This window comes from Corvus cornix, chromosome 14, assembly GCF_000738735.6.
Source record: "Corvus cornix cornix isolate S_Up_H32 chromosome 14, ASM73873v5, whole genome shotgun sequence".
Lineage (NCBI taxonomy): Eukaryota > Metazoa > Chordata > Aves > Passeriformes > Corvidae > Corvus > Corvus cornix.
In genome coordinates this window covers 1,432,679-2,579,124 of record NC_046344.1, presented here as the reverse complement: position 1 = coordinate 2,579,124, position 1,146,446 = coordinate 1,432,679, and the positions used below count along the sequence as shown (strand labels likewise).

At 41.7% G+C, this 1,146,446-nt stretch overlaps 48 protein-coding genes, 3 long non-coding RNA genes and 2 other non-coding genes across 94 annotated transcripts; 23 read left to right on the top strand and 30 right to left on the bottom strand.

The window, feature by feature from the left end:
• Window positions 1-81,642: 81,642 nt before the first annotated feature.
• NPTX2 (neuronal pentraxin 2) lies at window positions 81,643-91,463 on the bottom strand. Its single transcript, XM_010392439.2, has 5 exons — window positions 90,908-91,463; window positions 89,328-89,544; window positions 86,283-86,527; window positions 84,516-84,695; window positions 81,643-83,293 (listed from the first exon to the last, which is right to left on the bottom strand). Exons 1-5 carry the CDS (start codon window positions 91,358-91,360, stop codon window positions 83,066-83,068), a joined length of 1,323 nt encoding a protein of 440 aa, XP_010390741.2. The 5' UTR covers window positions 91,361-91,463; the 3' UTR covers window positions 81,643-83,065.
• Window positions 91,464-139,618: 48,155 nt separating this feature from the next.
• On the top strand, window positions 139,619-175,532 carry BAIAP2L1 (BAR/IMD domain containing adaptor protein 2 like 1). 2 transcript variants are annotated; one of them, XM_039560109.1, is made up of 14 exons: window positions 139,619-139,837; window positions 147,984-148,059; window positions 150,817-150,903; window positions 165,021-165,082; window positions 165,174-165,245; window positions 165,575-165,712; window positions 166,834-166,986; window positions 167,443-167,592; window positions 168,351-168,501; window positions 169,612-169,819; window positions 170,120-170,197; window positions 170,532-170,697; window positions 174,182-174,222; window positions 174,761-175,532. In XM_039560109.1, exons 2-14 carry the CDS (start codon window positions 147,990-147,992, stop codon window positions 174,834-174,836), a joined length of 1,452 nt encoding a protein of 483 aa, XP_039416043.1. In that variant the 5' UTR covers window positions 139,619-139,837; window positions 147,984-147,989; the 3' UTR covers window positions 174,837-175,532. The 2 variants fall into 2 exon arrangements, with proteins under 2 accessions (XP_039416043.1, XP_039416042.1); XM_039560108.1 differs by having other exon boundaries at window positions 139,620-139,837; window positions 167,443-167,610.
• A 1,118-nt stretch (window positions 175,533-176,650) lies between these two features.
• Window positions 176,651-188,978, bottom strand: BRI3 (brain protein I3). The gene is made up of 3 exons (XM_039560111.1): window positions 188,727-188,978; window positions 187,099-187,213; window positions 176,651-177,039 (listed from the first exon to the last, which is right to left on the bottom strand). The coding sequence occupies exons 1-3, from the start codon at window positions 188,893-188,895 to the stop codon at window positions 176,907-176,909; spliced, it is 417 nt and encodes a 138-aa protein (XP_039416045.1). The 5' UTR covers window positions 188,896-188,978; the 3' UTR covers window positions 176,651-176,906.
• A 3,873-nt stretch (window positions 188,979-192,851) lies between these two features.
• On the top strand, window positions 192,852-217,609 carry TECPR1 (tectonin beta-propeller repeat containing 1). Its single transcript, XM_039560318.1, has 25 exons — window positions 192,852-192,939; window positions 195,940-196,172; window positions 197,867-198,049; window positions 198,548-198,670; window positions 199,333-199,458; window positions 200,962-201,136; window positions 201,233-201,333; window positions 202,697-202,798; window positions 203,192-203,337; window positions 204,199-204,716; window positions 205,452-205,597; window positions 206,511-206,666; window positions 207,170-207,319; window positions 207,959-208,116; window positions 208,761-208,888; window positions 208,996-209,098; window positions 209,751-209,847; window positions 210,224-210,303; window positions 210,604-210,660; window positions 212,131-212,305; window positions 213,228-213,363; window positions 213,656-213,748; window positions 214,395-214,501; window positions 214,960-215,079; window positions 215,761-217,609. Exons 2-25 carry the CDS (start codon window positions 195,942-195,944, stop codon window positions 215,956-215,958), a joined length of 3,609 nt encoding a protein of 1,202 aa, XP_039416252.1. The 5' UTR covers window positions 192,852-192,939; window positions 195,940-195,941; the 3' UTR covers window positions 215,959-217,609.
• Window positions 217,610-219,169: 1,560 nt separating this feature from the next.
• On the bottom strand, window positions 219,170-223,894 carry BHLHA15 (basic helix-loop-helix family member a15). 3 transcript variants are annotated; one of them, XM_019281541.3, is made up of 3 exons: window positions 222,432-222,675; window positions 220,628-220,737; window positions 219,170-220,523 (listed from the first exon to the last, which is right to left on the bottom strand). In XM_019281541.3, exon 3 carries the CDS (start codon window positions 220,485-220,487, stop codon window positions 219,987-219,989), a length of 501 nt encoding a protein of 166 aa, XP_019137086.1. In that variant the 5' UTR covers window positions 220,488-220,523; window positions 220,628-220,737; window positions 222,432-222,675; the 3' UTR covers window positions 219,170-219,986. The 3 variants fall into 3 exon arrangements, with proteins under 3 accessions (XP_019137086.1, XP_039416254.1, XP_010390745.1); XM_039560320.1 differs by lacking the exons at window positions 220,628-220,737; window positions 222,432-222,675 and adding an exon at window positions 223,799-223,894; XM_010392443.4 differs by lacking the exon at window positions 220,628-220,737.
• Window positions 223,895-223,930: 36 nt separating this feature from the next.
• On the bottom strand, window positions 223,931-265,340 carry LMTK2 (lemur tyrosine kinase 2). Its single transcript, XM_039560317.1, has 14 exons — window positions 265,076-265,340; window positions 250,799-250,923; window positions 249,824-249,968; window positions 248,001-248,074; window positions 247,409-247,527; window positions 246,599-246,686; window positions 239,711-239,844; window positions 236,901-236,985; window positions 236,140-236,261; window positions 234,549-234,698; window positions 231,380-234,290; window positions 229,744-229,879; window positions 229,063-229,311; window positions 223,931-227,934 (listed from the first exon to the last, which is right to left on the bottom strand). Exons 1-14 carry the CDS (start codon window positions 265,227-265,229, stop codon window positions 227,906-227,908), a joined length of 4,521 nt encoding a protein of 1,506 aa, XP_039416251.1. The 5' UTR covers window positions 265,230-265,340; the 3' UTR covers window positions 223,931-227,905.
• A 28,313-nt stretch (window positions 265,341-293,653) lies between these two features.
• LOC104684848 (parvalbumin, thymic) lies at window positions 293,654-304,754 on the top strand. The gene is given in 7 exon segments (XM_010392447.4): window positions 293,654-299,304; window positions 299,306-299,351; window positions 299,353-299,387; window positions 301,088-301,155; window positions 301,937-302,069; window positions 302,287-302,396; window positions 303,688-304,754. Coding segments are annotated over 7 exon segments (447 nt in total). The 5' UTR covers window positions 293,654-299,275; the 3' UTR covers window positions 303,714-304,754.
• Window positions 304,755-309,248: 4,494 nt separating this feature from the next.
• LOC104684847 (parvalbumin beta-like) lies at window positions 309,249-312,578 on the top strand. Its single transcript, XM_010392445.4, is given in 6 exon segments — window positions 309,249-309,713; window positions 310,067-310,137; window positions 310,722-310,848; window positions 311,582-311,664; window positions 311,667-311,690; window positions 312,167-312,578. Coding segments are annotated over 5 exon segments (321 nt in total). The 5' UTR covers window positions 309,249-309,713; window positions 310,067-310,076; the 3' UTR covers window positions 312,193-312,578.
• Window positions 312,579-320,037: 7,459 nt separating this feature from the next.
• Window positions 320,038-322,690, top strand: LOC104684846 (parvalbumin, thymic CPV3). The gene is made up of 4 exons (XM_019281544.2): window positions 320,038-320,102; window positions 320,468-320,600; window positions 321,026-321,135; window positions 322,665-322,690. The coding sequence occupies exons 1-4, from the start codon at window positions 320,042-320,044 to the stop codon at window positions 322,688-322,690; spliced, it is 330 nt and encodes a 109-aa protein (XP_019137089.1). The 5' UTR covers window positions 320,038-320,041.
• A 7,092-nt stretch (window positions 322,691-329,782) lies between these two features.
• On the top strand, window positions 329,783-342,147 carry CCZ1 (CCZ1 homolog, vacuolar protein trafficking and biogenesis associated). Its single transcript, XM_039560319.1, has 15 exons — window positions 329,783-329,978; window positions 331,609-331,706; window positions 331,833-331,926; window positions 332,024-332,098; window positions 333,113-333,160; window positions 333,430-333,513; window positions 335,485-335,660; window positions 335,888-335,969; window positions 336,127-336,188; window positions 336,679-336,790; window positions 337,379-337,412; window positions 337,768-337,885; window positions 339,386-339,544; window positions 340,579-340,706; window positions 341,813-342,147. The coding sequence occupies exons 1-15, from the start codon at window positions 329,877-329,879 to the stop codon at window positions 341,866-341,868; spliced, it is 1,428 nt and encodes a 475-aa protein (XP_039416253.1). The 5' UTR covers window positions 329,783-329,876; the 3' UTR covers window positions 341,869-342,147.
• LOC104684850 (radial spoke head 10 homolog B) lies at window positions 342,146-355,711 on the bottom strand. The gene is given in 20 exon segments (XM_010392449.3): window positions 342,146-342,576; window positions 342,578-342,673; window positions 343,071-343,266; window positions 344,364-344,474; window positions 344,996-345,047; window positions 346,251-346,424; window positions 346,737-346,844; window positions 347,641-347,789; window positions 347,890-347,969; window positions 348,054-348,162; window positions 348,870-349,059; window positions 349,530-349,651; window positions 350,133-350,274; window positions 350,915-351,091; window positions 351,876-351,996; window positions 352,613-352,698; window positions 353,246-353,419; window positions 353,624-353,692; window positions 353,918-353,993; window positions 354,702-355,711. Coding segments are annotated over 20 exon segments (2,736 nt in total). The 5' UTR covers window positions 354,986-355,711; the 3' UTR covers window positions 342,146-342,356.
• Window positions 355,712-357,186: 1,475 nt separating this feature from the next.
• On the bottom strand, window positions 357,187-369,256 carry PMS2 (PMS1 homolog 2, mismatch repair system component). The gene is made up of 15 exons (XM_039560523.1): window positions 369,045-369,256; window positions 368,671-368,810; window positions 368,014-368,100; window positions 366,804-366,906; window positions 365,951-366,134; window positions 365,304-365,471; window positions 363,906-364,003; window positions 363,498-363,597; window positions 363,154-363,238; window positions 362,596-362,748; window positions 360,691-361,582; window positions 359,682-359,849; window positions 359,109-359,209; window positions 358,004-358,173; window positions 357,187-357,621 (listed from the first exon to the last, which is right to left on the bottom strand). Exons 1-15 carry the CDS (start codon window positions 369,254-369,256, stop codon window positions 357,478-357,480), a joined length of 2,805 nt encoding a protein of 934 aa, XP_039416457.1. The 3' UTR covers window positions 357,187-357,477.
• A 64-nt stretch (window positions 369,257-369,320) lies between these two features.
• AIMP2 (aminoacyl tRNA synthetase complex interacting multifunctional protein 2) lies at window positions 369,321-372,998 on the top strand. The gene is made up of 4 exons (XM_039560444.1): window positions 369,321-369,493; window positions 371,050-371,256; window positions 371,766-371,997; window positions 372,474-372,998. The coding sequence occupies exons 1-4, from the start codon at window positions 369,362-369,364 to the stop codon at window positions 372,857-372,859; spliced, it is 957 nt and encodes a 318-aa protein (XP_039416378.1). The 5' UTR covers window positions 369,321-369,361; the 3' UTR covers window positions 372,860-372,998.
• A 178-nt stretch (window positions 372,999-373,176) lies between these two features.
• Window positions 373,177-386,302, bottom strand: EIF2AK1 (eukaryotic translation initiation factor 2 alpha kinase 1). The gene is given in 16 exon segments (XM_039560442.1): window positions 373,177-373,388; window positions 373,856-374,089; window positions 374,463-374,542; window positions 374,654-374,789; window positions 376,776-376,882; window positions 378,402-378,513; window positions 379,607-379,994; window positions 380,290-380,341; window positions 381,415-381,514; window positions 381,916-381,996; window positions 382,694-382,793; window positions 383,260-383,291; window positions 383,988-384,124; window positions 385,338-385,496; window positions 385,912-385,951; window positions 385,953-386,302. Coding segments are annotated over 16 exon segments (1,929 nt in total). The 5' UTR covers window positions 386,001-386,302; the 3' UTR covers window positions 373,177-373,265.
• Window positions 386,303-386,375: 73 nt separating this feature from the next.
• On the top strand, window positions 386,376-404,706 carry USP42 (ubiquitin specific peptidase 42). Of its 2 annotated transcripts, none has more exons than XM_039560439.1 (17): window positions 386,376-386,570; window positions 390,120-390,357; window positions 391,113-391,313; window positions 392,450-392,560; window positions 392,729-392,831; window positions 392,996-393,063; window positions 393,227-393,297; window positions 393,836-393,918; window positions 395,239-395,350; window positions 395,735-395,875; window positions 396,078-396,178; window positions 396,629-396,767; window positions 397,413-398,141; window positions 398,483-398,568; window positions 399,305-400,801; window positions 401,278-401,570; window positions 403,599-404,706. In XM_039560439.1, the coding sequence occupies exons 2-17, from the start codon at window positions 390,129-390,131 to the stop codon at window positions 403,637-403,639; spliced, it is 4,005 nt and encodes a 1,334-aa protein (XP_039416373.1). In that variant the 5' UTR covers window positions 386,376-386,570; window positions 390,120-390,128; the 3' UTR covers window positions 403,640-404,706. The 2 variants fall into 2 exon arrangements, with proteins under 2 accessions (XP_039416373.1, XP_039416375.1); XM_039560441.1 differs by lacking the exon at window positions 386,376-386,570 and adding an exon at window positions 387,188-387,289.
• Window positions 404,707-405,725: 1,019 nt separating this feature from the next.
• CYTH3 (cytohesin 3) lies at window positions 405,726-454,622 on the bottom strand. Of its 3 annotated transcripts, none has more exons than XM_039560443.1 (13): window positions 454,369-454,622; window positions 429,586-429,668; window positions 428,964-429,028; window positions 428,475-428,541; window positions 424,272-424,390; window positions 421,679-421,759; window positions 419,539-419,651; window positions 418,331-418,479; window positions 417,434-417,546; window positions 410,220-410,298; window positions 410,067-410,138; window positions 409,779-409,933; window positions 405,726-409,168 (listed from the first exon to the last, which is right to left on the bottom strand). In XM_039560443.1, the coding sequence occupies exons 1-13, from the start codon at window positions 454,397-454,399 to the stop codon at window positions 409,096-409,098; spliced, it is 1,200 nt and encodes a 399-aa protein (XP_039416377.1). In that variant the 5' UTR covers window positions 454,400-454,622; the 3' UTR covers window positions 405,726-409,095. The 3 variants fall into 3 exon arrangements, with proteins under 3 accessions (XP_039416377.1, XP_019137175.1, XP_010390752.2); XM_019281630.3 differs by lacking the exon at window positions 454,369-454,622 and adding an exon at window positions 431,565-431,680; XM_010392450.4 differs by lacking the exon at window positions 454,369-454,622 and having other exon boundaries at window positions 410,220-410,296; window positions 417,435-417,546; window positions 429,586-429,717.
• Window positions 454,623-454,729: 107 nt separating this feature from the next.
• On the top strand, window positions 454,730-470,780 carry LOC104684853. Of its 7 annotated transcripts, none has more exons than XR_005603128.1 (5): window positions 454,730-455,150; window positions 455,386-455,490; window positions 457,574-457,679; window positions 458,213-458,343; window positions 466,348-470,780. It is a non-coding gene; the product is annotated as an uncharacterized LOC104684853 (long non-coding RNA). The 7 variants fall into 7 exon arrangements; XR_005603124.1 differs by lacking the exon at window positions 466,348-470,780 and adding an exon at window positions 465,526-466,341; XR_005603127.1 differs by lacking the exon at window positions 466,348-470,780 and adding an exon at window positions 464,406-464,999.
• LOC120410790 (small integral membrane protein 10-like protein 2A) lies at window positions 469,476-477,575 on the bottom strand. The gene is made up of 2 exons (XM_039560213.1): window positions 477,350-477,575; window positions 469,476-475,898 (listed from the first exon to the last, which is right to left on the bottom strand). The coding sequence occupies exons 1-2, from the start codon at window positions 477,533-477,535 to the stop codon at window positions 475,878-475,880; spliced, it is 207 nt and encodes a 68-aa protein (XP_039416147.1). The 5' UTR covers window positions 477,536-477,575; the 3' UTR covers window positions 469,476-475,877.
• Window positions 477,576-485,845: 8,270 nt separating this feature from the next.
• Window positions 485,846-499,981, top strand: RAC1 (Rac family small GTPase 1). Of its 2 annotated transcripts, XM_039560211.1 has the most exons (7): window positions 485,846-486,011; window positions 492,042-492,113; window positions 493,424-493,541; window positions 495,792-495,848; window positions 497,321-497,383; window positions 498,095-498,254; window positions 498,408-499,981. In XM_039560211.1, exons 1-7 carry the CDS (start codon window positions 485,977-485,979, stop codon window positions 498,536-498,538), a joined length of 636 nt encoding a protein of 211 aa, XP_039416145.1. In that variant the 5' UTR covers window positions 485,846-485,976; the 3' UTR covers window positions 498,539-499,981. The 2 variants fall into 2 exon arrangements, with proteins under 2 accessions (XP_039416145.1, XP_039416146.1); XM_039560212.1 differs by lacking the exon at window positions 495,792-495,848.
• DAGLB (diacylglycerol lipase beta) lies at window positions 499,475-512,865 on the bottom strand. Its single transcript, XM_039560210.1, has 15 exons — window positions 512,642-512,865; window positions 512,019-512,170; window positions 509,663-509,837; window positions 508,900-509,161; window positions 508,683-508,808; window positions 507,564-507,691; window positions 506,546-506,672; window positions 506,116-506,199; window positions 505,621-505,698; window positions 505,142-505,222; window positions 504,926-505,053; window positions 504,380-504,448; window positions 504,212-504,284; window positions 503,008-503,261; window positions 499,475-501,534 (listed from the first exon to the last, which is right to left on the bottom strand). Exons 1-15 carry the CDS (start codon window positions 512,734-512,736, stop codon window positions 501,342-501,344), a joined length of 2,025 nt encoding a protein of 674 aa, XP_039416144.1. The 5' UTR covers window positions 512,737-512,865; the 3' UTR covers window positions 499,475-501,341.
• A 723-nt stretch (window positions 512,866-513,588) lies between these two features.
• KDELR2 (KDEL endoplasmic reticulum protein retention receptor 2) lies at window positions 513,589-526,276 on the bottom strand. Its single transcript, XM_039560393.1, is given in 6 exon segments — window positions 513,589-514,809; window positions 515,582-515,834; window positions 516,860-517,018; window positions 519,454-519,554; window positions 526,077-526,145; window positions 526,148-526,276. Coding segments are annotated over 6 exon segments (636 nt in total). The 5' UTR covers window positions 526,167-526,276; the 3' UTR covers window positions 513,589-514,774.
• Window positions 526,277-528,316: 2,040 nt separating this feature from the next.
• Window positions 528,317-569,840, bottom strand: OTOA (otoancorin). 4 transcript variants are annotated; one of them, XM_010392453.4, is made up of 30 exons: window positions 569,480-569,839; window positions 566,852-566,961; window positions 566,500-566,528; window positions 566,384-566,414; window positions 566,262-566,289; window positions 565,315-565,402; window positions 563,744-563,875; window positions 562,908-563,143; window positions 562,607-562,710; window positions 560,115-560,221; window positions 559,535-559,674; window positions 556,966-557,089; window positions 556,390-556,605; window positions 555,707-555,874; window positions 555,259-555,399; window positions 554,614-554,669; window positions 554,125-554,242; window positions 553,531-553,604; window positions 552,171-552,306; window positions 551,132-551,322; window positions 549,613-549,706; window positions 548,342-548,474; window positions 544,702-544,889; window positions 540,850-541,005; window positions 539,310-539,452; window positions 538,775-538,911; window positions 537,740-537,837; window positions 535,685-535,880; window positions 534,928-535,110; window positions 534,473-534,561 (listed from the first exon to the last, which is right to left on the bottom strand). In XM_010392453.4, exons 2-29 carry the CDS (start codon window positions 566,928-566,930, stop codon window positions 534,971-534,973), a joined length of 3,483 nt encoding a protein of 1,160 aa, XP_010390755.1. In that variant the 5' UTR covers window positions 566,931-566,961; window positions 569,480-569,839; the 3' UTR covers window positions 534,473-534,561; window positions 534,928-534,970. The 4 variants fall into 4 exon arrangements, with proteins under 4 accessions (XP_019137350.1, XP_010390755.1, XP_019137349.1 ...); XM_019281805.3 differs by lacking the exon at window positions 534,928-535,110 and adding an exon at window positions 528,317-533,924 and having other exon boundaries at window positions 534,472-534,561; window positions 566,852-569,838; XM_019281804.3 differs by having other exon boundaries at window positions 560,115-560,188; window positions 566,852-569,840.
• Window positions 569,841-571,758: 1,918 nt separating this feature from the next.
• On the bottom strand, window positions 571,759-590,110 carry METTL9 (methyltransferase like 9). Of its 3 annotated transcripts, none has more exons than XM_039560505.1 (5): window positions 589,656-590,110; window positions 585,958-586,148; window positions 583,569-583,778; window positions 582,969-583,153; window positions 571,759-572,487 (listed from the first exon to the last, which is right to left on the bottom strand). In XM_039560505.1, the coding sequence occupies exons 1-5, from the start codon at window positions 589,827-589,829 to the stop codon at window positions 572,282-572,284; spliced, it is 966 nt and encodes a 321-aa protein (XP_039416439.1). In that variant the 5' UTR covers window positions 589,830-590,110; the 3' UTR covers window positions 571,759-572,281. The 3 variants fall into 3 exon arrangements, with proteins under 3 accessions (XP_039416439.1, XP_039416440.1, XP_010390760.1); XM_039560506.1 differs by having other exon boundaries at window positions 571,759-572,484; XM_010392458.4 differs by lacking the exon at window positions 589,656-590,110 and adding an exon at window positions 589,181-589,415.
• Window positions 573,175-579,657, top strand: IGSF6 (immunoglobulin superfamily member 6). Its single transcript, XM_010392457.4, has 6 exons — window positions 573,175-573,306; window positions 574,907-575,257; window positions 576,153-576,259; window positions 577,308-577,361; window positions 577,975-578,058; window positions 579,202-579,657. The coding sequence occupies exons 1-6, from the start codon at window positions 573,240-573,242 to the stop codon at window positions 579,238-579,240; spliced, it is 702 nt and encodes a 233-aa protein (XP_010390759.1). The 5' UTR covers window positions 573,175-573,239; the 3' UTR covers window positions 579,241-579,657.
• Window positions 590,111-594,346: 4,236 nt separating the features above from the next.
• On the bottom strand, window positions 594,347-611,417 carry LOC104685054 (transmembrane protein 180-like). 3 transcript variants are annotated; one of them, XM_039560022.1, is made up of 8 exons: window positions 611,074-611,169; window positions 609,528-609,631; window positions 607,759-607,937; window positions 606,285-607,019; window positions 603,161-603,315; window positions 601,635-601,718; window positions 600,449-600,592; window positions 594,347-595,469 (listed from the first exon to the last, which is right to left on the bottom strand). In XM_039560022.1, the coding sequence occupies exons 3-8, from the start codon at window positions 607,909-607,911 to the stop codon at window positions 595,337-595,339; spliced, it is 1,404 nt and encodes a 467-aa protein (XP_039415956.1). In that variant the 5' UTR covers window positions 607,912-607,937; window positions 609,528-609,631; window positions 611,074-611,169; the 3' UTR covers window positions 594,347-595,336. The 3 variants fall into 3 exon arrangements, with proteins under 3 accessions (XP_039415956.1, XP_039415958.1, XP_039415957.1); XM_039560023.1 differs by having other exon boundaries at window positions 595,337-595,466; XM_039560024.1 differs by lacking the exons at window positions 607,759-607,937; window positions 609,528-609,631; window positions 611,074-611,169 and adding an exon at window positions 611,299-611,417.
• A 23-nt stretch (window positions 611,418-611,440) lies between these two features.
• CDR2 (cerebellar degeneration related protein 2) lies at window positions 611,441-627,430 on the top strand. 2 transcript variants are annotated; one of them, XM_039560025.1, is made up of 5 exons: window positions 611,441-611,795; window positions 617,050-617,162; window positions 621,735-621,883; window positions 622,048-622,212; window positions 623,343-627,430. In XM_039560025.1, exons 1-5 carry the CDS (start codon window positions 611,717-611,719, stop codon window positions 624,208-624,210), a joined length of 1,374 nt encoding a protein of 457 aa, XP_039415959.1. In that variant the 5' UTR covers window positions 611,441-611,716; the 3' UTR covers window positions 624,211-627,430. The 2 variants fall into 2 exon arrangements, with proteins under 2 accessions (XP_039415959.1, XP_039415960.1); XM_039560026.1 differs by lacking the exon at window positions 611,441-611,795 and adding an exon at window positions 620,537-620,610 and having other exon boundaries at window positions 617,095-617,162.
• On the bottom strand, window positions 626,947-656,183 carry POLR3E (RNA polymerase III subunit E). Of its 3 annotated transcripts, none has more exons than XR_005603114.1 (21): window positions 656,068-656,183; window positions 651,987-652,068; window positions 650,833-650,883; window positions 650,039-650,116; window positions 648,407-648,522; window positions 648,028-648,110; window positions 647,196-647,303; window positions 646,702-646,751; window positions 646,297-646,416; window positions 645,680-645,765; window positions 644,599-644,643; window positions 644,423-644,514; window positions 643,011-643,131; window positions 641,317-641,398; window positions 638,979-639,038; window positions 637,878-638,035; window positions 637,534-637,598; window positions 635,553-636,052; window positions 630,982-631,073; window positions 630,021-630,146; window positions 626,947-627,793 (listed from the first exon to the last, which is right to left on the bottom strand). XR_005603114.1 is itself a non-coding variant. In XM_039560020.1 (21 exons), exons 2-21 carry the CDS (start codon window positions 652,020-652,022, stop codon window positions 627,737-627,739), a joined length of 2,112 nt encoding a protein of 703 aa, XP_039415954.1. In that variant the 5' UTR covers window positions 652,023-652,068; window positions 656,068-656,183; the 3' UTR covers window positions 626,947-627,736. The 3 variants fall into 3 exon arrangements, 2 of the variants coding, with proteins under 2 accessions (XP_039415954.1, XP_039415955.1); XM_039560020.1 differs by having other exon boundaries at window positions 630,982-631,059; XM_039560021.1 differs by lacking the exons at window positions 650,039-650,116; window positions 650,833-650,883; window positions 651,987-652,068; window positions 656,068-656,183 and having other exon boundaries at window positions 627,433-627,793; window positions 630,982-631,059; window positions 648,373-648,522.
• Window positions 656,184-656,273: 90 nt separating this feature from the next.
• Window positions 656,274-656,355, bottom strand: TRNAL-AAG. The gene has a single exon. It is a non-coding gene; the product is annotated as a tRNA-Leu (tRNA).
• A 2,579-nt stretch (window positions 656,356-658,934) lies between these two features.
• EEF2K (eukaryotic elongation factor 2 kinase) lies at window positions 658,935-685,550 on the bottom strand. Of its 3 annotated transcripts, none has more exons than XM_039560323.1 (19): window positions 685,443-685,550; window positions 681,167-681,488; window positions 679,335-679,385; window positions 677,537-677,637; window positions 675,928-675,988; window positions 675,062-675,099; window positions 672,753-672,924; window positions 671,482-671,631; window positions 669,863-669,995; window positions 669,061-669,188; window positions 668,425-668,626; window positions 668,091-668,143; window positions 667,273-667,350; window positions 666,404-666,466; window positions 665,015-665,149; window positions 663,887-664,075; window positions 663,390-663,514; window positions 662,642-662,820; window positions 658,935-661,993 (listed from the first exon to the last, which is right to left on the bottom strand). In XM_039560323.1, exons 2-19 carry the CDS (start codon window positions 681,407-681,409, stop codon window positions 661,884-661,886), a joined length of 2,211 nt encoding a protein of 736 aa, XP_039416257.1. In that variant the 5' UTR covers window positions 681,410-681,488; window positions 685,443-685,550; the 3' UTR covers window positions 658,935-661,883. The 3 variants fall into 3 exon arrangements, with proteins under 3 accessions (XP_039416257.1, XP_010390764.3, XP_039416256.1); XM_010392462.4 differs by lacking the exon at window positions 685,443-685,550 and adding an exon at window positions 684,516-685,078; XM_039560322.1 differs by lacking the exons at window positions 679,335-679,385; window positions 685,443-685,550 and adding an exon at window positions 684,516-685,074.
• Window positions 685,551-685,840: 290 nt separating this feature from the next.
• Window positions 685,841-692,801, top strand: LOC109143603. Its single transcript, XR_002043875.2, has 3 exons — window positions 685,841-686,055; window positions 688,618-688,756; window positions 691,803-692,801. It is a non-coding gene; the product is annotated as an uncharacterized LOC109143603 (long non-coding RNA).
• Window positions 689,605-689,686, top strand: TRNAL-UAG. The gene has a single exon. It is a non-coding gene; the product is annotated as a tRNA-Leu (tRNA).
• LOC104684862 (putative short-chain dehydrogenase/reductase family 42E member 2) lies at window positions 690,792-701,930 on the bottom strand. The gene is made up of 11 exons (XM_019281575.3): window positions 701,033-701,930; window positions 700,403-700,498; window positions 699,369-699,426; window positions 698,674-698,792; window positions 697,521-697,596; window positions 695,987-696,069; window positions 694,614-694,751; window positions 693,566-693,631; window positions 692,838-692,901; window positions 692,109-692,182; window positions 690,792-691,535 (listed from the first exon to the last, which is right to left on the bottom strand). Exons 1-11 carry the CDS (start codon window positions 701,252-701,254, stop codon window positions 691,278-691,280), a joined length of 1,254 nt encoding a protein of 417 aa, XP_019137120.2. The 5' UTR covers window positions 701,255-701,930; the 3' UTR covers window positions 690,792-691,277.
• Window positions 701,931-711,330: 9,400 nt separating this feature from the next.
• Window positions 711,331-723,571, bottom strand: SDR42E2 (short chain dehydrogenase/reductase family 42E, member 2). Of its 2 annotated transcripts, XM_010392470.4 has the most exons (12): window positions 723,023-723,571; window positions 720,655-720,890; window positions 719,690-719,785; window positions 718,859-718,919; window positions 716,974-717,092; window positions 716,545-716,620; window positions 715,446-715,528; window positions 714,788-714,925; window positions 713,657-713,722; window positions 712,800-712,863; window positions 712,404-712,477; window positions 711,331-712,201 (listed from the first exon to the last, which is right to left on the bottom strand). In XM_010392470.4, the coding sequence occupies exons 2-12, from the start codon at window positions 720,883-720,885 to the stop codon at window positions 711,998-712,000; spliced, it is 1,212 nt and encodes a 403-aa protein (XP_010390772.2). In that variant the 5' UTR covers window positions 720,886-720,890; window positions 723,023-723,571; the 3' UTR covers window positions 711,331-711,997. The 2 variants fall into 2 exon arrangements, with proteins under 2 accessions (XP_010390772.2, XP_039415963.1); XM_039560029.1 differs by lacking the exon at window positions 712,404-712,477 and having other exon boundaries at window positions 712,023-712,201.
• A 5,628-nt stretch (window positions 723,572-729,199) lies between these two features.
• Window positions 729,200-754,370, bottom strand: VWA3A (von Willebrand factor A domain containing 3A). Its single transcript, XM_039560028.1, has 34 exons — window positions 754,176-754,370; window positions 753,444-753,526; window positions 753,099-753,216; window positions 752,361-752,462; window positions 752,185-752,267; window positions 751,214-751,268; window positions 750,362-750,460; window positions 749,200-749,306; window positions 748,797-748,922; window positions 747,434-747,542; window positions 746,975-747,040; window positions 746,387-746,512; window positions 745,841-745,979; window positions 745,648-745,751; window positions 745,331-745,411; window positions 744,198-744,292; window positions 743,176-743,295; window positions 742,972-743,046; window positions 742,123-742,267; window positions 741,033-741,231; window positions 740,515-740,585; window positions 739,381-739,521; window positions 737,887-737,986; window positions 736,741-736,851; window positions 736,276-736,373; window positions 735,974-736,126; window positions 735,350-735,458; window positions 734,518-734,662; window positions 733,884-734,028; window positions 732,720-732,871; window positions 732,324-732,450; window positions 731,641-731,738; window positions 731,213-731,276; window positions 729,200-730,146 (listed from the first exon to the last, which is right to left on the bottom strand). Exons 2-34 carry the CDS (start codon window positions 753,506-753,508, stop codon window positions 730,141-730,143), a joined length of 3,534 nt encoding a protein of 1,177 aa, XP_039415962.1. The 5' UTR covers window positions 753,509-753,526; window positions 754,176-754,370; the 3' UTR covers window positions 729,200-730,140.
• Window positions 754,371-755,052: 682 nt separating this feature from the next.
• MOSMO (modulator of smoothened) lies at window positions 755,053-786,298 on the bottom strand. Its single transcript, XM_039560405.1, has 3 exons — window positions 786,094-786,298; window positions 765,542-765,754; window positions 755,053-758,906 (listed from the first exon to the last, which is right to left on the bottom strand). Exons 1-3 carry the CDS (start codon window positions 786,197-786,199, stop codon window positions 758,722-758,724), a joined length of 504 nt encoding a protein of 167 aa, XP_039416339.1. The 5' UTR covers window positions 786,200-786,298; the 3' UTR covers window positions 755,053-758,721.
• Window positions 786,299-786,729: 431 nt separating this feature from the next.
• Window positions 786,730-789,624, top strand: LOC109143614. Of its 2 annotated transcripts, none has more exons than XR_002043906.3 (2): window positions 786,730-786,918; window positions 787,404-789,624. It is a non-coding gene; the product is annotated as an uncharacterized LOC109143614 (long non-coding RNA). The 2 variants fall into 2 exon arrangements; XR_002043907.3 differs by having other exon boundaries at window positions 786,730-787,306.
• A 1,486-nt stretch (window positions 789,625-791,110) lies between these two features.
• LOC104685057 (cytochrome b-c1 complex subunit 2, mitochondrial) lies at window positions 791,111-802,627 on the bottom strand. 2 transcript variants are annotated; one of them, XM_039560044.1, is made up of 14 exons: window positions 802,520-802,627; window positions 800,473-800,565; window positions 800,193-800,342; window positions 799,683-799,747; window positions 798,678-798,734; window positions 798,202-798,326; window positions 796,701-796,798; window positions 796,220-796,277; window positions 795,959-796,054; window positions 794,909-795,108; window positions 794,556-794,636; window positions 793,895-793,971; window positions 792,189-792,342; window positions 791,111-791,352 (listed from the first exon to the last, which is right to left on the bottom strand). In XM_039560044.1, the coding sequence occupies exons 1-14, from the start codon at window positions 802,553-802,555 to the stop codon at window positions 791,269-791,271; spliced, it is 1,374 nt and encodes a 457-aa protein (XP_039415978.1). In that variant the 5' UTR covers window positions 802,556-802,627; the 3' UTR covers window positions 791,111-791,268. The 2 variants fall into 2 exon arrangements, with proteins under 2 accessions (XP_039415978.1, XP_039415979.1); XM_039560045.1 differs by having other exon boundaries at window positions 800,473-800,562; window positions 802,520-802,625.
• A 193-nt stretch (window positions 802,628-802,820) lies between these two features.
• CRYM (crystallin mu) lies at window positions 802,821-813,534 on the top strand. Its single transcript, XM_039560043.1, has 8 exons — window positions 802,821-803,480; window positions 803,682-803,832; window positions 804,900-804,962; window positions 807,029-807,130; window positions 807,977-808,160; window positions 809,592-809,713; window positions 810,575-810,659; window positions 811,331-813,534. The coding sequence occupies exons 1-8, from the start codon at window positions 802,840-802,842 to the stop codon at window positions 811,393-811,395; spliced, it is 1,413 nt and encodes a 470-aa protein (XP_039415977.1). The 5' UTR covers window positions 802,821-802,839; the 3' UTR covers window positions 811,396-813,534.
• A 1,668-nt stretch (window positions 813,535-815,202) lies between these two features.
• ANKS4B (ankyrin repeat and sterile alpha motif domain containing 4B) lies at window positions 815,203-820,898 on the bottom strand. Its single transcript, XM_010392476.4, has 2 exons — window positions 820,651-820,898; window positions 815,203-816,904 (listed from the first exon to the last, which is right to left on the bottom strand). The coding sequence occupies exons 1-2, from the start codon at window positions 820,812-820,814 to the stop codon at window positions 815,830-815,832; spliced, it is 1,239 nt and encodes a 412-aa protein (XP_010390778.1). The 5' UTR covers window positions 820,815-820,898; the 3' UTR covers window positions 815,203-815,829.
• Window positions 820,899-823,667: 2,769 nt separating this feature from the next.
• ZP2 (zona pellucida glycoprotein 2) lies at window positions 823,668-830,467 on the top strand. The gene is made up of 17 exons (XM_039560522.1): window positions 823,668-823,702; window positions 824,687-824,760; window positions 825,096-825,190; window positions 826,013-826,168; window positions 826,503-826,547; window positions 826,782-826,946; window positions 827,417-827,513; window positions 827,596-827,777; window positions 828,188-828,317; window positions 828,456-828,637; window positions 828,711-828,802; window positions 828,886-829,010; window positions 829,265-829,454; window positions 829,709-829,844; window positions 829,930-830,026; window positions 830,112-830,198; window positions 830,289-830,467. Exons 1-17 carry the CDS (start codon window positions 823,668-823,670, stop codon window positions 830,429-830,431), a joined length of 2,031 nt encoding a protein of 676 aa, XP_039416456.1. The 3' UTR covers window positions 830,432-830,467.
• Window positions 830,468-834,158: 3,691 nt separating this feature from the next.
• Window positions 834,159-839,436, bottom strand: TMEM159 (transmembrane protein 159). Of its 2 annotated transcripts, none has more exons than XM_039560333.1 (5): window positions 839,201-839,436; window positions 837,830-837,964; window positions 836,755-836,923; window positions 836,220-836,358; window positions 834,159-835,041 (listed from the first exon to the last, which is right to left on the bottom strand). In XM_039560333.1, the coding sequence occupies exons 2-5, from the start codon at window positions 837,899-837,901 to the stop codon at window positions 834,951-834,953; spliced, it is 471 nt and encodes a 156-aa protein (XP_039416267.1). In that variant the 5' UTR covers window positions 837,902-837,964; window positions 839,201-839,436; the 3' UTR covers window positions 834,159-834,950. The 2 variants fall into 2 exon arrangements, with proteins under 2 accessions (XP_039416267.1, XP_039416268.1); XM_039560334.1 differs by lacking the exon at window positions 839,201-839,436 and adding an exon at window positions 838,937-839,042.
• Window positions 838,680-898,458, top strand: DNAH3 (dynein axonemal heavy chain 3). 3 transcript variants are annotated; one of them, XM_039560328.1, is made up of 62 exons: window positions 838,680-838,812; window positions 842,153-842,261; window positions 843,804-843,917; window positions 844,711-844,915; window positions 845,297-845,330; window positions 845,832-846,012; window positions 846,527-846,716; window positions 847,184-847,379; window positions 848,346-848,471; window positions 849,195-849,390; window positions 850,629-850,808; window positions 851,181-851,317; window positions 851,475-851,580; window positions 852,145-852,323; window positions 852,617-852,801; window positions 854,098-854,221; window positions 854,794-854,950; window positions 856,695-856,839; window positions 857,121-857,332; window positions 857,592-857,683; window positions 858,094-858,208; window positions 858,748-858,864; window positions 859,055-859,234; window positions 860,355-860,491; window positions 861,152-861,353; window positions 861,904-861,996; window positions 862,304-862,414; window positions 864,052-864,166; window positions 864,553-864,751; window positions 865,791-865,899; window positions 866,242-866,355; window positions 867,440-867,616; window positions 868,640-868,731; window positions 869,141-869,360; window positions 870,190-870,324; window positions 871,078-871,189; window positions 871,739-871,980; window positions 872,587-872,687; window positions 872,766-872,871; window positions 873,927-874,056; window positions 874,555-874,791; window positions 875,178-875,281; window positions 876,282-876,576; window positions 877,053-877,232; window positions 878,257-878,380; window positions 878,472-878,628; window positions 879,522-879,665; window positions 880,153-880,819; window positions 880,930-881,095; window positions 881,428-881,644; window positions 882,598-882,780; window positions 883,675-883,873; window positions 884,779-886,920; window positions 887,906-888,131; window positions 888,500-888,744; window positions 890,068-890,184; window positions 890,965-891,119; window positions 891,886-892,053; window positions 892,853-892,995; window positions 893,560-893,764; window positions 895,018-895,155; window positions 895,332-898,458. In XM_039560328.1, the coding sequence occupies exons 3-62, from the start codon at window positions 843,819-843,821 to the stop codon at window positions 895,683-895,685; spliced, it is 12,117 nt and encodes a 4,038-aa protein (XP_039416262.1). In that variant the 5' UTR covers window positions 838,680-838,812; window positions 842,153-842,261; window positions 843,804-843,818; the 3' UTR covers window positions 895,686-898,458. The 3 variants fall into 3 exon arrangements, with proteins under 3 accessions (XP_039416262.1, XP_020439619.2, XP_020439620.2); XM_020584030.2 differs by lacking the exon at window positions 838,680-838,812 and adding an exon at window positions 839,540-841,712; XM_020584031.2 differs by lacking the exons at window positions 838,680-838,812; window positions 842,153-842,261; window positions 843,804-843,917; window positions 845,832-846,012 and having other exon boundaries at window positions 844,867-844,915.
• A 2,848-nt stretch (window positions 898,459-901,306) lies between these two features.
• On the bottom strand, window positions 901,307-912,572 carry LYRM1 (LYR motif containing 1). Its single transcript, XM_039560335.1, has 4 exons — window positions 912,460-912,572; window positions 904,986-905,144; window positions 903,905-903,997; window positions 901,307-902,890 (listed from the first exon to the last, which is right to left on the bottom strand). The coding sequence occupies exons 2-4, from the start codon at window positions 905,142-905,144 to the stop codon at window positions 902,774-902,776; spliced, it is 369 nt and encodes a 122-aa protein (XP_039416269.1). The 5' UTR covers window positions 912,460-912,572; the 3' UTR covers window positions 901,307-902,773.
• A 35-nt stretch (window positions 912,573-912,607) lies between these two features.
• DCUN1D3 (defective in cullin neddylation 1 domain containing 3) lies at window positions 912,608-938,131 on the top strand. Of its 3 annotated transcripts, none has more exons than XM_039560330.1 (4): window positions 912,608-912,696; window positions 923,240-923,315; window positions 928,040-928,572; window positions 930,469-938,100. In XM_039560330.1, the coding sequence occupies exons 3-4, from the start codon at window positions 928,142-928,144 to the stop codon at window positions 930,950-930,952; spliced, it is 915 nt and encodes a 304-aa protein (XP_039416264.1). In that variant the 5' UTR covers window positions 912,608-912,696; window positions 923,240-923,315; window positions 928,040-928,141; the 3' UTR covers window positions 930,953-938,100. The 3 variants fall into 3 exon arrangements, with proteins under 3 accessions (XP_039416264.1, XP_039416266.1, XP_010390782.1); XM_010392480.4 differs by lacking the exon at window positions 912,608-912,696 and adding an exon at window positions 922,267-922,447 and having other exon boundaries at window positions 930,469-938,131; XM_039560332.1 differs by lacking the exon at window positions 923,240-923,315.
• A 1,808-nt stretch (window positions 938,132-939,939) lies between these two features.
• Window positions 939,940-954,906, bottom strand: REXO5 (RNA exonuclease 5). Of its 2 annotated transcripts, none has more exons than XM_039560329.1 (19): window positions 954,709-954,906; window positions 952,938-953,059; window positions 951,907-952,033; window positions 950,957-951,041; window positions 950,322-950,471; window positions 950,087-950,175; window positions 949,150-949,265; window positions 948,230-948,368; window positions 947,565-947,659; window positions 946,642-946,744; window positions 945,906-946,042; window positions 945,482-945,590; window positions 945,044-945,154; window positions 944,795-944,932; window positions 944,208-944,300; window positions 943,498-943,717; window positions 942,776-942,969; window positions 942,068-942,177; window positions 939,940-940,172 (listed from the first exon to the last, which is right to left on the bottom strand). In XM_039560329.1, the coding sequence occupies exons 1-19, from the start codon at window positions 954,820-954,822 to the stop codon at window positions 940,103-940,105; spliced, it is 2,322 nt and encodes a 773-aa protein (XP_039416263.1). In that variant the 5' UTR covers window positions 954,823-954,906; the 3' UTR covers window positions 939,940-940,102. The 2 variants fall into 2 exon arrangements, 1 of the variants encoding a protein (XP_039416263.1); XR_005603132.1 differs by having other exon boundaries at window positions 940,099-940,172; window positions 941,775-942,177.
• A 44-nt stretch (window positions 954,907-954,950) lies between these two features.
• On the top strand, window positions 954,951-960,661 carry ERI2 (ERI1 exoribonuclease family member 2). Of its 2 annotated transcripts, XM_039560533.1 has the most exons (8): window positions 954,951-955,039; window positions 955,119-955,258; window positions 955,829-955,956; window positions 956,105-956,261; window positions 956,754-956,854; window positions 957,747-957,828; window positions 958,497-958,585; window positions 958,796-960,661. In XM_039560533.1, exons 1-8 carry the CDS (start codon window positions 954,954-954,956, stop codon window positions 960,134-960,136), a joined length of 2,124 nt encoding a protein of 707 aa, XP_039416467.1. In that variant the 5' UTR covers window positions 954,951-954,953; the 3' UTR covers window positions 960,137-960,661. The 2 variants fall into 2 exon arrangements, with proteins under 2 accessions (XP_039416467.1, XP_039416468.1); XM_039560534.1 differs by lacking the exon at window positions 955,119-955,258.
• Window positions 960,662-961,116: 455 nt separating this feature from the next.
• Window positions 961,117-962,316, bottom strand: LOC109143606 (decreased expression in renal and prostate cancer protein-like). Its single transcript, XM_039560521.1, has 2 exons — window positions 961,556-962,316; window positions 961,117-961,237 (listed from the first exon to the last, which is right to left on the bottom strand). Exon 1 carries the CDS (start codon window positions 962,314-962,316, stop codon window positions 961,699-961,701), a length of 618 nt encoding a protein of 205 aa, XP_039416455.1. The 3' UTR covers window positions 961,117-961,237; window positions 961,556-961,698.
• On the top strand, window positions 962,298-965,917 carry THUMPD1 (THUMP domain containing 1). Its single transcript, XM_039560582.1, has 4 exons — window positions 962,298-962,558; window positions 962,848-963,028; window positions 963,380-963,628; window positions 964,233-965,917. The coding sequence occupies exons 1-4, from the start codon at window positions 962,343-962,345 to the stop codon at window positions 964,550-964,552; spliced, it is 966 nt and encodes a 321-aa protein (XP_039416516.1). The 5' UTR covers window positions 962,298-962,342; the 3' UTR covers window positions 964,553-965,917.
• A 6,311-nt stretch (window positions 965,918-972,228) lies between these two features.
• LOC104684878 (acyl-coenzyme A synthetase ACSM4, mitochondrial-like) lies at window positions 972,229-981,032 on the bottom strand. Of its 2 annotated transcripts, none has more exons than XM_010392485.3 (14): window positions 980,472-981,032; window positions 979,919-980,187; window positions 979,252-979,462; window positions 978,651-978,858; window positions 978,392-978,535; window positions 977,981-978,137; window positions 977,255-977,334; window positions 976,374-976,497; window positions 975,775-975,855; window positions 975,562-975,663; window positions 975,052-975,179; window positions 974,285-974,384; window positions 973,378-973,497; window positions 972,229-972,543 (listed from the first exon to the last, which is right to left on the bottom strand). In XM_010392485.3, the coding sequence occupies exons 2-14, from the start codon at window positions 980,117-980,119 to the stop codon at window positions 972,457-972,459; spliced, it is 1,743 nt and encodes a 580-aa protein (XP_010390787.1). In that variant the 5' UTR covers window positions 980,120-980,187; window positions 980,472-981,032; the 3' UTR covers window positions 972,229-972,456. The 2 variants fall into 2 exon arrangements, with proteins under 2 accessions (XP_010390787.1, XP_010390789.1); XM_010392487.3 differs by having other exon boundaries at window positions 980,710-981,032.
• Window positions 981,033-981,132: 100 nt separating this feature from the next.
• On the bottom strand, window positions 981,133-990,782 carry LOC120409632 (acyl-coenzyme A synthetase ACSM3, mitochondrial-like). Of its 2 annotated transcripts, XM_039560410.1 has the most exons (14): window positions 989,517-990,782; window positions 989,118-989,382; window positions 988,149-988,359; window positions 987,493-987,700; window positions 986,937-987,080; window positions 986,358-986,514; window positions 985,824-985,903; window positions 985,012-985,135; window positions 984,230-984,310; window positions 983,991-984,092; window positions 982,957-983,084; window positions 982,756-982,855; window positions 982,024-982,143; window positions 981,133-981,615 (listed from the first exon to the last, which is right to left on the bottom strand). In XM_039560410.1, exons 2-14 carry the CDS (start codon window positions 989,316-989,318, stop codon window positions 981,529-981,531), a joined length of 1,743 nt encoding a protein of 580 aa, XP_039416344.1. In that variant the 5' UTR covers window positions 989,319-989,382; window positions 989,517-990,782; the 3' UTR covers window positions 981,133-981,528. The 2 variants fall into 2 exon arrangements, with proteins under 2 accessions (XP_039416344.1, XP_039416343.1); XM_039560409.1 differs by lacking the exon at window positions 989,517-990,782 and having other exon boundaries at window positions 988,149-989,210.
• Window positions 990,783-990,875: 93 nt separating this feature from the next.
• Window positions 990,876-1,009,663, bottom strand: LOC104684877 (acyl-coenzyme A synthetase ACSM4, mitochondrial). Of its 5 annotated transcripts, none has more exons than XM_019281738.3 (14): window positions 1,009,591-1,009,663; window positions 1,000,099-1,000,363; window positions 999,120-999,330; window positions 998,464-998,671; window positions 997,509-997,652; window positions 996,788-996,944; window positions 996,149-996,228; window positions 995,067-995,190; window positions 994,692-994,772; window positions 994,453-994,554; window positions 992,915-993,042; window positions 992,714-992,813; window positions 991,982-992,101; window positions 990,876-991,340 (listed from the first exon to the last, which is right to left on the bottom strand). In XM_019281738.3, exons 2-14 carry the CDS (start codon window positions 1,000,297-1,000,299, stop codon window positions 991,239-991,241), a joined length of 1,758 nt encoding a protein of 585 aa, XP_019137283.2. In that variant the 5' UTR covers window positions 1,000,300-1,000,363; window positions 1,009,591-1,009,663; the 3' UTR covers window positions 990,876-991,238. The 5 variants fall into 5 exon arrangements, with proteins under 5 accessions (XP_019137283.2, XP_010390786.2, XP_019137282.2 ...); XM_010392484.4 differs by lacking the exon at window positions 1,009,591-1,009,663 and adding an exon at window positions 1,006,276-1,006,437; XM_019281737.3 differs by lacking the exon at window positions 1,009,591-1,009,663 and adding an exon at window positions 1,003,370-1,003,388.
• PDILT (protein disulfide isomerase like, testis expressed) lies at window positions 1,003,537-1,027,293 on the top strand. Its single transcript, XM_010392701.4, has 11 exons — window positions 1,003,537-1,003,741; window positions 1,011,344-1,011,550; window positions 1,014,402-1,014,535; window positions 1,016,283-1,016,420; window positions 1,017,136-1,017,246; window positions 1,017,937-1,018,062; window positions 1,019,015-1,019,212; window positions 1,020,511-1,020,631; window positions 1,022,762-1,022,943; window positions 1,025,310-1,025,399; window positions 1,027,146-1,027,293. Exons 1-11 carry the CDS (start codon window positions 1,003,543-1,003,545, stop codon window positions 1,027,212-1,027,214), a joined length of 1,575 nt encoding a protein of 524 aa, XP_010391003.2. The 5' UTR covers window positions 1,003,537-1,003,542; the 3' UTR covers window positions 1,027,215-1,027,293.
• Window positions 1,027,294-1,106,237: 78,944 nt separating this feature from the next.
• GPR139 (G protein-coupled receptor 139) lies at window positions 1,106,238-1,123,464 on the top strand. Its single transcript, XM_039560661.1, has 2 exons — window positions 1,106,238-1,106,420; window positions 1,119,112-1,123,464. Exons 1-2 carry the CDS (start codon window positions 1,106,300-1,106,302, stop codon window positions 1,120,044-1,120,046), a joined length of 1,056 nt encoding a protein of 351 aa, XP_039416595.1. The 5' UTR covers window positions 1,106,238-1,106,299; the 3' UTR covers window positions 1,120,047-1,123,464.
• Window positions 1,123,465-1,146,446: the final 22,982 nt, after the last annotated feature.

The following is a 1,146,446-nucleotide window of genomic DNA, read 5'->3' as shown; positions in this document are numbered from 1 at the left end:
ACAATTATAGTCACACAATTTCTAAATAGTCTAAATAACATTTCAGACAAAGTCAGATTTTTCAGAACTCACAGTGATCAAAGAACTCCAAGGACAGGAGACTGGAGGTCAGTAAGGTAAACCAGGGATGGGAAAGAGGATAAAGCTGGTATTTTGAACAGTGAGCTGAAGGGCTGGTGCAGGAACCACAGCAGCTTGAGAGGCACATGAGTCAACAAGTACTGGTCCCTAACCCCAGTGCCTTTATCTGTCATCTCATGGGAGCCAGGTACTTCAACATGTTGCCTCCCCAAGGGCAAGATTCTGCCATGAGCTGGATCAGCAGCATATTGACTTTTGATTGGAAACATCTCCCATTTGTACCAGGTTTCTGCTAAAACACTTAGTGTCCAATTTGCAAAAATATATGTGCATACTTAAAGACTGTCTTTGACAGGCTGCCAGCTCTTGTGCTGCGGAATGCAATCCAGAAATCCAGAGTTTCTAGGCTCCGTGTGGCTTGCTTGCTCACTCGCTCTCTCTCTCTCTCTCACGAAAAAGAGTATTTCTCTTCAGAATCGAAGGTTCCTACTGAAACTGGATCTGTTATGGAAACCTGCCACGTCTCCTAAGGGTGCTGCCTTGTGGAGAGCCACAGCCTAGATCTGTATGTGACCGGGTCACAGCCTGCAGGCATATGTGCACCACATCCAAGGGGTGTGGATGTTGCTGCCCTGGAGGAGGGCCCTGCCTGTTTCTCAGTCCATGTAAAAGCACTGAGCCCTGGGGCTCTGTGTGCCGACGGATGTGCCTGTGCTATTTGAGCTCCTAGAGAAATCCCAGCAGTTCAAACACAGGAGTGTGTTTTGTCTTTGTGTTAGGGTGCTGACACTGGGCTGGGGTATGGTAAGAAGTCTTGCCCTAGACAGGATATGAAATAAGCCAGATGAACATTGAGTAAATAGGAACAGGTTGCAAAGCCCTCCCTCATTTCTTATTAAGAGGCCTTGCACACTCCATACTTTAAACAAAGGTGAGATTTTCCATTGTTTGAAACCAGTCATTAAGATGCTCCTCCACCCTAAATCTCTGCCTATTACTAATCATCACAAACTTCTCTTTTCAGGCTTGAAATGAGTTCTGTGTGCCTTTGCACTCCTGTGCTCCAGGGAGTACCTGAGAAGTGTGTCCTCACAGGGGTTTCAGCCCAGGTTCGAAGACCCTACGACATTCAAATGGATGAGAGAGGCTTCAGAGAAGTGTCTGAACTTCGGGCTACTCCTCTGAACTTCACTCAGATGTCAGCCCCTAAGGAGTCCAGCCATCATTTTTTGAACCTTATTAACTAGAGCTTAAGGGAAATAGCTATAGATTTTATTCAGCAGGGACATTCTGCCATGTGGAGCAATGCTCTCTGCATTCATTTCCTTTTTTTGCAATATTTCAGTATTGCACATTATTTAGGCATCAGACCTGAACACAAATAATTGTACAATAAAAAGCAGTGACTCAACAGGTTATTGCCACAATAACTCCTACACCCCCACTGTGTGCAGACCTAGTTTGGTTGCTTACCCTGGAGATGAAGGTAGTCCCATTCCTAATCACTGAGAGCCATTTATCAGCCCCAAGGCAGAAGTGCATATCACTCAGTCAGTGTTACTGGGACCGTGAGGCACGCTCCATACTGAAGGAGAGAGGGAAACCTCTGCTTACAACCATTAGCAAATCATTCATACACCTCTCTCTAATGTTGCTTCTCTCATTCTTTGGTTTGCAATGAGATGCAGAGCTTAGGCAGGGAAGGTAGACCAGGTGGAAGCACTTCCATCCCCTCATACTCTTTACTGTTCTGTTTTCTCCTTTGGTGCCCTCTTTCATTTGACATTGTACCCCACAGACAGAGGGATGGGATAATTTCCTAGTCTTCCTTACTAATTTCTGACAGATTCATGAAACTAAACAGGAGAAAAAGAAGAAGGAAACCATGGACCCGTTGATATAAACACATATTACACCCACAAGTTTGCCACAATACAGGTGGGAGAACACAGACCCAGAACTCCACGATGAGAGTATGCTTGTAAAAGGTTGCAGAATTACAGAGCCTCACAACCCCCCCAGATTCACACAACATGATGGAAAGTCCCCTATCTCTGCATTACAGCTTCAGCCACAGACTGGAAAAGACAGCTGTAAGACTAGGAAATAACCTAACAGCTTTTCAGTGGAGTACAGGCACCTCACTGTCCTCTTCTGTTACAGTATCAAAGTCTCTGCAGTTTACCTTTAAAGACAAAGAAAAAAACCGAACAGTGAGGGAAGGCGGCCAAAAGGCACAGCAAGCGTATGTGGTGCAGCAATTCTCTCTCGCTCCCTCTCTTTCCAGACACCTCAGAGGTCCCTCCAAGCCCCATGGAATTACAGAGCCATGCAGAGGAGCAGGACTGATGGCACCATGTGCACAGGCAGCCCCGGCACTGCTGGAATCACCCTGCACACAGTCGTTCCTGTTCATTTGACTTTTTAGAGCTTGTGACTCTCCTTACAGGAACTCATTACAGCTCGGTGCAACAGCAGCCGCTCTCCCTGTCACATCTCATCGCACGCCAGAGGAGGCTGCCCTTTCATCTCTCTGTTTTTTTAAGCTAAGCTTTAGCACATCAGGGGGAACATCTTTGAAATCCTTACTGATTCCCACTGGAAATGGTGCCAAGCAAAAGAATCATTTCCCACAGACATTTTCTTTCCCCAGGGCCACAGGCAGGCTCAGCACAACCCTGTCTGCGGTGTCATCTAGAAACAAAACAAGCCCAAACCCAGCTTGCCCTCTCTTCCAACAACATTTTCTGGGTCTATCTGGAGCCAGAAAACTCTCCCACCCCAACCCAGCTGAAAGCATGGTGGTGGCAGAGGGCAGCAGCAGACAAGCTCCCAAGACAGCTCTGACAGCTTTTTGAAGCTCATTTAGCATCAGCTTGGGCATTTTAGCCCAAATTCTGTGCCAGAGCCAGGCAGGAGAGATTCATAGTTTGGTGCTTTGCACTGGAGCATCCCTGAATTGTGGGGACAAATGGTGCCCCCAGACACGAGTGCAGCTCTGGGCACTGCCCCTGCCTGGGACACAGCAGACTCCGGGGCTGGAGCAAGGCTTCCCCACGCCCACCGCCTTGGTACTTTTTGTTTTGAAGCGGCATTGGGAAGAAATATTTAGCTGCAGTGAGGAACCTTGTCTCATTATCTGTGTGGCCCTTTTCATGAATTATAAAGAGCTCCTGCTGCTTGCTAAGCATGTTCCAGATGCCACGCCACAGGCAGAGTTTTTGGGGGTTTTTAAGTGAAAGAAATATTTTTCCAGAGGTTTGCTGTAAATTATAGGATGAGCTTTATCCACTGTGGGCCAGGTACTCCTGCCAGCATGGAAACACTTGTACAACACTCCTGCCAAGCATGTGTTACAGGATTTGTTTTAGGGAATACATGATCATGCTCTCTATCACATCTACATAGCCTCATAGTGATTTTTTTTGTTTTTACACAATCTTTAATTTCTTCTCAAAACACCCCTGTGAGACAAGATATGTTTTTTATTCCCTTTTTTTCCAAAGAGAAACTTTTAAGATTTTTATGGATCACAAAAAGATTTAGGTACTTAAGCAGAAAGTGGAACCCTAAATCCCACTGAAATGAATCAGAGATAAGCCCTCAATAGGACTGAAATGCTTTAATACTTCACTAAATTTCTGCCTAACTGCTTTGCCCAAGGTCATGAAAGACTTCTGGAAAAACAGCTCCCAATCCCACAACTTGCCCAGTAATTACTCTCCCTCTGAAAGGTGAAAATTTAGCAATTTTGCAAAGTCATTTGGGAAAACAAGACACACCTGCTGTGATAGCTAAACCTCGATGGGCAGCAGGGACCTTTGCCTGAACACAAGGTATCAATGCAACTATTCTGCTTCCCAGCTTGTTTGGAAGTAGCCTGGAAATCTCAGCACAGGAGTGCATTTTGTCTGGCCAACATCACCTAGAGCAGAGTCTTGAGTCAAAATCCCAGGAGTTCCACCCAGTTCCTTAACCACAAGGCCAGTTCTCCTCACATCACCCCTCTCCCATCTGGAGGGTAAGGATGAATGAACAGTGCTTTTTCAAACACCACAGAGAGTGCTTGATGTGGTGGGGCCTGAATTGACTCTTTCAAAGTCCCTGAACCTCTTCCATCCTCATAGAAAAACAAAAATCTTCAGATTTTTTGTTTTAAATTCAGATCTAGTTACTGCTGAGCTCTGGAAGCAGCATGCACACACAGAAAGCTTTATGCCTCCCTGACTGGTGTCAGGCAGAACATAAATTATTTATGAAAGCACTCCATGCAATATTTTATTTTGGATTTAAAGGGGCAGGAGTGATGGGAAGGATTGTTAAAATGCATTCAAACCTGAGTCTTAGTTTTGTTCAGGAACCACTCCCTGCTAAGACTGGTTGAACAGAAGACTAAATATTATCTCATCTGTATTTACGTGAATAATCCCATTCAATTCAGTGGAGTTGCTCCTAATTGCCACAGATTTATAGGGGATAAGATTCAGGATTTGCCAAAAAATGTCTCTGGTGCCAGTGCTTTGGGGCTGAGTGGGTGTTTGCAAACACAAACCCACTTTTCCTCCCACTGTCTGATCCACTTGTAGCTTTTCATTTTCCATGCACAAAGTTCCTCAATCCATTGCTTAAATTAGCAGTCGCCAGACAGCCCTGAGCAGTCTTTGCTACATGAAGCAAAATTACTTGAAGTGTTGTGCTGCTGCAGAAGGACTAAGATCCCAGATAATGGAGCAAAGCTGCCAGTAATATCCCAAAGTTCTCTAAGTGTCATATACAATCAAATATTTCTAAGTGATTGTGGCTTAGGACAAAGCCTATCACCTTAACTATCACAGAAAGTTTAGCTTCAAAAAGCACACTAAAGACAGGATTTTGGAAAGGACAGAGCAGAATTTGTTCCTTGAGATGAAGGCCTCTACCTGTCTGGTACTTGCATATACAGTAAGTCTGCCTGGAATTTCAGAGAGAAGTTGAATGATAAAACACCTCAATAATTTTTTAACATGTCAGGGTCAGGCCACTGAAGCCAAGGCTGAGCCTCACAAGATGTGAAGTTGTGCATCAGCTTGCCCAAACACTGCAGGAAACACTTCAGGAGAACACTCCAGAGAGCATTTTCCGGTTTGTCTCTCTCCCCATTGCCATGATAAATCTCTGTCTCACACCTGGGTTTTCCCCATGCCCATGGTTAAGCAGCAGGATTGTGCTCACACTGACTACGGTTAGAGCTGCCCTCAGCTCTCATGAGATTGTTGTGTCTTCAATAACATCTTCCTGACATTCTCCTAATCCAAAAATACCAGTAAAAATAAGGAAAGCAAAGAAGTTGAACTGTCACTACACGTCCTGCTACACATGGCAGGCTTTACATTCCCACAGCAGCTGTGCAAGTGATACACAGCCTGGAGATGCACTGAAAGGGTTTCACGTGGTCCCAAACTCTGGGGGTCCAAGGCTGGTAACACCTGGACAAAGGCTCCTGGGTCGGTATCACCTGCAACATTTGGACTGGCCCCACCTTTGAGTTTTAAAACCCAGAGACTGTGATGTTCCACCTTGTTCAGATGCATGAGTTTGTCTCCTGCAACACAATATATAATAATTCAAGGGTCCTGGAGAAAACCTAAGAGACTGGCACCTTCTTTTGATCATGAGCACCAGCATCAGCAAAGCCTGTGCTAAAAAGAGCTCCTGCCCTTGACTTGGATTCGACTTCTCTTTCAGAATGATCAGTGAAAACCACTGTGCAGAGCTTGCAATGTGCTCAGCACAGTGGGTACGTTTCTTCATTAAAAGTCTTCTCCAATCTCCTATGGATAAACAGCTCCATATTTTTCAAGCTACTTTGATAACTGAGTTGGTGCTGAATTTTCCCAAGTCTAGAGGATGTACACAAGTACAGACTCTACCTCACAGCAGATAAATGAACTGGCTTGGCAAGGTTCCTTTCGCCCCTACAACAGGATGAGTTGCCAGGGCTGGGGTGTCTATCCATGATGGACAGTACATCTGGATGTTGAGGACAGCCCATTTACTTCTTTCTGTCTACCTCCACTGTCAACCACTGACTCTTCAATGTCCTCATCATTTACGTGCTAGAACTGAACAAGGAAACATTTTCTCCCGGCTTAAGAAAGGCTGCAATAAACTTTTATTAACTTTTGTTTTGAACTTCCACACTTCATGTCCTTTAGTGTCCAGTGTGATAACTAAACTGAGACTTCTACACTCAGAGGCCCAAAGCTTACTTTCTTGTGTCTTGTGTGGTCATGCAGACATTTACACTTTTGATAATTTAGGGCCATTTATTCCAGCAAGGAGGGTGTGCAGGCAGAGCATTCGGCTCTTCTTTCTCTACTACTTACCCACAGACTGAACAGCAGATTTGGCTGTGCAGGGAGAAAGATAAAAATTCTACTGTAAAGGCAATTTATTTTGTAACTCAAGTACAGCTATAGCTGTAGAATTGCAGTATCAATCCAGTATAAAATAATACTTTAATTTTAAAAATCACTAGCATTTAAAGTAAGATTTCTCCAGTCAATGTGCATAGATCCTTCTTCCCCATTTCTTAGTTTATTTAGGTGGGAGGGTGTTTATTTCTGCTGCTGCTCAGATCCTGAATATGAAGATTTTGACAAGCTTGCTCCTTTCCCTTTTTTTGAGCTGCACAACGAATATGCCACCATCTTGGCAATAAGGCTACAAGGTTTCATGTCAGCATAAAAACAAAAAAAGGAAAAGTAGAGATAAACTTTCCTGTAACATTTCAGCAGCTGTTACCATAGTAATAATTCGTTTCACAAAGCCAGCAAACATCATTTCAAGGATTTCTCCAAGTGCCCATGGAAGAAGTAGCAGCCATCAATAACCTCCTTCTCTAAAGCTTCCTAAAATTGTCACAGACCTTTCTCTTATGTTATTTGCTGAAAGCAGAAACAAAACAATGAAGGCCAGAAATAACATCACTGCTAAGATGGATAGATGTGAGGAGAAGTAGACATGAAAAACAAAAGTGCTGCATCTTTGCGTACCCAAGGCCTAAGTTTCCCAAATAGTCATCGATGCCAACTGTCAGCTTGAGATGAGCCGGTGCCCAGGCACCCAGGATCCTAAATAGGAAGAGCTTTATATACCAAAGCCAATTATTTTAATTGTCTGGAGGGTGTCACCATTGGGGCGGTATTTTGTAAAACCAATCAATGCTCTAATAGTGTTTTCCACTGCTGGAAATGGGGCATGTTGCAAAGAGCATGGGGCAGAGGAGATCTGCTACTGACCTTGCTTTCCAGTGCTGTAGAGGTGCAGATGTAATTGCAAATAGACTCATAGTCCTGGTGGCAGAAGGACTAAGATCAAGTTATGCCATTTCACCTGCAGACACAGAAAGCCGAATCATCTACCCAATGGGTTTTTTCCTAAATTCACTGGGACTGCAGCGTTAGAGAAAGAGTGGGGTGGGCAGCATTAGGATCTGCAGCACCTAACAGCACTTGGGGAATACACAGGAAAAATTCCTTCCCAATTTGAAAGTGGTGATTGCTTTAACTTTATATGTCTGCAAGAATGACCACAGTTTCCCCATCAGACACACCAGGAAGCATTACTGAAATCCCACCACCTCAGTCTGGGTTTCTCAAACCCCTGTAACTCAATTTCTGTAAGTGTCTCCTGGGACATGGAATTACAAAGGGGCGTTCTACCTCCTCAGTTTAAAAAGATGTCATAAATACACACTCAAATATTGGCTTTGTAATGCTCAGAAAAGTTATTTTCCTACAGAAGTTTACTTTATGCAAGTTCCAGGGCAGAGATAATGTAGGGTTAGGTACACTCCTAATACGTTCCTCAAATATACTCTCGTTTTTCTCTCATGTTCACCCATCACCAGCACAACAGAGCCTGGACTACAACTGCAGTACATAGCAACTAGCAAGACACAAATAATAAATAGAAATATTCAGCAAAGCTCTGACCTTACAAGAACACAAACATGCTTACAGAAAAAACACTGCTGAATCCAAGCCACGCTCAGAACCAATATCCTCCTGCCCCCCTTGTCAGAAGGTGGTTTTTTAGCACTCCTGATATCTCTGGAGTTTGTGTTCTGGAACTTGCAGCATTAGTCATTTCTCTACATCACTAGAGGCAGAGCTTGCAGTGAGCTGTCTCAATGATCATCATCTGCCTGTCCAAGTCTCCTTTTGCATCACTTCAGACTCACCCTTGTGACAGTGTGGGAGTGCAGCGGCTCGCAGCCGCTGGGATCCTGCACACGCAGAAGGTCAGCAGTGCAAGCAAATGCTAATCCCACCATATGTGCCTGGAGTTACCTGCTGGGAATGAGCAATCCTGGAAGCCGAATGCACAATTTGCCCTCCTGTTGCATGTCAGCCTCCACTGAAAATCTATAATTAAACTGATACAATGATAACGAAGAGGAGATTTACAAAGCAGATTCAGGAACTGCAGAGACATAAAGGCATGCTCAATTACATGAGTTTTCCCACTGGGTGTTAAAAGTAGCTTCCACTGGCTCTAAATCAGCAGAGCTGAGGAGGCTTCCAAATCTGCACAGTGGGGCCACCTGGCCACAATCCAGTGTCCTAGTGTGGGACCAGCCTCTGCTGCCTCCCAGCCCTCTGCCATACGTGGCCCAGAAAGGAAAAACAGGTTCCTGTGAGCCAGTGCAGACAAAATAAACCCAGAGTTTGACCATCATTTTTTCTGTAGGATCAGGTGTTTACTGTTTTCTCTGTCTTCACACGGTCAAAAACTGAACATTAAATGGGGTCACAAAAATAGTGAAACAAATAAACAAAATAGACAATTCTATTTTACTTAGAATAAGTATCTATTCAATTATACTAAAACGTATTTTTTTGCATCTGAGCAGGTTTTATATTTTCACAAAAGTACATTGACCTAACTTCTAAAAGGAAGTGTGATTTCAAAGCAAGAAACAAAAATACTTAACATAAAATAAAATTACTCAGTTCTCAGGCAGCAGAAGCAGGTAGAAGACTGAATTTGTTTCAAACAAGTCTACATTCAAACCAAAACTTCATTTTTCTGTAAAACAACTTGTAAGCAAAAATAATTATTGCCCAGATCATTAAACTCTTACAAAAGTCTCTAAAACTACAAGCATAGAATGCGACAGCCAGGCTGTGCCTCTGCAGGCTGGAACAGACTCATGATCTCTGCAGAAAGATGCAGAGAAGAAACATAAAATCCATTTCATCCAGTGGGTCACACACTATGCATCCAGCACTAAGCCAAGTGTAGATCAATGATTCCCAAGTATTTCAGTGTCCATATAACATTAATATTGTGAGATATCACTGATTTTGTGTTACTTCAAAGATATCATATTAGACAGCAAGAAAAAATATTTGTAAACTTCAAGGCAGCTTGTATGCAATGCTATTCTGTCAAAAGATCTTTTTCCATGCCAATCATACAGCTTCAGGATAAGGAATAAGAAAGTGTTTTAGATATTCATTAATTAGTGCTTAGCTTTATTTGAAAAATGCATCCTTCACAATGTGTCATGTTAATATGCCATAGCATTTTGAACATTATTAGTTTTATGCTTATTAGGCATATCCTGCTAGAAGAAAGCATTTTAAATTAGATTAAATCTTATACATGTTTAATGTGGTGTTCTCACAATTTAAAATGCTACTCTATTAAAATAGCAGAGAGAGAAATTGACTCACAGAATAAGAATGTGAAAAGAATAGATCATGAGTGAAATGAATAATAGATTAACCGAATAATCATATTACTACCTATATGAAGAGTATAAATCACAACAATCTAATGCTGTCACAGCAGAAAAAGGGAGAGCAGGCTTTCCAGGACTTAACTATGTTCATTATCTAATATGAAAGTAAGAGGCAAGTGCAATTAGCGTTAATGAGAGGCCATTTCATCGCAGCTGATGGTGGGTATCAATTCCAAAGCATATTGAACAAGAACATTGCTCTGGAGATGTTCTTTCCAGTCTGTGGAAAGTCATTCCACCCTCACTCATCCTTAAACAGCCCAGACTGCCCCTCATCCAGACTGAAAGACCAATCTCACCCACCTTCCTGCATCACCAACAGATGTTCACTTCCAGGACCATCACCCCAGCAGAGCATCCACCAACCTGACAGCCCTGAACTGCTCATGGGAAAGCAGCCTCTGGATAACTTTCAGCAACAAAGACAAATCAAACCAAAGGCTACCAACACTTGGAGTCGATGATTTCAGAGATCTTTTCCCAACTGCAATGATTCTATGATTCTATGAGAGCAGTGGAAAGATTCCCAAATATCTAAAATGGATCTGATTAAAACTGTAAGTCTCCATATACACCTTTACAATACAATACAAATCACCCTATTATATATCTTTTATATATACATTTGATTTATTCACTTATATATGGGTGCATATCCAAAACCAAGCCTGCAGCACTAGGTTAGAGATCACTGTGATCATTAGGTGAGAAGAGACATCGTTCAGGTCACAATAAAGCAGGGCTCTTACTTCAGCCTATTATCCAATACCAATACATCAGGGAGTTTATTTTCCTTACAGTGCAGGATGCACAACTTTAAGGTACTCAGCTAAGCTGGAGTCCTTTGCAAACTTCAGTGGCCCTTATGGTGGATTAGTGGAGGATGCTGAAGGTGCAGTATAGGAAAATGGGAATTACAGAATTTGAAACCAGGACTCCTCCACATGGAAGAAGTTTCACTGCAACAACACAGCTCTGTGGACCAGTTGCAACCTGTTCGTGATGCTCTCTAGCCAGCCAGCTAACCTTCCCTTCCTCCCTTCCCTGATGTCCCCTGCCCTGCCACCTCATCCCTTCTTTCTCAAAGAGCAGAGAACAGTTGGGGTCACTTGGAAAATGGGATTCAAATACAAATCCCTACAAAAACCATGAAGAGCATGTGCAGAGGCACCCACTGCTTATGCCGCTCACCGCTCTGGCATTACCAGCTACTAAAACACAAAGCTTGCAGAACAGAGCTGATTAAAATGGCAACTGGCACACACAACACAGAAGCTGCCACCCAACGGTCTGTCTGTTAATGAGAAAGTAACATTTGTTAGAAGTTTCTAAACTTGACCTTGTCGGCATCAGATTGAAGGAAGAGGATACAAAACAGGAATAGCTGCTGGCATTAGGAGCTGATTGTCAGCTGAATTCAGCGTCAGAAGGGCTTGCAGTCAATCTGCTCCGTGCTCACTGAGTGCTCTTGGTAGGACGTGTTTAGATATCTAGGGACTCGTGTTTTGAGGGAGGGAAAAAGCAGGGAGAGATATTGCACAAGTGCCAAATAGAATACAACATCACCATGGACAGTTAGGGCCAGATTCTACCTTTCCAGCTACAGCTGTGGAGTAGGAAAGGGGGAGAGGAGAAGCTCAGTGATAGCAGACCTTAATCAGGGACACTCATCAAGTCTGGGGGTCCAAGAAATTTCTGTGAAAGTCAGAGCTCTCCCAGGCATTGAAAACCACATTGTGAAAGCTCTGTAAGCCTGAGCTGGCTGTCATCACCCTCTCAGATACAGCCTGGTTGTGCTTCAGGATGTCCTGTAGGTGGGTCTATAGCTCGTGCAACACAGCACAATAACCTCGCTCACATCTTGGGAGCAACCCAATGTCCTCTGTCACATGGAAAATCATGATGACCTCTCAAATCCCAGGGAATTTCTTCAAGAAAGATGCTTCCAGGAGACTGGTGCAGGAAATTTTGATTGTGGTGTTCAATGTGACCATGCTCAGCCACAGGAGCACCCTTCAGGATGCATGGCTGGGTGCAGTACGGGGGAAGTAAAGTTGTCTCTGTGTAGATTTGTTTGACTTGAAGAACCTTCCCAATCAGTCCTGGAGATCACTCACCAGATGTCTGTGCAAGGCCTGACATCTGTTGTGTAAGAAGAAAGTTTCCATCAATTAGGTGTCAGTGATTCAGCTATGACAAGGCAAGGTGACTCAGTAAGGCCCTGCTCAGGAATGCAAACTCAAACTGCCATGTTCCTGCAAAACAGTGAGTGCCTAGCTTTACAGCTTGCTGCCTAGCTCACTGGACAGCCATGCAATAAGAACAAGATCATTCTGGCAGCTTGGGCTGACAGTTATTACCCAAAACAACTGCCACAACAGGAGCAAATTATTTCATAGCTGTTGGTGCAGCAGTGGTTTGGATGCAGGTCTGTGAGCAAATGTTGGTTTTACGCCAACCCTCAGCATCCCACAGTAACAGGTCTCATAACTCAGCCCTCCAACAAGAAGTTTTACCCCTTGGATAGTCTCCTCCACTTATAAAATTACCATTGCAGAAGTATATTCCTACTGTCAGGAAACCTTGTTTAGTGCAGTCTGCTAAAAAGGATTATAACCAAATCCTATTTTCCAAGAATGTAGCTGTAGGAAAGTAAGGATGCAAGCAAGGTTTGTACAAGGAGGAATATCTTTTGTTATTCCAAGTGATGTATGTAGAAAAAACCCACAGTTATGGCCTGAAGAACTTGAATGGGTACTTCTTCAGGGCTGAAATGAAAACAACAAACAGGCAACAAAATTCCTTGGAGTCCAACTTCACTGCACTAAGAAAAGGATAGAACAGAAAACAGTCCAAAGATTCTGGACCACAAAAACATAGGACATGATTTTCCAAGTGCTATTCAAACACATAGGTAAGACTATTGCTGATCTGGATATTGCAGTTTAATATCATACTATGCAAAAAGTGACAAAAAATAATTATTAGAAATGAGGACAAAAGAGAAAGGAGAAGGGTAGATGTGACCTATGCAATTTTATAGCTGAGGCCTCAAAAGAACTGTTGCCCAAAAAACTAAAAAACATAAAATGCCCAAAAACTGACTGAAAAAGTAGACAAGAGGAGACTGGGGAGTTCTTGGGGAAAAATCATGAGATGGACAAGAGACACAATACCACAATTTTAAAAAACCCCAAGTTTGGCTAAAAGCAAATTCTCATTTGATGAAAAGTAAAGGAGGCAATTAGGAACAAAAAGCCAATATAAAATGACTGAGAAGGAGGAAATCAATAGGAATTGCTGTAAACAATATTAGAAAAGAAGAAATATTTATTAGAAAAACTAAAAATGACAGAAGAAGAAGTCATCTTGGGCCTGGCCAAGAACAGAATTTACACAGAGCAAAGGAAGTTCAGCAGCACAGCAGCTACACAGCCAGTAAATCAATAAAATGCAGAAGAGGTAAAATGTTCAACACATACTTCTATTCCATATATGAAAAGGGCAGTAGGAAAATTAATTGTTTTCCAATCCTTGAGTAACTAAAGAGGATATTAAAGGTTCAGGAATAAACATTTTAAGCCAGTTAAGGAGAGGCTGTACAGAGGAGCTGGAGCAGAGTTAGATGAGATCTTTTTCATTTTTAATAAACCTTGATAATCTCAGTGAAATCCATTCATATTCAACAGGTTCATTTAAAGCCAGATCTGTGGTTGTGTGTCTAGGAACAAGAATTGTACTTAGGCACACCTACAGAATAAGGGACTGCAACCTAGAAAATGATCTTTGGACGTATGAACAAGTAAGTGACAAATAGGGAGGTAAATATACTTCCATTTGCAGCACTTGTGGGACTGATGATGAATATTCTATCATCCCCCAGTAGTTCAATTTTAAAAGATAACACTGAATACCAGCAAAGGTGCAAACCAGAGAATAAGAGAACATGCCTGGTTTTGTAAGACTTAGAGCCCAAAACAGAGACCAGGGGCTGCCTGGTTTGCAGTGTATGGAGACCTCAGAGAAGGAAAGGTAGAAGGGGAATAGTTGTTAACAAAAGGTTCCTTCATCTGATGAGACAAGACCAATTCAAAACAGTACTACCATTATAAAGAATAATTAAATGTTTGAGCAAATATCTGGGAAACAGTAGATTGTTTCAGGGTGACAGAATCTCCTTCCCTCCTTTCCTTTTTCCCTCCTGTCATGGAGACATGCTGAAGACACCAAGTGTCAGTCAAAGAGCAGCACAAATCCTGCAGCTCAGCACAGCTGCTCTCTGCCCTGCAGGTGGGTGAGAAGGAGACAAGACCTGCATGGCTGAAATGAAATGGGCTCCTGGCTGACTGATATAAACATTGCCTGAGTGTGGCACAGCCTTTGGGCAGCCCTTTTCTGATTCAACAGGGCCTCATTTTAACTGTTAAGAAAATTTTGTCAGGGGCAGCACCGAGGTACAGTGAAACCCACCAACACCTTTGTATTTGCAATCAACAACACGTCTCTAAACAAAGTAGAGCCTGGACACTCCCTGAGGCTTTTGCCTTTTGGTTTTGTGCTTGCAGAGCAGGGAATCCTGGCCCGTTAGAGTGCAATTGCTACCACAAATGCCCCAAACAAAAACTAAAGGGAGGAGAATTACAGAACTTCTTTAGAAGAGGATGAGCCATGAGGCAATTTATGCATCTCTGTCAAACTCAGCCCAAGAAAGCAGCTGGAGGCAGATGATTTGAATACAGGAAAACAAATCAAAATGGATCCAAGCCACAGAAATACCAATTTTCTATCTCCTGAACAATAACTTAGCAGAGCAGGACACAAACAGCCCTTCCCCAAGTGCTAGCGCAGCAGTGTGCTGTTCATTTATTCATTTCCTGGCTCCAGGGCCTCAGCCCTTGTGTAGGTCTCTGCCTCCAGAGGCACCTCTCTGCTTCTTACCATCACTGGGCCATAATATTGCTCTCTCTTGCAGCCATGTCACATGGAAACAACTGCATTCAGTCTAGTGCTGTTTTCTGCAAGGCACAGGCAATAAAAAACCACACAGGTTACACAAGCTTAACAACGTGTGGAATTGGTTACAGGAAGGCAAAGGACCCAAATCATTTGCCCTCATAAATGGGAAAACACGTAGGCTTCACTGACTTTCCTGAGCTAGTACGCAAGCACTCGATTCAGCGAGGCGGATGCGCAGCCCGAAGACGTAATGATTGAGCCCAGGTAGCACCACCGAGCATTGGGCTGCCTGTGATGAAACAATAAAAAGCAAGGAGAAAGCATGTCCTTTGTGCATCGAAAATGATATTTCCCATTTCATTATGTGTAGCAAAACTTCCTCACGTCCTGACAAATCTGCAGGGCATTTCTTTGTGCAGTTGGCAGGGTTGTGCTGTATTAACACTGATGCAATTACCTTTACGTGGGCATCTCCTCAGCACACTCAGTCCAAGGATGAAAGACATGTCAGCTTTCAAATGTTCTACCTTGTAAAATTAAAGTTATTAGAAAATGTAATCACCCTCCATCTAGTCTGTGTCTGGTGGATATATTTACACTCCCGAGAGGGGTTAAAACAACATTTTTAGCGGCTGCCTCAAAACGTAAATCAAATCTTTGTGAGATGCTACATTGATTTGCATATTATTAAGCATGATCCTTCCCTTCCACCACAGTTTTGCTTCACTGTTTTGCTCCTGTGTGAAGGTTGCCACTCTCTGCACGTGTGACACTGTCCCTCGTGGCTGCCTTTGCCAGCAGCAACGGCGGTGCCATGCTAATGAGTCCCAGGGAGACCCAGGGAGCTGGAGCTGCAGGCTTAGCTTCAGCAGAGAGGGAAAGCATGAAAATGCTCCTGGCAACTTTTGGATCTGCTAGAATTTAGTCAGTTGGAGAGTGTTTACACAATGTTAACATTGAACCGGGCGATTTCTGGCCCCAACATGTTGGGTTTTTGTTTAATCAGTTCTGCAGCATGCAGAGCCTGACAAGGCAACGCAGCAGGCCAGGCTTTAGGCGTTTGTTAAGTAGGGCACTGGGCACTTTGCCTCCTCCTCCCTCCCACCCTTTTGCCATGAAATTCTGCAGTGTTTACACATAAGACTCAGATGGGTCTGAACAACACACAGCACAAGCCTTGGATGTCAGACTACAGCTCAGGGGTGGGCTGTCGGACACAGCACTCGCCCTTCGGATGAGAGGTTATGGCAAGGACATGTGACAGCAAAGGGTTCCAGCTACAAGCCAGGGGCATTTTCTCCTCCTGCCAGCAAACTGAGAGCACTGAAGGGAGAACATGAAGGGCTGACAGGCTGCACACAGGCTGCTAACCATTCAGCAGTGTGTGGATGAAATGAGGGCTCACACCTGAGCAGAGAGCACATGGCCGCTCTTGGAGAGCTGTGCAGAGCCAGCCCACACAACGCAGTGTCACAGCCGGGTACAGGGTCAGACCTCTGGGACAAGTGAGGGCTTCATGGGAACAAGAGGAGCTGTGATGCATATCAAAAGCTGAATTATAGTCTCATTTGGGGGGAAATCCAAAATAATTCCCTGGCAGACAGACCACTGCACTATTCCAGTCCATGGAACATTTCTATTACCGTATTGAGTTTTCCTGCTGTAACCATAGCAGAGGTCCCAGCTGTGATGTAGGTCCCAATTTTCTCGCACAAAAGGTCATGCAGCAATTGAAGACCTATTCTCCTGAGCACAAATCTGGCCCCACACACTGGCTACCCACCCAACATGACCCCTCTCACCCTGATACCCTTCCACAGGAGCCCTGTGCCTTAGCTGAAATGTCTGTTGATGGCATTTACCTACCTTACAAAGCTGTTGTAAAGCTTAATTAACATTTGTACTGCAAAATGCTTCAGGACTGTCAGATGCCAGGCACTACAGACGTGTTCTTGTCGCAGACAGGATGGCTTTGCTTTGGCAAGTGGCACTGCTGCAGCTGAACATTGACTAGTACAGTTTTGTTGCAAGTAACAACAATGATAAACTCAGTTTATATGCACATATGACAGGACTATAAAGTCAATTTTTCTTTGCTGCTTGCAGGTTGGTTCCACATCCTTTTTTACATCTACAAGTACTTTTATGATATGGGTTCCTAAATAATGGTTTTCAGCCCTTGTACTCCCTGGCATGAAGCCTCTAGCCTGGTGAATGGTGTATAACTGAGCCTTCTGCTGCCTGTAACTCCCAAGACCGTAATGATAACAAAAGTTAAAAGCTGTTTAAAAGAGACTGGAAAGTCACAAAATTGATTCAGAGTTGGAAAATTGTCTAGTTCACCTCCTCCAATGCTGCAAAGGATGGCATCTGATATTGAAAAGCACCTCTAGATGCCATTTAAGTGCCCAGTATAAACCTCCATGGAAATAATCACTCAGAGCACAGAAATTGAGACTCCACATAGATTTCTCTTTATTTTTCCATCAAACTAGCAAAGGGGAGCACTTTTCAGCAGGAGTCCCTTCTGTGCCACCACATAACATTTTACCTGATAAAAGCAGGTACTAGCAGAGGCTCAAACTTGGAATCTCTATAAAGTCTGACATGTTAACACTTCAAACAAAAAAACAGCTTAAAAACACAGAGACGGTTTTGGTGAATCATCCATCTGTACACAGCACTGACGTGTAAAGTCAAACTTTTTTCATGTTGGAGGTTTTTAATCATCCTTTTTCCTATCAGTCTTTTGAGGGAAAAAGATGACGAGCTGAGGGAGAGAGGTGTGATTCATTTTTACTAGAGTGAACCAATAAAGCTCTTGTAAAGTGTGGTCACCCTGGTGCTCCGTTCAATAACAGCAATAACATCTAACCTGCTGCTACCGGTGCCATGCTCTTACCCTTCACATGCTAAGCTGCTTGTTTCAAATCACAGGCTCCTACTGCATTCATAAGGACATGGAAATTGTATTATTTCTTTTCTCTCTTTTTTTTAATCATTTGCTATGACGAAGTGAAAAGCATTCAGTGAGTCACTGACGGATCATCGTCTCTTCCATATGCACTAGGAAGCTGCCACTGGGAGATGTATCCCTGCAGGAACATCAGTCTGTCAGTTCTTCTCTGGAAAGCCCATTGCACCATTCTCTTTTTCCTATCAGCTTCTCATTTGCAGTGCAGAAAAAGGAAGTGTTCTAACCACACAATCCCTAGATAGGTCAGTAATAATGTTGCTTCAGTGCTGCAGGTTCTGAACAGGGGTGATAAATAACTGCAGTAGGGCACTGCACCAGGCTCTATCCTGCCTTGCCTGCACCTGAGCCCCCAACCTGACCCAGCTGCCAAACAAAAGTCAAATAAATTAAGGGATCCGACCATGGGCTTGCTGCAGGGCAGCCGTTTCAGCAGGGATCATGGGGGAATGGAAAGTCTCCCCACCACAGCCAGGCTCCTACAGACCACTTTCACCACGGGCCTTAGCCATGTCTCACCCCAGAAGAGCCAACAGGGACAAGATGTAGGCTCAGAGACTTTTAAATTACTGTGTCTGTTCCACCTACACACATCACAACTGGGAGCTGCCCCTAGCAAACCCAAATCACTCCAGATCACCACCAGCAAGTGGCTATTCAGCTTCGTTATTCTTGCTGGAAAGCACAGACACACCAAGTCCAATCTCAGCAGCATCACTGAAAGTGGGAGAAGCTCAGAAAACTGAGAACCCACTGCTGGAAACTGGTTTTACCCTTTCTCTTTGCCCTCCTCTCCAGTATTTCAGGCAGACACATCACTCCTGTTTCCAGAGCTGTTTGTCAAAGGGTCTGAAGTACTTCTGTGCCTCAGACAGGTGCTCCAAGGTACAATATTGCTCCCCTGCAAAATCCCTTTCTCAGCAATGCTGAAACTCATACAGTCTGATATCACACACTTTGTCAAAAGCTTTGTGCAGAAGTATTAATCCTCAAACTGATTCACTTTGAGCAAGTGCCTGGAGGAAAGGCAGTGATTATGGGAGCGAAAGCAGAGTCTCATGTTTAGAAAGCAGTTGTTAGCCAAGCCATAGGTCTTCAAACAACCATTCTCGACTTCTAGGCCACTGCACTTTTGTTTCAGTTCCTCATATAACTTTACACAGTTCTCTATTTCTTTTTTAAGTTCTCTAGAACTATACATATCTAGCATGAAAAAAATCTCAGTATTTAAAAAATTTTCAATTGTGTCTTGTTTTTGAGAGTTAAACACCAATAATAACATGATCTGATTTCTGGTAATAAATATTAACTTTTGAAAGTTAATTGCCATGGATTTTTATCAGTATCTATTTAGCTTCTGTTGAATCAACCCCATTGATTTACAAGCCTGAGAACTCAGTAGTTCACATTCTTCTTTGGCAAAACCAGTGGATCCTCAAAGTAAAAACTAGCCCAGCTCCCTCAGTGTTCCTCACAGGATTTACCCTCCAGACCCTTCACCAGCTTCACTGCCCTTCTCTGGACTTGCTCCAACAGCTCTGTGAAGGTGAGGTTCACTTTTCTTAAAGTGAGGGAGCCAGAACTGGACAGAGCACTCCAAGTGTGACCTCACCAGTACAGGGGGACAGGAGTTAACTTCTAGGGGTTCTTCATGAAGACAACAGAAAAATATCTTTCTTATTGCTGTTAGTTTACATTTATTCTGCATTTATTCTTTCTTCCTTTTTTTTTAAATCTCAACTAATCAATTTTCTTGCATAAGTGATATTTATGCATTTTTCACCAGCTCTAGTCCTCCATATCCTGTTATCAATTCTACACAATGCTGGAGAGATTTCCTCCCCACTGCCACTACCACCTGTCCCCTCCAATTAATGTCAGTCAAATGCAGTGAAATCTTTGTGATACTGAAACTATGTTAAGACAAATGTACATCTGCTTAGAAAGACAAATTTTCTTTCTGCAGGAAAAGTTGCCATTTTAAAATCTGGTTTGATTTTGAATTGGAATATAAAATCAAAATTTTAATTTACCTGCAGAATGAGAATTCTGATAAAATAATTTGTTACCAACTATAAATATTTCAAAAGTGAAAATACTTTATAAAATAAAAATACTGCTCAAATTATATATTATATTATTTAAAATATAAATTGAGACAGAAATGCACGAAAACAAGAAAATAAAATATTGATTTATATTTATTCTGGTTTTTGCTTATCAGACTTCTTGGTCAACATGTTCTAATTAATATTTAATCCTTATCCCCACCCTTCAAGCTTTACTTTGTAGAGGAAAAACTGTTCCATTAAACATTTCCAACTAGTTTTAATTTGGGTATCCTGTTACCAGGTCCCCACTCTCCCTATTACAACTTCTAAAAAAGACAAACTATATTTCATATCTTTCAGAAAGAATTATGACAACTAAAGGTTTAAATTAAAAAAATGAAGAAAATAATTAGATTCCAATTAAGGCCAGTGTGAGTTAGATCCTGGCTCTTTGGAGAACCATGAACTAATAATCATCTGAATATCTCCAGGGTTTTTTCCTTAAGTGAAGAATAGCTGAGCTTTACTCAGCTTTACTCAGTTGTTTCTGAATCTGCTTGATGAGATTTTTCTCATCAGTGGGCAGTTTCTTCACTACTAAACGGCCCACTAACCACTGGGATAAGAATTCCTGCTTTTAATTTCATCACCTCTGAAATGCTCATGGGTTTCAAAAGAGTAATTAAGCTGCTACGTACATCAGAAGGCAGAAACAACTGAAATACTTCATTTGGCTAGAAGAGGAGCAGTTAAAATTCTACTTAAACAGCATATGAAACATGTAAGTGTTTCATAGATTTGTGAGAAAATAGTCACTACAGAGTCTAAGCAATTTCATTGGTCTATAATTTACACATAAACTGTAACAAAAGCAGTTTAGACATAAAATAAGCATTTTCATTCACTTATAGTCCCCTACAACATCTGTAATGGTCCAAGCTCTGAATGCATGTGTGACATGTCGTGACACCTGGAGCATCTCTTAGTGACTTATTAACCCCCATATAACTCCTGTGAAAAATGCTAATAAAAAAACTGATGAAAGGATCTTCAGGTAAACTTTTTGACTTCTTCCAAATCAGGTTTGATTCGACTGATCAGGAAACAATTTGGTTCTTCAGGGTTTGAACTGACAACTGACAGTAGTCTAAGGAATAGGCATTACAGTATTTTCAATTAGAAGAAATGTCTCAGGTTTTAGTCTTCTAAAGAGCAAGAAATTCCACACATCACACTCTGCATCACCCATTTTCTTAATCACAAACAACTTGAACAAGAAACAGAGTAGTCATTAGTATTTCATCCACTGCATATTGCTTTCTGGATTTTTTACCAATTTTTTAGCACCCAAAAATCCCAGTGAACGAATTCCTGTCTGTTGAGATTAATTCCTTCACTAAGAAATTAAAGTACTGTAATTAGAGAAAGTGTGAATTTTTTAAAAAAATGGTTAATTGAAAAGCTCCTCACCACCACAAGGAATTGCCTAATTAAAATATTATCATGCACAGGATTGAGGAAAGCAGTTCATGCTGGCCTACGAAGATACTTTCATCTTTGCTAGCTGTTCCTGCTGAGAGGAAGGAAGAGGCTGCCACTGTTATCAATGTGACATGAGACATATAAATCTCTTTTTGAGAGCAGTAAGCATGGAGAAGTCCTGTTCTCACACACAAATTCCTACCCATATATGCCCAGCTGATATTTACATTGTGTCCGTATTCTCTCAATAGTTCCCTTCATCTGATAAGCAAATAATTTAAGGTATCATTCTCAATAATACATTTCTTAGGGGCCCTGCAAAGATCCTGTTACTCAGTAATGGAAAATCTAATCAAGAGGCTACTTCAGAAATATTTGCAAACTGTGCAAATTAATATAATGTGAAATCTCTTGGTTTGCTTAGAGGTACCAGGGGACACACATCCTACTGATGTTATCAAGGGGTGGGTTGGTTTTTTTCCTTCTAAGAATCAGAACAAACCCAGGAGTAATTTGGAGCCCAGAATCAGAGCTGAAACTCTTTTTCTGTCTTTAAAACGTTCACGCCTTGCTTAGATTTTTAAAACTCATGTTTCAGAAAGAAGTCTTTTAAATACCTGCCGTTCAATTTAAACTCCCTACAGAAGCTTCTATTCTGGAAAATGGGAGGACATAAATATTACTTTATGGATAATTTGTTCCTTTTTTCCACTCCTCTTATTTAAGCCAGATGTTACCTCTATGCAGAGCAAGAAGTGGTCCACAGCTTGTTAAGTAGAAGATATATCAATTCATAGTGTATATCAGAGCAGAAAATTACTGGAATTTTCTGCCAGATTCTGTATATGTCACATAATTATCTATCCTCAAGCCCACCTGTTCTTCCCTCCCAAACCTGAGCAAGACTTTCAGGTACAACCATGGCTAATGTACTCAGCAAACTTCTCTTCCACCACCAAAACTACCTAGAATTCTTGATGAGCATTTCAAAGTACAGCGGAAAAAGAAAAGTAGTATCTGTATAACCCACAAGGAAAGCTCAGTTGTTAAAAAAAACAACTAAACAAACGATTAAAAATGTGTGAGGTGTTCAGAGGCAGTCAGTTAAGTGCCACCATCAGAGGAATCTCAAGCAAAGAAGCTGTCAGTAAGTCAGCTTGTAATGAAACATGATAAATGCTACAGCAGTCACGCTTCGATTTGTTCTAGCATAGGTTAATTTTTTTATATTCATCTGCCCTATTCCGCAATTCTGTGCAGCCTCCCATGATTTTCTGTGCTGTCAATTAATGCCTATTCTTACAGACACTCTGGGGAAGAAAAGCTTTACCACAGCTTTCTATCTTTGGTTTCTAGATTTCTATAGTCAGAATTAGCAGGTTAGTTACACTGCCTGAATCACACCACCAAAATCACCGCTTTCAGCAGTTGTGCTTTACAGCCACAGAGCTCTGGCCAGAAGCTGAACTTGGTCCAGGGAAGCCATGAGTGCTTCCAGCAACAGCCAGGCTCTCTCCACTCCTGTTGACATCTACTCAAGAAACACTTACTTTGCTTTGGTTATTAATTGAGTTTCTCTAAGCTTGGTCCCATCAATAAACTAAGCTGCTTGTAAATCCTTGAGCATCTCAGTTCTGAACTCTTCCACTGATTTGTTGAAGATGGTAAGAAACCAAGAGGAGAAGAACCAGGCAAAAGCAGTGCAGAAGAGGACACACACGGACCACACAACTACACTTAAACTACAAAACATTTCTTTTGCACGGGATAAATAGAAAAAGAAACAAAATACCTTGCTTAAAGGAGAAAAGGAGAATACTTCTGCAGCTGAAAGATGCATGAAAAATCCCTAGGACTTCATCTTGTCATGGATCTTGGGAAATAAGATCAGACTGGAAAGAAAAAAAAAGAAGCTTTTGTGCTGCAACGCAGCCCAGACTTTCATCCACAGAGGGGCTCGTAATAACTGGATCCCTCAGCTGGTCTTGGCCTTCCAGTGCAAACAGAGGCACCACGTGAAAAGCTTCACTGCTCTGAACCTCAAGCACTGGTCACATCTTTCACACCAAGGATCACCAGTCCTTCATCACCCGGAGATTCCAATTATCACCCGGCGTGCTGGTGCACGGCAATGTGACAGAAGGAAAGGACTGACCCCCCTGCTCTGAACTGAGAGAAAACACTTTTCCTTGGTGCTGATGACTGCAGCCCTGCTGTGCAAACTGCTGTAGTGTCCATATTATTCCTGCAGTAGCCAAGAAGTCAACATCTCAGCTGTTCATGAATCTCTGCCAAGTACCTCATCCAACCTCCTATAGCAATCCATGAATATACAGCAGCCAAATTCTTTCCACTTTGACATCATGAGGAAACAGCACAGGAAAACAAGGCTCTTATCATAAAACTCTTCATAGAAAAATGCAACAAAACTAGAGATTTCTATGGACAGGGTTGAAAACTCATGAAATTCTGTTTCTATTGCAATTCATTTCCTACTAAATGGAAAAGAAGTGGAAAAGAAGTGGAAAAGAAATTCCACTTCTGTTAAAATGGAAATTAAAAATATTCTAGAGTGATGTGTGCAAAGACATGTAGAAAAAGAATGATCTCAAAGTGAAGGCATTAGACTGCATCTGCAGAAAACAGAATTAATTCCCTGGCCTATAGAATACTGCATTTATCATATTGAGTCTGATTCAGAAACCTTTGAAAATAGAAGGAGCCCACATATCCAGCAGGATAGGAGGTAACTTTGGATTTTATCATCCCTCTTCTCTGTGCCCTCATGATACTTCTTTTATTAGGAGGAAATGAAAGCATTAAAATCTTGAAAAAATACAGTACAAATAAAATTACACTCCTTTTTTTTCCAACTAATTCTAAATAAACAATGAGACCATTCTCACTTGCTAATTGGTTTTAAAAAAATCTAATTACAATGGACTCTTACTAATTCACATAATGTTCAGGATAAGCATTACAAATTACTTGCTAATTTGCAGCATTCAGCAAGGAACCTCATAGTAAAAAATCATCAGAAAATGTGTTTCCTTCATTTAGATCGTCAACTCCAATTTATGGTTTCTTCAATTATTTACGGTGTGATAATACCTCCTATGATAAAAACTAATGTATTACATTGCATTTTGCACGAATAATTAAATCTTAATTTTGTAAGAAATTTCTGCTAGAAAGGCACTGCTAATAGGTAGAAGAAAAGGAATTCTGTGTCCATCACAGTTTTTGAGTGTGTCATGCAGCCCATCTTCAAGTGGTACCTGGAAGAGCAAATTCAGACCCCAGCACAGCAGCCCAGTACTCAGGTGTCCTTATGCTGAAGAGAGGTCATTGGCCTCCTTGTACAGGCTTGTCTCCCCTACTTGAACAAAGTAACAGAACACCAGCAAAAATTAGGAGGGTCAACAAAGAGGAATTTTAGGTCATAATATGAATTTCAAATAAATCTCATATTTACATTGAGGATTTTTAGGAAGTTTTTGTAAGTGGAATGTATTTGTAGATTCTCATCATCCAAGACACAGCCTGAAATCCAACTTGAACCTGGAAAATTTAATTATTGTGAAGTAAGAAAAGCCCAAGACTCCAGAGAAAGCTGTTAACTTACGAATTTACTCTGGCTGAGAGGTTGATGGGAATCTTCTCTCTTTTTTTACACTGTACTGTTCTTACAAACAAAAAAACCCCAAATCCTTCTTGGAAAGACCCAGTAGAGACTGAAGTTGTTTGTACTCAAGTTGTTTAGAAGCTTCATTCATTCTAAGAACTAATTATAGGTGTATAGTTGAGGCCATCAAGGCAAATTAAATCTCTGAAGGGTCATGGACAAATTCCCTTTATAATACCCCCATAAAAATCTGCCAGAGCAAACCCAAGATAAAGAAACAGTTGTTTCATCTTCCATTACAGAAATTTATAATTATGTCAGCTCTTCCACCATTCTCACATTAATTTCATTAGAGACATTTCTTTTACAGCTAAATCCTTGCAACTCTAATCACTTATTTACCTAGATGGAAACAAAACCAGCATTTTGAAATACCAAAAGAAAACATTTAGACTTTTCCCCTCTTTTTGTCTGGCAAAATCTATTTCCAAATAACCCATAATAATTTTGCAAGGAAACCACTATTGGTAGGTGGAATTTTACCCAAATTCCTTCTCAAGTTATTTTTTATTCACCCCCTGTACTAGCACTGTGGGGCTGATGAAGATGGGAATGCCAGGCTATTCTTGGCAACCACAGCAGCACAGTGATGGTACAACAACAACACAGACAGAAAATGTAACCCAAGTCTGCTCTTTTACAAGGGTCAGGACATAAAAATGAAAATTGTGCAAAAGAGCAGAACTATATTGCCTCATTTTTTTCTAGGCTTGTTTTGCATTAAGTGATGATAACTTGGAAAATGCCCACAGCAAATGTCTCACTAAGCACATTTAACCAGTGAGCAACAGTGTGATGGCTCAGTAGGAAAAGACTTAACTAAAAGTTATGGCATAGCAGAATTGTTATTTGCTTCCCTGGAGTAAGAACAGAGAACTTCAGATCTATAATATTGGAATAAAAATAATAGACTAGACAGGAACACAGTTACTGCTGATTTACTGATAAAAATGGTGCTATAACAAGACTAGTTTTATATTCCTACTACTCTGATGCAGTCCAAGATACAGACAGTTATTTTGGAAGATGAGTGATGAGACTTTAATTTCTATCAGTAAAAAATTGCATTAGTTCAATCTGAATATCAAAGCTTTCCTCTGCAATGAAATACATACAACTTGCACCAAAACAACAACAGAAAACCCTCTGCAACTTCTTTGGTGCAAATGTGTCTGGGCACAAAGTGCTGGAGGACTGTGCTGAACCAGAAAGACTCAGCTGGCCCCAGGGAAAAATGGAAATAGAAGTCGGGGAGCATCAAGAAAAACGAATGAGTCTCGTCACCGTCAAGATGAGATCTGTCAAGGTAATGCAGTTTCCACACAGTCCAGAGCAATTCCTAAAGGTTATCATGGCTATCTCCTCTCCGAGCTTCCTCCCTCACCAACAACCCTCCTCAGGACATGGTGTTTACAGAGCCGTGGGACAAGGAACAAACCCATCCCTAATGACCACAAATGCTGGTGGGGGATTCTGGAGAGGGGAAATAAATCAGAGTCGACAGAGTCAGAAAGAACTGATCCAATCAGGATTGTGCCGTGGTGCCTGGACTGTGGAACCAAACCCATTGTAAATTATGAGGAAAGTAGAGACTGTTCCCTTTCATTCACAGCCAGAGCATCTGATTCCGTAGCTTTGGCAACGGCGCTGGGGAGAAGCGCGGCACTGGGGCAGCCTGCGCGCTAATGAGGGATGGCAGCGCTGCACGTGGGAGAGGAGAGACACGGGGAGGAACAAGTTTTTCTCCCTGCAGCTGGATTTTCCTTCTCCTGCTCCTTCCTGATTGGGTTTATTTATTTCTACCAACTCCAGACAGCAGCTAAGACAAAAGCTGGTATTGCAGAATTGCAACACTGGCACGTGGGGATGACAGCAGCCTGATGGGTCACTCTAGAGATCCACACAACACAAAGGCACATATCTGCCCAAGAGTCTTCTACCTATGGCTGCTTTCTTCTGGAAAAGAAGCCACAGCTGGGAAATTGAGTGGTAAAGGTCAGCAGAGATTGATTACATACCCATTTAAAGAGGAGAGGGCAAAGGGCTTCTCTGCAAGTACCTCTCATTTGATTTCTGTCCCAATTTGTTTCAATACTGTAATTTTCTACTGACGTAAATGCTTTATAAAAAATTAAATAACCTATATAAGGGCCAAATTAAGGGCAGCCTGTGCACAGAAACCTGGAGTACTCATATAAAGTAACTATACAGAATACTTCCTACAAGATATTTCTACCTACAAGTCCTGTTGCACTTATGTCCTCAACCCATCACAACCACCTTACCTTGGAAGCACCTACTTACCCCTCTCCCCTTACTATAGCACCTATTTGCCTATCACCTATTTATCATCACAGGGGCCTGTGACAGATAAAGAAAACTATTCCTATCTTTAAGATCCCAAAGAAGCAGACCAAACCTCAGATGCTTAAGCACTCCCACAATCACGTTTCTTTGCAATTCCAAAAGTAGAAAAGGTTCAGAGGTGTACACAAGTAGGTGGGCAGCAGCCTCGTGTCTGGAAGTATGACTCCAAGCTCAGCATTTCATGGGCGCTCACAGAACAAGGACAGAGCCAGGCACTGCATCCAAGGATACACAGAAAGTACATCTATAGGCTTTCCACATGGGGACTCTGAAGGCTGCTCCATCATCCCTCATTTTTCCTTTTCTGTTGCTTTGTTATTTCTGAGGTTTTTTCAGTTCCACACCCACCCAAACTTTTGTAGTGTTGAGAAAAAACTATGCTCACTTTCATTAAACATTTTTCTTTTCGGGCACTTCATTGTTGCAAGTTTGAAGCATGTTCCTTACCCTTTTTCCCTCTCATATACCAAACAGAAGACTGTTGAGAGTGTGACAAATATTACTCTCCGGTCCCTTTGTTCTTTGTGGATTTTTTTTATCACTTATTTCATTTTGCTGCAAACAGCACCTTTGTACCTTGGACAAATTCAATAACCATGACTCAATCTAAACCCATACTGAGCTGTCTTCTGTTTCATCTTGCCTATTAAAATCAGCACAGAGTGTTTGATGAGTGGAGAGGGGCCTGGTTCCAGCTACAGGAACTCTACCCAAGCGGAGGGATGCGTGAGAGCCCTGAAAGAGCCGTGCTGTCACGTCCGGCCGCGCATGTCACTCTGTGCACCTTTCAACACGAGCTCTTTCTTTGTCCCTCTTTCCACCTCTGGTCTCTGAGAAGCCTCTTTCAGCAATTATCCATCCCCTTTTAAGTTATCTTTCATCAGCTGGGAAGGATGACTCCTCGTGCCCGGTGCTTTCACCGCCCGCCGCCCCCCAGCACCGCTCGTGTCACTCACCAAAGTGACAGGAGTGATATTTCACCACAGCACGGGCCCTGCTCCGTGCATCAAATGTCAGCAGTGGGGTGGCAACAGGAGGGGGGAAAGAGCACGAAGGTTTTTATTACCTAGAGCCATCATCCTTTCAACAGCAGTCAAAAAAGTACCCGGGGGCTCTCATTTTCATAGAGGTGATTATTTCTGCTGGATTCAGTCCTAGGCTCTTTTTTCCATTTTTTCCCCCTTATTTTTCTTTCCTTTTTTTTTTTGTTTGTTGGGGATTTTTTTGTTTGGCTAGTTGGTTTTTACTTTTTGGGGGGGAGGTTGCTTTTTTTGTTTGGGTTTGGTTGGATTCTTTTGGTTTGGGGGTTTTTTTGCTGTTGTTGGGTTTTGTTATGGGGTTTTTTTAGGTTGGGTTGGGTTGGTTTTGGGAGGCAGGAGTTAAACCAAACCATGCAGGGGCTGGAGGAGAGCCCACCCCAGACCTGTGCAGGCTCTTGCACAGAGGGCTGTGTCAGTAGTGCCACATACCCATATTCTCAGCAAACATCTCTGGCTCTTTGCCAAAGCAACTCTTCACAGACACCCCTATTGCAGTTTAGATGTTTAACTCCATGGATACTAGCTGGTCTCACAGCACTTTTCCAAGTCTTCAAAACCTCAATCAGGATCAAGTAAATATTATTTCATTATACCCTCATCAATATTTCTGCTTAGGAGGAGGAGATTTTCATTACCACCCAGGACTATCAGATGAGTTTCAGTAGGATTTGGGCGCTAACTCCTGTTACCACTTTCGGTGGCAGTAGAAGTGGTGCACTCAGCTTATAACCACAACAGATCACATGAAAATGTTCCAACCCCCTCCTATCACAGGCAGCTAAACACAAAAATAATATTATCTTTAATTTTCATCAGCCCGTGGAGGCATAGAGACTTTGTGCTATTTAGTTATGCTGTGTTTGGTTCTACAGTTGCCAATAACCAGATCATCAAGATGGTGTCAGTTTTAGGAAAAGAATTTTTAGTGTCTAAACATACACAACAGCGATTATTTCTGTTGTAATAACATAGTCTCTTTGTGGTTTTACAATGCTCACTATAAAAACAAAATAATGGTGACAGACAAAAATTAAAGAGACTTTTGCAAGCACAGCATTAATGGAAGGATAAAGAAAGGATAAAAACTGGACCAAAATATCAATGTATTCAAAATTCTCCCAGTCAGTGAAATCTGCCAGCAAAACAAACAAAACCAAAAAATCACAAAACACCTCTACCAGCTAGAATATTCTTTTAGGTAAACCTCATATATATTCAGATATAATAAGCATCTCTCTTGAATTATAAATACTGCTTAGAAATCCAGGAGAGAACAGTCCTTTAGTGGCCTAGAAAGTTCCAGTTACAGTACCCTAACAGTTACAGCAAACATTCCACAGAAGAGTTATCAAATGCTACTTGATCCTCTGATTATTATTCCTTCTAAGTGTTAATGCATAAGATTTTACAGCAGACTGTGTGTAAAGCTGCAGCTGGAGGATTTCTAGAGTTCTGCAAAGACTGAGTCTTTTCAAGAGGCATCAGAAAATATAAAATTTACTCATCTAATTTCTAAGGCTGTGTCCAAGAACTGCTGCAGCATGTAAAGAGAGAAAAAAGAAGTAAAACAACAAACAAAGGCACAGCTAACAAGATACAAAATGAAACAAGCCGGCAGGCTACGTGGGTAGGAAGGGGAAGGTCAAAGAAAGTCAGTCTGCTACTCAACAGGAAAGGATGGCTCAATAAATGATGCTGAACAGACCAAAGCATTTACTCTCCCTTCTGCCTCAGTCCTCACTAAAAGGGTTAATTGTGATCAGATGAATAACAAAATTGATGCTGGCATGGAGAGATTAGCGTACCAATTATGACAAAAATCAAAAGAGTTTGAAAAATACTTGGCTAAGTTGGAAGTTTTTAGGTCTGTTTTTCAGGGGAAAAAGTCAAAAGCGGATTGAGGGAACTACTACAGTTTTTGGAGCAGAAGTTGAGAGAGGTGAGAATGCAGGTTCTCTCTTAGAAAATAAGCAAGAGACAGCCTAGGGGTTTATACATCTTTCAGTATGCAGGTAAATACTGAAATATAAAACCTGTAGGAAACCAGAAGATGACGTGAAGATGAGTAATAACCAGCTTGGATTTGCGAAGAACAAATACATGAAGCAAAGGTAATTTCATTTTCTCTGGCATTTCTTTATTTCATTGTACTTGACAGTTCATAAGCAACCCTGGGAAGCACAGCCTCGCTATATTTCCTGTAGCCTGGTCAAGAAAACTTACAGTGAGCACTATTCCACTGAACCAGAGGGTGCCTGAGAAGCTCTTAAGCATTGCTGCCATTCAAGGGTTCTGTTGCAAACAGATGCCTTGGAGTAAAACACACTTCCCAACAGATTCCTTGTCAGCACTCAAGAACTCAGGAACTCTTCATTAACTGGGAAATGTGCTTTCAGATTAATTGGCTGCTTGGTTTTACTTGTTTGGCTTCTCTCAAGACCTGTATTTATTACTTTACATGTGAGTTTATCAGACGTGGGGAAGGGTTACAGGGGGATGTCTCCTCACAAAAAGGCTCAGTCCATGCAGGGAGATAATGCTCATCATCTCTACAAAAGATGTAATATTTCACAGCAGTGTTTTCAAACACGTGATGTCACCTGTGATGTCATGTGTGATGTCACCTGTTTGGATGCAGGTTTCCCTGCAGCTGTTAGAGAGTGCAGAGCTGGCAGTGACGGTCGCTACCACAGAAGTTTGCCATGCAGCCACTCCATCAAAAAGAGTTCACTTGGAATCATCCAGCCATGATCTCAGGGGTTGTTGAGTGCCCTAAATTCCTAAAATATTCAGCATCAGCTTAGGACACCCGGCAGCCCCCAGAGCTCAGGGAGTGCAACTCATAAGACACAGTGACTGAGTTTTCCAGGTCAGCAGCTGCACAGGTGCTTGGTGCAGTGTTGGTGAGTCTCCTGCAAAGCTCATCCTCCTGTTTGAAACAGGGTCTGTAAAAACAGCCCAAAGCATTCCATGACTTGATGTGCTTGCCTGCTCTATCAAACACATTGTCTTGAAGACAAGTGCTCACAGCCAAGTTGCTGTAGGGACTTTCCCCTCTGGAGGATGCAGATGTGCTCCCAGAATGGACACCACCTTCTTCCATAAACATTCCATAAGTGAGGAGGCAGTCCTGGAAGTCTCCTCAAACCCCACTCTTAGAGATCCCTGCAGGCTGCCCTCAGAATTCCTCTGCAAACACTGGTTATAAGCCCTTTGGAATACTAAGCTTCATCTATTTTTGCGTTTAGCATTACCAAAGCTTTACAGGCTCTCAAAAAACCTCATCCTCTAGGTACACGGTTCGTAGTGGAAACTGCTCATCTCTGTGGGTTGGCTAGTTTTGTTGGGGCTTTTTTTTTTTTTTCTTTTTAAATTCAACTTCTTAGATGAAATAGCATTTTCTCCATTAAGGAAGTAAGTTGAATAGTTTAAAATAAATGTGGAATATTTATACTTTGGTTTCCCTATAGTATAATTTAGCAAACATGCCCATAATTTAGCCACTTTCTAGACTGATTTTACAAAGATTTTCTATTCACTATGTAATATTTCACAGCCCTTGATACATATTTTATTGTTATACTGGTATTTAGTTGGGTTTTTTTCACCTCAGAAGGAGAAGGATAGCTCAGGGTGCCATTCCATCACTTCAACTGTGGCTTCTTTATGCTAAATACACTCCACTCCTTCAGTCTGTATTTGTGAGTTCTAGCCTTAACCATGTTCCTCCAGATTGATGCAATTACTCTTCTCGAACTTTTGAAGACCAACTTTATCTGTCCTCAATATCTCAGACTCCTTTTCTTTTTCACAGGTTTTCAAATAAAATGACTCAGAAGCATGGAATGAACAGAACTTCCAGGTTTCAATATAACACCTTTCAAAACATGAACAGGTCTCCAAAACATTACTGGGCACGGAGAAACAAGTAAAGCCTGTGAGGTAAATGAAGCTTCATGGTTGGTAGATTATAATGGCTACCAAGAAATTTGAAAGCAAAAAGTATTTTCAATACACATTAAAATCAATTCAAACCTGTTTCTGAATACTGATCTCTCTCATTTGTGGTAAGACATGCAGAAACCACTTCAATTTTATTACACAGCAAGGATTTTCACATAATTAGATTAGGGGTTTTTTCCTGTATTCATACTTCCTGCTAATTGCTAGTGCTGGATATTCCTAAATGAATAGCATCAATTTTCTTTATATTTATCAGGACATGATCATATGTTTTATGCTGAGAACATTCTTCCTGCAGAATAAATGAAGTCCCAGGCACAGGTTAATGGAAACTTCGCCACTAACTTCAAAGGAGCCGGAATTTTACCCACAGATCTAATGCAAAATCCTCAGAGGTTAATGAGAGTCTTTCCACTGACATCAGTGTGGTTTGAACAAGGGTAAGAGAGTTGCTCTAATTCACTACTTAGGCCCTGATGAAAACACTTAAGCATTTCTCTAAGTGTACACTTCAATGCTTTCCTAATTTGGCCCATATTTATCAGTGATAGGAAAGGGAACCAGACATTTTCTTTCAAACAACTTTACTTTGCTCTGTGGGCTGAATATGAGAGGAGATTCTGGTCACATTATATTTTTGTAAGGTTAGTTAGAAAGACATCTGGGGACTTTCATTCACAAGTGCTTTAATCTAATAAAAAAATTCTCTCAGCTTAGTTATCTAGTTTCTAACATGATATTTCCTGAAATGCATCATTATATATGCTAAAATAATGACTTATCCCTTGATTATTTCTTTTAGAAGGAATTTTTGCAGAAGTGTCAAGGCCATGTAAGAATTAACATTAATTACCCTAAGGCATTTCAGACCAACACTTGTTAAGCAGATCTATTAAAACCAATGATGAGTTTTCAGTAAAACCTATGAGATTTATACATGACCAATTAAGTATAAAAGTTTTAAATCTCTCTTCCTCCCCTCCCACCCAGCCCCCCCAATGAATTCTCAAAATTCAAGTAGGACAGCACTGACTAGAAAACAGTACTAGAAACCAGTCAACAGCAACATGTCCTTCAAATATCTACACTGATTTTTAAGAGGAGTTGTGGTGTCCAGTCTCCATCTTACAGGGTCATGACTGATTGTGTGCTCTGAGACTTTGACATTTGATGGGACTTTTTAGAGGTGTCTGAGCCCCAGAGACAGAAATGCAGGTCACAGTCAGCAACCACACAGCCCAGTGGAGCCAAAGAAGCCTCTACTCCCCTGGCACATCTTACAAGTCACTTGGGTTACATCGCATTAGTCACGCTCCCGAGTAGAAGTTGTTTTGTTTTAATTTAGAAAAACTATCACACTTATTCCGCTGAGCAGGAGGGGGAAGCATTTCTGCCCTGCTCCAACCTTATATAGTGATAGGCAAAAAACATCACCATATGTCTGGGGGAGGCAGTTGGTAGCACGTGGGCTGGGCTGAGTGAGTATTTTACTGGATTTGTGAAGTCCTCGGGACATTAGGCTCTTTTGGGCCCCATCCAGTAAGAAATAATTGGAGAAGAACCCAAGTGGAACTCAAACTATATTTTTTTGGAGCTTTGGTGGTACAGAAGAGATATTTGGTGATTTTTACTCATTTTTCTAGATCCAGGTCTTTCCAGGGATCTATGCAATACTCCAAAGGACTTGAAGACAAACAGTTCAAAATACTAGAACACAACAACCCAGTTTCTAAGTATAAAGCCAATTTTGATAAACGTAACAACGTTTGGAACAGAGAGATGGTCACAGAATTATTTTCCAGAAGCAGGAGAAAATGTGAATTTTGGAAGAGTGGTATTTATCTCTGTGCAACCAAAAATAGTGTTTTGCACTTACTGGCCTCCAGGTAGAAACCAGACACCTTTGAGTCCCTGTGCCTCAGCCCTGGCTGAATGAATCCCAGAGCAAGGCAGCCCAGGGCTCAGTGCGAGTGCCACTGAGGGTACCACTGCAGCAGCCTCTCTGAGTGGCACCTGGAGAGCCACGTGCACCCAGTGAGGGGCTGCTGCATCCACCACTGCTGGTGCTTCCCCAGCAAACGGGGCTGGGAAGCCCAGATGTAGAAAATCAGACACTGAGTACTCACACATTGGCAGAGCAGAGCTGCTAGGGCTGCCAACAAACACATTTCCATTCTGAACCGCTGGGATTTTGCGATTTGCAAGCACAGATTCCATGTATGGGGAAGGCATTATTCTCCTGTTCAAAGTTATTTTTCAATAATTAATGACTAAAGCTAAATTCTCTGTGTATAATGAAATGGAAGTGTCATTTAAGCAGAAGGCTAATTGTTTTACGGTGTCAGCAGCCAGCTCTTCTTGGTGCCCACTGAATCCTGATTTCAGGTATATTTTCTGGTCACTCCATTTATTTACTTTTCTGATATATAGCTCTGCAAAGATTTACATAATAGCATGAATGTTTGCTGGTAACATAAGCCCTGTGTTTCACTGCAATACCTCAAGCAATTTGCTGACAGTATTTTTCTGCAAAATTAGATATGGAATTTGGAGCAAAAAGCTGCTGCCTTGACAGACACAAATTCCCTTGTTACTGAACAAAGGGCTCCTTTTTTTTCATGGTAATAATGAACCAAGAAGCTTTAAGGGAGGGAAATAACATTGGAAGACTAATGATGATGAACCGATTTGGAAAAACTCCAGCAGACTTGAAGCTTCCTTCCCCCCTGCCCCTCCAACCTCTTCCAGTATTATTAATGCAGAACAAAATGAAAAAACATCTACAGAAAGAGGCTGAGAACTCCCCCAGGAAGATCTGAAACAATGAGACAGAATCAGAGGATGTGAGGACGCACAGCTCTGAGTGGGAGGAAAATACCCAGGTGGATTTCAAGGCTGGGAATGATCTGCAGACAGCCGGAGAGAGCGTTTCAAGCAGCTGAGGCAGAGACCTCGGCTGGAAGAGCTCAGCATGTCACAAAGTGCCTTTGCTTCCTTTACAAGACCCAGACAATCCATGCAAAGGTGATGAAGCAAGGTGGAGACATGAGAGCCCAGCCCAGCTCTCTGGAGTATCAGAGCTGCTACTTACAGAAAGAAAAATGGGAGTTTAAAAAAAAACAATCCCAACCTGGTCAACATTTTCCTTTTGAAGCTGAAATAATCCAGCACAGTTTTCAATTTAAATTCACTTTGGACACACGAAGGTGATTTTTGTTTTCCATTAGCCACAAAGTTAACTGTGTGCACTTAACATTCACTTTTATAGAAATACCTGCATGATACACGTGGCAATTACGTTTCTGTAAGAGCGATGTTATTGCCCCAAAATCTGAAAAGGAGGGATGGCAGAGCAGAGCCAGGGCTCTGAAGATGAGTGACTTATGCCTTGTCCCTGTGCACATCCAACAGGAAAAGAATTACATCAAGAGTATCACTACCAGAGAAACCATAGCACAACTTTTTATCTCCTATTTTTCCACCACACTGCACTTTCCTATGCAATTTTCTTTTTGCTCTTTTCTCCCTCATCTCTCCTAAAGCCTCATGATCCCTGTGTCTCTCAGCAGAGCCATCTCCCCTCAACAGACCCTCTGACTGCATCATGCAGTTTCCCCATGAATCCTTACTGATCACCTAAATATAATAAATAAATATATATATAATATAAATATAATATAAATATAAATAAATATAACAAAAATAATTTTGGGCCCATTTTCCTCCTCAGAGAGACATTTTAACAGAAATCAGAGCTGTCTCATATCTCCAGGATAGAATGTAGGCTGAACTCTTCAAGCCAGTATTTAATGCTATTCCAAAGCAAGTCTGTTCTGTTTAGATCATTTTCTCCCCTCAGGAAAAAATGTCAAAATAGTTAAACTCATTAAGAAATCCCCACAGCTTGGGCTTCAATGAAACAGAGCTTTTCCAGTCAGCTCTGCTGCCAGGACTATACTCACCCTGATCACATGCTCCTAATAATAAAGCAATTGAGTCCCCTGGAAGAGACATTTTTCCTATTCCACATGAAATTTCAGATCAGACCTGTTAAACACCCCCTGTTCTCATCTCCCTCCAAAACTCTTCTCCTCACACCTGTAAAATTCTCAGATGAAGTTTTCTCAGGTAATGGGGGAAATGGAAATCACAAGGTCTGACAGTTTGGATACAGGTTCCCCTTGGATACAGACACAAATTCATTCAAGGTGCTTGTCCATTAGTGAGCACTCCCATTCATATCTTTACACATCTCTCACCAGAATGAAAGCTGCAATAACTGTCCTTTCATTTAGCAGTACTCCTGGCAAGGCTCACACATTTTAATGAGCTTTCCAAAACATAGATGCTACTCAAGAAAGCAATGACTGCACCTGAGGGTGCTTTGGGATGCCTTCAAGGGAAATGGGAGAGAGAGGACAGAGAGGAAACCATTCTGAGACATCTCCACAGACTGCCAGCGCAGTATAATTCTTCCAAGGCCAAAATAGTTGCTTTTCCAACTGCTGTTTCTGTGCATGGTGATATCTGAAGGAATTACTGATACTGGAGGGGGCTACAGCATCATCTGAGTGCACTCATGTTATTTTTGGTTTCACCCTGGTCATTCGCTTATGCTGTGACTTCAGTAAATGCCTTGTGAGGAGATATCAAAAATATCTGAAGCACATGATAACAGAACAGTTTCTATTGCCAGAGATTTTCTCCTGAAAGTTTGTTTTAAATTGGAAGTATTTATTGCACTGGCTGTGCAATAATTAACTAAAAAGAGCAAATAGACAAAATTACTATATGAAATTTTCATTGCAGAATCACCTGCTTTGCTATTAATGCCAAAATGTTCAGCATAATTCCAAGAAGATCCTTCCACCCACAGAGGTAATACTCTAATACTCTTATTTACCTACTTATCACTGTCGCTCAAGGTCATAGATATTTAAGCAAGATTATATAATTACAGGGGTATATTCCCTTTTATTAATTGTGGCCAGACAGGTATTACAGATACCAACATATGTAGCCCACTAGCCAAAATCTAATTAAACACTTGCTATCTAATCATGTAACTGCTGTGGAATAAGACATCAAATACTAAAGAAAATTTTTATGACCACACAGTTGAAAGCAAAAGCTGCATAAAGATGAAAACCACAGGATAAAACAACAAATTAATACTAGAGGATTGCACAAATCTGTCATGTAGATGTGTGAAGAATTCAGAAAAAAAAGCCCAATTTCTTGTAGAAAACCATGAGAAAAACAAGGAAGTGAGGTAAATGAGGACCTGTCCCAAGCATGCAGAAATTCTGAAAGAGCATCAGAAAGGAGAAGGCAATTTTCTGTGCTCATCTTTCTTTGCCATTCCTCGTTCAGAGCCCCACTTCCTTCTGCACTCTTCAGGGGATGAGGGAAATGAAAACAAAGCATGCAGTAAAGCAGATATCACAAGATACACCAACTCATCCGTTTTGGTTATCAGACAAATCTCAGAACAGCAGCAGAGAAGGATTAAGGTAGGTAAAGGCTTGGCATACACCACAGGTAATTAGAAACATGTCAGGGAGAGCAGTCATACATAATTAACATGAAGTTCATAGCACCAGAGTGTGCTGAGCCAGGAGCCCTCATCCTCAGCTTCCACCAAACAAAGCAGGAGGGCACCATCCCACTGCAGTCACTGCCTCTGCAGGAGAGAACTGCAAAAAGCCAGACTGAATCACGCTTACCAGAGACTGTAAAACAAGTGACTAGAAGTCCTCTGGCATGCAGGCTGAAAGGTGAGAAAAGAAAAAACCAAACAAACGAACAACAAAACCTCCCATCGCTGATGAAGTTTACCTCAGGAACAACACGTTCTGTGCAAGGTGATCAACCTAGGAACGGCTCTCTGGGTGGTGTTACCCACCCAAATTAGCAACAAAAGAAGGTGGAAGAGCGTCTGTAAAACAGGCAAATGTATTGGAGAGGTGTCAAGGTAGCAAGAGATTTTGAATTGTGACAATTTAGAGCGAAGATAAAAAATGAATGAAAATTGTACTCTGAAGTTACTGCTCTCAGCAGGGGAATTTCTGCTCATCCTCCACAACTTTCCCCTAGACAATCTAGAAAGTTCAGCTTCAGCTCTTAGATTTTGTTGTTGGCCCAAGTCCTAATGACTTCGTAGGATTAAGAGAGCACTTCCAAATTCCCTATTGAATAATCACATTTAAAAAGAAAAAGCATCTCAGAAAAAACTTAGTGCATATTGTGGCTTGGAAGGAGAAAATCAGCTGAAGATAATGATGTCTTACAGGAGGTCAAGAAGTGTAGAGTTACATGAGAGAGCTGCACAAAGTCAGTCTGAATCAGATCTTGCAAGAGGCTTTAAAACAAGTAACTTAATGTCTTCTGGCATGCAGGTTGAGAGGTTAAAATAAAACTGAAATATTCTTAAAAAACAAAACCAAAAAAAAGGACATTAGGCAGCAAAGACAGAGATGGGAGAAAATCCACTGAGAGCCACTCAATCCCTCCTCCTGCCTGGCCCAGCAGCCAAGGAGGCACATGGATCACAGCACTGCTTTGCCCAGCCCAAGTGAGCCCAGCACAGCTCTGGAAGGGGCCACGTTCCACTGACCTGTCCCACACTGGGCTGAGTTGGAGCAAATTCCCTGCAAGTTCTCTGGAAAGTGAAAAACTCTCCAAATTCAAAGGCAATTTAGACAAACACAGAATAAACAGTGTGGCTGCTTGCAAGAGCAGCACTCCCAGCTCATTTATCTGTGAGTCCTTCCCAGCCTTCAGCTCCCAACTTTGACAAGAGATTACCCCACAGTAAAGGCAAGGAACTGAACCATGGACAGCTGAAGTTTTATCTACACACAAAATTAGGGGGGTGCTTTATTTATTTATTTATTTGATGCAGGTATAAGTCTGCTGAGTGTCAGGAGACAAACTGAAGATGACAGACCCTCCTCCAGACAGCAATTAAAAGCTTTTCATACCTCTATGGGTGAAAGATGTGCTGGTACTGACCATTAACATCTCAGTGCAGCTCACATGCAGACCTGCACCTCACAGGCTACATAATGTCAGAATAAAAGTGTCTCAAGACTCTTACATTAAAAAGCGTTTCTAAACTACCCCTGGTTAAAGGCAGGACAGTAGCAATTTCTAATTCTCTGTTGTGTGCCACCTTTAATTCCAGTCCTTCAGCAAATTTTCTTTAGTCACATCCACTATAAAATGCATGACATGTTCCTGAGAGTCTTTCAGCTCAGCTGTGCTGGCTCCTACTGCATCAAAAATAGAACCTGAAGTAACAGAACCTAAAAAGATATAAACCTCCTTTATTGTGTCTACTTGACTATATTAGCAGATGGCCATGCCTGAGACTATAAAATGCATAACAAATATTCTCTTTACAAGGGGGAGGAGTGCATTTCAAGATGCATTAAAACAAACAGCTCTGGTTACCGCCAGCACCAACGCCTTTGGTGGGCACCATCTCCGAGAGCTTCGAAGTGGCCAATTCCCCTGGGCTCCCCTCCTCCCTCCCTCAGCACGGGCAGGCTCAGCTCTGCCCTAGAGCATCGCTGGCCTGGGGACAGAAGACAGCAGCTCTCCCGTGTGGGATGCCCATGAGAAAGAGGCACGAGGCTCTGTGAAGGCTGCACATCCCACCCTGCCTGTCCATGCCCCCACACAGGGACTGACCCTGGCACGGTGGAGCCACCAGCGGGAGGGAGGGGACGTGGCTGGGGCACAAGCTGAGTGTTTTCTTTCAAAAAAGCTGGTGCAGCACCAGCTCTTGCTTCCACTGTGCAGCACAGGCACCTGAAGGTAGAAGGGGCAGCTGCTTGTGCAGGGAAGGATGTTCCAAATCAGACGCAAAATAAGGGTTTATAAAAATAACACAGGTTTCACCCAGCTCACACTAGGCAGAGGCAGGATCCTCTTGGGACAGGCTTTGGCTTTAATGCCCACAGCATCACCTCTCTGGGCAATACTGGTGGCAGGAGCAAGTCTGAGGCCATTATAATGAATGAGATGCTCTGTTAGCAAAGGCCAGGGCAGGGCCAGGCATCCCTGGCAGCTGCAGAGGGGCCAGGGAGAGTGGGAAGGACAGCACAGCTTGGAAACAACCCACCTTCCTTAAAAATGGCTTCGTGTGAGAAAAGTGTAGATTGGGTTCCTTTTCCCCAACTATGTCAGCTACACCACTGAAACCCCTCTGTTTAACCTGCAGCAGCTACACCACAATTTTGACTATCAAATAAATTAATTTAGAGATACCATTACTGCATGGAGTAGCTGTAATGGGAGCTTCACTCATTAATTCTGCCCTAAATACCATGTTTCTTCCTTTGACTACGTCTTCCACAGTCCATCCCAGTTCCACTAGCTGCAGAGAGACCATGCAAAGGGACTATGAGGAGTGAGTCAGGAAAGGAAATCTCAAAGGAAAAGAAAAAGCCCAATCTGCAAGTCCTTTGAGGGATTTCAGGGTTTTGCTGAACTATTCTGGGAGTTAGAATCATCATAGAATATCTCAAGTTGGAAGGGGTCTGTAAGGATCATCATGTCCTGCTGCTCACAGGACGATCTGCAACCAAACCACATGGCTAAGAGCATCATCCAGATGCTCTTTGAACTCGGACAGGCTCCAGCAGCTGTCCAGGAGCTTTGATTTTTCTATTTTTTTCTTTATTTATTTAAATCAAAACATGACAAGCACGACTTATTCAGGGGGAGGGGGAGGGAAGGGAGTGGAAAATGAAAAAAAACCTTTCTAGAAACTCAACAAAACCATTTCTGAGGAGAAAATACAAAAATGATATGATCCTGTAGACACCAAAAGAGCCAAGGCCAGACCACCTCAATCCCTCTAAGCAGACAATCCACCTGTAGGCTTTTCTCCACAAGGCTCTTCAGCAACAGGTTCATTTTACTCTCAAACCCATAAACACCAGCTTTGATGGATTATTTCAAACAGATATTAATGCCCACATACCTCTGTGTTTATTGGCACCTGGCAAGAGCACAGCTTCCTCCTCCAGCTGAGTAAGCCCTCGGGGCTGTTATATTGTGAGCTGACCTTTGAGTGCCATGAGAAATGTATCCATCGTTCTTTTCAGGGGTGTTTGTTTCATCCATAGAGGGAAGAAAATCCATTCTGAAGCAATAAGCTGTTTTCACAATCCGAATGCATCTTGATGAATGGAATTTTCATTACAAATGTGTCTGACCTTTCGTAAATAGACCTACTCCTTTAAAAGCCTGCTCTGATATCTATTAAAGACAAAGGAAGGACTTGCAGAGATTTCAGCTGTAGGTTCATCAGACACAAAAAAAATCAGAGAGCATTGGCTCTTCAGCTTGATATTTAAGACATTTTCATTAAATTTTAATATAGTCTTAAACTTTAATATTACACAATCAGTAGGTAGTAATTCACTGTCTTTAAAAATAAAATGCTAATAAAACCTATGGTAGGGATATAATTTTCCAGATTAATTTTGTTCTTACTTTTTTCACAAGACTTTATTAAACTGTGTTCCCCTCTTTGCTAGCTATTTTCATGGTAAGAGGGGCCAAAGAGAGCAGAGATACAAACCAATTCTTGCAACTATTGCCATGCTGCAGATACAAAAATTCTGCAGAAATAAGTTTCTTTTTCATCTGAGGTACTTCCTTGCCAAATGGATTTATGCATGCAAATGCACTGGGCAGCTGTCAGTCAGCAGGAATGAAATGAGAGCTTTTGCAAAGATGCAATTGTTGTTGTCAGATTTGGCAAGTGAGGGAAGTTGAGCACCATCAGATCTCCAATTAAATGTGATAGCAAGGTGAGTTGTCGTTGTCTGGTTCTTACTGAGCTTTGTGCACCGGCTCTGTTCCCTTAGCTGAATTTAATTCGTGCACTGAAGAAACACTGAGCCCCTAATGCTTAAGCTCCATAACCAGATATTCTCAACTGATGTGCCAATTTTCTAGACAAATTCTTTGTCACTACTGAAGTATCATTAACTAACACATTTTGCTCCCTTCCAAAGCACAGATTTGGCAAATGAGTAATCCTAACACTTTATGGCATCCACAGATTTTGTTCAAAACATTGACAGCTTTCACATAGTCATTCCCACTGTAATGAAATGTATTGCTCTTTAAACAGCATTTCCTTACCAGGAAGAAATATTCACAAAGATGTGCTACCTACATAAATATTTAAGTTGGTATTTTTTATCTGCAGCCCTGCATGAACCAACAGAAGAGTGCTGGTCATAAATTACAACTGTAAGTAGCATTAAAGGTACCTTAAATCCTGGATCAAGCTGCTATTGCTGACAATCAGCCTCTGCTTATAAAGGTCCAAGGTGTTGGCATCACTTTTCATTAAAAATCCCAAAACACCAGAAGTAAACAAGTAGCTAATATACATTTTATGTAGGAATAACAACCCACAGACGGCAGAAAGTTTCTGATGGGGTTTTTTTACCTCCATTAGACATGTCAACTTACTGCATTTTTTCAGTAGGACTGATGGCAGCTTTTAGAACTCTCCACTAGGAAATATTTGTTGCATCCTGGGTGAGTCAGTAATTTCAAGTGGGATGGTGAAGTCTGAGCAATAACCCTGCAATAACAGATAGACTTAAACACTGGATGGGGGCAAGGACTTGGACCAAGCCTCACACCTGCATTTCCCTGCTTGCTGATGTCTCACCCTTCTGCTGCTCTCAGGTGCTCCCCAGTGCTCCCAGAAAAGCCCTGTAAGAATCTAATCAAATAAGTATATTGGGAGAGGGATGGAAATCACAATGAGTTTTTGGGACAGGAAAAAGCCTTTCCTACTCAGCTCCGTATTAAACTCTTAAAATTAAGCACTGCATCCTATAAGCTGTACCATAGGTGGTAATAATGATGCTATTTTAGACCAAATTATTCTGCCAACTATCCTGGAGCAGACTCAAATTAATTCCACTAAACTCAGCTTGATTTGTTGCAGACTTGTGACAGTCCAGGGAGAATTTTGGGGACCACATGCCAAGCACAGCAGACCCAAGGCTGAGAATCAGCAGGTGGGGGCCCTTGGAGCAGCATGTGCTCTCCCAGGCTTATGACGTTCCTGGGGTAATGGGAGTACAGTACTTTAAAGTAAATAAAAAAGCAGTAAACCAAAAAAGCCCACATTCTCCTTGCCACCTGTCAACACTGCCTCTGTAAGCTCTGCACAGCCACTTTGCCCACACACTGGGGCCACGAACCACGCTCCGTTTGAGAGGAGGAGACCTCACCAGACCTCCTCTCCCTCCAGATTCACGAGTCTCCAGATGGGACTTAGTGGGAACAGGAGTGCAGGGGAGATGGGTTTCAAAATCAGCTCATCTGAGGAGCAGCAGCCTATTTATTATTGACCTGCTACATGACACCCAAGAGAAGCATTTCATCCTGGAGACTGCGAGCTCTCTGTGTGCGAGCTGAGCACCTCCTCGTGCTGCCCAAGGGAGAAGAAAAACACCCCACCTCTCCTGCCAGAGCTCAAGCTGCACTGGTACAAAAGCCATTAGGAAACTCTCCAAACCCTTAAAAATTTATATTGGTCTTCAAGAATATATTTTCCTTTTGAGTATTCTCTGACTTGCCTGTTCCAGTGAGGCACCCACACAGAATGGCAATAGGGGAGCACAAACAGGAGAGTGCAGAACAGGGCCAAGCCTGTCCCAGCCTGGGAGGAGAGAGGGGAATGAACCCTGTGAGCTGGAGTCAAGCTGGATGTCACAGACACAACTTCCCTCATAACTTGCTTTTCCCAGACTGTGGTTTGCCACGAGGTGAGAACCTCTCACACCAAATGCCCTCCTCAATCACAAGTATCCAGTGAAGGTACCAGAGGCTCGCTGTGCTAGGGGATATAATGCAGATACTCCTTTGTCAAACACGGACTTGTTTCCTGTGCAGACTGAAGTGTAGTGTATCATGGAAACAGCCCAGATATTTTTAGATGTGAAAATGCATCAATACAGTAAACTGGGACACAGAAAAGAAAACTAAGGCAGTGTCCAGCAGCAATGCATTTTGAATGCACTAATTAAGAAATTGTACTAACTGAAGTGCCATTAGCTCTGCTCTAGCTGACACTGGTGGATGTATTCCTGGCAAGGCTCATCCTCTTTACAATGGCTTGGTGGGTTCACCGTGCATCAGGCAGCAGCCTCAGGAAAGGCAGCCCAGCTCAGCTCAAATAAAAGGCAAAACTCTAAAACAATATTGCCTATAAAAGTTGATTTTACTCAAGAGTAAAATCTAAGCTGTTCGAGTGTCAAACAAGAATAGGGTCACCCTGGCAAAGGACAGGCATCAACCAGCAAAACATTTTTATTTTTAAAGTGTACTTTTAAAGTGCAGAGGAGAAAAACAATTAATGGTAATGTCCATATTTACTGCACTGATTTTAACTAAACTTATTACTTACACGACAGCCCTTATTTATTTGGATGCAATTAAGTTCTGGCCAAGCACTCTTAAACACATTACAAATTTCATTAAGCACAATCCAGCAGAGGTTCCAAACTGCAATTCAGAGTTAGGGACGTGCTCCAAGATTAATTTGGCTCCAGACACGAGGGCTTCACTCAGCTCCTACAAAACCTGACGTGATGGGATTTGGAGCCCACCTGGACAAGAGTGACCAAGAAATGAACAAAACCTCAAGACAGGAAAATACTTGAAACTCAGTTTTCTGAGATGGTCAGTTCTCCCAGTTCTGGTGTTAGCCCTTATTGTCATGGCTGCGGATGGTGGAGGTGCCAATATTAATAATCAGAGTTTTAAGCCATGTGCAAAATCTCAAAGGACTCAGGACTTTTTGTTTCAAAGTTACCCACAGCCCATATTTATCACCAACTTAGAGAAAAGCAGAACATTGATGGGATCAGCAGTTGCTGTCATAACTTTCTTCTGGTGCAATTAAATGCCAGGCCACTGAACTCCATGAGGACACTGATCTGAATTTAATGTTAAAAGGATTTTACCTTAGGGCCACTGAATAAGCACATTTGGCTATGGATAACTAGACACAAGGAGAGACCCTGTCTACAAGTAAAAATAAAATATCTACAAAGCTCCTTTTAATTATGCCAAGTACATCATGAAGAGACCATGAAGAAACAAGCACAATACCATGCTGTTAAAATATACAAAAGGACAGAAAAATAGGGGGGGAAAAAGGAAGGGGAGCACACAAGGCTTTTGGGAAAAAACCCTATTCTTAGACCTCTCAAAATTAAAAGGTGTGGAAGAAAACAGAAACCTTTTCTCCTCTCAGTGTCACTTGCACTACAGTAACTGTGAAATCTCACCTAGGAGAAAACTGGTATTTCCACTAAAAATAAGAGAATCTAGACTCTAAGAACAATGAGAACAAGGCACCCTGTATCTTCTCTTCATGTTCCCAATGTACAAATTTTCCTCCCCAGCTCATTCTTTTCAATCATAAGCTGAGCAATCTTATGAGAAAGTATTTAGATGACAGTTTGTTTTCTAACTGCTTTTAAAGACTAAAACTTTTATAAATATCAGAATCTCTTTGATAGTAAATCCCCTCTAAATTCCCCCAAGTATGTTCTGGTCTTGAAGCACCATTGGATCACTTGGGGATGGACCAATATGACAACAATTTCATTGAGCATGACAGTGATTTCACCAAGGAGTTGTAACAACTGAGATACTCCTAACTAAGGAGTGGGAAATACAGGTGAGGAGATGCCCCCTCCTCATCCTGGTCTCTTTGGAAGTGGAAAGAAATCTGCACTTTGCTGGTGGAGATGGGCGTGGGACTTGAGGGAGCTGCCGTGGCACAGCCCTGGCTGCTGAGCTCCTGCCAGCCCAGGGCACCAGCAAAGCTCCTCTCAATGCTACTCAAATTAAGAGCTCTGCAATTTCCTCCACAAAATGCCATTGAAGTCTGTGGCTTTTGACCCCATTTCAGACACACATAAAAGTGAAATGTGAAATTTCACTGAAATAAAACCTGGGGAGCTGGCCAGGCTTATCTAGGAGTTTTGTAGCCAACTAGGATGTCCTTGAAGCCCAGCAGCTCGTTTTTTTTCTGAAAGCTCGGGAGTAAACACACCTGATGCTCCAAACTCTGCCTTTCTTTGGGGACCAAGGCAAACCCAGATGCTACAGAAGTAAAGACCAACCACCTCAATTCTGCAACATCTACAGATATGTCCCAGAGGCAGCAAAGACAGCTACTTTTACATTCTTACAGGCCTTCTTTCTCTCATTTGGTTAGTGTAGAATATAATGTCAGATGTTGTTGTTTCTCTTTTTCCCAGCTGTAAATATTTGCTTCCATTTTCATTTCTCCTTGTCCTTTATCCTTAATATCATATAAATAGAAGCCTGCACAGTTTCTACATCTACAAATACACAAAGATTAATTTGCATGCCGAAAGCTTAAATCAAATATTTTAAACTGGATATGGATAAAACAATCATCCACTTCTGGGCTGAAGTCCAAACAAATAAATAAAATAGATTTCACATGAAAGCAATAAACAATAGCAACGCCAATTACTCATTAGAATTCCTGCTCTCCAGACATGACTGACAAATACTTTATAAAAGCGACAAAAGTAACAATAAAAATCTCAAGTCATCAAACTGTCATGACTGTTCAAACTTTCCTCCTCATCCAGGCTGTGTTGATGTCTGCTTCACAAACACCTGGAGCTCCAAAGAATTTAGGGGTTAGAGTTCGTGCAAGTACTGAAATCAGCCTATGTGACGGGAAGGGAATCAAAGCATTTCCATTTAGATTCTAATTAACCTGTAAGACAGCAAAATGTCACGGCTCATTCTTTCTCTGAGCCAGCAACAGTACTTCTTTTAAAGTTGTGTCTGTATCTGCTGCACAGATCCAGCTTTCCGTGGGGATGGACCGGGAGATTTTTAAGTGCTGCTCTAAGCAAGCAATTACCAAGCAAGAGTCACCGTGACTCACACACATCCCCACGTCTGAGTCACAGCTACTCCTCTGCTCTACTACTCCTTCCAAGATCCGAGGGAGGCGATTCACTCTCTCGCAGTAATTACACCCGCCCGGAAAACAGCGAGGCCAGGCATTGCCAATCTGTAGTATTCAAATATTATGAGTCAGCCCCCTTCCCCTCCCCAAAGTCAGGTGGCTGGCTTAAAAAGTCACATAGTCTTAAAAAATATTAAGTCTGTGGGAATTTTTTTTTTTTGTTCGCTTTCTGATCGTTATTTTGAGCTGGTTTAAACACACGCTTTTCCCTCCCACCTCCTCTCTTCCCCGCTCTCCTGCAAAATGAAAGGCGAGATTCTCGTGTATTGACTCGATTTCGTGCTTCAGAAAAGACACAAGACAACTCTCAGGTCCAGACCATGTGAGGTGACCCCATGGGGAGAGAAGGGTCACCTTCCACAGTCCTTGAACAGACAAGGTTCAAGGTAGGAAGCCAAAAAAATTCAGTCCAAATTTGAAATTTTTTGTTCTTCACCCCCTCAATACTCTGCTGAGGAATAGTTATCTCTGAATATTTAGCTGCAATAGCAGGCACCGTATCTATCTATATCTAGGTTCTGTGGAGGATGGGGGAATTTATTCCAAGCCCCCAGAAGCAGGAACACGTACTGAGCAATGGCTGTCACCTGTGAAATCTCACTCAGAGCCTCCACAGGTACAATTTAAATTTTCAGCAGCAGTTCCTCCGCCGTCTCTGCCTGGGATGCCACCTCACAGCCAAAACACATTGACACAGGCTGACCCCAGAAGCCCCTAAGCCTAAACACAGTCACTTACCCCACTGAGCGACCCTGTGAAAGCACAGGGATGTGAGCAGAGATCAGATCTGCTCCACTTCCATGCAAAACCCACCCAGCCTGCAGATCCTCACAGAGCAGCCCTGCCAGCTCCTCACTGCAGCCCAGCGAGGGCCAAGTGGCCAGATGGGATTTTTGGCCTATGGCCTCAGCTTGGTCTCCAGATTAATGAAGTAAGACCTAAATGTTATGTATTGGAGGGGTTATTCAGAATTTATATGTACAAGGGGGATGAGCATCTCTGCAGCAGGTGACTGCCTTTTGGAGTACCTGCCTTCAGGGCTGTTCTTCTTGAAGAGATTCATAAAGTTTCTTGTAGCCTGGCAATGAAAATCCCTCCCTTGGCTTCTGTAATATCCCTACATGGCAAAGCCCAAAGCAAACCTGTGCTGCCCAGGGCTGCAGGAATCTGGAGCCTTGATCTCCTCATAGGGCACAGCTGGTGTCCAAGGGACTGCAAGATGGGGACCCATCCCTGCTGCCTGCAGCACTGGGACCCACGTGTGGCCTGTAGGGTTCAGGGAACAGGGCTGGGCTGTAAGTTCATACAGAAAATACAGGCAAATGCAAGCACAGGAAGGGAGGCAAGAGATGCTGATGTTGTTTGCACTAAAAGGAAGAAATCCAGTACTCCCTAGAAGTAGCATTTATTTGCTTTTTAAACAAAGCAAGCAGCTACAGAATCACTGCTTCTTTTCTTTCTCCTAGTTCCTAGTTCCCACACAGTATCCCGAATCAGTTTGTCCTGAAATGCTGCTGTAAATAAAGGCAGGCTGAAACCTCTGGTCAGGTTAACTGTCAGCCTTTAAACACACAGTACATACCAGGGCTCTGTGAGCTGCTTAGCTGCAGGTTTCTTTTCCTTTCCATTCACAAGAAGGTTTTCCTATTCTGCAATTCCCTTGTCCAGAGAAAGGGGCAGGACCCTTGAGCAGAACAGCATTTTCCTTATTCTAAACAGAAATCTTTACCAGCTGTCAGATGAAAGCAGCTCTTTTTCCATTTCATTATTGGGATCACAAGATAACATTTTCTTCTGAGAGTTTTACCCCGAGGTTCAGGCATCTCTGGTTTGTTCACCAGAAGTTTTGGTGTCTTTCCACTAAAAGTGGAAGAGAAATCATATAGATATAGAATCATATAAATGGAAATCAAAGCAAATCATACCAATGCAAAGAAAAAACTTGCCACAGTGCTCTGTATACCTTTATATTGTCACAACTGAACCTGTAAGATACAATTAATACACCAGTCAAGACAGACCACTCCTTAGAAAAAGCAGACTATAACACACTTCTAAACAACTTGCCCCAGCAATGACATTTTGAAGGAACAAATAAGAACAGCCTCTCATAAGTGCTTAAGACTTCAGAACAATGACTCCTATAGAAAATAAAAATCATGCTGCAAGGTGAATTTCAATAGATACAGCCACCAGCTCTTCCAACTGGACTTTTGTAGTCACTGTACCAGGACACATTTGTGACTAAGTTGTAGTGAACAAGATGTTCTCAAATCCACAAGTAAAGAAGAAAACTTTACAATAGGGTAAACATTTAACCTCTTTGGTGGGCTGAGAACGAAATTCTCCTGTATTTCATTCCCAGTGACTCACACAGCCCAGTATTCCTTAGCAGAGTATGTTGGCAATTTTTAGCCCACCTCCCCAAGGCATTATCTTGCTGGCTGGAGGTTACCATAAATCTCAAGCGTCCAACCTGCTCTCATCAATGTCAGAAAAAAAGTCCCTTGAGAATTTTTCCCCCTGCAGACAACCCTTTGGATTCTCATCCTGGAAATCCTTGAATCTCTTTTTAAAGCAGTATCAGAAAAAAATAATAACACTGAAATGCTATAGTAGATAATTTTAATGTGCTTGCTGGGCCCTGTGTGAATCAAGTCACCAGCTGCACTCAGGCTCCACTCCCAGGTCACCAGTGCTGCTCACAACTTCTGCAGATAAACTAATCCAGTAATTTTGGGTTTAGAACTTTAAATACAACCATAAACACCCTCACCTTTGATATCCATCCTGATTCCCACCATGCCTACCACGGAAGTCTGGTCTATGTTGTGACATGTGGAATACAAAGGAAAAGCAAAACATTTCCCATTTCCTCTCAGTGCTCCCTTTTCTCCCAAGGGCTTACTCCCAAGGTGGGGGCAGGTCTCAGTAGCCTGCTTGTTTCCCGAAGGAAAAAAAACAAGCTGAGACAAATCAAGTGTTTCTTGGGTGCAGTTCTGCTTATTTACCACAAAAGAAACAAAAAAAGGTATAGCACAATTCTGCTTTCTCAACACACAAGTAAAAAAACCCAAAGAATAATGTCTTCTTTCCAGAAATCCAAGACTACCTTCCCAGCAAGCACTGTTCCCACCAGGAGCTCTTGCTCACGGCTTTTTCCTGGGCTATGCATGGCCTCTCTCTCTTTTTGCAGTTTTGCCTTAATTTTTTTACTTCTCAAAAATACAGAAGGATAAACCATTAACTAGTCAAACCAGGGTTTGCAATTAATCTACAGGAAAAGCCGTGTCCATTTGGCTCCATTGCTCATTAGTTTTGCACAGCTCATTGCCTCGGGTCTCAGCTGGCTTTTCTTCCATCCATCACCACGCAAAGGAGCACTTAATTGGTCTTTGTATTTACCATAAATGAAAGAGGTGAGTATATCCATCACCACTAAGCAGCACTGCAAATAAACACAACATACAGCCCCCATAACAGTGGCCATTAATATCTCCCAGCAATGCAGTATTAAGTCCTTTTTCATTTTGAAAGCATTAACAATACAATCACTAACTAATTTTAGTTATTAATGTTTCAGTCCCACAAGATTTATGGAGGGGCATAAGGTCCTACAGCAGTTTTATATACCTGGGTACAGTCCTCCAAAAACAATACCACATTTTTTACACTGTACAGCACTTCATAATCATATTCCAAATGTCAGTTAACTACTTGACTTTATATACGACATTACTAAAAGATTAAATATTCAGGAACATTAATTTTTTTAAAAAACAAATATGCCACAAAATATGTACTTGATAATTTCAAGGGATTTGTGGGGCTTTTTAATCAAATAAAATTTTGGTACTTTTTCAAGAAATAAATCATTGTAGTTATATAGTTTATACAGGCAAGAAGAAATACTGCTTAGCATTCAGGGCAATTATAAATGATATGAAATGAAGTACCATAGAAACTTGTGCTCATAGCATACAAATCATAAAGAATTCTTATGGTCTGAAACCTGCAAACTCCGAAGTCAGAAATTGTCCTCATTGTTGAAAATGTGGCCATGTGAAGATTTTTTTGCCAGTATTGTGAGTTTTGCTTGTCCTTCCAAGGATTTAAGGATTCTTGGACTCTCCAGGCCTACACCTATGTGTGTCTCTAATCTCCTTCATCAGGTGCCTAAAGGAAGGTACAGCCTAATTTGCATTTCCTGGACTCTTCTGGCGAGTTCCCAGCTGAAGATAAATTGCCATCAGCCACTTTTCTCTTTGCAAACCCAGGTGCTTGGCCTGACCATTTGCTCCCATCCAGCCAGCAAAAGGAAACTTGGGTTTTCAGGACTGAACGCTCACCAATCATAGCCTCACCCTAAGCAAATGCTCCATCCTGTCTCTAGAAAGAAACCCAAAGCAGTGAATCACTCACCAACCTCTCAGGATTTGATTGTCTGTCCAAACTAAACACAGCAAGTCAGGTTTGGGGTGCCTTGAAAGGCTGGTGGTAAAACTAAGATTCATGTCCAGCCTCTACTACATTGTGCCACATGTCCTCACATATCTCAGTGAAATATGGATGCAAAACTTCACCATGCTGGAATTTTACACTCTCAGTGTAAAATTAACAAGCAAATTAAAAGTCCAGCATTTTGAACCCCTCACTTTCACAAATACAGCAACTTTTATTCCTCCTTTTCTATTTTTAAGAAAGAGAAAATACATTTTAAAACAAACAAACAAAAATCTGTTATGTAATTGAAAAACGAAGCAACTTGAAAAATCAGAGCAGTATTAGGATCTCCTTGGAAGAAAGTAGGTAAGATGTACAAATCCTCATGAACAGGGTCAATTTTTCAAATCCTTAACAAAACTGAGCTTAATCTGCAATCCCTCTGCCTCTGATCTCAGTCCCTCGTTACTCTCAGTGACAGCCACTGCAAGGAAGTGAAGTGCATGAAGATACAAAACATGAATCTATATTGATTTTTCCTCTCAAGACTGAGAGTACTCTCTCTGGGAGAAGGTATAGAAAGACACATGTAACACCAATATGAGGTTATCCCGAGTTTAAATTAGAGGCGCCAAAATGGAAGGCCAGATCTTCAGTTGTCAAAAATGAAAGCCAGTACATCCACGTTGATTTGCAGTGGCCATCAGCCCAGCCCTATGCAATTAGTCCTGGCAGAGTCTTTATAAATATCGATTTTCAATTGAATAGACCTATAATTTGTCTTCCAGCTTCATACACAGACATACATACACCTTGGAGAATTTTTCATTTAACTGTTCCTGCTTTTCCAAGATGGAATCCTTAGAATTATTATGTCCAAAGTATTTTTTATTGCAGAGAAATCTGAAAGTCAAAGCTCCACTTGGATTCATTTGTCAATGCAAAATAATAAAAATAAATCACAGTTCGGCTATCACAGCAGTAATCATTTCAAAAATGGCTCCTTTTAGCTTCAGGCTATATTCCTTCCTTATGCTTGATGGCACAGGAAAGTTGCCAGTTAAATTACTGCCCTCCACATTGCCTTTTCTAAAGTTTGTGCGACTGCATTGCCGAGTTCCTGTGCAGCTAAGTTCCTCTTCCAACACAGGAAGAGAAATCTGGTGCTTTGCCTTATATTGCATATAATTCAAAGTTTATTTTACTTCATTCAGTAGATTACTTCAGGAAAAAAAACTTAGAGAATGCCTTTTTAGGGAGCACAATTTCTACTAACTCCTCCTCAGTTTTTCTGTTACAAGCGAGACATTGGTACTATGTCATATTTAACAAAGCACTTTGTAAGCATTCATTAATCATGCAGTGCCCCTGAGAGGCACATTATGTAATGTTTAATCTGCTCAGCTGAGCCTGTAAGTACAAGAAACCTCTCAAAATTTTATCAGCTTTACAATAAGAAGAGCTGTATTTTAAGTACAACCAGTAAAAGCAACCAGTGGCTCTCTATCCTCCAGGTCCCTCCACCAGCAGATTTGCCCCACTGTAACAGAGCTGTGCTCATCGTCACAGAACTGATGCACTTTCTGCTTCTAAAAGCCACTGCAGAATTTTAAAATGCAACTTCTGCGTGCCCAGGGGCTGATTTACAAAGACACTGCCATTTCCCTCCCCAGCCACGTCCCTCCTAACGCCACACACACGATGGGGGGAAGAGGAGCCCTGAGCAGCACAGCCCTCCCGGTACAGAGATCACCAGCTCAGCACCACATCCCATTCTGTGAGGATGCCAAGAGAAACAAGAGCTCTGTGCAGAAAAAGGACACACCACAGGGGCCCACGAGTGGGTCATCCACAGGCTGCCTCGTCCCACGCTGCCAGTACAAACACCTTGTAACTAAACCCCCTAAACTCCACAGCAAACCCCTAATTCCCCCTTATCTTTGTGTGGGATCAGCCAGTCCTGACTCTGCACCAATGCCAGCGCAAGCTTTGAAGAAAAATCCATCCTTGGGAAACACTGCATGGGAAAAGAAGGCAGCTGTGAGCCCCAGACACAGACTTGGCATTGCCTATGTCAAATAGGGTCCGAAAATGATGATGCATTAATTAATATGCTGTTTTAAAGGATTTTTACTTAATCTTCATATTTAGTGACTGAAACAGGAAAGGCAGAGGTACAGAGTTCACCAAAAAATTCTTAGGAAAGAGCTCCTTTGCATCTTTAGATTTATATCTTTCTTTTAAATATGCGTTATGAGTAAACATTTTATAAAATGGTATAAAAGCCTCCTCTTTCCTTTTCCTCCTTATGACCAGCAGAAAAATTCTAAATTCCCAAAGTTTTTTCTTCCATCACAGTCAACAGATACTTTGAAATGACCTTGACAGAGGAATATAAATGATATTTGTGTAGGAACTTGAAGGAAGTCAGTCTCTGACTGCACCTCTGGAGATGAGTCATTTGTACTGTCACAGCCACCAGCACCCCCTGCTCTAAAACACACAGAGCTGTTATCAGTCGCCTTTAGACGTGGCCCTTCTTTTCCCAAGATGAATACAGGAAATAAATAAATAAAGACAGATCACCTTGTAACTCACAGACATATTGCAGCCCAAAAATATTCAGATTTTCTAGTACATAGGCCATCTCTAATCAAATTCATCAGCACATACTAATGAATTAGGGTTCAACATTAAGACCACAATAAATCCAGTGGAACTGCTTCAAATCAAGCTGGTATCCAGCTGGATTTTTCTTTTCTGGCAAGAACCAGCTTAACCAGGATTGTACCCAGTGGTGTCCTGCAATATGTGCCCATGCAGCAGCAGCCTCTGAGGAGTGAACACAGGGAGCAGTGCAGGGAGAGGAAGATGAGGGTGAAGCACAGAGCTGGGACAGGCTCAGCAGCCATGGAAGAGGTGCTGCAAGGAACAGGGCAACTCCTTCCCGTGGACAATCAGAAAAACTGACTCTGCCAGAGCTCCCCACAGAGAGCTCAGGTCCTGCTGCAGGAAAGAGCAGGGAAAGACCCTGGGCCAGGACTGGTCTCCCCCAGAGCAAGGAGCACCAAAGAGCAGAGCCAGCCCCAGGGGCTCACAGACAGGAAAGGAGGAAACTGCAGCAGGTCTGCAGTGGGAACGGGGTGGGAAGCACTAAGGGGAACTTACAGCCAGTTCCTTCCCTTCTCCATACACTTAGCCAGCATTTTTTACCAAAAAAAAGCAATGGGCGTCCTGCCTCTGAAGAGCTGTTTCCTAACATATATGCACATGTTTCAGGATCAGGGGTCCTTTCAGCTATTTCGCTTTTCTGAAAATTAATGGAGAGATACTGAGCTGCCTTTCGATACAAACAGGTAAAATTCAAATCATTCCTGATTTAGAAGTGGACAGCTGCCTTCATTCCATAGTGCCTACAGCTTTCTGGGAAAGAAACTGCCACCTCTAGGCTCTCCCCATTTCCTGTGTTCCCCCCTGATCTCCCAGTTATCAGTATTTTAGTACCACTACATGAGAAGTTTCTTTGCCACTTGTGTTCTCTCTATTACCATGATTCCCTATGTAGTCTTTAAAACTTCCATTTTAACCAGTTCTCTATTTCAAAATGTCTTGCTTTGTAGAGTACAAAGCTCTTTTAAACACTCATTTTGTAGTTATGGACCTGCTTCCTATATTGCTTTTATTATTACCTGGTACATTCAGGCAAAATCTGGACAATAGAATTAAGCTATCAAGACAACAGAGCTGTATATTTAAAGCCTGCTAGCTGTCCTACCAGTCTTTTTTTAAAAAAATCAGCAGGTTCACTCTCATGAGCTAGTTATAAGGGTTTCTGCAGCTCTCCTTCTTGAAAGGATCTATTTAAATGTTGTATGACATCTATTTTCTCCCTGGGAATATCTTTGTAGTGTTTCATCTTTCTTTGCCATCAAAAAAAAAAAAGAGCTGGCTATGCTGCAAACCACTGGAGATTGCTTATTCTCAGGCTCCCTGGCAGCTGCTAGCTGGTTTCACGTTTTCTGACATCACTGAATCCTAGCACCCTTTTTTACCATTATTCTACAGAAAGCACAGCAAAATAGCTTAGGTTTTGCTAAGTTTCTTGAATTCTTATTGTTCATTCATCACTACACAACACCAGGGAGCTGCTGGCAATTAGCAAGAGCAGGAAATGAGGACACCTGAGCTCTAATCTCAGCCTGACACTGGCACACAGCAGGGGCACATTCTTTGGGGCAGGTCTGGGAAGGGCTTCTACAGTGCCAAGGAACCATCGGGTAATTTGTTTGGCAGGGGGTGTGCTTTCAAAAATTCACTGAAACGGTGGAAAAATAAGAACCTGGAGCGTCCTCTTCTCAGAGCACATCATGTGAGATCCTTGAGATCAGACATATCACAAAGGTGACTCACAGTTATGCCACCTTTTCAGAGAAAAAAAGAAATAACATAGCAATATATGTAAATTCTCTAAATTCTAGAGGCTGCGTGACTGCCATCTATGCCTTTAGCATAAAGAGCACTTGCCCACATTACAGTGAAGCTGCCTTCTTGTTTAAATAATTTGTAGCAAGCCTGAAACACAAGACTTGGGGAATGGAGGTTGACCAGAGTTTAAAGCAAGATGTGATTCTTTAATGCTGGATAGGGGAGAAATGGAGAACTTGTGCCCAAATACATAATATCAGATCACAGGAGCCCAGCTCCAGACACCCAGCTCAGCATCAGCCAGCAGGTTCTGTGCTGGGTAGAGTCACCTCAGCAGGGGCTGCAGGATTATACCTTAAAAAGCAGCCACTGCCCTTCTTCCCCCTGGTATTTTCCTGTGCTCAGATAGACACAGCTGTGGAGAGGAAGGCTCGGACCCAGGGAAGCATCCCTGGAGCCACACAGCCTGGAGCCTGCCTCCACCCGATGCCGGGCACTCCCCCGCTCCCAGCTCAGCCCATCCGTCCGTCCCTCCCACGCTCGCCCCGCTCTGGATCAGAAATGCCACCCACCCAACGCCTCCCTGCCCCACAGCACCAGCCCCAGGACTCCCACTGCTTCAGAGAGCAGTGTCAGAGATCCCCCACAGTGCCATCAGCCATTCATTTCTACAATCACTGTTTTTTTCACTTGAGAAACACTTTTTCTTCAAAGCACGATACAGCAAGATCTTCTAAATTGGAGCTCTGGGACTAGACTAGGAGATCTCTTTGGTCATGGTAGCAGTGACAGAATACAAATGGGTCCGTTTCTCTGAGAGCAATTCGGGTACCAGCAAAGGAGAATTTCTGCTGGTGTGTCTGCTTATTTATTCCCCTTTCCCCCTCCTTTTTTTCTGTGCTGTTTGCACAACAGAACAGAGTGCTGTTGAACAGACTGATATTATACGATTTAATGTGCTACAATAAGCAGTCTGCAAAGAAAAACATCTTTGCTTTAAGAGATCACTTCCAGATTGTATAAGATGTGGCAGTAGATGTGCAGAAGCAGATTAACCTCTGGGAGAGAAAAGCAACCCACTTCACTTGTAAACTCAAATTACAAATATACCTTTCAGCATTTCATCTGGTGTTTGTATATACACACACAAAAGCCTCACAGTAAACTGGAATGCAAAACCAGTTATTAAATATGCAATCCCCCAGAAAATAATATTTCAGGCCATGGAACAAAAAAAGATCAGCAACTAGAATGTGGAGAAACAAACCTAATTTTCTAAAGCCTGCCTCATTTCAGCCTTGCCCAAAAACAGCAGGGACAGACTGCATCTCCTGCTCTGGCAACCTGCTGAGCTCAGCAAGGCCCTCTGGAGAGCACCACTGCCCTGGCTGGGGTGGTATCAGCCACAGAAAAGAGTGAGGACGCTGCAGTCTACAACAGCCAAGGGAAGGTGTCCCATTATCAGCTGTCCCAATTAAAGCAAGGCTCACCAGAACAAAGCAACCAGTCCCCATCAAAAAAGGGGTGAAATTCAGTGCAGCTGAACTGCAAATGCAGAGGAGACCCTGCAGAATTTGTGGGGACCAGGGATTTGATGTTCATTCTCACCCTGGATTTCTCACCCCCCTCCAAGACAGTTTGCTCCCCCACTATGAATGAGGGATATGTCAAAAGTCTCTGTGAGTGCTAAAGGCAACAGCTAATTGACTGAGCAGTGGCCTGGCACTCCTTGGAACTAATGCAGCTGAACAAGGGCTTTGTTGAAATGAGAAAGCCTAAAAGAGATTTGCTCAGATCAAGATTTAAGCTTTGTCGGACACGTTCACTGTGGCTCGGAGAGCTGCCCAGACAAATTGCAGGCAGCAGGGAGCTCTGGTGATTAGAGAGGGGAGGGGGAAAAAAACAAAGAACAAGAAATCAGAATAAACCAGAATTGGAAAGCAACAGCCTTATGTTGATCATGTACTCATACCCAGCTGTGTCACACAGCACAGGACACCTGTCCCCACTCTGCCCAGCCAGACCCACTCAGGGCCCCTCTTGCCAGCTCTCGGTGACAGAGCCACCAAGACACTGCCAGAGCAAAAGGGCCATGTATGGATTTCACCCACAACCATCTCTGGTTGCACGTCTCACCTTTCTACCAGCCAGAAAAACAGCTCAGTGACCCAACTTTGCAACATTATCTGCATTTCCAGGGCATATCTTCTGTTTAGGCAAGGATGGGTTGCAGGACACAGCCTTCGGTTTGGTTTCACATCAAAAATAATACCACTGACAACTTCCCACAGGTAAAGTGAGCTCCAGGGCAAGAACACCTTTGAAAACAGGAGAACCTCACCATGACTCCATGACTCTGCCCAAGCAATTTCTACGAAATTGTTTTCCTTTAGTCTAATCCCACCAGCACTTCATTTATAACGCTGATGGGTCTCTAGTGAGTTCCACAGCCCAGCTCCTGGTGGAGTCATTGTAGAGGATCTAACCTGGAGTTCCCACCAGACTTCTCCATCCTAAGGTTCATTTCAGCTTCTTGCCCCATCCTTCTGGTCTGAGCAGGCAACAGAAATTCCCAGCAGGGCAGGGCATGGAGATGTGCAGCAGTCTCTCCACAGCCACAGGTAGACTGAGGCATCCCTTGCAGGGTAACAAGAGGAACAGGAGGGGCTGCTGCATTTGCCTCTGCAATATTTCAGTTCTTCCATTGTGAGGAGCCACTCCCTCATCACCCTTCCAAGCCCCACACTTGGGAGAGCAGTTGCTGCCTCACATTCCAAGGCATCCAGCCTGCCACCCCTGAAGGGGACCCCTCTAATTAGCCATGCTAAACACGGAGCACAGGGTCCCTGTAAGGGCTTAAACCTCACAAGACTACATTTTAATTATGACTGTGTTAGAAGAGAATCAGTTGCCTAATCAAGCTTAAATTAAATGCATATTTAGCAATTTTCATGCTAGCATTCCCAGAAATGTGATACTTGTGTACTGAATTATTTATATTGTCTAGATCTCCAGTATTTTTTAAGAGCAAAACCAGCAAACCAACACTCCAGGAAGGCAGGTAAATAAACTAACCACACTCTTCTGAGTGGCCATTGTTACCCACTGCCTTGGCTGCCATTCACTCAGAGTTCCTACAGTAAAATGAATGAAGAGCATTCAAACCCTGTCAACCAAATTACTGCGAGATTTCCAGCGTAAACATGAATGGAAGGATTTTTCCATTAACAACAGCCTACAGGTAAATATTTACTTTGTTTGCAAGGCTGGAGCTCCAGAGGGCAACTTGCTACAGCAGCTGCAGTAGGTAGTCCAAAAATAGATATTTCCCTGTTAGTAGGTGAGTTTAATGCTCATGAAAGCTGCTGCCTGAAACGACAGAATGAGGATGGGAGTAGCCAGGTATTCTGCTCAGTGCTCCATAAGCTGCTTTCAAGGACATGCCCTCATCTGTGCCTCCATCCAGCGGAACAGCTAACCTGGAGCTGAGCAATAAGCTTGTGTGTAAATCCCACTGGTTTCTTGTGAATTTTAGGAAGGATCATCTGACAGTTAATCAAACTGACCAGGAGTTTTGGTTACATAGATACAGATTTGGTACAATATCCGAGTGGCTGAACAGGGCTAGAATTAAGCATGTGCTTCAGCCTATGCATATAGGTATGGCTTTGCAAGGCTGAGTGTATCACACCTCTGTCCAAATCTCTGCTTGTCTTTGTTCCAGCTTACCTGTCTGACAAGCCAGGATGGTAGCACTTACTGGGCTGTTATGAAGCATGAATAATATTGTTCAATGCTTCAGATCCCACAATAAAAAGTGATATGAGCACCAAGCGTTGTTATATCAACATAACATTATACTATAGAAATAAGTGTTATTAGAGTTATACACAGGAGCTTTATTTTAGTGCTGTGCAGTTTTCTACTGAGCCCATTAATGATCAGCAATTACAGCAAAAATAAATTACCTTTCACAGCAGTTAAGTTTTCATGGTACAAGCAGTAGTCAAAATTTAACAGAAGTGACAGGTTGAATTCCCAGGGACACCTGAATTTTGTACATCAGCTGCTTTTGATGAACAGCAACACAGAAAAAAAGAAATCAATGTAGTAAAGCTTTCACTGGAAATAGAATGATCTTATTTCAGTTATCCATCATATTTCCCACTAAAATCATTAAGAATGAGGGGAGCAGAGAAATCTGTAACAGGATGTTGGCAAAAGCACAAGGGGATCTTTTTTCCAAGCTCTTAAAGCTACACAGCCTTTCCTGAAGCTTAGTGAGGTATGTTTTAATACTTAATGTTGATGCCAATCAAACTCCATTGTGATCAAAGCCTGGGTGGAAAGCTATATTTTCCCCAACATACTGAATCATTAGTCAAAGTCCACTTCTGAAATTATTTTAACATTTTGAGTTGGTTTCAGATAAGAATGATTCAGATTTTAAAGATCTTCCCTTAAAACCCACACATGCACATGACAGATGGTGTTAGACACATAGCATGTAACCTATAGTAATGTAGCTATATATACGTATATCTTATCTGTGCATGATTTTAGAGATAAGAATAGTTTGCATCACTTGTATGGTTAGTCACAAGTCTGGCAGGGGACCTGAAAGCTGCAGAAAACTTGGACAAAGAACTCTGGTGTCAGGAGATTCCCAGGCACCAGTGGTTTGCATCCGGTTTTCTCCCTTTCTATCCCGAGCTTTTTAAAGTCAGTTTTAACCAAGTCACAACGACAATTCATAGTTCAAATAGCTCAAATGCAGCTGACAGTGTCCAAGAAAAATGGTGCAATCTGGTTACTACCAGAGGGGAGCTGGGAGAGTGGCCTGGTCTCAGTGTCTCATTTAGATCATCCCAAAGCCCTAAATGTGCAACCTCCTAACAAATTTATCCTTAGTTTTTCCTAGAGAGACTCCAGGTTATACACAGACTAAGCAAACTAGTTGAGACCCCAGTCCAAAGGGAGATATAAGACAGAGCAAATGGGACATGAATTTGGTTAACAGAGCAAAGAATCCATGAAGTGGAAGCAGATGAAATTATATCTTAACTCACTGTTGTTTGAAAAACCAGAATATGTTAGTCCTGGGTAAGTGCTACACGAGGGACAGGAGGGTTGAGTCCATTACTCACAAACTAAGAGAGGCAGAAGACAATTTATACAAAAGGAACACTCCCTATTTTAATGCACCTAATCTTCTGGGTGGCCGGTAAACACATAAAGGAAATTTGGAACTTAACATTAAATTAGACTGCTTTTCCCAGAGTAAATAATGGATTTGTCTCTTAATGCATCAGAAAAGCCATTCCAGTCTTTTGCAGCTGTGTCCTTGGATATGGACAAACAAAAAACACATTGGGACAAATCTATCCTAATGTACCTCTACCAGCATCAGACATCAGTGTGACCTATAGTGTTTAAGTGGGGGTTACCCTAATACAAACTCACCCATAAGCCTGATTCCAATCCATTTTTAAGGAACACAGAGGCTGAAGCAGATGTCAGGGACATTAGCATCAGGCTCAGTAACTGAGTCACTAGATTTGATACAGGATCTACTTATAGCCCAGCTAAGATTAACTGGAACACGTGGTTACCTGTCAGACGGATTTTGCTACACAAATAACAATCACACCTTCCAAAGCACAGCAGTGAGAAATGCCACCTCCATCTCCTCTGGGTGTCAGGCAGCTGCAGCATTAGAACTACCATTAAAATCAGCATTACATGAAAGCAAAGTTTAAAATGCTGTCCTCTACTTGTTCTCTACCCAAAGTCTGTGCACAGCAGTAGTTGTGACATATCTGCCCTTTGCCTGACCAAAGGGGGTTTGGTTTTGTGCTAGTGGTACACTGCTGTGTTGCTATATATTAGAGGTGTTTCAAAGACTTATCTTTATTTATTAGTTAAAACTGAAGTTACTCCCCTAATCAGCATGTTTTCCTTGCAAATATTTACTGCATGCTACTCTATTACTTCATCTCTTCTGGTTTTCCTTTTTTTGAACCATCTTCTTCAGCTTATACAGGTTGATTTAATGAGTTCCCAAATCCTTGACAAGCACAGCTGCACCAGCCAAAGCCGGTGCAACAAAAGCCATTTGTGCATTATCTTCAAGTGATTTCAGTGTGCACCTCTGCAGGTGTAGAGCTAATTCTGGGAACACAGCTGAAGTAGTAGTGAAGCATTCCTGGTAAAGTATTCCTACCTACACATGGCCTTGCAGGACAAAAACACTTAGAAGGAAAACCACTGTTAGATATAATGAAGCTTCAGGAGATTGAATTTAAATACCAAAAAAAAAAAAAAAAAAAAAGTCTGAATATCAGACTGAAATATCTAGTAGGAAGCAGGGCAAGTTCACTATCAAGACTTTCTTTAGCAAACCTGCATGTGTCAGACACATATTATCAAGCAACCACACTTAGAAATTGCCATGAGTATTCTCCTGGACTAAAGGATCAGATTTTGTCCATACAATACAGACACACTCTTGAAATGTTGGAAAAGTAGAAAAGCTTCTAGAGGAGCTAAAACAAGTTTGGAAAGGATGTCAGTAAATACATGGAGCTGTTCTACAACCAGCTCAACCTCTGCAGCTTCCACTCCAGGGCAGTATTTTGGTGGACAGATGAGCTGTCAGTGGCCTGAGCCAGAGCTTTGCTCTACCCTGTCCAAACATCTTAGCAAGATCCTCAGGAAAGGCTCTTTCACCTTTACCTGCTCAAGGTTGCTCATTCTGCATTTGCACCCCCACAAAACCACAGTGCTGGTGAAGCTGCCAGAGCCCAGGCAGCCCCAGCCTGACAGAGGCTGATGCAAGTCCCCTGGCAGGAGCCCTAATCTCCTTACTGCTGAGGGGATGGAGGGACTAAAGCACTGAAGCTTTGGAAATGTAATTAAAAATATGTTGTCTTCCAAATGATCTTGGAATGGTTCTGGGAGCATTTACCTTAACCTGGGCCCCATAAAAACAAGACAAGGAACTACAAAAAACTTGAAAAATATTAATGAGGTGCTGCCTAATTAAAGTCTGGATTAATTAGTAGACTGTAAGCTATTTGTTTGTAAATACTGGACAACTTCTGTTCTGTGTATGGTTTATTCAGTTACCACTGAGGCTAATACCAAAATGCTTAACCAGGACTTGATCTTAACAGACACATGTGGCTATACAAAAATCTCTTTTTAAATTTTCTTTAAAGAAAAATAACTTTCTGGGAAGAGACTTCAGATAATGGCCAAATGCTGACAAATCTGAAGACATAAACCCTGTAAAAGTACTATATATATATATATATATATATATATAAAATGTGCATATTTGCATTTTAAACCAATTGTGATTTCCTTAGAGGACCTAATGCTGATAGCACAAAAATTTTATATAATCCAAAAGCATCCAACAATTTGGAATGGCTTTCTCAACACAAACAAAGATGCTGCTGAAGGACGTGTGCCAGGACCACAGATTGCTGGACACAGATTTTTTTGTTGTTCATGCAACTTCTCTGATATGGCACTTTGGATTAGTTGTTAGCATAGGGAGCACAGAAAGGAACTGTCATATGCTAGATCCTGCACAAGAAGTAATTTCATAGCTCTCTGTAAATCTAATTATCTGACTGTGCCTCCCAAAGAGAACTCCAACTTTTACAGCATTAAAGAAAAGGCAAAACTGCCACTATTGCAATGCTATTTTGAGCAGACAGGCTGACACAGAGATCACCCCTGAACGATGCCACTCTCATTGCTTTATTCCAGGCTAGTTTAATAACACCAGAAAATGTTTTATTCATATTCATAATAAAGCTTTGGAAGAGCAGACATTTCACCCGTGTTACTGCCAAGTGACTGTATTCAGGACCCAAGTGGTAGAGCCTGAATTTGGAAACAACTTTTGGAAACAAAAGGGTTTTGGTAACAACTTTGGGAGGGTTTCAAATCCAGGAGAATGACTTCCATCAATATATCCTTAACGTGGGTTCTTTCATCACTAAAACAACAGAGGGGCTGAATTTGACCACAGTGAAGCAACTTCCCAACACAAGAGGCACAAAAGCAACTCTCATTCTCTGCCTTGAAACTCCCTAAGCACAGGACTGCTCTCACAGCACAGAGGAAGAGGAATAAGCTTTAGGTGCTACTGTGCCTCAGAAGTCCCAGAGCTGCTACAGTGGCCTCTCTGGGATTCTTTCCACAGGAAAAAGATCAACACTTTTATTCTGATGGATTACGCTGAAAGTTGGTGGGCTAAAAACTTACAGAAGTTAGTCCAAACTGTTCTGTGCAGGATGCAAAACTAGTAACTCCATGTTTGATTGCCTAATTGAACAAGTGAGCATGAGTGGATGGCTACACCCTACCCTGCAGGCAGTGATTGTATCCAACAACCTTTTCAGTTTTTGAGGTTGTGAAATACACACAAAACACTTGGAAACTGTTGCCAACGTGGTCCCTGGTACAATTATAAGAGGCACCTTAAGGTATTCATAACAACAGGGACTGGTCACAAAGAACACTTTTTCCCCATCATATGGCCCTGTGGAACAGCACTTAATTTCATCTCTAAGGCAGATGAACTGCGTAGCAGCCCAGCTCCCAGGGATATGCCCAGTGGCACAAGCAGGAGTGAAGTTCAAGGATCTGCTCGACACAGCTCATCAACAGAACATGATCGGTGTAGGAGAAAAATCCAGAGGGAATTCTAGGCTGTGCACCTCTGATTTGGTTCAACGTGCACTGCAATGTCTCTGGATTTGCTAATCTTACAGACAGTTTCACCATTCTGAGGGTCAAATTTGGTGTTCCAATGTAGTGAGTGTGCACGGTGCTGGATCCTACCTCCCACAGGCACTGGAGGGATAAATCTAGAACTTTCTGACTTCCACTGATCTGTTGTTTTTCACCTCAGGAAAGGCTCAAGCATAGCAATTGGTCATCTCAAAGTGCTCACAGACTAGTGGCTTTATTTCCACTGCATTTAATGCTAAATGCCTCATATGTGTCAATGTCCCACCAAATTTTCTGCACCATGCACTCTTAGCCCCAAATATTCATCTTTTGCTTATTCAGGTGTTCTTTTTCAGTGTCAAATGAAGTCTTACAAACTTAGAAATGCTGCTCCTTTAGCTCAGGAGAGCTTCCCAGGCTCCTGTCCTTCCCTTGGGAGATATTTCTTTCCAAAAGGCATCTTAGGCATAAAGGCACACAACATCAGCTCCAGCACAGCTCCTAAGAAATTCCTGTATTCCATCCCCTGCCTTCCAGCCATTCCAACACACCCTTTTACTCAATTTTTCAGAAAGAAGTTTTGATGTGAACTGATCATCGTTATGCTCAAGGTAAAAGCAGCAAAGACCTAATCTATATTTAACCTGCTGAAAACTGCACAGACACTTCCAATGCTGATGGCAGTGAGCCCTTTGGGTGTCTCATGAGAGTAGCTGAGGAAGAAAAATCTGACACAGAAATGAATAACTACTCCCCTGTGACAAAGTTCATCTCTGAACCTGAGGCCTGACCATCCGCCAAGGGAGAGGTTCGTACTTCCAGGGTTACAGAGGGTGCAACAAGTTACCCTGCAATGGCAACATTTTCTGGAAATGTTCAAGCATCCTTGAGGTAGAAAACATTTTCTCCACACATTTTCTCCATTAGTCTTAAACCAAGAACAGCCAGAAATCCCACGATGGCCTGTGACGGCATAAGGCTGACAAACTCCTGTAACCTCAGTCTTGCCCTTAAAGCAGCGTTCACCACTTCCCAAAATAGAGCATGTGAGCAGATGCTTGGGAGAAAAGAAAGCAAACATCTGTCCTGCTAAAAATGTAAATCCTCCATACCCACTCCCTGCCAGTCTGCAGCTTGGCACCAATCCCCCCCAGCTCCCACAGCACGTGGGTGCACACGGAGCGGGCCGAGCCCCGGCCACAGCCACTGGCTCCACGCTGGATTTAGGGGAAAGCAGAGCACGAGGCACGGCCCAAGGGGGCTAATGCTGGCTCTTACATTACAGACCCTAAGCAAACAGGGGCTAGCTGGGGGTCCCAGCTCTGCTCCACCAGAAGGGCATTTGCCAGGGAAAGGGGATAAACAGCTGGACCGTGCCCCGTCATGTGTGCACGGGTACCGCGTGTGCACACGGGATTTGCTCAGCTGTTTGTGACATGCAATAAAACTGAACAAGTGCAAGAAATCATAGGAGTGCCAGAAGGAAAATCCTAGCTGTTACTTAAATTGCAAGTGTGCTTGTTTGTTATGTTCTCTGCTGGCAGCACGAGCATTTTAAATAAAACATGATCAGTAATTTATTTAGCAAGCGAGTCTTTGAAAAGTTCTTTTTGCACAGCTCTTACTAATTTATACCAGACAAGATTAACCTTCCTTTCCCTCCTAACATCCATATGCTTGAAGTGATGAGGGGCAAGATCCACATTAAATATTTCTCTAAAATACAACATTTGGACACATCCCTAGCTCTGTTCCACCACCTGACCACCTCGAAGAGCTTCAGAAAAAATGAGATCCAGCCAAGGATTCACTTCTTTGCTCCCAAGATTCAGTTTGAGTTCTCCCAGTCAGTGCTCTTTCTTCAGGAATATATATTATTCATTCTACATCTTATGGTGCTGATCAAGTGACTGTAGAGCACAGACAGCTCTACACAGCTGCAGCTGTTCAGCTGAAATTGGGTGACAGAGTCTGTGCTGTCCATATGAAGTATTCACACATGCACATAGCACATGCAGTCCTGGGTAACCCACCACAGTAAAGGACAGAGCTCCTGTGGTCACCTGGAAACATTCCTGTGAAGTTTAGCCACAGCTCTGTGGCTGGGTTTGCTCCACCAGCCTGGCTTAAAGCAGATCCTGCATCTTGGTTTCAGTCACTCCCTCTTCCCACACACGTGGGGAAGTGTGTGCATGTTTGTGTGCACACAAACACTTTACATGTGTGTTAAATCTGTTCGTACAACACAAGCATACACACACACAGTGTTTGTATACACATTAAAGTTATTTGCCATAGGGGAAAAAAAAAATCATGAGGAATCAGAAAGTTAAAAAAAAAATAAACCCACACATGTTCTAAGTCCTTTTAAAGCAGTCTGAAGTAGCCAGTTTATCCTTCTTCAAAATGGCACCAGCTTCTGAGATAATGGCCACAGTGGCCAGCAATTTCTTTGCCATTTACAGTCTGGCTCATTTTCCATTTTTATTTTCTATCTTTCCGATATTATTATCTAAATACATGCAGCCTTTCCTCTGCTGAGGGGAAACCTTAATATTTTGAAAATTTTACTATTATTTTGTGCAATAATAGGGTTAAATCATTACAATTTAACCTCACTGACTCTTAGGAGATGCACACTTTATTGTGTAGCCTTGAGCCTTGGTATAACAGCAATGGTTTTCCATTTTAATCACAGCAGTTTTTTAATCATTTAGTAGAACTTCAGAAACTTCTTGCTATCTTTGACCAAAGATGAGGGACAAAATGTCAAAGGGATGATGAAAGTGTGTCTGTATATAAATACCTGCACACATGCACAATATATATGTATTTTTATATACTATGTTTATATAGTTAGCAGAGTTTATAGTTATACAGTTCTATACTTTATATAGTTATTAAACAGTTATACACTTTATATAGTTATTAAACAGTAATATTTATAAACTGCATCTCACTTTTTTGCAGCATATCTTTTCAGATCACGTTCTGGGAATGCCTAAGAGCCAGCTATTTGGATCTGTGTTTGTCCTAGCATATTTCATACAAACCTTAGGAGCAGGTGGTAAATAAACTGAAAATAGAAATTTATAAAACTCTAAGCAATAATGTGGTTGAAAGTCAGAACTGCCACCAAAAAGAGCTCTTCAGGATTTGGACTCACCTTCCACTCCTCACCATGGTGCAGGTCACCATATTCATACCAAGAAAAGCATCCTTCTAGATACTTAAATTTTAGTTCAGAGTTCAAATTGGGTAGAGAACTGTAAAGACTTGAACAGAAAGAAACCTGTTGAGCCCTAAGTCTTCTTGCAAGTAGACCACCTCTCATCTACAGGTTCTTATTTTTCTGGGAAATGTCAATTTTCTTAAGCCGATTTCAAAGAAGTGTGTATCTCACTGAAACTCTTTTTGTCTTATAACCACTCCAAACTTTCCAAGATTCATGTTATGAACACTGTATTTATTCTTAACCATGCTCTTTCTGATGCTTCTCTTAGGTGAACACAAGCCAGTGTGTGCACAGACACAGCACAGGTGATTGCTGCTGCATTTCACTGTAAGGTGCTTTACCTGGAGCAAAATCAGGCCTGGGATGTTCAAGCAAACCCTCATATTCAGAAAGACCAGCTGGGAAGGACAGCATGTGAATGCCTTAATAATAATTTAACCTCTGATAATGTTCAAGAAAAATTAGTTATATTTAAAAAACCCAAACAATTTGACAGCCCAAGACAGTATGGGCTTTCAGAACCATGCAAATGAAGATCTCAGTCAAGTCTGGACAAAACCAAGAGGCAATTTTAGGACCTAAACCCAACAAAAGGAAGCTGATCTCTTGCTGCAGGGATATGAGTTTCCCAGTGCCCAAAGGCTGGCTGGGAATGCAGGCACAGACAGCTCTTCCCAGCAGGAACTCTCAGGCTCTTAAACCACAGCGAGCACCAGGCAGCTCCAGTGGAACTCAGCTCTTGGCAAGCTCTGCTCATCTCCTTCCTTATGCACAAAGCCCCTCTCCCCCTGCAGCACCCACAGCACAGCACCCACCTGTGCCCGACACCTCGCTGGCTCTGCCCACACTCCCAGTTCTCCCAGTCTGAGTCTGTGGTGTGCTGTAGGCACAACATTTCCAAACAGGAGAGGCCACCCTGAGCCTCAGAGTAATACATTTTCAGCCAGCAGCACTTGAGTATTGGGGTGTCAACACGAAACATTATTTCTCCTAAAAGGTCTTTATTAGCAAACACAGGCATACTAAATATCTAAGGCACAGTTCCATGACCTACTGCTCCTTACAGTGCAAGGAGAAAGCAGCCCACTGATCTGCTGAACGTACAGCTGGGTTCAGTTTAAAGGATCACTGAGTAACAATCAAGATGCAGCAGTGCTGGGCACTGGTTATTCCACAGCACAGCAGGGCTCATATTTAACGATAATGAAACAACAAGGAGGCCCATCTTTTTTGTGGCTTCAGTTTTATTGTCCTCAGTAGCTATTTGCAGGGAAATGCTTGTGGAGAAAAGGGTTCAGCTCGATTCAAAAGAAGTTGTGCAAAGCCTGGTTTAGGAAAGACTAAACCCCACTGTAATCTGACCAGACCAGCCAGGTGCATCTCCACTGAAATCTTTATAGCTGTGTAGCATAAACTAGAAGAGATCAGCAGTAAGGACCAGATTTAGAAATTAAAATGCAAAGAGGAGGTAAGAAAAACGTCATCCATCCCTTCCGAAGAATGTTTGTAAAATCAGGTGGGTTTTACACTCTAAAATAAGTAGCTACCAACTCAAAATGTTATATTTAAAATGCAGCGTTATTTTAGACATATTTTGTTTGTGAAACTGGTCGGGATGGACTAAGAAGGGAGAAATTCCTGGATCTATACCTCCCCCAGACATTTCCCAGACATTTGAGTGCCCAAAATATACACTACTTTCTGTTATTTGATTCCATGGCAGCAACAGTTCTTTCTCCACAGCTACAGTGTTCACAGGCAGAAAAATCCCTTGGTTCCCTCCAGGCATCCAGCCCCCACCCTTATACTGCTGATACCCAGAAAATAAACCTACTTATTGTGCCCTTATTGATTTTGCAGAGCTCGAACATCTTTGGGAAACAGAGTCTACAACTCGAATAAAGATGATCTGATTAACTCTGAAATCGTACTTATTGCTACTAGACCCCTTTTTTCTTCCTAATGGGATTATTGATTTAGAGTTTATAGCAACTTAAATGTAACAACAAGACATGCTGTGGACAGAGATAAAGCAAAGAAAGAAATGTTCACTTTTAACACAGAGGAAAAAGTAATTCTTCTCTGGGCGTATCAGTGGAGATAGAACAGCTTTAAAATAAATGATTTGTTAAGCATTTTCTTGTAAAACCCAGGGATGCATGTATTCAGTAGTGTTCCAAGGGACAGAGTAGCTTTCATCTGATGCAGCAGCACCTCCCTCCCTAAACATGCTTCTGTCTTCCCCCCCCAGATGGTTAATCCTGGTTTGTAGCAGCCCTGGAGAGAGGCCTGGCAGGGAGGAATGATGCAAGAACTGCCTGCGAACAAAATGTGAGGCTCTTCGTTTGGGCAGAAGAGGCCACTGACTTAGACCAGCACAGAGAACACAAGCCCATCACTTTCCCTCTCCCATAAATGAGATTTGTAGAAAATCTGAGACCTCACAAATAAAGGCACATGTAAGAAAAACATACCCAGATTCAGCAGTCAACACTATTATTGACCCCTGGATTTTTACTTTTTAATGAATTGCACACAATAGCACATTTACAGAATTGCCTTTGGAGTAAGGGGCAACAACCAGATAGCACATACTGTGTGCAAAAAACCACAAGTTATCCTCAGTGCAGATATGCTGCAGAATTGTTACTTCATGTAGAATATGCATTGTTTTGCAGAGCAAAAATTCAGACTGATTCTTCAAAGAAAAGGAAATCTTCTCCCCCTGCTGCAATTCATGGAGAAAGAAAAGAACAAAAAAAACCAAGCAAACAAAAAATGAAAACACAAAACCCCCTACCTTGAAAATGATGCATTTACCATAACAAAATACCAATATCCAGTCCAGTTCTACAGATCAGGACACACTGAAGTGTCCTGAATTAGGAATGGGACCATTTTCCAGAAATTCAAAGTAGCCCTTCTATTTCAGCTACCATGAAAGACAAAGTTGACATGTACACCACAGAAGTTTTAAAAAATGGGTAGAAAAGTTCAGAGGCAAATTAAACAGGAGCTCAGTGCTAAAACCTGAGCTTGCTGCAGAAGTCTCAGCAGAATGTTAATGTCAAGAACTACCTATTTGTAGGGGAACAGTACACACTGTACTGAACAGCCTGAGATCCAACCCCTAAATAAAAGGGGTGCAAAAAAAAAAAAAAAAAAGAAAGAAAGAAAGAAAGTAAAAGTGAACAGGTATTGACCAGGTCTAGGGGAATTGCTGGGAGGAAAGACCACATGCACAAATTAGGTAGCTGAAGGCTACTGGGATTCCAGTTTGAAGATATTTATTGGACCACTTTGTAGTTTCAATTAAAAGTCCATACGAAGAGAATTGAGTGGGGTAAGTGACAGATCTTCAAAAGCAGATGTCTACAGGGAAGCATTAGCAAACAACTGGGTGTTCCACATGGATTCATACCAGGCCTGGCATACTCACCACTCTCAGTACAGAAGTAAATATATATTCTACTAGCAGAGAACTTACAAACTGTACAAAGGACAACACAGCAGTAAATTAGGATGGAAAGAGGCCAACACACTGGCCTGGATGGCTTAAAAGTTTGAGGTCTTTCCAACAAAATAGGCTTCCATAGAGCCAAGACACAAAGCTCTATGTCTAGGAACAACAAGAATTCAGCATGAGAAACTCCATCCTAGAAAGCAGAGTGAATAAAGGATTTGGACAACAAAAAGAACAAGCAATTTGTTAGGCATTCCCACTGGCAAAGCTATCTAATATCATCCCTGAATATATGAATCCAAGAACAATGTCTGGGAGTGCAGATGATATTTGACTTCTCCAGAGGGGATTGGCAATAAGCAGTTCCTGCTTCAGACCCAGTGCTGGGGAAAGACTCATGATAGCAGAGAAAAAAAGGCACAAAAGTGTTAAGTGCAAGAAATAGCCCAGAATGTTCCTAGTCCTTAATGCCACAGGCAGAAGATGGCCACTGCTGGCTTGGGAATAAAGAGTTCTCAAATTGCTGTGCTAGAGTTTTCAAGAATACACAGTGTGCAGCAAGGAACTTCAAACTCTTTCCTCTGCCTGTAATGGCTCAAATCCAGTCCACCTGATGTTAGGCACCTTCTATATCTCCAAAGTTAATAGCATAGTCAGAAATGCCAGTCCTGGGAAGAGAAAGTTCTTTCCAAATAACATCTCAAATCTTAAAGGCATCTTCAGCACATCTGTCTTTTCTACCCCTTAAGGAGAATTTCCACAATTCCCCAATACCGTTTTGGGTCCCTTAAGCAGAACTGGTTCTGTGCCAACCACCTGCAGGGGACGAGAAAGGTGCTTCACTCTGCCCCACTGGGCCACACTTGGGCCAGGCTGGGGACCTCACTAAACTTTTTGTAGCTGTAACTTTCTTCTAAAGATTTTCTTAACTGAATTCAAATATTTCCATTTCATTTTTAACCCTCGTGTAATGATGCTTTTTCCTCCACGATGCACCCCTCCACATTACTAATTTCAACACATGATGGTGTCTGCTGTTAAAAATTCCATAATAAATATTATTGCCAAGTGCTGATGAGCAGATTTTAAGCAGCATTTAAAGATTACAGGACCAAGGTAGGTCAAGTTATTTTAGTTCTCTCTGGAATCTAGAAAGCTCTTTTAAGCTGATTTTATGACGAACCCGATTGCCTGCTTTCATGACTAGAAATTCACCATATCTAATCCCCTTGTTTCATGTAGCAGAGCGTGCTGAGTGACACATGAGTGTTTCTCTTTGTCCAGCTTAATCAACCAGCTGCAGTTGCATTCAATCACCTTTCCTGGTGAATGAGCCTTCCCTCACTACAGCTTCATCTAGAGAATAAATTCGTACCCACAAGGAGAGCAGGAGTGCTGATGGTTGTGCTGCAATGTTGATTCAGACCCTCAATAATACTCTGTTTGCATCAGTGACCCATCAGGATGCACATAAACAGTTTGTCTTAGTCCAAAAGTAATGGGAGATAAAGCGAACTAATTCAGCTTGAAGCTGAATGCAGCAGTACATGACCTGAATGCCAGGTTTTTTGGTGGAGCATCTGATTAAAGGGAGTTAAAACTCCCTGTAGCTGTGTGAGCCTGTTTGTCCTGTCAGTAGCCAGGGGGAAGAGGGGGACACCCTCTTAAGGACACCTGGGCAAGGCAGCCAGCAGATATAGAGGATAGAGAGCATGCCCAAAGCACATGTCCCTCCTGATTGGAAATTAATTTATGTGACCTGCACCCAAAATCTCCGTTTTGGGGTGGATTGCACACCCTGGTCTTGAGCATCTCCTGCTCAAGGACTCTCACTGACTCCCTCCTTCCAGCTGTTTTACTCTGTGCGCAGCTCCCTCCTAGTTTTAGCTCTTAGCACCTGCAGTGGTTAAAGACTATAATGACACAAGCAGCTTAAATAGAAAAAAAGCTGTAACAGGTACCACTGTCCTGATTTTTGTACCCGCAGGAGGTATTGGGGTAACAAAATGTTTCAGGGGTCACAAAACCTTTGGATAGACGAATCCAAAGGAGCTGTTAGACTAAGATTTGGAAACTTGCTCTCAGTAGCAATCAATAGTCACAAAGAAGTTTCCTTTCTCTCAGCAGCTGTGTGTGTTTAGAGGAAGACAGACATCAAACCCAAATTGTGTGCATTTAAGTATGACCTCCGAAACAATTATGGCAGCAAAATATAGAGCAAACTAGAGCTTAATGGCTCTATTCAAGTACTTTTATCTCTAAAGGGACTGTTTCAGAAACACAGCTGAACCCAGAGACATGGCTTTGATTTCCTTCCCCCACCCTTCCAATTCAGAAAATAATTTAAATTCCGCAAGTGCTAAATTGACCTTGCATTCTCCTCTGCTTGCCTGCTAACTACTTTAACAAGTGGTGCTTCCAGCCCTTCACAGCACATCCAGAACAGAGAGTGATGCAAATGTGAACTGATGGGATCAGAGAGCTTTACCCTACCATCAATTTCTATATAAATCCAGATGGGACATCAACAGGAATTCTGCAGACAGGAGATGACCCAAAGCAGCACTAATAAATCTTGCTGTTGTCATGTTGTTCTGTTACACTCCCATCCTTTTTGAGGTTTAAAATATTACAGCAATTCCCATCTGGGGCAAGGCCCAGAATGTAATTTCCTTCTCTTCTAATTCTTTCAGCTGACAAGGCTGTCAACAGACAAGTCTCGGTCATTGAAATCAAGGTAGTTTCAGAGAGCCAGCAACATTCACAACTTCAGAGAGAAACTATGCATTAGCAAATACAATACAGCTTAGCATAGCTCTTCACTGAATCGGCTTGCAGTTGTCACTTAAACATTGATAATGCAACATAGTACAGTGATTTTTTCCAGGAAGCAAGCAAGGCTCTCTAAAAATCTCCAACGAGTCTTGATTTTCTGCTCCAGATGGATTTTCAAAGTCCTATTGGGAATTCACCCTGCTTGTTAGACAATATCCATGTGCACTATTCTTAGAGGTACACTTTGATTAAACAAAGATTCATGGGCTTCTGTTTTGAATTTGTATTTTTCAAAGCCAAAAAAAGCATACAGCAATGTTTCAATAATGTCTGAAATGCTGCTCAGAGTACACTCAAGTAACAGAGAGCTCGTGTAACTGGATTTGTGCCGTGCACTATTACAACAGCTTTGCTAATCCAAGAAGATGCAGAGGTAGCAAAGGGATGCTGAGGAAGTGCCATAGCAATGTTTTAGGATCAGGTAGTCTCTGTCATCTCTTCAAGACACACAATTTATAAACAATTGTCATCAGTAGCCTTGTATGCTGAGCAGAAAGGAGAAGGCAGTGCTGTGGAACAGTTTTCTGGGAGTTCTTCCCACATGAAGGAGTCCTTATTGGAAGTTAAAAAAACCCCTCAGATGCAACACATTGCATATTGCATAGACTCCAGTGAACAGAGGCACTAAATCCAAAGCCCTCCAAAGCCAGTGGATTGTTCCCAGAGCTTTAGCAGATTCCTGACCACCCCATCGTACAGTCAGGTCCCTGCCTTTCGGAACTGTAGCACACAGCTACTAAAAAGCAACTGTGAAGAACCATTTCTCAATAACACTAAAAAAACCAGAAACAGCTGAAGAGTCTTTATCAGTCACATATCCCCAGAAGCACACAAGAACCATTGGCAAGTCTGACATGGGTTTCTACAGCAACACTCTTTCACCTTGGCATTTAATTCAGATTGCTCCAGAGCACTCCTGTCTGCATCTGGAAAAATAAATGATTGTCCTCCCAGTAACAGAAAAGGGTTTGATACACACACCCCTCACAGGACAGGAGAATGGATTTAAAAGCCCACCATTTGAAGGTGCAGTCCAGCCTCCCGAGATACAAACCCGACTTTTTGCCAAAGTCCAAGGGGAAGATGGTTCTTTCCATACCTACAACAATCACAACAGACATTATTTCCAACACCCAGTGCTGAATTCAGACACAGCTTTCCCCTTACCTCACACACTGCCACGGTCACAGTTCTTCCACTTCTCCCCTCAAGTGGTTTATGCTGTTTCAGCCCCCTCCCTGTCTCTCCTCAAGTGCGAGAAGTCTGCTACCATGAACAGGGAAAAATAACTACATAAAGAGAACTGCTGCTTCTTAGCTCAATGAACACCACTGAAATTGGCATCCTTCAGTGGAAAAACAAGTGTGTGAGTGTCCACCTTTGAATGTAAGCACTGAATGGAAAACCAGGACACAAGCCAAGAGATACTGGCAAGATTCTTTTATTACCTATTACAATGAAGGTAGATTATTTTTATTTTCAGTCCCCACCCTCAGCCGCCAGAAACTTGCCTCAGGGGCTGGTGGAGGATGGGAAAGAATTAGGGAGAGAATGCCTGACACAACCCATCCACCAAAGAAGTTGCCCCAAGATTTAGTCTGCAAATGCCAAGCAACACTCAGTTTCACACATAAACATTCAAGGAAGATAGCAAAGCTAATATTTCAGTTAAAGCAATAAATCCTCCACCTTCTCTGTTTTTCTGAAATGGCTTGGTATAAATTCCCATCTATGATTTTTTTGCCGTATCAGAAAAGGGACCTGCTTATTTGGCAGGGATATTTATTGTGCTCAGCAAATGCTAGCACATTCCCCCCTTTAACACATACAACCCAATCTCTAAAAACTTGCCTTCTCACTGTATCCTTAAAATTACTGAGTGAAAATACAAAAAAAAAAAAAAAAAAGGAAAAAGACATAACAGACTCCAGTGATTCAGAGTAACCCGCTCCAGCTTGTGTTTTTAAAAATAGCTTTAAAGTCACACCAGATTTTTTGTTTCATTTTTACCAGCATGTTCAGACTTGTCTCAAACAGTTTCCTGTTCTTCTCCCATTCAAGTCTATGGAAATTTTGCCTTCAGTGTAATCAGAAAAAGAAAATCAGGCATATTCAGTCCTAGTAAAGTAATCAGAAAGGCATTAAAGGGCACAGCCTAGTGAGGGCTACACATCTCTAAAGTCACTTTACAGCCATCCTTTTTCAAACTCTGCCCATGGTGAAGTACAGAACAGATGTCACTGAATTTCTGGGACCTAAACAACACCTCGTGCCAATTCAGCTCATGGATCTGAACAGGATAAGAAGATTAAAATCATGGCTACAGCCCTCAACAGGTCATCCTTGCAGGTCCCTGCATCTTCATCCCCTGGAAAATGCCAGTCCCAGTCTCCAGGAGTGAGCAGCTGACTCGTGATCCCTGAGCCATCAGAGGGCAGCCTGAGGCCCAAGAGTCACCTACCAGCCCCCTCCCCTCCCCAGGGCTGTCAGATGTGGCCCGTGGCTGTTTGCAGCGAGCCCCCCTCAGGCTCTGCTCACCACAGCTGAGGAAGCCTTTGCTCCTCCCCAGGCTTTGTGCATCCTCCTTCCACTTGTGCACACAGAGCCCCACCAGCCTTCAGGCAATTCCCGGAACAAATAGGCTGCTTGCTATTTTCAGCAGGAGCCACTGTCATTGCCTGGACTCACGTCAAGGCAATATTTTTCTTATGTCTTTTCCAAATCCCAAGTGTAGGGAAAAAAGAAAGACATTATCCCCCACGTAGTTTGTTCAAACTGATGTGCCAGGTCTTAAATTAACAAGTGAGAGCTGCACTCTGTCCCAAATACTTTGTCTAAAGCTCTTCCAAGCTGACCTGTGCAGTCAGTGGTGCCTGAGTAACCATGGCAGCATATCTGAACAATGCCAAATACTTTTGAACAGAGCCTGGAGCTGCTGATGGACGTGAGTAGGGAGCTGGATCTGCTGTTCCCCGAGCCCAAACTGAGAGTGATGATGGGCAGGTGACAGCACTGGTACAGCCTCAGCATTAATATTGCAGCACAAGTGAAAATGGGGACCAAACCAGCTCTGGGAGCCTCCTGAATTGCCTGGGTACCTGTGGCCACCATAGTGACCCAACCAGGCAGTTGTGACCTCTGCCTTGCAAAGCCTTGGAAGCCAGTGGTCACAACTGGCCAGTGTTCCATTTGACAACAGCCCCCACCAGGCCAGAAGCCCAAAGCACACACTGACAGCTGTTTGCCAGTTACATGAAATTATACTTGATGCAGAGAGGTATTTACCTACTGCAATTATCCCTGGAGCTTGAAGTATCTGCAAGACCTTAGAAGCCTTGAAAAAGCTAATTAGTGCACTGCCATAAATAATTTGATCTCTTAGGAGGATATGTACTCTCTACACAGTAAGTAACAGCTTTCTTTAACCGAAAAAAAGGATGATTTGCCCATGTATATCTCTATTTTATTATAGGTGTTTACCAACCATTTATAATTTGCCATAAAGAAAGCAGGAAAGCAATAAATAAATAAATAAAAATAGACCCTGGCCTAAAACACAGCTCATTCCTGTGAGCTACACCATCCCTGGAAAGCAAATCTAGGTCTGTTCTGTTTTGTCAGACACAAATATCTCCTGCAGGGAAATCTCACATAAAATTAAAAGTCAGTGCAGATCACTCCTCCCAGACCCTTTTGCAGCTGCAGAGGCAGAATAAAGCTGCACAGGACAACCTCTCCTGGGCTCTCCATCAGGGAAGAGGCAGCTGCCTGCTCTGTTGCCCTCTAAAATGGAAGGAAAACCAATTGCTGCCTGATACAGTAAAAACAGCCATTCTGGAACCACAGCAGGACAGCACATCAAGTTTCCCAGTGCAAATCAACAGCCAACACCAAGTAAAATAAAAAATCTAAACAAAAGGAAAGTTATAAATCCCCTGCTTAGCTAGTGTTGTTACCCAGAAGTCTTAACATACTGCTGAGGTTGCCCTTTAAAGAGGTTTCCTTTCATCTGGTGAGGTCAGCAGAGCAATCTCCAGTAGTGGAGATAAGCCTGGGTGACGAACCCTGTTACAGTAACATAAGGAATTTAAGTTCCTCATAAGCTGGTTTAAGTGTTTTGAAAGACAAAATGTAAAAGAGCATCTAGTACCTTAAAAACCACCTAAATCCTCCTAAGAAATAGCCATTGTTACTTTTCTGAGTACTTACTTTTAAAAAGCACTCCAGAACTGCTGCTGGGCACAGCTTGGTGACACGAAAACGAGGGCAAACCTCTTGCAAACTCCTTTTAGCACGGAAGGGAAGCACACCCAGTGCCACAGAGGCTCCAGCCAGCCCTGTGCGAGGTCAGCTCTCCCCCTGAGACTCAGGACAAGCTGAGAGGCAGCGAGGGAACAAGTGAGTACCACAGAGGTCACTGCTCAGCATCCTTCACATGGCAGGAGCCCCTGGGAGCAGCAGTGCCAGGAGCTGGACACACGTGCTGGGAGCCAGAGCAGGTGAAACACCAGAGCACCACCAGTAAATGAAACCATTTCTCTCTCTGGCATCAAGCCATCAGGGAGCTTCTGTATTTGAAGCTTTGCCAAAACATCAGCCCAGCACTCCTGTGGAGAAAGAAATGGCCCCTTGAACTCCTTGTGCAAATTTATACTTTTCTAAGAGCAGCCTTTTAGAAACAGCCATAGCCAGAGGGGCAATTAATTCAATTCTTTCCAGAAGATTTTTAGCTCTGAAAAACTCATGTATTATTTAAGCCTCACAGCTAACCATGAACATTATCAAGGTCCAACTTTCTCTTTGTGAAGGGGAAAAAAAGATCCAGAGACCTTTTGGTGAAAGATCTCTGGAAAAAATCCCACATAACCTTCAACCCCCACCACGATTCCCCAGCTACCAAGAGAGACCTTTCATTTCTGGAGGGAGTTTGGCAGTACCTAACTCTCTCCATCAGCAGGGCCCTTGCTGTGTCTTGCCTCAGATTTCTACAGGGATCATCACCTGTGGCAGAAGCCTCAGCCAGACCAGTGTCTCTTTTTAGGGTTTCTACACTCCTAGCAGGATTCAGGATGATGCAATAGAAGGCAGCTGATCTTCCCTCCCAGCCTGGGTAAATAAAATCAGCTGGATGAAGAATCCTTACACACAAAGTCAGGTGCCATTAGCAAAAAAGAAATAATCTATAGCTACGTAAGCATTTTTTTAGAACAACCATTACCCTGATTGAGAAGGTGACACCTTTAAACACCTAACATAACACAGCAGTTTCACTACTGACCTGCTTTTTACCTTTGGGAAAGGCCTGAGGGAAACCTGATCTCTGAAGCAAAACAGAATCAGCTTCTCCCTGGCAGTCTCATGTATTCACACACTGGGGAAGTGTGTGTAAAAATGGGGGTAGAGCTTTGCTGGTCTTCCCTGCATTTCTGACACCTAAATCAACAGCTCAGTGAGCAAGTGCAGCCCAGCCAAAAGCTGCCTGGATCCAGGAGTTTGTCTCCCCTGCACAGGGGATCCCAGAGGCAGAGGTGATCCTCCTCCCCTCACCTACAGACAGCAGGTGTGTAGCTGGGGCCTTCAATCAAACACCAAACACATGAGATGACCCACATTTTCTAGTGGCCAGCCAGTTAGTCAAAAAAACTCATCTTTGAAGAAATATAACCTGGATTTAAACACACCAAATGCTCAATTTGTTGTCAGCCAACAGCCAATGAACCAAGGATGTACAGAAAGGATGGTGCAATACAGAGACTGAAGAGCATTCACAGCCAAGCAGCCCCTGCAGACCTGCCCAGTTACAGCTCCCAGGATGGTGGCTTGTTGGGATCACTGATACTGCTTTTAGGAGTCCCAGCTCTACCTGGTTTTAAATAAAAACATGTTTTCTAGAAATCTGCATTACTGCATGCTCCAAGTGCTATCACTCATCTTTCCATAAGTTATTACTTCTGCATTCAGAGCAGTTTGGGAACTGAAGGTTGTGTTGTCACTTCCACACTCCATAAACAATATAGATGCTGGAATGTGGCAATATTTACCCCTGTTTTGCCATCAAGTTGGTATTTAAAACAGCAGACCCCAGCACCCAGCATTCAGCAAAGCATCCAAGACAATTTCACTGTTGCACCTTTTAAGAACAGAGTGAAATATGTGTAACTCTAGGGTTTAGCTCCTTCAGCTTATTTTGAAAAAAGCTGATAAATAAAGGTGGATTGACTGGAGGGGTGATGCCTCTTCTGGGCACCAGCCCCTGGGAGATGATCATTTTGCTTTTTGTCACCTCACAACACAGATTCTTTTGATATGAAGTGAGTTTTGTGGTTTGTTTTTTCCTTAAGGCAGGGAAAGTACTGCTGTAGGTTGGGAGTGCAGCATGTGAGTGCATTTTAAAGCCAATCAGAATGAGAACACTTGAAATAAAGTTGTCAAATGTTTCATAGAAACCTCAGACTCTCCCTGGTCAAAGACAGCAGATGTGGATAACCATTTGTGCCCCGGCTGGTTGATCCCTTACAGGCAGCACCTGCAGCTTCTTAGCTCCTCAAGCAGATCATCTGGTTTGGTGTCAGACCCACGGACACAGCCAGCCCTCTACAGCCTGCCCCAGGGTGGTGCCTCTGCTCTCACACTTCAGTCACCTCAGTGGTGAGCAGCTCTGTTCACACTGGTTTGGACACTCACGTTTCCTACTTTCACTACTTCCACCCAGAAGGGGTCACTTCCAGTTTATCAAAACCATCAAATTAAGTATGAACTATGTTCTGTATCCCAGGCCAGGGCAGCAGCAGCAGGCAGAGCCCAGCTGGAGCTCCAACACCCACCACACCCAAATGCACAGACCCTCTCCACTGCTAAGGCTCCACACACCTAAGCCCCCTTTGCTTGAAGATTGTGATTTAAGGCATTTAGGGAATAAAGTAAACTTCTTACAAGACTGTACTTCCACCAGTCTAGAGAGCAGGTGAATTCATAAAAGCTATGAAAGAGAATACTCAGCGTCTTGTGTGACTATAAAAGAATCAAGAGACTCATTTTACAGTGCATTTTAATTAAAAGTTCATTATAAGAATTTTCTTTTAAGAACAGCATACTACATATTCATGGAAATATGTAACTTTACCCTACAAATGGGACTGTCACCATATTATTCTTACAATTCAAACATATGAAAAATAAAATATGATATTTAGCTTTATAAATTCCCCCTCCCCCCCCTTTAAATCCTTTTCCTTTTAAATAACAAAAGTATTAACTCTTTCCCAGTACAGTGCATTTGCTATCTGCGAGCCACAAACCAAGTAGTCACATCAATGCCAAGGAAACAGCAACATTGTTTGCAAAATATTGAGAGAAAATGATAAAAAAATATAGTAGTCAGCCCAGTGCTTACAGAAGAGACAGTCAACAAGAATTGAAAAAGCAGCACATTTTCATATTACGTAGGACCATTATAATAACATATAAACCAGTGCAGAAGACTTTTATGCTGGAAAAATAGATAGCAATTCTCAGCAAGCAGAAACTGAACTTTGGCACTTGCTCATAAAAAGGCCTTTCAAAGCAAAACAAAATGGAAATTCACTTAATCACAGCTTGAATATTTAAAAAAATAAAGACATTGACTGAAGCAAGAGAAACAATAGAGAAAAGCTTACAAGCCAGGTCACTAGGAATTCAGTACATTCAGCCTACAGAAAAAACAAGTACAATCTTTCATCCACCCACCTATGCTGGGATCCTGGCTAGCAAAGGACAGGCTTTGGGACAGAACCTCACCTGAAGCACCTCTGCTTCAGTGGAGCTGTGCTGACTAAACAGCCCTTTCTTCAAACTGAACTGGTACAATGTGTCTCAAATACATCACCTCTTTATCATAACATAAGGAATTCTAATCTGCAAATTAAAAAGCAAAAGCCTTGCACTCAGACAGTGGCTGTTCTGCTCTACCCATAGTTGCACCATAACCACTGCAGTGTAAGGATTAAGTGATTTTTTTTTTTTAAAAAGGGCTAAAAAAGAATGGCTTCAGTTCAAAGGGGAGACAGTAGACTGGAAGGAAGGGTTCACATTCAGCCTGTTAATCCTGGTGCTGTCAGCACTGCACATTGTCAGGAACATGACAGTGAAGTGTGCATGGCTGTTCTCCCTCCCTGCAGAAGAACTGATGGTTTAAGCTCAGGCCTAACCAAAAGGCTGCTGCAGGCCAAAGTGTATTTTTGGATCAGGCCATAGGAAAGCAAGGGCTGCTCTAGCCAAGAAGTGCTCCTTTCATAGTCAGGCTCGATGCCCCAAACTAGCAGCTATCTTTGCACTGAGGCAGTTTACTCAATTTTTTTTTTTAATTCTTTCAAGGAGTTAAGACTGGGGAAGGGCAAGGAGAAAAATAAGTGCTTTAGATTGCACAGAAGATTGTCCTACTAAAGGGGGCACTTGGATGGGAAGTGATCACAGCTACAAGTCAAGCAGACGCTCCTCACATGTTTCCACAGGCCATTTAGTAGCACCTCCAAACACATCCACATTGTTATCGACCCAGGGGATGATGTTGCCAGGCATGTTGATGGAGCAGTTGGCAATATTCATGATGTCTTCAGCTTTTAAGACCCTGTCCCATATATTGAACTGGCTCATCTCCCCAACAAAGGCTTGAGTTGCATCAAATCTTCCTCCTACTGTGTCCTTTAGGCACACAAGAGTTAGGATTAGATGAAAAGGTTATTTTGGCAATTTCCTCTTCAAACTTGAAGTCCCTCCCCACCCAGCCCCACTGCTAGAAAGAGGTGCAGAGTTAGGTCACAGAGATGAACGAATTCAGGTTTCTAGAAGGGCAACACTGAACAAGGCATTCTATGGAACAGTAACAAGCTCCAGCTTGAACTGTGTCAAAACAACCGAAGGCAAGCAGTGGTGACTGCAAAACACCACAAAAAGGCTGCACATAACCAACCTTGCCCTCAAGCAGCAGAGCAGGAAGGCAGCTTTAAATTTTGAGGCTAATTAAAGAGCCACTTTGCAAGCTTAGCACAGGACAACTCCTGCAAGAACTGCAGAGATGTGCAAGGTTACCCTGAGAGCTTTATGGCTATAGATTAAACCATAACTGCAGCCCTTGCCCAATTGTCTGCAGGGCCTGTGAGAATTGATCTTTGAGTCTAAATACACAGGTTTTGTCTGGTTGTAACAAATGAGTGATTTAAACTGCCACTGCATAAGCCTAGAAGTGTTTGCTTGCTCCATTCACTACCCAAGGACAGAAATCACTCATTTTTGGTGATCACACTGACATGGAACTGAGAGCACAGGATGGAACCAAGCACAGTGCAGGCAAATAGCACAACAGAGATAAAGGAAACCTGCCAGACACTCAGCAGTGAGCTGCAGCATCTGCTCTGCAGAGTGTATTAGGGTACTGAACTGTCATTTATGTCACAGATAAGTATCCACTAAAATCAATATCAAGACAAAACTAATTTTTCATTGCTTCACCGTGAACCCGGGAATCCTGAAGAAAGACTATTTCCTACTACTTGGTAGAATATTTACATTTTGTAGTAAATGTATAATATAAGTAGAGAAATAAAGTGAAGCCAAGAGCCACACAGTTCACAGGCAATTGCTTGTTAGATGCTAACTAGAAAGGCAAGCTTCAAAATCCTTTGGGGTTCTTTTTCAATATTCTAAAAGGACTTAACAACAACAGGAATATTCTGAATATTTAATAAGTGAAACAAATATACCAATGTGTGATTGCATTAAGTATTTGTTGCCTTGTTTCAGTCTTCCTGATACTGTGTATACAACAGGACCAAGTGTTTAACAGAGAAATTCTCACAGCTCTTGTTTGTTTGGGGAGTTTTGATTTTGTTTTTCTTTAAACCCTGGAACACTGTCATTCACTCACCTGTTCCTGACCCAGGATCAAGACACCTCCAGGTTTAATTGGGTGCCAAGGAGCAAGATTCTCCCCAGTGCCAAGCTTCTCTCCATCCTGAAAAGCTTCCCACATTCCATCTCTGGTTGTCCATGTTATGCAGATATGATGCCATTTTCCATCACTAATGAAGAGAGGGAGCTGGGCAACCTACAAAAAACAGAATAATGCATGTGGCAACCCAAATCTAGCAGTTCAAGCCCAACATGTAAAGAGGGACAGTATCTACTCTGTCCTCAAAAGCAAAAACTTTAGAGGCAGGAGTTAGTCCACGTCCTACTCTGTAGGATTCCACAGAACCACAAAATTATTTAGGTTGGAAAATCCCTCAAAGATCACCAAGTGCAACCATTAACCCAGCACTAACCCATGTCCCCAAGTGCCACATCTACACCTCTTTTAAATACCTGCAGGGATGGTGACTCCACCACTGCCTTGGGCAGCCTGTTCCAGTGCTTGACAACCCTCTCAGTGAAGAAATTTCTCCTCATATCCAATTAAAACTTCCCTTGGCATAACTTGTGGCCATTTCCTGTTTTCCTGTTGCCTGTTACTTGGGAGAAGAGACCAACCCCCATCCTGCATATTAATCTGTGGCCATTTGTTGTTTAAATCTCAGTGCTGAGTCATAACTTTCCACCCAGTGCTCACATTAAGCTCCTCTTAAAATCTGGGGCTTGCCAGCAGCATTTGTAGTAACAACTTTGACTAATGGATTTGTCTGCTACCAGGAAAACTTGTGGGAACAGTTCCATAGGCCTCACAATAAGGAGAAATCATGCTCCTTTAGGAATTTGATCTGAAAACTTACTCAGGTCAACATCAAGACATAATTGCAGTGGGCTATGGAGCAGCTGTGATGTGGAAGAAAAAAAACCCTCAGAGAATACTGAGACTACAGACATAATACTGAAGAGGAAAAAAGTTATTGCTAAAGATAAGCAGACTCAAGTTTGCTTCTCCTCCACAAACCATTAAAAATAATTGGTTATTGATCTGGGAGGATGATAGGACTGTTAGAAGTCCATAATCAGCCACATGACAAACCACCTGAGTTGTGCAGGTAAACACCTGATCCCTCAGAGCAGTGAGTTACCAGGAGACCTAACTGAAGGTGGGGAGAAAGGAAGCATTTAAATACTGCTTTAATGACAAGCTTCAATGGGTCTTGTTTTCTTCAAGCTTCTTTCTGAAGCTTGTCAGAAACCATCAATGGTATGAAGTAGTTGTATCTAAAGTCAGAAAAATCGTGTTTAAATTGATGTTCAATCACCAAGTATAACAAAACCAGACCATTATGTGGAGAGCCTTTTGCTCTGTCTTCTGCAAAATCACTCAACATTTGTAACTTCTACAATTGGAAAAACAGAAACACTGCAGCTGGCTTAGATCTCACAGGTCTTGCAGTAGTGTGGCTTCAACTATTGCTTGTGTTTCATACAACAAAAAAAAACCCAAGAAGCCAAGACCTGCTTGTAACTTCAGATAACACCTAAGTGTGTGCACATCTCATGTCAAGCTGCTTTGTCTCAACACACCAATATCTGTACCATTTAACTTCTGTTTCAAGTGCTTTGTTCATAAAAGCAATTTGTAATCAGCAAGTGGAAAACAGACAAGCAGACAGTACCACCTCAAAGGCTGCTCTCAGAGGGAAGGAAGGAGTCAGTGCAAAGGTGCCAAAGAGTCAGGCCTTGTTCTGGTTATGCTGACAACAAAGGGTTCATCAAGTCTCACCTTATCATTAATCAGCAGTTCAATTGGATTATTCCCCCATTCTATGAGGACAATTTCATTGGCTTGCCCGGGAACAGCATAAGAGAATGGAGTGCCAATTCCAGGAGAAGCACTTGACCTCAGCCACAAGCACACAGTAAAAGCATAGAGCTCTGGCAGAGTCTTCTTGATCTTCCCATACAGGTAGTTTGTGCGAAGAGGAAGGGAGACTTTGAATTCATCAGGTGACTTAAATGCACTGTTACCTGCAAGTACATGGAGCAAGAAAAACCTTTAACATTAAGCAAAACAATGTATTGGTAATTCAGGCTAAGACACAATTGATATTGAGAATCTTTGGCTTTAATCACTTTAGAGAGGTACAGGAAAAAAAAGTATATTGAAGTAGTATTTAATGAATGTTGATTTTGCTGCACATAAAAATACAAATAGATTTTATCCCCATTGTGATAATTATTTCGTTTATTTCTGCTCATTTAGAGCAAAAGAATAGATGGCAGAACATCTTCATTGCCTAGTTCATGGCTGGTGGCCTGCCTATTTCAAACAATTCAAACTGGTTTAAAAGAAGTGATATAACCCAGTGAGATATTCTGAGACATGCTTACAAAACTGAGAACCCTTAAGACCAAAACTTTCTGAAGATGCAATATTCTGTATCCTATACTTGATACAGATGCTTATAAATAATTTTCTAGAATTAAGTATTAAGAAATAAATCCCACATCATGCCACAAAATACAACCCACAGTTCTGTAGTAATGTCACCCTCAACTTTTTAGCAGCCTGTTCTTCTGAGTCTCACTCATTTCCTTTGCTACATTCCTGAAACAAATTTAATTCCCTTGCCAAATTCACACTTCAGTCCAAATGAAAAGCTGTTGCCACAAAAGGTTGCCACAACTCTCATATGTATTTTTTAAACCACTGGCATTCTCTCAGTTCCCATTCTCAGACGCAACTGAAGTGTTTTGGCTGCATTTTTCACAGAACGAGGGGGTGGGAGAAGAAAAAGCTTCTCTTTCTCTTGAATCTGTCTTGAGGAACTTAGAGAACTGAAATGTTCTCAATTCTAAGCAAATAAAAAAAGCGGGGTCTTAGGGTAATGTAGAACAACCTCCATTAGGCTGCTACAACCAACCTCACACAGAAAACCAGAAACATATCCCATTAAAAGAGCAATTATTTTTTGGCTAGATGGGCAAAAACTATTGTTATTGCCTTTCAGAGATAGAGAAAATAGGTTTAGACATAGTAAATGATCTGTTTGTACCTCCAGCAAAGCTACTGAAGCCCAGGCACTACTATTTGCAGGATTCTACTTCCTGCTTTTTCTCCTACATCATCTCCTGCTGTCAGTGCAGACAACCAGGGAAGGAATTAACAGAAACCTTTGGGAACCACAACAGTTTTAGACCCTTCTGCCCCACTGGTAACTAAAACAGCTGCCACAACTACAGATACAATCCAGACCGTACAGTGTCACCTTGCAAGTTGGTTTTTTCCTCTATTTAGTCTCAGGACAATGAGGAGCTTCTGACACTCTAGGTAGTTGTGGGGAAGAAATGCTAAATAATACTGCATTTTAAATAAAAGCACAATAGAAATACTACTTTCAAATGAGGTCAGATCATATACAGTCTGTATTTAACGCACAAAAAAAGATAAGTTCTTAGATCACTATTACCCTGACTTTGATTTCACAGATGAACCAGAACAGCTAAGCTGTACAGTAATAGAGAGCAAATTGCACAACTAAAAGAAAGACTTTATCTTGGTTCCTGTCCCAAATTCTCCACTTCCCTGGAGACTTAAGACAGCCCTCACTCCCCACACAAAAAAATAAAGGTGGGAACAGGTTATTTTTAGCCTAACTGAATTACACATTCTCGTTCTCCCACCACTCTCTCTTTCTGATATGAGTCACATCTTTCAGAGACAAGGACTATCTATACTTGACACATAAGACATTAACAGGCCACTAATTCTCCATAGCTTTAGTTGCAGGTTAGGCTTTATCTTGGCTCTCAGGAAATACTAAAAGCCAGTAGAAGATCATCTTCCTCCTTCCCTTTTCCCCTCCTTCACACTTTTTAGATGAAAGAAGAATAGATACAGTATTACAGAAATGGGTCCTTTAGGCTGCATTTCTAAACTCATGAGATATGCATGTTTGTACCATTTGGAAGGCATGTCCATTAAGCTGCTTCTAAGCAGAAAGTTATTCACCTTGAGTTATTCACTCATTTAAGGATTGGGCAGTGATATTTACTGCCACTCTAGCCCTACACGGTCCACCCTGTACCTGTATACAGTCAATGCAGAAAGAGTTCTGTGCTTTAGGTCACTTCCACAAACATTTGTAATTCAAATAAACAGACTCTACTCAAGCAGAGAGATCTCAGTAATAATTAAGTCAAGAATCAGAATGAATGACTAGGATTACGAGAGTGTCCCCCAGTGGACCATGTGTAATCTACTGTAAACTCTGAAGGCTGTAAGCTTGGAGTAGGGCACAATTCAAGTATCTGCAGTTATCCAAAGTCATAACCAGCAACAAAAGGAAAGGTCACCATCAATACTTCCAAAGCATCAGGAAACAAAGCTGATATAAAATGCCATTCATGACATCAAAGGTAGTTGTGCTACTTAAATTTAGCCCATATGACTCTCAGTCCAAATAAAGGCAGTCCTACTCAGATGTGTGCTTGACATTATGCAGCTATTTACACCCATGCCATACTTATTCCTATCTCCACTTGCCTCCTTATAGATCTTTCCATCCCACAAACACTAAGAGTTTCATCCTAGCCACCCACACACGACAAATTAAGAGACAGGAAGCCAAAGCCAGGCAACTGCCTGTCAAGCAAGAAGCCTGTGATTAAAGAAAAAGGAGAATCCAAGTATTTGCACTGTCACCTACTATTTAGTCCAGTACCTTAATGTCTTCCCCTCAAGGCCCAAATTTAGTCTACTGCACTGGAAGGAAGGAGTAAGCAAAATTAATCAGCATGGGGAAGCACTTAGATTCTGAGCAATTACCTTTCTCCAATTCAGACACTCTTTCTAGCAATGCATTCAAGGCTGTCTCTGTCTTCTGCCGGTGGGCTGAGGTCTCATTGTGAAGCAGAGACTTCTCATCCTCCAACTCAGCCACTTTGCTCAGGAGTTGGCGCTCCAGGTCCCCGAGCCTCCGCTGAAGCATCTCCCGCAGGTCACTGGGCAGGGCTGCATAGGACACGTTGGCTCGGAGCTGGTGCTTTAGGGGAAAGCAGAAAAAAGAAAAAAAACCTGTCACTTCTGGAACAGAAACTGTGAAATGCAGATATGCTCCTGATTCAAAGGAGGGAAGTAAGATCATGGAGCTCTCCAGCAAGTACAGAAGAGGTACTGCTTTTTAGCACTTGTCATGCTCAGTGCTTTTATCAGCACTCTAGCTAAACAGCTCCTGAAACAAAAGGGCACTTTTGTTAGAGGCTTCCAGCACTTTATATGAAGGAGTTTTCATACATTTAAGTTCAGTAAAATCAATGTAGGGAGCAGGTCTGATGCACTCCTATTAATAGGTATACATGTGGTACATAAGACAATTTTTGCTTTACTTACTGTTAGTGGCAAGTAAACAGAAAAACTATCACTTCATTTCAGATTAAAAATTAAGCTACTTTGAAACCAGATTTACCAAAGTCAGGTGCTCTTTAGATCAACTGTAAGTATTAACCAGTGAAAGTATTCTTATTCGAACTGGAAAAAAAAAAGGTACCTCACACTCTCAAAGAAAACTGGTACCTTTAAAGATACTAACAAAACGTTTCCATCTACCATGTTATTCTAGTGGAGTTTCTCTTCTACAGCCCTAAAAAGAATGCTTCAGGAAGACAGCAGTAGTAATAAAAGGATGTAATACTAACAGCTCATTCGAAACTGCACTTGCAAAGCAGTGCTGACAGAACAGCTTTTCAGAAGTTACTCGCCATCCTCACATCAGCACTGACTGGAGGACAGCAGGACGACACATGTGAGGCTTTCAGGGTGTGAAAAGCAAAACAAAATCAGCGTGAATCCTGTGAGAAACCTCTCTACAAAACCTTTCCATGAACAGCACTCAAAACATGGGCACTGTCCAAAGGCTCATGGAAATCACTTATCGGTGGGCTTGGACCAAATCCCCTTTCTGTTCAGAGGCGCACAGAATCGAGCTCTTTTTATTCTATGTCAGCTCTAAGTACATCATCTTATCTGCACCATCTGCCCAACACAATCTCCTCATTACCACTGGTCTGTTCAGCACCATATGCCGAGGTCTTACTGCCCAAGACGTCAGCTTTGTACCTCAAACCACATGAAGTCACATTCCCAGAAAGAGAGATTTACACATTATTAATACAGAAACTAAGCTGGTGACAAGCAGGGAAACCATAATCTTCCCCCACGCAGTGGGAGAACACATTCAAGAGCAGCCCCTGAGGGTTTTTACCATTAAAGAGAGAAGATAAATAACCAAAAGAACATGACAAGCCAACCGAGCCGCTCGCCCCCGGGGCTGGGCCAGTTTGGATCTGTCTCCATAAGGATCCCGAAGTGCCCGCTAGACATGAAGCGGCTCCGCTGCCCGGCCCTACCTCCAGGCTCTCCAGCCGGTCCTTCAGGGTCTGCATGGTGCGGCTCAGCTGGTCGATGACCTGCGCCGGGTCCCGCGGCAGGTCGCCCATCGTGTCCTTGCCCTTGCCCACCTCGTTCTTCCACGCCCCCGCGGCGGACTTGCCGTCGGCGCCCTCGCAGCGGCTCAGCTTCCCGGTGAGCTCCCGGATGGCCTCCCGCTGGCTGCCGATGGTCTCCTTCTGCTGCAGGACGGTCTCCCGCAGCTGCAGCACCGTGGCTTTGAGCTCCTCCTCGGGGGGCAGCGCGCCGCCCTGCATGGGCACGGGGGGCAGCGGGCAGCCCGCGCCGGCGGCGTCCAGCGGCACCGAGGTGCACACGAAGCGGCTGCCCGGCGGGCTCTCCTGCTCCCCGGCCGGCGACCCCCGCCCGCCAGCAGCTACGGCGAGCAGGAGCCCGGCGGCCACGAGCAGCATCCCGGTTGGCGAGCGCAGCGCCCGCTCGGCGGGGCGGCCGGGGCCGAGCCGCGGTGCCTGGAGCGGGTCCCGCCGCCCCGTCCCGTCCGACCCGTCCCGTCCGGTTCCCCTCACAGCGCTCCCGCGCCCGCTGCCGGCCGCGGCTTTTATGGGCAGCGAGCGCGCGGGGGGCGGGGCCCGGTTCGCACCGCGTGCGCTGGTTGGCTGCGGGCGGCGCTGACGTCAGGCGGGGCGGGGCCGGGAGCGCTCCGGGACCGGCCCGGGCCGAGCCCCGCGAGCCGCGGCGGGGCCGCCCTGAGGCCGCCCTGGGGCCGGAGCTCCTCCCGGGCCCGGCCTGACCTTCTCGGTGTCTGCTCACACCCCGTGTCCCTTGTCCTCGCACCACCCTCCGCGGTGAAGAGCCCGGCCCCGTCCACCTCGATGGTCTCTGCCGACCCCGCTCCTGCTTGTCAGTGTCTTTCTGGTACTGAGCGGGTCAGAACTGGACCCGGCACCTCGGGGTGATCCACGCAATGCCGAGCGAAGGGATTATCCCGTCCCCTCCACTCGCTGCCTACACTGCTGCTAATGCAGCCTGGGATACGGCCGGCCTGGGCCAGCTCTTGGAGCTAAAAGATAGTGCCGCCAGAAAAACGAGAACGGTTCAAGATGTGCATCAGTATTCATCAGTGTTATGATGGAGGGGAAAGGAACAGGGACATCGTACTCATTAGAGTATGAAAATTCTATGCTTGGACCACAAGACCATTGTTGTTTAGGTATACTGTTTGTGGCATCCAATATTTTTAATGCTGATCTCTTTATTTACTTGAGTTACTTGAAATTTATAGTCCGTGAAGGCTTTTATGTTTTCCGAGTGACATACAAACACCAAACAGTTCTTGCAAACTTCTTGTGGAAATGCAATAAAAACTGTTACCTCACTGGAAAAATAGAGAGACAATTTCCTTATGCATCAGCAGAGGCTGCTCTTAGGACTCCCAAATCTTTGAGCAGAACTTCAGATTTTCAGAAAACTTACATGTATGGAGACGAAAGACATTTTACCATAGGGTCAGTAGCTCCTACTATGAAATACATAACTTACTTAATAATAATGAATAAAAATTAATAAAGAATATGTAGTTGAAAATAGTTTTAGCTTTTTTTTCAGTCAGTATGAGAATTGCTTTGTTACAGAATGAATTAACAAGTTTCCAGGAGTGTGTACCACAGGGACAGTTAAATCTGATTGTTTCATGGAGTCCAATTTATTTGTTCAAGTCCTCAGGCAATGTCCTGTTTAAAGTCACAGGAGTCAAAGGGAACTGCAGCCACTGTCCAGCCAGACAGCTGAGATGCAGCTCCTATTGCTTATTCGAGGGGAGAGAACACCGGGGGCAGGCAGAGTTCAAATGCAACCAGAAGCTCCAATTTCCGTCTGAACTCCCTTTGTCTGGAAACCAGGTCTCAGGAGACTGTGCTGCTTCCTGGGTGAATGAAAACGTCCCCACTCAAGTGCAGAGGCTCTGACTAATGCCTGGTTAGACATTTCACTCCTGTTGAAATCAACAGCATATCGTTGCTTCATCACTTGGCTGATTAAAATTCTGGATGCTGCAGTGAGGAGGACCAGGCAAGAGCACCAGGAATGTCTCACCTGTCAACACAGGGTCTTTGCAGTCCACATAAGTCAAAGAAATATTAAAGCTTATGCAGAATAATGTACCAGAGTTATTGCTCTACATGTAAAATTAATCAGTCCCATCTGTATTGCATTACAGCTCATTTCTCCCAAATTTCATGTGAAGCGGTATGAAAAAATTAGTAAAATAATTGTAAAATGCTGGATATACCCTGTAGGACAACAGTAGTCAATTGCTTTTACACAGCTTGATTCTACCCTCTAAAGTATGAATTATGATGGCACCCTGTGCAAATAACCTCACATTACTTCAAAATAAACTTCAAACTCCTGATCTTGATTTTAAAGCCCACTTTACAATTCAGAGCTGTTCTCAAGCAGATTTTGACTGAATGCATGACTGTAATAAAGGCATTGCATCCTTTTAAATTCAAGGAATGTATAACTTGGAGGTTTTGCTTAATTATAGATAGATTTTTGTCATGATCTCTTATTCAGACAAGCTGAGGAACAATACGAGCAGCAGCAAGCAATAAACATCTGACTTCCAGAGTTCTGTAAGGTATATGATGGTAAATTGCTCATGACAACAAAAGTATTGTCCTTTATTACTCTACTGTTTCTTCTTGACAGGAGAGGTCAGTAAAACAGGAAAGAATCCCAACAAAGACACTCAGAAATGTCAGTTATCACACAGTGGGGTATAAATGTGGAGGACATGGGGAAAGACAGGTATTATCCATTGTGCTTCTTAATATCCTTAATATTTTGCTATGGTACTTCGGTGCTTTCAGAATAAAAGGGAGGCGATTGCCCTGCTCTGCTCTGCGCTGGTGCAGCCTCGAGTCCTGTGTGCATTTTTGGGCACCACAATATAAAAGAGTCATTAAACTAATAGAGAGTGTCCAAAGGAGGCCACAAGGATGGGGAAGGGTCTGGAGGGGAGGTCCGGTGAGGAGCAGCTGAGGACACTTGGTCTGTTCAGTCTGGAGGACACTCAGGGGAGACCTCAACGAGGTCTCCAACACCCTCCTGAGGGGCAGAGGAGGGGCAGCTCCAATCTCTGCTCCCTGGGATCTGGGACAGGATCCGAAGGAATGGCTGGAGCTGTGTCAGGGGAGGTTTAGGCTGGATATTAGGAAAAAAAAATTCACCCAGAGGGTGTTTGGATACTGAACAGGCTCCCCAGGGCAGTGGTCACAGCAGCAGCCTGACAGAGCTCAAGAAGCATTTGGACAATGCTCTCAGGCACAGGGTGTAGGGCATTGCAAAGGCTGTCCTGTGCAGGGCCAGGAGCTGGATTTCAGTGATCTCTGTGGATCCTTTCCAACTCAGGATATTCTGTGATTCTGTGATTCTATGAACACAAACAACATGAATTACCCCACTTTACCCCACTTGCAGATTCTAAGACCTAAATTTAACGCGTGCAATAATTTATTGAAACACTTCTTGTGACTGTAGGCAGTGTTTTTTCATGTTGAAGGCCACATAAATCTTCATTTTGAGAGACTGGCATGCAGCAGTATATTATCATAAATAATAAATCATTAAAATTCTGAGAGAGTCTATCATTATTACATCAATACATCACATGCTAAAGCATAAGCTAGCTGAATACTTGATCAGTCAAGATGTTTTAAAAGGATGGGCTTTTTTTCTTATGACCAAGATGATCACTTCATAGGCACTGTGACGATATTTCACTGCTGGATAAAAGTTGATTGGCTTAGAGGGGGAAGCACAGAGAGCACAGGCAACTTACAGTTGCTTTTGAGAGATTTTTGAAACTTCTGGTTCTGTGGCTGTCAGGAAGCCTAGTGTGTCGGCAGCCCACAGAATGGATTTTTAATTTTTAATTTAACTTTGACAGTTTCTATTGCCTTCAAAAGGGCTTTATTCTCTTTGGAAGCAGCACTTGCATGCTAGCTGCTATCTGTCTTTGATGCCTAACTGTAGTGTCTAACACCAGAACTTCAGTGTCTGTGTAAAATGCATTGGGATTCTCAATAATATAAAGGGTTTGTGTTTAGGATGAAGGTCTGGAATTCAGGGGATCTGACATAAATCTTTGTTAACACACATCTGTCTGGCCACTATCACTAACACAACTTTGCAAAAACTTCTAAATAAATTAGGAGACCATGCCTCATTTTTTAAGGTGTAGCTTAAGCACATGAAAGGCAGCGTGCAAGTGACTTTAGATGAAAGATTGGCTTCTTATTTTTTTTGATTCTTCAGGTTTGTTCCACTCATTATTATCCAGATGTTCAGTGAAATATTGGTCTTTGTTATCTGAAAGGCCTGATTTAAGCTAGACCTACAGATACAGGTTTAAGTCCTTTTTATAGGTGACTTAGAAATTCAGGTCTTACTGTAATGGAAGTTAAGCATTTAAATGGCTAAAGGAATTTTCAAAAGTGCCATGTTTCCAGCTTTGTCAGTAAGAAGGGATATTTGAAAAAAAAGTCTAATTTCTCTACATCTCCTTAGCATTTCTCAGATTATAAACTCACACTAGGCAGAAATTGTTTATTCCTGTATGACTGTGCATCACAACAGCACTTGATGCTTATTATTTGTATCAGAGCAGTGTTTATATTAGCTAGGTTGTAGTAGCTTATTTATTCCATTTTCTTCTAAGAAAATGCTACTTGGGCTGCCATTTACAACTTCCAGAAGTTGAAAAAATAAATATTTCATTTGTGTAATTCCTTAAGTATGTATCACTGTCAAGAAACACCAATTTCACTTCTTTCATCACAAGTTTAGCTATTTACTCTATTAACTAGAGAACTATTCACCATTAATGAAGCCTGAAATTATGCAAATTTATCAGTATCTTCCAATATGTTTGCTGAAGCAATCAGATATGAACTGACTCTGTATTTATTCTTTAATATCTACTTCTGACTGCATAAAAGTCCCCTGGCTACTGATTAGAGAGGTGCCACAAAACTGAACTCCAATATTCTTAAGCATGTTACTATTCTTAAGCAAATGTTACTACCAGAAAATTTAGGAGGAAGAGAGACAATTAACCAGACATGAAACTCTGGTTTGCCTACAAAAGCTAAAAGTCACAGCATCCAGAAATAATTGCAGCACGAGGATTTTGTTCAACACACTCCAGGTGTTCTTTATATTCCCATTTTACATAGTTTTTATGGATAAAATAGAATATTAGACGAAACCAATCATTAAGAGACATTCTCCGTTTTTCTTTCCATAGCCTAGGCTGGTCTATGAAAATCATAAATGAAAAATATATTCCCTTTCAAGCCAATAGGATTTTTTTCCATTGATCTGAATAAATTCAGGATTTCTCTAGATCATTTAGATGACACATCACTTTTCTGAGAATCATTAGTTTGGATGATCTTCCTCCTAGCAGAAGGATGACAAAACTCACTGTAAAAACTAACTTTGTCAGAGATTCACTGCAGGAACTTTCAAAGACCATCAGGTACTTCAAAGAGAGCTTACTGCCTCCAGCATTCCCATATGCTGCTGGTGACTAAAGGACAGGAACAGGAGACTTTGTGGGAATACACATGAGCTCCTGTCACACTGGCACTGATCACCAACCAGCAAGACAGCGGGTCAGCCACTGCAGGACCTATTCCCTTCCTGTGCTCTACAGACATTTAGCCCAAAATGCCAGACTTAGGCATCTGAGAAGTGAAATAGGTTCGTTATATTGGAGTACAAGCCCTGAGAGCTTCACCTTTATTGTTCCATTATTATTAATGCACATTCCCCTGAAATTGTGTGAATTTTGTCCAATTCCAAGAGCAAGACAAATCACAGCATTTGGCTGAAGCCTGCCTACATATAATATATATTGCAATGTATTAAATGCTTTTACATGTTCAGATCTGGATAGTTTTTGCTCAAGTTTCTTTTCAAAACTCTAAGTCCACTTAGATCTGGTGTTTTTGAAGAGTAAGATGCTACTGTGAAAAGACCTAATATCACACTTCTTTCTGTAGCACGTGAGAGGCGTTTCCTCTCTGCAGGCTCCATTAGCACCACTTCCCACATGGACTTTTGCTCTCAGAGCAGGAGCTGAAACTATTAAACTCCGTTGCAGGTGTCTCAGTGCTTTGCACAGGAGCAGGATGAAGTACCTCCTGTCATCTCTCCAAATACTGCAGTGTAGATAATTATTACCATCCACACTTAGGCTGCTTTGGGGGGTTTCTAGAGGCAATAAGACTATGTCAGTCCCTTGAAATGTTTCCAGGTGTGCAAACTTTAAAGTCCAGCAGCAGGTGAATAGTTTCCCTGTGGCTGGCTGCGAAATTGTGTCCCTTGACCAATCGTTGTCACTGTGGTATTAGAAATGTCTTTCTTCTTTCCAGGACGCAGTTACACAAAGCACAAATACATGTTTGTACCAGTCATTGAAATCTCTACGTGTGTGCAAGATGCTCACACACACTCACAGACGTATGTTACATTAACTGTATTTTTTAATACACCCTGGGATTTAGAGCCAGAATCCACAGAATAGAATGTAATGTACCCACCTTGTGACAAAGGGAGAGAGAAAAGAATACATGAGAGATTAGAAACCCAGGACAAAAGGCAGAACACCTTTCTGTGCCTTTCCATTACAGAACATTACTATAGAAGCAGCCCAGTCTTTCATGTGGGTGAGTTAGTTTCTCAGTTCTGTCAGGAGCAGAGTGATAACCTTGAGTCCTCCCACCAGGGATTTCCCTTCTCCGCTCACTATTTTTGTGTCTCACTCTGTGACTGACAATTAGAAATGCTATTATGTCATGACCCATATGACATGTGAAATGCCAAAGCCCCAGGTGTTCTGAGATGATGTTAAGTCACCTCAGTAGGTTTCATTTCAAGTTCTAATGAGTGTCACACAGTACTGACTCATGGAGAGGATCTGTAAAGTTCTGTTAGGCCAAGGGAAAAAAACCCACATTGTCTGTGGAGGTAGTTTTTGCAAGAAACTAGAATGTGCACAGATGGAAGAAGACTGACACAGGAAGATTGCAAAATGAAGGGTTATGTAACTTTAGCTAAGGATGCTGCACCATGCTTCAGACTAAACACCTGGGGCTAGATTTGACAGAGAATCTGGAAATCAGTTTATTTACACCAGCAGTGAGATTGTGAAGTATTCGGGCTTCAAGAGCAGCTCCACTATTGACCCATGGAGGGCATATCCTGCCCTGGCTCGGGTAGGGTTATTTGCACTAAGAGATACTTGTGTGTGAGAAGAGTTAACCAGCCCAAAAATTTTTAGATTTTAATCGTCAACAATGCATTTACTTGTCATTGTACTAATTCTATTTGGCAAAACTGGAATCATATTTCAAGTGGGGTAGATATAAAAAATTTTGATTGTAATGCTCATAACAGATTTAGCTTACCCCTCCTGCCACTTGCCCAGTTCCATTTTGGTTTAATCTGTTATCTTTTCATCATTTAAGATGACAAGACCTTTGAGGGAGTGATTGGCCATTTTCTATGTGTTTTAAAGTACTCAGCTAACTCCCCACAGACATTAAATACAAGTACTCAGTATCGTAATGATGCTATTCCCATCTATATTTTTATTATCTAATATCTAAATTCACTGGTAGTTTTACATTTAATTGTTTTTCTCAGTATCTTTTACACAGTATGCCATCATGAAATGATGTCACAAACTAAATGTCTTTCTTTGTGGACTGATGGGTATTCATTAGAAAACATACATCGGAATAGCAATAAATGCAGTGTTAAAATTTTCAGTCCTTTGCATGTAAGTGCTTAGCAATATTTCAGGTATCATTAACTGAATGGCATTAAAGTAATTAATTGGTGAAACAGATCCCACATCAATGTTTTCATTCTCTAAGGCATGGCAAAATTTTGCAGTTGCAAATTACATAGATTTCATTTTCAAATAGAATGGAAAATATTTTGCCTATAAATCCTTAATCTTCAGCCTGTGAAAAATATTGTGGACTATGAAAGAGCAGGTTCTACATCCTTGCTGTGCCTTAGCCAGTCTGAACAAAGGTCTAATGAGTCACTGAACAGTGTGAAAAAAATCACTGGCTGTCTGACTAGCCAACTGTAGGGCAGGACAAAATCCAATTTGTCTAGGTTTGATTGAAACTTGAGTTAACTGTCAGTGCCCACACAAACTGGGAAAAATAGGATTAAAGGCCAAAGAGATATTAACAGTGGAAATCTTGTACACCTGCTTTGACAGGTGACTTTTGCACTTCACAGGTTTAACTAAGGATCATTTTCGCAGCAGTTCTTATGAAGCTAAAGCCCTTCTAAATGAAATGATTAAAAAACAACTGAGGATTAGAGAAATCTAAGCTTTCATAAAACTATCCAAGTAACAATAAGCAAAGATAAAGCAGAGCACTTACATTTCAAAATAATTAGATGTCTGTACATCAAAATGCAATCAGGTTGTACAATGCTAAGGGCCTTGGTCATCTATTTTTCCCCATACTCTGTAAATTATTAATCATACACCAAAATAATTTTTATTTGTGATTATGGGAGTACAATAATATTTCACAGACTGTGAAAATTCTAAGGGTGAAAGAGAGAGAATCACCTTAGCTCATAACATGACTTCACCCAGATAACTGCCAAAAATTATAACTCAAAGTCATTCAGCACACAAGAGCTGATGTACAGTTCTGGTTTAGTCTGGATCAGTGGCAAATAATTCAGTACAGAGCCATTGAGCCACCACAGCAAATAAGTCAAGGAATTTCTCTCCCGTTGTTTGATCTGATAACAAGGCTTAGTGTCAGAGCTGCTCAAGGAAATGCTACAAATCCAAAAGTGTAAGTTCAGATCCTGATGCTGGGTAGTGTTCCAAAGCCCACGCTCAGTCAGAGCAGTGGTAAAAGAGTAGGTGGCTGTTTGAGCTGGGAAGTCAAAGGCAGCAGGCACAGTAGTGTGCCACAAGCTACAGATGGGCCTGGCTTGATCTCCCATCACCCTGCTGTGGAGAGATGAGTGAAATTCTTAAAACCAGGAGATTTTGGAATCTCATCCCCAATGTACGAATAAATGAAAAATACTATTTATTAATTTGTGTCCACATTTAATTTTTAGTGTTGTTGTGTCATGCTTACACAAAACATTGTTTATGAACAAAAGGCCCTGAAGGGAATATTCTAAAAATAAAGGGAAAAGTGAAGGGAATATTTTTAAAATATTGTCTGACTCAGTTGCCATTGTGCAAGCCTCACTCAGAATTGTGCTTTATAAAACACTGCTTTGGGCTCGATCACCAGACCTAATCTCCATTTGCCAAGCTACAAGGTGCAGTCAATGCAGCAGTGATGAAACCAATTGCTGGGAAAACTAAACATCTTCTCGTGATTAACAAAACTACCTATTGTTAGAGGTTGTGATATTTCTAAGTTCAAGTGTGGAATTAGGTATCGGTAACTGATTTTTTCTTTTTTCCCTGGAGAGATTTGACACAAGCTCTTGATGCTTGGGATCTACAAAGATGCAGTAAAACCAAATGAGAACAAGTGGAAGCACTGCTGTGGAGCAAGGCAGAGTGCTCATGTGAATGAGGTTCATTACAAATCAGATTCACTCCACTCTCCCTCCAGTTGCAGTAAAGGTAAAACTTGTATGAAAATACCATTGCTCACTGCAGCTCTGCAACTCTTCAAAAAACAGATTGATCCTTGTGGTAAGTGGAACCTGGATACAAAAGGATTGCTGAGCAGCAACCAGAGGGCTCAAGATTATGACAAGGAGATTATCCCAGTAAGAACCACTCAAAAAGCAACTGCCATCAAGACCTTTTATCTACAGCATAGTTCTGTGTGGCTTAGAAGGTTGGGCAAATTTTATGAGATATTTAGTAACAGAGAGGAAATATCACAGCTCAAAATTCAGAGTCTTAGCAGGTGTACACTCTCACATCAGCATTATTGTCCTGAGCCATAGTTTTCATTATTTCAGGTCTTTATTTTCAATTTGTTCAAAAATCATGGATAGGGCCAAATAGAATACTAAAGTCCAGAGGAACTGTGCAAAAATGGGAGGTGTCTTTATCTGTGAACTGTACTCATTCAAACCCAGTGAACACTCAGGTGAGCACAAGTCCCTGAGTTAGCACGTCCTAAGTCACCACCTCCAGGACAGAGCTGCCTCCTAAGGCCAGTCAGCAATCCTTGTGCCCAAGCTAAAATCATGGCTTATGTCTTTCAGTGAGAGTTCATAATGTGGTTTATTTACCTAGCACTATTCATTCAGAAGCACTCCAGTCTTCTAAAAATAACTCTGTATATTATACACATTCCTCAGCAGATGCTTAATGAACCTAAACACACATCCTAAGAAAAGCAGGGTAGCTCCAAGCTCAGCTGGGCTAGAGAAAAGGTCCCTGATTTATCTGCAGCTAGCCTGGAGTACCCAAAAGCTTTTGTTGAGAGAAGTTTAAAAATTCAAGCACTACTTAAAAATCACACGTGAGAAATGATTTTGGAATACTCCACAGAATCCGAGCTGATGCATCCAAGGTGCATCACTGAGCTGTCAGAAAGTTCTGCACACACTGCAGAGCAGCCTCTAATTAATCCACTGAGTGCCATTAATCCAGCTGCTGATGGGGGGTGTTCCTGGCATCACAAACAGCACCTTGCACCTGAGCACAGCGACGTGAGTGCATGAGATACCTGGGACCCTTTTAATAGGGCAGGTTGGTATTTGAAGGCCATAATATAGCATATTAAGGGGACATATTTTTGCACATGAGCCTTCTGGAGAACAATTCTCTATGTTTAGCTGATATCCCTTTATTCTTCCATTAATTTGTTAACTCTTCTACACACAAGTCTTATCTGGAATTCATGCTCTGTGTGTGATTTCTTTCTTCCTGACCGTTCACGGGTGCTGTGCAGTATCAGACATCTGTCCACTCTCCTCATCCCCTCTGGCTTATTCATAGGTCATTTTTGGAATTTTCCCCCATGTTTTGAGCATTGTAAGCATTTTTGGAATTTTCCCGCATGTTTTGAGCATTGTAAGTTTGATGCATTTAACTTAATTCTTCAAAGATATGTTTCCTTTTTCTTGTTGATGGGACGAAAATTATAATACCAAATCTTCCATGTGGATGCTGTATCTTATGGAGATTATTGTTGTGCTTATAATGGTTATGCCATGATTTTTTTGGTGGACATTCCCACTCATAAATGTCTAGGATATTTATAGAAAGAAAGTGTGTGAGGCATTAACATGGCTAAATCAGTTCAACATTCAAACACACTTTTGTTTAAAGTCAATTTAGCTGGACATGATGTTTCTGAAGCAGTTAAGTTTCTTTATAGTGAAGTCACTACATCTAATTGTTTAAATCACTTAAAAATTTTAATTACTTTTCTTATTTGAGGTATATTTCAATAATCCAACTAGTCCAAGTAGATCCCTGGTTAAAACTGCGTCAATAACACCTCTAGGTACTATGTCTGAATAAGCTGCAAGCATATTAAGGCATTACTTTCTGTGGCTTTTGTAATATATTATGCACATAGATGAAAGTGGCAAAGTTTTTAACCTCATCAATGAAGCCTCAAGGGGGCAGTTATGGTGTAACTACATGGTCTCAACCAGATGGAATTCTTTGGGCTAAAAGATTAAAAAGTCCACAATTTATTCCAAGCATTCTTTCTCAAAGTCTATTGCTGCAGGGCTCGAGTGAATCCAGAAAACCATTTTCTGAACCAGAAGTAAAGGGCCACAAATAAGATTTATTAAGGAGTCCTTCTTTTAGTGTAAAATTACACTTTGCCAATTTCAATTTCAATTACTCCCTTAAGAAATCCAGCTAAGGAGGGAGATTCAGGACATCAGATACTTGTTTCTCTCAGAAATCAGATTTGCTAGTGAAGAAATTTAAATGTTTGAAACAAGAAGGAATGTATGTCACTGATGGGAGACCAGATCCTTTTGTCACTTACATTTGTTTCAGGGTGAGAAATTCTCCTTGGTCACCACCTTCATATCAGTTCTGAAGAAGCTCAAAGTGAAACTAAGAATAACACATGAAATTTCAGTGTAAAAATATATCTGTCTTTGCTTAAAACACTACTGTGATTCCACATGATGTGCAGAATTTGTTGGTTGAATTTAACCGTACATAGTATCTCTTGACATGAGAAAGCATTTTGATTTGCTGCTTTCGACTTCAGTAAACACAGCTCCACTGACTTTTTTCAGCAATCAGTTCACTCACTTAGCTGTCTAAAATGAATGGGTGGTTTTATTTGGGTTGGTTTGGTCTGCAGAGATAAGTAATGAGTTTCTTATACCCCTGCAAATAAAATTAAAGTTCTCTCTTGTCAACAAGAAGGTGATTAGGGCTTTGAGCACAGAGAGGAGCTTATTACAGCACACATAGAATCTGCTCCCAGTAATGGTTGCACAGTCTGCCCATGCACTTATAACACTTGATAGGTGTTCATCTAATCTGCTGCCAGGGACTGGAGCCAAACACAGAGCAGACACTTTCCTATTATTTAAAACTTTAAGTACATATTAGTAATCTAATTACTACCTACTCAGTGGCACTGGGACAGACTATTAGTCTATGCAAAAGCTGTCTGTACAGAAGAAAATCTAGCAGCTTTCTTTTAAAACTATTTAATGAAATTAAATTGTTCAAATGCCAAACATGACTGACCTCCAAAGGTCAGTAAGGATCCTGGTTCTGCCTCTGGCTCTGTCCTACATTAATGATGTGTGCTTCCAGCTCTATCCTCGGTCCTAGGAAGGCTCCTCAGTTGTTACCTTTCAGCAGACTTGCTTTGATAGCTTTCAAGCCTATCAAATACGCATTGAATAAAAGTATTTTTCAGAATATCTGAGTGGAGACAGACAAAAGAAAATGTGTATGGAAACTCTCCCTGATGGCTCCTTTCTGTCACAGCCTGAAGAACACATACAATTAAAATGCCACACAGAGCTTCAGAGAGGTAATGACTGAGACTCATCACACTGTATTTTAAAGTACCCAGAGGGTGAAGCAAATCCTAAGAGGAAAAGGACAAAAAAAATTGGGGAGTGAATGGAAAGCAGTCAATTAACATCAGCTTTTGAATGGTCAAATGGTAGGAATTCAGAGAGCCAGCAAGTGACAGTTGCCTGGAGAAGCAGTCATAATGTAGAGAGGTACTATCCTGGAGGAGAACTGGGAGGTGACTCAACTATACTTCTCTACCATTTGTTTTTCCTTCTCTTTCTTCAGGAAATATGATAAAATCTGTAACATCCAAATCACTGACAAGAAAAGAACATCCACATAGCAGCAGCAAAAAAAGTGTGTTAGACAGGAGTATATTCCCCAATACGCAGCAATTTTCTGTTTGGGCTGTGCAGGATAGCCTGCTACATGCCCTGTACAGTCACTGTATGACTAAACAATTTCTGTCTTAGCATTCTCATTTCCCAGCTAAATTCCACAACTAGAAACCTTCAGTCATTTGTATATTATACTGACATAAATCAAGATTTCCAGCTCTTACTTTCCAGTTCCAAATATGCCTCTGAGATCCTCGTAGCATTTAAAAGGTGTTTTTTTTCACTGTACACATATTAGCATATTATGAAAGAAATAATTAGCATATCAAATGCTAGAGATCAATTAGCTGCCAAAGCACCAGTCTAGACACAAGCGCCTGACACTTGTAATGAAATCAAAGCCAAGCTGGCCAAATGCTGCTGCTCCCTCAGTAGGGCTCCTCAGAGCAGCAGCAGGCATCGTTCATTCATTACCCTCTGCACCAACAGTGCAGAAGCTGATTATCATCTGCTCCCATTTACTGCTGCTGTTGAGCCAAATCCTAAATGAGTTCACAGATTCAGTGACTATTAGTTTCCTGTCTATGTCTATTGACTGCGGGGCTTTTTTCCCCCACAGTCACCACTTGGTTCCAGTAATTCCTGCACTTACTGCTGAGGTCTCTTCAGGTACAGCTCAGGGGCTGTCTGCTCTTCAGCCCTTCCCATGCTGGAAAACAGAGAACTGCTGTGGAGAGCCAGGGACATGCTCCTGGTGCACAATAGAGTTCAGCCGCAAAAGTTCTGCTGTGTCAAGACTCTTTGAGGTTTTGAAGGATTCTGAAGAGGATTTAACTCATGATGATGAAACAGGGCCAGAACACTGCACTGCACGAAGCAGAGATCAAATACATTTGCCCTCAAAAGGAGCATAAGAAATTGTGAGCTTCAATGCCTTGGCGAGCTGAGAATGAACAGCCTGAGGCAATACGTGTCCAGAGAGCAGCAAATACAGCAAAACAGCAGCTAAGTACCTCATTCTGCAGTCTAAGTAAGACCAGTTCCTCATGAGATTTTCCTATACCTTAAAAAGAGAGAGGAAATTTCTTTTAAAGGAAATGTGATCAAATCTCTGCTCTAAATTCACTGTACAGTTGTATATCAGATGCCTTCCCACAGCTAAGAGTCTCCATTCACACTGAAGCTTTGCCTTCTTTGAAAAACTTCTTGCCCTTTTGCCCTAATCACACTTCCTGTGATACAGATGGCTCGAATACTCGTTTACTTCCATGTGGCAATAATCTTTAAGGTGCCATTATCAAATTTCTATCTGCAGATACTATTTAATGGAGAGGCATATTATATGACCATGCATTCAGGAAAGGAAGGAGTCTGACTGGAATTTCATCCATGTTAAAGCAGAGACAATTCAGGAAAGAAACTATAGACAGTTTCAGCATTAGGTTTATTCACATTCAAAAAAGGAAAACCATGCAAAAACTAAAGACTGGTATGGCTTGGTTTCTTAGACTCCCACAAAATGTTGTCCAACACAGCACATTTCTCTTACACCATTTCACTTCACCTAAAGAATAATCACCATTTCAGCAGAGAAACCTATCATTGGTTCTTTATGCTTTGCTTTGAACTCTATCTCAACAGGATGCTGACAGACAATAAAACCTATTTTCTAGTCCTCAACTGGAAGTTACTTCTGAAAAGAGGAGTCATACATATTGACTCCTTTGGGAAAATAGTTCTGTTTTCACCCTTTATTAAAATCTGCAGTGCCCACAGTTTTATTGGGACACACTGCAGACCCACCACACCACGTTATCTGAAGGCTCTGTAAGTTCAGTGTTAACTGCAGCTATTTTTGCTGCTGACCAGCTCTCAGATCTAGGCAAAGCAATTACACTACAGCAGTTGCCAAGAAAATCCAAGGTTAACTGAATCTTTGCTCCTAGGACTTCACTTTGTGGTTTCCTGATAGGCATTACCTTTTCCACTGTTATAAAAAGTCAGTGTCTGCCCGTTAAGTGATCACTGGAACCTTATACCCATACTGTGATTTTCAAAGGAATTATGAAGGATAGCTAATTTACACATTAGTCTTGTGCCTAAGATATATTTGCATGAACCTTATACATTCAGAAAGCCAAACTGGAGGGGGTAAAGGACTCCTGAAGGAATCTAAGCCAGTGCCTTCAATTTTATGGTTAGAAATGAGGGACGGGATGGGGGGGAAAGAACACATTTTGATTTCACTTACTATGATAATTTGTGTGGATTTAATGTAATAATGATAATTCGGGTAAGAGAAATTCACAAACGTTATCCTAGTAAGAAAACACATAAATATATTCATAATTCAGACATTTTAAACAAAATCATCTATTACTTGTCAAGAACTGAGAAACTCCTAAACATCTGCACTGAGCTTGTACAAAATACCACAAATTGCTAAGGATTCCCTGAATATTCATTTCATTTGTTTGTGTTTAATTTGCAGCATATGAGGTTTTATGCTAGTAATTATATAAAATCAACACTTAGGAACACAGATAAAGACCTTCACAGACAGAGTCTAGCAGAGAGCACGATACTGTGTAACAATGCAATCCATTTAAAAGCAAGAGAAAAAATACTGGCATCATTTCAAAAACGTAAAGCACTCAGTACAGCTGGAAGAAGTGTTTATTATTTATAATCTGGAGGCTTTTCATTCACATTTACCAACATGTTTACCATTTGGAATGAAGATAAATTAGCGAGGCAACAGCCAAAGAAATTTTTTTTTTCCCCACAATAAATATCAAGTCCAGTAACATTCAGGTGAACTATTCACATCCTTCCTCCCAAGTGACTGACAGAGATGTGAGAGGCTTAGTAAGATATGCCTGGATCAAAGTGGTAGATGCTATGTCACATACAGTTTCTGGATTTGGATACATATCTGAGTTAATGCTAGAAATACATTTAGGCTTGCCAAGGCAGGTTGGTGCCATGAATAATGTATTGCATCCTACAGCAGAGAACCCACCATAGAGGCTTTTATATCAATCCATTTAACGGCTGGTCCAACATACAGAGCATGAATTTTTCACACAAAAACCTGTCTGGGGTTTTTGGGCTGTGGGTACATGACAAGTGACTGTTCAGGGCATCATCCTGTCTAAGCCAACAGTATAAAAAGTTAACAAACTTGCATGAAACCACACAGTCTTTTTAAAACCTGCCTGCGTAATTTGTGCTGTGTTACGCTTTTATCAGACACAGCAGTAAAATACCTGCACTGTGAATATGGATAGACTCAGATGCACAGGAAAAAACATTTCAAGTCACTGTTGAGAACCATTCGACTCTCTGCCAGTGGAGAAAGCTGCTGAAAGCATTTGTCATCCCAACTAGCCAGCCTTCACCTTATTTCACACTGTAAAAATGCAAAGTCTCCTGTGACCCTTAAGACAATGGTGGAATACCCACACTTGTATAAAAGAAGGTTATATTATCTGGAACAATTTCTGTATATATATCAGCACATACACACTTGCCTCCCAACCAGTGGTGAGCCTCTGCTTCCCAGACACTTCACTTTGCTCTTAAAGCTCCCTGAATGTGGAGAGCTTCTCCTGTGTGCATGGCTCTAATTACCCCACTCTGAGCACGTGTAAAATCCAGTTTGCTGAGGGGTTTATTCTCAGGGTGTGTTCAAGACATCCCGTGGCCAGAATAACACAGAGTTGGTAAGGGTTTTTTTCCAAGACAGGGGTGCTTATGTTGATACGTGTATTTGAGTAATAGCCTGGAGATCAGAAAACTCTTCCCAGCAGTGGGAGACCCACATTCCATTTCCTCATTATCCTGAAAGGCTGTAAACCTCATCTCCCACCATCCCAGGGAAGCTCCCAGCCTGTGCCTGCTCTGGAGGGCAGGCAGCCTCCTCCTTTCCTGTACAACAACTGCTCTGCAGCACAGAAAAGACACAGGACTCACAGATGAAAGGGGAAAAGCAATCATAATACTATTACTCTAAAAATTATGGAATAGAAATGTAAAACTATTTTACCGTTGGCTATTTATCATGCACAAACTACATGCCAGCTGGTGTCAGCTGAAGGAAAAAAACAACTATCTCACAACTAATAACATTGCCAGAGCCAAAACTTGGTCCCAGATCCAGCAAATACTATGTGATCAAATTCCTGTCAATCGAATCTCATGGTGTTGAAGCTTCTAACTCAACAGCAATCTGCCTCCACAAAACCAAGCTGCATACACAAAACACTCTGAGTGGGTATGAGACAGTATCTGTTTACTAATCATTATTGAATACATTTTAAAAGGAGTAATTGCCCTGTCATTTTCTAGCTTTGATGTACTTCAAAAAAAAAATTTCAACCTTCAGGCAGGGCAAAAAAAGAACACTTAATGAGGTATGGTTTCCCCGAATCTGATAAACACAGTACCAAATCATCCCTTTAAAAAGTCAGAGCCTGCACTTTACACATAACTGTGCTCCTGGAAAAATACCAAATTATACTTAGCTGGAAAGCAAATCTACACTGGGCATCAGGGACCAACTTAAGAGAAAGAAAGAAAAATAGAAAAGGAGAGATGTGTTATAAAGAGAGAACACTCTGTGTCTGGCTTAATTTGTGCTCAGAAACAATTATCCCCTTTACCCCTCTATCACATGAATAGTGGATGAAAAATTATAAATACATATATCCAAATATAATATAAATATATACTATATAAGTGTAATATATAATATGCCCTCAGAAGTGATCTGGAGCTCACATTGACCCAGGGCACACAGGTTTGCTCTGCAGGAAGCAGTGAGCTAGAAAAGAGACAAGCTGGCACCCTCAGCCTGCTCTAGCACAGCAAACCTGTGTGTGACAGCTCCCAGCAGAGCTGGATGGGCCGGTGGTACCTGGAACGCTCTCACTGGGGCACCTGTTCCCATCCCTGCACATGGACTTCCCTCCTCCCACACTGTCTGTGGATGTACAAGCACAAATCTCACTGAAATTCCCTGAATTGGGTTCCCTGGTCTCCAGCCCAAGGGTGTAAAGACAAAGCACTGAATGTCCTGAACACCCTGGAGTATGAGAGGTGCGAGTTGCCATTGGGTGGTGTAAGAGTTGTGACAGATGCTGAGGGATTAATGCACATCCGTGTGCAGCGGGGTCCTGAGGGGCAGGGAAGGAGGCAGTGTCTGCTCGGCTGATGGTGGGGCTGTTAGCAGTCAACCTCGAACCTGGGGAATAAGTTATGAACCAAAGTTTTCTAAAATATAATCAATGGAGGGAAGAACCCAGGTTAGAAGCCTAAAGACAAGTTAAAGTCATGCTTAAAATTGGAAATAACTGCATAAAACCAGGACAACAACAAGTCAGAACATGGACAGTGCCTTCTGTAAATAATGTTAAAAATGAGATTGGAGCTTAGTAATGCTGAAAGAGTAAACAACAAATAAGAATCAACTTAAACTCCCCTATCTGATTTAAGTAATACTACTGCAAGTTCTCTATACTTCATTATGCAAACTTCTTTCCACTGATCTGACAAATCTGATTAAATGTTTCTAAGCACTCCCCAAGCTGAAACTGAGGTCAATCACAAGACTATTTTCTACAACTCAAATGACTATTGCATTAAAATAATTCAAAGCAATGCAATGTGAATATGAACAAGGATATGTATTCACTGATGTTAAATCAAAATATTAAGGGTAGATGCTGATTATGGGTTTTCACAATCCAATTTTACTATATCTTTCTGAAAAAACTGTGCCTCAAAACATAGTAGAAGTTGCTATGGTACAAAACCAAAAGCTATCCCTTTGCAAAGGAAGATTTCTTCAATAGTAGATGTGGAGCAGAGCTGGGAAAAGTATTCCTAAAACCTGCAACCCCTCTATGGTACTTCTGACACTACTGCAAGTTACAACAAATCTTCTCGTCAGGGGACAAAAGGTTCAGGACTAGAATTGCTGCAGGATCATGGGCTGTCACTGAAATTTAAAGCTTCCTTCTGTCCTCTCTCAGGAGTGAGGAGCAGAGGTCACAGCTCAGCCACTGAGGGTCCCGCTGCAGCCATGCTCAACCCTGCCACGATAATCCATGCCAAGCTTTCAGATCTGTGTAGAATATTTCTCACCAGTGAAGGAAAGTGGATGATTTTCCAGCTCAAGGATTTTTTACTCATCTGTGGGAAAGAATAGGTGTCTGACATGTGTTGGGAGGTCTGTGCCTCTGCCTGTTTCACACTTCAGCTTCAACCACTGTTGACAATCCAGAAGCCCAAGTATTTAATGCCGGGTTTCTTTCCCATCTTCCCCAGATTTTGTTTTCATTGCCCACAGAAAGGCACCCTGACAGTTAAGGTTATGGCAACATAAACCTCCAACATTAGTATCAAAAATCTGTAAATCTACTAATATTCAAATCTTTTCACAAGGCAAAGCAGCTCTGAGAGCCCAGTTGGACAGGTGTGCTTTGCTGCATGTCAGGAAAGCCACAAGGTTGTGATGGCACCTCCAAGGGAGCAACAAGTCCTGAGTCCTAAAGCAAACCCCCACCAATAATCCTTGCTGAGCGAAACTTACTGATGTCAAACCCAATTCAATTCTCTTTCCTCCTGCAGAATGGCAACAGGAGACAGATAGCATCTTAGGTCTCAAGATACCATTTTTTCATGTTTATTCAATTTCAGAAAAATTATATACTTCCTCTAAAACAAATTGTTTTGTCAATATTTCAAAAGGGTAAATAGTGTGAGTCATACTGCTCTGAGTCATCCACTTGGATATTGATTTCAGGGAAAATCATACAATATCTGATTAAAGATTATTAATTACTTTTAGAGGCTTAATTCTTTTTTATAGTACTCAACAGCTTTTGGGAGAACATAAGTCTTGTCAGATCAAATACTCCCACTAACAGAGTGGCAGAAATTGTTAACAACATATTTCTCAGCATGTTTTAAGCTTTGAACTCGATACCACACAAGTTGCTGATCCTAAGAGACAGGAATACCCAGAAGCTACAGGGTAACATCAAACTGGAAAATACTTTCTTGATACACACTTCTTAGTAAGTCATTATCAATTACTTAGGGTGAAAAGCTACCTAGAGACTGATTCTCAGCCTGTGACATGATGTATTCTTTTAATACAAATATATAATTAAAGCTGGTAATGTTTCCAAAAGGATAAGGATGGATAGAATGGAAAAGAGTGAACAATACCCATAAAGTTTGCTTGGTAAACTGAACTCAAAGGGTTCTTCTAAAGAGCCAAGTACAAGGTTTGTGATGTCAAAATTAAACATTGAAATCTCTGACTGAGGTACCTAAAGAGTTGTCAACAGTAACTGTCTCAATATGAGCTACCAATTCACAAGCGGAACCAATAACTGAAATTTATTATCTGTGGTTTGCAGAGAAGTGTATTAGATGGTCATTATTCTAAATGTTGCTGCTTGTAAAATCTATAAGTAACAAGTGCTGCAGAAATCATTTGTGTTGAGTTTTCCCATGTAATCTTATAATAAATTACATCAATCATAATGCTGCTGGCTGCCATTATTGACAGATTTGTAAATTGGAGTTTGTTCTTTGATGTTTCTGCAATTCTAACTTTGATACCTGAAGCATATCAGGAAAAAAAATCTATATTAGACAACTACGGGCTTGTCAAATTTCTTGCACTTGATTTAAAACAAAGCTTCAATGGGTTTGATCAATGATGTTCTATGCTGATCCTGGACACAATTATTAACAACATCACTAGTATCTATATAAATAAACTTTCACCATTTCCCAAGTAAAATTACAAACCTGTAATAATTGGAACTTAGAGAAGCCAACCCAATGTCAGCTTGCTGCACTTTATTTTATGGCTTCACAGAGCTCATACATCACTTCTTCGTAAACACTCTGTTGGCCTTGATGCAGTGCAGCTTCTCACAGCAGAAAAACAAAAGCGTTTTTAATTATCACAATGAGAGGCATAAGTGAGGAAAAACAATGCTATTCATTAAACCTTTTCTAATTGATTTTTTACACAGTCTTTTTTAACCCAGTAAAGCGTAAACTAAAAGCTAAGTAAAACTAGTATTATTATTCAATTTTAAGTTTACCAAAGAAGAAAATGCTTCAGAATTTGTATCAAATTAAAGAAAGTATGTACAGCTATTTTCTGGCACATATGTGCCATAAATAGAAAGAAACATGGATTAAAAGACCAAGTTCTGCAATTTGCAATCTAAAAACAGAGATGAATTGAAGAATTGGGGGGGGGGGAAAAAAGCCACTTTCAAACCTTGCAGATCAGGGTTTGGAAGCATCTTTGTGGTAGTGTTTCATATTATAGCAGATATTTGGAACAAAATTAGTCTGTTCTTTTTCCTGGAAACAGGATACAATGTGCAGTAAAAATGTTTAAAAAGCAGATGAGAGTATTCTCAGTTTCCATTTTAGGAAAAAGATAAAGTGATTTGTTTCCCCCTGATGGCATCTCCACTTTTTCTAATTCTATTAACTGAGCTCTGCCAGAAATTATATTCTCATAAACTCACTTATGAGGTGTAAACATTTGTCTTTGCAATAATTCAGCAAACACAGCGTGCCAGGTATCTTCAAAGCAATTCTTTTCTCTGTAACTGGATTATAATGGCTAATTTTGTTAAGAACTGATTCCTAAAATAGTGGCATTATCACTGTCACATGACAAAGATGGTGCAGGGCAGAGTGAAGGGAGAGGACACTCAGTGGGGCTCAGTGCACTCTGCAGAGCTCAGAAACATGAATAATAATTGAGTAATGCTTTCTTGGAAGACCAAAATGTGTTTCCCAACTGCTGGAATCACTGAAGTTTTGCAGCATGTTTCACACACCCACCTCTGCTGAAGGATATTTAAAAAGCACTTCTCTAATAAGTTCTAAAAATAAATAGCATGAAGTCTAAAATTACAGCAAAAGATTTTAAGGAAAGGGTACTACAGTACACATCACATGGTATCAACAAGAAATGTTTAAACCCATTGAATTCCAGAGAATACTGAAGCATTTCTTTCATTTGAGTACTTTAAATGAACATATAAAAGGCATGTAAAAAGCATATTGGCAGGTATCTTTAAATGGTTTCCTGACAAAGGAAGTGATCTTCAACTACAAAATAAAACCTAAATTCCAGATTAGGTTTAATTATAGATTGAATGTGAAAGCTTAGCCTCAAAGAGAAACCATTTACAATGTAAAAAAAAAAAAAAAAAAGAAAATGGATCCAATCCAATTGCTAAGCATTAAAACGAAATTAGACAATAAGCAATCCAAAGTTTCAAAAGACAAAATGTTCACAGGAACCATTTGTCTCAGGGAAGTCTCATGCAATGAGAAGCAATGTTTTGAAGCTGATAAATAAGAACAGGATGAGGTTTCACAGGAACAAGTATGCTGCACATGAACTGCTAGCAGCAAAGTCAGGGAACAGCATCCTGTGACACATTTTTGCCAAGTCACCTGGGATCTCGAGCAGCTTTGCACTGCGACCCTTACATTCACTGGGTAAACTAAACACAGAAAATGAGGTGAAATGCCAAAGCACTGAGGACAGCCAGGACTAGCAACCAACGCCATAATGCCACTGCCTCCAATACTTCTTACAAAGCAGCAACAAAGGGCTCTAAGAGGCTTCTGATGTTCAGCCTCTCTGGACAGAGTTCACTAACACAATAACTTTTATTTTTAGAAGCATGAACACCTGGTAATAAGCTTGACAATACAAAGTATCTCACAAAATTATTGTATTTTTATTATATGCTGGTAACCAGTGCTAACATTGATACAAAAAAACCTTTTCCCTCTTTACATATTACTTTTTCTTCTTGTATTTCCACTTCATCATTATCACAAGGTACCATATTTCAAAAAGGGATCAATTACTAAACTAAAAACACTATCATAAAATATACCTAATAAAAAGTCGTGGCAACCAAATAAAAACCAAGTTTTAAAAGTCTACACTAAAATTATTAAGGAACAATTTTATTCCTAAAAACAATGACCCTAAGAATTTTTTTTTTTAATCCAAAATCCTGTAAATATTTTATGGTCAGTTGATTAGTTTGGTTGATAATGAAACTGTAACCTGTGAAAAGAGTAATCTCATTAACTAAAAAAAAAAAAAGGGGGGGGTAAGAAAAAACTGTGTGGCATTAATCTTATGCAGAGATTCTAAATTATACATTTTATTATCCTACAGAGATTTATACTCCCATTATCTCTTACACCCACATAAGACAAAGCAAGTGTAAATCTGTCTTTCTCCGTGCAGGGAATTTCTTAATGCTGTATTAGAGAGATAATTATTCTACCCCCACATCTCATAACATTGTTTTTTTAACAACCAGAAGCTCTCTGAGTTAATATGAAGACAGATGTTTTGACTGAGAGCAACTGTGAATATGTGCTGAAACTAAAAATTAAAACCCCATATGAATAAATATTGAAATGTACATTAATCCTTATTCTAAGGGTGATCTTCCACCACCAAGTAAGATGCTTGGCCAGGATTGTCTTTAAATACTTGCAGCAGCCAAAGCAATTACATTTTTATACAGCTTTCATGGGTTAATTTACTCAAATTGCAAACCACCCAATTTCTCCTTCTGTTAACTGTACATAGGGTAGGGCTACCATAACTGTGCCAATTCACACTCATATAAACAACAGAACTACAGGCTGAGTGCACCTAAATTGGGACACAGTTTTTAACAATGCAAATGGTCTGAGAAAAAAAATTTGCAAATATGTCACATTTGTATTTGATATATTTTCCTATATCATCCCCCAACAAGACACACATCATCAATTCAGCTGTGATGGGATTCTGCATGAAAAGTTACCTGCCAGCCATTTGCACGTGGTAACTACTCGCTCAAACTATTAACAAATAGTCATGATGCTCCCTGGAGAACAAGGTGGTGTCTGGGTTAGTTTCAGTCATGATTTTTGGGTCACTATAAATTAAACTCATGCTGTGACTCAGAGATTTAACAGGTAAGCCAGTTTAACCACTGAAAAATACTGTGAAGAACTCCTAAAAATTTTTAATTGGTATTTCTAGAACCAAACAGGATGGTTTGGGTTGAAGAGGCATTAAGTAACTCCAAGCCCCCTGCCACGACCTTCCACTCAAAGGACATTGTTTGTTGTGTAACACTTGTAGAGTTTGCAGATTGCACAGTGACTGAGATACATTCCATGGGGCTGGACTGTAACATGGCTGCACTTGCCATTTTTGTAAATGAACATCACTGGGTTTGGTAGGAACTCATACTGTCATGCAAGACAGCAGAGTTTAAGGAATTGCAAACCCGTGTACCTGAAGCAGCAGGAACACACCCCTGAGAATACTCTCATCTTGATGCTTGGGAAGGTTTGCATCCAAAACAGGACTCCTCAAATGGGAACATAAAACTGGCTTCTCGAGCAAAAATTATAATTCACAGACTGAATTTTTCATTGACTCTGAGATGCACCCCCATACAGCTGGGAGAAGAGGGGACACATTTCCTCCTCTATCCACTTTTCCCACAGCCATCTCAGACCTGGTGCAGTGAAGGGCAGCTTTAGGGATGCTCTGTATTATGCCAGCCTTTCTTCCAGTTTACAGTCACCCGTTCCCAACAAAACTCTAACCAACTGCTGCTCAGTAACTCTCCAAGCAAGTAATCCCTTGCTCTAGTTCTATGTCTCCCCAGCATAGCCTTCCTCAGGCAAACCATCTGGTCAGCTCAGCTTGCAACTTGCTTTGATCCCACAAAGTGGCTCAAAGCAGTAAGAAAACAAAAACTATAGAAATGCCTCTTGGTATTTTGCATAAATGGAAGCAGATACTGCTCCTGGTCTGGTTAATGTAAATCCACAAGAGCTTCACTGAGGACAGGGATGCAGGTCAGGGAACTTGATTTTGCTGCTCTGCCCAATATTAAGCACAGCTGGGTTTTAAATAAACAAAGGAAATACCACCACTGTGCATAAAACTTCATCTCCTATAAATCAGCATCGCTCTGCTGAAGTCAACTGAGTTATAAAAATTTACATCAGCTGCAGATTTCCTCCCGTATGTGATGAAGAGTGCTCTGTTTGCTCCCCTGGGTCTCAGCTCAGGCTCTGTATGAATACAAACGGAGTTTTTCCCCTAAATGAGTACCAACACATTTTCTCCTGAGTCACATATCCTTAGCTTCTACACACTGCACATTGCCAAGATGACTAAAACACCTTTAAAAAGTATTTAAATGTTTTCTTCAATAAAAAACATCAATGACATGATTTTCTTACACAGTTAGAAAACTCGCCTCGTTTTATTGCCATTTATTGCACCAGAATGTTAAAAATTAAATCTGCTGTAGAGAACAGGGCTCAGGATAATATACAGCACTGAATAAAATGGAAAGGAAACTTTGAGACAGAGCAACCAGGACCTCTGAAAAGGCCACACAAAATGATGTGGTATGACAGATTTAGCCAGGAATTACAAGGAGCAGGATACCACTAAAATTATGATGAAGAAATTATGAGTCTGTACACATGTAACTAACTGTAATCTTGGAACCAAAGTTATTCTTACACCAATTTTACGGATTGAAGTTTATATGCAGATAATTGGATTTCAGAAGGAAAAACAGTAAGATGTCCTTCACTAACAAGCAGGACACACTACATCAGAGTCCTGAAGTTGAAAATTTGTGTTTCAAAGAAAGCAAAGGTTACATCTGGATGTCAGTAAAAATCATGTTATTACATTTTTATAGAAAAATGTAGCATTAGTATTTTCAAAGTATATATAATACATAATTTCCACTCTCAGGGAAGAGTATACATTTTAACAAGTCCAGATATTCTGTGTATATTATTGCATTGTCTCATGGAAAAAAAAACAAGCTCCTAAGCAAAGGCACCTATTCAATTTCAGATAATGCTCACACAGTCTGTCTTGAAAAGTGTTATTGACTTCTAAAATCAGGCATCCATAAGTTAGAAAGCATCAAAATTAGATCTGTTTGTGCTTATTCCATTTAGCAAATCCTTCTGTACATGCTGGAATCTGGGCTCTTACCTTGTCTGTCACACAATCTCTAATTTTGGTGCACAACAGAGTCATTCCTCATTTAGGTTTGCTGCAGTTATACAAAGGGTATCCTTTTAATGCAGAAAATGTTTTATTCTTAAAGGCTTACTTCTGCTGCACAGAAGCCATTACCAAAATGTCAGTCAAATCCAGTGGGATGATGATTAGTCATATTAAATCCTGCTTGAAATTCTATGGATCTTTGTGGCTCACAAACACTGCTTACAACAGCAAAAGGGTTGGTGTAGAGGGACGAGCGTCCCTTATTCCTAGGAAAGCCATCTGCAAGCCCACTGATGTGTGGGACTGCTCAGGTCTCAGAGTGACACACCTAAAGAGCCCCAGCAGACCTGCAGACTGAAACTGGCTCAAATAAAGCAGGTTACTGGCCTCACCAGAGAGGTGAAAATGTTTTGTCTAAAGATTTTAAATCAACTCTAACCAGCAATGTGTCCATCAGAAAGCTTAAATATAAATTCAGACTTTGTTAATATCAGAGCAAGAGCAGCATGGTCTGGAGGAAACAGGCCTGGTGAAGTTAAGATTTGTATGATGGCAGTTCTAGGAATTCACCTAAGACTAGGATACCATTCCCAGAAATAAATGGAGCAGTTTCATGTATAGTCAAGAAATAAAAGAAAAATAATTCCCTTTTTTTTTTCCCTCCCTTTTTTAATAACTTATATCTGAATAAGAGCTTCACTTACGGTAAAGCTAATACCGTTTCTCTAATTTTGCATTTGATGCAATTTCTATTCACATAAACAGATTATGAGATTATAGTGGCATCGACCAGTAAGAAAAAATGAGGCTTGTTGTGGTTACCAGTGTAATGCTACTAGAAGCAAATAATAAAAGTAGAAATTCATAGCAGAGGTTTCTCAGAATACTTACCACATTCCACTTGGAAGCTGTAGTGGAGATGTTTGTTTCCTTGGGAAACAGGAATGGTTGAAAGCAAGGGAGGCAGTACAGCACTTGAACAGAGAACTGGCCCAGACCTCTGGACTGATTGGTTTTCCCTCCAGCTGCACAATCTGCTTTCCAAGAGACCTTGGAAAAATTTTTTCTTTTCTCTCTTTCAATCTTCTCACCTGCAGACAGGTACAACAACTCTCTGAAAAGCCTTTTTCAAACCCACAGACAGAAAGCACTCTAAGAATTATCTTTTCCCACCACTAAGCACTCACAATGCAATGGAGTCTGCAAGATCTAAGCAATCTTTTCATGTACTTAATTTACGTTTAAGTTTCTTAATGCATTCCTGAGCTATAATCATGTGCTGTTTTGAAAGATACATGACCACAATTCACATTGCTTTAATGATTAAGGAACACTAATATGGTTCTGTGAAACCACATGCAACATAACTCAGCCTCCCCTGGTACACCTGGGTCCCTGTATTGGATTGCAAAACAAGCAATAAAACCCCATCAAACAGCTGAAGCAGAATGGCAGTTAGCAAATAAAACATCTACACAAATATTTAGACTCTATACCACAACAGCATTTTATTTTACCTCATCCACCACGCAGTGATGAAAAATACATCATTTTAACTAGTAAGCAATACACTTTGCTGAAATTACCAGAACACACTCACAGATTCGAAAGTCTACGTTAAGACGGCAAATTGCAGGAAAAAAACCAAACCAACAAACACCAGAAAGTACAAAGTGCAGAACATAATTTTCAAATGTGAATGTTTAAATAGAATAAACAAATACTGGAGGTTGGGAGCACAGTACTGCCAAGTTTTACTTCAGCCTCCAAGCAGGCGGATTCCGAGAGGGAACGACTGATAAGAAGTGGCTGCAGAAGCAGTTCTGCTCTGACATGTGCAACCTGTGGCCAGGAAACCCAGCTGGGATCCCCTTGAATTTTCCATGCTAATGAAGCTGAACATGTGAGGGTCATCCTATGTAAGATCCACTGCCATTTCCACAGGGTTTTGGACGATAAAAATCAAATTTTTTTCATGGATGCATAATATTTTTTGTTGTTGTTGTTCGAAAACTAATCTTACAATATCATTCAAAACATATCTGTTCTTAATATTGATATGTCTTCCCTCTTCCAATTATTCTGAGAACAAAATGGATTCAGGAAGTAATACTCTCTAAAATACCCAAGACTGTAAAATAACTCTGCAAAATGTCTTACACTGCACTGAAAACAAACTGAAATAAGAGACATTTACCCCCTCAAAAAACCCACACATAATTAAGACAAAAAAATTAATTTTAATCTGGTCACGTTTTTTAAGCATCCAGTAGGCTGTAGCAACAAAATCATTTATGCATTTATCTGCTGAGATGGATAAAAACTGAAAATAAAAAGATTATCCCTTTTATCAGCACAGGTAGGGAAAAATATTCCACTCTTTAATGATTTGGCAGCTATTATAAAGTAATTATCAACTTGTGAGATTGGGAGATAGAACCAGAAAGCAGATTACTGCTCAACACTCAATTTTCAGTGCTTTGTTTCAAGAAATCTGTGATGGCATTTTCTGTTTTAAAACAAGAACTCTGCTCTCATTACTCCTGAAGTAAATCAACCTTAGCAATAAACCCATTCTGAACGTTGGGGGAGTCTTGACTCTGCCTTGAGCCACTGCAGTTACTTCATTTGTTCTACATTTACCAAAAACTACACAGTCTAGATCATAATTTCAGTTCCATGATTATAAATTCAAATCCTGCAAACAGTCTCTTCATGGCAAGGCAGACGTAGAAAACTTCACACTTGCTGCAATTGCTTATCACCCAGGAAATCAGGTTTGCAATTCAGAACCAAAAAGTACTAGTTTTTGTAGAAATAGGGAGGAGACAAGGTCAGAAACATTCTGTGAGGATTTGGAAGAGATTATGGGATCATTTGCTTGGGTGAACTGACATATTAAGCATCTTATATCAGGACTAGTTATGCTGTGCTCTTTTTTGCTTCAGAGTCCAAATACAGATGCTGCTTTCAATTTGTAAAGTCTAGGCAGGAAGCTGCAGACTGGTTTTGACACAGAAACACCAAACTGGAGCACTCTGTAACTCATATTTCTTAATTTTCTGTTCCCAGCATGAAGCTCATTTCCTCCTCAGAATTTTGCATCAAGTGGATTTGGACTGGAGGCCAAAGTCGTGAGAGCTGATGGCAGTTAAGTCATCTTGTTGCACTTGTTAAAAATAGGGTTGAAGGATATCTGTTCTCACAACTATCAGTTGTCATTTTCACATAACACTTTTCACAATGTGAAGGTGCTCACAGAATCAGGCAACACTTCATTTTTAATATGTATAGAATCAAGAGACACCTTAATTTCTTCCTTAGAAGGATGAAAAATCTAAAAAGTACTAAAAAGCAATTTTATTCCCTTTTAAAAGTGCTTTCAAAGAGAGTGTTAACAGCTGATTTATTTTATTCCTCCTACATTCGTCTGTTTGTCTTCATCATTTCACTCTGAGGAAAAGCTGTTCCACTGTTTTAACTTGTGGGCTGTTATTTTTTTTAGACTGACTCGCGTTGTCACATCCAGTTCCTCTGTAAATCACTCCATAAAGTTCTGCACCTTTCCTGAGTTTTACTTCTCCTACTGTTATCTGTAAAGTCTGCACCAGAACAATGATTCCACTCACTTAAACTGTTGTGCCATATGTCAGTGATATGGCTCCAAAATGCTTTTTAAGCTTTGCATTCTACATAAATGCTCTCACACATGTTTATTCACAGCAGCAGCTGCTTCAAGAATGTGTTGTGTTGGGCACCTGGAAGGATCCAGCCTTAGAAGTGCCAGTGACACACATGCATTTCCTACTTACTTGATGTGGAATTTGCTGTCACTTCTACCACCCATCAGCAGGTGAGATGAGCAGTTTTTAAACATCCATTTCCAAATGCCTTCCTACCTCCTGCTATATGGGATTGCCTCCATGTGGGAGCATTGTTGGCCTTCCACTTGGCAAAAAAAAAACCAAAACAAAACAAAGCAGAATTCAGGAGAGCCATTTTGCCTGGAAATGGAAGCAATTAAGTTGGATGGCAAAGCCCACAGCAGCCATTCAGTTATGAGAATATCTTTTCAGTGGAACACTGAAATCAAGTTAGAGGAAAAAAGTCTGATTTTTGTAGGTTTTACAAGTGCACTGGTATGGCTGTGAAGATCACCATAGTTAAAGTGCAGCTTTTATTGTGTCATTTCATTTGATTCAGGTGTGCTTTTCAAATTAGACAATGTTGTCTATGTGGCCTTTTATCCCAATTATGTCGATGACTTCACCACCTCTAAGCCTTAAAAAAAGCTGTTTTCTAATTGGGGTGGAAGACATCATCAAGAATTAACAATTTGGATTCACTGTCTTGCTCTAACAGAAAAACTATGCTATATTCAAGTTGTATGACTCCTCTTTGCCTTTGTTTTCAGACAGTGAAAAACAAGAAGTTTCCTCACTTCCTGCATGGTACTGTACTGCAAAGCTTTATTAATTCAGGCCTTGTTTTCTCATTCCTTACAGCATCATTTCTGCCACAGTTCCAATAATTCTAGTAAAAATTCGCTGGAGGACATCTATTGCTTTGTGTGCAGGACAGAGAAAAATTTTCATTAAGAAACAACAGTTTCTTCCCCTTCCCCATCTGCCTTCAAAGCCTTTTTCTTATTAAAAGTACATTAGCTCCTTGAGAGCAACAGAAATAAAACGACTTTCTCTATAAGTTGTACTTTCTACCTGCTCTTCTTAAAGAGCAAAAGACCCACCTTACAACTAAACTCCTTGGAGCCCTGGCAGCAGAAACAGGAATTTTCCCTTCTGCACTATCCCTACAAACATATACAAGTTCCCTTTGCTTTTTGCTTTAGCCTGAGGCTTCCAGTATGTAGAAACCTGCTGTCTAAAATGAAACTTATACATTTAATAAGAATTCAAGACTGTCTGAAGAGAATTGGCTCTTTTATTAACTACATAAGTCTGAAACTCAGTTAGACACTGCTCAGAGTTCTGTAAATATAAGTCTATATTTCACCATGGACATGTTCAGTGACTTAAAAGCAATATAAACAAGGTAATTCCTAAAGGAGCATGGCATCCTTTTCTCAGTGCAGTCATATCCATCCCAGTTACTGGCTACTTTATTTTACTATACTTTACTTCTTACAGTGTTCTAGAGGAGGTTTTTGTGTTGGGTTTTTCTTTTTACAAGAAAAGAAGTTGCAAAGAATAAGCAGCATGTGAATAGCAAAGATATTGCTCATGTTTTTATACAGTATAAAAAATTCAATAACTGTATGGACAACGTTGGTACAACAGAGTGTTTTGGTTAGGAAGAGAGCTATATTTCTCTGCTACCTAAAAATTCAAACTAAAAGAGACTGCAAAGGGAAAGAAATCCCTTCCCTGCCTATATTGTAGCGTTAAAAAATCTCCAAAGCAGGATATCGTGCACATGCTCTATGTTGTAAAGCAGCCCTACCTTCATTCTTTAAAAAAGAAACAACACAAAAGAAAAACTTCCTAGGCTTAATGTTTCAGAAAACTGTTGCCATTTGCAAATACATTTTGGGTGCAAAAGTTGAACAATTCTGATCTTTAAAAAACAAGGTTCTCCTAAGAAACTCAGAAAAACATATATTTTTTTCCTAGACACTGAACTGGCAATATTTCCCTACAGAACAGCTCTGAATCTGTCTGAATCTGAAAAAAAAAAAAAAGTCCTTGACCCACAGCCAGACTGTGTGTGTGGAGGCCCAACAGTGTGGCACCAGCTCTGTGCCAGGCTCTGGTCCTTCTGCAGCCTCCTTGGAGCTCACTCCTCCCTGCCCAGCCTCACTGACCCACTGCTGGCTCTGCACAGCCAGAACAGGGCGCAGGGCAGGGCTGTGGCCAACAGGAGTAACGCTGGCTCCATTTGCACAGAGCTAGAGCTAAACAACAGGGGTGGCAAGGAGAGGAACTGAACAGGTTTGAACAGCCCCAGAATTATTTCCATAGAGTCTTAAGGCAAAAAGAAGCCACATGAGCTCTATGCAGCAAATAGAAAGGGCATAAACAGGGACCACACAAGATGGAAAACATTTGTGGCCATGAGATTCACAACGTTGAAGGACAAAGAGTAAAAACTACAAGAACAGACATTTCCTACCGAATATGTGCAAATAACTGCAAAGCCCAGAGTGCCCTAAAGAGTGATATCAAAGGATTCAATTAAAGATAGAAAGGATTTACTGCTTCCACAGTTTTACAACAGAGCTATCGAAGACAAAGTATAAGGACTGACATTTTAATGCTTCTGAAAACAGATAGCGAGGAAACGGGTTTTTTCCCCAGACAGTATTAAAGCATGTAACAGTGAGCAGTCTATATTAATCCTCTGTGCTGCAAAGCAAGTTGGGCTTGGGTTATTTGGGAGTGAATGACAGATTTAGCTGTACTGGTGAAACAAAGTACAAAAGCGAAGGATTTCATCAAAATTATGTGAAAAGGCAACCAATGTCATTTAAGATGACATCAAATCCTAACTTTAAAAACTGTTTCAAATTTTTTCAAATCTCCAGAGACAACCAAAAATAGAGACTGAAATTACTCACTACAAGGCTCTGAAACCATAACCAAAATTAACTGCAGTGACTAAGCATACTTCTCTTGCCAGTAATGAAAAAAAAAAAAAAAAAAGACATCCTTTTTCCATGATAATTTGACAGCAGTTATTATTAACACAGAAATAAAGTGATCAATGCCCTCTCTCTAAAATACAGAACTCTTCATATTAACAGGTGACAAGGTGAGCAATCCTACTAGAGCTCAATTATAAACCAGTTCTGAAAGGGAATATTTCACACTGAACAAGAACTACAAGGACGACACGAAGACTGCTGCAAAGTTACAGAGAGCACAAGTCCTCTTCAAGACTTTACACAGTGGGCAGGGATTGATAAAGCAATGGAGAAGGTGACAGCGAAAATTCAACATGCAGCCAGCCATGCTATGGGTTAGCAGAGAATTCAGAAAAGACTTATGGTCAAATCTGCAACTATTTAGTCATAAGTGGTCTTAGTGCAGACTGCAGCCACAAGGAGCAGTTTTCATCAGAATTTTCATTATAACACACAGGACTCTGAGTCTTGCAGGTGATATCCTGCTCTCACCATCTGCACCAGAGTTTCCAATGCTTTCAGGAAAGCAACAGAATTAACAAGGCCGAAAATGCTGATTTCCAGGAGATTTCCCAGTCTTGGTTTCAGTTTAGAGCTGTTATTTTTAACAGAGGTTCAGAGATATGAATTCAGCCACCATTTCACTATGGAAAGTGAAAAATGATGCTCACAGTATTACCATTCACTTGTAAGGATACACCCTTCTCATGGAATTTGACACTTTGGATCATGCACACCTTTATGGAAAAAGCCTCCCAAGCTTGGATAGATCCAACACAACTCAAAAATCCGCTCTCCAGCAGAACTTAAAAAATACAAGAACCTTCTTCTTTTGGGGGAAAAAAAAGAAATTTCCATTACCACCTAAACCTCTAGCTTTAAATCTCCAGGCCAGATACCAGAGCCACCCACTGTGAACGGGACTTGCATGTATTTACCAAGCCACTGGAATCTGGCACATCCTCATGCACCTAAAGGAACACTTTATAGAACCACTACAATCAATGATCAATAATCAAGAAGTGCAACAAAAGAGCCCATACAATTTTAAAATAGCTCTGCCTTTATTGTACTTTTTACTATAATCTTTACTTACATAATCGAAATAGTGTTTTTCAAATATTCCAATATAATATCAAGCAATTTTCTTAAGGACTAATTTAGAACTGCAGGCACTGAAGTGATTTATACTTTAATTCCCATGCACTTATCTAAATTGAATTTAATCTGACATCTTATTACCAAGTTCTATTACATTCTCCTAGAGCTCTTAGTAGTCTTTTCTAAAATTGCCTAATTTATATAAATTTATGGCATTACCATGTATTGACACCCTGCTTTTCACCATTACTCTAGGCAGACAGCATAGTAATATATCAGTTGGTGTGCAAAGCCTCAAATAACCCCAATATTTGACTTCTTTCTAGTCCTTCCCAGTCACAGGACTTGTTCTGTAAGTTTCCTACCAATTCATGCACAAGCATGAGTGGCCCAACTTTCCCCCTGCCTTACTTGCTCCAATTTTCCTTAGTAACTTTGAATGAGTTACTAATCCTTTCAAAGTGCCATCTCCTAAATCCTGCTGGTTTCCTTCCAACAAAAATTAGGAAAAAACAGCTACATACATCCTTCCAAAAAACATTGGAAACTCATATGCTCACTCCACTTTCAGTTTTACAGATCTCACCCAGCACACAACACACCCAGGCTCAAGTCCTGCCTCAAGGTGAAGTAATGTAGTTGGTGATTCTCATGAGAAAATTATAATGCTCAACTAGATTATTGATTGTTTCTGTATTTCATGTAAAATGATGACTGAATAAGCACTAGGAAACCAGACAAAATGCAGAGACATCTCTAGTAATAACGTGTAGATTCAGGAATCACTAGAATGTTATGATTGAGTTCATCCCATCCTTATGTTTGGTAACAATAAATCTCAAATTTATCTCATGACCAGTGACAGGACTCGAGGAAATGGCACAAACCTGAGTCAGGGGAGGCTTAGGCTGGATACCAGGAAAATGTGGTCGGGCACTGAACAGGCTACCCAGGGCAGTGGTCACAGCACCAAACCTGACAGAGCTCAGGAAGTGTTTGAACAAAATTCTCAGGCACAGGGTGGGATTCTTGGAGTGTCCTGTGCAGGGCCAGGATTGGGACTGTGATAATCCTGGTGGGCCCCTTCCAACTCAGGCTATTCTATGATTCTATGAAATATTTCTCATGGGTAGCAACACACTTCAGACCACAAGGACTGCAACTTGAGGTGCCCCAAAGTTGAGGCCCTGGAAAGTTTTAAGATCAGGATTCTAGACAGGAGAACTTACACTACAGCTAACTTTACTCACCCTAGAATAATTTTTTTTTTCTATTACATTATATTCCTGAATAACTGAAATGCATTAACTGTCATTTTCTAATACCATCAAAATAAATGTTATATCTAGACTTCATACCATTCAAAGACCAGGGTTCCTCAAAGTCAGAGTGGCAGCTGTGACATTTGGCACACTCAGAGATCACTGGTAAACAAGGGCTGAAATTGCACTTATTTTCCTGCTCTGCTCTTCTCTCTTGAAAATACTCAAGGTCAATGGCAACACTTGGGTTTGTTTTAAAGAAGACAGCTATCTGTGGAGAAATGTTTCCCTTGGAGATTTTAAAAATTCGTATTAAAGAAAATAACAATGAACATTATTTGAATATAAATTGAAAAATATATTTCAGTTCTGTTAAGTTAATCAGACTTAAATCTCCATGGGAAACTTGCAACACTGTTCTCAATTTAAACACTTCCCAACAATTTACAGCTTCATTTTGCCAACTTTTCCCCAAACCATACTCCCCTGAATTTACACAACCTAGAATGCTATTCAACAACAGCTGAACAAAGCCTGTGAAGAAGAGGTTTAATATGCTGATGAGAAATAGTGCAGGAAAAAGTAGCAGCAGCCCCTGAAAAAAGTCCTCCTTTTTATTCAGATGAAAGATACCTTAGTAATGCATCACCACTTTCTACACTTTAGATCAACATTGGCAGATCAATTTTGTTCTTATGTTTGCACATCTATGACCAGAAATGTTAATTAGCTTTAGGATTCTCTGGCCCCTCATTAGCATCAAAGTGAGGAACATATCAGGGAGGGGGACAGGCAGAATGATGCAAAAGCTACTTAAAAGATGAACCAAACTTCAGTTTCTTGTACTTGGTGCAGAACTTCTAAATGGAGTTGGGCTGTAAACGTGCCACAGCACAGATCCTGTTCAAAATCTCTGTCACATGGAGACCAGGTAAAGTGGAAGTGCGAATCAACAACAGCAGAGCTTAATCTATTTTTCATTTTGCACTCTGAGCCAAAGCACAAAAATGTGAGATGTTGAGTAAGCGTCAATGCATCGATGGGCTATGGATGGGTGAGCTCCCAGCAAACAATGCACAGACACAGAGCCAGAATGCACTGAATTTTCTTACCAGGACCCAAAGGAAAGTTGATTCCAGAGGATGACATTTGCACTTAGATACTGTTTCAGTTCCTGGAATTAGCCAGCACTGAATTGAACTCTTGGTGCTGAAAGAATGCAGTGAATGAAGTGGGCACCTGCACCATCCAAACGCACACCACTCTGCTGGAACAATCCTTACTGCTCCTCTTCACGTGCCTCTCCTACACTGCCAGTGTTCAGTTTCCAGTACAATACACAGACATTTCCATAACAGCTGTTTCAAGGAAAAGGGATATAGCAGCAGTCATGAGGATGGATGAATATTAGGATCTGGCCCTTGAAGTGGATTTTGTGTTCAGAGGTGGCTGATTCTAATACAATCAGAATACACAAACACACATTTATATGGTTGCAAAAAAAAAAGGTGAAATTCTATTCACTATGAATTTGTTGGACTAAAATGCTTGTTTCCATAGTGAAACAAGACAAAAAGTCAAAAATCTAGAAAAAAATAAAGAATTTTTAAAGGCTGGGACTGATAATTCTATTCCCAGGCCAAAAGATCTGTATCCAGCAAAAACACTTGATGTAAATAAGATTAAATGTTGCAAAATATTACAGATTTTTGTTGTCTATTTTAAACAATATGGAGAAACCCAAATATTTTGTTTCACTATAATAAGTGAAATCTAAGCAATTTTACGACTAAAATTTTTTTTCCCCAAAAATCAAATAATCTTTCATGTTCAATTTCCATGAATTAGCCTTCCAGCTCTCAGCAGCTCACCCACAGTTGGAAGCTGTTTGATACCTTTCTTGAGCAGGACACTGGGAACTTCATGTGCATCCACTCACTGCTGAGTGCTTCATGGAGCTGCTCTGGAACTGCATTTTCACACCAGTTCCTTCAGTGAAGTCACTGGTTGTATCTGGTTATTCTTCTCCCTTCCTTTGCAATACCTGCACATAAGATGAACTACCTTGCCATCCCCACGAGCAACTTCTGCTACAAGTCAGTCAATATATTAAGTTTCTGTCTCATTTTAAAAACTCTGTGATAGCAAAGTATTTATAACTACAACCCCAAAGTAATAACACTATTGCTCTGACCTCTGTTGATTACTTTTAATTTATATACAGGTTAGTCCTTTTTCACCTTCTGGTCTTGTTTAAGAATATAACAACAAAGCAACCTTGACAAAATTGGAATCAACTGGTAATTAGTATTCCATTTAATGGAGATGAAAGCCACGGCACTCTAGGAGGATACTGCACTTATTACATTAAGCTATATATAACTGCATCAAATGGAATATTTAAGCATTTTAACTTGAGCATTTTATGCGTTAGTAATTCACTTAATTATTTTCTCCAGAGAACAAGTGGTATAATATCATGCTGATGCATGGGGAGTCATATGAATAAATCTTCAGGCATCAGGATAGCATCAGATACCCCAGAGCCTCACTTAAATCAATAACAGCAGGAGGAAGTAGTGGGAAGAATGCTGCTTCTGGCTTATTTCACAGCACTGTCTGTACAGCAGGTACACCAATCATGCTGAAGACCTAGTTGCCTTAACTTAATGAAAATGTAACTCATACTTTCACACTTTCATAAAAGTAAAAAGCTACCTATATTACATCCTCATTTAAAATGTCTCTGCTAGACCTCTTGCTTCATGATAATCATGTTCTAATGAATTTGAGCTGTTTAGGTCACATTGTATTTCTACACGGTCACTGCAGTCACAGAAAACAGGTGAGAATGAATCAGTAGAGTGAGAGGGCATAAACAAGAAACTTCGCTAACAATTCCCTGCAGATAAATAAATGAATGTGTCACTATTCTCCAACACATAACTTCACTAACACAACTAAACCAGCCTCTGTCTAAAATATTTTCTGCAGTGTAGCCTATTTTTATAGCTCTGAATTTGATATGGGAAATATTACAACAGTAATCAATGACTGCAGAGAGAAATTGAGATGAGAAAGAGTCATAAAATGAGCAAGTAAGGCAAGGAGAAATGGAACATTATGTTAGAGATCTGAAAATGGGAAACAGGACTTCTGTTACTTTGTGTCTATGTGCTTTATTTTATACAGTATTTTCTCTTTACTGTATTGGCAAATAGTACCCATACGTGGGGCAGGAGAAATTGGAAGTTAAAGAAATAGAGTAAGAGACTGACACAAAATTGGCAATGAAAAATTGCCAATTTGATTTTGTCTGAAATTTTGTCAAATTCTGTCTGAATTTGATTTGCACCTGATCCCAGCTGTAGTTGCTGCTACAGCTGAGTGGTGGCCAGGGACTTCCATCTTCAGACCTCAAACTCCAGCGCAGCTGTGGTGAAATCCAGATGACACTGTGAGTCAGACCAGCACAAACATCAAACAGAATTCAAGCTACAGCACTGCCCTAAATTCATATGCTGCTACCCACTTTCTTGGTGGACTGTTGACAGCTGAGACTAACTCAGAACCAAAAACCAATTTCCAACTCTTGTTTTGCGCAGGAATTTCAACCAATTTGGCACTGGAGAAAAGTTGAAATGAAGCTGCTGTGGTGGTTGTTTGTTACCAAGGGATTCTTCCTGTGTAAGTGAAATTCCTACCTAGCCACTGTCTGCCTTTTCAACTACTTTGTGCTGCAGAAAAAGGGACGCGACCTTGGCCCCCATTATCTAGAAAAACTAACAAAATGTAACACACTTCTACATTAACTCATTAATATTACCCAAAGAGCACAAACTGTTGGCTGCACTTAGGAAGATGAATATTTCTGAATATTTTGGGAAAAGCATCCAGCTGCCAGCTGGTGAATCACCATAACAAAATGCTCATTCCTCTAAAGAGTTGCCCATCAATATAAGTAATGCATGGGTTTAAATTCCCAGTTACACAGCCCCCTTGACTTGGTCATTTTGATGTCATTCCTGAATTGGTGCTACATAATTGCCATAGCTCTCTTGAAGTCATGGAAAGTTCCCCACAGTGAAAGAAAACCCAAAGAAATTTACTGCCTTACTACCCACCCCTCCCCGCCCCTTGCCTGCAGTTATTGCAATAACTGATTTAATTTTTTCTACTAATGCAGGTGTTCAATATCTCCTTGTCCATTTGCTACACCTCTGCCTATCTTTCACCCTTCTGTTTTCCATGAGTGCAGATTTCGGTCCTTGACTGTCAAGGATGCTTTTATCCTTTTTATAGGCATTATTCCACAATGAATACATAGTCACTCATAATAGACCCCAGATTCCAGCCTTCCCCTCAGCAGTGCTGGTAATGCTGTTATCGTGACACTGTCACAGCTCTTATCTCACCTTCGTAATTTGCAAATCCTTTCTTGCCTGAAGTGCCATTCATGGGTATAGACAGACCTAAACTGTTTACACTGCCCACAGCTCTCACAGACTGCTCAAAGACCACAGGTTTATATTTAAAAAGTTTGGGAAAAAAAGGTTGCAGACATTCTCCCTTTACATTTCTCCTGTGGTGCTGAAGTACTGATATTTTCATCAGCAGTATTAATTCTACGCACCATCTCATCCCTTAGTAATTTCCAGAAAAATCAGCATAACAGGGTGATACTTGAAGTGTTATTTGAAGAGTTACCCATGGAATTAAGAATTAAAATGGACTAGAGGGACAGGACTTCTGAAAGAGAGACCTATCCCCAGCTCCTCACAGTGTGGATTTTGAAGGATTCAGAAATTGTAGGAGAGAGATGAACCATCTGTTCTGTCAGCTGGGGGAGGAAAGGGACTTAGGATACTGATCTAGAATAAACTCACAGTACAATATTACATCTTTTCTGGATATTCCCAAAAAAGGAGACAATTGTAATTATCTTTTTCTTTAATTCATTACTGTGCATGGTAATACTTCCAGTTCAGCCTTGTGTCTTGGTCTGTAAATACTAGATACAGAACACCCAAAAGCAGATCCAGGTAATTCTAATGACTTTTCACATTTAAAAATATAAAACCAATGTGAGATCTCTGATCTTCGGAAAATTTCAGAGCTAAACCATTATTTGAATTTTGCAGCTTACAGCATTGTCTCTATTGTAAGGAGGGAAATTTAGCGGTTTCTTTTCATTACTGCTCCTTTGATTTACTTCTAGTTGCTAAGTAGTGTTACAATAGTAACAAACGTGGGTAGAGATATGAAACTTTATGTAAGGTTTAGCTGCAAGTATGTGTATTCCATGATACTAATGAAAAACATCTGCACAACCAACTGACTGATGAAGAGCAGGTAATAAAAATGTGGCAAGTACAACAGCAAGCTCCTGGTATTTTAGGAGTCAAAGAAGGAGGAAGTATTATCAAATTGTTTCACAAATCCTGTCAGCATAAGAGTTTTGTGAGTAACTGTTTTCTCTCTTAAATGTTTGCATTACTTGAAGTTTAACAGAAAATCAAGAGCATAAAAAAGAAAGCTGGGCTTCTCTAAATTAAATCAAAACCAAAATTTTGTCCTAAATTTAAGACACTGACAAAATCTCATTGTCAAAAGAAGGTCCACCACATCCCTTTTCTCCTAGTTTGGACCAGCAGTAACATACAGGCTTTCTATATGAACAAGACAAAATTTAACATATCACCCATTTAGAAACCCAGAAATTAATGAAATTCTTGATATCTAATTCAATGAATTCTAGGGTGGAGCAGCAGTAATATGCAGCATAGAAGCAACTTGATTTATCTCCTGTATCCAGAAACTGGGTTATCTGGTTCCAGAACAGCTAGTTCCAAAACATCCCCAGGAATATAATAACACATCCCCTTATGTGAAAAGGACGAAAGAAACAGAAAATGCTTTTTCCTCGGAAGCCAAACAACCGGTCAGCTGCAATGTCTGTGCTGAATCACAACCCAAATAACTCTTACCTAGTAAGTTATAGATAACTCTAGTGATTCACTGGCTCAATGACACGGAAGGACTATGCCCTAGAACCCCATGGGAAGCCAGCACCCACGGCGCTGTTATCAGAAGCCAAGAGCCTTCTTCTCCTCGCATGTCAGGTAAGGATGACAAATAAGCTCCTTAGGTCACTCCTAGATCCCAGCGCTCTCGATCACCTTCGTAACTCCTGTCACTTTACAGGCGGGGCCCCCTTTCCTGCCACCTTGCCTCTCAAACGAAATTGGAGCAAAGAAAAGTTCATTGCAAGCATCCACCTTAAAGGCCGAACATGTCCATCCACCCTGGACCCAGCTGCCTCCTCTGACCCCACTGCGGGAACGCTGCCGAGCTCGATCCGCCCTCTGCTCGCACATCCTCCTGCCCAGCCCCAGGGCACGCAGCGGTACCTGCACTCCCATCCCGTGCAAATGCTACTCAGGCAAGCTACGGCACAACCCTCGGCCTAGGTCAGACACTTGGAACCGAAAAACACGGAATAAAGTGATGGTTAAGGGTTCGCAGCCCCATGGGCGGAGCCCAGCAGTGACCCACAGCAAGGGCCGGGAACGCAGCCGGAAAGTGCCAGAGCAAACCCGCCCCGAACCAGGTGGATTTGAGCCATCCCACACCACTCTGCCCTGAGGCTAGGGACCGCTCCTTGTGCTACAGCCCACGTATTTGATTTTCAAATGAGAAAGCTGAGCAGAAATGAGGAATGTTGAGCCAAACTCTTTCAGGAAATCCGTAGGAACTGAACTGACTTCAATGAAGCCAGTTAATCAGGAGCTGAAAACCTCTCGTAATCACTCTAATTTCCCTAACCATGTCATTTTCCCAATCTCAATGGGACTGGAAGTGAGGTATTTTGACCCTAGAGCTATCACCTTTCAGACAACCAGTGATTAATCAATCATCCTTTTCATCCAAATCTCCAAGACTGCCTTTTGCCAACCCAATCTAATCCTCATCTTCCCCTCTTTGCAGAACAGTCACAGCCTCCAACCACCTCCTTCCTCAGGCGTTTTTGCAAGCCAGGGGCGGGACCCCAAGCGGGGACAGCGACTGTCAGCAGCTGCTTTGGGTCTGCTGTGGAGACACACTCAGAACACACCACCAGGCTGCACAGGTACTTGGGATTATAAATATCCATCACAGGCTGCTCCCAAGATTTGCGCTGCTCAATATCAACCATCACTGCCCGTGCATTTTCTGGAAAACATTGCAAGTGTTGTCACTGGCCAGTGGGTGTCTAGAAACAAGGAGTGGGCAGGCACAGCAGTGTTAGATTCCTGGAACAGCAACTGAACATAAGAGGAGAAGGCAGGCTCATAACATGTCCATAGAAAGAAACTTCAGTATGGCTCAATCCAAGAATATCCAAGTAGGGGTTTGGAATCATATTTTTATTACCAACAAATAGAAATGGATTGCTTTTTTGGTATCAGTACAACTCCTAAAAAATGTTCACAATTAAATGGCAATACAGGAAGAAGGTAATTGTATTTTTGTAATAGTTTACTATTAATACAATCTATCCTGAACCTAGTTCTAGTAATTTTCCATGACACTAAGTCTGCATAAAAGATTGCGGTTAATGAGCTACAAATTTCTTCGCAATATAGAAATGCAATTCTAGGAGTTTTTTCTAGAAAAAAAAAATTTAAGTACAATCAAATTACCATTTTAAAGTACAAACAAATTATCAGTATTATGTACTTGGTCTATTTTGTCATTGCTATGAAAAGGAAGAGAAGCAAAATTCTCTGAAAATCCTCACAGAAGTGCTACTTTTACCTGGTGCACATTTTGTTCCCAGCCCAGCAATAGCATCACATTCCAGTTGAGGTCTTTATGTTCCACCCCATAACAAACACTGATAATTCCTACTCTGGTTCTAAAACAGAATCTATTGACGTTTCTAAGACCAGCAATGAGCAGATCTCTGTTCAGCTGGAGAACTCTACACTCAGCCCCAGGCAAAACCAGTTTATCCATCTGGGACAGCACACACCTGTTGTTAGTTAATCCCCAGCTGACAAATTACGAAAGGGAGAATAACAAATACGTAGGATTTAAAATAATGTGTTTCCAGCATGAGTCACCTCATAAAACCCTGAATTTTTAATCATTAAAACGGATTAGAAGTTTGTAACAGGAGTTTAACCAGGATGTTTTCTTGCTACTAGGGCTGACTTCCAAAATAAAGTTACAGATCCCAAGGCATATTTAGATTTCAATAACATGAACATACTAACTGCACTTACACTCTTGAGAAAAAATTCCAAGGCTGTGTCTGAGCAATATAAAGGCTGTTTCATTCGCTTACCACTAATATCTATCTTGTTTCATTATAAAGCACTTGAAAGCCCTGTGCATACAGATAATGTGTGTTTCTTCTGCTCCATCGTGCATAGCTCGCTTGCCATCTAGTGGGTAGAGCACGTGAAATAAAGCACAGCTACTCTCGGCAGGAAATGAGCAGTCACAAAATGTGTGGGTATAACAGCTTTGAATTAAATATTTCAACTAACAGCAGAAAATTATTAGCATAGCAAGCAGGACTGCCTACTAGATTCCCTTGAATGCTAAAGTTTGTCTAACTCCTAAAAAAAACACATTAAAAAACACTTTCTTCATTAACATACATTTAGTCTCAAAAAAAGAAACCACAATGATGAAATCAGATTATAGTTCATCTTATAATACTGCCAAGATAATTTGCAACACGAGACTATTGAGACACAAAACATAAGCATCTAAAGCCTTAATCTCCAAGACAAAAACATCATCTCACTTTTAGTCTGGAGAAAGACGAGTTAATAAAAAGCATCCTGTACTTCCTTGATTCAGCCCCCCAAAGTACAGTGAATTAATTACATGTTTAAATTAAGCATTCAATTAAGTGTCTTCCTTGACCAGAGAGCTCAGTATCTTATTGACCTGTGAGTCTGAGTTACGGCTCATTTGCTTTGAAACCAGCCCAGGACAATGAACAGCAGGTAACAAAATGATTTTGTGCTTGCTTGCATCAGTTTAAAAATGGAGTAAATCCTTTAAATGATCCAGAGCTGAATCAGACCGAAAGGGTCAGTAACCCTTCAAAAGTTTTGTATAATTCTTTCAAACAACACTTTGTTAAAGTTTTAGTGTGCTTCTACATTGTCAATTTGAAGGGGATTAAAATACTTGAAAAATTCCATATAAGAGTCAACAGAGGACAAAAAATATCTATCAATCAGAAAAGAGAGCCTGTAGAGTCCTTCTAATTTCCTGTTCAGAAAATTATATTCTGACTCTGAATGTTGTTTGAGATCACTAAATAACATGCTGTGGACATGCTTTTTTCCTTAATCAAGTTAAGCATCTGCTAATGATCACGGGGAATGAAATAGGCCACAGCTGGCTAGATCGTGCACATGTGATTACTGCTTAGCCACAATTTATGTAATTAGTTGCAGTCATACTAAGCTACCTAAAACACGTGTTAAAGATCTAATGATGAGCTGACATTAGTGGGTCTTTGCAGCATGCTTAAACCCTTCCCAAAGAATGTTTGAATATGTCTCTGACACGCAAACAGGACACATGCAGAAGATATCAAAATATTACTGCTTTTAAAGAAATTTACTCAAGGGAATATTTCTGAGTATGTACATTTTCAAAAGATATATCAATACCCTTTTCTCATTACAATCTCAGTTCTACAGGGCTGGCAATGTGTGGAAATTTTTATTGTGGCTATTCATGTTCAAAAGCTTAAAGCCTACAAGGGAGAACTGGCCTTCTGGAGGGAATAAACATAAGCACTTATTTTGAGTGAGTCCCTCGACAGCAGTTTTGCTAAACCTATGTGATTCTGCTTCTGGCCAACATGGAAGGAGCTGCTGGACTGGCGCCCAGAGAGGCACTTCACAGCAATACATGCAGAAAGCCAGGTTCAGGTGCTGCAGCCCCAGCTCCAGGCCAGCCCATGCCTGGCTGCTCCTGCTCAGTACCTGCCTGCCAGGGGCAGGAGCATCTTAACCATTGCAAGGGTGAGACCAGAACATGCTGGAATCCAAGCCATCCCTTATAAACAGCCAGTATCAAGTGGAACTGTTGGAATTATGCATCACTACAGTCCTTCAAACATTGTGGTTTAACATCAGGAAAGTGTAAAGTGAGGCAGAATGGCAGGTAATGAGGAAGGAGTTTTGCTTTCTGAACAGGCAATATTACAGTCAAAGTTCTCATTACGACCCAGAGGATGCCTGCTGAGCACAGGCAACTCAGCTGGGTTAGTGACATAGGGGATAGACCAACACAAAATGCTAAATACTGTCTCCTGTAACACTTTAACTCCTATTTTCTTTACTTGACAAGTTACACGCTCTTTCAAATAAAACTTTCAGTTCTGTCCTTCAACTTTTCCTTCAAAATTCAACTGGATGAAGCCATGAGCAACCTAATCCTGAATTCAGCCCTACTCTGATGGGTACTGGACCAGGTAAGCCACTAACCTGGCAAATTTCCCAAACCATTCTTGAGGTGCAGTTATTGCTTGAGACAAAGTACAAAGAACAGATGTAGTTATACCACAGGATTGGTTCACCACCAAAGAAAGAACATTTCCTTCTTCATCTCTTCTGGCCAACAAATCCCTATATGTTAAAAGTAAGCATCAAAAAAAGATAATCACATTAATTTTGATTCCAATCAGTTCAGAAAGCAGATATGGTTGGTGATCAGGACTCCTGCTCATTCAACTATTCCAAAGTCCTGTTGTTTGCACACATCAGGATTGACTCCAGCTAAGTCAGTAATGTAACACTAATCTTAACACAATGTAAGATAAAAATCCCCTATTAAGAGAACAAAACATTTGCATTACAAGCTCAAGCAGACTTTTTTTTTCCTAGTGAATTTGAAAATTTACTGTTTATAGAAAAGGCCTGGATACTTAAAGGACTGGATTTGGCTGTCAAGTTTCAAATTTTGCAGTCACACAGTAAAGCTAAATATCTCAACTATTTATGGTTATTTTTATTTTAATCTGGAGATAGATAACATAATAGATGCAATCATTACCCCAAAGTAAGGATTCTGCCCTCCTAGCTTCATTTCTCACTTAGGTATTCTTTGAAGACTGTTTATTTTTTAAGTTCCTTTTTCTTTTCTCCATAGCTTTACAACTGTATTATTTATTTCCATCTTTATTTTCCTTTTTTTTAAAATAACCAACAGCACTAAAAACACAAAAAAGATTACATAAAAACTCTAAAAAATGTATACACATGAAGACTACAGAAACTAACACCAAAGGTCATACCAAAGACCAAAGGTCACACAGTAGGAAATTCAGTAGAAGTTTAAAATATTTACATCTGCTTTAAAAAGAAAGACCTTTACAAATGTTTTGAAATGCTGAGCATTCCCACGAAGTGTGTTAAGTGTCGTAACAATTTAAACACTTCTGCCTACATAAATTATCCATATTGTCTCTGATATGCATACTCCATTAACACTCACTTTGTAATTTACTATGACTGAACTTAGCAAGCCAACTGGAAACAAATACCCTGAGTCCTAGGTGAGCTCCTAGAGCTTCACAGTGTTCAGAGGAAAGAGAAATGCTCTGCCCCTAACAGGAACAGAACATTCCCTGCTCTATGCTACACTCCCAGCTCCTTTAGCAGGAATCAGGGAAGGAAAAGTCCTTTTCTGCATCTTCTTTTGGGTACCTGCTCGCTCAAATTTGAACACCAGTCCATTAGGGAGTAACATCCTTTTCAGGCACTGGCATATGGTAAAACAAAAGTTAGTAGTACCCGGTCTGTTTTCAGAGCTGTAGCAAACTCTGCAGACAAAAGACTTGGAAACAAACAGTGTGACTTGTGACTCTTCGTGCCATACTCAGGCAAGCAGCCACATCACATTTGAGAGGACCGTTTGTATGAGCAAACACTGCTTAGCAGGAACATAAATTGTAGACTTGGGCCCCAAACAATCCATTATGCCCATAGGACAACATTATAAATTAAACTGAATAGCAATTAATACCATGCATACCAGAAGTCTGTAAAGACCTCAGCTGAGAGTACAAAGTCTCATAAAACCCCCTTTCTGCCCTGCATTGTAGCTGCATTGAAGGTAACACCTTAAGCGCCCACTTTTTCCTCAGATGGCAAACTGTAATTCTAAAGGCACATCTCCTTGTGCTCAAACGAAAACATTTTTGCAGCTCTCAAAACCTGGTAACAACCTCCTCCCTCACCAGAGTCCAGTATCTAGGATTCTGATCCAAGTCCAGTTTTTTATTGCTGCAATAAAGTGAGGGAAACAGAGGGAAAGACAACGACCAAGAGGACAGCCAATGCGTAAGGATGGTGATTACACCTCACACGCCCGATACCCGGCACCATAACCTAGTTATAAATACCCAAGGTTATGAAATTCTCACAAAGCCCTTCCAGATAGTGCCGGTATTACTTTATCAGAAAGATATTCCAGCTGGCATACTTTATTCTCACAATCTCTGGACAATTTATGGTCCACAAAAATTTACAGCTTCCCACAGCCTTCCTCACCACCCCTCTCCATGAAGGCCTTGTAAGTCAGTTCACAGAGGAAAGATGACTGGGGGGCACTGTTTTATGGGTGTGTATTTAAAACAAATAGAAAACTTCCCCGTGTAGCAGGAAGCTCGGGCAGTGCTCTAGACCAGGACTGGGGAGAAAGACATTTTTGTCCATTCCTGAGAGGGTCTCTCCCCCCCGCTCTCCCTCACGTTGGGCTGCTGTGGAAGGAAGCAGGGCGACCACCCCGCACCGCACTACCGTCGCCAGGGCTACGCTAATTCATTCTGACTAATTAATTTCTACAGAACCCTCACTTAACTGCTGGGAGAAGTTTACCCGCGACTTCGTGGGGCACACACAGCAGAGCGGCCTCTTGAAAGGACTTCCACAGGACTTCCCAGCCGGGCTGGGCTGGGCTGGGCTTTGGCAGCGGGGCAGGAGCTCCCATAGAAGGAACCGGGGAGGAGGAGGCCGGAGGATGGAGGCGGCGCTCGGGAGCAGGCGGCGGCTCAGGTAGAGAGGGGCGGTCCGTGCCCTCCGCCCGCCCCGCCCGGCCGTGCCCGCCGAGCCGAGTGCGGTGATGCGAGCCCAGCCCGGCCCGGCCCGGCCCGGCCCCGGCCCTCCCCGCCCGCCGAGCCAGTCCTGCCGCGTCGGGAGCCGCGGCGCAGGGCCCGCCCCGGCGGCGCTGCCCGGCTGGTTCCGCAAGTTTTTGACAGTTTGTTCGCGGCACCGGGAGCCGAGGCTGCGGCGCTGGGCTGGGGCCGGGGCGCTCCGCAGGACCGAGCTCTCCCCGCCGGCACCATGTCCCGGACCCCGAGGAGGTGAACAAGCTGACGGAGAACACGTACAAAGTGAGTGCGGAACGGGGAGGGGCTGCCCGCGGCCCCCTTTGGCCCGGCACCGGGGCCGCGGGGCAGCCGCGGCTCCTCACGCGGAAACGCAGCAAACTTTTCTCTTTTTTTTTTTTTTCCCCTTCTCTTTTCTTTTTTTTCTTCCTTTCTTTGTTCTTTTTTTCTTTTCCTTTTTTTCCCCTGTCCCCGTTTCCCTCTCCGGGAGTGATCCCACCCGCCCCGCTGTGTCCGGCCGCTCCCCGTCCCCGCGGCCGGGGCTCCGCCGCAGCCCCCGGGCGGGCACGGCCGCGGCACCCCCGGGACAAGGCGGCTTCCAGACCGGTTTCTGCCTCTCCAGCAGGCTCGGTTCAACAGCCAGCCCTCATTCCCTCGGTGTGTTTTGGTGATAAGGTGGTTTGGAGATCCTGGTGGTTGTGGTCTTCTGCTTGAACCGTTTCTTCATATGGGCCAGAGCCTAAAAATGGCTTAACGCTGAATTAATTTGCTTGCCAGCGTCCCGAGCTGATAATCAGATTTATGATGGTGCACCCTAGCACTGCCTCAAAGCACTGACCGCTGCGGGTAGTTCAGTTCATGTTAGGAGGCTTTAAAACTTTCCAAAATGCTTCATTATTTGTAGAATTAAAAATATTTTGCTTATGGGCACCAGACACTTGTTCTGAACTCTTTTTCCTTATAAACACAGTCCTTCCAAAACACAGCAATTCTAATTGGGAAAAATTCCCTTGAGAATCATACTTTTGGTTGGGTAGTGAAGTAATCCATAGTTGGATCTGTAATCCTCATTCTGTACAGTCTGTTGTACCAGAGAAAGCACTCACATTTGCATGATTGAATCCATTTGCAAATTTAACTTACAGCTGCACTGCACTTGCAGGTTTGAGCCCTAAGGAAAGCTTTCTGATGGATTGTTCTATTTCACTATTTACTAAATTTTTCTGGTTTATTATCAAATGTTTTCATATTTCTGAAGATGTTGTCATCATCATTTAAAGGTTTTCAAAAACATTTACTAGGAGTAAATTTTGCTGTTACTTTTGTTGTTCTTTGACATACTTAAGTCAACTTTACCTTTATAAGACTTAAGTCTTATACCCCCAGTTATATTGGGGCTATGTTGTATTTATTGTTTACTTTCTTTGGACTTAGATATCAAATTAATGCAAAACTACTGAAAAAAAAAGAGATTATCCGGCTATAAATTTTGTCCTCTAGAACCAGAGCAGATAATCGTAAATAGTCTGGTGCTTTTTGGTATCAGTTACGTTTGCGGCAAGGCCATAAGCAAACATAAATTCCCCTCTCTGAAGTGCACCCTGTAAATACAGGCTCACAGAGGAGAAACCTGGGAAGTTGACTGTTCAGGGCTGTGCCAACAAAGGAATGCTCTACTCTGTCTATTGACTTCCAGAATGCAGTCATAACAGTTTTACAGAGGAGAGGGAAGAAGATCTCCTGTGTGTTTTAATGGATATAATTTAAAATAGGCTTTAAAAGGAGTGACCACTAAATAGGAAAACCTTCCCTGTTACTCAGTTCTTATTTCCTGGGAAAGTTTACCCTTTAGTTTTGTTTCCTAGACTAATTCAAAGAGATCTAAAGATTGAAATAACCAGCAAAAACACAGAGTAATACAAAGTTAATGTTGACAGTGTGATGAAATGTCTCCTCTGTAGGTATTTTGAGAGGTCTGGCATGTTGCATCACATAGCTCGTACTCACAGGCCTGGAAACCCTCCTGCCCTGCCCTCATTAAAAATTGAAACTTTATCCAGATAAGGTAGAAAGGCTGCTTCAGATAGAGAATGGATTCAGGGTCCACTTTAAAGCAGTTATTTCTACATCAAAGTCGAAATCTTGAAAACAGTTGGTTACCCTTTCGGGGCAGAGAGCAGGAGCCTGTGTATTCAGCACTGGCTGGGACTGTAATCACAGCTCCCCCATCTAAAACAAATGAACACCTCTTTGTGCTGTGCTCTGGCCTGCGTGGAGAGTGTGCTCTCTTTTGTTCAGCAGTGTCCATGGCACTTCTGCTCTTGCCTGTGCCATCCCAGCAGTGCACACAAACACCGTGCTGGGATGGGTAGAATCCAGAGCAGTGTTTTGTGCTTCTCCTACCTGTAAGAAGAAAGGCTTGGTCTGGGGAAACCAATTCAGAGTAGTGCTGTGATGGCATCTGTGCTGCAGGACCAAATACAGGCTTTAGAGTTCTCAAAAAGAATCAAGTTTTGGGTGACCTGGAAAAATAATAGAAAATTAAATTGAATACCTTGCTGGCCTGCTATTTTGGGGGGAGGGGGTGTTGTTGTGTAATTTTTTTATTTTTCTTTCTTACAGTGCTAATCCATTGGATTTATTAAATACATGGTAACCTGTGTTATACAAAGCTTCAAAATATATTTACAGAAGTCATCAGGTGGCTGAGTAATGCCGTTTTATTTTTATCTTGTTCTTCCTTTCTGTTGGCATCCGGACCAGAAAGTGAATACCTCAATGTTTTTTAGCTAACCTGACTGAATAAACAGCACAGTTCACAACTGTGTGTGCACACACAAAAATCAGGGCTGACATTTACCCTTTATGTAAGACCTGAAGAATCACTTTAGCGCATGATGGGAATGGCACGTGCACAATGAAGCCCAAGGGTGTGGGAGCCTATGACTAAAGAGGGCCACAGCCTCCCTTTTGCCAAGGAACTGCTGAGAGGTTCCCTGGTATGACACTGCCCTGCCCTGGCAGGGACGTGGGGACGATGTGGGGGAACACTGTGGGCCACCCTCATGCACAGATGGTCACTTGGTCACCCAGGAAGGTTGTCGTGTGCTGTTGTGTCCCTGCAGCCTGTACAGGTTTTCTGCTGTAAATGGGGGAAAACTGCTTGGCATCCGGCTGAGATACACAGAGTGCAGGGGAAAGGGGACAAAACAGGAAAGTGCTGAGGTACAGACCTGTCCTTCTGCCTGGATGGGCCAAGGGCTGGGCAAGCAGCTCACAGAGTGTTCCCATGGTGGTTAGGTTTCTGGAGCTCTTGATAATGGCATGATTGGTGTTGCTAATCTTGGATTTAAAAGATGCGTTTCTCTGTATCCAAGTGAATTTTGATTATCAACCAAAGCATAATTTAAAAAAAACCAAAACACCTCCCTCCCGCAAGAAACCCGTTTGTTCTCCCCAGAGGCATTGAGAATTACTTTGGTAGGCTATATTGTTTTATCACAGAAATATATCTGATAAATTCAGTTTAAAGTCCCACATTCCATGTTTCTGTATTTTAAAAAGACTCACAATTATATTAAACTACTGGACTTATGTATCAAAATTCAGATTCACCTATGGTCCCAGCTCATACTGCAGTGAGGCTGTCGCTTTGCATTCCTGCAGTACAAATCTAACTCCGGGGAAGAGGAGCCTTTGGGAGTTTGTGAGTTTATAAAATCCAGTTCTTCCTTAGTACAAATTTTCTCTTCTGCCCTTATTTAGAGTTTTGCCGGCTTGAGGTCTATCCTTGGGCATGTGTTCATAACCTGGAAAAGTTGTATTAGAAACACACCGATGGATGATGTACTAATGATGTTTCTCTTAAACAAGAAGTTTTCCATCAAGACGACTAATAATTAGTCATAAGAATTAGTCTTTTTGAATAAACACTGGCATCTTGATTTATTCTTTTCCATTCTGTTTAACCTGTTTTAAAATAATATTAAGCTAACTTACAAATGAGATATCTTAACATGAGTGTGTTGAGGGCTCAACTGTGCCCTTCTGAAAACTGTACTATGGATTTCAGAAGCTAAAGCAGGAGATGAAATGCACTAATGTACAAAATGCTTCAGGTTCAGTACAGCACAGTATTATTTCCTTTTTGAATCTTCTCAAGGCGTGTCTCCGACATAGTGTGGCAACACTAAAGACTTTTTAAAAAAATTTACTCATTTTCAGATTGAGAAATAATTTAAACTAAATCACTAGTAGCTATACAAATCTTAGCTATGAATAGCTACAGTGGTGGTAACTAATAGGAGTGATGCTAGAAATCAAGATCTACTTTTCTCTGGTGGTTTTATAATTTCAGAATTCTACCCAAATGCGTTGTTATTCACTCTTGCAAGAGTGCCTGCAGGATGTAAACTTGAAACTGCAGGGAGTCTATGCATTGTTTAGTTGTGTTCATACCTGCTGAGCTATTGTTCAGTGAGGTGTGTCTTTAAGTAAAAAGCAAAGCTGAGCATTTACAGGAAGGCACTTTTACAATGGCTGTCATTTGTTTTGAAGATTAGCGTTGTTTATACGACTATCAGGAACTGTGGAAGATGTAATACCCACACACAACAAGTGGAAATTCAGGGTTTCTTCCTCTCCAGCCAGCTCCATGCTACCCAGCTGGATAACTCACACTGGTTTCATGTGGTGAAAGGAACACAGCAACTCCTACAACAGATTCTGAGGATTTAATGACTCAAATGACCAGAATAGGTTTCTCTTATGCTTTTTTCCTTGGAAGGTCGCTTTTGCCAACTCTAAAGGTCTCTGCATAAAAGATGTTTCCAGTTGCCTGTTTTGAAAATGTTTCCCTTTATTCCCATTCATTCTAAATAATAGAAAGCTGTAGGATCTGATCATGTGCCTCCTCGTTAATTATTCTGTTCATGAGAGGTAGTGTGTCACTAGAATATAGGACACACGATTGACAATTAGGAGGCCCTGTTTGTGTGCCTCACTGTACAGGCAAATAATGTGTTGTGAAGCACTTTATCTCTCCCAAGCTCTTTCTCACTTTGTGATGTTTATTTGGATTAAGACAAAGGTTTTATTTCCATGTCCTTGTACACCAAGGCAGATAAAAATACTGTTATTTTCTGAGACTTTTGACAATTTTAGATTAATTGTTTTCCTGATCAGAATTTTTTCTTGGTTCCTCTGTCCTCCTTTTTGAGAAGTTTTGAGATATGGCTTTATTGTATGACTTGAAATTTTGCACTGGTGTTCATTCCACTCATTTTTGTGACCTTGTCCTTAGACTACAAGTAAGAGAAGCTATAAAGCTGTAAGATGTGGTAAGAAAAAGTAGCTGTACAAATTGATTTGAGTTGCTCTTGTCCCCTATAACTTCTGAAGCTGAATAGAATACAACAATAATTTTAATTGCTCTGAAATGCCTTGACAATATCAAATCTATAGCTCATTCTGAAGAGGGAGTTGCCTGTGACAGCTTTCCTTTTTGATAAAGTGCTCTAGATACTTCTTCCTGAACTTCCTGGACTTCAAAGACAGCCCGTGGTTACCTGTGGTTAACTGTATAGAACTACCACTAGAAGCATGGCCAGGTTTTTTGTTTGCTTTGAGAATCTAGTCTTCAGTAGAAAGGAAAAAGATCACATATTACGCTTTTTTCCTAATGTATGAAAGGGAAATAATCTGAGAATTATTTCATCAGTTCATCTTGGAGACGTGGCAGGGGGGTCAGGGAGAGTTAAGTTTTTCTATCGAGCACAAACCTTTGATTGAGATGAGCCTTGCCCAGTGCTGTGAGGATCAGCTAACACCCATAAACCAAACTCTGCTAAACCAAGCAGACTCCAAAGGGGAATTTCCATTGCAAAGGTTTTTGCCGTTTCTCGGGCGTTCACGTCCAGGGACTGGTTCTGCTAACAATCAACCACTGTGGCAGTGCAAAGCCTGAAACACTTCCAGAGGCTGCCTGGGCTGATGGAGAAAAGATCCATTAGTTGTGCTCCTTCCAGCTGCTGCAGGCACTGGCTGTAAATAGTTTCCTCACCTTTCCCAGCAGCTTTACGTGTACCTTGAGCAGATGTGATGTCCTGGAGCTCTTCCTCCGAGTTCCCTGTGTTCAGTGGACCTGCTGTGTCTCCAGAGCATGGTCTGTGTCTGCTGTTCATGAATACTTGCTGTGGATCAAGAGCTCTAGTGAAAAACAAGAGCTGTGGGGCCTGGCTTCTGAGAGGGGAGCTGTTGAGAGCAATTTTATTGGGGTTTGTTTACTTCCTCTTGGATGAAAACAACTGACAGGTGCAATCACGATTTTTTGCTTGAAATCTGCATTAGAGGATGACAAGAAAACCATAATCTTTACCCCTGAATGCCTAATATAGTCATTCCAAAAATCAGTGCCTCAAGGCCAATAATTATCACGTTATTCTTAGAATTTTGGGGTAGGTGGCAATAAGGGGTTTTACTCTGTAATTTTTTGTTTTGAGAAACAGGGTTAGCAGAGGCAGAATCTTCCAAGATTATTTTCAGTATAGAATGGCAATTCAAGGTGGCATTGGGATTCTTACCTGCCATGGATGCACACCATTATGGTACATCTTTTTTTCCTCATATCCTTGAAAATACAGGACTCTCTATCCTGAAACAACCCCCTAATTCATCTTTTTTTTTTTTCCTTGTGATTCACTGACTCCATGTAAGTCAGCAGACATCATCTTTAGTACACAGCTGGGAAGAAATGGCAAAAAGTTGGAATAGGAAGAAACAACTTGCTCCTTGGAACAAGTGTCTCACAGAGTACCTCAGCAACGAGGAGAGCAACAGGCACAGCAGCAACACAGACAGGAACAAATTAAAAAGCTGGGGCAGGAGGAGGGATGTTCCCAGACACCAGAGCCTGAATATCCATCCTGTTAAGTTGTTAGAATAGCCCTTGGCATTGTTGGCCCGACCTGAAACACACTTTCCCAAATGATTTCTGGATGTGGTTTGTGAGTTAACACAAATCAAGGGCCTGGGGACAATAGCTGGTTTGTTTGCAGTGATTGCATTTGGGTGGGTGAGAGTTTAATGGGACAGACCAGAAAACAATCCCAGTTGCATTTAATTTGTACACAAAGGCAGTGAGGCCAGGTATTGTTCTGTGGCTGCTTTTGATGTAATTTATACTATACTAGTATTGGAATCTAATAGTTTATATAGTTTTAAAATAACTGTATTTTTACTTGATATGACTGTTAAAGTATTATTGGAGTTAATCCTTCACTTTTTATGTTGAGCAGAATTCAGGTATAATGCTGTCTTTAAAAAATAATAAAATTCTATCTGCGTGACCTTGCCTGAAAATCAGATCAATGTGATGGAATTGCTGTTCTTTTTGGGTCCCCCTGTGTACTAAACATAAATATTTTCATTCTGTTAGTAGTACAACAGACAAAAGCTCGATAGTATTTCACTTGTCTTGAGTCTTGTATTTCTTGTAAACAGAAAGGATCTGTTTTGAATTCCTTGAACTTGACAGCTCTGCTGTGTGAACAGTAGTGAGTTTGTGTCATAAAAGTATTGCCATAAAAATAGTAAGAATAACAGAACGGTGTCCACAGGTATCTCATGATCTTCTTTTCATGACAGTGTGATTTCAGAGAGTAATGTCATAGCTATAGTTTCGTTAGGAAGATTCTGGGGAAAGGAGGTCTAGAATCTGCAGGTTGTAGCATTTGCTAGGAATGAGAGCAGTCCTGCCTGGAGCTGCTGGATTTCAGATTCTGATTGTTTCAGCCAGTAATTGTATTTAACAGTGAAAGCAGCTGCAGTGGTTTTTATTTTCCCCTCCTATTTAAAGTCACCATTTTCACTTTATTTCTGAAAGAACCATGGCTTTGTACAATTTTCAAACAAACAAAAAAAGCAGAAAGAATCCCCAAAATAACCAATTTCACTTAATGCATCTGTAACACAGAAAACACAAAGAATATGAATCAGAGATCTGATGAAATTTTTCTTCTTTTCTAGAATTTTTTTAAATTTAGAACTCAAATCTTGAACCATTGTCAGAAAGTTCTTGTCTGAATTTATAAAACAATTAGTGGACAAAGGATTTTCCAACATCACCCACCATAAGTTTTGTACAAACTTTGATCACACACGATACCCTTTTGTATTATAAACAGCCAGATCCCTGTTGAAATAGTTTAACTTTTTTTCCCCATTTGTTGATCTTAAATGCTCAGTTTCTTCTCCCTTCCATCCTTTGTTTTCCTGTGTGCCTCAAATCTTCCAATTTTCATCCATCCTTGGACTTCTGAGTTGTGTGCTGTACATATGAAACTTTAGACTCATCTCAGGTCGCTGAGATGAGTACTGACACCCACTGTGGAATTGCCTTGGTTATAACACAAATGTTGTTTTCTTTCACTAGAATGTTATGGAACAGTTCAATCCCGGACTGAGGAATTTAATAAATCTGGGGAAGAATTATGAAAAAGCTGTTAATGGTAAGTTTCCTGGCTGCTACATTTAGAAAGAATGTTTAATTCTCATTTAAATATACATACTGGATATGAGGGTTGTGTATATAGGCTTCCAAGTTGAACTTTGGATGTGTTTAATTAAGAGGAAGAAAACCCCAACTAACAAGCACGAATACACAAATATACCTTCTCTCCAGTCTTTCGGGGTTTTTCCACTGTCCTGGAGAAGTTGCATCACAAACAGTTAGGCGCAGAGCTCCTGCAAAATAAACTGAAAGTGGGTTTAAGTAACCCACATTGGAATAATGAATGAAAAAACCCAAAGTTATGTAAATTAGGTGGTTTTTTTTTTTCTCTCTGAAAATACCTTCCAGAGATATTTCACATTCTTAGATGTGTTCCTACTCACCTACACACATCACTACCTAAGTAACCTTGTGTACTGAACAATGTGAATTAGTACAAGTTGCAGGAGTGAACTGATTTGTTGTTGTTATCCATACTAACTCTGATGATATCATTTTTATGGAGTCAAAATCAGAATGAATAAATTTGAATCTAAGGACCCAGTTTCTCCAACTTTGTAGAATATAATTGCTTACTGCCATTACTGACCTCACAGAAACAATCGAAGAAGGGCTTTCCCAGAGCCTGCACTGTAGGACCTGTCAGAGCCTGCTCCATTTCACCATGCAGACCTGTCAAACTGCTTGATACCATATTAAAGCCATGTAAAATCTCTCTAATTTTGCCTCACTCAAGCCTATGGCACATCTTTCCCCTCTGTGTAATGCAGTTCTCTGAGAAATGGGATCCTGCAGAAGTAGTGCATAGCCAGACAGACACTGAAATCTCTCTTCATGCAAATTTTAGACCTGGCTTGAGAAAAAGATAAAACCAAAGCCTGCTGGAGATGAAAATAGGGAAATGTTGACTTATTTGTGGTAGTGCCTAACTTGATGGATTAACATGTGGTTACCTAGTACCTGACCTTAGGAATTACAGGTAGTACCAGAAGTAATAACAGGTGTTTTCATATTCATTTGAAATACTTCTATACCAGTTTCTAAGGGTTCTGCTCCTCACACACTTTGCTGTTGATATGTTGCATTTTGCCTTTTGTTACATTTGCCTTTAAGGCTGGTTGATAAGGCATATCTGAAATGAATGCTTAATTTCAAATGAATATTTACACTATTGCAACAACTGTTGCAAAGTCATCTTTGGACTCCCATAAATTTGTAATCTTTTCACCATCGCTTCTGAGTGGTGTAAATAGATCTGTAACAAGGAGTAAATACTCTGTTGCTAAACAAACACTTCACAGCTTTCCAAAAAAGTCGGAGTAGGCTGACAAAGAACATAAAACGTACAAGAACTCCAGATATGTTTGCAATGTATTTTTCTACATTTTGAGGACAAAAGGTCAAAAACCCCTTCCTTTCTGCAGAAGTAATTTGTAAGCCATAGTACTGGTGAAGGGACTATGCAAGCGGGGCTCTTGATTTAGCTTAGTTAGCACAGGGAAAATCACACATTTCCTTCCTTTTTTAGTGCTTGTATTAGGAGAAAAGAGTGACTTGGGGCTGTCTTGAGAAAACACAGATAGGAAGAGTTGGACTGGCATCAAACCCTCTTGTACAGGTGGCACACTGCTCCATCAGTAGCACCAGTATGATTCTTCTGCTCAGAAAGTTTGAGCACAGAGCACCTATGAGACAGAAATCACCCTTTTTAATGCAACAGAGCCTCAAAGAAGATCTTTGTTCGATTTGGAAAATGTTCAGACTTCTCAGTGAATATACTGTTATGTAACCAAAGATGTCACCTTACTAGTAAAAACTATAAAATACAGACCTGTAATTGGCAATTATATTCCTCTCAGAAAAAAAAAAGTATTCTAAAGTCAACAGTGAGGCTCTGCTTGACTTTCACTTTAGGCTAAGAATTTACAACTACAAAAAACTGTGACGAATAACTTCAATAAGTTATTTTTCACATTAAAGCTTGCCAGCTTGTCCTTGTTATTTCTTTTCTCTGTGGCATGCAGATGAGTTCTAGACACTGAAGATGCAAGGCAGGCACTGTAGATCTATTCCCTGTGTAAGATGTTTCTCCCCACTGGCCTCCCTGCAGCTTCACTCCGACATTTCTGTGTTTGTCCCAGCGAAACTGGCTTTGCTGTTTAAATCAGCCCTAACCAGGAAATGATTAACTGGGAATAACTGAAACCTTCGTAGTGTACAGTGAGAGCTTATTGGTTCCTGTAACAGCCAGCTTTAGAGGGAAATGATGATTTGTTTTTGAGGGGCTCCACGTCTCCTTGGGGCAACTGCAGGCCCATGGTTGGTGGCCAGTTGCCATTTCCCAGATCACTGGTCTGGCTGGTCAGTACAAGAGACCTCAGCACTTTTTTGGGATTGCAGTTTGATTTTATTCCAACAGTTTTCTCTGTACCAAGGAATTTGGTTATGTCCTGACCAATGGCCTATGGCTAAGCCTTCCCACCAGGTGCTGATTGCCCCATGGGAGTTGGAGCTAAGTAACAGGCTGAAACTTCATTAATATGTTCTGGAGTTCTGTCTTTGTTTCCTGGTTTCACAGATCAGCAGGGAGCACAGGGACTTGTGCAACTTTCTCTGACAGAAGGATTTCTTTGTTGCCATGTACCCCTCTCTTACTCTGTGCTCTGGATGACAAGATTTCATAGAATCATAGATTAATAAAAATTGAAGATACTTTGATTTTTTTAACAGTTGTGTTTTTTTCACTCACCCCCAGTTATGGTAGTGGCTGGAAGAGCATATTATGATAGCCTTGCAAAGATTGGGGACATATCAGCAGATTCTCCAGTATCTAAAGAATTAGGTAAGTGAAAAGTAATTTTTTAAAATTACTTCAAAATATAAACTTTATTTTTGCTTTCCTGCTGGCAGTTCACCAAACGAATGTGAAGTAGATAGGGATGAGTAAAAGTATGTTCTACTCTTATATAACAGGCGTGGAAGGGATCAGATGCCTTTAAGGCATATTATTTCTCAAGACACTTACAATGTTTTGACAAAATCACCTTTTTTTCCTCCTTTTGTGAATATGTATCTGCATATGCATTCAAAAGCATGTATTTTTAAGCTCATATAATTCTAAAATAAATACAAAAGTATGTATCTTGATTTTGAATGCAGAGGTGAAGGTTGAAATACTTCTGCAACAGAATATTGGTATGAGGAGTCCTAGTGTACAGCAGCAGTTTTAGAACTAAAACAATTTTCTGGTTGAGTGTCATTGTGAAGGGTTCAGTTTTACTTCACTACTTTTGATCAAATGTATCACTAAAAGTTCTCAGGTACATTTATATTTATTTCCTACTTGAGCTTTTGAAAGAGAAACTGTAGGCTCAAAGATGGATTAATTTTACATTAATAGAAATCCACTTCAAGTTCTGTACTTTCCCAAAAACAATTTCTGAATGTTTGAAAGATCAGCAGCAACACTTGCCCTTGACAACTTCACTTTTGTAGGTTGAGCAGTATAATTGCAACACTGGGCAAAGGAGTACAAAATATTTGTAATATTTCTGGCAAAAGATTCTCAAGTCACTGCAAAAGAAAGAACTGGGAACTATACTGCAAAGAAGAAACATTTGCTTAATGCCTTCATTTGCTTTTTGACAAAAATAACTTGATGACATGTCTTGCCTCTGAACTTTTGATTTTGGGCAATGTAGGACTCTTCCAGTGATGTAACTTGCATCTCCTGCTGTAACTCACAGTATTTTGTTAATTCCGCTGATTACAAAGGATGGGTTTAGCAATTTTTTTTTCACAGCTCTGGAGAAGTAGAATTGAGGGGACAGACTCCTCTTGAAAGGTGGCCACTGGTTTCTGTGTGGCTGCCTACATTTTTATGGCTTGTCCTGAAACCACTCATGGGTGAGTGTTAACGTCTGTGCCGAGGGCTGGGAGAGGCAGAACAGCAAACAGGGCAGAGCAAACAGTCCCGGCAAGCAGCTCCCTCTGTTTGCTCTGCAGGCTGTTTACAGAAAGCAGAGCTGCTGCTGTCAAACTGTGGAACAACAGCTAAAAGAAATGGCTGTGCAGAGTCTTAGGAAATCGCAGAAAATGCACAATTTCAGTTTTTGCAATCAAGCGCTTGGGCAGATGCATGGAAGCAACTGATTTATGACTTGTCAGGGGGGGACATTTTCTGCTTGTTTGGAAATATTATTATTATTGGGTAATCTTCTGCTGACTTCTGAAAATAACTGGTTTTCCCTATTGTTTGGGACAATACAGAATTGTGATTGAAAACATACTTTTGTTGAACTATGAATTCCATCCTGCAATTACAAATCTTTTTCAAGATACACCATATTGAGAAAACACAGCCTTCTTCCCTGCTTTCTGTTCACCTTCTGCTTTAACTGTTACTGCAGAAAAATCTATTCTTCTTAAGGCAAACAGTAACTCTGGATTTCTTCCAACGTACTCTCTGATGGAATACTTAATTTAGAGATAAGGAAAGTCAATGAATGCTGGAAAAGGCATGATAATGTGGCTAGGAGTCTGTGACAGATCATTTGCATTTTCAAGAAGTCTTTCTTACAAGTTCTGAAGCTGGGCTACAATATTGGACTATTTACCACAGAAATATGATACACCCATGTGTCTCCAAAAGTATCTGCTTGAAAAGAAAAGTATTTACTGTACACTCGTGTGTTTTAATAGCATTGCAGGGCATGCTGAGCAGTATGGGGTGTGTAAGGACAGATCAAACTTTGCCCATTCATGGGCCCTGTAACTCCAGGGGAGTTGCTGCAGCCACCTGTGCAATTGTCTCATCCATGAGTTCCTTTAGACTTGCCAAAAGACAAGTGATTGACCACTAGCAGCTCTATCATGCATAATACTTCTGTTATCTCTGCCAAATTAGAGGTGGTTTCACAGTTCAAAGCCAAACCTGCTGGGTGACCTAGAGTGTATTCACTGCCAGTGTGATGTAAAGATTTGTATCAAACCCACAGCCAATCCTTCCTTCTCATAAGGAAACACAGAACTGAACTTCTGAGATGAGACAGTGAAATGGACACCAGCTCCACAGCAGGGTAGAAAGAGAAATGCACTAGAAATAAAGGAGTTTTTTTTAAAGTAGAGGGTAGAAAGCAGAGAGGCTGGAGAAGTCATGGGGTAAAAAATCAAATAAAAATCAAGCCAGAAAATGCTTTCTTCTGTTGAATGAGATTGGAGCAGAAGAGGGAAATGAGAATGAAAAGGAAATCTGGATATTCCAGCTGATTCAGAGCTTTTGTACTAAGTATGTCTATCTTTCAAGTCTGGTTGAAGCTCTCTGAATCATTTTAATACAGAATAATTTAAGCAAATTGAGGAAGTAGAAGAATGTACTGCAGTCATAACACAATCCTTATGAATAAGGGATGAGTTGATTGAGTCAACATTCTTTCTAATTCCATATTTCCCTAAATTTCTGAGCTTGTAGTCCCTCAGACTTGGCTATGAGCATTTAAAGAACGGAACCTGAATTTGGTGGTTCAAGCTATTCTGCAATACAGAATTTGCATACCTTTTTTCCTAGGCACCTTTTGGAAATCCCTCCAGGAAGAAAAGATAAAAAACAAGAAACTGCACGTTTAAAAATGTTGAGATTTCATACTATTCAAATTTCAGCATACCACACCAGCGCAATAAAACGCTGTGTTTCAATAATGCACTAAACCAGTTCCACACAGACACTTCACCACGGTGTTAAAACAGTAACTTTCACATGTTGCTAATTGTTTTTGCCCTGCCCAAAACGCAAAGGCTTGTGAGGCTCTGTCACGTCGATTTTTAGTGCTTATAATTTAAATAAAATCTCCTCTAGTAACACAGGCTGTCTCTGTAGCCTTACACAAGGAATCAGGAAGTTATTTCCTGCTTGCCTGTGGAATACTGCTTCTCCTATCTTCCCAAATATCTTCTCCAGCACCTGCCAGTTATTGTAGCTACATCTCATTTTATATTGTGGGTGTAAAGTCCCACTTAGTTTGTTGTGTAGCAACGGTATCTACAGCAGTCACCCACAATTGCATTATGGGTCTGTACCCGGAGCTTATTGCTCAAGAACTAAGGAGCGTAAACTATTAATTGCTTGTCAAAATAGAAGAAGAAAGAAAAATATTATCTTGCATGGTCTTGATCAGTGGAACTAAACTGTAGAAGATCAGTATGTTAATAGGACAATCAGAGGAGACAAAATAGTCTTCCCTAATCTAACCAGACTGATAATTTATTTAAAGATTACCCTGGTTTACAGGCTTGTTTTTTATAGTTTATGTATTGTGTTCTAACTTAATTTGAAGCAGGTATGCAAGAGCTTATGCTCATCTGCAGTCTAAAATGTAAGAATTTGGGAAGATTTGGGTTCCTTTCAGAAGAATTTTTTTTGTTAAAAAACCAGTACAAATGATCTGGAGAAGCAAGTCTTGTTCTTTATTGTGGCAGTCACAAGATAGAGAGAGGTGGGGAGAAAACTCCAAAACTTCTCATGGTGCACAGAGGATGTGGAATTCTTTCCTGACAGAGGGTGAGCCCTGAACTTGATGTTCCTCTCAAGCACAAAAGAACAGACTGTTCTTCAGGTTAAAATACAGGATTTGAACACATTCACAAAACACTTTTGCCCATCAAGTGGTGTAATTTTAAAGGTCTCCACAACTTTGTCATGTTTTGCCAAATACAAAATCTTGTGGTATAGTAATACCACTTTATTTTACAGAGTAATAGATTGATTGCAGGAATTCTGTGATATGAATAACGGGGCAGGAGTTCTCTGTATCCGTGTTTCCTTCTTTTGAGAGCCTTTATACTCCTCTGCAGGTAGGCAAATGCCTGTATTGGGGTAACTGAATGTTGGTTTGAGAGTCAAGGCTGATAAACCATCAGTCACAATAAACTAGTGATGGTTGATGAATAGACCTGCAGCTTATCCAAGAGTTGGCATTTCGTATCAATCTCTATCAAGTTTGATCCTTTGATAATCATGTACATTTAATACTAATAGAACCAGCAGTGTGAGGTTCAATTTGTAGAGGGTTGTGATTTTTTTTTTTTTTTTTTTAGCGATAACCACTTTATTTCAGCTTTGCAACTAAGAGAAACCCTGTGGGCTTTTCTTTTTCCTCATTATTTCCAGAATTAAGAGAATTTCTGTATCAGAAACTGTGTGCTTTAAGTGTTCAGCTCATACAGGAAAGAATTTGGAACTAAATTGGAAAATTCTAATTTTGCTAAAAAGGACATACCTACTTGCTGAAAAATTTCTGATCAGGCCATAATGTAAAGCAGTACTTTCTTTTTAAAAGATTATCTTGCAAGTATTTATTATTCAAAACTATCTATTTTCTTCCTGTTTAGCAAGCAAAATTGCCACTTGATTGGGTACTTGTCAGAACTATAGGTCTGGGGTTTTAATTCTGGGATATAGCACTTGTGTCACTCTCACTAGTGGGAAAACCAAGCAGAAAAAGAGAAAATTCCATAGTTTAGGATGAATGCAGCTAGCTCTACTTCCATTTTTAAAAAAAGGGAGGAGGGAGAGTTGTTGGCTTAGTTTAACACATATACATTGACCCTGTCAGCTGGAATCCTATTGCACTTAGAAAGATGACACCTTGCACTCTTCCCTTCTCTGGCTCATTTCAGCTGGACAGGAGAGCTCTGTCGTCTTTGTCCACCTTACTGCATCGTGTCATCTCTGTAGAACCTCTGTGCTACCTTTGGAATAGATTGTGTTGGATAGAAAGGAAAGAGAAGTGTGCCAGCAGCTGCAGAACCTTACACACCTCATCTGGTGGAAACTTCTGGGAAAGCAGCTTAGAGGCTGCAGTTTAAGTAGTTAGAATCAGGCCAGCTTTTCCTATGGAGCATTAATAAAAGAGTCTTCTACTATATTTATAATGGAATTTCATTTGAAGAAGCCACTCCACTCGTGTGCTCTAAAAGGAAACTACACAGAGAGCTGCCTTGAAAGGGAAATGCAAAGTATTTGTGGGCTATTACAGGAATGAGGTTTTGTATCTTCCAAATATATATTGTGTATTCTGGGCTTGTGCCATGCTTGTCTGCTATAAGAAAGGTGGAAGGAGATGAGCCAGTCTTGGGTGTAAGTTCTGTAATATTTTTCTGATAGAATATAAACCAGAAATGCTACTTTCGAGAAACACAGTGAACAAGAGGTGGGTTTGTTACTGAACATAAAGAATGTGTCTAAAAATGAATACTGCAGTTTGTTCTTACAGAACTATCCAAAACAAGTCTGTTCTGTACACAATTATATTATTGTAAATTTTGTTATGAAGACTTCCAGGTAAGTTACAAATTTTCTGGTTCTAGAAATAGCTGATGGGAGGAAACAGACTATGAAAATACACAAGGCATTTGGGATCAATTACAGTAACACCAGGGAAGGAAAGAAGACAGATATTCACATGATTTCAGTGATACTTTTCCAGCTATTTTTTCATGTTAAGTTAGATAATAGGTTATATTTTTCAGTCAGTTTTAATATTTTATTCCTTACCTGCCCCAGCCTTACAGCACCCTATAAACTGAAGCTGATTCCCCTGTTTTCAGTCAGTGATAAGATAGGGAATAACAGTCCTGTGAGTCTGTAGGGTGTGTAGGGTGTAGGTCTGTAGGGTGGCTGTCTGATGCAGTGTGGTGGTGATGGCACCAGCACAGGTGTCTTGGCACCTGCAGCTGTAGGAGCACCTGCTTGTGTGCCATGACTCTGGGCTTCAGCACAGAAACCCTTAATGGTACTGGTGAGCACACACCCTCCAGGGAAAAATACATATTCAAAACACCTGCAGTGAGCAAGACTTGATATCTTCGTGCTGTGCCTCAAAGGCCTGAGACAACAGTGAAAGGAATCCTTAAAGAATTTCTCACTATACTGGAACACATAAATTCCACTCGGGCCTCACACACATCTTTCATCTTGCAGTGGGAACCCTGGGAAGGACACCCTGGACCTCACCTGCGTGTCCATGCAATCTTTCCTAGGTTGTGGCTAGGTCTGGCTAGGCAAGAGTAATTCCAGGCCCTCTGTGTGCACACAGCTGTGTGCTCCCCCCAGTTCTGAGCCCACCCAAACACGGTACCAGCACCAGGGGCCCGTTCAGGGCAGGAGGTTGTTCTCTCTCACATCTCTAAGCTCAGGATGCTGAGCAATCACAGCCTTTCCTCACCACCAGCCCCAGGTGAAATAAGCCTGAGAGCTGCTGTCGAGAAAATGTACTTGATTGTCCTCTCAGTGAGAGAAAAAATGGAAAGTAAATGACAACTTTGTGAAGAAAATAAAGCCGTATTTTAAACCAGCTTGTAAATCCTTTAGTGAAAGTCTAACTGTATTTAGTCTGTACAGTCAGCTCTTCCTGCTGAATTTTTTCTCAACAGAAAAATAATCCAGTGTCCATCGCAGATGTCACTACCAGTCCCAGGGCGCAGGGCAGGGAATTAAAACCAATTGTCTTGGACTTCTGAGAAAGAGACTTTTATCAAAACTTGCGACTCAATTTGGGTGTGGGGTTTTTTGGTTTGGGTTTTTTTTGGACACTGCTAAGACTGTGAAACTCAGTGGCAGTTCCAAAATGCTGTAATGAAAGTTGCAGTGGCTGCTTGTGGTTTATTGCATTTCATGTTACATATATAAAGATAATTTAAATATATACTTTCTCTGGTACTGGAAACCCATTAAAACTTCAGCTTTTGCAGGTTAGCATGATTTGTTTGTTCCAGTCCTGCTGTAAAACAGAGATTAGCTCTCTTGTATGATCTTCCTTAACTAATCTCACTAAAACCAGCAGGGTTTCATCCAGGCAAGTTCAGGCTTGTGCCTGTATTGTAACTTGCTTTCTTTTCACCTGGCTTGTGTGAGGATTACGAGTCACTGCACAGCATTGCAGCTCAGGTATGAAAAGCTGTGATATACAGGGCTTCCAAGGCCCTATGAAAGATGAGTCTCTGACATATAAACCTTAATATATTCTGGGTTTACATGATTGGGGGGGAAAAAAAAAATGCCTGAAGCAGACTTCATATATACTAGTAATGGAGTAACAGGTGGAACAACAAGTTTGTAATTTTTCATGCATTATTTACATGGCATATGCTTTTCCTTTCCTTTTTTAACATGAAAATTTAGTTTCTGTGCTTACCAATCATCTGTGACAAGCTGAATATTTCGTGTTAATTAACATCTGTTCAATGATATAGTATGTTTAAAAAAAATTCTAATCTCTGAATTTTTTTGACTAAGAGATCAAAACATCTTGGGAGAAACGGGGAAACCAGACTGCAGACTGAACTCTGCTGAATCTGCAGTAAAGTCACATTCCTCTTTAGAATGCAATGTGAGCTAATGTTTTTGTTCCATTTAAAACAGGAAAAAAATAGGAGTATCACCCCAAGAACAAACTCAGAGTAACTGGAAATCGTAATGGTCTTGTTAATGTCATAAATATTCACTCTTGTCTGGCCTTATGTGGGAATAGCTAATGGATTAGCAGTTCATTGCCCACTTTATAGCATGGTATGAATTGTGTAGTACTTTCTAAAATCACCTGTGTCGAGCTGAAAGAATTTGGCTGGATAAATACAGAGGCCGAAGTTTTAGGCTTTTTTGGGTTGGGTGGTTTGGGTTTTTTTCACTTGAATAAGATGATAATTTGACTGTGGTCAAGCTAGAATACATTCTTCCCTCTGGAGCCATATGAGGAACACAGCAGGGAAGTCTGTGAGAAGGAGCAAGAGGAGCACTGGGAGTTCATCAGTTCAAACACCATCAGTGCCCACGTCACTGAATTAGCAACAGTGTCCTGCACAATCCTATTTATTGCTTACTGGTCTTGTCTGGACATGGGGCAAGATACCTAGACTGCTTAGGCATCTTGCAGGACTGTTTATCTCTTTCGTATCAATGAGACTGTAAAGTAATTATTCATTTCCCTTAACCCTTAATCTGTTTTAAATTAACTGACTTATTTGCTTGCTATATCGCAGAAACATTTCTGTTGTTCACAGCCTTGATGAGAACTCTGCATATTTTAAAATTAATCTCAGAATGCCATTTAGAATGTGAAGTTCTCCTTGCTTCCGTTTTTATTTGCAGATTTTATTTATGTATGGTTCTAGCTGCCTCAGGGCACTGTATCTAGCATGTAGAGTGGACTCAAAACACTACTGTGCTTGAAAATCTCTTCCCCTTTTCTTGACTGTAGGCTTTATTCTTTTTTTTCTCTTCCCCTTCACCTTCTGCAGTCACCTTCACAAAATGGCACTGAATGGTCATGTGTCAATGCCATTTTGTAAAATGAACTACAGAGAGATTTACTCCTGACTTCCTATTCCATGTTCGCTCATGCAGTAAGGAAAGGCAGACTTGACCTAGTCCTATTGATTTATGTGCATATTACTGTTAATTCTACAGATGGGGGGAGTGTGTCAAAGCTCCCTGTCAAAGCATTCTGGACAAATTGTATCAGAAGGAAAGTGCAGTTAGAGCTGGGCAAGTTTTACATTATTTTATCCTTCTTTATGATTTTCTTCCTCCATGTTAAAGTCCATTGAAGCTTTTTGGTTTCTTTAAAGCATCTGTTGCACAGTTAAATCCTTCCTATCACAGAATGACAGATTTATCACCTTTGAAGCTTAGCAGATGTTTCATTCAATCATATTTATTTGTTATACTGTATTCCTTTGAAGATTCCTATTTTACTACCTCCTGGGGGCTACTGTTTTCAAAGGACTTTGTTTCTAACTTTCCCATGTCATAAATGCCTTTTTTTCTGGACAGAGGGTGACTTGGAGGAAAGAGTATCATGCCAGCAATAGCATCTAATAACACACTTGGACGATACTGTCTCCATGTGCAGCTTTGACTCAGCCTTTCATTCTCTTGTTTAATATAAATAATTATGTGGCTTCATCTCTAAGACACAAAGTTAATCAACCTGCCCTGAATACAAAACAGGACAACAGAAGGTAAATAAGTGATACAATTAAGCATTTTGCCTGTTCCCAGACATCTAAGAAAGTCTCACTATTAAGAGACTTGAAATATTTCAAGAGCAACTTCCTCTAAATAAAACAAAATTGAAGTATATTTCAAGTAAGATGATGCAATTAATACTTTTATTGATTTTAATTTAGCTATTTGGTGTTTTAAAAGTTTAAGTGATTTTGTTGGTAGCTGTTGATACTTGTTTCTATGACAGAACTCTATTGATTGAGTTCCATTTTTGTTTCTAACTTGAACAAATTCTTCTAGACTTCGCAAGAACAGTCAACACAAGATGAAAATGTAAATAACCTGAACAATCAGCCAGTGCAAACAGTGAGGTTGAAGTGTAACTGCTGCAGAAGTTCTGGCCTTACAATGAGTATTTCTGATAGAAATTGCTTTCCTTGATTTTCATCTCCTGGGAAGACAGCTTTTCAAGGATGTCTCCTTGTTCAGGGGATGCTGTATATGGAGAAATGAGTGTTGCACCCTTTGGGCTCATTATTTTTTTTTTTAAACAAAACCAATATCATTAATGGAATTCTAGTCTGTATTACGTTCTCAGTAGAAAATATAGATACAACCAACAGCCTTGGTTAAGCTTAAAAGTATTCCACAAATTCCTAAAGTTTTGTCTTAAAAGATCTTTCTATGTGTGCACTGAATCTATTTGAAACTGAAACAAATTTACCATGGAACTATTACTGTTCATGGTCCTGTATCAGATTATAGCTGTATTATGAGACATGGTTTCAAGAACTGCATATGAGAAATGTTTAATTTTTTAAGTCATTTAAGATACTTGAGATGTTCCCCCAATATCCTTTTCTGAAAGAGATTGTTGTTTCCCTTCCCTACAGTGCACCTCTAAGGTAATAGCAAAATATAAGAGCAAGTATCTGTGAACATCTACAACTACTTTTTTGTTTTCTAATCAAAGTGTGAATATTTAACGTACACCTACTTTATTAAGCCACAAAGATTTCATGTTCAGGGTGTGGGGAGATAGAAAGCAGAAAAAATGTATTTTTGAGACAAGTATTTGAATAGTTATGTTTATCATCAAGACCAGGGTTTGGGGTTTATTAATTCATTGCATAATATGATGCCTAAAACTGGTTCAAGTTTACAGGATGGCTGCCACAAATTGGACTTAAGTGGCCTGTTATCATGTGCTCTGGTCATGTAATTATGTTTGATAGGTTTGGGGTTTGCCAGTAAATGATGATGAGGTTAATATTTGGTTATCAGGTATTATGAGTTCGCATATATAAAACCTGATCAAGAGCAGCTTTAATATATAGCAGAATATTTTAATTGATGTGAGAAATACATGTTTGTCTTCACCTTAAGTAGTTTTGTCTACCCTTTTGCAAGAGCCTGGCCTTAGGTTATGCTGCCATTAATCCAGAGTAATCCACTGTCTTTCTTAGAGCTATTCTATAATTCACCATGGTGATTAAAATTCAAATATTATATTGAAGTTGGTCAATTTCCATTCTACTTGGACACTGTTCCCTTTAGGCTAGGGGTTGTTTTGTCTTTCCTGGATTAGTCTACAAAAACTTGTCTCCTTGGATAAATTAATTCAGGAGAACCATCTAAATGTGACTAACCCATTATCTTAAACTGGCTGTAAGGAAACATGGTATATGTTCCCTTCAAAAAATGCTCTCTATTTATTCAAAGTGCAGAATCTGATCTGTAATTTAAATCTTAATTGATCAGAATGTGGCTACTATGGATGGGCTCTTTTCATGTTTTGAATCAACACTTTGAAAGGGGAAATGAACTGGGTGAGCCGGTACATGTAGTGCCTGTGGATTCCTTGTGGCAGGGAGGAGATCCCAGTATAAAGTATGTGTATACACAAGTATAAATATGACTTTTGCCTGATGCACAGTACAGGGAGTCTCTGGTTGAGAGGAAAAGAAAATGCAATTAGGGACACAGTCACTGACATCTAACCACACTGTTTAAAAGTGTTCTGGAACACTCTAAAATAAACTCGTAAAATAATCCAGCACAAACCATTTAGAAGGAAGTGTAGTTTTCAAAGTTCTCTTCAGGACATGTTTTGGCAGTATTTTTTTGTAACAGAGATGAAAAAACCTGTTTCCAAGCAAGCACCCAAAGCCCAAAGACTGGAAGGCTGCAGTGAGTGTGAGACAAAAATAACCCCGTGTGCGCGTCAGGTTTTCCACTCGCGCCGCCCCAGGTGAATGGGTGTTTTATGGAGGCAGGCAGGGAGGGAGGGAGGCAGGGAGGGAGCTGAGTCAATGCCCAGCGTTGTTGGATGTCTGTCTGTGCTCGGAACGCTGGCGTTGCCAAGGATTAGCTCAGTGCTCTGCCTTGGCAGCCGCTGCTCAGAGCGGGGTTTTTACACAGAGGGAGAATAAGTTCGTTTTAAAAGCAGAAATCTATAAGGGTAATTATATTGAGGGCCATTCCAGTTCTCACCCTGAATTTCTGTAACTTCCCAAACAGCTTTCTAGTCTGTGTATGTAAAACCAAACAAACTTGGTAATTTTATTTGTATTTCTTGATATTTTTTCCTGCTTTCTTTTATCAACATTTTCCTTTTTAAGTTGTAGGTAAGTATTCACAAAACTCTTCTAACTTTAAAAGCCCATTACAGTCTCAAATGTATCTTTTGAGTTGAGTAGGTGAAACAGAAACAGCAGGGACAAAAGTGCCTTCACTTCTGGAGCCTTAAAATAACACTGCTCACCTCCGTTACTTCAAGTGTTTGTGTAACTAATCGTATTTACTTTTCTCTTGTACATGAACAACAAATTACTATAGCATCTCTCCCTTCTCACAGCATTCATATTGCTGTAGTGATCAGCAACTTTAAATATGAACAGAAAAAGCACAGCACTCTGTGGGCTGTACAGAACTCAGAAAAACTATACATATTTAAAAAAAAATAAAGCATTCCTCTGTCTCTGCCATCTCCCATCCTGACTGTGAATTCCTTTTCTTGCTGCTCAAGGGGTTGTCTGTTCTCATTGTACTCAGATTCTTTCCTCTCAGTGTCCTGCAGTCTGTTATGCAAAGAGAGGTAGGGGTGGGCACTGGAGCACAAAGAGGGATTCCTGAAAAACCAGGAGAGATGTGTGTTTCTTCCTGTACCACCTGATGTTTCCCCATAAACAACAATGCAAACCCACATTTTATATGATTTAGTTGAAGATCTGCTGTGTTATAGTGCTTCACAGGAGATGTGGTTCTCATTTCAAAGAAACTAGGATTTTGAGATTATGTGACTGGAAAATGACAAATCAGAAGGGAGGAAGGTGGTAACACATACCCAGGAACATGGGAATGCTTCTACCTTCTGTGAGAAGGTTACCAAGTCACCTCCCTGCACTATGGGGAGACAGGCTTGGATGTCTGTGCATTTCTTGGATGAGAAAGGAGAAGATGAGAAGGTTCTCATCAAGTTTTGTCATTTATTGAGCCAAATTTTTTAATTACCGGCATCTTTTGGGAGCTTTCCTGAGCAGCTGAAGGATCTGAAGCACTTTAGGATGATATGTCTTTGCTGACTAACTCAGGGGTTCTCAAAGTATATGGATGGTAGAAAACATCATACACTGGCATGTTAATGCATCCTTTCTTTTTTAACCCGAAAAAAGGAAACTAGAATTGCGTAAGATGGCAAATAGGAGGGACACACAGTCCCATGCAGTGACTGCCAGTGGCAGGCATTGCAGTGCAGGAATTACAGAACTGTGGTCACTCTGCAGCCCTGCCTGTGCATGAAGACAGCACAACTGCAGGTACCTGTGTGGCAAATCCAGGTGGGACAGCTGCAAGGGGGATTGAGGGATACAAGGATCACTGGAGGAGGCGTGCCAGGGAACAGCTGTTGAACTGAACCTGCCAGTGCTGCCATGCAAATGGAGTGCCAGGAAAACACATCTCTAGTCAAGGTTTCCACATGCAGCCCAGTTTGTGGATCTGACTGTGGTCCTGGCACTTTGGTAGTGGCTCCTGGCCAGGAGCTGGTAACACTGGACTGATCTGATTTGGGTGAAATCAAACTGGGTCCTTCCAGCTGCTCCCCTCAGCAGTGTGTTGCAATCTCCCAGACGGGGCTGGCACTCACCCAGTGTGCCCGTGCCAGAGCATGGAAGGGAGTGGGGATGATGTGGCCATGAGCAGCAGGCAGGGTGATGTGGCTGGCTGCAGGCAGGGCAGCACCAGCCCACAGTTTACACTGCTTTGCACATACAACCACACCCAAAAGATTGAGGGATGTTTCCTCTATATCCTCCTAAAGCAAAATGGAACAGTTCAGCTTTCAACTGCTCACGGTTCAGAGTGAGGGGTGTAAGTTTGTGCTGGAAGACAGCAGAGCAGAAGGGGATAGTCAGGGCTTCTTGTGAGGATGCTGAGGAATCTGCTTTGCCTTGGCTGTTGGCTAATGCTGTACAGGTGGGAATTCATGTGTGGATCAGGTCTGTTTTAGCAGGTGTGCTGCCAGGGAACTGAAAGGTTCCTTTGTTGACTCTGAAGGTGCAGTAACTTAATAATTGAAGTTTAATTTTCAGACTAAGAAATGGGTAGCAGCTATTTGGGTAGTAACAACTTGTGTGCTATTCTCTGACTTGGCATGAAAAGAGGCTGTTACTAAACCAACAGGAGCTATTCTGGAGAGAAGGAAGTATTTATTATGTCCCTTTTGCATAACAATGCATGATTAGTTCTTCTATCACTTATGAACTGCTTGGTTTGTCTGTGGCCAGAGTGAATTATTTATTTCAGCTGCTGAGATGAGCAACAGCAAGATATTTTCTGTCCCTCTTAAATATAACCATTAATGAGTATATTAGTTAAATGTATTTTATTACTGCTCTGTGTTAACTAACTTCAGAAGTCTAAGAAAGAAACCAATATGGTTGTATGTTTATCAACAGGCCAAGTTCTGGTAGAAATCTCAAGAACACACAAGAAACTTAATGACAGTCTAGAGGAGAGTGTAAGTTAAATTATTTCTTCTAATTAATTCTGCTTGTGAAATTATAAATTACTTTTTCCAATTTTTAATAACCCTTAATTTGTTTTTAAAGTTCAAAAAATTTCATAAGGAAATTATATCTGAACTGGAGAAGAAAACAGACCTGGATGTAAAATACATGACTGTAAGTACATTCAATTCTAAAACTCCTATTTTATTTGTGTATTGCTAGTCAAAGAATTTTTTGAGACATTGTTTCCCAAGATTTAATTAATTGATATGAGCTTTAATAGAAATGAACTTTAGATATCTAAAGATGGCCAAAATTTTCATGCTTAATTTAAGTTAAAAAGGGAACCCCTGTATAACTTCATAGCTCCTTAAAACTACAGCAGTTGCTGAACTCATTTGGTGTGTGAGAGAGATCTCAGAGATCACAGTGATGCTTCTTAGTCCCTTACCCAGCTACCTGGCTGAGTGCATTATGAGATGATGTAAATGCTTTGATTGCAGGCAACTTTAAAAAGGTACCAAACTGAGCACAGGAGCAAACTGGATTCTTTAGAGAAGTCTCAGGCTGAGCTGAAAAAAATCAGAAGGAAAAGCCAAGGAGCGCGAAATGTAACGAAGTACGAGCACAAAGAAATGGAGGTCAGTGCGTTGTCTCTCGTTTCTTTCTCTGTATGAGAACTGGTCAAAAGGAAATGTTAATGGTTCCTCAAAGCTGATTCATATTAAAGGCACTCCTAGAGGTTGTACTGCAGCTGCAATTGAGCTCTCATTGCTCCACAGTACGTATTCAGAGATTTCTGCTCTGGTGCCTCGATTTTGTCCCCTGACCAATAATTGATTTTTTTTAAAGTACCTCTGTAACTACATCTTTATGCAGAGCTTTACACAGGGAGCCAGCTAAACTATGCAAATTCAGCAGAAACTTGCTACAGAGTAATTCCCCAAAGTAGGCAGTGCCAACTTGTGTTACTGCCTTTCCTACTGCCCTTAATCCAGCATTGCCATCTTGAGGTGAAATCCGAAATGGCAAGACACTGAAGAGAAACTGTTTTAAAATTAGTAAATCAGATTCTCATTGTCACGTGTCTCTCTGAAAATCCTTGCCTTTGATATATTTATTTGCATGAAACTTGTACTTCGTGCTGGCTTATATATTTTTTTCTCCTTATCTTTCTATTTTAATTTTCAAATAAAGCTTCATGTATAAACACAGTGTAGTAAACATAGGTAACAGTAGCTCCTATTTCTTACTGCCTATTTTTTAATCTACAATTGTAACAGTTGAAGGTTTTTTTAAGGTTCTGAGTCTGAGAGTTCATGGATTAGCATTTAATCACAGTTTAGCCATGAATCCTCATAATCTCAGATAAATATAGTTTAGTCTTTTTAGTAACTCATTCCCCCCACCCCCCCCAAATGATTCATCACAGCTTTGTGTGAATAAATGCAGCTGCATTCAATAAATGCAGTGGAGCAGACAAAGGTCATTGGTCTAATTTGAACACACACCACACACACCCCCCTCACAAACCCTAAATAGGCTGTTGATTGCCTGTAGGGACAATACACATCTACCTGATGAGATCAGGGAAGTCAGATGTGTGCAGGAAAAGAGACTTACTTAGAAGTAAGGCTACCCTATCCCATCCTGTCTTTCCAAAAACTTTTTCTAATTTAGAGTTTACTTAACTAATTGGATATAGCATCAAATAAAATTCAGAGGCTCTATGTGATTCTTTTTTTTCCCTTTTTCCCCTCAGTATTTGGAAACCGTGAGCTCTCGACAAAGTGATATTCAGAGGTTTATTGCAGAAGGCTGCAGAGAAGCTCTACTTGAAGAGAAAAGAAGGTTCTGTTTTCTGGTTGACAAGCACTGCAGCTTTACCCAGCACATGCACTTCTACCACGTTCAGGTCAGTGGTGTGAGTGTGAACAGAAATGAAACTCCTGAAATCCAGGCACACAGGAGATGTTTTGTACTTCCTGCAGCATGTAGACCAGACTGCCAGAAATAGCTAAGGAAGACTGAAGTGCCAGACGAGTGTTGTGATCAGCTCACAGGAAATGTTTACAATACACTATTCTATGAAATGTATTGTAGCAAAAATAAAGGGTCACTGAGACTTTTTAAAAATCATGTATTAAGAAAAAATGCGTGGACTAATCAGGTACTTCCAGTATGTGACCCTGCAAGAGAGTTGTTTTTACAACATCTTATTTGTTTCAAAGAGGTATTCCTTAGAAAAATCTTAGAAAATGCTTCCATTTTGCTGGCGTAAACATCTTGGTATAGTGAAAGTTAACCAGTAGGTTTGTGCAGTTTTATGAAGAAGCCTGTCTTTGACGAGTGTCTTTTAACTTGGATGCAGTGTGCAGACTTCCTAAAATCCAAGCTGCCGGGATGGGAGGAAATCTGTAGTGATGCCACCAAAGTGCCTGAGAAGGTCAGGATGATGATAGATGAAATCAGGACCCCTGGTTCCACCCCGGTGTCGGGAACGCCGCAGCCTTCGCCCATGGTAAAGAGAAATACCCTGGTATGTTGTTCCTTACGGTTGGGGGTTCTCTTCAGTGGGTGTGGAGTGGCTTCATGAGGTTCTGTTGGACCTCAGCATTTAGGATGGAGTCCACAGTGTATCTCAGCTGGAATATACTGGGATTGGGTATGGAACCAAAATCATTCAGCTGAAGCTCTGCCATGGGAAAAATACACAGTATAAAAGGGAGAAGCACATGTCCTAACAAGGCTCAGCTCTCAGTTGGGTGCCCAGGGCTTCTCCTGCAGAGCTCAGCCTCAGGGCTACTTTTGTTCCAACCATTCCATTTCCTGCATTGTTGTCTGTAAGTAATAATAATTACATACTCAGTAGTTCAATATAAACTTAAGCAAAATGTTATTTCTATTTTCTTTCCTTCTTCCCTTCATGATTATTAGCTTACTGGAGTACAGGTGAAATTTTCATTTCTGCCAGTTTGCATGTTGTGTCATCATCAGTTGTTAAATTTCTAAATGATTATAGTAAACTTCTAAACAAGAAAAATCTGGAGATAATCATGGTATTTGCAGAAAAAAAGGCTATTGTAGCCTTCCCACTAGCAAGTGTTTATCAAGCCTCTTACAAACCATCAATCAGCAGTTCCATAGGAATATGTGGGTTTTATGTCATGTTTAAATGTGTATCGTTTAGGAATATAAGCCTTGCTCACTAGAATTTAATCTTACAAAAAAGTTATTGCTGTCTCCTCAGTATTGTGATACTTGTTTTTGTGACTCCAGATTGGAAATGATTTTTATCCTCATCAAGAAAATGCATCCAAAGTGCCCCCGGCTCCCATGGGCAAGGCGTACACGAGCCCACTCGTGGATATGTTCAACAATCCTGCAACAGCTCCCAAAGCACCTTCTGAAAAACTAAATCACTCAGCAGGTGAGTGTCCCTGCCCTGCAGACTGGGTAAGTATGAATGCAGCATTCAGAATTACCTGAGGGCTTCTCCTCTGCTACAATGATGTGAATTCCAGGATGTATAGAGGAGTAGGAAACGATCTTTACAAAGGATTTATGTAATTTACCTAACAGGACAGAGATGTGTTACAAGAGAATGGTTTGCAGTAAAATGCAGGTCAGGATAGGTGGTTTCTGTTTTAATCACTTTCTGTGTGTCACTGATTAACTCAACTTAACTGCTCTCATGGCTTCCAATGTTATCAGCAGAAGGCATTCCATAATTTTGAAAAGGATACATCTGAGTGTTTCAGTGCATGCAAACAAACATAAACACTCCAACAGTCTCGCTCTGGTTTCCTTTAAGGGCATGTAGCACTAAGGGAGGAATGCACATGGGACAAAATGAACACAATTTTGTAGTTCTTTTCCTGAAATTTAAAATCCTAGTAAGAATTGCTTCCCAAGTGTCTAATATATTGATTTTTTTTTCCCTTTCTGTGATATAGGACAGAACTAGGCCTAGATCACAGCGTAAGAAATGCAGAACTCTTCAACGTGTAGTAGAAATTCCAGCATTTCTTCCTTAAAATTTTCTTCCTTGTATGGTCAAATAACACACAGTTTTAAGCCCTCCTTTATTTTTTTTTCTGATAAACATATGGTGTCTAGAAAGTGACAAGTATCTGCAAATCTCCCCAGTGCTGAAGCTGAGTGCTGAGGCACATTTGAAAGTGAAAGTTGGATTTTATACGCAGTTCCATTTTTTCAGAAGGGAAGATTTTCAAAGGCCTTTTACAGCTGTGATTGCTTAGTACTTTTCATGTCAAAAGAGGAAGAAACCAGTTAAAACTCACAGAACTTTTTATGCCTGTTCCATTTTATTATGCTGGGTGTGTGCATATAAAGACACATGCAGTTAAGAACTTCATGGTGATAAGAAACATTGGCAGTGAAAGTTGTCTAAGTACAAAGTCTCAGAACTCAGATTTGCACTTGAGTTTTCCTTTTATTTTTTTCCTCTCAGATTACTAATTGCATTTATTTATGTGTGTCTAATTTTTCTTTGGTTTTTTTTTTCTGTTTTTGACAGAGAATTCAGATGATGCCAGTTTGTCACGTTCAACTTCTGTTGCCACAGGCCTAAATATAATGAAAAGGCAAAAAGTGAAAACAATCTTCCCACACACTGCTGGAAGTAACAAGACGTTGCTCAGCTTTGCCCAGGGGGACATCATCACCCTGCTGGTGGCTGAGGAGAAGGATGGCTGGCTTTATGGGGAGCATGACACAACCAGACTGTAAGATAATCAGTATATTACCCACCCTGAACATGAAGTAAAAGTGTGTCTCAGCAGACTGTGTTAGCAGATGTTAGTAAATGGTTTTCCACCCTTTTTAGTGGCTGTCACTGACTAGGGACTCGGAGTCTCTCGCTAAGGAAAATCTCTGCACATATTTAGTTTTACACACTAATTTGGCATCAGAAATTGGTTCCTTCAAAAGTTAAATCTGTTTGCTGAGTCTATTGTTTTGTCCACTGCTGTATTTTGAAAGATCTTTCCAATTTTATATAATATAAAAGACTTCTCCCATTACAGAAAAGGATGGTTTCCATCATCATACACCAGACCACTGGATGAATCAACGGAAGAAAAGGCTTTTGCCCCAGTGCCAAGGTAACATTTTGGGTGGCACTTGCAGAAATGCCCAGATCTTTGCTAACATTTATTTAAAACGTTATTTTTTGTGCTCATGTTCTTTAAGGTTCAGTAACATGTACAGAAAATACTCTAACAGCCTATAGTACAGTGCCTTAATTATGTTAATGTGTTTTTATGGTTACATACAGACCCAAGAAGTAGCTTTAACTCAGAGTCCCACTGACTCCAGGACACTGTACCCCATTACCAACTTCCAGCTCATGCACTTCTGTGCCTTCCTGGTGCTGCAGAGCAGTGAGAGATGGATTCTGGCACCTGAGGACGGTATTTGTTGGGTTCTGTCTTGCAGCCCTGCACCAATCCGAAGTGTTAGTTCTGTGAACCTTGTGGAGAAAGGGGAAGTTGTCCTCCCACCTCCAGACTACGTGGGGGCTTCGCAGACAGACAGACAGATGGACCCTGCCAAAGGTGCTGCTGTGAAATCTCCCCCTGACAGAGCGGAGCAGGCAGGCCCGGTGAGTGCCCGGGACAGGGAATCCAAATGTTCCACCCTGCTCAGATGGGCTCTTCAACGGGGCCCTGGGATCTCCTACCTGACCTACCTGTGCTTGACTTCAGCCCTTTGTCCCAGCTGTCTTCAGGAATATTGGGGCTTTGGCATTTCAGTCCGTGCATCCCAACAGGAAGGGAGAAGAGTTGTTCAGGGATATAATTGACAGTAGCAGGAGACTCACTCTGTACAGCAAAACTTCTCAGCAATGGAACCTGTCAGACATGGAAAGAAATTCTCACAGAAAGCAGTACAAATCCATCATCTCCAGTGATTTTAGAGCTGTGGGGCACAGGGGATTTACAGCAGCATAAGCATGTGTACTTCTGTATGCTTCTGTATTCAGGAACCCCCTGAAAGCGAGTGTTGGGTTTGCAGCTGTGGCTGAGGGAGAGCTGTGCTAACTCCTGGCTGAATTCAGCAAAGCTCCAGCTGAGTGGAAATACATTTTTTATAAACAGATAATGCTATACAATGCTATTATTTCTGCTATCAAGGCAGCATTCAAACTGATTCAAAATGAAGACTAATCAAATTAGGCAATTTCTAGTTTTTTTCTCACTGCTTGTTTAAGTTTTTTGCTGATGTGTATCTAAGGGTGATGTTTTTGAGACTTTCTCCAAAAACCCTCTTGAAGCAGAGATGACATTTTGAAGGCAAAAAACCTAATTATATAAAATAAGGTTATCATTGCTAAACTTTGGGACACTGTACCAAAGTAAGATGCAAAGTTCTATTAGTCGGTGCCATGGGAAGCTTCAGGAATCAAAGAATCATACAGTTGGCTGCCAGTAGCTAAAAAAATGTGTTTTATTATTTATTGGTATGACTAAAATATTTTGTCTGTCAATATAACATCTAAACAAATTTTGGGATGACCTGCTGACAGATGTTTCTGCTTTCTAAGTCATCTGGTGAATCGTACAGTAGAAATTGAAGTGGCCTTTGTAAATTTGTGCTTTGTGCAAGTAAAACTAACTAAGAAATTTAAAAAGCAGAAACTGAAAGCTTGTTACACCACGTCTTGATTAGTGGTGAAAGAGTCCAAAGGATGACAATTTATAAAGGTATTCTGTGAAATGGAAAGGCACAAGGAAACAATGCCTGTCTTTAAAGAAACCTCCTCTCCTGTTCCATTTAAGTCTGCTTTTAGGATGTTGGGTACATGAACAGCATTTCTTACCTGGAGGTGTTGGGCAGTAGAGGGGTTTTTTTGCTATATTGGCAAGCAAAGAAAATGAACTGTGTTTAAAATAAGTAAGACGAGAAGCATTTGCTTAATAATAACCAAAATATAACTGCCAATACATCACTCTAGAACTCTAGAAAAAAAGCAGAAAACATGGGAAAGACAAGCATGGCATAAATTAGATAAATTGACAGTAACATGTGCATTTTAAACTATTATCTGCATTTCAGAAGCATGGAGAAATACAGAAATTTAACAAAGGGGGGAGAAAGGAATTATATTCATTTTGTTTCTTGAGGAATAGAGTGTTTTCAAAGCAATCTCTTTTGTAATCAAATCACAGACTTGTAGCTAGTTCTTAAAATAACAGGTTACCTCAATTTTACAAACATAAAAAATGAGAAAGGAAGAAAGAAAGAAAGAAAGAAAGAAAGAAAGTTAGTTAGTTTTTGCTGGAGACTTGTGAAGCTCCTCTGAGTCGGAGATCTTACCCCATTTCACTGTGAGTCATGTTTTGGGATATCTTTTTTTTCCCCACATAAATATTCCCATGGAAAAGATTTGCACTTTTCTGGGGAGCCCAAACAGTTTAATATTAGCATATATATTTGAATCCACATTCAAGTAAGTGGGTTTATTTCTCAGTAATGAGCCTTGTGGTGTAGGAAGTGTGTAGTTTGTGCAGTGATGTGTTTCTGGGACAGTGTTTTCTGTGAGGAATGAAGCTTTTCTGCTGCATGAAATGATTATCAAGAAATATGACCTAAATCTCAGTGTTCAGTCACTTTCAAAACAAGTATCTGGGAACTTCTAAAATGATTCTGACAACCAGCATCTATATTTTGACATATTTGTGGTTTTCATTTTTGAATGAAGAAGCCATGAGCCTTAGTAATGGTTTAAGGTCAGGATTTATACAGTGGCTCCCTTACCCTGTGCCTTGCTCTTGAGACCTGCAGGATCAACACAGCCTTCAAGTGTGATTATGTTCAAAGCCTTGAAGGTGCCAATCCAGCACGGAGAGTTCCGTGCCCTGGCACCAGGTGACTGACTAAAGAGCTTAAAAGAATTATGGAATAGGTGAAACGGTCTCAGGAGCCCTGCACTGTTCTGCTGTGGTCACTCCATTCTCAGAACAGTCACCTTAAGGGTTCTTTTGGTTTGTGGCATTAGGTCAGAGGGTTTAGGAATAAATTTAAGGCTCATGGACTAACGTTCCTGTTGAACCAGAAACCCAAGAGGAATGGCAGACCAGTCAGCTGGCAGAGCTCTAATGAGAGCAGCACAATCTCTTTGGAAGCCAGAATGGAAACTGATAGCTCCCTGATAGCTCCTAGGAGTGGAAAACAAATACATCTTTTTTGATAATCTAAATTTCCACAGGGGAAGCAAGATTAAAATAAATTGGAAATTCTGGAGTATAGAACAATAACCACTTTTGTTGAGGCACCTCCTAACTCACAGCAGCTGCTGTGACCCCATCTTAGGGCAACTGTAGAGGAGAGATGCTGCACTTGCAACCAAGTGTTTGTTCCAAAGTCACTATTTATTTTCACTCTTGCAGAACTTCCTTGTCTTTCCTGCTTCCGTGCAAGTCCCCAACCCCCACGCCTCCATAGGCTTTGGAAATAAGCCCAGCATTATACTGGGCTGGCTTGTATGCTCATAGAGGATTTACAGACGTGTAAAACAGTCTGTCCACCAGGACTCCTATGCAGAAGCAGAAAATTATTCAAGGCATATTATTTTTGTTTCAGAATACACAGAAAAAGCAGCTCAGGATTTCAAGAAGGAAAGATGAGGAATGGTTCTTGCTAGTTAAATTGTTCATGCTATGCTACACTAAGTAATATCCACAATGGTATCAACTATTAAAAAAAAGACTTAGTCATTGAAATATCTTCGAGGAAGACTGGTGTTCAGTAAGATTTAATTTAGGCATTTGTTCAATTCTCTTAATTTTAAGGGCTAATTAGGCCTAATTCTAAGGTCTAAGTCTATTCACAACTGATGTACTTGAGCAATTTCACTGGAACCACAAGCCAAGATTGAGTTAAGAACCTGCTGAATGAACCTGCTGAAACCCAGCGTGCCTGGAATGGAAAGCCTGCCAGGCTTTGGTTCAGCACTGAAATTTGAAGTGTTAAAACCAAACTGGCCATATAGACTGGGGACAGGGTCTCCTTCCCTTGGCAGGACAGCGAGATCACCTGCAGGGTATTTCTGTAAATTCATGTAAATATCTTTTTTTTTTTAACAGAAACCTGGCATGAATGGCATTATAAAACCACCTTTTCTAAGGTAAAATACTTCTACACTGATTTAGTTGTGTTGATTTTTATATTGGTTTCTTTTTATTTTATAGATTATAAGGGTAAATAAGGATGTTTATCATTAATTTCTCTGTGACCTTTCTCAGGCACTGCTAGAACAATATGGCTAAAATTAGTTGCACTTTCCTCAAGAGTGGCATCAAGTGCAGTACAATACACAGGCCCTTCTCAGAAAAACATGTTTCTCCAGTAGTTTGACAGGGAGCAGGACTTTTCTTTAACTGACTTTGAGGATTAAAAGCAAAAATCTTTGAAGACTGGGGGCTGTTTGAAGAAGTCCAGATGTGACTGGACATTAATTTCCCAAATTTCTGGATCACTGAAAAATGATTCTTCATATTAAACCGCATTTTAAAAATTCAAATTAAACTAAGAGTTGCACAGAATCCCTGAGTCTCAGAACCATAACTTACTGTTTGATGACAGCTTGGATGAAGGACCTGAATGAATAAATTTGGGGTTGGATTGCAGCCAGCCTTCAAGTAACTTTATGCATTTCTTTTCAGTGGAGAAAACCCCTTTGCAACAGTGAAACTCAGACCCACAGTAACAAATGACAGATCAGCACCGATTATCCGATGAACACACGGGCCAGACACGTGTGCTTCTTCCTTACCAACACCCACTTCCAGCAATGACAATTACTATCTCAACTTGTCCTAAAAATTTATTTAAATGTAATTACTGTACAATAGACACATGTTGGAATGGAGCTCTGATGTTTTTTTAAACCTGTAGTTTCTAATGAGGTAATTGCTTTGGGCTAGTGTTTGAGCACTTGGGCTTGATTTTACAGTATGCCTTTTTTTGTAGTAGGAATTGTGAAAATACTAGAGATAGTTTGGATACTCTAGTGAATCAGTGTAAGTAATAGCTCACAGAATCTTTGGCATTCATTACTTGGAAGCTGCAATGGTAAGTTCTAGAATATAAGCCTGCATATGCCACCTACTAAAGAAGACAACAGTGATTTTTTTTTTTCCAAACAGAACAATGTAACAACTGCCTTATTCCAGAATAGAGAATTGCCTGTATAAATGATTAGATGTTATTTTGTGTAAGAAAGATACCTTAGGTTATAAATAAATATTTATCCCCTTAAGAATAGAGAACTTGTAATGCCTTGCTTAATGTTCACACACAAATTTCAAGTGTCAACAGAAACTCATTTTCAGTCTAATGTTATACTGTCAACACATTCTTCAATGATAATTTTGTCTTTAAAAAGTGTTGTCAAATTTTAGTCTGATAAAAGGTCATAATAAAGCAGTGCCATGATTTTTTTCTCAAATGCCAATATAAAAACCTGCCTTTGAAAAGTTCCTCCATTACTGTAGCTTCCCCAAAAGGAAAACAGCTTAAAGTTGGAAAATTTTTGGTTAAGGAGCTGAGCAAAGGCCTAAGTGCTGGCACAGTGCAGTAGCTGAGTTAAGTGAAATTGAGCTTTTACCTTCAGCCACAGCAGAGCTGAGCAGTTTGTTACCTTAGGCTCAGATGTGGCAATTCCAGTGGAGCCAGCTTGTCCAAAGCCTTTTCCTACAGTAATAATGACCTCAGAAATGAGCCCAGCATGCTAGGAACTGACTCTGAATCACTGCCCAGCTCAGGGGGCATTTCCCACCTGCTGCAAAGTCTGTGTTGTGACTGCTGCCCGTGATAAATCCTTGCTCTAAGTCCTTCTGTTTGACACATGCACGTGTTTCCTGCAGCATCCCCTGGCTCGTTCACTTAGTGGTGCCTACTTCTACTACTCTGAACAGTGAATTTGAGTCATGTGAAATGCCTTTCAGTTACTTAATATCAAAAAATAGTATATGAGCATGTGCTGGCTCCTCTCACCCTGCCCTTTCAAGTTCAAGGCTGAGGACAGTTTGCCAGAGCCCTGCATAAACATCCACCATCCCCACCTGAAACACCAGTTTTTCAGAGGGGTAACCTACACCCTTAGACCTGAGCCCATCTTCTAAGCACAGTAGGGGCAAGTCAGCCTTGCCTGTCTGAGCTTTCAGTAATTTAGTGTCAGAATTAAACAATCTAAGATGCAAAAGCCTTTACTCAGTGCCTCAACCTCTTCCTGCTGCAGGCAGAGGGTTCTGTGAACCAGCACCAGCCCCTGTATGAAGCAAAACCTTCAGTAATTAAAGCAGGGCTCTGATTGGTGTGTTAATACTTGTGCCTTCAGTGGGGGAGAGGAGCTGCCAGATTAGGGGCAGCACACACAGCGCTTCCCCCAAACACCTGATGCCCTGAACATGTACAGCCTTAAAGCATGCTTTATCATCATCATAAGGATTCTGGCAAATACTTATCCTTCATTGTAGCTAGGAATACTACTCTGTTTCCAGACTATATGGGATCAGACATGTCAGTAACATACTTAATAATCCAGCCACAAGTTGAGGATTGCAAAAGGAAAAGCAGTTTTATTTAGTTTTCAACAGGTGCCACTAAACATGGAAAACAAGTCAGGTTTTCATGTTTTGCAATGCACATGCTCATAAAAGATTAAGTTTAAATTACATGCAAGAGACTAAAATCCTTCACACTTTACAAAACAGGTCTGAAGCAAATAAAATGATTGTACATGACATTTACATTAGAAAGAGTACGCTAACAGTTGTAGCTTCTGTAAGCACGTCCACGTTCAGCCCCTCAGCCAAAAGCTGCCCCACAGTTAGGGCATCTTCTCTGCCTCAGTGCAAGGCAGAACAGAATCCCAATTGGAAAGAATACAATGGCACACAAAACACCAAGACAGGTGAAGGTGTCCTCCAACACGCCAACCCTGCAAAAAGGGAGAACAGCAACAGTCAAGGACACTCAGCAAGTTTGCCCTCAAGTCACCACTCAGTGCTTTGGCAGTCACGAGAAACCACACCATTTTACAGAGAAAGATAAAGTACAAGGTTTGGGGTTTGTTCCTGGTTTGTACTTCTCCAAACTGATGTCCCTTTACCACTGTAGAAGAACTAATGATTGATGTCACCTGGCTCCAGCTGACTCCCAACTCCACGACCACCCAGAAATTTTGTTTCAGCACAGTCCTATGACAGCAGAAATTTACCTCCATTTCAGTCCCTGACTCCTTTCTGAACTGCTGTATCTGAGCATCCCCCAAAATGAAGGCAGACAGTCAAACAGAGAATTCATACTTCAGAAATTTGTGCAGTTACATTAAATAGTCAAGATTTGGAGTTTAGCAAAACACTCGGGACAAGAAGTATCCTCCTGGTACAGTGAAAGTCAACGCAAACAGAGCTGAGCAACCCTGAAGTGCAGGCTGTGAGCAGGGTGCCAAGGCCAACAAGCTGCTCACAGCCTGCAAGCAGGCAGGGACAAGCTCTTGGACGTGTAAGTGGAGCAAAGGAAGGAAGGTGCAGGCTCAAGAGACCATTTCCTTACAGCAACTGCCCGAAACACTGGAACTTGATTAAACTTGGGAACCATTCCCCTTCCCCTCAACCATCATCACAAGCCAAAGGCTTTTCCAAGTGTTCTTGATATTCTGCTGTTTATGGAAGTTCATGTTCCCCTTAAGCATTCCCTCATTTTAATGCACTTTATTTCTGTTCGCAGAGATAGAAGTTAACTCTGTATCTGGTATAAAATAAAGAAACTGTCAGGTTACCACTGATCCCAGCAGCAGCTTTATCATTTCATGTCCTCACTCAAAAAACACAACTAAAAAATGTAGACAAAGCTTGTATCACTACACAGATTCAAGTCTCAGCACACAAGTGTCCCACAGCTCAGACTTGTGCAGCCTTTGCTGGACACTGTGGCTGCTCCCACAAAGTCAGCATAACATTACCCCTGTTCCCTGCGAGTCAGGCAGTCCCCGAGCTCCAGCTCTCAGGGCAGGCACTTTGGCCACAACAGTGCAAGATTACTCTTGAACAAGAGAGAGATGAGCTCTGCAGAAGTGTTCTGCTTCAAGACACACTCCTCAGGACTTCAGATCTGACCCTTTTTCCCAGAGCTGGACCGCACTTGGTAGAGTGAGTTTCAGTAGTGTAGGTACTACTGTCCTCTCCCCATGGCTCCAAAGCACTTCAGGAGAGCCTCCTGTTCTCTCCCCATGGCTCCAAAGCAGTTCAGGAGAGCCTCCTCAAGTGTGGAAAGAGTTTCACCTATCTCTCCAGAACCTTCCAACTCCTATTCCCACACCCCATCACCAAATTACAAATCCAGGCATCAACACTGACCTAAAATAAAACTCTTTCTGTGATGCAGGTTACCAGAGCTCTCTTCTGTATGTCTGGTTTGACAGTATATCTGTCTGGCTGACACTGCAAGCATTTCTTGTGACAATGACAATGAACAGAATTCTGTGTGTCACCAACCAGCCTTTGCACCTCTGCTGGCCTGATGAGCAGTGGGCCCATAAGGAGAAAAAGGTGTCCTATAGTCCCTGCCTGGCACACACCATGTCTCTACCTCTGCAGCAGTGTCCCCAGCAGCCACAGAGGAGCCCAGGCCGCTCACCCTTGGCTCAGGGGGTGTGTGAGTCACTCTGAAAACACAGGCGCTGCTTTTGCACAGCTTGGTTAATATTTCTTCTTTCTTAGGCTGCGCCTGGTGTGCTGCTACAAAGAACTTTAACCCAGAATTCCCCTGCTTCCCTGCCCCTCTCACCACAGAGCATTCCCCAAAGTGAAATACCAATGGTTAAACCAGTCAGAGGGGACAGGACTGCTGGGGAAAGAAATATGAAGGAGTTACTGAAAAAATCACTAACAGAACAGCAGTCACCATCACTACAAGAAAAAAGCAAACATCATAGAGGCATGTCATGAGCAAACTTTTCCCACATAATATGGATGATTAATGGCTTCATCCAAACCACTGTATGCAGCTCTGGTCCTCATTTAAAAAAAAAAAAAAAAAAAAAAAGAAAAAAGTATGGATTACTAAGAGTCAGAAGGAAAGAAAAACATGAAAAAAAGTATCGTTCCCATCAACTTACCCTTGCTACCCAACTCTCAACTCCTAATCCCAAAGCAGTTGTTATACAATTAGCTTGTGTCAGGAACATCAAGATCTGCTTGCTAGGTCAAGCTCAGAGCACACTAACCCAAGCAGAGATGCCTTCATTAGGCTGCCCTGTAAAGCAGAGCTGAAGAGCCTCACATTAACCCTTCCCGAGACTTCCCACTGGCTGCCATGCCTGAGCACATCACTGTCTATGATGGGGGGTTATGGAGCATGGCTTAAGGCTCACAGGAAAGCTTCACCAGAATTCCTTTGCTGTGCAACCTCTTTTAAAAGGGCCTATCTGAACAGTAAAACTAAAATTACATTGCAAGTGACCCTCAAAATTAGACTCCAATTAAAGAATGAAGTCAGCAGACAAGGCTCTCATTTGGCAGGGAGAAGATGTGCTACTGGAAGTGCCATCTCCTGGGAACACTCTGCTACTAGGGCTGGAATGCAGAGAAATTCAGGACCATTGGGACCAGACCAGTAACAGATACCAGGGCAAAAAGGACACTGCAGTGTGTCAGCCAGAACTGTCAGGTGGGGATGAAGCAGCTGAATTTGGTAATTTGCACTTGGGAAATGCGTGAAATGCTGAGCAGCCTCAGACCAAACAGAAAGCAGCAGCACAAGCTCAGTCAGTGAGGCCTCTCCTTTTCCCCAGTAGTACAGTGTATGTACAGAGAGGCTCAGACACAGTCTAGCAGTTTCTCAGTAATTCAAGATTTAGTTTTCACACTACAGATCCACCCAAGACATGCAAAGCCCCTTTCCCAGGCATTCCATGACATCACAAATAACACTAGTTTGGAAAATGCACACCAAGTACAGTACCCAGCATGTAACAGCTGCTGTATTTCCTTTCTGCTCTGCTGTTACACTAATGCCTTCTTTTCCTTTCACACACACTGAGCCTCCTGCAGGCATCCAACTCCTGCTTCATTACTGTTCTGAAATCTTCTCCTGGTCTCTTAATAATTCCACATTCCCTTCCTGCCCTGAAACCTACATTTGTGACGAGTAAGCCAGTGTGCCTAGTTAAGAGTATAAGCACTATTGATGTGACCTTAAAGAACAAACACACTGATCAAACATTAAAGGGATCAATTGGGGTACTTCTGGTCAGCCCCGAGGAGCTGCAGACCCCACAGCCCAACCCATTCCAATCAACCCTCTTAAGCAGCTTGCAGGGCCCAAGTCTCTTGGTCAGCACATGTCCTTGACACTCTAAATAGAATTTCTTTTAAACTCCCTTCACCCTAAACAGAGTTATTCAGAAGTGTTTTGTGGTAGTGCAAAATGCCAAGTTAAACTAAAAATAAAAATTAAAAAATTGCCATCCATATTCAACTCCAGATCCAGGCAAAAGGCCCAGGGAGCACTGCTGGATCAGCACTGAAGAAGAACAGGGATAGCCCAAGCCAGCAGCAGAGCAAGGCAGCTCCAAGGGACACTCACCAGAGCTGTGCCTGCATGACCTCCACACCATACCTGTTGTTTCAGAGCTCCTGGGGTGTCTAAGTGTGATTACAGCATTAGCCACACAAACACTTCTTGGCTTCTGTTGATTTATGTCACCACCTAATTTTAGATGAACACTTACCCAACCACTGCTTAGCCAGTTACTAAATTTAAAAAGAGAAAAAAAAAATACTTTTCATAAGGGAGACTATGAATATTTTTTGCTTGTATATCTTACCTGAGCTGTGGAGTAATGAGAGACTCCATATTCAAACTGTAGATTCACTAATGTAACCAAACATAAATTTTCTTCTACAGCATAAACCACATAAAAGCTGATTATAACTGCACCACTCCCACTCTAAAAATAAAGTGGAAAGGTTTATTTATACTGCAAGCAGCATCTTGCATTTAAGCTATAACTGCAGCTGCCAACTCCATATAGTAAGGTCAATTATTCCCACTGACAAGTATTTAAAACCAAATTATTTTTCAGACAACTCCCTTTTTCAAAGTAACTCTTAAAACATTAAGATCTTAAGTCAAATACCCACGATCAGAGGGCCAATAATGAGATTGGTGAACACAGCATTGGTCCGATTTAACATGTGCATTTTTAGACTTACACTACATCACAGTGTTTAAATGTGGCCTTATCAGCATTTTTTAGACCTTATAAATACACTCGAAGGGTCACCCCAGGTAATCAGAGATAGGCTGGTTGTACCATAAGCTCTTCAAGACACGAAAAGAAACTGCACTTGAGAAAATTGTTATCCAGTACACAGATCACTGACCAACCACATGGAATTTTCATATCATATCCCATCTTCTGCCCTGGAGGTCAGTTGAGTTTCAAAGTTTAGATTTGAATGGAAACATCATACCAGGGACCAACATGGACTTTGGCAGCTATGCCCTAAATCTTTAATTTTGAACATACAAACAAAACCAGCCAGAGATTCTTTATAGTCTCCTGGCTAATGCAACAGCAGCAGCTGTGTTAAGAATGTTTAAACCTCACCTGCAAGCTGCAGAAGAAAAAGGATTGAGAATTATATACAGAGCTACTGAGTAAGCACTGAATGTTTACAGTTTTAATTTCTACGAAGAGAGGGATCAGCTCCTCCAGCCTCAGCCTGATGGCAATTTTGAATAGTTGTTGATCCATATTCACAAGAAGCCTAAATCTCTATGTAGCCACTGGCTTGCCTTCCTCAGCATAAGATGTACATATATGTAAATGCAATTATCCTTAAAAGTCACTTTCAACTAAGAGGCATGACAGTATTTACAGATTTATCTGGGTTTCCTCATGCTTTAGGCCTCATTTCCTAAACAGAGGGCTGGCTGTAGAAGCAGAGGAATTCTGGCAATGGGAGCAGCCTGTATCTAGCTGTTGTCTTTCTTGAAATGCCTCCAAACCACCAGCCTTCCCTGCTGCAGGAGCACTACTGCTTTAATTCCAGTTCTAATTAGGAGACGAGCCTCAAGGCTTCACACCAACAGCCCAGCCTGGCAAACGAGGCTAAGCACACCAGTTCAAGCTCTCTGTGGGGTGGACATCCAGCAGGGTGAACCAGACTGAGCCCTGGTGGGGTTTTCCCTCCCTTGTCTGCACACACAGCCAAATCAGCACCGCCGTGGTGACCAACAAAGAAGGGCAGTTCCCTCTTCTCTCCCAGAACAACTCATTGCTACAGTGAAATCCTAATTATCACAATACAGACAAGTATTCTTCAAGACAAATGGTGGCTCTAATAAAAAAATTGCTATAATTCAGGGCCAGTGACAGACAAGGCATTAGAGACCAGATCATCATTTTTATAGAGTCTCATTAGGGAATTCATTCCTCTGTGCCTTATTTTTCTAAGAAATGAGACTTTATGAGATGAAGTCAATGATTATTGACCACAAATCAGGTCAGACCAGTGGAACAAAACTCCTCAGAAGCAGCCAGAGCTGTGCTGTTCTCATTTGGGACCCTGTTAAAGGCTTATCCCTCCTCTCTGTGGGGCTCAGCAAGCAACTTCCTGCTCAGCAGCTGCTGTTAGGCTGGGAAAAGTCCCAGCTCTCCCAGTCAGGAATTCCAAACGGCACTCACGGCATCTGCCCCAGTCTGCTGGATCAAGGCTTTCTTCTTCCCTGTCCTCCTCACAGCACTCCCAAAAAGGTATTGCAAAGTTTGCTTCACTCACAAGGTTCAAAAGGCTCTCCAGCCTGCTGCTGGAAACCCAAAATGCTCAGGTTTGCTCACACTATCAGACATGCTCTCTAAACAGGTGTTTTGCTGGTGCCTTTTATTTAATTCCTTGTATATTTAACCACTGAATGTAATTAAATTATATTAAGAATATTTACATGAAGTTTAAACGTAGCTGTGAATAACTACAGAAAACCTGTATCCTGAGCAGCCTTTTATCAAAGCCCACACAGCATTCGTGACTGAAAGAATGGAATTAAGAGCAGAAGACTGAAATTTGGAAGGACCTGATCACCTAAGTGCAATTTTTCTAGAGTCTATTTCCTCAGTAGACATGCACATAATTGAAGAAAACAAAATTTTAACCAAAACCTCAGAACTTACAACTAAAGTCAAAAACACCCCCAATAAACAAAAAACCCCATCATAATACACCAAAACCACACCTGTGGCAGGAAGAATGCTGTGAGAGATCTCAGAATAAATACAGCTTTAATCAAACTTGTCTCATCTTCCAGTTCTGGAAGAAGCTTCAGTGTTGGCATTATTTGAGACCCACTACAATGCCTATCCAGCAGTTGTGCTGTAGTTACCAGAAGTAAAAGCTGCAGCAGTGTGAGGTCCTTTCCCTCACTCTTTCTCCCAACTGAATACTGTTGAATAGGAAAATAAAAACCCAACAGGGCCCATCACAAGCTCTCTCTCAGATTTTGAAGGAACTGGCTTTTACAATCATCAGATCAAGAGAATGTTTTTATAGTCTTTAAAAGAAACTTTCTTCTGTTAAATAACAGGAAAGCAAACATTCCTGAGCAGTTAGTTATCCCCAACAACAAAAGACAGAGAAAAAGAAAATGAAAGTGACCACAAGTAAAGCAGCCAGGCTGCATTCTCCAAGCTAAAAAGATAATTCCACAGCAGGATATCTGAAGTCAGTGCCTGTAATGACTCAATGTGTACTTGGGAACATAAAACAGTTTAAAAGCAGGACTTGGCCAAACCTTAAATGTCAACTAGAAGCCATAAAGCTGACGAGATTGTGCAACTCAGTTTAATTCTCTGTACGTCAGGGCTGGGAGAAGAACAGACACCAAGACAACAGGACTACAACCACCCAGGACATTCTCAGAGTGCAGGGAAGGATGGAACACACATTAAAACTGAAGTCTGTAACTAGAAAGCACCACTGAGCAGTGATGAATGAGCACAATGTAAGGAACAGCTCTAAGCAAGAGGCACAGCTTGAGAGACAGGAGAGTCATCCCTCAGAGAGCAGCAGGGCTTCAGAGGGAGAAGGGCAGGATTGCAATTACCAGTCACCAGGGGCATACTACCAACTTCAGAGAGGCTACTTCTGGAGATACTTTGTATTTTTTATGACTAAATACCATTAAAAAAGCCTAAAGATCAACTGTACTCGAGCCAGCTTATTAACCCCAAGATCACGCATGACTGCAATAAAACAGACACCAATTCAAATAACAGACCAATACTGTGTACTGCTGCTCAACACCATATATTTTAAGTTGGAAATGGTTTTGATTTCAATCAGCAACATGAATACATGCCATAGTGCAAAAGACTACTTTGTATTTCTGATAGCAGAAATCCTCTCGATGGCCTTTAGGTCACTCCATCAGTTACGTCACTCCACAGCCACACAAAAGGCTTTTCCTGGTGATCCAAAGCAGATGGACTTCTCTAACAATGATGCACACCATCAAATCAGGACAGTAACAGGACAACTGACCTGGTAGTTTAAAAACAAAGTCTTTTTATGTACCATTAATAGTTTTTAATATTTTTCAATGCCCCTTCAACAACTTTTCTGTTCAGAGTGTAGCTGCACATTGCATTCCTCATAAAATGTTTCCAGGACATGGAAGTAAACTAGAACTGTGTTTAAGGTCTTGAGAAGTCAAAGATGATTGGGTTCTTTCTCTAACAGAAGCAGCCAGTGTAACCTTCTAGAATATGAACCTGATCTTTCAGGCTCCCATGAATATTTCCAATATTATGCTTTTCACCCAGCCTCCCTGTCCTTTCTCCTGAAATAACAAACTATCAATTCCATGACTACTCAAAAAAACAGCAATCTGAAATTTTTCTCTCCTACCTTGACACTTGACTCCTGTTCTAAAGACAATTAGGAACAAACAGTGATAGGGCAAATGAGACTGACACACCATTACTAGATACAGTTACTCAGCCTTGGGATCCCCTGATCCAGGCGCTGAGGAGAGTCCTACACTTCAAGCAGTGCAGTAATCAAGATGTCACAGTTCTCCTCACAGTTTTTATTTTTGAAAGCCTAAAACAGAAACTGAGGATCCAAGATTAAACTAGGATTTTGTGGAGAGTACTTTGCTTTAGGAAAGAGTCCACAATGGGTGCTTCCAGCTGGGGCATATCTGATGACTTAAGAAAACGATTCAAGTGAGGTCACTTAAAACCAACTAACAACAGACTGCTCATTTTCAAAAATTTGGCTGAAGTTAAATATTACATGTGCAAATGATTGTTTCAAAAGTCTTTCCTAGACCATCCCAGAAGCCTCAAGTCTGTCTGAGTTCAAGAAGTTTTGGACAATGCTCTCAGGCACATGGTGGGATTCTTGGAGTGTCCTGTACAGGGCCAGGAGTTGGACTAGATGATCCTGATGGGTCCCTTCTAACTCAGCATATTCTATGAACTTCCAGAAAAAGAAAAAATAATAGCAACAAGAGCCTATCAATTTTAAGCTATTGCCAAGAGCACTTCCCCAGTGAAATGCTTTGAGCTGTACTGGGGTCAGGGCCAGAAGGCCTGTCTGTATAAGCACCCTGCCTGCCTCTCTCCAAGCCATGCACAACATCTGCCCTGTCTTCTGGCTGAGCTACAGCATCAGCATCTTGATGTAATCACGCAGGTGGCAGGATCTAACACATCCTCTGAACAGCTCAGCGCTTGCTTTCCCCCACAGTTTAAAAACACACATTTTTGGATCAATAGCTCTATCTGGTACAGGTTTCTCAGCCTTAACTAGTGGCATTTCAACAGGCACCTGATGTTACATAACACCAGAGGATACTTCTTATTTGAATCGACCTTTGAAGGCAGGTACTGACTCTCAAACACCAACTCTAAGAAAACCAAAAGACACCTGGGGTCCAGCCTCTGCCGTATGACACCCTCTGTCCCATTCATCACACTGCAAACTGCATTGCTTCAGCTGCTCAGGCAAGTCTGCCTCCTACACGTTCTGAAAGGGAAGCAAGGGCTCAGACCTGCAGAGTATCAAGTGCCTCCCTGCAAGGTACCCCAAGGGTAACTCCTGTACACTTTAACAGAGGGGAATGAGCCTGCATTTGAGTCAGGGCTGGCCAGGCACAGCAGAGCCTGAACTGCACCAGCAGCAATCCCTCTGCCCTCAGCCACACCCCATATCCTGGGAAGAGAAGAACTGAGAAGCGAAAGGGACAACAGCTGACTTAGAGCACTAGTGAGGAAACTGAGTGCCTTCTTCCTTTTTTATGGCTGTGATCTCCAAGGGGGAAGTTCTTCTCTTGCTGCAACTCCAAGTAACAGCTGACCACTTTTTCTGCAGCAGACTGACATTTTCAGTCTGGTCTATCAATCTCTGTTCTTCTGCAGTTAAAGGACTTTTAGAGATTTTTTTAAAGCCTTAAGCCACTGATGTTTTCAGCCAATACTGACAATCACCCTGCCTGGTTTTGCACAGTTTGGATTAGGAATGGGAACGTACACCACAACAGCAGAAGTTCTTCCACATAGCTGCCAGAAAACCAGAAGTGACTATGGTCAAAAATTACAGTTTCCCAACAAAATCATGCTACTCACCATCACCAGGCATAAACACATGAGAAAGGACTTCCTGTCATGCTCTCCCCCAAGAACTGACCCGCCACATCTGTTACTGAAGTGCCTTTTCATTAAAAGTATTACTTACAGATCTGCCTCCATCTTAAAGAACAGATTCACCTTTGAAGTGTCTTGTATTATTTATAGCAGGTGTCACAAACCCATCAGGACAAGCTCACACTACACAAACCAAAGCATTCCACTCCTAGATCTCAGTGCCTTTTCAGTTAATTGTAATACACACACAAGCAGAAACTATAGGAAACCAAGGAACCATATGGACACCTCTATCTCAAAAAACAAAACCCAAGACTGCGTTAAATTCCTTGAGAGCCATTTTACCTGCAGGCAGGACAGCCACCAACTACTACTACAGAAGTGGTGGTGGCAGGCTGCTGAATAATGGTGTACGTGCTCGAATAGCCTGGCTGTGAAGTCGGTGGAGGAACAGCATACCCTAAAATAAGAAAAAAAACTTCAATCACCACACGTAAGGTACAAAGAACAATGGTAATTTACAAGAATGACAACAAAACATGGAAAACAATAAACAGGAATGTGGTGTTGATTAAGCACTTTAAGATCTATCAAAATCAGAGCTGGAACACCTGGCACATCTAATAGCAAAGCCACTTCATAAACACAAGTATCAATTTAACCATCCCAAAAGGACACTGAGCTAATAATTAACTTGGAGATTTTGTTTCAATGCTGTTGAGCACCAGGGAAAAACTGTTTAAACAATGACCATAGCTTTCATCTCCGGATGTTATGTATCAAGAACATCCCACTCTAGCAGACAAACGACTTGAAACAGAATAAATCTTCTTCTAGTTTCAAGCTTAAATTCCATATACTGAGTTTCTAACTGCAGAGCAAGGTAGGAGTGATAGGATGCAAGTAGAAAGAAACAGCATAGCACAGAAAAAAACACCAACTTTCAGAAAGTCCATGTTGTTAGCGATGAGTAATTTTAACAGCTGTAGATAGAAGACAGAAGCCTTTAACTCCTTTATTAACATTAAAAACGTTAAATTATATTTTTAAAAGCTTTTGAAAGGGATGGTTGGATGTATGCAGTGTAATCAAGGCACAGTTTGCCCAGGTATAATCCACTTTGACCTTATTTCCCAAGTTCTCAGATTTTCTTCAATCAAGTTATGCATCTGTGAAGTCTGGCAACCTCACTTTTCAAACCGAAAATAACCACTAATATCCGTATTGCAGGAAAGCAAGCTACAAGTTATCAGCAGGAAAATCAATATATAGCCTCAAGGTTCAACTCAAAGATGGGGGTCTGTGTCTGCTGTGTAACTTTTGAAGCATTTCTCTTTCCTGAGAGGTTACTTCTTTCTTCGACAAATATTAATTCAGTTAACGAAAGTACTGCATCTACTCACCTAAGTCTCTCCCAGACTACTGAAGTGTATCAGAAAAAAAACAAACATTAACCAGAGTACAGCGAAGTGCAAGCAAAGAACAAGTTTGGGGTCTGTTTTAGTGCCAAGCACAGCTGTGGCTCTGCCATTGTTCCGAGGCAGAAAACCCGCGCGTGTGAGGAATGCCCGCAAACCCAGCCGGGATTTTGGGGAGAGCACAACGCAAACACCTCAGGGGCCCCGAGGGAAGGAGGGGAAAGGGAGATGGCGCTTCCGAACACCTGGATGCCGGCGCACCCGCCCCCGTGCGCTGCCTTCGAGCGGGGGAGCCGCGACACCGCCAGCACCTCCGTGTGCCGGGGGAGCCGCACGCAGGAGCGGCCCGGGAGCTCCCCGCTGCCGCCCCGCAGCCCCGGCCCGGCTCCCGAGCCCGCGGGACACCCCCGCCCAGTGCCGGGGGCAGGGGAGGCTCTCCACAGCCGCCCCCCGCCCCAGCGAAGGAGCGCCGGGGCGCTCGCTCCGCACACCGGGGACCCCCCACCCGCAACCCTCCCCCCCCCCCCCCCCGAGTCGGCGCCGCCCGTGACCCACCTGGGGCGGCCGCGGCGCCCGGGTAGGAGTACGGCGGGGGCGGCTGGAAGCCGGGCTGCGGGGCGGGGATGGTGCCGTAGTTGCCGTGCCCGTAGTCGTAGCCCGGCGCGCCCGGCGCGGCGGGGCTGTAGGCGGGGGGCCGCTCCTGCAGCAGCGGTTTGCTGTCCATGCTGCGCCGGCGCTGCCTCGTCCCGCGGGGCCCACCAGGAAGCGGCGCCCGGCCCGGCGCGCGCCGCCCGCCCCGCCCCGCCCGGGGGCGCCGGAGCTCGGGGGCGGCGGCGGCGCGAGGAGCCCGCGGCGGGGGGAGGGGAGGGGCGGGGGAGCGGCCCCCCCCCGAGCGGCGCGCGCGGAGCGGCGGCCCCGGTGCTGCGCTCGCGGCCGGTCACGAGGCCGCCGCGCCCCACGTGACGGCGCTCCCCGAGCGGCGCGCGGCGGCTCCGCCGGGCGGGGCGGGGAACCCGCGGCCTTAAAGGGGCCGCGCCCCGCCGGGACCCCGCAGCGCCGCCGACACCGGCACCGGCAGCCCCGCACCGACGCTCGACAGCCCCGCAGCCTTCTGCCCCGGTCAGCGGGGCTGGGAACACGCTGCCCTCGCTGGGGGTCCCGGGTTTCGCCCGCTCGGGCAGCGGGAGCAGCCGGCGGTGGGACAGCCTGGTCCTCGGCAGTGCCCCGAGCCACCGCGCCGGCCCCGCTGGTCTGTCACTAAAGCGATGAGGGATTTTTAACTTGCCCGCTCAGCCCCTGTTCAGCATCGTGCTCCTGCCCGTGCTCTCTCCCCGGACTGCGATCCTGCGCCGACCCTGCGTGGGCTGGGAGGCTGGAGCGGATGAGCCGCTGTGCTCCCTTCCAAGCTGACCCTTTCTGTGAAATGCGGTCCCTGCTGGAAGCCCGCGGCATGGGGAGGGGAGGATGAGGATGGTTACTCGCAGTGACTTCTGCAAACTCTTACATCCCCACTGGGAAGAGCCGCACTTGAGCGTTAAAGGAAAAAGAGCTCTGGGGTGGTGGCACAGAGAAGGAATGTTGTAAAAAGAGGGAATGTTTTTTAAAAAGAAATTGAGGAAAAAGCAGGAGAAAACTCTCATGGTTCAAAGAAACACTAAAGTTAAGAAACAAACACGACAGGAATGAAGAGGAAAGCAAAGGCGATGCTGCTGCCTCCTGTACAGCAAACGACAGGAACGAGTTCAACAACACTTTCACCAGACTCAGCTGCTTCTGAAACCCACGTTCTCGATGACTGCCCGGGCCAGATGCTGTAAAGATGTTAAACGTCTTTTACTCCAGCCAGAACTCTTGCCTCTTCCCTCCACACCTTTATCCCTTGAGCTGTCTGACTCACCAAATCTTTTGGTTTGGAAATCCCTGGTTTGTCCTTTGCTACAGGTCCCAACACAGCCTTATCACCATGGCAAACACTGCGACTCCCTCCCATGACAGGTCCTGTGCAGCAGGGAAGGGGTAGCCCCATTTCATGGGAAGGGGAGAAAAAACATAAAAAGCAGAAGTCATTAAACAATTTGTCTCGAAACAAATTCTTGAAATGGATAGGGACACAGATCACACCACCCCAAATCCAAGCCAGTGCCAGCATCACATGATGGTGAGGAGGTCCCTGCCCTCCTGCCTTCTGTCTCCTTCCTCTGGTTTGCAGGTGACCCATCTGAAAGGGGCACCTCCTCTGAGGGCTCTCTTGCTTACTCTAACTGTAGCAGTGTAAATACTCCAGGAGGTTCTTGAACGAAAAATCTTAAAACACAAATGAAATGCAGCACTTCCTCACTAGGGGAAAGATATTTCCTTAAAATGAATGTTAAGTAACAAGGGAAAATCCCTCTTTTAAAGAAGTGAAGTTTGGGAAAGCATGGAAGAGCCAACAGGAGGAAACCTCTCTGTACAAACCTGCTCTGACTGTGTTAGGACACAGACTGCAAAGCACTGAAATAGGATTGAAGATATCCTGACTAGGCTTTGGTTCCCTGGAGAAAACTCCTTCTTCCTGAGTCACTCAGTAACCACAGGACTGAAGGATGTAAATGAGGAAGGATATCTGCATGTTTTCTCTCTCTTTTGCAAGGCTTCAGCCATTTAGGGAAGATCCAGGACTCAGCCTTCACAGGCTGCAGACTGGAAGTGAGGTTCCCATTAACCCAGTGTAAATCTATTTATATTCAGCTGTCTTTGCAAAAGCTTCCTCCTTAGCTCCTTACAGAATGGGAGCTCTGTTGCAACACCAGCAATTGAACAAAGCAGGGCTCAGCACTGGACACCCAGAGCAGAGAGTTCTTGTAAGGCATCAATTCGATCCTAACTTTTACATCAAAGTACAGGCATAGCAGAGCCACTGACCACACAGAAGGTACGTGCTGCAGTGTTATGGAGAGCACTCGTTTGGTTTCACATGAAGTGTCCTCCTTAAAAGAAGCATGGAAAAACTGTACTGGTTGTAAATGACTTATTGTGCAAACCCCTCGCATATCCTATCGTTTATGCTGCCATCCTGTAAGATTAAAGGACTGCAGTTCAAAATCCAAACCGTGAAAAAAATCCCAGGAAATGCTCCACAAATTCTTCTGCAATCTAGTTCCCATGGAAAATAACAAAAATCTTGTTTCTACCTGCTCAAAGTGGAAATGGGATTGAGTACACATGAATTGTATCAGAGTCACAACCACTGAAAATCTTGCAACATTAATTTTCTAGGATCTAAACTGTACTTGGTCTTTATAAATATATATTGCTACAATGATCAAATCATCAAAACACTAATAGGGAGCAAAAATTCTGTGTTGAGGTAGGCCCCAGTCTGTGCAAGGGACCAAACCAGTGCAGTGAGTCAAGTGTCCTGGGGGCTCAGCAGGAAACGACCCAGACGGGATGGTTTTACCTCACACAGGAACCATTCCAGAGAATTTCATGTGTGCATCAACCCTCCAAACCACAACCCTCTGCTCATCAAAACCATCTGAATCCACAGGCCACAGGACAAGAGCAAGGCAGACGTATTCTCCTTAACCAGCAACTAGAAACTCCTCAGGCAGGATTTCCAACAGATCAGCCAGTTCCCTTTGAAAGAGGTCTGCAATGCTTTTTCAACTCCTGTACTGACCTGCAAGACATATGGAGGTCTGGGATACTTTTTGTTCAGATATTTGAACGGACAGGCATGGGAGGCATTGCCTATCTTCTTAGATTTTCTATCTCACTTCAAAATGAACTGGAATGTGATGGCAAAAACTGAGATGTATGGGCAAGCAGTTCCGAAGGCAGGTTATTGTTTGTAGCAGGGCAAGTGTGCAATATCCTGCAATAAACGCTAAGCAGCACCTTTGGTGTCGCCCAGGGAAGCAGGATCGCTACTGTGCTCCTACTGCACTGCCACAGGTTGTGACAGTAAAGGCCTTCCTTACACCTCAGGCAGGGCATTTACTGATGCATCAAGAGTAAACACAGCTCCGGGTAAAGGCTGGTTTCCCTCACTCCGGCTGCAGCCACTGCTCACTCCGAGCAGCCGGACAGAGGGATGGGCACTGCCTGCACAAGCCCCTTTCACAGAATCACAGCATCACAGAATGGGTCGGGCTGGGAGGGACCACAGTGGCTCATCTGTTCAACCTTCTCACTCAAGCAGGGTCGCTCCAGAGCACAGGATTACATCCAGACAGATCTTGACTATCTTCAGTGAGGGAGACTCCACACCCTCTCCGTGCGATCTATTCCAGTGCTCGGTCACTGCACAGGAAAGTTCTTCCTCCTCATGTTCAGGTGGAACCTCCTGTGCATCAGTTTCTGCCCCTTGTCTCTTGTATTGCTCGACACCACCGAGCAGAGCCTGGCTCCGTCCTCTTGACACACACACACCTCCCTTTAGATACTTCTACACTGGATGAGGTCCCCTCTCAGTCGTCTCTTCTCAAGGCTGAACAGGCCCAGCTCCTTCAGCCTTCCCTCGTAAGACTCGCTCCGGTCCCTCGCTCAGCTCTGTGGTCCTCCCTGGAGTTCACGCCCGGGCGCTCCCCAAGCCCGGTCCCGGCGGAGCCCCTCGGTCCGGCCCCGCCGCCCCGGCCGTGACGCGCCCGGCCCGCGCCAATGGCGGCGGCGCTCGCAGCCGCTGTGGGCGCGGCGCTCCCCGCCGGCCGCGGCTCCGCGGGGCCGCCCTGCCGGGGCGCGGCGGCTCCTTCGGCCGGGAGCGGCGCCGGGCGGCGGGAGGCAGGTGAGGGGCGAGCCCGGGGGGCCGGGTCGGGGCAGTGCCGCTCGCTGCCCGCGGGCCGGCGGAGGGGAGGGGAGGGGCGGGCCGGGCAGGGCGGGTGGAGGTCGGGCACCCGCCGCCCTTCCCGGCGGCTCCAGCGCTGTTGGGAGCAGCGGCGGAGCCGTGGGGAGGTGCCGGCACCTCCGCTCAGCCCCCGCGGGGAGGGCGTGGGGGGCGCCGCGGGGCGTTTCGGGTCGCGCCGCCGCCGGAGCCCCGCGCCCGGAGCTGCCGCAGCCCGCGGGGAGCGGGGCCTGAGCCCGGCCCGGGGCCGCCCCAAGGCCGCTCCCGCCGCCCCGGCCCCGCGCGGCTCCTGAGCCGATCCGGCCTTAATGCCCGGCCGGGAGCGCCCCGGGCGGGGCTGCCGGGCGCGGTTCGAGCCTTGGCGCGTTTGTGCAGCGCTCTGGGATCCCCGCGGGCTCCCCACGGGACGGGGGTACCGGAGGAGTCCCCGCTCGGTTCGTGTGACACGGAGGAGAAATGTGTGTGCGGTGTGCCTTGGAACACGTCGAGTCCTGGCGTGGTTCACATCCTGCCGCCGCCACGGCCTGAACTCGGGGACAGGGCCTTGCTCTTCGGAGGAACATCATTGCTTTTATTATATGCAAGGAATTGGGATATTTTTCTTGAATTCTGTAGCAATCAGCGTTTTGCCAGGCCACTGGAAATTTTAATTAACAATATGTTATCGTCATTTCAGCATTTTAATTCTATCCAAAATTACCTGGCTGAGCTGCGGGATGAGAAATAAGTCAGCAGATCTGATTTTTTCAAGGCCCCTGAGAATACTTGACAACTTCTGCTTTCACTATAAAGCACACTGAGCATCCTTCAAAACTGGGCAATATCTGTCTTCATCTTCTGCAGCACAGCCAGTGCAAAGTGGCCTAAAGTGAAGTCTTAAAAGTTTATAATCCCAAATGCATTTGGGATTTTCCCATGATTCCCCAAACACTGTCTCCAAAGTTCAGATGAGGGAATATGTAGAAACTCTCACTTGTCTTGGCTGCCTTGAGTATTTCAAGCCAGTTGCATTAGCCTGGGTTATTTTAATTGTCCCATCTATGTTTTTTTTAACTTCATAATCTTTGGAACCTTCATCACCTTTTCCCGAACTGCTCCAGGTACTTTTCTTCCTGCCTGCACTGTCATTCCAGGTACAAGTCTTCATTTATATCTTTGCCCATCTCTAAGATACCCAAGCATCACTTTTCTTTGTTACCTGGCTAGGTAGCTGTCTTCATTGCATTATCCATAATGCTTCCTTTACTCCAGACTCTCTGGCATTCTGTTTACTTAAGTGCATAATATTTTCTTCTGTTCTAAACACTGCTTTGGAGAATTTTAAGTGCTAATACTGAAAGGCTTCTTTTCATGGCCTTTACTTTCCCAGTGATACACTCACTATAATTTCCACCTCATCTTCACTTTGTTCCATTCCATTATTCCCTGTTATGTCCTTCTGTACTCCACTATAGGAGGATGTAAAGAAGGTGATCTAAGAGCAGACAAACATGCATACCTTCAAAGTCCCAGCAACAACGAGGGAAAAACGGTCAAAACCAGCGGATTCATCTTAGTTATGCCACAACTAATGGGAGAATTCTGCTTGTGACCTCCCCCTGGTATCACTCATTCTCTGCTGCTGTGTGTTTGCTTATCACCGTTTCCTGTTCTTCACCTGTTGGATCCAGGTTTTTAGGTACTTAGCAGCAGCAATTCTATGAAGCAAAGATTCCTGATATATTCTCCCTGGGATCCCATGCGAATTTCTGTGCTGTTCTTTGACACTGACCCAGCTGTGTGAGATTCTCCACAGTTCCACTATTGCCATTCACATACACAGGGCAAGTCAGTCCCTCTGTACCACCACTTTTATCAGAAAGCAGGCAGGCAGCTCTCCTGAGGTTCTTTTATTAAAAGCACAGTTGCCATTTGACAACAAAGAAGCAGTGTTCCACACTGACTCCAAGCAAGAATTCCTCTTTCATTGTGTTGGATCTGAGTCCACTTTTCTACCTTTCCTCTCCCAGTTCCCTACTGCATAGTTAAAGGAGCTGAAGGCAAAGTTCAAAACACTCATCAGCAGTTCTGACTGTCAAACATGCAGAACAACCAAAATTTGTCTGTTTTGATGGCACCCAGAAGGTCAAGTGACAGAAACACACTGGTCTTTCTTGACTTCTGAAAGGACTGATGTGCACCTGCCTCACCCCTCTGAGAAGGGCTGGGCTGCAGTGCCCAGAAAATGACAGGTTATTATGTGATAGAACTGGAATGGAACTCAACCAGGTCTCTGCTGCCAAACCATGCTCTGTATATACTTAAATTCATCACACCTATTAATATAAAGATCAGATCCTAAAGCTGGATCTGATCCAGAATGTTTTGAAAGAGGTTTCCTGGCAGGAGCAGGCAGTATGTCCATGGATTAAAACCAGATGTGTGCTTTTGGAGAAGCTCTCTTTCACATCCTTGCCTTTGTACCTGTGTAGGTGTGTTCTCAGCCTCCATGGAGAGCAGGCTGAGAAGGAGGGATCAGGGGATATCAGGGCTTTGTGGAGCTGAGATGAGCAGGGTGTGTAGCAGCACCAGCATTACCAGATCTTGAGAGCAGAGCTGCCTGCCATGAAATGGTCCGTGCTGTCATCCCAGTTCAGAGCCGACGTCTGTCCCCAGCCTGCCAGAGCCGTCCCATTTACTTCTGAGCTCTTGTAGGATGGGCAGTAGTGGGCTGGTAGAAAGGCCTTTCAGATGGCTTTTCAGGGCCATCTGAGAGGTGTTGGCTGCACAGCTCTGACAAAGAGATCTGCTGCCAGCTTTGCACAGGCTCTTTTTAAAAAATCATCCCTTACATCTTTATTTAATTTGACTGATGATGGCTCGGAGCATGACTGACCTGCAGTAGGTTCAAGATCCATTTTTGTACCCACCATTTCCATTAATAACCTCGGTTTTGCCTTTCAGATATGGCCATGCCCAGTTCCCTTTTGTGGGCTGTTGACATTTTTGGGAGGGTTTACACTCTCTCTACTGTTGGCCAGTACTGGGAGCTCTGTAAGGACACACAGCTGGAATTCAAACGGGTCTCTGCTGTCAAACAGTGCTGCTGGGGAATAGCCTGTGACCATCAAGTGTACACCTACGTGTTCTCAGGAGATGTTCCTATCAGATACCAGGAGGAGACCTATGAGAACCAGGTATGACAGGTACAGTCCCTCTGTGACACAGCCACTGCTTGGGCTGCCAGCACATCCTACCTCAGCTGTCTCGGGGTGTTCTTCTCACCAGAGAATCGATTGAGCAGTTTTGTTTTCATTTTTTACCAGAAGTTTCTGAAGAGTACATATATGTGCCAAATACCAGCTTATCTTTTAGTATTTAAACTCCCAAACGAGTTATACTACCCTGCTCCTAGCAAAAGCAATGCCAGTGTGAACTCCACCTGTTCTGTGTGAGCCGTTTCAGACTGAAGCATTCACCCTTTTCACTGGCTGGTTTACATTTCTCCTTTCCTTACAAAAGTGACAAATACCCAATCCCCTGAAGAAAATGTCCAGTGTTACTTCCAGGCACCAAAGATACATTATCAGAAATATATTATTCTTAGGAAAATGCTATTTCTTAGTGTTAAAAAGACTTCTCTAATAAAGGCATGATTTTCCATTAAAGTACAATGTTTCCAACTTTTTTTGCATAGGAGTGTTAAGATGATCCTTTCTATCTGATGGACTTCAAAAAATGTCTTTAAAACCATATTTCAAAGGAAATTTATCAGATTTTTTTTCTAGTTAACCAAAAGTTATTTGGGAGAGAAAATTGATGGATTTTCTTGAGCACATTTCTCTGATTTCTAATGGGCACTGGAATGAATATAAATTGGGAAAAGACATTAACTTACCTGCATGGGCAAAAATACAACAAATTAATTTTATACATTATTTAATATTGATACAGCTTTTCAGCCATTTAAGAATGTTTCTTTCATTGTGTAAACATGTTCTTTAAAAATGCAAAATTTAAAATTTTATTTGTTACTTTAAAACTTTCATTTTGTTTGTTCTAGGTAATGAAAAACAGAAAACAAAATACTAGAAAGCACAAAAATAAATATTCTACAAGAGCTAACAACAACAAAATTAAACTGAAATAGTTTGCAGATAATGTACAAGGCAATTTAGCCAGATTTCTAGTAACAGCAAATAATATTTTGTGTAAAAATTATAGATGGATTTTGAACGACTCAGTTTTCATATGCCCTAAAATGTAAGACAGTATTACAGGACAGATTTTGCCAGTATTTCTATAGTATGTAGGAGTGTGGGGGAAAAAAATGACAGCTGTATTGGTGAAAATCCTTGTGTTATTTGTTCTGTAACTGATTCAAGGCAGATTAGGGAAAAAATATAACATGAGATCCAGGGGAGATTTGCTGATCCAGTTCTCTCCAGACAGTTCCTGGCAGAGGCAGTGCTGTTTTTCTAGTGCAGACAAGATATGAATCATCTTTCTCTGGGAGTAGATTAGAGATACCAAGGCCATCTATCCAGCATTACCCTAATGCTGCAGTGTCATGGTGCCATATATCACCAAAGAAAAATATATAATATATTTTACTGTGCCTAGTAAAATATAGCATCAGATGTTCCTATTTATGTAGCTGAAGCTGACTTGGTTGGGACGAGCTCTGCAGTCAGCCCTTCTTTGATATTCAAAAAAGCTTCCCCCAAAGGCTGTGTCAGGGAGGGCCTCATGGAGTGAACACTTTCTCATTCACCCCAGCAATTTATTCCTCTTCTAGTGCAGAAAATAAGAAACATGTCATGATTCCCTGTAGATGTCCAATGAGATAATGTGATCTCAAACAAAATACTTTATTTATTATTTCTGGCAGCGCTGGAATCCAGTTGGTGGCTTTTGTGAGAAATTACTGCCCAGTGACCGCTGGCAGTGGAGTGATGTGAGCGGGCTAAAACACCAGCAGCTTGATAGTTTCACACTGCCTTCACCACACTGGGAGTGGGAGTCTGACTGGTATGTGGATGAAAATATTGGAGGGGAACCAACAGAGAAAGGGGTAGGTGAACAATACCAAAAAGAGATCTATTCTGGGAATCCTTACTCTGTAAAATGAAAAGAACTGTTATAGAAGTGTAAAAAAGTCTGTAAAAATAAAACTTGCCATAGATACTTCTTTCTGGGAAATAGCCCAACTCTAATACAACAGAAGGAAGGATCTTGTTTGAAGGCTTTTGAAGTCTATAGGAGCTTCTGTAGAAGCTTTTTTTCCTGATCAAAAAAATCACAAAATCCTGGCAACCGAATGCCATTGTTATTTAAGGTCTTTACTATGAAGAAAGTAAAATGTTTTACTGTGTCTTGTTTGTTCTGTGTATATCATCCCGAGGAATTTGGGCATGATTCATAAATCATTCATGGAATTAGCTGATCTGTTAATCAGGGCTCTAGAGACACAGAGTGACTTGTGCTGTGAGTCTTGTGCAGAATTGCTCTGAGTTATGTCTTCAAGCTTTCCCTTGATCCTGTTTTCATACAAGAAAACCTCTGTTTGCAGGGCTGGACTTATGCCATAGACTTCCCCAGCACCTACACAAAGGATAAGAGATGGAATTCTTGTGTCAGACGCAGGAGATGGATCAGATACAGGAGATACAAATCCCGGGACATTTGGGCGAAGGTTCTGGATCTCTTTTAAATATTAAATAAACTGAGGGTCTGAAATAATCAATTATAAGGGTGGGGAAGTTAATTCTTATGACTTCTCTGTAGGCTGGACTTGGATTCCTTCACTTCCAACTTGCTATTTTGTTAGCATAAATGGAAGGCTGGGATTTTTCATAGAAACCTGTGGTAATAAGGTGCCAAATCTCATGGTGAAGCAATTAGAGATGGATGCTCAGCTCCTTTGCAAATTTCAGATCAACTTTTTAACTTCCTTTGGTTGTGTGACAAAACACTCTCCTTCAAGCTGGCATCTGCCTTGTATTGTTCACCAGCTGCTCCTTTATGTGTGTGAATAACTGTTCTTTAATAATCGTTGTTCCATTCTAAGGACATTAAAAATGTGTAATTTTTGATCTTTCAGCTTTCCAATTCTGTATGCAGTGTTCTGTGAATAAAAACTTCCTTTAGTTAGGGTACAAAACACAGACTTCTCCATGCTGCCTTGGCAGCGTTTCCCTCTCTGCATATGGAGGCCTTGAATGAGAGGGAGGATCTCCATGCTCAAACACTCTAGGAAGCGCTACATAACCAATCTGCAAGAAACAGGCTAGGCCACCAGCCAAGTCACCTGTTTGCAGTGTCTCCTCTCCTCAACCTTCCTTCCCTTTGCTCCAGATTGTGTCCCATGATGAACCAGACCAGCTGCCAGACCCTTTCAATGACATCTCCATCGGAGGATGGGAGATCACGGACGAGCCCCTCGGCCGCCTGTCAGTGTGGGCAGTTTCTTTGCAAGGAAGGGTATGTGTGTATTCCTTAAGTTTTCTAATTAAAATTACTAGTGGAAAGGAGTTAAATACTTGTAAAGCAAGGCAGGAGTGTTATTGTCTTATGTTGGTAAGGAAATACACTGCTTGTGCATCTGGATGAAAAGCTGCTTTGGGACTACATTATGTAACAACTTGTGTTGTAAATGGAAAGGCTTAGTATCTCTAGGATTGTTTTATGGAAGCCTTTAACCTCTGTGAACAGGTGAATCTTAAAAACTTGGGTTGAGTACTATCTTATATCTTGAAAAATGCCCAGAATGCTGACTGTGGTGCTCATAACCAGGAGAAGGAGCTTTAAAACCTGACAAAGGTTCTGGTGAAGCATTGTGCTGTGCCTTTGGGATGGAGAGACAGAGAGAATTCAAGAGTTTACAAAATGGTTTTCTAAGACTTACTGATCAGAAAGTGGTCACCTCCTGACCTGGCAATGTGGCATCCAGCTCTGAAATGTTTTCATTTTATTTTCTATTGAAAACTATACATCTTTCTCTGTTGGTGGTGGTTTTAGGCCTCCCATGAGGTGTCCTCTTTTGCTCAGTGCTGTGAAGATTTGATTCTTCCTTTTCTTCCTTCATCCTTGCAGCATGTATCTGATATTCCTGTGTCTCTAGACAGTTTCTAACTTATGGTCTCACAGGGCAGAATGTAATACTTTTAACAGATAGCCTGAGCTCTCAGTCACATTTGGCACTGCCTGGAAGGGCAAGCAATCTTGGTTAAATTGTTTAAAATAAAATTCCCTATTCCTCCTACTTTCTAGTAATATGTGACAAGCACCCCAGTCTACAAGCTTACCTGACTGCCATTGTAAAATGCTTTCATTTCCCAAGTGAAAGTCCCCAGGGAAATAAAGTATTTCCAAAAATGAAGATTTAGCACTCAGCAGTCATGCTGTGGAGCACTCATGTGACTGCCACAGGATGCTTTCTATGTTTGACCTTCCTATTTCGACTGTGATCTACAGAAAATTGCACAGTCCAAGACTAGCAAATGGCTGGATGTCACCAAGGGCTGCACAGAGAATGGAATTATTCCCCCATATTGTGGCAAGCTCTGTTCAGTGAAAGTGAGGTCAGGCTGTCAGCTAACAGTAACATTTTTGTGTTATGTATTTGTTCACTCTCAGTTTATATAACATGCCCTGAAATACACTGAAGTGGTTTAAATGTTGAAATATACACAAAACTTGTAGCAATAAGTTACTGTACCCAATCCAGATTCAGTTCCATGATAAAAGCTGCTCTGTAGAACAGCCTCCTCCCTAAGTACATAAGGAAATGGCTTCAACTGCATAATCAACATTAAAAAAACGTACCTTTAAAGGTCAGAGTACCATACACTACATAAAAAAATCCTGTTGTTAAAGGAGAACTGTTCTTTCCAGTTTGGCTTTACTCTTGTCTCAATGGTTTCATTGTTGTAGTGATATTTTTTTCTTATTTCATTTGTTTTTGTTTTTTTTAAACTTGTCTAGGTATGGTACAGAGAAAATGTCTGCCATCACAATCCAGAAGGTTCCACATGGTCCTTAGTCACCACTCCTGGTGAAGTTGTACAGATCAGCTGTGGACCCTATGACCTCCTTTGGGCAACTCTTTGGGAAGGGCAAGCTATTGTGAGAGAAGGAATTGATAGGAATAACCCTCAAGGTAAAGTTTGTTAAATTTGGCTGGAAACCCCTTTGATTTGTATAGTGTTGAATAAGAAACTAACCTACAATGCCTTCTGGGTTCTGTCTTTTGCAGGAATTTCCTGGAGTATTGTGGAGTCTCCAAGCTCTGAAAATGGAATTATGCACGTCTCCGTGGGTGTTGATGTGGTGTGGTGTGTTACAAAGGATAGAAAAGTAAGAGGGTCATGCTCTGCTTCTGCTTTTTTCCTTCCCTTTCCCTGTCTGCTGCTCTCAAACAGGAGTGCAACTTGCCCAGGAAGCATTGTGATTTGGACTCTGTATCCCCATGGTCTGGGGAATTCTAGTTCCCCTTGCTGTTATGGGAATGCTCTGTGGTTTGTGATAGTTGAGTTTAATTGAAGGAAGACTTTCTGCTTTTCTTTTATAAGGAATTTTCTAAACCCAAGTCAGACAGATTTGGCAGGTGGGTGGGGATGTTGGTGGGGATTGGATAAGGGGCATCTTCTAAGGGATATTAAGCATCAAAATTGAAGTGACTCCTGTTTCCACAAGGACTGAATTTTACATCAAAAGCAGCATGGGGAATATTCTCATCTACATTTATGACGCTATTTTTTTATCTTCTTATTCCAACTGTTCCCTCTTCATCAGCCTTTTAATGTGGGGGTTTTGGTATTTAATTAGGTGAGATATCTCTTCTGTGGATGTGTGATTACTTTCTTACTGGAGTTTTAACTTAGAATGATAGAATGTCTTAAGTTGGAAGGACCCATAAGGATCATGGAGTCCAACTCCCTGCTCCTTCAGACTGAATTGAAAGCCAGGCATGAACTCTGTGCAAGTGCAGCAGTTCTGTTGAGTTTCTCTGGTCTAGTGAGTCACTACTCGTCAGCTGAGCCATGGTAACAGGTTGTGCCCAGCCTGCTCCATCTGCCAGATAAACCCACTGTAATCAATGGAGATAAGCTGGTGTGTTTTCCTTCAGATCTGCCACAGGGCAGTCAAGTATCCTGATGTTATGGGATTCAACCAACAGCTTCTAAGGGAGCTGCTTGCTACTGCAGAACTATAAGGCTATATGCTACATACAGAGGAAACCTTTTCCAGGTACCCAGCCCACAGACACTTTCAGATTGGTAAAGTCAGATCTAAGGGGAGACAATGTAAAGAGCTGTACTGCTAAAGACATCCCCCTGACAGTTCCCTCTGGCTGCCCTGCTTCTAGGGTTTGAATGTAAGAACACTATTTAGAAGCCCATTCAGAGTGATCAAAAATAGCCTACATGTAGACATGTAATAGAAAGTATTTTTCCAACAGCAGAGAAACTAACTCTGTCACAGAAAGTCCTACAAAAAAGTCTCCTTGTGGGCTCTTCTGGCTGCAGGTGGACACACAGTGTAGGTACTATTGGGAGAATTGTTTTATCTTTATCTGATAAAGAAAAAGAATCAAGGAAGTAATTGACTTCTTAAGACAATGTGGCAAGTCAGTACTAGAGATTAAGACTAATCCACTAAAGAAACTAAATTCCTGATACTGCAGGAGAAAAATTTGGACTTTCTGTTGTTATGGTAGGTGTGGTTTAGAAGAGGAGTGAACTCACATAATCCTTGTGGAACAAGCTGGATTGAAATGGTTGGAGAAATGATGATGGTAACTGTAGGCTTAAACAACCAGGTAAGAGAGCTGGGGAGCAGCTGGGAGGGTATTTACACTCCCTTCTGTACAGGCACTGCTCACATGTGGTGAGGACTCTCAGCCATGCCAATAGGGCTGGCTGGACAAAGGGCCCTGGGCTTAAACTGCTGGGAGGGAAAGGGGCTGAATTCTGCAGTTCTGCACCTGAAGGTGACAGTCAGCACGTGTCTTGTGTGGCACAGGGAGGTGCAGATAGGCTTTGGTACAGAACTTTGTTCTGCATCTACAGTGTCAGCATTAAGGAAGAACACAAAAGGAAAACACTGTGTCCAGCAGTTTTCTGTGCTCAATTCTGCACCACTGCACCTTTTTGTATCTGATAACCTACTGCATTCCAAGTCACTTCTTTCACCAAGCCCCTTCCCTCCCTAGGTCTGGGGAATCGGCTGTGATGACAGAGCGATTTATTTTCGTCAAGGTGTCACACCAAGTGAGCTCAGTGGGAAGACATGGAAGGCAATTGTGTCTGGCAGAGAGAGTGACAGATCTCAGACTGGGAGCTCAACGAGTCTGCTCAGGTACGTCATGAAATACCTGCTCAAGACTTTGTACAGCAAGAGTTTCAATGCTAGGAGATACTTCTTTATGTTCAAGTGGTACAGACAGGGAGGAGCGGGGAAGACTTCTCTAATCATTATGTATGCCAAAAGGCATTTGCATTTTTGCCATTATAATTAACAGTAAGCAGCAGTTGTTGCACTCAGAGAAGAATCTGAAGCTCCCACATTGGAATTCACTGCATGATGCAGAAAATGCAGTAAAGCATTTTCCTCTGGGCATACTATCACTATCTGGAACTAGTCTCTAATAAGAGAAAATGTTGTCTATGAAATACCATGAAGGAGTGCCAATTCCACTTAGGAATTATTCTTCCTGAGTGTCACTGTACGTTTCTTTTCCTAGGGAGATTAAATCAGTTACTCCCCCCTGCCTGCCGGCCTCTGGGCTGTGCCACACATGCCAATGAATCTGGGAGGACTGCAGAAGCTACTTGTTTGAGCCAGAGTGTGTGCTGAGAAGTTCCCTTTAGCAAAGACAAATCATAATGTTAATAATGGGCTTTAAAAAATTCTATTCATTCTTTCATATTCAGAAAATGCAATGTTGCTTCAGTGTTTTCCTGACAGTTGTAGGCAGCCAACACCACCAATTGTTTGAAAAGATCAGTGAAGTTCCTTCCTGTGTTTCAGATTTACTAGACCAGTTTGCCAGATTTGTTGGACTCTTTCCTCTGATGATAGAATTTGACCTTTAAAAGAGAAATCTGCTGTTTCTCTCCTACAGTGAAACACTAAATCAATTTCTGTGTGTCTGTGATCTAAGGCCTGTGCTAATTTACAATGCTTTGGATGATAATTAATTATCTATTTGTCCTTCAGTGCTGGCTGTTTCTTTACTGATGATATTCAGAACCAAACAAGCGCGGTCATTCAGGGTGATGCAGATCCTTCCTCTGATACAGAGCTCCCTGGCGTGCCCACGAGCCCTGCCAGCACTGCCCTGCTGGGAGCTGCAGCCGCTGGGAACAGCCCAGCCAGCCAGGCTGAAACATCTGCACAGCTGCCTGTGGATCCTCTGCACTCTGAGCAAGGAGAAGCCACTGCTGCTTCAGCTACTACTGAGAAAGATAACCTTGAAATGAATAAATCTCCTGCAAACCCAAATCCTTCTGCAGAACTGCAGTGGATAAACATTGACTTGAAGGAGGCTCAGAAGCATCCAGTCCTCTCTGTCAGCAGCTTTGCAGACACATCCAGCCTCTCTTCCCTGGGCGTGTTCTCGGTGGGAGCTGAAGACCAGTACGGAGCTGATGAGCACCCACTGTGGGCCTGGGTGTCTGGGGGAGGCTGTCTTGTAGACCTGCACAGCCCACTGAAGTGGTTCACTGCTCCATCAGGTACTGGCCAGTCACCACAGCACACCCCAGTTCCAGTCACAGTTCAATATGCTCTTTAAGAAAAATGTTGGTTTGTTTTTTCTGACCAAAGCCATGGTGCAAAACTTGTGCTAACCCACTTTCTCTTACTGCAGTTTGTTAGTAGGTTCATGTCTGAGCATAGTGCTGCAGTATTTAGCTGTAGAGCACTTTGGGCTTGAGATAAATAAATGTGAAAGTGATATTTTCTACTGAGTTCCTGTAAGTTTTGTAAAGTAATCTGTGCTGGATTTACATCTCATTTTTAATTGTACTGAGACTGCAACTTTGGGCAAAACACATATCATTGAACAGGAAGGGGTGAAAAGGGCCCTCTTGGGAGATGCAGATGCCAGAAATAACTGCCTCACTGCCATTCCTACTGAGATGGGTAAAATAAACCATGAATTGTGGCATCCCAGTATTTAACAGTCTAACTCGTGATGCAGTATATTATCTAATTGTCTTGCATTGACAAAACTCCCATTTTTACAAGGTTATGGATTTAAAAGCTTCTGTAGAATCATCTAGTGATCCTATTTCTATGCATCATTTACAAAGTTTGGCTGTAATACATTGATTCCAAATGATAATCACTATAAAAATGGTGTTAGACTGGGTTGATCCAGTCTGGTGTTCAAAGGAGCGCCGTGTTTGACCTTTCACAGAACTGTACTCAAAGCTCACTGGATTTTATTGGGTTTGGTTCTGTCCCAGGTTTGTCATCATCTGTGCAGTCTCTGTCCCTGTCTATCACTCCTGCACAGACAGCAGCGTGGAGGAAGCAGATTTTTCAGCAGCTCAGTGAAAGGACAAAGCGGGAACTGGAGAATTTCAGGCACTACGAGCAGGCTATTGAGCAGGTAAGCAGTGAGGACATTTATCTCTTAGCTTCTAAACACATCTGGGAATCAGTAATACATTTCTGACATACTGATTTGAGCTTATTGCCAGCTTTATATTCTTGCCCTTATTTCTGTCTGGGACAACTTTCCTGGATTATTAATGTCTGAGCTCCCTGTGGGAAATGAACAGCTTTTCAAACATGGAGCAGCAGCTTTTTTCATCTAAAAGCATTATCAGATAGTTTTATTTAGGAAGAAACAAAGCATTGGTCAGCATTATTTGGGTACTGTGAGACCTCAAATCCTCAGAGAAGTGGTTGCAACAGTGGAATATTGTATAAATTATTCCACCACAAGATGAGGCATCTTAATTGAAACAGTGACTCAAGTAGGTGAGCTTCCCTTTCTGTGGCCATCAGGACTAATTCAACTTGCCTAAATAAATGATGAAAACGTCAATGGCAGCACATAAATAGCAGCAGTTTTGTTTGATGTTCCCTTTGTTATGACTCCTTGGCTCTTTTCAGATTCATTCGTATTTTTGGTCCCTTCATTGCTAATTGCCAAATGACATCTGGAATTATTTGATTAAAAACACTTGGAGTCCAGGGCTTTAATCAAGTTTAAAAAAATTATGTCAAAGCCTTTAAACTCTGAACAGAGGTTCTGTTATAACAGGAGCAGACTTGAGTCAATTAGTACCTGCGTGCTACTGCATTCTTGCAGGGTAAGATGTTACTACTGTTGTACACGTGCTACTTCAGTATCTTTTTATCCACTTTTATGAGTGTTCAGTGTGATACAGTGTATGAATGTATGATACAGACTAACCTGCAGCACAGGCAACTCCTGGTCACAAAAACGGCATTTGGGAGAAAGAAAAAGAGTCGTGCAGTTTCTTCATTGCTGTAATTTTGTGTTTGCCTTGTAGTCAGTTTGGGTTAAAACTGGAGCCTTGCAGTGGTGGAGGAACTGGAAGCCTCATAAGTGGATGGACGTTCGAGTGGCACTGGAGCAGTTCACCGGGAGCGATGGCATGCGCGACAGCATCCTGTTCATCTATTACATGTATCATGAGGAGAAAAAGGTGTGTTCAGCTGCAGACCCCTGGGTTTGCTTTTGGCAAACCTCCAAAGGGGAAACAGTTTCTTGAAAGGAGGCAAATTATGGCACGCTACTGTTCTGAGCTTTGGGAACCAATTCAAAGGTAACCCCAGGTACCAGCAAACCACAGGCTTCTCTGAGCTGTGTTAATGCTGTGTCAGAAATACCCAGTCAGGAACCACTCACACTGCTTAAACCATCAGTTCTGCACTAATTAGGAATTCTTCTGGAAGTTCAAAATGTTCTTGATTGTGATGGCTTGTTCTGGCTTGGCTGAACAGGGTCTTCACAAGTAGGGTTAATGCCTGCAGGCAATAGGAATCAGAGGTGGTGCAAGGTTGGAAATTGAGTCCCATTCCCTCTGTGCCAAGAATTGATTCTTTGCTGTCCTTGGCAGGAATGCCTTGTTTGTAGACCTGAAGTGCAAAAATGCTGGATCTGTGGAAGGTTTGCCTTAAGTCACAGGTTTTTTTTCTCTTGTCTTAGTACATCCACGTGTTCCTCAATGAAGTGACCATTATAGTTGAGGTGCTGAATGAAGCCAAGCACTCCTTTGCACTGTACACACCTGAGAGGACGAAGCAGCGATGGCCAATCCGCCTGGCAGCTGCAACGGAGCAAGAAATGCATGACTGGGTAATTCTGGGCATCTCTCATTTCAAGCTGGCAGTATCTGCAATAAAACATAGAAGCCAGTCTCTGAAATCTCAGCATTACATTTAAACTCTTGAGGCCACTCATCTGTTTTTTAAGTTTAGGTATTTAAACCATCTGATCAAACTTACTTAGAGGCACCTGAGGCTTCTTATCTCCTCTGAAGTCTGCCTGCTTTCTGGTGCTGCAGTTATCCACAGCAACACACATGTTGCTTTTCATTCTCTTCCCATCTCTGGATATAGATTAGGGTGGGAATGAGTTAGGAGTTGAATTAAGTTATTGTGTTCTTCTGCATGGGTAGAAGAACCATTCTGTGTTGTCACTGTTGCAGAGTCTTTTGTACAGGCAGACAGGCATAGACACACTGGAGCAGGAGCAAACCTGAGAGATGCTTCATCCTGATCAGCTCCTGCAAACCACAGCGGTTCCAGTGGTTGTGTAATAATTTCTGAACCACTGAATTCTAGTGGGAATTTTTTTTGAGAAAAGGCTGCAAATTCACTTTGCTGATTTGCAAGAACATGCAGAGGTAAATTTTTGTTTTACAGTACTGAGCATCTCTATGGAAATTTTTGTTCTCGCTGTAAATAGAAGCTTTTTTTGCTTCTTGTTTTGTAGCTGTCTTTGCTGAACATGTCTTGCTGTGAAAGCAGACGGATTCAAGGCCCTCCTTCTCACCATGCCATTTGGTCAGTTACTTGTAAAGGAGACATCTTTGTTAGTGAGCCAAGTCCTGAGCTGGAGGCCGGACCCCAGCTGATGCCGTGTGATCAAATGTAAGAGGCTTCTGAAGCTGTTCTTTCTGCATGGGATGCCATCCAGCAAAGAATGTCCTTCCTGTCAGTTCAGTGGCTTTGATGGGCTGTTGGAGTGTGTAGTGCACTGCAGATGTCTCTCAGTGACAGGGTTAATGAGTGCCTTCCTATTCATGACTGCATGTGAAGAAATTCACCTAATCGTATTTTAATTCTTAGATTCTGGAGATATCCTTGTGATTTCAAAAGCCTTTCTCACTGAGATCCCATTTTTTGTAATTGCATTTTTAATGTCATAAGAGATAGCCTAGACTAAAAGTAAATCTAATCTCTGTAATTGGAATATAATTTGAGCTTTCAGTTTTATCTGAAATTCGCAGTCCTCCATAGACACTGCAGTCCAGAAGCAGTTTCTCGACAGTTTTTATGACAACTGTGGCAATATGGTACTGCAAACCCCTCAAGCAGAATAACACCATCTGCTTTTTGGTAGCTGTTCAGAGGGAAATGCTTTCAGCTGGTATCTGCCTTCACTTACAGGTTCCACAGTGGTTGGACGAGTCAGCAAAGAAAGTTGCCTGTCCTGAAGATTGTTGGGTTGTTGGTGGGGAAAGCACACATTCCTGAAGGATGTGGTGTTGAATAAAATGTCCTTTTCCTGGCAGGTTCTGGCGTCAGGTGGGAGGCCACCTTTGGCTGATAGAGTGCAACAGCCGGGGCGTGGTGTGGGGCATCGGCTACGACCACACAGCCTGGGTGTACACCGGGGGATACGGAGGTGGCTTCATCCAAGGTACAGCTTCAGAGTGAGAAATACAATAATCATTGGCTATTGGAATTGAAAATGTAATGTCTTTAAGCTTTAGCTTTTCTCTAATCCACCTGATTTATTCCTCACAGGACTGGCCAGTAGTGCTGATAACATTTATACACAGTCAGATGTGAAATGTGTTTACATCTATGAGAACCAACGGTGGAACCCGGTCACTGGATACAGCAGCAGGTTATTTACTCAATTTATTGTATTCATTTACTTTAATACTTTAATAAATGAAACAAGGCCTTTTTTCTAGCTTTTTGGAAGAGTTATTCCAGTTACTTCAACATTCATAGTTAACCTGTGATGGAAGGAGCAGTGTTTCTCAATTTTCTAATTTGTAATTTCTTTTCAAAATGTCCTTATGGCAAAACATTACAGATTTGTGCTTTGTGATTGCACAAAGTGTGCCTACTTGCAGTATCTTTCACTATTAAGGCCAGACAGAAAAGTTATTAGGATCTATATATTCATATACACATTGTGCTAAATACACTGGGTTCTTGAATAGTATATTTGAACAAAAGTACTGAAAAATCCATATCCACATAAATGGGATTCACATTCCAGTTTTAAATGGTAGTGAGGAATATCGTTCTACAGAGAACAATTTACATGGTCCTCAGGTCTGGTATAACTGGAAGCAATAGTACAGATTCTTTCCCACTATGCTCATCACTCACTATTTCTAAATAGAGATTTCTGAATAGAGATTAATGATGGCAGTGTTCTGTGTGTGAAAGTAGGAAGTGCTACAAATAGGCTTTTCTTCCCTCGCCCTTTAAACTCCCTGTTGTAAATGACCTTGCATTCCTTGTGCACTGTTCCACCACCACAGAGGTCTGCCCACAGACAGATACATGTGGAGTGATGCCTCTGGCCTGCAGGAATGTACAAAGACCAACACCAAGCCTCCTTCTCCGCAGTGGTCTTGGGTAAGTTTTGTCTTACAAATTCTTTTACAAAGAAGTCCAGGCTTAGCAAGTAGGATACAACACTTGAGTTCAAGGGGCCCAGATTTTCTTCTGGGATTTGTTGTAACATTTAACCTTGTTTTTCCCATTCATAACCAGTAGTAATCTTCCAGTCAAAAGAATGTTAAGCATTGAGTGAGGTTTTTTGTTTAACATGACTTAGATCCTTTTCTCTTCAGCTGAATTAAAAAGCTTTGGGAACCTCTGTATGTATTCCAAGTATTAGAAGGTTTTTAGCAAGTCTTTGCTCTCCAAAAGCTGGAGGCAAGTAGAAGCAGAGGTGTTTATCATACATTAGGTGTTGATTGTTATTCCCAGTGTCCCCATTTACCCACAGGTCTCAGATTGGTACATCGACTTCAGCCCGGCGGGCGGCACGGACCGGGAGGGCTGGCAGTACGCAGCTGACTTCCCAGCGTAAGGAAACTCCTCTTCTACCAAATCCCAGGCTCCACTCCTCATTCCTTCTCACTTCTGTTTGGACATTAACTGCCCTTTGACAGGGACACAACACTGCCTCATTTCCCCCCTTTTGTGGGCATGCTGATGTTTGCAGGGAGGGAGGGCAGCGAGGTGAACTTGGCAAACTGTCACTTCAGGAATTTCAAAGTCAGCAGGGGTGCCTGGTGGGCAGATGGAGGCAGTGCTCTCAGGCTGGCACTGACACTAGAGATGCTCTGACATCCTCATGAACACTGTTTAAATCTGTTTTGGTAGGTCCTACCATGGCCACAAGACAATGAAAGACTTTGTCCGACGGAGGCGCTGGGCAAGGTGAGGAACCTCAATATAGATAAGTTTTGAACTTGAATGCTAATTGCTCACTAAAAGGCTACTTCAGTTATGAGATGAAGAGTCTTGTCACCCAATCAACAAAAGAAAAAGTAAAGAAACCTGCAATAAATAACCCATCTCCAGTAGAGAAACTGATGATCTTTAGCATTATGGCTTTGACTGTAAGCCTTTATGGGTGGTTACCCTATTGGATTTTGTGGGATCTGTAGATAAAAGTCAGATGGTTCTTCTCTATATCTGATTTTCCTTATGGTAAATGATTAAGGAATAGTAGACACTGGCTATATCAGTACATATGAGGTCACTTGTAACAACAAGTTAATAGGCCTTTTATATTAATAGTTTTAATTTATGAATTCCACATACTTGGTGCTAGGCCACAGATAATGCAACCCCATTTCCATCAGAGGAAATGTCCAGGTGGAACCTGGAAAACAGCAAACTGCCACTATATTCTATAAGCTGGGGAAGTCTGTGCCTTCCCTGTTTTTCCAACTTTTCTGTCCTTTCTATACTAGAGCATTTAACAGCTGTCCTAATTAATTGCTGTGAACTTTCATACTGCTGGGTTTGGTATTGATGCTACAAAGTATTTTGCCCCTTGTACAAAAAGCTTCAAAGTGAGGTTCTGAAGCATCAAAAGTGTTGTTCCAGGATATGCAGCAAAACAAACCCAGTAAATCAAAATGGTGACTTGAAATAAGCAACTTGAGAAATACCCTCTACTCTAAACGCTTCCTCTTGTTTTAAGTATCAGTTGAAAATTGAAAACAAATAGGGAACTGCTCAGGGCTGGATCTGGTTTTTCAGAACTGGAAAATGGAGGAATGTCCTGATGTTTTTAGGACATTCTTCATACACAAAATATTGTGGTGATGATAGAGCCTAACATAATTTCCCCAATAGACAGCACTACTTTGTTTCAGTTTCCACAGAAAAAGTACACAAATTCCCAGCAAGACTTAGCAAATCTTTCATTTAGAGCTGCCTTACCTCTGCCTACCTCAAGATGCTACATAACCTTTTTAACAGGCCCCACCAAAAAAGAATTGTAAAATTATTCCCTCAAGCAAGACAGAGGAAGGAATGAACTGGGTGTGGAGTTCTCTCTGCAATTTACTGCCCTGCTGTTGCCCAGTGAGTCTGAGAGAGCTATGGAGCAGTGTAGCACCAGTTGCAGACTTCTTGGGTAGTCTTGGTTTTATACAGTAGCTTTAAAAAAAACAAACAACAGAAGCTTTGAGGAATCTGTATTAGTTGAAACTTCAAAATCTGATGCAAAACATGAGTGATTGTTAAAAACCTCTTTCAGATTAAAAATACTAATATTTAATGAAAAGTATGCCTAGTGAAAAGACTTTAGGACTGGAAGTCAACAATAGACTGGGAAACAAATTCAGTCATAGAAAGTATGTACTTCTGACAGGCTTGGGTTTTTTTCTGCCTCAGAAAATGTAAGATAGTCACCAACGGGCCATGGCTGGAAGTGCCTCCTGTTACCCTGTGGGACATCTCCATAATTCCCAGTTCAGATGCAGATGATGAAGAAGCAGTAGCACTGTGGGCAATCAGTGACAAAGGAGACGTGCTCTGCAGGCTTGGAGTGACACAGCAAAATCCAGCTGTAAGGCTCCCTGTTTGTTTTTACTGCTTATTGAGGTATTTAATGTAATACACAAGTACATACAATCACACAGGGCCCTCTCTCAAAGCACCTTGTTATTTTTCATCCCTTTGTGTCCCAGATTTGGAAGTCCCTGTCCATCAGCTGCAGCACAGTTTGCTGCCCACGTTCCTTATAATAGCATTTCCCTTGCATAATCTACCTGAGCTTGTGCCACATCACCTGCAGGAGCCTCTCTCAGCTCCTGGCCATCTTCTCATGAAGCATTTTACTTCCACTTTCTGCACTGGCAGCTTAGTTCCTCTTTTTTTGTTTGTTTTTTGAAATTGTTGATAATAGGTGTATCCCATTTAAAGGAATTGCCAAGGAATAGACCCTGTGAAGCATGGTCCCAGTCTAGTGCCTGTTGATACCAGTGGGATAAAAAAACAGGAAAAACATCCAAGAAAATACTGTAGTATTGAATTTGGAGAAAAACTACAAGAAGTTGAAAAATATTTAAGAATTTTTTTTCATCCTGATCTGTAAGGCACTGCAGCAGTAAGATTTGGAATCTGTCCGGAATCTGAAATCCCGTATCAGTTGATTTTTGTGAGACTTGTTCTGTGTAATAAAAAACAAGGGATTTTTAAAAAATAGAAGGCCCTAGTCTAGCTGTTCAGAGACATGTAGATATCCAAAATCCAGTGACTTTAATAGAAAAGGTCCTTCATTGTCCAACTTAGCTATTTTCAAAGAGTTGTTTATCCAAATATCTTTGAGGATCAGCAACCTTGTTTCTGTTCAGTTGTAAAGTATGTAAGATTTATTCTTCAGCATATTTTTCACTATGTTGTTTTTTTCTCATTTGGTAATAATCAACAATATTTTGTCATAGAATTTTTAACTATTGCTTCACAATTCATCTCCCATGATTTGTTAGGGAACATCCTGGCTGCACGTGGGAACAGACCAGCCCTTCATTTCCATCTCCATTGGGGCATTTTACCAAGTGTGGGCTATTGCTAGAGATGGTTCTGCCTTCTACCGGGGTTCGGTGTCTCCAAACAAACCTGCAGGTAAGAACCTGCACTTTATCTTTTGCTCTGTTCCACTGCCATGTCTGAAAAAGTCCAACCTGTTTCACAGAGTCCTTTCCCATAGCTGTGCAAAACAGTGCATACAAATAATACAATAATGAGAGCAGGTAATTTGCTCTTCACCTGCATAAGTTAAATTGTAAAAAACGAGTTGTTAAAAATATATGAAGTGTGAGGTCATTCACAGCTTTCTTGCTTATATTTCAACTGCAAGCATTTCCATGCCTAATTCTATTTTCTCAATGCTTAACTCAAGATTTCTGACCTTTAGGTGACTGTTGGTACCATATCCCTTCACCTCAAAAACAGAAGTTAAAGCAAGTCTCAGTAGGACGAACATCTGTGTTTGTCTTGGATAAAAATGGTAAGGATTTAAAAAACTATTAGGCAGTGCTACAAAAAGTACATCAGTCTACACCAGACTGATTTAAAAAGGAGAGGCTAAGTTAGAACTGGACAGATGATTACTGGTGCTCCAAAGGGAGTAATATTTCCTATTGAAGGATTTGGAGTAGCAGTGCACTTAGGTACTGCTTTGGAAGGCCTGGGTTTTGTTATATCTGATAGTGCCCTGGCTAACAACAATCCAGCAGCTGTGCTCTGTGGGGGGGAAGACACTGATGAATGTCAGAGAATTGCATGGCAGGGTTTTGTCTGGAATCCTGCTCCAAAACGGATAAATCATGAAGCACCTTTTGTACAAGAAACAAGCCTTTAACACCAGATTCAGAAACCTTCATCCCATTTGCTTTTGTTTTCTAGTGAATATTCCTTATATGAACATTTTTCCCCAAGAAGTTTTACAAAACAGAGTATTTGCTGGTTTTTATAAACAGTAATTACAGAAATACAAATTCCAAAGTGAGAACTTAATTTTGTCCACCTCTGTAACACATTAGCCAAAACAGCATTTCCCCAGAACACAGAAAGAATAAATTCCTGATTTATGTTGTTTACAGCACTGCAGACAAACAGCCATACTGGGCTGTAACCAGCACTTTGTTTTACAGGCAATCTTTGGTACCGCCAGGGCATCACACCCAGCTACCCTCAAGGATCTACCTGGGATCATGTTTCAAATAATATCCGAAAAATGTCTGTAGGGCCCCTGGACCAGGTGTGTACTGAGTTTCCTTGTATCTCATTAGTTTATTAAAAATTATGTAGAACATATCTTAGTAATTAAATGTTCTTCAGCCTTAGTTTTGTTTAACTTTATTCCACAAAGTGTTGGTCTAAATGCTGGAATCTGATAGCAAGACAAAAAACCATACCAATGAAATAGTGATACAGCCAGGCCCTCTGCTGTAAAAAGCCTCATTATTTTTCCATTTTTTTTAAACAAAGCTATGTATTTTAAGAAGGCTTTTATATATTTAATCTCTTTCCTGCCAAGTCTTACCAGGCAATGTTTTAATTATAACACTGCTCTATAGTTTGTTTGGGTGTCTCGCTGCCTAAATAAGAGAATTTTCAGCCTATTGAAGACCAAGACTGCTTTTTGAGAGGGATTAGACAGAGATTTCACATCTGGGAAGAGCAGCACATTTTATTGCCTCTCTCTGCTTCCTCGAGGTGTGGGTGATAGCTGACAAAGTGCAGGGCAGCCACAGTCTGAGCTGTGGCACCGTCTGCCACCGGACTGGTGTCCAGCCAATGGAACCTAAAGGCCTCTCGTGGGATTATGGTATTGGGGTAAGTGCTGGGGGCACAGAACTGCCTGGAAGTTGTACATCCCAATGTCCATGGGCTCACAGAGAAAGGGAAGTGCCATCCTTCCCAGCGTTGGAAAGCTGGGATATACCTGCAGGAAACTGACATTTGCCTTCAGGTTTATGTTCCTTTTTGAAGTTACTATAATGGGCTGTGCAAGCGTTGCTGGGAAGTTGTTTATTTGCATTTGGTAAGTATTCATTTTCAATACGTAATTTAAAAGTTACAATGGAAAAACTAGCAGAGTAAGAGCCATTTGAAAAGAAAGTGGATTCCTTCCTGGTCTGCTCATGATTATTCCTCACTGTTGTACACTGTATTATTCTCAATGTTTTGAGAAAGGCTTTTTTAAGGTTTTGCCACCTTTTAAGCTGGTGGAACATCTGCAGTGGCTCTGTTATGAATGCTTGACTCTACTAATCTTAATTCCCTGTGATAAGAAATAATCCTCAAGTTTACCACCTCTATAACTCCCTGTCAGGGAGGTCTGTTGTATTTTGTTTCATTTTACAGGGAGCCTTTTTTCTGATTCATCCCAGAGCAGGATAACTTTCCTCATGAACAAATAGTATAAACTAGCAGTGCACATAAAGCATCACATCAGATAACAGCACTGACAGGGTGATGTTTCTTCTTTTGAATTTCTGTATCACTTTTTCACAGGGTGGGTGGGAGCACATTACAGTCAGAGGAAATGCAACAGAAGCATCTCGGGTTGCTGTGCCTGACACCGCCGAAGAAAACCCGGCAGTATCGAAGGAGGGAGAAGATGAGGAGAATAAAGGGAAAACAGAACACTCTAAGACCCTTCTGATGGTCAGTGAAAGTCAAGAATTGGACAGAAATTCTGTTAACTGTTAAATTGTTGCCATCTACATGTTGCTATCAAGTAATTTAAAAGAAACAAAATGTCTCCTGCTTGAAGAGAAAAATGTGACCTTTCTGTGCTACTAATATGTTTGACTTAACTGGACTTTGCAATGGGGTATTTTAAGTACTGAATCCTTCTAATGCATCTTGTGTAAAATGTGACTTGATAGAGTTCATAGTTTTGTCAAAGCAGGCAAGGTTTTTAACCACAATGTATTTCTGACCCTTTATCATAGCTGCTACACACCATACAAATGTGAATATGTGCAGATGATCACTACATTTACTTCTTTTTTTTAATGTTCCCTACATCTCTCTTGTATTGACACATCTTGCACACTGTCCTTGAGCACAAATGAAGATGTTGTTTTGATTTGAATGAATTGCAGGCAAACACAACTGGTCCTGTTTGTACAGGGCCTTACCCATGCATGGAGCTCTGCTCACGGGAGGGCTCCGTGTGTAAGGACGGACTCGGGTCAGGCTGATCTTGCTCCCATCAGCAAAATCCAATTCTGTACAACTCTGCTTAGGCTGCAGTTACCAGGAAGGGCCAATTTTTGCTCTCTTTGCTCACAGTGAGCAATGTGTTAATCAGGCAGAAGAACCTCTCTCTGCTTTCAGGGAGCCACTGGAGAGAGCCCAGTCCCGGTCAGTTGGGCTCAGCGAGGTCTCGCTGTAAACTGTCAGTGCAAGAGCTGGGAAATCATGTTCTGTCCTCAGCTTAACTGGAACTGGGATAATTGAGGTACACAGATGCCTACCTAATGAGGCTGGAAGGCACCAGACTCTGGAGGCTACGTTCCACATCATTGCAAATTATGCTTTCATACTGTAAAAGTCAAGGGAAGGTTTAAACTCTGAGTTTACAGTGGTAGGAATGCAAAATAACTTCACTGATGTCAGTGGAGTTTGCCAGTGTACACTGATGGCAGTTCAGAATGAAGCTTTGCTCTTCATTTTTAGTAAGTGATTTATTCATCCCTTTTTCCAACATGAAACCACTTTCTATTCTCAAAATAAGCTTTTTTTCCTGACTTATTTATCATAATTGGACAGTTTACATTCATTTCTCCTCTCTGTGTGTGACTGTATATGGAGCTATTTTTATATGATGAGCAGTTTGGTGTGGTCTCAGTACTGTATTTGTAGAAGTAAAACTTAATGTTTGCACGTATTTAAGGAATATATTTGGTATTTAATGCCAAGGAAAGCACTGTTTCCACGTACAAATGTGAATGAAGATTGAAGATGCTTTACTGTTAAAAAAAGAACCTGTTGATCTTTCCAGTATGTGATTAGAGATTTCTGGTTTATACATACATTGTGGGAGAACCATAAATAATGTGTTGCATTAATTACCATAATAGGTTTTGCATAAATTGCACAGTATCTTGTCCAAATAAATAACTTTATTACATGTATTTTTAGAGAATTATTAGGATTGTATTTTTCTCTGCATTGTATCAAGAAGATTTTTCCTTTTAATAGTCAGTGTTTACATCTCCAACAACCAACCTGATTGCATACAATAAGCTTTATAATGTACCTTTGCATTTTTCCCTACATTGCCAAGTTTCACTTACTTTACTGTAAAAATCTGGGTTTAAGTGAAAAAAAAGATAAGTTATAAGTTATGTTTGAGTACTAAGTATTTGCCTTCTAAAACTATTATTTAGAAAATTATTTGATTTAAAAATATAATGTCATTGTTGTGGCTAGTTAAAATACAGAAAAGTGACTTTAAATTGAAGCAATTTTGAAAAATAAAAGTAATTTATCAGAAAAAAATGCTTCTTACAAATCCCTTTTGACATATCCAAGAACACAGCGCTTTGTAGCACAGTACCACTGTGGAACTAGCAGCTGTAATTCCATTAAACGCCTGTGTCCAGAGCCTGTCTATCCCTCAGGGATGGCAGTGTGCAGAGAAGGGGTGACTTTCACCTGCCTCCTCTGCTGCTGTATTTATAGCTAGACATGACATGCCATTTTGGGCTTAATATTTGAAATACCTCTGGTTGCAGGAAGTCAAAAATACACTGCCCAAGCATAAACTCTGTCTATTTAGCAGCAATACCAGCATACTTGTTCTTAAAGTGCAATTCTTCACCAATAGCACTGTTCAAGTACTGGGTTTTAAACTCACTGGTTCCCTCTTCCCACCAACACAACCGGCCAGCAGTTCAAACGTAACTATCCCACAAAAGCATTTCAGGGACATTTACTAGCTGGCAACTCTCAGATAATGACCTTTAAAGAATCCTACAAAAAAATACCATAATCTACAAGTCCTTAGTCATCACTTACTGTGTGACATGCAGAGCCACAGTTTGCACTGACCTGTAGGGTGAGAAATAACCAAATAACGTCAACATCTCTTACCTGAAAAGTGCTGAGTGGAACAACTGAAAGAAAAAGCCTTGGTGTAACTGACTGACCCCACTGTGATCAGACAGTGTAAATACAGTGAAGGTTAATTCACACACAGGGGGCAGCTGGTGAATGGAGTAAGATCCAGCACTGTAATGACAAGTTAAATCTCTAAGAGACTCTGCAATACTTTCTTTAACACTTGAGTACAAGAAGGGCTTAAACACATTTATTTTAATGTGAAAACAGTTCAAAAACTAAGAAAGTGCTGGGTTGAGGCAGGATCCAAATGTTTTCTCCAGTAAGGCAACCACAGATATAAACTGTTGTGTTGTTCTACATCATAGCTATGGATTGCTGTGGTGGAGAAAGATAATTCACATCCCTTGCCAACCTCACCTTTCACTCCGATTTAAATTGTCACCCCCTCAGCTGGGCTGCAGCAAACTACAAACTGCACAGAGCAGTACAACCCTTCTGTGATGGATCTGATTAATCCTTCCTCAGCCCCCATTCCTCCTTGGACAGCCTTCCTCTGCAGGAAAAGGACCATACCACAAACCATTATCAATCCTAGTGATGCATGAGGTGCCAAATGCTTCCTGTGCCATCCACAGCACAAAGCAGCAGCCTCCTGTTCCACGGGGCATGTGAGGAGGGGGAGCTGTAACAGGGGGGCTCCATGGGCACCACACTCTCAACTGAGGCCACCCCAGCTTCAGGTGCCCCAGGTATAAGAATACAAGAGGAAATGAGAGTTCCTCTGTGACATAAAACTTTTCACCACAGAAGGGGATAATGGGGAGGGGAAAAAAAGAGCTCATTTTCCTTTCTGAAGAGTTTCTGCTTCATTTATTGTTTTATAGTATCAGAATCTAACACTAACACGGAAAGAACCTGATCATGTCACAGGCTTCATTAGCAAATAATTTATATTGGCCAGAGCATTGTCTAACTTAAGACTATACTAAAGCATTTTATCATTGTTTTGGCAAAAATAAGTCATTTGTCCCTTATTTATTATTTGTATTACAATGGCACCCAGACACCCACTAAAGAAAATCTTCATGAGGCCAGATGCTCTGGAAATGCAGATCAGAACTGTCCTTACTCTAGAGAGCTTACAATCTAAGAAAGCTTTGCAGATGTTTGCATCAGCAGGTATTTTTATGCCTTGCAAGGTTCAGAATTATCAGGGCAGATCCACAGAAGTTAAATATCAAGATAAATATTCAGATCTGGTGACCAATTTTCCATATGTGCCACTTCAGTCACCAAGTCAAATGCTGTCATCAATTTTAATCTTCTCTTTAGCATGGTAGATGAGTCACTGAAAGGCTGATGAACAGAGCTACAACCAAATTCTCAACAAACTCCAAAGAACTTGGGTGACACAGACCTTAAATGCTCAACTCACTCTACTCCAGGTAGGGTAATTTTCAGAAGCTACTAAATCACTGTTTTCAAGTCAACCCCAGTGCTACAGGATAGGTTTCCAGACCCTGGCACACCACACAAACACATTCATTATGCTCTGAAAAATTCTGAGGGTTTAAACCTCTAGGTAATGACATGTATTGTGATGTAAGAAGGAAAAACAATTACAGTAGTAGGTGGCAGCCGGTGTTTTGGCTGAAGTTATGAATCTATGTGGAATATTTCTGTAGATGTTCCTCATGGTCATCTTCCCCATGCTGCTGTTGATAATGCTGGTACAATTTGGATCCCCAGGCTCCCCCCATCCCTTCTACTGCTGGAAAGTGTCCGTTGGACATATTGAGTATAATGGAGGTCAAGGATTTAATGTAATTTTTGGCCAGCGTGAGGGTCTCTATTTTGGAAAGTTTGTTCTCAGCTCTCACGTGAGGGATCACCTCCCGCAAGGCCTGGAACGCGTTGTTGAGCTTGTGCATTCTCTGCCTCTCGCGCTCGTTGCTTTCCAGTCTCCTCAGAAGCCTGTCCTTACTGCTCCAAGGACGCTTGCCTCTGGCTGTGGGGATCTTGCTGCTCTCCTTGTTTCCCCCATTCCTCCTTTCTTGGCGTCGCAAGCATTTCCCCAGTTCCTTTTTTCTCACTGCCGGCTCTTCGGAAAATGCTTCTTTGTCAACAGCTTGCCTTTGCTTCTTTCCTTTGGTTTTAGTCTTCATGTTTTGTTGGATGGACTGGTATTAATTAGCAGTGTGCTGTAAAAACATAACACCAATGTTCAGCTGGGAGTAGAGCTTGCAGAGGAAGCAGGGGGCAAGTGAATGGAACCAGTGGAACAAAGACGCAGTGAACCACCTACTAGTGAAAAACAGATGCCTCTGCTTTCTCAGAAACAGGCCTCATAGCAGAGAGATTTTTCCTTTATCACTGTACATAAGAGAAAATGGTCTCCAAGTTGATCCAGTCTTTCTGTAGAGAAGTGAACCACAACTCAAAAAATATGCACAGTATGACAGTCAGTTAGGTTTGGTAACATTGCCTCTGTTGTTTGATCTCATATGCTGCTGTTGTCTCCCAGCTCCTCACTACCCCACGTTATAATAAAACCATGCACCACTTCATTGTGCATATGCTGGCTTATGGGGGGGTATTAGACTGACCCTCAGGCTCGTATTCAAAGTAATTTCTCCTTGACTCCTGGTAATTGTTTTTTGTAGGCACAGGTTTCCACTGTGCGAGGAGTCCACTAGAGGGAAACATGGCACACTCTCAGGGAGAAGCTCCGAGCCAGCCACGTGTTTTCAGCTGCAGCATTTCTGTGTTCTGGGCTAGTCCCCACCACACACACAAAAAAAGCACTTCCCTCTTCCAGCAACAATCCGATAAAGGCAGGGCTTAATTGCAGTTACTGCCCCAGATCAACAGCAGCAGAGCAGGCTTTCCAAGTTATCCAGAAAGACACAGCAATGTTCCTTCCTCTGCATTAATGACAGCACTGATATTTTATTCCCCCCCAGCCCAGATTCTGTGCCCACACTACACCTGAAGACAACAGCATCACAGCAACCCTGCCTATAACACCAGTGATCAACATTACTAAGAGACATTCCCAAAATATGTTTCTTCCATGGTCTTCCAGTTCATGTAGTCATAAAAAGGTTTGGTCAAAACAAAATATATTTTATGCCAATACTATTATGTAGGAGCAGCCTGAGAGTTGGTTGAGCCAATAAAAAATGAAAGAAAAAGAAGAACCAAAAACTAACCCCAGCTGCAAGACTGTCCCAGCACAAGACATAAACCTTAGCTGGAGCAGGTGGTGGCAGTTCCCAGCTGTGCTGTGGTAAACACCACCTCCTGTCTCATTTCTCATTATTTAGAGCCATGCTCAGCTGCTCGGCTTGCACAGTGACTCAGTTCTCTGCCTGTGAGGGCATTCTGGCCATCCCCAGGTTCCCTACTACCAAAGACACCAGGAATTCACAAAGCAGCTGGGTTAGGGCAGCACCCAGGTGATGACAGCTGAAAGACAGCACCAAGCAGCTTGTGTTGTGGGAGCCTAAAAAAATGCTGGAGACACAGAGGTACTTTCTGTGAGAAAACGGGTCCAAAGGCAAGCACTGGGCTTGTTCTGGACCCTTTGTGTAACTCACTTGGCAGAAAAGGGGCAGCTACAGGACAGCACAGAGGCAAGGGAGCTTCCCTGCCGAAGCACAGGAAGCACTGCTGGGGAGAGCTGCTGTTTGGAAGAAAACAGACCACAGGACTTGGTGAAGAGGGGGTTCATGGAGGCAGCCAGGAGAGAAAGCTGGAAGAAGATCCAAGAGAAAGGAAGCTTCAGCTAACTGAGAGAGCAAAGTAGTCTGTAAACTGCAGGCTAGGCAAAAGCAAATGGGTTATCATGGGATAAACAAGGTGCTGAGCTTTTCTTTCAGACTGCCACTGCTGTTACCTGGAGAAGCAACCTTACAGAGCCCCAGCTCAGCTGCTGGGAGCCCCAGAGAGGTGGTATGAGTGTGCAAGGAGCAAACAGATTGTGGGGGGATCAGCAGCAACAGATTGGAGTGGTCAAGAGAAACCAAAGAGAGAGCAGCCAAATACCAACACATTTAACACCCTCTGCAGCCGTCTACCAGGGCTGGCAACCATCCTCTGTGACTTACCACTCTACCAGCTGCTGAGAAGGTGCCTGGGGCCCAAGGGGCAACGCGGCAGAGCCCAGGGGAAGCCAGGAACAGCAGCAGGGGCTGTGGGGGCAACAGGGAGCGAACGCTGCGTGTCCTTTGACCGAGCCCGGGTCTGTCAGCAGGAGCCTGCGAGGGGCCCAGGCCCTGCCCCTGGCCCGAGGAGCCCCGGGCAGGCGCTGCCCCGAGCCCGCAGGCAGAGGCGGCCGGAGCTGCCGGCGCTGCCCCGGACACGTCGCTTTAGCGGCGGGGGCGGGCCCGGCGGGCGGGCGGGGGCGAGCTCCGGGTCCCTCCGCGGCACGGGCCGGGCCCGCACCCGGGCACCCACCGAGGGGCCGGGCACGGCCCACTGCGCCCTGTTCAAGGCTCCCGTCCGGTGTTCGGGGTGCCACAGGGCACTCAGGCACGGGGAGGCAGCACTCGGCAGCGCTGCGGCAGCGTGGGTGTCCCTGACACTGAGCCAGGCACGGCTCTGTCACCACAGGAGGGGTCGGCCCAGTACCTCCTTCAGCAGGTGGAGTGTCCCCGGCTGGAGGAGGACAAAGTCTGTCTCAGCTCTGTTGTGCAAGTTGTCACAGCACCCCTGTGACACAGACCCCCAGACACAGCACTGCCCTCCCTTTGAGAACTTGCTGCTCATAAAGATTCCAACTTCTCAAATTCTTTGATAATAAGCTCTATATAAGGTGACCAGTTTAGTGCCATGGGATCTTTTACATCTGTTCTCATTAATGACCATTGCCTTGGTCAAATTTCAGCCCAGTAGTTATATTTTACCTAATGAAGTTAAGTCATCTTGATATCAGTTTCTCATTCCCAGGTCACAGCAGGTGCCAGCACTCAACAGCTGCGATGTGAGGTGGGGGCTTCCACAAGCGCCTCCATCCACACTGCCCGGGCTGCCCTGGGCCATCCCACCCCTCCCGGATAGCAGGGAAAATCAGCACTCTCCTCCTGCCCCACCGAGTGCCCAGCCTGAAACAGCCTCAGTATCTCAGCAAAGGAGCTCCCTTTACACACCAGTACTACACTTATTTACTGGAGATTTTTGGTCCATTCAGCACATGCACTTAGATTGAAAAAACCCAAGCAAAAGCAAGTCTTCTAGAAAGAAATTCAATGAACACCAAGAAAACATCATTAACCTGTTTTCTGAATTTATAAATTCCAAATCCCCATTCTTCCCACAGATCTTTAATTCTATGATTTAAAGCAATATTCAGTATCCAGAATTACACTATTTCGGTTTTAATTATTGCTTCTCTACTGACTGTGTACACACTTTACCTGACATTTTCACAAGGGTGATGATACTGGAAGAAATGAAAGGTGACTACACTATTTACCATGGACTCATCTGCTGGGACTGTGGCTTTGAGCTTTTGGAACTTTCTCAACCTCAGGACACTAATAAACTTATCTTACACTGGAACTACACTGCTGGCATCTGTTTAAAAATGAACAAACAGACAAAGAGATTATAAATATATAACTGTATTTTATTTTTAATATTAAATATTTTTAAATTACAAGCAGTTTCTTGAATCACACTATGCATGATAATCAATATACAGTAGAAATTACAATTTAAAAATGTACACAATTTAAAGACATTTTGACCTGAAATTTCATTAACTATGATATATTGCCATAAACCTCATACCTGTATTAAATTACAATAGGAAAACCTCATACCTATGATTTTGTTACATAGTTTCTCATTTACAAATAGAATTAAACATTATATATACACACACACATCAGTACCATTTATCATTTAAGTTACACCTACATCTGTGCAAGTTCAAACAATTTCATAAACAAAACTAACTGTAAGTCATATTCAAGTTTCTGAAAAACAGGCTGCTGGTATTACAAATACTTATTTTCAATAAGTTTATATGATGTTTGACTCTCCTCTAGATTTCTTCCCATTTTGTACCAAAACCATTAACATACAAGGATATTTGTGTATGACTTAAAGCTGAAGTAATTTTGTACACTCCATTCTTATTTAAGGCTATTTCTTATAAGGCTAATGTACTTGGATTCCACCTTTCACCAGCTCCAACACAAATAGCCAAGTCACTGACACCTGACAATGCTGACATTTTAGGATAGTGCTTAATTGTAAAAACAAGTCTTTCTACCAACCAGCCTCCTCATGAAAGATTGAGTATTACATAAAAATCTGCTAAAAATACTGATAAAAAGAATGAGGCTTAAATGGCTTTCATTAGTGCATCAACAAGGATATGAAAAAAAATGTTAAATCTCCTAATTTCCAGGAAAATAGCAATTTCCATAAATGCAGTTATACACAGTGTATCTGCAGCTGGGGGATTTGGGAGAGTACAGGTGTTCCCACTGAAACTGGACACTCTTGTTGCTCTCTTGGCTTCTCACTACAGATCCTAATGTTTAAACAAACTTCTTTAGGTGGGAAAAATCAGATCTTTTAGACACCTTTAGTAGCCAAATTGAGACAATGCCTTCATTATTCAAACAATTCAGGTATTCTACTAGAGAAGGAATTAAGCTGTAACCAGTCCTCATAATAAACCATTGAAAATAGATACATGTACTTCTAAAACGGAGACCAGGCTTAAGTAGCTAGTGCAAGAAATTACACAGAGTGTAATGAATGATTTGGAACAAATCCCCTCATTATAATGTAACATGTTGGAATTATTGATTCATCTTCATTGTGCCACTTGACTGCCAGGCAGATATTTAAGTATTGCTAGTAGTTGATCAGATCTTTAAGTATAATTTTTTACCCCAAAAGACAGTTTATATTATTGCAATCCAGCCTACTGGATTACTGAAATTAAAATTCATGTTTAAGTGATGCGAGTTAACTTTAAATATTTCTTTCTCTTCATTGTACAGCTAAAAAGGACATAACCTTGCTTAATATCATACACATCTAGTTTTGGAAAAAAATGCTCCTTTGGCAATTCATTAGCAATGAGTCCATTTGGACAAAGGAGTAAACTTTCACTTCCTGTATAATATTTTCTTCAAACCTGGGTAAAGAATAAAAATCTTAGATCTCCATCAAGCAAAGGAAATTCCTGATGTGCAAGATAAACATCTGATTTTCCAGAATTACAAGAAACAAAATGCACAAGCAAATTACAACATTCTGGAGCATAAGCTTTTATTTAACCCAGGACTATATTTTAAATCAAATGATTCAAAATTAAGGCTGAACTCCAGGTCTGACAGGTTTTTCACCACGCAAGGCAGACAAGCCCACATGTTCTTTGCAGACCATTATAGAGTTTAATTCTCACCATAGTAAGAATGAAAGACAGATGAGATACCCTAAATCTAGCTGTATCAAGGAGTTCAATGTTGGAATTATGGAATTTCTAGGCAATAATTTGTGCACAAAGTCTATTACCAACATTTTAAAATATTTTCAGTAGCGCACAGCTTCCTTAAACCCTCTACAGTACTGTAAGCCTGTATTAAGAACTACTTGACTTTGCCTTCTAAAAAATGTTTTGGGAAAGGTCCTTAGGAAAATTCAGTTCTTCACTTCATACTGAAGAACAGTTCTGACTAACTCCGAACCTGAGTGCCTCATTAGAAAAAGATATCTCAACAATTCATTGGCAACTTCAAACAACATGATAACTAAATCATTCCCTTTTAATCAGTATGGAAGCCATTCTGGTTTAAGGGCTAAATAACATTGGAAAAAAGTAGTTAACATATTCCTGTCATTTTTAAAACATACTTAGAAACCAAAATTAACACAGAGGTATTAAAAAAAAAAAAAAAAAAAAAAATCACACATCTGAAAATATCTAGTCCTCCCATCTTCAAATAATGAAAATTCTCTGGTGACTGGATCTGGACACAGAGCACTTGGACCACCATTATCTCAAGCCCTGCCAAAGCAGCCACTAAAATACAAAGTACTTTGTATCCCAGTACATTTGCATTTTAGTACAGGTAAACAAATACAAAGCCAGGTAAACTGTTCCTATCAGTGTTCCCTACAGATCTGCAACTGCGTAAGGCATTCCAAGAAGTCAGGGATTTGTTTCTCAGCTGAACTCAGTTTGGAGTAATAACTAAGGATATCTTTTTCCGAGCAGTTTAAATGATTAACTCAGCTAAATGCATGGTAAAGCAGGAAGGTTAAGCCCCCACACTGTATTCTCTTCCCTACAGGCTTCAGAGCAAACCTATTGTACTGCACCCTTTGTTCAGGATGCACCATGGAGCTCTGCAGACATCTTAAATGGATCTGGCCCTATAACAGGTGCAAAACTGGGCATTAACCACTAATCAGAATCTTAATTGTCATAACATCACCAAGAGGTAGATTTACCACAGGCCTCTGAACGGAGCCTCGATCTGCAGGCAGCAGAAGAGTGAGCTTCAAAATTCACAGAATGTACAACCAAAGGGCCAAGTGTACCCAAATCCAGTCTATTGAAATTAGTCTTTTTATAAGATTCATAAATTCCAGAGTTTTGTACAGCCAATTTTTCCTCCTCTTTCTCCAAGGCAGAAATTGTAGTAAAAACTGGAAGGCCCTTAACTGTGATATAGTCAGATGCTATTACAGTTTAAGCAGTCAGTAGGATCATATGTAGGAATTAAGAGACATTATCTCTTTCATCTAAAAATTCCAGAGTATATCATATATTCTTTTCCAGTTTCCTATAAAACATGAACACGAACAACCATTCTATAACCATTATCATTTTAGAAATGGTACTGAATATAAGATTTCAGCAAGTCTAACGTGATACTCAGAAGTTATGTACGTTTTACAAGTACCGTGCATAGCAAAGGCTACAAAAAGGACAAATTAAACTGGATAACTGGGCCAATTCAACTTGTCTTATTTTCCTTGAAAGATTTAAGATTTTGATTCTGTACATCATCAGGAAATAAAGGAAGAATAATCCATAGTGCAATTGTAATAAGCAAAGTAATATGTAGTGATATCTTTTTGAATAAATATGGCTCACTACTGATCAACTACCATTCATACAGTTCCATCAACACAGCCACCTGTTGCACAGGACAGTTATACACAATTCTACAACAGGTGTACGTTCAAATAGATAATGAACTACATGGAAAAATATAAAAAGAATATTATACAATCTCATACATAAACCAGACTGTAGTGTAATTGCTTTACTTGTTTAAGTTATCTGAAAAATACTTCAAGTACTTGAAAACAGCGGCAGAATCGTCTTTCAATGAAAAGCAAAATTGCACTGATTTAAAAATACATTACAAAGTTAAGTACACATTCAAATTAATGTCCTGATTTAACATTGCTTTCAGTGTTCACTTTCATTTCTCAGTACTTCTTGATTACCTGTGTTACTCCAGGAGGATCCAGAGTTTAGATAAAGAAGTTTCAAACACAAAGCCTGTGTGTTTTATGTATGGAGTCCGAGCAAGTTTAAATTGATTTAATCTTTTTCTCCATCTTCACTGCTTCCTATTAGTAGAGGAAAGGTCATAAGATACAGTGAGATTCATCTGCACAACCCCCACTTCTTCTTTGCAAGACTCTTGCTATTCTGCTGTTTTGCACTTCTAAGTTTTGGTTAATTTTTCCCTACACTTTCAACTACTGTAAACATTTGGTTCATTTATTCATAGACATCTGCTTCAATCACACAGTTCAATGTCACTTCTTAGGACACATAAGGCAATGTAGGATCTCCAAAATATTCTCTCTTATCTGTAAGTTACTAAGCAGCAAACACTATCTAATCAATAAGCAAAATACAAGAACAATACAACTCCATATAGCACTGATTACGTATTTATAGACATTGACCATTAGCAAGGCTCTGCAATCAGTAATATTTATTTTTAATAATGCAGTGTGTTATCAAGATTAATAATATGCCAGACAGATTCAAGTCTGCTTATTTTTGCTTCTCTTAACCTCAAAAATGTATCAAAGGTTAAAAAAGCTTTTTGTTACTCACAAGAAGGCCTGTTAATAAATACTGCTAGTACTCAGTTATTGCTCTGAATGGATTGTTTGGCTCTCCTAACAGAAGCTATCCTATTCACAGCTCTAGAAAACATGCTGCAATTCTGGACAGAATGTCAAGAATGCACTGTCTAAAAAGCAATATGAAAAGAAACTAAACTGTAAAATGAGCTTACACAATAATGGCAGAAACATTACGTTCCTGGCATCCTCATCCTGTGCAATGAAAACACAATTGTGACTTGAGACAGAGCAATAACCAGGATTAGTAACTGCCACAGTGTGGCAGGTGTAACAGCAGTGCTTCAGGATTGCAGAGGTTTCATTTATCCATATACAGCACTAGGGGTTTGTAACATTAGAACTGAGCTTGTCCTGTAAATGTTCCATAGGCTGTTCAACCACAGTTTTGTAGCAACTTGGATGCAAATAAACTCAATCTCCATGGAAAACTATGTCTTAAGTGAAACACAAGACCAGACAAACTTTTATGGTTTTAAAAATGTACTTCTATATTTGGTATTTAAAATACAACAAGACTCGTTGTATCTGCTAGTTTTATCTTTACATAACAATTTTAATTTGTATCCTTAAAGTAGTTATTATAACTAAATCACTTACCTCCTTGTTCTATATCCGAATCTGTAAGGTGTGTAAGAGAAAAGCTTGCCATGTTTGCAGGAGAGATGGAGAATCTGGAATAAGGGGATGAATGTGACCAGTTCTGATCAAGAGTCCGGGAAGGTGGAGGTGGAGAGAAGTACTTTGATGGCTGAAGGGGTGGTTTAGAACCAATGAGACTATTAGCTGCCTTGGATATAAAGGATGGCTCTGGAGAAGAGAAGTCATCGTCCCACTCAAAACCCCCACCTTGGGGAGAAAAAAAAAAAAACAAAAAAACAAAAAAAAAGAAAAAGGAAGAAAAAAGCAGCATTACAGTAATGTCATGTAAGGTCACCCAGAGCTGTACAAGTAGACTGGAAGATTGCATTAACCCCAAACAAAACCTGCAGCCCTGGGCAGGGTTCTAGCCCAGGGAAACACAAAGATTTGCCACCCACAGTTTGGTTGCCTTTCAGGATACCTTGGACACATCAATACATAAACAACCACTATCACATCCCAGCTTTGCTCCTCAGGAACAAGGGAATCTGAGCCCAGATGCAGTGTCTGCTTAGGACACAAAACTGAAGCCAACGTCGTCCAGTGAATTTACAGATCACATATAGTTTAATGACTTCTCATAAAAGGCTGTGCATAAAATTGTCTTGGCCCCTGCTGTGTATAAATATATTCATGCACCTTCTTCATCAGTTGAGCTTTCTGAATTTGCAAATCTGTTTAAGTAACCAGGACTGGAAGATGGAACAGGAGAGCTGCCAGCACCTTCCCCGTTCACGTCTATCCCACGGCTTCCCAGCTCCTTCGTTGGTGTTTCCTACGGCAAACAAAATCACTTATTTAACTCTTTTTACACACAATGTCTCCATGCCTTCAGATGCCAGCACCCACAAATACACTCTCCCATCCAGCCATCAAGTCAAATGTGGAATTAGAAGGTCTGTAAACTGTTACAACTACACCAGAAGACTTTGAGTTACAGATTAAGCACATACACGTACTTCTAAAGAAAGGTGCACCAAATCTATGCTAAAATGCATGCAGGAAATGACTATTTAAATATTATTTACCATATTAAATGGTTTCATATTTCTAAGAACAAAGCTAAAATATCTTCCAATTGAAAACAGTTCCCATATCAGCTTAACATGGGGTAAGGGTTTCTTTTCCTCTTTAATAAAGCCTTATCCCATCTCCCAACATTTTTTTTTAATCCCCTAATCATGTTCAGGATAAAGAGACAGACTTTGTACAGCCGCTATTGGAAGCGGCCTACATTTTATCAGTCATTGTAATAAAAACTAAAGAGTTCAACAACTAAGAGCAGTTTAAACACAGCTGATTTTTTCTTTCCCCTTTGGACAAAAGGATTACTATTCTACAGGCTGCCTAAACACAAATAAATCACCTATGTTTTCTGTTCCAAAACACAGTTAACTCTAATATTTATGTGCGTCATCATAAGCAACATTTCCAAAGCTTGACAATGTGACTGTTCTCTTAAACTCACTGGACTAGTTTAGTCACCATAATGCTAAAATACAATCCCCTCTGTATCCAGTTACAGAAGTTAAAAATTGATAAAGCTGATAGGGAAACAAAAGTAACCTTGAATTTTATAAGCCGATCAGTATTTCACTGAACATGAATCCCATTGGAGTAATAAAAATTAGCATTACCATCTAAATACTGTTCTCATCTTTGATTATGATCTTAGTTAAATTTAGTGCTAACTAACACACGATTCAGAGTTAGGTTTTTTGGTTAATTATTGGCTTTTTTTGCTTTCTTCCTTTCTTTTATAAAGGTATCTTAAACTCAACATCTTCAAACACATTAAACAGATACGCTGCTTCTAGAAAGTTACAACAATATTCTGTCAAAATAAGATAATTAAATCTTATAAACAGCAGAAAAACCTAACTAAAAACCATGTTGCATTCAGCATGTGCAGTCAAGGGTCCAACAGCAATGGAGACTCAGGATTTGACAACCAAAGCAAAACCCTCCTTCACTTCAGATTAGTGCTGCTATTCTGCCAGCAGCACAAAACTGCACTACCCAAGTCAAAAAGTTCTTTTTTCTTTATATATAAGTATTATTCTTTTACATATATGTATTCATGTATAGCCTTAATATATAAAGGCAAAATAACCCACATCACGAACCAGCTTTAACCCTGCCGCAACAAGAAAGGTACTCTTGTAACGAGGTTTTCCCAAATATTAAGCAATTTATTCAATTACTCCTTGTTTAAAGAAAAACAAAAATAGCAAGCCAACAAAAACTTTACTTAATAATAAAAAAAAAGGTGTACCTGATCAAACAAATAGACTGTCACATCATCAAAGAATGTTACAGCCTTTTTCTCATCTTTCCAAAGTTCAGGTTGCCTTTCATTAAGGGGTTTTGGAAGTTTCAACAAGCTTCTCAAATGTTTTCCATCATCCTTGTCAGTAATTATCTCAGGTACCTGATGAACAGTTTCATCTTCACTGTCAGAACTCAGACTATGCATATGAAAAGTCCTCATGTCATCCTCAGAATCACTGTTTTCATCTTCCTCATCTGCATCATCGCCATCTTCTAAATCCAGCATTCCAGACACGCTGAGTTTGCCAAGGTATTTTCCTTCGATATCTGGCTCTTTCAGTTTTTGTCCTTCCATGTGATAGAAGGACTTCTCACTGTTACTCAGATCTAAAGCCATGTTGTGCACAGGCTTTAAGTCTCTGTGTGAAAGAAGCTCTGAAGTGTTAGTGCCAACACAAGAAACACTTTTATGAGAAGTCTCAGATAGTTTTATTTCATCCCTCAGGTTACCTTCCATCACTATTTCCAGGGAAGACAGAGTTGACTCAGCCCACTCATCAGGACACCCCTGCATCCTTTCATCCATCTCTTGGATCTCTAAATTGTGGTTTAGTTCTAGTTTTCCATTTTGATTATCATCATCCTGGTGATTCCTCACATCACACGTTTGCTGTCTCTCTTCAAAACCATAAACCTCTTCAGTGTGATTCTCTCTGTTGGAGGAAACAACACACACAGTCTCTCTGGACAGATTTACAGACTCTTCTGGTTTTTTATCTGGCTCAGAATCATTATCAGAGAAATAGGCAGAGTCTCTATATGAGTTTTGACTTCCACTCAGAAAAACCACTGGGGTTATCTCAAAATTGCTGTTCACTGCATCCAAACAAGCTGCTGCTTCTGACACAATGATGACTGGATTAGAAGGCAAAGCACTGACACTGTTCTCGCTCACAACACACAGAGCAGTATCCACACTGGAAGCGTCCTCAACAGGGACATGGGAAGTCCATTCTGGAGATTCCAGGTTTTCTGTTTCATAGCCACTGTCAGCAGGTTTATCTGGTGGCAAAAGTTTCTGAGGACTTTGAGCCTGTAAAGATTCTAAAACCTCATTTACATCTAAAGAATCCAAAGAATCAGGTGTCTCTAAGGCTTGTTCTACAGTTTGTATAGGAGATGGGCTGTCTTCCAAAAGACTGTCCTGACTTGTACAATCTGAAGCAGCAACAGAAATTAAGGTCACCTCTTCTGGAACATCCTTACAGTTCTCAAAATGATTTGATGTTTCTTGTATTTCCTCCAATAAACATTCATTTTTTTTTAATACAGGAGAACTATCTTGCAAGTTTCTTTTCCTATCTTCCTGATCACTACATTTTTCTCTATTAAAAGTTATTTCATCAGACTTGAAAAGCTTTCCCTGTTTCATCTGTGCATCACACTCATCTGTTTCAACAGCAACACTGTAATATGGACTATTTCCAACATCATTATTTTTGGCATTGTAAGATAGCTCTTCTTGACAGAGAACATTGGTGTTACAGGACATGACTTCATTCACTTCTACATTTAGAAGTTTCCCTTCATCCTTCAAAATAGGAAGATTTTCACATTTATCACATGACTTATGTGCTGTGGGTGGACTAGAGGATGCCTGCATCTCTACAGGAGTCTGAGACTGAGAACTGGGATCTTTATTCATTGTCACTGGGTTAAAATTTTCATCTTTCACTGTTCTAAGACTTTCGTGTATTAAAGAAAAGACCTGTGCATTTTCAGCCAGCACAGGCTCAGGCTCTACAGAGTTTCTTTTTGAGGTTTCTAATATACTTTTTAGAACATCATCTGAGTTTTGCCCAAAATCACTGCTGGTTTTTTTAGGCAATAATCCTGTTAATAAATTTTTCTCTTGAAGAAATAAGAAGTTATCAGAAAGCTCTTCTAAAGTTACCAGGTCCGACTGGTTAGAGATATTTTCAGATAAGGAAACTGCTTCATTTTCAGAAGCATGACTAGAATGCTCCTTCCCAGAACAGCCTACTGCCTTTCTAGCATCTGTGTTTGAGTCCAAAACAGCTGGTTTAAAGTCTTTAGGAGAATCATTTGTTTCAGCAAACCCAAGTATTTTTCTGTTTGTCAGTTCTTCTGATCTATCAATGTCATTAAATATACTCTGGAAAGGACTTTCTGGACTACTAGTAGCAGGCAAAAATTCCTCTTTAGGATCTGTATTGTAGTGGAAGAAGTCCCCATCGGTACTAGATTCTTCAACATCAAGATCCCTGAGAACCGTGAAATGAGAACTTTTTTCTTGTACAGCTTCTTGATGATCAACTTCTGTTGTTAATACAACTGATTGGTTATCAAAATTCATGCTGCAGCCACTTCCTTTTTCCTCTAACTGAATATAGTAGTCATTTCCAACAGAAAGTTTGTGTGCATCAAACACAGGTAACACCCCAGGGACAGCCAGTGATGCCTCTTGACCACTTCCATCCTGTGCTCCCGGTCCTTGCTCTGAAAGTGACCTCTCAAAAACCTCCACTGGATAGAAAATACTTGTGTAGGTCATGGCTTCATCAGGATTCACATGACTACATTCATCAAAGTGATCATGTTTAGCTGCCTCCCAGATGTATTCAAAGCTCAGACCATGGCTTGTTTCAGTTACAGTCAGAACCTCCTCCAGCTCATGGCCAAGTCTATCTCCTGTGAAGTGATCCAAGATTGGGAATGCAGAATTACTTGCTTCTCTATTTGAGGTGTTTGGTTTCAGAGCATTCCACTGCTGTTCAAAATCTATCTCCGAGTCCCTTTGGCTTTGCATGCGGAGGTAAGTTAAAAGTCTGTGCACTTCTTCTGCCGTTGGTCTCTTCTCTGGAGGCAGCCAACAGAACTGCAGAACTTCATACCTATACAAATAAAAACATGTTTCAATAGGTTTCACACTGAAAAGGAATTTATAGAATTCAGACACCTAACAAGCCTCAGAGTACCAATGTCACTGGCAGGAACTTCCACCTACAGCAAGTCCTTTTACTCCCTTTATCTAGAATTTGTTTCCTGGAAGCACGTTTCCACGTAGCAATTTCAATGTATTTAAGAGAACTGAGTCATTTGAGAAACTTCTTCAGCAGCTTTAGGAATAAATAGAAATATTTAAAGTTTACCATCTATCAGAGTATGGCTGCTCCAGACGTGGCTTGAAGGGTTTAACCTGCTTCTCCTTGATGACATGGGTCAGGACTTCCCTGTCAGAGAAGTCCGAGTAAGGCCGAGCACCATTCTCAAACAGCTCCCATAACGTCACACCCAGCGCCCTGGAAAAGAGCAGCAAATGACTGAGCATTCTCAGAACTGTCCTGGAGATGCTTTTCTAAGAAAGTAAGGATATGCAAATCATAACTGGCAAGGAGAAATAAATACCACTCCCCATTGTCTCTAGAATAACTTCAGAAGTTAACTCATTTTGACAGAATGCTAACAGCCCGAAGAGTAAAATTGCTTGAAGGCAACAACAATTAAGGCAACAAAATATAGGGGGTCTCAAATTATTTGATCATGAAAAAAAATCCCACATATAATAAAATACTATCTTTTCAACAGTTTTTAAATAAAAAAATATTGTTATAGTGTATAGAAATGAGATTAAAAAACCTTATGGTTCATTCAACAGAAGAAAAAAGCTTTCATGAGAAATTGCAGTTATAGGTCAAACTGCTAGAAAACTTGTCTTTGTTCCAGTGTTCATAGAATTCCTTATTTTCAAGCTGCAGTGGTCAAAAGCTGCCTCTGCTCAGTGCTGCAGCTGTACTCTATCCAACACTAATCGCATTTTCAGTTATTACAGTCAATGCTAATCTTGGGGGAATCTTTCTGTGCTCAAAATGCAAAGTAACTGACTCTGCATGTAGAATAATTTAGATTGGAAGGGGTGTCTGGAATCATCTAGTCCAAACCTATTCAAAGCAGCTCTGCATAAGAGGCACTAAAATACAAGCTGGAAAGCTTAAGACCCTGGCTGCTTGCAGTCCAGATGAACACTATGAGCTGAGGAAGCCTCCTTGGAGGATGGAAGCAAATTAGTATTTACATAATTTCTATCTATCCCACCTGCTTTCTGCAACCCTACTTTTAAAACACCAAAGCCTAGTTTACTATTTAATATCCTTAGAATATAAAACCAGGAATTAACTACAATGTTTTCAGAAATGTTAGCCTAATCCACAATTTCCATTATCCAAATTTCTTGGGGCTTGAGAACTGAAGTGGAACTTGGCAATTTCAAAAACGTTCATCTTCAAGAGTTTCACCAGCCATTGTCTATCAGCTCTTTGGCAACACAAACCATCAGTTAATTGCTCTCAAATGCTGCAGCAAGAACACAGCATTTTAATTAAAATGCCACTGTTCTACCAACTGAACTTAATCGGGCTCTAGTGGGATCAACTTTTTATGTCACCCACAGCTACTTAATCTTGGAAAATTCATTTACCATTTCTTTCCTTTATGAACATCTGAAGGTATTTTTATTAGTATAAACACCTATTATTCTGCTAAACATTTTTGTTTGCTCCAACTTTCTCTCAACAGATTTCTAAGAATCTTTCCAAAGCAGGATATAGTGTCAGGTTTACAGAGATTAACCTACTGTACATCTGATGCATCAGGCCAATTTAAATATTATTTATTCCTTCATGTAACACTTGAAAATATGTTCACAAATCTCTCATTGAAATTATTTTAAAGACTTCTACGTACCATATGTTACTGTATTTATTTTGCTCTGCTGATAACAGTCTGTCTTGAAAACTTGTTACTAACTCAGGTGCAGTCCAACGTAGAGGAACAAGTTTCTTCTCATCTGTCTCAATATAATCTTCCTGAATTATTGATTAAAATGAAAAAACCAAAATCAGAAAAAGGCTGAACATGCATTGGATCAACTTTCAGACAGTGACAGTCCTTTCCTTTATATGTTTTTATGTGAAGCCTATGCAAAAAATTAGAATTAAAAAAAATAATCCCATTTTCCCCAAGTAGCAGAGAATAATGCTATGGAGGAAAGTCATTCACTGGTCACTGCACAGCCGAAACTTGAATGCAAATTTCTTGTTTAAGGTTTGGTACTTACAAAATGTTTTAATTAATGTCTTTAATTTTTCTTTTTCTTGATATACTTTAATATTTTAAATAGTTTCCTTAAGAAATTTGAGCCTTTCTTTCAAATTTGTCCTTAAAAGACATTAAAATAAATTTGTTCATATTCTAGGACTACTGTAAATAGGACCAAAAAAAGGTAGATTTACCAGAAGCTTCCAGAAGCATAAACACTACTCATCTCTAGAAAGACCATCTATTCTGGTACATGAATTTGCTGCAGTTATTTGCCAGTAATACTCTGAAAGTTCATTATTCAAATAAAGGACAATCTAGTATCAGTTTACAACTTTCAGGCATGCTTGTTGTAACCTTGAGCCCTGAATCCCTTAAAAAAGTGGTCCATGACTAGATTAACTTACCTTATACCTGCTGAATCCTATACCATAATCTCCTACTTTGACATTTAAATCAGATGTAAGGAAGCAATTCCGTAAGGCCAAGTCACTGAAAATGCAAACAAATAAACAGTGAGACAAACCAGGAGGTCTTCAAGGCAAATTAAGACAAATGGGCTAGTAGAAGTGACAATTCTTAGAACAGTCAGGTCACAGTTTAAAGTATCAACTGAAAAATCAAGAATACTATTTTTTAAAAACTTAGAATCTAAAAATCAAGGACTTATGCACAGTTACAGATCATAGCTGCAAGTAACAGGAGCACAAAACAGTGTTAATGATTCAGCATCCACTCCAGATATACTTCAGCAATCCCATGTGCATGAGCTGTAGGCTGATCCCTAAATCCTACTGAAGGCTGAGGCAAGCTGCGTGCAAGAAAGGTGTGCTCCTGGAGTTCCCTTCCTGATTCTCTTCAGAGGAAATCAAACCAATCCATGCACTCCGAAAGACCAACTCATGCAGTGCAAACCCAGGCAAAGGAACTGGGGAGACTGATTTCTGAAGTGCAATTGTGATCTAAACCAAATATTAAGTTTTCTTGTTGCTTACATTTTTAGTAAGTTTTAGAACCTACATGTGCCAACAATTAATTCTGTATCTCACTGGAATACTGCGGACACTACAGTTCTATACAAACACTCATCACTTCCAGAAAAAACAAACACCAACAGGGTTTCTCCTTAGAGATGACTTATTGGACAAGATTTGTTTTGTGGCCAAAAGTCTGATTTCCCTCAGGCACTCCCACTGCTTCAAAAGAGGATCAGTTTAGAGTCACAGAACCAAGCAGACACAGCATTCTGGAATCCAAAGAAATCTAAACACAGTGACAAGGCAATCACATTTAAGGATTTCATACAAAAACCCTGGACTATTATGCTGTCCTGTACAAAAAAGATCAAGCTGCAGGCACTTCTCTAGAGCAGTGGTGTAGACTCTTAAGCATTCAAACTACAAACAGCATTTACATGCAGTTATTTCATTCTGCTCATAATCCTCTCATGGAGATTACGTGGGCTGTTCACATGCTACAGTGATGTCACCCCTCTTCACACCTATCATTGCATGGCTTGCATTCTAATTGTCCCAAGCAAAATCTATCAGCAATTCAGATTAAGTTTGAATATTAGTTCACAGTATGATACTAAGCTACCAGTAATATCTTACATCTACAGTTAAGTTCCTTAAGCAACAAACCCATACATTACACGTGAGCCAGAACTACAGTCAGTCTTTGGAAAAGACCCACAGAAAAAGTATTTCATAGAAGTCCTCTACTAAACAAATCACAAAGCTCGTGAATAGACACAGAATTTGCTTCCAGTTTCTACCATAAACCAGACCACAACTAGTCACAAACCAGCAGTGCTGCTGTAATAGCACCAAGAAGCAGTTTTAGGAAACCCATCATGCAAACTCAGAAATTTATGCACGTTTAATGAAGCTGGAACTGTGGCTGCGACAGCAGAGAGCTCGGCAGACTAATTGCTCAAATATTCCACTTCTCAGTTTCACAGAAGGGGACCAGGCAATTAAGTGCCCTGAAAGAACTCTACCTTTGCTTCTGTTGGCTTAAAAAACAGTCTCTGAAGTACAAATTGTCTGAAAGCCACAGCTTGCCTGCTACAAAGAAAGATGATGATGTTTTCCTTTCCAGAGTCATTGAACTACACAGGTCAGAAACACATCTATAACCTTCAAGTATGTCCCAGAGCTTGCCAAATTGTTTTATACTATTTAAATAAATATCCTGGAAGAGAAAAATTGTTGGCTGCTTGAATTTACCACTAACAACAAAATCACTGATGCTGGAGCTTTACCACTTACTCTGACAGCATCAGGATAGTGTTGCTAGAAGTAAACATTACAATGAGAATCCTGCAGATCCACAGAATAATTATTTACCAAGTTTATCTGTGTTTCACTGAAAATGTACTGTTAAATTTAATACCTACAGAGCCATGCTGCTGCAAGACAAGAAACTGGTCCCTCAGTTAGACAGGTACAACTGGTATTACTTTCAAGTCATCTGAAATTGTTAAATGGGTTAAAAGAATAGCTCTGCTCATCAGCCACCAGCTGAGTCCAGGCTTTGGGGTTTTTTCAGGGTTTTGCTGCTGCTTTACACCTGCACCTTTTAAGACTTAGGTTTGAGAGTTCATTTCTCCCTGAACTAAAGGTCTTTGCCTTCCCTAAGCAGCAAGATGTGCATTGATAAGCTCCAACACAAGCTCCTGACTTGCTGAAAGGGTGATGCAAGTGCTGGTCCATTTCAGTCAGATTTTCCCTCTAAACTCAGCTTCCCCCTTACTACATTAGAAAGGCTTTTTTTTTCCATTTTTAGTAACAAAGGTAACAGGTTACCAAAGAGAAGTTCTAAATTGCTATAATCTGATAAAAAAAAATCACAGTAGGTAAGATTCATCCTAACTGAATGTTAACCTCCCTCCCTCCACAATAAACAAAACAAATTTGATTTGGCCAAGAATTAATCAAACAACTACATCTGGATTGGCTTGGCAGCAGGTTGTGTTCTGTGGGCTGCAAACTCAAAGAGCAGGTGATCAGCTTTCAGGCAGGTGGAGCTGGAACACCACACCACTGCAGCTCAGTTAGCACCTTCATTAGCATCACACCTTCATGCCTCAGGGTATGTCACAGTTAGACAGAAGTTTGTGCAAACAGTCTTCAACAGCCATGGATTTTAATGCAAATACTCAAATGAATTTCAGAGTGCATCTTGACTGAGTGGGATTTCTCTGGGAGCCTACCTGTGCACAAAGTTGTGTTTGTGCATCACAGCAAGGCCAGCGGCGATCTCGCACGCCATTCTCTGCAGCAGCATTATCTGAGACTCTCCTTTAATGTGCTCCTGCTCATTGCAGATGTAAGTTTTCAGGTCACCCTGTAAAAGAAGTTGAGGATATTTGTTAGCCTTATATGTTGGTTGAATCTGAGAAATTCGTTTTTAATAAAGATCCAGCCGACCACATTACTTATTTACCACATTTATGCTCAATAAAGTTCCTCAAGTTTCCAATCTCCATAAAGGGTCATATAAAAGTCATCTAAGGCCTATGGTATTGTCCTTAAGGGTTTTTAATCTAATCATTTAGTAATTAACATCCTAGATCAGACTGCCACATGAAACCTGTCACGAATGAGTAACTTCCACTAAAAAAACCCAGAGTTTGCTGAGCCTCTGCTTTTAAATGAGATGAGTTGTCAAGTGCTCCAAATCAGCAAAAGCTGGCTGTCTGGAATTTGTAAGGGGATGGAAGGGAGAGACTACAGAAGAGAGTTTCAGACATTGCCAGCTCCCAGAGCTTTCTATATAAAAAGCATGGTAATACACCCCATTCCAGTCAGAGAATTCTGATGATGGCAGCAGTTTTACAGAACCCAGGCAATGCTGAGCAATAGACATGTAATTAATGAGCACACAGAAGCACTCCATAAATTACTAAAATAAGAACAGCTTTGAAATAGAGGAAAATAATTGAATACTGTCCAAACATTTGGGAAAAGGAAAACTTATGTAGTAAGAGAATCCAAGCCAGGCAAAAGAACAAGTTTCTCATACCATTGTTGTTCCTCTTCTCACAGTTTGGCTTTTAACCCAGCAGTCCTGTATTTTTGTTATTTAAAATATAGACTTTCCAAAAGGGTAGCAAATTATTTCAAAGACATTTCTGTATTGAGACTGCACAACATACATCACAACTTGTTTCACCAGCATAACACTCTGGGCTCTATGTCCATTTTCTTCCTAAATCTTGGGCCAGGAAGCTCTTGCCAGAGCAGAGTTCCGAACAATTAGGAAAGGAACAGCGTTTGTAACACACACAGGTTCCAAACGGCAGAGTCCAATACAAGCCCTGAACACCCAGCTGAGCTGACTGTAGGTGGCAGCAAGAGCTCGAAAAAAGTCAAACTCCCTAAAATTGTCATTCATTAAAACAGCAGCTGCTTGCTTAGGGCTTGTCCCAGGTGGATTAAGTTCCTAGGATGCCTGAAATGCACCCAGGAATTACTTTTTAATTTTTAAATGCATTAGTAACAGCAGTACTGTGTGACATCCCTTATTTCATAAATTATTCATGTAGGCACATATTTTTGTAGGAAAAACAATTTTTATTAAATCCAGCACCTTGAAACACACTGGTTATATGTTCCCATTCTGGTCTAATTAAGGCTACAATCAAGGTTAAAAATATAAAATAGGTACTTTTGGTATTGCTTTAAAAGGAAATTGCTTGTACCAAACTGGGGTGAACCAATGGTCACACTCAGGTGCTGAACTGCCCTTCAGAAGAACCTGGACAAGCTGAAGAATGTTTCAACAGAGACCTTATGAAATTCCAGAAAGACAAATGCAAACTCTCACACCCAGGAAGGAAAAAACCCCTTGCAACAGCACAAAGTGAACAGTGGCCAGCTGGGCAGCAGCTCTGCAGGAAGGGACCTGGGGATCCTGGTGGGCAGCAAGCTCCACATAAGCCCTGTGTGCCCTGGGAGCAGACGGGGAGCAGCCTCCTGGGCTGCACAAACTGGGCCAGAGCCAGGGGAGGTCTCACCACCTTCTCAGCACTTGTCAGACCACTTCAGATCCTGTGTTCAGAACTGGCTGCCCCAGAACACAACAAACTGGAGCAAGGTCAGGAAAGAGCCACCGTGACAGGGGTCAGAGCATTTCACCATGAGGAGAGGCTCAGGGAACCAGGCTCATTCAGCCTGGAGAAAGAAAGACTTCAGCATAATAACTGTCCAGTATTAAGTTATTAAAGACTAAGCCAGGCTCCTACCCGTGGAGCAGGGATGGAGGATGAGAGAGAACAGGCATGAGCTGAAACATGGAAATTTCAGACTGAGTGTAAGGAAAACAGTTCTACACATAAAGACATCAGCAGAAGTGCAGGCTGATCAGAAAGAACATGCAGTTTCCATCCCTGGACGTTTTCAAGATTCAACTGGACAAAGTCCTGAGAAATCTAGTCTGGCCTCAGGATGATACTGCTTTGAGTGGGAGGCTGCAGACCTCCTGAGCTCCTTGCTAGCCTGAATTATCCTATGATGCCTCCCTGCCTAAAAGCAGACAGTAGCAACACAGCAACATTATCCCTGCACTATTTCAAGAGCCACAAAATGGCCCTTTATTGACAGACTTTTTAACACAGTAAATATCAAAGGTTATATATATCTGAATAAATGCAGTTCTGCAAAATTCACTGCAGAGACATCTAAATATAAAAGGCTCAATAATCATGCTTGAGGAAGGCTCTGCTTTCTCTCCAACCTCCTCTGCCACTCTGCCTTTTCCCTCCTCTCCTGGGACACCATGAAGAACTAAATTTTGCCTTTCTTCCTATCCTTTTCAGTTCAGTCATTTTTGTAAGTAAGTCTTAATATGATTTTTCTCTGTAATAGCCAGAAGCTGGGGGCACACTTACAGTCAGTACTCTTTGTCAGCTTTTTGTTTGTGCAAATTCCACACTGAGTTCATCTGAACACCCAAACAGATGACTGACATGACTTTTTAACCAGAAGGCACTGATGGTTTTAAAACTGATGACAGTTTTGAAAATGTGAAGAGGTTACCAAATTACATCTACACATTCTACCAAGTTGTCATAAACTGACAAATCCCCCCCTTTATTTTTAAACCACACACCACTGATAAGTCTGCTCCTTGGCTCATATCCATACTGACCATGATCATGAAATAGATTCACTGAACTCTTTGATTATGAAGTTTTCATCACAAAGACTCTTCTTTTGATTAGAACATGTTTTCAAGGGGCCGTAATTAAAAAAAGAACCAATCACTGCAAGCAGGCACCCTTCCCTAACAGCAGCATCCCTGAAGTAAGCCACAGAGCATTCCAGGCAAATCAGCATCCTGCTGATCTCATCTGCCCAGGGAATTGCAAGACTTGAAGAATTTCAGTAAGAATTTGATAGGCAAATCAGCCTCACAATATACATGCAACTTCCACATTTGAATAACTTTCCTTTTACTCATAAATTATGTCAATCTGTTAGAGGATTTGCTGTGCTGACAAAATGCTGGCCACACAGGGTTGAGTAATACATTAAAGTTAATAAGACAGCTACCACTATTTTTAACCTGGCATCATTCTGCAATGTTTAACAGTGAACAGTTAACTATTCCTAGCAGACTGCACCAACATACTATGCAACTAATATGGGGAAAGGGGTTGTGAGACCTTTTAGAGCATTTCTTTTTATATTTACTGTTTTCTAAATAATTTTAACACAGGCGAAGCATAGAATTTAACAGCTTAAATCACTTACGTGAGACTGACCTCTCTTGCTTCTTTCCCAGCTCTGCAAAGCAAGGGATACAGAGCAACCTGGACTACATTATGAAATAGACTAAATGTTAGGCAAAACAGTTATTGCACATGCAACCAGCAATCTTGTGTAACAGAAATATATCAGGAGTTTCTGTGGCCAAGAAAACAAGTAAGCCAGCCTGCCTGACATTCAGCATTGCCACCCTGACAGCTCTGGTTTCTCTGCACTACAGTTTCCAGTGCCTCTGATCAAGACCTTTCAATGCCAAGGAGCCTGGGAACTGATAATCCAACAGGGCTGCCTGAGCAGCCAAGACAAGGTCAACTGGCCCTAAAAAGGCTACAAATCCAAGCAAGAGAAGTAGCAAAAGGAGGACATGCTGTGATAGGCTATGAGTTTGAAGGAGTGTGAATAAAACAACCACTGTACCCTCCAGACCATCAATGCGTCAGCAGAATAGATGCATTTTTTGTTACTTAATATGCCAAATTTGTAAAACAAGGTCAACACTGCCAAATGAGCCTCAAAAGAACTTGTCACCTGAAGATATTAAAACTTCCTATCCAACACAGCTGACATATTTGCCATCTTTTTTCAGAACTATTGAATTCTTAAACACACACGTACCAGGGACTAAAACAAGTTCACTTTGCTGGATATACACAGACACCACCACACAAGGGAAAGAGCTCTAGCTCAGCATTAAACCACTGGTAGCAGAACAGGACCATGTTCCTCATCCTTCCCATTTGAGCAATAGTCACCACAGACACTGGAACCTTTAGTCAACCACTTTAAGTTCCACCTGCCCTTATGTTTTTTCTGATGAAGAATCACTCCTGTGTGTGCATTTCCATGCACCCCAATTCACCCAATTTCAGGAAAAAAAGTACAAAAGGAGTTTTGAGATCAATTACCAAAAGTCTAAAAAGTCCAAGTAACTGCCATTCCAACCACAGCGATAAAAAGCTTCCTGACACTCCCTTAAAAACCTTTTTACTAAAAAAACCTATTTAGCACCATCTCCTGTTCCAAAAGGTGCCATCATGCTTCCTTTACATTGCTTCCTTCCTGTCTCTACTCTGCCATTGTCACCTCCCACTGCAGGCCCTGGACCACAAGAATTAGTGATGTACAGGGACACTGAGCTACTCCCTTGTCCCAGTCTCTGCATCAAACTGCTCAAGTGAACACTGCCCTGTCTGCCCAGCTCCTGTGTATTTGTGTGCACATGGAAAAAAAATGTTATCATGTCTAGGAGATACTCAGCTCTACCAAGTAAGACCTCTTTAAGTGAGCCAGACTTCAATATGAAAGTTACGTTTAACTGACTAATATATAATTTTCTAAAACCAAGTTTTATTTCACTTGGAGTAGAAAAATGAGCACAGACATTTATTTTCCATTCCAAAGAAATTACCTAACTACACTCAAATTTGTAAAACCACCACTTTAACTGTCAAGCTTACTGCCCCCAGTTAAAGGGAAAATCTGTTTTATCCCCTTAAATGAAATCCTTTCCAGATTACTCTGCAGGATCATGACAACTTCTGGCATAAATAATCAGGCATCAAACGAGGATATTATTTTTTCCTGTATACTTAAAGTAGGGCAATCTTTAAAAGCTACTCCATCTTCAAATTTGAAGTTGGATCAAATCACATAACTATTTGAAAACATGGCAGCAATTAAATCTGATTTGGATGCATATCTGATGGACTCTATAAAATGCAATTCTCTTTCCAGGGTCCTTTTAAAGAAACTCCAATCTGAATTGCAGGTTTAAAAACCAGTAAGAAGTATTCTATTTCTACATTGAAAAACTATAAAAAACCTTATCTGTTAACCTTAGGCACAGAGTTTTTAATTGTTAGCAAAACCAGAACATTTCACTTTGATCAGTCACTTTAGAAGTTCAGGCATTTCTTCAATTTGGAAAAGAAGGATTTTATCAGCACTTTTGCCTCATTAATTTACCACAGCTAATACGTTTGAGCAAAAGAGCAGCAAGTAAAAATATAGTTATTTAAGGTCACAGATTAATTGATATTTCTCAAAAATCTCAAGTTCATGCTAACTAATTTAAATTGCCTGAGGCAACTAGAAGCAGATTTTTGCACCTGAGTTTAAAGGAAAATTGTGAAGTACAGAAACTGGTAAAAAAGATCTTGCTGAAATTTATAAATGCAAACTGTCTTATTTCTGAAAGATTCATTCCTTAGTAATATCTGTGCACTTCTGACTTCATTTCTGTCTTGACATTTCCCAAGGAACTCTGCTTTGGGTGACATCTGCACAACAAACCTTAAAAGCAGCTACTGAGCCAATGTTTAGACAGCCACCTGGACTTTGGGGTTTGTTTGGTTTTAGTAACTTGTTAAGCTACAATAAAACAACTCAAGTCTTTCCAGACCATGAATCCAGATTTTTGTCTCTCATGACTCTGCATGCTGGGCACAGTTCAGAGGTTCTCTACATGCCCCCCCCTTCCTCACAACATTCACGTACATTCCAAGGAATGCGGTGGCTGAGCAAGGCTTTGTGCTGTCCCTCCCATTCCAGGGACCACTGTGGCACTGAAAGCAGTGGGAACACCCTTCAGTGTGTTCCTACCTTTTCTTCTGGTGCCCAGGAAGCATAAGGCAGTTGCTTGGGGGGCAGAAGAAGGCAAATAAAAGGATAAGAAAGTAGGGAAAAGAATAATACAGTAAGAGAAAGGACCAGGAAGAGAATGAACACTGAAACTGAAAATTCTAGCTATAAGAAGACACATGACTGATATCAGATGTGAGCCCACCATTGCATTTTAGCCCAAAGCTGCACAGCATGGGTAAAATCCAGGCACTGCAGAGGTGGGGGTGGAGGCAGGAGGCAGGAAATTCTTCCATTTTCCTCAATTAACATTTTCACATAAATGGTAATAAAAGCACATTAAGATTGCAGACAGCAAATATCATCTCAGATGTGATGTCAGTGCACGCATGTGATACTGGACTGTGATAAAAAGCTCCTTTCTATGATACCCTCTGCCCTCCAAGCTCCCTGTTGAAGGCAGACTGAAAGAGACTGGCAATTCCATTATCAAAGAACAGGTATTTGCCTCTTCAGCATATTCCACAAGCACTTAGAACATACATGATGGATTGAAGAAAGTACCAAAAAAATTGTAATTGTGGTGTCTCTAAACAAAAAAAAAAAAAAAAGTCCTGTGAAATTCTGGTTAATCAAAAAACTTCCCAGAGAGAAGAAGAATCATTTCATGTGCAAAGGGCAGTAAATATACCACACACAATTCACACCAGCAGAAAAACAACCGCAGCCTCTTGTATAAGTGCACTTACCAAGTCACAGAACTCAAAAACTAGGAGATAAGGAATGGCTTCCACACATTGCCCAATACACTGGAGAACATTTGGATGCTGAAGAATGCTGGAGTGAAAAAATACAGTTAAAGCCAGGAAGATCACAGCAGAATGCAACACACTGAAATCCCTACCAGAAGTTTCAACACATAACATTGGAGGGGGGTGGCAGGAACAGAAGGTGCAAGTACCAAAGCCACAGATTCCATTTGGACCTTTGTATCTCCTTTGTATTGCTGAAGTGTATCACTGACAGCAGCCAAAACTCAGAGCATCTCAAACCCAAAAAATCCAGGACTGTCACATGAGAGTCACACCCATCCTCCCACCACCCCTCATACCAAAAATAAAAGCATGCAACTGGTTCATGAACTACACCAAGGTACAGAGCTGGCTAAAAGATAAACCTTTTTTTAGCCAGGTTAGTTCCCAGCCAGATCAGTTACTTTTCCTAAATTGCTCCAAAACCACTTGTGCCAATGCAGCAGAAGGCATGAAATTTCTTCTGACAACTGCCAACAACCCAAGCCTAAATGCAAATATAGCCAGGACGTTAGAAAGCACGGAGAAGAGAAAGCTCTTCACTGACCAATCTTTTACAGCATGTTCAGGCAAGGTAAAGCACAAGTTATATGAACACAACTTTTGCTCACTTTGGGTTGAATGTATTTCACATTTTAAAGACAAACATTACAGTTATATAGGAGGGCAAGTAGAGACAATAACACTGAACAAAAGCAACGTCCAAAACTCATCTGCAGTAGAACGAAGCTGTGAAACATTACTTACTAATATGGTTCTCCATTTCTTAAAAACTGTTCTTGCTCCTTGGGACCTGCACTTGCCTTTAACTCCTTCACTATTACCCTTGCTACACTAGTGCCTGTGTAGATCTCTCCAAGGAGAACCTGAAAAAGAGATTGTGTCTTTAATCAGAAGGGAATTCTGTAGTGTTCCTCCAAAGAAAAACAAGAGCTAAAAACATGTTGTAGGAAAGACACTCTGGCTTTTTTACAAACACAAACAGAGCTTTGAAAATTAAATACCCATACTTAAATCTTGACAACTGATCTACACATCAGCTTTCAGAAAACATGTTTGCAGGTGAAGACCACTTATTAACTTAAATTTTTTCCTAAAAAGAATTGGTAAAAACAGGAGTGCATTAACTCAAATTCATGTAAGTGAAAAGTCTAAGTAGTCTCTAGTAAGAATCTACAGGTAAATTCAAAAAGTACTGCATGCAAGGAACTATCTAATTTCAACTTCAATTTTTCTTATGTTACTACTTTTTTTTGAGTACCATTTTAAGGTAAATACAGAGGCCTAGTCAGCTGGGAATAAGCCTCAATCTGAGCAATATTAAGAGATAACTCCTCACCTTTCCAAACCAGCCATTTCCAATTTCCTGGATGTAGTTTAGACTCTGACGTGCAACTTGAGACTTTGATCCATCTGTCACACAATGAAACAAATGTAACACGTATCAACCACTCAGATGGCCAAAGTCAGCAACTGCTGAGGAAATAATGCAAGCTTCTACAAAATTTATTCCCAACAGGGTGCGCACATTCAGCCCAAGCACCAAAACCTTGTCAAATGTACATAAAGTAGGAAGGTAATGTTGTGACAACAGCACTCAAGTGAAACTTTACTCAGGGGCAGCTTCTAAGCCATACCAGAACACACCCCCTACAAAACCACAGCAATTGTCCTGAAGAAATGTGAGCTTGAAAGTTTTTAACACATTCAGCAAGAAGGCAAAAAGGCTAAGTTCTGCTTCCAATATAAAACTGTGTTATAGCCTGTAGCTGGGTAGAGAAAACAATCTACTTACAATAGTTTCCTATGTAAGTAAAATAGAAAACCCAATGTACATATTAACATTTATAGTTATATAGAGTTACTGTTTTAAGAGAAACAGTTTGACTGCTTTATTCTTCAGCCCAACTGCCCTACTTGTAGCTACCATCTGGAAGGAGGACATTTTTCAACTAAAAATGCTTCACATAAGAGCCCAGAGAGAAGAAGGACAGAAAAGAAAATCCAGATCGCAGCAGATAATGGGGCAGTAACAATGGCAGACCCCATACACCAGAGGAGATCCAGCAGCATCTGTCCCTCTGCTGCCCCACTGCTTAGGAACACTAACAAATAGATGCAAACAAAACCTTTTCTTGTCTGAGAATTCTAGCCCACAATTTATTTCCATAAACCACATTTAGAGTAGTATTATTGTATTGGAAGAGCCAGAGCTGTATAATTCACTGTCAGTGTGCTCCTAAGCATGGTGAAGGCCACAGCAGTGCAACCACATTTTATCCAAGCACTCAAGCACATTGCCTTACTTCTGGCAAAACCCTTGTTGTGACAGTATCATTTTAACAATTATGGCTACACAGAAGAGCTGACATAAAATTTTTCACTCAATTTTTCCCAGCTCTTTAAAATACTGAGTCATTTGTACAACTGTGTCATTTGTATTAAAGGCACACTGAGTTTCTTGAAATTCATACAGGAATTTTACTAGAAGCTTCCCTGAACGTCTAATGCTCAAGCAACACAAGTAGTACGTAAAATTATGTGAAATAGCACATAATAGGAGAGTAAGCACTCCAGGCTAAACTGTGGTTATAGTATGATAAGATGCTTAAGTTTCCCTTTACAAAAATTGTGTTTTAAAGAACACATTCCAAAAACCCTTCCACACAGAGAGATTAAACCTAATGCTCTGTCTTACTAAGATCACATTTACAGCACAAATAGTCTACAGTGACATTAAGAAAGTGATGCAGCTGAATAGCAGCACTGATGTCAAGTAAAGGATTCACTCTTTTTTCCATTTAAGGGTGGTGGTTAAAATCCAATGACAACTTAGCCATGAAGAAAACCACTAAAGAGCGAAGTCACAAGTGTGCCAGGGTACTTCAAACCCTTTAGGTATATACAGATATGATGACAGCAATCTAGAGAGGGGGTTTTAAGGTAGTTTTGCTCTCTTAAGCTCTCTTACCCTGCCACAGGTTAACATCGTAGAAGCAGTATTTCACATTTTATCCTTTACCCTACAAAATATATTGGCTCGGTTTATGGAAATCTGTAGCAAGTTATTTGTTACAGTAAAGTCAAACATAATCAGTCACACTCCATTTTAGACACTGAAAATGGCTACTTTTGTTTTTGCACTGAAAACCAGTATTTTACCTGTACGAGATGGAAACTGGGAGGGAGTTGGTAAAGCAATATTGGGAACTGAAAGAGTAAACACTTCTGCTGGAGACTGAACAGATGGAGTATCTTCTGCTGGAGGTGTAAAATCTATTTCATCATCAAAGTTATCTTCAAATTCCTAAACAAAAGAAGTCTTAGTAAACAAGCTGATCCTTGCCTTTAAATAAGTACTAATACATTTCTTTCAGTTTGAATGACCAATGCAAAGGAAGCTTAAGCTTTCTTCCAAGGATAGTAACAGACATTTAGTATTCTACTCTTTATTTTCCAATAATTGCTGTCTCAAAGAGATTAAAGCATTGCTTTTAATAATCAAGGGGTTTTTGTTTAGTTGGGTTTTTGTGGGCTTGGTGGTTTGGGTTTTGTTGGTGGTGTTGGTTTTTTTGCTTTGTTTTCTTTTTACTTTAAATGCTGGCTTTGAACAAACTACCATGAACTGCTCAGGCCAAATATTCTCCAGTTAGAAATGAGAGCAAAGCTCAATTTTAGGAACACTGATTACAGATGTTCCAAAAGTAACTATTCTCTGATGACAATTTCTCAAGAGTTTTGCTACAGTGCATATGCATCTTCAGTATTCTTATTTGACAGGAGTGTCTTAAACCCCACCAGCAGACTAAGAAAAACAAAAGAAAACACAGAACAACAACAAAAAGGTTCTTTACAGCAAAATTGTCTCAAGGGTGTAACTTTTACTACTGATCCTGATAGCTAGTTACTCTTTTGAAAAGGCATTAAAGATTCTTACTGCAGCAGGGACCAATTAGTTCAAACAAACACCTGCATCAGGACTTCACAGCCTGCAAGAATACAGTCACTGGCTGTTTCAGAAGAGAGAGGATGTACAGTGACACTGAAGAGTATTAGCACAACTAATCAAGTGTTCTGGATATCAGGATGCAGCTGACAATTATCACTTATACACACCTTGGTAACTTCAGGTCTTACCTTGAAATCTATCTCAGGGTCTTTACAGCAGGAGACACAATTTGCCAGCAGAATGACCAGGACTACCAGAGTACACAGAGACAGAACCACAAAAGATGAGGGAACTTCAGCTGTAGCTCCTTCTCCTAGAAATAAACATGTATGCAGTATTATAGAAATATGTTTAGCACTCTAAGCAGTTCCTCCAAAACATACTACCTACCAGCATTTACTTTAAAATGGGAAGCTGAACATTTAATCCCATGGATGTGATAGTACCAAGCCTTGGGATTCTGTTTAAGTCAATAAATTTATACAGATATCCAAACACAGAGAGTAGAAATCTGGTCTTTTGGAAGACATTTCCCATGAGCTAAAACACCTGACCTAAAGAACAGGCAGCAAGTAGAAATCCTCACCTAATCTGCACACAAATTTAAAATATATCACCATAGGACAGTACTCTGTCTTTCAATAAATGCATTTGTGACAATCTGCCAAACACACAAGTTGCTGTCACAAACGCAATGGATGTAATCAGCTCCACCCAGTTTGTTTCTTGTGATTCACTGGGTGATTTGTCTCCATTTCAAGAACTTTAGATTTCTAGCCATTTTACAAACACAAATAATTTTCCAACATTTTATAGATAAACATTCTACAATACATTTCCTGAGATTAAGTCAGGTTATTACTCACACAGGATCAAAAGCCTCAAATGGCATTTTAGAAAAATCATAAGTTATTTCCAGGGGTATTAAACCTATTTTCCTCCCTGTTTTCATCTTCGATAGAGAACAAAGACATGTGGTTCCCTAGGAGACCAGAGCACACATCTTGAGGAGTTTTGTTGTTGCTGGTTTTTTTCAAACAGGTACTGCCACAGGGATTAGAAGAGGAGTTGGACCACAACTGATTAAAATATATTTAGATATTACATCACTGTCAGAGTTTAACAATGTCAGGTGACCTGGACTGACTGGATTTTACGAGAGCATTTCAGTATCAATGGGAACGTCTGGCAACAGGACACAGTGTATACAAAGCCTTGAAAATAAGAAAAGCAGAAGCTGATCATGAGTTAAGGGGCACACAAACTTTTCCACCTACCTCTTAAACCTTCATAAAACTACATAATTTAAGAGATTTGCAGAAAAAAAAGCTACAGCTTTTTATCATGTTCCACTGAACACTTACAGAATATTTACTTATTTTAATTACATGTAAAGACTAAATTGACATAATAAAAATCCTGCTTTCAAGTGTGTCAGCATATTTTCAGGTCACATTTTCTGCACAACTAGGAATATTATCAATACAACAAATAAAAGTTAGCAAAAATGGAAGGTTTTCAAACAAGTGATTCTGTTTCTGGTTTCCACAACAGTTTTGGCATTCTAACCTCATTAGGGACTGGGAATACTCCACTGCAGATATTGAGAATTGTTCAAACACAGATCAACAACAATGTGAGACCACTCACCAGCTTTTAGTCATAACTCTGAAGAGAACAAAGTATCTCTGAAGAGGGCTCTCAATAGAACAATTTATATTCATTTAAATCAAGTCTTCTACATAACTCAATGGATATTTTTCAATTTCTAAGCATCAACAAGAAACAAGGGGAAGATAACAGCTGACTTCTGTTTACTTCCTCCAAATGTTCAGTAACCTGATGAAGGAGACTGAAAATTACCTGAACTGCAAATACAAGCATTTTTTGTGAAGTCATTAATTAGTTGAATTACTGTAACAAACACACACAGGTAATACAGCTGTAGATAAAATTTAAGAAATTCCTTTGAACTCCTATTTGAAACCAAATTATAAAAGGTAGCTTTACTACAAAAAAAAAGAAAATATTTATGTTACCAGGTATTACAAATTAAAATTACTGTTTCAGACATTTTTCCAAACCCATCACACCTGATTTCCAAACAACTTCCTTACCTTCACCAGCAACTCCACTGAAACAAGAAGTCAACTCACCCCAGACTATCTACTTAACCGATGCAGATTTTCCCTAACAAACACCCAGGAACACATCACCACAATCACAATATACTCCTCCCAGTAGAAGATCAAGACTCCTGAACCCCTCAAATGTTTCAAGCACTTAGGAAAGTTGGCCAAGCAAATCCCTGCACACTGAACTCAGCCACCAAGAGCATTGTAATTACTCACAGAAAGCATTCCTGCTATTTAAGGACTTAATTTCAGACCAGGTTGTTAAAGCACCTCAACTGCCAAGTGTATGAAACACTAAAAAAATGTTATCAAACTTTGAGTTTCTAGTACACTCTAAGGTCTCTTTTGATGCCCACATGGCTAACATGAATTTTCCAGTGACTTCCTGTTCCCCACAGAAACTGAGCATTATCCCTTCTCACCAGAACCTTCTGCTCCAAACACCACATCATCTTCTAGATGGTCCTTCTGACCAGCCTCTACCGAAACTTGAAGCAGCTCTTCAAAGTTTCCTTTACTTCTTTCAATCCTACTGTTTCTTTTCAAGACCTGACCAGGGGTTTGTGCCCCCAGAAGTACATCTACTGCAAGCACATCAGTTGGTCTACAACATGATGGCCTCTCTACCTACAAACTCTCAGCCCTGCACTATCCCAGCTACAGCAGCACAATCACAGCTACTGTTTACACAAACATTATCATGCTCACTGCAACTTAGGATCCCCACTTTTGACCCCAGCAGTTACAAGTTATCATAGCAAATCCAGCTAGGAGGATTCAAGTTCCGGATGATCTTACGCACAATTTATTAACACAAAGCGAGACATTTATTTAACTCAAAGTGGTTTATTTATTATATCACTCAAAGTGAGACATAATGAGCACTATCAATCATAAGTTGCACTTATTGAACATGTTAGATACACTGCATATGTATTCAGACATTTAATATGAAACAGATTACATTTTTGCTGGAATTCCTTCTGTGAGGGAAACTGCACATTTATCAAGCCTAAAGTCTTACGTGTTTTATGCAAGTTACACTGTTCTCCATAAGGTAACCATCTCTTTTAAGTGTCTTGGAAAGAATACCTAAAAGAAAAATATTGCTGCTGTTCATTATGTTACTTCCTAACCTTTAAATCCTTTCATAATTTCCTAGGAAAGAAAGCATGTGAATGAGCAGCAAATAATTGGAGAAAGTAATGAGTTTTTTCTTTTAAAAGCAAAGATCACTTTGAAAATGCAGCTTATCATTAAAGGTCTGTAAAGATGGAAGTCATCTAAACTTCCAAAAGCACAAGGCAATTTTCACATAGAAAGTTATGAACAGAAGCTTTAACGCAAGAAAAATGCCAATTATCATGGGCAAGTTTCTGCAACAGTTACAGAACAGCATTTCAGATGACTCATACAATTAAGAGCTACTTACTAAGAATTACAGAATCCATCTCTGTTTGGATAAACTTTGAAGTTTCTTATACAGTAATTAATAAGTAATATCTTTAATTTTTAAAAAAACCCTGCAAATTAATGTAAAATTAAGTATTAAATTATGGCAACCTGTAACTGGGCTAAAATTTATTATAAGTGAAGCTATTTTAATAGCTTGCATGTATACATATTCAGTGATAGAAGTCACTGATTAAATATTGGAACTGGTCTTTGTGACACAGTGCTGAAAATCTGCTGCAGTATAACCTCGTTTTTCAACTATTTCCATCCAATGATTAATTCACTGGAGCTTTGTAAAATGACTTGGAACTAGAAGATATTTAATACACCCTTTTGTTTGTAAATTGTGGAAGTATCAAGGAATGATGGATATTTATTTTATGATCCTGACTGAAAACAGCAACCAGCAAGAAATCCATTCTACTTAATGCAGAAGAGCATTTTATATAGTCATCACACAAGAACTTTCTTTAATTAAAAAACCAGTTAAAAAACATCGTAAATTGAAATAATTTTAATATAAACCTGGATAAAATCCAATAAACACTCAAATTCAAGATCCTTAATATTATACATTCTAGAGAAGTTAAGAGATTTACTCAGGATATCACTTTAAAACCCTGCCATATTTACTGTAACCCTATGCAGTAACAACCTAAGGCATCTTAATATCTATCCAGAAGTCAGAATCTGTTCTTTAGGAAAGGAACCATCAAACAGATTTAAAAAAAAAAACAAACCATCTCTAACATGGCAACTGTAAAAGGCTTCCTGTCAGCTAATACAAACAGCCTAGACTACTTTGCTTTGGTATATCCAAACTACTTAAGCCAGAGGAAGAGGCCTGGATTACGTCCGTCCTATATTAAAATAAGCAGGAGATGAAGTGCAGCTGTGTCACTCTATGTGTTACTGCAAGGTTCACACAAAGTAATGCTTTACAAAGCTCCGTGCTAGCCACATGTTCCATCCCAAAATGGCACCTAGGTGGTCCTAAATTATCAACACAGAAAATCAAGTACTCTTCCAAAGCTTCACGGGATTAAATAAATCTATGTTATTTACCCACTTTTTAGAAGTGCATGGTATCATAAACAATTCAAAGCCCTGGTTGAGGCAGACATTTAATTAACAGCTTGTGAAGCAGATTCCTCAGCACCTCTGAAGATGCCATTTCCTAAGCAAGTTCTTCACTAAAGCCTAAATTTGAGCACAGCACATGTGAAGTCAAAGGCTGAACACAGGCAAGCACACGAACAGGCTCACTGAGGAAACAATGATGATGAGCTGTGTTGGCATTCTCAGGATCAAGTACGGACCTGAGAATACACACGTCAGTATTTATTACAATGTTTCAAGGGGTGGAAAATATTATTTTCATACAAAGCATATTTCAAAGCAACTTCTATAGGCCAGGATTCCCTAGAACTTCTTAAGTTTCTTTTAAATCTCCTTTCTTCATAAGATAGTTCTCCAACTACCAAATGCAACACTCGAGCAAACACAAGTTTTCTCACTAGAATTGTTTGCCTTCTCTATCCCATTTCCCAGTCTGCCCACAATACTCTCAAATACCCACATGTCATCCACCTGTGGCATCCTTTGGTATCATTAATTACAAGTAATGAGCATGCCAACTAGCCAAATATTCCATCCACATTTACTCGCCAAGCAACAGCCTCCACTCAGGACAACACAGGACCAGGTGTAGCTGTCCATACATGAGGGATGCTGGGCTTGCCTTTCTTCTACTACCAAATCATGAAAGGTCGGTATGTACTCTTAATTTTGCTTCAACGTGAGTAATCACATTATTAGGTTCTCAACCTTCAGAAAACTGGGCTAAAAAGTGTGTGATACCACACAGTTCTAAGCTCAGGGAAACAGAAAAGTAAATGTATATTCCAGACATTACTGAGTGCACTGATAAAAGACATTCATTACTGTGATAAAGGCAGCGTAAGGCACAGATAAATTAAGCATTATTAGGGCACAGTGAACTTCAAGGGAGCATCTGATTTTAAGCTTTCAGCACAGTAGTTGCTATGCAACAACAGTCCCACTGCATAAGCAAGAGCCCATTTCCTTTCAAGAGCAGCTATATAACTGGCACTAATAGCTATAACTATTTCCAGCACAAATCTAGCATGACAGCAGTCACTTAAACTGTCTCTTGGACACACTCAAATTATATGATCATGAACTAAGATGCTACTTTATGACACCAAGGCAGAACAGCGCAGTCTTTCAAATACTAATGAATGACCAAATCTAATTTTGCTCCCTAGCTATACCCAGGGCATCTTTCATAAACTTTGTCAGTTTACTTACTCTGCTTTTAACGAATATTAAAGCAACCACATTTAAAAGTGTAATATCACCCTAATTTATAGTGGTTTTGACAAATATGATTTTAAAAGCCATCCCAACTTTCCTAAATAATGCTGTCATTCTCTTCTATGCCAGCAATTAAGTGGGAAAGTGCTATCGACTCCTATCCAGTTCTTCACAAGTCAGATTCAGATCATTATCTTTCCCTCATAAAGAGGTTCTCCTGCATTTATTTACTCCCTGAAATCTTCAGAGGTTTGCTACTAATAAGAACAAAACCATACAGACAGAACCAGGCCTATAAATTCAGATGGCCTGCAGGTAACGGAGAATACTACACAAAACCTCTATTCAAAATTATTTTTGACACATCTATTGTGTAATGCCCAAGCTGTATGATAAGGTAAAGCACAACAGACACTGCAACTCCTCCATTTCACAACAAAAAAACCCCAACCAAACTCAAGCACATTCCATTCATTACTACATTCTTGTAATCTCAATTTTTTCCTGCTATGCTGCATTTAACAACTGAGCCAAAAAAAGCATCGTTTTCAAGATTAAGTTTCAGCAGAAACGGGTGCAGTACGATTATTCAGTTGTGCAATGCTATATCACAATGGGCTTTAAAATACTACATTAGAAGGGCATTCAAATCACCAACCTTCAACTGAGATACAACACAAGCAAACAAAAACTTAAGTTTTGAAGGAGTGTTATTTGCACTTCAGACATTCTTTTGAAAATAAAATGAAGAGAATTCTAGGGTGAGAGAGACACTCCTAATTCCAATCTGCCCTTTGCCTTGAATGGCCATTACCAGTAAAACACCAGTACTCCAGGAAGAAACATTCCCAAGATCTCAGAAGATTTTCATTGACTTGATGTCCTCAATGCAATGGCAGCACCTTAGTGAAATCTAAAATGGGTTCCAAATGCCCAAAATATTTCAAGCAGCGACTGGAAATGTTCCTTCATTGAGCGTTGCTCTCTAAGAACAGGCACACAACACTGCTTAAGGAACTTTTACGTTTCTCAGTTTATACCTGAACTTTTCAGCATTCAGATTTTTAGTACTTAAGCCACTCAACTCAAGCAGAAATGTTTACTGTCTTAGACCAATAACCTGGAACAAACTATTGAAAATTTTATTAACTGAAGAGTTATTTCAAAAGTCTGTCTTCTCATGACTTTATTGCTACCCTTACGTTGGATAATGCAAATGTCTAATGCATTACTAATAAAAGGAACCTTGGGTATTATGTACCCTTTCGCAAAAGCACTTTATCAACTGATTTTATTTTTCCTTCTGTGGTAAAATCTTACTTTCTAGATATAGTCTCAAGCAAAAAAACCTCTTAGGGACTTAAAGCTGCAGCTTTCCAAGTTACTTGTGCACAATTGTACTTAATCTTTCTGAAAACAAGAAGCAATAACTAACAGCTTGTCAATAAAATGATTTCCTGGCTAAATCTGAATTGTGTCACATGGCCTAAATCAAAGTCTGGCACTTGGAAAGATACAAGTAAAACGACAAGACTTTTCAGCAGTAGTGTGGGGAAAAAATAATCAAAAGTCAAATACAAGTCTGTTCCTATATTCTACCAGACAGAAATTGAAACATTTCATCTCTCTACTCAACTTGTCCACTACAAACCCTGCCTTACCCTAGAACTCCATTAAGTCCCTCAAGGGGCAGGTGGGTGGGATGAAAGGCCAAGGCATGTGCATAGACAATTCTTTTGAAAAAGAATTCTTCTTTACAACCATTGACCATCAGAAGTAAGGGTAATGAAGACAGCAACATGGCCATTTCTTACAGAGTTTATCCCCATGAAACAATAAAAACCCCTCTGACACACTCCTTCAACCCATCTTGAGTTCTGGATATATTTCTACAGTGTCAAAAGCCAGTTTCACAGTTAAATGTGTGTTTTGTGGACACATGACCCTGAAATATCACTGTCCTATGCAGTAAGTTACAATATTTTCAAGAAGAAATCTTAGCTATTTCATATCACGACTGGATGTGTAATTCCATGTCAACAATTCTCAGCAAATTATCTCTGTCCTCCCATTTGTCCTTAAAAAGAACAGAAGTCTACCCTGCAGTATAAGCCAGCATTTTTTCAAACTGCTTTATCCCATGCTCCTCCCTAAATGCTTTTACAATGTGCTTCAAGTGAGTTTCTACATCTGCTTAAATCCACTTTGTGTGGAAGAGTGGCACAGGTTACATATCCTAAGGCAAGAATACCCAGGGAAATGCTGGACTCTCCTGGAGCACAGCATCTCGGAACAACACTGCTCTGATCCTCCTGCTTCTGAACACTTGTCCTGGCCCGAATATTGGCTGAACAGTTAGTAACCAGCAAAACTCTGAGCTGGGATTAGTTTTACATTACTGACCTTATTCTATTATCCTACAAGTCTTCCCAGTAATGTCAGAGAATTACTCACACAACAGCATACTGCTCAATTTTAATAAGGACTAAATATAGGCTGGTACTTCAAGTGTTTACAGAGCGAGATCTGTTTGAAGTTTCAGTGCTAGAATCTCATGTTTGCACAAAGGCATCTTAAGACAAGGTAAAAAATATCCATGTTAAATAATTATGTGCCTTATGCCTTCATGGCAGTGTTTCTGGAAAATCTGGGTAGCATTATCATCTTGCAAATGTATCACTGACTCTTCACTGTGTGTATGTATATGTGTGCATATAGGTACATACACATGCTCACAAAATTCTGCTGTGCATACTTTATTCTGTACTGCTAGATGTTGGTTTTGACAATTATTTCCTGCTCAAGTACATTTTTTTTCATCTGCTATATCATTTCTCCAACAGTGAGGCATGGGAGTTGTAGATTTTTTTTTTTTTTTTTTTTACACAGGAAAGACCACAATAATTCAAAGCAGCATGAGAAAATCACACATCAAGGTATCTCAAACCACCAGAAAAGCATTACCTGCAGCATGGAAACCAAAACTACAGTATCTCTTTCTCCTGTCATTTGATAGCAATACAAGCTACTAAGATACACTGCCTTTGAAGAGACTAATTTCCTTCACTTCACAGGAAAGAAATCCATAAATGCAACTTTCATGAGACAGGATTTTCTGGAATCTTGATTTTATAGTAGATGCCTTTCCAATTCCAATGTACAGCTGGGTTAAGAAATGCAGGAAAGAAAGGAAAAAGCAGCATTTTGCAAAAAGTGCTTATTAGATCTATTTCTCACCCCTATTCATAGCTAAAGGATGCCTAGGAAGCACAGGCCATAGAGTAAATGACTGATTTTGGAGAACTGGATCTGGTCTACAGTCTGAAAGCTTAAAAGTCAGCACTAAAAAAATCTACTGTTACTATTTTCTGCACATCTTTCATACCAAAGAAGTCTCAGGGTGCAATGGCAGTCCCAGAAGAGTCATGTCACTGTTAAGTCACTACAGTGATGTTTTCTACCAGGAAGGAAACTTTTGTAAGTGTAGCAGTGTTGGACAAGGTGTTACTTTGTACAGCATTTCATACTAAAATCATTCAGAAGACAATTTACTGACAATGTGCTTCCCACCACTACCTTGCCTAAGCTACATATGGCACGACACCTTGCTACAGACAGTGCTTAAAGCACATGTCCAGACTCACAGGGCTATCCTGACGTTTTGTACATTTCTGACTATAAAAGTTGACAAAATGTTTCTAGTAGCTAGATGTTGCTCAAGACCTTTCATAACAGCAGTACAATGAAAACAAAGAGCTCACAGAGGGCAACAAAAGCATTAAAGCTTTTGCAAATTGTATCCAGAACCGCATCAAGCTCCAGATACTAAATGCCCACACCAAACAGAAAGGCAGACCCAAAATAAAACCTAAGGCAGACTCCAGTACTCCATGTGCTGTCCTTCTGCTGCAGAACTGCAGTGTTAGTACTGAAACAGAACTGTGATTTCTGCAGCTCTGGCATTACACTGACTGAGGTCCCTTTATCCCACGCAGATAAACCGTGCGTGAATAGTGACTGAAACCAGACTACAGCAAATATTCAGAAAATTACTCCCAATCAAATTTACCAATCCGGAATGCTGGATCTCACAAAATCTTTTTTTTATACAGGGGCACAGCCAGCACCCATCAATGCACCCTTTCAAACCAATGCCCAGCACCTGATGCTGCAACAACAAACCTTTAAACAGTCTCTGATCAGTGCTATCTCAACATGCTGCAATGATAACTGAGGAATTATTAGATACACCCAAGCATTCGAGACATAAGAAACTGCTTCAGAAAGTGACCTCCTCCTATGAGGACTCCTTTAGTTGTAGCAAAGTCCAGACACTTTATAGCCACAGGCAGAGAAAAGCAAACCAAGCCTGTGAACAAAGCCTTGCGTGGAACATCCCTGCCGGCCAAAGTCAGCACTGGCTTCCTACCTCAGAGTCAAACTCACAGGCAGAAACAAAAGATAAAAGACAAATTTCCAGCTCTAGTTCTACGATTATTAAATGCTTGGGACAGAAGCTGGAAGAAGAAATATAGGGAGAAGTAAACAAGTTCAGTGCTTGAAAGCGGAAGAAGGATAGACCACTCCCATGGAAGGCACATACCATAGTTAAAATCCCCACTTTAAAAGCAAGATTTTTCTTAACTTTCAGTGTTACTAACTTGCATACACTTAGAAAATTTTCTTATTATGTGCAAGAGTCACAGACATTTTACATGGTACCAAACCGCAGGCCACAACTGCAATTTGGTCCCAGTCTGACAGAACTCCAAGTAAAACATCAAGCCAAACCAACTCCAAAGCAACAATTTTCCCAAGGGGTATATATATACACTACAGAACTCATCTCAACACACACAAAAAAAGTGTCTTCATCTCAAAAGTTTTAACTTGTCACCTGAGGCCAGCTGAGTACACTAGACATAGCTGCATGAATATTTAGATACTCTGGATACTATATACCAATTTCTAACCATCTCTTCCTGGATCCTACATGACCAAGTCCATCAGCAGGGACTCCCTGCCACTGACACCCAACTGGGCCAGTCAGTCCCAAGCCCAAGGTTCTCAAAAAGCAATCATGTAGGCACCAAGTCCAGCTGCCTCACTTCAACTGATCAGACTGTGTAGTCATCACAAGCGTGAAATTGAACACACCTGCTAAAATTGCTACCACCTATACAAGTTTTACAGGATAATAAAAGTATTTTGGAGTCTTACTTTGTATTTGCAAAGACTTCAGAGAGCACAGAGATGATGAAAAGACTTTGTCTGACATTACACACACACTTGATTCAGATGCTCAGCAGAATTAAGGTCAAGTATGGAAATCCAAGTCAGAACCAAGAGCCTGGATGTGAAGCTTTGGTGGTGGGTTGTGATGCCCTGTGTTTGGCTGCTAAACTCTGCTGCAGAAGAGCAGTGCCCAAACATCCTTACTTCAGCCACACAGCTGGTAGGGGAAGTCATGTTAGCCTGATGCACTCAGGGAAAATCACCAGCACTGCAGGCTCAAGACAACTTCAGCACTTCAGTCTAGGAACTCCTTTTCAGCACAACTGCCCCAGCTCTCACCTCCAGTATAAAGTCAAACCGTAAATTCAGAACTATCACAGTACCTATCAGTATCCTTCTTTTCCACTCTCAGAATAAATTAAATCTAAGTTAGCCAAAGTATTTTTAGCCAGTAGCATCTTCAACAGCCTGTTTTTTGTATTTCCTACAATAATTGCAAGGAACCTTGCCAGTTAAACAGTTCAAACCTGATTTCATTTACCTCCTCTCCTTATTGTTGGATAAAAAACGTATTAAGTCAGTTTAGAAATATAACATCAAAAATGCAGATAAATATAGAACACCTCATCATCTGCTTGAAAAGAGTGGCATCATTCATCTCAATCAGGGCCCTGAGAACCTGACAGGTCCCCAGCCATCCAGTCTGGCAAAATTCCACAGCGTTTCCACAAATTGGAGCACTTTTGCACAAGGAATCCAATCTAGTCTTGCTAGAACCTGCCCATCACCACTTCCAGCATTCCAGCTTCCTCCCCAGAGGAGGAGTTAATTTACTGCAGGTGTATTCCACGAAACAGTCTGTAAAATTCCTTACAATAATAACTACAGGCACTTTCCTTCTTTTTCTGTGGATCCCACCTTTCCTATTACAAGCGACACACATAAAGATGTTTCTCCATTGTCAAAGAAGCAACCACTCTTGTTAGGTGAAGAACTGTGGGATTCTAAAGTAATTTTGAAACCAATTACTAATCATTCTATGAAAAGCCCATTGAATACTTCACAAGTTTTCAATCCATATGTATCAGACCAAGTGTTACAGTGAACTGCAAAAACTGCCAAGGCCCAGAATGGAGCCCACCACCACCTGCCAGCCCCAACACAGGAAATCAAAGCAACCTGTCAGGGACACAAGAGGCACATTCAGAATACAGCTGATTTGTTTTTAAACACAACCCATGACTCTTAACCCTGCAAAATAAAGTCACAGGTTTGTCTTCAGACAGGTTATAAAACCTGCCTAGAGTGACAGAGAAGGTTCAAGCTGAACCAGTCTCATTGTCATCCACTGGGAAGCCATTCAAAGGAAGGAGAAAAAAACAAGGGCCTTGTAGCTTTCCCACTGGTTCCTGCTGCTCCTACAGGTGATGATACAGGACACGTTGCAGCCTAAGAACCTGTTGCACTCAAACCCACCAGGCACACATTATTTCAGTCAGGAGAAAGTCCTCCCAGCAAAAGTGATGCCAGTGAAACTGGAAAAGGCTCCTAGTGAGGCCCTGAAGTTTCAATACTAAATATCCATCAATAAAGTAATCCAAATACATTATCTCTTCTTACATGACAAAGACACAGTAGAAAGCAGCAGCTTCATTTCCTGGAGTCCACTGGGTTTCCCATGACAGGATTTGGGCAATTGGCTACACTTGAGATAACATCCCATGTATACATACTTTGGCCTAAATATAACCAAAACCTACAAATAAAATTACAATATCTCATTCATGTTGTATAAGTCCAATATCACAACATCATAAATATTTCTCTTAGCAGTATTGCAGTTGGCAGACCTGATTCAGTCTTTTAAAAATACAGAATAAAAAAAACAAAAACAAAAAACTAACACTTTAATACTATGTCCTGCAATTTGTCCAATCAGCTTTTTATTTTGAGAATAAAGCTTTTTACCAATGCCATGGAAGTTATGCTTTGTTCCCCCATCTTTGGAAGGTACATGCATAGTCCTAATAGCAAAGAGGAAATAGTATTAAAAAAAAGGAACACTTTGACATTTCCCTTTCAATAGAAAAATTAACTGCATTTCAAGAAAAGTAAGACCTAGAAAAGGCACAAAAAAAATTCTCCATACAGAACTGATTCTGCTGTCCTACCTTACACCTCAATGAAAAATTGATATTATTTGGACAAAACTCAAGTATTTTATAAATGAAAAAAATTATCATTTAGCATCAAAGGAAATAAATATTTAACTGATAGATTTCTCCTTTTCAGAAGTTTACCTTTATACAAAGTATGAAAGACCTCAAAGCAAGCTGATGGACAGAGTGACTTATGAACAATTCATAAATGTTCTGGGAAGAAAAATCTGGGAAAGAGACAGAGGTCCGAAAATAAAGGAAGTATGGGTTCTACTCCCAGTTTTGATACCTCGTGTGGAAGAGCAGCCAAATTACCTAATCTTTGTGCTTCATATCTTTCCCTCCCCACTGCTCCTACTCCTCCCTCAACATCTTGTCTATTTAAGCTATACAACTCTTCATGGCTAGAAGGGAATCTCAGCACACATTCAAACCAACCCGACTCTAACAAAATTCAGTCTCAATACAATGTTATACTTGTAAGTCCCAATGAAACGCCAACAATAAAAATGAATCAAAGACATAGTTGGTACCTGTGAGTCCATATAAACCTCTGATCAGTCACTCCTGCAACTACGAGGGCATATTGTTTAGCTTGTGCTTTTAAGACAAACAGGAAAATAAGCAGGGAAATCGAAGGAAGCTAGGGTTACCTAACATACGAGAGAAATGTGAACTACATGACTATTTAGAGAGCCCGGCCCGGGGGGGCCGGGGGGGGGGGAATCCGACTAATCTGACCGGAAAACAGGGAAGCTCCGTCTGCCCTGAAGAGCCTCCACCCAGGAACGGGAGTCCCGGTGATTCACAGGCAAAACCAGAAAAAGAAAAATCCCGCCGAGCTCTGTACAGGCGAAAACAGCAGCACTATAGGAAGAAGGTCTGCGGTAAACACACAGAGAGAGCAAGCCCGTAGCTCAGTGCCAGGGGTCTGAGCGATCCACAGCGGGATATCGCTCACTGCCACCGGCAGAGCCGTGACCTACAGCCGGGGAGCCCCAACCGCCCGCTGTGCCCTTCCCGACGCTTCGGCGGAGCCCTGCCCGCAGCACGGGGGAGGGACGGGGGCTCAGAAACCCGCAGTGCCGCCGCTCCCGGGCCCCGCCGCGGAGCCGCACCCCCAGCCCCGCTTCCCCGCGCTCACCTGCACCTGCTGGCGGCAGCGGAGCCGCCTCGCCGCTCCCCACGAGCGGCCACAGCAGAAGGACGAGCCCGAGCAGGTGTCGCGAGCCGAGGAGTCGCGGGCCACCGCCCCCCCGCCGCCCGGCGCTCCCGCCGAGCCCCCCGCGCTGCCGCATGCCGTCCGCTCCCGGACTGAGGCCCGGCGCCGAACGAGGGGCTCGAGGTTCTCAGCGACTCCGGGGAGCCCCCGCGGCAGCCGCCGCCCCCCGGCTCCGCGGCATCGGCCCCGCCGCCGCTCCCCTCACAGAGCCCCACCGGCCGCCGCCGCCATCTTCCGGGCTACCTGACCGCGACGGGGCGGGGCGCGCCTGCTGATTGACAGCCCGGTGCACCAATCAACCCGCGCCTCACGCTCAGGAGGCGGCACCACTGGTTGGGATGGGGCTAATCCGTGATTGGCAGGTGCGTCAGCCAATCGCCCTGCATACGGCGAGCTAGGGCGAGGGAAGGCTGCGGCGCGAGAGCCGCGGCGCGCGGTTGCCAATCAAACCGCGCTCGGAGCGGTTGGAGGAGGGCGGGCCGAGGGGGCGGGGCTTGGCCGAGCCCGCGCGCAGGACTCGAGGGCGCGGGGGGAGCAGCGCCCCTTGGCGGCGTAATGTCCCCTCAGGGCCGGTCCGGCCGTGGAGCCCCTTCAGAGCTGGCCCTGAACCGCCCCGGCCCGGCCATCCCTTGGGATCAGCCCTGCGGGAACAGAGAGCCCCGGCCATCCCTTGGGATCAGCCCTGCGGGAGCGCAGAGCCCCGGCCATCCCTTGGGATCAGCCCTGCGGGAACAGAGACCCTCCTGCCATTCCTTGGGATGAGCCCTGCGGGAACAGAGACCCTCCTGCCATTCCTTGGGATCAGCCCTGCGGGAACAGAGACCCTCCTGCCATTCCTTGGGATGAGCCCCTCGGGGACCACAGCCCCGGGTGCCATTCCTTGGGATGAACCCGGCCTATTCCTGCTGCTCTGCGGGAGCGCGATGAGTCCCAGGTTAGAGACCGGGATGGGCACACCACCCTCCCTCTGCAGCTCGAGCGCTTCCAGGGCTGGAGGTGACCTTGATAAATTATTGATACCAGCAGGATTTAGAAATAAAGATTATTCTCCTTTAGGTCTGTGATTCTGCTGAACTTTGAGTACATGAAAATGAGATGTCAGCTTTAAGCAGCATAAATGGAAGTGTTAATCCTAAGGAATCAGGGGCTCTCTGCAGTGAGGAAATAGGGAAATACCATATGACTAACAAACTAGATTTCCGTTTTCCAAATAATTTAACGAAAAGGCTAATTATGTCAAGATTATATAACGACTTTGGGAGCACAGATTGTCCAAAGAAATGTACAATGAGTGCACCTCTGGGGATTCATGAAAGGAAAGTTTTGTGCTCAAAGTAGTATTTGGAACATGGTGTCCAGGAAGACAAAACATAAACCTAAATCCCCGCTGTCCCTCAGAATTTTTTCTACCATGGGGATATATTTAAATCAAACTACTCTTACCAAGTCTGTGTCTAACCCCAGATATCCTCTGTCTGGTTGAAGACACTAATTGTGTTACCCAATGACCCATATTTTTTGAAATGTTCTAATTAGTTTTCCTTCCAAAGGAAATATTTTAATTGAATAATAAAATGGGATACAATCTTCTGTTTTGTTGCTTTAGTAAATTATTACTAATGCATTATGCTGCTTATAATTAATTACTTTTTTAAAGTAGTCCCAGAATATTGTTTGTCTGGCTGGCTGTGGATTTCATGGATGGGAGGCAAAATGTGATCCCTTCCCTTTAAAATCAGTGATATATAATATACAAGATATAATATGTATGACATAATTGTTTTCATGTACAAACAGCCACCATCTCCAATTAATAGCTCTTTGCTGTTGTGAAACTGAGGCTGGTGATGATACAGCCAGGTTTTTTTCTGTCTGTACTCTAAGTACCCAGTGGAAACATCAAGGTTAGTTCTTTATCCTTCACTCTATCCCATTTCCCTCCCATGAGCACGGACATCAGAGCTGGGGCCCCTGCATGCGAGTGTGGCTCCTTTTAGCTGACGTTAGAGCCACGCTTTGTAATGATGGTTATTCAAACAACACCGTGTTTCTGTGGTGTAACATGGGCAGAAGCAGGGTCCTGATCACTGCCGTGCCTTGGGTCTGAGCTACTTCTGAGCTCTGTCACAGACTTCATGCAAATTTCACACAAAAAAGATGTTGAGATTGATAGCAGCCACAGACATGAAGTTTGAACCTTCCTTTGTAGCCTTCCAGCAAGTCTACAATGCAAGGGTGTTCACATTTCACTACTGAAAACAATTCACTGCATCTCAGCACAGCAGGCTGCTTGATTTCCCAACCCACCCTATCATAATTGAATGCTGGGCCTTTGATGTAATTTTCTGATAAAACATCATGTTGTGATATCATCTGGGATGTTATGGCAGCATATCATTACAAGGACTTGTTAGACCACAGTTCTGTAATGACGGGACACTTAAGGTTTGCTGTGAATTAGTCACTGGTTGAAGCTAAATAACCAAACCTTCCAGTCCTTTGTTCTACATGTTAGTCACAGTTTACTCCCTATCTTCAAATACACCACGAACATCAAAAAAACCCCAAAGACACAAAGCCTCATCTCCTATCTCCATCCTCGGGAATGTTAGATTCACCCATTTACAATTTCTGCAATTAAACATTTGTGGTAACTACACGAGACTAATGGGATGAGCAACATAATAGCGAGTAACCTGGAAGGTATAAAATATATTTACTTAAACAAAACTCTTCCTATGCACAAAATGGGACCTGTCACCACGTATCACAGCCTCGCGTTTCTTGATTATGCACTGCTATCATTGCCAAATTACTGAAGTTGCTGTTTGGCGTGGGAGGCGTTAAAACCTTTTTGTCAAGACAGATAATTGGACCAACTAAAGGATGTTGATAGTTTTATTTTCAGTTGGTTTTCTTCAATATTTTTGATAACATTATCGGTGCAGAAGGAGTATTTGTCTAGCAGGCTGAGCAAGTTGCCAGAGGGGTGTTAAAGGTCCTCAATGTAACTGCGAATAAAGCCCCAAAAGATTCACAATTCATTTAATTTGAAAGAGCATCACTGAGCGTCAGGAGCCGAGCTGATCACAGGACCCAGCTCTTTATTCCAGACCACTGTTTCAGGCACCAAGATTGGCTTCTCTATTTATGAATGTTGAGACACACACTCTGCTCTCCCTCCCCCCAAAAGAATCATGTCTCATCCTTTCAAATATAACCTTTCTTTCCCTGTCAGTGTTGTCTTTTTGTATTTAACAAACTGATTCACTTCTCCACCCGACAGAGACAAAATAAATATCACTGGTTTTAACCTCTACCTTCAGTTTTCAGTGACCTAATAGTGGTTTTATATAACTGGAGGCTTCTTTCTCCATTCCAACACTCCAGCATCCAGAATTTCACATTTCAAGGAAAATTGGCTGAAGAAAAATGCATTTAAAACAATCAGTAAAAGAAATTTTCTCATTTGTGTCAATTGTTCTCTCTTAGTATCTATCTGTCATCCTAAAATGGGTGTAGGTCAGAACTCTCTGATGTCTTCCCACAAATGATTAAGTTTGCACGTGGAAAAACAAACCTCTGGAATATATGGTGCTGCATGTTTTCAATTGCTGGTAGAAAATTTGGTTTGCGTTAATTCTAAAATGTGTTAAATAGAGATCAAACAGCTCTTTTTTAATCCGTTCCTTGTAAATCATTAAGGAATTACATTCTTCTTGGGAAATATTTAATATTTGGATTTGTATCTGCCACTAACATCCTGGAACATTTAGTATAGTTGTCATTTCTGTTGACCCAGAAATACTTAGTGGATTTTGATGGGTCTGACTGGGAAGGTTCTACTTACTTTGGCTTCAAACAGGTAGGCTTTCAATAAGTTTTAACATTAAGATATGAAGATGGATCATAATTGTAAGTGTACCTCAATTAATTTAAATGTACTTTATTTACTCTATTAAATTAAATTCATTTCACTTTAGTCCACTGAACCATTCTATGGAATCAATGGAGTGAGTCAAAAGAATTAATTTTTGTGAAAGAGCATTTAAGTAGTCCCTCAAAAAAAGCATAAGTGCCAACATCCGTATAAATTTATTCTCAACAGTATTCCATCCTGGTTTACAAAAAATAGAGTCAAAAGTGGGTAAATTTCTTTCCCCACATATGACTCTGATGATGTTGCCATCCAAATTGCCAACTCATGCCAATTTTGAAGCTTGCTTTTATGCCACTGACAACTTTCTAATGCTGAAATAGAAGATACATCTGTGGTGATAAATCTGTATTTTAAAGCTTCCTATAGAACCTTCCACCAGGATCATAAGAGAGAAATGATGTGTGTCTATTCCCTCCAAAGGTATAGGAGATTTAATTAATTTCCATTAACACAAAAGGAAATGCAAAGTTACGACTTTTGTGCAAAAAAGCTGTCGTAAAACTTTCTCAGTTACATTAGAAATTCCTTCCACCCTCTCCTATTTATTTTTAGTAGACATTAAACTGTGTGGACTATTAAATTTTGCTCCAGATGCAGCAAAGCAGGACCGAATAGAGTGAGAAGCCATTTAACGAAACGAATGTCTGATGCAGTGCTGATCTAAATATACATTCTATGTGTGTCAAGGGAAAAAAAGCAAACCAGACCAGAAAAAATACTCTCACAAACAGACCAAGTAAGAAGCAAGAGATCAAACAACGAGGTTGCAGCTCAGCTTCTCCTCATGCAATACTTTCATGAAGGCAATAGTTGCGGAAGCTGCTCAGCAACTCTCAAGAACTTGTCCTATCTGAGACCGCTCAAGAAAGCAAATGTCACTGCGTGAGGCTCCGGGTGTTCTTACACTGGAGGTGTAGGTGACAAGAACAGCACTTCTGCAAAGGAACAGTTCAGCACCACTTCTGCCTAAGTGTGAGGGTTTAGTAAAACTACCTACAAGGTACAGAACCAGGCAGCGCCTCTGAGAAAGAAACCATCTCCAGGCTGCAGAATGCTCCTGTAATTAGCCGTGTTTAGCGAAGTGTTTGCTGATGCAAACTCTGCTTACACAATGCATTATCTGTTTCTAGACCTCTTGAACAGCAGGAATCTCTTCATCACAAATCCTTTCAACAAAGGAAGGCAAACTTTTGAGCACAAGATAAAATATGATTTGCATGTCTCACTAAATAGAAATTCTAATACTAAATTTTGATGAGTGTTATCTATCACCTCTTGAATGTGTCACCTGTTGAAAGACAAAAATGGTTTGGGATCCTATCAAACAGGGAATTCTTGATCAACCTGTCTATTAAGGTAGTCCTTTCCATTTCCATATGACTTCATATCTAACTTTATAGAAAACAATCAAGAAAAAGTCTCATACAAGTGCTAGTTCTCATTAACATTGAGCAAGCTGAAACTCATGGAAGATTAAAGGACAATTTTTTTTACATGCAGGCACCCACCTTTCATTTTAAATATCTTTAATAACCCAATCCTATGCAACTGCTCTAAAATTAAACCAGAAATTATCTTAGACCTCTTGCATTCCCTTTCAACAATTTCTCACTGGCTTCCACACTTAGCTTTAGTGAAAGCATGAGCAAAGGCTTCAGGCTAAGAACCCCTCTGTGTATGGGGGGGAAGCTCATCCCAATTTGGAAATAATTTGTAATACTGACAAAACGAATTTTTGAAAGAAGTACTTGGATGTGGAGGGCAGATCCAGAAAAGAATAAAAGAAGAGTAAGGAAGCTGCTAACAGAGAGACAGCTGGTGTCTCAATGCTTGCAGCTGAAAGCTTCCAAGCACACTTGGAAGAAAAGCACAAGGGTCCAAGATTTAGAGGAAGGTGCAGTTCATTACAGCACTGCAAGGGAAGGATGTACCTTGTACTGAAAAGTTAATGCTTTCTTATGTGTTTTTCTTATATTAATGAATGTTGTCTTCCAGAGCACTGACATTTCAACACGACCAATTACACAGAGAAGAATTGGGTGAATCAAGACATATTAAGCAGGATCAGGAAGAATCTTGTCAACTGAGGAAGGAGCACAAACCAATATATCCTGCACATGTAAACTGGAAAACAAACTTTTTAATATTTTCATTATTTTTAATAATTATTTGTTTAAAAGATCATATTTAGAACAAGAACCATTTACAGAAGGTAGCATTTGGTTATAAATTTCTGTACTATTTGGTAATCAGAAGAGAAAGAGGTAAAAAATACCTCAGTGAAAAATTATTAGAGAAAGCAATGAAAACCAATGAGCAAAGCTTGTGCCACAGACAAGGAACAACTCACTAAAAACAAATATCAGATGCATTTTAAAAAACCTTGTCCCTCTTAAGGCCAGCACCTTATTTTAAAAGTTTACTTATTAACTGGCTACTTACAAAAACAGACCTGAAATACGTAGCTCATTTGCCTTCTCCTTGCAGTCTGAGAGTCCAAAGATCATCCAAGAATCAAAGCCCTTCTATCTTCCACAATCCCTTTATCTTTTTAATAAAGCTAATCCAACATAAACAGGTTTACAAAATTATGTACATTTTGTAGTCTTACAGGTGAAGTCGCTTTGCTTGTAGAGTTATAAAATACAGACAAATAAAAAGATTGTGAGAATTTAAGCAAGGCTCATACTCACTATAACTGGTTTTCCAGCTCCAACACTAACAACTTACTGAGCTCAACTCGCCATGGGGGATATTTTTTCCTACCCCTTGTTACAGCATTATAGGAGCATTGCATGTCCTTCACTCTGCACTATATTGTTTTGGCCGTGTCCTGCAAGGGAGTAGAGCTGCTTTTGTGATTGACATTACTCATGTGTGCCAGGATATGGAGAAATATGTCTCATATTTTTACTGATGAACTTTAAGAAAATCCGGGGAACGAGCCCACCTTTTATAAGCATGAGCAACCTGAGAACAAAAGACATTTTTCAAAATGCTCACCTCCTCACCTCGCTTCATTTCAAAGCTTTGATTAAAGTAAGAAGGTCTGATCCCATTCATTAAATGTCAATAGTTACAATTTTGCTCTCCAATCCCAGAAAAGAACAATTGGTCCAAATAAAAAAATGCATTTATCTTTATGGGGAACTGGTGTTTTCTTTTGATATCGAAGCAATGTAAAAACCAACAACTGTACCTTAGTGGGATGTTTATGATATATCAGAAAATACAGAATCTAAACGACTTCTGAAGAGCAGAAAGGGGTTTGATGACAATTCGCTGACTACATATGAATCTCATGAATCAACCTCTTACACACTGAGTAATCAGGAAGCAATGGTAGCTGAAAAATGCATTTTGCTTTTCATATTTTCAAATGTAAATTATCGTAACATAAAGGAAATTCAGTCCAAAGGTCCAAAGCTAATCCAAACCCATGGGCTGTAGTATGTTCAGCAAGAGGATCTCTTTCATATCTGTATACAATACCAAAAGGATGTGGTGTTTCAGTGATATGAACTCCAGGGGGTACAGTGACTACCACTGTAAATGGAGAAAAAACATCGTAACAGATTAAACTAGATATGAAAACAGTTATCAGCACCTTTACCAAAAGTTTAGTTCCTCTGCAGGTGTGTGCTACCAGGGCTAAGTAATTTTGAACATCCAAATGTTTTTAGAACATGGCAGGTGACATACCTATTCCAAGACATTACAAAATGCTAATACCACATCTGCTTAGAACTTCTTTTAATGCAGAAGCAGACTAGGAAGTTTCAAAATAACAAAACCCCCACAACTTTATGTCATAGTGTACTACATAAACATGAAGAATTATTTCCTCTTGGGTTATGGGCATGTGCCATCAGCACACTGCTGGAAAGCTGCCTAACAAGCTGACAACTTCTGAATTACCCCTGTGTGAGCACAGCTCAGGTTATCTATTTATAAAGTCATACCACAGGTGTTGCCTACAGTGGGATATTACAATAAGCAGCAGTTAAAGAGCTTTTCTCATTTTGATGCGACCCAGGTGCTCAGTTGTGCCTTATCAGTCTTTCTAGTCAGTGCTCTCAATTAGAAATTTGGAGAGCCTGGCATCTGGCACAGGAAGACAACAGAAATGAACATTACCATTTCCCAGGGGCCATGGATTAAACATGGCTTGCACCTGCTCTGCTTACTGCTGAGCTGGTAAAAGCAAGATTATCAGTTTTACCCTTTCCTTGGTTAAATTTTACAGCTTAACTATCCACCAAAGTATGGACCACTTTTTAATTTGACCCAAATATATTCTTTATCCCACACAAACCATTAGATACATTTATTTTTCCTAAAGGCGTGTCTCAAAATGCTGAATCACTGAAGATAGGTACAGAAAATGTTATTTTTATCAAGCAAATTAACACAACTCACATTACATTCCTACACATTAAATACTCCTGTCATGCAAGAAAATATTCCAATGCTCTTTGTGCATAAGCACAACATCAGTGTGTGATATCAGATTTTTCCTCTGCCTAGATTTGCTTATGGTTGTTGGAGATCAGGACAGTTACAAGAGCTTTCCTCTTCACTGGCTGGTCCCACCACTGGTGAAGGGCTTGGACACACATCCCTGCTGCATTGTGCTTTTCTCCAGCTGGCAAACATGAGCCTGGCAGCCATCTGTTAACATTGTCCATGCTGATCTAGATTCCCTGCCTGGGCTGACCCACTGCAGAGGAAATAGCCACTCTGAGGATTCCTGGTCTCATGTACTGCGAGCCTCACCCTGTACATGAGGTGCTAATGGAAGAGAAAGTGGAGAAATGTGCTGGTTTGGCTGCGATTTTCATCACAGTAGCTGGTATGGGGCTGTGTTTTGTATTTATGCTGGAAACAGTGTAGATGTTGTAGTTCTTGCTGAGCAGAGCTCACACAGAGTCAAGGCCTTTCCTGCTCCTCACCCCACACACCAAACAGGAGGATGGGGGTACACAAGGAGTTGGGAAGGGACACAGCCAGGACAGGTGACCCCAACTGACCAAGGGATATCCCAGACCACAGAGCTTCATGCTCCATGTTTAAAGCTGGCAGAAGAATAGGGAAGGGGGGCACTTTCAGAGTGGTGCCGTTTGCCTTCCCAAGTCACTGTTACATGTGGTGGAGCTCTTCTTTCCTGGAATGGCTGAACCTGACTGCCCATGGGGAGTGGTGAATGAATTCCTTGTTTTGCTTTACTTGTGTGTGTTGATCTTCTTTACCCATTAAACTGTCTTCATCTCAACTCATGAGTTTCCTCACTTTTACCCTTTCAATTCTCTCCCCATCCCACCAGGCAGGTGAGTGAGTGGCTGCAGGGGGCTGAGTTTCCATCTGGGATTAAACCACAACAAGAAGGAAGGTCCTAGAACATCAAGCTGATCACTGCAAGGCCCTGTGTGTGCCCCACCATCACCTGCCAATGACTGCAACAGAGACCTGAACAGCTCCAGTTACGGCCTGAACCCAGGCTCACCTCTGTACGCTCTGGTGCTGTGGCACTTATGCAGGTGGCTCAATTAATGCACACAGTTCTCCTTATAGAGCAAATTCTCGAGTGAGAAACACACAGGAGCTCTGCCACAGATTGGTTTAGTGTCCAAAGATCTCACCAATGGATATTGTTTCCCATATCTGCTCTAACTTATTTTCTGCTCTGTCATTCCTGTCCTTGTCTGAAATACACTTTGTCCACTACTGAGAAATTCAGTACCTCTCCAGATGGCTCTGGCTATTTTCTTCCCTTAAGCAGAGTTTGTGCTGCTGTATAGAACTGCATGACATTACAGAGTATCAGAGAAAGTAGGTTTAGTGCTGTACAATGAAAACACAATGCTCAGCCCACTGTTAGAGGCAAAAATCTAAATAAGACAGATATGAAGGTCACCATTTGGAACACAGCAGGTACATAGTAACTTATGGATTTGCTGATCCTATGTTGAAGGAATCTTGCATTTAATGATTTCTAGGTATATATAGATCACTCACATAGAGAAAGAATATTCATTGGTTCAGAGGACCAATAAATCAGTTGTTCTACACTGAAAATGGATTGACAGCAAACACTACACCAGTTGTGTTTTATTTTACTGCTACTGAACAACAAGCAATTAGCATAAGCACTTGTGATAATTACAAATTAAAATATGCAATTGGTCATGCATTTTGTGTATGTAATTTTGAGTCTACTTCATCATCTGGCCTGGGAACAGCTATCATATATAGCCATGTTTATTTACAGAAGGAGACTTACACTGCAACTGATTGTTTTGTGCAGTGATTTCAGCATAAAGCAGACACATTCAAATGGATTTGAGGCAGAACAGTCATTCCTGTGTTCTCTGTCCACTGCATTATTATTGATATGCTTTTGCTTTTTGCTTCATGGAACTATATTTGGCAGAAGAATTCAGGCTCCTGCCTGGTCTTAATAAAAAGTAAAAATTACTGAGGAAGGATGGAACAGAATTCCACAGATAGATTTGCACATGATAGACATACATGTGTAAGAATGCATATAAAATTCCAATGGAACAATGTCTACATTAGTGCTACTAATTCTGTAAGCCTTTAAGCCACCAAGAGAATCCCTCGTTGATTCTGCCCTTTGTTTAATTGCTACAGACTTCAGCAGCAGTTCCGGCCATTCACAGAGAGAAGGGTCAGCCCCTGAGAGACTGATAAGATATTGCAGAGATTACTAGAAAGGAAGAAATACACCCACTTAACAAGGCTATGGAAGAAAACAGTGCCTTTTAAATGGATCTACAAGAAGCAGAAATCAGAATCTGTGGCTATGTTTAGAGGCACAGTATGATCCTATTTACGCAAGGGCCTCAACCCAAACAAGTTGAGGAAACTCCCATTCCCAAAATTAGGAAAAGAAAATGTAACTTGCGTTCACTTAAGACTCCTTTCAGACTTGCTCATCTTTCATTATACAGTTTTGTAGATAATTAGATCCTAACTGAGAAATTAAAGATGAAGCCACTAAGAGTGAAACAAACACAGTATGGGAATGAGATGAGAACCTAAGGAAAATTTCATATCACATTTCCTGAAAGTGAGCTTCTGTCAGAAAGATGATCATGACTGCAATAACAAGCCCCCTGGTTATTCCCAGCAACATGACTTTCAACAGCCTTTGATACACATAATGACAGCTTTGCAGTATTAAAGCTTAATTTGGGGCGAATAGAATTCTTCCTTGATTTTTCTCTCCACAGACTCTGATGCAATTAATTCCCCTGACATTGCTGCTTATAAAACCAGGTAGGTCAAGTTAAAGCAGTTAATAGCAAATATGTATGGACAACAATGATTTTTCCCCCTGCCTGCAGTATCCTGTGCATAATTTTACATAGAATCAATTGACTCTTGTTAAAAATACTACATGGTTTGTGTAATAAGAGGCTGGAATTCTTGATTTTACATAAATATACATTAACAGCCTTAAGAAGAAAATTGCTGCAAGTCAGAACTTTATGTAGCTTTCAGAAACGAGAACTGGATCTAGGTCAAAACTGAATCTTTAAATAAATACCATAAATAAATTGAAGTCTAGACTGCCTAGTTCTGTAAACAGAAAAGATTATTCTGTATTTTCAGTGACATGTAGTTCACATTACAATACAGTTTTGAACAAAGAAGTGTGTGATCACTCATAAAACATTTCCCCTAAATGCTAATGAATCTATGGTGAACTAAAAAGCAGGCTACGATGCTGGGACCTTCCCTTCTGCTCAGCCCTCAAGCAAACATCCCCTGGAAACCCACATTGTGCATTGTCAGGTTATAGAATGAGATGTGAGGTATTGAATAAGGCTCCTCTATCCCACAAGCCAAATAAGTCTTTGCACTTTGATTCTGCAGTCAGAACTTCAACCCAATGCTGACTCGTGCATCTTACAGGGTCACAACCCTGATTTGGTAATACTGCCTGGCAGTCAGAATGAGAGTTTCCATTGCAAAGTTCATTTTATCAAAAAAACCAGCGTGAATACAATGCTTTGAAAAGACCTGGATTGTTGCTGAAGACTGCAAAAAGCTGAATTACTAATTGCTTTGACTGTAAAGGCACCGAAACAACACATTTTTCTAAACCAATCAGTCATGCTGATTTGAACCTGGGACATATATTGGCAGGTAGGTACTATTAAAATACAACTGGTGTAATTACAGTATCATCAATACTGTTGTATCCTTGCCATCTCTATTAAGCTGTCTCACATACTGCTGCATGTGCAAAACTCCCCGAGCTGGAGCTGAAGGATGATGTTCAGAAACAAGAGCACACATTTGCCCAATTTTCTTCATCGGTGTTTAATTATGGTACTATTTGCAGTGACACTCTCCCTAAGAGCTGAAATCATGGACAAAATCCTATCTACCCAACAGGGTTTCCAGCCCAAGGAGCATTATACAGACTACACAGAATTACTGCTATGAATCCCACAAGCTGGACTGTTTCACCAGTTTTAGGTAAGACTCTTGTTCACTCTCCATCCTAAAACTGTAGACACAAGATCAAGTGTTTATTTCAGCAGCCACTTTCCACAGGTATAATTCTTCCCCCAGGTGAAACAACCTCCTGTCTCAGCCACCTTTCAGCACAGGCAAGCAAGAAGAACTCTTAGAGATGCAGGTGCCTCACCAAGATGACAAGAAATTTCAGAGTTTCCTCACATTCTGCTGGTGGGAAGAAGGCCTGTACACTCTGTTACCAGTAGGCCAAAAGTTCTTTGCCAACCATTCTATCTTTTTAGAAACTATTGCACTGGTGGTATGAGTTTAAACCATATTGTGCTTTTGCACTAATCAACCCCCAAACTCCTTAAAAGATGTGCCTCTGACAAAATATCTCTCAAAAAACATTCTGAGCATGAAACAGCCCACAGAAATACCAGTGGGACATTTCAATACTAAAATTGCTGTTCCTATCCTCTCTATTGAAAAATGACCTCCTCATACTCTCTGAGAACTGCTAATTAAGACATACTAAAGCATTTTGCAGATACAATATGCCAGGTAAATGCCAATCCTTTCTGTAACATACTGCAATGGAAAGGTGTGAGAACAGCAATAAGGAAACATTGTCAAAAAGTGTTACCAGATAACAGGAGAGTTATTGTAGCTGAATTAATAATGTTGCAGTTACAGAACTGTTCTTGCTACATGGAAAAATGCAGAAGTTCTGACCAGAGCTGCTAAACTGTAAACACTGTGGAACTGCTGGCCCTTTGAAGAGAACTGAGTCTATTTCTGATCTGATGGAATGGTTTGAAAACGAATCAGATACAAACTTATTACTCTTTCTCCAATTCACCCAACCTTTTGCTGCTGTCCTCCTGTCTAATTTAATTTTACATCTCTGAAAAATTAAGCACGATGCAGCCAATGGTAATGGGTAAAAGGGAGAGCATTCCTTGAGCTGCAAGCCTCAGTCTCATCCTCCTGTGGGAGACAAGAACCACTCTTCAGCCTTGCTGCTATGCTTTGCCTTCAGGCTCCAGCCACAATGCGTGCTGCCCTTAGCTGTTATCTAATCCAGAAATGCACAATATTTACTTTCTCAAAACAGTTGCTCTTGAGCCTGTGATGGCAATTCTTCATTGTGCAAACATTTGGAAAATGCTTTGCATCGTCCAGCTCTGTTTGGAGGCACTCCCAGCCACAGCAACTGGGTGTGTGCAGACATGAGTGACTAGGGCCAAAAGAACTCCAGCAACGTCGTTTCTCAACAAGTCCTTTATTTTTTGTTTGATGTTGCAGTCAGTGACAAGAAGCAGATCTCTGGTGGATTCAGGGGATCAGGTATGTAGGAGCACATTTCTCCCCTGGCTCTGCTGAAATTTATAACCTCAGTGAATGGCCTCATGATGGGGCTAAAATAATTTCTCTGAAGAACAAGTAAGACATGCAGATTAGCTCAAGTAGATCACTCCATAGGAAGTGCCCTGACTATTCTCGTTGGCTGTAAGTCCAGAAAAATATTGGAAATATGACACCCACAGGGGAACAAATCAATAAGCACAAAAACCAGTGTTTCTGTACTTTTTCTTCATATTAATTCTTCTCTACGACAATCCTGAGAGGGTAGTCAGGGTCTGAGAACCTGTGGAGTCAGGGGGTTCACACAGGCAGCTAGACTATCAAATGTCTATTTTCAGGTCATCTTTGATTGTGAAAAGTGTTTGGTTACCACCTGGGCACTGGCAGGGCACAGCCTCTCCCTGCGCCTCACACAGGCCATGCCCTGTCTCCCTTGAAAGTTGTCGTGTTCAGACAGAATGGCAATGTCAAAGGCGAGATGAGATATCAGAAGCTCATCAGCAACTTTGCTGGAGCATGGAGAGGTCTTCTGCATTTCTGCTGAGAACAGAATATTCCCACTAATGCAGTATGCAGGTTGTTGGTTAGGGAAGACAGAAATGAGAGGAGAGAGAGGGTGCCACTGAATCTAGAGGAAATGGCTGAGTGTAAAGAAATCTGTGATCGCATTGACCAAACAAATTCTGTTTGGGTGGAAATTACTCAGATTAGAGATGACAAAAACTGCCCCAGCAAGATATTGCTGAGGATCTTTTACAGCGTCCTTCCTCTATTCAAATTTGAATATGAATTATGAGCGATGTAAAATTACAGGAAAGTAATAACTGCAATTCTTTGTTTAAGGAAGACTTTAACTTCCCAGACCTAAAGCAGAAAAATGCCACCAGTGATGGAAGAGCTCCATCAAAGACACAGGCATGGTATAAGGTGGTTTTCTTTAATAATAAATCAGAGATGGTGTTGCTTGAGAATAAGCAATGATCCTTTGCTTTGACATTAGGCTAATAACAGATGGGAATGACATATAAAGGAAGCTGTAGTGTAACAGAAATTACAAGCCTTAAGAGAAACAAAGTATATTTCTTCATGCAAAAAACTATTGAGGAATACATACAATCTCCTCCCTAGCACACTGAAATAACTGGTATATGAATTTACAAGTAAAAGCAGCCAGTGTTTAATGAATTTCAATGAAAGCTTGCCTAGGACTTCAGCATAGCAAATACAATGTTTATATTCTGAAATGTATTTTTAGAAAATATACATATTCTAAAATGTATTTTTAAAATTCAGTATAATGCCGAGTCTTAGAACAAACTTTGAAAGAAAGAACAATTAACTGTAGGGAGGCAAACAGAATGTGAGAAAACATACATGGTTTACCAGAGCAGAGGGTATCAGACTGAGCTGGTGTATCTTGAGTAAAATAATCATCTCTCCAGAATGAAATAATGCAATGAACTCAGTCTACTGAAATTCAAACAGATCATTTGATACAACACTCTGCAGGAAATCATTACTGAAGGTGGAGGTGATAGGGATTAATATAAAAACAATGCAAAGAAGAAGCAACAGGTTATAATAAAAATGGAACTACAAGAATGGAGCCAATTACCCCACAGTGTTCCTCAGGGATCACTCTTTGGAGCAATACCATAGAATCTACATTTCCATGACTAGGAACATAATCAGGCCTAGCCTCAAAAACTGTGCATGGTGATTAAACGATGGAAGGTATTGCCAGTCCTGAGGAGGACCAGATCACCTCACTGGAATTAGATGACCTTCTTGTCTGCAGTGATAGAAATTTAATAATGTGAACTGCAAAGTCATGTTCTTGGGATTCATCAGCTGGAAGCAACAGAGAAGGAAAAAGATCTGAGTGTTCTGATAGACTGACAGTGTGCCAAATCTGCCAGTACAACACAGCTGTGGAGACAGATAATGTAGTGCTCAGATGGGTTAGGTGAGATTTTTAGCAGAGAAGGAAATATTGGCACTTTTAGACAAGGCACTGGTAAGATTTTGTGTGAAATATTTATACAGTTCCTGTCAACAGTGTTGAAAAAGATTAGCTTAAACTGGAATCAGTGCAGACTGGCTATTAGAGCAATTACAGAATTAGCAGTCTTAGGGAGAGATAAAAAGAACATGACTTCTTCAGTGTGACAGTGGAGGAACAATATGCAAGTCCTTTATAAATAGATCTATGCAAGTCCTTTATAAATAGATCTTAAGATAAATAGAGTGGGAAAAGAACTAAGTTAAAGGTTAACATGACTGTGAGATAAAATTTTTATAATCTGATCAACAGCATGTTTAGACTGAAAACTACAGAAAACTTTTCTAGCTGTTGATGGATATCACACGTTTGCATGGTCCTTCAAAGGGAGCAGTAAGGGCAAAGAACCTAAACAGCCTTAATATGGAACTTGATGCTCCCACAGAGGAGTTGCATAGCTAAGAAAATGGGTCTGTGGGCAATAAATGTTTGGGATATACCAAAAGAGGCTTGAAACAAGACTAGATCTCTCTTGTTCTGTATTTCCTGTGTGTGGATCCCATGCTTCACAGAGTTTTCGGATTGCCAAAGGGTTCCACCAGCAAGGGACCAGCAGGCTCCTCCCAGCACATCCTCATTGCCACACAAGTTCATTTCTGAGGTTTTTTCACATTTCTCTGAGATACTGGGCCTTTGCCAATTGTTCAATTTCACCTCCAAAAAATTAAATCTGCCTGGGAAGTGCAGAGTGCCTGGGAAGAGACATAGCCAAATGATGTATTTCTCCTCCCAGGCAGCTGGGATTTGTACCTGGGTGCCCTGATGTGCAGAAGGATGTGTGCAGGTGTGTAGATGGACCAGCTCTTCCTCTCCAGCCCTTTCTGTGGCACTGGAGCACCTAATAGTGCAGTGTGGCTCTCCCTTTTCAAACATAATGCACTCTGTTCCATTGCCCAAACTAATCATTGGATGACATTTTATTCCCTACAATCTTCTGGCTGAATTTTCATTCCTTAAGTGTCTGGTTTTTCCATTCTTGCTTATACTGGTATAAATCTGGAGTAACCATCCTGTAGGCTGGCCCTTGCAAACTGAAATTAAAGGTGGATTACAGAGGACTGGAGAAACTTGGATTGCTTATTAAGTTCTTCTCAAATACCCTTTGCCTCCTAAGACTTCTATTCAGCATCAGCTGCTCAGTCCCCATTCTCTGAGTTATTGATTCTGCTCTTTTATCACAGTATGGAATGCGATAAAGAACTCCTGCTGGGAGGCTCTGGAAGTTCATGGACACCTTTTCTGCACCTGCCAAAGGTGATTCTCGGAAATGCTGCAGGGTGGCTGAATGTCTGTATTACTCTTTCCTCTACAGTTATCATCTTCCCCACCCTATGTTATGAGGAAAGAAAGCCAGAGTAGTTACATAACATGTTCTCAGCAAGAAACCAAATAATTGCTAATGTTGTGTTTATTTTGTTTCCATGTCAAACTGAAAAAAAAGCTCATATCCCACTGTGAACTACCTGGCCAGATGTAATTCTTTCTTTTATGTCTGAGAAATACCTACAACATCTCAAACATTTGTGGAAACAATATTAGTAACAGTAACAACAACACATGTGCCGTGGTTTGATCTCACTGTGCTATGTTGCTTTTCAGCCCTTTCCCAACGCTATCACAATCTGACTCTGGAGGCTCCCACACAGCCTACTGGGGTTTTCCACCACATGAAATCTTTTCTTATTTTTCTGGAGTTTTGAACACGAAATTGTTATGAATAATTCTGATTTAATCACAAAATCCTGTGTAACTTGTAGCCTGTCAGGATAAGGTGATTTTTTTCTCTTAGAATAAGGATAATTCCAATAGGCCCTGCCTGTGCACTTAGACACTCCTGTGTCCCAGTGGATATGGCCCTGCAGGACATTTCAAATCCCAAAGAACTGCTTTGTTTGAATTGGGTTCTTCATCCATTTGAGGATCCCATGTCTGTCTATTATTCTATAATAGAAGGCAGCTACATAAGGTTTAGCATGGGTGATAGGATTCAGGTAGTGATGCCAATGGGAGCTTTTCACAGCTTGATGAGAGAACCAAGATTACAGGGAAAAATCTTTCTGGAAAACTGAACCTCCCCTTCAGAGAAATGCACTAGGAAAGATGGCAGTGGGCTGAAGGATCACGTACAAGACACACTGGCGGGATGGAAGGGGTCTGGGTTCTGTCAGAGCAACTCTGTGCTCACCTGAGGGAACCAGAGGAATCACAGACAGAGGTGACACAAAACAGCAGAGCAGCTGGAAGTGACAACCCTGGAAGCTTCCTTGACCTTGCTACTGGTATTTTGTCCCTCGATTTTTGCACTGCAGAACAGGATTTAGTGACCTATCAACAAATCCTCATATCCATCCTCCTGGCTAACTCAGCAGTGTGAGAGGGGCAGCTTTTTCCATGAAATGCGATTTACAAATGTTTTTAGAGGCTCGATGTTTTTACGTACTTACGACCTCAGCTTGTCTGCCGAGAGTTCTGCGGGAAGGCAGAGCTCGGCACCCGATCCCGCCGCCTGTCGCTGCTGCCCGGCCCCGGGGGGGACCCAGCCGCCCCCGGCCCCCGGCGCCAGCGCGGCGGACACGAGGGGGCGCTCCGCGGCCTCCCTGCGCCGGCAGCGAGCGCAGCGCTCCCGACGGCGGGGCGCGGGGCTGGCCATTCCCAACTGCGGGAATTGCGCATTCCCGACGGCGGGGCGCGGGGCTGGCCATTCCCAACTGCGGGAATTGCGCATTCCCGACGGCGGGGCGCGGGGCTGGCCATTCCCAACTGCGGGAATTGCGCATTCCCGACGGCGGGATGTGGTATTGTGCATTCCCAACTGCGGGAATTGTGCACTCCTAACTGCGGGGCGTGGGGCTGGCCATTCCCAACTGCAGGAATTGCGCATTCCTGACGGCGGGATGTGGAATTGTGCATTCCCAACTGCGGGAATTGTGCATTCCTAACTGCGGGAATTGTGCACTCCCGACGCCAGGATTTGGGGCTGGGCATTCCGAAGGGATGCGGAGCTAGGCTGGGGACAGGCCAGAGGCCTGGAGCCGAGCTAGGCAAGGACTGCACACTCTCAGTCCTTGAGCAATTGTTTTCCTGCACCAGTGCAAATCCTCCACGTTTAAAGGCTTTAGATTTTAAGAAGTCTTACGAAGCGTAACAAACATTTTAAGGGAGCATACTAAGAGAAAGAAAACTGGGGGAGCCAAGAGACATCTTAACACTCTGATGTCAATCCTGCCAGAGCTTGTAACTCAGTGTTTGCAGGTTACCAGCCTTGTCCCGTTCTTCCTGCCAGGCTCAGACAACAGCAGCTGAAAGGAGAAAAGTTGTGTTGTACACAACAAGATCTTGTTCACATTTTCGCTCTTTTTATTTTTCTGTCTTTTGGTCATTTCCTGCTCCCTGCCTATTTATTTCTCTTCAGTCTCCATTCTCTGCTTTGGCTGAATTGTCTCTCAGAAAGCACAAAAGAAGAGGACTCAACAAGTCAAGCCCTGACTGACAAGTCCAATACTTCCATCTCCCCATTTTTGCCACCGAGGCTGCAGCAAAGCCTCACTGCAGAGTGCAATTCATGGATCTTCTGTCCTTCCCTGCAGCCTGAAAACAAGCCTTTGTTTGAAGAATTTACATTTACATAAATATCACAGGGCAGGGAAGACTGATCACAGTGGAATACTCTCCCTAAACAGTTCTTTATTATGATCACTCCCTCTGTTACTTCTCTTTGTCCTGTACAAGCAGGTCAGGCCATGTATGCTTCAGTCACATAATCATGTCCACATGCATCACATGCAACACGTGCTACCTGTGCTGGTACCAGCTGGGTGAGATGAAGTTTCTGTATTTTTTTATATTGTACTTCATCTTGGAACAGGTGGTCTCCCCGATTTCTTGGCATCACCAGCATGTTTGAGGCCCATTCTTTCATGCACTGACGTTTATGGCTGCTATAGTTGCATGACTTATCCCTGGGTAATGCCAACTAAATCAAAATTATGTTTATGCATAAGAACTACTTTATTTTTCAGGCATCCAGCTTTAGTGCAGGCAGTTCAAAAATGATTTCCCATCTTTTCTCCTTAATACCTTGTCAAAATTTGATTAGTGCATTATCCCTTCTATTCTAGCAGGACCAGCCTTTAAGCAACAGAATTCACTCTTCATTTCCATCCTATTCTTATGACATTTCCTCTTAGGCAAATCTTGCCTGCTCCAAGAAAAATAATCTAATCTGCAAGGACTGACTGTCAAGTAGGTGCAGAATTCAATGAGTTTGCACACAGTTTGCACAGACGAGTTCCATGGTTGTTGACTGTTGCATACCAAGAATGTGTCACGGAGTGCAAGGTGCATATTTGGGATTAATAAAAGTCCACTGGCACTGCTCTGCATCACCCTTCAGGAGCACCACAGCAGCACCGAAGCCATTACAAAGCCTTGGATGGCACTGTGCCCCTCAGCCCTGGTGGCAGCTTTTAGCCACCGCTGAATAGCTAAGCTGAGCTGGAGGAGGCAGTGTTTATCCTTCTGCTTTGGTTTTAGAGCAATTTGCCCAGCCAGATCCCTCTACTGCTCCATCAATGATTTCCAACATACAGCACTCCTTGGACCATTGTAAGAGCAGAATACTCCACAGCTGACTGCCCCAAGAGCACAGTTTGAGTTACACCTCATCCAAAAATGAAATACTGTGCATCTTAAACAAAAACTGGAAGACTTCAGTCAGTTCCCACCCCGCTGCTTCAGTCACTTGAGAACAAATCATAACCTTTAAACACCATTCAGAGATCACAGAGATGAACTCCCACATTCATGATGACTTACCATCTTTTCAGTTGTCCTTTTGTCAATCCAAACAATCCAAGTCATCAATAAATCCCAGCAGTTTCACAAAGGCCTGCTGAACACTCAAAGGTCAGCGCTGTCTCTCACAGTAGGGAAAGATGTGCTCACTTTGCCATCGCTAGTTCAGCTTTGGGAGGTCTCTAAGCCAGCCATAAACAGCTACTACTAATTACAATTAGGCTCCAGATCTTCACCTACCAAAGTAAGATAAATCTGCAATGTGTTTGTGTGTTTGTGTCTTATTTAAAGAGTCACACTGTGAAAAACCTAAGTGCAGAGCTGCTGAGTGGCTGATTAGCAACAGCCCAAATCTGCATGATCTTTACCCCCATTTTCACACTGGCTTAGTCTGAAACATTACTTAAAAACATTTCCCACTCCTGAAACTAATCTGACTTATTTACATACTTATTCTTGCACTGCTTCAAATTCTACTATGAGATCTACCTCCCAGAGATTGGATGTAGATTTGGACAAAACAACATAAAACCAGAACCAAATAGGAGATTCATTCTAGAATTGAGCCTCCCCATCCTTCTTTCACACAAATACTATTATTCTATGCCATATAAAAGTAGCTGTTGGAGAGCTATGTGAAAACCAGAAAGCTTTACATTTCTTACTTTTCTAAAAAAAGGCAAAACAGAGAAATTATTCTCTGATTACTCTCTATCTGACGCTGGAGGTTTGTTTTAAAGGTAACTTATTTATTAAAAAATGTAATTTCCTTCAAACACCAAAGCCTTTTATTTTTTTTTTTTTCATTAGTGTTTCCTGTTACATAGTTCACAGAAAGTCACATATCAGGTTTTCTGGGTGAAAGATGCTTAAAGAACAAAAGCTTTACCATAAGTGGGGGGTTTTTAAATAATTGTTGAGCCTGTAACAAGTAATATATCTGATTAGCAGCAGAAAAGCAATGACTGGCCTTTTCCTCAGAAAGGCAGCACCTTGTCCCATCTCCCGGACAGAAGGTGGCTGACCCGGAGGTCGGGTTTTGCAGCCAGGCCACCCGAGGCAGTCACACACTGCAGTCCCAGCGATGCGGACGTGGCAGGCAGGGTTTGTGACAAGAAGGCAGCGGAGTTCAGCCCTAACCCTGGCTCTAACCCTGGCTCCAGGACGGATTTGTGAGGTGCAACACTGGGCTTTAGCCCCACGCAATAATCACCTTCCCCCCAGCCCTGCCCGCAGCTCCCCTGGCCCCGCTGCCGGGGTCACGCCGGTGCAGGGTGAGGAGGATGGAGGGTTAATGCAGCCCAGGGTCAGCGGGTCACTGCTGGGCTTCAGCACGCCGGGGATCTGGTGTCGGCACTCAAGAATGAGTCATTTTCAAAGAATGTAGGTATCAAAATGCAGGCAGTTCTCCAGCTACATACAAGTTAGACTATCTGTTTCTTGCTGATACAAATTTTCACACAGTAGGGGGGAAAAGTGCTGGTTTCATGCATCACTTTGCACTGGATTGTGTCCAGTTGCTTTACTTATCATTATGCAACTGAACCCAGGGCAATCCAACACCCAAGACAAAATTAGAAATACATAAACATATTTGCACCGTTTCTTTGCTCTCCATAACAATATTTTTTTCTCTCCCCAACCCAAGATAAACTGCACAGGACAAAATGAAGTACAGAAAAAATACCCATAATTTTATTTTTCTGAATTGAGTATTTCGCCATTTATTATTGGCTCGCATAGCAGATCAGATGGGACTATTTCAGTTTAAAATAAAACTACCGTCTTGATAGCTGGGAAAATTCATACATGGACCAAATCTACCATAAGGCAGCCCTTAACCAGGCAAAAGCTGAAGCTTTGTCAATATAGGGATAAGCAAAAACGTATGACCAGTATAACTCAAATTCTGTTTTTACCAAACTGAAGAACTTACAGAAAAGCTAAAAGCGAAACAAAACTAAACCCAACCAAAACAAAACCACCCTGACAACAAAAACAACTGGCCTGTATTTCAGTACAATTTTTCATCTCCGGAAATCATTGAAAGTAACTGTGGAGTTCATACACACCTTTCAGCCATTAAGAGATTAGCCCAGTTTTGCTTATAGGGAAACAGCAGCTTAAGTAATACACAGAAACCTTTTGTGATACACTTACACTGAGTAGGATCTGATTCCTAGAATCATCTCTCTTGTAATGAAGCAGTTTGTAGCACAAGAATCTATTCAACATATACTGAGACAATATCAACAATTTTCTCTTTCAGCTTTGACCTCCTTCTTTCACCCTTTTTTAAGGACAAAGCCTAACACTTAAATGCCTGTGGCAAACTGCACAGGGAGGTACTGGCACAAAGCACACAGTAAATATCAGCTGTCCAGGGCCACAGGGAGGCTCAACACCAACATCAGAATTAGAATTCAGATAGTCCATCCAGGGTTTTGCATTCCTCTCTCTGATAAGCATAAATGATTTACATACAAAGACAGGTGTTCCCTGGAGGCAGAACTACAGAGATACAGCAGGGAGGTCCAGTCCTGTGCTTGCTCTTGATCCCTGCCAGGGTAGGTCCTTCCTCCTAAACTCTGCCATGTGAACTATTCAGCCAAATACCTGCTGCCATTCCTGGGTACCCTGCAACTGCTGCTGCCTGAAGAGTGTCTGTTTCCTCCTTCTACTGACAATTACCCTCTTTCTTTGACCACGTGTTGAAATGTTCCTCTTTTGACTGGGAAGTAAATTTAAGAATATGGCTGATAATAACCACATCACCTTAACAGAAACTTCCATGTGTTTTGACAGGGGTCACAAAGTATGCTAAGATGGCTTTAACCATCATGAGGTACAGGATGAAAAATTTACAGATCTTGGTAAAAACAAGGACACTACTTAATTTTCAGTTGAAGTAGTAGAGAAACAAAGAAAGATTCAGTTCATACTAATGACCCACAGCTTCTGTAGCTATCAGATCCACCTTGGTAAGCAGTTTCCCAGTTTTAATTATAACATGATTTTAATGGGAAATATGTCTTACTGTGGTCCAGATCAGGTTGGCATTCAAGTCTATGGGAATTTTGCCATTGACTTCAATGGAAACAGGAAGTCTCGTATAGTAGGCATTTATAAATATCAGATATTTGTCCCTATAATTCATAAATTATGGTATTGCTTGCAAGACTAAATCTTACTGCAGTCCCAGTAGAAATTCATGGAATTTCCTTCTTTTGGACCCAGGAACACTGTGTTGTCTGTGTATTGTATTTACTCCTGTCAGGGAAAGTTAATTTCATTCTGCAAGTCTGTTCTGCAGCCAACAGAGGAATGACAGCAGCAGCCTCTGAAGGAGCTGTGTCCAGCCCTCATCAGCCCAGGGACTGTCACTGTGCTGCCTGAAGAGAAGGACACAGGCACATGGCTGGGCCCAGACAGACTGTGGGGGTACCCAGGGTGAGATGTGCTGAGATTGCAACTTGATTCATTTGCCCAGAAAATTTCCTTCTGGTCAGAGAGACTCCTCAATGCAAAATAAAACCACCAGTGCAATTCTCAGAGCATCCTCTTGTTATAAAGCTATCAATACAAAAATCATAAAGCAAAGTCCAACATATCACACACATACAGAGCCTGTCTTTCCATGCACAGGGAAAAAAATATTTTTCTTTTCTTTTCATTCTTATAAAACCTTTGAGTTTCTCAGCATTGGGATTGCAGCCTCTCAACTTTTATTTTTATTTGAATCCTCCCAGCTGAAGAACTTACAGAGAAACAACCTTTTGTGTTTGAAAGGTTTTATAAGAATGAAAAGGAAAGGAAAATAATATAAATAGGTGCATATAATAAATTTCACTGTTGTCATACTTAGTGGTGCAATAAAAACCTCTATTATATAGGCACTTTATCCTTATCAAAACACATTGAGAGATTGATTCCACAATCTGTATTCATTAAATTCCCACTCGCTCCTTACCAGAGCTTTATTTAGAAATTTGCCAAGACTCCTGTTTGCTACAACTTCACAGCTGTAGAATTTACAATCCAATTCACCACTAAGCAAACGTTGCCTGCAGAAATGTCAGATAATACAAACTATCTCAGAAAGATCTGGAAAGTGCTCCGTGCTCCCCAGAACAGAAATAGCCATTACCACCAGGGAAAGATTCCTGTCATATATGATTCAAAGAAATGGACTTTATAATATTAATTTCAAATATTTAGAAGTCGATACAATACAGCCAGTACATCTGTTTGGGGAGAGAACCTAATTTTCAGTGTTAAGAAGAGTCACTTTACCCAGGTTTTTCACTGTACCAGGAGCTCTACTATAATATTTACAGACAGATTTTTAAAACTCAGCATTTGGTCTGCAGCTCCTTCAAAAACCTAACTCTAAAAGTCTAATGTTATCAGCTGTGAGATAAAGGCAGAAATAGCTCTGTGCACAGATGTGCTCTAAGCAACATCAGAAAACATGTCCCTTCTCCCAAGCTTGTCAAGACTGCACGTTTTCCCTTTCATGAAAAGGAAATCCAAGGCTGCATTTTTAGCAGCACTATGGAGAAAAGACACTAAGTCCTTGAGAGCTAAAAATTGGATGCATTTAAAAAATCTATCTTCCATGTATTTACCTCAAAATCATACCTCTTTCCCTAAACAGGCACAATCTGATAAAATTTGAAACCACTGAGTGGGATGTGATCAACAGGAGAAGCTAGAGAGAATTTGGATTCTGGTGACTCTTTTGGGTACAGAGGCAGAGTGTATTCCCCAAACACAGAACTCAGTGTTTTTGTTAAATATAGCCCTAAACTCTCACTGTGCTTGAAAATATGTGTCAGCTTTATCTGCATTGACCAGTCTGTAATTTTACACCCTGTCAGGGACTGAAAAAACAGTCTTAACACAAACTAGGCTGAGAGCCTGTGCTTTTAGAAAACCCTGGGGCTGGAGTAAAATTCGTGGTCTTTTTTAATTTTATACGGTTGCTTTTGCACCAAGATCACACCACGAGGCTTGTGAGCAGCAGCACAAGTTCTTGATGCAGAATTATTCAGCTTTGCTCAGTTATGAGCACAGTTGGAGGAACATACAAGAACCTTAGAAACTAGAGTTTAGGAAAAAAACATTTAAGAGTGCTAGAAAGATATTTACTTCATGATTTTGGTAGAGAGACTTTCCCACCAACAAGGATCTATTAAGCTTCTTTTGTTTTCTACTGAATTGTTATTAATGAATTGCACTACTAACAGCAAAAATAAAGAATATTCCATGCATCATCCTTTAATTCTGAGTTTTCTAATAGTGATGCCAATATCCTTTAAATTAAATGCTCTGCCATTTTCAGGTAAACAAGTCTGTTATTCACTAAGTCTGCATGGTTCTCTTAAGAATGGTGCTAAAACCATCATGGGGATTTTGGGTCAGCTGAGACACAGGATATCTGATCTAGCAGTCCCTAACTGGAATTTCCTTAGTAGCTGAAACAGTAGAGGACAAGCTGAATTATCAGATTCATCAGACAACTTTAAATGGTCTAAATTAATTGGTGGTGCTAAATGCACTGATTTTCCTTTGCTAGGCTGGAGTGAAGGGAAACAAAGATAATTTTGAAAAGTATTGTTTGAGTCAAATAGTTTTTGTTTGTCAAGACTTTTTCACCCTAACGGCCTTCAAAATAATCAGGAAAGGGACTACAGAGAGATCTCATGTTTGTTGCTTTAATTGTAAACATTTCTCATCTATAATTCTATGTCTTTTTAATCTCTTCCATCTGCTCCTCATGTGTTCAGCATTCCCTGGACACAAACAGACAGTATAGTAACTATATTAGCTCAATTTTGTATTTCTTACATCAAGCCCATGTCATGCCAAGCAAGCAGGTTGGGATACTCAGTCTTACTCCTGCTGCTTATGGCAGGGTTGTAAATCTGTTGTAGGAACTGGCCCATAGGCACTGCTCACCCTTGGGAGGATGTCAGATCTCCTCAGGGGAGCAAATGGCTGCTGTATTTCAGTGGGGCTTACCCAGATTATTTTAAATAAATCAGAAAAATCTCAAGCTCTGCCCAGTCATGAGACAGTGTCTCCAAACAGGTTTTGCTCTTTTGGGAAAGCTGAATTTCAGGCTGTTTTACTCCCCAGAGGCACAGCTGAGCAGGCTGTGCAGTGCTGGCTCTGCGCTGCCCAGGGACAGCTGCAACCTTCCTGAGCCATGGGCTTGAACTGGGCTTACTGGAGAACCTGAGATAACAAGAGCCAAAGCACCATGGCCTCATTCCCGAATCTGTACTCTCAAATCCCACCTCCCAGGCAATATCCCTACACAGGGGATACCCCACAGACTGCAGCCTCCAGGAGGTTTATGGATGTTTCTATTGTGGAAAGATTGTTACAGGATTTTAACCTCTAATGATTGCACCTTTATTTTCCATTTTACTGACTGGGTTTGTTTCTCTAATAGCAGTCTTGCTATTTTTGCCATTGTTGTTGTTTATGCAGTTTTCCTTGGAAAACTCTAGGGGGTTGCTAAAGAACTGGCAGAATTAGGACACCAAGATGCAAGTGCTGCCTGATTATCAGATCATGTTTTTCATACTTCTAGTCTTAAAACTGGGTGAAATCCAATTCCACTCACTCAGAGGAAATCCTCCTCTGTGAAGACAACCTGCTGGCCATATCAGCAGAAGGTAAGTTTCCATATTTTCCTTTTGTTAATGACACTGAGCTGCCCATATACTCAGGGTCTAAATAGAAATGTATTCTGCAAATAAAGGTGATTATAGAAGATGTCCAAGCAAACGCTGCAGAGCAGTGGCTCACACTGTGCAGTGAGTCACTCTCTCTCGGATCCATCAGAGCCACTGCCCAGAAACCTCCCAGGACCGGCTCCATCATCAGCTTCAACAAGGCTTAGAACAACTTTCAAACCTTATTCAATGGATGCTTCTCTATCTGTTTTGTAATGCCTACATATTTAATAGAAAAATCTGTTTGTTAGCCAAATATTCATGAATGTTAAACCATGCCTAACTTTGTACTTTTCTCCACAACATGACTTGAATTCTTCTACTAGTTCTAATAATGCATACTCTTTAATTCCTATGCCAAAAAAATCCATCATTCATAACCAGAAGCATTCATAATTTAAATGACTGTCTCTGCTGTTGATGGCACCATCAATTACAGGGTTAGGTGATGGGGAAGATCTGCACTGATTAACATGCATTTTTCAACATCACTGCTCAGTAAGGTTTTTATATAGCTGCAACTTTCAGGGAGTAGCTGGGATCTGGTATTCTGAAATTACCTTGCCACGGTATTCTGAGATAACAGCTCTGGAGCATTTCTTAGTAAAGGCTTCACATTTCATTTAATAATCAAATTTCAGTAACATCACATTGGCCACAGAAGTAATTAACTTTCCAGAAAAAATTCTACGTGACAAATTTTGCCCAGAACTACAGCTTGTACAGCCCAGCTCAGCATAGTGTAGGACACAGAATACACAGAATACAGAATACATTTGCAGAATGCTCTTACTCTTCAAATTCAGCAAAGTACTTACGCATTTATTCTCCTTTTCACCTGCTTTCATCTACCTCTACTCAGAAAGGGACAAGCCAATATGGAGAATTTGGGAATCAGCAAGACTCCTTCTGCTTCTTCCAAAGAATTTGAAATTATTTGGATTTTCAAATCTGGGTGTTGCTGTATGGTATATCCAAATGCAAAAGTCAAAATAATAAATCAAATCCTTCAAAATTTGTAATATTGATGCAAGAATCTCAAGACTTTTTTTCTCCTACTTGTTGTCTCTGTATTATAAAGTTACTCTGTGAGTTGTCTCAGAGAATCAAAAGTGCATCAAGCATTTCTCCATTTACCTCCTCCTGTGTGAGCAGGAGCTCAAGTTCAATTCCTTTTCAGTTCAAGGGCATTTTCTGCTCTAACAAGGAACCAGGCACAGCCAGGCTGGAATTCCTGTTCCAAGGCCTCCTGATCTAGAGATTCATCCTGCCTTTTTCTGCTTAAGCTTCCCCTTTAGTAAAATTCCTTTTTAAATGTATCCTTTTTAGCAAGGTGCAGTCAGTGCTATAATTCAGCTCAGATGGAGGCCATTACAATTCAAGGAAAGAATGTTAAGTGAATTTATGACTTGAATACAATAAATTTAATTTTTCATTCAGAGAAACAGATCTGAAGTAATTTACTTCACACCCGACTGCAGCATTTTGCCAATAAAATCCACAGAGATTATAATGTGGTTTGTCCATAAATGAAAAAGAAGAACTTGCATTTGCTGTCTGCGTTGTCCTATGCTATACAATAAAGTTTGAAATCACTGGGCTATCTGGACACTGATATCACTCAGGAGCTACAGCACAAATGCAGCACTGTATAGGAAGAACAATGCCTGCTTCTGTCTTTTCATCCCACTGATCCTTCAAATATTTGAGCAGCGGAATCACTTCATTGATGCACCATTTGATTAAACCAGGCTTAGCTCTCAAATGCTCAATGGATTCTTGTTTGTAAAGACTTAATGCTTTCATATCCGATGGTTATGTCTCTAGTACCAATTTCCATATTCATTCAGCTTACTTTTCTATAGTCCTCATTCTAATTATTGTCAGTGTTGTTGGCAGCGTCTAATGAGGGATGAAGGAATGCTTCTGAGTTCCTGGGTCCGGGTGCTGTGCCCTGGAGACATGAACTCCACATTTGGACAATACCCAAACACACATCAGCCCCTTATCACGCTCTAGTTTGCATAGAAAAGAAGCCCAGCAGCCCAGGCTGGAAGGAGCTGGGACAAGTCCTGACCATTTCCCGAACTCAGCAAACGGAGGAGCAGGGCATTAAGTCACACCTCACTGGGCACCTGTAAATCAGATTGGTCTGGGCTTTGTGCACAGAAAAAATCTCTCTCAGAGTCAGCATCTGGGGGTTTTGAAACCCATATATCCTTGGAACATATATATCCCCTTGAAAAGCAACTCTGCCAGAAGAATCAAAGGCCCTGCTTTATTCAGCAGTATCAGTACTAGATCAGCATAAGCACAGATAATGACCCAGTTCTTACTTCGAGCTCCTGCCATTATACAACCCAAGGAGCTGGTTCTGTTTATAGTGGGAGCTGCTGTTTACACAGTGGGGTAAGGACTACACAGGAACATACAGACAGGCTGAAAAACATCTGAGTTCATTTCAAACACATCTATATTTGAAAGCTTGCTACAACTGAGGATTATTTATAGTGCTTATAAACCACAGTCATGGAGCAGGACTGCACCAAGCTACGTAGAATAAACACATGGACTAAAGTTACAGTTCCTGTAACAAGGATCCCCTTGAGGGATTTTACCAGACGGGATTTGAAGAATACAGCTCAAGAACAGAAAATGGTAGATCAAATACTGAATTGAAGTTCTGTTTTCAGCATATATCTTTGCTTCCAACTTATCTAGAGAAGACTGCCTTGGCAGAAGTGATTTTATTTTCTACTCAAAAAACATGATTATCCTACACATACCTTGTTATTGTCATTTTTATTAGGATACTTTCAAAAATACTAAGCTTTTTGCTTCAGAATTAAAGCAGGAAAACTGATTCTATAGGTTTTCTGACACTTACTGCAAGTAATTTTAGACCTATGGATGGAGTCATCGGGAGGTTCAAGTATCTTGTCTGTTTATGAATGATTGTATCAGATTTAACAGACCCAAGAACCCACCATTTCAGAAATCAGTCTATGAGAATTTCTTTCTTTAAAAAAAGCCTTTTTCTTTCTGCATCAATGGATGAACATTTTTAGAAAGAAACAGAAATGGAAGTGAACTGGAAAGGTTGAATTCAGGAATAAAAGTTTTGAGCTACAGCTTCAGAAATCAGATAGAATTTACATCTGGACCATATTCCTTTCAAATTCTGGAATCAGGATTGAAATTCCCATTTCAGATATGCAGGATCAGAAATTGTCTGATTTATGTAAACAATCCAGTTGGCTTAAAAATAATGTTTTATGCACGTAAGAAAAATATGAGTGAAGAAGTTTTGTACATTAACATTTCACAGGGCACTTGAAGCTGAAAAGTTGCATTGTAAATTCTTAGAATCTCTGAAAATCTACCTCAGAGGTTGAACCCACGCGACACTAGAATGATAACTGGTGAAAAATAAATTACTTAAATTTTGTAATTCATTCAAGTTTGCAAAAATAAACCAGATGCTCTTTGGTGTATTTCCCACATACAGCCTCCTCCCCCCATAGCAACAGTTCCAGCATTTTTCTTTATTCAGCATTTTACTGGGGGGTAGTTATGAGGTGTCTACAGATGGTAGGTTAAGTAATATAAACCTAAAACCACTCACAAATATTTCCAGATCTCTCCAAGAGTTATGTTCTTCAAATGACTGGAGTGTGATGCATTAATACAATTACATTAAATTACATCCATAGAGTTCCTTTCATCTGATATCTTCCCAAAACAAATTACAAGTTGAATGAATATTCTACTCTCACTACTCACATGTCATTTAACAATAGGTTAAACACATTTTGTCAGGGGATCCCTGTGTCCCTGACTCGTGACCATGGATACCCCTATCAGAAGCATTCATCTCATTCATCTGAAAATGATCTCAGGCATATACAAGGCAGCAAGTCACACTTATTTAAATTAAAGCAGACACTCACACAACTGTTTGCTGCACTTTTGTCATTCTCTTGCACATGATTCACATCAGCACTCAAAGAAGAACGACAAGAACAGATTATAGAACAATCACAGAACTTATGATGACCTAAAATACAACTTTTCAGCCTGGGGAGGGAGCTTCAGATGTCAAAAGAATTAAGGTTAAAAATGGGAAGAATAAAACAATACCATGCCTCCAGAAGGCAAAGAGCCTTGAGTAAAGAGAAATGCTCAAGTCCCAGGGTTTAAAACTGCTTTTAGTGGTAACCTGACAGGCTATTTTCCTTACTTTTTCATACTTCCCCAGTTCTTCCCCTGCCAAGTTGGATGCCAGATGCAAAGTTCCTAATAGTATTTGATTTAAGAAAGCAAAAGTGACCAGACAGATGTTTGTGTAATCTCTAATGTGGTGCTCGAAAAGAAAATGGTTGTTGGAGGCTGGTTGTAAATAGTTACATGATCCCTTTGCATTTCATCAGTGCACATGTTCTGGATCTCTAGTGCCTCCAATCTTTCTGCAAAAGTGACTCCAAAATTTGCTGGAGTCTGAATAGAGCTGAACACAGCAGAGCCCTAAATCATTTGACTACATGCTTTATCCTTAAAATCTGGGGACACAAAAGGAATTACCTTGTCAAAGCCTCTTGAAAACAAAGCACAATTTTAAAGACTGCATCCTTATGTGCTTCACATACTAAAGTTCAAGCAACAGTCCACAGGCATTAAGGGAAATAACAGCAATCAATGCTATTTTTAAAGGGAAGAGAGGGGGCGAGGGGTTAACATATGTGGAATTAGCTCTGGGCAAAATGAGAAGCCATTGCATCTAAAATCAAATGCATTCTCTGAAATAGACACCAGGGACCAAATTCCCATGCAGACTCCTGCAGTCCAAGAGTTTCAGCAGAATTTGGCCTTCCTCTTAACTTAGCTTCATTAGGTCATATCATGCCATCAGTTTTTATGTTGGACACCCTACGTACTGCGCATCAGTTGTTGGCACTATGTAGACAATTTTCCAAATTGGAGGGGGACAAAAGGGTGGTGTGTGTAAAAGGGAGAGGAATTTTTTTCCCCATTTAGAATAAAAGTAATTTCTTAGAAGAGTTTGAGGGGGGAAAGTGGTATTTGCATCCCTTCTACCAGATGTCACAAGTGACAACAAGAGCCGGTATTGAATATCTCTCCATCAAATTCTTCTTGAAATTTTTCAGTGTCAGCTGGTCAAGAACCATTCAGAAAACAGGGAAAGCTGAAATCTTCCACAGCCATTGTTAACCAATGGTTCTTCCCTGCAAAAGAATTATCTGTATCTGAAACTTTTTGTGGGGGACAGACTTGTAGGATTGTAAAAAGAAAAAATACTCGTAGCAATAATTTTTCTTACGTTTATATGCTGCAAATGAAATAACACCTCCTTCACACAGAGAATCTTTTGCAATGGTCTTTTTGTTGCTTTTTGATCAGCTGCTGTCAGTGCTGGATGCACTAAGGTCTTGCAGGTACCCTCCATTTGTCACCTTTCTGTCGGGAACCCCGATTTATTAGTGGCTGGCTTTGGTGACTGGCTAGGTCTGTCTTCCATCTTAGAGGGAAATGCTTTGGAAAAGAGATGCCTTGACACCCTCTCTGACATTAAGACAGTCTCTGCACCGTCACCTCTTACTGTGCCACCACCTCAAGCTGTGATGCCAATTGCACTGTCATCCCTTACCATCCCTTAATCCCAGCCATAATGATACCTTGTGCTGTCATCCATATGACTTGTCTTTCACTGTTCTGCTACCTCAAGCCACAAGTGAGATCCAAGCTGACAGGCTCCTCACCCAGTCAGGCTACAACATTCGTGAAAGAAAATTGAGACGATCAAATTATACCCATGAAAAAAGCAACTAGCACAAAGGAACACAGCACTGGCCAAACAATTCTAGAAAATAATCTCTCTTCTAAAAGAGATTGAAGACAGGCTGAAAACTGAAAAGACACTCTTCAGATATGGTTATAGCAATGATGTTGCTATTGAAATTTTTATCTTTATTCTGAAAGCAAAGATCTTTCATGTGGGGCTCAGGGACTTTTGTCTCAGAGACAGCTGGGCAGATCATAACCCCTTTGCTTCATACATAGCCGACTAAACAGGCTGTCAGAATCTTGCAGAATTGTAAGATTTTCTCTGGAAACATAGCAGATGAAATACCCTCCCCCAACCAACTGTTCTGATGGATTGACATCATATTATTTTACCTCCTATAGCAACAAATTAACTGTGGGGTATTTTTTTTTTCAAAACAACAACAGATCAGACATTCTGGGAGACAACATGGCTATTATTTTCCCTGATTGGTTTGCTATGCAAACAATACCTGAACAGGATACTTTTAATTTTTTCTTTTTGTTTAGTACTCCAATGATGAAACTCTATCACAAGTAGTGTCTACAGATAAGATAACAAATTATCACATTTAAACATTCATTAAAGACGCCTCTTCAGAAGTTATTGTGCTTCATTTCATCTGACTCCTTAGATCAAGCATATGAGATAGTGGGGGGTTTCATCTTGCCCTACATCACATGGAGATGCTGGTGTTTTCTGCTTAAATCAGAGGAAATTTGACATGACTCTGTTCTTTTTGCCTATCTGGCCACTTATCTTGTTTCGTTTGCAAATATCATATGTATTTTCTTGAGATAAAAATAGTGCAAGATGATTAGTTAGGCAAGTTCATTTGACACCATTCCCCCTTCGTGACGCTGAAATCTACAATCTGTATATGGTATACAACTTAAAGTATATATATGCAAGCTCAGCTCTGCTGGAGACACACAGCAAGTGCCTTCCTCCCAACCTGAGTGCGTCCTTATTCAGTCAAGAAGACCACAAAGGTAAGCTGATTACATCTTCTGCTTTCAAAGAAACACAAAAGCAAAATGCTCCCTAAATGGAAAGCAATTAAAATATCTGCTCTTATCTCAGCTTCCAGTACGTTGTATCTTTACAAGCTGACATAGAATCGAATCGGCATTTGGATAATAGGATGGAACAAGACAGGAATGGTGCCCCTTGTAAAAAATGCTGCAATTCTTAGTTTTTCCTTCAATTCTTCCCCTGTCAGCAGTGAGAATTAGGTGAACATCTGAGCTCCAAATTATCTTGCCTAATGCTGAGAGGGGGAAGTATTTTGCACAAGAAACCACTGGGACAAAATAATCGCTAGTAAAAGAAAAGTAACTCAGCTGCCTGAGCTGGGGAAGGATCCACTGCCATCAGTGGGAATGGGTCCCATTGCTTTCTTAACAGTTTTGAGATATTCAGAAAGGGACTAAAATGATTGACAATGTCTTCTGCTGCAAACCAACAGGTACAGAGGCAGCCATTTCATATTTTAGGCAAAGTTTAAACCTGTGTTTAGATCTCAAACCAGTGCAGAGACTATAAATGGGTACCACCAGTTGATTCCTTCTCATTCCAAGCTTAGACAGGAAGAATGATGTTGCTGAAGACCAGTTAGGGATTAACAAAAAGATATTTCTATTCTCTTGTGGCTTTCAAGAATCACTTTTCCATGCCTTAGTCCCCTTCTTTCACTAACATGAATAAAGAGTAATGTTGCAAGGTTTAAACTGTAACCTGTCTGCGCTGGTGTGTGCAGTTTACCAAACTGTAAATACATCAGTGCACTAAAAACTGTTCAGAAATGCAGGCAATATAGCATTTTGTTAAGTGATACATACTACATTGGCAAACTATTGCAGCTGTTGGTGCCTGAATGGCACAGAGTATTTTTCTCAAATGAAGTGCTGCTGTGTCAGAATAAAACACCTCCTCTGCTCTACTAAGTCCTAATACTTCTCTTCTAAAGACAACAATCTACTGAAATGCCCAAATCTGGGCAAAAATATGGTTTATTATAACCTATAGCAAAAAAAACCAACCAAACAAACAAAAAAACCTCAGAAAATACTGACAAAAACCTTTTCCAAAGCTCTCATGAAATGTAGTCTTTCAGTGATGCAGCAGCCCAACAAGCCACATTTATTTTTGCAACTAAATAGGGGAGGAACTTACTCTCCAAATTTACATGAGTAAATTTACTATCACTAATTCTACACTAATATTTTCATTCTTTGTGAAGATCACTACATCTATCGATAATAATATGGGACTTTTAACATTCCAGTTACACTTATTCCATATAGTTCTAGGGGACATACCGAACCTTATCTCTTGTGTGTGCTGTAAATACATTCTGGGTTTTATTGAGTAATAATCCACCTCCAGGAAAACCCACACAGAAGTCATGAAGTTCTGTTGTGCTGGACACCTTTGATTTGCTCTCCCAGAGCAGCAGAGGCATCAGATCTTCCTGAAGCCCCACGCTCCCGCGTGCAGAATTCCTCCCTCATTCCAGCTTTCAGTGGAAGCACCTGCTGCAGACATCTGTTACAGTGTGCTCCACTTGCCATCAGATGAATAATGTCTCCCCTATCACACACTGTCACTGCAGCAACTTCAAATGGAGCCATGAAAGTAGGAGAGAAGTCATTTTAATGACAAAGTAGCTCACATTTAATTTATTTTACAGTTCAACAATGGCCATCACTGACATCCTCTCTGCTAAAGATATTGAATCTGCTCTCTCCAGCTGCCAGGGTAAGGAATGGTTGCTCTGCAGACAGAAGATGCATATCATTTTTATGTCTTACGATGACATGCCTATCATTTTCCCCTTAGATTCCTTCCCTGTGAGATCTCTTTCTAAGCTACATTACAATATAGCCCCTTAAATTCAAAAGGTCTCACAAGTGGTGAGCAGCAATTAAAGGGCCACAGTTGCAGTTAGGGCTGGCTTAACACTAAGCTGTCAGTGTCTAAACCTGTTAAAGACTTAAATTTAAAGTTAGCCTTTTCCTTCAAAATGTCATAAAAAGCCTCAGCTTGCAGAATCAGAGTGTCATTTGTGAAGCAGTGATCAGTCTCACTTCTCTCAAGAGCTGCTCAGTAAGATCAAGCCAATTTCTCAAATACTCAAAGATCTGGTTTGTCTGTGTATTACTTACTTTTCTATCAAATTCTTCACCTAAGTAAGGACTCTGTGAATATGAATTAAGAATTACAGGAGTTGTTTGTAAGTCGCAGTAGCACCCTCTTAATATTTATTATTAATTGCATGTGACACATGGCATAAATCCTGGTTTAGCAGAATGTGCATTGCAGCAGAAAACTTCAAACTGGCTGAAAGGAAACGTGACCACAGGCACAGAGTGATTAAAAAGGGAAATTATTATCCAGTGTATCTGCTCTTTTGCCACACCAGGGAAAAAGAGAAAGAGAAGCAGGCTGCTGCTTCAGAAAAGACATACATATTCACAAGGAATACATACAGTAGTAGCAACTTCAAGGGAGAATACTTAATGACTTCTGTTTCTTCCAGCTGATGATTCCTTCAACTACAAGGCTTTCTTCTCCACGGTTGGTTTATCCAGCAAAACTCCTGATCAGATAAAGAAAGTTTTTGGAATCCTTGATCAGGACAAGAGTGGTTTCATTGAAGAAGAGGAGCTGCAGTAAGTACTGTTCAGCTGCTCTATTTCTTTAAACAACGAAAACATTTGAAGTTGTTTGGTGTCCTAGAAGAAACCCTTGATGTCATTTTAAAAATAAAACACAAATCCTTGTCTTTCCTTGAATCTGTGTGGATTCCCTCAGATAATAAGAGCAGACGTTACCTTATGGGGCATTTCAGAGAGTAAAACTCAAGCACAGCACCCTGCTCTATTTCAGGCTGTTCCTGAAGAATTTCTCTTCAAATGCCAGAGTCCTCACCTCGGCAGAGACCAAGGCTTTTCTGGCTGCAGGAGACACTGATGGTGATGGCAAAATTGGAGTGGAAGGTAAGATTTTGGAAAATGGATAAAATTTGTGGTTTAAAATGCACACATTTAGGGCTGCATTTAAACTGGGGCAGGAAGAATACACAGGAGTACTTTGGCCTGATACTTTCTGCCACAATTTTTATATGAGCAAATACTCCTTTATTTTCATATTTTTATTCCCATTTGGTCTCTGTTGCAGGAACAGAATATTTAGGCCCAGTGTAGAGTCTGGTCTTCCAAGCAATGATAACAGCTTTGGGTTAATCCTGCTGTGTGTCTGATCCATAGACTCAATGTGCCAGATTCTTAAAATGTTCAGAACACCTGAATTTCTCTGAATTTCCATTTCTGCAGTGAATACTCTGCACTTCTGGCCATACAACACTTCCATTTTTAAACACACTCTCTACCTAAAGAAACTTATTTCTTCATCTTCTGCTATCAAACATTGGCCAATATTACTGAGTGCTTAATGCACTAATGTAAAACACGAAGGGTATTGTTTCTCAAGGCTGCAACCGCTGCGGTGCAGAACAGGATTTTGTGCTGGAAAATCATCTGATAAGTGCACATTTCGCTGGGCAGTCCTTCAAGAAACTCAATCAAATTCCTGAAGAAAACCTCAGGGATGATGTGAACTAGCCAGGATATTTCTTTTAGAAACTGCAGCACAGAAAAATAGGACATTATGCATCATGTATTAGAGATGAAGTCACTGAAAACAGGGCTGTCTCAGCTGAACTAGGACAGGTGGCAGTAACTCCAACAGACACACGTGCTAATCTTAGCCAGATTTGGGAGGAGAAGGAGATACACTATTGGAGGAATTTGCTTTAGCAGCAGCTTTTGCAGCTTCTGTTTATGAGCCCCAAATAGGGCATTATATTATGCAGATCTTAGCCCTTAACCATTGAATCTCCCATTCTGGAATTACTTCACTACAGATATTTTTTATTTGGAACAACAAAACCAAAAAAAATTCTTCTCACTGAGAGCTACAGGCTCTTCTTCCTTGGATATTATCGAAGTTTGTAAGGGGGTAAAGTTAGTTTACCTTTAAGTCAGGATTTCCTACAAATACAAATTTACAGACACACTCCTCCTCTCTGCACTTACTCTTTTTAAGGAGTGAAAAATCTGTTACGCCCCCAGAATCTCAGTTTAGCAGTAGCTTGTGCAGTGTTATAATAACTTTGGGAGCCCTCCATGCCTAGGAGCTTTAGTCATTTTTATCTACCTTTTTTAAGATGTCAAAAAACCACTTTCCACGAGTTTTATTCCCTGCTTTTCTCACTTTCTTCCTTGACAGAATTCCAGTCTCTGGTGAAGGCATAAACAGCATTAGACCAAAGGAACCTTGGACTGACTCTGCCAATTACCTCGTCCAACAGGCACTTAGCACTCAGCATGTGTTTGTACATTTTTATATTGTTTCAGGCATTAACAGGTCCCCACACAGGAAGTTCACACACCTGACTGCTGAGAAATCTTGCAATGTTTTGGTCACATGGCATTGTTACATTTCTATTGTAAAGAAGGCACTTTGTGATTTTCAACCACTGATAATGTTGAAATTGTGGCTGGGAGCAGGGAGAAAAAATTTAAAAATCAACTAAACAAAAAGGTCCTTGGGGGAAAAGCTGCTGTTTAAAATTTTGTTTAGGTTCTCCATCCTCATACTTGAGCATGCTGACTTGCCAGACACAGTTCTGATGATCTTAAGCCATATGATATCTTCTAAGGCTTAATTGTACTGATTTAACTGAGGTTTATTTCTGATTAATTCTCTGATACTTGAGGAAAAGCAATGCTAACAAGATAGCTAAAGATAATTCATATTAAGTCCCAACCCTATGAATATGAGAAAAAAAATAAAGACATTTAAGAGGAGTTCACACATAGCTCAAAGCACAGAATAAGTTTGTGAGTAATTTTACAAAATAAAGTAGTAGATTACAGCGTAATGGTATTGCCAGAAAGTGTTTATGGCCTAAAATGTGACTCTCCCTTAAGAAGATTTATCTTTCATGAAATCTAAGGCAGCTGTGAGATAGAGGAGAAGGGTCTAATCCTACTCTGACACTGCCACAAGTCATGGGCCCCTGACAACCTGGGCCACAGGCCTGGAGGTTTTTCCATGAATCATGAGCCTGTTGCTTTTTGTCTCTTAACATGTACAAAGCAATAATACTTGGCCACATCTGTGAATTTCTGTATTTTCTACAGATGAAACTACAGCCAATCTTGCTGTTTGATTACCCTAAAGCTGCTACATTGTTAAATAATGGCCATTACTCAACTCTGTCATTTATTGTATGTATTATCATCTATATGTTGCATAATATCAGCAGTTTTCTTCAGTCTGAAAACTAAGAACTAGTCTTCCCTTTGGTAAGTGTCTTACAGGGTTTAGAGTTGGTTATGGCATTGTCTTCATTAGTAGGCAAAGTAAATAATGCTCATGGCTAAATGCAGACATCAGCAGGCTGAGTGGATGTTGTGCATTTCTGGCTGAGTGTGTCAGAAATTTCCCCACCAAGATTTAGCTGTTTCCTTCCCCGTGTACCGTGCTGTGGCTCCAGCTCACAAGCAGACTGTCCTTTCAATACTCCTCGCTGAAACTGAATGATAATTATGATTTGGCAGCTGTTTTGAAGAAGAGCAGAAACAAAGCCTTCTGGAACTTTTATGTAACATCCAGTGTTGGCATTTCCATGAATTGCAAGATGATTATGTGAGGCAAGCACAGCTCCCTCATTTCCCAGGCACGTAAGAGAGCTGGTGGACAGATTTAAGATGGCTAATGCAAAAGAGGAATTCTAGCAATCAGACTTGAAGCCTTGGCAGAATTACAATGATTATAAATCCTAATTCTATCCCCACTGCCTTTGATGTTAAATCTGGGCTTAAATTATAGCTGCTGTTAATTGCAGCACTGAAATATTTTGCATAATGATGAGACACTGTTGGTTCCTTTTACCTTAATTATTTCCCTGCTGAAGAAAAAAACCTGGGGCTACCCAGATCTGCAGCAATATCCAGATGTAATATATACATTAGCTCTTCACACTGCTGATCACTAAACTATCCTGCCACTGGCTCACAAGCAGATGGCACATACAGTACCAGAAGCGCCAGACCTGACACTGCATTCCTTGCACCTTTGAGAGTCTCATGTGGAATCCAAGAAATGCAAGACTGCACAGTGGCCCATCCTGTATTTCAGAGATGCAGAACAACTGCACATCACTGCCTTGTGCTACAGGGGCACGAAGCACTCCCAAGAATCAGGGAATTCTTGTGCAAGCTGCAACTTCACCTATGCTTAAAAGAAAATCTGTTCTTCTTAAATAGTGACTTGCAGCAAGAAGATGTGTTTTAAATCTGGTTAAAGTCACCCAGCCATTTCACTAGAAGGAGTTATAATAAAACTCCAAGAAGTCCGCAATTCAAAAAAAAAGCCCATAGGCTTCAGCAAAAATGCCACCTACTGTCTGTTAAGGTTTCTGTGGGCACATTTTAGATCCACATTGTAACCAAACTAGAGGAGTATTTTTCAACTAAAGGAAACAAATTCAACAAATGTAAAGTTTTCTGGGAAGGTTCATTTTAATTAACTTCAGTCCGTGGCAGCCTTTTTTTAGGGAATATCATGGAGTGTTCTCTGAACTTGACAATGCCATCGTGCTAGAGAAAAACTTTGGTTGCAGGGTGTCTACATGAATGCCAACTGAAGTAGCAAAGAGACACATGGTTGGTATCACAATGTCACCATAATTCAGGTACAGAATCAGAGACTAATTCCTGATAGAAAGGTTCTCTGGAGGTCTCTGGTCCAATCACTCCCTCAGAAGGGCACATTGCTCTAAGATGAGTTTGAGTATCTTCAAGGATAGAAGTTCTAAGTAAGGATTAAATCTGCATCAAGTTGTTATGAATGAATTACACAAATAAAACACTGCTGAGTACACAGTTGAAAACTAAAATTCTGTTAGAAATTGTTTATGCTACATCAAATCAGAAAGGATCTAACAACCCCTGGTATTTTCACACTGATCACCTGCTCTCAGGTTTCGAGTAAGACCATCCTACTCACTATAATACTCAGTATAAGACTGCTTCATAGTTCCCAGCATAAAGGAGATGTGGTTTATGTGTTTTACCTTCACTTAGGACAATTAAAGAGCAACCCAAATTGTGAGTGGTAGATCTGAATTCCACTAGGCCCAAAGACTGTGAGTTCTCAGACACCTCAGTCCCTTAGTCGTCCTGTGTGAGCAGTTTAACCTCTAATCCTCCCTACAGTTCTTATGAAATAAAGACATACTACGATCCCTTTAAGCAGGAACAAAACACAAAGAAATTGATTGCCCTACACAAGCTCTTAGAAAAAGGATACAGAGGGCCAGGGTCACGATCCCAAGCTACCCCAGTACTCTAGCCACTGAATTTACCACCTCTCGTAAACCAAAATTTTGGGTTGTCCTGAAAGAGGAGCAGAACCAAGCATGAGATAAAACCTCCTGGTGTTTAGTGGAAGCTGGCTGCCCCCTAATTTCATGTTCCTTTGGAAATACCAATCCAAAAGCCATTTGTAAACTTCAGATTCAATTTCAGCTCTCCAACTGTTTGAAATCTCAGTCATCTTCTAACAAGTAGAGAGCACAGAAAGGGCAAGGGGATGTCAGAACATTCATTGCACATATAGACAGGTACAGTTCCTTCACTGAGTTAGCAGCCAGCCCATGTGGAAAATCTTTGATGCAGCATCATCAGAGGCGCCTGGAGCTCTTCACACAAACAGTGTGGGCAGAGGGGGCCAAGGCTGGATTAATTTCCTGGAATGGGTTACTGAAATAGATACATCTTGATTAAGTCCCTGTACAGACATGTACCTAACACTTTCACGCTTAATTTTTCCATGCATTTTAAAACATTTTAATAAGAGGATACTGTGGAATACGAACTAAAGTGTTCACATTTTACAAACTTCATTTCCACCTTAGTTTTGATTGTAAACACAGAAAGATACCATGTTTTTGGTCTGGACTTTCTGGTACACTTTCTGTACCAAAGATCTATAGAGCACATCAGCAGCTGAGATATGGCTGCTCCAGAACTTCTGATTCGTTGGTCAGCATGCCCTACAGTCATGAAAACAAGAAAATCAGTTTTGTATATCAAGCTTCAGAAGAGAAAATCAGACCATCACTCCAGTTACAACAGAAAAAGAAGGTACCCTTAGACAATGCCTTTCCCTGCAGGTACGAAGGGATTGTTGACCCTAAATTCAAAGGGGAACTTCTGCCCAAGTAGAATATGCAAATACTTGACTCAAATGGAATCACATCAGTTCCATCACAATGACATATTAATCATTTTTATAGACTGTAAAAAGCCTGTCTTTTCTAGACACTGACTTCCTGCTTTAACTCCCAGGCTTCCAGAACAAATTGATTTCATATTTGCAATGATCTCCATAATGGACTGTAAAATTCAGTCAATATAAAAATAAACACAGTAAACCCTGGTTTTGTTAGACAGACAAAATAACCTGTTTTTCTAAATCATCATGAAAGGAAAGCTCTTGGGAATTATCTCAGACTTTTCAGTTCAGTCTGTTTATATTCCTGTTCTTTCAAGCGACTTGGTAGACTAGACTTTTTTTCTTTTAAATACCTGTTCCTTCCTCTCTTCCCCTCTGATGAACACGCTCCTGTTATCCTGTTCTCATCCTGGTCCGCAGTTTTCCCTCTCCCGCAGTCCCTCAGCGCTCTCACGGCTGGACTTGCCTGTCTTTGGTGCCACCTTCGGGCAAGTGCTGGTTTGCCACAGAAATACTCCAAAACTCTTCTCTATAAATGCTTTGTAATCTCAGTGTGGGCTCCTCACAAGGATTACTTCTTGAAGGCTCAGTAATTCCCATACAATTATCAGATTGTCTCTGATCCTAGGCCAGACTCTTGATTATTTCCTAGTAACCTGAGCCAAAGGCAAAGCTAGATTCCCAATGGGAAAACTGAACAATCTAATTTAGATATCCACCTGTTTGGGTTAAAATGCCTTTAAAAGTAACTTGTTCAGTTGATCTTATATCATCCAGAAAAGTTAGTTTTCACAGTTTTCAGTTTACCACACAGCATGGGTTTAAAATAACATAGTCAGTGCTCGTCTTAAAAATTCTTCTCTTGAAGAAATCAAGGGGAACTGAGGTAGATGAGGTTTTGTCTGTATTTTCATGTACATAATTTTTGAAAGAGCAGCTTTATGATATAGTGGTTAGAGGACAGGCTTCATTTTAAATGTTCTCATCACTCAAATGTTATTTAAACCTAAGCAATACTCCAGCCATGTTTACATAAGTGTCAGTGTGAAATGTTTTCCCAATGGCTTTTTGCACCAGTGGACAATTCCAACTGTTCTCAACGGCATTAAGTTCCAATAAATTTAATGAGATAACTGAGTGGGGTCCCTATTAGTACCCAGTAAGAGAAAGAGCTGCAGTTTGATTTTAGCTGCTGAGACCTTACAGAAGTTTATTTTTTCAGCCCAGCAAGGAAGAACCAAATATCACTGATTTCACTGCTCTGTTTCCCTCCTGGCCATAATTGACTCACCCTCCCGCATCCTGCTGAACAACTGACAATCTTCATTCTATAAACTGACACATTTACTAGGATGATTTAAAAATGTGCACCATGCAATTAATTAATGCTGAGCAAATGCTGTCAAGATTAGACTTTTATAGCTAACCAAAGCTTATATGACAACTTATTAAAAGTACTTTGGGCTGAAGAAGTTTTGTCTTTGAGCTTGTACTTGTATATCAGATACATCTGTTACAAATGTATCAGTATTCGTATGTTTTGAAGACTACTAGGGCAACTGCAGGAGTAGTGTTTCACAGGTAATTCCTATCAGGACTGGGCCCTTAAAAGTCAAAGTCTCCTATGAAGATGTCAATTTCTTGCTATCATTAAGCACTTAAAAATGTATGTATTTTTTCATTTATACATAAAAAGTAATTAATTTCACTAAAATAGGTGCAAGCTGAGAGGATTTACTGTATATAGCACGAAACCTTACATATTCCTTTGGGATATAAATATCAATCTGATTAGCTAGCAGGTCTTGTCAGCCACAGTAACTTATCCCCTGGGGTATCTGAGCCATCACGTGGCTCTAGGACTTCTGTAAAAGGTCAAGGGGACTTAACTAAGGTCTGTATAAGTCCTTCTCTATGTCATTTGAAAAAGAATTAAGTCAAGAGGACTCTGCAGATCTTTTACCTGACAATATTTTCTGTTCTTGGCTTGGGGAAAACTAAGTGGCCAGGTGAGTTCAATCTTTCCTCTGGAGCTTTAGAGGACATCACAATAATTCACACAAAAAATGCATGGAAATAACCAAAGATGCCTGAATGCTGGGCAGTTCTGTAAATAGATTTGGCTTTGTCCTCAGCTTGTGCACCTGAAGACTTAACTAGAAACACCAGTGACTCAGATGCACGATGTGCATCTGAACTAAAGGATGGAGCAGTTGGCTCCTGCAGGGCAGCTCCCCTGTTCTGCCCTGGGACCTGGGCTCACCTGCCCCCTGACGAGACCTGGCTCCCCTCGGGGCCAGCTCCACAGCTGAGAGAGCAAGAGCAGTGGCAACGCTACCCAACAGTATTGTTCATTTTGCAGTGGTCTTGGCATGGCTCTTCCCAGTATCCTGACAGAAGCTGAAATTGCTGCTGGTCTACAGAGCTGTCAAGGTAACATTTATGTTTTAAATTTGGGTTTTCAGTCTGTTTATCAAATTCCTCTGTCCTTGCTACCCCAAAGTCCCAATTCCAATGGAAACAGAAAATGGTTTCTTACCTAATGCAAGGTAATGGAACAGATGCGAGTTTTAATCTTGGCCAGCCAAGGTACAGGCACCTATCATTTGTTCATTGCAGCAATTTTAAGGATGAAAAAATCCAAAGGCTGAAATCCCACAGCAGAAATCCTGTTTTTTCAGAGAAACTGCTGATTTCAATACAAGCACGATATTTATCATCATGTTCTGCAAATATGTCTTTCAGTGAAGTATCAATTTACACGGGTATGTTCCTGCATGCTGAAGACCACAGTCACTATTTCATTATCTTCCTAGGTGTGAGATATCATTGATGGAAAAATCCCATTGATCTGATATAAACTCAGGAAAATCCAAAACTGTTACTTGGGATTTGTAATTAATCCTCACTGTACTACAGAATAGTTTGCTGCTTTTTGATCAAGAAGCTAATTCTTTTTGTTCCAGATGTTTTACTACTTTTCTTCATCTCTTCTTATTTCCATCTGCTTATTTCAGCTGCTGATTCATTTGATTGCAAAACCTTTTTTGTCAAAGTGGGTCTCAAGTCCAAAGACCAAGCTGACAAAGTCTTTGGAATTCTTGACCAGGACAGGAGTGGCTTTACTGAGGAAGAGGAATTGAAGTAAGTAAATAAAAAAGTTACCAACAGGGTTGTGTTTTATCATCTTAAAATGCATGATAAGATCAGAAATATTCCCGTTCCTCCTGCCCCTTTGGATGGGAGACAATTGTGTTTGCGCACCTGTGTGTGAGTGCTGGTGCTGGAGGAGCTGCAAGTCAAATAACAAAGGCAAGGCTGGATCACAACGGGAAAACTCTCTGACAGCACTGAAAATACTCATTTCATGTAGCAATAACTGTCAGACTCTGAAGATAAAAATAGAAGTTCTGCTACAGCTGTTTTTTATTATTATAAGATTTTTTACCAGACTGAATTCAAAGGGCCATTTTTCTCTCATCTTTCTTCCTGTCACATGAATTCTACCTTCCAGATCACATTCATCTGACTTTGAAGTTAAAATTAAGGTTAGAGAAATTCTTGCTGCTAAGACTCTGCATCCTAGGAGAAAGAAGCAAGATAACAAGGGAGGGAAGATGAATCCTGCCACTACAGAGTCAGTGTTAATTTTACTTTTTTAATCCAATGAAACCAAGATGCCACCAAGGATTTTTACAGGCTGTGATGCAGCATCCTCTGACTTCCTTACCCTCACTCTCAATGAAGTTAGAGGAAGTTTTGCCATTAATAGTTCTCAAGAATTGAATTAAGCTTGAAATTTTGCAGCTATTACCAATCCAAACCCTGAACACTTTCAGTACTGTGTCTCACTCGTTTGTTCTCTCACCTTTAACAGACTTTTCCTGAAGAATTTCTCAGCCAGCGCCAGAGCTTTGACTGATGCTGAGACCGAGGCATTCCTGGCAGCAGGGGACAGTGATGAGACGGTAAAATTGGAGTGGATGGTAAGACTGCTCTTATTAAAAGGATAATACCTGCCCTTGAGACTTCCTAAAGGCAGCTCTAGGCAGCTGCCCTGCTCCATGTATTGGATGTTATGGATCTGATTTTGAGGTGCTCAGATCTGCTCTGTATTATAGAGAGAATCTAACAGGAACTGACCTCTATTATGCCCCTGACTAAAGTTACCAGTCCCTTTTCTCACCTATGGAGATTTTTTCAGGACTGGAACCTAAATTCCGTCTATAATTTCACTTCTTTTTGCTAATGAACTGCGATACAATGTGACACTTAAATGCAACACTTCCTTTGCCTTAAGTATCTATTGTTATGAATACACAATGAGCTACCTTTAAGGAACGACTATCAGAGGAAGTAGCATTAGTTTCCCATTTTAACTCTAAAAATTAGGAAAGAAATTTTTGACTGTGTGATTACAAATTGAGGTCCCATTTTATTATTCTTTTTTCTTCTTTTTCAGAGTTTCAAGCACTGGTCAAATTGTAACCAGCAGTCAAGATAAAGACCAAGATAGATGTGCCATAAACAATCTTTCCTATTGCAAACCTACCATTTATTTACACATTTTGTACCCTGAAAGGTCAGGAACAATTGTTGGCAAGTGGTTTCACATTGCTAGAATACATCTGAAGTAGTACAAGCACTACTAAAGCCACGCTCCCAGGTGTTTTAAGCAGAAGATCTATGCCACTGGGGGACTGAATTGGAATCCACTCTGCTCATCTGAATGTAGGGCATTAAAGATACAAACAAAAATATTAAGAGGATAAATTAAAAGCATCTCTGTGGGCCATTGAATTTTCAGTATTTGCATAAATAGCTAGCACATGTTGTTAAAAAAACCAGAATTAATAAAATGTCTAGGTGTAAAACCTGGTTGTAGTAACTGGTAGTGGTATTTAATCAAGAGGCATTTTAATATTGCATATGTTTTTCTGTCATTCTTTATGCAGCTGATCGTGTTTCAGAGATAAGTATACTGCAGGACCATGCACTAATGAGGTCATCAATTTAAGATCAACTGGATCCAGGATGAATTTAGATTACTGAAATAGCTGAAAATTCAAAATCCCCCAAGGAATCCCTCACCTTCATGCCCACCCGATGGCACTGTTGTTCCACTGCCGAGAAGTTCAGTGTTCTGTGTGCTCGAATGAATTCCAGAACACTTCTTGTGTCCCACCTGCCACTTCTGCAAAAAGCACTTCAAAAAAACAAGTCCCCAGTGCTCCATATGAGCAAATGGGGGAATGTTGCCCAAATAATCAACGTTCTGCTGCTTTTCTCCTTCTCAACACTGAGAATAACATAATGCCCACATCTCACAGGGTTGTAAAATGCATCAATGTTTGTGAGGAAAGCATAATAAAATGAAGAGTGCCATAAAAAATTGCTAAGAAATTAGGTTTTTTTTCTTTGCAGACCGATTGAAATAGCAAGACAGACGTAAGGAATGGGGAGAATGAAAATTCTGAGTTCATTATTTGAAGTTGATCCATTTTGTGCACTAGGTTAGGGTTCTGGTTGAAAAGCATGCGTGTGATGATGTCAGCACAATTTTGTCACAGTATAAACGCACAGAGCAATCAAACTGGGCTACAAAAGGAACTCATTGCTAATAGCACCTAATGAAACACTGCACTGTATCTGGTTTTGTCTTAGATATGTGACCAAAATAAACACTCAGCCAAACAGCCTTTTAAAAAATCTACATGGCTTTGACCATCCCAAACGTTGTACTTCCAACATTATAGTTGCTCCTACATACTCTTTTAAAAAAATTTGGAGCTCTTGAAAAGTCTGTTCTTGGACATAAATCCTGCAAAAACTGGTATGACTGTCTCATACTGTACTTGTTGGAGGTCTTTAAGAAGATGTTTCAATATTTGCAGATCAAAAATCTTAATTTCAAAATTGCCTGCAGATGTTGTTGTGGTTCTAATGCACAGTATATTTGTGAAGAGACATTATGGAGAAGGAAGAAAATATCAATACAATAGTGGAGAAATCATCATATTACACAAAGGTAAAGCAATCTACAAGACTTTAATGAATACCCAATAATGTGTTCATGCTCTATACATCAGCCAAAAATATATTTCCATTAACTCTAATTAATGAATCAGGTCCTAATATTGTAGAATTTTCTATAAGAGTGAAAAAAGAATTAGCCATAAGCAAACTGACATTCATTATTTCAATGTCATCTCAGGAGAGCAATTAAAAAAGGAAATTTTGTAGAATTAATAACTGCCGCCTGATTGCAGTGCTAAAAGCTCTCATTATTGTCAGAAAATGCTTTGTGTCTCAGCTGATATCATGTTTTATGTGTTCCTTGTGCAATATGGGTCACCCAGACATTTTCAAGAATTGTACCAACATTAATGGCCAAATGAGAGAGAAAGGCACAGACAGCTCAGATAACTTCTGAGATAGCAGGCAGCTCCTTTATTTAACCACATTTACTTCCAGCCTGATTAGCCTGCTAGGCCTACAAATCTAAGACAATTTCACCACTTACCATTCCATTAAGAACAGTAAAAAATTCATGACAAGGTAAGTCTGGTATCAGCTTCAGTGATCACTCCAGGAAGTTAAGAAGAGCTTGTGACTAGAGACGTTTTTAGACCTTTCCTTTTTCCAGCATTGCCACTAAGCAGATCAGTGGAGAAAATGCTGTTTTCTTTGCACAAGCGTACACTCACTCACTTTCTTTTCCTCTCTACCTCTCACTCACACAGGCTGTCAGGTACTGTGAAATTTCTGTAACTACTTACCATGGGATTTAAGAAAGCTCTTCAAATTGTGCCTCAGCTGGAAATACTGCTGCCTGACCATAAACATTCCCAAAGAGCTCCCTTAAAGTGAACAACATTCTGCTGCAATCAGACATTTGGAGGTCTGAGACCCTAAATATGGGATTGCCTCTTGTCAACAGAATTTTGTCACATGCTTGTTGCATGTGTTTTAATGGTTTGTCTGAGCCTCCTTTCTTTAGGCCATTTCTGTTAAACGAGCAACTTTTGATGATTATTTATGATAAAATTAACTCTAATTACAGGGTAATTCTACTTCAAGCCTCACCAAGGGTTATACATCCTCCTACAGCTGAAATTAATGGCTGACATCCCACTGAAATCAGTGAGGACAGGCAGTGAATACAGAAATAGCTGGAAGCACCTCAGTGCTATTTGGTTCATTTTACCATGGTTCCTTACACTGTGGGGTACAGTGAAATGCAGCCATGTGCAAAGAGCCTTTGGTAACAGTGTAGTAGCACTGTGCTTATCTTTTACATGTCACAATAGGCAGAATCCAGATTATTTCACAGCCTCCAGCATTAGGGCACAGTTATTCCTAAAATAGACAGAAACCCTGAGCAATGTAGAGTTTTAAAGATCACTCCATCTGACACTGTCTATAATGCTGACAGCAGACAGAAACATGTTAGACAATTACATTTAGGGTCAGAGACAGAAAATTGCATTACTGAGTAACAGAAGAACTTCCAAGTGCTTTTAAAGACAAACACATCAAATGCTGGCAGAGATCTTCCAGAACAGCTTTTTAAGTTAAAAAATATGTTTATCAGACCAGACTCTATGAATTAGTGACACTATTATTCATCTATGTTGGTCTATTCTGCTGTCATTTTCAAACAGAAATCAAGTCCATTCCCACAGAATGATAAGGACATCATTTGAACTGAGGAAAATCCACATGGTATTTCCCCCAGCGTGAGAAGTACCTGCTTTCCTCTAGGTCCAGACCCACAGTGCTGCAGATTCTATCTCGTATCTTGGGTTCTCTAGTCCAGATCTCTGCTCAGTGCTCTGGGTAATATCCTCTACCTGCTGCAGGGAAAGAAAGCTCTGTCACTGGGGCCTGGCTTTCCTCCTTCATCACAGCAATGCACAGGACCAAAAAAGTCAAACGCTACAGCATGTGCTCAAACTTCTCCGGAAATATGGTAAAATACTGTGGCCCGAGCAACAATTCAAATTAAATGCTGTAATTATTTCTTTATTTCTATGTGATTAAAACATGTGCCCTAAGAGACCACTTGAAGTGGCAGGATAGAATTCATTTTGTTGTAAAGGTCCTTTTCAATGATTATAGCTGTAAACACACTAAGATTCTCTGCCTCCACCGCTGAAACATCAACACTACTATCAACCACAGAGGTTACTGAGTATCTATTTTAGTTACTTCCAAACTCATTACAAAGGCAGAATCTGTTATCCAGGATCATGATACAATTGGCCCTGACACAACCAGGGCTGAAAGATGGAGTTGTGTGGGTTTGAGAACAGCTGCTGCAGCATCTCTTTACACTGTTGTAGTTGGTCTCAGGTTAACACCTCTCCTCTGATCTCACCTGAGACAACTGCTGATGTTTCTTTTGCATCTGCTTGAAGTCATGGCTTTGGTTGACTGCCACTGCTAATTAACTCTGTACTTTATGCCAAACAGAACACAAAGGGTACATGTCTAGTCCACAACCTGTCAATGATTTACCAAATACAACTTTTCTCTGATTCTTAGAGAAGTAAATAGCACTTGATTTGAAGACAATTGTTTTATATGTTTAGATTCCTAGCAAGAACTTGTCAATATGAATATTCTCTATTTCTCAGAATCACACCTTCAAGTTTAATTCTGGAAGTCTGAAGACAAAAACAAAGGCTTTAATATTTGTTAATAAAGACATCTCAAGTGAAAACGACACTAGGTATGCAAGTACATGAATATTCAGATAATCAATCCAATAGAACTTTCAGATGTCTCTCGTAGAAAAAAAAAAACCCCAAAACCAAATAAACGAATGAACAAAAATTAGTATTTTTCTTGAATTTGATAGGAACGAGTGCTAAACATTCCTGGAAACTGTGCAAAACTCAGATTCTGTGCCAGATTTTGCACTATTGTTAACTGCCCATTATTTAGCAGCTGTTGTTCTGGTTGAATTATTAGGGATTTTCTTTATAGTGTTACACTGCTTGCATAGCATCTTCTAAAAAAACGTTTTCACAGATCTCATTTTCTGAATGCGTAACGTAATTACAATCACCTAAGCTAACACATAACCCAGAAGTAAGGAAAATAGGCAGATAATTCAGATGTAAAACAGATTATCTCATCAAAATATCCCTTAATATACTAATCCCTGATTATTGCATTCTAATTGTAGTGGAGGGAAACCTGTACTTCAGATGAAGTGTCATTAATAAATAAATAAAACCCAGTAACCCTAGATTCCCACCTGTATCAATGTACAGTGACATCAACTTGATTCTGAAATTCAGCTCTTTTAGGCTTTTGTAAACCATCTTTCAGCCAGGATTAGCAACACTTTTGTTGTCAGCATTGAATTTCAAACATTAAAAGATCCCTTCAAAAGCAATCATAGCAATTATCTCACTTTTATTTGAGATCATATTCTAATATAATACTAATTCTGGCTATTTTACTCCTGCTGAATACACACAAAACCAGCTCAGCACTCTGTGTGCCATGGCAGAGTGTATGAGGTAACCAGATGTTGTTCTTTGAACATTTGGTGCTTATATTTTAAATACAATGCCCAAATTAGTTGCAGACACATCCTGAGCTGCTTGAGCATTACATGCTCACCTCAATCTTGTCGTTTTCCTCTACTTCATTTCAATTCCCTCGTTCTCATTAGCTGCCAATAATTAGTGTCTTATGGCAAGTGAAACACAAACAAAGAGAGCAGTTCCATGAGTACTGTGTAGGAGCCAGCAGAAATAAGGGAAGTCTTCTATAAAGGAACATCTATGACACTGTCACAGAGCACTAAAAAAAGCCCTTTTCTCTAGAGACGTCTTGGCAGTAAAAAAAGAACCCTTCTGTTCAAACTCAGATAACTTGAGATAATCATAAAGGAGAAAATACAACAGTGTGTAAAAAGGTACCTAAGAGGTTGAAAGTTATTTCAGGGTGATTCTGGAGAAAGCACAGAATGAACTTAGCTCCCACTGACACTGCCTGACATCACAACATCATGGAAATCTCAGGCAGAAAGCAACACAAATAGGCAGTACTGAATAAAGAAGATAAATGGAAAGAGCACCAAAAGATTCAGCTTGTACAAATCAGCACTGTTAAATTTGTTTTAATCACACAATACTAATCTACAACTGCCCAGGGTTCTTAGGTGTAATAGGAAAATGTTCTTCCAGGTCACTATAACCAGTTTTCCCACTGGAAGCAATAGAAGGAGCATTTGTTTGTTCCTGGACAGCTGGTATTTGGGATCAAAGGTAAGTCTGATTATTTGTGATTTATTCCTTGGCATACAGAAGAGGTAGCAAAAAAGGTAAAAGTATCATTAAATTATGTCTGCTTTTTGTGTTACTTATACCTTGCATTTCTCTATCCAAATTAAAACAGTGCTATGGAATATTTGCTATGATTGACAGTTTTCTCACTGTCATTAAACCAAGTAGGAGTAAACCCACTGTAGTTCATTAACTTACATCAAGGCTTAGATATATTTATTATTCTGCTCCACAGTATAATTTGCAACCCTTGCTACTATAAAAATATTTCCTCTTTGCCATACCATACCACTTCCATTCATTTAAAAATAAAACAATGCTCATGGATTAAGAGAACATTAGTTTAGCTACCACAATTGACTATTACACAATAAATACTAACCAAAATACACATGAGTTTTATTGGTCTTCATCCTAGAATTTTGCCCATATTAACCCCCTTAAAGATGGAAACAGATTTTTGTCTGAGAAGGAAAACCTCCTATCTGCTGTTACGAATTTTCTTAAGGTTTTTTGTTCCAAAAGTAATACTCCTGAAATATATAATAAACTCTGATTTACAATTAAAATTTCATTATTAATGAAATAGATTGTGAGAGTGTGTGTTATAAAATGTATTTAAAACTATTTCCACACTAACAATGTCTGATTCCTACAACCTACAGAATTTGCTACAACTAGTAAGCCTATTATTGATTTCATGTAAATCAAAACATTCAAAATGGATTATTAAGTAGGCCAACTGATTATACATCATCTTCCAAGGAATACTGACAACAAGATCATTTTATTCAGCTTTACCTAGTTCATAGTTTTCTGCCACTGAAGGCATTGGTTTCTGTTTCTGTAATTCAGGAAACGGTCAGGAAATACAAAATGAAGCTTACTGTAGAAAGACCACCCAAATTAGGAAATGCTTTCCTCTACCCTAGTGACAAGTTATCTTTGTCAGAATGACACATTGTCACCTCTGATCTTTCATCTCCTACCTCCCTTATACATTCCATTCCAAAGGATCAACAGACCCAGGGAGAACAAATTCATTTCTTTTCGTAAGGATTTGACTGCTGGAGTCACCTGCCAAAGAGTGACTTTCAGGTGCAGAGGTTACCTCTTAACACACTTGGAGGCTGAAAGGTGCTTCTGATGGCAGAGTTGTACTTAATTAAGCACTAGTGGATTTATTTTAAAAAACTCTTCTTTTTGTCTGTATTATCTTAGGATATAAATAGAAAGAAAACTTTAATTAGTTAAGGAAGAAATTTGAGCCAGGTCTCAATTCAAACATTTGATCCATGAAAGTGTAACCTAAGTAGTGGTTATTGTCACCTTTTGAATCCTTTATAAGACAGAGTGGCAAGCCAGAGCCAACATTACGTTTTTGCCTGGTATCTCCTCAACTATTTTTCCTTTACCTAGCTGAGAAAATTCAGAAGGTGAGCAGCTGACTTGAGATTAATTAAATAAAATTACTGTGCAGAGCTGCACCAGTAGTAAGTACAATAACCATTGTTCTAAGGTTTTTATTTTAATTGCTGGAATTACATATGGATGGACTTTATATAGATAAGTATCTGTTTTCTTTTTATTCTTTAGAGTTGTTGGGGGAGATAATAGAAGCAATTTTTCTTACTTTTCCTTTTCCAACTGCAGATATTGTTACTTGTATTGCCAGATTCCATGCATTCCAGTAAGACTGGAATTATTTATTAGATTAATGGTTACATAGAGTTTTAAAATGTGCTTTATTTATATAGGTTGTAGATAAATGACAAAATATTGATCATTAACTCACAACACAGCTAATGTAACCCATCTCATTAAAAAGCATTATTTCTGCACTGCTATTTTGAAGGAAGTGATGTACTAAACCTTGTAATTTGTTAAGGAATAGCAGAGATGTTGGTTTGATCAGTGAGATTCATCTACTCTTGTTGATGTTATATATCTTCAAACCACGGAAAAACTCAATTTGTTGTAAGATGCATTTGCATTTCAAAACTCTGCAATATTCTATTTTGTGCAGGTTTAAAATGAGCCTTACAGACATTCTAAGCCCTTCTGACATCGCTGCTGCTCTGCGGGACTGCCAAGGTGAGAAAACAATTAAAACTCTCAAAATCTATTACTTTGTGCAACACCTGGCAAGTTTAACTCATTCCCAAAGAAATATTGAACAAGTGCATACTTGAAACAGACTTCTGTAATCTCTTTACTCAGCTGTCACAGTATGTTTGTTCATAACTGGTTTATATTGTCAATTTGGAGCATCCCCACATGATTTTGTGGGATGTTTAGGAGGCTATGGGGCAGTATGGCAAATTCATTCATTCTTTGACAGGCTTCACCTACTGGTCTTGTTTAGAACAATTAAAATGTAACAAAGTAGCATCCTCAGACCGTTTAGGAACAGTGAACACAGTGGTCTGGGGTTAATTTCTTTATTAATTTATTTTCAGCTCCAGATTCCTTTAGTCCCAAAAAATTCTTTCAGATCAGTGGGATGTCTAAAAAGAGTAGCAGCCAGCTCAAGGAGATCTTCCGGATTCTCGACAATGATCAAAGTGGCTTTATTGAGGAAGATGAGCTCAAGTAAGGATTTTGTTGACTACTTGGAGGCTATCAAAAAAATCAGCAGTTTTTCCATTCCAGAACTTTCAGTAAATGTGAACAAAATTTATGCTAAATGTTGATAAAACCTTCAGCAGGTTGTGAAATGTGTATTTAAATAGATAATCCCTACAGAGAGAAGCAAATTAATAATACCTGCCTTTTATGCTCAATATAGAAAAAAAGAGCTCCCTGGGGCTGGATTTTCATAGTGGACAGAATCAATTTAATCAGGTTTGCACCTACAAAGCGGAAATATATACAACTAAGATTTAGCTTGTCAAACAGTGTTTGAAGGACTTGGCTATTGTGGTAAATTATTTAGAGATAGCTATCTGTTTGATTACACAACAAGCATAAAAAATATTATGGCGTGAAAGTCTAAATCCAAGTTGTTTCCTTCCAAGGTATTTCCTTCAGAGGTTTGAGTGTGGAGCCAGAGTGTTAACCACCTCAGAAACCAAGACCTTTTTGGCAGCTGCAGATCATGATGGGGATGGTAAAATCGGGGCTGAAGGTATTACCTGCTTTAAATACAGAATGAGGCACCTCAGGATGTTTGTAGTGATGTGGGATTCTCTTTTATGTTGATGGTACATTTAATGTACCCTCTGGTTTTACTGAAACCCTTGAGTAGCAACCTGTTTAAGGGTGGAAATGGTCCCTGATCTTACAGATTCATCTTTGCAATTTCCTTTTGCATGAGCAAGTAAAAAACCCTAAGGAACTTTCCTGTTGCCACTCACTCCCATATTTCCAGTTGTTCTGAAAGGAACTGCCCCTCATGTCTCCTCCCACTTACTCTAACGTAAGGCAGTGCTGGCATCACTTGGAATACACAAATGTAAAATCAAGGACAAAAGAACCAGCTGCACACAGGAGAACAAACAGCTCACACATCAGCTCGTTTCCAGCAGCTACTGCCCCACAGAAATTCCACTGGGCACTGAAATCATTCTCAATACGTCCCTTGTAGTTCCATATTTGTTTTGCATGAGAAGAACAGAATGATCAAGTGACACTACCCCAGTATGAGATCCCACAACAGGATCTGTGCAGGGATGGATGCTGTCTATCTCCAGTGGCAGGTTAAGGACCAGACAGGAAGGAGCAGCAGTTTTAGGAAGCAGCACACTGCACTCACCACGTGGAAACACTGGTGTGGTATAATGGCTGCACAGTGCAGAAACCTCCTGATTTCCTAATTCCGTACTTCTGTGCTGTGCTTTGGAGACAAAGCACACACACAAAAGGCCTGCAGCTAATGGCAACTCGCCCCATGAGAGCAGCGAGCTGCCTGGACGAGCATGAAAGGGGCTTAGGGAATAGCATGCAGGGAATGTGCTGGCGTGCAGATTCCCCGGCTCACTGCACCAGCAGCACTGAACTCTTCTGTTTCTTTCTTTGGAAGGAATTAAACCCAGTTCCTTAGGAACTATGCCAGAATAAACATACATGATTTATGAAGCAATCTGTATATTAATATAGTCACTCAGGGATGGGACTGATCAGATACTCTAATTCATGGAAGCCAAACATTTAAAAGATCTTTAAAATAACAGTATCTTATTGCACAACTCAACACGCCAGGACCATACCACATAGAACTGCCCAGTGTTTTTAGCTTTAGCCTGTGCTCTAAATCAACACTTCTCAACGTCTGAAGCATTACAAACAGCTAATAAAACACACACACTCGCTTATCATTTTTTCACTTCAGCTATTACCTGCTTCTTACTTAAATTCCATGTAAGCCATTCCATTATTTTTGCCGAAGATCAGTATTATGCAGAGAGAAGGCCAAAACGACCCTGAATATTTAATTATTCCCTGTAAGTGTCATCAAAACACTGCTTTTCCGTGTGTTGTTTAGAAGAGGATGTTTAGGTGATGCCTCTTGTCCACACATTTCTTCTCTGGTTATCTATCAGATAACTGTTTTCTGTTCATTCCGATTCTAAATCTCTTGATAAGACACTAATCCTTTACTCCTAATCCTTTCATGTGAATATTTCTTTCATGTAAATATTCTCTTATCTTTCACAGAATTCCAGGAAATGGTGCAGGCTTAGGACCAAACAAGATAGAATTGGGATGAATCTGCACAAGACGCTCAAAAACATTGAAAATTGGGAGTCCCTTATTTATCTTGTCAGGGTCTGTTATTTTTCACTGACTTAGCAACATAATGGAACACTGATTACTGATTTTTTTCATTGTGTGGACTATTTACCATGTTCTAACCTCTACTTTAGCAGACACTTCCCTTAAAAATATCCAATAAAAAATAATCATACTGTAGCCTGTGTCTATTTTTTGACTCCTATATTGAAACATTCTTAAACCAAAAGTGTTAATCCCTCCAAGATCTTGAACTTATCAAATCCTCATATATGGAACATCTTTTGAAATTAGTGGGAGTTCTGTTTGGATTCAGCCTTCTGGATTAAGTTTAAATTCTCAGAACATTCAGATTTTCACCAAAGACTAGGAGCTCAGATACAGTTGTGAGATAGATGAGGGTAAAATCTCTCACTGACCTCCAAGTGAAAAGCAGTCATATATTTTTGCTTAAGAAGTGGGTTCTGCATGAGGTTGTTGCAGTTTCAAACCACTCTTTTACACCAGCTAATTAATAGATGAAGAAAGAGAAACCACATGCTTTCCTGCACAAAGAATTAAAAGGAAAGCCTATGAGGACTTGATGTTTCAGACAACTGTGAGGTTTTAAGAAGCAGAGGGGAAGCAAGATATCTTCTTGGTGGTATTTTCTCATTTTCTCAACAGGGAGGACTGAAAGTGTGGAGGAAGAATTTGTAAAAATGCATGTTGAGAAAGCTCCAACGTACTCTCCCTGGTGGGCTGGACTGACCTGTTAAAAATGTCCTTCACATCCATCTCTGGGGATGATGAAGAAACGTCTTTTTATGAGCAAACTATTCACTCATTAGAAAAGGAGATATTCAGATGCTCTGATGGAGTATTTATACCTTCACTTACTTTCTCAACATCAGCAAGTTGCAGGGCACACACATGCAGCTTGCAGAGGCACCACAACACGACAGAAGCCCTTAAGCAAAGTGAACAGTTCAGTCACTGCAGTTCCAGTGCATTTCTTCCTTTGCTGCATATGACTACATTCAAAATTAACTGCATTTCTTCCTTACCAAAAGTCTCTATGAATACTGGTAATTGTGCACAAAAACACCAAACCCAGAACAGAACTGTTTATGAGATAACCAGCTACTCCTGGGCAAGAGATTAACAAGTCTGAATGGACTTGAGAAAAGGACCATGCATCTTTCAGAGCACCAGAGTCACAGAGTCCATAGAGTTAATGCTTCCATATGCTGAGCCTTTGCTCTCTCCCAGCCTGTTAACGAAACAGTACTTGAAAAATTTCCGTTGGTTAAAACATCCTCATCATCACAGCAAAAGCAGTTAAATTAAATTCTCCTGTACTCATTGTGAAGCAAATTTCACGCAGTTCCATCCTCCGAGACACCCTAGACACCTTAACCCAAACAAATTCCATAATGATTCCTCCCTGATTTCTTCTCTGTGCTCTCTGCAGCTACCTACTCTTTTGGGAGCCAAGCAATGGCAAGCCAGACTAGAAACATCAACTGCCTTTTAAAAAAACACATACATAGCAATCCACAATTCTTAACAGTTGACAATTGAAAACAGAATCTTTGTATCATTTCGAGATGTTTTCAAGCAGATTAATTTGGTATACAAGTTGTTTGTAAGCTGGTAGACTCAATACATGTGAGAATTTAATATGGCCATCACACTTTTCCTTTTATTGTGAAGAAATAATACAAACTGATAAAAAATGAACACTGAATTTTGATATTACTTTTTAAGGTTGTGAAATATGCTCACCTGGCATAAATCTCTAGAGTATCAGTGACTTAAACAGAGATATTCAGATTTACACAAGCTGAGGGTCTGACCCATGGCCATTCTCAGAGCATAAGATGGATGTCACAGGATAATCACAAGAAATAAAGTGTGTTCTTGGCAATGAAATCAGTCTGATGACAGAAGGGTCTTGGAGTAGTTCACATGTAGGTAACAAACAAACTGCTCTGCATTTCACTGACAATTAAGTGTCCTGACCTTGACTAATCATGTTACATCAGGCAGGCAAATGCCTGTAATATAAAGAATTTTCCAGGTGCTGTTGCACTCTGAACTCTAGCTCCTCTCAGTGTCAGCCTTTGCACTGTGCCCACAACAAAGAAACCCAGAGGCAAAGCACAAATTTTGTTATTCTCCACTGAGACGCAACAGGATGCTGGAGCAGGCCACCAAGCAGAAAAAAATACACTTGCTCCACTCAAGATATTCTGAGGTCTCTCAAACATCCAAAGTATTGCAGTTAAAGAGTCTTTCCATGCTTTCCATCAGGAAAAAAGGTACCTTAAAAACCCCAGTAGTACAGCACCTACCCCAGCAGATTTAAGTAACAGAAAACTTGCTGACTTGTAGGAAGAAACACTTAAAACATCACTTCACCAGGATCCTTGAAACATTAAATCATACTTTTGAATACTCTTGTGAAACATGTGATAGTCATAACTCAAACTGGATTTATTCACTGACAAAGATACTTGTCTGCTCCCTAGCATAAACCAACACATCATTGCTAAAGCTCCTAGAGACATGGCATGTAGAATTCCCAGTGCTTCAGGCAGGCCCCTGTAATTGAGAAAGCTCCTGGGCAGGGTTTTATTGACTGATAAGGAAGGAACAACTAAATATACTGACCATATTTAACCCCCATTTAACACATGGATATGGGTGCTCACTATAAGTACATATTTAATTAATAGGGTGGAAATAATAATTAATCTACTGCATTCACCACAATTTGACATGAAAGGCAGCAGTCAGAAATCACCCATCACTGGCAGTCCTGCTTACAGATTGCAATAGAAGTTGCAAGTGGTTATCAGAATTGCCACTTGTACATTGCATAACACAATTATTCACTAGACACAACTACTATAAAGATACATTATAGAAAATACCAGAATACTTATGATTCCCTTAAAATACAGGTCTCAGAAATGCTATTCCATGTTCAGGTCATGTACCCCCTAATACCTTGTGCCAGTCTACCCTGTCTGTGAACAGTTAAAATTAAAATATAAAAAAACCCTGTAGCCTTATTCAACCTCTAAGCAGAAAAATTCCATGCCTTAAATATGTCAAACTGTGGCATCATTCTTAATGTAATTTTCATTTCTTGCAGTGCTCAGAATGGAAATAATTAACATATTAATATAATCCATCTTCAGAGCTGAAATTCTTTTAACTGCCTAGTCCCTTCCTCATCTTCTCTTACCAGCTTTTCTTCAGACCCAGGCTAGCAACATTAAACAAAAAACCCATTTCAGTACTTCAAGTTTTGCATGAAAGCAGTTTTTCAGTTGCTACTCAGTAACTTTGTATTCTTAATCATAACCCAAGCTAGTGTAAAGTTACTGCCTTCCTTTATGAAATCTCTGGTCCTGCAAAGCAAATGCATCCATTATTAAACCATTACTCACCACGACACTCACAGTGCTGCTCACATTCCCTGACATCACACACAACAGAAGAAGTCTGGGGGATGTGAGGGCTGTCTTAGCAGGAGCCCAGCTCCAGCTGCACTGTTGTGTTTTCCCACACAGCTCCACAGGCCTCTTGCAGTGTTAACAAAGCGTGCAGACCAGGGATACACAGCCATTGTGCTTTTTGCTGGATCACAGCATTGTTTTGTAATTTATTTGCTAAACTAATCCCAAACTGCTGAGTCTACACATTTGTTAACACATTTAGACCACATTCTGTCAATGGAACAGCTATTTGAGCTGTCAGCTGTATTTATTTAAAGCTGTCAGCTCTAACACCCAGAGTGATTTATGGTATACCTTTTTGTGAAGTCTGCTACTGCACAGCTGACAGAAGTGCTCAAAATAGTATCCAGAAATAGGCTCAACAAACCAAAACATATGTCTACACAATACTATATCTTACTTCTATGTATTTTTAAACATAAATTGGAAAGCACTCATAAAGTTGTTAATTGTTTGTCCCTTGATGCAGGGGTTGTCCTGCAAATTCCCAATGTACTTATGCAGCAGTTTAATTTTACATAATCATGGGCTGGGAATCACATTTCAAACTCGGGGTGATCTGATGCCACTTTGCAAATGTCAAGGTGTGGTGTTACTGCACATACAATTAAGAAGATGGGATGAAATTGGAACCACAATCGAAGTTTCTTCATGCCCTGTTAATGTGTACATTAGAAATGTAATAATTTAATTGAATCTGTTATCACTTGCTCGTTGTAGATTCTCGCAAATACTTCCACCCAAAGCAATGTTGATGAGGTTGCATTGAGCAGAATTATGTTAGCAATCACTACACATACATTAATTCCCTTCCTAGGGAAAGTTGGACACAGAAACCCCTTCCTCAGCAATCCCCATTTACAGTGAGTACCCAGTGTCCAACTCTATGTACCTCCACAATATATCCCTTGCACCAGTGTTTGTATTGCAGCAGTAAACAGGCACCCCAGTCACAGCCCAGGATCTCCATCTTACTAAGTCCTGAACAAACACACATCTAAACATTTCAACCAACACAAACAAAAATCTACAGTCCCTGCTGTTTTATGACTTCTTTGGTAAGAAATTATTTAACTTGACTATCAATACTATCAATTTTAAGAATTCCCCTGTTTTGCTTTAAGTGAGTAGTATAAGCAAATGAACTTCCCCTCTGGCCTGATCACCACCTCACCCCTGCCTGCAGTGGAGCACAAGCAAGGAGTGGAACTGGGCTCCTTTTGTTTGATGTATTCAATCCTGACTGGATCTTCCCAGAAATTGTCTCAAGTGTGCTGCAGCCTTCACATGGACAGATCACAGTGAAAGGCCTGTTCTGCACACACTGTTGATTTTTAACTCAGAGCTGTAGGGTAGCAAACAAGAATTACTGTATGTGGATACCTCACCTTGACACATTTGGCCTGATCCTTCCTCAGACCCTGCTCAGGGAAAGGCTGCGGAGCTCAGCACAGCAGGGCCTTCCCTCGTCCTGTTTTGCTGGCAAGGGGAAGGAGTCACCTTCTGCTGTGACCTCTCTGAAAACACCATGAAATGATAAAGAAGATTCTCTCTGCAGCTTTGGAAACATTTCCTACAGCTGTCCGAGAACTGGCTAGCACTGTCTGGAAATGCTCTGTCTGTGGTGTGGCTCAGCCTGTTGTGTCACTCCTGCCTGTCCAGGCCACACAGGAGGAGCTGCTCACTCTTGAGAGGTTTGGGTTAAACGCCACCTGTGTGGGCAGGAAAGGTGACACCCAAGGTAGTGGTGATCTCTGCACCCATGGAAAGGAGCCTGCACACATCCACATGAACTCACATATCCAAACTCGGTGCTGAGCCAGCCCGGAGGACCTCAGCATGGCCAGGGGAGGTGAGCCAGAACTTCTATTTCACGCCTCCTCTCCCTCACAAGGCACCAGCCTCCTCCAGGCCAGGCACTGGGAGGGTTTGCAGCCACGGCACAAGGCAGTAGGGATGGGATGGAGATGACTCCAGCAGGATTTGCAGCCACGGCACAAGGCAGTAGGGATGGGATGGAGATGACTCCAGCAGGATTTGCAGCCACGGCACAAGGCAGGAGGGATGGGATGGAGCTGACTCCAGCAGCCCAGGGGGAAACAGCGGTCATCCCTCTCTGGCTTACACCGCTCAGTTTTTGAGTACACACATTAAATATTAAATTGCTGCAGTCTTACAGCATCTCTATTCCACACAGTGCTGCTACTGCACTGGATTGGATTCTCAAGGAATACACCAGCTGCTGAGGCTGAGGACTATCTGGAATGATGCTACCGGCAATGAAAGTAAATATAAACTCAGTGTGATGATAGGAACTGAAATAATAACAAAAGGGAAAAAAAATTTGAAAAACTCAAGAAATACTGTTTTTTTTCATATTTAATTTGGCACAACTTTAACAGAGTTTGCCAGTACATTCTTCTAAGTTACTTGGTGGGATGAGATATTCAATGATATCTTTTATACCTTACCCAAGTGTTTATTTAAGCAATTACGTAACCTTAGTTTATTCAGATGCCTAAACTTCACACTCCTATGGAGAAGAAAAGTGATACCTCTCTTACCATGTAGCCATTTTTACTTCTATTTTAGCTCACACTGAATTTTATTAAAATGGGAATTGAAAAGTAATAGAAAAGCTTATTTTATTAGTTTAATGCCACTATCTTAAATGTGCCAGGCAGAAAATGGAAAAATAATCAGAATAGACATAATATATCTATGTATGGTGAAAGGATTACCTGCACTAAGTGATGCTGCATGCCAATTCCTTCAACATACTCAAACTTCATCTCATCTTTCAAATCTCGGATTCTACCTCCAAAAATAACGCGTTTCTACTTTTTCCAGCTGACAGGCAGCTCTGAACGATCCAGAGGGGAGTGAAACGCTCGTACTTTTGCGCTTCGAACAGGGGTCCAATGGCCCGGGCACCGCGCCACACCCCGGCCCACCGCCCGGAGCTCCCCGCCTGCGAGGGACTGCCGGGCGGGGCTGGCCGGGCACGGCCTCTGGCTGGGGGAACACCGGGCACGGCCTCTGGCTGAGGGAACACCGGGCAAAGCCACTCGTTGAGGGAACACCGGCCACGGCCTCTGGCTGGGGGAACACCGGGCAAAGCCACTCGTTGAGGGAACACCGGGCACGGCCTCTGGCTGGGGGAACACCGGGCAAAGCCACTCGTTGAGGGAACACCGGCCAGGGCCTCTGGCTGAGGGAACACCGGGCACGCCTCTGGCTGAGGGGACGCCGGGCACGGCCCCTGGCTGAGGGAACACCGGGCAAAGCCACTCGTTGAGGGAACACCGGGCACGGCCCCTGGCTGAGGGAACACCGGGCACGCCTCTGGCTGAGGGGACGCCGGGCACGCCTCTGGCTGAGGGGACGCGGGGCCTCGCAGCCCCCGGGCGCCCGGCAAGGCTCCCCCGCCCGCCGTTCCCGCGCCCGTCGTTGGGGGCGCTGCGAGGCGCCTGGGCCGGGAGCGCTTCCCGGCCGCTGCTGCGCTTCCGGGGCGCGGAGGCGGAACCGCGGCCGGGCCGGGGCCGCTGGAAGCGCGGCGGGGCCGGTGCCGCGGCGGCCTCGGGCCGATCCCCGATGGTGTCTGGCGGCTGCCGGCCCCAGGCTCAGGATGGCGGCGGCGGCGGGGGCGGCCGGCCAGGAAAAGCAGCTCGCTCCGACCCTCCTCAGTTTCTTCATCTACAACCCCAAGCTGGGGCCCAAAGAGGGAGAGGTACCGGGAGGATGTCGCGCCCGGGGATGCGGGGAAGGCGCGGCGGTCCCTCCGTGCCCGAGGCCGGGCCGCAGCGGGTGCGGGCTCGGCGCTGTCCCTGCGGGGCGGCCCCGGACAAAGGCGGTCGCAGCTGCGGCTTCTCCCGGCCCGCGGCTGCCGCACCCGCACCCGGCATTCGGGTACCCGCGGGGCCGGGGACGCCTGCCCTCCCTACTGGGGTCTGTCACTGCTGCAGACCGAACAGAAACCGTAACCGGAGGTGTTGTCAGCAGCAGGGCGTATGTTGTAGATGAGGAGCTGGACAGTCAGCAACTGTTTTACTGATGCTTTAACTTTCTCTAAAAATAACTTTCTCGACGTAGATACAATATGGTAGAAAGGTTACTGTTTAGCTTAGTTACATTCAATTTACTGCTAGTGTTTATTCGCCATTGTGTCTCTTAGTAAGGGAAGTTAAGAAGCTCTAGTCACTAGCTTTAGGTAACAGCATATTGCGTGGTTCATGTGATAATCCTGGGCTTCAGTAGTTTTTGAACAGAGCAGTGTACTTACCTGCTTGGCAATGACAGGATGAGGAGGCTGAGCGTGTCCTCAGCACGCTCCTGGGTGACTCCAGAGCGGGGGCAGCTGTTGTTCCTCTGGAGGATGAGGTCCTGTTCGAAGGGACCCTCAGCGAGCTGAGGCCGACTGGGCCGGCAGAAACCTCGTGGAGCTCAGCGAAGTCCCGTGTGTGGGGTGGAATAATCTGGCTCAGCGTGGCAGGTCAGGGAGGACTGGCCGGGAGCAGGTCTGCAAAACAGGACCAGGGAGTCTGTGAACAACAACAGGTCGTACGTGAATCAGCAGCGAGCGCTTGTGGCTGTGGGAGAGAGGGTGGCTCAGCAGGTCCAGCCAAGCCTCCCCTCTGTCCAGCACATGGGAGGTTGCTGGTGAGTGCTGTGCTCCTCCAGGGATTCCCAGAGTAGGAAAAATACTGGCAAACTGAAATAGCCTGGTGGAGAGCCCCTAAGTCAGTCAGGGGGGTGCAGTCTGTGGTGTACCAGAGGAGCCTTTGATAACCTGTATTTGTGCAGCCTGGAGGAGAGACAATGTGGAAAGGGGGCAGAGGGCAGTCTCACCTGCCTAAAGGATGGCGGCACATGATGAAGTTGGGTTCTTGAAGTGAAGAATGAGGATGGATGAAGGGAAATTCTGATGAGATAGAAAAAAAAAATTCTTCACAGTGAAGAGATCTAACACCAGAGCAGGGCTGGAAAGTTGGGGAATTTCCATCTCTGGAGGTATTGAACACATGACTGGACAAGGCCTGGAGCAATCTGAGCTGCCTTTGAAGCTTGCCATGCTTTGAGCTGGCTTTGAAGCTCGCCTTGCTTTGAACAGGCTGAGAAATGACTGGGGCCCGTGATTTCAATAGCCTTCAATTTATGAAGTACTTTGACATATCATGGGATGATTGACTGCTTAAGTGTGCTTAATATGCCTTTTATCTGTTATTACAGAAGCCTATTTTAGTACAAAATAAAATTCTGCCTACGTAATTAAGGGATTAAAAAACAAGCAAACCATGAACTCAATATTCTTTGATTCTGTTAAAATGCATTTGCTTGGATTCTTTTTTTTTGAATTTTAGGAAGAAAAGAAGATTCTCTTCTATCACCCAAATGAAGTAGAAAAGAATGAAAAAATTAGAAATGTGGGGCTATGTGAAGCTATAGTGCAGTTCACGAGGTAGGAAGTCTGATTGCATGGCTCACTGTTTTGGTACAAGCACTGTATTTTCAGTATCTCAGTTGTATGTCTTCTCGTTGTGAGTGTGTATGAATATCTATATCTACATATATATTTTCTTTCCAGGACCTTTAGCCCAACAAAACCTGCAAAATCCCTACATACACAGAAGAATAGACAGTTTTTCCATGAACCTGAAGAAAACTTCTGGATGGTCATGGTACTTATGCATGTGATATGCATATTCCTAAAACACCATCCTGCAATGTTCTCAATGCATTCTGCATTGTCTAATACCAGCCTGTTCCACTTCCTAGGTTGTACGGAATCCCATAATAGAAAAACACAAAGATGGAAAGCCAGTCTATGAATATCAGGAAGAAGAATTGCTGGTAATAATGAACTTTCCTTTTTTTTTAATGAGTTGTGTTGTATTTTAAGAGTACTTCTAGAAATATCTTAGTTTGATTCTTCTTGAACTGCTGTCAGATTAATTTTATATATATCTATATCTATCTCCATAAATGGAAAAAGGGCAAAGTACTTTTCAGTAAAGTTTAAAGAAGAGCACAAGAAAGAGAATTATCCAGAGAACAGTTCAAGATCATTCCATAAACACTGGTGAAATATACAGCTGTGAGACTTTTAGCTTGGAGTGGCTGAATATTTCTGAGGATGTTTGTTTAATAAAGTTCTTAAATCTATGTATTTTTATTAGGTGCAAGTATACATGTTACTACTTTCTTGAGACTGCTAGTAATATTTACTAATAATCTGAAAAACCAAAAAAGCTCATAACTATGATGGGATTTCTTGTCCAAGCTGCAGTATCATTAGGTCTGTTCAATTGTATACCAGAAGGGTATTTGGCAGGGTGGGATAATAATTAAAAAGTTGGTTGGTTATCCTGCCCCTTTTCATTACAGTGTGCATTACTTTTGGTCCTCTCTGTGTCCTAAGAAAAGGATTGGTGTCACAGGGACTCTATTTTGCCAGATAAAATAGTCTTTTTTCGTCTGGGTTAAAATCTCAGCCCCATAAAATCAGCTGTAGTGTCCCGTGTTCTTCAGCCTTTGATTTGGATGAAGAGAGAGCTGCCAGAGAGGTTCATTGTTACTGACCACTGGCCTCAGGGAAGAGGACTGTTTGTAACTGGAATCCTTGGCATGAGTTCTTAAAGTGGTTTTGGTACTAAATGTGAGGGGGGAAGGGACTCCCTTTGTTGAAATCATACTTTATAAGTAAGAGACATTTCTAGATGCTGACTGAAAATGCCATTTAAATTTTCAAAGATTGATTTATCCAATTTGTGTCTTAGCTGACTCTTTGAAAATATGTTATGTGTAGCTCAGCCAAAATACTTGTAATTCACAGCTCCTACTGATATGCTGCTCTCTTTCCTGCAGGACAAGGTTTATAGTTCAGTCCTCCAGCAGTGCTACAGCATGTACAAGGTAGGATTAACACGGGAGGCTCAAGACCTTTTACAAAACAAGAGCATGAAATACTTCAGTGTCACATAAGTATTCTGCCTCTGCTGCCATATGTACCTGGACTCTGCAAATCTAAATGTTTTTTCACTAAAGAAGGGATACATTTGGATTGATGTGGAGTGTGTTAAGGAATGGGAGCTGTGTTGTAATCTATATTCATAGCCAAGTTATAAGAAATTACTGTAAATGATTACCCAACTCACTGATTTTTTTTTTCTTTAAACTGTTAGCTTTTCAATGGTACATTCCTGAAAGCCATGGAAGATGGGGGTGTGAAAGTTCTAAAGGAGAGACTAGAGAAGTTCTTCCATCGGGTAAGACCTTATTTTTCAGGCACATACAGTGTGATTCTGCACTGGAAATAAAATGCAAAAAAAAAGTGGCAGCAGTGTGACTATAACACACAGGCAGTGGAAAAGATGTAGAGTCAACACAAAGTATGTGATTACTCATTTTGTCAAATACTTTCTGCTTTTTCTGACGGAGAAGGTTCTTTAAGTGGAGTTGAACCACAAGCATGGTTATGGCTTGATGGAACAACTTAACTGTTGGATCTTTTTTCTGATGGAATTGTGTTCTTTCTTTCAAACTTCTGCTTTAATGTTTGAATTGGTTACTGTGATAACAGTTTGTGCAGATCTATTTGAGTGACTGTTAAAGAATCATTGAGGTTAGAAGGAATGTGGGGAGGTCATCCAGTTCAGCCTTCTACTCAAAGCAGGGTAACACTGAAGTTAAACTCTCCTGCCCAGAGCTTTGGGTGTTGAGACTTGAAAACATCCATGGGTGGAGATTCCACAAGCTGCATGTACAGGCTTAAAGTCCTGTAGTGCTGTGAAATAGAGAATAGTTGAAATTTTTAACTTCTCCCCCTCCTCCACCCCCCAAGTGGAATTAGTAGCCAATCCTGAGAAGGCTTCAGGAAATACTGCATACATCATAACTGGTGTTCAGGATGTTGTTTCAAAGCTGATATTTTAGTGAAAGGATGTAAAGAAAAACCTATTTTTCACATAAAGTAACTGATTGAATAGTCACATCTGGCAGAATTTTGAGTTCCTGCATGAAAAGTTTCATCACACTTTAAAAGTGCCTGCCTGCCCCCATTTTTCTTGTTTGCATGGAAGGAAACAGGACTGCGGTCAGCAGTTTGTGCTTTTGTGGTAGAGATGTGAATATCTGATAACGATGGAGCATAGACACTGCAAAAAGGTGTTTAAATTTTTGTTCTTTTAACAGATTTTTAGAATAGCACAGTGTTGTGACAGTGTAAACTAAAGCACAGGCTTTGCTTGTGGATTTGGGGAGGGTCTTGCTTGTTTCTTTTTAAGACTTGTGGCAGACTCCAGAATAAACACCACTGGCACAAGGAGTACCGTGATGAGCTGGTGTGTGTTTCTGTCCAGACTAAATTAAAAATAGACCTTGGCAAAAAAGGAAGTAAATAGAATTTTATCGCTAAAACAGAGAGACATAAGCTGTGGCAGAGATCTGTCACCCTGTTGGTCTGTATTACTTGTGGGCATTTGGTAATGTGAAGTGACTGTAGAGGGAGCCATTGGATAAAGCATCTTTCAACAGACCACTTGACAGTGCATTTGAAATCTCTTGGTAAAGGTTACAGTCTATCAAGAAAGTGAATAATAGAAATTATTTATTCCATTGCACATTGAAAGCTAATTATCTGTTCCTATTTCTACAGTTGAATCTGAAACTAAATATTAGTAAGATAGGCTTTGCTTTCTTATAGTCTCAAAAGATCTTGAACTTTCCTTAAAAGCTGTTGTCATAATGATTAAATAAAAGCAAAGTGACGCTTGGAATCACATTCATGCACTCATACATGGAATCACAGAATAGTTTGGGTTGAAAGGTACCCTTAAAGGTCATCTAGGCCAACCCCCTGCTATGAGCAGAGGCATCTTCAGCTAGATCAGATTACTCAGAGCTTTGTCCAACCTGGCTGTGAATGTTTCCAGGGATGGGGCATTCACCACCTTTCTGGGAAAGCTGTGCCAGTGTGTGACCACCCTCATTGTAAAAAGCTTCTTTCTTATATCTAATCTAAACTGAGCCTCCTTCAGTCTGAAACTCTTGTCCTGTCACTACAAACCTTTGTAAAAAGTCTGTCCCCACATGAAGGAGTGTGTCAGGCAAGCAGCGCTGGAAGGATTTTTTTTCTTTGATTGTTAGTCCAGATTATTGGGGATTAGACTCAAATTTGTCATTTAAATCTACACCTTGGCAGTTTTCTGAATTCTAAAAGCCAACTGTCATTCTCTCAGTACTTGCAGACACTGCACTTACAGTCTTGCGATCTGCTGGATGTGTTTTGTGGAATCAGCTTCTTTCCACTGGATAAAATGACTTACTTGAAAATTCAGTCATTTATTAATAGGATGGAAGAAAGCCTGAACATAGTCAAGTACACTGCATTTCTCTACAATGACCAGCTTATCTGGTAGGTACTTCAGTAAATCTTTTGTGTGTCTTCAATTTCTAATCCTATGAGTAAGTGTCACAATAGAGAAGCTTTTAAATTAGTGACAGAGTTGGATGAAAATGAGAAAATATGAGTCAGGCTACCATTCAGTAAGAAAGGCATTGGTCTGAGCTAGTTAGAGGAAAATGTGTGGTCCGAACTGCAGCACAGACATAATTTGCTTCTTTTTCCCCACAATGTTCTAGGAGTGGACTGGAGCAAGATGACATGAGAATTTTGTACAAATATCTCACGACATCTCTGTTTCCAAGGCACATGGAGCCTGAGGTAGTTGGGCTGGGGGTTTTTGGCGGGGAAGGTGGTTGGGTGGTTTTGGTTTTTTCTTCCTCTTTACCTGGTACTAAAGGCTAAAATACCAAAGAGGAATCTCTCTCTTCTCTCTGCCTCTAAGCTGGTTTTTCCTGTGTGTTCTTTTTCCCCTCAGTTAGCGGGAAGAGATTCTCCCATACGTGCTGAAATGCCAGGAAATCTACAACACTACGGAAGGTAGGTCCTGCTTTACTGTCACTGCTTCTTCCCCCCAGGGCAAACCATTTGGGAGGAGTGTGTGTATTTTGAGTACATATTCCACACACAGTTCATTCCAGAGGGTTGCACAGTAGTTGGTGCAGTATAAAACTTGACCTCTGGAAAAAAGAGAAAATGCTTCATTAACATTCCTGCATATTTATCTTTCTTCCCATTGTTCTTAATGCATTGTATGATAAATTTGGGAATTGTTCTAATAATTTCTTTTTGGTCAAGCACTCCAGACAAAGGTGTAGATTTGATCTAGGATTTATCTGTTTGATATTCCTCTGTAGTCAGCATGTCAATGAGGAATTCTGTACTTAAACAAGCAGACAACATTATTTTGAGTAATCGTGGGTTTGGACATCCTTAATCACGAGAATTGCAGGTTTGGAGAACATCTGTAAAATTCAAGAAACTGAAATACAAGAATTCATCACCTCTCACCTGTTGAATTATTTTCTAGGTTTCTTACTGGACCTTTAAATCTCAATGATCCAGAGACAAAATGCCGTTTCCCCAAAATATTTGTTAACACTGATGACACTTACGAAGAGCTTCACTTAATTGTTTATAAGGTAGTACAGTTTCCTCTGCAATTACTCCACAGAATTAGGAATCTCTATGCAATGAAGGTGACAATGATGTGAAGTACTTAGGAATTGTATAGACAGGTGCACAAATAAGGCCAGGTTAAAGCAAAGAGACAGAAAACTGGCATTTCTAGGAACAAGCTTTAAACCCTGAATTCTCTTTTCACCTCTCCTGTACCCTGTCCAAAGCAAACAATCGTTTTATTAAAACAAAATACCAGCCTTCAGTTGCTGTAAGTGATTTCATGCCTGGTTTTAGATAGGATTGATCAATAAAACAAACAAAAAAATTTTTTTACATTAAATGGGAGTCTCTTGCAGACATCTTTGTGTAAGTGCATTTTTGCAAGTTGTGTATTTCCCCTAAAACTGTTAACTGGGCTGAATTTTAAAATCATAGCTAACCTTTGTTTTACAAGACTGCAAAAAGATTATCCTGTTGAAGTGTTACTTTTAAAAAAGATTTTTAAATTTCTTCTCACCTGTGTGTGACCTCACTGAAGTATTGTCATTTATTTAAGTTAGCTGAAGTAATCTGCTGTAAATGGTTTTTTTGCTTTTGTTTTGTTCCAGGCCATGAGTGCAGCTGTCTGCTTTATGATTGATGGTAAGTACCTATTAGCATCAATTATTTGCCAAGATTTTATATGCAAAATACTTTGACATGCAGCTTGTTTTACTCTTGAAAAATACTCACATTAATTTGTTACTTGAGTCTCTTTTTCATGAGTGCTTTTATCAGTCTTTCATCTTTGTTCCAGTGGTATAAGTAACTCATTTTACACAATAAAATTTCTAAACACTGCTTCACGTAGCCACTTTTAAAATCACCCCTGAGGTTTTAATTATGGGAGAAATTTGTTCTTGGACTCTCACTGATGTTTAAAGAAAACAACTACAAAAACTGTACCTTCAGCTGTGGGAAGAGAATCTCACCTCTCCCTTTTCTCTGCCTGACACAGCTTCAATTCCACCCACGCTGGAGTTTTGCAGAAAACTGGACAGCATTGTTGGGCCTCAGCTCACAGTGTTGGCATCAGACATATGTGAACAATACAACATCAACAAGAGAATATCAGGGTTTGTACTACACTTCTTTGCCTGTTGCATTCCCTCATTAGTTGGTGAAAAGTTAGGTTTAATGAACTGCTTAAATAATGGTAACATGAGCCCAAATTTTGAAAGCATTAATGGTGTACTTAAAACAATGCTTGTCTACTTTTCTGTATCTTTAAGAGTTTATGAAGTGCATATTGTTGCATATTTGGGTCTCTCTGAAGTAACAATAGATGTTACTAATTTAGGAACAAATGTTTATTGTCTGGCTGAAATGGGAATTTTAGTGAGTAAATTTAGTTTTAGGAATTTTAGTTTGGTTACAGTGGAAGCTTTACAGCTGAGGACTTTTCCAGAGTTACTGCTTCTTGAAATGTTGCCATGTATAGTTGGTGAGGAAAAAAAGGTCTTTTTTGTTTTCTGTTTTGCAGGACTAAGGTAATTACTTGAGGGACAAAAAACAGTCAAAAGAAAAAGGATTTTAATGCTTCATACTTCACTTAGAACGACAGCTGTCTTGCAATAAAATTGCATCTATTTTTTGATAGATTTATTAGCTGGGGAAGCAAGAACAGCACCACATATGGCAACATAAGAGGAATTCAACCAAAGATGGGTGTGTGAGTGAACTTAGTGGTACCATCCCAAATCAGCAAAATCGCACAGGATAGAATAGGATGTGCTTGAAATTGTGCCAATCTACTAAATCATTAAACTTGGGGTTTTTAAATGTCATCTGGGACTGGCTTTGGCAGCTTTAACTCTTTAAAAGTTTAATGCCATGGTGTCCTGAAAACATGATACAGTTCCTTGACACTAATGCATGTGGGTGACAGAGAGCAGGGGTATCTGGTTGTTTGTTAAGGTGAGTGGTGTCATCACAGTATCTCCTGGTTCTAAATAATGCATTGCCTCAAGTACCATTTCTGCAGCCAGTTTTTGGTCAGTCTGAATTTGTTGTGACTTCTACAAAAAATTACAGCTCTAGGTTTTTATATTAACTTCATAAAAGAGGAAATGGAGGAAGACCGCCAAGGCAGGAGTTTGAAAATAGTCTCTTGCTTGGCCCACACAAATGATGGTTGTAACAAATAACAAATACATGAATAGAAGATGACTTATTGCTCAAAGAGCCAGGATCCATTCAAAGCAGCTTGGACTGGCATAGAGGAGAGCAGCAGGAACAAAATGGGGCCAGGGAAAAAAACAGTTCATTAGAAAAATGCAAATGAATTACTACTGTGAAGTGGAACAAGGCCTTCAGACTCCCCTGTGAGTGTTTCCTGGCAGCCTGAGTGGCAGAAAGGGAAACACTGGCTGGTTCTGCAGGCCTGGTTGTCTTTTGTTTTTTTTTAAAGTGTGTTAAAATGAAGTTCGATCCCACAAGTCCCTTCAGTGTGAACATAACTCCAGGCTAAGTTAGCTTTGCACTGGCTCACTACCCAATCTCTGGGAGGCCTGTGCTTATAGAACATGTTGGTATTCACAAAACACAATTTTTTTTTTCTTCTTAAATCTTCCTAGGGCTGAGAAGGAACCTCAATTTAAGTTCATCTATTTCAATCACATGAACTTGGCAGAGAAAAGTACCATTCACATGAGGAAAACACCCAGCGTATCACTTGCATCTGTTCACCCTGACCTCATGAAGATTCTTGGTGACATCAACAGTGACTTCTCCAGGTAATGCTTAACTATTAAGTAGTCTGTAACTCCGACTGTCAAGCAGATTTAGTTGTTTTTCAAAGGAGTGGAGCTTTCCAGTCTTTGTTGATGGCTGTCTGTTCATGTTTGGTATTTTGTGTTGGTCTAGAAATAGTCCATCTTAAAAAAACCCTTCTACTGTCCTTTTAAAAAAATAACTTAAAAGAGGGCCAGGGCCTCTATCAAAGAAAATACTTCATCTATTGGAGGCTTCAGAGTAGTCCTAACAAATGGGATGGGAAGCACCAGAGTCTGTCTAATCTGGGAAAGCAGTATAAAGGACAGGGACACCTGCTTCTGCCTGTGTCATACCTGCCCCGACACAGCTGGTGGCCTCTAGGGGTAAGACAATGGATGAAATGCAAACCTTGCAGTTACTGCAGTCCTGCTGATAGAGAAGATAAGTGGCTTCTTGTCAATGGGTATCACGCTGCAAAGTGGGAGAGACCCTCTGTAACTACAAAAGTTAATGAAGATCATGACAATGCTGAATGATTGGGATGCCTGATGCTCTAATTAGCAACAAGCAATTTTCCCACTCTGCTTAAGGACAAGGTTTTAACTTTTCTGTAAATGACAAAAGCATGTGTCATCATGTTATGGAAGTACTGGGTTAGTGACAGCTTTATAGAATATATGTAGTTGTTGAGCATAGTTTAGGTCCAGGTTTAACAGTTCAGTGAAAGCTTAGGGTCACCAACCCATCTCCAGCTTTCCGTATTTGGTCACTGTGTGGCAAATCCTCATTCTGTGAAGTGTGTTCTTGCCAGAATGGAGGAGTTTTCTTCAGAGCACTGGAGTGTTTGGCTAATAAAAAAATTACTGATTTGGGGATGTCCTAAGCAGCCATTTATGAAGCCTTCGTGCTGGACTGAATGTTGGCCAAGTTAGAACTGATGTTTTCTTTGACACTGCACAACATTTCTGACATTGAGCTGTTCCTAATGATTACAGATAAAGTTGTTGAAGATGAACTTGCTGCCACCTTCTTTACTTTTTAAAACTTCTTTCAGAGTTGATGAAGACGAGGAAATTATTGTGAAGGCGATGAGTGATTACTGGGTAGTTGGGAAAAAGTCTGACCAGCGAGAACTGTATGTTATTTTGAATCAAAAAAATGTAAATCTGATTGAAGTTAATGGTAAGGTTTGTTTCTTATTACCTTTAAACACAGTTACTCCTAAAATGTGTGTCCCTAGAGAAGTAATAAAACCATCTCATGAGAAATCTAGAGAGGGACTGATCTTTGATAGAGCAGGTGAGTTTGCCTAAGGTTTTGGTCTGCCTACTACCAGCTGTGAAAGGACAGCATAAATATTCAGCAGGCATTCTTAATTATTAATCAGTCATCTTTCCTCCTTCAAATAATAGAGGACAGCAGTGTGAGCTTAGTTTAGGAGTAATTTAAAAAGTGTATTACAGGTGAGAGATGAATATATTTACATCTGACTTTTTATCTGTCAGATCCGGGCGTAGTTACTTACACATTGTGGCTGTCCTGTCAGTGCTCCTCATCCATCGCTATCTTGTTTCTAATGTGGTTTTGAGAATGATTTACTATGACTGAGAGTGAGAATTACCATTAAGATGCAATAAGCTTTTACATTGCTATTTCTCTAAAAATCTGTTTGAATCTTACTTGCAGGAATTCTAGGGCTCTGTTTTAACAGGAGGCACTGTGCTCACTTAGACAATGGGAAAGAATTTGGTCTTTTCCAGGACCAAAGCCTAGCAACCTACATTTTAAAATCAGGAATGAGTTGCATAACTTGGAAATCTTTCTATAACTGTGTTTCAGCATCAAACCTAGCATACAGAAGCAGTAAATGAGTGTTTCTGTGCCTGATAAACTTAGAAAGTGTTGTCTACCAAATAACACAAAGTGAACGTTTTGCAGACTTGATTTACTGTAACAGAATACCCTAATTCCTCCCTTCTCTGAAAAGGGGGTTATAATATACTTCCTTATGTTAAGCCAAGTCTGCTGCTGTTGCAGTGTCTGGTGAGAGGCCCATCATTTGCACTTAAGCCACTTAGACACAACACAGCTTTCAGGCAGTGGAAGATGTCAGACTTGCCTTTCTCCTACTAAAGACAGCAACATTAAGTGTATTTCTACATTAGAAACTCTTAGGGCTTTTTCTGTTTGAATTTAATTATATTCTCCATGACAATCCCCAGGGTTTTTCTTGAGGAGGTTTCTGTAAAGTACCATACTGATGTATCTTTTTTTCTTTTTTTAAACAGAAGAAGTGAAGAAACTTTGTGCAACACAGTTTAATAATATTTTCTTCTTGGATTGATCTGCAAAGGGCTGATTTATTGAAGATGTCAATGTCAGGCACTTGTTCAACATGAGAAGTTATTAGTCATATTATTGACTGGAATAATGACAATAGTAAAGCAATACTTGCTTTGTAAGAATCAAAATTTCTACTAAAATCTGTAAACTGACCATAAAATTTTTAAATTTTAAAAATGTTTATGTGCAAACTAATTAAAAACCAGTCTGAATTCATCTGTACCATTCCATTCTGATAGGTTATGTGAATATTTTGCTGAAAAATAAAACTAATAATTGTTACACTTTAGGAGCATCTGTGTTCATTTGCGTGACGTGACTTCCTGCTAGCTAACCACTTGCCCAGGACCCTGGTGTAAAAGACTCTTCCCTCTGAAACCAGCAATTCTTGTGCATATGGCTGAACCATGCTTCCTACAAGTGAGGGTCTTCTGGGGTTGTTTTGGTTTGGGGGTTTTTTCCTTATTTGGAGAGTACTTTCTGGAAGCTTCAGTAGTTGCCAGCAGAGGATTTATTTATTTTACATTTTGTCAGCAGGTGCTTGGTACCTGTGGGTGCTGCCTCTTCCTCCTCAGGCTGTGCTGCCTTGTGAGCCTCTTTATGATGAAGGTTCTGTCTTGGGGGCCTCTTTATTTGCCAAGAGACTTCTCTTGGGAGAGGGTCCTCTCTTGGACGTATCTTTCTTTGACCAGGCTCCTCTCCTGGGCTTTCCTTTCAGCGTTTTGACACTCTCTAACTCTGCAAGTGCCTTTTCTGCTGCAGCTGCTTCTCGCCTTTTTGCCTCTTCTTCTTTTTCAGCAATAAGTCTGCGTGAACAAAATTTGAATTTGAGGTACTGCTAGAGGAGGGAGACAGATTTATACTGGCTAAGCAACTACAGCTCTAGTCATAGTATAAGTAGTATGAAGTGTCACAGCGTAGAGAAGCAGAAAGTCTCTAATTACCTCATCAAGTCCAAGTATGTCTTAACTGCCTTTCCACAGAGCAGGACCCAAGTGTCAGGAAATACCAGAGTTAAAAGTTTGTAACCTGAAAGCAGCCTGTCTTTGTTACTCCAGCCAGTAACAAAAAGCACGTGAGTTACAATCTGTATGTTACTAATTATACCTGGGTGAGTTTCTTTTCCAGTACAGTATGCTATACTTTCTTAAGCACACTTCTCATTTTTGATAACAGTACTGCCAGACAAGACTCAACACTCACCTTGCCAGCTCCTCAGCTTGGATCTTTCTCAGCCCAGCTAATTCAGCATCCTCCTTTTTTACTTCTTTTATTTTTTCCCTCAGCACTATTTCATGCTCAAAAGCAGGGAAGAACTTAGTTGTGAAAAAGGTTTGCATCTGACACCTCCACAGACTCAATAGCTTGTCTTGTTCATCTTTGTCTTCTTTTGCTTCATCTGCAACATGCAAATTAAACATGTTTATTTAGCAGGGCACTTCAGTTTCAAATGTGGTTTGGACTACAATATTTCAGCTCTGATACTCTGCAAGGGGAAGGTCTGACTTCTGCATGGTACAGAAGATGAAAGGTGTGAGACACTTTGAACTGAAAGTGGGTGGCCCTTTTGTGAGGCTTCAGTGACTTGGCCCTTGAAATGGCACAAAAAGACAATGAACTCTTCCCTTTAATCCTGTAATAAGGGTCTTCTGCAGTAACCTGATGACAGTTCAGTATCTGTGACTCCTGTGCACAGGGGAAGGGAGGAACAAACATGACCACCTGAAAGGACAGAGGTGTGTGCCAGTGTCCCTTGTCATGTCAGGAAACAGGCCAGGAAACAGGCCAGGCCCAGATGATGGGCCCTGAACGAAGTTTTTCAGATGTGTAACTTTTCAGCCATCAGATTTCAGCAAAAGAGCTGATGACTACAGAGATCCTTGTCTACCTTTGTCCTTGGATTTGAGTTCAGTATCAGCAGAAAACATTTAACGAACACAAAAAACCAACCCAGATGAGATCTGCTAATCAGCTGGAAGGAAGATGGTACAAAAATCTAGGACCCTCAACATACCAAAGTGCTCTTACTGATATCTCTTCTGCATGATTGTTGGCCTGTCCTAACATAAGGCCTCTTATCCCAGCTAGTGGTGGCACCACCACTAATAATAATTCTTATATTAAGTAAAAGAAGCAGGACATAGCAGTAATACATTTTATTGTCCAGGACACTCCACAGACAGGCTTGCAGCTTGAGCTTCAATAGAGTAAATACAAATTACAGCTTATGGATGCCCTACAAATAAAATGTAGCATTTTAAATTTGAGGAAACTATGTAAGTTGGTCTTTAAATGTCTCATTTAATCATGAAGTTTTATTTTCTTATTTTTAAAAATACTTAAAGTTTTTTACAAATCTTTCTCCAGAATTAAGGCTCATTTACTGCCCTCTTGTGACAAGCTGAAATCTGCATATACAATTAAAACTTCACAATTCAAGAGCTACAAGAGATTTGTGTGTGTGTGTTAAGTTCTAAAACAGTAGGACTGTTTTACCTGAGAATTCCTTTTCTGGACAGGAATCCTGTTCTTCTTTTACATCCTCATTGGGCAATGACACATCATATTTGCTTTCTCCAGGAGTTGTGGGAAATGAGGGAAGAGTTTCTGATATTGCAAATAAAGAAAATTAAAATTACTCGGCCTTTAATTCTGTGCGTGAAATACCAAGTTTGATCTTCAGCACAAATAAATATAGATTGTCATCTGACCTGACAGCCAGACCTGTGGTTAAAATACTTAAGAAATGATGAAAAGTTTGTTTCTAATGAAGGCACAATGCAGAGTTCAATCTCCTGTTTCCATGCCCAAATGAGTGGGACAGAACAGGAAGAATTAAGGTTTAAAAAGCCTTTAAAGTTATTTTTAAGGAAAAAGTGATAGCTTCTAATTAAAAAGCACAGAAGATTCAGAGATTTCAACTTGCCCAGCTATCTGTGTACAGCAGGTATGGAAAGCTAAACATAAACCTTGCCATAATTGCCAAACTGAATGGAGCTGCCCTCTGTAACTGCAATTTATCAGCTGTTTCCATGATCAGCTCCTGTTTAATTGTTTTGAAAGCTGCAGAAAAAGTGAATCTCCTCTAGCCACTTTGTAGTTTTGTAGCCACTTTATACAGTACTCACCCAGTAGAGAAGGTAGACAAGCAAGCTGTGTGCCTTCACAAGGTCTCCGTGGCTGGCAAGAAGTTTTAAATTCAGTTACTAAATGTCTGGGCTTGTGTTCAAATTACAAAGTGAAATCCCAAGTCCCTTTGAGTCATGCAAATTCCCATCTACAAAGCATTCTGCAACCAAATGCATCCTGCAATCATGCCTATCTCAAAACATTTAAACTGCAGGGGTGTTTCACCTTTTCAAGTACTACCAGGTAACATTTTACCTTTGATACCAGCCAGGCAAGTAGGATTATCCTATTTCAGAGCCAGGGAAAGACAGCACTACAGAGAATGAAAGCTCCTGTTCTTTGACCTGTTCCTCTGTTCTTACATGTTGCTCTACATATTGTTCATCTATTGTTCATCTGCTCCTGAGCATACAGCTCAGCTGCCTCAGAAATGTCATCACTTATGTCTGTACCAATTATACTCCTGCTGTAGGTGCACTAATGAAATGTAATGCAAGAATTTTACCCTCAATACATTTAAATTAGGATTTTTCTTTTTGTTTCTTTACTATTTTAATTGGACCACTTCAGTGTACAACTGTGTCACTGCTTGCAGTGATGAAATGGAATGGGTCCATAGGGTGGGAACAACTGGCCAAAGAATGGGAAGTGGTGGTGTACAGTGGCACTACTGGCCTACAGAGGCTGTGAAATTATGTGTTTGTGAATACTCTTTGAATTAACAAAAATACTTTCATCTTGTGCATAATTCCAAACAATAACAATTTTAATTCATGCCTTCAACTACTCTGTTTACCCAAATTGCACTAGTGTCACAGGCAGCATCTTACAACCTATAAAATTCATATTCAGAAGTTTAGTAAAAAGAAAAAGAGGACAGCTTAACTGCTGGAAAACAGCAAGGCTTGCTACATACAACAGAATGCCATTTTTACAGGACAATTTCAGACATTCAGCTTAATGCAGGAGAGCCAGATCTTTCACCAGCCAACCAATCTGTCAGTTCCCCTTCAGAAGTACTCTGTGTATATACAGTTATCTAGGAAAATGTGCAAATGTGCTAAAATTGTCTATGCTGATGTTACAATTAAAGGTACCAACAAAGAGAAAAAGCAGAAGGACCCAATCCAATGATTTTTTTATGGAAAAAGAAGAAATTGGTTTCCACGGACAGGAAACAGAACATTTGCAGGGCCTAACTTTGCCCTCTAGGTGGACACATAGTAACACTCAACAGGTCTGCATCAACTTTACCTGGGGCAGAGAACATTCTGTGAGAGACACAGCTGAAGTTTTCCTGGAGAACTCCTTGATTTCAACACTACTTCTTTTCTGATCATCTTGAGCTGCTTTCTCCCGGATCATATCCTCAGTAACATACACCAATGCACATTCAAGAAGAGCTTCAAAAAATTCCAGAAAAACCATCTAGAGTAAAACAAATGCAGTGGTAAATTAGTTCATTTTTACAAAATCTCTTCATTAACAGGCCTAGGTACCTGAGCAAGCAAAGAACTCAGAAGTGCTAGTGAAGTCTCTCTGGCCTCATTTATCTAGTCAAACATCCCTTCTTCTGAAGAAAAACTGGAAACAGCCAAAGCTTAAAACATTCAGGAGGGGATATGATGTGTTACACTTTATATAAGTCATATTGAGCTAAAACACTGCACTGATTTTTGGTTTTAAAAGCAATTTTAATTGTTCCTGTAGCAATGAACTATGGGTTTTTTCCATACACACCTCCAGATCCAGGTTGACACCAGTGATATGAGGTAGGGAGGCACCAACTTTGACAAATATTCCCACAACTCTTGAAGCAGTTAATTGTTCACTGAGAAGTTTAAAATCCTGGGTAAGAATAAATGTTACATGTTAACAGCACTTAAGGCATTCCCCACATGGACCTCATCTACCTCCCTTTCAAGCCTGTGCCAAAATTTCTAGTGGTTTCAAATGATACTTCCACATACGTAATTAAAAACAGAGTGAAATTCTAGTCCTACTGAAGCCTATGGGAATTTTCCCTGGACTGCAAAAGCAGTGTTACAAAAGAACTTGTGAAAGCTCATAAACAAAAATATTAAAAAATTACAGTTTTTCCATCTGATTTTTCTTCATGAAAAATTGCTTGGATAAAGTGACAGTACCCAAACCCCAGGCATATCAGTGGGACCTTCATAGTAATCTTGATCTGTCCCCAAATTACTGAATTGTAGTAAACAACCTCATGTTCTTCTTGTAGTAAATACATTATTGAAATGGTTTACTGTGTTACTTCAATAGCTGTCAGTCTGAGTTCTAACAATAGGACATGTTCCTATGTACATTTTATACAGGGGGCAGAGGGAGACACAGTGGGGACCAGGAAAAAAATATTTCTATTCTTTAAACACATTTGTCTAGGATTTGATTATATGAAATTATAAAGTACAAAATTAGAATTCAATCCTGAAAAAGTGCATAAATACTAGTAAATAACAGTAGAACAACTGTTCCTTTACTGTTCCTTGAACAGCTTGCACAAATAACCTCACTCCTACTTTTCAACTGTGCAGAAGCCACAGGGACTATTTTAAAAGGCTCATACAAATTAACAAAGAAAGCACATCTAATCACACAGAACAAAAAAAAATTAGATTATTACAGCCAACATCCAGAGGAATTGCCTCATCTTCACTGTGGGTTCAAATGGAGGCCTGGAATGCGGTCTACAAAAATTGTTGTATATTTCCCAGCATTTGTCAATGTAGCTCATGGCAAAAGATGTGAATTGTTCACCAGAAAATAAGAGACCTTTCAAAATGAATTGGGGAAAAAATAACAGTTACAATAAAACTGTAATGCATGTGGCACTAATTAATGAATTCTGCACAGAAAAAATAGCATTGCTTACCTTGGACACAACAGGCAGAGGGCAGAACATTCCTGGACATCATTTTTAAGAAACACTTACAGAGATGAGGAACTTCGTCTCTAGAGTTGAAACAAAAATGCTCTTATCTAGGAAGGCTCAAGCCGATTACACTGAAGTAAATTTCACTAAAAGATGAAACGTACTTGTACTCTTCATGATAGATATGAAATGCCAGGTGAACAAGGTAGGATAAAAATGTTCTGAACACCAATACCTCATGTGGACAATGTATACTCTCAAATGGTTTATCACCTAAAAAATTAAAAAAACCAAATCTCTACTGTTCTCATGTACATTAAAATGCTTATAGGCATATTTACTTGTCAGCCCTTCTTATCCTCTCCATCTCCACCTATCACAGTGTAACAACACTCCTGGAAGACTCTGACCAGACAATACAGCACTTCCAAATAAAGGTCAAGGGGGAACTGTCCACCTATAGCTGGATCTTGGACAATTCTCTTTCTAGAAATGCACCCACTCAGCATATATAGAAGGGGATTCAAAGCTGGAGTTAAACCCTTCATATACTAAGGACACTGCAAGTCTAAAGGGAATTGATTGATTAACTGGCTCTATGAATGAAAAAAACCCATACTACGTGCAAACCAAAGTCAAGAACACTGAAAAAAAACAAAAAAAGATTTGTTTCTCCTACTTCTCTCCCTCTTAAAACTGTAATAGTAATGGCAAGACCAGGGGTGAATATGTATTTTGAACAGATGGCTCTTCAGTGCAGTTTTTTATGTTGTATTTCGATTTCGTATTTTCTCACCTAAGGACCAGAAGTGCCCAGAGATGTGTAAATTCATCCTCTGACAACTCACAGGCACAGAGGTACTGACTCAGGGCCACTTAACTCCCAGAGCTGAGCTGCCAGGAGACCTTGCCACTCCAACTCTCCACAGCTTACTAGTAAAATTCTTTCATTCTAGACCCGGATCAGGAGGAATACAAACCTCTCAACAGCCGATCCATTTCAGCGAGAGTTACGGAGGAGAAATGAAACTCACAGTCCTTCAGAAACCTCCAAAACTGCAGCTTAGTCAGGGTGTAATTGTTGTCAGGAGAATGACCATAGCCTAAGACACTGTAGAAGTGGTAGGCTTTTTTCAGTTTTGAAATATGCATCAACACAGCCAATTCTACCTAAATAAAGCAGGACATGTTTTCAGCATCATCTCAAAGCAAGCAGAGATCAGTTTGTACTGATCCTGTAACAGGGCAGATAATTATTTGACCTTGCAACTTAGAAGAGCATATCCCTGGCTAAGTGTTCACAAAAGCATTACTCAAAAGGTACATGGGTTTTGGTGACTGATAAAAATAAATTATTCTCTGAAAGCAGACAAACCTCAGAGTACCTAAAGCTGGTTGCTCAATGCCTTTCCAGACATGTTAACCTATTTTTAATTGGCCTTTTTTAGTGGAAGCTCAGAAGAGGCAATACTGCCGAATAATTCTTTTTGCTTTTCTGTTTTCATGGCCTTCAGATTTTTGAATAATTGTTTAATAATTTAATAATGGAAAGAGTTACTTTAACACAAATAAACTAGAAATAAAATAATATGAAACACAATACAAGGGAAAACTGCAAGTATTAAACGGTAGACTCTTACTTGTTTCACTTCTTCCTCTCTGTCTTCCACTGGCAACAACTCAAGCAGTAAAGATATATCCAACTCAATATCTGATTTCAGAATAGAAGCCTCTCCCAAGGCATTAATGATTATGGTCTTTTCTATCATGCAAATAAAATAAGTTAGACAAACTAAAACAAAGTTTAATACATATACACACAAAAACCCAAAACATATATTATTCCTTCTTATATTACTGACTTGGAACAACAGATTCCTTCATAGTGAGGAGCAGAGATTTCATAACCAACAGCACAACAACTGAAGAGCAATTTTGTCAAATCAACCTCTAACCAAAAGGAAATGCAGATATTACATAAGCTGTGAAACTTTCAGACAGCAGTGTTCCATCCATTACAAGATGTGGTGTGGATGTGTCACTCCACTCCAAGTGTCACTCACAGGAAATGCAGCATGGAAGCAAAAACCATGACCTGCATTTTTATCTAAGTTCTTTGAAGAAATGTCTGATTCTTGTGTATGTACAAACAGTTTCATGTTACAGAAAACGGAACAACAAAATGTGAACTGAGTAAAATTTGTTTTGTTAAGCAAAGTTAAGTAAAATTTTGTTTTGCTCACCAGTGCCAGAACACCTTCTTGTGCCAGTGGCTCTCTGCTGTTTGGCTTCCACAGCAGCCCCTTGACGAGCAGGACATTCCACTGGATGATTGTCTATGAACTCTCCTTGAAACACTTGACCATTTGGGGAGACAAACACACCCTACAGACAGATTAACATAATGTAAAACAAAGATCGTAAAAAGCAACACTAATGCTCCCAGTCCAATTTCCTTTTCAGAATCTTGGCTAAAATGCAATATATGAAATAAAATACAGGAAAATAATTTTTCCTACCCTCTTTTATAATGCATTTTGTACCATTAAATAGGTACATTGTTGGGATAAAGAACTGCCTATATATATATTTGAAAAGTTTTTTCCCCCATATAGAAGGACTTGTTTGCACTCCTTAGTTTGCATATGTAGCACTCCACTCAGAGTTTTTGCAAAAGGCTGTTTTATGTAAGAACCTCTCTGTGCAAAGACAGCTTGAAATCCATTAGCTCGCTGTGGAACTGTGAAATTCTGACCAACCACTGCAAAACTCAAGATGCACCTATTGCACTGAAAATCTCCACAGTGAAATGTATGTCTTTGTACACACAAAACACATCTAACCACAGAGTCAACCTGTGTCCTTGGAAATACTCCTACTGCTTTCAGTGGATTCTCTGCCCTTTGTGTGGGGATTCCATCCACACTGCAAACTGAATGTAATTTGCTGTAAAGAAATCTAGAGATCCTCTATACAGAGCAGAACAGTTTGCTCTGCTGTTGTCTGCAGTTTTGTCAGTCCTCACCTTGCCATGCTTCTTATCACAAACCCATTCTCCATTGTACGTTGCTCCACTAGGATATATAAACAAGCCACGTCCATGGCGCTTCCCTTTTACAAAATCACCGATGTATTCACTCCGCAGAAGATACTGAGACATATGCATTGCCTTGAAAAACCATGTGTGGGTGCCAAATCCATGCTGAAAAAAAACCCAGTGTGTTTAAAAAAATAGGTCCAGACTTTGGCAATTCTCTGAAATAAAAGCCCCCAGCTAATGGCTGCAGCACTTCAAAGCAGGCACAGAACTACATCCTACAAAGGTGCATGGGAGAAGCGCCCAGAGGATACAGTGCATCAACATATAGTTGAGCAAGCTCTACCACAGGACTCCTAAAGTCACCCGCCCTTCCTCCCTAAATCCTTCTCCCACAGTGCTGAACAGCCAGGTGAGGAACACCATGCCACAGAGCCAGGATATTACACAAGCTGGACTCCTTGACAATTTTAAGCAGAGTGAAAAGACAGAGCAAATAGCTCACATTCTTTTTGAAACAGAATAATAAATGGAAGGAAGTGAAAATGCCACAAAATTGTCTTCCATCATAAAACTTTTCCAAGAGGGAACAGTATGGCCTAGTATTTTACAGGTGACACAGAAATAAACTGCCACATATACCTACTGCTGAAGTCATAGCTCAAGCTAAGTCACAAACACTTCTTTAACTTTTTTTTAAATTGAAAAATGTTTATATTTTCCACTAGGAATTAAATTTTGATTTTATAAGACTAAATCAAAGCCTTTTAACAATTTGAATATTGCTAACATGAGAATCAATTTACAATAAAGAACACATTTCTGCTATCTCAACTGGCAAAAATCGTACAAAGCTCCTTCGATATTGCACAAAACTCCCTATTTAGCTTTCCTAGAGCAGTGGACAGATGCTGAACTAAAGAAAGGTTTCTGGGGAAGAAATGAATACCTGTATGCCACACACCCACTGTCCTATATACTCTTGATTAGCTGCCAGCCATGTCATTTTTCCATGTCCATGTCGTAGATTTTTCTTCCACTGACCTACATAGGTATTTCCAGACCTGTAGCTGCAAAAAACCAACTAAAGTTAATTCATACTAAATTCTATGCTGATCTTATGAAAGGTTTATGTGAAACCTCGTTGCTAATAAATTTAGAATGTATTAAGGCTAAATATAAGCATTAAATTGAAAATTGACTCATTATGACATGGATACAGAGGTTTGAGTAGCCACTGTTTACCTCCTATTTTTAATTTAGAAATCACTAAAAATATTAACCAGCTCCTTTTCCCAAAAAGTCTTTGCCATAGCTATTAAAAATATTTGTTTATATGTAACTCTATAGATAAGTGATTTACTCATAAGGCACCTCCATCTGCTCAAATCAATTGAGTGTGTTTGGTTTTAAATCTTGAATTGTGGTTAACCACAGCTGATTTGGGATTTTGTCTTTACCTATTGTTTTGTGCAAATGGTCAGTAGAAACACTGCACACAAAAATAAACTTAAAAGAAAGCTTTGTTATCACAAAGCACTTTGTACATTTTTTATTCCACTGCAGAAGGTACACACTACTACGAAATGACAGCATTTGTACCCCTTTTAAACAACACAAGAAACTGTAACATAAGACACATAAAATAAAAAATGTGAGGGTAAGAACAAGTGTTATCATATTTACCGTCTCAATCCCTGTCCTTCTCTGACATTATTTACCCATTCACCTGAATACCAGGAGGTATGTTCCTCATCATAATAAATTACACCCTGAAACAAAGAATTTAGTCAATTTAAATACCTAAATATTCATCTACATGAATAAAACACCACATACAAATTATATGACACTTGTAATCACGTTCTAATACTTAAGAGTCACTTTGATTCACTGTACTGAAAGCAACTGAAGGGATACAATTAAATTAAAAAACCATCCTCTTTTGATTAATATTAGGTAAGACCTTAGAAAACACTAAGTGTTCAAAAGAAAAATCCTATTACATTACATCAAAGTCTACCATGTTTTACAAACCTCTTGGAAATACTTTAAGAGAGCTAACCTTGGCATCTTAATTACAGTACTCACTCTGAGGTAGATCAGTTTTCTGACCCATTCAGAATTTTACTTCCAACAGTAGGTCTACAGTATTAACTGTATTCACAACCTCAGAAAAACTCCCCAGGAGAAACAAATCTCCACAGAGCATAAGACCATGCAACAGAACAAAACACTTTTGCAAAATCTTTGCACAGTAACACTTGCTAGTTTTGAAGGCATCACCCGAGCCCACACTCTCATTTAGTTGTTACTGACCTTTCCATGTCTTTTGCCATTGCACCAATCACCATGGTAAGAAATTGGACGAGTACCACTCCTAAAAAATCCATATCCATGCCTAAGTCCATCTTTGATTGATCCTTCGTAAACACTGCCATCACTCCAGGTATAACGGCCACCAAGCATCTGCACATTCTTAATAAATGTTCCCTGAAAGATTAAATTACAACATTAAAAACTAAGACTCTGTTCCCCAGCTTCCTGGGACAAGTCAGGCTTGTGACTGAAATTGCTGTGACAGCTCCGCAGTCACCACCTGTACTGTACCAATTACTGCAACTTCTCTACTTTCCTTCAGTTTGCACATCTAACTGGGTGCAACTCTGTTCAGTTATAACTTAAATTGTGCTTTACCTCGTACTTTACTCCATCAGCCCACGTGTAAGTCCCCTGTCCATCCATACGTCCTTCAGAAAATAGACCCTTCAAAATGAAGAGAATAGCATCATTTGCAGATTTATTCTTACCCCAGCTGAAGCCTACAGCAACTGTAAGGTTTCAAAAGAATGACATGTTAATTCCCCTCCAACTACTGGTTTCAAATCAAGAGTTTTATTGCCAGAAATTAACAGAGCTTTCAATGCTTCTCAGTGCTCTTGAGAGAGAACTTATTCCACTACTATCTTTTTTTTAAATTTATACACTCACCTTGTATGTATTTCCTCCCTCAAAACATATAAATCCTTCACCCTCATAGAATCCATCAACTTCTTCACCTTCATAGCTACAAAGAAAACAAACTAAAGATGAAGATTTCAAGTCACTGCTAATAGATATAAATCACATATAATAAATGACCTTTGATTTACCACAGTCTACACAGAGGTCAGCTGTTGCATCTTGTGTAGAATAATGAACTACAAGAAAATTTCCAATTTTTTTGAACCTTCCTTGTAATATTCCATGTAATTTTTGTGTTGCCTCAGACCCATAATTCCACCAATTAAGGAAAAAAATCACATTGGTAGCATTTACTACCTTACAGCCAGGCATGCTGGAATATGAAAATTACATATAGTTCTCTTGAAATACAAAAGGATTTTGTTAACATTGCCATTCACCTGCTTCCTCAGTTTTGGATATTCTGAAGGGATATGAGCAGCCCTAAGCATTAAAAGGCAGCAGCAGCAACTAGAGATTACATGATATATTTTCTTCATCATCTATATATTTTAACAAAACTTCATTGAAGGTGAACAAGCTAAAACAATGAGGGTTTTCGCAGATAGAGAGCATGAGCAGCACTCTAGTATGCAAGAAGGCAGCAGAATTCCACATGTATGTCTCCTAAGGCGTCACTGCTACTAGGTCTGAATAACCTGATTTTCTGCTTCAAATAAAGAGTCAAATCTGTGTTTGTATGACACTGGCTACAGCAGAGATACTTAAATGAGAGTTCTTGACTTCACTGCTGTATTTGAAAGAAGTTTACCTTTTTATAATCACTTGAGCAAGAATAGGCTCCTCGTGGAACGGGGGAACAGGCTGGACTGGTGGTTCCTCTACCTCTACCTCTTTGTCTGGTGCCTCTGGAATTGCCTGAGTTTCTTCACTCACTGACTCATTCTGCAAATCTGGCTGCGTTGTTAAGCTACTCTCAGCTGTAGGACCTATAGATTCTTCTGACTTCTCACCAGCTTCCTTCTTACCATCTTTCTTGGCATCTTTCTTCTTGACATCTTTCTTCTTGACATCTTTCTTCTTGCCTTTTGGCATAGCTACTGAACTGTCTCAATGTGTATTTTCCTTCTGAAAAATGAAAATTTACTTCTCTCTTATATAAGTATTTTTACCTCATAAACTAGTTAAAAAACCCAAAACACAGACAACTAAAAAAAAAAAAAATCAGTATTTCTGTCATTATATGTTCATGTATTTAAGTTATTTCTGTAACAGCAGTTCCTCAAGGCAGGGGTGGCAGCTTGTGGCAGGGAGGCCACAGGGTAAACAGGGAGCAATGTCTGTGAATTACCTCCAAGTCTTCCATCAAAACCACTGTGATGGAAGTGTTGTCAGCAGACTTACTTTTGCCACATGGAGATCACCTTTACTCGATTTTTAGGTGTCTATTAGATTTAATTACATGGAAAAGTTGAAAGCCATTTCTCAAAGATATGCATTCAGCAAGTTCTTGGAAGATACAGCTGCACTACTGTGATTGATTTAATTTGCCTTCCAAGTTATGAGTTGCAGATTGAACCACAGCACAGCATAACCACTCTAGCTTGTAGTTATTTTGCCAGTTGAGAGCTACCTGAAGGTTACAGGACTGCCAGTACCACAGCCGGGTATCACCGCTTGGCAGCGCAGGAACCCAGCCCGCCAATGCTGCAGTGGCGAGGGCTGGCAGGGACAGACAGCCTCAGGCCCGCGCCGGGTTCTCAGCACCGCTGGGTGACCGCAGCCCCGGCACCTGAGCGGGGGAGGACGGGGGAAGGCCGGTGCCAAGCCCGTCCCACGGAACGGCGCGGCCAGGCGGGTGCCGAGCCCTTGCTGAGGGACGGTGGGACCGGGTCGGTGCCGAGCCCTGGCTGAGGAACGGCGGGGCCGAGCCCTCACCGAGCCCTGGCGGAGGGAGAGCAGGGCCGGGGCCGTGCCGAGCCCTGGCTGAGGGACGGCGGGGCCGAGCCCTCACCGAGCCCTGGCTGAGGGACGGCGGTGCCGGGCCCGTGCTGAGCCCTTACCAAGCCGTGGCTGAGGGACGGCGGGGCAGAGCCCTTACCGAGCCCTGGCTCACGGACGGTGGTGCCGGGTCCGTGCCGAGCCCTTACGGAGCCCTCACCGAGCCCTGGCTGAGGGACGGCGGGGCCGAGCCCTTACGGAGCCCTCACCGAGCCCTGGCTGAGGGACGGCGGGGCCGAGCCCGCGCCGAGCCCTCACCGAGCCCTCACCGAGCCCTGGCTGAGGGACAGCAGGGCCGAGCCCTTACCGAGCCCTCACCGAGCCCTGGCTGAGGGACAGCAGGGCCGAGCCCTCACCGAGCCCTCACCGAGCCCTGGCTGAGGGACAGCAGGGCCGAGCCCTTACCGAGCCCTCACCGAGCCCTGGCTGAGGGACAGCAGGGCCGAGCCCTTACCGAGCCCTCACCGAGCCCCGCGCCGAGCCCCTCCGGCCCGCGCAGGCGCAGTGCGGCGGCGCTGCCGTAGCCATGACAACGCCGCCGCGGGCACAGGGCCCCGCCGGGCCGGTTCCCACCCGGGCAGAGCAGGACTGCGGAATCGCGGCTCCGCACGCAACACGAACAATTGGTTGAAGGTTCTTGGCCACAGCCGTGCCGGGTAGCATGGGCACGCTCAGCCACGCTGCTCCGAGAAGCGGCATGGACGGCTTTGAGCACTGGAGGAACAGCAGCAGCATCACGGCCACCCCTCCATCAGCAGCAAATGGAGTGTGAAGAGAACATAACCCATAAACACAGGTCCTACAGAACTGGAAGAGCTTAGCCAATTTACCAATTTAATGGTTTCTGATTCAAAAAGCCCGTTTTCTAACTATTTTGATTGTACTGAGATAGAATTTGGGCTGACCTGACTGGCAAGACATTCATTGTCAGAAAAGGAATCCCTGTTCTTGAAAAACAGTTTGGAATTCGGAAGGGAACAATGCTAATTAAAAGTAAAGATGCTAGACGAATTATTCTATTCAAGCCTTAAACACAGATACCAGTAAATTAATCATGAAATGAAATATTAAAGCTCTAAGTCATTATCTAATGAAATCCAACTCTGGTATAAGCAAAAAAAAAAAAAAAAATTTTAACTTGTGTATCATTTTCATTTTCTTTAAAATTGTGATAGACATGATGTATAAACACAGAAAGCTAATATTTGTTTTATGGCACTCCTAGGTACTTATATTCACATGCCACTTCATGTTAAGAATCAGTGTATTTGCTGTAAATGAGGTTCACCTACTCCTGATCTTTATATATAAACATATTTATTTTATAAAAGTTTTGACTGCTGCTCAGATAAGTACAACACACAGTAAAATGCAAAAAGAGAGGAGTTATTTACATGAATTCCAGGATGTTTGTGTTGATGACTTGACAGGGATAATGAGGAAACCCTGCTGAATGCCTTCAAGTGCTACTGTTTCTGGCTCTGAAGACTGGCTAAAATTTTTTTAGTCAAAATAAGAGAGTCACGATAAAAGCTCAAAATATTGCCAAGAATTAAAAATAAAAATGTTAATAAACAGACACTGACTTATTCTGGTGAAATCAAGTCTAAACTGACTATGTGTCTCATAGTAGGCCTTCCATGGGGGCAGTTCCAGGGATGCTCAATCTCACCCATATGGGTGATCAGTTTTCTCATTTCCTGCACATTCAGTGCAGTTCCAATCATCACCTGCAAGTAAAGGAAAAAAAATGAATTATTTCCTTTTTCCATTTGCCAGCTGACACGAACCAGAGCAGTACTTCAGCTACTACAGGAAATAAATTAAATAAAAGGCATTAAAAGCAAAAAAACCTACCAGACAACCAAAAGACAAAACACAGCTAACACAATCTTCATAAATGACTTAGTTTGGAACAAAATGAAAAACTACCAGAAGTTGTCCCCAAATTCTACTAGATAAACATGAGGAACAGATGGAAGGATATCAGCTGTTGACACTCAGCAGTAAATGAACCTGCCCTGCAATACACATACAGATACAGCCACCCACACTGCATCAGGAAACGTGGTAGTTATTTGTTTGAACAAAAATATCCAGCACAGGACTTACAGACTTTCGGCAAGCTCGAGAAGCAAACATCTGCCGGACCCTGGAGGGCCTACACATCACTCCAGGGCAGTCACTCAACATGAAGATCAGCTCATCTATGTCCTGTGGACCAAAAGTCCAGTTTTTGCTTGTTGGCAACGATACCAATTTAACTCTTTGAGTTACAGGAGCTGGAAGGTTTGCAGCGATAATAAAGAAGCAGAGAAATACAGGAAATTACTTTTTCTTGAGAGAAAAACTGAGAAACTACTTTAAAACGTTAATATGATGTGATGTGTGTATATACCAATGCTTAAATTGAATCTTTTGACGGATGTAATTAACTAACCAAAGTGGTAACTATGGCAGACGCCCTTTTGACATTAACAAAAAAATTGTTTGCAAACTTAAAAGCAGGAAGATCTACTTTCTGACAAACCCTTCAATTCCAAAGAACAATTGGTTTGTGAAACTATTTTGAGTTTATGTGACTACAAAATCACTAAGGATTTATGATAGTAAGAGATTGATAATTAATAGCATTTTAGACCAAAAAAACCCTGGGATATTCTGGAATGAAGACTATGGAAAAAATGTGTAGTGACTTCCCAGATAGCACAGTGGTACCTCACTGCATTTTCATTATCCTCACTGTAAAAGGGAAACAATAAGGAGCTTGCAGGTTCCAAAATTTGCTCAAAAGAACAAAGCAAGTCAGTACTAAAACCATAAGGAAACCAAAGAATATCAGTTACTAATGGTATCTATTTATTTTAAATTACTACATTTACTGCATGCCTGCATTTATCCCTGCAAGTGTACTAATAAAACAAAAGGATTTTAATATGACATATCCAGAAAATGCACATCCAGTCATATAGCCAAAGAGTGACTCCAAAGAGTCTTCAAAAACTTCTGTAAAAAGCTGGAGAGACAAATAATCTACAACATTCTGTTAAATCATGCAGAGAGATCACAGAATTGTAAGTCTTAAAAAACAAATATCCCATATACAATAATGCATCTTATCTCAAAGTTTCTGATAACACCCAAGGGAATTTTTGCATAATAAGTAAGATTAAACCTTTGAACTCTTTTACTTCCAGCAATTCTGGTCCCAACTCACCATTTTCATTTATGAAAAAATCAAATCCATTTTTTCTGAATATCTCCAGGTTTTCAATCAATACAGTTTCATTTACTGCTGTTAAATTGAGATTTTGAGGCCTGAAATAGAGAAAAAGATGGTGTTGCACAGCTACACAGTGCAGAGCACTTAAAACAGATTTCAGAAGCAACCTAGAGATACTTAATAGAGAGCTCTGTGGTAAAACTTTTCACTTTGCTTTGTTAAAAAAATTTCACTACTGAACAGTTACTTCCAAGCATTACTCAGCAGAATAAAGTTGGGCAGCATTCCTTGTTGCAGGAACAGCTTCCAATATCCTACCTAATTGTGGGTTGCTATGAAAGCCCATTGGGAAATCTGTTTGCAGATTTGCTGCATAGCTACAACTGCATCCATGGAATTGATGTTTCATGTGAGGATTGACTCTTTGAAACACAGAATATAAAAACCACTTTAGTCTCAAGTGTTCTGAACATGTGAAATGCTACATAAATATAAATCATAGATATCCTTCTGAAACACCAAATTAATTTTAAAAAATGTTATTGTTAAAACACTGAAAATACTTACACTATCAGCTTCTGACCTTGGAGAACAGTGTGTTGTTGCAACATCTCAAAGTTGTATTTCTCATCAGTGGCATGTTGGTCAATTATGAAAAGATCCGAATTCAACTTTGCTATTATAAACCCTAAATTGAACTGGCCAATGATTTCCATTTTTGCAAACATTTCTTTACTGTATACAAAAAATATAAAGAGATTACAAATTACACCATATCAGTTACCATGTAAAACTTAAAAACCTCTTTTTCTCCCCTGCAGAACACACTTTATATTTAAAAAAAAAGAAAATCTCATTTAAGCAGGATATAAATGCAAAAATAAATTACAGTTATTGAGAATCTCTCACTGACTGATGAGGCCATTACTGGCAGAACACAATCCATCATTAAGACAGGACTTGTTCAGGATTCCCCCATTTGTGATAATAAAATTAGAAGCAGGCAATATGGCAATAGTCCAAGTAAGTAACACTGAAGATGGCATCACGGTTTTGAAGGCAGCTGACATATTTGCCTTCTTTTCCCGAGTAGAAGACTTTAGAAGACTTTCCTAACATTTTTTTTTAATCCAAATACTAACAAATCACAGACTTTTACTGTCTGCTGACCACCTGAATTTAACTTATTTTTCCAGGTAAGTCTCACCAAATTTCATTCACACAAGGGAGAAATATGAGCTATGCAGTCTTTTCAGTGCATTGTTATCTGTTGTGAAATTTGGTGTTTCTCTGACTGCACTGCAATTTACAGGGCTGATCTAAGCCAAATCTATGATGGTTGTGGCCTTTTTAGTGTCTTTTTCCGTATTCTTTTGCAATTAGTTCAAGTAGCTGCTCTGTCAGCAAAATAACTCATCAAACAAACTTTTTAGTGACATTAAATAAAAAACAGACCCAAAACTAACAGGTACATGTAAGTCTCCTGCCCACCTCCCAAGAAAGTCTTATATTCTTCCTCAACTAATTTTATTAGCTGATGAACAAAATATTATCAAGCAAGTGAAAGCAGAAATACCTGATCTCTTTTCTTAATTCATCTTCTGCTATTTTATTGTCCCCAGGACTAATTTTTGCTTTAAATCTTCTGTAATTTTCAGTTTCTGTATTTTTCTGTTGTTGTTGTATTACCTTTTTTACCTTTTCTGCCAAAACCTTCATAGAGAATTCAAGAGGCACAATTTTCTTTTTAACTTCCACCAGTACATCAACAGTAGTGTTCTTCACTTCAGGATATTTACCTGCCTTGGAATCATCTGCTTCACTTTTAAAGTTTCTGCTTTTAAAACGTTTTACTCTTGGGGAGCAACTACTGGGTTCTTGAGAGAACTCATTTTGATTGGTCCAGTCATTCACTTGATCTAACTTGGGTTCAGTGCCCAAGACCTGAACATCACAGTCCAGTGACTTCTTACTACATCCAGCAGTTTTAAGACATTCCTTCTGAATCTGTTCTTCCGTGCTACAGAATTCTTCTTTAGAATTAATTGCACTTTCACTATTGATGCAGCTTCCAGCTCCTGGTGTACTACATCCAGCATCTGACTCAGAAATGCTACAGAATCCAGAATCTGCATTATCTTCTAATTTTCTCGACTGTCTCCTTGGAATTGACACCCTTGAGTCAAACTTAGGACAACTCTCAGCCTCCTTAGTCAAGACAGCCTTTTGGATCTTTACAGTACTCCCAGTGGTATTGAGCAACCTTTGTCTAGGGGAACTGTGCTGCTGTTTTACCTTTTTAGAGCCTTGAAAATTACTTTCTGTTCCTTGATGGAGAGAGAACGACTCCCTTAATCTGGCAAGAGTCATTATTCTTTTGCCTTCACCACTTGGATTTTCAGTCTCAGAGTCAGACAGCATTTCTGCCTGAGGCTTTTCTGTCTCTTCAGGAAGTGTCTTCAAGTTGCCTAATGAAATCAGAATACGGAGCTTTTCAAGACTCTAAGTTAGCTGGAAACATGCATTAAATGATGTGCTTTAACAAAGAGAATGAAAAGAGGTAGAAAAATAGCAAACTGCCCAAAGGAGCCCTGAAGCTTCAGACAATGAGTATGGGGCTGAAATGCACTAATAACAAACACAGAAACAGGTACATCTTGAAGCCACTTAATGGTGCTACTAAGAATGAATTTGTAGTCTCTTTTTAAATTGGAGCAGTAATGAGTCCAATCAGCACAATTATTTATATTATCAAAAGAGTTTAATGGCAGAGCGACAATGAAAAGTGAATTGCTCTTACACTTCATGGTCACTATAAAATTCCACTGACAAAGTGTTAAGGAGCTGGCACAATAGGCACTTAGAGTATATGGGATTTGCAGGTCATTAGAGGACTTCAACCTCACCAACTGCCAGTCACACATGGATTTTACTAAAGGTTAATTTAAAATAACAGAGAGAATCAGGCTACAACAGATTCTGTATGTCAGCAAAAAGGAAAATTAGAAAGGGCTCAGTTAATGAAAGGAAGAGGATGAGATGATCATAACTCGGGAAAGCGATTTTGAAAGATTATAGAGTCACAAGAGAATCATCAACTTCTGTAGATGTCATACAAGAATCAAAGTTTAAAATCCAATAAACTCATATTTAATTTTCATATTTTGTTTATGAGCCCTTAACCATTATTTCTCAAAGACATTTTCATACAAAAACATAGATCTCTTTCAGTATCTTGGGGGAAATCTTTTGCAAGCATTATCAATTAATTTTGTGTTAATTTTTTCCTCATAAAGTTGACTGTAAATCCTGCTGTATTGGCATGTGTAATTTCCATAACAATCACTTAATAACTTAGGGTCCTTCTTAATTTTTGTTTAAATTTCTTTTCATTTCTTCTTTGGGTTTTTAAAACCACTTTTTTCCATCTTCAATTCCCTGCCATATATCATACTCAAAACTTCCACATTTTGTGTCCTACCTGCAATGTCCAGAAGTTTCTGATTGACATTCAGTTTGTTAACATCACTACCAAACATTTCCATCAGAGAAGTCTTTAGAATTGCTAATAAAAACTTTTCCTCCTGAAGTAAAATTTGCCTTTTGTCAGGAGTTACATTGATATCAACACACTCTGGGAAAAAAAAAGAAAAGAAAAATATTACTGCTTTACAAATAAAATTAAATGCTATTGCCCAGAATTAGTTCTGGTTTGTTTTCTATTTTGTCTGCAAATCAGATTTAACCGTCTCAACATTCCAGCAAACAAAAACATGACACTAGTTTTCATGTATTTAAGCTGACCTCTTCCTCATCAATTAAGATAAGAACTTACTTCTGAATATAGAAGAAGTGTAGGGGAAAAACAGTGGAACCACAGCTAGACCTTCTTTCTCCCTCACCAACTGAGCATTCAAAAATCCCCAGAGTGCAGGAAGTCATGCAGATGAAAATTACAATATTCTCTAAATAAAAGCATCATTGAAGAGTAAATTGTAATAGCCTTTACTGAAGTTACTAAAAATTATTCAGAACATACCAGAATCAACCCCAATGTTAAGGACAACAAATGGATACTGGTGTTTATTGTGTAAGTGATAAACTTCATTCACAATCTTGACAACCTGCAAAAAAAGTGAAAAACAGTAAACTTCAATACTATTATCTTCTATTTTGCACCAGTGTATATTAATTAATGTACTAAAACATAGATTGTATGATTGAGCTCTTGTTCACACAAATAGACACAACTAAGACTGAAGCTTGAGACACAGGAACTTGTACCACCAAGAAACAAACATGCACATGAGCTGCTAATCCTGAGGTTTTCAGAGAATATTGAACAAGTTAGTGGGGGTGATGATAGAAAAAGAAACCCCTCACCTTTGCTGGATCACAGGGACGTTGGTTGATAAAGAAGAACTGTCTGTCTGTCGCACTCCTTCCAACACCGTGATCACAACGAGAAATGAAGCCAGTAATACTGTTGGATAAATAATGGAAGAGTAAGGTAAAATGGATGAGAAAAGCATGTTTAAAGGGAAAGTATTTTATAAGGGGCTTAAGGAAACACTATTATACAGCATCAGTGAAAATGAATATACACATTTCCTCTCCCAATTTCTTATCTGACAAAGACTACTACAAAACTACATCCCAATATGTACCATGCTGTTCTTGGCTCTTTTTAATACTATAAACCACAACTTTTTATTTCTTTTACTTTTTATTTTCAATTTTGGTTTATGGTAAAATGCCACAGGCAACAGTGGTTTGTACTTGTCTAATTACCTATACAGATTTTGTGGCATGTCAGCAGAGTTGAGTCCATATTCTTCACAGACAGCTTCACTAGGAGGAAGCTGAACAAAAGGAATAAGGCTCTGCAACTGAAAAAAAAAAAAAAGTAAAGGAACTGAAACATCAAACCTACACAGATTTTTCCCTTCTATTTTATTGTCATTTATTAGCCTTAAAATTTGAGAAAATGGTGGGTTTTGGCTAACCAAGATAAATACTAAAATATCAAAACCTAATAGAAGACAACAGCACTGTTCACTGAGAAACAGAACAACGCCTTTAATAAAGGCTGTTCTCATCCTTTGATATCACAACCTGTGCCTTAGTTATTTCACAGACCCTTACTTTAAATGTATACAGACAGAACAACAAAATAATTGACAGTTTGACATACATATGACCTAAACAAGTTTTATGCTAAAACAACAGGCAAAAAGAGTAATAGAAATTTCTTTTGAAAGGACAACAAAACTATTTCAAAATGTGTTATTTGAATCACAAGCTCCCTAAGAACAGTTATGTTTACCACAAACATTTTCCCAGTTGTGCCACTATTATTTTTCTGCCATTAGAGCAGCCTCTATGAATTTAAGTATTCAATATTAAAAAACAGGCTATAAGCTAAACATTCTATTCAGATAACACTCAATTTTCAGCTATGCTTGGTGCCACGTGGCAAGACAAAGTTACATCTTCCATCTCATCTTTCAGCCACAGCATGAACAGGCTTTGAGATCTCTGCATGGGCACTGTGGAGGGAAAAAGTGTTCATCAACAGCCAGCAGCTGTCAACCACTCAATATTTCTGATGATTGCAACATACAGTTGTAGGGAAGATGCTTTGGAGCTTTCTTTCATCTCTGCTCTCATCTAGAGGGTAACAATTATTTTTAAAGCTATTCCTTAGGAAGCATCACAATCTACAGCTTTATAGGGGCTGACTGCAATCCCATTTAAAGGTTAACCAGAACACCAGTAAAACTTAGTTTCATAGGAGGAGCTTGAAAAAGCTGGATTGTGCTGTTTTGGACATGGATGCACCTCAGTTTTCTGTTCTCCAGCTAAGATTTTCACATCACATCATTTTAAAGATTTTTTAAATTGCTTGTTGTTGTGACATACAGCCCGTTTGCTGGTACAACAGCTCTTAAAACTGGTTTCAGAGAGATATTAAGCCATAACCCCATCTCCTAAATAATTTCTCTTCCATAAAACGTCTCTGAGCAGATCCAGGACTTTCAGAGGAAGCCGTGGAGGCTGCGGTGTTTCTCCTCTGTCAGCCTGTAGGGTGTACTGCAGGCCAACACTCCATCCTCCCACACTTTATTAGACATTAAAAACCTCTCTATCCAGCTACATTGTCTCTCTTTTCGATAATAAAAGCAATACCTGTTTTTGTCCAAATACTGCTCCAATGTTCTCCTTTAAACTGGGACTTCCAGCAGTGGATATCACACAGCTTTTTTTCCCTTGGCCGATTTGATTAGTGCAGTTAATCCGCACTCCTTTGGAAATAATACAGTAGGCCTGCAACAGCTGGACCATTTTTGTATATTCCTATTAGAAGAAAAAGAAAGTTCATATTTATACAAAATGTCTCTTTTTAAAACATATATGTATACACAAAGCATTCAATATCTGCAGGTAACAAGTGGCGGGGGGAGTTTTATAGTTCTTAAAATCTTTACCAACTAAATTAAAATACATATATATGAAAAATAGTACTTTAAAAATAAACAGGATGTTTACAAGACTGATATTTTAGCCACAACACAGCAGTCCCTGGTTTTAAAATACACATTAGTGATCATGATAAGGATTCTTTTCAAAACCTTAAAATCTGAAAATGTACCTTTAAACCCAAATATTGCAAAGCATAAAAGAAAAGCACACAAGAAGACTTCTTATTTGATTAAGATGTAAGACAGGCATGAACAAGTCTGTAATCAATATATTCTACAGAGAACTGAATTCATTCAGCAGTGAATAAATTCTGGGGTATGACACTCCTTTGAATTGAGGATTTCTGGCATTACCTTTTTGATGTTTCTCTGAAACTCTTTATGCCGCACTGGTAACGTATAAAACAACTGCTGGATGCTGACAGTTGTTCCCTGCTGTCGTGGGAAAGGAGTCTTCTGAGTAATTTTGCCATTGTGATCAAACACCAAACGAGTCCCAACCTTTGCTGACTTATGACAGGTAAAAATGGTAACATCACTAACAGGAGGAAAGAGGCAACAGAATTATTCACTGAGCACTGTATTACCTATTCCTCATGACAATCAGCATAGAAACTACAGCAATACTATTAACTTAATTAAAACAACTCTCCACCATAAACAACTAAGAACCTGCTCTTCAGAGTAGTGTAACATTTTCCTAGCTACAATACAAACATTCTTATTTCTATCCCTTTCATTCCTCTCTTATAAAATTCAATGTTAAAATCTAGTTTTGTTGAACACTACATTCCTCATTTTAATAGATACCACAGCACTGTGTACAAAAGCTGATTTAAAATGTATAGTTGGTCTGAAAGAAATTTAAGTACAGTTTTAATGAGTTACAGCCTAACAATCAGCACTTAAATATTACACTGCTTTACATCAGAGGATCAAATACTCACGCAAATACACACTCCCACCCTGTAAAGATCTGCACACTTAAGTAACGCTAAATTTTGTACATAAAATGACCAATTAGGTGCTTAGGATCATTGAATAATTTTGGTTGGAAAGGACTCAGGATGTTGTGCAACCTACTGCTCAAAATTGACCTAACAGTAAGGAACTGGAAGCCTCATTTTATCAATAATGGTAAACTGAAAGGGTGTCGTGTTTTTGTGCATACAGTAACTTTCTACTACTAACAAATAATATTAATTACCTTAATGCACACAGTGAACTCAAAGCTTCACCTCGAAACCCAAATGTTTCAACATGTATTAGATCAGAAAAATCTTGTATCTTTGATGTATAATGTTTCAGAGCTGGAAAAAGATATTTCAAATACATATTTCACTTCAAAGTGACACTGGTCTATGCAAGTAGATTTTGTATGCATGTCAAGAAGCAAAAAACCTTCTGTATTATTCATTGCACTTTACATAACGATTAAAGACAAAATACTGCTAGCTTTCCCTTTTTCCTATAAACAAAATCTCTTTAATATCCTCAGATGCACTTGTTATTCTACACTTACACCACAGATTCATTCAGCATTATTGGTATAAGCACTACAAGATGCCTCAGAGCAGGACACAGTACCTGTCTGTGCTGCTGCTGTACCTGTCACAGATCTTGCCCTGCCAGAAAACAGCTGCAGCCTGTGCTGCGCACGGTGGACAGAGGACAGGCATAAGCCCAGTCCCCCACAACAGCTGAGGAGGACTCAATCCCCACCATCAGTTCAGCACCAGCCACCAGGTAACAAACCGACCTAGCAGCAGCACCCCTGGACTTTCACTGTCCTGGAACAGCAGCAGAGTGAGTTTCTGATGTACCAATAATGTACACTGAACACCAAAGTTACTGAGTAATAACCTAAGGTGGAAAGATTCCAAAAAATAAATGCCAGTATTCCTGTTGCCGTAGCCAGTTAGATTCTTCAGATGGTATTGTTTCTGCTCCCACTTTGTGCAATCTAAAACTGGCAAATGGAAATTAGACAGTCAGTGCAACATCAGCTTCCTTTCAGCAAATACTCAAGCTTACAATTCACCTTCCCAAAGCAGTCACTTACACACAGCTCAATTCCTTCAACAATGATCAATGATTAAACGAGAATTAATCCACATGAACATTTATAGAATTTTCTCCTCTGTGATTATTTGTATTGCTTGTGACACTTAAATAAGCAATGAAACTAAAGACTATTTTTGAGTTACAGGAACTATAACTACAAGAGCACTACAGAACACCAGCCTAGTGTTGCTCAAGTCTCGCAGATCACACACGCATTATATAAAAGCCAAGTATGCATTAAATACGATTAAACTTAGGAAATTTGCTTTTTTAAAAAAAGTAGTTTTCTTATTGAAAACCCACTTTCAAAATGCCCAAATATAAATTACAAAAAAAAAAAAAAATCAACTTACTCAAGCCTTCAAAGTTTTCCTCTTCCACTCCACCTCCATTATCTGAAACTTCTATCAGATCTGCTCCATGATCTTTAAGTTTTATATCTACAAAATTGAGTTGTAAAGTATTTTAATTCTTTATGTCCACACATGGTGGTTGGTATCAATTTTTCACTTGAAGTCAATTTTTCAAGTAACAGCTTTCCATGTCAAAATTGAACAAACAAATCCTGATAGCTGTCAAAAGTTAGGTCAATCTAATTCAAACTGGTCTGTAGTTCCATGTAGTTAAGCTTCACTGAACTTCTGCCTGAACAGAAGTTTTCCCAATTATCCCAAGCCACCATCCTGGGAGCTATGGAAACCAGCCCTGCCTTTACCCTGTGCTAGCCTAAGGCCAGCTGGCACAGCCTGACCACCACTGCTGTACAGCCCACACACTTTTTTAGTAGCCAAAAGGGCTAGAAATTAAATAACACAATCTCACATGCTACTAGGAATGCACCTAGAGCCTGGAAATCAGCATTTTTATTAACCTAAGGTGTAAGATCACTGCAAACATGTTTGGCCCTAACAGAAAATATAAGCCCAGATTTGTTAACATGCACTCGGTTTTGAGGAAAAAGACGTGCTTTAGAAATCTATGAAAAGTTATGAAAATGGAGGAAGAGTTACCGATGTTGGTAGCTCCGGCATCCAAGCTGTTTTCCACCAGCTCCTTCACGGCAGTGCCGAGGTTCAGCACAACCTGCCCCGAGCAGATGCGATGGACAGACCCGCGGTCGATGGGCCGGATGGCCCCGGCGGGCTGCGGGCTGGGGAGAGAGGGACAGCAAACCAGGGCGGTGAGAGAGGGCAGCAAACCCCACTCAGGCTCCCCCAAGACAGCCGTAAGGGGAGCCAGGAACTGAGGGGAAGCCGGAACCGCGACGGCGACAGAGGTACGGCCCGTGCGAGGAGCACGGCTCCCGCGAGGGGAGCAAAGCGGCCTGGGCGGGGGGTGCGAAGCCCGGGGCCAGGGCCGGTGCCGGATCGGAGCACACACTCACCAGGGCGCAGCCCGCCTCCATCGGGGCCCCGGCGGGGCGGGACGCGCCGCGCTCTTCTCAGGCTCCCGCCCCGCTCCGCCAGCGCCGGGAGCGGCCGGGGCGCGCCCGCCCCGCACCGTCCGCGCTCCCCGGCCCGACGGCTCAGCCCCGCCCACTGCCCTGTGGGGGTCAACCCTGGCCAATGGCAGAAGGGCGGGACGGTAATCCCGCATCCCATTGGGTGTCGTGAGTGTCAGTAACGCGCCGCTCCGCCAATGGGCGGAGGGGTGGGCGGGCCGGTGGTGGCGGCGCGGGTGCGCGGCGGGGCGGGAGCCGCCATGCCCGCGATGTACAAGGTCCGGCCGCTGCACAGCGCGGGGGTGTTGCCGGGGCACCTGCCCACCTGCATGTACCCCGTGCCCAACCTGCATCGCGCCGCCGACACCGCCACGCCGCCGACACCGCCGCAGGTAGGGGCGAGGGGTGGGCGGAAGGACCTGCTCAGGCCGCGGCCCGCGGTGCTCGCCCTGGCGGTGTCAGCCACGCGGCCGCCGGGCCGGGGTTCTCTCTGGTGGCAGCCCCAGCTCCGGTTAGGGACCGGGCGGAGCCTCCGTTGCCGGAGAGCTCACGGAGCCGAGTCCCACCGCCTCAGCCCGCAGGAGGGGCCCTGGCTCCGCCTCGCCGTAAGCGGCTCGTCGGAGGGTTAAATAAAACCAACGTTTTCAGGAATTTCTCCGTAATGTTTTTAAAGCCTTCAGTAGTTCCCTTTTTGACTTTTCTGGGCTCTCGCGTGTATCGCTGTCGCGGTTTTTATGTTTGAATGGCCGTGCCGAGCTCCCTGCCAGCCTGGCAGTCCATGAGTGCCCAGCAGGCCTCGTTCCGTCCTGCTGCATCATCGCTCTGCTGGCTCAGCTCGGGTTTTAGCCAGCTACACACCCTCTATTTCTAGTTTCAGTTTCTTTTGCCTTAAATAAGACAAAAATGTAAAATGCTGTGTTACGTAGGTCTAGTTGAGCAGCCTCTCTCCGGTGCCAGAAATGCATGGAATTCTCAAAGGCTGCCTGTGGCCAGTTCAGGCTTGATGCCATCAGGGATTTGCTGTGCCCTCACCCAGGCTGATGGTGGAGGTACTGAATAGGAGTAACTTCGGGGCAGAACCTAACAGGAGTGCTAACTAAATGCCTTCCCATTGCAAAGTATGGACTTGTGTACTAACTAAATAATGATCACTTAAGGAGTCTTTCCTTTTCTTGTCTTTGAGCATATTGTGTTAAGTGGGTATAAAGATTTTACTTTGATACCTTGTCTATGTCTTCATCCATGATAGTTTGGGTTTTGTTAATCCTCCTTCAGGATGCTTAGAAATAAGCTATTTGAAGATTTTTCTTTAACGTTATTGTAAGTTTGTAGACGTAAAACCTGCCACAGGAATATATTTTTCATCTTCTTTTAAAAGAGATTGTAAGATGAGATGCTTGTAAGGTAATTGAGATAAAAAGCTGCATTGGTATTAACGTAACAAAGCCCATGGTCTTTTTTTTCCTCTATAATTTATATTCTCTGAAACAAAGACTGAATCCAGATGATACACCATCCATCTAAACCTACAGGGTTTTTTACTTTTATTAACTACCTGATTAGTCAAAAAGTTTCCTTGTTTGGCTGCTGTAGCACAAACCTCCCCATCTGCTCTTCTGGGCTGAAAAGAACCTGACAAGTTGTCTTTGACTTTTCAGTCATCATTCCGCACTTCACTGCCAGCTCTGTCTGATTTTGACTATGTTACAGAGTTTGCTGTAACAAGTGGTTTTAAAAATATACTAAGCAGGAAGATTTCAGGAATTTATTAAATACGTCACTTCACCACACAACAGACAACTGATAGACATAAGCCCATGACATTCACAATGGTCTGGGTATTTGAATGTGTTTAGTCTTTCAAAACTTAATTTCAAGGGAGCTGTGGACTCTTTTGACACTGAGCTGAGTGAACGTTTACGTGGCCTTGGTTTTTTCTGTCCTATAGGAAGAGGCTGACCCATCACTTCAAGCACTTGAATCCCGCCAGGAAGAGATTCTAAAGCGCTTGTATGAACTGAAGAGTGCTGTGGATGGGCTCTCCAAGATGATACAAACCCCAGATGCTGACTTTGATGTAACAAATATCATTCAAACTGATGAATTTTCTCCTTTGACAACAAATGGAGCAGATTTAGATCTGATGCTTGGAAAGGTAAGTCTAGTTGAGTAGGTACATTGGTAGATACTTTCTTAATGTTCAGTTTTCAGGGTTGGAAGGAGAGCATTAAAACCTGGGATACTCAGAACTCAATATACAACCTACAATTACCATTTCCTTTTGGCCATGCAGATTATAGATACAAACATTTATAAATACTAGTACTATATATGCTCATTTGGATAGAATTTCAAGCTAGAATAGTTGATCTTGAAATTACAAGTTGGTTTCTTGTTTGTTACTAAACTGGAAACTTTGACATTGGCTTCAGCTTGGGAGTAGAATTTACCTCACTCATGTCCTTGAATTATGTGTTGAGGAAGGAAGATGTTCGAAGGTTTAAACGAGTTTTAAATATCCAAGCTTGAATGATTTACTTGAATGTCATTAGAATTTCAGATGTACACATCCAGGACTGTACATTTTGGTGTCAAATAAAAGCAATACTTACGAGTATGATCTGGAATGTGTCTTAACTGCTGAATGTTTTACTTTCCATTCAGGATTATGGTGCCCTCAAAGATGTTGTCATCAATGCAAATCCTTCTCTACCTCCACTGTCACTGTTAGTGATACACAGTCTGCTTTGTGAACGCTACAAAATATTATCAGCTGTTCACACACATTCATCAGTGAAAAGTGTGCCAGAAAACCTCTTGAAATGCTTTGGAGAGCAGACTAAGAAGCAGCCACGTCATGAGTATCAGCTGGGCTTTACTCTGATTTGGAAGGATGGTAAGAATGAAAGCTGTAGATCAATATTTTACAATAGGTGAGAAAATGAAACTTGTGCTAAACCCTTGCCAACAGCTGCCTTGGTATCCCTGTGCTGAGACATGGTGGATATGAAGAAGCAGGTAACATGTTTGTTCTCTTTTCATAGCTGTGAACCATGCTGGGCCAGAAGAGGAAGATTCTTGTTTGTAGTTACTGCTGTTAAAATACACATGACATTGACAGAGCTGCTTGTACCTTCAGGATTTTTTTCTAATAGAAGTGTTTTTCAGTTTCTACAAATAAGGTAGCTAGAAGAGAAATTATGGGGGAGTTTTGGCTGATGTTTTCAAAAAGCAATCTCTTTATCCCAGAAGACTGAAAACTGCTCATTGGGTTAATGATGTTAACAGTGGTGCTGGCATCACAAATGTGCATCATGTTCTAGTTCATTTCTTTACTATGTTGTATTCACTTTTTTTTCCTGTTAATTTCAGTTCCCAAACCCCAGATGAAGTTTAGCATTCAAACCATGTGCCCTATAGAAGGAGAGGGGAACATCGCTCGATTTCTCTTTTCCCTGTTTGGCCAGAAGTACAATGCAGTTACGTCAACTCTGATTGACAGCTGGGTGGACACAGCCATCTTCCAGCTGAAAGAAGGCAGCAGCAAGGAGAGAGGAGCAGTGGTGCGCTCCATGAACGCTGCCCTGGGCAAGAGCTCGTGGCTGGTGGGCAATGAACTGACGGTGGCCGATGTGGTGGCGTGGTGCGCGCTGCGGCAGACGGGCGCTGCCAACACTGCCCCGGCCAACGTGCAGAAGTGGATGAAGTCCTGTGAGAATCTGGCACCTTTCAGCTCTGTGATGAAGCTCCTCAAGTGAGCCTGTACTCTCTGCACAGTGATGTTGTTTTAATCTTACTCCACCTCATGCCTGCTGTAATGTTTGAGTCCTTTCTGAGATGTATTTTAGCTACTACAGTTGGACAGGATCCTAAATTAATAAAAGCATTACAGCTGCCTTTTGGGTGTGACCTTCCTTTTTTTTTAACTCTTGTGTAACATGTATTTGTTCAATGGCAAAGGTATGGAAATTAATCCTATGTAAATACAAGCTGTGCTCTTAATTTTTCCACTGCAACATGATTCCTTTCTCAGGAGCCTTTGGTCAAGATACCTTTTAAGAACAGACAGCAGAAAGAAAATGCATTGAAATATTTTATGTAAAAAAAAAAAAATGAAACATTTTATATAACTTAATACACAATAGAAGTTAGTTCTTCCTGTACCTAAACAGGAGAGCCTAGTCTCGTTTGTTCATCCTGCTCTTCAGAAAGCTGTCTTATTGTCTCCCTCAGCTTCTCTATTTCTTCTTCTTGCTGTCTCACCTTCTCTTGAAGGTTAGAAATAACCTGAAAATTAGAGTCAGTTTACTTCATTTATAGCTAAGCAAGGATAAAGCCTTACTGACCTACTTGAATTGTGTTTGCAATCCACTACACACACAATGCAGCAGCACTCAGCTATTCTACATTCCTGATACTACAAGTTAATCCACAAAGCAGTGGGGCATGGAAAGGAAAAATGATTAGAAGAATCTGCAGATGTGGTGAAAAGCTTTGAAATCTTTTCTGACCTATGAAAATACCTCTCACCTGTACAGTCTTCAGAAAGTTACCTATAGTTAAGGACCAGCTATCTCAGTGCAAAGACACCAGAAATAATAGAGTGGCCTAAATACTGTAATCAGAAAAAGAGTCTTAAGAGGAATGTGATTAAGTTCAAAGCCAAACAAATGTAATGGTGGCAGGGATACAGAGGGCATTTTCTTTTTGTGCTGCTTTATGCTGTAAGGGTTGGGGTCAGTGGCATGACTTACCTGGTCTGTGGTGTGGAAGAGTTCGCTGTCCCGAAGCTGAGCCGCTGTTGGGCGTTCTGTAGCTCTCGCACTGGTGAGGAGTTTCACATACTTGGCCTGAGTAGGCCATTTCTTGTAGAAAGTGTGAGGAATTTGGCCTGTCCTTAAATGTGTAAGAACTTCAGTTCTTTCCATTTCTGTTCCAAATGGTTGGAAGAGTTCTAGCAGGATAACACCCATGCTGTACATGTCTGACTGTTGATGGGGTGAAGAGAAAGTTCTGGGATAACTGTGATTTTAACTTAGTACGCTTCTCTTTCTCATAAAATCATGACATGAAAACGTTTAACAACAATGAAGTTTCATGATGATATGAGGAATATCATGACACTACTAAAGGAACACAAAGCTATCTACATTCTCAACATATTAAAAAATAATTTTTGCTTTAATAGCAAATGAGAAGGCAAAGTTGAAATCCATGTTTCAACAAAAACATTAGGAGTGACAGTAGGAGGAATATTTATGTATTTATCAAATATGTATTTGCCCATTGAAAGGCTTGATTTATTCCTATTATCTACCATGTGTTAATAGAGAAAAGAAGGAACAAAACAAAGTTCTCTACCTTGAAATCATAGTGAGATCCCTGCAGTTGTTCTGGTGAGGCATAGAGGCAAGTCCCAACTCCTGAAGTATGTGTCAGTCCTTTGAAAGGCAATTGAGATTTAGCAAGTGTTACCCTTGCAAGTAACAGTTTACTGATTTTAATACCATAGAAACTGAAACACTGAAACCCATTAAACTTTCTTTTCTTACCATTTATCCTTTTACCATTTATCCTTTCTGTCTGAAACCACTGGTCTGCATCATCCCAAAGAAGGTCTTTGCAGGCTAATCCGAAGTCACCTATTTTTACCTGATGATCTGATCCATGTAGAAAGATATTCCTAGGCTGCAAGACAGAACACAATTTAAATACATGTCTATATAAAGAATTATGTAATTTCAGTAGTTTCAAAGGCTATAAAATCCAGTTCACAGGTATAAGATGATTATTTCACTTTTTTGAGTAGTGAGAGAGAAAAAATAGTCATTGCTGATACCAAATCATGTGTTAGCAACACCATTTGGGCCGAAAGACCACAGACCTAGAACAAGGATCTAGAAAAAAAGGAAGAAAAGCAAAACTGAAAAAACCAAGATTTAGTGAAAAAATGAAGTACTTTTTTCTCCCCAACAGAAACTGGGAAATTTGCAGAACAGTAGACAGGAACAGTCAAGAGTGGACAGTAAATTTGACCAACTGATGTAGCAGGAAGGATGACTAAATATCATTGGGCCAGACATAAAGAAACCAAAATAGACTTTTCTGTATGATGAGCACAGCTGCAATATGCTACTTGGTTCTGGGAAGCTGCTATGAAAAAAAAAGCCAAATTATGACAGACTTGAGAGCTCTGACTCAGAAAACTGAAATGTTTTTTTTCCATATATTTTGATTTTAGGACCACTAAGGAGGAGAAATGCAAGCATTATGTATCTAGAAAAAAACCCCAGCTTGCTCAGGTGGCAGAAAGGAAATAGTTGGTCTTCTGTTAGAGTATAAAGGAAATGTGAATAGTTTAACAAGAGATGGGCAATCTCCATTCTTTTCCTATCCACAATGCAGATCAAATTTAAAAGATGCAGCACTGTTGAACAAGTTGCTAGGCTTCTCATATCCACTGAAGTTAAAACATACTCCAGGACACCCACCCACTGGGCTTCTGTTCTCAGAAATTCACATGCTGAAAGACTTAGAATATTATCACAGAAATTACAGTCTCTGCAAGATACCTGCAAAATCACCATTAGAAGAATATACGGTGAAAACCATCAGAACTGGCTCAAACACAGGTTTGCAGTAACTGTGTGGAATTCTGGAATTCTTTATACAACTACCAGGACTTTGGACAATAAGGCCATGATGATGCTAAATGGGAAGGCAAACTGAAACCTGTTCACCCTGAAACAGTTGACAGGAAAATGAAAACTAATCCTGAATGAAGATTGTGTGACTTCAAGTACTTCCAAGCTTCCACATGTGAAGTTTTAATAATCATGATTTCTTCATACTGCTGCTGTATCAGATGCAGAAAACCTGAGTGGGAAGCAAAGTAGGAAAACACACATTCACCTCCTTGCTATTCAGGTTTATCAGTTTAATGGTGGGGGTGGACCAGAAGTGAGATTCATCTACCTGTGCTTCAATCCAAGCCAGCCAGGAAGTCAAAAGTATTCTTAGAGTTCCAAAAATCTTCAAGGGAACATATAAAGGGCATCCTATTCTAATCATTCTAAGTGGTATTTTTTAAAGTCTGCTCTTTATTACTGTTAATAGGAATAAACCCAAAACTTTCAGTCACTAATGACATCTATAATTTTGGTTCCTTAGAGGATGCAGCAACTTCTAGAAAGACAGCAATTATTTGCAACAAAGGGGGTTGGGTTTTTTTTAAAGCAAGTAACTAGAACATATTTCCAAAATCTAACTGGTATGCAGTTAGCAAACTGAGGTGTAGTCAAGGGGCTTTTCTTATTTTTGCCTAAAAGAAAATTTTTTTAGGTAATTAAGTTCCTACCCTGGTTAAGGAAAGACTGAGACAAAAGAAAACCAATCTCACCATGCCTGTTTCAGACAGGAAAATGGCTTCCAAGGAGAAAACACTTCCAGAGCTTAAAATCCACTTGTAAGTCAGTGTAAATCACTACTTACTATGCTGACAGCAAAGCAAGCATGGTACTGCTATAGAGGAGATAATGTAATTTTTCATATGTAACAACTAAATTCTGAAGAGCCCAGGTCATCTCAAATGCAACTATGAAGTTGCTTTCATTTTCCCATAATGTAAATTGTCTTTGTTTTCTTCAACCTCAAGTAATAATTTGATGGACTTACTTTAATGTCTCGATGCATCACTCCCATGCTGTGGATATAGCAAACTCCTTCTACTACCTCCTGGAAAATTTTTGTTGTCCAGCGAACATCCACGAGATGGTATGGACCTTAAAACAATTTAATTTATTTCAGCTAGTTTTACTGAGTTATGTAAGTTTATGGTGGTATGTCTTGTAGAATTCTGTTTATTTATGCTGTGGAATAAATTTTTAACAGAATGCGCATATTTTAAATATGGATTTTACCCTTCCTTCTCTCAAGATATTATTTCTGAATCAGCAAAAAGTCACTAAGATCAAAATTCCAAAAAGGAAAGTTGAAGGAACATGAACCTAGGTTCTCCTGAAAAGATTCTTCCAAACCCCGTCAGATAGTTATTTGATTATGAATTTAATAAACTCTTTACTTTCATGTCAGTCCTGACCTAGCATAAAAAATACAGTTCCAGATAAAATCGTACTAATTTATGTAGTGACATGCTGTCTGTATTGCTTTGCACTCTTCCTATTTGGTTCCTAATCCTGCTGCTGCTGTGCTACCCTCTGGAATCCCTCAATCTCCTCTGGCTGTAGTGGTCCTAAATAAACTTAGCATCTCCTTGTTTTGACTATTTTCCACATTACTATTTTAATAAACTACGTTGTCTTCCTGCTCTAATAACCCACATCTTGTCCATTTAAACATTAGCAATTTACTCACATTTGGATTTCTGTTTCTTCATGTCTAACCTATGACAACATTCACCATTTCCATGAAAATGTGTGAAACCAGCATTTTGCAAGCACAAATGCCATAGTAATTCTGTCATTTCCTGACCAGGAACATCATCTTTTAGCTTAAGAAAGCTACAAGATTATGATTACAGGAGGGATTAGTGGAAGTCAGCTGACAGTTTGCTGGTAAACCTGACTCTATGAATGAAGAGAAGAACAGATTTACCTTAATAATGATTAAAACCAAGATAAAACATTAATCACACAGTTTGTTTTACAGTCTGATATGCATATGCTGCTTTTATACAACCACCCCAGAGAATGGAACATGTCTCTAACGCTTTAAGAGCATTAGACTTGTTCCTCCAAATGTCAACAGTTACTGATGACTGCTTGGTATGAGAGCATGAGAACCCCCTGGTCACTCAGAAAAAGGGAGTGTTACATTCTTTGACCTACTACAGATTAGCCTGCATAGGATTTTTGACTCCTGAGAACAAACCTTTAAGTTTGTTGTAACCTGTCTGGATCAAATGATGTATTTGTATTTTCCACAGCAGATAAATTTGCCTTTAACCACTTTCTGAGAAGCAGCAGATTCTGTCAATAAAAAACTCAATTCCAAATAAGGAGTATTGCCCAGACACTGATCTCCCCTGGTAACAACTATGCCTCAGGCATTCAGTCATTCTTTTTTGAAGAGCTGTCTAAAACTGAAGAATTTCAATTCTTTTACCAACATCTATCGTACAAAAATTCAATACAAGCTGCTATTTGATAAAGTGAATAAAGAATTTAATGAAGATCTGTATTATAAGCTGCTAAAGTAAAATAAAAGTAGACAACTGCACTTCAAATCACAAAAAAAAAAAATTATTTGCTTTACAATGAATAAGATAGTGATGAATCTTACTTGAAGTGTCCTCTGATCTCTTGTTGCATCTTTTATTACGGTCAACAATCCAATCCCACAAGGATATTTCACACAACTGCATTTGTATATGAAGCATCAAATGATACTCCACCTAAAAGAAAAATAATGGTCCATAATTTTGCCATAGTAATATGAACAGTATTTCCTTAGTTATTTTCTCTAAATAAACCCAAAATTTATTAAACAAAAAACCCCTCCAAAAACAGGTGCCAAAAGGACATCAAGTATAGTATTAGTAACCTACTGCACTCAAGAAGCAGATGCAACAATACTATCTAGTTTCAGGATGTTTTTTGCTTGTTTCTCAAATTTTAACAGTTTTTACATGATAAATGCTAACAAAACTGCCAGATACATACTTTAATATTCAAAGTAGAGTTTGAAACCTTCTGGACATACTAAACAGACATTTATTCCAGTGTAATTAATATAAAATAGAAAAAAAAAAAACAATTTCTTGACATGGAATTTTATGGAATCACAGAATTGTTTAGGCTGGAAAAGATCTTTGAGTCCAACTGTTTGATTTATTACCATGAATATGTATCTCAGTTTCTGATAATGTACCAGTTCATCTGATAACTTGGACAACTCAAGCAGACACCTTTAAAACTGGGTTTCTTGCAAGAGGGAGCTCCAAGTGATAGCAAAAGCTTGAAGCATTCCAGAGGTGGCTGTGTTATACAAAACATATCAGTGGTATGGTATGAATGCTAACAAGGTTTTAGAAGCACAAGTGATTCCCTGCTCAAATCTGCTTTTTATCTTTTTCCCATGTGCTCCTACACTGCATGGGCACCACAGGACAGACCAAGACACTTTTACCAATAACAGCTGCTTTAGCCATCATTACTGATAGCTAAATGTTTTCAGGTTTGATGGGGCCGTTTTATGCAGCAGTAGCACTTTTTATTCATACAGGTACTTTGAAAGGACTCAAGGTGCCAAACACATGGGAAGTTCCTCACAGATGCTGTGCTTTGCCAGCTCCTCTGGTCATTACATTCCTTGTAATGATGTTACCCACTTAAGTAAAAATTGTCTGAACTTTTGGCTCTACTTGCAGTCATTTAATCCTTTTAAATTTATTGTTATGAATCATTCTTTTCCTGTCTACTGAACTACTTTTAAAACAACACAAAATTAGACAGCAGTTAAGGATACTTAAAGAGAATTGTATTTACCTCAAACTCTCCACAGAGTGCTACCTCGTTTTTGGAGCATTCTTCAGAGTAGGACTTACTTTCAGAGCTGGACTGGCTTTCAGTGCTAGCATCTTGATCCAGACTGGAATGACGTCCCCGTGTTGAATGATTTTCCACATCAGTTGACAAACTGTTAACATTATGTACAAAGTCTTCTTGTAGTTCTATGGATAATTCACATTTATTTGGTTTCACACACTCTTTGCTATTGCTGTTTGTAAAGTCATTCCTTACATCCATATTCTGCACTGATTCTCCACCCAGATTTTTAAGATTGGTACTGTCACAAGACTTCTTTTCTTGTGAGGTAAGGTCAGCAAAGATAATTGAACTATCACTTTCCACGCTCTGGATGTGACAGTGATCACTGAAAATAATAAAGGGAGAGAAATCCAAGTAAGTACACAGTTTCACACCATCTCTTTGTGATACACCATACTGATTATTTTTTCCCCCCAGTTGCAAAAAGCACTCCCAAGGAAGAGTTTAGCTGCTTCCCCACACAAAACTGCAGGATTACGTAACTGTCAGTGCAGGCTCCAGCTGTTTTAATGCTTTCTCCCAGCAGGGATTTCGGACAGCTGTCCCAGACAGCAATGTCTCAGATACACACCTGAAGCTAAAGTCAAATATACGTTGACGCTGAGATTTGTAATACTCACTTGCTGCTCTCTTGCTCCAAAGATAATGGCTGCAACTCCATTATTGTTTTACCTGCTGGATGAAAAGATAAATATGGTATTTTATAAAACAAAGAATGCATGCACATATTTACTAAATTCAGCATTTAAGCTACAGCACCTCACTGAATTTAACTTTGTTACCTATGCATAGCTCTAGATGACCTCTATTTCTGCTGCTGCAAAAGAGGCTTGTTAAGTTTCCTAAGAAGCTACCCTAATATGTATTTAATTTTCTTTAAATGGAAAGAAAATATATGTTTTACAAAGTCACTAACTGGGCTCTCTTAGATATTTACTTAGACTTCATCTTTCAGAAGTCGGCCTGTTCAAAGTAAGGGTTTACAATGTATAAAATAACACACAGTTAAAGAAGCAACTCCAAAAGGCACCACCCTTCACATCACACTGCTGCTGTTTTGAAGACACTTGATATCTTGGAAATAATTGTCATCAAAATTGCATTTTTATATGAAAAAGCTGTTTTAGCACACAAAAGCAAATATAAAACACCAATCTTGTAACACAAGGGAAACCATTAAGTACCACAGAACCTACCTATAGATCTCATTATGTACTTCCATTACCACCATTAAATACTTGTGAAGGACCCCCAGCATTAAAGAATTGCTTCCCTCGAGATTCTCTGGATCACTGGTTAAAAAGTTTTGCCTGTTTTACTCTGCAGTCAACTTCCTATGCATTTATGCATTTTCTTTGGTGTTTTTGGGCTGGCTGGGCATCAAGTCAGTGACTTGGAAAGCAATAAAGTTATACAGAGCATAACCAAACCTCCCACTAAGAGAGGATCAAAAGATTTAACTGCTAAAGGCATTCCAGGAAAGGACTAGACAGGGACCAATGGATTAGGGTTACAAAGGGACCAAAGGACAGAGTGTGGAAAGAGCTGAGAACAAAGAAACTGAAGAGAAAAACCGAGAAGAAGGTATAAAATTAACACAAAAAAAGATAAATTCTCAACAGTTACAGACAGTAGCTGATACACAAAAAAATTAGTTATTTTATCAGAGAAGTAATACTCTCCTTCAAATAATAGTAGAGAGGTTGCAAGATGCAAGCAAGAATTACACAATGACCTGTACTTTCCTTTTGGATGTACTGTTTGAACTTGTTCCATCCAAGCAGTGTGATAGCCTACAATATTGGGATGCTGCAGCCCAGCCAGCACTTTGACTTCTCGGAGCACCTAAAAAGACCAAAAACCCCACGGTGTGACAGTCCTTTATTCTGAATGCTTAGAAACACGAAATGTAACAAAAAATAAGTTTCTTACAGAGAAGGAACAGATAAAATTGTTGCAGTAACAGAGAAAATTTGAAAGCTTTAAAACAAATTGACTTTCATGGTTGCAGAGATGCATCACGTTCAAGTAATTAATATGGTTCTTTTAATGGACTTAAATACCTCTCATTTACTTTTTTCTACTAGGTATTGATTGGCTCAAACCTTTAAAAACTCAGAATGCATAAAAATTGTATTAGTATTTTTAATATATCAGGAAATATTAGCTACATTAATAAATTACAACAGAATAAGCTAAAGCCAACAAGGTGTTAAAACAGGGACAAAACACAGGAAGAAGAATACCTTCATGCAATCTCTTCTTGTAGCCTTCTTAATTTTAATTTTTTTAATAGCATAGAACTGACCATCTAACTTGTTTCTGACCTGAAAACAATTGCAATAGGAGAAAATTAGATGTTAATGTGATTGGATTAATTAAATCCTTTAGAATCCACTATTTTCTAGAATTTTATTTCTGCACCCCATTCATATAGAGTATCACCTGCATCAGAGAATGAAACTGGAATTAGGCCCCTGCTGTCTAAGATAGGGATACTGATAGGTCCAATAACTGCTTAACAGGTCCTCAATAAATATGTGAGACCACACTTGTCATTTCCACATGGCACATACCTCATGGGGAACCTTGGGCTGGCCATGCACTACAAGTCCTTAATACAATTAAGCCAATTCCAACCAATGTTGACAGTTTATGTTCATATTAAGGCTCATTTTTTTTCAAGCAGCCACAACTAAAGCATTGGATTGTGGAGACTAATCAGTTCTGAGGCTGTTCAAAGTCAATATAACACAATACTTCACATGTGAAATAAGAAGTTTTCTTTCATTTTAAAAGGGTCAAAATACACAAAGTAAAACATCTGATATATCCTGCTTCTGACAAGCAAAACTAACTACAACTGAGCAGATTCTGAAATGAAACACCAGCTTTCTTCTAAGGTACAGATTTGCACCTTTTCTATTCAAAAACCATTTGATAGTACATCTGAAACAGTAACTCTAAATTCCAAACAAAAACTAGATACAAACAGATTCGTTTTAAACGTGAGGTAAAGAATACCTTGTATACTTTACCATATCCTCCTTCTCCTAGCCTTGCAACCTCTTCAAATTCATTCAAGTATCGTGAAGTCTGTGCTTCAAAGAGAACTTCTTTTTCCCTGATCAAAAAAAGTTAGGCTGCATTAAACTAAATTACAACTTACAAGTAAGATACAGCTGTACACATTCTAAAAATATTATTCACGTTATGAAAAGAAGAAGGAAGTACCTTGACATTACCATACTGTACCAGCCTGAGTTTCAGTGAATACTGAAAACCAGCAGACTGCAAGAACATGCACATGTGCTACGAATCCATACTCTGTTTTAGCAGAAGTATTCAGCTTACTTCTTTTACGTTGATGCCTGATAAATCTTGTTTTCCTGAACAGTGGCAGTGAATGCTAGCGTTGTACTGAAGAATAAATTTTCACCACAACATTTTGAGAATTTGAAGAAGCTTTTACCTTTTTTCCTATGTTTCAGAGCCAAAATATGATATGCAGTATATATTAAATTCAGAGTGGAGCACAGAACTTTAAGGAAGGAGTTAGTTTAGTATTTGTACATGCCTTGAATACATACCCAATTGCATGAGACTCTCCATTATCAAGCTCCTGTGAAACAACAAAATCCAACATAAAAATATGCCATATAAAAAGAATAACATGTCTACTGTGCTAGTGGCATGGACAGCTTAATCAAACCAGAAACTGCAACCTCCTTCTTAGAAGAAAATGAGGTTACAGCCAGGCATTCGCATGCTGCGGAGAGCTTCACCAAATTAAAGTATTATTATCCCACTGGTAATCTGTTAACATCTCTCTGCTGGAGAGATTACTGCCCTTTTAGAGTTCTGCTGGCAAACAGGATAAAATGAGGGCTCTAAAATGTGCTTAAAACAAAATTAACTAGCTTAGTTCAAGCAGTGAGATAAGCAAATGGGTCTGATTCAGCCTGAAACACAAGTACACAAAATACACCCTCCACTAATGTAAATATGAGGGTGTTAACATAACCAACAGTTTCAAGTTGAAAATGGATGTCTGTCAAAAAAAGCTGTAGCAATACTTACACCACCTTGCCTTTGTTTATAAACATTTTAACTTGGTTTATTATTATTATTATTTATTAAGGTACAAAATATTGATGGCTTCAAAAATTGGTTTCCACCTATAGAACCAGAGCATGCCATCCCAAACAGCTAAGTTCTTTTGTATAACTATTAAAAAGACCCAATCCAACAATAAAAGAACTCCCCAAACAAAAGCTCCTTACTGCAGAGGTTGCCAAAGACATGTAACAAAGCTTACTCCGTTAAGTATTTGTTGATTAGCTGCTTTCATCAGTTCAGCAATGGCTCTGTTGTGCTGCAGTCTTACAGTACTAAATTCATCACAGAAGGCAAAAGGGGAGAGCAAGCCTGTTCTTGTGAAAGCCTGACGAAGAACTGCACAAAGGAACAGAGAAAGGTCAGAGAAACATTAAATAAAGCCAGCCAATAAGACCATGCAAAGTTTTTAAACAAGAAATCTTATTTGAAAGATAACGTGTCTGAAAAACTCAACAATCCCTCCTACTCTAATGCTGTTCCTGTACTCTTAGCAATAAAAACTAATTAAATCCAAACCAGAGCTGCTCTATGGGAATCCCTTTGCATAATAGTTATTTGCCATGCCCTTCAGCGTCACAACTGCATCTCCTCTTCTTCCTCATCTCAGCAGATGAATCATACAACCATCTGCCCATCCACTTACATTTCACCTTTGGACTTATTTTGATCAGTGAAAAGAAAAATTCAAAGCAGGTTTGCAATTAGAATTAAAAGTGGTCATGTCAAGATTTTTTAATTCCCCTGCAAACCCACACACTTGTGCACATACTCATAATAAAGAATGAAGTCACTCCCTTCCACCACCTCCCCAAGCACCTCGTCTCTCTCAGTTGCAGTAAAACAACTGAGGCAAACAAAACCTAAAAAATGCTGGAGATGGGTGCCACTGTGTTGTTATAAATGGCATAAATTTTAGCTATGAACAACACATTAGATTTTATTGTCTACAGTCATGTAAAGTAAGGACAAACCCCTTGGACATGCATTTTTAAATGCACTCAGTATATGCCTAAATGAATGAAATACCCATGATAAGTCACATACCAAAAAGGCATTTTAAAAGTAACACTTCACACTTAAAAATGCAAACTCCCTGAATGACTTTATGGCAAAATAAATGTCTTATGAAGGTATTTACTCAGATTTTCGCAGAATTTTGAAATATTTAGTGAAGACTCTACTACAACTATTTCTTGATAAATATTTTATTAAATTCCTCTTCTACCTGCATTTTTAGATCACATTTAACAGTTACATAATTTACCCTGCTGCCCTTCTCATGATGCAACTCACAGGATCTAGCTGGAACAGAACTGTCTGATTCTTACATCTACAGCAATATTCTGTTACTGTTTTCAAGAATAAGACAAGTTGTCATTGCCAATTTAGTTGATTCAAGGTATTCATCCTCTTCAGAGAATCATTCTTGTCCCAGCAGGATGAAACCTACAGCTTTGTATTGATATTACACTGTAACTCTGCACAGAAGGGTCTGGTACGTATTGCAGTAAGGCAGGTTAAGAGACAGGAATGAACTCCTCTTACTAACTTCGGAACAAACACCTGGAGTGAACGGGGTTGTGCGTGTACATGTGGCAGAGATGCTCCAGCAGTGAAACGAGCAGCAGCTGGTTTTGGATGGTCGAAGTGAACTTCACAAATTTTTGCGACCCGTTTGCAACTCGCAGCTCGGCCGGCACATCCGATTCTGAAACAGGACAGTTAGACGAATGAACTGAGGTCTCAGTTCACACCTATTTACCTAAACATCAAAACTATGTACGACCCAGGCTCACAGAGGCAGCACCCGAGCTGCCACTGAGCGAGTAGCTTAAGACGCTAATTAAGAACCTAATTAATTTTTTTAAGTGTACACGGAAAGCAGCTACCCGGGGAGGCCGAGGCGCCTCGTGCCCGAGGCAGGGGGAGCTCCCACGGCGGCCTCAGGGCCAGGGCACTGCTTGAGGGGCCTGCCCGCTCTTGCATCACCCCCGCGGTCACCGCTACCTCAGAGCGGTGGGGAAGGACGGGAAGAGGAAGGCGGCGGTTCTACCTTCCTTCCCTCCCTGCCAGCCGGGGAAAGGGGCGACTTCCCCGGTCGCCCACATGGCTGCCCTGCTTACCGTCAAAGCGCGGCTCCGGGCTCTCCTCAGGGTACTCGATGGGCGGGCGGCGGCGCCCGAAGGGCCGCAGCCCTCCTGCCCCCCCACATGCTGGTGCCGGGGCCCGGGTCCCCTCCGCTGCGGCCGGCGGGGCCCGCCCGCCTCCCTGTGGGCGGCTCTGGGGGCCGGGCCAGCGTTTATGGCCTCTCTTTGAGCGCGGAGCGATAAAACATGAACCGGACGGATAAACCCGAGAGGGGAACCTTCGGCCCGGGAGGCGGGGACGGGCAGGCAGGAGCTTATACCGAAGGTCTGCGGCGGGGAGCGGAGCGTCCCCTCCCCTCCGCACGGGGACCGACACCGCCCGCAGCCCGAGTGAGCCCCGCGCCCGGACCGGGGGGTCGCCGAGCCCCCTCTAGCGGCTCCCGGCCGCGGCACAGGGGCGGTGCCGGTCCCCGTGTGACCCGGAGGCGCTCGCTGCTCCCCCCGCCGCCGCCGCCGCCTCCTCTCCCCCCCGCCCGCCCGCCTGCCCGGCCGGCGCCGGGCCCCGGATGCAAGAGGCCGGCGGAGGGACGTCATTGTTCCCCGACGGACTGTAACAGTAGGCGGAGCGGGCCGGGCTGAGGCGGGGGCTGCGGCGAGGGGGACCCGGCAGCGCCGAGTCAGCGGGGCCGAGCCAGGTAATGGGGCTGGGGGCAGCGCCGGGCCCGGCGGCGGCCCCGGCACAGCCCGGCGGCACCGCGTGCGCATCCCGCCTGGAAATCAATGGGCCGGGGGGAGGGGCCGGCCCGGGAAAGGGAAGGGAAAGCGACCGGCGGGAGCAGCCGGCTCAGCCCAGCCCACCGCGCCGGGCGCGGGCCGGGCGCTCGGCCGCTGCCCTCCTGGCTGGCGGGCAGCCGGAGGGGGTGGGACCCCCGGGCGGGGCGGGGCGCCGTCCCCAGCACGCGGCGGAGGGACCCAGCCCCGCCGCCGCCGCCACCCCTGGGCCGGCGGGACCGGCCCCCTCCCGGCGCGGCGGTGCCTCCGCGCCCGCCCTCTCTGTTACGCGCCGGGGTCCCGCCGGCGCCCACTTCTCCTTCCTCCTACTCCTGCTGCTGTCGGCGTGGGGGACCCGGCGTGGCTCCCCCGCGTCCCGGCGCTGGCGGGAGGGCGGCCGGGACGCCCCGGCCCCGCGTCCCGCGGCGGGAGCGGCGCTGTGCCCCGCCTGGCCCCGCGTTGTTTCCCGCTCGGCGCGGCGGTGGCGGCTCCCGCGGCCCCTCCGCCCCGTGCCCGGGGGCTCCGCGCTAGGTTCGCCGCCCCCCTCTCCCCCCCCTCCGCGTTGCCATGGGCACGGAGCCGCCGTTGGGCGCCGCCGCCGCGGTCCTGCCCCCGGGCCGGGATGGGACGCGGGCCCGGACAGGTCAGCGCGGGGCCGGGAGGCGGGCACGGCACGGCGGGGAGCCGCGGGGCTGGGGGGTCTGGCGGGTGTGCGGTGTGACGAAGAAGGGCGAGGCGGGGGCCTCGCTCAGGGCCGGTTCCCGGCACCCCTCGCCTGCGTGTCGGAGTGGGTTTTGTTTTGTGTGTGTTTGGGCTCTTGCCGCGCTGAGCGCGGGACATGTTGCTTGCGGGTGCCCGTCCCTGCCCCTGCCAGCGGCCTTTTACTGTCGGTGTCAGAACGTTTTTCGGGAACCCGGGACTCTTCCGAAAGGCAGAGCGGGGGAAGCCGGGTCGGTGCCGCGGGCTTGGCGCTGGCGGTACCGGGGCGGGTGGGTCGGTTGTGAGCGGGGTCCCGGGGCTCGGGGCCGCCCGGAGCGAGGCGCTCACGGCGCCGGGCTCGGTCCCGCCACAACCAGCGGCCCCGGGACACGCAGCGCGGAGCTGTCCCGCGCCGGGCGCTCCCCGCCGCCTGCTGAGCAAGGGTAAACTCATTAATTACTTTTGCCTCTGCTGCCTTTCATTTTGTAACTAAAGTAACAGCAGCGCGGGGGGTGTGTGTTTGTGTTCCGCACTGCCCCGGGTTGTTTTGCTCCCGGCGGCGTGTGCGGTGATGTAGCGAGGTGGCTCTGCCTGGGCTTCTGCTGGAGTAGTTGCCTCCTGCTTCTTGTTTGTGCCTCGGCGTTGCCGTGTGCCGCTCTTGTTTTTTTACACTCGCTGCTGGAAACGTTTGGTTTGTACTGAGATAAAGGCGCAATCATGCTCCCTGGCTGAACGCGGTTCTGTGAACGGGATCTTGTCTAAAACCCTCCTGAGCTGTGATTTATTGTATGCAAAGCGGAGACCAAACATAAATATTTAGATCCAAGTCGTAACTGATGCGTGTTGTGATGAGACTGCGAAAAAAGAGTCTAAACAACCCTGATGCAGCACTCCAAATGGGAGGAAAGCAACTGTTTGTTCTGTTTCAGTATCATACTGGGAGAAGTCTGTTATGGGAATAGCACGGGGAAAAAACGCTCAATACACACGGCAATGTGCATTTATGTTCAGCAGTGGTACAGGAACAGAACCTGTAAACGCATTGAATAGCGGGAGAGGAAGAGTATCTTTTGTAATTTTTGTGCTACTTCATCACAGAGTTGTTATATCCAAATTAGTTATATTGACATTTTTTAAAAGTGGTGGATCTGAGTTATTCTTGACATCCATTGATATTTGCAGGTGTCTTACTGTTTGATATCTGGTAGTGTGCTACTCGGTTGTCAAAAATAAGTTTAAAAGTACATGAGGCATCCCTCATTGGTCAGAATAAGGCCAAAGCCTGTTTGTGATAATATTCTTCTGATTGCTTTTCACTGCAGTCTTGATTCTGGTTTTTGTCTTGCAAACGAGTTTTAAATATGATGTTGGAACCCCTTCCCTTTCCATCAGGAAAAGGAGATGTCACTGGTATCTGCAATTTGAAGTCTGGATCTTACCTGAAAATCACTGAGCCCAAGAACTGTCACCTTAGTCTTTCAAATGGAAAAGGATGTCCTATTTTTTCAGTAAAATTAGTATAAATTTTCTTTTTTTTTGTGTATTATCATCTTTAAAATGGAAAGTGTGCACAGAGTAGATTCGGAATTGAAAATTTAGAGGGGGAAAATCTAATTAAAGGCTCCACACATCATTTGTCTTTTGTGGGCCTAGAAGTTCTCTGATTTACTTGCTTTGTTTCATCTACCCAAAATTTTATCATTAGCAATCAAGTTGTGCTATGAATCTGAACTGCTTCATGCTTTGTTCTCTCAGTTATTTCAGGATTACAAAGCAGGTTATACTTTAAACCCTCAGTTAAGTTTATAGTTTCCCTAAACTTAAAAAGGCCCTACATGATATAGTACGATAGTAGTAAAAATTCATATATAGGAGTTGATAGTTGATCACGTAATTATTAAGCAGCTTACTATGCACACACAATGACACATATTTAAAGAGGTACCATCTTGAAACATAATCAGCATTTTATAAAGGCCTTAATATCAGTTGTTGCCTTTATTCTTGAGGGCTGAGGATTTCTTTTGCTTTCTTTTGCATTCATCATTTTCTTTTTATAGTTTACATACCTCTTTTGTTTTTCCCTGGTAAAATAGCTTCACGTAACTAGAACTGAAAAATATACTTTTTAATTCAACTTCTTGGTTGATAAGTAAGCATTGTAAATGTGATGGCTGCAAAATACCGCAAGGAGTGCTGCCAAAATTGTATCCAAATAAATACTTCTTGGAAGGGCAGAAGAAACCCAGGTGGAAATAAATTTGCAAGTGTTTTCTTGCTCTCCTTTCCCAAGATTTCTGAGCTATATCCCATCCTCTGTGTCATCCGGGGTGTGTGGTTCCCAGGAGTGAGAGCATGTTGGCCAGACAATTCCTGCTGGATCTCAACAGGCCGGCATGTGATTGTTCCACTGCTCACAGCTTCTTTTAGGAAGGAGGTCTTGGTAGCTATAATGGTTTAAAACCCCATGAAAGTGTAAGAAATCCCATCAGTCATTAGCTCAGCAGAAGTTAAAAGCAACATTGATACAGTTTTGATGGAAAATGCTACTTTGTGCGTTTAGTTGTGTGTTGGGTGGAATTTTTTTTTTTTTTTTTTTTTTTTTTTTTTTTTTTTTTTTTTTTAGTTTTGGGTTTGTTCCTTTGTTTGTAATCACTTTTAGCTGTTCAATTCTTCAAGTTCTTTGAGGCTAAGTGACAGGATCTCTCTTAGTCTTTCCTTTCTGGAATATTTTGGACATTCTTATGCCAAACTGAACTTTTGCCTTGTTACAGATATGAACAATGACCATAGTTAACAAGCCAAAATCTTCAAAGTCTAAAAAATCTTCCTCAAGACGGTCTGACAAATCTATGAAACCCCGTACTAAAAAAATGACATCACGCACTGCAAGTTTGGGCCGGGTACCTCCTACAGAAGATCCAAACAAAGTCTCTGTGGACAAAGGTCCTGGGGGGCATATTTATTGTAGATCATCTCAAAAATCAAAGCCTTTTGCCCAAAGAGATCTAGGTAAGTGTCTTTTGTCCTCTCTCCTTTTTCTTAAAAACAAAACCAAAGTAGAAGCAGATTTTAGTTGTTGCATTGCTATAAAATGGGCCCACAATGAATCAAGAGTTCAGCCATAGACTTCAATTCTGTGCATCCCCTGAGGCAGCTGCAGGGATAGGTGTTGCAGAACTTGGTTTTATCTATTTACAAATCAATTGTAAAGTATTTTTTATTTATGTATAATCAAATAAGGGGAGCTTTTCATAGTGCACAGATGTACCTAGGTCTCTTCTGTTCTGGAGAGAAAAGTACATTTTACCATTCATGGCTTCCATTATTCACAAGTCTTTGAATAATAACACTGCCCAGGAAGAGATTTGATATTTGTAGGGTTACTTTCTGTACTTGCTTGTCCGTCTGAGTTCTTCTTACTGTGTAACCACAAGTGTAAGTTTGTGGTTGAAGTTACAATAAGGAAAAAACCAGTAATTTAATTAATAAAGAGATTAAAGGATATAGATATAAAGAAACCAGGTACTAAAATAGAGTGGTAGTTTGTCTTGCATTAGAAGAATTAAAACAGATTAATAAATTGTTGTCCCAAACAGTGTGTTGACCAGCAAATTCACGTGGCAGTGTTAAAGCTGTGCATCGTGTGTTGCTGTGTTTTGGAGTAGAGCTGGTTCTTCAGGCTGCTCCTGCAGAATCCTACCTTTTAAATACCTGCTTTAAAACAAAACCAATACAACTCTTTCTAAAAGAAAGTTTTCTTGCAGTTGTTAATGATGGGATTGCTCCGCCACAAAGAATTCTTTTTCCACCTGAGAAAATCTGTATGGATTGGCAACAAACACAAAGTGTTGGAGTTGGGCTGCAGAACCTCGGCAACACATGTTTCCTTAATTCTACTCTCCAGTGTTTGACCTACACGCCTCCTCTTGCCAATTACATGCTTTCTCTTGAGCACACCAAGTCATGTGAGTACTTTCTAACACTATAAATCTGTTGGACAGCTCCAGAGGTGAAAGAAAAACAGCGGCTCTGTGAAGAAAATTCTTAGTTGTCCTGTTTTGCCTGTAGAAGCAGGTTTTGCACATGATCTTAAAGGTCTTTTTCAGCCTAAATGGTTCTATGATTCTGCTAACAGGAAGCTCAGAATTATAGGAGACATATAAAGTGAATTTGTTAATTTAATGTGCCACGGTAAAACTTAAAGAAAAGATCATTTCTTGCTTCATGTGAATAATAAAGTACATTGTAAAGTAAGGCATTTGATGAACATTTGGCATTTGGGCTTCCTGCTGGTGGAAAGGTGATAAAATTTAGGATGCTGGCGTTGAAGATTCTTAGTGTTCACAGCTGAGATACTGCAGTGCACTAATACTGTGATAAACTGTGTGTTCAATGTTGACCCATTAAAAAACCCAAACATTCTAGAGAGCGCTACAAACTAATATCTTATGAACTCAAATAGAAATTTGGGATGGGGCTGGATTAAAATTTAGGCTGATTTTAATCTAAATAATTAAGTTTGTATTTTTTAAATGCTGGAATTTGTGTTCTTTGAATTTTGTTTTTCTACTTGAATTTATTTAAGCCTAGGGGAGCTTCTTTTTATATCCATAAATGTGTTTTTTTCCTAAGGCACCTCTATGCTTTCTAGTATGGTATCTTAATGTGTATTCCTAGAAGTTTGATTGCATTTTGTTCCCATATGAAAATTATTTCCGTTCAGAATCGTAGAATGGTTTGGGCTGGAAGGAACCTTCAAAATGATTTAGTTCCAATCCCCTGCCATGGGCAGGGACACCTTCCACTGGGAGTGTTCCAGGCCAGGTTGGATGGGGCTTTGAGCAGCCTGGTCTGTGATTTTAAGAGTTTTATTCTGTACAGTTCCGCATATTAAAATGCCACAAAACTGTTGGGATATTGACACCTTAGGAGAAGGGAATGTAACACAGAGAGTGGACATTGCACCCACAACTTCGATTATTATTATTTTGGGGTGGGTTTGTTTTTAGCAATGTACATTTGACTGGAATCAGTCAAATATACATTGCTGAAAAGATACAAATTTGACTGGAATAGGATGCTGTCTTCTTTCACTGTCTAGGTCATGTAGAAGGATTCTGTATGATGTGCACAATGGAAAGTCACATCAACCAGGTCCTGTGTTGCTCTAATAATGCCATCAAACCTACGTCTGTTATCAATGGCCTTAAAAGTAAGTAGTATAGCTTTATTTTTTTTGGTTTGGTTTGGTTTTAGTTTTTCAAAGAGTTATTTGATGCATATAAATAATTCTGATACTTTAAAGAAGAGATATTTTAGAAATCTGTGTTTTCTTTCATTCTATAAGAAATAAATGTATAATAACCTTCTTATTTATTAGGAATAGGAAAACATTTCCATTTTGGCAGTCAAGAGGATGCACATGAATTCTTATGCTTCACTGTTGATGCTTTACAGAAAGCTTGCTTGAATGGAAGCACCAAGTAAGCATAAACTAATTAAATTTAAATGTTTCTTAGCCCCTCTTACTACTTTAATTACTATCATGAATTAAAATCTATGTCCTTGGTTTTCATAAAACCAAAAATTGTTTGTGGAGTTAACTGTGCTTTCAGTCTTCTGAGGTCTGACTCTAATTTATTTCCAGGTTAGACAGATCTTCTCAAGCCACCACGCTTATTTATCAAATATTTGGAGGATATCTAAGATCTCGAGGTACTTTTTAAAAAAATCTACTGTCTTCCAAACTGATCTGTGTCTTTTTGTCTGTCTGTAGCAAAGGAATTTGTAGTTTGACTAAAGTAATGTGTACTAATAATTTAAATTCATGCAGTTAGTCTCATTCACATGATGTTAAGCATTTGTATTTTGTTTCCAGTAAAGTGCTTGAACTGCAAAGCAGTGTCGGATACGTACGAGCCATTTCTCGACGTTACTTTGGATATAAAGGTAAGATGTTTTGTGAGCATGGGTTGAGATGTAGAAAGGCCTATAGAGCTTCATAAAATAAAGTCATTTTCCTTAAAAACATATCTTGTTGAAACAAAAGAACTTGGTGGTGGATGTGGGTGGATTGGACTTTGTTATTCTGTGGAAGCCGTGGAAATGCTCTCTGTGTTTGGATTGGATTTAAGCTGGAAAAATAATAATTATGTCTATACAAACAGTGATACAATCATACTTCTCAATTATTCTACTTCAATATACATCTATTGTCAGACTGATGGGTTTGATTGTTCTCATTATTGGTGCCAAAGCATACCACAGATATTGTCTGGCACTGCAAAATTTATTTATTTGAAGTAGGATCATTTTCAAATGAGGTAAAGGCTCAATGAATTCTGTTTCTGTCTCCTCCTTCACAGTGTTTGCTGTTCACAATAGGTCACTTAAGTATGAACTAGCAAGGTTCTCTTGTATAGTGCTTGTAAGTGCTTGAAATTTTGCATTTCTTGTGACTTAGTGCTCTACTTTCTTACTCATCCAGGCAGTTACATCTGTCACCAGAGCTCTAGAACAATTTGTGAAACCAGAACAACTGGACGGTGAAAATAGCTATAAGTGTAGCAAGTAAGATTATTATTAATTACACTTTAATAAAAGATACACGTTTAATGCAGTGCATGACTTGGAGGATAAGTTATCTCTTGACTTTGTTTACCATTAAGACAGACATGGCTTGCTGTTTCATTTAGTTTTGTTTACACAACTAATATACTGAAATCATTCAAACCTTGGAAAATAATGCACTTGTTTCTAAGTGAGTAACTTTAATGTTTCTGTTTGAATATTTGGAAATATGTTATAAGAATTGTGTTGCTCACATTAGACTTTTATTCCTAATGTTGTCTGTACTGGGGCTTGTCAGCCTTCCTAAGGGTGAAGTTGCACACTAAAATACTCATGGCTGGAAGTTAAAAGGCGTGTCTGATAAGAAGTGGTGAGCTGGAGCACAGGGCCATGGACAAGGATTTGGGGTGGGAGGCAACACCAGCTTAGTCACACATAAACCCAGAAGCTTTAGTCTTTTTGTGAGTTTGAAAAGAAAGGTTTGGTATACATACAATGTCATTTCCATTGCAGGCAAGCTATTATATTACTTTTCAGTTTCCTTTTTGTTTTCTACCATTATTTTTTCTAATAAAGACTACTGCCTGAAAATTTTGTTTCTAAATACAAGTTACAGAATTTTATAAACCACCTTTTTTGTTTTTTTTTTTTTTGTATTCTGGGTGGGTCTTTTTTTTACACTGGCTTTCACTATCAGTTTGGAATTCTGTGCCTTGTATTTTGACATCAGTTGGAAAAGAGGCTATTAAATTCTTTCTGTTTGTTAGCTCTCAGCAGTATTTTTCTTCACAATGTAAAGTGACATATTTCAGTCTTTATGCTGATTGTTGCATTTCAGGACTTATTCTGTACCTCCTTTGAGTGTGCAGTGCAACATACAAAATTACCAATTTTGTTTTGAAAGACTGCAGAGGGTTTCAGTGTCTTTCCACGCAACCTCAGTTCAAGAAAACTCAATATTGTCCAGTGTCTGCCTCTTTGCAGAATGGCTGACTGTTTCCTTCCAGTGATTTTTGTTTACATTTTTTACAGCCTTACCTTTTTGGCATAAGAAAGATGCATGTTCAGACATTTATTTGGCTATCAAGAGATAATGTCCTAAATCCTTTATTCCTTGTTCTGTAGAGCTGTCTCTAATGTCCTATCTTCTCTCTCTTAACAAAGCTGAAATGCAGTTTATGGATTTAAGAAAAGATCTAACATATTACACAAACAAATATCATTCAAATAGCATAAGCATGTGTGAGAGATGAAAACTTGTTTGACTTCTGGGTGAGAAAAGAATATACTGTTAAAAATATGTCTGTGCTTGTTTTAAAGGTGTAAAAAGATGGTCCCAGCATCAAAGAGATACACGATACATCGCTCTTCCAATGTTCTCACAATATCACTGAAAAGATTTGCAAATTTTACAGGTGGAAAGATCAACAAGGTATGTTTGTAGCTGGAATGCTACTTTATCTTCTCAGAATGGGACGTTTCCCAAAGATGAATACTCATTTTAAAGTTGTTCACATTTTCAGGCAGTACCTGTAAGAGAAATCGATACAACAACTTAGCAGCAGTGGCTGCTTCTTTCTTTTTTAATTGTGATAAAGTTCCTGTGTGACCATAAGAACATACCTTACCCTTAAAGAGCTAATTCTGTAGAAAATAGCTCCCTGCAGTTAAGTTATTAAATGTTGTTTCTGAGAATAGGCATTTTTAAGTGAATCGAAAAATGTGTAAGTCCCTAGTCTGTGTTTGTAGAAATGTTTTTTTCAGGCTGTTCTCTGAAGTATTTCAGGATAATGTTTGAGTCTTTGTCTGTGTTTAGGATGTAAAATACCCTGAATATTTGGATCTTCGAGCATATATGTCCCAATCCATTGGAGAACCCCTCATCTATGCTTTATATGCAGTTCTTGTACATAGTGGCTTCAATTGTAATGCTGGACACTATCTCTGCTTCATAAAGGTAGGTGTCAGCTCAACTTCTAGCAGGGTAAAATATATGCTGGCAAAGAAATCAAAATGTTACTGGTAACCACTGGCTTTAGGGGAAAACATTGCATCATGTGCTTTGTTTGCTTTGGTGTGCTTTGTTCTGTAGTGCTCTATCTGTGATGTCCTTTGGAACGCATGCAATTCATCTGAAGTTGTTCTGTCTTTGTTTGCAGGCTGGTAATGGACTTTGGTACCGAATGAATGATGCCTCAGTAGAGCTTTCTGATATCAAAACAGTTCTCAATCAGCAAGCTTATGTACTTTTTTATATCAGGTAATAACAAACACCAGTTGTGCTCAGGATATTTTTACTATGAAGTTGTTGATACTTTTCTTGTGTTCAAGTCTTTTTCTTTTCACTCTAGGAAAATATTATTGTTTGTATACTTCTGTCAAAGTGGAAATTCCCCATGTCATTTATTATCTCTCGTTGCTTGACATTAAACTTCTGCTCTTGGGTACACTGCATTATATCTGCTCTCTGTAGCTGGCCACCTTAGAAAAAAGGAGAAATCATGGCCATAGATGGTGTGAGGCTGAAGCAATGCTCTGGGAAGTCATTGTAGGAGGACTATTATCTAATCTTCAGTTTGTAGTCTTGGCTAAATCTTCCTCATGTGTCTTTCATGTCATATACACTGTTCCTGTGAGATTATAGGGTGGGGTTTAATCCAGGGACAGGCTGAAAGCAAAGCTCTGAGCTAAGGTGCCCTTGTCTCCCAAGGCGCTACGATCTGACGCTGGGCGAGCGAGCCTTTTACCTGCCCGCGCCGTCCTACCCCCGCACCTTCCTCGGCCAGCGCGGAGCCAACAGCAAGCAGGCTGCATTTATGGGGCCACGCCTTCCTCCTCACATGATCAAGGTAACTGGAGCAGGGCAGATTATAGCACCAAATTATGGTGGGTTTTCATGTGGGGTTGGGGGTTTTTTTTTTGAGTTTTTTCTTCCCTTCCACACTGCAGGTTTTTTCACGGCCCTCATGCTGGAGCCAGAGTTATTCAAACAGTAGCTAATCCTAAATTGTGCAGCCTTGCCACTTTGTTACTTTACCCTTCCAGCTCAGCTTTCTAAAGCACTGAGAGCTGTGCTCGAGACAATTTAAGTCGTCTATTAATGCCTAAATAATTTAAATTTACAAAGTAAAAGCCCCGTCCCTATCACTGTCACTTTAGTTGAGACAGTGATAGAAAAAAAATTGTCTTGTTCCTGGGTACCAGCAGAATCATTCCAGTGTTGTCAGAGAATGTTTTAAAAGGAAAATAAATATTTTTGGGATAGCTTTAGTCAATGTTAAGTTGTTTGGGTGGGTGTCAAAACTGATGCTCATTTGATACCAAAAGCAGGATTTACACACACTTGTTGGACTTGCAGTTATATTGGAAGGGAGGTGAGGTTTCTTCTTAAGTGTTGAGGCAATCTGTAGAACTATTTAGCGTGAGAATTCAGTGTTGTAAACCTTGCAATGCTGTGTTTGAACATATCCATCTTACAATCTCATTAAATCCAGAATTCCAGTCGCTTAAATGGAAATGGACCCTTGAAAGAGGATCCCAGTACTGTTGGTGTTGCTGTAAAAAGGCCATCTTCAGCTCCACCAACAGCTTGTGTTCAAAACTGGGCAATTTCCAGGCCTTCAATGACAGACCCTTCAAAGCCCCAGAAGATCACGATCAGTATTCACAACAAGCTGCCCTCACGCCAGACGGTGTCGCAGGCGGAGTGTCCGAGCAGTGCTGTGGAGGAGGAGGATCTGAAGCCCCTTCCTTCAGCCACAATTACAAACTCTTCCGCAGCAGAGCCTACCTCAAACCTAGCCGCAGTGTCAGTTGCTACTAATGTCTCCAAGCAGGAGGTTCCTGATGAAATCTTTGTTGAGCCAGCAGTGAATGGAAACCCTAAGCTCTGTTCTGATAACACAGTCCCATACGGTGCAGAACCTTCAGGAAAATCCGAGGAGTCCAAGGGCTTGTTTAAAAGGAATTGCAACGTCATATCTTCCAATGGAATTCTGATTGGGAAGGTGGTCCGTACATTGCATAATTCCCATTCGTCCTGTCAGAATGCTGAAGAAAGATCCCAACATGAGCTGCCAAAAATTGATTCCTTAAATGGTGCTATTAGTTTAGATAATGAATATAAAGAAAATGGACTGAAACTTGATGATTCCACTTGCCAAGTCCAACCCGTTAAACCTTCTGAGATTTTCTTCTCTAAAGCAAATGGAGTGCTTGAAATGGTGAGTTATGTTTGTTCCTCTGGACTTCCTCACCTGTGATATATTCAATATTCATGAGCACTACATTCTAACCCTTTGTGCTGTTATCCCACTGAATTTGCAGAGCTGAGCTGACACATGACATATGTCAACATAAGAGAAGTTCAGGGAGAGAAGACTTCATAAGTTTCATAAAATAAAGTTTTGGGCGAAGTGGGGGATGATGTGTAAAGTGGGAGTAGTGCAGGTAGCTCAGTGTGATCTTGTTTAACATCTAATGTTGGAAGTTTGTCAACAACAGTAGTTTTCTACTAAAAATAGCTTTTTCTTTCTGATTGTTAACTTCTGTGTTTTAATTGTAGATGCCTAAAGCTTTGTCACCAGATCCTCAAGGTATCTTAGAATCTCTTACATACAGCCAGTTGAACAGCTTGTCAGAGGAAAAAAGGTAAAATGAGTACACACTGATTAAAACAAGATTTCATACAAGTTTATTATTATTTTACCCCTCTACTAACACTACTTAAGAGATTTACATCAGTACAGAGAATTCCACACTGTACATGTGGTATTGCAAACATCAGCACTGGGCACACATTATTCTGATACTAAATACAGGCAGACAGTTTCACTCCTGTAAAACTTTCACAGGATGTTTTTACATTTTTCTTCCATTGTCTGGAATACTTTTCTATTCCTCTTTCCCTTTTTTGCATCCTAGGATGAGTGAATGTAAATTCCCACAATCTGCTCTCCCGTTTGGGAGAGAGTGGGAGATCTGTGTGTTTACCTTTTTTCTAACTGGGGGGAGAGCAAATATCACTCTTCTGGCTACTGATGTGATTCAGAGCTGCAAGTGGAAGGAGATGGATGTGTTGGGGTTTCTAATGAAAACGGGGATTTTCTCTCAATTTTGCTTGTGTGTTATTTGAAAAATGCCTAAAAATGGTGGATTTTTCAAGGCAAGACTTGAAGAATTGAGAAAAGAAAAACTCTCCATGGAAGCAGAGGGAGGTGTAAGAATAGTTTTCTAAGGACAATGTCTTTCAGAGTTTTGCATTAGCCACCTTTTTTATTTCTTTTTTATTTTATTTCTTTTTTTTTTTTTACTTTAGGAGATTTTACTCCTAATATCTTTTAGATGGACTTTTTCAAGTTAAAAATATGTTTTTGTTTTTATGCAGTGTCTCTGGATCTCAGAAATCTTCTGACAATGATGGTCTTATGGAAACTGTAGTGATGGAAGCACTGTTTGCCTATGAAGATTCCAGGAAGGTTTCTTCCAACTTCAGCTGTGAGGTTGAGAAACTTTTTACTCAATCAGATTCTGAAGCTGTTTTTACCAAAGAAGAAGTTGCTGAAAGTATTATAACAAAAGCTGATAATGCACATCTCAATATTAATGGTCAGCACAAGGTTAGGAAAAAATCCTTGGATACTGAAGGTGAATTCCTTGGGCAGTGCGAGTCTGAAGACATCAGAGATAAAGACAAACTAAGAAGATCAAAGGAACCTGAACTCATTTCAAAAGAAAATCCTTTGTACATGAAAGGGTCTCCTGAGAGCAAAGAGAAATTAGGGCAAACTTCCTCTATAAAGCCTGACATTGAATGTAGTTCTAAAAAACTTGCATCTCTAGATATTACAGATAAATGCCAAGATACGAAGGACATTTCTAATAACTATGTAGAGGTACCACCCGTTAATGACTCCTCTATTACAAAACTGGATAAAGTATTGGAAAGTCAATTTTCTAGAGCAGATGAGGGACTGAGTAATAAAATATGTGAAGAAGATGATAAACATATGAAAAAAAATAAGAAAAAAATCCACGACTCTAAAAGAACTGACAAAGAGCACTACCGGAGGAAGAGAGAGAACTCGGACACTGAGGAGAAGGAGAGGCAAACCAGAAACAAACCAGATGATCATTCCCACAGGAGGAGGAGCTCTCACAGCATGGAAACAAACAAGCAAAGCCGTCATAAGCAGGAGTATTGCAGTGAGAGCAAGTACAGATCCTCCCACAATGAAAGAAACAGTCCCAGTAATGGCAGGAGCTCAGGAAAATATTCTCGTTACAGATCCCGAAGCAGAGAAAGGACAGATCCAGACAGGAATAGGTATTATTATTCCAAAGGAGACAGACCTTGGATTAGAGAAAGATACTATCAAGATGAACCACGGAGATGGGAAAAATGCAGATACTACAATGATTATTATTCCTCCCATGGAACAAGGGATGGTAGGGAGAGGAAGTCCTCTCATTGTGATAAAGACTATGACAAATTGAGCCAAGCTTACAGCAGGTCACACAAGGATTATCATTGCAAAAGCAGATGGGCTCACAGCACACTCTCCCGAGAGGAGGATGTGCATCACTTCAGCAGCCACAGAGCAAACTTCCACCACTGTTCAGTACCTCAGCAGCACTCGGAAAAATACTCTCGTGAAAGGCACACACTTCCACCAGTGTCAGCTCACTCAAATTTTGAGGACTCTTCCCGGGAAAATGAAAAAGAAAAACTAAGAAATAGCAAAAGAAAATACTCCCACCAAGAAGAAAGTGGAAGTGACATAGAAAAGAAATGCCGAAAGGTGGATGACCAAAGAATCAAAAAGTATAAGAAGGTCAAGAAGAAAAAGAAGTCCAAAGATAAACATCGAGAGAAGGATTACAAGTAAGCAAGGATTCCAGCATAATCAGCAATTTTTTCCTAATTATTTTCTGGGTATTTCTCATGTCTGCCTTTTTTTCCTTGTTTCTAAGTAACTTTTCTGTCATAATGTGACGGGATCATGTCATTAGGTTGGCCAAGTGAAGATAGGAAAGATGTTGCTGAATTGTGTTAGAACACTAGAGCTGGACAATGTAGTCAGAATAACATCTGCACACCGTTCTTGGTTAGGTTACAATTTTAATTTTTTTTTTTTAATTCCCCATATGCCTGTTAATGATTTGTGTACAAACCAGGACCTCTTGTCCTTCATTCTGAGGGCTTAAGGTTGCTGCATCTAAATTAAGTTAGATGTGCAGAAATTACCACAAAGTAGCAGACACTCTGCAAGTCGTCACCTGTGGTAAATAAATAACATTTCATATATACATCAAGTGCCACATCTGTTTTTCTATTTTTAACTTGCATGTTTCCTTCAGACTTTATGATTTGGATTGCTCTGTGCTCCACTTTGACAATGACAATCGCAAACATAAGAAAAAGAAGAAAAAGAAGAAGCACGACAGGAAACTGAAAGACTTATTGGAATATTTAGATCCTCGTTTCCAGAAGAAAACATGGGAGAAGAAGGAAGAATCCCATCCTCCAGATGACCATTTATGTGAGCAATACAGAAACCAGGGCAGTAAACAACCCTACAAGGAAGAGAAGCCTTCTGGTGCAGGTGACAGCAAGAAATACAGCTCCATGGCATCCAATGAGTATGTCAGAGGTAAGGGGCCCTGGGATGCTGGCAGGACTCCTGGTTATTCATAACCATCTTTAAATGCTTGTGTGATAAAATCCCTGGGTTTTATCATGGCTTCCAAACACTATCGTGGCAGGGGGTTGGAAATAGATGATCTTTAAGATGCCTTCCAACCCAAACCATTCTGTAATTTAAGTAAAATACCACATTCAGCTGTTCAGAGCATAGAAACAGTGCTGGTTGCTCAGAGTAACAGAAGTTGGTGATGATACTGAAATATTGTTGGTCCAGGTGTAGCTCTGCCTTCTCCTAAGCACAGCTGTCAAACCTCCAGAGGACACTTCACAATTAAACACCTGGAGAGTGTTAAATTCCTGCTATTGTTTTATTCAGTTGTGGGGTTTTTCTGTTAGCATAGGCTTAAACAATACATAGAAGTGGGCTGAGGAAACAGCTCTTCCCCAGTTTTTAATATTTAGAAAATCTGATTGGTGCTTCTTACAAAAAACCTGAATATGAATTTGTGTGCCTGACTAAATTTACACTGAGCTCTCAGCTGTTGCTTGTCATAATCTCAACTTGGGCTCACAGTAGATAAATTAATTAAATTAATTAGCTCTAAAATTATGCAATGAAGATGATTGCATACTGCAACAAATTCAACATCTAAAATCAAACTTGACAACATCTCCCATGAAATTTTTGCTGAACAGAAGTGTTTATTATAGAAATAAAATATTATTAAATGGCTATTATCTGACATAAACCAGTTCCAGTTACCCATCTATTTTAATAAAAAACCAAAACAATCCCCCAGCTATCTATTTTACTCGAAGATAAGTGAAGTAATCCCTGAAGAAGACAGCTCACTATCCAAAAGCAAATTTTATTGTCAAATTTTCTACGTTTTATACCTACCCATGGTTTAAGAACTGGGTTAATGGTCAGGAGGGAAAGCTGATTGTTCACCCATTATTCTTTAACAAGGAAAATTTAAGAACTGAGTTGAGGTCTTTCAAATCCTAATGTTGTAAAAAGAGATTTCTTTTATAATACTCATGTCCAAAATAACCCTTATTGCACTAAAAGGTTATCGAGCTGATAAATCAGGAACTAAACAGAACAAAATGCTTGTGATCAGTAGGGGTTTGGCCTTAGTGATTTTCTGGCCAGCAGATGGCAAACTCGGGTTTTCCCAAACCAGTCAGGTTTAGTGAGGAGTTCAGTGTCCTGCCGTGCTCACAGGGCACTGGGGGTGCTGGGCTGTGCAGGGAGGGAGCCGTTCATCCATTGCACAACTCGCCCCTCACAACTCGAGGGGAGACGAGGGCTGGCAAAAGCAATTTTTTCAAGTCTTGAGAATTTTAGTATTTCCTCAAGTGCATGGATGTTAATTCCATCTTCTGGAAGGTCAATGTTTTTTTGGGTTTTTTTTTTTAATGGGTCTCAGAAGTCTCTGAACAATGAAAGCTGCTTTCCAAAGAGGCCACTTGGGCTGTGTTTTTAGAGTATTGAACCTCTCAAACAAGGTAGGGACAGGCGTGGAACCACTGAAGAGGAATTGTGAGGTTGTGCCTTTTCACCACAACTCCTGTTATTTTGAAGGAATTAATAAGGATGAAAACAGCTAGTGCTGAGTTGTGGTTTAAGAAAAATTCACACAGGATGGGAGAAGGAGCAGCTTTGAAGCAGTTCTTTCCTACATTCCTACATGTCCTCTCCAGCAAATTTCTGAGGGCTCTGCCTTTGTGGCTAAGATCTGGTCAGCCTGACCACAAGATTGTTACTAAAACAACAATGCTGTTTGGGCAGACCTTAAATTAAATTTGATTCAGCCAAGGTCCAGCACTTGCTGTTAAAGCAGATGGCTCTGTCCTGTTCAGCAGCCTTAGCTGAGAACTGGGATGCAGTTGGTGTGTGAGGAGGTTGGATCCTGTACTGAGGGAGCAGATGGAGCTGGGGAAGATTTGAGCCTTTTAGAAATCAAGCCTGAGACAGTTTTCTGTTTTAATGTCCCAGCAGAGCCTGACCTTGCTTCCTTTTGCCTTTCAGATGTGGAGCTGACTGATGAAAGCCTTCAATACTCAGACTGAACCCACCACCAACCCCAATGACTTCTGACCACCAACCCCAGCAACCCTTCACCTTCAAAACCAACAACTTTTCATCATCAAAACCAATGACTTCTTACCTTCAACGACTTCTTACCTTCAAACCTGACATTACCAATATTGACCATCAAAACTTAAAATTTATTATCAATTACCATCAAGACAAAATCCAGTCATAAGTGGTGCTTAACATTTCTGTACAGAATTTTACCATATAAGAACTTTTTTTTAGTTTTTAACTTGAGACTTTCTTTTTTAAAATATACTTCTAATCCAAAAGGGTGAAAACTTTTTACAACTGCTGAACATTGTAAATTACCACATAAATATCTCACTGTGCTGAGATAATGCCCTGGAATAGACCATCTCAAATGCTGCTTAATTACAGACTCAGGTTGACTTTATGTTATTCATGTAATGTTACTCCAAGTTAAGACATCTGGTGCAAGAGCGACCAGGAATTATAAAAGTTGCAACTGACAGTCTGTATATTTAATTTAAAGACTTATTTAAAACTTCACAAGTTTTGCAAGAGCTTCATTTTTTTCTGTGGTCTGACACTAGAAACTAATTTACTTCACATTTGAGTTATATTCAAGATCTGAAGAAAATCTTCTGGTTTTCAGCATTGTGAAACAACAAATATGCAGTTCTGAATGTATCTCTCAAGACTATTTGTATATTGTTCCATATGTTTTTATTACATTTTCTTAATATACTGTCATTTGTCTTAAGTCTCAGTTGTCTGTTTTGTCTCTCTAAAGTGTCTAGTTACAGACAAATTCATACTGTGATTTTTATTTTTATTATTAAATGCTATCAAACTGTGATGCACTTATTATTCACTGGTCCTGCATCAGGAGATGAGTGGGGAACCTGTATTAAATACAGTTCATCTGAATAATCTGTCTGGTTTATACAAGCTGTGTTGTTCAGAGATGTCTAAAGTTTGATCTTTGTTTTTTTAAAGATAAAAAGCACTTGCCCCACTGTAAATATATAGCATGTAAAATTTATATAGTATATAAATACAGCAAAGTTAAAATGGATTTTTACTTGAGTTTTACTTGAGTTATTTAACGTGCACTGTGTCATGGGAGCTGACAGCTGTCAGAGCATGTTTGACACTCCAGAAGTCACATTTTCCTCTCAGTGTAGGGGAGAAGATGCCGTTGATGTGAGCCAGAGAAGATCAGTAGCCCAGGACTGCAGCTGCCCAGACAACGATGCAGAAGGCTTCTCCTTTGAACTCAAAGCTGCCCCAGCCAGGCACCAGGCTGGGAGCTCAGCAGGAGCTTCTTATTGTGTGTGACAAAATAAAAAAAAACCAATTAAAAAAAAACAGCAAAAAAGAGCAAGGTTAATGTTTCACTAATACTTAAAAGTACTATTTTAGTACACGGAGAACACCACAAAGCCAAACCATAATGTACCTGCATAATGTTCCTATGGCAACAGTGATGTGACGTTACATAAAGTAACATGGCAAAGTAACCAACATTCCTGTCCTGTATCTGGCTTTTTTTTCCTCTTCTGTCCTCTGGCTCCAAGATCTGGTGGTGTGTCCTTTGTCTGACGAGTAACTCCAGCACAAGTGTCTCAAGGAGTTTGTGTTGCTGCTGTGCCTCTGGCCCTGGAGCAGGGAGGGCACATGGGGTGACACTGCCCCAGAGCTGTGGAGCAGCAGCACCTGTTTCTAAATGCTAATTGAGGAAACTAATTAATCTACTCCAGGAGCAGAGATCCGCTTCTGCCCCTCACATCTGACTGAAACTCCTGGCAGGGAACTGACAAAATAAAATACCTCAATTTAGGGTGGCTCTCAAGGGAAACCAGCTCTTACTGGAGTCACACTCATGTGGTAACACACTGCACTGAAACATTTTGCAGTTGAAGGATTTTTTCTCTGAAAAATTAAACCTGGTAATTCAAATTACTGTGCCTAAGGGGTAGGGAAAAGAGGCCTTTTATTTGCAAGAGCAGAGCAGTCATAAAATTAAACTTTAACCTCTTAAGAGTCAGCAACTGCCTCTCATCTATTCCTGGTAAATGAGGAGATACATGATAGTACAGTTACACCCTTTATTTCTGAGAAAACTGACAGATTTAAGCAACAGGTCTTATAATGCTAAATGAGAACATTAATATTGCTGTGGCTTTACATAAGAACATCACCGTTTTAACAATGATTGATACAGAATATTTTGTCATGCAAATCACTTGTGTACACCAAGTAATACTCATATCAATACATACCTGTACAGTATTTACATTTTATATTTAAACTCTAGCTAGAAACATTTTCCAAGAAAATATAGAAATGAAACTGGTAAGCCACAAGTCTTAATTTGTAGCATCTGGTCTACAACAGACCCAGCTTTTCCAGCAAGCATATCTACATAGATATGTAATAAATCTTAAAAATATGCAGTTTTTTATATATGAAGCATTATAAATGCTGCTCAGTTTATAAAGGTTCAGTTTTGTACCAGCTTAAAACGGTTCAAAATGTTAAGTGACACAGAGCTTATTTTGTCAGAATATTGTAAAATTTAAGTCAGTCCAGCTGAGCTTAAGTTTTGTGTACAGCTCCCTTCCAGCTGCACTGGCACTGTGGCTCTCACTGCCCCTGCAGCTGTAAAGGGCAGAGTCAAAAGCAAAGAGCTCAAGAATCACTCAAGTTTCAGTGCAGCAGGAAGGGAGAATCTGTTGTCCCCAGAAGACTTTTCCTCAGCATGGCCAAACTGTAACAGATCCTGCTTTAGGCCACTGAGCAGCCACTTTCAGTAGCCACCCCTGGACTTGAAGCCCAATAAAAAAGGGAAAGGTTGAGAGATTTTTCTTCACCCTCGTGGATAGTACCTGATATGGCCAAAATTTTCACAAGCCACTTTGTTTTACTGGCCTCATGGCCAGTGGAAATTTTGGGCCAGTTTCACTCCCCTGTTAATACTGTTACAAAGAGCATCTGAAATCAAATACAAACACACACACACAAACGCTATTCCATTAGCTTTGGTAAATTAAATAGATACATTGAGCACCACAAGTAGCTGTTTAAGATGTTGCATTTCAATGCTAAGAAATAATGTATTTCCTGCTATAATAGCCTCAGTTACATGTCACTCTAAATAATTATTTCTGCTCAATATAAGAACTTCAAACTAAATACAGCAAATGAACTCTCAAGGCATTTCCTTCATGCTTATAGGCAGACATCCTCACCTGGTTAAATAAATAGATTTCCTCAAAGGTGGTATTTCAGAAGATTTGATACAAAAGTGCTTCACGGCTTATTAATGCTTTTGTAATCTCACATTTCTCCAGAAATACTGTATTTGCTGCCTTTCACCTTTATGCTCTCTAGTACCACTGATATGGCTTGTCACTATTTGCATTACAAATCTACTTGTCCACAGCTATGACTGATGTAGGCAGTGCTTGAAAACAAAATGTCACTGCAGAACAGAAGACTCAAAACAAGTGCTGGCAGCAGCTCCATCATTGTGCTGCTTTGCAAACACAGGACACAAAACTTAATTCATTTCTATAAAGAGTTTAAATGTGTTCCATTAAGCAAAGATATCCCCACACTGACACTTACTCAAGGATTCTATCCCTTCTGGCTGAGTTGTATTCCTTTGGAAGCACTTGGATTTAAACATTCACCCAAGCAGTTCCACACACGCTGGGGAAAACCTAAAATGTAGGAAAGTTTACTTTGTTCTTCTCCTCTCAGCCTCTTTTGCAAACATGCAATAAAGCAAAACACTCACACGGCTGACACCCCATGCAAAACAAGGCAAATCAGTAAGACAGAACAGTGAAACAGACTCTCCCTCACAGTTCAAAGGAGATTTCAAACAGATCAGCTTGCTAAGTCTGTGGGTTTGCCAGTGCAGCACATCTTGCTACAACCGACCCAGAGATGCTCCTGTAACCAACAAGCAAAGCTGCTTTTAACATTTTGGGTCTCCAAAGCATCCACTGGCACAGTAGGCACAGCTCAGGTTCAACAAGTTTTTCCCAAACTGAGTAGTAACAGAAGCAGTAGAGTCAAAACCTCCCACTTCCTGCGCCCATTGTGGAATTAGGGGCTTTACCTTAAGAACAGTATGTGTGCTATCAACAGAAAAGCACTGCAGTAAAATCTGCTGCAGCACTTGATGTGTTCCTGAAGGACCCATGAGTAGGACCACAGAAAGATCTTCCACAAGTTTCAAAGACAGACACACGTGCCTGTGGGGAAGCCTAGCTGCACCAGGCAATCAATGTGTAATACTTTATTTTTCAGTAAAAACATCTATTTTTTTCAATTTTAACTGCTGAAGCACAAATCTGAAAATTGCCTCTAAGAATGCAATAAAAATGCTGAACTTGTATGGACTTGCATGAACTCTGTATGCCCAAAGTTTGTTATCAAGCAAAGGAGCGAATCCTGCTTGTTTAACTCTCTAGGGCTGCATCTTACAGAGACAGCTCACTTTCCTGGCTCTTCCCTTTAAAAACATTGAATGCATGTGAAATTATCTGGGGGTGTTTTCACACGCAAGGCCTAAAATCACACAAGCCCTGTCATCTCTCTCCTTTAGTAGCAACTTAGTGTTAATCAAACTACATCATCTCAAATGTAAGAAGGACGTTACTGTATAAAAAACAGATTAAACCAGTCATTAAACCCTAGTGTTTGTTGTGAGTGTATGAGCAGGCAGGAGTGTATTTTAGCCAACTGGCAAACACCAGACCACATCTGTACTTTGTGTCATGGCTCAAACCTCTGCTGCTGGGCCCTGCCTGTATTTCAGTGCACACTGACAAACCCTTTGGCACCATGAGGTACCTGCTGAGCTGCCAGTCACTGTGTTTCTGAAGAAAAGCTATTTCCATGAAGGTGGGAGAGGAATCCTGAATGAAAGCTGCACTCAGCTGTTACTGTGAAACACACACGACTTGAAAACTGACACTGGGATTGTGAGGTTTCTGCTTACAGGAAAATGCAGTGCCAGATCATGCCCTGCTCCACTGTTGGTGCTGCACTTTAGTGAGAACTCAAAGTCTTATAATCACTCCTTTTATGGGAAATGTGCTCAGGTAACAGGTAGAGGACATTTTAGTGTTAGCCCTGGACTCCTTCCCTCCCAGCCCAAGTAAACTGGAGTTGTCACTAATGTAAGTGAAAACAAGGCTTCCATGTGTTCAGTTGCATTAAGTTCCAATATAATCATTCTCTGGGATTTGAAGCTTGCTTCAAATTATATGCCAGTAACTATTTACCCTGAAAAAGTTTTGCCAAGTTTTTATGCCATAATAAAATGTATATATATGTATATATATATAAAATTTACAGTTGTCTTCACTTAGTTTGTCCAATTTCTTCTATCTCTCCACTGTATGCTCAGTTGTTGGTTGATGCAGCTTTACAAGCTGCTGATCATGTTCTATTTCTTATTTGCGATTCTTCGTTTCCTTGTTGCCAGCATATCATAAAAGGGATCCCTGCTGATACTTGCTCTGGAAGAGAAAAAAGGAATCATCAGTTTGGTTAACAAATACCTGGTTTTGAAAACTAAAACCTCTCATCCTTGTGGATGACTCCACATTCTTAATAAGATGGATGGCTGACTTCTAAGCACCACAAGTATTTCTTTAGCAAAAGATGCTATTCAGCTGTGATTTGTTAAGAGTTCACATCTTCACATCTTGACTATTATTTATTTCTTTTAAGTGGGTCTGTTAACACACCTTCCAAGATAAAGTCAGGCTGTGGAAGTTTAAAGCTGCCTGTGAACATGCTTAAGAAACACGTTACTGAAGTTAATTATTAAGTGAAGTAAGAATCCAATAAAATTAGATTTAAAGACAATTCACACAAGGTTTTACATTTGCATAAAACAGTAAATCCTGTTTTCCTCATTTGAGTTAGCAGCAATACTTCTTTAGGACCAGAGAGTAACAGGAGATTTGTATCTTCATCCATCAACCCTGCAGAGCTCATTGTTAATCCTTGAGGACATTGCCACATCAGAGTTCTTCAAACAAGTTACAACAAATTCTCTCAGTATCATACTCTGAAAAGAGCTTATACTTCATTTCTGAAAAACATTTAAAACTTTAAACTCACTTGATAGATTTAATCCACTCTTCCTTTTCTTCTGGGGTGGGAGCAGATATTCTGTACACTACATGGTTGCCTTCCACCACTCTACCATCAGCTTCAGTTTTACATGCTTTAATTACTTGACCTTTATGACTGGGGTTGTAGAGCTCAAAGCAGTTCTGGAGGGTAGAAATGAAGTAATAAATTTGAAAGAACAAAACAAAACTGACAAATAAATTCATTTAACAGTACGATTAAGTTCCCTATGGTTTACTTATCTTCATTTAGAAAATAAATATGAAACTGTCTTACTGGTTTCCTAGGGTCTTCAACTTCTCTTATGCTAAGATTTTCTAATGGAATAATTCCTCGAGGTTCTTTGTCCTAAAAAATTAGGAAAATATCACATTATTGGCTACTTATATGTCTTGATTACAAAGAGAATTCACCATGATATATACTCACTGTTGTGTATTCAAAGTAATACAGGCAATTATCAGTCAGAATAAACCATCTCCGTTTCCATGTTTTTACTCTTCCCCCTACAAACAAAAGGATTCCAGAATTAAACATGTGCTACCATCAGGGCTTCAACAATGGGCAAGGAAATAATTAAGTTTTGCTTATTTCTCAAAGTATGGTTTAATTGCTTAATGGTAAATGGATCAGGCACAGATGAGGGAGGTTAAAGGAACATGTTACTGCAACTTGTCCTGAGGCAGCATCAGCTTTGGAGGTGCCATCAGCCACAAGAGCTGTGGGCAACCATCAGTGGCCAGACCTGCTCCCTCTGTCCAGGCCCTCACACATGTCCACTGCACCAAAAATCCCAAGTCTGCAGAGTGCTGGACACAGCCAGTGCTGCCAGGGAGCCCTGGGCTGGTCTGACACCCCCAGCTGCTCACTCACACCAGCACTGGCTGCAGAACCAGCAGCTGGGCCCAGCAACAGGAGCAACCCCCTGGACAGCTTGGCTGGGGCAAGGGAAAGGTCCCATCAATAAAATTAAGGGCATTTTACCACCTTCCTGTCACTCCATTCACAAGCAAACATGTGATTAAGAACGTGTCTTTACTTTCAGATTTAATGTCATGTGTGAAAGGTGCTTATGAACATCACTAACAGAACAAATATGATGTCATCAATGAGGAGCAAATCCTATGCCAAAATATACCATATTTACTAATTTGTCATCTTTCAGTATTTTTAAAATATCTTCATGGGTCATTATATCATTGAGTACACTTGACAGAAAAAATAGCTACTGCTCCAAAAATGCCAATTTTTCCTTCATTAACAGTTCAGACAACAGCAACCACAGAGTTCCTTTTCTTTACACCTGCTAATGTCACCCTGTAGGGAACAGTTTCTTTTTAGAAACAGTATTGCTTTGGCCCTTTCAGTTGTTTTGCTGCCACTGGCTGCTTCAGAACACACCTGGCTTCCCACATTACACTATTTTAAAACTCATTTCCAAGAAGGACAACTGTAGATAAAGCATTCATGTGTTATTAGTTTAAAGGTTTAGATACACCATAGTTATCTGACTTCAGGATTATGTCACCACCTGTGCATCATCCATTCAGCAGTATTTAATTTCATTAAGCCAACATTTCAAAATAGTTGATCTTGCTATTGAACACCTGTGCATAAAAGAGCACCATTAATACACACAAGACACCCAGTTTAATCCAAGTGATATAACCAAATTTAAGACATAAGCATAATTTTTTAATCTTTTTGTTCTGCTTAAGATAGCTGGGTTTTTGGTTAATACAGAAATCCAAATCATATTAAAGAACAGTTCTAGGGATATCATGACATTTCTTGATACCAATCTACTGCATATTTGCATTGCAGACCAAGTATGTGGCACATTGTACCTTCCTTTTGCTGGGTTTCATGACCTGCACAATAACCCAGTGCTAACACACTGCAACATTCAATGTACTCAAACTTTGTTTCCACCAGACGCACTCATATCTTAAGAAAAATTTAATCTGCAAGCAGGTGTGGTGAAATAAGTGAAGGCAAAATAGTGCAAGATGCAGAAGCCGTGACACAATGAATGGTTGAGTGAACTGGAGACAGTGAGGGAAGAACTGGTGGCATTTTAGTACAACCACTGTGACAGATCTGTAAATAAAGCATTGCAGAGATGTTCAAACTGGCACGTAAGTCACTAGAAAAATTCCCCACCACCTTGACCGAGAGCTGGTTCAAGTATCAGGAAGTATTTGGGCTAGGAATGATGAACTCAAGCTTGACTCACTTCCAGACCAATGGAAGAGCAGCCGCCGAGTCACGGTGACTGCCAGGGCACTCCCTGCCACCACCTCAACGTGACTCGTGTTCACATAACCCAGGATCAACTGCCATGGCTTTAAGTCACGTTCTGCTCTCCAAGGTTAGCAGATTAACATCACTTAACATTTTTATGGCCCTAAACCATCACCATGTTTTCCAGGCTAACAGTCAATATCAACTATCAGAGGTCATGGCTTGCCCAGCTCTAGCAGAAAAACAGCTCAGGAGAGAGAATGAATCAAACAGGGAAACAGGTTACTATCACAGAGCAGCTTAAACTGAACAAAAGTGCTTCTCATAAACTCCGGTATCATGCCAAAACACAATAAAAAAAATCAGTAATAACCATATATTTAAAAGAAGACCTATTTATAATTTGAGAAAGAAACAACAGACCTAAAACACACACTCCCAGAACAATATGAATTGCCAAGCAGTAAACAGCAGTTGAGCTTGCTGAATGTTTTCCCAACAACACTCCCTCTCTCTGGAAAAGCCAGATTTCTCAAACCTGAAACCTTTTGTAATCATGCTGCAGTTTTGATGAAGCTTTTGTCATGAAACATCTCCCAGCTCAAGGGAAGCCACAAAGAGTAAGCATTTCCAACAACCCTCTTACTGCTCCCTTTTCCCTAAAACAGCCAGTAGCCCACTGGGTTACAGCACTCGTGGGAGCCATGAAAACAGACCTTAAGTCCCTGCTCCACCAAGCTATCAGTTACTCTTCCAAAGAAAAGAAAAATGGAAAAAAAAAAAAAAAGCAGTCAGTCAGGATTTTTTGGCAGGATAAGGAACTACTCTCACATGCAAGTCTCTGTCTCCCCACGCCATTACTGAGTTGCAGCTGTCAACAGCACAGAAACGCTAATAAAGCTCAAAATCTAATCTGTACTAATCAAATTTGCAGGGGTCACCACATAAAACACATTTAATATGCCTTTACAATGGGCTGCAGCCCAAGCAGCTGGCTGATAAGGCACTGTGGCCTGTAAACTCTGCACATGACATTAATAGGTAAAAACGTGATAATAAAACATTCTTGTCCTTGGCTGAGATTGCTGTAGGCTCACAAAACAACAACAAAGGGTTTAGTACCGTACTTCATCTCTTATTCCAGCTCCCAGCCTTTTAAAGATTAAGACTGGGAGGAATTAAGTTAGCAGAAGAGGATCAAGAAAACCAGAGTATGAACCCATAAACATCTACAGAAATGGAGAGATAAGTGACATACTTCTGAAAGATCAAGCTGATTACAAAAATGCACAGACATCTCAAATAATGAAGTATAGAAGCATGGTATCTTCCACAGCATGTGGAAATGTAAGTAAGCTACAAGGAAAGGCTACAAGGCAAAATGTACAGAAACAGAAACCCTCTTCACCTTTGTAACTCAACATAGGATTATTTTTTTTTTTAACTCTGAGCAAAGTACAAACTAGGCAACAAGGTAAAAGAAATCATCTATAATAAAGGGAAAAACAACTGGCAATGACTTAGGAAACAAATCTTCTAAGTAAAAAAGGCCTTAAGGCTAAAGGCAACAAGGTATCTAAAGTTAGAAAATTCTACCCAAATCTTCAGCTCATTTATATAAAAGTTTTAGAGCTGAAGGAGATGCATACACCAAGAATGTTTTTTCTCCTCCTGAGTTCATTTAGATATCACCAGACAGAAAAGACTCAGCAACTGCACAGCTGGTTGGATCAAAGTTTGGCTTTCTTTTAAAAAGCATCTTCCCTTGACCACAGCACTGATTGCCTCGACCTGGAAGAGCCTCAGTCACCACAAGAGCCAAGCAGGTACCGGAAGGCACTGGTTTCCTGATCACCCAGCACTCTTCTCTCACCCCAGATCAGGGAAGAGAAACAACATCCTCCCAAGGACAGATGTGCTGGAATAAGCACCACTGGAGGGACAGGCCCGGATGTGAAGCTTTTGGACCATCTCCAAGCATTCCGTAACCGCCTGACTGGCAGAAAAAATTAACACACTCATATGTCTGGCTGGAATCATTTCCTCTCCAGTTTGGGGGAATAATGTCACAGTTTCCTTCAAACGAGAAGAAAATATTACACAAACCAAGAAATTTGCCAAGAGAAGCTGTTTAAGGCGAGGAAACATCTCCCTGTGCAAAACAGATCTAACTTGGGCACTAGCAAAGAGAGCATAGGCAACAATTTCAAAATACCTTAGAGCGGATGGCAGAAAATTTCATGGTACCAACACCACTCATTATGCAGAAAAGTCTGAAAGCTCATAACGTGTCAAGCTGCTCCAAGGAGGACTCACTAGCACTCAGCAGGTTTCAGTTTTTAACTTGCTGCATTCATTTTCATTACACCATGCTTCAAACAATGCAGAACTGAATGATAATTTAGGTCTACCAAGATAAAGATGTCTATTTATAGGCTCTGGCTAAGTCTAGATAGACAAAACCAGAATTGCTGTCTGGCTGCCAGGTTTGGCACTCGGACTTAACATGGTCACCTCTGAACAATTCAGAGCAGCAAACTCTCCAAAAGCTTTCTGCACCCTCCCAGCCTTCTAAATTCTAAAACCCAGAGCAGTCTTTTGGACAGATGAATTTTACAATATATGAAATTTTCACGATATCCATCTTCTGCCCAAAGAAAAATCAATATAGTGAGAGATGGAATACTAAAAAAAGGGCACAACTGCATAAATGGGAAGAGCTGTGAGAAACACCAGATACAAAATACTGTCTTGATATACTCAGAGCCTGCAAGTAGTCTTTAGTCATGTTTATAGTTTCATTTAAAACTTTCTATTTCAGCTTTTATGCGTTATCACAACTGAGCACTTAAACCGTCATAGAGGAGTTCGTCTCCTTAGCATTTCAACAATACACAACTTTTTAATATCAGGATCTTCTAGAACCGAAGGAAGCCCTACCCATTTCACAAGAAGAGCTTCCCAACAGAAAGGACTGTAAAAACGCAAACCATGTGGCTTGAGACAGCACTCTCAACATACAGTTTAAGACTCCTAGCAAATAGGAAACTCGAGGGAGAAGAAAGAAATAAAATGGGGGGGGAAAAAAATAAAAAGACTGTCAGGTTTATTTCTGGTCATTGCATCTAAACTAGCAATGTATTAGTCTGTACCAGTCTGTCTCTGCTGAAAAAAAATGCAGTCTTTCATGGAAGCACAGCTCCAGGCATTCCCAGGCTGATTCACCGGAGGCTTCTGGACACGTTTCATTTCTTTATTCAAATAACCCTCACACTGTGGGAGTGTTGCGTGTAACACCCTTCTGCTTCACACACTCTTTTACTACTGGGTTTTCTGTGCTCTGTGTCTCATCTGCATCCCACACAGCAAAGACTCAGGCACAGTTTTCAGTCCTCTGACCTCTGGTTTATTGACTTTGCACCAGAGCCAGAGACAGCCTGTGCAGAAGTACCTGGCAGCTCTCACTTACTTTCAGTCATTGCTTCCTCAATTTCTTGGTTCCTCTATTTTTCATTAGATCTATTTAATGGGCAGTTTCTTCCCCAGAGGATGTTGCCACTTCTCTACACACACTCACACTTGCCTGCACTCACATTATGTGTAGAAGTTTATGAGGGAGCACTGGCAACAGCAAAGGCACAGCACAGCCTTATACTCAACCTCTTCTCCAAGCAGCACATTCCACCTACATCAACTTGAAAGGCTTTTCTGTTAACCATCATCTCATACTACCAAATGGAGAAAAGCTGCAAAGTCACGTTTGAAATTGTGCCAGCTGAGCCAATACAGGTCAAAAAGCAAGAGCTTTGCTTTTTTGTAGTTAGAAAAGGAGCTCCACAGCATCTGTAGCACAGAGGTCAGAACACAACATTGCAGAGCATGTGAATGAATTCCAAATGCTTCCTTTTCACATCCACTTCCTTCCAGCACAAGCATGACTACCAGGTTCCAGGTGCAACCAGCAGAGTGGGCCCAGGGCTCTGTCCAGGCTCTTTTTTCACCATCCTCCCCATGTGCACCCCAGCACACATCCCTTTTCACACTTCAGTCACTATTCTCCAAGTGCAAAGTTCTTCCACTTTAACACATTCAAGTGGCCAACAACTGACTCTACTGAAGTGTGTGCTGGTGTTTAAATCTTAAAAACTTATTGTTTTGAAAAACAACTGTTAAAACAAAGTGTCAGTCTCCTTTACATGGGAAAAAAATTCCCTAAGGTCAAGTGAAAAAGTGAATCCCATCAACTTTACAAGAGTCTGTAAAAACAAAGGCACCTCGCAGTGCCAGGAGACTGAAATACCTGAGGTTTCTGCAACCCTAAATTTGAAGCACATTTAAGACTCTGTTAAGTGAGCTAAATGTATTATTTAAAAGAGAAAATAAGCAGGAAAAAGAACAGCTTTTACAACTGTAGTTCAAATGTAATCTATCTTTCAATAATCTATTATCATTGATAAACAAGTAACATAACCACTCTGAAACTTCATGACAGAGTGAGACATTGTTTACTCTCAGTGGAGATTATTCTTTCCTTGTTATGTTTTTCCACGAATGAGAGAAGTGTGCTGAAGTCATCTTTATTTTTCTGCTTTACATGTAAACGCTTCCTTCTTTTGCTGAACTCACTTGCATGTGAGTTAGACACTGACATGCCAGTCCCTCAGAGCACCACTGATGACACTGTTAGTGACACTGAGTGAAAAAGCAAAATGCTACAACAAATCTGATTTAAAAAAAAAAAAAAAAAAAGAAAAAAGAAAAAACCAGGAGGAAGGAGGAAGAAAATAAAAGAATGAGCAACTGAAGAAGAGGGGACTGGAAAGCAATCAGATACGTACCTCCTAATGCAGAATAAGCAGAGACAGCCAGTCACAGAACAGAAAGGTGATAGGTCATAGGCCATAAGGAAAACAAGAAGGCACATTTAAACCACTCATTAAAAAATCATAGCCAAAACCAAACCAAGAGAAACTCACAAATAATATGGAAAAAAAAAAGACATACAAAAGTAACTATTTGAGGAGACATCCTTTTTTTGTACACAGAAAACTGTGTTGAAATATCACACACAGTTTTCTGAAATGACCTTATGGAGACTTAGTTGTTATTTATCAGTCACAGCATGTGGTAAATACCATGTGGTGTTTCCTTTTTGCCGCCGAGTTTTTATTTCTCAGATCTCAGAAATAAAACTCCGAAGTTTGAAACAAGATTGCTAATTTGGGTATGCAAAATAAGAAGTAACAGCCTTCAGACGCAAAGGAGCTACTTATTTTGGTTCACACGTTTTTAAATAAAAAGTTCAACCTGTTACCTTCACGAGAAAGCAGGTAGACACGGAGCAGCAAACATGCTAACAATGAACAAACATACAGCAGCAGAACTGCCCTTGTGACTAACCTAATTTCAGCAGCCAACCTTCTCTATCTGGATTAAAAAATGTATGCGTTAGATCATTTCCATCATCCTCTGGAATTTTAAATGGCTCATTCTTAATACTTTCATATAAATTCTAGAAAAATAAAGAGGAAAAAGACCTTATTAATGAATGTCTTAAGAGAAAATGCAACCAGGATATCTTATTGCTTCATAGACCATTTCTATAAAAAGCACAGGAAATACTGTCCATAAAATTCTGGACCACCCCCTTGTCAATCTTTGCTTTCTATTTTGATCATGATTGATTTTAAACTACTTCATCTATAAGCAAGTCTCTCTTCAGTACAAATTTCTTAAGCACTCCTAGCAACGACAATTTTATTTTATCTTCAGCATTTAGTATTTCAAAGGTTTCAGGATCAGTCTCATTTAGTACAAGTTTTGCCAAATGAATCTGGGTTTTCAGAAAATGGTGTAGCCCATCACACTGTCTTACAGCAGTAAATATTTATACTGATTTCTCAAGGAGGGAGCTCCACAAGACACATGAAAAAAAAAGAGAGGCAATAAGGAAAACCAAAAATTTTTACTATTTTTTCTGACTTATCTAGAAATACTACTCTTTTTCATAAGAAGCCAATTGCACAAGAATTTTGCCATAAGCAAACTACTGAGAGATGCACAGAGCATTTACTCTGAAACAGCTTGTTCTCAACAAAGGTTGGATATAGGGAGAACTAGCTCAAAGTAGCTGTGAATATCAGAATATGCTTCTTTCAGCTACTCAAATGGTTACACATCCTAGAAAACGCTCCCTTGCCTTCCCTTGACAAATCTGCCTGAGAACTGTTGTACATGCTTTTAAGTCTGCTATTACAAACACAAAGCCAGGCTTTGTCTTACCCAGCCTAACTTACCCTTAGCAATTCCTCTGGAAGGTCTCCACCTTCATTAATTCCACGATTCATGGAGATAAACCTCTCCACTGTGGGTTTATCTCGCACGTTGTGGTTGTGCAGGCTGGTATTCAACATAATGATGGCAAATGAAAGCACGTAACATGTATCTGAAATCAGATTCGAAAAATGGTTTACCTTCCCATGTGCTGTGTGTACAAACCCGTAAAATTAGTATATACCTCATCCTGACTGATAAAGGAACACTCAAAACATCCTGAATGCTGTACATAAAAGTCTAAAATCTTTCTTTAAGCTGTTGAATTAAGCCCAATTTAAAAAAAAGGTTACAATTCAAATAACAAACAAGTATAAGAAAATTGTATGAGAATAAAAAAAAAATTAAACTCTTATGAAATCATTGCTATCACCCTAAATTAACATTTCACTTCAAACGCTGAAGTGTTGGGCAAAATGTTCTCTGCACAGATTTTGCCTAAATCATAGTGGTGGATGCTATAATAAACCTGGTCCATCAGCCTCCTCCTACTCAAAGTATTTCCAAAGCTCTCTCCAAAGAGAAAGAATGGTCTCTTCAAAATAATATTTTGATTGCATTTAAAAAGACTGAAAATTACATTGACTCAATTTTGTGGCATTCAGCAGGCAGCTAGCACTACTGGATAATATCAGAAGATGACAAAGGAAATCTTATCATGCTTCTTGCCATGGTTATGATTATAGTAAATTCTCCCAGAATTCAAGTACAAGACTCTGTGTAAGAAAAAGCAGGATGAAAACCTGCTAGAGAGAGGAAAATTGTGCCTGCATCTTCAGCAGTTTGTTTTCAGTAGCTATTTTCCTCTCTAGCAGCTACAGACCTGCTTTACACCAGCCTTTTCCCATCCTATCTAATCCTCAAATTAAGTGATCAAGAGGAAACTATTTGTGTATATAACCAAACAGACCAAAAATGCCAGGGCATTCTGTGTAGTTCTGCGAAGCTTTATAAATGAAAATGCATTCTGACCATAAGTTTGCACCTCCTGGATTAGACAGTCACATGTTCTCACTTCCCAGGTATTCCTCATTTCACATATTATTTTATCCTCAACTTCCAAACTGGCCATTATCTCCTTGCATCAGATGTATAAGAACATACATATATATATATAAAATTGTATTTGGACCATTCAAGTACTTAAGAACTCCTGTTTCCTGTGACTGACCTGTAGACTGGAAGACTCCTGGGTTACAAAGGCAATAGCGTGAAGCAAAAGCTTCCATCATACGGTCAATTTTTTGAGCCTCTCCTGGGAGTCTGAAGCTCCACAGAAACTGCCTACAGAAGGGAAGAATAGTTGTTAGACTCATTCCAATATTTACATAGTAAGTATTTATTACAAATAACCCAAAACAAACGGAAAAAGGAAAAAAAATCAGCAGTGCCTATATAGAATGTCCTAGAAATATGTTCTCAATCTCTCAACACACAAGTCAGGAGCTATTATAAAGCAACATGCACAGATGGCTAGCCCAGTAACTCAGCCAGCAACACTGCATGCTATCAGGCAAGATAATATGGCAGTTCATATTCTGAGGCTCTCTCTTTTTTCCAGCCTAGTAAACAATTTTCTGTATGCATCCCATTTTTGCCACGAGAATGCTATGGGGGGAAAAAATGAGTTCAATCCTCCCTGGGTTTTCTGGCTACAGAAAGCAATGAACAGTCAGCTAGACTTTATTCACAATGTAAAAAGACACAATACACAAAATATTTCTGGTGTAAGGAGAGAGAAACAAGGAATACAGAAAGACTTAACATATTTACTTAAATTCATACAAAACCTTTTAAAAATGGTAACAACAAGAAAACCCCACTGCTTAGAGAGGTGCTGCCTGTCTACTGTAAGCTCACCCTACAAGAATCAGACCTAGGTCGTAAAAAGAGCAACTCATGCCATCATTTCAGTAATTTTGTAATACATGCAGCAGATCTTGCTGCTGCTTAGCACCATGAACTGGAATACAGAGTTGACTTTTGTAACTATTTCTACACAGAGGTACGCTGGAATGCATACAGGACAGAAGTCTTCACAAATTTATTTTGGCACATGGTGGCACTAAAATGTTCCAATTAATTTCATCATTTATTCTTTTATCTCTTAGCAAAAGAATTATCTGAATTAAACCAGGATCTAAACCAGCAAAGTTACATGCTCTGCCATGCAAAACAAGTTCTCACTATTCCCTGTACACTGGATGCCATATAACAACCATTTGTTCCTGTCTTCACCAGTTTTCATTTCAGGACATTATATTCAAGTGTCACAGGCCATCTTTAGTTTGTCAGCTCTATATACTGTCTTTACTCACCTCGTGCAAGGTTCCAACCCAGATCACGAATTTTGTAAGCTACCAAAATACAAACATTTAATAGTAGCAGCTGCTGAGGAAGAAGAAAGTCAAACCTAACATCAAATTGGGTAAAAGAGACAGGAATACGAAGCTTCCCAGACAAGCTTCAGCAGCCACAGAAAAGGCTTCTTTGGCTCAAGCCTCAGGCAGCTCAAGTTATCATCACCACATCATTCAACCATAGCAAAGCTGTTCTGACTCCACATCACAAGGCACTGCACCAGAAACAAAGATCACACGGACACTTCCATTTATCTGGTGTCAGGAGGGAGTCACTCGCAGCAAAAAAACCAGGCAAAACTGTCTAAGCCAACTTAATTTGCTCAATCTGTTACAGATTTTCACCAAGTTGAGAAGGGATCTCACAAGGTCACTGTATGCAAGCATCCCAGATAAATCAAGGGAACTGTTCACATAGCAAGGGGAAAAAATAAACTAAGAAATCACACTTTCTTTCACATGACAAGTGGGAAACTGAGGGAAGCAGAAAGAAATCACTAATTTCAAAGTTTACCTCTCTGTGACTGAACATAATCAGTGACTATGGTCAGAGGATTTCTCCCCCTCCCTGCCCAGAAGGACAAGTTGAGGTGGAAGAAAAGGAGGAAGAAAATTATTTAAGTAAAGAGCTTATTTCTTTTTTAACCTATCTCTGTGCTAAGATAGAAAACAGATCTTCAAATCTCCACATATGGCAGGCACACCAAGGAGTAACAGCTGTTTTAGTTGCATGTATTTGTCTGAAATAATCAGGAGTTTTCACCCCCAAAGGCAGCACACACACAAGCCATCAGAAGGGTTAAACGGAGCTGTCTCTGCTCACTTGCACAGTAATTTGTACAGTTGTGCTGAGCTGTAGAGCAGCTTTTTTACAAATAAATCAACACAGTGACTCATATAAACATGCAATTTGATAAAGGGAGCTCAGGTCAAAAAACAGAAAGAACTCACCTTAAGGCTTGTACAAGATTGAGATCAGCGAACTCATGGAGTTCAACAAAAGCCTGAAGAACTTTAATATTAAATTCATCTCTGTGAAAGACAAATTAAATAGACGATTACAATTCTGATCTTTAAAGACTTGATAGATACTTTGATTTGCTTCTGAAAATAAATAAGGAAATAATCATACTGATCAAGTCATCAGAAAATCTACACATTTATTTGAGAGGTATTTTAATATTTAACACTAGTACTTCGCCCATTTTTGCTGGTAGGTTAGCAAAAGCCAGTACCTTTGAACTGATTTTAGAACTGCTTATTTAAATAACCTAAAAAATAGCCTTGCCTTCTTTGCTTCATATTTATTATTACTGTGCCTGCCTTGACATAGGAGGATACCTGAGAAATTTATTCAGTAAGAAGTCTTTTGCAGAAATTGTCACGAATTCTTAAAACAATGGTTAATGTAAAACTAATTTCCTTAGCCATACAACATATGATAAGCAAACTACCTTTTTTCCACTCTAAGAACAGAAAATATTAAAGCAGTATCTTAATTTATGTACAAAGATAAGAAACAAAAACTTATTGCTTCTATTGAGTCTATCCAAGAAAAAGAACAGCTTTTTAGAAGTGCTGCTTAGCATGTACCCTTACTCCATTCTCAAAAACTGGTACAACAAAGTTGAGTAAAATCAGAATAGGTTTTGAATGGACTTCCTCTCACCCATCTCTTAGACTGGTATGTAAATCATGAGCCAAATTATGCTTTGTTTAATACAAGGGTGCTTGAATGCAGAAGAAACATTTAAACATTAATGAACACAAAACTGTGTGGATGGACAGAACTTGGCCTAAACCATGCCTGAGTTCATGTGCCAGAAGAATAAAGGTTTATAATCCTTAGGGTGTGCTTTAAATACATCACCAAGACAGAATGCTGCGTATCAGCCTCCACCCAAAAACAGAAAGGTGTGCACCCACCAGGAATTAGCTGCTGCTTTGCTGACTAACTGCATAGTCAGACTAACCTGTAACACTCAGGAGGAAATACCTTAAAACCAACTGTTCATTCATTAGCAGATTCCCACATTGTTTACAGAAAAACACACCAGTTCTGTCAGCAAATCCAAGCAATTCTCATCAAATTTAGCAATGCACAATTCAACTGGGCAACTACTTTTCAGTGAAGTGGCATGAGAGTGTAATAAAAGAGCACTTGAGAGGGGTATGTTTTTACTCTAAGCCAATTATTTATTTTGTTTATAGGCATGCAGTACTTGTGCTGGGTACACCTCCCAAGACACAAGCCAAATAACACAAATGCTCCAGGAAGCCACTTAAAAAAAGAAGTGAAGAGTTACCCACATAGAAAGAAATCTTAACTCTTTTTTAGGATGTAATTCATCCCTCATTTATTATTATTTTTGCTGTATTTTTAAGTGTTATCTCATTCCATTTTTACATTCACTTTTTTCAGTTTGCTGAGTGCTGTTAGACTATAAAAGTCAGTAATTTAGAATATATCCTTTATGGAACAATGTTATATAAATATTTCATTCTGTTGACTAACCTTGTCTTGTCTTCAGCTATATTTAGCTAGAATACAGAAGTAATTTATGATGGGCCCCTGAGAGGGGGTGGCAAAGAAAGAGAGAATGTCCTCAGACATAATTCTGCTGTATAAAAACTGTTGACATGTCTACATGCTCTGCACAGTGACTTCATAACAAAGATCTATTTTCAAAATGCTCGTATTACAGTAAAAACTTTCACTGAACCTATGAAAGCCAAGAGGAAACTGCTGAGCAAAAACCACGCCACTGATGCTGGAACCAGACTGAAGAGTGTCTCAAAAGGGACCTGCCACAACCCATCACCACAGGAGCACATCCTAAATGAGTCACCTCCGAGAGCTCCCTAAGTGGCACTGGAACATGTGCCAGCACGTCCATACACACACTCCAACCCACTGCACTGCTGCCTCTCTCAGCTGCCTTTTTAAAATCAGTTCCTGGGTTGCACAGCAATGCAAGTCATTTGCATTCTGATTGTGTTTTGCAACAGTGTGCATAAAAATGCACACTGCATGTTTACTGTACCAGGATTGATAAGCACTGGGCGCAGCTGCCCTTGGAGACGCCTTCTTAGCAATGGGACTTCTGCATGCAGGGAAGTGACTACACCAAAACCTGCTTGTAACTACTGTCCCAGGAAGTACCTCTTTTCATAAGTAATTTCTCTACTGTCAATTATTACTGACTGTAAATCATTCCTTCTCTGGACACAGTACTAAGAGTTACCAGTAGTGTTGCAACACAACTCTCAAACATTCTAAAAGCTCATGGTATTAAATACTGCACTACTCCAAACAGTAAGTTACAGTTAATTAAATATCATTCCACAATGTACCCATTTAAAAATTAACAACCTAACAGGAAGAAAACCTATCACAATACTGTAGCAGTTTTACATCCCCACTGTAGCTCTTCCAGATCTCAGGGTACTCAAGCAGTTCTTCCATGCAGCCTGTGAAAGGTACCCAAAACCTGTACATGTGCTTTGTGAGCTCAAGAGCAAAGTTCCAATATTTCTACTTTACCTTTCACCGAGGTAATCTCCAATTACCGTTTTATTTAATCCTTCTCCTTTATAAAGGAACTGTGCAATGTCTTCTGCAGTGTTGTGCAGGAGGTCATTTTCTATCAGAAACTGTATTCCCTAGGAAGAGCAATTCCAGAGGAAAAGGAATGTTATGTCTTCTTCCACAAGCATTTATGTAAATATCACTCGTAACATTTGGTATTAATATACTGACACATATACATAGCTGAGACATATACATAGCACATTAAGAACTACATTAACTGACAGATTTTTATTTCTTTTAATAAAATGGTAAACAAATGCTTTTCTGTTAGACGAGCAATATTTAGTCCTGGTTTTAAGATGAAAATGAGAACACATTTTTAAGGCTAGAAGTACTAGGTGGCAGTTTGAATCCCTAAACCACAGAGAGATCAAATATTAATGGAATAACGATTGCATGTTGCTCTTTGGAGCTAATGCGTGAGCTGGCCTGTTCCCAACATTGCATAAATGTCTGCAGAGCTGTAATCTGCAAAATCATATAATGAAGAGGTACGTAGAAACAGCTTAATTACCACCATGACACAAAATAAAGCATCTGGTATAATCTACAAACTGCAACCCAATACATCAAGCCACTACTTGCAGAAGGAAGTCACAGCTGAAGATACTGAAACCGGTTTAAAAGAGTTTATGCTGACACTGGGATTATCAGTGAATTCTGGTTGTGCTGGAACTAAACTATTCACAAAGGACTGGAGCTACACTAGTCACAAAGGGCTGCTCAGTCAGGCTGCTACCAAAGGCAGGTGGAGAGTCTTACCCTGTCCCTCAGAGGGTACATGATCAAGCCCCAGGACTCCTACTCCTCCACAAATTACTGCCCTACAACTGGCACACTCTAGGGAAGCCCAGAGACCTCTCTGCAAAGCGGCAAAGAAAGGAGACTAAGAGTTACACAGAGATTATGGAAAGGATGGAAGGGACATTGTTCTGACACCGAGCAGGTCATGCAGGGATAACCATCCTCTTTACAGCCCACAGATCCCAACACAGATGTTGCTACTCCTGATGATTTCTTCAAACTGTAACAACATGCTGGTGAAAAGCAGAAATGGAGACTCTAAGTAACCTTAATGTCTTGGATTCCAAATAAGTACCAAAGAGGTTAATAAATTATTACTAATATGCTCTACTAGAATATTTCAGAATTTCAGAAATACTAGTTTTTCAATTTCTGCAAGTAGAGTATTATTTACTTCATTTCAACTGAAAAAATTGCATTATTTTTTTGATATAGCATAGATAGCCCTCTAGTAACATTCCAAAAAGTTACTATCCTTCTGTTTGGTTAATACTAGTTTTTAATAATGAAATGGTTGCCTGTCTGAGAAAAAAAAAAGTCAGTTTTCTGACTAATTTAACAAAGAAAGTGAACTGTGATGTTATAAAGCTTGAAGCTTTCTTTAGAAAGTCTGGAATGCAATTCTCTCAAAACGATTTTATCATCATCTGAAAACTTTAGATGCCAGGCTGGTACTCTGACAACTTAATATTTTCGTAAGTCATTTCATAACAGATATGATTTCTTTACAAAAAGTATATCCATTATATCTTGAACCAGAAATTGCTGAGCTTTCCTCAAAACTGATCCCTTCAAAGCTTATTTGTACAACATTTGACTACAAAACATAATACTTTTTCCCATACCAAGTTATCCAAAAAGCTCTCATCTCTGACAGTAGAATCTTTCCTCTGATATCAGAAACAGCAGATTCCCTTGTTCAACACCTGGACCATATTATTCATGCTTAGTATAAATAGACTGATCTGAATAGGTGTTTTGAAGTTGTGCAAGTTACTGATAATGGACTTGACTAAAAGTATGGAAAACAAATTTCTGTGCACAGAAGCAGACACTTCACCATACTGCAAAAATCAATTTAATTTTCCTTTTCCTGGATATTTTAAAAATTATTACTAAGATGTTAAAAGAACCAGAAGTCAAACAGACAGGAAAAGGAATTTGTCTGGGACAACAACTTCAGCATCTGGAATAAATGGCAAAAATAGGCCAAGCAAACCCCCACCACCTCCTACACTATCTTTTGTCTTGATGCAAATTTTCTTTCTGTAGACTGACAGGAGACAGATGACAGCTGTACTAGTTTAACTTCCCCACACAAAACTCACAGCTACAGACATATTTAATATTCCCTACAAATATTGCATGGATTTTTTTTAAATCACTGCAGCAAAATCTGCTTTGAATTTCATCGCTTTTACAGTAGTTCAATTACAAATTTTGCAGTTATTTAAACCCTGTCTTTGTCACAGTGAATTCATTTCCTGGGCCCAACACAGGCAGTACCAACTTCAGCACTGCACAATTTCAAGCACCACTTTGTCTGTGCACAGGGATTCTTGAAGTGTTTTACAAACTTTTACCATTACAGCCCTTCCCACATGAGCTCACCAAATCCAAACTCCCAGGTACCCTCTATGACATCATGGAAGTATATAAAACACACCTATTTTCAGAGGGAGCAAGGCAGAATTGCTCTACACACACACTAGAATGTGTAAAGATCTTCAAATACAATGATAAAAGAAAATTACCTCACTGTGTTCCTGCTAATACAAAAACATGAGACCTCTGTTACCTGGTTTAAAGGAGGAAACTTGGTAGATTCAACCCAAGTATTACTACCCCAGTTCTCTGGCATTCCTAAATCCAGATACCATCTTCCCTCCTGTTTATGAATGAAAAAAAACCTTTTCCCAATGAACCCAAGGTAGCTTTTCCCAGCAGCAGAAGGATGTATACTTGAGCTGTCTGTAACTTAAAGTAGCAGCTGCAAACAACACCATGACCCAGCTTTAGAGCAGACAGCTACTGCAGCCACCACTGATCCCAGGCACTATTAAGAAATTACTACTCTAAGACTGTTTACCACATTTAAATTATGTTGCAGTAGCAATATGGCCATAGCATCTATTTATAGAAATAATTTCATCCAGGAAGAACCATAATAAAAAATAGTTAATGCTGGAATGAAAGCATCTGACATCATCCTGTGACTTTGCCACAAACTTCTAGGACTTGAAAGAGCTGGAGGACAACAGGAAAGTACCAGGATATTTGGGGGTTTGGCCCTCAGCAGAAGTTAGGCAGTCACCAAAATGGAAAATAAAAGACATGGCCAGCAGTTTAGAAAGGGTTCTTGTACTTGAGAATTTCTGGCAAACTGAAACAGTCTGAAGAACAGAAGCCACCACTGTACTTGGAACATTTCAGAAAAGACACCAAAATGTAAATTAATTCAATACAATTGGAAAGAAAACATGTCAAGAACACAGAAAAACAAATGCTAAATGATTTCCAAAAAGACCCTAAAGAATACTCTTCACAATTTCAGAATCTCAATTACAAACAATAGAAGACAGTAAAACAAAGGAAGGAAGATGAAAAATGAAAAGCAAAGGCTAAAGGTCTAATATGTCAAAGAAGCTCTTTTATTGTAGGGGATGTCTGTAAGAGAATGTGCAGGTCCCCGAATTTTCCAGAAAATTATCAACTATTTAAGAAACAGAGAGGCACTCCAGAAAGAAGAACTGCATTACTTCTTGGCTAAATGCAGAGCAGATTTCTTGAAACTGGTAACCAAGTTTGTACAAGTCAGATGGGTACACATCTATATGTACATACATATACACACATGCAGATGTTCACACGCGCCTTTTCCACAAACAGACTTTAGATATCCAAATACAAAAGTCTACATGAGAACAAATTAAAAGACATGGTAAAGGCATTTTGAAAGATAAAAATAGGAGAGCATTAAAGAATAAAAAGTATGGCCTCACTAATAACCACACATCAAAAATTTTTTTTAATTATATTTGACATATCAACATAGAACACCTCTGTCAGGTACAAAGCAAGCCAGGTCAATCAATATCTGGCATATTTGATTGTTGATAAGTAACCTCCATTATCAAAGATTTGCTTAAGTGAAAGAAGCACACAACTGGCACATGACCTGATCACTGCTTCCAATTTAACCCTCTGCTCCGTGTGTTACAGGACATGCAGTAAGGCCTGTGAACTTACATTATCAGAAATGTTTCTTAAGAAAAACATGAAAGTATTTGTCACAGATCATACTACAAGCAGAAACTTGATTTCTGACAAGTAGAAAAAAAATTTCTCTACCTTCTTAGGGTCCATGTTGAATTTCTTCCTTCCCATGGCTATTTGCTTATTTCTTTGTGTAGTTTTGCTACATATGGAGACAAAGAAGAAACGAGCACTTACCAGCTGCTCTTTTACAAAAACAACAACTTCTGGATGAGCTTTTAATTTGTATTTTGGCTACTTTGAATGTTCCATTACAAAACCAAGACATCCACTTTTTATAACGGAGAAAATTATGATACTATTTTCAAATCCCTTAAGCGACTGCAGCTTCAGAGACCCATATCCTTATCAACTGGACAGTAAAATATTACACACTATCCAACATATTCTCTAGCCAAACAAATGACACACCTGCATGGGATAAAGTCAGGCTTTAGAGACTTTATAACAGACTAAATAAAGGTGGATCCATTGTTTGTTTAGCATGGGAAAGGTATTTTCACTTGCTGTTCCTGGAAGACCAAGGTCTTAACTGAATCATGTTCATATGTTGGCATTACTTACCTTTCTTCTACACTAGTCAGATTATCAATTTCAGTCATAACCTCAGCAATTTCAAATTTTAATCTCTGTCAAAAGAAGGAAGGACAATACATTAACCTATACTAGAACTCCTTTTGAAATCATCTATCATATAATAATACGATAATTAGGTTCTATTTTCTAATATTTGTTATTTACCAGAAGAAAAGTGAACAATCTTAGGGCTTCCTTAGATATTTAAAGATTTTACCACAACTGAATGACTGTTAAACACATGAACCTGCACTCCCAGTGAGTGCTTGGGTCAGAGCACGAAGACCAAGCTTCCATTATCAATTAAGATTTCTTTATCCACATTTCTCACTCGCTCCTATCCTGGATGCAAACCTGCTGTTTAATGAGCTTTTGATTATAAAAATCAAATGTGGACATCTGCACATATTGCATTACAAAAAATTCAGAAGTTAATATTTTTAAAAGCACACATATGATGCATAAATCCTGTTCATAACTAGGAGTATTTAGCTTAAGTCATTTATATGCTTTTAAAACCATTACCTGAAATTCATATCTAGGTCTGCAGCTTACTGTAACTTAATCTACTGAAGCAGTTTTCTAAGGATCTTTCCAGTAAATCAATTACCTCAATGTCATCAATCAGTTCTTTTTTCCTACGACGAATATTTAGAAGCTCTTCTCTTTCTTCCATGGAGAGGTCATCAGGCACTGGAATAGAGCAAAACGTACAATTCTTTAGCATTTGCAAACATACCTCATCATCACAGAAAACTTAATAAACTGATTAGGAAAAATAAGCTTACATGAAATATCAGGACATTTCTTCTACATCATTTTCAGGAAAAAGAAACCAAACAAATCAAAACAACACAAATGAAACCTAAATCTAATCTATTTGTAATCTGCTTTATAAAAATCCTAAGTAAGGTAATTGAATGAATGACTATGAACAGAATCTATCTTTCAAAAGAAAGACAATGAAAGGAACCTTGTTATCACACAATGTGGCAAAATTTGGCTCTACAGCTTAATTGCTGAACTCAAGTCTGGTATAATTCCTATTATATCAGTAACATACTAAAGTTCTTCACGTAAATTAATTATGATTCAGAAGATATTACTGTCTTCCAGAGAAAAAAGCCAAAGAATAGCCAGTGATGTGTATCTTGGTGCTTGACCTCAGACATCACTTATCCCAGCAGTGCCCTTCATTTGGTTGCTTTGGAGAGGTGCAGGCAGGTCCAACCCAACAAACGCCTGCAACACCAAGTACCTCCCCTCAGTAGGATACACCAATACAGCCGCAGAATCAGTTACCTAACACAAACATGGGCTTGGCATAACATCATTTAGGTGAGTCTGTAGTATTTAAGTCAATTTTAGGTCTCTCCTTGGCCATACTAAATCAAATATATGAGCCTGCTCATAAAAATCAGTTGCTACTGAGGATGCAAGTGTGTGTGTGTGTGTGTGTCACTCACCCTACCCTTACCCTGTCTCTCTGTCTGACAACCAGCAAACATCAAAGATTATTTGCACAAAACCTTTGCTTTTCTTGATGCTGCCCAGCAAGAAGCTTCTTTGGACAGCAATTACTTCTGCTCATTTGTACAGCACTAGACACCAACCACAAATATTCACCTCCTGTGCGATGATCCTATAATAACAGTTCTAATGCTACCCACTTTCTTGGAAATAGCTCCTTAATTACAGAACAGCTTTTCCTTCCAGCTCAGTAAAATGGAACAACAAAAATAATTAATAAGAAATGTAAGAGCAACACACAACAAATGTAGTCATTTGGGATGGCCAAGGCCACTACTTTATGTCCTATACACATATAACAGACTGTAGCAAGAGGATTACAAAAAAAAAAAAAAGTTCAGCTTGAGAGGAGAGTTTTAAACACACATTTGGAACAGAGCTTCTGTTCAAATCCTAATAATGAAATATATTGATTATTTCAACATCCAGTGGTTAAGCTCCTTTCCTTTTAGGATCCTAATCATAACAAAATCCAAATGGTGACAGACCTTGTTAGACATGAAGTAATTATGGCAAATTATTTCATTTAACTACTCCAGATACAAACGTGATTAAATTACTTTCAGTATAGGAAATGACAGTCTTCTGTTGAACAAATACCAGACTTCAATATGTTTACCTGCTTTTATTCTCTTCATCTCGTCAGAAAGACACCCACTCCTAAAAATTTCTTGCATGCGATAGTGGTAGGAGTCTTTTCACATCAAACCTTATAAATACACGTGCCTACACCACACCTTTGCCTTACATGTTTACTCTGAGACCCTAAACCAAGGAGAATTAATGACTATACACACACTATGTACATACACCACAAATATTCCAACTAGTTAAGTGACAACTGACAAGAAAAAAATTAATATAGCTACCCAGTGCTGATTATAAAAGAGGCAAACCATATATAATCACTCTCTTAGCTAGGAAGCACATTCTGATAGCCTTAAAGCATTTCTGCAGTACTGTAGATGAAATTACACTGCAGTTTTACAGTAGCAGTATCAGTATGAGATGCTAAGTTTTTAACTCTTTGCTGCAGCAAGATGTTTTGGTAAATCTCACCTTTGCTGGCAACTGGAAATACTAATCAAACAGAAAATCATCTCTAAGCATTAAATATTCAGAATTCATAGATGGCGTTGCTTTTTCTTGAAGCTGAGTTACAAAACCTCTGGGTTAGCTGCTACCACAAGCCCTTCCCAAATCTGCACGCCAGTGAGCGGTACTGCAGCTTCTTCTCACTCTACCACGCAGTGAAGGCTCCTTGGGACACGTTTGGAATATCTGGAACAAGTGAAATTGCTTTCTTGGAATCAACATGAATTGTAACAGTTTTCTATGCATGAGCAACCCACAAAAAAGAGAAATCAAACACCTCAGTGTTTTCCTACAGCACCCAAATACTGTCTGCTGTGTTTTCCTCTCCTCTGATCACAGCCACAGTAGAGACAAGCCTCACAGTATAATTAATGATGCTGTTAGACAGAAAGGAAAAAAGCTAAATGGAGTCAGACTATGTTTTGCATTAGGCAATAGCATCAAGTATTTATCTGCCAGATACAAGACAAGCAGTCTGCTGGAAAACAAGATTCTGTACTTGGAAAGCACTTAGATAGAACTGGACATTAATGCAACATCTTTAAATAACAGTATTTAAATACCAGAGCCAAAATATTTCAGTATCTTTTGAGAAGAATAGAAGAGTCAGGATATAACTGAGTGGGAGCTACAGCACTGCTCAACCTCTAGAAACTCTTGGTATAGACAGTATTTTCCTTCCCCTCACACTACCAGCACGAGAAGGGATGATTGACTCTCCAGGATCACTCCCAAGAGCACTGTCCTGTAGTCACATGAACTGGCCTCTGTGGGATACTGAAGATGTCTGCCTTATTATCATCCTTCTACTGGTTGTCCATCACTGCCTCCCTTCTCCACTGCTGCTGTTTATGCTGTAGAAAACTTATCAGGGGGAAAATGAATGCACCAAAAGAAAGCTTCTGAAGAGCCCTCATGTGGTATTACAGCCTGGAAAGTGTCTGCTCCAGGAGGCCGCGTGACTTTATGTCTGCTGTCCCTGCTGTTTTAACTCTGTGTCTTAAAACAAAGGCTAGCAGTATTTCTGTATTTCAATTAAGGCTTTTGAAATATTAACATAGGAGGGCAACACACAATGGTGCATTAAAACATCTTTACAGTCCTAAGCAAGCACTGCAGGTACATGGTAAGAGATGATCTGCTCTGGCAAGGCCCCTCCCAAGGCCACCCTTTTGCCTCCAGCAGCAAGAGCACTTCTTTTTCAACCTTGTGTTCACATAATTCTCCACACAGAACAACTCATGGAGCACATATCATGTATTTGTTCTGTAAAACAAATTTTCTAGCTGTCCTCTCTGAGTCACTTCTGAGGTTTTTTGTCTTTCACCAATCTAAACACAAAGTAGATAGGATGGGGGGAGTTAGCATGAACATTTAAATACTAAAAAAGAACAAAAGCATTTCAGTACTGTGAACAAGCTACAGCTGCAGCATGCTTTCATGCTATCTTCTAACCTTTAAATAAAGACAGTTCTAATGTTCTAATGTAAGTCATTTCTGTGAAAACCTTTTCACTTACAGGGAGAGCATTTCTTTTTTCTAGAACTTCAGAGCTTCAGGTACTACTAAATAGAAAGTCAATATACTACTGATACTTTATTTATGAGGAACAAAGTTGTTGAAAATACAAATTATATTCTTGGCCAAACAGAAAGAAACAAACACACAACACCATATATGTTGCAATACTACTCCTCCTACCAACAGGAAAAAATAAAAAAATATTTAATATATTCCAACTTGGACTATAGAGTTCAAGTCCTGTAACTGAACTAAATGTACTTAAATTAATATCCTGTAAACCAACACTTATTGGAACACACTTTTAATACAGTTCTGTTTACTATACCATGTTAGGGAAAACAAATGAACTGCACCTCACCACAGAAATCAGTGTACTGTGCATCAGTTGTGATGCCACTTGGTTAAACAACTGTCCACTATGGACAGCCCAAGTACAATATCCGAAGAGGAGCATTATCCCACAACTCTCCATATGAAGCATTTTTGAGCTATCAAATACCAAAAAATCCAAAAACTTCTAGAGACTGAGAAAGAGCTGCAACAGATTAGCTTGCAAAGAAAGTTCCCATAGGTTAGTGAAATAGGAGCAAATCCCATAATAGGAAACAGAAATCTAGTGCTTTCCAAGTCCATAACTATGATACCTTCATCTTTTTCAATAGCAAAATGTAAATCTCTTCCAGCTCTCCAATGGCATCATAAGAAGCAAAACTCCTGTGTTTAACTTCACTTATTAGCCTTCCGATTGCCAGTCACCAGCCAAAGGCTAAAGCTATCTCATTTGACCCCTTCACCTGACTTCAGAGTTCATCTCTCAAGAGGACACAGTAAATACCCACAACCAGCAGAAAGCTAACATCTTAACAATATCTAACAGACAAAACACTAATTCTGTAACCCCACTTACAAAGCAATAAGACACCCTGACTCTCATTGCTCAGCTAAGTTCTTAGTTTCATAAACATTTTCCTTCTTCTGTGTCAGTCTCAAATTAGTGGTCTTCAGTATTTGCATTCCAAGCAAAGAACAATTAGATGGAATTTAATTTTGGTACAGTTGAAACATCTTGCAAGTGTAAAGATATTTACACAATGCAAGGCTTAAAACTAAACAAACCTTTCTCAGCCATACACAAAATGGGTAGACATGTTTCTTCTGGCCTTTAAAATAATATACATTCACCCCTGAGAACAAATCTGATTGTTTCAGGACATTTGCCTCAACGGATATTCTCAGGCTGTTCTCTCTTCCTTTCCCCCTACATGCTTCCTTTTTTAAAAACTTGATTACAGGAACATTTTCCAGCTTTCAGACAAGATGTATAAACAGTGCTCCAACTACTTGTGGCTATTAAAAATTCCATACAAGTTTTCGTAGGAGGACATCCTTCTGAATAGATTCACTTCATAGTGCAGAAACAAACTATCTACATTAAATTCAATCAGCAAAACCAGCTGGATTTAGCTGCTTCCTTAACTACCTTACTATGTGAATCTGCTTTTTAGTCACTCCTGAGTGTGTTCCAGCATAGGAGCAATGACACTTGCATTAAGAGGGGAAATAATCCTGTACACAATATCCTTTCACACACACACACACAAAAAAAAAAAAATCACCAGTTGGTGGTATGAGGAATCTAGGACAGAATCCATGGCTTGCAGAGTTATTTTGAGTTTTCAATCACAAGGGATTCTGTGGCCAGAAATCACATTAGTGGCCAAACCCAAAAGAGAACCTCCAATGCACATCCATCACTCCCATTGTTTAGCTGCTGGAAATCACACCATTACAAGACGTTCCTGAAAACATTTTTTTTCTATAGGATAAGGACATACTTTGCAGGAAAGTTACAGTTAAGATATTATCATTTTGTGCTTCTAATAATAGGAGGGGGGGAAACCCCCAAGATATTAATGCCATTACCACATAAAAATACATTTTCAGGAATTTAGAGGAAATAGTTTCCCTCTGACCTGCTACACCTTCATGATTTTTTTCCTTTTATTTCCACTGCAAACAAAGCAGGTTTATTATATCAGCAATACACATTTGTGTAGGGTTTGGGTTTTTTTAAACAGACAAAAGCATAAAAAATTGGAAATATGAAATACATTTTTTATTCTTTATAGAAAAGGTCCAGCAGGGTGACTGCAGCATCAAGCATGAAATCATCTCTTGTAAAAAAAACAAACAGTATTTCTTATAATCCATAAGGATTACTTCAAATAAGGCAAGATTATGTTTTTGTTCCAGTCAGAAATAGTCTGTTACATAATTTGTTAATGCGTTAGCATCTCTAGTCAAGCAGAAAGTAGGCAGTTGCAAAATCGTGCAAAATCAGGGTCCAGATAACACTGATTTGGAGGGAAGGAAAATTTTACCTGCCTCCCAAAAACCATCTGATTTCAGATGTCACAGCTGCCATGCCCTGCCATGGTACCTGCAAAGGTTTCTGTCTGTAGAGTACAAAAGGAAGAGGAGTCAGCAGCAGATGTGTCTTTACAAACTGTGTGTGCAGGGAGCACCAACAGCTGTGCAGGGCAGCAGGGAGTATAAAGGCTTCCCCGAGCTCTCGCATGAGCTGCTAATCCTGCCTGGGAGCGATGAGCTGCCCTTCTTAACGGCACCAAAGCACAAAGAGGTGCTTTACAGCAACCTCAGATCTTCACCTTCCTACACAGATATACACGCAGAAACTGGAGAGGAACCTCCCTGCGTTTCAGCTCCTAACCAGGCCTCTGACACAGATACTGCCATTAGATACCAGGGTGTGTTTAAGTTAATGTGTATTTCTTCTTTACTGTCCATGCTCTTATTTTCATGAGCAGGCAGCACTGAAGGTCGCATTTACATTATATTTACCTGCTTTAATTCAACAGTGTGTCTTATTTCAATGTTTTTATGTATTTCCATTAGGAAACCAAGTGTTTTGCAACAATTATATAAATGAGCCACTTTCAATCAAATAACGGAGCATCACTGGGGAGAAAGAAGAAAGGTGTGAGGAAGATTTCACAGGTAATGAGTTGGTACCTGCTCCTGTATGGTCCTGCACTGCTTTGCCACTTGATGCCTGGACCCTGTTTTTTCTGGGTTTGTTTTTTTTTTCCCAGTTTAGCAGGACAAATGCACCAAGGGACCACAGAATTGCCCAAGACAACAAAACAGGCACAGCAGAAACCCCTGGCAGCACAAACGTACAGGAGACGGCAACCCCCTTGAGGTTAGCCAGCCCTAAAACCAGCTTAGCTCAGGCCCAAAACCCCACCCTTACAGACTGTATTCTCAAAATACTAAAAGTAGTTCAACCTGATATTAATAATAGATAAGCATGGATTTCCTTTCAGAAGCATTTTTCTTTTGAAGTCACCCTACTCTTGCTTCAAGATCAGAAGATGCTTCTAGGCCAACTTTTCTTTCTAAAATATGTAAATACAAATTACTGAATATGAAAAGAAAGCTGAGTTTAACGTAACATTCTAAGTCTCTTACCCAAATACATTAATACTTGCATTAATAATACAAAGTGTTAAAATATGCATATCCATGCATATTTGAGAAGTGCAGAAAAATTTTATGCCAGCTAATGTGAAAATTTAAAAGGGAGATGTTTGCCACACTGTAGTGGTATGTGTTTCAGAGAGGGCTATGAACAGATTAGCACAGATACAGGAAATACTATCCAGTATAACAAGTGCCTTCATCAGCATCAGTTACCAATTACTATTCAGGAATTCTGGTGAATCACCATTCTGATTTCAGTGTTACAGCTACACACTGTCACATCTTAACATCACAGTCTTCTTCCAACATGGAAAACAGTAACATCGAAGTAATGTTGGACTAATGCAATGCTGTCCAGTGCCAAGCACTGTAAGCAAAAAATGCACAGTCTTGTATTGTCCTGCTGGCTTGGGGATAGTGGGGCATTTACATGGCCTTAAATTTTTCTTACTCTGCTTTCAGCTTTTTAAGAAAACTATTGCATCTGATTTCTTTTCTGCACAGCAAATAATGAGGGTGATCAGAATCAGCTTTGTGTAGTAATACCACCACTATAAATACAGATATCACTCTTCCAAAAGAAAGTGGCCTCAAGCCTTTTCTTTACACTGCATCAAACCAACAAAATACCATTAAACAGAAACAAATTATTTTTTCCCCCTCCTCATTATGTATGCTGCAAGGCAGACTCTCACAGATAAATAATTTTGGGAAAGCTCAGTAATAATTTTCTCTCTGTGGAGCACTTGTACGTGCAAAACTGGAGAAACAAATGGGGAATTTATGTAGTGCCATAGCTGAAATCAAACAAATTTTTTCTGATGTTTCCATTTGAAAGCCTTTGCTTAGAGCACATTATATTATAGTATGCATGAACACAAATTTAGTCTTTACACAGTTGAAGTCTGCAAATTCTGAATTTCTTTTGTACACTTTCACGGCAAGATCCAGGTCACAAAAATTTTTAGCACCCCCTGAGCAAAAGAATGATCCTGCAATAACACCAGGGGAGACCACGGGTAACAGCTGATAGCACACTATGTATCCACTTGCAATGCACAACAACAGCCACTTTTCAAGTGGGAGTCTTGGGAAGGAAATCAGGGCTCCCCCTCAACACTATCTAGGAGGTGAAAGGAACAGATCACCATGCCAACTATGCACAGCATAGCTAAGTGGCACATTAGAGATATCATGTCTTTAACTGAAACCCTTCATTCACAACAGAGCAAAGAAAGGGCAGCAAAAGAGCAGTGGATTTTGCTTGCCTGCAGCAAAAAGAGAAAATTCTGAAATGAAAATGTGTAGATGCAATAGCTTTCCACAAGTAAGATCTTTTAAGCCACACAATAGAAGCAGGATGTACCTTCTAACTTGGGGCATTTATGATTGTGCCCAATATAACTGTAGCGTATTACTAGACAGAATTATACAAAGAACTGGATGGACAGGGACTGGATGGTCCCATGAGTATGACAGCACAGTTTGCTTCTGATTGAGCCAAGTATACAGGCAACACTGACAGGAATTAAAAGACACTATAGCTTAAAACAACTCTTCAGATGACCAGCACAGGAGAGTGACCTGCTCAGACTGCTGATGGAAAACAGGTGGAACAAGTGGGAGCCCATACAGACTGAGAAGATGGATTGCCTGAAGTACTGCAGCCAGTGCTCAGGATTCAGTTCTGTGTCCACTTCAGCAGATTTGGGATGACTCTCAGCAACTCTGTAGAGTGTGAGGCAAAGCTTAAACTACTGACAGGGGAGCAAATACCTCTCGTCAACCTCTTTTCCCTGGCAGTCAGGACAAGACTCTTTCTCCCAACCATTCCAAGGATGGTTTGTGGATGAAAAGGAAAGCAGGGACACTCCATCTCCCACTGGTACACAACTCCCAGCAGTCCCTGTGAACAACTGGACTAACCACACATGTCCTGCTGCCAACCTAGATTTTTTTCAGCTCCAGGATCAGCTCCAAGATCCAGCTTCAGACCAAGGATGGGACAACTCCTTCTGAAAGCAGAGATCATTTCATCACACCTTGCATGAGGAAGAGGAAAACAAAAACACTGATTCCTTCAGGTTTTGAAATGGTATGAGAAGGAAAAAAAGAGTAAAACTGCAGCAACGTGTTTCAGCTTTACCCTCACAGAAGGGCTGTGTCTCCTCAGTCACCCCGAGTTACTGGCAAGAGGAAATGGTTGGCTGGCAGGCACCTACATTTTTTCCTAGGATAGACCTTGGAAAATAGACTTGAAAAGCAAACACACCAGAGTAGTAGCAGACATTCCTGTCAGATCCATTTCGAGTAGCAGCGCGGAAAATTGACAGGAATGTCGCTGAGCAGCTGCAGGGGGGTCCTGGAGCCCAGACCGTGTGGTCAGCGGCCAGCAATACCCCCAAATCCTGCTCAATATTCAGGCACAGCTCATCAGACCTACCGTGTTCCCAGCAAAACAGTTGGGGCTCAGACAGGCTTTCCATCACAAATTTCCAGTAACATCTACCCTTGGCAATAAGGGATCTGCTCACAGCACTGCGCTCATTAGTGAGGAGCATTAGCTGTTACTTAGGATTGCCGGCTGTTTCTAAAGCACACAATCCAATTTTCAGAAAAAGCAAGGCAAAGTTCATTTTTCCCCTTCCCCCATCCCTGCCTGACACAGCTCTGGAGTTAGATTTCAGAACAGTATTTATTGCAGAAGCTTTCTATTTATTCATTTTCCAAGATCAGTTGCACACTGAAGGAGGTGGAGCAACTGCCGGATTTGAAAGCAATCTTCCTTCCCTGAGGAATGTCTCCAAACGCAGCTACAGAGTGCCACACAGGACTGCTCATCTATCAAGTAACTGCTCGAGCAGCATTCACATCCACCCAAAACAAGACAGACTGCAGGATGCACAACTCTGTGCACAACGTGAAGTCTGATGTCGTGTAAGCCTTTGAAATTCCTGCAGTCTCCTCCAAAAAAAGTAACCCCGGTACCTGCTATGGAAACCACTGAGCTGCAGTACTTGGAGAGAGATGCACTGCAGCTAATACAGTATATTGCTTCTTGGATATCTTAGGCTTGAATTACTCCAGCTTCTTACTATAACATCAACACGCACATTGGTCCCATTGCCTGAAGTCTGAGAGGGCATGGAGAGAGTCAGGAATTTACTCATAGATTTACTGGTGAAAGAATAGCAAAGCTTAGCTTAAGACTGCGAAGCATTTTCAGATTCCTCAGAAAAGAGTATACTCAGCTTTTGTGAATTGTTGGCTGCCATCACACCATGAAACAATTAGCTTGACAGGTCACTAATTCAGATATAAAAGAGCTTTTTATCTGGCCCACTGCTAACAAGGCTGTTGGATGGATCCACTTACCGTAGGGTCCCACCCCTGGACTCTCAATTCTTTGCTTGGCAAAAGACCATCAGCAGTCATACCAAATCTGCCTCACCATACTTCCAAAACAGAGCACATTCAACATCTACTGAAATTCTTCTAAGTACAGACATAACTTATATGTTACAAAAAGAAAGATCTTTCATACTCCAGGCAGAGTTCCTGGCATTCTGATCAAAAACTCATTTGAATAAATACATTCTTCCTATTTAAACTTTCACCAACTGTTTCAACTAAATCTGCTGAAATATTACATTGCCCTTTCTAAGCTGTTTTCTCTGCCCCTTACTGGCAAAATCACTGCATTCCTTAAAGAGATCAGTGAAAAATAATCTGAACACATAATCTTTTGTACTTTATTTTCAAATAACTCAGTCATTTTTCTCAGCTAAGTACTTAACAAGAAAAAAATCATATCCATACAAAAGATCAAAGATTAAGCAATTTAGTTTTATTACTCCCAATGTCTTTGAGATTCAGCATTTTCCCTCAAAATGTAAGCAACTAACTGGGATTCAACCCTCAATCTCATTTTTAAACCCACCTATTAATACACATTCTTTCTTAGATTTCCATTTCATCCTGTCAGGCTCAAATAGGAAACATTTTTGTTGACTGGAAAACAATCGAGTAGGATTATATGTTTTAGTTCTGCTACCCCTCAACATGGCACAAAAGGTAACAATAAAACCATACCAGTCCCATTGACAGTGTGGTCAGATGTAGCCTCTGCTAAGCACCTTTCCAAAGAGGCAGTGCCTTCAGAGCAGTGCTCTACCTGGCACAAGCTTTCATTATACAAACTTTGTGTAAGACTGAAAAAATCTGACTCATATTAACATACTTGCAATTATCCTAAATTTGCCTTAGGGCAACCAGAAATACCAAGCTATAACTTCTGTTAAGCAGTCTGTAGCAACAGTGTCTGCAGCTCTAAGAACACAGCTCACATATTGAACAGTGGGAAAACTTACTCGTGCAGTTCAGAAATTCTTCTGTGTATCACAGACATGGACAATGCAGCAGCAAGTACAAAACACCTGCAGAATACCATTCACAGGTAAACTCTTCATTGTTTTAAGGATTTCTTGAACACCTAGAGAAGTGGTTGGTAATAAAAGCAGTGGCACTTTAAGCCTAGACCTTTGTCCCCAATAATCCTGACATACATCTACACAGGCAGCAGTCTACAGTCCACTTGAAAATCATACAGAAACTACTTCTGAAAGATTCTTCAATCATAGCATCTGTTCTACCATCTGTTGAATGTCTCAATAAAGTGGACCTTGAAACTTTGTTGAAAGTAAGTATTTGAAGCTCGACCAGAACACTGAAGTGTCGTACCCAACTGACCCTGCAGATGTTTAACCAGTATTTCCAAATGACCAGAAGCAGGTTCTGAAAGATTACGTTGTCATTTTTTAGAGAAAATAGATCAACATAAATCAGTTACAGAAGTTTTTAATCAGGCTGTTAGATTCCATTAGATCTGACTGCAAGTATTTTATCATGAAGTTCACAACTGATAAGACAACTGGAAGCATCTAATTTTTCTTTTTTTGAATTCTTCCACAGCTGTACCTCAAAACAATGTTGTAACATACAATGAAGAACCTCAAAGCACAATTAATTACAAACTAACAATGAAAGTCTAGCCATCCTGTGTTATCCTAGCTAAGATCTTATGAAAACAAAACCTTATCATAAATTTTCCATTTTAAATGCCAAATTGGTCACTAATGAAATCTAAAAATATTTTATACTGATTTAATGATGATGTACGTGCTTTCACGAAACCCTGCAGCATGCAACTTTGCACGACACACATAATATGCTCATACTAAAAAGATGACATATTTCCCATTAGAAATAGCAGCAATGGAAAATGACAACTTATACAGACCCACAGAATATAATCACGACATTGTTCACTAATGCCTGCCACCACTGTTAACTCTAACCCAGAAAGTCTCGAGAGGAAGCTAGATATAGTAGCAGAAGCTGATGAACTTCCAGCTGCAAGGGGGTGGGAGAAAAAGGAAGCAGACTGATTAGTTGAATAGATTTATTGTATGCACATATTCTATGGTAAAACCCTGTATCTACTTCAACAAATTTTTTTGAGTCATTTGACTGTTCACAATTCAAATACAGGAAAATGCTATCAGACTAACATGTGTTTGTTCAGCAGGAAACCCTTTCTTCAAAATGTAAAATGAGGTAGTGAAAAGCCAAAACTTCACTAGAATTGTTGTACTGTTATTCCTCCAATGTGAGGAGGACCTTTTGATGTTCTCCCATCACATTAGAAAATCATCTCCTAAGTTCAAATGAGCTCCAGAGAACAATACAATACAGTAATAATTGCAATGCAGTATTCTCTCTCCTTCCAAGGTGCAAGACATTATCACACTACTTTCTTCAACTTAGCTGGCAGATTTTATTCTCAAGACACAAATATTTTCTTCATTTTCCTTATGTGTAATGAATACAGCCAAAATATCCTAAAGCAAATCTGTAAGCCAAGTTTCTCATTCTAGTTGCTGTATTTCAATGGCAGAGTCTACATAAAACCTATTTTGCAAAATACACTGGAAGTTGACCTGCACTTCAAGAAAACAATTAACTGAAAGAGACTCCTTTAGGCACTTCGCAATTCACATAAAAATCACAGCCTTTAAAAATTGGGAGCAAAGAACTCTGACTACCATTCTCACTAAACAAGGATAAAATGTCATACTGGCTATTTAATTCCTGCAAATGTCCAAAAAAAAAAACAACACCAAAAAGTAAAGCAAATTATTTGCATGGTATTCATTTAAAATACTGTATGTAAAAGGACATCACAGATGTTTCTGCATTGCAACTGCTTTGTGTTAGAAGTGTTCTGCTTTCAAAGCACAGTGTTTGTCCACATTTCACTTCCACTTTGAAGCCAGAGATCAGCTCCTGCTTGCTCAGGAAGGAAAGTAAGTTGCTGCTATTCTGTTCTAGGACTGAGGGGCAATGTGCCAGGCTATCCCACAGCCAACAGACCCACCATAAATCTTCATTCTTTTTTATTTTTCCTCCAACAAAAAAAAATTAGTAACTAAGGTTGAAAAGAAATGCAATATCCAGGTTATGTTTGAGACAGTAATTACGTTTTAAAATTCATGTCACTGTCAGTATTGATGGATATCATTTACAGTATTTGAAGCTAGCTCTTTCAGTCAACCAGGACGTATAATTTGTATACTATTGTTATTAAACTTCTTAAATTAGACTAGTGCAATTACAAACTGATTGAGTAATGACATTCAAAATTAAAGGTTTGGAGCAACAGTAAAACAACCCTGAAATTCAGGCAGCTATTTGATGGACTCCCTCGGCAAGTTAAGTTTGGAATGAAGATTTGGAGAGGAAGCAGACACCTAAAAGAGAGTTGGAAGCACCAAATATACCAAAGGTAAACCAAATTCTATAGAAAAATATTAGGCTTCTCCCCTTCTTACATCCTTAGGTTCCGTAGAAGACCAGCAAAACACAGTGTAAATGAAATTAGTAAAACCAAACCTGTTTGATCTACTCCACGTGGTAGCATTACATACTGCACCAATACCATAGAGAGACTAAAGCCTTGTACTACGAATGAGCAAACAGCATCTTCTTCCATTAAATAATTTGAAAGAACAGGCACCTTCCCATTCCAACCAGCTAACTTCATTTTCTGTTTAAAAAATTAACCAAAAACTCTTAGATGACTTAAAGTCTACAGCAAAATCTGAAGGCGTTTAAGCATTTCAGGATGGGATTTATGGCAGAGTTCTGAAATGGATACTCCTAGTTCCTGTTGCTTTTACTGGAATACTTTTATGGAGAGTCACTTTTTTCCCACCCTACCCTTTTCCTTTACTGAATTTCCACACAATAACTTAGATCTGACCATCACCGGACATCTGAACAACAATAAAAAAAAGTTACAGCTGGATCCTGTATTAGTCCCAGCTGCACAGGATCTTTGGCTGCTTTCAGAAAACAAGACAGCCAATAGGAAAACAGTAGGAGAATTTCTTTTAGCAGCTTACCTTCGAATAAATTGTTTTTTCATATGCTACTACAACTAACTATTTTACTACTCAATGCAAAAAATGTTATTCTTCCTATTTTTCACCTCATTTCTAAAAAAAAAAAAAAAAATTAGATTAAAAAAAATTAAAACTTCCTTCTTCAAAAACTTTTACTACAAAATGCCAGAAAATAATCATCTCCATATGTTCTTTCAAGTCTAACATACCACAATGGATAGATCTGCCAAGTCCACCCACCCACAGGCTCTATAAACTTGAGAGTATTATTTGTATTTAATTTGGATTACCAATTTCACCCAACCTTTCCCCTTCATAACACGTTACTTTTCTAGCTTTACCACTCAGGTAGAAGATACAAAAGGAAAAGAAATAAAGTTTTCAGCAGAATAAGAACAATAACATAATGCATACTCACTTTACTTTGAATATCAGTGAATTCACAGCGGAAGGACTTAAACCAGTCCTTTTTTTATGTTTGCTCTTATAAAATATCACCTAATCTTTTAAAACATTCATGTGATACTATGTCATTTATTGGTACAAGACCAAGACTAAACATTGCAGTCTTTCCAGCTTACATTGCACAAAATGAGAGTGAAGAAAGTTACATGTATTCTTATTAAAAAAAAAAAAAAATCTCACTGGGAGTGGGGAAGCTTCCGCTCAGATATTTAAAAAAAGAAAGTTACTATTTTTAATGCACAAAAGTCCACTTCCTATCGCAAAAAAAAAAAAATCAAATCCATATGTTCCATTCATCTATCCTTGCTAAAACATGTACAGCACACTGAAATGTCAGCTGCCCAGAAAGGCTGACCACACATAACACATAAAATACAGGCTTAAGACACAGCCTGAGATTCCCAGATTACAGAATTAATCAGCAACGTCTACACGAAGAATAAACTCCTCCCATATACCTGGAACCTTTTAATCTCTCCCTTCTGTGACTGCAAACGTTTCCACAGACACAAGAGCCAATTCCCTAAACTTTGACTAGCCTTGGCTACCAGTTTCAACTTCCACTTACAAAATAGTTAATCTACAAACTGCAAATCAGGGACAGCGGCACAGCTGATTAGAGATGGTGGGAACACAAGCACAGATACTTTCCCTCTCCCCAGATGAATGCTTAAAAATGCTGCAACTACATGACATGATAATTTTAATGACCAAAAGGGTATAGTAGGTCAAAACTGAATTGCAGAAGAGGAAGTTAAATAATAATAAAAGTTCTGTAAAGTAACACAGTTGCTTTTGAGTCTATAAACTTATACTTCCATAAACGGACTACTCATTTATGCATTTACATGACAGATACCACATGCAACGTGCGTTTTCCCCAATTAGTATATACTGGGTTTGCAAAATACAAGACTATATCAAGAATTATTTCAGCCTGATAGAGGCTCTTGAAGGCAAACTTCTGAAATATGAAGTGCTTGTTTTGGGTGGGTACCAAGCAGAACTCTTTCAGTTAAAAGAAAAGAAAAAATAAATTTAAAAATTGAACTAAAAATAAGAAAAATGTAAAGGGAGAACCACAAAGCAACAGAAAGATGCTCATTCACCTACCCCACGCAGTGAAGTCCATAGATCTATTCACAGATCTACTACAATGGATCATCAGCACGCAGGGTTTGCACACAGCAGCTCCTGCCTGGATCAGAGCCAGAGGAGCACTGCACATGAACAAGAAAGGGGTCAGGTCCTCCTGATCTTCTCAAGACAGACTGAGAATGCTCCTGTGCAGGACCCAGCCCCTGTCTTGTATACATGAGGAGTTTCATGGCTAGAGGATACATTTAACTTGCAAAATTCTTCCCCAGGAATGGAGCTTCTCCTGAACAGAGCCACCATCTCTTCTTACGGCCACTGTGGTTTAACCTCACTTCCTGGGGAAAAAAAACTTTCCTCCACATCCCCTGGCTGGGCAGTTGCAAGACACTGGAACAAAAACATGCAGCAGCTTTAGAAATTCAAAAATTGCATTTGCGAGTGGTCAAAGCTGTACTCAGAGTACATGGTCTGGTGGGAAAATTCCTCCGTGCACAGAATGACTGGGCAGGAAGCTCATTACAACAAACTTACTTGAGTAAGAAAGACAAAAAACAAACAAAAAAAACCCCTTACTTGGAATCCAGCTACTGAATATAAGAAACACTGCCTCAAGCAACCATAATTCTTAATTTTACAGTATCCAATGCAACTACAAATACCCCTTTTGAGAATTCCCCCTCTCTTGTAGTAAGGCAATGGGATCTGTTTATGTCAGAATTTGACTCTACAGACAACACTGATTGTGAGCTAAACAAGGACCTTATTAAGGAACATGATATCTACAGGACATGAAAGCAAAAATGTAACAGCAAATAGACTCTTGAATACTTGAATTCAACAAGAAAACAACATGAATGGTATTTTGCAATATGAATCAGATACTAAAACAAAAATAAATTGAAATCTGCATTCTAGAAGTCACACTAATGAGGCAGTTGTATAAACTGTAGAGGTGAATCATTAAGACATTACATCCCACAGTTCCTCTTAGAGAAAACAGTGTGAGGCAGTTCCCTTACTTGCATATGCAAATTTTTTCAGCCTTTTTTTGTGCAGGCATGTGTGTGAGAACAAGAGTAAGCACAAGAGACATTGGACACATTTGTTTTCCTGCCCATCAGCTCCTTCTGCCAAAGTACGCCTCGCACAGTACTCAATTTCAATCTCATTTGACTGAGGAGATGATGTTCCTACAAGCTGTGTGAAAACTAGCAGCTGGATAGAAGAGACACCAAAACTAATTCCCACAGTTACTGTTAGCCTCTTCCATACCCTCAGATCAGCAGACTCACAGTTCAACATTTCCACACAGCTTTTTTGTTTTGTTAAGACACTCAATGTATTCCATCTACAAGTCAATACTGGTTTCTCCATTTTTTTATTAAGAACCTGCACCTGCAAGAACAACAGCAGCTCCTCGAAATCCAACCAAGCCCTTGGACACGACAGCAAAAGACAGATCTGAATTCAGATTCAACTTTCACAAATGGACTGATCTCAGATTCTTTTTGAAGAATTGTTAGTAAAATCAATAAAATCTATCCTCCTTGGGACAATTTCCATTATGCTGCTAAATAATCAGCTTAAATTCTTCCATATACCTGGCATAAGATAACTATTTCTTTTTATAATAAACATCTGAAAATGAGGCTAATCACTAAAACCACACTAAGAAGGCCAACCTGTTGAAAAATTAAATCAAAACATCTTCAAATCCGAGATGAGATTATGATTTAGATTTCCCAAGGTTCCAGCATGCAACGTTTCCTGTTAACTCATGAGATCCTACTGAATTTGCCAAACATTTTTTTCCTCGTAAATACTAGATAACATTCCTGTCTGCCTTTCAACGTGTCAACTTTGACTGGAAAACCTACCTACTTATATTGTACCTATTCATAAGCAGATATCAGAAATTCAATGAAATTGTGGAAGCAGCTATTTATCACTTTACTTTCCTTAAATAAAACTTCGTATTAGCAAATAATGTGCTTAAAGAACCTCAAAAAGTAATGAAATAAATGTGACACAGATGTTCACAAAAAAAAAAAAAAGGAGAGAGAGAACAAGAATGTTTTTACTTCATAGCAACCAAATAGGTCAAGCCATTTCCTTCTTCAGGCAAATCTCAGAGGACCACAAAACACATGGTTTTTTAGTGGATTTTGTATGTCTATCCCACTAAGAGGAAACACTGCTGTCCAAAAAAACCTGCAGTACTAAGTTTTCCCATGAAATTGTTGAAATTAAAAAAAGGAAGTCATATGCAATTAAAAACAATTTGTTAATGTTAAAATTATACAAATGGCGTAAATAAATACTCTTACTACCTCATTCATACACCTTTCCAGTACAACATATTGCTCTAAAAGAATGCACAGTGAAGTCAGAAATGCCAACAGTACATCTGTTCACACAACTTCTCTTTTGCTTCTGTAAAACAAAGTAAAACACCACGTGTTCTTCCCTTCCCTGGGATCCCTGTCTTACAGTTCTATATATTGACAGGTTTTCCTAATAATCCAGCTGCCAAGGATTTATTTTTATCCTCTGTGAATGAAGCACATGGTCATTAGGTCCAAACTCCTCACTATAATTAGTGCAATCTTTTTGTATGTGCTTAAGTACTCATGAACTGCAGGGAGACAAAGCAAAGAAGAAATCATTAACCATCACATTACTTTAAAAAGAAGGAAAAAAATCCATATAGATTCATTCAATAATCACAAAATGCTAACCCGTGTGCTTGCTGGTCCCATGCAGAAGTCTACAGAAAATGTGATCCCATAACCAGACTAAATCTGTTTGTGCGTTCCAACAGGAAAATTAATATTGCATAGGAGAACATAACTTATTTCATAAGTAGGTCAATACTTTTGCATTGCCCTTTCACTGCCATTTTTATTACAACTTCCCTACAGACTATTTTTTAAGAAGCAATAAATTACAACATCTCACTACTTCCTTGTCAATAACCACGCGGGATGCCAGCATGTGTCCACAGACATGAAAAAGAGGAAGTGGGTGGAAACAACATTAAGAGCTCTGTTTTAGACTCATTAAGCTTAAGACGACAATTACACAATCTTAAGATGTCAAACAAGCCAACATTTTAGCTGGGACAGATGGTACTGGATCCAGAGCACACAGAGTATAAGCTGTGAGTCATCAGTTTAAATACGATAGTTCCACTCTTACTTGCAAATTCGATTATCCATAAACAAGATGTAGAGAGGAAGAGAGCACTAGAGCAAGCACAGGGTCCTGCACATCTTCACAAAAAAAGCTGGAAGTAGAAAGATCATCTTCCAAATGAAAAAGCAAGTAAGACAGGAGGGGGAGGAAAAAACAGACAAAGAAGGGAAGAAAAAAAAAAAAAACAAGCAAGATTTCAAAAAGAAAAATATAGTAAACAGTACTAGAGGCAGCTGGCAGTACAAAGAGGAGGAAGGGAATGTACTGAGTACAAGGGGTCAGGACAAGCGTGGAAAGGACCTCCAGGAGATACTCTTCAGAGAGTGACTGCAAACGGCTCATTCAATGACTCCCAACAAGGAAAAGAGACGAGTGGTAGTTCAAACGTTGGCCTTGGAGTCAAAGATGGGGCATATAAAGAATCAGACTAAACCATGTTTGCATTGGGAGGGAAAAGAATGGAGCAAAAGATTGCAGCAGGTAGGATGGAGCTACAGTTTAAGTGAAACATTTTAAAGCTTTTCAAACCTTTGTGGTACTAGGAAAGGAGAGACTTACAGGACAAAAAGATGGCAAGCAGAATCATAGAATGGTTTGGGTTGAAAGGGACCTCAAAACTCATTTCATTCTACTCCCCCTGCCACGGGCAGAGACACCTTCCCCTATCCCAGGCTGCTCCAAGCCCTGTCCAGCCTGGTCTTGAACACTGCCAGGGATGGGGCAATCACAGCTTCTCTAGGAAATCTGTGCTGTGTCTCACCAGGCCCATATGAAGACTCTCTTCCTAAAATCTAATCTAAATCTACCCTCTTTCAGTTTACAGCCATTACGCCTTGTCCTATCACTACACCCCCTTGTAAAAGGAAGAAAATGGAGGAAAGTAATTTTTTTTTTTCCCTTGAAAAAGCGTTCAAAATCATAAAAAGAAAGAAGGGGAAGCAATAAATATGATGGGATTGAAAAATTTTATGTGAACTGCAGAATATATCTTGAAAATCACTGTGCTGTCTCACCTTCTGCAGCCTTTCAATTGGTGAAAGCTCTTGGAACTCCGGTGGTATTAAAAGATTGCAATATCCATTTGGTAACAGTGGCCCACGGGGAGCCCACTTTCATGTGGCTATCACTGTGATTCCCAGCCGTTGTTGTGCAAAATACACTCTGTTCCTGCCTGTAAATCCCACAGCTTTCTTTCCCAGTTGTAACAGTACAGACAGATGCTGTTACAGGCACGCTGCTCCCCTAAATCCACGGCGCGCTTACATTGCTGAGCATGCCACCAAATACCATTATATAACAATACACCAAGTCTGGCAACCAACCACCTCTGGAAACTCTATCAGCAAAAATTTCACACTTTCTTCCAAGTCACAGCTAAAAATATCAAACATTAGGCTAAGAAAAACTTAACAAGTTACTGCAATTAACAAGCACATTTTCTGATACCACCAAAAATAACTATTACGTACAACATAATTGTTAATGCCTTATTATGATATTTTTTACTGCAGTGATAAAACAGTAAACGGTTTTGGGGTAAAAATTAAGATCCTACTGAGCTGACAGATAATCTGAACAAATATGAGATTAGTTTAGCATGAAGAAATACCTATTTAGCAAAAAGAGACTAAGCATGAAGCTCTGCTAGCTGGTAAAAGAACACAAAAAACTAAATTACATAAATAGACTATCTCTGTATCTGCTCTTTTTCACTCCCTAGAACCAAGTGGAGTGGTCAGTCCAAAACTCAGGTGCTTTTTTATATTCTTGGGATTTCCCCAAAGTGCTATTTAAAACTACAAGCCCTCCTCTGAAGGACTTTTGGGACATGTTTTATTTAAAACTACTGGTACAAGTTACCCACTTTGATGAGTAGGGAGTGAAACATATTTAACGTTCTTCTGTGTTAAAACACATTTGTTTATAATAAAAGGAACTCATAAAATAAGAAAACATGCAGAATTAGCCTTAAATGCAAAGCAAATGTCTATAACCATGAGGAGACCACATGGCCTCTGATATCTTTAATGTCTGCCTTTGAAAGACATTACAACATGGAAAGAAGAGATGAGGCTGTTCATGTCTAAAATATAAATATATATATACATTTAATCAATTTAAAAACTTTTTTCTAAGAAAAATCTGGGTCGTTTGTTACTTTTAACAGCTTTTACTTGTAAGTAGGTAACTGTTTTGCCCTGCAGAAGAACAGAAGTCACCCTGCTAAGTCTGGTTTGGCAGCAAATCCACTCTCCCGAGTCCTCTGTACGACGATCTGGTCTCTTGGTGTCTCTCCTAATGAAGGACTCTCTACATTCTGTCCTCATCAGAGATCCAACGTGCTACCTGGCACCATCGCTGGCAAGTACAGCCAGCAAGTAACAGAGCTTGGCAACCCAACTGCTCTGACCCAGAAGAGCTTCAACATTCAGAAATAAAGCACAGAGTTTGGGGAACAGTAGGGAAACCTCAGTGGCATAATTAGTGCTATAATTTGCTCTATTTGTCAAGTAGAAGCAGGACTTTAACCTTCTGGCATGTCTGTTTAGAGCCCTTTGTTGAGACAGCATAAAACAAACATACAGAAGCTGGTAAGTACCCAATCTTGCAGTCTTTTTCTAGAGGAATGGCACAAAATTGAATTTGGGGGATGGAAAACCTGCTGGATGACTAGAGTCAAATTCAGAAAACAAACAGAAGTTCTATCCTGTGCCTCCAGCACTGACTGTTTATACATTTTGACCTTTCACAGAGGATCACTCACTCACTGAGCAACCACACCAAGAGCACTATTGAACGCGAGGGTCCCACTCACTGGCACCGCCACCAGCTAGCTGTGAGCCTGTGAGAAAAGCCACTCAAATCACACAAGACGTGGTTTTAAACCAAGTGGGGAAAAGGAGGAGGAGAAATTTCCTGGACTGAGTGAACCACAGAGATATTTTAATCAGGACACAAAAGAAAGTTGAGCCAAACACCAACTGACTCGGATCATATAGCATCAATAATCCATGCACAGAGGCTCTGCCGAAATCAATGGGAGGCTTGTGTGGAAGTGGATTGTACAATATAAATGCACAGCCCTGTTTAGAGCTCCACATACAAAAGAGAAGGAGATACTGAGAACAATTCCCTTAATTAGCATTTCTCTTCCATCGAGTGCTTCTAAAATAAAAAATTCTAACTTTACACAGCTCTGTTTTCATTCACAGTTTTTATCAGAGGTGGTAAAACAACTGACCCCATTTGACAGATAAGAGAACTGAAGCATAGGATGCAAATCAAACTGAAGAGCAGTGCAGCAGGCAGAGCTGAACTGGGAATAGCAGCTTACCTTCTGAATCACACTTTAATGTCCTAGATATTTACATGCTTATCTAGTTCAAGTCTCTAATTAGGGTGACTCTGTGCAGCCTAATAATTTTGCACACTTCCTAAAGTACCTGTGCACAGTGATAAGCTTAGCTGTAAGAGTTTCCCACTCAATAATGTCAATTTTATGAGGATTTAGAATGTCCTGCAGAAGTTCAAAACACGGGACTGCCCTGGTCAGAATCCGAAGGGAGTCTCATTGCTCAGGTATGACAAGTCTCATTACTCAACAGCAATAAAGAGTTTTAAAACAGGCCATCAAATCCACGCGTTTCCTATCATTAAAGAAAAAAAGGGGGGGGGAAAAAACCCAAACAAAATAACAGCTTGCCAATTCATTAGCTAGAAATGACCTAACTAATCCTGGTGTTCCAAATTGACATCGATCCCTAAGAAAAAGCGAGACTGGGTCTCTATTCAAGAATAAAGTACAATACTTACAAGAAGCCAGTGTAAAATGTCATATACACCAACTGCAAAACAAAATTCCAGTCTTACTTGTCTGCGATTGCTTTACAATGAAGCTGAACATAAACTATACTGTAGTTTGACCCAAAAAAGCAATCTGTTTATTAAAGTGATATTAGTTTCACTTGCATGCTGGAGGTTCAAATCTGGTTTCACCTATAGAATCACCTTTTAGCTAAATACAGACTGTCTCCTCCCCAGGCCCTGAGCATTTGTCCTCCCATGAAAATCCAACTTTGAAATGCTTAACACCTTATGAAAGATTAATTCAGCAGTATGTCCACTTTCTAGTTTACATTTTGCACGCGATTAAGTGCTACATTACACAGGGTTAGTGCAAGTAACAAGCGTGTTCGTTTCCCTGAACTATAGATGCAAGTCCATAATACTGTAAAAATAACATATTTTGAGTTAAATGAGCTTTCTGCTCTTTACAATTACAGTGTTCAACTGCTTTGAATAATAACTTTTCAGGACTGAGCTGTTTTGTCTTCAGCTTTCCTTTTTCAGATTCTTTTTTTTTAAGAGTTGAGTCTATCACTGTCAAAACAAGCAGAAATGCCTGCTGAGAAATGGCCACATTTCCAACCCACTGCTTGAAGAATTATTTTTCTGATTCATCATAGCATTATTTTTTCAAGTTGTCAAAACAAACACCACACCCTCTTGATTTCCGAGTTCTGGGTAATTATATTTAGAATTAGCAAGTACCGCGCAACTATTAATCATACAGCGCTTAGCCCTTACTTTACCTATTTAGAGATCAGCCAATGCATTCAAAGGCCGCCTGTTTAGCATTTGGTTTAAGATATACCCCCATCGCTCCCTTCTGTACCACCACGGCACAGACGGTCACAGACACGCTGAATACAGGGCAGGCCATGCAGTCGATCCCTCTCCCCCAGGGCAGGATCAGCTCCTGCTCACCCACCATTATCGCTGATGATACACAAGAACTGGTTATTTCAGGCAGCAGCTTTACACACGCACTCGCAAAACACATTATAAATTAAAGGAGGGAAGCGTGTGGCACGTCTGCAGTGCCTTAAACTGGGGCAGCGCGCAAGCCCGTCTCCAAAAGATAAAAAAATACAAATAAAAGCTTCCCCAACATGCGAGTCCGGATTTTCTAAAAGTAGTATCTGGCAAGGTTAACGCCGCTGCCTTTGGAAACAGTTCACCTCGTTTAAACTGGCTGAACCACCCCGTGATTATCACCGAGCCTCCATTAAGATGACACACACAAACAGAGACCTCGCAGAGCTTAATTACTCTTTTCCCTGCTCGTACACCGCCAGACGCACACTTTTTTATCTTTTGCCCCTTCCCCTCTCGCAGCAGAGGAGCAGCTGCAGCAGCGAGCGCGGGGCTGTCACGGCAGCGGGGCCGGGACCCGCCTGCCCTGCCCTGCCGCCCCCGGGAGCGCCCGGACCCGCCGCGCCCCCGCCAGACCCTGCCCGGGCACGGGGCACAGAGACCCCATTGTGGCCCGGCCCCCGCCCGGGCGCTGCTCGGTAGCGCCGATACAGCGGCTCGGCCCGGGGGCGCCGGCAGGACGGGGCAGCACCGGCGGCAGGGGCCGCGGCCGCTCTCAGGGGCTCCTGCCGTCCTGCCGCCCGCAATGCCGGCTGAGGGCCCGCGTCCCCCCCGCACGAGCCCCGCACGAGCCCCGCACTCACCGCCGCCACCTCCGCCACCCTCTTCGTCCATGTTGGGATCGCGGGCAGGGCGCTCCGCGGCGGCCGCGGCTCAGGGAGGCCCGGGACTCGTTCCACTCGCTCGGCGCCTCGCGGCCGCTCCTGCTCCTTCCCCTCCTTCTCTTCCTCCTCCTCTTTTCCTTCTTCTCTTCTTCTTCTTCCTTCTCCGCTGCTACTACCAGTGCCGCCACTCTCTGCTGCTACGCTCTGCCGCCCCGTCCCTCCCCGCCCAACCCTGCCTCAGCCCCGACAGCCGCCACCGCCTCGGCCCAGCCGCCCGCCCCTCTCATGTGACCCGCGGAGGGCGGAGGGGAGGCGGCTCCGCCCGGCCCCTCCGCCGCCACCCCCGCGCCACGGGATCGCGGCCAGCGCCGCGCTGCCCGTCCCCCTCAGCGCCCCGGCCGAGCCCTGCGGCGCAGCGGAGCCTCTTTCCCGTCTGCCCTTTGCGGTGTTCCGTCCCTGGCAGGTCCCGCACGGCGCGGCCCCGCAGCGCCGAGGCCCCTAAAGCGACCTGCCCGGGGGCTGTCGGGGGTCGCCGGGGCGGTCGGGAGCGAGAGGAGCCTGGGTTGTGTCACTTGGGTTCATGTCGGTGGGGGTGGTGTTTTGGGGTCTGCAAGAGCGAGAAGATGTCTGCACAGCCCCTGGCTCTTTTGTGGGGTTCTAAAGACTCCTTGGGCCGTTTTAAAGTGAAGCGGGGAAGAGCGGGAGGAGACTGGAAGGTGAGGGCTGAGCTGGCCTGAAGCAGCGTGGTGAAGGGGGACGAGGTGGGTTGAAGTCTCTGAAAAAGAGCCCGAGACATCTGATGTTTCTGCATGTTTTCTGCTGATTCTTGCTTGCTCCTTGTTCTTGGGCCTGGTGCTGGGTGCTCCCACTGCCACAGGGGTCATGGAGAGTCTGGTGTAGAAGTGGGACTGTGCCCCATGGGCGGTGCAGGGATTTGTCTCAGTGAGTATTGTGTGTGTGGATAACAGAAAATACTCTCCTGGTTAACTGCCCTAGGAGCCATAGCATCTGTGGGATTTCTTTAATCTTCAATAAAGAAGATCTTCAGTGAGTTTCCTACCATGGCAGTCAGGGTATCAGCAACCTCCAAAGTCTATAAAGGTAAGCAGAACTGTACTGGCGCACATCACCCTTCCTCCCTTCCTTCCTCCCTTCCTTCCTCCCTTCCTTCCTCCCTTCCTTCCTCCCTTCCTTCCTCCCTTCCTTCCTCCCTTCCTTCCTCCCTTCCTTCCTCCCTTCCTCCCTTCCTCCCTCCCTTCCTTCCTTCCTGCCACCCCTTATTATTTTTAAAAAACTGTTCGTGTCAAAATCTTATTCAGAAAGGAAGCTGTGGGAGGAAAGGGTCAGCCAACAGGAAAATACCGGGTTTTTCATTTTCCTTTTGTAGGCTGGCACGGGACAGAGCACCGGCTAGGAAGCTGTGTCAGGAGCACTCACCTCTTGACACTGCTGCTAATAGCTGGTTATTACAGCCCATTTTGCTGAGAGCTGAGGTTTGGCTCTGACAGCTGCTCTGGTGATAAAGTGTTTTACCTCATCTAAAAATCATAAACCTTTAAAATACCCCTCTTTGTCTTTCATATTTTATATTAAATATTGTTATAAGTTTAGTAAGTTAGTTATAAAAAGGGTATGATTACATAAAACAGAAGCATCACCTTGGTAAGAGATTTATTTTGAAATGCATGTCTATAAAGTGCTATTACAGGATGGTTTAAAATAAGTCTTAATGCAGATGAACTGACAGCGGGCTCTGAATATTTTTGCACACTGAGCAAACTGTTCATTTACGTTAGTGGGGAATCTGGTTCATGACAAAAATTCTAATTTTATAATTGATCACAGATTGTTTGCTTTCATTTCATTTATGTTGTTTTACACCTTTATATAAAGTATATGCTTTTGTGTTCTTGTTTCTGTTTGTCAGCCTTCCTTCCTTCCTTCCTTCCTTCCATCCATCCTTCCTTCCTTCCTTCCTCCCTCCCTCCCTCCCTTACTATACTTTTGCTACGAGGAAAATTCTAGTCCAAAATAAAAAAGCCTAATCACTAATTCTAATAGCAGGGGAGAATGAAGTGTGGAGAACAGTCCTCCTCCCACCCATTCAGTGCAAAGTTCCTGTTCACCTCACGGAAGCAATACTAGTTTTAAAACTCTCCCAATTCATAGCAAATATAAAAATTATTTTGTTATACAAAGACGATATGAAAAATGTCTGTCCTAGTTCCAAGTGACCAGCTGTAATATTTTATAGAAACTTCTTGGTGAAATCCAAATCCAAACTCATGAGATATGGAAAATGTTCTTTATTATACGTTTGTTATTAACCTGAACAGGGAAATTTTCAGTATTTTGCTGAATATATAGCTTACTGTGTTGGAACTCTGGAATAGATGTCATTCAATACTCTCTCAAGGAGAATCTGTTCTTTCCAGTCCTGCCTTAGCAGGATGACTTATTAATGATACATAGTACAAAAGAGTATTGAAACTATAGTGTTCTCTTCAAGGCTGAGTGTCTTTGAAAGGATGGCAGATATTCCTTAAAACTCTTTCATTCATGCTGTGTGTATCATAAATAGACTTCCTTTTGCATGGGCCTTATCCTACAAATGTTCTAAGCATAAAACTGTTAATTTTGTGTACAAGGCGCTTTAGTGGACAAAGCTGTTCAATCTGTAGGTGAGATGTGTCATAGAAACTTTTAAGATCAAGCTTTTTGCCCTGTTGCCTCATTTTCCTGTGTATAGAGTAAAGCTCATGTCTGGCTGTAAACCTAACTAGGTCAGGAGTAGATTTTTTGAAAATGTGTAAAATCAAGTAAAGAATTACAGTCACAGTTCTACATCGTAGCTCTAGCAGTTCTACCATAGCAGAACTCCTCCCTGGTTTTTGGCAATTCAACAGCAACAACACCACTATCATTAAACACAGGGTAGTTCCTTACCAACAAAGATTCCAGGAAGCAATACAGGTTACAATCTCAGCAAATTCTAAGACAAACTCCAATAGATTATTTCCTACTCATGTGATTAATTCTGTCACATCTGCTTTGTTTTCTGGAATTTTGCTCGTTCCTCTGCTTTGAAATACATATGAATTTTAATTATTTTTTCATATTATTGAGAGTTTCAATCAACAGTTTTCTTAAGATTGCTTGATTTTTTTTGTTTCCTTTCTTGCAGTGTCTTCTGTAGTCTTAGCTCTGTTTTTACCACCAGTGTGTTTGGCAGTTTCATATCCACAAGTCTAACCTTCTGTGTTGGAAGAACTTCATAGTCTGTCATTCATGTAAGTAATAGTCTAATAGCAGGTCTGTTTAAATTATTTTTAGTGGAAAATTGGGCTTTCTCCAAAAACTGCTGTTGGCAGGGTTGAGTCATCAATGGTAAATGTGGTTGCTTGCAGAATTTTTGGGTAATATACTTTGTCTTTTTTTTTTTTTTTGGTCCCTCTTTGGATAGTTCAGTAACTGTTCTGATTCAGTTTCCACTAAGAAGTAATTTATCATGTCATTTTTCATTTTAAGGGTTCAGGAGCACATCTGTTATGGCATTTGTCCCTTCACAGAGAGCCAGTGAAGACAACTGAAACTTACATCACATTTTTGTGGTCTATAAAGCTCATTAAATATTAAGCCACTTCTGTGGGTTTCAGTTTGAGCCAGATTCCAAGAGTAGTGAATGAAAATAAAAACTATATGATTATAGATTTCATAAAGTTTTTATTTCTAATCAAAAGCATGAGCTATGAAGATGTTCATACATGGATAGTAGCATTGTATTCAAGTATAAGAAATAAAATTCTGGATTTTTTTATTGCAGAAAGAAATGAAGTAACTGTTGGGCCATCAGGCTGGACGTCAGTATCAGCCACAGGGAGATGGAATAATGCTCCTTACTGTTGGAGGGAAGACTTTGAAATCTTTCTGAAGGAGGCAGTCACTTCCATGCAGGTATTCCCATTTCGTGTGTTCAGGCAAGACATGACTAATTTGCAATTCTGGCTTAGTGTGATTTCTGTTAGATTTGGTAAGAAGGATAGTTACCCTTAGGGAGAACAGTTAATCTTAAAGACATGAACATCTGTACAATCTTGATAATACATTCTTAGAGAATATAGATCTGTCTTAAAGAATGTAGGTCTATCCCAAAGAATATAGATACATCTTAAACAATACAGATGGTGTGCAGTGTTTTGTAGTCTAGACTTGTTTGGTTGATTTTACAACTTGCTCACACAGATGCTCTCACATTTTTAGAAAAATGGTGCAAGCATTACATTTCCTAAAACAACATCTTGTTGATAGAATCAGTCATTGATACCCAGCCATTGTAATAAAGAATAATTTTGTTTCAAATCTAGACAATCAAACAGTTATTCTTTTTTAAGAAGCATTGCTTAATAGTTTCCATGCAGGAAAGTCTTAGTCCATCAGCATGTCTTTTTTTTTTCCCTGTTTTTTTTTATCAGTACTTGAATAATCTGGTACTCTTAAACCCCTCAGGCAAACTCTTTGACTTCCTGTGCTTGGCAGATGGGTTTTAGCCATGTATTGTTTCTTAAAATGTTTGTGTTGTCACACGTATCGTATTTTTCTCAGCTGGAAAAACATTTTTATAGAAAATCCTGTTTTCTGGTTGTCTCAAAGGTTTCAAAAGTGCTTGTACCTTGCATTTAGGCCAAAAGAAATTTACATGCAGGTATTTTATATTGCTTTGGGGAACATCAGAGCTAAAGCTTAGCAAGTCAAACGTCTTTTATGAATAGTGCTTTTTTGTATGGATAGGAAGATAGTTCCATTCAAATAGTCAAAACCCCCAAGATTAAACATACCTCTCTTCTAAGAATTTTGCAGGGGTTTCTCTCAGATTACCTTTGAAATCACGTCCTGAATTTTATTTGCAGTTTATTTTAAATTCCTGGTCTTGACACATTTGAGGGTTTGTGGTTTTTTAAGATTTCTAAATGAGCTTTATCTACTGCTAGCATCAAATATTACTGGTTTTGGAAGGCAGCGCTTGTTTCCATTGTGTAACACCGATAAGGCCACTTGTGAGTCATTGAGGAAAAAACACCAGAATTCCCCAGTGAGGAAAACAAAATGCATTAGAAATTGCAAAGGTCCAGCACCTCTGTAATGCTTCTGATCTGAAATATACTTTGCATTAGAACATGTTCTACCTGTAATAATTATGCACAGTACTAGACACAAGCAGGATGCTTTCTAGCATGAAAGCAGAAAAAACAGAAAAAAGAGGACTTGGATTCAAAGGACATGGGCTGAACCAGATCATGGGTGGAATTTTGCATGAAGCTTGAGAGGGTTTTTCTATCTCAGGAAAGAACTTGATGTAAATTAACTCTCAAAGGAGAATGTGCTGATTAAGGCCAGACTGTTCCCACCCTGAGAAGTAGCCACAGTCTGAATTCCCCTCTGCTGGCTAACCCCAGCTTGGCATGGTTAGATGTATTCTCACATACCACTCTCCAGTCTCACCAAGGGCTGGGAATGTAAAATTCCTAATTCATCCTACAGTGGGAGCTGCAGCTGGGCTGCAAATCATGCATGAGTCCTGCTCTGGCTGCATGCACATGGCAGCAGCTGATGGATGGGAGCCCCCACAGTTCCTCCTCTCTGCCTGAAGAAGCCTTCTCAGCCAAGTCCCAGTGTACCAGGGCTGGCATCCCCTGGCACACGTGGCAGCCAAGTGACAAGCTGTACTTGCTCATGACACACGGTGTAAGAAGGGTCACACCAGGTGCTCTTGTTGATTCACCAGTGGGTGAAATGCAATGGCATATCTCCACATGAGCTGGCTCAAATCTTGCTGCTGGCTAGTCAGCAGTGCACAAATCTGGGTTTAATAAATATGGAGCCATAAATTCAGACAGGAGCAGGAACTGGCAACTAATGATTTTGACTTTTAGTGGCCTCTGAGCTGTTTGTGCAGCTGTTTGTGAAGCCACGCTTAAATCAGATCACTCAATCCAGGTTTTTATAAAGTCATGTCTAATCTAATCACTTTGAACTAGAGTTGCTCCATTGATTAAATTCACGCTCTGGTCCCACAAACAGTTGCACTGGCACAATTGCAGCACTGGTAGACAGTGACACACAGATGGTATGGAAAGAAGGAGGGGAGGCTGCTGGATTGTAAGTTTGTCTGTGGGGACAATATCCCTGCATAATTCCAGCCTTATTCTGAACCACAGACTCTCCATCAATTTCACTTCCTGATCCCTCAACGCTCAGCCCGTCCCAAACTGAGCCTATACTCAGGCTTACATGCTTGTTATGTCTCATCTGTGTAATACTAGATCATCTAATGGTAATAAATTGATCAAGATTAAATATGAACATGTAATTGCATTTCTTTCAAGGTTAGCCAGCTGTGAGTTAGTGTTTAGACCAAGCTTTATCCTGGCTTTTTACTGGCAGCAGGAAGACAGATGATACCAACTAATGTAAAACCATCAGGAGGAAAACCACTCACCAGTCCTTGTTTTTGAGGCTTTTGGGTTTTAAATAACTTTGTACTGCTGGGTTGAATTTGTACAAAGAATTTCATGCCACATTGCCATCCAAAGATTAAATTTATTGCATCATGAAATTGTGGTTATATACTGGTGAGAGGAGGCTTTCAGCTTCTCTCATAGGTTATTTTGGAATATACCTGCCGAGTCTAGGGGAAAGGGGATGATTCTTTGTTAAAAGGTGATGTGTAGTAGTTTAAATTCTTGTGGTATCTAACCAAAGTTTATTTCAGCTGTTGCAGTTAGAAATAAACACATGGGTCTTATGCCAAAAAACATTCCTTAGACCCTTACCCTCTCATGGTTATATGTACTGTTTTATACCTTTCATATCCTCACAGATGTAAGAATAATCCCATACACATCTATACCAAATAAAAAGGTTTTGGCATTTTCTTACCATAATTGAAGTGTACTTAAAATTTAAAAAGCAGATCTTCACCTTAATTATCTTTCCCCTGCTGTATTTCTCTTTATAGTCTTAAAGAAAGAAAAACTGTCTCTAGGTACAAGAAGATGTTAAGCAAGGGAGAGTCAAAGTTAAAACTTGGCAAGAGCTAAAACAAAGAATTTTTCCAAGGAAATGGAGGAGACAGGTCAAATTAATTCCTTATGTAACTCCATTTACCTCAGTACAGTTACAGGAAGGATGAATTTGGTACCTTCTACTTCTGTGGTCAGAAAAGGATTTCTGTGATCTCAATCAGCACAGTATAAAATAATAATTCTTCAGAAACAGAATTTAAGTCTGGTAGAACTGCCCTTGTTATTTTTAGTCTATTAATATGATTGCAAAAGAACAATAGGTCTACAGAACAACAAAAAACCGTCTTCATAAAAAGATTAGTACGTGATGATTTGTAGCTTACATCCTTGGTAACAATTTTTTGTGGGAAAGAGGAATTCATGACAGACTGCTAAAATGGGCAGGGACAGCAGGGACAGCTTCTCTTTCTTGTAAGTTCCAGAAGCTTTTTTTCCAGATCACTGCATTGCAACTTCAACTTTTCCCCCTCTGATCTCATTCTTCTCCTCTAACCACCCCTAATTCAAATTCTCCTTTCCTTCAAGATTCTTCGGGTTCCACTGTGTGTGCAGGGCTCTCTATGGCTTCTCTTTACTGATAAGATTTTTAGATTTTTCTCCTCAGGCAGAAATATTCAGCCCCTTAGGACAGATAAAGGAGAGGTGTTCAGCCTCCACCATAATTTCTTTTTATATTTTGAACTTCAATATGTTTAAATTTGAGATGCTTTAATAATGCATATTCACTGTGAGAGCCCAGCCTTCATGTGCCAATCTGTAGTACTCAAGTGTAGCCATACCCAGAGATTATTTCCATTTCAAAACCTTGTTATGAAACAACACCCCTGCCTCTCCATCCCACTGCCAAATTCAGGAAATACTTCTAATATCAATGTTAAGGTCTTCTAATACTGTAACATAAAAGCATTCATATAGTGTATTAGTGCAATGAAATTTAAGTCAACAGTCTGTCTTTTTTATCCTTACAACTTGCAACTATCAGTTTTAATACAGAGGAAAGTGTCTGTGTATACAAGCATATAAAAGATGTGAAAATACAAAGGCATTTATTGAAAACAGACAAAACCAGGAAGATGATAAAATAGCAGAAGGAAGTGGCCTCACATATAAAAACTTTTGCTTTGTATAGCAGAATTTATCACTAAAAGCTCAGGCTGGCAAATTGCCATGCTTTGGACTAAACAAGGAATGTAACATTAAAAAAATTTGACTTCGTGTACAAAACACAATAGACACATTTGAAACAGTAATGTCCTACAAAGTAATTTAATTAAAATTTTTTTGTTTCTTTTTAATGTGTATTTTTTAAAGTTTCATTATATTTTCAAATAGCAGAAATCTCATTTGCACAGATGCAAGCTCTCCTCTTAAGGATGTGTGCATCGATCAGGTGTGCCATTCAGCAGGATATATGAAATTCCCAAATATCCAAAATTAAACAATGATGGTGGAGCTGTATTTTGAAAGGAAATAATTTTATTTCAAAATAGTGGAACTATTAAAGCATGTTTTATAAAAAGTTATTCACTCTACTGCAGCTTTAATGCACAGCTGCTCAAGTAAATGTGGACTGCTCAATGTTCTCACACTGGATAAAGAATATGTTTTTTAAATAGACTATGTTCTCCATTTCTTTTCATGTTGGTGGGGAAAAAAATTGAAAGCATTAGGGAATAACAGTACAGTTACGCCTGAAAGACTTTCACATGGAAGTCTTTGAAATCTGCTGTTGATTGAGAACACTTCAAAAGCCTGAGAATCTGGGATACTTAATTCTGTTATTTTACCACCTGAGAACAAATGAATTATTTCCTGCAAGGATGTTCTCTCCCCCTGGCCTCCTAAGGCCTGCGTTCTGGTATTCCTGCTGGAAGTGGTATCCAGTAGAACATGGATAAACTCTCGTAAGTAACCAAATCATGCCCTTGCTCTTTACTCTGTAAGGCTTTTCCAGAGCTTGGCAGGTATGAAAGACTCCAAACCTGAAAAACAAGATGGCAGATAACTACAATTAAAACAAACTGATAATTTTTTTCAACATCTTAATCACATTTGCAAGATAAATACACTGCTAAGTACTAGTTATGTTCTTAAATATTATCTCATTCACAGTTAAAACCTTTTCATCTTGTTGACCAGAGTAATTATCTCCTCCATACATATAAATCATTCCATGATTTAATGTATGGAGTATTTTTATATGTTTCTTATATTTGAATCTCCAGTGTCCTGCTTGATTCTGTGGAATTTCCATATTTACTCTCTACAAAGTACAGTTGCCTGGCAGTTCTTTTTCTAGCTGCTGCTTTTCCCTGAAATGGTCTGGACTTCCTGCATAATTTGTACAAAGCTTTCCTTTCTATAAATGTCATTTTAATTTTGTTTTAGTGAAGCTGAGATATTCTGATATGAGTTAAAAAGAGATAAATTCTTCATATTCTTCAGCTAAAATAATGAAATGATGCCTTGAAACTATTAGAAAGGAGATAATATTGGTTTTTTATAAGTAATGACAGATAAATGCAGATAAATCAGTATTCTCAGAAATCTAAACTGCTAATCAATAAAAGATGTTACTCCAGAATGCTGACCATAGGCAACAGCAATGAGTAAAGCAGTATCTTTATCACAATGGGCTTTTGGAAGGTCTGTATTAATTCCAGAATTATACAACAGCAAAGAAAGGTGTGCTTTTACCATGCAGCACCTATGGCTACACATTTGGGGTGTGTTTCCATTCTTTCTACTGCACTTTTAATCATTTATGGAAAGCACTTAAGCAGAAATTTATCCTTGATCTAAACAAGCAGATACTAATGCATGTGTATGTTATATATGTGTTTATATATAGTTACTACATGCAGTCAGGAAAACTACAATTTCGTATTTTATGTTAACAAAATAGTCTTTTATCTCTAGATCACATTATTACAGGTGTGCTGGGAGCATGATGAGCAAAATACTCCCTGAATGCTGCTGCAAAGCTGGTTGGACATCCTACCTTGGTTTCAGTCCAGTTTTGAACAGAGGCCTGTCCACTCACATTCAACAGTCACTTGAATAATGGGAACTCTTTAATTTCCTTACAGAGCCCCTTAGTAAAAGTTTAGACACAAACTCCACCTTTGAGTTTGGAGTCTGCCTCGTTAAAACAATGTCTCGTCCCCTTCTGCTAGCAATCAACAATTGTTTAACACTTCTGTAGTACTTCTTTATCATGATAACAATAGCAACTTTTTGAGATGTCATGTGACATTCTCCCTGAATTATTGAATTTACTCTTGATGGGGCTATCTTCTGTTCTAAGTGGAAATGGCAAGGAGACACTGCTGTGCCAATAAATGTGTCAGTCATAACACAATTTAGCATAACTGGCCAAAGTAACTGTAGATTCTTCCTTACAGTGACAAGAAATTATATAACTTAACAATGTTTGTCAGATTAATTTGAAAAAAGAAGTATTGTTATTTAAACTGTGACAAGAAAAGGTGCTCTGAAAATATACCCATTTCTTCTCTAACAGCCTAATTTCTTGTAAGGACTTTATAATTAATTTTGGTGTGACTTCATTAACTCTCCATTTCAAGAAGATACTCCAGTGTATTTTCTTGATCAGCAGCAGTAGATAAAAATATTAAAATTATGTTTAACTGCAGCACCAACATCAAGCAAAGTGATATAATACCCAGTATATCACAAATGAATAATGTGTAGCTGAGAAAGAAAAAAATCAGAATTTAGTTCTCCAGGAAATAAAAAAGGTACACTTCCTTTGCATAAAAAGCTTTAATAACCTTGTTAACAATTACTTCGAGCAGTTCATGTGAGAATGTCTAAGATTAAAAAGAAATAGTAAGTTTAAAGCTTTGTAAAAAGTCTTATCAAAAGCTTTTATCAATTTAATCATTCAAATAAAGTAGCAAATGTTACCCTTTTATAAACTGGAATTCCGAGGAAATTTCTCTTAGAAGACCATCCATATGCTATAACTTTAGACATGGTGTATTTTATTTTTCTAGTTCTCAGTTGGTAAATGCTGACTCTTTTTTCCAAGATAATACACTTAAGGATGGCTGTTCTATGAAGAGCACGGTATTTGGAATGGATGCAATGAATTTCAAGGCCCTTCAGGAACATGATACTGTCTCAGTTTGAATGGCTGGGAAGATTCACATTGACTCTGCTGTGGGTAGGGCTGCACTTTTAACCCAGACTAAATTTAATGATATTCCCATAAATCACCAAGTCCAGGCATTGTGGCTCAGCTCACGCAGGCAGATCCTCAGCTCCAGAGCTCTGATTAAGTCAACAGGGCTAGACATCAGTACTGATCTTGTGTGATTGGATTACAGGATTGGAGCTGTGATTTGTCCTACTGAAACCACTCTAAGGTACTTAGACAGATAAATCCTACTATCAGATTTCTTTTCTTATTGATTACACTTTCTGAAATAAAGAAAACCAACCAAAACAAAAAAAACCCAACTTTGCTTTCTCCATGTAGCATTCTGATAAGGTGCATGTAGGGCTGGAAGGACAACAGAAATACCTCTGGGGGAATAATAGTAGAAGTGTGATTTTCCTCTTCCACAAAAGGTTGTAAAATATTTGTGCTTTTTTTTTATTTCCTCTGAGCCCATTTCCAGTCCTTAATTAACCCCACCCTCCTTGTGTGATATGACCTGACAGTTCCTGTTATAAAGGAAAATCATAGCTAGGTTGCCCCCTGTCTCAAGTTTTAATTCATACCTTCTCATCCCATGTTTCTGGCAAAATGATCTATCACTTTAAGCCAAGAATATGTTCAAACACTTTTTTTTTTTAATTGGTTGGTCTTTCTGGTTTTTTCTCCATGAGTTTATTCCTTGCCTCTCAGGTTTGCATGTTAGGCTGAGAGGAATCATCTTGTGTATCCCATTATCTGATCATGGCTGGAATATCTGCTAGGAGGCAGAAGAGGCAGATCACCTGCTGAATTTAACAAGCACATGTGAATAACAATCACTGACCAGAGGTATTTTCATTTATAAAAGCATCCTTTTATACTAACTATAGTAACAATAGCCATATACAAAATGGAATCAAACCTTTGGGCAGTGCTGTTTCAATAGGGGCCTTCAGAAAAACCACTTCCTATGTGATGAAAGAGAAGCTGCTCAAAAATCCATTCTGTAATTCCTTATGGATACTTTATGAAGATATATTAGAATTAACTGTAAATTGAGCAAGTAGCAAAAATGCTTGATGAACTGACTGTAACAAAATATCCAGTGATGAAAAACTCTGCAGACTTCTGCTTGCTAGCATTGGCAAGTAAGTAGTTTAGCTAAAGAGAAGGAAAGCAGAAGATACAGCTGTCAACTGCAAACGAATGATTATAAACCAGAAAGAAAATGTGAGGAAGAGCTCTGAAAATTATGATTGACAGTGACAACACAGACCAGACAGCTTTTATTTTAAGCAACAGATTGTTGGGAACATAACACCGTATATCAAAGTGAAGGACTTGAAACCTGCTGTAGTCTGTACAGATGTTCTCACTCAGAAAGCAGCTAGAGGGAACAGAAGATAAAAGAAGGCTGTCCAACTTCAAAAAAGGTTTGAATTTTCATTCTGTTTTGACAAGTTTTTGTGCTAGTCTGTGATTTTCAGCGTGATAGAAAATTCAGCATCTACAAACCTGACGTAAAGTGAGAAACACCTGAAGGGGTACAAGCGAACCCTTAAGGAGGTGCTATACAACATCATAAAATATTTCTTGTTGTTTTAATCTTAAATGCTTTTCTGTTGAAGGAGGCAGAAATTGGAAATGCTGTAACTATTCTAGCTCTGGAGCAGGTCATACGTGCTTGCAGTCAGCATGCACTACTTGGAATGCAAGGCTGAGATCTGAGAAGCAATTTAGGAATCCCTGCTGTAGAAAAGATTTTTTATGATACAAAGCAAGACAGGATTACTGAACTCAGAAGGGTTATTCGTGAATAACTTCCAGCTAAAGTGATTAAGGGCTTCAGCCACTAGCCCCAGAAAAAAACCAACAAAGCATCAAAAACATCCTGCTTGTCATTGCTGCTGACTTTTTGTTCAGTGAGCAAGAGGTCTGTGTTGGTTTTGGTCCTTTGCCCTTGGGGACACTTTTAACAAAACATAATACTTGAAAGAATTCCAAAATGTGGTTGTTTTGGTTTTTTTCTTTTCTTTTCTTTGAACTACAAGGTTAAAGATAAATAAAGGAATATTTTGATTTGTCTAAAACATACTTGTGATAACAAATAGACAAAGCACTTCCTAACGTTCAAGACTTACAAGTACTTTTTACAAACACACCACACTTCTTGATAACAAAAACCCCATCCAATACTTTCTTTTTTAATGGAAGGTAAAGCACTCCACTTTTAAAAAATTGTCTCTTTAAGAAATATGAGTATCTTCAGCAGAATCTTTGGTACTTGTGTTTGAGGTTTTGGGGTTTTTAAATTTTAAGCTGCTATAATATCTGCCAGAAAAAGCAAGAGCTAAGAAACATACTGAAGAGATAAATGTTGTGATGAGTGGAAATTGCTAAAAGGTTCCTCTGGCAATCTCAGATTTGCAGAGAGGAAATTTGGGCTTCCGTACAGACGAGTTGCTCTTACAGAATTTTACAGTATGAGATGAACAAAGAGACTACCACAAAGTCATAGGCCACCAGCTTGAATCCAACTTCAAAGCCTTTCAGATCCTAATAGGAAGAGATATGCACACAGTAGCATGTCTATTTCTCAGTATTCAGAGTTCCTTAGCATTCCCCATTGCAGGTATCATGCCCAATTATATAAATGTATATAAAACTACTGGTAAACCATCTGAAAGAGATGACAACATGAGTAATTAAGGCTGTAACATATTACGGTCACAGTGGGTGGCTGGAACATCCTGGAGACCCAAAGGTTACAATGTACTGCTTCAGGATCTGCCACACAAATTCCAAAAGCCATGAGGAACCTACAGTGATGTGCAGGGAGCACTGATAACACTTTCTTAACCATGGAGATCTAACCACATGCCAAAACCTTACAGAACTTTATTAGATTATTATATTCAGTTTTGTCCCCCCTCCTTTTTTCCTGTTTAAATGCTTGTTTTGAGGGACAATATGATCTCAGCACTCATCATTAAGAAAAATAGTACATATTAATTCTGTACTTAAAGTATCAGCCTTTTCTTCAGGGTTGCCAATACCAGTTCTTTTCAGAATACAGCCCATAACAATAACATACTTCCTCAAAACGTATCACTTGTGGCAGCAAAGGACCCCCATATCAAACAAAAACTTAAGTTTTTTGAGTTTAGAATCAAAATGCCACCTGATAGCAGCTTTCAGAATAGACATCTCTGAAGGGTGAGTGGCTCCTGTTTTAGTATGGTTTTTTAAATGTTCAACATTAAGCAGAGGGTACATGTTTATTCTGCTCCATTAATGGGAATATTTCATTCAGCAAAAACAAGAGTTCTGGCATATCTGTTAATATCTTGGTGATTTTAACTGTGCAGAGAAGCACCCAGCAATGTTTATCCTCAATGATGCAAGAGAGGGGCTATGGCCATTACATGTATTTACCGTGGTTTGCTTTCCCCTTTAAAATGAAACTGTGCTGCAAGACTGGAGCTAGTTAGGAAATACCTTGGAATTACGTTGAAAGTAACTGGCTTGTTAAGGTTTCTCACCAAAAAAAAAAGTGTGCAAAAAGAATGCTTATGAATGAATAATGTGGCTAACATCATTAAGCTAGCCTTGAGTTCAAATACCAAATCCCCAAGGTCAGGTATAAGCACCGAGCCCTTTTATTCTCACAGAGGTTTTAAATTTGCTTTGTTTCTGTAAACACAGATCTCTCAAAGTGTACCTCTGAAAAAGGCACTCACTGTCTGACTTTATATTGTCAGAAACACAATCTCCTTAAGTACATCCATACAATTTATACAATGAAAAATTGCAGTGAGAAGCACCAAAACCACCTCGTGTCTTTTAAAAAAGATTTTTATTTCTGTTTTTAAATAGCTTGACAAAACCCATCCATTGGTACTCTGAGTTCAGCTGTAAACAGTTACAATACATTACTGCTGTGTATTGATTTTGTACATTAACCTATTTGCAGTGACAATCCATAAGACAAGTCAAACTGAAATGCACTGTACTAAGAAGTACTAACAATGCTGTAACTCCACATACTCCAAAGACTGATGTGTAACTCCCTCCTGTGGTGTGAGCGAGCAGCATCGCAGTCAAGAGCTTCTGGCAGCTTGGGGAGCACTCCCAATATTCAAAAGTCTGTATTCAGGTTTCAAGTCTACTATGGAAACTTCTCTCCCAAGTTAAAAGTGTCACAATACATTTTAAAAATACATACAAAGTTGTAAACATCTTTCTCTGGAACAAAAAAAAAAAAAAATGGTTTGTGCCAGCCTTCTCCACCTCCCACATTGCAATAAAAAAAATAAGAAGAATTAAAAAAAATAGGGCCAAAGAGCAAGGCCATAGACTAAAATTGTTCTGCAGGGATGACATCACAGTTTACAGGAAGTATTGAGTATCAGCATTGAAAATTAGTCACTATCAGGCAGCAGAACCCATTTTCAATAAATGGTTTCACTCAACTTCAAGTGATGAATCAGGCACTGAATATTAGACTTCCCTACTTTTAAGAACAAAAGCTTGAATTACATTTAGGTGTAATGTTTGATAATAGCTAAAATTGACTACAAACAGAAAATTAAACACTGCTAGTTACGCAATTTTGGTTTTGACCACTTTTGCTATCAGGTTTATACAGATCTTCCATGAAGAAGGAAGGAATTTGCAAAACAGACTACAAATACATAGAGATCACAGAAATAAAATGGACCTTTTCAAGGCAGATTTACTTTGTGGAAACCTCTCTGGTCATTTTCTAAAATGTTTTAGCTTTTAAATTTATTTCATCATTAACAATGAAATAACCATCTTAGGCTGAATCCTGTATCACTAATTCCAAAAAGACTAAGGTAATTGAGGTTTTTGGAGGCAGTAGAGGATTAATTTCGAAGTACAATAGGATTTGCTTTTACCAGTGCAGGCTAGTAAAGGATAACATTATTCTAGCACTTCTGTATTTATTATTCTTATTTTATTTTCACACTGTCAGGAGATTGATATCTATGACCCTGTAATTTAAGTATGAGAGTTGATAATAAGTATCAGTATTTTCATAGGCAACATTGGTTTATTTTAAAGTTCTATCAAATGCATCTCTTCCATGAGGATTAGAGGCTCTGCAGTCTAAAAAGGATCCCCCCTGCCCTCAGTTACTGCCTGTGCATCACAGAAAAGTGTCAGAACACATTTTATTCTGTGCACTCTTAGGGGAAAAAAAAAAGGTTTCAAAATATTCACGTGAATGTACTCTTTAATTTTTTGAGAAGTTACACTATTTAAGTTCTGACCTTACTGTATTTTGTAAGCCCCAAATTCTAGCTGCAATTCTCAGCTGACAGAGGTACCACACATGCAAATTAAATATTGGATTTTAATTAAAGCAGCTGTTTTGAAGAGAAAAAAAGCAGAAATATGTCCCATTGACTACATATTGCTCTGCCAGTTATACTACCTGTCATACACCCTAATGAGAGACTATGAGAGACTAGGACTCTTACATCTCTTCATGGTTTCTGTCAATTTGTTGTGCATAATTAATTATAGGACACTGTTTCTGAGGTGGAACAAAATATCAGCATATGCTTATGCTGAGAAATCATAGGGACAGGAATATATGTAAGACCAGGCCATAAAAACAAAAGTAGCAACCTGACAATAAGATGATATATTAGGAGAGTACATACAGGCTTGTTTCTTCCAAAAATTAAATGTGTATACCTATAAGGGGCAAAGGTGGAGAGAAGGAGAAAGGAAGCAAACTTTGGCAAAGTTTAAGAAAGTGCAGTCTTTATAATCCTAAAAATAACTTTCAGAAAAAGAGAAATAAACCACAGACAAACAGACAAACCACCAAACCTCAAACAGCAACAAAAACAAACTCAACACTGAAAAAGCAAAAGGCTAAAAAATGTCTACAGCTAGAACTGTCTCCTGTGCAGGATGATGCAAACACACGATTGCTCGGATTGCACTGGCTAAAACCACACGGAGAAGTAACACCACCGTCTCTGCTGCTTTTTGCACTGCAGTGTCAGAAAGTAAAGAAGCATTTGCATAAGCATCCCAACATCATACTGTAGTAAAACACTTTTTATCTACATGCAGAGCTCTGTGCACACACATTTAAAAGTATATTTTCTTCTCAAAGCAGTATACCATATAGTAAATTTTCACTCGAGTGTAACTACTAGGAAATTCTCTAAATATTGAGTATCTTCTTCTTTTCTAAAGGCAGAAATAAAACTCTGCTATGTAGTGCAGGAAGGATCTGGACACTAATCAATGAAATTTTAGAAAGCACAAGTTGTTTAGTAGAACCCTGGCATTTTGCTTAGAAATAACCTCTTTCTAGAGCAGGATGAGAGACAAAATACAGAAATACAAAGGCAACTCCTGGTTGAGTATAAAGGTCCCTTACCCCCTACTAAGAATGTTATTTTTCTGTACTATAATAATCATCTGAGCCAGTCTCAGCCCTAACAGCACATTAACTCAGAAAATTTTCCACATTGGGTGTAGTGAAGCCATGAAACTCCACGCAAACTGGTTCTTGGCCAGGATACCTTCCATCTTTTGAGATGAGTTAGTATCAAAACATCTATAGGAAGAAAACAATGGCATAAACCATATAGTGTTAGATTTATCTATAGTTTCAAAGGATGGATGCCATCCTTCAGGTTCCCTATTCTCCCTCCAGACAGGAAAAGCCATTTAAACATTGTCAGGGCAGACAGTTCTTTTACTGCAAGAACAGCGCTTTCAATCAATCCATGGCCTCCCCAGATTTAAAGTGCAGTATATTACATGAGATTTTAACATACCAAACTATCCTTTATTTGAATTTCAGAAGGAATGTTCAAGTTAAAATTACCCTTTAGGTTTTAAGCAATAAAATTCAAGGCAAGGTATATAAACTGTCTTAAAATGGATTAAATCCACTCACTTAAGACTTATTCTTTGTATCTTATGTTCAATAGACATATAATACACAACAACCATCCATCATTTCACTTAGCTGTGTTGTATTTAAAGTGATCCTGTAATAAGTGATGAAAGGCCACGCACTCAAACAAGACTTTGCTTAAAACAGGACTGTGATACGTAACACAGTTCAACATTCCAGGATCTCCTCCTGCATAGGCTTGTCATCAATAAGGAGAAAACCCTTGGCACTCTGCTGTACACACATTTAAATTCTACTTTACTGGTGGTGTCTCTCATGTTTCATTCCCCCCCCCTTTAAAATCACAATGAAAAATAGGAGCATTAAAAACTGGATTCATGGTTTTATGCCTTTAGCTACTCCTTTTGCCCATTAACCTGACAGTCTCAGCTGCAAGTTCCTGTATGTAACTGTGGTTCCCAAAACATGAAGTGCCCAAATGACATACAGCAGAGAATGTTCCAGGCCAAACCAGTCAGCTGCACAAACAGGGTCTCAAGTAACAACTGCAGGTACAGCTGTGCCAATTGATCCTTTGTACAGAAGTCCAAGCACTCAACTTTTGGGTGCAGGACTGTGTTCATGCACAACTTAAGGTAAGGCTCACCATACAGGGAGAGTATGGCTGTACCTATGGAGCTGCTTAGAGAGGTTAACATGGAGTTGCACAATGTTGCTCATGTCTTTAGCAATCAAGCCAGCTTTAACAGGCTCCAATCCCTCCCCTCCCTGCCTTCATTCCTCTGCCCTCAGCTCTGCCAAGTGGTTTTTTGAGTCAAGATACAGGCACACAGCAGCTTAACACCGTAACTCCACGCCACAGACGTTTGGAGAAGAGCCTTTTTTTCTGGTGTTCTGGGATTTCAGATCCACATCACTTCAAGAATCCTGAACCTCTGCAATACCACATGTTAATACTACTCACTGCAAGACTGATAAATTCCAGCAGTGGAGATGAGAGTGAATGGCTTGACTAAGAGGGAACTGTTGCTGTCAATACTTACTGTACTTACAATACATAATCCAGTATGATTTTGGGGCTTTTGCTCACTTCATAACAGGTAATTGCATGGTCAAAAGTCTACAAGTTAAACAATCATTTAAATACCAGGGAAAAATTTATCTTCTAAATTAAAGTAAGTGGCCTTTCATCTCTTTTAGCATCCAAAAGAAACAATCAGCCAATGGGGATAATGAAAACACAACATATCATTTAACATAAAAAGTAATAGATCTTATTTTCAGTACTCAAATAAGATTAAAAGTTTCCAACATTTCTCCCTGTAACACTGATAACCAGCATCTCATCTTCGTAATCAAGGACTTCTCTACACATGTGTGCTAACAGCCCAATAAACACCACACTGGGAATTCTACTGGCTTTCCAGGTAAGTTCAGTTTAAACTAAATGCAACATCACGTTCCCTCTTTCCAAGATGAAGCAAAACCAGCTGGCAAAAAGGATACCTAGTGTGTGAATCACTGGCATGGCTTTACTCCACATTGAGTCCTCACTTTTTAGTCAGGGTGAAGGGGAAGCTGAAAATGCATCCTAACTCACACACCAACACCTCCCTCTTTACGTGAACCTTTAAAGCACATTAAGCCCATCTACAGCAATGTCTCTGTTGAGAATTTTGGACATTGAATCCAAAGTTTCACCTACTGCACAATGAGTTACTTCACTGAAGTGCCAACAGAAGCCTGTTCCTCAAAATGCTATTCACCAGCAGCTCTATGGAGTCCAGCACATTTGCCCCATTCTTTGGCAAACCTCATTGTTAGAAGCCTGTCCCAAAGCCAAAGTGAATAGGCCCAGAAGTTATTAATGTACTTCAGCAATAACAATCACTTTTTCAAGGAAAAAAAAATTGTTTTAGAAAGTTTACAGTGTCTATTGTAGCACAATAAAGCTCACAAGATATTGTTAAAACAGAGCAGTGAACACTGCTGAGAATTATGCTGCATTGAAGACCACCCTCCCAACAGCTTTCCAGTTCCAAGTGTTTTAAGGACTGATATATTAGTTGCTGTTGAATTCAGAGCAGGAATTCAATTCTACAAGAAACAAGTTTCATTGGAAATGGTTATAAATAGTACTAGCCAGAACACTCCACCAATACAAACTCTAAAGAAAACAAAGGATCTGTGCTAATCAAATTGGGTTCTAGTTTAGTTTAACAGCAGACCTGCAGAAGTCCCAAAGAGTCTGAAGATTATGAAGTTCTTTACTCAGATGCAGCTATTCCTTACAAAAAAAAAGTCCCTATTGTTCTAACAGCTAGTTTAACTAGCAATTACACAACTATAATTTTTACTTTACCTATCTACTTCTCACTAAAACCTGAACTGTAACCTTGTCTCTTATTTTCTGCTAATATTAAAAAAAGTAGTTACTAAAATCTCTGTATTTTTTTACCTTCGCTACTGCACACCAGAGACCTGCTAGTGCAAAAGCTAGCACAGAGATCACTAGCTGTATGATGTGAAAAGTATTAGTCACATATTGTATATTCAAAAGCATTTGCTCATATCCAGGTGTTTGCTCTGAAGATACAAGGTTTAAGTAACAAAGAGAAAAACATGGTTTCTGGTTGTTTATGAGTCCCACAGCATAGTTGTTCTTAGAACAGGGATCAAGAAGTCCACCAAGCTCCAATACTTTAAAAAATGCAAACTGCAATTCATTCTCTTTGCCACTGCTCATTTCTAATTCCAGAAACCACAGGTTTTTATTATACTGCAAATTTCCCAGCCAGAATTGTGCAAAACATACAAAGTTGTCTCCTGGGCAGCGTGAGCTGAAGTCTCCAGAAATGCTACAAGCTTCTTCCAGCCAGCCTGTTACTGAGATACCATCGATGCAGTGAGAAACCCTATCGAGACTGTCTTTCCCAGAAGAAAAATGCAGATGAAATGAATCCTTCCAAGGAGCAGCTGCACTTGAGTTCGTCCCTGCTGATTCACTGAAGCTCAGAGGCATTTCCTTGCCACCAGAAGGCAGAGGTATATTATTAAAGAGAGAACAATTCCCGATGTTATATAATTCTTGTAAACTGCTACGATGATTTTGAGAACTGTCCAACATGGAATGCACATGTGTCAGATGAGCTGCTGGCTTGTGATGATCTGGGCCATCGTCACGTACTCGTTTCTGGGTAAAATCTTCTTTCTTCATAGTCCTAGAGCACACGAGCACAGCTTTGCTGCTTCACAACAGGCTGGATTTGAAGAAGAGTGTGACTGACTAGTTGCAGCATACAGTGCAAGCAGCACACCAAATCACAAGTTAATGGATCTCAATATGGACCTAAAGATAAAGAATGCAGGAAATTATTACACTGATACCCCAGTTTCCTAGTTCCCACTATAAAGAACCAAAAATAACTCAAAATCTTTCACAGAAAGAATAACCCAGCTACAGAAAGTAACAGTTGTCCCAACAGACAAATCTCCCTACAGGCTGCTTGAGCACATCCAGAGGGCTAGGAAGTATACTCAAACACCAGCCGCCTTCTGTAGTTTCAGTTTAATCTGCTACAAGCTCTCTTTTGGTGACAGGCATGAAAGTGAGTCAGCGAACGAGCAGCCAGAGAGATTCGCTGTGTAACAGCAGCATTTCCCTTAACCAATAGAAACACAGGCTGGGACTGATTAGAGGCTCAGCATGAAAGGTTAATATTAAAGTCATCCTCCTGTAAACAGAAGTGCAAGCTGAAATCAGACACACAACACTGGAAATCAACAATGTACCAAGAACAGCTTCCTGGAGGGGAGGGAACTGGTCAGACTGGCTGCCCCAGCACAGTTAGCAGGTATCAGCTGTAGCACAATCAAAGGACTGTCCCAACACTGATAACCAGCAAAGACAAGGCTTTTTCAGCTACCAGGGTTACTAAGCTACGTGTACCACTCCTGGCCATGTGGCTTATTTTCAAGCTTCAGAACTTTAGGGCAAATTCCCAAAACAAAAATAGGATATGCCATACTTTGATCTCTTCCCATTTCAAATTATCTTTTACAAGTAACAAACTCCAACCAGACTTGTCTTTCAATACTTGGCCACCGGCCAGATGTCAAAACTTTCATTACAGCTATGTTTACGAAGAGTGCCAATCCTTGGCTAGAAGAGATGTTTGTAGTGACAGTGCATAGCCTGCTTCTGTTGCCAGTTAAGTTAAAAGTAAATCTTTCATTTCATCACAAAAACAATGAAACTTCTACCCTACAACAGGTCAAAGCTGTGTTAGAGAGTTCCATGTTTTGTAGAAACAGGTTCAAAACTGGAGAGATACAAATTAAATCTGAACCATCTTTTTCATGCAGTAACATTGGTATTTAAAACTGGCTGCGTTTTCTCTGCCGCAACTGTTCTTGATTAAAAAAAAAAAATAGAAGAAGGAAATTGTTTTCTTCGCTCCTTGGTGTCAGGAGCGCGCTATCAAAGTGCACATATTCACAGTTTATTCCCAGTATTTAAGTCAGCTATGTCTTAGGAACAGGAAGGCGACACGTTTGCTGCTAACACGCAGAGCGAGGAGCACAGCGGGGCACTCACAGCTGGCCACCGACGAGGGCAAGGCTCCGGGGCTGCAGCACAACCCAGGAGACATCGCCCGGGGTGACACAGGGCAGGGCACAGCCCCCGCCCCGGCGCGGGGACGAGCACTCGTTATTCGGGGCAGCGGCCGCGAACCAGCCCCGGGCCCGGCCGCTGACACCGGGACGCGAGCCCGCCCCGGCCCCGCCGCCCCCGCCCACCTGCAGCCGCACGTTGAGCATCATGGAGGCGACGATGTAGAGGTAGGGGAAGTTGATGCGGAGCTTCCAGGCCAGGTCGAAGAAGATGAGAAGGGTCCTGGTAAGCCCCTTGCAGAACACGCCGTAGGACCTGGCCGCGGCCGACTGGGAGAGCCTGGCAGCGAGCGCGGACAGAGCCGCCGCCATAAACCCGCCCCCGCTCCCGCGGCCGCGCCGCGCCCGGGCGCCGCCGCCGCCGCCGCCTCCTCGCGCTGCGCGTGCCCGCCGGGCGGGGCGCGCGGCCGGGCGTCACCACCGCGCGTGCGCCGGGCCGGGCCGCGCCGGGCTGCGGCAGCGCGCGGCTCTGCTCGCTGCGCACGCGCAGGGGGCGGGGCGCGGTGGCCGCGGGAGCGGCCCCGCCCTCGCGAGCCGCCCTCACGAGCCGCCGCCCCGCCCCTCGCCGCGGAGCGGGGCGGAGAGCTGGGAGCGCACGGAGAGCTCACGGAATTACAGCAGGGATCGTCGATTCCTAGTCCTAGCCCAGCACAGGACACTCCCCGAGAATCCCGCGATGTGCCTGAGAGCGTTGTCCGGACACTTCTTGAACTCTTGTCAGGTTTGGTGCTGCGACCACTTCCCTGGGAGTCTGTTCCAGCCCAGCCACCCTCCTGGGGAAGAGCCTTCTACTGATACCCAACTTTAACCTCCCCATTTTCTGAGGGCGTGACCGAGGTGTGCGCTCTGGCCTGCTCAGTGACAGCTGCGTGGGCCACGGATGTCATAGAATCATAGAAGGTTTGGGTTGGAAGGACCTTACAGCCCATCCAGTTGCTCCCCCTGCCGTGGGCAGGGACACCTTCCACTATCCCAGCTTGCTCCAAGCCCCGTCCAACTTGGCCTTGGACACTACCAAGGATGGGGCAGCCACGGCTTCTCTGGGCAACCTGTGCCAGGGCCTGCCCACCCTCACATGGGGGAATTTTCTCCTAACGTCTAAAGCAACTCTCAGTCAGTGGGAAATGTCAGTAATGGTTTCTGGGTTTGGGTGTGCTTTTTTGTAATTTCGTTGTTTACACAGCCAGGTGATGAATTCAGTGAGCCAGCTACTGTCACAAGGAAATACTTGCTATGCCTTTCAAGCTAATACTTGAGTTACATAGTGAATTAAAAAGACACTGTTCAGGCCCAGGTTACACACAAGATTTTAAAAACATTTTGCGAGCATTTCCTAGGAAGGTCTTTGAGATAAATTACCATCACGACACTTTTCAAGTAGGCGAAAATATCCCAAAAGATGAACAGTGGACCAATATAATATTTGGACATGGCCCCATTTTTTTTCCCTAGAACTGTTCTTTATAGTTTCCATTCAATCAACTTTCAATAACTGAAATTAAACAGAAAAATCAATACATTGATCTAAATGCCTTATAAAATACTGTTTTATTGCCACAGAATCAAGCTGATGCATAGAGAAAGAATAATTCCAGAACAGGACATTTAGCAGCTTTCCATTATTAACTGGAAAACAAGGTAGGATACACAAAGGTTAAATCAGGAAGCTGATTAACTAGATGTCTGCCAGAGTCTCATTAGTTGTGGCTCATGTTGCATGTTGAAACAGATGCGACACAGTATCAATTTTAAAATTTCGATTTAAATTACTTTCTACACTAAAATAGGCAATATAATTGCTAAATTAGGTCATAATGACAAGTTAGCATCAGTGTTTTTTCATTAAATAGTGAGATTGATAAAACACTCTAGCTTTCCAACAAAGAAATTAGCAGATAATGCAATTGGATACCAATTGAAGAGAAATACCAGATTTTGTCACATCGAGATTTGGAAATTAGCTAATTATTTTGATAGTGAAACTAAACCTCAAAGGCATCCCCCACGTCTTCTTTTGATTTCAGCTCTCTCATGGTGGTAAAATAATTTTCAATTTAGCTAAAACACTGATTACTTTAGTATGCAGAAGTCCAAAACTATTGACATGTAGTTTGCAGCTGATGCCTGTAGAGATCATTTTCCATCACTTTAATGCCATTATCTCTTTTTTGATTCTCAACCCTGACTTGTGTTTTTCTGTTGCATCAGAGAACATCTTTATCTTTTGTAAACCGTTCATGATTTATTTCATTTTACCTAAAATTTCTTCTTGCGTATTCAAATATTCCTCTATTCAAAGAGAAAACATTGTGAGTCAACATTACTGAGGTGTTACATTTTCAGAGTGTCCTCTTAAGCTTTCTCAGTGTATATCCATAATATTTAGTAGTTCCTCATAGGTTTATGAAAAAATTCCTTTTCTTGGCTCTGCAGCATGACACAGAATAATCCTTGTCCTTGAGATCAGGTCTCCAGGCCTCTCTCCAACAACTAATAATGACACAGATAAACTGTGAACTGAGTGTGTAAATGAGACAAAGTTTAGGGTTATTTGTTCTTACAGTTCTTTCTTTCTGGCACCTTTTATATCCACTGCTATGTAGGCAAAAATTACATTAACTGATTGCAAAAGACTGAGTCCAAACAGACGCTTGGAAAAGGGGAAAAGTCAAATATTTTAGACTGAATAGAATGGAAGTTCAGTTAAAAAAAGAAGAAAAAGAAAGCCAGATCGTTCCTACAAATCCCTTCTTGTGAGTGGGCTTTTTAGGACTGAAAAGAAACTCGTCATCAGCTGTGGTGGCCTGTCTGCTGCCACCATGCCTTCCCCAGCAGTGACCTGCCAGGACACTCCAGAATCCCAGGCACCCCTCAGAGAGTTTATTGACCCTGGTGACAAAAGCACTCAGTTCAAGCCTGGTTTGTGATGACATCGAGCTGAGAGCCCTCCCTCTCTAAAACCTTTCAGGAAATGACCACCACAACACACTGTGGGTTCTCACAACACAACGTGTGCACGTTACAGTCACGCAGGAGGCTGCTGACAACAGGGACAACTCCTGCACAAGCTGCTGGGTTATAGCACAGTGTTGCACACAGAAACACAGCAACATTAAAAAGGCATAACACGGGTATTTTTAATGAGTTTAATAAAGGGATCTAACATTAACTCAAAATACCCAGCTGCATCTCGTGGTGAAACAGCAAGCAGGTGGTTGATGTATGTCACAGTTAGCCTGCAGTGTTTTGCAAACAAAACAATTTTGTAATTTTTATATTTAGGGGGTGAGGAATAAATCAAATATCTTACTTTGACAAGTCTTCCTCTTCACCAAAATTGTAACTTAGCAGCTTATCAGTATAAAATCACTGGGGGAAAAAAAACACTGTAGGTTTTCATGTTTTCATACAATCTGTATATTCGATTTATGCTAAAATAAGCTATTTTGTATTTATTTATGATATCTTTTACTCTTAAAAGTTCTTCAGAATTTCCACAAATGGTCCCACTGAGTAATAGATTCCAGAATATATCATCACTTTTTGAGAATTGTCTTATTTCTGTTTCAAATGTTGATCGTCCTATATGATGGACCCCTGATTTTAATTTCTGGCTTTGATCTAATGTGTTATTTGAAGCTGTCTGTTTCTTGTCTTGCTTTCCACTCCAAGAAAAGCTGTTCAGTTGGGATGTGAGTCACAGCTGTGCAGCATTACAGGGGGAAGTCGGCTTCTTACCATTCCATCTGTTCTCAGACATACCGACCACAGAAGGTTTGGTCCTTTTTTAGGTCCTAGCTCTGCTGAAGTCCATAAGCTTGTCTGCAAGTCTGGAGCAAAACAAACACTGAATCTTTCTAAGCAAATCAGGGGCCACATCACAGCTTGTAGCTTTCAGTTTTATTCATGTAAAAAATGACTGGGCAATGGAAGGCAGCAAAACTAGTAATACCAAATGGGCTTATGTCATGATAAACCTTTAACCTTTTTCTTGGTATTTTAAGGCTCATTTCTGTGAAATGCTTGATATCAAGATAGGTAGAAGTTGAGGGGCACTTGCAGCTTACGTGTCTGTGAGTTTCAGCAATGCCTCACCTCAGGGCATGATGTGATGCCTATAAAAGGCTTATTCCCATATTTCTGCTGAGGGAGTTCCAGCAATAAAAGACTGAAGAGACACAGAGAAGTCTCAGGTCCTTGTTTATAAGTATATAATGATGCCTCTATTCCAGAAAGCTCACAGCCATATACAGGGATTACTGTGTGTAGTCCCACGGCCTTCAACAACAGTTGAAGCACTGTCTGTTACTGCTTGCTAAACCTGAGGGTAGACATCAGTGAATGCAAAGCCTTATGTGGTTTTTGTAACTGAAATTCTTGACAGAAGAGATATTTATCAGAAGCTACCTAAAGAAAATACAGGACTTGTTTATGTTCTATACATACACCAGAGAAATCATCAATGCTAGAATCACATGAACGGGATGCATTTATTTTACAATGCTTTATTATTAATGTAAAGATTTACATGCTAACAGTTTCATGCTCCTTTAATCTGTTCTCTCTGATGCAGCAAATGCTGACATTTAAAAGTTGTGGTTCCTTTTTTATTGCTGGCTTTGGTTCCTCTAGAGCAGACTGACTGCTATATTTGAACAGTGTACATATCACATGCAAGTACAGGGTTTTTTCAACACTCAGGAAACTAATCATGCCAAAAACGTTTGCCTGGAATATCTAGCTATTACTTGTGGATTAGAATATTTTCTAACATTAATTTTATGTCATGGTGCCTCCCCAAGTTCAGTGAAGATCACTCTGAATTTCCTTCACAGCAATAGTGTCACTTTCCCCAATTAAAAATCTGTGCTCTATTAGCTGGACAAAGAGACATCCACTAAAGAATTCAAACATCATTAAGCAAAAATCTTGGAATCTCAGGAAACTGTTAGGTGAGAAGCTTTAAGTGGTAGCTATTGTCCTAACAGCTGGAGTAAGTACTACTGTCTGGATTTAAAAGGAGGAGGGCAGAGGGGCTCAGAGAGTGACAGGCCAGAAAGATGGATAACACCACAGGTGGAATTAGAGTCCAGGAAAGAATTCTGGATGCCCATTGCTGTCTGACGTTAAGATTTCTTCCTCCTAATTACTATGTACCTAATACTACATCATTAAATACCTGACTTTTGCCACCAACTCAAATTAGGATCAAGCCTTAATTACAATTTTTAAAGACAGTTATTTCAGCTATTTTAAGATGAAAAAGCATCTGGAAACCCCGTTTTCTCCAGGAAGGTAAGTCTCTCTTCAGCTGTTTTGTGTGAGGTTTGGGGGGTTTTTGCTTCTGATTTTAATAGAAATTATCTAAAGAGAGTGCAATATGCTGAAAACGTTATTCCACCCTCTGACACTTCACACCTTTGCTTCACATAAAATTGGCTCTTGCACTTCAGTCCAAGCCCCAGTTTCCAGTGATTGTGAATTCCAATTACAGCTTTTCACCCTAAACCAGTTTTTCTGTTATTGTTAAAGACAGAAGGTTACTTTTGACCTCAGTATTGTACACCCTGTGTCCTGGAGGCAACTGAACAGAACCGGTGTCAGCAGGAGGTGTCATCTGGGAGTAAGGGAGCGCACCTATGAACCACTGCCAGGTGTTGTGGTTGTTTCCCTGTACAAAGTGTATACTGGGCCTTCTCTGCTTCTCTGTGGCTTCATTAATGAGCTGACATGTTACAGAACACAGTAATAGTTGTGGATGAAAGATACTATAAAAGTGCAAATAATTATTGTCTCTGTAATGTTGATAGTCTGTGTCATGGTGAGTAGAACTTTCCAGTATTGCATCAGCGTGATTACCCTGCCACTCCCCATCCACAAAGGAGAATAATCCTCCCTCAGTGCCAGCACACACACAATACACACATTCAGACAGCATCCCAAACAATCTTATATCATGATTTCTTGATGTCTAAGAAAAAGGCTTTCAACAACAATTGTAATGGTGAGAGAAGACAAGGTGATAGAGAGTGGAACAATATTAGGAATGATCTAAGCCTCAACTTTATGATTCATGATTTTATCAGAGGTATGGAAAGATTTATAATTGGTTATTGTCACTGCCATTCATTTTTTTCTTCTGCCCTGCTCTGTGAGGTGCATTTGTAACTATTCTGTACACAACTCAGCACTGTAGTCGTGTGTATCAAACTGAGAATTTTTCTATCAAGTTGTCTTTTATTAACTTCTCACTCCTTTGCCCTATGTTTCATCCTATTCTATAAGTTTCTTTTATTTAATTAATTTATTTATTTATTTATTATTTCTTTTATTTAATTAGTTAAACTAATGTTTCAAAATATTCCATGTTGCTCTCTCTTCTCCTTCTCAGGGGAAAACCATACCTGCAAAGTGTTGAGTATTTGTAGCGTGATGTAAGTTATTTTTTTCTCTTTAAAAACAAACACACTATATACTAGGTAAACCAAAAAAGATGCAATAAGAAAATAAAATGTAGCTGAAATATAGTAATGTTTCATAATAGAATAATTATCACATCATGTATTTTAAGGAGCATACACACAGTTGTCTGCCAGGGCAAATAAGGAAAGTTACTGTAAGAGAGATACCAGCTTCGATTTCAAATGCAAAATCTTGAATAATTCCAAATGGCCTTTTTTATAACATTTGAGGAAATAAATATTTACAAATGTATGGGGGAAAATTGTCTAAATATGTTGCCATTATCATCATCTATCCAAACTGTAATATTGTTTTTAATGACTAACAGTAAGCATTTCTCTAGGTATTTTCTAATGTTGTCAATTATATACCAAATTCAATATAAAATTGTTGATTTAAAATGTATTTAAAGTGTGCTCTGTGTTTTAACTTACGTATTTTTTTGACAGTGCAAAACAATTGATCCCAAAACAATAGGGTGGATGAGCACTGCAAAGAACATATATAAAAAGATAGTGCTTGTCTCGTGACAGGATCATAAAAGCAATTTGTGCTAATGTGTTTTGTCTGTTACAGCCTTCAGCCTTGTCTTTGTGTGCTATTTTGTAATGATATTGTAAATGCTGTTGTACCTCTTTTTCATAGAAAAAGCTCTAATCATCCCTCTGTTACACACTGGATGAAAAAGAACCAGTGAAGGAAGAGGTAGGTGCTAGAAAAATCAGAAGCCGTTCTCTTCCCATGTCCTGGGTCTGCCCAGGACTGTGACATCAGTCAGACACTCGTAGTGCTGCTCTGGTTCTGTGCAGGATCTCAGCCCAAAGGCTGCTGCAGCAGGCGGGAGCAGCAGGAGCACGGCGGTCCTGCCCACACCTCCCTTCCACAGCTCGCACCTGCTGGGTGCCAGGTCATTGGCAGCAGCTGAGTTTTGACTTTGAAGATATTTAGCTTAAGTGACGAGTCATTTCAGCTTCCATCTGTGTGAGGGAGCACGGACATACAAGTGTTACAAAAATAGCCTTTCGGTTCACAGTCATAGTTAGGATTTCCTGTCTGATGGGAAATATCAGAGAATTATCTCTGCTCAATGAAAGAAAAATGAAAGAGAGTAACTGTCTTGGAATGCTCTGTCCACTGATGAAGTTGCATTGTGTGGTATCAAAATAATTTAGAAATGTTCTGAAATTAAGAGGAGATCAAATCACTGGAAATCCACCCTGATGGTACACTATTGATTCCAGTGAATTCATCGTCACTTTGCAGGAGCAGTGTGTGCATGGGCCCTCTCCCCACACTTCCCTCGAGGAACAGATGGCAATGCAAACAAAGGGAATAGTGCAACCAGGACATGCTCTGGCAAAAGTAGAACTATGGCAAGAACTAATTGTAGAAATTAAGACTCTTGGGATCATCGGACCTGCTCTGCTTGACTTCTGCTTCACTACTTCCTGGAAATAACTGGTTTGCTTGAGGGAAAGAAGAAACCCAAAGCTGTGTGAGGCCTGACAATCCCTGGGCTGGCCTATCTTGAGAAGACTGGACGTGCACTGATCTGATTTAAAACTTGCCAGCCCAGTTAAGTAATGTCACAGCATATCAGGAGGAGGGAGGGTGGTGGGAAGATCCATGGATGGAGGGAAACATTCTGGATCTGCAGTGGTGGCACAGTGAGAGATGGTCCCACGGCAGGTGCCTGGTTGTGGAAAAAGGGCACCTGCCCACAGCAGCAGAGGGGGAACGTTGTGGTGACCCGAGTTACACGTGCCCAGTACGTCTGTGTGGTAAACACAACTGCACATTAACGTGCTTCAGGAGATGCCAGGAATGAGGTTGCTGCATGATGGGTGCCAGGCGTGATAGACGGGATACATGGTGGTGTCAAAGGCAGCTCTTAAGTTCCGGCTTGTTGGACACAACAGGGCTGCTGTGGGACGATGCCCAGCCCCATGCCCCTGACGGGGCTGCGGGCTTGTGCCAGCAGTGCCAGCGCTGACATTCCTGCTCAGAACGGCTCCGCCTGAATGCACCAAACGGGGATGGGCGGCCGGGGCCGCCCTTCCCGGACTGGGTCAGTGGCACAGCGCCGGCTCTCCGCCCCGAGCGCCCCGAGCCGAGGCACCGCCCGCGAGGCGGCCCCGGCGCGGCCCGGCCGGATGTGAGCGCGGCGCCGCTTCCTGCGCTCGCAGTCCGCCCTCTCGCTCCCCGCCTTGGGTGGTGCCGCTGCCTCGTCCCTGCTCCAGGCTCAGGGCGGAGGCGGCCGCCGCTCCCTGCTCCGCTCAGCAACAGCCCCGATGCAGGCCATCAAGTGTGTGGTGGTGGGCGACGGGTAAGTCCGAGGGACTCTCGGCCGGGCCCGGCCCTGAGCAGCTCCGCCGGCCCGTGGGAGGTGTCGGGCCGCGGGGCGAGAGCGGCCCCCGGGCCCCGCCGCGGGGTGTGGGCGATCCCGGCGCGAGGCGCGGGCGCGGCCCGGCCGCCCTGAGGGAGCGGGGCTGCCCGGAGCCGGGGCCGGGACCGAGCCGTGGCCGGGGGCGGGTGGGTGGCGGCTGCGGCTTCCTGCTGCTGCTGCCGGGCGGGGAGGGAAGCGCGGGCACGGCGGGGCCGGGGAGCGGGGGTGTGCAGGGGTCGGCAGGCCGTGCGCGTCCCTGGGCCGGCCGGCCGAGCCTCGCGTCGCCGTGGGGCCGGTGCTCCAGGGCCGGGGCCGTGCCGGTGACCGAGTGCTTCGCGTTGGCGCGGGCAGAAGCGGGCGCTGTGAATGAACACGGTGTGCTGGGCTGTCCGGGCAGGCCGGGCCGCGTCCCTGGACTGCCACTGCTTGCTGGTGTTCTTTCATCACCGAAGTAGTCCAAGTGTATTAAAAAATTGCCATATTGTTAATTATATGAGAAAGTTAATATTGATTTGAAATACCTTTTGTGAAAGTAACAAACTTACTACCTTTTAGAGTTTGATTTTTGACATCTGACTTTTGCTGTAAAACTGAATGAAATGGGCTGAACTCTATGCAGATCATAAATGCTTTTGGGCAGAAACTGCTTTTTTGCCTGCAGACATCTGGTCTTGTTAGGCTCCTGTCTAAAGGAGACTGGTAGGCCCTTGAAATACAAATAGTTAATGATACACTTGTCCATAAAGAGCTGTTACACCTACAGTATCTTAATATGGTGTTGCTTATATGTGAAACAAGTTGGGAATGCTTTTTAGAATCGAGTTAACTTGTAAGTTTAGCAGTTGGATTCAGTGTGAGGAGTGCTGGAATTGAGGGAAGAGTTTGTGTGTTTGGTGTTTTTGAATATTCTCCATGATACTATTCCCTTCAGCTCAGAGGGATTCTCTCTCTTACTGGATGTCAGAGCTCAGTGGAACATCACAGGCCGGCTGGAAAACAAGACTTGTCTTATGCAGTTTGAGGGGCTTTTTTTTTTCCTTTAGGAGAAACAAAAATCCCAGTGTAGGCTGAGCATAATTGGTGTCACAGCAAACTTCTGTAGATGACAGAGGAGTGAAGTGTATGTAAACGGACTCGCTGCAGTGGTCTGTAATTTCACATGGTGCCTTAATCTTCAAGTTATTTGTGTGGGGTGGGGTTTGTTGATTTGTTTTTAATGATGTAGAATCCCTAAAAAGGCATCTAAGTATGGTTGAAAAATAAACCTTACAGTGTGACAAATTTGTTTTGACTTGCTATGTAAGATTTGGAGCCATATGAACATGAAAGTGGTATCTCGATAAATCATTTTCGTAGTAGTGTGGGCTGCTCTTTTGCTTCTACCAAATTTAAACCCAACAAAATGGCTTTTCTGCTGTATTTTGTTTTAATTCATCTGAACTCTGTATTTACAATGCTGTAAATAAATGGGATGCATCATGTTTGGGTGGGGAAAAGGTTCAGTCTACTTCCTCCTCTAGAACTGAGAACTCAGTACAGATGAACTGTATAATGTTCACTAATTCATTCAGCAAAACAGCTCTTTGGGTCATTTGCTTTGTAAACCATCCCTCTTCCCACAATTTTTGTTGTTCTTTGTCTTGGAAATGTAAGTGGTGTAGTTCTACCTGACTTTTGTACGTGTGTTAACAAAATATGGTAGTTTAATTTCTTTTCCTTCCTCCTTAGTTAGAAACAAATCTTTCTTAAAGATCTGTTCAGGTACTGTTGCTTAGTTTTGGTAGTTTTGTATAATTCTCTGTTAGCTGTTTAAGAAAAATATTTAACTATTTGTGTTTCTTTGTGCTGTTGCTGCTTCAAGAGCTCCAGCATTGCAGGCATTCTAGGAAACACCATGTTTGGCTGAGATAAGGCCAAAGTTTTAGTGTTCCTGTAAAACAATGCAGGTTAAAGATTTGCTTATGTACTATAAAACTTGGGTATTGTTTTATGTACCCTCCACAAAGATCTGCTAGGAACAAAATAAACAAAGCTGTAGAAGTACCTGTGGTTATTTTTTTAATTTGTTAATGAGTAGGCTGTTTCTCATACGTAACTCATGTTTTGTTCTTAGAGTTTTGACTAGTGTATGTTTAGGCAGCTAACTTGACTAGAAAAGTGTGGCATGTGTGCTAGTTTGGGCTAGCATATTTTCCCCTTGGTTTTTTTTACTTCACTGTGGGGATTGTTTGGGGGAAAATAAATGACAACTGTTGCTTTGAGCTGTCATGATAGAGAGCAGGAGGAATGTGCAGGACAGATGAAGAGCAGCCGCTGGAATAACTGCAGGAATTGCTGTTGATTGACACTTGAGAAAAAGCATTGGTGGAAGTTATTTTTAGCAGCTTTTGTTTTCACTCCAAAAAGGCAGCTATTAAGTGGTACAAAATCTCCAGCGATGTTGTGTAACATTAGGAGAAGTTCTGCATTTTGGAGAAATTTTCAATTACTGGATGCCATAGAAGTTGTCACACTTTGTGCTCTTCTGGAGGCATTTTTAAATTGTGGAAGTACTGTAAGAGCAGTAATTCAGGAGCTCTTGTTTGGAATTCTGCTTAATCTGAGGCCTTGTCTACTAAAGCCGTGCTGTATTTGCTTTGATGGCTCGGTGAGAAGGGGAGGGCATAGGATAATCGGCTTCTTACTGAGTGTCGTGCAGTGTTTGTGTGAGGTGCTGAACACCTCGGGTCCCTCCCGTGCCATCTGGAGAGAGTGCAGTGACTTGAGATTTGGTAACTTGTGTTACTGAACGTTTCAAAGCTTTTTAAAAAGTACTAGTATTGTAAGTACTGAAGAGCATATTTGGGGGAGGGTGTGTCACTGTGAGTAACACAGCTTATCTGAGAGCCTATGCAGCTAAACCTACTACAGCAGCAGTACTGAACTCTTGATCTGAGGGTGGTACTAGGGAAATCTCAGCTACTCTTTAATGTCTGAGCAAAGACCTGGGCAGTTGTGCATCGTGTCTGCCAGAGAGGTAGTTCATGTGCATCAGAGAAAGGGAGAAAGGGCGCAAGCAAAGCCTTCTATGAAGGCTGCCATCTGCAGATAAAACATGGTTCCAAGCAGCTTACAGTGGGGAAATTTCATAAAACTTGTTAGCATAAATAAAGAGAAGGAATGTTTTGTTTCAGGAATTGATACATATGTGGTTATATAAATACGTTGATTCCTGGGTGCTGCTCAGAATCAAAAAGGGACTCAGTGCTGTCTTTTGTTAAGGTAGTTTTGTTAAGCGTTTAAAGCTGGATTTCTGTAGGCCATGTTTTTGATGACAGTCAAATGTTGCTAGTTTCATTTATGTAATAGTGGGTGGACAGAGCTGTGATTAAGTAGTTGCTAGAAATCTTATGACTAATCTTGGTGTTATTTTAGATTCTTAGTCTCAGCCTTTATGTACAAGGATTTAAACTTTGCCAAACAGTTGGAATTCTCTTTAGGGGAGTTGCTTTATTACAGAAATTAGAAGTCTAAAAAAGTTGATAAAGCACTCAGAGGATGTACTTTATAAAGGTAGGCATTAGTGTTTATTTTTAAGACTGGTGACCATAATGATCTGATTCGTGTGGCAGTGAGCCAAAAGGCAAGGAAGGCAGGAAACCTGGATGGAGCAAGTCTGAAATGAGGTTGTTGAACGTGTTTTTTCTTGTTTAAATGACTCTGGCTGATTGGTGCTGCAGAAACACACTACAGGCACTTCTAAGCTTGGAATGAAACCTCTCACCACCTTCCTGTGCTGTTTTGATTAGCCACAACAGACTCAGGAGTTTCAGTGCAAGGTGGGCAAAGGAGCCCGGATGCACAGAAAAGTTCTTGATTGGCTGCTGAAAATGTTGAGTTCAACATTAATTTGTTGGAAGCTCAAATTACCTGTAATGACTTTACTGGAAGCTGAAGCGTCAGCCCAAACAGGTTCCAGAAGCGTGAGAACGTGTCGTGTCTGCGCCTCAAGAGATTTCCCAAAGCATTTGGCTGCTGCTCCACTCGGGATCCTGAAGGTTTTCCCGCCTGTCCTTTGTGAGCTGGCCCAGCACAGCCGGCTGTGGTGTTGGGAGAGCAGCACATCCAAACTGATCTAACTCATCAGCAGGCAGCTAAAATAGCAAGTTGTCCTTATGGGGGAGGAATAACTTTCTTTAACTCCTTGTTCTGGCTTGTTAGAGTGTTAGTTCAGGAGCTAAGATGGGATCTCCTCTTTTGACAGCTGTTAAACAGGTATCTGCATGGTGAACTGCTCCTTGATTGTTTCCCACACAAGTTTTTTTGAAGGGTAAATCCATCTACTTTTGAGCACCAACCCTTTACAACAAGGGCATGTTCAGAGATTGTACTTACTGAGAACAGAATTAAATGCTTCCTTTCATGATGCTATTATAGCTTGGTAAAGAGTGCGTGCTGAAAGGAAAAAACCCTCAAACCCTCAGACTGTGTGAGGAGCTGCTGTCTTAGAAGCAGGTGTGAAAAGCAGGGTGGAAAACTTCATGGTATGGTCAGAGTTGCAGCAGATAGGGTGGTATGGCAGGTACTGGCTCAGAAATGTAAAGCAAATTACAATTAAAAATGGGTGTGTGGGACAAAATCCCAGATAATTTTGCACGCTGAAGCGACTCTTCCATAGCACAGGCATTTCAGGTGATGTCAGAAGCTGCTATCAAATACCTTCTTGGGCTAATGCAGTGAGGAACTGCTTAAAGTTGAACGGAGAGACTTTAGAGATTGAGCTGTGACTTACGGATGTGACAAAGCTCAAATTCACTTGTGAAGGATTTAGTTCAGGAGGCTCATGAGTCAAACCTCATACTAATGGCACAATCATACGTGTAGGTGCAGCAAGGTTTCAGAGTTACTGCTGACTGGTTGTGAGCAAATCGCTGTAGTGATAAAACATCTGCAAGACAATGCAGTTTTCCCTGCCCAGGAGCAGGAAGGAGGATCGGCAGGGTGTGAGGCTGTCTGGCAGCATCGTTTGGAGGAACAAGCTCACCGCTGGAATCTCTCACGTACGGCGAGTGGGAAGCCTGCAAGGGAACCAGTCTGCAGTGTCACGGACACTCTTTGCAGACACTATTTTAAAAAAGAAATAAGGCCCAATTTCAGGTTTTCCAACACTTTAATTGAAACGGCAACAAAAATTGAGTGCTGTCGTTAATCAAATGTTTGACTCCAGATAAGATGTGGAGAGGAGGGTGGAGAGTGAAGGAGCTGGCTGCCAGAGTTCTGAAGGAATCATGGAACAGAGCCTTGTCCTGACCCCATTTGAGGCTCTTGTGAATTAGATTGGTAGGAAGAGGTTTGGTGTCCAAGTTTTTCAATACTGGAATGTAATTTATCTATAAATCAGTTAATGAAATGTTTGAATAGTTGGTGAATGCATGTGGGGTGTCACTTTGCAATAGCAGTAAATAATGTGAGAGTTATCATTTGTATTCATTCCTTAAATACTCCAAAATAATGATATATTTAGAAATTATACTTTCCAAGCTTTCTTTAACTTCACTTATATGCAAGTATACAATTTTCTGGAAAAGAGAACCGTTTTGGAGTTGTGTAAGGGTATCTGGAAATACTTCTCAGGTTTTTTTAATTTCAGAGAGTTGGAGTAAGGTGACCTTCCTGGGTATTCAGTCAGGTGACTAGGAGGTGTTAGTAGTCTAATTAATACCTGTGGGTTTGTTGGGGTTTTTGGGACTAAAAAATAACAAAATGTGGTAATCTATCACTTCACAAAATGGATGTTTATATTAGGTGTGTTTTCATTGCCAGTAATTTTAAGGCTGCAGTCTGTCAGCTGTTTTCCTGCACAGTAGTGACTGGAGACACTCAGTTGTCCTTGGGTGTCTGGATGTAATTAGTCTTCTTCCCCTAAAAGAAATGTTATTTCTTGTTATTCAAGATGAATGTGTTTTACATGTGAACTTTCTCTTTTTGCAGTGCTGTAGGTAAAACATGCCTACTCATCAGTTACACAACCAATGCATTTCCTGGAGAGTATATACCCACTGTGTAAGTACTTATAAAACCCAAAGAACTCATTTCTCTCAGCTTCTCAGTGCCTACTGCCATTCCAGATTCCTTAGCTGAATTGTTTGAATTGGCTGCAAGCACCCCTCAGGTGTGTGTACAGTTGGAGCTTTTACTGAAGCACAGTCACACCAGTGCCTGCTGATGGTCCCTCAGTTTTGGCTCTCTGTGCCTTCTAGGCCTGGCTGATTAGGGACTAACATTTGCTAACATTTTACCAGATGTTGTTCTCTTCCAAAATAGTGTGTACTGTCATTTATAATAAGCAGTCCTAAGGCTGAACAGCTTGTAAAACATCATATCACAGTCAGAAATAGTTGTCTTACATGGCTGGTGATTTTTTGTTTATTTGTTCCTTCCACTTTTTGTGCTATTGCCAATCCTGTGCTAAGCCAGCCACAGCTCTGTAGCTCCTCAGGCGAGACTGTGGAGACTCATTTATTCTGGTGCTTCCCTTTTTCTTTCACGCAAGGATTTGTCAGTATCAGTATTAGTGCAGTTCTCTTTTCCAGGGCCTGTTGGGGGGTGTTTTATACATGTGCAGCTTCTTTGCCCTCTTCTGATGTCTCTGTATTTTCATCTCGCTATGGTGCTCCCTGGAGTATTGAGTTTTTCAGATAAAATAAATTCTAGTAAGGTTTACAGACACTTTTGTTACCTGTCCAAGGCCTTGCCGCCTTAGTTACTCCTGTTTCTTTTCTTTGGTCTTAAATTCGAGTTTTTGCTTTACAGTTGTGTTCCCAGTGAACTTGGTTTAGCCTTAACCTTTGCACCCACAGCAGTGATGAGATAAAAACGATCCCTCCACTGGCCCCTAGTTATGAGCTTTGATATTTCATTGGAGGAGGTTTTGATTAGCAGGATTAATTAGCTTTTTTCTTACCTACTGTTGTCATTAAGGATTCCTTGGTTGTTGCTCCTGTATCTTCTGTTCTAAATCTCACAGCATGAGACAGATTAACTTGCTGAATGTCCCACTAAGACTGGAAAGTGCTTGCTAAGTACATCACCTGCTTTCCTGTGCTCACTGGGATTAACACTTCTTTGGAAGAGCCATGACAGGGATCACTTCTGCTCAGACTGGACCAAGTCTGTTGTGTATAATTTTTTATTCCATTACCCAATGCCACACTTGTTATTTAAAGAACAGCTTTACTGTCTCTGGGGAGCAGACAGGTGCAATGAAAACATTTCCTTCCCTGGTTTTCCCAGTTAGGACTCTATGAGGCTGAAGTCCTTGGGTGCTTTATTTTACTGCAAGCTAATGCAGCTAACTCTCTCTTTGTTTTCAGTTTTGACAACTACTCTGCCAATGTAATGGTTGATGGAAAACCAGTCAACCTGGGTTTGTGGGACACAGCTGGTCAAGAGGATTATGACAGACTACGTCCACTCTCCTACCCGCAAACAGTAAGAGCTGCAGGGTGAAACCAGGAGCAGTTTTGCCTTATGTTGGACAGCCTTGTCTAAGATAAAGCAGTTTTCTTTTTGAACATGAGGCCAACACTGTCACACCTGGAGTTGTATTTATTAGTAACAGTGACCTTCTTTCATTTTATGTGCTGTAGCTGTAATTTATGATCTCTGAGGTGTGTACAGTTGCAAAAAAGTTAAAATTTGTGTGCCCCGTGTATTCGTGTGCACTGGTACTTGTAGGGTTTTGTGTAGTTGCAGCCTCAGAATTGTCTAGAATGCTTGATTTAAAAGGGAAAAAAACCACCCCAAAACTAACCCAAAAAATCTTGGTGCACAGTCCCATCAGCTAGTCCATCGATTGTAAGGTTAGCATGCCTGCCAAAGGCAGGGTTTGTTTTTGGTTTTAGGCGATGTTTGGCTGCAACCTGACACTGTCACTGCTAAGCACTTGATACTGTTTAGTCTGTGTGAAGATGTTCTACATGTGAAAGAGGCAGCACTGAATGAAGAGATTATTGATATTGACAGAGGCTGCGGTGTCCCAGCTTTCCAATGTGCTTGAGCCCATGGTTATTTTATTGCTTGCTGTAGTTTGTGCTGTGACATCGATACAAATGTGCTTCTGTCTTCCCTGTGTGCAACTGGTTAAGTCCTGCCTGCATCCTGCATCTTTCCATGTTTGAGGAAAATGCTGAAGGGATCTGCTCTCTTCTTTCCAGTGTGACTTCAGCTACAGTCAATCTTTGCAGAGGTGGTTTTCTAATCTCTTTAGAGCCCTGACTTTTACCTGATGGAGCTGTGTTATAAGTAAAGAAAGGGTAATTTGCAGGGTTTTTTTGGCTCTTGTTGTTGACTGTCAAATATATGTTAAATGCAAGTAATGCAAAATGCAAAATTGTCCCACTTACTTGACAGCATAACTGCTCTCTTGAATAATGTGAATCTTATTTAAGGAACTCTGGTGCTATTTTTAGTAATCTGTCTTAATTCACAATTTCCCTTAAATTCACTGCTCTCTAACTTAGAGTCATTAGGCTTCCCCATCAGTTATGATACACAAGATTGATACAAGTTTGCCAGTTGTGGGTAACTACAGTTGAAATGCCAGAAATACCTGTCTTTTCTAGGAGAGACTATGGAAAGCTGGTTTTCTCTAATACTTAGATATTTATAGGATACTTAAAACTTCAGCTTTGCTTAACATAAAAATGTTTTCAAAAAAGTGGAAAAAGATATGTTGAAAGATATTTAATAGGGATAGAATGCCTGTGACACAGAATGTCTGTGACAGAGGGACAGAATGCATGTGCATGTCTTCAGCCTGCTAAAGTAACCGAGGCTTTCTGGTAGACTGCAAAAGAATTCCATGTCAATCTAAGCATCTTAGGGAAAAAGTGTCTCCTGTGCAAGCATGTATAACTGTTCAGTACAGGTTTAAGTACTTTCAGTTATTTGGATTGGTTTTTCACAGCAGAAGATTAAACAGGGTGGTAAGTCTTGAAATTCTTGTGAAGAAGTCTTCAGGTTTCGGACTTGTCCACTATCAAAGATTCATCATCCCCACAAGACTAACAAAAAGCACAGAGGAAGAGGACAGTGGTGCTGATGAAACCTGACTTTTTTTTAAGATCTGTGTTCAGCCTCCCTTTTCCTTCACTGTGGTGTTTAAAACTCACCCCTTGCATGTTCTCGTGGCCCTCCTTTCCCTATTAGTGCACCTGAGCGATGTTTTGGGCAGGGTGAAAGCAGCGGGTGTTGGTTACTTGGGCAGTGTGTGTTGGGATCAGCCACCCAGCAGTTCAGTTGGTAACTTCACAGTGAAGGCTTGGCATTAATTTGTATTTTTTTCTCCTTACTTTTATTCCTTAAATATACAGGAATTTAGTATCTTCTCCTGAATGCATTTGAAATCTACTAATATTTCCAAATATTTGGGGAAGGAAAGAGTTGGGACAGAAAAGATGGTCACGTCTGTTTCCTCAGGAGAGCAAACCAAAGAGAAATTGTTGGTTGGGTGCTTTTCAGGAGAGGTTTGATCTTGCAGGTTTCCCCTGACAGTGCAGAACTGGTTTCTGGGGAAGGCTGGTGTCTGCTCTGGGTGCAGTTGGTTGTGCTGAATTACAGGGCAGCGTCTCTCTTAAGAAGAAAATCCTCCTTGAGAATGTCTGTGAGCACAAATTGCTGACTGAGAACATTTTCCCTTAAATCCATTTGAGGAGTAACTTTATCTCCTGCTGTTATTAGGTTGGAGGAACCAATGGTAAGAATATATCTTCCAGTCTGGCAGATCAACCTATTGCCGTATGTAAAACTTTAAATAAACTTCAGTTCCAAGTTCTGTCATCTTGTCTTGCCTATGATAGTGATAAATTGGCCCCTATTTTTTGAGCAAATACTTTTCTTGGAACTATCAAATTGCTAGATTTGAGAACTCTGTTACCAAATTTCTTTATATGAGTTGCTAAGATTAAATATTTTCTTGAAAACAAATAGCTTTTCCTACTTAGTAAGATTGATAGTGTGCAAGACACCTGAGATCTTCCAGTATTTCCTTGTGGTTACACCAAATCTTTTGATCTCTGGAGCTAGTGAAGGAGAGAGTCTGCATCACGTGCAGCCTTGAGTCCCCACAAACCTGCAGAATTGGAAAACAGAAGTAGTGGCCATAGTATCACATTATTTGATGTTATTTCTTTCTTCTTCTGGGACGCTGCTGTGGAAACCTGTTGGGTGATGCATGCAAGTGCTTAGCAGTGAGATGTCAGCTGCTGACCTAACAAAATGCCTTGAAATGCAGCACAATCAACTAACATTCTGCAATGCCTGATTCTCTAGCACGTTTGGTACCAGAATAAGTACAGATGCACAGGTAGGTTGGGGAAAGTTGGGCTTGTTTGGGAGACACTTCCCGAGTCTTGGGTCATACAGCAAGTTTACATCAACACAGACAGAGGAAATGAATGTTGGGGTTAATCTTGAATGCTTGCAGAATGGAGCATGTCACCTGTGAAACCTGAATTGTATCCTCCAGTTACCATAAACATGTGCTCTGAAATATTTTTACCTGCCTTTACTTAGAATTTTTTGCCTTCAGTTGAAAAGCAAGATGTGCAAGATTCCATTTTTCTTTCTGCTTTCTTATTATTTAGAAAGGAAAGGGGGGAGCTTTGAGATTTTTAATGCCCTTCTCAATCCTCATTTGGTTACAGAGAAATTCTAAAATTTTTTTATACTGGCATTCAGTAGGAGTGAAGTTTTATAAGAAGTTCAGCAAGATTCTTCTGATTTGGGCATGAAAGTAGTAATTGTTGAAATTCTCGTGTTTTCTTTGGCTTTTTTTATTTCATGGTGTATAGTCAGCCTTTGCAATTTAAGACTACTTTAGAGTTGTTTATTAATAGTTAACACTTTGCAGCATCTTATGCTGATGAGGTCAGTGAAGAAGAAATGACATTTAGAGAAAAAAAACCGTGCAAGGCAGTGGTATTAGTGTCCTGCTTGCTGGCTACTGCAATAGCTGATTATAAATTTGACTGCAGTCTATTTGTTGTTTGTTTTCCCCCCTTCTCTCTGGCTGCTTGTAGCTGCCTGGGAATGGATTTCCCTCTGGGAAAGCTGCCTTTGATTGTCACATGCAACTGTATTGCTGACCTTGCCTTTTGCAAGTGTGGTAGAGCTGGCAGTGTGATGGAGGTACTGCTGATATTGGCCTGTTCATGACATTTCTACAGTGGTTTCTCAGTTGGGCTGACTTCTGTCAACTTGTTTTGTAGGATGTCTTCTTAATCTGCTTTTCCCTTGTGAGCCCAGCTTCCTTTGAAAATGTCCGTGCTAAGGTAAGGATGTGCTGGTACCATTTTATTTCTGAATGTTCATCATCCTGTTCACTTCACAGCAGAGCTTGGAAAATGTTAGGTGCTTTTTTTTCCAATCGTTTTTCCCACAGGCCACGTGAAATGCAGTTTGGAAAAGCAGAAATCCATTTGCCTAACTTGTGAGTCATGGAAGTTCAGAGCACATGACACACTTAAGTACGAATTGTTCCTTGATGCACTGATAACAGTAATTCAAGAGTGTTCAGCCAGCAAGGTGCTGAGATCACAAACGGGAGCTTTCCTTTTAGTACAGTTTGAAATAAAAAGAGTTTACAAACAAATGCCTGTAAACACTGGGTTGACAGCCCTTGTTCCTTGCATCAGCCATCCTTCTGCACGTGCTCTGTGACTGTTGGGAGTGTTCCATGTCCTCAGACAACTCAGCTGCACAAGGAGGCATCTCCATGGGCAAGGGGGGCTCAGGGCTCTTCTGGTGTGTGAGGAAAATACAGCCCTTAATGGGCTACATTTTTTAATTGTGTGGAAACAGCTGCTGGCTTCACTAATGGTGATGTGCCCTTTTCTAATCCTGCCCTGATGGGATCTTGGTGCTCCCGTCTCCTCCGACTGACCGAAAGTGAAGGACTGGGAGCCTTCAGGTGAGGTGTTCCAGGGCCTTCAGGGAACTCTGCCCCCACACAAGAGACACCATTTTTTATTTGTCTTTTTCAGTGGTACCCTGAGGTGCGGCACCACTGTCCCAACACCCCCATCATCCTCGTGGGCACCAAACTCGATCTCCGGGATGACAAGGACACGATTGAAAAGCTGAAGGAGAAGAAGCTGACTCCCATCACCTACCCACAGGGCCTTGCCATGGCAAAAGAGATCGGTATGAGGCAGTGGGGTTATTGTTGGCTGTGTTTGTGGAAGACCTTGTACCTTAACTAAATAAAATGCCTGGCTTTTGTTGTGGAGCCAGCTGGGAGCAGTGCTGCTGGAGCTGTGGGAAGCTGCTCTGTAACTGTGTCTCTGCTTCCCCCAGGCGCAGTGAAATATCTCGAATGCTCAGCACTTACGCAGCGAGGCCTCAAGACAGTGTTTGATGAAGCCATCCGAGCAGTGCTGTGCCCCCCTCCTGTAAAGAAGAGGAAGAGAAAATGTCTGCTGCTGTAAACGTCACCCTCCCCCACCCCATCAACCCTGTGCTTTGCTCAAACAATGGAGCATTCACATGCCAATTTTTTCTGTTATAAATTAGTTCTCTTCCATCAATTCTTGAACCAATTGACAATTTCATGGTTTCGTTTAAAGTATGATCCTTACCTTGCATTCTTCTAAGAGAAAAACTGAAACTCCTGAAAAGACACACCTATGTAAAGCCTTATTTTTAAAATCCTCTTCTTGCTCAATTAAGTGTTGCCAAACTATCTGCTGAACTAAGTCGCATTGTTGTGCTACAAACACTAAGCACTAAACTGTTTTTTAAAGATTCTTCTTGAAAATGACTCTAATTTCTGGTAGGAAATGCAAAATCTTTCTAGTTTTTCACAGTAAGTAACAGTACCAGGGAATTAGCAGAACACTGCGCTCTAATGTGTTTTATCCTGAACTGTTTTCCCAGCGCAGCCGTTGCCTGGTGGTGCACCCAGCACCCACCTCTGGCAATGACTGACACCCGAGTCACAGTGTAAATGCTTTATCGTTGGTAAGGGCTTGGTTGCAATCTAGTTCTTGCTGCTGTGATTGAAAAAATAACTATTCTTACTGAAGTGTATCTAGTCCTTTTGACAGCATTGTATTGTGATGAATAAATGGAATATTGGGTTGGATCAAGAGATAGTGCCAGACAGTATTTTGACACTGTACAGCTGACTTACACTACACTGCCAGAGTAGCTCAGCAACCATTTTCCCAGAGGTGCAGTAGTGGAGAGAGGTTGGTGTTCATGGGTAAATTCCTTTGAATTTCAAGTAGGGCATTCATGTAGGTACAATTCTGAATCAGTCATTCCCACTTTTATGTAGTAGATGCTTTTCTTGTAGAATCTCTTCTTACTGAGCAATATAACTTGTATTTTAAAACTTTCTGATAGAAATTGGCTTTTTTTTCTTTTTTTTTTTTTAGAGTAGAATGTTTAAGCATATCCTCCTTATTTTCCTGTTCTTTCTGACCCAGTAAGTTATGCTTTCTGAGGAGCTTTTAGTCTATTAACTAGGTGTAAAAATCATGTGAAGCAGCTTTACACATTTTAGTAATTTTTATATTTTAAACCTCTGTTACTGACAAACCTTCTTAAATATCACTATTTGCAAGATCCCCCCACTGTAACGTGACTAATGCAGCCAAGTGTTCTTTCTGTCACTCCATGTGCAGCATCGATTGCGTAACGGTAACTTGGGTCTGTGAGGTTCTGTAATTAGTGCTAATGTTCTGTACCTTCTAAACTGGCAGGAATATGATGTTGAACTACACCCTTTCAACCACTAAAGCAAAATTTAAAAATAAAAGTTGCAAAATTGTGAAGTTTTTACATTGATCTTTTGCTAATGCAATTGGCAGTATGTTTTGCATGTATGACTTAATAAATCCTTGAATCACAAGTGTGGTAATGTTTGAGTTTCTGAGCAAGTGTCTCGTTCTTGTGCCACTCTGAGCTCACATTCTTGTTCCATGCCAGCAGCCCCGTGTGCCTGTGTCTCCTCAGGGACAGTGTGCAAACCCCAGGCTGGCAGTGGTGCTCTGAGAGCCCAAATTAAACACAGCACTTGGCAACAGCTCTGCAGCAGCCTTGCCCTGTCAGTGCAGTTGTTAGAGCTCCTGCAGTGGGTTAAAGCTGCTGGCAGCAGGGGCCAGGTTCTCTGTTCCATTCCCCTCTATGCAAACAGAAGTGCTTTTCCTCTGAACCTCTTACAGTTTGTGCTTAAATGCCCCAGATTCCAGGCTCTGCGTGTTGGCTCCTCTCCTCCAGAGTCGCTGCACCCAAGGCTGGTGCCCTGGGCCCTTGCAGTCCCTGCCTCGTTGCTCTGACAGCCAGCACTGGTCCCTGTCATTGCACAGGAGCCAAGGTTTTATTGTGCATTTAATTTTGTCTCCATACTGAGTATCACAGCAAGAGCATCCACACAGTTAATTCTCAACCACATCATATTTTACGTACATCAGGTTTTTTTAAATAAATGCTGCTGAGCCTTAAAAAGAAAAAAAATTAAAATAGTTACACACTAGAAACAAGGAATCCACTTTTTAAAAATCAGTACAACTGGTTACACATTCTTGGCATAATTGGAGTGGTGCTCAGTAGCTGGAGCTGGTGACCAACATGATGCCATGGCCTGAACAATATTTTTTTTCTTCTCATTAAGTAGTTTTAGTTTCAAATCAATAAAAGCAGTGATGTAGATCAACAAATACAAAAGACAGGTAGATTAAAGAATATTGCACATGTATATCCAAGCAGCATTTAACCACAACACACCCTCCCCCCCCAACCCCGGGATCCCAGCACAATCTGTAAGAAAAAATAGTGCAATCACTGAGCTGTGCCTGCTGCAGCCCGGCCCGGGCTGGGCTCACTCTGCCCTGCAGCCCTGAGCTGCCCCACAGCTCTGCCACGGCCCAGGCACCCAGGAGGGGATCTGGAAGCAGCAGTGGAGTTGCAGGTAAGGTCTGGCCCCGCCCCCCTCACACATTCACTTTGGTCAAGCGTTCAGCTGCTGCGCCAGCGTACACAGGCTCAGCTGGAGCTTCTCACCCTGATCCGTTCTGGAAAAGCCCAGCCTTCAGCACAGAGACAGAATCTGTGCTTTCACCAGCACAACATTCCCCGAGGTCGCTGCACAGGCAAGGGCATTAAGACCCTTGTTCATTTTATGCAATGTGAGCAAAGTACTGAAATCCACTTAGGCATGAAAGTGGAAATGTGTCCTGAATACCTGAAACCTGCAAAAAAGCCCCCCAGGTTGTCCTTGAGCTGTGGTTATACTGCACTGGGGTTGTAGTCTCGTGTTTGACAAGACAGACACGATCCATGTTCCTGAGACAAACTGTTCAGAGCTTTCAGCACAACATCTGGCATGTGGTCTGTGATCATCTTGGGACTTATTAAAATGCTGCTGAAGACAGTTTCGTTTGACCATCTTGCTGTGTATTTAATATCTGAAGAACACAACCTAGGAAAAAACCACACCATAAATACAATGGCTGTGTCAGAACTGGAACAGGCAAGCTGGACACTCTGGACATTGCTCAGGGAGGAACTGGAACCCTCTCACAGCAGCAGGTGAGCTCCCAGAGGTGCAGGTCTGCCCTTCAGCAAACAGCTGGAATTGCTGCCATGAAGTGTCCCCGAGGGCAGAACTGCACCAAATTACACTGTGCATTAACAGGGAAAGAAACCACCAAAGATTCAAATAATCTTGCTCCCAAAAACACAGAATACAGCCTGGGCAAGGAGGGGGAGGGGGCTAAACACTGCACATTCACGTGGTTAATGTCAAATTTAGGGAATAAGTCACAGTGGTATCAACAGGAGACGAGGCAATACATTCAGTGCTGCACACAGGCTGCACCATTCTGAATTAAATCCCAAATACATGATGGGTGCTCTTGTGTGCTAGTCCAACTTAAAAAACCCCCCATGATTAACTGCTGTGCTATGGAGTAAGATAGAAAAGAAATTAGCTCAATAGAAGAGCAGCCATCGAGAAAACCTGCCAGGTCAGAGGTGTTCAAGTATCTAACTTGCAAAACCAGTATCAAAATTGCTAGAAATTAAAGATGTGAAGCTTAAACAAAATACTGATCTACTGAATGGGAGGAAAAAAGTGAATTTCTTCTCCAATACTTTTCTCTCCTCTCTGTAAGACACAATTTCTCTTTTCTTCTATAAGATAGTCTTGTGCAAGTTAGAAATGCTCTTATTTCTCTTTCAGAACACAACGAGAGGATATCATGGCCTGCCTGCTGGTTTATGGGTTGTTTTAGGTTCCTTTGTCTAAAATCACCCAACATCAACAAAAAAAAACACACAAAAAACCCCTGAACATGACACTGCCCCAACAAAGCCACAATCCTCACTCTTTCAGCAGTTTCAGCTTTCTGGTGTCTGTGTCTCAGCTTCCTGCATCCACAGAAAAGCAGCAAATGACAGGAAAATCTACAGGCTCTGTGGGCACACACTGGATACTGGGGCAGCTACAGCTCTCCAGCCTGGCTGGGTCAGTGTTACAGGCAGTATTGCACCTCCTTCTGATCACCAGCACTCATGTGACTGCTCAGTAACGAGGTATTTTGTTACCACTTCACCACTACCAGGACACACTGCAGATCTGCAGTCTCAGGCAGAAACTGCAGCCTGGCAAAGCTGAACTTGCCAGTCTTAGTGTTTAGGTCCTCACTTCAGCAGCTGCCATAAATGGGCAGGATAAGGCATAAAGAGGAACAGTGTCCAGGGCTTGCAGCAAAACCAAAAGAAGCCAGGAGGCACAGAATAGAAACTGAAAGCTGGGTAATGTGCAGTAACCAGAACTGGGTACTGGAGATGCAGGTAAGTCACAGAGCTGGAAACGTGTACTTTGAAAGGGAGAAGGAGCTGTAAGTAGACTTTAGAGAGACAGGAGAGTGGAATTCATTATTCCACTTACCTCCTAGAGCTGCATTCTTCAACAATGTGGATAATCTTCCCAGGCAGATACAGATGAGGATACTGAGGGGGTGAATTCAAGCGCGATTCCTCCTCAAGGGCGTTGTATGAAGGCGACCGATGAACCATTAAACTCTCCTCAGCCAGAAGGGGCTGGGTCAGGGCATCCTGGTTCCTTCCATCCAGCTCTGTTGGGAAGTCATCAGGATCTCCTCCAAACACCTCGTACCAACACCCCCGCAGCAAAATCTGGTACTGATAGCAGAGAGGAGAACAGTCCAACTGAAGTCTGGCATCTCTTCAAGTAACTTACTCTAAAAATTACTTCATGCACATGCTCCCCAAACTTTGTTTGATAATTATCTCCTTGCTGAGTTTTCCCCACAGTAACATTCATATCAACAGTATGGATCCCAAGCCTCCAGTAATACCACAGAAAACATTACCATCTTTACCAGCTGAATTACTCCATGTGGATTCTGCTCTGCAGGTTTAAGTTAAGTTTTCTTGCACCTGTAACTTCTAACTGTCCATTATCTTATCCTGTATTTATGACATCACACAGACCCTCTGCACATCCTGGAAATCTTGTGGGTATGGCAGATTCAAATTCAGATGTTCAAAAATGGCAGTTCTGAATCTTTAAGCCACACCTCTATACCTGCAGTACCATCCTGCCTGACATCACACTGATCCAGCACTTTCAAAACTGTGTTTCCCACTAACAGTAAAAAGAGGTAAAGAATTAACACTGTAACAGAGAAATATTTGCTTTCCAAATGAATTCTGACAGTAATATTTCAGTAAAATCATTAATTGGCTTACCTACTCGTACTAGAGTATTAAAGTAAGTAATCTTACTGACTTCTCATAATTTTAGCCATTTGGGGTTTTTTTTCCCATTTTTGTTTTTTAAGTTTCCTTTTATCAGCAAAACTAGCAAACAGATAATTTCAGGTGTTTGATGGTGTAAACTGGTATATCCGGAGTCTTCCTGAATCCTAATCTCCAACAATACAACTTTACAGGATAGGAGACTAACACAAATGTCACTGAATTAACCACAAACCATTTTGTTCTGAAACACAATTGTAACTCTCAGCTTTAAGATCAAAAATACACACAACCAGCAGTGACTGCATTAAATCTGGGGCTTAACCCAGGTAACAATTCCACAATTTTAACCAGGAACTGCACTTAGTTACCTTGGGTCTGTTGCAGTTTGCCACAATTCTCACTATTCTTCTCTTTAAATCCTCCATGTTGGGCATACTTAACCTGTTTAAACACACAGAACAAAGTAAAGCAAAGCCTTCTATTGTCTGCTATCAAACACATCTCCAAATATCAATTTAAAAGTATTTTCATCTCACCTTGCAACAAGGTCTTTTCCAACAATGACTGAAACAATGAAGTGCTTAGTATAATCTGCAAGTGATTTGCTAAAAATAAATAAAGAAAAAAGAAAAAAGACACTTTAGATGCACTAAAGAGATAAGCAGAGTTTAGTTTTAGGATGATCACTATCTGTCAGTAAAAATGCAAGCATGTGGCAGCAGCATTTGCAGTCAGTGCCTCAGTGGGCGTTCAGACCTCCTTGCTGAAGGCACAGAGTAACTTCAGTGCTGACTGTAAGGGTGTGGGGATGTCCACCAGGCCACAGCAGACAAGTCAGGTGAGCGTTTTTCTGGAACGTTTAAACTCTCATTTCACTGCCTGACAGAATTCCCTGGATGTATTTCAGTCTGTAATGTTCTGCCAAGGACTCGACTGTAATTCCAGACGGAGCAAATTAATTTGAGTGGAGAACATAAAAACTCTTCCCATAGTCAGGCCACAGCTACAACCTAACACACCTGGCAGCTGCCTTAAAGACTTTTACAGCTTAGACACAGAGCCAAGCAACAGAAGTCTCTCACCTTAAGAGCCCTCCTGGGGGAGAGAAGGCGTAACACCTCAGTGTGGGGAAGGAGTTCCTGAGCATGACGGCCAGGATAGATGCTGTCCCACCACCCAAACTGTGGCCAACTATCACAAGTTTATATTCCTACAGACAGAGAGACAAACTTAGACAGACACAGAAAAAGCTGTGGGTAATTTTTCTGACAAATCAAATTATTTGGGAGGTAACTTACTGGGGCAATTGTGAAAGCCTGGTTTAAAATTCCATCATTTATTAGTTTTCGATAGATGTAATTTGCAGCCTGAGTTATTCCCTACAAGAGAGCAGTTCAGGTTAGAAGGGTGTATCTAATCTGAGGTGTGACACACGTATAGTTCAAATACAACACCATCACAGAAAACCCTCCTTTTTGCAAAGCTGGTCTTCTCTTTAACATCCTCCTGACAGAGGTCTGGTTATAACCAAGAGGTCTGTTGGTGTTGTTATGTATGGGTTAAAAAGGTTTTGGGCTATTTCGTAAGGACATTAAGTCTGATAAGAGGATTAAAAATTCTACCTTGCAGTGCCAGAGGCAGTATTTGATGCACCAAACACTGAAATAATTTGTGCAATCCATCCAAGGAGAACATTCTTCTGTTTAACTAAGGACCCCAGGTGTTTATAGCTTGCTACTGCTGAGCTGATCTACAAACAGCCACAGGCTGCACACACCTTATGCACAAACCCATTCTCCAGAACTTCCTCCAGTGTCAGGTCTTCGCAGTCTGCTGACAGATCAGTGAGAATGTCCTGCAAACAAAGCTTTGCTCAGCCCTCCCTGCAGGGCTGTGTGGCTCATGGGTTGTGCTCTGCTGCTCACTCCTGCCACAGGGACATCAGCTGTGGGAGCAGCACAACACATCCCACCACACAGCACCACCCCAGCAAACACAGCAACCACAGCTCCAAGCCTGGCTATTTCCAACTGCAGACACCCCATTGTGGATGCACTCCACCCACAGTGACCTGGAATTACCACCGCCTGTCCTCCACTCTCACTTCCAGTAGCACAGGGAATACCACCCATCCAAGGGTTTATTACTTAAACCTGCAAGACTCTTACCTGTGAGTTATTTTTTACATGTGCCAGAGTAACACAATTTCCTCTAGGTACTGGGAGTTCACTCATTTCTATAAAGCTAATTATTGATATCAGATGGATGATACCTCAAAAGACAAGGTTCCTCTCACAGCAACCACAATAGCTTCTTTTTTGTGATCCAAAGCAACAAAAAATGGAATCTCATAGATCTGGAGGAGAAGAATGTAATCAGTAAAGACACCAACTTTTTGTAAGGGCAAGCACTTGTTCTCACCTTCTGAAAGCTCTTATTGAGCTCCATATTGTACTACGGAAAGAAGCAGAATTGGTCTCTTATCTGGTTAGTCTAAGTGCCTTTTTTCAATACTGAGACAGACTTATATCAGTGGTTTTGTGGCTGTTCCATTAGAATAGAAAAGAAATCCAAACTGAATTGTTTTCATTTGGCTTTGCATCCTGCACTTCATAAATGCTGAAGGCAAACTAGACCCTTCACCCCTTGCCTTCCCTGAATTAATCACAACAGCTTGCTGAATGCCTGTCCAGGTTGTTTACCTTGTTATGAAAACTGATATGAATGAAGTCTCTGTACTGCAGTCCTGTTATGTTTAGGATGGATCCAAAGTGAAAGTTATGACGATCACTGCCCATTATATCAGAATCTGTTGGTCTATTTCTGCAACTAACAAACACAGAAGAGAAAAACTTTCATTTTCCAATTTTTTAAGTTTCCTTTCAAAGAATCAAACTCAGTTAAATTTGCAGAAGGCCTTCTGCCAGGAACCAAAAGTACTTTCTTTTTGCAGTAGCACAAGTAGTCTGATACAAGATGTTACCTCTGCCTTGTTACAGGAGCACTGGCAGAGCAAACAGTGCAGTAAGAAAGAATTCTTAAGATTAAAAGCCACTGAGAGAAAATACAAATGAGGAAAAAGGAAATTCAAACAAAAATCTGCACATCAATCTTATGTTTTATCCACAGTATTATGTGGTAATTTTTTTCAGTAGATTATATTGAATATTTCATGTTAGTAATTATGAAAATCGTTCTTACAGTCACAAATATCAATGGTCACATACAGCAATCATACATAGCAATATGCAAAATGACATACTGACTATAAACATTTTTGATTAAAGGGGTCAAAAGAAACAAAAAGGAGGCTGGAGGGACAGGAAACTTTAGCTAAGTCCTTAAGACAGGCAAAACTGTTGATAGATTTTTATTTCTATATGTACGTCTGTGCCCAAAAGGCACCTAGAAAAAGCCTCATTTTAAAATATGTTTCATTTAATTAGAATTCCTCCTTTGTCATTTTGCTAAATGATTTTTTTATCTCAATCACAAACTTTTCTCATTAAAAAAACCCCAATCTTTGAGAGTAGTTAGAGGTTTGAGGGTGGAATTTTCTCTGAATTTGTGAAAGAGAATTCTACCAGTCAAGCTCATGTACTCCCAAGAGTGATACAGTTAAATGCAACCAAAATACTGCTATTGCAACTGTTTTATTTCTGCTATGACTAGTTAAATAGAAGGCAGCTGTGTGTTTTTAAGCTCTTGGGTCAAACCTACCAGTCACCATTGAGCTTACAGAGTGCAGTATACGGGTTGGTGTATACGTAGTAGGGCCAGCCATAAGCAGCTGCAGCAAACAGCATGTAGTGAGCAGCATTCTCCAGCTCAACATCCAAATCATCAGTCTGGAAGCACATAGGGGAAGAAAAGGAAGCAGAGAGAGGGAGGAAGGCGTGTTAGGCAGCCTCAGAATAAAACTGAACACAGGCTAGTGAAAATCAAGGCACGATGGAATACACACTACCCAAAAGGAAAACCTCAAGATCTAAGAGGAACTAAAAATAGCCACTTGTATTTCAGGAAAAAGTCTGTGTTTATTTATGTAGCTACAGAGCTCAAGGATCTTGTAAAGCTCTCATTGAATCAGTTTCTTCCAATACTGATACACTGATAAGCTCGATGCTGAAAGCAACATTCACTCCAAATATGTTACCTAAGGATGTCCAGGGGAAGGCTAAAGAGTCTGCAGCAGATCTCTCTGGTACAGACTTTTAAAGCACGACCCCATCACACTGGCTGGATTCAAAAGCAAGTTGACAGAGATGCACTGGTTGAAGTAAAACTATATACATCTATGAAACACAGGCCAAAAGGAGGGGAAAAAAATTACAAAGGCACTTTTCCACTGAAGACCAGCAAAAATCAGTTAGCAAACTAACCCACCCCCTGCAAGCATTTTAAAAGATGCTATTTCTGTTCTTACCCTGTCTGGGTATTTGCAGCAGACAAACAGCCCACAATACATACTAGAAGACTATCTTCTCAGTTCTATGCAAAAGGCACCAAATATTATATTCTCCTTCTGTTCCCTTTCTCTCCCAACTGTTCAACAATGATCAAATGTCCTAAATGGTTCCTTTTTTGCACTGAATTCCCATTCAGATATAAGTTCTACTCATGCAAAGGCAGAAAAATGTTTGGCTATAAACTCATCAAGTTGTTTTCTCTGCATTTATTAATACCTTACACTGTTACAAATTTTTATTCCAGTGTTTAATTTAATTAAAAGAATAAACAAAACCAAGAAAACCCTCTACAGAAAGAAGTGCATTTCAATTTGCTTTGGCACCATTTCCTACAATAATTACACCAGAGGCTGCACCAACCCTATCTTACCACAAGAGACGATGGAGAATGACACAGGACTTCTTCAGGCTCCTTGGGGCAATTTTCCATTTTATCTTGCTCTTGATGGAGCAGAATCAAACCAGCTGCTATATCACTTGGCACCAGATCAGTGTCCTGCACAAAGACATGGAAGACTGTGTAAAACCACCCCAGAGCTCAACACTGCAGAGCTCTCTGGGAACACAAGCGAGGCGCTCCCTCTTACTGAGAAGTAGTTGCGGAAGAGCTCGGCGATGCTGGTGAAGGCCACCCGGTGGTCATCGTCCTGCACGATGCAGCAGCACAGCAGCCGGATCCTCTTCTCCCACACCCTGGTGGCAGAGCTCTTCACGTTGTACAGCAGCTGCCCCGACTGGCTGCTCTCCAGGTTGCGGCTCACACCGTCGGGCAGACAGAATGTCTTCTTCCCCCCGAGGGGGTCAAAGACAATGACAACTCCAACGATGGTGAAGACGATGATAATCCAGCTGCCAGACAGGAGGGAGTGGGATAACTGATCTGTGAAACCAGACACTTCTGGCAAGTGTGCAAGAAATCCCAACAACAGATCTTGACAGGCAGAAAACGCGGCTGGGTATGGAATTCTGTATGGAGACCTCTGCTGCTGTCCTGAGGGTGCAGCTCTTGGCACTGGGCTTGCAATACTCTGGGCACCAGAACAAGGCTGTCAGTTCAGTTCACACAGGGCACCAAACCTGGAATCCCAGCCCTGTGCTTTGGAAGCAGCAGCCCAGAGGTGTGACAGCTCCATTTTTCAACACCAGCTAAGTGACCTTGTTACTATCCCCTTCACATTTATCCAGTTTTCTACACTCCCATTGTCCCTCTTACCCTTTCTGATCTTCACCTCCTTTCCTTCTCTGCAGGACATGCTCTCTCTCCCAAGGCAAGCAGATTTTTTAGGGAAGGAGACCATTTTCCTTCTCACATACACTACCAAGCTCAGATTTGTGGGAAAGCACCTTTACCTTGCAATAACTGTCCCAATGACGCCATTTATCACAGTCTTCTCACACTGCACACTGTTGTCTGACACCCACACAGCTCCTACAACAGCCCAGATGAATTCAGGGAAGTAGAGAAGGAGGCGAGTATAAAGTATTTTGGGAAGTGATTTTCTTGGGCCTGGATTAGAAATTGTTCCTGAAATTAGAGAGAGAATTTAAAACAAGAACCGCTCATGAATGCACCTCAAGAACACAAAATCCTATCTGGAAACATGAACTTTCTGGGCTTTACAGAAAGTAAGAAACAACTGAAACGATCAAGTTCTTTCATACTAATGGAAAGCTATCACTGAAGCAAAGAAAAACAACAATGGGTTTATAGCTGTGATTCTTAGAATTTACTAAAACCCAAACCAACTCTAGTCAGAGACAATTCTGCACTGAACTTGGGGCAGCAGTGCTGTGCCCAGCATAAGCCAAAGCTGCATCCAGGAGCAATGGCTCACCTACAGCTCCTCATAACACTTGGGGCCCTTTATTATTCTATTTAGCTTTTAGTTGGTTGAATATTTAATTTTCAGATGCTATTTTGCTGGGCTATTATGAAGTTTTGTTAATGGAGTTACTAAATAATAGGAGAACAAAAGTAGGACCATTACCAGGACAAATACTTCTCAGGCTATTCTCTGCTTTGTTAATTTACTAACAAGCTCTTTGTTTTAGCACTCTCAGGCAATAAAAAGGGAGTAACTTTTGGCCAACTCATCTCCTTAAACCAGTTTGCTGATCCCAAGGTAATGAGGTACACCTGAGCGGGGTGTGCGTGCTCAGGTGTAGACAGGCAATTTATAAAGGCTGCTGAACAAAAACAACTTTGGAAACTTTTTTCCAATTACACAGCTGTGGTTCACACCCAGTGATCAAACTGTTTCAGAAGCCCTCGATCCAGAGGTTGCTTTTTCCCATTCCCAGGTCGCAGCCTGTCCTGTAGCAGCGTGGTTGCTTACACAGACACAATCAGATGGAACTGTAGTTCCTCTAAACAACTTTTCCTTTCTCAGCACCACCCACAGGGTGTGGAGACTCCAGCCAGGTTCCCTGCTGGCATCACCAACTGCCAGCACAGCACAAGGGCTGGTGCAAGACCCAGCACACCCAAACCCACACATTACAACCACAGTCCAACACACCTCACCTTTTATTTTCTTAGAAATTTATTCAGCTTCAGAATTCTTCCATCTCTTAGTTACAACGGCCTTTACAACACAATAGCTGTACTTTCATACCGAACAAGGGTCTTTTATTACTGCTATTTACAGTTACCTCTCTCACCTCTGCAGCTTTGGTTAGAGCCTGGTGCTGACAACACCAAGGATATGGGTTTGACCCCTGGATGGGCCATTCACCTAAGAGACGGACTCAGTGATCCTTGTAGGTCCCTTCCAACCCAGAATATTCTGTGAAACTTTGATATAAACAGCACAGTCTGCCTGATCTTACTTCCCCTCCTCTGAAAACTCTAGGAAAACCAGTGGTCAGATTCAAGGCCACGATTATCATCCACACTTCTGCTCTGTCATTTTCTCTTCATGCACTCTTAAAATTGCTTAAATTGAAAGAAGTATAAATACTTATTTACAGAAGCATAAATACTTATTTTCATTGTGTCATGAGAACCAATATATTAGAAACTGTGGAGTCTCATCTGTTACTCCAGAGACCACACACATTTTTCAAACTAATCCTCTTAACATTACTTCGATGATCAGGTGCTTCACCAGAAAAAAGCTTCCCTAGCAATTTTAACCCAAAATGAACCATTTCTACAAATGATTAGAAGTTGCACTGGGATCCTTACTTCTGTTCAGCCATTCAGTTCAAGCTGTGGGTCCTGCTCTATTTAACAGTACTCACTGTCAGTTTTATTATGACATTTATACAATTCACTTTTCTGTGTGTTTTTCCCCAAGCAGCCCGCTGCAGCTAAGGGACTTTTACAAGACATGACTAAACCTGCCCATGCAAGGCAGAACTGACACGATAGTTCATATGATTCTGGATGCATTTCCCTAAATTCCTGTCAGAGAGGTGGAGCAGTGTTTCATCAGCGGTCATGCAGAGAGAGTTTTCAGGATGCTCTGATGGCAATGAACCATTAGCTCCACTAAGATGTTGTGTCTATTTATTATGTTAGATTCCAGACTAATAAAGATAATACTATTAAAGCAAGTATGTTAATGCTGATGGAGTTTTTCAAGTCTGACTACCATCAAAACATTTCAACTTTTGGTGGCTTTTAATGTCAGCTCCGGATTAAAACCACGTATCTATTACAATTCTAGTAGATAAACACAAAATATCATTATCAACTATTTACCTTGCATACTGATGTATACAAGAGCAGATAACGCACATATTATGGAAGCCAGAAGAATGAGGAGGCCGAGCAGGTAGCTGTGCAGCAATCCTCCCCCAGGACAGTTAAATTGCCCCTTGTGAACCGTGTAAAGGACAAGAATCCCAATCCACCTGCCGGGACGTGAGATAACAAGAGTTATAGCCGGAAGGGGGACGCGCCTGCTGCCAAGTGATCACCTGATAGGTAGCGCTCGTCGTAAGGAAAGCGTTGCACAAAGATTAACAGCAAGGGACCTGTTACATAAGGAAAGTGTCAGAATGAAACCACTACACGAGCACTCAGCAGGAATTACAATTCAGTCGAGCCACGGGCTCCGAGCGTGGTGCTACTCCCTCCCTCCGAGCCCAAAGCACCGCGGCTGGCGGACACAAAGCAGTCCCGGTATTAATTACGAAACCACACGAGCGCTACTCGGAGATGCAGCACAGCGGGTGCCGGCGGCCCGGAGCGCTCCGGCAGCGCGGGCACCGCACCGCACCGCGGGGGATGCGCCACGGCCGGACACCGCCCGGGCGCGGGCACCGCTCACCCCGCCGGGAAGCGGCCGGGCCGGCGGGCAGCGGCCCCGGGGCGCGCCTTACCACACCAGCCTGACGAACAGCTCGAAGGCCCCCGGGAGCACGAAGTCATCGCTGCCGATGGCCCAGCGCCGGCCGAACACTACGAGCCCCGGCATCCTGCGGGTCCCGCCGCCGCTCCCTCAGGGCCGCCCGAGCCCCGTCCCCCCCCCCCCGCCGCCAAAGACTTCACCGCCCGCCGGGGCGGGCACGACGTCACGCTGCCGTGACGTCACGACGCCCACACCGCGCTGCTGACATCGCCCCGCCCCGCCCGATCGGGCCGCGCCGCGCACGCGCCTGGCGGGAGCCCCGCCCCGCCCCGGGGCGCGCGCGCGGAGCGGCGGGAACGGCGGGGGCACCCAGGGCGCGTGCGCGGTGCGGCTCGGGCGGGGCCGGGCGTGGCCGCAGGGAGGATTGGGCGCCCTGACGTCACCGCCCCGTGACGTCACGCCCACCAGTGACGTCACCCCGCCCCGTGAGGAGGCTGGAGCAGGGCCGCCGGTACCGGCACAGAGCGAGGAGGCGGCTCCGGCCCCGCCCGGAGCTCCCGCGGGCCTCAGCGGGCGGCCCGGCCCGCCAGTCCAGCACACGGACAGACCGCGCTGGGGAGCGCTGGGACAGAGGAGACGGCAGCACCGCGGCTGCAATAAACACTGCTCAGCTGGGCTTAGGAACGAGAACCAGCACTGACGAGGGAGATAACGACGGCAAATTAAATTGAAGGAGATAAAACACATACAAGCACTAAATCCTCCTCTGCACCCGGCTGGAGACTGAGCTCTTACTAAACAAGCAGAACTCAGTCATCATTGCTTCCATCAATTATAATGCCCCTCAGAGCCTTAAAAACTTCGTATTTCAATACAGCAAGGACATAACCAACTTGTCCTCACTGCAACGTTTCATCCAGTCCCAGGCGAACAGAAAACTTTCATGTTCAGGAATGAAAAAAAAATATAAAACCAAACTGTTTTCACCATTTCATAAAGTGTTTATTGAGGATGGTAACACAGGATAAATCATGCAACAGCTCAGTAAAAAAAGGGAATCATTTAAAGGATGAAGAATGGTAACTGGTGCTGCTGATTCTGAAAAGTTTATAAAAAAAATATTAATTGTCCAAAAGTGACATTGAAAACCACTTGAAGCTGAACATGGAAATTGCTTATAAAGCATTCATTAATAAGAAAATGTAGATATTGTTTCAAATGATCACCCACAGATTTCTGTAATCAACAACTTACAAGTCTCCCATTCCTACAGCTGTAATGGTGGAGCAGGGCTGGACATCCAAGATATTTAACCTTCTCTTCCTGAACAAACAACACAGTCACAAACATTTGCCACTAAGTAACACGATCGCATCTCACCCCTCACGACCTGGGCTGCCAAGTGCTTTCATTATTGGGATGACCTTCCCAGACATCATGGCAGAACAGGAAAGGGCCCGTCCTTGTGGCCTCAAGTGATTTCCTCGCTGCCCTCTTGCCATCAGTCTGTTTTAGAAGGGGAACAACTACAAAATGTGACTGTTCCCCTTCTAGCACCAACATACATTTTGAATAAGGAACTCCATGTCAGCAGATGGCACAAAGACTGGGCACCAGCACATCACATCAAACATCGGTGGTTTCAGATTTAGAGTTGACATATATTCGCCTTTTGGAAAAAAAATAAATATAGTGGAATGAAAACTGAATCAAAGGGAAAGAACAGATGACTACCATCCATCAAGGATGCACATATTTGTGCACTGAAAAAAAAAAAAAAGAAAAAAAATCAGTCATTTCAAAGAAAATCTTGAAAATTAAAAAAAAAAAACGTTTGCACTTGTTCCTGGTCATAAACAATCTCACAAAAATCTCACTTTTGGAACTATTCCAATTGAAACCATACACTGAATTTATTAATACAGTATAAGTTTCTTTATGTAAAAAATCTTTATACATAGTAATAAAAAAGATAAAGGCAAGATGCATCAAACAGAAATCTGCTGGTTGTTTTTCCTCCGTTCTTACAGAGCCGCTGATGACTACCTGCACTATAAAGAGCTGTGTTTCTGACTTTCTGTCTCAAGCATCTTCGCCTTTGCTTGTGATAAGGATTGTTCTGTCCAAGCATCCAAAAGGACAGATGCTGGTGATGTTTTGGCACTTACGCTGGCAAACTGAGCTTCTTTCCCTTGAGAACTGCAAGGAAAAGTGGGAAAGAAAACAGTCAGCAAAACAAAGTTGTGATACAGGAGAAGCAAACACTGTTAAAATGTGCAAGGGACCGAAACCTTTCACACCAAATAGGCCCACTGCACACAGTCCTGCCAGACTGCCTCTCTCCTTCCAGTACATACTGGTAAAACTAGAATTAACAACTCTCATCTTGCCCTCTTGTGGCACCCAGGAATTCCCACTTTTCATCCTCATAGGACATACTAGCTGCTCACCACAGTCTCTTAGGAATTATGACTAAAACAACACAGCCCCATGCAGCTTTGTGGTTACATGATAGAAGTTGAGATGTGAGTAAGGGCAGAATTGTTAATGCACCCAGCAGAAGTGTCTGCTTCTACACTCAGCATGAACAGAAACATCCAAAACACTTTCAACTTTTATGGTATTTAAACCACTGAGAAAGGTGTGTCTGTAAGCACAGGACCTGCACATAACGGTGTAGATAGTCAGGGGATGCAGGAGGATCATGCTTATCCATGGAAGGCAACAGCAATATATACTTAGCCATACTTAAGTTTTTCCAAAAGTTCATCAGACCATCTATACATTTATATTCTACCCATACCCCAGAAATGCTCCCCGGAAGCAAAAATGTACTTGATAAATTAAGGATATTTCAGCACTAATTTGCACACAGAATTAACAAGCCTCCTAATGCTGATGCAGCAGATCCTATGAACCTGTTAACTGCTACATTCCACAACCTGAAGCTGGAAGTTACTGCACTACTTACCTTTTGTAACATACAAATAGAAGAAGTCACAGTACAGAACGGTCTGGACCACACCAGCAACAACAGCTATGAGGTCAAAAAATCCCTCAAAGTAGTAGCGCCAAATCCAGTTGACTAAGTACAAGGCACGGTACAGACCCAAGAAGAAAAGATAGTGAGTAGTGATGGTCTCTGCTTCCCCAGTTTTGCTGATCATAAAAAGTTGAGGGAGAATAGCAACCGATTCCAGATAGATGGAGAAGGTCCACAGTATCTGAAAGGACAAAACCACAGGCAAATTCAACTGTCTTACTGGTAACAGTAGGACAGAAAACATTCTCACTCTCTAACAATGTTATGGATGAATACCTATTCATACAGGTACAGTATTTTGGCAAACTTTCCTTGGTACAGGAAAAACAAAGTGAAAGCTTCATAACCAGAGGATGGTAGGAGGGAACTCTCCTGACAGACAGCAGACTCTCCAAACCAGTTGTCTGCTGAGCTGGCACACAACAAGTTCACTTGTGAGGGAACTTGTGTGCTTCCAGTTCACATTACCATGAAATACAGCTTACAGAGCCCATGCTGTGAAATCTGCAGGGAAGATGAAGTCCTTTTTCACCCCTAATGTTTCTCCATTTTTTATCTGTTTAAAGAATGAGTTAACACAGAGCAAAATCTAAAATACGTCTCAAAGTGTTGCAATTCAAATTCCCTTACTCTATAATAAATTCATTTAACCCCAATATAAAAATGCACCTCAGTCCACGTAAAACAAGCATCTAAAGTTATTCTCTATTTTGTAGGAAAAATTACCTGTTTGAACTCCCTATAATTACATTTTTAACATATTTTTTCTGCAATTAAACACACAGCTGCACTTTAAATATAATGCAATTCTTTTTATTAATCTAGACCATTTGCAATTCTATAACATTTAAGTAGTAGTATAATTCCTTTTGTTTTCACCAGGTGGCACCAACTATTCACGAACTGCATTCCTGGGGATTTCTTTAACAAACAGAACAAAAGGAATTCTGAATTAATACAGCCATCAGAGTGTACTGGGAAAAACACAGTCTTCTGCTTAATGAAATAATCAATGCTGATCTCCTGAGGTGCCTTAAATTTGCACAGACATCTGCACCACACAGATTCTTTGAGGAAAGCATTAGCCTGAACCTATTAAACACAGACACCCTTCAACCATTTACCAGTCAGACTAAAAATGCTCATCTTCACATTCTAAATATTTTAAGGAAAAAAAAAATAATCTCCTGCCCACAATCAACTCACCTCCAGAGGAGAGAAGTCATGATTGACAAGAAAGGAGAGCCCACCAACAGGAACTATCAGAAACTCCACTCGGAAGGTGTCATGGTTTCCATCGTAGGTGGCCTTGAACTTCATGTAGATCAGGTACACGGTGGCGTACGAGCAAGCGATGTAGATAAGCTGAGGGCAAGGAAAGAAAGAAACAAAACACCAAAACAATCCATAGAGGTTCCAGGATTAAATCACACTGCCTGAATAAGCACTAAGAGGAGTAAGTGTGGTCTTTTTGGATTCTTTGCATTGTTTACGTGGTTTAGCTGGCTGTTGGTGGTGCTTAACTTTTGTCAGCAGAGTAATAATTCAAAATGAGTGACTCTGGGCTCTACTGGTTTTGTTGCTTTAAAGGCATCACATGGTTGAACTGATTGCCCAAAGGTGAAGACCCTTTCCAGAGTAGACAGAACTAAGGAAGTGACTGGAGAAGGAATACATGTTCTGCAGCTGCAGGGGAAGCACTGGCCCCAAACCTTTAGGTTAAAAATGTGCAGGTGCATAGACACAGTAATAATGGAAGGGGCCTTTCTACATTCAAAATGCCCAGCGTGGTGTGGCTCATGTGGCAATTAAAAAAATATTCAATAAGCCCCATTCAGACAACCATTTACATATCACAAACAAGCTGATTTGCTTTGGACGTTTAAACATCTCTAAAATCTGAAGAGTGACAACTGGACACTGTTCTTCACCAGCCACCAGGCCACAAAACCTGCAAGACTAACAGACTATGAGAAGCAATGAACCAGAATTCAGTCTGAGCTGATGTCTAACCATTTTGAATGGTTATGGCACAGTACACTTTATAGCTATTCCCTGTGGAATGAGCAAAAAGCTTGATTTTACAGGTGAGAAAACAGAATCAGAGAGAATCTAAGACTTTCTAAAGGTCAATCTGCCATCATCAGGACAGAGCTCATTGTCCTGGAGTCAACACAGTACAGCAGACTAGACAAATATTTTAGCTTCTGCCAGTTTCAGCACAAAGATTAAATGTTCCAAACCATTTATCACATTAAAAAAGGCTTCTTTGCAACGGAGAAGTAACAGATTAAAAATCCAACTGTTTGCAGATGCTATTAATCACTAAAAGCTCTGCTCACAGATACAAAATCCTACAAATACTGTATTAAGGAGCTCAGAATCCAAAGGCTCTGCTACACAAGCATCCCAGCTGAGTAAAGATAAAGGACGACAGGACAGGATACAGAGAACCTTTACTACAGATGTAAACTAATCACAGCTGGTATAGTCAAAGGAGACACTAAGGAAGTGTGAATGAATCCAAATTTCTTATATTACAGATTTCTTCATCACAAGAATCTCAACTCTCGACTTCTCAACTGAAGTTCTCTCAAGTTCTCAACTATTCTCAGTGACTGTGTAACATTATATACTCCTAAATGTATGCAAATAGAACACAAAGTTGTGTTGGGATACTCAAGCAGCTTCATCTTGACACTACAACAATGGGCTGAAAAGACAATTATATCCAACAGTCTTTCTAAGCAGTAACCTTTGAAACGGAACCATTTTCAAAGTTAGTATTTCCACATTCATTCCTTTTCTGGTTAGGAGGGCTGCAGAACAAAGATGTGGTCATGGCCCTGAATCACAACCAATAAATAAATAAATAAATGGCAAAACCCCCCACCTGCTCCTTTAGTGCACCTAACAGTACCTTCCAATCAGAAACTGCAGACGGAAAAAGCTTCTGTTTCAAGAATATTTTATTTAATCCACAGCTCTTCATCTATACTGTTAATATTAAAACTTAAGCATACACATTTCACTTGTTGGAAAGCAAGTGTGAGTTTAAGACACAAAATTTTATTTTACAGTATTATTTCCCTAATTCTTCAGTACGATTTGCCTTATTGATTATTTAGTCTTTCCTCTTGGCAAAGTTATACTGCCCTCTGAATTAAAGCTGAAAAGCATCAGGAAAATCCCAGAATAAAGGAATTGGATTTAAAAAGCACGAACATACTGCCCTCTCCCAGACTACTGCTTTGTTTTCTTGTACTCAGCACCAGAAATTGCAGGAATGAATAAGAAGTAACAAACTCAAATTCAGGCTCACTGACATTCAGTGTGCAAGTGACAGGGGTATAACTCACAAAAGCTACATTCCTTAGAGCTCACTCCTGTCAACTTTTGATCAGCCTCTGACCAGACACTAGCTGCAATTCTGGCAGTGCATTCTGAATACTAATTTACCTTGTAGTGAATAAAAGGAGATTTAGTTGAGCTTTAATGTCTCAGTTGAGGAATACAGTTTATTTGAACTGTTTTTCCAAAAGCTTTTATTTTCAATAACCACAATGCCATTTGTTCTAAATGTCACAGTCCTGATACAAACAGTTTTTTTAAAATTGGACGTGGAGTGCAGCAAAAGACGCAGGATTTTGAGTCCATCTTCCACATTCTTTATCTAAAGCCCATCTAGAACTTACTCTGTAACAATTGTGCAGTGGGTCATTCAAAGTGGCTTTTATTAATGAAATTATGCACTCTGCATGCAACATCACTGGCTTTTCTAACTCTTCAGTATACTCTACCTTCATAGATGTGTTATACAATGAAATGAATGAAGTGAAGAGGTCCAGGTAACGAGTAGTGAAGACCAGTGCAAACAGAAGCTGGCTTTTCCCAGAAATACCTGAAGTGACAAAGGAAATAATTAATTATTCAGAAAGTGATGAGGTGCTTTGAAACACTTGACACCTGGGATGAGAAAGGATATATCCTTCATTTTTAAGCAACTTGATCACAAAATTAGAACAACATCCAAGTTCCCAAGCTGTACAAACAGAATCCTAAGCCCATATAGCTCAGTAGTGTGAATGTAAGTTACCTTGTACTGCAACAGGTGCTGGCACTACACAAGGTTTAGAAATTACAGCAGGTAGTGTCATCTCCAAAAACATCACCTGCAAGCTATCTGTTCTGTATTATCACTGGGCAAGGCTGCATTAGTTTTCAGTTCTCAGCTGTCACATGCCTCAGTACAATCTTTAGATGCTGAATAACTGGAAAGGCACAAGGGCAACAGACAGAACAGACCCAGTGACAAGCAGAAGGTATGCGGGCACCAGTAACGGGATTTTAGAGGAATACACAGATTTTAAAACATAAGACAATTCAATTCACAGACTCAATTGGCCACATGGTGAGAAAAACATCAAACAATCAAGCCCACATGTTATTATGTACTAAAAGAAAATTTTAAAAAGAGAGGGAAGTGAGAGAAAATGTCAGATATCTACATCGCATCTTCAAAGCAACTTTCGATTCTAGGTCAAAGCCCCAATGTCAAAACGTTTGCTTGTACTTAACTTCAGGCACTAGAGCACAGTTAGAAGCATAAAAGCTTTGCACAATCAGTCACTAAAAGCTTCTGAAAACTGAGGCGAAGCATCGCTCCATAATACTGATGTGGTGGTGTGTCACAGCAGGGGGACAAAACAACCTACTCTGTGCCTCTGTTTTGTTATTCCAATTACTCTTGTTTTCAGTCATCCAGGGTGAAAATAATTGAATCTGTTCAGCTAAGCATGCAAGTCTTGTTCAAAAAACAAGAGGGAAAAATACTCTGTAGGGAGAGGGTTATGATGCAAGGCTGAAAGTCCTTGTCCTTTTATATAGAGATATTTCTAGAAAGGCTTTTGTCAACAGTGCCATAAAGCAATTAGGAGAAGGCAGTCTGCTATGGCTATTGAAGTCCTTTTTCACTCCAGCTTAAGGAACATGGAACAGGCTGCTCCAGATGAAGAAATTTAACATATGAAGTACAGGAATGGCTGAAACAGTAACAATTAGAAAGGGGGGTGTTTGCAACTTTCACATGTGAAATGTCTGCAAGGTGAGCCTGATGTACCACCAACAGAACAGCTCAAGTGCAGTACAGGGAACATAAACCACCTCAAAACCTGTGGGCTGTAAAGCTGTAAAACACAAGCTGCAAGTATAAAAACCAAAACAACCCTCCCCCACAAAAAAAAAATCACAAGCAAACCACTTCCCAAAGTTTAGAAAAAAATACATTTGACATTTCTTGAACTACAACTACATTGCATAGACAGCTGAAGCAGCACTCCGGGCTCATCCCAGGTGTGCTTGTTGGCATCAGGACTTGTCAATAAAACCTCCCAGCAAGCAAAGCTGTCCTAAGGTCAGAACCCACAGGACAAAGAAATCCACCTGGACAGATTACAGAACAGCATCTCACTACAGAATATATTTAAGCTAAATTATTTAGCATGCTATTTTCTTTTAGCAAATAACTGGGGGGGGGGAGGAAGCATATAAGAGACATTAATTATTGATAACAGCTATAAATTTGGATCTGGATGTACTGTCACAAATACATATAATATACTTGACAAATTCTTCTAAGCCATTGCCAGTCTCACCTCCTCAACCCCAAAGTTGTAATTTTTATTAAGACTTTCAATACTCACTGATTTTTGAATCTTCAGAATAGTCATAAAATCCTGAAACCCACCCTAGACCCAAACTAATTTTCAAGTTAAGTAGACTAGACTAGACTAGGCAAGGTTTGAAGTGCAAACCAAAGGCCTGTGAAGGGACAGGCAATCTGGGAGAAACATCTAAACCATAAGCAAAAACAGGAGGAGGGAACAGGTAAACACACTCTTGTACCACTGATGCAAAACTTGAGGAAATGTGTCAATATACGTGTCACAGCACTGACCCTGGCTCACCATTGGCAACTGCAATACACTGAGGCTACAGTGATATTCTCATCCTTCTCCCTTTTCCTTTTACTCCCACAAACATTATACTTAGTTCTTGAGCTAAATAAAAATGGTTTTATTTCTTTTTCCAAAGCTCTGGGCTCAAATTTGGAGGAGCCAAACCTCTCCGTTCTGTTTCATCCTCACACCTGGAAAAACTCCTTCAACTTCTGTGCTCCAGCTTGGCTGAAAGCCATAGCATGAAACTTTAATTCAGGTGATTTTCACAGCCAGGCAGGAGGGCAGAGCTGAAATTGTAGTACTTTCTTATCAACTTCATTTTGCTGTGGTGAGGCAGGTAAGAATTAACAGGCAGGAGCAGAGACACTGAGCTGTGGAGTGTGTACAGCACTTACCAACTATGAACAGCACATCACAGCCTTAAAACCCACAAACAAATCCTCTCTTAAGGAAGGGCAGTCCATACTTTGCCACGGAAACTTCGCAGACTTTCTAAAACAAAGTAGTTTCGTTCTGTACCAAGTCCACATCAGCCACAGAACCACAACTTCTTTGGTTCTGCTAATAACATACTAGTATTAAGACTCCTGTGCTACCAATTTAAAAACCCAACCTAATTTTAAAGATAAATTTTCCAACTGACAAAGAGAATACTTTCCTTCAAAGACAGAGAAAAAATTCCAAAGCTACCTAAAGCAGCAGTTTTTGAAAAATACAGACAAATTAGCAGCAGCCTATGGCAGAGTACTGTCAGAAATCTTCATCTTCGCATATTATCTGGTCCACAGCAGGCACATAAAATAGAGACACAGCTACATTACCTAGCAAAAGTACTAGACATTTACTACCTACACCACTTTTTTAGAACATACGGCATATAATTTGACAGCACTGCAACTGCAGGTCACCTTTAACACTTGATAAATGACACAGAGAAACGCAAATCAATTTTCAGGCAGTAATTTGCACTGCAAACAATGTAATTTGACTTGAAATGGGTAAGAAAATGCAGTCTGAACAGGACAATGTTTGAAAACATGGGATTCCTCAAGTCTCATGAATTTCCTAATTATGACATGATGTCAATAATGGAGTTACCTACTACATGCTCCATGGCTCTTCCTAATGACTTTTGAGCTGTTACTTTGAGTAGCAAACATTTTCCCAAATTCTAAATTTGGAAACTCCAATAACCAGACATGCAAAAAATTGTTTCCCTGCCAGCTCTAAAATTCTGAAGTCATGATTTGATTTGCTTTCCCCTTGCTCTCTTTTCAACCTATTGACTAAATTAGAAAAAAAAAAAGTTAAGTTTCTTGAACACTGAAAACACAGACTGATTCAAAGTGCAGATGAGCTTAGTCTCACCTATCTTCCTCAATTAGAGGAGTCACTGCTTAAGAAAGGCAATGGGGACTATGAGTCTTCAAAAAAGAGCAGGTTGCAGCAGAGGTGCCACAGGCTGTCTCCCTCATTTCCAGCTGATTTTACAGGCCTCTGCGTTCCCCTGGAACAAAGGCCTCAGACACACACAGACACAACCAGAAGAGAGGAGTCGGCACCATGTGGTTTGCCAGCTCTTCATGGATCACAGGCTGCAGCTCAGCCAGCAGTTAGAAGCCCTTATTTATTTTCAAAGCCTCTACTGCTTCAAAAGTCACAGTTCAAGCAGCAGCTGGTTTGCCCATGTTTCCTTAGTCACCAATAACCACAAGGTACAAGATTATTTAATTTATAAATGGCTCTAATAACCATACAATGTAAAGGAACAGCATAAAGCCCCCTAATAAGAGGCTCTTCGTAGCTGCTCAACATTAACTGGTAACTACTTAGGGGTTACTGTCATGCATGACTTTACAAACATATGCAAATATATATTTACAAAGTTTTTATCAATAGAAACCTCAACTGACAACAATGAACCACTAGGAGGAACAGAATAGAGCCCCAAAAATAAAAATCTCATTCTAGACAATCTTGTTAGGCCTCAGGCACCAATCTCACAGCAGCAACATGGGTCTGGATTTACTCCTGAGGACTCAGGCAGAACTGGAAGACACCAAAGAAACAACCCCTGACAAATACATCCCTGTTTCTTCTTTTTTTGCTCAGGAAAATGAATTAAGCAAATATTTTCTACTGAAAGACCTTATGCATGTGTGTTTGTGGCCAGGGATGCTGGCTTATTTGAGAAAGGGAAGAGCTGAAGGCCCTGTGTCATACAGGCCATTTATTTTTCTGTCCTGGAGAAAGCTGTACCAATGATTGGTGTGAGGCTGCTTTCTTATGAATAAACCCCTAGCAGCAGAGATTCTCAATCACAACAGGCTTAAGGAAAGCAGCATCAGATCACTTTTTAAGCAGAAAGACGGGACCAGGTCACATTGTGCTATACTGTGTAAATAACCTCACATCCAAAGGTCACTTAAAAATTTCTCTTGGCTCAAATCCTATCTGAATTTCAGCTTTGCAACAGAATTTCTCATTTTCCTTCTTCAGACAGTAAATGATATTCAGTTTTTAGATCATTAACCCTCTTGCAGTTTGTAATCTCAACTGCCTTTCTCAAACACAGGACAAAACTCTACGCAAGAGTTGGAGGAGGCAAGGCCCTCTCCTGCCAGATCCAGGCAGGATTCCTGATGCACTAGAGCGTGAGCCAGGTAAGTTCATCAGGAAGGTGCTCTTGTGCTCCATGACGTCAGGAACAATAGTTCTGCACTACTGCTGCATGTGGGCCATGGAGTCATTTCCCTAACCTCTTTGTAAATTTAAGAAGAGTTTTTACTTTAAGTGTGTTTAAAACCAAAGCTATTAGTTTACTTTATAAAAACCAAAACTATTCATTTACTGGTTTTTTTTGTGCTATCAAGTGATTAGCCAGTGATTTGACATGAAAACATACAGAACCTCTACTTCCTCCTACCTGTAGTGTAAATCTCTTTCATTTCCCCATTCTCAGTTATTTCAAGTTACAACCTCAACTAATTCTTCTTGCTTTTAACTGAAGACTTTACAGATACATCTTTTCAACAGTGCTAACGTGGTATTTGAACAGTATCATCAACACATGGCAAACTGATTTCAAGAACAATCGCCCTCACTAAAGAAGCAGAAGCTCACCGGAGAGAAGGCAAAGTCAAGCTCAGAGTCAAAGCCCCGTGCACAACGAAAGCGGTATTCCCAGGGTGTGTGGTCCGATCCACATAACACACAGCGCACGGAAATGCCCATTTTGAATGACAACAACCCCCAGTTTTCTGAGAGAAATCAGCTACGCTGCAGTTATGGGAACTGCCTGCAATTCCCTCCAACCACCACACCGTACAGCCGAAGGGGGAAAGCGAACCAAGGCACAGGGAACTGGAGCATGCCCGTTCCGAACGGGGGGAAGCGGCAGCGGGGGGCGGCGGAGCGGGGCTCGCCCGGCCGGGACCCGGCGCAGCTCCCGCTGCCACGTCACACAGGCCCCGCGGCTCCCGCCGGAATCTCCCTCCGACCGCTTCCTACTGCAGCTGGCCCGGCCAGCAGCGAGCCCTCCATCAGCCCTAAAAGCGGCACGAAACACAGTTCAATTCCTGCACAAAAGCGAAGGAGAGCGGGAGTGTGAGGCCGCTGCGGAGGGACGGGAAGAACGAGGAAACTTCAGAGGCTGCGAACCGCGAGTCAGCGGCGGCCGGCGCTTGCTCCAAACCCGGGGCTGCCGCGTACACCGGCGGCCCAGAGGCCGGGCGCAGCCAGGGCAGGCGAGGGAAGGGACGAAGGGACGAAGGGACGGAGGGACGGAGGGACGGAAGGAGGGCGGCTGCCCGCTCTGCGGGGGACGAATTCCTCCTCTCCTCCCCCTCCAAACCGGCCTCCCCATTCATTCGCCTGCCGCCGGGCAGTTACATAAGGAAGGAGCGACCCTCCCGGAGACAGCCGGAGCGGCGGTGCACAGGGATTAAAGTACAAATAATGGCAACCACAACACCTTTCAGGGAATGGCAGCTCCCGCCGGCGCACCCCCACCCCGACGCGGGGATGCGCCTCCTCCTTCCCCCTCTCCCGGCGGCTCACCCGCTTCGCCAGCGCTGGATTTGGAGCGGGCCGAGTCACGGGGAGGTCAGGAAGAGGGCAGAGCCCACTCCCCTGCGCGGACGGGAGCGACCGTCCCTTTTCACCTGCCCGGGCCGAGTTCTGCCCGCCCGCCCCGGGGGCCCTCGGGGACGCCCCAGGGGGGAAAATGCCCTCCCCGCCTTTCCCCGCTTCACCAGGGCCGCCTCCCGGGCCAGTGGGACAGGCGGGACCCACCCCCCCCAGCTCGCTGGGCTCTCCCCGGGCCGCGGTCCTTCAGGGGCGATCGCAGCACCCCGCGGCCGCGGCGAGCTCGGGGCGATGCCGCCCGGCCCCCGGCGGGGCTCCCGCGGGCTCCGCGGCCCGGAGCCGCCCGGCCTGTCCCACCCCGCGGCCTCCGCACGCACCCGCGCAGGAGCGGCTCTTCCAGATCTTGAGCAGCAGGATGATGATGGCCGCCAGGTGGGACAGGTCCCGGTGAGGCGGAAAATGTTCATGGCGGCGACAGAGGCGGCGGCGCAGCCGGAGCCGGGGAGCGAAGATGGCGCAAGCTCAGCGGGCACCGAGCGACGTGGCCCGGGGGACGTGGCCAGGCAGCCCCGCGCCGGTGCACGCCGGGAAGCGGGGGGAGCGCCCGCCCCGCCCCGCGCCGCCCTCACGGCGGGGCCGCCCCGGCAGCCGCGGGCCCGGGCGAGGGGAGCGGAGCGACCGCGGGACACAGCCCTTGGGGCGGCCGCGCAGCTGATATGTGTGTGTATATATATATTTAATAGCGAATATGATATATATTTTATTATACGTATGTTTTATTATGTTTTGTAGTCCAACAGTGTGAAAATCTACATCAGCTACTAGTGAGGGTCCAGCTGAGGCCATAAAGGTGATTGAGGGGTCTGGAGCGTCTCTCTTAGGAGAGACTGCGGGGGCTGGGGCTGGTTTGTCTGGAGAAGAGAAAACTGAGAGGGATCTCATCAATACACATAAATATGTCAAAGGTGGGTGCCAGGAGGCTCACAGAATCATGGAATCACAGAATAGTTTCAGTAGGAAGGGACCTTAGGGATCATCTCGTTCCGCCCCCTGCCACTCACCAGACCAGGTTACTCGGGGCCCTGTCCAGCCTAGCCTAGAACACTGCCGGGGATGGAGCAGCCACAGCTTCTCTGGGCAACCCGTGCCAGAATGGTGCCAGAATGGTGCCAGACTCTTCCGTGGTGCCCAGTGACAAGACAAGGAGCAGTGGCCATAAACTAAAACACAAGTAGTTTCACCTCAGCATGAGGAAGAACTTTCTTCATGGAGGGTAGCAGAACACTGGGACAGGCTTTTCAGGGTCATGGATTCTCCCTCCCTGGAGACATTCCAAATAACGTTCCTGTGTCACCACTCCAGGTGACCCTGCCTTGGCAGGACGGTGTGACTGGGTGATCTCCAGCAGTCCCTTCCAACACTAACAATTCTGTGTTTCTGTGTAAACTTCCAAGAAAAAGAAGAAATTATTTCTTCAATAAGAAGCACGCTGAAGCACTCTTCAAAAGAGCACGCTGCCTCTTCAGAGTCTTGAATCCCTAAAACAGGACCAGCATAGTTCAGTGGGCAGTTCAAAGAGGCATCTCCTCTTAATAATGCTCCAATGTTCTCTGTAAAAAAAAACCAAAAATCCAAACAATAACAAAGAAAAATAGGAATAGCCATCCAGGAATAGGATTTCCAATGGTTGTAGAAAATGGGTAACAGCTTATTCCAGGTAAACAGTGGTGCTTTGCTGGGTAGCAGCATTTCTTTAAAATATCTTGCTTTACATTGTTTCACACCCTGTTTGAGGAAATAGTGTAAGGACTTTACTGTTACAGAATGATATACTGAAAAGTTCCCACAGCAGAAGGTTATGGATTGTTTGAAATTTATGAAAAGGATCCTCACTACAATCTTTAATTTTCCTGTTTAAAATGTGGCACAGACATTGAAATCTTTAAAGAGTTTACATAATCCTGGAAAGAAAAGAGAACTGATTAGTACTTGGTATTGAGTTTATCTTTTTTAGTAAGGACCCACAGTGTGACAAAACCAAATTTACTTATTTTCAGAGATTAGGAATCAAAGCCTGTCCTCTTACAACACTGTGTTTACAAGTACAGCAGTACAACTCCTTGACAAGCTCCATAGTATCTCTTATCACTTCCTAAGAGAAGAGGTTGTATGTTGCATGTTTTATAGATCTGAACTCTAACAGAATAATTATTTTTAAAATACTGAATAATTTTTGGCATCAAATAATGTTTGATGTAACCACCAGTGAGTTGCCTACTTGAGGACACGTTAAAAACCCAAATATAGTACTTGGAGAATTTGTACTGAAGACAAGAGCGTTTGGCAGAACTCCCCAGATCTGTGGTACCAACTGCAACAGGAGGGGAGAAAGGGCAAATTCATAAATACAACATTTGCAGCTGCAGTGCTGAGGCACTTCCATCACTGCACACACGTGTGAGGTCTGAAAACTCAGACATGTCTCAGAGCACTGGCTGGACCAGCCTGTTTGGCACAGGCTTGACTGAAATGTGGACATTTAATATGTCAGATCTCAACACTTCTGAAAGGATGAACAGTGAAATAAAAGTAGCTAATAAAAACACTGACAGATGCATATCTGGAATCTATTTTAATAGATACATTAAAGGCAGAGAGATGACATCCATTCTCTCCACTCCCTTCTCAGTTCATGCAGGATATATTCAGAACTTGTTTGTGATCTAAGTTGTTTTTTGTGACATCTGATTAAGTGTTAAAACATGTCAGGCCCCAATTAAAGATACCCTAGGGCAGTTTCAGCTTGTGCATCAAACCAATGTGGTTTTAACTATAGCAATGGCTATTCTATGATAAATCAATACAGTTCACTACCATATGCAAGGGTTAAAAGTTATTGAGGAAAGCAGTACCAAAAAATATTACGCTGCTGTATTTGTGACATATTAGCATTTTCCACTGTTTTCATGTTTCTCCTTCAGGACTTTACTTCTGGCTTCTCTCCTTTTCTCCTTGTCCCTCAAAGAGAAGATTACAGATATTAAGTGAGATATTGTTAAGTATTTGTAAGGCTAATTATACCAGCTAAAACATTAGAAGATAAATGCTATGCTGTTGCCAGCAAAGCAAGAAATCCATCAGTCAATTCCTCCATTTAATACTTCAGTGTTTAGTCACTTGGACTGTGAGTTCTGAACATGCCTGTGTTCCTGCATCATGAGGGCAAGAAAATCCTCTCATTAATCCGGATTGGGGAAGCAGACTGATGCTGAACAGAAAGGGGCAGGAAGAGACAGATGGACATTGGTTGCTTTCTACGCATTGCAGAAAAAATGTAATACATTTTGTGACTATCTATTTTTGGGTACAAATAAAGAACCAGATGTGAATTGTGATAAAAATATCCTATGGTACAAAACTCCTACGTGTCCTGATGCCAGGCAAGGTCTGGTGGGGTCTTTGAGGTAGTTGCATAATTTTTCTGTCTAAGGACTGATAGATATGGAAAAATAGTCTGATAATGGATCACAGTCTTAACTAAAATATGAAATTATGGATACCTGGATAGCACACAGGTCTGTTTTGCTTTCTGACAAGTTTGTTATTTATCTGCACTTTCAACAGCATTTTGTATAACAATGCACAAAATACTCTTTCTGAGGAGCAATTCCAGATGTTCTGGGGTACCAATAAAAGAAATTTAACTTACAGTGGAGTTTTTGTTTATTCTTTGCAGACCTGTCTTTTCTATCCAGTTTCCCTCCTGCCTTACTGGAGAAGGAAGTCAGATCCCTCACCTCCAACAGCACTGGAGTAAACAGTCCCCAAGGCTGTCCCACATCATATGGCATGGATGAGAATATTTTACTAATCAGGACTCTAATGTTCTTAGCTCTTCTTATCCCATGCCTACAGATCTTGCTTAAAAATACAAAACCAAAATACGCACACCAAAAAAACCCACAAATTCATCAAAAGCATTTAAACATTTTCCCTGAAATAAAGAGAGCCCATTGCTTAAAGTTGTGTACCAGCCTGGAATATCAGCCTTTTTTGAGAGAAGAAGGAAAAAAAAGAGGAAGAAATCACTTGAAATTTGATTTCTTTTCTAAGGAGGACAGTCTATGAGGGGGAACAAGGTACTGCAGCTGGATGACTGTTCCTCGACTGCCATGAGGAAATTGGCAGTGTCCCACTGGGAAGCAGCGTGTGGTATCTATAACCACAACACAGCACGAGCCAAAATACCAACAGTGCCCTATGGGCAGTTACCTGCTCAAGTGACACATTCCATGTGACTGTCGATTCCTTGCTTCTCTCTGAGTGTCATTTGAGCGAGCCAGGCCTCTCCCACAGCCCCAGGTTCGATGGGCTGGCACACCTCGAGCAATGTCTCACATCTGCTCCAAGGGGGACAGCCAGTGGGACTCTGACAAGGTCCCAGCCTAATATGACAGGGCTGCAATTTGTGTTACTGGAAAATAAAGGAGGGGGTGATGATCCCTAGGCACAGCAGTGAACTGGTAAACTGAATCTGCCTTAATACAGCACGTAATTGCCTCTGGAATATTTGAGCAGATTATACGGAGGCATAAAGGGCTGCTTAAAATTAAGGAAGGTTGCCTTTTTTTTTTTTCTGGTTTTTTCTTGTGGTTTTTTTGGGGTTTTTTTGGTTTTTTTGGCTAAACATATCTTTGGAGCCTCACACTGAGGAGCTGGTTAGCTCTGATGTGTGACAGATTGAGATCACTGGGACTCAAACATTCTGTGCACTGTACAAAACCTGACAACAGCCATAATGCCAGCTTTAACAGGGACGGTTTTCAGACACTGTGGATGGGTAGTTGTTTTCTTCCTTTCGGGGATTTAGAGATACCACAGACGTGGCACTTACCTCAGTACCAGGTCATAGGGATATTTTCTCTCCTGCTGATCCAGAACCAGTAGCCCTTTTCTCTTTTCTAAACACAATTCTGAACATAAATGTCTCAGGCACTGAAATAATAAGCCAACAAAAGTATTTCTTTCCATCTGTTAACTCCTGAAGACTCCTACATCCCATCACAGGAATGAAATGCCTCCTCTCACATACTGCTGGCCAGGGTCACCTGTCACAGGGCTCACAGCACTCAGAGGAGCCAGGCCTACACCAGAGTTGTGACTGTCAGCAGTTGGATGGTTGGATGCACATCCCACAGGATGCATGGCACTGCCCAGCAACCATCAGAGGAGTCACAAGTGGAGAGGACAGCTGCAGTTCTCACAATAAGCAGATAACAAAATTATTATCATGATATATATTCAACAGCAGATTTATGCATAAATCTGATTTTTTTTCATTCTCAAAGAACTAAAAAGAATGTAGGAGAAATTAAGCTTGGTTTAAACAAACATTACCCACATCTACAAGCAGCAACATTTCTCTAAGAATCAAATCTTTATACCACATTTCTCTCTAGTATATATTTCCCCAAAATCCTGATCATGCAAAAAGAAAGGGACTGTGACACATTTTTCCAATGAATGCATTCCAGTGAAAGTGATCACGTGCATGTTGTATGCAATACACATCTGCAGAAGGGACAGATGCCTGCTCTGAGGGGTTCTATGGTTTGTTTCACAGAAGTGAAGTGTCCCTGTTTCAGTTTCCTCTTAGCACTGGCAGTGTGCAGGATTGTGAATGGATGGCAGATCACACACACGGATTACATACCATGCATACTAGTGCTCTCCGTGCCTTTCTCCCCTTTCCATCTATTCTTCCCACAGAAATTCAGTTTCAACAGTTTTGATGGAGGTGTCCCATAAATCCCAGATTTTGTAGAATGGGCTTTTCCATCAGTGACCTTTACAAGAGTTATATTGGCAGGAGTAAAACTGCTTTTCTACAATACTTGCCATCCAAATGCTCACACCATCTCATGAAGCAAACAGGATTTGCAATCTCACCGTGAAACAAGTACAACATAAAGTCAGTGCTCCACATTTACACCTCCTACACTACTCTTCTAAGAAATAGATAAGTCCTTGACCAAACATAAATGCAATGCCAAAGTTCTTAACATAATTATTAATTTAATAAAATATATAAATAATCAAGCAGTTCAGCTATTTAAAAGCACTTAAACAGCACAGATGGCACAAAACAAAGAGCTCACTCCTGCTCCAATTAAAAGCTAAACTGTGACTCACATAATTGCAAACGGAATCACTCCCAGGTATATTGACAGAAGAAGATCACTTTCAGCTCATATAGATTTTTGAAGGGCTTGGTAGAGCTAAGTCACGTATCTGACCTAAGCAGCTGAACTGGAAATGCTGACTGTCTTCTTGACACGAAAACACTCTCCTGCAGCTTCAAAAGTGCACACAGAATTCAAGTCAGGCAATTTCTAGAAATCAAACAACCTTTTAGTACTTTCACATCTGAGCGAGGCAGAACTTTTAATGTGAAAACACAGATAAATCTTTATAATGCATTTGATCCACTGAAGTATTTTTTGGTTTTAGTGGACATTTGCATGTATTTGCTGGGATTAATAAAACAAATGTCTTCCTATTTAAATGTATGTCTCAATCTCCTGTTCACATGCAGAAAAGGAAATGCACCTGGAGAAGCTGGAATCTTACTGTGAGGATTAGAGAAAAAAGTGCCAGGCAGCTTGCAGCAATCATAATTCTTTGCTCATAAAATGCAGAACTAAAGCATGTAGTATTATCTGTAACATCATGTCACACTTGCCAGGGTTAGTTATAGACAAAGGCAGTTCCCAGAGCAGCAGATTGATGGAGGGGGAGAGGGAAAGGAGGGGGTGAGAAACGGCTCTCACTGCCTACTTTGCCAATAACAAAGCCCTGAAAATCAAGTTAGCCCCTGCTGCTGCAGGAATTACAGAATATATGGGACTGTGGTGGGAACTGTTACTCCCAACAGTAGCAACAGCTCACATTCACCTTCCCCAGCAGCAGCCAGGCTCTTCCCCCCCAGCTCTCCCTCCCATTCCTATTGCTTCCCCACCTGAGCAAAATTTCAATTCTCCTTTCAGGGCTGAGAAGCCAGATATAATGTTTGCCATAAAGAAATACAAATTATAGTTTGAAGGGCATTTACTACAGTACAGCCCTGAATGAAAAAGCTAAACTTTTCAATCTATGCATTGCCTTTTTTAGTCTAGAAAAAATAAGACTTTTGCAATGGCAAAATGGAAAACTCTGCCATGTGTTCATGGTCTAAAATAATGTTGAATGCCATAAAAATGTATGTTCACATGCAGAGGATTTTTAATATATTTTTCCCCCATTGTTTAAAATACTGAGGTGTGGCATGACAAGCTAATATTAGACCTGTAAGTCATATGCTGATAAAACACAGGAAAGTATCTATGGTTTATAATTATGAGAAATTCCTTATTCTAGGTCTTGTGGAAAAAACTGGATTGACAGTCCAGTAGTGTGTAGGCTCAGTGAACAGTTCCCCCTTAGTATTCCCAGGCATACACTTCAACCCCACCTGAAGTGAAAGGACTGTCTCTTGATGAACATAAGCAAGTTTCCATGGTGCATTTTGTCACATGAAATACTAATAGTATTGCCAATGCCCTCAGTGTCAACAGTTCTGTGTTGAATACAAACAGCCATGGGGAAACTACGTTTTGTAGAGGTGCTTAAATTTTAAGAGCCTGTTATCACTTCTTGTCTGAGCAGGATTTAAACCAGCAGCCCCAATACAAAGTTATTTTATTGCAACAGCAGTAACTTTTAGTGCAGTTTCTACTACACCACACAGAAGGATAGCCCCTCTCCAGGGAATGTGCATCTGAAGTAGAAGAAAACCCAAGAAATGGACACAACAGTGTGACCAAATTAGCCTGTGTAAAAAGCACTGGGTATCAGACAGCAGCCTCCAAATAACATTCCCCTGCTACCTGTCCCCCCTATAATTCAAGTTCCTCCCTAACACAAGATCCTATATTTCAGTGATTTTCTCATGAGACAGATAAGCCATTTCCAGTTTTTAAATTTGGACTATTTGGAGGGATACTGTGTTACTCGTTAGTGATGAAGCTATGGAAAGGAGACAGTTCTCATCATGATAGCAGATGAAGGTCTTGCTTGTAAGAATTTAACCACTGTGCACCCAGAAATCTCAGAGCCTCTTGATTCTACTGTTCATGCTGAGCTGACACTCTTTTATCTTTAGCATCTTTGTTGTAAGCTCCAGGACACTGAAAATCAAAGCAAAGAAAAATATTAAGTCCTTTGACATGCCTTGCTTTGCAATCCTAAAGACTTAAGCATTTAGTTTGCCTAATTGGAATCTAAACTTTAAGCCCGCCAGTGCTCTTCTTAAATGTTAGCCTGCCAAAATGTTAAAACCCAATGAAAGTTAATGGCAGTACTATACTAAATAGCATTTATCAAAGTGTTTGTGGAATAAAATCTTATATATAGCCTGGAATAGGCAAAACACAGAGAAAAACCAAGAACATGTTCCAAATAACAATGCAGTAATTGATTGGTGTTACATGGGGTTTTAAATATACCTTTGTTATGTTTGGCTTTACAATAAAGATAAGATAAAGTGTTTTCCCCTTGATTAGATTCAGAGATAGTCTAACCAAGGTAGAAGACACCTTTGTAATACAGAAAAATTATTCAAGAATAGTTATCTTTGTATTCAAAGCAGGAAGAGGGTCCCATAGTCCTCCTTCTCTGTTACAGGTGATCTGCACTTCTGTTATAAAGTTACCTCCAACTGAAAATATAACTTACCTCAAGCTTAACACCTGTGGGTTCAGAAAGGCAGGTGCAGTGTAAACACAGCACACAGCCAGATGCCAAAGCCGCTCAAACAAGGAGCACCTGGAAAGCAGAAGGCTTTATTGTCTTAGTGTCACGCTAAAGTTCAGCTCTAGAAGTCTTACCTACACCACCCCAAAGTGGTGCAGCAAATTCCAACAGTTGAATCCTAACTGCATTCAGCTCTCAAGAGATGTCACTTCCAGTTTAACATACACAGCTCCAAAGAGAAGCATTTCACAGGGAACAATGGACAAGAAGCCCAAGAACTCAGGTGATCTTTTCCCAGAAAACTCCTCCCTTTGGCAGACCTCCAGAAGGAACAGGTCACACCTGAGAGGGAGCTGGGCTAAGAGCATTTCCCAGGTGCTTCTGGGAAGGTCTGCTCTAATTTCAGCAAGGGCATCATAGCAATTTAGTTCCCCTTACCCCTATCTCAGCACTTCAGCTTCCCTCTCTCTCCTTCAACAGCTTATGTCTTGCTGGTGTCACTGGAAGCAACAGTATTTGCAGTCTGATAGGGGTAAGTTCTCAACATTGTCTTGACCATGTGCAAACTCTCCCACTGTAATACATCCTTAGACATTGCCAGTGTGACTTGCCCAGTGTAAACTGCAACATGCAGAAGTAAAAGGTTAAACCACTGAAGTATAGGTACTAACAGGCCTTAATTCCAAATAGGATGGGAATGGCAGGACAAACCATTCAACGGTCCTACAGTCTGGATAAAGATGCTAATCCACCCCAGTGCTACCTCCTTTCCCACTTGCAGCTCTGCAAACAACATTGTGCTGCACATAAAGGTTGTGACCTGAAGGTCCAGAGATGGAGACCCCTACCTTAAATTTCGGCAAAGAATATGGGAAGGAAGGAGAGGGAAAAGCTCGCTGTTTCAGACTACATTTTACACAAGCTAGTGCTTAGCACAGTGTAATGCTACTGGACAGCTGCTAATGCCATCTGACAGTCTTCCTCCATTACCTCTTGCTGTGGGTGAATCCAACATCCTCCTGGCTGTTTGTCTTGGTCAGGCATGTGATTTGAAGCATGACTTTAAGAGTTGGTTAGTAAATTCACTGCAACCCACCCTCAGAATAGAGGCCTGATCCTGGTGCATGCTGTGAGACCTCACACCCCACTGGTGTGTGCCCTTCCCCTAAGCAGGAGCGGGGAGAGCTCCACTCACCGCTGGGAGCCGGGGTTTGTCCCTCCTGGGGAGATGCTGCACTGCTGCTCTGTGTCCCTGGGCTGCCAGTTCTGGCTCCATCCAGTGCCAGCCCCAGGCTCTGGAGCTGGGATGCATCCAGATGCTGTCGCTGCGATCCCGTCACCATGGCGGCGTTCTCGGGGCCCAGGTTTGCTATTTGTTCTGGGGACAATGCCTGGGAGGAACAAAAGACAGAAAAATTCGTTTAGGCTGTCAATTATAGAAGGCAGGTAAGGAATCAGAAGTCAGCACTGCCTTGCATTTGGAATGAGGGACAGCAGCCTGCAACATTGTGTTGCTATAAAAGAGCTCAATAGAGCTTTAAAAAATCCTCTGTATTCATTTACTTCCCTGACCACTCATCTCTCTGTCACCTTTCTCTTTGATGCTGGGAGCTGACAGCTTGAGAAGCTTTCTATGCCAGCACTGTATTGGACACTTCTTCAGTATATTGTTGGAGTTTAATTTTCCAGCCATTTATTTTCTGATTTGTTCAAAGACTGATGGCATTGTGCATCCTCTTGTGTTTTCATTTATTTTCTCTTGCATCTGCTCCCAAGCAACCTCCCTTGAACTTACATTTGACCTTTCATTATAGTTAGCAGTAGAGCAATGAGATGAAAAGGCCTCATGCTTTAATCTCATTCTTCAATTTTTCTCTTTTAGATTGAAAATCTTCCCAGTTTGTTCATATTAAATTTAAAAATTAAACATGGCAGTCATAATCTTACAATAATTATCTTATATAACAAAGCAATTAACCAGTTTGTAAAGCCTGCATTATTGGGCAGGCTGGATTGCTTTAGTTCTAGTTAACATTCTGCAGTCACAAGCATTTTAACCCTCCTACATAACAAGCTTTTTTTCTTGCAACAATTCTGCATCCAGGTTCTACTTTGGAAAGACAAAATCACCCTTGCAAGTAGGTCAGATGATGGAGCAAACCCTTGCCCATTTTTCATTGTCTGCCAAATGGTGTGCTGGTTTAAACCGAGCAAACTCATGGAAATGCCTACAGGTCCAGACATTTTTGAATTGAGCATCTTCTTAACTCACTTGAAGTCCATAATACAATGTAATTTTTCATAAATCAAAATCTGAATAGTTTATACAGTTGCAAAATGAGGCCATAAAAAACCTGTGTAAAACCAAAACCTGCTTTGAATCTTTCAAATACAGAAAACTCTTCCAAAGTGGTACCCTGCTTTTTGTTAATTACTTTTTGTAGTCTCATTATTACTCTTACTAACAAAAATGTTGTTTGATAGAAATTCTACAAGATTATATAGAGCTGTTTTGCAAAGAAATATTTTCAGCAAGGACATTTTAGGTTTATCTGAACTGTCAGTGGTACTGTGCACAAACAGTTAGTGCTCAAGGAGATTTTCTCTTTTATGGGAGCTGACACAGTTAACTCTCTGTTTAGCTCATCTGTCCATAAGTACATTGCTTGCCTGAGCATCTGAAAGAGACCAGCCCAGGCAGAGTATTAATCTTGTCACGAAGTCAAAGAAAGTCCGGGGCAATGATCTCAGGATCCCTGTTCTAATTTCTGGTCCACATTCAGTACTGCTGTAATTAGATGTAATTCCTTTCTGATCTGTATGTGCCTGTACAATCTGTTTTTCAGAGCTAACTCAGGAGAATGGTGCCAGATTTTAGGTTAATAAAACAGCTCTTACACAGCAGAGAAATCTGTAGCTATTACAGCATCCTTGCAAATGTTAATAAACAGAGAAGACAACTCAAATCTGAATAAAATGTTGGAAGATACAGAGTCCATTCCCTGTTTTGTGATACTTGCTTTTTCTTTGGGATGCATTCTGAAGGATGAATAAAGCTTGCCTAGCATATTTCATGGGCATCACAAATACAGTGATACAGCTGAAAGTTAATGTTTCAGATCCTTGATGGTCTCTCACTTAACAGACCATAGAAAATCTTTTGCCAAAACCCAAAATCTATAAATCAGTGCTGCAGTTTATTCCTACTAGAGTAGAAATTTAGTAACTTCTTCAGTAATCAGGCTCTTACTTGGAAAATTTCAGGAGGTATATGTCTTACTGCTGATGGCTGGAAATATGGCATCAAGCTTTTATCAAAAGCTTTTAATTCATCCTCATTCAAACCACCTAAAAAAAAATCAAACAAAACTTTGTTAATGTTCTTTTTATTAGATTTCTTTTTAAGGTAATATAAACTTTAAGCATTTATAAAAAATATATAATCAATGGTTTATTCCAGGGCATTATAGAGAGATGATGGTTCTTTTTATGTTCTGTTTCTTTCATTATATTCCAGCATTACAAATCATCTGACCTTAACCATTGACATGTAATGTACTTTACCTGAGTTATTTTATCTTGGAAAAGAGAATTACAAGAACCTACAAAATCATAAGCAGTGTTACTAGGGAATGCTTGTTCACAGTCTCTTCTGATCCGAGGTTAGGGAGCATAATCATGCAATGGGAGTGACTTCTTCACCCCTTAGGTGGTTATGGTGGGGAATCATTGCCACAGGCATCGGGGATGCTAAAATATACGAGAGTTCAATGTGCAGTTAAATGATAACAGGGAAGCAAATCCAGGAACAAAACACGGGGTGACCTCTGGCTCAGGAAATCTCCGAGGCTGCAAGAGCACTCTGGAGAAGTATCCCTTCAGGCTAATCCTGCCCTTGTGCTCTTCCCGGGGCAGCCCATTCTTTCCAGGCAGGATGCTCGGGCAGCCAGAGCACAGCTCCTCCCAGTACAGCCTGGCTCACAAAGAGTGACTGGCTCTGGAATCCTGTTTGGTTTTGCCCTCCTTGATTTACCCTTTCCGACTTACAGGACCCAAGTAACTTCAGGCTGTGCTTCCCAAGGTCAGTTTTGACCATATTTACAGAACCTTACAGAGAATACCACTTCTCCTTAGTGCTTCTGAAATTGCTGAATGTCTGTGCCTGCAGGTGACTCCCCTCTGGAAGAAATGTCTTTTGCCAGTCTAGAAATCCCCAGCTCCGTGAACCCGTCTCTTAATAGCAATGCTTCACAACCATCACCATCTGGAGTAGTAGTTTTGTTACCTGCTATAGTACCAATTTCCTGTAAAATAGAGCCATTCCAGCTGGTAGCAGCACCAAACACGGACTCTGTCATCTTCTTAAACTGCCTCAGAACAGGGGTGCTACAAAACAACAGGCCAATTCTTGCAACTGCAGCACTGCAAAAGGCAACAAGGTCAACATTAGATGCTGCAATTACATGCAGTATAAATCGGCCTGGAATATACTTAGCCTGCTTTAAGAAGATTGTAAAACCTGTTTTCAATTTAAAATACACGTACATAAATTGCATACAAACATTTAAGGTTTTGAACAAAAACCTGGATTTCTCGATGCAATACTTAAATGGTGGCATATAAATGGCAGAGGAATACTATAAAACAACATGTTTTAAACTACTGTATGCTTTCCATAACAGTGACTGCTTTTCTAAAGGCATTTAAAATGCAAAAAGCTGTCCTTTAGGCTCTGAAAATCTAAACAGAACAAAAAAGGCATAATAAATTTTATCAATAGAGTTACTAATAAATATTTCATTAGGTATAAAATGCAGTACCTGAATTCAGCAGTCTTTATGGATTTGATTTCTGTGGAATTCAAAGCACAGAGGATTGCTCCTAGTCCAACTAAATCAAAACTTTTTAGTGTGCCGATGGTCTGGCCAGAGTCTTCTAGAAAACCTTGCAGAATAGCTCTTTCCTACAAAACCAGTAAGATAGCATACATGAAGAGGGTAAATATAATTTTGTTACTAGATGGTTAAAACCTTACCAGAAGCTATGGAGCATAAATATATATCCTGAGTGTCCCCAATGGATGGCCATGGCCTTCAGGAGGAGCACTGTCACCACCTATATGTGACACTAAACAGGGCACTGTTACCCAACCACTTGCTAAGTGCAACTGGTGTGAAAACACTGAGTATTTCTTCTGCCAGGTCACAAGGAAAGCCTTCACCAGAAGAAAAGGTGCTGGATTGCCTCACAGAATCAGTTAAAATCCTACAAGAAAATATAAAATACCTAAGAGGATCAGTATGTAATTTTTATTGTTTTTAATACTCAGGATGACTTGTCTTATTTAAGTGCCATATATCTATCAGTGGTGACTGTGTCTAGGATTAATTTTCAGATATGAATGGGATATTGGTACCAAAGTGCCTTTCCAAGCCAAAGTACTTTAGGATGGTGCTCATTCTAAACTAAGCCTTTAAAAACTGAGCCCAGCTCAAGCCTGTCACCAAGGCATCCTCCAAAGCCAGTGAAAGAAACAAGCATCTTCCAAGATTTCTTAATCTATCCACAAAGCTGAGCCTCAAATAACTAGCTTAACTAGCTGCCTAACTTTTAGACAACTGAAGTTCAGCAGGATGAATCTCTTTTAAATAGGTACTCTTACTGACAGTAGGAAACCTCAAAAGCAAACTGGTTTTGTATAAAGTCCTCCCAAGGGCTTCCTTCTTATGGTGCCCTTCAGAACATGAATCTATTAAACAGATTTGTGATATTCTGCCAGAACTGCCACCATGCCAGCATCTGTGAAGCCACAGAGCCCTGATGGTGTGGGCCACAAAGTCAGAAACATGCTGCCAATTGCATGTATAAATAAAATGTTTTAACTCTTATGATGAAAGTCCCATTGACATAACTAGACGTTATCCAAGGAAAGGAACATGAGAGGAGTATATCTGCCAAAAAAGAGCTTCTAGGGCAATGCTGGGGTTGGGACACACTACTTATTCTGTGATTGTCCTTAGGAAGGACTAGTACTCCTAGCAGTAGTGTCTGTTCCAGGGCCAGTGTGAGAGGAGCTGCTGCCCTCTTTCCACTGCTTGGTGGGCAAGTGCTAAAGAACACACTCAGCCCCACCCTAATTAACAGTGATTGATGTTGTCTTGGCCACTTCCCCAGGGAAGCCCCCAGCCAGGCAGACACCAGTGCTGACCTACCTGGCCACTTTCACTGGGGTCACAGCTGCAGAAAAGCAGCAGGGAGTAGTGTGGTGTTTCCTAGGCAATTCCAGGACTTCAGTCTCAAAGGGCGTGAATCCAGAGCCTTTCACCAGGACTGCATTCACTCACTCACTCACTCACTCACCTGGGTAAGAGTCCACTCTGTTTGCTGACTCAGAACAGAAACGGTGTCAATGGAGTGCAGATCCAGCTCTGTGATTTCCTGCTCAGTGAGTGCCAGAGCAATGCGGCCCAGGGAGATGATTTGGTAACTCCTCCAGTCTGGCAGCGACCCCCAAACCTTTAGAGGAGAGCATTAATAACTGTTAGATAATTATGATTCTTCCTCTATATACACACCATTCCCAAACCCCTTGGTTTAAAAGTCCTAAAACCTGAATATTCCTCTTTGCACACAAAAGGCAGAGCTAAGGTATTGTGAAGGTTTTTGAGGTTCTACACCAACAATGGTCAGTTCATCTAAAAATGCTGCAATTTTTACAGCTTGGACTTGTTGATGAGTCAGAACAGAACCTGCTGGAAGTGTGGCTGTAGGAGCAAAACCACTAAGAACAATAAAAATGGGAATCTGTGCCTAGATCCACACTGTTATACTGCCAAGAAAGCAGCACCTGGACTACCCAGGCCTCTACCCAGCTGCAATCGCTCCAGGGGACTGACTTCTAAGTTGCTTTTGTGACCAGTCACCCTGGCTCAGTCACTGACAAGGAAAGACAAAGTAGAGAATTGAGTAATACCAACAAAGAGCTGGTTCCTAAAGTTCCTACTCCTAGTTTGTGTTCATATAATGTTAAAATAAAAAATAATTTAGATGTGTTTGTACAGATAGAATTAAATCTGTAAAGCTTTGTAAAAAAACCCCAAAATATAAGAAGGGGCTCTTCTAAACCAGTACCAATGTATTTAAACTGACAACTTCCCCTGCTTTTGACTTTATGTGTGATAAAGTTACAGTGATTGAAAAGCTGTCACCAAGCAGCCCAAAGGAAATTTTGATATCAGGAAAAGTTCTGCCTGAATAAAGAATAATAGAAGTCCATCAAGAGCTGAATTTTCAGCGGCCAGGGCTGTCAATTACATTTAGTTGACAATGATAGAAGATGATAGACAGTGGTCAGTATCTCCCTGGATGTGGCCAATTGCCTTTCCAGAAAAAGACACTGGATTTTGGCTGGAGGAAGTGACTTGAACAAGACAGGCATCCATTTAAAAAAAGGCTCATTTTAAAGCTCTCATGAATTTCAGCTACTCTACTTTGTGTCAGTGAATACATGACAGGTTTCTAGTACAACACTGTGCTGCTAACTCCACTTAGAAAATTACAACTAAAAGCCCACGGCCGGGTGTCTGAGTCAGAAAAATATTTACTCCATTTTCAGGATAGCTACAATTTAAGTTTTGTTCAAAAAGTTAGAAAGGACAAAGCTAGTTGGGACTTGCTGAAGAGCATCTCTGTAGTTGCCTACTAAACAGTGTCTGCACCATCAGATAGACATGAAGCTGTACAACCTCCAGAAAATAAAGAAGTAGGGCTCAGGACTCTGGACCTCTGGAATTAAATACTCCTTACACAGAGCTGCAGGCTCTCTGCTGTTCATACCAATGTGCATATTCAGCACAGAGCAGCCTCAGAGCTGCCAGGCTGCTTTTCCCAGCTATGACCCTCGGGTTAAGGATTTGTTTAAGAGATGCATTGCTGGACTTGTACCTCCCAACTGAGTTTCCACCAGATCTTTTATGTTTGTTTTACAATGTCATAAAGGGTCTAAGTCTGGGAAACTTCAATCTTTTCCAAAGAAAATAGATAGTAAAAAGCATTAGCCCAATTTTAAAGCTTTTAATTCTCTAGCTTAACAGATACATTAAACACATGCAGGCAAAAATACGTCTGTTTCCTGATCTAGGCCATAAACTACAGAATTTGAAGTACTTCATAAATAGTATTATCTGACAGTGCTGGGTGAAATCTCAGGCAGAATGATATAAATAACACAACACATGAAACTGAAACACTCCTTTGTCCTCATTCACCTAGAGACTACAGATCCATACAGCTGTCACTGCTGCAGAGCTGGGAGACCTTCCACTTACACATGAGCTAAGCTTCTTACTTTCATTAAGACACAATCTGATAACCAGACCTTTTGAATTAGTTTGGAACAATGAGTAGTACAGGCTTAATAAAACCTTTAATCAAAGATGTTAATAACGTAACAGCATCTTATGCATATAGTTTCAAAAAGCTTTGCATGTCCTGTTTCATTTCTCGTGCTTTATGTTCAGTGTAGCACCACCTTGCATTTTGCAAATTAATATACAGGAAGTCTGTCTTTGTCTAGCAGAAATCTGTACAAACACTCACACAGAGAATAAACATACTGCCATTCAGTGCACTACCGATCTGTGTGTCTTTGAATATAGCCAAAAAAGTGAGTGTATCAACCTTGCTGGCAATTTCCCTACAACTGATACCACTCTGTAAGCACACCAGTATGTTGTTGCACTACTGTAAAGAATATTAGTTCCCACTATCCCAGGGGAGCACTGTTTTTATCTTCTTCTAGAATTACATTTTTTCCCCTTTTCCTACCCACCTGTGTCCATGCTGACAGAGGGAAGCTGTCTTGGGAAGAATACATTTGCTGCAGTTGTCCTCCTGCAACAAGGCAGCAGAGACACAACTGCAGAGAGTCACCATCTGCTTGCAGAAATCTGGGCAGTGCCACTGCTCTTCAAGCACCTGCAGTTCCACTGTTTTAAAAGCTGAGCTTCACTGCTAAAAAATGCACAGTTGGCCTTATTTACCCCAAATCCATGGTCAGCTCCACTACTGGCTGCAGCTGCTGGTTAAACAGATGCTGCCCAGGCCCATGTTGTTCCCTGCTCCCACTTTCCTCCAGAGGTCACAGCCCTCAGGTCTCCAAGCCTCTTGCACTCTCTACTACTTACAGCCAAGTGCAACTTGTAAATGCTTCCCAACCTCATTCTGTCAGAATTATCTGATGGGACCTAAAAAGGACTTTTAAATGTTGGATCATTTTGACAGAAAGGGATTACAGAGTAGGCATGCAGAGATGGGAGCAGAGAGCAGATAACCTCCAGCAGAAGCTGCTGACAGGAAGCTGAAGCCAGGCTGGGGCCAGTAACCTCTTCACCTTTGGGTTTTCTGCAACCAAAACAATTTGTCTTACTGCACCCTAAGGCTTTTCCTTGCTGAACCAAAACTATGTTTGGGAATTTGCCTATTCCCTGGCAGTGCAGGCAACCACAAAGCAGCAAGAGGAGGTCACCCCTAGGGAGAAGTGCAGTGGCAACAACAGGGATGGAGTGAGGTCTGACTTCTCTGCCAGCCCACACTGGCCCAGGCAGGGCCACTCAGAGCCCAGACCAGGTACAGATGCCCCAGACCCAGCCAGAGTGCTGACCTGCCCCCAGCACAGTCCTCTGACCGACTCTGCTCCTGGTAAAGACAAACTGTAGGTGATTTTTTTCCTCCCTAATATTTCCTACTGATGGATCTGTCCCTGCTTGCAACAAGAAGGTGGAAGAAGGAGCTTTTTTCAGCCAATAACTCCCTTTCAGTCAGTTTGGGTTTACCCCACTGTAAGCTCTATTTAGCATCGATGTAGACAGTTTAACATGCCAAGCTTAATTCTCAGCAGGGCAACCAACAGCCCCTAGTACTGCTTGCTGATTTTTCATTTATGAAAGGAAAGTGAGAAGCCAGCAGAAAAGCAATTCAAAAGTAAAAACACTTCACTTTTCCAGCTGCCAATAGCTCAGAACTACTTGCCTGTTGACTCTAAAGCAAGGGCAATAGTCTTCTATCACCACCTCACATTATTTTTCCAATAAACCATAGATATTCTTGTGGCAGTAGTGACATTGACATAGCACAGTTATTTTAGAACTGCATAGTTCAATAACACCAAATCAAATTACAGATTTAATTTTCCTTCACAGACAGGATAGTTACCTGCTTGGCTTTCTCCTTCAAGGCAGTCAGCTGGGAGCTGTTAAAACCTGAGACAGCCCCAAGAAGTTCCACATTTTTGTCAAAAGTCCCTGGGTCCATGCACTCCAGTTCTTGAACTGACCAAAAGACATTTGCTTCTGCTAATTTAATTATTTCATTTGAAGAAGGAGCTCTGGCTCCCAGGCAATCTGAAAAAAGTCAAAAGAGTTTTCATCAAAGAGACAACAAACTAAATCAAAGCAATATTGATATTTAAGAGAGCAACAGGCTATGAAAATTAACTACAGCTGATGTGATATTGATAAATTAATTATTTTGTAATTAAATAATTTAAAAAATATTTATATTGTTCACGTCCTGGATATAAAACCAGAATTTGCCTAATTTGCAAGACATTGGTTATTTTCTTTGTACTCCAAAGGCAGTGCATGCTGGACAAGAGCAGACATACATTTCAGAACAGTTACAATGCAAGATGCCATAATAAAACGAAAATATGGATCTGTGCAATAAGAACAACCAGTATCTTGCAAGTTTCATTCAAGTCTAATTCTCTAAAGGCATCAAAACCCAGGCAAGAGCTCGTTCTGAGGTAAAGCCACCATTTGCTGGGAGCCTTGATTCAATAAGAGTGAAATGCAAATGTTTGGGATGACCCTGGTGGAAGTTCACCAAAAAGAGCTTCAGCTGAATAAACGCCACGTTCAAATAGCAAATTCAACTCAACAGGAAAGTAACAGACATGAGAGGTCCTTGCACTCTGAAATGCCCTGATAGAGATATGTCTTGTAAGACTTGCCTGACATTTAAACAAGGTGAAGAGAGGAGCTGGATGTGTCAGAGAAGCACGGTGCTTGTTCTTTATGTCAAGCCTGTTGTTAAAATGTCAGGATCTAGAGAGGGCTGTTCACTTACCACAGAACCGTTTGGACAGACAAACTGCCTTTAAAGATCTTATTTACAGTCAGCTTCCAGCCCTATGCATTATCCAACCAGACAGTTTCCATTGTGTGTTTTAACAAATCCTAGTCTTTGTTGGCATAATCTACCTCTAATGTTGATGGAAAGCAGAAATTAGAATCCTAATGTGGTTGTTTACTGCTCCCTCTCCTGTCACTAATTTAGGAAAACCTTATTAAATAATTATCTAAACCAAATAATCCCTACATGTCTTCAGATACGGTCATTACCAGTAAAAAGCATGGATTTCACAGATGCTGTGCCTCAGCTAAGCTCCCCCAGATAAATAAATTAAAGTGAGGATGTACAAAGTAGATTTGTACTTTGAAAGGAGGCAGAGGAGGGATTTATTTGCATCAAAGGAAGCTGCAGTAGTGGGTAGAACACTGAAAAGATTGAATCTGTTGAGCAAACGAAAATGCTGTTCAGCTTCCACTGTACCAGCTGATGTTCTGCTCTCCCTTTACCTCCCTCTTGTGAAGCTGCATTGTTTCCCTTTCCCCTGCTGCAGAAGGTCAGCTTTTCTCATGTAAATACTGCCCATCCAGACACAGTGCAGCTCCCTTCCCCAAGTCATGAAAACCTAAGACTTTGTGTCCTTGAAAAAAACCCATTGATTTTATTATTTTTAACACACCAGATACACTGGTGCGATTACACAGGGAAATACTAATTAGATTTTTGATGTGATGCCCCTTTGCTCTTCCTTTTGCTATACATGTAGTTTGATGAAAAACATATATACACATTATAGCATCTCAGTGCTATATACTCAGTGAGAAACCCGAGTTCTTTCTCCAGCACTGCCACTGCTCTGTGGTAGCATCTCAGACACACAGTTCCCAAGTCTTGCTTTTCACGTTCCATCTTGCCTGAAGCACCTTAAAACCTTTGTTTTTAATCTTGATATAGACACAGATGTAAGAACTCTGTCACTGGTAATTGCTACTGTTATTAATATTAGCTCACAACTGTGAGAAATGCAAAATAGCATTGGTGGCATGAAAAGCATCAATGTCATTCTGGAGTAATTTTCGTAATACCCAATTTTTTAGTGATTTACAAATCAGTAATTAAACCTCATTCCTTATTGAAACCACTGTGTGAATTTGATGGAGCTGATGAGATTATGTTTGGTAACAGAAGCTCAGTACCATGTTTGGACTGCAGAAGCATTTCCTAGAGTAGCACAAACAATCCCTCAACTTCCCACCTCCCACACTTTCCCCCAGCTGAGCTCATGCACCCCAAGTGAAGACTGAGGAGCCTCCACAGCCTTAGAGCCAAGTTATCCTTTGACAAAGACCATCAGCTTTGCTGGCAGGTTTGTATTGGTCTTGCAATGCAGATGAGAGAGCTCTGCAATCGAACTGGACATGAGCTGGGGTGATTAGAGAAGTCTTTGGGATTCATGTAGATCCAAAGGCTTAAAAAAGCACACATAAGGACACAAGCAGACTGAAATACCTGCTGCTGAACCTTTGGTCCTGTGGCCCATGTCTAAAGAAATATGGCTTATGATCTGCTGATTTACTTGTTGAAGGAAGAATGAATTTCATGCATACAGGTGAACTAACACCCTGCTATTTCACCAGCTTGATCCTGCTTTTTTTAGAGCCTGATGATTGTGTAATGACTCCTCTGATCAAATTAGGTCATGTTTTGTTTCAGGCTATGAAAAAACACAAGTCTTAGAACTCCTTCCACCTCTCTCTGTCTATGAATACAGCATTGTAAGAGGCAAATTCATTCCCAGAGACACATAGTCATCATTCAGCCTTCCTGCTATACAAGCACTTGGATTTCCATCATGGCCCAGGGCTTGCTGAGAGCTTGAATCTCTATTCTGCTAGGCAGAAAACCAGTGGGGGGATTTTCAAAGATAAAGGCAGACAATATCAAACTCCTTGAATTTGTTTGGGTCTAAATTCCCATTGGTGCTTTCAAAAGCTTTCCCCACAGCAGGATTGTTTTCCATGGCACAGGATGGTACAGCTTACAAATTCTGCCTGGGTGAATTTCAGATAAGAGAAAGAATAGTTACTATAATAATCAAACATAGTCAAAGTATGTACCTTATAGAAAGAAAATGATCCATTCCTCACCAGAGATTCTAATAGATTCATTTGGTTGCTAATTAAAATACCTTTTAGACGATTACAAACTTTGTCCATTTGGACGGAAAAAACACAGTGCCACCACTGTCAGATTTAAGAACAGATCAGTCACCATATGCTCATGTCTGGCAAAGGATTAACTATGTGCAATCTTTTGGCACGAGGGTAACTTGTCACCTTCACAGGTTTTTAGTTCAAGGGGTTTCAATTAGATTACAAAGTAAAAATAAACAAAACATTAAAAATAAACAAACCCCTCTAATTCACATCATTCATCGTTTTCCTTTGTGCACTCAGAAACATTTCAGGAAATGCTTAATTATGCAATCCTGTAATAAAAGTGTTTCAGCAATTAGTCAGTGCATCATACAACTCTGATGAGCAGCAGAATGAAGACTCCCAACTGGTTTTTGCCAGAAGTCTTTAAGTTGCTCAATACTTCACTATTATTGTCTGGCTTCTCAGAATGCATTCGATGACAAAGTGAGACAAAGTCTGTTTGAATTGCACCATCACAGCCCCAAATGGCAGCACTTTGAAGAGGCCCCAGGTGCAATACTGACCAGCTCTGCTGAGAGACAGGCGGATGCTGCCAGTGCTGTTGGAGACTGACTCGAACACAACTGATAGAAGAAGCTCTTCAGCTGAAGAAACTGGTCCAATTGTCTTTGCTATTTGTAAGATGATATCTGGGAACTTCAGAAGGAAAGAATAAATAAGACTTCTCTCTCCCTTTCAAAACAAACCAATTTGTGGAGAAAGACTTGTGCAGCCCTTAGCAAAGCAGGGGTTAGTAACAGCTCAGCCTCGTCCCATTGTGCAGACGTTTCAGAAAAGAGTAATTGGCTGCTACTGAAAGGTCATCAGCACACGTTTGAGGGGGAAAATATTAGGAACAAAGCAAATTCTGAGTGATTCTCCCTCCTGTATGCCCTCTCAGCTTCTGGCAACACCTGAGCACTGCCTGATTGGCATCTGTGTCCAGACACTGCCAATGGAGGAGCAATGAGTTCCACCATTTTAATACGGGCTTTATCTCGCTTGTCTTAAATTTGCCAGGTAAGTATAAGAACTGAGGATAGGGACCCAATTAAATTATGAGAAATAACTTTGACCTGTTTGCCTTCTTAAAGCTTTTTTGACCTCTCTCCTCCACCCTGCCAGACACCTTACTTTCCTTTGAAGAGTCCTTACTTTCCTTTGAAGAGTCCTATTCTATCTGGTCAATTATAAGCATTATCTCCAGTGGAAAAGCTGCTGTGTTCACATATTTCTGCTGAAAAATGAATCTCTCATCCAGTATGGTTTACTCCTATGCATTAAAAAATTAAGATTATATGAACTAAAGAGGGCAAGGAAACTACAAAGTGCAATGCTGAGGCCATCAAATATCGTTACTTGTACTATGTTGGCCCCAGGGCAAAGGGCCACATGAGTAAATGCTAATTTGATCAGTATGATCCCATTAATAACAGGATAAGAAACACAACTTTTATGATTGGAAGGCAGGGGGATGGAGTAAAGAGCACTGCAAGGTGTAAAGTACTAAAAATAAGTCTGTGTCACTATAAATGTCCCTTTTTTTTCCTATGTGACAATGTATAATTGTCATTGTACACATGCAAATAATTGCTTATAGTAACATTACTCTCAAGAAAAAAATCTCATTTGATGGAATCAAGCATATGTGAAATATTAACACAAGGTTCCTTGACAAAAGAATTATTTACCTAGTTTAGCATTCAGGTTACATAATTTAGACTGCATTATGACATTCACAAATCCAAGTTCTAAAATACCTGTTATAAATTTTAAATTTTTTAAAAAAGCATACCTTTTCAGCAAGGACATTTAATTCCTCTTTTGACAGCAGAGCTATGAATGGTCCAACATCTAATGTTGTTTCTGCTGTCCAGTTGTTTGAGGAGCTGAAAAAAATATTTTGAAAAATTATATTAATAAAGAATGTTACAATAAAAGTAATACTAAAACTTCAGTGTTTTTATAATACTTTATCATACAGGAAACACAGACAGTTCTATGCCAATGTGATGATTGATTGTTACTAGCATCAGATTGTATTTTCTTATCTCTCTGGGCATAGGGCATCAGTGGAACTTGCAATATAATCAGAAAAACCCTTCAAATATGGTGGTGATGGAGCTCTCCCTCAATAGTCAAGTGTTCTTAGCATTACAGTGTTTGAACAAAGAGAAATCATTCTTTCTTTGAAAGAAAACTTACTATTTTCTGTCAGTTCATATTGCAATAGTAGTCTGCAAAATGGTTATCAAAAGAGAAGTAAAAACATCATCCAAATCTGACAAATGTTAGTCAGCCCATTTGGTGGGTGACTTAATAAAACACTTGGATAAGTAACTTTAAGCCTGACAGAGCCTACAGAAGAGGGTAGCAACTAATATGGTACTAGTTCTTGTTCCCACAAACAACTTTATTTGCTTTGTTGCTCCACTATGAGGACGTTTAAATATTTTCAAAATTAAATAATATAAAATAAAGTAAAATCTTATTTAGCACCATGTGCCACGATTCAATAAAACCGATCTGCATCAAGATCAATGCAGGGCTGGGATCTGGTGGAAAATACAGTTATCCTATCACAGAAAAATGCTGACTAGCAGGAGGCTGAACAGCATCTAACGTGATTAGGTGGATCAAGTGGCGGACTTTGGGGTGAAGGGGTGGTTAGAAACTGTGCATCCAGTCTCCCTTTTCAAATGCAGGTAGTTCTGAGGGACAATGCAAGAGAGAAACAGTCTATTCTTGTCAGACAGAGGATGGCTTTGTTCTTTGCCTGGCTGATACTGGTGAGGTTCCAGTCGCTCGCCTAATCTGAGACCTTAGTGACACCCAACAGGCTGCCAACTCTGCTGCTTCAGCTGCTTGAGCTTTATATCCCTCTTCTTCTCTGCTCTCTCCTATGGTGAGAGGTGCTTGCAGTCTTCTTTCTTTGTCTTCTCACACCAGCACACCGAGTATCCCACTTCCATTTTCCCATTCTTTGCATTCCTGTGCCATTCTCTGCCTGTAACCCCCTTCTCTTGCCAGGCCAGCAAGTCTATTTGCCTGCCCCCCTCAAACATTACACTTTCTCTCCTTTTCCTCTGGGACTTAAGTCATGCAGGGTGTCCCTGGGGTTGTATTTTGTTCCACAGTTATCACATTACACCCAAGAACAGAAATGTCATTCTAGTGGACAAGGCCTCGAGCCTGGCCAGTGACAGAAGCTGCTTTGTGCTGTTTTCACTGCAGCTCATCTGGGCAAAGCAAATGCTTGGTATTTGCATGGTGTAACCACCAGCATGACCCAGGTGGTGTATCCAATACCTTACCCATATAACTGAAGGAGTTTGTATTTAATTTCAGTCTTCTGCTCATGGCTGAGCTCTTGGCAAAGTTTGAATTGATGTAGGGCTGCTGCCATTGCCTTCAGGGACATTCTGCCATGTAGAAAGGCTGCAGGTAAGTAGCAGATTAGATTTCCAAGGAGGTCAACATCATATTCATCAGCAATGGAGCTGTTCTGAAACAAGAAGCATTTGCCCTGTTGGCAGAGCTAACCTTGGCTCTTGCCCTGTATCACTCAGCTGCATCACAGCTCATTTAAGCCCTAAGGAATAAAGACAAAACAGTTTGCACTGGCAACTTAATCTACAATTTCTGCTGAGACTGCCTTATATTTTTTGTTTTACCAATCCAGCTGGTGATATTTCATAAGCACTTCTCAGAGCTTTCCGTATTCTTTATTCCATACTGAATCACACAGAAAGAATGTGAGGACCCAGCACCTGCAGAAGCGGTGCAGTTCTGTCTGGCAGCACAGCCCTCACCCGGCCCCTTGCAGCAGAGGGGCCCCAAGCTCTTGTTGTTAGAAGGCTGAGCTCTGAGGGGTTTCTCAAGCAGCTGCCAAAACACTGGGGATTATACAGCTGGTAGCGTGTAAGGACAGGAATAGCCACAGCTACATCAAAGAACTAGTTTCCCCTAAAAACTGGTGAGTGCTGCAGCTCCCAGACAGCAGAAGTCACTAAATCCTCCTGGTACCACCACCTCTCTCATGGAGCTCCCTGTGCCACAGCAGCTCTGCTTGGACTGGCACTGCTTGGAGCCAGGGGAGCAGCTCAAGATGCAGACTGGTCAGCTCCAGGCTGTCCTGGCCAGCAACGACAATTCATGAGAACACTTTGTAACATGCATGGAATCAAGGAAAATTGTTAAGGAAGGTTTCCTTAAGCAGCAAACAATAAAGTTGAACCAGTACATAAACCCCCCAAAGAATACAGATGGACAGGTGAAGAACTCGGGTAGGTGGTGACTCTCTCCACCTCCACGGTGTCTCCTCCTCTGCTGAGCCCTCCCAGCCATACCCACCAAGCACTCCTGCACTTTTTGCAGGACAGCATCCCTTTTGTGATGGCTTGGATTCAGAAGATCCATTCCTGCCTTCCCCAGACGTTCAAGGAAAGGGACGCACAAAGGGCCTGTAACGTACTCCAGGTACTCAGAACTGCAGAAAGAATTCAAACAAACAGTCTCAGAATGCAAACCTGACCTTCATACACCCACAGCCATACCCATAAACATCTGTGATGACAGAAACATTTAGAGACAAGGCTGGACTTGAAAAATCATAAACCAGACAGCCCAGAAAAATTGCAATTATTCCTCACCTTACTTCAACATCCATCTTCTTCCAGTTCATCAGGACATGAACTGAACTCCAAAAAATGGCTAAGAATTATAAATAGCTGCAAGTGGATGAAAGAGCTCTGAGATGCTTTAACACCATATAAAACAAGACTGTCTACAGTTCAGAAACTTTTCCCCTTTCTCTGTTTCATTAGGAATAATTCTCTGATGAAGATGTGGTGGGTGGCCTAAGGACCACAAGCACTTTTAGAGTAGGTTTCCTTTTTATCAAAGTTCCAAAAATCCTGCCAAAGTAAACAAAATTATGCTCATCTCCACACAGAGTGGCAGACAACCTTTGCAAATAAAGCCACAGCCCACATCTGCACTTGCCTTGCCAGGGTCTGTAGACAACAGCACCAGTGACTTCTGATGGCCCTGAACAAGCAACATGCAATTGTTGCCAAATAAGTGGGTGCTGCAGCTTGTAGGGAGCTTTGCATTAAAGTCTTTCTATTACTATTTCATAGTTGTTAAATAGAATAGAGCCTTTTCAAACTGAATACTTTTCTTACTTTTTCAATTAAAAATTATTTCACAAAAAGAATGGTTCTCAGTCCCTTTTATCACCTTAGGCACATAGACAGAAAAAGAAAGGAAGGAATTAACAAGTTCTACAATTCAGGAGTTCTTATCAATATGCAAGGTTTTCTTCTAAGAAAGAAAGCTGTCACTGAAAAGTTTTGCTAACTTACACAAATGTCTTAAAACACACTGAAATGTTTTTAACCATACAGAGCAATATGCTTCAGCAGCACTCAGTGGTTTTGTCTTATATATCCACTCTCCAAAAAAACCCTAAACAAATAAGCAAACCTAAACGAAATAAGCCCACCTAAAGGGGAAAAAAACCCCTCAATTGTGACAAAAATGTGCTGTACTAGACACAAAGTATGACCAACTTTCACTTGAGACAAACTTTGCCTACACACAGTGACCATTCTTGATAAATTACCATTTGTTTGATTCATCAGTTTTCTTAGGACTGAAGGGATTATTTAAAAAGTGCTCAGAAGTTAAGATGGACTAAGATATAACTCACGGAAGTGCCAGTAAGAGGAAGGGAGGAATAGATGCATTGGAGACTTTCCAAAACTTCCAAGCTAAACAATTAACCTAAAAGCAACAAAAATTTAGGATCTTAAACCTCTGTCAATTTTAAAGAAAGGAAAAAAATAAAAAGGCTTGTTATTGCAGCATATAAATTAGCATATATAAGACTGTGCATATTATCTTCAGAGAACATTTTTATCTGGCTTTTTTTAGTTTTCTTTTTGTAGACATCAGAGATGAAACATCCTCTATTTGGGAACATGAGACTGTTTGTATGTTTTCAAAACTTCTGTGTATTTCCAAACAGATTACTCAGGAATTAACAAGTCAGAAGGGCTGTAGGAATTTCTTGCAATTTTTAAGTGACAAATGAAATTTTCAAACTGAAGTATGATAACAGACAAATTCACACATAAAAGATTTAAATAAAATATGCTAACAGACAAGCTGAGACATACAGGATTCTGAAAAAAAAAACAAACAAAAAACCAAAGACAAAACAGAATGAACCAAATTCTAATTTACCTAATTTGGATATTGGGTAGGATGTTTTTGTACATAAAGTCTTTTTTTTTGGTTTTACCTGATATGGAGAAAGCAGATGAAGATTAATTTCAAAGAATTTAAAATTGTTTAAAAACGTATCTGTGTCCATACTTTCAATGAGCTGACAAGTTACTCCTTTCACAAGCTGTCCTGTGCTGATAGGAAAAGAAAATGTCAATCTTTTGAATATTTAAGAAGGATCTAGTCCTTACTTCCCACGGCCCCATCCTAAAACAGTTTCTTCACCTCTCTTTCTCATTTCTTATAATTAAAAGGCTCTTGAAAGTAAAAATGCAAAGAAATTGAAAAATATCAACTAAGCCTTAAAACACCCAAACCTCTGCAATGCTTTGATCCTGATTTTGGTTTTGAAGACCCTTTTTAGTGAGGGGGTGAATTATCCTGTGGTATCCAGGAATGAACAAACATAAAATAATACAAAACAACTACATATTGTTTACCTCAAAGTTGCTCTCATCATAAAACTAGTCTCTAAACCCCATTTCAAAAGAGATATAATCCATACCTTAGAAGGTCAACAGGATAGTTTTCCTTAGACAGTAATTCATACAGATACAAAGCCTGAAATTAAACCACCATAATTAAAGTTAACTTCCGTTAATCCACTTGTAAGACACAGTGACTACTGCAAGGTTTTTGTACTCTCAGCTCTCTTGTTTCCTCTAAAGGTACTTCTAGGGTCCAGTTTGAGCAACCACAAGGTTTGGCATCCAGTGCTGAATTTTTTTTTCACAAGACAAGACATCACTGAGTGGCATTATGGGATGTTGTTAAACCTGTACATGGCCCACAGCCACTGAAAAACTTTGGGCTGGAGGGATGTCTGGAGATCATCTGATCCAACCTTTCATCTCTCTGGACAGAGTCAAAGATTTTTACATGGAAATGTCTAATATGCAGCACTGGAAAGAGAAAATTTACATGGCAGAAACCTGGGAACTTAAATTCAGCATATTAATGCTTCCTTTTACAGCATTGTCTCATAATGCTGCCTGGGCTCTAAATGCCCTTTGGTGTTTATGTTGAGATGTAATTGGGGCAGTTCCTTCCTGTTACCTGTGTTCCTTGAACACAAATACATTACACCACTTTTCTAATTCTTCCCTCACACTAAATTGCAGTGGTTTGGGAACTGCATAATAATTTTTACCTGGCTGCTTCTTAGTTCTTTTTCTTTCAGCATTGAGGAATTATATCCAGTCTGCTTCCATAAACCAGAAAGAGAGACTTCTTTAAAGAAAGCTCCTTGTATATCTTTGACTGATGAAGAAAAATCTCCAGATGCAGCTATCTAAAAAGAGGAACACAGAAATACATGGCATTTCAGAATTGATGCTTAGATTTACAGGATTTACTCTTCTTTCTACTCTGTGTACTATTTCTCTTAAGAGGATAAAGGAAAAACATGACAGTATTAAAAACAAAACAGAAATAAGCAAGAGAGAACCTTCAAAATGCACTTGGTGTTCAGAAAAAAAGCAGTAGAACCATTAACCCTTGAGCTGAAGGACACACCTTGGTTTAATTCATGCTCTACAGTTCTGGTTACTGTGCTCTTGTGCAGAGAGAATCTGCCACACACTCGAGTTTATAATCACCTTCCTGAGGATGCCTTGTTGCTGTGCAGGAGATAAGTCAGACAAGTACTGGGACATCGTGCCTCGAATAATCTGAGACAGCTCCCTGGGGTTCATGCTGTGGAGTGACTGGGTGCCAATTCCTGTCACCAAGGCGCCCATTTGGCTCACATTATAAAATGATAAAACCTGCAGGGACAACAGCACAAGCAAACAGGAAGTTTTCTGGCTTGAGAACAGCAGATATATTTAAAAGCAAAAGTCAATAAATAAATCAAAACTATTCTTGTTAAATGCTTAATACATTTCTTGCCTGGGAATACCCTTTCTGTGTCGGTCCATGGAACAAATGTGTGCAGTTTCTCAGAAGTTCCTTTTTCTGCAACTTCAGCCAGGACCTGATTCCTTGCATTAAAATATATTTGAATATACAACCTGGGATCTCTGACCATGCAAATTCTGCTTAGGGCAGTGACACAGACAAAATAATATATACAGCTGCCAAATCCAAATATTCACTCTCTCTTTTACTAGAGAATTACTTTGGGATGTACAATCTTGGACGCTTTTGATTTAAACACGTATTTCAGACCACTAACTAAATAGAATTCATGTATTAAACTTTTCAAATTTTACACTTATTGTTGAGAAAAAGCCATTTCACCTTTAAAAACAGAAGGTAGGAAAGCTGTTATCAGAGGTACCTTTTCATAAGACAGATATTTACTGGATAAAATCATAACTTGGCTCTTTGCCCACCCAGAGACTTGGTTTAATGTTGCAACAGCATTATGCACTGCTTCAGGTGACAGAGATTCCAGCTGACTTGAAGTTAGTCCAACCACAGCATCTGACAGAGATCCAAGGGTATCATTCAATGTCTGGTTTTGCATGGCAATGTTCAGGAGTTGAGATTTGAGCTAAATCAAACAAAAAGAGCAGATGGGAAATAAAAATTTGCCAAGAACCAATTTCCATTACCACCCAAAACATTAACTGGAATCTCTGGAATAGGCATTGGCAAATATTCACACACTTCATAAAATTTCAAAAATAGAACCACAGTTGTGAAAGGAATATGGAATAGGAATATGAAACAGAACGAGAAAAGAATGAGCACTCAAAATGGGTTTCTATTCTTTGCATGCTCAAGAACTGTTTTCCCTTATTTCTTAAGTCCCAGTAATTTTTCACTCATTTCTTTCCTTATTTAAGAAGAACATCCCTCCTCCTCTGTTTACAGGATTGTGTTAGGCAAGAGGAACAAGTGTTGTACCCACCTCATGAAGCTCGGCCTGGAAACCTCTCAGCTGATTGCATTTAATCATTTGATGAAGTAGAGCCCGGGCCACAGCTGCCTCCATCTGCTCCAGGTCATCATAAAAGCAAACCAATAAACCCAGCCTACAGAGCAGAAATACATTAGCTCCCTTCTGACATAAAAGGTGTCACTGTTGGGAAATGGAAACACAGCTTGGTACCTTCTCCTTGTGATCACAGCTTGAGCCATTTCTGTTTGTCAAGAGTGCCTCAACCTGCAATTTTTAAAACTTAGCCTGTAACTGGGGTATGAGAACATGCACTGGCCTTTGTATTCAGCTGAATTCTGCCTCGATTGCTTGTGCTTGAAAATTTACCTGTCCTGGTTCCATTTGTCCATGGCTGGATTGTCCCAGTTAATGACTCCACTTCCCTTGACAGGATAATCTTGAAAATGATGGAGGGCTATTACTAAGTCTCTAGAAGTGGCTGGCTGGTTTGATTGGATGTTTTTGAAGTCTAAGTCCTGCTTGGATTGCACATGCAACACAACCCATTTGTGTTTCAGAGCAGACCCCAGAGCACAACATGGCCTCTTTATCATTTTAGGATTAAGCAAAGCCTGCTGTATTTCACATCAAACACAGGACTGGCCAATGGATGGAGGCCTGTCCAGTTCAACAGTGGTTTGGAGAAAGCACACTGAGGCTCACTGCCCAGTTGTGCCAGCACAGCAGTCTGCAAGGCAGGGTTGAACTGAGCTCATTTTCCTTCACAGTTCCCATGCTGTAATATTTAAGTCAACATTTCCATTAACCTCTGCAAAGTGCAACCACAGCCATAGTTTCTGGAGAGGAGGAGTCACACCACCATGGGGAAATGCCTCTTGTAGGTGTCCTTCTGGCTTAGACCTTGTGCTCATTTACTGCCTTTACCTGCAGCCCTGCAAAGAAAGAGCTCTGAATTGTGCACACTGTCTCTGGCCTTTGAGCTTTATAGTGATGGGGATGAACTGGTTTGTAGGAAGCCTGAGTCAATTCCCTGTCCCTGTAAACTCTCAGCCTTTGCTTTCATAACTTAGAACAAGAACCTCAAAGACATGGCCAAATATATATCAAGCTTTCCTGCTACAGTCCCTGGTTTTTAGCAGTTCAGTGAGGCAGGCACAGGCAGAGTCTGGGCAATAATCTCCAGATGTGAATCAAGTCAACAGTGGACAATGCTGCAGCACTACCACAAACTCAGTCAAATTCTACAGCACAGAAAGGCTTTTAGTTCCTCTAGTCCCTCAACAACAACCTGCCAGCGATATAACAAAACATTCCTTCAGCAGCAGATCTGAATTCATGGGACATCATCAAACCAACATACAAATCGAAGAAACATCTCTAAGAGCATTTTTATAACAAATAATTACATTCTGATGCATTATTACATACCCACCAAGAGCTCTTCATCTCCTTTGGGATTTGCAGAAATGAATAACACTACTTCTTAAAAGTAAAAGTGCATTTAAATCAACAGTATGGTTAAAATGAGTAACATAAACTAAGTGTGTTGTAAAAATGGAATATATTAAAGATTATGGAGCATGACATTTCTCTCATCTGTGAGAATGTGGCAGCTCTTGTGAGTGACAAAATCATTTTTAAGATTTCTGACATTGAAATTTAGAGCGTGGGCATAACTCTTCTCCCGCTTACTCCTCCGACAATGAGCAATGCCTCATGGAAGTCAGCGAGCTGCACTGCAGTAATGACAGGAGCTCTGAAGCCATAAAGCATATTCTCCATTAGTTTAAAGCTCCAAGGTATCCCCCAAGGAGACTACAAATAATTTCACACAGCATTGTCTTGGGACTAAATACATCCATTGATATGACAGTGTAAATGTAAATGTGGAGTGCAGAGCTTTCTCACACTTGCTGCGTATTTATGAGTAACAGCAGTTTATTTTGGTTTTTTATTATTGTTAAAGTTACTTCAGTGCAGATTTGACAGCCCTGAAAATTCAATTTCCTGCTCACACACCTAACATTCAAGCATATTTAGGCGTGGCTCATCCCTACCCTGCAGGACAAAGAGGACAGACAGCAGGGCAGGCTTTACACCACTTCACTATGTGGCTTCTCTGGTGACACCCATGTCCTCAAAACCCACTTGCAGTCCTGGCTGGCAGGAGTTGAGATTTCCTCCTTCAGTCCTAACTGTAACATGATTTCCACCAAACACCTCCATGTTCTATGATTCAAGCAGCCAAGATAGCCCATGCTCTGCTGTCCCAGTTTATTTTATTGTTCCACAATGTGGTGGAGCTCTGCCTGGGTCCCCCAGATACTGCTGCAGACTTCCTACAAATGCTACAGGCATCTCTTCACTCTGGAGCAGGAGACAAAGCATTAGCTAATTAGGCACACCTCCAAAAATTCATAAAGTAGCAATTCTTCACTGTTGCTAAACAGAGCTGGATTTCAGCCTAGATTTTTCTGCTGGAATGAAAAAGCTGTGCCACGTTATCAATTTCCATTTTCTCCTTACTTATTCATTCCATCCATACACAGCCATAAAAGAAAAAGCAAAGCAGCCTTGCCTGTAGATAGTTGAAATGTTCCTCATATCAAATCCTGACGAGTTTATCCTTTTCAGGAGGGCCTGTGCAAGCTCTGGTGTGATATCATACACCATGTCCAACTGCTTTGTTGCATTGTCGTAGCTAATGAACAGTCTGATCTGACCAGCACAAACAAAACCATCATCAGCTCTGTGAAACAACAACAGCCTATAAAGTATGTGTCTGACACTAAATTAATTGACCCTATTCATGTTACAGAGAAAGGAAGAAGATTTGGATAAAACAGTATTTCTGAAGGCAAAGCTGAGTGAGTGATTCGAGTGATTCTCTGCCAAAATGTCACATAATTTGAGGGTCTTCTATCATTGGTCCCTTTCAGTAGAAGTCACAGAAGTCTGATACAGATAAATAATTACATATTAATGACAGGCAATTTAAAATTAAAAATATAGAAGAATTTTGTAAAGAATATGTTTATATTTTCCCTCTATATTTTCTCTTTAATTAATGAAAATACATAAAGTTATTTTTCATGTTTAAATTTGCATTTGTGTTCATATTGTTTGTAGTTGACATCCAATCACACTTTGTTACTTACTTCATTGAGACTAATTTTCAGGATTTCTTCTAATGGGAGATGGACCATGTATCTTCCCAAAATCCATAAGCTTTCTGCAGTGACCCAAGAAGTTGATTCATTGAACTCTGTTTTGTACAAATAAATACTCACTACAATGTTAAGAAAGTAATTACTTTTCAAATACATTGTACCTAATATATTGTTATTGGTAAATAATAAAAAAAATCTGCAAATCAGAAAAATCCTTAGCAGAGAGAGTCAGGTTCCCTCCATTTGCTACATTTTAGCACCACACTTTTATGAGCCCATAAATTATTTAATGAAATGAAATAGTGTTTCAAATGTCTCAAATTTTCTCATATAAAAACAATGAATGTTTTATGTTGTTGAAATAGAGAATGGATGAAGTGTGGGACAGGAAAAATTTACCCAAAAGTATTAAATATGGAGCAGTATTTTTTAAATTCCCTTTTCCTAATCAATTGCATTATTTAAGAACATCAGGAAGGCATGACACTTTATGTATCTTATATATTATTATTGATGATGCCATTTATTTTGGCAAAATGCAATAGCAATAATGGAGAAAATGAAAAACTGTTCAAATACCTACATGGAAATATGTTGACAAAAATACAAAACACTGCATAACAGTTAAAAAATGCCATTCATTTAGTAACATTCTCCCAAGGATTGAAAACGAAATCAAGATCCAAACATCCCTGAGAAAAAACATATTTATGGACTCCATGGGTACCCTGAGCCACAAAGACCGTTTTCTCCAGAGTGTTGTGATTTGGATGGCTCAGTGTGTGAGACCTCTGATCACATTCCTTGGCAGTGCTGATACTCACACAACTCTGCTAAATAAAATCATCAGAGCACTTGGAAGAGTTTCCAGCGTCGGGAAAAAACCAGCCTGTATCTATCAGAAGCTGAAGGACTCCATTAAGAGATTTTTTTGAAAACACAGATCTAAGCTCCTTAACTGAGACAAGATGATGCTCCCAGCAGACTCGTCAGGCCTGTGGTTTTTAAAGTGATATTACCTCCCATTACCGAGAATATTACAGGAGCTGAAAGACCTGACAAGAGAGCTAAAGACAAACCAGCACAATTTAACGATGTTGACTGTGGCCTTTAGCAGAACAGACTTGCACTTACCAGCCATGGCAGCTGTGATCCCCAAAAACTGATCCCTATCCCAGGTGGTCCCAGTGCTACCCACATATAAAGTGAATAAATCACCCTCCTGCAGGACTCTTCCTGCACTCTGCTGTGGCCTGGGCACTGCAGATGAACAAGAGGGAGCTTTAGACTTCCAGTCTGAGTGTGCCTGCCCAGGGCTGATGGTTCACACTGCCACAACCAGCTGGGAATCAGCCCCTGCTCGATGCCCTGGGAGTGGAGTCACCACATCTACTCTGCTTTCAGCATGGGAAGCAGCAGCCAGGAGGAAAAAGAAGCACAGCAATTCCCAGTCCCTCCCAAGCTGGGTGATCTTCCTTAAATCAAGGGTTCACCAATGCTTCAGACACAACCCAAGATGATGCTGAGGGATTTTCCCAGGACTGCTGAGTAGCACCAGGCAAGTTCTGCATCTTTGCTTCCCCAGCAATGCACTGGCACTAACATCACCTCACAGCAGCAGCATGAACCTCCTCTTCACAACTTATTGCTCTGATATTTTGAAATGGCAGGAGACACAGGAGGCAGATTTAGCTCCACTGAAGCAAGTGGGCATTTTGCCTTTAATTTCTAGGGAAAGAGGAAGAACACACACATATAAAAGTCTAAAATGCTCCCAGGACAGCTGTGTTGGGATGTTCAGTGAAACCCAGGCACCGGCTCTGATGGTTCAGTGCCCTGCACAGCCCCCTTGTGGAGCCCATCCTGCCTGTCCCAGCTGTGGAACAGCTGTTTAAGGCACATTAACCAGGCAAACAGATGTGGGAAAATGCATCCAATCAGGATTAATTAACTTCAGTTTTATCTTGTCCCTTTGCTGATCGAGTCAGTGCCATGTGCTTCTACAACATCCTGCATTTTTTTAAACAGTGCAGTGGATAATGTATCCTGAGCCAGAGCTGTTTTTCTCCTCTGAACAGGAGTTCAGAAGGGAACAACACACTTTGGCAGAGCACCTGGCCACTGTATCCTATTTCAGACTTAGTAAGTACAGAGAGAAAAGACTGGCATATGAGAAAAAGACTTTGTGTATAGCTCTGTGCAGAACAGAGGAAGAGTCCATTGGTTGGACTTGATCCTGGAGGTCTTTTCCAGCCTTAACAATAGCATGATTCTATCCTATAAGCGCAAGCATCATTGGAGAACTATTTGTCATGAGTAACAAACACATTATATTTACTGTGTTCTGGAGAAAAGGTATTCCAAACAGCTACTCTTAAACAGACCTGTGTTAAACTAGGCAAACAATTCAATACAGTGAACAGGCCTTTTGCTGAGTGCTTTTCTCTTATGATAAGCAAGAAAAAACCACTGTAACATACCACTCATGTTGTAAGACTTCTGTAGAATCTGCTTCATCCAGCCATACAGAGCTCTCTGAGTGCTTGCTGAGGTTCTGTCATAGAGGTCCTTGAATAATGATGATCTAAGTGATACAAGGGCATTTTAGTTCACTAGTGAGTTAACTATTCATTTTTTTAATGACTCACATGGACAAATGATTTTAGAAACAGCGACACATAAGCAGAAAGCTGTGTCTGGAAAACAGACTGAGACCATATAGCAACCTCTTTTCAAAGAGCCAGCAAATCCAACATAGTGTCTGAAAAATAAATGGCTTACAAGTTTCTGAAAGCATCCTCCAGCAGAAGGTTTGGGAGGCTTCCAATAACATCAGGGTGGAGATAGTTCACTGCTGACATACTCAGAACCTGGCTCAGGATATCCACACAGTCCAGAGCACTCAGAGCCAGGAAGCATTTATCCAGTGTTACAAGGAACAAGGTCCTGTTTACTCCTGGGCTTTGAAAAATTCTCTCTCTAGTCTTGTCCCAGTCAAGAATAATATTTCCCACTTCCTGCAAGCAACAAAGTGTTAAAGTAGTATCTCTGATTAATTCAATATATTGTTCATTTTGAGGCCTGACAGAGAGCACTCTACACAGAACATGATGCTATTCTCATGAAAAACAGCTGCAAACTATTGGTTGTTTGCATTACTTCAGATCATTCCTTTCTTTTTTTACAAAACTACAATGAAACCCAAAAAAAGGATCCAAAAGGTTGATTAACAAAATTACTAATTTCACCTTCTATAGCCATCTTGGCTCTCTTCCCAGCCACTGAAAAGAAGACACTCCCTGAGAATTACTGGCCCTACCTACCTTAGATGTTACTGTAGGAGGGTGAACTCTTCTCTGGAGATGAGTTTCTCTCTACTGATTACAGTGAAAACCCAAACGACTGACTTGGACTTGCAGCAACTTTGAGACAATAAGAATTAAATGAAGTTAAGTCTAACCTAAGAGGAGAGGGAGTTTTGGAATGCAATCCAAGCCAGGTAAGGAACTGCAGGGCCTGCACTGCGAGCCCCCCAGTCTGTCCCTTTCTGTTTATCTAAATGGACAGTTTATCCACTGACAGCAGCTTTTCCTTTTCCAAAGTGTAAAGTCACTTACAAGATGCTCCTTTTTGCTGTGGAAGAGGTACTTCATTGCAGTTTGGAACTGCTGCTGATCAAGCTGTTGCAATTCAGACAGTAGTTGCCTGGGCTGGTATAAAAGGTTCTTCAGGTAACTTTTTATGGACATCTGAAGTATAGAAAAATATGTGTAATATACATAAAACTCATACTATTGTACTAGGGGCATCTTTTACTCCCTGAAAATCTCTGCTCAAGGAGAACTAAGTGCTTAGCTCTGTACTGTCTGTGCTGTCAATGATCAAAATAACTATTCTCCACACAAACTGAAAACAAAAATAATCTAAATGCATTCTGAAAGACAGTAATTTTCAAATCCTATTCTTGGCTTCGTGAACAAGTCCTCTCGAGGGAGCTTTTTAGCAAAGATGCCTCAGTTTCTCACTTCATAAAACGAGTAATAAAGCTTTTCTACTTCACACAGCAGAGCTGTGAAAAGGAAACTTCTAAAGAGCTACAAAAAAACGAAAAAAAAAATCAGGTACCATGTGCATATTATTACTTTAAAAAGGGAAGGAATTGTGCAATTAAATGGGAGGAAAAGTCTGTACCAGGTCATATGCCAAAAATATTCTCTTTCTCATCAAGCTGCACTACCACTTAACAATCTCATGCCTGTTTTGAAAAATTTAAGGGAAATGATAACATTGGAACAGAAATAAATGTAAGGCTCATTAGCATCAGACTGGAGTAAAATCCCTTCTAATTCCTGACAGAATTATTTCAGAATTGGTTTGCAATTTGAGTTGCAATTGTTCTTTACTGCCTTTGCTTAACTTGCATTGCCACCACCAAATATTAACACAGTTCCTTCTTCCCTGGGGGTTCAGCCTGCTGAGAGCCTCAGGCTGCCAATAAACCTGACAAAGGGAAGGGGCAGTGGCAGGAAAATATAGGTGAGGATGAGCTGTGACAGCGACATGGAGCTTGGGACAGGGTTCAAGCACTGTGGAGCTTCTGGGAATGCCTGAGGCTCAGGGATGGCACAGTTGACACTTCCCTGTTTCAGTGTGCAGGGATGAGGGAGGGGCTCAGGTTTGATGAGCTGGGTACAGCTCCACTTAAAGCAGCTCATCACAAATCCTCAGCAGCAGGAGGAACAACAACTCCTTCCTGCATCACTTCCACAGCCATAATTTACAAAAACAGCTTTCAAAGGAGCTTTAAAAGATGGAGACATTTTGTAGGATGCTCTGGAGCCTCTCATTCCACAAGGAGCAGTGTGAACTACAGCCAGTCAAAACCTGTCATTTTCTGGGGAAGCAGCATTTATATACACTCAACTCAGAAATAATGAGCCTGAAAACTCCTAATTCCTGCTTCCCATCAGAGGAAAAACAAAAAAGATCGTTATTATTATTTCTGCCTTGCATTCTCCTGCAATCTTAGGGGGAAAAGACAACCTATGCCTATTTCCTGTTTAGTTGCCACACTACAGATGTGTCAATTACCTCCATCATTGGCCACCTAGCTTTGGCTACAGAGGTAGGCTGGTTTTTTAAATTCATTTTCAAATAAAAGTTTTCATGCATCTTAAATGTCACAAACCTGGAGGCTGCTAAGAGTAAACATAACTTCCTGAGCATGAAAATATGCCATGACTTTTGTAAGCATGTCTGCTGTCCAGACATCAGAGCTGTAACAGAAAACAGGACCAAAAATGACCGTAAAATAATATAACGAGTTAAATAGCAGATTACCAAAGTAAAGAAGAAAAAGGGAAACAAACAGTTCTGCTAACACCATACTCACAAAAGTATTCTGGTTTTTGCCTAACCAGAGTAAAAGTTGATCTATTTAACGCAACGAAAACACATAGTTCAATGGGGAATGGAATTAATTAGTTATGTTTCTTTCCATCTGATTCCACAACCACCCACAATAATCTCAGTTTTCCAAGGTGTTGCCATTAGTACCATCTCCAGGCACGTGCTTCTGGGCACCCCATTTTATGCCTGTTCTGATCTGCTTGCAGAAAGTACGGGGAGTAACTGGTGCCTTTCCCTCAGCACAGACATTAATTTCACTGTCTTCTTTACACAGCCACTGATTTTCTCAAAACATGGAGTGGAATGGCCTTTGAGGCTTATACTGCTCTTTCAAATTTAGACAAAATTAGCAAATAGCTCAAAAGTCACCAGGAGCTGGAGGATGGGGGATGGAGTGGGACTGAAAGAAGGAAGTGGACAGAAAGCTGGAACTGCACCTAATTTCCTTAAGAAGCCATTTGGACACATGTGAGCAAAGTTATTTATCAGAACTTCTGAAAATTGAAGTATATATTCTCAGCCTCATTCTATTTTTTTTTCTTTTTCATGACAAACAGGTCTTTCCCTGTTAATAGGAAATATCCTCCCAGGAGACCTAAATCCAGGTAATCGTATGTGCCAATTTCATTCTATCCATAAAGTTCCAGTTTCTGTGGAAATGAAACAGATCATATCTGAAGTGCAAGATAATACCGAAAAATCAAGATAGTGAGAGTAATTCATTACCTTTGACAATTAAGTACATCTAGGAGAGCTGCACATGAAAAATGGAACATAAATAGTTACGGTGAGACACTGAGTTTTAATTCATTTTAGAAGTGTTAAGAGGGAACAACTCTGTACATTACCATTCAGATATTTCCCAGCTATTACTTCCTCCTAAGGAAAAATTACGAATATATGTAATAAATTATTATTTTTAGATTATAAAATGTTAGTAGAGAGATCAAATAAAAATACTCACCACAGCTTTGAGTAACAATGGAGGCAAATCTGTAAAAGATTATCCCGTTACTAGATGTTAATGTGTTATCATTCAATTGTATTACACAAAAATACATTTATTGTATGTAGTGAATATAAATACATATATAATTTATTTGCAAACATTTAATGCCGTTTTGATTACATTTATTTGCAGAAAAACAGTGGGGAGAAAAAAGGCTGTTAAATAATAATCAGTCTTGGTGAAATTCTTTGCTGGCATAACTCGATGAAATCAAGAGAGCAGAGACCACTAAACAGCACCTAATTTATTACACACAGCTTTTTCCACCCCACAAAATACACCCCTTAGACAGGAGTTCTGGTCTTACCTTCAGAGTTCTGACTGTGAGTAATCTCAGCATGATTCATTGATATCAACAAGAAACACATCTTCAAAAGTCTGGACATTTTTTCTGGTGTTTTTTAGAATAAAAAGATACTTGAATTGAAAAGGAAAATAGAACAGAGTCAAAAGGCAATATTCACCCCAAATTTTCATAGCTATAAATCAGAGACAGCCTATGCTATGGAGTACAGACAGAGATCAGAACAATCCAGAACTGCTTGCTCCCAGGTTTTTAATTTAGATCTTTTTCTAGGATAGAGATATACCTTATGCAAACACAAGTCCACTACAAGTGTGTGAGCAGCTAGAATTATCTCCCTTTAGCAAGTGGCTCATTTAATTTTCTTCCTTGTAGCACCATTTATTTACTAAATTACACTGCACCTAAATATGACTTCAATGCAGTTTTCTTAAAACAGGCAAGCAAATCCTTTTAAAATCAGATAAAAAAGAAGATAAATAGAGGGAGAAAGGAAATTATAAAGAAGCTTCAAACAAACCCTAAGCTTTTCCTAGCTGGTTAAGCTGCCTGCAGGATCACTGCAAACTTGGTCTGGGACCCTCCATTTGCAGATGTCTGACCTCAGGGGTGGGACAGCCTGGCCCTTGTCCCATGTCACTGTAGGGTGCTCCAGGCAGGGAGGGGAAAGGAGTGTTCCACTTCCCTGCTGCCACATTTGGCAAAAAGGGAGAAAATGTCCTTATGCTCTTCTGAAGCAGAGGGAAAGTCACACATTTGGGAAACAGACCATGTCACTTCACCTGGACGGATCAAAGCCGTGGTCCTTGTACTCACAAGAAGTGTCCCATCAATGTTCCACCACCATCTCAGACAGTTTGTATAGAAAGAGATGTTTCAGTAGCTCTTGCTATCCCTGCTGCCCTGTGCTATGCAGCATGAAGACCACTGAAAGATAAATTATCTGAAGGGCAGTAATGGGATACCCAGAGCCTTTCACTGGGTTGTCACTGACTGCCATCAGAAAAAAATTGACAGTCTCACAGTCATCCAAAACAAAATGAATGTGTTGCTTTTGGTCCTCTTCATAGACATAGCAGCAATGCAATGGGATGGAAAGGAAGCAAAGACTGGGCAGCTCTCACTCACACAGGGGTTTCTGCAGCCACGTCCCCTCCGCAGCTCTGACGGCCATCAGCTGCTTCAATCCACACTGCAGGGAAGATTTTCTGCATCTGCACCCCTCAGCCTGACCCCCTGCTCAGACTGAGAGTCACCACCCCACAGGTAAAACAATTAATTAATCTGACGTATTAGATGATGCCCTGATCCACAGATTGCAGCTTCTTACACTGGGATTAGTCCCTGATGTAACAAATGACATAGAGGGTCCCATTGGCCAACTTGGCTCTGACCACAGAGAGACTTTGTTAGTTTTCTCTCCCTTTCCCTCATTTCAAAGGTTTATTTGCAAGACACTGAATTTCTGCATTTCTTTTTGTTGCTGAATTTGGATCTGTGCTCACTGTCTCTTTTTTCCCCCAAAGTTCTCTGTCACGGCTTGAGTTACAGATCTGACAATTTGATAAATACAACACCTTTTTTGGACTGTTTAATCCCATGTACCAAGGTACTCTTTTATGAAAACGTCTTCCAACAAGCCTCCAGCAATACTTCAGTCTACTGCAAATACTTAAATCCAGTCTTGTAACAGGAATGACTCAAACTGACAGATGATGAAAAATTTAAACATTAGACTAAGAAGCTATCACCTCTATCCTGTTCTTACACAGACTGAAACCCCTTTCAGCTACTCTTTTGGGAGCACCACAGTAAATGTCTCTCATTCAGATGTATCCGGTTTCCCAGACAATGAACTCACTTGTGTTTGTTTCAGCCGGTGCTCTAATAATTTTGCAGTAAGTTTTTGATAACTCTGCATAGGTTAAATCATGCTTCCAGTGTCAGTCCTGATGTTTATTCCAATTCATTCACTTTGATCAGGGAGTGCATTTTAATTAAAGCATGCTAACTTAATATATAAGGAGATTAAATGCTAAGGGAAGTGCTTTTTCACCCTGACTAACTCAAGCGGACAATCAGCAGGTGCACAAAAAGTCTGCTGTGCAATAGCCCTGCTTGGTAAAACAATCTGTGGGATGAAGCAGCTCATTTTTTCGGTGAAACAGGTCTGTTTGCAGTTCACAGCAGCTTTCAGACAGCCCCAAATCACACTGTGGGGATCTCCTGCAGATCCCATCCAGCACTTTCCCAGAGATCATTCCTTGAATATGCTGTGATCAGATCTCTGACAAGTCACCCTTGCAGGACTCCCCACTTATGAGGAACTCCCAGATTGCCTTCTCCTTTCACTCCCCAAACAGCCACTATAACATGTACAGAAATCCTAGACATGTTATCACTCACTCCATGCAGTCGCTCTCTTATCTGAAGCTTGATAACCAGAAAGCTGACCTCACAATCACAAGCCTTGCTGATAAGCCTGGGCACTGCCGGTGCCCACCTTCCCCCTTGCACCCGGGCTCTGAGAAAAAGCACCACACGCTGTGAGGGAACCCGCAATGGGTCCGGGCTGGAAAGGGAGAGAGGGGAGGAGAAGAGAAGGAGAGCCAGGACCCCAGAGCACTTTACCTGCCTCTGCCGTGTGCGCCTCCTGCCCAGCACTGCGGGAGCTGGGCGGCTCCAGCCAGGGACCCTGAGAGCAGCGCCAGGCCCAGCACCGCCCTGCAGCCTCAGGCGCCGGCCCAGCAGCGCCGGCCCTCAGAGCGGGCGGGCAGGACTCCCTGCCGGGCTCGGCGGGCGAGGGACTCCCAGAGCAGGCAGAAGGGGACACTTCTGTCCCGAGATGAAGAGAGCTCAACAAGCTGTGCAGGGGAAACGTAGGGCTGGGCTGGTGCTGCCCGGCTACCTCATCTCCCCGGCCCTGGGTTCCTCAGGGCAGAGTATGAACTGACTGTTCCTGGGATCACCCTGCAAAAGGGGGCTGTGGTTTTGACGGGTGAAGCTGTTCCAACTTTGCTTTGAAGGTTTCTGGCTAAAAATCATGCCCTTGCACAGCATTGTTTTCCTACAGTGCAACACACCCAGTCCACCCTGACAAAACAGAACAGTTTAGTCACTCTCTAGGGCAAAACACTGCACTCAGCGAGAGCACTGAAGTGCAGCCCGGACACTGCCACCCACAGCAGGACAGGAACAGCGGAAGGACGAGGCAGGATTCCCAAACCCGGGAGTAATGAATTCGGACATTGGAATTGCAACACTTGTTCCCTTAGATGGCATCTTAGAGTATCTGGGGCAATTTAATGAACTACTGGACTCAAGAGTTTCTCTGTGTGGGCTGAGCAGCATTAACTGCACACAAATGCTCTCTCAGGGCCTGCAGGGAGGAAGAAGTCCCTTCCCTCCACAGGAACTCTGGCTTTAGAAATACAGATGTAGGTACAGTCCTACGGTTTATTCTGTTTATTCAACAGGACTAAGGTTTTTGACCCTGCTGAAGGCTTTGCAGAAAGCTTTTCTTCATTATTGCTCATGTTTTAATTCCTCATCTCAAGTGTAAGAATACTTTGTTAAACAGAGTGAAAAAAGTAGAAAATCATAAGAAAGGAAAAAAACCTCCTATTATTTACATTGCACATTCTGTTCCTAGGCCTCTCAAAGCTATTACAAACTGAAATCCTAAGTGACAGGACTAAAAGATGAGAAACATGAAATGCAGTCTCTTGTGTGATTTTTAACCTGTGGGATTAAAACACTGAAGTACCTTTGAAGAAGTTTGTCTTAATATGTATTTGCTACCTTAACCTAAATTCATGACACATTAAAAATCATTTTCCTACTACTAGATGAGTACAAAATGAAGGTAGCAGAAGATAAATTAATGGATTCACTCCAGAGCATACATAGCTCATTTTCCCAACAGACAAATCTGATTGCACTATGTGCCAAAATGCAACAGCACATCATGAAATGAGAATAACACTGAGTCTAAATTACTGTTGAAAAGTAATTTGAAATTTCACCAGTCAAGTCCCTTGCCCCATACTACAGAATACTTACTTTTCCACAAAGATGACTGAGAACAAAAAGCTAATAAACTGGCAGGAGAAATCATTAACCATCAGGCAAAGTGAGTTTGAGGTAAACCTAAAATGACATATTAAGCATCCCACCTGGCACAGAATCACCAATAATTATAAAAACCACAAAACCCCCACAACAGACAACAACACTTTTAGACTTCAAAAGCAACAGAAGTCCGTTCTCACTTTACTTACCTGAGGTTTCTCTGCTCTCTCACACCTGCAGCTCAAGCACTGCATGATGTACACCTGCCAGGTCTGTACTACTTATGATGTCTCTTGTTGTTTTAAAGGAAGGTTATATCCCAACTGCCAGAAATTATCCACTTAAAACAGTTTTTTAAACAAGACATGTTAAAATAGATAGCATTTATGTACTGCTCCTGAAGTAAGGAGAATGTCTCAAGCTAGCTGAACTCTCAAGCCCCTACAGCCTGATTCTCTCAGGCAGTTTGACTCAGGAAATTTGCAAGAAACCACCTGCAACTTTTAAAAGCTGAAAACATTTGGCAACAACTTGCTTAGAGGATTTGTTATTAAAGCCATCAGTTTAAAGTGCAGTTTTAACAAGTTCTACCGTAAACCCTTTATCTGGAAAATGGCATATGCAAAAGCAATGAGCATTTACGAGGCTTTGAGGGGAACATGAAGGAACTCCAACCAAAAGTGATACATTTTTTGTGCACTGTTATCCCTAACTAAATGCTGTTTAAATAAATGCAAGGTTGTGCTGCTACTGAAAGCTTGATTCTCAACACAAAGAGCAGTTGCTGCAGACAAGCATGGCTATGGTTACAAAAAGGAACACAGAAGTTAATGCAAAAGTCATCTCAAAAAAGTTTATTAGCATGATTAAAAACGTGAAGAATGACAGTAAGAGAAAGTAACTTAGCATGGAAGATTATCCATTTCAACAGTTTTTATTCAACAAGGCTTGAACTGAATGGATAACTTTATTGCCAGATTTTGCTTGATTTCTTTCACAACAGTTCACACTGTATCGGTTTCACCATTATAAAGACTATTGCTTTTGTTTGGATATGATCCCTGTTGCAGGTAAGTATAAAAAAATATCCCCCATTGCTGCTGGATTGCAGAATGCAATGTTGGTTTAAGAGCTGGTAAAAAAGAAATTCTCAGCTGAGGAGTCCATTTAAAAAACAACCTTTTTTCCCCCCCTAATCACACTACAAAGAAATACATTAGTATTTTGGCCTTTAAATTTCTTACACGGTATTTGTTTAGCATGGCAATCCCAAAATTCCCTCCCTTTAAGTAACCATAAATCAAAACCCTCTTTCAGAGGCTGCTTCTTGGGTTAGACTGTGGAGCTTTACTTCACACAGGCTTACACTGGCTTGAGGACGAAGACAGCATCATCCAGCACGTAGTAGTCATTGTACATGTCACCTTCACAGAGGTAGGGCAGTCTGGTGAAAGCCTCGATGGCAAAACCTGCTTTACTGAAGACTTCTGGCAGGCTGTTCACCTGTTCTTCCCAAGTGTGCCCTTTGATTTCCAAAACTTCTGAGGGTTTTTCCCACTTGCCACCTACTGAGAAAACAGAACAGCTTTGTTTCAATTATAAAGAAAACTTTATTGTGTGCTGCATTTTCTTACAGAAAGCATAATTACACTGATTATGTTCCATTCCACGCTACACAGGAGGTTGCCAAACCCCTTGTAGATCTGCTGCAAGATCAGTTCTAGTTTGTCCCTGTTCAAAAGCAGCTTCTTTAAGGTTATCTTTTGTTACATTTTTAACTAGAAGTCCCAGGAGTGGCTAAAAGGTAACTGCCATTAGTGAGGCTGGTGTCCAGCAGACAAGCGCACAGGTAATTAACAGTTATTAGAGTCACCAACTTGGAAATTATGATTTGCTGTGAAGCTTTCACCAGTGTATCACCACATTACAATGGATGGCTACTTTGTGCCTTCAGTGGCCATCTACTAGCTGATCTGCTAAAGGCTGCTTAGGGTCATATAAAACAAAGAAGCTGATCACTTGCAGCATGCTGGAAAATGCATTATTTGTTATATCCAATGAAATAATCTGAAGGATTATAGGTACAACTCTCAGAAGTTCAAAATTTAAAGTTTTTCACTCATTTTCCAAGTAATGTCATCCACAACAAACAAAAGCTTTCTGGCTTGAGCTGTACCTTTAACCAGTTTGCTAAATGCAGTAGTAAACACCCTTCTAAACAGGAAGTTCTACATCTTGTGATTAAGACAGTTCTGCAAATCCAAACATTTCCTAAGTTCCTCTTCCTTCATGAAGATTCATTTCCAGAGAGATACAAGAAATGGCATCTTTCAACAAATTAAACAACGTGCTAATGCTGGCATTTGACTGTATCCTGTATGGTGCTGGTAAGACTTTAAAAATATTTCTTATATTTTCTCATTTAACAGCAGTTAAAAAAGTCTGAGAATTTTGTGGTTATGATTTGCAACACAGCTACAAAATAAAAGCAGTGAAAAGTTTCACTGAAAATCAAGTTAATTTCTGCTATCTTTATAGAACTTCCAAGGTACGTAACTGCTAGCAAATGCTTTTTTCTTCCAAAAGTCTGAAATGCTGCTGTAACCTGTGATTTATGGGTCAGATCCCGCTGCACCTCCCTGCCTGGAACACTCCAGAAGCAGCCGGGTTTCACTGCAACTGTGTTTGTCTGGGAGGAGGGTTTGGGAAGCTCAGCAGGCAGCACCTACATGACCTGAGGCCATGGAGTTCTGCTCTGCAAGGACACCAGAGCCTGTGGATAAGGTGGAAAAGAGAAGGGGATCAGCTGCAGAAGCACAAGCTACCGTCTTTCACCACACAAGGGTGCAAGGACACCCACAACTTAAAATTTTCAGATTGCTGTAGCTGCTGTGGAATGGCTCTGATATGGACCTGACACAGAATCAGCTTCATTTTATTCCTGAAGAAGTCACAGACACTGAATCTGATTGGATTTGGTGAGAAAAATGGTGAAGAGACAATGTTAATTGTTCACCACGGACAGGTTTACAAATTGTGTATCAGCAGTACACTAAGAGATTCCAGTTTATTTATCTTCTAATTTGTTATTTTCTGGCAAGCACAAAAGGATGCTGTTTAGATACTACCTTTATTCTCACTGCAATAATTTCAACGCCATACTTTAAATAACTACACAACTTATTTGAAAAAAAATATACTAAAACAGAATTTACACTGTGGATTTCAATAAGGACTTTAAAAAACCCCTTCCAGACTAGTCATATTAAACCACACATTATTTTAGTTCCTTAATTAAAACGCTCTTCTCTGATTACCCTTCCTGTTTTCTCTGCACACATTTTTAAATGTCAGAACTAACAAGCACTATTATTCTTAGAAACCCAGAGTCAATATGTGTGATGAAGTGGAAGAATGTCTTGGAACTATTGTGAATTCTAATCAATGTTATGACGTTGCTAAATTACAGATGTCTTGATTTATAACATTTCCACTGCCTGCCTTCGGGTTGTCTGGCTTGACTCAGACCAGTGGACGAGAGAGAAAGCCCTGCAGAACTGCTCCACTGAGCAGCTGCACTTAGGTCACACAACACCCACCCCCACTGCCCAGTACCCCCCCAAACGTGCAGGACTAAATCTCAGGCAGGAAACTGCACAAAGTATTCTTCTGGTCTTCTCCAGTGCCAAAGGAAACATTCACATTGCTTCACATCTATCAGTCTTCTCTATTTTGTCAGAAAATAGAAAGCCAAGTGCACTACCCCGTAGATGAAAGTGTGAAATTAGCACATGTGCAAGCTGTAGGAATTATCTAAGAACAAAGTTCGCTGAAAACAGCCTTAACAATTTCAAGTTTGAAACGCGGCTGGTTTCCTCCTTTCCTCCCACCTTTTCCTGAATGAACCAAAAGCAGCTGTATTTTCTTTTTAGACTGTACCTTGCTTTTTAGCTGTCCCTCATGGTACCAATCGTTCCTTCCCAACAGGTGTTGCAGGTCAGTGCCGAGTCACTGTAACACAGCCCAGGTTTCAGCAAGCTGACTCCTCCACGAACAATGTGTCCCTAACATGCACTTTCTCTGCCTCTGGATGCTCCTCCTCCCCACCTGAAGTTCTGTGGTTTCGCTTTTTAACTAATACACATCAGGATTTGTGTACTCCTGGATGCACAGATCATCAGAAGTACAAAGTACACTTATCAGGAAATAACATCTTACTTCAGATAAAAGATCTGACTGTAGATGACAATGCTGTTTATATCTGTGGAATAGCATTTTCAGACTCAGGTTCACCCCTCTCCAAACAAACAGGAGATGGAACAGTACTAACGGTAACAGGTCAGTTGTTCATTCCTTCTTAATGAAGCGTCTTAGAAGAAATAAATTATCTTGTCTAAATACTCTCTTTATACTTTCAAGAATGACATTTAAGATGGAAATACCAACAAACCCATTAGGAGTAGTAGGACTATATTAAGATGTTATTAGTAAAACCAGAGGGATTCCACAAATAAGCATCTCAACCTCGTTTGCTAATTAGCCTGTTCTATCATATGATGATGATGACCCTAGAATTCTACAAAAGAAAGAAGTTTTGTACTTGTGCTGTCTAAACATACTGTACATCCTCTTACATAAAGACTTTCATGGCTGTCAGAAAGGAAGTTTCAACAAAAAAATGGGAAGTAGAGAAACCAACATTTAGTAGAAGTATGTGCAAGAGAGTGCAGGCCTCAGACCGGGGATTCACTGTGCCAGCCTGAGAAAAATGTTCTAAACCTTTGTATCACTTGCCTTCTAGTTAAGAAAATAATGAAACTTCAGTAACTACATTTCAGTTTTACATGCCTAAAATAGAAAAAGAAAAAAAACCCAGCTGGATTATTACTTTCTTTATATTCCTTCCTTCCTTCAACTTCATTTCTGAACAGAAGCCTATGAGCTTTATTCAGATACACCTTTACAAGAGCAGAAAACTGGATTCCATTCTCTCTCTACCCCTAAAGGAAGGGTTTGTAATCAAAACTAACAGGTCTCCATTGCCCTTGCAAACATATGAGCAAACAAAAGGAAAATGGTCTCACAAAGGAATTTAGACTGAAAATGAACCAGAAAAATATTGATGGTATAAGGTTTTTTTAATTCCTCAGAGAAAGGGAGCTGGAATGCAGAGTCTTAAAAAAATTATGTGACTCAGAACTGCCCTTTATTCTAACACTCATTTTTAATAAAGGATCAGGGAAGCAACACAGCAATGGAAAACTCATCTTCATGATCATCACCTCGTCCTTACTGTTCCTGTACAGCTCTGCTGTGTTCACATCCTTTGTGGTCTACAAGGTAGGCTCAAAGTGTTTTTTCTGGTTTTGTTCATTTTCTAAATCGATGCAGTTTTAACATCTCCATAAGGGGAATAAAAACACATTTCTAGATTTCATAACTTTTATGGTTAAGTTTTAAAGAGGAGGTTGGTTCAAGTCCATGAGCTGCACAAACACATCTGTGAAATCCTGTGTGGCACACACCTGGACTCTCAACAGCAACCACATTTTCTTTTTTCAGTAAAGTGTCTAAAAGAAAAGGTATTCTGAAGTTAAAATTACCCTGAGAGTATAAATTTCCAGTAAAGGTAAAATAATTTAAATTTCACATCAAAGTATTTATGAGGTGCAGTAAAGTTACTGCAGACTGACTTCGCTTGTCTACTGAGTCTCTTCATACATGGACAGAACAGATAATGGTAAAATTAAAAAATGAGACTTGGAAGAAGTTTTATGCTTACAGAAACAAACCCATTAAAATGCACATGGTTAAAAGCTATGTAATTACTGGTTTTTGTTTTTTTTTTTAATCTAGAACAAAATCTGTGCTCAGATAAAAACACCCAGAGCTACAACTGGAACTGTTAGATAATAATGAGACTTTGACAGGAGAATCAGGACTTCACAGTCCTTACTTCTATGATATGGTAAAATGGTTCTTTCCTGTAGTGACCACTGTCCAAGCATAAAGACAGGACTGGCTTTTTCATTTTTGTTTTTCTTTAGAAGTGAAGGTACAGAGTGAAGAGTACAGTGGGAAAAATTAAACAAGCCTTCTTCAGGGGAAAAACTGGATCTATGATGCCATTGGTTTCTTTTTGAGATTAAGTTGTGTTTCAAGCAGGTCCCACTGTGCTCAAAGCAAAAATACTTGCAGTATCTACTACTAGAAGCTGAAAAAAACTTTACACATGTGAAAACCTCTCTGATTTTTCCTATGGTATCAGCTGATCTAGTGAAACACTTACCTACAAACTGACACTGCAAAAGAGCAACAATTTTAACTACTCTGCTAATTTCTCACCTTATATCTTATTTGCTTTGTCATTTATTTTCCCTCCCTCCAGTTAAAACCAAAGCTGCTAAAGAAAAGTGGGAAAGACCAAACAACACAGAACTACGTATGTTACCATGTTATTTGCTTTGCCTGTGATTCAGATCTTCTTCTTCTTGTCTTTTTAAAGTATATTTGGCATCAAATTTGTGATTAATTGATGATTCCATTGAAGAGACATTCCAAGCTGTTAAGGCTTCACTTTATATTTAACTAATTTTAACAAACCGTTAATTTATTTTTAACCCATTGGATACATGGTAAAGTTAATCTATCTAAAGGCCATCTCTAATACACTGTTTCCTTTAGGTTTTAAGTAAAGTTGGTTCAAACTTCTGACAGTAACAGGTTTTGCTATTAATTTTTTGTTTCTTTAAATGATCCATTCAAGTAAGCGCTAATGTGTTTAAAAAACCAACCTGGACCATTATGTGTCCTTGTACAAAAATCAGAAGCCATGCATTTAAATATCCATTAAAGAAGGTGCATATGTTAAGCAATGCAGTAGTAATGTAATTTAAAAGCCTTCTGCTTGCCAAACTGTGTGGTTTTAAATTGTTACTTAGTAACATTCCCAAAGACAAATCCAGGTAAAAAACCTGAATTACAAAAGGTAGAAAAAGATGCTTCCTCCAACATAAAATGTTGCACTGAACAAAAATATTTTAAATAATTTGCAGAACATAAATAGTGGCCGAAAAATTTTTCAAGCAATTGCTCAAGAACTTCAAAAGCAGAGATACGCTCAACACAGCCAGCAGCCTGTGAGTATGCACCTACTAATACCTGAATTTATGGGGAAAAAGAGAAACCAAAAGGTTTTAGGAGTATAGCGTGCCCATTTCCTTTAAAGTTGATAGAGGTGTAAAAAAAAGTATTCTGAATGACAGTCAGACATTATAAAGCATTATAAATGGCCATATGCATACAATTACATATCTATCTATTTACAGATGTGTGTGCAGATATATATACACATACACACCCACTCCTTTTAAAATTATGCATGTACATTTAAAAATAAAATTGCCAAAAGTTTGTATTTTGCCAAGAAGAAGTCTGGTTCTGGACTGTTTGCTAAATGCTTAGAGCTATTAACAGGTCATGTTTGAAAAATATTTCTTTTGCAGCTCCTCTTGCTCCCTTAACCCAGAATAGGGGACAGAAACATAACAGAACTATTATAAAAACTCAGGAATATATTTAAAGGTATTTCCCCTCCTTCAGCACACAGAGCCTAAACTAAGTATTCAATATCAGTGGGTAAAGAAAGACACACAACTTATTTCATCATTCCAAATTTATGCCATCAAGTCTTATATGACAATAATTTTACATGTGCCATGTAAATTATCAAAAAAACCTGCAAAACCAAACCACACGACTTTAGAAGTCACAGGTATTTACAAGCAAAGAAAATGGCTTCAAAATTTTGCTTCAAAAATCTTGCTTGAGAAACAATGTTAATTCTTTCCTGTTCTGAGTACAGAGACCATTCCAAGATGCAAGGAGGAACCAAATGAAACACAGACCAAAGTCAAGCACTTCTCCTATATACATTTTACTTCATTTATTTCCATACAGCTCCAATCATTTTCCTCTGTAATTACCCCTTTAAAGACTTCAAGTCCCTGCTGACATGACCTGGTCTTTGGTTTGAGCATCAGATATGAAAATATGGGCTATGTTTTACTGCCTCTGTGCTCCCTGGAGATTAGGAAAAGTCAATAGGGTAAAAAACATGTTCTGAAGCCTGTAGATACCACATGGACAAAAACAACTGGGTAAGAGGGGAGAAAGGATTTTACTGAAACACTAAAGGGATGGAGTTTGCCTCAAAAAAGGAATTTTGCCTTTATTTAAAAAAAATAAAAATCACCTCAATAACAGAACACTTCTCTCCCCAGGATGATTCGGAAGATGGCACCGTTTATCAGAACAGATGAGAATGTGCAGCACTTCAGATCTGTTCAACAGTTCTGGTGCAAGCAAAGGGGCTGGTGAGGAAGTTAAGCCTCTTCACAGACTTCCTTTGCTTTAAAGGGAGAGGACAAAACCTTGCAGGGCACTGTTCTTCAAGAGTATTTTCTAAACAGATCACCAGAACCAAGTGCATTGTACCTTACATCTGTGTTACCCATTCCATTTTCCATTTCCAAGAACCCTGGGAAAAGACTTCATCTTTGTAAGATAACCGCTGATGCTTCATAAAAGTTTCCTATTTTAGTTTAGATTGAATTCTGTGTCTTCTTTTTTTTCTCTTTACATAAACTTACATGTATTCCTTTTACATGAACTGGGCAATTGTGAAACACGTTTGATAATTTACAGCAACAGAAAATAAACTCGTTTCATGGGTGAAATTCTGGGTTTGGTCATATTAATGGGATAGCTATTGATGTACCATTTACAGACCAACACTTAATGAGCCTTAGAACAGCTTAAACAGAGCAAAACCTGTCAGGCAAGCAGAAAAAAGTGACAATATAAACACATGCACTATCCTGGCAAAGCTCATTTGGGATGGGAGCTTCCTCCAAGCCTATTTAGGAAAGTAATGCTCATTGTGAAAAGCTTGCTCCTCCAATACTAAAATTCACCTGCTAGACTGGCAACCCCCATCTCCCAGTCCTACCATCCCAAGTCAGGAACACCTGGAGCACCACATTTTGCCTTTGCATGCCTGTTCAACATGGACACAAGCACAAAAAAGAACTACACTATCCAGTCAAAGGAAGTATACTGGTTTTTTTAAAGTACCTTTTTCAGCAGTTACTACCCAGCCAATCTGCAAAATCAGCATTTTTACAAGATACCTGTTGGTATCAAGCATTTTCCCTTCTAAAGAACAGCTGCATCTTTTATCGTAATTTAAATAAAGCAAGGCTTTGTTTAACAAATGAAGTGGCATTTCTCACTTCAGCAGGATGAGAACTGACAACTGAGACAAAGCAAGGGTCCATCTTACACACTACTGTGTTTCCAGTTCAATAATAGTATTTCAGGAGCATGGAAAAGACACCTTTGCCTTCTCATCCCTGTCAATCAATCACAAGGGTATTAATGTGTTCAACAAGGAAATTTCACACTCCCAGGCTCCCAGTGTTCACTACTTCTGAAGTAAGGCATGGCATTTTTATTTTAGAGAAAATTACACCAGTCTAGTCATGTATTATCCAATAATGACTTTTTCTGTCTGTATTAGGAAATACAAAGGATTCTCATATGACTCTATGAGATACCTATTAGAAACAAAGTTGTGGTAATATTTGTTCTTAGTGACTGGGTTTAATACCTGATGATTCATTCAGCTCTCTGACCTGATTTAGAAATCTGAAATAATTGCATTCCTGGTTGTCCTGCATGGTGAAATAAAACTGAAAAGCCCAGAGAGAATTTATGATTAAGCTCCTACGGACTCTAGGTGTCACTGTCATTCCACAAACAGTGAGCACAGATCTGTATTTTAATTCCTCCTCCACCTTGCTTTGTTCTCTTAGAGCAGGTTTTGTATTATTCACATAGACTGTTTCCACCATTACCATCCCCTTATATTGCATGTAATAACCCAAATATCTCATTTTGATTAAAATAATTTCTCCACTTCTATCTATGGATCTGCCACTGGATCAAACACCTTACCTGCCCCAACTCTTTTCCATTTGTTCTCCCTCTAGAAAATTCAAGTTTCACTACGTGGGTCCAAGCTGGTTTTAATGAGCTGCTACAAGAAGTTACTTGAGCCATGAAATGTTCTCCTCTTTGAATGTTCCAAGTATAATTTTGTTACATATAAAACATATGTACATATCTATTTTTAAAATGCATCATCATGTAAAACAGCTGAATGAAATACTGAAATCCTAAAATGTTGTTTAGATCATGAAGATAGTCTGGCAGTTCACTGTCTGTTTCTTTAGCCCACAGTTAAATTGATCTTAAGTGGGAAGGCTGTAACTTTTGTGTGTGTTAACCTGCATTGTGAACAGTTTATACGAGTCCATATCCATAATAGTGGCAAACAGACAAACAGAGCATGTTTTTAAGTTTCAGAGAATATTAAGGGAACAAAAATGCCTTCAGCAAAGTGACTCATCTGCCAAGTCACCATCACGAATAAAATTATGACACTGGTTTAGGAATCATCTTACAACAGCATTTCAGCTTTCAACAAGTAGGAATGAGTGTGTCCAACAATCACACAACAGGTGTCCAGTCCCTTGGGATTTATAAATTTAACTCTCTCTTCTCCTCCTAGTGTAAAGTAGGAGACTAATGATGGAGGATACAAGCAGGCTCAGAATAGTTTGTTCCTTCATTTATCCTCCTCCTGTTGAGCCAGGGAGTTGTACATGGTCTGTCATGGGGTTACCCAACAAAATGCAGAAAAGTAGATGTGGGGTGCAATAGTGATTGCCAAACACAATGGCACAGAGTTTTGAAGGCACACAAAAAAAGAAGCACTTCTCATTTTTTGGTTTTAATATGCCAGTGAAAGACTACAAAGACACTGCTGTTATTTGGAATTTTGAAGGATTTCTACAAGGGGAAGCCATATTGTTCCACATTACAGGAACAATAAGTTGCAACTAAATATGCTTGAAATACTTTACAGATGCCTAAGTCAAACCCCAAATCTAATTTAAGACACACTACTTTTCAGAACAGTTACAAAATTACAAGCTTAAATACTGTATTTTAAGTAATTCTTCATCTGTTGGCATTACTTCTTGTACTTAAAACTTCTTTTCTCCCTTCTCCCACCAAAACACCATTGGCATGTAAAAAGAGAAAATCAGATTCAGTTTGATGCATTTGTGATTGCCAGAACATGATTAGTTCTGTATTTTCTGGGCATCCATGCCTTTCCACAGACAAGTCTTAGCACTCGAGGAGAACCAGAGGCCAAACAATGACTGATGATCATCAGCCTCCTGGAACTCAAACCACCTTCAGGGTGCTTCAACCTGAATCCACAATCACAGGCATGTAAAAAAGTTCCTAGTCTCTTTAGAAGTTTAGTCAGTGGGACAGATTAATCTGAAAATCTCTCATATATTTCTTTAAAATCCAAGTAGGGTAAATAATTGAGTTTTAGCACTGAATTTTACTTTTTTATTCCTGCTACTAGTACAAGGTAAATGAATACAATACTAGTAGTGGTTGATATTTGTATTCGTAGGGGTCTGTATTTTACTTTGAGACCTCATGTTGGAAAGTCAAAGTTATCTCCCTATGAATTTTTAGGTAGGATTCATCTGGAACACTTCAAACAGCTTGACCTGAACTACCTATCCAGCACTAGACAGTTCTGATGGTTTTGCTCAATTGGTCACTAGAGACAGCTGGAGTCACCTCTAGGTAAAAGGCCCTAATCAGGGACCAGTTTTCCCAAGCTGTTCCAACACAGCTGAAATGTGGTAACTTGCAGAACAGGATCTGTGACTTCAATATTTGAGCTTTTTGTTGGTGCCAACAATGTATTCTGTGGAGTTAACAAAACAGCTTACATCATGTAGCCTATTTACCTATGATTTCATACTTCTGGACATGCCCTGTTATTTGCAAGAAAATCCAATACAAACATGTCATTTATTAAACATTTAATTTGGGATACTAGATCCTACAAATGTTTTCTTTAACTGCCTAAACAGCTGTTAATTTGTGCACTTACCATTTTCCACATAGGGGTGGAATGGCAGAACCAGTGCTAAGATGACTCTGCCTCTGGTTGGCTCCAGTACACTTCTAATATCTTTTAATACAGTCAGTGGTTGATCACAGCGATCCAGCAAATTCAAACAGCTGATAACATCATACTGAAATCCTGTGTTTTGCCATTCATTTATACCAAGCACCCTGTGAAAGGAAAGACAAAGAGATACAGTCTGTTGAAGACAAAAATTCCCTGTGGATGTGTTGACAGTGCAGGTAAGGTCAACCATTTAGAGAAGAGCCAGACACAATCCCTTCTGGTCTTTTGGAAAAGAAAACTAAATCAGTGAACAGCATGGCTACATGTCCAGCCCTATGAACCTTGATACTGCCTGATAAACATCAGGTAATAAAGGAGACAAAACCCAACACTGCTAACATCAACCAACTGCTAACACAACATCAGATGTGTTTGTTTTTCTGCTTTTGTACAGGTTAGCCTTTTCCATAACAATCAAACAATAAAGGAATTGACTGACAATACTGAACATTAATTAAATTACAAACAGATTGCTGTAATGTCTGATATAAAGGATGTAGGAATTATTCAGTACAATACCTGTATTTCTTCTTCTGAAGCTGCCATATCATAGTTTCAGACAATTCAGTGGCATAGATTTCTTCAAAATGAGGACTCATGACTTTAGTGACTTCTCCATCCCCAGCCCCTAAATCGAGAAGTCTGTGGGATTTCCATTCAGGATTTATTTTAAGCAGTCTTTGAAATTGTTCTGGGGAAAACACAAACATTGAGCCCCTTCCCAGCAGCCTGAAATGTAAAACCAAGAAATGACCAATTTTGTACAAACTTAACCGGACAGGCAGTAAAGAAATTTAGAATGTGCTTTGGCAGGAACCAGTCACACATAATATTAAAAAAGGTCACCACTCGGATAAATTCTAAATCCAGTTCAACTTGCCTTGCACTTCTCAGAGCTCAAACACAGAGCCACATGCAGTTACAGTGGTTAAGACTCCAGAAGGAATTTGATTAGGTAAGGAAGAGCTTGTGGAGTGCAGCTCAAGAAAATGATTGCATTAAAACAGAAAAAGGAAGGGGAAGAGAAAGAGAAGCAAAGATAAAGACTGAACTTTATTTGTCACATCTGCAGGTCTGAATCTCTGCCACCTACTTTAAAAGAAAACCAAGATAAAATAACAGAGGAAATAAAATGGCTGCAGACACAGAAGTATGCACAATGAATGAGGAATAGGATGTGGAAAGAGGAGACAGGGAACAGATTTAAAGAAAGGATGGGGGTAACACTGCTGGAGGGGCAAAAGAGATTTTTTTAATTCTATGTTACAATGGCTTTTGCTGCTATCTGCAGATCCTGCATTCAACATGAAAAGCTGTGGAACAGAAAATAGACAACTCATTAAGGAATTGGGTAGAGGTGACAGTTGGATTCCTTGTGGATCAAGTCAATGACATACCCGCCCATAACTGTTTGAAGACTACACAGTGACACACTTCAGCTGTCATAGCAGAATTCAATGATGAAACAGTTAGAAGAACAGGCAGAGGAAAAATAACTGGTCAGTAATAGACTGCAGGTAGATAAATACTATTCTTTAAACTCCTGTCGGATAGCAGGTTAAACTTAAAGACAATGAACAGGAAAAAAAAAAAACCAGAAAAAAGATAAACAGAGATAAAAAGACTCAAAGAATAAAAAATGTGAAAAGGAGGGAGCCTAGGGAAGACTGACTGTACTAAAACCCAAAGAAACAAAAAGGACAGAGTATACAAAGTCATAGAGAAGAAACTAAGCAGGATATCAAATGTATAAAAATAAACAGACTACATCCAATTTAAGTAGAGGCCCCTTGCAGCACACATGTGTCAGTCCACACTGTATAATTGGCTCATAGCTATTATTCCTAACAGCATTATGAGGTGTTATTCAAAGCCCTGAAGAGCCTTTGAAAAAAAAAATAGAAGAGAAAGGAAGAAGAGACCAAAGGAACCTTTATATAGAGCTACACATAACTAAGAACACCACAGGGAAGCTCATAAAGTCATCTGGGTAGAAAATAAGGAAAAAGACTATTTTTCTAGCCCCAGTAGACAGCTCCTATCTTGTGTCAGACTGTGCAGAAGTATGTAGCAGGTGCAGAGGTGGGGATACTGGAGAAATTGGCTAAATGTAATAAAATGCATTCTTTAGGAGGTCAAAACTGATAATCTGTTAAACGTGTCTGAATGAGGTGAGGTGAGCAAAAATAGGCACTGACTTCTTTGAAAAAAATACTAAAGCACCTATGAACAGCCAAACTCCCCTGCAACTGATGCAATAAGAATAGAAGAATGCTGTTTGATCAACTTATGTTTTCCTGCTCTGCTGATGCAGACATGCTACATCAGAAGTTTCCTGTTCCACTGCAGCTTACACACAAATTGAGGTGGAATTGTTTTAGAGAATAAGAGGAAGGACAGAATTCCACATTAGTGTTACAACATTTGGCCAGCTTTGCGCTGTTTGCCATGATTTGCAGTTGGCAGGTACACACTCTGCAGTAGGAAGAGTTTTAGGTGCAATACAGAACTGACTGGATACAGCCAACAACCTGCACAGTCACAACAGTAACTGATATAAATGTGGCAGTAGGGGAAGGGCAAGGTGTGGGGAGAGAAAGCTGAGGGAAGAGACACAAAGAAAACACTCTCTTAGTTAGAAGAAAATTACACAAGTTATAAAATACAATCAGAATCCTCTGTCTTTTATTAATAGCAATTAGCTCCTTTGTCCCCCCATACTGGAAATAGTGATCACCAGTTAAGAGGGCTGGGCATGATGAGCACAGGAGGGCATTTCACATCTGACAGACCAGCAAAGGGAAATTACACATTTTGAAAAGCTGGCAGATTAAGGGGTAGGGCTGAACACTTGAAAACTCTAAATCCAAACTGTATTTAGCTTACCCAAGATCGACTTTTCACTTACCCATTGATAGATGTTCTGGACATAAAAAGGCTAAAAATAGAGGACACAAAAGAGTGATAGAGCTGGATAAACAGCCAGCCTGACTTCTCAATGCTGTTGTTTAAGAAGATCTGTGTTCCTTGGTCAAGGTAACTCTGGACAAAAATGGGCTGAAGGGATTCAGACAACTGTTCTGTGTTGCAGACATACCACTAGAGAAAGAGACAAAGGATCATTAAAAAAGTTCAGCAATGTAAACCCAAAAATAGTAAAAATAATACACAGAAAGCTATTATCAATTTCCATAAATACTAAAGTTTAGTTTTTCCTACAGTCTTTCCAACAAACTTCAGGTTAAAATTAACTCAGAATTGTAACAAAGTGAGGACTAATTACTTGCTAAGAAATAATACTTTAAACTTTTGTCTTAATCATTACTCTGTTCTTTGAAGATATCTACAAGGTAAACTCCCTAGAAAGCCAATGTAGGTTCTCTGTGCGAAAGTTGTATTTAAAAAATTTAAATTTCTTTTTTAATGAAGAGCATCACTATTATTTTTCACTCTCCTACACTGACATGGAGTTATTCCCAGTCCTTCTCATAAAATGCCATTGTGTCTGTTTTCTACCATAAAGAATTATTCTCTACAGCCAACACCCTTTTATCTCACCCTTAAATCTTGCAATAATGTGCCTTAATCTGACTGCATGTGTTCATTGTGCAGATAGGGAGCTTTAAGTATCCTCAAGTGAGATGTAGAGTTTTAACAGAACCTGGCAAAAAATGCATGTGGAAGGACAGAAACTGTCAGCTGGGGTAACTCCCCGAAGATTTAACACACAGGTGCTCAGACCCTGATCCCATCACATTCATTTGCCTTGTTGGGAGAGGAACATTCACTCAGTGCAGGTTTACACAGCCTTCAGCACAATGGAACTTCCAGTCACTACTGTAATGGGACAGGATTCTCATCCCAGTGTGTGCAGCATCCCAGCAAGCAGAGGGGAGCACACAGTGCACCAAGGCCCTTATGCCAGATCAAACACTGGCCCAAAGCAGCGAGGGAAGACCCTTCAGCTGAGCAACAAATGTGCCTGCTTAGGATTGAAAACCACCTGGAAATGGGTGCATTTCTGGCAGAATCAGGCTCGTGACTGTACTTTCAAACACACTTGTAGACAGAACAAGTGAGTGATCCTTTCCTCTGAAAAACAGATTCTGAGTCTGCCCCAGGGATCCCCGAGACTGCTGATTCACTGGTTTAGGTCTCTTCTCACTGCAGCTCAGTGCTTGTTAAATAAAACAGCACAGGCCAGTGAGTCCCAGAAGGAATCCTTAGTGGCTCCTGAAAAACCACTAAAGCAGCAGCTTGTGTACTTTGTCCATTCATTCAGAAGCCAATTCCAAGAGCCTGGCAGAAGCAAATGATCCCAAGGAGCTGAGGAGCAGGCTGGGATGTGTCAGGTTCACTCATGAGGCTGCTGCCTCACTCCACTGAACAGGTCTGGAATGGCTCAGATGATTTGCCTTTTGCAGTGTGTTGCCAGTTTCAATCCAGAAGAAAACATTTTCAAAGCCTTGGGAAACACAGGCTTTGTTCCATAAGCAGCATGACTACACATATGCTGTACCTGAGCTCATACACCTTGGGGTTCTGCACTGAACTCTCACCTGCAGTTCCACTGAAAAACAACAGTCCTGCAATTCTTGTCTTTAAGACTTCTGATTATTGACATAACCATTGGCAGAAGGGTGATGGTGACAACTAACAGAAGCTTGTTTCCAAAATTAAGGTGTTGTTCACAGATCTCCACTTTCTTCTCATTATGGTTTAGTGGGCATGGTGGTTATTTGGTCAAAGGTTGGACTTGATGATCTTGGAGCTCTTTTTCAACCTCAATGACTAAATGATTCTATGATCCTTCATGGTTAATCTTGCCAATAAAGTTATTGACAACTACCTATATAACACCAGTGAATAACAGAAATGCTAACAAATTATAAGACCAAAACCCCCCTCACCAAAAACTCCCAAACCCAATCTAAATTTCAAATTAAAAAAATGGTGAAAACCAGCTTAATTCCAGAACTACTTCCTCAGAACAGAAACTGCTTTTGTTTTCCTCCAGGTACAACATATGAAATGCCACTAGTTTCATGACAGAAAGTGTGTCAATCTTTTATCTTTTCAGATTGTTGTGCTAAGACCTTTGTTATAATAAAAATTATAAACATTACAACTCTTGCCTAATATTAGTAAAAGGATTAAACACTTCTTTAAGTGTTAAGTCAATAAAACTGCAGAGAGTCAAAGTACCAGGGGTCTCAACATGCAATCCTTGCTTACCCCACAAACTCAGTAACCATAAATCTTACTAAATGTACTAAATAATCAATACCTACATTTAAAATCTAGATCTAATATAATAGAGATGGAGATTATCCACTGCAGACCATCTACCTGTGAATGACACAGGCACCTCCACAACACATTTTCCTGACTTGTTTTTCTACTACTGCTTTTAACAACACAAAAGACTTTCAGATTTTCTTTGTTCACCAGAAGGAAGTTCTTCCTGTAAACCTGAATTCTGCTTCTCTTTGTACTTATGTCTTGAATGATCCAAACAGCAGACCACAAGCATTAAATTCCAGGGATACATCCACCCAGCAAGATTCTGGATGTCAGTGCCCACCCAGAGCACTAAGAACGCTGCAGTAATGGATCAGCAGGAAGAATTATGGTCTTCCTTTGTACAGCAGTCCTCAAGTGTTTATACTACGTTTTCTTCGTTAGCTCAGCTCTGCATATTTAACCTAGATTAAGCTGCCAGCTTCCTTCTGCACTAAGAGTTTCTATTAGCCCTTCTAACTCCTGTCAGATTTTCAGTAGCATTTTGCCAAAACACAGTGCGGATCTGAACACGTTCCAAATGAAATCTATCACATAACCATTGCGTTGCAAGGGCATAGCCCCTAACTTCTCCACCAGGTACCGACCCATGTGGCCACACTGCCCAAACATAGCACTAACCTTTTATCGCAGTCGGATCCCATTGCAACAACTCATTCCTAGTTTGCCACCTACTACTGCTCCAAGGCCTCTGTGGGATTCTCAGTTTCCCACTTTTTTTTGTTTTCCTCTAGATGCACCGGTACTAATTACAAACATCTCTGTGATTACAAACCCCCTCCCGTCACCGCCACCTGCAAACTTCACTGGAGCGCTCTCACAGGGCTCACCGGACAAACCGGGGGTGGCATTGAAAATACCGGGGTGCACATCCTCAGCCCGGGGCGCGCGTCCAGAACCCGGGGCGCACCTCTGCCGGGAGCAGCTCCGGCCCCGACCCGCTCCGGCTGCCGGGACAGGCGCCGCTGACCCCGCCGGTACCGCCGGGCTCGCCCCGGCCCCCGCGCCGACCCCGCAGCGCCGGTACCGCTCCGCGGCGCGTTCCGCAGGCAGGGCACACGGCAACTTTCTCACCGCAGGACCGAGCGGTTCCCTCTCTTTGTCTGCGCTGCCCGGCCCGGTGCCCCCTCAGCCCGCACCGCGGTCCCCGCTCCTGCCGCCGTTCCCCCCGGCGCACCCCCGCCCCTGCCCGGCGGAGCTCCCCGGGGGCGGGGGTCCCCGTGCCGCCCCCGTCGCCCAGCCCGGCACGATGAGGGAGGGGAGGGAAGGGAGGGGCGGGCAGGGCGGCCGCCGCCGGGGCTGTACCTGGTGGTTCTCCCTGGCGTCCGGGGCTGGCTGGCGGTGGCTGCCCATCATATTCACGTAGAGAGACCTGGATAAAGGGCTCCGCAGGTACCGGGCAGGGCCAGCCCACATCGTCCTCCTCAGCACCCACAGGAGCAGGGTGTAGCAGCCCAGCCAGCACAGCCACAGTCTCATGGGGAAGGGGCGCGATCAGCCCCGCGCGCCGCCGCCGCCCCCCCGCTCCATGGCAGCGGCGGCTCCGCTCGGGGCCCGCGCACACGCTCCGGGCGGAACGCGCCGCCGCGGCAGCGGAGCCCGCCCGGACGCCTTCGCTGCGACACGCCGGGGCCTGGCGCGCACCGGCTCCCTTCCTCTCCCTCGCCAATGGCCGGGCGGGGCCGCGCCGCGTTCGAACCGGAGCGGGGCTGGGCGGGGCGGGCCCGCGGCGGCTCGGCCGGGCCCCTCGGCCGGGCCCCTCCTTCCTCCCCGCCCCGGGCACCGCCGGCAGCGGCGGCAAGCGGCGGCCGCCTCGGCGGGGCTGGCGCACGTGCTCGGCGCCGCCCTGTCACCCGCGCGCGCGCGTGCGCAGAGCGCCCCGGGGGGCGCGGGGCTGAGGGGGCTGCGGGCCCGGGAGGTGCGGGACTGAGGGGCCCGGGGCTGAGGGGCTGCGGGCTCGGGACTGAGGGGCCCGGGGCTGCGGGAAGCGCGGGGCTGAGGGGGCCGGGACTGAGGGGACCGGGACTGAGAGGCTGCGGGCCCGGGAGGTGCGGGAGGCGCGGGGCTGAGGGCCGGGGACTGAGGGGCCCGGGGCGGGACAATTGTTTGTAAACAACTGCCAGCGAGCGGTGTCTTTATCTGATTTGATGGCTGGGGTCCAGCCCCTTCATTTCCTGGGAAGGATAGCACTGAGGTCAGACCCCTCTGGGATCCCGGCTTCTACCTGGAACTTCCTCTGGTCAAACACTGATCATACCCAGCCTTGCTCATCCTGGGAAATGAGCAAAACCAGAGCAACAACAGAATAGTGCCAGAGGATTGTTGTGTTCAGTTCATTTTCACTGATGTTTAGCCTCCTTGAGGAAAGTTTTTGACTTGAGAACTTTAGACAGTTTTCCACTGAAGACTGGGGTTTTTTCTCTCCACTGGCTAGATGGGCTAGAATGCCTTTTTGGTATATTTTTATTTGTCTTGGGATTAAGACTCTCCTTTCCATGTGTGCTATTATTTGTAAAGACGGAGTAGTTTTATTTTTTTCCTTCCAGGAGTAAAATAACTTCGTAATCAAAATCCAAAAGGACAAAAGCTGCTTTTTAAACAGACATCTGCTGACAATGTTACAAACCAATAAATAAAATTGCTTCAGGTTAGTTACATGTTCACAGGGAAACATATCTTGGTTTTATCACATAAAAAATACAGATAATTGCTTGCATGCCAAATAAATTAAGAACTTTGCTAGCTTTTGTCTTTGCATTGTTAGCATACAACCTGGGTGTGTTTTAGTGAGATTTTTCAAAATTCCTACCCAGTGTTACATTTGTCATTAATATTCTGATGCAGTAGTTGTATACTCAGCATATTTTTCTCTTGACAAGCTATAAAGAACTCGCTATTCATGCATATTTAGGTAATAATTTTGATGTATAGTCATTTGCACATAAGCTGGTGGAGTTGTAACCAACTGCTGGACAATCTGAGCAAACCATTTTTGGGGTAAGTGCATTGCTTTGTCATTCAAAGCAGTTCGTGTGCTGGGAGAGGATTTCCAGAAATAATGGCATCACTTCTCTTCTACTTTCTGCTGCACTATTTGGATGGTGGTTTTTCTTTGTCTTGATGGAAAATTTCTATAATCAGTTGAATCCCTGGAGTCTTAAAGGTCCCAAACACACCCAAGGGTGTGTTTAACACAGCCCTTGCTGCTTTGTGGTGATCCCAAGGAGCCTGGCCTCTGGAGCAGGCTCGGTGGCAGGGCTGCCTGCACAGCCTCGTGTAGTCTGCGATGTGAATCCTCAATTTTCCCAATAAAACACAATGATAAAACAACTTTCCCTTTTATTATTTAAACATTAGCTGGAAAGGGATTACCAGAAAGAGATCTTTAAGGTAAACACAGGTATCTAAAATCCTCTCCCCCAAAGGTTGTGGGTCTGTCTAGAGCCTTCAAACAACTCCCCCCAGTCTCAGCTGTATGTTCCTTTACAAAACCAGCTGGAATTCTTTTGCCTTCGTGTGGACTACTGAGCTTTTTCCCCAAGCTCGATTAATTCTGCAAAGAAGTGCCTAGAAGTACTTGTGGAGATGTGGCTTATCTTAAGTGTTCCTTCCCCTTCCTGCTTGTCTTTCCTGACAGCACCCATTAGGCTGTAGAACTGTATTCAAATGTAAACATCCCTACTAGCCATGTCAACACAGTACGCTCCTGAATTACAGAGCAGTTCCAAAAGCAGGGCAGCAGGAGACTGGGAAGGTCATTTTGTACAAGACCAGAATAGAGGTAGGCCTGTAAGCTCCACAAAACATCACATTTACCCACTTAAAATTAAATATGCTTTGTTGTCATTTCTTCAGTATTTTCACTCTATCACTGACCATATCTTTTATTACTACTATATTAGACTAACATTCTTTAGTGTGTATTAGGCAACATCCTTTTAAGCCTAGCAGACACTTCTACTTACTGATTTTCAATAAATAAAATTCATTCAGTGTATTAAGTTCCATATTCTCAGAATTTATAGAGAAACTCTTAAGAATGGATTCAAGCATCACATTTCTCCTCCTCTGAACCTACCACAGCATTTCATATTTTATACTATACACACACAGCCTCTTTATCAGTTATGAGACTATTTCAGACACTCTTAAATTATCAAGATTAGACTGAGGCATTTTTCCAGCAGTGGGAGTTCAAGCTCAGATACTGTTGGCTAATAAGGAGAGAAAGCAGGGAAACCAGCTGTTGCAAGACACTGAACTTTTGCCTTTGATCATCCTACTTGATTCACAGCCAAAACCAATCGTGTAGGTTTAGCAGAAGATAACAAAGTTTAGTGGGTGACAGAGAAATGGAGAATAAGCAATGTCAGTCACAGCACAGTGCCAACCTTCTACTCCCGTAGGAACACCACCACCCAAATTTAAAGCACTTTTCCAGTCCTCTTTGGGATTGACTATTGATGCTCTGAAAGACATTTCTCCTGCCCTTATAGCAAGGGAAATAGGACAGACAAATGGGAGGATAATGCATAATAAATTAGGAAAATTATTAGTATTTTACACCTTAAATAAATTGTATTGTCTTTCTCAGTTTTTTTTTCTAAACTGGTTTATTCTATAGTTAATGTCTCCTATCTTCAGGGTGTCTTGCTTAGCAATCTTTGATTATGTACTTTTCCTATCTGAATTCTAGAGATGCAGCAGTTTGTAGAGGCTATTCAAACTGTGCATTGAGTCATATCACTCCTCACTCCTTTCTTATTTCAGCAAATTTATGGTAACTTTACCAGACATTTTCCAGAAAAAATATTTCTGATGATTTCAAAGAATTCTTGATGTAATTTTGACTCTTAAAACCACTTATTAGATTTCCTGTTGTATAGCACGATACTCTTCCAGTTGTACACTATATTCTAATAACTTAATATTAGAAATAACTAACACAGTCACCTAACAAAGCCTATTTGCAGTACAGTAACATTATATTATTGTAGATGTTAAAATATATATTCTATGAGGATGGAACGAACATGGGAAATTTAGGAAATACAGAAACAGTAAAGAAAAAAGAGACTATTTTACTTGACTACCATTTTAAAGGAACCTTCAGGGAGAAGACTGTTTCATATAATGAATCAAAGATTATATTAACTTAAATTCCTTTTTGCTCCTGCCTTTCAGACACAAAATAAATTCATATAATGCGGGAAATCTTTTCAAATTCAAAACCTAAACACAGGCCATATCTGCTCTGGTATTTGCATTTACCTATCCACAGAGTATTTACACAAGTGATGCTGTATGTGTACATAATGCTGTTAGCATGCACAATGCAAATGGGCAACACTATCTCTGACAAGACAGATAAAAACCAGATAACACAACTTCAAACTTCACCACAGTTCTGGCTTCTTGCATTTTAACATAAATCTTCATATTCCTATCAAAGGATTCATTTGGATTTCTAAATATTTAATGATGCTCTCCCACTTTTTCACGCATCGCCTTGAAAGCACTTCAGACTTCAAAAAAGGTAAGGAAATATGTTATTTCTACTCTGCAAATGTAAAAAATCAGGCACAAATGAATGTTTTTTTCAACTCTGGTATTTCAAATCTCAAACATCTTCGTTAAATTATGCTAGTGTCCACCAAAATGCAGAGCCATTTCTCACACTCCTTTCTTTTCCAAGTTCCCTGTCACAGTAAATGTAGAGCCTTGAAAATAAGCTGGCCCAGCCCTTTAGAACTGGAATCTGCACAATGCTCTTGTACTTTCAAGTGGCACTCCCTAAGAAAGGTGCTACTAAAACTGTGTTTGCCCAGGCAAAACAAAATACAAAAATGCAGTGATTATATTATGCTAAAGGTATTATCATGGCACAATTACACCGTGAATATACTGAAGGAAGAATAATATTGATTGAATGGGAGTACTGTAAACATGCTAATGTCTTATCATTACAACATGTGAAATGAAGAGAGGACTCCACGTTTCTGAAATTTTGTCAAAACCCTTTATTTTATAAAAATCACAGGATCCATTTAAAAGGTTGACTGAATACATTCTGGTAGGAATGAATTAGAAATTAACTAACTTATAACTTGATGATTCAGAAATCAACTTCAATTGTCACACACCAAATGAGTTTGCCAACATAACACCACTGAACAGGTAGAGCTTGGTTTAGTAACTGTGTGTGCTTAGATTTGTCCAAGAGCCACAGACTAATGCTCTCCTTGCCACAATGACATTCTGTAGGAAGCACTAACAATATGATACCTTCAAAACTATTTTCCCATTAAAGCCAGAAAACTGCACTGACCTTCCACCAACCAGAGACACTCAGAAAGCCAGTGAGGACTTATGGAGCTTTTTCCATATTCAGCAACACTGAACAGCATTTTAATCTTTTTCTTCTTTAGCCTTACACAGACTTTCACAGGGTAGTTAATTACTCTTGGCACTTCCTGTGGCAGCTGTCAGATTTGTCTTGAGACTGGCCAGCTAGACACCATCTAAATTTTTCTCTTCATCTCCCTGCCATCCATGAGGGATGTCCACCAGGATCTTCCAGATTAACTTCAGAGATCTGCCATTTTATCAGTATGGCGAAATTAATCCACCAGTAAGCTTAAGAAAATACAGTTCCCTGGAATTCCAGGTGCTGGGTTGGGATTCCTTTCCCTGATCTGCCATATCCTTTCTTCAAATGAGTTATTAGGAGTCATTATATACCAGAAATTACTTTAAATAAAGTAATTAAGGATAAAACCTATTAATGGAAAGCAACCGAACTAGGAAAACTCTGTGTAGGCTCAGCATTAGGGCTGATGTGACTTAGAGCCTACAGAGACTGCAAATGCAGCCCTCCTGAAACAGCTCAAACTGTGTTTCAGCTTGCAATTTTGCTTTCTCACATGAAACACTTACTGAACTCTTCTGTGGTTCAGCAGGAGATGCACCGACCACTGGGTGCATATTCAGTGTAGAGCTGCCACGTGGCTGTTCTGGATGGAAAAGGGAGTCCAGGTCAGGATCTGCAGGACTGCAATGCAGAGTGGAACCAGACACACCAGGTAGAACATGGCATCGTGGAGATCTAAAAAAGACCTGCTGAAACAAATGAGAACACAGCTTTCAGTGTGAAGATTAACATCCATGGTCACTAAACAAGTTATTTTTAAAGCATTCCCATTATATACACAGAGACATGCTACTGTACCGTCAATTCTAAATAAAAGAAATATAAGTATCTTGTGTATTTTCTAATTCTGCATACGAATATGTATTTTACGTTGCTTTCTCTAGCTGGGAGGAATTCAGACAATTAGCACACAAAGAGTTAATTTTAATACACTGTAGGCAATCTAAGAAATCCTGCTCACTACTTTCCTGCTCATCTGCATTATGTAATACAGAAATCAATTTAAGCAAATTTCATCCAATTATAGAACAGAGCATCTGAAAAGCTTTAGTAAGACTGAAAAATCTGGAAGAGAAAGAAAAGCAGAAAATGGAAGCAAACATTTTAACATGAAATTCATTTATTAAAGTTGAAATCTGTGCTACTAACTATCCACATAGTGTGTTGTTTTAGCTGCTGAGTGCTAGATAGAAGTTATGATAATTGCACAAAATTCAGGTGTGGTTTCAAGGGCTGTTTGAAATATCAAGCCTTATTTTATTTCGTTTTAACAAATGATTACAAGATAATATAAGCCATAAAAAGAATACATGTGAAATTAACATTCATTTTCATTTTTTCTAATGAATGCATGGCATTTCCTCATGTAAATCTTCTCTAATGAAAAAGAAATAAAAGCATCAGCAAATATGAATCAAAAAAGAAAATACAGGAATTAAATGAGCTCCCTTTTATGAGCAGTATGGTTTCTGACAGCTCAAAGCATGCATTTTGGCATTCATCTAGTAGCTGGAATCATTATCTACTTGCATTTTGTTAATTATGGGATTCTAATTACTTAAATATCAGGAAAGTCAACTCAAGCTGAGAAACAGCCCCTAAGTGAACTTTCTCTCCATGAGGCAGTTTATGTTATTTTCTAATTTTTTTCCTTAGCATTCAGGGATGAGATAAGAGACTCACAGAACAGCTATGGACATGATCCAAAAAACCTGAAATCTGTGAAAAAACCCCCAAACCTCAAGCAGGTTTTTGAGTAAAACCTAAAAGCTCCTCTGAATCATGAAAGAATCAACTCATGTCTCACTCGATTTAACAGAAAAAATGTTTGCAACCTCCAACACAGCCCAGATCCCGTCCTTAGTGCAGACACAGGCTCATAAACGAGCACAGTTTATCTCAAGTCATGTACATGCTAATGCTACATAAGAAAACAAAAGCCCACAGGCTCACAAGCGAATCACTTAATCACTCAGGCAATTGCATTTATGACTGGAAGTGTTCACTAGCAGGCCACTGGTCCATAGCCAATGTTTATTGGCAGTGACAATAATTTACCATTTGGAGTTGTTTACTGGCCTCTATCCAAATGCATTTCCAGTGCACCTACAAGGGAAGGAGCCCACATCATGCACAGCTCTGGCACAACTGCCCCCAGGGACTGCAGGAGCAGTGCCAGCAGGGAGGCCACAGACACATTACTTAACCACCTAATGATGAGAACAGGACTCAGACACAGTTAACAGGATGCTGGGGCTTGCATTTGGCCTGTTGTGCACACTAAAGAGGATTGCAGCTTTCAGTACTAACATTATTCTGTCTTTACACAAAGAGCATCTGCAAAGTTACTCATACTCTGCAATCCTAATTGTTCACTGGAACAATGCTGATTTAAGAAAATAACATTACCTATTGTACTGTAAAACCTTAAGTTATTGCAAGAATTATGAAAAAATACCTATAATACACGAAACAAGGAATGGTGAAATATTTCATTAAGGGACTGGAATAAATCAAGAGCAGAGCTTGGATTTTATCATGATTACAGCTGTACAAGTACCTTCAGAAATTTCCACATCTATGTTTCTTTTTGCACACACAGGAATAAAACATACAATGTTTCCCTAAAGAGCCCTAAAATCCCTCTGAACAGAATGTCATGTAGTTCAGTAATTCAATATGAAAGCATTAACAGTTTAAAGTGCCTTCAATAAATAATGAAGAGTTGCTGCCAAGTAACTTCGTTCTGAAGAATGAATTTGAAAAGCACTTTCAAGAGAAGCTGCTGGTAGTTGCAGTGGCTCTCCAGAAGAGGGAGGTTTTAAACTAGGCATTTTTTCTGTAGCAAAGAATAAAAAGAATCAAGCCAAACTAAAAAAAAACCAAACAAGAACAAAAACCATCTCAAGCCATACAGGGCAGGTACTGCTTTGCTATGATGATGGAAGAAAGGAATAATCAAGACACCCCATTCTGCAAAGTACTGCTCAAATTTTAAGGATATTAAAAAACACTTTCCCTGACAAAGTGCTGAACTTCTGTGTAGTGACCACATTTCCTAAGGACGTGGCACAATGTGTGAGCAGAGGGGAAGGATCCCCTGTGAGCTGCTGGCAGTACTTTGTCTAACGCAGCCCCAGGTACCATTCCAGCCCATTTCTCCAGCTTGCTGAGATGCCCTGGGATGGTGGTGTGACCCTCTGTGTACCTGCAACAGCCCCAGCTTTGCGTCATCCCCAGACTTCCTGAGGGTCCATCCTGCCCCATCATCCTGGTGATTAAGGAATGCAGCCCAGACAGGCAATATCCACTGCCTTCCCCTGCCCACCAGGCAAGTCATTTAACTGTGGAAGTTTATCGAGTTGGTCAAGCATCACTTCCCCTTGGTGGAGCCATGCTGGCTATTACTGATGATTTTATTGTCCTTACTGTGCCTGGAGGTTTCCAGGATTAGCTGCTCCATCATTGTTGCTACGGTTTAACTTTCAGTTCAAGAAAAAGTAATAATTATTAATAAAGTAAGTTACTAAAAAATAACTTAGAACACAGCAAACAGTGTATAGACTGCATATTCTGCCTTCTCCCAGTAAACAACATTGCTGGAAACTCTTAAGACATATTTATTCAGGGCCCAAACATTTTGTTAACGCAGAGTAAGGGTCCTCTGTACAATCTTCACAAATCACTGCCACTACACCTAATAAAGCAAATGCTTTCCTAAACACTTAATAGATATTGCCAGCTTTGGAGAAGGAGGAACAACAGAGCTGAGATTGTATTGGCATGGCTCATAATACTTCATTTTCTGCAATTCACATGTGTGAAATGCTTTTTCCCCCCCAAAACAGTTTGAGCCTATTTTAAACAATCTCTTGTATTTAATTTCTGTTTGTCCCCGAACAACTTTGTCCTAGTGCAAGAGTATTTTAACTGTCTGCCTATGGCTGAAATACAAGATCAGCCAATAGGTTTTTAATATATATAAGTGATTTTAGCTCAGTCAATGGTCTGAGTACATTGCCAAGGGCAAACTGACTCCCTAGAAACAACTTTTGAGTTTTCTGGTCTTGGTGGATTGTGTATCAACCCTGTACTCCATCTGCAAGCAAAGGACATCCCATTCACACACTACATATACAGGAAAAACAGGCAAACTGCTTCATATCTAAGAAATTATTTTTTGAAAGGATGGGCAAAAGAAATACTAAATAATATATTTCAGGTGCTCTGATTCACTTATCTCAGCTTTGTAAGTTTTATGCTGTTCCTGGCCCTAGTGAAATAAACAAAATTTCAGCATGACTCAAGTGAACAAACAGATTTTACAGGTTGAGCATTCCAAGTATTTCAAATCTGTATATAATAAATTTATTGTTGCTATAGTCCAGGGGCTACTTACCAGGGAAAAAAGATTCATGACTACTGTGATTTAAAATCCATCCACAAAGGGATCATTTCTCTGATTGAAAGGGATCAGAACTGCAGTTTTTATGTTTCAAATCTGAATTTCTCTGAATCATCAAGATGAATATATTCAGCCCTCTCATATCCACATCCAGTTCAACCTACCGCTCTTCCGCAAAAATCATTCATCTTATTTGACATTATAATGAGGTTCATGTCCTCTTCACATCATCTCACTGGCTATCTACAGAATGCATTAAAACAAGCTGTTCTCACACACAGCCTCAAACTTAAGCTGCCTTTGCTTCTGTCTGGATGCATTTCTGAAGACCACCTGTTGTTCTTTTATGTCATGCTTGTCCTCACATATTTTTTTAGAAAATTCCTCAAATACAAAATGTTCTCCTAACCTTAGGTGACACATAAGCAGAGCTTTCTCCCTCAGGAGCTATCTCCACAAAAGTTCATATACAATTGTGTTTCCCTATTTCTTGAGGTTTTTACTAAAAATTTAGGAGAGCTATGTAGTTCTCAGGATATTCATGTTGTTCCCTCAAGTAAATCCTAATCAGGATTTTTCCGTTTAGCCCTGACTTCAGTTGTTCCTTACGTTGCCACTTCCTCCTGATGGGTCATAAATACAGCCTGTGACCCTTTCAGTGTGGTTATTCCCCATTAATTTGTTTTTATAAAAGCCCACACATGTCCAACTAACCAGCAACCACAGCTTTATGCTGTATTAAGGTCTCCAGGGACTGCAATGAAATCATTAGCATTAGAATGGTAAGCAGTATTGGAGCCAAGATTATACACTCCTACTCGAGGCAAATTCCCTCCCTCCAGTGACCATACTGCTTTCTCTCAATCAAAAAATGGATCTTATTAACATTGTATATTATATATTTAAGGAAGTAGGTTTATGAGGTAAACAAAATGCAGAAGCCAGGACAACATGGATCTTAATAAGAGCTACTAGGTGATCTCAAACTTTTTTTTTAAATTTTTTGCAAAAAACCAGGAGCTGGTCATCTACTTTGCTTTCCAAAATTAGGCAGATACCCTCATGTATATTGTTTAATAAATGATTTACTCTTTAAAAAACATTTGTACTTCTACACAGACAAAAACAACTGATAAGTATTTTTAAAGTGTGTATGTTTTTGAAGTTCAGTTGATGCAAACTAATTGCTGATCAATTTGCCTTTTAGATTACAGAGCATTTCACATTATTTTCTAAGATTTAAAGCATCTCTTTTGAACTCACCTTATATCAGGATGACCAGGTACATTATTCAAGTTGTAATATCCATAATGATTTAGTATTGTAACCACAACCATTGGAGCCAAAGATTGGGCAGGCTTGGTAAATAAAGCATTGGTACCAAAAACCATAGAGGAAAGTGGTAATCTAAAATATTTGGGGAAAAACCAAATTAATGCACAACACAAACTTATTAGTGTATTAATTACAATCGTGATTTTAAAAAGCTTGAAATCCTGTTAATATGCAAATGCTAAAAATCATGACCCTTAGCTTTATCTAGTTCACACATTATAGCAAACAGATCTATTAGCACAATGAAATTTGAATTCATTTGGAAATTAAAGGTTACAAACCTCTGAGGGGTGCATATATATATATATATATATTAAAAAAAAAAAATATATATATATGCACACATATATATACACACACAGAGCTTGGCCCCAGTTCTGAAGTGACTAGTACTCAAATTCAGCTTTGTGCACTTTGAGTAATTACTGAAGTTAAATTAGACTGAACAGTGCATGGAGAATTAATTACAACTTAAGATTTTGCATGCATAGGCCAGAAAACGAGGCAAATTTTTCCTCATGAAAGCAACAGATCTCCCCTTTGAGGGGCAAGTTCTTTAACAGGGCTGAACCTGCACTTACATAACCACTGATGGAACCAACAGGAAGTTATGTGCACTTTGATAAAAATCCAAAAGATCAGTGAGTTGCAATATGCTATTCTGCAGCAGGTTTTATCACTTTTATTTCAGGGAGATAATGGAACCAGTTACACTTTGAACTTTGCACTTTAGCTAGCATAGGCAAAGCTTTCTTAACACCTTTTCCATCTTAAAAAGGCCTTATTCAGAAAATTCATACATGATTATAGATGCATCGAGTTACAAAATAATTCAATTGAAGCTAACAAAAATAAAGCCACAAAAATTGGAAGGACTTGGCTTATATTATAGAATGATAAAAACTAGAGATGACCTAATAATCTAAGTGACTCTACTGAAGTAACTGCAGGAAACTTGAGTAAAGTTCTGATCGTTACTTATGCTAAGTTGCTCTCCCAAAAAGTGCTTCTGTATCAAGGACCCCAGATCATTTACTGTCTTTACTTTGACATAATTTATTACCAAAGGGGAACAAGGCAAACAGCATGTGTAAAAAAAACCAGACTGACATACCTCCTCTTGTGCTTTATTAAATCTGCATCAACAATATCTGCCAAAGGCAAATTGAACAAGCTAAATGAAGCTTGCACAATTACCCTGAAGAAAAACAAAATATTGAAGATGTTCATAGTTCTTATATTCACTTTCATAATGAAATTGTAACTGACATTCTAACACAAACACATCAACATTGATATTCTGCAAACACACAAAGCTGAGATGTTCTTTAAAACTTGGTGATCTATCTGAAAGCATTGCTAGATCTGTTCTTAGTTGAGAAGTAGAGATCAAGATGCAAACCTAAAAGTGGGGGGTTTCCTGCTTTTTTTTCCTGGACATTGGTGTATAAGGTCATGAACACTTTCACAATAAATTTACATTATCAGTAAATGTCATTTAAAATGATCAGGAGAAAAGAAACACCTCAGAAAAAGGAGAAACTGAAGATTTGCTCTTGAATCTGGAAAAGACATGATCACATGGAAGATAAACTTCAAGATGGAAGAATTAGAAAGAATAGCTTACATGCATTCCTATATATGTATTTACAGTGTATATAGCTGTATATAGATATGCATTTAAACACACACATAAAAAAGCTGATTCTTAACAAATAGCTAAATGAAACAAACTCAAGTATTACAATTTCTGTGTCTTATTAAATTTTGGGTGTGATGAGCTTTTACTAACAAGATACTTTGAACAACTAGCACTTTAAACATACAGTCTTTAGGTACCTTAGATTTTTTTTCTTGGAGAAATCAAAATACATCTTCATCATTTAAAACATGCAGATAATGAAATTCAATTTATTGTTCACACAATTCAGTGTTAGAGTAGCCCATGACTGCAATACTGAAAATAAAAATGAAAACAGGGTGGGGAGAGAAAGAGAAAGAAAAGGAGGGCAGGAAAGAACATGTAGAAAGACAGCAATGAAAAAGAACATGAGGAAATAAAAACAAACTGCTGTAACACTATTCTGATACAAACAGTTCTTTAAATAAGATTCCCATGTATCATTATATGCTTATGTGAAAATACTACTTCTTGGCATCTTACTACTGAGCACCAGTGGAAATGTGACTCAGTGCTGGTTACCCAAGAGACACCTGAGTTACCCAGATTTGTCTGCAGTGCAGCACACAAGTGGTCCTGCAATACAGGGTGAGGTCTGAGCTTTCGAGCAAACTGACTCTGGGGAGTTCCTCTGCTGAGCTCTTCCATGTCTAGTGGAAAATATGAGATTCTCCTTCCCTTGAATCTCAGGTTAAAGTGACTGAAGGCATGTGGCTGCAAAACGTAATTCCTCTGTATTTTAAAGCTTTTCTTTTCTAAGCATAAATTAAAAGCTGAAACAAAATAAAATAAAAGCTGGGGGAAAAAAGCTGTTATCTGGAGTTTCAACTTTTCTGACAAGTGAAACAGAATGAAAACCATGAAAGCAGAGGCAGAATCTTCATGGTAATGAAATCAAGTGTCTGGTCTGTTAGAAATATTTCAGCTGTGTCTATGAACAGGGGAGTGTATTTACTTACATGTTTGTTGTGACATAAAATGCCAACAGGTAATAGTGTTCTTGCCCTAGAAGACACATGACAGCAGCAGCTACTCCTTCATAGTAAAAGGAAAACAAGATGATTCTGTAATAACCAAACTTCTTCAACGAAGCATGACTGAGAAGAACAAGGCACTGAAAAGACAATATATACACATACAGGATGAAAAGATACAGTGTCTCAGCATTAGGAGAGCTATAAAACATGGGCCAGACATAAATTATTAATAGCCTTTAAAGAAAAAAACCTGACCAACAACCCTTTCTAAGAAGTTCAACAAAATAAAAAAATAGAAATTGAACAAAGAAACTGTCTACTGGCTCCTTCTATGCTACCTCTACCAGGTAGTCTCCTTTCACTCAAAAACTAGCCAGCTGAGAACTGCCATATCCTGAGGGAAATACTGTTTCCCACAGTGCCTAACTAATATTTAATGCTCATGATCTTTACTTTTGATATCCCTGAAAGTATTAGCTTTGCAGTATGATAACTGTAAATCAAGCATCTTGCCATTCAACTGCTGACAAGAAATATTTTCAGTAATTGCTTTTTCATTAATATTACTATTTTCATTGACATTTCTAGAAATCAAGCACGATTTTTAAGTTGGCAAAGCAAGCTCACCAAGACAGCTTCAACTAAGCAAGTGAGAGGCTTTACTAGCAAGCAGAGGAAGGCAGAAGCCAGTGCTTGTGCATGGCTGGGTTTTAATTTTGCCAATCTTGGCAAAAAGTAGATTCTGAGAATCGAGTGACTGGCAAACTCATGAAAATGATATTATGTGCTGACTATAGTATTAACAAACTAAGTTCTTCTACATTGTTCCTCACTTTCCACTTCCAATAGGACATTCTGTAATGAATTGTATCTTTTTATTATATGGGCCTTTGTCACCATCTACACGGTCCTCATCTCTGTCACAAATACACAAACTGTATAAAGATACAGGTTTTCTCCTCTCTTCTGTGTTACAGAGATGAACTGTGTAATATTCAGATGAAGAACAGGAAAGAATTTTCCTTGTACAATTGTTGCCACATTGAAGTGCTTTTTCAACATAACAAATAAAACCAGGATGCTACAGTCAGACAAAGATTACCATGGCAAATGCTATTGTAAAAAAGCTCAAGATTTCTACTTGATCAGGGAGGTAAAACAAATCTGGAAAGTTGGTATAAGAAAAACATCTTGTTATAAGATTAAAGCATACTCTTTGCTCCTGGCTGTTTTCAGGGATTTTGCTGAAAAGTGCCCCCACTAGAAATACTAAGGGATCATTAATGCCTGCTATTGTAAACATCATGTTCCTGTCTCCCTGTAATTGCAAAATAACCCTGTCTCAGGAAGTACTTATGACTTAGAAAATTCCTCACTACTTGCACATCTCTAAGACTTTGTAAGGAAAATACTAACAATGATGCAAATTAAAAGTTGTTTGCCTGTGTAACAGCAACATTTTCCTTGTGGGCAAGTTGTATTCCTCACATCCACTACTAAAAGGAACCTAAATCAGAAGCTGAATTCTAGTTTAGCAGAGGCCACTGAAGCAGAGTTCATAAAAAGGAGCTTTATTTTACAAGGGTCGGGTGTTTTTCCAGTAAGTGAAGTTCAGGACACTGCCATCAGAGAATTCTCTTATTATATCTTGAGCTCAAAGGGACAAAACCTGAGAAAAATAAGGTCACGGCAAACCCTCAACGGTTCAGTGACCTTGTAGACAAAGAGTCTCTGGGGAGCAGAGAGAGACTCATTTTCTGAAAGATTGTTCTTTTCACACTGTCACACTGATTTTATCAATAAAAGTGATTGCTACATATTAAATGTAAAATTATTTAAGCTTTCCTAACTTCTGTAGCTTCTCATTTATTTCCAGAGTTCATTATCTAATTTAATCAAAGTTCATTATCTTTCTAAGTTCATTATCATAGTCTGAGCTACAGGGGAAAAAAACCCAAAACCATTAAACCTGTGGTAAGAACAAAAGCTGAAATTAAAGACAGTTAGGAGTTATGGAATTAAAGATAGTTAGGAGTTATGGAACAGAAGGTACATTCAGGATCTGTATGTTTTACATGCAAAAGCCAAAATGGGAACTGAAATTGAGCCGTGAATTCCAGTTGCAATTGCATTTATCTTCTTATAGATACTACTTATCAAAACCCATTACAATTTAATGAATGTAGCAGCCTGATTCTGAGAAATTCTGAACACCATCAGCACCTATGATGAATGTCAGGATAGTCAGATTTTGAGTATCCTGACTTTCAACATTTAACAAGTAAACACAGACAAAGTTCTAAAAGATCTAGAGAAAGAAGCTAGAAGGCAATGAACAGAGGAATATTTTGTTTACTGCAGACACATATGTTCACATTCTGTGGGGTATATTTTTGCTGCTTTTCTTGTTGTCACATATTACTCTTTAGGGTTCTCTTTCTCTTTTCAGTTCATCACTCCTCCCCCCATCCCTGACTGGGCTCTTAAAGGTATGTCTCTCTCCCCCATGAATATTTCTGAGCAAGAGATCAAACAACAAAATAAATGTATTATTCTCCAAAAGCAGCTGTTTAGAGTTTTGTTTGGTTTCCATGGCTGAGATACCACATATTTCAACAATGCTTTTAATACCTTATAATTTTTTCTGGTATTTTGTGCAGCTTATTTCAGAAACTTCCTGAAGAAGAGCTCAGCCTTTCATTAGTAATATACAATATTACAAAACAAAACAAAGAAAAAAAGAATTCAGAATTCTGTAGATGTTGCTTTTAGAAATGTTTTATCTTGGCCATGTTTTTCATTCCTTTACGCTTAGGTATTATAAGCACTGTAGGATATGAAACATTTATTCCTTGCCTACTCATGTCTCACATTGTTTTAAACAGATACTCTACCAGCCTGCCTGTCTGCTCTCTCTACCTCTTACATTTGATCAGCCTGCACAGACGTACTTTCTTTTTCTAGAGCATTGGGGAGTGAGATTTATTACTCATTTTGGCCAATGCCTTATGCCAAATACACCATTTTTTCAAGCGTTAAATGGATTCTGTGAACTATTAAAACACCAGGTTTTCATACTTAGAAATAAAAAAGTATGACTGCCTACCTGAGGACAAATAAAACCTGCTCCATACATGATACTTCTTACTGAGGAAGAAAGGACATCCTTAGGAATAAGATTATCTGCAAAGATCATCATAAAATTGTTGTAGAAGGCTAGGTGGAAGACTTGGAAGAAGTTCATTGTTACAAAACATAAAAAGTTCTTCTCTGTCATGATCTGTTTGGTCAATGAAACTACTGAGGCCAAGGAGAAAGCTCCATCACTGTTTTCCAGATTAGCATTCTCTGTATGGATTTCTCTCTGCTCATATTGACTTGTGCTGTATTTACCTGTGCAACACATACAAGCTGTTGCTAACGCTGCAATCAAAACAGTGAATGCCTGAAAATAGGCAAAGTTTTCCATATTATCTGAGATGAGACCACAAAAGAGAACACTTGTGGACCCAATTAACGTTGCCACTTGGTTGTACTTGATGAGCTGGAGCCTGCTCTCGTGCCGGGTGGAGCTCTCGGCGAAGAGCGCGCACTGCGCCAGGAGCACGAAGGTCAGCAAGGCGTCGAAGGCGCACAGCGAGACGACGAGGTGCAGGCCACTGAGCCAGTCCCCCTCCTCGTAGTGCCCCCAGGGGAACCAGGGCAGCAGGAAGGCCAGCCCATACAAAGGGGCTCCGTACAGAATGGAGAACTGGCGCCTTGCGCAGCACCTCAGCTTGGAGTTGTCCTGTATGTACCCAAACAGGGGGTCATTGATGGCATTCCAGACCATAAACACAACCTGCCACGAGCAAGGGAATGTGTCACTACTGTCACTCTTCTACAGAGGTTTACACAAACACAACAGATTTATTTAAAATAAATCTCTATTCAGACAATAAATAAATACATAGAAAAGCTACTCAGGTCAAAACAGACTCTAAAACAATGTCTTATTGGTATTCATAGGCTTATAGAAATCTTGAAAAAATAAGATGAATAAGTAGGTAGGTGACCAACTACATCTGAAATGAACTGTCTCTAAGACTTCACTCTTGCAAAACCTTATATATCTGGGCTTTCATCCTGCAAAGCTCAGATATTATTCTCACAGCAAGTTAATTCAAAACATGAGCTGGCCCATTACTTTCAGGAGACCATTTACAACAAGAGTTACTCATGTGGATAATGACTCGCAGGATAAATGCAGTATTTAAGTACTTAAACAGTCCATAGGAAAGCACTAATGTCAAACTTATCTATGGAGCTGAGGTGCAAGATCAGTTTAGAAAATTACTTCAAGCTATCAAAGGTAAAAATCTTTTCAGCAATTAAGTCTGGAGATTTTTACTCTATAGACTGTAAATAATGTGGTTTATGTGTACGTTCCATTGCTTATGGATTACCTAAATTCAAAGATAATTTACTGTTAATTAACTGCAATGATTCCAAAATTAATCTGTCATTAAAAGAATCACTTTGTTGTAATAACACTGCTGCGTAGCACAACATGGTAATCAAACTATTCCATTGTTCAGTACCTGTGCTTCATGAAATGCTGCTTCTGAAATTTTGTATCGGTTTAGGAAAAGCTTAACGTAGTAGAAATTAAAAATACTGTTCATCATTCCAGCACCTAAGGTTGTCATGGAATATGCCAGCGCATTAGCATGAATTCCCCAAAGGATCTTCATCTTCCAAGAGTACAGCCCTCTTCTTCCTCAAGTTACAAAAGAGAATTACAACAATCAGTAGAATAATTTTCCAAATTAAAATAATATGGGGGATTTGCTTGTTTCAGAGGTGCAGAAATGGATTCTTACAGGAAAATTTTCCCATTCTTCCTTTTTTTTTAAAATCAGAAACACATTTTACTGAGTTGTTAGACACTGAGCCCAAAATAATAAGAAGTTATTAGGTGACATTTCTAAGTATAATCAGTGCTTAAAAGTCAATGGAACAAGTAGACAAAAATTTAAAAGAAACCCTTCCTAACTGATACATAGATTCCACTTAAAAACCTACTACTGCTAACACTCATCTTGGTGTAGAGTTCGAAGTAATTGTACACATTTTAGATCTTTCTTGCTAGCTATATATTCTTAAAATTATGGACTGTGTTGGAATAAAGTGACTCAACTCATATCCTTACGTATTCCATTGCAATGAATGTCAAATGCAGCGTGCAGGTAGGGGAGTATTTATTTCAAAACAAATACCAAGTTTTGCCCTTCTGTTTTAAAATATTAATTGCTAAGAAGTCATGGAAGCAGTATTTTCACCTAATAAACCATGAAACAAAACATCTTTTAATTAACATTTTCATGGTATGGAAGACTGCATGTAAATAAAACACAGCAAGTAACACACAGCATTTTACATATGCCCAAATAACAGAGATTCAGCCCAAGAATAAAGATTTCTTTAATCTATCAATGAATTCAGACAATGAATTTTTAAGATGCTGATCTTTTCCATCAATTACCTTAGCATGTTTGGTGTAAACTATGCCAAGAAAAGAGCCAGCTCCAGTAAACCTCTACTTTTTAAAGCTGTTTAATAGCTACCTAACAGTAGTCCTTGACCATACTTGATTCTATAATCCCAATACAAAAATACTGCCAGGTATCTGTTTTTAACTGAGACTTTATTCATTTTTACATCTGTTGAAGGAAGCTGTCTCCCATTAATTTGGATACTTCAAGTTCAAATTTTAGCCTTACTATGCAGAGCTTTACAACCTGCTTTATGTCAATAGTTCACACTTTGCTCCTCTGCATATTAACAGTTTTACCCTAAATGCAATTTTCATATATCCATCAAAATACTGCGCCTGAATATCTGCTTGATCAGCAGCTCTATAAGCAGTTCCCTGAACTCCTCATAAAAATAACCATGGAAGAAACAGGAAATGAAAGCCAAGGCTGTTTCCAGCCTTCCTGTGGTTTACAAGGCGGCTGAAGAGAGGCTGCTGTGCAGGAAGGGAGGAACTTCCGAATCACCAGGCGAGGACCACGCAAAAGCCACAAATCAGGTAGGGACTGGGGAAGATGGAACAGGCAGCTTTTCCACCCCCCAACACGGTAAATGGAATCTTGAAGAATAATAAGTGTGGATGCACTTCTGCACATATATGTAAGGTGCTGTGATATGAAACGAGATGCAAAGAGTAGGTAACCTCATTCTATAGCTAAGAAAAAGAACCAGCTGACAAACAACTGGAACCCTAGGATTTGTTTTTATTAAAGCCAATTTATTTCTAAGAATAGGACTGATTTTTTAAATACTTGAGAATTACCATGATATATACCTTCAAACTTGTTTTTCTACAGCCATAGAGACAATTCCATTTTCAGGGGACAAAATTTTGCATTTTTGCAGCAAGTTTGGTTTCACAATCTTTTACTGAGAAACCTACAATGCATAAAAAGGTTATTGAAAAGATGTCCAACTGAAGTATTTATTTTTAAAAATAAGTTTGATATTAATGTAAAAGTCATGACAGTATATTATTAGCAAGTGTCACATTTGCTTTTTCAAACCTTCACAAATATACTTAATGAAATTATTTATATAGTGGATATTAGGGTTTTGGAAAGGTAGATATTTCACCTCTATTTCTACCTGGAGCACCCTACACAGGTCTTCAAAATGGAGAATTGGGAGACATTAATTTCCTTCAAATTCCATAAGCACCAAGAATAAAAGTGCTTCACACTAACATTACCAGCAAACAGTCACTTCTCAAATCATGTTTGACTCGATTCCTTCTGACACAAATAAAAATGGCCCTCTCAGTTCAGAAAATCTGAAAGAAGGTATTTGAAATTTCATCAACAAAAATCTTCTAACAATGCACAAACTGGCCTCTGGTACCGTGACTAATTGTAATTGTGCAGGGCCTGACACAACTCTACCCTAATTGGTACATCTGGTTCTGCACCTTGTTTATGGAATAGGTTCAATTAGAAGTTGAGGTACCACACTTCCTTCCCCAGATGTTCCCTTTAATAGCACTACAATGAAATCATGCATGAGCATCCCCTCCCTCTTAATAGTCAGCCTTTATATTGAGTACGTAAAAGCACGGGTGCACATTTTGTGACTCACAGAAGGCAAATCGGTTTCAGCAATGTCTAGTGGTTACAACTGTGTTAATACACAGAGGCCAAAAGAACAGGCTGTTCGGGCCACTGAGATGCAGTGTGACATTACCTGCGTTTCTCCCAGAGCGGGATGACAATTGCTAAAGGAAACTAGAACACGAGTCTAAAGAAGAAAAGTGGATTCCAAGAGATAATAGCAAATGTTGCCTGAGGCACACTAGCTGACATCCTGCCCTGCCGTTCTGGGTCCCAAACCGCTGTGCCATGCCCACAGCCCTGACAGACTGGTTGGACACACGTATCTTCCTCATCCTTCTGACGTGACTTGCACCACATTAAGAGTGAAGTCAGAATAAACGCGCTGCTAGTCCCGAGGGTAGCACTGAGGGGAAATGCTCAGGGGCTGCTCACAGAGGCGGCCGGGCTGTGGCACCGGCGGTGCCCGCTCGCCGGGCCCGCGCTGCGGGGCTGCCCCGGCGCTGCGCTCCCGCCAGCCGGGGGCTCGGGGAGCTCGCACGACTGCACCTTTGGAAGGGCTCATCTGCTAAGAACAGGGAAGTTACGCTCGTTTTCCTCAGCAGGTCCCCGGACAGGAACACGGCTCCCTCCGCTTTGGGCGGAAGACAGCCGAGAGCGAGCGGCGGTCGCCCGAGCGAGGTGAGCGGAGGGAGCCAGCCCTTTTCGGACTGACCCTGCACGCTCCCCTCTCCGCCCTCCGCTCCCACACTCCGGCGGGGAGGCCACTCGCACCTGGGCACCACACCGGGTCCCTCCTCACGGGGTCCTCCCTCAGCGCTCCCAACGCGGGGCAACTACGAGCCCCGGCTTTCCCTACGCCAGGTCGCCCTGCCCCATCCCGGGCCGTGCCAGTTCTGCTCCGCCACGAGCCGCAGCAGACACCTTCAGCAACCGCTCCCCGCCATCAACGCCCCAGAGCGCCGACGACCACCGCCCCTTCCACAGGCACCGACCCACCTCTTCTGCCGAGAGGCTGCGCACCGCGCGGCGGGGCGGGGCACGGCTCCCCCGGGCCCACCCTCCCTTCGCTCTTATTGGCCACTCGGTATGAATTCACCTTGTGATTGGTCTAGCGCCCTTTCGATCTGTGCGGCGGGCGACTCCCCATTGGCTGCCCGCCGGCGAGGCGAGACGAGGGTGCTGTGTTTGAATCGCGGGAGGCGGGGGGCGGGCGGCGGCAGCAGCTGCCACGTTGCCGCCGGCGCAGCCCGGCCAGAAGGGGGAGAGGTTCGGCAAAGTCCGGAACCGCTCGGCAATGGCCGGAGGCGGCTGCTGAGGCGGGGAGCGGCTGCCGGCTCGCTCTGCCCCGCTCGGTGCGAGGGGGATCGTGGGGTGGGCGCTGCCGGCTCAGCCGCCCGGGAAGGGAAGGGGCGCGATGCTGGCCGACAGCCTGGTAGAGGAGTTCGAGATCCGCGAGGATGAGCCCTGGTACGACCAGCAGGACCTGCAACAAGGTGAGCCGGGGCCGGAGAGCCGGGGCGGCGGCGGGGGGCGTGTGAGGGAGGGAGCGCAGCGAGCCGGGTATGTGAGGGAAGGGGCCGTGGGGAACCGCCGCGGGGTGCGGGTAGGGGCCGCATTGAGCGGAGCGTGTGAGGCAAGGGGCCGTGGAGAACCGCCGGGCGCGGGGTGTGTGAGGGTAGGGGCTGCGGCGAGGAGGGCGTGTGAGGGAAGGGGCCGCGGCGGGCGGCGAGGAGGCAGCGGCGGCGCGGGGCGGCGGGAAGGGCGCTCGGGGGCCGGGGGTGGCAGGGCGGCGGCGGGCGGGTCGGTCGTGCCGGGCGCGGAGCATCGGAGCCCGGGATCCCCGCACGGCCGCGCTTCCCGCCGCCGCGGGATCGCTGTCACCGGTAACGACTGCGGCCGTCTTTGTCTGAGGGAAGGAGGTGCGGCAGCCGAGCTGAATGGTGCCGGGGTCTCTCTCCGCCCGGAGGGAGGGAAGCGGCTCGCCGAAAAGTTGCACCTTGCACGGAAGGTGAAGCAGCTTCTGTTCGGGGCAGGCGCTGGAAGCACCGGGTGGGATGCGCTGTTGCGCCCTGTTGAGTTCTTTGTAAGGGCTTCCAGTCGATGAAGTTGTAGTCGCAGCAGTGCTCGATTAGTCGCAGGTTCCTTAATAAAAACTTTTTAGGTTTTCTTATTAAAATATCAAATGACTCCATTATGTCTCAGAAATATACGTGTCGCTTCTGTATGTAATTCCATCAATAGGTCTTAAAACACTACATGCAAGAGGTAAATGCTGTTCTCATTTCACAGATGAGAAGGGAGCCCAGAATACAATTATAATTGCACTAAGAATCTTTTTAACAGGCATGATACGGGAAGAATGTGCAATTTCCTTAAGAGCTTAGTGGCATTTATGACTAGTATTTACCTAAATTACACAGTTCTACTTTTTGTTCTTAATCCCAAATTTGTTTTGAAAGGCCAGCTCAAAAGTGGTGAAGTGGCTTCCTGCAAACCTGCTCCAGTCTTACGTGTTTTGCTTTTATGTTGAAATACATTAATTCTTGGGATTGCTGGGGGCTGCTGTACTGTAAACCATAGAGAAAGCTAAACAGTATTCACACTGAGATCAGGCATCTGACAGCAGAAACTTTCTTAAGACAGGAACAGGTCTCTCTAATTATATACTATATAAAACAGCTAACTGTTTGAAAGCTGTATTTAGGTACTCTTCACCCAAAATTGATGTTTTCCTGGCTCTAGGATACAAACAAATCAGTTTAAATAAGATCCTGAAACTACTGTTGGCTGTCAAAGGGAAGAGAGTGAAAAATTTGAAGACATGATTCAGTAATGTTTTCACTATGTCAGTGTTTATGGAATAGAAGACCTACAAAGAGACTTCACAATGTATAACAACTGACTTCTTGCCTTCTCGATGTTTCTCTGCTTTCATTTTAATTAAAATAAAGGAAATAATCACCAGTTGACTCTGCTGTCAACTTTTAAGAAACAGTATTCCATTCTAGAGGTTACTGCTTTTTGGGGGTTGGTTAATGTGCTCTCAACATGTGAACAGTCTTTTTCTGGGGATTCTCTGTTCTCAAGCTTAAATGGAAGCAACTAATAGCCTCGCAAAGAGGAAAAGGGGGAAAATAAACTGATGGGCAAGTTGAAACGCAAAGAAGGAATTCCTTACAGGAATGTTTTTCAAATGTTGTGCTGTACTTTATTTCTGGACTCTGAAGGATACTACTCCTCCTGCTGCTAAGGCTAAGACACACAGATGTGTGTAAACAGGGTAGTAGGAGTGCTTATCAAGGTCTCATGAAACCCTTCACAACCCAAACAATCAGTGCATGTTTAAAAACTGGTGAGTGTGATTATGAGAACCTAGGTTGTAAAACATTAGAATGCACCCTGAAACAAGCCTGAAGTCCTTGTCAGCCAGTCTTTGAAACTTAAAATTAGGGTAGGGGTTTTGGAAAACCTTGGCAGTCTTCCTACTTACCAAAGATTTTTGCCTTGACAGCAGAGATGGGCTTTTCTGGCATACTGCTCATGCAAAAAGTGCTCGTGGAAATCTTGTAAAGATGGGAACAGCCATCCTTCTGCAATGTTTTGCTGAAGTATGCTGACCTTCAAAAGAGAATTTTTTTATATGACTGCTCTTTTTGCATCTTGCTGTTACTCAGTTTTATGGAATAGAGGGTATTCTGAATACAGAATAGGAAATAGGAAACTAAGTAAAAAAATAAAGGTTTAATTTCACAGTTAAGTAAACTTCAACTAGGTTTACTAATACATCTTGCACAATTGATGCCTTTTGCTGTTTAAAAGAACAGGCTTAATTTTATATTGAAAATTTCTGAATAATTTTGTTAGGTGGGTTATGAAAAAGTAGACGAGAAGGATTTTGGTACTGTTTTTATCTTTTTTTCAGTGATGGTAATGCAGTCAGAGATTGTAAGGCGCTGGTAAGTGAGGGCTGTTCAACATCACAGAAGACATCCTTGAAGTCTGGCTTTGGGGATTTCTGATGGAGCTGGTAAACGCCAGTACAACTAATCAGATTTATGAAAATGAAGATCTTTAGATCTGCACAGACATATTTTGCATTATTAAAAACCTCTCTGCTTCCATCTTTATGGTGAAAAGGAAAAATGCATGTCTGTCAGAATTTAGTTGTTGCTTTACATAAATTTACAACAGAAAATGCAGTTTTGCTTCTAGTGTTCTACCGTAACTCTCTCCAGAGAAATGTAAATTAACACTTTCCATTTTGTATCTGGAAAACATACATGGGACACCTCACTTGTAAAATTTGCTCTTAATAGGGCTTCCAGGTACTTGACAATGTAGAAAAATCAATGCAAAAAATTTCTGAATTTTAGAAGAGGTGAAATTATTTCAGTACTTGCTTTCTCTGTGGTTAAGGTTTTATTGTATGTTCTTGAGCGCTCCCACTTGTATCGTCCCCGTCAGAAACAAATTGTCTTAATTATAAAAGTGTTTCTCCCATAGTAACCCATTTGTGCTTCTGCCAGTCTAACAAACAGAACGAGTGTGAAGTATGACAGTAATTCTATTATTCACCTTGTATTCCAAGTACTGTGTGGTATGTGCTAGTTGATTTAGTAGATGAGGGGGCATTTAAAAATGAAGCTATAAACTCCTAAATGTACTTAAACATGAAAACAAACTTTCACTTTGGGAAGGGAAATGATAGTAATTCCATTATGTATTATGTCTTTAACATAATCCTAAATCCTCTCTAAAGCTCTTATTCTACTCTATTAAAATAAAAGAATAGACTATTTAGTCTTTGCCTTGAATGATGCTAGTATTGTTGTAAAGATTGTGGCTCCTAGTAAAGATCTGTGCAGTACAAGATTTTGTGAAGCAGGACTCCATTTTCTATAGGATAATGAATTCACTGAATTTGAAGACTACAGTATTCCATAATGAGATAGAACAAACAGCTTGGTGTTTGACTGGGAGTTACTCTGTCCATGGTAAACAATGTGCAATCTGTTTACCAAATGGGAAAAATTTAAGCAAGATGTCTTAAGGTTTCGTTATCCAAATACTTTAAATCCAGCTCTAGCATAGGCTGCTTTGTAATGAGTGGTGCTATGGTGAAAAAGCAATGTGAGGATAAACTCCTAAGTACAGACCAATATGCCTTGTGCCTTCTAATCGTACATCTTTTGAAACTGAAGAACTCCCATGCAGTGGGATTTCTTTTAAATAATTTTTATGGCATTTATGCTAAGAATCTGACCTTAAGGTAGGAAACAATGCATTGTGGCTGTAAAGAATGTGTAAAGAATAGCACAGCTGTTGTTTTGCCAGAATTGGACATCTACAACTTTATAGGCAAGTGTTTGTACTGACTTGTCCTTGTAAGTCTGAATTTGGTCTGAATAAGATCTTTGGCTTATGTATGGAGATGGAGTAATCATTTTGGACAGGCTGCCAAACTGAAGGTTAGCACAAAACAATCTTGGAACAGTATTGTATGTATTACAGTTCCTAGCTGATAAGATAAATGAGAGGGGGCAGGAAAGAGGTAGGATAACATGTTAAAGAAAGGCCATTGCAGTCAGATGAAAATGGAATTAATGTGTTCTCTTCTCTGGCTGTAACTACTGATGATGCAATACATGTCTCCTGTTTATTAATTTAAGGCTTCTTGATGTGACTCAAAGTTTTTCTTGACTTTTCTTCTGTCTCTTTCCCATGAATGATACAAGTTCTGTGTGAGAACCAACTAGGTTGTACTGCATGCATGCAGGTCATGGGTCATGTGAGGGGAAGGAGGTGGAAAATCAGAGATTTCTAGAAATCTTTTGGATCTTTGACATGTAGTACTTTGCACAGAGTAATTACAATTTTAGCATTAATACCAGGATTTATTGCTTTGTCACATTATGTTAGCTTTTAAATTACACTTGTCTTTAAACATAATATTATATGATATCTAGCACTTCTGATTCTGTTGAGCAAATATCAAGCTTCCCTCTAGAAAGCTGAGTGTTCAGATGACTTATTTCTTAATTTGCGACAACTACAGTCACTGCACCCTGGAGGTGATTGAAGATGACTGAAGTGAAATTGAGATTAAGTGCCTGAGAACAAATGACATTTAAAGTGATGTTTTGGAGCACATGAAACAATTCTTGTCACCTGGGTTTATGAGCTTGAAAAGCAGAATAGCTGCAAGCCTCCATCAGTTTTATGTCTTTTGATATTATTGGTTCACCATAAAAAGCATCTAAAACTTTCATTTAGCACTTTGATCCTGAGTGACCTGAACTCTGAAGGAGTGATGGGTAGGAACAGTCAAGTAAATAAAGAGTTCATCAGCTTCGGCCTGGGTCTGAGGAACATTTACAGGGTCTCCTATGCTTATTCTTCTGAGTGCTGCAAAGATGGTGAGCCCCAAGATACGTTGGGCAGAGGTGGTGCAGACCGGGCACAGGGTGGGAGGTGAACGTGGCTGGGTGTGTCTGGACGGCTTGTGGAGGAACTGAGGAAGCTTCATGACAGAGTGTCTCTGCATCTCAGGGCCAACTTAGACTTGCATTAGAGATGGTAGATGAATGTCCTAACTCAGTGTAAGCTAACTTCCATTTTGGGTACTGGAGATAACTTGGAGCAGTTATAACAGCAATGAAAATACCTCAAGTATTTGATAACATGCTTTAGAATTAGATTGCATTATTGTTTCTCTCACTCACATGCAAACATGATTTCTTTGTTTAGATCTTCACCTTGCAGCTGAGCTTGGGAAGACACTACTGGACCGTAACACTGAACTAGAAGAATCCTTACAGCAAATGTATGCAACAAATCAAGAGCAATTGCAGGAGATAGAGGTAACATACCTGAAGGATCCCCATGTGAAAGCATCTAGACCTGCAACATACAGTGTATAAATTAAGATCTGAATTCCTTGAGATCTGATGGAAAATACTGAACAATCTTTCACCACTTCTGCTATTTTGAGAATTTGAGTACCAGTATAGGTAGATCATACTTAGAACTGTTTTTCTGATTACCAAAAGCTTTGTGCCACTAAATGTCATGTTGGGTTTGGTTTGTTTAATGACAAATGACTGGTATTTTTCAGTTTTGTACAGAAAAGATACTTCAGTTATTTTTATTGCTCAACTTTGCTGATCTTGCCAGGTAAAATGACATTAAATTATATGACGATAAATACATTAATAATTTAAAGTATTACATGAGAGTTTTAATGAATTCTCACTGAAATTTAAATGCTGATAAGTGCAGGTGTGAGATTTAAGTAAAATCTAAAGATATATACTTCCATACATAAACTGGGCTGTGATAAAAGGAGCTAAAGTCTATTTTGATGTAAAAGAAACTCTACAAGGACAAAAAAAGCCAACAAAACCCAGGAAAAAAAATCCCACTTAAGTAGTATCTAAATATAGGACATAGTGGATATATTGTCCCATATTTTCCAGGGGAAAAAACCCAAAAACATAACCATCCTTTCAAAACTACTCATCTTTAGGAAACAGAGTGGGAAAACCTGGCTATTTTTGGCAATTCCTTTTTTTTTTTTTTTAATATTGCCTATGTTCTTGCAGACCTAGCATTTGTCAGCATAATGAGATTTTTTCAGCTATTAGAGGGCAATGCATGGTCTCTAATAATCAAATTATTAAATATTCAGGACTTTGCTGACTGACAACATATTGAAAACATAGTCAGCATTTCAGTTTGGTTCTGGTGTGAATCACAGGGCACAGGCTGTGACTGGTATATACCAGATTTTTACAAAATCCGAGTTCCTTTGTGCTAGCAGTACTTCTGCAGGTAAGAGATGGGCATTTTGTACAGCTGCAACTTCAGACTGAAAACGCTCACTATTGTAGTGTCAACAGGTAACTGAAAGAATCCTAAGCTTAGTACTTAAAGATATATAGGTGTCTTTAAAGTAGTCAACACAAATGCAGCATTTTTAGTAAGTGATAAACAGTTTCTGAGTGCAGGTTTGATGTGTGGGTGTTTTTTGAGAAGTTACTTTTGTTTTGTACCTCATATATTTGGCTTTTTTCTGTTATGTACTAAATGTAATCTTTGTTATCCTCTTCATTCTGGGATACAATGGTTGGAATGGCTGATATTTATATTAGTGCTGCAGCGTTAAAAGGTGTATTTACTTATGCAGAGGCTGAAAATAACTCATTGCCATGAATAGTTTTTATAAAAAGATCCATTCTTAAGATGTAGAGAGGACAAGCCCTTCCAAGGTGCTATACAAACACTGTAGACAAGGTTCAACACTTGTATGAACAACCACGTGTAAGAAAGTGTTTAGCAGAGTTACGACACACCTTTTGAAATAACACACCAGAACTTTGTGATAGGCAACTAACCTGGCTCATTGAGTGTAGCTACTTAATAAGCAGCTGGATTTTAACACTGTCTAGAAATATGGAAAATATACTATTGCTAAGCTACATTGATTTACAGAAATAGTCCGGTGCCGTTAAGAACGCAATATCCTATTGGTTTAAGCCAGTTTATTTGCTTAAGCTGTTCTGGTGGGTCAGTGTTTATTGACTACATAAGAGAGCTTCAGCTCCAGGAAGTGTCATGAATGTCCTTCCAGCAGTGATCTATAGTTGGTGTGTTGCAGGGTCAAGTACTTGTGTGGTCAGACTACCTCAGACATGACAGAGGAATTTTTTTCTCTCAATGTCTTGCTCTACCAAGATTTGGGCAATACTACTTTTTGAAGGCTTTATCTGATACCTCTTCAGTCTCTTTCCTCCTATCCCCCAAGGAGGGTAGGAGATGTGTATTAGATTGTCCTATTAGCTCCCTCCGAAAGGGGAGGGGGAGAGTGGGAGAACAGTTTTTGTGATGCTTCAGACACATAAATAGTGCCTGCACCTTTTATTTGCCCAGCCTGTTGAGCCAAAGGCTGTATTTGTATCTGCTGTTACAACACGCTGTCTTCTCAGTTCCATCTCCTGTCTCAATCTTTTCTCTTTCCCCAGTGCCATTTTAAAGTGTAATAGCAACAAAAAATTTTTCTTCCTCCAAAGAAGTTTCTCTTGCCTATGGATTTCTGGTAGAAAAGGGAAGATGAACCCAGAGATCAAATACCCAGAGAAACCCTCCAGCTGGGGAACTGAGTATATTAGCTTACTGGCACGAGGAATTGTTACAGGAATTCACTGAAGCAAATGGGAATAAAATTTTCATATGCAAGGTGTAGTACTTAGCTGGTAAAGCACTTCAGTCTATTATTTTCATACCAGCATTTGTTTCTCTTGTGGGATCACAGGATACCCTGTTGCACAGGTTACCTGTGCAAATGGCAGATTTAGTCTCTGTGCTTGATTTTTTCCCAATTTTCAAGTGCTTGTCTCTGCAACCTACATGTGATCTTTCAGCTGTTCCTGTAGCTACTCTGCTGAATTTTTGTACTGGCTTTTACAGTGCAGTATCTGTGTAAGTTTTTGGGGCCTTTTTCCTATTAATTTGGATCTTACAGGTAGCAAAGTCTGGAACTGGCTGAGAAATCATTCTGAAATATGGCACTGCTTTGCCTGCACTGAAAGAGAAGGGTCAAAGTCTCTGATGTGCTTAAGATTACATCTCATATATTAAATACTAACATATTAAGCATTTTACATTTGGATCATTATATCTGACCTTTGTGCTGACACGTGTGCCACTAACTAATCACTGCAGATGTAATAAAGTCTGGGTGGAAACAGCAACTTTATTCCTGCCTGAATCTGTTCTCAGCACTCAGACACTGGAATCCTGACACTGTCCAATTTTCATGTGCTAGAATGCAAAGTGCTGCTTCATGTTAGGTGCTCAGTTGTAGGGGACATGGATTAAATGTGAACGTCTAAAGTATTTATTACATCATCTTTTGGTGGTCTGGTTATACCAGGACAACGGGACACCAACCCTGAAGATACTGGAGATGGAAGGTGAAGGAAGTGGTGCTTCACCCCTTCCATTCATCTCAAACTTCTGCAAAAGCCCATTGTAATAAGTGGCAACATCTCTTCAGGCACTAAAGCCTTGGCTCCTGTGCTTGGCCACACTCCTTTTGCTAAGGAAAGTCTGAGGATATCCAGCTCCTTCCTCAGCTATAACCAATAGGGAAAGTTAATCTGAAGTGGGTCACACTGAGATTCTACTGCTAATCTACGTTCTATTTTTGTGTAAATCCTCTGTCATGTGTGCACAGGCTACAAAAGGATCTAGCCAACAGCTATCATGTTGATCTTCTAGAAGTCTGTATGGAGCAGTTACTAGTCCTAGGTAAACTTATTATCTGTTCTTAAATTGCCTAAAATGTAAACCCACCAATCTTTTAATGAGGTAAAAGGTTAAGTAGAATATTAGAAGTTTTTTAGTATGTAACAGGCCTATGTAAAGAGAAGTAATTCTGCCTAGGAGTTTGCTGGATGTTGCTACTTAAAGCTTACTTTTAAGAAAGTTAACATGTAGCAATACAAAATATATTGCAAAATACAAATTCTATGCAAGAACAAAATATTTCAGATTTAGGGGGTTAGACTCAAACTGAAAAAAACTGTCTCATGTAAATGCTCATGTCCTGGGTGGGAGAATATAAAGTACTTTTTTTAAGAGCTTTAGGTGATTGCAAACTGCTTAGACTAAGAATTCCAAGCTTTCTGACATTATTCAGGAAACTAAACACTCTATGTAGTTAATTGTAAAACCCAAAAGGATTAAACTGAGAATACTTCATGTGAGGCTTTATTTTTTAAAAAAGGCCAGAAGACCTTTGTTTGGGATTACAGTAACTGGAATAGTTCCCTGTGAGTAATTAAAGATTTGAATTCAATAACTTGATTATACTTCCTGACACATATTAGCCCACATACTGTCTTAAGTGTGACCACAACCTAAATTCTGCTGTGCTGAACCTAATGCTGCTTCAGACTGGAAGAACTTAGGTCAGCTGAAAATAAATTTAGTTATGTATGGTGCTACCCAATATTTCAGTTTTAATGCTGAGAAAGTTGTTGGGTCAACACAGTTAAGAAATTTCTGTTGGAGCCCACTGCAACCTTTAAGCCACAGCGGACAGTTGAGGGCTGTGTTGGAATCTGAAGGCTCTGTCAGTGCTGACTGCAGCACAGCCCCATCAGAAGGCGTGGGCACAGATAAGGACAGCTGGCACCATCAAACCCAGCTCCTCCAGGTAAAAGGCTGCTGGATCAGCCTGGGGTGACCTCCATGACCAAAGGCAAGCTGCCTGGTGAGTTACCTATAGCCTCTTGAGCTTACCAAAGCAAACACAGGAATTTACATTTGTAAAACTCAGGAGTTTCTCTCTGAATGTGAATAAAAATGGAAAACAGGAGTTGTGGCTTGTGTTTCAAGTGTAAAGCAGTAACAGCAGAACTGTCTTGCAGTACCTCACAAAGCAAGTGGAGCTCTTGCGGCAGATGAATGACCAGCATGCAAAAGTCTACGAACAGCTGGACGTGACAGCAAGAGAACTGGAAGACACGAATCAAAAACTGGTTGCAGAAAGTAGAGCTTCACAACAAAAGATAATAAGGTAACAAACTTCTACAGATTCCCTCACCCCCCAGCTGATAATACCAATAAGAGCAGTCCAGGTGTATTTGTGTAGTTACTGGGTGGCTGTCTCTGTCCAGTGGCATTCTACAATACTGGTAAATTGAAAGGTTAGTTTTATTTAAAGGTCTTTTCACTTTCTAGCTTGACAGAGACTATTGAAAGTCTACAAACACACATAGATGACCTGCAACGCCAAGTGGAAGAACTGAAAAAGCCTGGACGAGGCCGGATGAGCCAGGAGAGATCTGAGCAGCCAAGATCAATGCACAGCTTCTCATGTTTGAAGGAGCTGTATGACCTCCGCCAGTAAGACTTTTTACCTTACATAGTAAAGAACACTGAAACTATTTTAAGCAAAACTTTAAGAACTAAGACACAAGCACAGATAGCAGACAAGCTGGAAGAAGAATTATCTGATGTTCACAACTACCAAAGTATCTGCACTGTGTGGTGCTGCCATTACTTCTGGCCTGCTTCTAGACCACACCAGTAGTGGTACACCACTTTCTCCCCCAGAGCCAGCCATATCAAATGGTAGCCTGGAAAGCTTACAACAGTTTGCACCCCAGTGTTTTCAGTCAGATAAAAGCAAACACACAGATAATCAGAAAAACAAACTTATTCAATGCAAAATATTTTCTGTAACTTACCCTTTCCTTGAATGTCAATGGACGCTTCTTTAGCTTACCTGAACTGAAGCTGGTTAAAATGATCCTAAAAGCTGGGAAGATAGTGCATGGAGCACTGGGTTGCCATTTAAATGTAGAGCCATTTGACCCAGCTGAACTGCATTAGGGGGCCCATCGGGACAATCACATGGTAAAAGCTCAGAGTAACTGCAAGCCTAGAGGGCAGTTTTGTAAGAGAAGCATCTCCACAGACAGAATGGGCTCTTTGTGTCTGGGCTTCAGCACTACATGGAGGTAGTACTCCAGAATAAATTGTACATCCAAAAAGAAGTTATTTCTTGGCAATTCAAAAGATAAGTGAATCCTTCGTGAAAATACCAGCCTACAGCATTGCTTTGTTAATTATGAAGCTTGTTCCTACCATCGATAGTGACAAAATTTACAGGAGTGGAGTGCTGTAGAAAAAAATCAGTGTCAGAAAGTACTGTATGGTACAGGGAGGCAATGTGTATTTAAACTGAAATTATAATTTAAACTTAGATTATTCAATCATCTCGTCTGTAACTTGAAACTGTTAACGAGCTGCTATTCTGCCTAAGTTGCGAGCTTGGTTCAATGGCATGGAAGTCCTTACAAACTGTTCCGATTACTAAATCGACTGACTGGTTAAGTGCAATGGCCCCTGTGAGTGCTCTGAAGTGTGTTAGCCCACAGTTTAAATACATCATTAGTTACCCAGGACAGGAAAATTTTAGGTGTGGTCAGCTGTACTTCCTATGTTTGATAATCCTTATTTTGTTTCTGCAGGTATTTTGTTTATGATCACGTGTTTGCAGAAAAGATTACTTCAATGGATAGCCAGCTAAGTCCTGTAGAAGAAGAAAATGAGAAGTTAAAGAAGGCAGTGACAGTCCTGCAAGCCCAGCTGAACCTAGAGAAAGAGAAGAGGGTAACCATGGAAGAGGAATACAGTCTTATGGTGAAAGAAAACTGTGACCTGGAGCGGAGGCTGGTTGATATAGACTTGTATCGGGCTCGTGCAGAGGAGCTGGAAGCAGAAGTAGCTGAAATGCGACAGATACTTCAGTCTGAAAACACGGTCCATAATGCAGAGAAATTGGTGCCAGAATCCTTTTTCATTTCATTTAAGGAATCTCTAGACAGGGAGCTTGGTCAGAGCCTGGCAGATGATGGACTTCTGACAGTATCGGAGCTTGAGAAGAAGGCACTGAAACGGAGCAGCAGCGAAAGCCTCCTGAGCAGTGCTGCCGGGGCAGACATTCTCAGGGGCCATGAGGAAACGTGTATTAGGAGAGCTGAAGCTGTGAAGCAGCGAGGAATCTCTGTACTCAATGAAGTTGATGCTCAGTACAATGCTCTGAAAGTGAAGTATGAGGAACTTTTGAAGAAGTGTCAAATGGATGAAGACTCTTTGAAACACAAGGCTGTACAAACACTGAAGCAGTATTCCAAAGACCTAAATGTGGGAAACACCCAGTATGATCTTTCAGCTAGCAATCAAGAATTCACAATTGCTGAGCTAAGTGACTCTTCCACAAATGCTCTCCCTGAATACAAAGCACTCTTCAAGGAGATTTTTAGCTGTATCAGAAAAACAAAGGAAGAAATAGATGAACACAGAGCGAAGTACAAGACTCTCTCCTCTCAGCCATAACCTTATCTGTTAGTCAAGAACACACTTCATATGAATGTCAGAAGACCCCTTAAACGGATGTATTTCTTAAGCACTCAAAATGAATGTTTTTGGATTGGCTGGTAGCCCTGTAGTTAACCAAGCTAGTTAGTTATCAGCTAGATTCCCTGTTCTATGTAGCAGTAGATTTAATGTTCAGCACTGTCACACAAACTAGTGGTTGTAAAGCAAACAAATATCATAGCTTAATGCTACACTACTACTTCATATTACACTTCATCTCTGGCCAGAGCAGTGACTGACACTAGTTTCCTTATTCCACTTCAGAAACAACAGAGCTAAGAACTCCAGATCTCTCACAAGAACCAGACTGAAGCTTTCCTTTGGTTCACAGGGATGATCTAGCCCTGTGACTACGCTGATGTAGAAAATTAACAAAAGCAAATCCCCAGCCAGTCTCAGGGGCAGCATCTCCTCAGCTCCAGAGGAGGGGAACAGTCCAGCTGAGCGTGCTTTGGCAGGGTGGTGGAAAGCTGTGCTTGCTTTAAGCCAGTACCATGTTTCAACAATCACTAAACTCTCCCACAGATCAGTATAAATGTCTTCCTACTAAGAAAGGATTTGATGTAAAGTTTGTATGGCTTTTTAGATACAGTTTCCTTTGTAGGGCACTTTGTCTTAAGGCAAGATACTGTGAATTGACTCTGTGTTATTTGGGACCTACTGTTCTTTGGTGGAATGTCTGCAAAGTACATTTTTATGTGTATTTGGTAAGTTAGAGAGTTGTTATTTAGCTATTTAACTTTAGAAGTAGCATTGACATAGTGGAGTAGCTTTTAATGTTACATACCACAAACTCCAAGTGCTTGAGGAGACAGGCCAGGTAAAACCTTACATTGTTTTGTCTGTTGCTTCCAGTGTCAGCCTCTCTGGACCTATTCCATGCTGCCTGGGGGGGTGGGAGAGTGAACACAACACTGCCAGCACATATCCTACTGAAAACGGGGGATCACACTCCTGTTCTTCCTCTCCTTTTCCACTCCCTAATAGTAATGCATATATACTTAATTACTGAAAAACAAAGAACATGGAGATGGTGGTTGTTTAGAACAGCTTCAAGCTGTGAAGAAAACAGATGAAGAGGGAGAAAAAAAGGCACAATGAAAAGGTGACATCCTTCTCCTTGTGAAGGGTCTCAAAGCTTAATGTGGCCAGCAGTTCTTGGGAAGCAGCTTCCTGCCGAGTTGCTGCAAGGTACCAAACCCTTGACCCGGAATGTTGACAGTTTCTCAGCTTTAGTCCAGCTGCTGCTGCTGCAGCTCTGCTGCCTTACGCTGTTCTCTGTTCAGCTCGTCCTTCAGGTGCAGTATTAAGACTTCATGTTGTGGGAGTTTCTCTAAAACGTATTGCAGTCTGAAAATTATTTAAAAATGGGAATCTGAATCTTCTGAATATTTTTCTAAGCAAATAAATAATCCAGTCAAGCTGCATGTGTAAGTAGTAATTATATCCATCTGTGCCAATCAGGAAACAGTGTGCTTGGTGCAGATGACACCTGCATTATCTAGGCTCGTCATCTTTCCTACAGAATGGAGTTCCCATGAAATTTGTATTTTAGAAAAGTTAAGCTGCATGGAAAAGAACAGGCCTGTCTAGGACAGAAATCCAGATGAAAGTAAGTAGTTTTTCCTCGTTGTTGTGGCTTATTTCAGTGCTGTTCAAAAACGAGGCGAGTGGGGGAAAAGCAGAAAAGCTGTTGTGCCATGAGGTTACTGTGCTGTCACTGTGTCCCTGCCACCTGGACCCGTCTCACCCCAATTCGGAGACTGAAAGCAGGAACCTGAGAAGGACACAAAGAAGTTCACTGCCAGTATTCCGTACCACTTCAGGGGCAATCCACACCTGCTGGGCAGAAGACATGGAAAAATAGGTGATCTTCAGTGGTTTAGTACTTTTGGCTAATTTAGAGCACTTTGATAGGTAAAATTTTTGTGCTTTAAAAATACCAAAAATATTTCCTCAAAACTTCTTGATTCTTCTGTACTGTACCTCTCCCTTGGCTGCCTGTGCCATTGCTGAGCTCCGGCTGTCCTGCAGCACTTACCTGTGCAGGCTGTGCAATAAACCCCTCCAGGCTGGGCTCTTCTTAGAGCTGCTCTTGGAGCGTGGCTTTCCCAGAGAGCTTTCCAGCCACAGGCAGTGAGTGGGTCAGTGCCAGCCAGGGCTGCCTGAACATAAAACACATCCCAGTTTTATTGATGTAGTTAATAAATTACACTAGCCTATTAAATAAGGTAGAGTTTTAGCAGTTTGAAAATATCTATTTTCCATCAAAATGCAAAATGCCATAAGTATGGTAACTATATTCTTAGCCAATCTTATCTGGATTAACTACCTTAATCTGCTTATTTTAGTCAACGACTCAAGTCAGCCTTTTCTGAGCATAAGGAGATGAAATCAATAGAATCCCCTTGAGCTTCTCATGTGATGGAAGAAGCTACAGCAGAGAGCAGGACCAGCAGTGCCCGTGTTGAGCAGTGCCCACAGCAGATACTCCTCTGGTACTGCAGGTATGGTCAGTTCAGGATGTGCCGCCAGGGCTGGGTCCCTGTCCCTGCTGCTGCACAGCCCCAGGGAGCTCGGGGACTGCACTGCAGTTCGCTCTCCACCTCTGTCCTTCCTCCCCAGGCCTTCAGGATGTAAAAGGAGCAGGTGCAGCTTCTGTTTCTTCTTGGACAAATACAAGGCGGGGTAGAATTGACCTTTGAGATAAAATTTTATTTAAAAATTACACAAAATAGAGGTTTTACATGGTTGCCGTGTGGTAACTACAGCTGGATGCCTTCCAGAGGGTGCCCTCGGTTACCTACCTCGCTATATCACATCAGTAATACACAAAGTCCCTCAAACCAACCCCACACCAGTAGAAGAAATCCAGTAGTTGTTCCCCATGTTTCAGATGTAGGTACTTTTCCAAGTAACTCATTTCACAGACGACAGGTGAGAACAATTGCTATGTAGTACAGAGTTCACAGACAGTGATTTTGTTCCCCCCTCCCAGGCCTGACATTCCCATGAACATGACTACCTGCTCTCTATGGAGAGGGCTGCAAGGGCTATGACAATGCTCAGACTAAAGTATGAGCATCCAGGGATTTAACAAAAACTGGGATGTTTGTAAACAAATTTAATTTATTGGCGTTACTTACAAAATAAAGTTTTAGACCATGATTTTCCATCATGTCTGTGTCACTATATGGTTTTATTTTTTCATAACGAAACAGAAAGGGAATTGCAATACATTAGAAATCCCAGATTAATCAAGCTGCAGACAGGGTCCCACGGTGCCTTCCCGGCGGCTCCCGCGCCTCGGAGGCCATGCAAACTCTGAGTGTTGGGATGTCAGTGACTGCCCGCAATGCCCACGTGCCCCAGAGCAGCTCAGATCCTGCCCTGGCTGCCGAGGCCGCGGCATTGCTCCGGCTGTGCCACCCGCTGCAGGTTCCTCTTGCGTCCCCGAGATCACCTGACACCGCTGCCACCGCTGTCAGGACTGCACCGTCCCCTTAAGATACCACATTCCCCCGTAGCTCACGCAGCAGTCCTGGGGAGACAGGGAAAGGCTCTGTTAGGCTGCTCCGGCAAGGGAACGGGCTGAGCTGGGACATGGTGGAGGCACCATCCCCGGAGGCGTTTAGGAGGTGCTGGGTGGTGGTCTGTGGTTACAGTGGTAGTGCTGCATTGATGGTTGGACTGGATCATCTCGAAGGTCTCTTCCAACCTTGAAGATTCTATGATTCTAAAGTCCATAAAATCTTGGGAACTGGCTGGCACTGGGACAATAAATGTGATCAGAAACAGAAGCCTTTGTCCAGTGCACAGGAGAGAGCACGAACCCAGAGCGTGGGGTATCCCCACCCTGGAGGACAGATGGCTTCAATGGAGGGGACACACAGCAGGGGAAGGTTGAGAGCCACAAAGGGACAAATGATGCCAAGGCAGTGAGGAACAGTGGTGGCTCCTGGGGGAGAACGTGGGGCTCGTGCAGAAGGCAGCTGAGGGAGGGCAGGGTGTGTGAGGGTTGAGGAGCAGGGCAGTGGAGGGCAAAACGGGCTGAAGCTCAAGGGAAGAGGCCAAGGGGAGCAGTGGGACAGAGCAGGGGAGTGAGGGCAGTCACTGGATCTGAAGCCTTTTAAGAAACCCATTTTATGACAATGAGAGCACCTCAGCAAAGGAGCGCAGGGACTGGCCTGTCTCGGGGCTCATTTCCTTGTTTCTATTAGGTGAGCACAAAGTCTCTGCAGTTCTGAGCTAATGGCTTCCCTTTCTTTTGCTCCAACCACCCTCTTGGGCAATTCAACACAGGCTCGAGCACTGCTGCAGAACTGAGGCTGTGGAGTTTAAATGTATTTTTGTTTCTGAAGTCTTGGGGCTCGTCCATCATGAAAACAAACCCAGAGGTTAGAAAGAGGGTTTGCAGACTTGATCTGCAGATGTGAAAATACAAACCCTGTCAGTCTGTTCCTCTGTGTATAAAAATGAGCACAGGCAGATGGGGAAATAGGAGTCAACAAATCCAATTTCACTCATAGAGGAATCCAATCTCTTGTGGTGTAAAGAAGCCAGAGAATCTTCCCTTTTCATTAAATCATACTTCTAAATTTTATTTCAGAAACAAAGGTAATTTCCCATACTCCTGTAACAAATGTATTCAAGGCAATAAGGCCTGCCACAACACAATGCTGGTTCCCCACTGACTTAGTGACTTACATAAAAACAGTGCCTGGTGACTTAGGGGCAGGTATTTTTTCTAGAAATAGGTTATCTGTTAAATAGCAACAGCATCATGAAAAACTAATGCCAGTACATTGTCTAGACGTTCCAGGAGAGCTGATACTTGAGCTCATGTAGTCGCTGACAAATCCCCCAGCACAGGGAGCCACAGGAAATACTGTCTAATAGGCAGAAATGTCTGAGCTTATTTTACTGCTAAGACACCTGGGTTCTTTCAAGCGAGACCAGTTTGCTTATTATCACAGCCACAGATCTGCAGTTCTTCAAAGATGCTATTATTCATTTGTAGATCACAATGTAATAAAGTACTTAAGCACTTGTCTTATTGAAGTGGGTGACAGTGAGCAAAGGCCCAGCCACAATGATTAAAGTATTACATTAGCTGGCAACTTTCTGCTTGGCCATCCTGCATCTCTTTTAAAGTCATGGCCTGTGTGGTCAGTACTTTATACCTTAAACTTCTTGAGCAAGTAAATGGTGCACCTTCAAAGACGGATGAAAGGATTCAAATAAACATTCACAATGAGATGTGTTAACTACTGCTCTGCCTGCTGGGTTTGGCCAGGGTTTTGGTCTGTACAAAGCTGCACATCCTGGTGGAGAATGAAGCACTTCCTTCTGAACATGTGGCACTCGTGCTCTTCAGCATTAACCACCAGCAGTCAGTTGGTAACTCAGAGCACTGCGCAGAGCCCTCCCACCTCCTTAATGTTTAATTCTGCATTATTTAAAAATAACTCAAGTATCACACTCAATATTCAATATTACTACACTCTATTCTCTGCTGCTCCAAGCTGACAGAGAGATTTGTTTAAATAATACAAAATAATGTGTGAGCCATTGCTCCTTGGAGGGAAAGAAGATAAAATGAGGCAAGTGCATTTTCAAGAAAACAAGCTGAAACACAGGCTTTGTCCATATTCTAACAACAACTGTTCTAATATCCTTACCATTTGTCAGTATATAATCCTTTGCTCAAATCAAGCATTAAAACTCACCTATTAATTGGATCAAACCCAAAGTGAAGAGAAGCTTACCTTTAACACTCTATCCACCTCCTGCTTGTTTAGATCCTCTCCACACTCCTGACTCAGCTGGTTCTGGATGACGTTCCTGCGCACTCGGTAGTTTTTCGAAAAGATTTCAAGCAAAACTTGGCGATGCTTTAAAAGAAAATATATCATAAGTACACAGAGAACAATTATTTCTGCCTTTCTCTCAAAACTGCACATGCCTTAGTCTGTACAAAACATTCTCTGAACTACGTTAGAGGACTCTTGCTTCATAATCCTGAAACCATCCCACATATTCCTGCTCTCCAGCAGTGCCTTATCCTCCAAGGGCTCTACAGGGGTCCCTCCATACCCTGTGGCCACACCTGCACCTGTCCTGTGACCTGGGGCACCCCCAAAGGTACAAAAACACACTGAAGAAGGGGTTGCAATGTATTCCTCTCAAATGCGTCCATGGAAGCTCACATCACTCCAGACAAGAGCCTGGCTAGTGCTTGGCTCTTTCCTGTAAAAATGTATTTAGTTCAGGAGCTAGGAACTGCACTGCCCATCCACGGGTCGTTAGGCACCTTCCCTTTCACCTCAGTTACTCTGACAGCAGTTAGAACTCAGCAGATGCTCACATATGCTGCAGTCATTTCCTACTCTGAGTATAAACAGATACAACAGATACGCCGTTATCTCTGGTTAATGCTGCATTACCATCAAAAGGAAAAAAAAACCTTGGGCTGGAGCCTGGTCTGAGGCCTGCACTGAAGAATCCTTTCTTCACACAGGTTCAGAAATAGCCACTGAGCTGGTCACTGACACGATTACCAACACGTTATGAGCTAAGAGCTTCCTTTCAGCTGGAAGCAGGTTGGTGCTGAAAACACCAATAGAGAAAGAGGAAAACTGTACCTGCTGTACCAGTTACAGAACCATGGATGCAAACAATGCCAAATGCTCAATAAACAGTGGGGAACATCCCTTATTTTATCTTTACCTGATCATAAGTGTCACCAGCTTCCCAAAGTGCATAGACCTTTAGTTCATCTGGCGAGGCAGCAGTCTGTGGAGGAAACTGAGAACAAGAGGCTGTTAAAAATAACCAGCTATTTAATGAGTCTGCCTAATGATTCTCTGATACTGTATCCCAGGACACCCATTACTGAATCAGAACCCTGGCTGCCATGGAATAACTGCTGAAACAACCCAACTGCTGTCCCACCCCACACTGGAAGGGGTGCCTTGGCTCTGGCAGCCCTGTGCCTGCTCAGCACCTTCTTCACAGAGCAGAAACATGGTCTGTGTCACACCTGTGACCCAGGGAATGGGATGAGCACCATGGACCCCTGAGGTGTGCCTCGACGTGCCCAGGTTTGACTGATGGCTCTGGTCAGGGTGGGAAAACCCCCACAGGGCACTGGTGCCACATCTGTCACACACCAACCACAGCTGGGCTTTCAAGGGAGCTGCTGGACAAACTGGAATCCCGTCAACTGTGCAGGGGACAGTTTTCCACTGGTGGAGAGTCAGCCACCACGTACCAGAACAATCCCAGGGCTGGGACCTTGATGGTATCCCATGGCAAGATGTCTGTAGGTTTTTCCTGTCAGCAGTGTTTGCTTCAAGACCATCCAGAACAGTACTCAGCTGAGAGCACCAACTGCATTGCAGGGTCTTTCTGGAGGGTTTTACCTTTACAGTGGCAGGTTTTAGAGATTCAGCCTCTATCCTGTAGTTATCTGCTTCACTAATCCCAAGCCAGTGTTACTGACAAGAAGGTGCTTCTGGTGTATTGCCATCTCTGTTTTGGGGCAGACTACAGGACTCCAGAAGACTGAACACTGATGGACTTGCTCATTTCAGACTCCAAAAGTGACAGTGGTTTTGTGTATTTTGTTTTTTCCCCATGTGCCAAGCTAGAGAAACACGTTCATTTTTTCTGAGGCAGAAGCTTCACACCCCTGCAGATAGGAAGGAGCACAACTGCCTCCCCTCCATACCCTGAGTTCCTAAAAAAATAAAATAGCATCCATTTGCCTTAACATTTCCCCTTGGAGCAGCGACTAATGAGCACTGCTGGAATATGCCTTCACTCCTGACGTGTCTCTTCCTGTCTGTCACTAACGATTTATTCCTTGCTAACCGCCCCGACGACCTAAATCAATCATCTATGAAAAGCTAACAAGCCAGTCCCAATTGTTCCAGCATCCCTCAATCCTGGCTGCTGGTACAAACCAAACCTTTCTTTCCAGCCTCCCTCACACCAGCCAAAAGACTTGTGCATCGCAGAGTGAAAAGATCAGCATTTCCTTTCATGCTCTGCCTCTGATCTTACTGCAAAGGGGAAGGGTTTTGTCCAGTGGGAGCTGCCTAGTGGGATTAGCAGCTTTGACTTTCAGGTTAGTCCAAATGGCTGGAATATAACAAGGTTTTACACTTGGTTTAGAGCCAGGATTCAGGTTGATTAGGCTCACAGCACCTGACATAATTCTCCTCCTGTAAGGACACCTGCTTTTGAGGAACAATCTCTCTTGTAGGTTTTCACCAGAGATAAAATCAAATACTCCAGCTTCCCTCCACAAAACAGCTGCAGCAGGAATGGCAAAGTGCAGGGCACTGGGAGCACCCAGGCACAGCCTGCTGGGCTCCACAAAGTGAGTCAGCACAGCCCTGGAGTGCAGACTCCTCCTGCCTCAGCCACAGGGCTGAAACACAGCTGTGTTTATCCAGCCATTCTGTGAGGAAACAGCTTCCAAACAAACACAATACTTAGTTGGGAAGAAAAACACACAGAATCTCCTCCTCCCTCCAGCCTTCCTCTGCAAACTGCTGCAAGCACTGGTGCCAACAGCTCCCTGCTCGCTTGCTGCTGTCACACAGCCCAGCCATGGGAGTGGGAAATGCCATCAGGGACTCCTTGGAGAGACACGAGCCCAAACAGCTTCACTGCCTTGCCATCTGCTGTCCCTTTGCTGGTTTATGTCACCTTGATCTCTCCAGCCTCACCTTGATACAGCTCTCTGCTACCCTAAAATCATTTTAAAAATATTTGTCCTGTGCCCCTCCCTGCTCTAAGCCCCTGGAGCAAGTGCAGGCTCTTGGGAGATGAACTGCTGCCCCAGGTCCCAGGGCTGCCACATTCAAACGGAGCCTCTCAGGGAGGAGCCCTCGGCTCTGGGACGTGTCTCACTCAAGCACTGAGCCACTGCCAGGCAGCCTCAAGTTACAGGTGGAAGGGGCTGATTGTGCCAGAAAAAAACTTAGCAGCTGGAGTAATCCTAAAGGTAAACTGTTGATCTCACATGTCAGGGAGCCTGGCATTGGTACCAGCCTGCAGGGCTCTCTGTGAGTGCAGGGCAGCACTCCCCTCCTGTCAGCCCAGCCAGGCAGGACACCCACAACAGTTACATCATTTCCTGAGGCCTCAAAAATATGCTCAGGCTTTGGCAGAACCTTGCCACTCCATGGGCCTTGGGAAGGGAGCTGGCAGGAGCCAGTCACCCCCCAGTCTGCAGGAAATGGGTGCAGATCCTCAGGAGCCAGAGTCCTGCACAGACGCTTCCCATGGGGCGGGAGAGTGGCTCAGCCTGCACAGCTCCGGGCACAGGCACCAAGTCCTGCCTGCCCAGGGCTCCTCTCCTCTCCTCTGTGTCTGTCCCCTCTCCTCACCCTCTCCCATGGCAGCACCAGCCCAGGATTTGCCCTTTCCTGACTCGTGCTTTTCCCTCCCGCTTGATGAGGCTACGAAGCACAGCAAGCACAGCACCCTGCAGGCATCCCCATGGCCACATCTGCAGCTGGAGTGGCCTCTCTTCTGGCTCCCCACAAATACTGTTTCTCTCATACCCTGGGTGCTGTTGGTCAGCTCTGTAATAGATCCTGCATTCCCCTGCTAAGGTTTCAATTGCCATTTTCAGCCACATGTTTTCTATAACAGGTAAGCACTCAAGCCAAGAGTGTCTTCACCCCCCACAGAACATCATTTTAATTACCTCAGATCATTGATTTTTATCACCAAAGCACTTTCAATTACAGAAAACTAATGAGTAACTATGAAATCCCACACTAAACAACCCTCCAGGCTTTCCCTGAGCTCAGGCACCCTTGTTGGCTTCTGACAAAATTGTCCAGGGGAACAATCAAGAAACTCCCAAGTGTCTGAGCCCATGCAAAGCGTAAACCCAGCCCCAGCCCCTTTGCCATCTGCACAGAGCATCAGGGGGAGGCTCGGGGGCAATGATTTACATTGCTGACAGCAGTACAGGCTCATACAGGCTCCTGTACAAGAGCTGGGGTGTTGTGGTAAATTCTGAGTCAGCAGAACTAAAACCTGCAACAGTCTCCTCAAGAGACATTCCAGGGACCACTTCTGCACCTCTGCAGGTCTCCTGTGTCAGGGTTTTCCAAACAGAAGGAAGCTCCTGGCCACCCCTCTTCAGCAGGATTTTATTTTGCTTTTTGAAAAGAGAAACTATCTCACTTTCACTCCTCGTGTAGATTTCCAAAATCCCCAAATTTCCAAAGCAAACAAGTCCCAGTTCCAAGTAAGAGAGCAGGAATGACCTCAGCTGTTTACCATCAGCATGGCAGAGGCACACACTACACCAGGTACAGGGGAGAGCCTGGCCAGCACCGAGACAGTTCCAGGCAAGCACCACCCCAGGACTTGGAAACTGCCAGGGGAGGAAGCAGAAAGCAGCACAACTGGTGCTCTCCCTAGTGACATTTCCAGGCTGTTACTCAGTTCCCAGGTGCCACAACATGTACTTTGCACACGACTGAACACGTTCCTGCTGGCCCCCAGCAGCTCCCATGCTCCAGGCTCTCCCAGCCCTCCTCTTTTGAGCAGTTCACACGTTCCTTCTCCTCTCTCCTCAAAGGCAGCTGCTCCCAAGCTCCTTCTGGTTGTAACCCAATCAGCAGTACCAGATGTCTTGTAAAATTAATTTCCTTTTAGGCTCTTTCCCATGATGCCAGATTCCCTTTCCTCTCCTAAGCAATCCAGTCTCACAGCCCTGCTCTGTCTCACGCAATCCCACACGTCACTTCCATACAGACACAGAAACAGACACCTCTGCACAGCCTAAGAGGAAACAGACTGGCCAAGGAAACCTGCTGCAGATGGGCTTTGTCGCTTCCCAGAGGCTCTGCTGGGTGTGCCCTGCTGCTCCCAGGCAGTCAATGTCACCTTTCCTCTCCCAGCTGGGTGCCTGTCCCCTAGGGAAGGAGCTTGTGCAATTCCAGGAGAGCCGATGGGAATCTGGGACTGCCTTAGATCATGGTAACAGGAGCAAGCTGGGACAGCAAATCACTGTGGCCCAACACCTTGGATGTGGAAACAGAGCCCCAAGGACAACAGGGCACAGAGAGCAGAGTGCAGGGCCTGCCAGGAGCAGGACTCCAGATGGAATTCCAGCAGTTTCAACACGTCCAGTATGGGACAGTTCCTCCGAGCACATCTGTCCTTCCTGTCCACCAGCACAGGACACAAATATTTCACAGCTCAGATGTTTAACTGTGCCCCACACACCCCTTCCCCAAACCACACCAAGGAAAACCCATACTTACAGGCACCAAAATCTGTTTGCAGCCAGTGTCCAACACCATGTCCTGTAACATTTTGTCCGAAATGCCACTGAACAAGGTATGTCCTGGAGGCAGACTGGCTAAGTGGAGGTTAAATAACCGTTTAAGCTCACTCAGGGTGAGCACAAATTGTTTCTTAAATGTCGACGACACAAAGGCCTTCAGTTCCTGAGCGACCCTGTCGATGCAGCCCCCGGGCAGGTGGCCATTCAGGGGCTCTGTGGAGCCCTGGGCTGGGTGCAGGCCATTGACCAGGCCGTTGTTCAGGCCCTCGTTGTGGGCCGAGGTATCCATGGGCTCCTCCACACTCACGGGCTCCTCTTTAATGCGGGCATTGGGAACATCCATCTTGGCTGAGGTGTCGTTTGATTTCATCTCTGCCTTCTGCTTCTGGAACTCCTTCTCCAGCTGCCCATAGTTCTGCTTGACTTTTGCTTTAGCCATGTTGACCCTCTGCTCCCCAGAAACCAGCAATGGATGAGCTGGTAAAAAACAAAAGGTACCATAAATCTCAGCAGGGCTCATAGTGAAATAAAACCAGGAAACTTATGAAATCTAAGGCATAAACCCAGTCTGTTGATTAGATTTTACATTACTTTTTGGGGGTTTTGCTGGCTTTTGAAGGCAGTGTGTGTTTGTTTTTCTAAGCCAAATGCTTGGGGAAGGGTGTTCCAGTCAAGGAATCTGAAGCAAAGTGTGTTTGTTCAATCACCAGGGCCTTTTCCACAATTCAGGAAACCAGGATACAGACTGCTTACACATCTCTGCTTGTGACCCAAATACTTCTTTGTCCAACAGCTCTTCTTTTTGTCTTTTAGATTCTCTAGTGGCTGGTGGGGGCCTGGTGCAGCCTCTGCCAGAGGCAGCACCAGGATGCCACCAGGTACAGGGAGGAGTGTGGAAGGGTTAACAGTGAACCTGAACACTCTTGCAGCATGAGCTGCACAGCACAAGAGGCTGAGACTCTCTGCTTAGTGTTATTATCCACTAATGGGGAGAAAGGGACAGGAGGAATTCTTTCCCATGGCATCCTGTGCTTCTGCCCCTCTCCACACCCAGCCATCCCAAGGTGAAAGAAGGGGAGTGTTGGCAGCAGAGGAATCCAGTCCTTACCAAAGCAAGGAGTGCAGAGTTTAAGGCAAAGGCATGCCCAGCACACATGCTGCTATCTTCCCTGCTGTTCGGCTCACTGAGCCTCTCCAAATAACCCACCACCTCATCCTTCCGAGCAGATCAGACACAGGGTATTGAAATGGATTCATATGCTCCTTTGTCAGTCCTGCTTACACTCCTCAATTGCTCCAGTGTCTGGCACTGAGCCAAATGTTCAGTTAAAACTCTGGAATCTCAAGTTTTCCCAATCTTTTAGGATTTTGGAGCAACTACTTTAATACTTTCACTGGCATCCATAGTGGAGAAGGATGTCAAAAAGAGACAGCTTCACACCTCCTTACAGCCTCCTGCCATTACATTCTCCAGTAATTGCTTGGCCCTCAACCACACCAGAGAGCACAATACAAATCAGGGAAGTAAAAAATCATCTCATGCACATTAAGTTGCATTAACGTTAAATTGAGAGGTGAAAACTACCTTGTGCACTGGCCCTGTCTGTCCTCCTTGCAGGAGCTGCTTACACCCCACAAGCTGCCTTAAACGAGCAAGTGGGTAACAGAACCAGTGCTTCTACAGTGTCAGAGTGAGTCCCCAGGGCCACAGGCTCCTCCCTGCTCTGCTACAAGGATGCCACAGTAGCTGGTGTCACCCCAACATCAGTGACATTAGTACAGACCAAGATCTGTCTTAAATATCCCAGAGGAGATAGTAAGAAAGAAAAGACATTAAACAAGACCAGTCTCCACCCATTCAAAACCAGAAAGAAACTCCAAACCATCACTCAGGAATATGGATGGGTGGATGAGTACATGCCTATGCTCCAACATGATCCAAGCACAACTCCATTTACCTGATTGTGCCTCTTGCTTCTTTGGCGTCAAGTGCTCCTTTAAGAGATTATAGACCTTTTCTAATCTGAAAGACAAAGACAATATTCCAGGACAGTTTCAGTTGTTATGTCTGCATGCAGCCATGCCAGCTTTAGCCATTAGCTAGAACATTCCATCTCTCCAGGGAGCCAAGAACCAGGAATGAGTGATGCAGTAACACCCCCCACCACACCACTGCCTGGACACTGGCAGGGAGAAGCTTGGAGACAATACAGATCAAATTATCCATCAGTGTCTACAGAACCTTTGTACCAGACAGTTCTTTGCTTTTAGCTTATTCCCCAAAATACAGTAAGTTATTTACTTGGCCTGAATGCCCATCCACAGCATCTGTTGCCTCTGAACTATATCTGGATGCTTCTTAACAAAATCTTCATCGTAAGGGAGCATGAACTCCCAACCTTTGTTTATTCTTGCCACAGACATGTGCTCTAGGAAGTCTTTCACATCTTCTGGGCAAAGCTAAAAGAAAAAGAAAAAGCACAGGTAACATGGAAGTCAGTTTACACAGGGGAGATGCAGCAATGAGCACTGTGCCACGAGACAGGAGAGCTGGGCTGATGTGGTGTACATGGGGCACCTCCACGGGCACACACCCAGCTCAGTCAGAGATACTCATCCTGCTCTGCAGCACCAACACTTTCACACACTGTTAGAAGCCCAGGACTTCAGAGAGCAGTGGTGAATAATCACCCCAGAGTCAAATAGCTCACGGCATGTTTTGCAAAGAAAAGGGAGTTTCCAAACTGAGATGAAAAGGTTCTATGGGGAAGAGAAGCGTATTCTACAGTGTTAATCTTATTTTAGAGCTGCAGGCCAGACATGCAGCACCTACACATGCCCAGCTTTTACACAGCACTGGTTCTTACATTCCAAAAATAGATGGTCTGTCCACAAACTGACTCGTGCTTTATCACTTCAGTGTGTTTTAAAGAATTTGGGTTTTGTCCTTTTTAATGTTTCTCATTCATTTGCCACTTTTTACAGAATGTTCAGGTGCCTGAGTTGCTTTAAAGTTTTCACTCAATATTGCAGCTGGCAAATGCCAATGGAAGAGTTGCTCTTAACACACCCAAAACAGAGCAGCCACTCTGGGCTGTGTAAGCACCTGCAGTCAGCTCAATTCTAACTGTGCCCAGCTTTGCACTGAAACACATGAGAGGACAGGATGCATTCCAGGGGCTCAGCTGCAAGGCCAGTCTTGGAGTTGTGGAAACGGTGGGAGCTGCTCAGAATGTTTTTCTCTAGAAAGAGTATTATCTATACCTGCTCCAAATGGAGAGCAAAGCAGGCACTGTGAGAGGAAAGGCTTGCAGCAGCATCCACAATCTACACCCACACAATGCCCAGCAGCATTTAGCCAACTTATCACCACCTTCTGATTTAAGAAAAAAATTCCACTCACTTTTGTAACTGCTGCTACTTCCTTTCTCACAACCCAGCGGTCCTGCGTGAACTTCCACATCTAGGAAGGGAACAAAAGAGGAAAACCTAATAACTGCATGGAGCAGTGGCTTTACTGAAGTTGTAGCAATGACCCTGTTCAACGAAGTTACCACAAAAATAGAACCCCCATTCCTTTCAAGAATGTAGAAGTGATTCTCGGCCAGGCAGAGGAAAAACATTTTCTGGCTCCTTCTGTCCTCAAATGGCCATGAACACAGGACCAAAAGCTTTGAGAGGCCATGGTGTGCCTTGGCAAATCTATGACTACAAAAGCTACGAGGAATCTCTCGAACTCAAACTCCATTTAGCTTCTGAACAACAACAAAAAAACCAACAAAATCACTGCAGTGATGCTGGGACCCCAGAAGTCACACCTGAGGCTCAGCTTCTCACATACCTCATCACCAGCCTAGAGAAACTCTCCATGCACTCTTACAAAGGGGCCTGTGGAGGCTGGTGACTGTTGCCCTTCAGCAGCACAGAGCCCCTAAAAAGTACCTGTTCCCTTCTTCCATCCCCATCACAGTCACTCACAGTTATGCCAAAGTGTCCTGTCACTCACAGTTATGCCAACGTGTCCTGTCACTCACAGTTATGCCAAAGTGTCCTGTCACTCACAGTTATGCCAACGTGTCCTGTCACTCACACACTTGTCCCCAGGTAGGGAACTGCCAGGTGCTCCATAAAGCAGCTCCTGAGGGGGAGCTGCTGAGGGCAGGCTGACAGGACTTGGGTAAAACACTGCCTAAACACGACCTTTCATTTCTTCCTGTCTCCATTTAAATAGGCTACAGCCTCTTTTAGTCTGTGTGTAGTAATAATGTTGTTAAGAATCCAAAATCTCATTACTGACAATTTCTTCCTGCCCTACTACGCCACCCATGCCTCCTTCTCTCCCATTCAGCTTCTCTCTGCCCACGAACACACAAACCCACCCACCCCACTCACTTTAGGGCACAGGGCATTTCTGTTTTAAAGCACAAGAAATCCATAAATGTTTTTTGAACTTATTAATTACTTTACACAAATATATCCAGGGAAATCAAGTTCACTTTTCAAGCTAGAACACATTTTCTCCACAGATGCAATACAGCATTACATGCTACGAGTCTTAAAACCAGACACTTCTCTTTGTCTGAAAACCAGAAATATTGATCCTTTCTATTTTCTAACATTTTAACTTCTTCCTTGTTGTAGTACTAATCAGCAAATTATTCGCCTTTAAGATCAGTGCAGATCCATTTCTCATGGAAGGTATATTTGACATGATTCTAATGAAAATAATGTATCTTTTCATCCTAATTGTTAAAACAGTATCCCTTACTTAACTGAGCGTAATAATTCTGGTCCCTGAACTTTATGCACGAAGTGTCACCTAATCTGCTGTGTCCTAAACACTTATGTCACTGGGTCACACCTGAATCCAGGTCTCCATATGGCAGTGTCTTGGGCAGACATCAAGAGACAATGAAAAGTCAGTTTCAATCACCATCAGTTTGATCTTACAGTAGTACAGTAATACCCTTACAGTCTCCTGCACAGCATCCTCCTGTTCAGAGCTAACCCTCACGAACAAACTCTGCAAAAACAATCAGGTCTAACTGAAACAAATGAGAGCTGGGCACTCATCAGATTTGCTCTGGTGGGGCGGAAGCCATAAACTGATTATGAACTTAGGAACCACTTAGGAACTTAATTCTTTCCATGGTTAGTGAAAATAAACACAATGCAGAGGTTGTTCCTTTTTGCTGTGGTTATGTGTGTGTTTACAAGACCTGTATTCATTTCAATTTCCATGTGCAGCCACTGCTCACAAAAGGTGCCTGGGAACAAAGTCCTCTCACTGATTAGCAGCCCTAGGGAATAAAGTCCTTTTTAAAGAGCAACAGTGCATGCTCAGGGAGCACAAGGCTTACCCACACTGCCCTCCTGAGCCCTCAGTCCTGAGCCCACAGAAACTGAGCTGGAGAAACAAGCACTTTATTATCCAGTCCTGGCTGTTCTGCAAGCCCCACATTGTGGGGGCAATGTGATAGTGGCTCTACAGCATGTGTTAGAAAGGGATGAATGCTGCTAATGACAGATGATCTGAACCTGCCAGCCAGACACAATGTCAGCCTACACCAACACTCCCACGGCAGACTGGTAACAACACCTTCAGGATTAAAGCACACAAACAACTTCCTTGGAGGAAACACCTCACTGCAGTAGAGCAGAAGAGTTTTGCAACGCTGTGGCCTCCCAGGCAAACTTCACCTGTGTTTTCCTTTAAAAGCAACAAACACTTTTATACTTACAACAAAGTCTCTCCCTCTACAGAGCACTTCTGCAGGAACTCCACTATGGGGACTAGAAGTATCTTTTGGGTAGAGGACATCACTGTTAATTAAAAAGGAAGAGGAACTAGTTACTAGGTACTCCAGAAAAAATAGCATTAGTGAAGATTAACATAACAAACATGCCCTCCCTGTTCTGCAGTTAAATTATACCTTTATCCAAAGCGTGGTTTTCATTAAAGGCATTAATACTGCTGTAATTACACCACTGCAATTACACTAGTGCAGAAAGGCTTACACCAGCAAAGCACAGCCTTATGGCAAGCAGGTGTGTGCAACACAGAGACAAGCTCTGCTTTGTTCTTGCAGAGCCTACCCTCCCTTGGATCCGTGTAAACAGGACCAGAATGATCCTAAGAAGTGCTTAGGCTAACCTGGTATGCAGCCTTGAAGGCAGCATTTAGCCAAAATGCTGATGTATGGGCATGAGAGTTTTTTATTTCCTTCCAGGCAATCAAGGGTTTAACAGAGCAATATTACAGAATGTCACACTCGAACCAACAGCCCCAAGACCAGCATTACTCTGTGTCCTTGTCTGCTTGCAGGGACACCTGGCAGCATGTGTTACCACGCTCTCCAAAGCCCCACAGCAACTCAGGTTCATGATCTTGCTCCTACCCAGGCCAAAGAAATGGTTCCCCATGCTGTTCAAAGCTCTGATGTGTGCTGCTCTGTGCCCAAACACCACACACGCTACAGATCCACACATCCTCCTCAGACTACGAAGCAAAGAATCAGTCAGATATAACCTAAGAACAATCTGAATGCTAAAATACTGTCTTTTAACTCGCTTCCAGCTCCCTCCTGTCCCAGCTGGGGGGACAGCAGGGTTGCTGTAAAAGCTGGTCACATTGCTAATACAGGCCTGTACCACAATAGCTGAAACATCCTGCTGGCATACTTGGACTGGTAGCTGATGCCATTCATCTTAACACAGCTATTCCAGAGACTGCAATTCTCTGTATGCAGGGCTCCACCCAGGTAAAAAAAACCCAAAACATACTGCATTTTAGACTTCAACTCCCAATAGCATGCCTTATCCTATCAAACAGGAGGATGGTACAGACTCCAACTCACATGGTACATTCAGTACCCCCACGCTTGATTTATTAAACAAGTAATGCCTTCTAAAGGGTAGTTTGCAGCTGACAAGAGCAGCATCCACTGATGAACAGCAAGGGGACTGCACAGAGATCCTTATAGGCCTGAATTTTGCTAAGAAATACTACAGCTGACATTGGTTTGATTTTCTGTGTTTCTATTTGACACTAATCTCTGGAAGAATTCAGAGCAGCTCTCTCACAAAAGAATGTGAGTGCAAACAACATCAAAAACCTGTCATAAGTCAGATGCAAACACAGATTGCATCGCTGCTCAGCCATAACCCCACTTGGGCCAGTACTGGGCATTATCCTTCCACAGCAGCCCTTTGGATATGGAGCAGCTGACTGCACTAAGGCACAAACAGCACGAAACCAAAGGTTCGCAGAGCTGCCAGTTGGGAGCGTGGCTGTTTTGGGCCGCGAGGATGGGCGCGGTACGATCCCGGTACGATCCCGGTACGACCCCGGCGCGCTCCCGGTACGATCCCGGCGCGTTCCCGGTACGATCCCGGCACGATCCCGGCGCGCTCCCGGTACAAAGCCGGGCCGTACCTCTTCACCACCCAGTTTCCCTGGACCAGCAGCGCCACCTGCTGCACGCAGCGCAGCACGGCCGTGGGGTCGGTGCCCGAGCCCAGCAGACTCATCAGGTTGGCGAACGGCATCACCTTCACTGCAAGGCAAACAGGGCGTCACACACACACCCTGTGTCACACACACACCACAGTGTCACACACACCCTGTGTCACACACACACCCTGTGTCACACACACCCCTGTGTCACACACACACCCTGTGTCACACACACACCACAGTGTCACACACACCCTGTGTCACACACACACCCTGTGTCACACACACACCGTGTCACACACACACCACTGTGTCACACACACACCCTGTGTCACACACCACCACAGTGTCACACACACACCCCACTGTGTCACACACACACCACTGTGTCACACACACCCTGTGTCACACACACACCCTGTGTCACACACACACCCTGTGTCACACACACCCTGTGTCACACACACACCCTGTGTCACACACACACCACTGTGTCACACACACACCCCACTGTGTCACACACACACCCTGTGTCACACACACACCCCACAGTGTCACACACACACCCTGTGTCACACACACACCCCACTGTGTCACACACACACCCTGTGTCACACACACCCCACTGTGTCACACACACCCCACTGTGTCACACACACTCCACTGTGTCACACACAAACCACTGTGTCACACACACACCCCACTGTGTCACACACACACCCCACTGACACAGCTGCGAACTGGTATTCAAGGTGTTCATGGGCAAAGATTTGTCTTGGGAAAAGAAATAAAGCCTAAGTTTTACTCGGTCTCCCCATGTGCTATAGGCATCCTCTGTTCTAAAAGTACCTGCTTGTGTTGGATCAGAGTTGACTGGCTGAACTGTATTAATAAAACATTAATTTTTAAAAGATCAATGCCTTTGGCAATATCTGTAAGCAGAGATAGTTGACAAAGCAAGATGCTCCTGAGGAAAAATCCTCAGGACTTGCTCTCATCAGAGAGTAACCCTGAAGAGACAAAATTAAATTCCTAGGCAACACTCATGAAGTGTGTATCATTAAAAACTTCCCAGAAAATGCCAAAGTGCAGGCTGTACATGCTCAGACCCCACATTCCAGGAGATACCTGCTGAAATAAGTGTATCCAGAAAGCTATCATCAAATTAGAAAATTTTCTAAGAGTAAATTGATAGCAAGTGTACTAGCAGTCAGATCAGCTGTCACTGCTCTTTTTAAGGAAAGGCTTGGGATTTAGATTCTTCAGAGAATCAGAGAGCCAGACAGTCTGTCTGGTGGGGTGACAGAACTGGTAATACTGGGGAAGGAACCTTATCTGAGGCAACCAGAAGTCACAAAGTGAAGTGCAAATGAATTGCAAAAGCTACAAACCGTTCTTCATCAGGATCTTGATCTGATCAGCAAGGGGTAAAGTTCTCAGCTGGGCCATAGAAAGCACATTGCTTGGAGCCATTGGTTTGTCACTGCAGGTAAACAAACAGATTTGCAGCCCATGAAAAAGAGCATCCAGCCAATGTGGACTTTGAACATTATGTACAAACACTTACTTCTCTTCCTCTACGCTTGGAGGCATCAGCATCATTAAATATTCACTAGAAGAAAAGGAAGCACATTCTTTTAAATGCTTGTCTTGGGACTTCCCAGGTTTAAGTACAGTAATTTCCTACTTAGAGTAAACCTGCTTGTGTAAATCTACAAAATAAACATCAGCCTGAAAAGAGCTCTCCCTTCCACTCCCATCTCCTCAGTAAATTCAGAACTAGTAAAAGCTACTGACATTCATCTGCCCAAAGAGAAGGTATGAAGCAAATGTGAGTCAGAATCCCAGCTCTTTGGACACCAGCAGAGGTGTCCAAACAGAGGATCTGCATGAGGAAATACATTAAACACAGGTGCTCTGACCAGCAGTCAGCAGGGTCACATGAAGCCCCACAGACAGAAGGAATCAGGACAGCAACAAGCAAAAACTCTGTCCCACCCATGCAATTACCAGTGTCTGTGAGAAAGAATCAGATCCAAAAGCCTCCTCAGAACACCTATCACTGACCCACTTGATGTTAAACGTTGAGAAAAACATGCCCACACCATTAACCAGAGTCAGACTCTGCCATTTCACTGTTACTTGGGCCATGGCTACATCAGGTGACAGGAAAGCACTGACTGCATTGTGGAAGGCTCCTGTAGAGCTGCAGTCACCAAGAAACAGACACAAACACCTTTCAAGTAGTTTCAGTTGTCCCCACAAATTGCAAAGGGAAGTTTTATAAGATTTGCTAACAATAGAAGTTATTGGCTTCAGGGTATTATTTTATATTAACCACAAGAAGCTTTTGTTTTAGTTTTCCTTTGCAGTATTCACAGTCCAAATAATGTAGGGTTGTGATAATGTACAAGAAGTACAACCCTGAGTAAAAACAAGAGCTTTTAATCTCAAGAGTATAGGGAAACAAAGAAAGTAACCTCAATAAGATGAAAGCTAGTTTGTTTCTGTATTTTTTTAAACAATTCAACTTTTATCATGAATAGGACTTTCAAAGAGCAGATTTTTAAGTAATATACCTGCTTATTACTCTGAAAACAATTCCAACTAATTAATGCCTTTTCTGTAGGAAACCACCAAACCATTACCTGGGAGATTTAATTAATTCCGTGTTTTCAGCAAGGCCGTGACCTTGACTAAATAAATACTGGCGCTCATGTTCAGAACGGCTATCCTGGAGACAGGGAGAAAACAAGAGTCATTATCACATACTGAAACTACACAAAGTGCCAGAGAGCTAGATTTCTCATTCCAAACTATGACCACCCTGTCATTCATTACTACATCACTCAAGTGTTCCACCTCACTAACTCATGTTCTGCTTTCACATCCTTGTACAACGCTCATGTGATTGGGAACATTTCCTTTGCTATGCCTTTGAAACCTCCTGACAGATGTGCACAAGTCAGCCAAACAGGATTGCTCACTCTCGACTTTCACGAAGTCCAGTTCACAATCCAAGACCCGAGTGATTTTTGCACTCAGACCCCCCTTTATGTTCGTCCAGCTCTCAGTTTTGAAGTGTGGAGACCCCAAAGCATTATCCAGCAGAGGAGATACAGAGCACTGCAGGGTCTGTTGCAGCCTACAGACTTCTTCATTATCTTTTGATGATCCCCTGATTCCCATGGGCCCAGATTTAAGTTCTAGACTTGGCTGAGCCTTCAGGCCCAGGCAGCCTCCTCAGCAGCCAGCACACCCCTACCTTCAAGCCATAATAATGTAGGTGAACCCAGTGCTCTTCTGCTTGTCTCTTCTGCAGGAACTCATAGGACTGAACACGTCGCTGCCGAGCTTGTTCGGTCTCAGGGCGGGAGAATCGGACCTAGAAGATTTGGGCCTCATTCAACACAGCCCTAAAACCCTTGGAAAAACCCCACCTGCATTATTTCTTTGGTATATCAGTAACAAGTTAGAGGCCTTAGTGCCAATGAATCGCCCCTTGCTCTCAGTGCTGTCTTTGTGCCTGTGCAACACCTGGCCTCCCCCTCCCAAGCCCAGGGTCAGCAGGACTAGCTGAGGTTTGCTGTCCTTTCATTTGGCCCTGAACTGTCAAGCTTTCTTGTGAACTGTTGCCTGAATCAGCACAAAAAGGAAAATGTGGACATACAGTAATTTGCTTAACATCGTCCTCAGCTTCATCCTGGGATGAATCACCACCTGCCAGAAAACACAGAAATAAACACAGTGGTGCAGTGAAAGAGCCAAAGCCAGTCTGGGGGCCCATGCAGGAAGGAAGCACACTGAGAACTCCATATCCATGGGTTCAATCCCAGCCTGCCAAACTATGCCATGTATGACAGCACCACACTGCTCCCGTGAGAGGACACCCTGTTGCCATGATCTTTCCAGTGGCAGTGGTGACACAGTCCCCACCACTACCCTTCGTCACTACCCAGCACCTCTGCCAATCCCCCTCACTGTGCCCACCAAAGCATTTCAATAAAAAAACCCCAAGATCAGTGAAATAATCTGAGAAATGGCCTAATAATGACTGTGTTGTTAGAATAAGCACCTTCAGAACAGAATGACTCTTATCAGCAAAATTATAGAGAGAACTTGTATCTCACCTCCCCAGAGAAAACCCAACTGCGGAGCATTTACCTTCATTAGCAGCTTCTCTTTCTCGGTGTTTTGCATCAGCCTTGTCCAAGTAGGTGAAGCTTGGCCTCAGCTGAAGAATTCCATGTAGGGGAGTCAAGTGAAGTTCACCTGAAAAAGAGAATTAATGTTGGTTAAAATTGATTTTTTCCACTGCACGAGGACACGACTTTTCTTTATCTCCCTGTCTCTGTAAAGCCACAGCTTCAATTGAGCATAAAAATTTAATATAGCAAAAAGTAAAAAGGGATTGAAGTGAAAAATTCATCCAGTGCTCAGGATTTCAAGGGAATACGAAAAACCAAGATCTGTTTCTGTTATTTTGCCTTCCATGTTGAAATCAGATTTTGTAGAGCCACATTCTGGCTCAGGCCTGACCCATAGTCCAGAAGACCCCCAGTAAAATAGCCATCACTGAAAACAATCTACATATTGTCATCTCAAATGACCACCAGATCAAAACTCTGTGATGGTCTGGGCAGTCAAGAGAGGGACAAGAACTGCTGAACAGGAAATTGACAGACAAAGTGAGATTAAGAAAGCAATATAAATAATAATGATAAATTCATGCTACAAATGTGTATATTTCAGGCCACCATAAACTGCTAGGATTCTGGAGGCATCTATAAACCCAAGGTGTTCTTACATGGTATTTACGATTTTGCTAGACCTACTCAAGGACTCTTGGAACACAGATAAGGGAAAATTTTCCTTCCTTTAAAGACCCATTAGTCCACTAAAATCCAGGCCAAAAAATAAAAAATCAAATAGGTCTTACCTTAGCACTGAAATGAGTATGTTTCACTGATGTGAGGGTTAAGCAAAAGAAACTTACCTTTTTTATAAACAGCAGCTGCATAGCGGGAAACATTACTGGCAGCTTGGGAAGAGCAGAAAGTTTGCTTGTCCATCAGCTTCCTGCAGATAGAGGAGGGCAGTGAGATGGTCTCCCACAGACAACGTGGCATGCAGGTGCCAAAGGTCTGAAAACACCAATTCTCAAAATGGACTACCAACAACTGCAGCAGATAAACATCCATCACTTCTGTCTGCAAATCTGAATTCATGACGCACCACAAAAAATGTAGGTGATTCCCAGAAATACTTGCTACAGAACAGTGTTCAAAGCAGCCCCTGTGACTGCACAGCCACTGGTGGACATACAGATATCTGTGCTCACCACAAAAAGGAAACGAAGGCAAGAGGACACCTACGAGGAATAGGTGCTTGTTTCATCTGTACATGTGCCATCCACGTTGAGAGCGATCTGTTCTCCCTTGCTGCGACAGTAGTTAGGATTTAAAGTATCAATGGCCATTTCAAGCTCAACCTAAAGAATATCAGAGGAAAGACAGCTAATTACTATGGCACAACCCCAAACATATCAATTAAAACCCAACTCCACACTTTCTAACATTTCCACAAGTTTACAGCAAATTTAAGTACATAATGTAGCATCATTCAAACCCACAGGGCAAATCTCCCACACAGAGATGAGCAGCACTTAGAAGGATTTGGTACAATGAGGTCATTTAAACAACAAGTTGGAGATACACAAACTCCTGTGTAAATGAATGGGATCAGAAGAAGCAGAGTTCTTTAGGCAGCCCTGAAATACACCTTTGCTTTGTTGAATACCTTCCACTACATTATCAGTCTAATTTACTTATCAGAACAGATACGGTGCACAAGCAACCTCCTTCAAGCCCCCCCCATCACCAAGGACCCACTCAGAACCTCTCTTAAGATGTATTTCCTTCTGGTTTGGCTACCAAGAATACCAAGTAACTCTGTCCTCTTCAGAGGCAAAGGCCTGGATTCTGCTAACTCGAGACCGCGGCGCTCAGCACGGACTTCAGTTACTCCTGACTTTCACTTGTCAGAGCACTGTAACAAGCTCCAAGCCTTTAGTTACACAGAGAACTATTCCCCCCACATAAACTTAAAACTTCAAACAAATCTCCAAAAATAAGCATTCTCCTGCATAATATTTCTATTTATATACTATGACAATACAGTACATATTCTTCTTCAGGGCGTGCCAAAGCCCTTATAATTTGTGTATCACAGCTACTGTCTTATTTTTTTCTTCCCCTTTATGTTATTCATGAACTGAACTAGTTTCAAGTCCCTGGATGAGACAGTGTATTTACAAAGGTCTGCACAGGGCTTACAGTGCAAATGTTTGCTGATTTTAATAAAAGACTTCCTGAACACAACAGGCATCCTAACTCCAAAGTTCACTGAAGCACTTTCCTTAACCATTTTCCAGAACCAAATTCTAGTAACACAGACATCTACTGCTGCAGTTTTTAAATAAGGCAGTGTAAAATAACAGCTGGGGTTCTGGGATATGTTTGCAAGCAAGTGCAATGACTCTGGCTTTGGCTGTACTTTACCTGTACAGCCCCAGTGATTTCAGAAGGACTCCTGATGCTTCACTGCCAGGCAGGAGAGAAATCAAGACCTGCACTGACACTGAAAGACAGAGGATGGCTCTGAGGCTCAATCCTTCTTCAACCCTTCTCTGAATACTGGAAAGACCTTTTAAATCAAGCTGAATTCACACAAGCATCCACAGACTGAATTAGCATTAGTGACTATGTTTCCCTGAGTGATTCTGTTTTCTATTAAAATAGTGGCTTTCCCACCATGATTTATAAACTACTTTTATTCTAAACTCTACCTCACAGACACAAAAGGCTCCTCACACCTTCAAGCATAGAGACCTGGTCCTGCAAGTAGCTGCATGGTTAGAACAGCCCAACAGTGCAATGTGCTTTTCTTAAGTACATTCTGCACATCATAAAGCAACTTTTACCAACTGGACTCAAATGATGACCAACCTTTTGCTGCTTTGGTTTTATCTTCGCTGATAAATGTGTAACATCATCGTAGGTCATGGAAGCTGGGCGAATGGGATACTGGAAAACAGATTATTTCATACACCCCTCTTCTTTTAAAGATCAAAGAATTCCACAGAAATTAACTCAATTTCCCCTGTCCCTTCACATGCAGATCCACTTGCCAGATCTCAGAGACAAGACACCAAGAAAAGAAATTAATTGACTGATTTGTGAGTCATCAGGGGATTTGGGAGCATGACCTAGAAAGTCTGTTGTTTCTCTCCCAGCCCTCTGCTTTTGTCACTTCACAACCCGCTTCCTGCCCCTCACACACCACAATAACCTGTAATACAGGAAAATAGTCCCACACATTAGTCCAGCAGAAAAATAAAACCTTATCCCTCAGCATTAACTCTCTGTAGAGTTATTAGAAGTAAAATATCTGTGGGTTTATACAAGTGTTAGCTTAGAGAGTACAGTCTGCATGTTGCTGGTCAGGAGAGCAGACCCAGGTTTAGCCACGTGGGTCTCTCTTCCAAGCCCCTTGGGAATGCTGAGAGGACAGTGTGGTCTCCCAGGGAAATCTCCCAGCCACAGCAGCATCCTGCTGGAGCTGCCACGTCTCCAGCACACCCACAGGCCCCATCACCAACCAGCCTCACTCCTGACTCCAAACTGAGACCCAAACAGGTTCTCTGTATCCAAGATGTTGGCAGACTAAAGCACTAAGGAAAGCTATGCTCGTTGCATTTATTTTAAACAAACTATCACTGCATAAAAGTTAACTGGAATACCTGAAACAGATAGAGCTTCTCCAGTAGACTTCTGGCCAGGAACACGTCAATCTAAAAAGCAAAACACACAACTTTCATCAGGTGCCAGCTGTAATAGAAGTATAACCCTTAGAGCTCAAATACTGACAACACTAGCTTTTCATTATGAACTCTAACACAAAACAGATTCACGACTCTCCTGTCAAAAGTTTCCTCTTTGCTAACTTTGACATGAAATTCTGCAGTTGGCCTTTTTAAAAACCAAACCTAAAAACCCCACTACAAAGAGGCAGCAGACAGTGACTCTAGCTGTGTTTTTCCTCTCTAAGAAAACTTGGCAAACAAATGTGAAAGAGGAATTTTTTTCCTCCAAGGGACTGAAGCAAATCTGTTATCACAATTATAGAAAGAGGAGGAAGTTCTCACTTTGGCAGAATGACTGAAAGGTAAATTTGTTACTGGTATTTTGGCACAAAATCTTTCTAAATTAGACAAGAGACACCCACATCCTCAATCTGGTTCAATACTTGCCTTTGGCCATCAGAACTGAAAATGCACAGATGTTTCATGAATATAATATATGGAAGTTGCCATGTTAGGTATACTCCTGACAACTGCCACTCTTTCCTCATGGCTTTTCACCTTCTATGGACTTGCCCTTCCTTGTACTTCTGGTGTGTAAACTCAGATATCAAGTGACAAGACACTGTGGCTACTTCTTGGGACACAGCAGTCCTTTAAAGAAGTCCAGACTCAGAACACAACTCCTTACTTCAGCAGAAGCCATGAACACTGTAGCTTCATGTTTAACAGATACTAACTCATGAAAGTCACTCCCATTTTTTCAGCTCCCAGAGACATGCAATGGAGTTCACTGGAAGCACAGTGGTAGAAGCAAATTCCTCACCTTCTCTTCTGCCATGGACAGATTACAAAGGGTGAAAAACCTGAGCTGCATCTGCCTACATGGGCAAGACTATTCTGACAAAAAGATACCATGAGCCACACGTGGCCCACACAACATAACTCTTTGTACAGAGCCAGCCATTGGCTATAAGACAACCACTGATGTTGATAACACGTGGTTTCAGCAATGTAAGAACACTGGGAATTGTAGTAATAAAAATTATAAAAAATTCTCATGTACATTCACTGCTGCCACAATGCACTTTTACCTCTTGTATAATTGGATCATCTTCTTCATTTGCCATGCTAGGATAAAACAAAGCTTTTTCTTGGCTTATTCCTAGGCACAACCTGAAAGAAAACAGGAACGTCATATGAATAATTTCATCTGCGTCACATACCACATGCAGCCTAGAGTACTGATCAAGTTAACTTCGTTCCTTTCAGTGATAATCTGTTTAGTTTTTCTGTTTAATCCATTTTGGAGGAATGGATGTGTTTGCATGAACAGGTCCTTAATACTCAGCAATGTTAATCGAAGGCCACAAAATTATAGAGCCAAGTGAATGTCTCAAAACTAGGTAAACTGCTGTAACTTCTGTGGAAGCTGCAGTTATTAAGAAAGCCCTGAACAACCACCCTAGGGAGGGAAAGCCCCTTTTGCACTTGCACAACGTGTATCTTCTATACACTGTGTAACAGTAACACACAGGTAGCAGCTCTTTCCCAGCCACAACTGGCCCTGCAGCACCTCTGTCCCGGATACTCCCGTCTGGGAATACCCTGACTTTGATTTCATGTCCCTGGCACACTGCAGCCTTGTCTCCTGATCTGCCACTCTTCAGACTGTACTGCTAAATGAGAGCTCCAGAACACGCTCCTCAGCCTTTTCTGGAGTCCTCCGAAACCAGCAGAACAGCAGATTTGTCTTCATAAGACTCTGACATTAACTCAGGATTGGATACTCTGGAACAAAAGTTCATTATGTTCAATCCAGTGCTGGAGTCAGTGTTGTGCCTGGTTCAGACCTCTGAATAAAAAATGATCTCTCAGCTAAAGCAACAATAGTTTTTCCCTGCTGAAATCAAACAAAAGGATTTACAAATTATTTGGTATGCCACTGCAACAATGTTAAGATACTCTTAATCAGCCAATACTGGTCAAGACAAGCATAAAAAAATAAGACCACTCGCAAACTGACCAAGGAAAGTTTTAGCAACAAAGATGATCAGGCAAAGAAACAAGATCCGTGTTCAGGAATTCTCCCTCACTGTCCTTTCTACTCGAGGACAGCTTGCTTCTTTGCTGGACCTCCTATGGAGGAAGAAACAGCATCCAGGATCAGCTGGGAACTGAGCAGCTGGGAAAGAAGGAACCCAGCACCCATGTTACATCTAGGAGACAATGGCATTATTTTCAAATACTCAAGGCACCACACAATTTAGGCAGCTCAGCATATTTCAGCTGACATGCAGGCTTCTCAAATATCACATTAATGTACACACAGTTATCTAAGAAACCTTTCAGAGAGGCTGGACATTCTGGATACGAGTGTTATTAACAACCATTCGGGCTTGCACTGTTTCTGCCATTCCGCCTAGAAATATGATTCCATATTTTTCACTTACAGGCTCTCTGCTACCAAAAAAGTGCCCCTCCCATTACTGAGCTGGCATTTTCCATTTCTTCATGCACCTGCGTATCCCAGAGTCTTTCTACCATACATAAGTATTTGAAAATTTATGATGTAGTATTTCAGATTCCTATCTGAAATAATTTTGTAGAAATGCAAAACACCTTCACAGCAAAAAGCCAGTACCTTAACCAGGCTGGGCTGTGAGCAAAACCCTGAGTATGTGATATCTGACTGACATCACTGTTTTCTGTGATCAGGCACCCAGTTCTTCCCAGAAATACACAAGAATATGTTTTAAAGAAATGAGATTTGTCAGTCCCATTTTTGCTTTCCCCACTTACATCCCCTGGGTGGCCCAACACCTGATAGCTCTGCGTGACATGGAAGGGCTGCAGTCTGCACTCACCACACAGCTGATGAAGGGAGGATGCCCAGGAGGCGTGAGGACAAGTGGTAACACCCAAAAGGTGGGACACTTGGGTACAAACCCTCCTTCCTCACACCCCTGAGAGAACTGGGAACCACCCTTCCCTTCCTGACAGCCTGCACGCCAAGTACCTGCTAGGCTTGTTCTCTCTCTTCTGAGAAAGTTATTTCACTTTTGAGAAATTAAGATTCCCTGGGCTAAGGAGGGACAGAGAAACTTAGCCTGAAGGACCTGGTCTCTGGTCCCTCACTGAGCGCTGCTTGTGCAATTATACACAAAATCTCTTTGTGAATCCACCTGTCACTACTCAGGGAAAATGCTGTATTGCAGAAACTACATTTTTTTCTTAGTCCTGTAAAGACAAAGCATGACTACAGATCCTTTTACTGGAAAGTGAGACTGACACTATAAATAGGAAGCAGTGTGTCCCAGCACAACTTATAGTACTCATGAAGAAATCCTCTGAATCAGAATGAAGGCATGCAGACACAACCCTATGTCAGATACATATACAGAGTGATGTAATTTCCACATTTCTCATATACATATATTTATGATACCACAAGAGGTACAGAATGCAATCAAACACTAAGAGACAGCAAACATGGTCAGCAGGTTCAAACTTCTTTTGGTAGACCTGTTTGCTTTTAAGAGGGACTTTCCTTTAAGACTGAAGATGCAAATCAAAGTATAATGTGAGTTATTAGTGTGAATCATTAAACTTTAGAACAGTTCACAGGAGGGCAAGAGATATAAATCTTCTCATTTCTCCTGCAAAGTGACCAATGTACGGACCAATCCATGAAACTGCTCATTAGCTGCCCATAACACCAACAATTTTGAACCAATGAGGAAAAATGTTGTGGTTAAAGAACTGTAAAAATCAAGTGATGAAGCGACTGAATCCTGCATCTAACTCAGAGCTTAGGAGGGCATTTGAGTATTAGAGATTTGATTTCATTTCATTACCAAAGACTTGAATATAACTGTGAGAAGGTAAATTGCAAATCTGCACATCATTTGACACGCAGACTTTTAGTCAGGCCTGCAAGAAATGCTCCAGTATTTCATCCTTACCTAAATTTGTCAGTAATAATAGACCCCAAAAGTGCTAACACTGAAACCTGAAATATTCTTCATATAATCATGCACTGCTAAGGAAAGGCCAAGAATTCCTGCTGCATCAGTGCCTGAAAGTATAAATGCTGAAACAGCATCGTGGGAAAAGTGCTATCTCCTGAATCACTACCACAACTAACTCTGGCACCCGGACTCCTCTGGAAGGGGCTCTCAGCAACCCTCTCGCTCAGGGTGGCCCACGGCACACACTAAAATGGAAGCTGGAAAAAGAAGCTGAAGCACCTTCCATATATTTATGACAATTACCATTCTGACCCAATTACTTGCTTCATTTTCTCCTCGTCTGCAAGCAGCTTTGCACAGTCATCCTCTGGCAGTGAACCTAAGAGAGCTCCTCTGCACCAGGACCTCTCTGTGGAGGTGATGTCACTGAAGCAAACCTTTAGGGTTTAACAGATTGCGCATCAAGCATAAACCTTTTTTTACCACCTCAATACTTGCGTAGCGCAGGACGTGCCAGGCCTGACTGCGAGGGGCAGGGGTCCCCCCCGCCGCTGTGTGACACTCCCGGGGCAGGTCGCGGTGCCCGTCCCGTGCTCCCCGCGGGCAGCGCTCCCGGGCGGACGCGGCCCCGCTCTCCTGGCGCCCGCCCTCTCCTGACACAGCGGCCTGGCAGCGCAGGGGTGCGGGGAAAGGGAGCCCCGCGGAGAGGCCACAGCGAGCCGCGCAACCCGCCCTGACCGCGGGGACGAAGCGAATCCCCCCTGGCGGGACGGCGGGGCTGGGCTGCAGCCCCGCAGAGCCGGGGCCAGGCAGGGGCAGCCGCTGCACTTCGGGGCGGGTGCGCTGCGCCCTTCCCGGGCGGGAGGCGCGGGGCTGCGGGCCCCGGCAGGACCGGCGGGGCCGCCGCTCTCAGCCCCGGCAGGACCGGCCGGCACCCCCCGGTGCTGCTGAGGGAGCCGAGGGGCCGCGGCTGCGCCCGGACCCCGCCCGCCCCTCCAAGCTCCCCGGCCCGTGCCGGGTCCTGTCAGGGCGGCGCGCCCCGCACCCCCGCGGCGCCGAGTCCTCGCAGTCTCATCTCCGCCGCCCTCCCCGCACAGGCAGAGCCCACCCCAGCCCAGGCCGCGCTCCTCCCCCGCCACCTCCCGCAGGGTCCGCGCCGCCCGGGCGGCCCCGAAAGGCGCAAAAGCGGCGCGACCCCGCGTACCTGTGCCGCGGGCTGGGCGGGCGGCGGCGGCGGCGCCGCTCCCCCGCTCCCGGTGTCGGTGGGGCAGCGCTCAGGCAGCCGCCATGTTGGTGGCCCCCGGGCCGGCACGTGGGGACGCGGCGCCTCCTCCTACCCACAATGCTCTCCCTCCCGCCGCCGCCGCTAGGGGGCGATAGCGCCCGCCCGCGGCGCAAAAAAAGCGTTGCTGGCAGCGGTGGGATTCGAACCCACGCCCCCGAAGAGACTGGAGCCTTAATCCAGCGCCTTAGACCGCTCGGCCACGCTACCGCCGTGCCAATGCGTTCTCGTGGCGACACTTTTATTCCAGATCGCCTTTCCTCTTCCCCGCACCCTCTATCCGCAGCATTCGGGCTCCCCACACGCCCCTTCTACCCGAAAATAAAACGCGGGGGCTCCTTTTCAGCCCGTTTCCAAGCAGCGGCACTTGGAGCGGCGCGATGCACCCAGGACGGGCGGGAGCAGCAGCGCCCGAGCCCTGTGCGCCGCGCCCGCTGCCACGTGGATGCCACGGAGCAGCACAGCCGCCTGCGCGGTACGTGTGGCATCTCCCGAGCACCCCCTCTGAAAGCCTAAAAAAAGTTCTAAAGTTTTAATTTTCCGTTGCAAAGCCACAACTCACTGAGTTTGCACGGTCAAAGTCAGCAGTTTATGGCTGGGGGGTTGTTCTTTTGGTTACAGCACAGGGACCAGCAGGGCAGCAGTCAGTACACTCCTGCAAAGGGGTGGTAGCACACCTCAGCGGCGGGTGCTCCATGAACCTGCCCCTGGGAGTCTCTGGCCGCATTTTGCCTGAAAGTCTAGTAAGTTTTCTTAAAGAATTAATGTTATTTTCACCACTTAGTTACAACTGAAGGGTTGTATTTGGAGAAAAATTCCAGCTTCTCTACCGTAAGGCCACAAAGCCTTAATGCAGCTTGATTTAATCTTGTCCTTGTGGCATTTCATTTAAATAGGATAGAGAAAATAAACCTGCTAGATCCCTGCTGACAGCATCATTCAACCCTTTCCCCTGGCACCTCCCACAGCCTGTCCCTGCAGCACCCGGTGGTGCCAGCTCTCTTTCCAGGGAGCTGCTGAACATGGAATCATGGAAGGGTTTGGCTGGGGTTGGAACTGTCTTTCAAAGGTCTGACAGTCCAACTCCCTGCACTGAGCAGGGACATCTTCAACCAGATCAGGTAGCTCAGAGCCCCATCCAACCTGACCTTGGATGTTTATAGGGATGAGGCATCCACCACCTCTCTGGGCAACCTGTGCCTGCATTTCACCACTCGCATTAGGAGAAGCTGCAGCATTGCAGAGTCTTGCTAAAAATTTCATTCACTGCCTGCAAGTACTGAGGAATAACAGCACACACATGTAAACATGAATAAACTCCTCCAGTGCTGCTGCAGTTGCACACCCTCAGTTCAGCGCCTTTTCAGGACATGAGGCTTTTTAAGAACAGAGGGAGCTGACTCTGCAGAGCAGCAGGAGAGGGTCAGGGAGGAGAGGAGGCTGGTGGCAGTTGGGTCACCAGTTTTTTCATTTCACCTGTGGGATGTCCATTGTAATTACAGGACTTTTTCCAAATTAAGAAAGAATTAATGTAGAGGAGAACATAAACTATAACACAAGCTACCAGCCCCACCACATTGTTTTCCTGGCACAGGAATCAGCCACAGAACAGCAAGGACTCAACATGTCTTGAACACTTCCAGACTAAGGGCCAGGCCCAATGGTTACACACCCCTGAGCTGTCCCCACACAGGAGTCAGGTCCGTCAGGGAGCAACTGAGAGATATCCCTGAACTTAAACCTGAAAACACCCTGACTCACCCCTAGCAGCACTGCCCAGCATCCATCCTGAGAGCTTCAAATGAAATTCTGCCTGTCCCAATTCAGATGGAAGTCCTGATTTGACCCATTGTAACCACACCTGGCTCTGTCAGCACTCCCTCTGCTCTGAGTGAAATTACATCTGTGGGGAAGAGAGTGAGATTCAAATCAGTCCCACAGTAACTAAGAAACAGGCAATATTCTTATTTACACTTCAAAAGCTGTAAGAGTTTGCTGTCTCCATGGTTTCTGAAGAATGCTATTCTTACTTTGCTACACTTGCCAAACAGGCTGTAAAGCTATAGCAGGGCCAAATTTCACCATTTTTCATCTTATTGATTCTACAGTGCAGAGGCCCACGTGGTGCTTTTTTGTTAGGAAATTCTGCTATTTCACAGTGCCTTTGCTAGGGGGTAATTTCACATTGTTTCAACTACACAGGTGTAAGAAGTTCCACCTGTCTAAATAAAGCAATAAAAAAACAACAAGAAGAGCTCCCTTTGTAACAGTTTGAAAGGGCCTGTATCAAACAGATTATTCTTGAACAGAAAAGGAAATAAATCATAGGAAGATGACAGTTTATCATCAAATATTGTAGCCAGGACAAAAACCTCTCCCACCTCAAATCACAGAGCCCAGGAATTTCCAGCCCATTCTCAGGACTAAACAAAAGCTAAATGCATAGGGAGGCCTCTGCAGCACCCTGCAAATGAGCCCTCCAGCTCTTACATTTTATCCTCCATTAGGTACAGGCACCACGTGTGTAATCAAATGCAAATCAGAGAGTACATCAACCATTTTGTTTTTCTGGAGGAAAACAGATTTTGTTGCTACACATCTAATAATTTCCTCCCAGTTAGTTACTTCTGACTGTTGAAAGGGGATGAAATCAGGAATGGAATAATACAAATAACAGAGAGGATTTCTGGAAGCTTGCAATAGTAGGATTGAATTTTTGGCAATCTGTAAAGAAAAAAAAAACAAAACAAGAAAACCAAACACCCACAAGCAATGAGTAAAACTCTGAGGAAAGTGACAAAAAGAACCATTTTATTGACTAGCCAGAATGAACCCAGACAAAGTGAATGAGAGGACTAAGTGATGCAGGCAAGCAGTATTTGCTTGTCTGACATACAAACAAAGGCTTCCATCTCACTGTCCTTACCCAAGCAATATTCCCACTGACATCTGGAAACACTGAACCCGGGTAAGTTCTGGCAGGCTGAGCCTCAGATTCATTTTCACATTTTTTAAAAATACAGATTTTTGTTTATTCATTGTGAATAGATTAAAAATACAGCATATAGCAGTATCATTGCAAAAGTCTTTAAAATATACAGTTTCTCCCTTCAAAAGAATGTCACAGAATAAGTTGTGAATATTTCTGTAAACAATTTCCATTTTCATATTATTGACAGTCCCATTTACTGTATGGCTAAATCATATGATACACCTTAGGACAGAAGGTAGTCTTCATCACTAAAAAGCAGTATTTGCAAACAAAGAATTAATCATAATAATTTTTGCACTGAGTTGTGTGCACATTTACATACCAGATCTACACAGAGCTGACAGCAACTTTAGCAACTACTGAATTTAGCAAATTAGACTACACCAAAAAGTGTCAATTATTACACTCTACATCCTCTGCATGCACATTTTGGACAGGCACTTTCAATCTCCTCCCTACATGGTTAGTGGTGTTGTCACACATGCTTCCTTCTCAAGGAAAATCTCAAAGATTTGGCATCAACACCTTATGAGGGAAACAAATCCTTTTGTCTAAGTTTGCTATAGTCCCTACACTGTATAGGTTCTGCACAAAACAGACTATTCAACTGTCTTTAGAGGGGAGTGGCTTCACCTTTCACTGACAGCTGATACCTTAATGCTATGAACTGAAATAGAAAAAAAAAAAAAAGCCACATTCCAGAGAGGTTTTAGGCATCTAAAGCAGAACTTTCGATAGTTCATCTGAATTGCAGTTCTCTGGTTCTATTTCAGCATATTAGGAACAGAAAGTACTAGGTCCAAACATCTGGCCATTTTAGTACCTCACTACCCAAGACCAACTGAGATGTAGAAATGAGACCTTCCCCCATTAATGGGTGAAGACCTTGGTCTTCACTCTCAAAACAAAACAGGCCGTGGGCACTACTTTCCCACAACCCCTGCAATGTACAGCTAGATGATGTTGCCATGTGCTGCAAGGCTGCTCACAGCTACAACTGCCTGGTAGTTACAGCACCAGCCAGAAGCACAACACTGAGGATTACTTTCCCTTCTCTCCTAGAAAGGATTCAAACCCTCCCATCTCACTCCCTTAACCACCAGGAGATCACCCCTTTCAGACAGTGGCAGTTGTTATTGACATCATCCTTGGATACTGTCTAAGCAGTAATTCAAGATCCACTTGCCATAAAAAAGAGAAAATGGGAGCACAATTTGATCCCAGTGACAGGAACTTGCACAGGAAAGGGAGAACTGACTTCTGTTCCCTGAACAATTTCTGCATTTTACAAGAAATTAATATTCCTTGGCTATGCATGTGAGAAATCCTAATCAATCTGCATCATCTCTCAGCCTGCTTAGCTTTAAGCCTGCTTTTAAGAGCCTGGCTGAAGTGGTGAGCATTACAGGTCATTCAGCACTTCACAGGGGCTGCCCCTTGTGCACATCAATTTACACCTCAGGAGACAGCAAGACCAAGGAAGCAGAAGCTTCCATCTTAAATCTCCTGCAAAATGCCTGTTAACCACAACCAAGGACCAGGAACAGCTTCTGTACTATCCATATAGATGGCACAGCAGCTTTGGAGTAAAAGACTGGATTCGGAAGAAACTTATCTCTATACAATGATAATTCAACCACCACCAGGTATTTGTCCTCCCCTCACTAGTTAGGATTAGGCAAAGAGGACACAAATTCAAATGTTTGGGGATAATACTGTTCTCCCTTTCTAACTAGCAATTCTTCTCTAAATGGCATTTGAAACCATTTACAGATAAAACACCATTTAAAAATATACTTAAACCATGTAAATTGTTATCTGTACACAGAAATAGGTGAATCAACATCTCCTACCCTCTTCAAACACACATCTGGAAATGGTGGAAAATGTGTTCTCATTTTAAGTGAGATGATCTAGCTTCACTGAGATTTGAGATGACACTGTAAAAATAACTTCAAATTACCCATATATTACAAATCTTGCTACTGTCCATCACTAAACAAATATAAGGTCAGTAGAATTTTATCCAACTAAACTTTTATATGGTGCAAAATGTGAAACAGAGAGGTAGCTGCATGCCTCACCTCATCAGGAACATGAGTGATTTTCTAATGGTATAATATGCAATGCTGGTAATGAATAAAACATTCCACCCTGAACATCCTCACTGCCAATCAGAATCATCTTCCCTACCCCTGCCCAAACTAAGGATTCCATCTGAAATTCATTTGAGAATAACAGTGTCCAACAATGTCAGCAAAACAGAATGGGACTACTTACTAACATCAGTAGCTGCATCCATAAACTGAAAATTTACATTCATGTGCAAATTTGGTGAGATACACCAAAAATGATGAAGAAATGCTGAGAATTTAGGAAAATGTTTTTCTGTATGTGGAGAGGAGAAGAAAAATGTAAACTGATCATTTGCTGTGTAAAAAACAGGATGTCTAAAACCTAAACAAGAAGGCCTCATTTTCTTTTGTCAAAAAAAGAGACCCCTTAGTTCTAACAGTAAAAATGTACAAAAGGTCCAAGTGTGTCAGCACTACAGCTTTAAAACACAAACAGAAGTATGCTGTGGCACCCTACATACTACTTACACTTAGATTTCTACCCTCAAAAAATTATAAAACTAAAATACGAAAGAAAGAAACTGGTAACATCACATAAAAATACATCTTTTTAGCTGCAAATGCAGCAAGTGTATTAAAAAATTATATACAAGAACTGCTTAATTTCAGTGTCATTCTTCCATCACTGCCCAAGCCTCTTCTGCTTTTTCGTAGTACTGATTTGCCAGTCTGCCCTTCATGGCTTCCATGGCTGCTTCTGCTGCTTCTGTGTAAAGCTCACCTAGAGAGGAAACAGTATCAGTTATGTTGACAGAGTAAAGAAAGAACATGGCTTTAGCCTGAAGCAAATAAAGGACAAAAGGAGAAATTGAGGTCAAACTGCAGGACCGGATGTATGGGTGTGTTCTAATAGTGTCAGAGTTACACCAGCTGGGAATCTGGCTTCTGCTCTTCAAGTTGAAAGTGATACAAGTGGCTGCTGATGGCTCCTCAATATATTTGGAAGGATGGGAAATAGGACCAGCCTGTAGGAGCCCCCCAAGACAGACATCTAGGATGTAGGTTACACAGCAACTAAGAGAATGTTGTGTAGGGCCTGGGAGTCAATGGGTGTAACTCAAACTACAAGCACCAACCTGCAGCTCAGGAGAGTGACCCGAAGAGCAGCCTCGGAGGGAGTGAAGGTTGCCTGGCAGTGACTCAGTGTGCCACAGATTGGACCTAGCACCACCCACTACCCTGTCACTGCCAAGATCTCTTCTTTCACTGTTACCAGCCTTGTTACACCCAGCATCATTAAATCTGAAGGTACTGACCCTCTCTGTGTTTTGTAACAGCTGAAGCAAGAAATCTATTTTTGGGGTACATGCTGGGGGAGAAGGGAAGAAAAAGCAGGATTATAGGTAACAGAAACAAAATGAGGCCACACCTGATCTCTGTGGATCCTTATCCAGGTTGAACCCTCCCATCATTAACATCTCTGCTTCCCTGGCCAGGAGCAGATACCGGGGCTCATCCTGAGTGCCATCATATTCACCTCCCTCATCATAGTCGGTCATGTTCAGCGCAGCATTGTACCAGTGCAGTGCCTCCTTCCAGTCCTGGGCCCTGAAGTACAAAAAGAATTTGGAAGATGGTTCCCTTAGGAAACAAATGTACTTTGCATTGGAGATTCAGCATCCAATTTTGTACCGGCTTCTCAGAGCTTTGATGCTCTCCAAGAAAGCAAATGTTCTCATGAAGACTCACTAACTGCACTGCAGCATTAGATCACTACAGCAAAATGAGGCTGGGGTCACGTTATGCAGGAATTACAGAGGAGAAAGTATTAGACTGAAGTGTTTTGCTGAACTCCAGAGTCTGAGCCTCATTACCAGCTGTATGGTTTTGGTCTGGCATTTACATTTGTGAAAGTAACTGATTTAGAAAAAAACCTGAAGTTGCAGAGTCTTGTTTCATAAATACATTAAAATCAGTTATTTTCATACTGAGAATGCTCAGTGAACTTCAATTAAAAGTTTAATGTTGACGGTGATAAAATTTATAGTTTCACTGTTGTGCAAAACGGAAAACCCAGGTAAAGAACAAGGACATGCTAAAATAAAAAAGCAGAAAAATCATTGCCCCAGCCTTGCCTCAGTGAAGCACCACCAAGTTAATTTAGCCATGCACAGTACCTGTCTGCACCGAGATTTACACCTGTATCATATGCTCTTGCTACCAAAATCATGGAAGGCCGGTCTCCAGCTTCTGCTGCTCTCAGCAAGTAATTAAATCCTTTATTTCTGTTCTCCTTTGTGTCCTAGTAAAGGAAACAAAACCTTTAAAATGCTTATTTCTAAGTAAAACCATCCCTTCATCCTTCTAACATTAAATGCAGCTTCTCAAAGTCAGCAAGTATTTAGTATGTCTGAGAAACTGGCACAGCCACAAGAAATAAAGCAGCTGAATAGTAAAGGTGGCTTCAAAAGCTTCCCAAAGGCATGCAGTAATTTACTGGCAAACCCAGAAAGAGGCGGCACATTTTGCTGTTTTGTCCAAATCACAAAGTAATTATTTTTTCTGAAGAGGCTACAGAACACCTAACTATGGTTTTTGCTTTGTCTCCCTTTCCTGCTATTCCTATGTTATTTTTCCAATGGATTACAATTCTGCTTTTTGGCATTTTCCGTACCTCCAGAGTGACCTCGGAAAGAATGTGATGTGGCAGCTGAGAGCACATGAGTCCTAAGCCAACGATGGCTTCCAGCTCCCCGCAGTCTGCGGCGTGCTCCAGGTGGAACAGGGCCGACTCCCGATCCCACTCCTTGTCCTTCTCACAGAAGCGCCCGGCTTCATGATAGCGAACCATGGCCAGGTGAACCTGGACACAATTGCACAGGACAGACACAGGATCATGGAGGGATCCTTCAAAACCCCTCTGCCCACAGTTTACCAGGTCTTAGAGGTATGTCCTGGAGTAAGAGGAGGCTCAGGGGAAATCTTATCACTCTCTACAATTATATAAAAGGAGGTTCTAGCAAGACGGGGCTCAGCATCTTCTCCCAAGCAGCTAGGGACAAGATGAAAGGAGATAGCCTCAAGCTGCACCAGGGGACATTCAGGTTGGACATCAGGAAGAATTTCTTCATGGAAAGGGTTGTTAAACACTGGAATGGACTGCCCAGGAAACTGGTGGAATCACTGATCCTGGAGGTGCTCAAGAAACAACTGAACATGTCTGGTTGACAAGGTGGTGATCAGTCAGAGGCTAGACGCTGATCTTAGAGATCTTTTCCAACTTAAATGATTCTGTGAAAAACAGGTTTCTTCCCACACCAAAAGGTTTGAGAACACCTAAGGCTCCCAGGACGTTCAGAAAGATGTTTTAGGTATGGGCTTAAGGCCATACATAAACCCAAACTTAATTCACATTTGCATTACCTGGAAAAGTCTGGATTAAAAAGAGTCAGTCCATGCTACCAGTTTTCAGGAGCTCAGCTTTGCCTATGTGCGATGTATGTGGAGCAGGCACACCATATCCATCCCCCTGTATCTTCCCTGTGTGATGCCTCTGGAAAGGCAGACTAACAACAGCAGGGTTCTTCCCAAAGGAGCCCAGACATTGCAAGGCCAAAAGCAGATGGAATTAATGGGTTCCTGAACTCAGATGTCCCTTATACAACATGGGTAGGTGACACAAAGCTATGGATGTGTTATTTTCACCTGCACAAATAAACGCATGCAGGGCAACAACTCTATGTAAGTAATAAATACAAGATGCTTCTTGTTGGATAAAACAGTATCAATAGGCCCATCCTACCTTTCCAAGGACTGACTTCCCAATTTTCTTTTCAAGTTCTAGTGCATTGAGCCTCTGAATTTCTTGGGCAACACAGGACGGTCTGTGGATGTGGACTCTGGAAGAGTTGTAGAGATTCCATTTCTCCACACTGATCTGAAATATGAAATATATGGTTATTTATATTCAAAATTAAAATTCCCATCCATATGGATTACCACCCAGGAATCAAAGCCTCCATTAATATTGTTACTTGGTAGTAAATACTGTATTTTAAAACACAGCTTTCAAAAGTCCTATTAGTAGCTGAATAAATGGTTATTATTGTTCATTAAATAAATGGAGTAAACCCCTCTATTTCTAATCTGAACATCATCACTTTACAGTGAAGTAAAGAATCATCTTAAAGTTCTGAATCAGAAAAAGTTACTTACAAAAATAAGGAACTGAATAGTCACACTAAGCACTGAAGTCACCCATGCACAAAAAAAATGAAACCCACACTTTTCTGTCCAGAATTTCAGTTAACAACACTTAAAATGCAGCTTGCATTCTAGAACTCTAGGAAAATGACATGTAACAATGCAGACAATGACAGGCAGATACATGTGTTGGCATTTCTCAGGAGGAGCAACCCAAACGAGAAGAAAGTTTTCAACATAAGAGGTCAATAGGAAACAGCTGAACACAATCCTATCATAATTAAGGCCTTTGCAGGTACACAGGGGAAACACAGCAGGAAAGGTTACTGGCACAGAACTTCAGTCTGTTAAAGCTGTTTCAATTTTCTGAAACAGGAATATATAATAATTAAAAGGAAATTCTGAAAATTGTATCTAAATTAATTATTAATTGTTGTCAAAGCTCTGCTTTTAATTTCCTTTCATAGCAGTTATATGTTTAAGTTAAACCAAAGACCAATTATCACAGAAGTTATATCTTGTAAAAACATTCAAGGTCTGGTCTTTCCTAACTCAGGTGACAGTGCTTCTCTGCACTGTGTATCTATTTCAAACACTGCATGTTTTTAAGAAATCATATAATCACACATAGGATGTAATTCCAAAAATGACGCGCAAAAAGGAAATACAATTTAGTTAGGCAGAAAAAGAATCCATAGAACTAAAATTTATGTTTTTAAGTGAGAAACCCATGCATAATCACTGATTTATGACAGAGATCAGCTACAGAGGTGACAATTCGTTTCACAGTACTTCTTGAATGAGCAAATAAAGACGAAACATAAAAGGAAATAACAGAGAGGTAAGTTGATATTAATAAACATTTTCTGTAGCTGAAAAGAAAGGGAAACTGACATCTGGTTTAGTGATGTGGTTAGGTGGCAGATGAGTGGAACAAAGGACAAGCAGAGCAGCAAACTCATACTGTGAACATTTCTGCTTTATTTACCCTTGCAGAGCTTCCCAAACTGTCTTCATCAGACTCCTGCCTCCGGTTGTTGTTTGAATGGCCCTATGTTAATGTAAAGATTTGCATCATTCAATCTGCAGCAACTGATGTGTTCCAGGTTCACCCCTCTACACTATCCCCATCCTGCAGAATTAATAGTGACAACGACCAAAATGGTTTCCACTGGATCCTTTTCTTTCACTGATATCACAATATTCTAAGAAACATATCAAAATGATCAGGAACTTGGCACACATGGGCTTTAATCCTGTAAACTGGAGATGCCATGACAAATACCTTGCCAAAAGGAGATGACAAAAGGAGTAGTATCTTTGGAAGCAATATTCTCTTTCCTGTCTTCTAATTAAGTATCTTGTTAAGAACTCCAGGTCAAATAGCATTTATTTAAAAATGTGTACTTTGGAGGAGTAACCAAGTAACCCACAGGAATTCTAAAGTTACATATTATTACCTGACAACAACGTTAAGTTCTGTAATGTTTCAAGCTATATAAAGCAAAGAGGGTAAACGAGTCTGACAGCAGATCATATTCATGGATTCCATATGACAAGAAGATGGCTACACCTCCCAAATGCAATACACAATACTTAAAAAACCCACGCAACAACATGTAATCAAATATGATATTTGAAATTAAGCTACTCATTACAAATCATTTCTTCCTGTAGGACTGTCATTCCCAATATGAATAAGTAATTTTCAGCATCAGGGAATTTCTTTGTTTCCTCTGTTTTCAAAGTCTAGATCAGGATCAGATCTAGATCAGGAAGGACAAAAAACAAGATTCTTCTACAGAAACAGTTTAAGCATGAACAGGCCCAACTCTGCTATACCAGTCAGGTTCTTACCCTCTCTCTATGATCCAGATCTTCTGTCTCACTTCTCTTTTCACTGGGATATCCACTGTCTCCACCATTTTCAAAATCCTACAGAAAACAAGAACAGAACAGCATTAGCATCACACTTTGTAAGGACCTTGGCATGACACTTCTCACAGAGCAAACCTTTTGCTTCTTCAATGAAAAATACTGGATGGTTATACTGGATGAAAATGATTGTGCTACCTCTGCCAGAAGGAGCAAGACATTATACAGAAAGCACCATCTAAGATTGCCTTCTCCCTGACATACATTAAAAAAACCAACGACTTGCACATTTTATCAAATCAAGAATCCACTAAATACAGTTTTCAATCTTCAGCGGAAAATCAGTAACTGACAGCCCCTGGCACTAAGGCCCAGCACTGGAAAATGCCCATTGCAAACTTCCTGCATCTCCTCAGGCAAGGTTCTCTAACATCCCATGGTACCAGTACTTGCAGAGACCTCATCCATAGGGATTCTTTAGCTTTCATGCCACAGTAGCTGGCACAAGTGCCCGAGACACAACATGAAAGCAGGGGAACAGGTACATGCTTTAAGTACCTGTTAAAATACACCAGATGCAAATAAATTTCTGGTGGCAAAATAATGAATACTAAAATATTAAAATAAAATGTTCTTCCTTTACTAGAAACAGCAAATGCACAAAGGTAACATGATCTGCAAGAGTAAAAATAGGCAGAGCATCTTTATGTGCTTTTATTGAACAAAACCTTTGGGAAATCCTATAAAGACACATTTCATTAGGCAACTGCAACCTCATTTTCTGTTGGAAAGACACTCACCCTTTTGTTGTCAAGCTGATCCAAGTTATCCACTTCATTGAACACAGGCCAGTCTAGGAGAAATATTTGCTGTTATTATAAGGATAACATGATTGACGAAAAAGCTCTAGATATCATCATATTACTGCTGTTTTTTTCACAGAAGCATCTGTACATTAATTATCTACATAGAAGTACTTTCAGTGTTATTTCTGCTCAAAGAGGAGCACCAAAAACAACTGTTCTGGACTAAATCAATGCTTGTTGTGGCTAAGAACAAAGTTAAGACAAAACCGAAGTAAGACAAGCCCACTGTTCAGAACCGCCCCCGAGGTGATGGATGAGGCTCACTCACTGAGCATGTCCACCTTGTGGCTGTGAGGGGTTGCCGAGGAGGGAGAGCAGGGCAGGGAGTCAAATGCCACATCACTCATGCTTTCATCCCCAGAGTTCTCAGACAGGCGGAAGAGCAGAGGGGGCCGACTCCCGGACACCGTCCTCACCCGGCTGCTGCCGCATTTCTCCTCTGTGCCACGGAGAATCGTCTGAGCAGATTCCTTGGCAAATCAACAAGAAAGTCCTGTGAATAATCCTCCTGTGTATCCCAAGCATGCTACACAAGCCGATGTGAATGTTTATTAGGAGTCCTCTACGAAAGAGAGGGTATAAATATGCACATGTATAGTGAAGTATTTGCTTTGAAAAGTTCTACTCTGCAATAAAATATCAAGCCCTGACATTTTTACTGTCAGAGAGAGTTTTGTTTAGGACTGAATTTCATTCAAAGTGTTTCATCAAGTCCCATTCCCGCCAAAATTAGCTGAAACTGAGATCAATTTGCAACAAGCATCAAATCAGGTTTGTGAGATCCAAAACTTAATAAATTATTTCAGCATTCAAAGATCTCCTTGGTCCCAAGCATACACTGTGTTACAAGGTTCCCTATTAATTAAAGCTACAGCTTAATTACACTTTTTCATCAAGCACTTACAAGCAATTTTTTATTACAATCCAAGGCATCTTTCTCTTTGGATGAAAGATCAAATGGTGCAAGCCCCATGCTTTTGCAGATCTTGTTGCAGAAATGAGAATGAAAGAACAAGGCCATACCTCGAACACCTAAGGCATTAAAAAAAGGTGAAGAAAGGGTTTAATCAAATTTTTATTATGATTTACTTACCAAAAGCAAAAATTCCAAAAGCTTTTTCTAAAAAGTCCAGAGAAAGAGAGAGAGAAAATGCTTTGTAGCACACAGCCTAACCCACTTCCATTTCAACACCTGTAAGAGCTTTTCACTCTCTGCACAAGAGAGTTAAAGAGAGTCTGAAAAATCTTGAAAAGCTATGTATGAACAGGATATAATAAAAACCTAATTTGGCTGCATTGCTGAGGAATGTGCCTAAATTTGATCCTGCTTACAAAACCTGCAGTGTCCTATGAACAACTTCATATATAGACACTTGGAACTTCAAAAATACATGGTGCCTATCTCTCTGCACTCAGCTGTATCCATTCCTGCAACGTGACAAGGAAATCAAAGGCCATGATTACTGCTCTCACATTGTAGAAACTACTTAATTACATTTCTTGTTTAGGAGTAAGCCAGGAGACATGAGCCAAGATCAGCTCTCATTTTAAGTCTGCCCTTATATGACAGCTGAGCTGTACAGGACTCCTCACAACAGAACTTCCCCAGCTGCTTGCAAGACCCTCAGAAATGAGTGGCTACTCAGCAGAGCTGGGAAATAAAAAGAAGCACCCCTTAGTACGTGAAACAGAATCATTGATTTTACCTAGGTTGCCATCTCCAAAATCTGTACCACTCTCTGTATGGATCTGAGGGTCTGTGTAAAGATCTCCAACTCCCTGGATATCAACAACAATGAGTTGGTGTCCTGAGCGCTCAAAGGTGAAGTGACTGAAGGCCTGGAAAGAACCATAGAAGATGTCTGAGAACACTCTCCCTGGATCTACTGGAAACAGCAACATATATTCACCTGTTATAAATGGGAAAAGAAGTCTGATAACCCTATCAGTGAAATATAACTGGTATAAACATCATGATGAAAGAAGCAAGAGAGACTAAAAGCATGTAGTATCGTGTCTCTCCAACCTGCTCCAACTTGCAGATAGGCTAAAAAAGGCAGGGTGAAAAGCAGCAGTGGGCACAGGCAGGGTAAAGATTGCTTAATGCCTCATTTTTGTACTGGAGATTGCTTTTCACTAGAGTCTTCACCTTAGGTAGTGGGGAGCTGGCTAGCAGAGGGAACAACAGTGGGCTCTGAAGCCAGTGCAGAGTAACTTCTGTATAAACATTCGGGCTGTGCCTGTGAATCTGCAAGCTCTGCATCTCTGGGACACTGCTTCCTTCTGCCAACAAGCCTTAGCTCTGCCACATCTTGGAAAAAAACCCCATAAATAAATGTGAGCATCCCCACAAATTCTTCTTCCCCTCTGAGAGCTCCCCTGAGTGACTGCTCTGTGTCTACATTTGTGTATCAGACAATGAATTATACATTTGTGCTCTCCAAAAAACACATTTCAAGAATCAGGTATAAAAAGCCCTTCTCTTCAGCATAAAGCTGAGATATTAGGAATCTTCTGGGAAGGCCTCCAAAAAAGTGTTGCCAGGCTTGGGGGAGGTGACTGGTGGTGATAGACAAACATTTTAACTGCAGCAAATACCACAGAACATTTTGTTCCCAACCTGTGAAAGCACAGCACTGATTCAGTGCACAGACAACAGCCCAGAACATAAATTCTCTGCTTACATTAAGCATCATGATAAATACCTTAAAAATAGTGGAAAAAATGTAAAGAACAGAACTCTCAAGGCTCAGTAAAATACCTTCATTACATTGACCACTTTGCATTTTTCGACAGTATTTTAAATTTATTTCACAAGATTCAAGAATCACTTGAAATCTGTACTTGTACTTCTATACGCAATCTCAGATTCAGCTATTGAGAGGCTGCAGCTGGAAAAACCAACATTTTTATATGCTAATGGACTAGATATATTTACATGCATTGGATACCAGCCACGTCTTGTGCATTACATGAGGCACCAAAAGACTATTCAGTACATACTACATGAGAGATCTCACTGCCTCGATTTGAAGAAAGTTTGAAATATTTTGATGCCTGCAGTTATAATTGAAGGGCTTAAGGTTTCCAAAGAGTATTAACCCTGTTCAACTCAACTGTAATCAACTGAAATGCAAGAAAGAAGCACTCAGCACTTGAAAGAGCAGGCCCCAAGTAAGGGGCAGACAAACTGCAAATAGAGAAATTAATCTGGCATTGTACTGCAGAGCCTGCAGTTTCCTTTCTTGGCAGTCATGCAAGACCTCTGGAGAGAGCCCAGAAATTCCCTGCAGCACTCTATGGAAACCGTTAAACAAAGCCTCACTTGCGGAGTTAGACGAATGTTGTCGTCTCGCACAAATCCAGAATTTGAGTTGTATTTGATGTATTTGCCCTCAATGTAATGTTCCAGATGAAAGAGAGGCTTTCCAGGCCTGTTCTTCATTTCAATAATACAGGTCTGTACTATATCCACCTGGGGAGGGAAAGAAGATAAACAATGACTAACAGAATACTGTCTTTGGATCAAAGTGCGTGTGAATCCTCAGCCATGAAAACTTTCCCAACACAAGAATCTGAACAATTGCTAAGATCTTTCTGTTTAACTGGGGGGAAGAGTACTGTGCTTCTTGAGTTACTGGAGGAATTCCATAAATTAAAAGCAGTCAGTTCAAAACACCTCACTTCTGCAACAAATCCCTCTGAAAAAATTCTCAGCAAGTGCTGGCTTTCTATTTTATCTTCTGGGTACCTTAAGAGTACTCTGCAAGCAGAGTCTGCTCTGCACCCAGAGAGCAAAACATACTGTCACTACTGCACAACTTGAAAAAACGCCTTTTCAGAGAAGGACTGAAGGTATCTACTGTTCAGGTATCTCTGTATTCTGCCTTAGCTTCTCCCTCTGTCCCATACACATTCCTAAAGGAGAAACCATCACAACTCTCACTCTACTTGCATATTTTCTCCTATATGGCATTTAAAAATTCTAGATTTGTAAATTTTCTCTGTGTGCTTCACTGTATAACTCACCTTGCTGTTATGAGACAGGTAGTTATTAACTAACCCCTATATGTGAGGCAATGCAAATATCCCACATATCAAAACCTCTCATTTGGCCATTAAAATTGTTAAGGTTTCCAGCAGGTTTCCAGCTCTTCTCAAAACTCACTGCTAGTTATATATTTGGATAGGTGTGCAAGATTTAAGCATCTACCTTCCTGAAGCACTAACAGTTAAGCGCTTACTGAGACTGCTGCTGGCAATAAATTCTGTGACATCTCTGGTTATCTCAAAAGCAGCTGGGCACACATCAAAGAGAGCACTACAAACATCATTTTATTTTGGTTTTCAGTCAACAGCTGAGAACAGTCAGACATGCACAAACACACAGCCCCTAGTCCTGGAAATATAAAGCAATTTCTGTATTTACTCCACTGAAAATCAGCTATCATTTAACAGAAAACGTAGTAGGGCAAAAGAATCTATCTAAGAATTTGAATGTGATGGAATGTGAACAAGTAATTCCCTCCAAATTATGTCTGAAGTGAAGCCAACAGAAGCACAGTACTGCATTTTTGCTTTGATCCTTCAATGCACCTGTTTTGGTGGCTTGTGCCGGTTGTACTCTTCTCCCCAGAGTTTTGCTTCCATCTGCAGTCGAACGTCCTCAAAATACACATCCCTGCTCACACTCTCTATGTATTGCTTGGCAACATAATTATAGGCACCTTTCCAGTTCTGAGTGTGTAAGAAGTTGGACAGCTTTTTTCTGAAAGACAAATCAATCGTTAGTGAAAGGAAACCCAAGGATTTTAGTTTAATATTTCCCCTTTCTTTGCCTGCATGGATAGAGCCAGGTTCCAAGATGAGCATTACCCTCAGTCATTTACCAGGTATTCTACCTGAAACGTGAAGCACAGGAAGGGGACAAGGGAGAATGAAACACCCTTTGGGAATGGCTGGGATGTGCCAAACTGTTTGGTTTAGATGCAGCTACACGTGCTCTGAACTTTCTCCTTTTCTCAATTCCTTTCCCTCCCTGTTCCTCTCAAACCCAGAGTATGAAGGGTTGGTGCCTCCTCAACAACCTGTTCTAATGTCAACAATTATTTTCTGCAGAAATTACCGGGGAGTGGCCTTTCAAACACGAACTGAGAAACCTCTTCTGGGATAAACGCAATCTGCTGCTTCTCAACACACAGCAGTTACTGCTCAGTAACCCACATGCTCCCAGAAGCAAAATTGCACCTGACAGTTCTCATGATGCAATTTGTTGATGTGCAAATCTTTAATCCACAGATCCCTCCAAAGCAAGGGGGCTGGGGCAGGAGAGTGGTAGTGAGTAGCACAGGAAAACTTTGATAAGAGAGGATCTGCTGACTGCCAACAAATGCATTAAGCAGGTGCTTTAATCAGCAGCAGCACCCAAACTCTCAACCCTTCCCTCTCCTTCCTCTCCTCTCCCTGCCAAGACCTTGGTGCAGAGGTCTTGGTTCAGGGGACACTCTACAGGCCAAACAACTTGATGCTGTCTGTCCTCCTACACGGATGGGTACACAGTCACTGCAACAGAGGCCTTGGAAAGAATGAACAAGGAAGTGAGGTAAGAATTTCAGCCAGCTCTCAAACTTCCCAGTTCTTGAAGGAACACACTCCTCTGCATAAAACAAGCCAGCTCATGTTTTTCTAAAGCCAATACCCTCTCATTGTTTCACTGGGCCACAGGCAGCTAATGCTCTCACTTTCTTAACTTAAGACTAGCAGAGTTACAAAAATCTAGGAGAGAGCTCCAGATGGGAAATATCAATGTACCACTGACACATACGGGAAACCAGCAGTAGGAAGCTGACATTCAAGTAATGCTTTCTTAGTACCAGAGGTTAAGGCAAAACTGCTAACAAATTTCTGTTTATGGCATTCCTCAAAATATTGTGTAATGGGGAGTTTGGTAAATAACAAGAGCTAAAAGCAATGTCAGCGGGCTGAGATTTGTTACTTCCTAGGCTTCATTCACTACTGTATCCAGCTGGCTTTGCAGGAACAGAGCCACCAGCGTGAACTGATACTGAAACAACACCAAACTGGAGCACTGAAGGGTTACTTGTCTTCCATTTTGCTCAAGTTCAAAACATCCCATTTCTGTCTTTCAGGAGTATCTATCTTTCCAGAGTTGAACCACACATGAAGTGCAATTTCTCTGGATTCCACACATGGGAAGAAGAGGGAATGGTTTCAAACACACACACATGTACATTTGTTTCCAGCGTGGAAGGGGTGGGGTAATCTCTTAGCACAAAGCAATTTATATCTGGATGCTGATGCCCACAATAACATTTGATAACACTCTGCAAGGAAGGGAAAGTTCCTACTCTGTCTTCCCCCACACTTTATCCTTCTGGGCAGCGCAACTGTTAGTGTTCAAGTTCTGCCTTACTCAGAACATCATTTTGGTTTATGTGATCCAAAGCAAACTCTAGGAGGATAACCTTCTTCACAAGCTGAGGCTTTTCCAGTTGGAACGGCACCATCCAAATATTTTTTCTCCTTTTTTCTGCCTAACTATAGGCCTCAAGTTGGTCTCCAGGCTGCCCACACCTACGACCTCGTATCAAATTTTAAAGTATTTTAGCACACAAGGAACACAGAAACAAAGCAGCTGTTACCACACATTCATTAATATTTTGCCTCCCAGAGATGGTTGAAGTAGAACATTCAGAGAACATTCCCCTTTCTAAATGCCACTCCCTGCAGGTAGAGTCACACAAACAGGAATAAACCCCTCAGCAATGCCCTTTAGAAAGGAGTTGAGCTTCACACAATTTCCACTACATCTAAGTGAAATTAGAGTCACCATAGAAAAAAATACTGCAGGGAAGCCAACAAAGATGAAGTGGGCAGGTACTCACGTTCTGAAACACTCTCGCATTGCTCCACGGCCGAAAGGCTGGGGAAAAGAAGAAACAAAAACCCAGCATTGCCATTTCCACAAAGTTAATTTCTAACCAGTAAGAGACACAACCATGACTTCCCCTTTACATAGGGCAGAAAGCAGTTTTCAAACAGGCTCTATAAAAATATTTCCTCAAGGAAAAATGAAAACCCACTGGTAGTGCAAGCAGGTATCTGGGGAAAAGGCACTTGGATAACCTCCCCCCCAATGTCCCATGGAGAAGACATGGTATGTCTTTTAAATAAGTTATTTAAATTCTCTCCCCAGTTGGGAGTCAGCTCTGTGTGTCTGCCTAAAGAAGCTTCACAGACCTCATGCTCTCTGCTTTCAGGCTTCCATTCAGGATGTGCCAAACAGAGCATCATCTCCCCAGATGCCAAATACTATGCCAGCAGCACAGAGCGAGGCGACCCCAACACACAATCAACCCCAGGACTTAAATGGGAAGTGACAGTGCCTTCTACCCTCACATACAGAAAATTCAGCTGGTTTTCATTCTAAAAGCAGAAATTATTTGGGAGCACACAAAATACTAAGACTACTGCCAGGCAGGGAAATGATGCCAGAAGGAAATGGGAGGGGTGACATGGAAGGGAAATCACTGGGAATGGAACAAATGCCTCATGTTGCTGACAGGGAAGGCCTGACTCCATTTTCTACTCTATCCTGGAGAGAACAAGACAAAGAAAAAGAGATAGGAGAAAAGAACTACATTGAGACTTCAAAACTTCTATGAGGAAAACATCTTGCTGCCACTATTCAGGAACAGAAAGGAAATTACAAACTTGCTGCTAGTAAACATGAAGGACAGCGTGATCTTACTTGTGAAGCCATCTTGATAAGGACTTCATCTTCAACCCAGTCCCCAGTAACTGCATTGTACCTGCAAAATCAGGAGATGTGTCTCAGAAAAATGCAAAGGGAACCCAAATCCTCCCATTTCCAGCACCTATCCTTCCTCATCTGTAACTGACTCTGGAAAGTGCTGCTGCCACTCCCACACAAAAGCTTCTAGTCTTCCCACCACACTCTGGTCCTCCTCACTTTGGGCAGGCAAGCAGAAACACATTTAACTCTTTGAAGAGACACTGAAGCCTCCTGTCAATGAGCAGATTGCAATGCAGAATCTGAACTTCTGTAACACTGCAAATCAGGCTTTATCTGCTTTGAAGTTAAACCTCCTCTGTGATGCTGGGCAGCACGCTGGGGGGCAAAAAGGGCCTCACCAAGTTCTACACACTGAACAGGTTGTCTCCCCCAACCCTGAGCTTGCATAAACCTGCCTCGGGGCTGTGGAGAATGTGAGCAGCACCAGCTGTGGGAAGCCGTGGGGCCAGGAACTGCCCAACACTGCACTGAGGGAAGAGCAAGTCCCTGCACAACCCTGTGATACAACAAAGAGTTCGACTGTGGTCTCTCCCCACCCCTTTAACTCCCAACACAGTGAAAGCCAAATTGAGAACCACAGCAGCTGAGTCATCAACACATGATTGTTTCCAGCTTGGTTCCCCCAGCCCGCACAGAGTAATTCATGCACGCAGACACCCCATATTCCTCCTTATGTATTATGTATCATCTCAGTTTGCAGTAGATAAAAAAGATGAAAATAGGAGTATCAGAGCCATCTCTTTTTAGTAGTGTATTGAGTAGCCCTAAACCAAAATTTTCACTTATTTGTATTTTAAAATATGTGAACTATTTCAGGACTGTGTGGCTGACCAGGGACAGATGCAGTCTATGGGGAAGAGCAGCACTGCATGACTGGTACGGGATTGGAAGGGAGGCCTCCCCAAACACTGATGCTAAGTGCTGATTAGCTGGCCTCTAACCTCTAACCCTTCCTCCCAGAAACCTGTGTCAGTAGAGTAAATATTTTGGCAAAGCTCGTGTTAAAGCACTGAAACCAGTTTCAGGGCCAAACTGCCTTTTAGCACGTAGACCACGCTGAGCTATTCTGGGCTTTATAAGGATTTGAATTCCAGCCACATGCAATACCGCATGGACCAGCAACACTGAAACTGCTATTTTGGGAAAGGCACAGGGGGCTTTGTTGCTTTCTTTCCTAAACTACTTAAACTAAGTATGCTGCCTCTTTGTTGGGATTCATTTCCTTATTAGATTAAATTTATGGCATCAATAAACCAACTAGAAAATACTTTTCAGCCTTGTTTCCTGTCTACACAGTGAAAGTCCTAGATACTGCTCAGGTGGGAGAGAAAGAGTGTGACCATGGTTTGCTGAAAGGTTTCTTTTTTGATGATGTGCAGTATTTACATATTCCTGGGAGACTGAGTTAAAACACACTCACTTTGGGCATTATGAAAAGTCTTCAGCCATGTAACTACACATACTCTGCACGACACAAACACAGCCCTTGCACAAACCAGCAGCTCTATGTAACATCAGCATCCAAAGCAGAAGACCCACAGACCTGTAACGAGTGGCGTGCTCTGTCTCAACGTCCTCCAGATGAAATTCTGCCCAGGGATCAGGCATGTGCTTGGCTTTCTCAATAGCATGTTTCCAGGTTTCCTGAAGAAGTTACAGACTGGCACTTTATATATAATCAGCAGTAGCTCACAAAACCAGCACTTTCTAGAGCACATCAGGATCTCAATGCTATGAAGATGTGCAACTACACAAGCCCCCAAAGCACTACTCAGAGCAGGGACCAAACAGTACCAAAGACCACCATGACCTTTTTATAGTGTCAATTACAATGAAACTAGTTCAGATATATAAAGCATAGATTTCAGTTCAATTTGCACCAACTGTAAAGTTACTGAGAATAGAATCTGGCACAGTATATACCAGATATAATTTACAAAACCTGTGGTAATTTGCAGATATCTCTGACACACCCTGCAAGTGGTAATAAGGCACACCTAAATGATATTAATTCACTTTTTCTGTTTTGATTTTTAGCTTTTCATACCTAACAGCATATGCTGATTTTGCACGCATACAAGTATAAAAAAGTCCAGTAATGATACAATTTATATGGATAAAGGGTCCCAGACTCTGCTCAGCATGAGAATGAAGAGAAAGCTGTAAAAATTGATTATTATAACAATTCCAGACAAGTAGCTATTTCAATGTTCACCAATTCAACAGTAAAATATCAAAGCAGTTTTCTGGAGTATAAACAGTCTCTCTCTACCAGCCAATTTGGACGCTTTACTCTTAACATTTTGTTCTCCCTCCCTTTACATTGTATATTTCCAAGAAAACTGGAGATATGACCCTGTGATGTGCCAAATGCCTTCTGCAAAGTAAGCAGGAGAAAAAGCACTCTGCACCCTGCCAGTAAAGAAGTACTGAGCTCTGAGGTATTATTACTGCCTCTGACTGAATTTCAAGTGTGCAGAAATGGTAACTTTTGACATTTGGGGATTTTTTTGGTTTTTGTCCTCAGGAATTTAAATCAGTCTTTTTTTATTTAAAAAATACTCTATGAACTTGTGTCAGCAACAGCAGCAAGGAAGTTTTTGAAGCAGCTAAGCTTTAAATGTTCGTGTTTATTTTGAACTTCAGCTTTAACTATGCATACCTTGCAAACAATTTAAATGCTCCCCTTTCTGACAATAATAACGCAAAATTAAAACAATACTACATTAAAGAAAACTAGTTTAAAGGACACGTTGACAAAGATTTCCTACATGTTTCATAAGAAAATGAAGTTGCCTCAGGTCATGCAATGACAGCTTATATGGACCTGAGAATTTCCATACTTAAATACCTATGACAGAAATAAGGAATAAGGAGAGACAACAACAAGAATTGCTTGGTCAATCAGCTGTATCAAATCATTCTTGAGTAGATTCCCTCTTCAAAAGGTGATGTGTGCTCATGTTAGATGGTAATTTAAATAAGTTAATTACTTGCACTTGATCTCTTGAGGTGCTTTGTACAAAGTACTCTCATCTTCAAACAAACACATGGATTTCATGGAAATGGTGCTAACAGGGCAATTTTTCTCCTGCTGGAGGCATATGGCTGCCATACAGTGACATTTCAGGGTAGAGAACACAAGATGGGTATTATTCCATTTAACGAGTACCTCTTTTAGTTTTGACTTGATGACTTTTATGGGCTGAGGCAATCAGTCCTCCCAAACAATAAAGTAATTAAAAAAAAAAGGTCCATAAAAGGGAAAAAAAAAAAACCAAACCAAAAAAAATCATAATGCATCTATTACACATGGTGTTGACATTTTCTTTTTAACCTACCCGACCATGGTCAACCACAGAGCCATGCTTAGAACGATGCTGTGTGTCATTCTAAAGGATCCATGAAAGACATGAAAGCAGGAAAACACATGTGATAAGACAAATGATTGACAAAGAGTCTTGGTTCTCTTTGTTAGTTTAAAAAAAAAAAATCCAGTAAAAAGCCATTCTTCAGTTTATATTTCCAATTTAAGTTCATTCTTAGAACCCCTGTGAACAAACCTATTGAGGTAAGTTGGTAATTTTTTTTATTGGAAAGCATGTATTTAAAGGGTCTTGCCTATTAACTAGCTAATTAAACATTGCTGAGTCTTGTTTAAAGCAGAGAGTTAACAGCAATTTCTCTATCTGGCTCTGCCTTTCATTATCAATGGCCCACACTGCCTTTCTTTAGCTCTGGGGTCTAACAGGCAGACTCTGATAGGCCAGGCTGTGGGGTTTAGGATGCCATCAGTTCTGGCTGTCTGCTTCATAATGTTGGAAGTCACCATTCCTGCAGCTTAAACAGGACATGGAGACTTGCTTGCTCCACATCTCCACACAAAGCAATTTATCTGTCATAGGAGCTACAGTTCCAAACTAGACATTGTGGAGACCAAAACACGGGCACAAACATTCTGCAGAAACAAAATGACAGCTTAGGAAGGAGGAAATAACTGCAATTTCTGAAGTCCTTATCAGTTTTATCTCAGACCATATGACTCAGAAATTGCACTGCAGACCCAGAGGCAAGTGTTTAGAACATGTTAAAATGTACACACAGATGAAGACCAAGCTCCCTATCAGGTCTTAGCTTGCTTAGCTTAGCATACACCAACATCTGTCCCATTTCTATACTAAGCTTTTGCTCCTCACCTTCCTTAGGAATACACACCTTTTAAAGTTTCTATTCACTAGCTTTGGTAAAAATCTTTCTGCAGACAAGCCAGCTTCACTTTCAATGTGTTACTCAATATGTTATCTGACTGAAATAAATCCCCTGGAATCTTTTCACAAATAAAGCATGCATTAGGCATTACTGTGATTTTAGAGTATCTATTAAATAAATGTTAATATTTATAAGAAGAAATGTGTTAATAAACCACATTAAATTGTGGTCTAGACAAAATCTAAGAGACATGCCAGTTTAGCACAAACTGTGTTTATTTAGAATATCTAAGCTACAGAGTGGATGTCACTTGAGGCTCCATTGCCTGGCCTGATCTGTGTGAAGGGAGCTGAGTTAAAAAGGACACACTGCCAAGGAAGCACCAGCTATGGCCCCTCTGACCTCCCTGCAATGCTGTAGCTGCTGCTCATCCCAAAAAGGTCAGATACTGCTCACATACGCTGCCAAGAACTACTGCCAATGTGACACTTCATGCCCAAGCATGAAAGTCAACATGTCAAAAGCTCCCTAAGAAGGAATTACAACATAAAAACTAACCATTAAATTCTATAATTTACGATTTTATTTGCCCAACTAAAAATATCATAGGCTTGCAAAATTAATAATAAGTTATCTTCTGACAGGCCCCAATTTATCTTACATCAAGTGTATTATCTTTTGAATTTCCCAATCAACGCACTGCTTGTAAATGGTTTGATCCTTATGGCAGTGAATTGTTCTCCTGGATTGAGTGGAAGAAGATCTCCCACTGAACTGAAAGGGACAGTAAGCAATTCCATGGCAGTGTCAGACTATTGGCTTAATGGAATTAACTGCAGGTCTGGAAAAACAGATGAGCATCTTCATTGAAAAGTGTTAGTTACAAGAGATGAAGCAGTTAGAGAATGTCTCATGCCAACCAAGTAAAACCAAAACCTTAATGAAGACTGGAGCCAATACTTACCTTAAAGCTAAAGCTTCTGGGAGAAGAGCTTGAACTGTACTGCTCAGTTTTTGCTAAGCTGCTGTAATAATTGTCTACTTTGGTATTGGTAGACTTGTTAGAAACTGGATCATCAGTTATTGGACAGATAAAATAACTGTCTTCATCATCACTATCAGCATCAAGATAATTCCCAGAGTCCGCTGGAGTTGTTCTGGCATTATCAATCCCTTCCATACGAAAAATAAGGTCCTCGTCTGCCATGTTTGCAGGAGGTTGGTTTAACTCCTGCAACGACTGGAACACCCACTCCTCCAATGCACATGCAAACAGGGGGAAGAAGCTGGGTGAGGGAGGAAAAAAGGAAAAGGGCTGTTATTAAAAGAAAAAATAATGCATGACACCGATGTCAGCACACTGGCAGAAAAGAAACATATTTGCATCTGGCTCTATAAAAGTAATCCTCAAGTACCTACATGCAGTTTTGAACACCTCTGCTAGAGCTGGGTTTCCAGAAGGCATTCTGGTTTTAAACTGCTACAGGACTGAGAAGATAGGAGCTAGCATTATTCCATACTTGGTTATCTCCTCCTCCAAGTGTTTTTATTCTTCCTTATATGAAATGCTGAGTTTCACAACATTAGTCTTAGAAACTTGTTTTACCTTGAACACCACAGTTAGGTTTTCAAATCTTTTCAGGACAACTTTTCTCAAGGGTATTGTGCACAAATTATGAATCAAATTAATTTGAGAGTATTATTAAAAAAATTTTCCACCATCCACAAGATTTAAACTGACTTTTAGCTCACATACAATCAACAGTCCACAGTGGAAAATAGGCTGCTGAAAGTGTAGCACATTGCAGAAAAATGAGGTGGAGGAATCATCAAAGCCCTTGGAAGAGGTGGAAGTTTACACAGATACTCTGAAAATACTGGCATGTACAAAACAGAGGATTAGTGTGAATTTTCAAAATGTGGCCCTGATGCTGGCTGAGCAACAGGATGTAATTTAAAACAGATGCTTCCAAGTGTCACATTGTTTAGTTCTTCACCCAACCAGCAAAATCAAGGATTTTCACACAGCTAGCCTAATAGAACAACCATAAACCAAAGTTTTCAGTTTTGCTTCACTGTTATTCTTCAGCCCTTTGCATTTTGAGTCCTCTTTCTCCACGAAACAGGACGATGAATACACTCCTACAGCAGTATTCATAGTTGCAGACTTTACTCCCCAGTTACCAAGAAACTGGTCACCACAGAAACAGTGCCTTAACATGTGGCAGCTTTCACCAGCAACATTATCTCGTTGATTACTGCTCTTCTGATGGGGGCAGCATTCCCACACCTCAGCCAGCAACACAGGTAACTCCAGCACTCCATCCCCACCAGACAGCAGCAGCTCTGGAAAACCACTGCTGCAGGAGGTCTCAGCCAGCTCACCTCACTTTGCCCTGGAGCAGCTCTGGAGTGCTCACATAACCTGCTCTTCCAGGAAAGACCACACAGGAGCTGTCGATTCTGGAAAGGGGCAGTAGCACATACCTGGCAGCGGAAGGTGTCCTCAGTTGCCACTGCCATTTTTACCGTGATCATCTTACTCAGTGTGCACTGAGTGCTGGAGAAACTCTACTGCCTGTCACACACACAGACAGCAAGTGTCAATGATCCTTCAAGGATGTGACTATTCCAGGACATACCAGAGCACTGGACAGCCCCATTACACCCAAGTGCTGTCCTGCACTCCCTTCTGCTCCTGCTGTCACACACACCAGCAGATCCATGGCGTTCAGGACAGTTTGAGAAGCAGCAGCAATGCAGGACTGCAGGTTGTGCAGCAGTGACTGACACCATTCTGATTTCTGCGACTTGTGTAAATGGAGTATCACCACACAGATCAGTTTCTATTTAAAGCTAATGGTGTTTATAAAAAGTCTCTTGTTTTTTCTTGGAACCGTATTTCTTGCAAAGTACTTGTGGTGTTTACTTTGGAAGTGGATATACCAAGAGCCATACTCACGTAACGTGCTCTTTAAAACAGAATTCAATAACCACATCTTGAACTACACAAACACTGCTCTAAACCTCACAGTTTGCTTGATAAAAAGCCTTATAAAAAAGCCTGAGCTTGATCTCAAGGATTATATTCTGTGCTTTTGCATTATAGCACAGAAGTTGTACTATCTAGGAATTTCTGTTACTACTGCTGTTGTGTTTTGATCATTTAATCTTTAATATCCATTACAGAAGCATTCCTAAGGCTAAGCAACAAGGAGAGTGAGACTGCACTGAACCAAGCCTGCCAGCCTGCATTATCACACACAACCTGTAATTTTAACTACCCACTCCAACCCACTTTGAAAATTTATTCCATTTTTAATCAACCTTGTACTACGTGATTCAAAATGCAGAGAATTTAAAATACAGTTCTTAAATCTGCTCTAGTCTGTATTAATTTTTTTCCCATGCCTGTTTCAAGCATTTTTCTTTCTCTTGCCTTTATACCCAAGAGCCACATGACCAGGAGGGGCAGGTGAGTCGCAAGGACAACACGCAAATATGTGAACACAGATAAACAGCAGGGAAAATTCACATCTCAGGGCTGTTAAAGCCTGACTTGTTTCTTGTAGGAGTCTGTTGTTACAAAGCACTGCTGGGTTTGGTGAGAGTCTTGACCAAGGTTCCACCGTGGCCTCAGCATCTGCCTTAATTCATCTCAAAGAGCTGAGTGATAGGAATGCTCCAGTCAGCAAAAGAAGGAACAACCAGAGCATCTCCAGTTGCTTCTAACTCACTGTTTCAGCTCAGACATGGCCCTCTGCACCTCTTTAACACAGGACGGGGGAACACTACTGCCTTGCAGCAGAATCCCCAGCTTCTCTTGAAGAGAAGCATTAAAGCAAGCATGACCCAGCTCTCCCCAGTATAATACTAAATCCCTTTTGGTTTAATACCGCATCAGTCAAAGCCATTTAACAGGATACCTGTAAGAGTAACAAGCAGTTTTTTTCTTGAAAGAGAGAAGTCATCTCTCAGATTAACAGTCTTTTAAAATACAGATTCAAAATTTAACCTAAGCAACTATACAGACTGTGCACCTTAAAAAGTACTACCACCCTTATGAACAGACACAAAGCTACATAACATTGTCCAGAACAACCCCACTAGCTATGTTAATGATCTGTAGGACATTACAGAACTATTTTGCTTTCCAAACACGCAACCGACCCCTGAAAAGAAAATGTCTATTCTCATCTGCACCACACACTGCAAGAAAACAAGTTAGTGAGTCTAGGTAAGAGCAGTGATGAAAAACAAGATTAAAAACCCCACAGATAACTCACTGTCTACCTTTGAAAACCTTGTCTTACCAAAGACAGATCTTCTAATGAGAAGCCTTTAACACAGGTTCCATCGAGTGTGTCACTACTGCAAACACCATGGCACAAATCACAGTCAGTTTGCCTGCAAGCACAGCTGGGACAACCACTGTATTAGTCTAAGTGTTAGAGAGCACCGATGCCAAATTCATGAAGCAAACGGGTGAGTTCATCTGCACCAGCCCAGAGTACGAAGCACTTGAGACAAAACCCTGGGCAAGGAAACACAGCACGGCTTCAAACACACGAATGGCTTTTAGAGCTGCAGGCAGTGAGGCACAAGAAGAGCCCTTCCGAGTCAAGTCCACCCTGCTGCCAAACACACAAATAAACACTACGTTAACAGTACCCAAAACACGGGGGTAGAAAAGGACAGGAGAGGAACTTCCAAGATAACTTGAAAATAGCCTTCCATTGCCATTAATAGACCTGCCATTTCAACTGGCTTTAAATACTCTGCACAATTACCTATCACTGACTTTTTGTAAGCATTTCCTCAGTACCCCACGTTGTTAATTAAACCCGTGCTTTATGCGTACTGAGGCATTTGAAGAATTCTCCAAACACGAGCCGTCCTGGAGCAATCCCAAGCTGTCAGGGCGGACTCAGCCGCGGTCAGCCCTGCACACAGCAGCTGCTCCACGGTCACAGACAGCACTTGGCACTTTTAAACAGCGTAGGCACCAAATTATGCGCACTACCGCGGAAACATAAATGAACGAAACGCTAATCTTCAGGTGCGAGCGCAGCACTGCTGCCCAATAGCAGAAACCAGGTTATTTTTGGGCCCGCGCAGAAGCCTGAACCACCCCACTGATCATCATTTTCCGCAATTAAAAACGCCCTTCCCACCGCGGGCAGCACTGAGGCAGCTCCCCACCGCCGCCGGGTCACGCCCCGCACCGCGACGGCACCTACCGGGTTAGGAGAGCCCCGCTCCACCGCGCAGCCCGGTACGGAGCGATCTCACAGCCCCCACAGCCGAGCTGCCGCCCCGCCGAGAGAAGGCAGGCGGGGGGAGGAGAAGCCGCCCCGCTGAGGGGAGGGAGGAGGCGGGAGCCGGGCACCGGGGCCGCCCCTCGCCGCCCGCGCCGCCTTCCCGCTCGCGGCCCTGGCCCGGCAGCGCCTCCCGCTCCCTCAGCGGTGCCGCGGGCAGTCGCCGCGCCATCTCACAGCGCAGCGGCGCGGGAAGCCTGCCAGGTGCTTTATTCCAGTGAGAAAACCGATGAAAATCTGAGCAGAACCCCCAGCTAATACCGTTAGGTGTTAGCGATGAGGGAATCCCGGGGCGGGTGGGGGCAGGAAGGAGAGCGGGTGTGCAGGTCTCCAGGGCGCTGCTCACAGGAGCGCCATCCAAATTTGCTTTCATTTCTGTTCCCGTTGGGTGTGGAGCTGAAAGGAGGGGGTGTCCTGGGGCAGGTGCTCCCATGGGAAGCACTCGCTGCACGGCAGACCCCCGAAGATCCCAGCCCCGAGAGACGGCCCAGGGAGCAGACGTGGGCAGTGACCACGGGGCCTGCCTGCACTTCAGGTTGGTCTTTTCAGCTAAATTAAATAGTAGGATTATGCAGCAGATTTCACGTTCTGAAGACTACATTTCCTCAAAGCACCCACATTTGCATTTTTCCTAAAACACAGGCTTTCTGGGTTGAAAATGCTCATGTTTAAGCTTTTCTTCAAGCTACAATTTGTGGAAAATTTAAACAAAACTCCTTATCCCTTCATGAGTTACATGGAAATTAATGTAAATAGGTTCTGGCTTAATTGTATTACTTGGCAGTCTACAAAGAGTCTGCCTTTTTTACTGTTGTTCAATCCCTTATTCGTGTAAATAATTCTCATTAGTGCTTTTTACCATGAGTAGGTGTTACAGAGACTGGAAGATGTGCGTACGTCCTTTGTGACAGATGGATGGTCTCTTGCAGCATCACAGACAGAAAAATGCACAATCCCTATGTTCTCTGAAGAGAGCAGAAAAACACTGCTGCAATGCTCGTGCTGAGATAATTTTCAGAAGGAAGATTACCAATGTTTAATTAAAAACACAGAACAGATGCTCTGACTCTCTGCCAGGAAAACCCGCCTGCCACCAGCATTACTTACATAAATTAAACTGTGTCCCAGCATGAGGACTGGAGGGAGCAGCACGCACGTGCAGGAACACCACCTGCAATTTGAGGGTACCTGTAATTTTGTCACTAATTTTCAGCACCATGCTGAGGGTGCAGCCCTCGTTAGAGAATGTCAAGCAGACACTTGACTGAGCCCCCGTTTAAAGCTGTTTCCTAAGGGCATATTTTTTCTCAAATTCGTGCAGAGTTTAAACTCAAAACACGTTTGCGATGTTAGTGATTGTGCAGAAAAACTCTTGAGATCCTGTTCATCTCCCAGCTGCATATCACTGTGGTAAATATTAGCAATTATCAATAACTGTGCACTTTTGCCCCATGAGCACCAGAACCGGCATCTCCTCATTTCTCATTCTGCTGTCAGCCCAGCTGAGCACCCTGAGGAGAGCAGCACCCAGCAGAGCTGATGTTGGGATGCTTCATGGCAGGGCCTGGGAGGAGCACAGACTTATCAAATGAATTCTGAAGGCCTAGGAGAAGCCAGGTGTCTGGTTCCCACTGTGAGAATGTGTTGATAACGATTAAAAAATCACCACCTGCCATGGTAGGCTACTGATAACTGTGGAATGCTGTAGCTGGTGTGATACATGAGCACAACTGAACATGTCATGAGAGTAGCTCGTTTTAAACTCAGGCAAATCATGGAATCATTAAGGCTGCAAAAGACCTCCAAGGTTAAGAGCAACCTTCCACTGAATCCCACCATACCCACTAGACTGTATCACAAAGTGCCACATCTGCTTGTTTTTTGACCACTTCCAGGGATGGTGACTCTGCCACTTCCCTAGGCAGCCTGTTCCAATGCTTAATCCTCTCTTTCAGTGAAGACATTTTTTCTAATATCCAACCTGAACTCCCCCAATGCAGCATGGGGCCATTTCCTTTTGTCTTGTTACTTGGGAGGAGAGACTGGTCCCCACCTTGCCACAACCTCCTTTCAGGTAGTTGCAGAGAGCCTCCTTTTCTCAAGGCTAAACACCCCCAGCTCCTTCAGCTGCTCGTCACAGGACTTACCCTCTAGACCCTTCACCAGCTCTGTTTCCCTTCTCTGGACACAAAATACTCGGCATTGTTTTGAACTAAAAGGAACCCAGTGGCACACAGCTGTCTTGTGCCATAAATCCTCCTGGAGAGCATTCTGCTCTAGTCTCAAGCTACACATTTCTCATGCTTTTACATAAGCCAGTTCTGCTACCCTGGTGCAAGGGTGTACTTATTCCCAGGTTTAAGCCTCGGGCTTTTCTTCTCTATAACATTTTCTTAAAAGAACAATCAGTGATGATGAAAAACTAAGGACATGTTGAAATCAGGTATAGGCCCAGACATGCTGTATCTTCCAGTTTTAGTTTGCTATTTATACATTATGTGTTACATCCTTTACACTTAAAGAGTTCTATTCCCTTTTTTGTTTTGTTTGAAAATATTAAAAATTAAGGAAATTAGTGACCTGCTAGTCTAGTACGTTATTCTTCCACTGAGTATGTTCAGCACTGCATGTATTTTTTTTTCCAAGAGCACTGTAGCTTGTAAAGTTTCAGCATGCTCATTTTAAATAAGGTTCCCTTTAGAAATCATTGCTCTAGGGAACTGTGGTTTTTGGAAGGAAAAAGAAGAGCATACCCCACATGATACTAACTTTTGGAGCAATTTTATTCTGCGTTCATTTAAATCTGCAGATTTAAAACTTGCCTTTAAATCAATCAATTCCCTGACAATTTGTGCCCTCATACTCCTATAACAATCTGCTCTTACAAGGTAAATCAAGTTGGTCACAAACCTCACTCCAGCCATATGGCAGGTGCATGTAACATACCTTGAATTTCCTGGAGCCACCAGTGCATGACTTTCTACAGGAAGAAGGGCAATGGTAGACATAATTTTTCCATATTGTTTTAATTGCATGGCATTTAGTATTGATATTTTTAGCTCTGTCCACAAAGTAATTATACAAATTTCTCCTGCAGGCCTCCCAGAACATGAGAATTCATCTTTCTACTCACCAGTGACAGCCTGAATCTGGCTCTGGATGCCAAACCCAGCTCTCTCATTGAGGTGGACAGGAAAAGCACGTGCTCACACCGTGCCTGAGCTCAGTGGCAGCAGGTAAGCGAGGCACCAATGCAGCAGGACGACAGTCTGTGTCCAGGCAGCCCCGGCCACCAGCTGCCAGCGAGATAAAGGCAGCCGGGGCCTCCCGTGTTGGGTGGGAATGGTTCAGCTGAGGACACACTGCAATGCCAAGTGAGCAGCTGCCTGGGAAGGTCACTGGCCTCGCAGCGAGCTGGCAGCTCTTGGGCTGCACATGTGCTCTGGTGGGCAGGGAAGGCAGCGGGTGCCTGATACGGGGCAGGACGGACCCTTTTCACGGCTGGGAGCTGTGTGCAGACCTGCTATCGAGGCTGCCAAGGGACCGGCCAAGGCCTGCCCTCGAGCCTGCGTGTCCACGGCACAGCCATCGCTGGGGCTGCAGATCCGTGCGCAAAGCCCTCCCGAGGAGCAGCTGGAGCTGATCCGCCACCGGTGCACTTGCTGTGGGGCACAGTCCGCACGGCAGCGCTTTGCCGAGATGCTGGCCTGGGCCTGCCGCGGACAAAGTGCCCCGAGGCACGGCCCCGCAGCCGGAGCCCCTGGAAGACGGGGCCGAGGCTCAAGGTCTGGCCCAGCCCGAGCGAGGGAGCCGCAGCCACGCTGCGAGCCCGGGCGCGGGGCCGCGGCGCCACCTGTCGGGCGGGAGCAGGGACTGCGCTAGGCCGGGCTCGGCGGCGCCGCCGCAGCCGCGGGCACAGAGAGCGCCGGGCCTGGGCCGACGGCAGCAGCGGCGTTCCCGGAGCGCGGCGGGCGCTGCAGGCGGTGTGGTACCGCGACACGGGTGGGCAACGTACAGAGATAGAGGGGGAGAACGGCGGCGCTGCCCCGTGAAAGAGGCCTGGCGGGGGGCTGAGGAGCCAGGCGGTAGCGTGGCCGAGTGGTCTAAGGCGCTGGATTTAGGCTCCAGTCATTTCGATGGCGTGGGTTCGAATCCCACCGCTGCCAAGCTTGTTTTGTCCCCGCCGCGGCGGCTCCTTTTCGTCGCCCGCACAGCGGGAACGCGGGAGCCGCCGGCGGGGAGGGCCCGGGGCCGGCACGGTGAGACCGTCGCTGAACGGGCCGGACACTCCGCCCGCGGGGCGGTGGTGCGGGGCTTGGAGATCTCATTCTTTAAAATCAATAATAGAAGTTGTGATATGTGCTAGGGAAAAGGGATTATCCACGGTGTGAGCCTCTTGCTTTAAGAATAAAACGAGAAACACTGTAATTTTCAGTGGTTCTGCCTTTCTGCCGCACTTTTGGGTTACAGCACCCCGACCTGCGGGCCTGGTACTTGGGCTTTGCGCCTGCCCTGGACTGAGGGGAGGTGCCAGTGTTGGCACCTTCTCCGGAATTCTCAAATCCGTCCATGATCACTCCACCCCAGACCATGATTTCTCAAGCTCTCATCCTTAGTCCTTTCCGTCCATGATCACTCCACCCCAGACCATGATTTCTCAAGCTCTCATCCTTAGTCCTTTCCGTCCATGATCACTCCACCCCAGACCATGATTTCTCAAGCTCTCATCCCTAGTCCTTTCCCAAGCTCTCTTACTGTTTGCATCCTGCTCCTGGTTGTTCCTTCTCCATGTTGGAAAGGTGCAGATGGGAAGGAGATTTCTCTGATAAATTCCCACTGTGAGTAGTGGATGGGAAGGAGCCAGAGCCTCCCTGACCGTGCTTTTAGGTCCATTGTAGCTGAACAGTAATTTGAAAAGCACATTGTTCACTTTAGCTGCTGCAGGGATTTGCTCAGTACAGCTGCTGTACTTCAGAAATTTGGTGCTTTAAGTTCAGCTGAGGAGCAACTGAACTGTGTTAGTTGTTACCCCTAACTACAGGAGGTGAAGGAAGCTATACAAAGATCTGTGCAACCCATAGTGGCAGATTCCTCTACTGTGACATAAATACACTTAACTAATGTAGCTTACTAATGTAACTTCCAATTTAACTAAAATACCCAGTTTTGACCCGTGAAAAACCCTACCAGCCTGTAGCCCCTAGCTCTGCACCAGGGGCAGGGCAGGGAGCAGTTCTGGGACATTGTGCAGAAGCACAGCATGGACTTCGGCAATGTTTCAAGTACACTTTTATTTTCCCTCAGATGCGGTGATAGAGCTAATTCACAAAATCACACTATGTGAAGTCTCTGTAGGCCTGGTGTGTGTTATTTGCAGTAATCTGTTCTGTCTGTCCCTTTGCTTGTTCCTCTGTTCCCCAAGGTAGTGAGTCATGACAGAAGCTGTGGTCAGTCTTTCTCCTCATTTCAGCCATTTTTCTTCACTGGTGAAGCACTGCAGGCTGTCTGCAGCTCTTGTTCTTTCTGCAGGTTCTCATTTACTTCAGCAATCAATTTGGAAAGTTTTGGGTTGAAATAGACGCAACAATCTTGACTCTAGTTGTGTTTCGGTGATTTGGCAATTATTCTTTACTGTATTTTAATTTCTCAGGTCCAGCCACTGATCTGTTATGATTTTGTTTGTAAATTTAAAAGTAGCTGCCAGTAACTATTGTGGAGGTTAGAATTATCCGAGTGGCAGTACTGTGACTGTGCAGTTTATGCAGGTCCGTGTCGTCTTTCTTTAAAAAAATGCAAAACTGAAAGGCTATCAAGTCTTAAAGAAAGAAAAAACAAAACTAAAGTAACAATTAAAGTAAGCAAAATATTGAGGAAGAGGTAATAATTCGAGGGTTGTGGTCTGGATTTAATGTAGTGGTCCACAGAATCAGCGAAGTCATACTTCAGTGGGTGGTACCCCAGCTGAGTCCGTGCCTTGTCTATTCGAAATGTGTGAGTTACAGAAATGTTCTGTACCTACAGGGCAAAAGAGTCAACATAGAAAGCTATGAATACACAGGCAACTGGAACAAACTGTAAATGGTAGCAAAGACACAGTTAAAGGAAACATAAAATATAAAAACCCCACAACGTTATACCAACGTCCTATGAGTATCGCACACATTATTTTTAAAATTGTCCACTCAAAAGGAGATTCTTGAAAGGACAAAGAGGCATTAAAAGATGCAAAGTAGAATCTGTAAACATCCACAAAAAATGTTCTGCTGTTGTTCTCTTGCTTAGGTACTCAAAGAGGCACATCAAAGCCTAAAGGCCCAGCCAAGCCATGCAGGATACTGGCCCTTGGAAGAGAGGAGCTGAAGAAGCCCCTCCCAGATTGGAAGCATAAAGCTCTTTTCCAAAATCATGGCAACAAGCAGAATACGTTGCCTAAATTGTACACAAGGCATGTATTTGCCTTGGAAACTGGAGGCTGAAGTAACGCTGGGTGAATTTTATTTTCTACCAACTTAATCTTAAAAGTCTCTCTCATATTAACATGTATGGATCCCGTGAGAATTAAGGGGAGTTTACAAGCACAGACTTTACCTCATTTCTGGTCAGCAGTGGGGGCAGGTCAACAAATGGTCTCAGAATCGAATGAAGGTGTTCCATGAATGTGGCTGCATAATAAAAGATTTCTACTTGAGGTAAGAACAGTAAGTTGCTTTGCCATTATGATTGTGACAAATCTCACACTGTAAATGCTCGTGAAGGATAATCACAGACCCGAGAGCTTGGGGCACCCTTACTAACACCATCAAGACTACTTGCTCACAAGGGGCTGGATTTAATTTTAATTATCGTGCTTGTGGGAAAAGGGTTTGTATGGTTGGGCACAGATCCACTGAAAAGGTCATGTGGCTTCCTAGAAAATATGGTGACAGAGAACTCAGTTGGATTCTGTCTGAGCTGCACAGGGGATTTGATTCTAGAGAGAACAAGACATTTACCCATGCAGCAAAGCAGATATTCTTCAGCATATTTCATAAAGTCATGGAATTTTACATTTAACTTTTTTTATAATTAACTCCACAAAGTTATAAATCTGTTAGGTCCTACATAAAACTTGTTTTAGTGGAACTTGAATAAGAGATCATTCTGGTTTCAACATACTGCACAGAGCTGAATTTCACCCTGCTGAACACTAGGTGAGCCCACAGCATATTCTTTTTATACATGAAAATAAAAATTGTGGGCAAATGAAATACAACAATATTATATTACAGAGGAATGAGGGTAGCATGGACAGGAAAGAGAAATGTTGATAAAATTTACCTGATGCATAAACGAAGGAAGTAGGAATACGTATCCATGGCTTACTGCAACCTAATCTTTCAAACTGAAAAAAATTTAAAAAAAAATGAAAAACCCGAGAAACTTCAAACAAGTTTTAAAGTTTCTCTATAGAAGATATTTGTGGAAATATTTACTGTTAAAAGAGAAAAAATAATCATTGCTCTTACTATTTTTAATTTTTAAGGGGATTCCAGTTAAATGTCACCCACAGACACTATGTCATTTTCAAATGTCAGTCTTAAAAGAAGGAAAAAAAATTATAATAATTACTTGAAATGTCATGGTGGGCTGATACCTAATTTAACATCATGACATGTTTAGGATTTTGAGCCTATCATTAACAATTAAATGGTATTTTGAAACGAATGAATAGTTGAATACTTAAGACATATTTTTTGCCCACCCAAAGTACCTATTATTCCCATCTGCATGCCCCAAAAATGAAGCCAATAACAGCTCAGGATAGGGTGCTGGTGTAAATGGTCCTTTGGCCTCAGGGAAGACATTTGCTTTAATGTAGTATTTTGGGTGAGCTTTGTTACAGTGCTGATCACACTGAAATTCAAGCAGGAATTAAACCCACATTCAGAGAGTTCCATGTGGAACTCACACCCAAAGCAAACATACGAAATGTAACATGCACACAAAAGCTGGAGTTGCATACAGTTCAAGAAATTGATGTATTTGAAGATTAATATTGCACATACAAGTGGAGTTAACCATTCAAAAAGGTTGGATTTTTCGCCATCGTGAATGAAATACACCTGGCCACTCTGTTAAAGAGGTAAAGAAGAGATAAGTCAGCAAAAATAATACTGCATATATATTCACTTCTTTTTCTTTATCTCACTCCTTATGAATAGCTTAAAAATAACACAGCAATACCAAGTACGAGTGGATGCACACACAGGTCACAAACTCTCTGCTTGTGTTTCAATCAGTTGCACTGTTGTGTGCAAAGAAATTGGTGACCAAATGGTTTGTGTGATTAACATGCCTTGGAGTAAATGATTTATTATAGTTGTGCCTGTTCAGAGTGGCTGTACTGACTGTGCAGAGACACCACTGGAGGTGGTGCTGGATCTCCTGGTGCTGCTGGCAGGTGTTCACCAGAGGGTGGAACACGTTCTGCTCTGGGTCTAGTTAAGGCTCACTGGAATCCAGAAGACCCCTGTGTAGCCAAGGTCTACGTTCCTGCTTTCCTTTTGCTTTTAGAAAAAGTAGTTTAATCTACTTTGAAACTCTTTCTAATTTACTCTCAGGGCAGTGCTTCAGGTGAATAAAAACCTGATTTACAAGGAGGAGAACAGTTGTAACTGGTTTTGAAAGCAATGAACCCAAATGAAATGTGCCTCTGTTGGCACACGGTATGGGAAGAACTGACCATCACAGTTCAGGACATTAAATCTGGACCTGTACAGGGGAATGGGATGAATCTGCCTGAACTTGCAGTTTCATTTCCAACATGGCAAACATTCTTTGCTCATCTTTCAGAAATGACAGATATTAAATTTTAAAAATGCAAAGATGGAGCTATTCTTACAGAACTGAATATTCCATCTCTGAACCAACACCAACAGCTAACACTGTGCCCCATCCCACATTGCTTGTAGCACATTTATCAGCTGAAAACACAGACAACAACGTAAGCTGAAGGACAGTAACACTGATTACTGCACTGGTTACTACAGCACAGGATACAGTGGCAGGATCCACTGACACATGAAATCTGTGGTGCTTTTACTGTGTACTTACAGCTATGTAGCTCTTTTCAGGGGTGAGAGCTTCAGCAGCCAGAATATGAGCTTGTACAAAATTCTCAACATGTATCCAGTTCATTTTAACAGTAGGGTCCCCAAACTTGAAGCTAAGTAGCCTTCTCTCAATAATCTTCTGTAGACAAACAAACATTAAACCAAAGCAAAATGGGTTTTAGAATGAGCTAAAGTGCACTTTCTTGTCCAGATAAATGTAGGTTTATCTCTACTTAAAAAAAAAAAATAAAATACATGAATCAATTAAAAATATTCAAGAGAACTTCTCATGAGAAAATGTCAAAAAATGTATTGCAATATGTCCTGAACTTACAAAAAATACAAGTCTGTTCTAGGGATAAGTAAAATATTGTATGGAAAGGTAAGATACACTTCTAAGTGGATCAAAAGTATTCACTAAATTGTATCAAATTTATCAAATATCTTTGGCTAGGAAAAACTGGAAGGTACACTTTGGCTGGAAGGAAAGTGTCATTTTCATTAAATAGGTGAATTTTAGAAACTGCAAAACATGACAGTTGCATAAGGCCTTAAAATTGGCTCAAAACAAATAAGCTCAAAATCAAATAGACATTTAAAAATATTATATTTTTTTAAAGGGGCTAAAAAACCCATCTCAGATTTAACTGAAATGACATTTTGCATTCTTAAAATTATTTACAAGATGATAAAGTATGTTTTAGCTGACTAGTATAATTTCCTACCTCGGCCACAAACCAAAAATACTTATTATGTGGTCAACTTGAATCTGTAATTTCCTGAAAGCTGTGCATAACTTTGTATTACGCTAATTCTTTTAAAATAACTGGCTCACAGAATTCTACAGGGATCATGTTCCAAACATCATCTGTTGGCCTTGCAGTTTAAAAGCCAGTAAAAAAGAGCAAAATGTGAACACCTCAGCTGCTGCCCTTCAGTAACCTGTTGTACCAGAGGGTGCTTCCAGCTCTGGAACCTGCTTCATTGGACAGTGAAAGCTGTTAATAGTTGAGAGTGGAAATAAGATATTTTGCTGTATCCCTTTTCATTAGTATTTTAAACCATTTGGTGTAAGTTGCATGTAAACAGACATTTGAAATATCATGGATTGGCCTGAATCTTACAGTAATCATTACATTATAAAGCTGGATTTTCATGTGTTCGTATTTTAAAAAAAAAAGGCTTTTTAAATCTACACTCTTTACAGATATAATGCTTGTTAAAAAAAGTTATAATATCCTCAGCAGACAATTGAATTGTTGAATTGCTACCCAGTAAGACCAGTCAATTTATAATAAAAATAAGTGATGCTCCTTTCAGCTTTTTATCCATATCATAGAAAACTCTGCTGGTTAAAAAATTCAGATGACATACTGCTAGCCTTGGCAAGTGTCTCTGCTCTTCTGGTCCATAGATTCCTGGTGGGCGAAGAACACACGTATGGAGTATTCCACCTCCTAGAACATGGGATAAGACCATTCTTAAGAGAGCTTCACATGACTACATTATATGTTTGGATGAACCAAAGGCTGTGGCAGCAGAACTTACTCTGAAATAAATTCATTTCACAACCTTAAAAAACAATACATACCAAAAGGTTCTGCATTAGTAGTTGGATATTAAATTGGGAGAATCAGAGCATGCAAAACAGCAAGATAAGATTCAAAGAAGTCTTGCAAGCATAGGTGTGTTGCTAGAAAATACCAGATAGTTAAAAATCACTTTCTGATCAGTCCCTTGTCCCTGTGCCAGAGCAGTGAATGCATGTGCCAACTGTGGTGATGAGTTTGCTGAAGTGAGCAGATTATTTGAAAATATATTGGATAGTGGAATGAAACCAACTAATGCCACACAAAACTATTGATGGGAAGCAGTGACTTGTTAGCAGTACAAGGTAGAGCTGAAATGTTCCTTCAACAGCAGGTGCAGCTCCCAGTGGAGGGAGGTAGAAGCTCTTGACAATTTCAGTGGGATCATAAAAGTCCAATCTTCCCAAGTACATCAGTTGGCTATTCCATCACCTGCTAATAACTGTTCTTAATAGTACTTGTAAACATATAAAATACTCAGTCTTGCTATGGCACAGGATCAAAATGGGATGTTTGGAACACTGAGTGGTTCTAATTTCATTGACAAATGCAGAAATGTGTATTGGTCCCAAAATTAGGAGGGGCTTTGATGTGAAGTGCTGCTAAGGAAATAAAAGAGAAAAAAAAAACCCCTTTCTTATTTTAAACCAAATAATTTTGTTGGGATGGAGTTCCCATCATGGACTTTCTACCTCTTATAGCCCTCTGCAAGTATCAAGTGAAAAGTCTTTCCTGTAAGTTGTCCACAGCTAAATTTAGCTCAGTATCACTTGGTCACATAGAATCATGTTGCACTTTACATTAATTTGTTTTGCACTGGCAGTTATAGTATCTCACAGGTGAGCTTAAGTATTCAAGTGTATAACTGGCTTCTTCAGCATGGAAAACTTTGGGAAGCACTAATAAATAATTCCAGGCTCTAGGCTCAGGTGGCTATTTCAGATTTTAATATATAACTTGAGGGGGTGTGTGGTACGTAACAATTGAATCAGCATTCATGTTTTACTTATGTTGCATGAGACAGTGACATTAAACACTTGGTTTTGTTTAATTTATAGCTTTCTTATTATTTTTTATTAACATACTGAACTTACTGCTACCATGCTAAAACCCTTTACAGACATTGTGGGAACTTAAAACCAATTAAAAGTAACTTTTAAGTGAAAATACTTTTGTTTGTGAGAGAGGCTTGGTGAGTTAATTTCATAACTGCTGGGCAATCTTGTCTACTAAGGATTGATACAGGACACAGGATTTTGGGGATGAACAAGAAGAGGAGTAGTAACTTCTACTATGAATTCATGCTCAGACAAACGTACCTGCTAGTGGAGATCCATTAGCTGCTAGTATCATTTGTTCTGCAATTGATTTGGTTCTGGAATAATGGTCAACGAGCTACAGAGAAAAAGCAAAAATATTTGTATCTGTTCCTGAAATGACAGGGCAGAGAGGCATCTCTTCTTCACTAGTCTTTACTTAGCAGATGGCAACAAATACCTCAAAATACAGAAGTTGTGGGGTACTAGGTTCGGGGTAAAACATGAATATTTCTAGAGTAAGGAAGCATTTTTGTGTATGCAAATCTGTTTAATTAATTTCAGCACATTTGAGAAGCAATAAATATATGTATGCTTTGAATGCTGCCAGGAATGTAATTGATCACTACTTTGTAATCTGGATTTCTTCAGGTAACGGAAAAGTCAAAAGCCAAGTTTTGAAGTCATTACACTTGGTCTGAAGTATCCTGTCCACTTCGATGTGGCATTGTCCCAGAAAAAATGTTATTCAAAATGTTATTAAAAATATTATTAATATTTTCTCTCCATCTCTACTTCTTGAAAGACTGTGAAGTACTTGATGGAGAGAAGAGGCACACAAAAAACAACTGTGTGTGCAAAGCAGCCAGAAGTACTTTCTCTTTTTTAATTAAATGCAATAAAACCATATAAAAATAGGCTGCTTTTCTAGATCAGCTCTACATTCAATATATGTCATCCTCAATCAGGGAAAACCAAAAAAATCATATTGATAATAAATAGCTAAAGAGAAACGAAGCCATATAACACAATCCTCATGTCCAGGTGGAATATCCCTGATGTTAATGTGACATACATTGTGCAAGTTATTTTCCAAAATCAAGGCCTTAATAGGAAAACAAAGAAATATATACTTTGAGGTATATAAAACTGATGTGCCAAGGTTGTGAATAGTATCTTCAAAGAGTGTAAAGAGTTTTCTTTTTTCTTTCATAGAATCACAGAATGATTTGGGTTGGAAGGGACTTCAGAGATCATCTCATTCCAAACTGCTCTTCCATGGGCAGGGTCAGGTTGCTCAAACTCTCATCCCACCTGGCCTTTCTTGTGCCTGGATTCTGGCATCTGGCAAAACACTGTCATAAAAATTCCAGGCTTTTTCAGAAACACGAAAGTAAACAAAGAGGAAATTTGAAAATACACTACAACAAAATACCTTGTCAATTGGGAAATATTGCAAAGATTCCTCATCCCCGTCTTCAATAGGAAGCCCTCCAAACACCACATTCACTGAGCTGGTGTAGATCAGCCGAGGGATGTTTTGTTGTTTGCAGGCTGTAGCAATGTAGAAAGTCAATTAATGACTGGAAAATTATATGGGGAAAAAGTTTGTGTGATGTTTTTTCTAAGAAAGTGTCAAATCTTAAAAGAGAAAATGCTTCCATTCTGTGACTGGGTGAGTTGAAATGCAAAGTGTAGCATATTTAAAGGGAAGACATCAGTGTAGAAGCAAGTGCTTTACTCTCTGGCACATGCTGAGCTGGGCATCAGGGCAGAAGTCCTTCTGCTTCAAGGGCTGCCCATTGCCTGTGCACAAGGTATTAGCAACCAGGTTAGCTGCTACAAGATACACAGGGAATTGGTTAACTCCTTACATGGATACAGATTCCCACATCAGTCAAACAAGGTGTTGAAAAGCTGAAGTAGTAACTACAGTGCTGGCTCTCATATCACGCTTCATGGCAGGATTGAGCATATCCCCCCCTGTGATGTGTTTCCTCATCTTCTGCCAATAATGTAAAGTAGTTGGTAACAAATAGAGTGTGCCAAAAAGGCTAACTGGCTTTCTCTAAATGGTATATGATATTTGATATGCTGTACTAACACCTAATGGCACAGTTAAATACCTACCATTAAGGATGAATCTTGTCCCGTTAATGTTTACAGATTCAATCTCTTCTTTATGCAACTAAGAAAAGAAAGAAATTGTGCATTTAAAAATAATAATACATATTAAATTCAATGGGGGATGTTATAAATATTCCCAAATAAACATAATTTAGTGCTTTAATTATTAAAAATGTAATTTAGACTGCTGTTTCAGACTAATCACTAGTCTGAATTACTAATCATCACTCTAATCATTATTTTTAAATTATACCTGTATTTTTCTTGTATTTTTACAGAGTAGTTTGCTTGAAGCAAAGAGAATTGTGGTGCTTCTAAAAATATATGCCTAGTTATTATATATCTTGCAGCAGTATGTTAAATATCTGTGTTTCAGTAGCACTTCAGTGACCAGTTGCCTCTAACCAGAGCAATTCCAATTATGCATTGCTCAGTGGCAAACAATGAGTGAGCTGTTCTATCCAGACAGGGTAATTACTGAAGTTCCTCTTATTAAAAAAGGTAAGAAAGGGTTGTGTTTGTTTGTGTGTGTGTATGCGTGTGCTTGTAACTCTAATTATAAAACTGTGACTCCAAGTCCTACATCAAGTGCATCCTTGCAGCTTTTTACCCAATGGCAAACAATTAAAGACTTGAAATGCTGTTATTGTTATAATTCAGATATATGAAATAATTTATAATTTAGTTCAGGTTTTATTCTTCCAAGTGACCTTACACCTTAAACCTGTGAAGGTTTAGGGAAGGATCAGGGTTTCGGAGGGAACCAGCCTCCCTTGTCCTTTCTTTTATCTTCACAACATTTCAGAACTTTTCAATGCCATTTCCATCTCAAACACCTTCCCAGGTGGAGCCTCTAATGGAGAGGAAATCACTCTGCAAGCAGCCTGCTTGCAGCTGGCACTCCACTTTGCACAGAGCAATTTACCAAAATGCCAGGGCAATAAGAGAGAAAATCTGTCATACAGTGTTACAGCATCAAGTCTCTCACCCTCAGTGTGGGCAGTCACACAGAAAAAACCAAAACTATGTGGACTCACTTGCTCTGTTCCTGACATTCCATATGAAGCTACATGAAACACACAGTCGGCCCCTTCACAGGCTGCAAGTATGGCATTGTAATCCCTGATATCTGTCTGTAATACATAAGAAAAGACATTTGATTTGAAATCAAAGCTGCAGGTGAGCATTTGTCATACAGTGGGTTAGCACAGAGGGAATCCATATATATAATGCATATATAGAACTGTACTTGCTGTATGTCCTGGGACTCAAAACTCAAAACTGGGCATACCTCAGTACTTGCTGATAATTATACATGTCTTCCATACAACCCAAAGGACTTTAAAGACATTCATTAAGGTTCACAGTACTCCAGTGTTTATTCTACAGGTGGTTAAACTAAGGCCTACACGAGGGCAGGATCCTCAGGAGTCAGGAGTGAAACTGCTCTGTTCATTACAGGTTTTGCTGGTTTCTTGATTTCAGATATACTAAAATCCATTCACCAAAACTCATGTGGGATATTCATGCAGTTAAAAAGGTTACTGAAATTTGAAATTATTGGCAATTAGGTATTTGGATTCTGTGAAAACTAGTAAGACATTGCAGAAAAGGCATTATGGAAAATGCAATAACTTTGACTGTTCGGAAAATATTATTTATCATACCTGGATCCACGCCACTCCATTGGGAATCAGCCACATAGGCTTGTGTATGTCACACAGAACAACAGAAGCTCCTATGTTGGCAAGAGCACATCCCAGCTTGTATCCACAATAGCCACCACCTCCTGTCACCACGGCTCTCATATGGATTTTATTGTGTGCTCCAGCATTTCTGTTCCATTTGCAGTCAGAGATTCCGCGAGAGGGTGTTGCTACTACACTCATTGTAAGTTTTGTGTCAATGAAATACTGCCTGGCACTACCAGATACATGCAACAATTCCTCCTACATGGTGAAAATTGCTCCATAGCACTCCTGGATGCAGACAATTTCAGGGAATTTCATGTTAACAAGATCTATTCACAGCAGCAAAATCTGACTTTAATGCAACCTGTTTAAGAGAGATAAAGACAAAAGCAAAACAGAATTTACAGTCCCCAGTTTACTGCCAAGGCAGACGTCTGACAGAAGTGGTATTTCCAGCTTCTTTCTAAGTACCAGCAGCTGAACATAAATTAAGAATATGCTGAGTTGTTATCACTGGCAGTGCTGGAGTTGAGATAGATGACGATTTCAGAAGGGAAGAGGGATGCCTGGATCCTTATGTTATAACTTTAGAAGGTGTGTCAGAGAACAAGGCTATCAAATCCCTTGCTTTTGAGGGGAACTCGAATAAAATAGCTGCTGTGCTATAGAAAAGGTTAATAACTGCATTAACAAAAAAATGATAGTGAATCACTTATTTCCTGAACATGGGAGTTCTTGCCCTTCCAGGGGTTCCTCACCGGCAGTCAGGACATTTCAGAGGCTGTGACTACCGACTCTTTCCGACACCCCCCCGTCCGTGCCCCGGCCGCAATTAAACATTCAAAGCCACCCGAGTCCCGCCAGGGCTCTCTGCATCTCACTTGCAAATCGGCCGGGCGGCAGCGCAGGGACTCGTGCTCGGGCCGGGCCCCCGCCCGTCCCCGCGGCCCCGGGCGGCTCCCGCGGCCGCCGCCGTTGTGGCCGTTGTGGCCCGGGGCCGCCGGGGCCGGCGCGGGCAGCGGCCGCGGGAGCCGCTCCGGGCAGCAGCGTCCGGCCCGGCCCCGCCAACAGCCCCGCAGCGGCCCCGCAGCATCCCCGGCGCCCGCTCACCCCGCAGCATCTCTGACATCCCGCCGCATCCCCAGGCTCCCACAGCACCCGTGGGTCCCACTCATCTGGCAGCAGCTTTAGGATTGCCAACTTTCCTGAGATACTGCTCGTCCCACAGCATCCCTGGGATTCTGCTCGTCACACGGCGTCCTGGTAGCCCACAGCGTCCTGGGGATCCCACAGCATGTCACGGTATTCCTGGGTTGCCAGAGCGTCCCAGGGATCCCACAGCGTCCTATGGTGGTTCTTACCTCCAAGTGTCTTCACACAGCTGTGACTGCTGCTCAAAAGCATCCTGTCGGTAGCGAGGGCTCCGGCCACACTGAGGTACCTGTTGAACAGGTTGTTCAGGAAAAAAAACACCACTTCCTGCCTACTGGTTGGACAGTCGGTGGTGGGACATGGCTCAGAGAGATGCAGAACTTCTGAGACACCTGTGAAACAGCAGGAGTATCCAAAGAGGCGCAAATAAACAAATAAGCGCTAAGGTCCCTTTCCACCTGAGCCTCCCGGTGGTCATTCGAGCCTGGGAGGGTGTGAAAAGGGTCAGGAGATGCAGAATTTCAGTTACCCATTCCAGGCAGAAGTCAAGCTTTGAACACGTTTACCTCTTTCCTTACACCTGTGCCATGTCTGAACGTTCATTAAATTTTAATCACTTAAAGACACACTGCAGTTATGTTAGAATAGGAGTAAATCAAACAAGAGCCAGCTTAAACTGAGACTCAGTAAAGACCCACAGAAATAAGAGAGATGGCTATTCCCAGCTGGTACTGAAGCTTCAGTACATTGATTTGTCTTTCTTACAGAGGCCAGCCAGGTCTGAGGGAAAACTCAGTGGCCTCATCCTGAGAAAAGCTGAATAATGCCAAGAAAACTGATGGAAAAGTGCATTTCTGGTCCTGGGGGTTAAGATGTGATTGACGAATGCTTTAAAATCACGTGGTGTTAAGATCTGGTTGAATGGTGCTCTCCAGCCACGGGAGAGATCTGAGCACCACAGCTGATATTCTTTAGTTTTACAACATGAAAGGAAAGGATGCTAAAATGAGTTTGAATTTTGTCTCCACCTGGAATGGTTCATATGCTGCAACAAAGTACTTATTTTTGACTAGCAACAACTCAGATTGTAGTTGTGAGATTAAGGGGTGTTTATCTTATTTTTAAGTTTGCGTTTCTGTAAGTAAACTGAAATCGAGATTATTTGCCAGTCCCATTTGACATCCAGTGTAGCCTACCAGCTTTGTTTTGGTCTGTGGGCCAGCTTTCCTTGACATTTTTGCCACATGGTGAGTTTGACTCTTTAATGACACAAATAAGATCTTCACAGGTCCTGTTGGAGCATCACTGAGCAGTAGAATCGTGGCCGGGCAATAACTTTATGTCCAAAATGACAGAAACTGTAAATCCAGGTGTGATCGTAGAACCAGCCCCAGGCTGATTCAGTGACATTGCCACCTGCTGTTCCCCAAATTTACTGTGCCCTTGGTTCTGTGAAAAACGAGCTTCAATCTTTGTAAAATTTTAAGGAAAGTTTAATAAAAGGGACAATTAGGAGATAACAGCACAAAGGGTGTTTATGGCCGGGTGCTTCGGCAGAGATCCAAAGGCACAGCTTTACATCCAAAAGATAGGCTTTAAAAGTACATCGCTAATTTCGTATTCATCACCGTTATGCATCATTCATTAATTCTTTGGAGTTGCTGAGTATGATCTTATCAGTCTTATCTTTTTCCTTGGCTCCATTCCGTCTGGTTTTGGGTTCTTTTCTTCTGATAAGATTTTCCAGGAATGTGAAGACCCCCCCAATCCTTGCCAAACTGAGCACCCAAACTACAGACATTCTACAGCATTACATTACAGAACCCAGGCAAAGCTTTTCTAACATTAAGGAACATGAAAAAACCACCATCACAATCCATTCATAACAATGATGGAACATGCGAAAAGCCAATACCACAGTACATTTAGAACAGTTCCTTCCTCACTGAACACTTTTCCAAGGGCTGCAAAGTTGCCACACTCAGGCACGTTGCTGGAAGGTGTTCTGAGTGCCAGGCTGTGTCTTGCATGTTAAATAGTGCCTGCTTTTGTTTTCCAGCTGCAGGACAAACAGGGCTTTCATTAGAAATGCTGCTCTTTCCCCCAGGAATTTTGGGTTCCTGGCTTGGCTGCTCTAACCTTTCTCCCCCCCCCCTCAGTTATCCAGGCACACCAAGTGTTCAAACTTATTGCATTTATTTGCCACTGCTCTCCTTTGGTAGCTCCCTTTTCCTTTGTTCTGTTCTACCACAGCTCCCAGAGCAGTCCCTACTGAGATCTTCCCTTTGAATAAAAGCCCCTGGGATTAAAATCATCAAAATACAGTGATCATAAAGAAAGTTCTTCCAAAAAGCACTCCCAGTGTACCAGGGTTAGATATGGTGATGCTGGATCCTGCAGGCCAGTAGGAAAAACCTCTGTTTCTGGCTTTCTTATGGTGCTGTTTTTCTCAGAGGCAGAAGGGGAAATTGAGATGTGATCTTTAAAGTGAGGAAATAAATACCACTTGTAGATATTTCCTGGCTGCAGATTATGTGGATTTTAGAAGACAGCAGCTGCAACAACTCTCACAGCCTCCTTTGACACCAGCTTAGACTCTTTTTGCCTGTAAAGTTAATTAACTTATGTCAGTTTACAGTGCAAGGTGATTAAGTGGTCAGCTTGTCCAGTTTCATGAAAAAACCACCATCACATGCCCCTTTGGAATTTTAAACTCTGCACTCGCGAAACTCCAGCTCAGAGCAAGAGCTAAGGTGCTTTGCTGTTAATCTCTGCAAATCCAGCAGTCAGAGTTGAAATTCACCCTAACAGGGATTCAGCTGTAATCTCCTGGGACAATGACTCTGCACAAGCAGACACCTCAGCTGGGGCTGGGCTGGCAGGGCAGCAGGGTAGAGGGAAGTGCCTTCCTTTTGTCAAGGCAAAGTTTGAGATAGGGAGCTGGGCTGGAGAGCTGCTATCCATATGTGTTATTCCAAATCCAAGCTCACCAGGATTGAGAAATGCACTGTGGGGAGTCCTTGCCATCCTGTCATGGTCCTGAGTTAGCCAAAATATTGATTAATGCTTCAGCTGAGGAGCTGGAATGTATTTTAGAAATAAACAGAAAGAGCTTAGATATCAGTAAGAAGCTCAAAGAATTCTGAAGTAAGAAAACTGTAATATGTATATTTATGGCGCATATTCCTAGTAAAAGTTGCAGAGTAACAAATGAAACAGCAGATGTGATGAGTAAAGGGCAAAGGCTGGATCATCCAGTTATCCAGAGAAACATCATTTCCTGATTTTAAAGTAAGGTTGTTGTAAGTGAAAATCAGGAAATAAAGCCTCACCAGGAGCACAAATGCTGAGCTGGAGCACCAGCCCTCAGAGAGGAGCCCATCTGGATGTGGGAGATTCCAGCAGGAATGGCTGAGGTCATTTTGTAGGGAAGAAATTCCTCCTTGGGAGGAGGCCCAGAGAAGCTGTGGCTGCCCCTGGATCCCTGGAAGTGTCCAAGGCCAGGTTGGACAGAGCTTAGTCTCTTGCTGCCTGTGGTGTCTCATAGGTTCTCCCACCATAAGAGTTGCTCATCCCTTTCTTCTGGTTACCCTCCCCCAGAAGAGCCACTGTTCCCCTGAGTACAAGCAGACAGACAGAAGGACGTGTACAGCCATGAGTTGCCTGGGCAGGCATCTAATTTCCTGTGAGTGGAGGGAAGCAGGAGGCCGAGCCCAGGGGAGCTCCTCACTGCTGTGAGGATGCGTCAGGTCAGGACATCCTGCTGGGCTCATGTGCTGCTTCCTCCTGGGCCTTGTGCCCAATTCTTTTGCAACTGAGCCCAGACCTGGTTCCCCTCCTGTTTTGGGACTTCCCCCACCTGTGTCATGACTAGACTGGACAACTGTAACCGTTTGCCATGCTGGAAGCATCCCCAGCAGAAGCAGGGCCAACAGGGAAGGTGAGGGAGAGGCCGGGATCTGGCAGTGGGGGATGCTGGCCACCGTGTCAGGCCGAGGGCTCCGGCTCCGGGTTTTCGCTGCAGCTGCCTCGAGCAGGCTCCGGCTCCCGCATTCCGCGCCCGGTTTTGCGCGCGGCTGCGCTGCCGTGTGCCGCGGGGGAGGCTCCGGCTCCGTCCGGCGGGCGGGCGCGGATCCGGTGCCGGGATTTGCCCGGGGCCGGCTGGGGACGTTGCCGAAGTTGTGAGGCGAGGGCGGGCCCGGCGCGTCCTTCCTGCGGGAGCAGCGTGGCCGCGGCGTCTCCCTGGGACAGGTACCGGCGCTGCGCGTCCGGACACGGCGCGGGGCCGCCGCCCCGCAGCGCTGCCCCGCTGTGTCCGTGTCTGCGGGAGGGAGGAGGGGAGGGAGAACGGCAGCGAGGGGCTGCGGGAGAGCAGCCGTGACCCGCGGCCCAGGGGTGCCAAGGGTAGGGAACGGGGTCCCGCCCGGCCGCAGGTGCCTCTGCCCGGGGCTGGGGAGACCCGGCCGGGGAGCGGCCCTGGGCGGGCGGGGCTGCGCCGGCGGCGGTCGCGGTCCGTCTTTTGCCTCTGTAGGACTCGGGGCGCCGGGCTGGAGCCCAGCGAACCCCGTCCCGTGAACGCCGAGGGCGGGCGGTGCGCTCGGGGAGCGTTCGCCAAGGGGCCGAAAGGCGATAGCGCCGGGTTGAGGTGTCCGTGCCCGGTGCCAGCCCCGCGGCCGCCGGGGGCCTCCCGACAGCGCGGGCACACCCGGCATCGAGGGGTTCTCCGGGGCCATGGGCAGGGGACCCTGGGAGGGACAGACGAATTTCTTGTTTTAACAGAAAGCCGTCTCCGCAGATACTGCTTGCAAGTCGTTTTACCTTGGTTTTAGTGGGCCCCCCCAACAGTGTGGGGACACTGTTGTCACATAGTGCCCATACAGGTGCCTCATAGTGAAGAGTAGTGCAGGTGAGAGCCCTAAAACTTGGAGACTCTTGGCACTGTTTCATGCTCGTGTGATCTCACTTCACCTCAATCCTTACCGCTCACATTTTTTCCTGATGGTAATGGAATCACTTCACACAGGTTATTCTATACCGTTAGGACCATGCCTTATTCCCCAGAGCTGTGGTAGCTAATGAACTGACACTTTTTGGTACTTTTTAATTTCATTTAGCAGTGACATGAGAAATTTTCATTCCTACGTGACATAAGGCTGAGGTGGGCCTATTGGTGCATCCTCCTAGCTTGGGATGCTTCAATCTGATAGCCAGTTGTGATATTTACAGAAGGTAAAGCTGGTAAATAAGCTTAATGAATTTCTTAAGCACATGGAAGTAAACTTAAAAAGCTGGCAGCAAGGCTGCTCAATTTGCAGTTACTTACATAGTTCTCTTTTGAGAGTATTATCAACCATTTCAAGGAAAGAAAGAATAGTTCAGTGAAAAGGTGAACAAATGGTTGGAGAAAACAAATGTGTCTTTAAGAGTCTAAAGGTATAGAGTTATGACGTACAGTACTTTTGGTGAAAGCTTGCTTTATATTAAAATCGCTAAGTTAGCCTTTTCTGAGTCTCTTTTTCAACAGTCTTCAAGTAAACGAACAAGCTTTAAAGCATCTGCTTACTGAAGGGAAAGAAGTTCTCACAGAGCTGTCCTGGCTCTTCATTTGGGGAGAGAAGTGGGGTGTCAGCTCTGATGTGTTCTACAGCAAGACATTGTTGCTTACAGGCTGTGTAATCCTTTCATTGTAGAATTTATTTACTTTTTTTGGTCACATGGATGGGGGACTAAATACAAATGTGATAATGTTGACAGAAGCAGAAAAATCGCCAGTATCCTTAAAACCATTGTGGCTGCAGCTTACATCAGTGGTTAAACTGAGGGAGCTATTTCTGTGTTGACCATTTCTGTGGGGATTTCTTTTTTTGGCTTGTTTTTTCTTCTTGTGTTGCATAAGAATCATCTTAGAAAGCCAAGCAAGCCTGTAGATAATTTTTCCAATGTAGGTTCTAATATGTGGAATTTTAGGGTTATAAAAAGTCCTCACAAGTGGTGAAGTGTTCAGAATCTGTTCAAGAGCAAGAGGAAGCGAAAATGAGGGCGTGGGAGTGGGGAGTGCAGTGGTGGCTGCACCGAGATCAGTTACTGACACCAGCAGTAAAGGTGTGCAGATCGGCACATGCAGAGAGCAAGAGGCACATGAACCTGCACTCAGACTCACTGTTGGGTCCGATTTTCTGTTCCCTTTCCTGTGTTTGGTTTGACAGTACTGCAGCACGGCTGGGGCGTTGAGTATTTCAAATGAGATGAGGGTGTTTTCAGACGACTTTGCAGCTGCTGTGTCTGAGAGGGCTGCACATCCTTTATTTGAATATCAAAGCTGTAATTTCAGTAGTTTGAAACTTTTTGGTGCTAATTGTATTCTTCTGACAGATTAGTAAAAATACTTCAGGACTGTGTAGCTGTAGTGAAATTTATTACACCAAGTATGCTTGAAGAAGAGTTGCAAACTGAAGGTGATTATCTCCCCCTCCTCCCTCCCTGCAAGTAGTAGTCTGAAGTATCTTTCATCTCCTCATTTTTAACCCATTCTGCAACATCTTGTTGCCACTTGCATTTGCTCAGTGAATGTTACGGTCTGAGCATGACTGTGAATTTAATGTGGAACTTCTAAGGGAACTTCTACCATGGGAGTGTTTTGTTGTGGTTGCCTTTAGTTTGGAAACAAGCAAACAACAGCAACGAGAAGGAACTGTCTGATCTCACAGATTGTCATCTGTTGTTGGAAAAGTCAAATTAAGCTATAACCAAATAAGGGGTTGAATGTTTTGACCCTCCAAGGATGGCTGCTTATCTGACCTATTTCATATGGGGAATTTAGGGAGGAAGAATAGAAAACTGAAGATGTGGAAGATGGATGTTGAGAATGAGGAAGAGGTGTTTCTTGAAAGGTGGGCTAATATGGACATGCAGTAACTTCTTGTTGCTCTTGAAAATTGAACTTGTGGTTTATTCTGAAAAACTGGCTGTGATTGAAGGGGAAGCTTGCAGTTCAGGGAAGCACTGTAAAGAAATATTCAGGAAGAAATTTTCGTATCCCAGAAGAATATCCTAGTTTATGTTTGCATCTGTTGGTTTATTGTGGGATATACTTTGAAGGAAGAACAAGTCTATTAGTAGTAAAATATTCTGGGAAACTTTTTTATTACTGTTACTTTATTCACAGGAAATTCTAGTTACTGCACTGATGCTGATATTAAAATGAATATTGGAAACACTAATGAAATAAATAAGAATTATTGGCTCGTCCTCTTAAGTACTGAATGAAAAGATTGTTTTGCACTTAGTGTTTCCATTGCAGGACTTCAACACGATGTTTCCTGTCCAGGAGTGACAATGATCAGTTTGCCTGTAATAAGGAAGCATTTGGCTGAACAAAGGATGACATTGGGCAAGAGGGATGATGCACAAGAATCAATGGTTCCAGGGGCTGCCTTGGTCAGCTCCGTTCTACTTTTCTGCTCACAGCTTTAATTTTTGTCCTGTGCCTAGACTTTTACATTCTAATGAAGTAACACTTAGTAAGTCCAATATTTGAGTATTTGGGAGAACTACCGCTCTAGGTTGCTGAGTGGGAAAAGAAAGCATGTGAGGTTTAGGTAAGAAAATGCAGCGTGCTGTGGAGTGCTGGAAAGCAACTGAAAGTTGTTTGTTGTATTGGTGTTGTGGTAGTCTGAGGGCTGGCAAAAGTTGAATATATTTTGTTAGGCTATTTTAAGGGATGTGTAACTGCATGCTTAATTGATGGCTGAAATAATAAAAGCCAGTTATTGTTAATCAGTGCTGTTTTAACAGTGATGTAAAAAGCATCTTACCCAAAATAACAAACCACAGGTTTGGTGTTACAGGACTGAAATGATGGGGCTCCACAGGGACTTAAAACCACAAAGCCAGTGAATTCCTTGGTTAGTCCTAACTGAGGATCATCCAAACAAGGTCAGAGCCTGCACTCTTGTTAAAAGTGTTGGTGTAATCTGGGATGCATCCTGAGCTACCAGTCCAATAAAAGCAATGTGAAAGATTTATAAATAAGTAACTTAGAACCAAATTGAATGTTTGCATGCAGCTAAAATGCTCTCACTGGGAAGTAACTTTACACTTGTGGTTTTCTATTCTGCATTTCTAGGGAGTAAAGGCTTTCACAGTACCTCCTGCCTGCAGCACTTGCTGGGTCAGCTGCAGCTCTGTAGTGATAAATCGTGAATTGAACTGGTTTTAATCAAACCTGGATTAAGGTCTCATATATACAGAGCTTCTTTAAGCTTCCTGTCAATTGCCAGGAATAGGAGAGAGGGCTGAGAAATGCCCCTACTGAAGGAAGATGTAAAGGAAGATGTACAGTGGGAGCTCACTTTGTATGGAGAAGCATAATCTCCAACTGCAGATCCATAATCAAGCAGACTCTACTGCTTTCACTGCACACAGAAATATTTGTTTAGTGAAAAGAAAAAAAAACAGAGTAAAACAAATCATTGCTCACTCAAGCTGCAGTGGTAATTGTGGCTGCTCATGCATTTTCCTGTCACTGTGTATTGTCTTTTACCTGTAACCTTTATTCTTCCAGGGTTGCTGTTAGCTCTCCTGCGTATTCTTTAGATTTAGTGAGAGACTCTCCATAAGAGAGAGTCTACTGGTCTTAAAAATCCTGTAAAATGCTAACAAAAGACAAAATGAATACAGAGTGGAGATAATCAGTTGGCAGAGCTTTTCCATCACTGTCTTCCATGACCTACCGTGGCAAATCCAGCGCTCCTGATTCATGTGGGGACCAAGAGAGGGAGAACTCGCTGGTCAGAACAAAGCTGGTTCCTAAGAAAAATCTCGTAACATCTTTAAGGTTTGTCAGGGCTACACCTGGTGTGTACATGTAGCACAGGTGGCTCACATAGTGCAATCCACCCATGAAGCAACTGATGTAAGCCTTAAGAAAGGGGAAAAGAGAGAGTCTGGATTCTCACTCCTGTCTTGGTCCTTGGCTTGTCTGCTCACCCCAAAATGCAATTCCCTGAACACACGGTGTGGGCCAGCACTGCTACAGGGTTGTGGTTGTGGTGAATGTGACTCCAGGGAGCAGTAACAGCTGGCTGAACTACCCCCTTCCCACAAGCTCCTTAAAAACAGTATTTGGTTCAGTTATTATTTATTATTGCATTTAAAGCATATTATTTGATTTATAAACACACATAATGATACTTACTACATTTTTTACAAAGCTTTAGCACAATAAAACTTTTACATAAATAGGATTTTCATTCTTCTAATCACCTATTATTTATAAATATTTACTTTCCATATTTTTTGCACTGTTTCCCAGGTCTCTGTAGCTCCTCGGACTAACTGACAGTAGCTGTAGCTGTGGCTTCATCAGAAGAGTTGTTTAGTCACCCTTTTCTTCATTGGAGCTACTGGACTTGTTACAGCACTGTTGTCCTGTGACAGTTCCTCTTCTTCCAACTTCTCACCCTCCTGAATCATCATTTTTAGAAAATGCTTCCCAGCATGAAACCATTAATTAATGAAGAGCCATTAAAAGTATTCTTGCACCCATTTGTGGTGAACTCCTTTGATGTAAGTGTGTTGCTCTTGGAGAACATTTCCTGATACGTCCTATGTTTTCACTTTTGTAGTTGCTTTTTGGGTTATTTTCTTTCTTTCTTAATGAGATCGGAGAGGTGTCATCATAGTAATATGAATAAGAAAGTCCAGAGTGGCTGAGGAATGTACTATAACCAGATCATTAATACTCAAACAAAATGAGGTTTCCTGGAACAGGTGGGTGGTTATTTGATTTTAGAAGAAAGAAAGAATGATCAAACTTAACAAAATGCCAAAACCAAACACCATTTTAATGAACGTGTGATCTTCTTGGCAGGTAGGTCTTGTTTTCAGATAATGATCCACAGAATCAGCGAATGAGAATTTCTTTGGTTTGTAACCGAGTTGATTTCGTGCCTTGTCTATTCGGAAAGTGTGAGTTACAGTGACATTCCACACCTAAAATCCAAAAGAACAGTTATGGAAGTGACTTTAATATCCAGTTCTCTAGAACTTGGAGGAGAATATATCAACAACGATACTACAATGGAAACAGAACAGAAAACAGAGCTGTAATGCTGACAATCCAAAGGGTGTATCACATACCTAATGAGAATTTTAGTCAGAAATATATAAACATTATCTCTTTCATTCTATTTACCTCATTCCTTGTCAAGAAAGGTGTGAAGCTAAAAACTGGCTTTAGTATCAGGTGCAGATATTCCATCACAGTGGCTGTGTAACAAAAATTACTTAATGAGACATCTGGGTAACAATAAACTGAGACAATGCTGACATTGTACATCCTGTAATTCCTGCTGGTAAAAGGCACTGTTTAATTTATAGAGTACATGATGAGTTTATGACTAGCCTTTAAACTTTATCTGGTACAATTAATACCACATGGCACAAGCGATTATTCTCAATTAAAATAATGTTAAGTTAAATAATTCCCTCAATTTGGGCCCCTGCATTTTATAAAACCACTATGTAGCTTCATAGGAATAAAAAAATCAAACAACCCACAATAATTAAGAACATATTCTTTTTTTTTTACCTGCTATATGAGCCAGGAGAACAGGAATATGTATCCAAGGTTTCCTGTAGCCTAGTTTTTCAAACTAAAAAGGGTATAAAAGGAAAGAATAACAGAGAACTTATACCAAATTGAGGGTATCAATGAGGCATGAAAATGGAAAAAAATAAAAGAGTGTTTATAAAACTTGTATCTAAACTTTTTTTTCCAGCTAGTCTCCCTGTCAATACTGGTGGTAAGAAATGCAGTTGAAACCCACTTCTCATTCTTTGGTGTCCATCTCCCACCCTTCATCTGCAATTGTACAGTAAAGGGGAATAAAAGGCCACTTCCAAGGAAGTGACCCAGACTGGAATACTGAACTACAATTAAATACAGGCCCACTGTTCTACTGCAGTCATTTTCTGTGATGGCATTGCAGGATCAAACCTTGGCATGCTCCTGGAATCCCAGCCTGATATTTCTGAAAATATAGTGTTGTGTCTTTTTAGCTTCTAAGATAGGATTCTGAATGGGCTTCCCTTCTGTGCTGCAGCTGGTGCCCGAACAAAGGGATAAGCAATGGTTGTAAGAGTCCTGCCAGGTGCCAGTGGCAGAGCTTGCTGTGCACTGTGGGTTTGCTTCATGAAATGTTGCTGTTCTGCAGCAGGTTCTGGGCCTCTCAAAGCAGTAAGGCCAAACTCCAGTTACATATATCCAAAACTTCCCTTAACACCAGTGGAACTTTGGGATAATCAGGAAGAATAGGACTGAGTTTAATGTTAAGTAATTCAGTAATTCCTGTGCACTGAACTTCATTTAGTTGGTCTGGTGTATCAGTCAGTGACAGGACTTTTGCCCACGCGGTGCTGGGAGCTGCAGGGCTGTGCAGTACATACCAAAGGCACGATCCACTCAGAGAAGATGACATTTTCACCATCGTGGATGTAATAAGCCTGACCACTCTGGTAAAGAAGCAGAGAAAAACAGTGACAAAACACTGTGCACAGGATGGCATTTTCTGTCTCTCTCATACCTACCTACATGTCATGATTTTGTGAGCAACATGCACAGGGTGAATGTACACAGAGCAAACTGCCTTCACGGGGCTTCACTGCAGTAACCCCACAGTGGTGGTAGAGCTCATGATGATTAACCATGCTGTAGTGTAGATCAGAGCTCAGTTTCCCCCTGTAGTAGCCCAGCTGTTGGAGCACTATGTTCTTCATGATGTGCAGGGCACAGAATTACCTTTGTGAGTGCAACAGAAGGGGCAGCACTGACAACATTTAACAAACACAGCTCTGAGGTCAAGTTCCGGCTGTGCTCTGGATGAGGGGTCTGCCCAGCTCTGAGTACCAGGAACACCTGAGCACCCCAAGCAAACCTGGGACTCTGGGAGTGACATCAATCTAAAACAGCTGTGAGGCTTCCAAGCACTGAACTAATAGAAAACACACGGAGAGATGTTCGCCTGTGTCTACCTGTTGTCTGTATGTTCCTACCAATGTAAATAAATCTGGTACCTTCAAGAACTGTGAATGCAGCAGCTGCTGCAACGTTGTCAGTTCTCTAATGCTTCACAGTCCTCAGATTGCTGTTGCAATTATGACCAGTAGAACAAAAAGAAAAACCTTTTAAAATTGTCCATTAATTTTGTACATCTCTTTTTGGAATTTTCAGCTCTGAAAATTCAACTGGAATGCCTCAGAACGATTGCTCTAAATTTTATGCATCTAGGATCAGAACCTATTTTCAAGAGAACAGGATATATAGATTTGTGTAATGGTGAATATATTAAGCTAGTTAAAAATACAGTTTCTTCCAGTAACCCAGGAAATTGTGTCTTTTCAAACCAAACAAAAACATCATCAAGATAGTGCAAATGCAAATACATTTTGCTCGTGTCTATGTGCTTGTGGAGCCACACACCATTTTAGAGAATTTAGCATATGACTTTTTGGAGACTCTTTGGTCTCAAAACATCAAAACTTGTTTGAGAACTCACAATGATTATATTGTTTACTTACCGCTACATAGCCCTTCTCAGAGGTGAGAGCCTCAGCAGCCAGTAAATGAGCTTGCACTAGATTTCCTATGTGAACCCAGTTCATCTGAACTTTGTGATTCCCGAATTTGAAGTTAAAAAGTCTCCGCTGGATATTTATCTGTAGAAACGGAAAACATGAGATAACTACATTATACCTTTATTATGCAGTATAACATTAATTTTGTGTCAACCCAAATACTTGTAACTTGCTGTATTTGTGTACAATTGCAACACAAGAAAGGTGTCACAAGAAAAAATCCAACTAGTGGGTGGTTTTGTAAATCAAAGATGGTTGCACTGATAGGCAGTGGCAAAATATGGTGACATTATACTGTTTAGCAGAAACTAAAGTGCATATTTAAAAGACAGTATTTCCATTAAACAATAGGGATGCAAACCTACTTCTTTTGCTATGGCATTTCAGCCTTCCATTTTCTCTTTTCACTGAAAAGCCCAGCTTGACCCTGGCCCGCAGTGCTGCTTTCCTGCTGTTTGTTACCCTGCACCACAGCACCTGTCCCTGAGCTTTCACCACATTCCTGCAGGAATGGTTAAGAACTGCAATCAAGGTACCCCACTTGTGTTATGCCCTTACAACTACTCGTGGTGTCCTCCAGAGCTGACTACAAAACACATACGGCTACTCGAGGCAGGTGCCGCTGCTCTTCTGGTCCATAGATGCCCGGTGGGCGAAGCACACATGTGTGGAGCTTGTCCCCTCCTTGGAGAGAGAGCAACAGGTGACTGTTAGACAGCTGTGATGGCAACATACGGTTGACACATACTGTCTGAATTTTACACTTTCAAAATTAAGGCTCAGTCTGACCATTCCGTGTGGTTCAGCTTCCTGGGAACCTGATTTCATTGTTGTGCAAAACTGAATTCAGTAGCAGTGACAGACCTGAGCTTAGCAGCCTGGAAAACCAAATCCCGTAAGAGTTTGAATAGGAACAGGACAAATCAAACTTTCCTCCTGCTTGATTGACTTTTTCTATTTATTACAGAGAGACGTTTACAACTTATATTTGTCTACTCTAGACATGTGCAATACTGGAAACAGACCACTCAATTTGCTATATCCAGACTCCGTGCTTGCTTGCAGATCAAGGGCGCCATAAAGGAATGGAAGAAGGCTCCTAAACAGAGGCTTTCAAATGAGTTTGAATATTGTAAATCAAAATTAATACTCTTAAGATTGACATGTGAATGAGTAAGCAGACTCCTCTGACTCCTGAGAACAGGCACAATGACACCTTTCATACGGCCAAGAATATCAGGTCATAGGCATTTGCTCAGTAGTTAATCAAGGATGCTAAAATTGAATCCCCACCTAGCTTACGTTTGCCAACTTTTCTGTTAAGAGAAATCAGTAGGAATAGCAAAATATGTATCTAAAAGCAAGGAGACGTATTTCCCTTGCCATGTTCAGATAGATTTTTAGCCACAACTATTCATGTTGACTAGAAGTCAACATGTCCCTGATATTACCAATCTCTTTAGGAAACTGGGGCTATTCTTCCCCAGACACTTGTGAGCCGTGGGATTACAAGAAGGACCCATTGGACAGTGCTGACAGATTGGTATTATCAGAACAGCTAATTATCCACCAAAGAGAGGAGTAGAATCAAATAAATCCTTATTTCAGTTAAAGTATCCTATTGATAAAGGAGCAACCAGAGAAAGGAATGCCCATTAGCACTCCTAATGATAGAATACCCCCAAATACTTTATATGTACCTTTTAGTAAAGTTCCATTAGCAGCAAGAACCATTTGGTCTGCAATTGCCTTGGTTCTAGAATAATGATTAAATTGCTATAAAGAAAGCAGAATAAGATAATTGTTAAATTATATTAAACTTACTGTTTCTGACTGACAACATTTCAATCTAGCCAGCTCACAGGTATCAGCTGAGCAAAACAAAACTAGAAATAATAAGATTTAGTAAATACATAGTTTGTCTATGACAAAAAACTTAACAGACTTAAAAATTAGTGGCACAAGCTTAGCTTCAGAGGGAATTTAAGTCCATTAGTATTTATTTAACTCACTTCTTGAGCTGAATGTACTGAGAACATCTGCAGTGAAACAACTGCTCTCAGAACAGCCTTGGCACAATCTACCCTTTGGAGCACAGTAAATGCCACACCATCCCATGAACAAAGTACCTTTTCCAGTGGAAAATATGGTACAGTTTCTTCATCTCCTTCTTCTATAGGATTCCCTCCAAACACCACATTCACTGTACTGGTATATATCAGTCTAGGGATATTTCTTTGTTTGCAGACTACAATGATACACAAAATAAATTATTTTAAAACAAAAATAAAGAGGGAGAAATAACTGAACTGGCAGATTTTCTTTTTGAAAACAAACATTATGTTTATAGAAAAAAAGTATTATTTCAATTTTAACATTACCTTATCATTTAATATAATATTATCTTCCATTCAGCTGGAATTTTTCATCCCAAATATCTGCTATGTGAATATTACACCTTGTGGTCACCAAATGTTTCATGATGACATACCTGTAACTATCATATCACTGGTTTGCAGTCATCAACTGGATAGAGGAATTATCTTCATGGGGGAAAAACTCCTCCTTGAGAAACCTTTCTTAAAACACGTTCATTTTACAAATTGAATACAAAGGAGATGAGTAAGAACATTGGTGTGGGACAGCCCTTGGGGCAGTGCTGTGGGGACCAGCCACTCCAAGGCTTTGCCCTGGGTCCCATGAGCTGCCTCTTGCACCCCATTTGATGGAACATGCAGTCACACAGGAGCACAGGCCAGCTCTGCCCACATGCCACAAAACTGCCTTTGTCTCAGTCTGCTCATAAGTGACAAATGATGTGTTAACAGGAAAACACACCCTGCTGGTGTATAATCAGCAGTGCTTCAAATACAAAGAAAATTAATGTTATTTGCAAAACAAAGACTTAATTACAGATTTCAGTCTTGTGTAGCTAAATTCTGCTGCATATATGTCATTGCAAACTTGAATAATGTACATTTCCTTTTTATTTAACAATATTCCTAAAATGGAAGTGAATTAATATTCAAAGTCAGGAATGTTTAGAATGTACAGGGCAGTCTTTCCAGCTGGTTCATTGGCTCATTTTGAAAATCATAAATGTTAATTATTGTTGTAAATATTTGGGAAAAAATACAATAATAAGGTGTATTATTAAAATGTAGATGAACAGGTTCATGCTCCTCCCAGCCTCCTGATTTGCTGGGAACCTATGGAAATTTGACATGACGTGTTTCTGTGGGTTTGGAGGTTGGGGTGGGAAGAAGGGAATATGTGGCAACTCTTCCTTCTAACTCATTTAGAGCTTTACTTGCCTACTATTCCATTTCTGCATTTTTTTCCAGAAATAACACACAGGCAGCATGAAAATTAGTCTAAATAAAAACTGATCTTGCCATTTTTACGCCTTTTTTTTTTCTTTCCCCCCATTTGGTTTTTGAAAGAAAAACAAAGAGAAAGTAGCTTTGGTATTTACAGTAGACTTGGAAAACATTCTTTCTGGAATTGAATATACTGAAAGAGATCTACTGGCATCTTGCAGAGACAGTAGTTAAAAATCAGTATGTAATAAAAAGGGATCACAGATGAGCAGAAAGGATGGAAGATTTTCTGTATTAATGTGATAAAATAATAGCTAAATATACTTCTATGGTGCCTGCTACCAAATGTTTATGATACAACAAACAGTACAACAGCTCTCATCTTAGTTCTATGAGGAAAGAGGATAACACTGCTCCATTACATAGAGTAAAGGGAAAAAAATTAACCAGTACATGGAAGAGAGCTTTAGTTGGACTGCCAAGGAATGAAGTCCACTGAAAATCTATCCCCAGTTCAAACCAGTGGCAAGTCTACCTGCTTGGGGCCAGCACACCCAGGTTTACATCATGCTCTGACAGGAGGGAGAGAAGAGCCTCATTTTAGTGCCTGATCTTCACAGGAAACATCCAGTTAGAAAGTTTTTTTAATTCATGGTTTGGATCAGATGCAGAGAAAGAAAATCTAGGTACCTACCATCAATTATTATTTTTGTGCCGCCAACATTTATGGATTCAATCTGATCTTTCTTTTGAAGCTAGAAATAAAGTTTGCACAAGATATAATTAATCAAACAAGTAACATTCACAATATGATGGTTAAAATTGCCAGATCTAGAATAGCTGAGGCCTTTTTATAATATTTGTTACAGTTCTGTCTGACATACAGTGATTTCTAGCAGTTCTCGTGTTTATTGTCTTGTTTAGTGTATGAGTAAAGAAAGCTGAAAATGAAAGATAAAATGCATCTAAAGGGAAATAGCAATGCTTCAATATTTTGTCACACCCCAGATAATCCATGATATAGAAACAAGAATTACAGGCAGGGTTATGCTCCCTCAAAGCTTTCACAAGTTCTTGTTCCAGTGGCAATCTGTCCTGTTCCTAGAAATAAATCAGTAGGTTCATGACTTTTTTGATAACACCCTCTGTGAATATCACTGTTATTCAGCATAACATATTGATTGAAGTCTGTTTCCTCATGACTGAATTCACAAGAAAATGCATCAGTATTAGTTTTAGAGCAATGCTGTCACTCTTCTTCAGATCAGAGAAAAAGACTGTACCTTCTTATCCAAGATCTTAAAACTGTGATCTCATTTTTCTAGAATATTTTGTAGTACGTTGCTTTCCCACTTTGACTTCTATTATTTAAGGAATACCTCCCTTGTTGCCTGTATGGATGACTTGACCTTTATAACAATTTCTGTCTGACATAAATACCATAAAATTACATTCTTTGTTACTTGCAGACAATTTTTTTCTTTCTCAAAGTAACCAAAGAAAACTTTAGGAGAATGGTACTTGCTTGTTCCAATCCTGACATTCCACATGCAGCTACATGGAAAACACAGTCAACCCCTTCACATGCTTTGAACACTGCTTCATAGTCCCTCACATCACCCTGTAAAATGAGAAAAGAATGGAGTTTTGACAGGCAGAGCTCCTTACATTCTCTCTAGAACTATATTAACTATGGCCAGTAAGGAAAATCTAAAGCTATTCTGGTCTATTTTTCACAGTACTTAACAACAATTAAATAAAACATTATGAACAAGGCAGAAAAATCAATGACTAAGAATTTTGCCAGTATTTTGTTGCAAAACAAAGATGACTCTTGTTGGCTTTGATTATAATGCGTATTTTCACGCTTAGTCCTGCAGCCTCCAGGCTGGCAAAACTTGTTTGACTTGAATGGGAGCAGCAAGGGCTGGAGAATCGAGCCCCAGGGACAATAAATCACAGCAGGAAGGGTTCAGCTGTTTGCCTTGGAATCACCAAATAAGAGAACCCCGTTTCTGTTGGCACCTTGACACCCGATCTGTGCTGCCTTCACAAATGTCTCTTTTTAAGGTTTATTTGTGGTGCACTGTATGATAACTTTAATTACAGTTTTACACAAGAGTGAAAACCCTAGTACACTCTATATGGATTTAATACTTTATTTAGTGTACATTAGTGTATTACAATCACATTTATGAAATTCCATTTATCACTGAACACACCTGTATCTAGTATTAAATGCTATGGTGGGGTTAGAGTATTATATTGCATTTTTGTATACCAGGTAATGCTACATTAACAGTACTCCCCATACATACAGATATCAATAAAAATATAGTACCTTGGTGTTCAGAATTCAGATATTTCCAAATATTAGATACTATATTATTTCCTGTAATGAACTTGTCCTGAAAGGCTTTTCAGTAAATGTTTTAATCAAAGGTCCTTAAGAGGAAGCCTTGACAATGAAGCATCAGACATGTAACATACCTTGAAAAAATCCGCTCCGCTTGGAATTTCCCATTTAGGTTTCCGTACATCGAACAGCACAACAGCAACTCCTGAGCTAACGAGGGCACATCCCAGATTGTATCCCAGGTAGCCCCCACCTCCTGTCACCATTGTCCTGGTGCTCCTGGCAGCCAGCAGCCCAGCAGGCTCTGTCACTTGGCTCTCACAGGGTTGGCTGCTGTGGAGCTCTTCTGTGAACCCCTCTGGCATCACGACTGCAACAGAGAAATCTCTTGAAAATTCCTGCATAGTGCTCTGAGATCTGGGTCATTTCAATTACTTTCACATTACAATGGTCCTATACTAGTTTTATTATCTTAATAAGTTTAAAATGTATAAATTCATAATTTCGCTGATGGGCTATGTATAATGTGTAATGAGTCTGAATACTTTTATATTCCAAGATTTAGTCTTTTCCTCATATCACTAAATGTCATATTATATAGAATGAAGAGAAATTACAGAATTTTAGAGCCATTATAATTACCTAACCTTAACAGCTATGATTGCATTTTTGAATGCTTGGTTCAATCAAACATTTTACCCTTGAAAACTCATTAACTTCTGATACATTAATGCCAAATAGATGTTATCCTACTACTCAGGAAAATAAACCAAGACATTAGATAAGGAATATAAGGAAGGATTCATTCTACTTTTAAAATTCACTTTATTTCACATTTGGGTCTTCAGCAATGATAAAAATTTGTTACCATTTTGAGCTTTTCTGGTTATACATGAAATATATTTTGTTTTCTGTCCAGTTCTCACTAACTTTTGACCAAAATTTTCTCGACAGGCATTCAAAGACAGCTAAACTGACAAGGGGCAGAAGAGATAAGCCATCTGCCCTGTGGGTTCATCTACTTGGGAAAACGGATTAGAGTATCATTCTAGGATAACAACTCCATGGGAGTTACCCATCTGTACACCTTGTTCTGTATTGCAAATTGGTTTATTCTACATTAATCACTTCTGTTTAGAAATTCACTTATCTTCTGTACCTCAAGTGACTGGTATTCCAGACCACAGTGTTGTCCAAGAAATGAGTCCATTTAATTCTCCCACACAGAGAGCCCCTGTTGTCCTAATTCCATGCTTGGCCTTTGCACATTAGGTTCTAGGCTGTTACACCCCCAAACAGAAACCCAGAAGAAATAAATCTGAAATCAGTCATGTCACTGTAAAGTGGGAGCCAAACTGAGTGCCTGCAGGCTATTACAGGAATATGGACCCAATCTCTGCAGATTATTTTGGTTTTCTCATAGGGGGAGAGGTCCTCATATGAGAGGAACCTCATAGTTAAGTACAGCTCGCTCTCAGCCATTTACACCAGGCTTCAGCAGAGCTCAGGCAGAAACTGGGCATGGCTGGTAGCTGGCATCTCTGTCACTTCCAGGGTGACAAAAAAATTCTAGAAAAGTAACACAAAATGCAGCCACAGCACACAAAATTATAGACTACCTTTGCTATTGCTTAGTTAATATTTTATAATTTTGTTTGCGATATTTTTCTTATTTTATATATTGATTTTTAGATTTCAGACACAGGAAATTACTGTATTCTCCATGCTGTTACATGGCTTTAACACCAATGTCAGTTCACTCAATTCAGCAAGGTGAGTGGCATAACAGTGTAAAACACAAGCTCCTTATGTTGAAAAACATCCTGACATTTCAAAAATGAAAAATAATCCACATTTCAAAACAGAATTTAAACTAGAACTAATATAATACAACTAAAAAAAGTACGCTGTCTTGTTCAAGCAAGGAGACATAAATTTGTACTCCTGGATTATGCTATGCAGGAGTCTTAAGCCATATAAAATTCTTTTGCCTTGTCTTCTGAGAAAAAGCATCTTTTTATACACTGTAAGGAGACCTAAAGTTAAGCTTATCACATATACTACAGAAAGACATTTGACAAATGGTATATATTTGAATACTTGTCATTAGTATCTCATGAAGATTTAAGTAAGCTGGAGGTCACATAAAAGAGCTTAAAGATTTTTTTTTTAGAAATCTCTTAAAAAGCACTAATAGCATTAATATATTAATCTGCTTCATGGAATTAGAAAATTGTTTTCAAATTTCAAATGTAAACAACTTTCTTCAAAAAAATAATTCTTTCCAGAATCAGTAGCTCTTTTTTCTCTGAATTTATAGGAGCCATTCTGATTTATTAATGTATTCTGCATGATAAGCATCTCATGCAGCACATGCAGTGTGAGTTGCTCGTAGCTCCCCTACTGTCATTTCAAATACCAGAAGTGTTCTAATTACTTCCCATAAAAAGTTAGAGTCAAACATATCAGATATTTAAAAATAGCCAAAGTAGTAGTAAGTACCTGTGGTAGAATCCTGCTGTCAGCACTGTCCCAGTCCTTCCTGTCCAGGTAGGAGGGTGAGATCTCTCTTGGCTGGACAATCCGTGACTCAAGGGCATCAGGTACTCTCAGGCAGACAGAGAAGTTCACGTGTGCTCAGGCCTTTTGCTGTTCCTGCTCCTTTGTAGCTGGTGGTTGGGCTGGGAGCCAAAAAAGGGCAGGGCTTAATTAGTACATAATTTATGTTCCTTTTCAGGAAAAAAAAAATTTCTCCACATCAGACCATTCTTAACAGGATGGTACCTCTCACTGACCTGGTAAAAGTGTACGACACTACACAACAGAAATATACCCTTGGTATATTGTTATTCTGTAGATAAACTGTACTAGAGTTTTCCTGTGGATAGAGAAGAACTGTACTAGAGAAGAAACAAAAATCCTGTTTGGCAGTGCTACACAGCACTTGCATCCTGACTTTTCTATCTCCATCCCCAACCCAGTTTTGTATTTGCAGAGAGGCACAAGGGTTGTTCTCTGCCTTCCAAGATGAATGAAGGTAATAAACTACCTTGTGCACACCAGAACAGGAAAAGGTGATTTACTGTTAAATAATGCGAAAAATGAATTAATGAAATTATTAATAATTATTTATGTTCTCTGTCCTAAGGTTTTAAAGCACTTTTAAAACACATATGCTTTTGCAAATTAAACAATGAGAAATCAAAGCCAACATTTTTAAATGGGTGTGTCTAAAATTAAGTCTCAAAACAGTAGTTAAGATGCTAAAGAAACACTCCCACATCTAAATATAAATTACTACAATTTTCAGTGTTGGCATGTTAGAAATATCTCAAGTTCATAGGTAACCAATTGCAATTTAAATGTAATTTAATGTTCATGTGCTGACAAGAACTCAAACTGACACCTAGGAAAATGTATCTTAGCATAACATGTATGTTCCAAAGTCCCTACAGTCGGCATTAGAACCGGCACCTTTGAACCTGTCAAATTAATCTGCACTTCTTGGATTGCTGGGTGACAAGGTCAGCTCACAGTAAAACCCCCAAGAACACCAAATTCTCTGTTTTGAGCTGTCCACAGCACTGACAGTTTTCCCCATTTAATGCAAGAAATAAAGTGCCCATTCTCTCGCTGAACTATTCCAGAGCTCCTTCACAAGTCAAAGCAGCTGGTCAGCTTATTCAGGGGATATCAATCCCTCACTCTTCAGTGAAATTTAACAAAGAGTATTTTAACTTGGCTTTGGTTTCCACCTTGGCAAGAAGGGGACACCTCAGAGGAGTTCTCAGAACTGGTATTTTGTACCTCTCCTGTTATGCTTATTCTCTTATCTTTAGTAAAGAGGGGTGCCCATATTTTATTCAATGAATCCTGCTTAGTATTTCTGAAAGAAACAGAAGCTAAAGTTACAAGGAGAAAAGCTGCTGCATTAAGATTGGAGCTTGCTTTTGGTCTTGAATCTCAATTCTATACTGCCTTTTTCTACTTTTTCTCCTGTGACCAGTCATAGGTCATGTAGCCACATAGAAAGAAACAAAACATCCAGTACTTGTAGCAGATGACTATAAAATACAGCAGGAAGGTGTCAGACAGTTTGTCCATTTATTTACATGGAGAAGGTCCACATTTCTGAAATGTTGTGTTGGCTTACCAAAATGTTACTGACATCCACATGGTAAAGCAATGTTGAAATGTAATTACACTGTTTCATAGAGGAACCCAGGAACTTACACAAGTTCATTTCAAATCACATGCTGGTAGAGCCAAGCCTGAATTGAGTAAGGAGGATTTGGCATAAGACAGACAAGACAATCTCTGTCTCCAAAGCCTGGTCCCTGTGCTAGTTCTGGGCACTGCTGGGTCCTGGACCCCAGCGGGGTTTCAAACCATGGCCCAGAAGGCAGATGTGGAGACCAGGTCTGAGTCTCTGTCACTCAACAGGTCCTGTGAACTTCACAGCTCTGCCCTCCCAGGCCACAGAACAGGAGCTGTGCTCCAGCTGTGAGCTAACAGGAACCTGAAGAATGGTTTTCAAGTGTGGCAGATACTATGCAGAAAGGAGCCTTTAACAGACGTAACCAGAGCATGAAGAGCTTGACAGAGGTGTGAGTTAAGGTGACAGCCGGATATTTGGCGTGAGTCACAGGCAGGATGGGACGTTCTGGAGGGCCCAAGGGCAGAGGAATAGCAGAAAAGAAGAGACTAAGCTCTCTTAAAGCTACTCAAGGACAGGGTTTTGCTGAAATAGCTGCAATATAAAAAATACCCTCTCTTCATTTAACGTACTAAAATTTTCAGAATCTAAGCCCTCAATTAGTAGAGTTGTCCAAGCTTGCCATGTGTTTGAGCACCTCCTTGTGCACTTGTTCACATGCAGATGCCCCATCACAGGTACTGACAGTTTGTGAACTCAGAGTGGTGAGACTCGTTTGGACAGGGTGCCAGAGCACTGATCCCCTCTGCAGCTCCAGAGGAGTCTGGGCAGAGCTGTTGTAGGGTGTAAGTACTTCTGACTAAGGGTACTTATCTCTTTGTGACTACAAAAACAATCACCCTCATAACAAGGACTGAGTCTAAAACAACAGAGAGCCGAGAGAAGGGAACTGTCAACAGTAAGACGTTCACTCTTTATGTGAGAGAAGATAAAAAATGTTAAAAAACATTTAAATCAGGTCTTGAAATGTTAATGGAAAAGAGGAAAAGAATAGAACTCTAATTATGTCTAGCTGTGCTTATAATTTTTGGTCATAAAGATAAATCGTGGGATCTGAATTTGTGAAAGGAAGCTTCAGAATATTTTTCATATAACCAAATGCTAAACATTGGTACATATCAAATATTTCTAAGGCATGAAGTCATCCTTAAGAACGCTTACCAACACAACATTAATGCAACAACAAATATAATACCCAAAGTGTTATGATAATACAACATTCTTCACATTCCTTGCTAAGTTAGAGGAGTAAGACACAGAGGCAAAGCAACTTACCCATGTCATGCTCTAAGTCCAGGCCAGAAATGAAAAGAAGATGCAGATCCTTATTCCTCGCTGCAAAGCTAAGAGATCAGGTTCTTCTTAAATCCCTCCATTCTTCATTAACATACATAAATATTCTCTCTCCTTCCTTTTCCCTGTTTCTTTGTGTATTTGTGTTACAGTTCTGCATATTTCACTGTTTCCTCATGGAGGGAATAAAGCACACATAAATACAGCCTTGGAACGTGCCACATAAAATGCTTTTCAAATGACTTTGTTCTCATCTCCTTTGCATTCGTGGTTACTTTGCATGTTACACAGATTGATTTACAGGTCAAATGAAATGATAACTCTGAGCCTGCATTGCCAAGTCAGGATGGAATTACAGGAAGAAACAAAGCAACTTCTCACAGCACCAATGAACATCCCTGTATTAGCCCTTGGGTCTTGTTAAAGAAGAGGAGAGTTTATGCAAAATTTGAAGGGAAGGAATACAAATGCATCAAAAATAAAAATACTGTGTTACATTGTACTGAATAAAGGCATGTTTCTATACAATTAGCAGGGATCACAGCCTGGCTTGCTACACACAGGAATCAGAGACAACAAAAGTGTCAAACAAACTATACAGATGCAAGTTTGAAAGAGATTATAACCCCACTTCCAACAGGTTTGTTATTTGCTAGTTTTTTCTCTATTTGGAAAAGCCTTGGTACCACGTTGGGAGTGGCCATGGTGACAGAGGCAGCCCATGTCACTGAAAGGATATAAACTTGTGGCTTACAAGGTCTGCCTAAGCTACTGACCAAATTCTGGGTAGCATTTAAGATTCTAACAGATGAAGTCTCATATAATATGAGTCAGGGATTATCAGTCTCCTTATAAATTACTTCTATACTTAAAACCTAAATGATCATTATTGTAACAGACAGGGAAGGAAAAGGGTATTTTCTGATGCTGGCAATTTTCTGGAATTGAATTTTCCCTTCTTCCTCTCTCTTCATATTATTTAACTAATCAGGAAGCAAACATCTCATAAGCATCTGTTTGAGATGGCTTCACAGAGGATCAAAGTTCAATGGAATGAAATATACACCTGATATACATCTGATTTAGATGCATTTAAATGATTCAATGAAAATTCCAGTGACTTAGTCGTATTGACACATTTGGGTGCCTAAAGTCTTGGAACTTTGTGGTTACAGATCTAGATACATGCTAGTAATAGCAACATGCTTACAGGACACAGAGAAATTCTTACTGAACAGAATTCTAAAGGACACCACACACTGCCATTACCTTCCTTTGAAGCAGCATGAACTGCTGGAGGTGACTCAAATTCAGGCATATTTCGATGGAGGAATTTGTTACTTGGCCAAGCTGTCCCACCCCTCTTCTGGAAGCTGTCCCCTGAAGCAGCTAAGGCTGAACCATGCACAAAGGAGTTCCTGAACTGCCAGTCCTTGCTAAGGAATGGTTTGTGAACATCTGCACCAGTTAAACCCAGCTCAGCATCTGGAAACTGGAAATTATAGCAGTACATGAGCTGCTCCCCACGGAAATTCCCAGCTGTGAAAGCAGCACTCTTTTGAAGGGGTCGCACACGTGGAGGTAGTAACTGCTTTAGCCATTTGTCTTTAATTCATTGCACACAAATCAGCATATTCAGTGAGTCACAGCAATGACATGACTTGCAAACGAGCTGGCAGAAAAATATGCATTTGGTCAATTATAAAACTCCTCTTTTATTATGTCTTGAATACAGTGAGTTGCATTCCAGCAAGCACAAACCAGGAAAGCGAATGACACAGAGCTGACAGATTGACACTGAGGTCACAAACCGAGTATTACTCAGGTCATCCCCACTGAGGCATCTCCTGAAAATGTCTTCCTGGCTGAGCAGCCCTCAGACTGATGGGAGCAGGTAGGATGGGAGTTTCCAGGTAGGTAGTAAGGAGACAGAATCTGTATTTTAAAGGAAGGAGCTGCTCTGAGGAGGTAGCAGGGCTGACCAGCCTGCAAGACCACATGGCTTCGGCTGCACAGGCTGAACACACAAAAGAAGAGACCTTGGATGGGGTGCAGTGGCTCAATGCTGTAATATCTGACTATTTTACAGCTTCTGTGCTCATACAAATTCTAACATCAACACTTGCTCCTTACTTTTCATTGCATTTTTCTTAACAGGAGGCTGAGAAGCCCTTAGCTCACACCACCAGCAAGAGAAGGCTCTGGGTTCCCAACACCTACTTCGAGTGTGAGATCATGCTCAGGAGAACCAGAGCAAAGTGCTGTGCTCTGCCCACAGAAACAAACGCCCAGTCCAAGCTGAAACAAACAGCTCAGTGATGAGTATTCATGTAGGCTGCCCCAAATTTAGGGTTACAGATCCACTATCAGCCAACAGAGACACTGTGTAAATGCAATTGTTTTGGTAGAGTAAAACCTCTGAACACCAAATACTGTATGGTGGGAAAAAGACTCTAAATGAGAGCCCTGACAATTGCAATCTAACACAACAGACTGAAATACTCTGATGCTTATCCACATTTGCAAAATCCAACATGTTCATTATGATCTTACTTCACAAAGAGCCTCTGATACCACACACCTGCATAAGTGTAATTCATTTTAAGTTCTTTTAAAGTACTTTTATAGGAATGTAAGAATCTATGCTGCAGTACTGTGACATTTCTTAAATCCTCCAAGGAACTAATAAGAAACCCTTTTTGGCAATACAGAAAGCTCATCCTTTCTACCTGGATTTACTGTTTTAACATTTCTGTTAGTACAAATCCTCATTTTATCAGTGATCATCATCTAGTATTTCTATACCCCAAACAGAAATGTAACCAATCCTGTTAATTTACAATTAACATTTTCATATCAAATCATTTCAGCAGTTACAGACATCCACAAACAAAATCACAGAAGGTGATGCATAGCACAAAGCACCAGTTTAACTGCAGTATTCCAGTGAAGGCTGGTACTAACAATGGAAGGCTGGAGTCACCTGGCTCAGAGCATACAACAGTAAAAAGATACATTTATGATAGAAATAATCTTCAATTCTTTGTAGAGATAAAACAGATAAAGGGACAGAAAAGACACCATCTCCCATATCACAGGATACCCAGTCATCCCCATAAGCTGGCACTCAGGAGATGCAAATGGCTCTGAATAAACACAGATCGAGTATCTGAATTTTGAAGTCTGAATCCATTTTTATTATATTACATACATTAAACACCTGAGATGAATTTCTAACCCTCTAAAAGACAACGGTGAACGTCTACAAAATACTAATGAGCTGTCATTACAGAAATCAGTAAAAAACAAGTATATTTCATAAGTCAACTAGCACTAGCAAACATATTTTAAATCTTTCTAGACAGGAACTGTGTAAGAACAGAATTGCTCAGAAGATTGGCAGTGTCTGGTTATACAAACACAACCAGGCTACACCAGCAACAGGGTATTACTTTCTTGCATGTCTGATAATTTCTGAATCATCAACTCTAAATCTTTCTTTACTGCCAACATGAAAAGCAAAGAGTTGAAATAATTACTAGCAAAACTTCTCTGTGCAAAAACATGAATTACAAGCTTTGTTTTCTGCACTAAGGTTATTTCTTGGACTTTCTATGCAAAACTGGCATAAAGAATTCTCTTCCTAACATCACAGCCATCTGTCCCAACTATTATGGATAATAAGCACCAGCAAAGAAATCTCAAACCAACTGACAAAAAAGACAATTTAGGCATACCAGCAACTAATTGAAGGAATTATTAATATGATGAGTAGAAGAGAAACAAAAGTTGTGACCCTGTATAACTACTGGTTATTTTAGAAATACATACGCTTTTAAAATTTGTATTAGCTATATTGAAAACTATCCTCTACTTATATTTAAACTTCGTAGAGTTCAGGGCTTGATTTACTTTAAATCCTGCAAAATCTGCAAGTGGAGTCAGTGCAGCACTTACCATCTGCACCTTCTTGTCTTGCCAGCACTTGTGACAACAAAGAATAAATCTTCTCTTTTTCTTCTTGAAGCTGGAAGCTCTGAGCACACTTTGAAAAGAAGCAGGTAAGTGGTATGATTCCAGACCTCTTCAGCATCTTTTCTTCGTCTAAAATTTAATCCTACAAGTGAAGCACATGAATACTTTTTAAAATACAACTCAAAATATATAAACTGCATAGGCTCACTACCACCATTCACAAAATTGTAATGGAAAAACAATACAATTTAAACTGAAATCAAGTTTCCTTACTTACATGTTTAATGGGGCTACAGTGCTATGCACTCTGGAGTATTTTAACAGGAATGCCCTCCTATACACTTTACCAGCAATACAGTTCTCTTTGAAATGTTGAAAAACAGAGATAGTTGTGGAAGAGCAGCCTTTATTTCTGCATGCCTGGAACAACTTCCTTGCTCCTACAGGATGGTTTTATATCTGCTCCCTCTCCAAGCATCTCTCATGAGCGATCAGCCCTTCAGTGTTGAATTCTGCACTCTCAGACACACTCTGACACACTGACACACTCTTACATGCTCAAACACCCCCTTACACACTCTCAATCATGCACAATCCTTGATGAATATCTTGGAAGGCCAACGTTCTCTAGTGCAACTCTGCACCTGTCTGTGTGCCCACTGTTCTTCCTCAAACAGCTCTGTGACAAATGCCTGTGTCTGGTTTAACCCTGAGAAAGTACTTCCACCCAGCAGTTTAGACTTTGCCAATTTAAAAGCAGCAGGATAGCTCTGTGAGAGGTTTGGTTTGCCCAGCTGCCTCCCACCACTCTGTAATGACAGTCCCATGTTTGCTGAGGCTGTCTTTGCTGTTAATGGGATCTTTTTCAGTCAGCCTTGTTCATTTAACAGATAAATCATGCAGCCCATGCAGCAGTTGTTATTACAGCTGTTACATCTGGTTCTAACCCTTCATGTGCTTAACTGCTTGCTAGACCATTAACAACTACAAATACACATCTGCCTTGCTCTTTTCACCCCTAACAGTTCTCTTTGAACTGTTCTTTGGTTATACTGGGTTTTACTGTGGACTATCTCAGCTAAGAACTGAAATCACTACAAATGTTTTCAACTTTGGAAAAAGTCACAGCTAGAAATGAATACATTTAATAAAACACTACCCTTCTGCTGAAATACATGAACTATGATGGAAATATGGTGACTCTTTACCTGAGCACTTTTCTGAAAGCTAGAACTGTCCTTTTGGCTTGTCTTCCATTTTTCAAGCAATAATCTGTTTGAAAGAAAAACAGACCCCAAAGAATTACAGCAGTTTTTCACAGAGGCATAGAGTACCTCGGAGTCTTTGTTTAGCCCTGTCCTTGTGTGACCTTTAACGAGTAGGTATAATGCTTTTTAAAGCTTTTGCAGGTACTTTTGCCTGCTATTCCTATTGAATTGGTGCTTTCTGGTTCTGCACTGGCAGTTAGGAATGATAACAATGAAGAAACATAATGATCAATAGAATTTAATTGCCCTTCACTCCTATTCTAGACAATTCTCCAGATCTATTTTTTATATAACAGACATTGGGAGTCAGATATTCTTGTCTGCATTCCATGAAATAACAAATACAAAGATTCTTGATAAATACTCACCTCCAAGATTTTGCCTGCTTTAAAAAACTTCGAGCTTTTGCTACTTCTTGAGTAAGTTTCTTTAAATCATCTCCTTCAAAGTAAGGGAAAACTGGATCCTGAAAACATAGTTAAAATAGTTAACTTTACTTGCACCTATCTTTTTCTCTTTCACCAACTTAATTAACTGAGCCTAATCTCTAAATTTCCCTACTCCTAGCTACTTGCAGAGAAGGTCTTGGTCTTACAAGGAGAGAGCAGAGTAAGCCCAGATTGAACCTGGTTCTGTTCAGTAACATTTCCTGCTGTGGCACTCCCTGAGGTCTCACGCTGGAGAATTAATGTGCTAAGCACTGTACAAGGGTTTTACAATTAAATGTAACACAAGATGTCAAGGACAAGAAGACACAGTAAAAGCTAAAGATAGCTTAAAACCCACATCCAGACACACGATATATATTTTACTTCTCTTTCAAAACCTATATTTCCCTGTGTATTCCTTTCATGGGTTTGGGCACCCTCACCAAGGCAGTTAGCAGAAAGGCAAAGACAGATATTAAGATTTCTCCTTTTGGTTTCAATGTGAAATACCTTAGGAGTTTTGTATTATTTTTTCTCATTATTTTTCTTTTTTAAATGAACTTTCTCTACTGATGAAGAACTAAGTTGCAATGAAACAAAAGAAACCGATTTATTGAACATACATCTTCATCATCCAGCCCCTCTGTCAATATTCTGTGTGCTGCTAATTGTCCATCTTCACCTCCAGAACTGCAGTGGAAGCGCCCTCCTGTTTGGGAAGCAAGCTTCTTGAGGAATTCTACAGCTTCTCTGTTAGTACAAAGTAGAAAGCTAATTATGAAAATTATTTCTCTGAAAGCAACAGCAAAAGAATTTCTAAAAACTCCTCAAAAATATTACATCGAAACAAATAGACTGGAGGACATGATTATAAACTCCTGTATGAAATGGAGGCCATGTGGCAATTACCTGTGTCAGAACAAACTTCCCCAGTACCATCTTGGTAGCACAGACTTCTGACAATAAATAAAGTAGTAATTTTAAGAGGTTTTTTGCTGTTCTTGAGAAGTATCATATACCTGTCTGCACAGCTAAAAGAAATGGTGTGGATTTTAATATCTTGTTTCTTTCTCAGTCTTCCAATTTCTTTCAAAATCAGACTGCAACTGGTGTCTGGTTTCCCATCAGTCAATAGATACAGTGCCTCTACACCTTGGAAACTGAAAGCCTTCTGAAAAGCAGAAAATAAACTTAAATAATTGGTACATTTATATGAAAAGTTATACTTCAGAACAAAAATCCAATGATTTAAGATAGTTTTATATGTGCCACATCATTAATCAATTTAGTTTTGTCTTTTCATTTTCACTAATTAGGAAGGAGATCAAGGATATAAATTTGAAAATTTAAGTAGATAATTTGTAGCATAAGACAACATATTTATAAGCAGGGCATTGCCAAAACCTGACTCACTGAAATAAGAAAATGAACTGGTTTAAAAGATTTTTACATCATATTTTATGGGAGTTAAAGATGTTTAATGTCTGAAAATCAGGCTCACTAGGACTTGAATGAATATTATGCAAATTTGCTACAGTAATTGACTCAGTGGACATCTTTGTATTACAGACATGGCTTACAGCTCTACTGGACCTGATTCATGATGAATGCCATAACATTTATAAAGAGATTGTGCAAGGATGTCTGGAAGAAGAATCATTCATTAAAGGCAACATTTCTGTTTTGATTTCAATTTTAAATCTCATAAATTGCAAATTCAGTTTTAAGTTATTATTACTAGTAATTTCTACACTGAGTATTTTTATACGAGAAGTTTCTTTACTTGTAACTGAAGTTCAAGAATTGTTCTCAAAACCCATGAGATTCCAACAAACACTGCTTATTTAAAATCCTGTTTGGGTTGGAGCAACATATCACAGCCACAGCTGTACATAAGCATCACTTGGAGCTCCTGGCTATTTTCCCTCTCCAGTATTCTTTCAACACAAATATTAACAAAACTATTGATATTTGACTTTTTTTTAAAACTTAGTACGAGCAATTAATTCAAGTATCTATGAGCCCTGAGGCCAGAAACAGTGACTTAATTTCTAAACTGTTCCATGATTTGCATATAAAAAGGTTGTACACTTTGACATAATTTTCCTAGAACATTACCAGTCAGGTGGGAGTGTTTTACCACCACAAGACACACTGTGTTCTCCAAGCTGTGGCCCACCAACCTGTAAAGCTGCAAGCATGCAGGAGTTGCCATGAGCATGGCATGTGGAAGCCCACTGCACAGCATCGTGGCAGGTTTCATCAGTTGCCTCTACAAGATACTCTTTCCAGCTCTCTGTATTTTCTGCAAATCTCAGCAGGTTAAACCTGAGGAGAAAGATGACCCACAACATTTAACCCTAACCAATGCAATGAGTCACTATGGATAAGCCAGTTTTGAAATAAGTAAATAAATAAAATTAAAAAAAACCAAACCCAAACACAAACCCAACAGCAAAAAAACCCAAACCCAATCACTGTCCCCCCCAGTCCAAGAGCCTAGTGTTGGATTCAGATGTTCAGCCTTGGAAGAGTCAAAAAGCATATCTTACTTTGCATGAACAGAAAATCTATGGGAATGCTGACCCTAAAAGGGTAAACAGCATCAGCCTATGGCAGAGGCTCAGATCTTAGAGAGTTTACAACTAAAAACTGGTAAAAGCAACAGAAAAAGCAGTTCTTGTCACACGCACATTATACTCTAACATATAATAATTACCTGAATTGTGTTTCAGTGGTGTATTACTGTAATTATTAAGCAATTTGATTACATAATAATGAGTGCAGATTTCAGTCTTTATCAGTCATTCACCATACCTGACTTCATTTTTTCTCAGCTGTTCCCAGATAAGGGAGGTAAGTTCTTTTGTGATGGGTGGCAAATATGGGTCCATGGAACCAGATGTATCAATCAAAACACAGACATTTGCTTCTAAAATGGTACCAAACAATCTTCGGCTGCCTGGGCCACAACATTGAAACTAATTAAGAGTTATTCCATAGACTTATTTTATTGAGCATAATGTAAATCTTCAGATTTTAGGGGTAATTCTGGCCACATTTCTACATAATTAAGTCTAATCTATGTGGCAATTAGGTAGTTAAAAGGTTAATAATAGAAAAGTCTTCTGCCATTTCAAATCTAGCACTATCAAGCATTAATTACTACCTAATTGTGGTAACTCACATTAAATAATTTGTAACTCCTTTACAATCCAGCAAAAAATTAAATTGTTTCCCAACAAAGATCTTTATGAGCAACAGAGAGATCAAAATACCCTTCACCAGCAGTGATGCTGAACTTCTAAGCAGGGCACATTCTTAGCAAAACATGCAGAAAAGCTAATTTTGCTTGTATATGTTACTGTATCTATGCTGTTGATAGAAAGCTTTGCTCTGTATTCATGAACACACAAAGAGCAAAAGCTGTTTGACAGCAAGCTAGATGTTCATCAGCTGCACAGATGCTGAATTCTCTTGTATTCACAAAAACAAGTTTTAAAATTTCAATGAAATGCAAGACAGAGAACCTTTATTCCTATTGGAGGTTCAGATTGATGTTCAGATCTATTCTACCAGAAACAGCAGACAAGAAGGGTTTGTGTATATTTGAGTTGTGCTTTACAGAAAACCAGAGGCACACCAATACCTGAGAGAAGCCACTGCATTCTCTGGATATAACGCTGCAACACCTTCCCCAGTTGTTCTGTGTAGATTTCCAGTTCTCTGGGGTGGAACTGCAGATGCTTCACCACCCCCTGGAAGAATTCAGTTTGTACAAGAGCATCTTACTTTAGGAAATCTGAGCTCAGCTGCTGCATATGGAATGCTGGCATTAGAAATCAGGGAGTTTTTTGTCTTTACATCTATGAAATAGGGTAAGAAAAATTCTGTGACTCTGTTGCTTGCATTTAACTGTCTGTGCTTCTCTCCAGTCATTACACAAACTGAAACAACCAAGATCTAATATTCTCCCAGTTTCAACTCATGCATGATTTTGAAAAGTTTTACTTAAATTTCAAAAATTATTTTCATACTGTATGAGCAGAGGAGATGCTGCACATTCTAAAGAACATGCAGTTTGGACTTCAAACATACTCAGTGGCTCTTTGTGATGAATAAAAGACCTTCTCCAGCTTTCTACTAGAAGTATGATTTAGAAAGAACAGGGAAGGGTGGAGAGAGTGTCACACTAGAAAGCCAGAAACATCAATCAACATTCACTACACAAGGCCTTTTAATAATGTAGGTACCTGACATCTGCAAAACCTACATTGATTTCTGCACTGGGGAAGATGGAACAGTATTTTGCTGATACTTTCTTGTGCAGAGACTCCACAGTTTTCTTCTGGTGGGTACAGCCTGGACCAAACATCAGTCTGGGCAATTCCAGTTTAAGTTTTTTAATACTGTACTTGCTCAGCCACTTGTAAGACAAACAAATAGAGCAACAGATTGTTGGCAAATATTAGAACAGTTTAAGTAATAGGACATTGTGCAGAATCACAATTAATATTTACATTAATTCAGAGGGATAGTTCCAAAATGGCAATTAATAAATAAGGAGAAAAATACCTCTTTGCTTGAAGAGATTTCCTCTTCCTCTGGCAATGTGACAGAGGAAACAGATTTTCTTATGCACTTTGCCTTTGGATACTTCTGATATACTGTACCTATTTAAGGAATGAACAAAGTAGCTAAAAAAATTATTTTTAAAAATTGTCACCTTCAAAAAATTCCAAACCAAATATCCTGTAATCATCTAAATCATAATCACAGCACTTTTCCTGGGAGCACCTTTGACCAAAAGATTCCTAAGGACTTTACAAAAGAAAAACCAAAAAAAAAAAAAAAAGGGGGCAAAAAGAGGCACCCACCTGCACCCAAACTAAAAATCCTTATCACTAGTTGCTAAGTGAAACTCTCTTCCAGTCACTGTTTAAAGCACACTGGTTATCAGTGACTTATCATACTGCCAGTTTTACAATAAAAGTGCTGATAAGAAAAGGGCTTCACCCATCCTATCCTGATAACACATACCCACACTTCTTCCTTCATCAGTGTAAAATACAGACACAGAAAGCTCTGGTTGCTTCCTTGGTTTGTGCTTTCCTTTATTCTCAGTATGAGGCCATTCTTTTGCTCTTTGTGCTACAAGTAAATAACAGATAAAAAACCCCTATTAACTTAGTTCAGCTGGATGAAACTCTTACATGAGAAGAGCTGAACTCTGTTCTTCTCTTCATATATTCCTATTACCAGAATTATAAATGCTTCATTTTCTTAGGTACTGATTAAGAAAAATCATATTACAGCACAACTTAGGAGGCTTTCATAGAAATGGAACCAAAACCTTTACAAATATATAAATTACCATCAGGAAGTTAGTTTGAAAAAATTAGGGGTTTGAGCAAGCATGATACTTGCTGGAGAAACCAATTTACTTTGTACAAAGCACCTCAGATGCAAAAAGGAATCCAGATTTGTAAACACTGCTACATATCAATATCAGTAGATTTGAAGACTCAAATTTAATGTAAAGAAAAATAAATTGCAGATGTTAGCAAAGATACAAAGAAAAAAACACAGGAAAAGCACAAAAAAATGGAGGAGAAATGAATTGGGCTTTAAGGGACCAACAGTAACTGAAATCAGTTTAAGAGCTTTTCATAGACCAGGAGCAGTTGGAAGAGTCAGCAGTTCAGACAAACTGACACTGGTGTTGTACTTTGCCTTCATGACTAGATCATAAATAAACCAAGTGGAACAGCATATTAATTAAAATGAATCTAACAGAATTAGTGACCATGTATATATTGAACTGATGACATCTCTGAATTGCTGAGTCTTATGGCCTCAGGTATGGAACACAGTGGGGTTCTACTTTCCATCACACACATTTGACATTTCCTGATAAAGGTCAGGTATTCAATCCTAGGACCTGGAAATCATTGCACAGCTGTGCTGAGTTCCTTCCTTGCACAGTGCAGAAGCAAACAAGACAAATTACAGCTAAAACTCATCCCAGAGGAATTCCAAAACAAACACGATGTTTCCTATCAATCTGATTAAAGATTACAATTCCAGGTGCTTCTAAAAACTTAATTTAAACTTCTAATTTAAATACTGTCTTTTAAGCAACACCCAGAAGAAACTGAAGACAAAAAGCCCCTAATCCGTACAGACCGGGTGGAATTCCTGCTTTGGCACTAGGAGGACGCCATGCCAGGACTCTTACAGGAGTGTTTCTCTCTGCACCATGGTTGCCTTTAACATCCTTAAGTACCTTCAATAACAAAAAAATAAATGTAAAAAGTGTTTCAGCTGGATCATAACTGCATTATTCTATCCTGGAACTATCCTTCTTTATACTTTAATTCCTGCTTTACTCTGGCTTTGACAAATCCACAGACTGCCGTGACAACACGTTAATTTGCAGTTTCTTGCTGGGTTAAGTAACTGTAATTGCTCTGTTTTAATTATCTTGCCAATATCATCTGCTGCCATAAACCTGACAACTAACATCTATAGGGAGAGGAGTTTGGACTATTTTTGCCAGCAGTCTAGTATGGTAATGGCCTTGCTTTATAGAATGCAGTATTTAGTATCTTCCTCTGCATCTTACTGAATATTGGAAATCTAGTGCTGACACCAGTAATTTCTCCTTTAGGTTTGGCTTATCCCTCTAGGGGTTGAGCAGTCTGCTAAGCAACACCAGCACTTGTTTAACCCTACTGTAGAGTAAGACTTGCTGTGACACTGAGCCTTCAAGCAACTGACATATAATTTAACATACAGCTCTACTATAAATATCACCGAACATCTACAGACAACCCTGTACCAGTCTTCCACAAGTTTAATCCCTGCAAACTGTGTTCTCTTGTCATCTCCGAGTGATTGGTTTCTCCTGCATTTGTGAAGAGGTGTTGAGAATATGTCACTTTTGATAAAACAGCCTGGAAGACCTACAAAGCCTTTGCAACATTCCCACACCTACATTCCCATTTCCTACATTCCCACACCCACAGTGCCATTCCCATTTCAAAGATGAGACCTGAAAGTTCCAGTAAGCACTGGCCCTTTATGCATAGTACACATGTGCACTCCTACTCAAAGCAGACACATGCACAGCCAAAATGAACAAAGAAACAGCAAAATCCCAAGGGACTCAGAAGTGTAACTCCATGGAAATAAGCACAGCAGGCAGGAAACCAGTGCTGAATCCTGTTCTTGTTTTATTCTGGCTCTCTGTGAGGCCAAATACATGCTACTGAACTGCAGCTGTCTCATCTGTAAATGAGCAGAACACCATAAAACTCAGGACCTTCTAGAAGGACTTGTAAAATAGATGTAATTTGGTAAAGCACATTTCTACTTTGCCTTTATTTCCATGAACCGTTATTTTTTTAAGGTCAGAGGAAGGATTATTTAGACACCTTTTGATACTAAAGTGTGGTTCCATTATAATGAATTACTTAGTAAGATGCACTTTTGGGATATGTAGCCTTCTGAATGCAAACATAAATTCAAAGTACTATCACAGTGCTGTTTTTATTCCTTCAGATTTTCAGCTGAGCACTTCTCCCACCAAGAGGAGCATCCAATAGCTGGGTAGGATCTCTAATTAACACACAGCATATTAAAAATTGGACCATTTCAAACCATTCTAGCCAGACTCACAGCTGTGGGTTTAGGAGATGGCACCTTCTGTGGCTTTTTTTTCTCCTTCTTTGTAAGCACATTTGAGTCTCCTCGTGGTGTAAGGGGTGTCACAGACTGATTCACTGAGCGTTGCTTTAAGGACTCCACTAGGAATGCACACTGAAATGGAAATTCACATTGTTTAGTAATTCATATACATGGAATTTAAATAAATGACATTTCAAAGACAGTATTTTGTATTTACTACTATAATAATGAATAAAATTCCTATTTGATAATGCTTAACACCTCTAACTGAACAGAAATCCCTTTGTGCTGCGCTTGCTCAAACACACTGTATGGAAACCCTTCCTGCTCTGGGCAGACTAAACCAAAAGGCAGCAGTGTAAATAGACCAGGGCTAGGACAAATCGAAGATGGTGAGCCAAGTATATGCAACTGTGAAATGATAACAAGGTATTTTAAAATGTCATTGAATAGCCACCAGCTCTTCTTTTAAAAAAAGTCCAACTTTTGTGATTCAGACTTGTATCCAACAGGGTGCTCAGCCCTCTGGACAAGGTTCTTACTGCATATCTCTTTCTATACACACTTTTATAAGAAACAGCCCCCACACTGCCAGGCTGGCTATGCTGCCTCAGTTATTCTGTTGGATATCTTTGGAAAAAAGTCATGTGCATGGAATATAGAGAGATACAGTCTAGTCCTACACCCTCAGTACACTTCAGAAAACAACTTGTTTTAGAATTGACAAAGGTTCCATGCTAATGACAAGCCCTCCCTACACTGGGACTTACAAGAATGTAGTATTATTTAATTGTATTTAACAAATGTAACTTTCTTATAATGAAGAATTAATTTACTTGAAAAGAATTCATCACAGGATTGGCAGCAAAAAGGAGAATCACTTGAACTGTAAACTCCTTATATTTGGTAAGGAATCATGGCTACTCCAACAGCAGTCACTGCAGTGCTGTTGTACAGCTGCTTTCCAGTCCATATTTGCTCTATGGTCACTATTTTCACACTCTAGAACATTCCTGCTCATCATAAAAGGGTTTTGTCGCATCTCCTGAATTGTCAGCTGAACAAACACTGTTGAAATCTTTTAGGAAGAAACATGTAATCTAAAAAGTTCTATGTAATTCATACCTTTTGGGAGTAGTTCTTTGCTTTTTCCATTTCAGATATAATACTGGCAATATCATCACTTTCAAAAATACCTGATAATCACACAGATGCCAATTAGAATGGGTTTTTTTAAAGTGTACAAAATAAGTCTTTAAAAAAATGCATAACAATTTGTAGAACATGCTAAATACCAATGCAAAGAATCAAAAAGCCTTTGTTTCCAGCAAGCCTGACCATCTGGACCTTCTGTATTAGAACCTGTATTTTAAAGGAGCATCTTTAAAAAGGTTAACAGAAAATAGTGAATTCAAATAGAAAAAAAAACCCGAACAAATTCCTTCATGAAGGCTGCATTATAATATTCTGCAATGTGACTGAAAGTCTCAATAAAACTATAACCTGTGTTTATATCTCAGTGCTAGTACAGCATTAGCATATCCTAAAAAAAGTAAACTACTTGACTTGGGAGTAAAAAAGCATTAACAAATATTTTTTCATTAATGAAAAAGAAGCATGTGCTGACTTTCCTTTTCTCATACCTGCTTCTCCAAACCAGTGAAACCTCCCGTTGGCTGCCTGCACAATTTCTTTAAAAGCACTGGCAGTTTCCCTTGGGGTGGCGTAGCGGGCTGGAATAACCCCGCTGGAGTCAGTGCCCTTCACTGCACTGAACAGACAGACATGGAGCTGTAAATCAAAACCTCTGCAAACCTCAGCCACGTAAGCACTGATTGTGTGCTGTGAGACAGAAAAAAGAAACATCAGTGGTGAGCCTCTACCTCAGACAAGCTTCCATCCACTCCACTGGTTCCTGACTGATGTACAAATCCTCCCCATCGGAGCAATTCAGCACAGGAACATACCCTGAGCAGCCCAGTGCCTCCTCCATCCTTGCAGATACACACCCATTGTCACTGCTGCTGGTTACAGTGGCAACAGTTCTACTGCAGGCAAGAGGTGAGCTGGGGTAGGTTTGGGAACCAAAGACAGAGACCGTGGACACCAAGTTAGCCATGCACAGAAGCAAAGCAGGGATGAAACTGTCCATTTGTCCCTCGTTTCCTTGTCAGCCAGATGGGCTTTAATGGTTTCTTAGGTTTGCCCAGAATTTCCAGAGGTTTGGTAACAAAAGGAGACACCTCACTGCACACATGTAGAAAAGGCCCCGGAGTGCACACACTACAAACATGGATCCAAGCAAGGGATTTCTGGGATAAAAAATAGGAGCTGTCTCTACATTGTGTGCTATGGAGTTCCACTGGAAAATTATTTGTGTCTTTGTTCCCATGAGTCATAAGGAAATAATAAAATACAAACAATCAGCTTGTTTGAACTCAGAAATCTGCAGGGAAATGATGTCCAGAGCTGGAGTGGGAAAGGAATTCTAAAAGCACATCTTGAATTTTCTATAATTCACACATAATTAATAATTACTACCTCCAACACATGACTAGCAATTGCAGAAATGGAAGTTTGGGATGCTGGCAATTGTGCTGCCTTAGGTATGTAAAGGAGAAATATTCTGCCAATGAACTGTGATGACTAGCCATAAGGAAAAAAAAGAGAAAAATAAAGCTGAGATTAGTTTAGATAGGAACTTGGAGAAGAGTTGTCTATGATGACACTCACTGTTTCCTGATCAGGTATTCCAGTAGCCAGCAGGTAGAGTCCCTGTGATTTGTGTTTGTCTTTGTCTTTGAAGTCAACTTCCACAGCTCTCCTGAGTGCACTCAAGAAATTTCTGCTGCCCTTGCACTCCAACCTCAACACCCACCTAAACCAAGATGTTTACAGTTCAAAGAATGAAGAAACAAAAGCTCCTGTTTCTGCTTAAAGCAATAAATAGCACTAAGTATCTTAAATAACACTGCACTGGAGTCTAAAATTTTTGAAAATGACAGAGGGCAAAACCAGATTATATAATGGCCCAAATTATTTGTTCTGGTTTCTGTACTGCCAGCATGGTGAATCAGTTTTTAAAGTAAGATACAGAGCATAAAGAGGAAAGAATTCTGTCTTAATTTTATGTGGAAAAATATTAATATTATAGAACTTACAGAAATAGAAATGAAACCAGAAATAAAATGAAGACACTGTGTGTGACCCCACAAACAGAAACCTTTTTTCCAAAGCATGTGGGAAAAAACCGATAGTTTAGGTCTCACATCCCAGTTGTATTCGAAGCAGTTTTCAATTCTTTATGTAACCTGTTCATGAAGTGTTTTTACAGACACTTCTGTATCTGTGTACATATATATAATGTATACATATGAAATATGAAGTCACCAAGGCATATTAACCTTTACAATGGTATTTTCACAGCAAACCACCATGAACAATCAGTGTAGAACATGGCAGCCTATTTTTACAATATGATAAACTTATAATTTTTTTTAGTTGTCCACAATTTTTCTCTGTTCTATCTAATTTCAAGGAACCTGTGAAATTCACATATATGGGATAATTATTTGATCCTACCTCCAAGCCTTTTCTAAGTTTTCTGGTTGGGAAGGAAGCAGTTCCTGCTGCCAAGGCACAATGTCACTCCCAAATCTTTCATGGAAAGGTAACAGCAGTTAGCGTTCAGATTATGGTTTAGAACAAGAAAAAGATAAAATAAATTCATTGGAAAAGAAAAATCTCATTACAATTATTTTAAAACACTCTTAAATAGTTACTTACGCTATAATATTGAAATAATCCTTGTTTGACATTTGTTCCTCAAGTAAAAGTCGCAAAGAATGTTGGATATGAGAAATGTAGGTAAAGTTTGTTGCTGATATATCAACAAGTATAACCACCCTATATAAAAAATATGTTTTTCATTAAAAAAAGAAAAAAATCTTATTTAATGATGTATTCTTATCTTCAGTGCACTCTAACTTGTCAGGGAAAGTATCTGCTACCTATGTATCAAAATGTATAAACACAGAATCTATATTTTAAAAAAAATCTGCAAAATATTAGGTGAGATTTTAAAAAGAAAAAAAGTAACAGTAATGGAAACTTCTATCTTCCCTAAACTATGGAATAATCAGGGTACTGGTGACTTGTAGTGCCATAATGGCTGCTGAACCCCAAACAGGTCCTCCTCCTTCTCTGTACTTGAGTATCTAAAACCCTCCTGGAAAGCGTGGATGTTTGCCAGCAAGGAGAAGTTGTTGGACAGGTCACTGTCCTTTCCCCAGCCATCATTGCAGAACACATGGAATATTACTCTAAAGACAAATGGAGAAGCTTTCTCTCAGCATGTCAGTGCCAGAGTGGTTGCTCAGGCATGGACTGACTGATGGTACCTAGCACATTACTTGTTTTGAGAAAAGTGTTAACGATGAGATTCTCAGCATGGTCAGTTTGAAGTCTTGCTTGCAGAGACAATGCAGGATGGTTGGTTAATGGACAGGGGATAATTTGGGAGCAGTAGTATTGAAAAGACCCACAGATGAGATGGACAGTCAGTGGGATGTGAGTTGCCAGCACAATACAGTGGCCAGATGGGTTAATTCAGTCCTTAACCAATAAGCAAGAAAATCTCTGGTAACTGGGGCCTCAGCTACCTTCCTTTTGTCTGAAACTTCATATTCAAGGTTTGTAAAAAAGAGCAAATGTGCACTTGAGGTTGAGTAAGGCCTCAGACAAAACGTAAACAAACATTGTTCTCAAACACATTAAAGCTTCAAACATCACCAAAAAAAATACAATACCTTCTTTCACAAACACTTCCCCATATTCTTCTGCTAGCAACACACAGCCAGTCAATTCGTTTCTCATAGATTCTTACCATTTTAGCAAGGATTTTCTATGCACAAATAAAGAAAATTTATATTAAAAATAAAAAGTTCAAGTCTTTTATTGCCAAATGCTTAATAAAGAAATACCATAACACAGTAATGAAAAAAATAAAAAAGATTTTCATTCATTTAGACAGTGACGTTTCATTCTTAGTACAGATATGAATACACAGGCCATGAAAAAAACATACAGTGATAAAAAAAGCAACATAGAATCTAAAGGTCTCTATCTCCACTCCACTTTTCCTCTTGCTAGCACATCCCAAAACAGTGGTCAGGCATATCAAGAAAAGAAAAGAAAAAAAGCTTTAAAAATACAGTTTTTGCAAGCTTACCCTTTCTTCAATAGCATTTTTAGGCAGTGTTTGTAACAGAACACATCATTTAACATAAACACAATATTCTCAAACACATGTAATTCTTTAACACAGTATCAATTTGATACTAAGGTAATTTGTCCAAACTCTACACACCACAACCTCTCCAAGTATATGTAGGCATTACATGAGGGCATCTCAAGCTAGAAAAGGGCACTGAACTTGGAAATAAAGCTATAATGTAACATGCTTTTGGAGCATAAAACAAGCATCTACCAGTGAGCCAGGAACCACAGAAGCTGCTTTCATTTCAGCCACTTTACACTCTCCTTTTGGTCTGGCTGTAGAGTTCCACAGACTTCTCATCAATCCCACTTTAATGAATTATTTGCCCTGCCTGGAAACATTCCCATAGCCCTTTGTCAGGACTGCTAGTGAAGTGGGAAAGAAAACGGACTGATAGACCTACATAGCAAACCCTGGCTGCTAATATCCCCAAAACAGCTTCTCTTTTATTCAACTTGTCCCACTCTCTGATGACCTGCATTCTCATCTAGGAGGAAATCCTCAAGAATCACTGCTTCCTGTAAGAATTCCAGTGGCTGCAGACTTTCATGGACAGCTGTCTGCACATGAATCCCTGCAGTACTTAGCTAACAAGACAATTAATGAGGAATAATTAGATGTTAGTCTAGCCCTGACAAGGCCACATCATGACAGACAACTCACCTGATAGTTGTACAATACTGGCAGGTCAACATGGATATTTTTCACAGTTCCATCATACCATTCAAACTGCATCATCACTTTCTAGAAGGATAAATAGTGTTAACTGTTTAACAGAACCCAACGTAAGACAGACTAACATGGAATTTCTTCCTGAGCCATTCTTAAGAATGACCTAAGTATTTGATTTGAATCTATGACTCAAATTTCAGCCTGTAAAATTTCAGCCACCTTATAAAGTACTGATTTTAATTAGAAAAATGTAGCAATAGAAAGAAGGAAACCCCACAAACCCAGAAAAAAAATTCCTCATCACTTGCCTCATGTAGAGTTGATGATACTGTTTTTTTAAGAATAGGTACAAAATCTTCCACAGGAGAGAAAGCATTGGGAGCCAAAACTTGATAAAGGTCTAACTTTTTAGCTATAGGAAGAAATAAATACATTAAATAAAACACATACTCTGTCTTTAATTCATGTTTCATACCAGTTAAGCTTTTCTTTCTGTGCTACCTTTCAATCCATATGTCTTTAACCAGTCTGCTGAGGTTTTGGCCAGGATGCCTGGTGTTTGAATAACTAATGGTCCTTTGTGCTTTGGAGGCTTTGGGAAGAAGCTGGAAGGTGCTGTACTTGCAAATGTTGTGGAAACCTAAAATGGATTTCAAGAAAAGCTCTTGCAAGTTTTAGGATAATATAAGTTTGCAGTGGATTTAAATGTCCATCTAAATCACATGGGAGTAAGTATCTTTTCACCAATTTAAAGGACCGTTGGAACTTCATTTAAATGATCCTGCATAGAGTTAGGCTAGTGATCCTCTTAGATTCCCATGATGATCATAGGACGATGTTCTTTTCATGCATTTTGGAGACTGTTCAGCAAAAGGTCTTCTTTACAGATTTGGTTCTTAATTTGCTCTTACAAGAGATGTTCAATACAGAATATTCAAAGCTCACTTATGAAAATACCTGATCGTACAATTTTTTTTCATATTGTGAACACTTAAAATTTCTAACCCTGATTATTCAAAGTACATTTGAAAATAAAAAGATACATACAGCTGCTGTTTTACTACTAAGCAAGCCACCAACTCTTCTTTGAAAAGTCTGTTTGATGCTGTTGAGTAGGTCCTTAGCCTTCTGGGATTCCTGAAGTAGCAGATGAAAATCACTGCTATCGAATTTCTGCAATTATAAAAACAAATGGGGAAAAATAAGTTAAGTACTGTTCAAACACCAACTGAAACCAACTTTCTTACTTAACTGTGCAAACATCAATACAAGACTGCCTGGCATAGCAGAACTGGGTATAAATGTATCTAATGCACTGCATATGAATTAGTAATCCTTTATAAACAAGATATTACTTTATTACTTTGAATCATTCTACAGTAAGCCACTGCTTTTATCAGCTGTCTGTCAGTAAACAATAACTGCAAAATTTATTGCACTTTTAGGAAATGTTTTCAGTTGCAGAAAGAATTAACCACAGGTTTATTGACCACATCCTCAGCATTTCTGTGACCAAGACTTTCAGCACCAAATCGTACTATCAACTTCTACTCAGGTGATAATTATTTTACCTTCTCAAAGCAAAGAATCATCAGAAAGAGAGAAAAATGCTTTGTGCCTCTGCCTGTCACCTACCTCTCCGCTGGAAGAGTAGCAATGGTAACGGCCTCTTACAGCTTCTGCAAGGTTCTTTAGAACTGCCTACATACAAAAACAGGAAGAGAAACAGTTACTTTGATTTGGTGGTCTCTTTTGATAATGTGGGTTGTTGGTATTCAGTTCTCAGCAGAGAGAGAAAAAGAATCTTTGAGGTACATATAGCGAGAAAGCCAAAATAATTGTTTCCATCATTTGCTTACCAGTCTCATTTTAATATGGCTGAAAAACTAACTCAGTAAAGAAAATTACAAGATGATGCTCCAAACAATTTTTTCATGTGTGCAAATCTGCTCTGAAGAGAATACAGCACTAATTCAAGAACTCTAATGACTAGGTTACCTTCCCCACAAGTTTTTGAGAGAAGGCATTACAGCTGAATAGGAAAAAAAAATGACAGGGCACTTAAGGAAGTTAAATATTAACACAATTACTTACCAGAGAAGCAGGGTTGCTGCAATCATATGTAACAGTGTGAATCTGCAGTTTTCTCCCCAGCATACACTGCTGAGCATAATCACATAATATTTCAAAAGACTGATCAGGGCTGATTAAAAAAAGTAAAAAAAAAGGATATTAACAATGGCAGTAATCAAATGGGAAAAAAGGCCAACTAAAGAAGTCATGGAAAAAACCCTGGGAAAGAAATAATAAATCATGGGAAATATTTATTTATTTAGCACTACCATGCTTTTGGAGGGACCTTCTCTCCCTCTTTCAATCATTACTGAGGTGTCACTACTGGAGTTTGGTTCTGTCCTAAAACCCTGAATGATAACCCACGAAGATCCTGTTCCCATTCATAACAGCTTGTGATTGAAATGTTCTGAAATATTCCCTGCTAGCCCTGGAAGCTAAAAATCATGAACTGTGGCCCCTGTGATAGAAAACCTTTCAACTCTGGTATGTAAGGATGTCCTCTGTTTCCAAAGGCACCAAAAAAGTAAAACTTTGTCTTATGTTTAGAACTTAGTGGCCCACAGAGCTTTCATTTCCTGAGTTCTGATGGCTAGTAAAAACCTTTCCTTCCAGCTACACTTCTGCCAGGGACAGAAATTAAGGAATTTTTCACAGTAGAAACTTCTGTTTTCTGTTCAGAGCAGAAAACTTGGAAGCTTTTAATCAATACTGTGCGTTCAATAAGTTACCTGACATTTAAGTTCAATTACCCTAAGTATCAATCTTGCCAAAGTTACACCATCCCTTTTTGCACATTTAAAATAAAATACAATTAGTAAACTAGGGGTAAGGTAACACTCCCAGAATCCTTACTGTAGTCTTTTCCTCGTAATCCCAACTCCAGTATTGCAATTTTCAAATTATGACAGTAGAACTGCAGAATTTAAGTCCATAACTTACACAACCTCATCTGGTTTCATTTATTTAATCAGACATTTTAAGTTCTCCATCAGCACTACTAAGATCACAGAGAGAACACAATCTTTGAATGCTCAATGCTATTTTACAGCAAAATCTATCTTATCCTCTTATCTTCCCACAGGTGTGGACTCTTTCAGTGACATCCTTAATGACACTTAACTGATGTAAAATTATAGCTAGCAGGCTCTCAATAGATTACTGTGATAAGTGATCTTCAAAGGAAAAACATAGCTTCATACCACAAAAGAGTAGATTAATAAATAGTAAAAAAGGGAAGAAATAAAGGCATTCAAAGGTATAAACTAAAAATAGGTAAAACTTGGATCTTAAATTTTGTATTTATTTTTGTATCAAGTTCAGTTTCTTGTACCAATCTTGTATCCAGGTTAAATCTGGTTGTTACAACAGATAATGAACTTACCAGCTTCCTACAATAAGAACCAAGGAATTCAGTTCTTTCATCGTGAGGACATGCCTCAAAGCTTTCAGCAAATTGCAGCCTCGACCAGGCTCCAGCTCTTGTATCCACTGTCTTGCTTCATGTAGCCTAGGAGAGGGGAAAAAGAAAAAGAATATGTACAGGTGCCAAGTAAGATAGATCACGAAGATTACTACAAACCACAGGAGCAGCTAAGATATTCTATACATGAAAACCATCTTGAAACCACTGATCACGTGATCAAATTCATTGCTTTTCTCCCCTCTTAAAATCACTGCAGGCACAAGATAAAAACCACTATTACCTACAATACTAGAGATTGCTCAAATTAAATGGAGACCTTGTTTGAAACACCTTTATTTTTCAGAGAAATTAACTTACTTACACATGAACATTGATGGTTTTTGGACTCTCCCACAGTGGTGAAATTTCTGTACTGAATGAGAGGCAGTACAATTGCTTCTTATAACAAAGCTGTTCATCCATTAAGCACTAATAAATAAAAAATTATGAATGCATTAGTATCCATGCTGCTTCTGGTAGGGTTATCATGTAAAAGACTAAAAATAGTAATTTTCTAGAAATAGTTCCAGCAATTTTTTCATCTGCCACTAAAAACAGCTTCCAAGAAAAGCTCATAGAGATTCAAATATTTGGTAAGGATAGAGACAAAACCTGCAAACTTATGGCATTCCAACTAATTGGTTAATGGGGCAGGAGGCAGGGGTATTTGCTGTACTGGTACCAGTTTTTCTCTTCAGCTGATGACTACATGAAACAGCAGTGATCCAGAATGCACATATTCACCCACCAAGCAATTTCTAAAAATGGTTAGCACGTAATCAAGGACAGGGCTAAACAACAGCTCAGATATTCAGGCTAAGCAAACCAGACTGAGTTTGTGGAAACCGAGTTTTCTTGAAGGAGTTTTATTTGAAACACACAAATGAAAAACCACAAATAATACAAACTGATGGTAAATAATTCCTGAATGTGGGAAATTGAATTGTACCAAGTGTCAATTTTAGACAGTAAACCAGCTACATTGTATCTTCCTTCCTTACTACAAAAGTTTTCTAAAAACAAAGAGCACAATAAAGGACAAGTTTCTTCTGAGAACACAGAAAGTTATTAATTCACCAGGGTTCTGACAAGATTGTGAAGTGGGCCTTACTGTGACAAAATGTAAAGTTAAAGGAAACTATATTTACTATAAATAGCTCTGTGTACAGCTTGGCTCTACCTCTTACAGCTGCTTTTGTTAGGCAAGTTTATTCCATAGAGAATGCTGACAGAATTGAGAAACTTCAACAATAACACTTCCCTTAATATTTTGAAGTATATACTGGATTTGTTTTGATCTGGACATTAACAAATACGACATTTTCAAAGACATTTGGAGCATGCTTTTCTACAACAGAAAATTTCTATTCTATTGTATATTAGGATTTTAAGCAGATTTTTTTCTGTTTGGTTCCTGGCTTCTAGTTCCACAGAAGCTTGATTAGTATGTTAAAATTGGCAAAATTTGCTTTATTATTACTTACCAAAAGGTTCTTCTGAAAATCCAGTAGTCTAGGTCCATAACTCAAATGAGACACATCAACCAAAAGTCCAACTTTAGTTCCTTTTATAACGCCAAACACCTAAAAAGAGAAAGGTCACTGTAAATATGAGCTTATCTACAGTTTAATAATTTTACTGCTTATGCTGCACAACACCATTTTAAAATTAAGTATTAGGTATTCATTTTAATTTTAAACTTTTTAGCACAAAGATAACACAGTGACAAAATCAAGGAGGAAAAAAAAAAGAAAAAAAGAGTCCTACTGGCTCCCAGTTAATCCTTACCAGGGAATCATATCACCTCCTTCCCAAGATAACCTATCCATTAATTGAGAGGATAAATGAAAAATAACTTTGTCTACAGCATCTCCTTCAGGCTAAATCAAGCAACTTTGTGGAAACCAGATTTTGGAATGCTGCTCCTTTCTCTATTCCCTTTGAGAGGGAGTTACATCCTGAGCATTAGCACTGCCAGGCACAGTGGGATGAACCAGCTGTGCAAGACTGGGCACAATGAACTACAAGACAGCTCCACTCCAGGCAGAGGTTAAGCTCAGCATTGTCTGCTCCCACTTAAATTGTGCTGAGGGGACCTGATGACTAAGACTGCAAAGACAAAGACTGAATCTAGAAAGCAGAGAACTGCATACCAATGAAAGATCAGGAAAAACAATCCACTGTCAATATCACTGCATATGATGTGGAACTTGTAGTAAATAAAGAAAATAGAAAGGCTTTCTGGAAGCCACTTTTCACTAATATTCAAAAGTGAATTTATTCTTTAATGCCATATAGAGTTCCATTCTAAAAATATACTGCAAAGTTCAAGTTACCTTTCTGCTGTCCTGCAACAGCCACTGAATTCGGTGCTGATAGAGTTCAATCACTCTGACAAAAGGCAGAGCACACATTTAGCTACTGCATCCTCTCACACTGGGTTTCAATGTAACAATCAACCATCTGTCTTCATCACATCCCTTTTCTCACAGATGCAAAATCTGTGAGAAAGATATTTTAAAATATGTTAAATATGCCCTTATACAACTGGTCGTTGCAGGGCTAACCAATTAAATACTTCTTCCCCTAAAGCAGCACAACTTCTAACAGTTTAATATCAAAATAATTATAGCTTGAGGTGAAGCTAAGTGCTTCCTGTCCTCTTAAAATGGTTTTACTTTAGCCAACTTATTTTTAATTCTATGCACATAGTGTTTACAAGTTGGCAAACAGAAAGTTTAAACCAACATTATAAAGGGGAAAACCCTTTTTGCTTTTTCAAAACAGAAAAGTTGCTTCTGTTTTATAAAAGCCTGGCACAGTGAGGTATGCTGAAATGCCACCACTCCTATCAGTTGTGAAGACCAGCAAAAATATTATGATTATTCTACAGTTTATTAAACCTATAAATTAAATTATTTAAGTATTCTTGATTTTATACATTTAAAATTCACTTAGAAAACTTTCAACTTCCACGTCATGACTGCATCCATGACTTGAAACCAATCCAAGTCACACTAAGTATAACCCCCAACTACACTGTGTTACATAGGGAAACCTGACCATTCACTGGCTGCTTTTCTAAAATGAGCAAACTGCTTCACATCAACACCTGGCTGATAAGGATATTCCTTAAAAAAGCCCAAACCTCAGTTGTAGTGACATACAATTATCCCTTACTCTCTCAGCAGAAAGGATTTAATGTTGAGATACTCCGAGGCACCCAGAGATAAAAAATTAAGATTTAAGGCAGTGCCTGCAGTAATGGAGATACAGAATCAAAACAGTAAACAGGATGGACACTTACTCAGAAATTCTGGATTCAAAATCGGTAACGGTCTCCTCTGTAAACTCCATCTCTTCAACACCATTCCCTGAATTCCTGGAGCACTATGCATGATTAACATCAGAGATGCACACAAGTTATGACTGACTAGAGAAAAGGCAGTGTTGTACTTACAAAATAATACTGCCTTCATTTACCAGATACTCGAATGTTAATTGCAAGGATTCCAAACTGTAGTTTCTTATCCATTCTTCTGTTGTTTGCACCTTTTGAGACTGTGTTTTCTTCATTTCTCCTCTCTACAGATCAAGAGAGAAAAAATTACACGCAGTATGAGAAACTACATGTGCTGCTTAAATGTGACAAAAGTGTGAGTAGTAAGGAAAGTTGCTGCTGGGCAGTGCATGTCCAAGAACATAATTTTATGTACTGGAATACTCTTTTGAATGTGGGATACAAGGGAAAAGAAGCTTTCACAATACCCCCAGATTGTGAGCTAAAGGAAGGAAAAAAAAAACTTAGTTTAGAGCAGAGAGGAATTAAGAAAAGAAATAGGAGAGCTCAATAAAAGAATTAAAATAAATACCCCAGTGATATACCAGAGAGGAATAAAAATCAGCATCTCCCAAACACGACTCAAGAGTCTGAAGTGATATATACTGGCTCCTGCCTTTCTGAAGAAAAATGCAGTATCAACAGTTGATCTCATTTATTGTTTTACCTCATTTGTTCACAGACTGATTCATCTCTGCAGGGAGACTACATGTAGTTTCATGACATCAGTAATTATGCCTATCAAACTGTCTGGGTATATATGCAAATGTATGTAAGGAAGCATATTAGTTGCCTATCAGTTTATTTGTTTCCCACTCTGAATTTATAGTGGGTATGCATTACTGTACTAGCTGCTCCATTTTGTAGGATAAGCCACCTACCAGCACGTCTTGTGTCTTGCTGGTATGTTTTTCCAGCAATCCATTATCTGGTCCTAGATGAGGCACAGCAAAATCTTGCCATGGTGGACAATCACCCTGTAGATGGCATTTTGTCAACCTACAAGACAGTAATTTTATGCAAGCAATTCATTACTTATAATATTCCTGTACTGTCATAAAGTAATTTCAAGTTTTTCTGTAGGAACGGTTTTATACTTTGACAGTTGTTGAAGCATTAATTTAATATAGGATGTTTTGAAGGGACATAGTACACAGTTAACATGAACTTTAACTTATTTTCTGTCTCCATATGAAGCCCCAACTAGATTTTGTAAGTTTCCTCACCCAGTTTTTTCCAAATATTGATCATTGTCCAACAACCACGCCATTTTCCTGACGTGCGTATCCATTATATGAATAGACTTAGCCTTGCTAAAAACAAAAGTAAAACAACAGAATTAGAGCAAAAAAGTTAAAATACTCAGGAATAAACACTATTTAAAAGGTATTAATATTGTCAGCAACTTAAATGATAATTTGTATTGTATGTGGGACAACAGTAAACTAAAAAATAAAGATAAGTTACAATTACCCATTTATAGAAAACACAGTTAGGAACCATTCTGCAGAAGCTGCTTGTTAAGGGATTTTATGCAGTTAATTATATGTGTGCACAGCTGCTGGGAGACTGGCTACAGAGCTCAACCAGAAGAAGAGATTAATCACAGCAAACCCAGAGCGGCGGCGGGAGCTGCGCCAGCCGGGCTGGCAGCGGGTGGGCGAGCTGCCCTCGGGTTTAGGTGCAGTACGAGTCGAGCAAAAGCCATAAAATCCCGGGTTTCCCTTGGCCGGGCTCCACTGCCTCACCCCGTCCCGGGCCACCCGGGCCCTTCGGCTCACAGCGGGTGTCAGCGCAGCCCTTCCCATCCCCGAGACCCTCCTCACCTCACGGGGGAAAGAACCCTGGGTTCCCCGACCCCGCGGTGTCCCGTGCCCGAGACTCACCTCACCCCACCGGGGAGAGACCCCTCGGCCCCTCCGACCCCGCGCCGCCCACTCCCGTCCGCTGAGACTCACCTGACGGGGGAAAAGGCTCTCCCGTGCCCCGTCCTCCCTCCCTGGGCACCGCGCCAGTGACAGGGACCCCCCAAACCCTCTCAGCACCTCCCGGCACTGCCCCGACTCTTCCCTTGTGCGGGGCCCCGGGAGCGCAGGGGCCCAACCCGGTCCCCGCCCGGTGTTGCGGCGTTGCCGCTGGAGACGGGGCCGGCTCCGGCGCGCCCGCTTCCCGCCGCCTGAGGGCGCTGGTGGGAAGGAGGCGAGGGGCTCGCCGGGCGTGAGGGGAGACACCTGAGGGGAGACACCTGAGGGGAGACACCTGAGGGGAGACTCCTGAGGGGGCACACCTGAGGGGGCACACCTGAGGGGAGACTCCTGAGGGGGCACACCTGAGGGGGCACACCTGAGGGGAGACTCCTGAGGGGGCACACCTGAGGGGGCACACCTGAGGGGGCACACCTGAGGGGGCACACCTGAGGGGAGACTCCTGAGGGGAGACACCTGAGGGGAGACTCCTGAGGGGGCACACCTGAGGGGGCACACCTGAGGGGGCACACCTGAGGGGAGACACCTGAGGGGAGACACCTGAGGGGGCACACCTGAGGGGAGACTCCTGAGGGGGCACACCTGAGGGGGCACACCTGAGGGGAGACTCCTGAGGGGAGACTCCTGAGGGGGCACACCTGAGGGGGCACACCTGAGGGGAGACACCTGAGGGGAGACTCCTGAGGGGGCACACCTGAGGGGAGACACCTGAGGGGAGACACCTGAGGGGAGACACCTGAGGGGGCACACCTGAGGGGGCACACCTGAGGGGAGACTCCTGAGGGGAGACTCCTGAGGGGGGACCTGTGTGCGGGGCGGGGCCGGTTCCAGTCTGTGCAGCCGGGGCCAGTCGCTTTAGTAGACAATTTATTTTGATAAACTTGCTCAATAACAAAAATACAAGTGAAGAAAATTATGTTCATTTTATACAGTTTGTATTAACATTTGTTCGGAAATCATTAATTGAAAAAAATGCTCTAACCAATTAGAAAACAACCTCAGTAAAGGCCGGGGCGCGCAGGCGGCGGGCCCGGCCTCGAGCCCAGGCGGGACAGCCCGCCTGCAGACACCCACTTCCTTCATTATGTTCATCCTTCACAAAGGTTTTAAAGGACAGCTTTCATTTTCCTGTGGCTGTGTCAGGGCAAACAGGAACCTACAGTTGTGTTCTGGAGTGGTTAAACAAGGTCTCGGAAACACAGGGACGGCAGGAAGGCCCGGCTCTGGCAGCATCACCTCAGCCCGAGGCCGGGCCCGGCGCTGTGGCACACTCACTGCCCGTGTCTTTGGGACACTGGCATCGCTCTCCAGCAGGATGAACAGGGGGAAAACCACCTTACATTGTTAGGCTGGTGTGTTCAGGGAAGCACACCCTCCCCAGGTCTGAGCCAAACAGCTTCCAGGCAATTATTTCAGCTGAGCTCAATTACAAGATTTATATGGACAATTTACTAGTTTTCCTTCTGAAAGTATTTTTGCAGTTTCCAATCTTACATCTTGTTAGCCAAATAAATGACAAAGTGTGCACAAATTACATTATGATGGGGCATCAAACCTTTGGGAGGATTTAGAAGCAAAAGAATAAATGGAATTCTCTAGTAATGTATGAAATGAGCTGTCCTTCAAAAAGTTAAAAAATAATGGCTGGCAGAATCAGAAAAGTTTATGTAAACACTCAACACAAATATGGGATTACCTTTGGAGAAGATTCATATGGAAACATTTGCTTCTCATGAACTGAAAAAGTCTACAGATGTTTAGGCATGTTCAATACGAACTTCCTGTAGTTCAAAACAGAACTTTGTGCAAATAAAACCTATAAATAGTCTTCAGCAGATTTTACAGTGATGCTCTTAGGTATGAAAAGAATGCACACAACTTTAAAACAAAAGTAACAGACATAAGTTTGACAAATGATTGCACCATAAAACAGTGTTTTATATACAGTTTACAAGATATGATTTTCTGCTATAAATTAATACTGTACTATATAGTACTTAGTGACCTTATTAAAAGCAACTGTTGACAGCTGTCTCTTCAATTACTGGGTCGGGTTTTTTTAAATGCATTTGGCTGCATCTATTTCTGGACTTGAAATGCTCAAATATTTAATAAACCTATTTGTTAAACATTTGCTAACATTTAATAATTCACAGCAATAGCACTGGCAGATCAGATAAATTTCCAGTCAGCCAACCACAGTCTGGGTATGTTCCAAGGTAAGTGTTTCTTTTTTATTATTATTATGATGATCCATTTAATCGAAGCCTAAATCCACATGATGTTACAATAACTGAAATAAGTAAATTGGAGGGGCAGGAAGGGAAAGAAATCTTAGCAGCTGAGAAATTCTCCCCACCCCCCAGCTGTGTTCCAGTTACCAAAATCTTGAACTATTTACAAGTGTAACATTTCTGAAAAAGTAATTTATAATCCCATTTTTAGTGAATACTTTATCTTAGGACACAGTAGTGATAACACCAAAATTTTAACACATACCAAGCAGTTGAACCCTGCCTTTTACCTCCACTGCTAGGGGCCTCAGACTGCCCATGCAGATGAAGGCTTAAATTAGGAACCAAATTATATTTAAACCATGACTTCCAAGTAAGTGCTTGGCTGTATTTACAGATTAGTATACTTTAGAAAAATTTAGTGATCCATTAAAACTCCATTCTACCTGTAAATGAGCTGACTGGAAAAAAAAAAATTACTTAGAAACCAGTGGCAAGTTTGGTCAATAATGAAAAAAAAATACATCAACAAATAACCTTTTTGTATTAAAATACCTTGTGAAGGGGAGAGGGAAGAGATGGAGAAAACAGGGACCCACTACGGTCTAAATGGCACAGAGTTTAAAATAATTGTGCAAATTGTGTTATTTTTAAATACTCCATCTTATCTGGTAAGTGATCATTTTGGAAACTGCTGATTTTATTTTAACAAAGACCTCATTCTAAAATGAGTGTCTATTCATTAATGCAGTTCCTCTAGTAAGCTCAATGAAACCACACTCAAAACAGACAATTCTTTTGTTTTCAGAATGAATCTCAGGTAAACTTATGTATTAACTGGAAAACAAATACTGATAGTGCAGGCAGCTTCCCTGGAACACCAACCTAGTAGTGAATTAAGATGTCTGTGGATTCAATGGTTTATCCTTGTGTTGAAAAATAAAACTACTTTTAGTGAGGAGTATTTACTCCAAATTGGGGTGGCCATTAAATCTACATTTAAAATTACAACTTTACTAAACAAGGCATACATTTTTAAACAATTATATTGCTCATTTTTTCGGCAAAGATGAATTAATACTCAGGTAAAATAAGTTCATCCATCTTTGCAGTGGAACAGTGTTTGCATTATTTTAAACATTGCATTTTATATGTGCTAGAGAAATGCTTACCTATGGTAAAATGCTGTGCTTGAACATGTATGAATGCTAATGTAACAAAGCAGTAGAAAAAGAGATTTCCGTACAACAGTTGCTAATAATTTAAATAGTGTCAGTTTCCCAAAATTAGGATTTTAAGGTATGACATGATCTCACCTTCTACCCTCATATACAAATAAATTACCATAAAAAGAATTTTAGCTTAACTTAAAATTGCACCTAGAAAGGCATGGGATCGTTTGTACCTATTACAAAAAACTGTTAAAATCAAGGGCTGCTACAAAGAATGAGGTAAACTGAAGACTCTCAGCTATGTGGCCTTCAGAAAAATGGCTTTTTTCTATTGAGTTCTAGTTTTGCACACCACAGTGTTTTGCTAGCAAAGCATTCTGAGTTCTTTTCCAGGAACCATTTGTGTGTATATACATATATATACATATGTGTATATACACACACACACACATACACACACACTGTATACTGCATCAGCAAAATATATATATATTTATATATATATTTATATAAATATAAGGACAAAATCCCCCTCTAAAATGTTCCTTAGTGTTTCCTAGAGCTTATGGGGGAGGAGGGGATGTATGTCTTTTTGCTGTTACATACATTGGGAACATGTTTTGATCTATTGGCTTCTTGGTGCAGTAATGCAAGATTGATCCACATTGGTGTCAAAGGCTTTGCTCATCAGAAGGAAGATGTAAAATACTAATCTCCTAAACAGCGAGGCCAGCCTCACTTGAATTCCTCCGCAACCCTCTGGTCTACCACAAGGTTCATAAATACTTTGACTTCCAAATTGTGAGACGTTAAAAACAGGAACAGTTCAGTAACATGGGGCATTATGCTTCTCAGTGTAAAGCATTCTTCATTAGTTCCTATCACAGTGCAGACCTGACTGCATTAAAGTATGCTCAGGAGATTAGTCAACGTGGTCTGTATTTGGTTATGGGAAAGGCTCTCCTTTTTTTCATCCAAAGTGCATAGTGAGAACAAGTCAAAGCATTCCTCTTTTCAGTCAGTGTTTGATAGTCTGATTTAGGCATCCTCCTGAGAATGCAACTCCGATGTCTTGCTCTTTTCCAAAATAAAGTCCTGCAGTCCAGACATTCATCAGCCAGGTAAACAAACTTTGCCAGCAAATAGAAGTCCCACTATTGTAAAGAAAATGGATAAGACAAACAGTACATATGAAGACCCAACCACTGTGTTATTGGGTAATTTATACGGTTGACCTCCAACTTCATTGATGTAAAATCCTATCGGAAATATTAGGGCTGCCATACAGAATAGAATCACTGCAAAGAAAAGAGAAAAGAAAAAAACAGTCACTGCAGTGTTAAAGTGAAAATATTTACCCGTTCATAGAGCACTCCAGAAAAACAAGCAAAATATCTTGACTGAACTGAAGGGCTGAGATCAGAGCTATCTGAGCTGATAACTTGCTTGAAATGACTGAGTAGGCTTTATGTCACTTTCAAAACATCCCTCATCTACTCCCAAGAAAGACTAAAAGTCCCCAATTTTGACTGTAATTTCAGTTCTGCTCACTAGATCATAAACTCTCTTTACAGAATAAAAAATTGGTAGAGATACTTCTATCACCATCTCAAAGTTTAGTCATTTCTTCTCCAGTTATTTTAGATTCATTTTGCCCAGTTAAGATGAAGCAACATTCGACATTGAAGAAACTTTTTCTATATCAGTTGTATTTTTCAACTGTAGTTGCCCTCTGCCATTCTTCACAGATTCCTTTTCTGTAAAAGTTTTGCTAAAAATGGAAAACACTCCGATTGTCATTACCATTTCTTTTAAGATTAAAAGATACCAGTTTCCTGAAGTTATAAGCATGTTTCCTTAGATAATGAAACAGCCATAGAATTTCCCATTGGAATATAATGAAATGAAAGTTTTCTGATTCAGTTTAATCCAAGCTTCTTAGTGAAAAACTAAATCCAGACTCTGTGAACAAAGAGACCAAGCAATTAGGGTTTTTAGTTCACCTCAAAGTTAGACTTATGTGTATGTTTTGGTTTTGCAACTGACTCTGTGGAAGTAAAAGAAATCCAGAACTCCTGTTAAAGAATTACATTATGGATTTCACAGGCCTTCAATTATCAATAGTGGCCAAGATTCCTCACAGCACATTTCAATATCCTGACCAAATCCAGGAGAGAACACCCACTGCTGTTTCCCAGATGACAACTTCAGTGTTCCTGTAACACATCTTTGGAAAAGTAACCTTGTTTAGTTTGGATGTAGCTGTGCAGGACTCTACTGTCTCAACCAAGGGAATGACTTCCAAATATGGCTCCTCTGAGAGGCAAGATACTCTTCACAATAAAAAGGATTAGCTTTTGAATTGGTTTGATTCCATATGCAAGAATACACAATTGGGGTTTTTTAATCAGTATTAGAATAAAACAGAATTTTATCCGATTCTACCAGTTCAGTCAAGTATTAGTGCTTTACTCTTACTTCACTTCTATGAATTTCACTGTTGTTTCAGACATTATTTGCTGTGAGTGGAACATGGCACCACAATACCTATTATTCAACCAAGTCTAATTAGATTTAGGGGGAGAGAGGAGCTGAACCTGCTCTGTTTCCTCACCAACCCCACAAATCCACATACCAACATCTTCTAACATGAAGCACAGCTCACACTGAAGCCTCTCCTAGTCCACACACTTTGCCTATAGCCTGGCCACACAAAAGAGAAAATTCAAGCCAAGTTACAATGCTCCTGCCTGAACAAAGTGCATCATATGCTGATTTTTTCAGCTTTCTCCAGTTAATACAGGCTGCTGCTTTTAGTTTGTTAGCAAGGGACACAGGTGCTGACCTTGTCTCTCCTTTCTCTTCTCCAGCACTACAAGACAGAAGAAACCCTGGAGATGCTGCTCCTTACTTGAGCCTCCTTAAGTCAAACAAGCAACATTAAAAACCACTGGCAAGCAACTTAATCACTGTCTCCCCTGCAAGTCAGAAGTGGTGCAGCTGCTTTTGTTCCAAAAGTATGTAAAATAAAATAGGAGCTTGCCTGTCCCCTTTGGCCTCACCAGGACAAAGTTTCTAGTCTTTACAAATGAGGAAACAACCGGCTGGAGCAGCATCAATATTTTTTAATGTAGCTTCATTACTGCTCTTCCTCACTAAATACAGATGCTCCAGTTTATCCAGCTACAGTGCCCACACTAAAACCATTTTTAATGGACTCCATGTTTATCCAAGAAAAACAGTTTACCACATATTTTATATCTTAGTGCTTATGTTTTCCATAGCACAGGTCTCAGCTTTGAGGAAAGAACATTCATATTCTAGAAGATACTGGTTGTGGGCATGATGAATCTGAATTCAGAGTGTCCAAGTAGGACCTGGGCATAAACAAAGAAGGATGCTTCCATAAAGCACGATCCACATCAGAACATCAGCTGCTCCTTGCCTTCCAAAACACACAGAGCAGCTTTCACGACACCTTGAGCCAAGAGCAGCCAGCACCAGGATCCTTCCTTCGGCTGCCAGTGCCGAGCAGGAAAACCCAGATATTCCACTGGAGGGGGCTCGTGTCTCGCTCGCACTGTGCCCGCACCATCGGGTGATTCTTCAAAGCGGAAGGGAAAGAGCACAAACAGAAAACATCTGGCAACTGCAGTTACCACATTCCTGCTCGGTGCCACTTCGTTAGGCCATTTGTTAGAACAGAACCAGCAACCAGACGTTAAACATTAAACAATCAAGAAAGTTTTAATCTACAGGATTATTGGTCCATGTAATTCCATGCCGCACAATCTAATCCTTAAAGAATGCTTCCTTTTTTTTCTATTGTATCTCAAACATCTGAGTCCATCTGAGGAAAGCATGGGTATGTGTTTCTTGAGCAGATCCATGTAAGCACAGAAGAGCTTTCTAGTCTGCATCTGAATGGTGGCTGTAAAACCAATTAGTTCTTGTAATTCTTTAGCTTGAAACGGTTTTGAGCATCTAATGACAACTTCAAAAGAAATCCAGTCTTAGAAAAAGGTCTAGTCTTCAGAGGGCTCACGGTAATATCTGCTTGCCTCTTTAGAGACACATAACATAGAAAGCAGCACCTGGTACAAATCTTTAATAACTCAAGAAGCACTTTATGCACTGGGGAGCACCAGACGTTCACAGGATAGCTACTGTTAGTTAAGGATGTGATTATCCTGCCCCATTTTTACTTGCATTCCAAAAAGCAGTTCATTATTGCTCATGAACTTTTAAATCCTCAGGTAAAAAAAACCAAACTAAATCCAGACCATCTGGTAACTGCTGGAAAAAAGGCAGAAATACGATTTTTCTGTCTAGCATCTTCTCCCTTGATAAATCTCAGAGAAGCACCTCATTCAGTAGTAGCAAATACAGAATTAATTCTCTTTCTAGTTGCAGCAGATGGTAAGAGACCTAAATCTGTAAGATGTAAACAGATCTTGAGAGTGCTCTGTGAGTTCCTGCAATAGCCAAAATTGCAATAACATACATGAGATCACCTATGTGACCTCCACAGGGAATAAGCTCTGAATATTGTTTCTAATTATGGAACTTAACAGTACTTGTCTTAAGGACCACGACAATTACAACATTTGAGACTTCCACACCTTCACCACATGCTATCTTTTCAACCGAGGGTAGAAAACAAGCAGTACAGAAAACAAGAAGTAGAGGTAGCAAAATAAGAGCAGTGTCAGAGACGTGGAACAATACCAAAACCAGGTTACTTTTTGGCTACCAACTTGTGTCACTATGTGCCAGGGCACAGTTAGTGATGAGATGATTTAGAAGCTGGGATGGCAAAAGGCAGATCTGGTATACAAGCAAAAGAACAGCTCATCAGAGCTTTGCCTGCTACCAACACACCAGGCACAGCTGTGGGTTTGTAACACCCTGTCCATTGAAGAAACACACAAAACCTGGGTAGTGCACACGCGAACACCAACAAGGAACCCACTCTTCATCACACTGTATGAATGTGGTACTACTGAAACATCAGTCATAGTTTTGATAGTATCTATGCCCAGAGTGACAAACCTATCACATCAGCAGGAATACTGATTCCTGAAAGACTCTTCTCTACAAAAAATGAAGGAAAACCTTCACATTTACAAGACTTTTGTCACTCATGCAGTATGACCTGGAGGACAGCAATATCTCTCCTCTCCACAAAGCTGTTTGCAGAGACATCAGAAGGATAAGTTTCTGTGCAGTAAACCCACCAACAACTGGGGAATGAGGCAAATCCTGTGCTTGTAAATACCCTCTGGGGTGTATCCCTTCAGAAAAGGAAGTACACAGGATACAGGAAAGTATACAGTATGCAGGAAAGAGAACTGACAGATCAAACTTCTGTCTTCTGCATTTCTCTTAGCTGAACACGATAGACAAGGCCACACTTTCAGCAATACTTGATACTTATAGGTATGACTCGAAAAGATCTGGAGTCATCAAAGATGACAAGATTACAAGCAAAAATTCCATGAAAAATAGAAGTTATACAATTATATATAAATTCCAGCATGAACTGGGCAAAAGTGACCTCTTACCAGGCTTTCCTTGCTGCTCTCAGAGTTGCAAGGGAAGGGATGAGCAAGAGGATTCCTTTGCCCTCAGATATTTACTCCAGACCCCCTTGCATTTGAAGGAACAGAGCTGCCAGTCCCAGAGCTTCCCTTGGAAGCCCCAGCAGACTTCCCTGCCTGCCCAGGATAGATGTCCTGAGTTGTGTTCAGAAAGTTCTGTGAGAAGACTATCTGCTAGCAGCCTGCACGAGGCCACTGAGTCTTGAAATCACTTGCAGATGAGATGTAATACAAATATGAAGTTTTCCCTACCCCCTTCTAATGAGTTACACATGTTTTCATCTAAACAGCACTGGCACTTCACAGGAAGGACCTGCTCATGGTATTCCAAGTTGATTCCACATGGCTGTGTATTTCCTACTACTAACCTACAAATAGGTTACTAATTTGTGTTTCATCCAGTGAACCACAGAAGTCACTCTCGACAACTTTTTGAAAAAATCTAGAATTCTTCCTTCCATTCACTTCTATTTTTCAAAATTAGTTTTCCTAACAAGTGAGTTCACAGATATAAGTCCCCATCATCTTTGTTAACAGGAATGCAAAGGTCACAGACTTGTATGTATCGGAGAAGAACACCAGAGACATTGAATTTTATAATTTCAGCAACGCAGTGATCATATCTTAATAGAATTATGAATAATTCTGACTTGCAAAAGAACAAATTAGTGTGTTTCATTATTAAACATCTCATACCAAGAAGACAAGTGCTGAAATAAAAATGTCCTTTTATACTGAGACATCTAATAATGAACCTGTTGCGAGCCTAAAGAAATCTCCAGAGAAAAAACCCAAAACAAAACAGCTTTAGGGTACATTTTGGCTGAACTAATCATCACAGCTGTAGAAAACTAAAGCTGCAGGGGTCTGATGATTTGAGATATTTAAGAAAAACACTGATATCTAGAACTCAAACCCCTCTCTTTACCCAAGAGCTTTGACTCCAGCTTACTGTAAGCATCTTAACTTTATATGGCATTTTGGCTTCAACCCCACCCACATATATCAGATAAACATAAATATGTCTAGATAAACAGGTGCGCTGGAAAAGCTGGGATGGAATATTCAGTAATACTCAGGTCTGCTATTTTAATCATTCACTGCAAAATAAATGAAAGTCAATCACAACAGATACAGCATTTCAATAGCTCCACTGTCTGCAAGAGCTGCACTATTAATTTAATATGCTGTGTAGCAACGCTGTCAGAAAGATGGCTTTCATTGTACAAGTGCCTCAGTGAAGTACCTTTGTTGAAGCTGAGCACTTTTAATACTATTGCCTTCCCAAAAACAAGGTTAAATCTTACTCGTATTAGATATCACTAGATGTCACAGAGTTCCATTAAACCTTATTTATGCCCATGTAAACCACAAACTTGCATTTTCTAGTTAGTGTTCACACTACCTTTAGTGGTTTGTCATAATTCAAGTCAATTTAAAAGCCCTCAGGTTTTGAGCTTTTTCATGCTGTCATCCCCACCATTAAGGCACCATTTCACAGTTGGGCTAAGCCTGTAACACACACCAAGAAAAGGAAGTTTTAAAGTTATTCCCCTTGCTCATTACAACTGTTTTTCTTTTGCACTGAAGTAGCCATAGGATATGTTTCCCTGTGTGCAAACACAGGGCTGGAGAAGGCTCAGCTGTGAGGAATTACACCGGTGCTCACGCAGAGCAGAATGAGGGGAGGCAGAAAAGCACTGGTACTCCTCCCTCCGGCTAAAGCACGGCTGCAGGTCACTTCTGGAAGCAGAAGTCTCAGTGCTGTGAAGCACAGCAGATGCTCTGCAGTGGGCAATCCTCCTGCATAGCCAATTAGGATGCAGATACTCTGAATAAAGCAGCTGCTGTGAGCATGAAGGACTGAACCAGCCTCAACCCTGAACGAGGTATTCACAAGACACCTGAGTAAGGGACAGGTTACCTCAGATGTACCAACTGCCTCCTCTGCCTCAGAGAGGGAATTTTCAGTAATTGCATGCCACTAGGATTAAGTCCTGGATATATTCAAGTGGGGAAGTATGAAATACTACAGCCACTCTTCTATCCCTGCTCATTTTCTTAGATCAATTAATGGCACTGCCCAAGGAAGGTAAAGGGGTCAGGCCTTCCTTTCTTTCACACCATTATTCCCTCTCAATTGCAGTCACTTAAGATACCAACCCTTTTATTTCTGAAGACTGATATTTCCCTCAGATGTGATATTTAAAGAGAAGGAATGTTTTGCGTAGCAGGAGCCCTAAGCACTTGCTCCTTTCCAACACTATGGTGTTATTTCAGACTCCACCAGTTTATCCTGCATACAGGTCAACTGTGCAGTTGAGGTCACTTACTTCCAGTGAAAGCTATCCAGCGGGCATATTTAGTAGCTTCTCTTCGCCAGTGGGAAGCCACCAGCAAGCCACATGTGACAGTTAGTGAAATGATTCCCATTATGATGAAAAATAACGTAGTGACCCACTCGGGAGGCAGCCGTGGAGGAATACAGGTCCTGTCACGTCCATGGATGGTTTGACACTGTCGCACAAGGCCAACTGTGAGAGCACCTGAAAATACATAGCAGAGAGGCAAGTAAACTTTCAAAATCCTCTCTGAGGGGCGCTCAATTGCAAACCACAGCTCAGAATTGCCCCAAAGTAAGGGATTCTTTCTTTGATGAACCTTAGTAAGCCTTTCAAACACGGAGGATGGGGGGCATGCTATAAACATGTCTGCATGTTCCTTCATCACACGCTTGCACAAGCTGAAGTGAGATGGCTGCAAGCTGTATCTGGTTCCTGAGTGGTAATCAAGGTCTAATCAAAGGGATAAAGCACTCGTAATAAAGCCTGCCAGTATCTGCTAATGTGGTAGCTGAGTTGCATAGAGGATCACTCCCTCATCTGTGCAAGATGAAATACTTTTACAGTCTAACAAAATGAGTTGTAGCCCCCTAAAATGCCTTTAATTGTCTAATATCTTTCCCCCTCATCTGTAAACACAGCTTGAAGCCTCTGAACCTTGCAGCAGAAACTGCATTTGATTCACATATGATTTTAAAAACATTAAAAAAACCCCCTGCTTCTTGACAACAATTCATTAAAAAGAGTCCCTCCATGCAAGACTGATCAATCCTTTTGATTGTTAACAAGAGTTACTGTACCCAGAAACTGGGATATCTACACAAAAGATCTATCAAAAAGATCCTAGAAAAAGGATAAGATTGGTACAGGAACCGTAAAGATTTAACCAAAATGATGTCTTTTCTGTTAAATTATACAAAAAAAAAAATCTTCTTTTAAATCCAAGTCAGTGCTTTTGAGACTCATAAAGAAGCTTTTAGTGAGCTTTAATAGTGAAGTTATCTTTCTAACCCCACTTTAACTGGCAAGATTAAGATCCATTTCTTCCAATGTCTCTTAAACATCAAGTTCTAGATTTCTCAATTTTATCCCTTCTTCTGAACTATTGTCCTAAATAATCACAATTATCCTTTATCTACATTAGGAGCAAAACCCAACAGTGGACAGCTTCAGAGTCAACATCTTTCTCCACAAATTACTTCAAGTAAATATTGTTTTAGTTGACCTGTTTCAAATAAAAAGAGGGCAACTTAGACACAATTACAGTAAGACTGGGAAGCTTAGGTTTAGCAGTTTAGGTTGGAGGGAGAAACATCTGTCATACTTTCTAGCCTCTTTTTGGGGAAAAAAAGAGCACGAAACAAAGGAGAAAGCCAGTAGTCAAAAGGGTAACCAGTCCTAGCATGCACCTCCTGGCACCCTGGAGCCAATTTCTACAGATCCTCTCTGCTCACACCTCAGCAATGAGTACCAGCAGAATCAGCTTCTGAGCTTAGAATTGTTGGGTTAGGAGGCAGCAGATCATGTTTTACTAGGCGTCTAGAGTTTTATTAGATGTACTGCTTCACATCCCAGGAGGATGAGAAGAATCAAGACCATTATCAGTTCTGTTGATATATTCTTGCAACATTTGTTTAGACTACTTAATTTCAGTCTTATTCAAATATATCCTTTTAATTACACATCCATTGACTGAAAGATTCAGGGATGAATTTTCAGCTAAAAACTGAACAACTACAAACCCAATAAAGTTGACATTTTCTCCTCCAGATACACAGCAATCACACCATTGCTGTGCATCAGGATCACACAAACCTCAGCCAGGGTTACACAAGCAGTCCTGCACAGCTCCTCACTTGCACAGTACAGTTTTGCATGAACTGCTTCTCTTCCATAGCTTGCAGTATTTTCATTGCACATCAGCTGCTGGGGCAGAGGGGAGATGTGCCTGTGTCCTTAAAAGTCAAGCTCCCTGGAACACACACACTGCAGAACCTCATACAAAACACTGAGCAGTTTCCTGTAGTTTGGGGATAAAGAGGCTATTCACTGCAGCATCATAGAACAGGAAATTAATCCCAATCACTGCAAGACTAGGATTTAACAACAATTTCACTATCCTTACAGCAGAAGTCAGTTTTCTCTAAACTGCAATTCTAATCAAAGAATGACTTCATAAAAATGACATCATACACTCAGTAGATGTTTTCTGAATTCAAAGACCTCTCCTGACTTCAGTGACAATAATTTAGTGCATTTTTAACTTTGGCAAAAGCAACGGTGATAGGAGTGACTCTGCTGGACTTGGTTCCATTTTGTGTCTTAACTGAAACACAGCTGCTGGAGATGAGCATGTATTAGCAAGAGACAACTATTTCATCTTTGCATCATTGTAGATGCAATTTGCAGTTTATATTGAAGACATTTTTCAATTAACAAGAGTACATTTAACATGTCAGATTCACAGAGAACCAAAGCTAAGCCCAGGAGTGCCATATCTAGAGGAAACAGAAGAGAACTTAATCTTGAACTATTATTTTTCAATGCAATTTTTCTTACTATCAACGTCTACTACACCAAAAGGAGATTTTTTCAAAAAAACCCCTCCCAAACCAAAAAACACAGAACTGAAAATGAAGAAAAGGAAAATAAAAATCTCTGAGTTGTGAGTACCAGAGTAGCATTCCTTCTTAATACACAAGGATAGCTGCAAGAAACTATTCAGATGATGGTTTCCTAAACATCACTTCTGGTGCCCAAGCGTATTGTTTCACCCTGGTGGGGCTTTTTGTTTTGGTTTGTTGGGTTGGGGGTTTTTTTGTTTGTTTGGGTTTTTTGTTTGTTTGTTTTTTTAATCAGAGTTTTAAAGTGTCAGAATTAAATTTCAGAATCTGACATTTTGGAGAAAATATACTGAACTTTATGGCTAAAACCTTGCTAGCATATACACAGTACTTTTTCTTAACTCTGCTTTATGGATTATGAATCTGAAGTAGATATACTCCATATTCAAGGTTTTAAACCTTGAGTGTGCAGACTCTAGGGAGGCAAATGGAGGGCAAGAGGTCTGTAAACCATTTCTGAAGGTTTCACAAAGGTAACTGGAAAATCAACCCCATTATGTGCTCATAAATTCAGTTAAAGTTCAACTTTAAGTTGACTATACATGAATACCTCACTCATGTGCATAAACTGGGCAGAAGGAAATGAAACCTCAAGGGCTCGTCCCATAGTGACAAATCTGTTGAATTCAGACTTCAAAATAAGTCTCTGGTGTGGAAAAACAGTATTTATTTGCCATGAAATTCAAAAGAGGAGTGTGTTTATACGGTGTTTTACTCTCCCCCATTCTAAAACAATCAAGCAAACAGTTGCCAGTCAGCTGCAAACAAACAAACTTGTTACAGAAAATCTTGTTTCACCTTCTCTAGCCGATCACTGAAAAGAGGGACAGAGATAGGAAATTGCAGAGTCCTTCTGCCTGTAGTTAAAGAGCCCAACAGCCCATCTCAAACCAATCACCAAGTTCCACTGATCCGTAAGAAAAAGGTCTTTAAGTCATCCTCTCAGAACTACTTCAGCATAATTGCTGAAAATCTAAGCACCTAACACAGGTATGGAACAAACAGCACAGCTAATGCCAGTAGATTAGGCAGCTGAAAGATGGATCCAGCCCTAAACATGTGCAGTGGAGTAAACACAGCTGCCCACCCACCTCCCCCTGCCTGCATGGCTCAGCCCTCGGGAGCTACAATGACAACCCCGAGGTGCAGGGGCTGCTCCCCCGCTCTCATCTGCCGCTCTCCCTGAAACTTCCAAGACTGGCATTATTCAGGTCAGTACAGCTAGAACAGGAGGTGATTAGAATAGATATGCTAATTATTAAAAATGAAATTTGACCTTTATCAAATCAGAGAATGCTGCACTGAGCAAATGTTACTGAAGTGGTCCTTAGTCTTTTCCAGTAAATGTATTCCCTGAAGTGCCAAAGCATTTCAAACACATTAAACAACCTCTCAGTAGTGACAGTCTGTGTACAACCAGGGCTCCAGTTAATTTCAGAGAAAGATTCTGTGATCACCCAACTCCTCCAAACCACCAGCAGTAATGCTCATTTTCCAACACAGCATATTTTTACTAAAATCAATCATAAAAAGACTCTTCAACAAATACACCAATGCTGGGGAGCATCACCTATTTAACAATTAAGTTTCACAAAACCATTGTGGAAAAGAGGGGGAAAGGCACCAAACCAAGGAAAGGCAAGCCCTCATTTTGCCCCCTGGTGCAGATGTGCAGCTGCCAGGGAGCCGACCCCTAAGTCCCACTCCAGCCCCATGGTGCTCTGCCATCCCTCTCCTGTTTCCCTGGTAACTACAGAGCCACCAAGGAGGAATCACACTCTACAGAGACAAACAAAGATTGCTGCAGCCCTTTAACTCCCCCTCCTCTACATCACTTCTGAATTATTAAAAGTGGCACAGCGACAGCACGGCTGGAAAGCAGCAGCATAAGAATGGCCATTCAGATGTTCACTGCTCATCTGTTATTTGAGTGCCAAGACATGCGGGACCAAGTGTGCCAGATGGACACAGGAGAGGTGCTACTGCCATGAGGAGCTCACCACAGCACAAGAAACAACTAATACAGTAAAAGCAAGATGCAGTGAATGAGGTGGGGCTCAAATGTTAGAAGGTCCCAGAGCTCAGCAGCTATGCTGGCACATGAACATGCAAGGCACAAACGCTCAGAACTGCTCTTGCTCAGCCTGGGGTACCTGTTCCTCCTCTGTATCCCCTACTGTCCCAAGCTGAAAATGTGTTTACTCTTTCCTATCATTGTAGAGAAAATGCTCTTCCTTGGGTTTAAATGCATCTGCAACCCTTTATATTCCTCAACAATAGCTTCCTTATTTCTACCTCCCATACATCAACCACATCCTTAGCAAAATGCTCAATACTAACATTAAATAAATATTATGGGCCAATATGCCTTGTGAGGGGGTTAAAACATGGAACTGCCCTCAGAGAGCTACCTGCTCTCCCTCCCTCATTGTCCTGATGAGATGGGGTGATGCTGCTGGAAATGCCAGTTGCGGCTGGAAGCTTCTGCTCAAAGGAGATACTTTTCTTTAGCGTACTGCGGAAAAGCAGAGTTTAGAGGTTTCTTAATGAGGTGCTGGTGACATGAATCTTAGAGCACTGCCAGTGTGGCAAGGACACTGCTAAGTAGTATGTTTTAGTAATGAGCACAGTACATGGAGCTGTGTTATTTGGGCACACTAAAACATTTATTGCTGCTGGTTAGGTAACAGTCACATGCCAGGGAATGACATATATGAAGTTAAGGGCAGTTAAGCCATTCCCTGTAACTCTCACTGGGCCACAGACAACGACAGCTTGGTTTTGAGCTGATAAACTTGAATGGAAAAAGGTGTAGATCCATCTAAGAGGAACAGGCTGCAGCAATGAGCACAGCTGTAGCTTGTTGCCAATCCAAGTGGAAACTTGAAAGGTCTAAAGAAAACACAGTGATTTGGTCATGGTAGACTAATTCCACACACTAGTGTTAAGGATAACCATCAAGTTGGCTTTAAACCCTGCCTTTAACATGTTTGTTGCTCCTTGCCTGCAACCAAGCTGACAGAAGACTGCTTACAAAGTGAGCGAAGCATAGCTGAGGAATTTCTGAGAGGAAAAAACAACACAGCACGGAAAGAATAGTTCCAATGCACCTACCCGTAACAGCAAACAAGGAGGAGGGACTTCCAAGAAGAAAATTTTCAAAGTCATCAAAGGAATTTGGCAGTTGAAGTGGGATGTTTCCCATTCTTACATATGGAATTTATTTTCCTGCAAGAGGCACTTGAAGTGATGTTGCTATACAAAGGGGGAAGAGAGAATGACTTATTTAGGTTTATTTATATGTATTTTGTTTTGGGCAAAATTTCTATGAATTCTATAGTCTAGGTACTAGTTCCTTGGAAACAGAGGGCTCTCCCTTCTGCCTTTCCCAAAATCCAGGGAAAAGCTATGCCTTTCTAGGATAAGCACCACCTCTGGTGTGAAGGCAAAAAAGACAACAGCATCTCGCTGGTTTGCAAAACCAAGGAGGAAAAAAGAATTAACAACACTGGGGAAGATCACTTGATCCTGTAAGGCAAGGCTCATGTTGTAAGAGTCAAACAGAGTTACGGGGTCTCTCTGTCAGGTCCCACTGAACAAGGCCCACAGGCACAGCTCCCAGAATCACTTTGTGTCTACAACTGCTCACAGTTATAGCCTTGTAAGTTATAGCGCTCATCTCAATTTTCAACCTTGACCCACTAAAGCAATTTTAAGAAGTTTACAGCCTCAAATAACATCATAGCAGAGCATTTTTTAAAACAGCACATACACATAATTAACTGCAGCTGAGTAACTGTAAGCAAGTTGAACACCCTGTCTTCACATTTGTGCTTCAGTCATTGTAGGACAACACAGTAACTGAGTTATACCTAAATAGCTATAAAGGGTATATAAAAGAATCAAAATATAAGATAAGATCATCTGCCAGTTTCTAATCAAGTATGAAAATATAATGTCTGGTACAGTTCTTACATAAATAATTACTTCTTCTCTGAGGGATGGAGGTAGTTTGAGTAGATGCTCTTTAGCACTTATGCTGCTAAAATAACTTTGAGGTTACCATGCAAGTACAGTATTCAGGATGTAGCAGAACAGATTGATTCTTTCACTGCGGATGTTCCAGTACGTTGTTCAGGTAGTAGATTAATAGGAAACCAAGACTCACTAAATAAGATTTATGAATGTTAAAGGATAATCTACAAGAAGGCTGAAAAGAATAAAAGAGGATCAGCTGCAAAGGCACAGAATATAGAAGAATTCAAAATAAACAGATTATAAATTATCTTTCCTGCCTTTTGTATGCCAAATCTTATGCTTTTGGCCTTCACTCCAATTTGTCTCTCAAATCATCTAATAAGTATCATAACCCTGGGAAAAATCTTTGGAGTTTCTCACTTTGAAGAAGACCAGATACAAGATCAATTCATACACCCACTGGAATTCCATTGGTAGGAAACAAACAGAAAAAAAAAACCCCAAAAAATATTTATGCAATGTTAAAAAAGGTCAGTTTTCAATAAAGACCTCGATTTAGTGGCAAAGTCCCTGCTCTATCTAGAGGGCCTCTTTTAAGAACCTTGTTGTAAGAGTCCTTGTTGTAAGATTATGTTATACAATCTGTTATTTCTCTTCTACTCAATTTATCCCCTCCTCTCAAATCTGATGCTCTCTTCCTCCTAAAACAGCTTCAAAATGCATCATCGTTCTTGCTCTAGAGATGTAAAGGATGTTTACTTGCTTCAGGAAGGAAGTATTCTTAAAAATATTCATACAGGTGAGGTAATATCCCTGGCTTCAATCCCAGCTTATATCAACTATGAGGAACATATCAATTTAATTATATTTAATAATCTTAATTTCCAGATAATTGAACTTATTAGGTACCATTTTTGGCATTCCTTAGAAATCTTACTGACTTTTAAAGAGAAGAATTCAAAATTTTAAAGTCTAAAGCCAATATTAAAAGAGTTGTGGTATATTAGCAGAAAAGCCTGCCTTGCTGCTGAAGAACATCTGGTGCCAAGTTGCCTCAAAATTTTTCAGTTCTGTGTTTGTATCATGCCTAATGCAAACCAAATCTCCCTTCCACAAAACCCACAGTCTTCTCCCTCCCTCTTCCTTTCCCAAAGAGAAAAAAAATCAGGGGCCATCTATTGGGAAAGACTTACACATATTAGAAAAGTTTATTACTACAGATGACAATCATTATGGTACATTAGTTCTGAGGGATGCTTAAATTGCAGACATTTGGACCAATAAAACGTGAGATTATTTCTGAATTCTAGTAACTTTCAATGCCCTGCTGCTTGTGTATTGGGTTTATTTAACTTTTTTTTCTTTTGCAACCCTTCTTTTTAATTTTTTTTTTGAGATGGACCACCAGACTCTCTAAGAGCTACCCTCAGGCCCTAATGCAGGAACAACTCTCCTGACACAACAAAGGCTGTGTGTTCTCACATATCAGAGCCAAGAAATCTGCCTGTGCTGAAGGTATTCTTTCCTTCAGACGAAGGTATTAATTCAAATTTCAGAAGACAACATTAATTAAATGTTGGTAAAGAGGATCTCTAATAAGCTGCATTCTTCTGGTTGTTTATTTTCTAACACTATAAGCATTTTTCACAATGGAACAGTTTTGTCAGTGACTAGAATCTTTACAGTTTCTGAAGTGGCAAGGGCCTGGAAAAAAAGAGAACTTTCCTAAAATAAGAAAGCACTGTTTTATTTAGTTTAAAACACAAACAAAGAATCCAGTTATTTCCCTTTTTCCTCCAACCAAAGTAGAGCTACTCAAAGTTGACAAAATTCACTGCCTAAAAAAAGAAAGATCAAAGGCAGTGTCAATATTTAAAAGTGATTTTTGTAGTCAGCTACACCATTTTATGCCATATGTTCAGTTGAAAGCCACAAGCTATGCCACCTACAGCTGTTCTGCCATTTAACAACTGATGAGCTTGTGTTCTTTTTAACAGTTAGTTAAATTGGGCTTCAGACAGAGCTGTAAAACGATACCTCTTTATCCAATATACCACACGGCCCTACCCCAACCTTCTCAGAAATGGTCTGCTCAGCACCTCACAGCTGTATGGCTGATGTGCAGCTCTCTAAGGCTGCATCATCAACAGGAGCCAGTGACATGAGGTGGCCAGGCTGGGGCAGTAATGGCAGCACCAGACTTTGCCACGTGGTACAAACACAACATAACCAGAACAACACAGAAATTCTGGATCTCACAGTGCAGTAGTCACCTTCCACACAGGTGTCTTTTATAAGATGGTCTGTTCACAGACTGGCAATAACTGGACTCCAGAGCCCTCCATTTTTAACTCCTGCATATCCAAAAGCATCATTTCATCAAGCTGAGTTTCAAACTTATTAGATATGCTCAAGCAGATCAGGATGGATATACCAGAAGTCCCAAACCACCCCAAGTAAAGTACCCTATTGTTCTCCCTCTTCTTATTCATGGAGAGAAAGTAAGTATCAACCTTCCTGGTTACAGCCTAAAGCAATTTCTCTAACCCAGTGACAAAGGTAGGGGGAAAACTCAGGTCCTGGCTCCGCCTTCAAGACTGCTTATGCGTTTTAACAAATTAAATTCATGAGCAATAAGGATCATCTTCCTCTGTCAGATACAACCGTTGTGCTTTGCACTGATCTCAGCTTGCATCAGGCACACTCCAAGGACACCCACTGATCCGGCTCTTCCATGGCCTCATGAATCACCCAGTGGCGAAGGTGAAAAGAGAAGTGTTGAAATGCCTTTTGGTATTTGTATGGTTAGAAACACATCTGCAGAGTTTACGTGTCTGTTCTGCACTCACTCAGCCTAAATACACCTTATGTGCTTGAATGTTTGCCTACACCTGAGCAAAACTTTCTCTTGGTCCACTACAGACAGAATATTTCAGGCCCAGATTGCCTGAAAGTACAACAAGCAGACTATGCTAAATAAAGAACAAAACGTTCAAAACCCAAACCAAATGCACTAACAATTGTGGCAGTTTCTTTACATCACATAACTGATGGCAGGATTGTATTTATAGCAATGAGGACACGAGAAGGGAGGTTTGCAGGTAGAAGTAATCCTTCATTAGAACTGCTAGAAAAATTGGAAAGATAAGCATATTTCTGGTCTTGCAAGTCCTTCTCTGGACACACAGGTTACCATCACTGTATTAGCTGGGGATATAAAAGAGCCTACCTCTGTCTACTAGACTTGCTTTTTCCATATGGCACTTTTATCGACTGAAGAACAGCACCTATTTGCCCAAAGATGTATTTCACTACAACTAGAATAATATTTCAAGCAAATTAAAACTTAACCTTAGTTTTTATTCCTAACGCCGCTTTTTAACTGTTGCCAAATCTGTGTATGACATGCTTGTAACAACTGGGAATACAGGTTAAACTGCACTTCAAGTAGGGATTAGGTACAGGGCCAAGATCTTATTATCTACAAGTAACACTTGATGTGCTGAAAGACAGACTGAGATACAGCTTAACTACATTCAGGACTGCTGGCACACAGTTTCCTGGCTAATTAACATTTTAAGCCCCTGCCAATATAAAAGGCAAACTGGAAAATGAACTGAACCAAACCAAACCCCAACCTCCTTCTGCAGTAATAATCCTCAAATTTAGGCATTTACTTGCTGTTCCCATCACAATAAAAACATTAAAACCAAAGAAGAATAGGAATGCAGGAAGCATATTCAGGATTTATCCCAAAGTATGTATTTTCTTATTGCTTTTGCTAGGGCAAGTCCTTGTTTTAGAAGCCTGCATAATTTAAGCCTGAATTATTTAGGCAATTAACAGGTGCTGTCGGTGTGGTGATAACACTTTCTCCCTTATCACAAATTGGCATCTACAAAAATAGACTGTTAAGAGTCTGGAGAGTTCTCTTTTATTTTTTTTTACTAGTATAAGAGAAGACAGACCATTCCTGAACAGTTAAATTTGCACTTTACTGAAATAAAATAGGACTTTATTGAAACAGCAAGGCTCAGTCCTTTCTGAGCAAGTAGGACTGTTCTTAAAAAGCAACCATACGTTACATAGTGCTCCAAAGAACATATCTGTTAACAAATGTTTACACATTTGTTATACTGACATTCTGAAACAGATTCACTCTAATTTTAGATTTTATATAAACAACCAAGAGATCTCTGTCCTTATCACCAACTTCATCTTACTGAACCTCTACTTACAGAGAACATTTACTTCAGATTACATTGGGCATAAGTCAACAGACTTCTGTTTGCAAAACAGCAACTGCTACTTCTGGCCTTTACTCTCTTTATTCCATCATTTTTCATGTATTGAGCTTCAGGGTGCTTCTTGAAATTGTTGAGTGACCCAGTAATATTCCACTGAAAGAATTTATGGGACCACATTAGAAATTCTTGGCCTTTCAATCTTTTCAGGTTTCCTGTACAATCTTGTTACATAGTTTTTAAATTGAATTAAGTGTGGGTTTAAAAAACAAAGTGAAACATGCTTCTTCCCACGAGTTTCTACAATGGAGAGCACATCATTAACGCCTGAATTTAGGTGCACAATTCGTTTCAGAATGCAATTCAACCTAAGGAAAATAAAAAAATTCTTTCTTCACCCTTGTGACTTCTCTTCCCCCACAGCATGAAACGCCTACAATGCTCCTCACATCAACAGGCACAGAGGAAGCAGCAGTGCATTTTCCCCTCTACAAGAAAGGATATCAGAATCTTCCACTGTTGCAGTTCTGGAGCTGACACTTCCACTGACCGTGGGAATACTGTTGGATTACTGTCTGTGATTGAGAAAAAGCTATCTCTTAATGCTCAATTTAGAGTATTTTTATTTTATATAGAGAAGACTGAACATCAAAGCAAATTTTCAAGTCAAACAAGTCACCCACTATACAAAAGTCATCCTTCAGGAAACTTGAAGCCCATGACAACCCTTTATGAGTTTTCTTCACTTTACTTTGGTATAGAGACATTACAATTAAAGGTTGTTAATGTTTTATACATTAAGCTCACACTGATGAAGTTACAGATTAAACCATTCCCCCTTACTTGTACATTTGCCCTGCCTATCAACAAAGTCAGGATCCCTCTCATTTCAGATGTATACAAAGATTTTATTGCAGAAAGCAAGCAGTTTCACCAAGATATCCTAATAATATTAGTATATATGCCATCAATTTGAGAAAAGTAGAAAGAATCTAGGTTCAAAGCAGCTCTTCTGAAGTATTCATAGCAAAACAGTTGTGAGGTACACTGAACATCAGTTGTCCTGTTCTGATCCCACACATATTCCTTAAAATACAACTAAATTACATTGCTGCCAATAGCAGAAAGTAGTCACAGCAAGAGAAGTGGAAACCACACAAGAACAACCTGGGCAAAAGAATGGAAAGCCCCGAAGTAAGAACTGCAAGAATACAAATTGGGAAGCTGGCTCCATGATGAGCACTACAGAAATAAACTACTTGACTTTACTGTCTATGAACACTGTCATTTGATTATTAAATTCTTGGATGTACCAAGCTCAGAGACAGCCCAGCCTTGTTAATGCATTGTGCAAACAATGGCACAAAGAATTGCTCACCATCAAGTAAGTTCAAGGCCTAATGAGAATTGTCCTCAACTGGACAAGTATTTAAACATCCAAGTGCAGTATTAATCACTACACCTTGAGAGACTGTCATCCTTAATGATCCCAAAGTGCTTTGTAATTTATGGCACAGAACTGCAGCTACCATGAGGTTCTTGGGTAGCAGCCAACTGTTGCCTATTGCACTGTGTTGTGCTGGCTCTGAATACTGCAGTGAATCGCTGGGAGGCTTTTGATGCCCTCACAAGGGAGCATTTTAGTTCATCCCAAGGACCCAGATGTAATAGACTGTTTTGCTCAAAGACAGGAACCAGGCTCTATATACTCTATGAATTTTGAACCTCAAACTCTTAGCAGCAAGTATTTCCTACTGGATTAGCCCATCCCACAGAAACACCCATCACAATCAGATGTTTCCTAGGGTACCCAAGAGAGATCAAACTCTTGTCATCAACTCTATCTACAATATTTAAAATATATATACAAGACAATACATCAGACAGGAGATAAAATATGATATCATAGGAAGAACCCAAAAGCTTCACACTGAGAAGGGATATAACCTATGACTGTTGATTCCCCATAGATCCCTATAGGATCAGGCCAATATAACTGCTTTGCCAGTGTAGCTTGTTTCCCTTCTCCTTAAAACAGACACATACCCTGCACAGATCCTCTTCTTGGCCATATCTCCAGTTTTTCAGATCTGTGTATATCTCCATCAGTCAGAGGCTTAAGGAAGAAAAGTGAAATTGAGGAAAGCAGCTGGAGCGTACATAAGAGGATTGCTGCAAAATTACCAAAGAACTTTTCTCCTGCATATAGCCCTCACTAATAAAAAACTCTCTCAATTACTAAATTTGTAGGCATTCTGAATTACAATAATAACAACTTACAACTAGGTAATAAGAAAATTATTTTAAAATTTAAAATTGCATAAACTAAAAAATTTAAATAATTTTATAGTTTTCCCAAATTACTTTGTAGAAGAATAAAACAGCTTTTATATAGTATTTGTTTCACCATACTACAAACATCATTTTGTATCTGTTTCTAAAATAAATAGCAGCATTTATTCTCTGTGAAGTTCAGTATACTTCCTCATCCATGAGTCACTTTAGTTACATTCTTCTGAAATACACAGGCCTCAACCACTGCTGGAAAAGGACTCAAGAATGAGGTGAAGAACTCCTGCTTAAGGATGAAAATCCTACACACTGCACTGCACTGCATGAAAATAGATGGGAAAAAGTTGAGCTGTTTTGAGGAACCTATGAAAAAAAAAGTAGGTCAAGCTTAAAAGTTTGACCTACTGATCTTCTCTGCTTTGGCAAAAGTACAAATGGAGTTTACATAATGCTGCTCACATGTAAGTGCTGGCTGGGAACTAAATGATACAAATGTTTTTAATAAGCCCCAGCCATTAACAGGATTCCTTTTTTTTATTATTTCAGACAATTTTATATCTTTGTTTTGCAGTACACACTATTGAATCCTTACTTTTAAGACTCAATACATTTAAGTTACTCTTGTGTTCATTTCAGTGTAAGTTTGTGGCAACAAATGTAATACACACACCTCAAATCAGGTCTAAGTTGATTTAAAAAAACAGATCAAACTCAGGTAACTTCCTGAAGCTACAAAGCTGAAGTCTGAACAAGGCATCTTTCCCACAGACAAACCATGTGTACAAAGCAGCTTCACAGTTACATACTTCTTGAGTAAAGCACAGGATGGACAGAAAACAAATCTGTATCTGCACATACTGAATAGAATTTAATTCTGTAGGAACTGTGCACACTGCTGGAAAGTAATAAAGACAAAAAAGGTTATTCCAAATATCTGAAACTCAAGTACCTTATCCAAAGCACCTACAATTAGAAAAGACAAATGAAATGCCTGTTATTCTGTGATTTTCCCCCTCAGTTTAATAAAGCAAACTGTGACAGGAAACAAAAGTTAAAAAAACACCTGAAATGAAATTAAAGCTTTGGTGTTAATGCTAACAGAAGTTACTGTGATAAAGACACCACCTCTGCTTTACAGAGGAAGAAACTGGGGTACTACCACAATAACTTGCCAACATCCAAAGTCAGCCGTGCCAGATACTAGATTTGAAAGTTACTGGCTCCCAGATCTCAACTCTATGTTCAGGTACTTCTTACCTAACTCTTTAACACTAATTAGAGAGTGAGGAATTCAACAGGATTTGGTGGAAGGCAAACAAATAATTTTGTACCTTCACACGCTAAAGAGAAAACAAAATGTGCACCTAACAGGAGCAGCATTAGCTTGTATCTGTTAAAACCAGATGTAAAACATCAGCTCCTCTATGGACAAAAACAATTGGCTCTCTCATGTCTTCTCTGGCAGGCTCAAATAACCAGGCTGACACAGCTCTCTTTCATGAGATTCTTCCTACACATAAAATAGTTCCATATGTTTAAATGCTGAATGGTTGAGTAAACACAAAATTAATTCATTACAACAATGCCTTTCTATTGATTTTTCTTGTGCCTTAAGGCCTGGTCAATTACAGAACCCAAGCACAATTCAAACACTCTGCTCTGTCACATTTTTACATCCACTTGAAAGACATCTACAGACACAAAGTGGAATGGAAATGTTCATTTTAAAGATGGCACTGACCCTCCCAGTACAGGCAGACCTATTAACAGGCCACTCTTGTTGGAGTATTCAGGTTATATGGGGTTCAGAATCTTGTTCTTGTTTGGGTTTTGTGCTGCTGTTTTTAAGGCACTGGCAACATCTCTGAAATGCAAGTGCTGCTGGCAGGGCCTGCATCTTAGGACCAGCAGGTCCTAATCCCTCACTGTGGGGATCAGCAACACATCACAACCCACCTTTCCCTCCTTCCTCACACACCTGGGAGCATCCATCAAAGAAATGTGTTTTCCTGAAAATTATGTCCCAGAATCTAATTTTAACACTCTGATGTTCAGATGGCTTTGGAGATTGCTTTTCAGCACTCACCTCTAGGACCTGATGGTACATAAATCTTCATTCTCTGTATCATCCTCCTTTTTTTTTTTTGTATTCTCAGCATGCAATCCAAACAGGTTCATGAAAGGGCAAATAACTTCTCCTGTCACAGTCACTACACGATAGCACAAAAAACATTAGGAAAAAGTAATTTTGTAGAATTGCTTCCTATCATGTCCCATCACTTGCTACCGAGAAGAACTGGGAGATGCATACTGTGTTTTGAGTATATTGCAAGGTGCTTAACAAATGATCACCAGAACCCTTTTGCAGTTTTTGAAAAGCCAGCTATCCACACATCACAGAAACCAAACACTATCTCCTTCAGAGGACAGCACAATGGCTGCTCTATACCATGGCTTGTCCACAGGGGAGCATTGTACATGAACAGTTTCTCAGCACAGGCCCTAAAGGGCAGAAGTCACTGGTAATATGCCATACTGATTTTTACATATCACTACTTTTTGAGCAGACAACTTCATTTAGAACAATAATGCCAGCTGGAACTCAAGTTTACACCCTCTTTAAGTTGTGGATTTACTTTATTTATCTATTGTATTCTATCTAGAAGTACTGTTTCACGTGACCACCTTCATGTGGTCTTGGGTTTATTCCATGTATACTCAGTGCTCCAATTAGAGAAAAGTATTTCAGTGGTCTCAAGCTCAGCAGGAGCCAGGAATCACTGCTTGGTCACACCACCTGTGATAGTTCATTAAGCTGATCCCAACAAAGCTACAGTTCCTGTTGGGACTGTGAAGCAAAATTCCTCAGGAAGAGCTTTGTCATGCAGAGGAATAACACTGAACATCAGTAATTTTCCACTAAGTACTAGACAACTTATTCCACAGGAGCAGAGGGTTAACTGCCTCAGGAGGAATGGCCTGCTGCACAGAGCCTGCTGGTCTGTAAGACCACTGCATCTGAAATCATACTTCACAAATAAAACGCAACTGAGTATGCAAACCCCAAGAATTACACGTAACACTTCAGAAGATACACAGAAACACAGCATTGGTAAACAGACCATTTTAAATAAGTGTCATATTCTAGATTCACAATTCACTCTCACACTGTTACTGCACAGCAAGATACAGAAGGAGTTTAAATGAAAAGTGTAATTCCTAGCACAAGTGACCTTGATACTTTTGTCACAGAAGCAAGATGAAATTGGAAGCTCTGCTGAACACAAATATGGCCCAGGTCAGCTCTACCGGGCCTATGCTGAGTGGCCTGGCCATAACATTCTACTGTGTGTTCCCTGGTGACCTATGGATCAGCACAGGAGGATGTGATATATCCTTGCTTTAGGAGTTACCCATCAGTTAAGCACCCCTAAATCCTGACATCCATGTTAACTTAACAACTGTTATAAAAAGGGTACACGTTGTTCTGTAAATTGGAATCAAATGAACAATCATGCTACATATGAAGGGATGACTAAGCCACATAAACAAACTGATAGCTTAGCTTTCTGAAGGAAGATTTTACTTGATTAAATTATTCCCTTGACTTACTTGACCTATACTAAACCCTATAAAAAGCATTTCAAATTGTCAATCCCCCCACATGTACAGCTTTTAACATCTCTAATTTCAACTGTGCATACTATTCATACCCTTTTTCCTACAAAAGGGTTGAGAGCTGAAGCTAGAGCTGCTTCTATCCCCCTTCCTCTCCTGCTGAAGACAAAATATCAGAATCATTAAAGACCCTCCCACACAAAGAAAGGAACATATGGAGACAAAACTATCAGCTTATAAAGTTCTTTGCAGAAGTGTAGAGATACAGGAGCAAAATTCTTCCTACTGAAATCAGTGGCACTTTAGGCATTGGCTTAAATTAAAGCCAACTCTGTCCTTATTTCTCACACAGAGTGTCCGTTTGATAAGAAAAGGCAGTCAGTGCAAGAATACTGAGCAGCCGCTGGTTTCCAGATTGGAGTTATCAGTGTTCTGTACTTGCACAGCACGAATAACAAAACCTCACTGAGAACTCACTGGAAGAAAAATCCATTTAATTTTCATCTTTCCTTTACCATCTTAAAGATGTATGAAATAGCTGAAACCGAGTTAATGAACAATTCTTACAAAACTACATAAAGAAAAAGTGCCCAACAGAGACTTGGACCCACATCCACAAAGGTGTAGTTCCTCTGGCCTAAAGATAAGCATCTGAGACCTTCAATAACCTCAGTTGCAATCCTTTGCTGATAATTACTAGGGAGAAATTTTTATAGCCAACATTTTACAAGTGACTGTAAAACTTATCTTTAAGAGTAAGATTTAGGAGACTAATCAGCCCTTTTATATTGATTTTAAAAATATTGAAAACTATCTAGATTTTCCAGAGAAGCATTAAAGCCAGTGATTTATTTTGCTATCCAATTTAGCTGAAACTCATCACTATCTCTGGAGTAAGAGGTACATATTGTTTAGCATCCAAATCAGAACAGATTTTTTTTTTCCTGAAACATAAGCCCAGGTTCCCAACCTTAGTGGCTGTAAACAGCTCTGAATGAGCCAATGCAGTGCTGAAAGACCTCTGCTCTTCGCCATCCTCAAACAGCTGCAGTGTTGAGGAGACCAGGCTGTTCCTCGCTGCCTTTCAGAACCCCCAGGACAGCAGCCAAGCAGACAAACACTATTACTCCCCTTCTTCCTTGCTACTAGGCTGATTTGCGGAAGCAGAATTTAGAATAATTCCCACAGGAGATGAACCTAAGAATGCAGAGATAAAGCGAAGAAATATTTTCTTTCACCAAATAGTTCCTTCCACCAGCTGAGCATAGGATGCTCCAAAAACACCCTGCTTCTTAGTGGCACATATGGAAGCTGGATGCCTTGGATGTGCTCCAAGCACAGTAGTCTGCTGAGAGTCCCTGAATGTCACCAGCAGCTGGGACAGGTTTTACCATCAGGGCTGTGCCCTCCTGTGCTATATCTCTCCCCAGCAGACTCTGGGTAATGAATGGCACTCATAAAAGCATTCACCTCATAATTCAATACTACAGGAAGTCCTTGGTTCAACAGGCATCTCCACACTTCCTTTCTTTACAGTTTGGGCAAACTGCTCAGTTAGAAGATCTAGGCACCAGAAATATACGTTTATATTGCTTTTAAGCACAAGTATTATAATAATGCATTGAATCCTGTATCAGTAAAAACCTACAGAAGAGTCATTAAGGGTGGCAGCTAGCTCTCCTTTATGGTTTCACCAAGACAACTATTTGTTTGGCTTCAAAATAGAGCAAAGAAAAAAAAGGCTTAGATCTGTCAAAACATTCTTTGACTGGTGTAGTCCTTCAGAAAAACCCATACAGATTTTGTGTTTGCCAGCCTAATTAAAACTGTTCGTTGCACCTCAGAAATGGCAGATGATTCTTAAGTAATCATCCACTAAGTAACTAATAATGATTGCTGCTGAAAGTATTTTAGGAAAAAAATTTGTATTACAAAGAGATATAAAACATTTTTCTTTAAGAAAGAACCTAATGGACTGTGCTTAGTTCCCAAAGGACTGTTTCTTCCATGAGCACTTTTTTCAGAACAGTTTTTGTTATCTCATTTCTGTGCACACAAAGAGAATCCAACATCCTACACATTGCACAGGATCTGCTAACGTGAGGCAGGACTTCAGAAAGACATACTTAAATATTTGAAATTAATACTATTTTATTTGACCTTAAGCCCCTGAAGAAGGGCTCATTACTGCAGCACTGCTGTTAGCTGGAATTATAAGAGGAAAGAACCAACTATTTCATCTAGCCACAGGCAGGGAGATCATCACAATTAGCTACAGGAGGAACGGTGAAGTCACCCAGGGAGTTCCTGAAGGCTGCACTTTGGGAAGGGACTCGTTCCTCTCCTCTGAACCATGTTGGAAAGTCTGGGTTCTAGACTAGGTAATTAAAAGCAAATCAAATAAGCCATAAGCACAGTCTGGTCAGAGTACAGTCACCAATCCCTAATAGCCAGTGTTTTTAATACTCTATTTCACGAGAATAAAGGAAATATGACACAATTTGAACCAGTGCAATCCATTCACATGCAGTGAATATTAGGCATGGAAGATGCAAGCCAGATGAAAAAAATTTTTAACCCTCTGCAAGAACTTATGACAGAAGTCTTTACAGTCAGACCAGTTCTCTCTATACTAACCTGTGGTTTGCTTGGAAATGATAAGTTTAGGAAAAGTCACAGAATCACAGAATCTCCTGAGCTGAAAGGGACCTAGGGGGATCATCAAGTCCAAGTCCTAGTTCTGCACAGGACAGCCCCAAAAATCACACCATGTACCTGAGAGCATTGTCCAAACACTTTTTGAACACTCACAGGCTTGATGGTGTGACCACTGCCCTGGGGAGCCTGTTCAGTGCCCAGTCACCCTCTGATACCCAACCTAAACCTCCCCTGACACAGCTTCATGCTGTTCCCTTGGGTCCTGTGACCGGTCAAAGTGGTTAAGTTAGTTTAATCTGTTTGCAGTAAGGATGGCTTCCTTTCCTGACAGGGAACTCTGGGTTCCTCTGGGACATGAGATCAAAGAGCTGTCCTCCTCCTGTTCTCTCTCCCTGCTCCACTGATCACAACATGCAGGTCTTTATCAACAGACTGAAATAAATTGTTCACAGAAACAATTACATCATTAGTAAAAAGACAGATGCACAAATCCTTGTTCTTTTAAAGATAGCAATGTCACACTAAAATAAAAAACACATGGGATCTCGGCTTAAAAGCGGATAAAAATCAACATGCAGGAAATATTCTAGGGGAAAAAAAAAGATGAAGGAAAGCAAGAACTTCCCTGCAACAAAGGAAACGTCAGTGTAGTACGAAACACTCCAAACCTGCCGCAAACTAAGCGGAGACAGATCTCAATTCCCTGTCCAAGGTGACGGCACCTGGGAGGCACAGGCAGGGATGCTGCCCTGGCCCTCGGCTTCCCAGAGTCAGAGCCGGCTCGGGGGCTTTGCAGGACCCCTCGGGAGACCGGGCTCTGCCAAGGCAGCCGGGAGGCACCGCGGGGGCTCTGCCCGGGGCTGGGGTCCCACCAGATCCCCCCCGGCCGCTTCACTCGCCGCGGCCCCGGGGGAGCAGCCCCGGGAGCGCCCGGAACCCGGCCCAGCTGCCCTCCGGCCCCGCGGCCAGCAGCCCCCCGGGCTGGCCTCCCCTCGGCGCCTCACGCCGGCCCCACCGCCGCCCCGGGCCCCGCACCCCGCCCGGCCCCGAGCCCCCCGGGCGCTGCCGGAGCCCTCTCCCGGCCACCCGCCGCACGCCGCCGGCGGGTCCCGCCGCCGGCCGCCCTCACCCGCGGACTCGCCGGTGTTGATCCAGTCCGGGTTCGCCAGGCTGGCGATGGCGAAGATGTCGGCGGCCAGGAAGAGGCATCCTGAGATGATGGTCAGTTTGTCCATCTCCTCCGGCTCCGGCGGCACCCGGCTCCGGCCTCCGCCCGGCTCCCACAGCGGGCCCGGGCCGGGGGCGCCTCACGGCCGCGGCTCCATGGGCCCCGCGCCGCGCTCGGCGGCGGCGGCAGGAACGGACCCCGGACGGCGCCGGAAGCGAACCCGGCGGGCGGGGGGGCGGCGGCCGCTCCGGAAGGGGAACCCGCGGTCCCCAGCGCGCGCCCCGGGCGGGGCGGTGCTTCCCGCGAGTGCGGGGCCGGCGCCGGGCGGGGCGGGGCGGGGCGGGGCGGGGCGGGGCAGCTCCGGGGAGCGCGGCGCGGGGCAGGGGGCCTGCCGATGATGGGCGGGACCGCTGGGGGCAGTGAGAAGGGCGGGGCTCGTGCGGGGTCGGAAGGGTTTGCCCCGGTGGGCGAGAAAGTGGGCGGGGCTGGCCGGAAGGCGCGGAGCGGGCGGGGCGGGGCCGAGGCCGGTGGGTGCGGCCTGAGGGAGGGGGCGGGGTACGGGGCGAGGGTGGGGCGGGCGGTGCCCCAGGGCGGGTCCGTCGTGAGGGGCGGGCGGTGCCCGGGGACCCCGCCGTGTGTGGTCCGCGACCGGCTCCGGTGCGGGGGCCCCAAGGCTTGCCCTGCCGCCTGCTCCTTCGCGGCCCTCATGCGTCGCGATCCCCAGAGGTGTTTTGGAACCGACAATGAGCCGCTTGGTCAGTACCAAGGGCTGAGGAACAACCACAGGTCTGTGTTCACCACAAAAAATGCCTTCTGTTTTTCGAGTCCCTGCTCTCTATCCCTTTGCAAGGTTGGGCATGAGGTGGAATTCCAGAGCTACTTCTGTAGCGCTGATGAGAACAGGGGAAGTGGAACGACTGAGGTTTGGCGGCTGTGGAGCCCCTCAGAAGCTGCCACGGTGTTGTGTCTATGCTGTGTCTTTGGAAGAAAACCTAATTAATTGTGACTGGAAATCTCACCCAAATACAGCCATTTTTGATGGCATGCTTTTCCGTGGATTCAGCTGTACAGAACTGTGGGGAATCTGTAGCCAATAAATGAACAATGCACCAAATGTGGGAAACCAGCCCGGTTTTGGCCACAATAGCTCTGTGCCTTCGATACTGTCATTCTGGTATGGGAATGCTGAAGTAAATGAACCAAACAGTCCCCACATCTACAGGTACTTGGAAAATATCTAATTGCCTGCATAATTTTTTTCCTTCCAACAGTGAACACCCACCTCTTTTTCCAGAGCAGCACAACTGGTCTATATGGAACATACTGGGAAGCCAAGTGGGTGATTGTCTGCACTGTTTATTTTTATGTAAGTATTTTATGTAAATGGCAGACTATACAAACAAAATGGAGATATCAGGAAAGTAATCTTAAAGTATTCAACAGCAAGCAGTAGGATTTGTTATTTGGAGAACAAGCCCTGTACTTACCTCCCATTGAAATCGCCTGTACTTGACAAATTTTCTTAAGGGTGGAGAAAATACAAGGCTTTTGATGAAAAATAGCCGAAATTATTCCCTTTAAACCAGAAAGAATTGGTGCATGAAGAAATAGTGATTTGAAAAATCCATTTGCTATAGGCATGCAGTATTTTCTTGAAGTCCTTAATAGCTGGAAACTCCTCTGTTCTGTTATTTTGTGCCCTGTTCCCTACCTTCCCTGAATATATTGCCCTTAGTAATGAATCCTTAAGTAACAGCACTATCACTCCTTCTCTTGGCAAGATGTGTGACTTTTTAAGAAATAAGTTTCTAAGTAAAACTACTTTCAGTGTATTTATTTGCAGAAAGCAAGTTTATGGAGTCTTTTGGCAGCAACTCAGCACACAATGCCTGTCTAAAGAGTAACTAAGGATGAGAAGCTTAACTATTTGGACACTTACAAATGGGGACAGCAGCTGCTCAAATGTCTCCTTAAACCTTATATTGAAGCATGGTATCACACTTTTCAGCTAGTAAAGTTTTCCTCTCACTTTTCAAAGGGCAGTTGACAGCACTGGAAAACTTCTCTCAGCACACATAGATTGCAGCATTGATGGCAGATACTAGGAAGGATGAACAAGGATTAGCTCTCACAGTGGTACAGGATGGGCCTTATCTCCAGATAACAAGCCTTATTGAAAAAAGCTCTGCAGCTAATGATGGAAAGCTGAAACCAGGTAAAAAGAACCAATAGTGATATTAAAATTTAATAGCATTGAAAATATCCTTGTTCTGCATTTATGCTTTGAGCCTGTCTCTGATTTCTTTACACTTACACAGATCAAAAGAAACTCAGTTTAAAATTACAGAGAAAAGAAACTAGCACAAACTGTATAAAGCTCAGTGCCAGCATTCCACTGTGATGAAATACCTGTGATCTTAAAATAGCTGATACAGTAACTGTTCCATAATCAGATCAAGATTTAAGTCTGTACATTGTTCTCCAGCAAAAACAGATTTCCTATTCACCAGCAGATTTTTCCAAAAAATATTTTGACTATTACCTTTATGTAACAACTAAACTTGAATAATATAATTCTTTATTCAGTGCATTATTGTTCAAGTAATTTCACTCGACAAGTAACACAAATCTTCCCAAGGCTTGAAATTAATTTGCTTTTTATTTCTCTTTATTACAGAGTAGTTACAAAGTGGCAATGGACTAATCTCTGTGCTTTAATAATCCACACAGGTGTTCATTTGCTAAATGTTTTAAATGAAATGAACCGTGTCAGTACTAGCAGAGTATTACCAGTTATTAAAGGTTTCTTGTGGAACATCTGACACCTGTATTAAACTTGAAATTGAAAGCTCTGTAAATGTGAGTGCTTCACATGGGTCCCCAGCCCAATTACATTAAACTCATGAACTAGTTTGGGGAAGATACTGTGCTATGGTAATTCCCAGCATGAAATTGTCTCTAACATTGAAATCTATGAAGCGAAAACTGGAGCGTAATGAAGTAATTTAGAAATTTACTGATTGTACAGGTAAAATGCATATCTTTAAATTAGAACAATTTTCCTAGCAATGCCTTTATAGTTTGGGCAGTCCTTTCTTCAGAATTGCAAGCGCCACGAAGAAATATCTACTTGCTTGATGAAATAAAATCCATCCAGTTCTTAGCCTCTTCTTAGGAAAAAGGCTTTGCACTTTTGATCTGAGTATAAAAATCAGTGGAAAAATCTAGAGAACAAATTTGAACTTATTATTATTTTCTTAGGACATGATAGCTCATCCATTCCCTGAAAAAAAATCCCTTTGATTTACAAAAGTATATATATGATACTGATTTGGTTGTTGGTTTGTTTGGGTTTTTTCCATCTATAATTAGAATACTAATCATTGAATATTAAGAATATGCATCACTGAAACTAAGTAGTTCTATTTGCAACAATTTGAAGAAGGCAAGCTCCAAAAGCATTTTCAATAAAGGCTACAAGGAGTCAAATTATTTATGGCATGGGATGTGTTTGATTTACTGGAGCAAATACAGAAAGGTTTAAAGCAGGTTGAGGACTTGTAACAAGTAAGATGCACAAATGCACTATTTGGGAGCTTTTCTTGCAGCAAATTATATTTTATCTTTAGGGACTTTTTTTTCCCCCAGTTGATTGAGTATAATCTGTAGTTGCAAACAGGAACCTAGAAGAACAGTATATGACTGCTTGTAGCTTGAACAAGTTGGTGCCACTCTGCTGAATATAAGAGGAGATAGAAATTAACAGAGGTAGGGGGAGGTACTAATATCTTAAAATCCTACAGTTACTCACCAAACTGGCACAGAGGCATGTGTGTCCTATTCCCCATGCCAGCAAGAAGAAACAGGGCTGCAGAGCATGTGTGTCTCCTCAAAATACCTTCAATGGTGCAAGAAGTATCTCCATAAAAATCTTCAGTGGCCGCTTTCTGCTGGAATGCCTCAGCTCTTGCAGGCACCTCCTGCTTAGCCCCTGGCTTCTCCTGACAGGGTCTTGCAAGGTGCCCATGTGTTGGTTGTTTTGACATTCTGCTTCCTGCCTCCTCTGTGAGCATAAATTCTGGGTGGCAATAAAGCCCCTGAAGTCAAAGAGGCCATGTCCACTTGTAATGGCCACACATCAAGACATCAGCTGCTTGTAATTGATACCAAGATGGAGCTCTTGTTAATCCTCTAAATAGCTTATCTGTTTCTTAATCCGTTGAACTCCTGACAGTGACTAAAGATTAGGACTTTTAAAATTAAACAGGGAAAAAAAGCACTTTTTGTGAGAGCCATGGCATACAGCTTTTAAGAATACATTTCTGTCAGTGCTAAGGGTGGTCCCTGCGGTAAGTAGAATTAGTTTAGGTGGGGTACAAGGCAGTTCCAAGTTTTCCCAGGGCACAAAGTTTTAATAGAAATAAACCTTGGTGGTGGGGGAAGGAAGAGAAGTATTAAAATGAGATAATTAGGCTAGAACAGCAGAAAGGAAGCTCACACAGCAAGGGGCTTTCCAAGAGATTAAACCTTTAAGCTTACATATTAGTAAATCATTTGCTATGCTGAAGGAGCAGAAAAAGAAGAGCTGCAACTTAGCTATTGGAGACGAAAGGAAATGGTATACAAAGGACTATGGACAATAGAATTAGTTTGATACTAGAGGAGCTTCAGAACTAAAGAATTTGTCCTTAGAACAAGAGTTTGAAAAAAATGGAACATTCCCCAAGTTTCTTCATTTAATTGATGTAAGGATGGTAGAGAATCTATCAAGAACTTTTCCTGAATATACAAGAATACATGGATAACTAGTGGTAATTACAGCATTTGTCTTCACTGCAGTGATCATTTTTTATATATTTATTTTTTTACATAGACCAAAACTCACCTTGTTTTCGCACTGTAGTTTTAACCTGCAGTGTACAGAGCCAGACCTATCAGCCTTTTATATACTACTTTCAGTGAAAAAAACTACACAAAATATATGAACTCAGCACTTTATTTGATGAGTGCAAGCCCACAATTACTCCAGATTAATTTTCTGAAAGAACTGAATTCATAAATAACAAGTTAGTAATTCATTTAGAACATAGGTGACTTAGAGCTCAGGTCCATCTTGAATCAAATCCATCCCAGTTTTTACAACTCATCAAGAAAAGGAGTATTTCCCAAATTCCCAGTAGCTGCCATTGATTTCTTCCCACTTACAAACTTCTTTGCAGCCTGAAAATAAATCAGGAAAGTGGATATGAGGAAATATTCACAACAAGATAGCTGATGCTACTCATAGCATCAGCTTCAAGTTACGAAAACAAAGAACAAATCCTGGCACTACTATAATATACCATCATGTAAACAATCCTCCTTTTGCTGTATAAACCTAATTTGTTCTAATGCAGCTGCTCATTACTTTATAATCTAAACAGAAATGGCAGATCAACAGTTGGGTATAAAAGGCGTAAACTCTAAAAATGGTTATTCCTGAAATAATTATTACACCATAAAATACAGTGTCTCTCATTACTACTAGAGCTATTGCTAGTTGCTGCTGCAATACAAATAAGCAACGACTGTGAAAAAACAAATTTTGTATCTCAGAATTTCTCTTTATGATAGATTTTTAGAAATTTGTTTCACGTACAAGCAAGAAGGTAATGTGCAGCAGCAACAAAGTTACATCAATTTATCACCGAAAACCTAATTGCTTTTTTAAACACACCCATTATCCCAGACTCAGGCAACCTAAAAACCTTGACACAGAATCACCCACACTTGAACTAATATGAAGTTTTCCAAGAATATTAGCTGGCAGTTTTGGTAAATTTAAGTGAAAAAGATGAGAATTTTACATAATTCACAGCTACACTAGTTTTACAGTGTATTGGATTAAAGAGTCTTCTGTTAATAAAGTAAGTGAAGACATCAAAAGATACCCAGCTGGGATTTGTAAATGAGCTGCCTTTTCTATTTTTAAAGATAGTATATGTGTGTGTTTATAAACATCAGTTTTCCATAAAAAACCTGACACAGTGATTAAGTAGATGCTGACACATACTTACATTCACAACATCAGCAGTGGCTACAGAGTCGATTTTTTGAGCAACAACAGATGGGGATGTGTGTGTGCCAGAAACCAGGGACTCGGAGCCTATTTCATTCAGTAACCCTTTTGAGGTCTCCACTGACATCAAATAGTTGGCTTTCAGCTGATTTCTGCCACCAAACAAAGCATCAAGAATGAGTGTAAGTCCTGCTATTACCTTCCCCACCACCCCATAAATACAATGAGGTTTTGATCCTTTTAAACTCTCAAGACTCCATTTTGAAAGGTTTTCCTTTCCTAACAGGGAAGGATTCCGTGATTAGGAAAGAGGCACTGTGAACAGACCAAGCATAAAATGACAGGTACTTCAACACCTACTGCCTCCCCACACAGTGAGAAAATCTCTAGCTCAGGATTTGTTTCTGTCTGAAGTAATTAATGCAGTCAGACAAACTATCAAGTTTAAACCTAATTTTCTCGTCAAAACCAGATGCATGCAGAGCAATGTTGCCCTAAGTGACAAAGCAGCAGTGAATGTAAATGGTCAGGCTCCTCCTGTAATAGTTCCATGTTTTGTTAAAAGACAGTGAATTCTGTTTCTTTTGTTTCTTGCAGAATCACTGTTACACATGAAAACCTTATTTTTATAAGCCAATCCTTCTATTCTGAAGACAGAAAGATAGAAAACGATTTATTCTGATAGCACATAATTAAGTAGCTTGGTGTTTCTGGTTGAATTGCCAGACTCTGCAAATAGAACTCATTGGGTTTGGGGTTTTTCTTTTTCAATAAAGGAAAAAGAGGAACACAGGAAATATATGAAGCCATTCCAGAAGGAAACGCCTTAAAAAAAAAAAAAGAAAAATAGCCACAGCAGCACTGTGTGTAACTCCCTAATACCAAGCAGCTTTGTTTAAAAAAACAAAAAGAACAAAACAAAAAACCACAAAACCCACAACACACAAAACAAATAATGCCCAGTATAAAAGTCTAGAATCCACCATTTAGCTACTAGTAACTAAGGCAGAACCAATTAGGCGTAGGCTATCATATTTTGTGTAATTATGCTTTACATGGAGTCTAAGTATTTTATATATGCAACAGACAATATTTTCATTTTGCTACTTGAGTCTGTACTATATTGTTGTATTGCACAACTGCAATTTTAAAAGCTCAGTGCAGTTTAACACCACTTGGAGACCCCCTCCCCCAAATATTCCTAGGGGCATGTATTTCAAACACTTGGTGTAACATCACTAATTCAGTGCTTTACACTTGCAGACCCTCATTACTCTTTTTCTTTGAAGATGGCACAGATTGCTTATTATAATTGTTTTGGGAATTGCTCAGTGTAACTGTAAAGGGAATTACTTAAATAATTCAATTTAGGATTCTAATTAAAATATATCTTAATACTACAGAATATGATTAACACGACAGCATCTGCTGACACTTGCTAATTTCTTACATTGAAACAGTCTTCAGAAAATATTAACACTTCTCTACCAAGTTTTTATTAGGAAATAACACTACTGGAGAATCAGTGCAGCTTTGAAAAAGAATATTGACAGGGGCTCAGTTTTAATGCAGGACTGTGAGCAGTTCCCCATGGAAATAATTACAGGATAAGCGCTGCTGTCCAGAATAGTCTGAGTGTTTGACAAGTAGCTGTATGTTAAGAAACTTCTCTTTACAGCACATGAGAGTTCCTTACACACTTACTTTGCCGTTGTGACATCGGCATCGGTGACACCGCCCTGAGCAACTGCCTTTACCTGGTTCAAAGCAGCTTTAATGACCTGAGGAAAATCAAATCATTTAAGATTTCTTCCCACATTACATTTCAACATGTTATTTCTTCTATCTGACATCTTGGAAACTTCAAGGGAAGAGCAGCTGACAATGTGAGGATTATCTGCCTGAACACGATTCTGAGCAGTTTTATAAAAAAACTAAAAACAGTGTAATGAATGCCCAAAAATGCATAAAAAGCAGTGTGGATTTTAACTGCACCACAGCATTACTTTATATGGTCTCACCATTTTTCATGAAAGTGTTCAGTTCTGCCAGCTTCAAGAGACAGCATGTTCTTCATCATATACTTAGGCTTACAAATGTAAATCAGCAATTACAGTCAGCAATTCAAGGCATTTTACTAACTCCAGTTCATATTATGTATCTGTCCTTCCCACAAAGCAAGTCTCATTCCCAGTTTACAGAGCTAAGTCATAACTGAACATGCAGCATTCCTATACAGGGAATCAGATGAATTTCCTTTCTTTTTTCTTTTTTTTTTTTTTAAGATGAATCAGTCACTATCTCAAATCAAAACACTACTTTGAAGGTCATGTTGTTAATACTTAAAGTCTAATCAGCAACTCACCTCCCCAGCATTTGGAGCCTGGGATATGGTATAAATCCCAAAGAGCCCAGAATCAGAGTAATTAACATTAAATGCGGAAACCTGCAAAACAAACATTATCATCAACTGTTTCAAGTATCAGAGTAATTCAGCACCAAGCATAGGAAAATAATTACTATTAGGATCTAAAATACTGTAATTCAAGAAGCTAAAGTCCATTTGTGCTGAGGAAAGATCAGACTGGAAGCCCATCACTGATACACTGTAATATGTGCAAGAATGAACTAAGATTCTAGCTAAAGGTAGAAACCTCTCAAAGATTATTAATACACATTTTACTTAAAAATCAGAGAACAGTAATCCTTGGAACTTACATCAAATGGCTGGCTGGTTGCTTTAGCAACACCCTGGGTCAATTTGCTGGTAACACAGCTTCCCCTCTTGACAAGGGGCCCAGCACCTAAAACGTACTGAAGGACACTGAAGGCATTTGCTTCTGTGCTCCCAGCAACAGCTCCTTCTGTTACAATAGCAGCATGGACAAGGCTATCCCCGGTCTGTTTCCTGATTTCTCCTAGAAATACAACAGAATAAAAGGTAATACAGTGTTGAATTAGAAACTACTGTACATTCAGCGGCACATAAAAGAAGTATTTCCCTTTAACGAGAGAGAAGCCAGGGCCTGAAATTACTGCATGTCCACTCAGGAAGGCAGCATGAGGCTGCAGGTAATTTTAAAAGGTCCTTTACATTCAAAATTTTTCTTGCTAACACAAAACCAGTACCTTAGTATACCTTATTTGAATGTGACCCTAAACCATGCAGAGTGTGGGATGATAAAACTCCACATAACAAATTCCCAGGAAAATAGTGTACCTTCTGTTCATAATAATGCTTATGTTGGCTTACAGAAACAGAAGTTATTCCAATCCAATATTAAATGTTGGAAAATTTCTTTTTCCCCTTCATGTCTTTACAGAGACATGTGAAACTCCAACTAAACAGTAGCTGTTAGTAATGGTACAAGACACTGCTCTGAAAGAGCTGAGCATTGTTTTGACTTACCACATTTAACACATCTTCCCTAAATAGAAATCCTACCTCCACTTCCTGACAGCCCTTCATCTACTCTTACAGGAATCTTACCAGAACTGCCAAGAGAAACCATATGCCAGCTTGTTTTTTACTTTATAGAAAAAATGATGTTGCAGGTACAACTTTGTTGAAGAGCTGGGTTCAGTTTTATCCCAGAACTTTCAATGGTGGAAACTTCTGCTTATTTAAACAGGATATGCATCTGAACTGTCACTTCCAACACCCAGCATTTAGTGCAGCTGTATAGTTTTCAGTTGTAACTTTGAATACTACTACATTTATAACCAGAAAAGTCAGTCACTCAGAATAGATACAAGAAACATCCTTACCCCCTCTATAAACAGCCTTTGCACCAGGAGCACCTGCTCCACTTCGGATATTTAGGAATTGCTCTGCAACTTGCTTTAAGGTAGAGTGCTTTATACCTGCAATACAACAGTTACTCTGAGTAATGCAATGACATTGAAAAGCTACAGCAGTTAAATAAAAGTGTTTGAAGCCTATGGTAACATTTTGCTTGTACAGAGAATTCAGATTTCTCCAGCAGTTTTCCCACATGACCTGCAGCATACATTCAGGAACATACATACCTATTCCTACGAGAGCAATTCTTGAACTTGTGAAATTGTTCTGTACAAAATGGTGAAGCTGCAACAGTAAATTCATATTTTAGGGTATTTTGTTTAAAGAACAAAAATTGTGTGTGTTTCTGACATAGCCCCTTACACTTCTTAAAGCAAATTCCAAAGCTTCCAAAAGGAACTGTCTATAGAATATCATTTTATTTCACTCCCCAGTGACAACTACAAAACCCTTTTATAGAAGAACACCTGCATTTCATTGACAGCCTTACTGTCAACAGAAAGCCACTGACGTTAACCATCTAAATGCAAACATGAGTTCTGTACCCAGTACTAAAAGCTGCACGGAAATAAATTATTTTAACACCAGATCAATAAGGTAATAAATACTGATGGTACATATACTAAATTAATTTTCTCTCACAAGTGCCAGCATCCATTCCTGACAAAAAACTGAAACAGATACGTAACACAATAAAAATAACCCTACCTGCTCAGAAGTAATTTTTCCAACTCTGTAGTCTGGACAATACAAGGGGTTTGCCAGAGCATTTTTATAAGCTGCAGCATGCAAGTTTTCCAGCACTCCTGAGAGGAACAGAGTTTCAGATGATTAATGTAAGAGCCACATGTAATGAAGATTATGAATGAAACTAAATGGAGGAGAGCTGTGGTCCACTTTAAGGACCATAAGATCTGCAAAAGCAGGTCTGGAATAATCCAATTCATATGGAAGTTTCATCCAAAGCCTTGGGCTGGAGCAATCTGGCCTGAGGCCTTCTTTTCTTCTGTAACTTATTAGAAAGAAACCAAACAAACTAGTAACTTTTATATGCTCAACACTTTTTGGCTTCAACAGCAAGCTATAAATGCAACCAGTGTTTAGAAGGGGAGCAGCAGAAAACAAAACCACACTCCAATATCCTTTTAATTAATTTCATAATCATCTTCACTGTAGGCATCCCTTGTTCTTGAGGAAGAACGGGCTCTCTAGAATACTATTTGTAGCTTTGTGAGGTGTCTCATCTATCCCTCTACTCAGATGAAGGATGCTAGTGTCTTCAATTCCCTTCTCATTAGTTTTTTTTTGCATTCCAACAGCATTCTAGTAATTCCTGTTTGATATTGTCCTTGTATTTGTTCATACTTTTTCCTCAAGAGAAAGATTCTTTTCTTCATAGTTCTGTTTCTGAACTGTAACTGAAAATACTGCATTACTATGAAAACCAACCTGCAATTGTATAAATTAAAGAAAAAAAAAAGATTGTGACTAATTAAAAAAAACAGTAGCACTTCAGTATAAGCCCGAGATTCTTCCAACATTACACTGTCACCTGCAATGGGTTACAAAGGTAAACATGCTTCAGAGTGGTACAAATTATGTTTATTGTGTAGAACTACCTGGGTGATCTTGCATGACAAGAGTTAGTAACACAAGATATACTGGATTAGGCTTGATCTGACTGAGGCTTTGTGTTGTGTTTCCTCTTTGTTTTTCCTTAAACACACAAATCTAAATTTACAATCCTAAAGCTGGAACCCATTTTCAGTATGATGAAAATATATATTGTTTTTATACCAAAATAACCATACAAAATTTACAAGTCTTTTGTAGGATACTGTTTTCACACCCATGAGTAATACCTAAATACAATTTTCAGAACACAAGCTTCTGCAAATACATTGTCAACAACAATCATGACTTGCACATTCTTTGGCTGTACTCGAAAAGAACCAAAAATGTAAAAGGGAAGGTGCCAAGGAGAATGGTGTAAGCTGTCTTCAGCATGTTACTTGCTAAATGTTACTACAGGCTGGAAAAACCTGTGTATTAAAAAAAGTTCCAAAACAACAGAAAGACCATACCTATCAACAAGCTGAAAAATTAAATGGTCATGCGACAGCAAAAGGGAAACTATTTTTTTCCACTTTTTTTCCATTTTGAAGGAACTCCCACAGAGCCAATACCATGGATCAGAAAATACACTTACCAGCTTGGGGATTCTGAAGTGCAATTACTTTATCAACTTTTAATTTTGGCTGAAGATCAGCTACTTCCCATGGTCTGAACTCTGGTGCTGTGGTGACATTCAGGAGATACTCCATTACGGTATCACTAGATAAAAAACATTACAAAGGCATTAAACACAAGTAACGTGTACTTCTTCTGCAGTTGAAAGCAATTCAAACTAATCTGTAAGCAACACATTAACAGCCAAATGCATCACTCCAGCCAGAGCAGTTATTAGCACTGCTGTACAAAGCAGGATAATTCAACTTCAATTCTGTAGCATTTGTATGCTCGGTAACATGACACAGAAGTTGAATATCAATATAGTAATTTACTGATTTATTACAAAAGCATGAGAATAGATATTCCTCCCACCCTGTAAAATGACAGGTCTTCACTACCAAGCAGTTTGTAAAGAAGGCAGTAATTCCCTTTATAGCCCATCCAGATACCTACACGTAGTCTCGCAGACATTCAACAGAGTAAGCCATTTTCTCTCTTGTTGCATGCACACTACATGAGAAAAAAACCAAAATCCATTTCAGCAAAGAACACAGAAGTGGATTTTCACACATATTCCCCATTCATCAAATTCATCAGCAAGATACAGACTGGAATAACTACTTAAACTTAAATCTGTTTGGGATGACTGTTTAAAGAAGTGATAAAACACACACACAGTACAAACAGGCATAATTAAAACTCACATTTTCAGTATTCAAGTAATAACAAATGTCTTGTGACCATCAGAATTTAAGATGCCACAATAATTCAAGGTAAAACAGCAAATAAGGCTGAATAGCAAAACTTGAAGAAAAATGTGTGTATGTACTAAAAAAAGCAATTTAGTAATTACTCTCTTTGGGCAGAAAACACAGTTATCATGTCCTTTTACTTCAATGTATTTATTATTGACAGGACCAGAAAAAGGTAGAGTCTCAAGTCATAAAACACTATTTTTAACCACATTCTAGATAAAAAGATCTTACTGGATGATTTCAAGATACACTAGAAGAAAGCAGGCATAGTGAGATCCCTCTTATTTCTCTTACTATTGTTTTCTAGGCTTAAAACCCTCAAATCACGAAAGCCAACTACTGTCTGTATGAGTAGTATCTATTCACAAAAGATGAAGGAAAAAATGACTTTAGGAAGTTTATTCTCAAAATCTGAAAAGGCAGAAAGAAAACTAAGCTTTCTAGACAAATTATATTTTTTCCATGTGCACAATATTTTATTTATTGAAAAGTGTTTTTAAAATACAATTCATGAGTGCACCCTTGAAGCTTAACAGAACAAAAAGTACAAGATGTTCCTTAACAACATTCAGTATTCAAGTACCACTTCCCTGCTGAGCTTACCCACCTACACATTGTTGTGCTTATTGTCTTATGTTTCCTTTAGTCACAGAGCTCATTTGCACCTCACCAACACAGATTATCTTTCTATGTGGCTACAAACCTCAGGCTGCCCCCAACAGCTTCAATGCCACGAGTGATCCGGAAGGAGGAAGCTCCTTTAGTAGTCTATTAAAACAAACATAAAAAAAGGGCAACTTACAATTCTAGCTATTTATAGAACAGATTTTGTGTTGATGGCAGCAATAAGAAAAACTACTCAGAAATATTCCCCACATGCCCAAAATCGAGTTTGTATCAGCCATGTGAATTAATTTTCACTGCAGCTTAAATAAAACGAGTTATTGTGTATAACTGAATATAGATATACTACACATATCTAGTTTAAGACACCAGAAGAAAGCATAATTATTAATAAATATTACTTCCCATCTTCCAGGAAGCAGTAACATTTCTCCTGCATTGAACCACATAACCAAGTGCCACTGTATGTTGTTCTCCACTTTGTAAGACCTCTTACATTAAATTTTACCATACCAGTTATCTTTGCAATAATAAATCTTTGACCATTTCACCTACTCTCAACATAATAACAAAGGCCATAAACACCTACCAAATTAGATGCAAGACGAAGCAGGTGAGCAGTTCCCAGGTTACTGGTGGTTTCATATCTGCTGCCTGTTTTGATAAACACACCAATTCTTGAAGTTGGAGAGAAGTTTTCCAGAGATGCAATAACTAAGCCATTTGGTAATTTTGTGATCTGTATTAAAAACAACAAAAAAAGCGCTTTGTTTTCATTCAGTGTAAGTACTATCACAGCTCTACTTTGACTGAGTCAAAAAAAAATAAAAAGAGAACAAAACAAACCAACCCTGTATTTTTATACTGACCTCAAGATCCTGAGACTCTGGAGATAATTTCACTTTTGCTGCAGTTGCTGAGGGTGAAACTTTAGGAGCTACTTTAAGTGAGTAAAATCTCTTCTAGGGGAGAAAGCATAAGAGAATGGATTTCCTTAATTAGTTTATCACATGTTTCCTTATATACTGAAAAAGAAACTAATTTTAAATTAGAAATACAATGAAGGACTTCAAACACTGGAGTAAAAAGAGTGATTCCCTTGTAATTCCCCTGATTATTTTTTACATCAGTCAGGCCCTGTGCTATGACTTACACAAGGACTTTGGAATTTCAAGAAATAGCACTGTAAGAATGCTTTCCTCCCCTCCTCTCTTTGCTGCTGTACAGTGGGAATCTCTCTCAATCCTATACAGTCTGCAGGACACCTGCAGAGCAATTAACTGAACCAAGAGCCACAGCAATCCACATATGCAGCACAACACCTTGGAGGTCACTTTAAATTCCTTAGGTGTAGGCAGTTCAGCTCCCGAAGAGTCACCTCAGAGCTCCAACCTGTCTGCACTGACTGCTGCATACAAAGAGGACACGAAGGCAAGTCCCCAGACTGCAGTTTGGACCTGTTAAAATGGGTCCAGAGGAGGCCATGAAGATGATCAAAGGACTGGAGCACCTCTGCTACACAGACAGGCTGAGAGAGCTGGGGGAGTTCAGCATGGAGAAGAGAAGGCTCCAGGGAGACCTCACTCCAGCCTTGCAGGACCTTACCTTAAAGGGGCTTTTAAAAGAGATGGAGAGAGACTTTTTATACAGGCAGACAGTGACAGGACAAAGGGCAATGATTTTAAACTGTCAGAGAGTTTAAACTAGATTTTAGGAACAAACTCTTCCCTGTGAGTGTGGTGAGGCACTGGAAAAGTTGCCCAGAGAAGCTGTGGATTCCTCATCCCTGGAAATGTTCAAGGCCAGGTTGGATGGGGCCTGGAACGACCTGGTCTAGTGAAAGGTGTCCCTGCCCATGACAAGGGCCTGCAATGAGATGATCTCTAAGGTCCCGTCCAACCCAAACCATTCCATGATTCTAGGATTCCAATAACCAGACGCAGTCCTTCACACGAAAAAGGTGAATATCACAAAAGCCCTGCCTTCAGCAGCTGGCAACAGAAATGACAAGACTATGGATTTCAAATCTGAAATGATATTACCTTCCACCCACTTTAGAAGTTGCTTATACTAGAAAATTTACATATTACTCTTGTTTTCCCATTAAAAAATAAACTAATTCCCATACATCTCAAGGTGAAAGCCTAGTGACAGAAACACCACTGCGCTCAGCTGTAAGGATGCCAGTGATGTAATTCCCATTGCTTTATCAGAGACTGTCCACTGTGAGTCTAGGAAAAACTCCTTTCTTCCCCCTCCAAGGATTTGGTAAGACACTTAGTTTTAACCTCTAAGTCTAGTTATTTATGAACTACCACTGCATATCTAAAACTGACCCAAATACACGCTGTCACTCAGAGGTCATTCTCCATCCCACTCGAGCGCATTCGCAGGCGGGATCCAGCACAGGTTCTACCCCAGCTGTCCGCCGGCTCCATCAGAGCCTTTGAGCAGGACAAGCCCTCTGCCTCCTGCCCGCCTCCGGGGCACGCCAAGCCCCAATGCCAAGGGCACCACCTTGTCCCAAGCAGCTGAAGCTTCTCCAGCGCGGCGGGACCGCCTCCCCTCCCCTCTTCCCGTGCCCCGTCGGGCGCTGCCGGGGCGGCTCTGGCAAAGCCTCGGGCGCCGCTCGCTGCGCGGCGCTCCGGGCCCGGCCCGCGGCCTGTCTGACCTTCAGCCGCCGTCCCGCTCCGCCGCCTGCCCGCCCGGCCCGCCCCCAACCCTGGCGCACGCCCCGACCCCGCGGGCAGCCCGGCAGCCCCGCTGCCGTGACCGCCGTCCGCCGCCCTCCGCCCGGCTCGCCGCCCCGGGCTGGCCGGGGTCAGGCCCGCCCGCAACCGCCGGGCCCGGACTGCGGCTGTCACCGCCAGCCGGGCATCTCCCGCACCGCGCACGACGCGCGCGGGTCCCGCTCACCGAGAGGGAACGCACGGCTACCGGGAACCCCTTCATCGTCCCGCGCCCCTCGGCTCGGCCCCGGCCAGGACAAGATGGCTGCCCCAGAGGGAGACCCCGCCTTCCCGGCACGCCCCGCGCCGCGCTGACCTTCCAGCGAGCGAACCCCCAACTCTACTGCTCCGGCGGGACGGCGCGCCGGGAGGCAACAGCGCCGCCGCGCGGGCACCGGGGGCTGTGCGCCTGCCGGGGTGTCGCCCCCTCCCGGGCACGGGGGGCCGTGACACCCTGCGGGGCGCGGGGTCCCGGTGGCGGCGGTCGCTCGGGAATGTGCCCCGGGAATGTCCCTCCGGAACGTGTTTCGGGAATGCCCCTCAGGGCGGTGCCTCGGGGCGCGGGCCCCGGTGGCGGCTGTCCCTCGGTCTGTCCCTCGGGGCGCGGGGTCCCGGGGTGGCTGTGCCCAACCTATGTCGGGGCCATTCCGTGGCGTTCGCAGCCTCCTTCCCCCGAGCGCTGCCTGGGTAAGGCGGGACAGCGGCGGTGCCTGCGGGCGCGGCAGCTCCCAGGGCACCGGAGCTCCCCTCGAGCAGGACTTCAGACGGGACATAGCGGGGTGCCCGTGGTGGGCGTGGGGCGCGGAGGCGGAGCCGAGAGCGGCGGGGCGGTTCCGCGGGGCGGTTCGGCGGCGGGGCCGGCGGCAGCGGGGCCGCCCCGGCGAGTTCCTACCGGCCGTGCGGGCGGTGCGCGGTGTTGCAGTCTCGGAGTGCCGTCGTCCCGTTCCATCCTGTCCCGTCCGCCCGGTTCTCGCCATGGGCTCGACTCCGCCCGTGTTCATCGGCGCCGAGGAGGTGGAGAAGCACCTGCACCGCGCCAGCCTCCTGCTGCCGGCGCTGGAGGCCGCCCTGGCCAACTTCTCCGCGGGCGCGGCGGGCGGGGTGGTGCAGCCCGTGCGCACCGTGCTGCCCGTGCCCCGCCACGGCGGGTGAGGGACACCGCGGGCTAGCGGCAGCGGGGGTGGCGGACTCGCGGCGGGGAAGGGACCGGGTGGGCGGATTTGGAACATCAGAACCTTGGTGCCGAGTTACTGATTAACCGGCTGGTAGCGGCGTGGCGGGCACATCCCGCTGGCTGTGGGCTCCCGGGATAACGGTGCGTGAGTAACGCGGGTAATTCTCCCCCCGAGGTACCTCGGAGTCATGCCCGCGTACAGTGCTGCGGACGATGCGCTCACAACCAAGTTGGTGACTTTCTATGAGCACCTGAAGGACTCCTCTGTGCCTTCTCACCAAGCGACTGTTCTCTTGTTTGACCCCAGCAATGGCACTTTGAAAGCTGTAAGTCTCGTGTGTCCTTCTGCATTCTTCTCTGCTCATGCTGTCAGTTCTCGCTTCTGCTTCTTGGAAGCTGGAGCTGGTGTAAATTGGCCTGAATTTACCAACATCATCAGTGTGTCAAATCAGGATTTGGCCTAAAGCTGCCTATGTTTCCTTTGTGTTAAACTGTACTCACCGTGCTATTATTTACTGCTGCTCGCGATTTGAATCTGATAGCTCAGAGGGGAACTGGAAGAGAGAAATGATCAGGAAAAATTTATCTTGCATTTGAAAGCAAAAATACCCCTTACCTTGTGGATAAAGAGTGGATCCTGAACCATCTTAAGTCTCAAATTGAAAGAGATTTACAATTTGCATTGCAGAGAATAGTATTCAGATTGCTTTATTTAAAGAATTTAAGAATTTTTTTTAAGAACAGTGATGATTTGCATTGTACTTTAATAATAATGATTTATTAAAGGGCCAAAACTTATCTTGGGTTTTTCTACCAACTGTGTGGGCTTTTTAAGACCCATAATTAATATGTAATTTATATTATATTGTATTATATTGTATTATATTATATTATATTATATTATATTCAGTAGCTAATGCACATTGAGGCTGTAGTGTCCCATGTGTGATACACATTTAAGGAATTCCGTGGTTCCCTGTCACCCCTCTGTACAGACCAAGACAGTGCAGACTGGGGAACCACTGCCAGCTTGCACTGGTCCCTGGTATTACTGGAGTGCAGAGCGTTGGAGTCATATCCATCTATCCCCTGCACTGGAGAGCCAGGGAAGTGCAGTGCATCAGGAGTTGGGTGAGTTAGAGGTGGCTCTTCTCTGACCATTATCACTCCTTTTGTGCTGATGGAATGACAGGGAAGAACTGGAACAAACAGAGAATCTGCCCAGTTTGAACGTTACTCTATGGTTTGTGGTTGCTATAATAATAATTGCCATCTTTTACATGTGTATATGTTTTATGTCTGTAATACCACATCATTCACAAATTGGATGAAAATGTTTGGCAATTATTCATATTTTCAATGTTCATGTCAATCTGTTTGAATTTTTATGAAGGTCCTGGATGGCAGTGTCATTACAGCAAAACGGACAGCTGCAGTTTCTGCCATCGCTACCAAGGTGTGTCTTCTGTTCTCTCACGTGGGGCTTGGAGTTACAAAATAACTAGAAGGAATGATTCAAATGGCTTTTCATCCAATACAGCTTTAAGTTAGATTTATGACAATGTATGTACTTTCAGGGAAAACTTAAGCTCACTGTTTTGAGTCAATCATGTCTGGCTTTAACACTTTGCGTGTGATTGGAGAAGGACCCGAGTTACATTTTTGTGGCTTCTATTGCATGCTCTTCTACGAATTTACTGAGCTGTCTTTCTCTGTAATTTTCTTTCTTTTGTGTTTGTCTTAACATGCCCCTTTATGGCTTTGGGTGATGTAGCTGTGGTGATATATTGAATTTTATTTAGATAGATGCCTTCTGCTGTCAGGACAGGACAGGTGGGTTGCACTGGACCTGTGAAAAGAGGGAAAAAGCACATTTCCATTTCTCTTAAGATAGATAATGCCCAGTATAGATGGATAACTTGTCCAGAGGTGTCTGTCAGTGTCTCTGTTGTCACTGGAAGATGTCCAGATGACTGTCCCTGACCATGGCCATAAACTTCAGTGTCTGAAGGCAGGTGAGGTGTATCTGGCTGTGTGTTGCTTTACATCACCTCAATTTCAGTGGGAAATTGTTGTGTTGGAATACTTTTTAAAAAGAATTTTTGGTTTTTGGTTGGGCTGCTAACAGCAGAAAGAGAGCAAGTGACCATGCATTGCACAGGAGGGTTTTAGCCTTCACCTCAAAGGGTGAGGCAATAAGAAGAGGGCCAGAGCTGAAAAATACTGTTGTTTGTCGCCCCTCAGCTTTGGACCAGAATAAAGGCTGATCTCACTACTTTGTGAGGGGCAGACTTCATGCCAGGGTGACTCTATCCATGGCAATGGAGCTGCGCTGGCATAAAATTGAGTGAAGGACCCGTCCCCAGGAGCTTCTCCTGAACCAAAGGACAGAATGATTTACAATGAGCTCCTTGGACAGGAGGTTACAGGACCTCATCCATTTTGGCCGTTCTTTATTGGGTCAGTTCTGATGGTTTTTATGCAGTCCATGCTGGCTTCAAAGGAGCTTGGCTGCTGAAGGTACTTCAAGATCAGATCCTTCATTATCATCTGTTGTTTTGGGAAATTTTCAGGAGTGTTTGAGTTTAGCTCGTGTTTGTCATCTTGTCCTCTTTATGGCATTTGCTTTTCAAAGACCCATGGTCTTATGCAAAGAACCTTTGAAATCAGTGCTTCAGAGTCTTTAAAAGACACACTAAAACAAGTTCTTGTTACTGGAAAATGGGATTAATGAGATTTTTTTTCCATTTGTTTGAAGCAGAATAAACCTTGAGAGCCTAGACTCTAAAGCTTTTTAGACAGGACTGAGTGGCCACAGCAAATGCATAAACAAGGGTAGGTTAGGGCTGGACTCCAGCAGCCCTGTCTTCTCCTTTGCCAAGTACTGGTGAATCACAGGCAAGAACTAAATCAGAAAACCAAAAGCAACTGTAGGACTGAATTGTATTATTTGTTCCTCAGAACCATCCCTGTTTTTACAATATCTGTGTATTATGGCTCTTGCCATGCCAAGATATGTTTGTGGTGTGATTTACGGCTTCAGTGAATTCAAAAAGCTGTTTTAGTGTGGGGCTGCCAGAACCAGTTTACCTGTGCAGCTGCCACTCTCAGTACTGATGGTTTGTGGGGTTCTGAGCCCTGCTTTTAGCCAGTGCAGAACATCAGCACTGTGGTTTTACATTCAATCACCCCCAGGGGTGTGTCAACACTGGAGTGTGCTGAGGCTCCAGAACTTGCTGTTCATGCTGTTGCATCTTAGATCTGAATTTCAAGTCAGACAATTCAACACTGGAATTAAGCCAAGATGTGTTTTGGTGCTATTGATGCTAGCTTTTGCATTAAAAAAAGCCCAATATATATAGTGATTATTGAATACTTGTTTATATACTTTTCTGTTGTTTAAAAGGACTAACACTACTGCTTTCTTTTGTAGTATTTTGATATGTATTTTTAATGCCTGTTAATATATTGTTCTTGCATATTCTCTTTTGTTTTTTTTTTTTTATTTCTGATACTGTTCAGTTGCTAATGCCAGCTTTTGCAGAAGTGCTGTGCATTTTGGGAGCTGGTGTTCAAGCATACAGCCATTACGATATCTTCACAGAACTGTTCACGTTTAAAGAGGTAACAGACACATCTTAAGAGGATACATTTATCTGTCTCTGTAATGTTGCAGGATTCATTATAAAAAAATTACAGGCAATGAAGTTGTGTCAGGTCAGGCTGGGATGGAGCTCCTGTTCCCCCGAGCAGCCCTCACAGTGCTGTGCACTGGCAGCTCGAAGGGTCTGATAACACCCCAGTGTTTTGGCTACTTCTGAGCAGTGCTCACACAACATCAAGGCTGTCTCTCCAACATTTGTTTCTGTTCTATTAAACTGCCTTTATCTCGACCCACAAATTTTTCCATCTTATTTTCTCTTCCCTCTCCCTGTGCTGCTGGGGAGCGGAGTGATAAAACAGCTTTCTGGGCACCTGGTGTCCAGCCATGGTCAATCCACCACAAAAGGTTAATCATACTTGGTTCTGTTTCTACAGAACCCAAGAAGAACTGGAGCAACTGTAGAATTTCTTGTTCAGATGTTGGTATTTCAAAAACATAAAGGGTTGGAATCAAAGTTGTTTCAGATAGCTTTTTGTCTGAGACGATCCTACTGTGTATGCCATGCTTGCATAAGCTTTTTGTGACTTTCCCTTAAATGTTTTTTTTGGAAATATTTACATTTTATAAGAGCAGCTCTACAAGGAGCTGTTATTCTGCCATCACAAAACAGGCATTGCAATGTTGCCAAACACTCATGAAATTTAGTCACTTGTATGATAAGACCACTAAAGGGGAAAAAACCCCCAACCCTTAGGATACGTTTATCTACTGAAAACTTAAACCAAGTGTTCTGTTTCAGCAAGGAGAGATTCTCCAAGTTAATCTGTCTTTGTTTTGTTTTGTTTTCCGTGTTTCTCTCCGTGAAGGTCAGGATATGGAATCGCACCCAGGAGAAGGCTCTGAAGTTTGCCAGTTCTGTCAGCGGTCCCGTGCGGGTCTGCTCCTCTGCCCAGGAGGCAGTGACAGGGGCTGATGTGATTGTGACAGTCACTATGGCAACAGCTCCCATCTTGTTTGGAGACTGGGTGAAGCCAGGTGCCCACATCAATGGTATGTTCTGTTCCCATGGTGTCCAGCATGTGTCCATTAGCACGTTGTTTAGCATCACCCTCTGTTGAAAAACAGTTCTCTGTGCTTCATGGAATGAATGTTCCTTCCATTTTGACTTTTCCATTTTAGCAAGGACTGCTTTTCCCAGCCCTGTCTTCCTGGAGCCAGAACACCTGCATAATCCAGCAGGGGATTTTTGCTAGAGCATGGGATTTTCTCTTTTCCCATCTGCTCTTTTCTCTTAGTGGTGCATCATCTTTGCCCTCATGTTGTCATTATTCTCACCTCGCTCTCCATTTAAATAACCCACATGAATGTGTTATTTCCTAAGTAGTTACTGCTCATTGTTATATTTCCCTGGTGGTGTCATCTTTTCTTCCACCCATTTTTTAAGCTCCTCTATTTGTTTCTTTTGGGGCTGATCACACCAATTTACTTTTCTGCTTGAGTTCTGAAAATGCAATAACTGATAAGAACATCATCATTTAACCTCTAATTATAGTGAAGTTTGGGGGGTTGCTTTTTTTTTGTTGCCTGCCTTGTAATGATGTTGCCACACTATTGTTTGGAGTCTCTGGACATGCCCTTGTTTGTTTATTTTTATTAATTGTGCGCCTTGTTCAGATGACCTTGTGCACTTTCTAGATAGCATGGTAATAAGACAAAAGCAACTTCTCAAAGGGAACAATTTGAGGTCCCACATTCCAGCAGCATCCTACCAATTTTTTAAACTCAATTTAGTCCTTTGTCATTGAAAGTTGCTGTCTGTGTTATGTCATGGCACGGAAGCCAGAAATACAACAAAATCAATTAAGGTCCACAGTTGCTGAGGCGACACAGACACAAAGACCTCTCTCCTTTCTTTGCCTTTTTTTTACCCTTCCTTGAGGCATTTTTACTGTTTGAAGAGGCATTTGACCAACATGGAATTCATTGTTCCGTAACAGTTGACATGTAAAAATATCTGAATATAGTATAACTGGGTAGTCCTTTTAGTTTTTGTTGGGTTTCTTGTTTGCTTGTTTTTTAAGCCCATAACAAGTTGATAATGATCTTGGTACTGTGTGTAAAAAGTTAAGCTCCATGATTTGTTTTCAGTTTCTCTGGGTAAGTGATAATCTAATAAAGGTGTGTAAAATTAATTTGGTAATGATCTGATGAAAACAAGGGTACTAGAGATAACAGACAAAGGGAGAGGACTTTCTTTTGTCTCAGCTACTCAGACTCTTTTGACAAGGATATTTTACTGACATATCAAACGTTGTTTTGTTGTCCTATCAATCAGTATTTCTCCAAGGCTAACACTGTATATTTTGTATATTACATTTCAATAGTAACGTCCATTGTTACTTCACACGTGTCTTTTGAAGAAAATGTGGTTTGAATTTGTTTTAAACATTGCTCCCAAGTTCATCAGTTTTGTTACTTTAGCTGTTGGAGCAAGCAGACCAGACTGGAGAGAACTGGATGATGAGCTGATGAAGAATTCTGTTCTGTTCGTGGATTCCAGAGATGCTGCTCTGACAGAATCAGGAGATGTTATTTTATCAGGGGTAAGACTTTCTGAAATGATGGGCTTTATTTTTGTGACAATTGACTTGCATTTGAAATGAGTTGGTATTGATGATGTCCTGCACTGAAACCTTTAGGGCATCAGATGTAATTGTTAACACTTTCCAGGCAGGGGTTGAAAGATAAACTGGTTTCAAACTGAGACTGCTGTGTCTGTGACCAAACCATGCAACCCCCGTATTTACCATTACATGGCACCATGTTACAGTAGCATGTTTGCAGCATTGGCTTGTGATGATAACAATGTATTGCTGTTGAAAGACCTACTTCTCCTGCAGTGTTTGGTTATCTTAAGTGTTTTCAAGTCTGTTTATTCAAACCTGTAACTTTCTTCCCATGAGATTTCAGTGTGATTGACACTGAATGGACCAGCCCAAAGAATGGACCACACAAGCCAAGCAGACAATGATCTGCACAGATTTGCCAGCAGGGACTCTTTGAGGTTCAGTGGAGTTTTCTTTTTCTCTTTTCATGTGTCTGCAGAATAAATATGATTTACACTTTTGAGGTTTAACATAAGAGCTCCAGATATGGTAATGTGTGTGGAATCCCATGTGTTTTGTTGGATAAGTAACAAGCTATCCACTGTAAAAAACCTTGCTGGCTGAGGAAAGTCTGCCAGCTGTTTTTCTTTGAAAACCATTCTGCTCCTCTGATTTCTGTCCAGTTTCTATATTATTTGTCTGAATGCTGATCTGCTTCACCATGGAAAGTAATCACTTTTGGGATGCAGCACTGGAGGAGTTCTTTCTTTTGAAGTCACTCAGAAGAAAAGGGGTTTTTTTACTCTTAACATACATATGGGTATTATGTTTTTGTATTAATATGTATTTTCTTCACAGGCAGAGATTTTTGCTGAGCTGGGGGAGGTATTGAAGGGTACAAAACCAGCCCTGCCTGAGAAAACAACAGTGTTTAAATCATTGGGTAAGAACAGCCCCTCCTGTGTACAAGTCTGACAGAAAACAATGCCTTGTTCTTTATTAGGTCCCCCATGCGTGGGAAAGCTGCTGCTCATCTTCAGAACGGCTGTGGCAGTGCACTGCCCACAGGAACGTAGACTGTGATTTGCATTTTCCCTTTTTATTTCCCTTTTTATTTATCTAGAAGGATTGATGTAATGAAAAGTGATAGGAAAGCAGGCAAACAATAGGAAGTCCATTTTCCATTTCACAGTTGTTCAAGACATGACTGCAGCATTTATTAATAGAGCTCCAGCCCGACTGCCCCGCTGTTCCACCCGTGGGGTCTGTCTGACCTGAGACAATGTGACAGTGTCCTGTGGGGCTGGGCTTTGGGAAAGGGTGGCCCTGGGGATGAATTACCATGCTCTGAGCTACATGACATCTCCAAAAGGGCCCGGTTGTGATATGAACACTGAAAATTAAGATTCCTACTGTTACATTAACTTCTTACAGCACACCCAACACCACATGATGGCTATGGACTTTGAATGTAGCACTGTAGGTGTTTGGGATGGGAAATAATTCCTGTTCCTGTCCAGTTAGATAAGCTCCTGAGTGTTCCTGTTCCCTTCTGAAGCTAAATTATTTGTACAGCTGAATAGCTGTTTGAAGGTGACTTTAATTCTTTTTCAGGGATGGCAGTTGAAGATACAGTAGCAGCAAAATTTGTTTATGACGCGTGGTCAGCTGGTAACTAAAGAGAGAAGTCTACAATGCCAATGAGGCCAAGAAAATAGTTTGCACTTAGTTTCCCTGAATCCTGTGTTAACAAGGAAGGCACCAATCCTATCTGAATGTGGCCCTTCTAGAACATTCAAGAAGGAAAAGTAAAATTTCAGCAATAGACTAATTTCTCAAGTTTTCTAATTTCAAGTGTTAGATACTTGCATTATTGCTAATAAATGTCTCTCTCCTGTAACAGCAAGTATTAGATGTTTGCAGTGACACTAACAAGGGTATCTTTACATATTTTGGTATCATTCTGGAATCAATGCCTTTCCTCCCTGATTATTTATGTAGCAGAAGCTTGTGTGTAGATTTCATGGTTTTTAGAGGGTTGGTTCATTCTGGTGTAAAATGCATCAGTTTGTAGAATGGACTCTGGCATCATATTTACCTGTGAAGGTACTTTAAATGCAACTCTGGGTTTCAGTGCTACAGTGACAGTGACCTTGTCTTCAGCCTCCTGGGAACACAGCTCAACACTAATTCCTGGACACACCTTCCCTTCCAGCTCACACTGGAAGTCACCATTTTTATCCCCCCTTGCCATCCACCTTCCCTAGCCCTCAGACTCAATGGTTTTTCACTTAGGAGCACAGTTCTGAGTGAGGATTTATGTAAATAACCATGCCTCCATCCAGTTAGGTTTCTGCTCAGTGCTTCCCTTAGCACATGCCTCGCTGGGATATTGCCATTTTCATATTGCAAGGAGTCACACAGAATGTGAGGACTAATATGTGTGTTGATTTATCTGTATTCTCTAGGGAGATTTTGCTATTAATCTATGGTGCCTCTAAGTTCTTTTTCTAAGCTTCTTGAAGGAACCACCCAAACTGATTTCACGTATACAGGCAAATATTTTCAGTTTGGCTGTGCCATGCTTCAATTGCTAATTGTTCCATTATCGCAGATATTAGCTGGGGCAGGAATTTTCATGATCCTTTCCTGGCAGAGGAACACAGTGACATAAGGAAAAGTTCCAGTTTCGTGCTGTTATGCAACTGCCTTGCAAAAGATTGAGGATCTGCTGAAAAACAGCTATTGCCCTGGAAACAAATTCCTGTCTCAGGCTCACGAGTTTTGCCTTGTGAAATTTTATTTCCATTTGCATATTATTTCATGCAGGCTATTAAGTGTTTCTTCGTGCTCTGGAAAAGTTGGATGACAGGGCATTTTATAACATGCCTGTAGAATAGAGCAGAGCAACAGGAAGGAGGGTCAGAAGCAGTTGGCATTAAAGCCCTGGAGGGTGCATAGGTAAGTGTAGAAGAGGTTAATGAGTACAGTGCAGGTGTGATGTAAACAATACTCCCAGTTACAAGCCTGGTGTAAGCTAGTTGGAAAATGTACTAAGTGGCAGAGTTTGTAATTTGCACAGGTAGCGTAGAAAGGTACCAGACCACTAAGTGAGTAGGGCTGAAGGATGTTTCCTGTGGATCCAACGTGAACTCCATTGATCCTGTTTATTCCATCAGAAGGAACAACAGAAATTTCTCTATGAGCTTTTGCATTTTAATTGTAGCAAAATTACTCTCTGTTTTTACATGTCTTGTTTCTTCTCTGTCATTTCTGAGGTGTTCAGAAGTGTATGTGTTGACTTAGTTTGTTACTTCAGTGATGCAGAACTACACTAACTTGAGGTAAACATGAAAGCCAGTGATGTTCCATTATTCAAGAACTGTATGGAAACTTGCAGTTAATAATTATGGCAGTATTATCCCAGTTCTGTGCCAGTGTGACACCAGATTTGTAATTTGATGTGTTTGGGAAGAAGACAAGTCCAGTTTATTTTCACATGTACTGTCCTACAGACTATGCACTTTAAAGAGTAAATGGAGCCAGTCCAAAGACCTGGTTCTGAAAACCCACACTGTTCTCAGCCTCATTGGCAGTGGGAGATTTTGGGAGCCTGGCTTCAGTGTTGCACCTCTGATGTCATGAAGAGGATTTGGTTCAGTTACAATGGAAATTGCTTGAATGCCACCTTTAGATTTTTCTGAGGGGAAATAATAGCATCAATTTCTATGTTTCCTTCTCTTACAAATTAGTGGATTATGAACTTGTGTAACTTGCATTTATATTAAAATCAAATAGATACTGCTGGTTTTCTTTGACTTTCATGTTGTTGTTCATTACTTTTCTGGTTTGTGGCTGATTTATTTTTCCCCCATTTTTTTTCCACAGGGCTACTTTATACCATCCCATAAGAAAAGGGTTAGCAGTATCGCACTTTTTTAAATTAAAAAGTATAAAAATAAAAAATTTATTCAGTTGCCTAAAAATAAGTATCATATGGGGTGCTCTGGGGCTTCTTACAGTCTCTTGATACAGTTTCTGGAGGACAAGGGACGCCCACAGGTCTGGTGCTGTTCGTTTTAGCTCCAGAGTCACTGCAAATACCTAAGGAGATGCCTGAACACTGAGGATGCCTGTGGCAACTGAGTTATTTATGTGCAGATGGTCTCTGCTGTTCTCTCTGGTTGTCAGAGGCTGCAGATGAGTAAGCAGAGAGGCAGATTTTCAGTGCAATATGGAGATCCTTGGTTCCTTGCAGTGCCTTCTCCTCTACCTACACTTGCCTCCCGTTGGTGACAGGCATTTGCGTGCTTAGAGTTGTCAAAAGTATTTCCTGGGTAGCTGAATCCAACCCACTTATTTAAAATCTGCCCTGAAAAGGGTGCATCATGCTCAGCACTTTGCAGCAGAGAGGAGTCACTGGAGCAGTCCAGACCTTGTGCCAGCCCTGTGTGCTGGGGGTGTGGAACTGAGCTGCTGCAGGGACCAGAGGATGCAGGGAGGGATGAGGCTGGGCTGGCCTCAGCAGCAATGGGAAGGGGGATTGAAAATCATATGCCTTCAAATATGAAAGATTAATTGGTTCCTTCTTGCTTTGTTAAACATTTGGGAGTTTCTTAGCCAAAATGAAAACAACCAGGCACAGAGTCTGGGGGGAAGGTGTCTGGATTACTGTGCTGAGCACAGCAACCATGGAAGGTTGCACAGAACAGGACTTTGATGTGATTGCTTCATATAAGGACAGATCGACCTGCTGTAGTGCAGGAATCCAAGCAGGGAAGAGTGCAGTATAAAGTTCAGCCAAGACAAGGTGCTATAATACACAAATCAAAGTCACAAGATGATATGGAAAGAAGAAACATGAAAAAACACAGATCATTAACCAGGATTAGTGTCCACAAATGCCACATTCCCCTAAGGAAAAAAATCATAGCTGGCTAATGGAAAGCTATAAAAAGAGATTTAAAGATGAATGTTCTGCTAATAAATGTGCATCTAAAATCTGTGATCTTAGCCAGAGCATGGCTGCTGCAAACACCTTATTAGAGTCACAAAACTCAACAGGAGTGATTAATGTATATCTGAGAGTGCTGGCTTCCCAAAGGAACAGGGGAACCCTGCTGTGAATGCCTCCAGATAGACTGTGAGGAGCAGGAGCTTCCACAGCAGCACATCTCATTTTCTTTTTATTTTGATGGGCTCTCTGTGTGTGTGTGATACACAGCTTTCAGGCTAAGGCTGACAACAACCCACAGAAAATGGTGTGTGATATGAATCCTCATTTCTGGGACTTTGCATGGAAAATGCAGCCTATAGGAACCAAGCTGAGGGTATACCAAAACAGATCCAAAATTTTGAAAATTAAACATCAGCTTCTTGTAGATAAAAGTACTGCAGCCTTGATGGGATTTAGGACATGATGGGTGCTGGTAGTTGGATCCAGTCTAATGAGATAAGAAAGGAATATACAACTCACGCTGAACATCTCTTGGGAGAATACTTCATGTATTTTTAAATTATTGTCAATACAGAAGTAAAAACTTTACTGACAAAAATATGAAACTTGCTGTAAATTAGTATTATTTACATTAATTCAGATCTGATTAGAGTCAATGAACCACAGCTAAAATCAAGATTTAGATGCCTTTTCTAACACACCATCAGTACCAAGAAGAGTTGTTTGTAGTGATCTTACAGAAGCAAATGGAGAAAACTCAAAGCTCCCAAGCTCTGAGAATGCTCTTTGCATTGTGGTTTTGGAGAAGAAAGGGAGGCCTTTAGTAAAGAATGCAATGGGCCTGGTCTTCACAGATATTTTAAATTATCTGGACCAAAAGAAATCCAATCCACATAAACAGTTCAGAGAGAAAAAGCGTTTGGGTTTTTTCTTTCCCATTCTTTTTTCTTTTTTCCTTTGGCAGAACATGCTTAATATCCTGTTCACCACAACTATCTCTCCAGAGAGAAAAATTTTATCCCTGCTGTACTTTCTAAAGCAATTGGTAACCTCTCTGCCTTCTGCTTTAGTAGAGTTCTGAAAAGAGTTGCACACTCTTTGGAAAGAGGGAAAGGTAACGAATCAGTGTGTAGGCTACAACAACTGCTATGATAATTTATAAGCAAGTATCTACAGCTTTCCCAGGGCTCTCGAGTGCCTGTTTTCTTTTATTCACAGCATTCAGGACTTTCTTTCTTGGCCCGAGCTCCATCTGAATGTTGCGTAGATCTTCATCAGAGCATAGCATCAGGGCATCTAAATCAATTTTTTCCCTCATGAAGACTGGAAGAAATTCATCCAGCATCTGTGATGCCAGAAACACTTCAAGGGGTGTATTTTCTGCTTCCTCATCCTCCCAAATGACTTCTTCCTCATTCCAAGGGACATCAGCGCTGTTTTCAGCATCATCTTCCCCGCCATTCTCAGCATTCTCATACTGAAACAGCTCACTGGCCATTGTAAATCTTATCCCTTCTTTCTCAGAAGACACAGTTTCAGGATTTACCTCTGCAGCCAAATTCCTTCCAAACACAATCTTGCCAAGACCTGGCCGCTGAAAAATGGAGAGCTGACTGTCATTATCAGCAAGGTTTTTCCCTTCGCGGTCATCCAGTAATTCATCCTCCTCTTTCTCATCAAACAAATGCATCACACTTCTCCTACCTGCATCATCCTCTTGGTCATTTCTTTGTGTTTCCTGCCTTCTTGTGCTGTCGGCTGTCTTTTTTGCCTTGAGTTTCAAGGTATCTTTCAGGTTTTTGGTTAAAGTACTTGTGGTATTTGAAGCAAATAGACCAGGCAACTTTACCCTGGAGTGTGTTCCTTTGGAAGAATTCACCGTGCCAACCCTTTCTTTAATGTAATTCCGGTTCATTTCATGCTGGTGTTTCTCTTGGCGCTTCTCACATTCCTTGATTTGTCTCTCGACGTTCCTCTGGGCCTGTGCCTTTTGTTTGGAGACCTTCTTTGGATTCAGCAGGTTCTGCTCGGTGGCGGCTTTGTCCAGGATCTGGACGCAGTCCTTGCGGTCCCTGCTGGCCGCCGCCTCCAGGGGAGTGCGCAGGTCGTTGTCCAGAGCGAAGATGTTGGCACCGAAGTTGATCAGGAAAGAGACGCAGTGGATGTGGCCATTGCAGGCAGCGTGGTGCAGGGCCGTGTTCCCCCAGATGTCACACCTGTCCGGATCACCCCTGCCAGGGAGAACAGCGCACCGTGAGCTGGGCTACCCGCGCCGGGCCCTGCAGTGGCCCTGAACAGACACTGAACGGGTCACTCTGCTCTGAGGAGAACAGCCCAGGGACAGCTCAGCTTGGCTCCAGCCACTAGAACAGGGCTGCACCCACTTACACAAGCCCTGAGCGTGGCTCTGTGTGTGGCATGAGCTCCAGTTCCTGCCCTGTGAGTTAAACGAGTTCCTGGGGCTCACTGGGACTGCATGTGCATCTCCCCCTAAGGGAGCCCGGGCATTTCCTTTGTCATCCCAGCGTCTGGCAACTCAAAGTAGGCTCAGGCTTTGACTCAGTCTCATTGAATTACTGGCAAAACTGTTTCAAGAACATTTGCATGGAATATTTAAAAGTGTTCTTTGTGACTCGTTCCTTTTGCCTGTCAAATACAGGGCAGTTATTAGGAGGTTTCCTCACTGGCCACAGTGATGTATTTTTGATAAGCTCCTGCAGTAACTTTCTAGGTAGGTAATAGGTAAATGATCAGGAGTGAAGCCCTGATTACCCATTTCTCTCCATTGCTATTAGTTGAAGCCCAGACAGATGCCATTGTTTTCCAACCCTTTTGTTCTCTGTAAGTTGCTTTTGCTCATGATGATTTGAAAAGCAGAAGCTCATTTGAAAATAAAATGCCACATTTTTCAATTGAATTTAAAGCCAGTGAAAAGTACTGCTTGATTTTTAACTCTTGCACTGACTTCACACTGAACTGCTGCCTGCAGACAAGAATCAGCTTGAATATTTCAATAAACATTTGGCAAGGTCAGCCTTAGCAATGTTCAGAACAGAGCTTTTGTCCTCTTGTGACCAACAAATAAGGTGGCCACAGAAGCCCAAAATTTTTCTTGACTTCAGAGCCAGGGACCAAATTTTCAAGGAGAATTTCTACTCTTGGGAGTTCAAGCATTTCAGTGACATTTCAGAGGTTGGTGCCACTGCAGCTGTACTGTGAAAGACTTGGTACATCCTGTCACAAAACGTCCTTCAGGCACTGATCTCTGGCTTGGAGGCTCTGAAGAAAAGCAGTAGCAGGTTTGTTGAGGGCCAGATCTGAACACATCCTTCAGCCTGAGCTGCCCAAGGCAGGGGTGAGGTCAGGGGTCCGGCAGAGCTGCCCGTGCTGCCCGTGGGAGCTCAGGCTTTGCTACAAGGAGGTGGCAGCTGAGGATCGAAGTTTCTCCACTCAGACATGTGGAAACCACGTGTACATATTTCTGCCTCTGTGGCTGTGCCCTGGGGAGCTGCCTGGCTGCCTGAACTCCCACATCAGCGAGCTGCCTGCGCTACCCTGAGCCCTGGGAGTGCCGGGTCATGCGTCCTCCCCCAGGTCCCTTCGGAGCTGTTTGTGGTCTCTTTTCCCTGTGGAACCTGCCAGCCTTTGAGTCTCAAACAATTGACAAGCTGGAGTGGCTGTTCCCAGCTCAGTGGGGCTTTGGACAAGGTCTGACATCTGCTCTGGGTTCTCATACTCCTCCTTTCCCTGCTTTCCCAAGGAGAAGGCTCACACCAAAAGGCAGCTGAGAAATTCTGCTATTTGGTTTTGCCTTTATTCATGTACCTGCAAGGCAAGCAGAGAAAATATCTCCTGATGCCTGGGAAGATAAATTATTTCAAGATGAAAGGGGTTTATTGTTAGTATTGCTATGCTTTCCCAGGGCCAAACGTGTTGCAAGCTTGAGAGTCCTAAAATCTGCAACCACTCTAAAGAAAACTGCTCTGTACCTCAGAGCCTCTGTCAGGAAACCTCCTCAAGGAAAGGACAAATTTGTTAAAAATAATTAAAATACTTTCTCACAAGAAAACATTAAGTGGCTGGAGAACAGATTGAAAGTCTTCTAAAATTCAGAGTCTCTCCAAAAAAACAGTGAGAGTGCAGCCATACCTCTGACAGCCCTGTCTTGCTGATTGTGTCAAGAAATCTCAGATTAAAATAGAGGTAAACACATATGTTTGAAGATTTTGAGGGTGATACTGTCCCAAAGCTGTCCTCTGCCAAGAAAGAGACTTAGAAATACATGAAATAACAAATATATAGAAATTTTGATCTTTGTGTCATCTGCTGTGATTTCTGTCAGCTTATGTGGTAGAAGATACATTTTTCACTTAAATTTTGAAAACAATTATTTTGTTATTTGTTCCTTAGCTAGTTGTTCTGGCTAGCAGGTGTTCAGGGACAAACCTTATTGACAGGTATTTCCTGGGAGCTGCCTTAATTGCACAAGCTGGAAAACTGTCAATCTATTTTTGCTTGTCCTGAGGAAACAGCAACAACCACGCAGTCCAAAGGTCTTTTTTATTGGGATACTACAGCCACACCTGAGCCCAATGAGCTATAAAGCAAATCTACTAAAAAACCCTTTTTTTCAACTCCATTTTTAATTAAAAAACCTCAGATGCATCCAAATAGTTTTCCAACTGTTCCCTGCAATCTGTTCACCGTTCTGCAAAAGAACATTTTATTAACTGTATCTCTACACAAGAGCAGGTTTTCTTTTGTTAGATGTTATTACAGAATCACAGCTTAAAAGGCAGGCTCTGAGCAAGACTGATGGTGGAGAGGTAATTACCATTTCAGTAAGACATTTAAATGACACAGACGTTTTACTACCAGAAAATAAACCTGTAGAAAACCTTTCTTTCTTTTCTTTTTCTTTTTCTTTTTCTTTTTCTTTTTCTTTTTCTTTTTCTTTTTCTTTTTCTTTTTCTTTTTCTTTTTTTATGGTTTACAAGGGTCCTACCACAGCTTCTGAAACAGCGTTCTCAGTTTTAGTGTGATGGTAGTTGTCAATGCTAACAAAGCAGAGAAATAACCATTTTAGATGTTACTGTCTCAAAACTGTTGTGACTCACCTCTGGACAGCATTAAATCTTCACAAGTGCCTACTAACGGCACTTTGGAAGCAAATGGGAGATATTTTTTGCCAAAAAAATTGTTTCAAACAATGCATTTCTCTATAAAGACTATCTCAAAGATATCCTCAAAGGTTCTTGACCACCTTCTCCAGTGAGAAAAGGAAAGGTCCCAGGGCCCTGCTCCTACGAGCTGCTGCCTGCAGGCTCCACACACGATGTGGTCCCGTGGATGCTGAAGTGGCTTCACTGACAGACCACCTGAAGAACTCTTCAATCCCTGCCTGAGAAAATAATGAACAGACCCACCTGCAGGTTCTGGACTGTGGATACAAAAATGCTGCTAGCAAGGATTTTCTTGCTATTTTCTAAGTCCATGAGAGACTTTTCTCTCTCACAGAAGAGGTAGCAGGGAATGTAAGCAGCCAAACACCTGCAACCTTGTAAAGTCTTGTTTATGGTATAGTACAAAAATATTTTGACAATGGATGTTTTAGGATTTTAGCCAATCACCCCAAGGGGTGGCTGACCGTTTGTCCAATTAGACTATGAAGAAAAAAGTCTATAAAAGGATTTGTAAAATAATTAAATAAATCAATCTTGCTGCACGATTCCTGCCTGCTGGATCTTCTCTCCTCCTCCTCCCTTCAGCTGTGGGACACGGTGATATACCCTAGGGCATTTTTTTTAATACTGGACCTAAACCACTGCCACTAAAGAAACAATTCTTGGCAATGCATTGAAAGAAATTACTGTGATTTTCAGCCTTTTGGGCCCGAGGCCATGGGGGTGTTAGAAACACGAGCAGTAATTGTGGTTTTGGGGCCCAGGCTTTAAGCACTGGAGGCTGGCTGACTTACCCCCTCCGGCATATGACTTCCAGAGCTTCCAGGTACCCGTGGTAGGCTGCCAGAAGGGTGGGAGTGATCCCATCTTCATCAGAAGCGTTGAGGTCTTTCCTAGTGGCTTCTTTCAACAGGTCCACATTGCCATCAGCCGCTGCTTTGTGATACCTGCTCGACATTTCCAGCAGCTTCTGGTTTCCCAAAGCAGCTCTGAGCAATATCCAGACTTTACAGTCACTCTTCCATGGCAGGGATCGTTCATTAATGATTACAAGCTGAGACGTCCCTGGGAGGAGGGGAATGGGGAGGCAAAGTTCATCCTTGCAGGCTCTTTCTCTGCAGCTCTGCATCAGTAATGAGGTGTGGTGTGGTGAATGTGGTGTGTGAATGCTCTCATTTCCTGGAAGGTGGCTCTGCCATGTACTAACAGCTTGTTGAAAATTTGACTACTTAGAGAGGGGATCCGTTCATCTTCCCCATGTCTTTGCCTGACTGTTCTGTGGAAATTGCAAAAGGACTTTGAACTACAAAAAGAACTTCAAAAAAACCTTCAAAAGGCTGTGATTGTCAGTGTGACCAGGCTTCACCCCAAGTAATGAAGTATCCCCGAGTCTGATGGGAGGAAATGCATGAGCCCTGCATTACCTTTACTGGGGAAGCCCTTTGTAACCCATCTTTTACTGGGATGCTGCCTCTGAAAACAAGTCACTCCCCTGCTAAACCAGACACTTCCATGGAACCCTTTTGTGTCCACAGACTGGAAATGATGACCAGGGTGGTGTTTGGATAAAACCCCCAACAGGTCTGCAAGTCACAGCTGGCAAGTCCACAGCTGTGTATATTTCGTCAGGAGATCGTCAGGAAATTGGCAAATATAAAACTCTTTTTACAAGTATTGTAATCTTTGTTTTAGATACAAAAAAAATATATATGTGCAGGATTTCCTCAGGACAGCACAGGGAATTTCAGAAAAGGAAACATGATGGGCCTGCACCCACTGCCCCACCTGAGCACTGTGGTCCTTGCCTGGGAATAGATGGGTCCATTCCCCATCACAAATAACAGCTTCTTGGTTTAGAAACCATTTCCCCTGATTTCAGTGACATTAAGGGCTACCTCTACAAGCAGAAACTTACAGAATTAGACTAATTCTAACTTCAAAAGAATTACTAAGAGCAAGCCATATAAAAAAGCCAGTTTTCAAAGAGCAGCTGAAAAGTTGGTAAGAGGCTACTGCAGCTTCCTGCAGTGCTGTGAGCTCAGGGTTCTTCTGGCCACATTCACAAGAGCTGCCACATAAACATTGCTTTTTGCCAAGCTGTTTTCTGCGACTCACTGAGTTAACCTGGATCCGAGACTCTACCCTCAGCAATTAAGCAGTGGGGTTTTGTTGCTTGTTGTGCCCCCATTAGAGAGAATCACAAACCAGCTCCTTGCTCAGCGTTGGTGCAATCCCCAAATGGAATTCTGCCACCTCATTTACATCCCATAATTCTGCCCCTGTGACACACCAGAGACCTCTCAAAATGGGCTTTCTCTCTTCATTATTTTCTCAGACAGGGATTGAAGCGCTCTTCAGGAGTGAACTTGTACCGACCTATTTCTCCCCACATGGGGAGTCAGTCGGATCCTGTGACAGGTTTGAATCTTTGAGTAAACCAGTCCAGGTGGGAGTAAAGCAAAGCTCTGGGTGTCCTCCCTGTCACCCCCAGGCACAGCTGTCCCTGGTGCTGTCCTGCTGTCTCAGGGAGCTGGGATGGGCTGTGCTTCACCCAGGCCAACCTCCACCCCACTTTAGAAGACAGTTTTACTCTCAGCCCTTTCTCAAGTTCCCTGCACTGCCTTAATACTTTTCCAATAAAAATGCAGCCATTTATTCTGTTTTCTTTTTAGCAGGCCCAGCACAGAATTAAATTTACAGCTACTAGAATATACACATGTGATTAGCTGTTTCTTAATGCCACTGAATTTTATTTCCTTTACTAGGCCTTTTTTGAAGACTAAAATGAGCACCAAGTCACATACTGCTTTTACCACCAGTGCCTGGTAGGAGAGAGGAAACATTATACACCCATGAGAAGTGATTTGGTGGCAGAAGAGTCCTTTTAATTTTCAAGATCCTTGGTTTTTACTACAGAAGTACCTTCATTTGCATTTCTCTTAATTAATCCAGCACACAAAGTGTTGATTTCAGAGTGATTTTTACCATCAGCATCCGAAAATATTGATCTTAAACTTACCCTGTATAATGCTAAGTGGGAAACTATTGTACCAAGTTTCAATTAGAGGTAAAGAAAAACCCATGTAAATTGGGGAGAAGCTCCAGAACTTTGCAAGCCTTGTTATTATTTCTGTCATAAAAGTGGGCATCACAAAAAAGAAAGAAAAAAGAAAGACCAAACAAAATCTTCATCTGTTTCTAAACTCCTGGTACTTGTTCATCCTTGTCCCATCCAAAAACCTCAACTTGAAATGCAATAAATGATTCAACATCAAATGAGCTACATTTCTCAGCCTGAATGGAGATTATTCTTTTGAGACTAAAGCTAAAAATTGTGAACTTTTTAAACTCCCTGGATAGTTAGAATGAAGCTTTTATTTTTGTGTTTGAAAAGAACTTCAGAACCATTCCACTTCCAATTGAAATGTCTTACCAGGCTCAAGAGAAACTCTGTTGTGATGGTACGTGTTGTTGTAAACTAATGAATTATTTAACCAGCAGCTTTGATTTGTTATTGCATTTTACTGTGTATATGGGTATTACTCTATTAATTTGAGAACTATCTGAAATAAAATATTACAGTTAAATAAACTATCTGGATTGAAAGGCTGCAGCCTCACCAGTTAGGTTGCTGTAGGTAACTTGGAGCATAAATCTGCAGCGATGCTGTTGTGGCATCTGTTCTGCATGAGGATTATCCAGCACAACATTTCCTCATTGCAACTTTTATAAGCACCAAATGTGGTATGGTAAAGGCCATGCAAGGGGAGGCAAGGAAGTCTCTGCTTGCCTAATGAGATCTTTGGAACTAATGGGCTTAGAGAAGAATGAAATTAGTCACACTGGGTAATCGTGGCTACACAATTCAGAGATGATGATGACAACATTTAAAACAACAATAAGAGCTTATTTCTTCACTTTGTAGGGAGGCAAAGCTGCTGTGCCCCAGGGCACACTGCTGCTGGATGTCCTCTGGAGCAGCCAGTTCCCACAGCCAGGCTGAGCCTGACCCACACCAGGCTGAGGGTCACCAAAGCCAGGCTCAGGGTGACCCACACCGGTGCTGCCTGACACCCAGCTGACGTGATTGTTGTTCTGCTGTGGGCCAAGGGCATCCCTTACAGAGCCTGCACACTGTAGGGCTAGGAGCAGGGACATTATCTGTTGTATCACAGGGACTTCTGCAGGTTTTGCTGTGAGTGCTCAAAAGTGGAAGTCCTGACCTGGCATTCAGGCTCTTTGCTTTGTTAAAAGCTTTTGCTTGGTTTTGGGGACCTTTCCCCCCATGATATCATTATCAGTGCTTCAAACTGTCCCAAGGAAGGCCATGTTGAGCTCGTTGGTGTCTCAAATGCTGTCCTGCTGCCAACGTGTGAGGGACAGGGACAGCAAAGTGGAACAGAGAATGCCACTCAAGAAAATAACTGCCAAAACAGACATGCATTTTTCTGTGAAACATCTTGAAAGGGAATAAAGGAAATACCTTATCAGAGCAAGAAAAGCGTGCCTTCAAAACAGAAGGCAACAACAACCCATGCCAAAGCCTCAGTATCACCTGAAGGTCTCCTGTGAGCCTCCCCACTCAAGGGGCAGCAGGTGCAAGTGCTCTGCTCCCTGGGCAGCAGAGAGGTGGCACCTGTGTGAGCCAGGCCCAGGGATTATATAACCCTCCCTGGGCAGCTAAAACCCAAGCTTGTGGTGTCAGTGAGAAGATGGGGCTTGAGCAGTGGTGCTGGAGCAACTCAAGGATGTGGTGAGTCAGGTTTGGGATAGAAGGGGAGCTGGGCCCCTTTATTGATGCTTTCTGATTGGATTCTCTTTTCCTTGCAGGTTGCTGCTCCTCTTTGGATTTTTGCTGCCCTTAGCCCCTTGTGCTGAAGGCCTGGGGGATCAGGATCTCTTGGGTAAAGTGCCCTCCCTGGGCGGGCAGTGGGGGGGATGTGGCTTTGGCTTTGCTTGGAGCTGCTTCCCCTCTGCCTTGGCATGGAAGGGGCTCTGGAGGGTGGCTGGCTGGGGGGCTTGCAGGGTGTGTGCCTCCAGCAGGGTTTGCTGCAGCTCATGGTGGTCTTCCCTCTGCAGAGAATGTGACCTGTCACAGGGATGGGATGGAAGTTGAGTTTTCCAGAGAGCTTGGCAACTACTCCTGGCATGTGTGTGTGGTGGGTACGTACTGCTGCTGCCCTGGCCCTTCCTGCTGAGACCTGCCTGCTGCAGGGCTAATCTTCCACATCCCTCCTAGATGTGAGTGGTGAGGAGATCGTGTCCTGTGACCACACTGTGGATTATGAGAGGCTGACACTCCGTGTCCTGTTTGCCAACTGCACTAGCCTGCAGGTAAAGGGGTCTTCATTCTGGGAAGCTGCTGCAATGAAGTTGAGATTTTAATTTTTTCTCTGGACAGGACTGGGTTTACTAGGGTTTCTATTTCTAACTTTCTTCAAGAGTAAGAATACTTATGCTTCTGATAATTTAAAACTGTTACAGAAGAACACTTCATGCCAAAAGCTGGAAAAAAGAAAACCAAACCTACTGAAATTCTTGTTCTTTCAACAAATTAATTAAATTAATTTATTAAATTAATTAATTGATTAAATCCCTCAGAGTGTGCCATAAATGTGTTCTCCTGTAAAGGACTTGAACTACTTGACAGGTTTTCTTGTAGGGAGAATGGACCAGGGTCAAGAGTTTCAGAGCACCAATCTATTTAAATGTATATCTATTGACAGACAATTAACATTGCATGCTGATCACAGCTGTTGGGGCAGAGTAGTAAGTGGGAGGCCAAAACCAGATGCTTCACTGGTATCTGTTGCTTTTAAGTATTTGAAATACCAGAAGTCTGTTTTGCTGTTTATCAGCTTAGTTTTTCTGGATAGCTGACTGGTGCTACAGCCTGCTACTCCTTGGAGTTTTCTTCTTGACTTCTGCAGTTATCTTTGTATCTTCTGCTCTTCAACCTAACCCTGTGCCCCCTGCTTTCCTAGAGAGCTCATCCTTTTCCTCTGGGCTTTTAAAACAAGAAGTTATCTTTTTCTTGCACTGGTACAAACACCTAAACCTACTTTGAAGTTAAAGTTCAATCCTAATGGCTTTTAGCTGCCCTCATGCTGTAGTGAGTACTGCTGCCTCTTTCTAATTAATATCTCTTGTCTGTAGCATGGTCAGCACCAGCTCTGGTTGAGGCTGATGGTGAATGACACAATGGGAGAGAAGAATGTCACCTACAGCACTCACTGTGACAGCGTTCATGCAGATAAAGTCATTACTCCTGTGTTTGCTGGTGCAACAAACTGCACAAAAGACTTCATGGCAGTAAGTAGAGGAGTGGGAGTGCCATAGATCCTGCTCTGAGGCTTGCAAGGCAGGGTGGCTCCTGCAATTGTGTGTCTGGGATCTGCAGAAAGCTGGGGAAGGCTCCAGTGAGCTGCAGGGAGGTCGCTTGGCTGCATGCTGATTTTGGCTTGGCTGCTGGCTCTTTGGAGAGCTGGTTTGCAAGTGGTCATTAATGATGCACCCAGTCTGGCTCCAGTCTTATTGCAGGGGAAGCTGATGTTGGCTGTCTGCTTTGGGAAGCTGTAGTTGAGATTTTGCTTTGTGGCTACAACCCTGCAAGTTCCTGTAGTCTAATTCCTGTGCTGTGTTTCAGGTTGCCTTCCCAGGACTCATTTCAAGCCTCAGTGATGAGCATATGGTATGTTCCTTGTGAAGGGAGCTGGGGGGGAATGCCTGGGTTTTTGGCCTAACCTGGGCCTGATGGCTCCAAGCTGGGGAAGGTACCTCTTGGATGTAGTTCCATCTTGCTGGAAAGCCTAATTCTCTGCTGTCAATATAGGGAGCTGGGAGGTGGCAGCCCTGCAGGCTGAAAATCTGATGCCTTGATGCCTCTGTGCCTTCCTTCCCTAAGCAAGGATCTCCTGCTTTGCAGGTTGCAGCCACTCCAATGTCCTGGAACCTGTCAGTTGATGATGGAACCAGAATACATCAGCTGAGCCTTGGGCAAGCAATGCAGCAAGGCTATAACTTCCTAGTTGATGGCCACAACCTGATCTTTCAGGTGGCCTTTGCTGCCACAGGAGTTGTGTCCTACAAGGTATGTGAATGGAGAATCAGCACTGGGGAGTCACACTGCCCCTGTTTGGGCAGTGCTCTCTCCCTCCTGTAGACCTGGGGAAAGCATTTCCAGGCCAGGGCCAGAGCTGATGTCAAGCTGCTGCACTGCTGGGCTGAGCTGGTGTGTGCAAAGCTGTTGGGCTTTGCACAGCTGTCCCTGACCTGCCTGGCACAAGGAAATGGGGAGGCACAGTGTGCCCCTCAAACAGCAGCAGGGTGAGTGGGAATCTCCAGAAGCAGAATTCTAGCCACAGCCAGCCCTGTGAACATCTGACTGGCAGTCTTATGATCAGCAGCTGTTTTTAGGAAGGGTGAGGTGGGAAGAAACTGCTGTTGCAAACATGAATAGCAGCAAACCTGAAGCTGATGCAGTACACTGCCCTCTGGGGCTGGTCTTATGATGGATCAGGAGCTGAGCACTGTCTAATAGAGCTTCCTCTTCTTTGTCAGCACAACGATAAAGTGCTCTACACTGTGGCACTCAAGCTCATGTACGGCCCTCCTGAGCGTAGACTGACTGTGAAGTCAAGAATGCTTTGTGCTCCAGGTAATGCATGGGAAAAATCAGAACCTGACCTGCTTTTGCCCCAGGGAAAATGATGTTATATTTATCAAAGGTGTTGTTGCAGGTCCAGCAATCTGTAATGCAACACACATGACTGTTGCCATCCCAGACTTTCCAGGGATCCTTATGGATGTGGATGTAGAGAATAAGACCATCCCCATGGATCAGCTTCATGAAAATGGAATCACTCTGGACACACAGAGAGGGGTCAGGCTGCATATTAGCAGGAGAGTCCTTAAGTCCAGGGTGAGTTCTGATCCTTGGAGTCAGAGGTGTTGGCATGATCACACCTCCTTGGTGTTTTGAGGCCCAGAGCAGAGTAGCTTTGACCTTGACTAAGCATCTGTCAAGTCTGTCATGCCCTGTGGCTGGCTGAGGTGTGATTAAGATGAATGCAAACTGACTTTGTAGTAGATAGAGGCACCATGCAAGGCAACTTGGGTTTCCTGGAGTCTTTTGGCAAAAACAGATGGAGGTGAAAATATTCCTGTTGGAGGGGGATAGGTGTTTGGCATGCCTGGAGCAATGCAAATGAGTTTCCCCTGAGGCAGCTGTGCTCTTCAGGCTCAGCTTATTTGTTAATCAGCTCTAACAGGTGCATGTGTTAAAATGAGCTCGTGTAGCCACACTCCAAGAGAGTAACTCTTGTCTTTCAGCTGCCTGGGGAGAGCTGCTCAGGACTTCAGTACTATATGTCCCCTTTGAAGCTGGCTTTTCACTTCCATGGGGAGACTGTGGCAATGGTGATGCACCCTGAGTGCCCCTGTGAGCAGCACACACCAATAGGTAAGTGACTGACTCCTGCAGCCCCTCAGCACAGCTCATTCTTATACTTTGTGTTGGATTAGTTCATCTCACCAACAGCTCCTGGCAGACAGAGCTGTCACTGGCTCACATGATAACTTATTTGAATGTCTGTTACAGCTGCTGTATGCACCCAGGATGGGTACATGGATTTTGAAATCCTTGCTGAGAGTACCACCCCACTGCTGGACTTGGATACACTCAGGCTCAGGGATCCTGTGTGCAGGCCAGCCTACAAGTCACCTTTGAATGACAGGGTTTGGTTCCATGTCCCCCTGAACGGGTGCGGGACCAGGCACTGGGTACGTGTGTGGCCGGGGTTGGTGGGATTCAGGCATTGGGAATGCCCTCACTAATGCTGTTCTTTACCCACAGTTTGATGGGGAGCAGATTCATTATGAGAATGAGGTGAGGGCATTATGGACAGACCTTCCCCTGGGCAGGATCTCAAGGGACAGTGAACTCAGGTGTGTCTGGAAACCTCTTTAGGCTATCCAGTATTGTATTACCCATATATCAGCATGACTTACCTGCTCCTTCCTTGTTGCAGGTTAACAGTCAAGTGCTCCTTCAGCAATGGTGATGCCTCCCTCACTATAAAAGTAGACAACCTTTCTCCTCCACCTTCTTCAGTGAACCAAGGTTCCCTCTCCTTAGTACTTCTAAGCTACCCAGGTAAAGCTGGCTCTGGGCTCAGTGCCTGGGAAGCATCTGGAGCTTGTGGAGGGGAGGGTGTATGAGTGAACTGTTCTGGTACATGGACTTCTACTGTCCTGGTGTGCTTCCCTCCTGCCCATCCATGCTGCTTGAAAAAGGTGCCTCAGATCTGTGGCCCTAGGATGGACAGCAGTTGTTGGAGCAGCTGCTGTTGAAGAGCTTGAGGCCCTCTTTGCACCCTGAGGTGTTTAACAGGGCTTTGGCTCTTGCAGAGGACTCGTACAGGCAGCCGTACCGCGAGGATCAGTATCCGATAGTGAGGTACCTGCGGCAGCCCATCTTCCTGGAAGTTCAGGTCCTGAACCGCAATGACCCCAACCTCCACTTGGTACTGGATGACTGCTGGGCAACGGCCTCACGAGATCCAAGATCACTTCCCCAGTGGAATATTGTTGTAGATGGGTGAGTGCCCTGCCATACAAATGGAAGCACCTTTTGCAGCAGGTGGGAGGATTCCCTAATTCTCCTCTGCTCCCTCTTTAGTAAGAGAGCCTTAAGTATGAGGCCCTTCCAAGTAGTGCCCTGGGATGCTGGAATTTGTAGGAAGAAGGTAGCACCTCAGCCTTGAGCTTTAATCTGCTGCTTAAAGAAGTCAACACCAACAACCCAAACCTTCTCTACCCTGATGTTCTGACTTGGTTCTTATTTACTGGCAGGTGTGAGTATGACCTAGACAGCTACAGGACTGTGTTTCACCCTGTGGGACGTGGTGTCAGCTATGCTAACTATCGCCAAAGGCTGGAAGTGAAGACTTTTGCTTTTGTCAGTGGTGACAAAGCCCTTCCTGGCCTGGTAGGTGACATTATTCCCCTACTTGGAGGAGCAGTTATTGTTCCAAAATGAACAGACCGCTCATTCCTCTCATTCTCTGTCCCAGGTGTACTTCCACTGCAGTGTTCTCATCTGTCACCGTTTTCACCCAGACTCCCCGTTGTGCATACCGAGATGCCCAAGGCCATCTAGAAGCAAGCGAGGTAAGTCTGGGTGGATTTTAGCTTGCACTGATCCAAGATACCCCACTGCGCTGTGGGGTTCAACTGTGCTGTGTTACTGTTGTAGAAAGTGGGATGGCAGCTGTGAACCCTGCTGTGGCAAGCCTGCAGGGCCCTGTCCTCCTGGTGCCAGAAGAGTGGTCTGCAGCCCGAGGTACTGAGCCAGTGTGGTGCTGAGGGGTGTTGCTTGGGCTTAGTGAAGTTCTATCTCCACAAACAAACTGCTTTTCCCCTTGCTTTGCAGGGAGCACTCTCCTGAGCAAGGAGGCATGGGCTGGCATTGCAATAACTGCTGTTGGTGTTCTCTCTCTGGCCACAATGCTGCTATTTCTGGCTTTTCTTAAGTGCCTAAAAAGAAGAGCGTACATGGTAAATGTGGTAGGTTAGTGTGTATTTCCAAATAAACTTGGAGTAGTCACTTGGTGAATTGTCTGCTGTGTAGTCCCTCTCCTGCATCTAGTTACGTAAATCAATGCTGCTCATCCTCGGAATGTCTCCTTAGTTGAGATTTGTCTTTAACAATGACTATAATACTTAATTTCCTGAGTGCCTTTGTTCTGAAACAGACCACTGCTGTGTTAAATTCTTGTTGGACTTTGCAGCCAATTTCCTTTCTTGAATTGCTTATCATTATTCACAATTGTGATTCCATTCAATTGGGTTTTTAAACATCCATTTTGTGCCAGTATCTGCAGTTATGAGTAGCTCCTGCAGCTGCTCTTGTAAACATGAGCCCTGCACTGCACCTGGAAATTAAAACCTGGCTTTACTGAAATTGTTTAGCAACACCCAGCACTTGTGTTAAAACATTACTGTTAAAAACTCCTTTGTCCTGATGATGGGAATCAGATCCTTACAAAAGGTCTTTGAAGGAAATACAGAGTGAAGCCTCCCTTTTCTGCATACAGTAGTCTAGAAGGACGTTAGAAAAACCAGTGGAACAGATTCTTCCTGCTGCCAGAGCTGACCTTCTGATGGCTGGAAGTTCTATTGGCCACTTACTAGGGACACCAGGAGTATGTAATTTGGGGTCTCAAACTGGGGGAGGAAAAAAGTGTGGGTACAGCTAAAGCTGTCTTGTCTGCAGATGTAACACTGCCCACCTGAGGTGAGGCAGTTCATCATGCAGTTCTTATTTTGTATTTGGTACACCTTGCCTTGCACAGTCAAGGAAATGATGTGTAAAATACAAATGCATGTGCCAGAGTGAAAGCGCTTTGTTGCAGTAGGAGTGTAACAGCCTCAGGTTAAATGTTGTGTGGCAACTTTGTGGGAGCACGGACAGTGATTATCTCAAGTCCAGCTCTGTGTTCTGAGTATGCAGGGTTTCAGCTCAAGCCAGTGGCCAAACCCTGCCCCTTGTCAAACATGCTGTGCATAAACAGCATGGGCTGGGGCTTGTCTGCCACAGCCCCTACTTCCCTTGGGCATTGTTAATGAGCTGTTCTTAATGCAACAGATTTCAGGCTGCATTTTCTAAGTATTAATGTGTATTTCATGCAAAGAGTGTGGAGTAGAGACCATGAGCAACATGATTATTAGACTTTAGGGTAGTGTTTAATAAAATTTATAATAATATAAACACAATGAAATAACGAATCTCATTGGATCCACTTAATGGCAAGTCAGTTACTGTCATCAGCCTGATGGAAGATAGGGTTGAAATGATTACTTAAGCTATTTTCCAGCAAACAACCTGCTATACTTAAGTCTTGTTGACTTAGCACTTGGCTGGAATATGAAGTATTTCTGCAAAAGCCAGATAAGTGGTGCTTGAAAGAGGGTTTATGTACTTGACAGTGTACTTAACTGCATGGGCTCTTTAGCTCTTCTGACCCAAACAAGGCTAATCTTAATATTCTCCCTCTCCATCCTTCTTGTTCTGAGGCATGGGGGAAAAAAATCTCAGTGCATATTCAGGTAGAGAAGTTTCCCTGTTTCTCATTGATGGAGTTTGAACCTTTGCTCTAGGATGGCTGGAGTCTACTAAATAATGTTACAGTGACTGTTGTGTGAATGTAAACATGCTAGTTAACATCCCAATAAGCTACACTATTTCTCATGTATCTTGTATACATGAATCTGCAGACTTGCACTAGTGAAGGTATTTAAAATAACTCAGGTACCTTCAGTAATGGAAACAGTGCAAGCTTTAGTTTTGCTCTTTGACTTCTGTGTTCTGTACTATTTTTACTGCCTGAGGAGGTGAGACAAAGAGGTTGCACATGGTGACAGCCATCTAGGTCAAAGAGAAAGTTGCTCTTGCCTGGTTTCTGCCCCTGGCTGATATTGTCTCTCTAGGGAAAGATTTCAGCTGTGGCACAGGAGGAGATCTGTCTCTGGGAGGGTTAACTATAGCTCTCTCAGGGTGGCTCAGTTGTGCTCTTCAGGGACATTGCAGGGGTGGTTTGAATGAAGACTCACGTAATTAATTCAAATCAAGGAAAACACAAGATTTTGTTCCCTATTTTGTAAATAATTTACTTTAAAGCCCAGCTAGATGCATTCCTTCCCTCTTCCTCTGTGTGTGCTGCTGCCCCTCTGTCCCCTGTTAAAGTGTGTTATTGGGAAAGTTTAAGCTCATCTTACAAGTAAAAAAGATTCCATTCCTGCATTCAGGCAGATGTCCCCCTCTTCTGACACAGGGCAGGGGTGAGGTGAGGATGATGGTCCTGCAAGAGGAGCCAGAGGAATTAGTCAGGGAACCTGCTGCAAGTGGAGGCAGCATTGACTCTGCACCCTGAGCTCAAGCAGCTGCTTCAGGAACTCTTACTGCAGTTGGTTGCTCCAACTCTCCTTAGACATGGGATGTATGAGGTCCCCTGGGGTGTAGGGCCATGAGGGTGGTTGCCTATTAAGGCGTGTTTATGCCTAAAGTAAGGGGCTGTGAACCAGGTCTGTGAGGGCTGAGTAGGCTGAGGAGCTGGCTGGGAATGGTGCCACTGGGGTGGGAGTCTCCTGCCAGTTTCTTGTGGGGTTGGTGCTGTTCTGCAGGAAGCTGGGAGCAACTGAGAGAAAGGGGACTTGGCAGCATCACCCCAGCCTGTCTTGCTAAGAACTTCTTAGCTCTACTGCAGTGTTTAATAATTTAAAGAAGAAAATAACCTATGCCCTCCTTTTAAGGGATGGCCTTACTGTCTCCAGTAAAAACACCTACTCTATGCTGACCTAGTTTTTTCTTCAGCATCTCCCTATTGAAAACCACACTGCAGTGATGGCACAGCACAAAAAGCAGCTCTTGGTGAAAAGGACACAGTGAGAAGCCTTGAAATGCCCGATAAGCATGCAAAGGTCAGGGCAGCAGGAGAGAAACTGCTCCAAATTTACCTGCAGGTCACTGAGGAGTCATAGCTTTAGCTCCTGATAAGTGTTGATGACAAGAATGAATTGTATAATAAAAAATAAATTTAAAATGCAGAAGGAAATGGTTCATGTGGGGTCAGACTCTGAGTGGGACTGAATTAACTTATTTTAGAGTCTGCTGATGTTAAGTAATGCCTCTTCCCTTCAGCAGAAGATAAGGGCGTAAAGGAAATTCAGGAAGAAGGATTCAGCTGTGTATCCATGTATAAGTTGTGCTATAAAGGTTTTGAGTGTTGTTACTTTAGACAGGTCTAAGGGCTTTATTGCTCTGTCTTTGGAGGTGCTCCCTGGAAAGCTCTTGCAAGCAGCCTTGCCTGAGGGAAGGCTGGTTATGTGGCTTTGTAATGTTTGCTGAATTAATGTGCCATTAAAATAAAGGGCTCCTGGAAGTCTTCTGGGGATTATTTCACTCTACAGCTCAAGTGTGGGGCCAGCTCAGCCTAAGGGCTGAAGCTATTTACCACCACTACTGTGTGGAGCACATTACAGCTCAGGTAGGCTTTGTGTCTGTGTTTTAGTCAAGCCTGCTGCCTGTTCACACAAAACTAAGTAAAAACTAATTTAGACCTTAGACACCTGCGTTTCCTTTAGAGGCATGAGAAGGTGAGTAATCTTCAGTTTTTGGCTCAGCAATGTTTGCCCTATAAAATCCTTTAATCAAGGAGAAAAACTCAGCTCCAAATGTAGCCTTCCTAAAAGGAGATGTGAAAAAGTTGTTTTTACTGTAGAATAAAACAGACTAATAAGACAATCTGGTTAAACAAACAGCACTTTATTAAACTAATGTAGTTAGCTACCTTCTTAATGCTTAAAAATAAAATAGCACTTGCAAAAATGAATAAAGTTTAAACAACATACACAAAGGTACAACTTGAAAAGCAAACCAGGCAATTTAAATACCTAAACAAATAGGAAAAAAATGCAAGACCTAAGCATACCCCTGATATGATAAGGCAATCAGAATAAGGAAAATATCCCTCTGGAATAACATAACATCTAAGGGTAGATAAAAGCTTAGACTGTGACTTAACATATAACAAACCCACTTTTCCCTGCATAATAAATATAAAGCAGTGGCAGGGGCTACCCATACTATTTTAACAGAGGTTGTTAAGGCTAACAAATATTTTTCCACATTCAAAACATGTTTCTACTGTTCTGAACTTTGGCAGTTCTGTATCAAAATGACCACTGCTATGTACTAAGCAGAGTATATTCAGAACTCCAGTATCTGAGAAATCAAATACCTCCCTCCCCTTTCTGTCCACCTACTTGCCACTGACTCTGCAGTTATTAACAATTATTATTGCATCCCTTTACCGAACTCTATGGAACATTCCATCATGCACATACACTTACTATTGCAATGCACTACTGCTTGCTGGTTATTCTTAACATCCCTTTAACAGTGCCAGTGTAAGGTGTATATTGGTTTTTCTCAGTTTCCAGCAGTACACAATGGTTCAATGCTCAAGGAGTAAACAATTACATAGCAAAGGCTGGAATTGTACAGCTAAGTGCCTAGGAAGTGGGAGAAACCCACTTATTCACTCTTTGCAGCATTGGCAGAAAGATCCAAGCCAGGCTTCTTCTGTGGCAAGCTTCCATTAACATCTGGCTTCCTTATCTGATCCCTGTAGACATAAGAAAAGAATGGTTTTATAGGCTGTTCTTCTCTAAGATTATTGTCCTTTAACTTTTTGCTCAAAAAAGCTGAGCAATGTGAGATGTCCCAGACAGGTTTGTATCTGCTGCTGGTCTACCTAAGCTTCTTTCAAAAGACAGAGGAACACAAAAATAGATGGTATTATCTGTTTTACCATCAAAGCTGTAGGTCAACAGGGCTGGTGTGCAGGTTGGGTTGTGTGCTTGGATATGCTATGGAAAATGGAAGTCTTCTGGAACTGGTGGGCAATGTTGTGGACCTGGCAGCATGCCCAGGAGCAAGTGTGAGCACACTGGGCCTTGCACCATGCTTTTGTCCCCCTGGTGCCATCTCAGGCAGCTTTGTGTGTCTTTGAGAGCTGTGCAAACACAGCTGTGCTGAAGAAGCAAACTGAGAAAATCTAAAAGGGAGCAGCTGCAGTTTTTCTCCTTGCTCTTCCCTCTGCCTCAGTGATTACTGTGGTTCCTTCCCTGGCAGATATTTCAGGGGGCCACAGGTGGCACTCCAGCACAGCCTGCTGCTGCCTCCTGCTCCCAGCTGCCTGGCTGAGGCAATGCTGACTGAAATAGACCCCAAAGTCCTGGGAGGCACAACTGGCACCCTGCACCTACGAAACTATCCTACAACCCCTGCTCTTTCTATTTTGACCATACTGTCCCTTTTACATACTCCTCTGCCTATCCCAAATCTACAACTGATTTTGGTGCCTTACTCTACAAATGCAGGTAAGCAGAGATAGCTGGGTCATCATGCAGGAAAAACTGTAAAACATTCATCCCCTACACAAAATTCAACTTGGCAATGGGTTTTAATGACATTTAAAGCAACACACTGGAGTGAGACAAAGTTGTATTTTACTGCCTGATGTCATGTTGTGTTAGCACATTCACATTTAAAGACCATTTATATTTCCTCCTTCCCACCTAGGAAAAAGGGCATGTATTAACACTCATTAGAATAGCTATTGATGATCAGACACCTGTAGGCTGCGTATTAAGCCACGAAGGTAGCCCAAGATTCAAAGCATTCAAGAGCCATTGTTAAACTAAGCAACAGTGGCTCAATTAGAAAAAAATGAAGCAATGAATGCAATAGTACAGTTGCAGAGTTTGAAATCCAAGCATGGATCAAGACATCCATACTCACCTTGATGCACACCAGTAGTTGACCAGAGTTGAAAGTGCAACGTAAGAAACACTCAGCACTCCAGAAACTCCCAGGGACAGTGCTCCCAGGCCACACAGCACACAGAGAAGGGCTATGCCACCTATGGCTATGACAACACCTAATAAAACAACAACAGTTTTTTATTTTAAAAAGTCTATGTACAAATTAGAAGAGTTGATATTCTACCATAACCCCAATCTCAAACCATTTGGGAAAACAATCTTCCTCAGTCATCTGGCTAACTTCTATAAAAGCTGTGCATGCTCAAGATAACTGGTTTAGGCATATCCTGGTGGCTGAGATTAGAAAGGAAAATAGGATTTCCCCTCTACAGAGTACACTTAATCAGATTACTATTCTTCTATTAAGAGTTTTACTACTGCTGAGACCTGAGGACTACACACAGAAATCCTCAATTGCTTGGACTCAGACTTCCAGAGGGAAGAAGAGAAAAGGAAAAGATAACGTGCCTTAAAAGGGAATAGCTAAGTACACACATGAATGCATACAGTACCTTCCATGACTATCACACCAATACAGGCCATTACAGCTGTTGTAACAACAAAAACCAGGAAAAACGCAACGGGAATAGCTGACACTGCAACAAACATCAGGAGTGATAAGGCAACAAAAGGATGGTCATCTAAATATTGGCCAACGCGGGAATTCATAAAGGCAACAACCTGCAGATGAAAGAAAAACATTTCAGACTTTTTTTCTCTCGTCACAGATGCCTTTCACAGATCACTGCCACTGCAGTGAACTACAGGTAGGATAGCTCTTTTGCCAGTCTATAGCTGGAATAGGGAGCAGCTGTTGCCTCTTTGTTTCAAAAGCATGGGGACTTGCTGCAAATTTAGATAACTTCAGAGCAAATATAATTCTACCAACATGTTTCTCTTGGACTCCCCAGTTCTATTCTTGCACAAATTATAAAAAACAACAAATCCACAAAAAACCCAATCTGAAAACAAGTAAAAAAATAAGTCAGTCTAGCTGCAGTTTTCACTGGGGTCTCTGCAACCATTGTTTTGAACTATTTGAGAATTTGTTAATTTAAAAAATCTGCAACATTTAAAAATTATCAATTTTCTTTTATCCATGGCTTAGTAATAGCTGCAACCTGCTCACCTGTTGAATCTAAGTACAGTGCAGGCATGTCTGTATCAGAGAGTTGTTAAGAATTTAGTAACGCTACTAGTAAAAAAAAAATCTTTTTACAGAGGCAGTCATAGCTATACTCTGGAATTTTACTGCAGTAGTTTCCCTTCCCTTAAGGAAACATGTATCCTAGTTTTGGTATTTTATCGATAAGGAAATGTATTGTAGTTTAGTTATTTTTATAGCAGTACAACCATTTCACTAAAATGCCACTCTATCATCTCAAAGAGTTATGCCAGTAAAACAAAAAAATGCAGAACCAGGCCTCCCTTTTTCTTGACTGAAGGCGTGGGAGGACAGGCCTTCCGATAGGCCTCACAGCGTTCCTTCAAAAATAGGGAGCGCATTTAAATAAATCAGGGTATGTTATCCTGATAGCTATGAAAGGAGCAGCATTATAAATATATAAAATTACAATCCAGACCCACATTTGCGTTGCTGTGGATGGTCTGTATCACGGAGTGCCAATGCTTCTGTAGTTCCTGCATTTCTTTAGACATGTTATTAATCCTCAGCCCCGACCTCTTCTGAACAGCCAGTTCTCACTCAGCCATCCACTTTCCCTTAAAAATTAAGGTACAGTTAATAACAGGCTCATACAGATGCTTTTTGAAAATTAAATTTTTTTTTGTATAATGCAGGTTTCAGATGAAGTGATACACAATCTAAAACATTACTTTTACAAAGACACATCTAACGTAGGCTTGTCCCTGCAAGCTCTTCTGGAACTCCCAAAGCCAAGTAGCAAGATACAGGTGACTCTCACCTTCTTCCTTTATAACATTAACCCTGTGCTTACCCGTCAGGGTGTTCAATTACCAGTAAAAACACCACTTCTAACTACCTGCATGGACAATTTGTTGCTATTGATGCTGGAAACCGGTAACACGCTAATGAGACTTTTTTCTGTGAGCATCCTTGTGCTCAGCATTGAGAGCGTATCTCATACAGCTTCAAAACTCTGCACGTAAAGCCAAAATACTTCCAGATGCTCTAACATATTCAATTATGTCAGTTTAAAAGAAACCTCAGTGCAGCAATCTCCCTGAAAATGTCCAGCTGCTGTTGCCGGGGGACCCTTACGAGGGGCAGGTTAGAGGAGGCATTTTCCTGTTTGCGAGGCCGAGCAGCCAGGGCGCCAGTGTCCCTGCTGTGCCCCTCCTCGGCACTCGGCGCTGTCACACGCAGCGGTCGAGCCCTCGCTGCCGGCAGCGCTGGGCAGGAGCTGCCGCGGGGCGCGCCCGAGCTCGGGCGTTACCTCGGCCACCGCCCGCGGCCTGCACCGGGCACCCAGAACCGCAGAACCGCGGCCAGGGCACCGCCACCACCCCCCTTCTAATCACCGCTGCCGCCACCCGCACTAATCAGCGCCCCGGGCGGACAGCGGCTCCCCGGCGTGTATCCCCCGGAGGTAAGGGGGGACACGGCCCCGCTCCCGCGGGGCTACCGGGCCGCGGCCCTCTCGCTGAGCCGGGCGGTGCCGGAGCCCGGGCTGGCGGAGCGGTGCCGGGCGGCCCCGGGAACGTCCCGCTCACCTGCGGCTGCCGCCCCCCGGGCCGCGGCCCCGCTCGGCCGCTCCCCCCGGCTGCCGGGCCTGCCGGGCTGCGGGAGCGCCGCCGCCGCCCTCCCGCCGCTGTCTCCTCCCCGCGGGGCCGGGCAGAGCCCGCCTGGCGCGGCCGTGGGCGGGCAGAGCGAGGGGCCGCTTTCCAAAGGCCGCCGGGGCTGGGTGGTGGCGGCTGTTGCCCCTCTGGTGTCCTTTCGCGTCCCCGTCGCTGTCCTGCCCTTCACCCCGGCCCTACCTCAGCCGCTCGGTCCGGGCACCCTCATGAGTGTCCTAGAGATTTGTGTTGCTTTAGGACACACAGCCTGGAGCTTTTTGGAACGGAGGACGGAAGATGAGGGTATCTGCGGCCGCCGTGCCGCTGTGGAGGCGTGCGGAGGCTCGCTCGGCCCCAGGAGGCGGTGGGCACCGCGCCTCACGGCTCCGGTGCCAGCAATCGCTCCGTGGGTGTCTGCAATGCCAGCATCCCCGGGCTGCGAGGCAGCGGAGGCAGCTCGAGTGGGCTGGGAGTGTTCAGTCACGCCGTGAGGAGCGGTGGAGCGGCTGCTGTGAAACGCCTCAGCTGGCACAGCCGCCTTCCCCCGTCACGGGTTGTTGTTCCCACACGTTTCCACCTTGTCCTGCTGCCTCCAGGTGTTTTGGTGCCCACGTGGCAAACCTGTTCGGGGAGATGTGCCGTGTGAGGAGAAATTACTGTAGGAATTTAGCTGGGTTTTCGGCAAAAGCAGTGCGTCCTACAGTGTCTGAGCATTTGGCTGGGACTGTTCTCAGCAGTGATGCTCGGTGCGGTTGTCGCACGATGGTTTGGCCTGGCTGTTCTCCAGATCCATCATCATGGTGTTAACATGCAAGCGTGAGGCTTCAGTGAATTCCCAGCTTCTGCTACACGGAATTTTTCGTGCTGTAAATTGCAATCAGAAATGAGTTCAATATTCATGTTTCTCACGGCTGCTTTAATCATTTAATTGGTGCCACCTATGAGAGTATTACAAAACTGAATGTTAAAGGTTTCATGGTTTTTTTTTTAAAGGCAACAAAATAAATAGCATGTTTAATTTGTAAATTAATGCAAAAAGAGGTTTTATGAAGTATGGAGGGTTTAACATATCAGACTGTTGGAGCTCTGTGTCTTTGAAGTGCTGATTTCAATGATCTCTGCAGATACAAGGATTTGTGTAGACAGAGGGAGTAAGATTTGTATATTAACACATATTTGGACGGTGGGGGTCTAAAAGCCCAGCACAAGATACCTGCAAGAAGAGGATGGTCTGGGCAAATGTATTTTGCTTGAACTCTTAAAGTGCTTAATCTCTCATATTATTAAACTGCATAGTGTATTGATATTCCTGGTACACTAGGGTGTATCGTAATAAATTTGAATTTGTTGTGTTTGTATCCTTTTTGAAAAAGTAAGTGTAGGGAAAACTAACTGGCAGAATTACAGTGTGACATAATCCAGTGATAATGGCACTATAAAGTTTAATGGAGTCACTGAGTTTAAAGTATACTGGAGATTTTAAATTTCTGGCTGTTTTCAAGCATGCCATAGCTGTGGTTTTGAAGATAGTCTTGTACTTCTTAGTAAATTATTTTCTTGCTATGTGTAATTAGCTCTTCTGCTAAAAATTCATATGTAATCTTCCACTATACAAAATAACTGGTTTTAATGTTTTTCAAGCAGCACAAATAATTTATTCAACTTCGAAGGGCACGCATATATGAGCATCTGAGTTGATGTGCAGAGAGGAACAGTAGTTACTCTTAACTGCTGCTTAATTGAGCTTGTCTTCATGCCAGTGTCAGCTCCAATTAGCAGGAAAATACTCATGTTGCAAACCAGCACTGAAATATTTGGAGAGTTACGGCGCACGTTAGCCAAGCAATTACCAGCACCAGCAGTGCTGCTTCTGTACCCTGCACTGCTGGCCTGTGTTTAAAGAACAGTGGCCAACAACAGTGTTCCACTTGTAGATGGTATAAGGACAAGGTATAACGAAAACTCTGCTGTTAACTCAGGGATATCAGCCATTCTCACAGCTCACAGAAGACTGGATGACAAGTAGCTAAGATGATGGGGAAGGGTTTAAAATGGAACTCTTGCCGTGTTGGCAGAACGTGTCCAAGGCCCCTCTTGAGGGTAGCTGTTAAGAGATTGTGCTAGATTTCATGTTGGATGGTTGTAATTCCCATTTGTGGAGGAATGTGATGGAAGGCTCTTTCAGGACGTAGTGATGACTGAGTGGGAGGCAAATGCATGCAGGCTTAGAGGAATTGGGAGTATCTCACCTGCTGTGTTCAGCTCTTCAGGGAGTTTGATTCTGAAAGGTGGAAAAGTGGTGGAGGTGTTTGGATTCAAGATTTTGAATCTTGAATATTTTTTTTCCAAATCTTCTTAAGAAAATTTGGGTTTATAGAGCCTTTACTGCTCTGGGAGCTCTGTGCAGTGCTTTCATGCAAAAGTTAGAATATCTCAGGGATCTCAGGACTACATTTTTCATAACTTTCAGAGGCAAAAGGAGCCTGTACAATTCCTCGTTGGTTCCACAACTGAATCTCCTTGATCACAGCTTGGCACAACACTGAAAGGGGCTGTTTCCTCTTTGCTGGGGGAGGAGAGGGAGGAGGGAATTCTGTCTCCAAGCACCAGCTATGCTGTAACTGGGGCAACCAAGCTGAGGACTGAAAGGCAGTGTCAGAGAAGTTCACCAAGCTGCGGCAGGCAGAGGGACTGGTACCAAGAGTGCCTGCAGGTAGTACCTGCCCTTACCCTGCTCACCTGTGCTTCCTGTGGATGTGTGAGGCATGCTGGGCATCTCTCTCTTTCTCTTTTCCCATTCCTTTTGACATGGGCTTATTCTCCTTGGCAATTAATGTGTGGTTCTGCTGTAAACCACAGCTGGGGGGCCCAGAGTCCCTGGGAACAGGGAGGAAACTGGTTTTGGAGAAAGCAGAAAGGGCAGGATGGAAGAAGGTCTTACTTGAAGGACATCTGGGGGGAGTTAGAAAGATTAAGGTGAAAAGTGAGCTTGGGAGGAATGAAGAAAAAAGATCATGGAGGTTTGGTGGGAGAGAAAGCTTATTGTTGTAAACAGAATGGGAGAGCTGGGATTTTTCTTCTTCCTGGCAGTTGGGATAGAAGCTGATTGACACCTTGTGTAGTACCTGAAATGAGTCTCTCATTCTTTTTCAGTGCATGTAACGACAAGGATGTTCACACTGCTGGGGAGGCCTAAAGAATTCTTAGCAAACAAAAAAAGCAAAGCAAAACAAAGCCAACACAGAGCCCAAGTCTCCTGAGGGTAAGTTACTTCTGCAGCGACTGTGAAAGATCAATAACTTTGTCAAAACTTCAGATGAAATTGGCCATTACTGGTGGTTAGTGGTTTGGCATTGGAAGAACTCTTATTAAAAGACACATGTTCTTGTTGAATATTCTTTGGACTTAATCCTTTATAATGTACTTCTTTTAAAGGATTTCTTTGTGCAAATATTTAGGTGTTTGAAAGGTTAGTTGGCATGTAAGTCAGGAGCTGTTTCAGGATGAACAATGGCTTTTTTAATGACTCTTGTACCTTTAAGAATGAATTAGTGGATGTCCTAATAAACTGTATCATTTATTCATTTTTAAAGTACCCTAAGGCCCAATCCTTTAGTCATTAATCAAGAGGAATTCATACTCTCTTCAGTAAGTTATGTCTGGCAGTGATAATGTCTTTATTTCTCTGTGCTTGTGTGTGCAGGCATGCTGGGGAATACCAAGGAGGTAAATCAAATCAGTCCTTTCTCAAATTTTATTTCTAAATGGGCTCTACTTTGATATTGATGAGGGCACAGTTTTGTCTGCTAGAAAACTAGGTTCCAGCAGCATAGTTTTTCAGTGATATATCAGAAAGCAATAACCATGTGCTAAAATTATGGGGAAAAAAAAGATTATATCATTTAAAAACGTAATTATATTGGGCAATAACTTCCTCTTTCATGGTGATTTAACTCACTTGTGTTTGGATACAACACCCTTCCACCTCCTTTTTCTCATAGTGTCACTATGTATTCAGGAATTTGTTCCTTGTGAATCTGCTCAACAAATTTGATTTAGGAAACTCAGACTGTGGGTGAGGCTTTGGCCTACACTAAGGAAAGCTGTCATTCAAAAGCATCTTAAAACACTGTGAGGCTAAATAATTCTGAGAAAATATCCTGACAGAACTTTGTATGGAGTCCTGGAAGGCCATCTCAAAGTATTATCACCTTGAAGAGGTGGAACATAATCCTAAAGCATATTGGATATCCTGACATTTGTTGTAAAACACTTTGCAGAGTACTTGTGAGCAGTTTGTTCTTCCAGCAGCATCCTGGCAGTAGCTTCTCCTGGAACTGAGTCATTACAGACATGAAAAAAATGTAGTGGGTCCTTTTTTCGTCCCCAGTAAAGTGGTTCACACAACTTGGACTGTTTCACTGTCATTTTGGCAGTCTGGTAGGATTTAATATTCTAATATCCAGAGTTTATACCATTACAAACTCCATGTGGAGTTTTTGGTATAACTTAAAACATTCAAATATTTTTAATCGTTTTCAGGGATATAACAATAAGGATTTTTTTTGTTTTTTTTTTTAACTGACATTTACTGGTATTTAGAGGTTTTATCAAATGACTGCAAAAAACATGTTTTGCTGAGGAGCCCACCCCAAAGAACAGCTGTTTCCTTAAAATTTGAAAAGTTGCAATATGTAATTTTCAACTTGTAATGAAAACTGAGGGACTCTTCCTTCTTCACGAATCTTTTTTGAAACAGAGTATTTCATAAACATCTTTGAAGTTGTTTTTCATTTCTCTCCAGTCACAAACCAATTCCATGTGCAATATGAGTCGTCCAAAACGGTCACCGAAATTACCATTCCTACACACACCTGCACCTGCTTCTGCTTCAGATGCACCTTCAGACCTGCATGAGGTATGTGCTGTCAGGGTATGCACATGTTCCATGGGCTGGCAAATTCCCATTCTTTGCAATGTGGTTTAGTGGCCATGGTGGTACTGGGTCAAAGGTTGGACTTGATGGCCTTGGAGGTCTTTTCCAACCTTAATCATTCAATGGTTCCAAGCACATTCATGATTGCACCTCATGTACTTTTATCTCTGAGGGTGTTTTGAGACCTGCATCTCATTTGCCTGTGAGCTATCTTAGTAAAGTTTAGACATCAGGACTGATGAAAAGTCCATCAATAGATACCAAGTCACCTGAGAAAACATGGAATGAACAGGCAGAAGAAATGCATTACAAATCCTTACTGATGTGAGAGAAAAACAAGAGCTGAATTTATTAACTTGTACTATTGTTCAACTATTACAAGGATTGAGTGTTAAAAGTAGACAGGCCATTGACAAAGGCATGAGAAATAGGAATTTTCTAAATCTAAGCAAATATAAGGAGAACAAAAGAAGCAAGATAGAGATGTGGGGGAGTAGAAAGAATGAGATAATGTACTGTCTTCTCTTATTTATAAAAAATATCTTGATTATGCAAAAAAAAAAAAAAAGCCTGAGTGTTACTGAAGTGTTGTATAAAATTATCCTTATAAATGTGCAGAGCATTGTGATCTAAAAATAGGTTAGTGGTCAAATGTATGTCAGACCTATGTATTTTCTTTTTATACTAATTGAGGTTTAATCCTGTTCTAGCCCTAAGAAGTCTTTTTAAATTACTGTGCTGTGTAAAACTTTTGCTTTTATTTTTCCAATTTCAGCTTCTCCGTGAGAAAAGCTGTTACCCTCCTTTGATGCAAGAGTCATCATGGACTTTGGCAGCTCCATTCAAGGAACAGAAACACTACCGAAACCCAAGTGACTCCATAGCTAATAACTACACTCTTACTGCACAGGATTTAAAATTGAAAAATATGCAAAAATTCAAGTCGTTTTCAGTGATAGAGTTATCACAGGCTTCACCGTGTATCCATATTTGAATGTGTTTATAAGTTTAGGCTTGCTTGTTCTATGCATTTTTATCTCTAATTCTTTATCTGTGAAAGTGTCATCCCTGGAAGAAATCACTTATCCCTAGTAAACACTTACAAGCTTGTCACCTCAGAGTCAGTACAGACAAGTTTGCCCAAGCATGCATAACTTCAATAAATGAAAGGCCAGTTTCAGATTAACTAGTTAGGTTCATCCCTCCAAATAATCATGTGCAGTGCTTCTCTGTGATGTTGTATTTTTTTTTTCTTATTTCATTATCTGATTAATTATCTTAGCTCTGTTTTTTCCCAATATGAAATAATATCTTCTTGAACAATATTTCTGTATGTGATTTTTCTTAACTGGCATTGAAAGCTGCTAGGAGAAAGCGGCGCTGGAGTTCTGACAGGTAACGTAATGAAATGTTGTAAAGGTACAGATTATTGCAGTCATTCTAGTTTGAGTTGTGATTTTATATTTCTTTTTACTTGAATGCTGTGTTAAGCATCCAAGCATGAAATGTTAAGTCCCTACAAAAAATACATGTGCATCAATGCTGGCTTTGGTGTCACAAGATTTTGGTGAGATAATCACATGAAAGTACATGGAGATCTTGGGCAACCTAAATAACTCTGCTAGTAGGTTTGACTCTGGTAGAACTGCTCATAAAATACTGCTTGTCTGAGTGATACTGGGCAGTTGTAAGGTTTGCATGATTGCATCCTTTATGTTAAAGTAGTGTATTGTATTATACAATTTTAATGAGAGTTTTTTTATTGAATAATTGAAATACTTCCATAGGTCATACTTGTCCTCAGTGCAGCACAAGTCGTTTATATAATCCTTGTCACCTGTCCTTAAACATTACTGCTTCTTTATTCGCTAAACTTTTATTCCTTTTTTTCAAAAGTACTTTGTTAAAGAGTTTGAAACCCATTTCACTGAGTGCACCTGCTCATACACCAGAACTGCATGTCATAAATTACACAGACAACCAGCCACTGACCCCAGAAGAACAATTTGCTCTCATGGATTTACATGAGAAGGACATAAGTAAGCGAGAAAAGCCACCTTCAAGTGATGATATAGAGGTACTTCTAGAATTTCTTTTTAAGATGGAAGAAGCAGCAGTAATCATCTGCAATGTATCTGGAAATTGTTTACTAAAAAGTAGCTGAGAAAAGCAGGCAGTACACGAGGATTAGGAATGTAAATATTCAATATAGCAAAGTGCTGTTAAATGTTATCAACTCCTTTCTCATTTGTTTGTAGCTACTCTGATTTTTGCTGTAAAGGGTTTGCAAGTTAAGTATCTTCCCAAATTCTTAACCTCTCATGTTGTTCTCTAGTACTTTTTTGATCAGTAATTTAGTATGCTGCACTGGGTTCTAGTGGTCTATATGCTTACATAAACACAGATGGAAGTATTGTAAAGATGTCAGTGCTTTAAAAGGAACAGACATAGATAGCCAAAATCCATTATATTCCAACACCTTTCAATTACAGAAAAGGCTCAAGTGATAGAAAAGCTGAAAGCACTTTGTAGTAATTAATTACTTGTCAGGAAATTCATGCAATAACTGTAATCTTTTAAACATTTTTTAGCGGTACTGTCACTACATCTACAATGGAGTGCAGGAAGACATGCTGGCACCTCAGGATAAGGAAGTGGTGAATAAAATTTTAAAACATATTCCAACTCACATTCTTCCTAGCCCAGAGCTGGAGAAATTCCTTGCAGGTTTAAAAGAAGAGATTAAGACAGACTATCGTATCGGCCTCATGAAAGGCATTGGTAAGACTCAATCTCTGGGTGGTTCCAAGTATGTGGACATTTCCTGCACTTTGAAAGCGAGTCTCCATTCTATTCTTAGCATCTATGGAGAATTCCTTTGGGGTCAGTAGAACTACAGTAGATCTCTGAGACAAAATAACCTGTGATCGTGCTATGTCATTCCAATTTCAGCAAATACCTACTTCTGAAACCTTACGTTCCAACATCCCATTGGGAATGCAAAATTGTTTCTCCTGCCTCCCATTTTTAGAATCAGGACCAATTCTCTCTTTTTTTTTTTTTCTGAAATAATTTTAGAGTAAAATTTGTAATTTGGTTACTGTGCTGTATTTTATGCTAAAAACATACAAATAACTATGACTATGTTAGTTTTAAATGTGCAGACTTCTACAGCTTCCTGAACTATGAAGATATAGTGATTTTGGCTATACATGCAGTCTCACCTTGATACATATGATTTGTTCTAGTTGATTATGTCTTGTTGGATCCAGCTGAGAGGAAGAGACTCTCTATTCGAAATACCCCACGCCCTTTTCCCCGGAGAATTGTCTGTGCACCAGTCCCATGGCACAGCTCTTACAAAGAAACAAAAAGCTGGAACGAAAGGAATCTGTTCATAGTGAATTCATTGATGCCCACTTTGCAAGAGCTCTGGCTTTCTCAGTAAGATGGCTTGTTCATAGGACCTTAATGCAATTCAGCATGTTTTTATTTAATGATTTGGTTAGAGAGTGCATCTGCTGACTTCTCAACATATGCTACGGAGATCCTGGGGAAGCCGCTAGAAAGAGTGGCAAAAGATGTCTGTTTTCTAAATAATTCTAATTTTTCTGAGCCTTTAAGAATTTCAGCATGAAATTATTGTTTCCTGCTGTCTCTGAATGAACATGTGTTACATGTCCATGGTGAAAAATGGATAAATTAATGCTGTGAAAAGATCATGCCCTTTGTTAAAAGATGCTATGCCTAAATTAAGATTCAATGCTCTAGTACATGGTGATTTGGAATTTGCATCCTGGTTGTTGATATGAACAACATTAACTCTTAAAACTGAATATCTCTCAAGTGTCTGTAGTTGAATTTTGCCCTGGGGACATTTGAAAATTAAGATGTGTAATCTTAGGAAGTTAAATATGGTAGTTAGTAATTCTGAGAGCTGATTTTGCATTTAAGAAACATTTGCAGGCATTTAAGCTCGTATGTTACAGACTGTGATATATGCCATGCTGCTGAAATTTCATTTTTTTCCCCATAGAGTAGTCAGGATAGCTACTTATTAATATGGAATAGAAGCAGCAGGTGTCATTCTGTATGTTCTTTAATGACTGGATACACTAATGAATCTTGGAAAAGGACAAGACAATTTTAGCAAAGAATTAAGAGTTTGAAATACAGCAAGTACAAATAAAATGTGATAGCATTTGTTTGTTGTTGTTGATAGATGTTTGTTGATAGCAGAAACCCAATCAGAAGTGCACTTATTGGACAGCTTAGCAATGGAATGATATTTATAAATGAAATTATATTTTTAGTGTTTATGATACATTTGAAGCCTTCCTGACTATATTTCATGGATTTTTTTTTTTTAAACAGTATTCTGTAAAGAACTCCTCTGTTTCCCTGCCCTAGGTACAGCCATCTCCGGTTTGTTCGCACTGCAGAGGTGCTTTGTGGAAACCTGCCACTGCTGCCTGCCGAGTTTGAGGCCATCATTCGAAGGCACTGTGTGGAAGCTCGTGATATCCTTCAGAACAAGTCAGTGCCAGCTGTGGTAGCTGTAGATAAATAGAGTATTTTAGGGTCTGACTGACATGAAGGCCCCTTTTAAAAACAGACCTTAAGCTGAGATGACGCTAGGCCCAACCACAAGGCTGCCAAAACAAAGGGTGAATAGCCCTGAGCGGAATAAACATCTGGATACTGTCAGAGCCTTTGGAACTGCAACAGTGCTTGTACAAGAACAAATGGTAATAAACTATGAATAAATGTAGACAGGAAATCCAGAGGTTTCTAACCATGACAGAAGTGGAGTCTATATCTGTAAAAATGGTGATGGAAATTTCCTTTTTTATTATGGAAATCAGTCAATTTAAGAAAGAGATGATACGAGGCACATGATAGAAGGTGTTTGCACTCTGCCACCTGAGATATCTTCCAAACTTGTTTCTTGTTTAATGCTAATAATTGAATATTGTTTCATAGTCAATAAAACAATATAATTGACTATTATTTTGTCTATTACTATTAATTTAAACTAATCATAGTGGTCCATTGTAACAAGTATCCTTAGATTTAAAACTCAGGTTTCTCTAAGTCCTGGAAGGTACAGTTTTGTTTGATATCTAGTTGTCAATTGTCTTCTAACCCTTTGGATTTTATTCATTCTTTGGGTAATTTCTGAGCTTAGATTTCATTGCAAGGAGCAAAGTAAGACTAACAAGCCTTTAAAAACTTAGTCTCCATATTATTTCATTGTAGGTGGATCCCATCTTGTGCATCTGTTTTCATTGATCAGGGTAATAAGTGGCTTCATTTTGCTCCTGAAAAGGACTCTGATTCCTCGGAGAAAGTTGAAAGCTATTTCAGTTCCGTGGCAAGTCTAATGTCCTTACAATTGCGTGAGATGGTTATTAACTCCTTAGAAGATCTTCTTGCACTTTTTATGATCCACAAGGTATCTGCTGTCAAGTGTATCTACAGTTTTCTGTCTTACTTGGAGATCATTCGTATAGCCATAAAATCTAGTGCTCTTTGAAGGCTAAAATGTCCCAAATGGCTCTTGCCTCCATAAAAAATGGCTGTATCCTTTGAAGACTTGTGTATACTCAGTGGATTTTTTTCACTGTCAAGAATTGCTTACTTGAATGATCACTTGGGAGGTCTAGGGTTACAAGTAACAGTTTATATGAGCTCAACTCGATCTTGAGTGAGCGTGCATTTATTTTATTTTTATTTTAGTTTAATTTTTCTTGGTCTTAATGAGGCAAGACAGTTACAGTACTTCTCTGAAAGCACATAAATAATCCCCTTTGAAGTCAAAAGTGTGCACAGTCGTGTGTAATCCTTGCAGAGGTGATCTATGCGTGTGGTGTCCCTGTCTATACCCGATGAGTGCCCTGTATTATTTCAAGTAATATATAGGATTATATAATAATAAGCATTACACCATGGGAGTTTTTACCACTGTTTTGGCTACCATAAAGCTGCTTCTTTGGTGAAAGGTTCACCCAGGACCTACCTTGATAAGACAAAATGAATAAATGTGGCAGGTTAATACTGCATTGCAGAGGATCACACTTAGTGCAATGTACTGTCAGACCTTGCACTAAGCCTTGCCATTAAGCCTTGCATCTGGATGATGATTGTGTTGCTGATGGTTGGGTTTTAAAATTTTTTTTTTGGTTTTGTCTTGTGGGTTGGTTTGGGTGTGCTCTTTTATTTGTTTTGTTTTGTTTTTTGGGTTTTTTTTAATTATTATAACATCTACATTGTGAGTCTAGTCATGCATTAGGACTCTGTTATTGTAAAGGCAATTTGGGGGTAGCGCAGTTCTTACTGACCATACAAGACAATTAAAACTAGATTCTAGATTTTATTTCAGAGAGATAGCATAGATAAAATTTTTTAGGAATTTTGTTCAGTACAATAATTAGTGCTTTACTTCTGTTACTTAAGAGAAAAATCAAGGCAATTAGGCTTAAATCCAGTTTCTTAATTCCAGCTTCTATAGATTGATTTAGGAGACAACACCATAATATCTTGTTTGGAATATCAGGTTTTGTATAAAAATCAGGGGAGATGATCTCACTGGTGTTGTGTGGTAAGGATGTTTGGGGAGTTTGAACAGTTTAGAAATGATTATTCTTATAGCTCATTTCTTTGTTCTGTAAATTTTTCCTTCTTTCCCCTAAGGATGGAAATGATTTTAAAGAACCGTATCGAGGAGTGCAGTTCTTCCTGTCTCAGATACTCACAGTCAAACTCCGTGTGGAAGAACCTGATATTGTCTTTGAGCCACCTTTGAGAGCATGTTGGGATTTAATCAGTCATTGCTTCCATGAGATCCTGAAGAGTGCTGAGGAACTCCCAAAGGTACTGGATAAGTTATAGCTGCGTACAAAATACAATATTAATAAAAACTATCTGTAATATAAAAAGTTATGAATGAGGCTGAAGACTGACAAATAGAAGACAAAGATGAGGATTGTGAATCATGAACTGTGTGAACTTTTTGATTATAGAAGATACTTTTCAGATTCAAGTTATATTGAAGGTGTGATTTTCATATTGTTTTCACAAGCAAACTGTGTGAGTAACCAAGTGTTAATTATGGATCAGAGCCTTTTCACATTGCACTGTTTTTACCAAATTATGATTTTTTTATGTGGTGGGTGAATGGGTAATAGAATACCTTATTTTTGCTATTCTGTGTCTTATTACAGTATTTGTAATGATTTCCTTTAGGTAGAAAAACTTCTATTTCCGAAATTAAAAAGACATGATCTCACTCTTAATACAGTCAAACCACATGAATCATTGTTTTCAGAGTATATAAACAAACTTGAGAAGATCTTTGAAAGCAACATACTTGGTCCAAAGAAGTAAGTTTTGGCTGGTAACGCTGTTGCCCTTCCAAACCCTCAGTTTCATAACACTGTCCATTTGACTGAAGAGACAGTTTGGGTGTATTTGTTTCTTTCTATAGATAAACTTGGCATTGGAAACTTATGTTTGTTTTTGTGGTCTTCTGTGTTTAAGGTATTTAAATGTGTACAGGAAGTACAGCAATCTTTTGAACAACAATTCACGGCAAGATGTCACAAATTTCTTGGCTAAAAGTCCTTCTTTAGATGCTTTAACTGAGGTAATGTGTTACTGACAACTGCAGCATGTTCATACAGCAGCTAACACATCAGAATGACTTCCTAATTTATTGCCTAAAGAACAAGTCACTTATTTTACCCTTGGGAATACCAGGGAGTGCTCAATTTACATAGCCCCTCACTGAGGGGCTGCTGTGCAAAGGTAGGAGGAGGTTTCTTTATGACCTTCTTCTGTGAGTTTTGTTGTTCTTTCTCAGCAGAAAGGCTGCCCAGAGTGTTTGGTCAGTCTGCAGCTTGCTTGTCTTTTCAATATCTTGTCCTCAGTCAGCCTTGTGTACTCTTCTCCTTGCATCCCTGAGTTAGCATATGGCTAAATGCTTCCTTAGGCAGCTTGGGGTCTTCCCTACTGTGGAAAATTACTATGCAAAGCTTTCAGCCCTGGAATCTGTGGATAGGAGCAGAGATCTGGAAAGATAAAAATTAGTCTTCCTTCTTCTGTTTGGAATAAATGATCCAATTTGATGGGTGGCAACTATTAGTTGCGTCAGATTTTTCAGCTGTGGACTTTCAGGAAAAATAACAGATGTATTATTTTCTGTTTTTAGAAGATTGATAGCTTCACAGAACTGAAAAAAGAGATTGCGTCTATGGATGTCACTGTTCCTCTGGCCATGTTCTGTCTGGATGCTCTACAACTGAATGAGGAACTCTGCAATCGGACCCAAAATCTCAAAGACACATTGATTGAATTTGAAGTGATGGAAAATAGAGAGTTAAACCAAAGGTACCTGTTGTTTGTGTGGATGGTTATTGCTGTCTGCCTGGATTGATACTGTATATCTGTGGATGAGATACTTTTATTCATCTGCTGGGTTTTCTAGTGCTGACTGGACAAGTGCAAGAAGGCCAGCCTGGCTGAACAGGGAGCTTTGGCTAGAACTCACAAAAAGGAAAAAAAATAATTCAATTTATGACGAAATTTAATATATTTGTTTCAAAGACAAAATCAATTTACCAGATCTTGCATCTCTCTTCGCTTACAATCCCAGTGATTTGCCTATTCTCTTTTTGTTGTAGAATTTGTGATGAGTATAACTTCATTGCAAAGAGAATGAGCGAGGTGCCTCAGAACACTGAACAGCTGGTGGAGTATGAGGCATTCTTAAAGAAATCCAGTGAAGTTACTGTTATTAAACTGAATAAGGAGCTCATCAAAGCAGCACACAGACTGCAAATCCTCATGGACTATGCTGATCTCTCTCGTATGTCTAACTACAGAATATAACATTTCCATATGAGAATATTTATATAGATAATGGGCTCTGCATGCCTAAATGTTGCATCTTCTAGGATGCTAACGGAAAGTTCCAAAAGAGACAGAAGGGAAATAAAAAGAATTCAATAGATGCCAAAATGTACCAGTGCAGCAAAGAATGGTGGAGAAATGGCACACAGCATAGTCAGGGCTTTTTAATGTGTTTTAAGTATTATCAAGTCAATGTCATGTAATCTGGCCAAATGATGTTACAGCTGTATGTTAATAAATAAAAATTCTCCAGAGAAAAGCCATCCAAAAAGCCAAAAAGGCTCTATGACAGCATGTCAAAGTGTGAGAACTTGCATCTCTGCAGCTGAGGATTAGAGCAGAGCATGCCTTTTGTTGTTTTGCTGTCACGGTTTGCTGTTCTTAGTTAGTACAAAGGCTGTTCTCTAAGACTGAAGTTACTTTTAGTTTGCATTTTTATTCAAAGCAAAAAGGTAGTTCCCAGATGCAGTCTGTTATTTGCTGCACCTAAAAAGAAGGGCAGTTATATGAATGCAAACCTATTTTAGTGTCAGGATGATACTTTTTCCTTAAGCAGAATACAGTCTTGGATCAGAAAGTGATAGAAATAACAAGGGTATGTCATGTTTATTAGACTTAATTTATGATAAAAATTAGGATGCCTATGGAAGCCAGGACAATTTTCTGTCACATTTTGGACTGGAGTGTTTGCAATTGCAGTATTTCATAATTCATATCCTCTGTAGCTGGGTTTATAAGCATGTGTCCTACGTCAGTTGTAATAAGCAAAGTGCACTGAACAAACAGACAAATATGAAGATGGAGATGCCTGCTCATCTTGTAGTTGTGATGCTCTAGCTTTTGTGAATAATTCAGCATTTACAGATTGAGGACTAGAAACGATTTAAACATTTATCCATCATATGTAGGTATAATATACACTTAGTTGGGAGTGGTCTGTCACTGTGTGTAGTTGAATGGAACTGATATTATGGAATAGCTGTTCTTACTAACTCTCTCTGCCTAACTAACATCTTAATTAGAGAAGTTCACATTCTTAACTTGTTTTTACAGTTTTGCCATCAATTAGAATTGTTTCAGGAAAGAGTTTCTTTGCAGTGAAGATAATTCAGCCACCAGCTTCTTTGTTTATTCCTAAACATAGTTTAACTATTTTTCTTGTTGGTAGCCATTCTAATATATAATAACCATTCAATTAATTCATTGGTTAAAAGGTATTTTCTTAAAGATGGCTATATATTTTTTATTTTAGATGATGACATAAACCTGAATAGCACAGTCTTCCATTGGCCTGATGAGATTACGAAAATATTTGAAAGCAGTAAAAATATGTTGACTGACAGGAGGATTCAGGTAGAGAGGGCGTTGATTGAAAGGTATGGTATTAAGTAATTTTTTTTCACTGGGTATTTTTAAAGAACAGAAAAATCTCACTATCAGTTGAAGGGAGATAATGTCAAAGAAGGAAAACTCAGAAGGAAGCTGAGAAAGTAAGGAATAAACCTAGTTTACAGTATTATGGATATTTCTGAAAAACACTGTTGATGAGGGTTGATTAGAGTATCTCTCTACTTAAATAGCTCTGAAAGGAGGAATGGAGGATTGGTCCAGAATATTCATAATTTTATGTTGTTATATTGGTTAGTACAGCATTACACGTAGTTTTGTTACATTGTTTTCATTCTTCCTTTATTTTCTCCAGGTAGTAAAGGTAGCAAATGTAAGTAAAGTAAATAATTTGTGAGGTTTGAAAGTGAGTCTTGAATTCCAATCCCGTGAACTGCATAGTATTGATAGAACTGATTAGTGAGCTTTCACTGGCATCTGTGTTTACACTCGTGCTGAGATCAGATTTCATGTGACAGTGCCTGTTGTAATTAATAAAATAACTGAAACCTGAAAAGGAATGAAACACAATATCATATTACCTTAGCTATCTTTACCTCAGGTGTTCTCAGTTTAAGAAAACTCTTGAACTTTATAATAAAGAGCTAGAAAGCTTCAAAAGGCGCGGGGATATCGTGACCGTGGAAGAATTGAGGAAGAATGCTGGGAAATTTGAAGAGTTAAATAAGAATATAGATAATGCACTAACAGAATTTGAGGTTAGTATTTATTAATCAAGTGTGGAGTGGGTTACAATGTGCTGGATGACCAAAAGTTTGGTTCCTGAACCTGATTTTTTTTTTCGGGGTTCTGACCATGTATTGTTAAGGTGGCTTTAAAATTTCCAGATGCACAAAGATGTGGCAAATATCTTCTTGTCCCTGTATGCTGATTTGTCCCAACTACTGAGTTGAAGAGCAAATTTTTTGCGAAATAAATGTTAGGGAGTTTTTAAAATTGAAATACTGAATTTCAGTGTTTCCAAGCAGTCAGTAGTAGCAAGATGCTATCTACAGAAAACAATTCTTCTGGCAGAGTTGGCAGAGGCAGAATGTGAGGGAGCTGGCATTTTCCCTGAATTGTGGTTTGTGCACTGGAGGTCTGTTTTCAGTCCCTCTGCTTGTTTTCTAATTAAACCCAAATGTTTTTCAACTGTTTGTATAATTTCCATTTAATGCTGATAGGCATTAAATATACATTTTAACAGGAATTTCAAATGCTAGGAAACAAACTGAAGACCAAGATCCCTAGATTCTATTCAGGGCTCTCCATCCAATCTCTTGTATCATTTTAAGTTGAACAGTTTGTCTTAGCTGTGACTCTGCTGGGAAATGAGAAGGGTTGTCTTTGAGAGATCTCACAGGCATTGTGAGGCTTAATCAAGCTTCTAAATCACAGTGAGACAATAAGATTTCTCCATCTATGAAGCCTTAGGTGTCAAGATTTTAATTAAGTCAAAAGAAAAAATGGAACCAATTAAATGAGTTTAGAATTTAGATAAATTGGTAGTCCTACACATCAATACTATTAATCAGATTTAAAGGCATCTAGTATATTTAATTAGTGTGAGTTAACAGCACTGATGTGCTGTTATAGGTAGATCAGAACAAGTAATTAAGCCTAAGTTTCTTAATACATGATCACAATGAGAGGTGTAGCCACACAATTTCAATGATGTGACAATTAGCTCAGTGAATACATGAATTTAAGTATTATCTTGGAATATGAATCTTTAATATTTTTTCTGCCTGCAGCTCATATTGAATGATTACAAGTTTTATTGTTGGCATTATGAAAGCACATACTCAGGACTCAATCTGAATTCAGTGTCTGCATTTCAAGACAGCATTTCTCTGGGCTTCACCTCCCTACCTGTAAAATGAAGAAGACAATACTTTTTTTAAATCCAAATCTTTGGACATTGGTTTTTACTGTAAAATCTTTTGGACAAAGACAATGCCTTACCATGGATAAGCAGAGCAATTAACACCTGTTTTGGTGGGAGCTCCCAGATAATTCTGTAAAACAAAAAAACCTAATCACAAGTTTAAAAAAATTCCAGCAAGCCTCTCTAACTGAGGAGCTAACATTCAAATTTCACAGTGGATTGGAAACTTGTGAGCCTTGTTTTTGCTGAATGCCGTGGTACATTATGTTATTCTAAAATGGATTTGGATTTTTAAAATTATTTGAGGAGGAAAAGATACCCACAAATGCTGGGTTAACAGTTGGACTTGATGATCTTAGAATCATTTAGGTTGGAATAGACCTCTATGATTCCATGAAATAACCAGGGGAAGAACACCATTTACCTTATGTACCTAAAATCCATAGGCTTATATCTACAGATCTGTCTGGCTTTAAGACATGTAAAATAATTGTGTTCAATATTATCTGTTTAAAAGTTTAAGCAACAATAGGAATTTTTGATGGAAATAATATACATTTTTGTTTCCTCTAAAGGCTATTAATTTTGAGGAAGATTTGCTTGAGCGGGAGAAGAGTCAATTTCCTCTACTGCAATCTATAATTGCAAGCAAAGAACCCTTTGAGCAGCTTTGGGTAACAGCATATAGCTTCCATACCAAATCTGAGGAATGGATGAATGGTGAGGCTTTGACGCTCATTTGATGAAACATGTTATTTACACTTAATTAATTAGAAGCTGAAAGTGTTGATCAGTGGTGAGAAAATAATTTTTAAGAAATAAATGCTGTGAAGCAGTGTGAAATAGAGTTACTGACTTGGATTTTGCATTAAGATAATTTTTTGTAACACAATTGATTTTCAGTTAGAGGACAATGATTAAAAATAGCTGTAATTAAACCACCCTGGGAATCTCCTTTGTGCTGATGTGCCTGCTGCACTTTTTTATGCTGTTGTATTCAGGACCTCTTCAGCAACTGAATGCTGATGAAATTAGTGAAGAAGTTGGAAATATGTGGAGGACCATCTACAAGCTCAGTAAGAGCTTCCCAGATGTGCCCGTGCCCAGGCGCATGGCAGAATCCATGAAATACAAGCTTGATAAATTTAAACAGCATCTTCCTGTCCTGTCAATTGCCTGCAATCGTGGAATGAAGGAGAGACACTGGGAGCAGGTACTTCAAACTCTGCTTTAACTGTGGAAATATTCTGCCACAGAAACTGACAGTCCAATATCTTTTATCCTGTGACATGATAGATCCAGTTCTGAAATTTGTAACACCACAGGCAGAAGCTTCTTTAAATTAATAATTTATGGCAGAAAAGCAAATTAGGGTGTTCACTAATACTTCATTAGAACTTGTTGCTTGCTGTTTGAAAGGATTTCACAAAAAAGCATCTTGATAATAGATTTATTTCTTACTTTATTTTCAGATTAGTCAAATTGTAGGATGCGAGATCAAACCGGATGCAAATACTAACCTTAAAAACATATTGGACTGTGGACTCTCAAAATTTATTGAACAGTAAGAAGCTTAATCTAGTCTCATTTTTTAGACATTGAATTTCACAGGTCAGATATCAAATATTAGTTCTTTTGGGGTTTTGTGTGCTGTTAGAACATGCTGTAAAATCAGCTGTATTTTATCAAGCAGTGAACTGTCAGTTGTTCTTGTAGCACAGAGGCATAAAAATCCAGTTGTATTCCTAAACCACTTAATTTGCTCATTCAGAATTTTGTCTGCATTTGTCTTCCAATTAATATCAATATCTCTAACTTGTTGAGGCTGAAAGTGAAAAAATATTCCTTGAAGAAAGAGTCTATGATATTATTATGAAAGGTAGTCTGATATGCAACTCTACCTACAGCTGCTTTTTTTATGCTCTTCAGCTATGTTACAAAAACATTTCAAAGATATGTTTCATTTCAATTTAGAATAGAACCTGTTGGAGCAGCTGCAAGTAAGGAGTATTCCTTAGAGAAATCAATAGAGAAAATGAAATCGGAGTGGGTCGATGTGCAGTTCGGTTTGGTGAAGTACAGGGATACTGTAAGTAAACACCAAATCAATATATATATCTGAAAAGAATTACTTTGATTCTGAATACCACTTGAGAAATACTAGAGGGACGTTGCTGCTGATTATTGTGGCATGATGGAAAGTTGTATCTTAGCCCAGAGCTGGGCAGATGTCTCTGTTATTATATATCTTTTTATTTGGACTTTAGTATCTGGACAGCTTGTGATCTCACATACTCATCCTAACAAATATGTAGGCCGGAGCACTTCTCCAGTATTGTATGGAAAGCTGGACAGTAGCGAAATTTTAACTTGCTCAGAAGAAACAAGAATCACAGTGGAAAAGATCGAGTCAGAAGGCACCAGCTTCCTATTCACAGAACAATCTGTCTCTGGACCTTTGAAACAGAGGTGTACAGAGGAGATACCATTTGATATCTTCACACATTTGCAGCCTTTCTCAATTCCTTGCTGCTTCAACCATCATAGAGAAGGGGGAAACAGGAAGCTGAATGAGTGGTGAAGTAAAGTGACTGCCATTTGACTTACCAAAATGTGATGTATTTACAGGACACCAACATCCTGTCAGCAGTGGATGACATCCAGCTTTTGCTGGATGATCACATTGTTAAGACTCAGACAGTATGTGGCTCTCCCTTCATCAAACCAATAGAAGCTGAATGTGTGGTAAGGAAAGGCCAGTGTGACTGAGCTTGCATGTCTCATAGTATGCTTTCCCCAAGTGCTTCAAGGTATTTTGACATGATAAGACATTACAGAGTTGTTAACTAAGAACACATATTCATAGTTCTGGATTTATTCTTGTAATTCTGCTTAACTACTAATTTTGCTTAACTACTAAATGTTTTCATTGCAGGCTTGGAAAGATAAGCTGTGTTTAATGCAAGATATTATAGACAGCTGGTTAAAATGTCAGGCAACGTGGTTGTATTTGGAACCAATTTTTAGTTCAGAAGACATTATAGCTCAAATGCCTGAAGAGGGCAGAAAGTTTAAGATTGTGGATTCATACTGGAAAAACATCATGACAGAAGTGGTAAGTGCTAACATTTCATAAATTGTGTGTTTTTATGCACATCTGGTAACATGATTATTAATGTCATGTGCATATACTGTTCTCTTCTTCTGCAGTTGGATACTTGTATCCATGGAGTGGAAAAACCTTCATTAAAGTCCAACAAATTGTAGTCTTGCAGTAAAAGTGGTAGATCACATCATTATTGCACTGAGGATTTCTATAAAGGCTGGGTATTGAAGGGACGAGGAACATGAATTCTAAATTTTCTAGCTTTTTTGTTTCTAAATGGTCAGAATTAGGTAGAAAGATGAATGATTTGTGCTTTCAGGATCTGCTTACGACTTCACTGGCAGTCTGTACAAAGCCTTGCCTGGATGCAATGAGAGTTTGCATTAGGCTTACAAGGTGTACACACTTTGGAGCAACTAAGTGGATTTTTTTTTCATGTGATTGTTTTCTAATATGTGATGACATGGGTATTCAAAACCTAAGTGAATATGGACTGTCATGGTAGTGTGTCAGGTTAAGATAATGGGGATAGGAAGTGCAATTTGGTAACCTGTTCAATTCCCTGTAAATCAGAAGTTGAGTAAGAGGCCAGACAGTGGTGGTGTGAGCTGAGATGTTTGTCAAAAATGCTGAGAGTGTGTGGTTGTGTGATAAAGGTGTTGAAATAATCAGTGTAACTAAATAGAAGTTGAGACCTGTCCAACAGCTCAGATGCTGTGAATGAAGTCTGTACTGAAATAGAATCCTCTGAAGAAGAGTGTTATCAGAAAGAAAAAATGCAACCTAGATAGTGAGAACAGAGAATAATTGTCATGTACTGTGTCTCTGATAGAACTTATTTGTGAGTGGAAAACAGTGTAGCAAGCTCAAGACACAGAAACAAGTGCCAAAGATCTTATTTCCTGATATTTCCTTCATTAATGTCTATAAAGTTCAAATTGGTAAAACTGACAGTCTGAAAAGCAAAGCAATCAAATAATGCAAACATATTTAATAACATGAAAGAAGACTACAGAGGAGAAATACAGCTTTTTAGCCTCCTGTAATAGATGTGCTTGATGCTAACAATTTTAATGCAAAACTTAGTGCAATTTTTAGCAGTTTCTGCTTTGTGTTTGTTTTTACAAAGGTGAAAGACACAAAGGTACTTGTAGCAACTGAACAACCCAAGATGTTAGACAGACTTCAGGAAGCAAATATTCTCTTAGAGGACATTCAGAAGGGGCTGAATACTTACTTGGAGTCAAAAAGATTATTTTTCCCAAGGTAAATTAATTTAAAAGGCCTAAGTTAGAAACAAGAAGCCATGAGCTCTTTCAAACCATTTCTACTGAACTGAAAAGTCTCATTTTATAAACATATGTGGGACACAGTCACATGGAGCAAAAAGTGAAAAGCTGTTCTCATCTCCAGACATAACTCATTCTCCTCGTTACGAAATGCCGGCAGCAGGCGGGGATGGGGAGGCACAATCTGTCTGTCACAATGTAAACTTTGATTAGAAAGGCTTTCTTACTCACAGGGTATTTTTGAAGGAGCTTGCTACCTTCCCCTGGCTGATATGCAATTATGTCCCTGCCCTACCCTCTTTAGAGGTGTGTGATCCGTGGGAGTTGTACATGATCACGAGGAGCAGGATTCAGGGTTTGTACAGGGTAATTAATGGCTGCCTGGAGCCATCTGGTCTTTCCTGCCTGAGTTTGAGAAGCCTTTTTTTTCCTTTGCATAAAAAGATGGTCACATTGAAATGCTGAAAAAACAGATGTGATGAGTTTTATAATGTTAAAAATTGCTTAAGGAAAAGGATTTGAGATGATAATTTCCTCTCTGATACACTAGTGTCTTAAGCAACAATAAAACCAATTGCATTAATCGATTATTAATGGCAATTTTCATGATTGGAAAGTAATTGTATTTTTCTGGCAGATTCTTCTTCCTGTCTAACGATGAGCTGCTTGAAATACTGTCTGAAACAAAGGATCCACTTCGAGTACAACCACATTTAAAGAAGTGTTTTGAAGGAATTGCTAAACTGGAATTCACAGAAAATCTGGAGATCATAGGCATGATCAGTTCTGAGAAAGAAATTGTTCCTTTCATAGATAAAATCTATCCAGTGAAAGCAAATGTAATGAAAAAATTTTTTTACTATACGAAATTAGATTAATACATAATACATTGCATAAAGTGCATGTTTTTGGGGGAATTAGGTTTAAATCATTTAGAATCACATCATGAAAGGAGTTTAGAAAGTGAGAGTGCAGACTGGTATTCTCCAATCAAAAGGCTTTCCTACAAAAAGGAGTGAGACATACCAATTTTGCAGTAAATTCCTCTGAAAGGTGGGGCCTGTTGTGAGTTACAGATACACTTTTCACTTAAAATGAGCAGCCTTACCTGACCATGCAATCTGTGGTTTTTGTTTATGCTTATATGAAACATATCCAGCTGTTTCTTTAGCTGGGTTGTCTTTAGAGTTAGCTTAATATACCTGCCTTCAGACAGTGTAAACTACAGTATTACCTGTCAGAACCTGGGAAATTTCAACCTTTATTCCTTTTATATACAGCACCCAAAGAAAGCATATTTAAGCCTAACATATTTCAAATAATTTATCATTGAAGAAGAATATAACCAGGAAATGTGTGTTTACTCTTAACTACTTTTCTTTCTTGAAGGGCATGGTAGAAAAATGGCTTCTGCAAGTAGAAGAAATGATGTTGGCCAGTGTAAGACAAGTTCTTCAAGATGGCATAAAAGGATATAGCCAGGTAATTATTCCTGACCTATGCTATAAGTTAGATTTCACAAGCAAATAGACATGAATAGGTTGCTCAAATTCTTAACCAGGGAAACATGTTTGAAGCAAAGTGGAATCCAGCTCTTCTTGTTCAGTAGTACCAGTCTGAAGTTTTAACTCTGAAGTTTCATGAAGAAAAAGTATTAAAGCTTTACATGCTGATTCCCATTTATTTGCAGCATGAGACAAAAGACATTTGGGGAAAGTAATTGTTATCAGTTCCATAATCTAATGTGTTTATATGACTTCTTGTGTCTGGAATGATCTTTTGGTTTAAGGTTCCTCGAAAGGAGTGGGTACTTCAGTGGCCTGGACAGGCAGTTATTTGTGTTTCATCCATTTATTGGACAGAAGAAGTGTCCAGGGCTATAAGGACAAGAGCTTTACAAGTAAGATTTTTTTTTTACTATTTCTAGGCACTGAACTCTGATTAATTAATGAAAAGCTCCTTTTAGCAAAGGAGAGCCTCAATCAACAACACATTGCAATTTACTCACGCAGTGTGCTTTATTTTGTTTTTCCTTCTGTGTTGGGTCTTAGCAGAGGTTTGTTCCCATTTACTTTGGTGTGTATCAGGAGAAATCCTACTGAAGGAAATTGTATTACTTCATTTACAAATGATACTGGTGTAAGCTAAAGTACCAAACAAAAAGTGACAGACCATTGTTAAACACCAGGTGTTTTTATTTCTAATTCATGTCTTTACATGGGAAGCCTCAGAGAAACATGCAGGCAGAAATCTTTCTTTACAGAATGGTGAAGTTATTTCAGAGAATCACAGAATCAATGAGGTTGGAAAAGACCTCTGAGCCCATTGAGTCCAGCCCATGACCGAACAGCACTTTGTCAACCAGACCCTGGCACTGAGGGACACGTCCAGTCTCCTTAAACACCTCAGGGACAGTGACTCCACCACTTCCCTGGGCTGCCAATTCCCATGTCTAATCACTCTTTTCGTGCAGAAATTCTTCCTAATGTCCAACCTAAACCTCCCCTGGCACAGCTCAAGATTATGTCCTCTTGTCCTGTCACTTGTTACCTGGGAGCAGAGCCCAGCCCCCACCTGGCTCCAACCTCGTTTCAGGGAGCTGTGGAGAGTGATAAGGTCACCACTGATTTCTTGGTTATTGCTTGGCTCTCCTGGTGAGGAAGGTGCAGCAGCCAAATTTGTTACTTCATACAAGAGACTTTTCTTACGTGTTCCTAGTGCCTCCGTCACTGCAGCAGTTTTAACTGTCACTTCACTGAGACTTTACTCAAATGCCTGCTCAAGCAGTGGAAATAATTCACTAGGCTTTTCTGTGATCCTGTTTAATCTGGGTGGATGAGGATTTATTTGGAGATTAATTCTGTCAACAGAATGTTTGGGCTGCTTTTTAAATGTTGGAATAGAAAAGTATTAATAAGCTTTATGCCAAATACTGTATTTTAATACTAGCTTTTTGTTTCTGTATCCCTACTGAATTTCTTAGATTTAACTCGCCTGTATTGTTTAACACCAGTGGAAGATCTTATTCCATATATCCAGACAGAACTAAAAATGTTTATTACTTTCAGAGAAAGTATCCTGAACAATCCACAGCTGGAGAAAAATGAGAAGGAATCACAGAACAGTGAATCACAAAATATAAGGGATCTCTGGACTTCATGTAGTCCGACCTCTGTTTAAACTAGAGCCAACTAAACCATGTTGCTAATGGATTTGGTCCCATATGCCCATTCCTTTCTGGTATGGGGGAACCAAAACAGAGTATCTGCTCCTCTCCCATCGTAGAGTTTTGTCATTTCCATTAGGAAGAAAGATAAACCTTCTGCTTACATTACTTTCAAGCCATAAATATTTTTGAAGTGTTCCTAGTAAAATAAAATGCCAGTATGCAAAAGAGAATTTTAAATGTTTGTGTAGTGCCCAGACTTCCATTAATATGTTTTGTTGGAGGGGCTGTCTACAATGATTGCACCCATAGGAGCTTAGGAACTGCTGGCTACAGCATCTCATTAATGCCTGTGTTTGGTTCTGTGACAGGATTTCTTGGAGAAGAGCAATCTACAGATTAGGGACATAGTTGAGTTAGTGAGAGGAAAGCTGTCCAGTGGAGCCCGGCTGACCCTTGGAGCTCTCATTGTCATCGATGTGCACGGTAATGTGCAGCTGCTGCTGCCCTTGTTACACCTGGGGCACTTCTGCTCTCATTAGCTGGGTGGGCTCTTGGAGAGAGGCACCTAAAATGCTTTCTCTGAATCAGCCTTTACAGAGTTGTTGCTCAGTTCTTTCGGCAAATGGGGATTGCTCAGTACTGCACAAGGATCTCCCATCTACTTAGAACAGATGCTGGAATCTGGTTAAAATTAACCTGACTCCCTATTCAAAACAAGTGCAAATTCCTCTCTAATGTGAAATCCAGCCTCTAAATGTTGAATTACTCTTATATAGCTCTAAGTAAATGTTACTTTACTTATAAGTTGTTTTAAGTAAACTAACACAGTAGAAGTGTTTAGATTTTTCAATCTCTCTCGTACTCTGCAGCTCGTGATGTGGTCTCAAAATTGCTTGAAGATAAAGTCATAGATCTGAATGACTTCCAGTGGATTTCTCAGCTGAGATACTACTGGGAAGAGAATGATGTGATAGTGCGAATGATCACAACAGAAATGAAATATGGTTATGAGTATCTGGGCAATTCTCAGCGTCTGGTTATAACCCCACTGACAGATCGATGTTATAGGTAAAGCCATATTGTCTGTGAATAATGTTTTCATTTTTTGGATCGATCTATGTTTACTTTCATTTGTTCTAGTTAATAATAGCAGGAACCTCAGCAGCTAGTATTCTCCTGTAGAATTTAGAGGCAAATCTTATATATCTTTGCCCAAATATGGTAAAATATTTACAATGTATAGGCTTCTACACCAGTAGAGTAATAGACTCTATTGTATCCAACAAAGTGCTTCCAAAAAGAGGTGGCAGCACATGGTAATGGAACTGCAAATTCTACAGTAGCACTGGTCAGTTAATTAATCTGAAATAAGACACACAGTTTGGGTATGCCTGCCTGTAAGATAAATGAAGTAATTATAGAGCCCAAATAGTCCAAACCGGCACGCCTTCACAGATGTTTGAATGCAGTTAGCTTCCTGTTCCTCCACTGCCTTGCAAGAGGTTGTAATGGAAATGCTTCAGTCCTCAAGGTTTAAATATTCAAAGGCATGTGGTATTTCACCTCTGGTGAGCCCTGAGGACATGAGTCAAAGCCTTTGAGTGAGGATTTTGTAAAATAATCAGATCACTCCAGTGTTAACAGGGATCTCATTTTAGTAAGATGTTCACTTGAAAAGCAATGTGATTCCCAGGTTTATCAACCTTTATGCTTTCTCATCCATTTCTAAGGATTGGCTGAATTTATAAAACCAGCTTCAAGCTCTTGCCAGTTCAAGTGCCACTTGAGGGAAATGCATGCTTTTGCAGACTCTACCATTTTGCTCATGGCACTGTTCATTTGCTTGTGTAATTGTGGATATACAAGGTGGATGCATGTAATAAAAGCCTTGACATTCCTTTTAGGCCAAGTGGCTGAATGTGAGCTTCCACAATTAGGGATCACTTACGAGACAATACTGGGTTTTTAGGGCAAGCTGCAAAGTCAGTAGAGAAACAAGTAAATTGTTTCCAGGGGAGCCTGGATAGGAAAATACTTATCAATCCATTCAGAAAGAATCTGACGTTAAAGATTGCTATTTCTAATGCCTGCGTTCTTGATAATGTAGGACGTTAATGGGTGCCTTGAAATTAAATCTTGGTGGTGCTCCAGAAGGGCCTGCTGGAACTGGCAAAACAGAAACAACAAAAGATCTAGCAAAAGCAATAGCTAAGCAGGTACCAAAACTCCCTTTTTTCTACTTTCCACTGTTTATGTTTGGATATATAGTAGATATTTCTTAAAATGCCATTCTTAAGCAAGTGCTGCTTGTTTTGTAGCTATTCGTTTACAGTTGGACTTGAACATGTTAAGGTCTTTTCCAGCTCCTCACCTGTGGTTCTGTTCTTTATTCACAGGACCAGCTGATAAGAAGCACACATTTAGGACTGTGTCTATATGGCATCCTGGTTTTCTAATCCAAAATTAGCAACTATAATCCCTTCCCATTTTAGATGCTAAGAATTTTATAGTGGACTTTGTGTTAATACTGAGAAATGCTCTCTGTGTTTTTGTTGTAGTGTGTCGTCTTTAATTGCTCCGATGGCCTCGATTACAAGGCAATGGGCAAGTTCTTTAAGGGGCTGGCACAAGCTGGGGCGTGGGCCTGCTTTGACGAGTTCAATAGAATTGAGGTAATGTTTTAACTCAGGCAAATAAAATGAGAAAGCTTTAATTTAAGACACAAGAAGTTTTAGATTTAGACATGACAGCAGTATTGCCAATTTTCTGCTTTTACTTGTGGTGAGCCCTCTTTGTTTTGATAATTAGTGGCACAGAAATAGGCACTCAGCTGCCTGCTCTAGAAGCACACGCTTACCTGTGCTGTCTTGCAGAAAAAAAAGTTCCTTTACAATTTTTTCTTTTGTATGTGACACTCATTTGTTGGGAAAGAACTGTTCTTGTCTTCTCCTTGAGAAATCCAGCTACAGCTGTGGAGTTGCATTTGCCTATATTCAGCACAAGACAGACAAATCCCAGTGGAGTTATTCCTGTAATGACTAGAACTGGGTGTCACTAACTGAGTGACCTGGTCACCAAGCTGTGTAAACAGACACATCTAATTCCCCCCTTGATCTTACTCGGGTCTTTTTGGTTTAAATTTGGTCCCTAATGGCTTTGGATAAGTTTTATTGTTACTTTGATGGAATTCAATTTAAGTACATACTAGTAAATGTGGAAATTTCATTAAATTCTATTTCGTATGATTGGTATCTTTAATTCCTTAATTTTTCCATTTTTCTATTGTAGCTTGTTTTCTAGTGAATTCAAGTGTAAGCATTCCTTGTCCAGTATTCTTTTACTTTGATACTTTAAAACACTCAGGATTGGCACTGGGCAGCCTTACCTATTATTTACCTTCAGTTTTGGGCATTGAGTGAGTCAGTTTTTCCAGAGAGCCTAAGCTCTGAGTTGAAGGGAAAGTGCTTTTAGAGGCCTCCAGAGGGAGTTCCTGTCCAAGTAACTTAGATGTCTACATTCAGGCGCATGGTACTTCCCTGTGGAGGCTTTTAGAAGCCTCTGTTGATCAGCCTCTGTTAGTCGAGTAGAAATAGTGGCACTAACTTTCAGAGAATCCCTTCCATAGGCAGCTAATATATAGGCTGAGGGTGATTTTCCCTGGAGGAATGCAAACACAGCCATCAAAATATGTAAACAAAACCATTTTATATTATCTCCAAGTGTCTTATGCTTTCCAATCTGTTCTGTCTGTATTAGGTAGAAGTGTTATCTGTAGTTGCCCAACAAATACTTAGCATCCAGCAGGCTATTGTTCGCAAACTCAAAAAATTCATCTTTGAAGGGACAGAGATCTCTCTTAATCCCACATGTGCTGTGTTTATTACGATGAATCCTGGCTATGCTGGACGAGCAGAGTTGCCTGATAATCTGAAGGTAAGTCTGAAATCCTGCTTTCTTGTAGAAATTAAACTGAATTTTCAACTTCTAGTCTATAGTGATGAGAAAAGTCAGCAGTTGAATAATAAACTGATGTGCAACGGTTGCTTAAGGAAGAAAAACGCCATCACTCTGAGCATCCCCTCCCTTGCTGCTTCTGCTGAGCATCTCCCTATATGCTCTGGAACAGCCCTTGGCTCAGCTGTCCTGGCTGAGTCCCCTCCCAACTCCTTGTGCACCCCCATCCTCCTGTTTGGTGTGTGGGGTGAGGAGCAGGAAAAGCCTTGACTCTGTGTGAGCTCTGCTCAGCAGTAACAAAAACACCCCGGAATTATCAACACTGTTTCCAGCACAAATCCAAAGCACAGCCTCAGGCCAGCTACTGTGAAGCAAATTAACTCTACCCCAGCCAAAACCAGCACAACTGATGACCTGTTCAAGTGTACCCCGCTGTGCTTTTCTCCAAGCTTTAGTAAACAGTTAGGGTTGTACAAAATGCACAGATGAAAGGGCTCAGTCTAATCATACTGATACCAGTTTACAGGTTTAACTGTGCTCTCCCTAAGTGGAAATTCTCTGGGTTTACAATGGCTTGGTGATCCCAATCCCAATTTAAATTTATTATAACTTTGTGAGTTGCTGAGATGCTATGGAGAGACTGATACGGTCTTGGTTCTTTTTCTAGCATTGCCACAATTCTTTGCATCATCTTTTACAGGGCATTAACCACACTATGTGCTAGTTTGTCTGTTATGAAAGTGAGATGAATGTCACCTCCCTTTTCCTGTATTCATAGTTCTTTAGAATTGACTCTTTCTAAGCATTTGTTACTGCAGTGCTTAGCACAGACCTCTTGAACCTCTTGATAAGATCAGAATAGAATAGAACAGATTTCTAAAGAAGTCTCATAGATTTCAAATGATTCATGAATTTATGGAGAGATGCTATTCTTACAAAACAGGCACAATTTATTACAGTATTCCATAGTCCAAAGTTGGCATCTTTCTTTCTTCCTTATAGGCACTGTTCCGAACAGTTGCCATGATGGTCCCAGATTATGCCTTGATTGGGGAAATTTCACTTTATTCAATGGGATTTCTGGACTCTAAGAGGTAAGACATGCTGAATTTTCTACCTTAGTTGAGTCTGATATACCTCATTCCTCTATAAGGCATTGGAGGCATACATGGAAGGCTGTCCATGTTTTTTTTCCTCCAGAAAGTACTTCTTAATCTCCTGCTTCCTTGTCAATTCTCATTTACCACCTCATGTTGCCAGATGTGCACTTCTACACAGGATCATTTGGAAAATGTATCAGAATATCAGACAGAATTCCTAAATGATGCACACATTCTCTAGCATGGCATAATCTACAGTCTTGCTTCCCAGATGTTTTGGGCCATCTTGTCAGCTGCTGTGTCTTAGAATCACTGCAGTTACTTTGTGTATATAAATAGGTAAATTATTTTCCTTGCATGTTGAGCTATTTTCACTTTACATGCTGTATTTTATTATCCACAGTCTTGCCCAGAAAATTGTTGCCACTTACCGTTTGTGCTCAGAGCAGTTGTCATCTCAGCACCACTATGATTATGGCATGCGTGCAGTTAAATCTGTCCTGACAGCTGCAGGGAACCTAAAACTGAAGTACCCAACTGAAAATGAAAGTGTGTTGTTACTTCGGGCTTTGCTGGATGTTAATTTGGCCAAGTTCTTGTCCCAAGATGTGCCATTGTTTCAGGTAAGGTATCAGGCCAGTGTGTTTTAGGTTTGATGATGATGAGATCCATTATAAGAACCTGCAGAAACAGGTCATTATCTTAATTTAGAATGGTTTGATCTAGCTGATGCCATATTAGTGTAGAGTTATTTCAGTCCACTGATCTGGAGGAACTCTTTGGTTCTGTTAGGATTATCTTGTAAAGCAAACTTTCAATGGTGCCTTTAAAGTTATTCTAGAAAATGTTGTAGAAGGTATCTTGTTAAAAATCATCTTGTGCTGTTTCATTTGTGGAAATCATTCTTTGAAATGTCACATTCTGACTTTGTGCTCCAAAAGAGATGCGGATAATTAAGGTCAATTAGAAATTTGAGTTCAGAATAAAAATGAAGAAGTTTCTGTTTGCATGCTGCTTTAATAGGAAGTAAAGACTATGTTAAGCTACAAAGCAATCAATATTAAAGACTAAAAGCTAGGGTACAAGCACAGCCACAGTCACTGCTCTGAAATTTTGGAGCACATACCCTTCTATTTAATCACTGAAATTCTTTCAACTACTTTCACATCCTTTTGTGTAATCCTGATGGGGGCAAATTTGCAAAGTTTAAGCTTCTTTTTGCAATAGCAGTATGCTCATGAAAACTGCAGGCACAGGTTTCAGTTTCATGTATACAGAATACTTCCATGGCTTCAGTTTGCCTAGAAGTTAGTTTTGTTAGTTTGTTAGTTAGTTGGCTGAGGACATTTGGTTTTAAGCTTCTGTTACCTGTATGAATATTGTTGTACTTGGGAATTTTCTCTTTCTGTAACCTATGTTTAAATGGTGTTCTATTCTGTCTTTCCTTAACAGGGTATCATATCTGACCTGTTTCCTGGAGTGGTTCTTCCTACACCAGACTATGACCTATTTTGCAAGGCACTAACTGAAAATATTGAAAAATTGAATCTTCAACCAGTGCCATGGTTCATTGGAAAAATTATTCAGGTTTGTTTTCACATACTTCTGGGGATGAAAAGCATGAGAGCAGAAACATTCTTCATTCACTGTCTGTGTCATGAATGAATAGCTAATAATTTCCTTACCAATTGATGGAATATTACAAATGGAGTATTTTTACTGAGTAAAAATCATGGAATAAAAGCCTGCTTTTCTCATAGTGATTCTGTAATTCAGACAGTCTGTGAAGGAGCTAAACCAGGAAATATCAACCTCAACCTGATAAAAAAGTCTGTTTGATGGTGTTTTTGCTTTGACTTGAGGTTTGACAAGATCTTGTGGGGTGACTGAAGAAGTTACCACTCCTGCAGTCTAAAGACAGCCTCTGTGGGACCAACCATATGCCAGATCCTCAGAGCTGTAGCTTCAGTCCCTTCTTGCCAGCTTCTCTGGTAACCACTGATTCCAGTTCAGGCCCTTTCAGTTCAGGGCTGTGATCTGCAGTGTCTCGTTTGTGCCCTCACACCCTGCACAGTGCTGCTGTTGCAGCTGAGAGATGACGTTTAGCAAGGAGAAAGGGAGGATGCCTGGGGAAAACGACTTCTTAAATTCTATCAGTGAGAATTGCTATAAAAGCATGACTGCCCCCTGATTTGGATGAAGGCTTTGGTCAACCAGCAGAGTGCAGAGATTTGGTTGTGTCACATCTGAAAGCAGGAGAGAGACTTCTACTTTCATACACATAACACATAACACTTGCTTTTGTGCCATGTTAAGGAGTGGCTCTCCTGTCACTGGCAGGTGTACGAAATGATGCTGGTGCGCCATGGTTTCATGATTGTTGGAGATCCTATGAGTGGGAAGACCAGTTCATACAAAGTGCTGGCTGGAGCCCTGGCTGATTTGTGTGCAGGTAACATTGTCCAGCCACAAACTTCTCATTAAATGAAGTCAATTCTATGACTGTTATTTTTGCTTTGCCGAGATATGCCCAGGTTGTTAATTGTCCTATATTCTCCTTCCTTGACTGCAAAATTTCTATTAATTGAACTATTTTTGTCTGGTATATTTGTCTGATAGTATTTTTGTTTACATCTGCTGAAACAGTAAGCCATACTAATGTGTTTATGCTTTTCTGAATTTTGTTAGGCATTTTATTTGGCATAATACTCTTGAAAAAATTTGCTCTGATAGGATATTGTAAGTAGCTCCCCTAAGTACATGAAATTTATGCTGCTGTGCTTTTTCTTTTTTTATGTGGTTTTTTACAGCAGACTTCTTGCTTCCCTTGTACAAGTAAGGGAATTTCGTATTTACTGCTACCTAGATGCCAGATATCTGGGGTTTCTTGCTTTGAGCAGCTAGAGTAGGATCCTCAGGAATCATTGAGTTCTGTACTTCAGCTATTGAATAAAACTAACCTGTCAAATTCTCAAGCTTGTGTGTTTGCCTTTTTACACAGCAAATGCCATGGATGAATTTGCTGTTGAATACAAAGTTATTAATCCCAAAGCCATTACTATGGGGCAGTTGTATGGCAGTTTTGATCCTGTAAGTCATGAGTGGTCAGATGGAATTCTTGCAAAGGCCTTCAGGGAACAAGCATCTTCTACCACAGATGATCGCAAGTGGATTATTTTTGATGGCCCAGTGGATGCAGTTTGGATAGAGAACATGAACACTGTGCTGGATGATAATAAAAAGGTAGCCTAATTTTTTGCCTGTAACCTCGTCCTTGAATAAACAGACTTGATTTTAGTAGTAGCAATATTGGTACTATGTTAGTCAAAGGAAGTGTGAAACTCAGGAAAGGCTGATGTGCTTAAAAGCATTGCTTTATTTCCCCAATTGTATGAATGGGTTTAGATGGTATTAGATAATATTAACCTGTTACTTCTCTCTAGAAGCCTTGTCTTGCTTCTTCTTCATTGAAATGAGGTTTATCACTGAGGCTTTTTTATTGACCTTTTTAGGAAACTGAAATGCATGAACTCAGTTCTGTGACTGAAAACTGAACTTGCTTAAATTACCAAGTGAATAAATAAATTTAAAAAAAAGATGCACGTGATAACTGCTTTTTCTTGCAGAGTTATTTAAAGATAGAGCATTGTTCTCTGTTTCTCTGCAAGCCTTACAGTAAGACATGGAAAAGTTGAGGTAAGGTCATAAAATATCATGTATTGTAAGGATACAAATGAATGAATGAGGAGTGACACTAAGTGGAATTTTCAGTGATTTTATGGCATTGCTTTGACTGCACAATCAGCACTGACATGACTAGACCATGTTTATGTGATGCTCTTCTTCCAGTTATGCTTAATGAGTGGTGAAATAATTCAGATGAATTCAAAAATGAGTTTAATCTTTGAGCCAGCGGACTTAGAGGAGGCATCTCCAGCAACTGTCAGCAGGTAATGTGAGAGCGTTCAAGCTTGAACTGTCCCACCTTGCACATGTATTCCTCTACCACAGGTGTTTGTTCTTCCCAGGTGTGGTATGATCTATATGGACCCACAACAGTTGGGTTGGAAGCCACTGAAGGATTCCTACATGAAAACTCTGCCTCCAAACCTGCAGGAAGAACACCGGGCGCTGGTGCGAGACTTCATTTTTTACCTAAGTCTAATTTAGATTAACTATAAGGTGATATTCACAGTTTGCCCACTTGAAGGCAGACAGGGGGAATCAAAACTTTTTTATTATTACCATTGACAGCTTAGTCTTGAAAGCCTTTTTCACCTCATTGCTTGCATGACAGAGAGCTCTTTGTGCTGTGTATTGTACTATGTCTTCAGTAGATGCAAATAAAAGTACATGTTGGTGAGAATCAGCTTTCAATGAAAATTTTAAATCCCTATTATTAGGCATTAAAATCTAGTAAAATAATTGGAATAATATTAGGATTGGAGCTGTAGAAAACTTATTTATGTGATTTGAGAAGATCCCCTTTTAGTTTTTACAGGAAATTAGAATCGAATTCCCAAGAAGTATCAAGACTAGAAGAGTTCTTTATTTATAGTTTTCTTAGTTCATAAGAGTAAAATAATTATTCCTTAACCAATAGATAGCCTGACCCTTTGGTGCATCTTCTTGAGTACTAGTTCCTGGGAAAAGGGTAGGTCATGATTCCTGTCCTGTTTTCCAGTTTGAGTTCATGGAGCAGATACCACCAGCCATGGTCAGTATTAACCCGCCTGCTGTGGCACTCCTGCAGGCACCAGTCTGCCCCAGCATACTGGAATTTCTGCTGTGGCACAGTATCTGTGCTGAGTCCTCAGTAGGGGGCCTCTTTTTAAGGGAGGGTGAAGCCTTTGCCTTTGTTTCTGTTGGAACAATTTTGTTGTTGCCTAAGCAAGACAGGGGTCTCTCTAGGCTGAGCTTCTGCTCTGCTGTCTGGATTAGTAACTCGGTAACAGAATTCCTGCTGAAAACTTCTCCATGGTAAAAACAACTTGTTTTCCCCATCAGATAGTGATGGTGTGACTTTGTGAACATTTCAGTACTGCCTCACACAGGCCCTTTCCTGATCTTCTCTCTGCCAACCTGGAGAGTTTCTGATGCCCTATGTTTGACGGAGGGTGAATTGAGGGACAGTGGGGAATGTGGCAAGTCCTGCATTGTCACACAGCTGTTTCCTTTTCTCCTGGTAGGTCAATGACTTGTTTATGTGGCTAGTCGAGCCCTGTTTAGATTTCATTCACCATCGTTGCAAATTCATTGTGAAAACGTCCTCTATTCACCTGAGTTACAGCTTGATGAAACTCTATTCTTCTCTCCTTGGTAAGTACCCTAAGCCACCTTCTTTTTATTTCAGTTTTTCTTTTTTGTTCCTGCCATGTCCCAGGACAAAATGCAGGTTATAAGATGCAAGGAAATACCACAGGAATTCCTTACTGTTGAGTTCATACAACACACTCAGTGATCTCACTGATCAGTATTACTAATAGTTCTTTGACCAGCATACAGAGCTTTCACATTTGGAAACTGGTGTCACTACAAAACTGAATATGATCTTGTGAGTATTTTCTATGTTTTGCTTGCTGTTTGCTAGCATCTGAAGAAGAGAGTTAGGACTCTTTCTAAATATTTTTCTTCTAATTTCATTTTTATTTGTAAACAGTATTTTACACAGACAAGATCCTCCTTTTGTAGATTGGCTTCATTCCACCGAAAACAGTGCTTTACTTTTGTCTCAGGGTACTTTTGCAAAAATGCATTTTGAATTGGGGTTTATGGTTGTTACTGGCATTTAACTAAAATTCAAAATACGTGTTTTAGATGAAATAAAGGAATCTGATGAAGAGGACAGGGAAAGCTTGTCCAATCAGCAGATCACCTCATGGCTGCAGGCCCTTTTCCTTTTTGCTTTGGTGTGGACAATTGGAGGGATCATTGATGCAGACAGCAGAAGAAAATTTGATTCGTTTTTCCGCAACTTGCTCAATGGAATGAATGAGGAAAACCCACGCCCTAAAAATGTGAAGCTTAACAAAAATAATATCTTCCCAGAAAAAGGTGCTTCTTCGTAACTGTACTTGCTTGGCCTTTTATAAAGCAGTAAGAAAGCTTGGCACTTAGTGTGCCTGGCAGATGTTAAGTCTGCAGCAGAGCCACCATCTGCCAAGCCTTGGGCTGCACAGTTGGGTGCCCTTTCCTGGCTCTTTTACCCAGGAGTAGCATATGCCTTCTGTTGTACTCAAACAATGTGGCTGAATCTGACCTAAAATAATTTGGTGATGATAATGGCAGTGGGGGGTGGGGGGGAATGGGAGGGTGGGGGTGTATTTTGTGTATCTACTAGAAAGCTTCCATTATCTCAGTGTTGAACATCTCACACTCAAATTAATGAAGTTTATAATTTAATCAGTGGGTTTTCCTATGTTGTGTTTTTCAATTAACAGGGAGTGTGTATGACTTCTATTTTCACAAGCGTGGCCATGGGCAGTGGCACATGTGGACAGACTGCATCACAAAGGAAGAGCAAGTCATCGCCCCAGGGGCTAAGGTGCACAGTGGTGTCTTTATTGTAGAAAATAATTATTTGACTAAATGATTTAGAGGTATAAATAACTATATGAGGCTGTTTAATGATTGCTTTGCAACATTTCATTAGTCTCTGTAAGCTCCTGTTCATGCTTTTGTCTCAGTTCTGGTAGCACTGACACTGGAAGTTCAGCACTGCAGGTGCACATGGAGCCCTGAGGTTTCCTGGTGGCTAAAATTTGGGTTCTGCTTTGTTCTCTAACAGCCTCTGATATTGGGGAAACCATGGCAGGAAAAAGCCAAAGCCTGAATTTCCATTCCTTCATTTCTGTTTCCAGTGGTTAATCTTATGATATTATGGTATAAGTTACTTAGAGAAAGCAAGCAAAGAGATTTACTACTACTTTGGGATATGGGGAACAGTACTGAGAGTCCTGGATCCCCTCCATTTCCAAATAGGGACACTCAGATTTTGATGGCAGCTGTGAACTGAATGGAAGTGAAGCACATCAGAGATCTGCAGATGAAACTTCAAGATGGGGTTTGAAGCTTGTTCAACTTTTCATTCCATTGTAGTTGCAATTGTCTTGTCTATTAAGTACATGAGAGATGTAAGATTACATTTCATTCTGCTGCTGAAAATCTTCCCTCAGTATCAAATCCACAGCTGCTAATCATGAGTAAAAAGTGAAGAAGAGAAAAAAATTTCCAAACCAGTGTTCCTTTCCCTTTGCACAGTAGGGTAACAGAACTAGGCCACACTTTATAGTTCTCCATCCAGGCTTTATATAATGTTTGTAAACCATGATATAGATAATACTGGTTGTGCTATTGTCTGTACAAGCCCTGAACAAGACGTGGGGCCATAGTATCTACTAGAACCTTGTTATAGCTTAGGTTTTCAGACAGTAGCATTTTATAAAAATGCATTTGTGCTGCAGGGTTCCTGTAGTTGCTTGCAAATTCATGTTGATTAAGGTATTAGATATTTGATTTTCCTGTTTTATTTTACTTTCCTGCAGGTATCTGAGCTGATCATTCCAACAATGGAAACTGCCAGACAAATGTTTTTTCTTAAAACATATGTGGAGCATAGTGTCCCTTTGCTTTTTGTGGGTCCCACTGGCACTGGAAAAACAGCTATAACAAACAATTTTCTACTAAAACTTCCAAAGGAAAAATACATCCCGAGTTTCATCAACTTCTCTGCAAGAACCTCTGCTAACCAAACCCAGGATATTATTATGTCCAAGCTGGACAGAAGAAGAAAAGGATTATTTGGACCTCCTGCAGGGAAAGAAGCTATAATTTTTGTGGGTAAGACATATTTTTCATTTTTAAAAATCATTTTTATTCTGGCTTTAGGCAAAAGAAGTGGTTCACTGAGACTAGTAAATTCGGATTGCCTCAGTGCTTTTTGGCTTTTTTCAGGTATCCAGAGAATCATAGAATCCTAGAATCTCCCGAGCTGGAGGGGACACACAAGAACCATCAAAGAATTAGCACTGCCCTTGCTGAGAGGTTTAAGTGGTGGTTGTCTTCAGAATAGTTCTTAGAGTTGCAGTGGGACATGACATGAAATTAAACAAAATCACCAGCCACACTAAATTAAGCCATCACCCCTAATTATCCCTGCGAGGTATAATTGTATTTGATTTTGGTTACTTCAATGGGAAGCATAAATAAAAACACACAGCCTTTTTCTACCTCTAGTTCAGTTATTTTTCCTTCTTAGAAGAAAACGAAATTCCTGAACACTGAGGTTTTTTATTCAATGTCTGTGTTCTTCACAGATGACCTAAACATGCCTGAAAAGGAAGTGTATGGAGCGCAGCCAGCTATTGAGCTTCTGAGGCAATGGATTGATCACGGGCACTGGTACGACAGGAAAGATGCATCCCACATCAGTATCAGAGATGTGCTGCTTGTCTCAGCTATGGGTCCCCCCGGGGGAGGCAGGAATGACATTACAGGTAGGAAATGCATTAGTGTGGCAAGTGGTTATCTAGCTGACTGAACTTCAGAGGTGGGTTCAGGTTTGCTCATGGCAAATTCTACATTTATCTGTGACTGGTGAATCTACAGGTGCATTCACTGAGTGGGTCATTCCAAGTACAGGTCTGTTAGGTTCAAGTTCAAATCTCTGCCTTTTCCAGGGGGAGTTTAATCAACCTTAGAAAGAATGTTTTTATGTTGATTAAACGGTGAATGACAGAAGTTATTCTAAAATTAGCAATGGAGATTATTTCCATTTTCTATTCTTTGGAAAAGGGAGGGAATACATCTTCTTACCATGCCTCTGGCAAGTCTCTTCTGAAGTTGTATCTGCTGCTGCTAAGTAGGCTGCCTGCATTTATTTACAAGCATGTTACCTGCAACTCCATGATTCCTGTCACAGCAGCATAAGGGAGGTTATATTTTCTAACAAAAAAATTACGTAAATAAAAGCCCTAATGTAGCTGCAGCTGCATTACTATAGGCTACATACATCTGCATTGTTATAAAGCACTTCCTTCTACTTCCCTTCATATAAACACTGTGGTACAGATATAACTGTATATGCTCTGAGGAGGCTTTATGAAATTAACTATTCTGATATAGCTGAATTTCTAAAATTTACTTGGGTAGAGACTGATTCTTTTTAGGTGAAAGCCAGTAACAAGATCCTTGACTTTGTAAAGTTTTACTGTGTCATATCATAATCAATAAGGCTGGGTGAGCTGAAATTTCAAATTGGGTAATAGCGGCCTTGTAATGGAGATGCATGGTTTACAGACTCAAAAGAGTAATTTTAAGTAAAATACTGATAAAAAATATAAACCAGTTTATATTTCTTTTGCATCACTGCTAGGGCAAAAATTTGCCAGAAACAAAATCATGAAGCTGGTCCCAGATTGCAATGTTGTTTTAGTGACAGTCAGTCCTAGAGGATGCTAGCTGAAAGGTGGAAGGATATTTGAACGTTGAAATCTCTCTGCATCCATCTGTGTTTCACAGGACGCTTCACACGGCACTTGAATATTGTCTCTATCTGTTCTTTCAATGATGACATTTTAACCAAGATTTTCACTGCAGTTACTGACTGGCACTTCAGCAAAGGCTTTGATGCTTCATTTCTGAGGTAATGGGATCTATTTCCTGTAGCACCTTTGTTGTCTTTTACCTGTGATTTATCTGCAGAAGTTAAAATTGTATTTCTTTTCCTTCTTAAGGCTGGGTAAGATGATGGTCCAAGCGACATCGGTGATTTATAAATTGGCAGTTAATAATTTTCTCCCAACTCCTTCAAAATCCCACTATGTCTTTAATCTACGGGATTTTTCCAGGGTTATTAAAGGAGTTCTGCTCTGTCCACACACTCATTTGCAAGTAAGTTGTAGTTTAATTATGTTGATGTAGAAGAGAGCAGTAGAAAAAGTAAATTATTTCTATAATATCAGTAAGTAAATATCTCAAAATACATGAACTATGATTTCAATAGATTTACAGGGTTTAAAATCAGAATAGTCCCTGAATACCTTGGTTTGTATTTTCTGTCTGTCTCTGAGGGAGAGAGCTGTCATTTTGTTAATATTCTTTACATGTAATACAGTTGGGCCCAGAGGTCCAAGATCCTCCTGTTAAAGTCTGTACATCAAGGCAGACAGTCCCCTCTGTTGAACTTGCAAACTAAATACAAAAAAGAAACAAACTTGAGAAAAGACTCAGTTTCTCTTTTTACAAATGGCAAACAGTCATGAACAGGACTGAATAATTTCATCCTGAGTTTGCCTCTTGTCACAAACTACAAATTAATACTGAGAGATGTATGTGATATTCACCCTTCTACTTTTTTTCATCCCTTTACAGTAAAATGTCAGATAAAAAGAGTATTAAAGGTTTTATTTCTGCTGGAGGAATGTGTTTGGTGCAGAAACAGAACAAACCAGCTACAAGCTATTCAAGGGAAATCTTAGCCAGGGTGGGTTTTAGGGCTTGGGTTACAGCCCATGAGCCAGACCTTGGAAGGACGGAGTAGAGAAAAAGGTTTGACATGAGAGTCCCAGTTTGTGTTGGCAGGAAGGACAAGATGGTAACTAGGTGAGGAATCCAGTTAAGTTAGCAGATGCTGGGCCATGTGCTGAATGGCTTGGGATTGAAAGATTCCCACTGAGTTTAGTATGAGGTATAGCAGGGTCCAGATGGACATTTCTAACCTTTTCTTTTTGAACAAATCCTGCCTAAGCTATATTTATCAATTTTGTTTGTATTTACATTTTCAGGATGGAGATAAACTGATCAGACTTTGGATTCATGAGGTTTACAGAGTTTTCTATGATCGCTTGGTTGATGAGGATGACAAGAACGTTTTCTTTCAGATGGTACAAGAGACAACATTAAACAGCTTCAAGCAGAACCTTAATAAGGTATTTTTGGGTAATGTGCTGGGACCAAGATGATACTGATGCATTTTCAGAAATACTTAAACATTGAGATTAAATCAGTACTGGAGACATTTTGCAATGTTTTGATCAGTGAATTTAAAAAGTATGGACAATCTTCTATTCAGCATTGAGTATTATACATATTTTTATTCAAGATACTTCATATCAGAATGTTTTATAGCTTCTGAGGGATTCTGTGTTGGTACAGAGGACCAACTGAAGTGGAATAAATGTCTTGCACAGCATTTATCTGTGTTTTTACTTAAGATAAAAGATTATTTGGATGCTCCAAAGGGTGTAGTGGGTACCTTTCTGAGAAGCCTTTTGAGAACTTGTTCTATATTTGACAGCAGTATCTCTCTGTGAGGTATTCATATGTGGAAACCTGCATGTCAACCTACAGAATTATGAGTTTAAGGAAAATTCCCTAATAGTTAGAATTATCTGTTGATCCTTGTCTTTTTCCTAGGTACTGGGTCATCTCTCACCTACTGGAAAAGTCACTGATGATAATATTCGCGCCCTGTTCTTTGGGGACTACATAAAGCCGAGCAGTTCTGTCAAAATTTATGATGAAATCACAGACTTAAAGCAGCTGACAAGCGTGATGGAATTCTACCTTGAGGAGTACAACAATATGAGCAAGGCACCGATGTCCCTGGTCATGTTCCAGTTTGCTATCGAGCACATCTCAAGGATATGCAGGGTACTGAAACAGGACAGTGGACACCTGCTGCTGGTGGGTGTTGGCGGGAGCGGCCGGCAAAGCGCGACCAAGCTTGCCACCTTCATGAATTCCTTTGAGCTCTTCCAGATCGAAATTACCAAGTCCTATGGCATCAGTGAATGGAAGGATGATATTAAGCAAGTCATGCTGAAAGCAGGTGTTGGTAACAACAATGTGTCTTTTTTGTTCTGCGATAATCAAATAAAGGATGAATCATTTGTGGAAGACATCAACATGCTTTTAAATACTGGGGATGTGCCTAATATCTTTGCAGCAGATGAGAAGGCTGAAATTGTTGAGAAAATGCAAAGTGCAGCAAGGGTGGAGAACAGGAGAATTGAAGCCACGCCCCTTGCTATGTACAGTTTCTTTATTGAAAGGGTGAAGAAAAATTTGCATATTGTCTTAGGTCTGTATACAATGTGTTGCTTCTCAGAATATTTTTATTTAGGTTTATTTTTTTTTCAGCTTCCTAACTGCAAAGAAACTTAGGTGACAACCATGTTTTTATTTTTGTAGCCATGAGTCCTATTGGAGATGCCTTTCGGAATCGATTACGGATGTTCCCTTCACTGATAAACTGCTGCACCATTGACTGGTTCCAAACGTGGCCTACAGATGCTTTGGAAATGGTTGCTAACAAGTTTTTAGAGGATATTGAGCTCAAAGATGACATTAGAAAAGAGTATGAGTTTATCTCTCAAGAAACATATGAATCAAAAAGTTTGTTCCCCCACCCCTCGTGCCCCCAGTGTATTTGACTGGGAGACTGTCCTTATAAATGGACAAAGCTAAGCCAACTCTGGGATTTCAGTGCAAGTCAAAGATACCCAGACATATGTATCTGATGTTTCTGAAAATCTCTTCAACAGGAGTCCAAAATATTTCTAATAATGGGGAAAATACATTTCTGCCTTCCCTAGCACTAACATCACTTCATAAGCTTAGAGTAATTTTTTGGTAGTTGACATAAAGACAGACTGTATTTTCGAAGTAATGTGGAAAATTTTCCCCTAGGGTTGTGTCAGTGTGCAAGTACTTCCAAGAAAGTGTGAGAGAACTCTCTGCTGGCTACTACGCTACGCTGCGCAGACACAACTACGTGACACCAACCTCCTACGTGGAGCTGATTCTCACCTTCAAGACTCTGCTGAGTAGAAAAAGGGAAGAAGTTGACATGATGAGGACTCGTTATCTTGTGGGACTTGAAAAGCTTGAATTTGCATCTTCACAAGTAAGTTTCAGATGAAAATGCTGAATATGTGCCACATGCATACTTCATGTATGGGGTCTGTATGGTTGAAGCTTACAAAAATAAAAGTACCAATTTGTTCTTCACTATGTTCATGATGCTGTTGATAGTTTTCTACAGAAAGCCAGCAGGAAAAGTTAGATTACTGCTTAGTAAATTGAAGAAATTGTAATCTCTATGTTTGGGTTATAGCTCTTCATAGCAAACAAAATTGAAATGAAGGTACTCATTAAATGTTGAAGGAATAAACCTTATAAATTTCATTATTGTCTCAAAACCTTATATGGAGAATCCATGCCTCAGAGTTCTAGGACCTATTACCCTTTCCAAAATAGAGGAGAAATTGAAAAACATTGTAAGAGAATATTAAACATTAATTCTTGAGTAGATTCCCAGTAGGAAATGGATCAGATTTATTTATTCCAGATAAATAATCCCTTTTTCAACCCACGTGATCCAGGGATTGATCTTTCCAAGGCACAAACTCAAGGGGCTTCTGGATAGTTGCTGGATGAAGAAGAAGATCCAGTTTGCAGCTGTTGCTGTCACTAATTCTGTGTTCCATTCCAGGTTTCTTTTGAATTTTGTTTTCCAGCTGTGCAATAAAGGATTATTTGGACTTTCATTATCTGAAAGTGACTGTGAGGAAAAAACAGAATTAAACAATATATTTCTCATTATTGACATTAATGAATCTGAAAAAAGCAAGTGCATTGCATAGACAATGATTAAAATACCTTAAAAAAATCTACTCAGTTAAATGAAACAACTCTTAGTAAAAATAAACAAGAGAATTATTAATTCTTTAGATCAAATGTCCTTTTTTTGATTGTCTTAATATAGGGCCCTCCAATCTTTCTTCATGAGACATCAAGATATGACATGCATGCAATGTTTACACAGACTTTTTCTTGATTTCCTGTTGTATCCATCAGGTTGCCGACATGCAGAAAGAACTGACTGACCTTCAGCCTGAACTGATTAAAACGTCTGCAGAAACAGAAAAAATGATGGTCAAGATTGAAAAGGAAACAGTTGAAGTAGATGCAAAAAAGGCAATAGTGTCAGCAGATGAAAAGGAAGCCAATGATGCAGCTGCTGTTGCCCAAGCTATTAAGGTAGTGCCCAAGGGCTTGAGCCTGGAGCGTGATGGGTTCCAAGTGAATGGGAGCTGTGATGATGTGATGATGTGTTAATGGGGTGAGCCAAGCTCTTGGAGTAACAAAATTGCAGGAGATGATGAATGACACGTTCCTAATATAAACACGGTAAATTTGGGCTGTTTGGAGTATGACTGCACCTCACAGTCCTGCATAGCTTCCCTTTCTAGTTCACGTTCCAAAAGCTGTATAGCTCTTATTTCTTTACTAATATATTCTCATTTTCAACAGATTGAATAACGAGTTTATACTGTTTCCATGCCCAAAGACAGTTAATTTAGAGTTAGCTGAGGTAATTTGGCATATGCTGCATGTAGTCCTGTTAGGCATAACTTTAGAGGTAATGCCACAGCCAGATATCTGTAACACAGAATTTCCTGTGGGAAGCCTCAAGATTCCTCAATATTTTTTTGTAACTAGCTGGAAATGTCAGTGATATATAATATGGATAATTACCGAGATCAGAGTATCTGATAAAGAATTTAAGCGACATAGTATCCATTTTTCACCTGATCAGCACTGTAAGACTTAACTAAGAACAACTGTCTCTAACCTTTATTTTAATTCTCATTGCCAAACCAGAGAGACCTTGATCTTGAAAGCTTGTGTGACATTTTTAATTATCAGTTCAGTTTATGGAAGTTACTAATTTCTCTACAAACCTTCTCTCTTTAAACTGTGCTGTCAAATGGTGAAAGTAGTTTTCTCTCCGAGAAACGTTGTGAAGAGTCTATTTAATGGATGCTTAACAAGACAGAAGGTTCTCCGAGGCTGTGCTGTAGTGAGGGGTGATCAGGCTGCAGACCTGGTATTGTATGAAGGTTCACAGCTTTCTGCCCAATGTCTTAACAGGACGAATGTGAAGCAGACCTTGCAGAGGCTCTGCCAGCTCTGGCTGCTGCAGAGGCAGCTCTCAACACCCTGAATCCTTCAGACATCACTCTTGTGAAATCCATGCAGAATCCCCCTGGTCCTGTCAAGCTCGTCATGGAGAGTATCTGTGTCATGAGGGCAGTTAAACCAGAGAGGAAACCCGACCCCAATGGCAGCGGTAATGACACAGCTTTTGTTATCCCTGCCCCAGGAATGTGTGGCTGCTGCTGAGGTGTGCTGGTGAGGTGCTTCTGGCATGAACGCAGCCTCGTGCATTGGAGGTGCATTTTGCTGGCAGTGGCAAGTACACTGAGTAGTGAAGAGCTGCTTTTGCCATGCTGGCATACTGCCCTTGCCTGACACTGTTGTACAAGCTTTGTAAATATGATCCCAGTCGCCTGCACAAAGTCATCTCTTCAACTTGCTTTGACCCAACCTTGAGATTTGCATTGCCTTGAGGAGCTCTGGGTGCTGGAGGTGTGCTGTGCACCATCTGCCTGTGTTTCCCCCTGTAACCCCTGCTTCCAAACTATCAGTTATGCTGGGAGAGGGAATTCTAATTATACCTGTCATAGGTAATTACTCTAATAAGCCTTTTCTGTGTGGTTTAATGTTGTTATTGTGGGGTTGCACAGGATTTGCGAGGTGGGAAAGAGACCTTTTTCTTTCACTTTTCATCCACCTTATGCCTATACAGCTCAACCCTTCATAATTAAAAATGAGGATGATATAAATGCCTTTTATCCCAAATGGTCTTATCTAGATTAAGAAGGAATACTTCCAGTTACTGATTTATCTAATAGACAGTGCTGAGAAAGACTGTATAGTAATTGGTCTCCCTTAATGTGCTTGGTTGATTTAGAATTAATATGCAGTTAATAAATATGACATTAGTTAGTGATGCTGAAGGTCCTGTCTGAATTCCTTTAGGTAATGATTTTCCCAAACTATTTAATAGTCTTTGCATAGTAAAATTCCATTGCAATATCAATGATGTTAATTCTTCATACTATGTTTCAAAGTACTTTTTTCACTTTGAACATGCATGTATTACGCCTGATTTTAGTCTTATTTGCAATATAGGTAAAATGATTGAAGACTTCTGGGGGCCAGCTAAAAAACTTCTTTCAGATATTAAGTTCCTTGACAGATTAAAGTCATATGATAAAGATAAAATTCCTCCTGCTATAATGAAGAAGATTAGAGAGAAATTTATGAATCATCCTGATTTTCAGCCAGAGGTCGTAAAAAATGTCTCATCTGCCTGTGAAGGCCTTTGCAAGTGGGTGCGAGCCATGGAGGTGTATGACCGTGTTCAGAAAGTGGTTGCCCCAAAGCGTGAGCGTTTGCAAGAGGCTGAAGGAATACTGGACATTCAAATGCAGAAGCTACAAGTGAAACAAGCAGAACTTAAGGAGGTTGTTGATCGCCTTCAAGCTTTGCAAGATGAGTTTGACAAAATGAATAACCGGAAGAAAGACTTAGAAAATAATATTGAACGTTGCTCACAAAAGCTCGTGAGAGCTGAGCAGCTGATTAGTGGTCTTGGTGGAGAGAAGGAGAGGTGGACAGAAGCTGCACGGTTATTAGGAATTCAGTACATAGACCTAGTAGGGGATGTGTTGTTGTCATCAGGAACTGTGGCTTATTTGGGAGCCTTTACTGTTGATTATCGCCTAAAATGCCAAAAGCAGTGGCAGGATCTGTGCATTGAAAAGAACATACCATGCTCCAGCGATTTTAGCTTAAGTAATACATTGGGGGATCCAGTCAAAATCCGTGCATGGCAGATTGCTGGATTGCCAGTTGATTCTTTTTCCATTGACAATGGTGTAATTGTTTCTAACTCAAGAAGATGGGCTTTAATGATAGATCCTCAAAGGCAAGCTAACAAGTGGATAAAAAATATGGAGAAAACTAACAAGCTGTCAGTTATCAAATTATCTGACACACATTATGTGAGGACATTAGAAACTGCTCTTCAGCTTGGAACACCAGTCTTGCTAGAAAATATTGGTGAAGAATTAGATGCTTTCTTAGAACCCATTTTATTAAAGCAAACATTCAGACAACAAGGAGTAGAATACATGAAATTAGGGGAAAATATAATTGAATATTCAAAAGACTTCAGGTTTTACATGACAACCCACTTAAGAAATCCTCATTATTATCCTGAAGTGGCTGTGAAAGTTTGTCTACTCAATTTCATGATTACACCTTTGGGTCTTCAGGACCAGCTCCTTGGAATTGTAGCTGCAAAGGAAAAGCCTGAGCTAGAAGAAAAGAAAAACCAACTCATTATAGAAAGTGCAGCCAATAAGAAACAACTAAAAGAAATAGAAGATAAAATCCTGGAGGTCCTTTCCCACTCAGAAGGAAACATCTTAGAGGATGAAACAGCAATTAATATTTTGTCTTCTTCCAAGGAGTTATCAGCAGAAATCTCTGAAAAGCAAAAAATTGCCTCTATAACCGAGAAGGAAATAGATTCTACTCGAATGGGGTATAAGCCAGTTGCTGTTCATTCAGCTGTTGTCTTCTTCTGCATCTCTGATCTGGCAAACATTGAACCTATGTACCAGTATTCATTGATTTGGTTCATTAACTTGTATGTTCAATCTATTGCTAAAAGCAGAAAGAGTGGACGTCTACAGGAGAGAATTAAAAATATAACTGACCATTTCACAGTAAGCATCTATAATAATGTCTGTCGTTCGCTGTTTGAAAAGGACAAGCTGTTATTCTCCTTCCTTCTGACAGTAGGCATTATGAAGGGAAAAGGCCAGATAGATGATGCAGTTTGGCGTTTCCTACTGACAGGAGGTGTTGCTCTTGATAATCCTCACCCCAATCCAGCTCCAGACTGGCTGTCCAACAAATCATGGGCTGAGCTCGTACGTGCATCTTGCCTGACAAACCTCCAGGGGCTAATGGAACACGTAAGAGAGAATTCTTCCAAGTGGAAGCCAATCTATGACTCTGTCAGACCCCATGAAGAAGCCTTCCCGGATGCCTGGAGCGCGCTGACGGGGTTAGACCGCATGGTTCTTCTCAGGTGTTTGCGACCTGACAAAATTATCCCAGCAGTGCAGATCTTCATTGTGGAAAACATGGGAAGAACGTTTATTGAACCACCTACATTTAATCTTGGAAGAAGTTACAGTGATTCAAATTGTTGTGCCCCTTTGATTTTTATATTATCACCGGGTGCTGATCCCATGGCAGGTGAGATTGGTATTAAAAAACCATTTTTTTATCTGGTTAAATGTCACTGAGTCTGACTAAATGAATAGTCAGACTACAGTTAATAGTGTAGGCCCCCTCATTTGATCTTTAAAGTGTCTCTAAGGTACAATACAGCAATGAGGGAATATCAAACATTGGCATCTGCCCATATATAAACAATGACAGTAAAATTGTTAGAGGGTGGAATGAAAGTAGTGGTGATGAAATGTCTTGGTCTCTGAACAGCAATTTGGGGATCTAACAGACTGTAGCATCCAGACCAATTTATAATTTATACTTGCATTACAATTCTTTCCGTGGGTGTTGGAGGTTTGCCCCAGTCTTTATTGCAACCCCTCCTCCAGAAAGTTTCCTCCCTCTCAGTTACTGATTAAATGGTGTGTATTGGCCACACTTAAAACCACATTTGTTAAATGTCCTTTAACGTGTAACCACCCAGATTATTTTTAAATCTGGTTTTCTGCCAAAAGAACTGTGATATGGAGCCATACCGTAAGGATGTATTTCCAGAAAGTACTGATTTTGATAGCAAAGTTGGAGGTCTATTTTTAGCCAGATCTTAAGATCTGGCTAAATTTGCAGCTCAACCCCCATAAACAATTGTACCTGTGCAACAGAGAGAGCCGAGGGCTGTTGTGCAGACTGCAGCTGAACACCCGGGGGCCAAGGAGAGGACAGCCATTTAACCTGGCTGGTTTTGGGGTGGGGCTTTTTTTATTAATACTTTGTACCCCTAAATTTTAGTATGTGCCTCAGCGACACAGTGACTGATACAGCATATGATGCTACTTCTAGGTTGTTGAGGTGGTTTTATTTGTTATTTTTTTTAATTTTTAATTTTAATATTTGTTAACATTTGTTGACTTTTCTCCCTTTAATGACATTGCAAAAATGATGACTAGAACATATTCTACTTCCTAATAGAGTTTGTCTTTGTTTGCATGTATAAAACTTGCCATCCTAGGTTTGCTAAAATTTGCTGATGATGTTAGCATGGGAAGCTCAAACATTCAAACGGTTTCGCTTGGCCAGGGCCAGGGCCCAATAGCAGAAAAAACAATTTACAAGGCTATTACTGAGGGAACCTGGGTAGTGTTACAAAACTGCCATCTTGCAACCAGCTGGATGCCTGCCTTGGAAAAAATCTGTGAGGAAGTTATAGTGCCTGAGAATACCAATGATAAATTCAGGTAGGAGTTTTAGTATTTTGCACTTTTTAATGTGAGTATTTCCTGTTTGCTGAAGACACTACTAACAAGAAATTAAACTACTTTTGTAAGAATGCCTAAGTATGACATTCATATCATTTATGTGCAGTGATAAAATAAAGATCCATCATTAAGAGTTCATCTTTTCTACCTGTCCAATATAATCTGCTCTGTCTGCATTTTAGAACAAATTTAGATGTTATCTTTATAGTTAAACAAGGAGTAAAACTTAGTCTTCTATAGATCAAGATGCAGGATTATAATACTGATTTTATTATTATTGTTATTACTACTACTACTGTTACTATCATGTGATTTTTTAATAATGTGCTTTGCAAACTTCTTTTTAGGTTGTGGTTAACTAGTTATCCATCAGAAAAGTTTCCTGTTAGTATCCTCCAGAATGGCATCAAAATGACAAATGAGCCTCCAAAAGGTGTTAGAGTGAACCTCCTTCGCTCCTACCTGAACGATCCCATCTCTGACCCCGTGTTCTTTCAAAGCTGCCAAAAGCCAAAAATGTGGCAAAAACTGCTTTTTGGCCTTTGCTTTTTTCATGCTGTTGTGCAGGAAAGGAGAAACTTTGGCCCACTGGGTAAGTTTTAGATTATTTTGCACTTTGCTTCAAAAAAAAGATTTGTGGTTTTGAAATGCATTGCTGGAGTCTCTCTGTAAAAAGGCAGTACTATTAACAGTATTGCAAGAGTGCAATCTGCATTGCACAGAGCATCATAAAGTTTAAAAGCTGTTATTTGCAGGGATTCTTATTTAGCCAAAGCTGCTTCTGAAACTTCTAAAAGTATTACCCCAGGGAAGACTAGAAAGTACCATTTTTCCAAATAAATATATTATACAGAACTTACATGAAATGATAGCTTACTAAATTATTAACTTATTACTGTAGTTCTTTCTAACAATGAAATTCAGATCTGTTTTAAATTTTTGTAATTAAAAATATGCCTTCTTCTATTCTGCTTTTGTTATTTATGTGCATACTTTGTTTTATCAAACCTAGTGCATGTATTTACTTGGTGTGAAGCAAATCTGTGTAGCTGCAGTGTGGTGTTTATAACAGCAATGAAAAGATATGTCATTCATAAGATTTGTGCTTCAGCTTTTTCTGTAATCTTCAAATACATAGAAAACTAGATAGAATTTCTAACATATAGAAATGTATGGACTTAGAGATTCCATTTTTATAACTGTTTAAAGTTTATGCTCTGCACGGGTGTACATGAAGTCCTCAGTCTTCCATTCCAGCTGAGTTCGCCTTCCTCATAACTGGTTGCTGTTAGGAAATGTTGTATTTTGACTGAAAACCACTGTCATTATTTTAGTAGGCAGCTGTTTAAATAAGCACTAAACTTCCAGTATGAAGACACTAATTTATTGCTTTAGAGTAAAAACTGAATTTTCTAGAGGCCATTTTCTATAGCAACATCTACTGCTGATGTGACCAGCTATCCTGGTGAAGAAGGATAGTTGCATCACTAGCTCTATTTTTGGTTTGCATTAGGGATATAGGTTTTCTGAAGGATTCTTTTATCGAGAATATGTTCCTGTTTGTTTGCTTGCTTGTTTTATTGTACTGTTATTTTGAATGTCATCTGCAAACAGTATTAATAGATGGGCAGATGAAAAATTGAAATCAGTAAGTGAAGTAAAACTCCTGTTCTCATTGTGTCCAGATAGCAACAGATTAGCTTAAAATATCAAGCAGGTAAAATATAATTTTCAGGAAATTTTGATGCCAAAATGCCTATGCTTAATAAACAGCCTGGTGTATTCCAGGCTCCTTCTAGACTGTCTGGCAGTTGTATCTTCAGCTCTGTAGGAGCAGTGTAGTACCAATCATTTCCTGAGCCCAGCTGTCAGTGCAGTGCACCATTTCCCTGTGTATCTCTTCTGAATTGAACAGGTTGGAATATTCCATACGAATTCAACGAGTCTGACCTCAGAATCAGCATGCAACAGATCCAGATGTTTCTGAATGAATATGAAGAGATCCCATTTGAAGCTCTGACATACCTAACAGGTACAGGCACTACATCCTCTCACATGTGTTTGTTGACTTTGCTAGGCACTTTCAGCTGACACGCTGATAAACTGGTGACTTCTCAACAAACGGAGTGGATTCCACACAGGTTTGTTTTACTGGCCTGCCACATACAATGTGGTTGTCGCTGGATGGATATTGGAGTTGGACTGTGATTGGAATTGGATCCCAAACCCTCAGCTGTTGTTGTTTTGACTTGCATATGGCTACAATTACTAATGGTCCAGCAAACCTCCTGGTCTTTGCTTCATACACATCAAATAAAACCATCCATGGCCTCTGTTCCACCTTCGCTGGTCAATGTGAGCCTGACACAGGAAGCTTTGGTGCTTCACCAGAGGGTGTGATCATACTCAGGGGTTTAGAGCAGGAGGTGTTGACATGTGTAAATAACTCAGTTGCTGTGGCTATTCTGTTCTCTTTCTCCACGGAGATAAGCTGCCTTTTGGCACCTCCTTGTCAGCCTTGTCATTCTTGATTTCTGTTAATATTATGATTAGCTTTATGAAAAAGAATTTTGGGACATGAGTAGCAGTTTCTCAGACCAACTCATAGTGTTCCTTAAACCTCTCATCATCAAGACACATAAATTTGGCCCATAGATGTCCAAGTGTCTAATTTCGATTGAATCAATTCAAGTATAAGACCTAAAAACTTTGGAAGATCTGGAGCTTTGGAGCTTCAGCTTACTAGAGTTTCACATTATTGCAAGATAATTTTAATTTGATCATTAAACTGGTTTTCTTTGTCCTTTTCCAGGGGAGTGTAACTACGGAGGTAGAGTGACAGATGATAAAGACAGGCGTCTCCTCCTGTCCCTGCTTTCTATAGTCTATAACAAGGATATAGAGCAGGAGAAGTACATGCTGTCAGCTGGAGGTGACTACTACATCCCACCACATGGCCCATATGAGGTGAGAAGACAACAAGTGTAAATTCTCTCTGAGTTACTGGGGAGGAGCTTACCTACACTGTGCTTGGATAATGCTGAATACACCAAATAGAAAATAAACCCCATAAGATCATAAAGCCCTGGAATGTATCTTATGTATGAAATAGGAGTCTGGTACTTCATATCTACCATACCCCAATGGGGATGTAGAGATCATCCAACACTCTGGCATTTGTTGATGCAAAGAGCCTGTGTAGGTTTCCAATACAGTTCTAGAAAGCCAATAGGAGTCAGGCTTCAGAAATTTACAGGGTGCTTGTGCACTTTCTTGCCACCAGTCTGACCTTGAAAGCAGCAGTCAGGAGGAAGAGGTGGAATGGCAGGTGTATACTCAGTTTCCATCCTCTTTTTCCCTTCTAACAGCTTCATAGAGATAATGAATGTGCTCAAATCCCACCTATTTGTGTAGCCCACAAGTTGTAGGGATGACACATCCAGCATCCTACCCCCTTCTGTGACTCCTACCAGCACTCCTTGGATATTTCTAATGTACTTTCCTTTCTCTTGCCACTTACATGAGGGTGGTAATAACAACTCCCCCATGAGTTTTTGAATCACTCAGAACTTTTATATTTATCTCTGTGGAGAGTCAGTCAATTCCTGGATGTGTTTAACAGGAAATGACCATCTTTAATTATAAATGGGAAGGTTCTGTCCCAGTTGGGTTTACTGATGGTTTATGAATATCACATTGCATGATGTCTGGTATCTGAATGTTTGTTTTACAGTCTTATGTTGAATACATACGAAGTTTGCCTATTACAACACACCCTGAAGTGTTTGGACTTCATGAAAATGCAGATATCACCAAGGATAACCAGGAGACCAACCAGCTGTTCCATGCAGTGCTCCTGACTTTGCCTAGAGAAGCAGGGGGAGCTGGCAAGTCCCCTCAGGTAACTGGGGAAGAAAGATCAACTTGCACTCTGGAAAGGTGCCCTTTCCTGTCATGTCCTAGGCCTCAGAGTAACCCAACACCTCTCATCTCATGACTGTAGCATTGGGAGCAGATGTGAATGTCCTTAGAGAGAAGCAGATGGATTTAGCATAGCACCTTTAGGGATGGAAGATACCTCCATGACTTTGCATTCAAACAGATTAATACCATGTGTCCTGGCAGCTGAGGTTACTCAGGCCAAATCCATGCCTCTTTGAGATACAGATAAATAACCTTTCAAGCCTCTCAGATTTGACATCCTGTATTTTATATACAAGTGGATTCTTGAACAGTGGAATTGATGGAGCCTCATTTCCTGCAGGGTTGTCCAGTGATCATATTTTCTGATGTCTAATATACTGCAAGTAGAGCTTCTCTTGGGGCTGTGGTATTCATGGGGTCTTCCCATTATTTTGCTCATGCTGCATGCTTTGTCTTTTCCTTCACTGTGGCAGTAATAGGATTATGCTTGTCTGCTCTCCTGCCTATTTCCTTAGAATTTGCCTAAAACCTTGTTGCAAATTAAAAATTATTATTTAACAAATTTAAAATTATTGAGAAGGAAGGAGTAAGCAAGCACATGCAGACAGGATGATGCCCAAAGCAAGTAAGAGCACTATATCTTTAGGAAAATGGACTAAAATACCTATGTGGTTGTACAGAAAAAATATAAAATCTATAGTGTTTTGTGGAATTTATTCAATAAAAATAGGGGGGGAAAGGAATATTTGTTATTCACTGCAAAATTATGCCTTCAGGAAGTTGTTGAAGATTTGGCACAGGACATCCTGTCCAAACTACCAAGTAGCTTTGATATGGAAGAAGTGATGAAGGCGTACCCAGTACTTTATGAAGAGTCCATGAATACAGTTCTTAGGCAAGAACTAATTCGATTTAACAGGTATGGCTCAGTGTTTTGTGTAGCACTTCTTAAACTGAAATATGCTTGTGTCCATTGCTGCTAGTTGCTCACAAGCCTTAACCAAGCCTTTTACAATACATTTTTCTTAACATGTTAGATTCTGCTTTGGATGAATCTTTTAAAAATACTTGAAAGCTGCAGGTGAGTACCTGAATATAGCAATGGTATTCTTGGAGTATGAACTTGAATCAGGTTTGAGTTTGTTGTGTTGAGGGAGAGCAGCCTGCTTTAGCCTTTGTAAGTGATACCCAGGCCCCAAAATTCACAGCACACTGTGACAATGAGTGCTACAAGCTTTAAAGCTCTCATCACTTGATTTCCCTTGTCCAGAGTGAAAGTTTTCATTGTCTTTTCTCTGTGTGTCTGTTTTTAATCTGTTTGCTTTTCTAAAGTTAAGTAAGAGTTTTGATAACCACAAATTTGATGAGGAATTTCTGACAGGACATTTACCACCTTTATCAACCCTTCATTCAAGTTGGACTGAGGGGTATTTAGCCAGGTAGTAAGAAGTAAATAATGACAATTCCTTTCTTTTCTCTGAAGGCTTACTGAAGTTGTTCGGAGCAGCCTCATTAATATAGGCAAAGCCATTAAAGGCCAAGTGTTGATGTCTTCTGAGCTTGAAGATGTTTTCAACAGCATGCTAATGGGAAAAGTGCCATCAATGTGGGCTTCCAAATCCTATCCATCACTGAAACCTCTCGGAAGTTACGTGTCCGATCTCCTCTGTCGTTTGGAGTTCTTCCAGGTCTGCTAAACTGAGACTGAGGGGTGTGGGTAGTTGCAGTTGAAAGCTGGATGGGGAGAGTGTGTGTCAGTGCTGTCCTTGCTCAGCAGTCCCTGGGTAGCTCCAGACTGTGAGCTGCTCACACACACTCATGGCCAAATACCCTCTGCATTAGCAGCACTGCAGTTCGCTGGGCCATTGCTCAGCAGGGTGAGCTGGGAGTATGATCCCTTGGTGCTAATCCAGTGCTGCGTTTGGTAGTTTCCATCTTTCTATTTCTATAAGATTCATTTTAGTTCGAATTGGTGTCTTAATGGCTTCCTTGCTGAAAGGACACCAAGCTGGGTGTGAGAACGCTTTAGAACCAGTGTGTAACAGGAGCTATGAAATTTTATATACGTGTAAATATCTTTCAAGTTTCATAGAATGTCACACCACTTCCACACACTTTTTTGAACAGACTATTTTAATTTTTAACTCACCATTCCATTATTTTCTCTGCACTCTTAGCACTCTTAAAACTACTTAAAATTTTGGGTATACCTTAAATAGTGAGGTACTGAGATGTAGTGAAACCCCATACAAGTCAGGAGAGGAGAAAGCTAGGAAGAAGTGTCTGAGAGATTTGTATAAATGGCACTTTCCTGTTTGCTGGATCAGAGCATTGTAGGGGCTTCTTTTGACTCCAAATAACTTCCAGTAGTGTGAGGACATTCTGCCCTTGTTTTGCTTTTTCCTACTGCATTGTGTGGACAAGGCCCAAGATCTCCCTGTCTGGCATCTTTGTACAGGAATGATTTCCTCTGCTAGCATCTGGTATGTAGGCTGTAGTGAGTGCCCTCACAGTGATCAGTGAAGAGACATTGATCAGGAAAGAATGTAAAAGAATTTGGCCTTTTTGAATGTTAGGAGATTGGTGGAGATTATTTTGATAAAAGTGTCCAAATTCAATCACTTTTCTGTTTTGGGGGGCCACTATCTAGACTTAACAAAACACATGCTACTTTCTGAAATTTTTCTCAGTAGCACTGAGTTCTGGTTGTTTCAGAATGAGTGATTATTTTGGTTGTTACCCTAAAGAACTGACTTCTGTGATTTGTTGTCTCAGAAAAACAGAGAATTGATGGACGGAAGCAGAGGGTTCCATCAAGGCTTAGATCTCGTTGTGCTGTTTGAGGGTATCTGAAAAGACATCCCTTTTCTGGTGAATTGGCACAGTGAAGCCACAAGTATGTTGGGGTTTTTTTACATTTGTTTTCTCTCTCCCTATTCAGGACTGGGTTGACAATGGGCCACCTACAGTCTTTTGGCTCTCAGGATTCTTCTTCACTCAGTCTTTCTTGACCGGTGTTTTACAAAACTTTGCCAGAAAATACACCATCCCAATCGACCACATTGGATTTGAATTTGAGGTAAGAAAAATGCAGAAGAATATTGCTTTTCTTGAACAGCTTGAAACGTATCCTGGGGCAGCAAGAAATAGAGTTTTCAGATGAAAAGGTATTTTATTTAAAGCAGCAATTTCAGACTGTCACTTACAGGATTTAGTATACTCAGATAAAAATAAGCAATGGTTTAATCATTCTAGGTGATGAAACAGGAGCACACAATGGAGAAAATGCCAGAAGATGGGGCTTACGTGAGAGGCCTTTTTTTGGAAGGTGCACGATGGGATAGAGAATCCTGGGTAATTGGAGAATCACTGCCAAAAATCCTTTATGATCCTTTGCCCATAATTTGGCTGAAACCTGGAGAAAGTTCCAAGTTTCTTCATCTGAACATCTATTCATGCCCTGTATACAAGACAAGTGAAAGAAGAGGTGTCTTATCCACCACTGGGCACTCAACCAACTATGTTCTGTCGATTGAACTCCCTTCAGACAAGCCCCAGAAGCACTGGATAAATCGAGGTGTGGCAGCCCTGTGCCAGCTGGACGACTGAGGGGGTGCAGTATTGATTCTGTAAAGATCTGCTTTACTCCTCAATGGCTGCATGGTTGTTTGTGGTTTTTTTGTTGGTTTTTTGGGGTTTTTTTTTTATGAAATTGGGCTTAAAGAGTTTTGATGCTGATTTTAAGATTGTGGATTTGCCTACCACTTCTGTGTCCCCGGAGTATGTAGGACAAGGAGGGAGGAGATGAGAATATTATGTTGTCAACATATGAACCCAATCCTTCAATCCTCAGGTAGAATGAACTACCAAAGCTGTATTATAAACCTGTAATCATTCCTGGATGATGTCTCTCAGAGTTTCCACAGAAGACTTCTGGACAGCACATGCATTGGGAGCCTGCCATTTCTCAGAACAGTATGCTTGTGCCATAATTTTGTAACTTTTTTGTTTCCAATATTATTCACCTACCTATTCAAGGTACCCGATACATGGAGCTGTTTTCTTTCTCCCAGTCTCACTTTACTTCCTGCCAGCAGCCCAGCCCCACACAGCCACTCACTCACCCCCTCCACTACCTCATGGGGTGAGATAAAGAGAGTTTAATAGGGAAAGCAAAAGCCATGCACACAAACAAAACAAAACAATTAATTCCCTGCTTCCCATGGGCGGGCAGGTGTTCAGCCATTCCCAGGAGACCAGGGGCACATCACATGTAATGGTGACTTGGGAAGACAAACGCCATCACTCCAAATGTCCCCCTCTTCCTTCTTTCCTCCACTTTACATACTGATCATGATGTCACATGGTCTGCAATGTCCCTTTGCTCATTTGGGGTCCTGGCTGTGTCTCCTCCCAACCTCCCAGACATCCCCAACTTCCTTCCCAGCCTGGCAGTATGAAAAGCAGGAAAGGCCTTGGCTCTGTGCAATCCCTGCTCAGCAATAACAAAAACATCTCTATATTATCAACCCCTGTGCTCAGCACAATCCAAAACACAGCCCCATACCAGCCCCTGTGAGGAAAACTGACTCTACCCCAACCAAACCCAGCACACTTCCTCATCTTGCTCTCTTGCTTGTTGGACTAATAACTGCCTGAAATTTCATACTTGTTTAAGCTCTTTCATCAGAGAAGCTCAAAGTAGCTTGCAAACATTAATTAAAAATAAAATAGCCTGAACATCTTCAAAGAGCTGTGCAGTCATTAACTAATCCCCACAGCATGCCAAGAAGGTACTAAAGATGCATCATTAGACTTGTTGTGTACACAGTACAAGAGAAGCACAAAGATCAAGGCAAACATTTAAAAAAACATGCACTACGCAGACATCCACTAATTTGGGGTCTTGTATTTTTTTTCATTGCCCAAATTGCAGCATTTTAATGACTTGCTGAAGGCCTCACGAAGTCAGAGATTCAAGCCATCATTTGGCAATTCCCAGTATCCTGCTACAAGCATTAAGGGATGCTGCTACAACTCCTTGAAGGACACGGTTCTTGTCACAGGAATTGGTCTGTTGTGTTGTGATTAGGTGAAAACAGTGTTCATTTATTGTTTCATTAACCACTGCTTTGTTTTATGCAGATATTCATAAAATAGTAACTGTTAAGAATGGTACTGCAAGGTAAGGCAGAAGTGTTGGGGGTGTGTTGTGCAGTGCTGCTCTGCAGGAAGATGCACAGGGAAACAGCAGCTTCATGTACCACACCTGATACCTCACTGACAGTCCGGCATGCAGGCATTTGGTGCATCGCTGGTATGTGGTGAGTAGAGCCAAGATGTCAGGCCAGGACATCTAATGGATGTTTGTTTTAATAAAAGGGATAGGGATGTGCAGGTGTTTCAAATTACTGAGAGGAAGAAACTACTCTTAACAAATTAGACTAAATGATATTTGGCACCTAAACCAAAATAAAACTTGTTTATGAATGTTACAGCACACTCATCCAAACAGACAACAGTTTTTAAGAAGAGAATCATGTTTCAGTAGATCTATAAATAAATTAATTAAAATTGGTCCTTGAAAAAATTATTTTCTTAGACTTCATAAGAGAGATACTTTGTACTTTTCATATAATTAAAATTAACAGAAATTTACTATACATTTAAAAAAAACATTGTGGTGATTACTATATTTTTGAACGTCTGCATCTAATTGTTGTTGTAATTGCATCAACAATTCAGATCACTCATTAGGTCACTGTGGCATCAGAGATAACAAACCAGTCATGATCCTCCTTGTATGGAAGCTCTGTGTGCAGGCAAAGGGGCAGGGCCTGGCTGTGAAACCCTTCCCTACGGACTGACCAGCTCAGTCGCTGCTCTCAGGAGGATCCTTCTGTTCAGATGTAGCTTCTGCATCAAGGCACTGGTGCCACCTCACCTGCTGAAAAGGGAGGCTGGGCCAACAACACTTAAAACACTAAAATGAAGGTTTGTCAATCCTCTTACAGATAATGCTAGTCTTACAAACAGTCTTCTAAATTAAACCATTTTAAAAAATTCACTGATTCACTACCTAAATTGTGTTTTATGGAGATCAATTGCTTTAAAACTCTTGGAAATCTGTGTAATAGTTTGCCATGTGGATTGCTTGTTAACACCTTTTTGTGAACCAACAGTAATTGACAGTTTATTGAATGACACAGTTGTGGTTCTTGTGAATGAATATACAGTGACTGAATGAATATACAGTGACTTTGCTACGACACGCGTGCAATTTGTTACTGTGTTGATTTCTTAAGTGCTTCCTGTGTGTTGATGTTCAGATTTGATATGAAGGCATCTCTTGGAATGTAATTAAAGATGTATTTTAAACTTCTGTAGTCATGATAACAATATATATAGATAAGAGAGGAGTCCGTGAAAGAGGGTTTGTGCATCCCCTTCACCAGGCATCAGGCATGGCTGAGTTGCTTTAGCTGATGATTACTGCAGTACATGATTTCCTAGGCTGCCCTCCCTAGTACAGAAAAAGTAATGGCATTTACTGTCAAGGGATATGTGTCTTAGAGATATTTTTCTGTGGTTCTTTGAAATGAGCTTCCCAGCCTTATTTCCTGAGCATTGTGTAGACCTTCCTGGAGAATGATGAACTAGCTAAACATTAGAATTCACAATCTTTCTTGGCTGAGATGCATTTTAAAAAAAGAAAAAGGCAACTCAGCTGCTAGTTGGACATGATAGAAATGTGAAAAATTTTTGGACAAACTAAGTACCTTGTAATAGTAGTATTAGAGCCCTTGGATTTACAGGTTTAGAATTTTCATTTCTTAATTAGAAGCACTCATTAAATAAGCCACAAAACCCACCTGCAATTACTGCAAATTGTAGATTTACGGCCTTGCTAATAACTCAAGGCAGATGGAAAAAAGTGCATCATGGAGCAGGAGGTATTTTTCCCTTAGCAGAGACAGATTTCCAGCTAGGGGTGCTGTAAGACAGATGGGGTTTGTACATTTTCTTAGGAGACTGAAACCTTCCTCATAATTGTACAAAAATTCATTTCAGAAAGTACTACCCCTGTGGATTTAAACACTGTTGGGCTGTTAAAGGGAAAATTATATGGTGAAAAAGCAGAAGACAATACAAAGACCCCAAATTCTTCTAATTATAGCTAGAATGTTTTGCCTAATAGGATTAGAGTTATTAGTGAAAGTTGCAGGATCTCTGCTTTAATTAGCATTATTGAAAATGAATGTATAGGTATGATCAAATAAGTGACCTGTCTGTGGATAAAAGATGGATGTTACTGGTCCCATTTCTGATGGATACATAGTAGGGCCCAGGACAGTGAGGTCCAGCTTGCCTTATTTTCTCCACATTTAAAAGGTATTACAAGAAGCAACTTGTGTTAGTAGGAAGATGGACCAGATAACCTAATCTATCTTAACCTGTTTCAGTGCTGTGATGCAGCCCTGGGAATCAACTGGGGTGCTGCTGCAGCAAAATGAGCATCTCCTCACCCCCAGCCAATGTCAAGGGGTACATTCAGTAAGCAAGGTGCCACGTCCATCTTTTTAAAAGGTTGTGTGCTTGCTAATGTTAGTCCTAAGTGCATAGCTTCATAAATTATAACCTTAGTAATGATGGATTTAGGGACAGAACTTCCAGAAAGGAGGTGTTATTTAGGTATTCAAGGCCAGATACTCTGTCAACAAACTATTACTGCCTTGCCTACCAGTTAGCTTGCAGGAGAGTTCAAGCAACTGACTCAGGATTTTTATTTCTGAAGAATATAATGTCATCATTTTCTTCTAAATTATTCTAAAGCATCTCCTGACTAGGGTGATAAATTGGAAAATGACAGCATTTACTGGAAGGGGAGTAAGAGAAGGTTCAGCAAGTACAGGACAGAGAGTACACTGGTTGAATCCAGTCCATTACAAATTCTGCAGAAGGCAGAGGCATTTTAGGACAACCTGTTTTTGCAAGTAAAATTTATGGGTAGGAATGACATATTGTGCAATCATTGGGATACTTCTTGACAGGAGTTATATGGGCCTTGGCATCTAATACAAGAGTACCAGTTGAGATGCCTGCCTACCTGCTGGACTGAGTTGCAGATGAATTTTTTTAATGAAACTCCCTCAAAATGGTAGTTTGCCAGTTTGACCTCCAAAAACAAAGGATTCTATTTAAGGCAGATTCTCCTTTCCATAGCAACTTTAACTTAAGCTGTGAAAGAAAGATTTTGCTCTCCAGACTTGAAAAAAGAGCTGATCTAATCCTTTCTTTAGCTGAACAGCCTGAAGTTTTAACAAATTTCAGTCTGCCTTCTGGTGATGAAGAGTAAAGAGAATGAAGCACCAGTTAGTAATTTTTCAAACACTTACTCTGAAGAATTACTAGGCTGTGTAGCATTTTAAGGCATCTCAGATAATTTGATGCTGTTACTTGCTGGTTTCTCAGTTAAGCAACTGGATACTCATTTGAGTTACTTGAGAGTACTTGAACCTTTTTAAAGTTGCTTCTTTGCATTTTCCTTCAGATGTAAACTGAAACTCCTGTTGTTATTTCAGTTTGGTGTAAATCTTCTGTAATTTTAGGGCTGTTCTTTTGAAATAATCTATGTATATGCTTAGGAAAGAGTTGTGCCTATAACACAGACAGTAAATTTAGACTGCTCATTTCCATGGCTGTTTATTCACCTGATGTGTCAGAGCATCAGTACCTTCATTAGTCACATGCACTTTAGCAATTCAAAAAACTCAAATGCTAGTTTAATGACAAACAGTGAGCTTAAGCTTCCATTCAAACCCCTTGGCTCTGCACGTTTTGGTTGGGCTCAGCTGACACATCCTTACACTGGTGTATCAGGATTAGGGTAGGGAGCCTGTATTTAGACTTTTTTCTCTGAAGAATTAAGCAGTGTGTGCAATCATGTTAATATTTTCTTTCGCTTTTTTTTATGTAATCCCCCTTTTCCTAGGCTAAAGGAGTTCTGTTTTGTGTCTTCCTGGCAGCAGTAAATTTGCAAAGCTACCACTGACAGAACAATGGCATTTTACTGGTTACTTCCCACATGAGGCATTCCCAGGAAATAATTATATGGGAATAGAGACCTTTGTGGACCGGAGCCATAAATGGTAGTGAGAAACTGGGCCAGCCAGTACCTGTCATACTGATTCACTCTTCTTATTTTCTTGTACTTTCTCATCTGCTTGTACTTTTTTCACTCTTATAAGTGCATTCCAGGGGGAGGGACTGTCAGTCTGTTCTGCACAGGAACAGTTCTAACTTCAAGTAGACAGGAATTATTTATTTGTCATTGTTTATTAGAGCTTGGAGAGTTTTAAATGAGTTGGTGAGCTCAGAAATGAGATCTCATTGATTTCTCCCACTGTAAAAGGAAATACACAAATGCCTGCTTCAAATTTGCTTTCTTTTGCCACTATTATTGTCAGGCTGGAATAGGTTGTCCTTAAAGTGCTGAGGACTCTGCTTAGGTAGTGTCCAGTACAGTGTGGCTCTTGTCCAAGCTTGGTCTCAATGGTACTTCCAGCCTGAAGGACGGAGGGCTCCCCTAACTTCCCTGAAGAGAATGTGTCAACAGCCTGGTAAAATCAAAGGACTGAAAGGGAGCCAAAACAACTGGTAGCCCATGAAAGGAAAATTAATTTCACTTTACTTCCATTCATGAGGCACCTGTGAAAGAGAAATACCCTTCAAACTTAGGAGACTTGGAGATACTTTCTTTTACTAAAGTTGGGGTTCTGTCCATAATGTAAGAGTTAAAACCTAACACTAAAATTAAAGTAATTGTTGAGAAAGCCAGTGTGCTGATTATGCTGAAAAGCTGACCATGTGAAAACACACAGTGAGGACACCAAAGCATCCTAAGCTTGTTCCCATAGTGATACCCTGAAGCGAGAGTTTTCAACCAGTCCATACATGGGAACCTGAGGAAGCCAACACTGGAATGTTTCACTCAGAGTTGTATAATGGCATTCCAAACTTTGCATTTCACATCCACACCCTCTCCAAAGGAAGGGGGAAAAATGCTGACATAGAGGCTCTAGGCCACTCCTCTGCAGTTTGCAAAAAGGAGGAGGAGTAGTGGCACTTCTGCTTTCTCTTTGCTACTGTCCATTCAGAAACAAAACTTCCCCATAAGGGTACTATGACACTGGAACTCTCCTCCAGGGACAGCAGGCAGAGCAGGGACCAGAGAGGAAGGAGAGCAGCTGCATGGTGCAGTGACTGTATTCCCACTGGCATTCAGAAGCTCTGGAGGAACTGGGTCTGCTTGACTCTCCCAGACTGCCTTGATTTTGGCTGACCTTACACAAGGCACTGTCTTGAGTCACAGCCGAGCTCACAGAATCCTCAAACCACCAGAGAACGCTGCTACAGATGAACAGAGGTTGAAATCCTGCTGCAGTTTGTCCTACTGTCAAAGTAATCTTTGTATCACACCTCCTTAAAAAGTGTTACTTTTATTGACAAGTCAGTGGTTGAAATGTAATAAATACTAGAGCAACCTTATCCATCATACATAATGGATCAGTTGGCTTTTTGGCCTCAGGAAATGTGTGAGCAAGTGACCACACCATTCACAGTTGTGCACACAAATCGCCTGGATTGCAGTTCACAGCTTAAAGGATGTGATTACACATCACAGCTTAAAGGGTGGGTTATGAAACTTCATCGTGGGATTTCAGGTATATTGGCTTAGAAATCTTCCTTAACTTTTCCTGGTGTCGCAATGTACGGCCTTGTTTATGGGCAAGGCCCATGGGAGGCAGATGGATCTGGAAAAGAAAATCCCACCAGTTAGGTGCATATTGGGAAGAAAAAGGCAGCATGTATACAAACTAAGTTTCACTGAGTTTTAAATAATTTCTTCACACTTTGGAGAGGGTAACTCTATTGTCTCAAGCCAGGTTATTAGATTTCTAGGCGGAGCACTCTCTGAGGAGTGGTGTAACTTTCAGGCCCTAATTTTTGTGTTTATTAAAATCCTATACAATTTAGGCCTTAATAAAATCCTAGATATGCTAGGCCTTAGTAACTTTGTTTTGTAGTTTGATATCAGACTGCAATGATACTTAATGAAATAGGTTTGCTGACAATGTTCCAGAAGAGTAAGAACTAGAAACCCTAAAAATTCTTGAGTAGATGTCTTGAATCACTATGTGATTTATTCATACCTACTTAACAAGTCACAAAATAACTCCAAACTGTATGTATTGAAAGCCTGCCTTCTTACTCTCATGATTATATATATGGCACATTAAAATGCACAATCAATGTCATTGACTCCATAAGCAGAAGGAGCAATAGGTGACAGACTCTTCCTTTGATTGACAAGGTCTTTATATTTCATAAGACTGTTCAGGGGAATCATGCAACTGTAACCCCCCTAAATGACTGAAAAATGTAGGTGGTGGCAGTCAGGTGTTACTGTTGCTGAGGCTGTCATCCTGCAAGATGGGTGTTTAGGTGCAAATAGTAGTACAAGCACTGACTAAAGCAGCAGTAGAGATTTCTATATTCATCGGTCAGAGAAGACTAGCTAAATATTCAGAGGCCTTGGGAATTTAGCTCATGAAACTCCATTTAGGCTTTGACTCCTTGTTTTGAGAAGAAATCCTCCACTTTACAGTGAAAGAGAACATCTCAATGTACATTTGGCTCTGCTTTAGTACACATTTAAATGCCAACTCATCTAAAAATGCAGTGCAGTGAGAGTGATGTAAACTGATGGTTTTGTTGTACAGGGAAAGCTCAGTGGGTATCAGTGAAGACTTTGTATTTATACTCACAGGTCTCGGGTAGGGGATGTTATAGTGAAGTCCAATTTCTATTCTTGCCTCACATTCTTCCATGCACTGCTTAATCAGCTTTGGATCTGTTACCTGCAATCATACAAACAAGCGTTTTATACGAGTACAGTAATTAGCAATTGGAAGCTCAAGTGTAAATGATGCACAGCACGTGGCTTTCCTTAGCTTATTTTGGCAATGCCAAGGATACAATGATTCTATTTTTCACATCCATAAAAGGTAACATTGATATTTCCTTGACTCAACAGTTCTGGGCTTGATGGTGCTGAATGTTAAGGCCCAGAGGCTGTCAGGACTGAGGCTAAAGATGGAGTTTTTTACCCAAACATGGTATTTTCTCTGTAAAAAGACAATACACATGTAAACTACTACTACATCTATGAAAAAACCACACTCACCGATTTTTCACTCTGCAAAGTCACTGGAGGAGAAAGGAAAGACACTGCTTGGTGTACATTCTGTTATCATCCTATCCAGAAACTCCCTCTGAAGTCAGAAATGTGGTGTGAATTATGACTTAAATTCATTTTTTTGATTTTGCATTACTTCAATTTAGTCCCAGACCAGTATGGGATATAAATAAGTGCTGTGATCTTGAATTACAAGAAGGGCCTTTGATTACCAGGGTTTGAAATTTCTTCCTTAAGAAAAAAATTAAAGTGCTTCTTTTAAAAGAAGTGCCAATAATTGCTGCTTTGAGAAGAAAAAAAGAAGCTGCTGAGCTCTGTTTGCCATTGCATGGGTAATGATACACTTAGCTAACTTTGTAAAGATCAAAAGCTGCTTCAATTACACAGGCAGTATCTTTGGAATTTCATTTTTTCTTGGCACTTTTTTACTGAAAAAAGACCTTTTAGACTTCTACAGTAGTTAATGAAGAGCTGAAATGGTTTGAGTTTTCTCAGGGATGAAATTTAAACTGTAACCCAAATATGCCAGCATTTAAGGTGAATGAAATTTTGGGAATTCAAGCCTTATATTCCTATCTTAACATCCAACCACAGAGTGCTAAGAGCAAGAGAAGAGTCATTCGGAAATTCAAAACCATAAGGACACTCACATTTTTGTTTTTTCGGAATAACGTTCTGGCTTCATTTCTTATGTACTCTTTCTCTCTCATGGTTTCCTCTATCTGTCCTGATGCCGACTGCCAGGTTTTGGCTATTTGCAAAACCTTGCGGTAAAGGCCAAGAACTTCTTGTCGAGTTGCTGGTGTCATCTATAAAGACAAGACAAACCCCCAACATATGCGTGAACATCTGAGATGCCAAAAGGCCAGCAAGCAGGACGTTTTTTCACACCATTAAATTAGTTTAAAAATATTTCCGCCATCCAAAGACATGCTGAGCTATATGAAAAACCCCTGAAACAGCTGTAAACAATAATTAGCTGTTGAAAGCTGAAGACTCAGTCCAGCAAAGTATTTATACAGATACTTAAATCCGTCTCCATTCAAACAACTTGAGCTCTTGCTTAAAGTTAAGCACTTGGTTTAGTGCTTTGCTGAATCAAGGCTGCTACAAGAATGCCTGGGTTCTGTTTCACTCACGTTTTGCAACAGACATTGGGCAAGTCACCGAAACTCTACGCATCCCCCTTCCTGAGACATTGTTGTACCAATGCTGACCCTATCTTTGCAAATCTGTGAATGAAATACATGATAAAACCACCACAACATTGCTGAAAACTTGTACAGGCTTCAGGGGCTGAGAAGCTTATTTGTGATACCATGACAGTAGGCAGTAATGATTCAGCTGGAGTCTGATGTGATGAAAAGGTGATGAAAGCTATTTTATCTAAGCACTCAGGAGAGGCAGACTAACTGTGGATTTAGAAAAGTTCTGAATGTCTTTATTTTCAGAGAGCTGTGTACCTGCTGAGCCCACTGAATCAGCCTCCAGGTGTGATAAGACTATTTGTCAGAAGAAAGAATGAAATTTATTCTTGTTTTATGTAAATGAGTATTTTATCATATAAGTGGTTACACTATTTCATGACAGACCACAAATATCCCTGAGACAAATCCACTTCTGGATAACAACATTTCTGCCATGAATTAAATTAACAGAAGGGGCACTGCAGCTGTCAAAGGTACCTTACTGTCCCAAAGGAAGGTGCAGCAGCACTGCCAAGTAAGAACATGGACGCAATGAGGAACAAGTGTCAGGGACAGGACATTATCTGACTATCAGGATCCATTTGCCAGCCTGGAGCTCTAATTACTGTGGGTGAATCTACCCTGAAATCAGACCCGTGTGCTGGGAATGGACAGTTTGGAGCAGAGTAATTCAGACAGCCTCACCTTCCCTCTGGAGGGAGCGCTCTCCTGGCCATGAGGAAAAGCTGCTTCCTAATGCAGCACCCAAACTACCGTGGGAAGTTTGGCAGTGTGCTGTGGCTCAAATCCCTGCAGTCTGTGGCAATTCCTGAATTCTGGGTTGTAGAAGAGGGGCTTGAGCCAAAGGCTTCTCAGGCTGTACTGTTCTCGAGCTGCTGCCTCCAGTACAGTGGCCAGAACAGGCCTCCTGTGGCTCCAGACACTCACACCCTTTTTCCCTCACCAAAGCTGGAATGACAGATACTAACCTGAACACAGGATTTGGCTCATGGTTCTTTTTCATTAGAAATCCTAGCTTTAACTGTTGCTGTGATCTAAAGACCTTTCGTGGTTTCAAGAACTGTTTTCCTCTGATTCTTAATAGAGAACATTTTTGTGTTGCTGTTTGTATTTTAACATGTTTAACCAATCATATATTTTTCCCCCAGATAGGAAATTATTCTTCCTACACAGCAGAAAGTACTTCTAGTAAATGTTTATGGTATTTCTAGGAAATAAATTCCACAATAATATAATGAGGTAGTCTCAGCTCATCAAACACTTTGGAGTAAGTGCTTTGCTTTATCCACTCTAGAGCTCATTTCAGGCAGTGAAATCAGTCAGACACGAAGGCACAGGTGAACATGTATCTGACAAATCACTGCGTCCCCCTGTTAGGTGCATATTTTGTACAGAAAAGAAACAGTTCAGTTACAAGCGTTAACCTAGCACCAAGCTGAGTCCCAAATCCTGGCCTCACCCCTCTGTTTTGATCTGAAGGTGTCACCTCTGAGAAGCTGGTAACAGCTTAGGTTTTAATGTAATCTATAAAGAAAATAAAAGGAACAATGCCGGGGTATGTTTAAATGTTTAAAATACAGATTTCAATTCTGATCTATGCATCAGACAATTACTAAGGTAACAACTTGGGACAGCACATGCCCTCTGTTCAGAGCTGACCTTGGATTTTAAACATACCAATATAAAGATTTTATTGAAAAGTTTAGAACCAACAATTATTTCCCCCACTAGTTGCTTCCACTCCCCCCCCCCCCCCCCAAGTTACTCTTTTGTCCTTTAACTTCTCCATGCTGGAATTGCTACAGAACTGTGTAGCCCCCCATCTAGGCATGGGCTGCACTTCTGCATTCTTGCTCTCCTTCCCACGTATGCTGGATGATGTAAAAGACATGAAGCAGCTATTCCTGTATACTCGGCAACCAGCTGCTCCCAGGGCTCATTTAGTCAACAATTCTTAACATTACAGACCTGCTCATAAGCCATTTCTGCAAAGATACATAAATGAAGCTATGAGGAGCCCTTTACAGATCAAGGACCTCTGTCAATGACAGGAAAGGCTGAGAGCAAATAAGACAGAATTCAAAGCCTGGGTCAGATTCTGATCTGAGTGGGAGTATAAATAGGGAGTAATTCCACTGAGAGCAGAATTACTTCCAACTTAAAATGTTGTAAATGAGATTGGAATTTTTCCTTTGGTATAAACAGAGCCCACACTGACAGAAATGTAAGTGATGGTACAAGTCATGTATCAGGTATAATTTCATCAAGTGACACTACTTGTATTAGTTTTGTGGGTGTGCAAAATGATTCTGAGTGGGATAGAAAGGAAGATAAGGGAGGCTTTCATGTCCTTGTAGTTACTCATCTTGCAACTTACATCTTTGGCATTTAAATCATAATTATATTTCACATCTCTGGAATGCTAAGTGGATGTTACACCACTTTCCCACTAACACCCATCTTGTGGTAGTCACACCCATTGTTTAACTTCTACCACCCTTCATTTTAGTGCAGAATGCAGCCCACAGAGGTTAACCACAGGCGTTTCTGTCAAAAAGTACAGGGCTATTGTATTAGCTGAGCAAATTTCGGGTGTTTACTGCCACAAAGCAAACCAGGAGAGGTCAAAGGTAGGTGTGTCCGCACAGCCGAGTCAGTGGGGAAAAGCGGGATCGCAGTTTGGAGCCCAGTGTCGGAACCGGGGCTGTGGAGGGAAGCCAAGCGCTGCCTCCCAAACAAGCCCAGCTGGAGGCTGGGGCAGAGCCCGACGGCGCAGGCTGGTAACGCTCCGTCGGTCTCCACGCAAACCCCTCCTACCCGTGCGCACATCCAGCACCTGAAACATCCCATTGCCTCCAAACTCCGAAGGAGATTTGAGCAGTTAATGACTTACTGCAGGGTGAAGATGCAAAGTTTTTTCACTGTTAATTAAAACAAATAGTCCCTTAGACTATAAGAAGCAGGAAGTTTTTCTTTCAGGAAACAAATAAACATTCCTTTGGATTTTTAAATGGTTGACGCAAAAGTTCAATAATCTGAATAATCAATGAAACAGCAGCCTTATTTTACTATTTGCAGGCTTGTCTAGAATTTAAATTAAACGTTCATATAAAAATAATAAAAGGAATCTGCCAACTGCACTATACAATGACCCCAACAGTGCAGTGTCAAAGCACAGCTCGGACAGAAGACAGGCTGCACCAAGACTGACTGCAGATCCAGGAGCAGCTAAATCACAGGTGCTTTCCAGCGAGGGATGCTTGGCTGGGAACGCATGTCCAGCACCCTCCTCCTCTGCCCAGCTCCTTTGCTGAAGCTGTAAGCCTATTTTATTTCATCCTTTCTTCTCAAGTCAAGCATCAGCCACTCACTTTAAGCATAAAATCTGCCAGCAGTGAGTACATAGAGAGTTTTAGAAAATAAAGGGTGAAAGGAAGAGCCCATGGAAAAAAAAGGATATTTTAAAACAATTGATCTCTTCTTTCAGATCCCAGCTAACTGGGCCACACGTTAGTAACACACACCTAGCGCTGGTGCTGAAACTGGATTTGCTCAGGGGTGGTGGGGAACAAAACCCTGCATGAAATAATGTGAAAAGGCAGCTTTGAACTTCTCAGATGTAAAATGTTTTCTTTAGGAGCAATACAACTTCTATTTGACAGCTGGTTTGCTAGTGGCAAGGAGTCTAAAGACACAGTGACAAACTGCTGGGCTGACTGCCTTCCAAATTAAGCTGTGGTCACATCTCTGCTATGGAAGTAAATTCTGTCGTTCAAGACCATGGTGTATCAACACTGTAGTAGGGAACACCACCATGTTCCATACTGTGTGCCTGTAAGACAATCCTCCCTGTATCCCAATCCATAGCTGCTATTTTCAAATGCACTCTTTGGCTAACGTTTATTTAAATAGATGCAGAAAAGTTCATACATCTGGGGGTTTTTAAAGAGCTAAATGATGCCACTTAGCTAAAAAGTGACCTGCAGTCTCTCTCCTGCTGCTAATGCAGCAGATAATCAATCATTCCTTTCAGAGCTCTCCACAGCAACGAGAGGTCAGTAATCCATATTCACCTTTCATGCAAGTCTGCCAAAATGAGTCTGTGGTTCCTAAGGCAGCAGTGGATTTGGGCTGTCATTTCCTTGAGGGACAACAACTGAGACAATGAGTTCTGTGGCACAGGGGGCAGAGAAGGGGTCACAGATTCCTGTGATAGCTGGGTAGGTCACATGCCTTCCAGCAATATTAAGTAAGTTTCAAAATCTATTTTCCACAAAAGTAATTTTGTCTTCTTTTACTCAAATCAGTGACTCAGCGGCCTGTGACAGCACCCTGCAAACGCTGACCACACGTGGCTGCCGTATGTACCTGGCAAAGTGAAAACTTCATTTGATTTTCATTCTTGATGGAACATTCATAACTTTTTTTTAAGATTCAGAAAAAACCAAATCATAGCAAAGCATCGATCACAGCTAAAGTATTCCATCTCCACATGGTGAAAAGTGACTAGAATGAAAGATCACGAATTCTTCCATGATGGTGTTACATCCTCATTTCTACCAGTGACACAAGCCTGTAAACTTCCAGACATTCCCATCAATTTGACTCAAAGATTTATTTCTCACTGTTTCCATCTACAAGCTGCAATCACAAATATATGCAGATTTGGTGAAAAAGAATGAAGCTACTGAATCAAGATATTCAGTAATAGTATCTGAAAGCAGAGTGACTTTCACAGGGTTTAGGATTTTGTCATGCCAGTGTCTTTCTGCTGGCAAACTGAAGTGATCTGAAACCCTGATCTACACCTCTGAACCAGACTCCCTAAGTCAATTGCACTCACATTGTTCATCAACTGGGATGGGAACTCTGCTGTTCTATCTGTGCCTCAGATTTCCGACTGAACTTGGATCTCTTTTAAGCTTGCTCTTGCATATGGACCAGTCTTTTGATCAGAAAGATCAAACTGCTTGCAAAGAGAATATAATTAAATAGTAAAAGCAAGGACATGGATTTTATCACTGTTTCCTATGTCAGTTCAAATAAGCCAATTTGCACAAAATTAGGATTCTACAACGTTCTTTTCACTTGAATAAATGAAAGTGGAAACCCTTAACTAGTTCCTTTTGACCACTGAGTTTTTATTCTCTTGGTCTGAGGTGGTCGAGGCATTATCTAATTTTAGTAGGACATACAGACTCTTGCTCTGGGAGTGCCTCCTGTACAGGAGCCTCAGCAAGAACAGAAATGCTGACTTAGACTGTGGGAAGGGGGAAGGGAAACAAACAAAAAAAATTGCTTTACTTATTTCTTAGTTTTCTCATGAAAAGCACACAGTGTCCAGGTAAAATCTAAAGCAATATGAACTTGTCTCTAGTCTTGTCAACAACTCTGTTGTTTATGCTTTCATACCATTTTCTCCTCCTGTGTGTTTAGTTCTCTGTTACTTACAAGCAGAGAAAGATTTTAATGCAGTGCAAGAAATTTAGCAGAGAAAATGAATTCTCAGCTATCCTTGGATGGCCTTGCTTATATAATATAGAAGCATACAGAAATATAACAACATGGACACAGGCTCCAGTATAGATTTATGCACCTTATTCATACCTTGGCTTCCAGCCAAATGCAACTGAATGCATGAATAGAAATATTTCCCAGCATTGGAAACACTCCCAAGCTTAAGAACAGGTATAAATATTAATGCTAGCAGAGACAAAATCCACTCTGACTTCCCTGACCCTTTTCTAACTTCATTCTGAGGGTCACTCAATGAAACTCATTGATAGACATGATTTTTGGTTGCTATTTGAGAACCACAGCAGGGCTGTGGGATGAAGGGCTACGGGACACAGAACCAGGCGAGTTGGGAAAGACCTCTGAGCCCATCGAGTCCAATCTGCAACCAAACACCGCCTTGTCAACCAGACCATGGCACTGAGTGCTGCGTCCAGTCTTTCCTTAAACACCTCCAGGGATGGTGACTCCACCACCAAACTGGGCAGCCCATTCCCATGTCTCATCCCCTTTTCCATGAAGTTCTTCCTAGTGTCCAATCTAAACCTCCCTTGGCACAGCTTAAGACGCTGCCTTCTCCTCCTGTGGGCACTGAGCGCCGTGGGTCACTGAGCGCTGTGGGTCACTGAGCCCTGTGGGCACTGCAGGCTGTGGGCACTGAGCGCTGTGGGGCACTGAGCGCTGTGGGCACTGAGCGCTGTGGGCACTGAGCGCTGTGGGTCACTGCGGGCTGTGGGCACTGAGCGCTGTGGGTCACTGAGCGCTGTGGGTCACTGAGCCCTGTGGGGCACTGAGCCCTGTGGGGCACTGAGCCCTGTGGGCACTGAGCGCTGTGGGGCACTGCGGGCTGTAGGTCACTGAGCGCTGTGGGTCAATGAGCGCTGTGGGGCACTGAGCGCTGTGGGGCACTGCGGGCTGTGGGCACTGAGCGCTGTGGGGCACTGAGCCCTGTGGGTCACTGAGCCCTGTGGGCCCTGAGCGCTGTGGGGCACTGCGGGCTGTGGGTCAATGAGCGCTGTGGGTCAATGAGCGCTGTGGGGCACTGAGCGCTGTGGGGCACTGAGCCCTGTGGGCACTGAGGGCTGTGGGTCACTGAGCGCTGTGGGTCACTGAGCGCTGTGGGTCACTGAGCGCTGCCCATGCCGGCCGCCCCCACGGCCGCCGCCGCTGTCAAGATGGCGCTGCCGCCCCTCCACGGGCTGGAGCCGCGCAGCCACGAGAAGGCGCTGCCGAGACAGGCGCCCTTGCGCCCCCTGGCGGCCGGGGCGGCCCTGCCCCCGCAGCCGGGCGGAACCAACGAGCGAAGCAGAGGGGGGACGGCCCACCGCGAGCGCCTCCGGCCTCTCCCCTCCCTCCCGCCCTCCCCGCGTGTACGCCCGCCTTCCCCCCTCCCCCGGTTTACCTTGGTGCAGCCGGGCCGCGGCCCCGCCCCGCCGGCTGCCCCCGCTCCGGTGGGCGCGGGAGGCGCGAGCCGCCGCCTTCCCTGCCCTCACCGTGCGTGCGGCGTCGCGCGCCCCGCCCTTCGTCACGGTACGTCACGGTACGTCACATTACGTCACGGTACGTCACGGTGCGTCCGCCAGCTGAGCGCTCGCCCGGAAGTGATGCGGCGGAGGCAGAGCCGCTCGGCGCCGCGGAGGTGAGTGAATTGGACCGGAGCTCTTCCCGTCCGCCCGGGCTGCGGGGGAGCGGCGGCGGGAGCGGCGGGGGCAGCGCGGTGCTCGGCGCGGCTCGGCACGGCCCGGGCGACGGCGGCGGGCTTCGTCCGTGGCCGCCGCGCTGCCCCTCAGCCCCGCCAGGGCCGGTTGGGCTCGAGGGGCCCCGCGCTGTCGCCGCCGCCCCCTCACGTCAGGGCTCCCCGAGCCGCAGCCGTGCAGCGCCGGGACAGCCCGCCGGGAGCGGCCGCACAGGCGCTGCCCCGGTGCCGCGGGCGGGGCGGTCCCGGCCGGGCGCTGCTCCGGATGGTGCCGGTGGGGTCCGGCCCCGCGGTCCCGGGGCTCTCGGTGCCTCCGGGCCGAGCCCACCCCACACTCGTCCCCGTGCCCCGAGCGGCGGTGCTGCCTCGCCCCGGGGTTTGGCTCTCCAGGTTTCCTCCGTTCCGGTGTCTGCAGGGTCCTAACACGTCCCTTACGATGGTCGCTGCCGGCGGCCCCGCAGCCCCCCAGGGCCGGGGAGAGCGGCTGCTTTGTTCGGGTGCGCTTCGTGCCCAGCCTTCTCACGTGTCCCGTTAGCCCGTGAATGTTCGTAGTGTTTTCAGGAAAAAGACAGAGAAATAAACTGTAAAGCGATTTATTTTCAAGGTAGTTCTCTCTATCTGAGCATACCCCCTTCGCACAGCCGCTTTTTTTTCCTGCTTCAGCTCTTCCTCCCTCCCTTGAACGTGTTTACCCTTCCTGTGCAAGCTGCAATCTGCGTTAATCACTCTCTGGGGCTGTGGTGGTACTAATAAGCTACTCATAACTACTTGAATTATAATTTGCATAATCAGTGTTTCGAGCAAATATTGGTTGGAAGAATATGCCTATCCTATCAGTGCTCTGGTTGTTGGAAAGAATCATTGATTATCTTTTAAATAGTTAACACTGCTGATATGCTGCCCTTCAAAATGTTACATTGATAACTGAACAGGCTGATGCTAAGTGTCAGAATACAGCATTGATCCACAGATGGTATATTTTTTTGAATGGCAGTGTCTGACACGTAATTTAAAGGGGTAATGAGTTAAGTGCTCTGGAAAGAAAAGGGGGTATTGCTGTACAAACAAAAAGCACAGAACTGCCCTACCCTTTTGAAAATTACAGGCCTCATTGGCATGGTCTGTCTTTTTTTGAGAGAACAGTTCACCAAAAAACATCATCTGAACAAATTCTGATGTGTTTAAAAAACTCTTTGTTAAACAGTTAATGTGTAGCTACAGTATTAGTGTTTTATTTGGGCTACAGCAATGGGAAGAGAGAGTGTCTGAGTACTCGTGTGCATCTGAACACTGCTGCGCGTTTCCCTGGTGAAAGATAATCCTCAGAAGAGGAAACACAGTCCCTTAGTTAAGATTGCATGTGAAAGTAAAGAGATCTGACCTCGTGTTCTTGTTGGTTCTGTAGTCTGTCCTCAAAGTCTTCCCCACGCAGGTGTGTCATGGTGGTCTGTGGAAAACATTCACATTTACATGAAAGGCAGCTCACAGTCTAAAGCAAAGGTTTTCTGCGCATCAGCAGAAAAAGGGGAGCTTGTGATCTGTGTTGAATTAGCTCAGATTTGCAAAGTGCAACTGGCTTTACAAACTTACTGCAAATACCGGCTTTTGTAATGATTTCTAAAACTCTGATTATTTCCTAATGTTCCCAATAGCAAGTTGTATGTAGGCATGAATGACTGTAATTCTTAAAAAAAAAAAGTAACAAAACTAATAACAGGGGAACTTACAGCTTTGGTACTACTTGGCTGCTTTCTTTATGAGACTGACAGCCTGCAATATGAGCTGTAATCAGGATCTTCAAGGCTGTGTAAGGTGCCTTTTCTGCCCAGATTCTTGCTTTATTTTAAAGTTGAGTGTTGTTGTGTTCATAGAAAATTCTCACTGATTTCTGTCAGTAGTTCTTATAATTTGTTGATCTTGGAAATTCATTAATAATTACATCTTGCTTCCATTTAGCATGAATTGTATTGAATAAAGATGATCAGATGAAGGAGTGGCTTTGAGAGAAAACTAAGAACAGCTCTTTTGGAAGACCCTCATTGAAATTAATTGAAGAAATATATATTGAACAAGAAGGGCTGCCAGACAATTTGACAGACTTCTAGGATGTGTTCTGACAAATTTGGGAGTGGATAAGGAAGAGGCTTGGTTCTGCTGCTTGCTTTAGTTCGGCTTAAGGAACAGGAAGAAGTCCTGTGTGGTGTGTATGGGGCAGTGGGGTATAAAGCAGATGGGAAGGGGATGGAAGAAGAAGGGACAGACACAACTCTTCTACACTTGCATTTCCTCATGGCAGAAAGAAATGCACAGAGGGTTTGGATATAGAGATGCACGGCTGCAGGTCGGAGGGAGTGAGAGTGCCCCAGCACTGCTCAGATCTGTCCTACACTGAAGCACTTGATTTTCTTTATTGGTACCAGGGAAACGTTGGTAAATTTAATTTAGAGCCTTGGAGCACTATAAAATCCATCATGATGGGGTTTTGGCAGTTTGTAAGAACTTGCAAATTGCAGAAACAATGTTATTGTTCCATTAGGCACATGGGTCTGTATGTGAATGTAACAGGAAAACTCTGCTCTGAGTAAGAAGAGGTTATAAAAATAGAAGCATGGGATGTTAGAAAAACAGTCCTTTCTTTCATCCTCATACTTAAAAATACAGAAGGAGCTCCATATTGGTAGCCAGAATTCTTGGAAGACTGAAAGAACAATCTGTAAACAGTCGAGGGACTTGGTAGTCACAGGAAGGGGGAACCCCCCCTAACAGCTTCATCAGAATTCCCTGGCTGGGCTCCTTCTCTTTGGCTGCATCTCCCTAGGGGTCTGCATCTTATCTTGCTGGCTTCCTTTCCCCTATTTGCCTCTGACTAATAGGCTTTGTCTTCTGGTTACTGGAAGTCTAGTAAGTTCTTTTGTCTCTTACCCCTTCCTCCTTTTTAAAAATACTAGATTAATGGCTGTAATGTTTTGCAGACTATCTTCATTGGTGACACGGATTAATTGTGTACTTGACTCTTAAGTTACCCAGCAGTAATAACATAGTAACTTGACTTGAAACAATGGTAATTTCATGGCAAATGTTCAAGGCAAATGTTGCCTTCTGGTAAAGTGCCAACTGCAATTTACCCTCTGTAAACATGTGACACAAGTAAACTGTCTGTGCAGATTTTCTCAGTGTCTTCTGTACAGTAAGTCGTCTCGAGTGTGGCTTTTGAAACAGTCAGTGATCTCTCTTTCTCCTCCCCTCCCCTCCTTTCTTTTGCCTCTCACTTGAGTCAGGTAATTGCAGATCTGGGTTGAAACCTTCCCAGGGAGTGATGAGGAAAGCCAAGACTTGCAGACTGCTCCCATTGCTCACTGTCACCTTGGCTTCCCCCTTCCCTGGGGAAGGCTCTTGGCGACGGACTGGGGGTGAGCAAATTGGAGAGCCCCAGGGAGGTGGGGGTTGGCAAAGCTAAGGGGAGCTCTGATTTCCTCTGCACAAGTGCCAGTGGTCTTTGTGGTGAGATGAGGAGGTTCTCCTTGTCACGTGTGGCTTTGGTGTGATAGTGTGATGGTGTTTTTACGTTCTGATCTCCGTGCTGACCATAACAGAGCAAGTAGGGAATCAAAGCCTCTTGCCTAAAAGATAATCTGAGAACTGACCCATTTAGGTCTCCAGTTTGTCCATGTGTCTTGGGGGGCAGCTCTCTGGTCCAATGATCTGCATCTTAAAGGAAGCAGAAAATCTGGATTTTAGTTAAAGGTTATTTAATTGCAGTGTTTTGCTGCTAGAAGAATGCCAGTTAGGGGACTACTTAGATGTAAGTATTAAAGAACTCTTTCACAGAACTAGGAATACTGTAGAGGAACCAACAAAAGCATAGGTGGTGAGACAGGATTCCAGTAAAGAGAATAAGCTAGTATAATATTCTGGTGTCTCAGAAAGAATGGTTATAAATGCTGTTCTGTCTACAGCATCTGTCTTGTGAAAGACAAAACTTACTTTGCAAAATGTGAGAATGCTGTTCCTGACCTCCTGTCACAGTTTGTTATTCCCACAAAGTCAGACTGCCAGAGACAGTATGACAGTCGTAGTTGTTTGTTGTCTCACTTTTCCTGTTTAGTGAACATAAGTGGGTTTTTTTCAACCAAAAGGATTATGTGCTCCTGAAATATACCAGTCTTATTTTTGCATCCATGTAGTAGCATAAAGTGACAGTTTTTAGTTCTTACTTTGAGGTTTTTTTTGTGTGTGTAATGCTTTTCCTCCTGCAACTTTGAAACTTGTAATGCAGTCAGTCTTATCCTTTTGTTTTAAAATGGAAAGGCAGGGAGAAAATCATCTTAGTGCCTATGATTATGGGAGGCATGTGTAGCTCAGTAATAGACTCACAAACACAAGTGTCCTCACTCTTGGTTTTGGTCATATGCTGACTGTTCAATATTTTCATTGCCAATGAGTCTGTACAGAAAGCCTCAAGTATTCTGGATCACCATAAAAATGGGTGGCCTGGAGTGCCAAAGATCTGATGTATTCCAGCTTCCAGCAGTTACCTGTGCTTGGAGTTAGTGATTATGTCTCATGAAGTACAGGATAGATACCTACCTGGTTTCTTGTGAGGCACAAAATGTCAAGAGAACTCAAAAATATGTGAAAACTTATGAAAAGAAAAGTGTGTGTTGGTTGAATGCCACCAGATTTCTAAAGGAGAGCTGAGAGTCTGATACAACTGCTGACCAAGTTCAAGTACTCAAAAGGAGCTCCTTTGAAGCTGCTGATACAGTTAGCATCAAAATACTGCAGCATCCTTTGTACAGTGGGAAATGGTGATGCTGTTCACTGCAATAGGGAAGTTGGGACTCAAATCAGGAGAGAGAATTAGGGCTTCAGCAGGTGGCTGTGTGTATTTTCTGCTTTAGAAACTGCAGTCAGTTTAAAAATCCAAGCATATGCTCTTAAAGCACTTTCATATGTCAGTGCTTTCACTTAGAACAATTTGTTTTACATAACTTAGATATGATTCCAGTATTTATGTGGTCAGCTGGTACTGAAGTTCCTACACAACTGCATGCAATGAGTGATTCTTTTGGCTGGCAGCCTGTAAACTGTGTTACACTCACTGAGATGGCCAGTGGCCCTTCTGTAAACTCCTTATGAGCATCTGCTGCCAGCAGGGATCTTATGAGGTGGTCTGGCTCTTGTCTTTAGACTTGTCCCTTCAGTGTTAGGGGCTGTGTGGGTCACTGTTCTCACAACTGCTTTCTGCTGGAGAGGGACACTGTTAGCCAGAACTGCTAGAAGGGCTTCCTTTTTTTGTGTGACTGCTGTCTTTTCTTCATTGTTGAGAGCAGTAAGAAATATGAAGTTATTTACTTACTACAATTAGTTTAAAGCATATCTTATTATTACAGGAGTCACTTGATAATCTACCTGAATTACATTCAGCTGAATGTAATTGGTGAAGGCACCTCAGACACTTCAAGGTGAAGTCTGATAGCTGAACTCAGTGTAAAAGAAAATCTGTGCACACTTAGCTCAGTTTAAAAGTAAATGTTTTTCTTTCCATTGCCAAGTAGATTGTAGACCGAGGTAGTTTTTCAAAGTTATTCTGGTTTGGCTACAGAGACTTGCAATTTTCCATAGGTTAATTTGCAGAATGGATTGAGCCAGGGTAAGGTAAATATTTGTAGCACAACTACTTTCAGATGCTTTCAGTGGAATGCATCTCTGTCAAATACCCAGGGGCCGTGGTTTCTTTTGGTCCCATAACCTGCAGTTTTGCTGTAGAGATGTGAACTGGTTGTGTCAGCACAGAGTAGCTCTTCCCTTGGCATGAGCTGCTTTAATTATTCGTAATACATACCGAGGTGTTAAAGGTCTGTCATGCTGTGCAAAAGTTACAGTGTACCCTGGAAAAATAGTGAAGGATTATTCTTTTACCACCCTTTGCAAATGAAAGGGGGAAAAAACACACAAACTCTTGTTAGAAGATAATTTGCTTTTTTGTACATGCTGGACCTTGTATGGCCTTTGACAAGGATCTTGAGGGAGGAGGGGAATATTGGTAGTTTTTAAATGGATGGAGATTAATTCCTCAGGGAATGAACCTTTGTTTTTTGAAGGCGATTGAGTTATGCGCAGTGAAATAAATGAGAATAAATGAGTGACTGACGTAGGGAATTGGATGGAATCTGGTTTGGGTTGTGGTTTCAGCTTTACTGAAAACTGATGGCATAATCTTGAACAGCCCCGTTGTTTGGCTGTCTTGATTTCCCCTCTGCCCATTGTCTTGCTCATAGCTTAAATAGACTTCTCAAAACAAGTACTGCTGCTGAATTAATTAGTTCATTAATTTATTTACATTACAAAAGCACCTGAAGGCACCCTTCTAAAATTATATTCTGTTTAGCTAACCGGACTTGGGTTTGTTCTTTGAAAAGACAGTAATCCTAACAAATCATTCCACCCACCTAATAAAGTAAGATGAAGCACATAATAGGAAACAATTGAAAACTTTTTAATGGGGCCAAATGGAAAAACAATGAGAAGTAATCAGTAAGGTATTGTGTGGCTAGAGAATGTAAAGAGAAGGGAGGGATTCAAGGATGATGCATGTGTCTGCTGAAAAAGCTGCTTAAGGAATGTGTCTTCCATAAGAAAAAGTTGTAAGGTGCTTTACTCTTTCTCTGCCCATCATTTTTCACACTATTATTCGTTTTTCCTTAAGCTGGCCTTACACAATTAGCTGCACACAGTGAGCTACAGATCTGAAACATCTGTTCCACTTTTTCTTAAGACTACTTGTTGGACTTTGAACATGAAATGCGGTGTTGTGTGAGTGCACACAGAGTCAGGTGCTCTTCAAGAGTGCAGAAAGTGGGTTTCTTCTGCCCGGTCTTGAGTGGAAAAACCTCTCTTGATGAGCAAGCTCTGGACTTGGAGTGACAGCACACCAGGTTAAGGCTCAGTTGTTTGCTAAGAGACTTTTGCCTGCATCCTGGTGACTGGCGGGGTTGCTGTAGAAAAGAGATTTGGTGATAGCTCTGATTCTTGGCCCTGAGACCTGGCCTGGCATTATGGACTGTAAATGTGGTGAAGTTGTTTCTGATTTTTTTGGGGTATTTTTGTACCTGGCCTTCTCTTCCCTGCCAAAGTAGTAAATCCTTTCCAGTATGGCCTTTCTCAGAGAAGTCCACTTTTCATTTGAGAAGGTATTCAGGCTTCCAACATACCTGTTGCCTGGCTTGGTATTCCCATAGACTGCCATGTAGCCTTCTGCCAAGTGGCAGCCAAAACTCAGCATGGTGCCTTTTCAGGTGTCTACTTAACTAGCTTCTACTCTATGCAGGCATGTTCTTAGGATCAAATTTTACCTAGTTTGATCACATTTCTTAAGCTGTTTTGTTTCCAAAGCTCAAACTGAGGCTAATCAGAAATAGTTTGTTATCCTGGTTTGGAGCAGATTGATAAAGTTCTTGTGTATTTGCTCCCAAAACCATAACCTGTCTGTAATTCATTGAAAGGTTCTTCAACTGCAGGAAGCCTCACAAACTAATAATTCATTTCAACTAATTGCAGCAGGACTTTCCTGCTTTTAGACTTCCTCTTGAGTAACTTTGCATAAATGTATTTGTGCAGCAGTGGTGCGGAGCAGATCAGTGTGACAGACTGGTACTAGGCACAGTGCTTGGTTGAGGATGTGGTGAGGTGTGTTCTGGGCTCCTGAGAGTCCATTATATGCCATTGTGCTGCACTCAGAATGCTTCTGCTGAGAAAGTTTCATTGCAGGTTAAGGCTTGAAATAAGCAGTTCCCATAACATGCTGGCTTTGACTGAAGTTTGTTTTATGCTGTAACCCTTGTGCACAAAGTGCTTTGGTATTGTAGTGTAGAACTGAAATGCACAGTGAAAGTTTCCACATGTAGCACTGATCCTTTCAATTTCTGCCTGTTGAAGAGGGAAAAAATACCACTGATTCTTCACTGATTCCCCACATGGGAGAAAAGAAAGTTACCTTTGGTGAGAAAGCTGCCTGCTCTTACCTCTGGGCAAGCTGCTGAGGGTGTGGAGGGTCTGCACTGATCCTCACAGCCAGTGTCAGAGCAAAGGGGCTTAGACACAGGTGCGAAAAGAGGCAGGTGAGCGAAACAAAGGCCTCCATAATCCCGAGGGTCCACACTGTTTACTTACTTACATTTCCCTGTGGGTTGCTGAGGGATTGCTAACGAGCAGTGCAGGCTGTTGTCTGAGTTCCTGTGCTGTGGTGTTGCTGCTCCACAGCAGCACAGGGGGAGGGATGTTGGCGACCACAGCATACGGCTACACCGTGCGACTGTGGCCCAAGGACTGAACCGAAACCTGTGCCACCAACGTGCTGATGCTTCTCTCCACCCCCGCTGCAGTCACTGTACATGGTTTAGGATGTAGTCAGTCAGCCACAGTGCATTGCTGTGCTATGACAGCCTTTAAATACAGCCTTGAAGAGCTTGATCTTTTAACTGCTAAGTCATACTAACTTTTTATTCCATATCCTATAATTGTGTTTTCAAAGTTTACACATGCTACTACATTAAAAAATTTTAAAAGGTTAAATGGACAACTTGGAAGGCCAGAAACATAAAGAAAGGGGAAGAATTGTAGCTGGTGGTTCTAACAGATGTTAAAATTTCTGGCTCCAGTCAGTGTGTGTGTGTGTGTATAGGTCACCCAACATGAAAATTACTTCAAACAACCTGAAAAAGTTTGGCTTTTGCTGGGTAGGGCTGATCTCCATCAGATTCAGCTTCTTTTGAACTTGAAATAAGTATTTGCTTCCAGTACGTGCAGTAAGTCAACTGGAAATGTAGATTTGGTGGATCATAGATCTTTTCCAAAGAAATACAAATATGTTTGAAAAGTAGTTTATTGCAAAAAGTTGCCATGACAATGATTTTTCAAAATGTGAACTGTAAGATGTTGCTTCTCAGTTTAGGTTCCTGGGGAATGAGGCTGCACAGCACCCTGTGTCCCTCCCTTTTCTTCTTTCCTCCCTGGTGATTTATAAAAGGAATTATGTAGATGCAGAAGGCCAGAAGAAATTAACATAGATGTGCCAGATGTTACATTTTCTTAAATTCTTGAAATTCATGGGATGCTACGGTCAAATAGGAAGAAGTTCAAGCTAGTACTTCCACCGGGAGAGAGGCAGACACTCCTCTGCTCCCCTGCACATTTAAGCTGGCTGGTGGCTGTGCACCCACAGGAGTGTCTGCTAAAAGAGCTGTGAAGCCCTGGAGGAGGGAAAAAGGGTGGTTGGTTGTTGGTGGAAGATGAAGTTTGAGAGCAGAGTATATAAACCCAGTGTGGAGTAGACTTTTTGGTCTGCATCTCAACAGTAAATGCCTAAAAATGGTTCAGTGGAGATATGTTTTTGCTCTGTGTGTGTATATGAGTGAAAGTACCATCCCAGAGTTTCCAGGCATTTTGAAATGTTTGGGGCTTTTAAAGCTCTTATCAACAGCTTTGGTCTAAAGCAGGTTTTATGTGTCAGTCAGATTTTCCTAATCCACGTATAGGATTCAGGTTCGGGGAAAACTCATGTGGAGATTGGCATGTATGACAAGACCTTGTTTTATGGTTGTCCTTCTACATTGAGCCCCCTCTTTCTGCTGCAGAAAGCTCTGAACAAGCTAATGTTCCTGCTTGTTTCCTAAGAAGTCAATCTCCTGTAAAGGTAAGTATGCAGCAAGGCAGCTTTTGATCACCTGTCTGCTCCCTAGGTGTACTAAGAGCTGTAAAGATGTTTTAGTGTTTATGTTAGTATGGTAGAGCAGGGGAGCTTTGCCAGAGATTTCTTGTTTGTTGTGTTTTTCTTCTAGATCAGATGCAGAGGTGTTGACTAGGGGCTGCAGTTGCAGCTCTTGCTACACAAACCAGACATACCTCTGTCTGTCATCTCTTCAGAGGTTCCTAGTTATACAGCAGAGCTGTGAATTTAAGAGAAGTGAAGTTGAGCCAGCTCGACTGAACATGGGAAAACAAACATGGAAAAGAATGTGCTAGAGAATGAAAAAAGAGAATTACTCTCCAGACCCAAATTATGCTTTGCTAGGTAGCAGCTGTCTGGCATTCACAGATTAAACAGCGCTCAGCTAACATGCAGTGACAGTGATAGCATGTCCTCTGCTTTGCTTTGAGTGCATGAAATGAGGAATTAACTCTGCCATGCTGAAAGCCATAAAAGTATCCGGAAGTGTCTATTTACTCCTAACAAACATTTGAATTTGTCTGTTGTTTTCAGTACCTGTTCTATGGTTTATATGACAATGCAGAGTTAATGGTGTTAATGCTACTTCATAAGTCAAAAAAGTGAAGTAGTATTTTATAAAATGACTCTTTGAACAAATGGAGTTTGGCTCTGAATGGTTTTATTAAATACACAGTTGGTTCTCAGTGATTTGGTGCATTTCATGGTTTTCATAGCCTCTCCTAAATGTAAAGATTTGTGTGGTCTTTTGTCTTCCAGCATTCTATGTGGAACCCAGGGAGCCTAAAGGAAGCTGTGCAGCTAGTGGAATGATTCCCTGTGTAGCTGAAACTAAGTAAGTGTTAGATGTTTGCTTACAAGATCACTTGTCCAGCACAATTGTTAGAGCAGCAATTGCTTCTGCTTCAGCAGTGGCAGTGATCCTCTCCTGCCTCCCCAGTGGGAAGCTCTGTGTATCTGTTCAGAGTTGGAAACAGACAGAGCACCCATGATACTGTTCCCTACTCTCAGCTGTTTTTAAAGTCAAAAAGTCATGTATCCCTGTCCATTAAAAGGTAGATAATGCACAGCGGAATTCTGTAAAATTCTTGCAGACTATGCTCAAGTGTTTGTGAAAAGCTGAGGCTGGGTTGAGGCTTAGTTAAGCTCTAGCAATGTTGTCTTTGCCTTAGCTAGTGCAATGCTACTTGGAAAGGGATTTAGTGGTTGGCTGAGCTGTCTCCCCTTTTGTTATGAGATTTCCTAAATTTGTCTTCGAGGTCTTCTTGAACGTATGGAAAGTTTTTCCCTCTATTCTCTTGATACTTTCTGTGTTTTGAAACTCATTATAAATACCTTCTGATGCAACACTTTATTAAACAGCATAATGCTTGTTTTGCTTGTTATTCTCTGGACATATCCAATAATTTCTATTGCTACAATAACATCAGTCATTAAAGAAAAATACAGGGTTACTTAAATATCTCCTTTGCATCTTCTCTCCGCCTGCCAGCTCCCCCCCACTTCATTGCTGCTGTTTTCAATTGTTCCACGGTGTGCCTGTATGATTGAGAGTTATTACTGAGTCACTTTGTTTTGCTCCCTTCAAATTTGGGTTATGTGTGATCTGGTCACTTGAAAATGGAGGAAAAATGCTGCAAATTCCTTACAGCACTTAGAAAGAAACCCCACACAAAACCCTCACCAAATCAAAAAGCCCCACCAAGCATTAGCTAAGGCCTTTGTAATCTTCTCTAGGTTTTCATTTAATGTGTGGGGCCATATGGCTCTGCACATCCTTTGTTCTTAGAGGGTGACTTTCCTTTAGCTGGCTGTATTCGCCAGCACTCATCTTCCTGTGTTCCCAGCTGCTGACTCCTTTCTAGAAAGGTGCAGAGAACGTCATTGTGGATCTCTGCTTTGCAGATCCTGTGATGTGGAAGACGGCCTCATGGGCATCTTGGTGATTCATATGTACTGGAGATCATTGCTCAATACTTTTCTGAGTAATAGACTTCTTTGGGAGCACTGCATCCTGAAGTGCTGAGCACATTCCAACCTTAGCCCTGAATTTTGATCCTTTTTAGTAGAATGGCAAAAGTAGCGGTCACTGCTGCCTTTTATGTCTTGCTTTTATGCTGCACAAGCCTGTTAGTAATTTTGCTTTTGGGCACTGATCCTTCTGGGAATTGGTGCTTTGCCACCAGTCCGGTGTAACCTTGGGGTACACGAGAACTTTATACTGGCAGTTCCTGACCCAGCTGGGAGTGATCTCTCTGCAGCTCCCGGCGCTGCCGCAGCCGGGACACTCGCTGTGCTCTGGAGCCGAGCGCACGGCCCTGTTCACCTTCCTGAGGGTGCTCTCTCCCACTCTCTGAACGCTGCCTTCACTGCAGCTCCTGATGCTGCAATTAGATCCTCTCTCCAGCCTTCCTTAACAAAAGGGCCGGCTTCTCCCACTTGTTTCTATCTCCTTCCGAGGCTCTTGTTCCTTTCATGCCTTGAAACCTGAGTCATGTAGGAAGCGGAGGTGACTAGTTAGTGAAGTGGATCCAGCTCAGCGAAGGCAATTTACAAAAGGGTAACTGATGGAGTGCCAGAAGACTTTTCTCTTACAAAACCAGATACATGCACAAGCTGCCAGCGGATGCAGTCTGGATTTTTTTTTCCCGAGCTGGTTTTGCTATTTTTGGGGTAGAATGCTTCTAAGTATCTGGCACATGGCATCAAGTTTCATGTAGAAGAAAAGTGAGGAATTTCAGCAACTGTACATCAGTATCTTCTAGTGTTTGTTCATAAGGAGTAGGATTGTGCTCTGAAAACCTCCTCAGCAGGGGGAGGAGGAAGGAAGAACTCAGTTGCTGCAGGGAAGAGCAGTGCTAGCAGTGCCCAGGCAGTGGCTGTTCAGGAGCAGCATTCAGCTCTTTGTAAGGCAAGTAGGAGTACAGGAAATGTGTTTGTTAGAGGGGTACGATGTGAGGGAGGTGGTTAGCTTGCGCTCTAGGGGCTAATGCTATTGGGCTTGCTTGTTTTTGAAAACTGCTCGTGGGACACTTCTTCCTTCTATGTATTGTAATGCTCTTTTTGTGACAGCTAATGTCTTTAAAACCCATCAGTTTCATCACATTGGTGATGTCACTTTGTAAACCTGAACATGAGATTGTTATCATCGTTAATACAAGCTGTTGCTTAGGAAGCATGACAGCATGAGTCACTTGTATTAGGAAAATTATGGACACAAGTCTTGCAAACTGCCTTTTTTTAAAAAAAGCCCTTTAAATTGGGATTCCTCGAGTGAATTCGATTAATCTGTCAATTATGATGTGTGTGATTTGACTACTTTAGAGGAAAGTACTGTTCACTAATAGGCAGCTGTTCCTTAACCTTCCCACAGGGAAAAGCTGTTCCAAATCACAATAGCTAATAACTGCTGTTACATCTTTGAGCAGAAAGTTTTCTATACTACATAGACTCTGCTTTAAGCTCTAATACTAGTCTGTACTCAGGATTTTTTATTCTGTTCTTTTACCTGCATGCTTTTCTCTAAAGAAAAATCTGTCCAGTATGGTGCTAGCTGCCTCTGAGAAACTGATGGAAGAAAAAGAATTAGTGTAGATTGAGCATTTGAGTTCTGATGAATTTAAAGATGGGGAGGGGGGGAAAAGCTGGTATGTGGGAGTTAATCACTAAGCAGTTTTTACACTGCCTACTAATATCCTGTTTGTTTTGGTGTAATGAAATAATGACTGGTGTAGACTGGAGAGGACGATGTTACTCAGGCACCTGGCAGCACAGAAATCAGTGCCAGGCTGTGCTTTGCAACTGACAGAGCTGTGAAGAACTAAGGACCAGTGAAATTGTCTTATGGATTGTTTATATTGACATGCATATTTTTATGAATCCTTTAAAATAACTATTTTTAGTGATTTTAATTTTTAAAAATTGTTTTAATTAAAATATTTATTGAACACATTAAATCAAACTTTGCTTGCCTGTAAAAATGATGCTGCAAAGTTCATCTTTAAAGCATTGTGATGAAAGAATATATAATATGTTTGTTCCTTTGGCTTCTTAAAAATAGGTATTTGTTAGTTTTGTGTATGGGTTATGTGCTTAAGAAAAGGGACTGGGGAGGGAAAGGGAAGCCAGGTAGTGAAATCCAGCATCTTGGCTGTTGTAGTTCCACTGGCAAAATTTTTTGCTCATGAAGCTGCACAGGTGCTGTTTTGTCAAAACAGGTATAATGGCTGAGAGAAGATTTGTTTTTGTAATCCTAATATCTGAGAATTCATCTGTACTTGCTGCTGCTGTTGGTTTACAGCTTAGAAGAGGGGTTCAGTCTCAGTAAAGCTTTGCCCAAGAAAGAATACAGTAAAACTGACATGACAGCTATTGTATTTCTTGATTTTTAAATTTTTGTCTCTCTTCTTTCTTGTTCTAATTCTAAACTGGAAGCTGTACACAAAGTCAAGGCAATCTGTATGTTTGAAGCTTTTGCCTAACTGACAGCAGAGGTGAAATGCAAATAAGTGGGTAAAGGAGGAATATGATAAGCAATTGCTTTCTTGGAGCTGACATTTCTGAGAAATGGACTGTCCATGGTGTGGCTGCTCGCTGATAGGACAGTGTCAGAGTGTTAGCTTGGTTTTAACAGGGAAAGTTGGAGAACCCTTTTCTGTGGTTAAAATATCTTTTCCAAATATGCAGGGCTTTGTGATCTATAAAAAGAGAGTATGATGAAATCATTTCGGCATTTTAATTTTTATTTTAAAAAAAACCCTCTGAACTGGAATTACTACTTCTTATCTGCATGTGTGTCTGAAGAAGTTTCATTAAGAAGGCCCCCTCCCCTGTCTGTCTCCTTACCTGAAGGGAGGAGCCCACTTGAAACAATGAACTGTTCCTGAACACCCTCTTGCATAAGAAGTGTTGCCTCCTTTCTGCAAACACATTCTGTGTATATTTTAAGTACAAAAATCTAGATTCCAAACTCTGTTTAAAAACAAACACACAACTTCCACTCTCTCTCCTCCTCCCAAAAAACAGCCAACAGCCAGCTCCCTCCTCCCCACCTCCTTGAGAAGCCCCTTTTGCTGGTTTGCTGAAGGTACAGTCTAGATCCAGTGCTTAGGTCTCTGCCAGGTTGTCCCATCACTGTCCCCATCCTTCCTTCCCTGCTTTGTTTCAGTGTTTTATATTCTATATATAAAGTGTGGGTATACTTTTAAAAAACATTTCCTTTAAAATATTTCTGGGTTAGACGAGTCTGTCGCGATGAAGCCTGTACATGAATCAACCTCTTTGTAACCTATGCTGCAGTAAGAATTTTAGGAATTTCCTTTATTAGGACCCGTTAGTATAGTGCAGCCACTGAGTGAGCTGCATTGCTTTCTAGGTAAAACAGCCTGAAATTGCCTGAAATTTATGGCATATACCAGCCTTGTGTACACTGCTCCTTTGCAGTACACAAACCTTAAATATCCTGAAGTCGGTCGCTTAATGGCAAATGTTATCCCACATTTAATACTTCAGATATTCTTTGTAGAAACACAGCAGTTTGACTCTGAAACTGTTTTTCAGGTTAGCTGAGCGCTGCTAATGGCATGGTGAGATGTGTTGAAGAGCAGCTGCGAGGGTGTCCAAGGGCAGGGGGACCGCGCTAGGAGCTGGGCTTGCAACATCATGGGCCAGTGTGTCACCAAGTGCAAGAATCCTTCTTCTACCCTTGGCAGCAAAAATGGGGAAAGAGAATCTGGCAGCAAGTCCCACAGCAAGAGAAGTGCAGTCCACAAAGACGACCATGGCTCAGCTTGCGGGAAGGCTTCAGGAGACATTCTTGTGAATGGGACAAAGAAAACAGACGCTGCCGTTGAGTCCAGTCAGCCTCCGACGTTTTCTGGAGATACAAAGAAAGACTCTGTTTGCAGTGCAGAGGAATCTTCTCTTCAAAGGATTGGGGAGTTATTCAGGAGGTATAAGGACGAGCGGGAAGATGCCATACTGGAAGAAGGAATGGAACGATTTTGCAATGACCTCTGTGTTGATCCCACTGAATTTAAAGTACTAGTTTTGGCTTGGAAATTCCAGGCTGCTACCATGTGCAAATTTACAAGGTTAGTTCTTGTAGAACTTGTAATTATTTTCATATGTTAAGTGTATCCTGTCAGCAGTACATTGGAGAGACAGCCTCATTAGCTTCACTTACTTATTTCTTCTAACATTTGTATTTTGATCAAATTAATTCCTACCACTGCAGAAGGTAAGCTTTGTATTGTCTTCTTTTCCCCTTCCCCTCACACTGGATTTCAGATGATGTGGTTTTGGCCATTATGCTGCTTGTGATGAACAGTGTAGTGACATTCTGTAGACATTAATTTATTCCTGATTTACCAAAAGCAATTTACTGTATCCAGCATTATCATGGTGATGAGATTGGACACTGAAATTAATTTTTCCTTTAAAGTGATGTGAGATTCTTTAGTAATTGCTACTAACTCTGTTAACAGTCTGTGAAAGAATGACAGAATTGTTCCTGTGCAGCCAGTGTTACACTTAATGTCTTTTTCCAAGAGTAATCCTGTTAAAGCATAGAGAGGGAAGGAAATGTGAGGGTTTTGACACTGGTAGCTGTTTCATACTGGCTGACAAATGATTGCTGTTCAAAGTGCTGTCTGCCCTGCTGGACAAGGGCCTCAGTCAGCAGGCTGACAGCATGTGTGATGCTACAGGAAACAATGGACGGGCTAAAACTTATCCCACAAAGCCCACAAGCAAACCCAAACTGCAGCAGCCTCCCCCAGCTTGATTAGCAATGTCCAGGTAAGAGCAAGTAAAGACTGCCTACAAGACTTGCAGGGAGAGAAGGAATTTTTTTGTTTTTTGGTCTACCTAGATTGGTTTGAGTAATGCTGCCTATTTTTACTGAGCTTATAACTTTCAAAATTACTTTGGTGTTCAGAGCTTTGACCCAAGCCTCTGCTGTGCACTGAACAGCATCTTCAGAGTCTTTGTGGCTGTGGGTGTGTGTCAAAAGGATGAGTTACTCTGGAATGCAAATGTGGATTTACTGGAGGCTGGCGATGCAGGTATTTGCTAAGATGGTAAAGGAATTGTAAGTAGTGTCTGTGATTCTGCACAGCTACCATGAGTATTATAAACGGGTTTTACTTTCCTTGGGGAGGACAAATCTAGTGGTGAGAGGTTAGATTTGTTGAAGGGCATGCTCCATGGTACAGGTGCTGATGGACTTCTTCCATCAAAGAAAACAGCGTGGTCTGTTCTCCTGGGTGCTGCTCCATCTCTTGTCTTCCCTCGTGTGTCAGCCTGCTGGCTCTCCTGGCTGGTTGTAACACTTGCACAGGAGCATCAGAGAAACTGGAGCTAAAGGTGTACCCACTTGGTACAGGACTGGTGCTTCGAGCAGTGTTGATACATTGTGCTGTAGCCCCTGTGATGCCGTGCTCCCTTCCATGCTCTCAGCAAGTGCCTTGCTGACCCACACCAGTGGCTCCCTTTTGGTTTTGCAGGCTGGAAGAGCAACCACAAACCAAGGAAAAGCAGAAGTGAACTGCACTGTCTCTTGCAAACAGCTCACCCAGAGCATGGGCATTTAGCCATGGGCAGTATTGAACCAAGTTGGGGTAACATTTCAAACATATGGGAATTTCTTCTGTGGTAAATTAGATTCACTTGTTAATGTGAAAGGCGTTCCAGGATGTGGAAATGTCCAGAAAAGCCAGAGAGCAGAATCTTTGAGAGGCTAACAGTGCCCCAGCAGACCTGGGGGCTGTGTGTGGTTCCCCAGGCCTTAAAGACTTGAGGCCTTGGGACTGTCTCTCTTTCCAGTAGCTCCCCTTGCCAAAACCTTTGTGCCACTGGGTCTGAGGGTACACCTTGTCTTGTCCAGGTGGTCCTCTTTGCTTTGATGCAGCTGAACGGAGACGGGACGTGTTTGGCACGCGAGGTCGGTGGGAAGGGCTCACTCTGACTTCTCTTCTCTTGCTTAACAGGAAGGAGTTTTTTGACGGCTGCAAAGCAATAAATGCAGACAGCATTGATGGCATTTGTGCAAGGTTCCCCAGCCTCCTAAATGAAGCCAAGCAGGAAGATAAATTCAAGGATCTCTATCGTTTCACCTTCCAGTTTGGCCTGGACTCTGAAGAAGGACAGAGGTCGCTACATCGGGAAATAGCCATTGCCCTTTGGAAATTAGTCTTCACCCAAAACAAGCCCCCTATTTTGGACCAGTGGTTACACTTCCTAATCAAGAACCCCTCAGGAATCAAGGGAATCTCCCGGGACACGTGGAACATGTTTCTAAATTTTACTCAGGTGATTGGACCGGACCTTAGCAACTACAGCGAGGACGAGGCCTGGCCGAGTCTCTTTGATACCTTTGTGGAGTGGGAAATGGAGCGAAGGAAAAAGGAAGAGGAAACCAAATGTGTTCTGTCCTCGGACACAGAGGGCCTGTGTGCAGACGAACAGACTTAGCGGCGGCCGAGCAGCAGTGACAAAAGCGACTTGTTGCCCTTCATGAAATGTAAACTCTGGATGTTTCTGGAAATTACCGAGGCTCCAGATTTTTCTACTTTACACCTTTTTCTGCCTTGTCTTTGAAAGGGCTCTAAAATGCTGTATCATGTTTTAGGCACTTTCTTAATTTTGGTTATTCCTTTTATTCTTGCCCTGAAATATTTGACCCTGGCTACAAGTTAAGCATTTTTGGTTTGTTTGGTTTTTTTTTTTTTCCTAAGACTTCAGATTAGTATAAATAAGTCTGATACTTCTTGCACAATGTAGATCTTTTTAGTTAGGTTAAATTAACATTGCTAAATTATACAGTGCCAGATTAAGTTTTTCATACTACATCTGTCAGGGCAGGTCTGTACTGTGTGTAGTGCTGTTTACATTGTTGAAATTTTAGGCTGTAATAATTTTAAGGTTTTATACCAAGATGAACAGCAGTGTTAACTATAAATGCATTAATCCTGGGTAATAAGGCTCTAAAAACCAACATAAGCAACAGCTTTTTGTAATATGGCTAATTCCCATTTTGAGCTAACTCCTAGTGAAGGAGTCCAGATCATTCCTTTTTTTGGACTTTCAAACTAAATGTTGGGATTGTTTTATAAAATTACTGTACCTGTCAGTCAACTGAGTGGTAGATGATGATTTGTATCTAAATCTCTTTACACATTCATGTAATAAAAGAGCAGTACTACCTCAGTTTTATTGAAAGTGGACTTGTTGATGGACTTCCATTTTCTCTGGAAGTTGTATTTTTGTGGTTACATGAGAATATTTTTACTTGACTAAAAGAACCAAAGGTTCTGCTTCTTAAGTTTGCTAAACATTGACAGAAGCAACACACAAATCCTAAGTCTTCAAGGAAAACTGTGGTATAATTCTGCTTTAACTTGTTTGATTTATACCTAAAGTATTACCTTACTTGTCTGGCAAGCACAGTACTTCTATGTAAGGAACTATCTTTTGCATTAATATTGACAAACCAATTTTTTAAAGCATATGTTTAATTGCTAAATTGCAGTTAATACTCCACACTTTCTGGAGCAACAATATTGGCATCTGATGAAAAAGTGAATTCTTAATGTGTTCTTAATGACAACAGTGTAGATGAGTCATTTTTAGACTGATTTGATAATACTTGGATAGGAGTCAATTTATTATTTTACAATGCCTGTATTGGGACTATTTGCCTGTTGAAATTGTTGTGACTTAAAGGGAGTTTTATTAACACTGGTTGAAACTTTTTTGGTTATTGATGCTACCTTTTTTAATTTTAGTATGTCAACTTTTTTACACCTTTTGGTAAAAGGATTGATTGCCAAGGCTTTCTCTATAGCCAAGTGCTGGCTTAATGAATTTGATATACTTCCGTTACGCACTGTTTATTTTCAGAGCTGCATTTCAGGATCATAAAACAACTTCAGCTGAAGAAAACAAAACCAAAACAAAAAAATTCTGGACAGTCATCCATAGCATCTAATGGCTTTTGTGATATAAGGGTTTTAAAGCTAAAGGGAAACAGGTGTTAAGTGGTGAGCTTGTCACCAGGTCTAGGATGTCAGCTTTGCACATCTGCTGTGCCCCAGGGGGGTTAGCAGAAACAGGAGTAGGATCTGCCCGAGTTCTGGGACTGGCTTTGCTGGTGTGCAGCCCTGCAGTAGCTTGGCTTGGAGGTCATAAATCACTGACAAAATGTGGGTAGTGCAAACTGTTTAAAAACAAACCCACAAGCCACAGATAGCATCTCTTTCATCGAATAAAAGGAGAGTTTAGTCCATGCTACTTTTGCTGGGAGACAAGCTGTGGAAAACAAATGTGGTTGTTTTAGATGCAGCTGAATCTGTTGCTTTGCAGGAGGAGAACCCTGAAGTTGCTGTTTTTTGGGTAAATACACCCAAAGCTTTGTCCTTGCTTCTCTAACCTTCTGTGGCACAAAAGTGTTTGGCACCAAAACCTTATTCTGATTTGGTGAGCAAAGCAGGCCAAAGCACTTGTGCTGGAATCGTTGAATTTATGGTGAGACTTTTGCTGGTGCTGTTATTTTTAAAAGACTAAAATAAATTTCCCAACAGAGGCTGCTTTGTTAGGAAAAGTTCCAAAAGGAAGATGATTTGATAGTAAATGAAGACTGTATTTGTAAGTTTGAGACTCTTCATTCATTCAGGTGTTAAATGCTTTTGTTCATCCCTTGGTTTTTTCCCCCTAAAGGAAATCTAAAATGTCCAGAATGTGAAGAGTAACTATTCAAATGGGTAGGCAGTGCATGCTTGCACACCAGATCATGGCAGCTTGTGATTTACACCCTAGCATGCAGCAGCTCCAAAGGATGAGGGACAGAGCTCTTTAAGGAAGGTGTTTGTCCTGCAGTTAGAATGTGGACAGCAGTGAGGAAATCAATCTGTAGCACATCAGGCTCAGCCATTTTAATGTATCAGATGTAATACAGCTTCCTTTTAGAGGCAGAGGTGAACACACACGAAGGGCAAAGCTGGTTTCCTGTTGGGAAAAGGACATACCATTGCCAATGGCCGAGTCCCACGTGTTCAGTGTGGGGGACAGCCCTGCTCCTGTTCTGCTGCTTCCAGCCGGGCAGGAGCAACTCCACCCACTGGGCCGGGTACTTGCAAAAATAACCAAATGATCTACCTAGCAAAGTATCACTTATTTTTAGCCTGATTTCAGTCCTTTAATTACAGAATGCACACCAGACCTGTGTCAGTTTTAAACTCCTGAAGCAGGAGCTGAAGGTGCAGCTCTCTGGCAGTGCTGGCAGTGGGCGAGGCCGTCAGACCTTCTCTTGGATTGCCTGGTGATTTTGTGATCCCAAACGAGACTCGCCCGGACTCTGTAATGCTGGGGTGAGGGAGTGGGGTTTGTGTGTGTTTCTGAGAAGTCTTTAATAATATTGGAGCCTCTGAAAATGTGCTTGTTTAATGGTTAAACTGTGAATATCTGTGGAACAGGCCAAATACATTCACTCATCATTTTTATATAATTTAATTCTTCATTGTGTAGGGCACAGGACTGTAAGTGAGCAGTGATTCTCATGAAATCCTTGAAACCATTGCAACTGTTTCATTTTTTAAAAAATTAGATTATGCATTAGGAAACTTTATGCATGTAGTAAATCTGCTGCAACTTGGGATAAATAACTATAGATAACTATATAGATAGAGTAATATACTGGAAAACTGGTCTGACATCCACAATCTGTGGCATTTTATTGCCTTCTCTTATATGCAAAGAAATACAACTCCTGTAAACTTTAGTCCCTAGTAATAAAACACCACCTACACCATATTACAGTTTGCAACACCTTTAAAATTTGGCTTCCATATAAAGTGGAGGCTTAATTGCGCTAATTTTTACTCGTGTGGGTGCATTTCTGAGGTCAAAGACTATCTCTTGATTCAAGTAAGGATTTGAAAGATCCCACCCGTAGCTGGCCATAAAACATGACCGAGGAAATGAGTTGGAATTGACCACCAAATTGTGAGTTTACTTGCTGCTGGTGCTATTCTACATGGAGAATTACAGCTTTTTAGTACTGTGCAATCCTAGTGAAAGGACCACAGGAAAATGACTGAAGGTGTGGCAGGTGGCACAGAAGCAGCTGCAGCTCTGGCAGTTGGGACTGTGAGAGCCACTTCCCTGGGCTGGCCCGGCTGATCTCCTGGATCAGCTCTGAACCAGGACAGTTCTCAGCCAAGCACAGTTGAGAGCGTGAAATGAGCTCAGGCTGCTCTGCTGAGGAGGGAGTGGCTCGGGTTGGTGGCAGAGGGATGCAGCCCCTCCTCCCGTGGACCGGGGGTGGTCACAGTGCTGGGGGCAGCAGCAGCTTTACTGGGTGACTTTTATTTCACTCTCTGTGTGTCCATCAGAGCCTGAAGAACCTACGGATCCAGGACTAGCCTGTCACCCGTGGTTCCCAGACCTATGCACTGACCAGTGACCTTAGACTTTTTGTGACACTGTCAACATAACTATTGTACTTGCAGTTCTAAGCCTTGTATCCAAAAAAAGCCCAGCAAAGTTAAAGAAACCATGTAGTTAATAGCCACCTCAGTTGTGATATAGTTTGTTGGCTGAGGTTACATCATTCTCATTCTTTGGTAAATAATAGTCATTGTGAGTTTCTGGGTCTTGCAGCCTTGTGTTCTGCAGTGTGATCAGTAAATTGGGCACCCAGTTCTTCCCTTGAGCCCACTCTGCTCAAAGTGTGTGCATGTGAATTTAGCCTTTCATATAAAAAAGGAAGATGCTTAACCTGAAACTCAAAATTCTTCAGGGTAGTGCTTCAATATAGAGAAAAACATATTTTTTCAAATAAGTATTAAAGCAAAATGTCTGCTTAAATTTTGTTGTGTGCAAACGAACCCACCAGTGTTAACATTTTCTCTCTGCATTATTGAAGATTGACCCTTTGGTTTTATAGTGTGAACTGAAGTGAAATTCATGAGATTGTAAGACAGAAAGAAGGCTGTAACTCCTTCACCATGAAGTACGTAGGTATCTCTACCTCTTGTTCTTAGACTTGAATAGTTTAAGGCTACCATCCTTTTGTCCCAGGATTTTATGCCTGGATGAGTAATCTATTTTTTTTAATTGACCCAAGTTAAGTATTATCTATTTGCCATAGTTTTGGTATCCTGCATTTAACCTGTATGCAAAGGACCCTTTGGAAGGGGGCCGGGTCAAGCTGCAAGCAAGAGTTGGTCCTCCCGGGTGCTACTTTTGGAGTGCAATAGAGCGAGCGAGCAGAGCTACGTGGCCTGTGGCTCAGGGGCTTCTGTCACCACACCTCCTCTTCCCTGGTCAGGCTGCCTGGACTGACAATGAATTGAAGATGGAGCAGCTGCTCCCCAAGAGGGAGCCATCAGCCTTTTCATTTGCCCTTGAAAAGCTTTAGGAACCCACCTGATGCAGTGCCATGAGTGTATTTTTCTTTTAATCAAAAATACTGTGTTTTGTTCCATGTTGGACTGGACTTGTAACACCCAGCAAAGATGGGAGCTGCGAAAGTGCAAAGGCTGCACTCATCCTTTTTCTCTCTGAGGTCAGAATCATGCTCAGGATAAAACCCTTGTGCTTGAGCAAAGCTGGAGCGTTCTCAAGGGAACTGGAGATGCCGGAGTGGCTTCGGTGCTCAGCTGTGTTCATGAATGCATTGGGGGTGTTCTTTTCCATGCAACACATCTGTGTCCTTCCTTTCCTCCCCCAAAGCAAGCTGCAACACAGTTGCTGTCACGGCAAATCCCCCATAGAGCGATGCTGTAGCAACTGCTGCTGCAAGGTTCTTCCAGTGTGAGGGCTGGTTTTGGGGTGTGACCTCTTGCACTATCAGGACGGGCACGTATTTCAAGAGAACGGGGGACATGTGAGATAAAAGGTAAAAGGAGCATGTACGTTCTTGTCCTAACAGCTTGCCTTAAATCACTGACATTGCAGCGGTTCCTTGCTACTATTGCAATCCTCAGTCTTTGAAAATCCAACAGGTTCTGTAGGTAATACTGTTTTTTGTTTAATTTTTAATAAGTTTCTATCTTTGCATAATTGCACTCTTCAGATAAGCCCTTTTTGGATAACATGTCATTTCACACACAGGAAAAAAATCCATCTTCAGTGTTTGTGCTGTAAAGTGTTTCTTTTTTCCCCCCCTGTAAATTATATCTGGACTAAAGGTTGCCTACTGTTGAAGCAGCGTGTTTACTTGAATGTTGCCATTTTATGCAGTTACAGCTGCTGACTCTTGCTCTTCTCTGGGCCCATGAGAGTGGAGATTGTGTGACCAGAGGTGGCAAACCTGCACAGAGTATCGGTGGAGCTGAAGGCTGGCTGCTACTCCCATGTGTGTTACATGTTAGAGGACTTCACAGATTAGTGCTCCATATTTTGAAGTTGTGACTTTTTAAGTCATGCTAAACAAAGTTATTTAAAAATACACTTGCTTTCTTATCTGTAAGTTTGAAGTAGTCTTTAAAAAAGAGATGGGCTGGCAGGAGGGTTTTGGGGCCTTGTGCTGTTAGTTGTTGAGTAACTCAAGTTCCGGGAGCCATGGATGGGATTGGCAGGGTTCTGTCCTGTTCGTTTTGTTGGGGTTTCCACTGGCTGGTCTTGAGGGAATGAAGCAACCGCAGGGCCCTGATGGGCTGTGGAGAAGGGTCGGCCTGGGAGCGCTGGTTGGTGCAGCCTCGTTTCTCTCTTGTGGATCGCGAGGCCCCAGTTGAGCCTCGAGTCCCCCCGTATGGAAGGAGTGCACTTTGGTGGTGTTTGCTCCCAGAGAAGGAACTCGGTGTAACTAAGGAAGCAACGGGAGCAGGCTTTGTGTGGCTGTCACTGCACCTCCTGTGAGCACCGCTCCCTGCTGGGCCTCTCCGCTCCTCAGTAACCAGCGAGGGTGGGCAGGGTCAGATCTGCCGGGCTGGGTGCCGGGGGTGTTTTGCCTTTTCAGACTTACCCAGGAGATAACCCTGTATGAGCCAGTTTTCTCACTCTGGGAAATGATGAATGTGTTGCGTGTCACAGAGCAGCCCCGTGGGTCCTCTTTGGGACAGCAGTATCAGAAGTGCTGTGTAAATGTAATGCTTGAAAACAGCTGGAGTAAATTCTGTTTCGTGTAGGATTTTTTTTCAAGGGGATGCAGCCAAATTTGAAACCTGATCTAGAGGAGAATTGGGAGAATTTCAGGACAATGCATCTACTGAATCCCAATCTACTGAATTGGTTTGTAGTTTTACAGTTACTTTTCTTACATCAAATTTTCTCACCATTGGTGTCTGGAACAGAATGGAAACAGCATCTTATGGAATGTGCAATCTAAGGCACAATGCAAGTAGGGTGTGATAAGAGGTTGTCTTTACTTGATAGCAATCCTGAGTGCAATGTTTTTGTTGTGTCCCTTTTGGAAGAAGAGCATTAAGTACAGTCTGAGGTTTTCCTTTTCTTATAAGCAAAGCATTGGTTTGTCCATTACTGACTTCTTGTGAAATTTGTGCCAGATGTATATTAAATATTTTGGTGCTTTTTCTAATCCAAGCTGCCATTCATTTACCTGTGAGATTATTGTACTTCTGTATATTTAAATGACCAATCCCTTAAAGAAAAAAAAAAAACCAACAAAAAAAATCCTTTAGTCACAATGTATCCTGACTACTGTAGCTTGTAAATGTTCCAAAGCTTCTGGGTTTCCTGTATTCCAGTAAGGTCTGAGGGGAGGGGAACAGCTACAGAAATCTCACCCACTGGACGGGGAACTCGCACACTGTTCTGTGCGTTACTGAACAAATGAGTAACATTTGTGGTGTTTACATAACGACACTTTGGTGTTCACTTTTTTGTGCTCAAGCTTTGTACAAAATGTCTTATTTAAAGCTGAAGTCCTTTTTACATTTTTCAATTAAAAAGGGACAAATTACTTATTTTTTCATGCCTATGAATAGGACTCTGGCTAGTTTTATTTGTCATGTGAGTTTCTCAAGCAGGACTCCTGGATGCTCACTGAATCCTACCTAGTCCTTGCAGGGAGGTGACCACATCATTTAAGTGTGTGGAAGGAAAACTAGCTGGTTTTTTTCAACTTTGCAGTGCAGGTGTCTGCAACAAGGAGATGCTGAATGTGAACAGCCTGAACAGGAGCAAATCCTTAGAGATGAGTGCTGGGCTCAGTCTGCCCTTCACCCCCTGCCCTGAGCTGCCTGGGGCCCTGGTCTGTGCGGGGCTGGCTCAGCAGCAGGGACTGGCTCTGCTGCTGAAGGCACTGGCTCCCTTTCACATTCTGGAGTAGCATGGATGTTGGTCCTTACGCCAGTTTGCAATAGCTGCAGCCAAAGGATGCCAGGCTCACTTGGAGTGACCAAAGTACCTTTTTGTAAGAAAAAAATTGGCTGCATTCATCTTGCTGAATAATAGATTTGACTTTCAGGTGGCTTTAAATTTAGTCTTTAATGACACTGACATGAGCATCTCCTGCCTGCTCACTGCTGCTTCTGGGCTTGTGCTGAACTTGCCTTTCTCCCGCTTGCCTGTATTTGTGCCTGCTCCTCCATGCAGCAATTCCCAGCTTCCAAATCCCAATGTAAAGAGAGAACCCAGCGCAGTGAACTTGGGGTTGGAAAGTAGGAGGGTGTAAATATTCCATCAGCTGTATTTAGTAATTTCTGGAATTATAGCTATTTCAGCTTTATCTTGGCCTATTCCAATTCACATGAAAAAATCCCTCAACTCATGGTCAAACCTTTTGACAAACATTTCCTTACACTTTTTCAATTTTTTTTTCTGAGTGCCAGAAGCTCTTCTAAGCATCCTTGTGCTTGGAAATTCTGTATGTTAACAAGAGCTGGTCAAGCAGCCTCTACTTTAGGTGGCAATGGCTGCAAAGGACAGGGCTGGAGCTATCAGGTTGCAAATCGCCTCATCCTGCTTGCAGCCCCCTGTGGAAAGCCACGCTCTGCAAAGTGCACACAGCCATGTGCTTTCCTCAAAACACCCCTTTCCCCTCCTACAGCCACACGGAAACTTTCTTTTTTTTTTGTGCGTGTGAGGGGAGCGTGGCTGTGGTCAGGGAGGGAGGAGAAAGTGGAGATTGTCCAAGAAGTGTGAATCACCAATTCCTCCTTTCCATGGACTAAGTACAGCACTTTCCCGGAAAGGAGGCAGCGACTCCAATTCAGGAGTTGGCACCGCACGGTTCCAGAAATCCACACAATTCCTGGGGTAGCTGTTAACTGCTGAGCAGCTGCTGCAGGTTCTGCACCAACCTGGCTGCCTGGTTTATGGGCTGGGATGTTGCAGGGAAGATGCCCCAGCTGGCAGCTTGGTCTCCCAACAAGGAATGGCATCCCACAGGCCAATCCTGCCCGGCTCCTATGGAGCACGGCCCCGGTTTGCCCCAGCGCTGCCTGAGCACCTCCCTGGCTCAACCCTCCCACAGCAAGAAGGGTTAATGGAAAAGGTTTTGTGCTTTAAGACATTTTGAATGGCTTTTATTTTTAGACTTTGTAGAAGATACAGAGTGAAAGCCTATTGTTCTTATGGTAAGAGATCTTTACAAAGACATCAATATTTAAAGTAATTAAAAATATCTTAACAAAAGACTTTGCTTAAAAACTTGGCAGTTTAACAAGTGCTCCTCCCTTCATCATCTTTTATTCCCATCAGACCAAGGCCAGATTGTGATCCATGCGTGCTGCAACACAAACAAGAAGTGTGTTAGTTCTGCTCAGTTCAACCTCCATGCACATAACCCTGCTGGGCTGGTACTGAGAGGACTGTAACCCCCAGGGTCAGCACATTGAAAAACTAATTCTTTTTCCACCCCACAATTACTTGGCATTCTTTTTAATCAAGAAGCCTCCTCTGAACTGTTGGTCCTCTGGGAAACACTAATACAGGAACCTCACTTGGCAAGAAAGCCCTTCCCAGCCTGAGATGGAGTTCCCATCTAACCCACTCAGCAGCCTGAGAGTGTGAGCCAGGCTCTGTGGGCTTCCACAGGCTCCCTGTGGATGCAGATTCCTGAATCCACCTGTTCTGCTGGTGGGATTCCTACCCCTCAGTGATGGAAGCTTGTGATAAGGGAGAATAGTTGGAAATGGCCGTCGAAAGGTAAATTTGGATGTGCTGAAGCTGGTGACTGCTGCAAAGGACACATGGTGTGGACAGCAACCCACAGCCTCAAACCTTCCTGTGGGGTGACAGGTGAGTGTGCAGGCTACCTGAGGCGATACAGGGCATAGAGAAGAGGCAAATGATTGCTCAGAAATGTAAAAACTGATGCAGTTTTAGCCCAAAGAAAGCAGCAGCTGATCCAAGGCCCACATGCATGGAAGTGCCCACAGCCAGGTCAGACTGAGGCAGTGTTTGAATCCCAGCTGCACTCAGGGTGACCTGCAGGGAATGCTTTGCTGGTGAGGCAGGAACTGCTGCTGGTTCAGTTTGTAAGCTACAATTTGGGGGAGTGGGGGGGGGGAACAACAACTTATGCTCTATTGAAGATGACAAATTTTAAAAATTATCTTTTTTCCTTTAAGTTTTAGTAACTGAACAATTGGAGCAAATCACACCAAGAGCAGCCCTTGGCTGAAATGGTTTGTCACTGCCATTAAGCCTAAATATCTCTTGGCTTCGGATCAATCTCTCTTCCAGGGACACAGCTGGGAGCACAGGATTATACAGCATCATGGCTCTTCTCAGGAAGCTTTGGAAGTGAGGGAGGGGAACCTGGCATGGCTGCCCAGCCAGGCAAAAGATGCTGCTGAGCAGCTCTGGCTCTGCTTGTATTCCAGGGCATGTCTCCACAGGGAACAATGCCCCTTCTGCTGAAGGGCACAGAAGAAAAGCAAAGGTAGATGTGACCTTTATTAGGCTGACCAGTGACAGTGAGAGCACAGAAAGCTGCTGGAGTATGTCCTCAGGAACCAGGGCTTTGCTTAGGGAAGACTGAACCTTTCTGGTTAATAATTTAGCAGAGCATGGCAGTTCAGGCCCCAGGGGCTGAAATGCAGGAAGCTCACTACAGCTGGAAGCCCAACTCAAATGCACAACTCGCTCCTTCCTAAAGAGCTGAAGGACTCAGTGAACATATTTGGGTTTTCTCATTTTTGTCCATCACATAAGGGCATGAACCACCTCCTTGATCAGCTGTGTCTGAAGCACATACATTGGAGTACCACAACACAACAACTGGTAGGTGGTTTTAAAAACCAAACAAAACCCCACCAAAACCCCCCAAAAAACCTGCCTGCTGTGGAAACTCTGCTTGATTCTCTCATGGCCACATAAAACTTACCTCATTGTCAATGGGGATGAAACATCCATCAGGGCAGATGAGTGAACTGCTAAGATGTGCACAATTAATCAGCACTGTGGACCCTAAGATACATGAATTTGGCTCAGGCCTGCTTTGTGGGCAGAACGCAGGCCTGAGGTTTTATTGGCCCAACATGAAAGTCAGATTAAGTACAACAGCTTCTTCAGCCTTTCTCTTGGGCTTTCTCTTCCTTGTGCAAGGCTTTAATTTTTAATAGATTAAGACAAAATTATTCGGCTCCTTGGTTCTCTGCAAAATAGGCAGCAAGTTACCTGTTCACACCAGGAAAGAGAACAACGCACAGGGTGTTATTCTGCAGGCTTCTATAAAGCTTTTTGATATCGTGGTCTAACTTCTTCACCTTTTTCCTTAGATCCTGCTCCTGCATAAGAGAACAGAAGCATTAAAGTCCCTCGTTCATCAGCAGTTATACCTCTGAGTGTGTGGGGAGGCTGACCTGTGGGATGGCACAGGTGAGGGCAGCAGTGATGCCACTTCTGCCTGGCACTTGGCAGCGCAGTGGCCCAGCTGCAGGGACAACCATGTGCCCCACTCAAATGGCATCACAGCTCCCTCCAGGTAAAAATGAGAGCTCCACCTCCAGAGCTCTCAACTAGAGCTCTTCTTTGCTGTGCAGCCACTCACCCCTCCCTGTGACTCCTGTGCCACCTGTGCCCTGTCAGCTCTCCAGTGCCAGGCTTCAGTTCCTGGGCAGCACCACCCACTGCTCTGTGCAGCTATGCTGGTTTTAAGGCTATGCAATACCCTGCAAACACCACGTTATCTCATGTGGTATTATTTCTCAAACTGCTCTGTGGAAGAGAGCTCTTGGCAGCCCCTTTGCTCCAGCACAAGGAGACCCTTCTGTCCCAAGCAGCTCTGCACCTCAAAGTGACGTCAGCTCAAAGCTACCACTCCAGGTTCCCAGGGCAATCCCTCCTCACTAATTGCAACAAACATCAGCAGAGCCTCACACTCACAGAGTCAGACAGCTGCTCCATTTGCTCATAGAAGATGTGTTTTCCTTGTTTCCCATCGCTGTGATTCATTTGCCAAATCCATCTCCAGAGGTGACCTGGAGCAAGGGCATTCCTACTTCTTAGCTCGCTACCCTTCATGGTCCATCCATTTATAGCTTCAAGGGCATCCATGGCACTCTGGGATTTCTGGAATTCTGAAATGCAAAGAGAAGGGAACATGCTTTGGCAATGCTGCTGCTGCCCTCCTTGGCACCTGCAAGGCAGGGCTAAAGGTGTGGAGCAGGATGGAGATGAGAAACAAATCACTGCAGCAAGCAGATCCTCATCTTGCTGCAGATAAACATCAGACTTGAAATGCCAGTTGGCTGCAGCAGCACTCACTGAGCTGTTCTCACCTTTTAGAGGTGATTACTGATCTGTGTGAAGCTGCACAGTAGCCAGCCCTCACATGGAAGTACCCATGTGAGGGGCTCCAGTAGCTACCCTGGAATTTTTCTAAGTAAATGTTCGGGGTTTTTTTCAAGCAGGTGTTTTTTCCTCTTAAATATTTAGCTGTAAAGTGCTCTTCCAAACAGTATGTGCTTCCACTGCAGCATTTTAAATACCATCCCTTTGAGCATACCTGAGTTTCAGCAGCTCTTGCTGTGTCTGTGCAAAGTCCCAGGGGCTGCTGAATGAGCTTATTTGAAGGAAATACACAGGCTGTGTGTGAAGCTACTTACTGAGGAAACAGCAGTTCCTGTGCTTTCCACTCTGAAGATCCTTTGGCAGGAACAGTGTTTCTAGGTCTTTCAACTGGCTGAATTCTTCTTGCAAGTCTGTCTCTGTTAATGACTTCTTCAGACCGGCCACATAAATCACACCTTCATTTTCTACATCCAGTTCTAATTCCTTAATCAGAACACTGCAGTCCAGCATGGCTGCAGTGACTGGTCTCTGGACCTGGGGTGGATGCAGCAGGAATAAAGAGCCCATCAGCCCACACAGCTCTGTGTTCTGAGCTTCTATTTTAAAGTATTTTTCTCCCATTACCAAAAGTAGACAGGCTGTTTTCCCTCACTCGAAATAAATATGACTAATGAAGGCTAACTTACTTAGTCATGATAAAGAGAGATATTTGTAATGCAGAAACACTGTAAAACTAAAATGCCATACTCTGTATAGCCCTGTTACTTGGATCTGCCCTTTAAAGCTGCAGCTGGAGGTCAGAATGCTTTCTAATTCCCTTCTGCTGACAGGCAGAAAGGAAAAAAAAGAGGGATATAGGCACTTCCTTTCTGCCAGGGGCCCTAAGCTGTGCAGGGACAGGGAGGCTGTAACAGCACAAGCAGCCAGCACTTGCCCAGACACGCTGCTGGGGTGTTCCAGAGCTGTACTGGAGGCTGTGCCTGGGCTCAACACAACTTGGGCTTTTGCTGTTTGCCTTGTTTACCTTAATGCAGGATCCTGCCACCTCAGCTCCATTCAGGCTTTCCACAGCAAGCTGGGCAGCTTCCAGCACTTCGTATTGGATACAGACATATGGCTTGAAACAGAACAGTAAAGCACTTCAGGCTTACCAGTGAGACACATTAGCCCTCCCTTTTAAAAAGTCAGGCCTCAATGAAGTTGTGCTTTCTTTTAAAAATAGAATATAAAAAAGTTTGGGGGTAATATATGTAACACTCCACATACTCTAGCTGTTTAAAACCCCCTTCAATTAACTCTTCAATTAATAATAGCCTTTTTTTTCTCCTTTGGCTGTAAAAGGCCTTAACGTATCAGTTCTCTTGAGAAGGACAAAAAGCACCTCAGCTTCTCCAGTGCTCAGAGTCCCCTGAGCAGCACATGAGCTGCATTTGTTCTTGTCATTGTATGGAGCAGCTTTTTAGGTACCCTGAATGATTGTAGCTGATGACTAAACTACCAGAAAAAACCTCCAAACAGAATAACTGGTATTTCTGTGGTTCTAATCCATCTCTTTCCAAGAGATTAATCTGACCTTCCAGGCCTGTCAGCAACCTTATGAGTGCTCCTCACCTGGAATGTTTCGGTTACCACTGTAAGGGACTGGATTGGTCCACACCTCCCAAATTCTTTCTTCACAGACTTCAGGCAAAAGTTTTCTTCAAAAGGACCTGCGTAAATTGTCAGCATGTCAGTCAGCTTGCTTCTCACCTGTTGGAACACAGATTAGAGAAGGCACTTCACAAAGCAACGGTGCCTCCTGATAAATCACATCTGTCTGCAAGCTCAGTGTGAGGACTATTCTCAAATGAAAAACAATACCTTTTCATGAAGTCCAGCATGAAGGCGAGATGCAATGTACTCTGGACCCAAACTGAACTGAATGATACTGAATTTGGACAGGGGAACATCTTCCAAGGCTCTCTGAAGAATCTGGAGGGACAAGAGCATTAAAGAGGTACAAGACAATTGTACTGCAGAGGATCAGAAACAACTGAATTTAACTCCCAACTTTAATTTTCATTATTGTCCAAGAAAGCCCTCAGGCAGAAATTCCCCTTTGGTGAGTCATGAGAGGATGCAGAGGATCAAAGCTCATTTCCGAAATGCTCAGATGGATTTAGCTAACCTGGCATTAACAGTATTGCTAACAGTACTGTCAGTCAGCTCTTTAAAACAGGACTCATCTACCCACTCCCAGAACAAGAACAACTTTGAACTATTTTGACGCTCAGACCAACCCACTCTAAGTCCATTCACCTGTTTGTTTGAAGTGCTCAGGTTTCTCTGACACAGGCCGGAAGAGTCTAGTCCCTGTCTGCCCAAAAGGAGGGGTTTTTGGCCAGTCACCTTCAGACAATCTAAAAAACTAGCAGAGAGAAGTACACTCTGAATCACAGTACTTTTCAATATGGGAAATCAAAAACTTTCAAGAAATTCTTGTCAGAGAACTAAAGCTCATTAAAGAAATTTGAAAGAATATTCTTGTCCACAACATGAAAAGAAGCCTAGGAAATACTCTGTGAAATTTAAGATGAAACTGCTGAAAGTTTTTCAGCACTATGCTGCAATTATTTGTGTCTCTCTGAAGATCCTGATGACTTCTGAAAAACCGAAGGCCCTCGTCTGATTTTACTGAAGATTCAGCTGAAGGAAAAACATGCATATTTGAGAATCTTATTACCATGGTTTGGATAATGGCGGAGGCTCATTCAGCTGTTCCTGGAACCCACATCTTTGTGGCTGCAGCACAGCTTTGTTCTGTGAGACCTCAGCCAGTTTTTCAGCTGTCAGAAGCATCTCCAAGTTTAGTTCTGCTACCTTGGGGAAGGAAGATTATTAGTTGGCTTTCATCTCATCAGTTAATTGCAGCTGACCAAAAAACCTATGCTTTCCCTATGAGTCACGTAGGCACACTCCAGCAGTGAAGAAACATGGGCATTAATTTCTTGACTTATTATTTTCTGTTGTCATTTTCGAGCATGTAGCACTCACAGCATCAACAGGCAATCATCTCCAAAAATGTTCTCTCAGAAATCAACAACACAAGGGACTCATAAAACCAGCTGAATCACTACCACAACACACAAGGTCTCTCTCTTCTTTCATCTAGAAAAATTACAGGCATTCCTGCAGGCTGGGAAGCATTCCTCAGTCCTTCTTTACCCAGTGCCCCCCTTGAGGATCAGCAGCAATGCTGGCTGATGTTGGTGAGCACCGAGCACTGGTGCTGCCCAGGTTATTCAGGCACCTGGATCCAGGCTGAAAGCAACAGGCTGTCAAAACTGGAGTCTCTAGCACAGCTCCATTTTCCCTTTTAAATCAATAGGAAGATGTGCAGGAGTGGGTTTTTTTCTTCATAAGCACAACAACATTATGTTCTGTATTTTAGGACAGGAATATTAATTAGATGTAACTACCTTTGTTGGTCCTTGCTCAATGAAGAATTGAGCTAATTCCAATGCAGCTCTAGCATCTTCTGTAGGATCATGCCCAAGCTTCTGTTCACACTGAATCTCCTTCCTAGGGCATCAAAATTAGGTGTACAGGCAGGTTATCTGTTTCTCCACACTGACCAACATCCTGTCTTTTCTAAACTGGGTCCTTTTCGGGCAAAAGAGCTTTCCCCTCTCCAAAAAGGATTTCAGTTCTGTGCAGCAGCATTCTTGTGAAATATTCCCAAAAGTTACTGCAAGAAATGTTTTTGCAATGTTGAGCGAAATGGTTTATGGAGTTTGACAGAAGCAGTGCTAATACTTGCCACTCTGATGCATGACTATTTTTCAATTTTACTTCTTTCTTGACTGATGGCCCAACTCATAATCTGCACACAGAGGAAGGCAGCCTCCAGGTCAGTGAAGTTTGGCACTGCAGAGTACTACCACTCACTGTGAGCATGGGGAGAGCTGTCTCACTGAGACACTATCCAGTGATAGCTGATACACTGAGAAATATGATTTAAATCAGAAAATCCGACTTTCATGCATTAATTTTTCTTTCTTGTCAACTGCACCTCTCATTTGTGTGAGCCAGAGTGCCTTTGTTGTTCTACAATTCAATACACCTCTAGAGCCCTGCAGAAAGGCTAGTTTTGCTGGGACTCAGATCTGGCTGGGTCACAGCATTCCTGCTTGCTCAAAGACAAGCCCATTTATTATGCTGCCTGATGTTTTAAGCAGCCAGTAAATCCCTTTTTACCATGTCTTACTTGCACAGCCTGCTCCTTTATTCAGAATCTTAGTAAAAAAATAATAATTCTGATACTAGTAGTGGCAGAATAAGACCCTATGATCCACCATGACAGTTTCTAATCTTTGCCATGACAGTACAGTAATAATCTTACCCTAAAACAGCTTTGGCTAGAAATTTTAGCTTAAATCTTCGACCTTCACTTCTGGCAAAAAGCAGTGAAGTATCAATAACACTGGGGTGGATCATCTGGAGGAGAAAATCATCAGTTTAGTTTAAGAACAGCAGACATACAGAATTGGACAGTAACTCCACAGTTTTCTGTGCCTCTGCCTTTTCATTTCAGTTGCCAGTTTCTCACTGACAGCAACCTGATCCACAATAAGAGAGCAAAAGGAATAATCAAACAAGTCCAACTCTCCTTTCTACTTCCCATTCTAGTGGTAAGATCTAGATTGGGTTAGAAAGATTAGTTATGATTCAAGCATTTTAGACTGGTTAAATTACCCACAGAAAGGATTTCAGTTCTCCCCATGACAGAGCTATCAGAAGCATCTGGCTGAAGCAGAGGGGTAAAGCTTCAGTTGCAACAATACCTATGTCTGGACAGACTTCTCTCCTTAGGGTTCTGAACAGCCCCTTGCAAATTTTATAGCTGTAAGGAGACTCTTTGTCTTTTAAATCCTTACAGGCATAGGGCTATTCATAATAAGAAGCAATTAACAACTGTTCACTAATAAAAAGAGCAATTTTAAAGAGTTTTCAGGTCTGAAATGAGCAACACAGGATTGGGAAAAACACTCTTAGAAACATACTCACTTCTAAAGCCTGAAGATCAGAATTTAGAGAATGACCCACCAATACTGCATCATGGGGAAGCATTTTTTTTAGCCTGGTTTGGATGTCTGACAGTCTTGTCTTCACTGGAAGAAGCATTTTCTTTGTGATTCCTGAGAACCTTCAAAACAAAAGTTGCACGAGTTAAAAGCAACACATTAGAACAGTATGTGCTAGAGAGTATTACAAGCAGGTCCCGTAAAATATGGACTCAGTATAACCAATCACAGAATTTACTATTTACTGCTTTCTCTTCCAACATCAGAGGATATGCTGCAGCTGTATTAAACTGCTAAGAGTGCTACCACGTCTGTTTCAAAAGGTCATTTCTCCCAGGTATTTTTAAGTGATGCAGTTGGCAGCATCAGATAGCACAGGTAAGGAAATACTGCAAGTCTGATGGTGGAAGGAGATGCTTCCAAGTAACCTGAGGGGACTGGCACATCACCTCCTGGATAAAGCCAGGTGACATTTTGAAGAAGACAAGAACTTGAGTTTTGCCTGCTTTTGTTACAATCCTGAGCCCCACCCTAGAGGTGTGTACAAGCTCTATGCATTTTTTACATATGAGCAAATTCAGCTATGGACTCCATCTTATTTTATAACCAGCAGTGATGAGTAACTTGTAGTGTGTATCATCAATTTGTAACAGAACTTTCCCATGGACACTGCAGAATGGCAACGGTTCTGCCTGGTAGCCCCAGGGGCACTGTGCAGCAGATTGTACACATAATGCTGGTCACTTCAGTCACACAGCAAGAACTGTATTCTTAACACTGAGGGGAATGCAGCAGGCATCCGTGCAAACCAAGGGGTTTCTGAAAGGTCCTGTGTAACAGGCTGAGTGTGAAAGGGCTGCAGCTCTGAAAGACAAAGAGGTAGGAAAGGTTTGTGCAAGTGACCTGGTGCGGTAGTTCACCACTGTGCTCTCAGGTCTGACCAGCTCATTCAGCAGGCACCGACCCCGGGCATCCACCAAGGACACGCGGGTGACTTCGTTCCCTTTCGCCGTCAGGCACTGTCAGGAAGAAGCACAGGCAGTTGTTGGATCAGCATGATGCTGCCACTCGAACACCTCAGCTAACATCTGCTTTGGCTGCAGCAGCAGCTAAGGAGTTCCTTGACTCAGAGATCTACCACTCATAGCTGGTTGTTTTATACTCTACTGTGCTTCATTTGAGTTGTTAAATGTGCACTGTAAGCACAGCAAACACACAGGCAAGCACAGCACAGAGAGAAACACTGTAAAGAAGTGCTGATTTCCCAGAATCAGGCTGTGCTCTGCACTGCACAACTGCCACTGACAGCACCAGCCCCAGAGAAGTTGTACAGTTTCAAGGCAGAGCCCAGGTTGTATCAATAGTTATTCAATGCTGATGCCAAACAGGCATCTCTGCAAGGCTAAAACTGCACTAAAAGAGGACTCTTCACCACAGCAGCTGCCAGAGGAACTGTGATGGCTAAATGAAAAGATGTGTGACAGGGAAGTACTTTTCCTTTCCCAAACCTTGGAGAGAGCAGAGGAGGAATTCCACAGCACCCTCGTGGGTTACTGCAGCATTGCTGATAGGCCTGGCAGATCCAGCTGCTGCCCTGGGAGCCAACACAGAACTGAGCTCTCTGCTCAGGATATTGTTTCTGTCTCGTTGCCAGAACCACTTCCAGGGCCTTTCCCATGGCTGCATTAGCACTGGTACCATCGAGGAAGGGACTGGCAGCAGATATTACGATATCAGAAGTGGTTTAACAAATACACAGAGTGCTTGGCTCACTTGGGAACAGCTGGTAAGAGCTGGGTGCCTGACTCTATTTTTTAAGGCCACACACACTGATTTTTACCATTTCACAATCCAGACCAAAGAGGGGGCTGCTGTCTGTCCTCTGCTGATCACACTCTGTGGAGATGTAGCCCTTGCATCCAGGGGAACCTGGAGGGAAAACACACCCAGGAATAAGAAAAAGAACCTTCTCCTACAACTCATCTTGTATGACAAAGCATATCACTAAACTATCAAAATTAAAAACAACCCCCACCATAACAAAACAACCAAACAGCCCTTGCTCAAAAACTGACCTTCTATGGGATAGTCATTTCTTTTCTGCTCTTCTAAAGTTAGAGTATAGCTTGTAAGGCCTTGTTTCTTTTCTCCGTATCTCTGAATGATGGGATCACATTGCAAGTCTGAGCTTTTAGTAATGCATTCACTGCTGGGGGAAGTCAAGCCTGTAAAATACAGAAGCATCTGTGGTGCTCAGATAGCACTCCCTACCTGCATGCAGCTTCTGCATCAGATGAACACTTACAGGCTGCATCATTCCAAATTACTACCTGGAACAACAGACTGGAGAGAGAAGGTCAGAGAAAAAGACAGACACACAATCTTCTTAGCTTAAAATACTGATGTCTTGTTTCTTTGATTAGATACATCTTAGAATAAAAGAATCACAAAATGGGTAGCAAAGCAGCAGAGTTTGGGATTAAATATGTCAAAAACTTTCTCTCTTTTTGCATTCACTTTGACAATTGGCCCAACATGAGTTACTGAAGTAGTCAGGGTAAGAAGTCTCATGGTTTAAGCCATTGTATGTGTTTCTTTCTAAACAAGTTTGCCATGGCAGCACTGGGATTGCAGAGGACACAAAGTCATAAATTTCTGTTCACAGTGAGTCACTGTATTGAAAGAGACAATGCAAAGCCAAACAAAATACCTTGTGGAGTGTTTTGAGGTTTCAGGTTTGTTCCTTCTCCATACAGGCTGACTGGGAAGTTAGCAGAAGGTGTTAATGTGAATCTCTGAAAAAAGACATGTGTTAGTGACTTAGAAAGACATGCGGAAATAACAAGCAAATGGGGGGTTTATTGACCCCCAAACCAGCCAAATTCAGAGAAGGATGGATAAAGAAATAGTGGGAATACATTTGGTGTTTTATCAAGTAGAAAAACCCAACACAAAGCAAACGTGTTCCAGTGAGGGATGACACAGGATTCTTTGTACTACAGAACAGATTTGCCTTGCCAGATACGATAAAGAAGACAAATCTCAAGACTTTCTTTGATAGAAACTAAAGCCAGTTCCTGTCTTTCCAGTTAAGTTGTGATTTACATTTGCTGTAGTTCAGGAAGAACTCTAGAAGCTTGAACTCAAGTCCTTCTTTCTATCTTCCTTCAAAAATGTTGCTTGTAAGTCAGAAAATTAAAATAATTATTTTACTAATCTTTTTGGGAAATGGGAGAAACTTGACATAAAGTTCAAATAACAAAAGTGATATTTTTCAACCAGTGGGATTAGCATAACTCTATTGAGAGTCTCTTCACTCAGAGTAAATTCCAAATTATTGAAATTATTCCAAAATATTTATAATCTAATTGGCATCTGTAGATGCAGGATACATAACAGTCAGAGGACTGAAGCATCAATAAACATTTCACCTGGTAAGGCTTCAAAGACATAAGTCTTGAAATCCTGTTCCTAATATCAAAGCCCTGTCCTTTGTTCTGAGCTGACAACTGCTGCAAATAGATCCTCTCACTTGCTGTAAGAGTCAAGGATGGCTGCATCCTTGGAAAAGGCAGTCATTCCACTGCAGCCATTATCCCTGGGATGTGGTTTCAGGACTGGAAGAAGTTTAGAAGACACGGATGCAGTTTGGGGACTTACATGCCGGAACACTTTCCTGAGGTGTTTGAACTGTAAATAGAATCTGTAGAAATGGAGTTGGCTCATTTCGTGTAGAACAACAACCACAACCCCAGCCAGGTGTCTTTGGTGATAAACATGGCACCAGCTACAGTTAAAAAAAAAAGGGCAATAATTAAAAAAAAAAAAACCTTAAAAATCAAAGCAAAACCATCATCAAGCACTCTTAAAAAAAAAAGTTGGAACCAGCCCAGCTTTTAAGTCAGTAAATGGCAAAGTGCCAAATTACTCCAATAAGAAGAGGCTTTATAGCTTATCTCAAACAGCCACATATTCCTGGAAGCAACAGAATATGGGAGACAGAGGAAAAAAAGTTATTGCAAATGTCTGCTGCTTACCATTTCAAGACCTGTGTATCTCATTTATATGCATCAGAATGTGAACATACCAGTAACTTCAACTGTACTGACACAGTCCGGTGAATTAATGCATCAAAGTAAGTTTCACAAAATAATTTTCTATTCACTATTAAAATCTAAAGTGGGGTACTTTCTGCTTTGAGTTTCATTTCAAGATTCATTTCATTACACCGTATTTTTGCCATTCAAAGTTACATACCCTCCCCAGCCTTGCCCTTCCAGCACTGAGAACTTGCCCAGAGAAAGGGAGAAGTGATTAAAATGCTTTTTTTTCTAAAACACTCTATAGAATGCTCTGTTCCGATTCTATCTAACATGAAATACATACATATTTGTGTTAATGTTTTAACAGGATATTTTGTTTCTCAGTGTGTGGAGCTTCTTCAGTTCCACAGCAGTCATTTAGTTTTTCAAAACTGCATGAAACAAAACTATGCAATGGCAGGACTTCTGCCAGAAGAGGAATTCTGCCTCCTGGCCAAGTCCAACAACAACTGCATCTGCACAATCCAGGCTGCCATTGTGGCACCTCCACGGTGAGCGTTCCAAACCCAGCATGGCCAATGTTCCTTTAGGAATGTTCTCACACCACGGGAAAACACGAGGCCAGGCTGATTCTGGCTGTGGATGTACCTGGGCTGTGCTGCGTTGTGGCATTTCCCCAGAGCTGCATATTTCAGCAGCTCATACAGCTGCTCCTGGCTGATTTCGGAGCCCTCGCCAAGCAGAGCTGCTGACAAACGACACGACTTTTCCTGTGGAAAGGGAAATGCTGGTAAAGAGAGGTTTCATGTAATCACACCAGTTCATGGAAAACGAAGGAAAAAGAAACTATTAGGATACGACCAACTACATTTAAAATAACTCTTCCACTCATTATGGGCGAAAGTTTCCTTTCAGATCACACTTCAACGTTATATTTACTGTCAACCCAGGTACTCTAACTTCAAAGATTTATTTAATAAAGATTAACATAAGCAGATGCATGCAGTAAAGAGACAACTGATATGCAAACACAATGTCCTACTCTCTCAGCCCTTTCCCCCACTTGCTGCTGTAAAGCTTTAAACATTTGTACAAGTGTTACATGCAGCCACTCCATGTGAGGTTTTCTCTATTTACAGCGCGGGATCTGCTCTGCCAGAAGGGTTTGCTGACCCCTGCAGGGAAAAACGCTTCAGTAAAATCCAAGGAAGCTGCAGAAAGAAAGCACTGGGTAGATGAGGTGTGGACTGTGCCACACAGTTCAACACAACAGTTCTTTAAGCCTAAACGCACAATTCTTCTAAAGGCTAATTAGCAAGCAAATGCAGCATTTTGGAGACCTCCACTGACCAGATGGCCTGTTCCAAAGAATTCCTGTAAAAACTTTAAAGATATTCTTTTAATATGTGATGGAAAAATGCCGCACAACACTACAGGATGTAAAACCTCACAGCATAAACAACCACTGGAAGTTGTTTTCCTCTGCACAGGGCTAACAAGCCCTGTGCTCAGTAATTTGGACACAGCCGGCCCAAATCAGGGACTGAGCTGTTGGGCTCTTAAAGGTATTTGTCATTGAGTAAAGAAGTTAAAGAGAGGTGACCACCTTCGTGGTTCCAGCGGTTAAGAATCATCTGGCAGTAACAGCACAGGCTGGTGTAATTGCCAGTGCCTCATCTCTCATGCTAAGTGAGACAAGTAATGACACCGTTGTTTTCAATGTGGCCTAATTAAAGCTTTGCGGAAAAACCCAAACAAAGAGCAGAGGTTTTGAGTCACCAAACAGAGGGTACTGCCAACCACAGGAATCTGTCTCCAGCCGGGTACAAACAGGACTGATCTCACAGACTGGACATGCCACCTTCTGTCCCACGGGCACTGACTCAGTGTGCCTGGGGTGAGGCGTTACCGCAGCTGCTCTGCATCCTTCAGGGACGCACGTGCTGAGCGCGCACAACGCTCCTTTCAAGACCCGCTTTGTTTAGGAGAAGATATACTGGCGAATGTATCTATTTTTTAAACAAAATTCCTTAAATGTAACGCGGAGCACTCCAAATGAGTTCTTTTCCACGTTCCTTGGAGCAGAATCCAAGCCATTAACAGGCTCTCCAGGGCAGTGGTCACGGCCCCAAACCTGTCCAGGTTCGAGAAGCGTTTGGGCAATGCTCTCAGGCACACGGTGGGATTGCTGGGGCGTCCTGTGCAGGGCCAGCCGCTGGGCTCGATGATCCCTGTCGAGCAACTCAGGGCATTCTACGATGTTACCTGTAGCCGGCCCTCCCAGCGCACTGCCCGTGTACACGGCTTTGCTAAGGTCCCAGCGTCCCACCGTGGGACACAGCAATGCCCCCGAGAAGCGGCCGCAGGGCACAGGCGGCCCGCGCCGCGCTCCTCACAGCGCCGGGCGCTCGGCTCTCACCTCGGGGCCCAGGCCCGGCCCGCCGCCGTCCGCCTTCCACCTCTTCTGCGCCCGCGGCCCCTCCGCGGCCTCCCCGAGCCGCTTGCGCCCGTTGAGGCACAGCCGCTCCGCCATGGCCTGCACGGCGAGGTCAGCCGGGCCCTCCCGGCCGGGCACAGCCCCGCGCTCCCGGGCGCTCCCGCACCGCACCGGGGCCGCGCCGCGCTGGGCGGGGCCGGGGCCGCGGCGGAGCGGCCGAGAGCGCGATGGGGGCGGGCCCGCGGGACGTTCGGAATGGCGGCCGCTCGCTGAGGCGGCGGAGCGTGGCCATGGCCACCAAGCGCCTGGCCAGGTACGGGGCCGGGCCGCGGAGGGGTGCGGGCGCGGAGGGGCCGCGGCGGGCGGCCCCTGAGCGCAGTCGGTGTCCGCAGGCGGCTGGGGCTGGCGCGGAGCAGCGCGAGGGCGCGGAGCGGGGCGCGGGCGGCCGCGGGGCAGCGCTTCGCCTTCCTCATCGTCCTGGACTTCGAGGCCACGTGCTGGGCGGCCCCCGAGCGGCGCGGGGCCGAGATCAGTGAGTGCACCGGGCACGGGCTGGCGCCGCACCGTGTGTCCGCTGTGCCTTCCTTGTATTCTGCTCCTTTTAACTCCTGGCGGTTCAGCCCCAGTGTAATGCAGTAATAGATAAATGAGTAACGTGAATGTGTGTATGTCTGTGTGTGTATATATATATATATATATATATATCACAGAATATTCTGAGCTGGAAGAGACCAACAAGGATCATCGAGTCCAGCTCTTAAGTGAATGGACCACACAGGAATCAAACCTCCAACCTTGGCCTTGTCAGCACCATGCTCAAACCCTGTGTGTGTATATATAAAATACAGAATATACATAATATATATGTATATAATATATACAACATATAATGTATATTATATATAATATATATTATAATATATATAGATATATATAATAGAATCATGGAATACGCAGAGTTGGCAGGGACCCATATAAAAATGGAATAATTCCTGTGAACAGCTTTAACCTTTCTGGTTTTGTGTTTTGGTTCTGGTTTGTTTGTTTGTTTTGTTTCTTCTTCTCCTTCGTTTTGTTTCTTCTCCTTCTGTGTTTGTTGCAGTTGAATTTCCAGCAGTCCTGTTAAACACCTCAACAGGAGAGATTGAATCTGAATTCCACATGTATGTCCAGCCCCAGGAGAATCCTATTCTCTCTGGATTCTGTACAGGACTAACTGGCATAACACAGGTAATTGTGCTTTAACATTATTTTACAATTGTATAATTGCTATTTACTGTTTTATTTAAGAGGCCCATAAAAGGCTAGAAAGAAATAAACCTCAAATGAATTTCAGTGCATTCTAACACATACATGCTTCTTGTTCTGTTCCATGAAGGATCAAGTGGACAAAGGGGTGCCTCTCAACATTTGCTTATCACAGTTTTTGAAATGGATTCAAAAGATACAAAAGGAGAAGAAAATTATATTCAGCACAGACAGTCAAAGTAATTCTACTTCAGAAGCAAAAGCATGTGCCTTTGTTACTTGGACAGGTAAATAACATTTTCATTTACTTTTTCTGCACAGTAATAACATTAGGTGGCACTAGTGAGATTGTGTCCTCACTTCTAGGCAGCCAAAATCCTGTTATTAGGTATTAAAAATGTGGAATATTGGGATAAGACTGAAAATATGAAATCCATGGAATCCCGATGTGTTCGCTGCATCTTTGACTTCAGGATCTGACATTGTTACATTTTTCTGCTTTACATGGGGAACTGTGTGACCATTCTTAGTGTGTCTAAATGATTTAATGATTGCCTTTGAGATCTTTAACTGTCTGAAGTTATTTACTAACAACAGGGGTTTGCTTCTCCTGGTGTCCCGTTGCAGCAATCCCGGTGTTTTCCATGGACGACGACTTCACACACAGGATGCTGACAGTGTGTTGGTGTTGTGTCCCTTTATGTAGATTTTTAGGCCACATTATGTGGATTTTAGGCCAGTTCTGTAGTGGTGGATTGACTGTGGTTTTCCCTGCACAGACTGGGACCTGGGCGTGTGTTTGCACTACGAGTGTAAAAGGAAGCAGCTGCGCAAACCCGAGATCCTGAATTCCTGGATTGATCTCAAAGCAACGTACAGGGTGAGAAGACTGAGAGACTGAAACATTTCTACCCACCCTCACCTCAAAGGCTGACTGTACCTGAGCTTACAAGGCGATGCTGTATGTCCCAGTGACCGGAGTAACCTGGGATTTTTTTTGTGTTGTTATCACTTAATAACCAACTGCCCTAGACCTGTAGGAATTTCAACAGAAATCTTAATGCCAGGAAAAGATTGTTGTTTGATAAAAGAATGATAATCCTTTTATCGTTTTTGAGCTGCTCTTCCTTTCCTGACAGTTTTTGCTCTCCTTGCTTCCTAACTTTTTTTTTTGTGTGTGTGGTCTTATTGCTGCCTTATATTGCTGTGTAGGAAGTCATCATCATAGTCTGTTTAGAAGTACTTAGAGGTACCTTACACATAGGCAGCAGAATTAGGTCTCTAAAGATAAACAGTGTGACTATTCCCCCTTTCTAGTGATCAAATCAGATACCAGGAATAAGTAGTAATACTCACTTTTTTCACTTACAAAAAAAATCCATACCTGTGCCAAATATATTCATGCCCATGCCTTTGACTGCATATTGTGCAACAGTTTAAACACCTTAAGGTATTATTTATAGTTGTATTCTTCACTGCTGGTCTATTAAGACTTGTCAAGGTAAGCCATAGAGTGCAGACAAATGACTCCACAGCTCAGACAGAATGGATTTGCTTAAAACTGAGGGAAGGGATTCATGGTTCTTTCCATTCTGATTTCTTACAGGGTTAAGTCACTTATGGTCTGATCCTCACTGTAAAATGCCAACCCAACTTGCTTAATTGCCTTGTGAGATTTATTATTCATAAGGGGATATTTCCGAAATGGCTTTGCTTCACTAGGGAAAGGTTTTGAAATGCTTCATGCTAAGCACCTGCATTTCTTTCCTTAGGCCTTCTACAACAGAAAGCCTAAAGGGCTAAACGGAGCTTTGCAGGATTTGGGGATAGCTTTTGAAGGGCGGGAACATTGTGGTAAGTATGATGATCCTCACTTTAATATATACATTAATATATATCTCTTCTAAAGCTAAATACTATTTAGCTTTAGTTAGCTAACTTAACCTAAAGCAGCTAGTTAATAGTAGTCATTATTCTGAACAGTAACTATTGCTTCAGGTTATGCCATGTTCTGTCCAACAAACCATCAAAACAAAAACGGCAAAATGCTTCCAAGAACAGTTTGTTATTTCTAACCTCATACTTCATTTCTGAAATCTCTTCTACTGCTACTGAGTGCATGTTCACAAGATCAATTTATGAATTGCTGGGATGCAAAGGAAAAGAGGTGAACGGAAGATAAAGAAACTTGATTTTACCTGATAGCTCAGCATGTTAATGTTAGAGAATTCCAGCACAATATGTTTTTTGGGTTTTTTTTGGAGCTGATTAGTAAAACAGAGCAAAGATATTTAAAATTGTGAATAGATATTCAGCTCTATGGATAGTACTTCAGATGTTTCAGCACAGGGAATTATTTGGAATTTTCTACTTCCCCTTTTTGAACTAGATGACTAAGTGTCACAGTTCTGTGACTCCTTGTCATTTATGTAAGGCTTACCTAGATTACATTTTTCCTCTAATAAGAACTATCCCCAATAGCAGTTTGAAAAGAAGACATTAATATAACCATGCTTTTGAAGGGTTGGATGATTCCCGGAATACTGCTCGTCTTGCTTGGAGGCTGATTTGTGATGGATGTGTGCTGAAAGTTACTAAATCTTTGGATAAGGTCAGTCACTGCTTCGTATCTTCCGGCCTACTTGCTTTGTAGCCTGGAATACAGATGAAAGGTGAGCTATTCAAATAATAAACCCAGCATCTTGACTATGATTTGGAAAGAACACCCTTAGGCTGATACGCTTATTAATTTTGTGCATTTATTCCCAAAATGTCTGGGTATTCACTTTCCAAAATCTGCTTTTGTTTATGGACTCCCCAGGCACATCAGAACTGTAATTTAATTTCCAGAACACTGACTGGAAATTTCACTGACAAAACTCCACTGGGAAGAAGGAGCAGACCTGAAACATCTAGAGATGAAACTTGTGAAACAAACTCTCTGGCTGAGAACAAACACAACAGTATTGCTGGAAACAAGATAAATTCTAATGTACAGACTGGGGAACAGCAGATCACCTGCACTGATCCCTCTGCAGATGTCTGTGTTGTACCCAGCAGCAGCTCAAGGACTGAATTCCACACTCAATCCCAAAGCTCTTCAGCATCATCTACTGACAGATTTCCTGTTCCTCTTGGTCTGGCACAGCCACGTCCCAGTCCTGCATCAGCAGGCATCCGGCAGGGATGGAGCGTTGGGCAGCCCCTGGGAACAGCCAGACCCAGCCTCCCAGTACAGGGATCAGGGCTGGTGCTTGTCTCCACCACCATCCCCTCAGTTACTCTCTCCAGTGGGGACATCAGCACCAGTTCTGAGTGCTTGTCTCTGCTGACAGACTGGGAAGACGTTGCTTTGATACCAGAATCTCAGTATGAACAAAATTCGGACTCTGTTCAGCTCAAGGATGACTCAAATACAGATAATCTAACAGTGTTTGAAGAAAAATCTATTTCAAAACAATTGGCTGTGACAAGTTCAGATAATCAGAGTTTGGAGGAAAGTGTAGCACCCACAGAACCTCTGAAGTCTGTTGTTTACAAAAGTCCTGATACTACAATCTATAATATAGGGACAGTACAAAGGCAGACTTCAAAATTTTCAGCTTTTAAGTTACCATCTGCAAAGGGAAATGCTGTTTCAGCACAATCAGCATTAATTGGAAATTACTCTACTCCTTTGGAGGCTCCTAAAAGAAAGCCAACTAGTCCAAAAACATGCCCACCAGCAAAAAAACAGTCTTTTCATATATATCAAGAGAAAACTTCCTCTTTTGGTGACTCCTTACCTTTGAGAAGTTTGAATATTCCCAAAGTATCTCCTGTTCTGAACTCCACAGTCAATTTGAATCAGTCTGTAAGAGCTGTGAGAAGTGGAAAACCAACTCCCCCTCTGTGTAACTGTGGTCGAAGAGCCAAAAAACTCTGTGTGTCAAATGGTGGCCCAAATCATGGCAGAGCATTTTTTTGTTGTCCTGTTGGCAAGCAAGGAGATAATAAGAAAAGCTGTGGATACTTCAAGTGGGAATCTGCACTTCTGAAAGAGAAGTCTAATGGTCTCACCTTGAGTGCAGATGCTTTGACCTCTCTTGGAACTGTTTCTAGTAATACAGAAAATTCTTCCAAAAAAAAGTATTTGTGTCTTAGACCCTCTATGAGAACTTGAAAATGGATACAGTTTTTTGTCTGAATGCTAAACTCTTTATGTTTCATGCTTAATGTAATCAGGACAGTCAAATGATGTCAGATGTATATTCTCAGAATGGGACAAAAAGGACACTTCTTGGTTAAGATAGCTAGAAAGGGAAGTTGCTCAAACACACAAAAATATCAGCAGATCATAAAGTAACTCCTTAATGAAGTGTGAGAGAACAGATAGAACTATTAGTGCTAAAATTAGAGTATGAGCAGCTGTTGCTACAATCTTAAATTTCTGTTCTATCATATTTTAAATACTTTACTAGTCCAATCCTTAAATATTTCAATGACACAGATTTTATTTGCACTTTTTTTCTAAATATACTTGTTATGCCTACAACTTTTAAATTTTTGAAACTTCTGAAACATTTTAAAATCTCTTTAGAAGGTGTCACATCAAAAGTGATTCTTGAAGCTCTTACAGAGTTTTTTATCCTTTAAGTAACAATAAAGGTAAGACACCGACATTTCATTAAATACTTTATTTAACACACATTACTGTTGTGCTCTTGCCTCCCTGAGTTTCCTATTTCATTTGTATCAGTGTCTGCTTTAGCTCTTAGTGTAGCCCCTGGACAGACAAATAGTGGCAATCAGGTAAGATTGTATTCAAAACTAAACTAAGAAGCATATAGTGTAATGTCTTTTACTTTACATTACTGTGTAAATCTGCAATGTCTTACTTTGTAAAAACACCTGCAAAAAAGCAGCAGGTACTTTAATTTTGCCTCCACTTCTGGCACAGTTTGTTTCTTCTGCTCTTCCTACTGTTATTGGAAACTACTGAACAAAGTTCATCTAAAGGGAGGAAATAGCAATACAAAATAACATACATTTTACCTAAATTTTTACTTTTCCTTAACCTCAGCAGCATAGACTTACTAACCACACAGCAGTTAACACTCACTCTCTATGGCAGTGAAAATTATTTGTGTATTTGACCACTCACCTTATGAGGATACCTGTATGGAACAGTAACTTTCTCAACATGGTCTTGTAGCTCTTTTGTCATTTTTTCGAGGTCATATGAATCGTAGCCAAATGTTCAAACAGCAGAGGCTGTCACTACCTAAAGAAGTTATGGAGGTAATGGTTTAAGTGCCAATGAAACTGTATTACACAACCAGTGAGATCTGAAGCTTTTAAACAAACCCTTGCTGACAAACGGCAGAAAAGTGTAAGGGCAGGTACAGAAGCTTTGCCAAAGTCTGTGTGTCGGTCTGCAGTTTAAATAAACTGCAAGCAATTTATTTACATCTAATAAAGATGAAAATCTCTTAAGTATTAGATGATAGGAAAAGCTTCAAATGGTGGTTTTCTTATATTGGATTTCGAGCAACTGCCGTGGTCAGTTTTTCCACAGATCAGAACCTGTAATAATTCTTACCCCCTTAATTGTCCAAGCAGCTGAAGAATTCCTGCAGGGAGCAGCGGCTCTTACGGGCCGGGATGCACAGAGACACCTTTCTCTGGGCCACAGCTGTTCTGTCAGCACATGTTCGCTATTTTTCCAAGCCTCCATCTACCTGTTCAAAGAGTTTCTGGTTTAGCTGGTCCCTCTACGCCGCGACACCTTCGGGAGTCGGGCAGGCAGGGAAGTGGCCGAAGCATCTCTCCGGCCCCGGGGCGCACGGGGCAGAGCAGGACCGAGGGCTGCTCGCTCCCCTCCAGCGTGTCCAGAGCTCGGGGGAAGCGAAAGCATCGAGGACTGCGAGTGACCGAGTCTGGCCGCGGCTGAGCCCGCCACACGAGTGCCGCCGCCCCGGGCCCGCGGCCGGCGCTCCGGCGGCTCGGTGCCCGCGGCTCGGTCCCATCGGCCCGGGGCTCGGTGCCCGGGGCGCGGTCCCATCGGTTCGGTCCCATCGGCTCGGTGCCCGGGGCTCGGTCCCCGCGGCTCGGTCCCATCAGCTCGGTCCCATCGGCTCGGTGCCCGGGGCTCGGTCCCATCGGCTCGGTCCCATTGGCTCGGTCCCATCGGCTCGGTCCCATCGGCTCGGTCCCATCAGCTCGGTCCCATCGGCTCGGTGCCCGGGGCTCGGTGCCCGCGGCTCGGTCCCATCGGTTCAGCCCCCGGTGCCCTTGGGCCGCCGCTCCGGGCGCGGCGCTGTGCCGGGCGGGCGGGCGGGCCGGGCGCGGCGCTGACGCCATCGCGGCGGTGCTGGCGGAGCTGCCCGATGGCCGCGGCCGAGCCGGCGGCGCGCAAGCGGCGGCCCAAGGGGCACTTCGCAGCGGCGGCCGGCCGGGCCAAGCGGCCCCGCGGCGGCGGGCGGCAGCTGGAGGCCGGCATGCGCGGCATCCTCATCACCTGCAACATGAACGAGCGCAAGTGCGTGGGGGAGGCCTACAGCCTGCTCGGCGAGTACGGGGACCTGCTCTACGGGCCCGAGCAGGTGCGTGCGGCGGGGCCGGCGGGCGCTCGGGGCGCCGGCGGGGCGGGGGAGCGGCACCCCGCGGCCTCGGCTCCCGCTGTGTGTGTGGAACGCACCGCGTGTGTGTGCAAGGAGCCGTGGGTGAGCACCACGGCCACGAGAGTCCCAGGTTCTGCAGGCGAAGCCCAGCGCAGCCCCGCTGCCGGCTGGAGCAGAGGCCCGGTCCGTGCCCGTGTGCCCCGGGCCCAGCGCGGGCTGGGAGCCGGGCACTGCTGCTCGGTGCTCACCAGCGAATCGTGCCTGTGTGAAGTTTTCAGATCACGAGGAGCGGCTGTCTGGAAGTGACAGGGAGGAGGATGAGGACGATGTCGAGGCAGCCCTGAAGAAGGAGGTTGGCCAGATCCGTGCCTCGACGGAGCAGAAGCTGCGGCGATTCCAGTCGGTGGAGAGTGGTGCCAACAACGTGGTCTTCATCAGAACCCAGGGCATAGGTGGGACTTCAGCTGATGCTGGGTAATGCAAACTGCTCTGAGCACTGTTAGGAAAAGGCCACAGTGTGGCTGCCGAGTAACACACATATATCAAACAAATACCCTTCCCTTCCTTTGGCTGTGCCACTGAATTCTGTCATTAGTGAAAAAGCTAAAGGTAGTTGAAACTGCTTTGACAGAATAATCTTTGGTTCTCCAGTCTTGGTATAGTAAAACAACGCTCTATTTAAAGGGATTTGAGGCTGACAGCAGTGCAGCCAAGCGTGCATTACCTCATCTTATTATTTAGAAGGGGAAGAAGGGAGATGATGCTTTCAATTTGTTGCTCATACCCACCTGTTTTTCTTGTAGAACCTGAGGACCTGGTGCACCATATACTAAAGGATATGCACACCACTAAAAAGAAGAAAACAAGAGTCATTCTGCGCATGCTGCCCATTTCTGGAACTTGCAAGGCTTTTATGGAAGATATGAAAAAATACACGGAAACGTTTTTTGAGCCTTGGTTTAAAGCCCCTAACAAGGGTACTTTTCAGATTGTTTACAAAGCTCGTAATAACAGCCATATGAGTAGGGAAGAAGTAATTAAGGAATTGGCAGGTATGTATGGGTATCACATGAAACAGAACAAGTTTACATGCACAGGTATATTGCATGCACAACATGGGTCAGACTCTTAAAAGTGGTCATAATGGACATACACATCTGTTGCTTAAAACCTGTATTTTGAACGTTAAAAGCTTCTCTAAGACTTAAAAAAAGTCTTGACATCAGTATTCCATGTTGGTGTTGATGTCTTAAGAGACTAAGCAGAAGAGAGAGCACTGTTGAATGTAATTGTCAGTATCAGTGATATGTGCTTTGAAATGACTTCTATCAGCCTTTCTCTCTGGATGCTGTATTGAAATAATAATGTTACTATTTCTGTTCAATATTTGGCTCATAAAATAGCTCCGCCTTACTCGAATATTTTGTTTCTCAGTAATTGCAGTGGGATAATTTTTCAGTTGCTTCAGCCCTACTAGTGGTATATTCTGCCAGTCCTGCTCTCTTCTGCTACTTTAAGCAGTTACAAAAATAAGTAATTGGCTGTAACTGAGGGGGATCTTGCTTTCTCTGTCTTAATTTCTATCCATTCAGTAAGACGTGCTTATGCTCTTAAACAGTTTTTCCAGCATCTTTTAAACTGCATCTTCTTTTACAGGAATTGTGGGCAGCCTCAATCCAGAAAACAAAGTCGATCTTAATAATCCACAATACACAGTTGTGGTGGAAATAATAAAAACCGTCTGTTGCTTGAGTGTGGTGAGGGACTATGTTCTGTTCAGAAAATACAATCTGCAGGAGGTGGTGAAGAGCAACAAAGAAGATGCACAACAAAAGTCAACTCTGACAGAAGAACAGAATTTTGAGGTAGTTAAAGCAGAAACTGAGGAGAAGAGCTCTAAAGAAGTAAAAGAAGAGAACAAGAATCAAAGTGAAATAGAATCTGAGCCCAAGGGGAATGATGCACTGACAGTGTAGAAAATGTGATATAAGGGAAAGGTAAACATAATCCAAACATATAAAAAAAGTTGCCCCAGTGTTCTGAAAGGGTGTTGGAATGAGGAGAGGGGGTTTTGTTTTGAAATCCTGGTTTTGAAATCCACGTGTGTAAGAATTTTAGTGCTCGTTGCAGGTGGAACTGACATTACAACAGATGTAAGGGTGCTCAGGAGTGCATCACCTTTCTGGTGAAGTTTGCTGTCCTCCTACAGCCTTGTTGTGCATTTCCTGTACCTGGCACACAAAGCAGCAGTCTGTGCATGTATGTGTAGGTGTGGCCATCCTGATGTGTACGGACTCTCCTTTGTTTTATCTGGGAGCTACAGAAGCCAAAAGGCAGCACAGAAACAGCTCTGAGCAATTACTGACAGAAGTGAGAGATCTGGTAAAGATGGTTGCAGGGGGTTTTGGGAAGGAAGTGATCTGACAGCTGCAGAACTTGGTAACATTTTTGTGTGTGAGCAACAGAATGAGGTAAATCCAATAATTTGATGGAGGGTTTTATACATATATTTATATATACACAAGGATATGCTGTCTTGAAATGAATGGAAAGAACTGTTACATATAAATACTTGAATATTATGAGATGATCTAAAGATTGGACTGTTCTAGAACAGTAGAAGTACAGTGCAGGCATTGCAGATGGTTCTATCAAAAACTACATGTGTTTACATTAGCTGTGTATGCAGCACTTACTGATTTATAGTAAATGCTGTTGGTCACTGAATGGAATCCTTTTGAGTAATTTCCTGCAAATAGCATTTTGCTGCTCTTTCCAAAGACTCAATCCTTGGGAGTTTTTTATAAAGTGTTTTTGTTTTTATTTTTTTTTTTCTTAAGTCTCAAAATTTGCATTTAAATACTGCTTGGAAACTTCTTATGAAAGAAGCTCTCTATTATACTATACTAGATTAGGGGAATTAAATTTTAATTTTTGGTACAGTTTTAGCTTTATGGTATTAATTTTGTTTCAGATTGAAAGTAATGCTAGTGAGTCTTTCTGTTGTCTTGCTGTTACAGTGGACTGTCCCTGTGACTTCTAAAAACCAACCAAAACCTGTGCAGCTATAACTTGCTTTCCAGCAGGGTTTTGAATATGCTTCCTGTACAACTTTCTAGCTTTAGTATTTCATTTCTGGCATAAAATGGGAAAAGACTTACCTTGAAGAACACAATTTGTTATTTGTCTTGGTTTAATGAAAAGGATGTGTTCAAGTCTCTCATATTTATATTTTCCTCTTCTTTCAAGATTGTTTTAGAAGTTGGAAAATGAAGATGACTTTTTTCCCTAGTCCTGTGTCCTTTTCAACTCGTTTATTAAAAGTCTGCTTTCTTACCTCCCGTGGTGTTTTCTTTAAATTGTTGAAGATTCTTGTGTGTGGATTAAAACATCAATTTCTAGGTCACACAAAGGAACCTACCAAAGGAGACCAGACACAAAGGCCAGCTGTGGATATTTACTGGTGGCTGATGTTGGTGATCATGATTCATGACAGCCTGCTTATCTTCTAAGGACAAAGACTCAGGGGAGTTAGTGGGATTTTTTGTTTTCTTTCTTCCTCTCTCTCACTGACCTGTGTGCCTACAGGACTTACAGTTTACTTCTGATTTTTCACAATTTGCACTTACTGAACATTCATTGCTAACACATGAATTCCCTGGCTTCTCCACCGTGCCATCACTTTTGGGCTCAGTGGTGTGGACAGACAGTGCTTCAGTGTTTTGAATTCAAACCTTCATGGACAAACTAGAAGACATTATTATGATCTCACTTGCATGAAAAGCCAAATAATTGCTGACACTGTCAGTGCTGAGGAAGGATGTTACAAACATCAGCTGAAGAGGTGATACACTGTACTCTGGTGTACCTAGTTTGTCCTAATGCTGGCTTGAAACACAAGGACCATCCCTTGGTATGAAACCCTGACTCTGAGATTCAATCTTCCCCTTGTGCTAGATTAAAACTCAGATTGGCTTGAGAAGCTTGAAAATAATTTCTTTTAAGAGCAGGCCAACCTCACAGCCTTGGTGTTTCGCAGTATGGACTTGCCTTTCTTGAGGGTCGCATTAAAATATTAATTTACATGTAATTCAGCTCATTTATTATTTCAGTAGTGAAATACAGTAGGGGAGAGCTTTAAGTAACACCAGTAACTCCCACTGATAGGAAGCAGCTGGTAATATCCTGCACCCAAAAGAATCATGCTGCAAAATCCTTCCTGTATTGTATTCCTATTCAAATAACAATCACCCTCTGGTTATGCCATCTTAAAACAGCTAATCCTGTAAACCTAAGAGGCTTAGTTTTTTGGCCTGCCTGGGAAACAACATGAAATATGAGTAACTGTTCATTGTGGGCATGGTGTTCTTACATTTAAGATTGCTCTTGGATCAAACTGTGGTGTGGCATGTACAAAAAGGGACAAAAAATGCTCTGCTAGGAGTGATGTTTGAACAGGTTTGGCTTGGCATGCAAACACTGCCCGTTGTGTGAGGTTACGTGTGGGCAGTCTGTGTCCCCAGCCCAGCCGTGTCTGGTGCTGGCTGGTGGCTCCTGCTGCCCAGGAGCTCCCACTGCAGAGCCCCAGAGCCTCCTGGGCAGCTCAGTGGGCAGCTGGGGCAGCAGGGAACTCGGGGCAATTATCCTGCCAGGTAGGCAGACTGACAGTGATCTGTTGAGAGGATTCCTAAAGACATTAAGTTCATTTTGCAGTGCCCTTTTTAGCTTTTCATAGTGAAAAGCTGTTCACATTAGCCTTATTATCACCAAGTTTCAGGAATATGGATTGGAATAATTTGTATAGAATATTTTTCTGTGTCTTTTAGAGGGTAAATAGGCCACAGCTGTCAATAAAAGAATAATTTCTGCCCACTTTTCTGTATTGTTTTATAGTCTTATATAAATCATAAGGCTACCTATTTTATAATTAGCAGTTTGGCTATTCCTAAATATTCCTTTTCTATATAAAAAAGAGACTAAAGTGCCTCCTCTGCTACCCCCTTAGAAGTATCTAATTAATTAGTGAGATACAAGTGTACGGGAGTGTTTAAACTTGAGGAAATTTCCACTAGAGATATCTCTTAACGGGGTTGAGGTAGAAGGCACTTACTGGAGCAAATGGCTGAAGTTCAGGCACTCAGCCCTGCTGCTTTCAGACACAATTAGCTTTGTTTTCAGAGACTGGCACTGGGATGCAACCGAGTCCACCCCAGGAGCAAGAGCAGCTGTAATAATGCACCTGGCCTTCGAAGGCAGCAATCGATAGCCAGTGTTTGGTGCTGTCAGTTGTGTTGTCCCTGAGATGGTGATAACACCTGAAAGTGTAATAAAATTGGAAATTTGTTAAGTATTTTTCCCTTTCGGTCCTGATCACTTCACAGCTTTTCCTGATTTGTTGAATGTCAGCACCATTCAATCCAGAAATGAGAAGGTGGTAAACCAAGTCTCACACATCTGAACTTGAATAGAGATGTGCAGACTTGAAGTGCAAAATAGCTTCTGTTTCTATGAGGTCCTTTGCTGCAGGCACAAGGAAAGTAGAATGTGTAACTTTGAGGCAGAAAACACTAGCAGCTTTAGCCTGAGTCTGTCGCAGTTAAACTGATTTAGCACAAACCACTGAAAGAAAAACGATGAAGGTAATTACATCAGTTGTAAGAGATTACCCCAGCCACCCCTTTGATTGTCAAATGTTCAAGCAAGGAAGTCGAATAAGAAATACAACTGTTAAATGAGTTGTTAACTTCTGGCAGAGAAGCTAATAAATGGTCTACAGACCATTAGGAGTTCACCTGTTTGAATACAAGCCACGCTCAGCAGCCACCACTCTGGGATTCGAGGTGGAATCCCTAAAACTCTCTCTCCTCTTTGCAGACTGCACGGCCCAAAGAGCACAGTGGCTGCTTTTTGGGACAGGAAACCCAGCTCTTCAAAGCTCCATTTAATTACATCTTTTCCATTTCTGCTCCTAAAGAAATAAATTCTCAACTATCCTCTGGTTTCAGTAGTGCAAGCTCAGATCCATTTAGATTAATGTATAGACACAGCATTTTGTGCATTTGTTTTCTCTCTGTTTTTGACCTCAGACAATAATGAGCTTTGTAGCTGGAAAGCAAAGGAATATCCATTTCAGAGCTTAAGGGTGTGAAGGAGGTGAGATCCACCTGCAGAACTCTCCTGGCACAGCCTCGCCCAGGACTTGTGTTCATTAGCTAGTTAATAACAATTAGATGTCCTGAAAGGTCATCAACAGCTTTACTGCACAGCACATTTGCTGTTTTCCCAGACTCCTGCCAGCAGCAGAAGTGTTTATGGGTAGTGCATAGTGGGTTTACAGCAGGACCAGGAAAATCCAAGATAAATAGCCTTGTGCTTTTTCTTTTTCTTCGGTTCACTGGTGTTTTTGTGCTCCTATTAAATACAGCCTTGGTCACAGAGTTCAACTGCTACTTATATCTTCTGAATCAAGTGCTGTAGCAGCACTGTGTGAAGTGCAAGGGCTACAGAGAGGTAACAAGAAATGTGAGATGTGACCTAGCAGGGATGATCTAAACCTCTGCTGCGCCCGTAACCACCTAACAGATTGACTGTTATGGAAATATCTCACAGTCTGAACTGACACCTCAGTCCAGGAAATCCTTGATTATATTTAATCCTGAAACTCTGTGCAACCCAGTACTCGCCAGAGCTAGAAGTCTGATCACCAACAATGATTAAAAAACATCCTCACAAAATAATATTTGGCACAGAGTTATGTATGTCATGGCTTTCAGTGACAGCACTGCAGATACAAAAATAAAGGCCAGTCCATTTTTCCCTCTTCTATCACTATTTTCAAAAAGCTGTTCTCCCATGTACAATTTAAAGTTATAGAGAACATATTGCTTTAGAAATATTCCAAAGCAGCAGAAGAGCAATGTGTATCTTCCACTGTTATTCCAAAGGCTGTCCTCTTAAGAGTGACAGGGAACAGGATGCTGGAATACACAAAAGTCCAGGATGAGCATGTTCTGGTGAGGAGCAGTGAAGAGCACAGAGCACCACTCTGTGTTTCTGTTTCTTCCTTTGAGTGTTCCCAGGGATCATCTTTGAGAGTTATTGAACAAACTCCAACTTCTCTGTACAGAGGAATAACAACACTTAGTTTCGTTCCAAGCTGTGCTCCTTTTCTGTGGCAAGCCTGCAAATTTAAAAGCTGTGGGCTCTTTTTAGGATTTAGCTGGCAGGCAGCACATCACTCCCTGTGCCCAACAAAAGGAACAAGCTCTGTTTTAGAGAAACAGGGAATATCAGTTGGTTGACTCAGTAATTCCTCAAGTCACTAGTGCAGGACAAACACCCACCACTGAAACTGAGCACAACCTCGACTTCAAAGGGAGCAGCTGAGGGGCTTTGTGTGGCTTCTGGAAACCCTGGGCAGTGAGGCAGAGCAGGGCTCCTGCCCACACATCAAACAGAAATGTTTTGACTCACCAGTTTGTTTCTTCCTTTTTTTCCTGGTCAGGTTCAGGTTTTGTACCACTGCAGAACTGCAAGAACACGTTGGCAAGTCTGGCTGGCCCAATGTACAGACTGAGCTGTCGGGGCTGCAGCAGAGAGAAAACCTCCTGAGCAAGCCCTTCCCTGCTGCAATGAGCAGTTGGTGCCACTACCAGGGCTCAGGGAAAAATCTAACCAGGTCTGTTGAAAGCCCAGCACAGACCAGTACCAAAACCTAGGAACCTGTTGCAGGGTTATACTTTTATATTTGCTTTAAAATAAATTAGTTTCAAAGTTCATAATTAGATTATATTTAAAAATGTATTACTTACATGGAATAAATGGATTACATTAAAAATCTGATTACTGCACTTCAAAGTGGATTACTTTTCCAAAAAGTACTCACACTTGAAATCTGAACGTCCTTAAAAGAATCAGAGGCTGAAATTGTGACCAGATTACATTTTTCAACTTTTTTTTTGATTGCTCTTTAAGACCTAATCCAATTTCTTGTTTGTCTATTCCAAAATTTGCATTACATTTAAAATATTCAACATGTTTTCCCTCTGTTCTGACTGAATGAAGGAGAGAAAAGTTAATCTTTCAGAACAAAGCTGTAATACAAGAAAAGGGAAGTTTAAAACCCTGCTGCAGCCAGACTTGAGCACAACCTTATTTTGTTCACTTTTCTTCCAGTAGAATCACATTAAACAAACTACTTGCTCTCATGGGGGATTTAATTTTCTACACTCACTAGAAACCTGTGAGACTGTGTTTGAAGATAACTGTATTTTGGATTTTAAGGACTGTAAAGGAACCCATTAAGAAATGAGCAGCTGCTGAGCTCTGTTGCTCTGCCACAGCTGACGGAAGCTCAGGCAGTGATGATGAGTTCTGGTCTGCATCTTAAATGTCACCTGAGTGTGATGGCCAAACTTGGCAAATTACCCCTTCTCTTACTGATCTTTTCAATAACAAACCCTTTTCAAACAGATAAGCTTACATACATTTCATTTGTAAATTGTGTTAGTCTTTTATTCTTACAGGATGGCTATTTAGACCCAGATCAAGTATTAGCAGAAGAGTTGGTTTTATATCAACAATCTGAACCTTTTGAATAACTAAACCCAAACTCACCTAAAGGCTGCTCTGTTTTTCATTAAAGCTTGATTCCAACTTTTGGTATTGTGGGAAAGGAGATGAAGTTGTAGATCACTTATAAAAGGCTCCTGCTCAATGGACTGGCTAAACTAACACACGCAAAGTCACAAAAATCACAATCCAGAAAATCTGCAGGACCAAGTTCCAAACCCATTCTGGAAATGTATTAAGCATTTCAAGACGTAAAACTAAATATTAACTTTCTTACTAATGCAAGCAGAGCAATTTTATGTGCCAAATGCATACACAAAGCATATATTTATACACACTGTATGTACAGGTATGTGCAACATTAAGCAAGTACTGTGAATTTCTACAACTTACTTGTTTCTCATGATGCATGACAGCATCGTCTGTAAAAGGATTATTTCTCACATACTGAACATAATCTCAATTCTCATTTCATTTACCTCAAAGGGGTTTTAAAAGCAAAGGATGGGATCTTATGTTCATATCTACTTCAGAATAGTTTTCGGTATAAATACATATTACTTGTGCAAGTCAGTAGTCTTATATTGTCCACAATAACATACCTCACAGTTTAAAAACATGCCAAATACTTCCAACCTTGCATTGAGAATTCCACTCCTGGCTAGTGCTTGGAAGAGACAAGATGCTTTCAAAAGAAAGGACACCTACACGTGGTTCTCATCCCACCACCAAAACCGTGGATTTTGAATCTATCCAATAAAACTGCTAATCCCCCATCTGTAACAATGCTTTTCCAGGACTTTTGCTGTCACTATCCAAAACCAGAAAAAAATGTTCTTTTGCAACCTTTTCATAATGTTGCATTTTTGGAACCCATATAGCGACCATACCAGCCCCCATGTCCTTTCCATAAGCTTTGGATGTCAGGGTAAACCCTCAGGAAATAGTGAATCAAAATATGTGTGACATAGAATACCTTTTCAGATGGGGGCGTTATCTTTCCTGCTGTCTCTTGAGAATAACATCAAATAGAAGCTGGGCTCTAAGAGGGATGGTGAGGAGGTCTCAAAGGGAAAGGCTATTGAAGTTGTCTATTAAAAATTTTATTTTTCACCCAGAATAATACAATTCAGTCAAGTACTGGCATTGGAAACTCTGCAAGCAGGCACAAATATCACATCTTGATGTTACCTGTAGTTTTTGATGCTCAAGCATTTAACAAAAAGAGATCAGAATGAGGGCAGTTATAGTAGTGAAATTTATATAGTGCTAATGGAATGAAAGAAGTTTTGTTAAATTCCAAACAATGCTATATCCGTCCCCACTCTTTGTCTCTTAATTCATTCCTCTTGATCTTCCCAGTCACTGTCTTTGGCAGCTCTTTGACAAATTCCACCTGGATGAAATAAAGAGAGAAAGCAATGCAGCGTGTTCTACAGAGCTGGTTTTCCAAGACTCGCTCTCAGCACATGTGGAAAATGGAGAGGACTCCCATCAGTAAGAGCTGCCTGCCCCAGATCCAAGCCACACCAAAGCAGCACATTGTGCCCCTTGTGAAACCTTCTCTTTGGCTGCCTGGATGGCCAAACATCTCTACAGCTGCCTCTCAGCTCACCAAGCTGAGTACAGTAACTCACAGCAGAAGGGTGAATGCCTGCATGGTATCAGAGGTCTGAGATGAATGACAAAAAGAAGAAAAAAAGGATGTTACAGCCCCAAAGTCGTTAATGGTTCTTAGTTCTGTGAGTTCTGCACACATGAGCTAAGGCACTGCAGTAGCTCTTTTCCTGTGGTGCTGGGATTACTAAGAAACACCAAGTGTATCCTCTTGGGCTTGTGTCTATCTGTTAGTTGTGATGATCAGTAGTCAAAAACTTATTCAGGTTCAGTCATGTGCTACCCTAAAGGCACTGGCAACTGCTTGTTTGAAGGTTAAATACAAACCAGAGAATTAGGATTGTGAGTCTGACTTAGAATATGGAGATCTAACTGGGATATATAAAACCTAGAAAATTCTGAGAAATTTTAACAAGTACTTTGTGCAAATGCATGAAAACCAATGTAAACTAATGTTATTTAGGAAGTTATTGTTAATGGTATTCTGGAGCCAGTGCTCTAGATGAATCTTTACTGCTGTCTCTTTCAAGTGAATCATGAAAATCTAAATGGCAATTCTCCTGAGACTTAGGAAGGGTGCTCTGTTTTAAAGTTTCTCCTCAGAAGTATTTACCTTTCTAGGGTATTTATATGGAGCAGTAGTTTTCTTGACATGGTCCTGCAAGTCACGAGTTAAGCTCTTCAGGTCAGTGGATGAAAAGGTTGGGGACAGAACCACAAATGCTTTCACAACCTGCAAGGTAAAATCAACAAAAGCAATCTGACACCATCTGTTTTTAGGGCTGATGTGCAGGTTACCAGCGAGCAGAGCTGCCAGAGTCACCACGGTCAGGAGGAACACAGAAACCAGCACATGGTAAGAAAGGACACAACTTCTGCATGTGTATGTGCAGAACGGAAAGTTTAAAGCAGCCTTTGCCCTTTTTTCTCAGCGGCAGTCAAGAGGAAGGGACAATAAAAGGTGTCTCTGGAGTTGTCCCTGAAGCTAAGGGACATTTTGTTTCTCTCTGAAGTTCACGCTGAGGACAGTAAGCCCTGTTATCCCAGCACAGGACTGTGCTTCCACCACACCTGCAGCCCATGTCTAATGCTTGGGCAGGTACAGCACAACTTTGGCTGCACCAAGAGTCATAAATGACAATTTCAGTGAATAGTCAAATACTTAAGAACAAGGGCAAAGTAAACATCACAGTAATGCTCTCCACAGAGGGGACCTGGGGATGAAAAGAAACTCAGAAGAGCAAAGGCACATAACTGGGAAGGGATTTTGCTTGTCAGCCCCACTGGGATTATCCATGATGGAAGTAGATGTGGTGCTTAGGTTTGTTTGTGCACCTGACAGTGCTGGTTTCATGGTTGGACTCAATGATCTCAAGGGTCTTTTCCAGCCTAAACTATTCCATGATTCTAAGATGATGTTATTGCCTTAGAGTACGTTATTCAGTTAAGTAGAAAACTCTTTATATCATTATGTATTTGGACAAATGCATTGCTTCTCCCCCTCTGTTCAGCATTGTTACCTCTCCTCTGAGGGGGTCTGGGCTGCTGACAACAGCTGTTTCTACCACAGCTGGGTGCTCTATCAGGGCACTCTCTACTTCAAATGGCCCGATGCGATACCTAGGCAAGCAAAAATAAAAATGAGATTTGTCTCTTATTTTTTATCTGGAATAACCAGTACCAAATGTTTTTTAATTGTCATGTTGAAGAAAAAAGCCAAGCCAGAACAAATTGACAACCAACTATGGAAGCTTTAGGCAAAAAGGGAAAGCTGGCTGGGTTAGAAGCAGCAGCATTTCATGGTGCTCCTGTGGCAGAGGACTGCTGGGGCTGTGCATCCTTCTCCATCTGTCCTCTCTCCTTGGGGCTCTTACGCTGGAGCTCCATCCCACTGCAATTGCAGCAGCACCTGGTGCCATATTATGATATCACATCATACAAATCTTCCATTTCAACATGTTAAAAATAAATTGTTTCAAAAGCTCTTTGAATTCAATAGAGAGTCCTTCAATTTTAGTCAGAAAATAAACTAGATAAACATCCCTCCTTTGCCAGATGGACTCTTGATTCTTTGTTGAAACACATGAGAGGTTGCAGGGGAAATGGATGCAGCATCCTCACCAAGATGATCATCATACTGTGGGTCTGTGAAAAGCTGATAATGACAGCAAGTATTCCAAAGTCAAGAGGTCAAGAGATTCCTATCACAGCACTCTGATGTCAGAAGCTCACCAGGACATTCAAGACTATACAAAGGCAGATTTAGAATGGGTGTGTGCACACTGACCCTGAAGAAATGATGATGTCATCGTCTCTGCCAATAAACTGGAAATATCCATCTTCATCCATAGTCCCTCTGTCTCCAGTGACATAAAAATCCCCACGTTCACTTTCTGCAGTTTTCTTGGGGTTATCCTTAAAGTGGTTTACAAGCAGCAGTTTAGATTTTAAACAGGCATTGACTGAACATTGTACTGTAACACCCACAACATCAAATGCACTGGAACTTAATTTTTCAATCAAGGATGTTGATATTGCTATAAAATACAATAAAATAGGTTTAAAACAATTTCTATTCTTTAAGAAAAAATTTAAATTGATCTTAAATTATTTTCTTTCCTTTTCTAACATCTACCAATCCAAATAATAACAAATAACAAATAATAACAAATAAACAAATTACTCTGGTAATAAATAATAAAATGGTGAAAAATGTTCAACATTTTGGACTACTATGCAGTTGGAGAGATTTTGGGGAGATTGGTAGTGGTGGTGAGGAATAAAATAAAGTTCTTACTAAATATTCAGAGAAAAAACCAAGTGGCCTTATAGGTTTGCTTCTGACAGCAATTTCCCCCTGTTGTCCTGGAGGCAGGATATTGGCATTTTTGTCTACGATCTGGAATGAAAAACAGCTCTTATTTTAGTCCAATGGAAAAACAATCTCCAAACACAAATCCAACCAAACAAATAATCCCCTATGACAGAATCTAAAGAGCAGTCAACAAACCTGAACATCATATAGGGGAGCTGCCTTCCCCATTGATCCAGGTTTAATCTTCATTCCTTTAAAACCACAGCAGATTATTCCCTGCAAAAATCAAAATCAAAATCAAACCAAAGTTTTGCAGTAGAAAATCACCACATTCACACTCAATTCATTAAATGTAGTTTCTAGACTAATTCCAAAGTAAGGAATTAAGGTTCATAGGATCCTATATGTCAGTGCTGGAGAGTACAGATGAGCAAAATTATAAAACTCCCTAAAAGAATCCTGTTCCATTATCTGTGGAAAATTAATGTCCTCTACTAACTAGTCTTCTTCCCTTAGATTCAAACTCTGCCCTCTTGGCTGTCACTGTTACTTGGAATTAGCTTAAGGACATTTGTGGAGATATTACAGCACATTCCCTCCCAAAGCCCCGTGTTTCTGGCAGGTTCTGTGATGAGAGCTGTGAGAGGGAGTTCTTGCAGAGGTTACCAGGGAAGGGGATTACTGAAATATTCACAGAAATGTGAAGGAGGAAACAGGCTGTGCTCCTACAGAACAAACCTTGCAGCAAAAAGGAATTCCAAAGACAGAATAGGCTATGGACCCTACAGATGTACCGTTTCAGTCTGGCCATACACTTCGTGGATGTCCAGCCCTGTCTGGCTCTTCCACTGCTCCATGACTTCAGGGTTGAGCGGTTCCCCTCCACTCGTGCAGTACTTCAGGCTCATGAATTTGTATCTTCACGGGGAGTTGAAAACAAGAAAGGCAATACTTAAGTCTATAGGGTGAGAGCAGGAGCAGGCAAGGGTAAAGACCACGGGAGAGCTGTTTGCTGAGAGGGTTAGTGCCATGAGGTGGGGAAATCAGGGGATCCCTGATCCTTCTGCTCCCCATACAGCAGCAATATTGGTCTGTGCTCAACACTCTACCTATGAGTAGTAGCAGTCAGGGTTAAACATGTGAAAAATAAAATTTTTGCTGAAGTCAGTTGGGATTATAAATAACCAAGTACTGATCTGCTGAGCCAGGGCCCTGGTTGCTGACCCTCTGCAACAGGCCAAGTGAGAAAGTTCAAGAGGGAAGGAAGGAACAATGGCAGGCAGTGAGAATTGGAGATGGGGGTGAGGTACAACTGCCACAACAAATAGTTCCCTCACAGTTATGCTGACATGCACTTTCTAGGATGAAGCCCTTCCCAAAGTGTGGACAATTAATGTGGTAAACAAAAATTATGACAAAGTATTTAACAGACTCTCAGTTTCATACTCACAAGTTCAGTAGCAAATAGAAAAAGTCTCAAATTTCTGAGGGAAAACATCAAGTTTCTCTGTTTGATCAAAAAACTCAGCAAAACTCAAATTTTGCTTGATGGTCTTCTCATGAAGGATATTTTAAACTAAATTATTGCCCTATTTTGGGTCAAGCAGTTAGATAGGGAGATGACTGAAGTTCAGTTAGGGTAAATTAAACAGAAGTAAATAATTTCTTGACGTACTTGGAGAGATCATTTTGCACCAGCATGCGGAACAATGTTGGAGCACCGACCAGGGCATCAATTGGGAATCTGCAGAGAGTCTAGAGGGTTAAACAACAAGATGGACCTGTGAAGCTCAGACAAGAAACTGCCTTGGGAATGTGCAGTAAACAGGTGACACAGAAAGGAGAAGTACATTTGCCCCCTGTGTGAAAGCACCACACCCTCTGTTGGGTGAGGAACCCTCCTGCAGCTGGTGCAATATTGTATATTGTATATTTGTATACAAGTTTGAATATTTGATTGGATAAATCCCATGCTAACACATCTACCTGACACCAGGACCCCACAGCCTGGGGCATGGCCAGAAAAAGGATGTCTCTGCCTACATCATGGGGAAGTTTTCACTTTAATCTTGGCCAGTGTGGGCAGAGATACACCTCGTTTTCTACATTAGTATCAACTGATACTGCTTCCACAGTCACTAGAATGAATGGCAGGCAATTAGTGCTGCTTTTGGATGATTTCCATTCACGTGCTCACCAGCTATGAGCAAAATGTATGAATGGATTGCATGTTTGTCCCCTTCTGGATACATTAAAAATGAGAGCAGGGGCTTTACTCAAGAAATACAGCATCTCAAACACTGCTATAAACACAACCCTCATGAAATCTGTGGATGCTGTCAAGAATTGGTTTTGGCACCCTTTCTGCAGATGAATACATTTCCAAGAGTTTTTCCCTTACATTTAGGATGACTGCTGATTCAGTCTGTGGTAGGTGATGTATAAAGATGCATGATCCAAAAACCCAGGGATCAAAAAAAGATGCTACTGAAGTTAGTATCCATCCTGTGTCTGCTGTGTTCCATATCATGTCAGAGGGAGTCAAATCCAACCAGTACCTGATAGAACAGAAAAAAAAAATAATGAAAAGATACTGAAAAATACCCAGAAAGAGAGTAAGAGTTATTAACTGGAAGATGGGGACACTAGGGATGATCCTAATCCCTAGAAATTTGATGGGGTTTTTACTCTGATTTCAAAGGGAGAAGGACTGGGGATGTACACTGGTATTTCTTATTCAGAAATGTTTTACAATAGTTCTGCTGTGCAATTTCAATTATCTTATGTTCAAGCAGGTTTAAGTCTTTCATACCTTTCACTTAAAAGGGGTCTGAAACCAAGACTACCCTGGGAATGTTGAGTCATCTTTGGAGAACCTGTGGTTCCACTGGTAAAGAAGATAATCATTGGGTCTTCAATCCTGGTTTTGATGCAGTCATGGTCAGCAGATTGTTTTCTGTAAAAAGGAGAATGCAATTATGACTTCAGTGGTTGTAGTTGGTGTCAATGAGTGCTTGTGGGAACAGGTCTGCTTTGTCCTCATGACTGCAGTGGCACTAAGTCACACTCACTGGTACAGCTCAGTGAAGTTCAGCCATCCCTCCCTGCTGCTTTTGGACACCATTAGCTTGGTTTTCAGGAGCTGGCACTGGGATGCCACCGAGTCCACTGCAGGAGCCAGTTTGTCAGTGGTAATGAGGCACGTGGCCTTTGATGCCTGGAGTCGGTACAGTATGTCTTTGGCTGATAACTGGGATGTTCCTGGAATTACGACAATTCCTGGAAGAGCGGTGAAGTTAGTTTGTGTTGGCATTTTTCCTGCATCTGATTCTTTTCTAAGAACCTAAATTAACTATTCCCAAACTGACCTCGGATATGGATTTGCCCTGGTGTTCCCCAGCCAAACAGTTATATCAGATTAATGCAGATGCCTGTGCTCTCCTGTCAGGAGTGAAATGTGGACCTGTCTGGTGACTCCCATGGCTCTTCCAAGCCTTCTGGAATCGCCTTGTCTGCTGCACAAGCTCTGTCTCCCATGGCCCCTAGTGAAAATCCTTTGGGACTGCCTGGGGGCTAGGCCACTCACTGGGTTGTTACACTACTTTCCTTGATAAACTATATCCATTCTTGATCCTCTCAGCCAACTTGCAATGATCTTTTTACCTCACTGACCTGCTCGCATGCAAGCCACCTTGACCAGCCACCATTCTGGAATTCGTGGTAGGACCAGGATAAGCCTGTCCCCCTTCTGCAGTCCACAGTCTTTAGTCAGCACATTGGCCACTTTCCGGGACAGGAACCCCAGCTCCTCAAAGCTCCACTTCACTTCTTCTCCTTTGCCATTTATCCACCAGAAAGCAGGGTTTGATGGCCTCTTTCCAGCCTAAAAAACACAGGGATTCAAACACAAAACATTTTCTTCTGAAAGACCATGAAATAATAACGCACAGACATCTGTAAATTATGGAAGAGCTGAGTATTTGACAACTGGCATATAAGCAATTATTTTTCTCCTGTCCTTAAAGGATCAAGATTTGCTATTCATCAAGCTCAAGTATTCCCAATAGATTCTTCTTTTCTGAACCTGAAATGTTTACCAGCCTAATTGTCTCCAGACCCAAGTCCTAGTCTGGATCCTATTTCAGTTTAAGCCTTACACTGTGCATTAGTGCTCCTCCAAAATAACAATAAATAAAGCAAGCAAGAATGAGCTTTTGTATAATTTCCTAATGCAAATATGGTTTGGCAGCTGGTTGCTTTTATAAAGAAAAAAACCTGACTTATTCCAAATGAAATTTAAAATTAAAGTATTTCATTGGCACAACAAAAGATCACCTACCTTTTCAATCTCAGACCACTTGTCCAGTACATCACTTGCGAAGTTGAAGTACTTTGGTATTTCCTGTTTGCCCTGTCTGATGGACTCATACTGGGAATGTACATCAGAGGAAAGCAGCCTGGGATGTCCATGGAAAGTCCTATTAGGAGGCTTCAGAATCCACAAGAGTTTTAGACTCTGTAATTTAAACAACAACTTCATGGCAGAAGATTATGTATGTAGGTGCTGTAGACGATATAAGAAAATCAGCAGAATTGTTGCTATGAATCCTGCAACAACAAACAACAAAAACCAAACAAAAAATAAAAATAATATTGAGATTAACCAAAGATAATCTAGGTATGAATTAATGAGTTTTTCATTAAAGTCACTTAAGCTAGACAGAGCCAGACTGATGATTTTAACCTGCTAATTACATGTTAAGTTCCCTATCCTGCTTTCTAAAATTTTTAATTTTTTAATTAATTGCCCACAACCCTCCATAGGAAAACACAAAAGCACCAGATGTTATTGTTTGCATTAGAAGAACATTCCTGCTTCATACATTCAGTACCTAATTCTCTATTCCTTTTTCTTTCTGGGTTTTTCCAAACTCCTTCCAGCAAGAATCTCATTGCAGCTGCAGCAGTTGCTGACTGATCCATTCACCACATCAGTCCCAAGAACCTTCACTTCACTACGTAGCCCCCGAATTTGATAGAGACATTTCTCCTCATTTTCCTGACCTGGCTGCTGTGGGCAGGAGAGGCTGAGAGCTGCTGGGGGAGATCCTCTTCATTCACTTCACTCACCTGTCAGGACGTTTCCCATACGAGGCCCTGTAAAGATCAGCTGTCCCCTGGAGATGTGAAAGCCGGGCACTCCTTCATAAGTGTTTTGGAGTGAAACCCTTCTGGCTTTATTGCTCACTTCTTCTGGAGTGACGAGAACAGAATGTGGCACAATACAGAGCAAGGAACAGAACTCTTCCTGTGGCATAACCTTTTTCTTGTAATCATTTACACCACTGGTAATTGTGCATAATTTGCAGTTAACCTAAAGCACCTTGAGTCTTCTTTTGCCTTGACTTTAGCCATTTAAGTAGATTACAAATTTATCAAGATGAAGAGAAGCATTAAAAAGAAATGTCTTTTTCCTTCCACTCTGAAAGAGTTTGAGAATGTTACAGTGGTAGTTTTTGAAAAGAATATATCAATGCACTGCTGATACCCACCACAGGACAAAGACTATTTTTATTAATTTCTCATTTATTTGTATGTATCTAAGAGTTATAGTTACCTTTTTTTTTTTTTTTTGATAAGGAAAGTATTTATACAAATTGCAGTTAAAAAAATTTGACCTTTGTATGCACTTGGGACTGTCCTTTCTCATATTCCATACTTTGAATTACTTGCACTTCTTCCTGAAAATTTGTAGGTCGATGGCAAAAGTGGTTCCAATACCACATACCCTCAAACCATATGAGTGTTTTATCCTTTTTCTGCCATAGATTGATTTTCCCAATGTTTCCAAGAGTTCTGGGTCATAAACACATGCCATATTTGATGTGTTATGGTTGGTACAGGTGAGGGAATATTTCTCTCCTTGCCTTCCAGATCACTCTTGCTCTTTTATATGCTTGCCCACTCTTTGCTCCTTAGAACCTTTCTCTGGATTTTCCCAGTTGCTGTCTTTGGCAGACCCTGAACAAACTCCACCTGAAAGGCAAAAATAAATTCTGGTTAAATTCCCAGCTGAAGGAAAGACACGCTTTCATTATGGCTGGGGGTGAAAGGATGGGAAGCTGCACAGCCAGGGCTGGGATGATGAAATATTGACTGAATGCCTTGCCTGTTTGAGGTGCTGTGAAAACCCCAGTACTCCATGAAAGAAAGACTGGACACTCATAAAGTAAAATTTCACGACCATTGCCTCCCTCTGGGTCCTTTCTAGCACACACAGACAACCCAAGGCTACAGCTGCAACAGACCCTGTCATCTGCTTCTATTCCATCTAACTCTGCCTGGAGTGTTTGTCAGAATGCAGTCGAGAAGCAGCTGAGGCAGGGCAAAAAATGCTCAGTTTCTGGTCCAGTTAGAGAACCTGTGGTTTTGGGCTGTACTTACCTTCCTTGGATACTTGTAAGGTGCAGTCACCTTCTTGACATGCTGCTGGAGCTCGTGAGTTAATTTTTCTGGATCATGTGATACAAAAGCAGGAGCTAAAACAATGAAGGCTTTGACCACCTGTGCCACAAAAAGGAAGGGATTCCATTAACTTCCAGAGGTGGGAATAAAGGGGTACATTTGTCATGTAAAGTGAGTGTCAAAATTGAGAATGCCCAAATTGGGTCTTTTTCTTTAATTTCTCTTTTCATTGGCTGGTTATTACAGAATGCTGGGCTATGAAGGACTGATTATAGAGCAGAGGATGTTTTCCATATTTCCATCTTTATTTTCCCCTTAACTTTATATCCTACTAAAGCTGAAAATCTCATCCCTGTTTCTCAATGAAATGTTGCAAAGTTCGAAAATATAAAACAAAAATGAAACACTCTGGATGTCATTGGTGCAGTGCACTAAGGGATGAAACAAGAAATAATCAAAATTTCCTTGCTTAGAGAAAAACATGTCATGATTAGTCTGGAAAGCCAAACTATTTTTCCACATAAAACCTGCAAACAAGGAAATAGTTCTGATATTCTAAGATCTATTAAAATGTGGATTTAAAAACTTTAGCCCACTTACTTTCAAAAATCTGCAACATACTGAATTCCAAGGAAGCCTAGTACATACAGGGATACTGATGCTTAGAATAAAGGGCATTTCTTACTACATCTTTGCTCTGTTTTCTTTTACCTCCCCTCGAACTGGGTCGGGGCTGCTGACAACAGCCACCTCGGAGACTGCTGGGTGCTGCAGCAACGCACTCTCCACCTCAAAGGGGCCGATGCGGTACCTGGGAGAGCACGAGCAGAGGTCAGCCCCAGCAGGATGGGCCAGCCCATTGGTGTTGGCAGGCTGTGGTTTATGAGGCAAATCTAGAAGCAGATGCCTTACCCAGCAGAGTTAATGATATCATCAGCTCTTCCAACAAACCAGACATATCCCTCTTCATCCATAACGCCTCTGTCCCCCGTGACATAAAAATCTCCACGCATAGAGGCAGCAGTTTGCTCTGGATTATCCTGGCAACAACCAAACATTTCAAGAGAAGTTTCTGATTCTTAGTGAGACATAACACATTTACTTTGCAGTGGTGCTAAAAATTATCAAAATAAGTTTTTAAGGTGTTCTTGAAATGAGTATGTTCAATACTGTTTTATATTTCCTGGTGAAAAACCCAGAGCCATGTTAATTAGCAGTTTGATGGCTGAAGTATGTGACAGGTGGAAAAGAGAGCTACACACTAAAGAGTGTATGTAGAAATTTCTGTTCTAGGGGGAAAAGGTCGTGCTCTATCAAAATGCCCATCCATCAGAGCAAATATGTAACCCATTCTGTTCAGGGAAGTGATTTATCATTGCAGGGGGTTGCCAAAATAACCTCCTATCAAAAGAAACTTTATACCCTTAACTGTCAGGACCAAAACTCAGATGAGGTGACCTGCAGAAAAAACTTCTTTATTTGCCTTGACCTATAGGACCTCCACATCCTGTTTAACCTCTTGGTTACACAGAAAAAACACTGACAACAGAAGACAGTGAAAGCCTGAAATTACAGTATTGAACCTAAAGAAGATTTTTATCACAGAGTGAGCAATTACATTTTACAAGTTGTTGTTTGATGATGCTACAAATATCCCAATATTATGGGGGTTCAAAAGAGGATTAAAAACATGGACAGGTCCCCTAAAGCTTGTTCAATATGAGAGTGTAACTGCAGGGGAGAATATCTTTAGGTTACTTAATTCTACTGTTTTCTTAAGAATGTCCTGCGCCTCAGCACCACCACGCACTGACCAGGATCAAAGTTGTCAAGCAACCCAGTGAGACCTTCTGAGGAGCCTGCATGAAATTCTGCTCCTGGCAGAGCCTTGCCCTGGGTCTCTCCCAGGTCTCTCAGCAGACACAGGCACAGCAGGTCGGGCTCACCAAGTACTGGGAGAACAGACAGAAGGGTCGTGTGGGTTGCACTCGGACAGCAATGGTGCCCTCTTCTCCTGCAGGCACAACAGCCCCATGGTCATCCACGATCTGCAGCAAGGACAGACACAGCAGCAGTGCTTTGATCAGCCCAGAGGAGCATCTGCTCCAGCTCAGTGCAGGGCACAGAAGGGCTGCAGACAGCCCTGCCTTACTCTTCTACCCACAGCTGCCACATTTCCACGTACCTGCACATCATAAGGGGGAACAGCTTTTCCCAAAGAGCCAGGTTTAATTTTCATTCCTTTCATATTGGCACAGATTGCCACCTGCAGAATAGATTTTTGGTTTTTTTTTAAATTGTTGCAACATCTTGTGAATGCTATTATTGTTTGCATTAGGCACCTTCCCATGACTTTGTTGTGACAAGGGCTGAATGAAGGACCTGCACTGGGGTTTTTGAGAACATCAGAGAGGGATTGAGAGGCATTTCAGGTCAGACCTGTGTGAGGTTGGTTTTGCTGAGTCAGAGCCAGTGGGTTCTCCTGCAAACACTTGACTCTGCAAGACAGCAGATGTGAAATTATTACAGACCTTACTTCAATAATGGGACGATTAATTTGGGACCATTTCAAGAGCAAGATGAGAGAAGGCCTGAGATGTGACCCTTAATAGTTTTGTTAATGTTCACTTACAGAGAAGTCTGGGATGTGAGCTGGTTTAATATTTGCCATTAAAACCTTGGAAAGGCAAACTGATAGCTGGAGCAAATTATTTTTTAAGTTTTCTTTTGAAGGAAAGATGACAACTTATTTGATCTGAAGTGTCCCTGGAATGGTTTTTGCAGGGGTCTAAAACATCAAAATATGCAGATTGCTGATTCTGGAACTATATAACTATAATTATACAAAGTATTACATTTTTAATCATGTAAGTGATTCTCACCTTTTCCATTGATTTATCAAGGACATTGTGGCTCTGGTATTGTTACCTGTGAATGGGTATATTGCAAGAATTAATGCACACGTACTGTTTCAGTCTGGCCATAACCTTCATGGATATCCAGCCCTGTCTGGATTTTCCACTTTGCAAACACTTCGGGATTCAGTGCTTCCCCTCCAGTTACACAGTGCTTCAGACTCAGGAACTTGTAGCTTGAGAGGAACAGAAAATGAAATAATTGTCTTAGCTCCTAAAATGAGCAGTGAATGGCCCTCACTGAACAGCCTCCCTTGGCTTTCCAAGTAAGTACCCCTAAAACTGAAGGTAAGGCTGAATAGGTACAGAGAGGCTGAGCTCTGCTAAACCTGGTTGGCTTTTGTCAGGTTGAAAGACCTATGTGACAAGAATAAGTACCTTACCAAAGATGTGAAAACTCCCTGCAAACCACTTCTCACAAGCTGGGTATTTTACAGAGTAACAAACTGGGGAGAACAGCTGCCAAATAACTCTCAGGATGTGAAGCTCCTCTAACTGCTCCCTTCATTCTCAAGCATGTGACAACAACTCCACCATACTCCAGTAGCTCCCTGATCCAATGCTGCCCAGTTGATTTAAATTGAACTGGGAACCCAAAGTTCAGAGGAAGTGACAACTTAAAAATGTCTCCTTTGTTTCCTCTGTGCTGTCTATTCAAGGACCCAGTCCTGAAGCCCAGGTGGCCTACCTGGGCTAGCCCTAGTCATTCTCACCTTTCAGAACACAGCCTTCTTTTCTGAGAACAGGTTTTGCTAATTAGATTGCCTTTAACAGAAAAAGAAATTAAGGAACCTGAGGAACTAAACCTCCAGGGCTGTGCCAGCATTGTGCCCCAGCCTCCCTCCCCTCCCCTCCCTGCAGTACCTGCTCACATCGTGTTGGACCAGCATGCAGAAGGCAGTGGGAGCTGTGCAGAAGGTGGTGATGGGATATCTGGAGAGAGTCTAGAAAAACAGGGAGTTATTCTGTTGGAAATGAAAGTGTGATGGTGGCTCTGACCTTGTGAATGTGCAGGTGATTAATACAATTTATGTGCTCAAATGTCTGCAAGATGAAAGCCATAAAAATGCTGCACCAGTCAGTCCAACTCCTGTAGAAAATACGGAACTTTCTGTCCAACAAAAGTCACACATATAAGTGAAGGACCACTGAGAGCAGTAGTTCAAATTGATTTTCTTTGTGCTTTCCAAGGTGTGTCCCAGGCTCAAGCCTAATTGGTCATAGGGAAGTAGACTAGAGCTTTTCCAGTATTATTCTTGGGAAATTCAGGGTCTCTACCCCATACAAGAGGCCAACGTTGAGGAGAATTGTCCAGCTGACTGGTTTTTGAGAAATAGCTGGAAGGAGGAATAGGCATTCTGGTACCTTTGGATTGCTTGGGATATGGGGATTACTCACCTCTGCAATAACTTCTGGTTTAAACTGTGGCATATTGTGTACAAAGACACAGGATCCACAGACCCATGGTGCAAACACACTGCCCCAAGCCGATTTTGCCCAGCCAGTATCCGAGGTATTCCACATTATGTCTGAAGGAGTCAAGTTCATCCAATACCTGATGAAGAAGCAGAGATGAAAAAATTTCCAGGGAAAGCAAATCAGTACCAAGCCACAGATTTAACCCGAAGTGTAACTTTTAAGATTCAATGACATGGCCCAAGGTTGCTTTGGTTCTCAGGGCAGGTTGGACCAACATGAAAGCACTTGAATTCCTCTGGTGCAGCTGTAGGGACACTTTCCTTATTGTTCCTCTGCTTTCAGCCTGTGAGTGACACAACTCTGCACATGATGAGGTCAACTGGGCCTTCACGAAGCTTTTAATAACACAGGTTTCACCCTGAGAGGGGAAAGATGAGGAAAGCGCAAATCCTACAGTCATGAATTGCCCGCATTTACTGGAGTTTTATGGTCACATGTTCCATTTAATGGTGATCACGTCACTTAATGAGGACCCTGGGAGGAACTGCAAGGTGATACCTGCCAGAGATTGTGAATCCAATCCCGTAACTGCTGTGGGACTGCACCACCATTTTTGGGAAGCCCGTAGTTCCACTGGTGAAATACACTACCATTGGCTCGTGACTCCTCGTCTTGACACATTCATGGTCAGCAGATGCAACCCTTCAGAGGAAATGGTATATTCTGGTCAGTACACACAGTTTTCCAGCAGGGAATCAGTATTTTTATTGTTTAGGAGTTCAACAGGAAAGTTGCCCCAAATTATATGATCTTACTAAAGAAATAGTTGCATTTCATATCACAGGGAAGAGTTAGCGAACACACTGCCTGTCACAAGTACACTCTGAATCATAAGGCTGAGGAGCAAGCAGAAGCTGAAAAATCTGAACTTATCTCCCAAAACCTGGGCTGGATGAACCTGTACTTAATGCAGTGTAATCACAATGCAGCAGGTTGACAGAGAAATGTAAGTCCTCTGTATTTTGAAAATGAACCTCAAAACTCAGCAATGTCACCTGCCTGGTACAGCTCCCTTCACCTCACAGGGATGATGGTGAAAGAGCTGGATACTCACGCAAGGAGTTCTTTGAGGTTCAGCCACCCAGCCCTGCTCCCTCTGCCTACAATGAGTTTACTTCTCAGGAACTGGCTGCCAGGCAGGACAGATTCCAGTGCAGGTGCCAGGGTGTCACTGGTAATGATGCACTTGGCCTTTGAAGCCTGGAGTCGGTATGAGATGTCTTTGGCCGTTAATTGGGATGTTCCTGGAATAAAGACAATTCCTGGAAAAGAACAAGAAGCAATTGAGGAAACTCATCATTTCCCAAAAATACCTGATCGTGTCTCTCTGTTGATGCTGATTTGATCCATCATGGATGTTTGGCAGCTTAAAAGCAGAGCAAAATAGATATATTCAATTATTAATGACACTAATTCTGTAAGTTCCTCCATTATACATTCAGCTCCCTTACAATGTATGTGGTCAAGCCTGGCCTCAGGCTGCAGCCACTGGAGCCTCTCTGGCTTCACCTGAGGATGCCTCTTGACTGGACCCTGTCTGGCACTGTGGTTCCTGGGTGAGTGCTGCCAATCCTGCCTTTAGGCAAAAGCTGAATTGTGCAGGTCACAGCAACATATCCCTGCTTGCATTTTCTTCACACTGATCTAACATGTGGCTTGTAGGCTCTGTTTGCTCTGTCTCTGCACCCCAGGGGTGGGTGAGTCGCTCACCTGCTCGCATGCAGGCTACGTTCAGGAGCCACCACTCGGGAACACGAGGCAGAACTGCCATAACTCTGTCTCCTCTCTGCAGAGCACAGGCCTCACAAAGGACATTGGCTGCCTTCCTCGAGAGAGAGCCCAGCTCTTCAAAGCTCCACTTCACCTCCTCTCCCTCATCACTGACCCACCAAAAAGCTGGATTTGCTGGTTTTCTTCCATCCTGCAGCACATCAGAAGACATTAAAACATGAAGACAAACCTTAAAAGATTTCACTTCAATACAAAATAACTCCCGACTAAGCAAATCATCCCTGGCAATCATTCTCTCAGAGTGACACATGTATTTCTGATGAACAAAATGAAATGGTGCTTTCCACTCTGCAGCTAATACTGCCCAGTACCCATGAGGAAAAATGATTTGTATCATCTGAGATTTGTTCCACTGTGTCCTCATTTTGACTGGGATAGAGTCAATTTTCTTACTGAGTTCTGGTGAAGTGCTGTGGTTTATGGATTTAGGATGAGTATAATGCTGATAACACACTGATACTTTAGTTGTTGCTAAGCAGTGCTTACTCTGAGTCAAGGACTTTCCAGTTTCCCACACTCTGCCAGCCAGGATGTGCACAAGAAGCACCTAGACAGGACAGCTGACCTGAACTGCCCAAAGGGATATTCCAGACCACAGAAGGTCCTGCTCAGTTTATAACCTAGGGGGAAGTTGGCTGGGAGGTGTTTGGGGATGGGCTGGGCATTGATCAATGGGCAGTGAGCTACTACTACTACTATGATTATTATTATAGTATTTCAGTTCTTAAACTGTTCTTTCCTCAACCCCTGAGTTTTACCTTTATTTTCTCCTGATTCTCCTCCCCATCCCACTGGGGAGTGTGGGAGTGAGATCCAGGGGCTCTGTGGTTCTTAGTTGCCAGCTGGGGTTAACAACACAATGTCTATAAGGTAAAAGACAAATACTACCTTTTCCAGCCGTGCCCACTCATCTAAGACATCACTTGCAAAGTTGAAATATTCTGGCAGTTCCTTTTTACACTGGTTTATAGATTCATAGTAGGAAACAATCTGAGATGTAAGAAGCCTGTTGTTTCCATGGAATGATCTGCAAGGTGACCCGAGAATCTGCAAACACTGAGGAATCCAGGATTTAATAAATGTTCTCATGATAAATGATGTTTTATCAGACAGTGAGGGGAAGAATCAGGTGCACACCTAAGGAATCAGTCACCTGGAATGAAAGAAAACACATTTAAACCAATCCAGTTATTGGATGCTGTCTCATGTATGACGTTGGATAAATGAATGCAAACCAGCTTGAATAAATAGGTTGATTGCACACATCCTCATTTTATATCATGTTACCTGTATTTTTATGATATGAGTATTTAACATCACAGTATGCAGAAGGAATAAGCACAGTCATCTTGAGGTTAAGAAAATCAGCAGAGTTGTTGCTATGAATCCTGCAAAAACAGCGACAACAAGAACCAACAAATCAAACAAATCTCAGCATTTTCCAGACAATCCAGTTATGAGTGATTCATTGAAGTCACTTAGGCCCACTGCCAGACTGATGGTTCAAATGGTCCAAATAAATGTGAAGTTCCCCATCCTGCTTTCTGGTATTTTTTACCTTCTGTGTTTTAAGGTCTTAATGTCCTGTACCGATCTGTCACCTTGTCTGTATCTCAGCTGATCCTTGCATAGCTTTGATGTGTTCTTTGGGGCTGTTAATTGCCCACAACTTTCCTTCCTCAAACACAACATCAGCTGTAAATAATCCTTAATCACTTAGGAAGATGTTTCTCATTTCTTAGTCTGCTCTAATTCTCTGATTTAGCTGTAACTTGCATTTTTCAGAGCATTACAATGACAATATCTGCACAATAGCCTATGAAGGAAAGAGGAGGGACAGAACACTTAGGAAGAGTTTTCAAGATGAGAAATTATATTCAAGACTGACAAGATGAAACACATTTGAAGTTTAGGATTCCCTAGTGCTCTATGAAAACATCTGCCAAGTTTAGCTGTGAGAGCCTTCAATTTTTTAACACTTTTTCATCTGCAAATGTAGAGGTGAAAATGAAGACAGAAAACAGAGGAAAAGACCCAGTAATGGCAATTCAGTCCTCTGAATGCCTGCAAGAATCAGAAATGATTATTCCTGATTTAATACCATTTGCTTCTGCTCAGTGATCATCAATACGAGGAATTTGGATAAATAACATTTTCCTGACCTGGCTGCTGTGGGCAGGAGAGGCTGAGAGCTGCTGGGGGAGATCCTCTTCATTCACTTCACTCACCTGTCAGGACGTTTCCCATACGAGGCCCTGTAAAGATCAGCTGTCCCCTGGAGATGTGAAAGCCGGGCACTCCTTCATAAGTGTTTTGGAGTGAAACCCTTCTGGCTTTATTGCTCACTTCTTCTGGAGTGACGAGAACAGAATGTGGCACAATACAGAGCAAGGAGCAGAACTCTTCCTGTGGCATAACCTTTTTCTTGTAATCATTTACACCACTGGTAGCTGTGCATAATTTGCAGTTAACCTAAAGCACTTTTCCTCCAGTCTAACCATTTACTTAAATCACAAATTCATCAAGATGAAGAGAAGCATTAAAAAGAAATGCCTTTTTCCTTCCACTCTGAAAGAGTTTGAGAATGTTACAGTGGTAGTTTTTGGATGTTAATTAATGGCTGATACCCACCTCGGGACAAACATATCTTTTTGTTAATTTCTCATTTATTTGTAATTTTCAAAGTCTTGTAGTTTCACCCATTTTTTTTTAGGGAAGCTGTTAATACAAATTGCAGTAAAAAAAAATCTGACCTTTGTATGCACCTGAGTCTGTCTTTCTGTCTCCCATTCCACACTTTGAATTACTTGCACTTCCTTCCTTCTGAAAATTTATAGGTCGATAGCAAAAGCGTTTCCAATACCACATGTCCTCAAGAGTGTTTTCTCCTTTTTCTTCCATAGTTTGTTTTTCCTGATGTTCTCGTACTGCTCTGGGTCATGACAACCTGCTCTGTGTCATGTGTTATGGCTGATACATGATGGAAATTTTCTCTCCTCATTTTCCAGATCATTCTTGCCCTTGTCGTACTCTTGCCCACTCTTTGCTCTTTAGAGCCTTTCTCTGGATTTTCCCAGTTGCTGTCTTTGGCAGATCCTGAACAAACTCCACCTGAAAGGCAAAAATGCTCCCTGTAGCCAAATGAATTGTGGTTAATTTTCCAGGTGCAACAAAAGATTGCAAAAACACTTTTAGCGTGGCTGGGGATGAACAGATGGGAGGCTGCACAGCCAGGGCTGGTGTGGTGGAATTCCTTACTACACCTTGTAGGTACTGCACAGACCAGACTTGCAGGGAGAAGTACCACAATCTCTAGGAGCTGAGTGCTTCAGCTTTCAGGACAGGGAGTTACTGGTGTCTTTCCTAGTGTGAAGAGATGGATTCCAATCCACTGATGCCAGCAGGAATTTCCCTTTTGTTTTGGCTGAGTGCCAGAGGAGAGCTCAAGGTAGGGACTGGTTGGAGTTGAATGCCTTGTCCTTTTGATCTGCTGGAAAACCCCAGTACTCCATGAAAGAAAGACTGGACACTCATAAAGTAAAATTTCATGACCATTGCCTCCCTCTGGGTCCTTTCTAGCACACACAGACAACCCAAGGCTACAGCTGCAACAGACCCTGTCATCTGCTTCTATTCCATCTAACTTTGCCTGGAGTGTTTGTCAGAATGCAGTCGAGAAGCAGCTGAGGCAGGGCAAAAAATGCTCAGTTTCTGGTCCAGTTAGAGAACCTGTGGTTTTGGGCTGTACTTACCTTCCTTGGATACTTGTAAGGTGCAGTCACCTTCTTGACATGCTGCTGGAGCTCGTGAGTTAATTTTTCTGGATCATGTGATACAAAAGCAGGAGCTAAAACAATGAAGGCTTTGACCACCTGTGCCACAAAAAGGAAGGGATTCCATTAACTTCCAGAGGTGGGAATAAAGGGGTACATTTGTCATGTAAAGTGAGTGTCAAAATTGAGAATGCCCAAATTGGGTCTTTTTCTTTAATTTCTCTTTTCATTGGCTGGTTATTACAGAATGCTGGGCTATGAAGGACTGATTATAGAGCAGAGGATGTTTTCCATATTTCCATCTTTATTTTCCCCTTAACTTTATATCCTACTAAAGCTGAAAATCTCATCCCTGTTTCTCAATGAAATGTTGCAAAGTTCGAAAATATAAAACAAAAATGAAACACTCTGGATGTCATTGGTGCAGTGCACTAAGGGATGAAACAAGAAATAATCAAAATTTCCTTGCTTAGAGAAAAACATGTCATGATTAGTCTGGAAAGCCAAACTATTTTTCCACATAAAACCTGCAAACAAGGAAATAGTTCTGATATTCTAAGATCTATTAAAATGTGGATTTAAAAACTTTAGCCCACTTACTTTCAAAAATCTGCAACATACTGAATTCCAAGGAAGCCTAGTACATACAGGGATACTGATGCTTAGAATAAAGGGCATTTCTTACTACATCTTTGCTCTGTTTTCTTTTACCTCCCCTCGAACTGGGTCGGGGCTGCTGACAACAGCCACCTCGGAGACTGCTGGGTGCTGCAGCAACGCACTCTCCACCTCAAAGGGGCCGATGCGGTACCTGGGAGAGCACGAGCAGAGGTCAGCCCCAGCAGGATGGGCCAGCCCATTGGTGTTGGCAGCCTGTGGTTTATGAGGCAAATCTAGAAGCAGATGCCTTACCCAGCAGAGTTAATGATATCATCAGCTCTTCCAACAAACCAGACATATCCCTCTTCATCCATAACGCCTCTGTCCCCCGTGACATAAAAATCTCCACGCATAGAGGCAGCAGTTTTCTCTGGATTATCCTGGCAACAACCAAACATTTCAAGAGAAGTTTCTGATTCTTAGTGAGACATAACACATTTACTTTGCAGTGGTGCTAAAAAAAACCAATAGAAGGGTCTACAACTGAGTATGTTCAATACTGTTTTATATTTTCAGCTAAATAAAAGAGCCACATTTAGCAGCTTTGTTGTGGAAATATATGATATGTGGACAAAAGTACCTTTTATGTAGAGATTTCTGTTCTAGAGAGAAAAGGCCATGCTCTATCAAAATGCCCGTTCACCACAGCAAATGACTAAAATATGTAACCCACTCTGTTCAGGGAAATGATTTACCATTGCAGGGGGTTACCAAAATAACTTCCAGCCAAAGGAAAGTTTTTACTCTTAACTGTCAGGACCAAGACACAAATGAGGTGACCTGCAGGAAAAACACTGTCTGACCTTTAGGACCTATATATCCAGTGTAACCTCTTGGTTAGACAGGAAAAACACTTTGACAAGAGAAGACATAGTGAAAAACGCAAGTTATAGTATTGAACCTAAAGAAGATTTCTATCACATAGTGAGAAGTTACTTTGTGCAAGTTGTTGCATGAGAATGCTACAAGTATACAAATATTATGGGGATTCAGAAGAGGATTAAAAACATAGCTGGGTTCCCCAAAGCCTATTGAATATGACAGCTCCAACACAGGGGAGAATATCTTTAATTTTGCCTGTTTTCCTAAGAATGCCCTGCACCTCAGCACCACTGCAGATGAACAGTTGCTTAAGATGGACCTTTGACCCGAACCAAAATGTCTTTTTCTGGTGTGTTTTCCTAAGCTGGTTCTGCTTTCAGTGGGTAGAGCATCCCCTTTTGAGTAGTGGTGTTTGATTAAGTGTGTCACTACCTCAGAGCTGTATGATCATCTACCCGTGAGGGCCGTGTGCTGTGACTTGTGTTTGTGCTGCTGCTCTTGTGCCCGTGGTCTGTGTGACAGGCACCTGTGCAAAGGTTTCTCTGACTCCAGTGCCTGCTGGAGTGGGGGTACCTCTGACAGGGGTATGAGGCAACAAAATACCTGTGCCTTGGAAAGCCTCCTGGAGCTTCTGATGTGTAAGAGTAGAATTTATGGGCTTTCTTCATTAATGTTTAACCAAAGATAGGAATGGAATAGAGGGAAAAGAGTGGTGCTCTGAACTTGAAGCCCATGGCAACTGCCTGGTACATATCTGGAACAGGGGATCCCCTGGTTCACATGGCACTTTGAAGCTACACTCTGTCAGTCAGTCTGTCCAGGAACTATGCACTGACCAGGATCAAAGTCGTCAAGCAACCCAGTGAGACCTTCTGAGGAGCCTGCATGAAATTCTGCTCCTGGCAGAGCCTTGCCCTGGGTCTCTCCCAGGTCTCTCAGCAGACACAGGCACAGCAGGTCGGGCTCACCAAGTACTGGGAGAACAGACAGAAGGGTCGTGTGGGTTGCACTCGGACAGCAATGGTGCCCTCTTCTCCTGCAGGCACAACAGCCCCATGGTCATCCACGATCTGCAGCAAGGACAGACACAGCAGCAGTGCTTTGATCAGCCCAGAGGAGCATCTGCTCCAGCTCAGTGCAGGGCACAGAAGGGCTGCAGACAGCCCTGCCTTACTCTTCTACCCACAGCTGCCACATTTCCACGTACCTGCACATCATAAGGGGGAACAGCTTTTCCCAAAGAGCCAGGTTTAATTTTCATTCCTTTCATATTGGCACAGATTGTCACCTGCAGAGTAGATTAAAAAAAAAAAAAATTAAAATTGTTGCAACATCTTGTGAATGCTAGTATTGTTTGCATTAGGCACCTTCCCATGACTTTGTTGTGACAAGGGCTGAATCAGAACCTGCACTGGGGTTTTTGAGAACATCAGTCTGGGGTCTGAGCTGCTTTAATATTTTTCATTAAAACCTCAGACAGGAAAAATTGATACCCAGAGAAAATACTCTTTTTTATTTTTGCTTTTGAAGCAAAGATGGTGAAGGGTTCTACTACCAGTAATTACATTTATTGCAAACGTACTGTTTCAGTCTGGCCATAACCTTCATGGATATCCAGCCCTGTTTGGATTTTCCACTTTGCAAACACTTCGGGATTCAGTGCTTCCCCTCCAGTTACACAGTGCTTCAGACTCAGGAACTTGTAGCTTGAGAGGAACAGAAAATGAAATAATTGTCTTAGCTCCTAAAATGAGCAGTAGGTAGACTTAACTGAACATCCTCCCTTGGCTTTCCAAGTAAGTACACCTAACACTTCACAAGCTCCTTTGGAAATGAGTCATCATCCTGTTATGCACACCTGGACTAGACTCCTAGATTGCTTGAGCTGCCACTGAAGATGATATTGGTTTATCTCTGTGTCACTAGAAATAGGTTTCTCCGCTGGAAAATGTGTGAGCAAAAGCGTTTCCTTGAGAGAGCTGACATAAAAGGAGAAATCTGAACAAGCACATCAAATGTGTGTGGAAAGCTGAGTTATGTGCCAACACCCAAGATCAGATTTAACGCAGGGAATTTTCTAGAGCAAAAGGAAGGCTGAATAGGTACAGAGAGGCTGAGCTCTGCTAAACCTGGTTGGCTTTTGTCAGGTTGAAAGACCTATGTGACAAGAATAAGTACCTTACCAAAGATGTGAAAACTCCCTGCAAACCACTTCTCACAAGCTGGGTATTTTACAGAGTAACAAACTGGGGAGAACAGCTGCCAAATAACTCTCAGGATGTGAAGCTCCTCTAACTGCTCCCTTCATTCTCAAGCATGTGACAACAACTCCACCATACTCCAGTAGCTCCCTGATCCAATGCTGCCCAGTTGATTTAAATTGAACTGGGAACCCAAAGTTCAGAGGAAGTGACAACTTAAAAATGTCTCCTTTGTTTCCTCTGTGCTGTCTATTCAAGGACCCAGTCCTGAAGCCCAGGTGGCCTACCTGGGCTAGCCCTAGTCATTCTCACCTTTCAGAACACAGCCTTCTTTTCTGAGAGCAGGTTTTGCTAATTAGATTGCCTTTAACAGAAAAAGAAATTAAGGAACCTGAGGAACTAAACCTCCAGAGCTGTGCCAGCATTGTGCCCCAGCCTCCCTCCCCTCCCCTCCCTGCAGTACCTGCTCACATCGTGTTGGACCAGCATGCAGAAGGCAGTGGGAGCTGTGCAGAAGGTGGTGATGGGATATCTGGAGAGAGTCTAGAAAAACAGGGAGTTATTCTGTTGGAAATGAAAGTGTGATGGTGGCTCTGACCTTGTGAATGTGCAGGTGATTAACAAAAGAGGCCAGTGTTGATGGGAATCAATCAGCTAACTGGTTTTGTGCAGTGCCTGAGGGGAGGAATAGGCACTCTGGCAACTCACTGAAAATTCAGGATAACAGAGCCTTAATTCAGGTTCATGCCATGCTCTGATTACTGGCCCATGCTCAGCCTGACCCCCAAGCAGCTGGAAGTCCATACCTGAAGTGAGCTTTAAGCTCAATATTGGACAACACAGCAGTGACCCCAAGATCTTTATATCCTGCATCTTTCTCCAGTTGTGCTCTACACTGGAGCCATGCCACATGGCCTAATCAGGAGGGGAAACACTTGTTCCTTGAGCTGAATGGACATCAAATGGAGGGATGATTCCTTGGGATGTGGGAAGTACTATCCCTGCTGCTACTGAGTAGTGGCACCCATGGACGAGTGCCAGTTTGTTTCCTTCATTTATGTAAAATGGAAGCAAACATCACAGTATAAAATGTTAAGGTTACCTCTGCAATAACCTCTGGTTTAAACTGTGGCATATTGTGTACAAAGACACAGGATCCACAGATCCATGGTGCAAAAAGACTGCTCCAAGCTGCTTTTACCCAGCCAGTATCAGAGGTATTCCACATTATATCTGAAGGAGTCAAGTTCATCCAATACCTGATGAAAAAGCAGAGATGAAAAAATGCTACAGAGAATGTGAGACACTCGGGCCCAGGTCACAGCAGCATTCAAGGAAAGGGCAGGAGGCTTCCATTAGAAGATGTGATTAGAGCAAGTGGGGCTCTGTAGAAAGTTTGAGAGATTTGAAGAGTCTTAAACATTCTCTTATTTCCCTTCATTCCCTCCTGCTTAATATTTTGAGCATTTATTTTTCTTGTGAGCAATGCAAGACATCTTTGTCTCGAGCTGCAGAATCTGGATCTAGAGCAGAACCCAAACAGATCATTTGGAGCAGCCTTTTCCCACCTGGTGCAGTTGAGACATCAGCTGTCACAGCTCATTTCTCTAGGAAACTAAACAAGTTACTTCTCTGGACCCTTGGCCACCAGCTTTCAACTCGGAATATTTTGAGAAAGGTATCCTTTAACATTCAAAATGAGGAGGATGCAAATCCTACAGTCATGAATTGCCCACATTTACTGGAGTTTGATGGTCATATGTTCCATTTAATGGTGATCACGTCACTTAATGAGGACCCTGGGAGGAACTGCAAGGTGATACCTGCCAGAGATTGTGAATCCAATCCCGTAACTGCTGTGGGACTGCACCACCATTTTTGGGAAGCCCGTAGTTCCACTGGTGAAATAGATCAGCATTGGCTCGTGACTCCTCGTCTTGACACATTCATGGTCAGCAGATGCAACCCTTCAGAGGAAATGGTATATTCTGGTCAGTACACACAGTTTTCCAGCAGGGAATCAGTATTTTTATTGTTTAGGAGTTCAACAGGAAAGCTGCCCCAAACTGAATGATCTCACTGAGTAAGTGGTAACACAGGTAAGAACAGTTAGAGAAAACATTTTCCTTGTAACGATGATGCCCTGTATGCCATAACATTTAAAATATGAGCACCTACAGAATATTCCAGACTTTGTCTGCCACTGTTTATCAAGGGCACTCCAGGTGCTGATTATGGAACAGCAGGCAGAAATCAGTGTCTGCTTCAACACAAACCAACCCCCAACCTGAAATCAATAACTGAGGTTATTATGCCAAGTACATTGGTCTTTTTACTAATAGTGTATCATTTATGTTCAAGAGACTGATGAACAATTCAGATCCTCTGAGGTGCCAGGATAATAAAGGGAAAAAAGAACTGAGCACCAAGAGCTAGCAATTGGTATTTTCCCATTTAATCAAGAGCCATTAGAATGGGCTCTAGCAGGCATGCTCATAACAATTGTTTAGAACTCTGCTTGTCTTGTGATCACAGTAGAAGCAGAGAGCTTCTAAAAGCTGGCAGGCTGCTAAGTGAGGAGAAGGTGAAGGACCTGAACTTAGCTCCCAAAACCTGGGCTGGACAAACCTCTACCAGTGTAATCACAATGCAGCAGGTTGACAGAGAAATGTAAGTCCTTTGTATTTTGAAAATGAACCTCAAAACTCAGCAATGTCACCTGCCTGGTACAGCTCCCTTCACCTCACAGGGATGATGGTGAAAGAGCTGGATACTCACGCAAGGAGTTCTTTGAGGTTCAGCCACCCAGCCCTGCTCCCTCTGCCTACAATGAGTTTACTTCTCAGGAACTGGCTGCCAGGCAGGACAGATTCCAGTGCAGGTGCCAGGGTGTCACTGGTAATGATGCACTTGGCCTTTGAAGCCTGGAGTCGGTATGAGATGTCTTTGGCCGTTAATTGGGATGTTCCTGGAATAAAGACAATTCCTGGAAAAGAGAAAGCAGCAATTGAGGAAACTCATCATTTCCCAAAAATACCTGATCGTGTCTCTCTGTTGATGCTGATTTGATCCATCATGGATGTTTGGCAGCTTAAAAGCAGAGCAAAATAGATATATTCAATTATTAATGACACTAATTCTGTAAGTTCCTCCGTTATACATTCAGCTCCCTTACAATGTATGTGGTCAAGCCTGGCCTCAGGCTGCAGCCACTGGAGCCTCTCTGGCTTCACCTGAGGATGCCTCTTGACTGGACCCTGTCTGGCACTGTGGTTCCTGGGTGAGTGCTGCCAACCCTGCCTTTAGGCAAAAGCTGAATTGTGCAGGTCACAGCAACATATCCCTGCTTGCATTTTCTTCACACTGATCTAACATGTGGCTTGTAGGCTCTGTTTGCTCTGTCTCTGCACCCCAGGGGTGGGTGAGTCGCTCACCTGCCCGCATGCAGGCTACGTTCAGGAGCCACCACTCGGGAACACGAGGCAGAACTGCCATAACTCTGTCTCCTCTCTGCAGAGCACAGGCCTCACAAAGGACATTGGCTGCCTTCCTCGAGAGAGAGCCCAGCTCTTCAAAGCTCCACTTCACCTCCTCTCCCTCATCACTGACCCACCAAAAAGCTGGATTTGCTGGTTTTCTTCCATCCTGCAGCACATCAGAAGACATTAAAACATGAAGACAAACCTTAAAAGATTTCACTTCAATACAAATCATCTTTGGCAATCACTCTGCTAGAGTGAAACCCATCTTTCTGACAAACAAAATAAAATGGTGCTAACACTATCAAGTATCCATCAGTAAAACTGAATCATCTGAGATTTGTTCCACTGTGTCCTGGTTTTGACTGGCACCGAGTAAGCACTGCTTAGCAACAACTAAGTTGAGGACTTTCCAGTTTCTCACACTCTGCCAACAAGGGGGTGCATGAGAATCTGGAAGGGTTCAAGACAGCTGACCTGAGCTGTCCAAAGGGATACTCCACACCACAGAAAGCCTTGCTCAGTTTATTACCTGGTGAGAAGTTGGGTGAGGAGTGCCAGTTGCTGTTTGGGGACAGGATGGGTGTCAATCAGTGGGCACTGGGCAGTTGTGTTGTACATCATTTGTCTTGTCTGGGTTTTCTTTGTTGCGCTCTCTTTTTGTTGTCTCCCTTTTCATCACTACTATTGCTACTGATACTACTACAATGGTGATAATTATAATTAATATTCTTCTTGTTACTGTATTTTATTTTATTTTATTTCAATTCTTAAACTGTTCTTTCCTCAACCCCTGAGTTTTACCTTTATTTTCTCCTGATTCTCCTCCCCATCCCACTGGGGAGTGTGGGAGTGAGATCCAGGGGCTCTGTGGTTCTTAGTTGCCAGCTGGGGTTAACAACACAATGTCTATAAGGTAAAAGACAAATACTACCTTTTCCAGCCGTGCCCACTCATCTAAGACATCACTTGCAAAGTTGAAATATTCTGGCAGTTCCTTTTTACACTGGTTTATAGATTCATAGTAGGAAACAATTTGAGATGTAAGAAGCCTGTTGTTTCCATGGAATGATCTGCAAGGTGACCTGAGAATCCGCAAACACTGAGGAATCCAGGATTTAATAAATGTTCTCATGATAAATGGTGTTTTATCAGACAGTGAGGGGAAGAATCAGGTGCACACCTAAGGAATCAGTCACCTGGAATGAAAGAAAACACATTTAAAAGCAGTTAGTTATTGGATGCTGTCTAGTTTGTGATGCTGGATGAATTAATGCAAACCAGCTTGAATAAATAGGTTGTTTGAACACATCCTTGTTTTCCCTATTATTTTATGTTCCTCCTTCTCTTGTAAAGAGACTGAGCACTGCTTTTTCATTAGAATATTTGTCCTCTACTTTGTCAGCTGATGAATGACTCTCGTATCTCCTCTCTAAAATTTCACTTGCCAGTTCTTTTTTCAATATCTTTGTCTTGATTCCTGTAGTTTTATGTTACTTTGCGTGCTTACAGAAATAAAATGCCACTAGTTTTGAAGTGTTTTAGGAGACTACCACCTTGACTTACAACAGTCTCTAATTATGTTATGCCTTAAACCTGCACTAGATGGCGAGTCACACTGAATTTATGCACCAATAAAACTGATGAATCTCTGATTTATTTTTTTATGAGTTCTCTTTTCTTTGAGGGCATGAAATAAACACAAAATAAACAGTAGGTGAGCAAAGGTGAAATGCCAAAGACTTCCATTTGCTTTGCACTTCAGCTGAAGTGTGCAACTTGGGAAAAGATACATGTAAAATAAACTTGCAAAGAGAGTGCCAACAGTTCCAGTCTTTCCCACACAGCATACAGGTACATGTGGAAGAGACAGAATGGAGGATGCCACAGGTATTTGAAGCCCAACCCTGAAAGTCAAGAAAACTGGATTTTCACTCACAGGTGCTGAATCATCAGATAAACTTGTTTTCAGTGTAATGAAGTCCTTAAGGATGTACCCATATTTCTAAGGGAATTTTCCCCCAGTTCAATGGAATCAGCTTTGCTTTTAAACTTTTCTGTGCCATGATGCTGTCCTTATTGAACAGCCAGCACTACATACCTGTCTCACAGGGATACTTTCACCTTTGCATTGTATATTGCAAGTGTAGTTGTAGTGAGAGCTTCCAGTGCTCAATGCCAATAAATAACAGTAACTGGCATCACTCTGAAATCCCTGTGTTTGTGAGGCAAACCAGAGAAACTGAGACAGAAGGTGCACGTGTGAGGCACATCTCAATGGCTCTTGACCACATATTTTACAGGCTGTGAGGGGTAACTAGGCAGAAGTCCCTAGAATATTATTTATCCTGAATCCAGTGTTTCCTGTTGACTGGACTGTGACTTCTGCAGAGGGCAGATTTTCCAGAGCTCTCAAACTATAAAGCACAAAAGGAAAGCCAGCACTAGTTAGCACTGATGAAGTAATGCACAGAGTGTGACCTTACCTGCTCTATGTCTAAAAGAAAACATTGCTCACCAGCTCAGATCCACTAAATCCCACTCCTTTCCTCATTGCAAATCTGTCCTGGCAGGATGGACTATTGTATCATCCCCTTTTTTCTCCAGTTTCCTTTCAGGACATAGAGGTTAGAAGCCCTTTCCATGATGGAGCCTACTTCCTGGTAGGAGATTTCCAGGAGGGTTTAAAGTCGACTGCAGTTTGTTTCAGGGGCAGACAGGGGAAAACCAGCTCTCTCAGCAAATGGTTTTGTCATCCTGCCTTTGTTCTGGGAGCCTTAGGCTGTGTTCTGATCTTAAACACTGCCTGCTCAGCTCAAACAGGCCTTGTTAGTTTTAACCTGCAGTTCTGAAAGATGCTTTTTAACCTCACTGGCATTTTGCTTGAAAGACGTCTTTGGAAAGCAGTCTGTTATGAAGAGAAAGAGACCACAAAGTCAAATGGGAGACTCTTATCTTTCTGCTTCTTTTTCTCCTTTGGTACCTGATTGCTGAATCTGTATTTATGTGTGATCTTATCTTGCAAGCAGCCTGAATACACAGCTCCTGATTTCGTTAGGCACCCTGCACAAGTACTAATAGAACACCTCTCAAGGTGCGTTGCAACTCAAAGCTTTTGAGACTGATAGAGGAGAGTTTGCTCCACTCACACCAGGCATGAAAACAGACTAAATTGCAGCAATATGTCCCCCAAGATCCTTCACCCACAGAAAGTGGAGGCTACCACATCAGCCCCCATTACAAACACTCCCTTTTAGTGGTGCCCTCCTGGATAAAAAGTCTGCTAAAGGCACGAGGAGCGAAGCAGCACTTGCTACTCCTCAAGAAGAACAAAGAGTCATTATTGGAGGAATTTCTTCTTGGTTCTACTAATCCAGACCCAGCTGTTGTCAACTAACCTGTGTCCTCTGTGCCACTGAAACAACCAGTGGAATACCTGATCTCTACCTGCTACAGGGGTAAAGTTCACAAATTGCAACACAGTTTAAGGGTCAAAGATGTTTCTGCTACAACTACAGACTGGCAGATATTTACAGAAATAGTAATTCCTTAGTAAATGAAGGAATTCCAAAATCTCAACGTTTCTGTAAGTCCTTTTTTTAAATGTTCTGGAAAGACTGTCTAGGGAGGCCTCACAGTTCGCATGCATGGGTGACAGCTATCCTAAGGATGACATGGTACATTTTAAAGTCCCTTCAATTTATTGCACAGAAAATTGTGCTACCACTGAAAACCAATGGTGAAATTTTCTGGTTTAACCCACGAAGTACTATCTTACTTGAGCTACAACTCGGCACTTGAGTGGAGGGGGAGCCTCACAGACAAGGCCTCCAAGACTTACAGGCACTGAAATTCCCTATGCAAAGAAATGAGAGTTTTCCCCTGACTTCAGCACACTCTCAGTCAGATCCCCAATCAGTAGCTCCGTAAGTGCAAGAGACAAGCAAACATTAGGCAGGGGAGCAGCCCTCAAATACTGTCCCAGGTACCTCACCTGCTGCTTGGTGTGCAGCCCTGACAAGAGAAGGGTGTCTAATCACACAAGTGCACTCTGAATCCACTGGTGCTTCCAGTGGTAGGCAAGTGTTTCCTCCTGTGCTCTTTCACCTTCTCCCTGGGGTGTTTATTTCCAGAAACAGTAAACTTCCCCATAGATACTTTTTCCCCCCCCCACAAGCACTAGTAAAAGTGGGGAAGTACTTAACTAATTTAATCTTCCCATGGAAAGTGCAGTTGGTTCCACTGGTGGTAGACTGTTATCAACCTTATCAGCCTCTTGGTTTGGCTGATACAGCTGCAGACATTTGAGCAGCAAACCCTACTGCTTAATGCTCCTTTGCTTCTTTCTTTCTCAGTATCTGGGTAAAGGCAGGACAAGATGAAGACACATCCTTTTTTCCTTCTTCTCTTGTTGTTTCTCACAGGCTTCCTGGCAGCAGACAGCATAAGCCCAAATGAAGCAAAGCTGAAGAAAGCCAAGCTCCCCAAAATAAAAAAGGAGAACCATGTCCTCTTGCTGAAATCGAGCAACTTTGACAGAGCATTGAAGGAAACCAAATACCTCCTGGTGAAGTTCTGTGAGTATCAATTTCCACTCTCTTGCCCTGGTGGCTCTGCAGAGAATGACTGATGTTGGGACACTCAGGAGTGCTTGTTTTACCATTCCTTTGCCCCCCAGCAGTCCTTGTTTGTTTTGGTTTCCTCCATGTATCTATTTCTGATTGTAACTACAAAAGTTTATTCTTTTTTGGGGTGGTTAAACACCAGTCTGCTACTTAAGACATAAGAGAGTGATGAGCTGGCATTCTTTGCTTTCACTGCCTGGTTTTGCAAGTATGTGTTTCACAGCAGTGATGGGTAAAACATATTAAAAAAACCCCCAACCAAACAAAAATTAACCAGAGAATGCTTTTCTCCTTCTTACATTTTCATCAGCACTTTGTATGAGATTTTTTGGATGGCATCTCTCCTCTGGGAGTCTTTGGGTTTTAGGGATTGTCTTTCTACAACATTTTGATGTCTGTAATTGCATTATATTGTTCTTTTTCCCTGAAATGAGCACTTGGTTAGGTAGAGGCAGGTTTGTGGTCCTTGTTTTAGGTTCACGTTTATTCCTCCTGGGGAGAAAACTGGTGGGGTTTTTGAGTAACTAACTTTGTTGTCAGGTCTGGCCTACAAGTACATCACAAGGGCAAAAGCCAAGAGGTGGATTCTTGTGATGTTACCCATCTAAAAGTTCAGATGCTGCATAATTTCCCATGCCACAAACAGGGATCTGCACTGGCCAGTAGCTTGCTGGTAGCAGAAACCCTTTGATCTGCATAAGGCTAATATAATATAATATAATATAATATAATATAATATAATATCTTTAATTATAATAATATGAAAATATAACAACACATACAATATAATATTATGGCAATAAATAAAAAGTGATAATAACCTAAATAAAGAATATAATAAAGACATAGATGACAAAGATAATAATAATATTATTAATAATAATAGTAATAATAATGATTATGATGTACTGTAGGTCAAGCTGAAATGAAAATACTTGTATTTTTCCAACAACAAGACCCAAAATACACTAACAGACTCCTGAAACTAAAAATATGTTTGGATCATACCAAACACTTCATTAATCCTGAAACAATGTTATAAAACTTCAAGTATTTTTAAACTTTCAGAATAATCACATAAGAAAATTATTTGAAACATAATGTTTAAAATTTTTAAATACTTCTGAAAGTTTTGAAATTTGGGAAGATTTTATTTACTAATTGTGGAGGATTTAAAGCTATTTGCCACATTCAGTCCGCAGTTGTGAACGGTTTTATCTCTCTGAAGATGCATAATTTTGGTGAAAAAATAGTTTACCAGAAAAACCTTGGTCATTCTGTATTCTCAGCTTTGTAAGAGCTGTTTCAAAGCACAGGATCTAAATGGCCAGGCCAGAGCAGAGTTTGTAGCCAAACCTTCTTAGTACTGGCAGAGATTATCAACAGTGAGATATTGCAACACACCTCAGGATTGCAAACCAAATATGAACGGAAAACAGATGTGAAAGAATTCATAAAGAGAGAGGAGATGGAGAAAGAGTTGTTCAGAATACAGTAGCCCAGGGACTGGGGCACTCAAAGGATGTGGGAGTCTAAATCAGGCTTTCTTCCCCCTTCTTCAGAGCAGAGTCTTGGACATCTCTGACATCCCACCACCCTCACCACTGGCTTCTCCAGAAGGGAAGGACAGACACACTCTTCCGTTCCCCACTGCATCTTCCAAAATGCAGAGATGAAGCTCTGCTCCCCAAACACACCTTGCTCCAGTGATCCTCATCGCTTGCTGGTTTGGATCAAAGGCCAACAAGTCTGTCTGAAGGGCTTACTGAAAACTCATGGACTGCCTTTCCCCCACAAACCATAACGGCATCTACAGTCCCCAGAAAGAGTTTTGGAATCACTCCCAAGAGTGATGAGCTCCACAGCACAGATACATGATCTGGAAATCACTGACCTCAGTCTCTATAGCTCCCTTTGGAGACATGCCACTAAACAGCCTCTGGGGCAGTGAAAAACTATCCTGCAGTGAGGCACTGCCCTGGGGTGTGGGAAACCTGACTCCACAATGCTGAATAAGCTGATTCATTTGCTGTAATAATTTCATTGCCACAGCATAAGGAGACTAAAGATGGGAATGGCACACAAAAGCCATAAAGCCCTAATCTTTTATATCCCACTCTTTAAAATTCTATCTAAATGAACAACCTGTGTTAACAAGGAACTATTAAAGAAACTAAGATAATGTGAGAGAAAACAATATTGCCCAGATCACTCAGGAAATCTGTGGGGCTGCCAGGAATTAGCTTCTGACATTCAGAATGAATGCAGGACCTGAGATCTTTTTCCTCCTTACTCATCAGCAATCACAGAGACATAGGGAGTGGGAAGGAATCCCAGGCTTCCCAGAAGGTGGGACTTCCTCTGGTGCTGTACCGACACCAGAAATGTTTGAGCTACAAACTTTGATTCAAGACTGTGCCCTGGACCACCTATCAGTTCTAAGAAAGCCCCAATGCTTTCCCTGTTGCATAATATTATTTACTTACCAGTCCCACAATAGTTGTCAGGTGAGGTCTGCTTTGATGTCTTCTGCCCAGTGACGCCCAAGTCCTTTTAATACCTGTCAGTTCCACCCTCCCAGAGTCCCAGGTCTGCCTTCCTTCAGGAAGGGTTACTATAAATACATGCTGACTTTCGGCCAGGCAGTGTACAGATCCCTCTGGAGCTGGGCAAAGTTCACAGGGCAAGTACCCAGTGGGGAAACCAAGCATTGACCCGGAAATCCTCTCCCTCCCTCATCCCAGCTGTTTTGTGCCACAAGACATGTCTGAAAAGGATGCAAGCATCACCCAGCAATGTGTGAGCCCTGCCCAGCTGAGCTGTGTGCCCTGCACATGCTAGGAGCACCCCATCTCAGCACTCACTTGAAAGTGCTCTTCTGCTGCAGGCTGTGGCATGTCCCTATCCATGTTAAACTGATCTAAATTCCACACAAATGCTTATGAGCACAGGGAATTCAGAGCACTTGTTGCCAGCAGAAGGCAGACCTTAGATCAGTGCTGCCTGCATGGGAGAGTTTCACTGTTTACACTACACACTGCCTGAATATGAGTCCCTGTGTTGACTTCCACTGCAGGGAAAAGCAAACAAACACCATAAAAGGTCTCAAGCACTCTAACAAATATGCCTATCACAGAGAGAATCAACTTTGTACACTCATGCACAGGAATGCTAAAAACACTGCTTTCAAAGCACAGGATAACACCATTTCCTCCAACTTATCAGGAGAGCTCAGGAAAAGACACAGGCCCCAGTGAATGCTGTATTCCACAGGTTTCTGAGAATGCTTGCTGCTGTTCTTTGCACTGAAAAGTTTCCAGTTCCTAGACAAACATGGGGATAGCCTAAGGACAAGCACATGAGTGGTGCAGACCTTGTGCTGCTGCTTTGTGTGCTAAGCACGCTCTCATTTGTGAAAAGGTGAAGTTTACCTTCTCTAGCAGAACATTTGTACATCTAGCGAGCCACTGGGTCAGGCACAGTGTTCCTGCAACCTGTGACTGACAGCCTATGCTGAGATAATGACATTTAATAGGCAAGATGAGGGTTACTCTTGAAGACAAACATCTCCTTTCTAAGGCACAAAAGCTGAAGGTGATATTATTGGAAAAAAAATTGCAGTTACCAGCTGCAGAATTACTGACTAGCATGGGTCCCTCATGTAGGTGTCTCTCACACCTGCCTATTTCAGTGAATGCTTTGAATAACCCAAGCTTAGAATAAACCCTTATGTTTGCATAGCAGAAGAGCTCAAATGAACTACAAAGCTCAGTTAAAAAGTAGAGAGGTCAGCACAGGAGGTTATGGCCATATCTCACTCTAGAAAAGAATGAGAGAATTCAAGGTTACACAAGCAAGCTTGCAACTGCAGCAAGATTAACATCCTTCCACTCTGATAAGTTAAACATGAATCTATCCTTCATCTCCAGACTCTTCTACAGAGAAGATTATATATCTGTAGTGCAACTGCAAAAGCTGCCTGCACAGAAGATGAGAAATGGGACTGCTGAAATGGTTTTGTGACCATGTCAGAAACTAACAGCCGGGAAATTGTACGTGGCAGGAGAACAGACACATTCACAATGACTGCAGCCATCCCTAAACCATCGATGTAGACAGCAGAGTGAGATTGGAGGCCACCAGCAATTAGCTAAAGGAAAAGTAACTTGTTGTGCTTCCATGTATACCCACTTCAAGAATACTTTAGGGTCATTAAACACATTAATGTGTCAGCAAAACATTTATCTGTCCACATTTCAATGTATTTTAGCTCAGTAAACTGCACCGTGAAAAAGAAAGAGCAGCTTACTCAGGTTGTTGATGTACTGAAGAGATAAGAGTCAAAATACAGGATTTCTGGTTCTCTTCCCACTTTTAATTTTCCAACCCTTAATTTCTCCTTGTTTTTATTTACAACACAGCTAAAACTACAGATAATGGAAACATTCTCCCATGTTAATACGATGCTGTTCTTGAGCTGGCAGCCTTTGAAGGGCCTCTTGCTTCTGGCAGATGTGGCACAGCACACTGGTTTGCACAGGTGTCCCACCACCCACACATGCCTTCCCTGGTGACCTTGTCACCAGCTCTCTTGCCTCTTATCCCTGTCTGCTCTTGTACCCTGCTGATGCTCCTTGAGTCTGGAGCCTGTGATGCCACATTAGCCCCAGCAGCTGCTTCCTCATCCCACTGCCTGGAGTGATCGGTGTCAATAAAAATCTAAACCAGAGGAAACAAAACAAACCTCAAGAAAAGGCTCCAAATAAAAGGAGCGATGATTTCCTGCAACACTCAAACAACTTGAAAAATAAAGCACCTGGGAGGCAAACAGAGAATGAGTGGAATGAAAAGGAATTGATGGAGAGCTGAAGAGGAGTCTAATCACTCAGGAAAGCAGGGGAAAGGTGCATGATGGATGTTTCCACATGATTTCTGGGTAGTCAAGGAGACAGTTTTTATCTGTGTGATGAAGAAGCCTGTTCACTCACTGAACTTGTGTCTCACAGTTAGCAGGTGAATGGTACTTAAAGTTCTCCTGGTCTCTGACTGCAGATTACTTTTTACAGAATGGAGTCATGTAGTGGCATGGAGCCACTAACTCTGCCAACTCTCATTATCTAAGCATGCTACTTACATTCCTAGTTACCTGCAACTCTGACTACCCAGGTCACTCAGTGATAAGGGATGATTCTTAAAACATCTGTTTGGAATTGAAATATTTCAGAGAAAAATGGATCCTACACCCTCTTCTACCCAGGCAATCTACCCAGATATCTTGTGTCTGAGATCAGTATTTCTTTTTTATTTGTGAAACTTCAGCTTCTGCGTCTGGGCTTCACCAACAGTTTCTGCTGCTCCTTCCCATTTCACTGTGCAAAAAGCATTTAAGCTTCCACTTTCCCAGCTGTGGTAAAACAGCTGTGCAACCTTAGGTTATTAGGAGAAAAATCATTATACTGAAATTGCCTCTGGTGTGAAACACTGACTTGGAATTAGCTGAAAGCTGCTGGATCCTGATTTGCTGTGGGGTTTCCTGCTCCTTACTCCAACTGCACTCTGTCCAGAGCCATACACCCTTCCTCTTGGCAAGCCCAGCCATTGTTCTGGGCTAGCCCTGCCACCTGCAGTCACTGTGTATCAGCACTCTCAAACTGCATCGCAAATACTCCATGTCTTATTGAATAGTCCACCTTTGCAATCAGTTTAAGCAAAAATAGTTCGTAAAGGCTCAACACACAGTGTCCCTAGAAGCAGCATAGGGTAGACATGCAATTTTATAGGGTAGGCATGCAATTTCTTACATTGATGGCTCAGCATTGCTGGTTTGCTGCAGTTGCCTCTAGAGCATCTTGAGGTACAACTGGAGACATCTTGGTTTCTTTCTTTCTTTCTTTCTTTCTTTCTTTCTTTCTTTCTTTGGTGCTAGGAGATAACACATTACAATCCTGTTGAGGGAAAGGTTCATAAGAATATTGTTATACATTGGAAATAGGAAATTAAAGTTTGGGTAAAATTTCTTTGAAAAATCATAATAAATTTATTTGATGAAACACTGATTTTACAGGCAGTTAGAACACAATTCGGATTTGGACTGCTGTCTTAAGGCTCATTTACTTTATTTAGAAAAGCACCTTCTCTTCATCACATGGTATCTGGTTATCCCCTGAGCAGACGCTGAGTTTTGTTGTACTAACAGGAACCCTTGGCAAATTAGCAGCTGGAGCAGCTGTTCCAGTGCAGGGGTTCTATGAGCCTCTCCAAAATGGGTTTGTATGTCACTGAATGTGGAAGGGCTTATCACTTTAATATTCTGAGAAAATAGCATTATTTGATGCTAATCTTCACACTTGCTGTAACAGTAAGGTGGAAGAAAATGATTGATGGCTGGGAATCAGAGCAAGGATAACAGTGAATAATGCAAGGCATGTAACTCAGCACTGAGTTAGATTATGGAGTTATCTTTCATTTATTAGAACTCCTACAGAAATGTCCATTTGTTTTTTTGGTTATAACCACATTGTGCAATCACCAGGTATGCTGTAGAGAAGGGCTTCTGTAATTTAGTGAAAGAACAAAAGACATTTGTTTGGTTAGAGTTGTGCTTTGGTGCATTTGTGTGTGTGCTTGTGCAATTGTATATCTGAACACGTGTATACACAAAGCCACTCGTACACACACAAAAGAACAAACACCATTTTATGAAACCAAATTTAACTGCATGTTTTTCATCTGTTCCCATTTGCAAAATATATCGAAGAAACAAAAAATTTTATGTGCATAATCTAAAGAAAAAGGTTTTGTTCTTTATAATAAAAGAAATTTAACAAGACAGGGTATCTCAATTTCAACCAAAATTTGGGGGTTTTTTTCAACCCAAGTTGCAAAACTGTAAAGCTCCAGGCCTTTATCTCTTACCTGACTCTGAATGCAGAGCAGTTTGTGTGCCTAGGTTCCTTCTCTTGTCCTTTTTTTCATGTTAATACAACTTTACAGCTCCAGGGCCCAGCCTGGGGTGGCCGCTCTCCTTGCACCAAGCACACAGCTGCCCTTGGAGCTGGAGAAGGGCTGGCACCCAGCACAGCACACAGGAACACACTGCCAGCCTTTAAAACACCAGCTCTGTTCCTCTCTCTCCCTCCTCAGTATCTTTTCTGGAAAAGTACTTTCTGCATTACAAAAGTTTGCCTCAGTGAAGTGCTTACAAAAATGGGATCTTATCAAAGAGTCCTAATGTGAGCAATACTTAACTCTATCCTTCACCTCTCTAACTCATGCCCAGCATTGTCAGCCAAGCCACTTTTTAATTGCTCATTGTACTTTCCCAACAGAAGACTATTGTAATGTTGCTGGTTGTTCATCGTGACTGGTTCAAGATCATATGGAGTGGTGAAAAACCAGCATCAATATAAAGAAGTAAATATAATCTCTCATTTATTTCTGAGTCATAGAAGACCTTATTCAAACCCTCCAGCTACCACTTGACACAACAACCTCCACTGAAAGCTTCATGCTGTGGCTTATGTAACCCATTTGCTCTTGATTGGCCTTTTCCAGATGTTACTTTATCTCAATCATCTCAGAATTTGTCTGAAGAATTTGCTGAGGCTGCACGGCAGCTTAAAAAAGAAGCTCCAAGAATCCAGTTTGGCAAAATGGATGTGACACACCAACATGACTTGAGAAAAGAATTTAATATTCAAGCCTTTCCTACTGTGAAATTTTTTGTGAATGGCAGCAGGGAAGATCCCACAGACTGCAAAGGTAAACTGTCTCATGCACTGATAAGATAATGATAGTAATGACAGGATGTACCTATCTATTACACTGCTGAGAAGAAAAATACAGATGCTCAGATAAAAAAATACACAAGGTGGAAAGCTGGTTTTGCCCACGGTTTTAAATATGCAATTGCCTCTGTACCAATACAGGAACTTGAATCTCAATTCATCTTCCAAGGGTGTAACTGAGTATCTTCTCTATTAAGTTCACACAGCCAAATTAATTACTGGTGTTATTCCACCGAGTACAGAATTGCCCCAACAAGACAACTCACTCCCAATTACTACAGTAAACATTAATGAGTTATGCCAAACAAGAACTGGGTCCCAAAACTGCTCCATTACTCTTCTGGTCCACTGCAATTCCCACGGGCAGCATGCCTACAGAAGCAGGCTGGAGCAACACTACGTCTGACAATGAATTGGGAATTCACAGGGTCCTTAGCATACAGGTAGGCCTCCTAAGCTAAGGAAAATAATTTTGCTATTTAGCCATCAGGGGGAGCTCACATGTGGCTTAGAATAAAACGTGGAATAATTTGAAGTACTTTACAGAAAGTTACTAAGCAAAGACAACAGCAGACTTTAGCAATCCCAGAAACCCAGGTCTTACGAGATGTTTTCGTTCACTTACAGTGTATACAAGAAAGGGTTTTTTTCATAAAATGAACTTTTACAGAGGTGATAAAAATTGCATGACTTGCAATCTGTTAGCATACTCTGAGCACATACAGGTGAGTCACAAGTTTAATACAACAATAAAAAAAAGGAACCCAGAGTTTGCCTCCTGAGCCTGTACACAACCAAGTGCTAAGATATCTTTAACTGTCGAGCCCCCTGTGGCTCCTGCTGAAACCTGATCTTCAGTATTTTTAGCAACTTGCTCCTCCTCACTATTGAATTTCTTACCAAGTTCCCACCATCCAGACTTGTGCAAACAGCAGCCTCTGCACAAATGCCACTGACAGCGTGACATGCTGTACTGAACTTTTATTAGAGGTGCTGTCACCTGAAAGCAAAAGCCCTTACCTTCAGTCTCTGATTAAATCTACAGCACTGACAAGAAAACCTCTCTTAAACTGGTAAAGGTGGCAGATTTTCTGGTGTGAGCCAGCGAGTACAGAGTATTGCAACAACACACACATAGCTGCCCTCCAGCAGAGCTGCTGCTTCAGGCACGCTTTCCAGCAAGATGTAGGAATTAGGAAACTGGCTGCTGCTCTGTGCTTTGTAGCAGGCAGATAGCACCAGTGGTTTGGAATACATGTACCACCAATAATGGCTTAAATTACATTTTGTTCACTGGTAAATGCTTATGCGCAACACTGAGTAAAACCTCACGTAGCATGTTTGACTTTTAAACCACTGGGCATTGGCAACTGGAAATGTGCACTGGCCACCCAGTGGCTTCTCACACAGGACTTGGTACATACAAAAGAAACTGCAGACCTTGCTTAAATCAATAAATTAGTTCAACTCTTTAGGGAAGATGGAATTTTTGAATGGTTGCCCTGGCAATGGACATAACATGAAAGCCAAATCTAGGCTTTGTAAATCATCATTTACGACTGCATGGTCAGAATTTGGCCAGTACACAGGCTGATTAAAGGAACTCAATAGAAAGATTAATCAAATGGAAAGTAGGTTTAGGGGCTATAGCACTGACATAAGTGACAAGACCTCCATTCTGCATTTAGACAGCAGAAGTCAAGCACTATGTGGCCACTAGATACTGCTCTGTGCTTTGTTCTGCAGCCTCTACACTCCAGAGCAGATGTCTGCCTGCTTCACTTTAAAGAAATGGTATTTTAAACTATTTGCAGTGCTGTCTGCTGCAAAACTGATGGCAGTGAAATGGTCTGACTCAATTTTGATCTTGTCATTCTGCTAAAATGCACAGTGCCAGGACTTGCATCTCTGATAATCCACTTGTACTATACATTTTGACTCTAGCACTTAACTTCTTCTCTTTCATGTATGATTTTAATTAACCTTTACTCTGATCCAAGAAGGCTGTCTGTCATACAGAGATGAAAGGGCCGAGATTTTAATCGCCTAAACCTCAATTTTGTACCTCAAATTCCTCTGAAAACATCATAGTTTAAGAGCATAATTTTAAAAGAGACTCAATATTCTAAAACTCCTGAAAGCTTAGGAGAATTTACCAAATAAACACACTGACTATAATCTCAGTAAAACTGGTAGTAGTAATTTGGAAACCAAAAGATGGAACAATCCAGAACTAAATGACAACTTTTACACTTCAGCTTTGTTTCTTATGTCTAAACTGAAGTGATGCTATAGCCCCACAGAGGAATTTTAACATGTCTCTGTGCCTATCAGATCCCTCCTGCAGCACCAAAGGAACAATTTTGACACCTAATATAATTGAACAAACAGTTCAATAAAATCTGCAACTGGTTTGAAGTCATTCTGGATTAAACCTCAGGTCGATAGCACTTTATGGCTCACTGTGATTTTGGGACACATGAAATCTTGCAGGACAGGTTTTCTGCCTGAATTTCCTCATCTCTATTCTCCAGGTGTGATTAATCATTTAACTGGACTCAAAACCATTTGCAGAGGTCTCAGAAAACACTGTACTGATCCACTGTTGGTCTTCTGGAGTCACAGTAGTTTAAATGGTGACTAGAACCTGAGGTTGAATTTGGATATCTCAAGCCCCCTCTGAACCAGCTTTGACCTCAGTCCTAAGAAGTGCAAGTCCATTTGTATTCAGCATCCCTCTGCACCTCCACTGCCTTTGTCCTGATTGCACAGAAATTTCTGTCATTCCTTTTGACTTTCATTTTAACTCTCTTTTCCTTCCACAGGAGTCAGAAAAGCCTCAACCTTTATTACATGGGTGAAAAGAAGAACAGGACCTAGCACTGTTTTAATCAACTCTACTGATCAGGCTGAAGCCATCATAAAAGCTGATGATTTGGCAGTGATTGGCTTCTTTAGGGTAATTATCTGGAAAGCTCAAAAGGCTGGTTTCTGTTCCAAATTTGGGATACACTTCTTGCTATCACCACCAAATCCCACACATCCAAACTAGAACTCACCAGAAAAAAACAGACTCTCAGTTTTCTGTACTTTTAAAAAACCATTATCTGCCTCTATCTGTTTTTTCACACTTCCAGACAAGCGGCCCAGGCAGATACAAGAAAATCTTACACCACAGCACATTTCCTTAATCAGTACCTGGGCACAGAGACCCTGAGAACGGCTCCTGAGAGCACGATCCTTCAGCAGTGCTTGCACAGCCCTGGTTGGTCACAGCAGTGTCTCCTGCAGCCTCAGAGAAAGGGCTTCTGCTAAACCATCCTAAGTTTGGCCAGTGTAAAGAAGGCCAAAAAGTCATAAAATATTACCACTGTAAATGATCCAACACATGTAGTCCTTTCTCAAGCAAATTCTGCCACTTTTCAGAGCAGAATAAGGTTCTTAGGATTTGGGACGAATGCTAGTGAACAATAGTCAAGATATGCTGTCAGAGTCAGTAAAACAGGAACAGCTTTTTCCTGCTTTTCAATTGTGTCCTTGAAATCTTTCATATCTGGAAATTCAATCAAGGATTTTCTCTAACGAAACAGATTTTTATTCTGGTATCTTTCTGCCCAGTTAAAAGCACAATGTCTGGACTCACACCTGAACTGATAATATCCCAAATGTGCTGGCTGCAGTATATAGTCCAAGTTTTGTGGATGTGGAAAACAGGATTCATTACCAAAATGCCCCATGGTAACGGAGCCGGTGAGCACATACAACATTAACAGGACAAACTGTGAAAGTGCTCAGTGCCCAGAACCTTGCTTTGCAGCAATCTGCTTGCAGCCGTTCAGGGAGGAAGGCAGTGTTCCAGTGCTGGGAGAAATTGAGAAGCTCTTTCTATGACAGAGATGCCGGAGAGTTCCCTGAACCACGCTGATAGCAGGTACTGCCTGCAGATGTGTTTCACTGGACACTGATTTCGCTCGGCGGCTGAAATGACAACAGATGAGCATGAGCTAGGGCATGTCAGAAATTTAATGGGTGGAAGCCAACAAAACAGTGTCCAAGCAAATAAAGAACCGTATTTGGCCTTCTATTACTCACAGATTGCTCACAAATATGAGTGCCAGGATGTGTTGGAAGGTCTCAGCATATAAATTACTATTCATCTAGCATGAAATAATTGTCTGATTAAATCAAATCTGGAAGTGCTGTTGCCCTTCATCCTGCTAATTTGCTCTTATTTTGAAGGTGGACAGCACAGTGACTATTTGGTAGATGCAGGAGTCAAGGTCCCTGCCTTGAGGAGCACTCAGTCCAAAGCCCCAAAGGTGTCAGTCAGCTCCTCTCCTGTGTAATCCCTCACCTCCTGCCGGCTGTGCAGGGCGAGCAGCTGGTGGCACGATCCCTCCTGTCTGCAGAAGGCTTTGCAGAGTGGCAGTGCCAGGGGAGGGCAGGGAGGACACAGGGGACCCCACACCATCCCTGCTGACCCAGGCCAGCCAACACAAGCTGGAAAGGGGAGCACAGCAGATGTGTCACAGCACTCCCAGGATCTCCCCTTAGAGGTAATCCTGGCAAGCAATACCCACTTTACAATTACACTCTGCTCTTTGCTTCACAAGCCTTTAGGGGCCTGCTTCACCTGGAGCTCTAACTCCTGCACATCTTAGCAGGATGTAGGGCACAGTCTTAATAAATACTCTTTCTGGGACTAGGAACTTCACAATGACAGTGTGGAAGTTTTCTGTGAGACAGCAAGAGATGTGCCAGAGATGCCTTTTGGGATGACAGCCAGTGAGGACATCTGCGCTAACTACGGCATCCAAAGGAACTCTCTTGTTGTGTTTAAGAAGGTAGGAGTACAAAAGTCTAGCAGGCAAGGTGCTGTGACAGCTGTGGGCTATGGAAATGCAGTTTGGGAAATTTTCAGGTTAAATAATTTCCTGGTGGTAATTCAAACAGCTTAACACACACAAAATAATGCATTTACAGACAAGAGAGACAAGTAGGAGGCAAAACCAGCAACCTTTAGACAAGTGATATTTTCAGTCTGCCTGCCTACATCCAGACTCCTAATTTATGCTTAAATATCTGGATATAATAGCTTTACTTTCCAACCTGCATTCTAATCAACCTTTGCTGCCACGTTCAGTAAGATTTGCAGACATTCACCTCTTTTCTTGTGTGTTGATTTTGACCAGGAATCTTCTTCTAGTCCACAACAGAAGAAGTGGCCAACAACAAACCTAAAACTACACAGGGTAGCAGCAGTATTTAGACTAGGAAGTAGTCAGACCAATGATTTCCTGAGCGAGCACATCTCACAGATAGTGTGTATAGAGGTGGGAAAGATCTTTCAGTATGTTAAGATTACTGAACAAATTAAAACTGTCAGTTGTACCTTGAATTTTAACTATAATCTTGTTCTGCAATCTAGCTGTGACATTCATTTTACAAGTTACAGAACTTCAGCTGCTGAGGATCATAAACCTCTCACTTTTAAAGCCTGTCATTTTGCTCCTATAGTTGATAAGGCCACCAACCTCACAAACTGCACTATTTGTCCAGGGAAAACCTGTGCATAATGAAGTGCTTGAAGATGGAAGACAGAACAAACTGGGTCTAACGAGGCTAATCAAAACCTTTACCTTGGATTTGGTCACTGAATATAATATCGAGGTATGTGCATTTCTCTGCATTAACAAAAACTACAGGAGAAAGACAGAAATCCATGCAGAAAAAGACCAAGGGAGCTATTCTGCACCTTAGGGACTGAGGCTTTGCTTGTTAGGCAAGGCCATCCTTAAACACATCTAGAAACACCAGCAGAACCCAACACGCAGCTCTTGGTCCAGCCCAGGCCAAATGATGCTTCCCTCTGGCAAGATGCTGTTTCCTGGAGGAGGTGAGGAGTGGCTGGTGGAACAGTGAACTCTGAGCATGCAAACACCTCCCTCCTGTGGAGCCAACACCAAGGCCTAAGGCTGCTTCTGCAGCAAAAAAGTGGGGTGGGACCCAGCTGGGCCTCCCTGGGTAACACCAACTTTTACTTTCCGCACTAATTCTTCAGTGTGTGTTACACAGGATATCAGACTAGAAGATCACAGCCCCTTCTGACTGTAAAAACCTGTGAATAATCACGAGGTTTTTCCTGGAACTGAAAAAACCACTCAGCAGCTGCTGATTCTTCTTACTTTATCTACTTTAAAACAGTGAAACAAAATCCGATGGTTATGGAAATGATTGGGAACTGAGTCTTAAAAAGTAAAATCTGCAATAGCAGAACCTAGGGATACTGATATGCTGAGCCTCTGATTCACTGTTCTGCTTACAAAGAGTGGAACAGATGTTGAGTCTTTTGTTTCCCAGACATCTGTGAAGATTTTCGATGTCCCTGTTGAAAATCACATCCTGCTGTTCACCCCAACGAACTCGGAGACATTCAATGAGATTTATGAAAACTACAAGTCTGCTGCTGCAGAATTCAGAGGAAAGGTTTGTAACACTGAATCCAGATTTGCAAATAGGAATGCCAAAAGATCAGTGGAAAACCACCCAGCAACATGACTGGTAAAAGTACACTGCTGTCAGTCCCTCTCCTAAGTCCACCAAACAATTTAAAAACAGTTTCAGTAACTATTATTTGAATTTGTTAAGGACAAGCTGAAAGATAAACTACACTTGGAAACGATTCTTTAAAACACAAAGACCACGAAGAGGAGCACTAATTCCAGCTGCTCCAAATAAACCTCTTTCTGGTTTTACAAATATGACTTTCTGGGAGCAACTTCCAACCAAAGGGAGTTTTAGCAAGGTTCTGGCAATTTCTGGCACTACCAGGAAATACCATGAGGATCTCAGAGTGTTGCCTGAACCAAGGGCTGGAGCCAGCTACAAAACCTGAGGAATGCTGCAAGTTATGTGCATAGCCTTGCCTGCAGCCACGTGTTTGCATGTATAGAGACAGTTACAGGCAGTCATACACACAAGTATTTCGGTTTCCCACGGTGCTGCTCCTGCTCCAGGTACATGAGACACTGAAGAATAGTAAGTCATCTTGTGATAAAATATCACCTATTGGTAAATACATACGGATTGCAGGTGTTTCAGCTCTTCTGTTAAGATTTACGAAGAAGAGCAATAAGCACTTTGAGGGGTAAATTAGAAGTGTTACTAAAAGACGTGGCAGCAAACCACTCTGGAAGGACAGAGAGAAAATCTTCAGTACTTTTGGCTGCTTTAGCATTTGTTATTAACTAGGATCAAGGTGTAATAAAGTCCACAGAGCTGCTGGGTTTTGGTCTGAGACCAAAAATGATTCTACATAGTTCCTTGAATTAAGGGTTAGATCCTACCTCACTGCCAAGCTCTGTAGTCCATTTCTCCAAAATGGCAAAACCAAAGCTGGAAGGCTCAACCAGATGCATGATTCTCTCTTTATCATCAGATATTGTTTGTTTTGGTGGATACCAACGAAGCAAGGAACGGACGGATTTTTGAGTATTTTCGCGTCAGGGACATCGATGTTCCTGCTGTGAGAATCCTAAATCTGACCAGTGATGCCAAGTACAAAATGCCCGCAGATGAGGTGACTGTGGAGAGCCTAAAAGCATTTTGCCAGAGATACCTAAGTGGAAAAGCAAAGGTATGTCCATTGCTAATGGGATACCTCTCTACTACACCAGCTGAAACATAACAAATTGACAAAGCACCCCCTTTTTGAATTAGAACAGCGTCCTGTTGGGATCATGGGTTTGTTATTCTACTGTCACCCTAATGCATCCATCCACGCCTGTTGACAGAGCGTTCCTCTGTATTTAACAACTGAGGTGGACTACAAAGTTTCCCAGTCCTCTAGTGTAAATACTGGATTGATCATTTATGGCCCAGTATTTTAACTGATGCCAGCTGTTGTACTCCAGTGCTTTAAAAACTCCCTGTGCGTCAATCTTTCCAATACTATAATGGAGATATTTCCCTCCCTTTGCTGGGAGAGATGCAAACAACGATTACAAGAGATTTTAAGGTTATAAAAAAATCCAGTAAATAGAAAATTGACAGTTTCAGAGGGGATTAAGATTTGGTATTTGTTTTATGTGAGTTTAGCAAAGTGGATTTCCCAGGGGGATCATTCCCAATGGTAAATACAGCATTTGTTGCCATAATGAGGCATCATCACACTCATGTGGAAAATACATTAAAACATTTTGCTTATTCAGTGCTCCTCTGGATGATTTACAGGGAGAAAAGATAAAGCAGTCAGTCTGAGAGCAGGCAGAATTTAAGAAACTTGAGCAGGTAGATCCTGTATTCAGGGCCGGAGGGGAGCAGAAGGATGGGAGCAGTGGGGATGTGGCCTCTTTCTTACCAAGATCTGCTTGAGTGGCACAGTCCCACCAAGGACAGCTGCCATGGGGCATGTGTGCCTTTCTGCTGCTGTGCCGTGGTGTTAGAGAAGAGAAATTCCCAGCTACTGCACTGTAAATTGTAGGAGTCATGTGGGGACTGTGACTGGTGGTGGAGGCAGAGATTTAAGCAGCAATGCACACTTTCTGGTGTGTTTTATATCACTTCTGAGAGCCCACAATACATAAACTTTCCACTAGTCCAACTCCTGAACACTGGGCAACAAGAATTCAGGAGAGGAATACAAATGTGTTCCAAAGGATCATTTTCAGACAGTCTGCTACAGAGTCTGTATTCAACAGAGGGACAAGTAATTCTGAGCACCAGCTACCCAGGGCTGTGAGCTCCCAGCTCCTGCTGAAGGGAGAGAAGGTGGAACCATGTGATGGCTGACCAGGATGTAATGATATAAAAGAGTTATCAGACAGTAACAGAGCACATTAGGTAATGTCCCATCAGTCTCACATTAACTTGAGCCGGAGTACAGTTCCTCAATGCTCCCTGCACTTTCACAGCAATGTTTCTGTTTCTGCCCAGCAACATCTTTCTAGTGAAGAAATTCCAGAAGACTGGGACAAGATGCCTGTCAAAGTGCTTGTTGGGAAGAATTTCAACAGTATCATCTTCAATAAGACCATGACTGTGTTTGTTATGTTTTGTAAGTGTTGTGATTAAATTCGAGTTTTAAGCTGCTTTAAAAGCTTAAAAGCTGGTCAATTGGAAGGAAAAAAAGAAAGCTCATGCCTATATACCAAACTAATCTTTACACGTTACAGAATCTGAGCTCGATTAATTTTTATTGTTTGTGGAAAGAATTGAAGAAAAATTTGTGTCATATCTATGGAAACGCTGTGATACCTTTGCTGACTTAGTGTTGCACTGAGTAGCACTGGATCCCTTCAGTAAATATTTGCCAAGGCCATATCAAATCTCCCTGTTGAAAGACAGCACAACACTGGAACCTCATGGTGTACGATGGAAATGTGTTGTCTTCCAAGGGCAGAGGGAGAGTTCAGTGAGATTGTCTGGTAATAATACTCCAGGATTAAATCCCAGATAGGAATTGTGGTTCAGGAAATTGATTTAGGAAATCCTTTTTTCCTCCTCTGTCTGCAAGGGAAGTGGCTTCCTTACAGGACTCTTTCCAGGAAGAAACCTCTGCCCTATCCTTGTACCAGCCAGCAGGGATTCGGTTGAGCCTTAATTACTTCAGTAAAGCAAACATGCAGCATTAACAGAAATACAGACAACTAGCTCTACTGTCCTGAATTCCAGAAATTCATAAGGGTAGTACATTCCTGCCACCCTCCTTGCTGGCTGCAGCTGTGTCACTCACATGAGTAATTTTTACATTTCAGTATCATGAACAAACTGAATGATCTAAGCAAGAATTGAACCAAGTCCTCTGGAAATGAGAGGCTGGAAAAGGGAATGTACTGTATTCAGTAAAGCACTCCTGAAATTTTAGTTCTGTATAAACCAAGTGTGAGCACTGCTCTCCTGCTGAAGGACTGCAACTGTGTTGTGAGCTATTTAAGGGGATGCTGGGCTCTCAGCCGTTTGCCTTTCTGGTAACCTGCATCAGTGCAGTGCTCAGAGTCAAAACAGCACCATAACTCAGACTCCTCTTTCTAGAGCCAGCATAGCATGGTTTATGAACACAGTTAATTTTAGTGTGCAGGAAGTATTTTGTACACTTTGGACAACACAGGAATGATGGAGACTTACTGGGGTTGCACTGGTTTGTTGGAGTGAAAACTCCTCTGGACTCAGGCCCAGAGGGAAGCCAAAGCACAGGGACTGAATTAAAACCTTTGGACAAGCTGAGGTACGTGAAGTCACACCAAAGTGAAATAGAAATATAGATTTTTTAACTTTTAGTAGAAATATATGCTAAGTGCCTTAAACATTAAAAAGCTGCAGCAGAGACCTTAAACAGTTCTTGCTGCAGCAGTGTTACCTTTTCACAGAAATCTTTACTTTAGACAAAATATAGATAGAATTACACTGTTCACATTTTTTAGATAGAGTGTTCACATAAACAATAACAACTGATAGAAACTGCATACACAAATCTGTGTAAAACCTGTGTAACACTGGTGTAAGGCTTACGACTGTTAGAATTAGACCAGGATAGGTTAAGGAAAGAAAAACTAGAATCGTGTGTTAATCTTATTGGTCAACTAACAAATATAATCTACACTTCTGTAAGAAAAAATATAGAGTGTATAGTGTATAGTATACAGTGTATAGTGTATAGAGCATACAGAGTATAGAGCATATAGAGTATATGGAGCATATAGAATACACAGAAGAAGCGGATTTTGCCTGCTATTTGCTGTTGCTGCTTGCCTTTATCATGTAACCCCCTTCGAACTCTGCCTTCAAGAAAGCTGTGAGACTATGAAATAAAGAACTCAGCAGAACAGCAGCCTCCTCTGCTCTCTTACCCTGGTCCGAGAAGGAAGGGTACCCTGTCAAAAGCTCAACACTGGTTATCTGGCACACCTCTCCAGCAAAGCTGTCCAAGTGCTGTGTGCTGGCTACAGTCATAGGAGGCTAAAGAGAGCTAAGGCAGCACTGCTATCAGAAAAGTGCTAGTGAATAACTAGTTATCACTACATGGAGATGTGAAATTCATGAGGGGCAAATGGTTTCTAGCAGGGAGTGACAACAAATGAAACCCCAAACCCTGTTAACCTAAAGGGCTAAATAGGTCCCTGTGATTGCACCACCACATGCTCTTCTGCTCTTCTCTGTCCTTCTAATTTTACTTTTAAATTTGCAGATGCCCCTTGGTCCCATGAGTGCAGAAAACTCCTGCTGATCTGGGAGAAGCTGGGAGAGCAATACCAAAGTCGCAAGGACGTAATGATTGCGAAGATCGATGTCACAGCAAACGACATCCTGGCCGTGGCGCTGGCTCGCTACCCGTTCTTCACTCTCTTTCCTGCTGGCTCGGATTACCAGGTGAGAAGCTGTTGGGGGACATTGTGGGGGCACAGCTGCCCACCAAGGCAGGGGGCTGTGCTTGCACACGTGCACAGGTCTCACAGGGAGAAAGGGGTCCCTTACCTAAGAAAGATTTGGTCCTTTTCTGCTCAGCACTGGCCTCTGAGTAGACATTGAACCTGAATTAGAGGAGAAGCCCTTCTATTGTCTCATCCTGTGGCAAGAGCTCAGGTAGCATTTACTGACTTGGGCTACAAGTCCCTAGGGCCTCACATTCTGCTGTTCAACAATCTCCAATCTGCCTGTTGGGTTCTAGCAACAGTCTCAGCTTGGAGTGAATTCACAGATACCTCCTAATGACTGCAGTGCTTTTTTACTTCAAAGAGATGTTCTGTCAAAGAACCACTTGTGCTAGTTGTTTCCAGAGCATGTATGACAATTGTCTCTAAAGTGTTAATACTGTTCTTGTTATTTTCCTCTATATTTTCACAAAACCCAAATCAAAACCTTTCTTCTGTACATTTAAGCCAGTAATTTTACTCCATTATGGTATCCCAGCCTCCAATGGGAATAAATATTTGTTGTCAAGACCAATGATTTTTGCAAGATGCTACCTAATGAATCAGCTATTTACACAATAATTGGAAAAGGCTGCTGAAAGTCAAAGCAAAGAAAAATATTAAATAACGACATTCTCCATCTATGTACATTATCTAATTAAAAAGAAAATATCTCTGAAGTAAAAAAAAATTAAGATACCGCTATAATTAAGGCATTACTAAGCTTTTCATTTTTCTGCTTAGTACTAAACTTAAATTAAATTCTAAGGCATTTACCCATGTCCTCATTTAATCTTTGAGAGATTTTCCTCTTGGATGTGCATGCACAACTTCTGATGAATTGGACCGCAGTCCTGCACACTCACAGAGCATTTAGTCTTCAAGCAGAAGAGCAGAAACCCATTAAATGCTCTTAATAAATGTCAGTTTGCAAAAAAACCAAATAAACAAACAAAAAAGCCCCAAACTAGTAAAAGATTTCCATTAACTATTAAGGGATTGTTTCATACTTAAAAACTCTCTGGGATTAAAGAGTGTTTGAAATCTCAAGTCCTTCTTTGTGCACCATGTTTTTGCACTACTTCCCTGAAATGCAGAGATTTTGTCTTGTACTTGACTCGTCTGCTTCTATGGGTTAAGTGAGAAAAAGAACATCTACGTACTCTTATGCACTGATTACTGTAGTGAGAAGTGTTGACACACATCCCCAGTAACCAGTGCAGGAATCAGCTTTACAGGTCTGGCTTTACAGGTCTTCATGCTCTGAGAAGCTGCTGTCCCAGCCATCATCAGAGCCAATAAAAATCAAGACTCATCTGAGAATGTTAATTGCCACTGGAGAAATAAAATAATCTTTCTCAAGAAACTTAAACTTACAAACATAGAAACCATAAAAAAAGTAGTTTCAAAGCTGCCACATTTTCATTAAAATGGAATGGAAATACCAAACTTCTAATATACGAAAAGTGTACAATTTTAGTGAACTCACCAGTCTGGAGTTGTTTTGTTTACAGTCCTTTGAACTCAAATCAGGTGTAAGAGTAACCAGCATTATTGGTCTGAGTGGGAGTGAGCTTAACCCAAATGAGAATAGGCATCCACCTATTTCCAAACACACTCAGATAACAGCAGATAGTTCCCAATGTCATGTTCATGATCTCCTACAACTTTTTGCTAAAAAACTTGTGCAAAACCCTTTTATACTTCCAGAGAGCAAAGGATTTTTGGAGAGGAATCTTTAAAACACAATATGGCGCCTAGATCCACTCAGAAAATTTTAAAGTTCTAAACTGAAACTTCTTTCATTGAACTTCCTCAGAAGAAAATCCTCAGTAAATCCCCAACTTAAGGTGAAGTATAAGAAAATTAATGTCACTGCTCATATTCATCCTGTTCTTTCAAGCTGTGCAACAGCTGGACAATGTATTCAAAACTATTCCAGAATCTGAATTTCCATCGAAAGGTTTAGACAGCTTTGAATAGCACGGCTGGACACTTAAAAGACTCTGCTCTTCAGAATATCTTGCCAATGCTTATTGTTAAACACAAAAACCCCCACTGATGTCAGTAGTTGGCAGGATCCCAAGCTGCTACCATAAAATAACGGTTATAATTTTTATACAAATCCTTTCCTTCTTAGACATCTATTTCTTCTTTACACTCAAGTTTCAGGTGATGCTGGAACCTGCTGTGCCTCTGCCCTTGCTTTGTAAACTGTGCACAAAAGTCTAGAGTTTGGTCAGTCTAAAGAATCCTCCACCCGATTTTGCCATTATTTCCAAAATGTTGTGTACCGTTACATACTTAACTTTAAATCTTTTTCAGGAAGTGGCCTATACGGGGGAATATACATTGGAAGCATTTTCTGAATTCTTAGAAGAAAAAGGCAAGACAAAAGCAGAACCAGGAGAGAACGTAGGTATTTTATCCAGACACTGCCAGATCTGCTGTGCAATCCAGGCATGTTCCCAGCTTGTGGAGACATTCCTGGACTGGCTGCAGCACAGCCACAGTCCTGGGCCCCTGCTCGTGGCAGTGCTGGGGTGGTCCTTACTGGTCTGTAGCTGGTTCCATCCCCACAGCAGCTGCAGTCGTGTACCACAGCCTGGCAGGCACGCACCCACTCACATCCTTGTTTTTGTCACACAAAGCCCTCTTCTCCCAGTGCTCGTGCTACAGCTGAGTCACTGCACCAACACTGGCAGAAAGCAGCGCTCGGCAGAAAGGAGCCGGCACCCTGACAGGTGTGAGCAACACTTGCTCACCATTTTAGCTGGAAAAAACAAAGCCCCAGCTAAGTGTCAGCTGTAGCTGGAGTGGTTCAAATGCCCATTGCCCACCTCGTTCTGCTGCATTCAGTGCGGCTTCTCTTTGCTGTAAAACAAGGACACAGCTGAGAGCAGATGATGTCCCTTCTCTGAGCTATCTGGTTGTGATTCTTGCCCAGTTCCTCGACCCTTTCTTCTCCACTGTAAATCAGACCAGAGAAGTGTTTGCTGTCCCACATCTGCCTGTTATTTAATCACAGACACTTCACTGCAAAAATACACATGGTAAGTGAACAATGGGATCTCCACACAGAGAACTACGAGCAGCAGAAAAAATCCTGACACGTAAATGGAGACACTGTCCATCCAGGATAAGGATCCTGGGCTCTTCCTGCCCAGAAATGAAGTGGAACCACCGGGTAGCAGTAGTTATTAACACTCTTTTCAGCTAGCAGGAAAACTGCCTGTGGGTGGAGAAACAGTTTTGAGTTTTCAGACTTATTTCCACCAGAGGCTTTGATTTTTTCCTGCAGTCAGTGGTTAAATATGTTGTTACTGATGGAGAGAGATGACTAAACTTGTACTGGGACACAGACGGCTGCAGAGCAGGATCAGACATCTGCCTTTCCCCAGTCATTGCACAATTCTGCTTTCCAATACCCAAAGCCTACGCTTGATGGCTGCCTCTTGCATGTTCCTCAGTGCTGTGTTTCAAGCAGATCTGTTGAGTTCTACACACAGTCTTTTACATGCAAAATTTGAGCTGTGTATATTCTGTTGTCTCTTCTTCATGCTTTATTTCACATTAAAGAATAAGTAAAAAAGTCAGCTTAGACAATACCACTCAAAAACATGCTCTGTGTAGCAAAAGGGGTTAGTAATTAACATTTTCTCATCTGTTCACTTTTTCCACCCTTACCTGACACCCACCAAATTTTCCCAGAACATTGCAGTATTAGGACATTTGCAGTACAGTGCTTGATATGAACTCCCCTGCTGAAGTAATTCTTCATCCTCACCTCAGGGCATTCACAAACACACAAACAAGATAAATAGGGCAGTTTCTTTTGACATTGCCAAAGAAAGACAGCCTTGAGCCCACCAGCACACATGGTATTCTAAGTTCTTATTAAATCTTCACACAAAGCTTCATGTAAGCTCTGCCATAAAGGTGAAAAGGTTTGAAAAGCACACTTTAGCAACAGCTGCACTATTTCTGACCTCATTAACAAGACCTCAAGTTCCTTGGTTGAAAAGATGAGACTGCGTTTCAACTAATCTTAAAATGGTTTTGTTTTTTTTTTTTTTTTTTTTTTTAAGAATTACTGGAGCAATTGTCTTTGTGAACATCTGTAATCAGCCATTTTCCTTTTGCATTTCCTTTTTTTGAAAGGATCCTTCAGAAGGAATCAAAGAGGATTTCAGTCAAAAGGAAGCTGTAATAACAGAGAAAGAACTTTAATAGTACAGAGACAGAGAAACATTCTGAGGATTGTGGGGAATCCTTCCTGGAAGGAGCTCACTGGAAGAATGAATCATCTCAAGTGAACACAGAGCTGAATAAAAAAATAAAAGTAAAGAATTCAGCATCCATGGCTCGTTATGTGCAACCTCTCTTCTGAATCCCATTTAATTCCTCATTTTACTGGGATCAGTTCTCAAGGGTACTTAAAAGATTGTCAATTTTGCTTAAACAATGGCTTTATTATTAATAAAACTGCTCTTCTTTAGAAAGGTGGGTATGCCATGGCAAACAGATCAAGATATAAAACTATTCTTTCTGAACAAGGTCTGCAACAGGATTGCAACTGATTGCTCTCCAATTTACCCTAAAACAACCCTCTTGTTTTCTAAGGAGCTTAACTGCTCCCAGAAAAAAGGGTCTGACACTGCAAAGAGCATTCCTAGAGTGATCTTCAGAAGAAGTAATTGAAGCTAGGGGTTGTGTCCAAAGGGGCAGCAAGGCACAGTTCGTTATTTCTTTTTATTATCAAGCAGTAAAAAAATGCAGAAATTGAGATATAATTTAATTTCAGTTAGAAAAATACTGTAGCTAACTCACAAAGTCATAAATATGACTCACATTTTAGTTACATGAGGTCCCTTAACCACATGTTAAAGAAGTTAAACAGGTGAAACTGCTGGACAATAGTAATTTTGAACAACTATTAAACACAGAAGCTATAATCTCTTAATTAGTTTCCTTCCAGAAAAATAGAGCAAACAACATTCAGCACCACCCTGTATCTGGCAGATGGGTTTACCATTCAAGATAATGAAAAAAAAAATTTTCACTGCATCTACCCACTGTACACAAGGCTCAATCCTGAAACCATCTATCCTATTATGAGGTGCAAGATTACATTTTAATGAAAACATGTGCCATCTCAGCACATGGTGTTCTCATTTCTGCTCCAGCCACTCTCAGATGTGGTGTCAAGACAAGGGGCCAAGTGCAGACTCACGTGCCATACCCTGACACAACAAGAGTTGCAAATCTACTTCATAAAGCATCTGGCAAAAGCCTGCCTGAAAGAAAGGCTTGGTCAAAAGTCTGCCTTGTTACTGGCTGAGTTCCTCCAGGTCTTGACCACAGCAGAAGGTGCCCTTGGTGCCAAACCAGTGGCCTGGCACATTGTCTCATTTTCCCTCTGACCCAAGCCAATTACAGAATATTTTCCTGGAACAAAAATTTAGAATTTTCACAAGGAGAATTGAGCCCTAAGTGTCTGAAATGAAATCACTTCCTCAAGTTTTGCTAAGTCAAGCACTACTTCTTTTATTTTAGCCTAAACATGAAGTGAATCTGTTTAATTTTAAAGAGTACGTCATTATAACCATGATCAGACATCCTAAATATTACTTAAAACCATAAAACAATTTTTAAAAAATCAATATCTATTAGCCAAACTTGTTTCTGTAAATGAACACCAATATTTTGAATGCCCCACTCACATGAATAACCTCCTCATGCACATAAATAAGACCTATCAATTAAGACTGACAGGACTAACTAAAGAGATGTGAATGCATACCAGCAGTGGAGCCGCTTTAATCTGCACTGTCAGGATGATTTGGTTATCAACATGGAGCAGCAGAAGCAATACTACTAGCTAGGAATCTTATTTATTAAAACAAACAAACAAACAAAAGAAACAAACAATCAAAAAACCCAAAACAAAAAAAACCCAACAACAAAACAAACAAAGAAACAAACAACAACAAAAAAAAAACCAAAAAAGGTGAAGCATCACAAAGATTAATACAAAAATGGAATAAGCTTGAACCATCCCCAAGAAATGCTGACTTGTTTTTCTATTCAACGCCAGCTTATTCTGGCTTAAAATACAAGCTTTGAGCAGCTTGCAGACAGAAATTCATCTCAATAAGTTCTTTTCTTAAATCCTGGAAATGAAAATTGTTGTTCAGAATTGACAATCATTCATAGATGCTCAGACGAACAGGAAAAAAATAATCAATCCTAATGAGAACTATAATAATTCTTTTCCTCTCTACAACAGATTAATCCTAGCTTAATTTCCCTGGAATTACCTTTAGCTGGCATTAGCACAACAACAATACATTAAAAGAGATTAATAGGAACAAAACCAAATGCACTGACTGTTCAAAAAAACCAACCCTGATGTGTGGCAGTGGCATAATTGGTATAAATATAAAGGTCTGGCTTGGAGGTCAAAAACTCGGTGTTGGTGGAAATAGATGTGTGCTATATGATGGGATAACCAGAGAGAGGGGTCTAAAGCCAGTATTCCAGGCATTTCATTCAGAGAATTGTGTTGTCCAACTGGTTAGGAAGTTTGACACGCTTGTCTTCCCTTTCTCTCACACTCCTGACAGCAAAGAGAGGAGAGTTTGCTGCAAGGCCACAGCGATTTAGTGCCAATATATTAACAAAAAAGAACAGCTCACACATTTATAAAAACGTGCTCTTGTGTTAACTCAAGTGGAGTTTGACCAGTGGAAGTTACTCAGCTCAGATGTTTGAAAACCATGCTTGGTAAAGCCAGTGGTGACAGGGGGAAGGAGCCTGGGTTCGTTTAAAACTTTGCTGTGGGAAATGCTTTAAACCCATTTGCCCCCTGCGCTTGTGCCCACTGTTGTGGCATCAGGAGTCTCACACAAGCTGTCAGTCATTCACTCAAGCTTGTGTCCAGCTCAGAGTGCTTCCAGGAGCATTTCACCGCTCACGTTTCACTCTTGATTCACCTCATTTGAGAGATGACACGACTGAAGGGCCAAGCCAAACGCAGCTCTGCCGCTGCTCTTGGAGGAGGCAGCTGCTGCTCGCGGTGCAGTCCTGCACCAGCGGGATCACACATAGCCCAGGGTGTCCTCAGGTTGCAGTTTCTGAGAATCACCTTGGAAATATTTGCTTTCTGTGAAACATTGACAGAGCCAAAGCTGTGCCGGCGCTGCTGCCCACCCCTCTTGCTGCTGAACAAACATGCAGCGGCTGCCTTTTCGCCAGAGCCTGCCAGCTACTCCACACCAGGTCCTGGGTGGGGAATTTACTGCACAGGGACCCTCACTACTCACACACAGGACCCACATCACCACTCAAACACCACACAGTGAACACAAACAGCTCAAGAATCATTTTCTCCCCCTCCCCAGGAAGAAACACCATGCTGTATTTCATTTGAGCCCTCCTGGGCAAATGCATGTTACCAATAACTGCAACCAGTGAATAATAAATATTAATAAAGCCTTTAATTGGAATCCTGTTGAAAAGCACTTTCTCCAGCACAGCTGGCAAGAGCCCCCTTGAACAAATGCTGCCTTCTTGCCAAATACAACATAGCTAGTCATAATTAGAGAGCAGAGGCTAAGGTCATATGTGAACACCACTGCTGAAGCCTGAGCTTTACAAAGCATCTATTTTATAGACTGAAGTAATTTGGCAGTTCTGCCCAAATTTTCCTCCTCTGGCCTTGTCATTTTTGAGAGGATGCTGGTTATTTCTGAGCACACACACCACATGCTAACAGAGTCCTGAGCTAAAACAGCACCCTGGGGCAGCATTCCCTGCAGCCTCTGTGCACCAGGATGCATCACTGATAGTTGCCAAAAACCAGCTCTTTTAGACCAGAAACAGACTAAAGGGTTCATAAAAACTCGTAACTATCACTTCCCTTCACGGAGTTTGACACGGCTGGGTCTCTGCCTGCCCTGCCTCACTCTCCTTGTCTCCAAAGCACTGCTATTTGCTGAGTCACAAAGAAAACCAACCCTCTCCCACGTGCCCTGATCCTTTCCTTAACCAGCTCTTTGCCAAACTCCAGCAGCTTCCACAGACCAAGGTACCCTCCCAGAAATCACTTTTGCTTGGAAGAGTCTGAGCACATTGCAAAAACCTGTCCCACTGTTTTAGCCTGGCTGCACAGCATCAGGTGCCTGTGGGAATACTTGGTTTAAGGGTGGCAATTACAGTCTTTGTAAGAGCCAAGTGTGGGCTGTAACAGCTTTCTAACTGGCATTAAATACATGGTCTACTCTAAACTATTTCTGTTCTAGTCCTTAATAATTTCTCATGTATTCCTTTATTAAGACTCCTTGAAAGAAAGGACTGGACACCTTTTCATGTTCACTTAATTGGCAATCTTTGCTGTAATTTTTTCTGTGTATTTTTCTACTTGAAACCCTTCGACTAAGATGCTGGTTGGCATAAGAATTCTTAGGACAATTTCCTCAGAGAGCACACTGGTGTGGAAATGTGAAGGATGTGCTCCCTTAGCAACCAGAGGACTTCATAAAAGACAAGGAAGATGGTCTTCTATGGAGCAGTCATTGGTGAAAGTGAACTCCAATTTGCAATACATGAAAAGAACATCCCTTTGGATAAATGAATCTCTTCATTTTGAAGTTTTGCAACATGAAATTTTCTCTTCCAAATGATAGCCGCTGTTTTTTTGGTTCTTTTCTCAACTGAACAAATTCTCATTTATAATGGGAACATGCAAAACACATCCCCAAATATGTTTATTCTTCTACAGCCTTCTTCCTACCAATTTACTGGTACGAGACTATGTTTCAATCATACGGCCACAGATGTGAAATAAGGCCGTGTGACTTAGGAAAATCACCCTGGCAAACAGCAGGAGCTTAAGGAAATAACCGTACGAGACTTGGGAGTGCCAGGAAAGGCGCAGCCTTTGGGCAGGCGAGGGGGGAACGAGAGCGAGCGCGGCTTCCCAGGAGCCGGATCCCGATTCCAGCAGAATTCCCACGGCTCTGCCGGGCAGCACGGGCGCCCTGCCCCAGGTCGGGACCCGGGACACATCCTGAGCCCGGGAACAGCACCGGGAGCACCAAGGGATGGCGTGTCTGGCAGAGAAAACACCGCCTGGGCCACGCCATGGGTGTCAGAGGCACGTCCATGTGCCCCCATGGAGGGAGGGAATGAACATCTCCCAGATCCTTCGTACCTGTTTGTAACACACACACGCAGCTCTGGGGCGGCCAGAAAGACCAGCAGGGTGCTGGGGCATCTGGAGCGCCAGGGCAGCTTCAAACAACACAATTAACCAGGGACTTGCACCTAATTAACGCCGACATCAATCTATTTAGAACAGGTGCAACTTTGGCCAAGCTGGTCTGACAGATCTGAAACCAAGAAAAAAGTTCAATCTGGAAAGTAAAGCTGAAAATATCTTGACTTCAGTCCGAAGCCATACCATGCCCAAGTTGTAACTGTATGTTAATGCATAAAATCACAGCAATGTCTTTTTCAAAAGTATCAAAATATTTTGCCCCTTTCTACAGGTTTGAAACAGCTGACTGGAACAACATCAAAATGTGTTAAGGGACACGCCAGCCAATTGGAACATTGTCCTCACGTGGAAACACATCACGACAACAGAGCTACCATGCTAATAGTGCACAGAGAAGCTGCAAGCACAGCACTGCTGTGTCTGTCCTGAGACCAGGCTGCAGTTCAAAGAATGACTCCGTGGTGTTTGCGGAGAAGACACAGTTCAGCCATCTGCACTGAGCTAGGGTCCTGACAAAACAAATTCACAGCAAGGCTGATATCCCTAGAGAGCTTCCTGATCCTACCAAACCAGCCACTAGGCATGGTTTAGATTTTGCTCTTTTTAGTATCCCACTGGCTTATTCCTCCAAGATGTTCGTATTTTGGATGACTTCCAAGATCTGCCCGGTTCTTCTCTACTGTATTTTCATTGCCATTATTTCCTCTAATACTTGTTTAGCATCCTTACTCTGGCATCCTGTCCCTTCTTCCTTTAGCCCTGTTGTACTCGAAGGACGATGCACTGTGCTTACAGACAGGCTGATTTTCAAAGACAGTCACGTACTGACACCAGTGCAGAGTATGTTACAGGTGACCAAGGTTCACTTCCGTACAAACGAACTCTTTGTAGGTGGAGAAAAACCAAATACAGGCAGCAAAGTTACAGCTGATTTCCCTCTCTCTGCATTTTCCAAAGCCAGGTCAAAAAACGTGAGAATTTGTTCCCAAACAATTAACTGACTGACAGAGTTTGAACTTTGATTACAAATAAAACCTTTACAAGTTTACATAAACACTATTAATCCTGTTGTTCACTGTATTTTCCTTCGAATCATAGAATATGCTGCATTGGAAGGAACCCACAAGGATCACCAGTTCAACTCCTGGCCCTGCACAGGACAGTCCCAAGAATGCCACCCTGTGCCTGAGGGCATTGTCCAAACACAGCCTGAACTCTGCCAGCCTTGGAGCCCAGACCTCCTCCCTGGGCAGCCTTCTCCAGTGCCCAGCCACCCTGACTTGCACTGTGGCAGCTTCTCAGGCACTTCACACTGTGGTCACCACGCTGCACCAAGGCCGTGCAACTGCAGAGAATTCTCCTCCTGAACCCATTCCAAAGAGAAATCTAAAATATGGAGAAGTATCTTCACAGTCCTGAATTTTGTAGGATCTGCATTTTGTTACTGAAATTTTTTAAGCATGAAGTTCAAAATACCCTAAAATACAGTCGGATGAAAGTGACACGACCTCCTTACTTTAATAGAGTCAGAATTCTCATCTGGCCCCACTGAGATTTAGGAAGTGCTGGGACAGGTTTAGCTTAAAAGATAAATAGGTGCAAAGAGCTGAGGTCCACTTTATGCCAGAGTTGCAGTTTTCTCTATATATGAGAAACTTCTGCAGACTTTTGAAGTTTTCAGGAGTAGCAGGGGTTCTTGGTGTCGCTTCTTTTTCTTGTTATTGAATTGTTGATTTTAATTTCCTGTTCTAGAATTTGATGACAACAGCAACAGGATCAGACACATGTGCTTCAACTCATGGAGCTAAACCGATGGATACACACTGAGGATCAAATAATTATTTAAACTTAATTTGATTTATATTTTCCTAATTCTAATTTTTATTTGCTCATGAACATGACTGATCACTGAACACACTTAATTAAAAATTGCTCAAGTTGCTGTGTTGGATCAACCCTTCCAGTTTCTCTGACTACAGTTTTGATTACAGAAGCCAGGTTTCTTCTGCTTTTCCCTCTCTCTGAGGAGGCAAGAGGGAAAAAGGTTATGTTACAGATTTACACTTGCTCCCTGTCTTGGAAATGAGGGAGGCAGAGTTTGTGTTTCCCTGCACAAATCAGCTTTTTTTTGTACACAAACACCACTAATTACCTTCTCTTCATGTCTGAATATCAGAAAAATTATCTATATTTAGCAGACTCAATATAACATTAGGAGTAGGATGAGGCTTTGGAGCAAAACACAATGAACATCTCATTCAAGGGAACTCAGCGTTTCTCAAAGCTTAATGCTACCAATCCATTTGCTTCCAGAGAGAAGAGAATGAATCTGATTAAAATTTCTGCTGGCCTTTCTATCCTATGGGTTCTCAGCAGGAATCTTTTGGAGGACAACACGAAATGCTCTGTGCATGTTATTCCTTCTGTGGATCACACTTCTCTGCATACACTACACCATACTCCAGCAGATAACAAACAACACAATCTCTTATCTTCATCGTGTTGCATCCCTTCTTCCCTCCTGTGTTCTGCTAGTGCCACAATAGATACAGAGGGAAGGGCAGGGAGTAAGAAAGGTGAGGAATATTTGTGGAATGAAGATGTGCCATGGGTCTGGTGAGAGACCAAGCCACCGACTAAATACGGGACTCGCACAGGAAGGAAACTTGAAAGTGGTAGGTAGGACAGGACAAGTAAAGGTCATGAGAGGAGGTGCATATAAGTATGAAGAACTGAAGAAGAAAACGAAGAACTGGTTTTACAAGAAGGGAGAAGCTCTGCTGCTGGCTACTTCAGCATCCAGTCCCAAATACAGCCCTGCTGCGCCTCAGACACCTCACACATACAGGACCAACTATCAGTGCAAGCCTCCCTCGACCACTGCTGAGAAGAGCCTCTGGATTCCACTATGGAATTATTTTGGCTTGATTTAGAAAGCCTCTACTTCGGGGAAACAGTTTTAGTGCAGTTTTATTGAACCCCAGAAAAGAGCCAGACAGTGGAGAACATTTCAGCTAAACTTAAAGTGAAAATTGTCAATAGGATATAAAACCAGTTCCCTGAAATTTTTCTGATCATGAAGTTTCCATTAAAACTGTGCAGTATGCACTGTGGATATGTTACACCAGGCTGTGCTGGGTTATTTCCCAAGTACAGCATTGTCAGGATAAACACTGAGTACAGCTGAGAGATTATGACATCCCATGATGGCACTAGCCTTGACTCAAGCCGTGAGAGGTAAAATGTTCATCTCAGGAATGGGAGAACAGCCCTCATTCTCATTCCAGAAGACACCAACAAGTGGGTTTTAGTTAGAAGTACTGTAATTATCCACTTTGCAACAGATAATGTTCAGTGCTTCTAATTAAACACAGGTAACCGTACAGAACTTTGTAATTACGTGGGATAATCTTTGCATCAAAATAAGACACAGCCCACACTTTACTTGCATGGGCCACGTAGGTTTAGAGCATGCCAAAACCACTTCACTTCCAGTCAGCTACACTAAAGCAGAGGTACAGACCTGTATGAAGAGGATCATACCCCCTGTAAAATTCATTTCACTTGGAACTAGCACACAGACACTAATTTGGGTGGCATAAATAGTACCTACAAAGAGAGTTTGCCAGGCAGGTCACCTGATACAAAGTGAAGCTTCAACCACACAGGCCGAGCCTATTTCAACGGAATTATTGGGCATCACTTTGAGGAATAGGACCTCTGGGAAGTGGCATTTCATCTTAACTCTCTACACAATAGTCTGTACAGTCTTGAGCTGAGCTGCTTTCTGTCACAAACCCTTTAACTTGGCCAGGTGGTCAGCCATAACCCAGGCAGAGAAATCCCAGACAACCACTTTCCTAAACAACCCCAAATTTCAGGGACACGAGTAGGAGCAGCTGTGCCCCAGAATGACCTGTAGACCATCAACACACAAGTTATACAATGTATTACTTGAGGAGAATCAGAGCTGCACCTTCAAATCAACAATTTGCTCTTCATTTTCTGGCTATCCTGTCCTCAGGGCTAATCACTTTGGTGGTTTTATATCCAGAATGAACCTGCAGCTCTGTGCTTATGGCTGCTCCTTCAGTTTCTACATTTTTTTTCTCCTTGCTTCAGCACAGGGATAGGAAAAGACAATGATTGCTTCGAGACAGTGGTAGAGAAAGGTAATAGGGAGCAGTGATGAAGGAATGTGGATGGAGGTGTTACCATGGCAACAGGGGGACAGAGAGTTTTCCAGCTTTGGGAAAGCAAGCACATTTTTCATCACTGTTTCTACTCTGAGTTCTGAGCAGCCCTTGTGACTTTTAGGATGAGGGACAAGAGAGCAAACAGCATTTGGCCCCAGGGAGCTGTTCCATCATTGCAAAAGTTAAAGAGCAGCTGAGAAAGCCACACAGAAATTCAAACTGGTGTTCAGGTCAACACCTCCAGCACAAACTTCTGTTACTGAATTGTGTAGCAGATCTATAAATCCATTAATTTTCAGAATAAATTATAAAAATATAATTCCCGTGCTCTGAAACAAAGTGTTTGTTATCACATTCCCAAGCACTGGCTGCATCTGCCATATGTGTTACATAGGCACTGTACAGTCAGCATTTCCCTGCCAAAACTGAGTCCAAGAAGAAAGAGCAATACATAACAACAACAGTATTGAAATAATCCCATTGCAAGGAAGGAATATAACAGGAGTATGACAGAAATAAGAGCATCTATTGACAGTCCTTTATCAGTAGTAACTTTGGCTGCAATGCTTTTCTGAGTTAAGATGACAAACTCCCTGCAAGGGTGTGCCTTTGTGTGTTCTTAAATATAAAGAAGCTGTTAAAGGATGAACTACAACATAAAAATGCCTAAAGGAAGAACCACATGAACTCTGCAAATTGGCAGAAGATTTACAGAGATGCAAAGCTGCCAATTTTCAGAGAACACGTCCTGGAGCAAGCAGTCTACAGCTTATAATTTCTGAAACAGACGGTGGGAATGCTATGAAAGGGAAGTGCCACTTGGAGTAAAGTAACAAAATGAAGGAAATTGAATATGTAGGTCTGCAAATGGTAGATGTCTCTGCTGGTCAATACAAATACATTTTTGAGGAAATAATGGTAGTTCTGATGTTAAGGTAAAGGCTGATAATATCAGCAAGAAGATGCAAAGCTTTCACCTTCTTTGGGGCATGATGCTGCTGACAGTGATACATGATATAATCTCTCCACCTGCTTCTTAGGGAAGCTGAGCATGACAGATAATCTCACACTGTTTAGTTTGGAGGAGTAGATAAATTCACCTGGAAAGCCATGAAGACCCTTGTTGAGGTCACAGCAGTTCTTTGCAGGATGTCACATCATTTACACTTTCCAATTTGTTTCTGCCCCTGTCCACAATCAGACCTCAGCAGCACACAGAACACAGCCCAGGTAACTTTTAAAATGTGAAACAAGAGCCCAGGAGCAGGAGGCTCATGGAATTAGCACACCATCAGTAGTGCCCAGTGAGGCATTCAGGCTCTGGTCACAGCAAACAGAAAACCCACAGATACAGCTTTGCTATTCCCACCCAAACTGTGCCTGACCAAGTCATTGCCCAAGGTGGGTTGGAGATCTGAATAACTTACACCTGAACAAACAGATGGTCCCCAGTGCCTCAACACATCTTCATCAGGCATGAAAAAGGAAGAACTGTTTCTCACTTTGCCAGCCTGCCACCAAGCCGTGCTTCCAAGCAAGATGGGTGATGTTGGGCAGATTTCTGTAATGCTGTACCAGGTGTTCCTGTAATACCACAGCAGCAAATCAAAGTGAGATATAAACTACGGTTGCTCAGCTCTTTCATGCATCTCTAACATTCTGTCTTGCTACAGAAAAAAAAAGAAACAAATGCTAGCATTTCTCTTGGGGGGAAAGAGAAAAGCAAAAGGAACCAAACAGAACAGATAAAGTCTGCCACACACTCTTCAAGACTTCTGAAGGTTAACATGGAAGAAATACTGAAAGCAGAACCACAAGCTGTGAATTTTTGCATTTGTTCCCTACTTCTCTTAAAAATCCTGTCAATCACATCTCAGCAGATAAACACACTGCTAGCAGTTTCACCTCACCATAGGCATCATCTCATCTTCAGCCAGCAGACGTGAACACATTTTCTTCTGCACTGCTTTGGAAAATCCTGTAGATCTACTTGGAAAGGAAAATTCCCAGCTCAGGAGTCCCTCAAGCCATAAGCCAGCAGAAAAGCCTCAGCAGAAGGGGGTTACTCTGAGCTGTTTGCACCAAGTGCTGCAGCAACACTTTCAGGGCTGCAGGACAGAGCTGTGGGCCAAGCAACTGGAATGCCCTGTGATCCAGACTCCAGCTTGTTCCCTCAACACAGCACTTGGCCTTTGCGAAGCAGCGATTTGAAAAGCACCATAGCTTGGGAGGAAAAAGCCCTCCAGAAGCATGAAACCATTTCCCAGCTGCTCCTGCCTTTCCTGCTTCATTCCCAAGGCACACACCAGCCAGGCTGGCTGTCCTTCCCCCTTCCACCACTAAATAAACCTCCAGGTAAGAAGGCACACAGTTCGACAGAGGGCATGTTGTCAGAATTGATTCCTCCCAGCCCCCAAGCTGACTTCTTGACTTTGCTTTATTCAGTTAGTGCCTCTGGCCATTACAGCACAGCTACTATGTCTGTCCTCTTTTATCTAAACTTCTTTACATAATGCTGAATTTAGGCACGCAGGGGAAGAAAAAAGAACAACAGCAAATAATTTTTACTCTTACAGAACAATCTATTTGCAGGAGAAAAGAGAAGGCAAATTGCTGCCATTTTACTGTCTTGTTTGAATAATTTTCTGTGGGAGAATTTTAAATGCCTTGTGTATCAGGAAGGGGCAGCTGCTCCGTTTTCCATATGGGTATTATGGTACGAGGCACTGATGCAATTTGGAAGATGGACTATTGACTGTTGTGAAATGATGCTGAAAATGATGCAATCAATTTAATTCTCTAATGGCCTAAGTGAAGGAGGGGAAACTTTCTGGGCATTGTTTGACCCACCTTATGAGAGACTGAAAATACTGTTCTGAGTAATCAGAAGATGGATCTCATTCTATACAACTTTTTTTTGATTCAGTAGCTGAAGGAGGAAGAACTGAATCTCAATTTATAATTCTAGTTCCTTCCACTATTACTCAAAATGAATAAAGATGACAGTTTTCATTCTAAAACCCGGAGTGCTTCAAGCCTTTAGATGACCTTCAAGAGAACAGCAAGACAGTCTGACTACTGTCGTCAAAAGATTTCTGTTTAATTGGATCTTGCAGAAATATGCTCTTTATTAAGTATTTTGTGGCAAAGAATTGGTCTGAGGTTTTCTTTCTGAAAAAATAAATACAGAGTGAGGTGGCTGTATCATAGGATGAAGGGAGGCATCTTTTCAGTTCCCTGTTCTGACCAAGTCAGGGATATCTGGGATGAAAAATGACCTAAGTAGGTGAACCTCTGTGTGTGGGTTAGAGGGCAAGTGAGAGACCACATGGATCTGGGTGTCCAACAGAACAGTGGACCTTCGTTCTGAAAATATGAATTATGGCAATTCTATATTCACATTAAAAAAAAATGGGTCCATATTGCTCCACATCAGGATTAACCTGTATTTCAAAACATGAGAATTTGATGAAATTAGAATTGCTGCCTTTTCATCAATAAAACACTGACATCAAAAAAGAGGGAAATTGTCATGTCCTCTAGATCAATACAGGTTGCTTTAGGGAGTGTATGTACTACAGAAATCATCATTTCTGTTACATCATTAGGTACAGTGGAAGACAAAGGTCATGTTACCATGTTTCTCTTTTTTTTTTTTAAATAAAGAATTTATTTAAACGAACTGGAAAACTACGAAAGCTAGTTTTACCTCACACCTGGTGAATTGACATTCCATGGACAGGTTCAAAACAGGTATCATTTAAACAAACCAGCCCTAATTTCAGAGCATTGTCTGCTGCTCCTGTGCATCTGCAAGGTCTCTCCTGAACCACTCCCTGGGCCTTCCTATGGGCACAGCCCTGGTATTTCTCTCTGTTTATTGTATCATGAATTATCACTTTGAAATGTTCTTCTGACCCTAAACACATTAACCTCAGCTGCTTTCAATCACACCAATGTCCAGGGAAAAATGCTAATCCAAAATTTGTTTGTCAGCTGTCTCTAAAGGAGACTCAGATTCAGGAGCTCTGTTTTTAGTTCTCAGTTCCACTACAAGTTTCCTGAGCAGGGCATTTAATTTCATTACAGCTGTCACCTACTCCAAGCATACACTTGCTGCCTAAACTGTAAATTACCCGACAGGGCCACCTAGCCCTGAGCACCTCTAGCAGCTGGCAGAGAGCAGAGGAAGAGTCCCAGCTGGACTCCAGTGCAATGTTGCATTACAAACATTACAACACCAAGCAAGGTCCTCCCAGCCAGTGCACCCCAGCTGGGCATTTCTCCCCGTTTCACTGGTGTTCACAGGCTGATCATGCAGTGAGATGCTCTGAACAAAAAGTCAGGCTCCCAGCTTTTTGCATGAGGATGTGCAAGGAAAGTGTGCAGGACCTGATGCAAGCCTTGCTGGTTCAGCCTGCCTGCCCTGCATCCACCACATATTCCCTTTATAATGAATCTTCGGGATAAACAATGCCTGAACATTTTTGATTAAATGCTTTTCAAGCTCTTAAAGTCCCTAGCAAGTGAGTTAGTTTGGTCTGTGATATTGCATTATACAAGAATGATTGATTGGAACAAACCTTTTCCCCTCTCACTCCATAGCTATTTCCACAAGTATTTTGAATCTGGCAAGAAGTATGACATTATTGATTTGCTCTGCGCTGCTTGTTCTGGAGCCTCATCTGCAAACACATTATTCTTTACTGCTTCAATAATTTCCCTGAGTGAACAGGACTCCATTGTGTTTTTTTTTTTAACTTAGCATGTAGTGATTCTTTAAATTTTTTATGTGCTCTGAAGCTGAATATCAGCCATTTGCAGAAATGCACTGGCAGGCAACCAGAAACTCAGATGTTTCCACAGACATGCCACTACTCCTTTTGCAGATCCAAAGCTGCCCACAGAGGTTTTGTTTGGTCTGGGACACTGATAGCACACTGCGTTAAGGGGTGAGGAGGACTGGGCAGAGAAGAGAAACTGATACTGAACTCAGGGCAGAAGCCATTTCTGTGCTCAAGTGGCTCCTGGTCAGTAGCAGTAAAAGCAGTTTTTGATGCCTCATCCAGGCCCTCAGCAGACCCTAGGAATGGGTCTCAAAACACCTTCATTTTAACCCTTTTCCTTTCCAAAGCCCTCTGTTCACAGTGCTGAATGCACAGCTGTCTTAAATTGCATAAAATGCACAGTCTTAAAAGCCCTGCCTGATTTGCACACCTGTTCCTTGAGAGGTGAGCTATAAATCCAACGGGACTGGGAAATCAGTGCTGGGAGAAGGAGCATCCACAAAGCCAGGCTACGAGGCACTCATCCCAGAAGCCACCTCCGTATGGAGGAGATAACAGACTGACACTGGGCTCAGAAACGTGCTGGAGACTCCAAGGAAGTGCCCTCCTGCAGCCCACTCAAACTAAAGGAAGCCCAAGAACACACAAAGACAGCGTGGTGTGACTTGAAGGAGCTTTGGTCCAGTGGTTTTGTGATGGACCAAACCTGTCAGAACCACTCACTGCTGCTTATTTTCTCAGGCTGCTTCCTTGTGTTTCAGCCACCTGCTGTAACCCAGCTTGCAGGCAGAGGACCAAAACAATTACAGTAAGACAGAAAACCTCCCACTCTCATTAGAGATGTGAATGAGCTGTGATCTTCACATTTAGAAGCATTTTAAAGTTTCCAGGATACTGCGACATACAGAGTTACTTAGCAGCCTGGAAAGGTCACATCTACTCTGCCTCCCACCACTGTTTACAGAGCACAGTAGGCATCAAAAACAATAGATCATGGATTTTCATGCTACAGGTTGAGGGGGAACAGAAATTAGAAAGCAAGAACGTGTTTGCAAAATAACAAAACTGTGGATGGGGCGAGCAGACAGTAATCACATCCTCTGTCATGTGAAAGTCACCCTTCACTGGTCTTAAGAGGGACACTGAACATTTTCCACATCTGAGGAATCAGATTCAAGCCTTGAATAATGAGCCAAGAACAAATCCATAAACTAAGATTCCATTACACACAACACCTGCCCAGAAGCCATTTTACACCTCAGTCTTCGTTTTATGACCAAAGAAATTAACAGCTTCATGTGAGGTGTTGGGCAGCGAGTTCATAAAACCAAAAACCCCAAAGCTTCTCTTTGTCAAGCTGCTAACTTGTCCATTTTGAGTAGCAAAGGGTGGTCCAAAATAGAGAACAGTTTTACACCCTGAGATGTTGTAGATATGACACTTTAAAGATACATGGTCTTATAACAGATTGTGTGGTAATCTTCCTATGTAGAAGATACACATCTTTGAGGGTATGTTTAGAGGAAGGAAAATGCTATAAATTGTGCAGTGCTGCAAGCATGTACTGAAACTCAATATACAAAACCTCCTCACATGTTTTCCCTCTCTCGGAGCAGCTGGGTGATGTGATGCAACACGGCTGACTCATTCCCATTGCCACCAACCCCAGACAGCTTTTCCTTGCAGGGTGGAGGCAGAACATCATCCCAATAACCAACCTTACTCACTTCTAGAAGTGCTTCACTAACCACCTCCTTCCCTACTTAAAAAATAAAAGATCTCTTTCCAGGGTAGTGGAAATCATACCCAAATCCTCACATGAGCAGCTCTCCCATGAAAGCTCACAACCTGATGCTGAACACACAGAGCCTGGACTGTGGCACAGCTCTTGCATGACTTGCTGCAGGCACACTCACAGAGGTGATACTTAGCGGGTCAGAGCAAGGCTGCATTAAAGCACCAGGGTCTGGATTTGTATGAGTGAAACCTGGGCCAGCTCCAGAGTGCTGGCAATCAGCAGAGTGCTGCCTCTACACCAGTGAAGAATCAGGCTCAAAACTAATTTTACCACGTTTTTAAAGATTGTCTCAGTGGTCTTAAACCCATTTCTTTGGCTGTGCATGTTTTGACCTTATTTAAGAGATTTTTCAGCAGTTCTAATCTGCACATCTGTTCAATGCAACAACAGGGCAATTACAAAGGCAATTTCAAAAGATACTTTAGCAGTTAGGACTGTCAGATTCTCACAGGTGACAGCTGTTTTGCCACACTGCCAGGTTCACAGCAAGCTTTGTATCCCACCCAGAACAGCTCCAGGAAAACTGTACACAGGCCACGAGTCTCTGTGGTGACGTGAAGATTTTGTCAATGGATAAAACATCAGCCGGTCCTGCCAGGGCACGGGGGAGGCTGGGCTCACCTCAGCTCACCTCCAGCACTGTGAGCTCTGTGGCACTGCTCCCTCCTGTGCCAGCACCTCCGTGCTTTGTGGGCACAGAAACATCCTCCTGCTCCCAGACACGTTTGCTACATGCAGCATCTTTCCAGACAGCCTTGGGAGCAACTGAAATGGGGGCTAAGGGGAGAGGACATTATTTTTGTCTTGTTGGCAACTTTACAGATCCAGGCTAAGCCTTTTAAGATAAGGGGTACACGCCTGCTGATTTCAGGAAAAATTTGGGGCAGTTTAAAAACTGCTGGGCCTTTTTTTTCCCTTTTAAATTAACACCTACATTTCTTTTCCCGCGTTTAATGCAAACCTTGCTAATAACAGCTAGATATTAATTACCATCCTGCAGGTCATCAGCCAGCATCAGACTGGAGGAGAAAGGCACCAACTGCACAGCTGCAGTCTCTGCTACTGGTCAGACCACACCAACAAATTGGGATGTGCTCTTGGTCACAGCTGCTCTTCAGCCCTCTGTTAATATCTGCACTGCTTTAAACCCTCTCCTCTGATTTTAATTCTTAAGGCAGTCAATGTCATTATAGTAAATGGCTTCCTTGTCCCCATCCCTGCTTATATTGTATTGAATTACCTACTTTAAGAACATCTTTCCAACTGACTGAACAAGCCTCTCTTTGCTGGGTGAGCTCAGGCTTTAATATTGTATCAGAAACGTGTTGAGTCCTTAGCCTTTTGTGAATAAACTAAGTTTACTGAAGTATTGTAGGAGGCCCTTCTCTAAGAAGTCATTAGAGAAAATCACTTTCTCCATAAGTAAATGGGTATACTTCCTATGAAATACTAAACATTTCTTTCATTACTTCAGTATGAAAACCGTGCTTTTCTTTTTCTAAGCCAACAGGTCAGTTTGAAGGTCTAAATGAAGCTCAGATGTTGTAACGTCCCCACATCTAATTTAATATTTACCTCTACTTCAAATGTTGTTCACAGTTATTTTGATTTTGGATTTATGAGTCAAAGGAACTTATCTGCTCATTGTTTGCAAATTCCTCCACAGGAATGGTACCTAATATATTTAATGAAGACTGGAATACAGAAGTTAGGTGGGAATTTTGCTCCCTCTTTGTTGCCACTTTCCCAATGGCATTCCCTGCTTCCCATCCTAAACAGCACCAGCTGCAGATAGCTACCTCAGGCACATTTCTAGGGGCCTCACAACTGCCAGTCACAGAAATCTGACTTCATCTGTTGACTGTGAAGGGCTGTAACAAAGAACAACTCCATGGCTAACAGCAGCATCTCTTCAAAATACAAATCTTAATACAGTAGATTTAAAAGCTGTTGCCTGACTTTAAAAATCACATATGGTTCAGAATACACACCTTTTTTGCTATTTCAAGCTGCTTTTAAAATGAAGAAAGAAGATAAATTAATTGCTAGTAGGGAGTTATATAGGGACCTACATAATAGAGACACAGAAAATCACTGCACAGCACTGGAGAATAATACAGCCACTCTCTCACACCAGCCAGTCAGTTGACTGAAATCACCATTTATCATTCCATTTGCATCATCTGAAACGAAGCAGTGTGTTAATGTGCTTTGTCAAATAAGAAATGGTGGAGATCTGTTTAGCACTTCAACAAAAAGATGGTGCATGCTCTGATTCCTGAGCTCAGTGCATAGATAGCATTCAGTACTTGCCCCTGCTCTGCACCAGGACTCTCCTCTCTGTCCCCTGCCAAAAATCTTCTCTCGTAGTTGTTCGTGTCTCATAGGAGCTCATCACCTTTAATAAGACAGGAAAACATTATCAGACTACAGTAGGAGGACTCACCCTCTTTGCCAGTCTGTTTCCCCCACAGCCTGTTCTCCTTCAGTGGTTTTTCCCCCAGCAAAGGACAGCAAATCAAGTACGCAAGAAAAACTGCAGCCCTTGGATTTTTTTTTTCTTTTTTTGACACTTGGATGACTTTTTGAGAGGGTCTGCTTTCATGGGTTGAGTTCATTCCCACTACACTTGTGCTTTTATTCACAAGTGTAGCAAAAGCTCCTACTTGCCCTGCATTTTATCTGGCTTCCTGTGTCAGCTAGGGTGAGGTGCCAAGTGTTACATTTCCTTTGCTAAACATTTTACAAAGTCTGTATTTCACCTACCCAGGACACACTGATCAATCCAAAATAAAACCTCCTGCTTTTGAATGGTCTCTGTTAAGTAAACAGGAACAGGAGACCCCAAAACTGTGCTTAATGTAGCAGTAAGCACTCTGACTCCAGGGTGCTTTGGGGGCTTGGAGAGCCTTCTGCTTCTGCTTGGACTTCAAATTAAGTACAAGCAACTGGAGCCTTGGTGAAAGCTCTTTACAGACATTTACACTAAGCTGATCCCAGAGGAGTAACAGCCAGGACACAGCCCTGCTGGATGGCAGAACTCGGCCCCACAAATACCTGGTGATATTCCAGGATGTTTCCTGTATTAATTTTCTCCAATAAATTTCCCCAATGTTTTGAAGGAATCGAGACTTTTTTTTTAAATCCGAGGTTGAAACAGAAGATTAACAAGTTTTCTTTCAGCAGATTATGTGTGTTTACTGCCTATCTAACTCTTTACTGGATTTAGGTAGTGTTATACCCAGTTTACCAATATCTGACTTTCTGTCTAGATTTGTGAAGGAACATAAATCTGGCAAATGACTGCAGATCTTTTTTTCTTGAAAAATCTAATTTTATTTTCAGCTTAGTGCTGATTCATATAATAACTGATTTTCAAAAAGCACATTTTCAGATATTTTGATCTTACAAGTGTTTTTAAATTCAAGAGCTTCATCCACACTGGAAAACCACTCAGAGAATACATACAGAAAATTAATTAGAGTTCAGTTCCTGACAGAAGCTGAGCATCTGCTGAGTACAGAGATCCAGTTTCCAGTGGGAAATAAATAAATAAAAATCAAACCCTAAATTAAATCAATTTGTATTACAGGCACTCAGAAGCATTCAGAAGTGGGCATTTGTGATCTAACTTTAACATAAAGATGTTCAGAGCTAGCTGGTGTAAGCAGCTTTTTCACACCAGTCCTAACACCAGTCTAGCATTAGCACCAAGGAGTTTGGGACTATTTCAGAGCAAGCAGGAGCTGCCTGTTAGCACCAACCTGGATCATGCCCAGTTTTGATGAAGGACTCAGGATATTTTATCACATACCATGATAGACAAAAGTATGATAATTACTATTAAATGCAGCTGTTTTTATAACAGGATTTTGTTCCTTGTCAAGATGCAATTAAACCCTTGGCATAAGTTTTCAGTATAATTCTCAGTGATTTAGCTCCGAGATTCATTAGAAGTTACTTTCCTTAAAGCCTTCTGTGTTGACTGCAAAGTTTTGGCTGTTGCTTCAGATTTTCCTGTTGTGTCTCCCCGCTGCAGTTCATATCAATAGATCCCTTGCAAGATCATCTTTGTGCCTTATTCTGTGTATTAAGGACACCCTCCCACCTGGGCCACTCATACCATTGACTCTCAATTGCACATATTCTTATCTTCCCCTCTCTAACCTCCACAGGAAAAGCATCTTATGCCTTACAAAAGATGGTAGCACAAATCCATGTATGCATATGAATTAGAAGATCATTTAAGGAAATAGGTTTTTAATACACATGATTCATTCCTAAATAGACCTTTATGGCAATATATGTTTTATATATATGGGACCTACAGTAAGTCCATGCAAGAGCCATTCTTTGTAAAGTCCAGGTTCCCAAAGAGAACACAGTTATCCAAAAGGTGTAAACATGAAAGTTTTAATTTCAGAGGGTCATTAGCTCATGAGAGCAGGAAGGAACAGACACAACCTTTTAGAGTAATTAACTTAGGAACTCATAGAGGAGCCTGCAGACAGGCTGGTGCTCCAGATCAAAGCACCATGCTCACTCTGCTCTTGCATGCTGCCAGTACCAAAGTTACTGATAACTTAAAGTGTCACTATTCTAACTAGGTTACTGCTGACCTAAAAATGCCAATAAATATTTAAGACTAGTCCAATATGGCAGTACAGTCTACCTGTGATACACTGGCAGGGCAGACACGGGTTTGTGTGCAGAACTTGGAAAACATCCCCAAAGCCCTGGTCTTCAACATTGTGTCCTGGACAGACAGGCTTTGTTTGTAACATGGAACCAATGCCTCAGGAGAGAGAAATAGTAATAAATTATGCAGCTCTCACTGCTTTAGGATGCTACTGTTGCCCATTCATCCTTTCATTCTCTCTGTTGTCTTTAAAAGGCAAAATCTCTCACTAAGCATTCTGTTGATAACCTTTGGGAATATTTCAATACAGGGTAAGAAAACAAAACCAATAGGGAAATATACACCATCCCTACTGGATAATTAAAAAGGATGACCAGTTACAGTCTGAACCAAAATCTTTCACATCACTGAAACCGTGCAGGAGGGTAAGTAATAGCAAACAGCAGCATTATTAGAGCACTAATGCAGTGCAGTCATGTGGGAATACTGAAATCCCTGGAATGTGAGAGGAATTCAAAATCCAGCTGATAAGGCTGTAAATCACCACTCAGTCAGGGCTGCAGGTATGAACTGTGGTGAAAAACCAGAGTGGCAAAACTCCATCATTCATTTCATTATATTCTTTCCCCTTCTATGTCCCACTCCCTCTTCCCAGTTCAAATTTCGAACAAAATTATGGCAAAATTCACGTCCTTTTCCATCATTTTGACTATTCTCTTCTAGCTAGAACTGTCATTAGAATGGAAATTGCTTCCTTGCTTTTTCACTGCCTTTAATAATATACAAGACTAATTATTTATTTTGCCACAGATTAATTTGCAGCTGGAATACAATGAAGATATGGTGCATGCCATCTTGCCAAAAAGAGATGTTAACAGTAAACAGGATGATCAGTTCACACGGCCAGGGACAGGCCCACAATTTAGAGAAATTTTTATCACCCTTCCTTTTTTAATCAACCATGACTACCAATTGACATGTAGAATGGATCCAAGACTTTTTAACATTATTTTATCTTGGATTTGGTCAGAACAAAGAAGCTGAATCAAGTCCCTGTTTTGTGAAATTTATAAAAATCTCACCTGAGACACAAAATGAAGATAAAGTACTGAAATGTCAGCTGAACTAGGAGATTCTGTTCTTTGCAAAATTAGATAGCTGGGGCTTCTATGAATTTTTAAGTTACTGAGTTGGGCCTACTTCAGTACATTTCTGCCTTTCTAGCCAGCACTCCTGCACTTGCTGTTCCTCTGACTTTGGAGGTGGTTTATGGCATTCTGTAAATAATTATCTGGAAAGTGAGTACTGGCAAGAAGCACCTACTATTCTGAAAAGTCTTCTCTTTAAAAGCTGGTATGTACAAAACCACATAAAAAAACCTATGCCAAAAATCTATTCCTACTGTACACCAAATGATTTCCACCCCTGTTCTATTCTGCCTAAAAGAAAGCTTTCCTTGCAGAGGGTCATTAGCAGGACCTTGAACTCACAGGGGACTTGCAGACTGACCAGCTGGTGCTGCTGCCTTAGGCCTGGTGCCTGTGACCATCTGTCTGCAAGGGATCTGCAGCTGGCAGCCGCTGGCATGGAATGGCTGGAGGCTCTGCAGCCAGGGTTTGATTTCCATTGCTACCTGACATCTCCCCCCTTTGTTGAGACCAGCTTTTTAGAGGTAAAAATCCTCCCTCCCACAAACTGACAAGCTCTGTGCCAGTCGTTTTCTCTCTGCTCAGGCTATTCCTCCCCCAGCAGAGCTAAAAGTGTTTCCTCCTTTTTTCTGTTTCAGGAGCACAGTTAACAAGGGGCAGGGACCAAATCATCACGCGCACAGTAAAAATGAGAGGAAGTATTTTCTCCACAGGAGGTAGCAGCTGTATTATTCACCAAGACTTAACCAACACCCTGAGAGGGGAATAACCATAAGTCAAGGAAAAACATCACTTTTCAGAAGTAAGGTCATGCCTGGAGAAGTGCCACCTAAGGCAAGGTTTCGCACAGGGTGTTGCAAGCAATGAATAATGTTCTGCACACATAAAAGGTTTTGTGAAATCAAGACCTGAATAACTTCAGAAATACAGATTGAAACCTCCTCTGTACTATTGATGTGTCACACAATGCTGAGTACATTTTAAGGTGCTCTTATTTTCCACCAACACTGTATGAAAATACATTCACTGTTCATAATATGACAGCACAGCAGAATCATGGGTTTATTCAGAAGATTAGTGGCATTGCAGAATATTGACAAATCCATGTTCCCACCAGATCAAACATACCACACTTTAGACTGGCATTTAATACAGGTATTTGTAGACTGCAGGAATAAAAAATGAAACTAATTACGTTTAATAATTCAAGATAACTTGGCATGCCTGATTGTTACATAAAGGCTAATTATCTTTCTCCTTTTCTTCCAAATCTCCCCCTTCTCTCACCAAATTAATCTGGAAACTTCACAAAATATGAAAATATTAAGAAAGAAAAATCAGAATGGTAAACCCTTTGAACACAAAGAAAACGCCCTGCAACAGATTTACAGCTGATGCAAACTTGACTAAAATCCCACAGATTTTTAAAGAGTGATGTCTGTTTTTACAAGTAGTCAGCTTAGTCTTAAAGGAGATTTATTTTCTTATACATCCCCTCATCACAGAAACAGGACCCAAAAAATTGTCTTAGGCAGACCCTACTAAATCCAAGTCACCAGCAGCACTTCAGCAGAGATCTCAGATATTGCAATCCCTGTACCAATTAGTTCACATGTGTTGGCACGCAGTAACTTTTATTGAAGATCTACTTCTATCAGCACTGGAATGTTTAAAAGCACTAATATTTCTAGAAAATTACTGCTCTCTTCTTTTTCCACATTTCCCAGACAGGGACAATCAAAACACAAGTTTAAATTAACTGTTCGAAACCTTAATAGTGCCTTAGACTGAGAGAAAAACAATTCTTCAGTTAAGAGAAGATAAAATTGAGAGAAGGTTTTATCAGAAGCACTGGACTCAAGAGGGGAATTTTATATGAGAAGGGTTTACCCTGGATGCCAAATACTCAGTGTGAAGCACTCCAGATCAGCAGGTACCCACACAGAAAGCAATGTTCAGGGTGCCAGAAGGTACAACCACATTACAATAAAACCCAAACCCCAATCCCAGCTGCATCTATTAATTTTCTTCCAAAATCCACTTCTAGCCAATAGTCTTTTTCCAAGGTGAAGAGTTAAAGAAAATACTCTCTAACAGATGATTAATTTCGTTCACAGTACAGTGAAAATCTTTAGAGCCAGAGGTTGACTTAGATTACCTTGCTAACTAATAAAGAGAGTAGGTTTTTAATTAGGTTGCCTAAAGCTCATTCTCCCTTCATTATTTATGATTCTTCCTTCCCACATTGTAATTACTACCAGCAATATATATATGTATATTTTACAAAAACCCCCTACACACACATATATGTGTATACAGAGAGAACACCATGCCAATAAGAAGCTTCCTCCTCCTGCACAGGCATTTCTGCCTGACAGTAGCCATGCAAAGAGAGACTTGGCACATGCAAACATCGCTTTTCCTCTTCTTCAGATCCCACTTCTCCTGGGACATCTACAAGATACATCTAATAAGGGGCTGCTGGGCAGTGTAACTCTTACCATGGCATTTCATTTGACATTCATGGTTTGACTGGAAACTCTTCCAGTCAAGGCTGTTCTCTATTTTAGTGCCTAGCACACGGGGCCCTGAGCAGCAGTGATGGATTCTCAGCAGCATCACAGAACCCACCACTTTTTGTGTGTAAAATTTGTACAACATTTGCCTGATAGAATGACACTGAACAAGGCTGGCTCCCACACTGATGTTTGAAATTACTGGAATGGTGTGTTTCATGTGTACACAGTGTGGGGTGCGCAGAGAGCTGCATAAAGGCTGTGAATTATTTACAATTTTAGCATTATTCGTTTCAGAGGAGTTGCCTTTCCTGAGTCCCATGTCTCCTCATTTACTAAGACGGTCAGGGAGACTGTGTTAAGCCAGCAAACATCAGCCCAGAGCCTGTGCTAGACTTGCATCTCACCGAGGGCTGGAAGTGGAGCAGCTCTGGGGGAAACTCTGCTGTGACACGCGAGAGAGGCACCGAAGCCAAGCAGCGCCTCGTGGATGTCGAGCTGGGATTATTGGCATTGTTTTCAGGCAGACATGGCTACTGAATACAGGCAAGAAGAATGTAAGCCACACACCACTAAAACTTACTTCCCAGGCTAAAAGGATTGTTTGCCAAGTCTTCAATTGTTGCAACCACTGCTTACCCCAACACCTGCGAAGGCTCCACACCATCCGCAATACTCGGTTTGTGAGAGTCTTTGGGACAGGCTTCGTTGGCCTCTGTATTTCACCTGAGCAGGTTTCTTTCTTTTCCTCAGCTGTGCCCAGAGAGATCATTTGAGGCCAATAATTACATACCCACAGCACATCCTCCTGCTGTTGTATACTACGCTTTATCAAAGTTTAATAAGCCTCTGAAAAAAATGAGCATTGCTGCTCAGTTGCATTGGGGTGTAATAAAGTTGTTTATTTTTGTCCCCAAGGGTTGAATTAATTCTCTCTAGCACCCTGCCTATGCAGATATACTGCCACCATCATTTGGGCACAGGGAAAAAAAAGTTTGTGGCATTGTTCATTAGCATTGTAGCAGTCCTAAAAACCCTGTCATTGACCAAGCAGTGCCTTTGGATCCTAACAGACCAGGAAGAGCAACTCCAGTCAATGAGCTCAGAATCCAATTTAACAGGGAGATTTTTACTGCTTTTCCATCTCTGCCTTGTTAAAAAAAAAAAAAAAAAAAAAAAAAGCTTATTGATGACTTTTCTCCATGTACTTTGCATGCACAAATCAAAAAACCTGATGCCAGTCCATCGAGCCAGAAAGACCACCAGCACCATGGAAAGGAAAGGGAAAGGGAAAGGGAAAGGAAAGGACAAAACCACAGTTTCTTTTTGCTTTAAAGCACATGAAAGGGGTAGTAGAAGGCACCCAGAGTAGCTCATAAACCTATGGTACAGCAGCTTCCCAGCAGAAAGGCAGGGGGTCAGAGCCACTGGCCTGCACGGTCCTGCTGCAGCAGCAAGGACACTGCCAGGGGCCATTTCTCTGCACCATGAATGCAGAGAGAGCAACGCAGGACAGTCAACCCCACAACACAGGCATGGCTACAGTGAAAAATGCACTTAGTGCCTTTTCTTTTTCCCTCAATCCCTGCCCAAGGACCCACACAGCATTCTCCTGGCTCTGGCTATCTCCAGCTGTAGTAAAGAGCTCTGGGGCCACAGGTGTGGGAATAAATTAGATCTGTGCTGTTTTGTTCAGCATATTTCAGTTAACTGTGAATAAAACTGGACACGGAGAGGTCAGACGGAGATAGCCAGTGACAGCACAGAGACTCTGTCTGCAGGAAATGCAGGGAACTGCTGAAGAGCTCCCTGGTTCACTCAAGAGAGCTTTTCCCTCTTTGGGTTCGTAAGATTTAAATAACCTGCCTCCCGAATGATTCTTGTTAACTTGTTACTTGTCTCTGATATAAAGTTTCCCTGCTCGAAGTGGGTCAGCTCTTCACGCGGAAGACTTTCTGTTTCTGTAGGGAATTACTCAGCAGAAGTTTGGATTATCAACAGAATTCTGGTGCACTCAGACTTTCCCTCGCTGATTCTATAATACGAAGAGCCCTTGCCCTTCTTTTGGCAGCTTTGTTCATTTGGCTAGTGGATCCTCAAACATCCGAATTTTGCATTCCTAGAAGTCTGGTATTCAAGTCCTTCAAAATACATCATCTCCCCAGAAAAACAGAGCGTATTTGTGAGACAGCAACAAGAGCCTTCTCTACTTCAGCCTGCTATGCTAAAGCATAAATTCTTGTTACACCTACTTACAACCAGGCACTGCAGGCACACTTGGGGAGAACAGACATGGAAACAGCTAACACATAAGTTGTGATAATTCCTCTTTTATTTTGCTCACGAGCTGGTGACGAGCAGTGAGCCTTTCCTTCCTCCCTGAGCAGAGATAAGGAATACAGAGAAAAACAGAGATTTGCACATGCACACACGTGGCTTTAAAGCAGAGAAGATGTACTGGCCCTGCTGAGCTCCATGGACATTCGGTGCACAGACTGCTGCTGCCCACCACGCATTCAGCCATGTGCCTGCACTGCTCCTGGCAATGCTTATAATTGCCCATAGTTGATTTACATGATGCATTTTAAGCATTGGAGATGAGCGTGAAGTTGCCTGAAGGTCTGAATCCTTTTGAAAACATTGTATATCATGTTAGGAGAGGTAGATGAAACAGTTCTCCAACAATGGAACAGCAGGAAGAAAGTTCCCCCTAGTACTCGTGCAGCGTCTGTTCCATACATCAATGACTGATTTGGACTACTACAACTTCACTTAGGCCCATACAGTCACACTGGGAAGAAGAATTATGCCATTATGTCTATACAAGGGCCTATTCCATGCTTACTGCAAAAATAAGTGCCTTTTAAAAATACACATATTGGTGAATTCAGCTTAGGCATGAGGAATAGTGACATACTCAGCCAGCCAACAGCAGGACAGATTCCAGGAGCGTTGTTGATATGGGTTTGATAGTCTATCACTTCAGTGGGGCTACTGTGTGAAGTGTGCACTGCTTGGTACAAGTAAGACTACCCAGAGCCTAACCCTGCATTAGTGATTCACCCAGGAAATTTCATGAAGCAGCATTCTTTAAAATCTCAAAGGTGTATTCAAAAGTAAATACACATGTGGAGTTATAGGCATGATCCTGCCAGACACTGTCATAAGGGTTTCACCCTCTATTCTGGATATATCCTTTGTAGTATCGGGTTAACTTTGAACACATGCTAAAGAAACCAGTGAGGAATAAATGCCACCCTTTGAATAGATGCTTCTGTCCAGCAAGTACCTAAATGCATGTTATTACTTATCAACTCATCAGGAAAAAAATTAATTAATTCAATATCTCCCCATCCAAATTTTAATCACTTTTTCAATGTCAAACCTTTAATTAGGCCATTCCTAGGAAACAGTGTAACCAGGCCATTAGCAATGCAGCCATAGAACAAAACTCTATTAGGAAAATGACACTTTCACTTCAGCAGACTCAGACATACACCAATGTAGTCAATCTAAATCAGATTCTAAGTGAAAACAAGAAAATATTGAACAGAGTTCTGAATGCCCTCAACTGCTCATCAGAACTGCAATTTGTACATATATGACACAGTAAAACTGTACAGAAATGCCAAAGAGAATGCCTAAGCTTACTAAAAAGAAAATGTTTCACTGTGTCATTTTTGCTACTGTTATGAAATTTCTGTCGGAAGCAGCACTTCCCTCATTTGCATCCATCACAGGGAAACAGACATTTCTTCATTTTATTGAGGAGAGCACTGGGACAACTTGTGGAACAATGAACTTGGAGTACTGAAACACTGAACGAGCACATGAACCACGATAACAATTGCTTACATTAATTGACAGACAAGGAACTGGACTCCTCCAAAACACACTAGGTTGTACTACCTAACAGTAAGTCTAGCCACTGTTAGAAATAATGCTGTCCTCTTGGGTAATGGGAACTACTACCCTCTCACTTCTTTCTTCAGCCACACTTGTGCATTTGTCAGGGTTTGAATTGTATTACAGAGAAGCAAAGCAGAATACACGTTCACAAAGGCACAGCAAAGCAAGAAAGACAAGCAAGGAGAACAGGGAGGAAAAGAAAAAAATACCATTATATTCAAGTTATAAAAGGGTAAGCAGAAAATAGATTTTAAACAGTAAGTGGAAAAAGCAAGAAAGCTATAGCTAGAGATTAGAAGAGTACAGTGGCTAGACCTTGATGACTTGAAGAGAGTTTCTTTGAAGAGCTTGAATTGAAACAAAAGCTCCTCCATTTGTATTAGTAATGGAACAGTAATCAAGCCTCTGGGCAAAATATGAGAGCAAGGCACATCAGAGCTCAAGTGCAAGATGTGAAGACTTTATGCTCAATCTTAGAAGTGAAATGTTTTTATCTGAGGAGGTTTTCGTAAACAGTTTTATTTTAGGAGCTGCCCTTTGAGAAGCTACTACACAAAAATGCACACAGAAGAAAGCAAGATGCTTTTCTCTATTTGAACTTTGCCTTAACAGAAAAAATGCTGTTTGCTATTTATAAAAATATCTGAGAGCTGGCAGCTCTTACAGCATGTCCCCATACTTAAATGCTTTTATAGTTTCAAAAATCTCAAATAATCAAGTGATGCTTATATGAAACTTATGAAGAGCTGCTGAGTCTCTTACTGTAAAGCTGTAAGTACAGACCACGAGAGCTCATCTTTGCTTTACACATTCAGAAATACGGATGAGTTCAATTCCAATTTTAACATCCATGGTCAAAGCAGTCTACAAACCTCTCATGCACCAGAAGAAAAAGTCTCCATGAATCTTCCATCTCTTCAATAAGCAATAAAATGTATCTTAGTTGTTAATACTTGCCATTTAAAATGGCAATGTGGAAATTGCCAAGTGACAGAAGTGCAGGGACATTAGACAACAGAGTGCAGTGAACTTTATGGGAGACGGCAATTGTCATTTTTAGGAGCATTAAATTTCACAAGCATCAGAGCTCTGCTGTGACTGTGAGCCTGGTACAATAAACTAGCTCTTGCTAAGGATGGCAACACAGAACATCTACCCAAGTTCATCTTAGCTGTTTATGTGACTCCAGGGTAGAAGCTGCTTGTACACAGCTCTGATACTCAAAAACCAACCCAAAGCTAAAACACTGGTAGAAGATAAACTCTCCTGATGTAATGATTGTTTTAAACTCAGAAAAGAGATTTCTGGAGTCCCACTACCCTCTGCTTCCCACGTCTGGTGGCAAGGCCCCTAATGTGATACTGGGTTCTGTAACATGAGCTAAGGCACAGGCCTGGGGACACACTTTCTCTAAAGCATCACCTGGAACATTTTTCTTCTCCAGCAGGTTGTTTGACCAAGCTGAGTTGTATGACAGCAGAAATAGTGTTCATGGATTTTTTTCCCCCACAGTATTTAATAATTGATTCATTTTTTCTACCATATAGACCTGCAAAAATGCTTCAACAGCAATTCCCTGCTTCCCCACAAGCTACTCTAACTCCAGCATCTTGATTTAGTCCAGCTAAGTCCAGGAAACAAAACAGGAGCTAAACAACACTACCTTCAGCCATTAACATCCTGAAAATGCACATTAGAACATGGAAAAGTTTCAGACTCCACGGTGGAAGTGGACATGTGCCACCAGCTCCAGCCAGGCTCTGCACAAGAGCTGTGTGTGGCTCAGCCCAGGCAGGGCTGTCCCCAGCACACACCCCATGGATGCCACTGATGGAAATTCTCCTGGGAGCACGTGCCAGTGGAGACCTGTGGATTTGCTGTGGAAGCTGCACTTGCCCTTTGCTCTCAAGTGAGAAAAACAGCCAAAGGGTAAAACAGCTGGCACAGAGTGGCAGTTCTGGGGTGGATGGTGGTCATGTACAGCTCTTGCCTGTGGGAAGACACATAGGGATACACAGGGATTTTCCTCTGACTCCCAGAGTTCTGGCTGCTTTCCTCCTCTCTGTGTCCCTGACTTGAGGCTGTCTGCTAAGCACTGCTGCTGACAAGTGCTACTCAGGCACAGCAGCCAGCCCTGGCTCTTACCTGTCACTGAATGAACACTCCTTGACCCCAAACCAGACCCAAGAGGGAACAGAAATAGGTATGTGTTGATCTGAGCTCCAGGCCCCAATGCAGTTGTCCTTTTCTCAATAGGATGAGAAGATCCAGCAGCTACAGCTCCGCTTGGAGAGGTCTCCTCCACCTGCACACCTGCTCTGTAGGGACTGGCACTCTGCAGAGGGTTTGATGACCCTGAATATTAACAAAGATTTCTCTACACCACCCAGGTAACCTTGCTGATGTACCTGGGGTGATGATGGCGTTCTACCCTTGAAAGTTCTCCTCCCAGAAATGTCTCAGTTGCTCTATAGGAGACAATAATGAATTCAGTGACATACTCAGCATGCACAGATCCTGGCTGAAGCGTAATTTTACTGACATGCATGAAGTTACACCAGAACTGATTCACCCCAGTAGGTTAGATTTTAGTTCACTGTATCCTTGTTGCCTTTCAGAAGTGTGTGTGCATTCAGCCCACAAGGACAGACTTACTGCTTGCTTGAACTCAAGCCCCAGAACATGCTCCCATGGTCAGGCAGAGCAGGCTCCCAGGCCCAAGTTCAGCTGGTGCCTTGGGAGGCTGGAAATATTTTTTTGAGGGGGTCAATACACCACCATGGCATGCCCAGACAGGCAGGCAAAGCCTCCAGCCTGCCACAGAAAGGCAGAGAGCACATTCCAGCTATTCCTGAACACAAGCAGTAAAAAGCCTCTGGGTCAGATCTGTAGCTCTTCTATGGTGTATGCTAGGAATTAGTGAGCCAAAGGATCGAAATGAATTTGGTGAGAATGCTCCTGAGAATCGCTGATTTTTAAATTTTTTAAAAAGTACAAAGATTGTCCTTTCAGAAGCTCTTTTCTTGTTGATGGTGAGGTTTTGTGTGCCCTCGTCTTCTTGTGATCAGTGGGACATTCAGCAGCAAGCGCTCTTTGAGTTTCATCGATATTTTCAAGGGTAGGAGAGAACTTTACTCCTTTCGAGTGCCACTCAGACAAAGATGAAAAGCTTGTGAGGGTGCCAATTATATAACCTGGCTGAGCCATCTTGCCAGTGAAGAGCTTTGCAGGATGTAGTCTGGTTCCACAAGATGGAAATTCAGCTTTTATTCAAGTAGTTTGATTTGGTGGCTTCACTGTTTAATCCATGAAGCCACTGTGATCAGTCAGAAGCAGTAACTGAAAGGGAGGTAGCTGAAATTAATTCTACCAGGATTTCAGTGTTTACTATTATGGATCTCTCTGGCAGCACGCCACTGGGACAAGAGTTCAAGACAACAGTTGATGTGTTCTGCACTGGAGACAACATATTCTTACACTACATGACAGAGCCTTAAGCTGAGATGCTGGATGAGCCCCAAGTAGGTTCCCACAGTGCAGTGGGCAGATCTGGCCTGGATGCTGCATAGCCACATTTGTGCTGAGTTAAATCCAGATCAGTAAAACCTGTCTCCTGCCTTATTACCGTGGGCAAGACACCAAGTCATATAGAGCCAATACTATTTTCCAGTCTAGACAGGCCTGTGTGCAGCTGACTGTGTCACTCAGCATTTCTGCTCTCCCCGCTCTGTGCATGTGTGGACTTTAATTATTAAAGCGCCTTGGATTGCCAGGCCTTTGGGACAGGGACAGTCCTTTTCTTACAGGTCCATCTCGTGTCTCACTCTTGAACACAAATGCACAAGTGCTCCTGCAGCCAGAGTAACAGCAGCTATTCTTTGTGTAGCAGGAGGCCTGAGCAAGGAAATTGCTGCTCTGATGGACACTGAGAGAAAAAATATCATCAAAACATAGGATGGAAAGGAAGGAAAACCAACGCAGAGCTTATTAGCCAAGTTGGATAAAAGCTTAAAAAATGTATCAGCCTAGACCTGGAAATTTATGTTCAAAGCCACGAATTCAGAGTTAATTTATTATGCAGTAGATTTCCAGCTCCACTGAGCTAATGGGATTTGTTATTCTGTTAAATGGGCTTTTCCCTCAGAGCACCTTGTTTCATTAGACCATTTAACAAAGGTTTGGGAGAATGAGGTGTGTAAACACAGCGCAGCCATGCCAGCTGCCTCTTTGTTTTGCACAGTAAAGTGCTAATTCCTCTTACAGACTATGGGTGCACATGAACTGCACTCTATGTAGCAGGCAGGGGGATTTCTCTTTTCTGAAAGCTAAAGAGAAAGTGCAGAAAATTTCCCAGATTTCTTGAGAGAAGACTTTTGCTTGTTAATGATCTCTGGTGTGTTTAGAGTTAAAAACTGGAACTATCTTCCTTGCACTAACAGTGTTGATGATGGGTTCTCCAGGAGCCAACCAGCACTTTGTGAAATGGCAGATGTAAACACAACTGTCTATAATTAATAACACTTTAATTAATAGCAGGGCTAAGTAGACCAGACAAAATCAAGCCCCTGAGAGTCTCTATTTCCTGTAAAGTATCAACACAGAAAAAAAATACCAGGAAGGGGAAAGATCAAGCTCTGTTTCATGGAAGTTAAACCAAGTCATGGAAGAAGCACGCGAGCCTGGCAACAACCCAGGAGTGAGCTCGAGCGCTGCTTGTTCATTCAACACCCAAATGAAACTCCTTTTCTGATGTTCCTCACAGCATCCTACCCCAGTGTGCCCAAATTACATGCTGTTCTTCCCAATATCCGTATCTCTGGTAAGAAAAGAAATGCTTGCACTCCAGGGATAATCGGAACATTAATTTTCTATCAACTTTAAGTTTTTTAAATGAGAGCTCTTTACCATTCTGGTCAGCAAGTTGAGAGCAAATGCTATAACCCTTTGTAAAGCAATGCAACCTTTAAGGAGACATTCTGCACCTTTTCAGGATGCAGTCTTATACCATACAGCTGACTGACCTCCATATTCCCACTGTTTACAATCACTCAATTTTCAGTTATAAGATTTTGATTTTTTCCCAAGGAAAACTTAAGAGCAATTCCAGCAGCTATTAGGCATTGTCAATGAAACTTCATTTATGATGAAAAGAATAAACCTGACAAAACTGTCAAGGAAACCAGGAAAGTCAATGCCTGCATTCCTGACGGCATCAGGAATAACAAATCTCTTGTTAAATGGCATGAGTTTTCCCCAGATATCCATTTTGTAACTGGTATAGAATAGAAATCTTGTTGAAAATAAAATTAATGTAGAGAAAAAGGGCTGAAAAAATTAATAAAAGCTGTGGGACTTGAAATGGTTTCTTTCTCTGTCACTTTCATTTGTGTGTGTATTCATGACTGTGTGTAAATCTAAATACATTCCCAAGCCTGGGGGCAATGTTGATTCAGAAACACAGAATAAAAATTAGAGAACCAATGGCCTGTTGAAATGAATGGCAAAACTCCCTTGACTTCAGCAGAGACAGAATTTTGCCACAGAAATTTGGGCGAAAGTTATCAACGGCCAGGAGGTAGTAAACTTGACCTTTGCAAACCAGTGAACAGGAGAAGGAAAATGACCTCTGGATTGTCCACCTGTTCTGTAAAATCTTCCTGAAAATGTAACAGAAAGGGCTCAAAACTTGCTTCCCTACCCCCACCTCATTCAAATCTGGTGATGCTTCTTTCTCCACCACCTTAGGGGCGGTGTAAGCTCGTTGAGCAGATGTGTTGGTCTAGAGTTAGGTGGGGTAACTACACCTTCAGCTTCATGTGAGGTAGAGCAGATCAGAATTTGCTTTCAAGACCTCTCAGATGACTTCACAGCTACTTTGTGTTAGGAGTGTGCAGTGGAGGGAAAGAGTGCAGACTAACTCATGGTGTATCCATCCGTGGCCCCGTGTAGTCACTCCCACATGGACACAAGCCTAAGCTGGCTACCCTGAAGTTTCTCACCTTCTCACACTTACCCCTGCAGCTGCTGTGCTCAAATGGAGAGAAGAACCACGGCCCCTCATTTCCAGATGGAGGCACTGAAAAAAACAGAGACTGTAGCTCAACATCCTTCCCGTATTTATACAGATTTCAGAGGCTGGGTTATAGCAAACACAGATTGGAAGATGGCCTCAGAGGTGCCAGTCACACTCTGGGTGTGCGAGGCTGGCAGGCTGCTGGGGCACGGCCATTCTCTTCATCCTGGGAATAGGTTCCTGCAGGGGACAGTGAGGATGGTGACAGGATGGGACCAGCTCCCCACAGCCCCTTTACAGGACCCTTGCACACCCAGAGGTTTGGCACCTACTGCTGGTGGTCCTGTGGTCCCAGCCAAGCTGGCCTCTGGCACCCAGCCCTGTGGCTGGTGAGGCTGGCACAGCAAAAGGCTGCTCCCTCTCCGTGGCATCAGGGGAAATGAGTGAAGTAGGCCAGGCACTGGCTTGTTACAGGAGGCTGCCTGATCTCACAAATGAACCTTCTTTCTATTGGCATGAGCCCAGCTCTTCCCTCTCCTTGTTACTGTAAAGCAGCAGCCACCAGACAGGTAGGATTTAAAAATGCCATTATAATAACAACAACAGTCTTCAGGCAGAGTGGAAGCCCTGGCAGAACAAAGCCCAGCTAAAGGTGGAATAATACATGCCTGGGACAACCCCTACTGCTCTAATTTTTCTTATGTATTTGTGTTTAATTAGCTAGTGATTCAGAATGGCTCTGGGAGTAAATCCCTCCTGGATAAATCCCAAGGTCACTTCCTCAGCTGCAGGATGGAGAAATGCACTGAAGCCTGGCCAGCTGATAATCTTTTGCTTGCTTATACCAATTGAATCCTTTTTTTTTCTTGGATGAACTTATCTGGGAGCTAGCTAGGCTGTAGGCCCCTGTTAAATAATGATGATTATGTTCTTTTTGCTCACTGTCGACAAAGAATTATAGCCCCTCATTTAGAGCTCATTTCAAAACCATAAGATTCTGTAATTGAAAGTGGCTGAAGCTAATTTGATAACCCAGTTCTGAACACAGCCGAGTAACTACTTTCCTTTTGTCCTTTCAACAGTAATGGCCTTGTCAGGAAAGTCTCCTGTGCTACTTTAAAGAGAGCGATTATGCCAAAGGTTAAAAACTATTGTCCAGTGTGCAATTTCAACATTGCCTTCGGGTTCCCACCAAGGCTAGGGCATGGCAGGAGGGTAAAACTCCCTCCAGGCACAGCTGTCCTCTCAAACACCCACCCAGTGCTCACTGTCTTGGGCAACCGATGCTGTTGCACTCCCCAGGATGCAGAACTCCATCCAGGAGAGCACCTGACTCTCTGATGGCACGGATACCGCTGGGCTCTCCCAGCAGGGGAGGGGGAAGAGTGTCTCAGTGTCTCTGTCTCGCCTGGCAGCTCCCTCAGACACACTGGACCATCCACCCTCGTGATTAAAATCCCACACCAGCACACCCTGAAGGCTCCTTCTCCCTTACAGCAGCCGCTGCTGACTGCACTGGTGGTGCAGCAGGAAGTGAATCCTCCTCTGGTGCCCAAGAGATGGGTGAATTCCTACAGCACAGACAGGCAGGAGAGGAACTCCCGCAGGGAACAGCCCCACGAGGATGAGCAGGATACCCTGGCCCTCAGCAAGGGCAAAGCAGCCTCATACAACTCAAGATAGACAATAAAGCCTAAAAGGGATGCCCACCTAGTGCTCTGCCTGCTGTCCCTCAGACTGCCTGGCTCCTGTGGTTAACCCTGACCCCTGAACACGTTTACTGGTGCCAGCAGCAGTGCAGGAAGCCCCTTTTGCCTCCAGTTCCGTTTCACAGCTGCCCCTGGGCATTCAGTGATTCCAGGAGATAAGAGCAGCTTTCCTTAAGCCTCCTTTCCAGTGATCTTGGAGGGGAAACTCACCAACTGCAGGATGAATATTTCTGATAGCTTAGTAAATTTTCCTCATGTATTTTGGATTCTGGGCCTTTCCCACGGTAAATGGAGGAAATGTAAATAACATGGCAAACATTTCTCTAGCCATAGCCTGGAGCTGTGCTCAGAACTGCTCTGGCTGGTGTAGTAATTAGCATAAGCAAATTGCTAAATTGTGTGCTGTGATAAAATGATGGATTACAGCATGGGAGAAATCATTAACTCATTGATTAGCAGCACACGCCTTCAAAACCACTATCTAAGCAAATTCTGAGGGTTGTGGCAGCTTTGTAAATGCTACAACTGCTGTCTCCCCTAAGCAAGAATCGGGAAATATTAATATATAAATCACCAAAATTAAATTTTAACTATTAAAATTGGTTCTCAAACGGTTTCTAATATTTGTTGTAGCTGTTCATGTGGGGCTCCTGTTCTGTGTCTCCCTCTCCTCACAGGGAGAAGGCTGTGCTGGTGTCTGCATGAGGCAGGGTCTGACACTGGGAGCTGCCTCCACGTGTCCTGGTGCATGTTCCCCTCCTTTGCTATCTTCACTGCACAAGTTTTAAGCATTCCAGAGAATGGATGGTGCAATGGTGTGTACAGACCATGCAATGGGTACCTTCTGGCACAGCAAAAGGATCATTTAGATAGTTACAACATGCATAGTACCTTTTTTTTTTCCCCCCCAATGGTTTTGCTTTGAATCTGGTGGGACTTTGGGTTTTTTTTTTTGTTGTTGTTGATGTTCTGGTTTTTTTAGGAAAGGAAATGCTTTCCTGCACTTACACTTTGAGAGGATCTCCTGCTCAAAGTCTGTGTGGTTCACTGGCAGCATCTGTTTCTAGGTATTCCCTCCTGGTGACTTTAATAATAAAAGCAGCCTGTTATTGCCACATCTAATAGCAGTAGGCTTCACTTCTTATTCAGCACAAGTGCTTGGTAGTTTATCAAATTACTCATTTAAATGGGCTTCCTTTTATTAGGATTAGCAGGCCAATCCCACCCCTCCTCCCCACATCCCTCCCCCTCTTGTTTTAAGTAAGATGAGACACTCATGTTGAATGTTAGGACATCATGGTAACAGAACCTGTGTGTCAATAGCTGTGAAAGTGGGGTACAGGAGCCCTCCCCACAGCTCTGTGTCAGCATGGACACTGTACCTAATCCCAGAGGCTCCCCAAAGTCATTAGCAGTAGAATGGGGGATCTCCAGGCTGTGATTGCCCCTGTTGACTTGGGGGCTGCCACAGCAGAGAGGAGTGTACCTACAGGCCTTGCTGTGGTGCTCACTGCCAGTTTGAACACCCACTGATGGTGGGAGGACAAACCCAGGGGCAGGGACAACAAAACATCAGTCTAGGCTGGAGAAATGCTCAGATGGGTCCCTCCCCACCTCTAACCACACTCACACCCCTGACCAGTGTGGTTCAGGGAACAACCCCACCTGAAAAAGGCCAGGTCAACATGGCTTGGAGCCGGGGAGGTTCCCTTTTGCTCCCACACGTCTCTGTCTTTGTCTGCTGGCATTTCTAGCACTTCCCTCCAGCCAGCTCATGCACCTGCCTCTGCTTTATTTCTGACTCCATTCCACCTTTGAAAATGTGCTGGTCTTTCCCATCAGCTGTGATCCCACAGTAGGGCCAAACATTTAGCTGCTCTGATTATTTTACAGATCCCACAGCCAGGTCATTACATCTGTTTCTGGGTCCTCCAGTGGACTGGAAAGGAAGAGAAAGAGATCTGAAAAACATTTGCATCTGTTTTGGATATCAGGGTTTCCCTTTGTTTCACTGTCAGATTAAATCATGGACATGGAAACTAGTGACCAGTGATTTCAGGGTCTGCATCTGTAACTGAAAGAGTTTCAATGAGAGGGTAATTTATTTCACTTAATTAAACCTACTGGTTTGTGTTATTAATCCATTCAGTAAAATGCCCTTTTAATAAGTAAAAGAATACCTTTCAGAATTGAAAGATTTGCAGTTGTGATCTTCAGTTCCCACTTCAATTCTGCTGCAAGGCAGTTCTTGGAAATGAGAGACAAAGCATTCCTCTCCAAGGAGAGTCCATTTTCTGAGTGTCTGGTGGCATACTTATGTGCTCACTGTCTCTCTCCCAAAATCCTGCATCTCATTGGAATTCTTTTTTTTTAAACTAATTAGGCAATTTTATACATAGTTCCAGGAGTACCTCTTAGGACAGCATTAATTTTAATAGCATCTTAAAATGACAAATTCAAGATATGCCACTAACAGTGAATATATGTAGTTAATAGATTTTCTTCATGCTGCTCTTGCCTGACACTGCATTTGTCATAGCAGACGTCCTGCTTTGGCACCATTCTCATCCATTCTTCATCCACTGATTTTTCTATCATAACATATCTTTCACTAGCAGTGTAATTTCTGCATTACCATACAGGCAATGTCACATACTTAACAAACTCTTCATAAACATTTACATCAGCAGCTGTCTGTTAGACAGCAAATGTTCTTTTCTGGAGGAGTCTCCAGTTTCAACTATTATTATGGTAAATCATCTCCCAGAAACAGTTTTATAAATACCCCTCACAAACCTGAGCATTTTACCTTGCACAAACAGCCTTCCCCTAACCAGCTGCAGCAGCTTGTCCCCATTCTTTGTCAGCCAAAAGGAAAGTGCAGGCTGCAGGCAGTGCTGAGGAATGACACAGCAGCCAGCCCCTCCACTAGACAGCCCCCAGCAGACCAGCCTGCCTGGCCATCTCACAGCACAAGTCCCCTTTTGCCTGTTTTTAGTAGAATCTTCCCTTTTTTGCATTTCTTCAGGGAGTCTGGACCACTTGACATTGTGGCTGTTTGAAGAAAAAGTGCTGCTTTGCAGTGACACAAAGCAGCACAGTACTGCTGAAATTCGCTGTCCACCCTGGTTTTGTTAGGAAAGCTGCTTTGTAAGAGTAGGCTTGTGGGTACTTACTCACTTGGGGTTTGCACCTAAAAGCTGTGCAAGAGCAGAAACAAAGTTCCATGCCTGTAGTCCCAGAATAACGTAGCCATTAAAAATCTGAAACCCAGGAAGAACAGTTCTATTTTCCAGATATGTTTGAATGATTTCATGTGTGTACTTACAATAGTTTTTTGGTACTTCAAGCTGGTGGTAGCCAGGAACAGCACAAGACTGGAGAATTGAAACTGCTTGCCATGCCCTCCAGCACACCGTAGCTATTTGGTTACCCACTAAACCACACCACTTACATTCCTTCTAGACCCCTCTAGAATTGGGTCAACTGAAGAAAAGAAAACAAAACCATTGATAAGTCTTCATAGTAAAAAGCTATTGCCTGAGTGTTTGACTCTGGGTTGTATCTCACTGGAGCCTGGCAATAAAGTCTGCAATTGGAGACCTAATGCTATCCACCTGGGGCAAGGAGTAGGAATGCACAAGAATGGAGGCTGCAAAAGGGCTCATGTCTTCTTCCTGCTGATAAAGTGCATGGGGACAGTGAAGAGCAGAAGAAAAGCTGATTTCTCATCTCTGGAAACTGCTCCTCAGGAGTGTCAGCTGAGGGAAGTTGTCCCAGAGACGCTTGGAGAAAACAGAGGGGAGGATTTTTATGTATGGAAAGAAAACACCTGTGTAGGTTTCATGAGATGAGATGAGGAAGAAAACAGCTGACCTGGCTGCAGAAATGGGAGGAATGCCAAGCTGCAAGGCTTGCCCTGCTGTGCAGCCTCCCCCCTCCTGCACCCTTTCCACCCTTCCCAGCCATCACCTGACAGCAGCTACCAGGAACCAGCTGATGCCTACAGCAAACAGGAGTTCAGGACACAGCATCCTCCTTAGGAAAGGCACTCTAAAGCTGTGGTGTGTTAAACATTAGAGCTGATGAAATCCTCATTCTATTGAAGGCAATGCCAAAACTACCTCTGATTTCAATGGAGCAAGCATTTTTCCCATCCTGCTGTCTCTCTGATCAGATCTCTGTTCCCTTTATCACCCATTCTTTTCTTCTGAAGCTCTTTCAAACATTTTCAGAGGAAATTAACTGATTTCATCTCTTCTAGTTTTAACATTTCTGTAATATAATTGTATTCTTTGTCCTAAAAGGAAACTCTGACAGTATACTTTTCGAGTTTTCCATCTTGCACAGTTCATTTCTGTAGGAATCAATAAAGGTCACGCTATTTAAAAATGCACAGCCTGAGCAGAGTGCAGAAGAGACCACAGAACTGCTCAGTGTTGCCACAGCAATGCATGTATTTCTTTTTCAGCAGCAGATGGTAGGGCTGACATCTGCAAAAGCAAAGGGCACAGCTGGGTTACATCTCAGGTTATGCAAAGCAACAACATCTACTATGTGTCACCTGTTTTAACTGCATAATTCATTTTTCTCTGAGAACAAAGAGCTTCCCCTATGCATAGAAAATGACTCTGTGTTTCCTATTTAAAGTGATGCCTCGTACCCCAGTGGGGATAAAACATCAAGGGCCTATAGTAGTGATATGACATTCATGGCAAAAAGCAAAGCTACCAGCCTCCAGGGTGTTTTCTACATTCTGGAATTAAAACCATTTTCATGACAGATGTTAACATAAGAGCAATAATCAGTATTTTAACAAAAAAGGAAGGCCATTTTCTGTGGGATTGGGTGTGTTTCAGTACTATTTCGTAAAGCAATGGTGATGCTTACATTGAGGATGTCAGCTGACACGGTCTTGGCATGGCTGGAGCACTCACATGGCAGTGAGAGCTGGGGACAAAGGGTGCCCACGTACCACACATCCAGGTGACACCAGGAAAGTCCCAGCCCTGCTCCCCTCCCCAACTGACTACAGTCTTTCAACCCAAACTGAGAGGAAAACATCTTTTGGTCCTGGGGAAGGAGTTAGCAAGCAAACCCAAAGAAAGCACACAGCAAGTTTCTCACCACTGAGCAGGAACTGGTGGATTTTAGATCACACTAATTGCATCCTTCTGGCTTTACTGTCCAGCATTGCTGAAAAGAGCTTTTTATAACTCTGTTGTGATTCAGTCTCTGCCAAGTGCTTCCCAGTCTGGATTCCACCCCAGGTATTCCACTTCTGTGCATTACTTGAACGTACTGACCCAACACACACCACCCCAGGCAAGGAACACCTGCAGAGAAGGATATTCCTGCATGCAGAGCAAAGAGCTGGCGCTGTCAGCTGCCCTAATCTCAGTCGTGTGTATTCGGAGCAGCTGACAATGCAGTTGGGTGTTTCCCTGGAAGCAGGCAGAGGGCATGCACTCTCAGAGGAAGAGATGGCACGACTGCAAGAGCACCCCAAAGTTCAGCCCCACCCCCTTATTTGTCCTGTATTAAAGATACTCTGTGTGCTTTCTGTCGGGGACTTTTCTGCATGCTGGTGATAATGTTGCCTTGTTCAGAGGGGTCAGCAAGAACAGTACAGAGTATTTTCCAATTAAATGGTTGGAATTACCGAGCTGAGTCCTTTTATTTAAAAAAGAAAAAAAAGCTGCTTAACATTTCAGCAAAACAAGATCTCTTTGGATTGATTCAGGCTTGCATCTAAAAACAAAAAGGGCAAAAGTGACAAAGGCATCCTGTCCTTGCAGTGGGTAATAAACCCAAAAGTGAGGCTATGCCTTCTGCAGCTACCTCCAGACTTTAACTCCTGATGTCAGAGCTCAGCACTGAGGTGCTCATACCTCAGGCATTTTTGGTTTTTTCATCTGATGTACACAGAGTGTCAGTGGTATAGCATTTCACAGCGTAATGGGAAGCTGCAGGGCTGGGCACAGCTTCGAGAGGGTCTAGAAAATCCTACAAAATGGCAGTGAGATTAGACACGAGCAATGAGATATAAATACTGTGCAGTCCAATCACTATCTTGTTATTATTTATATGTAGCTGATATCAATAACTATCAAGAGGGTAGTACTATGCTATCAGACAATAGGACTCTATCCCCTAAATCTGAGGGGCAGCTGATACCCAGCTCACAGAGGCCACTGCTGATTAGGAGAAATGACGATGAACAACAAAACAGCATTTTTGTTCATCACTCAGGCTTGGGGATGTCCTTGGCCCCTAGAAACTGGGAAAGACCTCCCCAGTCTTACTTGTCAAAGCAAAACCTCTCCAACTACAGCTTTGAAACCTGGGCTAGGGCCAGGGTGCCTTCAAGCAGAAATGAAGTGATTGGCCTGTAATCTCAAAACAAATTTGGATCTTTCTTAAAAAAACACTTAAACTACCATTGGGAGCATCTAAAAGCTGAAAGAGCAATACATGTCTTTTAGTGGCCCAGTGACTTTGGAGCCAGCACTGTCTCCAGCAGCAGCAGGAAGAAGGGCTCCAGGACTGTATCCTGTGCAGGTACTGACTAAAATCCTGAAATCCTGGGGACAGATCCATGGGGTGACTGGCACTGCAGGTACTTGAGGAATTGTAGAGTAGTCTCTAGGTGTTCTTCCCATTTTCTCTATCAGATGGAGAAACTTTTCCAAAGGAACTGGGACTGTGCAGTAGATGGACGATGTCTTCCAGGGTGGGGAAAGAGCAGGAAGCAAGAATCTGCCTGGCTGGATTACTGCTATCATTACATAATAGCAGTATGTATTTAGGAGCCTCATTTTGCAGGGCTCCAGGCCTCTCATTGTGTGCTCCTTATAAAAGGAATAATCAAAAGCACCTGAAGGGACAACAGCCTTGTCCTCACCCTGGTGGAACACAGGGATGGGCTCCTATCTCCAAGGAATGCTGTGAGCTAAAGGCCATTTTCCAGCTGAAATCGGTGAGAGCTGCAACAGCTCCTGTTCTCTACTTCTCCCTAAAATGTCCAATTAATTCTACCTGAGAAGAAAAGTCTGCAGCACTTTCAGATATTTGCCTTCTAAACAGATTTAACTGGACTTGAGGTGCCCATCATCCTTCCTCCTAATCCCCCTGTAAAAGGCAGCGAGGTGTTCCTGTCTCTGAAAGTGACATAATCATAATAAATGCATTTGCTGGAAGGAATTAAACAACAACAGGTGTCCTTCAGAGTCCTCAATGACTGTTAAAGGAATTTACATTTGTGAATAAACAGCAGTAGAAATTATTTTTCTGACAGCTTCTCATTATTAAAATTAGGACCCTGCTTAATCCTGCCAACGTCAGTGGGACCCAAGATGACCTGCTAAGTGCTGGTCACAAAAGTTAATGTTGAGTAAGGGAAGTATTAATGGAAGCAGCCCTTAAAAAAAAAAGGTATAAAAATATTTTGGAGCTATCTTTCTGGATGTTGAAGTCAATAGCAAAATCCCCCAGCTTTCAGTGAAGCAATGAAGCAGAGCTTTTAGAGACTGTCTGCAACCAGGCTCCTGTGCAATAGCAGAGTTTTAGGGAGTTACACTGGGAGGAAGGTTGGTCCTGTACAGTCAGATGTGCTCCACCAAACAGTGCCTGAAGCAGAAGCTACACCTCCACTTGGAAAAAATTCCTTACCTGTCCCACAGCCTTCCTATCACCTTGACAGACCTTTTTTCCCTCTTCCTGCAAAATGAGGATTTTGTGGTCATCTGTACTTCTAATATGCTTTTAAAGTTTCATACACTTGGAAAGTTTCTCCCTAGTGTTGTTAAATTACCCCATTTGAGAAATAAGATATCCCACAACGCCATTATTTTGAGTGAGACCTTAAATTCAAACCCTGATCACTTAGCAGAGAGCACATACCACATATGCTTAATGAGGCTTACTGTGAGCAATGTTAAGGAAGATAGGGAAGCTTTTATGCTGACTAGCTTTCCTTTTCTTTTCCCCTGTATATTTTATTGCTACTCAAAAGTTAAGGATTTATAGGAAAACCATGCATTTGCAGCAGATTTGTCAAAATGTAAAAATATTGATTTTTGAAGAAGGTTGTCCACAGTGTAAAAGTAAGTCAAAGTTAAAATCAATAGGGATAAATTAGGACTTCTCCAGCTATATAAATGTTACAATAACAGAGCCTTTAATGCACGAAAGTCCAGCACATCAGATGACAAAAATAGTTTAAACTTACTTTTCACTTAAATTTTAAAAGGTTAAAGTAAAACGTCCATTACCTGCTGTTCTAAATTTTGAACAGCAGAGTAGGTTATTTTTTGAGAGAGATTATTTTCCAGGTATACTATTTTTCCAGAGCATCAAGAGTCCTGTCAGTGCTTGTTATCTTCCCATGGTCACACTCAGCCTCTGCTATACCAACATGGGACTGCACAGCTACGCCCCGGGAAAGATGCTCTTGTCCCAGGAGTGCAGAGAAGCTCCAGCTGGGCAAATTTTATAGCCCTTTTTGTGGCCACCTCCAAAGGTTTCCACCTGTCTGTTAAGCCCTTGGCCCAAACGTCCCACACCAGTGGGGCTTCTCACCCTGAGCTGTTCACCAATGTGATTTAGTGATGGGATAACCCAGTTCTGAGCCTTTCCTGCTAAATTAGGTGCCACCGTTAGGGTGATATGTCCTTAATTACTTTTTCCCTCCAGGGTGCATGAGACATTGTCCTTCAATAACATCTTTGCTACTCCTGGACCCATATTACACCTGTTCCCACCTAGTTTTCCCCTTCTTGTCTTTCAGCAATTCTAGCAAGTTTGTTGCACGGCCCCTTGCTTGATCAAGTTGTCCTCCTGCATCTCTCCAATTATTTTAACTTTGTGATGTCTGGCTGAGTTAGGCTGGAGATCACAGAAGAGTAGGATTGCCCGTGGAACAGCAGATGTGGCCACTCCTCTGACCTTACCCCGCCTTCCTGGAGATTTTGGTCTGGTAATTTGAAATATCTCCTTGTCTCAGATCACTAAACAAGGGTAGCACTGCCCCTCAGGCACTTTTTGGTACCAGTATGAATTATATGAGTATTTTCCTATGTATGAAATTCTCCTAGTAACCTAAAGAAATTGGACTCTGGATTGTTGTGAGTGTCCTGTGACTGACCAAGAAAGGGTCAGCCCCACAGCTGGTCTGAGAGCTCAGGTGTGGTGGGTGTTTGCAGGAAGAGATGAGACAAAAATTCATCTTCCAAGTGCTGCCTGTCTTACCAACAACCTTACATTCAGCCAGAACTGCCCTGTGAGAGAAGGTCGGCAGCTTTTCCCCTCGGGTCTGAGAACAGACTGTTTAAATACTTATGATGGGCTTTCAGACCGTACATTTTTGCTGCAGTTATGCTATTCATGAGAAGTGGCTCAAAGGAGACTTTTCAACTGCTTATGTGGGAGGAAGCATTTGGCAACCAGACAGAGAAAACCAGATTTTTTCAGGAGATGCCTTACCCACAAAGTACAATTGTTTTGTCACACATTTCTTTCAGTCTCTCAAGGTTGAAAAGATTTTGGCAGCAGTAACAGCAGATGAACCTGATGAGACAGGTCCTTGGTGCCTGTAAGCAGGTCCAGCTCCATTTACAATGGGACAATAAGACTGATTTACACTGCAGCAAACAAGACCCAAAATGCTGTAAACTTGGAGGCTACAATTATAACTCTGAACACAGTTTAATGGCTCACACCTTTACTCTGCTTCAGCACTGTGTATGATGCCACTTCCATGAGCTGTGGTGATGGGAAAGATACCATTACAATAGTATTGGTTGGCTTCATCTTTCTCTGCATCTTTTTTTTTTTTTTAGCAGTCATATAATTGCATGTAAATAGATTTCTTTTACAGTTCTGGATGTAAAATGCTTTTTAATGATATATTCATTGCATCTGCTCTAGTAGATGACTGAGAGCAGGAAACCTTGTTTACTACACTTCCTTGGCTAGAGGCTGGAAATGGCCCTGGTGCCAAAGTATGCAGAGGTATTAACACAGAGAGAGAGAAGCAGGGACATGCTGTACAGGTTACTCCCTGCAACATGTCCTAGGAAAAGTGGGCTCTAGGGCCTATTCCCTTTGCCTGAGAGGGTGTCCCATTCTCACGGCTTTTCCTTGCTAGAAAGGGCATAATCAGGCCCTGAGCGTTGAGCAGAAATCAAAAAATCTATTTTTCATGTTTGTTAGAATCCAACAGTGTTTAGGCTCTCTAAAGAGTCATTAAGTGCACTTTACACAAAATTTAATTTAACTAATTTCTTCATAAAATTCTCCATCCAGAGCTTCCCCAAATGTTTACTGGTGCAATAAACCATTACATGGATTGTTTTAAGTCATTTGCCTCCAGACAAAATAGACATTTTAGAGGATTTTGATTTCTGCTGTCTAATAAATGAAGTGCTACAATTCTAAACTTAATATCTGTCATCCCCATTATTTTTCAGTACTTTACATCCTTCCTAGAGGTTCATCATGACACAAAAAGATAAATTGTTGTAATATTTTCTGCACATAGGGCAACATTTGTTTTTTCCTCCAAGTTTGTCTTTCAAGATGACTTACTGTAGGCTGCCTTTTTTTATTTTCCAAGTATATTTAGTTTATAAAAGCTTGACCTCTAATTAGAGCCTAATTCACTGGAGCTGAGAAATGTCCTGTAATAATTGAGAAGCGTGGATTTTTGGACAGAATCCCACTGACTGTGAATGGACCTTGTCCTTGAAAGCCTAACACACTTGACATTTCTTAGTTTATTTCAAGCATTGATGCTTTTAAATTTGAGCTATTTTATTGTTTCTCCTCTATTTGGGATTATTCTAAATGGAAACTTGCCAACGTCTTATACCACTGTATGAACACTCCCCACCCTCACCAAGGATATTTTAACTGACACAGTTGGGAATTATGGCAGCTCTTTCCAGACTGGACACTTTGGCAGCTCATCATTGTTTTACAATTGACTAAAGTAGTCAAGTTTATGATCTCCAGTTTCTGAGTCTGAAGTTTGCAGCAGAAGTCCCTGCAGCCTCTGTGTCCATCTTGTATGACACAAATGCCAGGACACAGCCTCACAGCCCCTCTGGAAAGGGCCCCATTGTTATCCCTCTTCCCTCATTTCACTCCATCCCTCCCCTGCCACTGCCAGCACCAGCTCTGCCAGCATTAAAAGCCATTTCAGCAGGGATCACCAGCCTCTGCCAGTGCCAAGACACAGAAGGTGTCTGTGACCTTCAGTCAGGGTCAGGGAAGCAGACTGGAAGAGTCCATTCCATGATCTTATTTTCTCTTCTCAGTCTTGCCAAGAATGAATGCTTTACCTCAGACATGGTTCCCGTGTCTCTCTATAAAAACCTTTTGCTGTGGAGCTCTTTAACCATTCTAGCTGCACTCATTCATTCATCACACATTATGTCACTTACCTCTTAGCCTCCTGAAGCATTACAACTTTAAGACTCATATTGTACGGGCTGTAAATATATTTGATGCAGTTCCCCTGCTATTGAAAATAAAACTAAGAGCTTGGAAATGGGAGAACACTAAGTCCAAGCACACTTTATACAAATGATAGCATGCTATACCAATGATACTCTGGGAAAAAAACCTGCAAAAATTAACTGAGTTTCAATGTGTATCTGCTAGGTACATACAATTTAAGAGCCTTCCATTACAAGGAACGACATATTTCAAAACATTACTTTAAAAAGGCAGTATCTTTTACATTCTTAAAACCTAGTTTATACCTAGTGCAACCTATTTACATCACCCCTCACTGGAAGTTCCCACATGAAGATTTAAGACTGCTGTGCTCTGTACAGCAAAAGCCTCCTGGTTACCCAGTTTCCCAGCCTGATGGAGGTTACTCCAGGCTTTTTGCAGTCTCACCTGTGCCTTGCAAAATAGTTCACAAAAATGTGCAAATCCTGCTTCCTGATCCATTGCTCTTTCAGTACCATCTTCAGGGGTTTTTTATTTACAAGGAGGAGTAGTGTCTGGAAGAACCACGACTGATATATATTGGAATAATGAAGATTTGCTCATCTACATCAATGCTTCCTGAAGGAACTCGAGGCTTCATTTTGCACAGGACTAATACAACGATTGGATCAGAAATGTACCATGATCAACAATAAATTGTAAGACATCTTTAAGCACAGCAATTAGTTACCAAATTAGAGCCATTCTTGACCTTTCTCTTCAGCCATTTGCATTTCCAGAAAGTCACAGCTCTTAATCTTAAATACTGCCAGAGGACATGCCAAAAAAGCTTCTCTCTTCATAACACGCTGCAGTCCTAAAACTGAAACTAGAATCATTCTTCATTACCAGTTCCAGAGCAGCCACATCAGAACTTTACAGCTTCAACAGAATTGAACTCTTGTTAATGAAATGTCCCAGTGCCCACCTGTAACAGTGTCAGCTCTCTCAACAATCTTTTAACTCAAAACAGATTGTCTGTCTCTATATTCTGGGACTGGATTGACTGCACTCATCAACACTATCAATGCATAATCATGACTTATGGAGCCAATTTGCCAAAAAGTGGCTTGACACAGAGCCAATGTTTGCATGCCTCAGTATCTGGTATGTGCTCAGCTGCACTGGAAGTGGGCTGGGAATAAATGAGAGGAGGGAGGAGATGGGAAGAGCACCAGAGACTGAGTCATGAGAGCCCTAAAGGCTGTTGCATAAAATCTGCCTGATTGGCTCCCTGATGATGTACACCTCGAGTTGCACTGCCTGTCCCTGCTCCTGCATTCCAACCACAACACGCAACCTCCACACTCAGAAGCGCTTCGATCGGACCTGTAGGAAAGGAGATACACAATGTGTTGAAAATGTGTGAAAATCTCTTGTGGAACTGCCTGGGTCAAAAGAAAAGTAGGGATGTTCCTATTCCTTCTTCCTGGGAAGCTCCTCACCCCCACTCTGTGAGTCACAGCACCATCAGGTTAGGATGGGTTTTGTAGCTTTTTCTTAACCGAAGGTCCCTGTGAATAGCGCAGGCACAGCCTCCTCTGCAGGTCAAAGACATGTCCTGGAAAGCCTGGTGTGTTCACTGCACTGGCTACACCCACACTTTGCAATAGCTGAGAGCTGCTCTTCCCTCTGCCTCCACACCAGCATCTTCAAGGAGACGAAATAAAAATTAAGACAAAAAAAATTCTTCTTCACAGCTGAATTTGGAGGATTTCATCTGCGGTGTTTGGCTCTCAGTGTTGAGATAGTAAAGAAAAAATTAAACCAGAGCCAAGGTCTAACTCATCTCTAAGACAGAGGAACACTGGCCTTTGTATTGCAGTGCTGTAATGAATAAAAGGAAATACATACAGCAGAAATTAACTTGAGCTTGTGGAGTTTCCTTTATTTTAGTCAAGACTTTATTTAACTCACTGCTTTCTAACTATACTATGCTACTCTTCTTGTATCTAGTTTTGGTTTAATTAAAAAAAAATTTCCCTTTCACTGTCAGTCCTGGAAACATAGGAAAAGTTTCTCAGCAGAATACTAAGATAATGATGCAGTGAAGTATTTGGAGACAAGAATGTACCTTGATATGAGCAGCTGGGACTAGCCTCAAGTTACGTGATAGGAAAATGCATGCAAATAACAAACTCACTGTCATTTTCTTTTTCTCCCTTTCCTCATCTCACTAAAAACTCATTAGTATGGGGATTGCTGAAAAAGTCAACACTCTCCCCAAGAAAGGGAAACCAGAGGTGCCAGGATTAGCCAGTTTCTATTATTTCTGCTTGATTAAGTAGATTAAGGGCTGACGATCATGCAGGGCACCACAACAGAGCTCAATTTTTTCTATTTCTGCAGCTAAGAGCTGACATTTACAGTCTGCTGAAGTACAGGACACAGCTCCCATCTCTAAGCTGGCACATCACAATGACTGCAGTGGAAAGAATTGGTTTATACAACTGGAGCACCGGCTATAAAAGTCAGGGTAGGTGCTTGTCAGAATCCCCACTTTTTATTTCCAAACACTGGGGTAGTGATGACTGATCTTGTCATCCTCTCATCAGTACCAGACAGCTTTGTGTAAAGTGCAGGCTTTCATTTTTTTGCTCCTCACGTTTTTCTGGCTTTGAAAGTCTCCCTTAGGGCTAGCAATTTATCATCAAGGCTACCAAACCTCTTTGAAGAGTAGCAGCTCTCTTGCTCAGGATTTAGGATTCCACCGGGTCAGTCAGACTTTAGTTTAAGAAGCTTAATAGAACAAATATTAGTTATTAATGAGTTTTACCCTTGAGAACTCCACTGCAAATCTGATACAAGGGCCTGGATGGATCATTAATCAGGCATCTTCATTGTAACACTGAAAACTACTGCTGGAGTGGAAGCAGAAAAAGGATATGCAGAGCAACATTCCTCACTTTCAGTAATGTTATTTACCAGCCCATTATGCCACCAAACCATCATCCAGATGTTATTGCAGCCCTTTCAGATCTCTATACATATGTCTCAAAGCAGAGAAACTCAAGCTGAATATGTAACAGCAATTACAAGAGACATCTGCAGCACTCCTTATTCCATCTGAAAATTCTTCAGCTATTCTGTCTTGGGTTTCTTCATGTTCTTTTAACATGATTTGGCAAAATAATTACAATCAGAGATCAGAACAACACTCTGTTGGAATGCACTGTCCTTTATTTCTTTGAAGGTGTATATTGCTTCATCGGATTTCATTTCTGTGTTAGTGTTCGCGGTGTTCATCCGAATTTTGTACATTATGCCTTAGTATTAATATTTATTTCATTTGTCCTTGATCAGGAATCTCAGGGTCAAAGCATTTTCCAATCTCAGCAGCACAGCCTCCTTGTGCCTGTCAGATGTATCAGACAGGTACCTGAGAAGCACAAAATGCTCCTCCTGAGGAGACAGCTGATGGTGAGGTTGCTTCTCCCTCCTGCTCCTCAGTAGGGCTTTTCCCAGGAGACAGGGACTCCTTCAGTACATATTCAAACTCACTTTGTAGATCCTGACTGCCTGCAGTGTGAAACTTCATGGCTGGGACTTGTGTGACTTGGCTCCCAGGACAAGCAGGAACATATCTTTATGCTGTGCAGTCGTTTTGACCATAACAACAGGTGAATGACATTATCTGATGCTCATCACACTTTCTTCTAGACAAATCTGGGCCCTCGAATGAACATTAGGCTAATTTGATACACATTGATTGAGGATGAGGCTAGAGACAGCCATCTAGTTTCTCTGTGATCCAGCTTCCCATTTGTAAAATGGATATGATATTACTTCTGGGGTGATGCAAGGACAAGTGAATTGCAATTTGCAAAGGTCTTCATAACTGTTACTGATGGGAGCAGGAATAACTCTGATACAGCTGTGACCCTGGCCAGGGCAGCCTTCCCTGCAACAGCACATCCAGGGCTCTGTGCCTGGGGCATGGCTCACAGCCCTGCAAACCCCACCAAGGAATATATATATATATATATATATATATACACACACACACACACATATATATGTATATCTCAGTTCTTCTTTATGCATGATTCTCACCTTAATACTGTATACAGAGCTGTGCCTGAGAACTACAGACATAGGGAGCTCCAAATAACATCTTTGTTGAATAGCACAAAGTGATCTTGAATTTGATCTCTGGTGCTACCTTAATCCACCAAAGCATCACAGTTCACTTCATTGTGCACTGGGGTTCTCCATCTAAATGGGTTTTCTGATTGAAATTAGACTCTATTCCTAGCTAGTTTCAGAAGAATGGATCCATATTTTCAGGTTGGTTTACTCACTCTCATGAAGATTTGATGACATAATTTTCCTCCTGATCTCCTGAAATAATATTTAGCATCCAACTAACACTACCCATCCAATGAAAAAGGTAAATAAATCAATATATAGACACACAAACATACCTATAAAATCTCTATTGTTAGACCAGCGCTAACCTACAGCTACAGAGTATTTCCATGGTACATGAAGACCCTTAACTTACACTTACATCTCCAAAGAATGAATCAAGAATTAATTGCTACAAACAAGTGGGCAGCTCCGATACAGGAATGATTCCAGTGACTTCAGAGGATCCGTCTGTCCTGAGCTGCACCAGCTGAGGCATCAGCTCACTGCAGTTAATTGTGCCTGTGAAACTGCTGAATAAAAGGCTCTGGAGAAAAATGTCCCAGCACATTCCTCAATTATTTCAAAGGTAGCACTGTAAGCCAGCAAGGCTATCTACACTGGATTTTAGGCTGAGCAGATCCCTAGCTCTGTGTTGGCTCATTAATGCAGGGAACAACTGGGGTGTGACTGCTCTGTGTATTTACTACACTGGTCGGAGCAGCATCTTATATTGCTGCAGATAACGCTGCTCTGTAGCTAGGCTCCCTAATAACCAGCTTTCCTTTGCAAAGATATATGGGAGCTAGAAACAATGATAATACCTGCAGGATCGTCTTTCATTATTTTTCTTTCATAGCAAAGCAAACTGAAGCATATGAATATATACAAGAGGCAATAAAAATGGGGAACAGAATGCAGGAGGCTCTTGTGAATCAAATCAATAAATTAATGTAAACCGATGTCTACATTGTTATGCTGATGTATGCAGATTTTTTGGTTCATTTACAATGCCACCAGGTTACTCAGTGGTTCCCATACTAGGGTATCATCCCCCACCAGGCATTTCCTGAGTTGCAATCCAAACACAGGCAGCTGCAGTGATGCTCCCATGTAGTTACTCCAAAGCACAGATTTTGTTCTGAACTCCTTTCCCTACAGTCTCTCATCACCACAGCACTCACCTGTTGGACATCATGATGGGAGCCACCTCCAAAACATCTCAGCAACGAAATTCAGCTTGGTGTTGGTGCCAGGGAGGGAATGGCAGGGAGCGGGTGGGGTGAGGGGTCTCTCCAGGAGATCCATGGTTTTCAAAGCCTGTTTGGATAGAAGCCAGGATATGGCAGTGAGGATAAGCAAGGCAAAAAGTGACAGTGACAAGAGAGGTAGGGAGACATCAGGAGGTTTAGGGAGCTGTTGGGAGAGGAGGGCTGGGAGGGGGGCAGGAATTTTTGAGGGAGGCTGTGGAAGGGTTTGGAGCTGAGTGTTTCGGAATTCTTTCTTCCTTTCCTGCTGCCTCAGGCATGGGGTTTCATGTCATCGTAGTCCTACCCCCAAACCAGCACCAATACCCTCTGCAGTGAGGCTGCAGAAAGAACACAGCCGGGAGGGCACAAAGCCCCAGAGATTTCTGTTTCTGCTGTCAGGGAGGATGGAGAAAAGAATGAAGGCAGCACTGGAAGAACAGTGAGAGCCTCCTGCTTCTCCCTCCTCCCCTGGCAGAGGGCTGTGGGATCTGGGAGCAGTGCAGAGCTCTTCTTGTCCCTGCCCATGACCTCCCCATCTCTGCAGCCCTGGAGGAGGAGAGGTGTCCCCTGCAGGCTGCCAGACCCGGCTCCAGCCTCCTCTGCCTGAGCTTGGGACAAGTTCTCTTCCCAGTTCCATCTCAAAATACTATATTTAGAATTACATAACTGAATTCATGTCTAATCTAGCCTAACCTCATCAATGATTAAACAATAAAACTTATTATTGCTCTTCTATCTAATCCAGGAGGCATCATAATGAAATAGTGTGTCTGGAAGAAAGGCAAACAGTTGAGCAGTTGCAGACAGAGGCCCAGGGGAGGGAGGAAAGCCCAATCAGGGCATTTAATGAGTTTCTGGGTTACCACTTCTGAGAGCTTCATTCTTCCAGGCTTCTCTGTCCCTCAGCATCTTGCAGACAAGGTCACTGTCACCAGTTGCCAAAGGCTGGTTGTAAGCATGGACTACAAATGAGTGCAAGGATCAGAGAAGCTGAGAGGTGCTGGATCCTTCCCATCTGCAGGTAACAGCCATCCCACCACTCTGAGCCTGATGGTTTGGGACCTGGGCAGCAGAGAGCTGGTCTTTCCTCTGGAATAGCTCAGCTGTGACCCAGCAAAGAGAGGAGAAGGATTCAGTTTTCAGGAACCACTGGAACACACTGGCATCGCTCCTTACCAGAGCTGCTTTGGTGTAAGAGAATATTCAGTGATAAGGAATTACCAGTGAAAACATTTCACCCATGGAGAATGCCGTCCCCCTTTTTCTGACAGATTTTCTTGGCATGCTGTACCTCTTGCCTTTTCTCTCAGGCATTTTGGAGAGTTGGTCATTTAAGGACAAGGAGGAAAAATCAGTAATGTGCTACTTTGGCAAGGCTCTGAAGCTTGCCTTCATTTAAAACCTGCCAATAGCTCAACCAAATACAAGAAAGTTTTCATTAAAATATTGCCAAAACACAATTAATTCTTTTAGAAGATCATATCCATGTTAAAAGAAAATTGATGCAGAATTGTTAGTCAAATCTTTACATCTCAAACATAAAAACTAATATGTCATTTTCAAACTTTCTACAAATCTGGAGGAGGTTGAATTAAAATTCTTGGACCAAAATCCCCCTTCAAATCTGTTATCCTGTGCAGCATTCAAAGCACAGGCTCTCATCACCAGCTATCATTAGATGCAGCCCAGGCAACAAGTATTATTTGCATAGTTGGCATTAACAAAACCTGAACCTTTTCCTCTAGCTCACAGCTAACCCTTGTAAAGCCAGTGCAGAGTGTAAGGCTGCTTCCTTACACATCTGGTTTGTTTTGGTTCAGTTTCTTCCTATTACTTCCACAACCACATGGCATAATTATCTGATCTATAATTTACGCTGCTATTCAGAGAAGTATAAATAGTTTACTTTGTTGCTGCAGGAGCACAGCATGTCCAGATAACATCAATATTTTATTTATCTCTGTTTCTGTCTGTGTTTGGTTATTGAGGTGCTTATTAAGTATGGAATTATTATAATAGCGGAGAATAAATAGCAACTGAAAAGGAGTGAAAAAAAGACTGGAAACAAAACATGTCTGAAACAGAGTCTGCTCTTTCTGTCCCTCTCCTGTCCACCAAGAAGCTGGAAAACAGAGCACTTTCAGGATATTTCCAAAGAGCTAAACCCACCTCCATGGGTGGGGATGGATTCTTCTCATTAGTAGTGTCTCTCACATTTCCAGAAACTGTAACAACTTCGTCTTAGCTGGCAGGTCTGAACTGAACCACTTGTGTTTTCAGGGTTCTTAAAAGCAAATGAAATCCTTCAGGGTGTTGTTTTTAATCACCAATTTAAATTTCATCATCATCTAGACAGTGATATCAAGTGACACCCAAAATTCAAGCAAGAATTGAGTTGAATGGAACTTCATACACATAGGCTTGTTTACAAGACGTGAAACAACTTCCTAATTTATTAAAAAGTGACTCGGGTAATTAAACAAAAATTGGAAATTTCTGTGTTGGTTCAATTTTATCTTAGTACAGCAAGAACATTAAGAGCCCCAGTCTTCTGACACATTACACAGTGATGGTGGCTTGTGAAGCATTTAGCTTTTAATGTGGATTCCAGTTAAGTGGGCTAAACGCATGCGGAAAGTAGCAGAAAATTTCACAAAGTTTATGAGCCTGATCTTACATTGCTTGTGCATCAGGAGCTCAAGAAGATCCAATCCCATGTGCTAATCTATTTTATGAATTGTTCAATCACATTTACTTTGGATATGTAGATGGAAAAAGAAACATTATTCCCTGATAGAAGGGAGAAGGAAAGCATAACCAGCACCAACAACTTGCTATTCAGTGGTTTGGTTGTTGTCTCATCGACACAAAAAATTAAAGCATGTGAATAATAATGCAGGCACATAAACTTGTGATTATGTTACAACCATACACCCTTGCTCAAAAGTCACTTAACTTTTCCCTTTTGCACACAGAAATATTTTCTGAAACCTAACGATACTCATGTAGAAATAGCAATGGGTGACTTCAACAAAACACTTTTCCTGCAGCTGCTCAAATTTTGTCAAGTTTTGAGAGAATCTGCTGGGGGTTTTCACTGCTACAGATAATAGGAAGTAAGGGAGGAAAAAGTGCAGATCCAACACTGTAAGGACAAACTACACCGAACATTTTGGAGTTTCCTGCTCAGCCTTGGGGCTGGCTGAAATTCTGAGCAAATAACTTGTTTTCAAAAAATCTAAATAGCCAGTAAAGAAATTAAAAAAAAAAAAAAAGTCCACTCTTAAAATAATTTTTCCTGATTCTTTTCCCTTCCACATGATTTTCACAAGCTTCCCCAAACCCAAGTCACTTCCCGAGCTCTCCAGGTATGTAATACATGGTCACAGCTCTCCTGTGGTGGAACATCATCTTTCATGTCACAATACAGACACCATAAAGGCAGGATCCCATAGTGGGACTGCTGCCATGGTGTGACATAAAGAATTATAAGGATTGTTAGGAAAAGAAATCTCAACTGTCACAGCCCCTCACCTTCTCTTCAAGAAATAAAGGTGGTTCGGAAAAAAATAGGCCAATATGATTAATGTACAATATTATCCATTTGTTTTGGGGTTGGGTTTTTTTTTCATTTCACCCATATTTCCTAATATTAAGGTGTGGTTTTATTATTGCCTGTGTAATATAAGCTGCTTAAAGAACAAATGAGTACCGAAGGGAGCTGTTTTCTGGGACATATATATAGGCTTGTGCAGGTAGCCCATCATTACCACAGTTAGCATTACACAGTTCCCATCCCACTAAAATATTCAAGTAAAAAGTACTGCAGGCAGCAAAATAGCCATCCTGCCAGCAAGCCATTAGTTAGCTCATGCCAGACACTACATACATTATTTGTGGCAGGCTTCTACTTAGAGAATAATGATAAAAAAAGCTTGTGATGAGGACAAGCCCCAAATGGTCCATCACTAGGGACTGTATGGCTTTTGCAAATACTTGTCAGCCAGCCTGATGTGCTGGATTATACCTGGCACCAGCTGGATAAGATACTGAGATCTTGAGAAAAATAATGTGATTTATTTGAAGAAAGGTAATGTTCAACTTCTCTAGTGTCAGAAAGCTTCAGAGCAGGGGACCTCTTCGAACCCCAGGCTGAGAGATTTCAGCACCAAGAGCTACACCTTGTCTGTGAGTGGGTTAATTCAAAATGTTCTTACTTGAATCTGGACACACTCAGGAGCCCCAGCCGTGAACAAATCCTTCGTACAATATGTCCTACAGAAATACACAGAGAGCAGAGAGACCCAAGTCTGCTCTGCCTGGATTCACTCCAGAACCAGGAATGCAGGTGCAAAAGCATTCCAGAAGAAAAGTCACTTAGGCTGTGAAGTTGTCTGGTTGCATCCATAGAGTTCCCCACACCTGCAAGCCCTGTGCACACAGATACACCAGCATGAGTTAAAAACCCAAATCTAAAATTGTCAGTACTGAAAATGGGGCAGGAAAGTGAGCTATAGGCTCTTAAAATTATTATGGGGACAGGTTCCTTTAAAGAAAACTGGGAATGTGTAGAAAAGCAAAACCTGAGCTTCTTACTTCGAGGATTTTTTCAGCTGCCCGAGCAGAGCTTTGCCTCTGCATAAACAATGGTGTTCAGAGGCAGCAACGACTGCCACACAATTGGTGGGCTCAAGAATAACAAGCTGACGAGTGGATTTGGCATCCCCACAGCCAGAGCCCAAAGATTTATTGCGCTGGAGTGGTGCACGTCAGTGGCCTTTGTCACTGGAGTCCCACAGCAGATTTATACACGGTGACGTTAATTGAAAACGAATAAAGCCACACATTCTCCGAACAACTGAGGCTCACTCAGCATCTCTGACTGGCAGCCCAGCAACCACTGCTCTTGTCAGGGTCAGGCACCTGGCACTGAGAATAGCCCTACAGAGAAACAGGGTCACAGCTGGGCTCTTTGTTGAAGGATGCTTTAACCAAATGCCAGCTATTTCCAAGGAATCTATTCAGCTTCTACAGCTCCACCCTAGAGTCCATTAAATGCATCTCTTCCCTTGCTTCTCATGACCTAAATGGTTGATGATGTCTTCTTTATATGCCTAAGAGAAGATGGGCTTCCCCCTTGTTGTTTATTTTACTCTGCAGAGAAGTAAGAGAGCCCTTCCCCTGCTTTACAGCTGTCCTTGTTTCCATGACATAACCTGGCTCTGGTCCGCTTGTCTGAGCCTTCCCACTGCCATTTCCATTACTACCAGGGTGTCACTCCACGAGTTTTCTTCTCTGGTCATTTGCCAAGCTTGTAGTAGGCACTTACTGCTAGAAAGAAAACCCAAAACCCAAGCAGAATGGAGTAAATAACCAGCAAACTGTTCTCTCTTCTGCATGTTTGAAAATAAGTGAGAGTTTGTGCTTGATAACCTTTCCCCAAGGCCAGGGCTTCAGAGGGATCACAGAGCCTGCTTGCATAAAATATAATTCCAGCTCCTGCTCCTCCACACCACCTGGGCAGGGGACACACCAACCTCGCTCTGCTCCCTTCAGAACTGCAGAGATTCATCTGGGAGCAGAGTCAAAGGAGCTCCAAACTGCTGAAAATCCCCCTGCAAAGGCCAGGCTCAGGCCCTGCCTGGGTGCAGGGTGGGCTCATGGACCCTCCTGGAAGGCGCTGCTTTCATGAGCTCATCTGCAAACTCCTGGCTTTGAGGGTGAGCAGCTGCTCATGGCTGCTGAGAGGTTTTTTAGGGTAATTCTGTCCCAATGGGCACCTGCAAGTCCTGCCACTGACTCAGCCTTCCTCACTCTGTGCCAGGGACCGGCCTCCCTGCAGGGAGGAACAGCAAATGCCATCCCAGGCAAAGGTAATTTTATAAGGAGAGAAACCTTGTTATTTCTTCCGTGGACTTTATTGGCTTTTTGTTGTTTCCATTAACTTTTAAGAGTTTAATAAACATGCCCAATTTTAAAAAATAAAGTGTTTTCCCAGCCTTGGAAATTGGATTTTCCATGTTGTCGAAACACAACAGCTGTTTTAAACTGTTCACTAGGAGGAATCATTGAAACAACACTTTTGAATATTTTGTGTTATTTCACTGTGAGTAACACACAGATTACTTGGAACATAGTCTCTAAATTGATTGTGTTCATTGTTGTATAAACCCAGTGAAAGAGCAAAACCAGCCAAGAACATCTTTACCTATGGGATGACCTGACTTAAAGTCTGTTCTGCTCAGCTGCTCATTGGCCAAATGTTAAACATAGCAACTCCATTCATTAGTGTACTAAATCTCTTTTGTGATGATAAAAGTCAGACTTAAAAATAGCAGGACTAGCACAGTGACTCGATGAGGCTTTACATAAAATCAGCTGGAAGTGTTAATGGTGCCCCTGTCTCAGAAACATGTAAATGATGGCAAAGGAAGGAGATCATGCCCAGATATAATCTGGGTTCCCGTGCAGTTTTCCTTCGGAGCTCACCCATCTCACAATTACTGGAGCACTGTGGTAGCTCAAAGTCACCTTCATTAAACCAGCCAAGCTTCACTCTGTGCCTGTCCCCGCAGCCCCAGCTCTGCACCAACGTCTGGCTGAATTAAAATAGGTGTGAACCCTTCCGAAAAGCTGAAAGGTCTTTGCAAGGACCCAAAGTGTTACTTGATTACAGGTAAGGTGTCAGTTGAGGGAAAAAACCCAGCTAATTTAAGGAGTGCAGGACCTGAAAGGCAGCCCAGTTGTCCAGAAGACTCCAGCAAGTGAGGATGGGTACAGCACCTGCCTAATTACTCCTCCTGGGCTGAAGGTGGACATGAACATTGGGTCACTACTGAAAGGCAGCTCCACTGACTCTCAATAGATGCAGAAATTAAATACCAAATTACTGAAAACCTGCAACTCTTTCTGAAAATGCAGTGCATATTTAAATGCCTTTCCTGTAATCCCAGAATTGTAATTTAGGAATACCTGAATTGTCATCTAGCCTCTGCGGAATTCTGCTTTTTCCAGACTATTCCAAAACAAACCTAATCAGTTTACAGCTACTGCAAGCCCCAAGAAAAATAATGTGGAGTCTTTGATAGAAATTGAGCTGCCTTTCCTGATAATTCCCATGTTACTGCACCGGGGTAAACGGTAATGAAATATGGGCAGTGAGATGAAGGCCTTCCCCTCTCCTCAGCTCATGTTCAAATTATTATTATAAAACCATTTCCAGCAAAGCCATATTTATTTGGCCCAGGCTCTAGGGCAAAAATTCTCTATCTGCTGTTTAAATAATGACAACCAATTTGCAGGATACTGGTAATCTTAGATCAATTGCCCACAAGCTGTTAAAAAAAATATTAAAACCCCTTCTCTGCACACTCTTCCGCAGGATGTGAGCAGGCGGCAAAGCAGTGGGAAAGCTGCAGAGCAGGGAGAGAATGGAGAATCAGACCAACAGGCTTCGTGACATTGTGCAACCAGCAGCTGCAATCCAGAAGAAAATGCTATTTAAAAGTCCATTTCCTTTGAAAACATCTGTCTTCACACCTGTAAGCTATACACAGTAACTCACTTTCTCCCACTATTGCTTTGTTTTTTGCTCTTCTGGCTGAAATGTTCAGGTTTTGGGCCAGCAGGAGCACATTCCCCTTCAAAGCACTTCTTCCTCAGTAAATCAGGACATGGTGTGGGAGAAGTGGCTCTGAAGCACAGTTCTGCTCCCCGGGGAGGCACTGGGACCAGCAGCAGCCATCCCTGCAGGGAACAGGCCAGGCAGCACCGCTGGGTCTGTGAGGTGGGACTCTGTTGGCTGCAGAGGGAACAATCCTTGCACAAGACAAAGAACCCAGGAGGTCAGAAGACCTCTGAGCTGCTCTGAGTCTCAGCTGCACCCACCCGGTGCAGCCTGGCTCCACCTGCCCCATGGGGGCTGTCTCCCACAGGCAGGGAAGTGCTCCTGGGACCCTCTGGAAGGAATAATAGTAATCTTCCCCCAGAACTGTAAAACTGCCCAACAGAGTTCCAAGACAGGGATAAAATTCTCTGTAAAAATCTAAATCTACACAGCATTCAAGTTGTCTCTACAGAGCTCTGCTCTCTTCAAGTTCATTCCAATTAACAAGCTGGGTACTTATAGATAAAAAAAAGCACAGTTATTTGGTTTTGCCTCATAAGCAAGAGTTAGTTACAAAAATACTTGGTATTTTTAGTACAATCTGGGATATTGTAACTGGGCTACATAAAATATCTCATTTTGTAACTTCTGTTTCTCAGCACCAAGATTAACTCTGTCCCTCATTCTTGCTCTCTGTTTCTGCAGCCTGTGGGCTCTCACTGAAACAACTGCAAACCAGACTCTTTGGTTCCTTCTTTCTGATCACACCTGATTAACTTAAGGTTCTGTATTTCAAAATATTCTGGTAAGAAACACATCACTCTGTAGCCTCAGTAGGTGAGGATAAAGCAGGATAATACCCCCACTGCTGCTGTCATCCACCAGCACACCTGGCTGACTGCTGCCTTCTGTCGTAAAGCCACGTTTAAAGAACTTGATCAGCCCTCAGCTGCAAGAAGGAAAATTCAAAACAAACCTGCTGATTTCAGTGACACCTCAGTGACTGGCTGTAAGCAGGATGTGAGTGTGGAGCTGGCTCCTTTTGCTGGCTGCAGCTGTGTCCCAGCACCAGCACCCACCACGTGGAACCACGCCAGGCACGGTGGGCCCTGCAAAGGCTTTTCTTCTTCTTCTTGCTGCACATCCCAGGCAAAGCTGGACCTTTTATCTGGGGAATATAGGAGCCCTGAGCACAGAGCTGTAGGATTCCCTCCAGCAATAACTCAGCCTCACTGGAGACAACCAACTTAATGCAATCTTAATGTGATAAACTGCTAACTTGATTGGATTCAATGAGATGTAAATTATTAGATTCAATAAGTACACAGAGACCATTTCACCTTACATTCTGCTCAAGAGGGCTCTGCCTTCGGTCTCTTCATCATTCCTCTTAATTATATGCAATGCATCATAGAGATGGGAACAGTTTGGGACTTAAGCTGTCCTCTGACTCCTCACAAGCATCCACAGTGTTCCCTTCTGTGGTAATGTGCCTTTTATTGATAACTTTTTTCAGAACAGCTGCCATCACTTACAGACACAAGCTGATCTTCAGCATGGTCAAATTTGAGCTAAAAAAATTCTGTTCACCCGTATTTCTGCAAAATTCCCACATGTTTAAGGCAGAGAATGTCTTCCCATGTGGATAGATTCATTTTTAGTAACCAAAAAGTTTGTGGCAACCAGCAGACTTTTATAGCTTCTCATTCACTGGAAGATTCTTTAAAATCTGTTCTGCTGAGCAAAGAAACCTGCATTACCATTCCAAAAAAGGGGAAAAAATGATGGAGCACTATTTAAACATGTACAAAGAGATTCACAAAAATATGAGTCCAAAGTAGTGTCTTGGGCTTGTAAAACTCAAGTGGGATTTACATTCCCCTGTGGCTCATAAATATTTTGAAAAGATTTCTTCTTATAACCTTTTTCAGATTCTGACTCAGACAAGTGATGTTTCTTAATTATATTTAGCTGGCATATTTCTAATCAAAGAAAAGTACTGGTGTGCACTTTGCACCACTCACCTTCTCCTCACTTTTAACTTCCCTGTCTGCCATTTGAAAGTTTTTTACCACCCCACCGCCTCACACAGTACTTTCAGATGTTTCCAATCTACCAAGATGTAATTCCTAACTACCACCCTTTCTGACAATTAACCTTTGCTGGGAGGAAGGCACACTTTCCACTTCACAGATGTGGCTTTTTCACTGAACAAGGTCCACAGACTTTTCTTCTTCCATATACAGTCCTTTGTGCTAAAAGCCTTTGAGAAAATAACACATAATCTTCTGATCCTATTAAGAACATCACAGTGTATGATTTAGCTGAGATCATGGGTATTCCTTCACTTCAGGCGTCTCTGAAAGGAATTCTTTAAATAAAAAAACTCCTACTTGAATTTGCTCAACAGTTTTATACTGAATAAGGCTCTGTCAAAATAAAGATTCTGATCAATGTTTTCAAAGGATTTGTTTAAGAGTTCAAAACCAAACCAAAACAGTTAATTTCAGACTCCACACTTCATGATGGCTTTTTCATTTTGCCTTAGAGGAGTGTTTCAGAGACCCCAAGTGATGTTAAGGCTGTTGCCCAATAGCTCCCCAAAGACAGACACTCAGCATGACATTCTTCATGCTGTCTATGATATTATTATGTGTTTCCTTGACAAATGGGAACCAAGTAATTGCCTGTGCAGAACAGATCTCTTGGGAGTACATCTAGGGAACAGAGCAAGGGATTTCCAGCTCTCCTATAACTCAGTAGCCCTCAGAGGAGAGGCACAAAACCTAAGCAACTCCTCCTAGAGGTCTGCAGCAGCCAGCCCCCTTACACCCACTGATTTGGGCTGATTTTCTGCTGGCTTGGCCTGGACCGGAGCTGCTCAGGGGCTGCCATCACTAAAATCAGGTTTTCAGAGTCCCAGCTGACACCACACCAGGGACACCACCACAGCTGCCATGGACCCACCCTGCAAATGTTTTACAGCCTGATGAGAAGGTGGATTTGTCTCTTCCATCGGCTAAGAATCCAGTTTAGGTGTGAGAGGGGGCTGCTGGTTTGTTCAGCTGGCCCTAGATGACTGGGGTTTCACATATGGCCCTTCTCGTGGGACTTTCAAATGGATGCCTGAGGCACTGATACCTCCCATTTTGAAGTCATCACCTCTGTTTCTCCTCTTTCAGCTTAACACAGGGGGTTTTGGCATTTTAATGGGCAGTTGCTAAGCAGAGGCATGGCTAAGAAGTCAGCAGTATCAGCAGTACCTTTAAAATTACACTTCTGGACATGTAAGAGCTGTTCACGCTCTCTTTTTGCTCAGACTACAACTGAGTTTCATGCTCCCTGCAATTCTCAAAAATGCAACCTGCTCTCAGGCTTTGTGGGCACTCTTCATCGCATTTGTTTTCCTACACTTGCCAACAGGTCAGTTATTTCTATTTTATTGCTGGTACATAATGAGCAACTGCATTCCCAGGTAGAAAATCCCTTTGGGACGCAAAGCCACAAATGTTGCAGCATGGACAGACACAATCAGAGGCCAGTTCAATGCAAAATCCACTGAAATCAAGACACAAGAAAGGAGGAGGTAAAAATGAGTAATTGCTGCCCAAAAATACAGCTGCAGCTTCTGCAGGGAACTTGTTGAAGTATCTCTAAACTATTTGTGGTGTTGGATTTGGGAAAAGAAGGAAGAGGTTGAGAAATCCATCCAGCTCTCAACCAAGAGCTCTACAGCCATCATCTCACCTTGATGGTGAAGGAAAATACGAACCTCTTGAGGACAACCTGAACTGAGGGAGAAGTATTTTGGGGTGTGAGGTAGCTTAGAGAGAGGTCAAGCTTGAACAGGCCCTTAGCTGGCAGTATTTTTACAGGCTCTGCCTCCAGAAAATTAACTTCTCATCCAGAACTGTGTGTTTCCTTCCCAAGTCCATGCTTCAAGTGCTAATCTGAAAGGTCAGACAGAAGCATTAGAGCATCATTTCCACACAAGTTTTTAATGCTCAGCCTTAGAAACCCAAGGGAAGGCACAAAGCTCATTCTGCTAGATTAATACAAATAGGGACTTTTGTTTCCCATTGACTTTTGTGTACTTAGTCATATTATCACCAGGTACTAATGTGTAGCCCAAAGGACAAGATTTGAGCCCAGCTTTAATTAGTTTACTGTAATGAGGTAAACCACATTTCACCTTTCCAAGGAAGTAATTACTTGCACTCTTCTTGCTTTTCAGTACTTGCACCACCTTCTTCATCTGCTGTGGGGTGCAGCTACTGCCTGGTTTATCAGAAACCCAGCAGGACCTGTACATACATATGGAAATAACAAGGGAAAGCTCCTGAAAACGACACAATGGACCAGAGGTAAACGAAGGGACAAACCCAGCGATGAGACAAAGTGCTTTTAAGGCAGGTCACCTCATTAGTGGCCAGCTTTGGCAGGAAGAGGCCAGTCTGCTGCCCTGTGGTCCTCCAGTGCCCCTGAGGCACTGAGCTTGCCACGAGCATTTCCAGGCCAGCTCAGAGCCGGGGCACAGGGAGCTGTGCAGCTCGCAGGGAGGCTGCTGGGGATGTCCTGAGCTCAGCCACAGCCACGGCACGAGGCTGCAGGGCTCCTCCAGGGATGGCTCTGGCGGACAGGACCTGCTCCACTCCACAGCTCTGCTGCTCTTAGCCCGCCTGAGGGAGGAAGGAAGCGGGTCTGCAGTAGAGGCCATGGAAAATAAACAAAAATGAGGACTTGGAAGTTGTTTTGGCTTCACGGGGGAATGACACAGTGCAGTTCCCCACACATGGGGATTATGCAGCAAGGTGTTTTTATGCTAGAATCCAGAGAACAGGAATACTTTCCATTTTCTGATTGCAAGAACATGAAGGATCCCCAGGCTGGGGCTTCTCCCCACCACTTTCCCTTAACTCAGAGCACTTCTGAGAGTGTAAAAATAAGCTAAAATAAGAAACCCAGACCTTGAAAAAATATTAGGGTTTCAATAAACTACATTCAAGATAGTTAGGGGTGATATCTGCTAAAGGGGAAGCTTTTAGTTTTTACAAAAGAATAGGACAAATAAAATATTTATTTTTAAAAAGGGAGCATTTTTTCTTTAAAGGTGGTTTAAATCCTGCTTTCACACAATGCTAGCCCCTGCAGGTGCAAAGCAGCTCCTGCCCTCAGGGGAGCAAACAGGCCATGGCTGCTCTGTTAATAGGGATTTTTGTCTCTGTATGAAATAAGGACCTGTATTCAAAAAGTACTCAGAGGGACTGTTGCCTAAGTGATTCTGAAAATCCAAGTTTTTAGTCTTGTCTATAGATATCTAAATATCTTTTAAAATTTTGTTCTAAATAAAATTGAGTAAGATCCCCCTCTGGCTCAGTAAACTCCAAGCTCTTCCTGGAGATTTGGGGTTTTTTTTTTCAGAAAATGTATTGCTGCTGCAAAAATTTAACTCAGGTTTTTAAACCACCTCATCTATAAAAAAGGATAATATTAAGCAAGAGAGCCATGAAATAAGAATGATCAAATACTTCCATGCCTTATCATCAATAAGACTGTAAATCTGGCCACACCAGTTCACTTCAGGGCATCTGCTCACATTTAATTGAATGATTGTTTTAATTTTTCATTGTTTAAAACCACTCAACCACTTATCAAATGCCAGTTCTGCTCCTAGAGTTGGGCATAAAAACTTCTTGCTCAGCTCCACTGAAAGGTCCCCATTTTTTTCCAGGGGATCCTGGACCCTGTGAGAGCTGCCTAAGTCCAGACCGTGGGGTTTCTCAGGCAGGATTCCATATGTGGGATCAGATCCTCAGACATCTCCTCGAGACTGTTGCTTGCTTTTATCAGAGGAAAGCTGGGTGCTATTTCCTCCCCAAAACTGTCAAGAGGCTGTTTCCTCTCCAGCTTTTTGTTTATTTAAGGAATCTCAGAGGCTGAACTTCACATGAAATAATGCAGAAAAAGGATTGGTGGCCTTCTCCAAAGAGCTTTAGTAAATGGATCATTTCCTGTAGGATCAGATGTTTCCAGAAAGGCTGGAGCAGCTGTTAAAGCGACGTGGACCAGTGCTGGCATTGGAAACGTAGCACTTATTAATACAAATGATGCCACCACTTGACACCTGTGATGTCTGAAGTCCTCAGCTCATAGTGGACAGTTTACAGAAAGCAAATTGACCATCCCTTAAACAGCCTCCAGTCTATAAAACTGTGGCAAAAAAAGAGAAGAGATCCTTGTCACAGTGGTGCTGGCAGAGCCGCACAGTGACGTGGTCCCTTCCTTGCCACACTCAGAGCTTGCCTTGCCACGCTCTTTCCTTGCCACACTCTGGCTGTGCTGCAGGAAGGGAGGCACAGTCCTGCTGCCCACTGCAGCCCCCCATGCTGTGTGTTACCCTGGCAAGGCTTGCAGGGGCTCAGAGCCCAGGGGAAAGCCCATGAGAGGCAGCAAGAAGCAGAGGTTGGAAAAAGAGCCAGATTGGGGGTCAGTGTCCTTGGGCTTCACAAAGTGATCAAATACACCCTCAAAACTTCTTTTGAACCAAGGCTTAGATTGCATTTTAAAGTCCTGCTGATTACACCCAGGAAGGTGAGACAGCCAGGGGCTCTCAGTTTGTGGCAAGACAAGAAAGGTGAAGGAAAGGAAGTCCATAATTCTTGCACACACGCCAAAATACTTCTGCTGACTTTAGGAAAGAGGCCACATTCTGCAGAGTGCTGGATTCTTCTCCACTGGTACCAAGGGCACAAAACAGTGCAGCACGTTTAAGCACGTGCAGACTCAGTTGATCTTTCCAGAGCAGCTTTCCCTGCAGCATTCATCCCCAACAAACCTGATCTCCAGAATAAGCATTCTACATATAATGGGTGTATAATTTATTAAATCAAAATGTCTGCACCTTCCAAATTTTTTCAATCATCCCCTATTGTTTTGTTTACTTTCTTGGTTTAATTCACTTTTTAAACAACAACTCGATTTTGGAATGTAAACACTGTGTCAAAGCAAAAGCTAGAATGCTTAAGAAAAATGGTTCAGCTTATCCAAAGCAAATGTCTCCAGTTTTCCTCCCAAAGTATTTGCTGAATATCATGTGAATTCACAGAAAGCCTCAGATCTGCTGAAAATGCTTTTGTTAGGTTTGGGACTTTTTTAAAAAAATAAAACTTGGCATTCACTGAAGGCAACTTCCCATTATGAGATTGGCTCTATTGAGATGGCTTCTAAAATCAGGAGATGTTAAACAACAAAAGTGAGACTCTTTAGTCCTCTGGCCTGTACACCTTGCCTGGTCCCTCGGCTCATCTGTGCAAGCTAATCTTTGCTGCTCTGCAGTACAGAAACTTATTTTTTCTTTTAAATGAAACTGAGAGTCTTATGTAATTGAATGACTCCAGCATCAAATATTGTGATACAATCTCAATTTGGGAGACTTGCAATTGCAGATGTCTTAGGGCTAAAACCTATCATTTCCCTGAGTCTGGACTGATTGTGTAGAATTACTGTGGGCTTTCCTCAGCACAGCAGATGGTGAAGGCTCAAGGGAAACAGTTCCAGGTCCCTGATTCTCCTTCCCATCCATGCCCTATTCTACATCAAACAATCTGCTATTTTGCCACTGGCAAGGAAAATGCCACATTCTCATGCAGGATGCTCACCTCATACTCAGCAAAGACATGAGCAGAAGTGCAAGGGCCACGTTCTCCTGCAGATTCTCACCCCAGCCTTCCTTGCATTGCAGAAACTTGCTGGGGTCAACCTGCAAGCAAAATCAGATGGTTGCCCTTCCCCATCCCTGTGTGGCACAGACACACTGGAATCACAGGCAACAGCCCACCTGAGATGACAGCAGGGGCTGAGAGACCACCAAATTACACGAGATGGATGGCAAAACTGAGGAGAGCTCCAAATTCATAGAGTTACAAAACCCTTGGGACCCAGTGCAAGGCTGATGGTCTACTTTAGGTCTCTGAGTGCAATTACCAGCACTAATGGTTACAGGGACAGCTTCCAAGCAAGCACTATTTAAAACTCAGAACTGGAGGGTTTGGGATAGTGCTAAAGCCAAGCAGATAATCTTTATAAAACAAGAAAACAAAACTGTGATTACAACAGTGCCACACTCGCCTGATATTGTAAAGTATGTGGAAGTTATACCAGGACACACAATACTGAGAAGGAACAATCTGGATTTTTTTTTTTGCAAATGCTGTCGGTGGTTGATATCCAGACATTGGTCATTAGATCTGGTTTTATTACTGCCATAAAAGAAGTGAGTCAACAGCTTAGTCACATCAGGCAGGATATGCTTCAAGCACAGCCTGAATGAAAGAATGAAGTTAAACACTGAGAAATACAACGTAATTAGAGAAAGAACCCTAATAGTTTCTTCCCTAAACCAGCATGAGGTAACGTGCAGGAGAGTCTTCAAGCCAGACTGCACGGCACCCTGGGAGGCAGCAGGGTGTGGTTTTAAAGGAAATAAGCTGGGTTTATCAGCATGTGTATCAGGACAGCAGTTTATTAGCTATCACTACAGGTCTCCTGACTTTCAAGAGTATCAGGTATCTTCATCTTGTAAAAGAAATGCAAAGATATGAAATCTGGTTCTTGTCCTACATCTGCTGCCTGTTGACTCCATTTGTGCAGATTATCTAATTACTAAAGGCAGGTTCTGCAAGTGTGAAGGCTGTAGAATAAATAAGAGAAACAGGTCAGCAGGCTCTGGTAACTTCAGCTGCCACGTGAGTATGGAGTGACCTTTCAAGAGTGATCCAGAACAGAGTCTGATGGATACCTCAGACCATTATTTATTTATCTTAAACTGAGCTGGCAGCAAAGCACTGTGCCCACAGGAAGAGAAGAGATACAGTGAGCAGGACGGCAAGAGAGGAAGGCAGGAAACTTCTGCAGATAAGTCAAAATTATCATGTCACTGCAGGACTAGAAATAAATCTTTCACAGACAGCATGGCAGATTTATACCCCTCTAGGCTTGGCTCCAGGAGGCTGGAAAGTTGGAGTGAGTTTTTCAGAACGTCATTTTATTTCAATGTGGGCACAAGACAAAAACTCAACACTGAAGAAATTTAATGACACTATATTCTGAAGGGAAATATGAAATATATATGGACATGGTCACATATGCCTCCTGTCTGATGGCAAGGACTAGCATTTTCTGTTGAACTAGCAAACATGAATGGGATTGGAGTTTTGTGAGTAACACACTGAAGTGCACCTCTCATGGTCAGTGGGGTGGGAGCAGCAGACTGTGGATCTACTCCCAAACCCCTGGAGGCCATCAGAAGGCCAACCCTTCTGTAAGCAGTTAACAAGGTCTTTGCACAGCTGGTTTGTAACGTGTACAAAAAAGGACATTAACTTCTCCTTTGGGATCCACAGATGCAATGGATCTGTGAGGAAGGATCAATATGGGTAAAAGTGAATATGCCACCAGAGGACAGTGAATGAAATGCGTTGGGTTTTGTTTGTAAGAGACAAGGTACATGGATAAACCCACCAAACCAGCTAAATTCTGCACACTTGTACTTACAGACACCTCCTGGCCTGATTCGCTGGTGGTTTGGTGACTCACTGTCAGTTGGATGCTGGAATGTCTTGGTGAGAACCAGAGGAGCTGTGTGGATACAAAATCTCTTCAAGGAGGTGCCCAGTCAGTGCTGCTGTGTTGGGAACTGCACACGGGTGAGGCAGGGAATCAGAGACCTACGGGAGGAGCCTTCCTCTAAACACACACAAAGCCAAAAGCTTCCAGCAGAGGGAAAGCCTCCTCAGACTCCCACCACACATTATCTGAGGCACACAGGCAGGCACTCCTGCAGGACACACCATCATCCTCCCAAAGGCTGCTCTGCCCACGGGTTCTGTTTGTGCCAGTGGGACACACCACAACCCCTGCTCCACCTCCACCTTGCTGTCAAAGCATCCTCCACCCAAGGGAACATCCTTCCTACGGACTCTGAGGAGGTGGGGGCTGCTGCTGCCGTTCTGCTGCTTTGTGCTGCTTTGTCCTCGGTGTGCAATTACCCGAAACACAGAGTCATGAGACACAATTTACAATCCCTGCAGCTTTTTGGCATCCCACTGTATTGGCTTACAGATAGAATTGGTAGTAGGATGCAGCAGATAGAGACAGCACTCTAATTACAGATTTACATTAGGAGGAAGGTTTAAAAGCTAATAGGACATTATTAGAATAATGATCCCTAGATGTTCTCCCAGCTGAACATCTGCCATTACTAATTAAAAACAAGTTAAAGCCAACCTGTTCAAAGAGAAATCAATATTTACAGAAACTAGATACCACCCTAGTGTTAGACATGGTGCTGACCTACAAGTCCCTTCCCACATGCCACAACGTATCAAGGATCTCAAAAAGCACGTTGGTTATAAACCCCTGCCCGTGCAAAAACCACCTTTGTAAAACCGACTCAGAAAATTGACTCATGTACAGCCTGTTTGTCTCTTTCATTAGTCAGCTGCCCAACAGTTTTAAATGATTGCCTCATAAAATGATAGGTTACCCACTTTCTCAGACCAGGGTGTCATTTTTCCCAAAAGCAGGTTAGAAATTGCATTTCGGGTGGCAGCTGAAAATAATCTCCTTGCAGCCTCTGTCTCCTCAGTTTGCATCCCTGATTGCTATTGAACAGAGTGACATTCTGTGGACAGAATCTGCATCAATCTCACTACACAGGAATGTAAGAGTCAGTCCTGGAAGTGGAGGCATACAGTTACAGACAGAAAACAATTAGGCAAAAAAATTACAATAGCAAATAGCTTTGAAATCCATTAGCTACCTCAAACTGCAAAACAAGTGCTTATTGAATTGGTCATTGCACAACTATCACAAAAAGTACGAATCCCTGAAAATGAGGAAACACTCAGCTGTCTGATCCAACATGTATTTTAAGATCTACCACCAATATCGTGCAAGAGAAGTTCAAAAATATGTGGGTTCACACAAAGACTAAAAGAAGAGCATCCAGCCCACAGCTGCAGGCAGCTCCTTGCTAGCACAGTACCCCATCAACATCTGCCTGCACAGGGACTTAACAAAATTAACAGGGGGGGCACTTGCATCAGCTGGCCCAGGACCCTGGCTGGTACAAAGGAAAAACAAAGGAAAGGGCTGAAATTCTCCTAATGATTTGCCTTTCCTTTCTCACATAAACCCAAATCTATTGAAAAATATTAAAGCCAATTCCTGACTCTGGAATTTAATTTTGCCATTGATCTGACAAAGCCCTTGCATATCAACCATGAGGAGTGGGTGCAACAATGAACTTGAGGCCTCAGACTGGAACTGCTGGCCACTGACACCTTCCACAGGCGAAGATCAGTGGCCCCTTTGGAAAATACTGTTCTGTCTGTGTCTGGAAGAAAAGCTCTGTGGTCAGTAAGTGCTCTAGTGTTCCCAGGCCAACAGCAGTGGAGGAGAAGAGTCAATGGCAGAGGAGTCTCTGCTTTTATAGCAGTGCCCAAGTTGGACTTCAGGGGCCAATAGCAAGCACTGCATGACCCTGCATTTCTGATTCCATAGGCTGTATTATTGGAGACTTCTGTGTTTGCAGTGTGGGAGCAATAAAGAGCAAAGGCAAGAAATAAAGAGCCTCCGGGTGCTGACATAAAATTAAATCCTGACTTCTCTTTCAAGTTCAAGGTAGGAAAATCACAGCTGTATGTCTTTGTCAAAAGTGTGCCCAAGCACTAATATCATCAAGGACAGAAACTTTTACCATGTAATCTTACCACACACTGTATATCATCTGGAGCCTTTGTGGACTTGGATGTAACATAAACTACTAACCCTCTTTAAAACATGCCAGCAAGCAGGATTTGGCCCCATTTAAGTAACTTTAGATTACCGATGCCTGATCCATGGGGAGACCAAAACTCCCTTCAGGGCAACATCTGATTAGAGGAGAAACAGTTGTCGGCCTCTAGGAAACTGCAAATAATTTTTTGTTCAAACCCACAGGGATTTTTGCAAGGCCTGCTGAGCCAATTTAAACACGGAAAAATATCTGAGAACCCTGCGATGGTATTCTCTGCAGCTTTCTAAAACCCAAATCCTGCTCATCCCACTCAGTGAAGCAATCTTACTGAAGTTAATGAAAGCAGTCCCCACCTAGAAGCCAGGCTGGCTGCAGCTCTGCTGCTGCACAGAGAATTGCTCCATGGTCTCAGCTGAGTTGAGCTGCATCAGGGTGTTTGCAGTTACATCCCTCTCCCTGCTCACACTGACAAGTTCAATTTTTTCAGTTTGTTTTCCTCCCTTTTTTTTTTTTCTTCCTTTCTTCAGTGATGTGTTCCAACATTTTTTCCTCCTGCCATAGGCAGAGGCAGGTGAACTGCAGAATAAACATAAAGATATCAGAGCACTGCACCTGCCTGTAAAATGACATGAATTTAATCAAAACCACTTCTAGTTTCAGGGCTCAGGCACACAACTGGTCCTGTTGCTCTTCCCCATGGCAGCTGCTGGTGGTGCCTCCAGCGTAGGCTTGGACATATGTTTGACATCAGCAGCAAGCACTAAGCGGAGCTGTAGGGGGATTGCATTATTTGATTTCTGATTATGTAGAGCTTCCTTCCTTTTGTGCTCTCATTGACCTCACGGATTACAGTAAAGCTGTGGCTAACCCGAGATGGATTCTGCTTATGCCTCACTTATGCCAAAGTAAATCAAGAGAAATCATGGCGCAGTCAGTGGAACTGCACAAGAGTAAGACTGGATACAAAGCTCATTAACATTTTTAATGGCACTGCTGTTTGATTAAGCAGTTACTCTTTTTACCTAGAACAATAACAACAACAAACAAGCCAAGCCTTGAGGAGAATATGTGTCCACTGACAGACAAATTACTCTTGCTGAAAATTCAAAATAAGATTTTTTTTATATCAAGGAAATAAAACCAAATTAATAGTGGCTTTTATAACCACTTAAAGCATCCACCTGCAGGGAGGTATTTTTGCTGTATCTGCTAAGTGTGGTACCTAAAAATACCCACAATACCTAGAAAGTGAGAAAAAAATCAGTCTTTTCTTCTGATCATTTTATAATGGTTACATCTAATTCAAAGTGTATCAGACAAGAAAAGAGGAGTGCAAGGAAGCCAGAACCTTTAATCTACTTAATTAATAGGGGGGATAGCATGTGAAAGCTTTATGTAAAATGAGAAAGTAATCTTATTCTGCTCAGGCTGGCTGCTCATTTGGTGGACGGGCAGAAGTTAACAAGGGGCCTTGCAACTTATTTTAATTGGCCACAAAACCAGAGTCTGCATCAGCCTCTTTTCCATGGAGCCTCACTCCTTTATGCCTCCTGTTCCTTCCCACAGAAAGCGAAGGTGATGCTGCAGGACCTTCCTTCATTTGCACCGCAGGCCAGCGGGCGGCTGCTGCAGGGGCTGCAGGGGCTGCAGGGGCTGCAGGGGCTGCAGGGCTGCAGGGGCTGCAGGGCTGCTGCTGTGCGTGCCCGTGACAGGCACGGCCGGGCCAGAGCCACCCCTCCCGACAAGACACTCTCTGTGGGCACCCTGCCACCAGCCAGTGCTGGCCACTGCACACGGGAGCCGTGCCAGCCCCGCCAACAGCAGCACGGATGCGCCTGTGCCCGCTGCGCTCCAGCAAAGGCACCAACGAGTAAATATGGGGAGGATTATGTGTTTTCTTAAAGAAAAGCTCCAAATCCAAATCATGTAGCTTGGCCTGAGATGTGCAGAGAGGATTTAACCACACCAGCTAAACATGGCGTTTGCATAGGAAACCCTAAGCTACAGAACAAAGTAATTAACTTTGTGACTTGATCCTGAAATGAGGTCTAGTGAGGTTTAGCATGGCAAATAGGAATGCACTATAACCTTCTAATAATACCTTATTTTTTTCAATAATCAGTAAAAATAATTGGTACAATGGTTTTAAAATAAGAGATAATCTAAACTGTTTTCACCCTTCTTCTTGGTATGCAGAGGGTGGAGTTGGTTTCTGCTCCGTAACGGGGCAAGGAAGTGTCACCTCCATCTGTCAGCATTCCACTTCGAGCTCTGTGCATGCCACACCTTTTCTACAGTTAAACCACTTGGAACTTCCAGCTCAAGGAAACTCGAACGTTCAAGTATTTCTTATCCAACTTTTTACAATCACAGTAGAGGAAATGCACTGAGTCTGTGACATGAATCCCATGTGCTTTCTTTTCACCTTGGGGAGAGGATAAATGAGCCTCCATCTTCAGAAGGATTTGTCAAGTAGTTACATTTTAATCCTAATTTATTTATGTCTAAATCCAGCAAAGGATTTAAGCATATGCTTATGCTAAACATATGAACTAGCCCATAAATTCTGTAGTTAAGCATCATACAAGTACATCATACAAGCTCCTGATGGATCCTTTTCACTTTCCTGTCTTGCAGAAAGAGTTTGATTTCTACTATGTGTAACACATTCATTTTATCTGAAACACCATCTATATGCTGACTATTGCCAAAATAGCAGTGATTTGTCATAACCACTGCAAACTGGACAGGTCAAATGAGTTTACCTCAGGGCACATTTCTACCAGATGTTTTCAATGTAACCTCAAAAGACAACAGTGGAAAATCAGGTGTATCATCTACCAATTAAACACAAACAAAACACGGTATGTTTTGTAACTCTTCTTTAAAACAACAGATGTTAGCTTTAATCTCATGTTCAGGCATTTATCACATCTGTTTTCTGTTCCCTTGGAAAAGGTACTCACAATAGAGCTCAAATTAATTACAATGAGATTTGTCAGTTGAAACCTAAAAGGGAGTTCAGGGAATAAACATTTAATTCTAAGAGGAAATAATTGGTGTTTAAAAGCTTTAAACTTGTTTTCAGTTGGTTCACATAGGCAAAGCTCCATTACAGACAGTGTTTCAGACCTCTTGTAACCTTCATGGGCTCTCCAAGGAGATACAAGGCCAAAGGAAGACGAGATGAAGAGGAGTCTGCAGGGCTGTGGAGCCTGAGGGTGCAGGCTGTGGACCTGCAGCACAAGCTGGAGAAGCCATAATGCACCCACAGCCTTCCCTGGCAACAAGAAAAACTTCTGACCTTAAAAATGAATAAATCTTCACTCTTCTCTCGTAAAACTGGAGCCTGCCAATGCATAGGCACTGAGGAGGCTCCAGTAAAGAACTTTCATAATCACCTTTTTTCTTTAATGGCTTTTATGAGAACATAGAAAGGTCTCCCTCACCTTCCAAGTCTGGAGAGACCTGCAGAATGCTATTGATAGAGACAGTTCTTTAACTCACAAGGAGTAGAATTTGACTCAAATATCCTGCAGCCTAACAGTAAGGAAAGATAAAAATATTGCTTTGAAGGAAAGGGTTTCATTGCAGCAAAATTATATACAAGCATCTAATAAGGTATAATCTAAGACTTGTCATTCCTACAGGTATCATTTTCTCTGAAGCAGCTCTGAGTTTAATTCCTGCAGCACTACAACCCAGGTGAGACAGCCCTGATCAGGCCCTAAACCAGTTCTCTTGCCAACGTCCCTGGTCTCTGGTAGCTGTTAACACACATCTTTTTGGCCAAACAACACCTCTTCCTTTGAGAGACTTCTCTACCTTCACCCAGCCTCTCCCAATCCCTTTACACACTCCATGCATTACCCTTCCAGTTTCACCTTTGCTGTCTTCCAGGCATGTTACTCACAGCAATGACCAACTTGCTGCAACAACGCAACCCTTGGCTCTTCCCGACTCCTCAGGGAACGGCTCTTGTCTCTTGAAGTCACCAGTGCTTTGTTCCACGGCCTGAGTGGATGGGGGAGTGTGTGACTAACTCATCACTCCATCTTCCTGCCACCAGGATCACTGTCTAGCAGTTTCTAGGAAGGCTCATTCCCTCTGGGGGAAAAAAAAAAAAAAGGAAGCTAACCAAGTTCAAGTGCCCCTGGAATTTTAAAGTGAAGTAATTCCACCTGTTATTGTTACGTAGCATGCCATGAAAACAATAAACTGCTCTTAGGAAAAGAATAAACATCATTCACTGTCTAAGCCTGTGGCTGTTTATGAGATGAGCTTCAGGAGCCGTCCTCCTCAAGGCTCCAGAGGCATCTGCCTGTTAGTTCAGCAGCAGAGCAGTGCTCTCCTCACTGCGGCCCTGATGTTACACATAAATGTCATCCCTTTAGAAAACAGAGAGAAGCTTAAAAATAAACAGCTATAAGTAGAAGCAAGCATTGTGGTTAGTTTTGAATTGGCTTTATTGACATTTCTGTCTGGGGTTCTGTTACTGCACAATTCAGAGAGCAGAAAAACCAAATTCTTTTCATTCAGGCCAAAACTGGTTTGAAGTTGTTTGAAGGACAAAAGCCCCTCCAAACACCATTCACACACAGAACACAAGAGCAATTTTCACGTTTACTCTGGGCCCTTAATTCTGATATATTACAAAGTATTTCACTAATTTTACTTCAGTGAAGCAAAAGCAGATCAGATGTGGAAACCCAGTTCATCCTGCCTTAGAAGCTCTTGGTGCAATGAGGCAGAAAAGTTCCTCAGGAAGCTTCAATTAAGCTGAGGTACGAGGAGCAGATTTACTTTCTGTGGCCTCTCCATTAGCAGGGCAGGAGAGAGGGAACTGTTAGTGAATGTGAACAAACCTCCCAGTTTTCCTCCTCTTACAATAGGAGCAGGTCACATGCAGCAGAGCCTCCTGTGAGGCTCTACTGAGAGTTCCAGGTGGGAAGATAGGAAAAGATTCTTATTACCAACAGCTCTCCTCAGCACACGAGCAGCTACCTGAACTGTGCCCTGGAGACAACTCCAGCTCTGAGGAAACATATGCTTCTATTAGAGAAACAGCCCTCTCCAGGGAAGCCCGATTGCTCAGGATGTTCAAAACTAGGCCAGACTTAAAAGTGGCAGCAGCACAACAGAAAATAGATGGCAGAGGTTCTTCCTTAGCCTCCAGCTTCTCGTGGGATCTCACTGTTGTTAACCGGAAAGTTGAGAGACTCATGGTGCTGCAAACTGGATGTGGCACTTTTTAACCATCACTTGCTCTACTGCCATCCCCTTCTTCTGTGTTTTGTTTTGCTGATGAGCTTCACTTAACTTCGAAACAGTGAGTCACGCTTCCAGCCCTGCTGAGGTACTTACTCCCCCCAAGAAAAGGCTCCAGGAAAAATCACCTCTCTTTCGGGAGGCAATAAAAGATCTCTTTCCTCCTCAGGTCTGTTGCAGAAATATGAGAAGAACTTTAAAAAACCTCAAAAAAGACCCTGTAAGTTAAATATCTGGGGAAAAGAAAACCAGACAAAGCTGAATTCACAGGACTTTGTACTATATAATCACCCCCACATACACTGCTTTATACACTTCTGCTGGTTATTTGAATGAATGGTTTAGAAAAAATTCTTTTCAAAAGGATCACAGCCCCATAAAAGCTGTACCAGCAGACTCTAACTTACACTCATGAAGACATCCACCGAAAAGCAGAGAAAAAACATGTTTTTTCTAGCATGTTTAACCTGGGAAGGTGGACAGCAGTTTCAGTACAATTCAAAAAGACCTCTTCTATAAAGCACTTAAGCACGTGAATAATCTTACTGACTCTCCCAGCAAAGTAACTTACTCAAGTCCTTGCAAGACCAGAGCCTTACTTGCTCCTGGCTATGTTTCCAAACAGAAGCTAAACTACTTTTCAAACAAGACCCTGGAAACCCAAAGGTGCTGAAGTCCTTACTGAGTCACCTGATGGCCCACAGCTATCCACCCTAAGCAGTCGGATGTTTTCAGAGAGTAAGGATCACATCTTCATTTAGTTCTGTAACCCACCCACTGTATCTTGTGTGCGTCCCACCAGACACAGCTCTTTGACCAACCTCACGTTGGACAGGTACATCCCTCTTGGCTTGCTCTGGCAGCCTCAGAAACCCGGGGGGCTCTTCCAACACACCATGCTGGTCTGTGGGGCTCAGCTAAACACTTTGGGTGAAAAACCATCTTGTTTTCTGCTCAGTAGGCAGGCACTGCAATCAAACATCTATTTTATCACTAAACCATGACCTCCTGGACGTATCAATGTGCTCACACCTGACCAGCCCACTGACTAGCACAAAGGACAGGCTTCCATCACCCTATCGCAACAAGCCTAACTCTAAATCCTTTAGTAGTTACACCTGGGACTATGTACTGAAGTACACAAGCCTTAAGGAATGAGTGAAGAAGGTTTTAGAAACTGATTTCCCTTCAGCACTGTCCTGCAGGAGCCGCTCACGGGGGACACGGCAATGTCCCCGCTGGAGCACGGCGGTGTCCCCGCTGGCCGCCCCGTGCTTCACCCGCAGCACTGCGGGCAGAGGAGGGACAGTGCATTGTTAACCCGGCTCTGCGCTTTGATGCCGCAGATACGAACGCCTACTGCTGGATGAGCCCCTGCCTCCCCAGCCGGTCGGAAGCCCAGCCCAGGCTGCAGCCAGGCACACCGAGGGCTGACGGCCCTCGCCCCTGCTCTCCTCCCACTGACCCGCGTGCCAGCTTGGAGAGAAAACCCCTTTTCCCGCTGCTCGCTGCGGGGCGAGCCCGCTGCCCACCGGGAAGGCGGCGGCTCCCGGCGGAGCTCCCCGCTCGCAGCCGGGCTGCCGGGGGCGGCCCGAGGCGGGGGCCGGTCCCGCCCCGCCCCGCCCGGCCCGGCCCGGCCCCGCCGGCTGCCCGGGGGCCGCGCCATGTGCCGCCGCCCGCCGCGGGGCCGCGCCGCGCTCGCCGCCGCCGCCGAGCGTGCGAGGGGCGGCCCGTGCGGCGGAGCGAGCGCCGGCAGCGGGGACAGCGGGTCCATGGAGCACAGCCACCTCCACCTCCACAACGGCTCGCTCCTGGCGCACCACCGCTATGGCTGCGGCTTGGGATACGCACCCGTCGTCTACTACAGCCTGCTGCTCTGCCTCGGGCTGCCGGGTGAGTGCCGCGGGACGGGCGAGGCTGCGGGGCCCCGGCAGCGCCCGCCGGAGCGGCTCCTGCCCGCTGTGCGGGGCGGGGCGGGGGGAGCGCCCGCGGTGTCCTCGGGATGCCCCGGGCGCGCTGGCTCCGCGTGCTCGGCGGGATAAGCGCGGGCGGTTCGGAAGCAGCGTCTCCCGGACAGCAGCATCTCCCGGACAGCAGCATCCCCCGGACAGCAGCATCCCCCGGACAGCATCTCCCCGCCCGGCGCGCTGCCGTCCCGGTGCTGCCTCCCTCGCCAGGGTTTGTCCCTGCCTGCCCTCGCCCTCCTACCCGGCTTCGGGCACCCTGACTTTGAACTTGACGAACAGAGTCAGCCTGTCGTGAAGTTTCTGCCATTGTCGTTTTGGCCATGTGAGTACCAGAGCGGTACCCAGGCGGCCGTGTCCCCACCGATCTCCTGCCGGGCCAGCACAAGTGTAGCTGCCGAGTTTTTCTGGTGCAAATCCCCACCCGGCTCTGTGGGGCAGGGCTGGCTATAGGAAGCGACACACCACCACTACGGAACTTGACTGGGGAAGGAGCATGCTGTCAGAAGCTTAGCAGACAGCTGTCATACTCGTGAGCCTGTCCTTGTGGCTGGTGGAGCAGGACAGTAGGTAGAAAGTCCAGTCTTGAGGTCAGTGTGCAGCAAAGGCAATGGCAATGCTGACACTGAGACCCCTGAATGCTGGTACAGGGCTTGGAAGAAAGTCCCAGCTGGCAGGGACCAGTCTCCAGAGTGTATAACCCTGAGCAAAATTTCCTGCTTAAAAGGGGGACAAAGACATTATAGAGATGCTTGGAACGAGAAAAGCTGAGACAGTCCAAATAAGGAAGGAAAGGATGTCCCAAGCTTGGATGTGAACACCTGTGGGGCACCACTGCCAGCACACAGCTCCAAACGTGCAGATGCCACACGAGCATCACATTGGCAGTACTGTCTCAGCCGAGACAAGGACTGAGCAGGTGCTTCCTCCTGGAGGGGGCTGCCTGTGGCTGCCAGTGAGATGCCTCAGCACGCAGGATGGAGAGGAGCTGCTGTAGTTACAGTGGGCAGCGCTGCCATCCCAGCACAGCTGGGGTGGGCAAACAGCGTGGCTTGCTCACTGGCTTAACACCTCCAGCCTGACAGTGACTTAGAGTGATCCCAAGGACAGGTAGAATGAGTTGGGGAAAAAGTGAGAGCCTTCTGATGCACCAAGGTGAATTGGTGTTTTAAGGGTGTGATACAAGAGAGTTTGGTTTTGTCTGTGTAGAGCTACTCATTTTAAGTGGCATGTGGAATGGCAAGCAGTGATGATAGGTAATAGTCCATAGTTTCCAAATGTTTGTTCACCTTAATTCCTTCTTCAAGCAATTTTTTCATAGAAAAATTTTTAATCAGACATGAAGAGAAGCCTGCCTCTGAGTCGCATGCATGCAATAACACTCTCCGTAGGAATTGATGTGCTTTGTGTTGGTTTGGTTTGGGGTTTTTTCCCCCCCCTTTCTGTCTCACAATTAAAATTTGAAGATTGGCTAATAGTTCAGAGAACTGGAAAGTTAAGTCCTGTATTTACCCACAGAGGATGCAGAGTACAGGCAAGTGTCTGTGCTCCAAAACACTGATGAGTCTCAGCCCTGACCTGAAGAGACTCAGCCAGCAGGGATAGGAGGAAGTTTCCCCTTCGTTAATTCCTTAGGGGCTGCTTAGATTCCATAGTAATGAGAGGCTCTGACTTCAACATCAGTCCCCTAGAAACTGAGCAAGACCCTCTCAGGATTATGAGGTGAAGAAGTTGTCATGAAGCACTCTGTGGCTAAGCTTGACTTTGTGCTTCTCTGAAACGGGGGAAAGTCTTGCGTGCACCAACAAGAAAAGTCATTTAATGAACGTTCTGCACATACTTGCACCAGCTCCCTGGGGATACTGCATTGTAATTACAGACCTAACACTGTCATTCTAAGAGCATGGTTAAAGTCAGACACAGTCCAAATTAGCAGTGGTCTCATGCATTTCTCAAGGGATCAGACATCAGTTGATTAGAGCAGTGGCACCAGTGCCAGTGCTTAACAGAACTAGCCAAAGCGCATGGTGGTGCAGCACTGCTGAGTTCCGTGGGCTTACATCAGGTGTGGATGTGTCCAGAGCACTGGCACTGACACCTGGACTCACTGCACATGTACAGTGTGCTGAGTAAATGCACAGTGTGCTGAGTAAATGCACAGTGTGCTGAGTGCATGAGAAATTCATGAGACTGCACAGAGAGGAGAACAAGCTGGATGTGCTTAGGGGAAGGCTCACACAGCCAAGCTTTGTTGAGGATGGGGTACAGGGCGAGAGCAGTGTTAAAAAGAGCTTTTCATGTTTTAATTTGAAGCTGCTCTTCAGTTTTTTGACATCAGAAATTTGTAAAGGTAGCAGGCTTTATTGGCTGTTAGAGAAAGAGTCCTGAACTATGTGGGATCTTAATTAGCTCTGTGTGGTGCCAAGAATTTTAAGAGAAACCCTGTCTAGGATCTGTCCTCAAATACAGCACTAGTGCAGTGTTTTGCTGATATGCAAAGAGTTAACTCCTTGCCACAAATCTTGGAGAAAGACTGATGAGAAGAAAAGCCAGTTAACTGTTTCCACCTTTTCTGCTGTAGCATCTGAAGGAAATTTCACTAACTCAACAACTCCACATTGAGGCCAAGCGACGCCAGGCCTGACAGTGTGTGCAGCAGAAACATCCTCCCCCTCCCACCCCTGTATAACCCAGGCACCTCAGCAGACCCGGTTCTCAGCAGTGGCTCCTTCTCCCTCTGTTCAACCAGCCACCAGAAAGTCTGTAGATTGCAGAGAGGAGAGAGCGCAAAGCAAACTCCCTTCAGCCCTGCTCTGGCAGTAGCACACAGAGGGAAGGGACAGGCTGGACCCTACAGAGAGGCACCCACAGAGCCCCACTGACCCTGCGTGGCTGGTGCTGCACCCGAGCTGGCTGCAGCTCTGCCAGGGGTCATCGTGCCTTCGGGCACCTGGGCCAGGAGGCTGCTTCTTTTCATTTTAAGCAGAGACTGATAAGACAGAGACAGGTTTTCAAAACTTGTTTCGAGTGCAGGCATGCAAAGGTGTCCCACAAGTACGTGGTCCTGCTGGCAGGAGTGGGGTGTCTCAGGATCAGGCTGCAGGGAACAAGGAGAAAATGCCAGTGCAGCGGTGGGGAGCAGCATGAGGCAGAGGCCCTGAGGTGGGGTCTTCTCCCATTCAGAGGGGAAGGTTTCTCATTTATGGAGCTGTTCTGCAGCCCCTGCTCTGCTAACCCTGCATTCCCCTTGTCTGTCAGAGAGAACCTCTGAAGTACCTGCAGTTAGCTGGGAGGCAAGAGAGGGGCTGCAAAAAGTCTTAATGGAAATGTTTCTTGCTTTAGTGAGAGAAAATGCTAGAGAGGGGATGGTGTTGGATGTGGGGGAGGGAATAAATTGCTCTGATTCAGTCCAAGAGGAGGCTGGTAAAGGTGAGAAAGCAAAGAGCAACAGGTACCACTCTGTCTCTGCCTTTGTCAGTGAGAGCTGCACAAAGCAGCTGCACCAAAGAGCTCCTTCTGTGGTGGGGCCACTGAACACAACCAAGAAGGTCAGGCACAGAAGCAGCACTGCTTGCTGCAGAAACCTGGCTCTGACCTTGATTCCTGCTTCATTAGAAGGAGCAGCAGCAATGGAGTTGCCTTGCATGCAGTCCGTTTTTCCATCAGGAAGGGAGCATATTGCTGCTGAAAGGACAGAGCATCAGCATTTCCTAGATCACAGTCTGGCCTGATCCAGGTTCCCAGGGCTCATCTCCTCCTGACAGTGTGAGAGGCAGAGTGAAATCTGGCTTTCTTAGTCAATCCCAGTGGGATTGCTGGTTCCATTTTGCTCCCCAGTCGGTTGCCTACCTGGGATGTGCATTGGCTTCAGGGATCGTTGCATCCCAGTGACACAAAGCACAGCACCTTTACAGCATCTCCAGGAGGCAACAGACTCACAGCAGTACCCCAGGGAAGTGCCACTCCAAACTTCAGGAGCCTGGTACACAACTGTTTCTTTTACTTGCGCTTTAGGCTTTTGCATTAAACCGGTCACACTGATCTAAATGTAGATTCAGGACTTCACAAGCTTGGGAAAGCAGCCTGGACATGCTTGGATGCTCCCAGCTGGAAGGTGTGAACAGGTAGTGTTCATGTCAGACCTGCTGCTGAACAAGGTGACGTGGAGATGGGGACAACCCGGGTCATCCAAAGCCCAGCCAAGCACAGGGTGCATTCACAGGGCTTCATGCAGAGGGAGAGAAGCTGCAGTCCTGACCTGGAGGAACGTGTCAGCTCAGCAGGGGTGCCTAACTGCTTTGACACTCTGTGAAGAGAGTCCAAGCTATGGACCTTGCCCTAGCAGGTGACAGATTGGCTGTCCTTGCACAGCGAGGCAGATCCTTCCTAGGGCGTTGGATTGACACATGGGTGCACTGAGCCTGTGCAAACTGCGGGGTGGTCCCAGGCCAGCCGAAAGGATGGAGACCTGATCCTTCTGGAGCCTTCTCCCTGTATAAAGCTTGGGATAAGGAGGCTCTCTGGGAGATGTGCATGCCTGGGTCATCATCCTGGCAAGGCAGGTGCTGTTGGTGGGCTGAGCACCCCTGACCCAAGAGACCATCACCATGCAGCAGCCCAGCTGCATTCCCTCCACTCCGAGGCTGTGTGGGGGAATGAGACCTGGAGAGCGCTGCCATCCCTGTGCCCACAGCTGTGACCCAGTTAGTACCCTGAGCGGTGAGGGGGACACGGAGCAACGTTTGCTGGTGACCCACGTGGCGTGTAGTAGCAGTAAATACCAAAGCAGGCAGAGGAAGGTGTACACAGAGCACACAGCGCTGTGGAAGTGTCCGACTCGTTTTGGATTCCTGCCATCTACTGCCTAGTATATTCTTCTGCAATCACAGTACAGGCTTCTGATTAAAGAGAGCATTTCCAACACCTGAATAAATAGCTTTTCTCATAGCAGCATACCTGAAAAATAGAAGTGCTAAAGGAAGATCCGAAAATATGAGTGGGAGAGTTGTTAAAATGTATTGTTATGACCTTGAAAAAACAGCACTCTTCTGCTGTCGCTCATTAGGGAACAGGAACCAAACCCTCCTGAGACCTGATTCAACCACCCTTTTCACTCAAAGACCATATATTCTCTGCTTAAAATCTGAACTGGATGCAAGGCCAGTACATTGCATCCTACTTAAAAGGGGACAAATAGATTGCTGGAACTTTAGATCGGCTGTTGGAGCAACTGAAGGGCACTACAGCTCATTTACAGTAGCAGTGCTGGGCAGAGGGGAACAAAACTGCTGCTAACACGCTTAAAATGAGTCATTTCCTATTGTAAAATGAATGCTTGTTCTTTAAGGAGAGAAGAACCATTATGAAAAATAATAGATTCATTCTGTTCCTGCACAGAACTGGTGACAGCAAGGTGTGCAGATGGGAGTGATTTCGTTTGGTCAGTACCTCTGGAGCCTGCAGCTGCTAAAATCTTGCAGCCTGGAAGACAGCATGTGGCTGAACCCATGCTAATGCATGGATTGGGGAGAGGTTGATTGTACATTTCTGGATGCCACTAGACAGAGTACAATTGCTAACTTTGGATTTCTTCTGCCACGTCAGTAGGAAACAACACTGTTGGGGCTGTAATGATAATGAGGTGCCATATTTGGGAGGCTCAGCAGACTATGAAGTGCACAACCTTGCATGGCAGGCAGCTACAATGGATTGGAAAGGAAAAACTCCAAAGTACATTTTTCCTTGAAATGACAATGACACAAAAGAGAGAGCACAGCCAGTTTTCACGGTAGGTGGGTAATGCAGAGCCCCCAGTTGTTAAGAAGTCAAAACATTCAGAAGCACTAGGCAGTCTAATATCCTGCTGTTCTTCATCCACTCCCTTACTTAGTTCTCTCCTCCTCATCCTCTTTCTGCTGCCTTCCATAAAATGGGGGTGAATCAGCAGAACGAAGGCAGCAGGAGAAGGCCTTCGTCCACACACGGCACAACTCTGTGTAGGCAAACAAACAACACGGAGATGTCCTGGTGGGGGGTGTGCTCTGCTTTCACACGCCAAGGGCAAAGCAATCCCTGTCCACAAAAGCTTCCACCTTCTGTCTCAGGTGGTCTTTTTGAGCCTATAATCTCTTTTCCCATTAGCTTTGAGACACCAGAAAAGGAAGCAAAGCCAAAATCACTCCTTCAGCACAGGAGACCTTACACACAAATCAGTTTTCATTTTGCAGAATATGGATATGTACTTACAGATCCTAACTCCCCATGTCTGGAGTGCCTTTGGTGCTCTTCTTGGGGTAAGCTTCTCTCGTGGGAGAAGACGGTGTTGGGTTGCCCCCCAGGACCCCAGTGTGGTTGTGCAGAGAGAGTGAAGTGGAGGCAGCCAAGCAGGACCAGAATGAGCAGTACAGAAGATGACCAAAAAGAGTTTTACCTCTTTATCCATGGAAGGGGAGAGAAGCTTGCCTGTTGTAACACTGAACATCTTTTTCACTGGAATTGTTCCCTTCTACCACCTAAGAGAGTCCCTGCAATGTACAGTCATTAAACCTCTCCATCTTTTCAATCTTATGGAGTATTGCCTGCGTGGACAGGTGCTCTAGAGGTTGCTTTTGGTCTCAAGACAAATCACCTGTCAGTCACTTACATCAAACTAGGATATTTCTCACACATTTGTTCACTCCAAGTGTGTTTTCTTCAGTGTCCTGACTGGCACACAGCACAGTGATATATCTAGTGGGGATGCAGTATATTCTCCGTGGGCAAATAAAGCCAAACTGCAATGGTTTTACAAAGTCTGTAATTTCCTGCATATTGTGTAAAATTGGCGTAGTCTCTGAGAAAGCTTGGCCATGGGGTTTGCAATCTTGAGCTCCTATTGCATTACCTAATGCTTTAGGAAGACATAAAGACTAGTTTATTTTAGCAAAACCACAATCGAAGGTAAAATCCTCTTAATTATTCATGTTCAGTAAAGAATTCACGGCAGTGTCCTTATGAAGTCACATCCTCTCTCCATCCCAGTCATCCCATGAAACACCTTTGGCATCTGCCGCAGTACTTTGGCATTTGGTATCGAAAGGTTAGAATGGTCACCCTGGAACTCGAGTTACTCAGCTTGAGACCTCTTACACTGCACTGACAGCCCACATTTAGAAGCCACAGACACCTGCCAAATGAGACACCCAAACTGCCTTGAAAATCCCTGTCTCTCCAGATATGTTGCATGAATAACCAAATTCCTTTTATGATTTCTGCATCATTTTACAGATCACTTTTTCTGTTCCCAGCTCCAGTTTCCATTAGAAGGCTGTCCTGCTCTGGTAGCAAGATGCGAGGCTAGACTTTGAGATGTGCATTTTAGACATTTTTATCCTTGTGTGGGAGCCTCTAAGCAAGGCTTTGGAGCGGCAGGAGGAATGTCTGAGAGTCATTAGAGACTTTCTGCTCTGCAGGCCCACCTCAGGAAAGGTGGATAAGAAGAGTGAAGATGGGAAGAGGAGAACCAGATCCCTGTCACACTTACACACGCATGGCCCCAGTGAGCACAAACCAGACCTCCCCACATCCTAGCCCAGTGTTCCTGGGCTGTTCTCATACTGCAGAAATAGCCCTGTTTTATACAGACTGCTCCAGAAAAACTCCAGTGGTCTAGGAAAGCCAAAAGCAGCACAGTGTAATTACACCTTTGTGCCAGACAAGCTGCTGCACTCCATCCTCGTGGCTGGCAAGGCTCAAAGGGAGTATCAGCCATTGGCATCTCCGTGCCATTGCTGTGTCTGTGCCCTCCAACAGCGAGGAAGTGCTTTTGCTGGATTAAAATCCTTCTCTGGCCTCCGTGACCCACTGATGGCTAATGCCAGCTGCAGAGCAGAGTACCTCATTCACTGCATCCTTCCCCAGAGCCATCTCAGCTAATAAATGCTGTCAGTGAGAAAAGTGGCCCCAGAGGCCAGATTTCATTGTCAGAATCTGGCCTCTGGCACCGACTCTCTCATTCACTTGTGACTCGTAAGCACAAGGCTGTGCTGTGTTTTCCCTGGCAGTAACTAACCCGGCCTCCTGCACCTAGAAGGGAGTTTGGGTTGTCCTGGGAAGGATCTTGGGCCTCCTCTACCTCCAGGTTCTCTTCCACCCTCAGAACTGGCACGGTCTGTCCCTGCAGATGGGATTGCTAAGCACAGGCCACACGTGCGTCCCAAAGATGTGAAACCTCTTCCAGCAGCAATCCTGCATCCGTTCCTGCCATAGCTTTTATGATGCTCATTTTTTTTTTGCATATATCCCTCTCCATTCCCTGGGAGATGATGCAGGCACCAGCAGAAGGGGCTGACAGCTCTTCCCTCGTGGGGGTGCCTTGCTGTGTGCTGTTTGACAGCACTCGGACAACTGAACAACAAATAAATCCATTTATTTTCAAAAGTCAATCCTCACAGGAACTCCCCAGGAAGACAAAACTTGTATTGCAGTAATTATATTCTGTAAAGTATCTCTTTAGGCTTCACAACAGTTTAAGGGAGGCACTCAGGATATGATAATAAAAGAGAGGAACAAACTGAAGCACCGTTCAGTCTGTCCCCATCTGCTCTAGTGCGGAGTTTGATCCACACTGGCTGTAAGAGGGAAATGTGGACCTAGCCTATCTTCTTTAAGGACAAACAGCATCCAGAGGTCATTGGAAAAGATCACATAACCAGCTATAGCCAAGATCAGTAAAAAACATGTATTTCCATTGCCACAGCATCTTTGGTTGGGTTTTTTTTTTTTAATAGCTTCTGTTATGTAACGCCTTTGTCAGAAATCACCCATTGTCATCAGCTTCTCCAGAGAGCTCCCACACTAAATCAGGGCTGAACGCCGTCCTCATCTCCAGTCTGGTAACTATTGGTGAGCAGTAAACAGTACCTGTTTACATTTGAATATTGCCTCCTCGCTTAGAGGAAATCATCTATTCCCATCAAGCCAGAACATCCCTTTTTCTCACCACTTATTTTAGCATATTGTACTTACATTCTCAGAGTTCCTAAATCTGAGAAGGAGGTGTTACTCACATTTTTTCTGAGGCAACTTAAAATTTCCCCTTGGTAAGCCATCTCTCTGTGCCAGTCAGGTGACTACTGCTAAGCCTGCAGAGAAGTTTCCCACATTACACGATAATTTGTGGGGATCCTAGCAACAGCTGTGTTGGCTAAAAGGTGTCCATTCTGTTCCGTGACCTAACGGAATCACGCTTGGCGAGCAGCACTCGTGGCTACTTCATTTAGGTAGTTTATAAAGCTCAACTGCTGAACCAATGCAGGTGGCTACTGCTTGTGTTGTAAAGGCCATTTGACTGCAGAGGCTGCAAAGTGCTCTCAATTAAAAAAAAAACAAACCACAAATAAAGCCCAGAACTATGCCTATTTCTTCTTTGGACAGATACAATCACTCCTGCTCACGTGCAGTGAAAGTAGTCAGTGAAAGGAGGTCTTCAAATCCCTGCATAGGCCGCTGTTAGACGCTATTTGAGTGATGGCTGTAACCCATGAAATGAGAAGCTGGGGGCAAAACTCTGCCCTCAGCTCACAGGCACCGCTTTGAGGCACAGAAGACTGCCCAGGCTCTGCAGCCAAGGCAGCATGGCTTTGGCATGGGAAGTAAACCCAAATCCACATGGGAGCCTAAGTTACTCCTAAAGGAAGACACAACAGCCCTCCAATGGCATGAATTTTGGTGCTGCAGTTTTGTACTCAGAAGCTGATAAAGTCAGAAGAGGTGTCAGAGGAGAGATGGAAGTGTGCTGTGGTGCAGCCTGGCTGAGTTAGAAGGTGGCTGTGTTTTGAGCAGCCTGGACCAAAGGTGTTTGGGTATCAGAGACCTTAGGACGCTGTGTCTCAAATGTCTCATGTCCTCATGCCAGGAGGGAAAGAATTGAGACTGCCATTTTGTACAGTTGCTTCTAATCATCTGCCAGCAGCACCTCAAGGCTTCAGCCAGCTAGTCCCCAATCAAGCCCTGGTTCTCAAACAGATATTTATAAATTCAGAATACTGCACTGCAGCAAGCGACGCTGGCATAAATTCCCATCTGTCATCCCCTAATCATCTCCCAGCACAGTGATCAATCTCTTTCAAATTCAAATGATCTTAACCACTTAGTATCTAGAGAATACACTGCAGGAGATGGGCAGTGTACCATCCAGGACAATTTAGGGGTGCTGACCTATCCAGCAGCTGTAGCTCCACCTACATTACAGCAGAGACAGATACTTTTATATCTCCATCATCATCATCTCTGCCATAGTTCTCATCACAGACTACCTTGCTAGTGCAAGAATTAGTGTCAGCAAGGTTAAAATATGGTCACAGATACTCTTCTATCACCTTTCACCCACAGTGGGTAATTTTTGCCCACAGGAGAGCAGGACACTGAAGAGGCACTCAGGAGTTACCGAGACACTGGCACAAGGACACAATTGGTCACAGAGAGTGGTGTCCCTACCCCTTTCCCATTTTCCTGAGCTTTAGGAACAGTTTGAGGACAACCAAGGACCAGCTTAACACTGGCTAGGAAATGGATGAAGGACTGAGGCATCCATAGCTCAGCTACACTTTCCCTATACAGTGTGCAGCAGGAAAAATACTCACAGACCCTGTGCTGAGACAGTCACACCGGCAACTTTCTGCTGCACGCCAGTATGTATCTGTTTGCACAAAGTAGATGGTGTTACTGTATTTCATATCATCCAGCAAGGAAAAAGTTCTAATGTGATCCCAGGGGAAGCATTTCCAGTACAAGGTACAGTAACCCTTGCAGAAGGAATTAGGTAGAGCTCATGTTTACTTCATCAGATCAATTTTCTAATCTGGCTCACCAAGCAAGGCTCGCTGGCCTTGGATAAATAACTTGCATTTCAGCACACGCTGTACTGCCGTGGTGGGGAACCCTGAGAGGGGCAGGGGCAAAGGGTGCAAAGGACTGCTCCTAAATCTGCTCCTCAAGCAAAACAGAGTGGGGTTAGAGGCCAACAGCAGGACCCTGCAGTAGACAGAGAGTTGAGGAGCAGGGCTGCTGTACCTGAACACAGCACGGCTTCAGCATCCCTGCAGGAGCTGCTCTGGCAGTCAGGCCAGAGCTACCAGCAGGGACCAGTGCCTTCAAACATCGCCCTTGCTGCACACTGGTTCCAGCTGCTGCCACTGGAATGAGTCGAATCCAGAGGATTTAAAGAGGAGATGCACCCCATGGGTCACATCCAATATCTGTGAAGCTGAGCCAGTCAGCCTGGCTGGCCAAAACCAGCAGTGGCTGCAGAGCCTTGATAAACACTCCAGCTCGAGGATTTCCTTGACAGTACATCACTCACTGCACCTCCAGGGCTCGTCCGCAGGCACAGCAGAAGCATTTCTAAGCAAGTGAGTGAAAAATGACACAGCAGTTCTGGTGATATCACCTCTTGTCTCCCACGTCTGTGCTGAGCTGAAATCAATGCAGCTGCGTTCACATTAATGGAGGACAGAATTGGGAAAATTCCCCTGAAGGCAATTTGAGACTGTACCATTGGAAAGATCGTGCTTCTTTTCTTTTGTTTGTTTGTTTTTAATATAGGGAAAGAGTCAGTTGATTGTCGTGTTTGGGTTAGTTTTTTTCCAAGATACAAAATTAATACGTTCAGGTAACACAAAAATAGGTGAGGGCTGTTAGTCAAGATCATTCACTCTGCTGCAGTTCATTTCCCTTGTGGCAGAAATCTGCTCCCAGACAGCAGGCTTTGAAGGTGTTCATGAAGGAGGAAGTTTTCTCAGTGCCAAGAAAAACAGTTTTTAAAAAAACAAGCGTTTTCAGTTGTAGGACACGTCCCAGGCCGTCATTACCTTCATGTCAGCAACTTCCTTTTTCTCTGATTTAAAGGAATCTTTCCAATTATTGTTGATTTGTTTTGGGAAATCCATCAAAGCTGGCAGAAATGTTTGAAGCACTGAATGCACAGAAAGGGTGATTTACAGAAGACTTAGAAAAGTATCAACTACAAACATTTGGCACTCACTTGTACAGTAACCACATCTCTGATTTTTAAGCACTTTTCCAGGTATTCTAGCCAAGTGATACCAGCTTCTGATGGGAACAATCTTGTCTGTCTCATTCTAGCCAAACTGATAGTAGGAATAATAGGATTTTTTTTTTTCCAATTCAAGACTACACAGTAAGTTCTAGTAAACAAGAGAAAGTAGTTAAAATTTGGCTACACCTTAGTGCTCCAGCAAATCTCTCAAGTACTGCAAGGGCTGTTTATATTCATTACCCTTCTCATTCATCCCTTGTTACATGTAAAAGTGAAAAAAACAAGGTGAGAAATAGAAGTGTGTGTGTGAGAGCTTTTTTTCTCCTGCTACCCCTCCCTTTGTGCACAGACAGGAGTCCCAGCATCCCCTGCTCAGGGGTGGATTCCAGAGCTGAGGGCAGGGCCACACACTCTTCTCATTGCAACAGCTTCACTGAGGGACCTGACTGGGGTGTTTTCCTTTTGGTTTCTTGAATTTTAATTAGGTGGTCATGTTGCCAAGTGCTTGAACAACTCCAAGCAAGTGCTCAGAAAAGCTAATGTTACATCTTAATAGCCTAACTCTGTGTTTCTTTTTCCACAGCAAACATCTTGACAGTCATCATCCTCTCCCAGCTTGTAGCTCGCAGGCAGAAGTCCTCCTATAATTACCTTCTAGCTCTAGCTGCTGCCGACATCCTGGTTCTCTTCTTCATCGTCTTTGTTGACTTCCTCATGGAAGACTTCATCTTAAACAAACAGATGCCTCAGGTACTGGACAAAATAATTGAGGTCTTGGAATTTTCTTCCATCCACACGTCGATTTGGATCACGGTCCCGCTGACCATCGACAGGTACATCGCGGTGTGCCACCCCCTCAAGTACCACACCGTCTCCTACCCGGCTCGCACCCGCAAAGTCATTGTGAGCGTCTACATCACCTGCTTTTTGACCAGCATCCCCTACTACTGGTGGCCCAACATTTGGAGTGAAGACTACATCAGCACGTCCATGCACCACGTCCTCATCTGGGTGCACTGCTTCACCGTGTACTTAGTGCCCTGCTCCATCTTCTTCATCCTCAATTCCATCATTGTGTACAAGCTGCGGCGAAAGAGCAATTTCCGCCTGCGAGGGTACTCCACGGGGAAAACAACAGCCATTTTGTTTACTATAACTTCTATTTTTGCCATACTGTGGGCGCCAAGAATAATCATGATATTGTATCACCTCTACGTGTCGCCTATAAACAACAGCTGGGTGGTCCATATTGTGTCGGACATCGCCAATATGCTGGCACTGCTGAACACTGCCATTAATTTCTTCCTCTACTGTTTTATTAGCAAAAGGTTTCGCACAATGGCAGCTGCCACCTTGAAAGCCTTCTTTAAGTGTCAGAAGCAGCCTGTGCAATTCTATACAAACCATAACTTTTCCATAACGAGCAGCCCTTGGATTTCCCCAGCCAACTCTCACTGCATCAAAATGCTTGTTTACCAGTATGATAAGAATGGAAAGCCTATAAAAATATCACCATGAAAAGGGCAATAGTTGGAGTTTCTGGGTGCAAGTTCTTTTCAAGTGGTTACATCTTCAGGATGTAATTTTCTGAAATGGCTGTTTTGAAGAGAGGTCATTTGATTTCATTTCCCTGGGTGGCCAGGGGCAGATCAGACTGTCAGGAGGAAACAGGAGCACTTGATTTTCGGAGCAAAAGTGAGAAGGCAAACACCTCCATCTCTTATATAGCATTTTGAATATGCTTCAGAGTTCAAGTCTTAGTGTTCAGTCACACTCAAATGTTTTGCATCCCAACACCAGTGCAATCCAAAGTCATCAGAGGGGTGAAGCCACAGCAGTGTTTAATTACAACCTTTTAAAACACAACGAAACCTTACTTGACCATCAGTTTGCAATCAACAAAGTAAATGGATGCTTTTGCGTACTGTGGAAGGTGCCATTTCTGGAGCATGCACTTGCCAAAAATTATGTGTCAATTCTGGCATGAAGTGCCACCACACACAGTTGTGCTGTCAAGACCTCCTTGCAGGAGGCAGCCTGTGAGACACAAACGGTGACAAGCCTGTTTTGGCTCATTTGACCAAGGCTCGAGGACCGATACAGTACCTGTTGCAGCCTTGGCGTGGAAAGCAATCCTGCAAGCTGCCAACATTTGCTTGTTTTAAGTTGTTATTTAAGAATGTGACTGAGACAGGGGAGCTCGAGGGAGGGAGGGATGTTTCTAGAGCCAAGAACAAAAGCAGCATCTTTCCCCAGCTATTTCAGTCACGGTGTCTAAGGACTTTCAAGGGTGAAACCAAGTCCTGCCTGATGCAGAGCTCTCACCGAAGCTGCTCCTGTGAGCAGAGTGATCAGAGCCTTCAAGTTCATTCTTAATCAATACAGACTCTCAGTTATCCCCCATGTTCAGGCCTTTAGGGATTAACATATAAAAACCTCAACTTAAGACTTTCTCCTGAGGGATGATGCCATCCTATTGCAGATTTGCCATTGAGTTGTTAAAAAAAAAAAACCAAACTGTGAAAGAAATTCCTTAAATACCCAACAGCAGTAAAAACATTAAAGCCTTAGTTTAAGCTGATCTAAGTATTTAGCTTATTTAAAGGAGGTTAGCTTCTCTTCCTTCACACTCAAAAACCAGCACCCCATCAATGCTGACTGTAGAAAATAAGAGATTTACAGGAAGGCTGAAAATGCATTTCTTTTAATTTCTTTCCCTTTCAAATCTTGGCATGTGGCTTCTTGGAGCCACATGCCACAACCTCTTTATTCTACAGTGGGCACTTCAGGGACCTCACTGGCATGAGGGCAGTGAAGGTGTGTGGTGAACACCAGCCCAGCGTGGTCAGTGGAGCTCCTCAGGAGCTGCAGATCAGTGGTAGCTTGGTGCTAACACTGCATTTGTGCCTGTGCCCATCTCCAGTGCCATCAGGGAGCTCGTGGTGCATCAGGAACTAACGCAGAGAGGTCCTCTGAGGAGGGATCCAGTCAGTCCCACTAAGGTGGGATCAGAAGGCTGAAAGCATCTCTCTGAAATACATGGATGGCTCAGCTTTGGTGCAAATCCCCTAAGAAATGCCAAGCTGGCAGAAGTCCTGCTGAGGACGAGCCTGGTTCCCTTCTGCCACAAAGGCTGTGTTTGCACAATGCCTTGTACCCACATCCTGCAGGAGCCAACCCCACCAACCCCGAGCTCGCCTTCCCCAGTAGGGAATGGCAGCAGAAGGCCATGGAAACCAGGCCCCCGGGCAAAGGGGTGTTCTCAGGAGCAGAGATGGGATGCCCAGGGCCTGCCACTGGCAGAACTGCTCAGCAATTCTCTGCTGAGGCAGCCCAGGGACCACGCAGGCCAGAGCAAGGAGGGGGGCACGTCTGGGGAACTGGGCTGAGATGAAAAGCTGACCTTTTCTACCCTCGGCCACCACAGGGATGGTATCCATTTAAATGTCCCCAGAGAAAAATAAGGAGCTTCTCAGTCTGTTGGCTGTTTGTCCTTGTGATCTCAAAGCTTCACCCTTGCAATAATGTAAAAGTGTAAAAGGGATGCTCAGCCTTGTTGTATTTGTCATGACAAGGTTAAAATTATTGCTCCCTTTATAGTGTATTACAGAAATTCAGTTGTGTGTCCATCCTTCCTGCCCTTCTCTTGGAAACCTCCCTCTGGTCTTTGTCAGTTGATAGTAACCAAAGTTACCTTATGGAAAAGGTACTGTATGTTTCATTTTGGAAAAACACTGTATTTATAACTTATTTTTATTCTACATTTGTTATGAGGAATGCTTGTCTGAGTTAAACGTGAATGAGTCTGAAGTGCAATATCTATGTAGATAAGTGGTTCATTTTTGAGAATGTATCTATTGAAAAAATACCTATTTATACAAGAAGTTCTCTATTCTATTTAATATAAAAGTAACCTTAAAGAAAATAGTGAATGTTTAGGGCTTTTATTTATTAAAAAACGTTCAATTAAGTGCATGGCATATGCTGCCATTCACATGCTGTGACTTATTAATTTTTGTAACATAATGTTTATCCTGCAAACTATCAGTGTCATCTGATTTTTTCTGTCCTGATAATGTATTTTTGTAAATTACCATATTTAAAAACAAAAATCTTTCTGCGTGACTATTTTTTTCCCTATGAAAAATAACGCATTAAATCCTTGTAACTTATTTGGAAAAACTCACAATCATTTTCCATATCACTTTAGCAATGACAAGGTGCAATTTTCATGTACAGTGGATTGGTCATTTCACTTCTGATAATTTAAGGCTTTAAAAGCTTGCTTCCAAAGCCCTTTGAAGTCAAAGGGAAGGTTGCTAGTGGGTTTTGTGGTTGGTTTTTCCAATCCCCATCATTTCAGGAGGGCTTTGGATCAAACTGTATCTTGTTAGCAGACATTGGAAGCCTTCTTAGAGCCCAGTTTGGATAATAAAGCCTTGACTTTTTAGTCTGCCATATGGGAGCTGCTGTTGATAATACCTGCCTTATTTTTGGTTGTGTGAAGCATCTTGCAATGACTGTTGCTAACTAGCCATTGTCTTGCTGTATTACTTGTACCTCCTAATTTTCCAATAGTAAAAACTTAACCAAGCACATACAGTGTCATTATTTAGGGAAAAAGTATCCTGGAGACAAAACCATCTTTGTTGTGGAGATGGTCTTTTGTACTCTAATTTGTATTTCAAGTATCTACAATTAGAAAAAATAAGCTGTGAATGGACAGTTTTGCAGTTATTTACAGGTATACGTCCTTGAAGACCACAGCTAGGAACAAAATACTTTTTAGATGAGTTGCTGGTATATAAAATTATGGGACCTATCACCTATTTAAATTGTGAATATTGATATTTTCATAAGTAGACAATATATTGTGTTTGACAAACTTGTTTGTATTATAATAAATTATGGTGCATAACTTACTACTGTGTTTGGAGCTATTGTTTGATTTGTGGATTCTTATGATGTTCTTCTGATTCATAGATGCTTATGATATACTACAAATGAGAGATAGAAAGTGGATTCAGAACCTCAGGAGACTGCACATGGAAGAAGCCCAACATTTCTTCAAATGAAAATTACCAGCACTGCAGATTTCATACCCCTGGCAAGCGTAAAACTGTCTGGGATCAAGTTCCTAATTTCTCTGGAGAAGTAAAAGGACATGAAAAGGACCAAAAAATACTAAAGCTAAGCAGAGAATAGAGAAGAACCTGACCAGAAAAGTCCAGTGTCTGAGAGATCAAACACTCTAGGGTTAAGCACACTGCAAGGACCACGCAGGCAATGCTTGTCAGATTTCCCTGCTGTGAAAAGCTTGGGAGCAGGTTTTAAAATACAGCTTCAAAGAGACAAATGAGGGGAAAGGGGCACTGCAGAAAGGGGCAATGTCAGACTTGGTGGAGCTTATCAGAGTTATTCCTTAAGGAAGGAGCCTGGGGTCTGCCTGTCTTGATACTTTCATTAACAGCTGTGGCATGAGAAGTACTGATGAAGTTATTAAAAAAGGAATTATACTGCTGGCAGAGGACTGAAGGACAGGTATTTCATGTAAGAATCAGATGACCTTGCAGATTGCAGTGATAAAAATGGGATGAATTCAATAGTAATAAACACAAGGTTCTCCACTTGTCTGCCTGTAACAATACATCTGCTATAAAACCTCAGCAGTCAGAAACAACTAAGAACCCAGTTGTGCCAGCTGGGCTTGAATGACAATGAGTCACCAACAGAAAGCAGCTGAGAAAAAATCCCAGAATGTAATCACAGACACTTCTAATGATACAGCACAGTATTAATTGCATTTTATAAGACTTCATGTGCTAGATGCACATGTATATAAAGGGATAAAAAGCAGTGCAGAAAAACTTGATGAAACTGAGCTGGAATAACAATAAGAGGTTATGAATTTTCCTCAGGTAAATTTGTCCTGGAAGTTAGAAGACATTCTCACTACCAAAGCAGGGAGGCTCAGCAAAAGCCTTGCTAGCAGCCCAGATCTCCCTGCTGGTTTTAAATGGAGCCTGGTGGGTTCATGGACAGAATTATGAGATGAGGCAGGTGGCAGAGTACGTTGGGACCGTGCTTCCTTGGAGCTGGCAGGTCCCTAACTCAGCTCAAAGGACAGCAGAGATGTCCATTCATCCCATCTCATGCTGAGGGGCAGCATAAGAACCATGAGAGCCAGCAGCCACTCAGAGCAATTCCTGCAGCAAGCCACAATTCCCTCAGCAGCTCTCACTGTGGGTGCTGCAGGTGGGACCACTCTTTACACACCCCCTCTGAACTCACACCAGCTTCTGCCTCAGCTTTCAGTTCTTTAAAATCCTCTTTAAGCCCACCAGGAAGAGTAAAATTTTAAAAAGCAGCCTCATACAGTCCTGAACAATTAAATAATAATCCCACTCTTAGCAGGCTGGGGCTGGCTTTGCAGGATCTGCCTTTCTGACAGCATGCAATTAATTCCCGGGAGTTGCCAGACACACCAAGGGGGTTGAAAGGCTCCAGCCTTTTGTAATAAATAGGCATCAAAAATGAATTTACTGCTAGCTTCCTACAGTGAACCAAATACACATAAATATTTATTACAATTACAAAATGGTGTCAAAAAATATTAAAAGCTCATGTTTTCCTGCCTTACCAACAGGCTAGAAATGCTGCTCCACCTGTTTCTCCCACTCTGCACCTTCTAGCAGACTAAATGGACAAGAGGAGCTGCAGGCAAAAGTATGATATTGAATATTACAGTCTTACAGATTGATTTGCTGTAACAGAACATACTGAAGACCTTCAGCTGAGCCTGGCTCAGCGTGGCTCGTGCTGTACAGCAGCATAATGAAACAGCCCCTGGTCTGAGGATTCTGCAGGGACGTGGTGTCCTGTGCTCCAGCAGGTCCAGCAGGTGCAGGTTAGCCTTGGAAAGGGGTCGTGGGAAAGGCAGTAACGTGGAACTGAAAGAGGCACACTGGGATCCTCTCCTTGCCATGGCAAGGAGAGAGACCCCGGGATGGGTTCTGCTGCTGGAACCTGGCTCCAAATGGGGCAGCGACCCCCAGGGATGGGCACAGCCCTGCAGAGGAATAGTGGCCTTCACATCCCCAAACAAAAAGCAGCAAAGGAGGGATCAGCTTCTGGTGCTCTAAAGCATCGTTTCTCCCACCCTTGCAGTGTCACAGGACAGTGAGGCAGCCCACCCACAGCAGGAGTGCCCAGGCCCCTCGCTGTCCCTGCAGATCTGCCTGGCAGCTGGGATTCCCCTCATGACATGAAGATGACTGCCATATAGACAGCTCCCCACCAGCCACTCCTCCCAGCCAGCAGAGAGAAATTCATCTCGGCCGCTGAAAGTGCCCGAAGTGCAGCAGAGGTGACACGTGCCATGGTCCCAAGTCATACATCACACAAATGAGGGCAACGAGCCCTGCCTCCAGCAGCCACCCTGCCCCCTTGGAAAAGGGCAAAGAATTTAAACAGTCAAGACTTTTCCCTCCTGGATTTTGTGACGGAATTTGCAGCCCAGCCTCAGGACAGCCAGACTTTCCAACAACGGGATTGGAGACATTCAGCCTTGTGAATTAAATATCACCACGAGCCTGGTGATGGGCAGTGGCATCCAGCAGTACCTTCCTAGTCATTTGTCACAGTCATCTTTGTAAATGTGACTGATTCTGCTGGATTGAGCTCTCACGAGTTTCTGTCCTGCAGGTACAGACCTTTGGCATTGCTACATTTCTAGAATAAAAGTGTGAGTAGAAGTCCAAATCTGAGATGATGTGTTCAGGAGGAAATCCATCAGCCTATGACTAGTACACATCTCAGGTATTGGGGTAAAAATCTCACAGGGCTGCAGCCAAACAAATGGTGCATTTTAACAAACATTACTCAAAAGGTTTTTAGCAGAGCTCCATTGCCCTGGATTTCTTCTGTGGTTTTTTTTATAGGTCTCCCCTCTCCCCCATATCCCTTAATGAAGAAAAATAGTTTTTTCTCCTTTTTCTTTCTTTTATCTACTTACAAGTTTCAGAAAAACCAACCTAACTGAACTGCAGGCAGTTTTAAGGAAGGGATAACTGTGCCCAGTAACACAGGAGCAGAGGAATCATTTGTATTACCTCCTCTTTTAAGCTTTATTGCTGGGGCCAATTTAGACAGAAAAAACCCAACCCCCTGTCTCTTGCTGTGCATCTTGAACAGGTCAGATGATGTTGGATAATTGCTTTGCTAGTGTTTAAGACAAGAAGTTCATGTTTGTGATGTTGAACCATGGGGTGCAACATGCTCCAGCTCCTCCAGGAGCTTCTGCTCTCTCTGGGCTCAAAAATGGTCACCTGCCCTCCCATCCTCCTCCTGCCACCCACACAGCCCAGCAGCCCCTCTCACAGCCCCTTCCCTGCTCACAGACAGGCAGGGCTGCAGGGCCTCTCCACACCGTGTCCCTCTGTCCAGCTGCTGCCTGGCACGGACACTGCACGGGTTTGCTACACGGCAAGTTTGCATGGAGGGGAAAGTGGGGAAGTTTGGGAAGGTGCTGCTATAAGCAACGCCTTATCCCTAAACCAGAGAGCACTATACAGAGCCCAGGAGTGCAGAAACCAAGACCAGAAGATGATACTATCTTGATTTTAAACTGTAGATGTCAAATGAATCACGTTATCTGCATCTTCCCAATCTGATCAGATAGTCACTTTAAAACAGCATCTGTTGTTATTTATCACCAGTATTAATAGAGGTTGTGTAGGGAAAAATTAGTGGAAGACTGCTTTACAGATTAAAGCTGACTCCGATTAGAAAAGCACAAAGTAAAGGGAACCAAGAACTATCCTGATAGATAAAAGCATTTGGAATGGGTCCCCCTCAGTGCCAGCACAGCTCCAAGTGAACCAGAGGTGCATCCTCCCCCCCCCACAGCAGCGGTGAGCACAACGAGCAGCCCTGTGTGCTCTGAGGGGGTGTAATGTACCCAGCTGTGACAAAAAGCACCCCCAGTCTGGCTGAGCCAACCAACAGGCACAACTGCACGGCCTCCAAACCATCTTTTGAAGCTGCATCCCGAAGAATCTCCAGCAGACATCTGGCCACAGCTGGCTGCTTAATCAGCTGCCTGCAGGAAGAGCCACATGCATAATAAACCAATTTTCATTTAAGCCGATCTTGCACTGGTGTGACCTTTTCCAGGAGTGCGTTTGTGTAAAGTCCAGCAAACAGCAGCACTAAAGCTCGGCAGCTGCGTGCGGGGAGGCTCCGACAATTCAGCGCTGGCAGCCCGGGCCGGGGGCAGCGAGGAGGAGGAAAAGGAGGAGGAAGAGGAGGAGGAGGAGGAGGAGAACAGCACGCTGTGTTTGTGTCTGCGAGCGCTGAAGAGAGCGGGCTCGGGGGGAAGATAAGGCTGCACATCTGCGGGCTGGCTGGAGAGGCTGCTTAACATGCAGAGCCACCACACGGAGTGTGAGCTGCTGCACCGGTGACTCAGCGGGGAGAACGAGCGGGGAAGGGAGGAAATTTGCAGTTTAATTAAACTACTCGGAATTATCAAAGTGGGGCAAACAGAGGAGCAGCACAGGGGGATCCTAGGGGCAGAGGGCAGGGGCTGTCACCTCATACAGGAGCACATTAGTGTAAACAAAAGGAATCATAATCAAGAGCATCAGCGGGTCTCTGGAGGGAGGAATCCAGGAGGCAGCAAGAGAAGGGTTAGATCACTATAGAGTCACCAAAACATTTAGGTTGGAAAAGACCCTTTATCTTCTGGAGTCCAGCCCCAGTACAAAGCAGCAGGAAGGCGAAGTTCCTCTGATCACCTCCTCAGAGGGGTTGTGCGAGGCCCCTGCAGACACTGTGGGTGCTGCAGACCACACAGGAGGATGTCTCCTTCAAGACCTGCCCCACGACCCTCAGTCTTGTCCTAATCAGGGCCAGAGTGAGTAAGACAACACCACTGTGGAGGAAGGTGCTGCTTCCAGGTTATATCGGTTTTGAGTGGCAGCATTTGGGCAGCGGGGGGGACCCTCCTGAGGCACAGCCTCCCCTGCCCCATCCCGAGGCAGAGGGGGCTGCCCGTGCAGGACATTGCCTCGTGAGAGGAGCACACTGTCACGTTAATTCTCAGGCTCTGTACAACCACAGACATCAGCAGCAGCATTTAATAGAACCTCACACTCGTTTGGTAACCACCCCACATGTGCCAGGCTGTGCAGCTCCTGCCTTGCATCCAGCAGACACACTGCAGGCACCCCCAAGCACGGATGCAGCCACAACCCAGCAGGTAAAGGCAATGCAGAGGTGACAATTTATCAGTGCTGCTAAAGCACATTAAACAAATCCAAACCTTTCTCCACTCAGGCCTCTCTGCACTAGTTATCCTCTTACACCCAGTAGAGCAACAAAGGAGAAATATCAATATCTTTGTGAGGTTTTTAACAGCCGAGTTTGTCATCATTTTTCCCCACTCTGCTAAAGTCTTGGGGAGATGTATGAGGACAAGTTATTCTTCTCTGTGGTGAGTCATCCCCGGCCTTGCCCACTTTGAGAGGTGTTTGATTGATACCAGGGTGAGAAAGCCCCAGATGGCAGAACATGCTGCTTTACCAGCATTCCCACTGTGCCCCTTCAGCAGCGCACGACTCACCTGCAGAGACCCAGGATCAGGTTTGTGAACACCAAGAAATTGCAGGGCTCTGCTCTCATCAGAGCCAGGGATAAACTCCAAGACAGCCGAGTGAAGATAGAGCTCAAGCAGCTCCACATGGTTTTGGAACCAGGTTTAAAAGATTTAAATGTTCCAGGAGATGAAAGTATTGACTACTAAATGGATTCAACAAAACTCATCCTCATGCTCATGAGAGACTGAGCATTCTATATTGCACACATTTTCTAGTGATTTTTGTAAAACAAACTTCTTCATTCCAAGTTAAAAGACTTTGCTGTACTTTCCTTTGTTTAGTTTTCTAAAGGGCAAAGCTCAGTGTATGGCTAGCTCTGACCTGTCTCCAGGAGGCCATCAGACATCCTTCTGGGCTCACGAGCCACACAGCCACCCACAGCCACACCGGGACCACAACATGTTCCCTCCCCATCCATGTCTCTAATGAGCAGTGGGTCACAAGGAGGAACACTGACCCCTTTCTCATTAGTCAATAGTTTATGGCAGTAGGTATCAGGCAGGGAAAATCCAGCTTTTGCATTCTTACAGGTGTTCTGACCTTGTCCTTCAGAGCAGGTTTGTACACCCAGAGCTCCCACTTTTACCTGGAGCCACACCAGCCTTCTGCAGCAAACAGCTCTGCTGGCTCCACACAACTCCAGTGGGCTGTGAGAGCTTGGCAGCCTCTGACACAGCTCTCATATTATGGGGAAGCAGGTGGAGAAATGAATGTTGCTGTGGGTTCTCAGCCTGGCATATAGCAGCCTCCTGATGGGTGGGAGTGCCACCACCCCAACCTCGCCTCCTGGCAAAGCCATTTCCTGCACCTGCAAAGCCCCATCTCCTTAGGCAGCACTAGCACATTCCCCCTGGCCACAGGATGCTCACTGGTGAGGTCTGTGACACAGCTCAAGCACACAAGGGCTCGGAAATGTGAGCTGCTCATGTCCGGTGAGCTCCCAGCTGAGCACCGGCCGATCAGAATAAATGATATTTCAGAAGCAGCTCATCTGGATGAGCCTTTCAAATCACACTGTCCTCACCAAGACACCTCAGTTTTACAGTTCCTAAACCCAACTTTTCCTTGATGTAAATAAACAAGCAAGAGCTGAAGGCTGAGTTAGTGCAGAGTCAGCCAAAGGTCATGCCAATACCTGTGGGCACACGAGCACTTTGTAGATACAGTTTGTAATGAGCTGGGCCACTGCTAAGGGTTGGCTGTACTCAGCAGGTACAGAGATTTGCTTCTAGACCTGGGGATAAGATAGACAGCTGCTCTCCTGGATGTGGGGATACTCCTCAGGATCACTGCCTGGATTTTTTTTTTAATAAATACTTTGCTTTGAGAACTGCATTTATGCAGAAACCTGCTGGAAGGATTACTGCAAATAGATGATCCTACATCAAAGAGCCACTTTCAAGCCAATGCATGATTTCCAGAAGACCCCTGCCTCCCTCAGGGGACAACAATGTACACCCTGCATGCAGGGACAGCTGTGCTACAGCCAGTGTCACCCCACAAAGCTGTAACAAGCTGAAGGTGACTCCATCAATAGCACCAAATGCTGTCAGTGCCACATCTGGTCACTTGGGACAAGTTTCTGCTGCAAAGACATTTTACTTCATAGCTTGATTGTAGAGGAAAAGCTGGGTTTTTTTCAATGGTGTAAGGATTCTGGAACAAGAAATCTGCATATTTCCAGGGAACATGTACCAGCATCCAGGTCTGCAATTTAGATCATGCTGGCCTTGTTATGCAATGACTTCTGCTCTGAGACAAGCAGCCAGCTCCAGAGGAAAGGGCCCTAACACACTTCAAACCAGGTTGTTAACAGGCAGAGGCCAAGAGCTTCATGCCACACTTTTTGCACTGAATGCACATGAAGGACTAATATGAAACACTAAGAGAAGTCACACATGGACAGAAGGCCACAAACTGTGGAAAGAGAACCAGGGCTATAAAGTCCAGGGGACCAGGACAGGGTGTACTTTCCCTAGATGGCTGCTAATCCATTTTACCCATTTCTACCACCTTGAAACCCCTGGGGGGAAGGTGAGGGAGAGCCACATTGCAAGTCCTGAACAAGCACAACATTTAAGTGCAGAGGAGAGACTGTGCTGGTGTGTCCTGCAGCCCAGCACGAGGTGGGAGATCTGCAAGCAAGCATGGGACATCTCAGCCAGAGATGTGACACTGCAGCAGAGCAGTGACACTGATGGCAGCTCTCAGCCTGGACCGTGTCCCAGACCTGGCACCTCACTCAGCTCTCAGGACACAGGCCACCAGATAACCGTGTGATGACACTTAACCAGACATCGTGATAGCTTCACTGTCCTGGGGACAGCCACGAGCAGATATCCCCCCACCTGCATTTCCTACCTGCCCCCAGCAGGCTGTGGAGCTCACCGCTGTGCTTTGTGTGCTTTTGGAAAAGTCATGCTGCCAAGTGCCCCGGCAGTGACTGCTGCAATGGTGAAGCCCAACGTGAGACAGTCACGCTGCAGATCTGATCCTGCCACGGCTGCTGGAGCAGAGTGCTCCAGAGAGCCTCCAGATGGTACCTCTGGCACTGCTTTATTGCATTTGCCAGGGACACCCCAGAAAACAGTATGCAGGCATTGAGTTAATGAAACTAGCTGCTAGGCACGAAGGGTTAACAGTTCAGCTAGAAAGATTAATTCATGCCCAAACCCCTTTCTGTTGTCACTTACTGAGAGAAAAAAGTTAAGCACTGTAAAACGGGCAGCGATAATTGCATTTCCTTAAGGACGGGTCTGGCAGGAGGTCGCTATCTGCTCCATGAAGTACGTGACCACGATACTGTCATTTTGACAGAATCAATCTATGTAGTCATTAATCTTACAAATTAAAAACCCATAAATCTCTGTTAAACCCACTGTCATTGATTAGGAATTACATTACCACAATACACAGAAGCCTTTTAATTTTGTTTTTCCTCCAAAATGAATAAACAGGTCTGTTCAGTTTATCTTCTCCTATGCTGGAGTGATAAAGGGCAAAGCCATTTCATGGCTATGCATCATTGTTTTGGAACAAAATCGTACCTAGGAAGCTTGGGAAAGGGGAGAATGAAGAAGAAAATTCAGTTCCCAGGGATGTAATTTAGCCCAACTACTTATTATTACTTCTCAGGAGTATCAGACACTGAGGCAGAATTTGTCAAACTTTAAATCTTGTAAATTTGGTTGATATATGCCCTGTGAATAATCCAGCAGGTCTCCTCATGAAAAAGATAAGGACATTTGTTGTCTTGGATTTTTACCTGCTTGCCTTTTTTTTTTTTTTTTTTTGATGCTCCTAGCCATTGGAAATAGTCCAGTTTGATCAGCTATCCAATAAATTGACCTTCCAAGGTAACAGGTAATTGCTTCTCATTACGTTAATGACTCAATAATTCACACAAATGACCAGGAAATCCACTGGTGCCTTCTGAATTTTGACATCTGGGTGGTGCTCTAAAATGCAAAAGTAGACATGAACTTCAGAATAGAGGCAATTCAATTAGAGACAGGATTGATGTTCTGATAGTTCAACACACAAATACTCCACTAGACCAGCCTGACTCCATCTTCACTATAAACCCTGCAGTTCTGGTGTGATTAGGTCACCTCATCATCTTGTTCAAGTGTTTGGGAAGCAAAGTGAGGTCTTTCTGATAATTAGTTATAAAATTGTTCAGGTTTAGCCATCTGTCAGTTTTGCTGCTGGGAGGACACATATAAAAGAAGACTTCTGAGAATAAGGACTCACAGACAAGAGCTTTCTGGAGGATGTTTCTGAGAGCAGCTGGTGAGTACAGGAATGGGAGAGTGAGCACCCACGGATACACTCCCAAAGCAAGACCAATGTCCCAGCTGCATTCCAGTAGCTCCAGCAGGAAACAGAAAGGGCTCAGGGAGTGAAACTTGTTCAACTCTTCCACCTTCTTCACTCACCTTTTCTCACAATGTCCATCCCCTGTAACTGCCCCTTGCTTCAAATAAGGAGAAAAGAAACTCTATGAGCTGTCAGTTTGGATGCAAGCACCTCAATGGAGGGTAATTAAATACAGCATGTGTGCTCTTTTAGTAGTTGTTTACAGCTGGAAGATCAAATGGTTTTCTCAGACTTTGATCTTGATGCTTCTCCTTGAAAAAACACACAGACAAGTTCAATGGACCCTAGCTGCAACTTTCTAGGGATGATGTTGACTGGATTCAGTGTCCCTTAGCAGAGCTGCACACCTTCAGGCTGGGGAAACAAAGACAGTTTTTCCAGTCTGTAAGGGCAACATACCCATAAGTGAAACTGAAAAGGTGGGGAAGTTCAGGGTGCAAACCCCAAAACAGCAGCCTAGGAGCAGAAGTTGAAGAAGCAGCCACTCAGTGTCTCATCCAAACCTCAGGGCTGCTCTCGCTGCTTCGTCCCATTGCTGCTCTGAAGTGCTGGCTGACTTGGGAAGGGACCAGCCACACTTATCACTGCAACTGTCACCAAGGGCAGTAGCCTTTTTTTTAATAGAAAAGGACATCTATTTTGTGTAAAAAAATCTTTTATTGCACAAAGAGGTCTTATGCGAGAATTTTGTAGTATTTTCACATAGTTTAACATCAGGAATTTTTTCCTGATCTTCTGGGTGAGCTGTTGCTCTAAGGACACAAGGCAAGTTAATTGAAATAGTCCCCAAGACCAAGCCCAGCCAGAGGGAGCTATGGGACACTGACAAGAGCCAACAATTTAATTTGCCTGAGGGCTAGAAAGTCAGAGACTAGTACAAGATGCCCTGAACACCAAGCAGCCGTAACAAATACCCCCCTTCAGAAACTCTGCAGCTGAATCTTGCCTTTCACTGCATCACACAGACAACAGGAGGCACTTAGGAACTTGCCAGTTCTCAAATTGGCCAGCAAGCCCAAGCCAATCCAATTGGAATAGGAATAGAAACATTTGCCAGAGTGAAGCAAACCACACAAGATCAATAACATAGATCCTGGGACAAGGAAAAATTACTGTGTCTGAAGAAGGAAACAAATGAGAGAAAAATCCCAAATCAATTATTGCCAGGATCTGGTGAAAAATGAAACAGAAAGTGGAATAGCAAAATGGCAGTTCTATGTGTATGCATGAAATGAGTAGATATGAGGAAAAAATACACATTTACTATTTACACACGAGACAACTCCCACTCCACATTCACACAGCTCCTTCCACAGCTGCATGCACTGGGTTCAAAGGGAAAACAGTGAAAAGCACCAGAAAAGATGGGAAGGTTTGTTCTGCAGGTGCACCTTTCCAGAATGAGCAATGCCTGAGCCATCCCCACGGGGCTTTGAAGAGAAACATTGCCTCCATTTGCTGAGTCTACTTTGAATGCTAAATACAGCATTTGATAACTCATTCCTTGCAAGAGCATACAGGTAAGAGGTTAAAAAAGCAGCAGCTAATGACACTCAATCACCTGCCAGCCAGTGACAGAAACAGGTTGCCAAAAGATGGACTTTTGGTATGGTTCAATACAGAAACCCCGACAAGAAAGGGATGTGAATAAAAATTGCAACTCCACAAGGAAGCCAGGCAGATTTTCAGGGATATACACACACACACACATTCAAGGTAACCCTCTTAATCACCCAGCTATGATTTACAGCACTTGAGGTGGTATCTATTGTCATGGACTTGAGTCTACAGGACCAAATTTCAATATTTTGCCTTTCAAACCATCTAGTGATGGCCTGTTTTGGATACCAGAGGAGAAGGTGGAAGGAATTCTATTTTAAACATTGTTCAGTTTAGACTTCAAAATAATTATGCATTTTATTGCAGTGGAGTCAGAACTTTTTCTGTGGGTGTCATCTGGGAAAGACCTGCCTTTCCAGTCACAGCAACAGATAAAAGATTTCATTTGCTCTCTGTGTGCTTGAGCTAAACTTACCAAAGCAGTGGAGTATCTAAAAGACTGCAATATGGTTTGAAATATTAATGTTTTGCCAGTGACTAAAACCAGGATTTTTTTTCTGTTCATGAGTTAGTCAGCTGCTAAAGTTAATTCCTCTATGAAGTTTAGATTGCCAAGGACCCCATAATTTGTAAGTCACCAGACTAATCTTGCTCTTTCCTAAAGCCAGATCTCTAATGATTTGAACTTCAATAAATCCTGTGAACAATCTCATCCTGTTTAGACAATTCCATATCGCCCTTCTTCCAAATCCAAGTCTTTGCAGTCTTGTTCACATGGGAGTACAGATTACAAACCCACAGCAATCAGCTGGCACAGCCTGCACTGCCCACAGTGCTCTCCTACTTCCCTGTATAAATTCACTGAGGCTGCAGGATTAATTACTGGATGCTTTCCTCATGCCAAATATGACTGCCATGCACAAGGCACATGTTTAGCAAGTGTTCTGGTAAGGCCTATTCTCCATCAGCAGCAGTGTCAGTGCAGAGACGAGTCCTGCTTCAGACACGCTCCCTGAAGCCATGCCCACATCAGCAGCGCTGCCTGGCTTTGTCCAGAGTTGGTTGCTCATGATTTCAGGGCAGGTAGGAAGCCAGAGCCCAAGTCAAGACTTCTGAAACAGAATCGGAGCTCTGCCTTCTTCCATATAAAGCAGGAGAGAGATGCAGGGACAAACCTGCGTTGTACTGTCTTTGTGTACTGCACTGTCTTTGGTGACATGGATGCAATTTTAAACAAAACCTTCCCACGTGTCTCAACCCTCCTCCAAATACTAAACCCAAAAGCCTCAATCCTTCTCCACCCCATCTTGGGAGACTCTCAGCCAGCACAACTTGTACAGTGACATGCTCCTTCCCTAATCATGACTTATGCTAATGTTGCTCTGGAACTGATTACTAGGACAAGCTGCTCAGTGGTGTCTCTCCAAATCAATATTTCACTGCTCTCAAACCACTCAGTTGTCCTCCCCCCAAGCAAAAGCCCATGTGAAGTGCCCAGTAACTTGAGCAGAATTTCAGTGAAGGCCAGCAGTGCAGATCCTCCACCACAGTCAGTCAGTCAATCTTTATTGATTTCAGTGGAGCTGCACTGATCTGCACTTGCTGGTGATTTGGACCAGCATCTTTAGCCAGCAGGAGCCTAAAGAAGTTTTTGTACCTTTTCACATCACCTGTAAGGCAAGGCCTGGTAACATCTGCAATGGGCAGATCTGCAGCAGCTCCTTCTGAGTAGTTAACAGCCCACACAGCAGCAAATCACCACTAATGCCTGGTTCTCACACCACACGGGGCTGCAGAGCAAAAACGCCTCCAGAGCTGCACTCAGAAATGCTGCAGCTGAAACTTTAATCATCTCCACAGAGGCCAACTTGGTCATGCCTTAAAACCCTTGCTCACCTTCTCCTTCAAGGTTCCCTTTGGGAGCAGAAGCAGGTGTCCCTCAGCTCAGGGGGCTGGGGTGGTGCTGGTCACACGGGCAGGGCAGGAGGGCATTTCCCAGCTCCATCTGTGGAGGGGAAACCCTGTGGGTTTATAGGTGTTCCCACTCACAGCAGTGTCTGGAAGGGGCAGGAGGTATGTCCTTCTCCAGTTTAGGTCATGATGGAGAATGTGATTCACAGACCTAAACGCAAGTGAATTTTATGCAAGGACCTGTCCTAACCCACCTACAAAGAAGGTGCCACTGTGGGTCCTACAGCAAGCTTAGCTCCCCCCCATAAAATGTATCTGGGCCTGAAGCCAATTACTTCAGTGTATCTTTCATGCTAATATTTAGGTCAGAAGCAATTGAATTAAACAGATTCAAACTCCATTTGAATTTTCAGTCTTTATTGTGGTTTGCCTTTAGAGAAGACTGGTTCTCAGAAAGGCCCAGGCAACTGAGTAAATTGAGGCATTTGAAGTCTCAAGCTGGGTACCCAAAAAAAAAGGGAGAAGGAAGCCATGAGCACTGCTGCTGAGCAGAGATCTGGTAAAAGAGGCAATTATTCCCAGCTCCCAAACTGTAAAGAATTTGGGTAGAGTTCCATATTTTATAAGTGTGAATTTATTTTAATTAAAATCATTTGGCATTATTTCAGCACTGTTTAAATTATTTTGGCCAAACTAGTAAATCTGATAATTCAGGACTGAATATAACCAGTTAGATTTACTGTGTGATACACCATAATCTGATCAAGCAGTCTCAAAGGATTTGACTTGTTAGCATTTCAAAAGCATAGGAGGTTTTTGAATAATTTATTACATTTCTTTCAAGCTCATCTTTGTTAATTCATTATGTAAGGATAAGGCAGATGTTTTACGGAGACTTGTGCCATATCTATTTTAACTTGTATTAATCTGTTGCCAAAGACACCCCCTCTTTGATAGACAACTCAGGGAATATAACAGGTACTGAAAAAGTTTGGGAGTAGATGAGTGTTGTGGCTTTCAAAATCCACTTTCAGAGATAAGGGAATTTCCCACAAGCCCCTCCACCCTTTCTGAGAAAGCAGTTTTGTTCATTTTCTTCTCCCTGATTTCCTGTCTCACTCAAGTTTAGTTTTAACACACCCACTCATCCTTCTGCTAGAAGCTACAACACGTCTTGCATCAAAACCTCTGGAAATAGAACCATTAGCTGGGTTAAACAAACCCACAGCACCTCAGCTCAGCCTGATGGGGGTATTTTTCCCCCTGCCAACTACCATGGGCTGTGAGCAGGCATTTTTTGCCCAGCTCAGTAGCAGACACCCCACCCTCCTCTGCCTCCCAGCAGCTGTTCAGGGAGGCAGCTTCCTACATCCCAAGAGCACACTCACCACAGGTTATTTTGCTTTGTTCTTCTTCTGCCCAGCAACGAGTTTTTTTGCCAGAGGTTTGAATTCCTGTGAACAAACTCTACCGAGTGCATTTGGAAAAGGGCACAGGTTCATTGCTTGCTCTCCTTTCTGGGGGCTCAGGGCAGCAGGGTAATGCTCCAGGGCTGCAAACACAACACAGGGGCCTCTTCTCCATGTAAATAGCAAATAGTGCCCAGCTGTGCTCACCTGGAAACTACAGTGAAAATCATCTCACCTCACTAAGTGGTAAATAGTTACCACACAAGCAGCTGCAATTCAGACACTTCCCTTGGAATATGATGGATCTGGAGCTGTTTCTCTCTACTGGATATAGGAGTGTAGACAGCTACCCTAAACTTGGCAGATGTCTGAACCTAGGGGGATAGGAAAGCCAGTGTTCTTCAGCCAGAAGAGGGACTAAAACTCTGCACTTTCAGATGACAGTTGTGAAAAAGAGCACTGCTGATGTATGCAGGCAAGATTATGGTCTTGCCCATGGGGTTAAAATGGAAAAGAAGAAATTATTTGGAGATTTCCTAGAAATCCTAGAACACTACACCAGGTCAGAAGACTGAGGCAACTTGAAAGGATGTTTTCTGGAACTGAAGGCTACTTGAAAGCAGAATTGCATTAGCAAAAAGCTACAGACATGTAAATGAGAACACTGTAACCCAGCAAGCACAATTCATTAATTCAAAATCCATGAGACATTACTGCTCTAAGTGAGGCTGGGACCATCTCAGGAAGTTCCTGCTGCATCCAGTTCTAAACTGTGCTACCCAACCACTCTTCATGGGAAGACAGCCATTGAAGTGCCCTTTGAACCAAGGCTGACAGTGCTTGCTACCACAGGTCAGCCAAACATCTTTTCCTTTAGAAGCCATTTGTAGCTTTTGAGGCTCAGCAGCTAAAATTTGGCAAAGTTACATGGTGAGCATATGCACCAAGAAGAAAAACCTGTGTATGCAAGCCCAGGGTAAGATGGCTTTTTGACTCACACCTGTGGTGGTGCTCTCGTGCAATGCTGAGCTAAAAAAGAAACCCAGATAAAGCTGGAATGGCCCCAACATCTAATAATCTTCCTAAGAAATTTAGATTTTTTTTTTTTTTTAACAACAATGAGTTTGAATTATATCATTAACTAGAATGCAAATTCTAATCCAGGAAGTTGTATTTTATCTTGATTCCATTTTCAAAACCATCTGGACATAAACCACGCAGATGAAGTAGCATCAAAAATACATGGCTATTACTAATTCTGGTATGCTGTGCCATTTCTCCCACCACCTGCTAGCAATGACACAACGTTACTCAAGAATCAAGCTTGATAAGCTTGATGAATAATTTTAATATTATTTTATTCAGCGTGCAAATTATCTCTGAGCAGATTTTTTTCTCCCCCCACCCCTCCCCATATCTATCTTGTTATTTAAAGTTAGTCACAATGGTTTCAGTGACTAATTTCTGATCTGTAACTTGTTTATGAGAACTGTGTTGCAAGCATTTGAAATTCAGAATTTGGTGCAGTTGAGATTTGACATGTAATTCAACAGAGGTTTACTCCCTGACTAGATAACAACCCAGTCATCCTCCCAGGATGAATACTTGCATATGAGGACTCAAAGCACACTTTTTACCAAAGTGTAGTGGTTCCCTACAGTTTGCTGCACCTTCGTAGAACATTCTAAGACCACAGCAACTGTGAAAGCATTAAGGAAGCTTGAGGGTTAGAGAAAAAGTGGAAGAGGTAAGGAGCTGCCTGAGATTTTCTGGTTTTACAGGATGAGCTTCAAAAATAGCAGTAGAGTCCAAACAATGCTTCCAAATATGCTCACCACCAGATCAATGAAACAGGAGGCTTCACAAGCACCTGTAGACAAAGGCAACGACCTTGTGAAAACAACTGTTCATGTCCCAGGCATCCTCCTGCACAGGTAAGGGTGGCCTCACTAAGGAGGAGCTCTAATCCTGTAAGAAGTCACCCACTGCTCACTGAATGAAGGCTTCTACTTCCTCACATTTCCCATCTTTTAACCTCCAGGACAAGCACCAGTGTCCTTTTGAAGCTGCACATATTTGAAAGCACAACATAACTGAGCAAGGCACATCTCACACGGGACAGGGCTTGCTGAGGTGGAGCAGGAGTATTCCTACGGTCTCCCAGCTGCTCAGATCCACGCCTGCATTTTGGGAGGGGTGTTACCACACTGTGGGTCAAGGGAGACAACACAACCCCCTCCTCTGTCAGCCCCTTGCAGAGCAGCTCAGGAAGTCTCCCAGTTTCCATTCAGCCCTGTGCAGTTCTGAGGGAAGCCTAAACACAAGGCAGGCACCCCAGAAGTGCTTTAAACCCACCCACGTGGAGCAGAGTGCTGTGAGAAACCCGTGCGTGGGACTGGGGAGCTGGGCATGGCCAAAGAGCACAGCCCCTGCCAGCCACGGGGTCAGACCTGCTGCCCCCCAGCCTCCACAGGCACTGACACCATCTTGCAGTCAAATATTTCTGGAAATATCCCGCAGCACACGCTGGATTTAAAAAAATAAAAAATTCAGAGACCGTTCCCTGGCTGATATTTTGCAGGGGTCTGAAGTACTCTAAAAGGATGATACATGAATCTTGTGAGAAAAACTTGCACTTCCAGTACAAAACAGACTGACCATACAGTAGAAATAGCTTGTGAGTCACCTGTAGCACCTGCCCCGTCAGAGTGGCAGCTACACCTCATGTAACAGCACCCCAGACCCACATGCTCTGATCTTACTGCAGTGGTTATTTACACAGCATAGCACAAGCAACTCACAAAGGTCCCTCCAGCCTAATGCCTATGAATGTGTCATCACAGAAGCTTCTAGAACTGCTATGCTCTCCTGCCTGCCCTGTCACAGGCATTTGAGAGCATGCAAAGATGTGTCATAACCGATATTAAACTTAATAATTAATTAAAACACCTGAGAAGAGTTTAAGTTCAGTATTCATTTTATTCTATTAATTATGATTAAAGCACTTTTCACAACTTGCTAGTAGCATTTTCTTCATTAAGGCAGTAATTTTACTCATTAGTTTTCACCTTCAAGTCAGTCTCACACCAGCACTTGGGTTTGCCTTGTAAAAATAAGAGTCAAGAGGAGGAACCAAAGCCACGCTTTCCAATGAAAAGTTCTCCTGTGCTTTAGCTCAGGAAGTTAATTCAGCTACAGGCTCCCAATTTACAGTTCTGTCCCAGGGAGATGAAATGCACAGTCAAGCTCCTTACAGGTTTGATTGAGTAAGACAGGACCACTCTGATGGAAGATTTAACTGAGAAAGAGGGGGAAAACCTCCTCAGAGATAGATTAACACCCCAGTGGCTGCTTCAGACCAACTCACACGTTCTGCCTGTTTCTCAGCTATGCAAAGCAGTCACATGTTTCCTGGGAAAAAAATCCTGGAAGTTTTTTGTCCTGGTGTTCCTGGGGTGGAATGCTCACATTCCCCACTCCACAGTGGTGTTTCCCAGCAGTGCACAAGGTCTTTGGCTATCTGTCAGGGTGACTCACACATTCAGACTGGCTCCTGTTTGATGTTACTCACCAAGAAAACAAAGCTTCTGCCTTCCTTCATATGACTTCTTTATCCCCAGATCATAATTTATTGTGTCCTCCTTACTAAGGAAATTTTATTTAATGGAGAATAAAACAAACTCGATTTTAGAATCACTTTGCTGAAAATAAAATGCTTTGTCTGGCACAGTTGGGCATGGAAAGCACACATTACTGGTGGAAGCAAGTGGCTAAAGCAAGGATAACAAACACAAAAGGATAAAATCCAAAATGTGGGGAAAGGACCTCGGCACGAAGACTGCAGGCTGCAAATCTATTTCCTCTTGCTGTGATTAACCCCAAAAGAAATGTGAAGAACAGGGCTTTGGGTGGCTCTGTGGGACCAGGAACAGGACACGAGGTGCTGCCTCTGGATGAAGGCTTGTCCTGCTGCACCAGGGCAGCACTCACAGCTTTGACTCCACGCAGTGCTGGAGGAACAGAAATCAGAGGCATTTCTGGTCTCAGCTCAGATTTTTGCTTACACACCTGTCCCCAACACTGCTGCTTCTTTTCCTACTTGTCCCTGCCATCCCATTTTATTTTATTTTATTGCTCCATTTCCTCTTTGTGCTGGTGTGAAACATCTTGTTGTCTCATTCGGTACTTTCCATTTCTCTAGGAAAACTGAGTGTTGTGCTGGAATCTCTTTCCATTCTCATGGTCTGTTTCACACAGCAAGAGCAGCCAGGCAGCCAAGCACACGGGGTACCACACACCTTGGGCAAAGACATCCTCACAAGGCACGAGGTGAAAGGCTCTGGGCTTTACTTTTACAGACTACTGTAAAAGGGCCTGTGGGGGCAAGGAAAGAGGAGAGAGTCCTCTAAGTTGTTAGACCTCCACCACAGCTGCCTAACTTCAACTGGCTTGGGAAATGACTGTCATGGGGCCCCGCTCTCCAGCAGCTCAGTCGGTGATATTTCTCCTACTCAGTGCCTCTCAGAGAGCTCAGGAAGAACATCAGGGGTCTCAGACCCCTGAGCCACACACCCACAGTGATCACTTGGATGCCAAGGCTATAAAAACAGTGTCTTTTCCTCAAAAGCACATGCTCAGAAACAACCTGAAGTGTCTCATTCTGAAATTACATGGGTCTACACACACCTTTAAATATGAACCTGGACTTCACACCCAAGAGGCTTCTGAAAGAGCCTGAAAATCACCCAAAGGATTTGTTCTTGGGGAGCCCAGCCCTGACACCACAGGAGCATCCAGGTTTCATTAGCACAGCTCCCATGCATTTAAGAGCACCACGGACCACCAATCTATAAACCACACTGCCATGCTCTAAAGACAGTAACAAAGATTGTAGTGCTTACAAGCCACAAACATTAAATTGTATGTATTGTTTATTTAAAAGCATCACAAGGTTCTTATTTGTGTGATTAACAACCTGCTCAGTGCTATAATCAAATGAAAAGCCCGGATCTCTGCTGACCCCAAAACACTTAAAACAATCAGGATCAGCTATATAAGAACTGTCCTCCATTTTACCTTTCCATAGAGCTTTTTCCTCTACACAGCCCCCAGCAAGATGACACAAGTCCTTCCAGGTCCTTAAAAGGACTTCCACAGACCTATTTTTAAGCCTGCTAAAGTCACCTTGTTAATTGTGTCTTCTCGACTTCCTCAGCTGACCACTGCCAAGGGTGACTTCACTTTAGGGAGGAATTTGGCTGTTTACGTGGATATTCACACAGCACAAACTTCAGCAGAACAGACATCTGAGCTGAGTCCCGATGCTCTGTCACACAGTGTTAGCACCAGCAAGGCTGCACGTTGGGGTTCAGGATTTGGTGAGCACTTGTGTTGATAAGGAAGGTTAAACAGCACATGCTCAAGGTGATGCTGCAAACACGGTGTCTTAACCCCCTCAGCATCTTCCCCAGGAGCCAGGGAGATGCTGCACATGACTCAGGTGTAGGAGACAGGCATCGTGCCTGAGCTAGTTCTCAACTACGTCAAGCTGGAATTAACAGAAACACGGGAGAGAGCCTGGCTGGCCCAGTCCAGCTGGGGAGAAGAGCCTGGACCTGACAAGTCCCCTCCTGCTGGTGGTGTGGCTGCAGCGAATCAGCAGTAAATCAGCTGGCTCCAGCAGAGCCCGCTCAGCGAGGACAGCACAAACCACGTTCACACTGGTTCCTCCTTGCCCTCACACCCACCACCCTGAGCCACCGGGCCACCTCTGCAGTCACCAAGGCAGCAACAGGAGGCTGCATTAACTTTGCTTGCTCCCATCGTACCGCCTCCTCTGGGAAAGTTTTGAGCCTGCTAGCTCTTGCTGCCAGCTGTGAAGATAGAGTTATTGTTTATCACAGCAAAGCCCTCTGATTGGCATCCCTGTGAGAGGGCAGAGCCACTGTCCTGTGGCAGACCTGGGGAGAGGCACGTGGTGCCATCAGTCTTGAGGCAGGTAGAGAAGAGCAGGGGTGTTACCCCTCCTTTGGCTTCCCCTCTACAGCTCCTGTTAAGGGATGACAGTGCATTTTCTTGAGTTTAGCTTCATCTTAAGTGGGTCAGACAGTCCTGGCTGCTGCTTCTTAATGCAATGCTATGTCCAGAGAGGGAAGAACAAAGCCCAGCAAATCTTGGGAGGAAGATGTGTTTTCACACTTTTATAAAGGGCCCCAGCAACAGTTTAGAAGTGTCAATGAAACTTTTCTAACTCCAGCCTCAGGAGCTTTGTTAGGTCCTTGCTTCTCAGTCATGCACATTACAAAGCAAGAGCAGCCACGAATGGCTTACAAATAGCTTTACACAGGTCAGCACTGGTCCTTCCCTGGGTTACATCTAGGAACTTTCCTGGCTTTTATCTCTATGAGTCTACACCCCAAATAATGTTTTGCTATGGCACAAAACCCCCAAGAATAAAATAACAGATCCGCAGTAATGATGACAGACCTGCCTACATAAGGAAATGCAAGAAACCAAAACCTGACTTTTTGACTAAAAAATAACTTGCTGAAAGACTGTGTTTGGAACTGAAGTTTAGTGTCTTATTTGTTTAAATGCCCATTGGAGTTTAATGCTTAAGGTGATGTGAGATACCATCAGGTGGTTGGGTTCACCCAGGTCAAGCACAACTTCACTTTAGTCTCAGGCCTTTCTCCTCTATGCAGAAAAGTAATAGATTTCCCAAAATGCAGAGGTGACATAGAAAATTTCACCAGAGATTACTCTGCTCTTATAAAACTACAGTGAGCCCAAACTGTTCTCAATAAATCAGCAAGTAGCTGTTAACCCCACTGAGTTCTGTTTTCCAGCAGGTGTTGCTGCATGCAATGCCTGACCCCTGAGCCCAGGATCAGGCTCTGGCAAACACCTGCCCTGAAAAAATCACAACTCTGCTCTATTTCCAATATGCATTAACAGGAAACAAAGCACAGCATCTGACCTCTCCAGATACATTCACATGAGAATAATGTGCTATAAACCTCTGACAGGGCTGCATTCACTCTAAACTGTCCAAAACAGCTGCTGTTCCACCACCTTTACTCCCACTCAGTACCAGGCTGATGAAAGAGCAACTCCTAAGCATTCCTGACCCTAAGTAAGATACGTGGGAAAAAATAGATCTCATTTTAAGAGGCATCCTAATCAGCATCCAGATCTCTGTTCAGTGGATATTTAATGTTTAAAAATAGTAAAAATTAAAAAAAAAGGCTGAGAAGATTAGAGAGTTTTCAAAGGTTTAAAACTGAAGTTGGCACAAGCTCAAAGATGCCGTAGTTTGTTAAAAGGCAAGAAGCAGGAAGAATTTTAATAACAGAGGTTCACTAGTCCATCCCTAATTAACAACATGATGGAGTTCACACTACAGCAGAGTGATTTGGGGTAGAGAAAACACTGTATTAGTATATAATTATTTATATTGCATTTGTATTTACAAATACAGCATATTGGGCTCAGCATTGCAAAGCACACCCAGAAAACACAAAGGAAACCCCAGAGTCCATTCATGCTCCAGCAGTTTTTGCACTCCCCACTTTGTCCTTTTCCCCTGCACTGTAGCCCAGGACTCTCTGCTGTAGCATCACAGCCCATCCACTCCACACCTCCCCGGGGTCCAGGAGGGCCACCAGGACATGGAGCTGAACGGTGCCTGGGGGGTCTGCATGTCCTACTCCCCAGTTACAGCACCAAGCATCCAAGCCCTCTCTGCATCCTCACTCAACTCCTAGCAAGGCACACTAACCAGACACAGCCAAAGCCCTCCCTGCCCTTTTTGCTAGGCAAGAACAGAGGCAGAAACCTGCTGCTTAACTACATCTGCATGCTGTAGTGACCTGCCATGCCCTGCCCATATTGAAGGCAGTGGGGTGGCCTTGATCCCTTAAAAGATATTGGCTCTCAGTGAGGGATGAGCATGTGCAATTAGCAGCACAGACTGGTTTCATCCCTCTCCAGTGCCCAGGGGAGCCGACTGTCAGAATAGCTCCAGCTGTTTAATAAAGCTCAAACCTGCTGTCTAAAGGTTAGACCCTTTCTGAACCACAGCAAACACTTCAGGTGGCCTGGCTTTGTGGGCCACTTAGGACTCTGCATCCCTTGTCCTTCTGTGATTTAATGGCATAAAGTGAATAGAGCAAGAGGCAGAGCTGATGGGGTTGGTCCCACCACCCTCAGAGGGGAGGGCAGGGAGCACCACTGCCAAAGCCTGGGACACACAAAGGACTGACAGCACACAGAAGGGCAGCTCATGGGCTGCAGAGGGAGGTGGAGAGGAGGAGATAAACTGCACAGAGTAGCAAGAGCTGCTGAACACCTCCAGGCACCTCTGCAGAGGGGAGAGGACAATGCTGCAGTTCATCCTAATTTAAAATGGACTGTACAACACAAAAATATGTAGCAAGCTGGTGTGCACTGTCACAATGGAAAACCTAACCACATCAGGGTAGAAAGGGGTGGGGGTGGTG

Bases quoted from the DNA above. Each gene is read 5' to 3' on its own strand.
- ANKS4B (XM_010392476.4), bottom strand. From the start codon at position 820,814: ATGTCGAGCAGGTATCACAAAGCAGCGGCTGATGGCAATGTGGACCTG. The intron at 816,905-820,650 runs GTAAGTCAGCCA...TCTCCCTGGCAG, and splicing joins GAAGTCATATGCCGGAGGGG to GGGTGATCCGGACAGGTGTG.
- CYTH3 (XM_039560443.1), bottom strand. From the start codon at position 454,399: ATGGACGAAGAGGGTGGCGGAGGTGGCGGCG. The intron at 421,760-424,271 runs GTAAAGTAGAAA...TGTCTTTCACAG, and splicing joins GGAGATTACCTCGGTGAAAG to AGATGAATTTAATATTAAAG. The intron at 417,547-418,330 runs GTAAGTTAGGCT...TTATTTTTCTAG, and splicing joins TTCCAGAGGAATTGCTAAGG to AATTTATATGAAAGTATTAA.
- CCZ1 (XM_039560319.1), top strand. From the start codon at position 329,877: ATGGCGGCGGCGGCGGGGGCGGCCGGCCAGGAAAAGCAGCTCGCTCCG. The intron at 333,514-335,484 runs GTAAGACCTTAT...TCATTCTCTCAG, and splicing joins TAGAGAAGTTCTTCCATCGG to TACTTGCAGACACTGCACTT. The intron at 337,413-337,767 runs GTAAGTACCTAT...TGCCTGACACAG, and splicing joins TGTCTGCTTTATGATTGATG to CTTCAATTCCACCCACGCTG.
- REXO5 (XM_039560329.1), bottom strand. From the start codon at position 954,822: ATGGCGGAGCGGCTGTGCCTCAACGGGCGCAAGCGGCTCGGGGAGGCC. The intron at 949,266-950,086 runs GTAAAAATCAGT...TCTTCCTGACAG, and splicing joins TTGGTCTGGATTGTGAAATG to TGCCTGACGGCGAAAGGGAA. The intron at 942,178-942,775 runs GTGAGTGTGAGG...TCTCTTATGCAG, and splicing joins TGGAGCAGCTGTCTGACTCT to GAGCAGGATCTAAGGAAAAA.
- METTL9 (XM_039560505.1), bottom strand. From the start codon at position 589,829: ATGAGACTGTGGCTGTGCTGGCTGGGCTGCTACACCCTGCTCCTGTGG. The intron at 583,779-585,957 runs GTAAGTGAAAAG...TTTACATTTCAG, and splicing joins TCCAGAACATCTATCAATGG to GCTGCTGGGAAGGGGCTCAA. The intron at 572,488-582,968 runs GTAAGTGCACAA...CTGTTTTCTCAG, and splicing joins CCACCCCTATGTGGAAAATG to TAGGTGGCAAGTGGGAAAAA.
- LOC104684862 (XM_019281575.3), bottom strand. From the start codon at position 701,254: ATGAGTGTAGTAGCAACACCCTCTCGCGGAATCTCTGACTGCAAATGG. The intron at 700,499-701,032 runs GTATGATAAATA...TATGTATTACAG, and splicing joins ATGGAGTGGCGTGGATCCAG to ACAGATATCAGGGATTACAA. The intron at 692,902-693,565 runs GTATGTGCAATA...AATTTTTTTCAG, and splicing joins TTGAATGGTTAACTCCACTT to TTTGAAAGATTAGGTTGCAG.
- LOC104685057 (XM_039560044.1), bottom strand. From the start codon at position 802,555: ATGAAGGGGTTCCCGGTAGCCGTGCGTTCCCTCTCG. The intron at 796,799-798,201 runs GTAAGTGTATTT...TGTTCCTCTCAG, and splicing joins ACTTCAGAATCCCCAAGCTG to GAGTGCTGGAAAACTTGCAT. The intron at 794,637-794,908 runs GTAAGTTCCAAG...TTTGTTTTGCAG, and splicing joins CAACCAGCCAGCCATTTGAT to GTTTCCGCATTTAATGTTAA.
- TECPR1 (XM_039560318.1), top strand. From the start codon at position 195,942: ATGGCCATGCCCAGTTCCCTTTTGTGGGCTGTTGACATTTTTGGGAGG. The intron at 201,334-202,696 runs GTAAGAGGGTCA...TTGTTATGGTAG, and splicing joins GTGTTACAAAGGATAGAAAA to GTGTGGTTTAGAAGAGGAGT. The intron at 210,304-210,603 runs GTAAGGAAACTC...CTGTTTTGGTAG, and splicing joins TACGCAGCTGACTTCCCAGC to GTCCTACCATGGCCACAAGA.
- BRI3 (XM_039560111.1), bottom strand. From the start codon at position 188,895: ATGGACAGCAAACCGCTGCTGCAGGAGCGGCCCCCCGCCTACAGCCCC. The intron at 187,214-188,726 runs GTGGGTCACGGG...TTCTTATTTTAG, and splicing joins GGGCGCCGCGGCCGCCCCAG to GGTATGCTGTTCCTCCACCG. The intron at 177,040-187,098 runs GTAAAATGGCTC...CCCTTTTTGCAG, and splicing joins GGTGGCTGTCCTGCCTGCAG to GGTTGGCGTGTTGGAGGACA.
- DCUN1D3 (XM_010392480.4), top strand. From the start codon at position 928,142: ATGGGCCAGTGTGTCACCAAGTGCAAGAATCCTTCTTCTACCCTTGGC. The intron at 928,573-930,468 runs GTTAGTTCTTGT...CTTGCTTAACAG, and splicing joins ACCATGTGCAAATTTACAAG to GAAGGAGTTTTTTGACGGCT.
- LOC104684878 (XM_010392485.3), bottom strand. From the start codon at position 980,119: ATGAAGTTGTTGTTTAAATTACAGAGTCTAAAACTCTTGTGGATTCTG. The intron at 975,664-975,774 runs GTTTGTTGACTG...TTTTCATTCCAG, and splicing joins CTCCCCTATATGATGTTCAG to ATCGTAGACAAAAATGCCAA. The intron at 973,498-974,284 runs GTAACAATGCTG...TTTACCTTGCAG, and splicing joins CAGACCCCCTCAGAGGAGAG to GTTGTGAAAGCATTTGTGGT.
- ERI2 (XM_039560533.1), top strand. From the start codon at position 954,954: ATGGGGGCGGGCCCGCGGGACGTTCGGAATGGCGGCCGCTCGCTGAGG. The intron at 955,259-955,828 runs GTGAGTGCACCG...TGTTTGTTGCAG, and splicing joins GCGGCGCGGGGCCGAGATCA to TTGAATTTCCAGCAGTCCTG. The intron at 956,262-956,753 runs GTAAATAACATT...TTCCCTGCACAG, and splicing joins TGCCTTTGTTACTTGGACAG to ACTGGGACCTGGGCGTGTGT.
- AIMP2 (XM_039560444.1), top strand. From the start codon at position 369,362: ATGCCCGCGATGTACAAGGTCCGGCCGCTGCACAGCGCGGGGGTGTTG. The intron at 369,494-371,049 runs GTAGGGGCGAGG...TCTGTCCTATAG, and splicing joins CGCCGCCGACACCGCCGCAG to GAAGAGGCTGACCCATCACT. The intron at 371,998-372,473 runs GTAAGAATGAAA...TGTTAATTTCAG, and splicing joins TACTCTGATTTGGAAGGATG to TTCCCAAACCCCAGATGAAG.
- THUMPD1 (XM_039560582.1), top strand. From the start codon at position 962,343: ATGGCCGCGGCCGAGCCGGCGGCGCGCAAGCGGCGGCCCAAGGGGCAC. The intron at 962,559-962,847 runs GTGCGTGCGGCG...GCCTGTGTGAAG, and splicing joins TGCTCTACGGGCCCGAGCAG to TTTTCAGATCACGAGGAGCG. The intron at 963,029-963,379 runs GTGGGACTTCAG...TTTTTCTTGTAG, and splicing joins CATCAGAACCCAGGGCATAG to AACCTGAGGACCTGGTGCAC.
- TMEM159 (XM_039560333.1), bottom strand. From the start codon at position 837,901: ATGTCTAAAGAAATGCAGGAACTACAGAAGCATTGGCACTCCGTGATA. The intron at 836,359-836,754 runs GTACTGTATGCA...TTGTTTTATTAG, and splicing joins TGGTGTGATAGTCATGGAAG to GTGTTGTCATAGCCATAGGT. The intron at 835,042-836,219 runs GTGAGTATGGAT...TTATGTCTACAG, and splicing joins AACTACTGGTGTGCATCAAG to GGATCAGATAAGGAAGCCAG.
- POLR3E (XM_039560020.1), bottom strand. From the start codon at position 652,022: ATGGCAAATGAAGAAGATGATCCAATTATACAAGAG. The intron at 650,117-650,832 runs GTATTCCAGTTA...TCTGTTTTCCAG, and splicing joins AGAAGCTCTATCTGTTTCAG to TATCCCATTCGCCCAGCTTC. The intron at 646,417-646,701 runs GTATGTCCACAT...CAAATCTTCTAG, and splicing joins ACGATGTTAAGCAAATTACT to GTCCGATTCTCCCGCCCTGA.
- LMTK2 (XM_039560317.1), bottom strand. From the start codon at position 265,229: ATGCGGCAGCGCGGGGGGCTCGGCGGGAGCGCCGGGCGGCGGGGGGGC. The intron at 236,262-236,900 runs GTAAGTTAATCT...TCAATAATTCAG, and splicing joins TAGGATTCAGCAGGTATAAG to GAAGATTATATTGAGACAGA. The intron at 229,312-229,743 runs GTGCATGAATAT...TTTCTCCCCAAG, and splicing joins AAGCTCAACTGATGAAGAAG to GTGGGGGTTTTGAGTGGGAC.
- EEF2K (XM_039560323.1), bottom strand. From the start codon at position 681,409: ATGGCAGACGAGGACCTTATTTTTCGTATGGAAGGGATTGATAATGCC. The intron at 669,996-671,481 runs GTGAGGCTTTGT...GGTTCTTTCCAG, and splicing joins ACATTCGTCTAACTCCGCAA to GCCTTCAGTCACTTCACCTT. The intron at 668,627-669,060 runs GTAAGTGCTTGA...TGATTTGCCAAG, and splicing joins ATTGTAATAAAAAATTGCTT to GAATCTGCTCAGACGATTCT.
- LYRM1 (XM_039560335.1), bottom strand. From the start codon at position 905,144: ATGACACCAGCAACTCGACAAGAAGTTCTTGGCCTTTACCGCAAGGTT. The intron at 903,998-904,985 runs GTGAGTGTCCTT...GTATGATTGCAG, and splicing joins TATTCCGAAAAAACAAAAAT to GTAACAGATCCAAAGCTGAT. The intron at 902,891-903,904 runs GTGAGTATAAAT...TTTCTTTTCCAG, and splicing joins ACATCCCCTACCCGAGACCT to ATCCATCTGCCTCCCATGGG.
- CDR2 (XM_039560025.1), top strand. From the start codon at position 611,717: ATGCTGGCCGACAGCCTGGTAGAGGAGTTCGAGATCCGCGAGGATGAG. The intron at 617,163-621,734 runs GTAACATACCTG...ACTGTCTTGCAG, and splicing joins AGCAATTGCAGGAGATAGAG to TACCTCACAAAGCAAGTGGA. The intron at 622,213-623,342 runs GTAAGACTTTTT...TTGTTTCTGCAG, and splicing joins GAGCTGTATGACCTCCGCCA to GTATTTTGTTTATGATCACG.
- IGSF6 (XM_010392457.4), top strand. From the start codon at position 573,240: ATGGCATCTTTCAACAAATTAAACAACGTGCTAATGCTGGCATTTGAC. The intron at 575,258-576,152 runs GTCAGTTGTTCA...TTTTTAATAAAG, and splicing joins AACAGTACTAACGGTAACAG to GATCAGGGAAGCAACACAGC. The intron at 576,260-577,307 runs GTAGGCTCAAAG...CCCTCCCTCCAG, and splicing joins CATCCTTTGTGGTCTACAAG to TTAAAACCAAAGCTGCTAAA.
- LOC109143606 (XM_039560521.1), bottom strand. From the start codon at position 962,316: ATGGCGTCAGCGCCGCGCCCGGCCCGCCCGCCCGCCCGGCACAGCGCC.
- BAIAP2L1 (XM_039560108.1), top strand. From the start codon at position 147,990: ATGGAACAGTTCAATCCCGGACTGAGGAATTTAATAAATCTGGGGAAG. The intron at 168,502-169,611 runs GTGAGTGTCCCT...TGTTTTTGACAG, and splicing joins AAAACTAAATCACTCAGCAG to AGAATTCAGATGATGCCAGT. The intron at 170,698-174,181 runs GTGAGTGCCCGG...TTTTTTTAACAG, and splicing joins GAGCGGAGCAGGCAGGCCCG to AAACCTGGCATGAATGGCAT.
- RAC1 (XM_039560211.1), top strand. From the start codon at position 485,977: ATGCAGGCCATCAAGTGTGTGGTGGTGGGCGACGG. The intron at 486,012-492,041 runs GTAAGTCCGAGG...CTCTTTTTGCAG, and splicing joins TGTGTGGTGGTGGGCGACGG to TGCTGTAGGTAAAACATGCC. The intron at 498,255-498,407 runs GTATGAGGCAGT...TGCTTCCCCCAG, and splicing joins TGCCATGGCAAAAGAGATCG to GCGCAGTGAAATATCTCGAA.
- PMS2 (XM_039560523.1), bottom strand. From the start codon at position 369,256: ATGCGGGATTACCGTCCCGCCCTTCTGCCATTGGCCAGGGTTGACCCC. The intron at 368,101-368,670 runs GTAACTCTTCCT...TCAATTTTGTAG, and splicing joins TGCCGGAGCTACCAACATCG to ATATAAAACTTAAAGATCAT. The intron at 366,907-368,013 runs GTAAGTTGATTT...ATCTTTTTCCAG, and splicing joins GGAAAACTTTGAAGGCTTGA to CTCTGAAACATTATACATCA.
- LOC120409632 (XM_039560409.1), bottom strand. From the start codon at position 988,593: ATGAGGACACAGTGGAACAAATCTCAGATGATACAAATCATTTTTCCT. The intron at 983,085-983,990 runs GTGAGCCCGACC...GGTTGTTGCCAG, and splicing joins GTCTGTTCTCCCAGTACTTG to GATAATCCAGAGCAAACTGC. The intron at 982,144-982,755 runs GTAAAAGAAAAC...TTTGTGGCACAG, and splicing joins CCGACCCAGTTCGAGGGGAG to GTGGTCAAAGCCTTCATTGT.
- LOC120410790 (XM_039560213.1), bottom strand. From the start codon at position 477,535: ATGGCGGCGGCTCTGTCCGCGCTCGCTGCCAGGCTCTCCCAGTCGGCC. The intron at 475,899-477,349 runs GTGGGCGGGGGC...CTTTATCTTTAG, and splicing joins TGCTCAACGTGCGGCTGCAG to GTCCATATTGAGATCCATTA.
- GPR139 (XM_039560661.1), top strand. From the start codon at position 1,106,300: ATGGAGCACAGCCACCTCCACCTCCACAACGGCTCGCTCCTGGCGCAC. The intron at 1,106,421-1,119,111 runs GTGAGTGCCGCG...CTTTTTCCACAG, and splicing joins GCTCTGCCTCGGGCTGCCGG to CAAACATCTTGACAGTCATC.
- LOC104684846 (XM_019281544.2), top strand. From the start codon at position 320,042: ATGAGCCTTACAGACATTCTAAGCCCTTCTGACATCGCTGCTGCTCTG. The intron at 320,103-320,467 runs GTGAGAAAACAA...ATTTATTTTCAG, and splicing joins TGCTCTGCGGGACTGCCAAG to CTCCAGATTCCTTTAGTCCC. The intron at 321,136-322,664 runs GTATTACCTGCT...TATCTTTCACAG, and splicing joins TGGTAAAATCGGGGCTGAAG to AATTCCAGGAAATGGTGCAG.
- MOSMO (XM_039560405.1), bottom strand. From the start codon at position 786,199: ATGGACAAACTGACCATCATCTCAGGATGCCTCTTCCTGGCCGCCGAC. The intron at 765,755-786,093 runs GTGAGGGCGGCC...ATGTATTTTCAG, and splicing joins CAACACCGGCGAGTCCGCGG to GTGCTCTCACAGTTGGCCTT. The intron at 758,907-765,541 runs GTAAGTGACCTC...TTTTCTTTGCAG, and splicing joins CTGGATAGCTTTCACTGGAA to TGATTCTATTCTGTATGGCA.
- VWA3A (XM_039560028.1), bottom strand. From the start codon at position 753,508: ATGGATACGCACGTCAGGAAAATGGCGTGGTTGTTGGACAATGATCAA. The intron at 745,412-745,647 runs GCAAGTGATGAG...TTATCCTTCTAG, and splicing joins TATCATCAACTCTACATGAG to AAAGTGATGATGCAGTTTGA. The intron at 734,029-734,517 runs GTATGGTGAATG...CTTTCTCCTCAG, and splicing joins CTGAGAAAAAATGAAGTCAG to GTTTAACCTGCTGAGATTTG.
- LOC104684877 (XM_019281738.3), bottom strand. From the start codon at position 1,000,299: ATGAGAACATTTATTAAATCCTGGATTCCTCAGTGTTTGCGGATTCTC. The intron at 996,945-997,508 runs GTATCACCTTGC...CTTTTTCATCAG, and splicing joins GGATTCACAATCTCTGGCAG to GTATTGGATGAACTTGACTC. The intron at 992,814-992,914 runs GTAAGGCATCTG...GTGCTCTCCCAG, and splicing joins GATATCATTAACTCTGCTGG to GTACCGCATCGGCCCCTTTG.
- PDILT (XM_010392701.4), top strand. From the start codon at position 1,003,543: ATGAAGACACATCCTTTTTTCCTTCTTCTCTTGTTGTTTCTCACAGGC. The intron at 1,016,421-1,017,135 runs GTAGGAGTACAA...CTATTTGTCCAG, and splicing joins CTCTTGTTGTGTTTAAGAAG to GGAAAACCTGTGCATAATGA. The intron at 1,017,247-1,017,936 runs GTATGTGCATTT...TTTGTTTCCCAG, and splicing joins TCACTGAATATAATATCGAG to ACATCTGTGAAGATTTTCGA.
- SDR42E2 (XM_010392470.4), bottom strand. From the start codon at position 720,885: ATGCCAGAGGGGTTCACAGAAGAGCTCCACAGCAGCCAACCCTGTGAG. The intron at 719,786-720,654 runs GTATGTTACATG...CTCATTTTACAG, and splicing joins GCGGAGCGGATTTTTTCAAG to GGTGATGTGAGGGACTATGA. The intron at 715,529-716,544 runs GTACATATAAAG...TCTCTCTCCAAG, and splicing joins TAATGGAACTTTACTAAAAG to GAGGGGACAAGCTCCACACA.
- LOC104685054 (XM_039560022.1), bottom strand. From the start codon at position 607,911: ATGAAGATCCTTTGGGGAATTCATGCTAATGCGCTGGCATATTCCATG. The intron at 607,020-607,758 runs GTACTGAACAAT...TGCTCGTGGCAG, and splicing joins CAGCATTTCATGAAGCACAG to GTTGTGTTTATGGTCTGGAA. The intron at 600,593-601,634 runs GTATGTCAGTCT...CAAATATTTTAG, and splicing joins TTAATAAAGCACAAGAGGAG to ATTACCACTTTCCTCTATGG.
- USP42 (XM_039560439.1), top strand. From the start codon at position 390,129: ATGACCATAGTTAACAAGCCAAAATCTTCAAAGTCTAAAAAATCTTCC. The intron at 393,064-393,226 runs GTACTTTTTAAA...TTTTGTTTCCAG, and splicing joins AGGATATCTAAGATCTCGAG to TAAAGTGCTTGAACTGCAAA. The intron at 395,876-396,077 runs GTAGGTGTCAGC...CTTTGTTTGCAG, and splicing joins ACTATCTCTGCTTCATAAAG to GCTGGTAATGGACTTTGGTA.
- NPTX2 (XM_010392439.2), bottom strand. From the start codon at position 91,360: ATGCTGCTCGTGGCCGCCGGGCTCCTGCTCGCCGTAGCTGCTGGCGGG. The intron at 89,545-90,907 runs GTAGGGCCGGGC...TTTCCCCTAAAG, and splicing joins ACCGGCTGGAGAGCCTGGAG to CACCAGCTCCGAGCCAACGT. The intron at 84,696-86,282 runs GTGAGACTTGAT...TGTTTTTTGTAG, and splicing joins AACTGCTGATTAATGATAAG to GTTGCCCAGCTCCCTCTCTT.
- CRYM (XM_039560043.1), top strand. From the start codon at position 802,840: ATGTCCCTCCGGAACGTGTTTCGGGAATGCCCCTCAGGGCGGTGCCTC. The intron at 809,714-810,574 runs GTAAGACTTTCT...TTTTCTTCACAG, and splicing joins GAGATGTTATTTTATCAGGG to GCAGAGATTTTTGCTGAGCT. The intron at 810,660-811,330 runs GTAAGAACAGCC...ATTCTTTTTCAG, and splicing joins AACAGTGTTTAAATCATTGG to GGATGGCAGTTGAAGATACA.
- DNAH3 (XM_039560328.1), top strand. From the start codon at position 843,819: ATGTGCAATATGAGTCGTCCAAAACGGTCACCGAAATTACCATTCCTA. The intron at 849,391-850,628 runs GTATCTGCTGTC...CTTTCCCCTAAG, and splicing joins CACTTTTTATGATCCACAAG to GATGGAAATGATTTTAAAGA. The intron at 875,282-876,281 runs GTGCACAGTGGT...ACTTTCCTGCAG, and splicing joins TCATCGCCCCAGGGGCTAAG to GTATCTGAGCTGATCATTCC.
- ZP2 (XM_039560522.1), top strand. From the start codon at position 823,668: ATGGGCTTAGAGAAGAATGAAATTAGTCACACTGG. The intron at 824,761-825,095 runs GTAAAGTGCCCT...CATCCCTCCTAG, and splicing joins GGGGGATCAGGATCTCTTGG to ATGTGAGTGGTGAGGAGATC. The intron at 828,318-828,455 runs GTAAGTGACTGA...TGTCTGTTACAG, and splicing joins TGAGCAGCACACACCAATAG to CTGCTGTATGCACCCAGGAT.
- OTOA (XM_019281800.3), bottom strand. From the start codon at position 566,930: ATGTCCAGACTTTTGAAGATGTGTTTCTTGTTGATATCAATGAATCAT. The intron at 557,090-559,534 runs GCAAGGCTGCTT...TCTGCTCTGTAG, and splicing joins AACATTTCAACTATCTACAG to GCTGGGTTTATTGGTTTGCT. The intron at 538,912-539,309 runs GTACTGCATTTT...TGCCTTTTGCAG, and splicing joins ATAAAGACTGCTGAATTCAG to TGCTGCAGTTGCAAGAATTG.
- DAGLB (XM_039560210.1), bottom strand. From the start codon at position 512,736: ATGCCGGGGCTCGTAGTGTTCGGCCGGCGCTGGGCCATCGGCAGCGAT. The intron at 507,692-508,682 runs GTAAGATAGGGT...ATGTGCTTCCAG, and splicing joins ATTCTCCATCGTCTCTTGTG to ACTGATGATTTGGATGTTGA. The intron at 501,535-503,007 runs GTAAGTGGAATA...GTTTTTTCCTAG, and splicing joins GAAGAATGCAGCTCTAGGAG to GTTGTGTTCTTCAGATATTA.
- BHLHA15 (XM_039560320.1), bottom strand. From the start codon at position 220,487: ATGAAGACTAAAACCAAAGGAAAGAAGCAAAGGCAAGCTGTTGACAAA.